The sequence below is a fragment of the Danio rerio genome, chromosome 2, assembly GCF_052040795.2.
Source record: "Danio rerio strain M-AB ecotype USA chromosome 2, GRCz13ab, whole genome shotgun sequence".
NCBI classification, from domain to species: domain Eukaryota; kingdom Metazoa; phylum Chordata; class Actinopteri; order Cypriniformes; family Danionidae; genus Danio; species Danio rerio.
Genome location: NC_141022.1, coordinates 20,012,501 through 20,847,500, shown reverse-complemented (window position 1 = coordinate 20,847,500; position 835,000 = coordinate 20,012,501). Strand labels below are relative to the sequence as shown.

At 36.6% G+C, this 835,000-nt stretch overlaps 7 protein-coding genes and 6 long non-coding RNA genes across 57 annotated transcripts in view; 6 read left to right on the top strand and 7 right to left on the bottom strand.

Annotated features, from left to right (window-relative positions):
* Positions 1-54,548: 54,548 nt before the first annotated feature.
* Positions 54,549-55,966, top strand: LOC141379236 (uncharacterized). The gene is made up of 2 exons (XR_015478384.1): positions 54,549-54,639; positions 55,191-55,966. It is a non-coding gene; the product is annotated as an uncharacterized LOC141379236 (long non-coding RNA).
* Positions 55,967-173,875: 117,909 nt separating this feature from the next.
* Positions 173,876-176,840, top strand: LOC137487773 (uncharacterized). The gene is made up of 7 exons (XR_015478383.1): positions 173,876-173,981; positions 174,117-174,204; positions 174,927-175,010; positions 175,131-175,185; positions 175,285-175,360; positions 175,435-175,595; positions 175,930-176,840. It is a non-coding gene; the product is annotated as an uncharacterized LOC137487773 (long non-coding RNA).
* A 6,458-nt stretch (positions 176,841-183,298) lies between these two features.
* Positions 183,299-552,070, top strand: ptprfb (protein tyrosine phosphatase receptor type Fb). Of its 22 annotated transcripts, none has more exons than XM_087240158.1 (34): positions 183,299-183,635; positions 338,079-338,248; positions 370,822-370,967; positions 373,238-373,379; positions 402,193-402,378; positions 407,383-407,400; positions 413,395-413,505; positions 425,565-425,834; positions 427,907-428,488; positions 429,328-429,461; positions 431,892-432,036; positions 435,883-436,188; positions 442,161-442,354; positions 453,039-453,065; positions 470,109-470,226; positions 473,649-474,227; positions 476,128-476,225; positions 478,870-479,126; positions 483,449-483,530; positions 485,780-486,010; positions 500,465-500,625; positions 512,867-512,979; positions 525,787-525,884; positions 533,978-534,101; positions 534,228-534,403; positions 538,327-538,446; positions 538,538-538,692; positions 540,198-540,483; positions 541,598-541,776; positions 546,370-546,496; positions 546,580-546,705; positions 548,316-548,470; positions 548,634-548,769; positions 550,425-552,069. In XM_087240158.1, the coding sequence occupies exons 2-34, from the start codon at positions 338,152-338,154 to the stop codon at positions 550,491-550,493; spliced, it is 5,748 nt and encodes a 1,915-aa protein (XP_087096284.1). In that variant the 5' UTR covers positions 183,299-183,635; positions 338,079-338,151; the 3' UTR covers positions 550,494-552,069.
* Positions 504,420-509,661, bottom strand: LOC147837062 (uncharacterized). Its single transcript, XR_015478382.1, has 2 exons — positions 506,281-509,661; positions 504,420-506,083 (listed from the first exon to the last, which is right to left on the bottom strand). It is a non-coding gene; the product is annotated as an uncharacterized LOC147837062 (long non-coding RNA).
* Positions 517,592-519,905, bottom strand: LOC101886917 (uncharacterized). Its single transcript, XR_015478381.1, has 6 exons — positions 519,860-519,905; positions 518,953-519,036; positions 518,559-518,820; positions 518,200-518,393; positions 517,978-518,130; positions 517,592-517,780 (listed from the first exon to the last, which is right to left on the bottom strand). It is a non-coding gene; the product is annotated as an uncharacterized LOC101886917 (long non-coding RNA).
* A 2,837-nt stretch (positions 552,071-554,907) lies between the features above and the next one.
* Positions 554,908-577,816, bottom strand: LOC137487459 (uncharacterized). Its single transcript, XM_087240198.1, has 23 exons — positions 577,621-577,816; positions 576,025-576,369; positions 575,605-575,847; positions 574,104-575,453; positions 573,404-573,907; positions 572,685-572,779; positions 572,529-572,579; positions 572,051-572,426; positions 571,764-571,934; positions 571,549-571,660; positions 571,435-571,455; positions 569,202-569,305; positions 560,750-560,896; positions 559,162-559,506; positions 558,743-558,985; positions 557,620-558,591; positions 556,952-557,455; positions 556,233-556,327; positions 556,075-556,125; positions 555,597-555,972; positions 555,310-555,480; positions 555,095-555,206; positions 554,908-555,001 (listed from the first exon to the last, which is right to left on the bottom strand). Exons 1-23 carry the CDS (start codon positions 577,667-577,669, stop codon positions 554,986-554,988), a joined length of 6,453 nt encoding a protein of 2,150 aa, XP_087096324.1. The 5' UTR covers positions 577,670-577,816; the 3' UTR covers positions 554,908-554,985.
* A 10,333-nt stretch (positions 577,817-588,149) lies between these two features.
* On the bottom strand, positions 588,150-593,491 carry LOC137487771 (uncharacterized). Its single transcript, XM_087240208.1, has 9 exons — positions 593,066-593,491; positions 590,998-591,807; positions 590,263-590,808; positions 589,551-589,645; positions 589,395-589,445; positions 588,917-589,292; positions 588,630-588,800; positions 588,415-588,526; positions 588,150-588,321 (listed from the first exon to the last, which is right to left on the bottom strand). Exons 1-9 carry the CDS (start codon positions 593,112-593,114, stop codon positions 588,297-588,299), a joined length of 2,235 nt encoding a protein of 744 aa, XP_087096334.1. The 5' UTR covers positions 593,115-593,491; the 3' UTR covers positions 588,150-588,296.
* A 9,897-nt stretch (positions 593,492-603,388) lies between these two features.
* On the bottom strand, positions 603,389-626,277 carry LOC137487769 (uncharacterized). Its single transcript, XM_087240197.1, has 23 exons — positions 626,082-626,277; positions 624,486-624,830; positions 624,067-624,309; positions 622,566-623,915; positions 621,866-622,369; positions 621,147-621,241; positions 620,991-621,041; positions 620,513-620,888; positions 620,226-620,396; positions 620,011-620,122; positions 619,897-619,917; positions 617,664-617,767; positions 609,197-609,343; positions 607,602-607,946; positions 607,184-607,426; positions 606,277-607,032; positions 605,435-606,085; positions 604,714-604,808; positions 604,557-604,607; positions 604,079-604,454; positions 603,792-603,962; positions 603,577-603,688; positions 603,389-603,483 (listed from the first exon to the last, which is right to left on the bottom strand). The coding sequence occupies exons 1-23, from the start codon at positions 626,128-626,130 to the stop codon at positions 603,459-603,461; spliced, it is 6,393 nt and encodes a 2,130-aa protein (XP_087096323.1). The 5' UTR covers positions 626,131-626,277; the 3' UTR covers positions 603,389-603,458.
* Positions 626,278-636,679: 10,402 nt separating this feature from the next.
* Positions 636,680-659,067, bottom strand: pimr199 (Pim proto-oncogene, serine/threonine kinase, related 199). Its single transcript, XM_087240196.1, has 23 exons — positions 658,892-659,067; positions 657,296-657,640; positions 656,884-657,126; positions 655,491-656,732; positions 654,798-655,301; positions 654,093-654,187; positions 653,937-653,987; positions 653,459-653,834; positions 653,172-653,342; positions 652,957-653,068; positions 652,849-652,863; positions 650,615-650,718; positions 642,435-642,581; positions 640,832-641,176; positions 640,412-640,654; positions 639,451-640,260; positions 638,716-639,261; positions 638,004-638,098; positions 637,848-637,898; positions 637,370-637,745; positions 637,083-637,253; positions 636,868-636,979; positions 636,680-636,774 (listed from the first exon to the last, which is right to left on the bottom strand). The coding sequence occupies exons 1-23, from the start codon at positions 658,938-658,940 to the stop codon at positions 636,750-636,752; spliced, it is 6,228 nt and encodes a 2,075-aa protein (XP_087096322.1). The 5' UTR covers positions 658,941-659,067; the 3' UTR covers positions 636,680-636,749.
* A 3,978-nt stretch (positions 659,068-663,045) lies between these two features.
* On the bottom strand, positions 663,046-669,580 carry LOC137487458 (uncharacterized). 3 transcript variants are annotated; one of them, XR_015478379.1, is made up of 8 exons: positions 669,548-669,580; positions 668,886-669,022; positions 668,730-668,780; positions 668,553-668,608; positions 667,830-668,006; positions 665,006-665,120; positions 664,272-664,378; positions 663,046-663,285 (listed from the first exon to the last, which is right to left on the bottom strand). It is a non-coding gene; the product is annotated as an uncharacterized LOC137487458 (long non-coding RNA). The 3 variants fall into 3 exon arrangements; XR_015478378.1 differs by lacking the exon at positions 669,548-669,580 and having other exon boundaries at positions 668,886-669,388; XR_015478380.1 differs by lacking the exon at positions 669,548-669,580 and having other exon boundaries at positions 666,737-668,006; positions 668,886-669,170.
* A 2,367-nt stretch (positions 669,581-671,947) lies between these two features.
* kdm4ab (lysine (K)-specific demethylase 4A, genome duplicate b) lies at positions 671,948-713,794 on the top strand. Of its 2 annotated transcripts, XM_087240645.1 has the most exons (22): positions 671,948-672,045; positions 674,327-674,479; positions 675,264-675,439; positions 675,514-675,628; positions 678,974-679,167; positions 679,336-679,385; positions 679,472-679,575; positions 680,328-680,465; positions 680,885-681,096; positions 681,204-681,355; positions 686,336-686,781; positions 690,162-690,270; positions 690,350-690,522; positions 692,329-692,512; positions 694,567-694,643; positions 694,827-694,882; positions 695,035-695,143; positions 698,133-698,321; positions 700,689-700,859; positions 700,945-701,064; positions 704,449-704,541; positions 712,588-713,794. In XM_087240645.1, exons 2-22 carry the CDS (start codon positions 674,351-674,353, stop codon positions 712,726-712,728), a joined length of 3,138 nt encoding a protein of 1,045 aa, XP_087096771.1. In that variant the 5' UTR covers positions 671,948-672,045; positions 674,327-674,350; the 3' UTR covers positions 712,729-713,794. The 2 variants fall into 2 exon arrangements, 1 of the variants encoding a protein (XP_087096771.1); XR_015478377.1 differs by lacking the exons at positions 694,567-694,643; positions 694,827-694,882; positions 695,035-695,143; ... (3 more) ...; positions 704,449-704,541; positions 712,588-713,794 and adding an exon at positions 693,006-694,457 and having other exon boundaries at positions 692,329-692,828.
* A 7,364-nt stretch (positions 713,795-721,158) lies between these two features.
* On the top strand, positions 721,159-722,962 carry LOC141378033 (uncharacterized). The gene is made up of 3 exons (XR_015478376.1): positions 721,159-721,181; positions 721,281-721,398; positions 721,592-722,962. It is a non-coding gene; the product is annotated as an uncharacterized LOC141378033 (long non-coding RNA).
* A 9,049-nt stretch (positions 722,963-732,011) lies between these two features.
* st3gal3b (ST3 beta-galactoside alpha-2,3-sialyltransferase 3b) overlaps positions 732,012-835,000 on the top strand; it is a 165,918-nt gene continuing 62,929 nt past the window's right edge. For 2 of the 21 annotated variants that reach the window (XR_015477670.1, XM_087239186.1), the window contains exons 1-6: positions 771,257-771,439; positions 792,610-792,758; positions 809,576-809,647; positions 810,026-810,073; positions 815,165-815,207; positions 824,509-824,601. Coding sequence is in view for 18 of the 21 variants with exons in the window: in XM_087239186.1 (XP_087095312.1) it covers positions 792,650-792,758; positions 809,576-809,647; positions 810,026-810,073; positions 815,165-815,207; positions 824,509-824,601 (365 nt within the window). In the remaining 3 variants the exon portion in view is untranslated. Of the gene's footprint in view, positions 732,132-733,365; positions 733,787-770,388; positions 770,429-771,087; positions 771,229-771,256; positions 771,440-772,543; positions 772,660-792,609; positions 792,759-809,575; positions 809,648-810,025; positions 810,074-815,057; positions 815,083-815,164; positions 815,208-824,508; positions 824,602-835,000 lie in introns of those variants that run through there. The other 19 variants (XR_015477671.1, XM_087239192.1, XR_015477672.1 and 16 more) reach the window with 17 other exon arrangements.

The following is an 835,000-nucleotide window of genomic DNA, read 5'->3' as shown; positions in this document are numbered from 1 at the left end:
TCTCATCGATGATTATTTACACAGTTGGCATTAAGAAGAACATATAAACGTGATCTGACTAACTTCTAGCAGCTAAATGTGTCTGGAAAAATATTCAAAGGTTTTTATCCTCACAAACCGCGCGGACGTAAATGCGTCTGACTGTTGTGATTGGCTAAAGCAGACGTCTCACGTCAGCACGTTCTAGACGTGCACGCGCTTATTACGGGAATCTTCCTTCTGCATTCACACAGCGCAGCATTCCGGCAAATTGCCGGTAATGTTACAACTTCTCTTTCCGGAAAATAGCCAGAACGAATTTACCGGTATTTTCAAAAAGGACCTGTTCACACATACACACCTTTCCGGAAAATTGCCGGCAATTTTCCGGAAAGGTCTGTATGTGTGAAAGGGGCTAATGCCTTTAAAGCCTCATTCACACTAGCGACTTGCAGGGGCAAAGCCACAAGCAACCATTAATTTCAACAGAGCGAGCGACTTGTGACCGTTGGTGACCAGGTGGACATCCTGAGTGACGCGTCAAAGTTGAGAATCCGTTAACTTTATGCAAATGAAGAGCAACTTTCTTGAGCAACAGCCAATAGGAGCACCAACAGAGTTCACGTGATCCTTTCACAGCTCACTCAGAGGCCGGTTGTATTCGTGCTGTATAGACCTACACACACCTGCGTTTGCAGCAAGTCGCCACCCAGAGCGACAAGCAGCTGCAAAGTCGCTGCTAGTGTGAATAAGGCATAAGTAAATCTTTTTAGGACTCCAACACTTTAATAAATTTATTCAGAGCTATTTAACTTTCAACAAACAATGAGGTCAGAAAAAAAGATTTGGCCTATTTTGACTGCTATGCCATCCTAAATTGTGAAAATAACCCATCAAAAAGACTTTAGACCAAGCCAAATCCTCTGTTGGCTGTCGTGACTTCAGCTAATCAGTTCTGATCAATGCAAACAATTATTTTGCTAGAGTCCAGCTATGCAAGAAAACACACAGTCTGATGTAAGACACATCATTTTCACTACTGACCTACTTTATTGTTTTTAAATAGAGAAAACATTTTACAAGTAACTTTCATTTTAAGTCTTGGACCTTATTCTTGAATGAAAAAATGACCAATAAAAAGATGTGAAGCGCCAAAAGTGGCCTGTATTAAAATGAATTTAAATTCTAATTTGGCAAATGTTGTTATCCATAAATATACTCAAATGTTTTGTTTGTTTGTTTTTTTTTTCTTCTAAAGAAATGCTGATAAACTGTGAAGCTCTACATTATTAGTATTATTTTTTTATTTTATTATTATTTAAATAAATGCTGGCTAAAAATTCTGACTAAGGAAAGTTGAAGGTGCTGGTTAGTTTGTTATTTGCCTAAAAACGACAATAGGCTAAAGTTTTTTATTTAAAAACTTTAACAGACTTTGTATAGACTTTAACTTCAGCAAAATTCTTTTTTTTTCTAATGCTGTAATATTTTTAAAAGACAAATTTATTACATCATAAGTATTTTGTCCTTTTTTGTTTGGGGTACATAAAAATGTGAAAAAAGTAGTGCTTAAAATGTCATTAAAATGCAGTATTTAAATCACATAATTAAACAGAAAAGAAGGCGAATAACTTCAAATGGTCCACTTTAAAAATAAATAAATAATAATAATAATAATAATAATAAATTAATTAATTAATAATAAAAAAACACCCCTGTCAGCAGGCTGGCTAATGGCCTGGTAACTCTAATATAATAATTTACAAATTAAGTGTATTCGTTGATTTTCTGTCAAATAAACAAAAGGAAGGAAGGAAGGAAGGAAGGATAGAAGAAAAACTACAATTCTGGAATACAGCACATGGTAGGGTTGCACGGTTTACCGGTAATTATGGTAGTAATCGCGATACTATGGCTCTAAAATACTGGCAGTGCCACTGTACAGTAGTTTGTAAACAGTAGTATTGTCATTAACGGTCTATCTACAATACATACAGTAATGTTGCATGTGGAAAAGTCACTAAAATGCTCACATATGTGCAACAATAGACCACTTTGCTTGAATAGTCTGTGGAGCCCTATAAGGTTGAAAAAATGTAGAATTCACGCCTTTTATGGTAGCCTATTGCGTGTTTTCTGATGCTTCAGTTCAAACTAACTGAATCAGTTTATATCTGTTCCTGCCAATATGATTTAGTAGCTACAACAACCGTGACAATCTCCTAAAAAGAATGACTCACAAAGTAAAAATGTTTATTACTTTGGATTCTTACCTGATAAGACAAAAAAAAAGTAAAAAAAAAAAAACAGGAAACATTGAAACAAACAATGAAACATTGTGTTTTAATGTATTTTTCTTAGTCAGTAACTGTATCTACAAAAATAAACAAAAATAACTAATGCAGTTTAGGTGAATTGATGGTCAAATACCTTTTTCAATAATAAGAGAATTACAATGTCAATTCAAGTTAGCCTATTATAACAAAATATAGCATTTTTTACATTTTTCTTTAATATATTTGAGTTATGAATTACAGTAATCGCAATACTACTTGGTATCACGATACTTCATCTGGTACAGTATCGTAACGTGAATTAATGGTATTGCGACAAGCCTAGTACATGGTTCGTTTATTTATCTAAAACTAATGCGTACTAATTAATCCACATTAACAGATTTAAATCCTAAAAATAAAAAAATAAAATGAAAACAAGCAGCTTTGTCGTAATTACAGCAGAAATATATTATATTGTATTGTATTAGATAATGGGTACCCTTCGGGAATAAAAAGGCTGGATACCACTAGTGTAAAGTGTTTAAGAGAGAAAGAGAAACATTCATGTTGTGAAGCAGAGCCTCTCATGAGGGAACATTTTTCATTTTTTAACTGCTGCACTTCTTTAAAAAGCTTTCAATAAATGCCCCTCCAGGGTTGTTTTTAATTAGTGGTCTTTTCTAAGCGCTGCGTTTAACACCATAATACCACAGCTTTACAGGCCAGGCTCAGCTGACCGTCCCTGATGCTAACTGCGGGTGAATTACAGATTTCACCACAAACAGAACGCTGCAGAAACAAGTTGAAAAGTAACACAGCAAGTGGTCGGAGCAGAATCTCGCACGCCGTACCCTCAGACGAGAAAATCACTGCGAGCTGTTTGAATCAAGAAGCAGGATTCAGGCTTACAAGATCATCAGAGACCCCTCGCTCACTCACTCATATCATCAAAACGAAAACTTTCAGACACAAAAACAGACATTGCAGTGGGCCTTATAAAACTCTAACCCATTGCTTTTGTATGCTGTGAAAGAAATACAAACAATATTTTATACATCCATGAAATTAAATATTACATTCACCCACACACCCACATCTCCAGAGTGTTTATCCTTTGTAGCCTAGCATCAGCATTTCTTGCTTCTCTCAGTAAAGTGCATTAGCACTTTTTCAGTAGTGCTGGTTTCAGAAGAAAATTTTCCCAATGGAATTTTTTGCTAAAGCATTACTATCCATGATCCAGTCCAACCAGGCAAAGTATGAGAAGAAGCACAACAATACAGAACTTTAATTGGAAGCAAAGACATATAAAAACCAAACAAAAATGTGACCCTGAACCACAAAAATAGAATAAAATAGAATACTGTGTTGAAACTGTAAAAAATGATATTACGAAAACATCACAACAAAAGCTACCATGTTGTTTAATAAGTTGTTTTAATAAGTCTGCTGGGTTTCTATTTTATTTATTTATTTATTATTATACAAAGTTAAACATAACATTTTAGTCAGTTTAACTGATGTGAAGTAGAGATGACTAGAAAAATATTATCTGATCCATGCAATATGCAGGTTACAAATCATCTTAAAAGGGTTAAACCTTTATTATGTGAATGAGATTTTATGCATGCTCATAACAACTGTCATTAAGTGTCATTTGCTCAGTCAGACATTTTAAATGCCATGCTGATATTGTTTTATGACAACTTAACATTACCAAGACAACAAAACTTGGCATAAATCTGTCATAAACATGATTGTCATTAAGCCATTATAATCTTGAATGAATGAATAATGAATTTTATACCAGCATCGATATTTTTTTTTTACCCCAACTACAGTGATACAATTTGAATTTGTCTTTAAAATGTCATAGTAATTACACTTTTTAATACATTTTTACTTTTTTTTTGGACAAGTGCAGTTTGTTCTAATGAAAATGTGATCAAAGATATCAACGACACAATTATAATGCCTCATGACAATTATGTTTATGACAGATTTATTAAGTTGACTTGGTAATGTCAGTTTTTATGACAAAGATGAAGACTGGTTGTGATGTATTTGTTTATGTCAAGTTGTAATGATAAACAATGCCATCTTTGCATTTAAAATGACATAACTAAGCAACACTAACAGCATGTATCAAATCTCCTTTATATTCATGACATGTGTCATGTTATGATAATAAAGAATTGATAACAGTCTTATGAACAGTAAGACCCTTCAAGTGAAAGGTTACCAAAAATATTATTCAGCAAACTACACAAACACCCTTCCAACACCCAAGAAACCACATTATTTTCTGTGTTTACCTCATTCTCCTCACATTTTTACCATTGTATTATGCCTCCTCTCTCCCTTCCACATGGAAATCATCCAGAATATCTGCCCTCTTGACAGGACATTAAGTCTACGCTGAGCTTTATTGCCCTTAACCAAGAAGACCTAAGGGAACGGACCTCTCAGTCCACAGCGATTTCAGTCTTCACCGTGTTGTCAAGGTCATTATGACAGCTCCACGAGACCCGAATGCTAATGCTGCACTATAAAGCTGCATTACAATGCCAATCAGTCCACACTAAGCGGTGCATGCAGGCTGTGAAGTGGCCAAGCGAGTGTATTAGAGCCGGTCTTGTGTTTGGGTTCACCTCAGGTAGAGATGACCTTTCTTGTTTGGCGAACAGCAGGGCAGGAGACGGAGCTGAGTCGAGCATAATGACAACATGCCACCAGATCCAGCTCTCCTGTGCCCTGTTCCAGCCCTCCGCCAGGGAGAGGACAACACCACATGCATTAAAGACAGTCAGCAGTAATGACAGCCCGCAAGCACATGCCCAAACACAAGGAGCAGGAGAGATGGAGGAAAAAGAGCAGGGTATAGACTCCAGAGCTAAAGATGAAAAGTTGGTTTGGTGATTGAAATGTACAGATTTTTGTGCCTCGCAGGTGGCTGCTGGGTGAAGGAAAGAGAATAAGTGGCTTCCCCTATATCCAGTTGGAGTCAATATTATTAGCCCTCCAGTGGAATTCTAATTCTAAAAAATATATATTTCTCAAGCAGAGGAGAGAAGATATTTTTCAATGCAATATTAAACATTAAAGTTTTAATAACTATTTTCTAATAACACTTTTTTTGCCATGGTGAAAGTGCATAATACATAACATTTAGCAAGATACTAGTATTCAAGGGCAATTTAAATACAACTAGGTTATGTTAGGTAGGCAAGTTGAGTTAATTAGGCAAGTAATTGGATTACAGTGGCTTGTTCTGTTTTAAGCAATATATACTATATATACTCATTGGTCACTTTATTAGGTAGGTGTACCTAATAAAGTGACTGGCGAGTACATGTAGTCACTTAATTAGGTACACTGCCCAACTGCTCGTTGATGAAAATTTCTAATCAGCCAATGACATGGGAGGAACTGCATTTAGGCATGTAGACATGGTCAAGATGATCTGCTGCAGTTTAAACTGAGCATCAGAATAGGGAAGAAAGGTGATTTAAGTGACTTTGAACGTGACATGGTTGTTGGTGCTAGACGTCTGAGTATTGGTCTGAGTATTTCAGAAACTGTTGATTTACTAGGATTTTCATGAAAAAGAGAAAATATCCAGTGAGCGGAAGTTCTGTGGGCGTAAATGCCTTGTTGATGCCAGAGGTCAGTGGAGAATGGTCAGACTGGTTCAAACAGTATCTCGAATAACCACTCTTTACAATCGAGGTATGCAGAAGAGCATCTCTGAGCGCACAACACATTGAACCTTGAGGCAGATGGGCTACAGCAGCAAAAAAACACACCAGGTGCCATTCCTGTCAGTTAAGAACAGGAAACTTAAGGTACATTTACACAGCCTCACCAAAAATGGACGATAGAAGACTGGAAAAACATTGCCTGGTCTGATGTGTCTTGATTTCTACTGTGACATTCGGACAGAGTCAGAATTTTGGCATCAACAAGATGAAAGCATAGATCCATCCTGCCTTGTATCAATGGTTCAGGCTGGTGATGTAATGGTGTGAGGGATATTTTCTAGACACAATTTGGGCCCATTAGTATCAATCAAACATTGTGTCAGTGCCACAGCCTACCTTAGTATTGTTGCTGACCATGTCCATACCTTTATGACCACAGTGAACCCATCTTCTGATAGCTACTTCCAGCAGGACAACGCGCCATGTCATAAAGCATAAATCCTCTCAGACTGGTTTCTTGAATATGACAATAAGTTCACTATACTCAAATGGCCTCCAGTCACCAGGTCTCAATCCAATAGAGCACCTTTGGGATGTGGTGGAATTGGAGATCCGCATCATGGATGTGCAGCTGACAAATCTGCAGAAACTGCGTGCTGCTATCATGTAAACACGGGCCAAAATCTCTAAGGAATTCAACAGTACCTTGTTGAATCTATGCCACAAAGGATTAAGGCAGTTTTGAATGCCAAAGGAGGTCTAACGCGGTACTAGTAAGGTGTACCTAATAAAGTGGCTGGGGAGTGTAGTACACATACATACATATATGTATATCATAAGCTGACAGTTAAACAGTTGTTAAAACAGTTAAAAGCATCTTTTAAACTTTAGATCTGTAGTGTCGGCTGTATGTGTGCAGAGTAATACACAAAGTGTAAAGAGGCTGTAGGAGTTCTAATATTGCAGAATATCGCACGGCTATCAGCCAATCAGATTCGAGAACCAGACAGAACTGTTATAAATAAATATATAGAGGGCTTAATATAAATACCCACCAAATGAGAGTAGATTTCCCTGTGGCGGGTTAGACATTTTCACAACAACAAAAGCGTGGCTAGTAAAGAACTGCGAGTGGCTAGTTATGTTGGAAATCTACTAGCCCCAGTGGCTGGTGATCAAAAATTTTTATGTCAAGCCCTGTAATATATAAATATTTATTTAATTTTATTAAACTAAAAATCTTTTGAGAACAATTTAAGAATAGATTAAAAATGTATTAAATTTGACCTAATCTGTATATACATGTGCATTCTATATATATATATATATATATATATATATATATATATATATATATATATATATATATATATATATATATATATATATTAAATATAATTCGGATTATACAAAAAATAAATCTGCTGTATACACATTTGAATATTTTTTATTTCATTCATTTACTTTGTTTCATTCATTAACTTACCATCCATTCATTAACTTACTTTGTTTTATCAGTTTATCCTACTTTCTATAATGATGTTTTGCTATTTCTTTTTTTGGGGGGAAAAAATAAACGGGGGCTAATAATTCTGACTTCAACTGTATATATATATATATATATATATATATATATATATATATATATATATATATATATATATATATATATATATATATATATAAATGCAGTCATTTCTAACAGAAATATATATATATATATATTATTTAATAATTATTATTATTATTAAAATGTAAAAATGTATGACTTTAAATATATAAATTATATATTAAATATATACACAGACTGTAAATGTATTTTCTATTCCCTGGGGGTCTTAAGTAGCTTGAAAAAAAAGCTCAAGTTTAATTGATTTTGTTTATAATGGTATGAAATGGAGTCTGTTGTGAAATGCACTCAATATGAACAGCTCTTTTAAGTCTTTAGAATGACATTGACTGAAGTGCTCAAAGAATTCCCTGCTTGAAAGTCTGAAGTGACTCTTGTTTGAAGGAGTCAATGAGATCAATGATTCCACAGTATAATGCTTTGTATAAAATCCATGGTACTTGGAAATGTGTACCATGATGCAATCATGTTTGAACAAGAAACAATATACAGTGGGGCTAAATAAAAAAGGTGTGCATATTTACAAAGGGAACTTTATCTGTCCAGTGTTGTTTATTTACTAAAAAATACAATAGAAATATTAATTTTGAAAAATATGAACATTTCATGTAATCACATACTGACCAAGGTTGCAATTATTTAATCGGAGACATGATGAAACAATTGTGAAATTATTACAATTCAGGTATATCAATTGAGGTATAAAGGGAATATTCATGCAATATGTATTATTATATTTATGGCTTTTTCCCATTTGTAAAAAATGCAGTCATTTCTAACAGAAATATTAATACTAAAATGTTATATATTTAGTAAATATAGGCCTATATAACCAGTTTAAAACATGCTAATGTTTAATAAATAGTAGAAATAATTCAATCTTACTGACCTTACACATTTGTATGATTATGTTTATGAATTTAAAGTATATGAATACATGAATGCATTTCTTATCTTATATAGAATAAGATATGCAATGGAAAATGTACATCACATTATTTAGTGACCCAGTAAGTTTGTGACCTCATGTCAAAAGCTTAAAAATATCTAGTCTGGAGTTTGACATTGTGTTTTCCATCACGGTACACCCAAGGCAAGAAAAAAAAACCTGATTTGTTTGTTTCCTGCAGTTTGCTGCTCCTCAAAAGGTGTCAGGGTCTCAGCAGACGTTGTCCTATATACCATGTTGTGTTATATTTCAAGGACATCTCTGAACAGAGCTTGTAAAACACATTTGGCATGGGGCTGGAACATGAAAACTGCTGTCCTCAGCTGAAAGAGAGGGAGCTATCATTAGTCCCACTGCATTTCAATGAGTTTCTTCAACACTCAGCCTTATTCAGAGACATTAGGGATCAGAAGTGACAAATCTTTACCTCAGCCTATACTTTATAAGCTAAAGTTTTTAAGGTGGCACTTATTTATCTGAAGTATTGTAAATATAATAGGTTACATTACAGCATTATGTTACTGACTTAATTTTTTTTACTTATTGGAACAAATTATGTTTGTAATACACAGATTAATTCTGAAGTCACATTCAAAATGACAGTTTTTCAGCTATTGAATAATAAATATGTGTTCCTATGTCATAAACAGTAAGTCAGAGCTCAGCCAAGTGTTTGTCTAAAGTCAAAATGCAGTACTGACTGAGTTTATAATTTTACAAATTCTAATATTTTCTAATTTCCACTAATATCTGCTTCACAACACACGTGTTAACCCTTTGGTGGTGTGTGGGTTAGTTTTATGGATTTATGTGCTGTTGGAACACTTTTAAAAACTATTTTACCATTCAACAACTCTTTCGAACCATATTCCTGACCATTATCTACTTCAATTGTTTTTAATGTTTGAGACATTGCAGACTACTGTAACTACTGTACTTTTCATTTGTTTTAATATATAAATTCATTTAAATAATCAAGAATTTGCATGATTTGACAGTTACTTGCTTGACCCAAGGTATGACTTTACTTGAATTGCTTGAAACACAGCAGTGACTTGACCTGGCTTACTCTATTCTCACAAAAAAAATTGCTGCGCTGAAAGGTTCAAGCTTGGTGAACTCTGACCTGCGTAATCGCATCGCTTGACTGCATGAGACCAATTGAGTATTGAGCGTGCAAAATTCTTAGTGGTGAGCAAAGCGAGGCTTCATGAAACACTGAAACAGTCGAAGCAAATGTGTCGAAGCTTCGAAACGTTTCGAAACCCCACTCTACAGGGACACCTAGTGGTCATCTTTTTATGTATTGCACAGTTGAGCAAATTAAGGTATTAATCACCACTTTGTAGAATTGAACCTTCAAGTGGTACAGTGGAGCGTGGTATATGAGTAGTATCTGACTAGCATGCAGGGATAGTGGGTTCAAAGCAAGGCAAATACAGGTATTTTGAAATGCTTTATATTAGTTTGAAATGCTTTGTTCTTGTAATATTTTGTTTCAACATTGGTTTGACATTCGAATGCACACTTTGTGAATATGTCTTTTTTTTTTTGGTTATAAGACATGGTTGTTGCTAGATCAGACATGGTTGTAATCAGAAGTTAACAAGAATTATTTATATAATTCCTTAAATTTCCCATTTATTATATTTTATTAGCGTCTACCCAAACCTAAACCCAGCCATCACAGTACTGTAAAAATATTAATTACTGTTTTACAGTATTACAAACATTATGTTAAATTGATGGCATATTCTATCTAGAGTACACCATAAAACAGTAACATTATTAAAATATATCAAATCTGAATTTCAGAGTATTTGTACAAGTCCGGATTTAAACCCAAAAGCCATTAGAAGCACAGTAACAACGTGCACATCCACGGTCCACTAGGTTACATAAGACTTATAATATTCTTATATAATATTTTTCTAACCCTGTCACTAGATTCACCAGGTCTCGAAACACTTCTGAAATGATTGTTGCTTTAAATAGCTTTAGTCATGTGACCAAGTGTTTCCAAACACTTAAGTTACTAGGGTTGGGTACCAAAACCTGGTGCCATTATGGAATGAAAACGTCAAGCTTATGAAATGTGATGGCTCATGGAATGGTCTTTGACAGCTTGTGAAAATATCTGGCACTTTTAGTGAGTATGTTTACATGGACACCAATACTCTGATTTTAATATGATTAAGACAATACTCAAGAGTCTGCCTCGTAAACATTGATTTTTGATTATCTTAAAGGACCACAGACACAAACTGCAGAGGAAACATTTATAGGCTGGTGACGCAATGACGTTAATGGATCTATGTGCTGGGAATCATGAATGTAACATTCAAAAAGCAACTCATGTAAACATCTGAATCATAGTATTGTCTTATTCAGATTAAGGCAAATCATTAGATGACTGAAGTCCAAGTAAAAGTAGTCACAAGCCCCAAACCCAGAAAAAAGGTGTTCCCTGATTTTGATGACAGCCTTTCCACAGGTTAGTAGTAAGCTAATGTAATGTTAATGTTATAGCATCTTAATCTTGCATTCATGCTAACAATCAAATTATCAAAAGAAATATATTAATGCAATTTAAATAAATAAAATATGAATTGATGTTTACTTTTAAACGCATTATATATATATATATATATATTGTAAAAAAAATAGTTTTTTTTTTTTTGTCAACTAATTCTGTGGCTAAAAAGTGTTGGTTCAGGCATTGTCTTGGCACCGGTATCATTTTAAAAGTATCGATTTAGGACCAGTATCGGAAAAAAAACAAACGATACCCACCCCTTTTAGTCATATGACCTTTGCGTTTCGTATCATGCTTCATAGCAGTGTTTCGAAACACTTGCACTTCGGGATCTCGACACTGTGTTGAAACGTCGGTTTCACGTCAGCCATCCCTAGAAATTATGTCGTATGGCACTGCAAAAAGGGGCGGGATTTAACAAGATGATTAGACATTTTTAAAAAAACGAGCGATTGCTACATATTTTAAATTCCAGAGGTCATGTTTTGATCCGTGATTGGTCTCACACAGTCAACTGATGTGATTTTGCAGGTCAGTTTACCAAGAACTTTCCAACGCAGTGAACTGCGAAACTTGACACTCAAACTTGCATTTCCGGTTTGACGCATTCGTGTGCGTACGAATGGAGGTCTATGGGGAGAAAAGTGCAGTGTGACCGAAGACTTGTTTTAATATTCAACACCAAGAATTTGATAGTAACTTGCTTGACTCAAGGCATGGCTTTACTTAAATTGCTTAAAATAAAGCAGTGACTTGGCTTATTTAGTCTCACAAAAATTGGACTTGATTAAGACTTATAGGGTAAAGAAAGAATTGAAATGAAAAAAAAGTTAAATATGTCATCATTTACTCATCCTTAATCCTTACAGATAACCTATAACCATTGACCTCCATATATTTGGTTTTCCTACTGTGAAAGTCAGTGGTTACATGTTTTCAGCATTCTCGAATATATAATATTTTATGCTCAACAGAACAAAATAAACTGATACGGACAAAGCAAGGGTTAATGATGACAAAATTTTCATCTTTGAGTAAACCCTTTTTAACAGGGCTGCTTAACCCTGGCTGTTTCTCAATATGCGTTCTTTAGCGGTCTTGCATCCTCGTGTAACGTCATCATCAGCTGCCAAAGTTCAGTTCCAATATTCAAGATCGCAAGAACAGAGGACGAGTAAAAACTTCCCGGATGTGTTCTTGATATTGAGGACACACTGATGCAGACTTGAGCACCAAACTCGCTCTGGAAGTCCCAGAAGTCATTGCGACTGGAGGTGGGAAGCACAGCATTTTATTTAGAGTTATTAATAATGTTCAGAGATATCACTTATTTACCTCAGGAGTTTCCCTAAATGAAACTGGGAATATAAACATTACCATGAACATCTTCATAAAGGAATAAACACATTTAGGGTGTTAGTTTGTTGAAATTCGTATTACAATCTGTTTTATTTTTATTGTGCAATGTATATTTATAATGTATTATGCAGAGTATATATTTTGAAAAGGGGAAAAACAATACATCGTTGTATGAAGGCTGTAATGTTTAAATAATTTTCCATTTAAAATGCGTGAAGGTCATGTGACCATCAGGAAGAACGCAGCATCTCATTTCTCAGAGAACACGTTCTCTGCCCTTGGGGTCTCGCAAGTTAATTCTTCCGAGGACACCTGGCTAGACCGGTCTACACAAAAACGCAAGTCCGTTCTCTGCGTCCTTGGAATTTAGGAACAGCCCCTGTTCCTGGAGATCCACCTTTCTGCAAAATTCAGCTCCAATACTGATCAAACACACCTGAACCAATTAAATATGACCTGAACTGCACTTGAATATTATAGGCAGATATGTTTGATATGGGTTGCAACGGAAATCTGCAGAAAGGTAGATCTCCAGGAACAGAGTTGAACACTGATAATTAAGCTGAGAATTAACTTGAGAATTAAGCTGCAGTCACACTAGAGTTCACGCAGTCAAGTGATGCAATTTAGCAGCTCAGAGTTCACCAACACAGCGAACTGCGAAACTTGAAGCACGACCTTGCAGTTCCGGTCTGATGCATTCCCGTGTGTATGAATGGAAGTTTATGGGGAGAAAAGTGCAGTGTGACCACCGCTTACTTAAGCCTGTCTATCACTCACCTTAACTTCATTCATTTTCCTTTGGCTTAGTCTCTATTTCAGAGGTCACCAGAGCGAAATGAACTGGCATCTATTCCAGCATATGTTTTATGCAGCCTTTCAGCTACAACCCCGTACTGGGAAACACCCACACACAATCATTCACACACTCACTCAAACACTGCAGAAAATGTTGCATACCAAATTCCAACATAGGCTCATTCTAAGAACCTAGGCCTATATACATTTCTGGAGGTCACAAATTATGTAGCCAGAGGAATGAATGGCTGCATTCTGTCTTTGAAACAAATGCTACTGGGCGGTATGACAATGTTCCTTTTCCCACTTAACAGCTGACTGCTTACCTCTGTGTGGACAGCTTTTCGCTGTAACCAGTTTATCCAATAGCTCAACATGTACGCCGGTGGACTTGAGATGCAGAGTGGGGTTTGATGAAGAATCCTTGGTCAGTCAGTCAGTCGACAGCAGCATCTGGTGGACTTACGTGAGAAGAGTAGGCGTGAATGGCACTCGTGAGAGAAATTTGAGATCTCAAAAAGCATACATAGCTCTGGTGGATTTAAAAAAAACAAAAAATAAAAAATAAAAAAAAATGTTCATGGGACGTATTTTGCTCTCTCCAGAAATGTATATGGGGTACACAATCAGATTGACTCTGGGTCGAAAAATTTAATTGTCAAACTCAGATTACAGATCCAGTTAAGTCAACAAAACTTAAATGGTCTAAGTAAATAGCACTCAATCCAAGTAATGAGGATTTTCAATATATTAAATAAATATATAATACAATAAACTTAAAATTACTTCATCTAATTAAGGCAATGAGTTTGCACAGTTCAATTAAGTAAACTGAACAAACTCATATTTACACTGTATCAATGAAAGTACATTACAGGGATACTCAAAGACGGAAACCATTCTGGAACAATGCACTCGACGTGACCTGGTAAATGTTTCAGTGACTCTAACTTCTATTGTTTATCTCACTAACTCCTTCTGACCCACAGGGGTTTCGAACCACACAATGAGGCCATCGCACACACACAAGCATGCTGCACCACCATTTAGAATGTGTGTGCACTCACTGGGGGGTAAGAGTGCTTTTATACACGAGCTAAAGTGTTTACTAGCCTTCAGTATTGATCTGTTGCATGAAAACTGTACAGAGGTATGATCGATTAGCAGGCGCTGAACTTGTTTGACACTGCACTGTAGGAACTTTGAGAGAGTAAGAATGACCATTCGAAGCCATGGCGCTCATGTGGGTTTGTGGTGATTTGGCAACACCGATTCCAAGGCATTTGCTGAGGTGAACTGATGCAACCACCTTCAGATACACATTGATAACCTGCTTCATAATTTCATCTAAATGTTTTCTGCATCATTTTTATTGATTAGTAGCTCAATTTACTTGGTCCTTCTTCCAAAATCAATGGCTATTGATAGAAATATAGATTTTTTGAGGGAATGTGAAAGTCAGACATCAGTGCATGTTAATAATACAAGTATAGGTGGAATACACTAAACGGCTTTTTTGTGAATCTGCCATAATTTTACTGTCAACTGGAAATTCTGTTATAATTTATTAGCATTCTGTTTTAGCACATGTGAAAAGAAATATTTTTTATTTGTTAACATTTATATTAATTTGTTTTTAATTTCGAATTTAATCTGACTCATTCATTCATTCATTCATTTTCTTGTCAGCTTAGTTCCTTTATTAATCCGGGTTCGCCACAGCGGAATGAACCGCCAACTTATCCAGCACATTTTCACGCAGCGGATGCCCTTTCAGCCACAACCCATCTCTAGGAAACATCCACACACACATTCACACACACACTCATATACTACAGACAATTTAGCCTACCCAATTCACCCGTACCGCATGTCTTTGGACTGTAAGGGGAAACCAGAGCACCCGGAGAAAACCGACGCAAACCCAGGGAGAACATGCAAACTCCACACAGAAACGCCAACTGAGCTGAGGATCAAACCAACGACCCAATTCAATTCTGGCTGAATTTATGATCATTTGAATTTATCCAACTCAGGCTGATAACCTTATAGCATACCTGCCAACACTCCCGTTTTTTCCGGGAGTCTTCCATATTTCAGACCCATCTCCCAACATCCTCCCATTTTATTTCCCCCACAGCCACCCCCACCCTCCTTTTCCTCAGCATTTTGGTTCAGTCTGTGAAACTCCCGGGTCGCCATTGGTATAGTATCTGATCGCAATGGCCGCTAGAAACAGGCTTCATAGTATAGTTACTAACATCACAGTAAACAGTACCCAGTTCTCAACAGTCAACAGTGTTATTCAGACACCTCACCCCCGAACCTAACCCCCCTGTCTCTTGGATTTTCTGCGACAAATGTTGGCAGGTATGCCTTGTAGGTTGTGATTTGGTCTAATTCTGATTGATTAACTTAATAATTTCTTATTTTTAGTTAATGGTTCCTTGTTTACCTGAAGTTGCTTCGAGTCAGTATGCTGGCTAGTTCCATCTGCTCACGGACACATTCTCAACAGTTCTGGTTCTTAGATAGAGGATATAACTGTAAACTAATTTCCTAAAGTAATTTTAGGCCACCCCATGCAGGCTAATACATAAAGTTTGATTTAGCCACTAGATTATATCATATTATACATAAGTCAGTGATTGTCAGAAATCAACAGCCCTCCATCCATTAAGCCTGAATGTATGACTAATTCTGGTTGTAGGCTGCGGAAACTTCAGCCAAATAATCTACTACTCCAGGGGTGGCCAACTCTGTTCCTGGAGAGCCACCTTCCTGCAGATTTCAGTTGCTACCCATATCAAACACGTGCTTCCTGTTTTAAAAACAAACTGTAATGTTTAGAGGAATGAAAACATGAAACGAATTGCCATCAGACATTACATGCTTTGCAACAAGTAAAATGAGGTTTTAAAATTGTTGAAGAAATATTTAATGGCACAATATTAAGTGGATTGTTGATCTGGATGTTATGTATGATTTTTTTTTTAATGTTTTTTATTGGTCCTTCTTGTTATGGATTAATGTAATTTTGTTTTGTGTTTTGATGGACCCCAGGAAGAATAGCCAGTACCTTGGTAGTGGCTAATGGGGAGCCTGATAAATAAATAGATAAATAAATAAAATAAAATTTGTCATATTTGATCGTTTTCTTTAGTATTTTTTTTTTTTTTTTACTTTTTTCAGTAGAACAACTTAAAGTTAAAGTCTTTGGACTGTGGAGGAAATCAGAGCACCTGGAGGAAACCCACATGAATACATGGAGAACATGCAAACTCAGAAATGGCCCAGACAGAACTCGAACCAGCGACCTTCTTGCTGTGAGGCAACAGTGCTAACCAATAAGCAACTGTGTCGCCCATGACACCGTTTTAAAATTCATAAAGTTTATAACATTTTTAGCCTTGTTGTCATGGTATTGTCAAGTTATGACAAAAAAACATGTCAAACATTGACACCTTTGTATTTAAAATGACAAAACAAGTTATTACTGTAACAGTTAAAAGCAGTTGGTATAAGTTGGCATAAAATCTCCATATTCATGACAAGTATCATGATTATAACCATTTCAAAAGAGTTTGCAAAAGAGGTATTAAAGGTTTAATAGTTTGCAAGAGTAATTTAAGGTTAAAGCAAGTAGTGCACAACATGATTGTACGTGGTTCATGTACGTATATGGAATTCAACAAGAAGTAACTTATTACATTTACATTAAGCTATGAACTTTTAACAACTTTTAAAAATGATTGTTTTATAAACATCACATTTTTATAATTAGTTTATAGGACATGCTTGTGATTATATTCCTGCAGTTGTTTTGAGAAATGCTCACATATATGCGCTTACATTGGTTATTTCTGTAAGATTGTGAGTTGAAAAGGTTTTAAATTCTTTTTTTGTGCGTTTGTGTGCTTAAACACAGATGAAATGGATTCTATAAGATGCTATTTTAGTCAGATGCACAGCCGCTTCAGATGTTTTAATGAAGCAGCACACACACTTTTAATTATGTACTTTATGTAACTGCTTAATACGGTGCATTGTGTATAATAATAAAGTTCATAAGTCTATAATATTTAACAGTGGTGGGTTCTCAGGGCCATCAAAGCCTTCTCTGCTGGCCTAAGAATCACTTATTTAGTTTTAAAATATTTTTCCATTAATGTTTAATAAATGATTCTGCTCCCTGTAGTATATGCTTATACTAAAGCTTGTAACCAATCTTATTTCAGCAATCAGTGTTGCAAGGGTCAAAGAAATCTGCCTTTAGGCCTTTAAAACTGATAGTGTAGGCGTTGAAGAAGATTTTAAGTGTAAAGCAGTTAATTTTCTCTTCTCAAAATGTATGTAGTGTTTGCAGCAAACATGCCAGCATGTGTTAAAAATACTGTGTAAGATGAGTATGCCTGCACAGGAGCAACACCAGGAGAAGGCTGAGTGACTGATTGTGTAGAATAACTGAATATGTAAAGCACTGATCATATATGTTGAATACTTCTATGAAGCTATATGTGTCAGAAGTTAGAATGAGTAACATATTATCAAGTTATTATCCTATCATAACAATGTATGTAAACACAGTTCCTTTGCATAAGTTGCATCTATACTTTGCTGACATAGACCTGTAACATCTCTGTTGACATGAGCTAGTGGGCTGAGAGCCAAGAATAGCAGGACCCCTTAGACTAGAAAACCTATTCAAAAATGGTCAAGAGTTAAAAAGAGACACAGGGGTGTGTTAAATTACCTGTATAAAGATTATGGAGAAGGAGCAGGAGAGACTTTAGAAGGAGCAGGAGAGACTTTAGAAAGTGTCCAGGAGAGACTTCAGAATGCTCTGGGGTCTGCTCTGCTCTTTCTCTGCTTTATTATGTAGAATAAAGTCTATTGTCTGATATTCAAAACCTCCTGTCTGATAATTTCTAATTGATGAGACGTTGAATTTACGACAGTGTCTAGGGCATAAAATACACAGCAATAAACTTGTTGCATGTAACAGACGTTTGGTAATATCAGCGTTTATTTCATTCTTTGGATGGTAAGAGCTGCTCGATAAGCATCGTTGTTAATTGTTTTTAATTTTACAGTATCTCTTATCAGTGTATTCTGAGGGGGGGGGGGGTCTACAGTAAATCAAAAAACAGTATCTAGTTACTTATCGTGAAAGACTAATCATGATGGTGAGTATGTTAGTTTTTTTTTTTTTACTTTTGACTATTTCATTTGTTTTCTGGAGCGTATTTGCAAGATATCAAGCCATGTTTAAGTGTCCATAAGAATATCTAATTTTTCTAAGTCAAGCTGTAATGACTGGGATTTTCTTTCAACTGCTATGCTGCTTGTAGAGGCAGACCGGCAGGGAGACTCAGCGTGAGCATTATAATTATATGGTACATTAAAACACGTATAAATTTTTATTCCTCATCTTGCATGAATTATTTAACTTGCTCCTTATAGAGCTGTGCTAACTAGTATTTTCCTCCCAGGTTGCACAGGGAAACCTATAGGGAGACTAACAAAGACAAAAAACACGAGTAACTATGCTAAATGGTCAGGTCAATTTTAAAAAGTACAGTGCATCCAGAAAGTATTCATAGCGCTTCACTTTTTCAAATTTTTATGTTACAGCCTTATTAGTTTTTACAAAATTCTACACCCAATATCCCATAATGACAATGTGAAAAAAAGATTTTTTGATAGTGTTGCCAAATTATTAAAAATATTAATAATAATAATAATAATAATAATAAAATAAAAAAAATTATAATCACATAAGTATTCACAGCCTTTGCTCAGTACTTTGTTGATGCACGTTTGGCAGCAGTTAAAGCCTCAAGTCTTTTTGAATATGATGCCACAAGCTTAACACACCTATCTTTGGGTATTTTTGCCCCTTCCACTCTGCAGTACCTCTTAAGCTCTATCGGGTCAAATGGGAAGCAGCGGTGTACAGCCATTTTTAGATCTCTCCAGAGATGTTCAATAGGATTTAGGTCTGGGCTCTGGCTGGGCCACTCTAGGACATTCACCGAGTTGTTGTAAAGCCACTCCATTGATATTTTGTGCTTTGGGTCATTGTTCTGTTGGAAGATCGCCCTAGTCTGAGGACATGAGTACTCTGAAGCAGGTTTCATTCAGGAAGTCTCTGTAAATTTCTGCATTCATCTTTCCCTCTATCCTGACTAGTCTTCTAGTTCCTGCTGCTGAAAATCATCTACACAGAATGATGCTGCTACCACTATGCTTTACTCTAGGGATGGTATTAGCCTGGTGATGAGTAGTGCCTGGTTTTCTCCAAACGTAACGCCTGGCATTTACTCCAAAGAGTTCAATTTTAGTCTCATTGTACTTGAGAACTTTGTTACTTATGGTCTGATAGTCCTTCAGATGCCTTTTGGTAAATTCCAAGTGGCCTGCTATGCGCCCTTTAGGTGTGGCGACTGTGTGGCTTCTGTTTGGTCACTCTACCATACAGGCCTGATTGGTGGATTGCTGCACAAATGATTGTCTTCTGTAAGGTTCTCCTCTCCACTGAAAAACGCTGGAGCTCAGACAGAGTGACCATCGGGTTATTGATCACCTCCCTGACTAAGGCCCTTCTCCCTCGATCACGCAGCTTTGATGGCCAGCCAGCTCCAGGAAGAGTCCTAGTGCTTCCAAACATCTTACACTGATGGATGATGGAGGCCACTGTGCTTATTAGAACTTTCAGAGCAGCAGAACTTTTTCTGTAACCCTCCCCATCCTTGTGCCTCCAGACAATCCTGTCTCGGTAGTCTACAGACAATTCCCTTGGTCTTCATGCTTGGTTTTTGCTTTAACATGCCCTGTCAACCCTGGGACCTTATATAGACAGATGTATGCCTTTTCAAATCATGTCCAATCAACTGAATTTACCACAGGTGACCTCCACTTAAGCTGTTGAAACATCGCTAGGCCTATTTTAGGGCTGTAGCCCCCCTTTATTTCCATTTAGCTACCCTAAAAATTTTACGATTAGCTCATAAACTGTAGACCAAATTATCGTCTCTGTCCCCTTTAAATTTGATATGAAGGTGGCAGCAGAATTTGGCTCCTTCCTGACTTTCGCTTTTCATTTGATCAGCAAACCACAGCTGTGCTTATCGATGAATTGTTATAAAATATGTTTATTTGCAGTTATTTGCTATAGATACACTTGTATCAGTTGTACCCCAATGTAATATACAGGTTGGAGCAATCGCGTTTCCAATCTGTTTCCTCATTGTTCACCTCATAATCACAGCTGCTGTCTCCAGCGAAAATGTTTTTATAATTTTATTTTGAAATGAACTACCATTATAAAACACACATTCATGCACAGAAAGGATTAAACACAGTGACAAAACCACTTAGTGAATGTTCTCATTTTAACTGACTGTCACTGAGTCACTGACAGAGATAGAAACAACATGTGCTGTCTTGTATTAAAAATATATATTTTTTTATTATTATGATTCAGTTTGTGAAATGCTAGTTTAGCACACAACCCTGCCATATTAGTCAAACATTTTTAAGTGTATTACTATTAAATTATTACTTATTCTCATAGGGAGCTGTGCCCCCCTAAAATGAAAATCCTAAAATCGCCCCTGCTGTAACATAAAATAATGTGAGAAAAGTGAAGTGCTATGAAAACCTTCCGGTTGCACTGTAATTACCTTATTTGTTTTATACCAATGTAATCTGGAATGAATAAGTATGTTTGAGATAATAAATGTTGGGAAGAACATGGAATGGATTATATTTTTGTCACCGAGTTTTGATTATTGCTTTAGCTATAAAGATGTTCATTGCGTAGGTGAAGCAACTTGTTGAATTGCGTTAATTGCATTTCGTTTGCGTGTGATATAATGTCCTGTTTGACTGCATATCTGTGTAATATTAATGGTTTCTATGGCATCATTAATGTAGTTAATGTAGGACATCACTGAAGGAATTTAATAAATAACAATTAAATATGGGTAAAGTGCATTTGTATATTTTTCTCTGAGATTTCATTGAAAATGACAGGTTCTGTGATGTTGATGTATCCATCAGAGGACTGAGAGATGCTTCTTCATTTTTAACCAAGCTTTTATATCATATAAACACAGTAGGCAGACATGATTTTTCCTTCATTTTTAAAAGATCAGAAAAAACACTAATTTGTTAGTGGGTTTTTTTTTTTTTTTTTTTTTTTTTTGTGCAGCTAAAAACATAGACACTCTTCTAAAAATGCTCAACTGTGAGTACTTCCCCAGCTTATTCATTCATTCATTCATTTTCCTTCGGCATAATCCTTTAATTTTATCAGAGGTCGCCACAGCGGAATGAACCGCCAACTTATCCAGCATATGTTTTACACTGCGGATGCCCTTTCAGCCGCAACCCAGCACCCAAAAACACTCATTCACACACACACCCACTATGGAAAATTTAGCATTTTCAATTCACCAATAGCTTATGGCTATGAACTGTGGGTGAAACCGGAGCACCCGGAAAAAAACGGAGTGAACACCGGGAAAACATGCAAACTCCCACTTCGAAAATCGTGCAGGATCACACAAAAATTCCTGTCCATGAACACGAACCAATAGATTACATTTCACATTTTGCACATTTCATAAATTGCTGTGAGACTAGGTTGGTCTGAGCATTTTTCTTTTTTAAAGCAGAGCTTAAAAGCTTCAAATAACATGCAAGCTCAATGTTCAGTGGCATTGTTAAAAAAAAAAATATGACACTTAACCACGTCAAAAAAAAAAAAAATGCAAACATTAAAATAAAAAAAAAAAACATACTTTGCTGAAATTTTCATTGGTATTGTTTTTACAGTTTTTTTGAGCAATTAATTTAGACTCAGTTTGCAACACTCTTCCAAATATCTTTTGTCTTTTTGCTAAATATCTTTTATCTTTTTCAACTAGGAAAAACCATTTAAACTCAAGGTTTGAAACCACTAAGGTTGTTTTGAAACACTTAAAAGAATAGTTCCCCAAAAATGAAATGTCATTTACTTCTTCACTTTTTCAACACCTAGTTTAGGATATCCTCTTGACTACCAGCAGAACGTATGTGAAGAGTTTCGCTGCAAAGTGAGATTTATCAATTTTGAAAAATGTTGGTTATTTGACACTATTAATTTAGACATCAACAGTCAAGTTCATTTACAGTTTTTGTACATTAAACTATTACTTGAGCTCAGGGAAGGCCAGGAACACAATATTCTTCAAATCCAGAATATTTTTTAATTTAATTTTAAGTCCATAAATAGTTCATAAATAAGTCAAAAACCAACCCAAAATGCAACATATTACTCTTAACATTGTCAAACATCTTAAATTGGTTAAAAAAACTATACATCATAAATATATGGAATAATATATACAAAGATTGATTAATAATAATAAGATTCTGAGTTAGATTTGGCCAGGATGTACAAAACACAACATAAAATAACTTTTTTTGCAAAACGCTATATCCACCTAATATTCTACTACAGTTATACCATTAAGGAAAGCAAGTGAATCAATGTTTTGTTTGATAAGTAAGATTAAGTTAATATGATAAACGACTTGTAGCTTGTTACAGAAAGAGTGGAGGGCAGTTCCTTCCACACCGCTGCTGATAACCAAACCTGTATGATCAGAGCGGGCAACACAAGCTCGCCTAACCCTGTCATTTTTAATGAATTATTTCACTGTAATAATAATAATAATAAAAATAATAATAATAATAATAATAATAATAATAATAATAATAATAATAATAGCTTTTTTATTGGTTGTTGTGAAAAAGCAAAACTGTTTATTTTTCTCCATAACAACCTGTGCCCTTTACAACGTGGAATTTTAGGCTATAAATAATACATGCAACCGCGTAAAAAAATCTTCAGATAGGCTACTCAACTTCATGTAAGAAATTATTTTATAAGTAAACTTACAAACAACATTTAGAAATGTTGCCTTGCAGACAGGTATCTTGTACTAGGGAGGAGCGCAGGTAAAAAGGTGCTCCCTGGCCTTCCTCTTGACATCAGCGGAGATTAATTCCATGCTGCATTTGTATATTGTTGACAGATGCAGGAGTATTTTATTCTGGTCCACTTTTGTAGTGTTTTTATATATTTTTATATATTTTTGTGATCTGTAAATCAATGAGCAAACTCGGAGCACTTCACCAGCGGCGACTCTCTTCCCAGGGGTTGCTGAGCTCGCGCAGCATCCTAAACATTTTATAACTGTTATATCGCAATTTGTAAAGGAACTGGTCTGGCGGATATCACGTTTTGTGAAAAAAATAATTTTGTAGTAGGTCTAAAAATTTATATTCTTAAATGTTATTAATGGCAGCAATTCACACATAGATTAAAGTGCATCTAAACAGTGATTTCCCATAATAAAATCCAAATGTCAAAAAAAAAGGCGTTTATTGCATTTTGCAACCAAGCTCATCATATATACTGTACATATCTGAAGAACACCAAATACTTTCCAGGAACTACATTTTTTATTTTATTTTGCAGGTTTTGTTTTGCAAATCCATCAGAGGCTGCTCCCGTGACGTGAGTGCCATTCCAGCCTGCTGTTCTTGTATAAATCCAACGGAGATTGTTGTTGACTGACTGACCTAAACAGTCCTTCCCTAAACCCAACCAATAGTGTTTTCAAAAGCACAGATTGACCAGTGAACACCCACTTTCCTAAGCACAACCGACAGTTTTAAAAAACAACCTCACTCAATCCTCACCTGATTTTTACCACGTTTTCAGATTTTACCTTATTCTCACCTTGTTATTTACGTTTATTCTATTTTTTGTCTTATCCGCTTTCTGGAACCGTTCTTTGCCAGACTCGAACTTCATCGTCAACTCCTCTCTGTGTCTCAAGTCAGCCAATGTACATAGCAAGCTACTAAACAAACTGGTAACAGTGGGAAAGTCCATGCAGAGTTAAGCGGACAGCTGGTACGCGCAAAAATGGTGTCACACCGTCCCGTAGCATTCATTTTAAAGACGAAATTCAGCCTTACGTACTTCTGGCTACATAAATTGAAATGTCCAGAAATCTATATAGCACTACGTTTTAGAATGAACCTATGTTGCATTCATCTCCACAAGGCCTTTTTCTGGAAAGAGGAAAAATAAGTGGCTAATAATTTTCATTAAATAAAATTGTATTGAGGAGATGCAGTGGCGCAGTAGGTAGTGCTGTTGCCTTACAGCAAGAAGGTCGCTGGGTCGCTGGTTCGAGCCTCGGCTCAGTTGGCGTTTCTGTGTGGAGTTTGCATGTTCTTCCTGCGTTCATGTGGGTTTCCTCCGAGGGCTCCAGTTTCCCCAATAGTCCAAAGACATGCGGTACAGGTGAATTGGGTAGGCTAAATTTTCCGTAGTGTGTGTGTGTGAATGAGTGTGTGTGGATGTTTTTAAGAGATGGGTTGTTGGTGGAAGGGCATCCGCTGCATAAAAACATGCTGGATAAGTTGGCGGTTCGTTCCGCTGTTGCAACCCCGGATTAATAAAGGGACCAAGCCGAAAAGAAAATTAATGAATGAACAAAAATTGTGTTGTTGTTGTTAAAAATGTTGTTGTTCTATTGAATTTGAATATCTAAAGAACATTTATAAATTTTTAACAATGTAAAAACCTTTACCATGATTAAAGCATATTCTGAAAAAATGTCTTCTTTAGTGGACACCTATGTTTATTATCATTGTTTTGTTGTCAATTTTAAACAAAGCAGCAGGAAAATAATGACTGTCAGAGCCACAGAGTATTTTAGAAGGTGTGTGAGTTTTTCATTTTTTTTTTTAAATGGCAATCACCAATGCATGGCTTCAGAAAAAAGACTGACTTCCAGCTTCTAGGAAAGAAATCAATTAAGTTTCTTGAATTTAAATTGTTTCTACTCATGGTGTACTAAACACAAGATATCTCGTTGTGTTTCAAAGAATGAGAATTGCTTTTTAAATATAATCAGAAATAGATTGGAGCAAGTATGACATCAATTTGTATGCAAAAACCCGAAAGTGAGTAAGCATTTTGGCTCACCCAGTTCCCTCATCCCAAAGTCTATGAGTTTTTGAATGGGATTTCGATTAAATTGCTTAACATTTTATGCATAATTATTTGTTTACAATATATAGCATGGGTTATAATATGATAAACAGTGAGAGTCAATCTGTGTCATGGACCATATTTTTTAAAATATGCTAGAAAAGTTGTTTGTAGCAAGATGGTGCTGATGTATTGTATTTTTATGTGAGGATTATCCAGTTAGACAAATGTGTAAACATAATGAACAGCGTTTCAACACAGAGTTTAGGATTTAGAATCTTCGAAAAGTCTATGAGAAAATCCTCTAGGGATTTTATTGAGGGAACCAGTTTTATGCAAGCAGCCAATTGGCCTACAGGGTGACATCATAGTTGCCCTTCGGTTGGGGAACTTCAGTGCTATACATTGAATTTGATTTTGAAAATCTACGTATGGGAGTTTTCGGTTCAGAAGCCGCTTGTCTGAAAGAGTATTGAAAGGGCCAATGAATGCAATGAATTGGCAGCGTAAGCTTGCACAGGTGTGCTTCATTGCCAATTATCCCAGCATATAAGCACACCTGGAGCAAGCAAACGCCATCCAGAGACTTTCTCATCGAGTCGATGAGGGTTCCTCCTGCTGTGATACAGCAATTCTAAGCAAACGAGAGCATTCTCCCGGTCCAGAGTGTGTACACGCAGCGGCAGACGGTCGAGCTGGGTTTCTCCCTTGCCTGGTGTTCTTTGGGTCCGGTCCTCCAGAGCGTTGCGTATAAAGTTGCAACTTCACAAAGGGAGCAACACAGTCGTGCTGCACGTCCTTTTCAGGACGGCGCTCCGACTGTGCGTTTCTGGATGCGGTGGTTTCCTGTCCTCGGATGATGGGCACGGGCACTGCGTTCCATGCCTGGGGGGTCCAGCATGTTAATATGCTGCTCGCGGGCAGTTCATGTCGTCATTGCGATGCCATGACTGTTGCGCAGTGAAGATCACGGCTAGCCTTTGCAAAAGGGCAAACCACCCCAGTTGTCCCCTGCTCTGCTGCGGGCACTCGGGCAGATCTGAGGGTTTCGGCGAGAGATAATCCGTCGCCCAAGGGCCCGCAGAAGCGCTCCATCCAAGCTTCGGGCGGGGGAAGCGATCCATCTAACAGATGGTAGCCCTTACGCTTGATGACAACAGAGACCAGACGTCCACCGCGGCATCGGAGAGTGGGCTTTCATTGACCGATGATGATCCAGACCCGCTCGCCCCCTCTTGGCGGGGTCCGTCTCGTCTTCCATCCAAAGCCTGTAACATATCTGCCTCCCTCTGAGCTAGAGCTTACAAGGTTGCAGGCCAGGCTGCTTCCGCCTTGCATGCGATAGCCACCTACCAGCACTACCAAGCGCAGGCGCTGGCCGAGCTGCACGAGGGTGGGTCCAACCCAGGCTTATGGGCTTCGCACCGCCGCCGAAAAAGCTCTTCGCACTACTAAGTCTGCTGCGTGTGCGTTGGGGAGGACGATGTCCACACTAGTGATCCAGGAGCGCCACCCCCAGCTGATATGCGCGAAGCTGGCATGTTCGGCGACACGGTCTGTGAATTCACCTTGGAATTCAAGGCGTTGAGAGAGCAGTCTGATGGGTGATGTCTTATCGGCGGGTCCCCCCAAGTCACGGGTGTGTATTTACCAGGGTCAGCCCCCTGTCCGCCCCTGTCTTGTGAAAGGAGATTGCTGTCCTCCTGGCGAAGGATGCAATCGTGCTGCTTCCTCCAGCCGAGATGGAGAGCGAGTTTTACAGCCCACACTTCATCGTGCCTAAAAGAGCGGTGGGTCACAGCCAATCCAAGATCTGCGCATTTTGAACCGCTGTCTACACAAGCTGCCGTTCAGAATGCTCACGCAGAATCGCATCTGGGTTGGTCTGCAGCATTAGACCTGATTTCCATGTCTCCATTCTTCCTCGCCACCGTCAGTTTCAGCGGTTTGCGTTTGAAGGTCGAGCTAGGCAAAACAAAGCCCTCCCCTTTGGGCTCTCTCTGTCTCCGCGGGTCCTCACCAAGCCCGCAGAGGGTGCCTTAGCACCCCTTCGGCTTGCTGTCATCCACATACTCAATTTTCTTGACGACTGGCTGATTTTTGCCCACTCTCGGAGCAATTGATTATGCACAGAGACAAAGAGCTCCGGCACTTCCACCTGTTGGGGTTTCAGGTCAACCTAGAAAAGAGCAAACTCGCCCCCGTGCAGAGGATCTCTTCTCTCGGGCTGGAGCTGGACTCGGTCACCATGGCAGCGCACCTCTCCGGAGAGCGCGCTCAGCTGATGCTGTACTGTCTGAGAGAGCTCGACAGTAAAATAGTGGTCCCACTGAAACTATTTCAGAGGCTTCTGGGGCATATGGCATCCGCAGCCGCTTCACGCCACTCGGATTACTCTATACCACATCATCACTGGCTTTACGATCGAGTCCCCAGACGCGCATGACACGCGCGCGCACACCGAGTCTCTGTTACTGCGCTGTGTCGCCGCGCCCTCAGCCCTTGGAGCAACCCTTCGTTCCTATAAGCCTGAGCGCCTCTAGGACAGGCGTCCAGTCTTGTTGTCATTTCAACAGACCCTTCCAACACGGGCTGGGGGGCTGTGCGTTGCGGGCATGCGGCTGCCGACCTGGAAAGGTACCCAGTTGCATTGGCATATCGCCTAGAGCTGTTGGCAATGTTCCTCGCTGTTCCTCGGCAACACGTGCTGGTCAGGACGGACAGTACGGCGGCGGCGTATTTCAACCATATGGGGGGTATGCGCTCTCGCTGCATGTCTCAGCTCGCCCGCCGTCTGCTCCTCAGGAGTCATCCGCGGCTGAAATCGCTGCACGCCATTCATATTCAGGCAAGCTCAACCGTGCAGCCGATGCACTCTCACGGCAGCCTTACGTCCTGGAGAATGGAGACTCCACCCCGAGTATGTTCAGCTGATATGGGCACGATTCGGGGAAGCCCAGATCAATCTGTTGCTTCCCACGAGATTGCTCATTGCCTGTTGTTCTTTTCCCTGACCGAGTGCTCTCGGCACGGATGCAAAGGCTTACAGCTGGCCTCGGGGCATGCGCAAATACGAAATATCTCCCTCCTCGTGATAGCCCTCCCCTGGCAGTTCCCTTCGAGAGAGTACCTACTCTCTCAGGGACAGGGCGCCATCTGGCACCCTCGCCGATCTTTGGAGGTCCTTAGACGCGAGGAAGACTTAGGTAACCTCTAATTGCGGTGGCTATTACCGTCACTTGGGCTAGAGCCCCCTCCCCGAGCACGCCTATGCCCTGAAGTGGAGTCTATTCACTAAATGGTGCGTCTCTCGCAGAGAAGACCCCCGTAATTTGCCAGATCAGCGTTGTGCTTTCTTTACACCGAGAGAAGCTGGAGAGCAGGCTGTCGCCCTCCACACTCAAGGTCACACTCTTAGGATCTCACCCTCGTTACATGAGCCGCGTCAGATCCCTTCGATCCTCGACTCAGTATCTTTCTGTCCCTGAAGACAGCTCTGCTGCCCACTCTGGTTCCTCTCACTCCATTTTAATACCAGGTAGTGAGCCTGCAAACGCTGCCCCCGGAGGAGGCAGCCCCAGCCCTTTACTTATTGTCCAGTTCGCGTCTTGCGTATTATCCCGACCGCACTCAGAGTTTAGATCATCTGAGCAGCTCTTCGTCTGTTATGGCGGTCGGCAGCAGGGAAGTGCCGTATCTAAATTAAGTTTTTCCCACTGGATTGTGGATGCCATTCTCTCGCTTATCAGAGCCGAGGTGAGCCGCGTCCCCGAGAGTGTCACTCCACTCGGAGCTTCGCATCATCTAACAGACATCTGTAGAGCTGCGGGCTGGGCGACACCCAACACATTTGCAAGGTTTTACAATCTGCGAGTGGAGCCGGTTTCCTCAAGGGTATTAGGTAACCCTTTGAAGATTGAGGAAACAATTCGGTAGGGTGTTGAAACACGCTTGCTGCGCCATTCTCTCTAATACGGAGGTACGTTCGCCTTTTTATCCGTCAGTAAAGTTCCCCGTCAGGTGAGCCCTGCAGATTCCTCCGTGGCCCCCAGCACTGACTCAGCGGAGGAGTCACCTGCTGGCCCACCACGTTGTAGGTCTGCCCGCTGGTCAGCCCGCGTTTTGGGTATAGGTGCCCGCTATGCGTGATCCCCACTAGGCGATCCCATATGCTTATTCCGCCAAGGTTAAGCTACATCCACCCCCCCCCCTCCCCCCTGGGTGGACCCGTGTCTTCGCTAACCACTTTTTTCTATGTGTACTCCCCCTTTTTAGGGCTAGTCCATATGTAAATTCTGCCATCTATTCCCCCCTTGGGTAGCGGATGGCCTCCGCAGCATCCTCCCTATCGAGACTGCACGCTTCCCAACGTACTGTCGTATTTTCCTAGAATTATCTAGACGCTCACGACTTCCCAAAAAAATATATCTAAATCCGTAAAACTTCTGTTGAAGTAGGATAAATTAGGGCCAGGGACACGTTGGAGGACCGTGCCTCCCATGATGTGGGTGCGTCACGCTTGCTTGACTAAGTTGGTAAGGTGCAGTCATTATGGCGCTTTCCATAGTTCTCCCATATGTGGATTTTCAAAATGAAATCCACTGTATAGCACTGAAGTTCCCCAACCGAAGGGGAACGTTCGAGGTTACAGAAGCAACCCTTCGTTCCCCGAGGAAGGGAATGGAAGTGCTATACTCCGTCGCCATAATGACTGTCCCTTAGCTGTTTGAAAGTCTCTTCAGCTTAAAAGGATGGCGTTTGTCCACTCCAGGTGTGCTTAAATGCTGGGATAATTGGCAATGAAGCACACTTGTGCAAGCTTATGCTGCCAATTCATTGCATTCATTGGCCCGTTCAATACTCTTTCAGACAATCGGCTTCTGAACCGAAACCTCCCATACGTGGCTTTTCAAAATCAAATCCACTGTATAGCACTTCCGTTCACCTCCTCGGGGAACGAAGGGTTACTTCTGTAACCTTGAACGTTTCTCCACTTTATAGGACCTAAAATGGTTCCAAAAAATGCAAAATTTCAAAGATGCCTAAACTGCACTTACAATAACGTGGTAGCATCAGTCATAATTCCAAAGCTGACTTTAGGATTTTTAAGGGTTTAAAAAAAATTGCAGTCATAAATATTAAGTGTAAAAAAAAAATTCACACATCTATAATTATATTATAAGGAAAATGGAACATACTCATGATTTTATGACCTCATTAGGTTTCAACCTTTATTACAGCTTACGACGGACATTTTACAAAGAGGGAATAAGAAAAATCTTACCTGAGTTGGTGTGTAGGAGCTGGCTGGCTGGCAGCAAGCGCACAGTTGTGATCGATGGCTCTCGCTTGTTTTCTAATGCCTGTGACAGCGGTGACGTAATTTTGATAGTGAAGTTTTGCTTTTTGATTCGTACTAGTAATCAGGTCGTGTCCGTGGTAAAACTGTTTTTTTTTTATTTGTGTTCGTAAAGTACACTAATTATAAATTTATCAGTTATATACAAACAGACAGAATAAATGTGGTATCTGTGTCTGTTCTAATCGCAGATTGTACCCTCATAAAATTACACTCAGAAATAAAGGTACAAGAGCTGTCACTGAGGCCGTACCTTTTCAAAAAGTACATATTTGTACCTGAAGAATTGATATTGGTACCTCAAAGGTAGATTTTAGGTGCATTTGGGTACTGATATGTACCTTTGAGGTACCACTAAGGAATCTTTTGAAAAGGTACTGCCCAAGTGACAGCTCTCTTACCTTTATTTCTGAGAGTGTACGAGTATGTTCCGTTTTCCTTTACGTTTTTATAATTACAGATGGGTGAATTTTATTTATGCACAAAATATATAAAAGCAAATTTATTCCATAGAATTTTAATAATTTTAAGTGTCTTATTATGGTTCCATTTCACAAGTACAGCATTCTGATGTCCACTGTAATGGACACAATATTCAATTCAAAAGTTTATTTTTATAGCGCAATATTTCTTTTTTTTTCAAAGTAGCTTAACAAAAGGAGCACATTAGTGCATTACAATCAGTTTAAGTTAAAGTTACAATCAAATACAAGGTTATACTAAAATACAAAATTATATTTAAACAACCTGCAGTTGATGTCTGTGTACGTTTAATGAAGTGTACTTGTGCATTTAAGTGTATGTGTTGTCCTTGAAGTCCTCGATGGTTGACGTCATCTATTCATCTCTTCATATGAGTTGTCCATGAAGTCCTCAATGGTTGACATCATCTCTTCACAGTTCTTGGATCACCTCAATGGTGCTGCACAATCTCTTGGGGCCTCGGGATGAGTGTCCCCAAGTGGAAATAGAGCACAAAGAAAATAATAAGCGTAGCTGATATTTGAATAGGAGATATTAAATGTCAATGTAAAAAAAAAAGTGCTATAAATGAAGAATTGTGTTATATAAGCATACATAGAAACCAACATATAAAGCATAGAAGTAATTCTAACAAAATGTCTGGTGCATTAAGACAGTAGGTGTGTGTCCTACAGGTGTTTTGTCAAGCCAGCTCACCATATGCCTGGTAGTCATAGATATTCTAAAAAAAATGCTGGGAGCTGGCACCTATCGGATTAACTTGCATAATATATATTTAGTCCTTCTATAAACTTTTTTGTCTCCAGAATGTATTTATGAAGTTGTGAAGGTCAAAATAGCCATCAGATCGTTTATTTTACAAGATCATTATTATATGAGTTTTTGCTCACTAACTTACAGCAAATGTGACAGGATGCCCACAGAACAGATAAATATGCTGCTGTATAGAGATCCATTATAGCTAAGTGGTTGAAACTTCATCATTTATATTGTACTCTAAGCACAACATAGGCTCATTCTGAAAATGTAGCCTTATATACTTTTCTGAAGATTGCAAATTATGTAACCAGAGAAACATATGGCTGCATTTCTTCTTTAAAACACACACAATGGGGTGGTATGATGGCATTCCTTTTCGTGCTTATCAGCTTACTGTTTACATCTGTGTGGACGGCTTTTCCGCTGTTACCAGTTTGCCAGTGGCTTGCCACATTTAATTTTACACGCAGAATGGAGTTGACAGTGATGAAGGTATTCAAATTTGGCAAAGACCGGTTCCAGGTAAGACAAAAAAAAGGCCAAAAAATTAAATAAACAAGTAAAAAACATGGTAAAAATCAGGTGAGGGCTTTTCTTTTTCTGGAAAGCTTTTTAAAAGCTTTGGATTTAGGGATGTAGGTGGGTGGGTGTATCGGTGCTTTTGAAAACACTATTGGCTGAGTTTAGGGAAGGAGGAGGGTGAGTCAGTCAATCAGTCAGTCAATTAATCATTCACTCAACAGTGGCCTCTGGTGGATTTACGTGAGAAGAGTAAGCGTGAATGCCACTCGTGAGAGAAATTTGAGATCTCAAAAAGCGTACACATTGGCCTCTGTTTGATTCGCGAAAACAAAAACTTCAACAAAAACAAACCTCCTGGGATGTATTTGGAGCTCTCCAGAAATGTATATAGTAGTACGTTTTCCGAATGAGCCTGGGTTGCATTTATTATACTATCAAAAGTTTCAATTGTGAGGTCACAAATACCCACAGTCACAAATACTTCAGTAAGACCATTGAGCCACACTCAAATGATCACTACACTGCACCAAACTACAGTGTAGTGATCCATTAAAAGCTATGTTACTGTACAAAGTATACCTGATTTAACATTGTGTGATAGAAGTGTCCTCATTTATATTGTACACCAGGTGTTTTCTAGTTTGTTGAAAACACCAGGGGTTTTCCCCCAAGATTGTCCAGTTTGCACCCCTCCCCTTGAGACAAAATTATTGTGCATGCATCATCATTCACATATTACTTGCTGCGTTAAAATTGCGTAGAATTAATTACATTGAAACAAATATATAGCTTACATGATTCAGTGTAATTGCTGAGCCTTTTTTTTTTTTTTGAAGGCAACATGCTAATATGTGGTCTGATTCCTGACACAACTAACTGTAAATCATCTTCCACTGTCAGTAAGCGTGAGCCATAGCATACTTGCTTTTGATGTACAGACATACAGAAAATGCCGCTTCGCAAAACCAAGTTCGCAGAGCCCTGACTGTGTGGTTAAGTCGAACGTTGAGTATGTTTACATGGGCAACAATACTTTAATACGATTTTAATATGATTAAGACAATACTTTGATTAAGAGTCTACCATGTAAACAGCGATTTTTGATTACCTTAATCCGACTAAAGTCATAACTGAACCAAACATAAATGGAATTGGGACATGTGGAGTATGCCTATATTAGTGGCATTATTGAAGTAAACACCACAATCAAACTATCACAGTCATGAAGGACTTTTTACCACATTTTCCAACAAGATCCACAGACACAACTGTCAGTGAAGGACCGCACATGCACACACACACACACATTATAAAATAGGAGGTTTGTTTTCTTTCCATTTGACGTGCAGTATTAATAAAAACAACACTCTTCCACCAGTCCTTCATATTCGCGTCAAATACCCCAGTTTGTCACAGCGGCATGAATGAAATGTTCATGAGTGAAAGTTAAACTGCTGAACTGCAGTTAAAATTGAGAAACTGAAGATGAAACACCCAAAATTACATGATACTCTTCTGGAAACGTGGATAGCCTGGTGACACAACATTCAAAAAGCACTTCACGTATTTATATTATTGTCTTATTCAGATTAAGGCAAATAACTATTACTGATGTCCATGCAAATGTAGTCAGTAGTCTTCAAAGTAAGTGAAAGATACAGATAGGCATCCTGCTGATTTGATTCAGATGGGCAATTTTTTGTCAGACAGCTCATCGGTTTGACTTTCATTTATTCACCCTTGTTAGTTTTAAAAAGCAGTCATTAGTTTTAAAATAGTTAGCTGTGGAGGTAACGCTAATCATATTTTTCCCTCTAGTGAACACATAAAAAAACGTCATCATAATTTACTCGAGTGCACGTCAATGTCTCGTGCCCGCCTTAATAGGTGCTGGCGCCCCCCTGGTGGGGCGTATCCCACAGTTTGAAAACCCCTGGTGTACACTATGCAGCTGTGCTGATGGCAGCGGCATTATATAGCCCCATGTGTGTAAAAATGCTGTAAAAATGCTAAGTGTACCACTTACTGATTCATGAAAGTCCAGTTGGATCACAACGGGTTGGAACAGATCTTTTAATCCTAGTTTCTTTGCAAATCCTGTCTTGTGTACATGTCATGTATACAAGTTAACACCAAGACACGGTTAGAAAAAAAAAAAAGAAACTTGTGTTTACATCACTTCAATATGATCATGGACACTATACCTTCACACAGGTTTTTCCAAACAGCTTCCGATTTTTGATTTTATATCATAGTTGCCATTTAAAACCACATTAGGGGGTTAAAACTTATTTTTGGGTGAACTATCCCTTTAAGTGAGCTCCATCATTAAAAGTGTAGTTTCAGCTTGCTGTCCTTGCTCTTGCTCCATTTTCTCCCTTTAAATCCCCCCATATGCACACATGCATCCTGGAGTTTACCAGCCATGTTAAGATTCTACAGAGACACTGTCATTCTGCCTCAAGAGGGAAGAAAACATTGTCAGGGAGCGACTGGCTGTAATGAGTGGCAGGGTTACCTACCACAGTGAAATCTTAATGAGCAACGCTGCTTTTTTTGCAGCGCACTCTCCATGCAGAAACAGAAGACAGGTCCACACTACATTATAGAGCCATTATCATTTCATTTAATGTAGGCCACAGGAAATAACAAACACCACATGTTGCTTGACTACAAATGAAATCATTAGCGGAGAGGAGGGAAAAAAGCCCTCAACAGATTACGTTGACACACAATATTTCCTTTAGTGAATGAGATTGTAATGGATGAGACAGAAGCCAGGGTGTGCGCGTTTATGTAACAAGATGGATGAAATAGCCTTTGGATAGAGGCTTTTTGCAGATACTTAACACAATTTTTTAAATCACTCTTTCTTTTGTTGAAAAAGTAATTTGATGCATATTATGATTTAAACACTGTTGACATGCTCCATTAGTGGATGATCATGCTGTGGCACTGAAAGTAAAAATCAAAACAATGTTCTGAACAAATTTACCTTAAATTAATATACTTGAGGCCAGAGATTTAGATTTAGATATAGATATTAAAAATATAGACAGGTATTAAAAGAATAGTTCATATTTAATGAAAATTAACAATTCATATATTTATCTTTTACTTGCCTTTCAAGATGTATGTATTTTTTGTGAAGAAGAACATAAAAATAATAATAATAATAATAATAATAATAATAATAATAATAATAATAAAAATAAATAAATAAAGGTTTTAGCTGAAAATTTTCCTGGGCTAATCAATGTGCTTACCAATTCAACAACAACAACAAAAAAATAACAGCCACTGCACTTCAATAGAAAAAAAAAATTATATATATATATATATATATATATATATATATATATATATATATATATATATATATATTTTATTTATTTATTTTTTTTTTCCTATTGAAGTGCAGTGGCTGTTGATTTTTGTTGTTGTTGTTGAATTGGTAAGCACATTGATATATATATTTAAATTAATAAAAAAATGATTTAATTAATCACAGAAAGTCTCATAATGTAAAACATTTTGTCACGCTCACAAGCCTGTGCAGATCCATGGAGAACTACACATGTGCCACTGACATGAACTACAACCCCCAAAAGCATTTGCACTCACCCCCCTGCCACAGCAGGCTGCATCCAAGCGGCAACCTCTCGCTCTCTCTCAGGAAGCCAATACGGAAGTAACTAAAACTGCAATTCATCCGAAATTCTGCTAGTCGTGGCCGCTCTTGGCTCCAAAACAGAGCAAATTTCAATTGAGCCCACTGTTAGAATGGCCAACTTTACAGCAGAAAAAAAGGTGTTTACAGCCTGGTACAAAAAAAGGTTTTGGTTATTACAGCTAATATTACTCTTCATGACAACTGTGAGGGGGGTGAATTTTTTTTTATAACTCATCCGTTTCCTTTATATTAAGTTATATTAAGTTTGCATAATTAAGGGAGTGGCCACTTGATTGACAGCTAGGTCTTGTTGGTCGCCGTCACGTCACCTCAGCTGAATACTGCAGTTTAGCCACTGAACTCGGCATATTTATCATATTTCTTTGTTGTTTTATGTGGCTTTACACAGTCAACTGCCTTTTGGACTTGTTTCCTACAATTATTAGATGGCATGGCATGCTGAGTGAACTTAATTGTGCTCACAAACCATTCACCTGGTCTTCGTTTCCCATGTGAGTAAAGTTACATACTTATATACCATCTCTATACATGTATTTGTTTTATTTAAGATCATTTATCGTTTATATTTCTATTTAGAGCTGCAATGCACTTCAGAATCTGGCAGATTAATCAGCTGTAGGCTCTAGAACAGTCATCTGAAGTGTTGTCATACAGTGTTATGCTGGATTTCATCAATAGTCTCTCATTAACTAACACAGACTATATCTGAAGTTTTTGGAAGTGATTCGCGTTTTCCTCCTGTTGAAAAACATCATAAGAGCAATGTTTAGTGGCTCAGTGTATTACAGCAGTGTTTTTAAAAGTCTAAACACTTTATTGGTATAGTATACAACCAAGCACAAGTGGTCATAATACAAACGAGTCACAGGTGATAAAGTATTAAGCGTTCTCCCAAAGTAAAGTGTGTCTGAACCAGGTCCAAGCTAAATACCAGCAGGTGTCTGTAGCTCCGCTCACTCTCCGCCTCTTTGCCCTTGTTTGGTATCCCGCCGTAGGTGTGATGACGCGTGAACAAAATGGCGACGGTTTGCCGCGCCTACTTGTGGCTTTATTTGCGCTCTTTAGAAACCTATGGGTGACGTCACGGATACTACGTCCACATATTTTACAGTCTATGGCTGCATCCCTAAGCTGCATTCCAAATGACACACTATGCACTTCGTTTGAAAATTGTCAGTTGCCAAATTAACAAAATAAATGACCAAACTATCAAATAATACTTGCCATGAGTATAATTGTATTCACCATCGGGATAATCAATCTCATAGAAGAATTTTGCTCTCACAATCAAAAATGAATAAAATAATCCTACATGTGTGGCCGAAAGCTCCGCCCCTTCTGCTACATGAGCAAAGCTGGGGTCGTTGAGTGCATGATGTGTCCGTCATTCCATACATCATTTTACTGGTTAAATGAGTTCTCCTGTTTAGCCTCCTGCCTTCTGACCTCCTGCCTGTGTTTGACTACGATTCTGGACTGCCTGTATAGATCTGTTTGCACCTGTGTTGACCATCACTTGCCTGACTTTAAATAAACCTGCATTTTGATCCTACCTTCTGTTGTCAGTGTCACTCCCCATCGTAACAGAAGACTCGGCCAAGATGATGGATCCAGAGGGAATCAAAATCATGCGTCTCCGTCAGAAAGCCCGGTCAATAGAGGAGTATGTAGAGGACTTTGTCAATCTGCCCCATCTCACTAAAATGAGCGAGGTTTGTTTGATGATATTTTTTCATGGTGGACTGTCTGAGCCTTTATACTCCCACATGCCACTGCACAATCTTCACTGGACATTAGCACAATACATCGATCTAGCACTCCAAATGAGTGGATCTCCCTTCACCGTTGGCGAGGTGGAGAAAAATCCAAATAATCTTTTGGGGGGGCTGTAGAGAGCAAGACCCGCTGGCAATGGGGCTTGCGACTCAGTTTACACCGCCTGCTGATAAGATGGCTCTCACTTCCAAGTCTGTTCCTGCTCCTGAAAGGTCATCTCCAGTGCTGCCAGAGCCTCCAGAGCTGCCCAGACCCTCCAGTACTGCCAGATCCTCCAGTGCTACCAGATCCTCTAGAGCTGCCTGGGTCACTGCTACTGCCAGAGCTGCCACCGCCAGAGCTGCAAGAGCCGACGCCTCAGCCAGAGCCGATGCCGCAGCCAGCGCCGCTGCCAGAGTCGACGCCGCTGCCAAAGTCGACGCCGCTGCCAGAGTCGACGCCGCCGCCTGAGCTTCCCGAACGGCCGCCTGAGCTTCCAGAGTAGACGCCTCCTAAGCTTCCCGAACGGCCACAGCTCCTCATCCTGCCAATGCCATCCAGACTCCTCGCCTTGCCGATCCCAGTTCGGCTCCTCGCCCTGCCGGCGCCACCCAGACAGCTCGTTCTGCCGGCTCCCTACAAGCTTCCAGCCCTGCCGGCCCCTCGCAGTACTCCAGGCCCTCCGCAGTGCCACTCTCCGGGTCCTCTGCAGCTCCACGCTCCGCACCTCACATTCTCACATACTTTGCTGAGTCTTGTTCACTGTTAACTTCTGTAGCAATACGAGGTGTTAATCCTATCTAGTCTTTCTGTGTTTTGATCCTTGCCTTGTTTTCCTGTAATTGATTCTTTGTCGCCTGGACTGACCCTTCACCTGTTTTGACTAAGATCTTGGTTTACCTTTATACTTCTGTTTGCTATCTGTTTAATTGTTGCCTGGCTGATTACTCCTATTAATAAATTCCTTGTGGATCGTCAAATCCCAGTTACACATTTAATTTGTGAAAAAACTGCACATTATTTACATTACCTTAAATGAACATGAGTTTATGAGAATATATATATATATATATATATATATATATATATATATATATATATATTGTGACGCAGTTCCTAGAGAAACAGAATATTAAGTAACAAAACAGTGGGCGTGGCAAGCTTTTGCTAAAGCAAGCTGAATAAAGTAGGTATTTCATTTAAAAAGATGGGGAAAAGGGTTTGGGGAAAGTAGTTACAACCTAACACACTCCTCCTGCTCACCATTTCTGTTTGTTGTCAACACTGACAGTTGCAGCAGGGTGATTAAATATGTTACCTACGCCTAAATCCTAAGATATAGATATTCTGACAATATCATTGAAAATAATAATAAAAGGAAGTGCATTATAATAAAATAAAATAATAATAAAAGAGAATGCATTTTTCAGATTTCAATTAAAGATTAGAAGGGCAAACTTTTTTTTCTTTTCTTAATGACATGCACAGATTAAAACTAACCACAGAACTAGCAATGTGAGCAAAATCTATGGTTTGTTTTGATTCCATATGGACTTTAAGATCTTTTTGTGCTCTAGGTTGACAATTTTGTTTTGAATGTTAGTACATAAATAAATGTTGATTTTTGGATTAATTATGGTCATGTAATTCCTTTGTTCCCCTTCCTGTTGATTTGATGTTTATTAGTTTCACCAGTTCCTTGTCTGGTTTAATCAAAATTACTCCATGTCTTTCATTGCTTAATTGTGTGTGTGGGTGTTAGTTGTTAAGTTTATTAAATTATTGTTTATTACTCTACCCCATCGTTTCCTCGTATTTCTTTCAGCACAGCAAAATCATGGCAATCTCTTTATGAGGCTGGCCTTATTGACTGACATAAAATGATCTGTATGTTCTGGCTCTTAGCTGTTGGTTGGTACTGTTTGGGCACTAATACATCATGGCTATAATTTGATAAAAACCAAGCCAAAGAACCAAGAACCAGATTCTGGACAAATAATCCACAGATTTATTGAACTGTGCTTTCGCCTCACAGCAAGAAGGTTGCTGGTTCGAACCTCGGCTGGGTCAGTTGGCGTTTCTGTGTGGAGTTTGCATGTTCTGCCCGTGTTTGTGTGGATTTCCTCCATGTGCTCCGGTTTCCCCCACAGTCCAAAGACATGCGGTACAGGTGAATTGGGTAGACTAAATTGTCTGTAGTGCATGAATGTGAATGATTGTGTATGGATGTTTCCCAGAGATGGGTTGCAGCTAGAAAGGGCACATAGAAAAATCTCTTGAGAATTTGTGTGTATAGTATTAATATAGTATTTGAGTTATTATATTTTTAATCACCTCCAGAAGAGCATAAGACCATGTATGCTCAATGTCTCAAGCCTTCAAACGCCACCAGGCGTTGATTGCATGTAGTTGTTTGTCTTCCGAGGTGCAAGTTATTCAAGTAATGAAGAAAAGATTCACTCAGCTTCTACTACTTTGAATATTTGGCATACATTTGGGATTGAAAAGACCCACATTCATAATGATGCCCAAACACTGTGCCTCAGTAACCTTCTCTGCAAACACAATAAAGTCTCAAAGATATAGCTCATCCAAAAACTTTTTACTCACCCTAAAATTGTTACAAATATTTGATATAATTAAGATTTTTTTTTTCTTCTGATGAAAACAAAATTAATTTATTTGAAGAAACAAATGGCTGACAAAGTTTGACTTCCATAAGAAGCATTACTTCGAAGGAAAAGTTTTATATTGTTATATGTGAGGGATGCTAATAATAGAGTTGAGGATCGAAATGTAGATTTATTACAAGGATAGTCAGGCAGGTAAAGGTCAAAAGGGTCAAACAGATACATACAGAGAATGCAGACTCGTGGTCAAAGAAGAGGCGAATGGTCAGTACCGGCGGCAAACAGTGTAAGCAAACAGACAAGGCAGGTCAAACACAGTAAAAGAAAAGCATGGTAAAGTACACTAAACAGATAAACAAGATTCAGTGTGTGTGTGTTTGTGTGTGTGTGTGTGTGTGTGTGTGTGTGTGTGTGTGTGTGTGTGTGTGTGTGTGTGTGTGTGTGTGTGTGTTTGAGTGCTGTTTAAATTATCCAGGATATTAGTCATTGATGAGTCACCAGCCATTTATGTAATTTGTGTCAAACCGGTGTGTGTGAGGTGCATGTTGGAAGTCGTAGTTTGTATATGTGAAAGTGAAGGTTATCCTGCGATCTGCAGTAGCTAGATTGCTGGTGACTGTAACAAATATAATTAGACTTACAGTATATGAAAGTAACACACATTTGAAACAAGTGCAAGTAAGTAAAGGACAGCCTTTTTTAAGGTGAATTATTATTAGCAGTAAGTTCATATATGATCAACAAATTATTCTCACTTCTTCTTAAAAAGTGTGAGTTTGAATATTAATGCTTTAAAAGGTGGTTATCAGTAACTATAGTTTGTGCTATTTTATGGTACGAATTCAAATCTTGTGCTCCAGTTCACTTCTCTCAAACCTTTCAAAAGATTTTAATGGCTGCTGGCAATGACCAATAAAGTCAGATTCAGCCTAATCCTTCCTATTCACATCACATTGTTTTAAGATGTGCATATTAAGGCCATTAAGTAATCATGTGTCACTTCCTTTAAATAAGTTCACAGTTATTTCTAACAAACAATTTACTCTTGACAATTGAAAGCTCATTTTATCCGTGTATCTTTTACTCTCCATCTGTTTTTAATTAATTTATCTTGCTTATTAGTTATTGTTGATGAATTGCTGTTGCCATGGACTCAAACAGATTTATTTCACATGCATTATGTACAGTATTTATACCCTCTGTTAACTGTCAAAGGTGTATTTACATTAATATTCCATCATTATGCTTATTTGTTAGCTTGATCTGCCATCAATATGCCAATGGTCTTAACAAAAAGGCATTTTTTCCTAATTATTTATTCTCACAACTCAGAATTAGTTCATATTAGTCTGCTACTTCAGACCATTTTTGTGATAGTTCTGACTTTTCATGATTGCAAATATATATATATATATATATATATATATATATATATATATATATATATATATATATATATATATATATATATATATATATATATATACATACAATCTTAAGAACTTAAGATCTTAAGTTTACATGAATTCTTAAAAGAATCTGAATAAAAGACACTATAAACTTTTACTATTGCAACTTGAAAAAAGACCTTTTCAATTTGTGGCAGAAATGTGTATGTAGTTGTATGTCCATAAAAATTGCTATTAGCAATAGTGTAATTTGTACATTGCAAATAAAAAGCATCTACAGTTAAAAAAGATAAAAACATGTTCTGAATAACAAAGATCCAACCAATAACCCCCTCCAGACAGATTAAAGATGATCTACAATAATCTGTAAGTACAGTTACAGTCAAAATTTGTTTGATAGAAGCTAGGTTGTCAGTGAGAGATCACCATAAACACAAAATGTTTTAAGAAAAGGCATGTTCAGAATCAGTAATGAACTTGCCAAGGAACACATCAAATCTCCCAAATTGAAATGATAACTGGTGAGAGTAAAACTTGTTTTCAGATCTAGTGTTCATCAAAATTGTAACATGACCCCCAGGTCTCAAAATCAGTGGCACGAAGATCATGGTATGGGGATGTTTCTTATACTGTACCATCTGGCCTATTTATCGTTTACCAGGTATAATGAATGGTTTCAACACATCTAAATACTTGAAGAGCTTACATTCCCCTATGCTGATAAGGAATGAGCCCTGAATGAGTTTTTCAACAAGACACAAACCACACACATGAGTAGAGTGCGAAATCTAGGTTTCAGTAAAAAAAAAAAAAAAAAAAAAAGAATTGAGGTAATGGAGTGGCCAGCATAATCCCCTGACCTCAACTCAATTGAAAGCGCATTTGGTGACATCAAAATGCAGTTTTTGAAGCAAAATCTAAAAGTTCACAGAAACTTGGAGAAATACTATGTTCTTCTTGGGCTGAAATACCTGTTTCTAGGTGCCAGAGGTTTTTCTATTCAAGAAAATGAAGATGTGGAGCAGTCATCAAAGACAATGGCTAATGACAACTATATATTACTTTAGAAATGTGAACAGTGTATTTAGTTTATAAGTGTTCCAGTTGAGTAAAAAAAATATTTGTAATAAGTTAATACGTATATTTATTTTATTTTATTTTATTTCATTCTCCTTAAAACAATCACAGAATTTATCAAATATCTTTAGAGCACAGAATGTATTTTTTTCCAATAGAGGGTGCATATTCATAACAAACAAAGGTTTAATGGTGCTAAAACGAGTGTGGAATCATGGTATTTGTTGTTTTCATAACAGTCTATGGCAGAAATCATGTTCATTGATAAACTAAAATATTCAAAACGTTTTTATCACGATAGTAAAGCAGAGTAAGGCTAAGAGCTGTAAAAGTTATGTGAGACCACTGATACAATTGCTAATGAGAGATGAGTGTGACACAATACAAAAGCAATAAAGCTTTTATTATGCCGCAGTTGACTGCTTTCAGTTCTTTCAATCATAATCACATGAGGGAAAAGAAAACTGAATAGATTTGAATCTTCACTTACATTGTTTCTGTGAATATAAAGTTGCTCTCTTATAATTCCTGGTGAAGAAAATACCCTTCACAACAGTTGTACAGATCAAGAACACTCTCCAAGGGGTAGGTGTATGTGTGTCAAAAGCCTCTTTTCCCAGAACGGTCTGTATGTATAAACAGGCCCTTTTTGAAAACACTAGTAAATTTATTCCGGCAATTTTCGGTAAAGAAAAGTTTTAACATAATATGCCGGCATGCTGCGCTGTGTGAATGCAGAAGGAAAATTGCCAGAAAGAGCGTATCTATGCTTAGAACACGCTGACGTGAGAGGTCCACTCCAGCCAATTAGAACATTCAGACGCATTGTTTATGAAAGTAAAAGCCTTAACATATTTTTCCAGGCACATTGAGCTGCTAGATGTTAGTCAGATAACGTTTCTATGTTCCTTTATAATGCCAACTCTGTAAATAATTATCCATAAAATGCTTATGATAAACCGGTGTTTGTTTACCTTCGAGCTCTGCTTCAGTTGCTTGATGCGTGTGCACGTGAAGCAGCCAGCGAGCACCAGCAAACACGCACATTTAAACATCTCGACATGTGAAAGTGTTTCTCCATATGTTTTCATCAAAGGGGTTCACAACACTTATCCATCCACAGAATTTGTAATGTAGTCAAATGTGTACAAATACAAGCGCAGCTGTTTAGAGGTCATTTATGGTTAATGATGTCAGAATTTACCAGTATTTTGGAACAGCGCTTTTTTATTATTATTATTATTATTTACCTGTAAATTCGTTCTGGAAATTTTCCCCATATTTACACACCTTATCATGTGTGAAAGGGACTAATGTCAACAATCAAGAAAAGACTACACCAGTGTGAATAAAGAGAGCTCACCACAAGATGTAAACCATTGGTGAGCCTCAAAAACAGGAAGGCCAGGTTAGAGTTCTAAAAAAGCCTTCACAGTGCTGGAACAACATCCTATTGAATGTTGCTCTGTACAGTCTAAAAAAACTCAAAACATAATAAAGTGTCTTTGATGTTTCCCTGTATGATGTTACTAGAAATCACGGGTGTTTGACATCATTAGCATGGCAACATAAAACACGGTTTGTTTCACTAGTTAAAATTGTTTATTTTTCTGGATTTAATAGTTTTACTGGATTTAATATTTACATAGTTTATAACCCGGTTCAAGTGTTTTTTTGTTTGTTTGTTTTTTTTTTATTTTACACATTGTCTTTAATACTTTTTGATTAAGAATTGAATTTGTAACAGCTTTGCAAATATGTCTGTTTAAACCTTATATAAACCTACTATATAATAATGTGGTAACACTTTACAATAATGTTGTATTAGTTGTTGTAATTAATGCAAGTACTAACATGAAAGAACAATGAATACATTTATTACAGTATTTGGTCAAGATAGTTAAAGTTAGTTAATGAGAATCTAGTTGTTTTTTCCTGGTCCATTTGGAACTCACTTATGTTAACAAGCTTGAGTCATATTAATGTGAATTTTATTAATGTAAATGTTGAACTATGATTAATAAATGCTGTTCAAATATTGTTCATAATTAGTTTACCTAAGTAAATACATTAACTAATGAAACCTTATTGTAAAGCATGACCAATAATCTTTGTATTGTGATCATATCGAGGTAAACCTTACAGCTCAAAGGACAGCAGTGCTCAACAGTCTCCAATTTTAGGAAGTCTGAATGCGGAGGAAGGTAGTAGCTAGTGCAGGTCCCCAAAGATTTGATGTGTTCTGTGTCATGTGACCCCTAGAAGGAAACATTAGAGAAGCTGCCTGTGCCCTGTGCTTGCCTCCGAGCAGCCCTGCTAGGTACCTAGCAACATCAATTACAAAAGTTGTGCCTATGGCCTCTGCCATGTATTGCTATCACCGTGGGGTAATTGGTCCGGCACTGCTTCCAATTCTGTACAAGTCGAGCCTATTTTTCCAGTCAGTCAGCCTTGCTCTATGTTTAACAAGCTATTATACCCCCCAGCTCCGCCGCGGAGCCTGGGGACATTGCATGTACGTGGGAGGCAAGGTGTACTGAATCAAATGGAACCGAATCATGGTCCTTGTTAAGATAGCGAGACGATTCAGCTGTCAGTTTTATAGCCAACATGAGGTTACAAGACATTACATACTGAAGACTTGCACAGGTGTCATTGCACATTTCCTGACTGATTCCTAACCTTTTTTTATTTATTTTTTGGAAGAAAACACTTCACAATGAGGACACTTTGCCCCCTGGTATTGATTTCCAGGGGCCTTTTTAGTTTTGTAATATGCAGTATATATATATATATATATATATATATATATATATATATATATATATATATATATATATATATATATATATATATATATATATGTGTGTGTGTGTGTGTGTGTGTGTAGTCAGTTTTATATATAGATTTATCGATAAATTATATTGATAGATAAAATACAAATATATATTTCAAGAGTTCACACTTAGCTGATGATTGTTGATAAGCTAGTTTGGCATGCTGTCCCAGGAGAGAGCTCAGAGCTCATGAGAGCCTCGAGCCCGGGGCTCCCTCCCGTTGCAGGGCGAGAGGGGAGTTTGAGCTCGGGTAGATCTTGACAACCCCCCTCCCTCCTGCTGCGCGAGGGTTGCTAAGGTGATGCGTTGCTGACAGAATTGAATCGAATTTGGTGCTAATTTGGTTTAGTCAATTTACTTAAGTGTCATGTTTTTGGTTGTGTGGGAGGAAACCGGAGGACCCGGGGAAAACCCACGCAAGCACGGGGAGAACATGAACTCCACACGAAAATGCTGACCGTTTAGGTAGATGCCCGAACTGGAGGCATTTTGCTGTGAGGCCGCAGTGGTAGCCACTGTGCCGCCGTGCTGCCCTGTAGACAAAGGAGGAGGCGAAGGGGTGGAAGTGGGGATTCTTCAAGACAAAGATGACTAAAGGTAAGGTGTTTGGTTATTTATACTTGGTTAGGAGTAGTCTGATTGGTGGTTCATACATTAGCTTGACTCAGGGCCAGCCGCGTCAATCATAAACACGTGATCCTCTCGAAATTAGCTTATGAATAAACTTCACTTATTTTAACACACACACACACACATACATTGGTGAATTAGTAATGGCTTCTACTGTTCTGACGTCAGCTGCTGATGTGGATAAATGGTGAGAGAAAGTAGTTCCTAATACAAAAGGGTTTTTAAACTCTGTGTTTGATTTTCGTTTTAATAAACAAGATTGTGCTGTCGAACTGTTGTATAAAAGCAATATCATACTTGTGGATACTAAATACATAGATACTGTGCAACTTGTCCTGTCTGCATACAACATATATGCTCCTGTTTCCTTTAAACCTTCAATATGAAAGGATTACAAGTTTACTACTGACCATCTAGGATGTTTTGTGGGCGTTAATGCTTCTTTCATTTAACATTACGACTTGCATACAGTTCTTGAATTATACTTGAAGCTTGATGTCACAACATCAAATTGTTTTGACTTGTGCTTTGATGTCATGACTGGGAGTCAAAGTTTTAGAAATCTCTTGTAAACATGGTTTGCATATGTTTTGGTTAGTGATTTGCATCGAAAGGAGTGAAACCGTTTTTTATTAATAAAGTGATGTGTATATGCTGCCTCCTTACTGTTTTCACCAGTGACTAATTGGTTCTGATTGGCCATTACAATCCAAAGCCCAGTGAGAGGCAGACCTAAAGAAAGACAGACAAAAAGAGACAGATTTAAAGAAAACAGATATAAAATAAAAAGAAAGAAAGAAAGAAAGAAAGGCTAGTTGCTATATTGCTTCTTGACAACATAGGCTCATACTGAAAATGTACCCCTATATACATTTCTAAAAGTTGCAAATTATGTACCCAGAGCTCCATATGGCTGCATTTCATCTTTAAAACAAACACTATGGGGCCGTATGATGGCTTTCTTTTTCACAGTTACCAGCCGATCGTTTACTGTATGGATGGCTTTCCTATTGTTATTAGTTTGTCCAGTGGCTTGGGTGGAGACGAAGAGAGGGGTTGAGAATGGTTCCAGAAAGCAGGTAAGACAATAAAAAAAGCAAAAAAATAAAATGAGCAAAAAAATAACAGGGTAAGAATTTTGGAAAATCTGAAAACGTGGTAAAATCAGGAGGCTTTTCTTTTTCTGGATTGCTTTTGAAACACTATTGGTTGGGTTTAGGAAAAGAGTAGGGTGGGTCAGTCGATCAGTCAGTCAGTTAACAGCAGCCTGTGATGGATTTACGCAAGAACAGCAAGCACGAATGACACTCGCGAGAGAACCAGCTGCCCCTGGTGGATTCGCGAAAACAAAAACTGCTTAAAAATTACCTTCTTGGACGCATTTTTTCGTTCCTCAATGTATATACGAGTACCTTTTCAGAATGAGCTTGGGTTACCTTTAGAGCTTGTCTTAATCAAAAACAATGTTGATGTTGAACACCAAAAAATAAAAAACAGACTGCCAGACTGATCTCAAGAGAAAATGTAACTATTTTAGGTTGTCAGACTAGTGGCTAATTCATATGACTTGATACAATTTAATACAATTTCAGTCCTTTGAAAATGTAAAATTTGTAAAAAAGAATAAAAAATAAAAAAAAGAGGCTTGGTACCAAACCCCACCCCTAAAGCAAACAGTCATTGGAGGAGGAAGAAATTGTATTACCTTGTACAAATAGGGAGGTCATACAAATTCATTGGAATTAGCCTCTAAATTGAAAAGTTACAAATTGTCATGAAATTGGTGTTGGTTAACCTGTATACACAAACATTCTGTATCTTACAGGCATTTTGTCCAGCGTTTTGGGGAGTCAGCATGCTGTGTTTGTATTTTTTATTTTTTTTTACTGCTCAATGTAAAAAAAAATGTAAAAAGTGAGTCAATCTGTTGGCCTAAAATTAAGTAAATGAACTATGTACATAATTTAAAGAGCCCATATTATGGGTTTTTGAAAATTCCCCTCCATGTAGTGTGTAACACAGCTCTAAGTGAAGTGAAGTATCCAGCTAAGGCTTAAATCTGTAAGAGTACAGTGTTTAAAATGGTTGATTCATCTATAAAAGAGTCGACTCATAGTGCTTCAAACGAGTCGCCTCACACAGAAACCCAGACACACACACACACACCCAGAAAACACACACACACATGCCGGTCGATTGAAGCAGGGCCGGCCCAAGACTTCAGGGGGCTCTAAGCAGGATTTTATTTGGGGCCCCCTTAGTGCAAACAATATGACAAATTATCGTCAATCCTTGATAATTCGCACATTATAAAATTAAAACACACATTATCGATTTTATTCGCTGTAGCTGTGTTGCTTACAACAATGTTTTAAGACAATTCTAAATATTATCCTGCAGAAAAAACTTTCCAATTGATCCAACTTTTTATGTGACTACTTGCCCAAATCTAAATAATTAGACACAAAACATTAATATGGGCTGGCAGAAACAAAAGCAGCTGGAAGTATCCAATAACATACTTATTTTTATTATTATTCAGGCACAAGACGCTGCCAAACAGTCAAAATAGTCACAATAAAGATACATTTATTTTTTATTGGATATAATAATTAACACTGAAAAAAAATCATATTGTATTTTGTAGTTCAAATAACTTAAAACATTTATTTAAATTAAAATCAAAGTAAATCAGGAAGCATTTTCTAGACATACTCGCATATAAATCAAATTAGTAAATATGTAGAAAAATTGTTCAGTTTTCAGAAATAATTCTAAATTAAGTGATTTTTTTGTAAAATAAATTCATCTGCCAATGACATAAGTAAACTAATCTTATTTAAAACCTTAAACAATATTTTTTTATTTAACTTATTGGCAGATTATTGAGCTTTTTTAATGAAATATTCACATCATTTTGACTAAAAATCTTTGTAAAATACGTATTGGTTTAAGAATTTTTAGATATTTGGACTAAAAATCACACAAAAACTATAAGAAAGAAATCATTTTTGCAGTGTACTTACCAACTGTCAATTGTATAAATCAGAAGCGTATTTTTTATCACCAAGTTCATGAAAAAGCATTTTGCTGCTGTTCCGGGCACTGGCGCTTCAATCACGATATCAATGATTCTGCGATATATTGATAGATCACAAGAAAACCAACCACAATATATCACAATTTTGGTAAATGAAGGGGGAAAATGCATCATCAAATTTATGATGAATTTCTTTTATAAACACGCATTTATAGTGCAATGTGCATTTAAGAAAAAAACTGTCAAAATAGTAATTTGTTGCATTCTGTAAACTAAAAACACTCATTACAACTTGACCAACCAATTTTATGTAAACATGGAAACTTTTTATCTTTAGCCCTGGTTTATTTTTAATAAAAAATATGTATTCCCACTATTTTTTAAACTGATCAGAATGCTCTGAGAGGTGAGCACAGACTTCTCTGAGCACGTATGTTTTCACCAGTGGAGAACATTAGTTATTTACTCATCTATTTAAGTTTTTAAGTTCCCCTAATATTTTTTGCCAAAATACCATCTACAAGACTTTGACAAGTTCTGTAAGAGTCAAATAAACACAAGGCCCTTCTAATTAAATGTTCATGTCCTATTGAGATCTTTATATATTTTGGCGGAGTTAAAAAGTTTGAGCACATAAGAAGTTGCACTGGCCGCAGGCACGTGTTTACATGACGCTGGTGTATGTCCGATGATCCGCCATTACGGGAAGCGCCACCTGATGGCGGCTGAGTGTACTGTAGCTAAAGCGGTTATCTGCTGCAGTCAGTGTGGAAAACTGATTAATTAAATCAGATCTTTTGTAAAGTTAGGTAAATATCTTGGCACCTGAGTATGTATCGCAGTCAGAAATGACACTATGAATGGGCATATATTTTGTCCCACCACTAATCCACAACTCATCAAACTAAAACGAAAGTCACACAATAATTTCAAGCACTCTTGGGGGCCCCCTGGTGGCCACGGGGCCCTAAGCAGCCGCTTAGTTCGCTTATGCCTTGGGCCGGCTCTGGATTGAAGTCACACTGCAGATGGATATTACCGAGTCTTTACCCAAAGATGAAACCTCAGCATTATAACCAAGCAGTTGGAAACTACTGGAAACTTCTGGAAACTACATGCTACAAAGAATACTTCATCTGCGTTTGTTAAAAGAAGGATTAGTAAAGAGTAACTTACTGATGGACGTCAGGATGGGTTTCCTCCTCCATTTCTCAAGTGTAAGTATGTGTGATTAAAGTTGTTGCCTCGTTTACTCTAGCTTGCAAATGTATTTAGTTGTGATTTGTTACTTGTAACTGCGTGTACTGTATCAGGTTAACTCGCTATATTCTCATATCGCGTGCAAAGTCACGTTAAAAACGCGACACGTGCTGCTTTGTATACGGAGCTCTGTGGACGAGGGTAGTGTGTGCATGCGTGTGTGTGTGCGTGCGCTGTCGTCCGGAGGTATGCGTGTGTTTGTGTGTGTGTGTGTGTGTGTGTGCGTGTGCGCGTTGTCATCCAGAGGTGTGTGTGTTTTTTGTGTGTGTGTGCGCACGCGCAAGGACTAAGGCAATATGTGTGTTTGTGTGTGTGTGTCTGTGAAAAGAGCAGAGTGAGACAAGCTAGGAGATCTCCTCGACAGTTTTTTGGAGTTTTTGCTCAATAAAATAGTTAGTCGTCTGTATTTTCAAGTCCATCGACTGTATTTACATTGATCCACTGGCAGCTAAAATCCACGCCTACACTATCGAGTTTGTATGAACTGTGATTACTTTTATATTGCTGATTAGCTGTTGGGCATTTCACTCTCTGACTGAAGGCAGTCAACCAATCGCAACAGACTGTCATCGGTCCAATCAGCGCAGATTAGCTTCGTGCTAAGGAGGGGTTTGGGAACAAATGAATCACTGGACGATTCATACAGGAGTCGCTGGAATAATTAGGTAAAAATAAATGCAGATAATAAGACCATGAAAGTGTTTTTTTGACCTTGCATGCATATTAGACTGTTGTTGGAGACCCTTACAACTAAGATATGACCCTATTTCATGTATAATATGGGCTCTTTAAGTCTACTAAACAGTTCCAAGTTAAAACAAGTTTAATTATTTTTTAAGTATATTCAACTTGATACTTTTAAGGCAATAGGTTTAATCACATCTACTGAGTACAGTTAAAGTCAGACTTATTAGCCCCCCTTTAAATATTTTTTCTTTTTTAAATATTTCCCAAATTATGTTTAACAGAGCAAGGAAATTTTCACAGTATGTCTGATAATATTTTTTCTTCTGGAGAAAATCTTATTTGTTTTATTTTGGCTAGAATAAAAGCAGTAATTCATTTTCTAACCACCATTTTAAGGATAAAATTATTAGCCCCTTCAAGCTAATTTTTCTTTTTTTTTGACTGTCTACTGAACATACCATCGTCATACAATAACTTGCCTAATTATTCTAACCTGCCTAGTTAACCTAATTAACATAGTTAAGCCTTCAAATGTTACTGTAAGCTGTATAGAAATGTCTTGAAAAATATCTAGTCAAATATTATTTACTGTCATCATGGCAAAGATAAAATAAATCCATCATTAGAAATAAGTTATTAAAATTATTATGTTTTTCAATGTGTTGAATAATCTTCTCTCCGTTAAACAATAATTCAGGTGGGGCTAATATTTCTGACTTCAACTGTATTTGAGTTAGATCGTTTTCTTGTAAGCATAGTAATCTGTCAGAAAAGTGGAAATAAATAAACTACATGAGAAGATTTTGTGGCCAGACATATCAAAAGAGAACTGAGGAAATTAATGCATATTTTACTAGATAAGATATCGATGCCCAAGAACTGCTGCATATTTGCAAACCATCTCTGTCATGATCTTTTTATAGAATAAGTTATATTTGTCTAGTTATAGGTGAAATCCGACTCCTGCAATGTGCTGTTGCCATGCTGTATAGATAGAGAACATCAGGTGAGTAATCGCAGAATATGCAATTCTCTAACTGAACTAAATTCCTTTCATTTCTGTAAAGATGGCAGGGTGATGCAGTGGGGGGCAAGTAATTAAATTGGTGTACTGCTGAACACCATTCATCTAGCACCACTCTCAGTAAAGTGAGCATTGGGATATATTCACTAATTGTTAACATAGAAAAGCTATTTCAAAGTTGTTTTTAAGCCATAGCGAAGAACGAAGCAGAACTTTGTTTGTCAGTATGGTATATAAAAAATCTAATTTTGCTGGGTTTGTCTAAAATCCCTTTTCTTTTTATTTTTTTTTTCTTAACTTAGTCTTTTACTATGTATAGTGTACAATGTTTGCAGCTTTATTATTATTATTATTATTTTTATTAAAGCACTATTCGAACAGAATAACCTTTAGACCTGATGACAATTTCACATGTTCTCTAAACAGCATACCACAATTGGGAATTTTTGGGTCAAGCTAACCTGAATCAGCAGAAATGTACTCTCAGCTACAGGAAAGATTATTTCGCCATTACATTTTTGTTCTTGACATGTCAAAAAAAAAAAAAAAAAAACGCTTTCATCACTCACCTACAGTGTTTCATGGTCAAAGTTCTACTGACAGTTGCTCACAGGTAGCCATTAAAGACCATATTATGGTGATTTGTAACAAGAGGTGGGTAGAAATACATGAAAATCTTAGTACTGTTGTGAATTTCCCTGTCTGGCTCACAGCACCAAAACTGTTGTGAAATTCTAAAGCGAGCTAAAAAACCAGGGAGAACCTTCGGGTATCTTCAAAGCAGAATCCTTTAATAAGAAGAACTCAGCATCGCTGTCGCATCATCGAAAGAACTCTCAACTGGTACAGCAGACACTCAGTTCAAATACATTTTACAGACATTGATACATGTAGGTGGGGACAATCTAAAACAAAGCATGCAAATTGCCTTTACCCATTCACAATACGTTTTAGCATAAAAACAGTGCGCAAATGACGTTCTGGAGACAGAAACCATACAACCAGTTGACTGGCTTGACCATTTGTTAGACAATAGACACAGCTGTGCTGTGAAACTGACAATTTGCATTACTTTGGAGACAGTCAGGGCTCAGGTAACCAAGACAGTTTAAGGTCTGTCACACCCTAAAAGCCAAAGAATATAACTTTTCAGTTATATATAGAATTTATATTCCCACAGTATATATTCGGAAAATACACAAAATACATGTGAAATTGGCCATATAATGCAGGTAAAATTCATATTTTGAAATACTGTGATTGTTTCAGAACTTCCCATTCAGTTGCCTGAAACAACTAGGAAAAATAAACTGCAGAAAACTTTCTAACAACTTGCTCTAAAGCCAAGCATGTTCATGATTATTGTAACAGTAGGTCGGGGAAACAACGGTGAGGGTCCAAACACAGTTTATTAATATATTAGTCAGACAGGAAATGGTCAAACAGAACAAACAAATACATGAGAGTAATTCAAAATTATAGTCGTGGTCGAAGGTGAAAGGTCAGTGCAGGAGATATACAGCATAAACAATAACAAAATCAGAGATCAAAAACCACAAAACAGGGCAAGGCAATGGGTCAGTCCATGATGAGTTACCAGCTGTGTGTGTGTGTAATCAGGGAGAGAACTGGAATTGGTGGATGTGAGAGGTGCATGACGGAATTTGAAGTCCAGGTCTGTGACAGATTTGAAGTTCTGCAACGATCTGCTATTGCTAGAATATTATAAGAAGAAAATATAATTTTGGAACATCAAGAAGCTTACTGAGCTGTTTTTAACATCTAAAAATCAATATAAGTGAATGAGACCAGAAGTCTCGAGCTAGAAAAATTCCAGTGGCTGCGCTCACTCGTACATAAAGAATCTCTGTGCAATCTCTTTGAACCTGTTGCAACATAGGCTCATTTGAACAACGTACCCTTATATAAAATTCTGGAGATCATGAATTATATACCCAGAAGTACATATGGCTGCATTTTATCTTTAAAATGAACGCTAGTGGGTGTTATGGCGCCATTACTTTTTGTACTTATCAGTTGCCGCTCCCCTTCGTGTGGACTGCTTTAACGCTGTTACCGGTTTGTCCAGTAGCTCGCCACAAATGTCAGAGGATTTGAGACGCAGAGCAGAGTTGACTGTGGTGGCTAGGTTCGGATCTGGTAAAGAAAGGTTGCAGAAGGCAGGTAAGACAAAAAAAAATATATATATATATATATATATATATATAATTAAAAAGTAAATAGCATGGTGAGAATGTGGTAAAATTGGAAAACATGGTAAAAATCAGGCTGCTATAAGGGCTTTATTTTTTCTGGATTGCTTTCGAAAAAAATTTCTGTTGGATTTATGGAAGTGGGTGGGTCAATCGGTCCTTTTTAAAATACTATCGGTGGGGTTTAGGGAAGGAGAAGTGTGGATCAGTCAGTTAGTCAGTCAGTAGACAGCAACCTCTGGTGGATTTTATTCGAGAAGATCAGGCACGAATGGCACTCGCAAGCGTATCACTGCAGGTTTGCCAGAAACAACATAGCTCCTGGGACATATTTGGCATTCTCCAGAAATGTATAGGGTATATAGGGGTAGGCAATCAGAATGATCCTGGGTTAATCTATTTTAAATGTGAATAAATAATTATTTAATTGTATACAACTGATTAGAAACATTTCCTTTTCATCCATACCAAACTAATATATGACACAAATTTAATTCATTCATACATGTTTTTTCTTTTCAGCTTAGTCCCTTTATTAATCTGGTGTCACCACAGCAGAATGAACCGCCAACTTATCCAGCATGTGTTTTACGCAGCGGATGCCCTTCCAGCTGCAACCCATCACTGGGAAATGTCCAAACACACTCATTCACACAAATACACTACGGCCAATTTAGCTTGCTCAATTCACCTTTGTTACATCTTTGGACTTGTGGGGGAAACGGAGCACCCAGAGGAAACCCACGCGAACATGGGGAGAACATGCAAACTCCACACAGAAACGCCAAGTTACACAGCCGATGCTTGAACCAGCGACCTTCTTGCTGTGAGGCGACAGCACTACCTACTGCGACACCGTGCAGCCCACAAATTTGATTTGTAACTTAAAATTTTTGTACAGTGTTTTACACGTCTACCCGTTTTAAACCTCTTAGCCCCACAAGTTTTTCAAAAATATTGGGGTTAAGGCACCATCTTTGTGGCCTATAGATTAAATTGATTTATACAGAATGTAAAGAAAACACAAATACATTGCTTCTGACAAGTCGTGTTTGACAAACAACTCTGGAAACTGCTTCCTCTCACTACTGCTTTTTTGAAAGGTACACCAGTACATGCCTACACTAATAGTTTTGATAAAACATGCATTTTTATTTTTATTTTTTTGGCCTTATTCACAGAGACATTTTTAGGCAAAAGGAATTTATTTATTTTTTAAAAAAGGCTCTCTAAAGTGGATAAATTTGAAAATGCTGTTTTTGACTTTCACTTTGACTATGATAAAGAATGCTTTCAAAACCGATGATGATAATGTCAGTTTGTACATGCATCCCATTGTTTTTCTTCACCTCACCGTTGGCCCATTTAAAAATCTTGGTGCTTTTCCTTGACATATCACTGTGTCATATTGCTGTACACTAGTTTGAAATGATGCAGCTCAAAGCATCATATGTCTTAATGCATGTGCAGTACAAGGAAAATGAAACAGTTTTCAGTCATTTCAGCTAGTGTGAATGAAAAACTGTTGGGAAACGATTCAAAACAACAATGGTCACACTTTACAATAGCATTTCATTAGTTTATGCAAGTTAATTTTTACAAGTTTATTTACTTGAACTAAATATGAAAAAAAAATTGTACATGATTTATTTTTTATTATTGCTTATAGTTATTTTACTAATGGAGTATTAATATCCAAATTCATGCTTGTTCAAGTTAAATTCAAGTTAATGCATTGTGAGTTGACATGAACTAACTATAAACAAATTATAATAAAACCTTTTTGTGTAAAATGTTACCTTCCCAGTACTGGGTTGCAGCTGGAAGGGCATCTGCTGCGTAAAACATGCTGGATAAGTTAGCAATTCATTCTGCTGTGGCAACCCCTGGAGAATAAAGGGGCTAAGCCAAAAAGAAAATGAACAAATGGATATAAAGTGGTATCACAATATAGGGACGTGGTGCATTTTTAGACAAACTTTGCTTTCAGATTTATCTGGATTGTTGTAGACATAGCCTGAACCACCCCCTGTTGTTTCACAGAATTATACAACAGAGAGCATGTCAAATATAAAAGCCTCATCCGTTTAGGGAGGAGCGGGTGCACACACTCACAAACTGCCTGCCAATGTGCGAGTGTGAATTTGAATTACCTTTCATGGAAAACTGCACTTATATTAACACAGAGCACATTACACCTTATTACTCCCTCACCCATTCTTCTTCTACACTCCAACACTCTAATAATTCCCAGGGTATTATTTGCTTACTCTGATAGGCCTCTCAAAACAATTAAGATAATGTTCACCAGCCAGCCGATTCGAATGTTATCACTCGATTTAATTGGCATTATCAGGGGTTATCAGCTGAAAACTATGGGCCAGTCGGGGCCTTCTGCACCTACTGGTAGGCTCAGAAGGCTGTTATTATCCATCCACATGGTTAATTAGCTATAGGTGGTCGGTAGTTAATAAGAATTATTTATATTAGTCATAAAATTTTGCATTAATGGTATTTTGTTAACGTCTACCCCAACCCTAAACACTACCATCACACTAATGTAAAAACGGGTCTGCATATGAAGTCTTCTATATTAGTATAGCTAATTAACCACAATAATTATTCATATGATTTATTAAATTTCTCATTAATTGTATTTTATTACCGTCTACCCCTACCCCAACCATAAACCCACCCGTCACAGTAACCTAAAAACAGACCTGAATCTGAAGTCTTCTCTATTATTATAGCTGATTAACCAGAAGAATTATTGATTTGATTTGTTAAATTTCCTATTAATCATATTTTACTACTGTCTACCTCTACCCCAACCCTAAACCCAACCGTCACAGTAATGTAAAACAGATCTGGATCTGAAGTTTGCTTAGTATAGCTGATTAAACATGCGAATGGATGATAACGTTCGAGGTTACAGAAGTAACCCTTCGTTCCCCGAGGAGGGGAACGGAAGTGCCATGAATGGGAGGATTCGGATCAGAAGCCGCTTATCTGGAGAGTATTGAACGGGCCAATGAATGAAATTAATTGGCAGCGTAAGCTTGCACAGGTGTGCGACATCTGCAATTATCTCAGCATATAAGCACACCTGAAGCCAGCAGACGCCATCCTTTTAAGCTGAAGAGACTTTCAAACAGCTAAGGGACAGTCATTATGGCGACGGAATATGGCACTTCCGTTCCCCTCCTCGGGGAACGAAGGGTTACTTCTGTAACCTCGAACGTTCCCCTTCGGTTGGGGAACTTCAGTGCCATGAATGGGAGAATATGGAAAGCGCCATAATGACTGCACCTTACCAACACCCCCGATGAGGAGATAGTCAAGCAAGCGTGACGCACCCACATCATGGGGGGCGCGGTCCTCCAACGTGTCCCTGGCCCTAATTTATCCTACTTCAACAGAAGTTTTACGGATTTAGATATATTTTTTGGGAAGTCGTGAGCATCTAGATAATTCTAGGAAATACGACAGTACGTTGGGAAGCGTGCAATCCCGATAGGGAGGACGCTGCGGAGGCCATCCGTTACCCAAGGGGGGGATAGATGGCAGAATTTACCTATGGACTAGCCCTAAAAAGGGGGAGTACGCATAGCAAAAGAGTGGTTAGCGGAGAGGGAAGACACGGGTCCGCCCAGGGGGGGGACTTAACCGTGGCGGAATAAGCAAATGGGATCGCCTAGTGGGGATCACGCATAGCAGGCACCTATACCCAAAACGCGGGCTGACCAGCGGGCAGACCTACAACGTAGTGGGCCAGCAAGTGACTCCTCCGCTGAGTCAGTGCTGGGGGCCACGGAGGAATCTGCAGGGCTCACCTGACGGGGAACTTTACTGACAGATAAAAAAGGCGCACGTACCTCCGTGTTTAGGGAGAATGGCGCCGCAAGCGTGTTTCAACACCCTACCGAGTTGTCTCCTCAATCACCAAAGGGTTACCTAATACCCTTGAGGAAACCGGCTCCACTCGCAGATTGTAAAACCTTGCAAATGTGTTGGGTGTCGCCCAGCCCGCAGCTCTACAGATGTCTGTTAGAGAGGCGCCGCGTGCACGCGCCCAAGAGGATGCAACGCTCCGAGTGGAGTGTGCACGTACTCCCGGGGGACACGGCTGACCTCGACTCGAATAAGCGAGTGAAATGGCACCCACAATCCAGTGGGATAATCTTTGTTTCGATACGGCACTTCCCTGCTGCCGACCGCCATAACAGACAAAAAGCTGCTCAGATGATCAAAATTCTGAGTACGGTCCACATAAATGCGCAGAGCGCGAACTGGACAAAGTAAAGAAAGGGCTGGGTCTGCCTCCTCCGGGGGCAGCGCTTGCAGGTTCACTACCTGATCTCTAAAGGGGGTGGTAGGAACCTTGGGCACATAACCGGGACGGGGTCTCAGGATAACGTGAGAGTAATCCGGCCCGAATTCCAGGCACGAGTCACTGACCGAAAATGCCTCCAGGTCCCCGACCCTCTTGATGGAGGCCAACGCAACCAGCAGAGCTGTCTTCAGGGACAGAAATCTTAGAGATACTGATTCAAGTGGCTCAAAGGGATCGGATCGCAGACTCGTGAGAACGAGGGCGAGATCCCAAGAGGACATGAGAGGGGGGCGAGATGGATTAATTTGCCTAGCACCCCTAAGGAACTGGATGACCAGGTTATGCTTTCCCACGGTGCCGTCAGCTACCGCGCTATGATAAGCGGAGATGGCGGCCACGTAAACCTTGAGAGTGGAGGGCGACAGCCTGCTGTCCAACTTCTCTTGAAGGAAAGAGAGCACAACACTAATCTGGCAATTTCGGGGGTCTTCTCTGCGAGAGACGCACCATTCAGGGAATAGACTCCACTTCAGGGCGTAGGCGCGCCTCGTGGAGGGGGCTCTAGCCTGAGTGATGGTATTAACCACCGCAGTCGGTAGGTTACCTAAGTCTTCCTCGCGTCTAGGGACCACACGTGGAGGTTCCAAAGATCGGGGCGAGGGTGCCAGATGGTGCCCTGTCCCTGAGAGAGTAGGTCCTCTCTCAAAGGGATCCGCCAGGGGAGGGCCGTCGCGAGGAGTGAGAGCTCTGATATCCAGGTCCGGTTGGGCCAAAGGGGCGCAACTAGCAGAACCTGTTCCTCGTCCTCCCTGACCTTGCACAGAAACTGCGCGAGCAGGCTCACTGGGGGAAACGCATACTTGCGCATGCCCCGAGGCCAGCTGTGGGCCAGTGCATCCGTGCCGAGAGAGCCCTCGGTCAGGGAAAAAAACAACTGGCAGTGAGCGTTCTCGGGGGAAGCAAACAGATCGATCTGGGCCTCCCCGAATCGCGCCCATATCAGCTGAACAGACTCGGGGTGGAGTCTCCATTCTCCAGGGCGTAACAGCTGTCGTCTGCATCGGCTGCACGATTGAGCGTGCCTGGGACGTGAATGGCGCGCAGCGATTTCAGCCGCGGGTGACTCCAGAGGAGCAGACGGCGGGCGAGCTGAGACATGCGGCGAGAGCGCATACCCCCCATGCGGTTGATATACGCCGCCGCCGCCGTACTGTCCGTCCTGACCAGCACGTGTTGCCGCTTCAGCACCGGTAAAAAGCGGTGGAGAGCGAGGAACACTGCCAACAGCTCTAGGCGATTGATATGCCAATGCAGCTGGGCACCCTTCCAGAGGCCCGCAGCCGCATGCCCGCGACACACGGCCCCCCAACCCGTGTTGGAAGCGTCTGTTGAAACAACAACATGGCTGGACGCCTGTCCTAGAGGCACACCGGCCTGTAGGAACGAGGGGTCGTTCCAAGGGCTGAGGGCGCGGCGACACAGCGCAGTAACCGAGACCCGGTGTGTGCCCACGTGCCATGCGCGTCTGGGGACCCGATCGTGAAGCCAGTGCTGAAGTGGTCTCATATGGAGCAACCCGAGCGGCGTGACGGCGGCTGCGGATGCCATATGCCCCAGGAGCCTTTGAAAGAACTTCAGTGGGACCACTAGTTTGCTGTCGAGCTCCCTCAGACAGTTCAGCAACAGGCGAGCGCGTTCCTCTGAGAGGTGCGCTACCATGGTGATCGAGTCCAGCTCCATCCCGAGAAAAGAAATCCTCTGCACGGGGGCGAGTTTGCTCTTTTCTCGGTTGACCTGAAGCCCCAGTAGGCGGAGATGCCGAAGCACCTCGTCCCTGTGCATAATCAATTGCTCCCGCGAGTGGGCTAAAATCAGCCAGTCGTCGAGATAACTGAGTATGCGAATGCCCGCGAGCCGAAGGGGCGCTAGGGCACCCTCCGCGAGTTTGGTGAAGACCCGCGGAGACAGAGAGAGCCCGAAGGGGAGGACCTTGTACTGCCACGCTCGACCCTCGAACGCAAACCGCAGAAATTGGCGGTGGCGTGGAAGAATGGAGACATGGAAATACGCGTCCTTCAGGTCTATGGCTGCAAACCAATCCCGAGGACGAACGCATTGGAGAATGCGCCTCTGCGTGAGCATTCTGAACGGCAGCTTGTGCAGACAGCGGTTCAAAACGCGCAGATCTAGGATTGGCCGTGACCCACCGCTCTTTTTGGGTACGATGAAGTATGGGCTGTAAAACCCACTCTCCATCTCGGCTGGAGGAACCGGCTCGATTGCACCCTTCGCCAGGAGGGCAGCAATCTCCTCTCGCAAGACAGGGGCGGACAGGGGGTTGACCCTGGAGAAATACACGCCCGTAAACTTGGGGGGCCGTTTCGCGAACTGAATCGCGTAACCGAGTCTGATTGTGCGTATGAGCCACCGCGAGGGGCTGGCCCGCGCTAACCAGGCAGGCAGAGCCCTCGCTAATGGAGTCATCGCTACAATCGCTGACGTACCAGCGGTGGGGCAGCGCGGAGTGGGTGTGCTGATCCGGGAAGCACGAGGGTCCCGCGGAAGAGCTGGAGGAGAGCGATTCGCTCTGGCTCCGCACCCTGACTCCGGAGAGAGGGCTGGAGGGCTGAGGGAAGGGAGACCGTCCCCCCAGCGCTCGTGAGCCACTGGCGAAGCACGTAGAGTCTGCGAGCCGGAAGGCAGCGCGTCCCGGACTGGCAGAACTCGTGCAGTCACATCCGGGGAAGGGAAAAAGTGCTCTTTTACTGATGTTTTGGTGGCACTGAAAAGTACCGTTGTTATCGGGGCAGCACTCGTTGGCGGGCGCCCTCGGCGAGGAACAGCGGAGGTGGATGGCTCGGCGGGCGGAGCGGGCTTACGGCCACGCCGATAGATGACATTGCCCATCGCATCCGACTGCTCTTTCACCGCCTTGAATTCCTGGGTGAATTCACCGACGGTGTCGCCGAACAGGCCAGCCTGGGATATGGGCGAGTCAAGAAAGCGAACTTTGTCAACGTCGCGCATATCGGCCAGGTTTAGCCAGAGGTGGCGTTCCTGAACCACAAGTGTGGACATCGTCCTCCCCAGCGCACACGCGGCGGACTTAGTAGTCCGAAGAGCATAGTCGGTCGCGGTGCGCAGCTCATGTAATAAGCTTGGGTTGGACCCGCCCTCGTGCAGCTCGGCCAGCGCCTGCGCTTGGTAGCGCTGGTAGGTGGCCATCGCGTGCAAAGCAGAAGCAGCCTGGCCCGCAGCCTTATAAGCTCTGGCTCCGAGGGAGGCAGACAACCTACAGGCTTTGGACGGGAGGCGGGGCAAACCCCGCCACGTAGAGGCGCCGCGCGGACAAAGATTGACCGCGATAGCGCGTTCCACTGACGGGATCGCCTCATACCCCCTGGCAGCTCCGCCGTCAAGGGCGGTGAGGGCGGAGGCACTCGCAGCACGGGCAGAGAAAGGTGCCCTCCAGGACTGCGTGAGCCTACTGTGCACTTCCGGGAAGAAGGGGACGAGAGGCTTCGAAGGCTTCGCCTTCTGGTCCTCTACGTAGCACCCATCTAGTCGGTCCGGCCGCGGAGCTGGGGGATAAACCATCTCCAACCCCACGGCCGAAGCAGCCCGGGAAAGCACGGCTAACATGTCCGCTTCAGGATCCGATTTGACAGCGCTCACCTGCCCGGAGGGGGCGAGCGGGTCCGGATCTTCGTCGGACAGTGAAAGCCCACCCTCCGATGCCGCGGAGGACATCTGATCTCCGGTGTCAGCGAGTGTGAGAGCTACCATCTGGTTAGACGGATCACTCTCACCACCCGAAGCTTGGATGGAGCGCCGTGAGGAGCGAGAGGTCCGCGAGCCCGTGGGCGGCGGATTAGCTCCCGCTGAAACCCTCAGATCTGCCCGAGCGCCCGCTGCTTTTTTAGAACAGGAGGCAACTGGGGTGGCTCGCTCTCTTGCGAAAGTTAGCCACGATCTTAGCTGTGCAACGGTCATGGCATCGCAATGACGACATGAACCGCCCGCGAGCACCGCATTAACATGCTGGACCCCCAAACATGCAATGCAGTGATCGTGTCCATCATCCGGAGACAGAAAACCCCCGCATCCAGAAACGCACAGTCGGAGCGCCATCCTGAAAAGGACGTGCTGCACGACTGTGTTGCTCTTTTAGGAAAGTTGCAACTATACGCACCGCTCTGGAGGACCGGACCCAAAGAACCGCAGGCAAGGGAGTAACCCAGCTCGACCGTCTGCCACCGCGAAGACCCACTCTGGACCGGGAGACACACTCGTTCGCTCTGAAGTGCTGATCAGCAAGAGGAACCCTCATCGACTCACTCAGAAAGGATCTGAAGCGAAAAGGATGGCGTCTGCTGGCTTCAGGTGTGCTTATATGCTGAGATAATTGCAGATGTCGCACACCTGCGCAAGCTTACGCTGCCAATTAATTTCATTCATTGGCCCGTTCAATACTCTCCAGATAAGCGGCTTCTGATCCGAATCCTCCCATTCATGGCACTGAAGTTCCCCAACCGAAGGGGAACAGCCCTTACTGGCCCATATCAGCTGATAACCACTGATAACGCCCGTTCAATTGAGTGATAACATTGGAGTGGAATGGCATTGGATTGGAATGTCTTTATTGTCCCCAAAGAGAAACTAGGTTTACAGCAATAGCCAGTTAACAGCAACAGGTCACATTCGACAACATAGAAGTCACAGTAAACAGTAAAAATTAATTATAGTCAAATAAAAAGTAAACATAAAAAAAACATAAAAAACTGATTAAGTAACACAACTGCAGACGGAACAAATGAATGCAAATATCTTGTCTGTCTGAATAAGTAGAGCTTCTGCCTGATGGCAGGAGGCAAAACTTTGAATAAAGTGAGTGGTTCTCATTTGCTAAAATGGACATAGCCTTCTTTGACATTTGAAGCAGGTGAACCAGCCCTAACATGGAGTAATGCTTCGAGAAAGTCAAAATTACTAGCCCTGAAGAGTATGTGAAATATTTTTTTTTTCTTACAAAGAAACTCCAGTATATACAGTTGAACTCAGAATTATTAGCCCCCTTCTTTTTCTTTTTTAAATATTTCCAAAATTATGTTTAACATAGCAGGGAAATTTTCACAGAATGTCTGATCATATTTTTTCTTCTGGAGAAACTCTTATTTGTTTTATTTCGTCTAGAATAAAAGCAGTTTTAATTTTTTTTAACACCATTTTAGGAACAAAATTATTAGCCCCCTTTTTTTTTTCGATAGTCTAGAGAACAAACCATCTTTACTAAATAACTTGCCTAATCACCCTATCCTGCCCATACCTGTAAAACATCCTGTTTTTCCTTGGATTCTCCTGTATTTTACAGTTCTATCCCGCTGTTATCCCGTTAAGGTATTTTCCAGTGTGTCTTCAGTATTTTCAGTGTTTCTCTGAAGGGTAACAAGAAACATTAAAGAGTCGGCCTCCCTATACGCAACCCATACCGCCGAACCACCAGGGGCCGCCCCTTGCTCTTAAATGCGAGTCTGTTCTGTGCTTTCACTTTGTTTAGGCACGAAAACACTTTGAAATAAATATAAAAATGGCGCGATTCCCTTTCCTTTTCACTACAGGTGTCGTCATCCCTCCTATGCAATCCTCAAAACCATCATATAAGGGTGCATGACTGTCAGCTGATGTGCTCCATAGTGATAAATAGACGCTGTTTCCCAAACGGACTCAGTACACGCGTTTTGAAGTGAAGAGAAAGTCTGGCTTTTGGGTGTGTGTTTAAACAGACATACACATAATTAATAATAATAAAAATCTAAAGATGTCGATGTTGGTTTTTTTTTTTTAAATACAACTAATTTCGTCTTAAATTAGCATAAAAAGTTACGAAAGCAGTCGAATGCCTTTATTATATTGTTAGATGTGTGCTTATTGTGCTTATAAGTGACATCTGTTATTTAATGTAATCAAACGAAAAAATCTAAATAAATGAGAGATTTATTCGTTGCTCTTTAATCAGAATGTGTACGTTATACAGATAAGAAACAGCCAACGATATTTGATAATTTGAATCTATTTCATTATAATAGCTATTAATTTTAATAATAATTTTAAAAACTGTTAAAATGTATTTGCTTCTTATATATATATATATATATATATATATATATATATATATATATATATATATATATATATATATATATATATATTGTAAATAATAATAATTAAACATATTACTGACCATTTAACTGTTTAATTACAATAAAACAGCTCCAAATGAACATATTTAGTAATTAGGGGATTGGGATTTTTAAAGAGGGGAAAAGGGGGGGGGGGGTATGGTGGGGGTATCCCTTATTATGGTGGGCATTTGCGTTATTTTCACATCCCAATGTTGACAGGTCTGAACCTGCCTAGTTAACCTAATTAACCTAGTTAAGCCTTTAAATGTCACTTTAAGCTGTATAGAAGTGTCTTGAGTAAAATATTATTTACTGTCATCATGGCAAAAATAAAACATATCAGTTATTAGATATGAGTTATTAAAAATACTATGTTTAGAAATGTTGAAAAAATCTTCTCTCCATTACACAGAAAACGTGAAAAAAAAAATAGGAGGGCTAATAATTTAGGGGGGCTAATAATTCTGACTTCAACTATATATCATTTTTAAGGTCAATATTCCTAGCCATAAGACTTTGATTGCTACAGTGTTTTTTTATTATTCATTGTTAACTGTGGCAAATATCAGAACAACGAAACTAATTTACTGCTTTAACTTTAATTAAGAAGTTTAAGTTTATTAGAACTTCATGTTTAGATACTTAAAAATAATCTATATAGTAAAAAGCACTATAGAAATAAAGATGAATTGAATTGAATTAATCAACAAGCACGACAACCTCACCTTATTCCATAAAAGTTGTTAATAAAAGCTGAGTTGTACAACTGCAGCTCATCTTTGTGTATGCTTATAGCTGTATTCAGCCCTGACGAAACACTGAAAGAAATACATTTAATGGTGGTTGATACTTTAGTAGCTGAGAAGGCCATTCTTTGTGCTTTTTTTAAAGAATTTACTGAGGCTGATGAAACTGATATGAATATGTGTTAAATGGGTCACCCATGTGCTGGGGGAGGGGCATTTCCAGTAGAAATAAACATTCTGAAAATACAAAATACTCATCTCAAATGTATTTATATCAAAATTACATTATGTATTTTTCCCAAATGTCTGTTTATTTGTTTGTTTGTGTTATTAAAGAATCTCAAACAAGTTTGGAACAAGTAATGCTGGTATGTGGTATGCAGTGTGGCACAATATGGCTGCCGTTTTATTACTTTAACTTTTACTTTTTCTTAAGTACATTACAAAAAATAATCACTGTACTTCTTATTCTGCTGTGTTTCTAAGTGCAGCAGAGCAAAGTTATTTTGTAGTGGATTTCCACCTGCTCAGGGACGTTGTATTTCATCTGTGAACAAGCAGAATTTTATGAGTCTATTAAATTGGTCCACAAATTGCGCTGAACAATTAATTTGTTAATCAGACTGACATCTCGACACAGAACCGCTTCACCACCTCTGTGAGATGGAACATCATGGCACAATTATTGGTGATTCTGTCATCCTGCTACTTTTGCTAAATCTAAGGTTCACACTCACTGTTTAGCCGATGCTTGCGTTAATAATGCCTTTACAAAGGTACCCCTGATCCTGAATGCTGACGAGAGCATCGGAGTTGTCAACCCTTTGAGGACTTGAGAGATGATACCCACCACTCTACAAGGACTTTGAGGACATCACAAACACTTATTACACAACCCAAATAGCAAAATTTCTCTGGCCCACACAATCAGCTTTTGCTTGGCCCATCCCGTGAATTACGGTACATGAATGGACCAAGTCTGGCTTCTATACAAGGGCCAAACGTAGACCATGTCTAGGCCAAGTCTGAGCCAAGTTAATAACCCATAACTGGGCCAGATATGTTAGTGTGTCACGACTGCAATGAATTTGATAAACTTGTAAAGCATTGAGAAAAAGCATGCCCAAAGTGCAAATAGAGCACAAAGCAACCCAATTGGTAGATTTTTGTCTTTACTCAAAAATAATTTAAAAGTATTTTAAAAGTGAGTTAATAAAGCCCAAACTTATTTGGCATACATATACATTTTGAACATCTGGTCCTACATTTGATATCTGGCTCAAGTTTTGTGTGCTGCCTTAAAGATGGTGACACCTCTGCCATACCCGAGTCATATTTGGCCATTATGCTGTATGCCAATGCCGGATGAAAGCCTGCTGTGTCAGCTTTATGCCAACTGTGGGCCAGAATTCTTTTCTACCAGGGAAATATTCAGGTATGTGCCAAAAAAATTTAATATTGAAGGGAAAGTCCATTTATCTTAATAAATTGTATTATATTAGTTTCATAACTACACAAAAAGTGAAATATTTTAAGCCTTCCTTTGATTCAATTTGAATAATTATGCATTAAAGATAAAAAAAAAAACACACACATCTAGTATTTCACAAAATTAGAATATCATGACAAAGTTCAACATTTTCAGCTTCCTGTGTCTCAATCTAGTCCGCTAATTAATTGAAAGCCTTGAAATAGTCTGGCCTAGTAGGTTTCAGAATCAAGGGCAACACTGCTGACTTGACAGTTGTGCAGAAGATCATCATTGGAACCTTTCATAAAGAGGAAAAGTCTTAAAAGACAATTGCATAAGAAACTGGATGCTCAAAGAGTGCAGTATCTAAGTATAGTAACAGAGTGTTAAGAAGAAGGGGAAAATGTGGCTGAAATAGGTGTACAAGTATGACCACAGCCTTGAGAGAATTGTCAAGCAAGGGCGACTGAGGCTGATGTCAGAGCATCAAGAACCACCACATACAGATGTCTACATGACATGGACTATTCCATGAGAATTCCATGAGTCAAGCCACTCCTGAACCAAAAACAATGTTAAAGAGAATAAGTGGTCTGTTGCCCAGTGGTCCCAAGTCCTCTTTTCAGATAAAAGCAAATTTTTTATTTCATTTGGAAATCAAGTCTGGTTGAAGATTGGAGAGACACAAAAGTCTAGTGGCTTAAAGTCCAATGTGAAGTTTCCACAGTCAGTGATGATTTGGGGAGAAATGTTATATGCTGGTTTGGGTCCATTGTCTTTTATCAAGTCTACAGTCAACGCAGCTCTATATCAGGACGTTTGAGAGTGCTTCATGCTTCCTGCCGCCGACAAGCTTTTTGGAGATGATGATTTTATTTTTTAGCAGGACTTGTGACCTGCACATAGTGTCGAAGCTACCATGAGGACCATGGTAAGGACCATGGTATCCATGTTCTTAATTGACCAGAAAACTCACCTGACTTAAACCCCATTGAAAATCTATGGGCTATTGTTAAGAGGAAGATGAATTGAAGGCCGATATTAAAGCAACTTGGGCTACTATAACACCACAACTGTGTCAAAGGCTGATTGCCTCCATGTCAAGCTGCCTCGAGGCTGTAATTAGTGCAAAAAGAGGCTCAGCAAAGTACTGAGGACATAATACAGTATTATTACACACTTTTTCATAAGGCTAACATTTGTTTAAGGTAATTTTTTATATTAGTCACATGAAATACACATACCTGTACTTCATTGAACATGTATAATACATCACCTTCTTGAAAGGACACTATATACCTTATAACTGCAGCTTAACAATGACACTGCCCAAGCTAAACACAACTCCTTGACTTTTCTCATTTTGATTGTAACATTGTAATAATGTGCACATTTTTGATTGATTTGATTGAACTGATTTCAATTACACATTTTAAATGTGTGTCCGAAATGCTGCTCATGCCTGTTTGTAACAAATCCACATAGGTTTGCACAAGTTAAACTGGAATTACACACTCATTATTGTGCACTTTGATCTCTGAAACCATGAAGACCTTTTACAATCACACACAGCAAACTTACAGACCGCACGGACACATATTAAGTAATGTTAACTAGTGGAACTTTATTGTAAACTCTTACCTTTTTTCAACTTGGCCATGTTTGTGCTCTCCTGTAATTTCACATGCAATGATAAATTAACCTGCTTCCATCACCTGGGGTTTGCCCCTCCTTTCCTCCTGCTAACCTAAATTCATGTTGAGGTCTGTTCATGGCAAGGTCTTTTAAAGTTCTTGAAATTTCACTGAGCCCAGCTGGATTGTAGGGTTACTGAATTGTGAATTGGGACACACTTCAGTTCCACCTGCACTCTACTAAATTGTGGGTTGTTTTAACCCAAATGTGGGTAAAATAATCCTAGCTGTTGGGTTATATTTTCTAATTCATCTTTTTTGGTTGGTACATATTTATTGCCTAAATGTAAGTTGAAACCAGTGTGGCCAACTTACTGACTTTGACTTTTCAGACCCCCTAGCGACATATTTTCAAAAAAGCGACTAGCGACAAATCTAGCAACTTTTTTTTTTGGTGTCACTGGAGATTTTTATTGTCTCATGTGACTGTACTGAACCAGTCGTACTCTTATCAACGAGCTGTGTAGTGGTTTTCTTGGTTTTTCTCTTACTCAATCAAACTCAGTCTGGAGGTTATGAATATCAGAAGAATATACTTTATTGTCGACAACAAAGGAGAACTTTCAGGAGACCCCCAGTAGCATCTCTGTCTGAAAAATTCTGCCTCCCTAATGTGCTGGCCTGTTTAAATATACTTTGACAACAATTGTTTTCCTTTGTTCTCCATATATTACACAAGATTCCTCCTAGTTTAACCCCTGACTCCAAATTCCACCTAGGTTAACCCCTGACCTCAATTTCCACCTAGGTTAACCCCTGACCCACACCTGGTAACTATACAACTTATCCATTTCTTGTGATATGATAATTCTTCGAATGGTATGCAAGTCTACAAGCAGATTATACACATACAATTTGAATATATAGATTAACTTCACATTTTAAAGAATATAAAATCCACTTCAGCTGCGGGTGATGCCGTCTGCACCTCAAAACACTCACAGGTGGCCCAGTCCTTGTACAGCAGTCTATCATACCTGCAGCCTGAGAGCTGATCATTCCTTTGCATACCGACGGCAAATTATTTAGCACCACGAGCGTGAGGTATTTATCTTGTAACATTACAACCAAACCAATCTGCTTCTCTTATGTATTAAATTAAACAATTGAATTTGACAGTTTATTCTTTTCTTGTTTACAATCAGAGAGATTTTTGTGACAGTTTCGGAACTTGTGTGAGTTTATTATGTCAGAAAGATTACTGTAAATTTACTACACATCTACACTGATATACTTAACCGCAGGCTGTTAAACGAACAGAAATTGGTGAACGTGATGACACCAGTAATATGCAAATTGATGTATGACGTAGTCTAGTGACATTAATCGACTTTGAGCAGAGCTTAGCACCTTTTCATTGAAAATAGCTGACAACACTGGTTGCAATGAGCATTATTAGCTAGTTGTAGATGGTAAAGTTGCTTGCTCAGTCCAGTTATATGTGGGGTTTTGGCTGATTTGGCCAGCTAATAACAAAGTGGTTAAAACACTTTTTAAAACAGGAAACAAAACCATAAAATCATCCTAATGTATTGTTAGTTGTTGGGAAAAGTTGTTTAGGAAACTTCATAATTAAAAAAAAGGAAAAAGTTAATCATAAGTAATCATCTATATGACCAAAATGGTATTACTGCTGTATCATTGTTGTACCATTCATTTACTCATTCATTCATTCTATAAAGCTGTTAGGTATAGTGCTCTGAAAAGTTGCTATGAATAGAAACAAATGTGATCAATTTGCAAGGAAACCTCAGGAGTAAAACATAGCACGTAAAAAATAATGGACAGAAAACTGAACAAACAGACGCAGAAACCAGATGATACACTGTTTCCATATAGTGAGCACTATTTAGTGGCCATGAGAATTAACTAGTGTAGAGAAACTGAGAACAAAAGAGAACTAGGTCAAGAAGGATATCAGTAATACCAAATTCCACATGACAATGGCATACAAGTTCTAATGTGCAGCTCAATCAGATTTATTCGATGTTTTGTTGTCAATTAATTGATATGATGTGATTTGTTTTCCTTTTAAAATATGAATGCAACCGTTTAGATTATACCTTTGTAGTGAAACTACAGCAATAATTAAATGAACAGATAGAGAACATTATGGGGAATTTACAAACCAAAAAATCTGTATATTTCAAGGTTAAACATGGAATTAATTTATTGATGAATTAAACAAACAAATTAAACGTTAATTTGTAATTAAAGTACTTTTTTATTACTTTATTAATGCTCTTTTTTGCGACACAAAAAGAAAAAAACAGAAAAACAAACAAAAAATAAATAAATAAATAGCATTTACAAACAAACATGCCCAACACTAATTTCTCTTTTGTGGCTTTAACAGCAGAGACACATATCTATCAGTATGCAGACATCAAAGTTGAAGCATCATACAAATGTGTATAGGGTGCATACACACCACCAGTACAGTAATAACAAATAAATAAAATACATTTATAAAAAAGTAAAAAGGAAAGTACACATAAAAAGTGACCCTATTCGATTAAATTAAGGTTTAAAAAGATTTTTAAAATACTCATTTTAAAATAGACTAGACATTGTAAACAATAACAATACTGTTTAACAGAAGAAAAAAATCTATATTATTTTTGGCCATATTAAATATTGAATGTCACAACCTAGATATAAAGTAAGAATAACTAACCAGTCATAACTGAGATAAAGTCATGTAGCATAATATTGTAGGTCCGAATAATGAGAAACTACATCTTAAGTGTCAAATACAAGTCCCAATCTCTCAATAAATTGTGCTGCAATAGTGAGAAAGTCACAATGCATCATGCAAATCCGAACCTATTCTCTTTTAACAATGAAATGTGCTAATATTGGAGAGCCAACTGTTTTTATTCTGCTTGTCACATATATGAACACATTCACTCTGTTCTTCATGAAGCCTGAGAGCACGGAATGATAAACACATCTTCAAGCAGCAGTATGAGGTCTGTGGTTTCCTTAAAGAGATTTGGACAGATACGGGAATGTGCTGCTCATTAGTGGAAGATCATGCGCTGTGCCATAATTAATGAATGTTCACATATGTGATATACTGAAAACCACCTGCTGATGTTGCCATCTGCAGCAATAACTTGCAACACAACAAATTGTGACAAATAAAAATGGTAACTATTTGGCTTCCACACCGAAGATGTGATTTGATGTGTGTGTTGTTGAAATATGATAAAATAAACAACTGATTGGAATATATATATATATATATATATATATATATATATATATATATATATATATATATATATATATATGTATATATATATATATATATATATATATATATATATATATATATATATATATATATATATATATATATATATATAATTATTATAGTTATTGTCTTTTATATAGAAATAATACAAAATTAAAAAGTAAAGCCATTTTAAATATATATTTGCCTAATTATTTTGGACATAGCAATGGATGAAATTCTTTATTTAATGTCTACAATGTCTAAACAATCAAATAATAAAAACTAATATTAATAATAAAATAATAAATAAATCAATCAATAAATAAATAAATAATATTAATGATAAATGTGTCACGGTTGCAGGTTTGTGCGCTTCTCCGGAGTGTATGTTTGATCACGTGGGTTTGTTTTGTTTTGGTTGTCCATGTGGATTTGTTATGCTCACGTGTTATGACGACACTCAGTTGGTCTAATTAGTTCGTTACTATCACTCATGTGTGTGTGCTGTCTGTGCTCAGGCCCTGAGAAGAATATCTGGATCCGGTTTCCCTGTTCTGTTCCTGCCCTGTGTTCTGCGTCCCTCTAGCCTGGCCCTTTTTGGTTTATTTGTCAGATACTAATAAAACTTTTGTCACTTGCACTTGGATCCTCTCTGACCCTTATTTGAACATAACAAAATGTTCCTCTGGACACATTGTGAATTTTATTTTCTGTCACTGTAATAAACAAAAACTGTATCATTTGTTCAGTTCTGTTTCTCAATTTGTTTTAGAATGCAATTCTTCTAAATCAATATTTTTACAATCATTTTATAAACATACACTTACCGGCCACTTTATTAGGTACACCTTACTAGTCCCGGGTTGGACCGACTTTTGCTTTCAGAATTGCCTTATTCCTTCATGGCATAGATTTAACAAGATACTGGAAATATTCCTCAGAGATTTTGCTCCATATTGACATGTTAGCATCACGCAGTTGCTGCAGATTTGTTGGCTGCACATCCATAACGCAAATCTCCCATTCCACTACATCCCAAAGGTGCTCTATTGGATTGAGATCTGGTGACTGCAGAGGCCAGTTGAGTACAATGAACTTGTTGTTACTGTTGCCTTTTTATCAGTCTTAACATTCTCCTCTGACCTCTTGCATCAACAAGGAATTTGTGCCCACTGAAAAAGCCGCGCACTGGATATTTTCTCTTTTTTGGACCATTTTCTGTTAAACCTAGCGATGGTTGAGCATGGAAATCCTAGTAGATCGGTAGTTTCTGAAATACTCAGCCTGTCTGGCACCGACAACCATGCCACGTTCAAAGTCACTTAAATCACCTTTCTTTCCCATTGTGATGCTTGGTTTGAACTGTAGCAGATCCTCATGACCATGTCTGAATACCTAAATGCATTGAGTTGCTGCCATGTTCTTGGCTAATTACAAACTTGCATTAAAGGGACACCTAATAAAGTGGCTGTTGAGTGTATATTTCAATAATGGATAATTTAGGTCTCCATCTGCTGTATATTGTATTGCAAGGTTTGGCCATAAACTATTTTAAATATACTTTTTAAATTTTTGGGGGAGGAGGGGGTTAAAAAAAACATTAGAACGTGAAAAAGTAAAGATAAACTGATGACCTTGTGAAAATGAATACATATTTTTCTTTTTAGTGCAGCAACCCATGATAGCCCATCACAAATCTCTTTCATGACTTGTTAATGAAATGGACTTCCTACCATATGGTCTCTTACAAATAAATATTTCTAAGTCAAAGGCAAAAACAGAAATATTCTAGCATATGTTTTAGATCAGTAGCTGATTCTAGAAGCTAAACGCTTGACCTTGCCAGCTGGTCAAGGGATGACAGACTCATAGGTCCCTAGTGAGATTCATTTAGATGATTCAGAGGATTCAGACTCAAGATCAGATGACCACCACAGAAACAGCAGTAAGGAAAAGAGTAGAAGATATGACTCAGAGGAACACTTCATGCCAGGTCAAGACTGATCTTCTGTAAGTTCTCAGGAATCAGTGTGTGTGTGTGTGTGTGTGTGTGTGTGTGTGTGTGTGTGTGTGTGTGTGTGTGTGTGTGTAGGTTTTTAATGCATGTGAACAATGGAAGGCTCTGGTACACTTTAAAGAAAATAAAAAGCAACTAAATTGACATATTTTTGAATAAATTACAGCCAAAATAAAGATATATAATTGCATTTACTTGCACTCCAATGTTTTTGAGACAATGGTAAACCTTTGGGTGAAAGGTTAAATGTGACTATTTTTAATTCTATAAGGCTACTTTTACAATTGACATCGTAATGTTATTAAAATAAAATCAGCTAAATAAACATAATTTAATATGTTATGCATAACATAGACAAAATAAACTCTAGTGCCATCATTGGCATCAGGTTAGAACAGAAACTCTATTAAAATTTTTATTTTCATATTTTAAAGAGATGGCAGAGAAAATGGAACTTAACGCTGTGCTTCTTGTCTGGTCTGAGACAAACTTTATATTGTATATATCTATAAGGCAGTAAGGCACGAAAACAGATCCTAAACATGGTGATTTTGTAATCGAAAAACAGTTCACTTGAAGCTGCTGGGCTGGCTTTCTGAAAATTAAAAGTCTGTGTGCATATATCCTATTTGTTTCTCGTTCCACTGAGGTCAGAGAGGAGAACAACAACAAGAACGTCAACACGAATAAACTGGAGAGTCAAGTAGCAGAGCTGTTTTTTTAAGAAGCATAGCAGATGTTTAAGGAACTTTTCTTCACTGCAGCCACCATAGTTGTTGTGTTTTAAGAGAAGACCAGTGTTCACGCGAGCAATGTGACGCCTGTGCAACACCGCCTCTTGCAGCGTGGGGCTGTTTGAATGTTAAAAACAGAATACTATTACTCAGCCTAATAGAATTCTCTTTTTCTTTCTCTCAAATCAAAAATAAAAAGTTTGTCCTTCCATTTCCAACACAGGCTCATTGTGAAAACGTTACATATGACTGCATTTCGTCTTTCGTCATTTCGGCATCTGTTTCTTTTTACACTACCAGCTGACTGCATGCCTCCATATTGATGGCTTTTCTGCTGTTACCAGACAACGGGCTTCGAGTCAAGCAAAGAACGGTTTCAGAAAGCAGGTAAAACAAAAGGTAGAAAAATAAAATAAACAAATAAATAACAGGGTGAGAATGTGGTAAGATCTGAAAACATGGCAAAAATCAAGAGGCAGCAAGGGCTTTTCTTCTTCTGGATTGCGTTTTAAAATACTGATAGTTGGGTTTAGGGAAGGTGATAGGCGGGTATGTCGCTGCATTTGAAAACATACTTGGTTGGGTTTATCATTCAGTCAATTAGTCAGTCGGTAGATTTATGTGAGAACAGCAGGCGCAAATGTAAATCCATAAGAAATTTGGGATCTAAATAAGATTACACAGCACCCTCTGGTGGATTTGCGGAAAAAAAAAACTGCAAATAAAAACTCATAGAACATATTTCGTATACAGGACTACGTATCCATCATGGGCCTGGGTTGTCCATTTTGTTTGAAGTATGCCAAGGCCTTAAAAGTGGTTCTTATAGGTCAGAAATGAAACACAGAATTTGACACAACTGAAGATACTGTAAATCTGGCAGTGGAGCACCAGCTGTGTGTATCCTGCTATGTTCCCTTTGAATCTTTAGACAAAATAAATAAATAAATAAATAAATAATATGATTTTTAAAATATATGCATACTCTTAGAAAATTAGTAATATATGTGCCATTACAAAAACATGATTGAACAGACAAAACACATTTCTTTAGCGATATTCTGTAGACTCAATTATTAAACAATATCAAAAACTACAAATAAACAAAAGTCTGCATAACTACATTTTTAAAAATTAAGCATCTTTTATTAATTACTTATCCTTAAGATGTTCAATACACCTGTGATTTCATTTTTCCATGAAACACATTTAAGGCGATTTTAATTTAAATCGTAGAGGTTTCTGTCCGTTCATTGACCGCCTATGTCACTGGCACTCCAAAAGTCCAGAAAGATAATGATGACATTGTTAAATCAGTCCATGTGACTCCAGTGGCATAAGCTGAAATTTATGAAATGATGGGAAAACTTTTTATTACTAAAAACAAAACAAAAACATTGTCAAAAATTATAATTAACATTTATGCACTTAATCTTCAGTCCCAAATGCACATTTACAAGAGTTATTTCTTATTTTACTACTTCTTTGGCAGCAGGGTGCTGGAAGTAGTAGTAATAGTAGTAGTAGTAGTAGTAGTAGTGGAAATAGAAGTGGAAAGTCCAACATTCCTGCATTCCAGAAAAAAAAAAAAGAGTAGTGAATTAATGAAGACACTGTAGGCATGTTTTATTTATTTATTTATTTATTGTTTATTTATTTACTTATGGCACAAAAAAAAGCTTTCCCATTACCTCAAAATGAAGGTTTTATTTTTGATAAACCAACCCTTTAATGCAACGTGCTCTCCCTGTGCTCCATTGTTAAAGTCAACTTAAACTCGTTGGAAATATGTGCTGTAAGCTAGAGTATAGGACAGTGCTGCAAGAAAAGGGTGGCTGATAAAACTAGTGACGACTCTATATTCAGGTTAAAGAGATTATGTTTTGACCTTTTATTGGTCTAATGCATTCACGTGACACATTCACATGTCTGAGTTCACCAAGCTCGATCTTTAGAACTGTTTCTAGATCTGTTTCAGATGACAAATCCACTAGAGAGTAATGTCTACATTTTTGCTAATAGTTAGGGTATGTTTTGTTATACGTTTTTGACACGTTCTGACCAAGTCCAACCAAGTGTTTTCAAAAGCTAACTTAAGAGAAAAAGTATGATGCGACTAAATAGATTTACCTTGATTTTGCATTGCTTTAATCTTCATGGTGAAGTTGTGCTTCACATGACTCAAACCCTTCTGCATTACAAGTACATCATTAAGCAAACAGACCATGCCAGAAAAGTTGCCATATAGAGATGCAAACGTATTCGACTGCAAGTCATATTTATTTGGTGTTGTCCAATTAACTGCATGAAAATAATATTTTATTAATTGATAAAATGTCTCTGTAAACATCATTACTTTGAAACAGACCAAAGTGTGTTGCCATCATACAGCCTTGTAGTGTACATTTTACATTGTAACTGCAGTCAAACATGTGTTGAAGAACGTTAATGCGGTTTCACAAAAATGTAGGCTGAAGCACAAGCCAATGAGCCTATTCTGGTAAAAGTTTGGATGAATCCAAACTCATCCATGTGGTAAAGCCGTTTATTTGTCTAGGAAAAATCCTTCAAGGTCTCACCAAGTCTTTGGTAATCTTGCATGAATCACATATATGAAATATTTTCAGAGTAACTCTATATTAAAGTCAGGAGCTCAGCTGTGATGGCCACAGAACCTTCCCACATTTTCTGCTGTAATTACCAGATGGTCAATTTGACCTTGTGCTTACGGTCATTTTTGTGCAGAAAAGTCCAAATTCTACTTTTAGTAAGCTTTCATGCTAAAGAATGTACATTTTCTGCTAGTATTTCTTGATAAGCTGCATTCTTCTTGCCATGTCCAATAAATGGAAAATATACAGGTGAAGTCAGAATTATAAGCCCCCCTTACTGTTTATATTTCCCTAATTTCTGTTTAACAACGATAAAAAATGTCAACATTTCTAAACATAATAGTTTTATTAACTCATTTCTAATAACTAATTTATTTTATCTTTGCCATCATGACAGTAAATAATATTCGACTAGATCTTTTTTAAGACGCTTCTATACAGCTTAAAGTGACATTTAAAGGCTTAACTAGGTTAACTAGGCAGGCTAGGGTAATTAGGCAAGTTATTGTATAACGATGGTTTGTTCTTGGGGGGATGGGTGGCTAATAATTTTGACCTTAAAATGGTTTTAAAAAAAAAAAATTCTAGCCAAAATAAAACAAATAAGATTTTCTCCCGACGAAAAAACATTATCAGACATACTGTGAACATTTCCTTGCTCTGTTAAACATAATTTGGGAAATATATTTTAAAAAAAATTAAAAAATCAAAAGGTGGGCTAATAATTCTGCCTTAAACGGTATATGCCAAAAGAAGAACCAAAGGTACTAAATCAATAAAGACTGTTCAGCACAAATCGGCAGTCCTCTTTCTTTCCTTTTTTATTTCATTTTCATTTTTTAAGCTCAACAAATAAGTGTAAATAAATGACGAAAATGTTGCAGGCTAATAACGAGACGTTTTGGTGACAGCAGCATAACTGTGCTTTGAACTCAATAAATGAAAAATTCTGAAGCGACTACATGTTAGACTTCTTTTTTCAAAGCCACAGTTAACCATCCAACATGCTGCATTCGCTTCGAATGTTTTCACTCGATTGAATGGATGTTATCAGTGGTTATCAGCTGATAGATAAGGGCCAGTAGTGGCCTTCTGTGTCTACAGGTAGGCTTAGAAGGCCGTTATCATCCATCCACATGATTAATCCGCTATACCTATAGAGAAGACTCCAGATCTATTTTTATATTACTGGTTGGGACGGTTGGGTTTAGGGTAAGGTTGGGGTAGATGTTAATAAAATACAATTAATGGGAAATTTATTTAAAAAAATATTAATAATTCTCATGGTTAATCAGCTATAATAATAGAGAAGACTCCAGATCCAGATCTGTTCTTACATTACTGTGACGGTTGGGTTTAGGGTTGGGGTAGACGTCAATTTAAAAACAATACATGCGAAATGTAATAAATAATAATAATTCTAGTTAACTTTTGGCCACAGCCGTCTATGATCTATAGCTAATTAACCATGTGGATGAATGACAACAGCCTTCTGAGCCCGCCAGTAGGCCCCTTACTGACTCATATCTATTAGCTAATAACCACTAATAACACCACTGATGAGTGAAAAAAAACATTTACATTTTGATTTTGGACTCTTTCTGTTTATTACTATAAAGATCCTCTTCAGTTTTATAAAGTGCAATCTAAATAAAGGTGCCTTGTTTTGACTAGAATTCCAGTACGACGAACTAACTCTCAACCCACCTGGCACACCAACATGTCATTGGGGCAACACGAACCACAGCGAGGACACAGAGGGAAACGTTTCAATTTAATTAGTTCCTGCTGCTGTTCAGAACCAGGCGTGGAGGTCAGTTGTAATTGGTTTGTTTTTATATTGAGATGTTACGAATGATTGGATGTGGGTGATTTTTGGAAGCTGTCTTCTTTCTCATTCCCTATCTCTCTTTTTCTCTCTCTCTCTCTTTTCCTCCTTCTGTTGCATCTCTGGCTCATCCACAGATACCAGTAAAGCTGTGGATCCTGGCGAGCTTTGGGGCTTGGCATTGGGAGAGAAGCTTCTGCCTGGCCCATTCCAGTGATTTGCCAAGCGCGCAGTCTAGTTCAGAAAGCATGTCTGTGACAATATGTGGAGGAATTCATATCATGCAGAATGATTAAACCTGAGGGCTCGTAAAATATGTGTAGGTGTCAGGCAAGCAGTCCATCAAAGCATCCAACTATTATTAAGATATCATCACTGTCAAAGTAAATTTAAAAGTTTTGCTCACTCTTTTTTCGTTATGTAAACCTTGTGTATAAATGTTTAAATGATCTTGGCCTAATGCCCTTATAGAATATTTTGAGATATTGCTGGTAGCTACCTGAGCTTCTAGTGGAAATTGTGGAAAAGTCTTATGTAAAACATATTTGGCTCAGACTGTTTTTTCAGTTACATTATCTTATTTCAAATCTACTCTAAATTAAAAAAGCATATATATATATATATATATATATATATATAGTGGCGAGACGAGGGATAAAACATGAGCATTCAAACAGATATGGTGTAACGACCCAGAGGGTGATTTATTTACAGTGCAAGGTAAGGAGGTGAGGGTAGGGTAGCTGTGCAGGTATGAGTCCTTTGGCCGGGTAATGTGGAAAGTCCTCAGGGCTGATGAAGGTTAGGATAGTTGAAAACAATCTGAGGTGCCGGTCTAGCCACTGCTATCTGCTGGGGAAACCAGAGAAAGGAGCATTAGCGTGTCTTCTAGGAGAGATCAAGCTCACCCTGTGTCTTCTCTTTCTCTGTTTATATGCTCCAGTCTTAATGAGCTGCAGGTGGCGATTGGTGCTGATGAGGTGACAGGTGTTGGTGGTTTGTACTTGTGGCGACGCTGCATTGGAACACTCGCCACAATATATATATATATATATATATATATATATATATATATATATATATATATATATATATATATATATATATATATATAGCTTACATATAGCAACAGCAACAAACTCCAGCACTGTAAAACTTGCATGAGATTGCTGTGACCTCATCAATGTTTACACATGAAATATTAAATCAAACATTCATTCATTATTTTTTCTTCAGATTAGTCCATTTATTCATCAGGGGTCATCACAGCGGAATGAATTTACACAGCAAAGGGCCTTCCAGCTGCAACCCAGTACTGGGAAACATCTATACACACTCATTTCACTCAAACACTACAGCCAATTAAGTTTATTCAATTCAACTATACTGCATGTATTTGGATTGTGGGGTAAACCAACATGAACACGGGTAGAACATGCAAACTTCACACAGAAATGCCAACTGGCCCAGCCGGGACTAGAACCAGCAACTTTCTTGCTGTGAAAAGACAGTTCTAACAACTGAGCTACCTAAATTAAACATTAAAAGGTAAAAGACTGAGTGGCTGCCATTTACTTTTTCACCATTGTCACGTCTCATTGACCTCCAACCTTCTGTTCACTTCTCCTGTTCTTCAATTTGCATACGGGGAGGAAACAGTGTAATAAATATAAGTGACTACAACTTGAAGTCTGCTTCTTCTCACTTACCTGAAATATCACTTGCGGTCCCCTGATCCCTATTTCTGAGTTGGAAGGTAGAGAAAAAAAGACTATATGTTTGATAAGGATGTTAAATTCTTCTATCTTCTGGAGCTTTGCACACCTACAGTGGTCTCCTCATCTGAATCATCTACATGAATTCACCTACCTACAGGGTCATATGTAAGACAAACCCTGCATCCCCAGTCTCTGCTTCCTCAGTGGAAGGTGTTTTGGGGGAAACCCCCTCAAAGTAACAATCACAACCAGCTGAAAATAAATTCATTCATTTTTCTTCAGCTTTGTCCCTAATTTATCAGGGGCCGCCACAGCAGAATAAACCACCAAATGTTCCAGCATATGTTTTATGTAGCGGCGGCCCTTCCAGCCGCAACCCACTATTGGGAAACACTCATATACACTCTGACATTCACACACACATACACTCTAGCCAATTTAGTTCATCCAATTCACCTATACTGCATGTCTTTGGACTATAGGGGAAACCAGAGCACCCGGAGGAAACCCACACGAACACGGGAGAACATGCAAACTTCACACAGAAATGCCAACTGACCCAGTCAGGACTCCAACTAGAGACCTTCTTGTTGTGAGGCGACAGTGCTGAGAGTTCCTCAACTGCATTCACTAGGCAGCTTGGATTAGGCTTGACAAAAAGATCCATTTCATTATACTCAGGGATGATCCATTAATTTATTTGCTATATACTTTTTCACCTTTATTGTATAGGACAGTTGTTAAAGCAGGAAAGTGTGGGGATCACAGAGAGGGGAACAGGATAGGCAAAGTACATTGAGAGGAGAACAGGATTGGCAAAGGACCTCAAGAGTGGAATCAAACTAAGGTCACTGTGAGCACCTCATTGCTATGTGTCAGTGCACTTAACCACTAGGCTAATGGCGTCGACAGGGCTGATTCATTTTGAATGGTAGTTCCCTAAATCTCTAATAAAGCCCAGTAGTGCTGTTCCATCACCAGTCTGTCTGTCTCCAGTAGGGTTCAGTTCACACATCGCCAGGAGTTCCACTCTATTGTTGATCAGGATAAGTACCCAATCCAAGGCACGTAGTGTCCCTATGTCTTCTATCTGTCTGCCTGCAGTGGAGATAATTACTCACTGTGTGGCCAGCAGTGTCATGCTATCTTTAATTAGGATGAGTACTCATATTGCAGCCAGGAATGCCGTTCTGTTTTCAGTTATCTTACAGACATGTGTACCAGTCTATTGCCAAATTACCCAATCACATTCTGCCCTTATTTAGGTTAAATTCTCACAACACGGTGAGGAGAACCACTCTATCCCAATCTTACCCTCTCATGGCCAAAAGTTACACTCTGCTCTAATTAAGTTGTGACCCTTCATGACAGTCAGGAGTGCTGTTCTGTGCCCAACTTAACCAGACACACCTAGGAGTTCCAATATGTCTCCAATCCTGGAATACAACTCTGTGTTATGTTGAGTCACTTTCCTTGTCATGGTCAGAAATATGAACCACTTTGTGGACCAGATCAGTCCCTTTACATAGCCCAGGATGCAAATTCTCTCAGCTATAACCTAGAATCCCCTGCCTCCATTATGATCACTACGTCCATCTGTTCCACCATGCATGGCTCCTTCTGTCTCTACTTAAGTTATCCTATGGTGTGCAAACATGCCAATAAAAAGCGGTATATACTGTCTTACCCCCAAGTCACCAACTTTCATGTAATCTCTTTCAACTGTTCAGCACTTAGTTAGTTACTAAATTTAAGTGTTGAATTTCATTTCCTAGCAGCCTCTCTAGTTCACATCTGCATCTGGTCCCAGTCAGCATACTTGCCTGAACTACTTTCAAACTACAGTTTTTCACTTGTTCACTTTATGAGTATTTACATAGGAGGAAACAGCTTCCTGGTTCTACTCATCTTCTCCTTCATCAGAAATAGTACCTTCAATCCTCTGAACCCTATTTCTGGTCTGGAAAACAGAAAATAAAAGAAAATATTCTGTTTGTCTTCACATTCGATATGGATGTTGAACTCTGATATCTTCTGGAGCTTTGTGAACCTACACATTTTTCCTCATTTGAAACACCCTGGATTCACCTTTTTTACAGGTATACACGGATTTGACAGACAAATGGACTTAAGGCTTCTCTAAATCTGTCAATGCATGTAACAATGCTGACTGACAGATGCACTCCATAGGGATGAAGATCTGTACATTCTTAAAGTGACACCTCTGTTATTAAACAAAAGTGGATCAAAACAAGAGATTCCTTTGCTGCTCTTCACTAAGAAACTACCTTCCAGACAGCATAGTTGTTCCAGACAGTTCACTTCAGTTTCCGGTAGGCAACACTTTATTTCGATGGTACATTTGATTATTAGTAGACTTTCTGCCTAATATCTGTAATACTGACATTTAACAGTCCTTCAACATGCATTTAACTGACTATATAGTACATGTCCACTTACACTAACCGTTACCTAACAATCTACTTATAATCTACTGAGAATTAGTTGCAATGTAACTTAAATTCAACAAATGGACTATCAAAAAGTGTGACCCTGCTTTCTGTTTATTTACAAACTTTTTTAGAACCTCGATCTCTGCTGTAAAAACTTTTGATGTTCAACATTTAGCTCATTAAAACACAATTTAATTATTTTTTTAGAATGGTATTATTAACTGACATTTAACTGACACAAAATAACATAACATAACACATGCTGACATTTCATTACTAATTTTCAGTATTGTAACTTACATGACCAACTTGATAATGTATATCGCCTAAAAATAAAAATCACTGTCAAATATTTCAGCATCAGAAGTTATCAAATTGTAAATCAAGGTCACGTTGGCAAAGTGAAAATGGTAATAAACACAACACATCCAAATGTTAATATATATATATATATATATATATATATATATATATATATATATATATATATATATATATATATATATATATATATATATATTAACAGCATCTCATTAAAAAGGTATTGAAAAGGTATCTCACTTGGGTTTTAGGCTTCATATTTGATGTGGTATGTTTACATCCACTATAAAGAACTAAACTACTAAAGATAAATATTGTGAAATTGACTATGCTGGTCACATTGTCCTATGTTGTTTATCAGTGCAGCCCATGAGAACCACTAGAAAGATGTTGTTTGACATTATTTTGTGCTACATGAGCCGATTTATGTCATTATATTCAATATAGTCTGCAATATCACATTCACAACTCAGATAAAATAAGATTTCTTTTGCAGTGGCGCTGAAGATTCAGCAGGGGGAAGTGCCCCAGATAGCAATCTGACACAGAATCAACAGAAAATCAATGTCTCTTTGCTGTCTGATATTGTGTCATCTATGTTTCCACATTGTGTCTTTGTAAGAGACTGGAAGTTTATGCTTTAAACAAAAATAATTATGTTTTACACTTTTTTACGTATAATATATCTGTATAATTTAAACTATACATTATCTACTGTGGGCTGCACAGTGGCGCAGTGGGTAGCATGTTTTGCCTCACAGCAAGAAGGTCACTGATTCCAGCCTCTGCTGTTCTCTGTTGCCGTTTCTGTGTGGAGTGCATGTTCTCCCCGTGTTCGCGTGGGTTTCCTCCGGGTGCTCCGAATTCCCCCACAGGTCCAAAGACATGCGGTGCAGGTGAATAGGGTAGGCTAAGTTTTCCGTAGTGTGTGTGTGTGTGTGTGTGTGTGTGTGTGTGTGTGTGTGTGTGTGTGTGTGTGTGTGTGTGTGTGTGTGTGTGTGTGTGAGCGAGTGTGTATGGATATTTCCCAGTGATTAGTTGCAGCTGGAAGGGCATCTGCTGCGTAAAACATATGCTGGATAAGTTGGCGGTTCATTCCGCTGTGACGACCCCAGATTAATAAAGGGACTGTAGGAAGGTAGATCTCCATAAACAGGGTTGAGCAACCCTGCTTTATCCTATCTGTTTTTGGTAGTCATTTCAGTTAGAACATACAAATTCAGTTAAAATTTCAGGTTGAATATCACACAACATAATAGTACAGTTAACATAGGATCTGCAAGAACTTAAAGACATAGCATAAATTTTCTGTAACATGCCATCTGTAGGAGATGTAGACAAAGTGCAGGTATGGGTGTGCAGAAACTATGGGCGTACTCACACTATGTACAGTTGCCTCGAACCGGGCCAAAGCACACTTGTCCCCCCTCCCATCTCACATTACAATTGGGCCTGGGCACGCTTACGTCATCGATACTGCGCTGTTCAGTAAGCGCTCTCGCTCAGCACAGTGGAGATTTCTCTAGTTGCATTGCTTTAGTCCAGTGGTCACCAAACTTGTTCCTGGAGGGCCGGTGTCTAACCCTGCAGGGACACCGGCCCTCCAGGACCGAGATTGGTGACCCCTGCTTTAGTCCTTAGGGATGCGGTGACATGCAGTCAGATATTTCGCAGAACAGATCAGCCACTTTTGATGCTTATAAACAATCAAAGCCCTTTTGCTGCAGGAATTAGGAGGTTTGCTGAAGGTGCGCAGCTGTCGTGCTGTGAGGGGTTTGTGTATTTAAAAAACTACATCAGTTTGCGTTCACTGAACAGTAAGAATGATTAATAAATCCATATGATACAGTCCCTCAAAAGTCACGTCTCACGTTCAGTTTCGGGCTTTAGCACGTTTTGCACTCACAAACAAGCGTACCGCGCCAAAGCCCAAGTGAGCCCGATTCAGCACACTCACACTTCTCAAACGATCCAGGAAACGGGCCTGGGCATGGTATGGATAGCATAGTGTGAGTAGGCCCTAATTTAGGATTAGGTCAAGCAAGGTCTTGAATTTGATGCAAGATGCAACCGGCAGGATGCATGGAGATGCATGGCTCTTTTGTTGTCATTATAGACTCGGTATATTGGATTTTAAAGCATTTGTAGATGTCAAGTGCATACTTGATGTCTAGCCAGAAGAGCATTGCATTAGTCCAGCTGACAAATGACAAATGCCTGCAAAAAATGTCAGGAAGTCCTGACTTAAATTAAACGGATTGTTTCTGATGATCTTACCTGGATGCTGAAATAGGCAGAGTAGCAGGGAAGACAAAAAGCTCTATCTTTGCCAGGTTGAACTGCAGGTGATGATTTTTCATCCATGCAGAAATGTCCCCCAGGCAGTCTGAGATCTGTGCAGCTACCGTTGGATCATCTGGTTGACATAAAAGATAAAAGTTGTGTCTTCACATACATGGAAACCCTATCTCTGAATGATGGGATCCAGTGTTGTATGGTGTAAATGGAGAAAGGGGGTGGTCCAAGAACTGAACCCTGGGGAACCCCTGTGACTAGCTGATGAGCTTTAGATATCTCTCACCTTCAGGCTACCCAGAAAGACCTGCTGTGAGGCAAGGAACAAACCAGTGAAGTGGAGTACCTTTAATGTCCAAAGATGAAAGGGTGGACAGAAGTATCTGATGATTCACTGTGTCAAAGGCAGAAGACAGATCATGAGCTAGGTGTGCTTTTATTGAACGAGCACTATGCCACATACCACTTCATTATTTATTTTTGTCTTTGTAATTATTTTTCATTATACCAGTCTTAGTAGAATTAAAATTTCTTTTAAATTGTTGATTTTAGAAACTTAGTAAAGCGCTTTGAATTAATATGCTACATATGGTAAATAAACTTGCATTGCCTAGCATTACACTATAGAATGGCTGTTCTGTCTATTATGACTATTGTGCGATCATTCATTTAATTTGTGGTAAATGAAAGACATGGTCTCATGTCATAATTGCTTAATGTTTCCTTCACATGAAAACATGTCTTTTGGTTTTCATTGACCACCTAAGTGCCATGTATACTAGAGCATGAAACTAAAACTCACTGAGACCAGCTACCACATTCAACAACAGAAACACTCACTGAAATACATGGGCTATATATACAGGTGACAACAATTAGGATATTCAAATTGATGAGGAAACAAGGGTAGGAGACAATGGCTGTACCCAAAATCACCTACTACTCCAGGGGTGGTTAACCCTGTTCCTGGAGAGCCCCCTTCCTGCAGATTTTAGGTTGCCACCCATATCAAAAACACTTGAAACAAATTAATTAGGACCTGAACAACCTGGGATAATTACAGGCAGGTGTGTTTGATATGGGTTGCAAGTAAAATCTGCAGGAAATTGGCTCTCCAGGAACAGGGTTGGCCACCCCTGTACTTCTCAGTAGGTACTACATTTTAATTTAAGCATACTACTCAGCCGTTAGAAAAGTGCATTTTTAAAATGTACGCTACGGGGTGGTATGATGCCATTTCTTTTCGCGTTTATCAATGGACCACTTACCGCTGTATAGACGCCTTTTCAGTTCCCCTTCGGGGGGAACTTCAGCACTATAAGTGGATTTGATTGTAAAATCCACGCATTGGGAGGTTCGGTTCAGAAGCTACTCGTCTGAAAGAGTATTGAACGGGCCAATTAAGAATGAATTGGCAGCGCAAGCCTGCGCAGGTGAGCGGCATAAGCAATCAACTGAGTATATAAGCTCACCTGGCGCCAGCAGATGCTATCCTTTTCGCTTCAGAGACTTTCTGATCGAGTCGATGAGGGTTCCTCCTGCTGTGACCAGCGATTCTGAGCGAACGAGAGCATTCTCCCGGTCCAGAGTGTGTACACGCAGTGGCAGACGGTCGAGCTGGGTTACTCCCTTGCCTTGCGTTCTTTGGGTCCGGTCCTCCAGAGCGGTGCGTATAAAGTTGCAAACTTCACAGAAAGAGCAACACAGTCGTGCAGCACGTCCTTATCAGGACGGCGCTCCGACTGTGCGTTTCTGGATGCAGTGGTTTCCTGTCCTCGGATGATGGGCGCGGGCACTGCGTTGCATGTCTGGGGGTCCAGCATGTTAATGCGCTGCTCGCGGGCAGTTCATGTCGTCATTGCGATGCCATGACTGTTGCGCAAGATCGCGGTTAGCCTTTGCAAAAGGGTGAACCACCCCAGTTGTCCCCTGCTCTGCAGCGGGCACTCGGGCAGATCTGAGGGTTTCAGCGAGAGATAATCCGTCGCCCATGGGCCCGCGGACCTCCCGCTCCTCTAAGCGCTCTATCCAAGCTTCGGGCGGGGGAAGCGATCCGTCTAACAGATGGTAGCCCTTACGCCCGATGACACCGGAGACCAGATGTCCACCGCTGCATCGGAGGGTGGGCTTTCATTGTCCGATGATGATCCAGACCCGCTCGCCCCCTTCGGGCTGGTGAGCGCTGTCACTACGGATCCTGAAACAGACATGTTAGCCGTGCTTTCCCGGGCTGCTTCGGCCGTGGGTTGGAGATGGTTTATCCCCCAGCTCCGCGGCCGGACCGACTAGAGGGGCGTTCCCTTCTTCCCGGAGGTGCACAGTAGGCTCACGCGGTCTTGTAAAGCACATTTTTCTGCTCGTGCTGCGTGTTCCTCCACCCTAACCACTCTTGACGGTGAAACAGCCAGGGGGTATGTGGCGATTCCTCAGGTTGAGTGCGCGATGGCGGTAAATCCGCGCGGCGCCTCTTCTTGGCGGGGTCCGCCTCGTCTCCCATCCAAAGCCTGTAAGTTATCTACCTCCCTCGGAGCTAGAGCTTACATAGCTGCGGGCCAGGCTGCTTCCGCCTTGCATGCGATAGCCACCTACCAGCGCTACCAAGCGCAGGCGCTGGCCGAGGTGCACGAGGGTGGGTCCAACCCAGGCTTACGAGCTTCGCACCGCCGCCGACTTAGCTCTTCGGACTACTGAGTCCGCTGCGTGTGCGTTGGGGAGGACGATGTCCACTTTAGTGGTCCAGGAGCGCCACCCCTGGCTGATATGCGCAAAGTCGACAAAGTCCGCTTTCTTGACTTCCCCATATCCCCAGCCAGGTTCGGCGACACTGTCTGTGAATTCACCCAGGAATTCAAGGCGGTGAGAGAGCAGTTGGTGGGTGATGTCTTATCAGCGGTCCGTAGCCCGCTCCGCCCGCCGTGCCATTCATACCTGCTCCTCGCCGAAGGCGCCCGCCTACGAGAGCTGCTCCGCCCCCGCACACGCCTCCGGCGAAGCGAGCGCGTCGGGCACCTCGGAAGCAGGCAGCCCCCCTGCCCAGAACGCCGCTAAGTCCGGCAACGGACCGCGAAGCGCCCCTGGGACAGGCCATCTGGAGAAGAAGGATCTTGCTCTTTCCCCGCTGGAGGGCGGGGCCCCATTTCCAACGGCACTTTTTACTGCCATGAAAACATTATGAAAGGGCACTTTTCACTTCCCCAGATGTGACAGCCCGAAATCTGCCAGTCTGGGACGCTATGCTTTCTAGCTTGCAGATTCGGTGCGTTTCGCCAGTGGCTCACGAGCGCTGGGAGGACGGTCTCCTTTCTCCCACCCCTCAAGCCTCCCCTCCGGAGCTCGGGTTTGGAGTGAGAGCAAATATCTCACCTCCAGCTTTTCCGTGGGACCCGCGAGCTTCCCGGATCAGCACACCCACTCCGCGCTGCCCCACTGCTGGTACGTCAGCAATTGTAGCGATGAGTCCATTAGCGAGAGCTCTGCCTGCCTGGTTAGCGCGGGCCAGCTCTTCGCGGTGGCTCATACGCACAATCAGACTCGGCTATGCGATTCAGTTCGCGAAACGGCCCCCCAAGTCACGGGTGTGTATTCACCAGGGTCAGCCCCCTGTCCGCCCCTGTCTTGCGAGAGGAGATTGCTGTCCTCCTGGCGAAGGATGCAATCGAGCCGCTCCCTCCAGCCGAGATGGAGAGCGGGTTTTACAGCCCACGCTTCATCGTGCCCAAAAAGAGCGGTGGGTCACGGCCAATCCTAGATCTGCGCGTTTTGAACCGCTGCCTGCACAAGCTGCCGTTCAGAATGCTCACGCAGAAGCGCATCCTCCGGTGCGTTCGTCCTCTGGGTTGGTCTGCAGCATTAGACCTGATGGACGCGTATTTCCATGTCTCCACTCTTCCTCGCCACCGACAGTTTCTGCGGTTTGCGTTTGAAGGTCGAGCTTGGCAATACAAAGCCCTCCCCTTCGGGCTCTCTCTGTCTCCGCGGGTCCTCACCAAGCCCGCGGAGGGTGACTCAGCGCCCCTTCGGCTCGCGGGCATCTGCATACTCAATTTCTTTACGACTGGCTGATTTTGCCCTCTCTCGGAGCAGTTGATTATGCACAGAGACAAAGTGCTCTGGCACTTCCACCTGTGGGGGTTTCAGGTCAACCGAGAAAAGAGCAAACTCGCCCCCGTGCAGAGGATCTCTTCTCTCGGGCTGGAGCTGGACTCGGTCACCATGGCAGCGCGCCTCTCCGGAGAGCGCGCTCAGCTGATGCTGTACTGTCTGAGAGAGCTCGACAGTAAAATAGTGGTCCCACTGAAACTATTTCAGAGGCTCCTGGGGCATATGGCATCCGCAGCCGCTTCATGCCGCTCGGATTATTCTATATGAGACCACTTCAGCACTGGCTTCACGATCGAGTCCCCAGACGCGCATGGCACGCGCGCGCGCACACCGAGTCTCTGTTACTGCGCTGTGTCGCCGCGCCCTCAGCCCTTGGAGCGACCCCTTGTTCCTACAGGCCTGGGTGTCTCTAGAACAGGCGTCCAGTCTTGTTGTCGTTTCAGCAGACACTTCCAACACGGGCTGGGGGGCTGTGCGTTGCGGGCATGCGGCTGCGGACCTGTGGAAAGGTACCCAGTTGCATTGGCATATCGCCTGGAGCTGTTGGCAGTGTTCCTCGCTCTCCACCGTTTTTTTCCGGTGCTGGAGCGGCAACACGTGCTGGTCAGGACGGACAGTACGGCGGCGGTGGCGTATATCAGCCGTATAGGGGGTATGCGCTCTCGCCGCATGTCTCAGCTCGCCCGCCGTCTGCTCCTCTGGAGTCATCCGCGGCTGAAATCGCTGCACGCCATTCATATTCAGGCAAGCTCAACCGTGCAGCCGATGCGCTCTCACGGCAGCCTTGCGTCCTGGAGAATGGAGACTCCACCTCGAGTCTGTTCAGCTGATATGGGCGCGATTCGGGGAAGCCCAGATCGATCTGTTGCTTCCCCCGAGATCGCTCATTGCCAGTTGTTCTTTCCCTGACCGAGTGCTCTTGGCACGGATGCACTGGCTTACAGCTGGCCTCGGGGCACGCGCAAATACGCGTTTCCCCCAGTGAGCCTGCTCGCGCAGTTACTGTGCAAGGTCAGGGAGGATGAGGAACAGGTTGCTGGTTGCGCCCCTCTGGCTCAACCGGACCTGGATGTCAGAGCTCTCCCTCGCGATAGCCCTCCCCTGGCAGTCCCTTCGAGAGAGCACCTACTCTCTCAGGGACAGGGCACCACCTGGCACCCTCGCCGATCTTTGAAGAGATTTTTAGACGCGAGGAAGACTTAGGTAACCTCCGATTGCGGTGGCTAATACCGTCACTCGGGCTAGAGCCCCCTCCCCGAGCGCGCCTATGCCCTGACGTGGAGTCTATTCACTGAATGGTGTGTCTCTCGCTGAGAAGACCCCCGTAATTTGCCAGATCAGCGTTGTGCTTTCTTTACGCCGAGAGAAGTTGGAGAGCAGGCTGTCGCCCTCCACACTCAAGGTTACGTGGCTGCCATCTCCGCTCTCATAACGCGGTGGCTGGCAGCACCGTGGGAACGCATAACCTCATCATCCGGTTCCTCAGGGGCGTTAAGCGAATTAATCCACCCCGCCCCCTCTCATGACCTCTTAGGATCTCGCCCTCGCTACACAAGCCGCGTCAGATCCCTTCGATCCTCGACTCAGTATCTTTCTGTCCCTGAAGACAGCTCTGCTGGTCGCGTTGATATCGATTAGAGGGTCGAGGACCCGGAGGCATTTTTCGGTCAGTGACTCGTGCCTGTAATTGGGCTGGCTTCTCTCACGTCCTGAGACCCCGCCCGCGATATGTGCCCAAGGTTCCTACCACTCCGTTTTAATACGAGGTAGTGAGCCTGCAAGCGCTGCCCTCGGAGGAGGCAGACCCAGCCCTTCTTATTGTCCAGTTCGCGTTTTTAACCTCGAACGTTACCAGTTTTACTTTGGCTTGAGACACAGAAAGGAGTTAAGCATGATTATGAGGTTTAAGTCCAGCAAAGAACCGTTGCAGAAAGCAGATAAGACAAAAACAAACTCCAAAAAATAAAAAACAAGTATATATTAGGGTCAGAATGTGGTAAAATGTGAAAACGTGGTATAAATCAGATGAGGGCTTTTTTGTTCTGGATTGTTTTTGAAAATTGTTGATTGGCTTTAGGGAAGTGGATGGGCGGGTCAATCAATACAATTGGTTAGGTTTGGGGAAAGAGGAGGTTGGGTCATTTGATCGGTCAGTCATTCAGTCAGTTGACAGTGGTCTCTGGTGGGCTTATGCAAGAACAACAGGCCCAAATTTGAGAGAAATTTGAGATTTCAAAAAGTACACATCGGCCTCTGGTGGATTTACGAAAAAAAAAAACAGCAAAAATAAAACGTAGCTTCTGGCATTTGTTTGGCAGTTTCCAGAAATGTAAATAGAGGTGTGTTATCAGAATAAGCCTGAGTTGGTTTTTAGTGTTTTGTAGATTTCAGACACAGCAAGTGAATCACCAGGGCAACAAACCGGGGTAACCCATACAATTAACATTGTCACATCTAGGTTCACTAAAGGAAGGCACATGATTATCAAAACACATAGATTTTATTAACAATCACTTACATGAATGAACACAGGAAGAACATGGGGTGAAAGCAGACATCAACAGAGAGAATACGAGACGATGACCAACTAAACACAGGAACTGAAAATACACTGGAACATGATGACAATAATTACACAGAGTATGAACACAGGTGAAGGTGATGATCATAATAATTTGGCGGAAGGGAACAAAGAAGCGCATGGTGGAGGTCACATGATGAAAACAAACACATAAGGAAGACTGGAGCTGCGTCCCAAATCGCATACTTATGCACTATTCTACGCCATTTTGAAGTATAAATAGTGTAAGTAGTGTGTTCACACTGAAAACTATAAAAATAATAAGTGCACTTTAATTTCCCGGATGATGCACTCATTCAGCCGCTAAAATGAAGTGTGTAATGATGGACACTTCACGCACTCAACGACCGCAGGTTTGCTTACGTAGCGGAAGAGGCGGAGCTATCGGACGCACATGTTGAATAACTTTATTTATTTTGGATGGTGAGAACAAAATTCTTCTACGAGAGTGATTATAGTGCCTCCCGATGGTGAATGCGGCAACACTCACGGCAGGTAATATTTGATAATTCGGTCGTTTATTTCACTGATTTGGCAACCGTCAAACGTCATCAGGGAAACGGTTTGAATTTCCGCTTAGTAAAAAAACATTAGTGTGCCATTTGGGACGAGACTACATGCATATACTATCCTGTTGAGTGTGTAAGTGCATAAGTACATAGTGCATGAGTGCATAGTGTATAGTGTGCCATTTGGGACGCAGCTTGGGTGTGACAAACATGGGTGTGGCACAAGAGGACAACAGCAAGGAGTAACAGACATAACAAAACAGGGTCAGACACATACAAAGACAGGGCTGCAACTATAACACTAACAAGCCAAATAAAACATTATTTAGTAAACCTAAAAATTCATAAATGTATAATCTCTTTAATCCAACATGTTGTTCAACCATGTTAAAAGGATATTTGAAATCTCTTAAAAGCTGCCTAGATGTTTGGTAACACTTTATTTTGATGGTCCATTTGAGTAATAGTAGACTGTCTGCTTAATATGTTGATTCTGCTCTTTCAATAGACATTCAACTGACTATAAGAAACTTAGCAAGTACATATCAACTTACCCTAAACCTAACCCCAACCTTTAGGTATAATCTAATGAGAATTAGTTGACATGTAGATGCAATGTAACTTAAATTTAACAAATGGACCATCAACATAAAGTGTGGCCGATGTTTCCTGTAGCGTTCTGAATCTATATTTTTACACTTAAATACATGTTTTGTGGTTGCACAAATGTATTAAAAGTTGCCGTATTTTCTCATCAGGGATGGAATCAGTGAAAGAGAAGGTGGGGATTGAGTAGTGTCAGGGTCGAGAGGCAATCATGATGTTACCCACTTTCTTAAAGTAGATAATAAAGTCCTCAGCAGTGAGGTAGAGGAGGGTGAGAAAAGGCTGTAGACTGTGCAGGTGGAAATGTCAGGGCAGGTTTAGAGTAGAAGAACATCTTGGCTGTTCTGATGTCGGAAGAAAATACTCAGTATATACCATGCTTGTCAGTAGATTTAGCTCTCTCCCGTTTTCTATTTGTGACTTCATGCTTGCAACACAGTCATACATCTGTCAAAGCGTTGGATGCAGATGGAGGTGAGGAAGAAGCATTTGGTACATTGAGAGAGAGAGAGAGAAAAAAAAGAAAAAAAAGAGCAACGAATTGGTTGAATGAGCATTACACATTCTTCCCTAAACTTCTAAAACACTTGCAAATCCCTGCGCTCAAATGATTGCACATTCTCTCGCTTCCTCCACAGTATTACTTTACATAAATTACTCCGGCAATAACTGTAGAGTTCAGCGTGTTCTTCTGTTTTGCCTTCTACTGCAGCCTTTTTACTACAATGATTGTTACATTACAGGAAAATATCAATCGCAGACAGCTTGCTTTAGGAGATGGTTTTGTTGTTTTGGTACACACTGAGCTGCTTTACTAGCAGAATAATGTGCATAATTTGTCAGGGAATTACATAGTTTTATGAAACGATACCATTATTATGTTAAATCATTGTTTGTTGCTGCAGGGGGAAGAATGTGAACCCTTGGAACTGATCAGATTTATTCTATTAATTTGTCATAAAATTTGAATCTTTTTGTTTTTGCCTTCTATAAATAAATTTAGTGTTCGGATTTGCAGTTCAATTTTATTAGTTGTTAGTCTTTATTGGTTGCTTTGGCCTGGATCAAAAAAAGAAAACGATACATTTAGTCATAGTTCATTTAGCGTAGGCCAAATATGAAGATACAAAATAAACAACTGACATACTGTATACACTTTATTAGGTACACCTGTCCAACTGCTCGTTAACACGAATTTCTAATCAGTCAATGACATGGCGGCAACTCATTTCATTTAAAAATGTAGACATGGTCAAGACACTCTGCTGCAGTTGTGCAAAATGGGGAAGAAAGGTGTGATATAAGTGACTTTGAGTGTATCATGGTTGTTCGTGCCAAATGGGCTGGTCTGAATATTTCAGAAACTGCTGATCTACAACTGAGGTATGCAGAAGAGCATCTCTGAATGCACAACATGTTCAACCGTGAGGCAAAGTGGTTTCAGCAGCAGAAGACCACTCCGGGTGCCATTCCTGTCAGCTAAGAACAGGAAACTGAGGCTACAATTTCACACACGTTCACCAAAATTGGACACTAGAAGATTGGAAAAACTTTGCCTGGTATGATGAGTCTTGATTTCTGCTGAGACATTTGGATTGTAGGGTCAGAATTTGGCATCAAAAACATGAAAACATGGATCCGTTCAGCCTTGTATCAATGGTTCAGGCTGTTGGTGGTGGTGTAATGGTGTGGGGAATTTTTTCTTGGCAATCTTTGGGACAATTAGTACCAGTTGAGGGTTTTGTCAATGGCACATCCCACCGGAGTATTGTTGTTGACCATGTCAATTCCTTTATAACTACAGTGTACCCATCTTTTGATGGCTGCTTCCAACAAGATAACATGCCATGTCATAAAGTGTGAATCATCTTAGACTGGTTTCTTGAACATGGCAATATGTTCACTGTACTCAAATGGCCTCCACAGTCGCCAGAACTCAATCCAATAGAGCACCTTTGGGATGTGGTGGAACTGGAGATTAGCATCATGGATGTGCAGCTGACAAATCTGCATCAACTACATGATGCAATGATGTCAATATAGACCAAAATTTCTGAGGAATTTTCCAGTACCTTGTAAGATCTATGCCATAAAGTATTAAGGCAGTTCTGAAGGCACAAATGAGGTCCAACCCGGTACTAGTAAGGTGTACCTAATAAAGTGGCGAGTGTATATATTTTTAACAGAGCTTACCAGAAAAAAAACAAAACAGTGTTGTGTGCTGGGCATGGTCTAGCAGATAAGAACTTGAAGAATAAGAATATATTAGAAAAACTTGAATGTGAAGACCTTGTTAAATTGTGAATTTTCCACATTTACAGTCAAATTGAAAGACAATATTTGAAGCCTGCTTGGCTTGATTGATTGGACCATTTAGCTTTTGAAAAATTATTAGCTTAGGGATTTCCAAACTTCTTAGAGCACAATGAACATGTACTTATTATCCATTAACACAAAAACAGCCTTTTATTTTTATAATCAAGTCATGCAGAAATCCAAGTCATTCCTAAAACCTTGCGCTGGAACTATATAACATTTAACCTTGCATTATTTTCATTCAGCTTTTAGCTCGAATTTATTAATTTTTTTTTCAGTTTTTATTCAGTTAATAGGAAAACTTCTGATAATCCAGAGGTTCGCACCTTCACAAATTTCACTGATATATATGAAATTTTAATTTAGGTTAATTAAGTTTTATTTTTCTAAATATTCTGTAACATGACTGAGTACCCCCGATTGACAGTATTGTCTTCCAAAAAATTAACAATTGATAAGGGGCCTATGACCTACAGTTACATTTTAAATTTAAGCACTCTGTAGTTAGTATGAAAAAGTATAAGTGTTGTGATGCATACGATATTAAATTATGTAAGAGCAACAATACCAATCAAAACGCAGGATATAAAACAAAATTTTTTGAAGAGTTTTTTCCATTTCCAATTATTCATTCATTCATTTTCTTGTCGGCTTAGTACCTTTCGCCACAGCGGAATGAACCGCCAACTTATCCAGCAAGTTTTTACGCAGCGGATGCCCTTCCAGCCGCAACCCATCTCTGGGAAACATCCACACACACACACTCAACCACTACGAACAATTTAGCCAACCCGATTCACCTGTACCGCATGTCTTTGGACTGTGGGGGAAACTGGAGCACCCGGGGGAAACCCACGCGAACACGGGGAGAACATGCAAAGTTCACACAAAAACGACAACTGAGCAGAGGCTCGACCCAGCGACCTTCTTGCTGTGAGGCGACAGCACTACCTACTGCGCCACTGCCTCGCCCCATTTCCAATTAACAACAACTTTAGAACAGTGGTCCTCAACCCCCGGGCCGTGGACTGCTAAGAATATATGGGTCAATTGGTACCAGGCCTCACAAGAAATTATTCATTATTTCTGTTTTATTTATGACCTGTCTGAATAATCTTTTATTTTGAAAAATGACTGTATTCTCTTGGTTAGATCATGGTTAATTATGCACCAAAATTTAACCCACAAGCAAAATGAGTAAGAAACAGGTTTCTGTGCGAAGGGGAAAGGCTAAGCGAAGGACCCATGAGCTGCAAAGAAATGGATCCGCAGGTGAATCCAGCATGTCTGTGCAATAAGATCAACTGCTGGAGATAACAAATGATGGCAGCCTTTCACATATTGTGTCTTTTTACCCATCCTACGGGCCACGGTAAAATTATCAAGCGCTGACCGGTCCACGGTAATAAAAAGGTTGGGGACCACTGCTTTAGAACGTGCTTTTTAGTTCATTCAAAATCATTCACAACCCATGTTGTGCTACTATAACCAGGGTCAGTGTATGCATACATATGAACTAGGTGGCTGCCAATGGGGAGGCGATACAGGCGTTGTGGCAGGAAAGAAAAAATATGATTAATAGATTATTATAATTATTACTAGATAATCAGTGGCAGTTTAAGCAGCTGGGAGAATCTGAGCGATGTTGAACTAGACATTTTCACCTGATGAAATTTTTACCTGATATGGCTCTGTGATTTCCAATCTCAGAAATATACGCTAGAATTAAATTGAGAATAAAATGCAAAAATGCACCAAGCAGTCAGCGCCAATGGTGTAGTGGTTAGTGCATCGACACATGGCACTCCGGTGTTGACGGTGACCAGAGATCAATTCCCATCTTAAGGTCCTATGCCGATCATTCCCTTCTCTCCGCTCCCCACACTTTCATGTCTATACTTTGTATTGTCCTATTAATTAAAGGTGAAAACCCTGAAAAAAATTATAATTATAAAAAAACTATAATAAAAAAAATGCACCGAGCAGTAACCAAAAACATGCGAGCAGCATACTGTACATGATTAGTTATTAACAGTAGAGACACCATTTACATAAATGCTCATGTGGGTCATATATGTGTGGTGTGGTGTAATCCATGAGCAACATCAGTTGTGTGAGCCTAATCAATGGAGACATGGAGCAGGTGTGTGTGTGTGTTGCATGACTGGATCTTGTCTATATACCGGCAGATTTGTAGTCCTTAAAGTGATCTTCATGATTACCAGCGATCTGTACAGGGTGGACAATAACAGGGCAAACATTGTGGTCATAACACTGATCAGTGGTTCTTGGATTGTATTGTTAGCCGAATCTAGCCCTTTATTGAAAACTAATTGTGGAATCATGTGATCGTGTCATTGGCCCATGAACATTTCCTGCTTGTTATGAAACGATTCCATAACTGTAACAAGAGGCACTTCAATCATAACTTAATGTTAAAACAGCAGTCATAAGATTATTTATCAATGTGACTCTTTTTTGGATACTTGGAAGCTACTGAAATTAAAAATGCAAAACAGGAAAAAAAAATTGGGACCATTGTTTTGTTTACATCCCTTAAAATTATCTATAGTAAATACAGAACTTGTAACCAAACTGTAGTTAAGGGGTGTCAAACTGCAGTTTAGTTCCAACCCTGCTTCAATACACTCACAGGGGTTTAAAACAAGCCAGAATGACTCAATTAGTTTGATCAGGTGTGTTTAATTAAAGTTAAAGCTAAACTGTGCAGAGCTGTGTCCCTCCAGGAACTGAGTTTAACACATGTGCTGCAGTTGATGTGTTTGAGAAACAATTTATTTCTGAATTGACATAAATATTTGCATGCAGGGATTGTAGCGACTTCTACAGTAGAAAAAAGTAAACTATAGCTAAATCAAACTGATAAAATGACTTACAAAGGTTTTGCCATTTGTTTTACTTGCAAAAAAGGGTTAATATTTCAGCATTTCAGGTGTCATATTTCAATACCTTGTTTACATGCCCAGAGATGTGAACCTGACTGAATGAAATGCATTAGTTTAGTCATTCATATATAATCCACAACGACAGCCAGACACCGATTGAGAATTATTCGAGGTGCGCTATGAAGAAGCATTGTGGCCTTTGCAAACAGAGAGCGTAATTTGATTTATATGACTGTCACAGTAGAATATTGGGAATCAAAATGAACATTTTTATGTTATGATATGAGTGTTCAGACAGAAATGTTAGCTTTTACTCTCTGCCCTCAATTCATTGCACACATTATATTATACCATCTGCACAGAGTGACAAAACACACCCATTCAAACAAGACGCAATGGACTGCATCTTAAAGAGCCCATATTATGGGTTTTTGAAAATTCCCCTCCATGTAGTGTGTAACACAGCTCTAAGTGAAGTGAAGTATCCAGCTAAGGCTTAAATCTGTAAGAATACAGTGTTTAAAACTGTTGATTCATCTATAAAAGAGTCGACTCATAGTGCTTCAAACGAGTCGCCTTGATCACGATTCATTAGGTGTTTCGCCATGACGTACGAACGAAACCAAGTTATTCACGTGCACGCGCAAACCCGGGAGATTTCAAACCTGAGGCCCCGCCCTCTGACGCAGAAACCCAGACACATACACACCCACAAACACACACACACAAACATGCCGGTTGATTGAAGTCACACTGCAGATGGATATATTGAGTCTCTACCCAAAGATGAAACCTCAGCATTATAACCAAGCAGTTGGAAACTTCTGGAAGCTACATGCTACAAAGAATACTTCATCTGAGTTTGTTAAAGGAAGGATCAGTAAAGAGTAACTGATGGACGTCAGGATGGGTTTCTTCCATTTCTCAAGTGTAAGTACGTGCGGTTAAAGTTGTTGCCTCGTTGACTCTAGCTTGCAAATGTATTTGGTTGTGATTTGTTACTTGTAACCGCGTGTACTGTATCAGGTTAACTGGATATATTCTCTTATCGCGTGCAAAGTCACGTTAAAAACGCGACGCGTGCTGTTTGTTTATGGAGCTCCGTGCTAGAGTTCTGCTCCCGCGATTTATTCGGAAGTTTATTCCCGCGCCGCAGAAATCTGGTGCGGGGACAGCCGCGGGAATAAATTTCCGAATAAATCGCGGGAGCGGTCGGTAACGGGTTTAATTTGGGACGGGAGCGGGCTGTCTAGCAATATCACGGATATTGCTATGTGAATTAGAAAGAGAGAGTCTGCTTGGTATGAGAGAGAGCGAGAGAGAGAGAGAGAGAGCGAACGAACGAACGAGCTTTGTGCTGTGTGTATGTGTTTATACAGACAGCTTGGCTGTCTGGACTGTATACTGGGTGATTTTTGGTTGTGTTCTCCGCTCTAGCGGGACCGGGCGCGGCGGGCAGAAAACGGAGCGGGTTCTCAGGCTAAAACCTGGCGGGTGCGGGCGGAAGCGGGAGCGTTGTCATCCGGAGGTGTGTGTGTGTTTTTGTGTGTGTGTGGTATGGCGAGTACACGACTGTCTCCTTCGTTCGGTTATCCGTGGCACTATCCACTCGCCATAGTGTGGCAGCTAAAATCCACGCCTACACTATCGAGCGTGTATGAACTGTGATTACTTTTTAAATTGCTGATTAGCTATTGGCCATTTCCCTCTCTGACTGAAGGCAGTCGACCAATCGCGACAGACTGTCATCGGTCCAATCAGCGCAGATTAGCTTTGCGCTAAGGAGGGGTTTGGGAACAAATGAATCACTGGACGATTCATACAGGAGTTGCTGGGATAATGAGGTAAAAATAAATGCAGATTATAAGACCATGAAAGTGTTTTTTGACCTTGCATGCATATTAGACTGTTGTTGGAGACTCTTACAACCAAGATATGACCCTATTTCATGTATAATATGGGCTCTTTAAACGCTTCCACTTCCCACCTTCAGGTTGTCAAAAGACAATGTCCCGGATGGCTTTGGAAGTAGTAGACCAAAACTAGTCTAGCAGGAATTAATTTCATCATCCACTTGTTTTAGAACAGTGTCAAGCCACGGGGCATGGTTATGTCTTGCACTTCTAGCTGAATTACCATGTGTATGCGGTCTGATGTAACACTAAACTTTGCTGGGTTTTGTATTCTAATTGTGATGCAAATAAAAGTTCACAAGTTCACAATGTTAATGTAATCCTAGCGTGAAATGAGGGTAAACAATTTTGTGCTTGCTGTCTGTGGACTCAAGCACAAGACTCTGCTCTGCGTACGCCTGCAAACTACTTCATATACATAATATCTGCATAAAGACACCATTTGGATATTATTCAGCGTCTTTCATACGATATCACGGATATCTACAGAAAGATGGAAATAAAGTGGCAGAGATGGAGAAATTGGGAAAGATTTGTTACGAAAGTGAAGCAATCATTTATGTAATATACAAAATATTGTCATTGATGGCTGGATTAAATGAACATACTACAGGGAAGAATTTTCTTTTAGAACAACATTCAGATATAGTTGTTTTCTATTAATGTTTGTCACATTCATTTGTTCGTTTACAGCATTTGTTCATCTACAATTATTAATTTAGCAGACACTATTATCCAAAGTGACTTACAAGAAAGTAAAGGTCAAGCCCACTCAACTGTGAACACCAGCACACTAAGAAATACACAATGTTTTCTAAGAAGCAAGGATGTTGGCAAAAAAGTGCCTGGTGCATATGGAGAGTAGAAAGTGTGTCCTAAAAAATGTGGTTTGTCAAGACAACTCAGTTGTGTGAAGCACACTCCGTATTGCACAATGTTTTTTACATAAGGTGTTTTAATCCTAAGGTGTTTTAAGGTTTAAATAAAACTAAATAACCCTAATGATACTGTTATTTCTGTATATTGTGATCCTACTTCAAAAGAAAATGTGCTGTCTGATGTCAAATCTTTGTTTTCTATCTATGTTTTAGTATGTTAACATTATTTATTATGTTCACCTGTTCCTTTAGTTTCTTGTTTGTTTGTTTTTTTTTTTAATGTTCAGTTGTCCTTGTTTTTATATTGGCTTACACAGTTGTGATGCTTCTGTGTTTTCTAACTGTTTTCAACTGTTTTATATCTTGTAGCATTTACATCCTCTTCTGTTGATGCATTAAATCCTTATTGGATCTTTCCAAACATTTATGTAAACTCCAGCGGTCTGTTCTTTGTACCTCGCTTAAATTATCTAAAATGATTTGGCAGATCCTGGATCTTTTAATTTTTATATTTGATCTCTGGCTAATTCTTCAAACAGGTTCATTGATTAGATTAAAATGTCTGGTTGAACTGATCTAAAATTGATTTTGGGTATCGAAATCATGATCAGCAATGCAACGATTGCCTGATGGCACAGCAGCGTTATTGAAATCATCTGATTAATATTCAATTATTCATGTGAGCAAAATGACATAAAAACGGCTTATTAAATATGACAATTAATACATCTATTTATTTATTGTGGTTTGCAGGCTTTACACTTTCATGTGTTGAGTATTTAGCGATTTAAGCCTCATTCACAATACAAGAGACTGGCAGCAGCAAAACAACAAGCAACCATTCATTTCAACAGAGAGCGAGCGAAATAAAGAGCGACAGCAATAGGAGCATCAGTTCAGCTCACTTGATCCTCTGTCAGCTCGTTCTTTGATCAGTTGTATTCGTTCTGTATATACCTACACAGACTTGCGTTAGAAGCAGGTCGCCACCCGGAGCGACAGGCGGCTACAAAGTTGCTGCAAGTCTGAATGAGGCATTAATCAGCTTTACATGTACAGCAGATTTTCTTTATTATAGTAGCCTAGGCCAATTCAAGTTTCTTAGTCAGGTGAGGAATAACTAGCTTTTGGTATCAGTAAAAGTGTCTACAACTTTTGCTAATCATCAAAATAAAAAAATACAGTCAAATATTATGCATATTTATTATCATAAACAAGTTGGACTAATGCTAGTATCTTACTTAGTATCTTGGGGGGAACCACCCGGTCACAGTCTTTTTACTATTAATTCAGAGTCCAGAAAAGTTTTATTTATATATTTTTAAACTATAAATCTATTTTAAAAACTGTTATGACAACTCTCGGATGAGTTTTGATGAATGAAAGGATCCTGGATCATGTTAAATTGTCAATAGACAAATCTAGCTAATTGAGTAATCCACATACGAAGATTGGACTCCAGTGGTATCAGAACCCCTTGTGGGGTTTGAAAACATCTATATATCACACTTTATAAATATACCTACAAATACAAATGAACTGATGGCTCTACATAAACTAAATGCTGAATCATTTAAGCATGCTTTTTAGTCTAGTTCGTGTATATTGTCAGACATTTATGCTGCAGTAACCCTGCAGATGGCAGATACAAATCAGCAATCCTCCAAAAGGTGGTCTTTTGTATTTCATGAGCTCATGTGCAGTTTGTGGTAAACAATGAGATAAATCCAGTGGCTTAAAATGCTATACCAAATCAGCCAAGTTGCTGTATAAGTTGGTCCCAAAATATTCTGTTTAAAATGTATATGGAGAATATTACATTGCTTTTACATTCAAAATAGGCGCTCCATATAATACTGTGCATTTATCACATCACTGCAGGTGCAGCTATGAATACATAAATCTAGACCTCGACTGCCAAGGAACAAGCTTCTTAGAACTCCATTTACAATAACATTTAAAATGAAAATCTGATGGCTATGAGTTGTATAGATATTGAGTATTAGTCAAAAGTTTGGAGTACTTACAATTTCCTAAAGTTATTGAGTCACCTTTTAGGCTGCAGTGATTTAACAAAAATAGAGTGGAAATAATATTAAATTATAATATTATACAATAGAAATGTTTAGTCTGGGGCAAAAATGAATCACGATTAAACACATCCAAAATAAAAGTTTGTTTTGACAGATGTGTGCATGTTGTGTATATATTTCATGTATAAATACACAGCCTGAAAGGAAAATTATTTAAAAAGTATTTCCATTTTACGTTTTTTCAATTTAGTGGCTAATTCATACGATTTTAAAAATTTGTCATGGCACCAAACCTCATCCTTAAATCCAACCGTCATTGCGGATAAGCAAATCATACTAAATTGTACAAATAAGATTGCACAACTTCATATGAATTAGCCACTAAATCATTACAAATTGCCGTTATGTAGGTGACTAAATTAGCTGTAGTGTATGTGTGTGAATAAGTGTGTATGAATGTTTCCAAGTGCTGGGTTGCAGCTTGAAGGGCATCCGCTGTGTAAAAAAATATGCTGGATAAGCTATAGTGACTCCTGATGAATAAAGAGACTAATGTCGAGTTCATAGTGCATGATTTTCAAAGTAATCGTGTCTGTTTTCACACTGAATGACTACCTGGGGTCTGTTTCAGTATAGGTTCAACCAACTCTGAGTTTAAACTTGAACTCTAAGTTGATTTACAGAGAGAGTTCTCGGTTTCAGAACAGCTGATCGGAGTTGGGTCAATCAACTTTGAGTAGATCAACTCAGAGTTAAGCGCACACACTGCGACTATAAAAAGGCATTATCAATAGAGTGAACATGGCAACATCTGAAAAAAAAAAAGATCGATCAGCATTTCTTTCTCCATCTAAACTTGATCTGCTCATGCAATGTTTTAGCAAATATGAGCATATATTTTAAAAAAGCATCATCACTGCATCAGTGAAACAGTGACAGTTGGCATTTGAAAACATAGCTGCTCAAATTAATGCATAATTTCACATCTAAAGTATTTAAATATTTAAGTGTAAAAAAAATAATTTAATGTGTGATGTTGATACATTTTTACACACGTTCCCACTTTTATACATGTTATCAGTTTTAATAGATTTAAAAGTGCCCTTGTGTCTGCCTCTATCATTGATCAAGTGATAAAGGTGATAGTGATAAAAAAAAAAGTTTTAGAATGAATGAAGAATCTAGTTGCAGTGCATGTCGACGGTCAGAGAATTTAAGATAATTATTTATTAAAAAGGACAAGCCATTCTCGTACGTGACTTTGTTCTTTGTGTGACTAAAATGTAGGCAATAGCAACTATGTTTCCGTCTAAATATATTAACTAAATTTATGTGCAAAATATGCTAATAAAGCAGCCAAAGAGAACAAATCGTCACTTCCTGATTAACTGGCGCCAAATATCAACAGTAAAAACGGAATTTACTGCAGTAGAAGAAGCTGCTTCAATCTTTTCTTTATTTAATAAATGTACTTGCGCCTCAGAAGACAATGTTGAGACACAATGAACACGTGAGGGCGTTTGCAGCCATATGACGCGGAGAACAAACGCTCTTAACACTCTGGATGTAATTAATAATATACATTAATACTGAAACGGTTAAAGCGTATAAGAATGACCAAAACAACATTTATGATGTTTTACAATAGAGGTCTGCATTCCCGCGGGACCCGACCAGATTTCTGCGGCGCGGAAATAAATTTCCGAATAAATCTGGGGAGCGGTCGGTAACTGGTTTAATTTGGGATGGGAGCGGGCTGTCTAGCAATATCGCGGATATTGCTATGAGAGAGAGAGAGAGAGAGAGAGCAAGCGAGCTTTGCCTGTGTGTGTGCTTGGTGCTTGTGTGTGTGTATGTTAGTGCGCGCGAGAATGAGATAGAGAGAGTGAGAGAGCTTTCCCAGATAGCAAAATACACTCGGGCCAGTTCCGGCTAGATTCTCGCCTGCCAGAGACTTACCACTCAGCCCGGCTCCGGCTGCCGGACTCCGGATGCTTGTGGACTCACTGCCCAATTCCAGCCTGAATCAATCGGGCCAGATGCGGCGGCAGTAAGCGAGCCAGTATTTATATACCTTTTTATAAAACCTTTTGGTATTACATGGGTACTTGATACATGGTATTACAAGCCTTTGAGTTGATATAACAGCAAACGCCTGTGTGTCTGCTTGGTGCTTGTGTGTGTGTTAGTGCGCGCGCGCGTATGAGAGAGAGAGAGGGATTTATCTGTGTGTGTGTGCTTGGTGCTGTGTGTTTGTGTGTGTTTATACAGACAGGGGGATTTTCGGTTTTGTTCTCCCCCGCTCTTTAGCGGGATCGGGCGCGGCGGGCAGAAAACGGGGCGGGTCGGGCAGCGGGACAACAAATTCTTAATATAAGCAGGAGCGGTCGGGTTCGGGCTAAAACCTGGCGGGTGCGGGCGGGAGCGGGATTCAAAATTTAGTCCCGCACAGATCTCTATTTTACAATGAACTCAGTCTGCTGCTTTGTCTATTTACACACATTTTTATCATCATCTATATAACAAACCTTTTTTTAATGCGTATACTGGAATTTGTTCAGTAAAATTGTTTCCATAGTAGTTTATGTGCATCTTTTCTTATTGAATATAAAGTTTATCCTGCTCAGTTATGCGCATGTTTTATTATGCGTATTTTCAAAAATTATGTGCATCATGACATTTTCATCAATTGTTTTTTATACGCAAATCCAAAATGTGCATTAAAATAGATGGGTGGAAACATAAGGCTAAGGCGAGAATTTCACAATTTGCTCACCTGGGTTTGAAGGGAACTATTGATTTCCCTTAAACTTTTTTCATTTTTGACCCGGTTGTGATATTGACTAGATGACAGATCAAACACACATGGGTGCTCCTGCCAATTGTACACTAGTTTTTCCTCCATTTCTTGTATTCCAAACAAACTGAAAATGAACGCTTTTAACTTCTTCTGGAACTGGCCTGCAGGTACCCATGCTAGTGAGTGCTGCTCTCTCATTGACTGTAGGTTATCGCTGATGTTATTTTCAGTCAAAACTCATTTCACATGGCATGATTTGAATCACAGACAGCTCCAGATATTTAGCACATCGGCATTGCCGACTTATCTGCGATTCTTTCATATCGTGTCTTTGATTGTGTGATTGTCACTCACGTGTACTGATTTGCCTGTGATTTCAGGCATTTGTCGACGATTTTTCAAAACCTGACGGCGAGTCAAAATCGGGGCTAAAATTATGCAGTCTGAACTCGGCATAAGCTAAAGAAAAATGAAAGAATGAATGAATAAACTAAAATATATTAAAAATAGTTTTGTCTAATTTTGTTCTGTGTATGTGTGTGTACAGCATCACATATACATAATACATATTACACACACATAAATTATGTCAAAGCAATCTTTTATTGTGGATGAGATTAATCACGATTAATCTTTGCCCATCACTATAAATGGTAGAAATAATTAAAACCTTTCTTATTTGAAGTGTTTTGAGTATAATTTATTCCTGTAATTGTAAAGCTTAATTTCAAAAATTATCACTCCAGCTTTAAGTGTTGCATGATTCTTGCAAAACGTCTCAGGCTAGGCATGTAAAAACAGAATGCTGCATATTAGTACCTAAAAAGTACAAAAGTGTACCTTGTGGTTGTCACGATCACACATAAAAGACGTGGAACCCAAATGCAAGTAAAACAGTCTTTATTGACGAGTATCACAAAAACAGGAAAAAAGGGAAAAAAGGCTGGGAGTGCAGTAGTCCATAGAGTCAATGAAGAGGAGAAGGGTGGATCGGCAGCGCCGATAAAATGTCCATGACAGACGTCGACAGAGAGGATCACACATCTACATAGATGTAAACAGGAAGCATCTAGTGACTGCACAAGAGAAACAACCAGCCCACTCACCACCAGCAAAATCAACGAGGAGAGCCTGACAGGAACACAGAAGACCGTGAACAAACAACGAACTGACAAAGTGAGACAGGAACGCTGAACATTTATAGGCACACAAAATGCGCTACACCTGCAGCGCGCTGATTATCAGTTGAACGGTGTTGCGCAATAGTTCCGGTGACAATGATCATGTGACCGCTCAGCTGACGACATAAAAACAAACACCCACTGACAGGCACGCGACTCCCACACAAACACAGAGAGAGAAGCACACATACTAGAAACACATACCATATAAATAACTGTCACACAACGCAGACACTTCAAATAAAGAGCAGATAGATCCACAACCGTGACATTACCCTCTCCCCTAGGGACGCCTCCTGGCGTCCCCAGACGAGCCTACCTGGCGATTGTAATCATCGATAAGAGAGTGGTCCAATATGTCCCCGGCCGGAACCCAACTTCTCTCCTCCGGACCGTAACCTTCCCAGTCCACCAAGTACTGAAATCCTCGTCCCCTCCGTCTAGAGTCCAGAATGCGCTTAACCGAATAAGCAGTCTCCCCATCTACGAGACGCGGCGGGGGGGGAACTGGTGTGTGCGGATTAATTGCCGTATGAAAAACGGGCTTTACTTTGGATACATGGAACACGGGATGAATTCTCCTGTACGCCGGAGGTAATTTGAGGCAGATTGCCACAGGACTAATGATTTTAGTGACAATAAAAGGGCCAATAAATTTAGGAGCTAATTTATTACAAACAGTGCGGAGAGGAATATTTTTGGAAGAAAGCCACACTTTTTGACCGACAACGTAAACGGGAGGCTTAGACCGGTGGCGATCGGCTTTAGCCTTGGTGCGCGTCCCCGCTTGGAGGAGGGTCTGTCTGGCCCTGTTCCAAGTGCGACGGCACCTCTGGACAAAGGCGTGAACGGAGGGAACCGCGACTTCGGAGTCCAGACTGGGAAAAACTGGTGGCTGGTAACCTAGACTACACTGAAACGAAGAAAGGCCCGTAGCCGACACTGGTAACGAATTATGTGCGTACTCCACCCACGAAAGTTGCTGACTCCAAGAGGAAGGATTCTGTGAGACCAAACATCGCAATGTGCGCTCAAGATCCTGATTGGCTCTCTCGGTCTGGCCGTTACTCTGGGGATGAAAACCAGAAGAAAGACTGACAGTGGCCCCCAATAAACGGCAGAATTCTCTCCAGAATTTAGAGACAAACTGAGGCCCCCTGTCAGAAACCACATCCGTCGGGAGGCCATGAATGCGAAAGACATGATCAATAACAGCAACCGCTGTCTCTCTGGCTGATGGTAATTTGGGCAGAGAGATAAAATGAGCAGCTTTCGAGAACCTGTCCACCACGGTCAAAATTACCGTGTTACCGTTAGAGGATGGAAGACCCGTAACAAAATCTAGCGAGATGTGTGACCAAGGTCTCGAAGGCACTGACAGCGGTTGAAGGAGCCCAGCAGGTGGGCGATTGGAAGACTTGGAAACTGCACAGACAGAGCAAGCCAATACAAAATCGCGCACATCACGAGCCATAGCTGGCCACCAGAATCGTTGTTTGACAACGAATAATGTGCGACTCACCCCTGGATGACAAGCTACCTTGGAGGAATGACCCCACCGGACAACGTCGGACCGTAATTCCTCCGGCACGAATAACCGATTCGGTGGGCATCCGATCGGGGGCGTTACCCCATCCAGGGCTGTGCGAACCCTCGACTCGATTTCCCAGGAAATGTTCGCTACAACAATCCTCTGGGGAAGCACAGGATCAGGTGATGACGTGCGATCCGACGGGTCAAAAAGACGTGATAATGCGTCAGGTTTGATGTTTTTGGAGCCTGGTCTGTAAGAGATTGTAAAATTAAACCGACCGAAAAATAATGCCCACCGAGCCTGCCTGGAGTTTAATCTTTTAGCGGATTTAATATACTCAAGATTCTTATGATCGGTCCAGACGATAAAAGGCACCCCTGAGCCCTCTAACCAGTGACGCCACTCCTCCAATGCAAGCTTGACGGCCAACAACTCACGATTACCAATGTCGTAATTTCTTTCTGCAGAGGATAATCGATGAGAAAAATACGCGCAAGGATGGACCTTGCCATCCGAGGCGGAGCGCTGGGACAGAATGGCTCCGACCCCAACCTCTGACGCATCGACCTCCACCACAAACTGCCGGGAAGGATCAGGAGCAATGAGGATCGGGGCTGAAACGAAGCAGCCTTTCAGTTTGGAAAAAGCAGCTTCTGCTGCGCTAGACCACCTGAACGGCGTTTTGGAGGAGGTCAAGGAAGTCAGAGGCGCGGCGAGCTGGCTGAAATTGTGAATAAAACGCCGGTAAAAATTGGCAAAGCCCAGAAATCTTTGCAGGGCCTTACGAGAATCTGGGGTTGGCCAATTTACCACAGCCTGAATCTTTTCTGGATCCATGCGCATCCCCTCGACTGACACGATATGCCCCAGGAACTGAACAGACTGTGCATGAAAAACGCATTTCTCCGCCTTGACATAAAGCCCATTCTCTAACAGCCTCTGCAACACTCGTCTGACGTGTTGAATGTGTTCCTGGAGAGAGTGAGAAAAAATCAGGATGTCATCCAGGTAGACATAGATAAACTGATCTATCATATCTCTCAACACGTCATTGACGAGTGCCTGGAAAACAGCCGGAGCGTTAGAAAGGCCGAAGGGTAGAACGCAGTACTCAAAATGCCCTCTAGGGGTGTTAAACGCTGTTTTCCACTCATCCCCGGGTCTTATGCAAACCAAATGATAAGCATTGCGGAGATCTAATTTTGTGAAAAAGTTCGCCCCCTGCAGGCGCTCGAAGGCTGAAGACATCAGCGGCAAAGGATACGTGTTCTTAACCGTGATGCTGTTCAGACCTCGATAGTCTATGCACGGACGAAGGGAACCATCCTTCTTTTTCACAAAAAAAAATCCCGCCCCCGCCGGTGAAGAAGACGGGCGGATGATCTTGGCTGCTAAAGAATCAGAAATATATTTCTCCATGGCCTCCCTCTCTGGGACAGACAGCGAATATAACTTGCCCTTAGGCGGAGACGTACCTGGCAATAGATCTATAGCACAGTCATAGGGACGATGAGGAGGTAGAGAAGCAGCCCGGGACTTACTGAACACTCTCTTCAGGTCATGGTACTCACGGGGCACGTTTGACAGATCCACCTGCTCCTCCTGAAACACAGAACAAGGAACAGTGGAACAAGCAGACAATAAACACGACTTATGACAACTCTCACTCCAAGAAAAAACTGCGTTGTGACCCCAATTAATGTGGGGCTTGTGTAACACCAACCACGGATGTCCCAGAATGACAGGATTATTAGCAGTGTTGGTGAGAAAGAAAGAAATGGTTTCATTATGATTACCAGAAGTGATGAGTCTAATGGGAGCTGTGATGTGCGTGACAGGTTGGAGGGAAACTCCACTAAGAGCATACACAGCGATGGGTGAAGAAAGAGAAGTAAAAGGAATCTTAAGTTCATTAACTAGTTTAGAGTCAATAAAATTCCCTTCAGCTCCTGAATCAATGAGCGCGTTGCAATCATGAAAGTTAGAATTAACACACAACTTAATAGATAAGGATGTGTTAATGGAGGAGTCCTTCTCACCCATAATCTCAGCCACCAATAAACTTCTATCAGTGGATGACTTACTGCTCTTGACTGGACACACGGCCGCAAAATGACCTGCAACACCACAGTACATGCATAACCCCCCTGTACGCCGGCGACGTCTCTCCTCTGATGAAAGACGAAATCCTCCCACTTGTATAGGCTCAGGATCCGGAGCAGGGGGCGTTACCTCCGCAAAACAGGTCGGTGAGGGAAGGCGTTGAGAGCGACGCTCCTTATGAACCCCTCTGCGCTGCAGTCGACTGTCCACTCTAATAGCCAGACTGATGAGATCCTCCAGTGTTGTGGGAAGCTCCAAGGCGTAAATCTCATCCTTGATGTGGTCCGCTAGTCCGTGAAGAAACATGTCCAGTTGTGCCTCGCTGTTCCAACCGCACTCGATCGCCAGGGTACGGAAGTCAATGGAGTACTCAGCCACAGTATGATTCTCCTGACGGAGCTCAGCAAGCCTTCTGGAAGCCTCCTTCCCCGACGCCGCTAGATCGAAGACCACCCTGAGTTCCTCTGAAAAGGCTTTAAAAGTCTCACAACAAGGAAGTTTCCTCTCCCAAACCGAGGTGCCCCATAATGCCGCCTTGCCAGACAGTAAATTAATTAAAAATGCCACCTTGCTCTCCTCGGTGGGAAAAAATGAGGGCTGGAGCGATATATAAAGAGAACATTTGGCTAAAAAGGCTTTACATAAATGGGGTTCACCTGCATAACATTGTGGTGGAGGTAGTCGCGGTTCAGAGGTCCGGGGGCTCTCATTAAAAACAGGGTGGACAGGTGGATCGACGGAAGTAATAGACAGTGTGGAACCGGTGCTGAGATCCGAGCTGAGTCGCTGGACTTGATTAGCAAGCTCGGAGACCTGGTGGACGAGTGCATGGATGGCCTGGCTGGTTATCTCCATCTGCTGGTCCTGTTGCTGCATTCTGGCAACACTGCTGAGCAACACTTCCTGGATCTGCGCCTTACTTGCTGGGTCCATGTTGGTCAGTTCGTTCTGTCACGATCACACATAAAAGACGTGGAACCCAAATGCAAGTAAAACAGTCTTTATTGACGAGTATCACAAAAACAGGAAAAAAGGGAAAAAAGGCTGGGAGTGCAGTAGTCCATAGAGTCAATGAAGAGGAGAAGGGTGGATCGGCAGCGCCGATAAAATGTCCATGACAGACGTCGACAGAGAGGATCACACATCTACATAGATGTAAACAGGAAGCATCTAGTGACTGCACAAGAGAAACAACCAGCCCACTCACCACCAGCAAAATCAACGAGGAGAGCCTGACAGGAACACAGAAGACCGTGAACAAACAACGAACTGACAAAGTGAGACAGGAACGCTGAACATTTATAGGCACACAAAATGCGCTACACCTGCAGCGCGCTGATTATCAGTTGAACGGTGTTGCGCAATAGTTCCGGTGACAATGATCATGTGACCGCTCAGCTGACGACATAAAAACAAACACCCACTGACAGGCACGCGACTCCCACACAAACACAGAGAGAGAAGCACACATACTAGAAACACATACCATATAAATAACTGTCACACAACGCAGACACTTTAAATAAAGAGCAGATAGATCCACAACCGTGACAGTGGTACCTTCAAAGTATCAGTGTGGACCTTTTCGGCCAGTTTCCACTGAGTGGTATGGTACGGTTCGGTTTGGTACGCTTTTTTGGCCGTTTCCACTGTCAAAAGGCGTACCGAACCGAACCATATCGTACCACTTTTTCGGCACCCTTTCAAATGGGTACCAAACAAAAGAAAGGGTACCAAGATGCAGTGCAAGATGCACAGCTTAACACTATTGGTAAACAGAGATACTTCATTCGCATACGCAACTAGCCAGAATGAAAACAAAAGAGCCGCCATGTTTATAATGCACAGCCGAGAGATTACAGTGTAAACATATATACATACAATAACGAGCCGAGTTATTTTTTTTTTGCGCTCGACGAGTGTCTATACCTTAAATAACAAACTTCTTAAGGTGATGACAATAACTTGCACTTGATTTTTGACGTCCTTTTAAAACCCGATACTGTCAGAAACGCGAGAGTGAAGCACAAAAAAAAGGAGAAGCCGGAAAAAAGGGCACATTATTTTTTCCGCAAAAGTGAACAAACTGCCATGTTTAACTATTGTTATGGCCTTTTGGACTATTATGAACTCAAAATTACAGAATGACTCTTTAATAGAGTTTACATGTGCTGCTAATGATTAAAGACACAAATGAAAGGTTTGCTCTGACTGTGGGCTATATTTTGTGCTGTTTTTGAACATAAATAAGCACTAAATGTATTCTGTGTGTAGTTTTTTTTTGTAGTTGGCAACATATCAGAGACTGTAAGGGTCTGTATGTGATCATATACATATTGCATTTATATATTTATTTTATATAATTACAGACGTTACAGTAGGCTATTTCGCATTGTCATTGATCTGCAGTTATAATCAAGTTATGTTCATAAAAAAGTTAGTAATAAACATTATTTGTGTAAAGCATCTGTTTTGTGAGAAGTGCTTCTCATATGATTTGTAAACGACCTGTACAGCTTTACTGTAGACATTTTCTCAAGCGAAAATGTTATTGACTGAAACTTTTTGTTGTACACCACGCGCACCAAAAGGGTACCCTTAATAGTGGAAACACAAGCCAGATAAAGGTGACTTGTACTGACCTGAACCGTACCATACTGTACCAGTCAGTGAAAACAAGCCATTAAAGTACAAAAGTGCACCTTTTAGCTACAAAAGGGCACTTTTTAAAAAGTTTTTATTTCTGAGTGTGTAGTTAACATATAATGTTGTTGAACCATACTAAAGTATATTTAATGTAATATGTTGTGGTAATACCACAGTTGCTGTGGTAATTCAACAACTAGAGCAGTATAAACAAAAGAGCCAGTACTGCAGTTTTTTACAACTATGGTAGATTACTGTTGCGAGCCACCTGATGCAAGTTCAACATCACCATGGAGACACCGTAATCAGCACAATCACAGCTGTCCGTCATCAGCACCTGAAAAGAATCACAAAGACGCTTTAGGAGAGAAAAGAGGAGAAGGTGAGGAAATACTCACTTCACTTGAAGGTGCACCATGTCTACACCTAAGATACTTGCACTGTTGCACCAGCCACTGCATCTGCACATTCACAGTGTTTTTCATTTGTTTCTACTAAATAAACAGCTTTTGTGGAATTTTTGTTTGAAAACTTATCTTCTTGTCTTTGTTTTAACACTCACCTTGCCACAATTACACTGCAATATACCACAGTTCAAAATAGCAATGAGAAGTTTGGATCTTTCAGGCAGTTTGTATTAATGAACCAGAAAAAAAAGATCACTGGTTCTTAATAAAATAAATTTACTGGTTAATAAGAACTTCAATTAATAATAAATTCACTGGTTCATAAGAAAATGTTAAGTGTGGTGCATTTTTTATTACATTTTTTTTTTACATGGGGATGGTTTAGATTTGTTTGTTATATTGTTAAGCTTCAAAAAAAAGCTAATTGAAATTAAATGCTTCAATTTAATTGCTGTAATTTAGTGTAAAATGTACATACTGTTACGCGACAGATAGAGGACAATGCAGAGGCTTTGAGCAAATCAAGGCAAAGGCAGATTCTGCTAGACTTGTGTATTCAGCATTGAACTTCACTTTGCTTTAAATGTCATTTTTTATGTTTTATTGCAATAGTTGTCATTAAAAAAGTTATACTGCATTAGTTAATATGACTCAAAGTGATGGGTGGCGCAGTAGGTAGGGCTGTCACCTCACAGCAAGAAGGTTGACTCTGTATCGCATTTCTGTGTGGAGTTTGCATGGTCTGGCCGTGTTTGCGTGGGTTTCCCCCACAGTCCAAAGACATTAATGAAATAAATTAGGACATTACCCATGCCAGCTTTAATGTAAAATAGTTTTGTATATTTAACTTCGGCCCATGGCTCTCAATGATAATTGTTTTTTGGCCTTTTATATGAAAACATTTATTCATATATACACCCTTGCTCTAGATGAGGAATAGTTAAGCCCAAAGTGTCTTCTTTTCAAAGATACATGAACTGTAAATGTTGACTAAATTATTCAGCACCTGTTACTGTTTTAGTTTGGGAGGGTCATTTTGAGAGAATGCCTCTGATGGTGAGGGAAAGAAGGACACCAATATTGTCTCTAAAAACTTTTTTGCAGAAATCTAACTGAATCTTTATTAAATGTGAAATATAAACTCATGATACACTTGGATTTTAAGGCATATTTTATTCTAGGTTATTACATTCATGTCTTCCTTTGTTTGTATATGGAATAATATTGGACACAGTAGTTTTCCTTTCTCAAAACTTTATAGGGTATAACTTTTTATATTTTTAGCCTGAAACTTTCCAGGACCATAGTGAAGCCCAAAGTGTCTTCTTTCCAGTGATACCTTAATAATGTTTGTAGCTCACTGGAGTCAAGAACTGTTACTATTTAAAGTTAGGTAGGTGGAAATGCCCAGAAGTGAGTGCTGGCTAACATGTTTAAGCTATAACGTACTGAAGTCCTCCATGATGGCAATTCTCCCATGTTAGGACTCAACATATCAAAAAATATATAGTCAGCAGTCAAAATTGCAGCCAGTTAAAACATCACCATGATTGGAAATGTTTTAACTCAAATAAAGCTTGATTTACTTACTATTTAAATTCTATTACATAGACAATACTGTGCTGCTGTGTCAGTCATGGTAGACTGCCATACTGTTTGTGTTTTCAGTTCTTTCACTATTCATTCATTCATACATTCATTTTCTTTTCGGCTTAGTTCTTTTATTAATCAGGGGTCACCACAGCGTAGTGAACTGCCAACTTTTCCAGCATATGTTTTACACAGCAGATGCCCTTCCAGCCGCAGCCCAACACTGAGAAAACATCCATAAGGGGGGTCGCACATTGGCTGCGCCGCTTAGTGCCATGACACAGCACGCACATTACAGTTGAAAGTATTGCACACCTGACGCACACATTCAAGTGCTATTTAAAATGAAACTATTCAGATAGCGCTTTGTGGTGCAGTATGAAAAGTGCCCTAAGTCGTAATTGGGTGCCGAAGACAGCTGCCGACTTGCGGTGCCGTTCTGGTCTGGATACCCTGATAGAAACCTATGTTTAAAATTCTAAAATGCATGGCGGAGCGGCACATCCAGTGTGTGACCCCCCATACACACTCATTCACACACATACACTACAGCCAATTTAGCTAATTCAATTCACCCAGAGTGCATGTCCTTGGATTGTGGGGGAAACTGGAGCAAAGCCACGCAACAATGGGGAGAACATACAAACTCTACACAGAAATTCCAAATGACCCAGCCAGGGCTTGAACCAGGGACCTTCTTGCTGTGAGGCAATTGTGCTGCCTACTGCATCACCATGAAACCCCGGGTTGTTTCACCATTTCATTCACCATTTATGTTGTGGACTGGTTTGACTAGTTCACTTAGAAGGTCTGGTAAAAAAAAACAAAAAAAAAGAATGATTTGTTTGCAATTGGCCATCACTAGTTTAGAGTAATGAAAAAATGGCCATTTCAGGGTCTTGATCTCAACCTGACTGAAAATCTCTGGAAAATCCTTGGTGACTAATTTGTGGTCAACTTAAAGAATATACCAATTTAAGAAACACTAGAGGGCTTGAACTGTGGATGAAAAAGAGCGACTCGAATTCATAGCAGAACAGAGTGAGGGACTAGTCATATGCTGTGGTATTAACAATATTTCTACTTTTTACTATTTCTTTTTTAATCAAATAAATGCACCCTCTGTGAAAATAAGAGTTTTAAAAACCACAACAAACAAATATTCCAAACTTTTGACTGATAGCATATGCTGTGAATCTGAATTGAGTGCTCTCGAGTTTTTGTTTGAAGTTTATTTTGATGTTTTATTTTGCTCCCATGCGCACGATGCATAAAGCATAAACCATATTCACCATCACAGGCTCTTGCACTTCAAAATAGAAGTCTTGCTGATTACTTTCCTGCAGTCGTGTATCTCCCACTTTGTGATGTATCCTTTCCTCCCAGCAGTCTCACCTGAGAGTGCAATAGATCAGCCCATTCTCATGAATTTTTGATCCTCGGAACTGGATATCACTTCTCACCCACCACTCTACCCAGTCAACACAGTCTGGCGGACCTCTAAAAGAGTCTTTAGCGAAAGGCCAGCGAGAGTGTAAATCTCTACACCGCCCCATTAATAATTCACTGCATTTTCAGAGACATGTCATTGAATCAGCCAACCCAAGAAGAAATCCCATATGGTAAAATATACATTTACATAAATATATTTCCTGCAAATAATTTTTTGGCTATTTATTTTGGATATTTATTTGCCTATATAAGCATTTACACATATTCAAAAGGACTTACAAATATATTTGCCTAATTATTTTCTAAGAAGATACATTAATATGTAATAGATTTTAATGTTTAACATGTCTAAAGGAACCTACTTTAAAAAAAAAAACTGACGGCCACAACAGACATAAATCACAGCTTTTCTTTGAATAGCTGTACATAATTTGTGAGTTGGACAGTAGACATATTTATTATCCCCTAAACTATTTTAGAATGCAATTTTTCTAAATATTTGATGTCAAGTAATAATTGATCTACAACATATTGCGGGTCTAAAAACGTATTTTCTTGACTTGATATATTGTGGTATATAAAAGTTGAAAATATTTTAAACAAAAGTACTTTTCATTGAGGGATCTGTTACAAATAATCCATTTACAGTACACAATGAGCAGACTAAGTGGCACATTTTGTGGACTTTATTCTTTATTTTGATCCATCACGAAAATTACATTATGTTTAGTATTTTATCGGGACATTAATATCACAAGCATGTCTTTGAGTTCACATTTGTCCTTTCTCTATATCATTTTCTCTTTGTATTCCCTGCAGAATGGTAGGAGAGAGTGAGAACAGTTGCAACACTTTTTGCATTTCCTTCAGTTTCTCAGAGACCATTTTTTGTGAAAACCCAAAATCTTAATATGATAAACCCACATCTATCGGACCCCCACCCACATTGCTGGAATATATGTACACTGTACAAAAAAATGCTATTATTTTAAAAGTTTTTACTTTTTTTACTATTTATTTTTTACTTTATTATTTTATTTAATGCTATTATTTTACAGTAAATTCCTGTAATTTAACGTCCTTTATTTTATTGTAAATTTCTGTTATTTAATGTCCATTATTTTACGACAAATTTTTGTAATTTATTGGCCATTATTTAAGGGCAAATTTCTGTAATTTAACGTCCATTATTTTACATAAAATGTTTGTCATTTAATGTCCATTATTTTACGATAAATTCCTGTAATTTAACAGCAATTATTTTACGGTAAATTTTATGTCATTTAACAGCCATTTTTTTACAGCAAATTTCTGTGATTTAATGTCCATTATTTTATGGTGAATTTCTATCATTTAACAGCCATTATTTTACGATAAATTTCTGTCATTTAACAGACATTATTTTACAGTAAATTTCTGTCATTTAACGTCCATTATTTTATGGGTTTTTTGTCATTTAAAAGCCATTATTTTATGGTAAATTTCTGTCATTTAACGCCCAATATTTTACATGAAATTTCTGTAATTAAATGTCCATTATTTTACAGTAAACTTCTGTAATTTAACATCCATTATTATACAGTCAATTTCTGTAATTTAACAGCCGTTAGGCCTTTAACAAGCCACAACCAATTATCAGGCCTAAACAAATTAACAAAAATATATTTTACTGAAAATCTAGACTGAAGCTTTAATAAACTACTTCTTTGAACTTTAAAATGAATTAATTAATCAAAGAATACACTTTTTCAAACTATATTACATTGAAACTGTGATGAAAATTAAAATTGTACATTGTTAATATAGCAAGATTTAAATGAAATTTTTAATTGGAGACAGTTGCAACATAACCAACTACTGTAGGTCAACCCTGATTAAACTGTCTGCAAGGAAGATACAATAGCTTTAACACTTACCTATTTAAAGCTAAGAACACAATTATTTAAATTATATGAATGAATAATGTTTCAAAAAACAGATTACACAGTATGAGAAATTTTCTGAACATTAAAAAAATACATTTTTACTTAAAAATGAGATTTATACTGAAGGAATGATCACATTCGGAAAGATCAGATTGAAAGAGGGTCTAACTGAGATTATTTATAGGTTTTTGCATCTAAACTCTTCAATCTTGTTGCAACTGCCTCATATTGCAACTGTCCCCACAGTCCCTCAATATTCAATAGACCAATAAATCTATAATACTGCTGCAGAGAGACTAATTTCAATTTATTAATTGTAGCTTATTATTTTTTATTATTTGTAGCTTGGTCCTTATAAATTGTCTTAATATTAAATAGATGAACATTAATGAGAATATTGTCACCTACTTCTCTCCCATTTCTTTAAAAGACTTTAATCATCGTTTCAGTTTAATGCAAGTTGCTCCCATAATTCGCGCAAATCATTATGGGACGAAGAAAAAAAGGTGCTTGCGGTAGCTACTTTAGGCGTGAAGGGTTATTTGATCATGTTTCTATTGTAGCGGCCCTAAAGCGACCAGAGAGGATCCAGGCAATATCTCTCAGGTTAATGGGGGGTGACTCTCAACGCGATGCTAGCGGAGAGAGGATTGAAAGATGCGGTTTCATCCCGCTCTTATCGCCTCGTTCACCTCTCTGTGACTCATCTGATTTTACCAGACGGCCAGAGGGCTTTCAGAATGTATTTAAAACAAACACAGTTCATCGCTCAGCCTGCTATCCACCAGATGGGATCTTTGAAGCCGGGAAGAAGCACAGAACGGTTGGAGAGGCTTGCTTTTTTTTCCCAGTGTAGATGACGGCACTGCAATGGCCAAAAATCATTTTCATAATCAGTGTTTTGTATCTGGTGTTCCAGTAAAAACAAGGCAATAATAGCTTTTAAGGAAAATCAATATAGTTTTAAGGAGGGAATAAGAGCACAGTGCAGCCCCAAAACTGTCCTTAATTGTCATTTTAAATCTGTACTTTGCTTCTATCCTTTAAACCCATTTGTCAGCCTAAAGTTTTTTTTATCATTTAAAATGTAATCAAATTTAATATGATCACCTATTATTTTAATAAAAACAGACTACTTTGTTAATCCATTATCACATACGTAAACATTGAATACGTATACATTGAAATGTATAATTGAATATTGTGTCATGCATATTTTGATATTTTATTTTCACAAAAGTAGTTTGAAACATTAAAGTAGACATTTAATATTTATTCAATATGCTTCATAGACATGTTAAATCATTTTTGTACATTTTATTTGATGCAGATGCCAAACTTGAACCCTCATATTTGAAGCATTTGCACTTAAAGTATATTTTAAATATGAGAGTTCAAGTTTAGTGACTGCATCAAATAAAATGTAAAAAAAGAATTGAACAATTGATGGGCAACATACACTGTTTATGTTGCGCAATTATATATGCAACTTGTTTAACCAGTATGATAGTAACAAAGGTCTATTAATTAAAGGTATAGTTCCCAAAAAATGAAAATCATGTCACGATTTACTCACCCATCACTTGTTGAAAACTTCAAACACCAGAGAAGATATTTTGAAGAATGCAGGTAGCCAGTGGTGGAAAGAGTACTGAAAAATCATACTTAAGTTAAAGTACCATTACTTTCTTAAAAATGTAGTGCAAGTTATGTAAAAGTATCTGTTGTAAATATCACTCAAAGTATGAGTAAAAAGTAGCTCTTTTAAAAGTATTCAGGAGTAGTGAGTAGTAAGTATTATGCTGTAAAAAGCTGATGCATTTACATGTAATTTGTACATGTGTGTGTAAAAGTAACATTCTGTAGTGCATTTAGTTATTGCTCATCAGGCACACAAGGTCAAAAGCTGTTAATATAAGCTTGGATTAAGGTCGTGATGTCAAGTGACCAAAATTCAATGTCTAGCCATGGTCTAAGGACAATCTTATTTTGATGTCCAATAACGATGTTAAATAACGCTAATTTTTGGTTGATTTTAGGTTGTGTTGGAAAGTGACCAAAATCCAACGTCGAGCCAACATCTTAAACCAACGACATATTGACGGCAAAAACTGACATTTACTTGTCAGGTATGGCGACCAAAATCTAACGTCTGATAGACGTTATAGTGGTAACGTCCACACAACGTCAAGCTGTAACAACATTAGACGTTGATTTTTGGTTGATTTTCCTTTCTAAACAAAATGCAACGTCCCAATGACATTGGGGTACAAAGACGAAATGCTGGGTGTTTATGGCCAATTTACAGTGAAAATCTGTCAATCTTTTCATCAGTGACATGCATCTAAACAGTCTCTGGGTCAATACGTATAAAGATTTTGGAAATCTTCTTGGACACTTTTAATGCTTCCAGGCAGTTGGCTGCAATTATAAAGCGTCCATGTCTTGAGGTAATTCATTATGTTGCTATTACCGTCTATCAGTGGCGTAGCGCAAAATGCGGAGGCCCCCCTGCAGGGATCGCTGACAGGGCCCCCTGATGAAGGGGGGGGGGGGGGGGGGGGGGGGGTTGCGGGGTTGGATACGTCATACGTCAATTTGCATTTCACTGGCGTCATCACGTTCTACCGTTTATGTTTAACAGCCTATGGTTAATAAAGGGGTATTTATAATTGCACTACACTTTATATAAGCATGTTTATTTAACTAAATTTATTGCTGTCTGAATACAGTATATCATTATAGATGTGTAACGTTAGTGAATGTGCAGTAATCTATCATATGAAATAAACTCAGACAAGTTCAGAAACTGTCACTAAAATATCTGTGATTGTGAACAAGAAAAGAATAAACGGTCCAATTAAATTGTTAAAAAAAAGGAGAAGTAGATCGGTTTGACTGTACAAGGGAAATACCTTCACACTGCCTGTGCTAAATCATTTGTCGTCGGTACGCAGAGGGGTGAGCTGCTCTCGGGCTGCAGGTGGGAGAGGCTGCTGTACGAGGACTGACTGGGCCGCCTGTCAGTGCTGTGAGGCGGGGAGGGGCCGGCGGCATCACACGCAGCTCGTTAAGAAGAGTAGGGACGGTCAAATGACAGTCTAAAAAAAATCTCCAATAACACACAAAAAAGTCGCTAGATTTGTCGCTAGGGGGGTCTGAAAAGTCGCTAAATCTAGTGACAAAGTCGCTAAGTTGGCAACATTGGCGGCAAGCAATCAGAATGAAGTAGTCCACCGCTTGAGAGGTGTTCAGAGAACACAGACGTGTGAACTTTGGTTCCGACCACAGTTGTTCCCAACAGTTTATTGAAAATCGCGACGACGCGGGGCCCCCTAATTACGCGGGGTCCCCCCGCGGTGCGTGCCCTGCAGGCCTGTCCGCTACGTCACTGCCGTCTATGTGCGATTTGATTTTTCTAATTCCCATAAAGAGTAAAAAATAGTGACTGCAGGTTGAATTAGTACCGATACAGCATTAAAAATGTACTCAAGGGAGTAGTAAAAGTAAAAGTACACATTTTAAACTACTTAGCAAATTACAATTCCTGAGAAAAACTACTCGATTACATTAATTTGAGTATTTGTAATTTGTTACTTCACACTACTGCTGGTAGCTTACATCCACCGATTTCAAAAGCATCGTTTTTTCTACTGAAAGTCAATGGGTGTCAGGAAAAGGCATCATTCAAACATCTTCTTTTCGGCTTGACATTGAGGTCTGACGCCAACCCAAGTTTCATTTCCAAACAAAATCCAACATCCCCATGACGTTGGGGTATGTTGGGGTACAACATCAATATGACATAATGTTGACGTCCTGTGCCTGCAGGGTTAACCTGAACTGATTAATTGTTCACTTATAGAAAACCAATGCATGCTAAATAAACAATATACATTTTGATTTCACAGAGACTTCAAAGTAAATTGTTACCAATATGAGACATTTAAAACGGTTTAAATAAATTTGAACAGAAATATAAATACTCTGATTTAAGAAGGGAAAAAAAAAACATGTAAATTTCCCTTTAATGTGCTTGCTATGAAATTGGCTTTTTTTGCATAATGTGTGTGTAAGTGAGAGAAGGAAAGAGAGAGGCTGTCTACATCTGTATTTTAATTCTGTCAGTTCTTTTGTGGTTATTTAATTAAGCTGATAACCTTCACGTGCTTTATATTAACATGACAGATCGTGATGAGAGGTGATGAAAACAGATTTGGCGGTCTTTGAGGTGCCTTAGTGGGTGGCTGAAGAATAGGACTCTCCTGTTTAACCGAGAAGCAGAGCTGGCTGCATTGACAGCCACTAGGAAGCTCTTTTTAATTGGATCGCACCAAGCCTCTTAAGGATGCTCCATGGCTGAAGCACTATGCCAACCTACTTTCCTGAAAGCAAAATAAGCAGACTGTGGCCCTTTGATTCGCTCATTCTTTGAACGGTACTGAAATTCATCCCACCACTTCAGATCTTTTAGGACAGCATTTCCCAAATGGTGTTGTTTTATGTACCCTCGCTGTCCCAGTAAGAACCTCTTCACTGTTATACTAAATAAGAAATGGGCTTCTTTTAATACCTACAGTATACTGTAAAACATCTAGTATCATATTTAACCTTAATAAAAGAGCTTGTCATTAACAATAACTCACTTTTAATCAAATATTTAATACATTAAATTGATACTGGAGATTAAAATGTTGAGAAATGACAGTATATTGTACTTTTTTTAATATGATACGTATTTGGTGTTTAATTATTATGTTGTATGTATTGATGTCTTATGATGTATGGATATATAGAGAGAGACATGTCTATATTATCTTTACTATTATTATTATTATTACTATTTTTATTACTGTTTTTTATGCCCAAAAGAATCCAATGGTGCAAAAAATATTTTGGAATGGAATGGAATGTGTATTTATTAAGCACATTTATCATGTAAGGCCATACACCCAAAGCACTTCACAATCATTAGAGGGAGGGGTCTCCCCACACCACCACCAGTGTGCAGCATTCACTAGGATGATAAGTCAGCAGCCACAAGACAGATGGCTGATGGCCGATAGAGGGAATTTGGCAAAGACACCAGGGTTACAACTCTTCTCTTTACAAGAAGTGCTGACCACAGAAAGTCAGAACCTTGGTTTAATGTCTCATCCGAAAGACGGTGCCGACTGACTGTATAATGTGCACTTGACTATACTGGGGCATTAGGAGTCATACAGTAAGTTTTGATTTCAAGCTAGCTTTAATATTAAGGGATTTCAATTTCCTTTGAAATCTCTCATATCATTCTGTCTCTTATTACCAGTTGAAATAACCAGCCTTTCAAGAAACTTGATAATTCTGTGACATTTTGATAGAGGCTATACCAAACAGTGGCCAGTTTTACTTATTTACCATGGAGCGATAGCTGAGTGGAAATCAAGTGTGGACAGAGTGCGGAATGAGCGAGGAGCAGGAGATAGTAAAGCCAGAATGGAGCGAAAATGCTTTCAGTGTGGACTAAAAATTCTTCCCGGTCCACTCTCTGTAATATTAACCACTTGAAATCCACTTCATAACCTACTGACTAGCCATGTTATTAGGTACACCGTACTTTTACAGGGTTGGACCCCCTTTTGCCGTCAGTACTGCCTTAATCCTTTGTGGCGTAGATTTAACAAGGTACTGTAAATATTTCTCAGAGACTTTGGTCCCTATTGACAGTATAGCATCACACAGCTGCTGCAGATTTGTTGGTTGCACATCCATGATGCGGAAATAGGTGCTCTATTGGATTGAGATCTGATGACTTTGGAGGCCATTTGTGTACAGTGAACTCATTGTTATGTTCAAGAAACCAGTCTGAGATGATTTGTGATTTATGACATGGCTTGTTATCTTGCTGGAAGATGCAGAACATGGGTACACTGTGGTCATAAAGAGATGGCAGGGTCAACAACAATACTCAGGTAGGCTGTGGCGTTGACACAGTTGTACGTTCAGAGAGTAACTGTTGTCTTTCTATCAGCTCGAACAAGTCTAGCCATTCTTCTTTGACCTCTGGCATCAACAAGACGTCTGTGTCCAGAGAACTGTCGCTCACTGGACATTTTCTCTTTTTCGGACCACTCTATTTAAACCCTAGAGAGGTTGTGCGTGAAAATTGCGGTAGATCAGCAGTTTCTGAAATACTTAGACCAGCCTGTCTGGCACCAACTACCATGCCACGTTTAAAGTCACTTAAATCACCTTTCTTTCCAACTCTGATGCTCAATTTGGCCTGCAGCAGATCGTCTTGACCATGTCTACATGCCTAAATGCATGAAGTTCCAGCTATGTGATTGGCTGATTAGAAATTTGCGTTAATGAGCAGTTGGACAGGTGTACCTAATAAAGTGACTGGTGAGTGGTGAAACCTACTGCAGGTTGAGAACCAACCTCTGCTTCTAAGAACCATCATTTTTTACAGAGTAGATTTGAATATTTGAAAAGACATTACTTTGGTTAAGCTCTACTTGAAGATCATCATTTGGCAGACGCCCCTGCTCATCAGGTGTGAGCGCTTTGAAAAGAAGAGAAAACATCTAAAAGAAAAGGTCATGTGAATCTTCACGTGGGTCATTGGCACTTTAAGCAGAACTTCTCTCATTTCCATATTTATGCTTTTCATCCTACTGATGTCTGTACCTCAGCCATAGAAAGCCGACTCAGTGCAGATGCAAATAAGTTACAGACGACACCCACTCCCATCCACTCACTATATTTCCTCGGTTCCTGGAAAAACCTGGCGAGCGCAAAGGCAGTGTGTGTCAGCTGAGTGTTTGTGTGGGGGTGTGGACAGGCGAGCTCGGAGCCGTCAGCCTCATCCTGGAGCTCCTGTAAGACAGCCATGCAAAACAACAACAAGAGATCAGCAGCTAATCCTCTTCCTTACGTCGCTCAGCGCGCCTCCCGCCCAGTCGCATATTCAGATCAGCTCTCCCACCTTTCCTCGGCTTGTCCTCGGGGAGTGCGGCTGATAGGCCTGTCTTTATTTAGCTTCTTTACCCAGTGATGGCTCAGATCTGCCGACTCTGAGGTGAGCTCTCGGCACACAAGTTCTCCCATGAGAACGAGGGCGTCTGACAAGCTTCACTCAGTCGTTTATGTAATGCTAGTTTAGCTTGCGCTGATGGCGGTGCTTATGCAACACCACCGCTTCTTTCATTTAACTGACCCTCCATGAACCTGCATGAGTTGTATTGTTTGGAGGTACGTGGTGATTTCCTGAAAATGTAATTACATGCATAGTGTTGTTATTAATGTCAGCGGGGGACTTTATGGGAGGCTAACGCACTCTCGGTTTCATGAGCTTATTTTGTTATTGGCCGCATAAATTCAGAGCAGGTGATAGTTTTGGTCAGCATACTGTAAGAGAGATGGTAATCTATGTGAGGCTAGTTAATTTAAAATACACTGCAAAATGCTATTCACATATGTGATTATTGAAATGCTTGTTCACGATGAGCTTTTTTGTGGGGGTGACAAATATGTGGGGCTCTTAGATAATGTTATTAAACTAAAGCTTAGATCAGGTTAGATCAGGCTTAGATCAGGCCCAAACAATAAACCCAACCCTACCCGAGCCCGTGCACCTTGTGTCCGAGCCATATACTGTAAAAGATATGGATGTAGTATTTGTGACATCACCCACAAGTTTCTGAAGAGCGCAAATGTATCTACAAGTAGGTGTGGCCAACCGTCGCTATTTTGTTTAGTCATCATCGCACCGACTGGGTTACCAAAAAATGGCAAAGAGGCGGAGTCAATTATGCAGGCTTAATATAACTTAATAAAAACCAAACAGATGAGTTATAAAATATTCACCCCTCACAGTTGTCATAGAGGGTAATATTAGCTATATGCACCAAATCCATCTTTTGTACAAGGCTGTAAACATGTTTTTATCAGCTGTAAAATTGGCCAATTTAGCATTGCAGTCCGTGAACATCTGGAGTTTATGGAGCCAGCCCCTAGAGGCGAGTCGATGAATTGCAGTTTCAGTTACTTCCGTATTGACTTTACGAGAGAGAGAGAGAGAGAGAGAGAGAGAGGGATGTTGCCGCATTGTCCGAGCCCAACCCGGTTCGACACAGTATCTGTAATTATGTACCCAAGCCAGAGTTAAACCGAACAATGTTTTAATACGTGGTAAATTATAACATTTTTAACTCCTTTTCAGCAGGGAATTCTGAGTTGTTTGAATTACAGAAATTAGTTTAGATTTATCTTACTGAAAAGGTGTATTCTTTTCAGTAACAACAACTGCAGCCATTTCAAGTGCAACATTCAAAATATACTTTTCTTAGCCATTAAATAATTGCACAAATAACAGTAATTTCAGTATAAATGTTTTTAAAAAATCATGCTACGTGTTATGTTTTAATACTCCCCTCCTATAAAATGTTTGTCTGACCGATGAAACATGTTCCTGTTCCTACAAATCCATGTTCAGTAAGGTCAGCCAAAACTTTGTGCTATTCTTCATTTAGCATTTAGTAAATACAGACAGTATTAAATCTGTCAAACTTTGATTAAAACTGTATAATTCAACAAATACTCGTGTATGAACTTTATAATCTTATATTGTCATTAATCATCAGATTCTGAAAGCTATAATAGCTACAAGAGTGCATGTGTCCAATATTCCACACTTTTTTATTTTTCCATCTAAACAAGTGCATTTTTTCACAAAAAAAGGCCTTTTGTGTGTGTGTGTGTGTGTGTGTGTGTGTGTGTGTGTGTGTGTGTGTGTGTGTGTGTGTGTGTGTGCGTGTGTGTGAACAGTCTGAACACTTTTTAGACGTAAAACAGCATCAAATAGTGCATACGTATGTGATTGGGTGTCAGGGTCAAGAAGTCTCTGAAATCCCACATTTAAGTTTAAAAATGTTGCCTATAGAGAGGCTTAACTTTACTTCATCAGACTTCAAAACAGTTAATGTGGATGATTTAATTATAATGTAATGATTTTTATGTATTTTGATTGATTGATTGATTGATTGATTGATTGATTGATTGATTGATTGATTGATTGATGTAAAATGTAGTTGACACCTAAAATCAAAAACATCATACATATATGAAATAAAACTTATATGCCCGTAATGTATTACAGTTTATGAAATGTTTTCAATAAGTTCATATGCATAAATGATGCACAATTTTTAACAATTTTATTATTTTTTACTTGTTTCTCATTTAAAAAAATTTTTAAAGCAGTATCATATGCCCGAATAATTGTAATTCTGCTCTACACATGTTTTTATGAGACAATCACTCAATGCATGCACAAGGACTGCTGGGAATAGTGTAGCTCAGATGCCATTTTTAAATTTGTGTACATACTCATACCCAATACCGCCCATCGCTATGAAACAGAATCTCATAATCTGTGTTATTATACCAGCAATGCCCAAACAGGAGAGCCAGTAACTCAAAACGGGTGGGACACAGATGACAAATCTCCTCCTGTGGGGGCTTGACAACCACAGCCCATAAATCAGAGAAAGGGTCACCTTGACTCTCACTACCCCATCACACCCTTTGAGGAAAGTCACAATCGTGGTCACTTAAATGGTTAACAAGACATTCCAATGTAAAGTATATCTACGTTTCTACATACGCCCCATGAAGATTTGTTTGATTTATGGGAGTTGCGTCCATTAATATGTACATCAATACGCAAAATGAATAAAATAACGAGGAGGTATTAAGTCAAGTCACCTTTATTGCTCTAGTGATTCGTATAATGAGGATTACTTCAAACCCAATTTACATAAATGAAAAGGAAAATTAATTTTTAAAAGCATTATTCTGGGCTCTAAAAATCTGGTAGCCAAAAGTCCCAGGGCTATTGTTTTTGTAGTCAGGCTAACAAAATCCATCTAGATCTAGAATTAGAATAGATCTAGATAGTCCGCCAGGCACTGAATGGATAGATTTTGGCTGCCTAACTGATAAAACAGTAGCCCACAGACTTCGGGGTACAAGATTTTTTAACCGCAGAGGGACATATTCAGTATATCATGCAGATAGGGGAGTGGTAGAATGTATTTAAGACCTACCTGAACTCAGACTCTCCTCTCGCCCTACAATGGGGGGGAGCCCTGGGCTCGAAGATCTCACAAGCTCAGGGCTCTCTCCCGGGACAGCATGCCAAAGATGCATCATAATCAATTATCAGGTAAGGGCAAACTCTTAAACTTAAAAAAACTCAATAAACCTGTTGCTTTTACTTTTTATTTGACTTTACTTAAAAAGTGAGTAAACCTGTTGCCCTCAAATTATTGAAATGTCTTTATTTTGGATTATAAAAGATCATAGTTTGATTTTAGGAGTCCACAACAACAAACTAAGGCCCTGTTTTACGCTAATACATTTTAGTTTCAAAACAGCGTTAGTGTTTCACCTAGATTTCTGAAAAGATCTCTGTCCACACTACAACACACATCACGTGACCACACACACACACTCTCATGCACTGCAGCGTATACAGATGTCTGAGCCACAGGCAGTCAGCCGGTGCTTTGAGCACACCTCTTCAGATGAGAGCAGCGCATGTCAGACAGTTCGTCAAGGATCTTTATCTCACTATAGTTAAAAACCTGATATTTAATTCATCTAGACTCTATCTAATGACTCTTTGGTCTTTTGAATCTATTACATGTTCTGAGGTAACGTATTTTGGCTGAGTGCCAAAACAAGTTGATTTAATCATTTATGTAACCATGTACACTGATTGTATTTTGACATTGTTTGCCTTTATTTCCTATCCTCCGATGAAGCGGGCGCGTCGAGCACCTCGGAAGCAGGCAGCCCCCCCTGCCCAGGGCGCCGTGAAGTCCAGTAAACGGACTGCGAAGCGTCCCTGAGACAGGCCATCCGGAGAAGAGGAAATTTGCGGGGCCCCTATTCCATTGGTACTTTTCAGTGCCACGAAAACATCAATGAAAGAGCACTTTTCCGCTTCCCTGGATGTGACAGCACGAACCCTGCCAGTCCGGGACGCGCTGCTTCCCAGCTCGCAGGCTCTGTATGCTTTGCTAGTGGCGCACGAGTGCTGGGGGGACGGTCTCCTTTCCCCCAACCCTCGAGCCCACTCTCCGGAGTTAGGGTGCGGAGCCAAAGCGAATCGCTCTCCTCCATCTCTTCCACGGGACCCTCGCGCTTCCCTGATCAGCATACAGACTCCGCGCTGCCCCACCGCTGGTACGTCAGCGATTGTCGCGATGAGTCCATTAGCGAGGGCTTTGCCTGCCTGGTAAGCGCGGGCCAGCCCTTCGTGGTGGCTCATACGCCAGACTCGGTTATGCGATCAGACTGGGTTATGTGATCCAGTTTGTGAAACGGCCCCCCAAGTTCACGGGTGTGAATTTCACCAGGGTCAGCCCCCTGTCCGCCCCTGTCTTGCGATAGGAGAATGCTGCCCTCCTGGCGAAGGGTGCAATCGAGCCGGTCCCTCCACCTGAGATGGAGAGTGGGTTTTACAGCCCGTAATTCATTGTACCCAAAAAGAGTGATGGTTCAAGGCCAATCCTAGATCTGCGCATTTTGAACCGCTGTCTGCACAAGCTGCCGTTCAGAATGCTCACGCAAAGGCGCATTCTCCAATGCATTCGTCCTCTGGATTGGTTTGCAGCTATAGACCTGAAGGACGCGTACTTCCATGTCTCCATTCTCCCATGCCACCGTCAGTTACTGCGGTTTGCGTTCGAAGGTCGAGCGTGGCAATACAAGGTCCTCCCCTTCGTTCTCTCTCTGTCTCCGCGGGTCTTCACCAAACTCGCGGAGGGTGCCTTAGCGCCCCTTCGGCTCGCGGGCATCCGCATACTCAATTATCTCGACGACTGGCTGATTTTAGCCCACTCGCGGGAACAATTGATTATGCACAGAGACAAGGTGGTCCGGCACCTCCACCTGTTGGGGCTTCAGGTCAAAAGAGAAGAGCAAACTCGTCCCTGTGCAGAGGATCTCTTTTCTTGGGATGGAGCAGGACTCGATCACCATGGAAGCGCACCTTCCCGGAGAGTGCGCTCGCCTGTTGCTGAACTGTCTAAGAGAGCTCGACAGCAAAGTAGTGGTCCCATTGAAATATTTTCAGAGGCTCCTGGGGCATATGGCATCCGCAGCATATGAAATCGCTTCATGTTGAAGGCAAGCTCAACCGTGCAGCCGATGTGCTCTCATGGCAGCGGATACTCTTCGGAGAATGGAGACTCCACCCAGAGTCTGTTCAGCTGATATGGGCGCGATTCAGGGAGGCCCAGATCGATCTGTTTGCTTGCCCTGAGAACACTTATTGCCAGTTGTTCTTTTCCCTGACCGAGGGCTCTCTCGGCACGGATGGACTGGCCCACAGCTGGCCTCGGGGCATGCGCAAGTATGCGTTCCCCCCAGTGAGCCTGCTCGCGCAGTTACTGTGCACGGTCAGGGAGGACTTGGAACAGGTTCTGCTAGTTGTGCCCCTCTGGCCCAACCGGACCTGGATATCAGAGCTCTCCCTCTTTGCGATGGCCCTCCCCTGGCAGATCCCTTTGAGAGAGGACCTACTCTCTCAGGGACAGGGCACCATCTGGCACCCTCGTCCCATTCTTTGGAACCTCCTTGTGTAGGCCTTAGACGCAAGGAAGACTTAGGTAACCTACCGAGTGCGGTGGTTAATACCATCACTCAGGCTAGAGCCCCCTCCACGAGGTGCATCTACGCCCTGAAGTGGAGTCTATTCACTGAATGGTGCGTCTCTCGCAGAGAAGACCCCCGAAACTGGCAGATCAGGGTTGTGCTCTCTTTCCTTCAGGAGAAGCTGGAGAGCAGGCTGTCGCCCTCCACTCTCAAGGTTTATGTGGCTGCCATCTCCACTTATCATGACGCGATAGCTGGCAGCACTGTGGGAAAGCATAACCTCATCATCCGGTTCCTCAAAGGTGCTAGGCGAATTAATCCACCCCGCCCCCTCTCATGCCCTTTTGGGATCTTACCCTCGTTCTCACGAGCTTGCGTACAGATCCCTTTGAGCCACTCAAAATCGGTATCTTTAAGATTTCTGTCCCTGAAGACAGCTCTGCTGGTCGCGTTGGCCTCCATCAAGAGGGTCGGGGACCTGGAGGCATTTTCGGTCAGTGACTCGTGCCTGGAATTCAGGCCGAATTACTCTCACATTATCCTGAGACCCCGCCCGGGTTATGTGCCCAAGGTTCCTACCACACCCTTCAGAGATCAGGTAGTGAGCCAGCAAGTGCTGCCCCCGGAGGAGGCAGACCCAGTCCTTTCTTTGCTTTGTCCAGTTCGCGCACTGCGTATCTATATGGACCGCACTCAGAGTTTTAGATCATCTGAGCAGCTCTTTGTCTGTTATGGCGGTAGACAGCAGGGAAGTGCCGTATCGAAACAAAGATTATCCCACTGGATTGTGGATGCCATTTCACTCACTTATCAGAGCCGAGATGAGCCATGTCCCCCGAGAGTGCGTGCACACTCAACTCGGAGCATCGCATCCTCTTGGGCGCGTGCACGCGGCGCCTCTCTAACAGAGTAGAGAGCTGCGGGCTGCGCGACACCCAACACATTTGCAAGGTTTTACAATCTGCGATTGGAGCTGGTTTCCTCAAGGGTATTAGGTAACCCTTGGTGATTAAGGAAACAACTCGGTGAAGGTGTTGAAACATGCTTGATGCCCCATTCTCCCTAACACGGAGATACATGCGCCTTTTTATCTGTCAGTAAAGTTCCCCTTCAGGTGAGCCCTGCAGATTCCTCCGAGGCCCCCAGCACTGACTCAGCGGAGGAGTCACTTGCTGGCCCACTACGTTGTAGGTCTGCCCACTGGTCAGCCGCGTTTTGGGTGTAGGTGCCCGCTATGCGTGATCCCCACTAGGCAATCCCATATGCTTATTCTGCCACAGTTCAGTCCCCTCTCTTGGGCGGACCCGTGTCTTCCCTCTCCACTAACCACCTTTTATTATGCGTACTCCCCTCCTTAGGGCTAGTCCATATGTTCTTGCCATCATATCTCCCCACTGGGTAGCAGATGGCCTCCGCAGCGTCCTCCCTATCGGGACTGCACGCTTCCCAACGTACTGTCGTATTATTCCTAGAATTATCTAGACGCTTGCGACTTCCCAAAAAATATATCTAAGTCTGTAAAACTTCTGTTGAAGTGGGATAAGTAAGGGCCAGGGACACGTTGGTGGACTGCGCCTCCTATGATGTAGGAGCGTTCACGCTTGCTTGACTATCCTCTCATCGGAGATGTTGGTAAGGTGCAGTCATTATGGCGTTTTCCATAGCTTCTACCATTTGTGGATTTTCCTAGAATCAAATCCACCAATAGCATTGGAGTTCCCCACCCGAAGGGGAACACTCTGGTTACTAAAGTAACCCTCGTTCCCCGGGGAAGGGGAACGGAAATGCTATTTACCATCGCCATAATAACTGTCCCTTAGCTGTTAGTTCATCTCTTCAGCTTAAAAGGATAGCGAATGCTTGCTACACCTGTGCTTATATGCGGAGATAATTGGCAATGAAGCACACGTGCGCAAGCTTATGCTGCCAATTCATTGGCATTCATTGGCCCGTTCCATACTCTTTCAGACAATTGGCTTCTGAACCGAATCCTCCCATTCGTGGATTTTCCTAGAATCAAATCCACCAATAGCATTTAATTTCCCCTCCTCGGGGAACAAGGGTTGCTTTAGTAACCAGAGCGATTTTTTTTGCTCAAAAAGTGGACTTTTTTTGGCAGTTATTCACCTCATTTTCTATTAATTATGAGGTTTACATACTCTATTTAGTGACATTTAAGCACTATTTTAGCTGGTTTAGCTTGTCGGATAGAACAATTTTTGATAAACCAAAAATATTTCCTAAAATTTTATATTAAAGAAAAACAACAACAAAAAAATTATTTTGAAAATGAAAATTTATTACATCAACTATCATTAGAGGGCAACGCAGTGGGGCAGTAAGTAGTGCTGTTGCCTCACAGCAAGAAGGTCGCTGGTTTAAGCCTCGGCAGGGTCAGTTGGCGTTTCCGTGTGGAGTTTGCATGTTCTCCCAGCGTTTCCTCCAGGTGCTCCAGTTTCCTCCACAGTCCAAAGACATGCGATACAGGTGAATTGGGTAAGTTAAATTGTCCGTAGTGTATAAGTGTGAATGAGTGTGTATGGATGTTTCCCAGAGACAGAGGGAGACGGTGACTTTAACATGACTGATGCTGCCCTGTTTAATGTTAAGGCACATTTTGCTTGATCAGATCACAGGTAAACAAATGAGACACATTCCAGTTCAAAAACATGCCATTTAAATGCTTAAGGTTGGACTCTTTTGTCCATTTCCGATCAAACTGCACAGGATTTCTCTGGTATTTCAGTCTAATACTGCGAAAAAAACAAAACGTTTTTTTGTAAAGATTTGTACATTTAGTACTAAAACAATCTACTTCTTTATAAAAAACTATATGCATTAAGATATATTCCTTTATTATAGATATATTATTCTTCAATACATTTTTAACTAATGTTGGACAACAACAAAAGTAACTATACTGGGCAATTTATGAATAAAAATACAATGCAAAAGGTTCTGAATTTAACACTTGAATAAAATATCATGTGATCAATTCAGTTTATCTATTCACGCATACTGCATATCTTTGGACTGTGGGGGAAACCGGATATTTATCTACCTAGTAAATTTAAAACATGTAGTAGTAATATGTACTTTTTACTTAAGCACGTTTTTAAAGCCGTACTTCTTTACTTTTACTTGAGTACTGAAGTGTAGTCAGTAATTCAACTTTTACCAGAGTCGTTTTAAACATGATTTCCTGTACTTCTACTTAAAAAAAAAAAGAGTAAAAGATTTTTGTACATTTGCCATCTCTGCGTCAACCAGAGAACTATAAGCTGCATGAAGTGAACACAACACTTACAACTAAATACATATTTTAAATGCAACATTGAACAAAGAGGCTACACTTACAGTTAAAATTAATGGTTGTGATTCAGGGGAAGAAGCTAGAAGAAGCTGGTCTAAAAAAACTAGGTACTGACAAATTCCTTGTCAAGGTCTAACAAAGTGCCAAGTACATAGCCTTTGGTGCTTCCTTTAGTAACAAATGACTGGTGAATTCTGTTGTAAGGTAGGTTGCTGTAGAAGTCATCAGAAAATGACAGGAACACAGTACAGGGTTGTCTATTCTGTGCATTGTTTTCAAATTAATTTTAAACAATTATTAAAGGTGTCTTTAGGCAGTAAAACAAAATTTTCCCTCATAGTGTAGAACATCTTCAGGCTTTAATTCAATCTCATTCTTCACAATCTGGTACAACTCTTTTCCCATGTCTGTGCGTACAACAAGTGGTCGGGGAAATGATTCATTCAGACGTCATGACAAAACAGATAAAGATTTGTATAAAGGATGATTCATATTCATGACTCCATGTCAGTTCTTTTTTTTTGAGAGTCAGTAACTTTCTACACAGTGCGCTTTTGGATTCAAACCTCAGTGGGATGCTTACATTCATATAGAGCTGATGTGTTACACACTGAACAAATTGTTTTAGTTTAAAATAAAATATTTTAGCAAATCAAAGTTACACAGGTTTACTTTTTTTTACTAAAGTCCACTTGTCACTTTTAAAACAATGGGTTTATTCACTTTAGTAAAAGTAAAAAAAAAAAAACTAATAGAAGCATTAATTTTAAGTAAAGAAACGAATATGTTTTTACATTGTTTTACTAAATCAGTTCAGTTTAACACAACTGGCGTGATTTACTGAAGAGTAGCTCCACTGATGCCAACCAAGCAAGCCAAAGGCGTCAGTGGCAAGGAACCAAATTTCAACAAACTGATAGAAGTGGAGAACAAAAGTCTGGAGAGACCAAGCTCAGTCAGGGGACCAGTTTGCCACTGGCCAAATAGAAAAGAGGCACACTGTAAAAAAAAATAATTGTAAAAAAAAAGTAAAATGATTGCCAGCTATGGCTGCCAAACAAAAAACATAAAATTACGGTAAAATTTCTTTGTTGAAATAAAGTGCAAAAAATAATTAATCTACAGATATTTTCATTAAAACATTTACAGAAACCCCCTTTGATTTACAGACTTTTCTTAGATTATTACGATCAAATCCATTCAAAAAAGTTGCACGCTAAGAGTTTCACAAAGAAACACTGTTCTTTCACAGACATTTTATAGATTATTATAATCGAACACCATTGATAAAGTGACTGCACTAAAAGTGCAAGAGAAAACAATGTTATTTAAAATTTTTTTCTTAAATCATTATGATTAAACACCTCTAATAAAATGCCAAGAGATGCTATTCGTCGTAATTTTATTTTGGATCAAAAAAGTCTGGAAAAAACCAACAAATGAGCTATGACTGATTTAAATTCTAACAACTTTAAAATTACAGTCCTTAAATTTTATTGAATAGTATTTATGTAAAACGTCTAGAGGTTTGAGTTATGTGGAATAATTGAGTTCCAAATCTTAAATAAAATGGAACTGTAATGTAAAGGGGACGCTGACAAAGGAGTGCAGATTCCAATGCAGGTTTATTACACAGAGATGGTCAGGCAAGCAACAGTCAACACAGGGGCAAACAGATGTATGCAGGGAATCCAGAGTCATGGTCAAATAACAGGCAAATGGTCAGTCCCAGCAGCACACCAAGTAAACAATTAACAAACAAAGCAAAGCAAGGCAAAAAAAAAAGAGAAATGGGTTATAATGTTCACAGTACCAGTATAATAAGACTTAGCAAATGGTGAGTGTGTCTGTGCTGATTTTAAAGGGCACCTATGGTGAAATAAACACAACCAGTCCTTTTTTTTTTTTTCAATTTAACAACATATAAATGGTGGACCAATTGGAGCAGTTTTCAGACCGATAGCAACTTGAAGTAGGAGTGCGGTCCTCCCGCCCACCGAATTGATTGACAGCTCCGCGTAGCATGACCAGACGTGCACAAAGCAACCGGGAATAAAATGTCTGTTCAGTTCGCTAGGATCAGCAATCATCATCAAATGTGATCAAGAGTAAGTTTCACATGTTTAAAATGTTTTAAAACAGTGCACGTGTGTAATGAGGTACAGCGATTTACTTCAGCTTTACTTCATCAGCACTGCCGCGTGTCAGAACAATTATAAAGGAAGATGCTTCAATCCCACTTTGTGGATGTTAAATCAGGTTTATTATGTACATTAACATAACAGATATCCATACAGCAGAGGAGATTAGCCTGTAACCTGACACATTTGCGAGCAAAAACAGTGCAAAACTAAGCGTGCTCTGTCTGTCTGTCTGTCTGTCTGTCTGTGTGTGTGTGTGTGTGTGTGTCTGTGTGTGTGTGTGTGTGTGTGTGTGTCTGTGTGTGTGTGTGTGTGTGTGTGTGTGTGTGTGTGTGTGTGTGTGTGTGTGTATATGTGTGTATATGTGTGTGTGTGTGCGTACTTTGTAACGATATTGCGTGTGACTAATGCAACTGCACAACAAAGTTCTTACTGTAGTATTTCTCACAAACGCTACGTGAGACCTTCTTCCTTTAATTCTGTCTGTTGTCTGACGCAGCCGAGGGAGGAGATTTAAGGCACACTGACAGTCACGTAGAAACAGTAGGTGGGGAGGACTCGCCTTAAAGGCACAAAAAACGACCCCCTGGTGGAATGATGTACAAAAGGATCTAGTAAAAGGTATAATAAAAAAAATCTTATGGGTGTTTTGAACTGAAACTTTACATACACATTCTAGAGACGCAAAAGACTTATGTTAAATCTGAAAAAAAAGAGTAACCTAGGTGCCCTTTAAAGTCCATGTAATCAGTTCATAACGATCCTCCAACTGTGTGTGCGCACAATCATCGGAATCTGGAAAAGTGCATGTAAGTGGATTGTATCTATTTTATTTATTAAACGTGTTTGATTGTAATAACCTAGGAAAAGTGTGTTTTTCTGTAAACATTTTAATGAAAATATCTTTTGATTTATTATTTTTTGCACATTATTTCAACAAAGAAATTTTACCATAATTTTATGGTTTTTGTTTGGCAGCCTTAGCTGCCAGTCATTTGACCTTTTTTTTACAATTAGTTTTTTGTTTGTTTGTTTGTTTTTTTTAAAGAGCAAGTAATTACAATTTACTACTTTAATTTTACATATTTTAAATGTACTTCAGAAAATCAGGAAAAAACACTGTGTAAATAATACAGCAGTTTTATTGTATAAAACAGACAAATTGCTGTAATTTGTCATTAATTATTAAGTACAAAAGATAACAGTCAAGCTGTTAATTCACAGATATTGTTTGTAAATTTTACGGATTTTTGAATACAATTTAAATTAAAAGAAAAATACTATATAAATAATATTGTAATTTCCCTATATAAAAAAACAAAAATGTCAGTAATTTGTCTTTAATGATGAAGTACCTAAAATGAAAGTCAAACTGTTAATTTAGAGAGATTGTTTGTCATTTTACTAAGTTTTGAATATAATTTGAAATAACAAATAATTTTTTATAGTGCAGAGCTGTAAATAACTACTATATTTATTCGTATTAAATACAGTGTGTTCCCCTTCGGGTGGGGAACTTCCATGCTATTAGTGGATTTGATTTAGAAAATCCACGAATTGGGAGGTTTCGGTTCAGAAGCCACTTGTCTGAAAGAATATGGAACGGGCCAATGAATGCCAATGAATTGGCAGCGTAAGCTTGCACACGTGTGCTTCATTGTCAATTAACTCCGCATATAAGCACAGGTGGAGCAAGCATTCGCTATCCTTTTCGCTTCAGAGATTTTCTGATCGAGTCGATGAGGGTTCCTCCTGCTATGATCCAGCGATTCCGAGCAAACAAGAGCATTCTCCCGGTCCAGAGTGTGTACACGCAGTGGCAGACGGTCGAGCTGGGTTTCTCCCTTGCCTGGCGTTCTTTGGGTCCGGTCCTCCAGAGCGATGCGTATAAAGTTGCAACTTCACAAAGAGATCAACAAAGTCGTGCAGCATGTCCTTTTCAGGATGGTGCTCCGACCGTGCGTTTCTGGATGCGGTGGTTTCCTGTCCTCGGATGATGGGCACGGCACTGCGTTGCATGCCTGGAGGGTCCAGCATGTTAATGTGCTGCTCGCGAGCAGTTCATGTCGTCATTGCGATGCCATGACTGTTGCACAGTAAGATCGCGGCTAGCCTTTGCAAGAGGGCAAACCACCCCAGTTGACTCATGCTCTGCAGCGGGCACTCAGGCAGATCTGAGGGTTTCAGTCAGAGATAATCCGTCGCCCACGGGCCCGCATACCTCCCGCTCCTCCAATCGCTCCATCCAAGCTTCGGGCGGGGGAAGCGATCCGTCTAACAGATGGTAGCCCTTACACTCGATGACACCGGAGACCAGACGTCCACCGCGGCATCGGAGGGTGGGCTTTCATTGTCCGATGATGATCCAGACCTGTTCGCCTCCTCCGGGCAGGTGAGCGCTGTCAAAACGGATCCTGAAACCTACATATTAGCCGTGCTTTCCCAGGCTGCTTCGGCCGTGGGTTGGAGATGGTTTATCCCCCAACTCAGCGGCCGGACCGATGAGATGGGGCTATGTAGAGGATCAGAGGGCAAACCCTGGGCTCTCTCTGTCTCCGTGGGTCCTCACCAAGCCCGCAAAGGGTGCCTTAGCGCCCCTTGGAAAGGAAGGTGGAAAGGAACCCAGTTGCATTAGCATATCGCCTGGAGTTGTTGGCAGTGTTCTTCGCTCTCCACCGTTTTTTTTTTCCGTTGCTGGAGAAGCAACACGTGCTGGTCAGGACGGACAGCATGGCGGCGGTGGCGTATATCAACCGCTTGGGGGGTATTTGCTCTAGCCGCATGTCTCAGCTTGCCCGCCATCTGCTCCTCTGGAGTCATCAGCGGCTGAAATTGCTGCACGCCATTCTCATTCAGGCAAGCTCAACCGTGCAACCGATGCGCTCTCACGGCAACCTTTACATCCTGGAGAATGGAGACTCCCCCCCGAGTCTGTTCAGCTGATATGGGCGCGATTCGGGGAAGCCCAGATCGATCTGTTGCTTCCCCCGAGATCGCTCATTGCCAGTTGTTCTTTTCCCTGACCGAGGGCTCTCGGCACGGATGCACTGGCTCACAGCTGGCCTCGGGGCATGCGCAAATACGCGTTTCCCCCAGTGAGCCTGCTCGCGCAGTTACTGTGCAAGGTCAGGGAGGACGAGGAACAGGTTGCTGGTTGCGCCCCTCTGGCCCAACCAGACCTGGATGTCAGAGCTCTCCCTCCTCGCGATGGCCCTCCCCTGGCAGTTCCCTTTGAGAGAGCACCTACTCTCTCAGGGCAGGGCACCATCTGGCACCCTCGCCGATCTTTGGAACCTCTGGGTGGTCCTTAGATGCGAGGAATACTTAGGTAACCTACCGATTGCAGTGGCTTATACCGTCACTTGGGCTAAAGCCCCCTCCCCGAGCGCGCCTATGCCCTGAAGTGGAGTCTATTCACTGAATGGTGCGTCTCTTGCAGAGAAGACCCATGTAATTTGCCAGATCAGCGTTGTGCTTTCTTTACGCTAAGAGAAGCTGGAGAGCAGGCTGTCACCCTCCACACTCAAGGTTACATGGCTGCCATCTCCGCTCTCATGATGCGGTGGCTGGCAGCACCGTGGGAACGCATTACCTCATCATCCGGTTCCTCTGGGGCGCTAGGCAAATTAATCCACCCCGCCCCCTCTCATGCCCTCTTAGGATCTCATCCTCGTTACACGAGCCCGCGTCAGATCCCTTCGATCCTCGACTCAGTGTCTTTTCTGTCCCTAAGACAGCTCTGCTGGTCGTGTTGATATCGATTAGAAGGTCGGGGACCCGGAGGCATTTTTCGGTCAGTGATTCGTGCCTGTAATTGGGCTGGCTTTCTTTCACGTCCTGAGACCCCGCCCACGATATGTGCCCAAGGTTCCTACCACTCCGTTTTATTACCAGGTAGTGAGCCTGCAAGCGCTGCCCCTGGAGGAGGCAGACCCAGCCCTTTCTTTATTTGTCCAGTTCGCGTCTTGCGTATTATCTGGACCGCACTCAGAGTTTCGATCATCTGAGCAGCTCTTCGTCTGTTATGGCAGTCGGCAGCAGGGAAGTGCTGTATCGAAACTAAGATTATCCCACTGGATTGTGGATGCCATTTTCTCGCTTATCAGAGCCGAGGTGAGCCGTGTCCCCCGAGAGTGCGTGCGCACTCCACTTGGAGCATCGTATCCTCTTGGGCGCGTGCACGCGGTGCCTCTCTAACAGACATCTGTAGAGCTGCGGGCTGGGCGACACCCAACACATTTGCAAGGTTTTACAATCTGCGAGTGAAGCCAGTTTCCTCAAGGGTATTAGGTAACCCTTGGTGATTGAGGAAACAACTTGGTGAAGGTGTTGAAACATGCTTGATGCGCCATTCTCCCTAACATGGAGATACATGCGCCTTTTTATCTGTCAGTAAAGTTCCCCTTCAGGTGAGCCCTGCAGATTCCTCCGAGGCCCCCAGCACTGACTCAGCGGAGGCGTCACTTGCTGGCCCACTGCATTGTAGGTCTGCCCGCTAGTCAGCCCGCGTTTTGGGTATAGGTGCACGCTATGCGTGATCCCCACTAGGCGTGATCCCATATGCTTATTCTGCCACGGTTCAGTCCCCCCTCTCGGGCGGACCCGTGTCTTCGCTCTCCGCTAACCACCTTTTATTATGCGCACTCCCCTCCTTAGGGCTAGTCCATATGTATTTGCCATCATATCTCCCCACTGGGTAGCAGATGGCCTCCGCAGCATCCTCCCTATCGGGACAGCACACATCCCAACGTACCGTCGTATTATTCCTAGAATTATCTAGACGCTTGCGACTTCCCGAAAAATATATCTAAATCCGTAAAACTTCTGTTGAAATGGGATAAGTAAGGGCCAGGGACACGTTGGAGGACCGCGCCTCCCATGATGTAGGAGCGTTCACACTTGCTTGACTATCCTCTCATCTGAGGCGTTGGTAAGGTGCAGTAATTATGACGTTTTCCATAGTTCTCCCAATTCGTGGATTTTCTAAATCAAATCCACTAATAGCATTGAAGTTCCCCACCCGAAGGGGAACGCTCTGGTTACTAAAGTAACCCTCGTTCTCCGAGGAGGGGAACGGAAATGCTATTTACCACCGCCATAATGACTGCCCTTTAGCTGTTAGTAAAGTCTCTTCAGCTTAAAAGGATAGCGAATGCTTGCTCCACCTGTGCTTATATGCGGAGTTAATTGGCAATAAAGCAAACGTGCGTAAGCTTACACTGCCAATTCATTGGCATTAATTGGCCCGTTCCGTACTCTTTCAGTCAAGTGGCTTCTGAACCGAATCCTCCCAATTCGTGGATTTTCTAAATCAAATCCACTAATAACATTTCCGCTCCTCCTTGGGGAACGAGGGTTACTTTAGTAACCAGAGTGTTCTGAAAACATAGCCCTATGTACATTTCTGGAGAACGCAAATTATGTAGCCAGAGCTACATGTGGCTGCATTTCGTCAAACCAACCATGATGCCATTTGCTTTTCACACTTACCAGTGCTTCCATTTGGGGGACTTGTTACCAGTTTGTCCAGAGTCCATTGTGTACATTGGCAGACTTGAGACGCAGAAAGGAGCTGACCATGGCAATGGGGTTCAAGTCAGACAAAGAATGGTTTCAGAAAGTGGATAGACAAAAACACAAGCCAAAAATAAAATAAACAAATAAATATCAGAGAATGTGGTCAAATTCGAAAATGTGGTAAAAATCAGGCGAGGGCTTTATTTTTTTGGGGTTTGGGGTTGGGTTTTGGGAAGTGAGTGGGCACTGGTCACTAGGTGCTTTTAAAAACACTATTGGTTGGGTTTAGGGAGGGAGGGGGAATGGTGTTTCAGTCGATTGGTCAGTCAGTCAACATCAGTCTCTGGTAGATTTACACAAGAACTGCAAACACGAATGGCACTCTCGAGAGAAAATTGAGATCTCAAATGCATACAACGGTTGGCCTCTGGTTGATTTGCACAATCAAAAACTGCAAAAAAAAGTACCTCCTGGAATGTATGTGGTGCTCTTCAGAACTGTATATAGTGGTACATTTTCAGAATGATGACAGAAGTAACACACTGATCCAACAAACTCTAACATACTTAATTAATAAAACTGATCTTTATACTATATACTGTACACCCACGGCCACTTAATTAGGTACACCTTTTGGACCCCCTTTTGCCATCAAAACTACCTAATCCTTCATGGCATAGATTTAACAAGGACCTGGAATTATTCCTGAAAGATGTTGGTCCGTAGTGACATGATAGCATTACGCAGTTGCTGCAGATTTGAGGGCTGCACATCCATGATACGAATCTCCCGTTCAACCACATCCCAAAGGTGCTCTATGGGATTGAAATTTGGTCACTGTGGAGGCCATTTGAGTACATTAAACTCATTGTCATGTTCAAGAAACCAATCTTAGATGACTCGCGCTTCATGACATGGTGCGTTATCCTGCTGGAAGTAGCCATCAGAAGATGGGTACACTGTGGCCATTAAGGGGTGGATATGATCAATAACAATATTTGGCATTGACACGATACTCAAATTGTTCTAATGGGCCTAAAGTGTGTCTAAAAAAATATCCATTATATCAATATCCATATACCATCATACCACCACCAGCCTGAACCATTGATACAAGGCAGGATTGGTCCATGCTTTCATGTCGTTGATGTCAAATTCTGACCATACTATCCAAATGTCGCAGCAGACACATCAGACCAGGCAATGTTTTTTCAAACATCTATTGTCCAATTATGGTGAACCTGTGCGAATTGTAGCCTCAGTTTCCTGTTCTTACCTGACAGGAATGGCACCCAGTGTGGTCTTCTGCTGCTGTTGCCCATCCACCTTAAGGTTGGATGTGTTGTGCGTTTAGAGATGCTCTTCTGCATACCTTGGTTGTAACGAATAGTTATTTGAGTTACTGTTGCCTTTCTATCAGCTCGAACCAGTCTAGCCATCCTCCACTGACCTCTGGCATCAATAAGGCATTTGCACCCACAGAACTTCCGCTCACTGCACTTTTTCTTTTTTTCTGTAAACCCTAGAGATGGTTGTGTGTGAAAATCCTCAGACAAGCCTATCAGGCACCAACCATGCCACGTTCAATTTCAGTTCAGTTAATTTAATACCTCATTACTTCAACCTAAATGGAGTAAGGTTACAGTACTCACAGTATATAGATTACTTTTTTAATCAAATGGTTTGTAGCAATCAGTTTTTCTCAAACGGTTTGAGTTGCCTTGACTTACTAGGTTTTACAGTACACAATTGGTTTGAGTTCTCTTTATTTATTGGGTTTTACTGTGCTCAAACAGCTTTGTTTACTCAAATGGATTAAGCTTACAGTACTCTTTAATGGATTAGTCTTTAATGGTTTGTTGCGATCGATTTCCTCAAACGGTTTGAGTTACCTTAACCTTTTGGGTTTAAGTCTACAAATCAAATTAGATCATGACTGGTTGTTAGGACTAGCTAAAAAAGATCTAGAGTAGAGACATTCTCTTTAAAGTTCATCCATCAAATATTAAAATGGCGGCTTATTAGAATTTTAACAAATTCCTTTCAGTCTATGACCATGACCACAAATAACCCCAAAAACTCAAAACGAGTCTTTCTGCAGCAATATTACGCATGTATATTGAATATTACTTTGCTGTACTGTAGGGAATACGAAAAGAAAATAACATGAAGTAACAGAGCAAAGGGAACTCAAAAGAGCTTTCACCACAGACATGCTTATGATACTAATATCCCTTTACAATATAGATGTAATATTATTATCATAGCAGATAAAAATAGCAGAAAGCCAAATGTACCTCTCACTCCATTTTCACTATATGGATTATTTGTTGTGCAAACTTATTATTTGAAGTATTCAGAGGAAAAGAGGGTTTTTTTAATAGAAGTACCCAAAACTCAAAGTAAAAAGACTTTAAATACAGTATTCAGTATTGGGAAAGGGTAAAAAGGCTAAGCATTTCTATTATTCAGTAGTTCATTGAGAGTCTAATGTTTCAGGGTCAAAAAAATGAACATTTTACAAGGTCTTTGTTCATTTTCACAGCAAAACAATAGCATTGAAATAAATAACAGCTTGAGTTTTGAGAAACGCAAGTCACAAGAGACATTTTAGACTAATATTTAAAAAATATATCTCATCATAATCCTAGAGGGATTGATTATCACTGTTTCTGGAGTGAAAGTGACTTTATGTAGACTAACATCCTACCTTTTAAAATGCTACAATGAAAACAACGAGGGGATAAGAACAACGTGTCATAAGAAGAATGTGCAACCAATTTTCCTTCGTAGGATACAAGGGATTTTAAAAACTTAGAGTAACAGGGGGAAAACAGGTCATTATTGCTGGTTCCTAAGCAACCACAAGCATGCTGGATCTCAAACAATAGCCAGGCTCCATCCTCTGTTGGCATGTCAAAACATTCATCAGGAAAAAATGCTCTAAAATATAAAAACTTCAGAAACAGTTGACTTCTGCTGTGATTTCGTATGAATGGTTGATGCGACAAATTACGTAGACACCACAATTAAAGGTATTCCTTAACTCAACGTTAATCAAACATTCATTAATAACTGGGTCGCTGTTGGCTAGGAAATTCTGGCAGCCTTGAGATTTGTTCCAGGGTTCATTAATTCTGCCGCAAACATACCACATGAGGACAGTCAGATCGAAAAACTTCACATTTATCATGGCAAACATTATTTGGTTTCATGGGTTAATGTGTGACACATTGAAGAATTGCCCATTTAAGTGGTCACATGTAATCACAATCCACTCATTCATTTATCATAATTAAGCTGTAATCTGTGGGACTGCATGCATAATTTTAGTCATTGGTCTGGAATTTATAACACTCTTATTTTGGCACACAACACACTTCCATAAAGATATGAAGTATCCAGAAAGTGACAAGTTGTGAATTTTAAATCAGCCGTATTTATATTATATACAAACTTAGGTTCTATACTTTGATTATAAATTTATATACATTTAAATTGTATACCCTTCTTGACAAATGTGCAACATACTGTAGACGCATTCTGAAAATGTCTCCCTATTTACATTTCTGGAGATTGTGACTTACATCTAGGGGACAGCGAGCTACATCTAGGAGACAGTATGAGGTCGTTCCTTTTTGCACTTACCAGCTGACCGATTGCCTCCGTATAGATGGCTTTCTCGCAGTTACCCGTTTGTCAAACAGCTTGCTATGTACTTCAGCAAACTTAAGATGCAGAGAGGGGTTGACCACGACAATGGGTTTCGAGTCTGGCGAAGAACAGTTTCAGAAAGCAGTTAAGACAAAAACAGAAGCCAAAAAATCAACATAGACTCATTCTGAAAACTTTCCCCATATAAATTTCTGGAGATCGCAAATTATGCAGCCAGAGCTACGTATAGCTGCATTCATCTTTAAAAGTAATGGTATGGGGCGGTATGACGATGTTCCTTTTCATACCTACCAGCTGACCGCTTACCTCAATATGGACGGATTTGTCGCTGTTAGCAGTTTGTCCAGTAGCTTGCCATGTATGTCGATGGACTTAAGATGCAAAGAGAAGTTGACCACAACAACGGGGAGTCTGGCAAAGAATGTAAGACAAAAACAAAAGCCAAAAAATAAAATAAACAAGTAAATAAAAGGATGGGAATGTTGTAAAATCTGACAACATAGTAAAAATCAGACATGGGTTTTTCTTTTTCTGGATTACTTTTTAAAACTGTCGATTGGGTTTAGGAAAGTGGGTGGGCGCGGGTCAATCTGTGCTTTTGGATTTAGGGAAGGAGGATCAGTCGATTAGTCAGTCAGTCAACAGCGGCCTCTGGTGTATTTACATGAGAACACGCCTTACATCAAAAAGGTCGCTGGTACAAGTCCTTGCTAGGCCAGTCAGAATTTCTGTGTAGAGTTTTTGTGGTTCTCCTTGTGTTCACGTAGGTTTCCCGGAGGGTACTCTAGTTTCTAAAGTCTAAAGACATTCATTCATCCATTCATTCATTTTCTTTTCGGCTTAGTCCCTTTATTAATCCGGGGTCGCCACAGCGGAATAAACCGCCAACTTATCCAGCACATTTTTATGCAGCGGATACCCTTCCAGCCGCAACGCATCTCTGGGAAACATCCACACACAAACATTTACACTCATACACTATGGACAATTTAGCCTACCCAATTCACTGCATGTCTTTAGAATGTGGCGAAAACCGGAGCACCCGGAGGATACCCACGCGAACGTATGGAGAACATGCAAACTCCACACAGAAATGCCAACTGACCCAGTCGAGGCTCGAACCAGCGACCTTCTTGCTGTGAGGTGCCAGCACTAGCTACTGCGCCACTGCTTCGCCCAGTCTAAAGAAATGAGACACAATTAAATTAAATAATAGTAACTCTCACTAGTACATTAATAAGTAAATATGCAAACGTGTGGTTGATGGCCTATTCTTATAGACCTGTCTTTATTAATCAAGGAATTAGCCAAATGAACAAGGGGGATTTTTTGAAAACTACTTGATCTCGTATCTTTTTAAATGCTCATTGACCAGGCGGGAGCCTTGGGCTCATCTATCTCCGAGCTTAGAGTTCTCTCCTGGGACAGCATGCCAAACCTGCTAATATCGTCAAGCATTATCTAAATGTGAATTCTTGAAACTAACATTTTGATTTTTTTTTTGTCATTTATTTATGTTTTTTAATTGCATAATAGTACCTTGATCCCCCAGCAAATTTAGATATTGAACAGTTTGTTTGTTTTTGTAACTTTTATTACAATTTGATAAGTGATAAAATTATAAAAAAAAAAAAACATTTTAAAGTGATTTATTGCCTAAGTTGGTGTTGTTAAAGGTATAAAAACCTGGTAATTAAAGCCAGTGCTTTTTCTGTGCTTTTACAGACTTACTTTTTTCTTTATATATATATATATATATATATATATATATATATATATATATATATATATATACATATATATATTTTTTTTTTCTTTTTTTTTTTTTCTTATACAATATTTTAGTTTTTTGAAACAATATGTCAATTAAATCACCGAGATAGATAAAGCTGAGATACAGGTCACATAATGCAATTCATAACGATGAATAAATTGAAAAAATGCTAAATGTGGAACCTGTTAATTAACAATCTTTTTTTACAGTGAATGAGCAGGTGCTATTTTCATAGATTTTAGGCCTAAAATAACAGACCATGTTGACACAAACTGTTAAAGCAATGAATCATGTTGGCTAAACAAATAAAATCACTTCTTAATTGGGCTGCTTAAAATAACATTGTTTAATAAAGCAGCAAACAAAGAAGTGCTAATCGAAAAAAGATGCTTGCTTAATTGCATTCATTTCGACATACTTCATTAAATCAAGTGCATTCAAACCACTTGAAAATGCAATTCATGTTTGATCCTAAGGTCATTTTTTTATATTATTCACAGTAATGGCATCTTTAAGTCTGCCATTGTGATAATTACCGGCGGCAACGCCTCCATTAACATTTGTGTTCTGGAGAAACGGAAGAAATCGAAGTCTGTAAAGGCATCGACCGGTTGATTTTGGAAATGGACCATCTGCGGGCCTGTGATAAGTCTCCCATGTGTGGCGGGACCAGGCTTCTGTTCTCTTCTTTCTGTCTTGCAGATTGCAGATCAATGCAGTCACACTGGAGACCCCCTGATTTCACCCACAAAGAGATTTGGTTACCCGTTTACTTGTCTGGGAAACAAGACCCCCAGCGCACCACCAAGACTCCTTTTCTTCTCTTGTCAGAGGGCCTCCATTCCATTTCCCAGCCTTTTGTTCTACATTTTTTCCTCGCATATTTGGTCTGGAGGCCTGAAATGTTACAATAGTCCCTAAACAGTTTGGCAGGGAAGGGAGAAAGCAAGCAGAAAGAGAAATAAGACATTTGCCTCTCAAATGGAGAGCGAGATGGGGTGTTAAGATTTTTCTATCAAGGATTCTTTGTTCCTTCAGCAACCATGGTTACACGGAAAGGTCAGAACTACGTGGCTGCCGCTTTGACTGCAGAGAAGAGCACACATTGTTTCACATATACTGTTAGCTCAAGACAGTTGTGAAGGCTGGTGTGGGTGTGAGAGAGAAACTTCACTCTTCATTATATACAACAACCAATCATCGCACGTGATTGGAACCTAAGCACATGGTTTGGACATTTATCATACGTTATTTTATTAGATAAGCTCCATATTTTGGTTTCAGAACTGACTGATCTAATGTATATGCACAAATATAATAATGTATTGCTTCCTATTGAAAATATGAATTTAAAAGAAAAATTTGGGAGGGCCTTATACATGCTGAGCACTGTATTTTGTTTACCCAGTGTTTACATGGTCATAATACAGCAAGTAATACAGCAAGCATTTAGTCTGGGCTAGCTTTTGCAGCTGGACATTGCTTTACAATGCTCTTGATGGGTGAACATTATCCAGTGGGGGAGTGTCTTTTGTTTCTTCAGGTGTGAATAATCCATGACCATTGTCACTCCCACACATACAGCTAAGATGACCCAAAACATATTTTACAAAATGTAAATCATTGTAATGTTTTTTTTTTTTTGAATGAGAAAATAAAATATTATAGTCTAAGACTGGTCACTTAAAAGTCTTGTTCAGGCCCAATTCGTGTGTGGGTGTGTGTGTGTGTGTGTGTGTGTGTGTGTGTGTTTTCTCTAAAACCTACTTACCATGCATAAAAAAAAAAAACACGTTGACCAAGACTATGTAACAAGTAGCTATAATAAGTACTAATGTCAGGGCATGTCAAAACATCTTAGGGGACCGAAAATCACCTCAGACCCCCAAGGGTTAAGTTAACAGGTAAATAATGTAAGTAATATATATAATATTATTAAAAAAATAATAATAAATAAATAAATTATATATATATATAATTTATTATTAGCGCTGTCAAAATTAACGCGTTAACGCATGCGATTCATTTTAAATAATTAACGCGTTAAAAAAAATTAACGCAGTTGCAGGTTTTTTTTACTTCCTGTTGTGGTGGACAAGTGTTCAACATGCAATAAATGTGGATAAGACCAAGGAAGCACTTTTTGAAGGCAAGTTTCAGTATAAAACAATTAGTCGCATCACCAGGCTCTCCAAAGTTTTATGCAATTTCGGGTGTTTCATTTTTAACTTTCGACTTCTGTTGTAAGTTTATACCGCATAGCAAACAGAAAGAAAATGATCCGCATTTCGTGACTCGGTGTTCCTTTAAGGTAAGGTTCCTTTTAAGGCTACACGGTAGACTTTTAATAAGAGTATTATCTTAATCATATTAAAATCGGAGTATTGGTGTCTTATGTGAATGTACTCAGAACATCTCTGGTAAAGTCTTTCAGCATGAGTCCTCCAAGTTTACCGTGTTTCCTCATTAAACGCAACAAAAGCGTATGCTTCGCGTTGTTGTGTCAGAATCATTGTGAAATACAGTAATACTTTAGGACGCTTAGTTTCAGCAAATTTGATGAACGTGATCATGCGTGTTGAATCTGAGGGGAGTCGCTCCAGTATGGAAGGCCGTTGGGGCCAAAACGTCTGCAGCGCATTGTGTGTGTGTCTGTGTCAGGGGTGGAGTGAGCAACGTATCTGAGTAGGGGCAAGAGGGGTGTGCAATGTATTTAACGACCGGAAATTATCATTCATTTGAGGGCATTTGGGAGTCTCTGTGCACTTGCAGGATACTCCTATTCTTAGCAACTGGATGAATGTAAAGGAGGATTAAGCAAAATAGTTTCTACTCTATAACTAATGTTCTCAACTCACAGCAATAAAACTTTACAATGAGTGCAACAGTTTGTATTCTATAGTTTATTATTATAATTTTTCATTTTCCATATCTGCAATTCCTGTGTTTTGGCATTTTTTTGCAGTCCACTTAGAATCCAACATGGAAATCACTGTTTTCTTTATTGGCATTGATTGTTTTGAAATTTAAATGTCATTAACATGCCTGTGTTTTAATTTCTGTAATAAATATGGCTGTCAAGCCAGGATCTTGATGGTTTATTGTGGGTATGTTGTTTACATGAAGAAAATCTGTGTTACAAGTTAAACAAAAATTCTATTAAACAATAATATTTTGAATTTAAATATTTTTTGTCTTGCGTTTACATTAATTTTACATTTAAATAGCCAAAATTACAAGTTTCAGTATTTTAAATGTGATTAATCGCAATTAATCGCGATTAATTTTTTTAAAAAGGTGATTAATTAGTTAATTTTTTTAATCGATTGACAGCACTAATATATATATATATATATATATATATATATATATATATATATATATATATATATATATATATATATATATATATATATATATATATATTAGTGCTGCCAAATTTAGTGCGTTAACGCATGCGATTAATTTGAAATAATTAACAAGTAAAAAAAAATAACGCAGTTGCTGTTTTTTTTATTTCCTGTTGTAGTCGACGTGTGTTCAACATGCAAAGAAATATGGATAAGGCCAAGGAAGTGCTTTTTGAAGGCAAGTTTTAGTATAAAACAATTAATGTCTCATCACCAGGCTCTCCAGCGTTTTCTCCAGAATTTCAAGCAATTTCGGGTGTTTCATTTTTAGTTTGATACCGCATGGCGAACGAAAAGAAAACCTCTAACATCTAAATAGATAAAAGGGAATAAGATTCCTACCAGCTCTTCAGGTACGTTTGGCACAACTCACCCCCGCCGCTCAGGTACATCGCATGCACACTGTGCATTTCAGATACGTCACGCGCACATGCCCCCACTGCTCTTCAGATACGTCGCGCACCATTACCGACACCAAAAGAGTGGTGGAAAAAAACAACATCTGCTATGGCAGTAAGATATTTTAGCGGTAATATTTGAGCTTATCAACTCCTTTACACTGTCATCACGGAATCAATAACTGGAACTCGAACAGCATTCAGACAGGCAACTCCTACAGATTCGAACAGGGCAAAACAAATCACAGTGGCGATCGGTACATTTATAGGTGTGGATATGAGAGACCTTAAGCGGTAGTGGAAATTTTGGGTTTTAAGAAAATGTTAAATGTAATAGAGCCCCATTACATTATTTCTTTAAAAGCCCATTTCAGTCAGATAATTCCTGCTTTCAGATCCATTGAAATGGCAGGTGACAATTAAATCAAGCAGATCTGTACTGTCTGAAGAAAAGGTGGACATATATTAGTAAATAAACAGTGTTTTGTGTTTAGCCATCCATGTTTTTTGTTCTTTTGGGAAACTTTGATCATTCTTCCAGTAACTTGTTGAAAAGATTTGAAAAAGTGACTTTTGTTAGCATTTTAGTTTATAGTTTGAAGTGATAATTGAATTAATTGCTAGTACATTTTCTGTTGTTTTGTTGTCTGATGTCTTATTTCTATATAATTGACTTCACTTTCTACAACTTTTATCCTTGAAAATTTCAAAACTGTGACTTTTATTAACATTTTTTTAATCATTTAAATTGATATATTATCTGGGTTAGACTTGTATATTTCGATACAAAAAACTTTTCTGGAGATTGTGAATTATGTAGCCAGAGCTACATATGGCTGCATTTGATCTTGAAATTGAACATTACGGGGTGGTATGAAATCCTTCATTTTTGCGCTTAACAGCTAACCGCTTACCTTCGTATTGACAACTTTTCCACTGTTACCAGTTTGTCTGGTTGCTTAACATTTATAGGTACGCCGGCGAATTTGAGACACAGAGCAGAATTGATCACGACAACAGGGTTTGTGTCCGGTAAAGAACGGGTCCAGTAAGCAGGGAAGACAAAAATAAAAGCTAAAAAAATAAAACCAACAAGTAAATAACAAGGTGAGAATGTGGTGAAATCTGAAAAGTTGGTAAAAATTAGGGGGCTTTTCTTTTTCTGGATTGCTTTTTAAAATACTGTGGTTGGGCTTAGGGAATGGAGTGGGCGGGTCAATCGATGCTTATAAAAAAACTATTGGTTGGGTTCAGGTAAGGGGGAGGGTGGGTCAGTCGATTGGTCAGTCAGCCAGTCAGTAAATCAGTCATTCAACAGTCACAAATGGCACTCACGAAAGAAAGTTTAGATTTGAAAAAAACATACACAGTGGCCTCTGGTGAATTTGTGAAAACAAAAATTGCAAAAAACGTAGCTCCTGTAACGTATTTTGCTCTCTACAGAAATTTATATAGGGGTACGTAATCAGAATAAGCCTGGGTTGGTTTTGGATAGTGTGGACAGGGATCGTTCTTCTGAAATGCAGTAAACACTAGTCTGAATGAGGAGCATTTTCATTCTAAAACAGCATTTTAAAATGAAAACACATTTGTGTAAATGCAGCCTAAATCACATCTGATGACTTGACATCACTATATAACATCAAAGTTGAGAAAAGAGCACACAAAGTTTTAGAAAAAGGCGAACCACTTTCTGGTGTTTATGATTCTTGGCACTTTAAAGTACTGTCTGTGTCTTACAGAAAGCTAATGTTAAAACTATTTACCTGTCACCTTTTCTGCAGTGTGGTGTTCTTCCCTCAGACTTCATTATGTGTCACTGCAAATTATGGTTTGAGATTTTGTCTCCTGGGGTTTCTTTTTGCTCTTTTAGTCATTTTACTTATACATCTACAAAACATCTCCGATGTCACAAAATCCATAATACAAAACAAAAAACAGCTCCAACTGATGATGTTGTTGAATGCAATAGTGTGCTGCCAGCCAGTTTATGTCACTTCAGAGTTCCTACTGGCTGTGCAAATGCAGCTAGGAAAATAGCCCTAGGAAGAAAATTAGTTCTCGGGGGACTGTCTTCACATAATCAAGTTTCTAACTAGTATGTGCAAAAGGTGTTCCAAAAATCATTCGCAGTTCCTGGGGTGCAAACATACAGAAAAGTGGTTATATTCTTGTTATTTTTTATAGTGGAAAAGTAAAATATAGTTTTTCTGTTTTTCAAACTATGAATTAAAATGGTTCATTTAAAAACTTGCTTGGCAGGATGTTTGGGGATATTTTGAAACTTTTCAGAATTTTTGATGGAAGTGCCAACTTGGGTATAGAACTAAGAATGAGTTTAGTTTTAGAAACGCCATTTAGGCAGACTAAACTATGTCCTGGTTCAGATTAGGATCTTATCCAGCACAAAAGGAACTACCAGCGATGTAAGTATACATTGATTGGACAAAAGCAAGATGTACAAAACACCAGCACGGCAACAGAACTTGGTAACACTTTATTTTAAGGTGTCTTTGCTACACGGATCATGTACTTACTGTAGTAATTAATTACATACCACTAACCCTAATCATGGTGGCCTTATTGACCTATTGACTTATTTTTGTGATTGTTTTAGAACTTTTGATTCTAGTTGCCTATGGTAGAAATGACTAGGAACAATAAACATCCGAAAACAGTTAGAATGTTAGATGATTAGACACGGTTAGTGTGTTCATGAATATACTTACAAATTAGAATAATATAATAATAATAAAAAAATTGCAATTTAAAGTGAAGTGGCACACTGTTTTTAACGTCTAAAAGCTGGTAGCTAGCTCTCTGCAACTCTTAAATGGTCGCCCACTGAAGCAAGGTTTTGCTGGAATTGATGTTAGTGAGACCAGCAGGGGGTGATCAAACTGCGGTCTGTGTGATTCCTAAGGCCCTAGTTAATGGGGACTCTATTTCAATTCAATTCAATTCACCTTTATTTGTATAGCGCTTTTACAATGTAGACTGTCAAAGCAGCTTCACATAAAATATCATAGTAAATTGAAACAGTGTAATTCAGTTTTAAAGTTTAAGTTCAGTTTAGTTTTGCTCAGTTCAGTGTGGTTAATAATCACTACTGAGAGTCCAAACATTGAAGAGCAAATCCATAGATGCGCAGCTCTACAGATCCCTAACCATGCAAGCTAGTGGCGACAGCGGCGAGGAAAAAACTTGAGAGAACCAGGCTCAGTTGGGCATGACCATTTCTCCACTGGCCAACTGTCTTGTGCAGAGCTGCAGTCTACGCACTGGAGGCTGTAAGCTGGACCTCAGCGAAGACTTGTCTGTCCCTGGAATCAGTCTTATGCTCTCCACTCCTCCATGACCACCAGAGTAGCTGATCAGGATACGGCCTGGTCCAGCATATGGAAACTTTGGGATCATCTCGTTGCTGGTCTTGGATCGAATCAGTGGCGCTGCTTAGTCTGAGGGCCTCAGGATGAGTATCCCCAGGTGGAAATAGATAATAAAAAGAATAATTAGCGTAGCTGCTGTTGATAGTGTATACCAGGCGTGTCCAAACTACAGCCCGCAATCAGTTTTGTGGCGGCCCGCGAGGCTTTTTATAAATATCAATAGAATCTAGCCCGCTATACAAAAATGAACGTAGTTCAATAAATAACCACCGGGTGTCGCTATTACATGCATTCAATTAAGTAGCAGTTCTTGTTATGATCTATCTATCTATCTATCTATCTATCTATCTATCTATCTATCTATCTATCTGTCTGTCTGTCTGTCTGTCTGTCTGTCTGTCTGTCTGTCTGTCTACACACAGTTGAAGTCTGAATTATTAGCCCCTCTTTGATTTATTTAAATATTTCCCAAATGATGTTTAACAGAGCAAGGACATTTTTACAGTATGTCTGATAATATTTTTTCTTTTGGAGAAAGACTTTTGTTTTATTTCGGCTAGAATAAAAAGCGGTTTAAATTTTTTTTATGAACCATTTTAAGGTCAAAATTATTAGCCCCTTAAGTGTTCAGAACAAACCATTGTTATAAAATAACTTGCCTAATTACCTTAACTAGTTAACTTGATTAACCTAGTTAAGCCTTTTAATGTAACTTTAAGCTGTATAGAAGTGTCTTGAAAAATATCTAGTCAAATATTATTTACTGTCATCATGGCAAAGATAAAATAAATCAGTTATTAGAAATGAGTTACTAAAACTATTATGTTTAGAAATGTGTGGAAAAAAATCTTCTCTCCATTAAACAGAAATTGGGGAAAAAATAAACGGGGGCTAAAAATTTAGGGGGGCCAACAATTCTGACTTCAACTGTATATATATATATATATATATATATATATATATATATATATATATATATATATATATATATATATATATATATATATATATATGCGTGTCTGTGTGATGTATGTAAAATTTGGCCCGCGACAACGTTTGTTTTTTTGCATCTGGCCCTCGGCCCAAAAAGTTTGGACACCCCTGGTGTATACAAACGAGATGCAGAGACCTGTGTGGAGCACATTATTTATGCTTTACTATAAAAATAGGTCTTTAATCTTGTTTTGAATTGGGAGAGTGTGTCTGAGCCTGGGAAATGATCAGGAAGGCTTTGACTTTGACACTTGACTTTGCTATTCTAGGTACTACCAGAAGCCCTGAGTTTTGGACTCTATACTGTTTCACTGAGTGCTGTCATTCGGATGAGACGTTAAACCGAGGTCTTGACTCTGTGGTCATTAAAAATCACAGGATGTCCTCCAAAAAAAGAGTAGGGGAAAAACTCTGACATCCTGGCCATGGTTGTTCATCAAAATGACAACAGGGTTTGTTTGAGCTCGGGTTGACCATGGCTCATTATTATATGTATATATTATTACTGTGTAATGTCTCGCCTGTGTTTTTTTGCTTTTCTTCTCCTTGCTTGTTGCACGAGCGAGTCTCTGTAAACCAATAGAGTTCAGCTGTGTGTCTTGCTCTGCCTTTTGGTACCCTTTTGTTGTGCTAGGTACCCTTCCGAAAGGGTACCCAAAAAGTGGTATGGTACGGTTCACTTTTAGGTACCTTTTGACAGTGGAAATGACCATAAAAGCGTATCAAACCATACCGTACTACTCAGTAGAAACGGGTAATTAGCCTTCTGTTTTTTTTTTAGTTTTTTTTTACTTTGTTACAATAATTTCATCTGCATTATCCTGAAACTCATAATTGAATAACTTATACAGTATGCCAATATACATTTAATCTCCATTGTCATGAAACTCTCTTTACATAAAAATACAACTTTAATTGATTTTATTGAAGCCACGCTTGATGTAACTGTTAGTTCCAATACACCTCACTTGAAATGTCCTAGTAAATGTGTGAATACAATAAGAAAAATGAACCTAGGGTAAATTTAGTTCACTATAGAGTTTATATAACTACCAATCTCCATCTTGATGAAAAAAAAACACACACACATCAAAAATGCTAATTAATTCGATGTCAGTTGAATACCTTGAATAAATGACATCAAATTTAACTCTAACACTTGCATCCAAAACACATCAAAAATAATTCTTGAATTGTAGTTTGACACCAATGTTCTAAGCTAATTTAATGCTGTTTTGTTGGGATACAAAATCCAATGTAAAATTGTAATTTGTAATTGAAGTTTTCAGATGAATACAACTTTTCTTATAATTGTGTCGTTCCTTGGGTGGTTTAAAAAGGACATCAATGTGTGAATGTCAAATGGAACCAGCAGCTATAGCTCTCTGCAACTCTCACATGGTCGCCTACTAATGCTAATCAGTACCTGGATGGGAGACCACATGGGAAAGCTATGTTGCTGTTGGAAGTGGTGTTACTGAGACCAGACGGGAGCGGTCAACCTGCACTTGTTGTGGCTCCTAATGCCCCAGTATATTGATGGGGACTCTATAGCGCTCAGTGAGCGCCGTCTTTCAGATGAGACTTTAAACCGAGGTCCTGACTCTCTGTGGTCATTAAAAATCACAGGATGTCCTTTGAAAATAGTAGGGGTTTGACCCCAGCATTCTGGCCAAACTTTCCCATTGGGTTCAGTCCATCATGACCTACTAACCATCCTCATATCATAATTGGCTTCATCACTCCACCAATAAGCTGGTGTGCAATATGGTCGCCGTCATGATGCTGCACTCTGGTAGTGGATGAGGAGATTTGTTTTTTGTTTCGAAATTGTGATCGATTTTTGGATTGTTGTTTGACACCAATGTTAGATGTAAATGTAATGTCGTTTTAGACATCACACTACCTACTGACCCACTGCGTCACCCCAATGTAAAATTGTAATTTGAAGTTGAAGCTTTAAGATGAATAAAACTTTTCTCCTAAAACTTTTGTGTCGTTATTTTGGTGGTCAAAGGACATCATTGTTTAAATGTCAAATGGACATCAAGGTTTTGATATCAAAACGGTTTGCGTTTTTGACATGTTTTTTGATGTCAGTGTCATTTTTATGTCATTTTAACATCAAGGTGCCCGCTGGGTACTCGGTGTGAAAACCTCTAATGGCATTGCTGCAAAAACACCCTTTTAGAAGCTTCATTTTTCAGAGTATAGCTCGAAACGACACTGAAGAAATCATAAAACAAATAGTCCAGAATCAGTTTTTGCCAGTAGAGTCTTACCTTAAATTGAATCAAACCCACATTTCCCAATGTCACTTGAGATCTGGTGTGTGTCAGTCTTCTCTATCTACTTCTGGAGAAGCAATTTTGCCCGGCAGAAAGCAGTGTGAAAGCGAGTGGGACGTTCCCCAAGGCATGGTCAAATCAGCAGCCACACACAGGATGTGATCCTTGCTTTACTCGCAGAGGGCATGGAGCAGGACACGAGGAGATGGAGGACATTAACAAAGCGTGAAATTAAAACCATCGTACAGCAGCAGGGCAGGTCCCACCTCTCGGGGATCTGCCTTAGACTGGGCTAGGGTAATAGACCCTGCCCTATTACTGTAATGATCTGTGGAGAGAGGACGAGGGACATGGGATGGAGATCTGAAAGGGATACTAATCATATGCTCATACGGGTGAAAGCTGGACAAGCTCTGTAAGCTCCTAGTGAGCCGATGAATATCATGGACAGGTGGAAGATCATTAGCGTTAGTGGCAGTGATGGCTTTTGTTTCTAGCTTCTTTTTCTTGTCTTTGTTATGTTATTTATATTGTCTTATTTATTTTGGTTGATAGTAGCTGTGTTTTTTTTTTGTTTTTTTTTTGCTCTGCTAGCTAATTTTACTGACATCACAGAAATATACATTTCAATAGGATATCTTATGGGGAAAAATCTATAAATAAATGGCACACTAATGTTATATTTAGAGGCGTATACCTAATGTTTTGGTTAGATACAAAGGAAAAATCTGAAAAAATAAAAACAGTAACCATGCAGACGACTATTTTATGACCTTATATCAAGTTCAATGAGCCAATTCATTTATCAGATACTTTGAGATTTTATGACAAAGCAGGCCCTCGTGCTCCAATTCCACCAAAAATAAAATACACTGATAAAACACTACATATTTATTTATATTGTATTTTACTCTGTTTATACATATTGTTAAAAGTTTTTTAATTTAAGTTTTAAGACATAGTGAGATATAGAAGTAATATATATATATATATATATATATATATATATATATATATATATATATATATATATATATATATATATTGACATATAAATATATATACACACACACACACACACACACACACACTCACCAGCCACTTTAGTAGGTACACCTGTTCAACTGCTTGTTATTGCAAATTTCTAATCAGCCAATCACATGACAGCAATTCAATCCATTTGCTGCAGTTTAAAGGTGATTTAAAGGGCCATGAAACCCCCTCGTTTCAGCAGGGTGTTTTCACACCTCTACTTTGGAAAAAGTCAGAAAAGTGGGCGTGTCCAGCTCTGTTTAGGGGGGAGTGTCGGAAGAAGAAAAGAGGCATGGTGTGGGAGTGTCTATTTGGGCGCGCTGAGTTTCAGAATCAAAATACACACACAGGGGACAAAGGGACTGTGTCTACATGGACATCTGTGGTCGAATTATTTGCCAAATTACTAAATGGTGGACTTTAACTGCAGTTTGGCTCTTTCATTCAGGGAATTCATTCATGCCCCTCGCGACAAACGTGATATTTGATTCGAGGAACTGCTGTAAGCCTGTATTTTTCATGCAATGTTTGATACCGCACGGCGAATGAGAGAAAAAAGCCCTCCGCATGTCTCGCAAACTTAGATTCACACGGCAGGTAGCGTCAGAAAGCCGTGTGTGTTATTCCGATCACAAAATGCAGTAAAAATTATACACGAGGTTAAAGTTTGGTTGTGGTGCTAACATGTTTACACTCAGTGCAATAGTTTGTTCGATACGAACAAACTGAATAAACAAAGAGTACTGGGGTCCGTTCTTCGTACCTCGCTTAAATGATCTAAGATGATTTGGCAGATCCTGGATCTTTTAATCTTGATAACTGATCTCTCGCTAATTTGGTTCTTCAAACAAGTTCACGAATCAGATTAGAATGTCTGGATAAACTGATCTGAGATCGCTGCGTGTGTTATGAAGGACAGATCTATCGATCCTCGAAATCATGATCAGCAATGCAACGATTGGCTGACGGCATAGCAGCGTAATGACATCATCTGATTAATATTCAATTATCCATGTGAGCAAAATTACATCAAATTAGCAGTAAATGGTTTGTTAAATATGACACGCAAGAACTTTCCACATTTGTTGTGAGCTGCAGGCTTCACACTTTCATTTGTCAAGACAAGAGTATTCATCATGTATTTCAATGCAAATCAATGCATTTAGTTCTACATTTAGAAAAGATTTTCTTTATTAATGTAGCCATTTTTTAATCGGTGTATAAAGAATAACTGGTTGTTTACAAAAGCATTTTGATATTGGTAAAGGTGTCTGCAACTTTTGTGAAGCATCAAATCACTGGCATATTAACTATCAAAACATGTTTATGACTGCATAAATGTATTATTGCTTAAAAAAATCACATATTGTGCATTTCTATTATACACAATTTGTTCTAAAGCGATCTAAAAAGTTCATTTCAATAAGTTTTCTCTTTGCACCAGATGGCAGTCTTTGTACTTTCATTTCGAGGGTGCAGATTGCATACGTTTTATTAATATGTATAACTTTATTTATTTTATTAATGACTATAACTTTATATATATATTTAAAAATTATGTATTATTTTCCCAAGTGTATATAACTACTACTGTAAGAAAATATCAGAATTCGGTAAATACTTTCTGTATTATCTTTGCTTGAACTAAGCCGATCTAATCCTGTTTATATGAATTAAACCTGCTCCCGATCAGGTTTGACCTAGCAGTACTGTTGCCATGACAACAACTCTCGGATCAGCTTTGAAGAACGAAACGATCCTGGATCGTGTCAAATCGTCAATATCCAAATCCAGCTAACTGAGTAATCCACGTACGAAGAACGGACCCCTGGTCACTCGCTTACCAAATCTGTAGAAACAGGACAATCACCAGCAACTAGAGCCGCGTCTTTATTAAAAGGAGACTACAAGCGAATCCGGATCTCAGCGTTTGCAGATGAGAACAGCTCTCAGGTAAACAATAATCCTCCTTAGACACGTTAGTTATTGTTGTCGAGCGTCGCGTACACTGTTAATCCATGCGTGACTCCAGCTGTGCTCTCACAGAGAGAAAATGAAAACAAAACTTAACTGCAGCAAACTATAAAAGCAACACTTCACGCTTGTTTTGCCAACACAACGTGGCGTCTCTGTCGTCTAAACACTGTGACAGTAATGAATATTAATGAAGTTGCACAATAGAGCACGCTAATTGGTTTGAACCAAGCTTTACTTATGCATTAATGCATCACACTGTAAGACGTAATAAGACACACTCTGGTACAGACGTCCAGTCTGCACGCTGGAATACAACGCTATTATGTCATGGCCGCGACGCAGCTTCAAAAATTCGTTTCAAACCGGAAGTACAAATTTGCTTGAAATAACGCAAAAACAACCAATTTACACTTTTTAGTGAAATGTAGGTGTCCTAATAGTGTTAGCAGTGTGGGACACATATACGACTGTCAACAGCTCAAAAAATGTGTTTTGGTGTTTCGTGACCCTTTAAGGGACTTTGAACTTTGAATGTGGCATGATTGGTGGTGCCAGATGAGCTACTCTAAGAATTTCAGAAACTACTGATCTAATGGGATAATCACACACAGCCATCTCTAGGGTTTACAGAGAATGGTCTAAAAAGAGAAAATATCCAGTGCGTGGCAGTTCTGTGGGTGCAAATGCCTTGTTGATGCCAGAGATCAGAGGAAAATGGCCAGACTGGTTCGAGCTGATGGAAAGGCAACAGTAACTCAAATAAACATTCGTAACAACCAAGGTATGCAGAAGAGCATCTCTGAATGCACAACAAGTCAAATGTTGAGGCAGATGGGCTACAGCAGCAGAAAACCACACCGGGTGCCACTCCTGTCAGCCAAAACAGGAAATTGAGGCTACAATTCGCACAGGCTCACCAAAATTGGACAATAAAAGATTGGAAAAACATTACCTGGTCTGATGATTCTCGATTTCTGTTGCGACATTCGGATTGTTGGGTCTAAATTTGAACAGCTTGGAAGCATGGATCCATCCTGCTGGTGGTATAATAGTGTATGGGACATTTTCTTGGCACACTTTGGGCCTATTAGTAACCAACTGAACATTGTGTCAACTCCATTGCCTACCTGACTACTGTTGCAGAGCATGTCCATCCCTTTATGACCACAAAGTACCCATTTTCTCATGGCTGCTTGCAGCAGGATAAAGTCATAAAACATGAATCATCTTAGACTGGTTTCTTGAACACAACAATGAGTTTACTGTACTCAAATGGCCTCCACAGTCACCAGATCTCAATCTAAATGAGCATCTTTGGGATGTGGTGGAACGGGTGTTTGCATCATGGCTGTGCAGCCGACAAATCTGATAGCAACTGCTTGATGCTATCATGTCAATATGGACCAAAATCTTTTAGGAATATTTGCAGTACCTTGTTAAATTTATGCAACAAAGGCAGTTCTGAAGGCAAAAGGGGATCCAACCCAGTAATACTAAGGTGTACCTAATAATATGGTGAGTGTATATTTATCCTCACCTCAGAATTATAAGATTAGCAATTGTTTTGTTTTGTTTTTCAAAATTGAGTTATTGACATATTCTTATTAAATGATAACTTATTTACATTATGGGATGTTTGTTAACATTTTATTACTTTTTATTAAAAAAAGCAAATGTTACACACAAAATGTTTGCAATGGAATGCAAAAATTTTAAAGCTTAATATCTCAAAATCATACAGAATGTAGATAGAAGCTTATAATTCAAAGGTGATGATATATATAACTTAAATGTTTTATTTTTAATTCAGTGTGTTTTCTGTAGATTTATTGTAATTATCTATGAAATTATTTTGTTTCTCCATCATTATGTGATAATTCTCTTTAAAAAACTAGATATTTGTCATTTAGAATGTGTTCAGTGTACAGTATATATACATTAAAAACTTCTTTCATGTTCTACTAAAGAAAAAAAAGGTCCTCTTGGATAACCTGGCAGATTTTATTATTTTTGACTAAATTTTGCCTTTGATATAGCACTAAGTTTACCAGCACATCACAAAAGTCGAAGTGTTTAGTTTTGAATTGCATTAAAACCCAGAAAGATTGCATAACGTTCAGTATAGTGACAAAACACTGGCCTCAAATTCTCTCTCACTTGCCCTGCAGCCATCAGACCATCCTTGTATTTTTGGCGCAGCGGTATAAACAACAACCAATAATAATCTCTAACTTGATTTGGCAAAATCAATTTTCACTTTATGTGTATCTGAGGGTTGCAGGCAAAGTTAAATTAGACAAACAAGAAGCAATTATTGTCTGCAGGCCATATCAGGAATGGGATTGGCCTCAATTGCATTTCAATGTAGTGCTGAAAATTACAGACTTGACCACTTTACTGCACATTTTATTACTTTGCACTAAGCCTGTTCTGCATTTTCTATGACTGTAATCCCTCACCGAACCAGCAAAATCCATAACACGACTAAAAATACATTAGGGTCAATGCCTTAAAAGGATAATTTGCCCAAATGTGGAAATTCTGTCATCATTTATTCACCCTCATGCCGTTCCAAAACTGTTTGACTTTCTGTCTTCTGTAGAAAGAAGAGAAAATTATTTGAAAGACGGCTCATTGTTTTCTTTTGTTTTTTGCCTCACTAAATGGTTCACTTTACTCTCTTGGCCAAAACAAGCATGAAATAACTGCACTGTAAAAATGAATTGCAAATGTTTCGTTAAAGATATGCATTAAATGGTATTAGGGTAGCAAAATTCAAAGGAAAATGTTATTATGATTTACTGACTCTCATATCATTCCAAATCCATTCCTTCATCTTTAGAACCGAAATGAAGATATTTCTGTTCACCCATAAAAATGTAGAGTTCAACATAATTCAATCATGTTGTCCCAACTCTAATCAAATAAATTTATGTAACAAATTTGAATAGATTGAAGTTAAAACAATTAAGTAGTCCCAAAAAATACCAATAATTGTGTTTTTTCAGCTTATTTTAAATAAGTAGCTTAAACAAGCAGCAAAAAATCTATTTTTAATGTATTTAACAAAACTCTGTGGTTGTTTTGTGAAGAGAAAAAAATATGAATCATGTCTTTTTGTCTTTTGAAAAGACACGAGTTTGAGGTTTTTGGTGCAAATCTGTCAATGACATACGTTTGAAATGGCTTAAGGGCAAGTAAATGATGACAAATTTCAGTTTGGGCTGAACTTTATTTAATAAATAAATATTAAGTAATAAATCTAATTTATTATTAGATTTAAACGACATTTAAATAATTTAATAAATCTTTAAATCTTTAAGGCATTCCTCATTTATTTTCCTTAAACTGAAATGATAACAAATGTATAATTTACAGAAAACTGATTCCATTATTAATGTAAAATAATGGTAAATGACTTTGTTACCAATTGTTGTTTAGCTAATTATTAAAACTAATTGTTGACATCTTCCACCATTTGTGCTTTAGCACAATATGCTAACCTAAAACACCACATGGCATGTCTAAAACACATTTTTATACAATTTCATTATATTATTGTTTTGGAAAAACTAAATGAAAAATTTAGTGAAATTTAACTTGTCTATCATTATCTACTATCCTAAATATTTTGGTAAGACTTTATTTTGATTGTCCCTATTGCACATTTTGTTGACTAAAAGTTGCATCACAACTACATGCCCATTACTTTACACATATGAGTATTAGTAGACTGTCTGCTTAATCTCTGTTGATACTGCTTGCTCAACAGACATTTAACTGACTATAAGAAACTTTGCAAGTACATGTGAACTTACAATAACCATAACCCTAACCCCAACCTAGCAGTATACTTATAATCTATTGAGAATTAATTGGCATATGGATGCAGTTTAACTAAAATTAATGTGTGTGTGTGTGTGTGTGTGTGTGTGTGTGTGTGTGTGTGTGTGTGTGTGTGTGTGTGTGTGTGTGTGTGTGTGTGTGTGTGTGTGTGTTTGTTAAAGGGACCATCAAAATAAAGTCATACCATATTTTTGTATAAATTAAAGAGAGAAGAATAATGACATGCCTCCATGCCTGCCCACTTGGAGCAAGTCACATAAATGTTCTATCAGTTTCATGTCTTTTTATAACCGATGTAAAAGAGTTGGCCAAGAATATAGCGACAAATACAAAAATATACTTTACTTAAATTACAAATGTTACATAAGGTAGATGTTTTGTGCAAATCTTTATATAACTTATAATGGTCCTTAAGTTGACATTTTCAAGAAAAAATTCACCAAATACAATATAATGTAACAAAGCCTTGATTGCTGAAAATTGAAATAAAATAACTTGAATTGTCTGATACATGCTCTAAATACCTCGTTCGAAACTAATGATTAGCAAAAAATCTCAAAGATTCACAAAAAAAAGCTCATTTCGAAAAACTCCCATCCCTATAGTAGCAGTCTTTCAGCATGTTGCGTCTCTGTTGCACTACGCATTTGTTAATCATTTGATCTCAGTCCATGTGAGAACTGAACAAATTTTCATCTTACATCAAGCTCTGCGTTTGTAATCGTGTATGTGGTGGGACAATGAGCGTAGAGCTGTAATAAAGGCTCGCTAATGACCCTGGTGTAAGGTCCAACAGCAGAACATCACATCAACTGAGCTGCTGTCAGCTTCTCTTTGCAACTGCTCACTCTCCCTTAATGGAACATCTGAGTCAATAAAAACAATCATCGCGCTCATTGCCACTGAAAGCCAGGAAATCATTTTAGCTACTCAAAGAAAGCAAGCCCACGGTGCATAATCTATCGCTTCAGAAATGAGCACTTCGCTTTGCTATTCTGGTCAAGTAAGCGTTGAGGTTTGGCGTTAGGCTCTTAATGTTGTTATTTGTGGCTCTGTGGTTAAAAGTTGTCCTGTCGAGTTTGAGTGTATTTTCGAGATCTTGATCCTTCACAAGATTTCCACCAAATTCCTTCCTGTCTAATGAACCTCGCGCAGTGTCCACTCAATAAACCGCCAACATGGGCTTTCAGCTTGCCAATGAGGGTCAATAGCTGGACAGCATGTCTCCGAGTGCCTTCTCTTTTTCAAGACGCTAATGGAGCCCAGCCAAGACCCACAGAAGAGTCCCAGGGGTCGTTCCCAGATATCCGCAATGATACCCAATCTGGCCCCATTAGCGCTCTCTCCACCCATCAAAAAACATGACTTCATGAATGCGGAATTAAAAATTAACCATCTCATATCCATTTGCTGATGGCTCCGACAAAGGAAAATGAAAAAGCAGATTCCCTCAAGGCTTTCTGGAGAAGAAATGACTCCTGCAACTCTATATGTGGGGGAAAGTCAGAAAGTGATAACAGGAACAGAACGGATGAAGTTACTTAAACAGACTCCAGCGATTCTGAACATAGAACTAGTGCAAAGGCTGTCAAATAAAAGAGTCGAGTAACTACAGGCAAGACAAGTCCTGGAAACAATAATTGAACCTTAGTAATGTCTAGTTTGATGTTTCATGCACTATACTTATTCCTTTATCTATTAATAATGACATATAAACACATTTAAATACTGAAAATAATCAATTTTGAATGTCTTTATAATAACCATTTAAATAGAGTATCTTTCGCTCAAGAAGAGAAGCTGTCTGCTTTTACACCTCTACACTCTCAGAAAGACATTCTTCTTTTTCGTCTGACATTTTCAGTGCTCGTCTCACTGCTAGAATGTTCTAACTTTGATTTTTCAGTAGCAAACTATCAAACAGCAAATTTGTGTTGCTCAACTTTTTCAGCCCACCTCTTCTGCCCTGTAATGTTCTTTAGCTCTCTATGTCACATCTTGTCACAACTGAGAATGATTATTATTATGTATAGAAGTGCATATATAAATTATACACTCATCAGTCACTTTATAAGGTCAAACTGCTCTTTAACACAAAATTATAATCAGCCAATCGCATGACAGTAACTTAATGCATTTAGGCATGTAGACATGGTCAAGACGATCTGCTGCAGTTCAAACTAAGCCTCAGAATTGGGCAGAAAGGTGATTTAGGGGACTTTGGATGTCTTATAGTTGTTGATCCCAGATGGGCTGATTTAAGTATTTCAGAAACTGCTGTTCTAATGGGATTTTCACGCACAACCATCTCTAGGGTTTACAGAGAATGGTCTGAAAAAGAGAACATTTACAATGAATGGCAGTTCTGTGGGTACAAATGCCTTGTTGATGCCAGAGGTTAGAGGAGAATGGCTAGACTGGTTCAAGCTGAAAGAAAAGCAACAGTAACTCAAGTAACCACTCAATACAACCGAAGAATGAGAAAGAGCATCTCTGAAAGCATAATATATCCAACCTTGAAGCAGATGGGCTGCAGCAGCAGAAGACCACACCGGGTGCCACTCCTGTCAGCTAAGAACAGGAAACTGAGGCTACAATTAGCAAAGGCTCACCAAAATTGGACAATAAAAGATTGAAAAAATGTTGCCTAGTCTGATAAGTCTCAATTTCTGCTGCAACAGTCAGATGATAGGGTCAGAATTTGGCATCAACAACATGAAAGCATGAATCCATTTTGTCTTTTATCAACAGTTCAGGCTGGTTGTGGTGGTGTAATGGTGTGGGGGATATTTTCTTAGCACACTTTGGGCTCATTAGTACCAACTGAGCATCATGTCAACACCACAGCGTATTGTTGCTGACCATGTCCATCCCTTTATGACCACAATGTACCCGTCTTCTGATGGTTACCTCCAGCAGGATAACATGCCATGTTATTAAGCACGAATCATCATAGACTGGTTTCTTGAAAATGACAATGAGTTCACAGCACCTTTGGGATGTGGTGAAACGGGAGATTCGCATCAGCCGACAAATCTGCAGCAACTGCGTGATGCTATCATATCCATATGGACCAAAATCTCTAATGAATATTCGAAGTACCTTCTTGAATCTATGTCACGAAGGAATAGGGCAATTCTAAATGCAAAAGGGGATCCAACCCTCCACTAGTAAGCTATACCTATTAAATCATGATGGCTGAAGTGTATATTGCGCCCTCTGGTAAATTTATGCAAAAAGAAGATGAGCGAGAGAAATTTGAGATCATCAAAAAGTGTACACAGTGGCGGATTTGCAAAAACAAAAACTGCAAGCAGACGTACCTCAAGTTCCGTTTTTCACTGTCCCCAGAAGTGTAGACCTGGGTACGTATCCATAATAAGCCTGGGTGGCATGTTACCTATATGTTTTGGAATTACTTGATTACTTATTACTTGATTCAAATTTGTGATTCAATTGTTAAGAATCACATCATTCTGTTGTCAAAAATATTTTATAAAATGATCCTAAATGAAAGGATCATTATTCACAATAATCAAATTACACAGTTGTGCTATAACATTAGATGACTGTGCCCCTGTAAAAAGCTTTGAGTTACTATTTACTTTAGATGTCAGTATGTTAATTAAGAATGGTGGTCACACAATAAGATTTCATTAGTTAATGTTAGTTATTGTGTTAAATGTGTATTAAATGTGTATGAACAATACTTGTAGAATATTTCTTATTCATAGCTTGACATTTGCTAATCAGAGATGCTTAAAGTACTAGAGACCAAGACTTAAGTAAAAATACAAGTGCTCTATCAAAAAAGTGACTTGAGTAGAAGTTAAAAAAGAAATATGGTTTATGATTTATAATATATGGTTTATGATTTATAATATATAAACTTCTGTGTTTTTTGTATTATATCATTTTTAACTTACCCCTGATATGTTTCTTTAAATTTGACGGTGAATTTTTGAAGGCCATTATTTGGCAATCTTATGGGAGGCAGAGTATGCACTTTGTTATATATGAATGGTCTTTCACTCCAACAAATCCAAACATGAACTCTAAATAGGGCTTCAGGTGGTCTTCTTCCTCATCACCACGAACAGTTGAAAGTGAAGGAGTTGAAGGTGGAATTTTTGGGTTTTCCATGTCAAAAACAAACTAAAGTGCTCTCAATGCAGGCAGGCAGTGCTGTCTTTGATTGTCTGAATGATGACGAGCCAGCTTATTTAAACCTGTGACAGAGCCATCTGTGCAGTGATAATGTGGGTTCGGAATGATTCATAACATTTTTATAAATGAAACGAGTAACAATGCAGCACATAAATAATCTATCAGAGTAATGTATTGAACTCGTCCAAATTGTGTATTAAAATAAAAGTGGAAGTAGGAGACAAAAACAATACTCCAGTACAGATACAGCCTTTAGTACTACTTAAATACAGCAGTGAAGTAGATCTAATTTGTTACTATACATCTCTGTTATTATTCCAAATTCTTGCTTGTTTACATTAGTTAACACACTGTGGGCCCTATCATACACCCGGCGCAAATGCATTTGCGCTTATATATGCGCCTATGGGCGTTCTGGTCTAAAAAAGAAGGTGTGTTGAGGCGCATTGCTGGCGCATTGCTATTTTGAGAAACTATAACAGATTTTTAAATAGACCAGAACAAAGCCAGTCTATTGTCCAGCGCAGAGCGTGTTAGTTGTGCGCCTCGCTTACACACTGCTTAATACACACAAGATGAGTAATACGCAAATAAATGAAAAAGAATTAAAATATTAAGGATATATATAGGATGTAATAAAGATATATAGGATATGAATATAAAGGATTGAAATATTACAAAACATATTATTTTCTAGCCTACATAAATATAAAAACCATACTTTCATGCCTTCTTTATCTCGGGGGGGGGGGGGGGGGGGTGGGCTTTTTCAGTTTATTTGTGACAATTTCCTTTTGTATAATGTTATTATTATTAGCAGTATTATTTATTATATGCATATGTATATTTGTTTCATTAAAAACAAGCTTAGATTTGTCCACCTGTCAGGTTTTAGACCATATGGGGCGCAGCATGTGTATTTGGATACAACTCAGTTTTTTTGAGCACACTTCGTTATTATTGTTCATTTATTCGTTTGCTGGAAATTAGAACTGAATTTAGAACTAGTTTAAAACAAATCTTTGCACTTTACAAACAAAGTTAATTGTTTATAGGTTAATGGATGTCTGTGCGTACAAGGTTTTCCTATCCACAAGAGCGAAAGTGAAAGTAAATAATGAAAGGCCTTATCTCTCATTCTCGTGCTGCAGATGCTCTGTTTAACTGTTTTCTTGCTAGTGAAATGCTCAGTTTTTCCACTTACAAAGTCGTAATGTAAGTGACAAATGCACTATGGCGCGAAACAACTGCCTCTCAAAGGGAATGGGCGATGAGACTCTAATTGATTTGATCTCAAAACACACCTATAACTCATTTTAGACCATGCACCTTATCAAAAGTGGATTCTGACACGCCCTGAATGCGTTTGCGCCCTGCGCTTTGTACATTGCTCATGGATTGTTAAAATAGAGCCCTGTGAGTTAACATGAACTAACAAAGAACAAATGTATTTTCATTAACTAACGTTACTAACATGATGAGCAAATGCTGTAATAAATGTATTATCCATTGTTTTTTTCATGTTAGTAAATGCATGATATTAACTAATACAACCTTTTTGTAAAGTGTTACCAAACACTCTGATGCATGTGCACCAAAAAACAACCTGCCACCATGAATCTGTGTGTTTATCTGATCATAAAGAAAACGTCAGTTAGAAATGCCAAGGGCTCGCTCAAAACAACGGAAAAAGAAAGGTGGTAAGAGTAAAGGGGTCCCCAGTAAAGATTTATGTCTAGCAAAGCAACACCCCTGCAATATCAACCTATGTTGTCTCTTTTTCTTAAATAATAAAAAAAATCACCTAAAATCAATATTTTATGTGCATTTTCAGTTGCTGTCTAACATGTGGTTTGCTGCTGCAATATAAATGCTCACCCTGAATTGGTCAGTTGTGACGACCTTTCCATTCATAGCTCAAAACAAAAGCTGGATATAAAGAACGTTCACAGTAGAGTGTCTAAAAACAACTGTGAGCTCTGTTATGGTTATAGCAGCATCATTTTTTATTCCTAAAATATCCCGAACTATTAAATAAAGGTATCCTCTATCACACAGACAGCTTTCTCTGGGGAGCAAATCCCGCTAGATGGAATTGATTAATATTTCACATTTCAAAATCACCAACAGTACATCTTAATCCCGAGGTGTGGCAGGCCTTACCTCTCTCAGGAGGATTCTGCTTTCCATTTCATAGCCAGCCTTTAAGTGGGGTTACCGGTTCAGCTATACTGCTGGGGAATTTTGGAGAAGTCACCAAAACAAGCCTATAGCTGGACGGGGTGCTAAAAGACAAATAAGACTTTGTAATTGTGACAACATTATGCTATTTTCTAGAGCTGGCCATACATTCATGAACCAATATGTATAATGATGCATCATGGACCGTAGCTTGATGGGTGTTCTGGTGGTTTGAAAGACCCACCCCTGACTAACCAGAAGAGAGTCTAAAATTTGGCCTAGCTTATTTGTGCTATTTTATCTACTATGCCATCATGAATTGTGAAAATTGTGAAAATAACTCATTGAAGAAGGCTTTAAGACCAAGTGAAATCTGACATAAGTAAAGTCACTTTCACTACTGACATGTATTGTTGTCTAATAGAGAATACAGCTTACAAGTAACTATTATTCTAAATCTTGGACCTTTTTTAATGAAAAAATAAACAATATTAACATGGAGTGAAACTAATGGAGTGAAATAATTCTGAAGCATATTAAAGTTAATTTTAATACTAATTTAGCTATTGTTGAATTTTGTTGAAATGTACCAAGACAGACTAGAAAAACCGAAAGCTTAACGTTTTTATTATTATTGCTTTACTTTTTTAATATTCAAATGGCGAAATTCACACTGAGGAATGTTGAATGTGCTGGCCACACTCTCAGAAAAAAAGGTACAATGAGGGTACAATTTTGTTCCTAGAGGGAACAAAATCTAAAATTGTACCTTTAAAGGTCCCATATTGGTCCTTAGGGTACAATTTTGTACCCAAATGGGCTATAAAGGTACAAATGTCCAGATTTAGGTTTGAAAGGTACATTTTTGTACCTTTTATAGCACATTTGGATACAAAATTGTACCGTAAAGGACCAATTTGGCACCTTTAAAGGTACAATTATATATTTTGTTTCACTATAGGAACAAAATTGTACCCTCAGCTCATGATAAGATCAAGACACTATATAACACTAATTTAAATGTATTAATACTAAGCATTAATACTAACATACATAATTTAAAAATATAATAAATAAATAAATTGATTGAATTAAATATTTTAATAATTAATTTTTTTCATGTATTTAAATTACATTTTTCTCAAAAATGTTAATAGTTTAATTTATAATTAAATGTAATTTTAATCAATAACAACGTAAATACTGGTCTTTGCTTACTGTTAAAGTCGCTATAGTATACAGGATGTAGAATAAGAACCATGCAGAGTGACAGCATCTTCATACAGGTGGTGATGTTGCTGTCTCTTTAAGAATTTGGCTTGTTGAGACGTTATAGTAGTGTTTGTTACTGAGGCGGTCGGTCGAGTATGCTGGCTGTTTACACAAAACTTCGCACGCTTTTCAAAGAAAAGTCTATTTTGGAGTCCACACTTTTCTGGTAAGAATGTATTAAAGATATATTTTCAGTCTCATTTTTACATGTGAAGCCGTGTTCTGTTGATTTTGTCTGACTCTCGGGTCTCGGCTTTCCCCGCTTTGTGCTCCGGGCTGGCTGGTGTACGTTGGCCTGCAGGATGGAGTTTGCTAAGATGTCTGCAGCTTATTAAAGAAGTTAATACAATGTGATATCGAAGTCACCGAGGGACATAACGTTATAGAAGGTAAGTACTATATGCTGTTAGTTTTCTCGGTGTAAAAGTTCCCTTTATCGCCTACATTACGTATTCACGCCTTATATGTTAACTTACGTAACTGCTTTATTAATAAGTGTTGCCACGGCGGAATATAATCGCAACCCAGATAGCAAAATACACTTGGGCCAGTTGCGGCTAGATTCTCGCCTGCCCGACTCCGTCTGCTGTATCGTTACTCGGGCCAGATGCGGCGGCAGAAGCGAGCCGACGCTGCCGTATCCATGCACCGGAATCGGGCCGTGAGTAATGTGCGGTGTGGCCCGGAGCTCGCGCGACTGAAGTCTTCATATACCTTGATATAAAACCTTTTGTTATTAATACTGGAATTTGTAATTATCGATAATGTTTTATATTTTGAGGCCATTTTCTAGCCACGGTTGACCGCGGAAATGTAATTTTAGACGGTTATATACACCGCCATTTTGTGAAGAAAAATCACAATTTTGTCACCGGCAAAGCGACTGATTATGTAAACGTGGCTAGTTACAAACGTGGCGTGCATATCTTCGTTTCAGTGTCTAAGTTATATTAATGTTGAGGAGTGTCCACAAACTCTCATGTCCAGAATTGTTGGTGCTTTACTATCGTTTAACGTTATACTTGTATATAAATAAAATACTATAAATAAATAGTTATTGCTTTATCTTATTGCTTTCCTGAAGTTTATGAAGTTTCCAATTGTATTTCAGGACAAGATTGAACAACATAATGCAGGCTAACAGCATCAGAGCAATGAAGGCATGTCATATGAAAGCATGGCTCAGTTACAAGATGTAAGTATGTCTCATTATCTATACCATGGTTTTAATGGCTTACATACTATTTTAAATTTGTAGGTTTTTACTTACAAACAACAATAAATGTACACCCACGTGTTTAAAATTATTTTCTAGGTTTTCATCGAAAGATGAGAGATCAGCTGAAGAATGCTAAGAACCTGACTCTAAGGTACTCTTTCTAAACTTTCTCCACTTGATTAATATTATTAAATTCTAGCTTTAGATGAATTCCTTCATATTTGTTTGTATGCCACATCTTATGTTCCAGGAATTGATTTTACAGCAGCACTTCTCATGTTGCCAGCCTTGTTAAGCGAGACACTTCAACATTTCGTTGTGCTCAGGTGCGTATGTTGTTTTCTGTTTAGTATATGCTGTGATAAATGCATTTTATAATGCTTGATATTCTTTATATTAGGATGACGCAGTGGGTAGTGCTGTCACATTACAGCAAGAAGGTCGCTGGGTCAGTTGGCATTTGTGTGAGGAGTTTGCATATTCTTCCAGTGTTCGTGAGGGTTTCCTCCAAGTGCTCCGGTTTCCCCACAAGTATAAAGACATGCGCTATAGCTGAATTTGGTAAGCTTATTTGTCTGTAGTGTATAAATGTGTGTGTGAATAAGTGTGTCTGGATGTTTCGTAATACTGGGTTGCAGCTGGAAGGGCATCTGCTGCATAAAACATGCTGGATAAGTTGGTGGTTCATTCCACTGTGGCGACCCCAGATTAATAAAGGGACTAAGCCAAAAAGAAATTGAATGAATGAATGAAATTTATATTAGTCTTTTCTGTGATACTTTTTTTTTTTTAAATCGGTGAATATTAATTATTTTACTTTCTATGCATGTTGATTTTCTCTTCATCAGTGATAGAGTGACTGATATTAAAGTAATTATTGCTTTGTCATTTACAGTGAATCATCTTCACCACATCCAACAGTTCAAGTACAGGAGGAGGCCACCGACTGGACAACTGTGTTAACAAGACAAGTCACGGCAGTCTTCAGAGTTGATGGGATTGCGATTGGCCGGGCTAATGGTGTGGACGAATATACATTTTTGACATATCCATCTTATTAGAAGATCACCTTGATGTTTCTGCAGAGGAATGTTTTGAATGAACGGTGGACAGTGACAAGCCTCGATCTACTCCAGTTACCAGAGTGATCTACCTTGTTTTTTGTTTCTCTACATGCTCTTGGGATAATCACAATCATCAAGTTAATCCAGCACACTGCTATCATTCATGCATAAAGCAAATTTTTAAATAACTTGTGCTCCTAATGACTATCAAAGAACATTTTCCAGATATGAGTGCTTTACATGTCATGTTTATCAAAAGCATAAACACATATTGTGTTACAACAAATTACAACTCCACTTGAGGATGATGAGGAGTAATCTACTGATGGTGAGGAAGAGGCTACTGATGTATTTGGTTTTCTGCACTGTTGAAGCAATGTATAGAGAAACATTTCCTTCATTCTGAAATTCAGAGAAAATGTTGATGACAAATTATTTATTATGACCGAGTATTCTGACTAAAGACAAATACTTTGGACTTTATAAAGTGAAGTACTTGATGTAGCCTGTGTAATGTGTTTATAAATCTCAAACAGTATTCTTGTGGTCTTTGTATTAAGGGTAGATTATATACTGTACAGTGAGTGAACAATTTTTATTTGTTATCTAAATTGTTCTTTTTACTGTTTTACATGTCTGCTTTATATTTACTGTGTAATTTTATTTCTTGACACATTCAGTTGTGAGTTGTAATGAAATATTTCTACATTAATAAATAAAAATGGACATCTGCGAACCAAAATATTTTATTTATTTATTTGTGCATGCAGTCACCAAAGGATCAAAATGCCTGGGTCAGTACCCTGAAAATGCTATATAATATAAAAAGGTACATTTTTGTACCTTCGGTGGGGGTACAAAATTGTCCCTTAAAGGGTACAAATGTAGAAGGTACAATTTTGTACCTTTAAATAGAGGTACAAATTTGTACCCTTAAGGGTACCACCCCAGTGACGGGCCATTTGTACCCTAAAAGGTACAATTTTGTACCTTTTTTCTGAGAGTGCAGTTTGTTATTTGCCTAACAAATGACAATAGTTTTTTATTTAAAACTCTAACAGATTAATTTTTTTTTAACGATACATGATGAGATTTGTGTTTTAAAAATGAACTATAAATAAGGTTCTTTTAAATATTGCTTTATTCTAAATACTTAGGAAGTGTTTTTGGTACATTAAAAGTTGTGGTTATGATGACAAACCGACAAGTTAATTCAGAAAAGAAATTGTGCTTAAAATGTCACTATAATGCAGTTTTTAAATCTTTAAAAAACTGCAAATAACTGCAAAAAAAGTTCACTTTTTGAAAAGAAAGAAGCTCCCTGTACAAGCACTTTACACTGTTTTTCTTGTAAATGACACAGTATTTAACTGTAACAGTTATGCAGTATGTTATTGTATTAAATGCACTGTAAAATTGCTGCGTATTTTACAGGAAAGATATGCAATAGTGTAAATGCATACACAAACTAAATGATGCTGTACAGTATGTGTAAATGCTGTGTTTTTGCTGTAATTGATTTATAGTATGTTACTGGTGAACTCCTGTCAGTACATTACTGTACACTCGAAAAATTATTGTTGCTGCTTGTTCAAACTATTTATTTAAAATGAGCTGAAAACACAATTTAGAGTTTTTTTGGGGGAGGGCTTAATTATTTAAAGTTTAATCAACTTAAAACTGTAAAAACCACTATTCATTTTTTATAATTATTTTTTAGGGGTTTTTCACTTTTATTTCAAAAAGACAGTATGGTTGCAGACAGGAAAGTATTGGGAGCAGAGAAAGGAAAGGTCGGCAAAGGATCTCAAGCCTGGAATCAAACTTAGGTCGCCGTGAGCACCATGGTTCTATATGTCGGCGTATTTAACCACTATAGGCTATTGGCACAGCTATTGCCGAAATTTATTCACTATATGCTTAAGTGGTTACAAACCTTTAGCATTTTTTTTTACTTGGTTGAACACTAAAGAAGATATTTTGAGTGAAGCTTATACCATTGCTATCCATAACAGAAAAACAAAAACAAATAGAGAAGTCAATGGTTACAGGTTTCCTCAAAATAAATATTTTTTTTGTGTTTAACAGAACAAAGAAAGTCATAAATGTTTGGAATAAGTAAACGATGACAGAATTTGTTTACTGTAATGCAGACACATCTATATTACCTTTGAAATCTAATTAAATGAAGGTACGTCCAGACACACGATGTGAAGAAAAATGTGCATTCAGATGTGCCTTTATGCTTTCCCGCCTTGCACTGCTCGTTGCGAAGACAGCATTTTACAGGACTTCTTTAAAAAATAGACTCATTTTACAAGTTACCTTTATTGTGTCTTAAAGTGACACAGAGCAAACTGTCCGAATGAAAACATCACAAAGTCATTTGACTATCTTGATCATAAACAATGTTATATATATATATATATATATATATATATATATATATATATATATATATATATATATATATATATATATATATATATATATATATATATATATATATATATATGCATATTCATTTCTTGTAGGCTTAGTCCCTTTATTAATCCGTCGTCTATATATATATTTATTATATTATATTTTTATTTTATTTATTATTTTTATATTTATTTATTTATAGGGAGGTCAATGGTTACAGATCAAAAATATCTTTTTTTAACAGATTAAAAAAAGTCATAAAGGTTGGGAACAATTAAAGCAATTAATTAACAGAATTTTTCACTTTAAAAACACTTGATTCTATACAATTCATTCATGTTGTCCCAACACAAATTGAATAAGTTGATTAAGATAAAACCTTTTTTTTATTAAGCTGATTGAATATAAAATTATTAAGTTGTCCTCAACAAGAAAAAATCAAGAATGGTGTAATTCAGCTAATTTTAAATATGTAGTTTGAACAAGCAGAAAAAATACATAAATGTGAAGATAGTTACAGAGCAAAATTCATTAGTCAATAAAAAACAGTTTCCTTTCATTTTCAACAAGTTATTTAGTATTTTTTTTGCTAAGCACGTTCTTTTTTGCCCCCATTTTCAACAAATTAATATGGAAAAACCCAGCGAAATTTCTCTGCTAAAGAACATGTAATGGATTCCTTTCAGAAATGTTGCAGACTGCTCTAATGTCAATTCATTATTCACTTTGCTTCAGAACTGAGAACTGAGAAAATGAGTACAAGTGTATAAAATAGATGTTCGATTAGAATCTAAAGTGCACGGAATCTAGCTGGCCGAAAGTGGAGGCAACTGCATATGTTTCTTCATATTAAGTAGTTTGAAGTTACTCATTCTTTTAAAGTGAATCACTCCACAGCGTGGGTTACCATGTTTTCTAATAATGTATAAAAGTAGGGACAGAACATCCTTAAAAGGATAAATATTTACTCATTTTTTATTATACTCATGTTGTTATAAACTGGTCACACTTAATTTTAACATGCAATTCCTGCTATAAACGAATGAATAATTAAGATTTATAGCTCAATAAACTACTAATTAGCTGGTTAATAATAGTTAGTAAGGCAGTATTTGTGTTTAGGTATTGGTTAGGATTAGCAGTAAAATAAAATCAGCAGTAAAATAAAATCATACTTTATTACTGCTTATAAACAGTCAAAAAAAAAGTAATATCCATTCATTCGTTTGCTTTTCGGCTTAGTCCCTTTATTAATCTGGGGTCACCACACCAGCTCACCTGTAGTGCATGTCTTTGGACTTGTGGGGGAAACAAAGCATTTAGAGGAAACCCACGCAAATACAAGGAGAACATGCAAACTCCACACAGAAGTGCCAACTGACCCAGCCGATGCTCAAACCAGTTACCTTCTTGCTATGAGGCAATCTTGTTACTGCCCCACCATGTCGCCCCAGTTAATATCTTATAAACAGTTAATAATAGACATGTAACAAGCCAGTAGTAAATGGTGTGAATTATTACTTAGACTAAAGTGTTATCTATAAACCTTGATGAGTTTCTTTCTTCTGTTGAATACTAAAGTAGATATTTTGAAGAATGCTGAAAAGTCGTAACCATTGACTTGCTTAGCAGGATAAACAGGGCTCATGGAAGACAATGGCTAGGTTTCCAGCTTTCATCAAATGATCTTCCTTTATGTTGGAAAGCAGAAAGAAACTCAAACAGGTTTTAAAGAAGTGAAGAGTGAATAAATGATGACGGAATTTTCCATTTTTGGTGAACTATTGCTTTAACTTTTTCCAAATTGACATTGCAGATGTGGCCAGAGGTTCTGAAGTGGCATTTACAGTCAGTGTCTTCATGGAAACATTTTAATGCTGTTCTATGGTATGAATGCATTTACATATACTGTCAATGGAGCTGATGTGGGTCTGCATATTTTACACTCTCAGAAATAAAGGTACAAAAGCTGTCAGTGATAGTGATGAGTTTTTAAAAGGTACACTTTAATACCAATCATGTCCACATTTGTGCCTTAAAGATACATATTTATACCTTAAAAGTACAATTGTGTACTTCATTAGACTTTAAAGGAACAGAAATGTTCCTTTAAGGTTTAAGGTACCAATGTGCACCTGTAAGGTACAAAAGTGTACTTTTTAAAAAGGTAGCGCCCGAGTGACAGCTTTTATTTCTGTGTAGTCTGGTTTTAATGCTGCATTATATCTGTATTACAGAGTGTTTAGCAGTCACATTACTTACAGCCCCAATTACACTGTAAAAAAGCTGCCATACAAAATGTAATGCTATATTTACAAAGCTAACACAGAAGTGCTTCTAAAGTGGTATTTAAGTGCTTTAACAAAGACATAGATATATACACTAGATATCGCATAGGGACCCTGAGCATACATCAATAGCGCCGCCACATTGGTACAGTGCTCCCAGGACAAATGTCATTCAACCGCACTAGTCAAGACAGTGTTATTACGTGAAGATGCGGGACTTTAGCGCTGTCTACGGGTAGTAATGAGCAAACAAAGAAAAATAAGCACAAAGGCAGAACATTTCATAGGTAATATTAAGTTTTTTTCTGTTTTTGTATGTTCTGAACTTTTGTGCTAATCAGGTAACGTTATTGATGATAACAGTCACTTACTGCATTCACCATAAGACAAAGAAGCTCCAACTCGCACTAAACACTCGGCTTATGCTAGTTTTGTTGAATAAAATCAGCAAACAATGCAAAAGAAATATGACAACGAGATGCTGCGCTGCCAGAAACTTGTATTTTTGTCGGCTAAAGTGAAAGAGTCTTTCGGGGGATTCATTCACAAACGAATCGCTCCCTCCGTCAGTATGAGAAGTGAAAGCAGGAGAGGAGGTGTGTTTCAGGACACGGATTATATTAAATTTAACAGGGAGGATGAATAGTACATTTCTGTACACACAAACACAAGCTTTTTGTCAGGAATGCCTGTGCGGTCACTGATTCATCAATGTAGAAAAGTTATGTAAAATTATAATTTTCGTAATTAGAAAAAAAAAAAATTACATACTAACATCCAGGAAAACTCCCGATCATAGATATATGTGTATATCTCTGGCTTTGGATGGCCACAGTCCTCCACTGTATCTTGGTCCCGCATTCATTTCAAAGGAGTGCTACCCTGTAGCAAGATGGCGGCGCTATTGACGCATTCCGTCCAATAGACAACAATAGGCCAGGCGACATCTAGTGTATATATCTATGTAACAAAGATTGTTTGATTTACACAGCCTATAGCAAAATTTACCCATTTATTGTTTCTTCATACTGGATTTGGCATTGATGTGTGCAGTTTAAACCAGCAGTTTAATGCTGCTCAGAGGTGGCATGCATTACACAACAGCTGAGGTGGCTCAGAGCAGGCATGATTTAATTTGCCACTAGTGTGGCATTTTGGGCAGCCACAGATCAGTTGTTACTCAACTATAAAGACACCTTTGGTTTGGCTTTTATGCAGCATTGCCTTTTTACACCAACGGTTTAATGCTGCTCAGAGGTGGCTGAAATGCATTTACACAGCAGATGAATACTAGATTTAAGGTGTGTTGGATTAGCCATTGTTTAGTCTATGAATTGCATCAAAACAAACACACATACACTCGAGCAGGCACAAAGCATCCTTAACTATAAAGGGAGACACACTAAAATGGATAATTTATACTGATTTTTATGCAGAATTATCTAAATGCTAAATTTTAAACTGATGCAGGGCAGCCTCTACGTGAATATAAATAGAGTTTTCCTAAAACAAGAATACTGAAACTATTTAAACGGAGTATGTATTATATTACATTACATTATAGGCTATTATATTATAGGCTATTATATTATATTAAACACTACACTGGGTCGGCGCAGTGGCACAATAGGTAGTGTTGTCGCCTCACAGCAAGAAGGCTGCTGGTTCGAGTCTTGGCTGGGTCAGTTGGCGTTTCTGTGTGGAGTTTCCATGTTCTCCCTGCGTTTGCGTGGGTTTCCTCCAGGTGCTCCGGTTTCCCCCACAGTTCATGCTGTACAGGTGAATTAGGTGGGCTAAATTATTTGTAGTATGAATGAGTGTGTATGAATGTATCCCAAAGATGGGTTGCAGCTATAAGGGCAGCCTCTGCGTAAAACATATGCTGGATAAGTTGGCGGTTCATTCCGCTGTGGCCCAGATTTATAAAGGGAATAAGCCGAAAAGTTAAAAATGAATGAATGAATGAATGAATGAATATATTACATTATATTATATCAAAAGAAAATGAATAATTTTATTCCAGCTATATAGGTTTTTTGGCCTCATTTATTTAATGCTATTGAAAAAAATTAAATAAAACCAAATCAATAACAAATTAATAATAATAATAATAAATAATAAAATTTTACTTGAGTTGAAATTGTAAAAATGTACTCTTTATAAAAATTTGCTTCCAACCAAATAACACTGCTTTAAACAACTTGATTATTTATCATGTCATTTGAAAATGTCTGGACAGATTGCATTATATTATATTGAAATGATCACACAAATCCTAATCTTTGATTAAATGTAAGATATGTAGGTTAAACCTAAACGAATATCTTAATCGCTTTAGATTGTTAGGCTAAATCCCACTAAATACCTGCATCTCATAAAGCCGTAACACAAATCTAAGCGGAGACTATCGATTCGCCAACGGCCGAATGGTGACGAATGTTTCCGAAAATTCGCGCAAGCAACCTGTGAGGCAGTCAGGGAGGGAGACGGCGTGATTGAGAGGACGGCAGGCGGGCAGACCAGCAGAGAGAGTCTCCGACCGCTCTGGAGCTGAAGCACAACTCCGCGACACACAAACTCTGGATTCACAATTTTACAACAATAGAAGCTTTTCCACTCCGCTGTAGTTATAGCGACCGGTCTCAATAACGGGATTATAACGGCCGCGTGGCACATTAGTAAAGGAAGGGGTCGTTACTCTGTGGAATCGAAGAATTTTTCCAGTCGATTTTAAAAGTGGATTTGTACGTGGCCAAGTGAACCCGGTGAAGCAAGAGGCTGCCGTGCACGGAAAGAAATGCAAACCGCGGCGGAACGGAGAGACGGTAAGTTTAGCGCGTTTCCCTCTTTCATTCAGTGTCGTTCGTGACACTTGTTTTGCATAAAGCTGTAATTATTGTTTGAATTAATGACCACACTTCATAGCCACGAGGTTTGGAGCGGTCGCGAAATACTAGTTATTTCTTATAGAAACTAACGGGTGAGTTGATGTCAGCTAAGCTAGTGCACTAGCTAAACGAACGATTAAAAACTTGCAGATCTTTAGTTTAGTAGGGTGTGCAAATAAGGCTAACGTTAGTGTAAATAAGTTCATGGAGAAGCGTTAGCACAGCAAGTTATAATCAAACCTGGTCGTATTTTGACTGTCATTTTAGTGCCTCGTGGTTTCAATTTTGGAAGAGGAGCAAGTGCAGTTTTGTCATGCAAAAATGAACTGGATAATGATATCTTACAAAGTTGAACTGTTGGTGATCTATAATGTACGGTAGACATTAGAATGCCTGCTCATATAACATCAACATACAGAACAAGTGTCGCGGGACATTCTTCTATCATTAAGCCCGCCGAGCGCGAGCTCACTTCTGCAAAGATGCTTGATCATATTTAAAAATTGCCACATATTAATGGTGTGCAATCACGTCAATGTTTTGTTTACTTATGCATTCGTCTGGAACTGGTGGTTATGGAAAAGGCGTAAATACATAATTCCTATCACGTACGTGGATAAGATTTAATGCATTTCCCCTCAAGATGCCACCGTCTGGATGAGCGTGCATGTTTAGAAACGCAAACGCCCACATATAAATATTATACAAACATATTTATGTTTTGTATGTGTGTGTGTGTGTGTGTGTGTGTGTGTGTGTGTGTGTGTTTGACGAGAACACAGCCGTGGGCTGCATTTAAAAACGACGTCTGCTGAGTTCAGTATATCTAATCGCATTATAATCAAACGCAGCCACATCGCATAGGCTAATGAGTTTGCAACTTACATGTTTCCAAACATTTAACGCCTAAACGCTTTAAATCAATTCTCACAGCCAAACCGCCATGTTAAAAAGTATTATTGACCTTTTTTGTGGATATTTAGGTGAGGCTTTACAGAAATGTGTCAGTGAGTGTGGTTTAAATGAGTAATTTTTGCTCACTCCGTTAAAACGCCAGTTCACTCAGAAACCAAAATTAAAACATTTAGTCAGAACGTTGTACGAGTTTATCGTGTAACACAGAAGATGCTCTGCATATTTGAAGTCTGAGTAATTATTTATCTTTTTCATTCTTAGAGGTTGTGAATGGTGACTGGGGTTGTCAGTATCTGACATTCTGCAGAGAAGCAGAAAGATAGGGATTCGTGCAGGTTTAACCACCATAAATGTTCTTTTATTTTGATGGTTGACATTGATGGTTCATCGAAGATCCTTTCCATTCCTTAAAAGGTTATTTTAAAGGTTCCTTAGAATAAAATGTTTATTAAACTAACTAAGATGCTTAACTGAAAGGTTCTTTTGGTTGCGTAATTGGTTAGCAACGCTGCAAGTACACAATTTAAGAACCTTCCAACAATTGTGTATGAATGAATATTGACAGACTTCAATTTTTGAGCGAGCTGTCCCTTTAACATCATCCATGCAGTGGAGTACCTGCAGAACAATGCCACTCTTGTTATGCTATAGGCATTATGCATTATTTGTTACACTGGTTTTGTTGCCCTTTCCCAGGTCCTTCCACACAGAGCGAATCTGCCTGTCAGGAGTTATTTTAAGAAGGGAGCCTATAATATACATGACCATACGTGAGCACTGTAGGTGAGGGCTTCAACTGTCCAGGGTTATTATTGATGAAAAAAACAAACAACCTACATATTTCAGGAGTGCATTTCAGAGTGCATGTGAAGCGTGTCAGCAGTTTTATATGATCTGGAAAGCCTCAAGAGCAAGTTTCGTGAAATTGCATCAGAAGTCTGGAATAATTTGGACTGGATCAACATCATTTTCTTGATTCTGTGCAGTCTTCTGGTCCTACTGTTCGTTCGCTCGGTGTAATTAGTTTAATACTCTGTCAGTTCTGGTTTTGTTCATAGAGACAGAATGGCTCCTGAGGCGAAAGGCTGGCTGGAGAACATTTGTGGTCTATTTTTTATTTATTTTTCTTGACAGGCATTAAGATGAACTGACATTATCTTCGCCAATATCACACGTGTGATTGGATCACAGTAACATTTATGTCATTGTATTTGTTGCTTTGCTGGGAACATTTCAGATACAGTCGATCATTGTGACCTGACGAAATTGTAATATAACAAAAGCAACATACCTGAATAGAATTTTCTGAAAACATTTACTTTGGGTTAGCGTTTATATATATTTTATATATATTTTATGTGTCATTCATATGCAAAAATACATAGCAGACCCTCTTAACTGAAACAAACTGTGTTAAGTTGATTCTTACACAAGTACTGAGACACTTTAATGTTAATTTCAACATATTTACTGTGTTGTTCATTTGAAAAAAAATCTATATTAAATAATGTGTAACATTTTTAACACATTATGTGATTTATAACAACACATTTATAACAGTTTCAATCATTTATTCGCAGTTTTGTTCTTGTCAGTATCAATATAATTTGGTATCCTCCCCTTCCACCCTCTTACCTACTTCATTCTGGCACAGGGAACTAATTGGCACGTTCCAAATGCCCGGCCCTCTGTTGCCACATGCTGAAAAGCCACTTGGTGCAACTTCCCCCTCGCTGACGCTGTCTTATAGTTTCCATATGCGCTGAATTTGGGTAATTTCAGGGCCTGGGCTCTAATGAGAGATTTTATTTCTGTAGCTCATCGGTTGTGGTGTCGGGGATCAACATTTATAGGACTCATATCTGGGAACTGAAAGCCTTTTGGACTTCTCAGTGGCACGTTGGGCTCTGGCATGGGAATACACAGTTTTTATTTAAACGATTCAGCCTAGTCAACACTTTTTTTAGGAGCCATGTGGCACAGTAAGTGTCGTTAAAGTCTTTAGCTTTTTAGAAGTTTCAGAAATGATCAAGATGTGTTGCATATTAGAATATTTTGCTGTAAAACTGTTAAATTTAAGCACCTTGATAAAAGACAAAACTATGAAAGACTGGATTAAATTTTTTTTAAATCTATTATTTGTTGCCAAAATATGTTAATTTCCTATACAGTAACTAAAGCTAGCCTATATGTGTATGGTAATTAATTAGGGTTGGGCAATTAATCTAAGGTGATTTAAATGCATATTTTCAGGTCAGTAAAAACCAGAGTAACACTTTACTTTAAGTCACAATTCATGATATTAACTACTAGCTAATTATCTGCCTATTACTTTTAAAACGAACTGTTTTTAAGTAGTTATAAAGTCTGCTTTTATACTACATCCCTAATACTACCCAAAACCTAAACCCAACTTTCACTTACTAACTATTAATAAGCAGCTAATTAGTAGTTTATTGAGCCAATAGTATTAGTTAAAGGTTTGTTAATAGCAAGTGTTACCAAAACCAGTTCTGTAATCAGTGGTAAATCCCAGCATGTTCTTTCAGATGGAGCAGCATTAACTAGAGTTGTTTTTGCGGATGTTCTGAGTGAACTATGATTTTGTGTGTCTGCTACATCTGAAAGCACACATTTTAAAACATGTTTTTACTCCAAACTCATTTCATAACTTGAGTCGGGTGTTTGAAACAAATTCTTCTGTGAATCGGTCCTTCACGGAATCAATTGAAGAAGTTAATCTTCTGTTTATTCAGCAACCGCTGTAGGGATTGCCTGGGATTTTTCGTGGCATATTTGGAGTTTCAGAGCAACTTCTGGCCTTTGGAGGAGATTTACTACTGATCACAGGCTTTCCTAAAAAGGTGGAGTGTGTCCTTGTAGCCTGTAGCACAATGACGTAAAAGATCAGGTCCAGTACATGTGGATGCGCACGCGCCAGAGGTTGTTGCTAGATACCAGAATTATTTGTAATATGGTTAGATTACTCATTACATTGTGCATTATATTCCCAGAAATTGGTTGCGGCTGGAAGGGCATCCTCTGCTTAAAAATGTGTTGGATAAGTTGGCAGTTCATTCCTCTGTGGCGACCCCGGATTAATAAAGGGACTAAGCTGAAAAGAAAATGAATGTATGAGTTGTGCATTATTAACATCTACACCAACCCCAACCCTCACAATAGACCTGGTCCAGTTTGCCACCATGCTATAGACTGCGCTTTTGCTAAGTTATGATTTCTATTACATTTGGAATTTATTCCGATTTATTACCCAGCCCTGATGGTAATGAGGGTCAGTTTATAGTGTGAAAAATAGAAGTGTAAAAAAAGGATTACAACGCAGGCTCATTGTGAACTCGTACCCCTTTGTACATTTCTGGAGAGTAGATATTATGTTGCCAGAGCGGCATTTTGTCTTTAAAATGAATGCTTGGGGGCGTTATGATGCCACCAACAGCTTCTGTTTCTTTTCGCTTTACCAGCTGACCGCTTACCTCCATGTGCATGGCTTTTCCGCTGTTACCAGTTTTCCCAGTCGCTCACCATGTATGTTGGCAGACTTAAGACAGTGAGAGGTATTGACTGTGGGTTAGAGTCTGGCAAAAAGGGTTCCAGAAAAAGCAGGTAAACAAAAACAAGGCAAAAAAACAAGTATATAACAGGCAGAGGTCGCGATAACCGAATATTTTCGTCATTGACAGATTTTTTTCAGCAGTGACAGAAAAATCTAAAGATGATCCGTCATTTTGACGGATTATTTTGAGGGTGATCTATAGTAATTTGTAGCTAACTGTAATTCACACTTCTGTCCAGCTGTAGGCGATTGACCTTGTTTTGTCTCCTCTTTGTCACCACTACGTACAGTTGCGGCCGGAGTCTCTTGCAGGCGAGAAACTAGGTGGAACTGTACCGAGTGTATTTTGCTATATCTGGGGTGCGTTGTAGTGCGTTGTGAGCACTACCGGACTCAGAGGGGTGCCCCCTCAGTCTCCCTTGATGCGTTTGATTACGCACAGGCAAGCACCTAGTTCAGGTCGACGCAGGAGGAAGATATGAGTTAAGGCAGATAGGAGATTTTGTTAATTTAAAATAATAAATGAATAATTTAGCCTATATGCTCGCTGTGCAAGTTAATTATTGAAATATGAATGAAAAAAAGCGATCAGAAAGACTGCAAATAAAATAACGATCAATAATAAGTTATGACGGAAGTTTTACAACCCTTTCCATCAAAATGACAGACAATGAGAAAGTCTAACACGACCTTTGATAACAGGGTGAGAATGTGGTAAGATGTGAAAATGTGGTAAAAATCAGGAGGTCATGAAATGCACCTCCTGAGACATATTTCACTATTTTCAGAAATGTATAAAGGGATATCCATAATGAGCCTGGATTTAAATATTAGCAATAAATAAGAAGGTAATTTTTTAAATTAATTGATACTTGTACTTTAAGCTATTGTGTGTTCTTGAGACTGCTCTGCCGCAACTGTGGATTAAATGTAATAATGTTGTGTTGTTTATTTTCTTAATCAGATGTATTGTTTTACTTTATAAGACCTTAGTGTAAATGAAGTATTCAGAGTAACAATAAAAAATTTGTTGACACTGGCTTTCTTTTTTATAAATAACCAAGCATCATGGTCTCAGTTAAAATATTTTACACTTGACTTTACATACAAAAACATTAGTAAAACTGCTGCTTTTAAAGTGATTAGTTTGTATCTTAAGTTAATTCAACATAAAAAAGTTCTAAGTGGCCAGTTTACTTAGAGGTTTTTAAAGTCAAGGTTAAGGCAACAGGTATACTCACGTTTTAAAAAGTAAAAATGAAAAAGTTGTAAAAAGTTGCTTTTTACAGTGTGAAAATAGAAAGTGTACGTACATTAATAGCATTTTTCATAATTATTTAGCCATCCCTTTAAGATTTTTGCATCAAGTTAAAATTTAGTATTGTCTTGCCTCATTGGAACAACATTTTCTTTATTTCAAGTCCATTTTAGCTTTTATGTTGTCTTTCCGTGGGGTTTGGTAGAAGGATGATGTATCAGCTTTTTGCAGATGTACAGTAGAAACTGAAAGCTCCACATATTTGGAAAGCCTTTGGAATGCTGAAACAACTTAATCGAGTAAATGTTAACAGACTTTTAATTTTTTGAGTGAATTATTCCCTTAAAGTGGCCGTTCTGTGTACACGTCCTGCCATAGAGGTCACATGCGTTAATCTACCCAGCTTGCTATCCCTGCATTTCCAAAGTTTTCATATTTGTCTTTCCTGTTTAGAGTCCTGTGAAGCAGTTAAGTGTTTGGAAGCTAATTCTGAAGTAATTTGGCTGCTGATTGAAAGCAGGTTCTCTATTAGTGGGCCTGCTGGTGGCATTATAAACCATTTACACCTCAGCTTTATGGGACATCTCCATTTAACAGAAAGTGGAAACAGACTTTGGCCCAGAGACGCCGCCCAGACCCTTTATATGAACAGTAGCTGAGGCTATTTTAAAGTGTTTAAGGATCTGCGTTATTTGCTTAAGTTACAGCTTTGATGGTTTGTGCTGAGAGGTAATTGGATCAGCCCTGCCCTGATTTATTTTCAACAGTATCTAAGCTAAGAAAGAGGCCTTACTGTGCAAGCTTCACTATTGAAAGTCTAACTATGTTATTGTTTCCAGCTTGTTCACTAGTGAAAGCTTATTCTTTTGACGCTTGTTAATACTGGTGCTTACATTTTTATATGTGTGTTTGATATTTGACCATACTTCAGCGTTTGACACAATAATGGCTTAAACTATGGCTGGATGCTATGATGATATAGAAATGTCAGCCGATAGAGGTTGTTTATGATTAGCAGGTTGATTACCAAGTTGCACGTCGAAGGCTGCAACTGATATTCTGCCACAGGTTTAAAAATGTATATAATTTTATATAGTTTCACTTCTTCATCTTGATCAGCCATATTTATAATGTGTCTCACTGTATTTCAGTATCGCATTATGCAAAGCAGCTGTTTATGCACTGAGGCTAGACCACTGGCTTGTGTCCATCCATCATGTTGCATAAAAAAAACACCACGTGGGTTTTCAAGCATGAAAACAATACAAGTGGAATAAAGCTTTACGTTTGTCTCATGGAGTAGAATGTTTTTTTAATTTAATTTAATTTCATTTCATTTTCGTTGGCTTATTCCCTTTATTAATCCCGGGTTGCCACAGCGGAATGAACCGCCAACTTATCCAGCAAGTTTTTACCCAGCGGATGCCCTTCCAGCTGCAACCCATCTCTGGGAAAGGAGAATGTATGCTGGTTAATTAAATGTTTTTATTTGAGCAAAAAAAGTTTATCCTAGATAAACACAGAGTAAATTGATATTTGGTGTATAAAAGAAAACAATCAAGACCCAAAGACCCAAAATAATAATTTTATTCCATTTGAAATCTTAGTCCCTTGCCCCTATCAAAACAACTAGGTTTTACAAATTTTCCAGCAAGTGGATTTTAATGATTTGTAAATAGGGATGCAACAATTTTTTGGCCTCCACAAATTATTGGCTAATAAAGGCATTTAGAAAAACGTCCATAAATAAAAGTCAAAACAAAAAGGCTATGCTGCGACACATAGCCTAGCTAATTTCACTGTCCTTCCAGCAGTAACCACAGTGCAGTCTTTCACACTAGGGGCCCTGTCATACACCCGGTGCAAGACGTGTTTGGCGTGATTTGTTGCTTTTCCAGACCGTCGCAACCCTAATTTTCATGTTTGACGCTACGTTGTTTAAATAACAAATTCATTTGCACCACTTTGTGGACCTATGTGCGTTCTGGTCTAAAATAGAGGTGTGTTAAGGTGAATCATTGGCATGTTGCTATTTTGAAGAACTAAAATTGACCACGCCGTTAACCTTCTAAAAGCAGATCTAAAGTCCAGTACAGAGCGTGTTATGCGCCTATGTGGGTTCAAACACTTACACAGTGCTTAATACAAACAGGATGTAAAGCAATACACAAATATCTTCACATTTGAAAAAATTAAAGGATTAAAATGTTGCCAATTTTTTTTTACATAAATATAAAAACCACTGCCTCCATGCCTTCTTCATCTGGGGTGGGGGGGGGTATAATGTTATTCGCTGTATTATTTATTATATGAATATTTATATTTGTTTTAATAAACACAAGTTTAGATTTGTCCACCTGTTGAGAGATGAGACTGATTGGTTTAATGCATGTTATGCTCAAAACACACCCATAACTCATTAAGTGAATGATCACAACCCTGTTAGACCATGCACCAGGGCGCAGAGTGTATTTTTCCATCCTTAAAATAGCAAAGGTGAATTTGCACACGAACAATGCTTTTGCGCCATGCGCTTTAGACTTTGTGCCTAGATTGTTAAAATAGAACCCTGGATGTGGAATTATGATTTGTTGCTATGCTGACCAAAGTGCAAGTGCAATGCAGTGGAAATTTGACCTGCACGCGCATGCTGTCAGACTTCAAAATAGCTCAATTTTTAACCCTGTGGATATTACACGTATTCACGTATACTCTAACCATGAGCTGCATAAGTCCTTTCAAGTGATTTGCTGACCGGACATTTCTAGGATGCTTGTTCTTGCTGCTTGCAATAGTTACTGTACTGTCATGACAGCACAGGTAAAACACCTCTCCACATGTTCACTGTCAATAAAATTCAGTTGTCAATAAAATAAAAATCTTATTGGGCTGTGATTTTTTTATAGGTATAATTTAAGTTATTGGTTTAAATGTAAAAAGTCTTACAAATTATATTAGGTTACTTAATAAAATAGTAAATTACTATTGCAAAGCATTTTCGGCACGGAGAATTGTCAGTTTTAGTTTTGGCCCAGAATTTTTTATTTCAGTGAATTTCTATTCAAAATTAATTACAGTTTATTTATTTATTAATACTTTTCACATAAACTTGCGTTACTGTATCTTTATAAATCACTCCTACCATCACATTTTTCTCATACTGCCCACTCTTAGCTTTCGCAGTACACTGTTGACGCCACAGACCATGTCCAGTTTGCGTTTTTTCGCGTGACTTAATAGATTAGCGAGTTAGTCACCGGGCCCCGTCACAATTGTGGTGGCTCCATTAGGCAGAAGGACGTGCCCAAGGTATGATTAGTGCCAGTGAGTCGTGTGAAGGTGACCTCCCTCTCTGTCTGTGGCCCAATCCAAACATGCAGAAACACAAACACTGTTCCCCAACTGTCTTTGTTGATTTTCTTCTCGCTACTCTTTACTGTCACTGCGATTTTCAATAATCCAATAAACTCAGGCAAGCGCTTGTCATATTGACATGCATGTGGTCCTGTGCACTGTCACTCAGGAAGATGAATGAAGAGGGAGTCGCGAGCTTCAGTACTGATAGGGAGGATTGCTTGATGTTTATGCAGCATTAATGGTCTGGTGTGTTTAACAATTAAACAGTTTGCTGTGGACTCCTTTGAATATTGAAAAGGAAGCAGCTCTGTTTGGGGAACTGCAATATGTTGTGTTGTGCTAGAGACGGGGTTGGTTTGCAGGGCTGTTTTTTTTTAAAGATTTGCTGTAAAAATATCTGTATATTAACAGTTTTCTATTTATTTATCAATAAGAATTGCATTACGAGGAATTAATCTCTGCTCTGTTAACTTGTAAAGCTGACAATTCAAATTCCAGCGTTAAGAAGGTTTCACCAATCTTAACCCTGGAGGAGGACTGTATTGAAAGAGTACAGTTTGATGGCTTGATAAACGGTTGGATTTTCATATTCATATTCACAGGAGGAACATGCAAACTTCACAAGGAAATGCCAACTGGCCCAGCCGGGACTTGAACCAGCAACAGTGCTAACCACTGAGCCACCGTGTCGGATAAAGAATTAAGTCTTTAGTATAAAGATATACTGTCAGCTTATTTTCAAGTTATTGTACCCTCATACTACACCAACCAAGACAGTATATCAATTCAAACTCACTGTTGCCAACTATTTTCAACGAACAGGCACTAAGCTCTGCCCGAAAAGTTGCTAAAAGTTGTTAATTAGTCTTTCAAAAAACCCTTTCCCACACTCTTAGTATCCACTTTTATTGTACAGGGTGGATGTTAGCTGGTTTGTTTGAATGTAAAACAAATCCAGTTGCATTAAACACAGTAGGTAAATGATTAAGAACAGAAAAGTGCAGTAAACAGTAAAACTATTTGCACTTCAAACAAGTATGTTTATGATCTGTTTTCGTAATGTAAAAATGACTGAAAGCAAATAACAAAAGCCACCCATTTAAACAATATAAATAGCTGTGCCATTTGTGTGATTTCCTCTAATTTTGACAAAGCGTTGATTTTGTTTTAACTCACATTAACATACTGTTCTTCAATAAATAATAGTTTAAAACTTTGTGCTTTTATGTTTATTTTAATATAATAATAATATTAATAATTATTATTATTGTTGTTGTTGTTGTTGTTGTTGTGAACCATTGAGCCATAAATAAACATTATTATGTAATTAATAATATAATAAAAGTATAAAAATAAATATTAAATAAAAGATCTTAGATTGAGAAAAGATCTATTCCCACATTATTGCATCTTTAGTCGTTTAAAACAGTGTGACACGTTTTTCCAAGAAAGTGAAAATAAAAGAGGATGCTATGATGACTATATTGGATCTAACAGTAATGTTGTGATGCATAAGTGAGTGCAAGTGTGTTTATTAGTCACATTGAATCAATGAAATCAGTAAAATATCTGTTCCTTGCTGCTTCAACATGAGAGCACCCTCTGGCCTTTGGATGAGGTTTATTAGTGATCACAGAGCAGTGCTTGTCTGACAAGATGTGCATGAGAATTACAGCTTTTGCTAGATTGCAATCTCGATTTAGAGTGCAGTCTTAGTTTTTACCCTGCGTTGATTGCTTTGTCTATTACAGATCATTTGATATGTATTGAGTATCTGTTTTGAACTAAAATGACTCATTTGGTTTTTAAAATGTACATCAGAGTAGGGCTGGGCGATATGGGCAAAATATTGTTTCCCGGTATTTTTAAGAGGAATGACGAAATACAATATCTATCCGGTATTTTCCCATAAATGGTTACGTGAGAGTTAAAGCCTTTATTAAAACTTTATTAAAAAATTTTTTTGGAGCAAAATGTAATTCAAACACAGGGGTTTTCCTCTTTGTTTACAATAAACAGCTGCACAAAATCTTTGAAAAATAAAGTACAGTACAGGTTTTTCTCCTGCTTAAAGCTGTTGCACAACATTTCAAATTATAAACAAAATCTTTGATAAATGAATACAGCACAGGGTTTTTTCCTGCTTAACACTATAGACAGAACTACTGAACTGTTGTGCAAATAACAAAGTAAACAGAACCATTGAAAACAGCTACATTCTTAGAGCCAAAAAAAAGGACACACTTAAATAGTAACACAACAAAAACTATTGTAGGATAGATAAGAACCACATTGAATGTAAATATGAAACACACAGTATTTTATGTCACAATTACAGTGCTTTTATAAGTAATCCTTTATAGCACAGTTGCATGATTTAAAAACATCAATTAAATCAGCTGTATATGTTTTTAGTTACACATATACATGTATGTATAGTGCACAATTAATAAACAGTGCACATATCGAAGATATCTAAAGAGAAGTCTTTCACTCATTGTAGAAAAATCCTACACTTTTTCTTTTGTTTTGTTTTGACTAAACTTGTTTTACAAAATATTAAATAAGGAAATGAAAACTATAGATATGAGAAGTACCGAAACTGGTTCAGAGTACTGTGATGAAATGCTGGTTAAGCATATAAATGTAAACAGTCATTATAACTGTCCAGAAAGCAGAGCTAAATGTTATAATGTAAATGTAAAGAAAAGACCGTCGTGTGATAAATACTGAACTTATAATCAGTGAATATAAGATTTTGATACAACACCGGCACTGCTTGTTCTTCCATGTGGCATCAGTGTCAAAGGTTTTTGAATGATTTGTTGATTTTGAAGTCTTTTGTATGACTGATGCAGTGAATCATTTGTTTCGCATGCGCACATTCGTGCAAGGCAAGGCAAGTTTATTTATATAGCACATTTCATACACAGTGGCAATTCCAAGTGCTTTACATAAGCAAGAATAAGTGGAAGTGCAAGTGCAGCTCGCGTGCTACCTTGGAGTGGTCTGTTTCACGCAGAATGCGCATGTGTGGCCTCAAACCACATCGATATGAACATTATTGGATAATACCGCATCGCGGTGGGGAGTCATATCAATATATCCCCAGAACCCGATATACCACCCAGCCTTACATCAGAGCTGTTTTACCCAACTATGTGCACAAATACTGGTAGAAAACAATTGAGTACCTGTATGTTTTGCTGTTGTTGTTCAGGTCTGCTGTCTCCTTATGGTGTTTGCCTGATTTAATCAGTTGGTATTAACAATGTAAGGAGAATAATTGTCCGTAATTACTGTCCTGCTTCAATTCAAAAGGTCAGCACTGACCAGCTGCTCTGAAACAATTCAGTGTTTGTTTGAATATAGCAAACATTGTGTTTTTTGTTTTGTTTTTTTTGCTCAGCAAAAATCCCTTCGCTAGCACTTTCTCCTCTCCGTGGATAGTCAGACCATGGAAAATTCTTCATTCATCTTGACTGCATGCAGAAAACAAGTCACAGTTTTCTGTCAGCTATTATAGACAAAAAAATCTTCCACAAAGCATACTGTGTTGAGGTGCTACTGTAGGTGCTGTCTTAAGCTGTTTTTAAAAGCTATGGACAGAGTTTGTAGTGCTTGATGGAAATGGTTTGGGTTTATTTATTTATTTTGTTTGTGAGTCCCACTGAGTGCAGTCTTCAGACTGTATCATGAGGACAAGAGCAAGCAGCATGCAGGAGGACGGGAAGATACAGTTCTGGCGCTTCATCTTCCCACTGTTGTGCCAGATGGAGAAGACCGGGGGAGTCCTGGCACAGAGGGGGTGCTGGTGTCTGCCCAACCGTCACAGAAGGACTCCCCCCCTTGTTCCAACTGTGTCTGTCCTCTAGACAAAGACAAGAGACCATTTAAATAGAAATGCCAACCGTGGCAAAATGATTGGTGTTTTTTTTTATTTACACAAAGTTTGGATTAAAACATTGAGCTGTAAAAAGTTGCTTTTATACAGGTTTAAATTCTACTTTTCTTTCCTATTTTTAAGATTTTTAAAAACAAAGCACCTGATATTAGAGAATAAGGAAACTAAAAAAACAACAACGTGATTTACTTGAGGTTATGACAAGATGTAAATTGCTGATGTATATTTAATAGTAATATATCGATACCTCCGATAACAGATCTTTATGCTCTAAGATCCATTCTCAAATAAAAACATCAATACTTTTGATACTTTAAAGTTAAAGGTAATTAATATTAGTAACTGCAACACAGTGGAAAGTAATTGAGATATTGTTTGAAAAATATGCAGTTGATGGGAACTTCTCTTCCTTCTGCCTGAGGAAGACCGTAATGTGGATTTTTTTTAATACTATTATTATCATCCTTTTACACTTTTTTTGTATCCACCCAATATAACCAAACATCCACGATTGATTAAGTAGTGGAAAATCCTCTCTTGTTTACCCTTTTCAATCTGTGTGTGCGAGACGTGTCGTCACTATAACAGACTGTGTGTGCTGTGCAGAGACCCACAGAGATGCGCCTTTTTGGGATGTTTAAATCTCCTAAAATGTCCGGACTTCAACTTTTGCATTCGCTTTTTAAAGCTGATATGCGTATTTGCATTATCTTTTACACTCAAGCCAACTTTGGCTTGGCTTCGCAGCTGACTGTGCACAGTCGTGAGAGTAAGAGAAACATTAATTAATTCTCTATAATCTAACTGACTCAAAAATAAAAAAAAACTTTACTGTATACTCGAAGAGGACGAAGTGTCTGGTCTTAACTGCCTGCAAAATATGTATACACCATTAATAATTCTACATGTTTTAATCTTGTAATTATGATAACGTACTCCTAAATAGCATAAAAGCAAAAGAAATAGTGGATTTCTTTTTTTATTTTAACAGTCTTTTTTTATACTTTAACACATTGACAAGAAACTGTGTATAACAGTGTCAAAGTATATAAAAATATTGTTAATAATTAAATTTTGTTCTGTTTGTCGCATATAGTATTTATTATTTATTTTTATTTTTTATTTTTTTCCCTTTCCTCCCCAGGCATACAACAGCAATGCAGCCTACATAGCACATATGTACACCCTTCTTATATATGTATACACATATACATACACACGTACACATTCAAATAACATAGGTAAAAAAAATAAATTATAATAATTAAATTATATATATGACAAAATAACAAAAACAATCATAAAAAATGAAAACATAAATAAAGAAGTAAATAAAAACATGTTTACAAACACACAATTTACACAATATTCATATATGGTTACCAAAGATAGTCAAAGTCATTCTGCTTGCCTTTAATGATATAAGTTAGTCTCGTTTGACGCATATAGTCAACTATTATTTGTGTGATGTGGGTAAATGATGCGTTTCAATCCGACTACCACTACGAGTATATTTCAAACCTGTGGGATGCACAGTAAGGGAATAGTTTTGAATGAATAAATCAGTAGTTATGTTTTCGTTTTAGGATATTGTGTAAAAAACTAAATGACGCGATGGAAATACATTTTGGAAATGCATACTTGTGTGCTCAAATTCCCTCATAATTCCTTCATGTTGTAAGATGAAATCCACTTAACAGCAATGTTGATACTTTAAAGTTAAAAAAGGCTAGCTACTTTAGCGATAACTCGATCAAAAAAGTGCAACTTACTTTGGTGGAAACATGTTTCAAGCCAGTACGTGATTATAATGCTTCATCTTTCACTATGTAATTACTGTAATGGACTCCCTGACAGCCAAGTTTGAGCCTTTATGTATTCCACTGATTGAGTATTTTTGAGCTGCTGTCAGAATCATTTCATAAAACCACAAGTGATGTTGTGGTCAAACTGTACGTCTGGAAACCTGATGCCGGATATCTTTCACTCATACTGAAGGACGGCTGCTCTGCCATGATTGGATTTAATCCAGATGTTAACAGGAAGCAAATGACTCTCATAAAATTAACCAAGGTAAAGCAATAAGAAGCTCATAAAGAAGCTTTAGTAAATTATTCCCACAGTGTCTCAGAATAGCTTATAAAATCTGAAACCTTAATAGTTTTGTAAAACATTTTTATAGATTTGCTTAAAAAATGCACATTCATTTGTGTAATTTTTTCACAGGCCTATTTGAAATAAACATTTTTGGTATTTTTTGAATTTTAGATGAAAGATGACATATTTAAGATGCAAGTAAATATCATTTAAGAGAGCAAATGACAGAAATTCAATGTTGAGCAAACACTGTAAAATCCTGGGTTACACACAATCAGTTTGTGTTGGGACAACATGAAGGAATTAAGTTAACTTATTTATTTTTACAAATTTAAGCGGATCAAACTTAAAACAATGAAGTTGTGCCTAAAAAACTCTAGAATTCTGTTGTTTCAGCTTATTTTAGACAAGTAGTTTGAACAAACAGCACACATTGTTTTTTTGTGTGCATGCCATCAATAATTTCCCTTAGAATATTACACTTTATTACAAAATAAAATAGCAAATAGCATATAAATGTATTTGAATTGTCCACACTTGTAAAATGCTGGTAAAGATTGGAAATGCATGTGGAAATTACTTAAAAACTGCTCATATTTGACTACGGAAAAAGTGTAATAATAAAAAGCACACTTTTTTTAAAGGAACATAGATGGTGTTTGGAACACAAGCCATGAATTTGAACTTTCTTCACTTTTTCTGTCTTGTGCTGGTGATTTGGGTCTCAAACAGCTTCTCAGTGCCCAACCACACAACCCTGCCATCAATATTGATGCTCCCCAGCAACATAGTCTACTTCAGATAGCCCTTGTCTGAATTAAAAAAAGATAAAATGGACCCAAAGATCTCATCTATGGCTCTCTCATGTCTACATGGAACTATTGGAGGTCTACAGATGTATTGCAGGGATATATTTGGATATTGATAGGCAGTGGAATGAGCCTGACCAGGTGCAGGTTTATTCTCAGAGAACATTAAAAAAGGTAAAGAGATTCTCATCAGCCCAATAGAAGACACAAGAGAGAGGCTATTACGAGTGCATTGCCATCGCTTACCAGGATGCCACACATAAATGCAGACACTGTGATGGAAATCATCACCTCAGCATGTGAAGTATTAGTCACAGTTGACCACCTACTGTGCTCAAGAGTTAAGCCATGGTCCAGATCAGACTAAAGCTTGAGAAGTTGAATTCGATAGACCTGATACTTGCTTAAAAATCTGTTTTAAGTTTATATATTCATTGATTATTAGGTTAAAAAGATAATTGAAGGAGGTTTCAGAAGGTATTCACATTTTTACTCATTAGAGTTTAACAGGAACCTGGCAGCAAATTGTTATTAGAGGCAAGAAACGATTGTTATAACGATTGTTCCGATGGTGCTTGAGTTTCTTTTTTTTTTGTTGTACACAAAGATGTTTTTGATCATCCTGGTAACAAGATAGTTGACCTTAAACATTGACTTCCATCGTAGGAAAAACACTTCTGCAAAATGTTATCTGTCGAGTTCAATAGAAGAAACTAATACAGGTTTGGAAAGTCGATAGTGAATAAATGACATTTAGAGAATTTTGCATAAACTATGCTATATTCTCACCCCTACGTCACATTTTTTTTTTTTTGATACAAGTTTATAGTAAAATCTGTTAAGCTTACAAAACCCTATAAAAAATAAAAAAGGAAGAAAAAAAGCAATCAAATTATGTTATTTATAACGCTGTTGAGTAATGTGAGAGTTCAGAATTCAGGACAAATACTCTTGTTTTTCTGTGATACAGATTTTGATAGAAATCCATATATCTATTAGTTTGAATTCAATAATTTAGATTGGTCATGCATTAAATATAATCAACAAATTAAAAGTAATTAGTAAGTAAATAAGAAAAAAAGTAAGTCATAGTAAAAGCATAGGTAAATACAATACGACGAAGATAAAAGTGAAACAAATGATGATTCATGGTTTTCTGGGGAGTCTAAAAGCATTCACACACAGATCTGTGTAAAAAATCGTGTTAACTCAGTTTAAAATTGTAAGTTAGGTGGACATATTTTTGAGCTCAGGGTTGAATTACTCTTAAAAACTATTTAACTGCATGTTTGTTCAATGAAAAAAAAAATCAGTTGACGATACTTTAAATTTAGATTTCTTCATTTGAGCATTTACCACTGTAAAAAATAAAAAAGTTGAGTTAACTTGAAATTTGAAAGCAACCGGGTGCAAGGAAATCTTGAGTTTATTAAGCTCCATAAGTTCCATAAAGTATACTTGACTTAAAAAAAGCCTCTTCATTTAACTTAAAAAATAATCTGGCACAACTTCAACCACTGAAGCTTAATAAACTCAACATTTCTTTGCAGCCGGTTGCTTTAAATTTTCAAGTTAACTCAACTTTTTTATTTTTTTACATATCAGTAAAATAAATCTTTATTAAAGTTACTGTACACTTTAAACTCTTACTGTAACAGGCCTTAAAAACACAGACAGATGATAACTTTATTGTGGCTAAACTCTGCAGTTACTCCACAAAATGTGTTCTGAATCTGATGAGTGGCTCCTTAATTATAATCCCAACATACAGTATTCACTCAATATTGCACATCCCGGGATGTGACTATTGCGCACATGCACGTTGCGATATTGATGCCAAGTATTGTACAGCCCCACTTTTGTTTGTCATGTTGTTGGAGTAAAAAATAAAGTAAAAGAATATGTATGAATCCCACCGGCCCTACTGCACCCAACCTGGTCTAAGCTGAGATCAAACCGGCAATTCTTTGTGTGGGATTCGGTTGCTCTAACAAGACCATGGTCTCTAGAGTCTGTGCTAGAGCACCTTATGGTGTCAGAGGTGTGAGGTTTACCTGCATATCACTTTGCTAGCTGACCTCTGTTACACTTACCCCCCTAAATCTCACTCCTATCCTAAGTGTAACCCATCACTCCTACTGCATCAAACTCTGAGCTGGGATCGAACTGGCGATTCTTTGTATGGAAGTTGGTTGCTCTGACAAGGAGACTAAAGACCACGGCCTCTAACGTCTGTTGCTAGAGCCTCTGTTACACTCACCCCCCTAAACCTCACTCCCATCCCGGACGAGCCCCCAAGTGGTTTACCTTCATAGCACTTTGCTTGCTAGCCTCTGCTACAAATATTTTGAAGTATTACTTTAAAATGAAGCTTAAATGTTTTTTTTTTTTTTTTTACCTAAAATGCTATTCATTTTTTCAGGCATCAGTGTCAGTTGATAATTCAGAATCATTTAAATAAACCGATTTGTTGCTCAAGAATCCATTTTAAAACTTTCATTGATGACTCTTATTGCATTTATTTGAAATTGGGATCATGTGTGACATCATTAATACCTGTGCTATCGCTTTGTTGAATAAAAGTGTTCATTTAAAAAAAAGTACTGACCTCAAACACTGAATGGTGGTTTACACTCTGAAGCATAAATTATTAAAAGTTGCTTGCTAACAAAGGAGATGATAAACCTAGTTAGCAGGTAGTGGCGAGGGCCATTCGGCTGGTCTACTAAAAAGGCTTTTGATAAATGAGCCAGGCATGTGGATCTCCGTGGCCGAAAGGAATTGGTGGCATTATCTCTTGCAAATAGGTTTGAAAATGCTTTAGGCCACAAAGAAACTCTGATTTATTACCCAAGATATTGTAAGTCGTTTGCTCCAGTCACTTGCATGGGTGTAGCCTATGTATTTTCTTCCCTCTGGCCTGCATCTAGTAAAATTGCAAATAAGCATGATTGTTTTGCCATTTTATCCTAGAAATTCATTTCTGCATCACCTTTTTGGATGAAACTCGTTCTTTAGAGAAAGTAGCCATTTGCTTCTTGTTGTTTCTCTCATATTTGTGACCTTTGTATTGCTCGTATGATGAGTTTTATTAGTCACCTATCATCCTCCCTCCATCTTTGCTATTAAAACCTCTGCATATACTAATCCAAAATCTTCCCCCTTTAGCCGCTATACTTTATCTCCCCGTTGCTATAGGAAACTGCACTTCATTATATGAAAATGGAAATCAGCTCCTATAATGAGAACAGAAGGAATATCAATTGGGTGGTCAGTTTTTTTTTCTTTGCATATAGACTGGCATTCAACGGCCTGTTAAACATTTACCAGTCACACGGGAAAATTACACTACTTCTATTCTAGTTCTTATACTGTGAAACTGCACAATAATGAACTGAAGTGGACACATCATGCGGTCTTCAGGTTAAAGCTGCTGCAGTGGTGGCGCATTATTTCTGCTATCCCGGTGTAATGCGCAGAGACAGCTACAAGTAAACTGCTCGTAACTTGGTTTCCAGGACAGAGTTGAAACACTGTGGCACTTTTGCTTATCGCACTGTTTGTTTGACCAGCCTGAAATGTCAGCTGCTGGCTCAACCAACGGTGTGAATTTAGATAATAGAGGGCAGCAGTCGGGTTGCAGAAGAAAAAAATACTGTTTGTTTTCTCTAAAGGGGAATTGATTTTAATGATAACATATAAACTGTTGAGGACAAGCCTACCTTGTGCTGTTAGGTTGTTAATTCATGGCAAAAGCTTTTGTTGAAACCATCAGGCTGTATTATTTCTAGCTGTTTTTAATTAATTGTGCTAAGTAGGGGTGTCAATATTAATTGTTACTTCGGTGCATCGCGGACAATTCGGTAGCAGTTCAGTAATAATCATAACTGGTTATTACGTAGTGAAGTTATTTATCTCATATGTGCTATGTCACTGTAGCTTACTATGGCAAGGGAGGTGAGCGCGAGTATAACAACGCTCCAACTATTTAAAAATGCAGAAACTGCACAATTTCATTGCTTGTGTGTTTGCTGGACAGTCTTTCACTGACACTTACAGCAGAAGCCCCTATTTCACTGCGATTAAGAGAATGACAGTAAACTCCATTTTTCTTTCTCTGACCTGCTGGCGTGACTTTTCCTCTCCTCTCGGTTTTAACAGCGATACTTCTGGATACAAACACGAGCATGTGCCTGCAGAGTAAGTTTTCTCCACCGTGTCTTATCTTGGATCAGCTGTGATCGCTGCTGTCGTTTATCAGTGTCACTCATCTGTGAAAAGCAACAACGCGCAAGAGCTTATCGCAGCCCTTTCTGTTGAACGTGTGACCAATCAAAGAGGTGTAAGATAACATGGTAGACAAGGATCAGAAAGCGAGCGGGATATTTATATTTGTTTATATTATTTGTTATAAATGCTTGTGTTGTTTAAAGCTACAGTATACATCTGACTGTCTGTGATAAAGGACAAAGTTGTATTACAAATAGCATATAAATATATTCATACATTTTAATACAATAATTGCTGTGCTGTAAAGAAAATGTAAAACTGTATATGGAAAGCATCGTCAATGCACCGTAATGCACCAAGATATCGAATTGAACCGAATCAATGGCATGATAATCGTAGGCTCACAGCTCTAGTGCTAAGGCTAGAACTATCGAGATAGTCATTCTTACAGTTTTTGCAATTAATGCAATAACTTTGTTCAAATAAAACACAACACATGCATTTCAGTGTCTGCTACTTTTCCCAGTGTCTTTGAATATGCCTGCTTCTGTTGCCTATCAACTTCCTGCTAACATAAACTTTCTGATAGAGAAAACATTACTTTACTATAAAAACAACATATTCAGTGCAATAATAAAACAACAACAACAACAACTTGTTCTCCCACTTGTGAATTGAAAGCGAGATGCGAACATGAGATCGTCATGGGTAGTCTAGTAACTCTTGTAAAAATATTTATAGGCTGTATTACCAAAAGTATTGTGTTTTTAGTGTAATGGCCTAAATAAAATATGAAAACAGACTAGCTTTGAATATAAATATGACTTGATAATATGACGACTTACATGATAATGGTTAGAATATGGCTATTCTTATAGTTATATAATTCTAATATTAGCTTCTGTGTTAATTTCTGGTAAAAAGTACATTACTCGTGATTATACACACCTCCACCAATCAGTCCATTGTCCATTACTATGAAGCACTGCCAGTGGTGTGTTCTAACCAGAGACGACAACACACTGGGGTACGCAATAAAAAGTTTTCATTCATTTCATATATTTTTTTGTTATAGTTAATCAGAGTTTCAACCCAAGCTCATTGGAAATGCGTACCTTAGCCTGCATTTTTGAGAAACCTTAAATAGGTTGCTCCGGCTATGTTTCATTGTACGTTTCAGTTGACTGATCCAATAGAGGGCACTGTCTACATTTTTGCGAATCTGAAAGGTATTACTCAGGGTACATTTCACACTCCATTACACTCCAGAAAAGTTGAACATATGGAGCTGGTGAGGCAAGTTTATTCACCTACAAATCCACCCGCAGAAATAGCTTTCAATATGGATTATTCCAAAGCTGTTTCATTTTCTTTCTTCGGTTGAACACTAAAGAATATATTCTGAAGAAGTCTGGAAACCTTCAACCTTTGACTTCCATTGTATTTGCTTTTCTTATAATACAAGTCAATGGTTACAGGTTTTCAGCTTTCTTCATAAATATCTTCTTTAGTGTTCAACGTAATAAAGAAACTAATAAAGGTTAAGAACTACTTGAAGGTGAAATAATACTGGACATTTTCATTTTTGGCTGAACTAGTTTCCATTAAATCAGTAGACGTCATTTGCATTGTTTGATGGGGTTGTAGTTCTTTTCTTTCCCCATTAAAATCTGTTAAGTTCATAGTTTTTACTTTGTTTGATTTTTAAATAGTCTTTGCGTCATAGCTTACAGCTCTTTAACAGAAACTCTGAGTACAAAATCCTTTGTTCAATTGAATTATACCAAATTGTGTGATAAATGCATTTAATTGCCCTTTGTGTTCAACACCCATGGACACTACCTGACAAAACGCCTATCCAAGTTTTAGAAACAACAAATAATAACTTGACTTCTAGTTGATTATTTGGTATCAGAAGTGGATTATATAAAAGGCAATGGCCTCTAAAACTTAATTTTTAATGATTTAATTAGGACAGTAAGGTCTGACTTTGCTTAGACAAAGGTCTTCTCACTTAACAGAAATAATGCACAGAATAAAGTCATGGTGCAGTGAAAAAAAGAATTAACATTGTGTATGACTCCCATGAGCTCGTAGGACTGCATCCATACAAGGAGCACCTTGACCTTATATGTATGAGTATGAGAAGGAGCGCTATCCTACTGAAGAATTTACCCTCTCATGTGATTTGTGATGTAATGGTCAGCACAAATGTCTTGATACCTCAGGCTGTTGATGTTCACACTCACTCAGCAGATCTCCTGCATGGCCCCACACTGAATGTAACCCCAAACCATGATTTTTTTTTCACCAAACTTGACTGATTCTGTGAATCTTGGGTCCAGTAGGTCTTCTGCAGTATTTGTGATAATTGGGATGCAGTTCAACAGATGATTCATTAGAAATATCTACCTTCTGCCATTTTCTCCAAATGATCAACTAAAAATCAAGTTATTATTTGTTGCTCTTACAACTGCTATCAATGACAAGACTTTTGTTAAGTAGTCTATTATAAGATTTCAAGTACAATGATTCATTAAAAAAAAATGTAATAATAAACAGCACTAAGTACTTTGTGAAGTTTTGGTTGAACTTTCCTTGCATTGTAACATAGAAGGCACACTCTAGACTGTTTTTCCTCCGCAACATCAGAGTTGACTTCAAGCGAAAGCTATTGTTTTGTACAATAATTGTCAGACCTCCAGCAGTGCCAGCATGGAGCCCCCCAGAGTCTTTTTCACCTTGAACTCGCAAAAGTATGATTTCCTTTTTAAAGCTTTGTGAACGAGTATTGCACATGGGCTGGAGGGACTTGAAAAAGAATTCCTTTTAATAATTTAATATTTTAAATACTTTCAAATATTCACATTTTTCTTTAATTTTCTCTTCAACATGTTGTTTTTTATTTTGAATCTTGAATATTTTACCGTTCAACTATAATTATATAGGCATCATTAAATTGCATTTTATAGTTGCTTATATTCATATGGTAATGCACGATTTTTGAAGTGCGCAATAATTTCAGATAATCAGAATCCCTAGTTAATTAGCCGAATATTAAATGAATGTTGACCGGTGTTCTCAAAGAGCATTCTTCTTTTAGAAAGTGCAGATGAAAGCAGAGAAGTTTGTTTGCTGCACTACATAGAAAATGTCAGGTCACTTCAAAGTTCAGCCAGAGCATCTTCATAAAACGAGAACCGCACTGGAGAAAAAAATAAAAGAAAAAGAAATGTTTTTATCTTAAATGCTGTTGTATTACGATATTGATTGTGCCTGTCAAATTAGTGCATTAATGCTCTCAACGTCGTTAGCTGCAAATAAAGAACAGGCGTCTGAAAACAGTCATACGGTCTCCATCTGAGGCTATCAATAATCTCATTTTTAATTAAAATGAATTTAAACAGCCTATGAAACCCACAGCTGTTGTTAATGAATGAGAGGAATGTTGCCACAATAGCTTCAAAGCGAAGACAGCACGCAGAGAGAGGCTCTTAGTTTTGCTCTCTGTATTCTCCACTCGGAGGATTAAAGCTCCATTTACACTTACAGTAACATGAGATCCACACTGTGAGCATTCAGATAATGAAATGCGCTTTTGGGTTTTTACACCTGATATTAAACCATGTGGTGTGGGATTAGTCGTGCGGGTTGAATCTCACCCTTTTAATAAACAACTTCTCCGACTGTGATTTAACTGTCAACATTCTTGCAAATTACCATGTTGTCATGTAGTTTGTTAGTAGTGTCTGTTGTGGTTGAATATTGTGTTTTTTATATTATGATAGATTTTATGCCTTACCAAAAAGTTGTGCTGGTTTACACTAGTTCATGCACTGTGAGCATAATGAATGTTATCAAAGATGAATAACTACTGTAATGTAGTGTTTGTTATTTTTTTATGTTAATAAATATATCAAGTCAACTCATATCTTATTGTGAAATGTATTAATATAATATAATATAATATAATATAATATAATATAATATAATATAATATAATATAATATAATATAGTATAATATAATATAATATAATATAATATAATATAATATAGTATAATATAATATAATATAATATAATATAATATAATACAATATAATATAATATAATATAATTTCTGAAAGAATATATAATAGTTTTATAAATGAAGTTAAAGTGTTTTTGCCGTAGTTAATAATCATAGTTAATGGATAAACTCAAAATTGTGAACTAGCTTTAAAGAAAAATAACAATAATAAATAAATAAATAAATAAAAAATAAAATCTTGCAATTTCGTTTTTTGGCCTACACAATGCATTTATATTTACGTCTTGTCTTTTTTCACCACAATTTAGAGTTTACATCATACAATTTAAAGCTTTAAAAGTTTCTCAAGTGTACATAATACATAAAATCTTTTATAGGACATTGTACATACATTGTACATTATAGTACATAGTACATAAAATCTTTTACGACAAAGAGTTTACAAATTATGTAAACACAAGTTTACATCTCACAGACTTCTTTCTAGCAACTCTTAATTTCAACCCAGGTTCATTGCAAAAACCTAAGGTTTACATTTCTGGGGACAGTGAAATACATAACCTTAGGTATGTCTGCTTGCAGTTTTGTTTTTGCAAATCCACCAGAGGCCGCAGTCTACACTTTTTGATAATCACAAATTTCTCTCGCATAAATCCACCAGAGGGCACAATATACACTTTAGCCAACTAGGCCATCTTGTTGTCGACTGACTGTCCCACCCACCCCCTTCCCTAAGCCCAACAATAGTGTTTTCAAAAGAAATCTAGAAAATGACAAGCCGTTGCGGGCACATGATTTCACCACGTTTTCAGCCCTTTGTTTATTTGTGTATTTATTTATTTTTTGCTTTCTGTAACTGTTCTTCGGCGGACTTGAAATCGTCGGCTTGGACAACTCTGCTCCACATCCCAAGTCCTCCAACGTACACGGTGAGCCACTAGGAAAACTGGTTGCACCGGAGAAGCTGTCCGTATGGAATAAAGCGGTCAGCTGGTAGCGCTAAAATGAACAGAAGCTATAAGCGGCATCATACCGCCCCCTAGCATTCGTTTTAAAGATGAAATACAGCCAGACCTACCTCTGCCTACATAATGTGTGCTCATTAGTAAGGGTGTCACATCAAAATCGATCGAAATTTATGCTTAATTTTGATTATCGAATCAAAAAATAGAATCGTCGATGCTGCCACGCCCCCATGTCACGTCAGCTTGGCTTGCCAAGCGGGGAAAAAAGACGCTTGTTGAAGTGCTTGTTAAACTGTGCAGACGCAGGAGACCCGTCGACAGAACTTAAACCCTCTCCTCTTTCAATGAAGTCGCCGGTGTGGAAGCATTTAGGATTTCCAGTGAGTTACGTTGACAACGTTCGTGTTGTCAACAAAAAAAGTACAGTTTGCTAGCTCTGCTATGTACGTATTAGGGTTCATCGATAGACAACACCAGCATCGCGCTCTTCCACCTCGCCCCCATTGCAAATCCGCTTGCAAAAAGTACACACTCAGGCCCTGTTTACACTAATATGTCTTTGTTTTTAAATTACATTTCAGAACAATAATGTTTTGACATCCACAGTGGCGTGTAGCATTTCTGAGCAGCCCTCCTTCCTCACTACTGCTGCAAATGCACATCACGTGACCACACACACTCAGACACAGATGCACACACAGCCATGCGCTCGAGACAGTAGGTCCAGGCAGAGGATCAGTAGACTGCTTCAATCTTTCACTCACTTGTACTTAGTCATTTTAGCAAACACCTCAGATACTGTTGGCTGGTTCCTGTAGGTTGTGCACCTTTTTTACCGACGCTATTATAACGACACAGATCACTGCCTATTCACAAGTCCCGCAGAAAAGTGATTGACAGGTGGTAATTATGTGTGTAACTTGCCTTTATTCATTTACCGTATGATTTGTTTATGGGTAAAACAAAGACCATGCAGGTCAGGTAGTTTAAACGGTAGGCTACAAATAATTAATTCGTTATTAATTAATTAATTATTCATAATCGAAAATCGAATCGAACCGTGACCTTAGAATCGAAAATGTAATCGAATCGAGGATTTGGAGGATCGTGACACCCTTACTCATTTGAAATTTAGGCATGGCATGATAACCGTTTTCAAGGTATACCGCAGTTTGAAAAAGTCGAATAACCACATTACTGTAAATCCGTGATATTTTTATCCAAGGTTATCATACCATCAGAATCTTATACCGGCCCATGCCTAGTACGTACCCACAATTAGCCTGTGTTGCTTAATTTGCATCTCTCAATATAGTTTTTGTCTCCCCTCTCAGTTCAGTTTACCTTTCACATTTTAGAATTTATGTCTTACTGTTTCGAGTAAGAAAAAAAGAAAAAAAATTTGAATAGAAGTTAGAGTAGAAAATTAAAAAAAAAATTTGGAATGTTTTCTTGATGTGTCTATGACTCTTTGGCGGTATTAAAACAGCAGCTGAGAGGATTGTTCAGCAAAACCTCAAGGTGAAATCAATCGGTTTTGCAGTTGCTGTTGGTTTGAGGTGTCCACATGATAAAATTATTACGGTTATCACAACCCACAGTATATTATGGATCAAAATCGATGCCAAAAGTATTGAAATAAAAAGGTTGACGAATGGCATGGAAAAAATAATACAATGAATTCACAACTAATGATTTGTAATGCTAGTGTTTGTAGTTTAGTGTCCTCAATAATATAAATAATTTAAACAGCTGTGTTAATTTTACGACCTAAAATTAGAAAACCCGGCAATTTAAGTCATTAAAATGCAAGCAGTTGTGAATTCAAGATATATATATATAGCACTGACTGAAAAAATATTGCACTGACTGGAAAAAAAAAAAAAATATATATATATATATATATATATATATATATATATATATATATATTTTTTTTCAGTCAGTGCTATTTGACAAGCATTTTATTTCAATACTTTAGGCATTAATTTTGTTTCATAGTATATTCCCCAATTGTTTTGTTTTAAATTCTGACTCTGTTTAAAGCAGGATCTTTGAATGTAATGGTAGCCCGCACACCTAGGATTTTTGGAAAAGGAACACACTAACGTTAAGTTCTTCTGACTGAATTCATGGAGCATCTCAAATGCTAACTGACAGAGGATGCTTTTTCAACATCACCTGCCATCAGCGACCAAACTCCCAAACACTGCAATCCAACTACAAACCCAGAGCTCAAACGTCATTATTATGTTGCTGCTGGCTTCAGGGCTCAGGTCATTTAGGCTGTAATTAGTGACGCTCACATCTTTTATGCACATCATTTCTCATATAAACAGATAAGTTTCATGTTTCTTACATCCCCTCTGCACTGCCGGTGTCAGAGACTTTGCTTTTCTCAGAGGAGGGTGTTAATATTTTTAAATGGCAGACTTGCAAGTGGATTATTTAAAAGGCGGCATGTCAGGCAGATCTTTATCTGGTGACTTAGCAGCTTGAGTCGGAGGGACTCGGCATGGCGTCTTTGAATGCTGATTAGATAGTCTCTCCCTTACAATCCTTTCGACTGAACGGCAAGCACACAAAAAAGCACATGGCTGTTGTGCATTAGCACCACATGAAGATGTTGAATAGGGTTGAATCATGATTCATTGAATTTGATACAATAATGCAATATTATTAAATTCAGTTTTTCACACTGCGGTCACATGATATGCTGAAATAAAGCAGTGAGGAGGAAGCATCAGGTTGCAGATTTCTGTGTTTTTCTGAGATTGTCAGGATGCCCTTTATATATATAATATAGTCATATTGTAGTCCTGTAATGTGCTCATCAGGAAGCTTCTATGAATGCATGTTTGTGAAAGAGCTTAAAACGTTTCTGTTTATACCTGTTCACTTCGGATAGCGATAGTGATTGTATCGCTTTCTGATTCATAACAATGCGTTCATTTATATTTTGCTATGTAAATAGATCTCCAATCTTTAAATCCTTTGCTATATGCAACTTTAATTAGGTTACATTTGTAAAAGCGACAGATACACCGCATTTATTCAATTATTATTATTTTGTTATAGAAACGGAAGCTATATTTTATTTGGTATACAAATTATTTTATATGTGGGTTACAGGAGGCTTTGTACTTCATCTGTGTTCCAGTAAAACATCATTACATTGTATATTATATTATCTTGTCATTATAGGCTATTTTTGTCCTACGAATACTCACTGTTAAGTAGATGCAAAATACGGTCTGTAATAGATGTTTAAAAGATATTCAAAACTTTAAAGGGTTTACATTTATTTGTGTATAACGTACTCAAACTAAAAACAGCACTCTGAAGCACAAAAAAATAGTTTTATTGTTTTTTAATATTTTTTAATATTATTTTTATGTGTGTGTGGTGCATCTCTGTTTCTGTCGCTGTTGTTAATATTTAAATGTTATCATTTAAAGATTAATGACTGGACAAATATAGAATGAAATGTAAAAAAATAATATCAAATGAAACAAACATGCCAACATGTCATCGGATGTGTGTTGCATTAGTGCTGTTATATATGATTATGCAATATAGCCAATAATATGCTCTGCTGTGTTTCTATTATTTTCTTTTTTTTTACTTTTTGATAGGAGAAAAATTAACATGTTATTTCAACCACCAGATGCATTTGGTTTCTTCCAGTTTCATCTGGAATGCAACCGTTCTGAAGTGGTTTGAATGGTTCGATTTATATTCAACTCGAAATGCACAATCAATATCTATCCCATCAGAAAAAAAAAGTGACCATGTAAACAGCCCCTTTTATCCTCCGAAGGGTAGAGGGCGCTCTTGCACAGAAGCTGCAAAAACGACACAAAGAACAGATCCAGGATATATGCTTTCATTGATTCAACATTACTAATAAACACACAACTTCAGAATAATTTCATAGAATGATTTATTTATCAAATAAATCATTCTGAAATTATGACATTTATGAAATGTGTCATTTTAACATGCTTTCAGATGTAGCTACAACCCAGATCCCTTCTTCACTGAGAAGCGACGCAAACACAGCTGCCAAAATGTTGTGCGTAAATTATCAGTCAACTATGGCTCTGTGAAGTAACTCTGCTCTTGAAAATTGCCCGAGAAAAATTGTGTAGCGCTATCATATCAGCTGTGTGTGGAGTATTTAAACTACAGCCCGACTGATATGTTTTTTGGGGGGCCGATACCAGTATCATGGCGTAAAAAATAACGATATTGATTTAGCAGCCAACATTTTTATATGCATATCATAGTACAGTACCGGTCAAAAGGAAACTTATTTTTATACTATTTATGTAAAATATGTTTAAAAAAATGTATGTCAAATCGGCAGCATATTTGCCCATATCAATTAGGACTGGGCCGATTTACGATATTATATCGAATCGCGATAAAATTTATGTCAATAAGAGTAATAAGCTCTGGATTTTTTACTGTTATATTGATCTAAGAACCAATCACAGCAGAAATATAGGAATTTTAATGAACAACTTTTATCGAAATATATATTATTAAATAATTATCAAGAATTCATTTTTGCCAAATCGCCCAGCCCTAATATCAACACATCGATAAGAGACTTATATCGGCGATAAAATGCAAATATATACTGGTTAGACTGTAGTTTAAACATAAATTCATTGGTGTAAAAAATAAATTTTTGAATTTAAAGTAGTGAAGTGATGCCATTTAGTAATCATGTTAGAAAGCTTTGGACGAAGTGTCAGTCTGTTTGATTAAAATAGTTTTAGTGATTATTTATATAAACCACTAAAAGTTTTAAACTGAAGCTAAAACTAAAACTTTAATTGAATAATGTTTTTTATTTAGTGTGCACACAGTGTAAATATGTATTTTAGTATGGTGGATTTTAATTGCACAACACACAAATATGTTGTTGGTCATACTATAAAAGGATCCATTTCTTGTCTTTGTTGAATAATACAGAGGATATAGAGCTTTAAAAACATACAAAATAAATCGTGATTACATTCTTTTATTGTGTGATTTAAAAGTAAGAAAACAAGAGTGCATTCGAACACTAAAGCGCTAGTTAATCATTCCATTGCTGCATTGTTTAACCGTCTACATCTAAATACAGTCTCAATATGTTGAGTAATGAGATTGTTTATTGCTCTGTATTGACCTGAAGGTTATATTGTGGCTTGATAGTCTGGCCAACTTTTGACACAGCAGGATGTGGCTTGCCCTTTGATTGTGTGCTGAAATCATTTTTCGTCTAAATCTGAAGCTGTGGGATATTCACCCAAGTTACCCTTTACACAATTCAGCCTTCCTGGCCAGAAGTGCACAGTATGTGAACACATGCACTAATGAGCTCTTGCTCCACTCTAGAGACGACAGGCACTTTCAGTCAAAGTTGGCATGTTGGGCTTTCTCTGAGATTGTTTTTATAATGAAACAATGAATGAATTTGTATTTAAGGTGTAGCAAATTAGGGAAGTTCTGTGATAAAATCATTGCAGTAACACATCTAAGCTTGAGTCATATCTTTATTTTATTCCCTTTTCAGCCTATTTTTAAATAAAAAAAAAATTAATTAATCATATTTTTAATTTAAAATTATAATAAATAAATTAAATAAAAATTTAGACACATGCAGGATCTGAAACGTGGAGTTAGGATTAGGGATGGGTATTGTTGAGGTTTTAAACAGTATTACTATTTTTATCGATACCATTTATTAGTTTGGTATTTTGACGGTTGTCTTATCTGTACTTACTGAAAAAAACAAAAACAAAAAAACAAACACAAATTTAACAGAATTAACAACACTTTATTTCATTATTGTGTTTTTAATGTAAAACAAAACAAAACTAATATTTTTAAAACAAATAAATAAATGCCAGAAAATGACATTCTTCTGGAGAAAAATCAACATGTTTGCCTTTTCTGGCAGAAGTTGGAACTTTCTTGGTTTATTGTGCTCTCTGCAGTTCAAGATACCCTCTTTAAGTAGCAAAATGCAATTTAATAATCAGACAATATTTAAGATTTTTAATTGACACATTCACAAAAATTAGTTAACAGTGTTTTAGGAGTGGGGTGATGCAGTGGCGCAGTAGGTAGTGCTGTCGCCTTACAGGAAGAAGGTCGCTGGTTCGAGCCTTGGCTGGGTCAGTTGACGTTTCTGTGTGGAGTTTGCATGTTCTCCCTGCGTTCGCGTGGGTTTCCTCCGGGTGCTTCGGTTTACCCCACTGTCCAAAGACATGTGGTAAAGGTGAATTAGGTCGGCTAAATTGTCAGTAGTGAATGAGTGTGGATGAGTGTGATTAGATGTTTGGGGATGGGTTGGGGCTAGAAGGGCATCCGCTGTGTCGACCACAGATTGAGGCCGTACTCACACTAGGTGCAGTTGCCTCGAACCGGGCCAAAGCACGCTTGTCCCCCCTCCCGTCTCCCTCGACGGCCAGCGCTCACACCACAAACGGGCCTCGGCACGCTTGCGTCATCGCTGCTGCGCTGTTCAGTGAGAAGCGCTCTCTCAATCAGCAGCACAGTGGAGATTTCTCTAGTTATATCGTTTCAGTCATTTGATATGCAGTGACATGCAGTCAAATATTTCGCAACACAGTCCTTAGGGATGCGATGACACGCAGTCAGATATTTCGCCGAAAAGATCCGCCACTTTTGGCGCTCAAAAACAATCATAAAGCTCTCGTGCTGCAGGAATAAGGTCCGCTGAATCCGCGCAGCTGTCGTGCTGTGAGGAGTTCTCATCTTTAATAAACTACGGCAGTTTGCGTTCACTGAACAGTAAGAATGATTAATAAATCCATATGAAACAGCCCCGTAAAAGTCACGTCTCGCTTTCAGTTTCGGGCTTTGGGGCGTTTTGCACTCAAACACAAGCGTACCGTGCCAAAGCCCAAGTGAACCGCGCTCAGGCACACCTCTTCCAACCGGGCCAGGGCCGGCCAAGTGAACCGTGCTTGAGCTCGATTAAGCGCACTCACACTTCTCAAACGATCCGGGAAACAGGCCTGGGCACGGTACGGATGGCATAGTTTGAGTAGGCCCTGATAGAGGGACTAACTAAAAAGAAAATGAATGAATGAATGTTTTGGAGTTGACACTGTAAAAATAAGCTGTTTGTGTAATATTTTCCTAATAAGACTAAATTATTAAAAGGCTATTCATAGGCTATATTTGTAAATACAGTAATATAAAAGCATTTTAAGATTTATTTTGGCTACTGTTTCAATGTAATCAAATGTGTGTGTGTTTTTTATTAATAAAATTAGTATAACTATTAATGTTATACTAATTTAGAGAGACCTTATGTGATTGACTGCTAGCTAAACGATGCGGATGATCTACCTTTAGCTAGGCAGTCGAAAACTTTTTATTGTCTTTCTGCAGTTAATGCACTTTTGAAAGATGCTTAGCCCGATTGCTTGTTCTTCCACTTAGACAAGAAACAATTTGTTGTGTTTGTTGCAACGGGTATTGTCGTGGTACACTCAGGAAATACAACCTGTTTGGTTCACTCCGCAAGCTTACGAGCTGTGTGTGCGCGCAGGTCTGTATTGCAAGCCATGTGTGTGCGCTTAACGTGAGCCTCCGCTGAGTGTGCGCGCACAGCCAAGAACAGTGAAGGCTTTTACACTTGAAGCGCTCGCCATTGTACTATTAGCCGAAAACACAAGCATTTCTCATGTGAGATGTTCCTATGTGCAAATTAGAAAAGGTTGGTCAATTAAACCATTTTAATCACCAGCAGTCCATCTCAATTGAACTTTTAACAAATAATTACATTTTTAGTTAAATTATTTTCCTTACAATATCATTCGTTTAAAAGTTCTTCCATTTATTTATGGTGAGGACACTGACCTTGACAGTTTTGCACATATTTAGAGAAATGTTATTTTAAAAAATGTGCATCTATAAAACCAGTGTTTGCTTGTTTTGACACATTATTAATAACTAAATTTGACTTTTTTGATGAAGAGAGTAAAAATCTTTTCCTTATATATCAAAAAAAAGAATTTAATTTAATTTAATTTCATTTCATTTTAATTTGGCTTATTCTACATCAAAACAAAGATATAGAACAATTAAATTTAATGTAGTTTAATTTAATTTAATTTCATTTTACAATGTCAAACATTGTCACTAGACATAAGTTGTTTGACTTGATGAAATAATCTGCTTTTTAATAGTTAATTAATTACTTTTAAATAATTGTCCCAAGTGACTGTAATGGCATAATAAATTTTTTTCCAGCTGCTGTGATCTCAAGTCAGTTGGCATTTTCATTCCCTCCATCCGCCATCACAGAGCAGGAATCCTTGACATTTCGTCCCAATTTTCAAACTAAAGTTTCTAAATTAAAAACGGCTGTGATGTGCACTGACAGTGATATTTCAGTTAGCCTTAACACTGTAGGTAGAAAAGAAGCATGAGGAAATGTCAGGCTCTGGCTTCTATAATAAAACGCACAGGGCAGTTTTTGGTTGAAACTGAATGTCACGCTGGAAATAATCAGAACTTGCTGTTGAAGCTGTTAAAACTGGCTCCTTTAATTTCAATGGAATGATCAGAGCAGACCGTTGAGGATTGTCAAGCTTTTGTTAATTCCACTTTGTCCGTTGAAGCAGTTCGTTTTAGGTCTGTAGCTTATAGAATAGGCTGTGTGTTTGTGTGTGTGTGTGTGTGTGTCTGTAAGTCTGTGTGCTTTTTGGATGCAGTAGCTGATTTTAGAAAATATTCTCCGACAGTCTCCAGTCATTGTCTTACAATAAATATCACATAAGTCTTCTTCACATGATGTGTTGAATGCAGTGTACAATATCTTAGAACAGATGTCGTTCATTATTTTTCTCATTGTTATTTTTAACAATCCACGACTTGCCGATCCATTAGTTTAGGTGGCTTTTATTGTGTTACATTACATTTATTTTTAAACTCTATATTAGTCTATTATTATTATTAGTCTGAAAAAAAAAGTTGACTTTTCTTAAAATGAGTAAACCTGTTACTTTTAAACTGATTAGTGGACTAAACTTAAAATAAATTAGTAAACCTGTTACTTTTAAAATGATTAGTTGACTTAATTAAAATAAATGAGTAAACCTTTTACTTTTAAAATGATTAGTTGGCATTACTTAAAATAAGCGCTTTAACCTGTGAGTAAACCTGTCTTCCAACATTAATAGCCACTCACCATTTTCACTTGCCACACGTTTCTTGTTGGTAAAATCTATTTTATATGCATAAATTTGACTTTGACATTCTAAAATGACTTGATTTAGATGTTGTGTTATGTCCACATGCCTTCTCATTCATTTAACTTTTTGTGTGGTTTGTGTATTTGCTCAGTGTGCATGAGCAAGTGGGTTGTCGCAATGCAATCAGTTTTAATTTTACATGACTTTTCAGGGCTCAAAAATAAGGATTTACCAACCAGACCAAATAAGTATTTCAAAACAAGGAAAATATAGCTTTATAGGTGCACTTTTTAATTCAACAAAAATTTCTTTAAAAAAACCCATTACATTTAAAAAATAATTACCGTCAAGTATCTAAAATATGCACAGTAATCTGTCCTGGCTAAAATTGACAGATCACCAGTTAACTACACATAAACTGGGAGTTAATCTCCCATTAAAGCAATGTTGTTGTAAACAAATATAATTAAACTATATTAACAAAAATAACTGTAAGCAAAAGAAAGCAGGTAAAATATACCCTGTTCCATAATAAAAGGATGATCACGTGCACACGGTAAATATAGGCCTGTTAATAATCTGTTCAAAGAATAATTAAAATGAAAATAGTGACTGCTGTGCTACAAAAAAAGTTAATTTTTTTTAATCTTGAGCTCTTGAAAGCAGCAGAACTGGGTGCACGATCATCGCTCTATGTCCAGTCTATTTCAAAGGGAAGCAATCGCACCAGCTGCGCTTTCTCTAGGCACGGGAGCACGTGCGCTTTTTAACAGTCGCGCACATCACATCACTTGTGCGCGCGAGTTATTATCCTCTCGTTTGGTATTTACCTTTTTTTTTTTGCTGTTTTACTCGAGCGAACAGTTATTTTTGTCAGTAGTGCTGCTTCTCGATTCTAAGTTCACATTTGCATGAATATTTGGCCATGCTTTTTGTCGAACCCTGCTTTTAAAAAAACTACAATTTAACAATTCTTTCCAACCAGCCAAAGTGGCTAGTGGAGGTGGCTGTCTAACCCGCCAGAGCTAAAATCTACCCGCATTTGGCGGGTGTTAATGTAAAGCCCTGATTATAGTACTTTAATCTGTGCTCGATAAACTTTTGCTATTGAAAAATTGACTTCAGTTTAACAAAGTTACTTTTATTGACAATTTGTCATAACAAAAATAAAACTGTACAAAAACAGAAATCACAGACTCAATTTTTTATCACCTTTTTAAATTTCCCCCTTCTTCTTGGTTAGGATGTTCCTTTTACACTTTTTTTTTTTTAAATATGACTTCTTTTATTGAACATATAAATATCTTTTTTTAACCAGATATGACATTTCTTTTTGAATAATTGTATGTGCGGTGTAGAGAAAACTACTTTTCAGCAAATAACAAAAGATGTATTTTAGCAACGATGTCAGATATCTAAAATAAAAAAAGAACATTAAATTGTCTGTATAGGGAAAATATTTGGTCCCGTTTCGTTTTTTATAAGGAATTATTTCTCATTAAGGTTGAACCAAAAGATTTTTTTTTGATTGTGATCATGCACAGGCAAACATTTGCTGACTTTCTTTTACGATGAGTCTTATGTTGTTTACCTCATTGTGCTTTGAATGAAATGAGTCGTCCAGTTTCCTAGAGGAAAAAAAAACCTAAACAAATCAACATCAGAGTGTGTTCTAGTAAATACGAGAAGCGAGATAATTATAATTGAAAAATTAATTGGAATTTTAATTAATGTCTTCTGAAGTGAAACTCTTGAAGGCACAATGCTTATCGGACAGAAAGAATATATTGAATTCTCCATCTATGGAAGAAGTATCATTCCACCCATGCAATTTAACGCACAAGATTGTTGAGAAACCAAATGATATACACTAAGCAATCACACTTAAAATGCTTCTCATCAATCAGACTTTTCATTTTTCATTCAAAATGCCAGCCAGCTTTGAACTGTTGGTTAATAGAAAATCTGCAGTTTGATGATCTTTTTTTTTTTGCTTCAGTTAAAATGGCTGTCTGCTTTATTGACCGTATCACATGATCTCTATCGATACTACCTCTTAAAGACCTTAAGTGAACACTATGCTAACATCTTTGCTCAGTAGTGAATTAAGCCAAGCCATAAAGCATTTTGTCGTACACACTGGGCCACTTCTAGACAAATGGTGAGGTAAACAGGACGATTGAAGACATGGATCAATTCCACAGTATCTTGTGCTTAAGGGAATATTATATGTTCAATACAGGTTAAGCTCAATCAGCAGCACTTGTAGAAAACACCAGTAAAATTCTCCCACTTGTTCCTAATAGTTTAAAATTGAGATGCTTACAATGGAGCTAAAATAATATCAGTAGATACATGTAAAATAGTGTACGTTTCAACACAGTAACATAAAAATTGTAAATAAACAGTTTCCGTTTTAATACTTGTGATTTCTTCCAATTCATTCATGCCTTTGAGTTGAATTATTGGGCCTTGATCTTTCTGCCAACAGCTTTTGATGTTGAATAGTTTGAAAAAATGATTTTTTTAGATTTTATATATTATCTGGTTGATTTAATTACATTACAAAAACTGTTTGTACTATCAGTTATTAGCTTGCAGACTTCTATATATGTTATGTAATTGTATATATCCCACGTAGCAAAATATCTCTGGCCCAGCTCTGGCCCACACAACCACCTGTTGCTTGACCCACATGCCACAGTGAGTTACGTTATATGACTGGACCAAGTCTGGCTTCCAGACAAGGGCCAAACATGACCATATCTGGGCCAAGCCTCAGCCAATTTAATAACCCATAAGTGGGCCTGAACTGGGCCAGATATGTTGGTGTGTCACGACTGCAATGAAATTGATAAACCCATAAAGCCTTGCCTTTTAGGTGCGCTATGGGTGTGCTTTTTCTCGATTTTTTTTTTCTTTATTCAAAAATAATAAAAATCTTTTTTAAATGTGGGTCAAAAAAGACCAAACTTACATGGCCCACATATCCATTGTTAGCATCTGGGCCAAATACTACATTTAACCTTAAAGATGGTGCCACCTCTGCCAAATCTGTGTCATGTTTGGCCCACATGCTGTATGCCAGTGCCGGATGAATGCCTGCTGTGCCAGATTAATGCCAAATCTGGGCCAGAATTCTTTGCTACCTGGGATGTTATAATAAAAGTCACTTTGTTAAACTGCACAGTTGAATTTAAAGGAGAGATCGATGCCCCATAATGCAATGGGATATATGCACGCAGACTTTTAATTTTCAGCCAATCAGAATTTAGGGATACATTTACTGTTTATGTTAAGTTTAGGCTTACGATTAGGTTTATGCGCTTCTACATGAGTGTTATCCAGCTATTACTCCCCTCTGATTTTAGGAATAATTTACAGTTCAAGAGTTCACACTTAGCTGATGATTGATTATAAAGCTTGTTTGGGATGCTGAGAGCCCTGAGCTCATAAGATCCTCGAGCCCGGGTCTCCCTCCTGTTTGCAAGGCGAGAGGGGAGTTTGAGCTCAGGTAGATCTCAAGAACTCCCCTGCTGTAGTAACTAATGAGCAGATATTGATTTCTGTTAAGAGACGACTACTTACTAGGTGCATGCCCATGGTGATAATTTAGATTAGTCAAATAACTTAAGTTGCATGTTTTTGGATGGTGGGAGGGAACTGGGGAACCCGGGGGAAACCCACATGAGCACAAGGAGAATGTGTAAATTCCACATAGAATCGTCAGCTGGCTTGGTAAGGACTAGAACGAGTGACGTTCTTGCTGTAAGGCAACAGTGCTAACTACGGCGCCATCGTGCCACCCATCTAAAAAGGATGGAAGGGGGTTTCTTCAAAACGAAGATGGCTGTTATATGGAATTTAGGGTATTTGTAGTGGCTCAGGAATCATCTGAATGGTAAATCATAAATTGAATAATGTGGGACTGGCTGCAAGCAATCATAAGCACGTGATCCTCTTGAAATTATTTTATAAATAAACTTCACTTATGGTTGGTTTTAGGGGTTGGGAAAAGGTATGGATTATATTATTGAAGAAAATTTATGTTTCAGGATCAACATAAATGTTAATCCAGGATCGGATCATACGTGGCAAAATCATGATGTGCGGTAAAAATGCAGTTAAACCTGTTGATGCTGTTCCAACACAAGTCGATTAAATTAACATCATTGTTTTTACGAATTTAACTGGATTAAACATAAAACAAGTCATTCTCAAAAAATAACTCAAGAATTGGATTCAACAATCTAACCAGCAACATTCTTGCTGTCAGGCAACAGTGCAAACCATTGAGCCACCATGCCGCCCGTACAAAAAAAAAAAAAAATTATGGATTTTATACAGTGAATATCCCATTAACTAAACATAAATTAATTAGGTTGTCCCGAAAAAAACTCAAGAAATTGAACTTGGACCAGCAACCTTCTTGCTTCGTGCTAACCACTGAGCCACCGTGCCACCCTCACAAAATGCAGAAACCGTTTATTGATGGATATTATAAAATTAATATCTCACTTATTGAACATAAAACAATTAGTTGTCCCAAAAGAACTTCATGAAATTAAACTAGAACCAGCAACCTTCTTGCTGTGAGGCGACAGTGCTTACCACTTAGCCACCCTCTCTGTTACAATTTCGAAACTGTTAATTAATAAATATTATCCTGTGAATATCCTTTTCTCAAGATACAGTTTAAACAATGCCTCTTGGTGTACTAATGAGAATAAATGTTAAGTGATTTGAAAGTTGTATAATTCCCAAAAAGCATTTATGGCAGCAACCCAACAACAAGGAGGAAATCAAATTACAGACTTCTGTCTAATGGCACCGAAAAAATGTATGCAATGAATTAACACTTCCTCACATTATTTTTAAATGATGTGTTAATGCAATGTGGTGAAATCCCAGTTTTAGTATTCTGTTAAATTTTCTTCAAATCCATTTTTGGTCATTATCTGCACGTGTTTGCTCATTATCTGCGATGTTCTAATTTAGATTCTGTCATGAATGTTAATCACAGACAATTGTTTGCTTATAACGGACATGCCGGTCTGTTTACTTCTTTAAAAGCCTTTCAAAGTGAAAATCGTTGGACGTTCAAATGCGTTTTTTTAAACAGCGTGTGCTTTTTTAAAAAGGCTTTCGAACAGTATGTTCTTTCACGTTGAGCCGGTCATTATACTTCAGGGACATGTGAAGCGGCTCTGATATCTATGACCTTCTATTACCTGGATGGACTGGTTTGAAGTGAATAAGCCTAAGCACTTTTGATGCGTTCGCTTGTTTTGTTACATGCAGGTATTTCATTTTCCGCCAATGTCTTACACCCCTAATGGAGGATTTTTTTTGTGTTTATAAGTGTGGGTTTAGTGAACAGTACGGCAAGTCTTTGAAAATATTGGCCTTGTGCTTGCTGTCTTTGAATTCACTTGAATTGGTGGTCTATTTTTTCTTTGTCATAGTCAGGGCAAAAATTAAGTTTCATTGAACTCTTTTAAGGAACTAAAGTTTAGTTATAAACTATTGTTGTACAAAATATTGCATATTTTTCTAATGTTAAAGCAATCTGCCCAGGATTTTGTGGTTGTAATTAGGCTCAGAAAAATTATTATCAATATATTTTGTGCATATTTGGCCTTTTTATCAGTCTCATTATTCCGCTTATTGTCTAAACAATGTATCATTTCAGCATCAATATCACAATGTGATCATTTGCAGTGGTCAAATCTGGATTATAATTGATAATTTGCAAGCGTTTTTTGAAGCCTGTGACTGTGTGAAGGTTTTAAAAGCATTTAGGTACAATAAATTTTACCCTTTTTAACTTAACAATAAATTAACAATGATTCATTTTATTAAATTGTTTATAAAATGAAGACTATGCAGTGTTATTTTACATGTAATTGTTCAGATTTTGTATACCTGAATACAGTTCAACTCCTCAGGAAAACAATACTAATGCAGTTTAATTCATTTATACCCTTTTGTTTAATGTATTTTTATGCTTGTAGATAATTTATTATATTATATACAATTCTCTACAGAATCATCTCAATCAATCTAAAATGATCAATTCTTTCTAAGTAGTTATTTAACTCATCTTGTATTCATAATCGCAAAATATATTGCAGAATAATTAAACATTGCAAAGTTAGATTTTTCCAATATCATGCAGTGCTAATTCAGTCTATTTATTTACTTATGAGAATGTGTGTAAATATTTATGTGCATTATATATTGATTTCAGTAATATTATTGACTAATATGCAAATGTTTTGATGATTTTTTAAAAATATTTTCTACTTTTAGTAGAAATTTTATATGAAAAACATGCTTTAGCTTTGTCTACCGAAAAAGTCTAATTATTTTTGCATTGTATACCTTCACTAAGCCCCAATCTCAATTTTATTTCCCCCCTACCCCTTCCCCTTGGCCCTTGAAGCAGAGTGTGACGTGGAACAGCTTCAAATTTTACCCCTAAGAAATGGGAAAGCACTACAATACCTGCACACATATGTCATCTCGATCTCTTACTTCATATGAGATCAGACGATCGCGACTATTGTTGTTATTCCAGTTGCGTTATTTTTTACTTTTCTGACAGGGTATTGGAGTGTCATCGAGTGACAGATGTGAAAGTATGTTGTGAGACCACTATTATTGCTATATATTATAAACAGCAAGATTTAGAGTTTTTTTAATTGTTTTTTTTTTTTTTAAGAATGATGTTAAAACAAGAACGCCGTTATGAATACATTTTTTGTAAAAATTTAAAATAAGGACAAAAATACTCATTTGTGCATGTCCTTACTTCCATGTGCAACCATTTTGCTGTTGTAGCTGGTGTATTCTAGGAAATTTTCATACTCCTTGTTTTCAAGAGTGGTCCTGAAAAGTCTCAGTTTCAAGAGCTATCTAGCCTTTTCCCCTAATCCTATGCCTTTAAGCTTCAAGATTGGGACACCCTGTCACTTGTTTTTACGTTTTTTAGGGATGTCCCGATCAAGTACCGATCCAATACTTCGATAATACATAAAAAAGAGAAAAAAAAAAGTACAGAAACAGATCAAGGATGTTTTTTGTTTTTTATTTAATTCACTTTATTTGAACATTCAATAACTCTGTGAACAAACAGAGCTCTTCTGGGAGGTAACTTGAACAATCAAGTAACATAAATCATTCATTTTAGTGCAACATTCATTCATTCATTCATTTTCTTGTCAGCCTTGTGCCTTTATTAATCTGGGGTCGCCACAGGGGAATGAACTGCCAACATATCCAGCAATTTTTAACGCAGCGGATGCCCTTCCAGCCGCAACCCATCTCTGGGAAACATCCACACACACATTCACACACACACTCATACACTACGGACAATTTAGCCTACCCAATTCACCTGTACCACATGTCTTTGGACTGTGGGAGAAACCGGAGCACCCAGAAGAAACCCACGCAAATGCAGGGAGAACATGCAAACTCCACACAGAAACACCAACTAAGCCGAGGCTCGAACCAGTGAACCAGCGACCTTCATGCTGTGAGGCGACAGCACTACTTATTGCGCCACTGCTTCGCCTTTAGTGCAAAAGTAAATATAAAAAAAATCCAATATAAAAACAAATAACACCTTAACTTACAATACCAACTTTCAACCAACTATCAACTTTAAAATACCTCCAGACCGCAGGCAAACTCGCGCTTTCTGCTTAAAGCTGCTTCCGTGTTCTACTTTGCCAGCATTTAACCAATAGCGTATATATACATATATATATATATATATATATATATATATATTCTGCATAATCATTTTTATGTTTTTATATTTTTTACAGACTTTTGTGCAAAAATAGCAAAAAACACCCCAGATTCTGTCTTACCCTGGCCATCGGCCTCTTAACTAAACTCCCTCCCCCCCAAAAAAACTTTATATTTAAAAAATAATGTAATAACATGAAAAAAATACCCAATTTTTCCATACTGGTGCTGTCTATAGAAGCTCAAATTGTAGTAATTGTGAGAGATTTAAGGCACATTTTTCCATACACACATTCTCCATGTGCTTTTGTTTTTCTTAGCATTTTTATTTTCATAAATGTGCCAGTAGAACCTTAAACCTTTTGTTTGCCTGTCTCAGAAAGCCTAAATACACCATGAATTTGACAACGAGAGCACGTTTTACTGTCTCATTAGTATGAGATTGGACTGATGGGTTCAGTGGAGTTCTGCCAGGCCATCCAAGCCTCGTCTCTACAGGCAGTATTACTCCAGGGATACTCTGGGCAGAGATGTTTCTAATGGCCGTAGAGCAGGATAGCCAGTAGAACAGGTGGTTTGGCTCCAGACTGTGAATATCTACAGAGCCGGCCAACCCTGAAAAAAAAAACAAGAACCACCATTTCTGTGCAACCTTTAGTCTACTTTAAGAGCTTAGGCATTGTGAATGAATCTCCTTTCCTTCTGAAGAACATGGTCTCTTTGAAAGTGATGCAATGGAAAGCAAATCAGAGTTCGGTGTGCTGTAGGGGCACAAAAATTGCTGTTAAAAAAAAAGAGTTTTCACTAGTTTTCACAGCCCAGGCTCATTGGAAATGTGTGCCTCATTCTATTTTTATTTTTTTTTTGCAAAACATTATTTTGCTTCAGGTACATTTAGTTGCATGCTTCAGATGTCAAATCCACTAGAGGGTGCTGATTCTGAAATACGCTACTTATGTCACGATCACCAGTGATTTAGCCTGTGCAGATTTGCCACTTTAATGAACTACAACTCCCATCATGCCCCTCACACACAACAGTTCCTGATTTTACGTTTTGCCGCCAGTCCCGACTTTTTGCCTATACTCTGATTACACTTTTGGATTATCTGCAAGCTCATGTCTGCCCCTGTTTTGACCTTTGCCTGCCTGACGATTCTCTTAATAAACTGCACTTGGATGCTCATCTCTGTTGTACCCCGACTCATTACAACTTAGGGTACGTTTTGTTCTACACTTCTCGCACATGTGCACTTTAAAGCAAGGCTTGGCATATATCAGCTAGACTAGCGAACAACCTGAATCTTTCTGTAAAGCAACTAATAGTATTTTGTAAAAAAAATGTAAAAGGAACATTATTTGTATAGTTTAAACTTAATTTTAGAATTGAACCCACTTCACATCACAAGTAAAACACCATATAAAGTGAGATTATGAGCAAGTGAACCAAACATGCTCATATTGAGATCATAGACACCATGATCTCATAGAGATCATAGAGATACAGATCATAGACACCATTGTTTTCTTGTGGCATTATTTGGTGTTGCGCAACAAACAGCATCAAAATAATTCTTTATTTGTTCATATGTCCCTGCAAATATCATGTCAGTAAGGAAAGAGAAAATGTTAGCACCATAGTACCCTGTAGCATGTTCTTTACCAAGAAAATGCACCCAAACATGTTAAAGTTTTTGTTGTCTTAACAAAAAAGTAGACTGAAGCACATATTTCCAATGAGCCGATGTTGAGATTTCTTCCTCATAAGCGCAAAATTTCTGAGATTTTTAATTTGCGTCGACAATTTGCATGAATCAAAGGTTCTTTGTTAAAAGGCACAGTAAGGCTGTGTTGGAAATTTGCAGCCCAAATTTCACGTGACCAGAACAAATCACATGAAATTTATGTTTACAATTCTGATATGGAGCACTTCCATGTGGTCCTAAAACTGATGCAGGTCAGATGTTTTGCAATGTGACCTTAGTCTGAACAGTCACAACACAATTCATACAAATTTCACATCACATTAGATAGGCAATTCGACATATCATCATTCTGTGCTGATCCATAGGTTTTCATACCAGTAATTCCATGGTCCCTCGAGTAAACTATTGACTATTGTGGAGAAGTCACCGGAACATTTCACTACTATCATGTTAAAAAATAAGATATAATAAAAATATGTGTGGTTTATTTTTAAGTGAAGTTTCATAAACTAATTTCGAGAGAAGCATGTGATATGATTGAGCATGATTGGCTGCTTATTTGTAATCAGTAATAATTCAGATCCAAAATCAGAGTGATCCAAGCTTACAAGAAATAGTTTGTTGTGGAGAGGTAAGCATGATAATGATATTTAAGCATAAGAGTCCCCCCTTTCACCCCATCTCCTCCTCATCCTTCCTTTTTTAAGGGGGAGCTCTCGAGACCTACCTGATCTCGGATCCACTTATATGCTTTTTGACCGGATGGGAACAGGGCTCAAGTATCTCCGAGCTCAGGGTTCTCTCCCTGGACAGCATGCCAATTCTGGTATTATTTCTAAGCATATCTAAGTGGGAACTCTTAAAACTAATTTTGAGAGGATCATTTGCTTATGATTAAACATGTCGGGTACCACATTGGCGCTGTATATTGCACCATAAATACTGACACACTATAAATAACCAGAGTTTTCTACTCCAGTCATCATCGTCTTGAAGAATCCCCCCTCCCACCCCTACTTCTCCCCTTCTCCTGATAGGGTGGCATGGCGGCTCAGTGGTTAGCACTGTAACCTCACTGCTCCCCACCAGGCCGGTCCCGGGACAGCATGCCAAATAGGCTTTGTTATCAATATTTTGCTAAGAGTAAACTCTTGAATAATAATGTAAACAGAGAAAATGACAATGAAAACTTGTGGTGTAAATTAGCATGAGTTCTGGTAGTGCTGAACCTTAAGTTTAGTCCTACTCATGGAAGAGTTCACATTCTGGACCATAAAATTAAGGTTTTTGAGATCGCTGGGTGTTTCTCAAACCTGTTATGGTTTCATATTTATATGAAGTACCATTAAAGGTCATCTCAAATTAAAGGATCTTTGAAAGGCCATTGTTTCCACATCTTTCATTCAGATTTTAATTTGCTCAGTGCATCCAGTTCACATATCCTTAATTTCTTCCGAGCACCCAAAATCATGGCACACATTCCAATTAACAAAAAAAAAAAAAGAAAAAAAAAAAGAAAGTGATGGAAAATGACTGCAGACCATACAGATGCCATCCTAGCAGGCACACAATTTTATAAGATGTTAATATTAGGCTAGATTAAGGTGTCTAAGGAAAATGTTATGATATTAAATGACGTTGATATTTTGGTGATATAAGATTGTTTTGGTAAGTGATCTAAATCCAATGTCGAGCCAACATCTTAAACCAACGTCATATTGACATCAGAAACTGACGTTTATTCATCTGGTATGGCAACCAAAATCTAACGTCTGATAGTCATATTGGTAATATCTACACAATGTCAAGCTGTAAAATCATTAGATGTTGCTATTTGGTTGTTTTTAGGTTGCGTTGGAAAGTAACCAAACTGCAACATCTTACCGACGTTGGACATTGACCTGACGTTGGGTTCTGACGTCAACCTGATTTTCATTTCTGAACAAAATGCAACGTCACATGACGTTGAAGTACAGCATTGATCTGACGTCATGTTGATGTCCTGTGCCTGCTGGGAAGACTGTGGTGGCTGGAAATTCTCACTCTAGAGTTTAATGCTAATGGACACTCTAGCCTTAAAATTGATTGATCTAAAATGGATGCACCCTTCAGAAACATGAAGACTGTTAGAGAAAATGTATATCTATATAAAAATGTGTTGTGTCAGGTAGCATGCTTTGGCAGTCCGACAGTGTTACTTGACCCCATCTTGAATGAAGTAGGAGAGAAGAAATGTTTGTCAGTGGATGGGAAATCTGGGACATAGTTAGAAAGAGGACTGAAAAACCTGCCATAAACAAAGATTTCCTAAAGGAGCCCATCACCCTAAGGAGAAAAGAAAGTGTCCAGCACTCTTCTCCCCCCTCAAGGTCGAAAAAAAAAAAGCATTGGACTCAGCTCATTGTGATATGGTCTTCAGAAAGCCTGTGAGGAATAAGAGGCCTGTCTCGCTAAGAGTATCCTTCAGGCAAAGCAAGGTATTGTTCTTGCTCTCTGACCAGCATCAACATACACTAGCTGCTCTCGTCCAGAAAGCTCATTCACAAAGGCTTTTCGGGCTTATTTCTATTTATTCTGAACGCCTCCAAGTGGGTTTATTGGTATATAACAGCTTCCAGATCCAGCCTTTCATTATCGACAATATAAAGCCATAAAATAAAGTGGTGTACAGGCTGTTTTTCTCAGAATCTGGGGTCTGGAGCAATGTTGCGGTTTTGTGGGCCTTCATTCATCTTCATTCCCCATGCTGAAAATAGAGCCACCGTCTGTGTCATTGGTGTGTAGGGCTTGGTGCGAGACCAGCTGAGCGTCTAGACTGAGGGATTGAATGTTTTAAAAGCGAGCAAGAGGCATTAAAGCAATGACAGCAGTGTCTATAAAAGAGCTCGCCTCAACCATGATTACCAGTGTGTGGAGACAAGTGCCACTGTTTCGTAATGTTAACCAAACTGCTGTGCGGTCTTAAGCCAAACCATTAAGTTCTTGCGACTTTGCGGGTTTTGTCAAAAATGCCTGCTATTTTGGAAGCTTTACAAGCAACGTGTTTGACTTTGAGCTAATTAGACATCTCGTTTTGATTCGGTTGCATGTCTATGTAAGACAGCCATCGCTATCATTACTTTACTCAAGTTTTCCTCTGACAGACAATTAAAGAAATATTCCTGGTTCAATGGTATTTGTGGCATTATGTAAAGAGTTGAACCAAAAATGAAGTGTCTGTCATTTACTGACTCAGGTCTTTTTGAACCTATTGGAAGTTTAATATAATGATAAATAATGGCAACATGTGAATTATGTGTAAATAAATTTAAATCAATTAAACATTATATTAAAATAAATAAATGTAATTCTCATTAACATTAGAGGTTGTCAAACAGTGGATTTTGTTAATTGTGAAAAACAGGTTGGACTGAATAAAAAAAAAAAAAAAAAAAAAAAAATATATATATATATATATATATATATATATATATATATATATATATATATATATATATATATATATATATAAATCAAAATAGTGAATATATAAAAACTGTCATGATTGCTGTGTCTGATGTGTTGTTAGATATGTTGTTCTTTTTGTATTTTAAAGTTGTAATGGGGTTAAACACTAATGATTTTTTCATAGTGGTTCAGATTACTTGCCCTGACAAAACTTTCACCTGGCCTCACCAAAAAAAATAGCAATTTTTAGCTACATTTTAAAAAAAGGTCTATGAATCTAGTTTAAATATTTTTAAAATGTTCAATAATGTATAATGAGCAAATATTTTAGTTTTATGCAAACAAAAAGAGTAGTATGGAAAATGTGCAGGTATTTTGTTGTAGCTCTAAATGATTTTAAAAAAATCTCTTCATTTCAAATTTCACTTTATTTTTTTGTCATGTTGTACCCACGTAAATGTCTGCTTCACCATCACAGAGAAGGTTACATAAAATACTTAAAAGCACAAACGTTTATCAATTCTAATACTGTATTTGTATGCAGTTGACAAATAGTTGCAGTAATAAAAAACAAAACTTGGTAACACTTTATAATAACTACACACTATGCATAATCTATTAGGCATCTCTAAATAGTTATTTCCTCATCTGTTAAGCATTACCTCCACATTAATAGACATTAGTAAGCAGTTAATATATATATATATATATATATATATATATATATATATATATATATATATATATATATATATATATATATATATATAGCTACAAATGCTGTAATCTTGATTTTAAAGCACATGTATAATGTGCCTAATAGTTGCATTTTCACACTTTTTTACATATTTGTCCATTACTAAATTCAGTATTGCATTATTGCAAACTATTTGTATTCAATGAATAGTTGGTGGCTTTTAGAGTCATTCAGAATGAGTTAGTAAATGATCAATCATTTTTTATTTTGATTCAATGAAATTTACAGTATTTAAGAAAAAATAAAAGAGCACTTGTTAACTTCTAATTTGTTTCTCAGTTTGTTAAAGAAAATTGTAAAAAAAAAAAAAAAAAAACTATTTTCCACCACATCCCAAAGGTGCTTTATTGGAATGAGATCTGGTGAATGTGGAGGCCATTTGAGTACAGTGAACTTGTTATCATGTTTAAGAAACCAGTATGAGATGATTTTGGTTTATACTTTTACGTTGAGTGATCGACATGACCCACGGCACATGCCTTGTGCATTGTCATGCATTTATACTTCTGCGTGCTGTTTGTGTTGCTCATCAATAACACATCCCAAACGCAGTGAGTTTTTAATGTTCTTCTGTGTTGAGTTTCTTCGCTGGTGTTTTTTTTTTTTATTGAATTCTTTCTTATTGTAGAAGTCATCGCTTCCAAACCGACCAATCACAGAGCTTGCGCTATGCGTCGTAGAGGTCCCGTCAGCATCAGCGACAGCCACGACGAGACCTATGCGTCCATGCGCAGGCCGCACCAGAGCATACGCGTGTGCTTGACGCAGAAGTATAAATCAGCCTTTACTGTGAAAATAGACGTGTTGTTGATCATTATGCAACTAATGCTGCTAACTTATAATGTTTAGAAAATTTCCTTAAATTATTTGGTTTCATTAAATGACGGCATAAGCATTTATGTGGTGGAATCATTTGAACTACAAAGCAACCAGCTGTCCAAAGGTCTGACCAAAATTTATCATAGCAGATTCATGAATTTCATGTTGTTATGATTGTTTTGGCTTGTCCAGGAAGGGAAGTGTTTAATCAATAGCAAGGCAACATTGGCTCTTCTTCTTTGCAGTTTTGTACGGTGGCAGAATTTTTCCAGCTCACCCTTGAGAAACATGGAAAACTCCACCTCCTGTGTGCAACGGTGCATGAGAAGCAGCTCTCATGTGTCTCAACATCCCGTTGGAGGAAATAACTCTTGCTGAATTCAGCAGATGCTGCATTGTTGCACCTCTTCCCATTATCTAGCCAAAGCTGATCGATTCGATGCGCAACAGTAACAAGTCCTCTCATGTCCAAAATGCGACTCTGTATCGGGCTACAGTTTTCTCCAGCTTAGCGTCACGCATTCCCATCTTGATGTGGACACATTATGCGGTTTATACAGCATATCGAGTGTTTAGTCATTTCACCGTTTTGCCCCACCTCTGCCTCTCAGGCCAATTTAACCAACGTTTTTTCCCTGAACTTACTAAAGTCGTTACTCACTCGTGGCAAAGAGATTGGGTTTAGAGGGCTGTGCTGTGTGTGGAGACTCAATAGCCCCAGTGTGAATGTGAATAGGCCTCCTCAGCAGGTCTGCCAGTCTCCTGCCACCAGCACTGTCAACCTGTCAGTCACAGGTATTCATGTCAAGCTCTGACCCACCACAACAGAAAATATCTGACAGACCTCCACACCACAACTACATGGTCATATTTCATAGCCGTTTTTCCTGGTTGCAGTTTTATTCACACTTGTAGCTAAAGTCATTCACCTTATGTTTTGTTTTTTAAGCTGGAAAGTAAAGTAAAGATTGTAGATTGTGAAAAGGAGAGCTGGGTAAATATTAATTATGTAAAATATACCAATCAATTGTTTAGTTTTTTGTTTAAAAAAAATAGAATTAGATTTTTTATTGTCATTGTAGTACCGTACAACAAAATTTATTTGGTAGCTCTTATGCTGCATTCACACCAGACGCAAAATAAGTATCAAGCGGGAGTGATTTACATGGCAAGTCAATGTAAAGACTCGAATAGACATCCTAGGACACGATACGCGCAAATGACACAATTCATGAGAATGAAGTGATGCAAGTTTAGCTATTTGCCTGATTGACACTAGGCTTGCCATGATAGACGGTGTTGACGGTGATACCGGTTTTAAGACGCAACACAGGGTACATCACTTTTTCACCGTGACACCGTCCCCACATTTGTTTTTTCTAAGTATTCGTGTTTTATTTTTTAATTAAATATTTATTTGAATTAAATGGAAAATAGAATTCGTAATAATTTACTTAAGACCAGAGCATGCACTATAATTTAAATCTGAACATAGTAATGCGTCAAATTTCATTTGTCACGTGAGAATAAATATGCAAGGCATACTCTCATTTTAAAAATCACGCGACCATCATCTCACAGTGTTTAATAATTAATATCTTATTTTTATTAAAACAAGAATGATGTAGCAATGCCGCGCCATTGACAAGCCAACTGCAGAGAAACAAAGAAGCAAACATCACGGCAACTCAAGTGAGCACTTTTTCCGAAGTTCAGCTCTTCTTTTTTGCACTTTATGCATTTCATGTAAAAAAATAAAAGATGAATATGCCTACAAGAGTGTAACCTGTGTGTGCGCGTGTCTTTTATCATCGAGGCCGCTCTCTTTAAAAACTTAAAGTTGCTTCGTCTGTCTGGAAATATTTCGGCTTTTAATAAATGAAAAGTTAATTTAGGTGAGGCAATATTAAAAATTGCTATAAAGTAACTGTGAAGTGCGGCTACACATCGAATCTGAGGTCTGATCTCATCTCTCTCTCGCTATCATTCAGACATCGAAACGCCACACAGGTCAAGTCGCAAAACTGAGGCTGGTACCAGCTGACAGGTAGAACAGCTGAAGCCTTTGCAAAATCTGTCAAAATACAGCGCTGAAATTAACAGGCACAAATGTCTTTGGGCTAGAAAGTCACGCTTTATCTTTCAAAACGCAATTCGAGCCAATAGGAGTTGTGTAGCCTATTAATTATATTAATTCTAATAAAATGAAAACCAATTTAAACTTTTCATTGCATTTTTCGTTTGATAAAAATATACGTAAATGAAAAAAAAATCAAAGGGTGGCTAGTTTGTATTAATGTGTCTTAATAGTAATAAAAATATGCTCAGCCTATTTAAGCTTCACGGTTATATATGCGCAACACGTTACTGAACTACAATATCTCCGAGGGAGACTATATTACTCGATACACAACATTAACTTGAGGGATTTTAAAAATAAAAGGTATTTTTAAAAAGGAACAACACGCCAATCGGCAACAAATAAAACATCTTGCCAGGTTATGCTGTGTGTAATCCGCCACTGACAGTGACATGAGACACCTGCGCCTGTCAACTGCGCTTGTAAGAGAGCTCAAAGCTGCATCGATATAACCAAAAAAGCAAGATCATATAGTTATAAATATTCCATAACAATACTTATCGAAATATTTATACATTTACATGTTGTTTATTGAGATTGTGTGATCTGTATAGGCTGTCTGATCTCTACCGAAGCTGTAAACTGACACGCGTGTGGTGATGTTTAGCTCTGACGAGGCGCTTTTATTTAGCCTGTAGTCTTTAGATTTTTTACACAATGTTAAATTTTTTAATATTTTTATTTTATTTATTTATAGTATATAAAATGAGTGCTAGCTTGTTTAGTTGTGATCATTATGCAAGGATCATATTTCATATTCGGTTTATTCTTCAATAGCCTATAAATTCATTAATAAGGCTATTTTATAAACGGATTGTTCATAAGGACTAAGCTATTATCATATAATGCACTAGGCTAAATAATACATTAAGAAATTGAAGTCAGGTAGGACAACAAAAGACAACCAAACATGTTCCCCCTGTTGGCAAATGTAACCAAAAAGTATCTTTGCGTTCAACAATCTGCTCATATGAGAGTGTGTTCAGCACAATGGGGAACATAGTGAGCCCCACAAGATCCCATCTTAAGCCAGAGATGGTCAACATATTGACCAGGATTCCTGGCAAAGAACATGTAAACCTCACTGTTAATAAATGCTAATTTACAGTGTTTTATTTATTTCTTTTTTTTAAAGACTGTGTCGACCTGTCATTTTTTTAATGCAATTTTGAAAGTTTTTCTTTTATATTTGTTTCTTGTTCATTCGTTAAATCTTATTTAAACTTTGTGCAATTTAATTACTTATCTTTCTATTTTATTTTCTTATTCGTTTTAAAAACATTCTAACATTCATCACATTCGTCCATTCAAACAATTGACGCCAAATTGGCAATTCCTGCTAAACTGAAAGTTAAAGTATTGTACGCACGCACTTTTATAAGCTATTTAAAAGCAGAAAGAAAAGAGGAAACCCCGACCCCAATGGTGATACCGGTATTGTCGGTGTTGTCACATGTCGATTAACCGGTGGGGAAATTTCCTCATCGTCACAACCCTAATTGACACGAATCGCTCGAGTTGGAAAATCTGAACTTCAGCAGACATTGGCACAGTTTCAAACTATTATGAGCTTTGTCTTGTAGGGGTGTGATAATGATGTAGATTATGACGTTTCCTGGGGAGCAATCTTTCTACCGACACCAGACAACAGTTCATCAAAATGGGTTCGACTCAGTCTGAAGCACTGCTGAAAGCCTCCATCATGCAGGCAGAGTTTCTGGAGGAATCATGAACTTGCGGAGCTGGGTGCACTATTAAAAGGATCTAGTGGACTCAGACAAGGCTCCAAACGAATCAACCATTTTTTTCAGCCTTCATAAAGCATGTAAACACTCCTATTCTCTTAAAAAAATACATGTTAGCCATTTAGCGACGAAGCTAGAGTCACCGGGCAGACAGAAGCTCTGCCCATGACGTGAATCTGCGTCTATTGTGAAGTGAGTTTGATGCATGAATGAAGCGCGTAAGCGCAAAATGTTCATGTCCCTATTTATGCTTAAAAAGCGCAATGTATCCACGCGTGCCATGTCTGGTGTGAACACAGCATTAGGCTGCTTTTACACTAGCACTGTTGGTCTGCACCCAGGTTTGTTTGACGATATGTTTAGCTAGTGTAAGCCTGTCTTCTGAACTCGAGTGCTCACCCACAAAACATACCCGAAGCCGCCTTAAAGAGGTTGTTCGGTTCATGCAAACTCTATTACAATTACACTTCTAATATGAATGCAATCGTACCAAATAACTGAAATGAACCGCCAACTGTACAACAAACTTTAGTTTTCATAACATTCATTCAAGTGTGTGTGTTTGTGTGTGTGTGTGTGTATGTCTGTGTATCATCTACCTTGGCAACAAGTGGGACAGACCCAATGTAAACCGTGTTAATGTCTGCTTGTCTCCACCAAAAAGAACTTCTGCAGACATTCCTTGTTCTAAATTTGTTCATATTTTTTTCGGCAGATAAACGCAAGTTTCTTTTTTTTTTGGTAAAAAAAGCAAAAGATTCAGTAAAAGCACAATGACCGTGATGTGTACGTCTCCATTTTGCCGCTTTGCTTTCAAGACCAACAGCAAGCAACCGCTGTACACAAAACAGCAGCTTTATGACGTAAGCGTACCGGGGTTCAGAAGAAAAAAAAGACAAACCAGCCGAGAAGGTAGCAAAGGGGGTATAATAAAACCTTTGTTCGGTCCATTCAAATGAACCAAGTGTGAAAACACCCTAAGACACCAATAGCAAAAAATAAAAAATAAATAAAATAAACAAACATATCAACAATAATCTAAAGATTGAACACAAGATTCATTCATGTTCCTTCGGCTTAGTTCCTCAGGGGTTGCCACAGTGGAATGAACCACTATTCCAGCATGTGTTTTACACAGCGCATCCCCTTCCACTGACAAACAATCTCACATTCTCGTATACAAACTGCCACTTTAATTCATCCAATTCACCTATACAGCACACGCAAACATGGGGGGAATATGCAAACTCCACACAGAAATACTAACCAGACGGGACTCAAACTAGCAACCTTCTTGCTGTAAGGCGACACTTCTAAGCACTAAGCCACCATGCCACCCTTAAACAAAAGATTTAACTGTATTAATTAAATAGTAGCACAGTCCTAGAGCAGTAAAGTGAAGTGTCTAGGGCAGGGGTCTCAAACTCAATTTACCTGGGGGCCGCAGGAGGCAAAGTCTGGGTGAGGCTGGGCCGCATAAGGGATTTCACAAAAAAAAAAGTCCTCAAATGTCATTATTAACAGTTTTAATTATTTCTTCTGAACATGAAGTGTCCTGAACATTAATAGAACATTGAGTGAAGATTATGAACAGTTCTTCTGAACATGGCATCTTTTGCCTACTTCTTGCTGCCAGAGACTTGACAGCGCTTCTTCTCACAAATCTGAACCACATTTGGCTTTAGAGCGGAAGCAGTTGAGACCCTCAGGGTGGGGAGGGGGGGGTTGGGAGCGTACTGAAGAGTACTGAAGAGCGGTGTTATCGCGCGCGTACTGATCAGCGGTGTTGTCGCGCGCGTACTCGAGCGGTGTTATCGCGCGCCTACTGAAGGGCGGGACCGTAGGTGTGCCGCGTCGCGGGGGCACTTTTGATCATTTTGGAAGGGCACTTTCTATCCAAGACTAAAAAGGGCATGTGCTCTGCACAGGTTGAGCCCTATGTGTGCACGTGCCTGCCCTCACCTAAAAAAAAGGCGTATATATGTATAAATAAAACACCCCCACTCCAGTCACATCAGTCTGTACCAGTCTGTATCTACGTTACCTATAATATATATAAGATGCAGGCTGTAGCTAGGTAGGTGGAAGGCTGCAGATAGGTAGCTAAGTGGCAGGCAGGGGCGGGAACAGCTTACCTTGGTTCTGGCCGGCGCGAGTTCCTTTTATTTTATTTTTTTTATTTATTTTTTGCCGGCGCGAGTTCCTTCCTAACACTTCCCGCCCGTCACAGCGTCTAACAAAGGGGCGGGGTGCGTGGTGACGTCACCGGCATCCCCGCCCCTTTGTTTACACGGCGGGCGGGAAATGCCAGTGACCGCTGTGTACGGATAGAATCAGCGGAGCGTGGAGCGCTCTCTCTCCCCGCTCCGCTGATTCTGTCAGTGTACAGCGGTCGGCGCGGGCCACAAAATATTGCACTGAGGGCCGCAAATGGCCCGCGGGCCGCGAGTTTGAGACCCCTGGTCTAGGGCATTAGCAGCCATGTGGGGAAAAGAGGCAACCACTGAGGTGTTCAAGCCTTCAGTTCCTCAGCAGCTATGTCTGTAAGTGTGTGTCTGTGTGTGTTACGGGGAAAATACAGACTACAGCTCTTGGAAAGAAGCTATTCCTCACCCTGTTTGTTCATGTACTGATTGTTATTTATGTCAGTCTATTGATACTATATCAATACAAGAAATTCATGAATGTAAATATTATGTGCTTTGCCTCTCATCCTGAAGATGTCGCCATCTTTTGATTTAGAAAAGTACACAAAACAACATAAGACCATGAAAGAAGGTCACAGTAGCCAAGTGAACCAGCGCAGATGAAATGAAAGTTTGGGAAACACCCATACACTCTCCCACTACGGCTAATATTTCATCCAATTCACCTATAGCTAGTGCTGAGCGATTTGGCCTAAAATAAAAATCTCGATTTATTAAAAAGTTGATTACTTGATTACAATTAATGAAGGATTAATTAATTAATTAATTAATTAATTTATTTATTTATTTATTGCCCTCATAGTTTAATGATAAGTTTTGTACATTAAATATGCTCACATATTACAAGTGAGAGATTTTTGAAAGAAGGGTGCATTACTTGTTTTTAAAAATAATTGAAGGAAACATAAACTATCAAATATTTATGATTATTTATTTATTATTTATTAAACATCAACATTTAACAACTAAAATTAAAACACACATTGCCTGAAACCAACAGTCTCAAATGCATAACTTGCATATTTGGAAACAAATAAATTATTTTCAATGTTTTTCATAGTAAAAGTAGAACATAAGCAGTATCTATTCTAAATAAAATAACTCTTGCATATCCTGTATATAAAATTTTAAGCTGTGCATTTCTTGCATCTTCTGTAAACAAATGTTTTAATGTAAACAATTATGTAATTGTAATAGAAAATATGTTGTCTTAAGACATCTCTGGTGCAGCTTCCAATCATCGTCAATGTAGTGCAAACTGTAGGGAAAGTAATAAAAAAAATTGACCTGGAAAATTTTGATCAGTTATTGGTTATGAATGTTGATTTCAATTACTTTTCGATTAATCGCCCACTTCTACCTATAGCGCATGTCTTTGAACTGTGGGGGACACCCGGAGGAAACCCAAATGAACACAAAGAGCCCATGCAAGCTCCACACAGAAATGCCAACTGGTCCAACATTCTTGCTGTAAGGCAACTGTGCTAACCCCTGAGCCACCGTGCCGCCCTAAACTCACATAAATATAGAATAAATTAAATTAAAATGAATCAAATCAAAGCTATATAAATAAGTATCAACCTATTTGCAAGATGCAAACCCAATGCAAAGCAACTAAAGTTCACTCAAAAACTTAAATTCTGTTATTAATTACTCACCCCTCATGTCGTTTCCATAAGACCTTTGTTCATCTTCAGAATACAAATCAAGGTATTTTGAATGAAATTCGAGAGCTCCCTGGTCCTTCATAGACAGTTCTCAAAATGTTGGTCCAGTCATATTTTTAATTTCACATTTATATGGTTCATATAAATCAAATAGTTTTGGATCAAATGAAAAGCATGACCTGCTTTCTAGGTATTGAACATTTCAGGACTCCTGCTGTCTATCGAGGATCAGAGACTTATTGGATTTCACAACAGACATTTACATTTTTGGGTGAACTATCCCTTTATAACAGCATTAGAAATTCCTTCCTCTTTCGAACAACTGATCTACTGTGTGAGAAGATGCATACATCTGTATTGAACTGTAAGAGGCAACATCATGACTGTTAGACTCTTGAGCATTATGTCCTTTTTAAGTTTCTTGTAACACATACTGTTTTTGATTGATTCATTTGTGTTTCGTCAGAACTAATTCACCTGTTTCATTGCTTTCGTTTCATTGAGTTTGATGCGCCAAGGTTTGAATAGAAGCTTTCACATATATTGAAATGAACCAAATTAACTGAGCAATTGCAGCAGAGTTCATGAACATGTGGTTACACCTCTGGACCGGGAAACATAATTCCGCTTTATATTGCGCATGAGAAAGAACAAAAGGCAAACAAGTCAAACTAAGTGGGACATAAAAGCGCTGCCTAATTTAAACTCACAGTGTGGACCAATATCTGCATGGCCCAGTGGACAGCATGGCGCGGTTGAGTGAATGGCACAGCAGGTTGTAAAGTGCCTCACAAACCAATTTTAAACATGGTGTTAGTGTTACCTTTTAAAATCTTTGGAGACACCAGTGTTGTTCTGGATCTCATCGACTTTGATGGTGCAGGGAAAATCAGTTGGAATACTAAAAGTTTTTATTTACTGTTCAAAAGTTTGCTGCTTTTTTTGCTTTTAGTTATTCACGGAGGACACTAAACTGATCAAAAGTGAAATTTCTTTTAGAATCTATTTCAGATAGATTATTAATAGCTGTTCTTTTGAACTTTTTGATTTCTTTTCATCACAAGAGTCTTGCATCATTATTTCTACTAAAAGAGAGAGAGAAAGGAAGGTTTATAGATATAAATTTTATAAATAAACTTTCAAACTTTATAATAAATCATCATATTAGAGAGATTTCTGATAGATATTTGAATACTGGATAAAAAGCTGCTAAAAGAATTTCAATATTCATAAATTTTCCTTTAGCTCAGTTTTTTTATTCATGAGCGGTTGCCACAGCAGAATGAACTGCCAACTTATCCGGCATATGTTTTGCACACCAGATGCCCTTCCAGCTGCAGCCTACTACTGGGAAACATCCATACACACTCATTTACCATGGCTAATTTATTTTATTCAATTCACTTATTCTGCATGTCTTTGGACTACGGGGGAAACCGGAGCACCCAGAGGAAACCCAAGAGAGATCTTGATGAAGAGAGATTCAGTTTTTACACTTTTTTTCTGTTAGTTGAAAACAATTAAATAACACAGAAGTAACACATAAGTACTGGGAGAACAGTATTTAGTTCAGATATAAACACTGATGTTTATGGTAAAGATTGATGGAACTTGACGCTGGGGAATGTTGTATTAATTACAGTTTTACCAATAGGTGGCTTTACCAAATCAACTTTCAAAATAATAGGTTTTCAAAAACGATACATCTATAATGAAACATGACGTTTTATGTGTAAATTGTTGAATCATTAATTGAAAATAAATATATGTCGTACAGGATGTTAGATTTCTATATTTAGCATTATCAACGACAGTAGCAAAGATCATTTTTCATATTGAATATTTAACTTTTTTTCAGCTCGCTTGCTCTTTCTAGATTTTTATTTTTATTCAAATTTCAAGTTATAAGTTCTGTTTGTTAATTCTAATAGTTTTTGCAGTAATATTTTTGTATAATTGAAAAGCAAATGACATTTTTCTCCTCCTTTTTTCCTAATCCAAATAATGGTTAGATCCGTGACTAAAAAAAAAAATAATGTGATCCAAACCCTAAAATTTGTGATCCTTTACACAACTAGTTTAAACACTATTTCACAATATTGCTGCTTTTATTGTAGTAAATGAAATAAACATATGAAAAAAATCTTTTATTTTCTTTTCGGCTTAGTCCCATTATTAATCTGGCGTCTCCACAGCAGAATGAACCGGCAACTTATCCAGCACGTTTCATGCAGCGGATGCCCTTCCAGCTGCAACCCATCTCTGGAAAACATCCATACACAATTATACACTACAAGCATTTTAGCCAACCCAACTCACCTGTAGTGCATGTCTTTGCACTGTGGGGGAAACCGGAGCACCCGGAGGAAACCCACGCAAATGCAGGGAGAACATGCATTCTCTACACAGAAACAATAACCGCCCGAGCCGAGGCTCAAACCACTGACTTTCTTGCTGTGAGGCGACAGCACTACCAACTGCACCACTGGATCGCCCCATTTCCAGTAAATATTAAGGGTAAATAAAAAAAAAAAAATCTTATATTGTTTATTAATATGACTTAAAACTGTTAGTTCGGTTTATTCAAATAACCTAATAAGTGGTTGTTGATGCCAAAGCAGTTGAACTTGATCAGATCATTGCAGCTTGCATCCAGAAATAAAAAATATCCTATTCAGTACTCCCCCTCATGTAGTTTTATACCTTTAAAAATGTCTTTCTTTTGTTGAAAAAAATATATTTTGAAGAATGCTGGTTGCTGGGACCCATCGATTCTCAGAAATCAATGGGTCCCAGGAAACTCAAAAGAGGTTTCAAACAAGTGAAGGCTGAGTAAATTATGACAGAATTTTCATTTATCCCAGTTATATTTTAAGGCCAGTTCACTCCAAGTTCCTGAATGAAAATGAAAGTGCCAAACTGCAGCTAAAATCAACAAATTAAGAATTAAACTCAATGTGGATAGCATGACGCAGTGACATTAATTGAATTATGTGTAACATGTAAAACAGGGTTCCCAGAGATTGGTTGCGGCTGGAAGGGCATCCGCTGCGTAAAAACATGCTTGATAAGTTGACGGTTCATTCCGCTGTGGCGACCCCAGATTAATAAAGGGACTAAGTTGACAAGAAAATGAAAAAAAAAACTTTTAAAAAGCAACTCATGTAAACACTTTAATCATATTAGTGTCTTATTTAGATATAAATAAGCAAATAATTCGATTACTGATGTCCATGTATACATAGTCTCTGCTCTGCTCTGGTCTTAACCTTTTGTAATGTGACAAAATGCAGTCATGTAACAACATCCACATCACTCAGATTGGTCAGATTGGTCATTGAACATATTTCCTAAACTGCTTTTTGAATTGGTCAGAATTAACGTGCACAAATATTTATATAGAACTCATTAAAGTCAACAGAGTGGAGGAAAAGCTGTCAGATATTATATAGTTTATTTGCATCACATCAGACAAACTATACGTTTAGAGAATTAAATTGAAAATGAAAACATTATTTTAGTGCACTGCAAATGGCCAGACTTTTTCGGGTATATTCGAGTTCAGATCATGTTTTCTACATAAACTCCCATCTTTGAAAGTGTACCGAGATCAGTCCTTCTACATTTGTTGGGTTTGATTTTGGTGTGTACTGCACCAAATAAAAAACCGAACTCTAGTGCAAGTCATCTGAACTAAATGAGGCAGGTGCCGCCTTATTCTTATTGCATTGTTTCCTTAATTATTGTTGTTAAAGTCATCATCCTTGGCTTCTGAGGTGATTTTCTTACCCTGTAACGTGTTTGTTCATTTTTTTGCCTTTCAAGACACTGCATACTAATCTCACACCTTCATTCTCCCACATATTCCTAGAGGTGACTCAGATCCCTTGCGTTTTATTTTGTCAGGCTGTTGCAGCATTGTTGTTTCATCAAGAATAGCAGAGCGTATTGCCATCTAGGTCAACTGGAATATGCAGATGCCTTCATTCAAAACTAGACCGGTAATATATTACATCTAAAAGAGTGCCTGTGCTCTTTTGACCGTGTTTGACCATGCTGTTTGACTGGCAGATAAAAGGAACGTCCTTAGGGCGCCTTCATCTAGTCGGGGTCTCAGCCTGTTCGAGCTCTGCTGAATTGACATTGTTCCTCATGCTCTCGCGGCCCCCGGTTCTGCTTTGATCTCTTCTCATAAACGGGAGGAAGTGTTGTGTGTATCTCTTTTCATCCCATAATATAATCTATCAAATGTGTTTGCCTCAGCATTAACCGACATCGCCATCTCACAGCTGGAGAGATCATTGTTTCCGTAAGCTCCGGTTTAGAGCAAGCAAATCGGTTGCTTGATTTAATTAAAAGATGCTAACTGTTTTAGCATAAGGAATGAGAGGGTTGTGGCCTTGTTGTGTGATCTGAGCAACCACGGGAATATTAAAACACTGAGCTGAAGGGATGACTTTGCAAGAATTTCAGAAGCATGTGAAGGCATTCGAATGTTCGGAATGCTACCCTGAACCCAACTAGACCCAGTTCTTGGATGAATTTGGATTCCAGTTGACAGTGGCACGTTTGGAAATCAGTAAACATAAAATCAAGTTGTAATTATACGTGACACGCAACCACATGCGTTAAAACGTATGTTATCTTCAATTCGAGTTTTAGTAAGAACAATCCGTAACAGCGACAAGCAAAATTTCTATTTGAGAAATGGTTTCTATTTCTGTGACGGCTAAACAAAAGCATAAACTACTATGACAAAGATCCTGTGCTTTATTAAGTGTTAAATGCTACCAATGCTATTTGAATACTAGTTTCTTCTTCTTCTTCTTTGGCCTTAGTCCCATATGGTTGCAGGGTCGGCTCTTTGGAACAAGTCCTCCATTTAGACTTGTCCATATGAAAACGACTTTTTTTTTTTACACATTCCGGCCGGCCTGTCACCCTCATACACTACTGACAATTTAGCCTACCCAATTCACCTGTACCGCATGTCTTTGGACTGTGGAGGAATCCGGAGCACCCTCGGGAAACCCACACGAACGCAGGGAGAACATGCAAAAGTCAGCGACCTTCTTGATGTGAGGCGACAGCACTATCTACTGTGCCACTGCTTGAGTTCAGAAGCAGATATTTCAGCTCAGATCTTGAAAATAAAATATCTTGCAAAACCTATAGTTTAAAAAAATAAATGTTGGTGCTAAATTAAAAAATATCAGTCACACAGCATGTATTTTTAACAATGTTAAAGACTTTTAATATACAATATTGTTGGGCTCGGCGATATTGCAGAAAAAATATCACAATATCATGTTTCATGTCATTTGGTAACGATAATTATTGTATATTTTTTAACAATACATTTAGGAATATTGGGATTTTTTTATTCATTTTACCACTTCAATTGACTAACATTACTAAGGCAAATAGTTTTAATAGTCAGTGTTGCCAGATGTAGCTAACTTTTTTCAGCCCAAAAGCTGTCCAAAACCTAAACACACACAAAAAAAAAAAAAAAAAAAAAAAACGGCCAAAATATTAGCTTAATATTTTATTTAATATTAATTTATTTAAATCAAAATTAACCTAGTTACTTTAACTGTTATAATTTTTTTACCATACAGCAACCAACACTGTCAGTGACAGAACCACAAGATAACCGGATTACATCAAAACACTGCCCCTTCTCACCCACAAACTTCACTAAATGTTGTGTAGATTACACTACCTTTTACAGTATGTTTTACTTTCAATATGGGGAATAAATTTGTCCCATTTGGCTTTTTAAATTCTTTTGAACAAAATTAGTTGCTGTTTGTCAATCAGACAACGTTTCCAAGTTTGTTCCTGGTGTCGATTGCAAAAAAAGTGATTGATAAAAGTGTCATAAATTGTTGTGAGTTTAAATGCAGGCACTGCATGATGCACGGGCCCACACGGTTAACGCAAAATGTAAGTTTTAAAACCGCCCAAATTTTGTCAACCCACATATGCCATTTTTTTACCCGCACAATCAAATTCAATACCGCCCAACTAGGCAGGAAACCACCCAATCAGGCATCACTGTTAATACTCAAAACACAAATATTTATACAAAATATATGACCTTTTAATAATGAATAAAATAAACACAAGTGTTTCAGAGGCTCTTAAACTTGGTAAATAAAATGTTACAAAGTGTGTGCAATGGCAAAAGTGTAAATGCTAAACAATCAAAGCAAACTTTTAGGTAGGTCAACATCTGTAAGATGTCAATAATAATAAACCTCAAACTCTGTCAACAACAAATGATGATAACCAAATCTGAGCTTTCAAGTAAAGGAACTATGCATCGTTATTCAAATACATATTGCAACATTACAAATTGTGAAGTTGAATAACTATATTACCCCCTATGCTAAAAACTCTTTCAGATGGTGTGCTAGTGGCTAGAATGCACACTGGTGACATCCTTATATCCTTTTTTATTTATAATCTCCTCACTGCTGCTATATGGCACTCATTTTCGCATGTGTTGTTATTCTAACTTGAAGTGACAAGCGCGAGAGGATGACAAATGGTCAAAACTGCTGCTCCGATGCAAGTTAATAGAAAAAAGTAAAAAGCGATCTGAGTCTGAGTCTGCCATTATTACTGAAATGTGTATATTCCATACAAAGTGTGAAGCATATTGACTAGTTCTACTTGCATGAATTGCGGTGCGCTCACATCTTTCAGAACAGTTCAGGATTTTTTCAATTGATGTACATGGAAAATGCACGCTTGTACGGTGCGCGTCGTTCCCATGCATGTCTTACATCCTAAGCTTATTGACATTCCTTCTGCATGGCCTCAGCAGCCACATTCTAATACAACTATAGCCTTTATAACAAATCTTCATACCAAACTTTTTAAAATCGAAATTGATAATGGTTTTCGATCAATAAATACTGATACTGATTTTATCGCTCAGCCCTTCATTTTAGTGGGAGTTAGAGCTGCACAATTAATTGTAAAAAGATTGCGATCTCGATTCGACCCCCTAGACCAGAGGTGTCCAAACTTTTTTGGCCGAGGGCCAGATGCAAAAAAAAACAACGTTGTCGCGGGCCAAATTTTACACACATCACACAGACACGCGTATATATATATATATATATATATATATATATATATATATATATATATATATATATATATATATATATATACAGTTGAAATCAGAATTGTGAGCCCCCGTTTATTTTTTCCCCAATTTCTGTTTAATGGAGAGAAGATTTTTTTCCACACATTTCTAAACATATCAGTTTTAGTAACTCATTTCTAATAACTGATTTATTTTATCTTTGCCATAATGACAGTAAATAATATTTGACTAGATATTTTTAAGACACCTCTATACAGCTTAAAGTGACATTTAAAGGCTTAACTAGGTTAATCAAGTTAACAAGTTAAGGTAATTAGGCAAGTTATTTTATTACAATGGTTTGTTCTGAAGACTTAAGGGGCTAATAATTTTGACCTTAAATGGTTCATAAAAAAATTAAAACCGCTTTTATTCTAGCCGAAATACAACAAATAAGTCTTTCTCCAGAAGAAAAAATATTATCAGACATACTGTGAAAATGTCCTTGCTCTGTTAAACATCATTACAGACAGACAGACGGACGGACGGACGGACGGACGGACAGACAGACAGACAGATAGATAGATAGATGGATAGATAGATAGATAGATAGATAGATGTAAATAATATTTAGTTTGTGGCACAGAGTGATCATTTGGGAACCCTGATAGAAGTATGAACAAGGATTTAGCAGTCAAAATGAAACCGAAAGTTGCACTTCATTTAAATGATTGTTTCGCATTTTAGAGTTATGATTACAAAAAGCATTTGATGTTATGTATTTTTTCCATAGCGAACGCACTGTTGTGCATGAAAATAAATGTTTACAATGTCAGTAAAACTACTCTGGCCTATATATTGTTGAATATAATCTGATAATGGCAAATGTATGATTTCACCAGTGAAAAAAAGGTCTAATATGACAGATTGCAAGCATATATCTCAAACATAATAATTCAACATCAGAATTATTATAAGTAGAATAGAATTATTTATAGAAACCAGTAGACCTACACATAAAATTATTATGGTTGTTGTGCCATATGTTTGTTTTTACCATACCTTTATTTTACATCTACAGAATCATAAGAAAATCGTGATCTTTATTTTAAGCAAAAAAATCACGATTCTCATTTTAGCCAGAATCGTGCAGCTCTAGTGGGAGTCCAATACACTATTATGCAAATCCCACCTGGTATTTAAAATTTTCTGTCGTGTCATATCTGGTGTGGATGGACGAATTCTTGTCATTGAAATTTTGTTGTGATGTGTGTTTTTAGGAAAAAGCTTGTTTTTGTAATTGGAGGGGAAATTTCACATCAACTAAAAAATACAATGAGACCCTATTTCTATGTGTGTCGAAATTTCCATGGTGCATTTCAACGGAAACAAGTACAATTTGGTATTGGTTAACAGACCATAAGCAGTTATGATACTAATGGTTTTCTGACATCATTTGTCAAGGGAGCATATTATGACAAGGGAGGCAAGATGTGTGTGTGAGTATCCATACTATGGTAAGGGAGATGAGATGCGTGTGGGATTAATTAAAAAAACTCCAACTATTTAAAAGCATTTTAAATGTGCGTCTTGGCACATTTCACTGTGTTTAAGTTTGCTTGGACAGTCTTTCATTCACATTAAAGGTACAGTAGAAACCAATATCCCCTATGTCATTGCTAAGTGCACACTTTAAAATGCTCTGCAACTTACTGAGCAGAGGAACACAATGCTAAACATGTTGTTATGGCTTATTTGATGCTGGATACATTCAAGAAGTGTGTTTTCTTTGAGCAGGTAATATTAAAGATTCAGTTAATATATGCGACTGCTTGTATTTAATGACAAAATTGGATAAATGTGAAGTAAAATAGAAAGTTGTAATGCTTTGTGAAATCATACTGAACAGAATCAATGACATGATACTTTTAACTGAATCAGTGTAACCTTTGTAGGCTCACTTGTGTTTCTGACATGGTCACAGAAATGCTTTAGCATTTTCAACTGCTCTTGTGACCACTTCTGTGTAAAAATAAAAATAAAAATCGACACAATTTAGCTCTTGTTTCGTCATGCTCTAAGCCATCTTCTTGGATCTGCTAAGCGTAACGCATGTGTTATTGAATAAACAAACCCATGTTACATGGCTTCAGAGAAAGCAGGAAAACAAGCAAGTGATTAGGGCATGGATGGCAACCACAGTTTTGATGATAGACAAAGTGTTTTGTGCTGTCTAAATACTTAGTTTTGGTCTGCTTTCTCTCAAAAAGTCTCATAATGTTCACAATTTGGGTTAGACTGCATTGAACAGGTGGTCTTTTGTTGCTGTTTGAACACATTCAACCAAATGAGCATTTACTCTATAAAAACGATCTGATTGAATGCTCTTGAGACCAGTTTCCACATTCATTTAGCATCCTCTTGTGATTGTAATCATGTAAACATATTAATTCCTGGTGTAAACAGGGCCTAACAGTGTGCTTTTTCAATGAACCGACTATCGTTTTTAGTTTATGTACTTCATTAGTGTAACATCTGTTAGCTATCGAGCGCAATCATTAAACGGCATTTTGATATTTCAAGAAAAAGGATGGATTCACTGGTAATTTTTACAAACATTGTTATGGTAAGCTGTCCCTCTACACTGTTTAATTCAGTACTGCATCTCAAAAAATACCTGGGATTAATCAAGTTTACCTATTACCTAGGGCAGTGCCGATAAACAATATTACATCGAATTGTGATCAAATTTATGTCAATAACAATGATAAGCTTTGGGCTTTTTTACCCTATATTGATCTTAGAGCCAATCACACAGCAGAAACATGCAACAACGGGAATCAAAAAGTGCATTGATATTAGAGATGTACTGAATTTCGTTCCACCGAAAATCTTTCTGCCCAAAATATGTAAATATGCTATTTAATGGACCCTCTAGTTTTTGTGGCTTCAGTCATTGTTGGGGTACTCTTTTAAATCTGGAAGCATTAACAACTTATATTGAAATATATGTATGTATCTTCATCGTTCAATATGGAAAATAATTATTGAGATTATATTTTTGCCCAGTCCTACTATTACCTAACATTTGGAAAAAAAAATCAGTTGGTTGATTATTGAAGCTTCTAGGGATGTTTGAAATAGTTTAAACTTGTGGTTTGATATGTAGAACAGTTTTCCTTGGTACGACACAATTTCTGAAGTCTTGAGTTTCATTTCCCTCTCTGAATGCCATATGGCCTCTTGGGTGGTTTTTGGCTATTGAAACCTGTGATGGTATCCAGACCTTCTGCCATCAGTCTCAAGTTTTGACTAAGTGAGACTACACTAAACAGAATCATAACGTCATTATGTCATGATGACCCTAATTTCTATCATATGATAGCTATACGTATGTTATCTGCCAATTCCCTCTGCTAGACAATACAGGAATCATGTTTGCCAGTCAAAGCTGGAGTAGCTGCATTTAGCAGTTATGTGTTGTTTCATGCCAGTGTGCCAGAAGGAACTGATGGTTTCCTGTTTTAGGAACAAGATGTTTTTGTTGACTGTAAGACGCTTAGCTTTTTCTCTCTCCTGAAGCTAAGCACACAGTAACGTCTGTTATATCTTCTGTGCAAAGACTACAGTGTAGCCTGAGCTTAGCATGAGGTTTTCCCAAGGGAAATACCCAAAAATACTCAAGTGTGAACATTGTGTTTTACTTCGAGCAATTGTGAGACAATGACAAAGCTCTGAAAAGCTTCTTTGTCATTTAATAAAACACGTCTCCTGCTGGGATATTTATGATACCTGTGGAATTTAGCTTAGTGATAACTTTTGTAAAGAAAGGATTATGAACTGCCTTTCTTATTGTGTTTGTACCATTCTATGAAGCCTGATTGAAATTTTATTAAGATATTTGCATAAGGAAAATTATATAATTTACAACCTGTAGGCTATTTACTTGGTGAAAGAAGCCAAAGGAAAGTGAGTGAGGCTATTTTCTGTCCTGTATTAACCCCCCTCAACAGAACACAATATTTGATTAGATGTGGCAGATTGTAGACTGTAGATTGTAGTAAGTATATTTGATTGGCAGTTTGCATATTTTAAACTTTCCAACACTTTGCATCTAAAATTAGGTTCAAAGTTTGGAAGGATTAGCTGTGTACCTGCCAACTGCATGTAGGGTTGTCAAAAATATCAGTTCCAAACCAATCAAAACAGAAATTTAAAAACATCAATTTCCTGTTTAAAACTGACTTCTCTTGAGCACATTCTTAAACCTGGTTAATACATTTGCGTCAAGTGATCGGCATGACCCACTTAGCATGCAACGTGCGTAGCTGTGCATTCATACTTTTGCGCACTGTTTCTGTTGCTCTGAAACAACACTTCCGAAACACTAGTTGGCTGTGAGGTGTTTATGTTCCTCTGTGTCGAGTTTCTTCGCTGGTGTTTTGTTTTCTCTGAACGCTTCCGGTATGTCAAGTGGTTCAAACTTGCTCATTTTTAAGGCAGGAACCGGCGGATGTCCAACAACTTTAATAATAAGGTAAACACAAAACAAAACCTTTCATCTGGAGCTGCTTCACAGGACTCGACACTTGTAAACAGTTGCTCCAACGGACTCGCGCGGCTCTCAGTCCAGCCCACACTCGTCACCGCTACCAAGCCGACCAATCACAGAACTTGCATTACGTGTTGCTTTGATGTGTAGTTACATTTTTGGAAAGGTGCGCGTCAGAGACGCCGACGTCCACGTTGAGGGCTATGTGTCCATGCGTAGGCTGCATCGTAGCAGAAGTATAAATCAGCCTTTAGAGTATTTTCAAACCTGCCTTATGTAGTTCAGTTGAATCGCACTAGAGATTAAGTGCACACCTTAAAGAGGTAATCTCGGTACACTTTCAAACACACCCTGGAGTGATTTGTTTGTGGTGAGAACATGATGCAAACTAGAACAGACCCAAGCGGGATAAAAAAGTACTGCGCCTTTTTCGACTAATCCAACTGCCGTAGTCCGATGCGCTGTCCCGTCTAATGGGGTGTGATGGAAAAATATTGTTGACAGTACTTTACCTGCTATTTTAAACTCAGAAAAACATTACCTGATGGAACGTTGCTAATATTTCCGGAAGATGACCATGTTGCAGTTTTGCTAAATTAATTCACGCCTTTTCCTTAAGTAACTTGCGATGCGTCTTTGCCTTTTGCAATGCATTAAAACATTGTTTTTAGGCCGCAGCCACGCTTCATTCTCGAAATGAATAGTTTGTCGAAAGTGATGTATACAAACTTACATAGTATACTATAAACAGGGATACAAACAGCCAGCGCAGTCGACCCTCTATAGTGAAAAGTGACATTTTTGTCTGCTGGTTTGTTTACTTGCGGGATTTCCATTACCATTTTCCAGCACGTTAATTCTGAACAATCGAAAAGCAGTTTAGGCAATACGTTTAATAACATCTGGCCAATGAGAGATGTGGATTTTGTCACATGACTGCATTTTGGTTCTTTTCAACTGGTTCGGACCAAAGCAATCAGTGTGGTGTGAAAACAACCCAAAAAACAGCAGAAAAATGCTACAATGTATTATTTGTTCTTCTTCGTGCAGATATGCACATCAATATAGCATAATTTTTGTGACTCTGTATAACAATAACGAATGATTTTACAGTACTGTGACGGTTGGGTTTAGGGTTGGGGTAGAGGTAAATGTTAAAAGATACAAATTATTGGGTAATTTAATAAAAACACATTTATAATACTTAGTACAACTACTGTTTTTACGTTACTGTGACTGTTGTGTTTAGGCTTGGGATAGGGGTAAACATTAATAAGTGGTGTTATTATTATGGTATTATTATATGTTTTTTATGGTGTTATTAACAGTGCTGTTATTATTATGTGATTGTGATTAATTGTGGGACCTTCTTGAAAATGAGATGTTACATCTCAAGGGGTTTATCCTAAAAAAATAAATATTAAAAATACAATCAACGGGAAATTTAATAAATAATATAAATAATTCTTGTTAACTTTTTTCTGCAGTCTGATCTAACAAAAACCTCAGATTTATTACTTTTTCTACTTCCTTTTTGGAATTATCGTCTAGAACGCAGCTAGAAGTCGGACATCTGACCTCTGAATCTGGGGCTGATCGAAGAACTCTAAGCCTCGATCAGATCACACAGATTTGTCACAATTTTGCCTTGATTTCCTTGACGTAGGGTGTCGTGGGGATTTGTAGACGACAAATGGGTGTCGTGACACAAGATTCAATCGTTTCTTTTTATGTAATGTGGCATAGTTCACGAAAACCGATATCATGCCTGCGACGCCTCACGACACCATCAAAGTATGGCATATTTAACTTTTTTCCTTGTTCTTAACGACGAGTTCCGTCACGTGGGTGACACTGTGCAATAGGTCAGCCATTTCTCAGTTATATCAGTGGGTTGCTGCGCTGGTAAGGTAATCAAAAATAGTTGTCAAATAGATGACAAATTAAGAAAATAACTACAATATTTTAAATTCAATTAAATAAATTATATATACAATCTTATATATAGATGTTTAAAACCTTCAAAATCTTTATATTTAGATTGTAATACATTTTTCATTTTGATTTCATGACATTCACGGTGCATTGACAATGCTTTCATATACATGTTTAGATTTTACTTCATAGCACAACAATTCTTGTATTAAAATGTATAGTTTATAAATATTTGCAATTTGCAATATAATTTTTCAGTTTAAAATTTATTAATCGTGCAGGCCTAGCCTAGACACACTATTACATAATAAACGACACATTTCACAACCTGTCATTTAGCTTCTGTAAAAGCTTTTTTTAGACTAACTAGAAAGTTATTTTTATAGTCCAGTGGCCTCCTTATATATCTAAAGATTGTTTAGTTCATCCCTTCAAGACTAATCTTTTGATGAATTATGATTTCAAGTTGAACATTCTGTCTGTGTTGAAGCCGTGATGGAGTTTATTCATGAGGATATATGAACCATCACAGGGATTGTCAGTTCTCATTTGTATTTCTTACGGTAAGCACTTTGTCACAAGGTGATGCAAGTCCCCATCCTTGAATGTATCCTGTTTGCGTCAGGCCGTGTAATTAATGTACAGTGTTAAATGCAAATGAATAGACCTCAAGGAGAAAGCCTCAATCTCAATCACTTTGAAAAAGTCACTCGTACGGTGCGGCCCAAGGTCTCCGCTAAACTCCGATCAGCTCTTTGCAGAAGTGGAGCGCTGGAACACTCGAGCTGGGGACTTCTGTGACCTTCTTGTGGTGTGGGAATATGACACCTGGAGATGGATTTCCCAGCTATCATAGTTGGTGATGTAATGGGAGTCCAGGCGTAACAAATGAGGGTGGCAGCCAGGTCATCACTCGTCCCGTGCACAGGTGGTTCCTTTTTGGGACACTTTGGAACTCAGTGTCGTCTGACTGCAGCTGGCTATGGAAACTGGATTTGGCTAGCCGGAGGTTAGGTTACATTCTTTACTAATACCTCAGTAACTTTAGAAAATATATCCTTTTTCTCTGAATTCAGGTCAGTGGCATGACATTTTTATTTCTTTACAGTGCTCAGCATATATAAGTACATATGGGTCCATGGATCCATCACACAGAATCTGCGCAGGCAGAAATTTGAGTCTATTTATTTACTTGTGTAAATGTGTGTACATTAATATTTATTAACTTTTTTCATTAATTTCAGTAATATTATTGACTAATATGAAGGTGTTTGTTTGATTGATTTACAATACAGTTTGTAAAGTCATATGTTCTGTCTTGTAGAAGTGATATTATATGAGACACTTGCTTTGTTTACCAAACAAGTGGATCTAGATGGATTTGCACTGTAAACATTAAATAAAAGTTAAAAACTCTTTTTCATTTTATATATTAAGTTTTTAGTTACCATACATCTGCATAAATGCGCAGATTTTTTACTAAATTCTCAGCAAAAATAGCAAAAAATGTTCGCAGATTCCGTCTGGCACTAGTTATAAGTTGAAGACAATATAATGTAGACATAGCTGCAGGTGTTTTTAAGTGTGATTAATGTTTAATACATAATTTTTTTTAAATTTAGAATTATTATTAATTTTTTTTATTTAAAGCCACCTCAAACAAGCATCTTTTTAGTAGTTTTAAGGTCTTTTGCAGACTGAGTGGGAAATTTTTGTTTTTTTGGGGGGTGGCATTATCCTGAAAATTCATTATGCGTAGAAAAATTGCACACTGAATGAGATAACTATTAATGAATTAGTTGTGGGAAAAAAAATCGACACAGAATTGAACCTTTACTTTCGTTCTCCCTCTTCAAAAAAAGAAAAGAGCAATTTTTTTGTGTCCATTCAATTAAATTGATCCTGAACAGAGACTGGCAGAATGTCAAAGCTATTGATGTACACACACACATACACGCCAAAAAGTGGCATGGGAAAGTAAACACACTACAGCAGTGGTTTTCAACCATCCGCCACATTTTGTCTTTATATTCTGCACTTAGTTTGTCGTATGGCTCGTTTACATTGAGTGATACAGTACGGTATGGTTCGGTACGCTTTTATATTCGGCTCCACTGTCAAAAGGTAACAAAAAGCGAACCGTACTGTACCACTTTTTGTGAAAGTATCTGTACAGCTTTACTTTGACGTTTCCTTGAGCGAGAATGACGTCGACTGTACATCACGCCCACTAAAAGTTAACCATTGGTATCCTGTGACAGTGTAGTCACAAGCCAGTAAAGGTGACCCGTATTGCACCGTACCAGACCACTCAGTGGAAACGGGACAATAATATACTCTGTGCTACAAGACGAAATGCATTAATATGACAGATGCCATTCTAGATTTTGGCTTTCACTTGTACAGTGACTTTGATTAGTCAAAACCCCTCTTAAAATGTTTACAGTTTTAAAAAGTGACAAATTTTTTAAATGACATAAAAGTTTTAAAGAGAGTGTTTAAACATGTTTGACACTGCACTTATTTTTATATTTACTTATTTCCACCATATTCATGAACTTTCCAATGGAATTTGGCCTTTCCATCACTCATTTGTGATGCAATACTGTAAAATGCTCATTATAGTAGGGTGATGCAATATGGAAGCACAGCTAATGACTAATTATAGAGCTAAACTTGAGGTAAGTGTGGGTTTTTTCTGGTGGAAATATGAACCCTTCATCATGCCTACCCTCATTGTTTTGATTTGTTCCAGAGTTTGCTTAACAACGTATATGTGTTTGGCCTAAGAGACCTCTGTTGTTCTTTTTTTCCCTCTGTGGCTCTTACCATCTGTGAAGGGAGATTGTTGACTTTCCATTAGTCGTGATCTGCAAGAGGCCAAAGTTCAGCGGTTCTGCAGGGACTGAGGACGGTGTGCGGCGCATGTCTCTCAGAGTTAGCACTGAGATCTGAGCTGTCTGTCTGTCTCTGCTTCTTTCGGCCTGTGTGGCAGCACTGTACGCCGCTCCCTAGCCTGCAATGACAGACAGCTGAGGTCAGTGAGGTAAAATCTCAAAGTGAGTTTCGGCGGATTTGACTTGAACAGTTTGGGGGAAAAAAGTGACACCTGGTTCCACTTTGTTTCCAGAACTGTCAGTGCATTCAAAAGCACCTGGAAGGCTCTGAACCTGAACAGGTTGGGCTGTTTTACTTGTCTCACAAGTTGCTAAATATGGATGTAGTCAAGCCAAAATGAATAAGCAGATTTAATTCAATTGAAAGGGGACATTTGGACTTTGGTTGATCAGTTATGTCTTTGTTACTTACTCTCACGTTTCAATCTAATGATAAAATTTTTATTTATTTGTTTTCATTTTAAATAATTGGTATTGTGGCGAGTATGTTTTTCTATTTGACTAAAGGCTGATTTATACTTCTGCGTCTAGCGCACTCGTATGGTCCAGTGCAGCCTTTGAGGTGACGCATACTCCTTGTGAATATCAAAAAAAGTAGCTATACGTCACAACAAGTGTATGTATCGCAAGCTCTGTGATTGGGGGTAGGGCTGAGAGCTGCGCGAACCTGTTGGAGGACTTCTGTGACAGATACACACGTCAAAATAGAATCTTTTTTTAGCTCTTAATACCAATAATTCATATTTTTACAGTACTGTGATTGTTGGGTTTAGGGTTTGGGTAGGAATAGATGTTAATAAAATAGATTTATTGCGTAATTTAATTGATAACATTAATAATACTTGGTACAACTACTGTTTTTACATTACTATGACGATTAATAAAATACAATTAAAGATAATTTTTATAAAGAATATAAATGATTCTCTCATCTGTATTTGATCTAGTAGCAAGCCCCATTGAAGTAAATGTTTACAAGTGTCGAGTCACATGAAGTTTTCCAGTTTCCACTTTTGTTTTGTGTTTACCTTATGAAGTTGTTGCATGTGTGAGGGTTCTCTGAATGAGAGAGTTTTAGCTACTTGTACATTAGGGTAGAATTAAAAAAAAAAAAAAAAAAACACCTGCGAATAAACTAGAACGGGGCACATAAAGACCAGCTAGCATTTCAGAAAGGTTATTGCAGAGCAACACAAACAACACACAGAAGTATAAATGCATGACTAGACGCAAGGCATTTGCCATGGGTCACGACGAACGCTAGATGCAAAAATGTAAACCAAACCTTTATGTGATTGGGACTTTTGTTTTGTCAGAATGTAGAACTTCTATTTTGACATCATTAAAACTTTAAGAAATATGTGACCCTGGACCACGAAACCAGTCTTTTTAAAAAAAACTTTTTGCTAAATAAATAAGATTTCCATTGACATATGTTTTGTTGGTATAGGCCAAGATGTACTGTTACTGTTTGAAAATATGTAATCTGAGGCTTCAAACATTTCAAATACTGAAAAAGTAATCTTTGAAGTTAAAGGTTTTAGCAATGATTCTCAGCAAAGCTTTTATACTGCATATGTACACAGTGGGAAATTTACAAAATAGCTTAATGAATTATTATATTTATTTATTATTCCAATAGTTTTTGGCTTAAAAGAAAAAAAAATGCTTTGACAATGCCAAAAATAATTGAAGTTTGCAATTGCCAAAAATTCAGGATAGAGTTTTGAGGTCCAGGGTCACATAAAGGCATGGGCCCGGATTAAGATTTTGACGGTATGACAACCTTAAATAAAAATATCACGGTATCACGGTGTTGTGATTACTTTTCTAAAGTATATTCTTTTAAAATGTCTGGGTAAAAAAAAAAAATAAATAATAAAAATTCCCATTAAACAATATTGTTTATATATTATTCTTTCATGAGTTATTTACAAGCCCCCTCACATATACTAATGTGACACAAATAAGACGTTAATATCACCAACCATTCCTATAAATGTATTCTTTTTTTTTTTTTTTGAAAATTCAAAATAGTTTGAAGCAGTAAACATGTCAGACTAAATAATAAAATTGAATCACTGACTTTCGCTGTCTTCATTAGTATCAAAAACACAGATTTCTTTAAAAATTCTATCTTTGGATATCTTTTCTGCTGGAGATACTGTTGTCTAAAAAAACCCCAAAAAAGTAAATAAAAAATCTTATACATACCTTAGGAACGGTATTACAGAAAATTGGGTGGTTTTAAAACCTTGAATTTTCCAAACTGCGCAATATACTTAAGTCTAGAGTAAATATAAATTTCTGATACTTTTCACGCTGCATTTGTAAAGTACACTATTACTGCAGATGTGAATTTTGAAGCAGACTAAAAACAAATATATATATATATATATATATATACATATATATAATCTTTATTGTGTGAATGTGTGCAGATTAGGTTATCGATGTCAAAGTATCGTCCTGGTATGTTTCAAACAGACTTGACTTTACTCATTAATCAAAAACACCTTATTTTATAAACCCCCCGAGAACAATTTTGTGGAACCGGCAGCAAATTAGTCTCTGGGTTTTGATGTCACAGCTGCAGCGCTCTTTCTGACATGATAAATATGACTTCTCAACTCATAAATATGACCTTCCCAGGAGGACTTGAACACACTATTAACCTCCCATTCTCCATGTTCATTAGTTTCATGTCTGTTGGCTTTATGTCAGCCATCGGCCACCATGCATTCTGAGATAGCATCCGCCATCAAAAATCAATACCAGTCAACTACTTGAAGGCCACATATCTTCTCATCATAGGCCATCATTGGGATTTTTTTTGAGTAATATATTTGAAATGCCAGGTGCATTTAGGATTCGTTCATTCTAACAATCCAATTCTTGAACTCTTAAGTTAAGATGATAATTCAGGAAAATGGTAATGACTTTGCTGCGTTCCCGCTGAGCTCCCCTGAAGCATTTGGTTAAGGAAGTAAATTGCTTAGACCCGTTCAGCCTCAAGGTGAAAGGACCCCGTGTCCTCAAAATGGAGGAAAAAGCCGTCATCAGAGTCAGCAGTCCTCATAATCGTGAGGCGGTGTGTTACAGTCTATGCTGGTCCAGTTCCCAGACTTATCCCTTTACCACATGAATGTCTCTATTGTCCGGTTCAGGACCAGATGGGAAATGCGTGGTATCCAAATCGCCAGCTCTCCATTTTTTAATCCCAGTTTTGTGAGAAACTGAGCTGTTGGGAATCCTACTGTGGCTGTAGGCCAAGAGACCGCAGGTGCGTTACATAAATTCCAAGCTTTCACCAATTAAATATCAGTGTTGGCTATGACCTCGTACCACACGCAAGTGCCAAGTTACATTTGCCATTAATAACATTAACGTCTACAACTTTGATGTGAGACTTTATTTTGGCTCTCTTGCCTTTAGCAGAAAACGGAAGATAAATCTGCAGCAGCATTTTCTTGCCAGTTTTTAAAACTGGTACTGTATCAAATTGTAATGATGATTCGGGTTTTGTGACATGCCGTGTTATCCTGTTGGAAGTAGCTAGAACAAGATGGATACAAGATGGATACTTTATGGTTTCGAATGGATGGACATGGTCAGCAGCAGTACTCTAAGGTAGGGCTGTGGGATATTCATTCATTCATTCATTTTCTTTTTCGACTTAGTCCCTTTATTTATCTAGGGTCGCCACAGTGGAATGAACTGCCAACTTATCCAGCATATGTTTTTACGCTGTGGATGCCCTTCCAGCTGCAACCCATCTCTTGGAAACAACCTTACACACTTATTCACACACATACACTATATGGACAATTTAGTTTGCCTAATTCACCTGTACCGCATGTCTTTGGATTTGTGGGGGAAACTGGAGCACCTGAAGTAAACCCATGTGAACGCAGGGAGAACATGCAAACTCCACACAGAAATGCCAACTGATGCAGCCGAGGCTCGAAACAGCGATGTTCTTGCTGTGAGGCGACAGCACTACCTACTGTGCCACCGCATCGCCCACTGTGTAATATTGCAAAAAAAAATTATATTCATCAGTGTTTGAGTTTGCTGTTTGTCTGAGGTAATAGTCTGTCATTATTACTAAAATCAATAAATATCAATGCCGATTTTATTACCCAGCCCTTCTCTTAGGCAACCCAAAAATGTAAATTCTGCGTTCATTTACTCATCCTCCACTTGTTCCAAACCAGAGCTTTTTATCTTCAGTTGAACACAAAAAAAAGATGCTTTTGTTAATTTTGGAAACTGATAGCCATGCTTTTTTCTATGAATGGCAGTTGCTAATGATTTCTAGCATTCTTTAAAATATCAATCTATAAAAATTGGAACCAATAAAAGGCAAGTCAATTTTCATATTTAATTGAACTATTCCTTTGAATTCCCTTTGTGGAGTTGGTAAGGGGCCCAAAGCTTGCAGAAAAAATATCCGTTCCCAACACCATTGTGGATAAAAGGCAGCATGGATCTATGTTTAGATGTTATTTGTACCATATTCTGTCATTGTCATTCTAATATTGCCACAGAAATCATTGGGCCAGGGAAACTTTGTGTGCCGTTGTGATCAATTTGTACTGTTTTTAGCTGACAGGAATGGCACCGGTGTGTCTCCTGCTGTTGTAGCTCATCTGCTTCAAGGTTGGAGGTCTTTTGTGTTGCTCTTTGTGATGCTCTACTGAAGACCTCTGTTCTCGAGTTTTGTTTGAGGTACTGTTGCCTTCCTTGACAGTTTAAACCAGATTGTTCATTCACTTCTGCCTTCTGGTATTTATGCACAGGGGATTTAGGCATACAAAGATGATGCACTATTGATATTTTCTCTCTTTGGAACCATTCTTTGTAAACATTAGAGATAGTTGTGCATAAAAACACAGGTAGATCAGCAGTTTCTAAAATTTCAGACTAGCCTGCCTGGCTCAAACAATCATGCCACTTTTTGAAGTTGGTGTGACATCAAAAATTACAGTGTTTATTTTGCTAGCATATATTGTTGTTCTTTAGGTGAATTTAGGAGAATCGCAAGTTTATCGACTGAAAAAAAATGTTTTGGTAGTCTTCAGTCAAATCTGTCCATTCGTTTCCTCATTTTGTGTGGCAGTCCTTCTCTTTTGACCTCAGTTTGACAGCTTCAGCCACAATGTTCTTTTTAAAAAATAATTATTATGTTTTTAACCTTTAATGGATAGAGAAGTATAGAGAATTGACAGGAGATCATGGGGAGCAGAAAGAGGGGAAGAATCTGCAAAGGACCTTGAACCCGGAATACCACTAGTCTATTGGCGCCACCATAATATTCCTATCCATGCCCTTTTTACCGTTAGTTTGCTATGAGGTAATTATGTTCAAATGGAAAGTCTCGCTCTACTCAATATTCTGGGACAGTGGGAAGCACATCAACATACATTATTAGAAGTCTAGCAACTTCCCATTCATGTGGACTTTAAATTACCTTAATTTCTGGTTCTCAGTTTAAATTACAGAAGGTTGTCTTGACCGCGTATACATGTCTTAATGCATTAAGTATGTAATTGACTGAATATATATATAATTTTACATTAATGAGCAGTTGAGTGCTCTTTTTTTTCTGGATACTTATAGAAATTCCAAAAGAAAACCATTTGTTTGCTATATAAATCTTTAGTAAAACTGTAGACGTCTTTACTGTCACATTTAATCAGTATATTCCATCCTTGCTGAATAAACCGACTTCATATTCTGGGAGTCTTTTGACTTTTAAAAGATTTGAAAAATCCCTTGCACAACCCTGTGGCCTGAAATCCAATAGACGTAGTCTAAAATCCACAAAAATCCAATTTCGGCTTCACGGGTCTTTATTAATGTCATTGTCTTGGTGTGGCCCGGTTCGCTGGTCATTTGTGATTGTGTGAAGATCTCGACTGTGGACTTTGAGATGGCTGGGTTTGTTCATGGGGCCACTGTTCTAATATTATAGCTGATATAACCAGCATGGCAAAACTCATTACTAAGACGTGAATTGATCTGAGCGTTTTCCTAGTGGGAAGGCCCTTCCGAACGGAGCGGCGGCCGAGCCACGTAGAGAGACACAGGGTAAATTGCATTACGGTTCGTCTCCCATTTCACCCAGGCTGTCTGATGGGATCATCTATTGCAGGGCCGCATGGATCAACAGCAGGGATGGAGGAAAGGTACAGTGGGGGTTTGCTTCTGAAAAAAGTGTGAACTTTGATTAGTTTCCTTGCAAATACTACCTTCAAAAGCCTGGTTGTATAAAATAAAATGTGACCGGGCAGTTTTTCGTCCATTTGGGCATTAGTGGGCTCTGTGACATGCCAGTCTTGTGTGCTGTTTGATCCATCTGCTGTACCCCATCAGGACAAACTGGATCATGTGTGTTTCTGCTTGACTTTGGGAGGGGGAGAGTGGACACAAGAATGTAGCCGCATTTGGCTTTGCTAATCCCTTACTGTTAGAGGAGAATGAACATGCTGTCCAGTAAGGCTGTGCAATGTAGAGTTGAGGGAAAAGTTATTAGCCCTCCTGTGAAATATTTATTCTTTTTCAGATATTACTCAAGTGAAATTTTCACCTTATTTCCAGTACTATTTTTTCTTCTGGAAAAAGTCTTATTTGTGGTATTTCAGCTGGAATAATAGCAGTTTTAATAATAAAAAGATCAATATTATTACCCCCCTTAAAAATTATACAGCAGTGCTTCCTACACAGACTTTACTTGGGTGGTCTGCACAGGTATATTGACGGCTGCCCAAATACATTTGCCAAACAGCCAAAATCCTCCATCGGTTAACTAGTGAGAAATCTTCTGTCCCCCTACACGTTTCCTACTTCTCATTGTATGCGCGAAAACTGTCAACACTGTCACAGACAATCTCACGTGCTCCGCAGAGACCCACAGAGACGTCCCTTTTTGGGACTTAACAATGCATTCGTCCAGGGTTTCTAAATCTCCTAAAATGTCTGGGATTCGGCTTTTGGCTTTGCTTTTTAAGCCGTCGTCTTTTTTATTTTATTTTAAACCTGATTTACTTTCGCTTGGCTTCGCAGCTGACAGCGCGTGCACGACCGCAAGACAGAGAGAAATATAATTCATTCTTTGATCTAAACGACTCAGATAAACTTTTCTATTTTCTCAGAGAGGATGAATTCTAAATGTTTGTGCACCGTTATTAATAAACTCATTTGCCAATACTTTTTATTCTCGCAATTGTTATACTTTTTAGAGATTTTTATTCCATAGATGTTTTTACTCCTTTGTAATTCATTTCTTATTTGCTGTATATTTATGTATTTTTTTATTTGATGATGTTGATATTTTACATCTAACAGTCTTTGGAAATACTCTACAAAATGTCAGTCATAGATTTTACTGGTCGGTGGGTGAACGTGCCTCCTGAATAGAATGGAAGATCACTTTTTGTCACATGTAATTAAGCATGTGCAATGGGTAAAAGGTGTGTAGTCAATCTGACTACCACCACAAATATATTTTAAACCTCTGGGAATCACTGTACAGCATATGTTTTGAATTGGCCATTGTGAGCTTGACGAACCAGGAAGGCTCGTAGTGGGTTCTCAAAGCATGGGAAAGTGATAAAACCTCGAATAAATGATGGCACCACTCGCTGATGGAACGTGCAAAGTGATGGTGTATTTACAGTGTACGAGAGTGAAAACCAAAATAACCCAAAAAACAGCAAAATAACCAAAAATAAAAGAACAAATAAATAACAAACAAACGATATATGTACAACCAAACTAATATACACAGACAGGTCACATTGCTTATGGTTAACTGCGAGGTTTACTGACCGTCAAGTTAACTGATCTCGAACTGTCGTTTGGGACTGCCTTGTAAAAGTGAATCCCCACCCCTTCAACATAAACCAATATACACTTATTAAAAGGTCAATTGGCAAAATGATTGTGTGTGTGTGTGTGTGTGTGTGTGAGAACCAATGTGCTGATGGTGGACGTGTGCACCCAAATCACCTCAGGCACCTCAGGAAAAAAATATTAAATAATTCAAATTTAACAGGAGAGCTTGTAATTCTGACTTCAGCTGTCACTCTCTGCAAACTTTCATAATGCATACAATTCTTTTATGAGAAATATGTGCACATTGTGAGCTCATATTCACAGTGCTATTGGCATTTAAAGCAAAAACGTGCTTCATCAATGAACCCGAATCACAAAATTGCATTCTTGGATCTTTTCCATTAATAGTGTCTTTATTGCCAACATCCAATCATTAAAATGCTTGTTAACCAAAGTCAGGTTTAGTGCCCGGAAACATCAAAATTCAGCGTGATTGAAGCAGCGGCATTTAATTTATTTATTTAATAATCTATGATAAGACACTTACTATGCCAATTTAATAGTGGCGCTATCAAAACATTGGGAGCGTTTGGGAAAGCTGTTTGAAGATGTGCTACAACAAATTACTTCGCTTCAGTTCAGGTTATTAAAAGTTTCCTTGAATTCATTTGGAGCAGAAAGAATGTTTAGATATTGAAACACCGGATTACACAAAGCAAATAAATGAAATGCAAATCTGAATAATTACAGGAGTAATAAGAGTACCAACAAAGAACATTGGAAAGCAGTTTTACAAAATAAATCTATGGTATAAAAAATAAATAAATAAAAATATTAATACAAAAACAAACTGAAAGTTTCTCTGAATGTGCTGGAAATGCTTGGTAGTAGGGCTGGGTGATTTGGCCTTAAGTCAAAATCTCAATTAATTTAACATTTGAACTAGATTACAATTTATTTACGAGTATTAGTAACCAATCTATTTACTGCCTCTGCATGGAGTTTCTTCACTTCTTCACAGGGTTTTTTTTTTTTTTTTCGTCTGAATGCTCCTTTAATGTACAAGTAGCTAAAACTTGCTTATTTAAAGGCAGGAACTGGCAGACGTACAACAACTTTAATCATTTGGTAAACACAAAACACAAAAAAATTTCTATATGGAGCTTCTCGATGGGACTAGACACTTGTAAACACTTGCTCCAGTGGGCTATGCGCGGCCCACGCTTGTCACCGATACCAAGCCAACCAATCATATAGCTTGCGATATGTGTCGTCGCGACGTGTAGTTTTTACGTTTTTGGACAGGTGTGTGGGTATGTGACTGCACAAAGGCTGCGGAAGTATAAATCAGCTGGGGTCACGTCACTTCACTTTCCTTAGAGAAAATAAATCATAAAATCGACCTGGATAAATTTGATCGATTATAGGTTCTAAATGTGAATTTTGATTACTTTTCGATTAATCACTCAACCCTACTCGGTAGGTTGTGTTTGGGCGAAAATTCATGCATATTAATGAATAAATGAATGAACACAATCGCACAATCTATCAATCCACAGTTTTCAGTTTAATTCAATTCAGCTTTATTTGTATAGCGCTTTTACAATGTAGATTGTGTCAAAGCAGCTTCACATAAATGGTCATAGTAACTGGAACAGTGTAGTTCAGTTTTTAGTGTTTAAGTTCAGTTTAGCTCAGTTCAGTGTGATTTAATCATTACTGAGAGTTCAAACACTGAAGAGCAAATTCATCGATGCGTGTCAATCAATCTACAATCAAACGTAGACACTATCTCCATTATAAAGTGTGCTACAGAAAAAAATATGAATTCAACTGAATCAGTAAAACTAAATTCTAACGTTTTCTAACGCTTGCAGATTGTCACACTTTATTTTAAGGTAAAATTCTCACTGTTAACTAACCATTACCTATGACTTTAAGCTCGGTTTCTTTTTAATTGGCTGCTAGTTCAAGTAAACCTCCAGCATGTTGGTCAATAATAATATTGAGATAATCATGCTTTGATAATGATAGCTGTTTGCTATTAACATTTTATTTGAAAGAAATGTCATTGGTAGTTTGCAAAACAAAGCAAAAATTTACATTTTACTCAAACACATAACCATAAGTTGCAAATTTCAAAATGGTCTTTACATTATTTCCATATCTGTAATTGCATGTGTAATCGCCACACTGTAAAAAGCAATACGTTACTTTAATTAAAAAGAGTAAACCGTCACCTTTAAAGCAACAAGTTGATCTTACTTCAACTTAGCAAACCAATTTAATTAACTTAAACTATATGCATAATTATAAAAGTTGTTTACTAGATAATTATATGGCACCGAGTTTACTTTTTTTTTAAGTAATGTCAACTAATTGCTTTTTACAGTGCATGGTGCAAATTAAAGTGGGTTTGGGGGGCGATTATTGACACGCCTAATTAACACTTAATCCCCCTTGAAGGATATCAAAACAAGATGTATGCATGCTTTAATGTGAGAAATAGTTTTCTATGATCTGTATCTTATATAATAATATTAATAATCAAGTAATAGATTGGTTGTGCTGTAGGTATAGTGCTGTCGCCTCACAGCAAAAAGGTCGCTGGTTCAAGCCTTGGCTGGGTCAGTTGGCGTTTCTGTGTGGAATTTGCATGTTCTTCCCGCGTTCGCGTGGGTTTCCTCCAGGTGCTTCCCCCACAAGTCCAAAGACCTGTGGTACAGGTGAACTGGGTTCGCCAAAATTGTCCTCAGTGTTTGTGTGTGAATGAGTGTGTATGAGTGTTTCCCAGTGATAAGTTACAGCAGGAAGGGAATCATCTGTTTAAAAAATATGAAAAGAAAATGAATGAATGAATTAACAGATGATATAAATATACATTTGACCACCGCTATAATGGTTCATACCCTTATTAATCGCACCAGTCAGTCTATGTGAGAAAAAATTTGTTCAACAGTCTTAAACTGGCAGATCTAGAGCACCGATCAACTCAGTAAGTGTTCACAAGAGACTTATCTTGTGAAATAGGTGTTTGTACCTAAAAGTAAAGTAAAATTAGTAGAACATTAGTTTGTATAGTTTGACCTACAGTTATAACTAATCAGAGGTTACTGTATGTGAGGATACACTAAATATCCCTTGGAACAATGAAAACTTGAAATATGTTTTATTAATAAATTGGATGTAATTTAAATGAAAACATACTTATTTGATTCACTGAAGCATGTATTAACAAAGACTATAGAATAGACAAGACATGTCACTTGTATAGATTTGAATCAGGGAAAAGTCTAACTGTCAATATGGCGAATAAAGTCCTGCCTGCCAGTACAGGAGCCAATCATAGACCACTATAGACTGACTATTATCTAAAGGAGAATCTCAGACTAGACAAGTGCTTTTATGACAGTTGTGGTCAACAAACACACTGGAATCTCACCGAATACCGTCTTCACAGACATAAGATAAATATCCATATGAAGCTTAAAATCTGTACTTTTATATGAACCAACTACAATTGAAACAAGTTTTATGGTTTGTAATCTGTATGAAATAAATACGAGGTATAGTCCGTCCTGTCAAACACACATCAGATGACTGCAGTAACTACTTTAATGCCAACAGCAACTTGTCTACGCAAACTTGCAAACAAAGAGTCGCTGTCATTTCTGGAGAAGATTCGCCATCATGACCAAGTTGTGAATTACTTTAGAAAACCAACACGATCTGACAAAGCATTATTTCGAGTGTGCATGCGCATTAGCTCAGGCAAGCTGAAAATATGCAGATTTTGTTTGATTCGAATGCTTAGAAACTAAACTCATGAGACTGTTGTTGTTTAATTTTATTGGTGATTTTTAAATATGTAATATAATCGTAAGCTTGGCAAACAGTTTTGGAGAACTGGATGTTTCCCAAATCAGACAGAATACCTGAGAATACTGCCCAACAGGCGTTTCAAAGATGCCTGCCGAGTGAAATAACTTGCCTTAAAGGGACTTTGCTTTTACACAAAATAACATTATTAAAATGGTTGACTCCCCTCAATAATCAATGTATAATTTGCTCTCTGGTAATTGCTTGCATGTTTGCATTGTCACTTGAAATCTTTAATACCGCTTTGTCTTTTCTAAAAAAAAAAGTTCTTTAGAAACTGAAGTATCAGTGGAAAAAGTTTTTTTGTACCGGTCTGTATTTTACCTCCGTCACCAGAGGCCACATCAATGTTAGAGAGTCGTTCATGAATTTCTAATAGCGGCTGCTCTACAGAAGTGATGGTGCTGCTGGAACACACAGCCTGTGGCGTGACTGAGCAAATAATGTCCTACAGCCAGACCTGATCTCTTTCCTCCATTTCAAACAACACGCTTTATCTGCTCCTCTTTTTTTTCCGTGCGCCTTTTATTTCTGTTTGTCCTTTCCATCCTCTTCCTACTTCATCAGTTATAGATGAGACAAGATGTTGGGCAAATATGGGAATCCAACCAGTCTCTAGCAGACCTAGCTGTAATTTTCAACTAAATCTGTTTAAAACTTATCTTTGTTGAAGGTGTACATTTCCAGATTGAACAAACCTGCTCTAGACTTTAATATTACAACCCCCCACCCCCCTCCCGTAATAGTTATATCATGCAGTGTATGTTAACACTTTAGAGAATAGTGACTCATATGTGTTCAATTATTGAAAAATACATGAAATCATTGCAGCTGGATTATATAACAGGCATCTTTTCTTCTTTCTGAACGAAGCAGCACCTACTTATTTTTTCTTGAAGTCACATGATGGCATATTTCATAACTTTGTTTTACTTTTTATTAGAAACAGTAAGTTATATTGGAGGTTTACTCAAAAAATGACTTATTACTTATTAAAAATGAGCTAAAACAACACAATTCTTAGTTTTTTGAGGGGACAACGCTAACAGTTTTTTCTTCAATTGGCTTTATCTTGTAAAACGTCTTAGCATAACTTAATCCATTTGTGTTGATTTGACTAGTATACTTAAAAAAAAAAAAAACTTCCAATGATTTTATTTTGTTCATTTATTCATTCATTCATTTTCTTTTCAGCTTCATTAATCTGGGGTCGCCACAGCAGAATGAAACCCCAACTTATCCAGCATATGTTTTACGCAGCAAATGCCCTTCTAGCCGCAATCCCACTCTGGGAAACACCCATACACACTTATTCACATACATACACTATGACCAATTTAGCCTAATTCACTTATAACGCATGTCCTTGGACTGTTGAGGGAGACTAGAGCACCCAGAGGAAACCTTCGCGAATGCTGGGAGAACAAGCAAACTCCACACAGAAACCTTTTTTTTAGATTTATGTTTAAACAAACATTTATGTTCAATCAACAACCAAGGTCGCTGGTTCAAACCTTGGCTCAGATGGCGTTTTTGTGAGGAGTTTGCATGTTCTCCCTGCATTCGTGTGGGTTTCCTTCGGGTGCTCCGGTTTCCCCCATAGTCCAAAGACATGCGGTACAGGTGAACTGGGTAGACTAAATTATTCATAGTGTGTGTGTGTGTGTGTGTGTGTGTGTGTGTGTGTGTGTGTGTGTGTGGATGTTTCCCAGAGATGGGTTGCGGCTGGAAGGGCATCCGCTGGGTAAAAACCTGCTGGATAAGTTGGCGGTTCATTCCGCTGTGGCGACCCCGGATTAATAAAGGGACTAAGCCGACAAGAAAATAAATGAATGAATGAATGAATAATAATAATATGAATAATAATAATAATTAATATCAGAGTTTTAGAATAGAGAATAGAGATTTCTGAAGTATCATGTGACTGAAGACTGGAGTGATGAAGCTGAAAATTCATATTTAAAATCACTGGAATAAATGATTAAATTAAATGATCAACTACCTTTGAACATTTATTTTATAGTGCAATAACATTTTACAATTTTACAATTTGTACTGCAATTTTAATTAAATAACTGCAGCTTTGGTGAGCAGGAGAAGCTATTTTAAAACATTTACAAATCCTTCCTCTTGACCTCAAACTTTTGGCCGGTAGTGTATATTTTTTCAATTTTCTACAGAACAAAACCCTTATCCAAATAACTTGCCGAATTAATCGAACTTGCCCACTTAACATTATAACCTGCAAGCCTTTAAACTGTAATTTAAGATGAGTACTAGTATCTTGCAAAATAAATAGTAAAAGATGATATACAGTGCTGCCAACATGGCAGGAAATATTTGTTTATCACATTTTAAACACAATATTTTAACTAACTGATTTAGAAAAAGTAGAAATTAGTAAATCTATTATGTTTAAAAATGTGACAAATATTTTCACCTTTAAGCAACACTTTTAGCTAGGTTATAGGTGCCAGCAAGCAGCATTCTTCAAAATATCTTATTTTGTGTTCAACAAAAGAAAGAAACTCTCAAAGATTTAAAACCACACATGAGGGAGAGTAATGATGAGGTCATTTTCTTATTTTTGTACCATCGAAAAATGACTATTGAAATGTTGACAAGTAGATGACAAAAACAGGGTTTTATCTGCAGCGTCATTACTTAAGAATTATATCAGGGTCTTTTAGGAACTGTAAGGTTGATTTCACAATTTTGAACTAGTTGCGGTTAGTGGTGGACAGCTCTCTTTCTCTCTCTCTTTGTCACACACACACACACACACACACACACACACACACACACACACACACACACACACACACACACACACACACACACACACACACACACACACACACACACACACACACACACACACACACACACTCACACACACAGTCTGCTTTGAGAAAGAAGAGACCTTGGGGGATGTTGGAGGGTTTGAATAGGCTATGCATGAGTTCACACACTCACACACACACCCTGCCGCTCACCGGGCATTAGAAGACTGATGAGCGAACGTGACTTTCACAGCTTCCACAGCAACTCGTGCAGGTGTGTGTTTGTGTGTGTGTGTGGGTCTGCCTGAAAGAACTGTGCTCACATTTCCACTAACACACACAGACCCTTATCTCCTCCCATCCGTCAAGGCTTTGTTGAAAAGAAGGGCTGGGAAATGGCAGCCATGATGGATTACTCACTCATTTTGCAGCTCTCTCATTTGTGTGCGTCTGAACGTGTTCCTACAAGATGACTGAAGTTCATTTCCTCTACACATAAACAGCACGCCTCGCTTTTTTTGTTGGTTTGCAAATTTAGCATCACCCCATAGCAGTTTATTGATCATGAAAATGCAATAATTGTGTTTCCTATTTTTATTCTGAATGAAAGTGTTTTTATATTGATTGCATTTTAGTATCGGATGCAGACAAAATGAGGACTCTTAGGTCAAATCCCAATTTTATTTTAGTACCCCTATCCCTTTCCCTTAGCCCTTAAAGGGTCACGAAACACCAAAACACATTTTTTGAGCTGTTGACAGTCATATATCTGTCCCACACTGCTAAAAACACTATTAGGACACATATATTACACTAAAAAGGTTAAAAAAAAGGTTGTTTTTTCGTTATTTCGAGCAAATTTGTTCTTTCGGTTTGAAACAAATTTTCGAAGCTGCGTCACGGCCATGAGATTTTAGTGTGTATTCCAGCGTGTGTCTACAACAGCTCAAAAAATGTGTTTTGGTGTTTTGTGACCCTTTAAGGGCCAAGGGAAACGGGGTACAAAAACAGAATTGGGATTTGACCTAAGAGTCCTCATTTTGTCTACATCCGATACTAAAACGCAATCAATTTAAAAACACTCTTATGGCTGTCTGTACCTGGGAGTACTTTGTGATGTCTCTGAGTGTGCTGAATTCATTTATAAGAAAGACTTGGCTCAAACCAATTAGCGCACTCTATTGTGTATGCGGTGCACAATTTTATTAACATGCAATTTTATTAACATGCATGATAGATTCGAAGACTGTTTGTACCTAATACAGTGTACAGACAGCAGATAGAGAAGCCAAGTTGTGTTGCCAAAACAAAGAAGAATAATTGTTTGGAGTTATGAGTCGTCAGTGTTGCTTTTATTATTTGCTGCATCGAAGGTTTTGTTTTCATTTTCCCGCTATGATAGTGCAGCTGGACTCACGTGTGGATTACAGTGCACATGACGCACAACAGAAAGACGGATCTAAGGAACATTGTTTACCCGAGAGCTTTTCTCATCTGGAAATGGTGAAATCCGTATTTGCCGCTCGTCTCCTTTAAATAGTCCTGTATCCACAGATTTAGTAAGTAAGCGATCAGTGGTCTTTGTTTGTTTATTCAGATGGCAAAGTTAGTTGGTATGGTCAGCAATACTCTTTCGTAAGCGTACCCAGGCGCGAATGTAATGTGAGTGCAGGCCGTCGGGGGAGACAGGAGGGGGGACAAGCATGCTTTGGCCCAGTTCAAGGCAACTATACATAGTGTGAGTACGCCCTAAGCTAAAGGAAAATTAATGAATGAACTGTCTATAATTAAAAAGGTTTAAATCAATTAAGGAATATAAATATTATTTACTTTTAATTAATAGATAATTAAATTCACTTTAAGTGACATTTAAATTAATATAATTATGACGTCTCAGTGGTGCAGTGAGCATGATCACTTCACAGCAAGAAAGTCGCTTGTTCCAGCCCTGGCTGGGTCAATTGGTATTTCTGTGTATAGTTTGCATGTTCTCCCCGGTGTTGGCGTGGGTTTCCTCCGGGTGCTCTGATTTCCCCCACAAGTCCAAAGACATGTGATATGGGTGAATTGCTAAATTGGCGTATGTGTGTGAATGCAAGAGTGTATGGGCATTTTCCAGTGATAGGTTGCAGCTTGAAAGGCATGTGCTGCGTAAAACAGGTGCTGGACTAAAGGGGGCTAAGCCAAAAAGATAATGAATGATGATATTAATACATTAAAATTTTAATTAGGAATGCATTTTTTTTCTTAATACGTTTCTTTTATTCAATCATTGTTTTTTTTTATTTAAAATTTCAACCTTTAGATGGACATTCTCTGTGACTGGCTGAATTACTTTTTTTTTAAGAAGAAACAATCATACACAATAATTACAAGCACAGACTGTCTGGTTGAATTGCAAAGTAATATTAATTGACCTCAACACAAATCCATAGAATCGTTATCATCTGTTCCCCTTTCACCCACTGGTTGTCAGTAGAATGTTGAAGTGCGTCATCAGATAAACATTTCTGATGTTTATCTCATTGTCTACTAGCCACTAACTGTGATGGTTGTCTCCCTGAGGAAAGAGCGGATCTGTTATTGTGTGATTAAAAGAAAAGGCTTCTGGCTGTGCAACACACTGTAATATTACCTGCTTGACGGTGAGGTCTTCTGCTTTGCGTTTGTTAGATTGTTCTTCCACCCTGTTTTTATGGCACCGGCAGAGCAGCTCTTTAAAGTGCTACTTGAAGTCTTGATCTTTGATTTTCTTTACACCAAGAGAACAAGCGCAGAGATGTCCTAATGAGGTGTTGTGCTTCATGTTCCTCCAGATCCTCTGAGGTCTTATTTTTTTAGCTTGAATCGATGAAATGCTCAACAAACAAATCAAAACGACTTTTTAATATTTTAAACACATTCTTGGAGAATTGGTTCTTGCATATATTGTAGTAAATAAAAAAAAGTTTTGGATTTGCTGTCTGATTGGTATTTTTGTCTAATATGTCAAAGATATCCTATAAATTCGCAATAGATTAAAAGTTGTTTATCTTTTCCATTGACCTTATTCTAAAATATGGAAGTGCGCTCGTTTTTGCGATTGTTTTAGAACTTGCGATTCAGCTGCCTATGAGATAATTGACTAGGAATAATAAACGGCAGAAAACAAACAGTCAAACTGCTTGCTCTACAAACAAGTGTGTGCATGACTATACATTTAAAAAAGAATAATATAATAGGAACATATCAGTTTGCAACATTAAGCACAACAACGGACTGTTTTTAAGTTTTTTTTTAAGAGCGGTTTTAAGGCTTGCTTTTTCACTACCAAAAGAGTACCAACTGGAAAGTGATTCCGTCATTCCCGAGTTCATAATAGTCCAAAAGGCGATGATGATAGTAGTTAAACATGGCAGTTTGTTCATGTTTTAGGTTGCTGAAAGAATTATTTGCTCCTTTGTTTTTCTGGCTTCTCCTTTGTTTTTTCATGTGTCACTCTCGCATTTGTCCATTTCTAAAAAGGATCAGAAGCACTTCAATAATCATGCGCACATTAATATCTCAAGAATATCTCAAGAAGTTTGTTATTTTAAATATATTTGCACGGGGAGCTCTCTGGAGAAAGTGAAACCACTCAAACTTTTAGACGGGCTCGTAAAACTTTAACAGGACAACAGATTTAGTTTTTTTGGCCTTGTGGCTGTTTATCAAGATGATCACAAGGTTTGTTTGAGTTTGGGTTGACCATGTTTTATTATATGAGCAATTCCATGAAAATGTCAACCTTATCATGAAAAAATAAACTTTTGACCAAAATAACAAAACCTATTTCAATTTGCTTATTAAGGTCTATATTTTATTGTTATGATGTGCTCTTGTTGAATTTTTAAGGAAATTGTTTTGTTTATCCATGAAATATGAGGATTGTGCCAATGGTAATTTTATTATCATCCAACCACTTTTCGTGCTTTCAAAAAAGGGGTTAAAGACTCACCTTTTCCATGCTTTATGTTAACTGTAATCATTCTGCAGAAGGATTGGAGTCTGTAGTATAAATAATTATCCTTACTTTTTCATAACATTATTGCCCTTTTGATTTATGAGCTACATATTTAAGACATCACGCAGCTTCGGTCACGTGTCACGTCCGTAACGATTTAATGAAAAAGTTTATATTGTGGAATAAATAATATAACAAATAAAATGAAACTTTGTATACAAAGCCAAAATATGTCCATACTAATTATAATCGCCAACTCATCTCAGGTCTTTGCTCTAAACAACCACAATTTTGCGTTACGGACGTGACCATTTTTGAACTCCTTATCAATATAAGCCAATGACTAGCGCATATTTGTTCATTATGATGCTGCATTACAATTACTGACTTACATTACATAACATCCATATGTTATATCAAGAACTGAACATTTCATTTAACTATAAACCACTTTAGTAACATTTCAGAAATAAATGTTTAATAAGAAAACAACATTTTACATATTGCCATAATTGGCCATAATGACTTAACCTATTTCCTCCGTCTTACTTGCGGTTCATGTGCGCACGCGCTGCCTATAGTGAAAGATAATGATGAACCATAAGGCTTTGAACCTATACATTTTGTAAAGTATAGGCTAAGCATATAACAATTTTGTTATTTACATGTGATACTGCATTAATTTGCATACATGTTTTATAAGCTGTAAAATGAAAGCATCAGTTTGGTGCGAAGTTATAAAATATTTTTCTTTGTTTGATTTGTAGATTAGGCTATTTAAAATGTATATAAGAACCATTAATAGCTGTTATTTTCCAAATGGAAAAAAGGGTGGTTTGTTGATTGTACTCTGCACTAAATCATGAATATGCCTAGTTGAGTTTATGACGCGGCTCCAGGCAGCACAGACGACCAGCATCAGCGCTGGTTCGTCAACTCCTGTGTCAAACTGTGGCCAGAATATCCTTCTTTCATTTTCCTTTTTTTGGCAAAAAACATCTGTAAGCACGTGTGTTTGCACATGTTACTGTCATGCGAGTTAACAAATATGTGTTGCTCATAAAAGCCGATCACAACGAACGCGCTTCTTCATTCCAGAGACGTGAGGCGCTCTGCAATGCATTTTATGTTGACAAGAAGAAAAGGAGCACGATGCTCTTTTGAATGTCACTATAGATAGCAACTGAATCAGCTGGTCTATTGTGCGCGAGTGTTGCTGTCAGTGTTTTCATAATTTAAATTTTTAAATAACATTATGAAATTCAAGATTTGTAAAGTCATACAACTTTGGATGACTTAAAACAGCGACCACAAGTCTCTCCGTCATTAAAAAGTTCGCCGTAGTCATCTTGACACTTCTGTCACCTCCAAGGAAACCCCGCCTCTGCTTTCGTTTGATTGAAGAATGAAAGACGCCACTGAGGTAACATGCTTTTCTTCTGGAGCGCACAAAGCGCGCAATGACAAAAAGCAAGGCGCAAGGCGCATAATCAATAACCTCCATGCATTTGGTCTTTTCCCACTGCTCAAAATGCGCACGCCGCGGGTCAGGCCACAGCGGAGTTTTCGTTTCATGCAGAGCATAAATGTTTTTTATTTCATTAATTAAATAACTATTTATAAAGATAAATTATCAAAGTGACACAATTCATTTTCCAAGCCCTTTATCCAAAATAGCACTTTCAAAGCTTAAAAATTGGCTATAGCCTACATTAAAATTGAAACATTTTCAAAGATTTCCAGCACCCGGCAAATGCGCTTGAGTGCTTATTAAAATTATTTTAATAAGAATAAGAATAAAATAAGAATAAAATCTTGATATTGATCTAAGCTTTAACTACATTATATGAGTATTAAATTTGTTAGAAAATCGATAGGACCTGCAGCTGTAAATATTTAATTCAATATTTTACACAATCGGTTATGAACTATAGCCTAAAAATATAAACATTATAGTCATCCATCGTACATGCCTACAACCAATGACTATTTTTCTATGCTTGTTTAACATAGCCTACACAAAACCTTTCTTAAGTTTTAAAGTTTTCTCTCTCACCCTGGTGCGTATGAACTTTTTGCAACCTGTCCTGAAGTGACTGCCGACGAGAAAAAGAAAGCAAGCGCGAGTGGAGAAATTAAATTATTTATTCCATCAACTAACACGTTAACTAGAATAAACTAAAATAAACTTTGTCAAATATAATATTGCCATATCTGTGACAAAACTAGATTTTAAATATTCTCCACATAGACACGGTCTTGCGCAACAGTCAGGCAATGATTTAATTCAAGTTTGTCTGGAAACACTAACTTTAGGAGCCTGCTAAACATAGGCCCATTATAGCTGATTATGTTTATTATAAATTCTATATTAGTCAGAGTATAAAAGCACCATGTTAGCATGCAACATTGTTACCGAATTGAGTTTTGAACATTCGAACGTGCGTTAACCTTTAACAACACACATGCCATAATACGAATTAAATAACAAGGTGATATCTATTTAAGTTTGATTAATTGTGCAACCTTACCATTCAGATGTCTCAGACGTTAAAGTTTATTGGTTTACACACCCAACAGATATCCACAAATAGGTCTTTGGTCAAGTTTTGAAAGCATTTATCTGATTTTCATAATATGTCAACTGTCAATTTCAGAGCAGTCACGTCCGTAACGAAGACAAGTCACGTCCGTAACGATAGTTTTTCCTCATTAATGCAAAAATGAAAAACTAAATAAAATTAATTATATATGTCCCATGCAGAGCCAACCCTTATCCTTTTGACTGTTATATATATTTTTGGCTTCTGCATTTTCATTCACAGAATTTTCACAAAGTATGTCAACTCACAAAACTCATGTCTTTTTTTTGTCACGTCCGTAACGCATTCATTTTGCCGTCATTTTAAATATAAAACACCTGCATAGACTGATATTTTTTTGATGCCTGAACTCCATGGTTAAGGGGTAAGAAAAATATAAACATATATTTCAATATACTGTTAACATATACCTTCTCTGAGAATATACGTTTCATTTTTTTACTGCAAATGTCACGTCCATAACGCTGGAATCAGCCATATGTATATATTATAACAGTGTAATGTCTTGGCTGTACTTTTAAAATGCCACTTCCTTTGTTTTCATTCTTCTGTTTGTCCACAAGTGAGTGAATCCACAAGCTTTGCAATGGGTACCCAAAAAGTGGTACGGTATGGTTCACTTTTTATTACCCTTTGACAGTGGAAACGGCATTAAAAGCGCACCAAACCATACCGTACTTCTCGGGCCATTATAAAAACAGTAGGCATGGACCTGTAAAATTATCCCCGTTTCACAGTATTATGATTATCGCTCTAAAATAAGTTATTTTCAAGTGTCTGGGTAAAAAAAAAACAATTTTTTTCCCCCATTGAACACAATATATTTAGTACTGGGAAACACACATATACACTCATTCACACACATACACTACAGTCAGTTAAGTTTATTCAATTCACTTATAGCACATGCTTTTGGACTGTGGAGGAAACTGTAGCATCTGGAGGAAACCCACGCGAACATAGGGAGAACATGCAAACTCCACACAGAAATGCCAATTAACCCAGCCAGGACTCGAACCAGCAACTTTATTGCTGTGAGGCCATTAAGCCACCGTGTCACCCTTAACTAATTTTTCAAATCAATTTCATACACACACTAATAAAAAACATTAATAAATGAGCAGTTTTCTGTATTTTGTGATTGCTGTTTTATGTTCCCCTGTTTATGCTTTTGAAGTGCATTTTGGTAGCTTGATCTTGCTTTCAACACCTTTTAACCTTAAAAAGTATGAAAAAGTTAGAAAAAGTTTAAAGTAATATATTGTTTTGGTTGGTGTTATATACTATTGTGTAAAAAAAAAAAAAAGCTTGTAATAAACTGGCAGTTTCTTTTCTGTAAGTACAGATTTATTTCTATATATACAATTTTTTTTTACAAAATATTATTTCAGATTACTAAAATGTCCATTAAAGTCACTTTGTTAAACTGTAGAGTTGAGTTTTCAACATAAAAATTCGACAGAGCAGAATTCAAGCTTCCATAATGCACAATTTAATTCAATTCAGCTTTATTTGTATAGCGCTTTTACAATGTAGATTGTGTCAAAGCAGCTTCACATAAATGGTCATAGTAACTGGAACAGTGTGGTTCAGGTTTTAGTGTTTAAGTTCAGTTCAGTTCAGTTTAGCTCAGTTCAGTGTGATTTAATCATTACTGAGAGTTCAAACACTGAAGAGCAAATTCATCGATGCGTAGCTCTACCAATCCTGAACCATTTACAACCGTAAATAAATGGAAAACATCTGTGAATCACAAAATACGGAAACGATTAACTAACACATATACAGTGTAGTAAAATTGTTGTAAAAACGGTTGTAGCTACCTACATTATCAAGGGTTAATTCTGTTGATGTTGCTAATAGACTCCAAAAATGTAATAAGCATTAATATCGCTTATAATAAGTGGACATTAATTAACACATTAGTTAACTTGTGTTTTGGAATTGACTAAAATGGAATTGTCTGGAAACTGTTTGTGTGCAGAACTACAGGATTAAGCTCTAAAAGGTAAACTGGCAAGCAGATTGAGCTGCAGTGTGTGTGGCCAAAAGCTGGAGTGTTGTTCTTTGTTATATTGTGTGGAAGAGAATCAGAATGAATAGAGTGTTAATGACTATTCGTAAAAACAAAGTGTCCTCTCTTCAGGCCTGGACCAGACTATTCATGAACCGTCCTGATGTATCTGAGACCTCCTGACCTCCTGAAATGAAACTGTTTGTGGGCACTCTGTGTCTCGTTCACGTTTATTTATTTTTTTGTTAAAAGGATATCTTATGCAGAAATGAAAATTCTGGTCCACTATAAAATGATAGCATTTTCATTTATGCCAAAAACACACACTGTTAATCTTAATTGTAGATGAAGAACGGGAATAGTGTTTTTCTGCAGAGCCTAGCAGAAAAGTAGAGGGCATTTACAGATCACTTGAGAGTAATATGTTCAGAATATTTAACTGCTGATTACATGGATTTCAAAAATCCGCATGATTATTTCCAAACAGTATCTAATGAGTCCGCTCACCAATGCATGCCGCTACATAAATGTGTCCAATTACAGGCTTTGTTGAAGCTCCAAAGCTGCGAATTAAGAGCATGGTGCGAGTCCAGAGAGGTCTGTCTTTCTGAGAGAGATCACTGTCCTTTGCCGCCACTGTAAATGTGTGTGGATTACAATTCTCAAACATTATTTGGACACATGGGGTAAATAAATATTCACAAATATATAATGCTGTCACAACAATACCCAATAATACCTAACAGTGCAATTTAATCATATTTTGTGCATGTATACTTTGCATAGGGTTGCCATTTTTAAATTTTATTTATTTGTGTCAGATTTGTAAACCTGATATGATATCAAGCTAACTCATCATCATTTACTTTAATAAGGTGTTACGCAATGATAATAAATTCTTATATTTATCATACTTATAATTAATACTTGATGATAATTAATACTTACATGTATCACTTTTGTTTGTTTTTCTAACATCAGAGATGAACAAAAAGTAGCCATCATGATTATTTTGACATTGGATTATAATAGGAATGCGCCAAATGAGCATATTTGATAGATTTTTGGAAGATCATGTGAACCTGAAGACTGGAGTAAGATTTGCTGTCATGGACTAAATAATGTCTTTATTTATTTAAAAATAAATGTTTATATGTATGTCTATGCATGTATAATACATATGTATGCATGTGTATATTCATTCATTCATTCATTCTAAAGGAGGACTAACTTAAATGGCAATGAAAAACAAAATAATAAATATCATGAATTTGTGTTTACTGAATGATCGAATATTTTCTAAAGGAAAGATCTGGAGGCAAATTTAAGTGGCAAATTACACTACCTGACAAAAGTCTTGTTACCTATCCAAGAACAACAAATAATATCTTGACTTCTGGTTGGTCATTTGGAATCAGAAGTGGCTTACATGAAAGGAAAGGCCAATTTTACCAAAATAAAACATGATCATGCCTTGATTTTTAATGATTTAATTAGGACAGTAAGGTCTGACTTTGCTTTGACAATGTACAGTATAGAATATAAAGTCATGGTGTAGTGGAAAAAGAATTAATATTGTGTATGACTCCAATGAGCTTGGAAGATTGCATCCATACATCTCTGCAATGACTCAAATAACTTATTAATTAAGTCATCTGGAATGGCAAACAAAGCGTTCTTGCAAGACTCCCAGAGTTCATCCAAGATTCTTTATAATTATCTTCAATGCCTCCTTCTTCATCTTACCCACATGCTCAATAATGTTCATATCTGGTGACTGGGCTGGCAAATCCTAAAGCACCTTGACCTTCTTTGCTTTCAGGAAGTTTGTTGTGAAAGCTGAAGTGTAAGGATCGCAATTCTCCTGAAGAATTTGCCCTCTCTTTGTAATGTAATAAGCAGCACAAAAGTCTTGATAGCTCAGGCTGTTGATGTTGCCAACCACTCTGCAGATCCCTCACACACCCCGATACTTAATGTAACCCCTAACTAGGATTTTTCTTTCACCAAGCTTGATTGATTTCTGTGAGAATCTTGGGTCCATGCAGGTTCCAGTAGATCTTCTGCTGTATTTGTGATGTTTGTGATGCAGTTCAACAGATGATTAATCTAAAAAATCTACCTTCTGACACTTTTGCAAATGATCAACTAGAAGTCAAGTCATTATTGTTTGTGTCAGGCAGTGTAATTTAGTAAGATGGCACACTCTAAAAAGGGTCAAATGTGGACAAACCTAATAATTGGGTTAAAAGGTGTACTATACATTTAAAGTAAATTAAATTGGGTTCCCATAGCCCAGCATTTTCTAGAATGCAGGATCTTTGTAATTTTCACACAGAGGTCTGTTAGTAACATCTGTTTATTGGAGCAGCTTCTGTTGCTTTATAGCATTGGACTGTTCCAAAATGGAAGAAAAGCCCCTTCTTGTGTTTTCTTTTAGATTTTGGTTGTTATCAAACTTCATAAGACCTCATGTTTAAGGCCTTGCAGTATACAGTTCAATGTGTCTCCAAGAGTGAAAATATAAAATAGTTTCAAAACCAAATGTGGGTTTCTTTTCATAGTTTTTTACAGAAGAATATCTGAAGAACAAACAATGTTTGAGTTCTAAAAAATAGTATTTTTTATTTCTCCTGTAACTGGAGAAGTATTTAAAATCTCTGTCTGGTTGTAGATTTTTCAGACATTTCTATTAGAATCTTCATTTTTAATGTCCAAATGTTTGAAAACCAAATGCTCATGCCGGAAGTTAAAAAAACTTTTAACTTTTTTCAAGCACCAATGCAGGTGTGAACCAATCAGATCACTTTGTGCAAATATACTAGTGAAGAAAACAGAGAATAGTGAATCTTTCTATACATCTACTACTACTTCTGTGCCTTTATTTGTGTCGTGGTCTAAGCTGGATGTGATTAACTGTCATCACTATGACGATCACATCATCTTGAAGCCTCAGAGACACCCTCTGTATTTTTTAACACTGATGAATGAATAAATGGGAGGTTATGTTTGCTTTTGTAAACACTATGGTTTGTGTTTGACAAGCCCTGCCTTCTTGTGGGCATGTACGAGAAGAACGTGTATTTAAAACACGGAACAAAACATACTGCAAGTTTGTGTTGCATGTGGAAAGTAATTTTTAAAAATGCATTACAATATTGAGTTACTCCCCCCAAAAAAGGAACTAGTTGTGTTACTTCTCTACTTTTTATGGTAAACTAATCCGTTACGTTACTTTTGAGTTCCTTTTGCATTACTTTAGCATTACTTTTTCTTACCTGGATGAGGCTTGATCTCATCCTTAACTTGCAGGTGTTTTTCTTCTTCTTTTTTTAAATAGAGGAACTCTGCAATTAACAACACACCATTTAACCTACATCTTCATTTACCTTTTTTGAACAGATCAAAAAAATAGTCATTTAGGATAACGTTATTTTCAGAGAACTTCCGAAGAAAGCTATAGATGCTGTATACACAGATTATTAAATGTTTAAAACAACGTGTTTTACTACATTTTGTCTTTTAGTTGAGTAAAATCACTGCCCATTAAGAGAATTCCAATTTTATTTTGTTTGATGCGTTCAAAATAATGAGAATACTTCCATCGCATAAATATAAAGCTCTGCCATCTTGAATTCTGTCCTCATGGCGAGTGTATTCTCTCATTGAGTCTGTGATTCAACCTTACTAGGTTCATTTAAATTTATTTATTTATTTTTTAAAGGCTAATTAATTAAACTAAAAAGTAACTCGCATGACATTTTATAATAGTTACTCAAATAATATGTAATCATTTTCTGATTATTTTTTAAAAATTATGTAAGATATGCATTATTTGTTACTTAAAAAAGTTATATCATTATGTAATCATAAACTTGCATTACTTGTACAGTGATCCCTCGCTTTAACGCAGTTCACCTTTCGCTGGCTCTGAGTTTTGCAGATTTCTTTGTGCAAATCCTGATTAGCTTTAGACCACTGTCAAATAATCTCCTCTGTGTCTTCTGTACAGTACAGAATGCGTTTAGCTTGCCAAATTATTAACATAAATCTTTGATTGCAACACGGACGCAAAAAGGGTTGTAACTGTTCTCAGCAAGACCATCTTAAAGGCAGATGCACTCCACCATGACGCGCCACGCAGCACCATGCATTTTAGTATTGTAGACATAGGTTTAGATTAGGGTACGCACACCAGGACTGTAACTACCCGCCGGTTAATAAAACACTCCACGCTTCCAAATACTGATGTCCATATGGATTTTCTTTATTGAACACCGTGAAAACTAAAAGATAAACAAATAAACAAACCAAATGTTTCACACAAACACAGATCAAAAGGACATCAAAATAAACAAATAATATAAACAATGTTTAGTTTACCGTGTTGGCCTGATAACCAGCTGTAGAATACGCAGGAACATTAAACAGGTGCTTGCATTGAGATCTCACTATCCTGAGTGACCATACAAACTCTCGCAGGTTAAATCAATCAATGAGAATCATGTGACTTCCCACTCAGGCCAACCGGAAACAAAGAAATTAGTAACAAACATATACCAATACACATTCAAATAATGAAATTCAAAACAATAAACAAAATTACAAGCTGACCAATCAGCGTCAGCTACAAGGACATTTCATATTTCTGCCATGCCACAGAGAGTGTCTGAATAATTTCATTTTAAATAACATGCGAATGTGCGTGTCCAGTGTGTGTTACCTCCAACTCTTTTAGAATGGAGTATGCTTTAGTTTTGTGGATCAGTGACTGCAGGAGAAAGAACATTACACTGGATGCAACATTATCTGCACAAAACCTAAAAAATCTTTATGAACTTTTTTGCTGACAGCGATGGTTGTGCCTGGCAACAGGTTTTGCCTGACAACTTTGGTTTCATTCTATAATACTAGACGCAGTTTTCTACGAAAGTTTGAACTTTGAGAGTGTTTAAACAAAAGAGAGGTGTGTATAAATGTTAATGCCCCTCTGAGAAAAGTGTATAAAGTGTGTAGTGAGGGGTTTTACAGCCGTAAAACATCTATATTATTTGTAAAAAATAAAGCTGGCTAATTTGCAAATTTTACCTACTGCGTATTATTTTTAGAATGTAACTCCCGCAAAAAACGAGGGACCACTGTAATGCGTTGGACCCAACACTGCTGCAACTGGCATAATTCAGATTCAAGAGTTCACACTTAGCTGATGATTTAATATAAGCTTGTTTGGCATGCTGTCCCGGAAGAGAGCCCTGAGCTCCATATGAAGTGTCTTCCATACGAAGATAACTATAGACTGAAACTGTGGTCATTTATAGTCAAAGGGGAATCATGTGATTGGGAGATTGTGATTAGTAAATGCGAGATCAGCCGTGTTAAATCATAAGCACGTGATCCTCTCGAAATGTGTTTATAAATAAACTTCACTTCGCAAAAATGTAGACAGCGCTCGAGTGGATTGGTCATTTAAGACATGCTTCGACATGTACACAGAGCAATGTATTTTGTTTCACAAATATGTCCATTGAGCCTCGACTGGTTTTTATATATGCATACACGCTCATCTAAATGACACATTAACTTTACAGTTAACTAAACATCAACAGTCCAGCGAATTTTATCTTGAGACGTGAGAGATTCTATATAGCACATACAGATGTGTGGACCCCTGCTGTGAAGTGGGTCTGAAAGCTGTGCTTCGGCCTGCCGGCTTTCTGCTCTCGGCTTCTCCTCTGCCTTCAGTTTCTCGCCCATGGAGGAGAATTTCTTTCCTTTTGAAGCCCTTCGCAGCACCTCTCGCTCCCCCCTCATCATGGCGAGTCTGGCCTTTGAAGAGCCGGAGGACGAGAGGCTGCAGCGTTTTCAAAGTGCCTGATGTCGGTTCATTTCCCCATTTTAATTGGGCTATCTAAATGCATCCCTGGTTTGTCAATACCCGCCGGGGTCCCAGATAAAAATGATTTGTCTGCCGCATTCAGCGACACGCTCTGCCTCTCCCCTCGGAGAATGCGGGTCTGCGAGATGTCCGGATTAATGTAATAAAGAATGTGTGCTGTTTATAATTTTAATAGCAGCAGAGAACAACAGTGTAGGGACGCTCTCTTATGTCACATCACACCGAATGCAGTTTTATTACTAGTAGATCTAATACTTTGGATGGGTGGATGGTTCTAAACTGTTGCAGTACATCTCATTCTTGATCAGATTGTCAAATGTTTTATCGTGCTTTAAACAAGATAGTTAGTAGAGCATAGAATGAGCTTTTTTTGTTTTTGTTGTTTTGTTTTGTATTAATTATGTTGCTGTAGGTGGGACAAATCATACAAAACAGTTAAGTTGTTCTCAATAACATTATCTTCTCCATCTTGTCTACATTTGATTGTAGTATTTCATAGAAGAGCTAGTTTTTTTTAAACAAAGAACTGAAACATTAAGCTCATTTAAACAAAGCTTATTCTTACATTTGGATAGAAGTAGCAATTTGTTGGTACTTAGTTGAAGTTGTTGCTCGTTTGTTTTTAAATTTAGATCATTTGTAGATTACATTTAGATTACTAGCACATAAACATGAACGATTTAATAAAACACTTATGTATAATTGTCATTCTTTGCATCATTTTTAAAATTAGACTATTAAATATATTTAAATATATTTTAAATATTGTAAATATTAACATCCATTTATTTACAAATCATTTTTATATCAATAAGTCCATAAAAGCATACCTCATATATATTTTAATCTATTGTAGTAGAGTCTTTTTCCCTATAATTATTAAGTATTTTTAAATATTAATAATAACTATTAATGATATTATGCTCAGACTACTACTGCTAGTGATAACAATGATGATTATAGCAATAATAATAATAATAGCTCCACAACAACAACCATAATAATAATAATAATAATATTATCACCAAGGATCTAATCCTTGCAGATTGCTGTAGAACTAAACTGAACTACAAATACTATCATGCACCTCACACACACCAGTTCCTGATTCCTCCTGATTACACACACACAGCTGGTAACTCATCATGGACTGATTACCTGGACCCATTATATTCACCATTAAGAGACACACACACACTTTGCTGAGTCTTGTTGTTGTAACGCCTTGTGTTTGTGTTTATGCCGTTAGCCACCTGTGCCTATCTTTTCACCTGTGAGCTGACTACTCTTTTGGATTGCCCTTTATGTTACCATTTGCTTGGAACTACTCTTGTTATTGAAGACACTGCATTTGGATTATCAAGTTTGTTGCTAGACTCGTTTGGTTACAATTAACAACAACATTTATTATTAATTTCAAAATCAGTGCATTTAATAATAATTCTGATATCAAGTTCGGTAAAAATAAAAATCTTAAGTGCACATATTTTGTTAACTTATCAGAACACATTAGCTATTTTACTGGTGTCACATGATATTTACTTTTCAGGTGATTTTGGCTCAAAAATGTGCATTGTTTAAAAACACCTGGCAGAAAAATGGAGCACTAATACTAATTAATGCCTATTGCACAATGTCAATATATACAGGATGGAGACTTTTTGACTGCTTGTCCAATGCAGGATCTCTCTCTTTCTTTCTTTCACACCACAAAACAAACGCACAGAACTGAAAGTGCTGAAAGTGTCCTTGCTGAACTCCATGTGCCTCTTCTACTTCGGACACACACAAACACACACAAGGTCAGTTTACCAAGCTCAGACTCTTATCTCCAGCATGCTTTTTCACCCCCCTCACTTCTTGTCACTGAATGCGTCAGTCCCTTTCACTCGGCTTGAAGCTCCATTATCTTTAACTGCCCAGCGAGTGAGTGCCGTTCCCTCCCTAAGACTCCATATCTACCTTCAGATGTAATGGGACTGTGTGGCGCTGTTCAATATTGATGGAGCGCTTTGCATACAGAGTGGAGGAGGTGTGTTTTGCTACTGTGGGTTTAGTCTGCGGATTGGGTCGCCGTATTTGTGTCTGTTTCACACAGCTGTGCGCGTTTGTACAGGTGCCTCCCAACTGTTGTTTACAGTGACACACCTGAGGCACTGACAGAGAAAGGGAGAGCAATGAATTTTAAAAAGAATGTAATTCTGACCTGCAACCTGTTCGAGATTGATTCATGTAAGCAAGAAATCAGGTTAGACTTGCTAGGTCTGTAGGCATAGGTTCCATAATGATTGCTGTAAAAAAGTGTCACCTGCGTAAGCAGATTTATCATTTAAAATACTATGGTAATATAGGGATGGGTCAGTATAGCCAAAGTATGTTGGGTAGTATGAGTCCTTTCATACGCTGTAATGAAATATGTGATTAAAAAGTTATGACAACATATTGTTATGTTCAGAGATGGCAAAAGCATACACATCCTTTACTTGAGTAGAAGTACTGATATTCATGTCTAAAAGGACTCTGGTAAAAGTTGAAGTACTGACTACAGTTTTGTACTCAAGTAAAAGTAAAGAAGTACGGCCTGAAATAAGTATTTAAGTAAAAAGTATTCATTACGTTTCATTTTCACGGGGGAACTACACACACATGTTGTATACATCTACTCAAAATATCTTACATTTGTAATGTTTTTGTAAAAAATTGTACGTATTTTATCCGGTATAAGTAGGACATCAGTCATATTAACATTATGGACTCTCTCTGTCTTACCCATGTTAGCCGTTCACATGGTAAGCTTAAATATACAAGCCCACAGTGCACAACCACAGGTTAAAAAAGCCACGCACTGCAGGACGCAGGCACAGAATGACAAATAGATTGACTATTAAAAAGACGTTTAAATTTTGCAATGACAAAAACTTTTTAAAGATTGCACCACCAAACACATAAAAACTTAAGTAAGGAGCAAGATTTAAAAATGTAAGGAGTAGAAAGTACAGCTATTTCTGTAAAAATGCAAGGAGTAAAAGTAAAAAGGTGTCAGAAAAATAAATAGTGGAGCAAAGTACTGATACCAGAAAAATCTACTTAAGTATAGTCATAAAGTATTTGTACTTTGTTACATCTCTGGTTGTGTTAATTTAATCCTTTTACATTTGAGCATTTTTTAATCAGCCAATACTGATCACACCGGTGTGATCTGTCTTGGCTGATTAAAACTGCTTAAATTCATAGAAATTCAAATACACATAACTACTAGCAAAACAAAACAATAAATGTTTGTAAAATACACGCAGATGCTATGGACATGGTAATAATTATTCTTAAATATATCTGGACAATTCGCTTTTTAATGGAAGATACGCACAGTTTATTTTACTATACTATTGACTCCATTCCTCTCCAGTTAAATAACCACTTTCGTTCTTTTTTCAAGAAAATTATGAATAAACATGTTAATCCAGCAACTCTATTTGATCTCTCCGGCAGTGTGGACTAAATATGTTCACGCCTATCATATATCAAAGAATAGGATTTTTTAATGATGAAATACATGTTCCTACACATATTAAAAAATCAGAATATTAGAATATTATTAGATATTTCACAATATAATTCCGATATTGTCAATATTTTCAGAAAAGGGAAAAAAGAAATGATGGATGAATCACTGGTGCTGCGGTATGTCATGTGACAATCCTGACATGTCACAATGGGAACTTTAAAGAGAAGCGTTCTAATGGCTCGTTTCCACTCAGTGGTACAGTGTGGTATGGTTCACTTTTATGGCTGTTTCCACTGTCAAAAAGTACCAAAAATTAAACTATACCATTCTACATTCTAGCACAACAAAAGGCGGATCTAGACACGCAGCTGAATGCTATTGGTTTAAAGACAAGAGTCACTAGCCTGTGTACAAGCCAGGAGAATGAAAACAAAGAAAGCGCCAATTTTAAATACATAGTCAAGATATTACATCTTAATAATATTTAAATTAAACAGAAAGCCATGGTAGACCTGAGCTCAAATAAACATTGCCGTCGACCTCAAAAAAAGCCACAAAGCCAAGAAGAGCAAAATCTGCCATGTGTCCTGTTGTTATTTACGAGGCCGTTTAAAAGCGTAAGCAATTTCTTTTTCTCCATAGAGCTTGCGTGCGCATCTATATTTGAATAATGAACTTCTTGAGCCGGTGATAATAATGTGCTTGTGATTATTGAAGTTCTTCTGACATCCAATCCTTTCCGAAACTGACAAACGCGAGAGTGAAACGCGAGAATGACAAGATGTTAACGTGCTGGTGAAGAATAAAAATTAGAGGTTTGTACTGACTGTGTTTATTTCGTATTGTTTATGAACCCAAATAAGGCCTAAAGTAGGCTATTTTGCACTATCATTGATGTGCAGCTACAATCAAATCCTGTACATCAGGGGTGTTCAAGCTTGGTCCTGAAGGTCCAGTGTCCTGGAGAGTTTAGCTCCAACTTGCTTCAGCACACCTGCCAGGAAGTTTCTAGTATATCTAGTAAGTGCTTGATTAGCTGTTCAGGTGTGTTTGATTAGGGTTGGAGCTAAACTCTCCAGGACACCGACCCTCCAGGACCGAGTTTGGACACCCCTGCTGTACATAGAAAGGTTAGTGATTAACATTTATACAAAAGTAGGCCTATTTATGTGTATAAAGCATCTGTTTTGTATGTGATATGTGAACGATCTGTATATGTGTATAGTACTTTTGGTACCCTTTGGCAGTAGAGACACAAGCCTGATAAAGGTGACCCGTACCGAACTGAATCTTACCACACGGGGCAATATTTATTTTTACCCATGAAAAGGTTAACTTAAATTAAGTTTGCCATGTTTTGATTTAATGTTATTTTAAGTCATAAAGGATCTACTTAAATGGATAGTTCATTCAATTATTAAAATTTACTTCTGTTTACAGAACTGGCTTTACTGACAAAATACGCTTACAAATGGCCTTCTGTTAATCAAGATGCTCTAGAAGACATGATTTATAAAATACAAATTGCATATTATTCTGGACTGTCACTTCAGAGGAAAAAAAACATTTATATATATAAAAATTCCTCCCACAAGCACCAACTGACCGCCTTGCACCTTCATTTGAGTTTTGACAGGGTGGGAATGTGGTGATAAGGAAGTGGAATTGCTAACAGAAGCTTGGCTCTTGCCTTTCTTTCAGTACAGCAGGGTCATACCTGTTGGGACATTAAAAATGTAATGTCGAATAGAACTGGCTTTTCCATTTTAAATTTGGCAGACATTGCATATTCCAATACACGCGAATGCAAATTACAGGACCTGCAATTGCCTTTGATTTCATCATTCACTCAGGTTATGCATGCGCAAACAGCACACGCACATGCTAATTTTGTTAGGCATTGTTATATTATAATTTACAGTGTACAACATAACTATATACAATCAGCTACAACAGATACTACTCGTGCTGTGTTTCCAGGCATAATGATCTATTATAAATGTTGCTATGATGAGCACATTTAAAACAACTCCTTTCATCTTTTTTGATTTCATCACCCTCTTTAGTGCTGCACAACTGTTTCAGAGACTAGTGTACTGCCTGCCGCCCTTCACTTCATGCTAAACATGAAATATTCATCCTAAATATCATGTCATTTTATATGCCACCGGTTTAAAACACTTGACATATGTATGGTGGCAACTCCACGCTACACCCACAGCTTGATTTTACTAGCGTTTGAAATTAGCATGTTGCTAAGCTGTCAGTGTGATGCTCTATAATAAATAAAAAAAGACAGCATGCAAACATATAAGGTAAATGTCCAATAACAAATAGTGCTACTGTTAAGGAGACACAACTAGTAAATGATTTCATTAGAATTTGACATTAGCATGTTGCTATCACAATGGTGCTGTAAAATTAATACAATTACTTATAAAAATTACAATAACATGACATTAGCATGTTTAGTCTAAAATGTGATGCTCTAGAATTAATTCAAATGCATCTAAAACAGTTATGAGGTAAAAACAAAACAAGTAGCGCTTTGTACGGCATGAATAATTTAAGCTTGACATTTGCATGTCGTTAAGCTAACAGTATGAAGGTTTAAAATGATTAATAATGCATCACATTATTAAATAATACAATAATATGTATGTTTGCATGTTGCTTGGCCAACTGTGAGGTGCTCTGAAGTAAAAAAGAGCCACAATACACAGAAATAATCACTAAATAAACGGTTTTCATTTAAACTCTTCAATTTCTATTGATACATTTTAGTATTTTATGAAGCTTCCCATTGATGTCTGGCATCATGAGCCATTTGAAAATAAATTGCTTGTCACTGTGGATTTGAAATGGATCTAAAATGAATAAACATCACAAATGAGGTAAAATAAAGCACTTCCACTTCAACTGATCAAATTTTTATTGATACTTTTTATAGTATTTTATGATGCTGAAGTTACTGTTCACATTGTCTTACATTATTTTTTTTATCTGGTCTTGTCATAGTGGATCCTTTGTTCTTTCCTCCTACAATATACACAAGTAATACCTTTATAAAAATATATTAAGATGAGGTAACTGTTTTTTTGAACATAGCAAATGTCTCCCGTGTGATTAAGATTTGGGCAATAGGTTAGATAGTTGCCATTCAGTATGACATTAGCACACTCTCAGAAATAAAGGTACAAATGTTCCTAAAAAGTACTTTTGAGTGGACATTATGGACCCTTTAGGTACAATTATGTACCTTTTGAAAAGGTGCCCCAGTGACAGCTCCTATAACATTATTTCTGAGAGTGCATGTTACTAAGCTGATAGAATAGTCACACACAGGTATGAGGTAAAATTAATTACTGTGTGCAGCTTTAAACAACACACATGACTCACTATTGATTTCAGAAGAGTTTGACTTTAGCATTAAGCTAACAGCGTGGTTATGCCTGACGCCATATTGATGTCTGGCATCATGAGCCATTTGAAAATACATTGCTTGTCACTATGGATTTAAAAATGGATCTAAAATGAATATCAATCATTACAGAGAAATTAGGTAAAATAAGCCATTTCTACTTCAACGGATCCATTTTTATTGATACTTTTTATAGTATTTTATGATGCTAAAGTTACTGTTGACATTGTCTTACATTGAAATGCTATTTTTAAACTGGTCTTGTCATAAAACCTTCATAAAATAGTATTAAGATGAGGTAACTGGTTTTTGAACAGAGCAAATGTCTCCCGTGTGACTAAGATTTAGGGAATTGGTTAAATGTCTGTCATTCAGTATGATATTAGCATGTTTCTAAGCTGATAGGGCCGTCACACACAGATATGAGGTAGAATTGCCAACTGTGTGCTGCTTTAAACATCACACATGACTCACTATTGATTTCAGAAGAGTTTGGCACTAGCATGTTATTAAGCTAACAGCACTTTGCTCTAAAAACAAAACATTAAACACACAGGTATACATTAACATAACATAACATAACATAACATAACATAACATAACATAACATAACCCTTTGCAATTAAACTGAAATATTTGTTAAACTTTCCAGTGTTTTTGGTTATTATTAAGAACTGTGTGGCAGAGTCTCTTGACTGTTACTTTTAGTAGAGATTAGCATGATGCTAAGCTAACAGTGTGGGGAAAATAAATGTGTTATTTTACCTTATTACCTCAAATGTTTATTTGATTGTTCTGTTTTTTTCTTTCTTTCTTTCTTTCTTTCTTTCTTTCTTTCTTTCTTTCTTTCTTTCTTTCTTTCTTTCTTTCTTTCTTTCTTTCTTTCTTTCTTTCTTTCTTTCTTTCTTTCAGTGGAGAATTTTGCATGGTGCCGTTGCAGTTAATGCTTTTATTTCAATTTTAAATCCTGATGATGGTCATGACTGCCCTTTCTGCTTGCAGAGAGAAACTGTTTTTCACACGTTTATGCAGTGCTCCAGACTTGAGCCTTTGTTTACTGTTTTACAGAATTTGTTTGTATCTTTTGGAGAAACCTTTTCCACTAAAACTTTCATTTGTGGGTTTAAATATGTTCAGAGGAAACGCTTTAAATGTCAGCTTCTCAATTTTTTATTAGGACAAGCTAAGATGGCAGTATATTGTACGAGAAAGCAAAAAATTGAAGGAAATGTGAATCACAACTTGTTGGCAGTTTTTGGTAATTCTGTCAAATCAAGAATTCTTGTTGATTTTAGGTTTTTTAAAGCTTCCTTCTTTTGACTTGATGTGGTGTTATGCCAGTGCTCTGTGTGAGCTTAATGAAAATGAGTTGGCCTTTGCTCTCATTTTGGATTAATTTATTTCTTTTTTCTCACTTTTTTTGTGAGCTGATTGTTTGAATAATGTATTAATGTTTTTGTAATAAAGTGTTGTTAAAATAAAAAAAAAAAATTATTTCTTTCTTTCTTTCTTTCTTTCTTTCTTTCTTTCTTGTCTGCAATGTTTATTAGTAACCTGTCTGGTCACATTATTTTAAGGTACAGTTTTTGGTATTAATAAACCATTAACTATGACTTTTGCCACAGTAAAATCATAGCTCTTCTTATTAATCATTAAGAATCTTCTTTCAGTTCCTCAGTCCAGGCTGAAACATAGAGGGGACAGAGCTTTCTCTGTGGCGGGTCCTCGGTTGTGGAACACCTTGCAACTTGAGATTAGAATGGCTCCATCATTATATTTTTAAATCACTTCTTAAAACATACCTTTTTAGCTTGGCTTTTTAAGATTATTTTAATAGTCCTTTCTACTGCTACATTTTACATTTTTAAAGACAAAATTACAAATTTTACAGACAAAATTTTACAGTTTCTCTTGCCGTATTTCAATTTTTTTATATTCTGTCTTTTATTGTTACCTTGTCCTATTTACAGCACTTTGGTCAGTCTTGTGAGTGACTTCTTTTAAATATGCTCTATAAATTTTTTTTTAACTTGAACTTGAAATATTAAGGTGGTAGTTACTGTAAAGGATTAGGGATATATAATAAGACCATGCAGAATTTGTATGTCATTAAAACTAACAAACAGCCAGAGTCTAAATAACAGGCAGGTAATAAACCACCTGTTAATAATGAGAATTATTACCTAAAATAAAGTACTACCATGTTCCTTATTTAGCACTCCATGACAGACTTTACTCACATTGTTTTCAGTAAAGTTAACATTAGCAATAGCATGTATTTTAGCTAACCCTGCAATGGGTTGACAGAAATAAAGTAGGTCAAATAAACAACATTTTAAATTTTAGTCATTGTTTGTGTTCTGTGAGGCTGTTTACTCTTAAAATGTCTGTCTGAAAAGAGTGCTAAAATAAGATGTTATGCTAGCCAGGATAGCTAGAGTTGAACAAAAATGCTCCCTCACAAGGGGAGCTCTATGTTAAAACAGCTCTTGTCTATGATGTGATATTAGGTTTGAAAAAAAGGTTAGATTAATATTGTTCAGTGTACACTTTAAAGAATATGTGTTAATTAACTGTTTCCGTATTTTGTGATTCACAATGGTTTTCTGTTTATTTGTGGTTGGGAATGGCATTATGGAAGCTTAATCTCTGCTCTGTCAATTTTTGATGCTGAGAATTCAACTCTACAGTTTAACAAAAGTACATTTTATTGATATTTTAGTAGTTTGAAATAATATACTGTATAAGAAAATATGAAAATAAGTCTGTGAAATAACAGAATGTACAATTTGTTATAGTGTAATTGCCAACCCAGACAGTACAGTGTTTCCTCTAGGGCAGTTGTTGTCTCACTGTGGTACGTGTACCACTAATTGTACGCAGGCTGCCTTAGTGGTATGTAGAATAATCCAATATGTCATATATACATGCAACATATATTTCAAAATGTTTCAAAAATGGTTCATATATGAATATGATGACATATAGCCTATACTTATAAGTTCAAAGCAACATTTCCAGGTTTTGATGAATAGGATACAATAGGTTAAAACTTTACATTTAAGTACATGAGTTTTTTTTTTACTTTTTAACAACTGTAAGCTACCTTTTTTAAGTTTTAAAAGCACATTTTAATTTAAACGTTGACTTTTTATTTTATTATTATTATCATCATTTTACATATAAGCACAGTACAGTGTTAATGTTGAATAAAAGTAAGTGTTCTTAACAATAGTAGTTAATCTGCCACGTTTTTAAACTGTGCGAAGCTGTATCTGCTTTACTGGGCCTACTACGCTACTGTATTCCAATTCTGGTCATAATGGTGGTAATTCGAGGGACAATTTTTTCTGAGGTGGTAATTAATGATAAAAGTTTGAGAACCACTGCTCTAGGGTTTTTTCCATCTGTGGTGGCAGGCCTTTTACACAGATCTTCCAACTAACTACGTTTTTTTTTAAATACAAATGGCGTGAGCGCAGTATTACAAGTCAAGATCGCATTCGAGTAATCAGTGCATTAGAATCTCTTTGCTTACACGCCAATTTACTCGTGCACAAAACTTCTTACACGCCCTCAAATGTACACTGCTCAAGCACAGATTTTCTTGTGAGCTCTCAAATAAACACTGCTGAAGTGCGATTTAGTGCATTTATGTAGCGAGTATGTCTCCAACATTTATTAGATTTGCTAGGTATATTCATGAATGTCTCCAGTAGACCTACAGAATGGCATTGATGCATCCTGAAGGAAAATCTTAACTGAAAGCTACATCTTGTTTGCTGGCCTCACGCATCTCTCAGTCAGTAAGTCAATCGGTAACTTTAACCTTAAGGGGTTAAACAAACAACGTACAGCACTACTACAATTACAAAAAAATGTAAGCTCTGTTATAATTGACTTACATTTTAATATGTTTTGGTCGGATTATAATATGCTTAAAGAAACAGCAACAACTGAAGGTTTTAAATGAGAAGCTGTTCCCCATAAAAGAATGAATGTAGCGGAAACCATGTAGTATATCAATGTAAATTATTAAAAATGTTAGTAAAAGTCACTTTTTTAACTTTTCATGGTTAAAAGGTGTTTGGAAGAAAGATCCAAGTCTTATAATGCGATTCAAAAGATCAAATGAATGGGAAAAAAGCGAAACATGAATCACAAAATACAGAAAAATGCTCATTTACTGATATTTTTTATACTGTAGTTCATAAATGTGTGGTTTGTTTCATTGTTCAGTACGTCAGTTGGTCAGAACTATTATCACACACAAAGCTGATCCCTTGTCCAGCACAGTCGTGTCTCATGTGAGTCCGCTTTGAAATCACAACTGTGTTTCTCTGTTGTTGGTACTTCATTTGAACTCTGGAATTGTGGGTAAGGTGTCTGTAAATTGATTTAAATTACAGGGAGGGTGCTGCCTGGTATTAAGTAATTGACAGCTGCGCTGGGCTCTCTGCATGCGCTAACGCTACATCGTAAAAGCTAAAGCTGTTTCAAACGGTCGTCCACTGAAATTAACGGCTCACAGGGCCAGGCTGTTGCCCGCGGGCTATTTCAGTCGCTCTTTTATCTTGGCATGCGATGGCTGGAAGACCCTGGAGAAAGTGGGGCAGGAGGGCAACAGGTGTGGTGATGCATTCTTAACCCTGTTCTTCGGTCACCCTGCGGTTTGTTCTCTAGCCGGTTTATATTAGCGCTCATAGAGGATGAGTAGGAACAGATTTTCCCTCATACGTCAGCGCAGATGAAGCCACATTGATACAGTTTGGCTGGGTTTTCTCTAGGGGCACTGCAGCGTTGGGACCATTGTGGATATAAGTGTAATTATGCCCTAGAAAGCATCTCTAATGTTCACAACGTCTCTCCTCCTGAGGAGCCTCAAACTCTCAGAGCAATGTCTTGTCCTGGTTTCTCATCCCCAGACATTGTTCATGTGACAAGAGGCAGAAGAGAGAAGTGTGTTCGGGAATGAGTTTCAATGCAGTCTTAAAGATGTTTTGAATTATTTTGAATACAGTTTGTTTTAATGTTTTGCAGGCATTGGAACACATATTTTGAAGATATTAAAAAAAAAATACAATGACTGACAGAATTTTTTTTTTCCTGCGTGTGTGTGTGCATGTCATGCTGGTTTGAAATGATAAGTGAGTAAACAATGACAGAAACAAAGACTTTTACTTTATTTTGCTCTGAAGAAAACAAGTCATGCAGGTTTGAAATGACATAAGCTCAAGTGAATAATAACACAAATTTCGCTTTTGTTTAGTGTCAACTCTTCTCTTAGTTTCTCTTAGAGTCAGAACAAATGTAAGAGGCAAGCAAATGATGCCAAAAATGTATTTTTTTGGGTCAACTATGCCAATATGTACCATCTTTTACCATATACAAAAAAAAATATATATATATATATCCACTTGTTAAGTGGTAACGTCTGTAATACTGTTTGTGGGTCCAAGCCGCCAGTAATTTGAATTGAGAAAATATTCGTTTATGATCACTTCTTCTTCATATCACACATTAAAGTGAATTTTGAAATAAATGATGTGCGTGCTTTCAGTTTCATTTTCACTGCCTAGTGCTGTTCATACTTCCTACGCGACTCCAAACGATCACTCTGTGCCACAAACTGAATGTTATTTATAACTTTATTACCTGTTATTTACAGCCTATGCAGGTTTTGTTCACTAAAGTAGACGCATCATTAAGTAGGGCGTGCGCCCGACCTCGTTGTGGTAACAGGTCACAGTCAGATCACATCACGTGGGATTTCGTGGCCTCAAATACATCATGACATGAAGACAGAATTGACATTTTTTGGTGAATCATACCTTGTAAATACAGTATGTGACACTTTCAACACCATTTGGAGGTGTCCATGTCGCCAAGCAATGTACATAAACAGCGTGAAGACTTCTTCTCTCCTGAACTTGAAAATATGATTGGCAGAATTGTAAAAATGCTGGATTAAGATCGTCTAGGGGGTCGAATCGGGATCACGATCTTTTTTCGATTAATCGTGCAGCTCTACTTTGGATTATTTTGGAGATGTTTTGAAAAATGTTGTTAGTTTTGTGGCTATTTTTAACCATACAATATCATAAAAAAATGATACCTTAATCATTATGCCTATATTTTTCAGAATTTGCCAAAATGAAAAGTCACTTTTTAAAGATATTTACAGCAATAGATAGGTTGTAGTCATGTAGTTTAAATGTAGTTATTTTTTTGACAATATTTTGCAATGGCTGATTGCAGAAAGCAAATGCAAGGTTTTGTTTGTTTGATGACAGACATTTCATTTGTAGGTCAACTATCCCTTTTATTTTGGAGATGTTTTGAAAAATGTTAGTTGTGTTGTTACTTTGCGCTTACAAAATCATAACAAGTCCAAAACAGTTAAAACATTTTTCAAAATATCTTGAGAAGAAAACAAGTCATACAGGTTTGTGATTACGTAACTGGGTAAATGTTGACAGAAATTGAGTTTTTGGGTCAACTGTCGGTTAGTTATTCACAGCATAGAGAGTCTAGCAGGTTATGTGTGAGCAGGCTGCAGTTGGATCGTTGGAAATGTTTTTATTGGTCGTGTCAAGTCCATATTTCATTTACATGCACAAATTGATTGTTATGCATCTGTATAATTATCTGGGAAATGAAAAGCGGTATGTCGAATAAGAAAAATAGACCGTGATATAGAGTTTGAATATTAGCACCTAGCCTTAATAATGATGGATAATGATTGTTCGTCGCCCAGCCTCTGTGTCATTTGTAGACATTATGTGGTAAATTCAATAGAGTGTATAGGATGTTTCTCATGTGTTTCATCATTTGTATGTAGCATTTTAGCACTGCATTAGCACTGCTCCGCTGAGCCCCTCTGTAATCTAATAAGCATCACTGTGTCAGATTAGGACATTAAAGGGAAATCTGTGTGGGAATCACTGTGTAGCCTCTCTAGAAGAATCTTCTGTCCTACAAACAAATAGGTTTGATGCTTTATCCTTTCTCTAATAGTGTAAGCAACATTTGTTATAGGATTTTAGCTTGTTTGCACTTTTTTGTTATAATGTTTTTTTATCAGGCCCTTTTTTATTCATTTAATTTTGTTTCTCCTTTTGGTATTTTTTTTTTTTTTCATTTATTTTCTAATTTGTTTTTATTCCACTTCTGTTCAGTATTATCAGATTTTTTCAATTATTGATTTTTTTATTTTTAGTTTGATGTTTGAAGTGTTTAGCGGCTTTTTTAAAATTTATTTCATTTTCTTACTGTCTTTCTTTCTTTCTTTCTTTCTTTCGCTCAATTTTTATTTGTTTTATTACATTTCCATTCAATTATTGTCTTATTTTTATTCAACTACATATTTTTTTTCCTTCATTTTTTATTTGATTGTGTAAAGTTTTTTGAAGTTTTTTTTTATTCATTCATTTTCTTTTTGGCTTAGTCCCTTTATTAATAAGGGGTCGCCATAGCGGAATGAACCACCAACTTATCCAGCACATGTAGTACGCAGCGGATGCCCTTCCAGCTGCAACCCATCTCTAGAAAACATCCTATTATTAATAATTTTTTTCTTTATTTTTCATTACATTGTTTGCAGCTTTTGATCACTTTTTTATTCATTTAATTTTCTTTCTTCTTGTTTTTCCCCTTTTGTTTTTTTTTACATTTTCTTTTATTTATTTGTAATTGTCTGAGGTTTTAGTCAGCTTTTTCTTTCTTTCTTTCTTTCTTTCTTTCTTTCTTTCTTTCTTTCTTTCTTTCTTTCTTTCTATTTGTTTTAATTATTTTCTTATTTATTTTAATTATTGATTTTTTTTATTTTTAGTTTGATGTTGAAGTGTTTAGTGGCTTTTTTAAAATTCATTTCATTTTCTTTCTTTAGTTCTTACTTTCTTATTGACTTATTTTTTCCTATTATTGATTTATTTTCTTATTTTTCATTTGTATGTTTGAAGTTTTTAGTTCCTTTTTGATTAATTTATTATTTTATCCTTTTGGTAATTTTTAAATTTATTTTCTTTTAAGTTTTAATCAGTTTTCTTTCTTTCTTTCTTTCTTTCTTTCTTTCTTTCTTTCTTTCTTTCTTTCTTTCTTTTGTTTTCCTGTCTTTCGTTTTTCACTCACTCCTCTCTTTTGTTTTATTATTTACTCTCTCGCTTTTTCTCTATTGATTGGTCACTGTCAGGATGTTTTTGTCTTTTGTTGTTCAGTATTTATAATACATTTTTTTTGCTCTTTTAGTTGTTTTTGCTTATATTTTGTTTGTTCTAGTTCATTACCTTTTTTTCATTCAATTCGATTTTAACCTTTTTTTTGTCTGCTTCTTTGTTGTTTTCTTTCTCTCACTGTTTGTTTCCTTCGTTTGTTTAATCATGCATTCACATTTTTGTGCTTATTACTTTCTTCCAGTACATAAAGATAAAAGATAATAGGTTTTAAACATTTTTAAATTGATCTTTTGGTGGTGAGGCAGTGGCGCAGTAGGTAGTGCTGTCGCCTCACAGCAAGAAGATTGCTGGTTCAATCCTCGGAGAGTTTGCATGTTCTCCATACGTGTGGGTTACCTACAGGTGCTACGGTTTCCCCCACAGTCCAAAGACATGCGGTACAGTTGAATTGGATAGGCTAAATTGTCCATAGTGTATGAGTGTATGTGTGTGTGTGTGTGTGTGTGGATGTTTCCCAGAGATGGGTTGTGGCTGGAAGGACATCCGCTGCGTAAAAACTTGCTGGATAAGTTGGCGGGTCATTCTGCTGTGACGACCCTGGATTAATAAAGGGACTAAGCCGACAAGAAAATGAATGAATGATCTTTTGGTTGGTTGGTTGGTTGTTCTTTTGTATGTAGTCAAGCCCGAAATTATTCAAACCCCGGGCAAATTCTAACTAAAATAATGAATAAAAATAAACAACTTAATAAAAGCTGACAACTTTTTTTTTTCCACAATGATGCCTCTTGTACATCGTCTTATTATCTTTTGGAGGAAGCCTGTGCCTGTGTTTACGATCAAAACAAAACTTACTGGTTGAATAATAGTAACTTTAAGTTTGGCCAGGGGTATAAATAATTTGCTGTATAATAATTCTTTCATTACATTACCCTTTGTTTTTGATCTGTTTACTTGTAATTTTTTTAAAGCAGTAAAATGCATACTTTTTTTTTTTTTTTTTACAAAAAAAAACAAAACATTCATTATCCAACCCAGACACACCATTTTATATTCAAATCCCCACCACATGACATTGTATCAAATCACGATTCCTCATAGCATGATTAATCATTAACATTTACCTCCGAGCGAGGTTCCGAGTGAGTCAGAGAACACACAGACAAGCACGTACAGGGTTTGCACAACCTTTGCTCACAGGTGAGTATCCTCCAGTCCATTTATCAGGAGAGCTCTCCAAGCCCTGCTCCGTGTGACATCATCACACTGGCTCCACCCACAATGACGCCCACTCAGGCTCACAGTGTGAAGACGCTTCACTGAGGAAGGACTGCAATCAACTCTCTCCACAATCAACTCAAACAAGTGGACTTTTACAAACTGTGGATAAAGACTCGTTCAGCGTCAGTTGGATTGACTTTTAAGGAGATAAAAAAGCTCTGGTTGGTCTGTTCCAATAACAAGGATCTTCCCACCTGGATGTTACAGGGATTTGATGGCAGTCACTTTTGGGAATAACAGTTAAGACGAAGACGAAGAAAACATCAGGGATTTAAGCAAAAGGATTACTCTTTCCTCATTTTTTAATTTATTTATTTTTGAGTGGATGTTTTTTTTAATTTCATATTGTTATGGGTAAGTTTATCAAACACTTTCTGTGATCTATGATTTGTGTGACATGCTCTTTTTTTCTTGGATAAATGAAAAGTACTTGACTTCTTTCTTCTCTAGCCGTTTTTTTACATTTACTTGCCTAAAGTTAGCATGTAATCCTTTTACTTTTACTTCAACTTTGCTTCAGTATTGCGGAGAGTTTCTACAGCTTCTTCCAGATCCTCTTTTGTCCTTTTATTGTCACATGCTAAACCAAAAACAATGCTTTTACTTTGGTTCTATTGGCTACCTCTTTGGCAAATTGCCCCGTCTGGTGAGAGCCCTCCTTCTTTTTTCAGGAGCCTTTGAATAGAAAGCTGTCGAGTGTCCCTTAGCTACCACTGATATAACGTGAGAGACCCCGCTGTGAGACCACATGAAGTCTGAGGCCAAACAACCCGTTTTTCCAGTTGTCTTTATCTCTGTCTTGGCTTTCTAGCCTGTCGGGTTTCTCTCTTTATTTTTATTATTTTTTGTGGCAGCTCAAGAGAGGCTACACCATTGATTAAAGGTGACAGAAGAAAATTATAGGCTTTGTTGTGAGTTGTAACGTTATGTCGAAACTGCTGTCTCCCTCATAACTCCAGATGTTATTGGAGATGGATGAAAATTGGCCTGTGAGATACACTGCAAAAATGCTTTTCTAGTCCAAATATCTACATTTTTGAAACCAAGAAGTGTTTTTAGACAAGCAAAACATATTGTTGTGTTTCCACACTGATAAAATATACATTTAAAAAATGACTTTTGCTGTCTGTTTAAACTACGTATTTAAAATAAGTTGAATCAACACTATACTTTAGTTTTTTTTGGGACATCTTCATTGTTTTACATTCAACCCACTTAATTTTGTAAAAGTTATTAAGTTAACTTAATCGATTTGTGTTAGGACAACATGAAGAAATTATGTGGAACCCAGCATTTTTTACAGTGTATGAACAAGTAGTCATGACAGTGTATGTCTTTAATTCATTGCACCTTTTTGAACTAATTTATCATTTCTTGCTTACTTTTATAAGTTATACAAGCTGTTTTAAGTCAGTTTAACATAATATAAGCTCAATGGACTCTTAAGGTAATTTGATGCAGCTTAAAAATTTAAGGCAACTAGGACTTTTTTTTTACAGTACAGAAGTAATAAGTCAAAATTAAGTAAAAATCTGCCAATGGGCAAGCATAATGATCTTATTTTGGCTTTGAAGTAAGATTATTTTAATTTCCCCATTGGAAGATTATTTTGTTTTAGGAAAAGTTAAGGACAAACTCATTTGTGCTAAAAGAATTATTATTGCTGCTTCTATAATCTATGTAGTTAAAATCAACCGAATCTACACAATTATTGAGGATTTAAAAAAAAAAATTAAGTTAAGTTAATCAATTTGTTTTTGGACAACATTAAGAAATCGTGTGGAACCCAGCATTTTTACAGTGTAATCCGTATTTCCAGATGTTATTGAAGATGGAGGAAAATTGGCTCATGTCTGCTTGAGATACACTGCAGCAAAATGCTTTTCTAGTCCAAAAATCTACATTTTTGTAACCAAGAAGCATTTTTAGACAAGCAAAACAAATTGTTTAGAAGTAGTAAGTCAAATTTAAGTGATAATCTGCCAATGGGGCAAGCATAATCATCTTATTTTGGCTTTGAAGTAAGATTATTTTGATTTTCCATACTGGAAGATTATTTTGTTCAAGAAAAAGTTAGGGAAAAACTCAAAAAGAAAAACTTGTGCTAAAAGAAAATGATTATTGCTGGTTCTTTAAACTACATAGTTAAAATGAGCCAAATCAACACAATTCTTGAGGTTTTTGTAGGGGCTGCTTAAATCTAAAATCTAATTAAATTAAGAAATTTTGTGGAACCCAGCATTTTTGACAGTGTAATCTCATAACTCCAGATGCTATTGGAGATATATGAAAATTGGCCTGTGTCTGCTTGAGATACACTGCAAAAAAATAAAATAAAAAATAAAATAAATAAATAAATTTCTAGTCCAAATATCTACATTTTGGAAAACTAAGAGGCGTTTACAAGCAAAACATATCGTCTTGTTTGGTTCTACACTGTAAAGAATATATGAACAATTAGTCATGACAGCATGTTTTTTTATTTATGGTAACTTATTTACCATATAATATTTATTATTTAAATTAAGTTAGAACACGATTAACTTAGTTTAATAAGTTATGTAAGCTGTTTTAAGACTATACATAATTTAAGACAATAGACTTTTAATTTGATTCAGCTTAAAAGTTATGCCAAAAGGATGATGCTGCTTTTTCCAAGTACTTATTTAAAGTTAGCTTAATCAACACAATTCTTGAGGTTTTTGAGGGGATAACTTAATTGTTACATGTTCAATCTACTTAAATTTGTAAAAAATGAAGAAAAAAAAAACTTAATCGATTAATCAATTTGTGTTTGAACAACACATAAAAAAGGTCATTGATTGAGAATTAGTTTAATATTTGGACTAGAAACAAGACAAAAACTCTTACATTTATTTATTGCATTATTACTTATATTTTATAAAAGCATAGACTAACACATGTCCCTGTGAAATGATAGCACGTTTGGCGCTTTCACCTATGTGTGGTAGCTCAATACAACAAGTAAAGTAAGAGTTGCACAATAGGTTCCTTGCTCAACTTTTATCTTCAAAAAAAAAGCAAAAATGGTTCTTCCAAGTGACGCTTTTAGTTTTCTAAAGGTGGAAAGTTGGGAAGGGAACCGAGTTTAAAGATAGCACTTCTGTCTCGCTTTGTTTAGCATGAAAAGCTGAGACCTCCTGGGGCTGCGCCTCAGAGAACCGAGAGATTTCTCACTCAAAGTTGTGCAAAATTTGAACCATTACACTCTCTCTCTCTATCTCTCTCTATCTCTCTCTCTCTGTCTTGCGCGCGCTTGTTAATCATTCACCAGTGCAGACTTGCAACTCTTAAACGGAATGGGGGGGTGGAGAACAGAACCTGATAAAAGCTTTTTAAAGAAAGTTTCTCAAGTCAAAAGCACTCTGATCTTTGCATCTACTTGCCTACTTTTGAAAAAAAAAAAAACTGAACTAGAAAACAGGAGCCCATCATAAAAGTTATCAGTTGGGCTCGACCACATCGTCTGTCACTCTTGACCTCCCACATACAGGCCGGTGACCTGAAATTCTTCTTTTACAACTCCGTCACAGTGGTGTCGCCAGCTGCTCTACCCAGCCGAGTGTGGGATCACAGCGAACAACAAACATCGTTGTTAATAAAGTCTTGTGGCGACACGTTTGTGTTGTTGGAGGATTGTGTGTAATGACATTATTTGCTTTTTTAGCAGACTGAATTCATTTGCTGGTCTGACTGGAATTTTGAAGCAGTTCGGAAGTCTTGCTTTTGTTATTGTTGCTTGAGTATCAGTGAATGTGGTTTAATAAGGGTGATTAATAAATTATATGAAGGATAATAATTGTGTAAATAATGCATTCAGCCTTGTAGTGGCTGTAAACTAAAACAAACAAATGGAAACCGGTTTTACCAGATGAACGACGACATTGAAATGTCAGGGAATTTTCCAATTCATTTAGCTGGTTCTAGTAAACACGTGTGGTAATATCTGGCAGACGTTTAAAGGAATTGGTTTACCATTTATCTGTTCGCGTAAGACTTTCTTTTTTTAGCTTTCCACACATCCTGTAATGGTTTTGAGAAAATGTAGCAGACATGATGGGATTTCTAGTTGTTCTGTGAATCAAATAAGTGGCAGGTTTTTAATATTTATTATAAATAGTAAATGTTGCAAAAATAAAATTTTTAATGGGCATAAAAAAATATCTAAATATTTATATTGTTTATTTTCCAATTGTTCTTTTTTTGTCAAGGTTGTATACAACTATTGTGTATGTAAGACAGACTTTATTATTACACTTTTGGTACACAATCTAAAACTTAGCCAATCATTTCATTATTGACTGGAGACCTTATTTTATAAGGTTTTATATTGCAAGTTTTCACTTATATCAGTGGTTCCAAACCTTTTTTTGCCTGAGACCCCCTTTTCTCTTGGAAAATATTGTAAGCCCCCTCTAAATTTAATGATATTATCGCTCATTTACGTTATAAGTAAAACATAAAAGCAAATCATCAGTGGGTCATTTGTACTGGGTACATCTTGCAGTATTGGGGATATGTCGTCTGCAAATGTCTCATTAATTTGGACTGCCTCACGAATTTGTTAACAAGAACTGTGGTTGGGTCAGGGATTCTTTGTTTTGAGAAAATGGAATAGAGCAACAGTTCAGGTAACTATATAATTATTTTCTGCATTTCGTGTTTCTAGTATTGCTAGAGCTGCGACCCGAAATGTTTAGAACTTTCTCTTTTGGTTCCAGTATGCTTAGAAACTTACTATTAGCTATTATCTTTTTTTGTGGAGAATAAATTACAAACTTGTCCACTTTTGTGTCAGCCAGGGGATAAAATGAACTAAGGCAACATGATCATTCTCCTAATTAACTTGTATCATTTTGATTGCACTTAACATTTATGTATTTAACTTAGGACAGCATAATTATAAAATCAAATCAATATCGTATTATAGAAACCAAAATAAATAAAAGGTTTATTGGTTACTATTTTAAAACCATTTAAATAAATTAAAATAAGTCGGTGGTTCATTCTGCTGTGGCTACCCCTGATTAATAAATGGACTAACCCAATAAGAAAACTAATCAATGAATGAATTATTAAAATCCAAAGTTGTGCTTGTTAACATTAGCTAATGCACTGTGGGTTAAAATGTGCTTAGATGAACTAATGATAGCTAACTTAAATTACATTAACTAACATTAATAAAGATTAATATATACTGTAATAAATGTATTACTAATTGATTGTTCATGTTAATACATACATTAACTAATGGACCTTTATTTTAAAGTGTGACCAAATATTTTTTATTAGATATTTTCTATTGAACACTTCAATCGTGTTACGTCAGTCATTTTTATTTGTTCCAATAGTACATTTGTAATAATTAGCACAAAGAAATCATAAACGAATATGAATCTTGTATTCAATTGGTTCGAAAGTACAAAGATTTATTAAACCACATTTTCATCACTAGAAAAACGGATGTAAAGTCTGCTTTTGGATGATAATTTTGTATTAAACATGAAATGAAAGTAGGCTCAAAGGCTTCAAATGATATATTTATTATCTATTATTCATTGTCAAAACCTTAAAATGTCTATAGCTATGTTTCCATCTAAAGATGCAAATTACATTTACAGTATGAGCAACACTGGAATATTGCATAAAAAACATGCGAATAAAGCAGCGTTTCCCTTCAGTGAGTCACTTCCTGATTAACTGGCGCCAAATATCAACTGTAAAAATAAAATTTATCGAGGCAGGAGAAGCTGAGTGAATCTTTTTCTTATATAATATATGACTTGCGCATTAGTAGACGATGCCGACAATCGCTGAACGCATGGTGGCATTTGAAGGCTTGAGATCAGAAGCACAGCTGCTCTTAACATGTTCTGGAGGTAATTAATAATATAATGACACTAATGTTTAAGGTGTTTTAGAGTGATCAAAACAACATTTTAGATGCTTTACAATGTGGTCAGCTTGCTGGTTTGTCCATTCACACATTTTGATCATCACATGATCTCTTACAACAAAATCCAATGAGCTTTTAAATGGAATCTGTCAGGTTAAAGTGTTTCCATCATAGTCAAATATTATGCAGCCCTAATGAATGTGCTTTCAAATTAGTCTGTTAAACTTTAGTTTATATGTTTAATTTTGTAATTAATTAGGCATTAAAATGCAAACGATCAGCAAATGTAAAATAAACCCTGAGAGAGCCAGTGACTTTACTGTCAACTAGCCTGAATCTGTCTCTCTGGCCTTGTTCCAGCAGGTCGTCTTTATTATTGAGCCCTGTCGTACATTATTGGTCAATGTTCCTGGCAGCCAGCGTGTGAGAGGGTGCAGTTTTGCTCGAGTGATGTGTCGGGACAGGCCTGGAGTGATGTGTGTGTGTGTTTGGTTGTGAAAAACATCAGCTGCAGTAACACTGGCCCCGTTTACACTAGTACGTTTTAGTTTTAAAACGGCGTTTTAGAATGAAAACGATCCGCGTCCACACTCGCGTTTTACCCAGCGTTTCTGAACTGCTCTCCGTCCACACCAAAACGCTGAAAACGCACATCACGTGACCACACAGACGCTCTCGGGCAAGCGCTGCGCCCATCTACCCAGATGAGAGCTGTGCTAGTCGGACTTCTCATCAAGCATCTCCCGCTGGATCTAATCTCACTATATTTATTAAACGGGATATTTCATTCATCTTGTTGTCTTTATCTAACGACATATTCCCTGACTTTGGGCATTGGAATCTATTACTTGTTCTCAGGTAACGTGTTTTGGCTGAGCGCAAAGATAAGTTAATGATTAATGTAACCACGTAGCCTATTCTGTATATTGACTGATCGCTTGCCTTTATTTCCTATAATGTATAAACTTATTGTATGTTATACTTTTTAAATGGCCATTATCAATTCTTAAAGCTGATACTCAGCAAAAGAGAGGGTGTGTTTCGTATTTTCACTGAAATTGAAAGGAGGCAGTTGTTATCAACTCCGTTTTGTTATAAATATCCACACAGTGAAGATGACACTCATCTTATGCAGCACGACGCCTCAACATTTCTGCTGTCTAAGTTGCTAATATTAAAATGAAAATAGGCAGTTCCTTATATCATGTTTACATTTTATTGTTGAGAAAGTGAAACAACGAAGCCAGGGTGATGTGAATGAAGTTATAAAGTACACTGTTCCCTTTGAAGATTTACCCGTGTCCTCGGTATAGTCTGTTTTCCATATCAAACTGAGAAGAAGAGATGCAGCCTTGATCAAACTTGCGAAGTCTGAACTTACACGGAGAAGATGCAGGACTGAACTGTGCGTGTTAGGCTACTTAATATTCAGAAAAAGCCCCAATCAGAGAGGCGAACGTCTGCAGCCCCGCCTCCGTTTTCAGATTTCTCCGTTTTCCATCATCCACACTGAGACGGAGCAGCAGCGTTTTAGAATGAAAACGGCCTCTCCAGCGTTTTCGAAACGATCCGTTTTCGGCGCTCGAGAACTCCGGCGTAGTGTGGACGGTTGGCGTAACCGTAGCAAAACTTATGCGTTTTCAAACTAAAACGCATTAGTGTAAACGGGGCCACTGACCCAATAGTTGGTTGAGTAGCCTCACACTCTTCGTTGAAGAGCAATACAAGTCGGTATTGATCTTTGAAGAATGTTTTGTTTAAAGATTGTGTCTTTTGTTTGAGCAAAAGCTCCTCTGTTTGTCATCGGCACTTCATTGAATAGGGTGTGATTACCTCTATTGTCCGACTCATTTCACGGCGGGTAATTAGCATTCACAAACATGCGCCTATAACTTTTGAGTGCTCAGCTTACAGATATCCGTATTTTATGCCTGCTAATATTCATCCAAACAGCAAAAGTCAAATCCGCTATTAAGGGTACAAATTAAATTTTATGACACGTTTAATGTCACAAGAGATGGATCTGAAATAACCGCACAAATCCTCTTTATTAAAGAGGACATTACCCTGCATACACAGGAACTCATTTCTCTCCTAAATCATCTTGTTATGGATGTGCTGATTGAAACAGCCCCCATTTGGCGGACTCCAAATGTTTGTAATAACGGTTACTGAGTGATATTTGCGGGTCTTTATGTGACTCCATTCTTAAAACGAGAGATTTGATTGGACATCTGAACACTGCCATGTCAAATTTCTAAATTTAAGATTTTGGAATTATTCGTAATGCCAGATTAAAACATGAAAAATTAAATTGGAACTGGGTTTTATGTATATTTACTAGTGTTGTTCCCTCGCAGTATAGAAAATAGTATTTATTATCAGTATTTTTCAAGGTATAGTATTGACGTTTGTTTGATTCTAACCAATCAAATGGTTTCTAGTATTAGATATGTCCTGTACCTTGTAAGACACTATTGTTGATGCTAAAATTGGTCATTTATTCACATGAAACGTGTTTAAACTGAGAGTTCGCCTAACCAATTTTAAATATTAGAAAAAGGTAGTCTAAATCCAACATTGGCTCATTTTGAAAATGTAGCTCTAAATAAATTTCTGGAGATCGCAAATTATGCAGCCAGAAGTGAGTATGGCTGCATTTCGTCTTTAAAACAAATGATACGGTGCAGTATGACGCCTTTCCTTTTCGCGCTTACCAGTAGTCGACATCGACCTCTGGTGCATTTACGTGAGAACAGCGGGCTTAAATGGCACTTGCGAGAGACATTTGAGATATCAAAAAGCATACACAGCAGCCTCTGGTGGGTTTGTGAAATCAAAAACTGCAAAAAAATGTAGCTTCTTGGAGGTATTTGGCGCTCTCCATAAATGTATAGGGCAGTATGATTTCAGAATGAGCCTGGGTTGTCCAAATCTCATCGCACACCAGATGTGAAGCACCATGTCACATCTTTTAGTATTATAAACATTGTTTTTATTGAGGGTAAACACACTTTTGCAATACAGCATCTGTTTGAATTGCTTAGCAACATATAGAAAAAAATGTAAAGACAGGGCACACTGCTGCACGGTGACGTGCTAAACTGTGTTGATCTGAACTCATTATTAGTTGTTTTGGAACTCTCTACGATCAGGCCTGAGGAGGAAAATACATTGAACACATGCCTACAAAGACAGCATACAGAAAACTTTCTTAATTTTTCTTAACAAAATTAAATCTATTACACACACAATTTGTTTTTACTTGAATAGAAGTATATCAAAAGATATACAAGATAGGGATACAGACAGTGTTCGATTTCCTTTGGAGTGAATGATGTCTGCTTTGGCATTAATGGCATAGAAACCACTGCAGAGCACATGGTCTGCTTCAGCCCATAGTGAAGGAACACAGAGTGCCTTACATACGCAAGTTGTCACAGATCACAACATGCATCAGAACCATTTGAATTATGTAGAATGCTGTCTTCTCACAGAGAAAAAATTGTCAGTCAGACTAAGTATTACTATTATAGACATCATAGGTATGAGTCTAATGCGCAGAGTTGTGCAATGACTTGTTATTGCTCTGGTTATTGGACTGATATACTTATATTTACAGGGCTTAGCGATTGAAAAGTAATTATTTTGACATTCAGAACTTATAATGGATCAGATATTTCCAGGTCGTTTTTTTTCAAATATTTTTTTTCTACCGCGTGTGGAGTCAAGTGGCACCACTCTGTTTTTATACTTCTTTGCCCTGTTTGCAGCCACATCTGCTCTCTGGTCAAGAAGGACGATGAACCCATTCTTGAACCTTCCCTGCTGGCACAGGATGTCAAAATTATGTCATATTGATGTTGCACCCCAACATACCCTAGTGTTGTGGGGACGTTGGATTTTGTTTGGAAATGAAAAATGGGTTGACGTCAGAACCCTATGTCAGGCTGACGTCAGTGTACAACGTCCAACGTAAAGTCAACCTAAAATCAACTCATTAACGTCTAATCATGTTACACCTTGACGTTGTGTGGATGTTACCACTTTACCATCTATTAGTTATTGGATTTTGGTCACTTTTCAACACATCTGAAAATCAACCAAATGTCAACGTAATTTTACATCGTTATTGGACTTCAAAAAAACATTGTCCTTAGATGCTGACTTGACATTGAATTTTGGTCACCTGACGTCATGACCTAAAGTAAATCTTACATCAACCTCATATGATGATGTTTGCCTGCTGGGTTACTTTGCACTACATTGACGATGATGGGAAGCCTTGAGATGGCATGTTTTACATTACATTAAAATTATAATTAACATGAAAATATTATTTTCAGTATAAGTAAAAAACGGACTGTTTTAGGTAACGGATGTTTTATTTTCAGTTATTCAACGTTAATGTTCAATAAATAGTCATATTTAGTAGATAGAGTTTGTTTCCTTCAACTATTTTAAAATCAAGTAATTCACCCTTCATTCAAAAATCTCTCATTTGTGATATGTGAGCATATTTACTGTACAAAACCTGTCAGTGAACTATGAGGGCGAAAAATAAAATAAATAAGTCAAATAATCATTCCGTAATCGAGTCAAAATGTTCAATTAATCAAGATTTTGATTTTAGGCTAAATCGCTCAGCTCTACATAGTTATACTCAGAGGTATACTTGTAGGTAGATAAATATTTATGAAGAGTTCAGATGCAAAAACCTCTAAATGCCGTCTGCAGTTTCCATCCTAAATGAGCCTTTTTCTCAGACTTCTATTTTTATGTTGAGCTATTTCATTTTAAGACCTTTAAAAGAGTGTATTCTTTGCCATAAACGTAAAAATGACTGAACCTACACACAGGAGTCTGCTAAAAATGCTCATTTTTGAGAGAATTTTCAAACGGATTTCAGAGGTTTTTGCATCTAAACTCTCCATCTGAACAGAAGTATATGTTCTTGTTTCAGTTGACATTATATCAAACATCGAATTAGAGATGTACGGGACTTTTAACACCTTGAAACCAAACTTACGAATTTAGAAGCGTCAATCTCCTTTGGCCTCCTGTAATGTTTAAGCATTAGGTCAGTGGTTAGAGTCCTCACTGACTACCTCTGAATGTGATTGAAGGTGGAAAAACTCAATGTTTTAGACCCCGATAACATCTTTATTGATCAGATCGACAGAAAAAAAATGCTTCTTAAGCCCAGCTGTCAACATTCAACAATTAAGTCTCGTCTTTGTGTTAAGGAAAATCATTTAGGAGGTTTGCTGAACAAAATTTTCCAAAGCCTTTCAAGCCCCGCGCTATTATTACAGGTGTAGACAATACTGGTCGAAAGCACACACACCTTAGGAGCCACAACTAATAATAGCAAAGGGATAATACCTGTCAGAGTTGTTTGTTCATTTGCTTTATGTTAGCTTTAGGGTATATGACTCTCTGTTTGTGCAAAAGGAACATTTCATTTTCTTTGCTAGACAATTGAATTCACCCCAACCTCGCCGCACAACAGCAATGTCATTAGGTATCAACAGCATTAGTTTTCAAGATGAGTGGCTCTTTTCCCTGCTTTAGTCATCTTCCTCCCCTCCCCAGAATGCTTTGCACAGCAAGAACCCCGGAACGTGATGACTTGTTTTGGATATATGAATTCATTTCGTTAGCAAGATGTCTGTGTGTTCGATTTCAAGATCTCAGTGTGTAAATGATGACATCCAACAACAAGAGCTTTAGCATTTACCTTAACAAACACTCCATTTCTAAACAAACATGACATTGTTTCATTATTTAGTAGAGCGTTTCTGAGGTGCCATACCCGACAGATGGTGTGCACTGGATGAATGTACTGGAGAGGATTAATAACTGGATTGTCCCACAGTGCAATTCACGATGAACATTATTGTTGGGTTTTCAGCCCATTGCCCCCCCCCATGAATCTTATCTTGGCTAAAACACCCCTCACTCAAAAAGCAGTGGACGGAGTCGGCTTGCTAATGGGATTGCTAATCCTTAGTTTGTTTCTGTGTAAATCTTGCCGCTGATGGAGACGACCCTGCCCTTGTAAATAAAAGCGATTTAGCTCGTTTTCCTGGCAAGCTGTTTGCTCGGATGGGATCGTGAAGAACGCAACTGTCATATTAAAAGAGTAAGCAATAATAAAAGCATAAGTCTTCGAGTTTGGCAGCTAGACTTGGCGCTTAAAGTAGTATGATATGCTTTAAGTACGTTAGTATTTTTGAGGTCAATCTGGTATTTAGAGGTCGCATTAGACTTGGGCATTTTGGTCATCAGACATTTGCTAGCTTTTAGTTTCTTTAAATCTGTTTGAGTCAGTGACGAGTATTAGTGTCTTGGATAAATAGAATAAACACATTATTATATATTTATTATATTTTACCAATTTTTTATTTATTTAGTGACTTTTTTTTCACTTATTATTCAGTCAATTGCCAGTACAGTCCAACCAAGTTATAGTTATCAATAAAAATGTTTTATATCCTGAACTAATTATCGACTATATATTTTAAGATAATGTTTTAAGCTTTTTTATTTTTGCTGCATGTATGAATTGCTTTTTTAATAGATCAGGAAAAGAGTGAGAGCCATGTCTGTTTACATTTTAATTGGTAGTGTGACAATCCCAAATTTCACAGATCACATTACGGTTTTCTAGTCACGGATCAGAGTATTTTTCCGGATCGGCCAAAAATGGGAGGAGACAAATGTAATTGGCTTTCAATTTATGACAAAAACAGTACTGCAAGACACTTTTGGTTCCAACAAACAGAACATACAACCTATAATTTTATTTAAAATAAAATGAAAAAATAATCAGCAGAATAAAAATAAACTGTAAAATATTCTGTGCTGTGAAAAAAATCACTGTTTATTGCTGATAACACTAAATGTAGAAATCTAACATTATAATTTGCACAACCCATATTATTTTTAGTCTCATTTTCAATCAATGATTCACTTATTCACTCATAAAACTTCATGCTTTATTGCTAGATGGATCATTTTTGAACAATTATTTAGTGGCATATTTTTGAAACACAGATCAATCGTGATCTGTTACACCCCTTATTTTAAATATTTGTAGTGTGTCCTTTGCAGTTTTGTAATTGCTTTTATTTTATGGTTATCTTTCATTGGGTGTCATATTTACATGTAACTCTGCCTTCTGTAATTGCATTCCTTTTTGTTAATGCTTTCCATTTTGGACTAGACAACAATAAGACAACATGTCCTTTATGGTGATGGGTGGGATTGTGTCAGTTAATGAAATGTGGTGTCCTTAAACACAAGTGGATAATCAGATTCTAATTAACATTGACGTTTTGGGCTACAAGACACTAAACCATGTCAACACCACAGTGGAGATGTGGACAACTCCCTGTCTCTGCAAACTAAAATCACCCCAGTGTGACACAAAGACATCTCGGCCATTTGCTGACCTGACAGGAGCTGACTTTTCTTGCCCTTTCTTCCTTGAACCCACGTTAGGTCCTTTGGGCCACCATAAACAAAGGGTGTCAGGTGACGCATGTGTTTGCTTCAGCTCACATATCCCTATTCTAGTGAATTTAATTGTTATTTAATTGTGAAGCAAAACTAAGACTACATTTTCGTTAATTGAAATAAAATTCACACTAATTGGAAAACATACATTTATAAAAACATAAATATAAAAATAAATTAAAGTTTTTAGTAAGAACCTGTAAGTAATCATGTGGAGTAAAAATGACCTGCAACTGTTATGAGAAGTACCTGTAGATGGCGCTTTTATGGACAAACATTTCTTTATTTGCCAAACACCAAACAAAACTAAGGGTGTCAAGTGATGCTTGTGTTCGCCTCAGCTCACATTTCCCTATTCTAGTGAGTTCAATTTGTATGTGAAGCATCATACCTTGCCTTTATATATAGTACATGTGCCTACCAAGGTTATTTCAGTAAACAAAAACTAAGATGACATTGTCGTTAACTGAAATTCAATTCACAATAAATGGAAAACATAAATATTAAATAACATAAATATAAAAAATATATCAAATAAATGTAAAGTTTTTCATAAGAATCTGCAAGTAATCATTATGTGGTGTAAAAATGTCTGGCAACTGTTGAAAGAAGTACATGTAGATGGTGCTTTTACAGACAAACAATTCTTTATTTGCCCAAGAAAACACAACATAACAAAGAGTGTCAGTTGATGTGTGTTTGCTTCAGCTCCCATAACCATGTTGTAGTGAATTTAGTTTGTATTTAATTGCGAAGCATCATACTTAACCTTTTTTATATAAAATACATGTGCCTACCAAGGTTATTTTAGTAAACAAATACTAAAACTACAATTTCGTTAACAAAAATTAAATTCACAATAAATGGAAAACATGAATATATAATAACATAAATAAAAAAAACAAAAAATTTTTTTTTGTAAGAATCTGTAAGTAATCATCATGTGGCGTAAAAATGTCCAGCAACTGTTAGGAGAAGTACCTGTAGATGGCGCTTTTACAAACAAACATTTCTTCATTTGCCAAAACAACAACAACAACAACAAAAACATAATATATAATGTTAAATATGAAGAAGTTTGTCTGATTTCTTCAAAATTTGTACTCATTTTTGTTTATGTTGCATTGTATGGTCTTGGATACAATCTCTGTCCAAACAATTTTTTTATTTGAATTGCTAAGTGGTCACCAATTAAATTACAAAGAGGTCAACACTTGATGTGCTGTTAACTCTGTTAAACTACAACTACTAACATTGAAACTAAATAGAGTAAAACTAAAACTAACAAAACGATTATTAAAACAGACTAAAATGAAACTGAATTGTACAGCAAATTTTAAGAATCGAAATAAAAATGAATCTAAAAATGCAAAATTATAATAACCTTAGTGTGTACGTAGCGCAGTGGTGCGTATAACCTGGTGTTCATAAGTAAATGTGGGTGTTGCTGATGAACTCTGTTTGCTTCAGCATGAGTCTGTGCATGTTCTGTTGGCAGAGCTGCAAAACCTGTTTGAGACGGCGCCAACATCGCGTGTCTGTTGAAGAGGTAATTGATAGTCTGAGAACTGTTTTTACTGCAGGTACATCCACCCCGCAGCCACGGCGGGGGGTGCGGGGGTGGGTGAATGAAGCAGTGAGAGCAGAAGGGTGAAAATCGAAGAGCACCAAGTGGGAAAAGGAGGTCTAGACAGTGTGGAAGAGGTGGGAGATAGATAGCGAAGGAGTAGATGGATGACCCAAACAAGATGGATTTTATGTCAGGTTCCGGACAATCTATTTCATGCGACACATTACAGTGTCGACATGTCGCGGCCAAGCAGATGGAAGGATTTCTATTTTTGCCAAGTAATGGCTGCAATGTGAAATAGTCTTTACCCTCAAGATTCACAGCTTCTCAAACTGAAAATAGGAAGGATGTTGTCAGATGTCGGCTGTCAACCATACAGTCATCTCTTTTCCGACAGCACTGAGGTCGTCAAGGTGAAAAATAAAGCAGAATCATTCCTTGATATTTTTCTGATGAAAAAAATGCATTGCTGAGTCCACACTGCTCACTGGAGGATTGTAAAAAGCCTTAAAAATGAAGTCACTGTCTGTGGTGTGTTTAATCAGCATTGGAGATTATCAAGCAGTGACACTGGGTAAAATATCAAAGGTTAGTTTAGTGAACACTATTTATTCTAAAAAAATAAAAAATAATAAAATCTAGGGTTAGGTTAATTCAATCAGTGTAAAACTATACTTGGTCTGGAAGGCCAGTGTATGGCAGACTTTAGTTCCACCCACCTTAAAAAACATGGATAGAAATTTCTAGAATCAGAAAGACCTTAGATAGCTGGTTCGGGTGAGTTTGGTTAAGGTTACCATTCCCCATGCTTTTTCATTTGCCTTTCTGAAAGGAAAAAACTACTTACATGATATATATATATATATATATATATATATATATATATATATATATATATATATATATATATATATATATGTTTACAACATTAAAACAGACTAAAAAGTGAGTAAGCATACATGCCGAACCAGTATGTAGCGCAGAGATATTGGCAAAGAGATGCACAAAATTGGACAAGACTTGGAGCATGCATAAACCTTGTTTTTTTATACATTTGAGTTTGCATGTATGATTTGCATTTTAATAGATCTGAGAAGAAAAAAACAAGAGCCAGTTTTGTTTACATTTCAAATATTTACAGTTTATAGTAGAGCTGGCCGATAAATCAATTTTATCTATTACATGGAGTCAAAGAGCTCGGAATCACCAAGAGGCGACACTCAATAGAATGCTCCATTGCAACAGCAGCGCCCAGCAACAGCCCCGGATTCCGCCATTTTGGAGTGAAAGCGATCGGCTGTCCTTTGGATCTAATTGCTGTCGCGATGGCAAGCAGCTGCTTTGTTTTTATTTATTTATTTATTTATTTAAAAAGCGCACTAAAGCTGAGATACAACCGGAAAGACGACAATACAACACTTGCTATCACAATCATCAGCACTTGCACTAATAGTTTATTTTACAGAGTTATAATATGCTTTTGTTTTATTGGAATTTTCATTCCAAAATGGCCGCTGTGTCATTTAGTGGCTGTTTCCAAAATCGCACTAGAGTGTCGCTTCTTGGTGATTCTATGCTCTTTGCTGGAGTTCCCCTCTGGGAATTTAAATCGAACGATTTTTTTGGCCTCATAGCTCAGACCTATTTTATAGTTTTGTAATTGCTTTCATTTTACAGTTGACTGTCATTGAGTATCATATTCATATTTAATACTTTGATAATTTTGCCTCAGAGTTGGAGAAAAAATGGATTTGCACTAAAATGGAGAAGTAAACATACAGCTTCCCTGTAGCAGTCTGCCGCAAATAATACCATACCATAGTCCACTATTGTTGTTGTCGCTGTTACATGACGTAGTGATGGCTGTTTACAAGCTGACAAAGGAAATCATAATTTCACAAAATATGCAGATTAGCTGATCACACAAAAACACATGGATGTCATTTTCAGATTTGTCAACTCTAGGACCAAGATTTAAACACAAATAGGGGTTTCACTCTCCCGAAACACCAGATCCATCTGGACAAAATGCCTATACAATACAAAACAAGTAAAAAAGAGAATGTATTCAGCTAAACACATCTCTGTGTCAACAAGGCCTAAGGCTAGAGCTAAACTCTGGCAGACAGCGGCCCTCCAGGAACTGAATTTAACACCATTGGACACCACAGTAGCTGACCACTGTGTCCCAACCCTAATACACATGGCTGGAATCTCACAGTGTGTTTGTGGTTAAGTGGCTTGTCTTGTCACCTGAGTGGGCATTTTAGAGGTAAATTGATTCAATGATCTCTCATGCCGTTGTTATTTAGTCACTCTGCTTTATTGCAGCACATCAGCCAAATTTGCTTGGCAGGTTGTTCATGTGTTTTGAAAATGTTGCTAAAATTTGAGCAAGAGGTTTTGAGTTTTGTCTCAGAGTGGACCTCTTCTATTCCACTGTCGGGGAGGGAAACGGTGTGGCAATATAAACCCATTTTGCAGAAAAGCACATTGACTCTGCTTTGGAGAAGGAGGCCATGGTAGCTCTTTTGATCTCGCTCCTTTCAAGTGAAACCCTGGGTAATTTGCCTGTCGCGGTCAAAGTGAGTCACAAGCTGTCAGAGAAACCCTTTATGCTGTGGAGAGTTTCAGTGAAAAGCAACTATCAGGCTAATCCCTCTCTTCTTCCTCTCAGCTTCGCTGTGCACTGCCCTGTTTGTTAAAACCATCGCCAAGTTGGAGTGAAAGAAACTAATGACTTCATCCACGTGAAATACAGCAACAGAACACTTTCCCATACCTGCCGCTCTCACCGGCGGGGAAGCAGCACTACAGGTTCCTACGATTCATCCCTGAATGCTAATGGACCTGCTCAGCTTGCCTCCATGTTGGGTTCTCTTCAGAAAAGCAGCTAATAACCCATATCTGCCAGCATCTCGGAAGCCGGGCCTCATTTAAATTCTGTCCCCTGGTTACAGACGTGTTCGAGAAGCAGCCACTTGCCACCTCACAGGCCTGTGGTTTGTTGGTTTGTCTTGGACGGGAAGTCTGTTAGTGCTTGAATTAGCCTTGTGCTCTCATGGCAGCCGTCCCTGACGTCTGCTGCCCTGTGACATTGCCTCTTCCTCCTCCCCATCGCTGCTTGCTCTTTTACATTTTAAATCCGAAGCCTCACGAGACTGTAGTGGATATGCCTCCATCTGCCACAGCTGTCTGTTGTTGAGCTGAGAGATGGAAATAAAGATAGGCAACAGACCTCATTGCCTATGCACACCTTTAGGACGACAGGATGCGGAAGTTTGACACAGATTTATTTATTGATGCATCGTGATTCTTTCTCTATTCAGTTCAATTGAATTCATGCTCATTTCTATTGCACTTTTACAGTGTAGATTGTGTCAAAGCAGCTTAACAAAAAAGTTCTAGTTAATTGAAACTGTGTCAGTCCAGTTTTCTGAGTTGAAGTTCAGTTCAGTGTGGCTTAATTTTCACTGCTGAAAGTCCAAACACTGAAGGGGAAATCCATCGCGTCCAAAGTGTCGAGGAACAAAATGTCACCAACTGACGAAAGTGAATGAAAGAAACCTAAAGAGAAACAAGGCTCAGTTGGGCAGGACCATTTCTCCTCTGGCCAAACTTCTTGTGCTGAGCACTGGACTCTATTGAATCTGAATTAATTCTCAACGGTTCTGAATTTAATCTGTATTCAAATTAAATTGTGAGGGTGCAGGAAAGCTGTCCGCAAGCTAGAAACAGAGAAATGGTAAGCACTGACAGGCAAATGAATTTGGACAAACTTAAAAAATGTGGCTCTGTGCTTCTTGTCCGTTGTCCACTGTTCCAATTCTTCCCACACTGCACTTCTTGATGTTACGCAACCTGTTTAGAATCACAAAAAATGTGGACATGGTAGCATTGACATGATGGATGGACATTGACTACAGCTGAATAGTATGTTACTTGCAGACTGTGAATGCAATTGAAAGAGTTGTAAGTGAATGAAGCATTGTGCACTACTTTTAAAGTCAGTTCTCTGTGGCTTTAAACTAAACGCAATAACCAGATATAGTTTTTTTTAAATAAACATTTTTGCTGTGAAGGCATTTCTATCTTAAACGATTAGAATCTGACTAAAAAATAACAGTTCTTGGAATAGGAACTGTTTGTTATTTAGAATTGCACTTTGTAATTTAGCATTTCATTATTACATTCAGAGCTCGTTTACGAGGAATTTAACTAGGTGGCAGCACTGTCATACATAGATTCTATAAACAAAAACCAAAGCGTATACTCTCAAATTCAAGGTGGAATTGTAAAGTTGCAAAGATGTATTCGCACACCTGAATAAATAGGTAAATATGTAGGTTAAGAATCGTTTTGGGAATCAGATCATGTCCCCAGAATTGGGATTGGATCGTAAGTCCCCAAAGATTCCCACTTCTACTGGTTGGTCATGAGATTTCCTTCTTTGAAAGTCCTTGAGTCAACCTAAAACCAGATAAGGAGTTTCTCCACTGCTTGATCCAGCTGCGTAAATGGATGTGTTGTACCTGCAAAATCTCATTTGCGGTATTTACTGCATAATTGCAGGAGATAATAAGTCCCAGGTTAACCTGTTTTCCCACGACGATGCTTCTGTTTTCATCCTTCAGAAAGTTCCCCCTACTGCTTGGTGCAGTGTATGCTAACAGGCCTCCTACTGCTAATCCCATCTTTGTCTTAACACAGAGAAGGACTTACACTCTCAGAAAACAATGGGTCTTGCATCCCTTCCAGCCAAGCAGAGGAAGTTCACTCATTATTAAGAGCATTTTTTACACAAACAGTGGCCAGAAAAGCAGCATTGTGAACCAAATTCTTGCCCCACCTGAGCCTCTGCAAAGGATTGTGTTTCAGGGCCGGACTCAGCTCTTCAAGAAAGCCACCTGCATTTGTATTCGCCTACGTCAGGCTGCATGCCAGTGCTCTGCTGCTCTCTTTAGAGCCACTTTGTCTGAAGATTGATTGGGTTCTAAGTTTTCAAATAGCTGTTCGACTTTGCAGCTCTCGCTCTCATGCTGCGTGTCTCATACAATGATGAAGGACTTGGTATTGATGATTCTTCACGAGTGAAATATCTCTTACTTGTGGTGAAATTCCTGCTCAGAGGTTGTTTAATCTCTCACGATGGCTTGTTCTGCTGAAGGAAAAGTGTAATAAATTGACTAGGGGCCTTGAACTTTTGACCAATGGACAGACACTTGGGTGAGTCGGAAATGAGTTACTATGATTTTGCATTAGGAAGATTGAGCCTTTTGATGGTTAGGGTTTAGTTTGAGATTATGAGGGTCTTAGGGTGTAAGATTTTTTTTCTAAATAAGTTATGCTTAAGTTGACAATATTTGTCACGTAAATGCATTTACCGTTGTCCTTCATCAGTGTAAGGTCATTAAAAAAAAATGTATGCATAAACTGACCAACCCAGCTCGATTTTTGCACATTATTGCAATTGCGTCCTGCATAAAAGACCGTAACCAGCATTCTTTCAGTTTATTGCTCATGTGTAATATGGAACAGGAAAGTGTCTTTACAGCAGATTTAAGTACAGCACATACATCTTTGAAAAATGTAAACCCATTGCCTTAAATGCAAAAAGTTGATTTTAAAAAAGTCAGTAATTGTAACCCATTGACTTAAGTATTAAAAATATGAACGTAGTGTTTACTTCATAATTATAAGGGTTTGCTCTCTTAAAGTCCACAAATTTCCTTTTACTGTGTAGTAGCAATGTTTTGCCATTTTTGACTGATGACCTAAGCCTGGGGTGCCCAAACTCGGTCCTGGAGGGCCGGTGTCCTGCATAGTTTAGCTTTTTTTTTTTTTTTTTTTGCCATATCGCCCAGCCTTGGTTGGAACTAAAATATACAGGACACCGGCTCTCCAGGACTGAGTTTGGGCATCCCTGACCTAAGCTATTATTAAAATAATTTCTCGTTTTGTGTGTTTATAACAGTGGTACATTGAAGCAATCATATTTGAGAAGAGAATGAGTCTGTTCAAGTTTCCCACTGAGATTGCTGGAGTAGGTTTTTTAATGCTTTATTTATCATCAAAATAATGTTTAGTACAGACTGTCAGGTTGCTTATTTGCAAACACAGTGTGCCAGTTGCAATATCATTGCCAAAATATATATTTTTTTATATAAACATTTTTGCTTTAATGACATTTGTTCTTTGTTAAAAGGTTATAAACAGCTAGACAGTTTGTTCTTTATAATTGCTCTTTGTAATTTAGCATTTCCATGTTTCATTCAGAATGTGTTCATTCTAAATTTTGTGTTGTTAAAATTTTTTTTATAATTTCTAAGATGGCATCTTAAAAAAATGTCAATTGCACATTGGAGTACCCTGAGTTTAATAAAGATGCTTAATTTTTTAAATATCCAGTTGGAAATAGCCCTTTTTTTTTTTTTTACAAACAGAGTTTCTGACAACATAAGCAAATGCAGTTTGTCAGTTTGCATGTAATCCAGTAAAACAGGCTATTTCAACTTACACATTTTTGATGGTGATCAGCGTAATAGTGTGAATGTAAACAATCTCACTGTTTCTGGAAAACCTTTTCTAATAAAATGGCATCATAGCTGTAGAATGAAGCAGCATAACTTTTTTATTTTATTTTAATGACACATTGTTACTTTGACATGAGAATACTATTCATTTAATAATGTAATATGTATATCATTTGGAATGAAACAATGTATATTGTCCTAATATCGTCACATGCTGAGACAAATCTTGGACAACAAAAGTAAGGATCCAAGTGCAATTTAATAAGAGTATTCATGTAAGCAGGCATTAGTCAAAACAGGGGCAAACCAGGTACATACAGGGCATCCAAAACATACTTGAAAACATGCATAGGGTCAAAAACTTAGCAGCGGTCAGAATATAACAAAATAACAAAGTTAAGTTCAGGAACACTGCTGGCAAATCCAAATAGCAAACAAAACTAACACATGATGACTTCAAACAAAGACTGTTGTATGTGTGGTGGATAAGTAGTCCAGATGATCAGTGATGATGGAATTCATTTGTGTGTGAATCATCAGTGGTGAACAGCAACAGGTGTGCGTGAAACAGGGGAGTTGTATGGGAATTGTAGTTCGTTAGTGTGATATGCGTAGTTCACCAGCGAACTACCACGAGTGGATTGGTGGTGATCATGAAGGTTAGCCATAAAATAAAAAAAGTTTGAAGGCAAACATTAACTTGTATCAAACATATACTTTATTATAGAAGTACTACAGTGTAAATTAATTAAATTTATAGAATTTTTAACCAAAATTTAGCAATTTAAAATTACAACGTGCACTGTAACACCATTTAAAGAACAAAGAAAACAGATGCATCTTTCAGGCTGTCAGCATTGTCCAAAACATTTCTTTATGGGTTAATGCTTTTACTTTGTTTTATTTTTACATTTATTTCCCCTTGCTTGGTGCGTTGCGTCTTTTGTTCCATATCCTTCACTTTTCAGTGTGAACATTTCACGTCATGAAGTTCCCTTTTGATGGGTGATAAGTCATCGCCTAGCATGGACTGTAGTTCAGAGTGAAATATTTTTGCCAGATCCCGATGAGATTATTTAAATTTTAAGAGTCTGAATGTTGCCTGAAGCTGTTTCCAGCTTAGTCCGTCAACCCCCCTGCGACGATATCGTGCTCATTCGAGGATGCATTAGCTGTTGCAGGTCGCTGTTGCGAGGTCTGCACGTTAGCCTGTTTATTGCCTTTAGTTTTCATTTCTGTTGCACAGGATTAGTTTAAAATGAACTCCATTAGGCACAATTATCTGCAGGCACTTGGTATTAAGTAAAAATGTGCTTTAATTCAGAAAAAATTGGGACCTCTTATCGAACAGGTTCAACTCCATAGCTCACCTAACCGGAAATCACAGTGTCTTTTGTTCGAGAGGCTATTGCATTCCTATTATAAAATTCTATAATACAATAAAATACTATGTTATGGGTATTTATAATAATCATTTAAAATGAAAATGATCTTAGTGTTCCTGAATAAAGGCAAAATGTAATTTCCATCAGTGTTATTTCTGGTACTAGAACGATTTAGCTTCTAAAAATTCAGATCTCAAGAAGTATTTTGTTCTAATGAAGTGCTTCATTGTCAAGGTGTGCTTATTCAGTCTCAGGCAGTATTGATTCAGGTGTCGCAGGTCTCTGTTGACATATCTTCCATTTGTTTGTGTGTGAATTGAGCGCCGGTGCCGAGGGTAAACTTAGCAGGCTGTGGGGGGTTTCACAGGCATTGTGTTTCTGTGTTGTGTACGTAACACGGTCGACTTAGATTGAGATTGCTTTGTGTTCAACTGTAGGTTTATAATCAGCAGTCTTCAGCAAGAAAATAACCTGTTGCAGTTGACTCATTCTGTTGGTATATTTTTTTGTGTTTGTTTTTGGTTTAAGAGGTAATTGAATGTTGAAGCGTTAGCCAATAAATCAGACTAAAGTTGAGCCCAAGCCACTGTGTGAGGCCATGAGTCTCGGCATTGTCATTAGCTAACTAAATGATTTATTTTCCCAAACAAAACAGCTTTGGCTCTTTGCATATAATACATTTACACCTGCGACATCAGTAATAACTCAAACAGTGAAGCCTTTCTTCAATACGTGTTTGGTTTCTGTTGAATTACCTTTCGACTGATTTGTGGCTGCAGGACGGAATGAGAGGACTTTTGGTAATCCTCACAATATGACAGTAAATCTCCTGGTTATGTCTTATTCGGAGAGCTTTTGCTTCTCTTATTGCCATTTAGATTGAATAAATGAGAGCGCTGTCGCCGCATCTGATGCCGTCGCTCTGTAAGTCAAATATGATTGCAGGCTCATGCCTTGACAGAAAGGTCTAAGGGAACGTTTGGTCATCCACTCACAAGAGAGTCTCGTCTATTTATGTCTCACGTGTACTGTTGCCATGTCAATACTCCAGGCCTATACATTTGTTCAAATGAGTCATGTTACATTCCGTCACACTGTACTTGAAGGCTTAATGTAATACTTTAATGTAAATAGAGACCTTATCATAGAGATTAAAAAAAAAATCACTCCGGGAAAGACTTTAAATGTCAAGAATGATACGCCAACGGATGTGGGCAATATTTTAGTCATCTTGGTTTTGCTAAGGAAAGCATTACTATAACTAGGGATTTAATGTAGTGAAAATTAAGATGAATGATTAGGTAATGGATGATTGGCTGGCTACTGTGGAAAAAAACAGTAATACAAAAAAAATAGTTTTCTACAAATTCAAGACAATGGTTTTTATGATTTTAAATCGTAGCTACAGTAAAACATTATTAAAGTTTTTGCAAAACTTACTAAAATTCTGTTACAAAAGTTATTTTTAGTAAAAAAAATAACATTTTTTTTAAATAAAAAATATTTTTAGTCAAAGAGTATTGAGTTAACTAGATAAGTCACTTGTATAGTTTTGAATTAGGAAAAACGCAATGGTCAATATAGATGCTTAAGGGCAGGGGTCTCAAACTCGCGGGCCATTTGCGGCCCTCAGTGCAATATTTTGTGGCCCACGCCGACCGCTGTACTCTGCCAGAATCAGCAGAGCGGCGAGAGAGAGCGCTCCCCGCTCCGCTGATTCTATCCGTACACAGCGCGCTTGTCACTCAATGCGCGTTGTCGCGCGCGTTCTGATCAGCTGTGTTGTCGCGCGCGTACTCAAGAGCGGTGTTATCGTGCGCCTACTGAAGGGCGGGACCGAGGGTGTGTCGCGTTGCGGGGGCACTTTTGATCATTTTGGAAGGGCACTTTCTATGCAAGACTAAAAAGGGCATGTGCTCTGCACAGGTTGAGCCCTATGTGTGCACGTACCTGCCCTGCATCTTATAGGCCTATATATTGATATTATAGGTAGATACAGACTGGTACAGACTGATGTGACTGGAGTGGGGTGGGGGTGTTTTATTTATACATATATACGCCTTTTTTTTAGGTGAGGAAATAGAAGTTTTGAGTGAGTTCCCCCACTTTTTTTCCCTAGGACTTCAATAAGTCAAAGTACAGGTCTAGACTTAATGATGATCATCTTCAAGCCATACTGAGGGTCTCAACTGCTTCCGCTCTAAAGCCAAATGTGGTTCAGATTTGTGAGAAGAAGCGCTGTCAAGTCTCTGGCAGCAAGAAGTAGGCAAAAGATGCCATGTTCAGAAGAACTGTTCATAATCTTCACTCAATGTTCTATTAATGTTCAGGACACTTCATGTTCAGAAGAAATAATTAAAACTGTTAATAATGACATTTGAGGACTTTTTTTCGTGAAATCCCTTATGCGGCCCAGCCTCACCCAGACTTTGCCTCCTGCGGCCCCCAGGTAAATTGAGTTTGAGACCCCTGCTTTAGGGGAAGGAAGCCTCGTCTTCCAATAAAAGAGCCAATCATTAATTATTGTAGATTGAAGATTCTCCAGGAGAGGGGCTTGGCCCAGATGTGTGTTCTTTACGACAGTTTCTGCAGCTTCATTATTATGAACCCTCTGGGGTCAGCAAACATGCTGGAGTCTCAAAGAGTATTTTTAAAAAATGGACCCTTTTCACAAGACTCTTATGATGTATCTTATATGTATTTATGTATGTGTTATATCATCTTTGCATCAAATTACACAAAACTAATTACTGTTTATGTAAGATGTTTCTAATGCAGGTTCTGTTCACTGAAGTAGGCATCGTTAGAGGGCATGAGTGCGTCCTCTCGGCAGTAAACAAACAGCTCGCGGTCAGATCACATGTGATTTCGATGCCGCAAATACATCATTACATGAAGACAGAAATGACATATTTGAGTTAATTATACCTAATCGATAAAGTGTGTTACTCCATTTGAGGTGTCCATGTTGCTGAGAAGGCTAGTGCATACGCCTTTTTGCTTCTGTCCTGATCTTGAAAATATAATTGGCTGAATTGTAGAAAAGCAGAATTAAAAATCTAGATCACAATTTTTTTTTTCGATTAATCATGCAGCCTTAATGCCCATAAACTTGTAAACCAAGAGATTGCTTTGATTTTATTGCGAGCTTTGCCTTTTGGAATAAGTAGAAAATTACCTTAGAAGCCCAGCGAGATTGTCACATGTAAAATAAAACAAGTCAAAACAAAACAAAACACATGTAAAAAAAAAAAAAGGATATCTATAAAGTAAATCTATACCCTCAGCATTCTAAACACTCAACCTATACCACTTTCAAATTATAGTGCATGTGTCATTTTAAATATTATTTATTTTTGTGGTGCTGTTTATTGTTTTTTGTTTAGATTGTTTTATGTTAGTAAGTAATTAGTACTATACTTCTGTACTTTTGTTTGTTTGATCAGAACAAGAAAAATCTTTTCACCAGACAAAAAATATTTTCCATTAGAGAGAAAAAAAGAGAAAAAAAACTACTTTGGTTTGATCAAAGAAAATATAAAATATAAGTGAGTTTTTCATTTGATAGATTCGTGACCCTGAAATGAAATATCAACATTTTTATTTTTAATTCCAAAAATCATTAGAATATTAAGTAAAGATCATGTTCCATGAATATGTTTTAAAATGTCCTACTTTTTGATGTTTGATTCATAATGTGTGTGCAACTTCATTCAGACAAATTTTAAGGTGATTTTCTCAGTATGTAGAATTTTTGGGAACCCTCAGATTCTATTTTTTTGTTTCATGGCTAAATAGTATCCCATCCTTTACACCAATATATCAATGGAAAGCTTATTTACTTAGCTTACTGGGGATGTAAAACTCTAAATTTTTGTTTTGTGGTCCATGGTCACATATAGTAATTGACAATATCATAAATACCCTAAACATTGTACTAATTTCTTGGCAACCATCAAATTTAACTTGATTTTTGATTGCATTTAGCTTATAGTTGCTAAATAACTGCTCTTTTCGGCTTAGTCCCTTTATTAATCTGGGGTTGCCACAGCGGAATGAACCACCAACTTATCCAGCTTATATTTTTACATAGCGGATGCCTTTCCAGCTGCAACCCATTTCTGAGAAACATCCATACACACTCATTCACACTCATATGCCACGGACAATTTAGCTTACCCAATTTACCTGTACACCATGTCTTTGGACTGTGGGGGAAACCAGAGCACCCGGTGGAAACCCATGCGAATGCAGGGAGAGCATGCAAACTTCACACAAATACGCCAACTGACCCAGCGGAGGCTCGAACCAGCGACCTTCTTGCTGTGAGGCGACAGCACTACCTACTGCGCCACTGCATCACCTTAAACAATGCCATTTTATTAATTTTTAAAAAAATCAGGAAGCTTGTGAGTTGAGCACAAAAGGTCTTTATTAATGTAACTCCAGCATATTGCTGTTTTGCAGCTCAGACCCGAATGTCAAGAGAAAGCGTCTCCCACATGAAGTGTAGCGCCGAGTAATTTGCTTACCTTCCAACTTTTATTTGATTTCATCAGATTTACCGTCTCCTGTTCTCTCTCTGAGTTATCTCAGACTTGCTCTCAGGTCATATGTTTTATAAACTTGTCAAACGATGAAAGATTAAACTGGGCCATCAGCACGGTATAGTTGAAATCACACGCCAGCTCAATCCACAAGCCATGGCCCATTCAGTTTATGGTGTCGGACAATTTTCTCTCAACACAGGTTCGGTTGGAAGGACTCAGCTTTATCTTCCCTAAAGACGTCAATAAGGTTGTCTACACAAGGCCCTGCCATAGATCTCCTGTTGTCTTTATCTCTGGATGGGCCATTAGGGGAAAAGCAATCACTGGCGCCGGAGAGCTTGGAAGGAGATGTGCCTAAAGAGTGACAAGGGGAGAGAAGTGTTTATTTATCCTCTGTTAGCAACACAGTGGGCTTAAGGAGATATTCCTGTGGCTCTCACACTGATGAGATTGTCTAGAGGCAGGAGTAATGAACCTTCACTTAGTTACGACGCTTTATTAGCATGTCACAATGTGGAGTTGCTAGTCACGGCTTGATTCGTAATGTCTGTGTTTGAGGTTAGTAAGACATGTTTTTGACAGAAATTTATATTGGATGGAATTGATCAAAATTAGCAGCAAAGACGTTTATGATGTAGTAACAGGTGAAAATTGTTTTGAAATTGCTATTTAGCAAAACTGGATGATTAAAACGTATCAAACTTTGAATAAAAATCTTATATAACACTAAATCAGCATAATTTAATTATTTCTGAAGAATCACATGCCATTGATGACTCAAATATAAACATAAAGATTTTTAAAGATTATAAAAATGTCCCGTTAAGGCAACTAATTTCACTCTGCAGCGATCTTTGAAACGCATCTCGGGCAGTATGCTTGGGTATTTTGTCAGAATAGGGAAACATCAAAATTCTCCAAAACTCTTTACCAAGCTTACGATTATATTACATATTTGGAATCACCAATAAAATTAAACAACAACTGTCTCAGGAGTTTAGTTTCTAAACATGTGAATCAAACAAAAAATTTTAAGCTGCCCAAGCTAATGTGCATGCACATTCCAAAGGTCTGAGATCACGACACCAACCTCATTTATGGCCGTTCTATACATTATCATTTCCTGGATAGTGCTTCGTCAGATCGCGCTGGTCTTCTGAAGTAATTCACAACACGGCCTTGATGGCGATTCTCCTCCTGAAATGACAGCGCATCTTTGTTTACAAGTTTGTGGGTGTTGGTGTAGTTGCTGTCATGTGTCGTGTGTTTGACAGGATGGACTATTCACCCTATTCTCCGCGTACAAGCAATCGCAGCCATTTGAATCCTTTTGGCTCAAGATTTTCGGTCTCATTCACTTGCATTCATTTTTTGACATTAAAAACAGCTTGTTTTGCTGCTTGATGTTGCAAACTGATATTTTCCTATTATATTATTCGATTTTGTCTGTATAGCCATGCAAACACTTGTTTGTAGAGCAAGTAGTTTGACTGTTTTCTGCGGTTTATTATTCCTGGTCATTTCTCCCATAGGAAACTGAATCGGAAGTTCTAAAACAATCACAAAAACGAGCGCACTTCCACATTGAAGGATAAGATTATACCTCGTGTTTGTTTTATATAAAACCCAACACCTTTTGTTTGCAGGTGTAGTTGGTTCATTTAAAAGTACAGACTTGAATCATAATGTGGACATATTTATTATATATGTGAAGCAAGTATTCACTGAGATTCCAGTGTGTTTGTTGACCACACAGACTTTCGCAAAAGCACACATCTGATCTGAACTTTTCCCTCGAAGAAATGTACGTTGACTCAACTTTAATTTTTAAGGCAACAAACATTTTTGAGTTTTCTTAACTTAAATTGAGTCAAGTGAAGCTGTCAACTTTATTTGCGTAGTTTAAACAAACAGCAAACATAATTTATTTTTTCAGGTTTTTTTATACATTTTATTGATTTTCTTGCGCTTTTGAGGTAAAATATGACAAGTTTTTGTTCTTGCATTTAAGTATGTTTTTGTTATTTTGTCTTGAGCTCCTTCTTCACATATTTATCTAAAGTGACCTGTAAGCATGAGTGTTAGAGCATAAATGTCAGCATTTGTGATATAAAATGCACTTGAATAACCACAAGTGCCGTTTTTTTGGTATGATGATCCGTGTTCAGATCATAATCCTCAATAATCCCCTGGATTCCCGCTAAAAGCACAATAAATTTGAGTAGCAGCCTGGTTTTCAAAAGCAAAAGCATGACTTTTCAACAGGGTTATGAGATTGATGAGTGTTTGAGCAGAGTGTATTGCGCAGTATCACTGCTCCTTGGGTAAATCTCATCTAATGTGTATGCTAGCTTCGCTATTGTGGTGTTATCGGTTTATTTACTCGTTCTCTCAGTAACCCCGGCTTGAACAAACAAGCCAGGCGTGGTGTAAGAGCTTGTTGATTGGCAGGTAGGTTTTAAATGATTGGCTTTTGACTTGGAGGTATGTTTTAAAAAAATGTGGATCAGTTAGCTAATCCTAACAGCTCTCCCAAATGTAGGTCATTCTAGAATCATAATACATGTCTTGCTTTTCCCTCCCTATTGCTGACCTAATCAACTGCTCTTACTGCTCCTTTTTTTTTTGATTCGCCTCCAAAGGTACTGAAGGTTTATTATGTTCGCTGTGGTGCTGAAACCCCTCGGGGAGTTTTGGTATAACCGAGCTATGACTCAACATGTACGTCGTCTCTTGTTATTTTTACGCACAAACCCACTTGTCAAAAAAGATTAACAAAAAGCCTTTAGGATGAACAAAAATAAATCAACACACTCTTTAAACACCACTCTGTTAGGATCTGTTTGTTCATTGTTGTTTCTGGCACCATCTCGCAAACACGGCAGCCAGAAGCCAGGCGTTTCCACACGCATCTGAAATCTGCATGATTGTTGGCCAGTCGACGCCTCCTCAGGTGGATGGAGTATTTCGCAGCTTGTGTGATACTGGACTGGAGTCTTTGTGGCAGGCAGACGAAGTGTTTTGTGTCCCATGTGAAAAGAAGAATGCTTAGCGTACTTGAGTATTTAACACTCAAATAACATGCTTTAAAAGAACCCACTCAAGTGTGAATTGAATGCGGTTGCAGTTGTTTTTCAGACACTTCAGACTAGGTTTCTACCTGGTAATAATGTGTTTGCAGTGATGCGATCACAAGTGGTCAGCTGAGATGCATTACCATTTCTACTTTCATGTTGGGATTTCGGTTTTATCTTTTTTTGTTGCGTTGTTGTTGTGCTCTACATCACTTTCTCATGACTGCTCAGTGTGAAACGAATGAATACATACTTTCAGAATTAAAAAGACTACAATTTTAAAAGTGAGACTTGTATTTTAGTGCAAGTGTAAATTAATGTCTTATGTTTGTGCGCTTTTGGTGCATAGATAACGTGAAAACAATATGAACAATGTTTTTTTATTGCCCGTAGACGTGGTCAAATGTGGATAAGTTCAAAATGTTTCAGCCACTGTTTACACTTGTATTTTCTGTGGACATCAAGTTAGTTTTATAATTTTGTCTTTAACTGATAAGGCTTTATTTTAGGTAAGGAACAATTAGCTAAATTAGCATTAGCTAGCAGAGTTACATTTCTACAAAAAACCCAAAACAGTATTTAGTCTGACTCAGCAGCATTTCAAAATTGGTTAATCTGTTCCCTCTTAATATTTTTCATTATCTTAAGGGGTGGATCACACCAAACACGGTGAGAGACGCAGCTTTTGAATTGTTAACTAATGGCTGCAAGTGTTTTGCATGCTGCATATATATACCCTAAAAGCAATGTGAACAAGTGTTTTTTTTTATTGCGTGTAGATGAGGTCAAACCTAGACAAGCTCAAAATGTTTCAGCCACTGTTTAAACTTGTTTTTTTGTTGACATCAAGCTATTTTTAAAAATATGGTCTTCAACTAATAAGGCTTTATTTTAGGTAAAGAATAATTAGCTGCATTAGCAACATTGCCGGTAGACTTACATTACTGGAAAAAACCCAAAATATTATTTAGTCTGATGCAGTAGCATCTCAAAATTGGGTAACCCATTTCCTCTTAATATTTTTCATTAGCTTATAAGGACGATCACAGCGAACGCGTTGAGAAACGCATCTTTTGAATTGTTTACTAATGTCTGCAAGTGTTTTGTGTGCTGTTTGTTTCCTTCACTCCTCATGTTTTAAGCGCCTGCTACGTTTTTTGTTTTTTTTTGCTGTTGCGTGCTGTGCACCTAATAAAAAGTCAACTCTGAGTGGAAAACGCGCTACGTTAGTCGTGTCTTTTCCAATCTCCATTCAAATGAAAGCAGAGGCGGGGTTTTCGGTGAGGTGACAGCAGTGTTTGGGCTGTCGAGTTTACTACAGAGACTTTTAAAGATGGAGGAGAGACTAGTGGTCACAGTTTCAAGGTATTCGAAACTGTATGACTTCACAAATCTTGAATATCACAGTATTAATAAATAATAAAATGATAACAATATCAATACTCATTCACCATATGCAGCTGTTTCAGTAGTTGCTTAGCGACATAAAAAGCGCAGAATGGAAATACACATTTGGTGTGATCGGTCCCTAAAGGCCTCGTAGCACCGTGCATTTTAGAATTCTAAATATAGATTTCTATTAGAGTACTCACAGCGCACAGCAAGTCGGCGGCTGTCCACGGCACCTCAGGACACAGTTCATATTTCTGCAATACCACAGAACGCCGTCTGAATAGTTTCATATTAAATAACATATTCATATTCGAATGTGCATCTGGTGTGTGATACTTCCAACTGTCATGTGGGTGCCGTGTTTTGGCGCTGAGCAGCTTATCCGGTGTGCGACCCGCTTAAGGCTACCAAAGCGTTTTTGCACAGCAGAAATGCCCGTTGAGCCTTTTTTTGTTGTTGTTGCCATGGGAACCACAATGTTTTTAAAACAACAGCTGTGTTGCCAAACATCGGAGTGCTTAGCATTTTTAAAACCCATTGACAGGTGGAGAAGCGCTCACATTTGTTTTTGAACATCGCTTAAGTTTCCAAAAAAAAAAAAAAAAACGCTTTGGTGGACACACAGCTAAACAGCGAGTCAGCTGATTTCAAAATAAAGCTACACAACCTATCATCCTTGTTGATGAAAAAAAAATCAATAACCAGTTAATTTAAGTCTGATCAATATTTGAAAAAGTTGCTAATGAAATTAGAAGTTGGCCCTTTGTATCCCTTGATTTGGCCTGCCAGACAGAAAATGATTGGAAAGGGTTGGGGAATGCCTTTAACAGATTCTCATTTCTATTTGAATGTAACTTTTGGTCTGATTGTTTTATTGTTGAGCTAAAAACAATAAACAAAAATGAAATTAAATGTTACAATTAAATGTTGTAAATGAAACAAGATTTTTTTTTGAAAAAATGCACATAGCGTCACTTAACGAATAGGGGACAAAGCAGGAGACATTAGCATGCAAAACAAGGCAGAGTTTAAAATAACATACATTTATGAAAAAAAAAATTAGAATGCATTAGTAAACACGGTTGGAGTAATCTTTTCTTTGTAAATATTATAAAATAAATGAGGAAATTACCCTTTAATGTTATACAGTTTGCTATATTTACCTTCGGCCCACAGCTCTCAATCAAGCTTTGATTTTAGCCCTTCATAAGAAAAGGTTTGGGCACCCCTGCTTAAGAGTAAAGTAGTGTTGCAAGAAATATTGTTATCGCAATATTCACCAATAATCACATATTGCAGATTTTCCCAGTATCGTGCAGCCCTATTTTAAAGTCATATAACCAGTGTAGTAACAAATGTTTTATTTTTAACAAGTTGCTTTAAATATCCCGCATCACTGTTTTTATTCCACTTGCTCAAGTGAAATGAGACAAAAAGTAAACGTGCAGCCATGTTATGTCCTTTTGATTGTACAAAGCTGAGTCATTTTAAACTTGTTTTTACACCTGAATGAAGAACAAAAATAGAATAAGATTATCTGAACCTTAAAGATTCATCTGTCTCTCACAGCCTCGTTTTTATTCATGTAAACCTAATCTGGCAGGAGTTTTATTCCAACCACTTAGCAGCACATTTAAAACCCCTCACTGGACAGGATGATTACCAAGATAACATATTGTCTTTCCATGTACAGTATGTAGCTGCCTTTTCTATGTAGCCCTTAGTGTAGTTAATCAAAAGGTTGTCTTGACAGGTTAAATTGCTTCAGATGTGAACAGCTTAGCTTGACAAGCTGAACTTCTGGAACAACTTAATGCGAGTGCTGATTTAAGCCAGTTGTCCTTAGGGAACTGTGTGTGACCATACAGTAAATACCACCACACACTTCAGGACATCTAGAGACATCTGTGTTGAGCTACTTTATTGTTTTAATGGGCACCTTTAGTGGTGGCCTTTTATTGGGAATTCCCAATTCTCTCTTGTTATTTTGATATTTATCTAAGCGGCAGTAGATTATGGGTTTAGTTTGCTTTGATAAAAGAGCATTTCCTTACCTCGTTAACCCTGTTGCCTTCAGTAAGACCGCTCAATTCATCATGCCCTCATTGCCAGTAGTATACAGCAGGGGTGGGTGGTGTGACCATTTCTATTTCATGCTTTTTTCCTCACAGTAATAATATAGATAGTTTTTCCACAAAAACAAGAAAAGGCATATGATAACTAAACTTCAATAGTTCCTGTCCTCCTTTTGGCTGAGCTGATTCCAATGTCTTTTCTGTTTGTGTATTTTGAACCCTTTTACACATAAGCTTTATATACTCTATTGCCATTATTTATGTTTAAAAAATGATTATTATTTCATCAGTGTGCATTTTACAAACCATAAATATTATGTTTTACTAGTACTTATGAGTATTTAAATTTCTAAAACTAAAATAAATGTTATGTGTTTGAAAACCGGGCCTAGTTGTACTGTGCGCCGACAAACAGCACAGAAGTGCCACGGTGACCATAGTTCAAATCCCGGCTCGTGGTCCTTTGCCGATTTGTCTGCTCCCAATGCTTTCCCCTCTGAACTGTCCACTGTCCTATATCAAAATGAAGGTGAAAATCCCTAAAAAATAAGTATATATAAGAGATAAGGAGTTTAGGTTTAAGATTTTGTTCTCTTTGCTTAAAATCAGACTTGTGAAGTTACGTAATTGATGTTTTGTTCTTAGATAGAACACAATCCTTTCCTTATTATTTTTATTAGTGTAACATAGAATCCCAGCTGGAGGTTGCTTTGGAGTGATATTGTAAAGAAAAAAAGATTAATAAAACATAATGTATTAAGATTTGCATGATTGGTGTCACAGATAATAAGTCAACACTTGTTTTTTCATATGTTCTATCCAATATAATAAGCAAGTCTGATCATTTTACGACATAGCTTACTTTTATTTGTGTATTTAACTTTGATTTTACTATTCAAATGTCTACAGGGCCTGCACAGTTAATAAGTCAATACTTTTTTTCATATATTTTGTTCAATATATCAAGCAAGTCTAATCATTTTATGACATAGCTTACTTTTATTTTACTTGTCGAATGTTTACAGGGCCTGCATGTGAATCAGTCATGTTAAGCGTTGGGCATTAGGACCTGAGGAAGGCTGTTAGTTGGCATAGGCTTTAGCGCTATACACAAGACTGTTTAACATACTGAGGGATATTGTACACAGAGTTATTCTGTACTAAAACGTCACAGTTTTAAGTTGGTAATGCAAAGCAGTTAATCTGAATCAAAAGTAATGGTTCACTTCAGATTCCTGACCGAATTTCCTCAACCTCACACACACACTGCACATGAGTTAGGCCCAGTCCCAATTCTACCCCTTAGCCCTTCCCTTTAATTCTCATTTTGCGCGTTCACATCAAGGCGTAGGGGTGTCCTGATTCTCTTTTGCTTGAAGGCATAGGGTATGCATACCCTGACAGAATAGTCTAGTGGCTGGTAATTCATCCTTTTTCAGTGTCTGGTAATGTTAATATTGTTTTTGGGTGTTTACATAGAAGAATGTGTGTAAATACATAGTACAGGTATGAGCTTATTGCCACATTATATGATTTTAATTACACAATATTGTTGCCTTTGGTAATTTTCAAAACATACCAAAAAATAACACAACTAGAAAAACTACAGCAGTCGCCATCGTTGATCATATGTGAAGTAAGAGCTCCCAACGACATGTGATGAGGTATGAGGGTGTTGTAGTGTTGTCCCACTTTTTAGGGGTAAATTTTGAAGTCCTTTCCCTTTACACTCTGCCACACCCACTTATTTACATGACGCGGTATACAAAAACAATTTTTATCTGCGGTACTGTATATATCATCCTACCATTCAACCCCAGTGTATTATATATGCTTGGTTATTCTACCTTGAATCAAATGCTAATGTGTTTTTCTTTCTTTTTCTTCAGGTTTTAGTCTATGATTGCTTGAGAGCTGCAAGAGCAGAGCGGGGATCGAGGAGGAGCAGTGCCAACCTGGAACATGGTGCCTAACACTTGCACATCCGTGCCCCTCCTGCCCGTCGGGCTTCCTCTTCTGCTACTGCTGAGCTGCATACAATTCTCCTCTCAGGCAGACAGTAAGTACAACACTTCAGCTGACTAGTCATTTTTTTCCCTTCGTCCTTTTTCCTGTGCCTTGTGAAATTGGAAGTGCATCGCATTGTGGAATTGTTTGCAGGCATGAGTGAACGCTTGCTTGGCACGAAATGAACCCGAAACTCAAACAAAACGTTCAACGTTACTCACAGGTCTGTTCGTGTGAACTTTTCCCCGCCACAGATGAGCGATGCATTTCGTAGTAGCTCAGAAATCGGTTCTCGTGGGCCACATTGTCCTTGCGAATGAGCGCACGGATCGCTGAGATGCGCCGTGAGTGACATGGCAATGTTGCGGGTGCCACGGGTCGAGCGGAGGTCAAGGCTCAGTTCTGGCATGGGTCAGAGAGCCATTTAATTCGCCATGTGACCCGTCTGCACCGCTGTCACAAGGCTGCTGTAATTCTATTAGGCCTTTCTCTCTCTCTTCCACAAGCTCACTCGCTGTCTTTCCTTTTCCACTTGCCGCGTTTAACCTTTAAATCTTTCAGTCGTTCAGAGGCGGTGCTGGAATAGAGTAACCTTGAAGATTCTTCTCTTGACTCCTTTTGCCACTTTCAAAGTCGCAGAGCTTTGTGATTCAAAATCGTGCCTGTGCTTTCTCGATGAAGACTTTTCAAAATAACCTCTGATGTATAGAGATCTTGACTGTATTTTAAGAACTTTAAAGAATCACTCCAGTATTTCAAGTATTTTGAATCTGAAACCTGTAATCAAGTCTCCCTTTCATTTCCAAAATGATTTTAAAGGGGTTTCCTGTTTAAATTCAGCATGCATTCAAAGTTGACTTTTTGTGTGTCTGCACTTTGTGCTTGAAGACCAAAAACATCTTCATAATAATTTCTTAGAATATAATATCAGAGTAAAATGAAAATGTAGTATTCCTGCAATCAGGAGTTCCTTTTGAATTTTTTTAAAGGAACACTTTACTTTTTTGATAAACGGCTCATTTTACAAACAGTTTATTCACCCAATTATCATCTCCCCAAAAAATTCATAAAGCCATACCTATAAACGCTGGGATGTGAAATTAAGGGATTTCCCCATCTGTAAACACGCACCCAAAACCCAGTGTCCACTTTTGCTTCACTTTAAATCTCGTGTAAAGAATCAATTTAGAAAACAGTTTCTACATGGACTGTTTTGAGGAAGGGAATTTTACAATTTTTATGTTTATTTCAAAGTGTTTTCATGCCTAAATAAAATCAAAGCACAGTACAGACTTACATTTAAGAGCAAGGGGCGCCCCCTTGTGGTTTGGCAGTATGGGTTGCGTATAGGGAGGATCGGCTCTTTAATGTTTATTGCCACCTTTCCTAGAAAGATTAAAAATATGTGAGAAATATGGGAAATGGATGATAGCAGTATAGAACTGTAAAATACTGGGGATTCCCGGGAAAAACCAGAGGTGTGATAAAACGTTTCAAAAATTGTTCCAAATTGACCTAGAAAATAGCCGTTTTCATTTTCTGTCAGTCTCAGTACATGACGTAACTACAGAAGAGTCAAGCTTTAAATAGGAACATTATCAAATCTCTTCGATCACTTTTGAGCAAGATGCTAATGGTCTAATCCGATTCAATAATCTATGCTAAGCTAAGCTATAAGTGCTCCCGCCAGACCCAGAGACCAGCTGATTGGATTTAAAACTGATACATTTTAACAGTTTAACTCTAGTGGAATTCTAAAATGAGCTTTTTTATTAGTGGAGTGTTTTTGTAAGCACAAGTCCTTAATGTAAAACTGCTTGTTTTGAATGTGACTCTACAGTAAAGGGTGCTTCATGCATCACTGCACTATTTATGTGGACCTACTTTGCTTGTAACATTAAGTCAGTTTTGTTTATGTGTCTTCTCTATCCTACTTTATTTTTAGCCCAACACCTTGATTAACTTGTTTTATTTAGAAACCGAAAGGTTTTTGGTCAATATTATCTTTTTGTTATTTATAGGTATTAGTAGGTAATGTATATATATAATTATTATTGTCTATTTGAGATATTCTCTGTTAAAAATAGACCTCGGAAAAACTTGAGGATATGTTTAGTATAATAGATATATAATTACTCATGTCTATTTGACCTATTCTCTGTTAAAAAAGACTATGGAAAAAGTGTATGTTTAATAAACAAACTTCATTATTCACGCAGACTTCATATTTAAATAGTCTTTGGAGTTTAATATTTACACATAATATTCACATCATCCTTTGACTTTCCATGTTACACAGCTAAATCAGTTGGATTCTCTGATTCTCTCCACGTTTTCAGCATCACCGAAATCATAGGCCTTTAATTGTTTAAACATGAGATAAAGTTTAATCTGAGTTTTGCTGAAATCCCATTAGAGCTGCATTATCAGGATGCGTGTAAATGTAGCGACTACTTCATCTTGACGGCACACTTGGTAAAGGCAGTCATTGTCAGTATATATATAAATATTAGGCTGTTTTGCATATCGCTGCCATGGGCTTCTTGTCATTTGTTCAGTGTTCTGCATGTTCATGTCTAGCGCATTAACACAATGCCTTCATTAGTGTCATCACATGCTGCTGTGGGTGTTGTTGATACTTTAAGAACCAGTCTATTAGAGATTTTATCCACATTCAACCATACTAAAGGTTTCAGATATGCGAACATCCCCAGCTGATATCACTCTATTGTGAGATTCCTTTGGTATAAACAATTCTTTTGTTGTTTAAAGAATTGTTGTTGCAACAAATATTACTTTAGAAACACAGAGAACACATAGAAAGAATATAGTCAATCCATCCATCGACCCAAAAACAACAACTGCAATGCTAGAAATAGAGAAGAGGTTTAATATTGACTCAAATAATGTTGTCTTTAATTTTGTGTGTATATATTATATTATATTATATTATATTATATTATATTATATTATATTATATTATATTATATTATATTATATTATATTATATTATATACAGTTGAAGACAACATTATTAGCTCTTCTGTGAAATGTAATCATTTTTAAAATATTTTTAAAGGCATGTTTAACAGAACACAAACATTTTTGAGTATTTTTGATTATGTTTTTCTTCTTGAGAAATGTTTATTTCTTTAAATATGCCTTGGATAATAATAATACAAAATTATTTTATTTCATTAGTAAAGTCACCTTTATTAACCACCTTAACTTGCCTAGTTTACCTAATTAACCTAGTTGTAACAACGGAGTTGAGGATCCAAATGCATTTTATTTACCCAGGGTCATGCAGGCAATGGTTAAAACAGGAACAAACAGTATCATGGGGAAAATTCTAAATTGTCATAGGGATTCTCGCAGGCAAAGAGGTCAATACAAGTGGCAAAATGACATAACCGAGAAACAAGGCAAGGGTCAGGAAACAAGTTAAGTCTAGACAATAGAACGCTTTGTAATGCTACAGGATAGCAAGAATCAGCACTGTGTGTGTAAGTGTGGTGTATAAATAGTTCAGGATATCAGTCCATTATGAGCTTCCAGCTGTATGTAATCAGGGGTGATCTGAAACTGGTGTGTGAGTGAGGTGCTTGATGGGAAATGTAGTGCAGTTTGGTGGCAGAATTGTAGTTCAGGTGATAGAGTGTGTTTTCGGTGATCTACAAGGGCTAGATCGCTGGTGATTGTGACAATAGTAAAGCTCTTTAGAAGAAAAAGGGTCTTAAGACACTTTAGACATTACGCTAGAGAATCATTCAAATACTAAGTCTAAAGTGATGTGTGTGGTTAAGCAACGTTTCTGCTGTTCTGACCTTCAGCTGGAGATGTGCCATCGAACTGTTGTAGAAACGCATTGTCAGACTCATAGCTTTGCAATAAGACTGTATATCGGGACGGGTGGGGGCTAAAATCTTTTTCAATTTAGTTTAATAATATTCATATCTTTTTTTTATTGCTTATTCTAGTTTATTAACCTAAATTATTTCAATAATTTTTCAGTTTGTCAGATAATATTTTATTCTATTTTCTAATTTAAATAGTGTTTTGTGCTTTGATATTCACAGACAGTACAGTTGCTCAGTATTGGGATTTGATGAAGTACACATCCTCACCACTTTTCAGTTGTTCATTCAATGACATGCCATGTTACAAGATTTGAAAATTCTGATTCTGTCCATGTTTTCTACATCACAGAAAACATAGAGCTTTAATTTTGTTTACATGTGTAAAGTTTAATCAGGGTTTTACTGAAATCCTAGTATAGCTGCATTATCAGAGTGCATGTAGCATTTTTTTAAAACATGACACCACTCTTGGGAACAGACAGTATTTGTCAGATACCACTCTATGGTGAGATTCCTTTTGTATAAATACTTTTTAAAGACATTTCAAACAAATAAAATGCCAAAAATAGAGGAGAGGTTAAATATTGACTACCACAAATGGTCTTTTTCGAGTGTGTTGTTGTCTATAATCAGACAGGGTTGAGTTGCTAAACATGAAAGAACCGGCTTCGCAGAGATCTGAATTATAGGGCAGTGGAGCCAGAACTGCAGGGTGCGGCGTCGCCAGCGTTTATCCCTCCTAAATCAGACAGATGAAAAATTAAGGCACTTTTTTTCTGTTTTTTTTAAATGGTGGAAGCAGTGGAGATTGCACGGAAGCTCCTGTAAGGAGACTGGAGGCTGTTGTTTAGGCGGTTGTGTCTTATTTGTGTGATTTAAAGCCACCCAAATTGCTTGATGAGGTCTTCTTCAGGGACAGCTTCTTCTAGACGCGTTGTCTAGGGTTTATATAACAGTCTTCACAGTCAATTTCGCTCTTAAAGAATTGGTCTTTCACTCAGTTAAAAGAAGCAAGCTAATTGGTATCTGTTGAAACAGGATAATATGCTATGTTAAAAAAAAGAAAAAAAAACTAATTTAAAGTGGATAAATACAGGGATAAATCAATCTGTCTGTCTGTTATCTTTTCTTTTCTTTTTTATTTCTTTCCATCTAGATTTATGTTTGCTTCAGATGAATTTTATCCATTAATGTATCATTTTAAATATAGATTTTTTTCATTATCTTTTCCCATATATGTATTTGTAATATATGTATCAATACTTCTACATGTAGTTGTTTATGTTTACATTTTATTTTTTTAAATTTAATTCCTCATTTCTGCCATTCTATCTATTTATAGCAGCAGAGATGCCCAAGGTAGGGCCTGCGGGCCAATGTTGGCCCATTATAACATTTGATTTGGCCCACCATCCTATCTGAGAAGAGAGTGAGAATGATGGAGCGGGCTAGGGCGAATGCCAGAGAGAATGACAGAGATCGTCATTTCTAATTTGATATAACATTTTTTGTTTGTTTGTTTCTTTTATTGCTGAGCTACAAAAAAAAATGAAATTAAATGTTTCAATTAAATATTAATGAATTATTCATGCATGATATATCGGCGGGCATACCATTATCGTACAATAAATGCTTGATTCGCATATTTAAAATGATTTTAACGAGTGCAACGGATGGCTATCAGCACACACACAAATAGTGATCTGACAGCCTTCACAGCACCCCAAACAGCAGCAGGAGAGACGAGTGCCAGTCACTGAATCCAGCATAGAGTTTCTCAACTGTCCGCCATATTCTGTCTTTATATTATGCTCTGTGTTCGTCATAAAGTCATCTGTCCTCAATGCTCAGATGTTGTATCAAAATTTGACTTTGAGGACAAATCTGACTTCGCTTTGCAGCAAGAGCATCACACATCACCTGCCGTTAAAGTTTAAAACTCACTCGATCATTTTCCCCACAATTAACAGCAAGAACAAACATCAAAACATTGTCTGATTGACAAGCAGCACCTACATCTGTAAACGAATCTAAAAAGCCAATTGGGATAAATTGTAAAGTATAACATACTGTCTGTATAGCTTTAGCTTGTACAGAGACTCAGAACTGTCAAAACATCTCTCAAAATGAGTTCATATTTGTACATATGTACATTACTGTAACAAGTTTTATTCAAGAACATTTGAGCTGGTTTAAATTCTTTTATTTTCATTTTATTTAAATTATATTTATTTTGCTTGTTTGTTAATTAAGTGCAATTTTGTCATTTAACCCAGGGGTTCCCAAACTTTTCAGCCCATGACTCCCATAGTGACAATGTCAGTGACTCGCAACCCTCAATATCCTCTGAGGTGGTTATAAATACAGTAGTTATAAATACATTGGCACACACACAATAGACTCAAGTCTATTTTCTTTTCTTTCTTTTTTTTATGTATATCAGTGCTGTAAATGGGCCAGAAAGTTTAACCTGGTGTTATAAAATCAATCTGCTGCATCTGACGCTATTGCTATGTCTTTAATATAATGTAATTACCCCAGAGGTCACAATAGAACTAATAACTATAAGCTACTATAGTAACTATATAGTAACTATAAAGTATATAGTAACTATAAACAATGATTTTTTCTCTTGTTATGGATAAAATATGGTAATTTTTATGGTTTGATAAAAATAAATAGATTTTTGGAAATCACCAGGCGACTCCCCTTCATTGTCCCACGACCCCTCTAGGGGTCCTGACCCCCACTTTGAGAATCACTGATTTAACCTATTGTTTTTATGCAACAGGCTAGTTGCTTGTTAATTTGCTGTGCGAAGAATATTGAATATAAAATATAGCTTTTTTTGCTTTGAGTAGGCTATTTAGTTTATAAGATCAGATCAAACTTTCATGAAGTTTTTTTTAAATAAATCAGTTGTCTACTGTATGAAAATCTAATATTTTGATTATTTTGATTTGAAGAGTTATCAGTTATTTATATCGAATAAAAAAAAGCCATATCCAATTATCCATACGGATTTTTAAAAATGTTAATAATGTCACTTGGCGGATAGAGTACTATGCCGAAGACATTGGTGTAACGCCACTCTATAAATAAAATGAAATAGTTTTTGCTTTTACTGTGATAATTTCATTATAAAATGTAAATTCAAATTAGGCTGTATTAGTAAATATAAATAGGGCGAAGCAGTGGCGCAGTAGGTAGTGCTGTCGCCTCACAGCAAGAAGGTCGCTGGGTTGCTGGTTCGAGCCTCAGCTCAGTTGGCGTTTCTGTGTGGAGTTTGCATGCTCTGCATTTGCATGGGTTTCTTCCGGGTGCTCCGGTTTCCCCCACAGTCCAAAGACATGCGGGACAGGTGAATTGGGTAGGCTAAATTGTCCGTAGTGTATGAGTGTGTGTGTGGATGTATCCCAGAATTGGGTTGCGTCTGGAAAGGCATGCGCTGCGTAAAAACTTGCTGGATAAGTTGGCCTGGATTGACCCAAGAAAATAAATGAATAAATAGTTAATATAAATAACAGATTTCTAGTCATTTTTAAAAATGTATTGTTTAAATAAGGAAATTATCCATGGCCCATTAAAAAAAAGTTTGGGCACCCCTGATCTACTATCTGTATTTATTTTATTAAGGTTTCAAGCTTTACATTTTAATTCAAGGAAATGTATGTTTTAAGTTGTTTCAATTGGTGTTGAAATTACTTGTACAGTTCATTTGAAAATGCAAAGCAGCAAGTGTTTTTTTGTTTCTACCTAAAATTAATGAGCTGGAAAAAATAAGAATGAATCTTTCAACTGTAAACTTGTGTATACAGAAAAAATTACAAAACTGTATTTTGTGTGTGTTGTAAAGAAAATAGCTTCTAGCACTTGCAGGAGGAAACAGTGACTTGTTATTTTGAGGGTGTTTTTCACACTTGGCAGGTTTGGCTGGATTAAAACAAACTCTCTATTTTTGGATCTTTAGAGTGTGAACGTATGAGCAAATTAAGACCAAATAAATAATTTATTACAATGGGACCAAACGAACCAAACAACCTAAAGAAATGAACTCCAAGTGTTAACACAATCTAAAGCTTCTCACAATTTAATAGCTGAGATCTGGTCCTGCATTCCTGGAAAAAAAAAAAAAAAACTAACAGTATTTCATGTAGTATCATCATCATCATAACAATATTTACTTAGTTACTCACTAACATTGTTGTGTACTAGGATGTTGTCTAATATATAACCGGATCTACAGCACTTTGTTGGTAAAGGATGCTGACAAAGACTTTTTTTTTGTCCTCCATTTTTTATTTTGTTTTTATTTAACTTAATTGTTGCCTTCTCTCTGATTTTCATTTTTGTACTGTCCCCTTACAGCATGAAGGTTGCTGGTTGAGTGCCAGCTGGGACAGTTAGCATTCCTGTGTGGAGTTTGCATGTTCTCCCCATGTTAGTGTGGGTTTCCTCTGTGTACTCTGGTTTCCCCCACTGTTGAAATACATGCAGTATAGGTGAATTGAATAAACTAAAATGACTGTAGTGTATGAGTGTGAATGAGTATGTGTAGGTAGGGCTGGGCTGATAAACTATATCAAACCGAATCGCGACAAAGTTTATGATCATAACAAAGATAAGTTCTGGACTTTTCTTTACAAGTTACTTAGGGCAGGGTTTTGCAACCTTTTGCATTTACATTTACATTTAGTCATTTAGCAGACGCTTTTATCCAAAGCGACTTACAAATGAGGACAAGGAAGCGACTTACACAACAATAAGAGCAACAATAAATAAGTGCTATAGGCAAATTTCAGGTCTGTAAAGTCTAAGAAGGAAAGTATTAGTAATTTATTTTTTATTTATTTATTTATTTTTTTGGGGTACAGTTAGTGTGATATCCAGAGAGGCAATTGCAGATTAGGAAGTGAAGTGGGACACCCCCCTCCCCCACCACCACACCAAGTTTGCCTAATTTCACTTGCCCCATAACCCCCCACCCCCCTCCCGTGAGCCAAAATTATAGTGCATGTGCACACATCATTCACGTATTACTTGGTGCATTTAAAGTGCGAAGCATTAATTACATTGAAACATATAGCTTATCTGATTCCTTGTGATGACTGAGCCTGTTTCTGTGAGAACAACATGGTCGGATTCCTGACACGACTAACCGTAAATCATCTTACACTGTCAATAAGTGTGAGTCATAACATACTTTTGATGTACTGTATGTGCAAACAGAATAAGTTCCCAGAGCCCTGACCGTGCGGTTGAGTCAAAAACTGAGTACATATACATGGGACACCAATACTTTGATTTGAATACAATTAAGACAATACTCTGATTAAGAGTCTACCATGTAAACAGCAATTTTTTATTACTTTAATCCAACTAAAGTCTTAACTGAAATAAACAGAAATAGAATTAAGATATGTGGTGTATGCATATATTAGTGGCATTATTGAAGTAAACATCACAATCAAACTATTACCGTCATGTAGGACTTTTTGCCATATTTTCCGACAAGATCCACTGACACGGCTGTCAGTAAAGGACCGCGCACACACACACATCACAAAATGTGGATGTTTTTTTCTTTCCATTCGGCGTTATTAAATTCTATTGAAACAACATTTTTCCACCAGTCCTTACTCTTTATTTGGGTGCAATACCCCAGTTTGTCACAGGGAAATAAATGAAATGTTCATGAGTGAAAGTGAAACTGCCGAACTGCAGTTAAAGTCACCCAAAATTACGTGAAACTTTGTAGGAAACGTGGATAGCCTGGTGACGCAACATTTAAAAAGCACGTCGCGTAAAACAACTTGATTGTATTATTGTCTATTAAGGCAAATAACTAATACTGATGTCCATGCAAACATAGCCAATAATGTCAGTAAGGGAAAGATCCAAATGGGCATCCTGCTGATTTTATTCTGCAGGGCATTTTTTTATTAGATGCTCACCAATTAAACTTTTATCCACCGTCATTATTTTTGAAAAGCACACGGTCAATTGTGTGCAATTTATTCGAACGCATTAACTCTACAGGTCCCTGATAGTTAGATGTGGAGGAGCTAACATTAATCAGATTCACTCTAGTGAACACATAAAAATTGTCATTATAGTTCATGCCTCAATTTAAAAAAAAAAGATAATTTTTGTTATTAAACCATACATTAAAATGTTTTTTAATTAAGCATCTAGTCTTCATGGCTTTAGTCATTGTTGGGATAATCTGGAAGCATTAACAACTCATATTGAAAAATAAATATTGTTATCATCCGATATGGAATAAAATATTGAGAAGGCATTTTTGCCATATCGCCCAGCCCAATGTATAGGTGTTGTGATCATCAGCGATCTAGTGGCTGCAGATTGCTGAGAAAAATGCATCGTAATGCTCACAAACAGTATAACAAGACTCAGCCCAGATGTGTGTGTGTGTGTGTGTGTGTGTGTGTGTGTGTGTGTGTGTGTGTGTGTGTGTGTGTGTGTGTGTGTGTGTGTGTGTGCTCGTGTGTGTGTGTGTGTGTGTGTGTGTGTGTGTGTGTGTGTGTGTGTGTGTGTGTGTGTGTGTGTGTGTGTGTGTGCGTAGTATTAAAGTCCATGTAATCAGTTCATATAGTTATTAATAGTTTTTTTTTCTGTACTGGATCAAATAAATGTTGCTTAGTGAGCAGCAATAGAGACTCTCTTAAAAATCAATTAATCAATAAAAAAATAAACAAACATTAAAAATGAAATTTGTTTGTTTGAACAGTAGTGTACTGTATATCCTCATTATTTACTCTTTAATGCCAAGAAGAATTGTGAAAATTTAGTTGTTACAGCAAAAACCGAAGGTGCTTCATAAATCCAGTCCAAGAGAAAGCTTGAATTTTTCTCCCACTCAAGGCAATTCTTTACATTCAGTACAAAATAAAAGTCCTTCTGTGTTAATAGACAGCCCACATATATGGCCTATACTGTTTGAGGAGTAATTAGACATTGTGAAACGCCTGCAAACCAAGACCTTTATATTTTATCTGTGTGTAAAAAAAAGACCTCTATAAATCAATTAAGCGGCCGATTGTTTTCTGCGCTGCACCAACTGGGTGGTCGGCAGCAAATTGGTTTGTGTTTTCAAGTGTCCATATGGTCACTGAGTGAAACTGACAGGAATAGAAATTGATTCTTTTTAATTAAAAGTAACCGTATCCTCAATCGAGTGGCACTCGCGAGGTAATTTTGTTAGTCTCCAGCTGTGATCCTTCAATGACAGAGAGACGGAGAAAAGGGGAAAGCGAGGAGGCTCGCATAAGGCAATATCGCAGGCTTGAATTAAAGGACTGGTCAGCAGAGGTTAATGATCTGAGATTAATAGCTTAATTAACGCCGGTCGATCCCCAAACTCTCAGATCTAACACTGTCCTCTGATGATCAGATCATGCAGTGTCCTTGACTGAAGGACAGTCGTAAAAACATTATATGTGAACGTATGTCATCCTCTAATATAACACTGCTGCTGTGAAGAACATGCTAGAATTAAAGCCCTGAGGAGCAGTTCGCATTACATGATAAACATTGCAGGACGAAGGCATGAAACGTGGTTAAATGTTTTTTGTATAACAAAGAAAAATGAATTAACAAAATATATAAATTTCAGTATGTATTTATTTATTTATTTATTTATTCATAAATAAATATATTTATTTATTTAAATGATTGATATTGTTTTGTAGTGGGGCACAAGTCCAGTTGAACACTAGCTTGCACTGTAAAAATGGCTGTTTTTTTACACAATTCCTTTGTGTTTTTCCAACACAAATCGATCAAGCTAACTTAATTGTTTTTGCAAATGTAAGTGGATTTAACGTAAAACAATTTATTGTCCCTAAAAGACCTTAAGAATTGTGTTGATTCAACACATATTAAATAAGTAGTTTGAACAAGCAGAAACAATAATTTTTTGAGTGTGCTAATATATATTTATATAGGTATAGGGTATATTCAAATAATGTCAAATAATCAAATTCTGTCAAATTTTGGGTATTTTATTTATTTATTTATACTGGTTTAAATTTTTATTAGCTATGTTTCTGTTGTCAGACACTTTAATTTCAAGTGATGAAGAAAATTATGTAATTTTGCACTGTCAAGGATATTGTGACCATACAGTCTGTCAGTCTATATCTGAATCTATTGGAAAAATAGATTAGGAAACAAAGTAGAATTAGAAAGGAGAATTCAGGAAACAACAAGTATGTATGTGTGCATGTGACATATCAGGACACATATTTTGAATAATATCTGACGCAGATATTACACGATATAATACGCAGATAAAATGACTTATGCATTGCCCATGTCACCATTTTTTAAAAGGCTTATAAATCATACAGAAGAAGGGTCTTTTTGGCCCAGAAATTGAAAATCTACAGTTTAATGTGAGGGTTGGCTTTAGCAATAGGGTTGGGGTAGGTAAAATAGTAAATACAGTTTGTACATTATAAAAACAATGGAAACCTATGGAATTACATACGTGTGTGTGTGTGTGTGTGTGTGTGTGTGTGTGTGTGTGTGTGTGTGTGTGTGTGTGTGTGTGTGTGTGTGTGTGTGTGTGTGTGTGTGAGGCTGACCTTTAGAGGTTAATAGGTAGTTAGTTACTGGTTTGGTGTCTGTGGGTCAAATTTAGATGTCCTTTACCCTCATCTAGTATTAATCTAGCATTTTTGGCCAGTTAATTGCTGTGTATAAGTGCTTTCTTTCTTTCTTTCTTTCTTTCTTTCTTTCTTTCTTTCTTTCTTTCTTTCTTTCTTTTTTTCTTTCTTTCTTTCGTTCTTTCGTTTCGTTTCTTTCGTTCTCTGTATTAATATTTTTTTATTGGATGTGTAGGTAAAAATTATTATTTTTTTTATTTTAGTTGATCTTTGTCATCTTTAAATGAAACTATTTAAAAGTAATTTAATAATTCATTGATTCCTCCCTTATCCGTACTGTAAATTGTGACCTTTTTATTCCTAAACACACTAGAGCATCTAGACAATTAATTTTGGTTTTGGTATGACATATTTGAATTATTTTAACAAACTATAAATTAAATATTGCTTTTGATCGTGTAAAATATAGGAGTGCATCAAACTTTCGTCTGCCAAAAATCATCATGGTATTTTTGATTTTAGGAAGTTAGGGTTAGGGTTAGGGTGGATATTCCGCTTAATTGTTTATCTATCCATAAACCGCACATGCTTACCAGAGAAGCTAAGTCTGCTGAATTATTGCGCTGACAGGACATTTTTATGCAGTATACTAGTTCCGGGTGCTTGCAATAGCACTAGTTTGTTGTCATGGTAACACTAGTAAAATGATGTTTCTCGATTTCGTTCACTTTTAATTCAATTGGTGTTATTTTATAAAGAAAAATATAAATTAAAGCAATTCAAGGCAATGAGATCAATATAAAATGTCCTACAAAATTACTTTATATTCCCTAATAAAATAATCATTATTATTATTATAACAAATCATTTTTGATTTCCAAACAAGTGCATCTAGAATTATCGTTTCAATGCATCCCTTATATAAATGCAGTATTTATTTATTGATCAATTAATTAATTAATTAATTAATTAATTAATTAACTAATTAACTAATTAATTAATTAATTAATTAATTAATTAATTAATTAATTAATTAATTAATTAATTAATTAATTAGTTAGTTAGTTAGTTAGTTAGTTAGTTAGTTAGTTAGTTAGTTAGTTTGTTTGTTTGTTTGTTTGTTTGTTTGTTTGTTTGTTTGTTTGTTTATTCGTTTTCTTTTCAATTTAGGTCCTTTATTAATCACGGGTCACCACAGCGAAATGAACCACCAACTTATCTTTCTTGCTCCGAGGTGATTGTGTTACCCACTGTGCTGCTGTGATGCCCTTCATTCATTCATTCATTCATTCATTCATTCATTCATTCATTCATTCATTCATTCATTATTTTGCATACTACTACTACTATTACTACTACTATTACTACAACAACTACTACTACTACTACTACTACTACTACTACAACTACAACAACTACTACTACTACTACTACTACTACTACTACTAATAATAATAATAATAATAATTATAATAATAATAATAATGTTGTCCTCACACTCACCAAATCATGATTTCCCTGCATTTTCTGCACATACACACTGTCACATCACATCTCTTCCATTAAAAGCGTTTAGAAAAGATGCACATCACTCATTGTCAAAACTTGAAGTCTCCACATTGTCAAGAATCTCCTCCAAGAGCCTCTGAAGCTTGTTGAGGCACTTTGGCTCGTTAATATCCATAAAGCGTTCTTTTTTATGTAATCACAGACATGAGCAGCTAATCACATTAGTACAGACTTGCGTTTGAGAGCTTATGACATTTTTGTTGTGGAGAATCGACATCCCCCTGCTTCTCATCAGCGTTAAAGCCGGCTTCTCCTCATCCTCCGCTGACTCCCATCAGAACTCTTTTTTCCCCTTGTCCCCTTTGTTCTGACCCTATAATTGTCAATGACTAAAGCTCTTTGTTCTCATACAATGTGACCCACACACTTGGCTTGCTCAGGCCTCCAGGATTGGCAACATGAATCGTGTTTGGTGTCGATCTTCTTCTGCCTTCCGTGAGTCGCTGTTCTAAACAGCTCTCCGGCATTCTTGCAGAAATACGCAACACATGTTCAGTTCAGGGTGCCTGCAGTAGAGTTCTGGATATCTCCCTTGAGTGAGACTGCCTTTGCTTTTCATAATTGTTGGAGGCTTCTTTTTGTAGCTTAAACAGCATTTATGTTCGGTTGGCTGTTTGAGTCATTTTGAATATTTCCAAAAGGGCTGCACAATATATTCAACCCAGGTTCATTCTGAAAACGTACCTCTATATGCATTTCTGGAGAAAACCAAATACATCCCATAAGCTACGTTTTTCTGCAGGTTTTGCTTTTGCGAATCCACCAGAGGTCACTTTGTATGCTTTTTGAGATCTCAAATTTCTCTCACAAGTGCTATCCGTGCCTGCTCCTCTTACGTAAATTCATCAGAGGCCACCATTGACTGACTGTTTGACTGACTGACTGACCAATCAACTAAACCACCCTCCTTCTTCCCTAAACCCAACCAATAATGTTTTCAAAAGCACCAATTGACCCTTCCTAAAATCCAACTGACAGTTTTAAAAAGCATTCCAGTAAAAAAAAAAAAAACCTCGCCTGGTTTTTACCATGTTTTCAGATATTACCACATTCTCACTCTGTCATTTACTTGTTTATTTTATTTTTTGGATTCTGTTTATGTCTTACTCGCTTTCTGGAACCGTTCTTCACCGGACTCAAACCCTGTTATCATGGTTAACTCCTCTCTGCATTTCAACTCAGCTGACAGATATGACAAGCTAACTGGACAAACTGATAACAGCCAGAAAGCCATCCTTATGGTGGTAATCGGTTAGCTGGTAATCGCAAAAAGAAACGGCGTCATAGTCGTAGCCTCGTAGCTTTCATTTAAAAAACTAAATGCAGCCATATGTACATATGCTACACAATGCATGCTCTCCTGAAATGTCGCAATGTGATGATTCGCAGTACATCGCGAGTATAGGCAATGTTGAGTCTGGATTATAATGGATTACTTTGCAAGTGTTTTTTGAGGGCTGTGACATAGTGAGGATTTTAAAAGCATTCAGGGATAAGAAATTATGCCATTTGTAATAAAAAAATTTATAACAATTAATTTTATCGAATTGTCTGTAAAACGAAGACTATTCAGCACCATTTTACACTTGATTATTGAATTACTGTATAGCTGAATACTTCATAATGAATTCTTTTGAGTCTTCAGAAAACAATAAGACGCTGTTTATTTAATTTGCATATTGCATTTATCTATGCTTGTAGATCGTTTGTTATATTTTATGCACTCCCCTATAGAATCATTCCAATCTGTTTAAAATAATAAATTCTTTCCAGACAGATTTTTAACTCATCTAGTGAAATTGTATTCATAACGCAGCATAAAAAATATTGCAATGTGCTCCGGTTTCCCCCACAGTTCAAAGAGATGTATTATAGGTAAATTGGGTAAACTATTTGTCCGTAGTGAATGATAGTGTATAAGTGTTTCCCAATACTGGGTTGCGGCTGGAAGAGCATCCACTGCGTACAACTTATGCTGGATTAGTTGGCAGATGGGGCTGCCCAATATATCGTTTCAGTATTGATTCTGCAAATAGCCACATAGCAGGATTTGCAATGTTGAGTTGTGATTATAATGAAACACATTTCAGAACATGATTTGTGGATTCATTGCAAAGTTTACCACTAATAGAGTGAAACATTTTCATTTCAATGTTTTAATGAACTGTGACAAAAATATCAAGCAAATTTAAACTAAAAAAGTCTACCGTTTAGAGATTTAACAAAAAATTAAATTGTATTTAATCTATTATACAATGAAAACAATACAATGTTATTTGATTGATGTTAAATTTATGTTCTTAAATGCTCTTAAACTTCACAGAAAACCATAAAACACAAAACAATATATAAGTGTTTTTAACTTTTTTTTATTGTATTCATCAATGCTTGCAAATTGATTATTAAGTTTTATGCAGTCTTTGCAAGTAGAATAATTTAGGTCATCTTTTGTGAAATTATATTCATATCACAATACATATTGCAGATCAGCAAAATAATGCAATGTCAGTTTTTTCCTATATCATGCAGCCGTAGTTGGCGGTACATTCCACTGTGATGACCTCTGAAGTAGAACCTATGAATGAATGAATGCGCTTCAGTTAGTTTTTACTTGGATCTTGATCATGTTTTGTGTTTTTCAATGGGCTGAGTTGTTGTGTTTAGCAGTTTTTGATCTTGTTTAGATTTTTCTTGCTTGTTTTGCTGCGTTGTATTGTTTTATTGGTTCATCTGTTTTTTTTTTTTGCATTACATGTTAAACTAATAAGTTAACATTAAAAAGACACGCCAGTAAACACTAATATGACCAAACAGATTGAACATTGTAAACACACAAGCAAAATAAATGAAGAAAATAAGCACTTTCTCTTTAATACAATCAGTTAGATATATTCATGAGATATTTCAATGCCACTTGAATGGTGCAAAATTTGCATAAAGTGTTAAAAAAGAAAGAAAAAAAAGCAGCAAATATCCCCTTAAATTAGCATATCACGCACCCGTATTTAGTCTCACACAATATTTTGTAGTTGTAAATCTGCTATGGCGAATTCATTTTAATGAACGCCCCAGTCAAGTCCAGGCACATTTGTGTTCAGATCCCACAAGGGCTGTAATTAAATTTTCTCCTGACACATGGTGTGAAAGTTTAAACGCGGCAGACTTGTAGAAAAGGGCAGAGGTAAGATGTGCGAGCAGCTACGAAGCTGATTAATTTAGTTAGCGCGGGTCAGAGGAGCTTTGACTGTGATAGATGATGTAACCCAAAACCCTCTTCCATTGATCCAGCATCTCGCCACTGATCTCCTCTCCAATCCTACATCGTTCGTCCCCCGGGGGGCACTTAAGCTTTCCTCTGCCCACCCGCCAGTCAATGGCCCAGGCTGTGCCAAGGTGACGGTTGCCCTTTAACTAACAGCCTCCCTCCTCTGAGCTCTCCCAGAGCTGTTTATGCTGGAAGATGAAAAAGACTCTCCAAACGTGAACATACACACTTTCATTTCATATACGGAGGCAGGACTGGGCTGCTTAAACATGTATGCTGAAGTGTGGGAGATTCTTGACTTGGTGTATTCTAGGAGTGCTTTCCTAATTTATATGGTTGTGGTGACTTTTAAATGTAGAAGAAGAGGCTGTTGCTGTTTTATATTAGTTTTCATTCTCAATATGCCTGTTTTGTAGTCAAAAAATATTTTGTAACTAAAATATATTTATTGTTAGTAATTTTGCACATTTTTACACACAATTGTATAACTTAAATATAATACAATAATTAAAAAAAAAATTTGTTTAGTTTTAATTTAATTTAATTTAATTTATTTTCATTTTCTTTTTTGGCTTAGTCTCTTTATTAATCAGGGGTTGCCACAACGGAATGAACCACCAATTCATCTTATTTTATTTTATTTTATTTTTTTAGATTTTATTTTATTTATTTTATTTTTTATTTTTTTATTTTATTTCATTTATTTTATTTTTTATTTTTTTAGATTTTATTTTATTTCATTTATTTTATTTTATTTTAATGCTTACCTGCTAAATATCTATGAAATTTAGCTGGACAGTCATACATTAACTTTCTCTTTGTATTCCTCTCTGTAAAAGTCTGTATTGCATGTGCAGTGGCTATTCCTCAACTTTTTAAAGGCTCTTTTCGAAAAATCAAAGTAAACCTCAGGCAGAAATCCCATTACTCACTTCCACAGAGGCTAGAATGTTTCTCCTGCAACTCGTCATCCTCTAGATGAGTCCTCTGAGAAAATCGGCGGGTTAACTCGGATTACGTGCTGGTCATAGCAAATAAAGCAGTCAGATTTATGACCATTTATGTTTGTGTCATAATTGCGCCCTTCGGTAACACCGTTAGCTGCGGTGGCCAGACTCCTGAGGCTCTCTAGAGTGGTCTCGGGCGAACACTTTGGGTTAACCTTTCGAAATAATTCCAATCTGGTGATATTTCATGGCTCCTTAATCTTTCATAGTGCCTGGCTGCCCTAAGCGCTCAGAGTCGCCCAGAACTTCCTGCACCTTATGTTTGCTGGAGCTCTCACCTGCAAAATATCTGACCGCTTTTGCTTCAAATATGTGATTGGCAGTGGGCTGTTGTTGTTGTTTTTTTTTTTTTTTTCTTGTTTAGAAAAAGTCTGTTCCGGACTTGCATGCAAACTGCACTGATGTTTAGTGCAAATTGTCTAAACGATAAATGAACAAAGGCCAGAGTCGATGAAGACAAGGTAAATTCTGCATTAACTTTAACTAATGTATCAAATATTGGCCTTCAATTCCTCTAGTTCTGCAAGTTCATGAGGTTTTCAGCATCAAACAAAAAATTGTTCGCATAAAATTTGCTTTTGGACAGCTTTCATTATAGCTCATGTAAAAGCGAACACTTAAGAGTTTTATTTCTAAAAATAAACCATACTATGTTTTGCATTTTCACGTAGAAATAAATTATATACCAGATATGTGAGCAGTTTTAAGTCCAAAAGACAATACATAACTACAGTAGTAAAAACAAAATGAGGGCAATCTTATCTTATTTTTAGTTATTTAACTCCAAGCTGGTGAGAAGAAAAAGCAAAGCCAGTATCTATACTAACTGAAAGCAAGAGTGAATCATTTTAAATCATTTTATATTGATACGCAATGATATTTCAACTTTTTTTTGCAACACTAGAGTGGATTATGGTTATATTTAAAAAACTCACAGGGAGAAACCTGCTGTTTCTGATGCTGGAAATACTGAAAGAAAATTTGTGTCCATTGTCTTGAGAAAAGTTTAAATCATATTTTCTTTATTCTGTATAATGGTTATTTAAGGTGCTTTATTTAAGCTTTTGACTCTAATAAAGTATAAACATACCATAATATGTTTGCAGATATTTAAGAAGCTTGACAAGTTAACATACATGTTAAAGTCTAACTACTGTTTGTTTCGTACAAGTAGGTCATCATGTTTTTTTTTATTTTTTTATTTTTTTTGTTATTTTTTTTATTGACCTGATTCTGTCACTAAATAAGAAACTTATTGGCTTGAGACTTTAGTCTCTTTCACTTTCATTGATTTTGAGTTATAAAAATGCTTGTTATACTGATCGATGTTGCAAACTGATGTTTTCTTTTTATGTATTTTTTTAATGTATAGTTATAGTTATAGAAACACTTGTTTGTACAGCAAGTAGTTTGATCGTTTACAACTATTTTAGTAATCCTGGTAAATCTTAGTAGTCTCCCCCATAGGCAGATGAACCAGGTAGTCCTCAAACTATCGTTAGAGTTTAATCTGCATTGCTTAATGAGGTCAATCATTTAAAAATAGAATCTAATAATTATTTTTCAAATAATAAAAAATGAGAAATAGAGAATGCATGAGATTTGTGGAGTTAGTCCACAGTTTAACCAAAACCGAATGAACGTTTATCATTTGCATGTGTTTTGAAGTCATTTCAAGAGAGATTGAAGCATTCGGGTACAAAAAAGTGCAACATTTGTATCTTTAATAAACAATAATTCCTTTTAATTATTAATACAATGTCTTTACATTGTTATTTCACATTTTACATTACATTTAAACATTTTATTTCTGTACCTGAATATTGTTTGACACTTTAGAAAACCATAACACTGTTTGTTTTTACTTTTTTTTTGCTCGATTGTATTTATTTTTGCTTGCAATTTGTTTATTTTTTTTATCCATTATTCATGATTTATTCCCTTACAAATGCTATGGGATAACCATTATAACCAGTTTAAATTTAAGATTTCTTTACCAAATAGTGCTAATGAACTAGTGAATTTGCATTCATATTGTAAAACATATCGCAGAAAATTGCAATCTCCGGTTTTTTCAATATTGTGCAGCCCTTATGAGGAATAAAAAGAACAGAAAATAGGTATCAGATTCATAATTTGCTTGTAAAAAATAATAATCAAGTTCAGTTCATTGCTAGTTCACGCAAGCGTTTCTCTTGTGGCTTTGCCAGCTGAGAGACCTGGATGGCATTAGCCTATTGTGCGGCTGGTTTGGACATGCAATGCTCATCATAACAATGGCCCTAAGAGCAGCCAGCTGGAACGCTCACATCCAGCGCCGGTGTGCGTTTTAATATTGATGGCTCTGTCTAAACAGGAAGGTTTTCTCCGCGAGGCAGAATAACTCCATTGTTCTATCATGAGGGCCGAGTAATGAGCTAGTAACGATATTCCCTCATGATTGCCCGTCTCCGTCTTTGATCCAATATCATGTCAACAGTGGGAAAGACAGATAATGAGTCACGGCTTTGAAGGCTCCAGGATGGGCACCAGTTTAAAGGCATGGAGTAATGCTAAACCTCCACTAAACCGCCTGGTCATATGATACAGCTTACCTCACTTTCTTTTTTTCATCAACTTGTCAAAAACGGAACATTGAGCTAATACTTTTAGTAAATATGTATGTTTCTATAACACCCAAACAGTGTTAGAACTTTATATAATTTTCATTTCTGTCAGTTCTGAGGCCCTTTTTTTCTCTTGTGGAACTCAAATGTCCTTAAAGGAACTAATGAATTACACAATTATGGGAAAAAAAAAAAAAAAAAAAAAATTATATATATATATATATATATATATATATACATACACAATTTTCAGTCTTCTAAACTTATATTTTAACTTGTGATTAAAAACCTAAATATGCAGCCCAAAATTATTACACATTTTCTTCTAAAATCTGAAAGCTTTTTATGTGTTTTTAAGATTCATATGCACAACACCAGGATTTTGGGGGCCTGGAAACAAAACTGAAAAGTTTTTGAAAATGATACTGCCGTCAGCTAGCTTTCTGCAACTCTCACACTCTGCCCACTGAACCTAAGCAGGAACCTAAAATTCTCAAAACCTTGACTAAGAAACTTTACACACATTGAAACCCCACCAACTAGTGTTTCAGAATTGTTATTGCAGAGCCAAGCAGACAGAATGCAGAAGTATAAATGCACACAACAAGTGCAAAGGGGGGGGGGATCACACCATATTATCAGTATATCAGATTATCAGTAAATTAGGCTTCAGAGCTTCTGGGGCAGTTCACGTTGACGACAAACACAAGGAAATGCAAAGTGAAAAAAACATATCCAACCTCAAACATTTGAATTCAAACCAGGTTAGATTTCTCAAAGGATCAAAGAGTCTGTCGAAAAACCAGCAGGTATTCATCTATCCCTTTAAGATATTTCTCCAGCAGCGTCTTAGAAGGACAGCCATTACTTTAATGCTCATCACAGAGGGATGTGCATAATTGTGCTCAGAAACACATTCTCTTAAATAATTTCATAATGTTGGAAAGAGGCGCACTCAACAGCAGCCTAACACACTGATCACTTAGAGAACGAAGTCCCACTGCGCATCATTTTTCCTTTATTAATTTATATATTTTTTGTTAGTTCCCCACTTATCCAATCATCTATTTATCTATGTTACTCGGCCCATTGAATCTCTCAAGTCCTACGCAAGCAAAGCGTCGATAAGTTTCATTTCAGACAATTTTCGCAGACAATCATTTCACTTTTGCTTAAAAGCTCAGTTTGCCACAGATGCCAGCGCACTGGATTCTTAGCAAGGGAGTCGCGCTTGTTAATGAAGGAAACCGGAGATATTGAACTGATGTGCAAAACGACTGGCTTGATGTAGAGTTAATTGAAAGCAAAATCCTGTAAAAGGTCTGAAACCCAGTTAATGGACAAGTTTCACTAAAACAACCGCAGCTGATAGCATCAGACACATTTCCGCTCAGCACAAGAGTGAAAATGATAACTTGCTAATCTATTATTAATGAGAAGGAATGGTTGGCTCCCTGCTTTGCGTATTGATCCTTGTACTCGATCCGGATCGGGTGTTTCAGCGGAGCGGGAATGCCGCTAATTGCTGTCTGTCCATTTGTCGTCTCCACTTTAAAGCCTTTTTTTTCCTTTTAAAAGCTACATAAATGCTTAAAACATTCCTACGAAAAGATGCAGATGCATTTCGCAACTCAAATCTCCTCTAGGGAAAGCCTTAAATGACCCATTTTGTTAATGGCAGTAACTCTTAGATGCAAGTAAAACGCTTTTGTGAGTAAAAGTAAAGTTTTCCATCTTTTCAGGAATTTGGAGCTCACTTAGGCCACATGCAACCTCTGTCTAAAGCACAACTCTGGTCTGTAGGAAATAAATGTCAACAGGTGTCCGAGGCCACCTGTTCTGGCGCCTGTGGATTTATTGAGTTGGTTAATACAAAAGGACTGGGACGACAGTGCAGCCACCTGGGAGGTCAAGCCTGGTTCCTCTCATCTCATCCTCTGACCTGTGCTCTCCACACAGTGTCTCTGAGCATCGAGTAACCCTGAGCCCCCAACCAAAGATTCTGTCAATACACAAACATGTTGAGGGCACAACTGCACTATACGCCAGTCTGTTGGCTTTTTTGAGACGTTTGATGGCTGGACAAATGTTTCAAGAGCACTTTTGATATTGTCGCTGGCCACTACTGAGAATGTTTTTACTTGCTAAACAAACTAGATATGTAACTAATCGTCACCTTGGAATTAAAATGTTTTTTCTGCATTCTGAATGATTTTGAGATATTGAGCTTTAAAGTTTTTGCATTCCATATAGCAAACAGTATGTGTGTAAAAAATTTTTTTAAGTCTTAAAATGTAACCAACTTATAAAAAAAACATCCCATAATGTAAATATGTTGTCATTTAATAAGAATATGTCAATAACTCAATTTTGACATAAATGTCAGATAAAACCTTATCTCTAATAATTTTAAGGTGACATAATGTTGTGCATTTTTAAAAAATCCTGGTTCCAAATGGAATCTCAAATGGAGTTTTGGATCATCAGTGTTCGTGTCTGCAAGGTCTTAATAATGTCTTAATTCTCAAAAACTAAATTTTAGGTCTTAAAAAGTCTTACATTTACTGATATAGTGTGTTGTAGGTCTTAATTTTGTAGATCTACCCAATTTGGGCAACACCCATCCAATCACCAATAATTCATTTAAATAAAACGTGAAACTTTTCAATTAGGAATGCAATTTTTAACCCTATTTACCATAATGGTTTATTGGATTATTTACCTTGCAATATCATTTATTTAAAAGTTCTCTATTCATTTACAGGAAACTGACCTGGACTGTTGTGCATACCTATTTGAAATATTTTGCTCAGAATTAAAATATTTTCAACTGGGCCATTCGAAAAAACTCCTTAAAGATCTTAAAATAAAGATTCATAAAGATCTTAAAAATATCTTAAAAAGTCTTAAATTTAACGTGCTAAAATCTCCAGAAACCCTGGATTAGACGTATCATTTCATCACTACACTTTTAACACTTTGGGTTGGATTTGGGAAACCACAATCATTGGGTTAAAAAGTGTCATTTAGTTTTAATTCTTTAAACAACCCAACGTTGGCTCAAATATGGAACAATACACGTTCTAGGTTTTTGAAACTCAACATTAGGTTAAATATGGACAATATAGCGTAGTGAGGTTTTTGTTATTATTTTTGCCAACTCATATTAGAAATCAACACAGAGATTTATGTACTGAGATTAATGCATTGGGTTTGCCATTACTTTATTTGCAGAAATGTTCAGGATCACCCAGATATAATATAAAAATGCTGTAGAAATAATCCTATGGCTTTTATTTGTTCATAAAGTACATGATCACTACAAAATAATTAAAAACAGTAACAAAAACAGCAACAATGTTTAGAATAGTGTTTAGAGTAGTGACTTATTGTGTACAAATTAAAAGTTTGTATTGACATAATATCTAAGAGTGTACTGTGTATTTATTATGTAAATATAAATGCACAAGCATGCATGTACTTAAAATATTTACAAATATATCAACATTTATATAGACTTTTATGTTATAAACATTTAATATACAAATAAACATGTTATATACATGTAAAATGTACGCCTAAATATATTGTTTATATATTGTAATTATAAATAATTACATAATGATAATATACATATTAGGCACAAGCTTTTATTTTGTATATGTGTCAGAAGGAAACGTTTATAGCATTAGATCAGTATATCATAATATATCGTTATTGCTATTGTTTATACTAAATGTAATAAATAAACACAATTATTGTTTTTTATTGTAGTTTAACATTTACACATAGCCAAAATTAAGGTACTTTTTGTTAAATAATTACCCTGCCCCCCAAAAAGAACCAATGAAACAGCTTATTAGTTGAAATTATGTGAACATGGGTTAAAGAATCACAAAATAAGAAATCTTTGATCAAACCAATTATCTGTCTTTGCATATCGTTATCTTTCCTTCAACTCTGCATTCATGGATCTCATCTACTTAAACTCTAAGCACCCTCTATGTACTTTAATTCAAAACATGTGCCCAGATGGGTTAATGCCCACTGATCCTTGCTCGTAAACAAAGGGAAAAACCCCCCACATGCTGAGAACATCTAATAGAAATGTCATGACAGATGTTAAAGGACTCTTGAATGTCAAACCGGTGCTAATCTCAAGCCCTAAATCACACACACATCCAAGTATTTATGTTTTGGGGAAACTCCCAACAAGTTTCCCTGAGATTCTCGTTGGGGTTTTACCCATTAAACCTCCCGTCGCAAAGCATGTTGGTCACACTAAGAAATCCTTCAGCACCAAAAACTACCTTTCTGTCATTTTTTTGTGTGTGTGGGTATAATGGAGATAAAGGTGTCCAGAAAGGCTTTTATGAGGGTGTGCATTGCACTGCGGTGCCAATCAAACTGGTCTCCAGAGGAACCGGCACGTAAATGTCATTTAAATGTCAGGCCAGCCAATACTCCTGTGGGTCATAGGGGTGCTGCTGTGGTACACATTTTACAATGGATACACATACAGGTGCGCATACACACTTACACACAAACAGAGCCACTGTTGTTGGGGTCATTTTCTCTGATAAAGCATGTGTCTGTATCAAGGTTATTTTAATAAAATAAAAGTCTAAACCTATTGGTCAAATTTTCAATATTTCATATTCACATTTTTATATACTGAAAATAAAAGAAATATAATATGATATAATATAATCAACCTATCCTACTGTACCCAATCCGGGAGTCAGTTGCTTTATCAAGGATGCTAAAAACCATGGCCTCTAGCATCTGTTGCTAGAGCACCTTTTGAGGTTAGAGGAGTGAGGTTTACCTGCATAGCACTTTGCTAGCTGGCCTCTGTTACACTAATATAATATAATATAATATAATATAATATAATATAATATAATATAATATAATATAATATAACAGTTACTGAAAAACAAAATAGTAATTAGTAAAAAAAAACACATGTATGTAGAACAGTCACATACTTATTTTTTTTTTTACTAATGAGTGTGTATAAATATGTGAATTAATATGTACTAATATAATTCAGCTTATACTTTTATTTATTTTAACTTGCTTTTGTATGTTTTTTTAGGTTAGATTTTCTTTTTTTATTCAAAATATCTTATTTTTATTGCTAAGAGGTTTGCACAAGAATTGACAATGAACATTACTTTGGTCTGCACAGGACATATTTTGTTAACTCTAAAACTCTGGGGTTTTATTTTCTGGCATATCTGGCAAAATGAGGTGGAGGAGGTATCCCGAACATTAATTATTTTGCTACTTGAAACGCATTTAGCATCATTCTTGTAATCTTGTCAAGTAAAGCATTAACATATTTAAAAAGGCTAACATTAAATGTAATAAAATACATGACAAGTGCATGAGTATCACATGCAGTCTGTCGGTAGCAACACAGACTCATTGTGAATACGCTGCCCTTTATATATTTATGGAGAGATCGAATTTGTCGCCAAAGGTTCATATGGCTGCATTTTTTCTTTTAAACAAATGCTACGGGGCGGTATTACATCGCCGATGGCCAAAGTATTTTTATTTGTTTTATTTTTTTTCTTCATGCTACGGGCTGATTGCTTACCTCTGTGTGGACGGCTTTTCTGCTGTTATCAGTTTGCCCTGTGGCTCACCATGTACGTTGGGGGATTTGAGACGCAGAGTAGAGCTCCAGAAGAACGGTTCCAGAGAGCAGGCAAAACAAAAACAAAAGGCAAAAAAGGTCAAATAAACAAGTTAATAACAGTGTCAGAACATGGTAAAATCAGAAAACGTGGTAAGAATCAGGCGGCCATGTGGGCTTTTGTTTTTTTCTAGATTGCTTTTGAAAAGACTATTGATTGGGTTTAGGGAAGGTAGATGGCGCTGGTCAATTGTTGCTTTTGAAAACACCATCGGTTGGGTTTAGGAAAGGGTTGGGCAGGGGGATCGGTTGTTCATTCAGTTAGTCGGAAGCTGCCTCTGGTGGATTTAAGAAGAAGAGCAGGTGCAAAAAGGGAATTAGGAGAAGAAATATTAGATCTGAAAAAGCGTACACATTGTTCTCTGGTGGATTTGCATAAAAAATGTAAAACCGTACCTGCTGGGACATATTTCGCTTTCTCCAGAAATGTATACCAGGGTACATATCATAATGAGCCTGGGTTGGTCAGTTGTCGAGACTGCCTGCCTAATTGTTTTTTTGTGTGTCAAAAGACAGATGTAGTACAAACTTTGAAGGAGGAGGTCACCTCGTAAAACCCTGTAGAATTATTGAAACTTAATCTGAACCTAAAAACTAAATAGATGTTTGTTTGCAAAAATCAGTCTAAAATAAATAGAAAATAGAACATCTTTTAAATTACATTTAAAACAAAAAAATCATTTAAACATGTAAAACTATAATAACCTAGGTCTGTATGTCCTAGAGCAAGTGCAGCCCGAGTCGCACTCTTCCTGCTCACTACTTTACCGCCCTACCCATTGGTGCTATGTTATGTTAACTAGGTATTGATTTATTTTTTTTCCGCACTACCCTTCTGATCCCGAAGTATAATGGAGGAAGGACATCATTTTAGTGGCACCGCATTCCCTCGGCTTGTTCCCTCCAGGAAAATCATATGTACTACGGCATGTAGTTTCCTCGCCGCTCTAATTTATCTGTCCCTCGACTAAGAGAGGATTAGATTCCCAGCATGGACCACCTGCTCGGATACTGTGATCTATTCCAACATGTCCCGTGGTTCACTGGAGAGGTTTGAGTGTGATAATGGATTTGTGTCCTCCTCCTTATGAATGAGATTATGAGAAATCAAGGCAATGATAAACGAAGAGCAGGTTAAAGGTGGTTTTTGGAGTCCTGGTTGTGTGTGTGCTGGGTTTAATATACTGTATGCGGAGTACTTACAAATGTGAGTTCATCTGCTGTTCTGTTCGTGTGCAGTTTGTCTGCCTTTTTTTCAGTCAGATAAATATGAGTCATCATTCTGCTTATATTTTATTTACAGTTGACATTTTCGAGATGGAAATCACTGTACTAAAAGTAAACAAAAACAATTATTCCTTGTATTTATTTATTTAAGTGTGTGTGTGTGTGTCTACTTGTGCATTTGTTGAGTTCGGTACCAGTCAGTACTAAAATTTTTAAAAAGTTCATTTCCTGCTAACATTTTGACACTGTTAAAGCCTTCTTTCCACTGTAAACTAAGAGCGACAGACTGGAAGTCATTCATTTCCAATGGAGAGTAGTCTGGGAGTGGCTGGGTAGAGTTCCGATCATCTCCGTATGCGATTGGATCCAAATTGAGCTGCTATAATTGAGCTGAAATATTTGAACTCCTGCAACTAGACCGTATGCGACTAGCCGACCGAATGTGATGTATTCCAATGTTGTCCTAGCATGTTTGTGCGCGCGAGATGAGAAATCAATTGATTTATATATATATATATATATATATATATATATATATATATATATATATATTCATAAATGTATGCAATAAAGTAATAAAAATATATATTTTTATGTTGTCTCCAATATTTTATAGTGGTCTCAGAGTTTCTAGTATTCATTAATTCATTCAATCATGGTAAACGCACAGAGAATACTTCCTCTTGCTTTTGCACTTCTTTATTTTGGACACTGTGAGAACAGCTTCTCTTTTGGACACTGTGAGATCAATTTCTCTACTCTTCTATGGTGCACATCAGAACTGAAAATTCTGTGCGACTGCTACAAAGGGAAGTATTCCTACTGTCGTGTCCAAATGTCGTGTGATGATGTCTATGTGTGTGTGTGTGTGTGTGTATGTGTGTAAATGAAAGATAGCGTGATGCTGTGTGTCGCTTCCTAGGTGCTGTGTATCTATGTGTGTGTGTGTTTTTAAAGACAGCTTGGCTGTCTGGACTCTGGACCCCGTTAGGGGTAACGGTCGCAGTGGGTAGAAAACGGGGCGGACAGCGGGACAACTACTGCTGAATATAAGCGGAAGCGGTCGGGTTCAAAGTAAAACCTGGCAGGAGCGAAATTAAAAAATCTAGCTCCCCGCAGATCTCTACTACCAGCTAACCGCTTACCTTCATGTGGACGGCTTTTCCGTTGTTACCAGTTAGCCCAGTGGCTCACTGCATACGTCGAGCCTAGTGAAGAATGGTTCCAGAAAGCAGGTAAAACAAACACTAAAGGCAAAAATTCATTAATTAAAATAATAATAATAAAAAAGGGAATAACAGGATGAGATTTGAGGTAATATCTGAAAACGTGGTAAAATCAGGAGGCCACAAAGTATTTTCTTTTTCTGGATTGCTTTTGGAAACACTTCAGTGAATTATGAAAGTCGGTGGGCGCTAGTCAATCGATGCTTTTTAAAACACTATCAGTTGGGTTTAGGGAGGTGAGTGGGAGCGGGGATCAGTCGGGGATCAGTCGGATTCGGAGTTGTGTTGGATTCGCAAAAACAAAATCTGCAAAAAAACATACCTCCTCGGATGATCTTTTTGCTCTCCAGAAATGTGTACTGAGGTACGTATACACAATGTGCCTGGGTTGATATTTTTACATAAAGCTACTGGTCAACAGAAGCACATATATTCAAATGTATTTCATACTGAAATACATGCAGTCAATTAGATTGTAATGATCATTTAAACTAGAACCACTTTTGTCTTTTATAATTTGATTATCATTAATACAATGTTATAAAGAAATATGACATTTAGTCAAAAGACAGGGTGCTATAGTCATATTGGTTTTATTTTAACAAATTACAACATTAAAAAATGAACCAAAATGATTGCCTCAGTAGCTTTTTGGGGGGAAAGCTGATACAATCAGACACATCATACAAGGTCAAACATTATATTGCTTGACTATGAATAATATACATGTACCACTATGTTTTATATCTGGTTTTATCGTGAGATTCACCTTTCACCCGCATCTCCCACTATTTCCAGGGAATGTTGCGCAGTAGCTGCGTTTCTGCCAAACTGTCTTGTTTTGCTTGATCTGGCATCAGTGCCATTCAAAACAAGCCATTGCGCATTTGAAATGACTCAGGTGATACGTGTGGCTCTTTATCTACGCACATCCCTACCTAGCCCGAGCAGTGATGAAACACGTCCCATTGTTGTTTGTGTTGTAAACGCATGACACCGATGCAGGGTGTGTGAGTTCCAGCGTGCCTTGACTGGTCTCTGGAAAAAACAACCACCAATAATACCAAGTGAATCGTCCTTTTAGCTTTAAATTGACAGCATTTTTCTTCTTAAACACTGAATGCAATGTTCTCATTCTTTTTGTACCCACATGTGATTGTAAATTCTTGTCTGCTGAGTCACAATGTTTATTTTATATAGTTAAAGAGACTGATTGCAGTTATTTTAATATATTAATTGCATATTTGTGTATTTATTTATTTATTTATTTATCGCTTGCTATGTGTGAACAGCTTGTAGTGCAATTTCAAAAATGTGACCATATCTGACTTCCTATTGTCTGTGAAAGGCTTTTGTTAATGTGAAGGACTTGTTTTATTATGTGGAAATCAAAAGCATGTGACATTGACAAATACTTTTAAGAAATTCTCTTCTATAGCTTGATGTATCAAATTAATGTGTGTTGAGTGCTTTGGACAAAGAAAGAGTCATTCTGTGCTGTTTATGTTAGTATGTCTTTAAAAGAAACGGATTAAGGTATAAACAGAGTCCACACCTTAACTGTATTGATAACAGAAGGACAATGTTGTAAGAGTCACTTATTATGAAGGATTTTATTTGACAGCTGAGTAAAATTCATCCTGCCAATCTCGAAAGAAAACAAACAACGACAAACAAATCTGCAACATATGAGTTTACAAAATAACTAATAATTGAATAAATAACTAGTAATAATTTAAAGAAATTTTGCAGTCATTTTGGTGATGGGCTTTTACATGGTCTAAATGTTTTGAATGTTTATATTCTCTATTAATATTTATAAAGCAGTTCTGTCTGGTGTTTGAATCTGATTGGCTGAGAGCCTTGTGTTATTCTGCAATAACAACACTTGTACAGCCTCTTCACTTGTATTACTTCACCCACATAGAGTGACAGCAGATCAATGAACTCACTACAGTATTGCAGCTTTTGGACAACATAATGTACTTTTGAGGCTTTTTAGGCAAGAATGTAGTTGTTTAGATTGCAACCATGCTGTTTATTTATAAGGATAGGGCCTATTTTAGGTATTTATAATTTTTTCTGCATCCATCCTGTCATACTGAGCAGAGCAAAGACAGTTGACGTTCCACCACAAGATGGCAACAGAGATAATTTCAAACTACAGCTGATCAAAACATTAGCCTGGTAACTGGTATGTCACATTCTAAGGTGATCTCTCTCTTTTGTATGCTGTAATGCTGTATTTACATCATAGTAATCTGGTAGTGCTTGCTTTGCTTTGGCTTTTTCAGGGGTTAATTATTATGATCTCTAAATTGCAACAGAGAAATACTGGAAACCTCTGTAGACTGATGGCATTTCATGCCGTTCGGCCTTATAATCGTGAAATGTCAGCAAAATCACCTATTTTGTTATCACTTTCGATATTACGCTAGAAAGTAGCAACAGTTTCTGCTATTCTGACGTCAGCTGCAGATGTGAATGAATGGCGGAAAAAAGTAGTTCCTCAAACAAAAGGATTTTTAGACTTTCTGTGCTTGATTTTCTTTTTTTATATACACAATTATGCCGTCAAACTGTTGTGTAAACGCAATATCACACTCATTGCAGTGCAATATGGATGTATATCGTCACTGGTGGGACACTATGGCAATTCACACCTCCCACCAGTGCTGGTATACCGTATCGTATAGCCGTATCACTTGTATGATATAGCTCATATATAAGATTTATGCTTATATAATTTTTTTTATTTACTATAATTTATTTTTCTTTTATTTATTTAATTTTTGAGGGTTGTTAGTTTATTTTATAAATAATTAGTTATAAAAATGTCAACAAATATGTTTACATGATTCTGCTTTCTGTTTTTTCTCTTCTGTTTTATAAATGCATGTTTTTACAGGGCTTTCTGTTTATAAACTTTAAATACTTGATGTTTGTACATACTGTGACAGAGTTTTAGCCAACAAAAGTTCATCTATCATGTTTATTTCAACATAATAAAACATTCTGTAAAATGTATTATTATTTAGTGTGCATTTTTAACAAAACAAATACTACTTGGGCTATTTATTTTACAAGAATTATTATTTCAGTTCTTCTACATCAGAATTCCACATTTACTTTTTTTTTGTAGTTTGTGAAGATTTATTTTTTGATTCATTAAACTGTTTTTATATTAACACATCCTCTTAATGTAGCACTTATGATTGCCCATTGACCTAAACTTATTATTATTATTATTATTATTATTATTATTATTATTATTATTATTATTATTATTATTATTTTTAATATATATATTATTACTATTATTTGAAGTGTTTTGTTATAAAAAGGAAATAATCACTTTGACAGTTCTGGTATTTTCTGCAAAGTTTCTCTTAGACATCTGCTGCAGGTGTTAACTTAGTTCCAGTGTAAAGGATACCCGTACATAACTAGTTTATCACGGTTTTTCTTGTCACTGCAGTCCAGGAACTAATAGCTGCTCTCTTTCTCTTTTCACCTTACTTTTTCAAGGCTTGCCAAATTTCGTCAGATCTCCAGAGGACCAGACGGGGATTTCAGGAGGAGTGGCGTCTTTTGTGTGCCAAGCAGCGGGTGAACCCAAGCCTCGCATCACATGGATGAAGAAAGGAAAGAAAGTCAGCTCGCAGCGCTTTGAGGTGACTAACTGTCTTTCTCTGCCTCCTCACTGTCTCTCTCCGATGCCACATCATTATGAAGTGTTTCTTTTTTTTTCCACTGTCAGGCGTTTGCACAACACTCATGTTTTTTTCTTATGCTGATATATTGTTTTGTATAGTCAGCTACCTCACACACACCCGTCTCTGTTTGTCTTTCTTTATTCCCCTCACTCTGTTTTCCTGCTCAATAAATGTTATGGTTGGAGCTGAGATTTGAATGGAGTCAGGGTTTTGAGGCAGTATGAAGCCACATTGTGTATATTATTATTATTATTATTATTATTATTATTATTATTATTATTATTAATATTATTATTATTATTGCCATTCATTCATTCATTCATTTTCCTTCAAATTAGTCCCCATTATTATTATTATTATTATTATTATTATTATTATTATTATTATTATGATGATGATGATTATTGTTATTATTATTATTATTATTATTATTATTATTATTATTATTATTATTATTGTTAATTGTATTATTATTATTGTTGTTGTTATTATTGGTTTTATTATTATTATTATTATTATTATTATTATTATTATTATCATCATCATTATTTGTAGTAGTAGTAGTAGAGCAGATTTTGTTTATTTGTTTATTTTATTAATAATAACTATGATAATAAGTAAAATAGTGTTGTACAATAATATATATATATATATATATATATATATATATATATATATATATATATATATATATATATATATATATATATATTATAAGTGTGAACCTACACTTGTCTCACAGTTTGCTACGGTCAAGCCATCGATTTGGTTCATTTTGATATATCGGTGCATCACGGTACATTGACGATGCTTTCCATAGACAATTTGATATGATTTGACTTAAACACTCTTTTTTACAATATCAAACAAAATAAAGACATGTAAATAATATCCCGCTTGCTTTTTGAGTGACTTCTTAAAAACCTATGAATGAATAGGCGCTCAACAAAAAAGGCTGCCAGTGCAGCTCTGGCGCTGTTCAGCAAACATTGACACCGACAGTGCACTTATGTTAAACGGCTGCAGCGATCCGCTGATACATCATAGACGGCGACCCGGTGAGGAAAACTGCAGATACGTTTGTGTCTAGATCCACAAGTAACATTATTGTTAACAGCCGAGAGAGGAGATAAAACTTAACGTTATGAACACGCCAGCAGGTCAGAGAGAGAAAGTGAGGGAGTTTATAGCTTTCGTTTTCTAAAGTACTTTCCTGTCAGTGAAAGACTGTCCAGCAAACTCACAAGAAGTAAATTGTGTATAGTTATCAGCTTTTTAAGTAGTTGGAGCGTTTAATTAATCACGGTCACCAGAGTAAGCTACCGCCATATAACACATATGTGACAAATGACGTCAGTACGTAATAACTGGTTATGATTAGTACTGAACCGATAGCAAATTGTTCACATCTGCGTTGCGGTGAAGCAAATTTTTTTAAAATTTTGACACCGCTAATATATATAAATCTAAGGTCAACCTATATTTTACTCATGAAACGAGTGTTCACTGATAAATATCAATGAAATACTGTTTATGATGAATTGTGAGGTTGTTTCTTTACACTAATTAAGTTTGAGGATTAAAATTAAATATCTTTTTTTATATATTTAGAGCTTTACTGAAAGTGGCCATTTTTGACTGTGAGAAGACCACGCAAGTGTTAAACAGTTAGGTAACAGTTAAACAAGTAAAAGCAACTGGTATATCTGGATACAACTGTTTACTAAACAGACAACAGTTACCATGATATTAATGTTAAAATACCTTGTGATCTACATTTTTTCCCATAATGTCTTTTTTTTTCACCAACTATGTGGCCCAGCCCTGCACTTAACCTAAATGAAGCACAAAGATCTCTGTGTAGGAGGAGAAGACTTTGGCCTAAATACACTTAATGTATCCCTCAAATGTCCCGTATTCCACCCCTGTACACACCTTGTTGACTTCAGGCCTTCTGAAACTTGAGTACAGTGTCAAACAGCACATTATTTGTCACTCATGAGAAACATCAAGCCTATCTGTCCAATAGCCGTCACAGTATCTGCCTCAGAGAGAGACGTGGCAGCTTTTTTGCAGAATAACTCAAGACAGTAGTTGGCTGAAAGTTCAGAAGGACATGATTAAAGACCCTACTCTCTTTGAAGATATATGATCTGGTCTGAGGCTTTGCTGTAAATTTTAAGGCGAGAAGAGAGAAAAGTGTTTGACGGTGTGTCTTTCTTTGGCAGGTGATTGAGTTTGATGATGGTTCGGGCTCAGTTCTGCGCATTCAGCCACTGCGAACTCACAGAGACGAGGCCATCTATGAGTGCACAGCCACCAACAGCCTGGGGGAAATCAACACCAGCGCCAAACTCACCGTGCTGGAAGGTCAGCAGCCCCCCCTTTACATTTATGACTTTTCTTATACATTTCTGACTTATTTATATGAGGGTTGACATTGAGTTTGGAAGGAAGGTAGAAGAGTGATAGGAGATGTTGGTGTAAATAGACTTGGAAAATGACACTAACATTTATTTATTTATTTATTTATTTATTTATTTATTTATTTATTTATTTATTTATTTAACTAGTAATAATTGTTCTACAAATATGTGTTATAAATATAATGTATAATGCTTATATGACAAAGTGTCATTTAATATTTTTTGTTTTAATTGTTCATATTAACTTTATCACATTTATTATTAGCCAAACCTAGTCAAGTGTCTAGTCTATCTGTCTGCGGACTGCAAGACAGGGGCATAACATGAAGGGGTGTAACCTGTAGTAAGTTAGACACGTAATTTGCAGCTATTGAGATCCCATTGGACAATGTTAAATGTCACAACGAGATGTTGTTGACATGATGGTAGAAATACTTAAAAGAGAACATTTTTAACTAATGTTTTCATGAGTTTTCTTCATATTTATCCACAACCAATTCATTTGAGATATTAATATATTCATTCATTTAGTGACTCCATTATGCAACTCCCCTCGCAGTCTTCTTCATTTGTTCTTTCATAACAGTTAACCAACTTGATGTCGCCCCCGTGCTTGCAAATAATACTACAATAGCGAGTGCACCAAATATGAAAGCCTCTGTTACTCGCGGCTGTACTTTAATAACTGTGATGGTTGGGTTTAGAGCTGGGGAAGGTGTAGATCAGGGGTCACCTACCCCGATCATAGAGGTCCGGTGTCCTGCAGGGTTTAGCTCCAACTTGCCTCAACACACCAGCCTGGGTGTTTCAAGTAAACCTAGTAACACCTTGATTAGCTTGTTCAGGTGTGTTTGATTAGGGTTGAAGCTAAAATCTGTTGGACACCGGACCTAATTTTGGTGATGCCTGGTGTAGACATTAATAACTGTGATGGTTGCGTTTAGGTTTGGGGAAGGTGTCGATGATAATAACTGTGATGGTTGCGTTTAGGTTTGGGGAAGGTGTCGATGATAATAACTGTGAAGGTTGTGTTTAGGTTTTGGGAAGGTGTAGATGATAATAACTGTGAAGGTTGGGTTTAGGTTTGGGGTAGGTGTAGATATTATTGACTATGATGGTTGGGTTTGGGTTTGGGCAAGGTGTAGATGTTAATAACTGTGATGGTTGAGTCTAGGGTTGGGGTAGGTGTAAACATTAATGACTGACATGGTTGAGTCTAGGGTTGTGGTAGGTGTAGACATTAATAACTGTTATGTTGGGGTTGGGGTAGGTGTAGATATTATTGACTATGATGGTTGGGTTTGGGTTTGGGCAAGGTGTAGATGTTAATAACTGTGATGGTTGGCTGTAGGTGTGGAATAGGTGTAGACGTTAATAACAGATGTACAGCACAATCTTTCCAACAACATAGTTTTGACTTGGGTCTCCATATTTAACTTTCATATTTTTTCATGTGATATGGATCTGGATATTAAAGAAAAAGAAACAACATTTCATGATTATTATTATATAATTATATTTTTATTTCTTTATTATGCATTAACCGGTATGCCCCATAGATGGCAGCACAACAGCCAGCAAGAACACGTCAAAGAAATGCAAACACAATATTACATTACATTCATAAATCCAAGGCTCTGACATTATGTTTTACACAATTTATATCACTAAAGTTTTAGTCTGTGAACCTTCCTTTAAGAATAACCCCATTTTTCTATTGCCCCTGGAATTGATGTAAGCAATCATATCCTGCTCTTTTTTTTATCTGTACATTAAAGTGTTGCAAACCAAGAGATAACAGTATAGCAAGAGTTTAGGTGTGGTTTATATGAATAGCAGTAGCTTGTAGTATCGGCTGACCCTTCCCAGCACCATGTGTTAGGTATTACACACGTGCCCCCAGTCTTATTTCAGTTAATCATATTTTTCACCTCCGTCTACAAGCAGACAAAAAGCTGTTTCGTTGTAATTCAGAATCCTCAAATGAAGAAATGATCTGCCCGAAGTCTGTCAAGTCCTCTGGCTCTGTCCAGACAGGAAGAGAAAGAGAAAGGTGCCATATTGAAAGCAGGCAGTTTGGCTCTTTTAGCCGCTTTCCACAGTGAAGTGGATAAGCCGGACGCCCACAGGATCCTGCAGGACAGAATGAACTCTATTTATAGCTCATTGTTCATAGCAAGCAATGCATCATTTGTGTCCTACAGCAATGCTGAGAGACCAGCACAAAGGAGAAGTTGAATGATAATGATGTTCTCTAATGACTTACTAAAGGATGTCCTCTGCGGCACATTTGGAAGGGTCTTGGGAATCTCTGGCAGAAATGCAATCGCCTCATCTTTACATCACGGAAATTATATTAGGCGGAAATATAGCCATTTGTTTTGACCCTCTTTTACCCAAGAAAGAACTGTGGCGCTTCCATCTTCTTTCAGAATTTAGCACTATTCATATCCCTGTTGTCTTGGAAAATTTCCCCTATATGTCATATAAATAAATCATAATCAGTCCCCAGATTGATCAACACCCCTAAAATCAACCCAGGTTTATTTTGATTACGTACTCCTATATAAATTTGTGGGGAGAGCAAAAGACTTCCCAGGAGCTACGTTTTTGTTTTGGTCATTTCGCCAGAGGCCACTGTGTATGCTTTTTCAGATCTTAAAATTTATCTCGCGAGTGCCATTTAAGCTTGCAGTTCTCACGTAAATCCTCCAGAGGCCGCTGGCGATTGACTGACTGAATGACTGACAAACCGACTCAAGTCCGCTAACATCCTGTACTTTACCAAACAAACTGGTAACAGCAGAAAAGCCGTCCATACGTAGATTAGCTCTGTGATTAAAGAAACCAGCCCATATCATTAGTTTTAAAGAGAAAATGCAGCCATACGTAACTCTGGCTACATAAATCGCGATCTCCGGCAATGTATATAGGGCTACGTTTTCAGAATGAGATGATGTTGCCTAAAATTAGGCAAAGAGGAAACGGTGCACAAAAACAGGTATCAGAGAACATTGTATTTAGCTGTTTTCTCTGGGAAAGCAGCCATTATTCAACATATTTGAGCACTGATCGCATAATTGACCAATTAGTATAGGGTTTCAGAGTGCTGTTCAAAACAAAGCAACTTTCGGTTTGGGTTGTGTAGTTTCGTTTGGTTGAATGCTACATTAGGGTGAGGGTAGTTTTGTTTTTGGTTTCTTGTTGTTTCTTGTTGTTTCTTGTTGTTGTTGTTGTTGTTGTTGTTGTTGTTGTGTGTGTGTGTGCGTGTGTGTGTGTGTGTGTGTTTTTGTTTTCTTGCTTGTTTGGGTCATTTGATTTGTATTAGTCGAGTGGTTTTATGGTGTTTGATTTGCTTGAATGTTGTGTTGGATTTTGTTTTGGATGAATTTTGCGTTTTTGGTTTATTTTGTTTGATTTTTGGTTGCTTTAAATGTTGAATAGGGGCTTTTGTGTCTGTTTTTGTTTGTCGGCTTTAAGCGTTCCGTTTGGGGTTTAGTTTCTACTTTGTGTTTTTGACTTGTTTGATTTTGTTTTGTCTAAATTTTGTTTTAGATCAGGGTGGTTTTGAGTTAGGTTAAGGTTGGTTAAATTTGCCATTAGGGTTTTTGTTTTGTTTTATCATTTGTTTGTCATCTGGTTAGTTTTGTTTTGGCTAAATGTCATGTTAAGGCTGTTTTTGGAATAGTTTTTTATTGCCTTGGATTGGCTTATTTAAATATAGGCTTAGGGTTGTTGTGTTTTTGAGTTTTTTAAGACTCATCTTTCATCTAGTTGATTGGTTTGGGTCATTTGATCTTGTTTACTCGGTTTGTTGCAAGGTAGCAGAAAAAAGGCTGCATTGCTCAAAACCAGCATGCAATTATATACTTAAGCAAACTTCTTGAAGTTGAGTGACCTGGTTTACAAACTTCAATTAAAGTGCTAGAACTTGCGTTCACAGTCACTCCCTCCTGAATTCAGCTGGTCATACACAGCTTAGAAATAAATGAGTCATCGCGTCTGCCTTTCTAATTGGCCACTTGAATCATAAAGCTTAACAATTAATGTGAACTTAACATAATTGATCCCAATTTAAACAGATGGCAGTTACAAGAGCATTTCTTGTGTGACTATGATTTGTTTGGTTGCTCTAGAAGCACAAACAAGTCTTGTTCCCCCAAGGGCCACGGATGTATCCGAACACTCCTTCGTCACCACGGTTTGCACGTCATGAGGAAAACCAGCAGGTTTCATTTCGACTTCCAGCCAGCATCCGCACCAAGGTTGTGGGCGTTAGTGGCTCACAGCTGTTGCCTGTTGAATAAAAATTTGCCTTGCCTCTCTTGTAATCACATTGTGCGGATGCCAACACAGGCCTCTGTGTGAATTCATAATGACTTCGTCTAGCTGCACCCCATTTGCGCTCCTCATTTCTCCATAGCGGAGTGATTTGACATTACTGACACTCAAGGACTGCGGCGGAGACTGAATACAGAGCAGTTTGTTACATGTGCCTTTTGCATTGTTCAGTTTAATGATTTTCATTCCATCCACTAAATCACAGACCGAAGGTATAATTCTGAGCGCATTTGCCCCTGAACTATTTCTACCGTTCCTCCAGATGGTAAAAAAAGATTCCTTTCTCATTTACGGCCTGTTAATTTCATGCTCTCGTCTCGTTTCTGACTGGCATGATGATGTGTGCGCTTTTATGTACTATATATTGAGGTATTACAAAGACTGCCATGTTCCCCTGAACCCACAGGAATGCACTTAAGTGATGGATCGGTGTAATTTTTTCTGTACATTGAGAATGCTGTTTTCCTTTTGTATGCCTTCCAAGAGCTTTGTACAGTTTGAAATCTCCTGGAGCTCCTGTCTATCAAAGTGGCTCCGAGCTGACAGTGTAATTGGTAAACATTACTCATATCGACAGTGGATGAGAATTGAATTAGCAATTAAGAGAAAACTGCAAGTTTTACACTTCATAACCCAGTGGATTGCAAGATGTTTAATGACTCTAATTCAAATTCCGTCAATATTTCGTCTTGTGATTTTAAGGACTAAGAATCAACAATTATTGGAAAACAGTTCGTATTGCATTCACTACACTCAGCAACCTTTTTTTGTCTTGGATTTCTTTGAAGTGAACTTTCAAATCACATTATCTTATAGAGTTCTTGTGTGGAAAAGCAGGTTGTTACTTGTTTGTATGTATTGTGCAAGTTTGCTGTCTGAACACTAAAACATTTTAGCTGCCCTAATTTTTTTTAGCTGAATCAAATAAACGTTTGTCAACTTATATAATAAAATAACTTGTTGAAAACTGATTATTGATTTAGTAACTTTAAAACATTTGGTGTTACGACTTTTTGTCATATCATTTGTTTACAGTGTACCTTTTCTTGATAAACCTAGTTTAAATTATTATCAAATCAGATTATAGTATACAGTTTAGAAGAAAAGTGGTTACTCGTTCACATTTATAGTATTTATCAGCTAGGGCTGGGCTCGATTCTAGTAAATATCCAGCATGTTTACTACGCAGATAGATCACTGAAAATTGAAACGATTGAATCATATGATGGTGACATTGACATAATGCTTTTGGGTTAATGACCCAACTATATCCACTGTTGGACTATATCCATCCATCCCGCCATCTTGTCCCTTTGCCCATCTATCCATCCATCCCTCCATTCATCTTTTCAGTCGATCCATCATCCATCCATCCATCCATCCATCCATCCTTGTCCATCTTTCCTTTCATTCACCCTTTAATCCATTCATCCATCTATCTGTTCATCCTTCTTGTCCTTCCATCCATCCATTCACCCATCTATCCATCCATATATTCATCCTTCTTGTCCATCCTTCCATCCATCCACTCATTAATCCATCCATCCATCCATCCATCCATCCTACTTGTGTGTCCTTTCACCCACCCATCCACCCGTCCATCCATCCATCCATCCATCCATCCATCCATCCATCCATCCATCCATCCATCCATCCATCTAAACATCTATCCATCCATTCATTCATCCATCCATCCATCCATCCATCCATCCATCCATCCATCCAGTCACCTATCTTTCTATCTATCTATTCTTCTTGTCCATCCTTCCTTCCATCGATGCATTAATCCATCCATCCATCCATCCATCCATCCATCCATCCAACCAACCAACCAACCAACCAACCAACCAACCAACCAACCAACCAACCAACCTCAAAATCCAATTCAAATGTAGAAATCCCACTCGAAATCCTCATTAACAAAACCTCACAGAAAATCTTTAGTGAAAAAGTGGGGCATTAAGGGAAGATCACACCAAACATGCTTTTTTGCATTGAGAGGCACTTTTTTTGAATGATTTACTAAAGGCCACTAGCATTTTGTGCGCTGTTTATGTGCCCTGGGCCTTGCGTTTTAACTGCCTGTTGGGCATCACGTCTTTGCCCTTGCTCGCCGTGTGCTCACACTTGAAAAAGTTTAACTCTGAGCTGTAAAAACGTGTTACTTCACTCGTGTTCTTTTCATTATCCAATCAAATAAAAGCCGAGTCGGGTTTCTGTTGAGGTGCCTGCAGTGTTTGTCAAGACAACAACAGAGACCTTAGAAGATGGAGGAGAGAGTTGTGGTTGCTGTTTTGAGTTAACTAGAGCTGTATGACTTTACAAACCTTGAATATTACAATATTAAAACATTTTTTAATTATATTAATATCAACACATTAAGCAGTTGATTCAGTCATTGCCTTGTGACATAAAAAGTGCACTGCACTTCTTTTTTTTATGTCGATAAAAAGGAAGTGTGGTGCACCTTGTGTTTTTAGAACAGAACAGAAAAATGTGTTCGGTCTGATCGGCCCCTTAGTCGTTAAGGTTTTACTGTCACAAATGCGTTACTCTACATGTATAGAAAATTCCCAGCTACTCAAGTAAAGGCAAAGTCCCTTCTGGATCAGTAGCGCCCATCACTTACTGACACCGTTTATCACCAACCTACTCACATCACATTATGTTTCATTAAAACAAGCTTTTGAATTCTTTCTTGACACTACTGACAGCCCAGGTCATTTTCCTGACTGAAAACTTTTATTCTTCCTGAAAGGGCATGATTTGCTTATGCACATTCCAGAGACGGCAGCTCACACGCAACGCACACAGACCCTTCTGCTCTACAGGTGTGGTCTCCAACTGCTTTCCCAGCTCTAGTCAACGGTCCGTGTCACGAGTTTAATTTCTCCCACCATCTGCTGGCTTGAAGCCCAGCGCTGTAGATCATGAGCATTTGACAGATACAAACTGCGTCTGTCGAGCACAGCCTCTCCCAAGGACTCGTGCAATATGGCTGGGTGGAATCACTCACCTGGAGTCTCTGTCGGCATCCCTGCTGCATTTTACTAGGGTTTGTAGTTTAACTTCAATCGATGGATTCTGAATGAAGAGTAAGTTTGAATTGCGGCTTGATGTACAATCCAAATTAAAGGCTGTTTTCCCTAATTATGACTAACATCAGTAATTAATCCTGACAGAACACGTTTGTGGTTGCCAAATCTCATTGGAGTCGCCAGCAGTTCACTACAGCAGATATGTTTACAAATGTTGTCTCTATAGTGAGGTCCTTTGAGCTCCAGTTTAGTTACCAACAATATATGACACATATAGTAATTTATAGCAAATACTATAGTGTTTCTGGACAATACTGTAGTAAAATACTTGAATTAAAATACTGTGGTTATTCTGTATTTGCTGTGTAGTACAACAGCTACAGTAAAATAAGTTTTATATAACTATAGGATGTATTACACTTCAATACACCACAGTTTACTGTAGTAAAAACTAAACTGTACTAAAGTATTGATTACAGTTTAGTTCACTACAGTTAATAATGCAGTATGCTGTAGCATTGAAAAAGCAGAAAATGCTAGTAGCTGATTGTTGCATGTTTCTAACATGTTGTCATGTTAAAGACAATAGCAGAATGCTACATAGCAATGTAGTAAAACATGAGCAACATGCTAACAGCACTTTGAGTTTGAGAAAGGCGCAATATAAATAAAATTTATTATTATTATTATTATTATTATTATTATTATTATTATTAACATGTCAACAATGTGCTTACAAACATCATCAATGCACCAATCATATTTGTAGCATTGTAAAACCTGTTAGCAACATGTTGAAACAATCTAGCAACACATTCAACAAGCTAGAAAAAAGACATCAGCATGTTAAGACAAGCTAGTAATATGATAAAACATGCTAACATCAACTGTGGGATAATTTGGTTGTGTTTAAGAGCATTATTTGCAGTTTTAACATCTAGCACATTTTGTTTTAGCACAACTACACAATCATACAAAAGATTTGATCACAATGAACAAAACATTCAAGAGAGACCCAACACTACATACAACATATGGAGGAACATGCAGTGCCGGTGTTGTTTCGACTCCCCAGACAAATTTGACTCACACAGCATCACACAGCGCCTGCAGCTGTGACAGTGGTTTATCAGAAACCTTATCGATAATTTATTTCGCAATTGACAGCAAGAACGAACATAGAAGCCTTGTTAAATTGACAAGCAGCAACTGAATGTGTTCAAAAGATTTAAAATCACCACAAGGGGACGAATTTATACCCCATTTCGAAAGTGAAACCACCTCATATTCACTGATTATAAGTTCAGTATTTATTACACGATGGTCTCCTCTTTACATTTACGCTATAACACATTTAGCGATGCATTCTGGTCTGTTATTGCATATTGACTTCAATTCCAATTATATTCTAATCATTGTGTTTATTTATTTATTTATTTATTTCATTCATTTATTTATTTATTTATTTATTTATTTATTTATTTTGTTTAATTAATTCATTTATTTTATCCCAATTTTAAACAATTATTAAAACTTTAAAAAAAGTAAAATAAAAAAAGCATGCATTTGTCTACCAAACATTTCTTTTCCATTTTTAGATCTTGCTTTTAGCTACTCTTTCAACAAATAACAAAATAAGAATGATAATTAAAATGATGATAATAGGGAGGGAAACCCCTGTGTTTGAATTATATTTTGCTCAAAAACTGGCTTTGTCTCTCAAGTAACCATTTATGGGAAAATACCAGATATTTATATATATCATATACCATCAAAATACCGAGATAGAATTTTTTGCCCATATCGCCCAACCCTAATTTACACTCTTAATTGTATGATAAAACCTAAAGATACAAAACAAAACAATGGCGCTTATATATATATATATATATATATATATATATATATATATATATATATATATATATATATATATATATATATACACACACACACATATTTTGGGATGTCTTTATTAATTGAGAACTTGTGAAGAGCTTCCCAACTTTGTGAGAAGCTTAAAGGTCGTTAATTGTAAAGGGCAGTGTTGTAATTATGATGAGACAAAACTAGTTTGTCTGAACATTCTGTCCTTTTATGGTGCATCAGACATCATGTTCTGTTTTTGTTTAATTTAGAAGTTTAGACAAAGGAGGTTAATAAGGAGGTTTTATAATAGTCTCTGCTCATTTGTTTAGTGTAAACCAGGATTCGAAGGGCCCACATTCAAATTAATTGTACTACGGAGCAGCCGTCAGTGTTTTATTTTTCTTTAATCAAACCTAACCTGAACACACCCTAAATCTCTAGTATTGTCTGTAGTTCAGTACAGCAACCATTCGCTGACTGATGTTTCTGTGGTAATTGTGAATAAGCAGCCCTGTGGCTCTGACAGCCATGCTCACTAGGCCGCGTAATTGGAGCAGTTCACACTTTGAGTCCTCGTATGTCCAACAGCCTGGTCGATGTAGCTTGTGGGTAAAATGATCGTTGGCTTTCACTTTCAAAGACTTAATAAGTAGATTCATCCAGTCAGGTGAACAGGTGAGGTAAAAGTGGGGGATAAAATATGTGAAATAGTGTTATATACCTAATATCCGATGGACAGAAAGTGATTCATTGTTTTATAAATTGTTATAATAATGGTGTCTGTTCAGAAGTTCAGAGACTGTCATGTCCTTCATGATTATATATCAAATTATATATGTCATAAAAGAAAAATCTATTATACAATGTAATTTTGCGTATTCCCACAAATATACTTTGGTGCAGACTAAGATATAACTTTTTTGTATTGTAATGTATTGCATTCATATCCCCTAGTTTTTCGCGACTCCGTGATCGCTGAATCTAACGAAAAATCAACAAAAAGTCGCACATTCATAACAAATTCTTAATTGAACACAAAATAATGGCCAAAAATTGTTAATAATCTCAGAAAACAATACATTTCAAACCATATAATCAAATTATATTTATTTGTAAGCAGTTTACAATGATGGAGATTGGTTCGATAAATATTTTCGTTTAACTCTTTCCTTGCAGTCAACAAGAGAAAACGCTTATATATATTTATATATATATATATACATATATATATATATATATATATATATATATATATATATATATATATATATATATATATATATATTTATTTATTTATTTATTTATAAAAATTTGTGAAAACTAGGTGGCTTGTGTATTGTATTGCATTGTATTACTGTATCAAATTGCAGGTGTGATGACCATTTCAGTGTTTTACTGGCTTTATTTGGTCAATAGTGCATAGAAATACATTGAAAATTCTAAAGTAGTTTAATAAGTTTTTTTTTTTGACTGTTTTCACATTTGAAAGCATTTAAAAAGTAACCAAAAATATGCAAAGTAAAAAATAAAAATATTTTTCTTTGGCTAATCAGAACTTAAGCAAATCAAACTAAAATGTAAATGGCAAAGGACAGCGAGTGCAGTCTGTTCGGTACATTCTGTGGTTATCTGCAGTGCTGTGGGTGGTGAGATTGTTGGTTTGACAAAATGTGGTAGGAGTGTCAGCTATACAGTCTGTTTTATCTCTAGTTTGATTAGCTCAATGTCAGAGATTTAGCACAGCCTGGAGTGAAGATGCGTTAATAGAGAGGTTTGTGTGTTTGATCTGTGTTGTTCTGTCAAGCAGACTGAAAGAATAAGTAAAGGCTGTCACATGCACAGAGCCGAGGGGGCTTTCTTTACAGCGACTGCTATATCACACTATTGTCATTATCATCGAGGAACACTTTAGAGCAAACTCTGTTAGAAGTGATTCAGCTAAACAGGTGTGTGGATGTGGCTTATTTTGTATTAATCATGTATTTGAAGTATTGAAAAATATTCATATATTTAAATATGCTAGAAACGTGTTGACCGTTTGCTAAAACATATTATCAAATATCTTAAAAAATGCTGGAGACATTAACATTACTGCAGCGTTTAATGGATGGTTAGCTTGTTAACAATATGCTAAAATAAGTCGACAACACTGTTGGCAAAACAGTCAGTTTTTTTAACATGTTAGCCTATTTTAGCACATTCTAAACATGTTTCTTAAAAGCTAACATTATGATAAACCTTACTATAATGTTAGTAATATGCTAACAACATTCAGGTTGTTTAGCACAGCTTGTTAGCTATTACACACTATTAATACGTTGGTTTGTTTAACATGTTTCTTGCATTAAATGCAAACATAATAGCAGTATGCTAGTCATGTGATAAAAATAGACAGCATGCTTAAACATACCAACAGGCATGAAATTAGCATTTTTTAAACATGTTAACTTTATTTTATCGCAATGTCAACATGTTTTAATAAGCTAACAATATGATAAAACTTGCTAAAAATGTTAGCAATTTGTTAACCATGCCAACAACATTAGTGACATATTTCAGCTTGTTTAGCACAGCTAGTTGTTAGCACATTGTTGGTATATTTAACATGTTTTAGCATGTATTGAATTTAAACATAATAGCAGTATGCTAGCAAAAAAAAAAATGCTAAAACATATTAACAGTTTGCTTAAAGACATCAAAAATGTGCCAACTCATGTTAGGAGGATTCTGAAACATGTTAGCAATATGTTAAAACAGTCTAGCAACACATTATGACAAGCTATCAATATGATAAAACATGCTAACATCACTGACTTATTTTAGCTTGTTTTATTGCATTTTTTGTAGGTTTAACATGTATTTAGCATGCTATTTGATTTCTTCTTAAAATAACAAACTAAATGGATGTATGGATAAAATGGATATATATATAGATAAAGGATAGACAATATAGATAGATAGACAGACAGACAGACAGACAGACAGACAGACAGACAGACAGACAGACAGACAGACAGATAGATAGATAGATAGATAGATAGATAGATAGATAGATAGATAGATAGATAGATAGATAGATAGATAGATAGATAGGAGGATGTATGGATGGATGGATGGATGGATGGATGAATAGCAGCCCCAGCCCCCCCCTCTACGTGACTGAGATGCTGACTCCAAGGGTGCTCACTACGTCTAAATAAGGTGCTGTATAACAGATAGCGGATCGTGTGATTTTTACACCGCTGTCATGGCTCAAGGTGACTCGGGCTGTTGCGCTTGAGCGGAGTGAGCAGATCACCCTTCGCTTGTGGTAATGGCTCACACATGTGCTGTTATGTACAAACCAGTGTGCTGTAGCATAAATAACAGCTACGTGCCTGTGGCAGAGCAGTAGATCATACTGAGATGCAAGAAACCGGAGGACACACAGAAAGCAGGGCGAGATGGGAAAAAAAAAAAAAACTGTTGGACAGACCCGTGCGGATAAAAAGAGAGAGAGACCAATGTCGCACCTGGCTAACATTGATTAAGTGACTGTTGGAGAGAAGTCATCCTGAATATTCTGGCCAGCAAGAAAAAGTGTATTATTTCAAAGGTCATGGCATGCATTACACCTCTTTCCTCACCACCGACTTAGATAAACAGTGTGCTGCTGAAATATCGCAGACGGGGCTCCACCACTCCTAGGGTGCGGTTCACCTTTACACATGCTGCTCTGTCGTTTGCTACATGTGTGTGAGCGTGCACACTGTAAAAAACGATTAGTTACGATTTGTTACTTTACTTAAATGAGTGAGTAAACCTACAACTTTTAAAGCTTTAGTTCACCCCAAAATGAGAATTACGTTATTAATTACTCACCCTCATGTTGTTCCAGTGGCCTTAGACGTTCAATAGTCTTCTGGACACAAATTAAGATATTTTAGGTGATATTTAGGCTCCTGACTCACTTAGTGTCCAGAAAGGTACCAAGAAAACAAGGCTAAATCAATTACTGAAAGAGTTATATGTGCTAATATAAAAATGCTAACAGTGTGCTAAAACATGTCAACAATGCACATTGTCAGCATGTACGGTTGACCTCTGTCCAGGCCAAACACTTTACTTATCTGCTCTGCTATTTAATACTATTTACTTTGTCTGTTACTTTAATATAATGTTGCTAACATGTTAGCATAAATGCTAAAATTGTACTAAAACATGGCAACAACGTGTTAGCACATTGTCAGCATACATTTCATCTCTTTACTCATCTGCTTTGCTATTTACTACTATTTACTTTGTCTGTACTGTAACTTTAATATAATGTTGCTAACATGTTAGCATAAATGCTAAAATTGTACTAAAACATGGCAACAACGTGTTAGCAGATTGTAAGCATACATTTCATGTCATCCCTCTACAAACACTTACCCATCTGCTTTGATATTTATTTACTATGCGTCTGTAACTTTAATATAAAAATGTTTACATGTTAGCAAAAAATGCTAAAAGTGTGCTAAAACATGGCAACAACGTGCTAGCACATTGTCAGCTTTTACAAATTTACCTTAGTACTTGCCAAACACTTTACTCAAATGCTCTGTTCTGTAACTTTAATATAAAATGCTATCATGTTTGCATAAAATGATAACCATGTGCTAAAAAACATGTCAACAAAAGTCTAGCACATTGTAAGCATGTACATTTGTCCTCCTTCCTGGCCAAACACTCACCCATCTGCTTTGATGTTTACTACTATTTACTATGTGTCTGCAACCTTAATATAAAAATGCTAAAATGTTTGCATAAAAATGCTAACAGTATGCTAAAAACATGTCAATAATGTGTTAGCAAATTGTAAACATCTAGGATTCACCTCTGCCCTAGCCAAACACTTTACTCATCTGCTCTGTTATTTACTACTATTTACTGTGTGTGTGTGTAGGTTTGCAGATCTGCATGGCCAATTATGCTATTTAAGCTGAGGATCCTTGGGGCAGTTATTGATTTTGCCGGGACTGTATTTCATATGCAGCTCGGTCCTTATGAATTCCTAGCAGTGCTCACAATTAAAATGAACCAAGAGATCTGACCTCAGTGAAACCCATTCGGACTGTATAATCAATGTACACTGAAACGCTGCTCCAGAAACAAGTGTGCTGCCTACCTAGACGGCATCGTAAGTGCATCATTATAAGATACTGCTGTAATGCATTGTAATGAGCTCCTGCTAGTGTGCTTATTAACTGATTATTTGCAGTGTATTTTCACAGTATTATATTTTCGGTAATTATAGATACTTAATGGGGTTTTACATTTAACAAAAAAAATAACAAAACAAAAACATATCAATTATTTGTTACACAATTAAATGAAAGTTAAGATGAAAATAATGAATAAATAACCATACATTTGTATATTTAAAAACAAACATAAATATTTCATTAAGCTAGTTAGCATAATTTTTATTTAAAGTAAGAAACGACAATCTCTAATTAAAATAAATCAAACTTTTTTCAGCATGAAATCATATGCTAACAATGTCCTAAAACATGTCACAACACGTTAAAAATGCTAACAACATGCTAAAATATTTTAAGAACATGGAGTTAGAGCTGTAGAAGCACTTTAGCAGCTATCAATGTTTTCAATAATTAATAAATAAACTAGTTTGTTTGTTCCTTTCTTCATTTCTTTCTTTATTTATTTATTAGCCATAAATTTGTTAATTAATCGTAAAGGCTTCTCAACACCGCATTTCTGCACCAAACAAAGCTGTTGAAACCTAACAATGTTATGCCAACTGTGTTGTAGTTTAAAGTTCAAAGCGTTTACAACAAGGCTAATACACAAATGTCCTGGACTAACTATGGCTGAGTTCGCTATTTCTTTTCTTGTGTGCATATTAATAGTGACATGCACGCTTTCCAGGTGCATCTTGAAAGAATGGCGTGACTGCACCGCGAGTCACGTGACAAGATCTAACCATTCAGCTTTATATATATATATAGATATATATATATATATATATATATATATATACACACACACATATATATATATATATACACACACACACATATATATATATATATATATATATATATATATATATATATATATATGTAGAATGAACGACCAAGTTATCCAGAATATATGTTTCACGCAGCGAATGCCCTTCTAGCTGCAACCCATCCCTGGGAAACATCCATACACACTCATACACTACTGACAATTTAGCTTACCCAATTTACCTGTACTGCATGTCTTTGGACTTGTGGGGGAAACTGGAGCACCCGAAGGAAACAAATATATATATTAAACATTTATTTAAAATAAAATGTATTTAAAAAAATTAAATTATATATATATATATATATATATATATATATATATATATATATATATATATATATATATATATATATATATATATATATATATATATAATATTAATAATACTATTAGTTAATATTAATAGTATTACTACTACTACTACTACTATGACTGCTAATAATAATAATAATAATAATAATAATAATAATTACCACAAAATTTGGGGGGAAAAAGCAAGAAATGACAAGGAGTTTTTAAATTTCATGGGGTTTTAGTGTGTGCTGGACTCATTCAGTTCATTTTTGTGATAATTATGTACTGCAGCTCATTGCTTTTTCTGTTTTTTTTTAAAGCAGCTACATGTTTTGTCTGTCTGCTTTTATTTTAAAAACACTCAGTCTTGTCTCCAAACATGCAAATATAATGCATGTAAAAAGTTATCTCGTACATCGCCCCTCAGGCAAAGCCTCGTTCGGCGATGTCTGATATCTAGGCTGTCACTGATATCACCTAACACTGATGTCATCTTGCATGAATGAATGCTGTTTTGTTCTGATGCAGAGCCTGCCGTCTCTCATCTGTAATTGCTCTCGTTTTCTAGAATATGTGTTGTTTGTATTATGCATCGAGGCTATACTGAGACTATGATCTAATGTGAAAGTATAATGTCTTTTTTTAGACGTTAAATGCATTTTTAATATGCAGGGACAGAATAAGTAGGCCTGGGTAATTTTTATGTTGCCTGCATATTTAAGACCGGATGCTACAGGGTAAATAAAGTAAAAAAGCAAACAAACAAATTATTATGGTCATACTTAACCATTCAGTTGATTATTTTAGGATTTGCACACATCTGTAGCATTGTAAGTAGTCTAAAATGTGATTCTGAAATATGCAAATAAGGCGTTTTAATGTATTATGCATTACTTTTAAATATGCATTAATTTGTATTAAATAAAGGGTCTATAGAATTGAATTTTTTCAAATTTTTTAAAAATGTATTTATTTATTTATTTTACACTTCAGTCAAGGTTTTTTAGAAATGTTATTTTCTTTTAAATGTATTTATTGCTCCATAATAGAAAACACTATAAACATATGTAAAAAAATAAGCAAGCAAACAATTAAGTAAATTAATTAATAATAAATCATTGTGTAAACATATTAAGTAGGAACATGCTATATATAACATATTATGTATGAACATACTGTATCCCACTGTAACAATCTTAAAATTATGGATATGATTAAAATTTTTACAGTAAGTGCTAATGAAGTGGTATTTTATGGCTCAGAACATGGGGGAAAAAACCTTAATAGACAATAGATAATGTATTAATATTTAGTTTAATTTAATTTATATCTGTATATATATATTTATAATAATATTTAATTTGTTCATTTATGAGCTAATAATGTAGATTAGTATTTGCTTTTGGTAAAACACAGTCAAAACAAAGTCAAATGTAAAAAGCCGTTTTCTCCAATTGAGGGCAAACCTGAGCTTAAAAGATATCTCTAAATGAAGACGTGGTAAAATGGATGACTCTGTTGTCGTATATCATTACAGAAACCCTTCTGCTCCCTCCTTCAAAAGAGATGTCACCTTTAATTGTTGTCATCCATCACTCTCATGCACACTGTCTGGAAATTACAAGGACATTTGTTTCTCAAAAACTGTCAAGACTTTTACAGCAACACTACATAGTTTTTTTTAAGAAGTTATCATTTTAGAAGATGCCTTATCTGAGTCTTAAAGCGCAAAGGATGTGCTGCCCAAAACATGTATGTATGACATTTTTCAAAATTATGAATTTTCAGTAGATGTAATACTTTAAAGGCAAAGTTCACACAAAAATGAAATCATATACTCACCTTTTTGTGTTCTGTTGAACACAAAATATATTTTGTAGAACGTTAAAAGAAACCTGTAACCATTATCCTCCATAGTGTTTCTTTTTGCTACTATGAAGTAAGTAGTTAAAAGCTTTCCAACATTTTTCAAAATATCTTCTTCAACAGAACAAAAAAACAAAAACAAAAATTGGTTTGAAACAAGTCAAGGGTGAGTAAATGATGCAAAATTTTGGGTGACATCAACATTTTATTTACAACATACAAATAGAGTCACTTATTGTATTTACATTAAAAACGGAAGCTTTGTTAAGAAGAAGATAGTTTCTAAAACATCAGAAATCTTGAAAACAAGTAAATAAATGAACAATAAATAAACAAATAGGAGCTTCGTTGTCTCTGACCTTTTAGTAAAGTGTCTGCATCAGAACATCATTTGTTTGTGTGACGCGGGAATTTCTGCCATTGTTTTATTCAATTCAATTCATGTTCATTTCTGTAGCGCTGTTACAATGTAGATTGTGTCAAAGCGGCTTAACAAAGAAGCTCTAGTAAATTTTTAATTTTGCCATTGTTCTTCACAAATTTTATAAGGTCTTCTTTAGTTTTCAATTGCAAAATTGTGTTTAGACCAGTTTGCAGCATTGTTTAGAACGTTCAGATCATTCATTTAAAAATATAGATCATAAATTGTTTCTTATATATTTCGATTTGCTCCTAAAAGTAACACTATGTGAACAAGGACTCGATTGATATATTTTAGTTTTGTTGGTCTGGACCAAAACAACCGAATTAATAAAAAATAAATTAAAAAAGCCTTTTAATATAAAGTTTGTCTGAATTCATCATAATTTGTACTCATTTTTATTCATTTTAGATGTATGGTTTTGAGTGCAGTGTCTGTTCAAACTATTATTTTATTTGTGTGTGTGTCTTTTTTCATGTTCTTTTAATTCTGTTAAACTAAATATTTAAAAACTAAATAGAAATCTGTTGACAGAGTAAAAACTAAACCGGTAACACTTTAGTTTAGGTCACAACTTACAGTATTAATAAACCATTAACTAACACTACTAACTTAATAAACTACTAATTAGCTGTTTATTAATATTGTGGAGGATAGTAGCATCTGTGTTCAAGTCCTAACTAAGGATAGCTGATGTTGTGCTGCATCTTCTTTTGTTTAAAAGTAACAGTGTAGTTACTAATGCAGTGAAAATCTGTTTGCTAATTGTACATACATTAACACATTAGTACATTGAATGACTTTTTGTGAACTAAGCATTGTATCAGTTGATGAAATACGGTTATTTTCTGTAAATTTAAACAGTCCTATAAAACTTCCGTATTTTTACAGAAAGTTCCTGGCAACCACTGCCAGTATTTTTCTGTAAATTTAACAAATTTTTTTAACAGTACAAATAAATGAAAGCTAAATTAATCATGTTGTGTTGATTGAACTAGACAAAATTGCATTACCTTTATGTAACTAACTTAATTCACTCAAATAAATATTCTTTCTTTAAGGTAACTTAACTCGGTTGCGTGGAACCTGTTGACATAAAAAAGTTATTTAAAGCCAACATATTATTTTTTTGAGTGTAGTTAGTGAAGTATGGTTTAGGTTTTGAGTAGGATTTGGGATGCCAAATAAGCTCATACTTTATAACTATTAATGAACAGGTAAAATCTTAATAATAGGCAGGTACTACGCCAGTAGTTAATAGCATGAATTGTGACCTGAACTAAAGTGTTACCACTAAACCTAATTAATTCCACAAATCAAATCTAAACTGTTATTTTAAAACAGTACTGAAATAAAATCTCATCAAAACGAGCTGTTTCTTTAAATGTACAGTTAGCATTATAAACACAGCCAGTTAGACCAGACTCATGAGATTAGATCCATACATGCGTGATCATCTCTAAAGAACGGCTTGTTCTCAGTGCGAGTGCCCTACGGTGCTTCATAACTATTTGAGCATCCTCTTCTGCAGCGATGTGTTTTGCGCAGGGTGAGAATAACTCTGGCTGACACGGACGTGGAGAGCACTCGGGCTGTTTCACAGTGGGGTCTGAGGACAGAGACTTGTCTCTTCAGCGGGGTTCTGATTAGACCCATCACCCCGCATGCCATGCTCTATTCTCCCTGGTAATTGGAGCTGGCAGGAGGTTGGCATGTACCCCTCCTGCCCTCCGTTTCCCTCTCAATCCTCCCACGGTGAGCCCCCCACACTAATTCTCTTGTCACTGTATTATGCGTTGTGTCCCTCTTGGCTTTGACCCATCACTGAGGACATGAAGCCTATGCATGTCTAAATCATGTTTACGGCAGCCCTTAGGTGCATCCCAAATTGCATTATTCACTGTTCTATGCCATTTTGTTGTACTGTGTGGGTGCAATGGTACAGATTGCGCATGGTTTGGTTTGGTGTCATGGTTTTAAGGTCACTCTTTCAGTTTGGTGTAGTATGTGAGATATTCAGTAAAAAACAAGGCACTCAAAAAAGAAAAAAAAAATACCTACAACAAAAGTGCAAATAAACCAAATGCAGCAAAGACACTAAAAATAAACAGTGCTTTTCAGTTTTTTAGGTATTTAACAGTAGTTTTAGATACAGAAACTGAATAAGTTTATTAAATATAACCCTGCATACTGTATATAATCTTCACTTTATACATTTAGTAAAGGTTATCTATTATTGAGCTACATCTATTCAGTCAAGGGCAGTGCAGTGAGTGATTTCATTATCTTTTGTTGTTTGATTAACAATAAAAACACAGACAGCAGGAATAAGATATTATCCAAAGTTACAGACAACATATAATTTCTCAAATGTTTATTTTCTAAAGCATTATCAATTGAATGCTTGAGCGTAATTGTTGAGTTTTACCAATCAGAAGCAAGATTAAATCGTGCGTTGTATCATATTCACATGAGATACTCGTCAAATATCGAGTGTGAGTTCTCTTCAATGTTTAAACAGCAAAAGCTTATGAATTTAGTTTAAACACAAATATTGACATACAGTGTGTGCTTCTGGTTCCACGTGCTGTCAAAAGGATAATGGAGTGAATAACTGTAATGTGACGGTATGCTGACAAAGGAAGTGCAGACCCAAATGCAGGTTTAGTAAACAGAATGGTCAGGCAAGCAATAGTCAATATAGGGACAAACAGATGTATACGGGCAATCCAGAGACGTAGTCATGAACAGGCGGATGATCAAAAATAAATGTAAATTAACAGACATCAAAGCGAGGTTCGGAACATTTGCCTTGCCTAACACGGAAGGCAAGGCAAATGAAAAACGCATTGTAATGTTCATAAACAGAATAACAAGACTCAGCAATGAAGTGTGCATGTGTCTGTGTAAATAGTCCTTGTCATCAGTCCATAATGATCCGGTGGCTGTGAATGTGTGCAATCAGCGGAATCTGGAACAGGTGCGTGTGAGCGGTTCATGACTGGAACTTATGTCCATAAAATAGCAGATTTGAAGTCTGTAGCGATCTGCAGCTGCTAGATCGCTAATAATCATAACTATAACATGCAGCACATGTCACTTTCACATAAAATGGTTTCTAACTTTATCACTTACTGACATTCAAACATGCATAGAACCAGTCTAGAGAGTAATTAAAGCATTGTGAGAAATGCAAAGCCAAAGGCAATTTACAAATGCATATTAAAATGTGGAAGTTATGCCGAACTTGTGACATACCTAATGTCTGTAGTGCATTTACAATAAAAACGTCACAACTTTCCATATGTAGCAGAAGAGTAGGAGCTATCTGGCTCTAAGGGTATGAGTCTATCGAAGCGGTTTTGCACAGCAGAAGTGCCAGCGTAGCAGTTTTTTTCTGTTGTCAATGAAAGAGCAACTTTTTGTTGTCAAGAGCTTGGTGTTTTTAAATGCTTTGACAGTTGAAGAAACACTCACAGATTATTGTTTTTAGAACAAAGCTTACATTTCTGCAGCACAAAAGCAATTAGGTGGACATGCGCCCTAAGGATGGATTACATGATTTATTTCAGATTTTCAATGAATAAGCGGATATGAGCAAATATGACACTTTATTAATAGAGAATGTGGTTGTACTCATAAAAGGTACTACTTGATAGTTTGCTAACCTATTTTACTAATCTGGCAACCGTTAAACTTTGAGTGGGAAATTTAAAAAAATTAATTGGTAAAAAAAATGTTAGTGTTCCATTTAAGAAGATACTACAGGGATGCACTACATCGTTGAGTGTGTAAGTTCATAGTGAATAGTATGCCATTTGGGACTCTTGTTTCAGGGACTCATGATCAGGGTTCATCGTTCCGATAAACGATATTATATCAAATCACAAAAAAAATTATGTCAATAACAAAGATAAGCTCTGGACTTTTTTACTTTCTTTTGATCTAAAATCCAATCACACAAATATGTGCAACAAGGAGAATCTAAAAGTGTCTTGATATTAGAGATGCCACTGAAAAGATGTTTCAATTTTAAATCTGGAAGCATTAACAGCTTATGTTAAAATACATCTTTGTTCAAAATGGAAAATTACTATGAAGATTGAATTTTTGCCCTGTCGCCGAGCCCTAGTTCACCAAGGATGTTTCATTCTGCTTTCAACCTGAAATACCATTTGTTATTCTCCTAGCAGCTGCTTTTGCTTTGTTTTTGCAGTGTCGCAGAGGTAGTTCTCACCCATTGTTCACCATTAGTTTCATTTGTTAGATCCTTTAGCGCTCAACTTTTGTAAATATCTGATAGGTATCGCCTACGTTCAAGCCTCAATCTGTTCTACCACATTATCAGATTGCTTCTAGCATTCAATGCAAGTCTCGGGCGAGCATAATTTACTGCTTGATGGAGAACAATGTTCCTTTTATTTCCACAAAACTGATTACAGATGGGCTTGCGGTGTGCTACTCTTTTAGCTCTCTTTTGTGGTCACATGCATCGATAAAGCTGGGCCGCTTCTGGCCTGCTTTCACAGCTGAGGAGATAATGCAATAGATTGCCATCTGCAAGGGTCTGCGCGGTCTTATCGCTCAGCTTAGGTCTCATTAAATACCCGCTCTCGGTCTCTGGATGGCAACTGTAGATCTCCCATTCAGCAAGGAAATTTGATTGGGCATTATTAGGAATACTATTGTTACTTCTGCACATGTTTGTGGAGGTCAATCCGAGGTATTAACTGTTAGCTTTAAAAGAGTTAGAGGCACCTACAAGACTACTTAGGGAAATGTACAATGGTAACATTTTATAAGCAACTCAATGCATTTAGGCACCTACATATGGTCAAGATGATCTGCTGAAGGACAAAACGGGCAGCTGAATTGCGGAGACTTTGAATGTGGCATGGTTTTTTGTCCCAGTCAGGGTTGGTCTAGGTATTTTAGAAACTGCTGATACTTGTCCTTTAAAACTACCAAAGAAATGCAGTCTAAGGTGAATATACTGTAACTTAATCAACTCCGAACAATAGAGCTGCACCCAATGTAAATGTAGAACATGATGAGTGAAAGCTAGACGTTGTTTTGGTAGTGGCGAAGCTGTGAATCACGGTCGAGCTGCTATCTTAGTTTCACCTGAAATGCCAGTAGGCTCAACTGCATTTTTTAAAGCAACATGATACAAATAAGCTGTTTACGTTGCATAAAAAAAAACTCGAGCCTGTACTCTTTGTCTGTAATTGTCAGGATTGCTGCTTCTCAAATACCATGACCTCAAACTGTTGCGTAACCTTTTTAGACAAAGGTGAAATAAGGTCTGAGGTCTCAGCACAAGGAAAGAATCTGAGAAAGTGACATCATCGCTGCCATTAAAGTTCAGTTTCTATCTTTTAACCACTTGCTGGAAAGTTTCGCCGCTGTTCCTCCTACTTTCTCCTCATTCCGTCTGCTCTCAGGTTTCCCTCTGCTCCTTACAAGATGGCATCCCAATTACCCACCAAATGTATCACCCCGTTGGAACCGAGCACCTTGTCATAACTGCTTCGGGAAACAATGAAACTGGCGTTGGCAGGCGTCTTAAATTCAAACCGCCATCTGCCGTGGCGCCTACGTCTAGGACAAAGCAGGACATTTTGTAGATTTTATTGTTTTACCTATTCTTCCCAGTAATGGAGTCCTTGCTCGACTCAAAATAAGCAAACAAGAACTGTATTAAAACAAATTTTTGAGCTTCCAGTCTTCTGTTTTTTAAATCCTCATGCATGTATAAGTGATAAAGTATTCAGGGACAAAGAAGGAAGCTTTTTCTTAGCAAATGCAATAGCCTAACTATTAATTTTTATATATCTCTTCAGGGCTTTCTTTTGTGGCATAAATCCATGCTGTTCTCAATAGTTTTTACCTTTAGATATTATTTATTGATCTAACAATGCTTGTAAGTAGGTCTCTGTCATTGTTCACACACATTGCTAACCTGCAATTTATTAGCAATGCACTTTTAAATGTGCACACACTTTTTTATCTCCTTGTGAAATGGTTTCGAGTTTAAAAGCAGTACTGTGGACAATGTCCTTCTGTAACTCTAAATTACATGTAAACTCTGAACTTATACCACACGATCACTCAGAAAATCTCTGGACAAAATATTCTATGTTGCCATGTCAGAATTATGGTAATGACCAGATGATGTTAATACAGCCTTTTCTCAGACTCAAACTATGCCACTAGTCACCTTCAAGATGGAATATAATTTTGAGTACTCCATAACTTCAAGGTGCATGTTTCTGCAATAGCATTTGTTAACAGGAATATTTTCTATTACTTGGTGAGTCATCCACACCACTAGGTGTCAGTTTAAGTGTAAGATAGACAGGAAACTTTCAAAAACATCATATCTTAAAAGCTAAACATTAACTTTTTTTTTAAAATATGTGATTTGTTGTACCTCAGATTTCTATGTGTGAGGCCGCTTGATCAGCTGGGGTTTTTACATTTGGCTCGATTGCCTGGCTCACACTTGATTTCAGTTGATTGAACAGAAAAAACAAGTGATTTAACAAATTAATACAGTCTTTGATCAATTCACTTTCCTGAATTGGAGTAACTGTGTTCACATCTCAAGTGGAGTTTGCATGAAAACTAGGACTAGGAGAACTGTTTACTGGTGTGACTGCACACCAAGACCAACTATATTTCTTACAGTTTTCCTCCAAGCCACAAGCATTGCAAAGTTGCACGAGTTTATATATTATGTCCCATTCCATGTGAATCAAATGAACTTAAACTAAATCCCAAAACTACTGGCACTCTTACTTACAAAGCAAATTTCATAAAAACAAGCATATTATTTTACAGAGTTAACAGCACACATTTGAACATGTTTGTAATTTTTTTTTCTTACCAGTGACGGCCTGCGGATGTATACAGACTTGGACAAAATTGTTGGTACCATTCAATTTTGTCCAGGCCAGTTTCATTACTTTGCCTGGTCCCACTTTATATTAGGTGGTCTTAACTACTATGTTAATTGCATCAAAAAATAAATACAATATAATCACTTTGTTTGTAAATAAAGCAAAACACTTCTGGTGCTCTTGAGCTGGGATATAGGTAGTCTAAGGGACAGGTTTTGGGGTATCCGCTTGCTAAGTCAAGATGTATTTGTGAGAGTATGAGACTGATTCCAGTGACGCTCCAGGGACAGACGAGTCTTTGCTGAGGCCAGCTTCCAGCCTCCACTGCTGAGACTGCAGCTCTGCACAAGACGTTTGGCCAGCGGAGAAATTAAAATGGTCGTGCCGAACTGAGTCTGGTTTTTTTAAGGTTTTTTTCTTCACTGTCCCATTGTTGAAGTTTTTTTTTTTCCCTCTCCGCTGTCGCCACTGGCTTGCATGGTTCAGGATCTGAAAAGCTACTGAATGAATTTGCTCTTCAGTGTTTGGACTCTCAGTAATGACTTTAAACCACACTGAACTGAGCTAAACTGAACTGAACTTAAACACTAAAAACTGAACTACCCTGATCCAGTTACTATGACCATTTATGTGAAGCTGCTTTGACACAATCTACATTGTAAAAGCGCTATACAAATAAAGCTGAATTGAATTGAATTGAACATATTGACGATGAAATACTTTCCTAGTTCAAGTAATAATATATAAACACATTTAATTACATGCAGATATTTAATCAGTCTTAAATGCAATGTATAAACATGTGATTACACAATAATTGCATTGTAACAAATTAATAATTTCAGTTTAATTACATATTACTAAAGCCACCTAATATAAAGTAGGACCATTTAGCATTTTAATGCTTTCATTGAGGCACATTTCGAAAGCAGTACTAGACCATCATTAATTTATTTTCAATATTTTTTGAATAATCATTGCTTTTTCACGGTATTTTAGTGACCACTGGGGGTTTTACTTTCTTCACTGCAATGCTACCAACCATTTTGTCCATGATTGTATATACGAGCATAGACATGACTGTTTTACTCTTAAAGACACTTCCAGAACTTTGCTTTTCCTCCACTTTGTCACCTGAAATGCCAGCAGCATATTTTTTCTCAACATATTTGTTTTGAACACCTGATGGGGAGCATTGAATACTCATTTTTGAGCTCTACTGAGGAAACCACATAGTTGGTTTTCTTCTTAGATGTACTTCTGCCTTCAGCTTCCTCTCTTGCACGCTGACTACGTGACTCTTGGTAGGAATTATTTGTATGTTGTCTCTTAAGAAAAAAAAAATGCAAACAATTGTTTATTCAAAAGCAGCTCAGAGAAAAAGGACCGACATAGTGATACAGCCCACACTCATACAGGTAGTTGACCTCTCTCAAGCATGCAGAGACAGAAATGTACGCCTCAATTCATGACAGCGCACTCTCCCTGTGCGTTCTGAAGGTCACACTTGGAAAAAAAACTAAAGAAATCTTGTTGCTTTTGCTTTTTAATGAGGCATAACTTGAACAACCTTTTATTCCAAGTTACCTTGCGCTAAAAAAAGTTCCAGTACAGCATTTTCCCTTCTAAATGATTCCCTTTTCGATGTTTTCATAAGAGAGTTAGCGACTCGTGAAATAACCCTTTTGAGGTTTGCCCACATGAGTCTGATTTACATTGTCCCGGAACACTAGTCTCAAATTTGAAGTCATAGTCTTTTGTCAGAGATATTCAATTCCAGCCTCGGTGAGAAGTGTTGCTTGATGCTCTAAGCATCGACAGGCCGATGATTTAATGTTGCGCGTGCCGGAATAAGAAGAACAGATAAATGGAAGTTCACTGTAGTTCCCTGTTGACTGTAGAAGCTGTGAATGTTTGTCGTATGCAGAGGATTGTCTCAAACTGAATAATTCAGCCTTGCCCTTTGGCTTACCTTGGCATCAAAGAGAATGTGGTGTTGCCTTAATGTCGTTGCTGTTGCAAGTGTGGATATTACTCATGCTGGGCTTTCATCCAAACATTTGTGCGAACGTTTGCGAGGGAGAAAAATAATATTTCTAAACATGCACCACAGGTATAGCATTGCTTGTGTTTGCATGCACTTGGAAATCTAATGTTTATATGTCTTGCCCACTTTCTTTTTCTGTTTCTGATTTAATTACAATCATATTATTGATATTATTTTGCTTTAATTATCCACAAGTTTCATACTTGGAGGTTGTGCTCAGTAACTCGTCACTGTCTGTATAAGTAGAAACTGTCTTTTCTAAGGCATCGAAGGACAAAGCATAATTTGCCAGCTAGATTTGCATTTCCAGAAAAGAACAGCAGTTTTTGCAAGACTGCAAAGGACACATGTTAAAGTTTAGGTAAGCACTTTTAAGCTGTGGTTTTGCATATTTTAAATGCTACACATTGCAGTTGTCATGGTATGCTTTCTGTTTGTACCAACGCACCACTGTTTATTCTGTGTACAGGTGGATAAAAACGTGAGAATAAAAATATTGTATGCAAATGAATGTAAGAAGTAATACCAGTTAACAATCATGAAAGCAAGTGTTGTGTAACATCATTACAGCTGATTATAATTTGATTTGTAAATGAGAGAATTCCTGGAGTAAAGTTTACGACTGAGTCGTTTATCTATTGTAGCACGCTCAGAAATAACAGCTACTGTACATAAGCTGTTAGTCTTTAGAGTCAGACAGAATCTGTTGACTTTTTCAGCTGTTTCTGCACATAAAACAAATGTATTTATGTGGACTTATTTTGAAAGTGGATTGGAGCTTTTAACTGAAGGTTTACAATGCAAATCCAATTAGAAACTTTGTTCCTGTTTGTTGAACAAACCCGCAGCAGGTCTATCATATACAGTAATAAAAAAAGAGATAGAAAATAAAACTTTACAAATAGTTTTGTTGATAAATCACCTAACCCTTTACATATTATTTGATAATGTTATTGGACTTAATATAAAAACTGACACAAAAGTGTACATATATAAAAGTGTAGTGTCAGTATGTTAAAGCTGCCCTTAGACATTTTGAGGGTGTGATGCTAAAGAAACACACTGAATTTACAAACAATATACTAATAGAAACTTTTTCGCCATGGTCGAAAATGTACAGACATTTTGTTTTGTTTTGTTTTATTTTTTTTTAATTAATTTGATTTTTAAATTATTTGTTAAATTTTCTATAATTTTTTGTTTTGTTTTTATTTTATTTTGCTTCATTTCGTTTTTTTGTTGTTGTTTTGTTTTATTTATTTTTGATTTTTTTTATTTAATTTTATATTTTACTTTTAATTTTCATTTAATTTATTTTTATATTATATTTTATATTTTATTTCGTTGTTTTATTTTATTTCATTTAATTTTTAAATAGATCTTCATGCTTAATCAAAAAATTGCTATTTGGATTGCAGAAATGTAGGAAAAGGTGTAGCAAGTATGAGGAAGCTCAATGTACCGCTCCTTTGATAACATTTAGCAAGTTCAATGTATTCTTTGCTCCTCTCATGGTTGGCTTTATTCATAATGTCATTGTTTTTGCCCTGTCTGTGTTTGTACTCAAACTCCTGTAAAGATCCAGATCAAACTGAAAGCTTGCAGCTTAAAACTTAAAGCTTGCAGTCCATATGGTGTTACATGTTAGCATAACGGTATACACAAACATCCAGTGGATTAGCCTTGCCACGCTTTGATCTTAATAATGCACAGGGAGGCCTTTTTTCTGGGAAGTGAATTGATTTAGTGCTCTAATGAGACTTCTCCTGGATTTGCTTTTGCAGGACAATTACGCCTGGCTTGCATCTCTAACCCTTGATTCACAGCAATCAGGGTTCTTTAAGATCATTACCCTTATTAAGTAAATGGTGCTCCTTTAGGCTCCTGACTTGACCTGCTTTTTTCTTTCTTTCTTTCTGCAGAAAATCAGATTCCGCATGGTTTCCCCACCATAGACATGGGTCCTCAGCTGAAAGTGGTGGAGCGAACAAGAACAACTACAATGCTCTGTGCTGCCAGTGGGAACCCTGACCCGGAGATCACTTGGTTTAAAGACTTCCTGCCTGTAGACATCAACGGCAACGGGCGAATCAAACAGCTTCGCTCAGGTAGACTTTCTTACATCCCTACAATCACTGGAACAATATCCACTCTATTGCTGGAACACCTTTGTTTTGACAATAGCCTGGAGTTAAACAGTTTAGTTTTGCCATTTTTTAATCCATTCAGTTTATCACCAGATCAGGGGGGAGCAAGTTTAGCCTAGCTTAGCATAGATCATTGAATCAGATTAGACCATTAGCATCTGCTCAAAATTACTTAGAATTTTTTTTTATAATTAAAGATTGACAATAAATTTTGAAGTAAGACTGAAGAAAAAAAAAGTTGCTTTTTAAATTTTTTTGTCGGCATGATTAGGAACTATACTTTTTTTCTGGCATAATTGGCACCAAGTACCAAGCCCTACACCTGCACTACAGATTGTAATCTGTGTTATGTCGTTCTCTATCAAGTCTTTTTTTCTCAAGGTCATTTTTGAGTGAGATGCTAATGGTCTAATCCGATTCAGTAGCCGCGTTTCCACTATCGCGCCTAAAGCGAGCGAGCCAGGGCGAGCCAAGGCCAGTGGGGTTTCCACTGTCACTTCCGGGGCCTAATCGGGCCAAAGCAGGGCTTTCTTGGGGCCAGCTGCCGGCCTTTTTCGGTCCGCCGAATACCTTGGGCCAAGGAGGGCCAGCTGGGGCTTCGGGGCGGAGTGAAAGGAGAGGCGGGCAGTTTTCTGATCGCACATGAGTACATGCGCCAAACAAATAAAGAAATAAGGGAAAGAAAACATCTAGCCTTATAGTTTGGGTTCTTTTTGCGTATGATCGCCCTTATGTTTCCCTTTTAAATGTAAGGCTGCTGCATAAAATAATAAAGTAGTTTCAATTTATAGTGACGTTTTTTGCTTTGTCCTCCTTTATGTTTCAATAACGCATAATAATCTTTACACCATATTAAAGACACAGCAGGCAGTAAAGGTTTTCGAGAGTTTTTGTCAAGTTTAAAATGTTTGTTTGTGCGCGTTTAGATGCCTGTATGTGTGTGTGAGACCGGGCTAAAGCGCTCCTTCACAGCTCTGTTATGCCGCGAGCGGCTTTTTTCTTTATTTATTTTGGAGATTATACACAATATAAATACAACAGAAAGACATAAAACTTAACAAATTACGTACCCACTTTCGTAGACTTTAAACAATATATTGTCATATCTTGATAAAATAGCCTAAGCTTTAATGAAATATAATTTAAAGAATCACAAATATCGGGTATTTATAAAATCACATTAAATAAATTAACCAATATAAAATAAAAAAGCTAGCTATATGTAGGTAGCCTATATACATAAATCAAACCGTTTTAAAGCCACATATATAGCCTATAACTTTCATTTTAAAAAGACCTGTCTGAAAAAAAAAGATTTTCGATATTTTATAAAAACAATTAACACCGGAGAAGGTTTGAAATATTATTTATAAAGTATTTGGATACGATGATATTAATCAAATCGCGCAAACAGAGCATTATTTGAAAGCAGAATCTAGCCTATACCTTTTTTTCTGTCACCCAGTCGTGCGCAGCGCTCGCTGCTTTAAACGCATATGGGGGAAAGTCCAAACAAAAATGTGTTCTATATACTCAAACAACTGTTTATGTTTTTATATGACGTGGTTAAATTTATAAATGAAACTTTAAATGAAGAGCTTTAGTGTATAGCTGCCGAGCGCAACAAATATGGCTATATTATATAAGGCTACTCGCTCTTATGCTAAAACACTTAACACGACTTCTATCAAAACGAGGATGTTATAAAATACATGCAATATCGAGTTATAAAGGAGAATTTCTGTGGCTTTATATTATGGATGTGTGCGCTCTCTGTGATGGGTCCCTGCGTTCGGCGAGAGCAGTCGATGCACAATGCCAGTTGGTCGGCGAGTAAACAAATGTAATGAATGGAAATACACAGGTCTGTGCGTATAGACATTTCATGTACTGCTGTACAGTAATGTGTCATTTGTTTGTTTCGGTTGTCTTCATTTTAATGGTTTCGTTTCGTGATGATTCTATGGTGTGCTTTATCTGAAGTGGGCGGGTTGTGTGACGTTTGATTCGGGGATGTTCTGTGGGCGGTGTTTGCGTGACGCACTGTGAGCTATTAGCCCGTCAGTGGAAACGCGACATGATTTCGGCCTCATTTCTCAACCTCCCGGGCTATTGGCCCGGCCCGGCCCGATTAAAGCCCTGGCTCGCACTGGCCCGATAGTGGAAATGCGGCTATTGATCTATGCTAAGCTAAGCTAAAAGTGTTCCCAAAATCAGATTAATTGGCTGAGTTAATTCAAAAATGATAAAACTCACCAGTTTATCTCTATGTGTAAAACGAGCCGGTTTTCCAACAAAAAGTATTCCTTCAAACTTAAACAAGTCACACGTATAGAACTCTATAACTCTTTTTTTTTTGTTGCTCTCACCAAAACATTTTCTGTGGGTGTTTTACTTCGTTTAGTTTAATGAACGCCTGTGCAATAATAAACAAGGAAAGCATCAATTTATTTTGTGCAATGTCAGACCTTTACCACAGAAAAGAGAAATGTATTGATGTGGCCATAACGTCAAACGAGTCTTAAGCCACGTGCAAATGGTCTGAGTAATTGTAGGCACCCTTATGGGAAAACAAGAGCAGTCTAGAGAGAATCCGCCTCTCTATTTACATTCTAGACCTCCGTAATGGATAGACGGCTCAGGTCTGACCTAGGATCAGACGGATGAACAGGACTTTGCCCAGGCTGGATTAATGGCTCCTGACTGACTCAGAGTTTATCCCTCTCCACTAAATCCACTTCATTTAGAGGGCAAGTCCACAGCGGAGCTCGTTCTCTAGTTTCAAGCATCAGCTTACAGCTTAAAAGTACACAGTTGAACATCGAGACTCCCACTTACAACCCTTCTTGCTTGTTTTGATGAACGTCTCATAAAGTCATAAAAACAAAATGTTCGATGATATCAAAGATCAAAACGTAACTTCCTTGACAATCTTATCACTGGACGGCAAGAGGCGCAAAGCTTTATGGCTCTTTTAGGACGCTCTTAACGTAAAATTATGACAATAAAGCTTGTCTTATCTAGTTTATCTGCCAGCTTTACTGCTTGGGAGAATGTAGAAAGGCATGTTTGAGCTTTTACTTTTGATAGATAAGTGTTTTTTGATAGACAGCGGTAATGTAACCTTACCTTGTGGTGCTTTGACCGATCGTTTAAGTCAACATGGTCAAAGGAGGCTATTTTTCCAGATTTATTATTTTTCGCTTTTTGTTGAAATTGTGTTTAAATAGTTGATTATTAAGTGTTTCAAAAACAATCTCTAAATAAAGGAAAGTAAAATTACTATGCCATATTGGCAGTTTTTTTATGGAGTTTGGATTAAAAAAAATCTTTGCAAAAACAACCAATTTACCACCTAATGTAAATGTAAACACAATTTTTAAATTCCTAAGTAAAAGTCGCAAATATGTATCCTTCTCATTGGCTCTTCTATTTATAAACTACATAAAAGAATAAGTAGGGCTGCACAATATATCATTTGAGCATCGATATCGCAGTGTGTGTATGCGCAACAGCCACGTCACAGGATCAAATTATTAAAGATATTAATGTTTAAATTGTTTATACATTTATGATCATGTTATTTTATGTTTAATTGTTCAATTTGCCTACCTGAATACTGTTAATCTCTCCAAAAAACCATAAAGCACTGTTTATTTGACTTTTTTTTTTTTTGGATTTATATCACAGATTTTTTTTTACCTTAAAGTCATTCACCAATACTCCAATACTTCTATAATGCATTAAAAAAGATTAAAGAACGGTAAGGAAACAGATCCAGGATGTTCCTTATTTTTTATTTAATTCATCTTATTTTACCATTCAACAACTCTGTGTACAAACAGAGCACTGTAAGTTTGAACAATCAAGTAATAAATCACATAAACTCTTCACTTTTGGACTTTAGTGCAACAGTAAATACAAAAAAAAAAAAAATCTAATATGAAAACAAATAGCAAATTAACTCAACTTAAAAACCTGGCAGGCAATCCCAAGTTTACATATCTCACAGTTAGCTATGGCAATGTTGTCGTCATCAACTTTATAATACCTTCAGACCGCAGATATACTTGCGATATCCACTTCAAGCTGCTCCTATGTTCTTCTATATATACAAAATATAAATATTTATATTCGAGTCCTGATCGGGAGGTAACATCTGTTTCCAATCGAGTCTTAAACCGCACGATCGGGCAGGATTTCCGATCAAATGATTGGATCTGGACATCTCTAATTTATATATGCTTGAAATTTCTTGTAATTTATGCATAAAGATTTGATCATCCCAATTGATCTAAATGAAATAAATCTATCCAAATGAAGCTATGCAATTCATCTGGTGAAATTATATTCGTATCGCAATATATATTGCAGAAAAACTAAATATTGCAGTGTCATATTTTTCCAATATTGTGCAGCCCTAATAAGAAGCTAATAAATCCTGCTCAGATTTTTATTCTGGTTAAACATTTAGTTTCTCCCAGAAATATAAATAAAAAAAAGAGCAAAGTTGACTTTAATTCAAACATATTTTTCGTTTCTGCTATTCTCACACCAAACCTGTGGCCTAATCTTTCACAGCATGTGCTTTTCTAAACCATTCTGTGAACTGAAATAACCTGAATACACATAGTTGTATGTAATCTCTGCAAAAGTTTCTTAAAGCTTCAGGGTTGGCAGACAACTAAACTATCGTATAATCATACCACAATAGAAAATTTTCTCTGGATTCCTTCTTTTTTCTTTTCTTTTTTTTTTTCTTCTGAGCTAATTCTGCGCCAGACAGCCAACATTCAGCTAATCCTCGGAGAGCAGTAGTCTGGCTCAACTTGATTCCTCTCTGTTTAATTAAGCTTACTTTCATTTGATTCCCTTCCCTTTGTTTTCCTTATCTCTCTTTGTCTATCTTTCTCGTCTACTAACAGTTCTCTTCAATCTTGTTTGCATTCAATTTACTTCACCTAGGGGGTTCGCCGATACGAGGTAAGACAGCTGGAATGTGTCTCCCGAAACGTCTCCTCCATTACCTGTTTCATCACAACCACTGTCATTTCCTGCTTGTTCAGTACATACACAACCTTTGTCGTGGCATTCAACCTGTCTGCGTTCTGATGTCTGTATCTAGGGAAAACAACGCTAGGAAAATACACTCATGTTCAAAAGTTTGACAAACTTATTGAACTTGATCTAAAGTGACATTTATATTCAGGAAGCGTCCTGGAAAAGCTGGATCAATGTTTCTATGACAATATTAAAAGAGATAGTTCACCCCAAAATGAAAATGTACTTATATTTACTCTCCCTCGTGTGGTTTCAAATCTTTATGAGTTTCTTTGATCTGTTGAACACAAAATAAGGCGGGTGATTCCGCTGTGGTGACCCCAGATTAATAAAGGGACTAAGCCAAAAAGAAAATGAATGAATAATATATATTTACTTCAATACAGCTTAAAGTGACATATAAAGGCTTAACTAGGTTAATTAGGTTAACTAAGCAGGTTAGGGTAATAGGCAAGTTCTTTTATAACGATGGTTTGTTCTGTAAACTACCAAAAATACATATAGCTTAAGGGGGCTAATACTTTTGACCTTAAATGGTGTTAAAAAAAATTAATACTGCTTTTATTCTTGCCAAAATAAAACAAATAAGACTTTTTCCAGAAGAAAAAAATATTATCAGACATACTATTCAAAGGGGGGCTAATATTTCTGACTTCAACTGTGTGTGTGTGTGTGTGTGTGTGTGTGTATTTATATATATATATATATATATATATATATATATATATATATATATATATATATATATATATATATATATATATATATATATGATCATTTATGCACCGTTGTGTCATTCCAAATATGTGGAACATGAAATGAGAAATTATACAGAGTTGTATTTCTTAAAACTTTACATTCAGGAAAAAATAAGGCTTTTCAAAGTCCACGTTAATTATATAATGTGTGGACAACAGCGTTTAGAACATACTTCAAAATATCTTAATTTGCACAAAAAAAGAAATTGATACATATTTGTAGTAACATGAGGGGGAGAAAATGGTGACAGAATAAAAAAATAAATAAACGAACATGAGACGAATAAAATAATTGACTCTTGCTAGTTATTGCGACATGCATTTGTTGTGGATCTTTTCCGAGACCCAAGACTTATTAAAGCAATGCTTAAGAGTTTTCAAACTGAAGGCCGTCTTTAGAGTCTCCAGAGTGTGTTTCCGACATTCCAGTTGGGCTGTGATGAAATTGAAATGATTGAATTTGCATACTACTTATGCTAAAATGAGCATGTATGGGAAATGAGGGCACGGCCCTGATTGTTAAGATGGAGCGTTCGATCAATCACACACTTCTGAATGAAACATGGATTTCAGAATCGCGTTTGCTTGAGGCGACTGCCTGACAAAAGCCACCATTACCCTACTTCAGTCACATGGCTGGCTATATTTGTGGTCTGAGGACCCCTGGAGTTGGACTGTAAAACGTCGAATAAAGCTGAGGAAAAAATGTACAGTTCATAACAAAGGCCTGTTTGTTAGCGTTGACTGTCGTAGCACCCCAGCTCACCTCAGGTTTATGAATCAGGAAGCGCGTCTGGCTCACTAGGGGAGAAAAAAAGCTGACACTGCCTTATGCTGCAGAGTGGCCGCTGATTTTTACTGGATGAATTCTCAATGTTTGTGGGTGCGATGCTGAATTCCTCTTGCTCGCAACAGCAGGTCTTAATGTTCAGTTCATCTCACTCAACTCATATTGTTTTGTACCTGCTTGATTGATGTGTCCTCTTGATAAGATGCTCATGTCCACATTAAAACACCCAATTTGTCTCACAGTTTATTCATTTGTTTTGAAAATGCATGATGTCTTCATGATATTTGGTACATTGTCTACAAAGTCTATTGAAGGGATGGTTTTCCCTGAAATGTATACTGGTATCATTTACTCAATCTCAATGCAGTCTCCCACTATTTTACCTTATGCCAAGTTCAGACTGCATGATTTTAACCCCGATTTTGACTGGCTGACAGGTTTTGAGAAATCGCTGACGAATGCCTGAAATCACAGGCAAATTGAAAAATTACAGCTCTAGAGACAGCTCCTGTATAACTTTATTTCAGAGAGTGTAGCACTTATGTTTGAAATACGTGCCTCAGCCAACATTTTTGTGAAACATAAAATACATTCACTCCTGTTAAGTTTTGAAGAACGTTTCAGATTACAAATCTGGGCACTGTCTACATTTTTGCAAACTTGAAATATGTTGCGTTATATTTTACATTTCGATTGCATGCCCTTCTACATCCATGAGAAGACAATGCTTGTGATAGAGATCACATAGATCAGCACACCACTGACCTAAACCTTTCACTAAGCCCCACCAATAGTGTTTTTAAAAACAATTGTAAAAGAGAAATACACAGAGACTACACAGTTTTACCTTATTTTTTTCATTGCTTTTATGTCTTTTGTCTAACTTTGTTCCACCAGACTCATTATAAGTTCAACAGCGTACAAAGTAAGCTACCGACCAAACTGACCACGTCTGAAAAGATGTAAATATAGAGAAAGATAAGTTAGGTAAACATACTTGATTTAAAATCATTGATATTAAAAAGTAGTTTTATAGTAATTAATTGGTGTGCCTGGAAATAATAATATATTGGTCAATAATATGTAAATATGTAAACATCATTAGAAGGGCTCGAAATTAACCTTTTTTATTGGTAGCTCCTAAGTTAAAAAATGTAGACGCACCACCCAAAATTTAGACGCACCCACCAACAATTATGAACATGGATGCTGTCAGATATTGCACAGATAACACTGACATATAACTTATTATTTTGCAAACGTCATCTTCATAGCAATAAGAGTCTTTTCATACGTTGCAGTGTTTAATCTTAGTGAATACAAGCCTTTTTGCAACTTGATAGGCAGTGTTAAATTTTGCATATAGCTGCCAATTGCATGGCTGACAGCATCCAGATGATTAAATGAAGGATTACACGACAAAAATTTTCTCACAAATATTTTTTCACATAGCTCACATAGTTAAGATTTCGGGTGCATATGCGACTAAAATGGTTGCAGTTCCAAGCCCTGGTTAGTGTATTGGCATTATACTGCCCCATAGTGACCATTTGACTTAGAAACTGCTGTCAAGTGTACTTTGTTGAAGTGAGTTTTTGTGGTTTGACAAAAATGTAGGCTGAAGCACATATTTCTAATGAGCCTGTGTTGAACCAAGTAGGGCCAAAACAAATCAAAGCACATGTTCGAGTTTTATAACAAAATTTGCATTAAATGCACTGCGGCTTAGTGTACTGTTGGTTTTTGTTTAACTCAAAACCTGTATGACTTTTTTCTTCTGCCGAACACACAAATAAATAAGTGTTTGCTTCTGTCAGACTGTTTTTAAGAGTGCACTGAAAGACATGATTTGTCTTAAGCAATATTGTATGTGCTTTCCAGAATAAGAGTCATACAGGTTGGTCATGAAATGAAAGTGAGTAAATGATGACAGAAATTTCATTTTGAGGTAAACTATCCTTTTCTTGTGTCGTATCACATACTGATACTCTGATGGTTTAAAAAATACTCTGTATCTGTCAAAGATGGTAAACATGCTTTAAAAACAAATAAATCAATAAAGGTTATTAAATAAATCCCCAAAATGTCAATGAAAGTAGTTTTATTTTCATACTATAGCCCCATCAGTCAGATATGTTGTCAGGATTGAGGAGCAATGGCAATCAGTGTTAAGCAATCTCTGAATTGATTAGTAATTTGCTGCTTGTCAGAGTAGGAAACCCCAGCAATCAGTTTTCCTTGAACTTAGAGACTGAGCAAGGTTAGTGGCGCATGTTATTTCTCCCCTGCAGCATGGGATTTTGGGAAGTAGTCAGTGGTAAACGGCAGGTGATAACCTGTGGCATGCTGCTGCACTACTGCCAGAGGTAAACATGTGTGGTTTTACTGGATTAAAAGTCTTGTCGGAGCAAATGCTGTAGTTTGGACACGTGGATTGATTTTTCCTTTGATGTTTCTGCTCTTGTCAATGTGAGCTGATTTAAAATGTTTGCCGTGTGTAATTCTGCTTCACATTATTGACATTTGGCTGTTAATAAAAAGAAGATAAATGCAGCAATTGTCAAAATTGTAAATAAATAATAATTCAATTAAAAAGGTCTAACTATAATTAAAAAATAACATAAATCATTATAATTAGCTGATTCTGGGCTTAGTTATTTTTAAATATCACTGCCATTCAGTTATTAACAATTGATCTACTTATTAATTATTATTATTACTAATTATCGCTGTATTATTTTATGAATAAAATGTTCTAAAGAGCAGAAAATTGAAGTACACTTATTTTGTAACCTTAGTAATGTCTGTATCTTTTGATTAATTCTGTAAATGAATATTATCTAAAAAATTATATAGTTATAAAATAAAGAATAATAAACAAAAATAATAGAATTAGTTATTTATTAAGTAATTTTATAACGTCTTCTATATGATTATACACTGTAAACATTGTTAATAGTAAGATAGGGCTTAATTTCTTGGGTAGTCAATCAGCATAACAATTTCTAAATGATCATGTTACTTCATGCTAAACATTATCCTGTGGCATTCATTCTATTTTAAAATATATTAAAACAGCTATTTTAAATATTTATATCTTATTATTATATATCTATTTTAAAAATAATTTACTATATATATATATATATATATATATATATATATATATATATATATATATATATATATATATATATATATTTTTTTTTTTTTTTTTTTTTTTTTTTATATCAGGCGTCTTAATACTTCTTAAAATATCCTAAATAAAAAACAAAATTGTAGGCCTTAAAAAATCTTAAATTCACTGAAATAATGTGTTTTGTGTCTTAAATAATTTTATACAGGTCCTAATTTTACTTTGTCCAAGTAAAGCTACCCAATCGGGCTGGCATACATCCAATAACTAACAATCCATCTCAATAAAATCAGGGAAATAAGAATAGTTCCTCATGATTATAACAGAGCAGTATATCCCTTTATGTTATCTTCCATTCATACAAAGACTATTAACAGAAGTTAGAGGGAGTAGAGATAATATTTATAAATATGCATGAAATTTATAATGAAAACACTTTATATTGAACAGAAGTTATACTCAATCTATTTGGACCAAAGGCCAACAAATGTATATTTTTGATTATTTATGTAAATGCCTCCATCATAAATATACTTTTAACCACGTTAAACTTGTCATTTATTTAAAATAAAAGAATATTATGTTGAAAAAAGTTTACACAACTACAGTTTTCTTTTTTTTACACATTAAAGTATTTCGCTAAGAAATATATAACATTATGCTCTTAAAAGAGTCTTTAAAAGTCATAAATTGGCCCTCAGAAACCCTGTAAATGCAATTTCTGTGAGCAGGGAGACTTCTTTCAAAAACATTAGCGTTAGACTAATCAAGTATTCTCCTCATGTCACCTTATGATGCACTGTTTTTATCAGTAGTGACCAGACAGTCCTTCTAGTTTTGTACAGCACTGGCGTTTCGTTCATTTTGGCGGGTATAAATATGCCACCGCAATAATAAAGTCATGTGCTGTAGCATAATTGGCCCCAAGTCAATGACATTAATATCCCGAAAGCTTTTTTCTAATGACAGTGAAAGGCAAATGTGTTGAGCTGTAGACTCTCACAACCTGCAAAATCAGCTTTATGCATATGTCTTAGGCAGCATTCTCAGCCAATAAAGCATACACACAGCGGAACAGCTCTGACATTTAAACAGGGAGTGTTTACTGATTGTTCTCCGTGAAAGTTTGTGGTTTGGTGTGGGGAAAGTTGCGGCAGGGGATTCATAATCGTGTTCGTAAATCAAAGAGGTGACTTTTCCCCTTGTTTTATTTTTCTTTTTTTTTTCTTCAGGAGCTCTGCAGATTGAAAACAGCGAGGAATCAGACCAGGGCAAGTACGAATGTGTGGCTACGAATAGCGCCGGGACGCGTTATTCAGCTCCGGCTAATCTCTACGTGAGAGGTAAGAAACATGCTGCAGGTGCCGCCCCTATCAAAACAACTTCCTCCACAATGCTTCACACTTTTATTTTGACCGTGTTGCAATTTTGTTTTGACTTCCACATGCGTTGAACTTTGTCTGACATTTCAGAGCCAAGATAAACTAAAAGTTGTTGTCCTAATCTAGCCGGAAAACAAAACATTCCAGGCTCTGTTTTGATTTCGTAGCAACAGAGGCACAAGTAAACATGCATATTTCTTAAAGCATTTGTTATGAGAGTGAGAAGACAAAAGGGTTTAACTGAAGGTTAGTGCCACCGAGGACACCTGCGGTATTAATATGTGGATTTACAGGTATAAGGGTGTCAAGGCATTGTGTGTGAAACAGAACTCTGGGAGCGCTCTTGTTATGAGTGTCAACCCCTTTAGCTCTTTCCATGCAGGTAATAACAGGGAGCTTATGGCAGGCTGCCAGTATGGCCTCTAGCTAGTGACGTTACGGTGCCACCCAGTAATTGTCACGCAAGAGGTGAACACTAAGCCTTCTCATGCTTCCTGTCAAAATAACTGCCAAAAATGTTCCTTACAATGGGATTAAAGTGCAGACGTCATCCTACGATCATAAGTGGTTGCTACGCGCTGCGTATAAACATTTTTCAGGTTAATAAAGGGATTAAATTGTATTTGAACTTAATATAGAACGTTATTTTGAACGCTACATTATTTTTATTAATAAATTGTTTTTACATTGCTTAAAACAAGTCAGCAGTACGACAGTAACATGCTAGCTGTTTATTCAAGCAATCAGTTTAGTAAATCGTGCTGGAAACATGTTAGCAACAAAGCTAAATCATTGGCATTGTGGTAAATTGTGTTAGAAACTTGCCAGCAAACAGTTTGGTAATTATGTTAGAAACAAGTTAGTAACAAAGCTAAAACATTTGCATTGTGGTAAACTATGTTAGAAACATGTTAGCAACAAAGCTAAATCATTGCCATTGTGGTAAATCATGTTCGAAACATGCTAGCAACAAGCTAAAACACTGGATTTTTGGCATCATACTAAAACATTAACATAATGATAAGTTGTGTCAGAAACTTGTTAGCCGAGTGCTAGCAAACAGTTTGGTAGTTATGTTAGAATTAGTTAGCAACAAGACTAAATCATTGGCATTGTGGTAAACAATGTTAGAAACATGCTAGCAACAAACTAAAACATTGGCATTGTGGCATCAAATTAAACATTCAAATTTTCCGAAATAGTGTTAGAAGTGCTAGCTAACAGTTTGGTAATTATGTTAGTAACACGTTAGCAACACAGCTAAAATATTAGCATTGTGTTAAATCATGTTAGAAACATGCTAGCAAACATCATTTGGAATTTATTATTTTTTTTGTTTGTTTGTAGTTTTTACTTGTGTAGTTAAATTATAACCACAAATGACATCTAACATGGTGCAGTAAAAGATATCGGTAGTAAAAAGATATATGTAGTAGTTGTTGGTAACTTATACAAATGATAATCAGTGTTCCCAAAAAAAACAAGGTAAAACGTCAGGCTTAAAACAAACAGACATGCTAAAAGATGCTAACAGAAAGTGCTAACTTTACAAAAATTTACATTTGAACTTGCTTTTTTGTGGCTTGTGGTTTTTCCAGGTAAATCGTAATCACAAATAACATCTCATATCTGTAGTAAAACTGTTGGTATACAATTGATAATCGGTGTGCCCCAAAAAAACAAGGTAAAACCTCAGGCCTAAAACAAATCAATATGTTAAAATATGCTAACAGTGTGTTAAAACATGTTAGAAACATTCAAATAGTGTGATATAAACCAGAAACATGGTAAGAATACATGCTCGTAATGTGCTACGACAAGGTAACGGTGTGCCAAAAAGCTTTATACAAATGTAATTTTCTTTCTGTTGTTTTGTTTTTGGTTCTGAAACAAGAGTCAGACAGGTTTTTGACAGGACTTCTGAGCTTTTTAATTTAAAATATGAGTTGTACATGTTATTGACAGGTTTTGAAAGATGAGTATTTGTCCTTTTTTATCCGTTTGTATAAGCCCATATTTTGCAACAAAGAAAAGTAACCTGCACAGCCAAAATCTTAACAACACAAACAGGAACGTTCTGGAGCTGCACCAACATCTAACTTCCTCAGAGTTGACAGGTGTATAATGGGTCTCCTTTATCCATCTGCTTGGGTGTGGGTGCACAGCGTCCTGCTGGAGTTCCTCAGCATCCCGTCCTGCTCCTATTCAAATGGAGTGTCAAGATTTGAGTCTCTCTCTCTGTATTTTTTCACCAGTAAAATATTCACAAATGTCTTTTTCATGTTCTCTTCTTTCACATTTTGTCTCTGTCTTTCAATTTCATCTTCGTCCTATCACCTGGTCAAACTCTCACCTCATCTCATAGTCATTCGAGAAGGTTGGTTCTTTTCACTCTTAACCACTTTTGCGTCAAAGCCTAGACTGTTTTAGGAACATTAGGATTATTTGCATTTTGACATTATTTTTTATCACACATATTTTAAACTTTAACCTTTGATTTAAATAAGTATGTTAATGTATGATAATGATGAATAAATGTACACAAAAAACACAATATAGAAATTAAACATATCTATAACTGAAGTTGTCATTTTTATTAGGCATAAAGACAGTATATGATCTATAACCAATCTAATTAAACAATAAATTGTAATTGTGATGTTTTAAATAATTAAAACATACAATCACATGTTTAAACATTAAATAGTTTACATTGTTGTCTTCTTTTTATTAACTGTTATTTATAAATGTATTGTAAATGCGTCATAAATTTATTAAAATCCTAATATTCCTAAAAATAAGCTTTACTTTTCTTTTCAAAATAAATATCTTGCTCTTTCCATTTGCTTGTAGAAGTGAAATATGTGTATATGTATTTATTAATTTATTTGACAAAAGAGTTATCTACTAAATCCTTTTATTTTATTTAAATGATTTATGTTTTCTTGTATTACAATAATTGTGACTAAGGTTTATTCTATTTAAAATGATTGCAGTGCAATATATATATTTTTTAGTAATTTACAATGCAATCTGTGTCAAAATTGCATTTACACTGACCGGCCACTTTATTAGATACACCTTACTAGTACTGGGTTGGAACTCCTTTTTTCTTCGGAACTGCCTTCAATCCTTCATGGCATAGATTTAACAAGGTACTGGAAATATTCCTCAGAGATTTCAGTCCATATTGACATGATAGCATCATGCAGATGCTGCATATTTGTTGGCTGCACATCAATGGTTTGAATCTCCCATTTCACAATATCCCAAAGCTGCTCTATTGGATTGAGATCTGTTGACTGTGGAGACCATTTGAGTACAGTGAACTCATTGTCATATTCATCAAACCAATCTGAGATGATTCCCGCTTTATGACATGGTGCGTTATCCTGCTGGAAGCAGCCCTCAGAAGATTGGTACACTGTGTTCATAAAGGAATGGACATGGTAAACAACAATACTCATGTAGATTGTGGCATTGGCACGATGCTCAATTGGTCCTATTGGACCCAAAGTGTGCTAATAAAATATCCAGCATTACACCACCACCCTCAACCTGAACCGTTGATACAAGGCATGGATCCATGCTTTCATGTTGCTGATGCTCAGTTTGATCTGTAGCAGATTGTCTTGACTATGTCTTCCTAAATGCATTAAGTTGCTGCCCAGTGATTGGCTGATTAGCAATTTGTGTTAACGAGCAGTTAAAAAGGTGTACCGAATAAAGTGGCCAGTAAGTGTATGTCACAGTACAAATTCTAATTTCCTAACTTTAATGTTTTTATTATTTTAATAACATATTATAAAATTCAACTTTTGTTTTTGGTCTAAACAAATAAGCCAGATTGGTATAAGCCAACATTGTTTTTACATCGTATCTGTTTAGTTAAGTAAATATAAATATATAACACCCTTTATATTCTCACATTTCATCACAAAGACTTTTGCACAGCCAAAATTATAATAGTAACAAAAAAAAACAACATTCAGGAACGACACCAACAACTAACTTCCTCAGAGTTGACAGGTGCATAATAGCTCTCCTTTATCCATCTGTCCATCACAGTCAGGGTGTGGGTGCTTGTTTTTCCAAAGTGGTTCTGCAAAACAGCTAATCACGCTTTTCTCTTCAAGGGCGTTCAACAGCAGAGCATCCTGCTATCATTCTTCAGCTTCCCGTTCTGCTCATTTATCTGCTTGGGCTGGATGAACTGAGCTGCCAGCCTGTCAGTGAATCTGTGTACAGTACAGAACCCTTTGCTAATATTGGCACAAATATATATATATATTAATTCTGATTTTTTACAGAACAGTTGATTGAACAGATGGCTCAATGACTTGCCTAATTAACCTAATTTGCTTAGTTAACATGGTTGATCATTTCAATCTGAATACTATATTTTACAAACTAAATAACTAGTGAAATTTGATGTGATGTCATCATGGTATACACTTATGAACTAAGAAGTTAGTTATTGAACCTTACATGTTTAAAATTGTATTCTCGCTGTTAAACAGCACTTGAAAAATATTTTAAAACAGAGAAATAAATTTTTACAGGAGGGCTAATAATTTTGTCTTTACCTGAACCTTTGTTTGATCTTTTGGTCTTTTGCAAATCTCTTGCTGAGAATAATGAAGAGGATATCAAGAATATAGAAATAAAGTTTTTACTCTCATCAAAAAAAAAAAAAAAAAAAAAAAGAATCATTTCTAGACTGTATTAAGTCTTTTAACAAAACTCTAAAGCTGCACAATGAATTGTTTTAGCATCAATTTCGCAATATGCATTAGGATTTGCAATGTCAAGTCTGGATTACTGCTTTCAGGGAGAGAGAGAGAGAATATCTTAATCAACATAAGTTGTCAGCAAATGTTTTAGCAGAACAAGATCAGAAAATCTGTTTTTGTAAGGTAATAGTAAAACGATAGAATAAACACTAATAATCAAAACATGTTAGATAAGCATAGCTCATAATCTTTGGATTTTGTGAAATAAGAAAAAAGACAAGTTATAAACAGCAGAAGATTACATGTATATACATTTTAATAATAAGATAAAAAATATTTTTATTTGGAATAAATTTTAATTGAAAAATAATTTTTCATTTCCAAATTAATTCAAAGTTTATTTAAAGCAATTTTCTATTTATTTTTAATTGAAAAAAAAAAAGATTAAACGTATATATTTTTTTGTTTATACATGCTGACAATTATAGTTATTAGAATCAAAGGCAGGTCACATTTACAAAAAAAAAAAAAAAAAAAATTCTAAATCAGCCAATAAATTTGTTATCGGTGCATCTCTGTTTATTAGATTTTACACAGATACGCTCCTCTACAAAATCATCCCAGTCAATGCAGAATTATGAATTCTTTACAAAGAGAGCCATTTTAAGTCATCTGATGATATCACAATATATACACTGTAAAAATATCCATAACATAGCAGTTTTTCATATTTTATTATTAATGTTGTTAATTTATTTTGTTTTGAATTGCATTATGGTACCTCAAACTTTTAACCTTGAAAAAGACGTATTTATTATCGTTTATTCGTTTAAGGTGACATATTGTCAGGGTTGTTGTTGTATATTACAGTACAGAAGCCTTGTAATAAACTGCCAGTACATTTTCTGTTATTTTACAGAATCAAGTTACAAAATGAATTCGACCTCACGCTGTGTGAATTGTACTGACACACTGCCTCCAAAACTTTTATCTGTCATAAAAAATAATAAAAAATTTGTATCCAAAAAAGCATTTAAAGAGGGTTTTGACAGTTTAGAGTCACTGTACAAACGAAAGCTAAGGTACAAAATGTCATCAGTTGAGCCACAGTTAACTTTATGACAAACACTGTACATAATAAAAGATGAAACATGGCGGACAGTTGAGAATCCCTATGCTGGTTTCAATAGCTGGTACTGCCCATAGACATTATCATAGAAAGACACCTCATGGTCCGTTTTGATCCATTGCTTCAACACATCATTGCAGCTTCCATCTATTAGAATGTCTATGGGTACTACTAATCTCTGTTCAGGATTTCAGATTTTTTTCGGATTTGTAAATGTGTCAAGTGTCACAAGCAATGTATCAAAATTCCACTGATTTCCTGAAATAAACATTGAATTTCGGAATAATCTAGCACAGCTCTTTGATAAGGAGGAGATCTCTGCTTGAACTGACTTTGAAATGTTTCGTGTTTTTTTTTTTTTTTCCCGAATAAACCAATTAATACGTATCGGACTCAGCGTGCAAGATTTTTGAAAAATATGAAAAAAATGCATATAAAAATTTTGATTTTAGTGTGCAAAGACCTTAATTTCTCTCTATATTAATTTGTATCCATTTAATTATTTCAAATGTCAATAAAAGTCACTTTGGTAAACTGTAGTTAAATTTTCAACATCAAGATCAAGGTCCTATAATGCAATTCACAACCATAAATAAACAGAAAACAGATATATTTTCCAGTGTATATTACAGAAAAACTAAAAATCGCAAAACTTTTTTAACCTCACAATCATCTTTGCTCATATTTACAGTACCAAGGGTGCCAGTATTAGCATAGACCTCTGTATACAACAGCTGCTTTCTTTTCCAGCACTTCAGCAGCTTTCAGAAAGCTGTCTAAATGCTCTACGAGTGTCTCTGTCCGTCCGTCTAAAATACAGTAGGAGCAGATCACCAGGAGAATCGCAGTCATGTGTACAGCCTGTATATGTGAATGCTCATTTGTCAGTCGCTTATTCCATAGTGAAACATTGTCAAGCGCTGTCTGCTCTCCTTCCTTCCTCTGCTCCCCAATCTGACAGCAAATCAAACCACGCTCACACACTTCACACCCGCCGCTCTGTTTATTATGTCTTCGTGTGTGTGAATCTGTCTACTTTTATATAGTATTTAAAGACATTTTAATATGGCTAATGCACTTCAGACTGATAGTCTGGTGTTGTAGCGTTACACTGGCAGTCCTAACAAGCCTTTAACTGACATCATCATCTATCAAGTGTCAATGTGTGGCAGAATGTGGCCCAAGGCTCTTTTAGATGATCTCTCCATGGCCTTCTCTGCCTGGCTGGAGATACGGTTATGAATGCTCACATGCATGCAGAGACAGCTGTCAGAAAATCTTTCCGAATTGTCTGAATAGTTTGCGGGTTATGTTACTTCTCTGCCATATGTGCAGAAAATGTTAATATGTCTGTCAGTCATTTTTTGGCTTTTAAAAACAAAAGTTTACTGTTACTTAATATCTTGCAACTGAGACTATATTTCTAATAGATAGATAGATAGGTAGATAGATAGATAGATAGATAGATAGATAGACAGACAGACAGACTGACTGACTGACTGACTGACTGACTGACTGACTGACTGACTGACTGACTGATTGATTGATTCATTGATTGATTGATTGATTCATTCATTCATTCATTCATTCATTCATTCATTCATTCATTCATTCATTCATTGATAGAACAGCCTGATCTCACTAGGAAATGTAACTATATTATGTTTTGTCAGTTTAGTGGCTAATTTTTGTACAGTTCAGTTGTACAGAAATGTACAATTTTTAAAAAGAGGCGTCGCACCCAGCCCCGCCCCTAAACCCAATCATCATTGGTGGATAAACAAATCATACTAAATTCTATGGATGAGATTATACGAATTAGAAAAAAACATTTATAAATTGCCCTGAGACGTGAGAGGTGTTGGATTAAACTGTTAAATGTCATATCAAAATACAATTTGATTTAAAAGAACAATTGTAGCATTTTAAAAAAGTCTCACATATTCATTATGAAAATTGCTTTTTTTTTTTCCGCTTGCTTTTGAAAATGTGAGTTTGAAACTTTTTTTAATTAAATACCATTTGATTTATATTTTTTTATTTAAATTTCAGTACAATATTTATTGTTATATGTTATATAATGCATTACTTATCATAGCTTAATTTATTGACTTTACAATACATCAGACTGCATATCACCCCAATTACTCTCAGAATAGTTAATTTTAAACTAACAATTAAAGAGGTAGTCAACTGAAAAATTCTCTCACTTTAGTTGGTTACAAATCTTTTAGAGTTTGACACTAAAGAAGATATTTAGAAGAAAGCTGAAAACCTGTAACCATTGACTACCACTGTAGGAAAAACAAATACTATGGAAATTCTTCAAAATATCTTTTTTGTGCAAGTAAACATTTTGAAAACAACAACAACAACAACAAAACTACTGAATAAAATGGAATATATTTTAAGGAAATATATTCCCTACTGCAGAAATCATTCAAGTTAGCTGATTTATTATCATTATCAATGTTGAAAACAGTAAAAACCGCATAATGTGAAACACTGTTTGAAAAACAGCATTTTGTGAACAATTTAACTTTTGAACTTAGAATTAGGCATACATTTACTTTTGTTATTTAATTATAAATAAAAGCAAATCTGTTTTTTTAGTAAATAATGTACTAACCCCAAACATTTCAACAGTACTTTTTTGATGAGATAATTCACCCAAAAACAAAAAACGTTGTTGGGACTTTACGCATTCTCAAGTCATGCAAGTGGCTTTTTTCTTCAGTTAAGTTTTTTTTCCTTTTTCTGAAACATAGGTCTTTGTTGACTCAAAATGCCAAAGTCAATGTCTAAAGAGTCAGAAAAACAAAGTTTAATTTACACATGTTACTTTTGAAGATACATGTAATGTTATTCTGAAAAATTGGATGACCTTTGAGTGAGTAAATTAACAACAGTTCAATTTTAGATGAAATTTTCCATTAAAATGTATTATTGTCTTGAGCCACATTCACACCACAGGATGCGATGTCAGGCTTGTTTTAGACTAATAAATACAGTGTATTTACATAGAATGTTATTAATATAAGCAACATCTGCTTTCTCTTACTGAACTGACTGCCTTAAATGAATAACTATCATTAACCTTTATTAACCCGAGTGTGTTCCCTATAGACAAGGAGTGATAAATTGCTTAAATGTCTTTTACATTCACCTTATAATAGGCCTGCATTAAACTATAACATTGGGGATGTTGCTGCAATATGTATGAAATATGGTAGAATATCCGACTTTTCTGTGAATGTTATGCTTTTGTGTCTGTCTTTTAAAAATTTCCATTGTGTTTCTTTTTTTTTCTAACAGCCATGAAATTGTTCACAAATGTCTTTTCATGTTCTCTTGTTTTCCATTTGTCTCTGTCTTTCAATTTCATCTCCATTAAATCACCCGGTCAAACTCTCACCTCATCTCATAGACCCTCGAGGAGGTTGGTTCTTTTCACTCTTAACCGCCGCTTGCAGACCCCAACCTGGATCCATCTTTAATCAGAGACCCTTGTTATCAATCCCACTCCCTGCGTTATGCCGCCCCTCACCTTTGTGTTCAGGCTGAATGTGTTGTGTCAGGTGACTTGCATGAGCCTGCATTAAAAGAGATGCAAGAGCAATGTTATATTTCGTTCAGGCTAGTTGTTATCTGTGTCAATTCCATAAATTCAATTTAATTTAAATGTATATAATTTAATTTAATTTAATTTAATTTAATTTAATAATACACAGGTTTTTTGTGAGGTTTAAGTGTTTTTCCCCACATTGCATGTAAGTTTTGGCTCATGAAGAGGACTCCTGTACCCAACCTGGGGTGCGTTTCCGAAAACCATCATTAGCTAACTAAGGTCGCAAGTTGCGTCGTTACAAACATAGTTCATGGATTTGGCATTTCCCAAATCCGTCGTTCCAACGAACATTCGCAAACTGCATCGCAAACTTGTATGTTTGCAACTACACCTCTAAAGCTGTAGTTAAAAGCATAGTTCCTGGTGTGATCTGTTTCCAGTTATCCCCCTAGTCCCTATTCATTTAGAACGTTCCAACGTTTAAACTTGGAATGATAAAAAAAGCATTAAAGTCATCATTCTTAGGTGTAATTTTCCTTTCAAAATATTTTTTTAAATATACAGTTTAGTTCATCTTCATATTCACAACTGCGCTTCCTTCGTTGTGCACTTTGAAAATATTTATGCCATTTTGAACACAACCGTGTCTCATGACAAAAGCTATAGGTGACCTATTATTTAAATGCAGAGTTTATGTTACGTTATATGATTTATGTATGATATTAGAATATATGTTAGCTTAATGATTTGTATATGGAATATTCTCAATAAAATTCATAAAGCAAACTTATATAGGTCCTACTGTATATGTGTCATTTACACATATTTCTGTTAATATGGAAAACGAGTTTATGTTTTTACAAAATGAATATTGCATTTTTTTAAATGCATGTGCGTGTAAAACAATATAATTTGCACAAAAAATAATGGGGGTTTTGTCTAAAGAAGTAGTTGCTCTGTCTCATTTAGACCGTCATAATGGACGTTTTACGTTATAACCAATGTGATTCAAACGATGGATCTGCGAGAGAGAAACTACAGTTTTGGGAAACACTTCTCACTACATTGTTTTTTCCCCAATCTATGATAGTTCAGCTGCGAGTTTTGCTGTTGTTTGGGAAACGCACCCCTGCTCACTACTTCATGAAGCCTTGGAATAGAGACATCATCAGTGTTTATTTTGACCGTAAATGCACTTGTCTTGTATTACCCACAACAGTTTCCGTTCTTTCACAACACATTTCACTTTGTGTCCGTGTTCATAGTCATAGTTTGTCAGTGTCACAGACTTCCCTGGAAATCAATTTGCATTTCTCAGATATGCTACTGCTACTGTAATTTCTTGGCAACAGCGGGCTTGACGTATTCTGAATTTCACATAGCCTAATTCAAAGAAGAAGAAAAATGCTCAAGAGTCTATCGTTTTGCCTTTACAGTGCAAACATAATGAGGAGAATAACAAGCTTGGTCGCGGTATCTATCTGAAAATAAAATGAGAGAACATAGTGGAGAATCCAATTTCAGGAGGACCTGTGCAAAAACCAATTATTGCCTGTGCCATTTCTCCATAGACCGACACAAGGCAGCGGGTCATTAACACAAATTGGAAGAGTCTGTTTAATGTGCTGCTGTTTTATACTCCTATTTTGGTAGAAAAAAAAGCTTCTTTTTATAAGAAATTCAGCTTTCGCATCCCCCCCGTGATGGCCACTAGGTATGATCCTTGCACAATGGAGAGTGTAATGCATCCTGGAGTTTCCACCAATAACAGAATACCCTTTAAAAACTCTGATATTCTGATCCTCATGGATTAGTTCCTTGTACAAAATGAGCTTTGCCTCATGCAGTCTAGTCAGTTTATGTCAGAGCAGGTTTGAATTCCATTCAGACTCCACATTGATAGTTTCTCCCTCTGCTCCCCATCTCTGCACAGTGTCAGTAGGCTCCTTTTGGTCTCCATGGGAACCTGTTTTAATGTCAGGTTTATCTGCATATCAGAGGCTCACAAAGAGAGGGGCCTCCAAACAATACGTCTCCCACAAGGTCTTAGGCAGGTTCCCGAATCGAGGCAGAACTGAGCAACAACAGACCGGGGTCTTAGTGCCACCGGGCGATAAACTGACAGAGAAAACTCCACATCCTGCAATGCCTCAGCAAGGATGATTTTTTTTTCTCTTCAAACCCACAATTCAATAAAGCTCCCCTTTGGCATGAATTTTAATGCCTCACTCTATAAGAAATACCATTACGATGCCTTCTTCACCCTTCCCCTGGCACGTATTGGTTTATCGGCCTCTTCTGCGCATATGTGTGAGCCACAGTATTGACTTCCTGCCTCCAGTTGTAAAGCTTCAGGCTTTAACAAACGGAAAAAATGACAGTTCAGTCTTTAAAGGGAATTTGTTTGACCTGTCAGCTCAACTCCATGTTAGTTTGTTCATGTTAGCGACATAGTGTCCTTGTATTCACACTAGAGACATGGTAGTGACTATAGATTTCCCTCGTTCACTAAAGTTTGAATCCAAAGTTGGTGTAACTCTACAGAAAAGCACCCTTTTTAACACAAAACGAATGTTCTTCTTTCTGGTAGTACGACGAGTTCCACCCCGTTTCTCCATCCCACCTACCAATCACGAGGTGATGCCAGGGGGCAGTGTAAACCTCACCTGCGTGGCAGTAGGTGCCCCGATGCCCTACGTCAAATGGATGACTGGTGAGGTGGAGCTCACCAAGGATGAGGAGATGCCTGTGGGACGCAACGTCTTGGAGCTCACCAACATCCGTCAGTCGACCAACTACACCTGCGTGGCTATATCATCCCTAGGTATGATCGAGGCAACGGCACAAGTGTCTGTCAAAGGTAAGATCCTTCATTGAAATCATTTACCTAAATGAATATTCATTTGAAGAATAATTCACAGCAAAGACTTTAAGCTGTTTCTGAAATTTTTGTAAACTAAAATGGGGCAACCTCTGGCGCAGTAGTTCTATGATCAACTTAGGGCATAGGTCTCAAATGCTGGAGTGCCGCAGCTCTGCACAGTTTTGCAACTAATCAAGGTGTTTAAAATTAGACTTAAACAACTTGATTAGTTGGATCAGCTGTGTTTGATTAGGGTTGGAGCAAAACTGTGCAAAGCTGCGGCCCTCCAGGAATTGAGAGTGAGACCTATAACTTAGGGTTATGTTGCTTTTGAGGAATGTAATCATAGGTACTTATTGCAGAAAGATCCTAACTTTAAAATCATGTCCTATCTGTTTGGTAGGCATGGTTATTTCACTTAGAACCACAATTAAGACAAACTCTATTACAAAACAGCTTTTCATAAAGTTTCATAAGTGCGTTATCTTAACAGATAGAAAGATGTTATTGTATTAACTTTAGGGCATCATAACAGCTGTTCTACCTTCAAAAGTATTTAAAGCTAATAAAAAAAGAGGCTCATAATTGCACTGTCCGACAATGACATTACCTTTATTTAATGTTAAAATGAAAATGCTAAAGAATAGAAGAAACACTATTGTAGGTCTCTTAAGATGTGTTATATTATTTTAGATTATTAATAATGCCAGGCATCGCAGATGCATTCTTTGTCAACTCTTGCCCAATCCCTCTTGGTCAGACCTTTCCAAATAGTATTTGATTTTCTACTGAATGAAGCATTCATTCAATTTCTGTGGCACTGAAGTTAATAGCTATATTTAGGCTTAATCTTTAGCAGCTTGTGCAGTGTTTGGTAACAGAGATATGACTTTGTAAGATAGGATAAGAATCCCAAATATATGTAAGATTTGCTTCTGCAATATAAATGTACAAAAAAACAAAAACATTTTGACCCTAAAAAAATAAAAAACTTTCTCTAATATCCTCACAGGTATACTTTATTTTTCCACGTTATAATATTTTCTTGAGCACTATTGAGCATTAATATCATTGGAAGTATACATTGTTAAGGCCAGACAGGGGTGACCCGGTATGATCCTATTAATCAGACAGACTTGAACAAGCTAATTAAGGTCTGAGTGTTCTTATAAAACTACATCCAAGGCCAGATCCAAACTATGCAGAGGTGCAGTTCTCCAGGACTGAACCTGTCCACCTCTGATGTAAGAAATGATAGGGAAGTGCACATAACCTAGTGGACCTTTGTTTTGGGGCACTTACTGTAAATGCTTCATGTATGCATTGTTGTCTGTGCCATACAGATTGTCTGCAAGATGAAGCGGAATATGGACAGTAAAAGTGTCCTTTAAGTTTTACACCATGAATGTGTATTGAATGAAAATAAATAGAATCCATTTTGTAGATTTGCGTCGTTCCGGAGATTCTGCAGACGCTGTTATTTTACCCAAGACTTTGAAGAGGTTGTCAGAAAGCAGAAAAAGTTATTTTCTAACTGCAGCCCCAAGGTTCTGACCAGCTGTTTGGTACGTCTGGCAAATACACACAAAGAAAAAAACACGGACACTTGCTCTCTGTTGACTGAGCTTTAGGGACTTCCCACGTTTTTACTGTGGGCCCTGAGAAAATGAAAGGCTTTAGATTATTCCGAGCATGTGTTTACTCAGACCAGATGTCTGGAGCTGTATCAGTACGGCTGGTCCCACCAGACAACGCCAAGCTCTGCCAGACTCCGTTCCTCGTCATCATGGCTGCCTCTATTGATTGCACTTTGCACTTCACCGATCAATATGGACTCGGAGAATGTCACCAACATTTATTTGGAGTCCAGCCACAAATCTTAAAGACATAATGATGAGGAAGCCCAGTCTGCTGTTCTATGAATCACCAGAACGCAAGCGAGGCTTTCTTCTTCCTCCCGCTGTCTTACTGTGCCTGTCTTTCTCTATTTTAAGAATGCACCGCGTAGGCAGCTTAGCCTACATATACTGTCATTGGTTTCATTTTCTTTCTTATTGTCTACTCCTCAGCTCTCCCAAAGCCTCCTACATCCCTGACTGTTACGGAAACCACAGCTACGAGTGTTACACTCACATGGGACTCTGGAAACCCTGAACCTGTGTCTTACTACATAATTCAATACCGGGCCAAGACTTCAGACACCAACTTCCAAGAAGTGGACGGTGTGGCCACCACACGTTACAGCATCGGCGGTCTCAGCCCATATTCAGAGTATGAGTTTCGAGTAATGGCAGTCAACAACATTGGTCGTGGGCCACCTAGTGAACCCGTTGAAACACGAACAGGTGAACAGGCACCTTCCTCCCCACCGCTGCATGTTCAAGCACGAATGCTGAGTGCCAGCACCATGTTGGTTCAGTGGGAACCACCAGAGGAACCCAATGGTCAGATCAGAGGCTATCGGATCTACTACACATCTGACCTGGATGCACCTCTTAGCGCCTGGCAGAAACACAACACAGACGATAGCCGTCTCACCACTATCTCCAGCCTGACCACCGGCATCACCTACAGCCTACGTGTGCTGGGCTTCACATCTGTAGGGGATGGACCACCATCTGATGTGCTACAGGTCAAGACACAGCAAGGAGGTGAATATGGCAATAATGAGTCATACATTAGTGCTTTTACAGGGCAACCATTAAATTGCATGCTGTAACATACAGCACGATCATTGATAACTATTTTCAGTCTTTCAATCATTCGGAAGAATTCTTCTCTGCACAAAATAATTCTTAAGATTTATTTCTCGTAAAATTCTCGTAACAACTTGCTTGTTAAAATTCAAATAAATTTGCAAAATTTTGTCTCAAGTACATTTAACTTGTCAATGTCATAAAGTTAATTGATAATAATATAAAGGTTAATTAATTATCTTTAATTTTTTTAATTTAGATTGATTTAAATTTGTCTTATGTATATTTTGATAGATTTTGCAGTATGTAGAGCCTAAGATTAAGATTTTTAAATGCTACTTTTTAATACAGCTACTTTTTAATATAAAATTAAGCCATTTTTTTTGTATATATAAAGCACATAGCAGGGTGTCTGTGCATTCATTCCAATGGGTCGTTTTTCCCCACGAAATAAACAAAATCAATACTTTTCAATTACAATGTACTTAATATTACCAAGTTTATTTGCAATGATCAAAAACATTTAAATATCATTATCAAGTACATTAATAATACTATTTGACTTTAATGTTTTTGTAAATATTAAAAATATTTATACTTAGGAAATTGTAGTTATTTTAACATTTAACATTGCACTTTTAAAATTATTTATTCGCACCAAAAAGTGAAAAATTATTGTTATGGATCATGTATTAAAATGTGCATCAAAACCCAGAATTTTAATGTCAGTAGTAGATATAGATAGGAATCGAGAAATGCTCTTTTGAACATGTTTGTTTCTGTTTTACTTCAAGTTCCTGCTCAGCCATCCAGCTTCGAAGCTGAAGCAGAGCTAGATACAAGGATCCTACTAACTTGGCTGTGGCCCGTGCAGGACCCCATCATCAAATACGAGCTGCAATATTGGGAGGCTGACTCAGACAACAAGGTATCATGCCAGTGCTTGTTTCTGCCCTATTCATTGAGAATTGCAAGCAGACCAGATATTGAATGCGTACAGCTGCTGCGGTGGGCCATGGATGCAAGTGAAAGATAGCCAAAATTGACATTTCACAAAATGACTCCAGGCAAAAAGTCTGCAGTCAGATGATAGAATTAGATTGTGCATTTGGCTTCAAAAACAGAAAGGTACTTATCAATGCTCAGCGCTTGACAGCATTCCAGCTGAGGCCAGAGTGGGCTGTTTGGATGGCTTTTCTTGATGTCAGTTCATCTACATTGAGATCAGATGTCTTACGTGCACTCTCATCACGATACACATCAGTGTCTGTATGCTAATATAGTGGTTCTCTGTGGAAAGAGATAAAACCTCTGCAGCTGCCCTTTAAACTTTAATTGTTAAATGGATAATAAGAAAATGTACTAATGAATTAATTTAGCTAATAGTTATGAAGGGGAATGAAATAGAGGTCTGTTTTCATCTGATGAATAAAGACACATTTACATTTTACATTTACATTTAGTCATTTAGCAGACGCTTTTGTCCAAAGTGACTTACTATTGAGAAGGCATTCGGCGATTCAACAAGCAGAGGCAATGCACACAAGAAGTGGTAAATACACAAAGTAACTTGTTAGTGTGCAGAGTATTTAGTGCTAGAGTAAGAGTGATGAGTTAAGCCCTCTTAAAAACACAAAACACCATGTACTGTAAGCTGAATGTGAAATGTTTTCACTTACTCGACTGCTGTAAATTCATACTGGTGTGTAAATGTAAGCCAAGGTATTATTCACTCAAAATCTCATTTCTTCAATTCTCACATGTGGTGCCACATATAGATGTGTTAGTGGTTCGCACTGTCACCTCACAACAAGAAGGTCACTGAGTTCAGCTGGCATTTCTGTGTAGAGTTCCCATGTTCTCTCCGTGTTCACGTGGGTTTCCTCTTGATTTCCTCCACCGTCCAAAGACTATGAATTGAATTCAATTGGCTGTAGTGTATGAACTTGTGTATGTGAAGGACTGTGTTTATGGGTGTTTCACAATACTAGTAAGAGCATCTGCTGCATAATACATATGCTGAAATAGTTGGCGGTTTATTCCGCTGTGGTGACTTTTGAAATAGAGACTAAAGGCTGGTTTATAGTTCTGCGTCGAGTAATTGTCGTGATTCTAGCGACTGCCTTGCGCGTAGTCATGCATTTATACTTCTGCGTGCTGTTTGTGTTGCTTTGCAATAACACTGCTGTTTCTTTGTGTCGAGTTTCTTCATGGGCGTTTTGTTTTTTTCTGAACACTACAAGTAGCTAAACTCAATTGTTTACTTGCGGGAACCGGCGGATGTGCAACAACTGTAATGATAAGGTAAACACAAAACAACAGTTTCCATCTGGAGCTCCTTCATTGGACTCGACACTGCCCACGCTCGTCACTGGTACCAAGCCGACCAATCACAGAGCTTGTGCTATGCGTCGTTGCGACATGTAGTTACATTTTTTGAGAGGTGCACAATGTTGTTGGCATCAGCCACGGCGACCACGCGAAGGCTGCGCCGGACCATTCTTGTCTGCTTCATGCAGAAGTATTAATCAGCCTAAAGCAAAAGGAAAATGAATAAATGAATGAATTTCTCACTCTAATCATGTTCTCTTGAGACCTTTGTTCCTTTTTCCAATACAAATTAATTAATTTTAATTTTTTTTTTTAATTAATTAATTAATTCATTTTAGATGAAATTTGAGTGCTCTCTTATCGTTCATAGAGAGCAACAGTCATTTTAATGACCTATTAAAATAATAATTTGAAAGAATCATATTGTAAAAAAAAATCTTATTTCAAATAGAAAAGTTAATTCGATATTAGGTTCAAATAGAAAATTATTTTTTCGAAAAACAACAAACAGTCCATATGTTTCAATTGTAATATTTTCAAGCTACTTAAATACGTGCACATAAAACAAAAATATTTGACTTTTAGAGTCAGTATAGGGTACATGTTTATGAGAGATCTGTGCACTTTATACATGTCATACTCAGTCACACTTATAGATGTGCAGTTGCTGTGTTTCAAACAGAGGCATTTATCATGTATGTTAATACACAGTGCTCTTGTTAACACTTGCCCTATACTAACTCTGAGTTCGGAAACTTGGTGTCTACGGAGGATGAGAGAGCTCTCTGATTTCATCAAAAATATCCTAATTTTTTATTCCAAAAGCGAACTTAGGTCTCCAGGGTTTAACCGACAGTAGAGTGAGTAATTGAGAAAATAATTTTTTTTGTGTGTGTGTGTTTGTGAATTAACCCTTATTAGCCTTATTAGGAGAAGAGTTGTGTTTGTAATTAGGGCAGGGATCTACTCATCAATTATTGATAAAATAAAAATGTTTTTGAAAATAATTTTTATGCTTTATCTTTAGATCCATGTCACCTTTGACCCAGCTGGCTCGTACGCTGTTGAAGGTCTGAAACCAGACACTTTGTACAAATTCTCTCTGGCAGCCCGCTCTGAAATGGGACAAGGAGTCTTCACTCACCCCATTGAAGCCAGGACGGCCCAGTCTGGTGAGCTGCCTTTATTTTGTGATCATCTTTATCATGTCAGCTAACCTCAACTTGTCCAAACCAGAAGACCTCTTTTCCCTTCCTTTCTCAAGCCTTTGTCTACCGTCTTTACAATTAACTGTCTTACACCTCTAAGTCGGAAAATACCTTTATTCATTGACAAGGGCGAAAGGTATGTTTGGTGTTTGCTTGTGCCTTTGTCATTTTGGCTTATAGGCTATCAATGTGATATGTTTTCGCTGCAATGTTAAAAACCAGAGCAGTGAGGCCTGCTGCAGAAAAAAAAAAAAAAAGAATCTCTATATTTATTCTAAATTTAACACTGACTCTCCCCTTTGCTTCCAAATCAACCTTCCTCACTTGCACCCACATATCAAAAAGCAATTTTCAGCGAGTACACATTGCAAGTTTTTACAGTCATATCACAGTATAAGAGTATCATTTTCCCCATGAGACCCTCACAGCCCCATATTCTCCTCCAGACCTGTCTATCAGGACTCAAAAACACTTTTTGATCTTTGAGTTTCGTGTCAGGCCCCCCCAAAAAACAACCTTACAATCTGCCAACTTGTACAGCAGTATTTTTGTCGCCTACTGCAGAATCGAGCCTTTTTAGTGACTCTCCCACTGTTGTCAGATTAAGGACCGCCTGACGAGAGACACCTCAAGCTCAATCCCACCATGGGCGCCAAGAATGGCTCCAAACTGCACTGGTTGTTAACAAAGAATTGCGAGCATGTTAAAAGGTTCCTTCTTTCAGTCAGCCATTGCTTCTTTCTTCCTTACTTATTAATTTTGTTTATGTTTGTCATATATTGTGGAAAAGCATGAAGTAATGCATTTGAGCTTTTTTGATCATTGTGAATTATTGTTGTGCTGTTGTGATTATTATTATTTTTTTTATTTATGCCTCTGGACTGTGTTGAGTTGCTTAATTTAGTAGCTCACCTGATTGCTATCCGCCACAGACTTAATTAAATACGCCGTGCTGGAGTTGAGCTTATCTCAGCCACTCAGAAGTGGCACCAAGGCTGCCAAAAGATGCTAGCAGCAGGATTTAGCGTTGGCAGGATGGCCGAGTTTGCTCTCGGACGCATCAGCTGCCACGCTCGCTGACACTTGGATCGCTGACAAACGGGGGGCTGTTGTCTCCCAGCCAATAGACTGACTGAGAATGTGTGAACGCCTGTTAAAACATAAACTGATGGCCTTTCCTCTGCTTGTCAACACCTAAACAGAAGAAGGCAGTCAACGGCTGCAGTTTACCAATTTCTGTGAACAGGGTGAGAAATTGACGCACGCCGCCAGCCAAATGAGGCTATTTCTAAATGACAAGTCATTTTAAGTGTTTTTAACAAGGATGTAATGACACATCATAATATTGAGAAATTATAAAATAAAAATGTGCCTGTGCGTATTGGTGATGTAAACCACAGGGTTCACATATTGAGCTTCATGATTACCTCAAGCATACACAACATAGGCTTATTCTGTAAACATATTCCTATATACATTTCGCAAAATCACGAATTATGTAGCTAGAGGTATGTACACGTTTGGCTGCGTTTTAATTTTAAAACGAACTCTAAGGGGTGGTATGACGCCATTCCATTTCATGCTTTCCAGCTGACTGCTTCAAGAAAGCAGGTAAGACAAAAGAAAAAGCCAAAAATAAAACAAGCAAGTAAATAACAGGTGAAAATGTGGTAAAATCTGAAAACGTAAAAGCCGCAAGGGCTTTTGTTGTTCTAAATTGCTTTTTTAAAAACACTGTCAGTTGGGTTTAGGAAAGTGTGTACATGGGTTAATCGGTGCTTTTGATAACCCTATGGCTGCATCCGAAACCGCATACCTCCATACTATATAGTATGCTAAAAACAATATACGAGCCAAGTAGTATGTACAAATTCATAGAATTTGAAAATCAGTATTCGAAAAGCCCTCGGATGAACTACTACTTCCGGTGAGATTCTGAAGTGCGCATCTCATGCACGCTGCGCCATGCCATGATGCCCCACAAGAGAATTCATGAATGGGAGTTGAGCGATGCAACTCATGAGGGTAGGTTACTCGATCATGATAAAATGCCGGAAGCTAGCTCTCTGCAACTCCCACATGGTCACCCACTGAAGCTAAACAGGGCTGCGCCCAGTCAGTACCTGGATGGGAGACCACATGGGAAAGCTAGGTTGCTGTCAGAAGTGGTGTTAGTCAGGCCAGCAGGGGGCGCCCAATCTGCAGTCTGTGTGGGTGCTAATGCCCCACTATAGTGACAGGGACTCTATACTGCTCAGTGAGTGCCGTCTTTCAGATGAGAGGTTAAACTGAGGTCCTGACTCATTGTGGTTGTTAAAAATCCCAGGATGTTCTTCGAAAAAGAGTAGGGGTTTCACCCCTGGCCAAAATTTGCCTACTAGCCTCTGTCCATCATGGCCTCCTAACCCAACCCATATCATAATTGGCTTAATCACTCTGTCTCCTCTCCACCAATCAGCTGGTGTGTAGTGTGCGGTCTGGCGCAAAATGCCTGCTGTCACATCATCCAGGTGGATGCTGCACACTGATGGTGGATGAGAAGACCCCTTGTGTAAAGCGCTTTGAGTGCCTAGAAAAGTGCAATATAAATCTAAGGAATTATTATTATTATAAATGGTGGATGTAGTACGTCCGAGTTCCATTCATACTACTCACATTTATACTGTATAGAATGTACTTTTCTAACGGCCAAATAATGTTTAAATTCAAGTGCAGTACCTACTAAGTAGTAGGAGGTTTTGGACGGAGCCTATCGTTTGGTTTTAGGGAAGGAGAAGGGTGGGTCAGTCGATCAGTCCATCAGTCAGTCAGTTGACAGTGTGAATGGCACTCACAAGAGAAATTAGAGGTCTTAAATAGCATACCTAGTGGCCTTTGGTGAATTTGCAAAAAAAAAAAACAAAAATGGCAAAAAACGTACCTCCTGGGATGTATTTGGTGCTCTCTAGAAATGTATATAGGGGTACTTATTCAGAACTGATCTGAGTTGCTAATTTCAGCAGGAGCGTGGTCAGTCAATTAACAGGGGTTGTTCATCGTTAATAATCTTGCTATCATCCAATCATTTAAAGAGATATTTTTTCGACAAAAAATCAGAATGGTCTGCCTTTCTAATCTCTCAATTCTAGATCACTCCGCCACTCTGACTGCCAACACATTTAACAGATCACTTCCCAAGCCAGGGCAGAACATGGGTGTTCTGGGATCATGCTTAACACTGAGCTCGGACCTCCTTCCCCAACATAGGAGTGAATCGAGTTTTTAGTCTTTTCGAGCTCAGAGCCCTCTCTGTGGGCACAAACTCGTGAAACTACTGCAGCCTATATAATGTTGAATGTAATGGAAGGGAATCTGATAATGAAAAATGTGTGATTTTGCCAGTCAGAATGGTCTATTTATATGTAGTTAGTGACAGAGTGCCAGCATATGTGTCTCACATAATTAATAATTCAACTTTAGATTTATGAATAGTTCCATGCATTGAAGACCAGGACCAATTTAAAGTGCATTCAAGTCCATGACTTTATAAAAATTTTACATTGTAATCAACAGGAGGTCTATATATTATAATAATATTATTGTTCTGTTTGAGAAATAACAATAAAATGCTATTATTAAACTCGAATCTTGACCTAAGTGTATCGGTGAACGCTATTGCCAGTTTATAGTACTAATTTTACAATCTAAAGATGCAGGACAAAGCGAAATGCTATTTGTCATTGTGGCAACCTCACAGTCCAGAAGCAAGCTTAAGTCAATTGAATTTAATTTTGCTTGATGCCTTCCCCATTGCCTTGCCCCTACCTGCAGCCCCCTCTGCCCCCCCTCAAGACGTGCACCTGCTCAGTCTGAGCTCCACCAGCATCAAGGTGAGTTGGGTGGCACCACCCGCCGCTAGCCGCCACGGCGCAATAGTGCGCTACACAGTCAGCTACCAGGCAGTGAATGGAGAAGACACAGAGCGCCATGAGGTGCCGGACATTGGAGCGGATGCCTCCAGCTGTGTGTTGGAAGGTCTAGAGAAGTGGACGGAGTATCAGGTGTGGGTGAGAGCGCACACTGATGTGGGCCCCGGCCCCGAGAGCACGGCTGTGCGTATCCGAACCAATGAAGACGGTAGGTCTGAAGTATCCTGTATGGACCACTAAAACTGCTGTGCTACTGCTGGCTGCTAACTTTCTCATCACTTTGTCTTCATTATAGTTCTGCTTAACTCCTTTTTAGCATGACTAGCAATTATTTATGAGCAATATTTTCTGTGTGCTGCTTTCCCAAGGATTTGCTTTCCATTCTACAGTCTCAAATGTTTCTGACTAGAGTAAATGCCCTGATATGCTTACAGTACTGACTGTACATTATAACTTGCACCAATTTATTCTTTAATTTTGCGTGAACTATTGAGTTTTTGCTTGTTATAGAGCATTTATATGTGGCTCTGGACTTCAAAACCTTTTAAATTCCATTTACATGTGACTCTGGACTTTAAAACCAAAAAAATGTATAGGTGAAAATGATTGATTTTTGTTTTGTGCCAAAAATAATTTAAATATTAAGTAAGGATAATTTTTCATGTAGACATTTTGTAAATTTCCTACTTTAAGTGTATCAATCTATAATTTTTGATTGGTGATATGCATTGCTAAGCACTTAAAATGCTATTTTCTCAGTATATAGATTTTTTTGAACTCAGATTTCAGATTTTCAAGTAGTGTTTACATTTTACAGTAATTATTGTATTAAATATTGTAAGTTAGTATTTTAAAAGGAAGGAAAAAATAATGAACAACACATTTATAACAGTATTTATTCATGTTTGTTAAAATTAGGTAATGGAAATGAAGTTGTCATGCTAACAAGCATGGATTTGGATTTTGATAATGCATTAGTTAATGTTGAACTTTGATTAATTAATTCTTATTCATATTGGTAGTACATTAAATAAAAAATATATATTTTTGTAATGTGTGTCTTAAATAGATGCATGTCTTCCAAATTTTGTCCTATCTTGAATAATCTATGGAAAGCTTATTCCGCTTTCATGTGATAGAGAAATCTCTTTATACATCACATGTTTTGTAGTGCTGGGTCACATATAGCTTTATAGGACCTTAATTTCCTTGCTTGTTAAAATGATACAGAGTGATAAAGGATTTAAGTCATATACACACCCAATAATACCTAACCTTGAATGAAACCTGGACCGGAAAGCTTTGTGTTCTCCTTAAGTGTGCCAATAACCTGGAAGATGGGGTAATGAGATTCAATTATAATTAGAGCGTCTATAAGTGAGGAGGGAACAATTTAACAGAGACATCCTCTTAAAACACCATTAAATCGGTAGACCATTGCCCATTGTTCATAGCTTACTGTCAGCTTATTACTGAACGATGGTCTAATTGCACGACACTTTTTTTCAAACAACAGACACAGCTTTCCAGGACATCCAGAAGTTAGATAACCAGTTTGTCTAAACCAGGTGTTTTGAAACTGGTATCCAAGGACCCCCCTAAGGATTGCATCCAAGTCCATGGAGGATTTTTAAGAGAAAAAAACGAAATCAGAGATACTGAACAAAATATTAATAATTTTAAATATAAATGTATTTATTATCATATTTAATCTATATTATTATTTTTTATAATTCACAATTTAGCAGCTTTTGTTTAGATTGGTTTAATCACCGCGGTGACTGAAGCTCTGCACAAAACTTTTGGCCAGCGGAGAAATTAAAATGGTCGTGCCCAACTGAGTCTGGTTCTCTTAAGGTTTTTTTTCTTCACTCCTATCAGGTGAAGTTTTTTTTTTTCCCTCTGCGCTGTCGCCACTGGCTCGCATGGTTCAGGATTGGTAGAGCTACGCATTGATGAATTTGCTCTTCAGTGTTTGAACTCTCAGTAATGATTTAAATCACACTGAACTGAGCTAAACAGATATGAACTTAAACACTAAAAACTGAACTACACTGTTCCAGTTACTATGACCACCTTTCAGCCGTGACCCATCTCTGTGAAGCATCCATACACCCTCATTCACTCAAATACACTACGGACAATTTAGCTTACCCAATTCACCTGTACCGCATGTCTTTGGACTGTGGGGTAAACCAGAGCACCTGGAGGAAACCCACGCCAACACGAGGAGAACCTGCAAACTCCAAACAGAACACCAATTGACCCAGCTGAGGCTCGAATAAGCCACATTCTTGCTGTGAGGCGAACATGCTACCCACTGCACCACCGTGCAACCATTATTATTATTATTATTATTATTATTATTTGCTTAGATTGCAACCTTGGTAAGGATTGGAGAGTTTTAAAAAACATAAACAAAACATATAATTGACCAAAACCTTTGAATTGTGTTTTTTATTTATTTTTAAACATACTGTACAAAACATTAAATTTTTTTTCTTTGGAACAATAATAAAAATAAAAGCCGAAAAACAATAAGGATTATTAATTAAAAGTTTAAGATAAATAAAAGGTACAATTTAAGCAATATAGTCTGCATTATAATGTAATACTTTATTATTGTTATTATTATTATTTGCTCAAATTGCAGCCTTCATAAGCATTGAAGAATTTAAAAACAATAAAACACCTATAACTGAATTATAATTATTATACAATTATTATTAATATGCTCACTTAGTATAAATTATCAATACAATTTTCAAAAAGTAATGCCTGTTTTCGACGTGTTCGCTTGAGAGTGCACAGCAAAAGTAAGGTCATCACTGTTTGCGGAGGTTCGCTTTGGGCGCTCGCGAAATAATTTCGGCTGGCTTTTTTATACTCGAGTAAACAGTTCGCGAGTCGCCACATTTGATTTGAGTTGAATATGAAACACTTTGATAAGATTTTGTCTGAAACAGGTACGACTGTACAGACATATTTATGATCCGTCCATGCGTGATCATAGAGATAACCAGATAACCAATTATTCTTGGCTAGAAATTGCAACAGCAGTGGAAAAGGAGGAAAGTTTTTTTGTTAAAAAGTTTGGAAAAACCTGAGGGATGAGTTTGTTATAACTAAAAAGAGGCCATGGCAAAAGTGGAGACAATTACAGAAATATGTTTTTCCACCATTCATAGGTTTAACACGTATGTATATGTTGCACTTTTAAATTTAAAACAATTTAGTAGTTCCAAAACTATATTTAAGGAAAAAATTATTTCTTTGACATCTGGAAAGGAATATTTGAACCTATTTGTTTACAATATACTTATGGCCTATTTTTGTAGGATTTAATGGTGATAATGGTCAAGAATGTTGGACCATTACTGCCTTTTTAGCATATAAGAAGAGGACAAAAACTAACCAGACAGTAATGTGCGAATAGTGGAGCAGGCTAAATCTAAAAAAAAAACAACATTGTTATTAGTAAGTGTACTTTTTGTGCTTTTTTTCTTGCCATAATAAAAATATATTTGTAGAGCAACCAATATTCTGTTGTCACTAACATATTAATAAACGTTAATAGGTAAAACTGTCCAAGATATGAACAAAAGTAAGTGATGCATCAAAGTTTGATTAAAAAAAATTGTGAATGGTTATAAAAAACGTTATAATCATTAATATAATTTATGAAAAGCATAAAAACAAATAGTTAAAAAATCATTAACAATATTAATGATATGATGTAGTTCCGGAATCTTTCTACTTCTATGTTTATCCATTGGATTTTACAGTGGGTTTCTTTTGACCGCCCCCTGTCGTTTTAAAGAATCTCACAATGGTGAACGCATCGAGTTTAAAAGCCTCGTCCATTTCGAGAGGTACGTGCAGCAGCACCTCACGTATAAATCAGTCTTAAAGATGCAGTCATGAACATCCGCCCTCAAAGCAGTTACTCACTCTTACTCACCGTCTGTCCTTTCTCAGTTGTGCTACAGCAGCTTTCATATGTGTGCCTGTACAACTTTCATTGCCAGCCTATAACACACATGACTTCAGGCAAAATCCTGAGTGGTTTTGATAAGGTTTCGACTAGAAGTGTGGGCTGAGGAGAGAAGCGTATTAAGCGTACGAGAGCAGTATAAGACCGGATGTGCTCACTGCATGCTCCTTTACCAGACAACATGCGCTTTGTCTTTAAATAACAGGATTTGCTCTGCTCCCCGGAGCATGCAAGGCTTGTCCTGCACGCATACACAAGCACCCTTCACTCTTTCAAGCCACGTTCTGCCCTTCACAGCCTCCTTAGTGCTGGAGAAGTGCAGTTACACTTGATCCTCCAGAAGCCCTTCTAAGAGCACGGCTACACGATAGCAACTGACTTACACACTGCAATGTTTTGCTTCTAAGTTTTTGAGTACTTTCTTAGAGACAACAAAATTATAGTTTACACAAAAACGACCAAAAAACGATGTGTTCTACATGCCAGGATATTATGTGCTAATGACATTTTGTTAAGAAACACTATGTACTTGAACACAAATGGTGCTGTTTGTCAATTGCTTGCTTTTCTTTTTGTATTTACTCATCTTTTTCTCTTTTTTAAACATTTCACCTCAATTTCTGTCAACCTTTTATTACAATATTATGCCTAAAACCAGGGTTTTGGGGATTTTATCATCTGCTCTAGTCTTTTTTAAAGTAATTTCCATCTGTAAGTTCAGTCTTATGAAGGATTACTCAGATGAGCGCATCCTCATCACCTCAAGGTTTATTTTTCTTGCTTACGCATCATTAAATTATCGCAAGCCTCATTTGCTTTGATTCCGATATAATAAATATTCCTTAAAGGTGCCATGAAATTAAAATATTTTTTTTAGATGTTAGAATCATTTTTAAGTTATTTATAAGCTAGTGTGCTCCAAAACAGTTACAAAAATCCCATTCAGAAGATATGAATCTTATATAAACATGTAAAGCTTGTAGTTGTCATTTCCACCCAAATGGATCAAAGGTTTTATTCACGTTGCTTCATACTACAGTTTCTCATCACATCATAACCAATCAAAAGTATCTGACATGCCCCGCCCCTTTCTAAATGCTTTCCATTTGATGCACTTAAGCTCAGCCACTCTTACTGGCAGAGCTGTGATAAAACAAAACACTATTAGTGTTTTTTTTAAAGGGGAGGAGCTACACCCTTTTTCTGTGTTTCAGTTGAGATTATGTTAAGCATCGAATAAAATTGCAAAATTCAAAGCACTTCACAGGAGTTTTAACCCCAAATGGTAAAAAAGTCAATACAATTGATACTGTAATATTAACACTGGAAGAACATGTTTATTTAATGTCTAAACATCTACAAAAAAAGGGGATCTTCTTGACTGAACTTTATGTTTTTATAGCTGTATAATTTATACAATTACATACAAGTTATTGTTATGTTACTTTATTTTATAATTGTCTAAATCCTTTTTATAATTGTATCAATGACGTTCATTAGATCTCATCCACATTCAAGTCTAAAATTGAAAATGTATTTTCTTGACCCTGAACCTTAAAATGTTGATTTGTTTTGTTTGTGATTTAAAAAAAATGTTTAATGAGCTTCACAGTTACGAAATACATTTACGATAGATTAAAAATATATTTTATTCTGAAAAAAATTGAACTTTTATCATATAGGCCAGTGCTGGGGAACCTTTTTTTCAGCAGAGAGCATGTTTTTGGCAAATACATGAATGAAAAATGGACAATATATAGATTGTTTTTCTTTTTGCCATCACCTCTCATGAATGCTTTTTGCATTTATGCAAGTTTACCATAGAAACATAAAGTGTTTACACATAAATTGATCGAAATGTCATTGTATTGTTAATTGAGATCTTATTCCTTTTGCTGAAAAATTACAATAAAAGGAATCGTAATTGTATTTTTTTAGTAGGAAACTGATTTCTTGTGACGGTTATAAAATTTTAAATCGTAAAATATCATTGATGGGAGACAACTGTATAGTCATGTATTTTTGGTCAAAGAGCCACATGGCTCACGAGCCTTAGGTTCCTTACCACTGATATAGGTTAACAAAGTTTGTAAAACAAGTATCTCTCATCAGCCAAACTAATTAGCATTATTAAAGTTTTTTCCAAAGCCACACACTAAAGTTTAAATATATCTGTTCCTCTTTAGTGCCAGGAGCACCGCCTCGGAAATTGGAAGTGGAGGCTTTGAACTCCACCGCTATCCGTGTGACATGGAAACCTCCTCTTTCTGGAAAGCAGCATGGCCAGATCCGGGGATATCAGGTCATATACTCCCGGTTGGAGAACGGGGAACCACGGGGACATCCGAATATAATGGATGTCGCTCTGCCAGAAGCACAGGTACTACTTGCTAATTCTTTATTGTTGTGTTTGACAGTTTGTACAATCTGCTGGATGCTTTTGTAATTGCTCAGTTGGGCTCTGTTCCAAACCCCAGTGAGCTTTCCCATTGGCTGCTGTCACACATAAACAAATAACTACCTTCTGAGGGAGCATGATAAATGAAATTGGACTGATTAGAATATAAATGATGAGAGTAGAGGTTGGTTTTAGCATGTTTGATCCACCGTATCAGTATTGAACTAATAGTGTAAGCAAGAAAACAAACAATTGTTAACGCTAACACTTAAAAATATTGTATCAGATTTAACTAAATGAAAAAAAATAAAAGAAAAATGTTTACATTGTAAATCAACTTTTAATCGACTATTAACTTAGTGACATATATGTACTTTTTAGTTTGACATGAAAGTGTATGTCTGATACTGTAAATTAAGGTTCCACAACAGGTAATTTTTTTCTTGTACAGACTTAATTTTAAATATACGTGTTTTAAACTAGTATACAGTATGTCAATAAATGCTAGGTTGTTAAACCAGTTTTTAAAACACAGATCAAGGTTTCAAACCTGAATAAATAAACTGAAAATACCCTTGAGTTGACATTTTTACAGTGTATAAATACATAAAAAAGTCATTTATTATTATTATTATTAAGATTAAATTTTTCTATATTTCTGTACAGCAACTTTTATTATTTTATCAGCTTTAAATTTTAAGTTTAATGTTTTTTAAAAATATTTCTATTTGCTGTTTTTTGTAGCTTAATTGTTTATTCAAGTCAGCTAGTGTGTTTGCAATGGCTGAAACTGTTGCCTATGCAGCCCAATAGGGTTTGGAACAGAAACTTTGTTTATTGTGTTTTCAGGATACGTGACTAAAAATCTAATTCCACAGAAAAAACGTATTTTTCTGAGCCCTCAATGTTATGTAAAGTGTTGTTAAATATTTCATAGATGCACGCTATTGGTGGCCTTTCAAGAATCAGGCTCTTTGTAATTCCTAACATTAATACATATGCACTGCCTTGTTACTCTGTATTTTTTGGGGATTCGCTCATGATGCGTTAATATAAGGAGATTTAAAAGCGCCTGAAGAAACGTGGGTGCGCTGAGATGGAAGAAAGATAGTAATCCTTAGGAGGGATTTAGATATCCATGAATATCTTAAAGCAGACACTTTTTCGGAGATAGAGAGAATCAGACCAGGGGCATTTAAGTGCTTCTGCTCTCGAATTGTTAGCTGAGAATTAACTTGCGTAGATGTGTGTTTTTCTGCACTTTTGCTGCCCCCAAACAAGGGTTTCTCATTTACCTGTGTAAGCAATCCCCCTGTCTGAGCTAACGGGATCAAGACTTAAAAAAAGACTAAAAACAGACGTTTATGGACCGCTGTGGGCTTTAATGCTTTTCAGTAAATGGGCAGGTGACGTGGGTTTTCTGCTGAATCCAGAACATTATTTCTCATTTGCATAAGTACATACTAAAGCGAGGGAGAGCATGAGAAATGCAAATATCTCACCTTATGCATCAGTGCTCAATATACCTTCAAGAACTGGCAAGTTTTTTGTGTTGCCGTTAACAGATCTCTGCATATTTTATTAGGAATGCACAATACATTGGTACCATATAGGTTATAGCCTGATATTTGTGTATTGATTATATCAGTGATTTTCAAACTTTTTTCCATCAAGTACCACCTCAGAAAAAAATGTCTCAAACAAAAATAAAAAGTCAACAATGCATAAATACACAGCTTGACCAATTCCTGTACATGATTTATCCATTCATACATGCAGAATTTCTGTGATTCTCATCACAAGTGGACTGTGGAGTTTGTGTTAACCGCACATAGAGACTTTAATTCAGCTACATTCTAAGCTCTTAAAGCAAGGCAAAGTTACTTGAGTCTATGTTCTGTGTCCCATGACATTTGAATCACATTCAGATCAATTAGCCTTAATCTGAGGTAAATTAATTGACAGCTATGCTGCTTTACAAAACAAATAACTTCATATATCGAACACACTCATTATTTTACACAACTACGAACACACATTTTTTAAACACATTTGTGATAATTGTTCTAGCAATGATGCAGCATGAGGAAAGTCCTGAGTTTGCACTTACTGAAATGCCAACACAACAGCACTGGTGTGCAAAAGTGATTCTCTAGCGCATATTTACGCTGTAAGTGTCGTGGCTGTGCGCCTCTTTCTCTGGCTTGCCAAAGCGGGTTGATTTTTAGCATCTGATATAGTGATAAATTAAAGTAAACATTCTAAGCACACCGATGTGAATGTACATTTCAGGGAATAGCCAGTGCTGATCACATGAGTGTAATTGTGTGTGTCAGGGTTAAAAGTGTCATTTCATTTATTTCCTTTCTTTCCTTATTCAGTATTCCTCCCCGTACCACAGTTTGAGAACCACTAGATTATATTATTTGTTCATTTCTAACATTTAATATAATGCAAAAAACATTCCTTACATAGAGTTTTAGACTTGTTTGTTGCATACACTCTCAGAAATACAGGTACAGGGGCTGTCACTTTGGGCAGTACCTTTTTAAAATGTACATATTTGTCCCAAAAATATTGGTACCTCAAATATACTTTTTAGGTACATTTAAGTATTAATATAGACCTTTTAGGTACCACACTCTAAGAAATAATGGTACGTGAGCTGTCACCGGGGTGGTACCTTTTCAATAGGTACACATTTGTACTTAAAGGGTCAATATTGGTACCTCAAAAGTATATATTAGTACCTAACAATTTTAAAAGGAACACTTTTGTACTTTTTTGGGTACTAATATGCACCTTGGAGTTACCTTTTGAAAAGGTACCACCCCTTTATTTCTGAGAGTGCACTGTGGACTATTTGGGTACAAATATGAATCTTTTAAAATGTTTCTTCCCCAGTGACAGCTCCTGTACCTTTATTTCTGAAAGTGTGTGCTGTATATAAAATATACATTTTCAGAAACAATAAGTCACAATTAATTTAGTTTTCCTTTAAAAAAAGCAAAATAATCTGCCAATAAAGTAAGTAAAATATTCTTATTTCCAAGCATATAAATATAATATTTTAAGTATCCCATTGGCAGATTATTTAGCTTGTTTAAAGAGAAGATAAAGATTATTTCATTTTGACTGCTGATTATTTTATTAACAAAACACTTTTTACACATATAAAAAAGCTTCTTGAATAAAAAAAAATTGATAATCGGACTTGAAATAGAAAGGAAAAGCAGTTATTGCAGTGTGTCTAGGTCATCATTTAACAGCCAATAGAACATCGTTTTTTTTTTTTTTTTTTTTTTATTGTTTTTCTGAATTATTAAATTAGATTCTAATTATTCATATCACTGCATCAGCCAGAATATATTAGTGGAAATATGAGTGTATTCAGCAATGAAATATTCAGTAAAATCCCTTGCGCTGAGCTTGAATTGTCTTTGTGACCTTTGTCTCTGGGGCTTGTGGTGAAGTTTATGTTTTGTCTGTCCAGAGTCTGTAATCTGTAACACCTCTAAACAAGTCCAAACTTGTAAACTTTGTTTAATGTCACAAGGTCAGCGCTTCCGAATGTTTTCGACAGCACACAAGACACCTTTGTTGTGAGTTTTTCAGCTTTTTTATTTCATCTAGCCTCCATCGGTGACACAAAAAACAATAGACAGCTTTTGTTTACAGTATCTGTCAGGTGAACTGCTGTTGACCTCTTTGCTCTCACAACACAAGGACACCTGCGCTTTACCTCTCTCCCTGTTTGGAAAACAACATTCTCTTCATCTGCCATGGCATCTGATGTGTTGTTGACTCATTTACTGCGAACAGTGATGTTTTGTCCCAGGACGTGACTCATTTGCCGTCATTGTCACCAGGAAGAAAGAAAAAAAACATTTACAAGACTTGCTGAGACACATTTGTAAATATCAGATTCTTTAGACACAATACAAGCCTGTTTACTTTCACCTTGTGTCTCTATTTTCTCTCAGACATTGAAGATGTATCATAAGACTCTTGTTCCGTTTATGTCTACATCTTTCTTCATTCTTTGACTCTTGCTCGTGGAAAAATAGAAAGCGTTGTTGCTTTGCTCTTTGGGATGTAATTGGCCAGGGAGAGCTGGTGAAGAAGGGAGAAAACATGTCAGAGAAGTGATGAAAATCCATTGTGTATTGTGTAACACTAATGGTTTGGCAGGGTGGTTGCCGAGTTGCTTTGATAAATGGCTTGTAGTGCTTTTTTTGTCTTGACAAAAAGATCCGGATTTCTCAAGACATCCATTTTTGTTCTTCTGGGGGTTGCCAGTTGTTCATTTTTAATATGTGCTGTTTCTCTACCACCTTTTGAGACTCTCTGGCTCTAAGAGCATGGTCTTCTGCATGGATGGGCTCTTTAAACATCTCAGAGGAGAGCATGAGTGTGTGTAATGTTTTTCATTTGCTCTTAGTATGCATTACTGAACCAATTCAAACCCTAACGGCTAAGCCACCTATGAACATTAAAACTCACCAGCTATCTACACATTGACAACTCAGATTGTTTTTGTTGAATTATATATTTTTTAATCATATCAACATGATACAAAATACACACCCTGCCATCAATTGCAACTGTAAAAGTTCCATTTAAATGGAAACTCTTCCTCTTTGTGGTGTGGATTGTAATTAAGCATTATTGAAAAGAAAAAAATGTGGGGTGGGGACTTGGTTATTCACCACAGTTAATCACCACAGAGCTGTTATTTTACGGAAAGGACCATGTATAACATTTTAATTACAATAATGCATTGTCAATAACATCAACTTAATTGCCTAAAAAATGACATTTACATAACTACTGTATTTAGATTTTGATTTAGTAAAGGATAAAGTATAGTTGTTGTACAGTATAAACCCGAATGGCTTTATTCTAAGATAACAACCACTCGTATGTACTTTATCCCATTTAATACACAGCTATTTGCCACAAATTGTAAAAAATTAACACAATGTTCTGATACATAATATTTTATTAGTTCTTTAATTAAATCCAAAGCTGACAGAAACATAATGGCTGAATGGAGCATACACTAACCTATGTATTATTCAGCCACAGTATTCAATGACGGTCATGATGATTCGATATTCTCAGATGAGCGTGTGTTATTCAGACGATGTTATCTGGAAATAAAATATTTTGGAATGTCGTGACAGACTAATCAGAATCAGCTATTCCGTACAGCCATGTAATATATTTTGGTTAAAAAGTAGAGTACATTAAAGTATTATGATGTACAAGGTATCATTTCAAAAGGTGTACTTTTGTACTTTACAGGCTATAATTTTTACCTATTTACCTTATTTTTTCATACAAGCAGGCGCAGCAATGTTGATCTGTTCGGCTCAAGACTTCCGGTCTAATTAATTTACATTTTTAGACGTTAAAAACAGCTTGTTACACTGCTTGATGTTGCAAACTGATATTTTCTTATTATATTATTCTCCTTTGTCTGTATAGTCATGTACACACTTTTTGTTTGTTGCGCAAGTAGTTTGATCATTTTTTGCTGTTTATGATTCCTAGTTATTTCTCTCATAGGCAACTGAATCGCAAGTTCTAAAACAATCACAAAAACGAGCACACTTCTGCATTTTTGAATAAGGTTAATATGATACCGATATGTGACCCTGGACCACAAAACCATTCATAAGTGTCAGGTTTGTTTTTAATTTACAAAACATCTTTATGGAACATGATCTTTACTTATTTAAAAAAATTATAATTTTGAACCATACAATATATTTTTGGCTATTGCTAAAAATAAAACTGTGCTACATACACCATGAGTGTTTTAGTCGCATTTTTAGGTACAAACACATACTGTACTCTTTTTAAAGCACCAAGACAGCTTGTGTATATATTCCTGATAGTGTATATTAAAAAACAATAAGCGAATGACATTTTTCTTATTGTGACCGTGTCACAGTCCAAACCCAGCATTTATCTCACTTAAAGCAACTTGAGAAGCTTTTCTCTCATCTGCCTCTCTGGCCTCAGTCGAAAGGCCAGGAAACCAGCGATCACTTGTTTGTCTGTGGGTGGGTTAAATGCATTTTCCTTTCAAACAGGGCCAGACTGGGAACCCACACACAACCCTCATTCCGGATCTAAATTTAACCAAGAGATTGAGTTAATTGATCCATTCCACTGTGCCACGAGAGCCCTGCAAGTGGCCGTTGGAGAGGCCTGTCAACCTTTCCATGAAAAATCACCAATAAATCCGCACAAGAGTCGCCTACAATTACAGCTGTCACTCTTCTGCGCTGTTTGGTTAGGATCCTGTTGCATTAGTTGTGGGTGTAGGATTGAAGAGGGATAGAGGAAATGACAGATGTAACAAGAGATTGGTGCTGGGGTTGTACGGCTTTTAGTGTACCTGAGATGGAAGACAAAATATGTCTGGACAAAATATGTATGGTTTGAATCGAATACATTTATACAAAAAAAAAAAAGAAAATTGAATTGGAGTGTGTTTTCAGCTTGACTAACTGGTGCAACTCTTTAAAGGTGCTGTATGTAGGTTTTTGAATGATATTTAAGAAACATGCTAAGAAAACATACTTCTTTATCTGAAAAACTATGCTAAAGTTGTTTATTCTTCTTTATAACCCAGCCACTGGCAGTTTATACAAATTATATTTCAGCATCCCAAATTGTATTACATTTCAGTCATGAAGGCTGCCTCAATATATGCGCATGTTGCCGAAAATGGACTTCTGGAGGACCAGGACCGTATGTGTGTCTGCGAAATGGGATACAGATTCAGAGTCAGAAAAATACACATGAAGTGATTTTTAATGGGCAAATAATATAAATTTTGCAATCATAAACATGTGCTGATCAGCTTACAGTAGAAAGTTCCCTCTTACTTACTCCTTTTAATGTCATCAACCTGGAAACCTGCATTTGCTTGGAGTTGTACTCCAGTGTTTTGAATTTGAACTGCAATGCCTATGTAACCCACCAGTCCTACTGCACCCAACCCAGTTTAAGCTGGGATTTAATCAGCGATTCTTTGCATGGGAGTTGGTTTATCTAACAAGGAGGCTAAACACCATGGCCTCTAGCATCTGTCACTAGAGCACCTTTTGAGATCAGAGGAGTGAGGTTTACCTGCATAGCACTTTGCTAGCTGGCCTCCGTTACACCTAGTTCAACCACTAGGTGTCAAACCTACATACTGCACCTTTTACAACATGCAAGCATCTGCTTTATGGCTAAAGATTAAATGTGAGATACATACAGGACCAGCTCTGAGGGGGTCACTCCGGCCCTGGTGGGCCCAGTGGCAGATGAAGAAGAGAGAGAAGAGCCCTTTATTTCCCCTGATTATTATCAGCACCATCTTCTCCTTTCATCTCTTGTTCTCCAACTGGGTCTATCTGACAAACGCAGACTTCCATTACTATTTTAATATCCTTTCTGAAAATTGCCGCATTTGGCTCCAGCTGAAGATTCCTATCAGTTCTGACCTGCTTTTTCTGCTCTCTGAAGCATTTTAATAAAGTAGGCTAATTTATTCATCTAGGATTCAAAGAGAACGATTCTGAGGAGATAATTTTTGTGAAAGCAAAGGCCTGTGCGTTTAACGGAGGCTAAAGTGGCACGTGGAAAACAACAAGCCATTAGAAAAGCAGATAAGCGGGAAAAAAATGTCTCATTAACTCGAGCTCAAAGAGGTTGGTTGTGTTTATTTAAGCGCACATTTCTTATGTTGGTGCTTCGGTGGGATTTTTTGGTGATGTTTGTTCACCAAAGGAAGGAACAGTTGTGGTTTTGGTTCCCTTTTGATGCACTTGTGTGAGTGTGCGCTAAGTGCATGTTGGTTTCTACAGCGTACGATTAATAGGACTGTTAAAAGCAGCAATTCAGAGGGAGTCCGTAGAGAAGTAAGTGAATGCAGCAAAACAATGATGACTACATGATTGAAGTACAGTTCTTAAGTGCAGACCTGAAGGGTTAGAAGCGCTCTCCGGCCCATTATATCTGATCAATGTTTCAGCCTCTACACTTTCTGCTCAACTTACCAGCATGACTTCAGCACCTTGCCGTGAAAGGTAATGACGGTCGGTTGGGCCTGCAGGCAGCCGTGCCCAGGGTAAAGTCATTGTAACCAGACTTTTGGGAAGGCATGCCCTGGGCAAAGCTGGTGGATTCTTGAATGATGTTAGATGCTTTAAATCCACCAATGAGATTCCCTTGGCGAGCTAACAAGGCACCACACTTGCCAGTAGGTATCATAAAAGATCGGCTGTGTGAGGTTTGTGTGTGGAAAACGATGTGTTAGGCAAACCTTGGCTTCCACATAGTCTGCTAATGGTATTGTTATGCAATATACACACAGATAGAACTACATCAGCTCCATCATGAGAAGCAATTATAGGATATGGATGAATGTTTGCAGAATGATCTAATATAGAAAATTACAGTGTGATGGTTGTCTGAATTTGTGATGTGCTTCGCTGCTCTTTGCAGATTCTGTGTTAGAAAGGAACAATTTCCGTTATTTTTTTCTTTCTGAATAGGAATATCAGCTCTGTTTGGGTTGGCTCTGTGCTGGATTTTCGCTCCACGTGACTTTTTTTGAGAGAGGGCTGCAGTTTTTGTCAGTACATTTGGATGTTATCAAGCTAGCGGTGTGATGGAGATAATGGGATTTCCTGCTCAACACCACCAAGACATTCGCACCAAGAAATAGGCGTTCTCGCCTTCATAAGATTATTATACATAAGAAACAAAGACGTTATACATTATTATGACAGTGTCTTGTTTAAATTAAAAACTTTTTAGAATATTTAGTTTGGACAATGTGAGGAATTCACTTTAGTGGATGTTTGTCAGAATACGTCAATCAATGTGTATTGTCACTATTAGCCAGCAGAGACCAAATTGTGTGTAAATGTGAGAGATGTAAAGGTGAGATCAAATTTTAGGAGGAAAATCTGTTTATATCAGATATGTCACGACTATTAAAGTCACTGCCAGATATTGCTGCACAATATTTCATTTCAGCATCGATATCAATTCGCAATAGTCACAGCAAAGAGTCTGAATTATAGTTGACCAGGAGCTACAGAGTTGTATTTAATCGCTGTATTCATATGAAATGTAAATGATTTTTCCAAAAAAAACGAGCGAAAACAAGATTTTTTCACTTACCCCACTAGTAAGATAATTACTTTAAAACAAACAAATAAAACTCATAATTTTCACTTTTTTCCTCTGACGGTGAAGATTAAACAATAGTTTTACTTGGTCTAAGAATTTTTTGAAATATCTGGACTAGAAACAAGATAAAGATAATCCTTTTTTTTTTTTTTTTTTGGAATTGTGATTATTTTATTTCTCTAATTAAATATTATTTAACTCCCCAGAAAACCGCCAAATAGTACTGTTCAAAATATCTTGTTAAACTGTATTCATATTGCAATATTTATCCCAAAAAAAAAATCCCAATATCAGATATTTACAATATCGTGCAGCCCTACTGCCAGATAAAAATTCTGAATTGTGAGATTCAAAAATTCATTCTGAGAATGAAATTCTGATTTTATTGAGTTTTCTCAGATTTTGAGAATTACAAGATCTCACAATTGCATTCGAATTTTGAGGGGTAACATTTGCATTTTTCTCTGTTAAACTTTTTTATTCCATGATAGAAACAAGATTCCATTAAAAAAGATTGACTTGTGCAATATTATTAATATTTTTATGCCACACCTGACAACTGCAATCTGTGAGCTCGGGATTTTACAGAATGCATTATTTAATTGAACACGTTATTTAAAAGAACTTTGAATCAGTCAGTCTAAATGCTAAAAGTTTCATTTAATCATTCATTTATTCATTTTCGGCTTGGTCCCCACAGCGGACTGAACCGCCAACTTATCCAGCATATGTTTTACGCAACGGATGTGGAAACTGCAACCCATTACTGGGAACAATTCATACACTCATTCACACACATACACTATGGGCAATTTTAGCTTACCCAAATCACCTATACAGCACGGTTTTTAGACTTGTTAGCTAAAAGAGATCTAAAACATAATAATAAAGAAATTGAGCTGCGCAATTACAATATCAACCAATACTCCTAAATGAATCATTATGACCATCTGATAACCAATATGATACTGTTTATATTGTCAAAGTTGCTTATACTATACATGGGTAACCAAGCAGTGCATTTGTATCAAATGTTTTGAATTGTACAATATGTCTTTTTGGGGGTCAGTTATCAGCTCTGTACTGAATGCAGTCCAGGTAAGTGTCTGCGAATTGCAATGTTTGCCACCATGCTGAGACTAAAACGTTCTTGCACCAGGTGTAAGTGGTGCAATAGTTGTCATTTCTTTCTCCCACAGAGCAACGGAACGAAGCACCTCGCCTTTGTTAGCAGTACATACCACTGCTTCTTTTACCTGACATTATGCAGCACTGTGTCGAATGTGAAATATTGTCATCTGTCCTCCTCCACCCCTTTCCTCTGTCTCTGTAGCATGTCACTGTTAACGCTCTGTGTTCATCAGTAGATGAGAGAAAAAAAAGGTAGCGATGCTTTTTTTTCTCCCCAGTAGTGCCATCTCTGATTCATTTTTCCCCCTCTCATCTGTCATGTGTTTTCCATCAGTGGAAAATTGAAGAGTCTACGGAATATGTGAGTAACTCAAGTGTGAGCAGGTGGTTTGAAGCATTGGGCCTGCAGGGATGCTATGCTTTGTTTGTGTGTTCATCTATCGCTTTTTCTATGCTTCTCTCACTAACATTTCCCCCTTTGTTTCGCCTTTTAAGGAGGCATTAAAAGGATAGTTCACCCAAAAATGAAACTTTTTCTCACTAATTACTCATCCTCAAGTGGATCCAAATCTTGACCCATTGACTTCCATAGTAGGAAAAAAAATACTATGTAAGTCAATGACTACGGATTTTAAGCTTCCTTTAAAATATCTTCTTTAGTCTTTAATGGAAGTAAGAAAGTCAAATTGGTTTGGAACATGTAAAGGATGAGTACATTTTCAGATTTGGGTGAACTATCCCTTTAACAGTTTGATTGAACTTCTTCTTTGTGCTTAAAGGAACACTCCATTATTCAGATTTGACAACAGTTTTACAATGTTGCATCTATTCAGCTGAACTTTTAAGCACCTTTTAGCTTAGCTTAGCATAAATCATTGAATCAGATTAGACCATTAGTATATCACTCAAAAAAAAAACTTTAATAATGAAATTACGCAGTGTTTAAAAATAGTTCACAACTAGGTAACAGTGCTGCGTAATAACATTGTACATGGTTTTTCTTGAACATTACATCGAATGAGCAATACATCGTACATTTTATTGAGCATTACATCAAATTTCTAAACCATTACATCCAAATGAGAGTATAGTTCCCAACTATATTGACTTGGAAAATAGCAACTTTTTTTTTTTCTGTTGGTTTTAGTACCTGATGTCTCTACATAATAAATAGCTCCTTATATTTTAAAATAAATATATTAATAGTGTCACAGATTGGTTAGGCAAAAATTCATTACATCTTAATATTGGAAAAACAAAAGAGCTATGTCTGGGAAGTCAAGCAAGAGCAGAAGATACTAGATTTCGTAACAACATGCCATCATAAATGGAAGTAGGGGTCCGTTCATCGTACCTCGCTTAAATGATCTAAGATGATTTGACAGATCCTGGATGTTTTTTATCTTGATAACTGACCTCTCGCTAATTTGGATTTTCTAACAAGTTCAATCAGATTAAACTGTCTGGATGAACTGATCTGAGATCGCTGCGTGTGTTGTAAAGGACAGATCTATCGATCCAAAAATTCATGATCAGCAATGCAACGATTGGCTGGCGGCACATCAGCGTAATGACATCATCTTAATAATATTCAATTATCCATGTGAGCAAAATTACATACAATTAGCAGTAAAACGTTTGTTAAATATGATACTCAATAACTTTCCATATTTGTTGCGAGCTGCAGGCTTACACCCTCATGTGTAAAGAGTATTCATCATGTATTTCAATGCATGTCAATGTGTTTAGTTCTACATTTAGAGAAGATTTTCTTTATTGTTGTAGCCTAGACCTACTCAAGTTTTTTTTTAATAGGCGTAAGTAATAACTGTATAAATTATTTTGCATCAATAAAGCATTTTGATATCCGTAAAGGTGTCAATCACCGGCATATTAGCAGTCAAAACACATGCTTGACTGCATAAATTATTATCCATATATATATTTTTTTAAAGTCAAAAATTCTGCATGTAAGCATTTCATAAAGACCATATCAATACATTTTCTCTTTGAACCACTAGGTGGCAGTCTTTGTACTTTTATTTTGCCATGCAGATTGCATAAGTTTTAATAATATTTTTTAACTTATATACTCAGTTAAAATATATAAATATATTTACTATTTTCCCAATTAGATTATCAGCATTCGGTACATACTTTCAGTATTATGTTTGCTTGAACTGACCGATCTAATCATGTTTATATGAATTGAACCTGCTCCCAAGCAGGTTTGAGCTAGCAGAACTGTTGCTAGGACAACAAGTCTCAAATGAGTTTTGAAGAACTGAACGATCCTGGATCGTGTCAAATCGTCAATATCCAAATCCAGCTAATTGAGTAATCCAGGTATGAAGAACAGACCCCTGGTCTGAAATTTTAAGTATCTAGGCACAATTATTATTGACAATTGAATTTGGATAATAATGTAGAGGCTGTTTATAAGAAAACAAGTCAGCGCCTCGGTCTCCTCCACAAGTAGAGAAGTTTTAATGTTAGTGCACAGACTTTAAACATGGCATACAGGTCATTAATAGAGAGTGTTCTCACATATAATATTGTCTCATGGTTTGGTAGCACAACACTTAAACAGAAGAAGGAATTATCGCAAATTATAAGTCAGGCAAGTAAGATAACTGGTCACAAACAAGGTTTACTGCAGATTCTAGTTGACTTCTTCATAGAAAAAACAGCAATTTCAATTTTTAAAGATAATACACATGATATGGCGCTATATAGGTTTTAAAGTTTTTAATTTGTTGTTTCATAGATATATACAGTACAATAGATATCGCATACGGACCCTGAACGTGCGTGAATAGCATCCCAGCATTTTTACAGCGTGGTGTAAGATGTAGTAATGAGCAAACAAAGAAAACAAAGCTCTAAGGCAGAACATTTCATTGGTACGATTTTGTTTTTTATAATTTTGTATATTACGAACTTTTGTGCTAAACAAGTATTAATGATAATACAGTCTCTTACTGCACTGACTGACCACAAGGCAAAGTAGTACCAACTCACGCTAAAATTTAGGCTTATGCTAATTTTGTCGAATAAAATCAGCAAACAATGTAAATAAAATATTACAATAGGATGCTGCTGTGAGTCATTCATAACGATGATCCATTCACAAACTAATCGCAAACTCATTTATTCACAAACTAATAATTAACTGAATAAGTCAAATAGGACAAATAAAGCTTTAAATAGGAAAATTATCAAAAGATAATGCTAATGGTCTAATCCCATTTAATGATCACGCTAAGCTAAGCTAAAGGTGCTCCTGGAATCAGCTGATTTGATTAAAAAATGGTAAAGCGCAACTGTTTCTCAAGTCTAAGAGAGTTAAAATGAACCTGTTTCCAAAAATAAATAAATAAAAAAACATGGAGTGTTTCTTTAATATGAATTTGGACCAAGCGGCTTGTAGAAAAACAGATGGGAAATGCACAATCAGCAGGACAGCAGTTTGGAGCATTTTTTGTGCATTGTTGCAAACACACTCCCAACTCGTACACACATACACACCCCGAAAAGACCAGAACAAATTGCAGCATTTTTAGCATTATACTGAAGGTCACCCACTAATGCACTGTATTTACTAATGGTAATGATGGCGCGTGCTCTAAAGGTCTGGCCCCTGAGAGCACATTTCACTGACAGTGTAATGACTGCACTAATGACTTCTAGCATAGCAAGTACCTGTTATTCACTCACACACACACATAATCACACACACGTATCACAAAGAGCATCACTATTAGAGCGCTGTTGTTGAATATTCCTTGAAGAGCCAGAAAGTAGAATATTTTCTGAAAAATAAACCCTCTCTCATGCTGAGATGAGAAATACAGTACGTGTACAGACAGACCACACTTTACTAGAGAGAAAAAAAGAGATGTTTATAGAAACTGAGAGGTGGTATTGGCTGATTTAAGTAGTTTTGAGCTGATAGTTTTTCCTTTAAGGTTAGCAAGATTACAAGGTTGCTTTTACTTGATCAAAATTACAGTAAACCAGTAACAATAGGAGATAATATTATAGTTTTTTATTATATTTTAAATGTTATGAATTACTGTGAGGTCAAAGCTTAATTTACAGCATCATTATTTCTGTCTTTGTCACATGGCATTAAGAAATCATTCTATGTGCTCGAAAACATTTCTTACCTTACATTATGGGTGTTGAAAATAGTTGTTGCTTTTTTTGAACTGATACTTTGTAAATACTGTACAGCTTGTAAAGACCAACCTGTATATAAAACACATCTTTTTAAAATAGCACATTTGCTTAATAAAAATTGTAACTCCTTAAAAAAAAAATGTTAGTCATTAGTCTAAATCAAAGATGCCCAAAGCAGGGCCCGTAATCTTTGATTTGGCTCACCATCCTCTCTCAAAAGAGAATGATGATGATGTGGTTGGGGCAAAAGCCTTTGACAGAGATCATTAAGTATTTCGATTTTTGAACGTAACCTCTTTTTTTATTATTGCTGAGCTAAGAAAGAAGTGGACTGAAATGAATGTTTCAATTAAATGTTGGTAAATGTATCAGTCTTTTATAATGTAAAAAATGTCACATGACAAAAAGCAATGCCCAAGACATTAGCGAGCAAATTAAGGCAAAGGCAGATCAACTAGTGTTTTTAGCATTGAACTCTATTGTGGTAAATGAGATTATTTTTTTACTGTAATAATAATTTTATTATAAAATGTTAAAATTGTACTATGTTAATTAAAATGATTTAAAGCATTTTTTCAATGTTATTTTTAAATACTAGCGAATAAATTAGGAAATTACTCATGGAACATTTTGTGTTATACTATGTGATATATTTGGTTTGATTTAGTATATATTTGGCCCACATCTCACATCTCACATCAAGTTTAGTGTTCAGTGTTTTAGTGTTTAGTGTCCCTATATATGAAAAAGTTTGGGGACCCCTGGTCTGAATGGATGTCAGTCTGACATATTGGACCCGATCATACACCTGGCGCAACAAAGCGCAAGACCAGCGCAATGCACCACTTTGTGGACTCATAGGTGTGCTGGTTCAAAAAGGAAAAGAGAAAGTAAAGAGGCAGACTGGAAGAGTCTCGTTCTTTATCCTCACACTGCAGAGGGTCAGTTTAACTGCTTTCTTGCCAGTGAAGGATTCAGTTTTTCCACTTACAAAGTCCGCCATGTAAATAGCAAATGTGCCATGGCGTGACTCTTAAAGGGAATGGGAGATTAGACTCTGATTGGTTTAGAGCATATTATGCTCAAAACACACCCATAACTCATTAAGAGAATAATCACAACCGTGTTAGACCATGCGCCAGTGCGCAGAGCGTATTTTTCCATTCTTAAAATAGCAAAAGTAGATTCAGACATGCCCTCAATGCTTTGGCGCCATGTGCTTTAGATTTTGTGCCTAGACTGGTAAAATAGAGCTCGTTATGACAAACATAGATTCACCTAAATTCTACTAGAATGACCATAGCAGTCATTCTGACCGTTCACATAAGACTAAGGAACCGAATTTGTGTCAATTCCTTTGATTGAGATTTCAGATTTAAGCTTTGAATGCAAATCATCATTTTTCAAGAAGTCATTACCCTAAATACTATTGTTTTTTTGTTTGTTTGTTTGTTTGTTTTTTGTAACATAGCCAACAATTATTTTGTATCAGTTACTTGATACCCCGAAGGGTGAAAATGTTTTGAAAGACATCAGTTCTAAAGTAAAGTTATGTTTGTTGCTAGGCAGCAGAGGCACACAGGAAAAGGTAGCAGGCATTTAAATGCATGCTGTCAATAATTTCCATTCAAGGTAGAAATACTAAGAACCAATGTTAAAATTAGAAATAAACATCTTTAGGGATATTCAGAGTACAATAGTTATGTAGGTTTTACTTTAGCTTTAAAGTTATGTAATGGTGAAAATTACTGCCTCTGTAGTTCTAGTGGTAAAGACAATTTTAATAATTACAATAAATGTAAGCTGTACATTAGATTATACTGTACATTATGTAGGTACTTGTTTTTTTTTTTTTCAAGAGTCATACATAAATTTGTAATAAACTTCATTAGTTCTTATGTACAAAAATAATGTTCACAGCATTTTAATAATGAACAATAGACTATTGTTAATACTAATAGACTATCAATAATTCCATTAGATTTTGGGTGTTTTCATACTAAACATAACATTATAGTTTTGGTTCAGAATGTAATGAGTGCATTGCAACTGTGATGTTGATCCGGTGCAGAGTTTAATTGGAAATTGACCAAATTCCATCATTTCAGGAATCTCAATCGGCTTGTGTGGTGTACCCCAAAGTTCACACTCTAAAAAATAGTAGTTTTATTTAGTTTTTGCTTTTTTTAAGTCCATGGAAGCACTGAAAGGGGTGCTAATGGAGGAGTTGCAATCGGTTTGACCCTGAATTTGAAGAAGAAAACCGCTGAATGATTTTACCTGCTTTCCAGCAGAGGGACTTCTTTAGGATTATGAGTGTTGAAAAACTGTGAAGCTTGGCTGAACAGAGAAAACTGCAGACAACAGACGGCTTTTAAAAGTGTGCGTGTGTGTGTGTGTGTGTGTGTGTGTGTGTGTGTGTGTGTGTGTGTGTGTGTTTGTTCCTGAGTTTCCTCAAAAGATTTTTATAGTTGCGTGACAGGCCACTACAGTTGGCCTGGCTTGCGCTACGCTGGTAAATCCTCTTACTGCTTAGATTTGGAGCATTAAGAAAAAGCTGCAGAAATGGGTGCACTTCAGTTACCAGTGTCGTTTTCCTCCCAGTGAAGCCTGACCCCATTTCTCAGTCCGCATCTCTGTGCCAGCAGACTGGCTGCCGTCTCTCTGGAGCCCTGCTGTTAGCGACCGCACCTGCTCTGCTGCCACCTGCCTGGAAAACATTCAGCGGCAGCCAATCGCTTGCTCCCGCCAAATCGCTCACTTCTCCCTCTCCCGTGGTTCAGGGTTATGAGGCAGCCTCTCAGCTAACTGGATTTCTGGAATCTGGAAATTTATATGTAAAAACGAGAACTTACACCTGACCTGGTGACCCCCAGTAGTCTTTAGTTACTGTTTGTGGACAGTTGAAGGTTGTGTGTGATAGTGTGTGATCTCAGATAGTTTGTGTGGGGTTTATTCCTCCTTGCCAAAACTGACCTCATTTGAATCTAATTTACTTTAATGCGTTATAAACAGCACATTTTGTTTGTTGTCAGATCATCTTTATATTCTGTGCACTTAATGTTTAGTAATCACATAATTACATTTAAACACATTATTCAAAATTCTATGCAGTGTGTACAGAATCAACTCAACAAATAGTTGTTAATGACTTATTTAAATGGGTATCACAGTTATCTTCTGCTGGAAATCAGGGAAAGATGAATGTCAAGACTCTATAGTGTTGCCAGATCTTATCCCAATCTTAGAAATGAATCTGCCACATACCAAAATATCACACCCTTGACCCGACAACTCTTATCTTAATTATAATCTTTTTTAAGGGCGTTTCCGAAGTGTGTCTGTAAAGTTTCAGCTCAAAATACCCATAAGATGATTTATTATTTAATGCAGAATATGCCCAGTTTGACGTATAATAACAGTGAAGCTGTTTTTGTAGCCTGTGGCTTTAAATGCAAAGAGCTGGTTCTCCCTGCCCACCGTTCCCACATGCGTCTCATCATGCGTTAAGTAAGATAAACAGCAGTCAGTGACAGAGGCAGAGCTTCATTCGGATGAAGCTGAAATACAGCTCATTAGTCAAAAACACCAAGTTTATTGTATGTATTTGTGGTGGATTCAAGCCTTTCTGAAACGATGAGTCACACACAAATGCCATTTGCAGTACACGCACATATATGCACGTTTACTGACACCATGCGGCTGTTGTGAAATTTTAAAAACATAAAATTATGAATCTAATTTTTGAGATGCAGCTGATCACAAAGTTGGGACAGATATATTAATTCCAGTTTTTTTTTTTTTTTTGCAAAAAAATCTTCCATGGACATGTGTTTACTGTACATGTTATTATTGAAACATTGTGCCTATCAATCAATTCGGTGGGCAGGGAAAACCGTACGTTGCAGTGGAAAAACACAATGCGGTGGGCCTCGAAAATAATTGGGATTTGGATCATATTTTAACGTCAGGAAATTAAAAAAAAGAGACTTATTGTGTTTATTTCACTTTAATATGACTGTGGACACACTATATCTACACACAGTTCTGTCTAAACAGCTTCCAAAAGTTGGTTTTGGATCATATGTGCCCTTTAATATAAATGGTCACAGGAGCTTATTAAGAGCATTTTCTGCCAAGCAGTTTTTCTAAAATACGACACTATTGTCTCACAGGGGTTTAGTTAAAGGATTAGTTAACCGCAAGTTATTAATTACTCACTTACATAATTTTCCAATCCCCCTTAAGATCAAAGACAAATTTAGATGGTTTAGAGAGTTGAGATCGGTCTCTTCATCCATAGGCTGCAATGGTCCTGAGATGTTTAAAGACCAGAAAAAGAACCAACATTTTTTTCAAAACATTACATGTGACTTCAGTGGTTTAACTTTAATCATACGAAGCTCCAGGAACATTTTTGTGCACAGAAAAAAAACTGTAAAAACATTTTTTTGTTGTTGACATTTTTTAGTATTACAATTGAACCAGTGAAGTTGCATGGAATGTTTTGGAAAGGTTTATAAGTAAATGCCATCACAATAAACCGTTTTGATAAACCTTTGATAAACATTTAGTGGAAACTTATTAGGAGATTTTAGAGTTACAAATATGTTTTGTTCTATATTTTTTTTAATGAGAAAATGAGGAGTAAATTAGAAAGTTAAACTGCGTAATGCTGAGCCCTTGAGATACTTTTTGAAAAGTGCTAATTGAATAATCTGTTTGCGAGTTATCAGATTGCCACTTCTACATCTTGGGATCACAGTTACAAAACACTTGCTCGCTTGCTTCTAAATGTGTTTTAGGAGCGACCACTTAAATAGAATTCAATTAATACTTCAACACACTGTAAGAAAACACTCTTGTTTATACTGTTAAATTTCCACAGTAGATCATTTTTTGTAGTAATAGAGCAGTAATTATTGTATTTTGGTGAAAATCATAGCCAGGATGACACTGGATTATCCTGGTTGGAATACTAGTTAAACCAGGGCTTCTCATTTCTTGCTCTTGATGTTTACTATCCTGCAAAGTCCAACTGTAATCAACCTCAGCTGCCTGTAACTTTCTTATTCATTTTATCCAAACATTTAAAAAGACTGCCTTTGGAAGATGCATTCCAGACAAGAAGACAAAAAAAGACACATACAAATCAATTGTTAGCTTTGCCAGCAATATTTTTCATTGGATCGTTTTTTGAGGGCATCATAGATGTATCCTTCACTGCGTTCAATGTTCATTATTCTCATAGTTGCAAAGTTTTCCAATTTTGTTGTCATACTAGTGTATGTTAGCCCCCCAACACAGAGCGGACATTGGCTGTACAATACATTGTTCACACATTTGTCTAAATCTGTGTTATGCCACAGTCACACTAGAGTTTGAGCATGTGAAATTATGTCATATGGCATTGGTAAACGGGGTGGATTTTAACAAGATGCGTAGACATTTTAAAAAGCGAGCCATATGTTACATTTCTTTACAGAGAGTTCATGTTTTGATCTTTGATTGATCTCATGCTGTCACATGATGCGATTTCGCAGGTTAGAGTTCGCCAAGCTTGAACTTTGCAACGCAGTAAACTGTGAAACTTGTCGCACCAGCTTGCGTTCCCGTCATGTCACATCTACATGTGTTTAAATGGAAGTCTATTGGGCGAAAAGTGCAGTGTGAACATGGCTTTAGTGAGCACAAGAAAATCCATCCACCTCACTGGTGTGACATATCAAGATGCTGATTTGACAGCATGACTATTGCACAAGTGTGTCTTAGGCTGGCCACCATTTACATGCCACTTGTTAAGCATTTTTGGAATTCTCTGGATTGCTGTATCCAACAGCATGCTCCAATTCCTGCCAATATCCTGCAAATGGTAAATCCTACTCACCCACTTACCTACATGATTAATTATGCACCATACAGAATGTATTATAATTATCACAATATTCAGAAAGTAGATGGTGTGGTTTGTTTGTTTTTTCAGCTTTTCAACCACATGTGTGTGTACACTAAAATTAAATCAGATTTGATTTTGACTGGCTTTGAAAGTGGGCAAAACTGGACATCCTTAAAACTTTTTAAGCCTTGTTTCCACCATTTGGTGTGAGCAGATTGACAAAGGCACATTCATTATCAGGTGAAAACAAGGCCATAAATGGATATGTTCTGTTCAATGCAGTGGTTTCTGTTTGCTTTTGCATTCACACCACTCTGTTCAGTGGATAATCAGCCTGTGCTTTTGCAATGTTGTACTCTAGCACAGTTTTGTTACGCTTGTGCACTGACTCTCAAATACTAATAATAATATCTTATGAGGTGCAAATAAAACTGTGGAACCTGCACCACCATGTTTGAAATCAGCATTTACTTGTTCCAAACTTGTTTGAGTTTCTTCTGTTGAACTTCAACGAAGATATGCTGAAGAATGTTGGGAAACAAGAAGCCTCAAACTGTTTTTTTGGTCCCAACTATTGATGTGAATGGCTGCTTTTTTCTGTATTTGTTTAGAAAATCTTACTTAGTGTTTAATAGAAAACAGAAATTCATAAAAGCTTAGAACCACTTGAGTTTGAGTATATATATATATATATATATATATATATATATATATATATATATATATATATATATATATATATATATATATATATTCATTTATTTATTGGTGGGGGAACTCTCTATTTAACTTCACCAACCTCTATGTGCTGTAAAATAAAGAACCATCACTACAATCATACCCCATCTAAGAAAAGAACCAAACATCTGCATTGTCAAGAAGCGTCTCTTAACTCTTAAAGACGCAGAACTAGACAGGCTTCCTTTTAAGCCATCTTTAGATCCTGTCTTTCCATCAAAGGTGAGAATCTCTATTAATTTCTTTCACCTCGGGCTCTATTCAGAGGAGCCGCCAGCACATAATGGAGCTGTGCTGCTCTTTTCACTGATGACATTGATTATGGCTTGACAGCAGAGAGACAGGCTGGTGTCAGCGACTGACATCTGTGCACCTCTGTGTTATTTATGCCAGCAATCAGCCATTTTGAAGGTTGGCTTCAGCTGCTGGCTCTCTAATGAAGTGTGACTGTGCGCAGTGTATAGAGCAAACACACACCTATTAACCCCACAGATGCTTCAACCATATTCTCACCTTCTTCCATTATCAAGACAAGCTTAAGGGAATCTAATTTAGCTTGAACATAAATAGGAAGTTATTTGGATGATGCTGATCATTATTTTTATATCTATATTGTCCTTTATGTCTATCCATAGTTGAGAGTAAAGTGATTAGTCGTCCTGTGAAATTTTCATTCTTTTTTTCAAATATTTCCCCAAGTACTTTTTGATGGAGCCAGGTTATTTCCGCAATATTTCCTATCGTTCATTTTTTCTTAAAGTATTATTTCTTTAAGTTTGGCTGTAATAAAATCATTTATTGAAATTAAAGATTAAATGTAGGGTCAATGTTATTAACCCTTTTTTCGGAAACCTTTTTTTTTCCCAATTGGCCACACAATAAACTACTGTTGTCCGAGGACTTGCCTAAATACCCTAACTTAACTAATTAAAAGAATTAAGCTTTAAATTGCACTTTAGGCTGAATAGTAACATCTTGCAAAATATCTAATAAAATATACACTATACACACACATAATATACATATACACATATCTAATAAAATATGTAAGGTATTGTGGTTCAAAGTATCTATTTACAAAATATACAAATAATTGTACACTGAAAAAAATGATGTCTGCAGAATTGTTGCAAGCAGCTTATATGTGTTGAATTTAAACAAACAAATAACATTTAGTAGCGTTTAAATCAATTTGTTTGTTTAAATTCAGCCCAAATCAATTGTTTACAACCTTAAAAAAAAAGTAAATCCAAGGAAACATTTTTAAATATTAAATATTTTATTGCAGTGTAGTCTTGCTTGTTGTTATATTTGTGATGATTAAAAAAAACATTAGAAATTATTGACTCTCTGTATATCACGGTTGCTCACTCACAATCGCACAGATATCAGGAGTTATCGAAACATGTATTTATTTACAATCAGGGATGGGCAGTATTTAAGATACATGTATTTCAAATACCTATTTTAAATACAAATTAGTATTTTGTAATTAGTATTTATTAGGGTTGATGAAAGTGGCTTAATATTTTGTATCAAAATACATTAGTGTCTTGTATTTTTGTATTTAAAAAAAATAGTGTAAAATACTATGTAAGAATGTAAAAATGTGGCCTTTTATTGGGGCTTTCTCAGTTACTGGCCAAAACTAAAGACTACAAAAATTGATTACTATTGAAGACAGGGTGTCCGTGCAGTCTTAAAAATATTAAATGTTGAAAATTAAGGCCCTTAAAAAGGTATTAAAAAGTATTAATCACATTTAACAAGGTCTTAAACTTTTTTCAAGCGTTTCCAAAGTGTTTGCCTCCAAAAAAGCTCAAATTTATGTATTTACTTCCTCATATTAATGGGTGATGTCACTTAATTTGCGACAAATGCGGAAATTAAAAATTTTGAAACAAGATTTTTAAGAGATGGTGGCTACATGGTATTACATTCCAACTCATTATCTGCATTAAATGTTTTTTTTAACAGTGATTTGTTAGTTAGTTAGTCAATATAGCACATTTTTACAACACAACATTGCCCAAAGTACTGAACACAATCAATACTAAATAAAATAAAACCTACAGTACATCACAATTAAAATATAAGGCAAACCCCTCAACATTAAAAAGGCTCAAATGCTAAAGAACAAAGATGGAGTTTTTAGATGCTTTTTTGAAACAGATAGAGTTAGAACGTGTCTGATGTGAGGTGGAAGCCCGTTCCAGAGTTTTGAGGTGATTACAGCAAAAGCCAGATCCCCACTTCACTTACACCGGGACCTTGGTACTTAAAGAATAAAATCAGAAGACCTTAGTGACCTACCAGGATTATATACATGTAGGAGGTCTGAAAAGTAAAGTGGTGCCAGACCATTTAGGATTTAAAAAAAAAATAATAAAAATTATAGTTTAAAATCAATCCGTGACCCAACAGGCAACAAGCCCAGAGAGGAAAGTACTAGGAATATATGCTCATTCTCGTGAGTCCCTGTCAGAAGTCTCGCAGCTGCAAAGAGATAATCTTTAAGACAGGACTTTATGTATGAAATTTGTACAAAATGTAAACAAAATAGCCTAATGGTGAAAAGATTGTTCCGATAACTCTTTTGATAGAAGGTTTGGGAGGAAATTTTATACTCCCTTGTAAAAGCATTTTGTAGTATTTTCAAAATAAAAAAAATACAGTATTTTATTTTGATCTTGTGGCTGCTGTAGTTTGTAGATAAGATTAATAAACCCTTAAATTGAGGTATTTAGTATTTTATTTTAAAATACATTTCAATGTATAGTCGCCCAACCCTGTTCACAATAATAACACTCAAAACTGTAACTAGAACATCGAACACAGGACAGACAGGGAGTGGTGACAATACAATACTAAAACAAGAACTGAACAAACTCAGGGGTATAAATACACAGGAAAAGATTGAACAGATTACAAACAGGGGAGTGACACAGGTGGAACTAATAAACATTAACAAATGGCGGGAAAACAGATAAAAGGTAACACATGACAAACAGAAGCACATGGAACAAACACATAGGACACAGGTATCAAACTCAGTTCCAAAAGGGCCGCAGCTCTGCACAGTTTAGTTCCAACCCTAATTAAACACACCTGATCAAACTAATTGAGTCCTTCAGGCTTGTTTGAAACCTACAGGTAAGTGTGTTGGAGCAGGGTTGGAACTAAACTGTGCAGGGCTTCGGCCCTCCAGGGATTGAGTTTGACACCCCTGAAATAGGACATCACATAGCATAACAACTACATGAACACAACACAGACGCATCAGACACTGTGCGCTTACACCAGTGGTGGTGTCCAAACTCAGTCCTGGAGGGTCGGTGTCCTAGAGATTTTAGCTTCAACCCTAATTGAACACACCTGAACCAGCCAATCAAGTTGGAGCTAGCCTCAGCAGGACACCGGCCCTCCAAGACCGAGTTTGGACATGCCTGCCTTACACTGTCCTGTAAATAAAGGTTAGAAACCACTAAAAATAATTTTAAACAATAAAAGATAACATTTGATGAAAAAAGTCATTTGCATTTAGTTAATTAATTTTGAGACCAAAAGTTTCTTATGAAAAAAATTGTGAACATAGATAAATAATATTGGATAATACAAAGGCGATCATCAATATGTCTTGTTTTCATGAACCTTTTAATAACACAAATACTACAAAGTTATCCACAAACTTTTTTATAATAGCTAGAGTTTGAGAGTAGTTTGCTTAATGTTTAATAAATTGCTGTTAAAATTGAACGTGCCCTAGCGTACAACTCGCAAAAGAGTTTGAACCCCCTCCTGCTTAGTTAAACGTCTGTTCTCTGGGAGTGCGAGCTGTTCCCTTTCCTCCAAAAGCTGATAAATGAGCACTATTTAAGATGGAGAAAACGGGAGACGAAAAGGCAATTGCTTCGCCTATAAAAAGTAATTTTGTGTGATTAAAGTAATGAATAAACGCTCAAACTTAAAAGGTCATTTAAATTTTATCCAATCATTTACATTTCATCTCGCGTGGAGCTTCAGAGGGAGAAGAGACCAAATCAAGCCAATCATCCTTTAAAAAAAGGAAATTGTGGAACTGCGGGCACGTATCGGAATAAGTATTAATATAATTAAAAGCCTAATTATGGAAGGAACACAGTGAAGTCATGCTTAAACAGCTTAATGAGAAGCTTTTAGGATGTTTTTTTTTTTTTTTTTTAGCATCTTCATTTGTGTACTGTAGGCATCTGGTGTTTTTATATGGGCATAGCGGATGAACATATGTTATATTTTGACCTTGGTTATTTGCGCGTGTGTATTAAAGTGTGGTTGAATCCATATGCTTTAATTATTCTCTACTTCCATTTATATGTAAGGATTTAATCCAGGTAACACTAAAAAGAAATTACTTGAGTTACTAAAGCAGACGTTATTCCTCATAAGATTTTACTTTAGGAGGTCTCTCTCTCTCTATGCCTTATTGTTCCATCAGTGATGATATACATTGTGCTGCTACGAGTGTGATATTGCATTTATACAACTGTTCGACAGCATAATTGTGTATATAAAAAAGAAAATTAAACACGGAGAGTCTTAAAAATACTTTTGTACAAGGAACTACTTTCTTCCGCCGTTCATTCACATCTGCAGCTGATGTCAGAACAGCAAAAACCGCTGCTACTTCACAAACGTCCCTTTAGAAATGGTATTTGCATGATTCTCTAGCATAATATCTAAAGTGATGACAAAATAGGTGATTTTGCTCACATTTTAGGATTATAAAACTGAACTGCATGAAATGCCATCAATCTACAGAAATTATCCAGTATTTCTCTATAGCAATCAGGATATCACAATAATGAACCTCGAAAAAGCTAAAGCAAAGTAAACACTACCAGATTTCTATGATATATTTATATATATATACAGCACTACAACATATAAAAGGGAGAGATCGACTTAGAATGTCACTTTTCTGTTCTGTAATGATTTGTTCAGCTGTAGTTTGAATTTTACGATGAGAAAACGCTGAGTTTTTCTCTTTCTAATGCCTTATTCACACAGGGCATCAGCATTAACCCTTCCTATTCACTTTGAATGTCAAACGTTGCAAGCTGAATTGTGGGTTCGTTGGCTCACTGCAGAAGTTAGGAATTTCTTTACTTTTTAAGTGCCAACCAAAGCATCAGCCAATCAGATTGCTTATTGCAAATACCCCAGCTCAGATAGTAGCCGATTGTGGACTAATTTTAATGCACGGTACGAAGTCATTATGCGCAGTCTTTGTTGCCATTTTGTGGTGGAAAGTCGACCGTCTTTGCTCTGCTCAATATTTAAATTAGGAACTATCCTTACAAACAAACTAGTTGCATAGTTGAAATCTGAACGACTACATTCTCGACTAAAATATCCTCAAAAGTACATTATGTTGTCCAACAGCAGCAATATTTGTCAAATTGTTTTGACCAAAGAGTTTATTGATCTGCTGTCACTTTATGTGGCCAGAGTAATACACAAGTTAAGAGGCTGATACGAGTTCTGATATTTCATAATATTGCACAGCTATCAGCCAATCAGATTCGAGAACCAGCAAAAATATATAACAATATATATGTTGTATGTATATATATATATATATGCTGAAAAGAGGGTGGGTTCATGTTATTGTTTGAATTATTGAATTATTTTTTCTCATGTATTTTATTGGTTTGGTAGTCTTTGGTAGTCTACAACAATGTGTTTTAAGCCAAATCAAGAGTTTGTGTGTGTGCACGCATATGTTTCTCTTTTGTTTGTGTGTGTGTGTGCTTTGTTTGACATTCTTTCTTCCTCTGGTTTGTGAGTTTGTTCAGATGCTCACACACTGTTGATGTCAGCCAGAAGTGTTATTGTTCTGTTATACACCAATTAGGCTAATTTGGCCAATTAATAAACAAGCTTTTTAGGAGGACACCTAAAAAAGTATTCACTAGCAACCCGTGACACACTACGATTCAAAACTTTGTGGCAATAAAAAATATGAATAATAAATATAAAAAACATATTTTTTGCTATTATTTTCAGTAATTATCTGTCAAAATATTTACAGTATTTTTAAATGATTACATTATTTTAAAATCGTAGTTATTCGACACTTTACTCAGTGTACTGTATATAATATAATATAATATAATATAATATAATATAATATAATATAATATAATATAATATAATATAATATAATATAATATAATATAAAAATGTCTTTCAGATAAACAAGATTCTTCAGCATATATTTTTTCCACCACAGATGTCCTCATAAAAAGCTGTTTTGTAAAGCAGAAACATTGACACTCATGGTTGAGTTGCTTTCTGGTTCTTCTATTCATGGCCTGGAAGAGCTTCTCTTAGAACAAGCTTTTCAAAGCCTTTCAGTTCTTGTTTGACTGTTCAATATGAAATGAAGTGTGTTTTTAATGGAAGGCTGTAAATGGTTATGAGTGGTGGAGTCTGTGTGTGTGTTTGTGTGTGGTTTATGATCAGTGTCTGCCAGTGGGTATGGCATGAGGGTGACTCTACATTGAGCTGTGTTGACCTCTCAGGGCTCACACTGTCTCTGTTTAACAGGAGGCTGTGATCGCTGGACTTGCCTCTGAAACCTCTTACTCAGTGACTGTGGCTGCGTACACAACCAAAGGTGATGGAGCTCGCAGCAAAGCCAAAGTGGTCACCACCACCGGAGCAGGTAACAAACTCACGGAAATCAAACTACTTCTTTTAAGAAGAACAAACAATAATCCACATTTTCATTGGTTCTTACATTTCATAGTACAACACAAAAATTGGCAAGTGAATAAATAGACGACACTGTAAAAACTCTGTAAAAAACTGTAAAAAACTGTAAAAACAAAAAAAATCTGTTTGTATCTGATTCATAAGTGTTTCCCTGTTTATTCACAGCTGTGAATTGCATTATGGGACCTTGATCTCTGCTCTGTCGACTTTTGATGTTTTCTCTACAGTTTAACAAAGTGACTTTCCTTAACATTTTAGTAGTTTGAAATAATATAATGTATAAAAATAATATACAGAGATAAGCACTCACCGGCCACTTTATTAGATACACCTGTCCAACTCCTTGTTAATGCAAATTTCGAATCAGCCAATCACATGGCTGCAACTCAATGTATTTAAGCATGTAGACATGGTCAAGACGATCTGCTGCAGTTCAAACCAAGCATCGGAATGGGGAAGAAAGGTCAATTAAGTGACTTTGAACGTGGCATGGTTGTTGGTGCCAGATGGGTTAAATTGGTCTGAAAAAGAGAAAATATCCAGTGAGCAGCAGTTCTGTGGGCACAAATGCCTTGTTGATGCCAGAGGTCAGAGGAGAATGGCCAGACTGGTTCCAGCTGATAGAAAGGCAACAGTAGCGTAAATAACCACTCATTACAACCGAGGTATGCAGAAGAGCATCTCTGAACACACAACACATCAAACCTTGAGGCGGATGGGCTACAGCAGCTGAAGACCACACTGGGTGCCACTCCTGTCAGCTAAGAACAGGAAACTGAGGCTACAGTTCACACGGGTTCACCATAATTGGACAATAAAAAATTAGAAAAACATTGCCTGGTCTGAGTCTTGATAATGCTGCAACATTCAGATGGTAGGGTCAGAATTTGGCATCAACAACATAAAAGCACGGTTCAGGCTGGTAGTGATGGTACCAAGTTAGTTGTAATTAGTACCAATTAAGCATTGTGTCAACGCCATTGTGAATTGCATAATGCAATTCAAAAGCATAAATAAACAGGGAAAATTAAAACATGAATCACAAAATATGAAAAACTGCTAATTAACAGATATGTTTTTAGTTTACAGTGTATGGTCAAGTCGTACAAGCAAACATATGTGTATTTATGACAACACCTGTGAGAAATTAAAATTTTAATTTCTGCACCATTGTAAACTTGTTTCACCTCTGGGTCAACTTTTCAGGTTCATCGCCCAATGCTATATTTGATTTGAGTCAAAAATACGTTAGAGGAGGGAATGTCTGTTTTATATTGATTTTAAATCCTGAATAAGTCTGTGGAGGTTTCTGATGACGGTTCATTGTCAAAGGTTTAGTGACATTTAATCAAAAGAAGCTTTTCCAGGATGTTTCTTGCAAGACCCTCACAGGATAGGCTAGGTGGAAATGCCTCACTTTTTATTACTGTTAAATAATATAGATTTATAGGAGTTAAGGAAACTAATTTTTAAGGATAGAGTCTTAATTAAAAAATATGTTAGTTTGAAACCAAAATCTTCTGTAATATTGTAAATTTTTTTAGTGTCTAATTTCATGGTTATTTATTAATATGTTTATTATTTTCTTTTTTTTTTTAAATCACCCCCAATACTTAAACAATTATATTTATATTTAAATTTTACAGTAAAAAAAATTATGAATAATTTATTTTTCTTTTTAAAGCTACATGTGTACAAATGTAAAGAGTCTGTTATGCCAGTGCAAGAAGATGGTTTTGATATTTAGGGTATGGCGCTTCATAATCATGTGGGGGCATCCACTTGGATCATTGGACAGCAGCCACAGCACAACGACAGTGCGCCCACCACACACTAGCTATTGGTGGAGTTGAGAGACAGTGATAGAGCCAATTAGGTGGATGGGGATGATTGGGAGGCCATAATGATTAAGGGCTGATTGAAGGAATTTGGCCAGGACACCTGGGTTAAACCCCTACTCTTTACGAGAAGTGCTATGGGATTTTTAATAACGACAGATTGTCAGGACCTCGGTTTAACCTTTCATCCGAAAGATGCCGCTCACTGATAGCATAGTGTCCTCTTCACTATTGGGGCATTAGGACTCTCACAGGCCACAGATTAAGCTCCTCCTGCTGGCCTCACTAACACCACTTTCAGCAGCGACCTAGTTTTCCCATGCGATCTCCAATCCAGGTACTGACCAGGCTCAGCCCTGCTTAGCTTCAGGGAGTAATCGGTCTTGGGCGTCAGGGTGCCATAGCTGTGGTGAAAGTAGCGAAAACACCAATTTTTTTTTATAAAAATTAAAATTATTCAAATAAACTATGACGTTGCAAACAATTACGCCCACGTGAACATATTATGTTATCCTTGTTGGTTACTTGGTTACCAATACTACAGTCAACCACTCTAACAACTTGACCGAAACTCATCTGATTCACATTTTGGTTTTTCTGTCTTTTTTTTTTTTTTTTTTTTTTGCTATAGATTCACTAACACTTTATGTTAGGATGGAAACCCGGCTAATGACACACATTCATACAAAAATGCAAACAAGCCCAAATTGTTGTATTATGCATGCCAGGCCAGTAGTTGGCAAAGTTACATTTTAACTAAACACTGTGCAGTACTCCATTTGATCTTATAGTCTAACAATGTTGATTTAATTATTCAAAAAGAGTTTAGTGATGCACTAGGGAATAATAATGGTATAGTTTTTAAAAGTTGAACTTTTTTGCACTTTTATTTACATTTATAGAGTGGCTCAGTGGTTAGCACTGTCGCCTTAAAGCAAGAAGGTAGCTGGTTCAAGTCCCGGCTGAGTCAGTTGGTATCTATGTGGAGTTTGCTCCGGTTTCCCCCACAGTCCAAAGACATGCGCTATAGGTGAATTGAATAAGCTAAATTGGCCATAGTGTATGTGTGTGAATGAGTGTGTTTGAATTGAGGTGGCATTCTGCAATTCAACAAAAACAGCATGCACTTTTAACCACGGCAAGTGTTTTTCAACTACTGATAAACGTCTGTTGAAAGTTTTATGAGAATATTTTTAATGTCATAAGGTTTCTATACAGGATTGATAATATAATTTAAATATCGTAAAATATTATCAGTTAAATAGACTTACGCACTATTTAGTTATCACAAAACATGATGAAAAGTCATTTAAAGTGACAGATTATTCTAAATTAAAAGTTCCCGTCCAGATATCCCATTGCATTTTCAACCCCCTACCCCCTTAACAATTGCCGTACCCCTCCCTTCCACACACACCCACCTCAATAAGCATAATCCAGACCAATTAAAGCATAAACATATTTTTCATACAGAATAATTGGATGCCTAAAATGTAACATAACACTCAATTCAACTTTGCTTCTCATATTTCAGTGCCTGGCAAACCCACTATGATCATCAGCACCACCGTTGGCAACACGGCCCTTATCCAGTGGCAGCCTCCTAAAGACATGGTGGGTGAGCTGATGGGCTACCGGCTGCGCTACAAACGTCTGGAAGAGGAAAACTATGAGATACGCGAATTCAGTCGCACCGACGACCACCACACCGTCACTGACCTGCACAAGGGCGCCACCTACAGCTTCCACCTGAGCGCCAGAAACCGCGCTGGACTCGGAGAGGAGTACGTTAAAGACATCGGCACTCCTGAGGACGTGCCCAGCGGGTTTCCTCTTAACCTGCAGGTCGTAGGCTTGACTACCTCTACCACCCGACTGACCTGGGAGCCTCCAGCGTTGTCTGAACGTAACGGACGGATCATACATTACATTGTGGTTTACCGAGACATCAACAGCAAACAAAACAGCACCAACCGAACCTCCGACACACAGATGACCATCCAAGGGCTCCGACCTGACACCACCTATGATATCCGTGTGCAGGCGTTCACTAGCAAGGGTGGAGGTCCCATAAGTCCCAGTATCCAGAGCAGGACCATGTCTACGTCACCTGGTTTGTGTTTAGACTGCTTGGCTTACTTTAAATCGCTTAAACCAGAGGGGTTCAAACTTGGTCCTGGAGGGCCAGTGTCCTGCATAGTTTAGCTTCAACTTCCTTCAAAGCACAAAGCTGGTTCAGGTGTGTTTAATTGGGGCTGGAACCAAATTGTGCAGGACACCGGCCCTCCAGCACTGACTTTAAACACCCCTGGTTTAAAAAGATACAGAAAGCTTTTTATTGTGAGGTGTAATTTATTACTTGGATAATAACAATGCACTGTAATGTAGTTATAATGCACTTTAAATACTTGTAATGGTAAAGTGTGTACGGTGGACATACTAGTAGGGTAGTGTGCAGGAAACAGCATCTGGATTTCATTATTTCTGCCTTAAGATTTAAAGAGGAATGATACTAGATGTTTTTGTATTGCTGTAAAAACCCACATCTGACACAACATAGCCATTTTGTCATGCTAACACCAGGATAAATGCGTGGCGCTATGAGAAAAGGCAATTATCTTCACTTTGGGTGGTCTGTTTCATGGCAAATGGAGAAATGCTCGCTCTGTAGTTTACGTTGTGAACATTTGATTCAAGCTAAATGCTGTTTGGTAGTTTGTAGGATCATTGTTATCGTTAATTGCTGCAGAGAATGACACATTTTAAAGCGTTAAAATTAAGTATTAGATTAAAAACTTTATTAGAAATAATTAGAAATTCTAAAATAAATAAAATATATAATAAAAAAGTAGTTATGTTGTATAAAGATGTTTAAAAAAAAAACATTAAAAACTACATTTAAAAAACATGATATAAAATTGAAGGGCAAAGCAGTGGCGCAGTAGGTAGTGCTGTCGCCTCACAGCAAGAAGGTCGCTGGTTCGAGCCTTGGCTCAGTTGGCGTTTCTGTGTGGAGTTTGCATGTTCTCCCTGCGTTCGCGTGGGTTTCCTCCGGGTGCTCTGCTTTCCCCCACAGTCCAAAGACATGCGGCACAGGTGAATTGGGTTGGCTAAATTGTCCGTAGTGTATGAATGTGTGCGTGGATGTTTCCCAGAGATAGGTTGTGGCTGGAAGGTCATCCGCTGCATAAAAACTTGCTGGATAAGTTGGCGGTTTATTCCGCTGTGGCGACCCCAGATTAATAAAGGGACTAAGCTGACAAGAAAATGAGATGAGATATAAAATTAATAATTAAAAAAATAAAAGCTAACTGATTTATTCTAGTCATCTTATACAAAACTTGTGGTGTTACTTGACAAGTAATCAGATAGCATTGTTTATTTCAGCTAGTTAGTTTCAGTTCGTTTAACTAGATGTACTAAAATAATAAAAAACAGACAAAAAATGCATTGACACATAACAAATGTAAAAAATTAAAAATGACAAACCGCAAAAATTTAAATTTGATAACGATTATTATAATAATGAACAGAAAATATTTAATTTAAAATATTTAGAAAATATTTAGAAAAGCTATTATTAGGAATTGTATTAAAATCTCAGACGTGCTAAAATAACAGAGAACTCATTTAAATGAGCTGGAATATTATATTGGAATGCTAAAAAAAAACTCCATCTCAGTTAATAAGAGATTCAGGTTTCCTCTCTGCAGGTGAGGTTTTGCTTGATTCCAAATTTATTTGCATTGTTTTCAACAAATATGCTGATTTGTCCAGTTTTACTGAAAATATTCAGACTAGGGCCTTCTTTCTTTCTTTATTTAACAGTGAATGTGAAATATTGTGAGTTCTTTATTGCAGTGTCAGTAATTTTGCACAACAAGCGATCAGTAAACAGGCCTTTGTAACTCATTTCCAAAGCTCTGTTTTTGTATTAAATGTAACCTTATACATAATTCAAACCCTGAGTGCTGAATATATGTTTATAAAATGCTCGTTTTTCTGTCCAATAGCATTTGCCACAAGTTTTGGTGTCAAAGCTGTGATGAAAACCTCTGTCCTTCTCACCTGGGAGGTGCCAGAAAATTATAAATCACAAGTGCCTTTTAAGGTAAGAGTTTTGTCACACACAGATAATACTTTATTTTGATGGTCCATTTCAGTATTAGTAGACTGTCTGCTGTTGATACTGCTGGTAAACAGACATTTATCTCAAAATAAATAGCTTTGTAAGTACATGTCAACTTAAACTAACCATAACCCTAACCCCAACCTAACAGTCTACTTATAATCTAATGAGAATTAGTTGGCATGTAGATGCAATGTAACTTCAATTCAACAAACGGTCTATCAAAATAAAGTGTGGCCATACTTTTTTACATTAATACAAGCCTTTTATATTAATTTTCTTTCTGATACCCTTTTTATATGCTCACACATTGTAGACATTTGTGCTATTGTTTCATATACACATCTAAAATCCAAAATATTTAATTATTATTATTATTATTTTTGTAAAATTAAGAAAATAATTCACTAGGGCTGCTGTTCACAAAAACTGTGAGACATGTTTAACATGTCCCATCAGCTTGAGCTTTAATTACAATATGTAATTGTTTGGACATTGGGGATAATATCTGTTAAAATTTTACAATCATCAGCAGCTCAGTATTGGATACTTTTTATGATGGACCTTACATTTTCAATGGAACAGAAATCTGGACTGCGCACTAGTCATCTGTCGAATATGAAATGCTCTATTGGCACAAAATAATAACAAGCCATTGTCAATGCAAAGACAGAGTTCTCATTTTATAGACCATTTTGAAAGATGCGAACAACACCAAGGATCCTTAACATATTTCCTGTTTTAAATGTTTCATTTCCATAGCTTCCAAGAATCCAAAAAGGTCCACATATTGCTAAATAATGTTATAATGGATTTTTAAATGTTAAGATATAATTAAATTTCCTCTTGTTACAGTTACAAAACAGTTTGACAACAAGCAGGAAATGACAGTGACATCGCCACATTAAAATGGTCTACACCCAAAATATAAAACCCTCATCAATTAAAAGTCTACCTGCTTATTGTCATCTGTTTCAAAACTTTGATATTGATATTTGATATTTAATATTGACCTTCTTCATCTTTTTTTCATCTTGTAGTTTGCCTCTGTCACAACAAAAAACTTGTTTATAGTTACCAAAACATTGAGGTTTATCAGTGCATCATTTTAAAAAAGTGAAAATCTCTGTGGTTTTGTCAATTAAATAAAGGTTCTGGATATATCTAGGCTTTAAAGATCAGTACATGGAAATGGTTTATCATGACCCTCAAACACCGTAGACTCCTCATTCTAAATCTCCTGAGAGTAGAATCCCAGTGAAAAACACACAACTCTGACCAAAAACAGACTGTTATGTTGCACAAAGGATTATTAATATGCATGCCCCAGGCAGAGTTTGATTGGCCACAATGTTTCAAAGTGATATTACAACAATAATAATTTTCTCCATATTTTTTCTCCATATTTTTATGCGGCATATACAGATTTTATATTTTAAAAAGCCATTAGGTCTGTTTAAGACTATTTCTTTGTTAGTTAAATGTGTATATTGTGAAATTTGCTGTGTATGTTTGTAATGAAGCTAAAGACACATGTAAATAGCTAAATATAAGTGTTTATTTCACGTTTATACATCGTGTCATATCACTCAGCTCTTACTATAATGCTATGATTGCTATGATTTTGAGTGAGAGGGCACCAATACATTTGATATATTTATGCAGAGGTTGGTAATAATTCATACCTGTTTTCATATATGAGAAAGATTCAAAATACAACTCTAAATACATCTCTGTTGGTTCTTTAAGTAAAGTATAATTATAATTTAGCCTTTATTTCACCCACAAGTCTCTTGAGAACGACAGGTTACTCTATTGGCTTAGATATACCTCACTCACTCCTAGATAAAATAAACCTCTCCACCTCTTCAATTATAAAGGTTTAATTAGGGTTCTGATTATATTTAATTATTATTTAACATGTGTGTATTGCACATACATACAGAGCAGGTTCTGCTACAAGCTGCAGAGTCAGAGTAGAGCTCATTATTATTCATGACCATTCCAAATATGGTCAAAACTGACTTTCCATTCTCGAGGTAATTTCTTGTGTTATAAAGAAAACTGTTTCTGAAGAATTTTTGAACTTAGCAAAGCCACATCCTTACTGTGCAGATATCAGGGAACACTTTAATGTATTGAATCAATGCACATATGGCACCTTTAAAGAAAATTACCAAATCACAGATTTTTGACTCTATTGTATTTTACTAAAACAAAAATGTCTTATTTTTGTTGTAAAATCATTGCACTGCAACATATGTAAATGTCATACCTATTAGGAGTTAACTGCTGATTCTGTAAAACCAAATGTGGTTTGGTGAAACTGCTAGTCCCGCAGTCGGCCAGCATGCTGAAATGCTATGGAAAGTCTGTCGGAATGGTTTCTGGCCTATAGTGAAGTTAACAGACAATCTGTGGTGTCTCTGTATGCTAGCCACTGGTATAAAACCATAACAGTAAAATCCTGATGGGCCAAACCCAGAAAACAGCACACACTTTCCATGAATAGAGGAGGGATAAAGTCTGTTTATGCAATCAAGTCCTTTGTTTAAGTGAAAGGTAATGAGAAATGAGATTAAGTGAGGCGTGCAGCTGAGTGAAACTGAACTTGTCGCTGTTGTAGATCCTCTATAACCAGCAGAGTGTGGAAGTCCAGGGGAATCTGAAGAGGAAGCTGATCACACGCCTGCAGCCGGACACTGATTACTCGTTTGTGCTGATGAGCCGGGGAAACAGCGCCGGTGGCCTACAACAGCAGGTCTCCATCCGCACTGCACCAGACCTGTTCAAAACTAAACCTGTCCTGTACACGGCAGACCAGACCAACAATGGCAAACTCACCATCAACCTGCCCAAAGTGCCCACCTCTGCTCCTGTCAGGTTAGTAGCCTGGTCCTATTAGATGGAGAGTAAATACCGTTAAAGCAACCCCCCACCCCTTTCTATTTATTTAAAAACAAAACAAAAACTTTTCAAATTAGCTTGAAGGGGATAATAATTTTGGCCTTAAAATGTTTTAAAAAAAATAAATAAAACTGCTTTTATCCTTTCCGAAATAAAACAAATAAGACTTTCACTAGAAGAAAAAATATTATCAGACATACTGTAAAAAATTTCCTTGCTCTGTCAAACATCATTTGGAAAATATTTTTAAAAATTCAAAATAAATAAAAGAGGGGCTAATAATTCTGACTTCAACTGTAAGTATTTATTGTGTGTGCACTGGTTTGGGTGGTTTATGGCGTAAATTATACAGACTAGTATAATGGCATGGGTATATTTTTCTAAAATGTACTGAAAATTAAAAGCATTACTCAAAATTTGCCACATGTTTCCTGTGAGGCTTGGGCTTAGGGGAATGTTTAGGCCATAATAAGTAGTTTTTACAGTAGAAAACAAATTAATCCATAAGTTTCTTCATAAACCACCAAAAAGATTGAAAAAGTAAGAATGCTATTTATATCTAGCTATGAATAGCCATCTGTCAAGCATTTTATTTGCAATAGCTAATATATATATATATGTTAGGGCTGCAAGATCTTACGTTACAGAAAGTCTTACGTTGCGTTTTTATGTTTTGTTTTACCAATAGTTATTGCGATTGGAATAAAATTTCACTAGGTGATTTGATGTAGATTTTAATAAATCTATTTGGAAATATTTCATTAATTTAGATTGACTGGGATGATCAAGTATTTTTCCATGCAGTGCATCTGCATAAATTAAAATAAATTTAAAAGCAAAAATAAATAAATAAACAATGATTTATGGTTTTCAGGGCAGTGTAACAGTAACTGTAACAGCAAGTACAGAAATTGAACGATTAAACCTAAACTAACATGGTCATCACTGAATAAATAATAACAAAAAATAAATATATTAAATATATTAAAAATCTCTCTATTAGGCAGAAATTGTTGGGGGAAGAACTAAACATATATAAAACATAAGATAAACACACACACACACACATATACAGTTGAAAGTATATATACAGTTGATATCAGAATTATTAGCCCCCCTGAATTATTCGACCCCTGTTTATATTTTTCTACAATATCTGTTTAACAGAGATTTTTTTAACACGTTTCTAAACATAATAGTTGTAATAACTCATTTCTAATAACTGATTTATTTTATCTTTGCTATGATGACAGTAAATAATATTTGACTAGATATTGTTCAAGACACTTTTATGCAGCTTAAAGTGACATTTAAAGGTTTAACTGGGTAAATTAGGTTAACTAGGCAGGTTAGGGTAATTAGGCAAGTTATTGTATATCGATGGTTTGTTCTGTAGACTGTTGAAAAAAAATTTGCTTAAAGGGTCAAATAATTTTGTCCTTAAAATGATGTTTAAAAAATTAATAAATGCTTTTATTCTAGCTGAAATAAAACAGATAAGACTTTTTCCAGAAGAAAAAACATTATCAGACATACTGTGAAAAAATCCCTTGTTCTGTTAAACATAATTTGACAAATATTTAAATAGGAAAAAAAAATTAATCAAATGGGGGTAATAATTCTGACTCTACCTGTGTATATACAATTCATACAAAATACATTTAAAAAACTCTTAACTGAAGCTTAATTGTGACCACTGAGGTCAAACATTTATTCAAAGACTTCATTTGCTAATGCATAAAATGCCACAAGTAATTCAGGAACAGCTTGCAGCATGTCTTTGATACTGCAGTATTGTTGAATTCGTATAGTTATCATCTAATTGTTATGCATGTAAATGCAGTCTCCTCATTTATTAATACCTCATGAATCCATACAGTAACGCTGCCTAGAGTAATGCCTGGAGCTCTATTCGGGTCAATGACGGCATGCTTTCCGTTCTGCAGTGGCGCTCACACACCATTACCATGCAATTATTCCCCACCTCAGCAAACAGCCGTCCTGCCAACACTGCAGATTCCAGCTGCTTTTTAACGTCATCCTACTGTATTCAGCTTCACTTTTGACCTTCTCCAGAAAAGCAGCAGATTTTTCAAAGCATGCACCAGAAGGTCCTTGTCTGGCTCAAGTGACATTGGCATTTTTACACTTCGTTGTCCTCCGAGTCGTGAAGGAACGCGTGGAAATCAATGTACCAGAAGACGGGCTGCTTTCTGTCTTAAGCGAGAGCAAGAATGTCTGAAAGTCCTGGTTTGAGAGCACTTAGAGTGCAGCCTGTCATGATGGAGGATATGAGCACACCCTGCTCTGTTTCTGATGTTCCTGCCATCATTACGGCTGAGTGCTCTTCACAGGAGCTGCTGCTTATGTGTGGAGGCCCTGCCGCTTAAATCTGCCCTCATAAGTTATGCATGAGAAAGGCCTCTTATGTTTATATGTCATTTTCAACCCTTAATTTTTCATGAATGAGGAGGTAATGGAAGAAAAGTGGAGATTATTGTTTTCCTGTGAGAGGAACACGTCGTTTCTGAGTCAGGCTTTTTCTACAGCCAATTATTTTTCTTAAAGTAACACTCCACTTTTTTTTGGAAATAGGCTCAATTCAGCTAAAGTTTACCAGCTGAGTTTTAATTTTTTTAATCTATTTAGCTGGTCTCTTGGTCTATCAGGAGCATGTTTAGCTTAGCTTAGCATAAGTCATTGAATCAGATTAGAACATTAGCATCTCATTTAAAAAACAAAAAACAATAATACTAAAGAGTTTCAGAAATGTTTCCTATTTAAAGCTTGTCTCTTCTGTAGTTGCATTACACGTTAAGATTGACGGTAAATAGAAAGTTGATATTTTTCAGGTCATTGACTAGGACGTATACTGTCATTTTGGCATAATGATCAAGGAACTTTACTGACGTACCATGGCTACAGCAGGTGCAACGATAACACCTGAATATACACTCAAAAAACTTGTTAAATTTGTTTATTTAAAATAAGCTGGAACAACAAAATAAGTTTTTTTGGAGGACAACTTAATTGTTTTATGTCAAATCCAATTATTTTTGAAATAACTTAGCTAGGGCGGCACAGTGGCTTTGTGGTTTGTGCACTGTCTCACAGCAAGAAGGTCGCTGGTTCAAGTCTAGAGCTAAATTTGCCGTAGTGTATGTGTGAGAATGGGAGTGTATGGGTGTTCCCCAATACTGGGTTGCGGCTGGAAAGGCATCCACTGCGTAAAACACATGCTGAATAAATTTAGTACTTTATGGTGACCCCTGATGAATAAAGGGACTAAGCAGAAGGAAATTGAATGAATGAATGAATTGAAACTAAACTTAATTCCTTCATGTTGTCCTAACACACATTGATTGTGTTAAACCCAACATTTTTACCAGAGTAGTCTCCAGCTGGGTAACTAGGCAACAGCTCTACATGATATCATAGCAACTTTTCATTTTCCCCTGGTCTTAGTACATAATGTAACTAAAGAAGAATCGTTGAAGAGAAAATAATTTTTTTGGAGGGAGGGATTTTTTAATCGAGATGCTAATGGTCTAATCCGATTCAAGGATTTATGCTAAGCTAAGCTAAAAATCCACACACCAGTCCTAAAAACTGACTGAAAGGACTCAAAAAGAAAAGAAAAGATAAAGCTAATTTGTGACCGCATAAAAAATTGGAGATTTTCTTCAGATGTCTTGGACGTTCAGTAAATCAGTAAGTTGGTGCAGTGTGATTCCTCCAAAAAAAAAAAGAAAAGCCAATCCCAGGGCTGTTCTCCGGAGTGCCTTTTTTGATTGGTAAAAAGATTACCAGAGTGTTGAGGTTGAGAAAGTCTTGGAGAAGATTGGCATTTGGAGTAGCGCTGATTGATGTGGGATTTCGTGTCAGACACAGCACTTCGTTCTCCGGTAATGGTGGAGCTCTGGAGCACAGAGACGGTTTTTCTTGGAGCTGATTTTGAGAGAATGCCTCTCGTATCAGACACTGGCCAAATTAAAGCCTCTGTCTTATTATGAACAAGTCTTCAAGGGTTATCCCTGCCCGGGACCACCTGACAGCTCGTTCATATACGCTTTATTCCCTCACACTCTGAAACATGCAGCTGAATATTAAAAACCCGTTGCAATGAGGTGATTAACTGAAGATATTATCCTGAAAGCTTCTCACACACTCACACACCTGGAATGGACTGCAATCTACAAGCTTTTCTGCTGCGGTGCATACAGTATGAGGGTAGTAATGGCGCATACAGTATGAGGGTAGTAATGGCGTGTGTGCTAATAGTGTTGTTTTCTGCATAGGTGTTATTACATTGTGGTCGTGCCCGTCTCTCAGACATCATCTCGTCAGTGGATTAATCCCGATGAGATGGAGCTGGATGAGGTGAGTTATAGATGGTTTTTGTTGTTTTTAAATGGGTTGTGCACTACAATGGGAAGCATTAACACTTGTGCATTAGTTTTAAAAAGTTGCACATGGGTTCATAGAGAACATAAGATCTGTAGAAAGAATTTATCCAAAATAATTTTATTTTATTGTTATACTTTAATAATAATTTTCACGATATTCACTAAAAGCATAATTTTAATTGCTAACCCTTATACTAAAGCTTTCCTCGCCATATAATATATTTTGTTAGAATGTGAAACTTTTAGACAATTTTTTTGTCTAATTGATGTTTTTAAAATGTTTCCCAGGAAGAATTTTAAGTTATTTATCATATATCAAACTTTAAAAAAAAAGCTATCTAACGTTGTAATGTTTATTTATTTAACGTTTTAATGTAAAATATTTATTTATTCATTTATTATTTTTGTATTTATTTATTATATCATCTCTGAAACATCATTGAATTATGAAGTTATTAATGTGTAATGTTTTTATGTGTATTAATCTTGCCATACGTTAAACAAATAAATTAAATAATCCTTTAATGAATTACTGTAAAAATAGTTTTCTGTTTTTGTTTGTTTGTTTGTTTTTTAGGAAAAAAATATCTTATTTTCCTGTATTAAAAGGCAAAACAGATTTGTTGTTTTGGGTCAGTCTTGGTTAAAGGGATAGTTCACCTAAAAATGAAAGTTTACTCAGTATTTACTCAAACCTTAATGTTTGTTCTGTTGAACACACAAAAAGATATGTTTAACAGAATGTTGAAAACCTATAACCGTTGACTTCTATAAGCAATAAAGCAAATACTGCTTTCTACGATATCCATACAAATACTAAATATAATTTAATTATTTCATTAAATTTATTTAACCAGCACTGCTAAAAGGCAGCAAACGAAAGGGCGAAAGGTGATTATTTATTTCTCTGGAAAAACTTGAAAATAATTAATCAAATAGTTAGTCGTTGCACGTGGGTTCATAGAGAACACAATATCTGTAAAAAAATAAATAAATAAATAATAATAATAAAATAAATAAATCATTAGCAAAAATTATTAGCTAAAAAACTAGCAAATATAGATTTTGATCTTTATATGGAAGCTTCCCTCATTATAAAACATAATTAAATAGAATGTGAAATTTTAAAAACTATTAGACCATATTTCTTTGTTGAAAACACTTTGATGAGTGATTTTAAAATGTATCCCCAGAAAGATCTAATGTTTTATTTTTATTTATATATTTTATTAATTTTATTATCTTTTATTGATTTATGAAGTTTTTTTATCATGCAATGTGTTTTATCTGTATTAATATTATCATGACATAGCCATAAATTAAACAAGCAAACAAAATAACCTTTTTTACAGATTACAGTTTTTGTTTACACATTAACAACGTGCTGTTTAAAGGGAAAAATAAAAACTTTTTCTTTTTTACACAATAAAGGCACAACAGATAGATTTCACAGTCTTGGCTAAGCGGGTAGTTCACCCAAAAGAATTTAAACTCACAAAAATAAAAAAAATAAAAACATTTTTACTCACTATTTACTGACCTTCATGTGGGTTTAAACCTTTATGAGTTTCTAAATTCTATAGAGCACAAAATAAGATATTTTAAAAAGAAAGTTGAAAACCTGTAACCATTTACTTCCATAGTCAAAACAAATACTATGTCAATGGTTACATGTTTCCAGCATTCTTCATAATATCTTTCAGCTTAAAATAAGTAAAGAGTAAATGATGACAAAATTTTTATTTTTGGATGAACAATCCTTTTAAATCAATGATCAGTAACACCATTAATGTTGATGCATTACATAATGTTTGCGCAGTATTAAGTGAAGAAAATGTATATAAAATACCACTCACACACATATAAAATTCCCTGATATCCACACAAATACGCCCACATAATTATGGTTATATAATTTAATTCGTTTAACCTGCACTGCTAAAAGGCAGAAAACAAAAGGAGAAAAGGTGTTTCTTTAGAAAAACCTGAAAAAAGTTGACTGAATAATTAGTATAGAGTATAATAACAGAAAACTTTAATGTTGCAAACCAATTAGTTTATTTTTTTTTTTTTTTTTTACCTGAATGTGTTCAAAATAGACCACCGGGTTTCTATACACACATTCACAAGTAATTCAAATGAAAAGCATTGGCAGGCATTGCTTTAAACCACATGACCTTGAGAGCCACTGGTGTTTATGTTTGTTCTGTGATCGTTTTCCAGCTCCTGGAGTCTAGTGAGGGAGCTCATCTCAGGAGACGTCGACGGCACACAGACACCGTAAGACCGTACATCGCCGCAAAGCTATCCACGCTCCCAGAAACCTTCACTCTGGGCGATGAGCTAGACTACAGCGGCTTCATCAACCGGCCTCTTCCCAACAACCAACACTTCCAGTGTTTTGTGATGGCTGAACTCAAGGACCAATACCCTGTTACTGCCAATGAGAAGCAGGTAACTACTACTGCTAAAGTGTATGCTTTCCATCTTTGTCCCCTCAGCAGATATTTTAAAGCTGTAGGCAGGATTTTCAAGCAAACATATGCCAAATTCCTCCCTCAGAGATCAGACCTGTCATCAATGGTTCACATATTGAACAAGTGGAATACATGGATGAAAAATACTTTGTATGAAATACACCCTGACATTTCAAATAGATTTTCAATAACTTTTAAAACGAGATTTGATCATGTTTTTTATTTAAAAGGAAACACACTACTGCTGCTCAATTACTTTTATTGTAAAACATATTTTATTGGACTGTCACGAGTTTAATGACTGCAAAAGTAATTTTTTAATGAGGTAAACTCACTTATATAGAGATATAAAAAGTTTTATCATTTTTATAATAAATGAATGCTAAATGTCTTAAGGTTATAGCACACTTAACCTGAACATTTCATCTATAATTTCTGCACGTTAAATTCAACCTCACGTTGTGTTAAATCGCATTGACATATTGTGTCACGGATGTAAGGTGGGCAAAGGAGCAAGGACTTAATTGCAGGAAAATATGGATTTTATTAACTAAAAAATAAAACAAACAGAAAAACAAACTACCCCAAGGGGGAAAATAATAACAAAAAAACGAATAAACAAACACACTTGACTGGGCTGGGCTGGACAAATCAGGACATGACTTGATAGGATACGACATGACTAACTGGCACAGAACAGCAGACAAGAGGAGACTATAAAGAGAAAAAAATAACAAACAAACAGGTGAACATAATAAACTAACAATGGGTAAACATGGTGGGTGGAACTAGACAATAGACGAGAGAGCACATGAAACTAAGAAACAACACAAGCCATGTGCTCACATAAAACAGGACTAGAACACGCAGCCAATGAGAGAACTCATTGACCAAGTGTTCACATGAAATACAACAATAAAGCATACGGCGTATGTAAACATGACCACGTGCTAAACACAACACCAACAGAAGACTGGACACAAGACACATGTACATGATAAATAAAAACACTTACCGTGCACTCACACATGCAACGTGCATGTTCCATCCCAGCGTCAACCGAAACCAACTAGACTGAGATGCTGAGAATGAAGTGGCACGCTGCATTCAGACAGAACAAACACAAACACCAGGATGAGAGCGCGCATCACTAGAATGCCTATACCTCGCGCTCAAGCATCTAGTGGGAGCATGCACAGCCCGAGCGCAGCCATGACACCACTCATACACTGAGAAAAACAGACAAAGATGAGAAATATGAGTGCTGGACTCGAGAAAACTCCAGACGAATACAAAATACTAGACAAGACAGGACTAGTGTCCGGACTCTGCCACCAAAACAAGAATTAACAAAATCGGAGTGGCAGAATCCTGACAAATTGCCTTTCATTTGCCATTAAAATATTAGATGTTTTATTTTTTCAGCTTTATTTTTATAGTTTTTAACATACTAATAGACTTCTTAAGTGGTGTTAAACTTAAACACTCAAAACTGAACTGACACTGTTTCAATTTACTATAATCTTTTACGTGGAGCTGCTTTGACACAATCTACATTGTAAAAGCACTATACAAATAAAGGTGAACTGAACTGAATTTAACTGCTTTCACAATTCAGGGCTGCCGTACTAGCTAAAGGCAAGATCCAAAAGAGCGTCTACTAACTAACTAAACCAATCCATTGGTTAACACAAAATTTTTTATAATAAGCAGGGTATGAAATGTAAAGACACAGCATATAATGTTATATATATATATATATATATATATATATATATATATATATATATATATATATATATATATATATATATATATATATATATATATATATATGTATAAATGTTCTGTGGTTTATTGTATGCTAGTTTGTTTACATGGTTTAGTGTGACAAAATGGCAGTCTCTGTTCAGGATCAGTTGGTTCACAGAAATTGGTGGTCTTCTTTTTAATATGTGCTTTCAGTATCATGAGGAAAGTATCAAACTGAGTCACGGACATCCTGGAGTAAACTTTGAATCGGTCAGGATAATCCCGCAGCTCTTTGATAAGGAGGTGGAACTCTCCTTCCTCTCTCCCCAATCTAAGAATGGGATGTACCCAATATATCCTCTTTCTTTTGCTAAGCAGACTGGAGGCAACAAAATCTTGTTCACTGCTCGAACACTCCATTTTGTATTGTTTTGTGAGTTATTTTGCAACAGATTTATTAATAGGCGTTGAACTTGGTGTGCAAGGTTTGTAAGAGTGACGAATTTTAGGGATTTGATTATGAAAAAAAGACATATTGAAAATTTCAGACTTCAGCGTGTGCAAAGTCCTTTGTCTAATTTATCCCGTGGTTATCTGCTTGTGCTTTTAATTGTATTTATTTTTAATTAATTGAAACTGGTCTTGAAAATAGCCTTTTTTGCTGACAAGGCATTAAATAAAAATATACAAAATGATAGGATATGATACGATTGGACATGATACAATAGGATACGATATAATATGATACAGTCTGATTTGCAGGCAAACAAACTAAGCCCTGACAAAGCACTGTCTTAATAAGCAGCAGAGCTCAATAAGCTTTGTTGGTCAAACAAGTATTAGCTTAAACAACTCACCAGGATTTTTTTCCTGTCTGCTTCTCAAACAAATCAAAGAATCAAACTCTTTACCCTTACAACATGCAAAGTAATCATCGCAGAAATGTCTAACCTAGAACTCCAGAGGACAAGTTGGATAAATATTCATCTTTGGCTCTCATGATGGCGTCAGCAGCTCCTCCGTGGTCTCTGTGGAAAGAGCAGGAGAATGGATTTGCGTGGCACGGAAGCTTGTCCTGATTCCCTTGAAGCTGACTCTTAAGTATCCCTAAAGCTTAGGCATTAATCTGTCCGCCATACTTCATGAGAAGATGAGGACAGCTTCCTAACTCAGCACTCCAAATGTTGTGCTGCCTGTTCATTTCTTAACCCTGTCAAGGCATTGGCTGTATCTGAGTGCCATATTAGCTCATGTCGGGTTAAACAGGGTGATGACGATCATATGAAAATGATGCGATGAGTGTGTATGGTTTAGAAGAGTATAAGCCCAAGTGTTTGTTCGTGGCCAGTGAAAGATGTCCATGATGCCACTGTGCTCTGCGGATCTGGCTCTCCTGTAGCTCTCCTGCTGCGCTGCTGTCATAGGAAATGAATGAACTGCTTAGACTCCAGCACAGGGGCCTTCAGAACTGATGAAGCCTGAAGCTCACTCAGCACAGATATACAGTGTAAAGCTGGAAGAAACAATGCTGAACCTATAGTCTAAAAATAACGAGATTTTTTTAATGAATTTAGCAATTTCAAATGGACATATATTTCTTTTATTCATCAAGGAGCAAACAAATGTTGTTTTATTTTATTTTTACAGGAACAATGTACTGCACATAAGGCCCAGTGTTGGTTGTGATTAGTTACTAGTTCTGTAATTAATTACTTTTCCACCAAACGTTTGCAATTACTTTTGATATATATATATATATATATATATATATATATATATATATATATATATATATATATATATATATATTACAGTTACTTATAATGTACTTGCCTTAAATACTGTAAATCAATTCAACAATTCTGGAATAATCAATTCTGAGCATTTGATTGGTCCGCAGATTTAATGAAATTATGAACTGAAAAACAGTATGAGGTTCAAAAAGTAAATAATGATCCTTTTTAGGCAGAAGTGACAAACTGCAAACTTTAAATATTTATAGCTTTTAAATGCATATCTTGTCACAATCTAGGAGCTGGGGCTGAACCTATATTCTAAAATAAATGTTAATAATAAAGAAATTAAAATGTTTCCAGTGAATTGAGCCATTCACAATAGCCAGAAATATATATTGTTTACTCAGCAAGTTGCAAACCAATTAGTTTATTTTTTATTTCATTATTTGTTTCGGGATATGTTGTACAACATGACCAGTGTTGGGTGTAATTAGATATAAAATAACTAGTTGCTATTATTAGTTTACTTTTCCGGATAAAGTTCTAATTACAATTACTTATACTTGCCTTAAATACTGTCAATCAATTCAACAGTTCTGGATTGATCAGAGTTTTTAGTTAAAGTCACAATTCATGCTACTAACTACTGGCCTATTACCTGCCTATTCTTAGGATGTTAACTGTTCATTAGTAGTTATAAAGTATGGTGCCGCATCCCTTATCCTGTCCAAAACCTAAACCCAATTTTTACCTTACTAACTAATAATAAACAGCTAAATAGTAGTTTAGTAAGCTAGTAGTGTTAGTTAATGGTTTGTCAATAGCGTGAATTGTGACCTGAACTGAAGTGTTACCAAATATATTACATTAGAGAGCATTTGATTGGTCAGAAAATTTGATGAGAAACTGAAATATGACGTCAAATGAAGTCGTTGATCCTTTTAGGCAGAAGTAACAATTTGTAAGCTTTGGGTGTTTATAGTTTCTAATTGTAAATCGTATTAACATTTTGGAGCTAGGGCTAGACCTAAAATAAATAGTCTAAAATTATATTACTAATAAAAAATAAAAATTTTTCCAATGAACTGAGCCATTCAAAATGGACAGAAATATAATATTGTTTAGCAATAATGTTGCAAACCAATTAGTTTATTTAGTTTGTTTGTTTAGGGACAATATGCTGTACAACATGACCTTTGTTGGCTGTAATTACTTAGAAAGTAACTAGTTACTCTAATTAGATTTCTTTCCCACATAAAATACTAATTACAATTACTAATGCTTGCCTTAAATATTGTAAATCATTCAACAATTCTGGATTGATCAATATAGAGAAGCAGTGTAACAAAATCTGACAACCCGGGCTCATTCTGGAAACGTAGCCCTGTGGACGTTTCTGGAGACAGTGAAATGCATCCCGAAAGGCATGTATTTGTGCAGTTTTTGTTTTCACGAGAGGCCGCTGTGCACACTTTTCGCGTCTCGAACGCTTCTCGCGAGCTCACTTTGGGACGTGCTGTTCGACGCGCTGTTCGATGCTGTCCAGTGTAAATAGCCGCTGAAGGACGCTGTCGAGCGACTGTCTCTGTCCAACTGACGAACTGGCTGAATGACTGAATGATTGACAGGGCTGACCCAGCCGCCCTACTCCTCCTTCTTCCCTAAACCCAAGCGACGATTTACGAAAGCCGCGCAGAAAAAGAAAAGCTCTCGTCTGATTTTGACCCCCCGTTCTCGCACCGTTAAGAACTGGTTCGCTTTTTTTTTTTGGACTCTGTTTTTTGTCTTACCTGATTTCTGGAACCGCTCTTCCACGAACTCGAACCCGGTGGAAGTGACAAACTGCAAGCTTTGGATTTTTATAGTTTCTAAATGTGAATCTTGTCACAGTTTCTGAGCACACTAGCTTAAATACATCCTTAAGACTAACATACTGGTACGAACATCTAAACAAAATGTATTTAAATTTCATCTGAAATTGAAAAGCAGAAAGACATTCAAACCTGTTTGAAACTAGTAAAGGGAGATTGAGTAATGACAGAATTTTAAATTTTGGGTAAACTATAACAAAACAAAGTTACTGGTTTGTTGTTTTTCAGGTTTTCTGGCTTAGTAGATGCCTCTAAAAATAGCACACAGGAAAAAAAAAGTTGACCATATGTCTTCTTTAATGAAAGAAGCCAATGGTAAAAAAGGGCAAACTGAAAGACAGAGACAGAGGAGTGCGCTCATCAGGAAGGAGGGCCTGTGGCAGCCGAGCTGTTTCTGCCAGATAAAGTGTTTACATTAGCCGAATGCCCGTACTGAGAGCCCAGCGATGAGATGATGTCGTTAACTGCTCATCTTCTGCCTTAGGACACGTCCCCATCCTTATCCGCTCAATGGATTTCACGTTAGTTAGTATTTAGCTTTTTCTTTCTATTTTTTTTTCTATGTGTCTGTAGGAAATGTGAAACACATTAGTGACGTTAACTGCCTTTAACACATCGTGCTCAAATTGTGTTAAAGTGCCCGAGGAAGCGGACCATCGTTTTTGTGTATATACGTTGCACTGTAGTATACAGGGACAAAAACTAAATAAAAAAACTCATATTTAATGATACAGAAAGGAGACCTATTTTTAGAAGCATTAAGATTGGCATTTATGCTGAAATTCTCATTACTGTAATGTGAAAAATGTCATTCTCGTTAATGTAATACAGTAATGAGGCTAATTGTACACTTAACATTTGTATTTGATCGTTCTGCAGAAGCTTTTATCCCAAGCGACTCGCAAATGAGGAAAATCACGAGCAATTTGTCTTGAAGAAACTAACAATGTTCACAGTTCTGCAGTGCAGGGCTTTGATATTAAACCAGAGTACTGAAGCTGGAGATGACATTTCTATATTCAAAAATAAAAAAGAGACTTTTATATGCCTTTGCTTTCATAAATTTATTTACAATTTTGTTAGTCCTGTGTTTTCAGCTTATACAGAAGTTAATAATAATTAAAAATGATAAGAAGAAATAATAATTCAATAGTTTACTTAATTAATAGTTTAATTGTTAATTATTCCAATAAACAAACTTTTTAATTAAAATAAATTAAGCAAAGTATGTTTATTAAATAAATTTATTTACTTGACTTATTTAATTAGCTTTATATTTCCTTATTCTTTTTAATTATTTAATGTGTATTGAGTATTTTCTTATTATTTATTTATTTATTTATTTATTTATTCATTTAATATTTAATTCATAATAATTTTTGATTGTTTTGTGAGATTTGCCAATTTTTAGTTATTCACATAACTATTTTTTTTTGTTTAAAAAAATAACCAAAGGATGTTTATTAAATAAATCTAAATATGAATGATTTTTTTAGATTTATTTACTTGATTTATTTAATTTGCTTAATATTTTATTATGAATTTGAATTATTTAATGTGTTGTTTGATTAGTTTGCTGATTTTATAGTATTTTGTTCAGATTTATTTATGTAATTAATTAATTTTTTTCATAATATTTTAGGATTATTTTAGTAAGATTTGCCAATTGTTAATTATTCAAATAAACAAACTTTTTAATTAAAAAAACAAAATTAACCAAAAAAATGTTATTAAATCTAAATATTAATGATTTTTTTTTTTTTTTTACTTGATTCATTTATTTAGCTTAATATTTTCTTATTCATTTTAATTATGTAATGTGTTTTTATTCGTTTTCGGGTTTATTCAAGTATTTTCTGATTTATTTATTTAATTAATAATTTTTATTAATAATATTTTGGGATTATTTTAGTGACATTTGCCATGATAGTTATTTTATTTATTCTCGTAAAACAAGCTGAGCGTAATTTTCTAACCAGCTAAAATGCTACTAAAAGTGCCAGAATTTCTTACAAAATTTAGTTTTTTTTTTTTTCTTCTAAACTAACTATAGCCACGAAAAATTATTGATTTCAGTTTTTGCATTAAATACACTGTAAAAAAAATGCAGGGTTCCTTTCCACACAATTCATTTATGTTGTCCCAACAAAAATCGATTAAGTTTAATTTAGGTGGATTGAACATAAAACAATTAGGCTACCTCCCAAAAAAAGCCACAAGAATTTAATTAATTAGCTCCTTTAAATAAGTAGTTTGAACAACCAGCCAAAATCACTTTTTTTGGTGTGGAAATGAAAAAAATTGGTCTGTTAGCTGTTAGCATGCAAATGAGTTTATCAACTAGACTACACTCTCAGGAAAAAGAAGGTTCACGAGCTGTCACTGGGGTGGTACCTTTTCAAAAGGTGCACACTTGTACCTAAAGGGTCCATATTGGTAACTCAAAAGTATATATTAGTACCTACAAATTTTCTAAGGAACACTTTTGTACCATTTAGGTACTAATATGTACATTTGATGTAATAATATAGACCTTTTAGGTACAAATTTGTAGCTTTTGAAAAGTTACTACCCCAGTGACAGCTTGCGTACCGTTATTTCTGAGAGTGTACCAGATAAAAGACTCATAGATTTGGTAGATACAAATTTAGAAAACTAATTTGAAACAAATTACAAATTTAAACTATTAAACAGTTTGTTCCTGTAGACTTAAAAAAATCAAATAAACAAAAATTATGCAGTGAAATGTATATTTCCAGTACATCACACACGCATACAACCTCCCACGCTCCCATAGACCACCACGTTAACATTGAGATTGTCATATGAGCAGCACCGATAACACACCATCTTCATGACTACATGACTGTCCTCCAGCTAATATCCTGCTTATCTCTTCAATTAAAATCTGTGCGCTTTTAGATGAATCAAGCTGAGCCAAGTGAGCAAGATCTGAATTACGGCGTCCCACTCCATGTGATGAGAGGAAGGGAGAAATGCGAAAGGCTCCGGCCCTCTGGGAAATGTGTCCATGTGAATGTCCTCTCCCAGTGCTGAATAAGGGAGCAGTAGTGACAGACCCATCTTTCCTCACCTTCCTTTCTCTTCTTTTCTTTGGTTAATTTTTTTTTCTTCCAGTATTTTTCCCTTGTTTCTTTTCATGGCAGGCGGTTTGTGAGGCAGAATTGGAAGCTGCCCCGTGGCGCATGCATGGAAGAGGGCACAGCAGGGAGATTCCTCATTTATGTCCCTTCACACTGGCTCTTTTTTCTTCCTGTCACTCCCCTCCCTCCCTCCCTCCAGCCAGCTCACTAGCACCATAGTTTGAGCACTAATGAAGAGGATATGATTCTTCTTCTCAGCTTCCATTCATCAAAGCCAGAGAGAGAAAGAGGGGGAGAGAAGAGAGGAAACACAAATTCACACAAATTTCTCTTATTCTTGTACACGTCTTCCACTATATGGTAAAATTTAGTCAGAGGTTTGACTTATGCTAATCAAAAGCGGATCTGTGTATGTTAACCCTCTTAAAGGGTCATGAAACCCAACTGTTTCAATTCAATCTACCTCAGAATAAAAAAAAAAAATTCTCTTATTCTTGTACACGTCTTCCGCTATATGGTAAAATTTAGTCAGAGGTTTGACTTAATGCTAATCAAATGCGGATCTGTGTATGTTAACCCTCTTAAAGGGTCATGAAACCCAACTGTTTCAATTCAATCTACCTCAGAATAAAAAAAACTGCTTAAATGACAATGGGAAGTTATATATTTAAATATTTATATATTTAAAGAGTAATCTACAAACTTGATTTAAAATTTAGACACACACATACCTGCTTTAAAGGGACAGAAAAGTACTCGGGCACTGGAGTGTTTGAATGCCATGAATGTCAGTGTTTGAATGTCAGGTCATTCCGCTGACGGATCCGCTGATAAACGCATTTTTCAAAAGCTTCACTGTCCTTGTGAGTTCTCTTGTTCAATTCAATTCATTTTTATTTCTATAGCACAATGTTTTTTTTTTTTGTTTTTTTTTACAATGTAGATTGTGTTAAAACAGCTTAACATAGATAGCTTAGCATAATTCCAGTAAATTGAAACTGCTTCAGGTCAGTTTTCAGAGTTGACGTTCAGCTTAGTTCGTTTCAGTGTAATGTAAATGTCACTACTGAAAACCCATACACTGAAGAGCATCTCCACTCATGTGCAGCTCCACAAGTCCCAAACCATGTAAGACAGTGGTGACAGTGGCAAGGAACAAACATTACCAGTTGATCTTGAGAAAATCTTGAGAAAAAACTGGCTCAGCTGGGCACTACCAATTCCCCTCTGCCCAAATGTCTTATTTAGAGCAACAAGTCTTGTTAAACGTTGATCATTCAAGACAATTGCAGTCATATCTGTTGACCACATAAACACAATGGCCAATAAGCAGTGTTCAAGAATCCATTAAGCTCAAAAGTGCTTAAAAAGCAGGCAGGAAGTGCTGAGAACACCATACTTTTATAAATCTAATGTTGGGACTTTAACATTTTCAAAACTGTGAATCATTATGAACGTGATCCTAATGCGAGTTCAGACTACATGATTTCAAAGAAGTGGCATCACAGATGTTTTTACACTGCATATATCTCTGGGATAGCATTCCAGTTTACACTGAAGGATGGATTGGCGACGGGGTTTCACACTGTATGACTTTACAATAGGAGAATTGCAGACAACATTGTCTTGGTCCACGAACTACGTCTCACAACCAGACACACGTGAGAAGTGATATTGTAACGTGAGGTCACATAGTATATCTTAAGTTATTAACCACATAACGAGAAAGAAGTCTTTAATGAGGTAGAAAATTGTTTTCCTCACCTGCGTTTTGAAGAGAATTAACAATTTCTCTTCAGTTTTTTTTTTTATTTTTGTTTGACACCGTTTTGGTAATGCTCAGATGACACGTTAAACAGACACAGGTGCTCCTGACTAGCTTCTCCTGACTTTAACATCTCCCCTAACCTCCCGCTGGCCTGCAGATAGCCATACTAGTGGATGCTAGTGGATGGCTGTGGGTTCTCGACAATGTTATTTTCAATCAGAGCACATTTCACAGGACATGATTTTGAATCGCTAACAGATATTTAGCATGCCAAATATCACACAGGCATCGGCGACTCATCAACGATTCTCTCAGATCATGTCTTTGATAGTTCACAGTGTATGATTGTTACACGTGTACGAGCACAGATTTGCCTGTGATTTCACGGATTTGTCTGCGATTTCTCAAAACCTGTCGGCTAGTCAAAATCAGGGCTAAAATCATGCAGTCTGAACTCGATATAACTAATGTGTAGTTTCACAGCTTGAGTAATTCAGAAGCAGTGTCTTCTCATAACAAAACTTTAATGATTCATCATTACCAGTGACGACACCCCATATAGATTTTTAAACCCACAAAATAAGGGGAAAAGCTCAAAAATTAGCCATTTATTCCTTGCAATCAAATCTAACAAATGCAAACTTTTGCCTTATTGATATTCAACACACACAAATCTGTTAAAGAAATCTCGGACAATATAATCCAGGGTTTTATGACATTTTATGGCGTTTCTGACATGGAAGTGTGTGCAGTTTTTATTTGAATTGTACTAAAATCTTTTAAAAATTATTAAAGTTTGTTTAAGTAGCTGAAGTTATAACCATAAAGCCAAATTGAATGTATACTTTAGCATCGATTGATCTTGTTCCATATGATACAATGGGTAACAGATACTAGCATTTATTCTTTTCAAAATATTTTAAAATATCTAAGAAAGAAACTCAAATAGGTTTTAAACAAGTTAATTTTGAGCAAATAGTGACAGAAATTATATTTTTTGCATTAACTATTCCTTTAAGTCCAAAAATGTTTGCTATATAATTAAGCATTTGGGTCCAGATTTCTGTATGTAATATAGACATAGCATAAAATAAAGCTTAATTTGTTATCATTGGGATTTTGGAAGTGTTTAATTTGAACAGATGAGTTTACCATCGCTGTCATCATTAGGGCCACTTACCAGTGCATTCAGCATCTAGCTTATATTAGAAAAAATTGGAGGACTGTAATTAAATTAATCATCCAAAGTGATTTAATAAGGTGTGCAGTGGTAGTTTGCTTATATATTTGCCATTATTTTAAGTCAAAACACAGATGTCTGCTTATTTTGCACCTGTATTTTAGTAAATTAGCTTGCCTACTTATTTGTGACCTAATTAGTACTGTTTTTTGCTTTTGTATTAGACAGTGAAAATGAGCTGCATTCTAAATTCTCAGTAAAGCACTAACAGAAATTTACACTCCCATCTCTGCTTTTATAATATTTTGCTCTCATACTAATTGGCCCTGTTTGGAATATCTAGCCACAAGATGTCTACTTAGTGTCATAATGAAGCCAGAACCACATTACCTCACTTCATTTTCATTTATCATCAGGTCTTCAAGTGCATCAAGTAAAGCAGCACATACACACAAGCTCTCGTATTCATAACCGTATTGTATCTTATTGATTAACTCTCTCTTTCCCATATTAAACATTGGTGTGACACATAATGCAAAGTATATTTTATGATATCCGATAATTTGTAGGCTGTTTTAATGAAAGTCCTCATCAAAAGACTCTGGAGACTTGATTTTGCCAAGTACAATGCGATATTGGATTAACATCTATGTTGATCATGGAACAACATTTTAATCAGGGACACGCTTACAGTTTATGTTAAGTTTAGGCTTATGATTAGGTTTATGCACCTCTACGTTAATGTTATCGAGCTATAATTCCTGCAGATTTTTGGGAATTATTTACAGTTATGGTTGGGTTTTGAAGTAGGGAATAGGTATGGATTACAGTTTCTAAAAAAAAAAATTATGTTCCAGGATCAACATAGATGCTATTCCAGGATCGCATCGTACTTGGAAAAATCATGACATGCGGAGATTTACAGTGGAGAACACTGCATTGTCTACTGGCTACAATTATGTTTGTGTCCAGAGTTAAATGAATTAGGGATGCACCTATACCATTTTTTGGAACGGATCTGATCTTGATACCCAAATTCTGAGTATCGGCCAATACCGGTCTGATCCAGATACTGTGCCGTTTTTTTTTTTTTTTTACATAATACAGTTTCTATAGTTAGCAATAATATTAATAATAATAATAATAATATAATACTATATTGTTTTATAGTAAAAATAACAGACCCATAGGCCTACTGTATATGACAAACGACACAGTCTAACTTTAAACATGAACGTGAGTGAGACAGAAAAAGTTCAAAACAAGTCCGCTTATATGCTTCAGCACCAAAACACAAACTGGTCTGTTAAATATATATATAAATTTATTTATAAAGGAAAGTTATATTATTCATCAATAATATATAATAAAAATATATTATTATTATATTATATTATTTATAAAGGAAAGTTTATATTATAAAATATAAATATAAAGGAAAGTTTAATGAAACATTAACAGTTTCAGAGAAGCCTATATTAGGTTAAATCATTTTCTGTTAATGAAAATGCATATTGCCTCCAACAGTTTCACTTTTATTAATTTAATCGACTACTTTGACTTCAAACCATTCACAGCAATGAAAGTATTCCCCTCAGAAAAATAAACTAAAGGATGAGAGAACAGGAATCCATTGTGAGCATAATCTTACAGAGTGACGCACATTGTGTCTGCGCAGCCGGTGTGTGAATGAAGTGCTTGATGCATCACTAAGACAGCACGCAGCCCTCCGGTATCTGCAGACACTTTCAAAACTGGGCAGCACAAAGAGAAGAAATCAGTGCATTGAGGATCATTCTAATGTAATATTGAGCCTTTTTCTAATTCAAAATGTCAGGAAGAGCAGGTAATCACCCTCTCTACGCCAGCGTTGCGAATGCGATCTGCTGATCTAACAGACACAGCGCAACATGATTTAGAAAGAGCAATGAACTCCTTGTTGCAGGTCAAAATTAACACATTTAATGCAAAACTAAATACATTTCTCCGCTGGTTATGTATGTTAACAGGAACAAATAGTCTTGGAGAAAGTTTTTTGTGTTGTCATAAATGTTGCACGCAGTTTGAATTGTGAAAGAATGAAGAATGATTGACAGGCAGGAAGCGCTGAAGTGAACATTAAGTTAAGCACTTGATGCTTGCTTATCTCTACTTCACATTAAACTATAGAATGGCTTGGGATAAAATAGAACAGATAGGATATAGCAGATATGCTTGACAACTTTTTAGTGCCTTATAAGAGGCTACCTTCATGGCTTTTGTCGGCTTATAAATTACACAAAATATAGCGCACGTGCAAGATTGGATATGGATCGGTAACAGCTGGCCGATACCTGATCCAGCAAAAATATGCTGTATCGAACTGATATCCAATCCATTTATCGGGATCGGTGAATCCCTAATATCAATATCTCATCCTTTTGCAATTTATGTTCAGAAACATGAGTTTTTCATGTGTTCATTAAATGTGCCAGATTGATTGCTTTATTGGAATATAGTATATAGTAATTGGAAACTTGGGTTTTATAAGGTATATTGGGTTTTAATAAGGTATGTTGGTAACACTTTATTTTTGTTGGTCCATTTGAGTATTAGTAGACTCTCTGCTTAATATCTGTTGATACTGCTCAACTTACACTAACCCTAACCCCAACCTAACAGCCTACTTATAATCTAATGAGAATTATGGAACATCAAAATAAGGTGTGACCGGTATGTTTTATTTATGGGTGTAAATTTTCTAAAGTGCATAGAGAGAATTATTTTTGGTCAAGCTAAACTATCATTTTGGAAAACTCGCAGAATGGCTATTGCAGATTGACAAATCTGAAAAAATAAATAAATAAATAAAAATGATATAAATATATAATCTATAATATATAAAGCGTTATGTATGCTATATGAAGAGGACATGCTATTATTTGATTAGTGATGTCTAGTCATGGGATTGTGTCTTGTAACATTTTGTAATGGTTGTATTTTGCTCTAAGGTTTGAATATCTTGCTTTCTGTCTCTGTAGCGGACCTTCTCGGCTAGCCCATACTCAGACCCCATCATAGTGCAGGGTGAAAACCAAATGCAGCGCAGTGTGGACCAACCGGAGATGCTTTGGGTCATGGGCCCTGTGCTCGCTGTGGTGCTCATCATCATCATAGTCATCGCCATCCTGCTCTTCAAAAGGTGAGCAAGTGTTTTTGCATCTGTCCTTTCTTTCAGCAGCAGTTGTGGTCTTTAAAGAGTGAGTTCAACTAGAATGACAGTTCTGTCGTGAATTACTCACCCTCACATTGTTCTGAATCCCAGAAAACTTTGTTCATCCTTGTTACACAAATAAATATATTTTGGATGAAATACAAGAGCTCGTTCATCCTTCAATGGCAGCGACTGTCCAGAGATGTTTGAAGTTCAGTTAAGGAACCCAAACCATTGTGAAAACATTGACTGTGACTACAGTGGTTTAGCTGTAATTATACAAAGCATCCAAGAACACTTTTGTGTGCCAAAAAAATGTACAAATGACTTTGTTCACCAGTGTCTTCTCCTTGTCAGGTCAGGGTGTGCATTTATTATGGTCAGTATGACAGATTGCCATTAGATTCAGCAGCACAACACATGAGCAATAAAATGTCCTTAGTAAACAGGTGCTATGACCTGAGGCAGAAGACCTGGCAAACAAAGTTATACAGGTTTTTTGGCACACAAAAGTGTTCTTGGACCTTCGTATAATTACAGCTGAACAACTGAAGTGACATGGACTGTTTTGACAATGATTCTGGTTCATTTTCTGGACTTTGAATGTCACCAGACTGCTGTTGTGTATGGCAGATGAAAAAGCTACTGAATTTAATTCATTCATTCATTCATTTTATTTTCGGCTTAGTCCCTTTATTAATCTGGTACCACCATAGCAGAATGAACCACCAACTTATTCAGCATATGTTTTACCCAGCGGATGCCCATCCAGTTGCAACCCAATCACTGGGAAACATCCATACACACTCATTCACACACATACACTACCAACAATTTAGCTTACCCAATTCACCTGCAGCACATGTCTTTGGACGTTTGATGGTGAGTAATCAAAAACAAAACTGTCATTTTGGGTGAAGCAACCCTTTAAAGGTAACTAAGCACTAAGCAAATGTTACCAAATCTTGTTGATATTGGAAAGACCTCATCCATTTTTGATATCTTCACCATTTTTGGATCTACGACACTATGTTTTTTAGCTTTAATGATCAGCAGAAATAACCCATAACTGCATGAATGTTTCACCAATCAGTAGCACATTTTTGCGCTATATTGATCCGGACCTATATATCTAATAAAGATGAACTGCTGTGACAGCATAAAAATCTCCTGTTTTTTTTTTTTTTTTTTTTTTTTTTTTTTTTACAATTGCAAGATCATCAAGTAAAGCATATTTCATTTTCTATTCAATCACTATTCCTATCTTGGTCTGAGTACACATTGAGCACCCTGACGCGTATTCGCCACCTCAACCACAATTTCAAAACTATTGTTTCTAAAGTCTACAGAATCATCATTTTAATCAGCAGCTAGATCTGCCATCAAGGACACTTATATATTGATTGCATAAAGTCATTGCTCCACATTAAATCCATTCAAGCCTTTTCAAAGTTTTCTGATTATATTGTTTTAATCATTAGATCTTGAAAAGATGGATGTCACATTTCAGTATACCATACAGTATGTGACCAAAGACAACAGGTGTGAATTCCAGTTCCTGGAGGGCCGCAGCTCTCCATTAAACACCTGATCAAACTAATTGAGACCTTCAGGCTTGTTTAAAATCTACAGGTGTGTTGGAGCAGGGTTGAAACTAAACTGTGCAGAGCTGCAGCCCTTCAGGAACAGGGATTGACACCTGTGCCCTAGACCACAAAACCAGTCATGAGTGTACATTTTTATACATCAACATCACAAAGCTGATTAAAGAAGCATTCCTTTGATGTATGTTTTTTATGACCAAATAGGACAATGTTTGGCTGAGATACAAAGATCACCTTTAAATATGTGCAAATTGAGTGTTTTGGAATTCACATTATTAAGCTAATTATTTTAATTTACAAAGTATATTGATGGATTATCATCTTGACTTAATATCTTGAATCTTTTTGGCATAAAAAAACAAATATTTTGACCCACACAATCAGGACTTGACATTAACACCCCCCCAAATGCAGGTCGATATCAGCTGTGGCAGCTTTGTTAAACAGTCACTCCCACAGGCCACTTTGGAAAATAGTTGAAAATAGTTAGTAGTTTTCTCAAAAGCAAATGTGATGAATGTGATGTGCACGACTATTTAAGAAGTGTTCGCACTCCCGTTCCCGTGCATGGAAACGAGACTGGTGTGATTAATTCTCTTTGAAACAGACTGGACAAAAAGTGATGATAGATTTAACCATTCTTTGAACAGATTATTAATTGGCCTTAAGGCAGGTTTTTACCTGCTTTCATTGCTCACTGTTATTTTTGTTGATACAGTTTAATTACCTTTTTTTTACAATAACATTGCTTCAATCGAAAGTTAACTCCTTATTCATGTATTAACTGGTGATCTGAGACCTTTAGCCAGGACAGATTACAATAATATATAACAATTTTTTTTTTAAATGTTAATTGTTTTTTTAAGAAAGGTTTTGTTGTAAAAAGTGCATGTATACAGCTATATTTAGCATGCTTTGACACATTATTTAAAATTTGTGGCTAAGAAATAATTATTTATTTATGTAATTTGGTTATTAATTAAATTATTTGGTGTGGTAAGAGTTACATTTGTTTAATCATTAGTGTTGAGCCCTGAAAAGTCATGTGAAATAAAAGCTAACTGCAATGTGACTATGGGCTCTATTTTGACGGTCCATGTGCAGTTTTTTAACAGAAAACTGTTAAACAGAGCATCTACTGTGTGAGAATGAGAGATAATGGATCACTTTCACTTTCGCTCTTGGATAGGGAAACCTTTACGCACAGACATCAATTAGTCTATAAATAATTAATTGCGTTTGTTAAGCGCGAATATTCGTTTTAAAACTATTTCTAAATTCAGTTCTAATTTCCAGCAAACGAATAAATGAACAATATTAACGAAGTGTGCTCAAAGAGTTATATCCTGAAACACATGCTGTGCCCCATATGGTCTAAAACCTGCAGGTGGGCAAATCTAAGCTTGTTTTAATAAAACAAATATAAATATGGATATATTAAAAAATACTGCTAATAATAATAACATTATACAAAAGCAAATTGTTATGAATGAACTGAAAAAGCCTCCTGAGATGAAGAAGACATAAAAGCAGTGGTTTTTCATATTTATGTAGGCTAGAAAATAATATGTTTTGTAATATTTTAATCCTTTATATTTATATCCTATATCTATTCTTATTATATCCTATATATAACCTTAATATTTAAATTTTTTCATATGTAAAGATATTTGCCTATTGCTCTCTTGTGCGTATTAAGCAGTGTGTAAGCGAGGCGCAACTCTGCGCCAGAGTTTAGACCGGGTTTGTTTTGGTGTAATGAAAAATCTATTTTAGTTTCTCAAAATAGCAACGCGGCAGCAGTCCGCCTCAGAATGCCTTCCTTTTTAGACCAGAACGCCTATGGACGCACATATGAGCGCTAACGCATTTGTTATTTAAACAGCGTAGCGCAACGCCTCAAAACGACTCTTGCGCCAGGCTGAAACTACCAAACAGGTATTGCGCCGCACCTTGCGCCACACTGCGCCGGGTGTATGATAGGGCCCTATGAAACCATAAACCATTTGCTCATGTACACTGTCATACACTACACACAAAAAAAAGTGAAATGAATGAGGCATGTGGAAATCTAACTAAAGTAATTTTAGCATGTCAAAGCCAAATTTTCTCAACTACAAAATTGTGGCCATAGTGAAAATGGCGAGTTGCTAGTTATGTTGGAAATCTACTAGCCACAGTGGCTGATGATCAAAAAAAGTTCATGTTAAACCTTGCTTGGAATGTATTTTGGCTATTGCCAAAAATAAACCCTTGCAACATATAACATATGGGTCACTTATGTATAATGACTGTTCATTTTGGATGTTTCTCACTCAGATGTTGTAAATTAAATCTATTATTTTGCATTTATCTAAATATTTCTATATTACACAAAATGGTGGCCGGCGTTTTCATTTTTGTTGGGAGTTTGAAACTATTTTTAAAGTTGAGTGGATGTGACAGAGACAAATCCAAGCCTCTGTGAAGGTTTGGTTTTAGATGAAATACACCTCTGCACATCATGGACTGCGTGACTCTGAATTCAGGGCTGCTTTGTACATGGAACAAGATGTGGCTAATTTTAGCTAGCTTTCCCGCGGAGAGAACAAAAGGAGGACATTATTCATAATGACATCTTGACTCAGCCGAATAAGGCAGACATGTAGCTTGCGGCGTGACCCGGTGGTCCCATTCACAACGCTGATACAGTACTGACTACCAGCCCGTCTTAGTAAAAAGCCCTTACTTCACAGCAAACCTCAGGATTCTTTCTCAGCGTTCCACCATTTTGGTCCCGCTGATGGATCTTTTAGCTTCGCAGTGAGTCAAATTGAGGCTGTTTTTGAGCAGAGATGCTGCAGTGAAACGGCAGCGTCAGCTATGGGTCTCGGCGGGCGAGCGGTTATGTGGTTGTGCCGCCACACCCTGCTGATGCTATTCTAAAAGCTGTCATCTCGTGCTGCCCACCGCTGCGGGCACCGTAGTCCAGTGAGGAGTTCTGCTATTGTAAGGCTGTGGGTCTGATAACTGCTGCTCTCCACTTTCACTCTCTAAATGTCTGTTCACACTGACAGTGAGGTCGCATGCTGTGTTATTTATCGCTGTCAGGCACTTCTACCACTGCCTTTTCCAAATCTGATCACAAATAAAATGTGGTTGAGCACTGCGCTGCCCTATTTACCACTTAAAAATCTTATTAAAACATAATATAGTTTAAATAACCAGTGCTGTCTGTTTCTTATGTCTGTTTTATATAGCAGTAAAAAATAATAGTAATGCTAACCTACTCAATATTCATGCTCAATATTCAAGCTTAGAGTTAAGAGGTCAGGCTTTATTTCAAGGTTAAGAGTGTCAGTTATTTAAGCAATCATTCAAATTACATATCAGCGCTACTCATTATTCCCCCTTTTTATTCCCTGTCTCCAAACCCAATGTCCGATTTCTGAAAGATGTTTTTGAAACGCAAGGTTATCCACATGGCTTACTTTGGGTCTCAGGGTTTCTGACAGCCACTAATCACATGTCTCTTCCTTCCTCCGCTCCATACAAATGCAGCAAACAGGAGAGGTAGGTACCTTCAGACCAATGGCCAGGTGTCTTTCTGTCACGGTTTTCATTTTGGAAGTGTCATCCGTCTCACTATTCACCGGCTGCAGGGTCTGTACGATCGGCCGATACTGTTACTGTTCACCAGCCTGTTGTTTTGAATGACTTTCAGTCCAGTTCATCCAAAACAAGATCGCTGAAATTGACTTTCGGAATAAAGCAACACAGGCTCATTGGAAATACATGCTTAGGTGTGCAAATATGTGCAAAAACAAATTGCATTTGACTGCAGATTCTAGGTAAAATGAAAGCTAAGGTGTAGTATAATGCCAACAACTTGTATTTCTTTGCACACTTATGATATTTATAAGAACAAATAGTTGACGAATAAAGGATTATTTTTTGTGCCGTTCTTTGCGCAAAACCAAATAAATACCAAAACAACATATGAGTGTCTATGATTTGTAATCAAATACCTTTCTTTACCTATCAATTTCCATATAAACACATTTTCTGGCGTACAATGAATAATAATTTTTCATTGCATTTAGGCCATTTTTTATGGTCCTATTTATTTAGGCTGAATTTAAACAAGCAAATTGAATTTGGTAAATTCCTACTTAATTTGCTAGTTTAAATTCAAGCCATATAAATGATTTGCAACTCTCTTTTGCAACACTTATTTAAAAAAAATAGTAAATCAATTATTTCAGTGTAGTTGTTTTTAACAGATGTCTAATCGACATCTAAACATAGTAGTCTTGGCTAAAACAAGGCTAAATATGGGCTGTCAATGAAAATCTAATAGATGGAATAGGCCAAACTAGACTAGTCTAGTGACTACACATATAAACTCTGTCTTATCTGGCAATTTGACGACTACTCTAGTTTTGGGCTATTTTTAAATGTCTATTAGGTTTTCACTGATAGACCATATTTCGCCTTGTTTTAGCCAAGCTGTCTACGTTTAGTTGTCTATTAGACGTCTATTAAACAAAATCGTTTGCTGGGAAATTTACTCAGTAGCTCACTTGGTACAATGTTGTACTTGTGATGCTCGGGTCTGAGTCCAGTAAAACGCAGTTCCACAAAACATGTTAAAGCTATCTAAAATCTTTCATTTACTTGTAAAAACACTATTGATTGTGTTTAGTGAAGGGATTAGGTCACTCAATCACAAGGTGATCTCTATGACAAGCCTCAATTTTCATGTATAAGATTGTTTATATAACAATTATTACAAACACAGCTTAAGTAACATATTTCAGATTTGCAAAAAAAATGGAAGCAGTACCATCTAGTGGATCTTTTATCAAAAGCTGCAGCGAAACGTATTTGGAAAAATGTAATTTTTTTCCTAAAAGAAAAAAACGTATTTCCAATGAGCCTGTGCTGGTATGAAGACTAACAGTAGCTCACCATCATACCCTGCTGTCCTTGAAAAGCTCCAGTCCATTGGGTTTGCGTGGATCCAGTGGTGCATGCTTGCTGTTGTGATCGTGATGTTTTATTTTTGGTGTTTTTTTTTTCTTCTTTTTTTGCCGTGTTGTGTTGATTCTGTTCATGTTGATCCTTCACCTCCTCCTGAAGGTCAGTCAGTCTGAGCGTGTGCAGTCAGCCTTTCTGCCGTCTCACCTGAGCCCTGAATGGCCCATTGTAAGGGAAATGCCAGCCCGGCGGCTGCCCAAATAGAAATGTTCTCCTCTTGAAAGCTGACATTTCCCTCCACCGAACTGTTCTGTTTCTTTTCTTTCCCCCTCCTTCTCACTGGCTAATGTACAAAATATCTCTCTAACACACATTCACACTTTCTCTCCTGAAGCAAAATGCCCATTTTCTGTTATTTTCATCTCTGCGATTCATTCCCAACCACAAAAAATGGATTCTTTTCACAGGTTTCCCACGGTCATGGGTTTTCTAGAATATCATCGAATATTGAAAGGTCTATTACAGACATTGTAATTCAGGGAATTGTATATGTATATATTTTGTCCAAGTCATGGAATATCAGGGACTTTTGTTTGTTGGTTTAGATTTAAATTTCTTTTTTTCCAATTGTAATTTTTCTACACTTTGTTTTTAATATCACGCTGTCTCATGCCTCTTGTTATAATTAGTCTATTTTTCTGAACCATGATTTTATTATTTTTACACTCCTCAAGTGGCAGTCTCTTAAATCCAATCCAGTCGCTAAGCTGTGTCTTTTAATTAAGGTCAACATGTTAGGATAATATACATTTTAAGAGCTCAGGCTTTAAAATGACTACTTAAAAATGTTCAAATGTAGATAAAAGAAAAGCTAAATGTAAAGTTTGTTAAACTACTATCAAATACAGGAGAGGAAGCATTCAAAGACAAGTAAACAGTGATTCTTTTTATGGTAAATAATCCATTTATCATAGTGGCTATTAAAGTGCTAGTAATATTTATAATGATAATCAAGCTAAAATATTAAATATAAAGTGAAGCCCCTCCCCCTTTTAAAACATCCAATAGGATCTTTTTTTTAACATTGATCTGCCAGTGCGAGGTATTTAGCTCAAATGCATCCATGGATATACACACTTTATATTGCATATCGGCCCTGAGCATGTTTCAATTGCGCCGCCACATTTGTACAGCCCTTCCAGGACAAATATCATTCTACCGCACTAGTCAACTGCAAAGCCAGACATTAGTGCTGTGTACAGGTGTAGTAATGAGCAAACAAAGAAAACAATGCACAAAGGCAGAACATTTTATGGGTAAGATTTGGTTTTTGTACATGTTTTGTGCTTTTGTGCTCAACAAGTAACATTGTTGATGATAATACAAGTCTCTTGCTGCACTGACAATGAGGCAAAGTAGCACCAACTCAAACTAAATACTAGGCTTATGCTAGTTTTGTTGACTAAAATAAGCAATCAATGTAAATAAAAAATGACAACAATGCTACACTCATTTGTATTATTGTCGGCTAAGTGAACGAGTCATTCAAAATGGAGATTCATTCACAGACCAATCAAGTTAGATCAAGTTTAACAGGTAGGGAGGATGATACATACCCTTTGTCTGTAATGCCTGTGCGGTCACTTATCCAACGATGCAGAAAAATTATGTCAAATTATAATTTTCAGAATTTAAAAAAATATTTGCATACTGACCACCAGGACGGTCCTTCACAGCACATTGATCCCACATTCATTTCAAAGGAGTGTTACCCTGTACTAAAACGGCGGCTCTATCGACGCATTCCTTCCAAAAGACAACAATAGCATAGGTGACATCTAATGTACATATCTTTGAAATGCATCAGATGAAAAGCAAACGATACATGTCCGATACCAGAGAACGTTTGATCGGTCTGAAGATTTGATGAGGAACTATATAAAAGTATGAGGTGACGTCAAAAAAAAAAGTTTGCTTCTTGTTTGGATGTTTACATCTTTTAAATGCTGATTTTATCCCAGTTTTTAAGCACACTATCTTATAGATATCCTTAAGACTAACATACTGATAAACTACTATCATGTTATCAAATATGAGAGAGAAAACATTCACAAACAAGTAAACAGTGATTTATTTTTATTTATTTTATGGCTATTAAAGTGATAGTAATATTCATAATGATATTCAAGCTAGAACAATTTTAAAATGCTTTTTGTTCAATGTGTGACAATTTTAACTGAAACATGAAGACAGAGCAAGACAAAGAGTAGCCCCTACACTTTTTTTAAACAGGCAATTGCATGTTGTTTATATCAGTGCTCTGCCAGTGAGAGTGATTGAGATCAAACGCATTGAATGAAAAGCAAACAAGTGATTTAAAGGGGGTGGGACTTGTTCAATACTAGAGAACATTTGATTGGTCAGAAGATTTGATGAGAAACCATATAAAGTATGAGATGACATAAAAAAAAGTTGATTCTTGTAGGCGGAAGTGATAAACTGCAAACTTTCTATGTTTATATAATGTAAATGCTAATTTTGTCTCAGTGTTGAAGCACAATAGCTAGATATCCTGAAGTCTAGCATACTTATATACTAACATCTAAAAAACGTTATTTAGATTTCACAGAAACTTTAAACCATATACTTTTTAAATAATCATAGATAATTGAAATGCTTCTCAGTCTGTAATGGCGAGGGAATTAGAGTGGGAACTCTTTTTTTCAGCCTCCAGTGTATATGTAGTAACTCCAGCCTGAATAATTAAAGACTTACTGTACAATAGAGGCTAGCGGCTACGTGTCCAGCGCTAGAGTGATTAGCGAAGCTCCGTTGAGCGGCGTTTGCTGAAGACCCTTCGCCTCACTGGTGTCAGCCTCATTCAGGCTTTATGAAAGCCAGAAAACGGCGCTCTGAACCTTACAAATTGAGTGCAGCGAGATGTGAAATTCCGCTTGCAGTTGGCTCTCTTCTCTTTTGGTTGGGGATTTGTGTCCGTGTGTCTGAGGACGGGTTTCCACTGACAGATGTTCGGCGTCTCTGAGAGTGTGTGTGCGTGCTCGTGTGTACACGACAGCTTTACCTGCTGGAAGAGCGCACTCGGGAGTGCAGGTGCTACAGTGGCGTAATTACCGGTGTTGTGCCATCCAGCTGATGTGCTAATTACCGAGTCGCCTTGTTTTCCCCACAAACAAGGAGCGTTGCAACCTGAATATTTAGTGAGCTTGCTAACAGAATTGAGCGAGGCGCTGTACAAACACGCTATTTGGCTTTTAGTCCGTTTCACTGTGACCCCTTCGCTTCCCAGAGGGAAATCCTAATGTGCTCTAAAAGCAAAGGAGCTTTAACAGGAAACGAGGCACGTGCTTTTCAGACTGATTAATTTGTTGTCTTTAAGAGCTCATGAAAGCAAATTCGGCAGTTGTGCGGCTTGTAGTCGACCTCTATTAGTCTTGAGGTCACCTGCATACTGGTGTAGTGCTAGTAGGTGTATATGGGACCAAGGTGATACACATCACATTAAATTTACAGAAGCAAGTTTACACTTATCGGAAGCATATGAAGTGCAAGTAAAATGTCTACGTTAGCGTTTTGTTATCATTTACCATAAAAGAAACATTTAGGCTAGGTTTCAGCATTGGATTGGATGATTTATTATAATCTTACATTTATGTTCTGTAGAAGAAATCTTTTTTGCATTTTAAAATTACAAGTAGTGGGTAGCACTGTCACCTCACAGCTAGAAGGTCGCTGGTTTGAGCCTCGTTTGGGTCAGTTGACATTTCTGTGTCTGCATGTTCTCCCTGTGTTTGCGTGGGTTTTCTCCGGGTGCTCCGGTTTCCCCCACAGTCTTAAGACATGAGCTATAGGTGAATTGTGTAAGCTAATATGTCCGTAGTGTATGTGTCTCAATGAAAATGTATGGTTGTTTCCTAGTGATAGGTTGCAACTGGAAGGGCATCCGCTGTGTAAAATATTTGCTGAATAAGTTGGCAGTTCATTCTGCTGTGGCGACCCCTGATTAGTAAAGGGACTAAGCCGAAAACACAATAGATTTATAAAATTTCAATTCTTAATTTTAATGCAAACCATAGATTTGTTTTTCTGAATGTAACAGTAAGACTTTATAGCACAAACCTCACATTCAAGCACATTAAAGGCAGCATGATTGTGAGAATTGCAGTTCATTGCTAGTATTATTGTCATCATCATTATTAATATTTTATAATTATTGGACGTTCATTTTGGAATAATTACGCAACTATCAATAAGTCATCACAGCATTAGTTAGTTGTTTCAATTTTTTTGTTAGTCCTGATTGATGTTGTCTTCAAATACAATAAATATGTTAATACACCATTTGCAGTGGTGCTTATTATTTTTGGGGAATTTGCCAAGTTTTTTCTGGTATTTTCTGAAGTTGGGAGCACTGGTGATACCTAGTTAACAAAAAGTTACATTCGAGCCCTGAATATTAATATTTCATCAATTTATTCTTTTTCTAAATAGATGTGACCAGATTTTTGGTATACACTTAATGACATTTGAAATTAGCTTTTTTTTGTCAGAAAAGGATATTAAAGTGTACGAAAATGCAGTATTACGCTTATATTATGTAGAATTTTTAATTTATATAATAAATTTGTGAATTTACAATGCCTTTCCTTTACATAAATATTGATTAAATGTTATATTATGTTTTATTATGTTATATTAAAATAATATATTATATTATATTATACTATATTATATTATATTATGTTATATTATATTGTTTATATTATTTTATATTTCATTATATTATATTATATTATATTATATTATTAATTTCCCTTCAGCTTAGTCCCTGATTTAATAGGGGTCGCCACAACTAAATGAATCTCCAACTATTCTAGCGTATATACGCAGCGGATGCCCTTACATCTGCAACCTAGTTCTGGGAAACACCCATACACACTTACAATCACACACGCACTCTTACACTACAACCAATTCAGTTCATCCAATTCCCTTATATCGCATGTTTTTGGACTGTGGGGGAAACCGGAGCACCTTGTTTCTGAAATCCTATGAAAATACGGGGAGAACAAACTCCACACAGAAATGCTAACTGGCCTAGCCGGGACTCAAACCAGCCATCTTTTTAGTGTGAGATGATGGTGCTAACCACTGAGCCACCATTCCACCTTATATTTTATTTGTATTATATTATATTATATTATATTATATTAAATTATATTATATTATATTATCATTCATTCATTTTTCTAAAGCTTAGTCCCTTAAATATCAGGGGTTGCCACAACAAAATGAACCGCCAACTATTCTGGCATATGTTTTACACAGCAGATGCCCTTCCATCCGCAACCTAGTACAGGGAAACACCCATACACACACACTCATACTGTATATTATATTATATTATATTATATTATATTATATTATATTATATCGAGTCAACACACAACACAAAATGTTTTTGTGTATAATTATCGTTCATTTGTAACTCAGATTATAATGTTCACATTTCAGTTGCCCCATCCTTCAAAACTCTTACATTTTTCATGGTGTTGTCCATTTTTGTACTGGTCTTCTGTCAGTAAAGACTGCTGCGGTGTGAATGAATCAATATCAGTGCTCACGCTGACTCCATTTTGCTTTTACAGGAAGAGGGCTTCCCCCCTACCAAAAGACGATCATTCGGGTGGTGTGAAGGATTGTCTTCTGGCCAGCTCATCCGATCCTGTCGAAATGAGGAGACTCAACTACCAGACACCAGGTAATACAGCGTACACCATGTGTACTGTAGACACACACACACACACTCTTTCTCAGTCGGCCAGAGCCCCATGTGTTTTCCAGCATATGCACGCGTACATTTGTCCTCTGACTCAGATTGAGATATTTTGAGTGCATCACCATATACATACACTCATTCATTCCCTAGCTTGATTACATACTCGAAACATACAGTGCACAGTGTTGATTGTAGAATCATATCGTCTGGATGTCGTTCAGTAACCTTGATATTATTTTGTCTGTACACAAACAGACCTCAACATATGCCAGCAGTGTGTCATTTACAGGCATAAACAGGATGTGTTTGTGCACATGCCTATCATGACTGAAGTGAGAGAGTGTTGCTGTAATCAGAGGGTTCTGTCAGTGGTGTGTGAATCTGCCCATCACTGACATAAAGACAAAGCACATGAGAGAGGAGACGCATTCAGTCAAAACACAGTATCTGAAAGACAGATAAAAGCTCTATAAAAACGACAGATAAAAAGCTCTTAATTAAATTTCATCGTAATTAATACACTCATTATTTTTTTGTATAATTCATACATGAGATTATGTGTTAGATTTTTGCTAGTGGTTTTATGTTTTAGAATAAAATAAAGAGTATTCTCTATAGTATTTGTAAAGGAAACATACACCCTATATATGCCGTTTACATATATTTCAAATATATGAATAACGAGTGCTTGTTTTTATCAAAACTAATATCAGATCTTTTTTTAGTGCCTGTGTGTGTAAACAATATAATTTGCACAAAAAATTTATAGGGTTCTTCTTTAAAGAAGTAGTTACTCCACCCTGTTTAGAGCATTATTATGGGCGTTTTACGTTATAACTAACATGGTTCAAGCGATGAATCTGCGACTATAGAAACTACAGTTTTGGGAAACACTCGTCACTACATCGTTCTTTTCCCAAACAATGCATCGTACTATGATAGTTCAGCCGCGAGTTATGTCATTGTTTGGAAAACTCACCACTGCACGATACATCATTTCAACAATGTCTGCATCTGCAAAGGTACAGATGTTGCCACTTCAATGAGTTGCCTCTGCCGCCGTGCTTGCTGATAGGACGGTACTGTATGTGTATTTTATGTGATGTGTTCAATTAAAATATTATTTTGTTTGGTTGTTTTGGTTTTCTATACTGTATGTTTTAGACAAGAAACATTACATGGTGAGAAGTATAGGCCATAGGCTGCATAAATTAAGCAAATATAAGAATCAAGTCATTTAGCGTTTTTAGTGGCCTATTCAATTGCGTTGGGGTAAAAAGAATGTTCAATTTCTAAATCCTTTAGTTTTATTGAGAATCTGAAAAATCTGCATGCATTGTCCAGTCTGATTTATAGTTTATCAGGAGCTACAGAATTGTATTTAGTTGCTGTATGTATGTGGACTTTACATGATTTATGCGAAAAAAAAATGTATCCACATTTAATATTTTCATTGTGAAAGCACAATTATTTTACTTCCCCCACTGGCAGATGGGGGATTAATGTTCACTTATTTCTTCTGGCGCTGAAAACTGTACAATATTTTACATGGTCTAAAATTCTTTATATATATATATATATATATATATATATATATATATATATATATATATATATATATATATATATATATATATATATATATATATTTGAATTAGAAACGAGACAAAACAATTTTTGCACTGTGATTATTACATTTCTGTCTCCGAATACTAGTAGACTCCCCAGAAAACCACTAAATAGTGCTATTCAAACCGTCTTCTGAAACACTGTAAAAAATTTTAAGCCAGTTCAACAAAAAAAATCTTAGTACTAATTTCCTTCTGTTTTTTCTTGTTTACTCAACTTTTGAAAACATCAGCTACACTGACTGAAAATAATTTGTCAGTGAAACAAAAAATGTCTAGTTGAGTCAACTTAACATTAGTAGTTTTCTGGAAACCTGCACCTGCAGCACAACAAATATTTTTAAGTTGTGCAAACTGAACATTTCTTGTCTGCAGGACTGAAATGACAGAAGTTGAGTGAACAAGAAAATACAAAAGGAAATTAGTACTAAGAAATTATATGTTACCAGAGCAAAAGTTGTGTTAACTGTACATTTCTTGTCTGGATGGCCTGAAATGACAGAAGTTGAGTGAACAAGAAAATACAAAAGGAAATTAGTACTAAGAAATGATATGTTACCAGAGCAAAAGTTGTGTTAACTGAACATTTCTTGTCTGGATGGCCAAAAATGACAGAAGTTGAGAGAACAAGAAAATACAAAAGGAAATTAGTACTAAGAAATTATATGTTATCCGAGCAAACACAGATGGCTCTGTTTTTTTAAGTTGTGCTGACTGAACATTTCTTGTCTGAATGGTCTGAAACTACAGAAGTTAAATGAACCAAAAAAAATACAATTGGAAATTAGTACTAATAAATAAAATGTTATCGGAGTAAACACACATGGCAAAAAAAGACATACATTTTACCAAAACATTCATTTTCTTGCGGTTCTTCACTAAAGTATAAAAACGAGGTAGTGTATCTGTAAAAAAAAAAACAAACAAAAAAAAAAACACAAACACTAAGTCAAATTAATCACATGAAAAGGAAACACAATTATATTAAATATATAACAATTACAGCACATCTCTGAGACTACCTAACACTATCAATTTTAATAACCTTAGAATATTCCATAAATTATTCACAACACCCTGCTGAAAAAACAGCGTATGCTGGTAAGGTATGCTTTGATGCTGGTCTCAATGCTGGTTTTGCTTGTCTCAATGCTGGTCTTGCTGGTTTCAGTGCTGGTTTTGCTGGTCTAAGTGCTGCTCCTGACCAGCATTGAGACCAGCAAGACCAACATTGAAACCAGCATTAGGACCAGCATTGAGACCAGCAAAACCAACATTAAGACCAGCAAAACCAGCATTAAAACAAGCAAGACCAGCATACCAGCATCAAAACATATACCTTCCCAGCATATGCTTGTTTTGTTTTTTTTCAGCAGGGCAATTAGAGCAATCAATCTGAATTACTAGTTGCCTTGAGATATAAATCTTAGTATTTGTTGTAATTCATTTCAAAATCTATACTTGCATAATTACATGTTTTGTGCTGGTACCTTGGCTGGTCATGGATAAATATGATATTAAAACTGCCAGTAAAGGATCTTACTTTAGTAATAAGTGTTCCACTGTATACACCTTCAGTTCAAAATGAACGATTTATTACTATTATTTTGGTTTTGATTTGATTTTGTTTGCTTAATATAATAATAAGCAGTTGGAATATACGCGCTGTCACTTTAAGAGCCACCCTAGATAGTAAAATACACTTGGGCCAGTTCCAGCTAGATTCGCTGCCGCATCCGAGCCAGAATCGGCCCGCGAGTAATGTGCGCTGCAGCCCGGAGCTGGCGCAACTCAATATACCTTGATATAAAACCTTTTGGTATTATATTGGTACTTGATACATGGTATTACAACCATTTGCATTTATATACCAGCAAACGCAGGCTATAATGTAAAGGCAAAGTGTAGGCACTGCGTTCAACCTTTGAATAAAATGCAAACAGCATACATATCCAATAACAAAAATTATCAAACAAAGGACAAAATAAATAATAAACATTTATTGATTGCAATAAACAAATAATACTAAACTTGAATAAAATATTTTGTAGTGCACAAGTAATAATAAAACTACACAATAAAGACACACAGGAAGATTTAAAGACAAAATCTGAAATTGCACACATACACAGAAGTTTTTAAAACAACCCTGTTTTCCCAATAGACTTGAATTAAAAAATTGTACAAGACACATCTTAAAACAGCTTAATTTTATATAAACCTGAATATAGAAACCAATTTAAGATATAGCAAGAAACATCTTACAAATACCCATGACAATATGTAAAATATACAAGTCAAAAATGTAAAAAGAACTGCAGAATTCTTAAGAAACATTTTTAATAAATGTAATAAATAAAACATAATAATACATTTAAATGAGTGAGATGATTATATATATATATATATATATATATATATATATATATATATATATATATAATTTGACTTGTATATCTTTATATGTCTTGTGCAATTTGTTATTAATATTTTTATTATATTATGTTAATTAAAAATGTATTAAGATGCTTTTTCAGAATTTAGCATATTTAGCATATGTAAGAAACATCTTACAAATACCCATGACAATATGTAAAATATACAAGTCAAAATTGTAAAAAGAACTGCAGAATTCTTAAGAAACATTTTTAATAAATAAAACATAATAATACATTTAAATGAGTTAGATGATTATATATATATATATATATATATATATATATATATATATATATATATATATATATATATATATCAAATTGGACTTGTATATCTTTATATGTCTTGTGCAATTTTTTATTAATATTTTTATTATATTATGTTAATTAAAAATGTATTAAGATGCTTTTTCAGAATTTAGCATATTGTCATTTTATATATATATATATATATATATATATATATATATATATATATATATATATATATATATATATTGCAAATAAAAGAAACAAATTACCCAAGTATCAGGGAACATCTTAATACACTTAAAATGTTGTTTAAAAAATAAATTATTGATGTAGACATTTGACACATTAGCTTTCTCTTCTTCCCTCCTTCCTCCAGCCCTGTCAGGAGCACGTTGTAGCCACCTTGTAATGCATTTTTCCACTTCTTTATCAGTGATGTGGTATGGACATTTCTCCTCACTACATCTGTGATTAAAAGATAAACAAACAATTAGTAGTGACAAACAATTACAAATGAAAAAAGAAAGATGCTTGCTCTCATATAAGTACAACCTAAATGGGACTATATATAGATGTTTTGTTCCTTTGATTAATGATTCAAAAAAATACACAGATGGAACAGCCCCTAATTGTACTGAAATGTATATTTAAAACCAACTTACTGACTAGACAGTCCTAAGGGAGAGTGCATGAAAGGCCACATTTTGGTTTGCCCTGCTCCAGTTAATTTGTTCAGCCAAAAAGTGAGCCAAAAGCTTTCCCGGGACACACCAAACTGCTTAGTGGAAAACACCAATGATTCCAAAGTAGGCTACCTACGAAGCAAAAAAACACATAAATAAATAAATAAACATAAAACACTTAGAAATAAGCAGGAAACTTACCAGTTTCTTCATTTGTTCGGGCTGCTCGTTTAGTTGATTTTCAAGTTTTTCCAAATCAAATTGGACAAAGAAAGGTCAAATGTGTTTACATCTGGAATTTCATCACGTCTGTTTTGGTTTTGCTGATTTGTGAGAATCAGGCACAGTTGCTGCTTTATGACGTCACATGATTTTAAAACTTTTTTTCAGTCGTGCTAAAAAAGAAAAATAACAAATTAGTATAAATCAACCTGTTGCTTATTCTCATGCAACTTGTGTAAATACAACAGTGGGTTAGACACTGCTGATATTCTCTAGTTGATCTTTACTTTCTAGCTGCATTAAGCCATTACAAATTTAGTGATGTCTTGAATTCTTACAAAGACATGACGAGTTGCAATAAGTTGTCTTGATCTCCGACTCCACTTGAACAAGGACTGTAAATGTTCATAGGTGTACTGGAATGTACAGCATTTGTGCATCTTGATGGTGTTCTTAAGGATCCTGCCATAGTCATTGGTGGTGATGGTACTTGCGGTGCTGCATCAATTTCTGAAATCTTCATATCAGTTTTTTCTCCAGCCTCTTTTTTCCAAATAATTTTTCTTCATCACTTTCACTATAGTTGTGTCTTTAATGCCCCTTGATAAGATACATTTACAAAACAAAACATTATTTTAGTATAGTGCAGGGCACTAGATCAATGACAATGGCAGTGTAATAGATCAATGACATAATGTTGACAGTATGTGTTTAAAATAATTGCAAACAAACCTGTTCTTTCTTTAGGTGTATGACGGGCAATCACCGTCCTCATCTGTCTGCAAGCCAAGCTGAGTCGAGCTTCCTCATGTGTGTCTATAATAAAACATCACATTGTTGTTAACCTCCCCCCAAAAAGTTAAAATCCTGAAATACTATCAAAGTTAATTAATGGCTATAATACCTATGGTGTAAATAATCAGCACACAGGATTTATTCAGAGATTCATGCAGAGTGACAGCCTTATGAATCTTAGACATAGATTTGTAAGATGGTCAAGCACATGCATTATTCTGTACCCATGAAGATTAACCTACCATTGTGGAAAATGTTTGATGATGATGATAGCCAATAACAATAAACCATTTCAGCTGTTTGTGAAGCAATTAGTAATGTAAAGTCTGAAAAGCTCAATCTATGTTGAAAATGTATCAGCAGTTTACAGCATGGACTTTAATCACCCAACTATAACATGCCTATTCACATGTTCATAAGAATGTGCTATTGGTCTCTGTGATGTGCTACAAAATGACCACACTAACCTTTGTTAAACAAGAACAGTAAGACTTAACCAAAAAATATTCATTTATAACCATTCATTTAAATCAGAAAGTATAACTGTCAATAACCAAAAAATAAAACCCATCAAAATCTGCTTTAAGAAATTTAGTTTTACATGCGCAAACTACAACTTGAACATAAGATATAATTGATTCACATAGGCTAACACATATAAATTAAAGCACATACTAATATATTTCTCTTAATAATAGAATGATAATTTAAAGAGAACAGTAAACGATCACTGATGCACTGCATAAACAAGTTAAACAATAACTTAACAATAACCTAACACTGTGAAAATGTTTTAAGCATTAAATTCGCAAAGTATACAGTATACAAGCAGCAAAAACCTTACCTTTCTGACCGGAATCCACTGTTTTGAAACGCCAAACTTCTTTTTCTTCTTGTGATCATCATAGCGGTTGGCAACCAGCTTTTGGAACATTACCGCCACCGTCTGGATTGGAGTTTGGACCAAGAGTTGACTCACGCATGTGTTTCTTATGAAACCAAACTTCTGCTTAAAAAAACAGTCTGCATGGAAGCGTGCTATCTCGAAAATAAGCGCATTTTACACTGTTTTCCCTTGATGATATATATAATCCATTTATAAATAATATTGTTTTGTTTTCATCTAAACATTGCGACCATCCACACTAAATGTTTTTATTATTTTGTTGCTGTTGTACCATATATATTTTCTCAAATTATCATTAAACGTGGAGCTAACAAATTACTAGATAAAATAAGAATTTAATCGGTTGTCATCAGTTACACAAGCCGAGTCCTTATACGAGCCGAGACAGACTCGGGCCAGATAGGGTTAACAGGAATCTGGCCAGTGTTTACAGCTGCATCACAAACGCATGTGCGCGAGCGAGCTGCGGGCCACACTACGCCCGTATAACACTCGTTGATGCCGAGTCGGAGCCGGAGGCGCCGAAGGGCAGCCGAGCTCGGGCCGATTACTTCCTGCTACCCGGGGCATGGATATGATTTACGGCAACACAAATATTCATTCACTCTTATCACATAACAAAGAGAGATTATGTGAATAATCACTAAGCGCCGCATCTGCACACATTTTTGCGCGTATATGATGAACATTTAGGAGGACAAATTTAGATGAAGTGTCTTAAACAAAGAACTACAATCTTTGCACACTTACTATTAAGATTGCTCTTCCACGGCTTGCCTCTTTCCCCACCGAAGTACAATGCTTCCAGTTTCTCCCGCCTGAGACGTTGACGTTACGTAAGCGCAACCATCGTAACGAGGGCGTGGTTTAGCTCAAGACAGAATGATGCTATATCGTCCTTTGAGAAACATATTTTTAAGTGCGTGGTTTATTTTTAAATATTGGAATATCAAAGTATGCCTTTCTTTTTTTAAAGGGTAATGAATAAACACGAGATGATAATGTGCGTGCAAGCTTATTTCTGCAAATGTGCACCAAATAAAGTTAAATTGCAAATGAAAAGTTTCAAATAAAGTTACTATAAGTATTGTAGTGTTTTTTGTTGTTTTTAATAACAATGTGAAGAATAACGATATTTATTATTGTATTAATAATAATAATAATAATAATAGCATTTTCAATCAGCATTTACTTTTTAATACAAACCATGAAAGGTTCTATACTCATTCATTCATTTTCTTGTTGGCTTAGTCCCTTTATTAATCTGAGGTCGCCACAGCGGAATGAACCGCCAACTTATCCAGCAGGTTTTTACGCAGCGGATGCCCTTCCAGCCCCAACCCATCTCTGGGAAAAGGTTCTATACTGCCATTGATAATTTTTTTAGAATATTTAACATGTTTGAAACCTTTTCAATCAACAAAAGGTTATGCTACTTGTATATTCATTGCATTAAAAAAGTCAGAGATTGACTTAACACAAAAAAACAAGTTGGCAGATGCTTTTTTGAATGAACTAGCAAAGTGTTGCTCACAAAACTCATCTTTTTAACTTAATGAATAAAATCTTTGTTTAAGTTGATTGAATGTGTTAAATGTAGTTGTACAGACTTTTTTACAGATTTTTGCTGAACCAACAAAAAAAATCAAGCAATTTCAACATTTGTCAAGTTGGATTTTTTACAGTGAACTGTATTCATATCATAATAGTTAACAAAGCCCTGATATATATATATATATATATATATATATATATATATATATATATATACTATTTAAATAGTTTTATTTTAATGAGTTTTGTTTATTCCATTTGAACGTTTGTTTTCACTTTTGAAATTGAGATTATTGTGTTTTATTTCGTGTAATTTGGTCACACTTTATATTGATGTTCCATTTGTTGAATTTAAGGTACTAATTAAATGCTATCTGCATGTCAAAAAATTCTCATTAGATTATACGTAGACTGTTAGTTTGAGGTTAGGGTTTTGACGTACTTACCGTATAGTCAGTTATATGTCTGTTGATGGAGCAGTATCAACAAATATTAAGCAGACAGTCTAATAATACACAAATAAACCATCAAAATAAAGTGTTAACAGTATTTGTATTTAATAATTTATTACATTTAAATTTTATTATACAATTTATATATATATATATATATATATATATATATATATATATATATATATATATATATATATATATATATATATTCTTTTCATTTTCACAACACTGCAAGCCTTATAAGAAATTTTTCTTTGATTTTATTCTTTATATTTAATTTTGAGATCTTCTTATTTTGTAGAACAACCGTTTTATTTTCATTTCTGTGAACAAGGTAATCTGTTTACACCGTTAGGCCTGCAGATATATTTTGTTTTATTTGTTCATAGTGCTTATCCTGAATAGGAGAATCACGATGAAGTGCTCTGCTTTACATTACGTTTAAGCCACTATTTGTCGTCTGGTGGCTGTGAATTGAGCTGTTTATTGCAGATCCTCCACTCACTGTCTCATCTCCTTGGAGTGTCTTATATGGACTTCATTCACCCAAAGGCCTCTTGCACTCTTTCAGCCCCTCTTTGTTAATTAGCCTTCCTGCTTTCCATTCCCAAGGTGAGCGAGAGGCAGATCCGTGACGCTAAGAGAAAATGTCAGGCCTGCCTCTCTCTCTCTCTCTTTCTCTATCACTCTCTCTCTCTCTCTCTCTCTCTCTCTCACACTCTCTCTCTCTCTCTCTCTCTCTCTCTCTCTCTCTCCTGTAATAGCGGAGCGGTGGCAGTGGAGCCAGGTTATTACAGACCCCTTCAGTCCTGAAGAGCACATAATTACTGCAGGCAAAACAGCCGTACACCTCTTTTACCGTCGATCCCTGCTGCCACGGCCACAAGCACACTTCACTTTTCACCGTTTCATTCATTTTTCAGACACCGGACTGAGTTGTTTTGGGAGCATGAATTATGCTGTAGTGGTTTAATGTTTGGGTTTGTTTCACCAGTCTTTTTTTCTCACTTTTTTGTTGTATATAAATACTAAACATGTCTTGCAATATGTATCAAAGGGTTATAAAGCAATGAAGAATTGAAATGAGAAATGTTTATAATTAATTAATTAACTAACATTTTAGAGGACAAAAAAGTGACACAATTCTACTGTGGCCTATGCAATATTGGACAATATTAGTAGACATATTATGTATTTTATTTCCATTTGTTGTGAAAACACTCATATGTGAAGCAGGGCATGTTGTGCCTGCATTACTGCAGCAGTTATTTAATTCTATGTAATGTGTGTACAGGAAACACACGTCCACATTATCCAGCTTTATTTCCTGCCATTGTCTTACATGTAGCAGTAAGGTTATGTTTCCAGTCCCCTGTCTATATGTCTCTAGTTACATTTTCATATTAATGACCTTGGCCATTCATTTCAATTCCAGACATTTTGTAATCTGCCTTTCCCTGCTTTGCATGCTGGGTTGAAGCTATTCGCTGCCTAATTAACTCGCTGTTTAACATGGACGTAGCCTGTGCTGTATTCACTTAATGTGCTCATGGTGCAGCTTATTGCGTCATTAGCCTCTAAATATACGGAATATTTTGTCTCTCGTTTGTGTGCTAGAAAACAGCGGTAATTATGCTTAAATGGCAAACACCATTTTTATGTTTATGACCTATGTCTGGATACATGTAATATCCTGCTACGAACCATGCAAGCATGATATCTCAATATTAAATATGAGTATTCAGTTATAAGGAAAAAGTTGTTCCTTGTGTTGAAATTTTATTGTTTTTGTCCTATAAGGCAATACCATGAGGTAACTAGAAGTTTTCTTCATTTATAAGAGTGTTAATTTAGCACTGACACTCTTAGGCTAACACTGAATGTGTTTAAATGCACACAATAAACAGAGAATTGTCAACAATCTGATTATATCAAAAACTGTTAATAAAGCAACTCTACAGAAAGCATAGTTTTCCAAGTTTGAAAGATTTCAAGCCCAAACATCATCGAAAGTAGCTCAAAAATATTGGTTGGAAATCTCGCAGAAGCTGTGCTGTTATTACAAGTGATATATAACTTTACAGTACTTGTGAACGCAGCACATTTTTATTTTGGTAATACTGCATCAACTGTATGAGTCGACAACAGGATTCGTGCTTTATAAGGGCAGGAATGTTACGAAATATTACCACCGCCTCAAGTTTAGGGATAAAAAAGAACAAATGTACCTGTTCTGATATGATTTTGATCCTTCAACTGATAAAAGAATTCTGGGTAACATGTTTACATGACATTATTCATATCAGCTTATTAAGTATACTCAATTAAAGAATATAAATATTAATGCACTCTTGATGGGCCTTTGCAGCAGATAGTTATAGGAACTACCCACTAGAGTCATTTTTATAAAGTGACATAAAGCGAACCACAGGGATGTTATTTAGGTGTGGAATTTGACAGCATCAGCAAATGGAATAAGGAACAAAGTAGTTCTTCTGCTTATTTCTTCTACTATCTGTCACAGTTTTCCATAGAGGCTTTCACACCAGGGGAACTTTTTCGCAATTCCTAGAACTGTTGCTGGAAGTACTTGCTTTTTGGCTCTTTCCCAGTACTGTTAAGTGTTCTTGTCTTACCTGGTCAGATTGTCCTACCTTTCATTCAAAAAGTAGGTTGCACATTTTGGCGGCGCAATATGCTACCTATCAGATTTGCTACCAGTGTCAATTTTAATGTGGAGTAGTGTGATATGAAGCTGTAATGTTGCCCTGACCCACCTAATCCCTAACTCCAACCTCAAAACCATTTAAATACAGCGTTGGAAGCATAATCTGATGTGTAGGATAAAATGTCAGGACACCAAGCCTGGTGGCTAGTTTATTGAACTGAGTTCCTATTACTACCCATTGTGAAAGCCCCTTATAATCCTGGAGTTATTGGAGTAATTGTGTAAACAATGTGTTTCATTATTCAATTGCTATATGTTCAGACACAATATGACACAACTTGCTCACAACCCTAAAATGTGCGTACATCCCTGGTTGTTTCTATATTTTGTGTTAAATCCTACTCTGAGCTCAGAAGAATCAGTTCCTGTTTTTGTGGTGCAAACAGTATAGGTGGTAATTGTTATAGGAAACATGAAAATAAACGTTTACATATGGCGCTGTTTTTTTCTCTGAATTTCGCATGAGCCATCCTTAGATAAAATGGTCAGACAAATGGTCAAACAAAATGTGCCTGCATTGTTCTGATCTCAAGCATACATAAAAATTGGGATTTTTGGCATGACTTCAGTGCGGTTGATTAAGAGAGTGGCCCCTTATCCTGCTGCCCACTGTCTCGCAGTAATGGTTGCATGAAGTAGTTGGCAGGGGGCTCGTCCAGACATTACTGTGCTCACTGTGGGCATAATGAACTCGTAATGGGGAATCATACCCAACCATGTCCCATTAAGCAGCCTTATTCATCCTCAACCACTAGAATCCTACTGACAGATCCAACTCCCCCTCCTTTCCTGGTCAGACAACATACTTTTTCTCTCATCCAGCTGAGCATGTAGCCTTGATACATCCATAGGCACTGGCAGTGAAATGATTCTTGGCAGCAAGCTGACCCCCTTAGACAGGAAATCCAGAGCGTGTTTGGGGGCTAGACGTAAGAGGACACAACATATGTCAACACAAATCTCTCTGAGGGATTATGTCAAATCAAGGTGCAAGAAGTACCTCTTTATGTCGTGCCCTGCTCAACTCAAACCTGACAGATTCACTCCCCACCGTAACGCTACGATGCATTAGGTGTGATACTTTAGGATGTGCTCACCACTTCTCGTTGTCATATTTTCTCTTTTAGGAATGAGGGAACATCCTCCCATATCCGTCTCCGAACTGGCAGACCACATCGAGCGCCTCAAGGCCAACGATGCCCTCCGGTTTTCCCAAGAGTATGAGGTAGGACAAGAGCTAGACTTATTCAACTGGTGATGCTAAAATATTTAGCATTAAAGTAACTAGACTAATTACAGCTGCATGTTCTCTAGGACAGAGATGACCAACCCTGGTATTTACAATTTCTTTTAGCTAAATTAATCAAGTTGTTCGGATTTACTTGAAAACATACCTCTCTGTGGTGTGGATCAGGGTTGTAAAGTACTATTTTTGGAGATCTGTATTTCTGGGAGGTATAGCTCTATCAATAATGAGACATACTTGTATCAGCCAATGAAGATCTTAGGAAACACTTGATAATTAGAAACAGGTGTTGGAGCGGAGTAAAATACAAACTCTCCTGAATGCTACAGCTCCAGGGATAGACACTATTTTTATTCCCTTTGTAAACCTTTGTTTACACTGATGCTACAGACTGAGCTACAGTATCCAGCTGAATCAAGTGAAAATTACTGTCTGCACTTCCATTGGTTGTTGCCATATCTGATCATCTGATCATATTTGCTCATCTGTTGCTTGGCCTAGCTACACTTTAAACCCTTATAAGTTGAGATTGCTCAAATGATTTGAGGAAAGTGATTCTCTCAGTTCGTAATGGGAAATCGAGAACTCGATTAATTGAGTTGACCAAATGCGGTCTCTTCATTGAATTAAATTAAATATTTATGTGCAGATAACTTAAAATGGCTAGTAGACTAAACTTCCAAATTTTTATGCTTATATTATATATTTTATGCTTATATGATATATTTTTTACTTACATACTTCCAGTATTATTTACATTTACATTTAATTTAGATATAAATTTACATTTATATCAAAGGTGATATTTACCCGCACCATATTGGTTTCATAACATCTAATTTTTACGAGGTGGGTCGTTAGCCCAACTTTCAACCCCCAACCTTACGGACCAGGACATCCGCTACGGACAATCCAATTCACCTATAACGTATGTGTTTGGACTGTGGGGGAAATTGGAGGAAACCCACACCACCACGGGGTAAACATGCAAACCCCACACAGAAATGCCAACTGACCCAGCTGGGACTTCAGCCAGCAACCTTCTTGCTGTGAGGTGACAGCACTGCGCCACCGTGTCACTCCTGCATGTATATCAATTAAGAAAAATGTATATAAGCATTTAAATATCTGCGTACTAATTTCACTTTTCTTTTTGTCAGATGGATCCAGATAGTGCCTATGCCTAGATAGTGCAAAATGACCACCTTGTGTCATATAACATTAATCGATTAATCAGCGCGGTTGTCAAAGCAGAATTTGTAGCACAATTAAACATTTTAAACAGAGACATGGTTAATACTTTAAAGTTTTTTGCCTAATGAGTACGTTAAACAAACCTGTTTTGATGGCAAAACTTAATATTTTAAGTAATGTCAGGTTATATTAACATAATATCTTTAGTAATGACAATACCAGAGTTTACAATGTACTCTTCCATGCATGTGGCCAGAAAATGCTGAACTTTCATTAAAATAACAAAAGGTATAACTCATAGGCCGTGTCACTCATTTACTATTTGAGGGCACATTTGTGTGTATAAAAACATAGCAGATAGTATAGGTTACTCCTAGTCAATCATTAAAGCCAAAGTCCCCTCAACAACTAGAGTTCTCAAGTGGATTGTATGGACTTTTCTAACACGATAAAAAAACAACATAAAGTTAAAGTCAGTATTATTAGCCCCCCCCTGAATTCTTAGCCCCCTGTTTATTTTTTCCTTCAATTTATGTTTTACGTAGAGAAGATTTTTTAAACACATTTCTAATTATAATAGTTTTAATAACTCATTTCTAATAACTGATTTATTTTATTTTTGCCAAGATGACAGTCAATAATATTTTACTAGATATTTTTCAAGACACTTCTATAAAGCTTAAAGTGACATTTAAAGGCTTAACACGGTCATTAGGTTAACTAGGCAGGTTAGGGTAATTAGGCAAGTTGTTGAATAATGTTGGTATGTTCTGTAGACTTTCGAAAAAAAAATAGCTTAAAGGAGCTAATAATTTTAACCATGAAATGGTTTTTAAAAAGTAATAACTGCTTTTATTCTAGCCGAAATAAATGAAATAAGACTTTCTCCAAAAGAAAAAAATATCATCAGACATACTATGAAAATCAGTCACATTACTGTCACTAGACCTTTTTAGATTCTGTTTTCGAAGCTTTTTTTTTTTTTTTTTGCCAATGAAATGAGCAATGCTTTTGAGAAAGGGTAAAGTGATTGAAGTGATGGCGTTATAATATGCACCTTTTATGAGTAGAAAAGCTATAAAGGTGCACTTTTATTATAATGCCTTGTGATAGGTTGTTATATCCCAAAAAAACAGTTGTCATTGCTGTTGTTTTACAGTGTATATCAAAAGGTGTTGATGCCCTTTTGATCAGAAATTTTTTTCTTTTAGAAACCGTTTAAACTTGTTAGTTGTTTTGTCTGAGTTTCATTGTTTAGTCTGATTTGACTGTTATTAGTTTATTATGTCTTTGTTGTCTTAGAAACTATGCCCTCACTCACTTCATCCACATTTTAGTGTTGTCTAATAGATTCTCCTGCCTTCAACAGTTAACAGCGTCCACATCCGGTGATCTGACAGCTTCTCACATTTGCCTTTTTCAGATGTTGGCAGATGTTCACTTTCCCTCATTTGCTGTCTTGAAATGTTTAATGTACACACAGACCTTGTCACTTTCACACCCTGGTGTTGAGAAAAAAAGCCTGTTAAACAAGGCATATCATGCCTGTCAGCTGTTACCCTACAGGTGTGGAATTATTAAAAGATCAGATGATAGCTATGTTTTCATCCAAAGATGTGAATTAGATTTATGTGCAAAACTGATATAAAAATATTGGATAAAACATTTTAAATAAAGCACAATCTCCATCCAATTAGTCAAAGAGCATAAACAAGTCACTTCCTGATAAACTGCTGCCTAATATCAAAAATAAAAATGGAGTATGCTGGATAGGACAAGCACCTGTGGGCAAACTGAAGATGAAGCACAATGAATGTGCGTTGGCTTTTGGAGATGGCTTACGCAATCCCAATCTTACCCCTTAGCCCTTCCCCTTACCCCTACCCCTCATTTTGTGCATTCAGGTGAAGGGGTAAGGGTGTCCCAATTCTCTTTAGCTTGAAGGCGTATGGCTAAGGGGAAGGGCTAGATACCCCTTGAAATGAAGATTTTTCAGGACAACACTTGAAACCAAGGGGTAAGAAAATTTTCCAGAATGCACCAGCTACAACAGCTGCACCCGCAAGTTAGATGCACAAATTAGTTTTGTTTTGTCATTATTACGAATTTTTACAACAAACAAGCATATGTTTTAATACAGTCATAGCCGCGATTGTGTTTTATCGTCATGCTTTTAAAAAAAAAAACAATAAAAAATTATAATAGCTATAATCCATAATCCAACTCCTACATAGCAGTCCCACTGCATGCTTTCACATTTGAGATTCAATGACACTCAAATATCCTGTCAGAAAAGTCTAGTGGCTGGGAATGAGCTTTTTACAGTGTCTGCTATAATGTTAATATTGTTTTCATGTGTTTACATAGATGAATATGGCCCGGTGTAAATGTACTGTACAATTACTGTACGATCTTATTGCCACATTATATCAATTTGATATCATAATATCATTGCCTTCTGTAATTTCCAGAACATAAATGCCAAAAAAATAACGCAACTGGAATAACTGCAGCAGTCACCATTGTCAATTTTATATGAAGTATGAGATCGCGACATGTGATGACATGTGATGACCAGTGCAGGTGTTGTAGTGGTGTCTTATTTTTTAGGTGGTAAAATTTAAAGCCCTTTACCTTCACACTCTGTTTCAAGGGGAAGGGGTAGGGGTAAAAAATAGAAGTAGGATTAGGCCTTAGACTTTGGCTAAGGCATTAGAATGACCAAATCAAAATTTCAGATGTTTTACAATGTGTTTAGACTACTGGTTTGTCCATTAATGCTGCCTCATCACGACCATTTTTGTTAAGAAATAATCTGTAAAAACAAAATCGTATGACTCTGGAATGTATTTACTTTAATGCACAATCTGGAATTTATCCAGGCAGCATCGCTTGAGTTTTTTTTTTTTTATTATTATTACTTTGGTGTTTTTCTTTTTCCATCACAGCAGTATTTATAGTAAAACTGCAATTAAAACTTCACTCCAACCAACAAAACCCTTTTCTGTAATTACACATGGGTCTGTGAAAAAAAATAGATGTATAAATATATAAAGAGGACAGGAATTTTATCTTTTTATAGACTTCCTTTTCTTCATTCCTCTTTAAAGACATTTAGTGACTCTTTGAGGGATGAATCAAGCTGTTTCGCCAGCCATATGTGACAAATCTCTCCCCCTGCCAATGCGGTTGAGGTTTTCACCACACATGCTCTCTGTAGCCAGGCGGTGCTCACAACCAGCTCTTGGCATGTCATGATGTCATGTCCTCCTGTTGAGGAAGGCCCCCTCTCAAGGGGACAGATGGTTCCGCTCGGGCCAATGGGAGTAGCCTAGTCCAGCCAGCATGAGCAAGGCAGCAGGTCACCATCACGTTTATTGGCTGTTTGTTAAGTTTGAAGCATCTTTTGCTCAATTTCATTCTCTCAGCATTTCACATGCTCATAGGTGGCAAAGATACTCAACTCCAATTAATTTATTTTTGCTCTTGGCAAAACTGTGACCACACCATAGAGGCGGTAAACCAATATGGTTCGGTGCATGTGCTTATTTAACCTAATAGTCTGATGTTTTTGAATGATTTACCCTGCATAAACATGAACCATGATCCATTTTGTTGTCCAAAACATTCCTCCTTGGTTTAAAGTGCACATTAGATCATTCCTCAGCTCGACTGGTGCCAATATCAATAGCTAACACTGCCATCAGACACTGATTTTCACCAGTAACGAGCTTATGTTTGTCAACCCGCTAGAGCCGAATCTTTTTATAGGAGTCGGCGCTCACCTCCCACCACTATCATTATCCGCATCTCTCAAGCTTGTCATCTCATGTAGTGACAGCTCATATTTGTTCCCCTTGTTTGCAGTGCACTGCCAGTCAGCGTACCAGCTGTCTTATTCGCACATTACCTAAACTTGTGTGTGAAAGCTTACGGCAAAGCAAATGTTCCTCCAAGGTACTTGCTGATAAACTGGCAGCGAAACACTTAGCACGTCAGATACTTCAATATAGCAGTTTATCTGTATCGAAATGCTGCAGAGCATCGCTTTGTTTGTAGAAACATTTAAAAAACTACTTATGGCAGTTTACTCAGACCCTTAAATAGGGCGTTTGTTGTCGAATGTACGCACGCAAGTTTGAAAGTATCCGAGAAGGCTGATGTTATCCCATATGAGGTGAAAGGTGTGGAGGTTGATGGACACTGAGTCAACCAGAGGCTTGTCCAGAGCAGGCAGATCAATGCTGAATAACAAGAGACCCCGTGACATTATTGAGCGGCCAGGCAGCCTGCTGCATATTGCTGCCGATCGATGCTCAGATACGACCCGGTGTCATTTGAGCCGAGGAGACCTGTGACTTGAGAAGGAAAGGGAGAGAATGCCACTCCACCTCTCGCCCCTTGAGTAATCCTGTAAATGTCAGAATGAGGAATCTAGTATCCAGCATAATGCAGATTCGCGCTATGCAGAGCGCATCTTTCTTTTCCTTCTGAAAATGTACGTTTCACTTACTTGACAGATCTATAGGAACCTACAGGCATATGTTTATCAGTATGTGTACTAGTCATGGATTGCAGTGCTATTGGCACCACGCTTCATTAGAGCTACCGGATCATCAACTTTATCGTTATTGATACCGGTCTTAACCTTTTCATACACACATTTTCATTTTCTCCTTCCCCTCTGTGAGCGCTTTAATGTGAGATTGTAAAACCTACGACTGACATTAGAGAATTGTGCTATTAATAACACGTTTATTTTAAAAAATGGATTTTCTCTATCCAGAAGAAAAACATAGTTTGCATATGGTGTGGCCATGCAGCAGTTGGATGTTTTGATGTTCTGTTCAGTCTGTTTCACACAGCTCTTTAGAAATGATCACAAAATATCACAGCACTTTAAGGCTAAACAGACAATGAAATGAATTATTCATTGAAAATTGCCCACAAATCACTTTTCTCTCGGCGTTCTCTAATGTAATGAGCCTGGTTTTCTTTACATTAGCTGTGTTTTTGCACAGATTGTTTATAAATGTAGAGATTAGCTGCTTAAAATGATCTGATTGTGCACTGAGTAGCGACATAAGAGCTGAATAAATCTGTCTGAAAGTGTTACCAAAGATCATTTAACTGTTTTAAAAATGATGTTAAAAGCATAGCTCACCCTGAAAATAAATTTTAACATCATTTACTCATCCGCAAGTGGTTGCAAACCTTTCTTTATTCTGTTGAACACAAAAGAAGGAATTTTGAAGAAAGCTGAAAACATGTAACCAAAAATAAAACAAATAATATGGAATTTGATGCTTCCAGCTTTTCTCAAAGTATTTGTTCAATAAAAGTAAGAAAGTCAAACAGGTTTAAAACAAGTTAAGGGTGAATAAAATTATGAGCACAATTTTGCATTATTTCGTTTGCATCAAATAACACCCAGTTCGAATGTTAACACTCGATTGAATGGCCAGTATTAGTGGTTATCAGCTGATAGAAATGGGCCGGTAGGGGCCTTCTGTGCCTACTGGTAGGCTCAGAGGGCTGTTATCATCCATCCACATGGTTAATTAGCTATAGATCACATACGGCTGTGGCCCGAAGTTTTATTGATATTATTTATTAAATTCAGCATTAATTGTATTTATTAACATTTACCCCTACCTCAACTCTAAACCTGAAGTATTCTCTATTAGTATACCTGATTAACCAGGAGAATTATTGATATTATTTATTAAATTTCCCATTAAATGTTTTTTATTAACATTTACCCCAACCCTAAACCCAACCGTCACTGTAATGTTAAAACAGATCTGGATATGGAGTCTTCTCATTTAGTATAGCTGATTAATCATGTTGATGGATGATAACAGCCTTCTGAGTCTACCAGTAGGCACAGAAGGCCCCTACTGGCCCAAATCTATCAGCTGATAACCACTGATAACACCTATTCAATCAAGTGAAAACATTCAAATTGACATTATATGTGTAAATGGTTTAACGTTGAGAGCCTAGCAAAAAGAAATCTTCTCCACTCATAACATCATATAATACATCACAACCACTGTAACCTGAGCATGACCTCACAAACACATATACATGACTGATAAATGACCTTTAATACAACAAAAAAAAAGCTTTGCCTGGAAGGCCTGTTACACATTGAGGGCATCACCTTGTGCAACAGCCAATGATATATGCAGGGTTTTCCTCCAGATGTGTTCATCTGTCCTCTCTCTTTAGAGCTTCCTGTCTGTCTCCATAAATCCACACTCTCCCTGTTGGGTCTGGTATCCCTCAGCCATTGCTCTTCCCTTTTCACTCCTGTCAGCGGGCACAAAATCAAGCACAGACATGACATCCACATGGACACCAGTAATCCATTAGTCCAGGCCGAGTGTCTCTCTGTGTGATCTTTAGCATCAAAGCCATATGCCCAGACCTGCTCTTAGATACAGAATCATTGGTACTATTATCAGGCCCACCAGCGGTGATCATGCTTGAATTATGGTGTCAGTGAACACCAAGCCATCTGTTGGTTGCCTGTGATAATCCAGCAGATGAACACTGTGTTATTGCAGGGCAGATGATCACTGGTAAGGGAGCAGAATTGCAATGTACACACAAAGGGATCCAAATTACAACTCTTGAGCTTTGCCAGTCCATCGGTTCTAACAACCCCTGGTGGCAAAGTCAGCTCTGGTACTTGTGGCGGGTCTCCGTTCGAATCATCAGGTTGCTATAGAAACAAAGCCTCTCTCGTTGAAGTGATTCTATAGTTCAAATTTACCCCTGCGGCACTCTGTGGTATCAAGCTTCAAACAAGGTGCCTCAAAAGACTGAACAGATTTCTTTGTCTCTCTTTGTCCTTTTGTCTTTCCCTGCAGTCTATTGATCCAGGCCAGCAGTTCACATGGGAGAACTCCAACTTGGAGGTCAACAAGCCAAAGAACCGTTATGCCAACGTTATTGCTTACGACCACTCGAGAGTTGTTCTCACCCCTGTGGACGGTAAGTCAAACAAATGTGTTGACCTTTTGTTATGATGACAGATGTGCTTATGTTTAGGGGAGGCATGCAATTAGCACAAATATAGGTTCCAGCGGGTCACCAGTGAATTGTCGCCTCTCGCTATAGGTGTACCAGGGAGTGACTACATTAATTCCAACTACATTGATGGCTACCGTAAGCAGAATGCCTACATTGCCACACAAGGTCCTCTGCCTGAGACTCTGAGCGACTTCTGGAGGATGATTTGGGAGCAACGAGCCAGTACCATCGTCATGATGACCAGACTGGAAGAGAAGTCCAGAGTGAGTACAAGAAACATTGAAATGTCTGGGTTTCTTGGTGCATTTCTGTGAATCAAAGTTTAAAAAGTCTTAAATTCTGACTGAACCGGAAGTTGCAGATCATTTTATCAAGAATATTGTAGTCAAAGTTGTCTACTAAAACAAAATTTGACTGAAACAGAAAAAGAAACATTGCAAAGCAGAAGCTAATTACCAAAACAAACTTTTTTTTCATCAACTTTCATCAAGCACAGATTAATTGTTCCCCTCAAGAAAAACAATGTAGATATTTAAAACTTTTAAACATGTGTTCGACATAGATCTGGATGCAAATCCACTTCTGGCCATTTTTGGGTTGGCAGTAGATGCTAACCTTTCAGTAATGATAATTAATAATAATTACTTGCATTTAGTGCTTTTCTGGACACTCATTACACATTTTTGGGGGGAAAATCACATCATTCACCACCAGTGTGCAGCATCCACCAGGATGACGGGACGGAAGCCATATTGCGCCTGACCGCACACCACACACCAGCTAATTGGTGGAGAGGTGACAGAGTGATGAAGCCATTTGTGATAAGGCCATGGTGGACAGAGGCCAGTTTGCAAATTTAGCCAGAATGCCGGGGTTAAACCCCTACTCTTTTTCAAAAGACATCCTGAGATTTTCATGACTGCAGAGAGTCAGAACCTCGGTTCAGCTTCTTATCCGAAAAACATCGCTCACAGAGCTGTATAGAGTATTTAGACACACACAGACTGCAGGTTGAGCGCCCCCTGTTGGTCTCACTAACTTCACATTTGAAAGGCTTTAGCTTTTACGACTTTTCAAGCAAGAAGTCTTATTCTTTTAAAGAGGAAACATGTCTATCCACCCTCTTTTAATGCATAGATTTAAAAAAGTGTTTAATTGCATTAAATTGGAAAAAAAATATATCACTAGACTAGACAAAAATTAGACTATCACTTACTGGTGCTTTAAAGACCTTTGATAAGGTGTGGTGCCCCTTTTTAGATTATCTGCTTTTAAATGTATTAATTATTATTATTTTTGTACTTTGTAATTTGGTTTATTTCGTTTTTTCAATGAGAAGCTTAAGGCTGTTGAGGTAGAAAAGTGTTTATTCAGAGTAGTGTTAGCAACAAAATGGAAGGATAATTATAAAATGAATGTTGTAACTGATATTCCATGTAGAAAATCTAATCAAATAAATTTGAAATAAACAATGTACGCTAGCAAAATACACAAACTTTAAAGTTATATGATGATTGCATTAATTTTGTGAGCAATTATTTCCTTGTGTTTAAAGTTAAAGTTAGTTTAAGTATTCAATCCGTCACATACTTTATGCATTGGTTTAAAAGTAAGTTAGAGCAGTTTTTGTATTTCTATTTGAAATAAATGAAACTTTTCATGTGCTAGAAAGTATACATAGTTCTCATCTTAACATATTTCTGTATTGTTTTCACTTTTTTGATTTTTTACCCTAAAATTTTCCTTAGTTTGTCCTATAAAGGTCTTAAACTCGTACTTTCATAAAACCTTCATAAACTCTACATAGCTATATTTTTTAACAAATAATTGGTCATTTTAAGGGAAAGTTCACCCATAAATGAGATTTTGCTGGCAATTTACTCATCTTAACCGCCATTAAAAATGCAAAGAGCAGTAACTACACATCAGAATTAAGCCTTAAAATGGGCAAAATGCCCTGGTTCAGTTTTTGTCCTGTAAATCATTAATGTTACTCACCTGTTTGACTGGCTGGGATGGAAACTTTACATGCATTTTCTCTCTTATGCTTGATGTAGGCAGTTTTCAATAGCATATAAAATAATTTCTTTATCTGAAATCATTGTTCTTGGTGAATCAGTCAATACAGTGGTTCAAAAGCCATTATAAAGGAAACATAATATTAATATATGTGTTATTAGACACTAAAGTCTTATGAAGGAAAACTATCGGTCTGTTACATTGTAAATGTATTACATAACACTTTTGGTCAAAAAGGTATTCTTCCCAAGTCTAAATATTTATTTATTTTTAAAATGCTGCTTTTGACCAGTAATAAAAAATACAAGTGCACATGTTTCTAGGTTTGAAGCTCTCTTTTAAAATGGCAGTACGAGTTCATTCCCAACTGCATAAAATATAGTCATAAAATACCATTGCCATCCTTTTTTTCCTGGATGATAAGGTACAATAGTTCAAGACTCTCTTGGTGCTGTAAAACATCCGTCTGTGCTTTGTACTAAAGGGACCTGTGTTTCTGTGAGTCCAATCACTATGAGGGCTTTTAGCGTGCTGTTGTACTGGGCGCAGAGGAGGGCCAGTGGCACCAAGGGTTGGCGAGAGAGCGAGTCCGTCGACTAGTCTTCTGTTCAGCTCAAATGTCATATCTGACAGTAGATAACCTGTAATTCCTCCCCCTGGAGAATTTGTGCACTCAGGTTTTTTGCTGATGGATGGGAGGTCAGATGGGAGCTAAAGGCTTATAGCGAAAGAGACATGTGTTGGCAGAGCTAGCGTGGTAAATGAGTGGGTTTTGGCAAGGCTGTGCACCCATAAAGCATTACTTCATAGGTAAAAGGGCGTCCACAAGCCCTGTGATGAAAACCTCCAGCAGAGACAGAACAGCTAGCCTGTTTTCACTGCTGACAGGACCTACCTTGAAGAGAAACGAACTCTGCCTCGTTTTCAGTTGATATTTGGCTGTAGTATATGATTGAGTGCTATGCTGTTTTACAGATGCAATGCCATTTTTTTATGGTATAAAAGTCTGTGGGATATCAATATATACATTGACATTCTTTAGATGTAAATTATTCTGAGTAATTAATGCACTAAAAAATAATGTTTGTTTTGGTAATCTTTAATCAATGACACTTTGCTTTCATGTTTGACAGCTTCATACACAATACTCTAAGCCACATCCCTCTAATTGTTAGTTTGCTATGAGCAAACGATGAAAAAGAATGCCCTGCCTCCTACTTAATATTCTGTTTCAGTTGGAAGAACATTAACAACCTGAAAAAAGTCTCAGCAACTTCAAGTGGTCACAGTCTCTTGTGACCGCTTGTCTTACTTCACGTCAGACATTAGGAGTTTATGTTACATGGCTTATTAGCAAGTTGAAAAGCAAGTGAATCAAAAGGAATTTTAAAGTTTGAATTTTTGGTTTCTATCTCGCTATCAGTCACAAAATGTGATGATGGTAAGATTTGTGTTTGGACTTTCAGCAGTGAAAATTAAATCACACTGAATTGAACTAAACTAAACTTAAACTCTGACAACTAGACTGACACAGTTTTAATTTCAATCTACTGCAACTATGTTATGCTGCACTGACACAATCTATAATAAAAGCGCTGTAGAAATAAAGATAAATTTAATTTAATTTAATTTAATTTAATTTAATTGTTTGATCTTTGAACATTTCCAGTGAGTGCCCACTGCCTACAATACATAAGCAATCCAATGAATTGTGCTTCTGGAAGTGGTTCAAACTCAAAATGTTTTAGACCTATATATAGCGTTGCTAACTTGTGATTAGATTAACAAAAAATAACAAAACAAAAAAGTAGTTCACCCAAAAATGATCAGTTACTCACACTCAAGTAGTTCCAAACATTTCTGACTTTCTAAAGAAGAACACTAAAGAATTTATATTGAAGAAAGCTAAATACCTGTGCCTACTGACTTCCATAATAGGCAAAACAGTGTACAATAGAAGTCAGTGGTTACAGATTTCATCTTTCTCAGATATCTTGTTTTGTGTTCAACATAAGAAAGAAATTCAAAGAGGCTTGGAACAAGTGAATGATGGGAGAATTTTCAGTTTTGAGTGAACTATCCCTTTAAAATCAGCTGTAATATGTGTATTTATAGAGCTGCCTTTAGTCCTTCACTATTTAACCATTACTCTTGTCCTCCTACAAAGGTCAAGTGTGACCAATACTGGCCCATTCGTGGCACAGAGACTTATGGAATGATTCAAGTGACCATGCTTGATGCTGTTGAGCTGGCAACCTACAGTGTGCGCACCTTTGCCCTTTACAAGGTAAAAAGTTCCCCGCCATTTTCCTCTCCATATAGTAAGTTTCCATATTTGCAGTCCACTTAACCTCCTTCCACCCACTATATTGATACAGAATGGCTCTAGTGAGAAGCGCGAGGTCAGGCAGTTTCAGTTCATGGCTTGGCCGGACCACGGAGTGCCTGAATATCCCACCCCCATCCTAGCCTTCCTGCGCAGGGTCAAAGCCTGCAACCCTCCTGATGCTGGACCCATGGTAGTGCACTGCAGGTGAGTACGGTTCCGCTGTCTTTCATTACTGCTGAACTTTTCACTTATTTGAGATCTTATAAAACTGTTTTAAAGTAAAGAGTTGCTTGGTGGAATTGGCAGAAAAGATTTGGACCTTTAGTTAGCATATTGTATTTCTCATTATAGAAAAATAATCAATCAAAGAATTATATAATACTTAAGTGAAGTTTATTTAAAGACTAATTTCTAGAGGATCACATGCTTATTATTGACCATGGCTGTTCTTGTATTACCTACGGTATAATACGATTTACTAATCAGACAAATTCAAATGTACGTAAATAACCAGATTTCCTTATCTTAGTCATCTTGTCTTGAAGAATCCCCCCATCCACCCCTACTCCTCCCCCTCTTTCCTAGATTAATCCTAGAGAGTGCAGCATGGTGGCTCAGTGGTTAGCTCTGTCGCCTCACAGCAAGAAGGTTGCTAGTTCGAGTCCCAGGTGGGCCAGTTGGCATTTCTATATGGAGTTTACATGTTCTCCTCGTGCTCGCATGGGTTTCCCTGGGTACTCCGGTTTCCTTCTACAGTCCAAAGACATGCAGTATAAATGAACTGAATAAACCAAATTGGCATAGTATATGTGTGTTATAGTACTAGGCATTCACGGCATAAACCTATGCTGATATAGTTGGCGATTCATTCCGCTGTGGCAACCATGAATAATCAAGAAATTGGCCGAATGAAGGAATTTGAGGGAGCTCTCGAGACCTACCTGAGCTCAGAGTTCCCTCTTTCTCGATGAAACAGAGGGGTTTGAGGATTTTCTAAGCTCAGGGCATGCCAAACGCTTAATCATTAATCATCAGCTAAGTTCGAACTCTTGAATTACTGATTTAAATTCATTTGAAATAAATTAGCTTTTTTTTAAAGCACTGAGCATAATATTTCTATAAATTTCTACACCGCTATAATGATATATATGTAATCGACAATCAAAACAGATTATCTGCCTTACATCTAGCAGTTCGTTTCAGTTTTTGAGTCATGCATTTTTATTGAGTTAATGCATGGCTAAGCGTTTATTATCCTGCCTATTCTTTGGTCATTTGCCAAGATATAGACGATTTAATTTTGCTTTTGCAGTGAAAATTTTGACAGAATTTTTGCCATTTATGACTTGTTAGATCTTCTAGTCCCTACTTTGAATCTGCATGCAAAAGAGAGAGATTGTGTGTGTGCATGTAATCAGCCATATCTAATAGCTTATAGTAACATGTGTTAGCTACCTGTTCACAAATAATTTGAAGCACATTTGCCAGATAGGTAATCATCATCGGCTTAATGGTGGTGGTCTCGAGATTACACAGATGAATGAAGACTCAAAGTAACTGGAACTACCTGTGCATTTGACAATTTTGCTGCGCACCTTCAATCAGAATCCAGAACTTGAACAGACAATGGAATAACAATAATTTGAATGATAATTCAGCATGTTATGCATCTAATGTTTGTAGTCTAACTAGTAGTTTATATCTTTTAGTGCTGGAGTTGGCCGTACAGGCTGCTTCATAGTCATCGATGCGATGTTGGAGCGCATGAAGCACGAGAAGACCGTAGACATTTATGGCCACGTCACGTGCATGAGATCCCAGAGGAACTATATGGTGCAGACGGAGGACCAGTACATCTTTATCCACGAGGCCCTTCTGGAGGCCGCCACCTGTGGAAACACAGAGGTCCCTGCCCGAAACCTCTACGCCCACATCCAGAAGCTCACACAGCCATCGGCTGGAGAGACCGTCACAGCCATGGAGCTGGAGTTTAAGGTGATTGCACACCACTGCACCTGATTGTCTCTCATATGTATATTTACACATATTAACATGTTTTGTTTGATTTTTGCTAAAGTAACCATGGCACAATTATTAAACACAGCACTCTCTTCAGGTAAAGCTACATCTCAATTTCAATTTCAGGCATTTTTTTTAGCTATTTTGAGCTGAAACTTCACAGAGTATTCCATCACCCTTGGTTAAAGAACATTCTAAACACACAACACCAAATTTCAAATAAAAATCTAAACTTTTTCTAAAAAGGTTTTTAGACTCCCTTGAGGTGGTTTTGGACGTGTGTGCAAAAGGTTAATGTGAATAATTGAGATCGAAATGCATTTGCTGAATAAACCATGGAGCAAGTATAGAGCATTAAACCCATTAGACCAGATTAATCCCATTAGACCAGTCCAAATTGCCTTGTTTATGGTTGGTTACTAGGTTGATAAGGCACCTAATGTGCAGTTGGGATTTTTATTCTTTGTGAACTTTGAAAAGATTTGCTTCACTTTAAGATGGAAACTCAGCTATTATGTTGTAAAATAGCAGTCCAAAAACACAAACAGTTTTGCTAACGGTTCAATATCCCTTGCAGATGTGCGGATCTATGTGAAACTACCATATATAATGTATACTATGTATAAATGACCAATATAAAAGCATATGCAAATGAAAACCACTTTGCAAAATTTAGGGTAACGGTGCTATATCTGATTTAAAAAAAAATCTAATTCTGGCATAACTATCATGCTCAGCTCAGAGCGGATTCTAGAAGTAGAAACAGCAGCTGGCACCAAAAAAAATGTAGTGGATACCCAGTGCAGAAGGAGCTTGTAGTGGAGCCAATGCTCTCTGCTGATGTCCATCTGTGCTTTCTCTTCCCCGCTGCCAGTCACGCCCTCGCTTTCCCAGTCAGACTGTTACTCTTGTGCTGCAGAGCTCACCTTCACTTTGAAATTACAATCACACACACACACACACACATACACAAAACATGCTTTTATTGGCGCTTTGCTCTAAAGGACACAGTTCCCACAGATAACATCCGTTTTCTGACATAATGTTTGTTCCAGCTTGTTTATGCTCAAACTAAACTCTGTTTCAACAGAGACTCGCCAACTCCAAAGCCCACACCTCAAGATTCATCAGCGCCAACCTGCCCTGCAACAAGTTCAAGAACCGGCTGGTCAATATCATGCCTTTCGAGTCCACACGGGTGTGCCTGCAGCCAATCCGAGGAGTGGAGGGGTCCGACTACATCAATGCCAGCTGCATTGACGGATACAGGTATTTGCTCATACAAACTCGGTGAAGAGCATGTTTGCTTTATTACTCAAGCTTTAGATTAAACTTGATGATATATTTGTAACATAAACTTATGATTCTGACTGCTGGGGATGTGAAAAGAGCAAAAAGAAAAAAAGGGCTGACTGTACAAGCAGTTGTGTTGCATTATGAATTGCTCCCTGACACATATCAGCTAGTGGTGAAAGCAGGCTTGTGTTGCTAGAAGCTCTACTTTCAGTTGAGGGGAAAAGGCTGATGTGTAGCATTATATTGGATATGCGTTTATGATGTAATAATATAAACATGCTGCTGTTCATTTCTAATGTTAATTAAATAACAAAGGGGGAATCACTCTCTTGACTGAGTAACTTAAATAGCTTTTTAAAAATGACAACAATTTTTATTATTACACTTTAAGTAATGTGCTAGTGATTATGCACTATTTCTTATCTGACTGATTAATATATATATATATATATATATATATATATATATATGTGTGTGTGTGTGTGTGTGTGTGTGTGTGTGTGTGTGTGTGTGTGTGTGTGTGTGTGTGTGTGTGTGTGCGTGCGTGCGTGCGTGTGTGTGTGTGTGTGATAGTTTATAAACATGAAATATATGAAATATTTTATACTAAATTATTTGTATTATTTATAGCAATGTGATATATTTTGATTAAAAGATAGATAGATAGATAGATAGATAGATAGATAGATAGATAGATAGATAGATAGATAGATAGATAGATAGATAGATAGATAGATAGATAGATAGATAGATAGATAGATACTTGTCCATCTGCTCGTTAACGCAAATTTCATATCAGCCAATCATAAGGCAGCAACTCAATGCATTTAGGCATGTAAACATAGTCAAGGCGATCTGCTGTAGTTCAAACTTAGCATCAGAATGGGGCAGAAAGGTGATTTAAGTGACTTTGAACGTGGTATGGTGGTTGATGCCAGACAAGCTTGTCTGAGTATTTCACAGAAAATGGTCAGAAAAAGAGAAAATATCCAGTGAGCTGCAGTTCTGTGGGCACAAATGCCTTGTTGAAGACAGTGGTCAGAGGCGAATGGCCAAACTGGTTTTTCGAACATACCCATTAGATCACTGTACTCAAATGGCCTCCACAGTCACCAGGTCTCAATCCAATAGAGCATCATTAGGATGTGATGGAACAGGAGATTCACATAATGGATGTGCAGCCGACAAATCTGCAGCAACTGCATGATGCTATCATGTCAATAAAATCTCTGAGGAATATTTCCAGTACCTTGTTGAACCTATGCCATGAAGGATTAAGGCAGTTCTGAGGGCAAAAGGGGGTCCAACCTGGTATAAGGAAGGTGTACCTAATAAAGTGGTCGGTGAGTGAAGATAGATATCATATTGGATTACTACCATACATGTGAAGTTACCCTGTTATTAGATGAGTAAACGCTAATTGGACTTGCTCAAGGGATTTACATCGATATGCACCCAATCATTTATTGTTATAATTTGAATTCAACCATCCATATTGGTTCAGTTCCTATTCAGCTGGCATGTTTTATTTATGCACCACTGCCAGTTTTAACTCGCGTATGTTGTTTAGTTCATTAGGTCTCTAAATCCATCTCTAAATAAATGCAGTAGTGTTAATGCTTCGATTTCGTAGGCTTATTTTTGTTCCTCCCATTCTGTTTACAACCAGGCGTCACGTCTCGTTCTGGTGTCCGCGGTAAATGAGATGATCCATAACTCTCTTTTCCTCCTCTGCAATATTCTCCCTAAACAATGAGCCGCACGGCGTAGTTTGTCGACGCATTTTCAGCCTTCGCATTTTTTGTTGCCTTACTCTGTCTGACAGCTGTTTATTGAATTACAAAGGGAGGCGCTCTCAATGGGGCCGAACGCTTGAGAAAATCAGAGACAGAAAAGCGCGAGAGAAAAGGCCAGTCGTGTTTGCCGTAAAACGAAGCGTGGGCATGAAATGTCACAGAGTCTGTGAAGGAAATGTCTAGAGGCTTGATGCATCAGCCCCTCTCGTTTGAATTAAAACTTAATGAGGAGAGCTCAACCTGTGCCGGTGCGTAATTGACACCACTCGCATTTCTAAACCCCCCCTCCGAAAAAAACCCATTCTTCAGTCATGTCTTCTTTTGTAGCCCAGCCTCTGGCTTTGGCCGCACAGATTTGTTGTCTTGTCAAAAAGCAGCAATTAAGCGGCTTTTAAAGAGCTTGTTAATGCGATAAGCACAACAACACGCTTGACCTTCTTACTAGTTTACAAAGAGCTTTGCCAGTTGAGCGGATACGTCATTAGAGCTGTTTTCGTGTCAGCCTTTATTAACGTTTTAGTGTTTCTTTCTGTGGAATTTCGTTTGATTGGGGCGAAAAATAACCTCCGAGAAAGAACTGCGTGATTAATATAGAGGTAATTCGAATTTGTCAAAGACAGCGTGTCCCTGACGTCTGTTTTGTGTTCTTGGAAGCTACGTGTGTGTGTGTGTGGTCAAGTGGTTATGTGACTTACGAGGACACAAAATGGCATAATGTCATGTGTATGACCTAGTTGTACTCTATTAAGCTGGATTACTTGTGTCCTCATAATTCAAAATTCCTAAAAATTATACTTAATGGGGTCTTTTCACATTCAAAGTATGCTGTAGGTGTCCTTTTGAGGGTTGGGTTTAGGGTTAAGGTTGGGTAAAACCAAATAATAAGTCATTTTTATAGTATAAAATACGTTACGCCTATAGAAAGTCCTCATAAAACGTATATACAAGTGTGTGTGCTGTGGAATGAGTGGTCGAGTAAGGAAGGCTGTCTCTCGTTCCTCTTGGCTCTTCATTCAGGCTCTTCTCTCTCCATCTCTCCTCTTTTCTTCTCTGCCGTCTCTTTATTTGTCGGAACAAGGCCCTGAGCAGACTTTAATCTCCCGGTTCCATGTTATTGCCTCGCCTGCAGCACCTTCATTAGTTGCTAACCCATGGCACTGTTTGTATGAGACAGCAACGTATTTGTCGTGTGCACATCGAGTGTGTGAGCAGGTGTAGCGAAGGGCTCTGCTGCCACCCAGTGCTCACTGGGAAACAACACCACAGCCTTTCTCTATCTACATGTATATTTGTAGTTTGCCAACATTCCTTCCCTTTTTTTAATACCCTGACCTCTACATAGGTAAGTGTAAACAAAGAGGGGACTGATTGGCAGAAAGCTGTTTTGATTGGATTAAAAAGAGCATATTGATTTAATTTTTTTTTTTTTACTGTTTAGAATTTTGGGTTGTTAAAGAAATGGGTATGATTTCTCATTGAGCCCATTAAATTTATATATATCAGGTATGTGGACAGATGTGATTAAACAATGCTTTAAGGGATTGTTTACCAAGTCTTCTCTATAGAACACAAAAGAAACTGTTTTTAAAAATGTTGGGAGATTGAACCCATTGACTTCCATAGTAAGTTTTTTTCTACTTATATAGGTCAATGGATGCCAGCGATCACCCAAAATATCTTCTTTTGTGTTTAATAGAATCAAGTTTAACCCCAGATTCAAAACCACATAAGGGAGAATATGATAATTCGGTCATTTTATAATCATTTATAAAAGTGATTTATCAATGTTGATTACAGCCATTAATGGAATAACAGAGACATATTAAAAAAGAAAAACTAAACTAAAAAAACTGTCATAGTCCTCATAAGAAATACAAATCCAGGGATTATGATCCAACTTTTTGTGATCTAAATATTATGAAAAAAAAATAATAATAAAAAAAAAATATATATATATATATATATATATATATATATATATATATATATATATATATATATATATATATATATATAATTATATATATAATTACATATATATAATTTTATTTTTTTATTTTTTCATAATATTTAGATCACAAAATGTTTTACATCCATTTTGTTGGCTTCATCAGACATGGAGCTTCAGCATGCGCTGGGGTGGTTTGCTGCCGAGCGTGATGCGGCTGGGATGAGAATCAGCACCTCCAAGTGAGAGGCCATGGTGCTCCACGGGAAAAGATGGCTAGCCATCTCCAGTTTGAAGGAAAGTCCTTACTCAAAGTGAAGGAGTTCAAGTATCTTGTATCAGTAACAAAATAGTTAGAATATATATTCAACAGCATTTTTAAACATTTAGTAGGCCCATTTGCTAAATTTTGAAGGCACACTGAATATGTTGTTGTACAAATCTCTGAACATGCAATATTCCAAAACAAAATAAATAAAAGAGCTTTTTTATCTTTTTAAAGATAAATATTTATCTTTTACTATCTAGGTGGAATTTACAACAGAATCCTTTTTCAGAAGTTGTGCAATGGCGCCCTCTAGCATATAACAATGAACATGGAAAACCAGCAGCTAGGAAGTGTTGTCTTAAATGATGGAAATCTTGACAGTGGCAATGACAGAGTTAAAGACAAATCCACTATTTGACTGACTAGTTTATCAACAATCCCCACAAACATTTCAGACATAAGCAATGCACAGCTGTTTTCTAGAGCTATTGTCAATATCTTGTTATCATTCTGAGCACGGAAGACTCAAACGATGCATTTGCATGTGTCTACAGACAGCAGAAGGCCTATATTGCCACTCAGGGTCCTCTAGCGGAGACCACCGAGGACTTCTGGAGGATGTTATGGGAGCACAATTCCACTATTGTAGTGATGCTGACCAAACTCAGAGAGATGGGACGGGTAAGAGCACCTTCCTTCGTTTATTTGTATTCTGCTCCTTTAATGAGCCATAAACTCACATTTTTCCGTAATTGATCCCGCAGGAGAAGTGTCATCAGTACTGGCCCGCCGAGCGCTCAGCCCGCTATCAGTACTTCGTAGTGGATCCCATGGCCGAATACAACATGCCCCAGTACATCCTGCGAGAGTTCAAAGTCACAGATGCCAGGGTACGTGCAACTCTCACCTGTATATGTGTTGTTAGGGCTTTGAGAGCTTGTAAGTGTAAGGATTTGCATTATTACTGTTATTCCTCCCTAAAAGGGAACTGTGAAGGCAACTGTAAGGCCTAGAGACTTGAACATTGGCCACTGCACTGCACCTTAATAATAAAAGCAAGATTTTCTAACATAGTTTTGGACAGAACAGCAACGGTTTTAGCCTATTAGAACTATTTAGACTGTCATTGAAGAATGGCACTGATCATCTTTATGGCTCTGGCAAAATGTTTTCAAATTCATACAGTTCTTTAATACCATATTCGTTTAACAACAAGCACTAGACATGATGCTGTATCATAGATTTTGTTGCTATTGGGGTTTGAGAGCTTTAGTATTGCTTACCATTGGAACAAATGGCACCTCAACCAATCACATAATGGCCACTGGTCTCCTTCCCTGCTTACCACCAAAGATACACTGTTACCATTGTCCACTGCATTTTCATTGCATTAAACATTCAAAATTTGACTGCATTTATCATTTTTAAGTTTTTTGTTGAACTAGATGTCAACATTTTGAGTGCTAAAATGTATGTAATGGGCCATTCACAAAGAACACATCTAAAATGCTGGATACAGCACCCAGGAATGGCCGGGTCGGGTAGAAAATGGGGCAGGGCGGGCAGCAGGTGAACAAAGGCTGAATATACAGCGGGAGCGGCCGGGTGCGGAATGAAACTTGGCAGGAGCGGGGCTAAAACTTCAGTCCCGCGCAGATCTCTAGATCACACCAAACGCATTTTAGTTCTTAAACTTAAACTTTTCTTTACTTTAAAACAGAGCAGTGTGACCACGGCGGTCACACTAGAGTTTGAACATGCGAAATTGTATTGGATGCTACTGCGAAAATAGGCGGAATTAAAATTTTCTGTACAGAAAGGTCAGGTTTTCATCTTATATTGGTCTCAAGCATTCATGTGATGTGAATTTCCAGGTTAGTTCACTGTTCTTAAACTTTAGAATGCAGCATCATACAAAATTGTCAGTTCCATTCTGGCACATTTGCACGAGTATGAATGGAAGTCAAAGAGGCAAAAATTGCGCATTGAAATCAACATATTGTCACCAAACTTTGTGTGCATTATAGTCACCCATAGTTAAACATATCAGATCAAGTTTGGAGCAGTGCCACTCATTTGGTGAAGTATGGTAAATCGTTCAGTAATATTACTAGTAATGGTATTTATGTCATTTTAAGTCAGTATTTAAGTCATCTTAAAGCGCATGAACCCTGGTAATTGCTGCTTGGAGGTGTGTTTTGAGTTTGTTATTTGTTCTGGATGTCACTCAGTGTGATACTGGAGGGCAACACAGGGGTGTGAGTGTGTGAGTCTGGTGATGCCGGCAGATGTTTCATCCAGTGCAGGACAGCTCGTAGTGGACTTCAGAGCTTTCTGATGTCTAGAAATAGTAGCAAGGTTATGAGTCAGCTTGTAGCTGTTACTTGCACACACAAGCGGTCATACGGTGAGCATATGGACTGGGAGATATCCAGCTGTTGTGTGCGCATCTGAGTGAAACCAGCAGCCTAATAAACCACTAATTGTGCTTTCCCTACAGGACGGTCAATCCAGAACCATTCGCCAGTTCCAGTTCACTGATTGGCCAGAGCAGGGAGTGCCAAAAACCGGTGAGGGGTTCATCGATTTCATTGGGCAAGTTCATAAAACCAAGGAGCAGTTTGGGCAGGATGGACCAATCACTGTGCACTGCAGGTATGCTAATCTGTGGCGGGAAGAGTGTACATCTTTAAGTTTAATTTAATAGCTTTGACCCCCGATTTTGTACATTACACTTAAGACGGCAGTATAATGTATCACACACATCCTTCCTCCTTGTGTAATAGGTGTTAAGTTGAGAGATGTTGTTGTTTTGCAGTGCTGGAGTGGGAAGAACAGGTGTTTTCATCACTCTCAGTATTGTCCTGGAGAGGATGAGATATGAGGGGGTGGTGGATCTGTTCCAGACGGTTAAAACCCTGCGCACACAAAGGCCTGCCATGGTGCAGACAGAGGTACAGTACTGCCCGACTGCCCAAACAATATTACATCACAGATATGCACTTCAATATTAGGCTGTTTACACCAGTGCCTTTTCAGTTTAGACTGTTTACATGACAGCAATGTTGCCAGAAACACAAAAAACATGGTTTTGAAAAAGCTTCAGGTCTACACGACAACATTTTATAACAATCCACATTTACATACAGTTGAAGTCAGAATTATTACCCCCCACAGTCTAATAGTTAAATATAGAATTGTGTACTATAATTATATTGTTACTTACTATATACTTTCACATTTGGTCTTTTTTTAATGAACACAAGTAACGTTTTTTGCTGCCAAGTGAAAAATAAAAGATGAATGTATCATTAAACAATTTATTACAATTTGTTTATAGCAAATTATGTTATATATTATTTTCTGTTATAAAGTTTTAATAATTGTATTCCGGCTACAGTTTTCTGCTACATTATTGCGACTTTTAGCTTCTTGCATGAGTTTTCAGACATAGCATGGATGGAGATATTTTTTTTAAATGAAAGAAGAAAATAAATGCACTAGTGTAAACGCAGCCTTATGCCTCATTCACACTAGCAGTGTATTCGTAGCTGCCTGTCTGTGACCATCTGCTGGAAACGCAGGTCTATGTAGGTCTACAGCACGGAGAATACAACCAGCCTCTGAGCGAGTAGAGAGAGGATCACGTGAGCTCTACAGGTGCCCCTATTGGCTGTTGCTCAAAAAAAGTCACTCATCATTTGAATAAAGTTGAAGGGATCTCAACTTCGTCGCGTCGCTTGACACGTCCACCTGGTTGATGTACCTTGCGTAGACAGAGGTCCCCGGAAGTCGCTCACTTTCCATTGAAATGAACGGTCGCTTGTCGCTTTGCCGCTGCGAGTCGCTCGCAGAGTGAATGAGGCTTTAGTATTAAACCATCTGTCTCAAATGCATTTCCTGGAGAGCCGCAGCTCTGCACAGTTTTGCTCCAACCCTAATCAAACACAGCTGATGCAACTGTGGTGTTCAAGACTACTGGAGACTATTAGGCTGGTGTGAGTTGAAGGTGGTTGGAGCTAAACTATACAGAGCTGTGGTCCTCCAGCAATTGAGTTTAAGACCACGGAATTAAACACTTGTCCATTGGTACTACCTAGAGCAGGGGTGTCCAAAGTCCTGACTTTAGCTCCAACTTGCTTCAACATGCCTGCCTGGAAGTTTCTAGTATACCTAGTAAGAGATTTATCAGCTTGTTCAGGTGTGTTTGATTAAAGTTGGAGCTAAACTCTCACTGGCCCTCCAGGACCGAGTGTGGACACCCCTGACCTAGAGCACAGGTGTCAAACTCAGTTCCAAAAGGGCCGCAGCTCTGCACAGTTTAGTTCCAACCCTAATTAAACACACCTGATCAAACTAATTGAGTCCTTCAGGCTTGTTTGAAACCTACAGGTAAGTGTGTTGGAGCAGGGTTGGAACTAAACTGTGCAGGGGCTTCGGCCCTCCAGGGATTGAGTTTGACACCCCTGACCTAGAGTAAACAAAAGCACTTGTCATTTCTAAAGAGGGATCAAATTTAAAGCAACTTGATGAGCTTGAGATCAGTGATTAATATTTAAGGATGCAAGTGTGACGTACTGTTGATTATTTTTGTTTGTTTGCCCTGCAGGACCAGTACCAGCTGTGCTACAGAGCCGCTCTGGAGTACCTGGGGAGCTTTGATCACTATGCAACGTAACCACTCCTGGACCACAGCCTTCTGGTACAACTCTTCAGGAGTGCACCAAGTGTTCCTTCTGAGCCCCTGTCCCCCTGCCCCATCCTGTACAGAGATCTGGGGCTGGGGGCGGGAAGGGCAGGCTATCCAGTGGCTGGTTAACCAATCAGAGCAGTCCGTTATTGACCGGCACCAAGAGATTGCTTTAAGAAACATAGACAACTCTCTTTCAAGAAGCACCATCTACAAAAAAAAAAAAGTCAAATAAACGATATTCTAGTGGTTTCTCTTTAGCGAACGCCAACCCAGACTACAGTCCAAGGCTACTGGTAGCACTAAATCTTCTTTTTCCTTCTCATTTGGCTATCATGATCATCATCCTTTGTTATTATTATTATTATTAATTCAGTATGACGATATTGTTTGTCTTATTTAGAATATTTGCATTTTTTTAAATCATTTTTTAACATTGTTTGTCTTAACGGCCTTAACTGTGGGGTCGATCTTTATTTTCTTTTGTTTGGTATTTTCTTTCTAATAGGTTATTTTAGCACAAGAGCATGTGTTTTCAACATGTTCCTGATACTAATACCAGAGGACCGGCGTTCTCTGAGCTGCTGATGGTTTGACTTTGTAACACGATTTTACTGTTTGTTATTTTCCTCGTTATGTATAATTGGGCTGAAATAAGCGGGTTCAACTTGTTGGAGAAGCCTTTAATAACGTCTCTTGTCTCTGAGAAACTCTCCAACCACAAGACGTATATATATATTTGGGTTAGTGGTACTAAATTAAGAAGAAAATAAACAAGTGTTTGGTTAGGGGGAAAGAAAATCAACTAACGCATCAAATCAAGGCTGTACAGAACTCAGTAGTGATTTGTGAAGATTAAATATGGGGGGTTGAAAAAAAAACAGCCCTCTCACCTGCTTTTCTAGGACATTTGAAGACCTGATATTGAAATGAGACCAATCGCCATCGGCACCTGTACAGTATAAACCACTCCTCGAAGGAGAGTCAGCTCTGTTTAATCCAACTCTTCTTTTTATACAGAAATATACGAGATATATAGAAATATATATACATTCAAAAAATGTATAATTATGAATAAATACTATTATAGATACAGTATATAAACAGCTTCTGCTCTATTGTCCATGAATCTCTCGAAACGTAACCCTGGACTTTTTCTTGATATACCAACATAGAGTTAAACACGAGAGACTGCTGTATGTGAGTCTATCCATGGTACAAAAGTTCTATCTACTGTATTATCCACGCACACCCCGGGTGTCTGGCGCTTTCTTCTGGTGGGTGGGGGTGGAGCAGCACAAGTCGACTTAAAACACTTCCTACAGGACGTCATGTTCATGCCTGCTCGATTACAACCGGCATGTCAAAGGGACATCTGGCCATATATGTTCCGAATATGTTGGCAGTGCATTTCTACCTTGTGAATGATTAGTGCTGTAGAGGTTCCATCTGTTGTATACACAGTCTGTTTTCTATTTGTTAATAAGAAAACTGGAATTTAAAAAAAATGTTGCAGGAAAAAAACTCGATGTTAATAAAGTTCAATAATTGGTTTTTGTACAAAGCATCGTCTCCTGTGCTTTTTTAGACTGGCTTTGTTGTGTTGTTTGCTTCAAAGGGAAGAGTAAATGGCCGTGTCAAATACTTATGCCAAATTCATATGCAGCATTGAGTGTAACTGATTACTGTAGTTTTTTCCACTGAAAAAGGAAAGGGTTAATACTCCTTTATTGATAATTGAAATGCAGTTACTGATAATATATTTGCTTTATGTATTGCACATAAATACAACAACTAGTTTACTATCCCGCTTAAGCAATATTTATTTCTGATTGTCTATAGAACCACTATTATACAATGACTTACCTAATTACTCAAACTTAACTAATGAACCTAGTTAAGACTTTAAACGACACATTAAGTTGAATATTTCTGTCAAAAAATCCTGGTTGCCCTAAATTTTTAAGCTGAATCAAATTAACAGTACAAGTCCATTGAACTTATATTATGTTAAACTGACAACAAACTTAAAGCTTGCGTAACTTATAAAATTAAGTTATAACATGATTAAGTTAGTTTATTAAGTTACAATGGATTAAAACATGTGCCGTCAGGACTAATTCATCAGATTTTTTTACACTGTAAATTAAAAAACATCTAGTAAAATGTTATATACTGACAGTTATTAGTTATTAAAAACATTTTGTTTAGAAATGTCTTGAAAAAATCTCTTCGTTAAACAGAAATTGCGGGAAAAATATAAAGGGAGGTTAATTATTCACGAGGGCTTCAAGCCTTCAACTAATAATATACAGTTGAAGTCAGAATTATTTGCCCCCATTTTTTCTTTTTTAATATTTCCCCTATGATGTTTAACAGAGCAAGGAAATTTTCACAGTATGTCTGATAAATCTTTTTCTTCAGGAGAAAGTCTTATTTGTTTCATTTTGGCTAGAATAAAAGCCGTTTTAAATTTTTTTTAAAACATTTTGACAACATTCTAAGCTCTTTAAGCTATATTTTTATCGATAGTCTACAGAACAAACCCTTGTTAAACAATAACTTGCCTAATTACCTTAACCTGCCTAGTTAACCTAATTAACCTAGTTAAGCCTTTAAAAGACACTTTAAGCTGAATAAAAGTGTCATGAACAATGTCTAGTCAAATATTATTTACTGTCATCATGGCAAAGATAAAATAAATCAGTTATTAGAAATGAGTTATTAAAATGATTATGTTTAGAAATGTGTTGAAAATATATGCTGTGTTAAACAGAAATGGGGGAAAAATAAACAGGGGCCTAATAATTCTGACTCTTTATATAATGACTGACCCATATTGCACACACAAATGTTACATCTGTAAGACATATTTTAAATAGCATTTGGTCTCATCTGCTTTTTACAGTAATCTTATAAACATTTTTAAAGGTCTGTTTTCCAAACATTCTAAATCATAATCATAAAGATGCTAAGTGCAACATTGTAACCATTTAATCCCTGTTCCAGAACAAAAGAATCGATCCACAGGTGTGAAAGCACCCTAAGAGGCACAGTTACATTTTTAAATGAACTCACATTTGTATAAAGCAAACAATCGTTTCCCTCCTCCACCCCAGCTCCACCTGTATATAGATCTCCTACAGGGGTAACATGTGTTTGCAGCAGCAGGGTGTTATTATACAGTATGTGGATCCTGGATGTGACAACCACTATAAAAATGTAAGATTACACTTAGGGTGCTTCCACATCACTTCACATTTTCACATCTTTCACCAAGGGCAAGAAATGATACAATGGAAACGTGCGGGAAAATGACAATGAAACTGATTGTATCCTTGGTCATAGTGTACTATATAGTTTTTATACATCACTTTAGACAAACTATACATCTGAAGAATGAAGCGCCGCTGTGGCTGGAAAACAATGTTTAAATGCATTGCAAACGGCGAATGCACATCGCAAGTCACTTTGTCCTTTTTTAGTCCGTTTTGGTGGCACTCGAGTGCAATTTCAAATCTGCTCAAACAAACCACACCAAGAGGGAAAACAAACTCTAGTGCGATTCAACCGAACAGTGAAGTTTAATAAACTAATTTCGAGAGGAGCACGTGATATGATTGTGCACCGCTGGCCACTCATCTGTAATCAGTAACAATCCAATCAGAATGATCCTAGCTTAATATAAATGGATCACTTTCTGCTTATTGCTCTATCTTCTTTTTGGAAGAATCCCCCCTTCCACCCCATCTCCTCCTTTTTTCACCCCCTTTAAGGGGGGAGCTGATCTTGGTTCTCCTGATATGCTTCTAGACCGGGCGGGAGCCCTCGGATCAAATATCTCCGAGCTCAGTGTTCTCTCCCGGACAGCATGCCAAACCTGCTATTGACCTTATTCTCAAATGCGGAAGTGCGCCTGTTTTCGCGATTGTCTTAGAACTTCCGATTCAGTCGCCTATGGGAGAAATGACAAGGAATAATAAACGGCAAAAAACGGTCAAACTACTTGCTCTACAAACAAATGTTTGCATGACTTTACAGACCAAGTAGAATAATATAACAAGGAAATATCAGTTTGCAACATCAAACAGCGAAACGAGCGGTTTTTAATGTCTAAAAATGAATGGAAGTGAATGAGACCGGAAGTCTCGTGCCAAAAAGATTCAAATGGCAGCGCCCGCTCGTCTGCGGAGAATAAGGTCAATAAATGCCAAGCCTATCTAAGTGGGAACTCTTGATATAAGACAGGTGTGAAAACAATTTTAATGAACTCACACATTTATAAAGCTAATAGTACTTGAATTAATTTCTTTGAAATGAGACACTGTTTATTTTGATTTCTTTGTGTTTATTTTTCATCTCAGAAACAGTAATTATTGACATATTACAAACAACAAGGACCTCAGAACATTCTTCTTTATTAATAGGCTGAGCTATCCCTTTACAATAAGATTCTTGATTGAAGACTCTTTCATGTCCGTTACGTGCAGGTTGTGCTGGATAGAAAAAGAAAAAGTTAAGGTTCATGTTTGATAGCACTGTTTAGATTTAGAAATTGATTTCTGTCATTATCTCCTAAGAAACAATACCTGACTCCTGCTGCTAGCATTTGCTGAAACCACTCGTGGTTTAGGATGTCATCTACGGTGGATCTTTTGTTTGGATCAGTAATCAGGCACCCCGAGATCAAATCCTGGAATTCTGCAAGTGTTCACAAGAGAGCTGGTTAGTTACTGACAGTGTCAAGTTTGAAAGTTTGCTGTGTTACGGCCATTGTGATACTGGTACTATAGTGTTCTCTAACCTCTGGATAGGCCCAATGGAAAAGTCAGACTGTTTGTCTTCATGTCTTCCAGTGATTTAAAGGGGTAGATGCCACACATCAGTTTGTACATCAGATAGCCCAGAGACCACGCCGTTGTTGGGTCTGCCCGATATGCCAGGGTCGCAACATACTCTGGTGGACAGCATCCTCCTGTTCATAAAAATGCAAGACATAGACAGGTTAAGCAAACAATTCAACTTTCAGATATCCATTATATTAGTATCACAGTAAACACATCTCATTGTATGAAAGCTAACCCAACTCACCAGTAAATCCACCAACATAGACACTCTTGAGGAGATCACCACAGCCAAAGTCTATCAGTTTGACTTGGTGTGTCTCGGTGTTGATCACGCAGTTGTTTAACTTGATGTCCCGATGGAAGATACCTCTGTCGAGACAGTGCTTGCATCCGAGGACCACTTGGTTTAAAATGCTACGTGCCTCAGATTCACTCTTTGTTTTGTTCTGAGTTATAAAGCTGAGCAGATTCACGCAGGGTTGCGGGTACTCCATGATGAGTATGTAGCGTTGTTCCTCATCAAACCAGTCTATCATGTGAACGATGTAAGGGCTTATCGGTTGTTGATTCAGCAGCAGGTTTAATGACACTTCTGCCAACAGCGGCTTGGAAAGCCCAGGCTAGAGAAAATAGTTGAACAAAAGGTTAGGTATCTTTCAATGTCACTAGCATTTAAGATCATTTGCATTTAAATATATACAATATGTTCACAGACAACTTACAATTCTGATATACCGGTCTGCTCTTGTCTTTTTCACAAATTTGATGGCAACCTGCAAAAACAAAAAAAAAGAGATGTTGGGTAAACTCTAATGAAATCTTTTCACTCTGGAAATTAGAAACATATGGACTGAAATGTAAGCACTGATATGTATTTTACCTGTTGTTGATTAAGTTTGTGGAGCCCCACAAACACTTCGCCAAAGCCTCCTTCTCCAAGCTTCTCTCCAACTTCGTATACTGCAGAAAATGGAACTGCAAAAAAGCACAAATGTTAATACTTTTCAACAAAAAATGGAATACAGAAGTGTTTTGTCCAACTTCTACAGAGATAAATCTACAGTTCTTAAATAAGTTATACAATCTAGTTTTAAAATAAAGCCGCAATCGCACTACAGTTTGACCATGCAAAATTCAGCTACGAAGAGATAAAACAAGATGATTTTTATCTTCTACTGGTTTCACACGTTCACGTAGTGCAAATTCGCCAGTCAAAGTTTGTGTTTTTGGTCTGACTTATTGACATGTTTGAATGGAAGTCTATGGGATGAATAGTGCAATTTGACCATGGCTTAAGCCTGAAATACTTGAGTAGTTTGGTCTGGTGTGTCGAATTATGTCTGAAACTAAATCGTAATGGCTGTTTGAGTGTGTTTAAGTAAGACATTTCTCATCTAAATATAACTCAAGTTTGAAAAAAAACCAAGATGACAACCACTTTCTTTACAATCATATTCTAACAGGCAATTAGGAAATCAATCAAATTCGATCAAGATTATTTGTACAGTACACATAAATAAACAGGTATAAATAAACAGAGGTACTATGATAACTAGGAACAATCATCAGTAAACGAACAAGAAAAGATAAAACACTCACGGATATTTGGACCTGGCGATGCGATGGTTCTCAACCAGCTTTTGTCTCCAATACGTCTGTGCTTGGTAGGTGCTCGAACAAACTTGGACGAACAAGGCTGGGAATCTTCTGAAGATTCTTCATCTGAAGATTCTTTGTCTGAAGAATTGTCAGTTTGATCCTGCAGATGTAATCGAACTACTTGCTCAGGAATGGGTGAGTCTGGCTTAGGAACAGGTGGTTCTGGCTCAGGAATGGGTGAATCAGGCTCAGGAATGGGTGAATCAGGCTCAGGAATGGGCGAGTCAGGCTCAGGGATAAGTGAGTCTGGCTTAGGAATGGGTGGTTCTGGCTCTGATGCAGGTGGATCTGACTCAGAAGTGTGTGGATTTGGCTCTGCAGCAGCTGAACCTGTGTCTGGCCGTGGATTAACCACATTGTTCTTTTTGAGTACAGGTTTTACAGTCTGCCACGTTTTGTTGAAGAATGTATTGATCCTGTTCTTCTCAACATCTGTTGCTTTTTCTAGAAACCCCAGACACAAAAAAAGTTAGAAAATGGCACTCAATATCAGAAGTCATACACAGAGACTATCAACCAAAAATGATTTTAGGATTTTGAAACTAACAAAAATACTGTGGGTTACTTTACACGTTTGAAAAACAGCAATAAAATGACATTAGGCTCACCTTCATCTGGCTCTGGATTGGCTGGTTTTGCATCAGAGTTTGCTGGCTTATTGCTGGAAAGACCAGGATAAATATCAGACTGATCGACTACTACCAGAGACTTAAGGCCGGACAGACCAAGCTGAAGATCAGTCTGATCGTCTACAGCCTGAGGCTCAAAACTGGACAGACCAAGCTGAAGATCAGTCTGATCGTCTACAGCCTGAGGCTCAAAACTGGACAGACCAAGCTTAAGATCAGTCTGATCGTCTACAGCCAGAGGCTCAAGGCCGGACAGACCAAGCTGAAGTTCAGCCTGATCGTCTACAGCCAGAGGCTCAAGGCTGGATGGACTAGACTGCAGATCAGCCTGATCGTCTACAGCCAGAGGCTCAAGGCTGGATGGATTAGACTGCAGATCAGCCTGATCTTCAATAGCCAGAGACTCAAGGCTGGATGGACTAGACTGCAGATCAGCCTGATCGTCTACAGCCAGAGACTCAAAACTGGACAGACCAAGCTTAAGATCAGTCTGATCGTCTACAGCCAGAGGCTCAAAACTGGACAGACCAAGCTTAGGTTCAGCCTGAATGTCTACAGCCAGAGGCTCAAGGCTGGATGGAGTAGACTGCAGATCAGCCTGATCTTTAACAGCCAGAGGCTCAAAGCTGGACAGACCAAGCTGAGGTTCAGCCTGAATGTCTACAGCCAGAGGCTCAAGGCCGGACAGACACGACTGAAGATCAGCCTGATCGTCTACAGTCAGAGACCCAAAGCTGGACAGAGCAGACTGAAGATCATGCTTATCTTCTGCAGATGTTGTCTTGAGGTTGGATGGGCCTGGCTGTAGACCCACTGGCTCTGTGTCAGACGGAGGCTGTAAAAGAGATACTTTATTGCCTCGACGTCGACACTGATTGGCTTTCTGTAAAGCCAGCCATTTCTTTTTGAAGAATTCACAAAGGCTTTTCTTCTTCCTGTTTGGTTGTGTTTCTGAAAACAAAGACAAAAGATTTCTAGTTACTACATTCACTTTCTTTAACTTGAAAATCAATTAAATATTTAATAATAAACATAATGTCACAGCATTTGTACATCATAGGCTATGCATAGGGTTACTTGACACAAGTATGAAAAGGCTCACCTTCAGCTGGCTCTGCAGTGTCTCTGTTTGCTTCAAAGTTTGTTGTTTTATTGCTGGAGAGACCAAGCTGAAGATCGTCTGTTGATGGGCCTGGCTGTGGACCCGGTGGTTCTGTGTCAGACGGAGGCTGTAAAGGAGAGACTTTACCGCCTCGACGTCGACACTGATTGGCTTTCTGTATAGCCAGCCATTTATTCTTGAAGAATGCACAAAGGCTATTCTTCTTCCTGTTTGGTTGTGTTTCTGAAAACAATGACAAAAAAAAAGTTTTCCAGTTATTACATTCACTTTCTTTAACTTGAAAATTTATACAATTTTAAACAATAAACATAATGTCACAGTATAAGTGCAGCATATGCTATATACATAGGGTTACTTGACACATGTATAAAAAAGCAGCATAAAAACGACAAGCTCACCTTCAGCTGGCTCTGGATTGTTTTCTTCAAAGTTGGTTAGCTTATTGCTGGATGGACCAGGCTGAACATCACGCTGATCGTCTACAGCTCGAGACCTGAGGCCGGACGGACCAGACTGAAGATCTGTCTGATCGTCTACAGCCAGAGACTCAAAGCTGGACAGACCAAGCTGAAGATTATCTGTTGATGGGCCTGGCTGTGGACCCGGTGGTTCTGTGTCAGACGGAGGCTGTAAAGGAGATACTTTACAGTCTCGACGTCGACACTGACTGGCTTTCTGTAAAGCCAGCCGTTTATTTTTGAAGAATGCACAAAGGCAATTCTTCTTCCTGTTTGGTTGCGTTTCTGAAAACAATGACAAAAAAAGATTTTAAGTTAATATATTCACTTTCTTTCAATTTAATAAATTAAAGAGTTTACAATAAACATAATTTCACAATGTGTGCGTGTGTGTGTGTGTGTTAAGGGTTAAATGTAATAATGGGCAATCAGTTTGGATCCAGATACACGGATCAAAATAATTTGTATATAGACAACATATAAATAACACTTATCTAAACATCGTATGATGATACTTATATTGAAAATATTTATGTCATCTGAGTTACATCCCTGCCACTTTTTATTTTGAACAACTGAGAAAAACACGACACGACAATACATTAAATCTAATAATTGCTTTCTTGTATCACATAAAAACAGAAACTAATATTATAATATAATTATTTTTTGTTTTTATTAATTGTTAATGTTACCAATATTAGCAATGCATGACTAGACATATTAATTGTGTATTACTATATAGCATAACTGATTTTAGTTTCTTGGTCAGTTAATTGTCATTAAAATATCATAAAGATTTTAAAATGACCATTTAAATATCATATAAAGTTATTGAAAAGTCAAATTATTCAAGCTCCTGTAAGGAAAAGGCTATATATTACAAGTGTACAGTTGTAAACCGGATAAAATAACCATCCTATTTTAATTTAAATTTCATATTTCTTTTATTTAGTCAGACAACATTACATATAATATGTCTCCTGGAATCTCCCACATATTCATAGTGGACGCCTGATGCCCCAGAAATGGAGGCTTCCTACTTAAGCAAGGTTGTGATGTCTGTAATATGTTCAAATTAGCCATTGAGGTAACTTAAAGTTGGTTTTATATTCGCTCATTTGTTCAGTGAAGACTTGTGACATGTTCCTTATGTTTACCTTTGATTATTTGGTCTGAAATCACATGTAAGTAAGACATTAAACAGCATTAGCACTATTTTGACTGTGAACAATGTTGTACTTTGATAATCATTTGCTGCTAACGTTATTGTGATTTCACTATTTAAAATGAACAAAAAATACTTTTCAGAAATTATATTATTAAGGAGAAAGTCCAAATCTGTAAATATAAAACCAAATTTTCCCTGATAAAATAGCCTACACACGCTCATCAGATGTAATGTCACATTACGCATAAATTATGAATTACGATGTTGACGTCCATGTTGTATTTATAAGCATAGATATTGTACTTGGAGAGTAGGCCTCAAACCTTTGTACACTAATAAATACAAACAAGAATTTACCTGTTGAGCTGTTCGCCATGACAGTGGCAGTAGAAGGCAAACTCGGCATCAATGAAACGTGGTAAAAACACTGTGATCGTCGCTTTTGCTCGACTAGTAAACTAACCGTCAATCTGTGTTCAAGCGAGAGGTGTTTTGAAGATGTTTCTTAAGTGTTTGCTCTCTTGCAGCTTCACCGCGGTGACGTAATGAGTCCGTGGAATCTTTAGAACGAATTTCGAATAATGCGGTTGATGTTATTATTTAAAATATCACGGACAGTTCTGACATTTAAAGTCACCTAAAGGAATCTAAAATGTTTAAATTTTTACATGTAAAATCTCCCAAAGTTTATGCTTGGGTTTTACAGAATTATTTGAATAAATCGTCATCAATAAAACAACTCTTCCGTTAAAATATATGATGTGCTATAGGATACTCAAACCGGAAAATAAAAACGAAATAATAATATATATGATACTATATTGTATTATATTTATATAGTAATATCTATTAAGCTATTATTATTATTTAAAAATGTGTTAAATTTACTTTTTTATTATTATTATTATTAATATTATTATTATTATTAAATGTCAAATGTTTTTACTTTACTTTTTAATTGTCCACAAGTAGAATTTTTTTCTTTGACTTCACAGTACCCAACCACATCAGCGTTCACATCACATATATCACAAAAAACAAGCAACACAAAAAGCATTTAACAGAACATAAATCACATTAAAAATGTCATTTTTATTAATACACAATAGGTTCTTAAGTTTTTCCCCTGAAAACTTCTTAATCAAAATTGACACTGCTTAAAGCCGTATGTTTATCTAATAACTAAAAATGGCAAGCAGATAGAAATATGAAACCCTCATGCTTCTTTCACTAAGTTCATTTTTTTAAATCTCTTTTTTTATTACTTGTATATTACGTCTGTTTTATTGTTGCTGTCATCATGTCTTTTTATTTTTGTTATCTTCTATACAACTATTTTATATTGAGTTAATATCCTACTTGTATTCCTGTTTATTGTAGAGTCAATTCAGATTTTTTATATTTCTTCTCTTCTTAAAAGAAATCGGATAATGCGGACTGTAGCATTCACATTGTAAACATTTATTGTACTTTCAAAACCTTTAGAAATTTACATATTTTTATAAATGGATAAAAATTTTATTCAATCAAATTTCCATAAAAAAGTTTGCATAATTTAGGAGGAAGATGGGGTTAAAATAATATATTAAATTTTTCTGTCTTCTCTTTCCCAGTGATGGGTTACAGCTGGAAGGGCATCCGCTGTGTAAAAAAACATATGCTGGATAAGTTGGCAGTTCATTCCACTGTGGGGACCCCAGTTTAATAAAGGAACTAAGCCGAAAAGAAAATGAAGGAATGAATGTTCTGTCTTTTCACAAATAAAAGTTTGAAATTCACTTTTTACTGAAACGTTTTAATAAGCTATGCTTTATCAAATAGTTACGCCCATTTGATATTAAAAGATTTTCATATGTTCCTGCTTTGCCATGGTGAGAGTACATACTATTTTTCCAATAATGTTTTTAAGATACTATAGTGCAATTTACGTAATAAGTTATTATGTTAACCAGGCAAATTAGGATAATTAATCTCGTTATTGGATAGTGGTTTGTTCTGTAGCCAAACCAAAAAGGAAAAAATGAAAGTGGGCTAATGATATTGATCTTATTTTATTTATTTTTTTATTTTAAAAAATTCCAAACCAAGTTACATTTTTTTAACAGAAAAATACATCACCTAAGTATTTCATTCATTTTCTTGTCGGCTTAGTCCCTTTATTAATCTGATGTCGCCACAGCGGAATGAACTGCCAACTTATCCAGCAAGTTTTTACGCAGCGGATGCCCTTCCAGCCGCAACCCATCTCTGGGAAACATCCACACTCACATTCACGCACTACGGACAATTTAGCCAACCCAATTCACCTGTACCGCATGTCTAGAGAACTAAACGAGTTAGTGAGGTCATCTGGTGTGTGGCTCTCTCGACATTGAGAAAAAGCACAAAGTATAACCTGTTTTTTTTTGTTTGTTTTTTTTTTACTTAAATTGTGTGGCCAGTATCAAATATTTATTTTATAAATTTATTTTATTATTATTGTTAGAATGATTAGTTTACATGTCATGTATTACATAATATATTTATATATAAGTTAAAGTCAGAATTATTAGCCCCCTGTTTATTTTTTCCCCAAATTCTGTTTAACAGAGTTTTTTTTCAACACATTTCTAATCATAGTAGTTTTAATAACTTATTTCTAATAACTGATATATTTTTATCTTTGCCATGAGTCAATAATAGTTGACTAGATTTTTCTAGACACTTCTATACAACTTAAAGTGACATTTAAAGGCTTATTTAGGTTAATTAGGTTAACTAGGCAGGTTAGGGTAAATAGGCAAGTCATTCTGTAAAAATGGTTTGTTCTGTCATAAAAAAAAATTTTGGTTTAAGGGGCTAATAATATTTACCTTAAATTGGCATTTAAAAAAATGAAAACTGCTTTCATTCTAGCCGAAATAAAACAAATAAGACTAAGAAAATATTATCAGACATACTGTGAAAATTTTCTTGCTCTGTTAAACATAATTTTGGGAAATATTTAAAAAAGAAAACAAAAATCAAAGGGGGGCTAATAATTCTGAATTCAACTACAGATTCTAACTAGTGGTGCAAGGCTTGGTGCTGGGAGCTTTTTAGACACTCCTGTTATATTGTGGCTGTTGCAGCCATGATGTTGTAAAATGAACCTAATCAAAAAATAAAAAGTATTTGAGGTGATGTGCTGCCATAAACGTATGCTATGTAGTACACGATAAACGCCATCTCTGGCTGACTCTAAACGTTTAATAATTGTAAACAAATCCTGTGAGCGCATGCGCAGAGTCCGAGTGCTAATAGGGTTTTGTCAGGAGTAGCGTCTGTTGTTAGCTAAACATCTATACGAAGGTTAAGGGAAGTTATTAGGGTTCCATGGTCAAATACTCCTGAATGGTTACTACCAAAACCCATTGTTGATACATCACTGGTAAAGATAAGAGATAAGAGTGCGGAGGGCAATTTTAATATTCAAATGGTGCAAACATATATTAAAGACAAATATTTTAATCATGTTTTAATATATACAGAAGCATCTAAAGATAGAGGAAACAGAGTGGGGGTAGCATACACAGTAATAGATTTTAGAATTAAAGTTATTAAAAGAATATCAGATGACCTTTCAGTGTATACTGGAGAAATGGTGGCATTACTAATGGCACTTCAATGGGTTGAGGAAAACAGACGGTTAGGAGCATTGGTATGTTCGACTTAAATTACTCACTGATGACATTAGAGAGTGGACATTCTGAAAGCAGAAAGGATATATTGATCGAGATATTGCAAACAATAAATCACATTCAGTTGATGGGATTAGAAACTCGTAGCGGAATAACAGGGAATGAGTTGGCAGATTAAAGAAGCTACAAGGAAATCAATTACAGACATGGAAATAAAATATAGTAAAAGTGAGATAAAGGTTTTAATTAAGCAAATTTTAAAAAGTGGGTGGCAAAAACAATGGGAGAAAGGAAAAATGGGAGGTGGTTGTTTAATATTCAAAGAAATGTGGATAAAGGAAGAATAACGAGTAGAAGTAGGAGGAAAGAGAGGATAATATCAAGAATTCGATTTTTGACTCAGGACTTAACAGTACATTGTACAAAATGAATTAACATCAGACAGGAAGATGTGATTTTTGTGGGCAAGAAGAAACCGTGGAGCATGTTATTAAGAAGTGTCCAAAGTACAATAGGGAAAGGAAAGTGTTTATTTTAAATTAAAAAAGAATCAATACAAATTTTAATTTGATTAAAATACTAAAAAACAAGTCAGATGAGGACTGTATAAAATTTTTAAATGTCTAAATTAGATAAAAGGATTTAGACATAAAGATATAAGTGGTGTAGGAATATATATATATATATATATATAAAAAAGTTTGTATGCTAACTGCCAATAAAACTCAAAATAATAATAAGAAGAAGTCATTAGGGTTTTGTTGGACAAAGTTAGTAAGTATTTTTAAATTACCTACTCTAATGTTATATATTTGTTTATTTTCGTTAGAGTCTGCTGTTTAAAATGGATTTGTCAATGTTTTGATAAAGTTTCTAGCTCCGGGGAGCTAACCGTTACACCTCCATTAAAGTAACCAACTGCTGGTTTCCCATTTTAACGTATGCGGGTTTTATATTATAGTTTTTATTTGAAAATGGTACATGTTGCACGGACGGTGGTGAACTTTGCATAGTTTTGATCTTTTAGCTTATTCGAATGTTTTCGTACGTGTTAATATTTACCTTTGGCCTAACTCGTTAGCCTAGCCACACGACTTTTAAAGACACGCAGGTGTCGGCCAATCAGCATCAGACGTTTTTGATATGAGGCGGGGTGTGTGAATGGGTGTGACGTATATTGTGTACACACTGTACGAGAAGCCTGTTTGAAAGTGTTTTTTTTTGTCTACTGTCATTACCATATAAGGCCTAATTGACCGTTTTTTAAGGAAATGTTTCAGCTGTAGATTGCTGTCTTATGTGGTTTGGCGTTTTAGATAAATTTGAAACATTTGGTTTTTCAAATTTATGCGATGTTTTCTACAGTAGCAATCCTTTCCGTGGTGCAAAATAATCCACTTTCACTGTCCGTCTGATTATTCTTGTATTGTCAGTGTACCAAAATTATTTTTTTTTATCCACAAAGCGTGCAGCTTTTTGGCTCGTTTCCACTGACTGGTACAGTACGATACGGTTCGGGTGGGTACGGGTCACCTTTATCAGGCTTGCGTTTCCACCACAAAGGGTACCCTTTTGGTGGGCGTGGTGTACAACATAAAGTTTAAGTCGACGTCATGCTTGCTCGAATAAATGTCTACAGTAAAGCTGTATGGGTCGTTTACATATCATATGAGAAACACTTCTCACAAAACAGATGCTTCATACACATAAATACTTGTTTATAAATGTTTATTACTAACTTTTCTATGAACAGGATTTGATTATAACTGCAGATCAATGACAGTGCGAAATAACCTACTGTAACGTCTGTAATTATATATAATAAATTAATAAATGCAACAAATATGAACACATACAGCCCCTTACAGTCTTTGATATATTATTAATTACAGGAAAACTGCACACATCATACATTAGTACTTATTTGAGTTCAAAAACACACGCAATATAGCCCACAGTCAGAGCAAACCTCTCATCTATGTCTGTAATCTTTACCAGCACATGTAAGCTCTGTTAGAGAGTAATTTTGTCATTCCCAGTTCATAATAGTCCAAAAGTTGAAGATAAACATGGCAGTTTGTTCATGATTCAGGTTGCTAAAACACTTTTGCTCCTGTGTTTTGCCAGACTTCTCCTTTTTTCCAGTGCTTCACCCTCTCGCTTGTCCTTTTCTTTCCGAATGGATCAGATGACGGAGACACTTCAGTAATCATGCGGACGTTATTATTATTAGCTCAAGAAGTTTGCTATATCAAATATAGACACGATCGCGAGCTCCTGTAAGAAAGCAAATACCGCTTGCACTTTTAGACGGTCTCGTAAAGCAACAACAGGACATGGCAGATTTTTCTTCTTAGCTTTGTGTCTGTTCATTAAGACGACGACAAGGTTTGTTTAAGCTCGGGTCATCCATGGCTCGTTATTATATGCATATAGTATATCCATGTAATCTCTTGGCTGTCTTACAACATGGCAGATCCTTTATTTACATTCTGTATAGCTCCACGAAATCATGACATATCTCTGTAACCACCTTTTGGTACCCTCTCTCGTTTTGGTACCCTTTCGAAAGGATGCCGAAAAAGTGGTACGGTACGGTTTGGTTCGGTATGCTTATTGACAGTGGTAACGGCCATAAATCGTACCAAACCGAACCGAACCGTACCATACCGTACCGTACCACACAGTGTAAACGGGCCATTATTTGCCCCAATTCTTTTTCTTTTTTAATATTTCCCCAATGATGTTTAACAGAGCAAGGAAATTTTCACAGTATGTCTGATAATATTTTCTTCTGGAGAAAGTCTTATTTAATTTATTTAGGCTAGAATAAAAACAGTTTTTAATAAAAAAAAAACATTTTAATTACAAAATTATAAGCTAATATAGCTTTAAGCTATATTTTTATCGATAGTCTACAGAACAAACCATCGTTATACAATAACTTGCCTAATTACCCTAGCCTGCCTTAGTTAACTTAATTAACCTAGTTAAGCCTTTAAATGTCACTTTAAGCTGAATAGAAGTGTCTTGAACAATATCTAGTCAAATATTATTTACTGTCATCATGGCAAAGATCAAATAAATCAGTTATTAGAAATAAGTTAAATAAAACTATTATGTTTAGAAATATGTTGAAAAAATCTGCTCTGTTAAACAGAAATTGAAGAAAAAAATAAACAAAGGGGAATAATAATAATGACTTCAACTATATATATATATATATATATATATATATATATATATATATATATATATATATATATATATAAAATAACTGACCCATATTGCACACACAAATGTTACATCTGTAAGACATGCCATCAGGACTAATTCATCAGATTTTTTTACACTGTAAATTAAAAAATATCTAGTAAAATGTTATGTACAGTCAGTTATTAAAAACATGATGTTTAGAAATGTCTTGAAAAAATCTTCTCTTCGTTAAACAGAAATTGCGGGAAAAATATACAGGGGGGTTAATTGTTCACGAGGGCTTCAACTAATAATATACAGTTGAAGTCAGAATTATTTGGCCCCTTTTTTTATATATTTCCCCAATAATGTTTAACAGAGCAAGGAAAATTTCACAGTATGTCTGATAATATTTTTTCTTGAGGAGAAAGTCTTGTTTTTTTAAACTTGCCTAATTACCATAAACAGCCTAGTTAACCTAATTAACCTAGTTAAGCCTTTAAATGACACTTTAAGCTGAATAAAAGTGTCATGAACAATGTCTAGTCAAATATTATTTACTGTCATTATGGCAAAGATAAAACAAATCAGTTATTAGAAATGAGTTATTAAAATGATTATGTTTAGAAATGTGTTGAAAATATCTGCTGTGTTAAACAGAAATGGGGGAAAAATAAACAGGGGGCCTAATAATTCTGACTCTTTATATAATGACTGACCCATATGGCACACACAAATGTTACATCTGTAAGACATATTTTAAAGAGCATTTGGTCTCTGAAACATCTGCTTTTTACAGTAATCTTATAAACCCTTTTAAAGGTCTGTTTTCCAAACATTCTAAATCATAATCATAAAGATGTATTATAAACTTGTTTAATATCTGTCAGGAGAAAAGACAAAGTCCACATGTAAATACCAACATCATATAGACGTCTCTGTGATGCTGTTGGGGTTAATTTTAACACAGCCATCTTTGATTAAAGTTTTGGAAAATGCAAACACGTAGTTTTTATCTTGAAATGTGAGGCTCCTGGTGTCAAGTGTAAATCAGCGATGAACAGTGCTGATTTTAAAAATGAATCAAAGTCAATATTGCAGTATTGGTTCATTATTCTCCAATATGGGTAAGTTACGGTCTTTTATGAGCGTTAAATACGCATTAAGTATTCATTTTTCTAAATGAATCATGTTTTTCTAACCCCACACAGTGTCAGGGGCTTTCTGTATATGCCACACTATTCCATCATTTCTTTTACACATCAGATGCCCTTCCAGCCACAACCCACTGTGAAAAACAAAAGAAGTTGACTCAAAATTATAAGACAACAAACTTCAGGACATTTTTGAGTTGACTCAACTTTCAACCCAATTACTACACTTGACTCGATTTAAGTTGAGCAAACTCAAAAATGTCCTTATGTTTGTTGCCTTAAAATTTAAGTTGAGTCAACTTTTTTACAGTGTGGGAAACACCCATATACTCTCGCATTCACACACAACGACCAATTTAGTTAATCCAATTCACCCATACCACGTCTTTGAACTGTGGACAGCCAGGACTTGAACCAGCGACCTTCCTGTTAGAAACCACTGAGCCACTGTGCTGCCCAAAATAAGAATGTCCATTATTAAAATCATTAGGTCTATGGGAACTCACCATAAAGATAGTTGATGTGTGTGTGTGTGTGTGTGTGTGTGTGTGTGTGTGTGTGTGTGTGTGTGTGTGTGTGTGTTTAAACATTTTATTCAGTGCACACTAAAGTGAGCTTAACCTGACAAAAGCCTCAATTTGGAGCTATCACCATTAATAAAACTGTAGAAACATTTTGTAGTATAGAAAAACAACAGAAATATGCAAGTATTGATCAGGCAAAATAAAAAATAAAGATTGAGAATAACTGAATCATGACTGATTGAGAAGCATTTATTGTGATCCACATCATATCTTGCACTTTTATTCATTGTTTCTTCTTTGTTAGCGGCCACCTCCAGGATGTTGCCCAAGCAATACTCAGGTTTGCTGACTGTGTCAGAACCCTTAAAGGGACTGTTCATCCTAAATCAGGTCAATTAGCTGTTAGTTTACTCACACAAGCCAAGATATTTTAGCCAAATCTGAGGTCCTTATTGATTCATGTAATGGAAGTTACCAATAGGTACTATTGTTTTTCCCTGACAGCAAGTAGAAGATCTACGATGCCAAGACAGAACACATAAACATTGACGTAAACATATTAATTATTCTACTAAATCTAGAGTTGTCATGACAGAATGACAAAGTTCTGCTTTGTCATCAACTAGTTGGTTCAGGTGATTGTCACTGTTGCCTGATTGTTGTTAGTGCTGGCAATCTTTTCCCTCCTCCACCCCAGCTCCACCTGTGTATAGGTCTGCTACAGGGGATACATGTGTTTGCAGCAGTAGTGTGTTATTATATGTGGATCCTGGATGTGACAACCACAATAAAATACAAAATTACACTATGGGTGCTTTCAAACCTAGACTTTTGTTTCGGAACCTGGTACGGTTTCCCAGTAAGCGGGTCGTTTGGCATGTGTGAATCCAGCAATCGCGCTCGGATCCGTGCCAAAACAATCGGTCCGAGATTGTCTGGATGAGGTGGTCTCGGCTGGATTGAAACAAACTCTGGAGCGAATCGGTTGTAGTGAGAAAGCAAAACAATCCAATGAACTAACCAACCAGGCTATATCACAGTGCATTATGGTTATGTAGTTGAAACTTTGCTGTGTGAAAGCAAACTATACCAAGAACAAAGTGCAACATTGTAACCATTTAATCCCTGTTCCAGAACAAAAGAATCGATCCACAGGTGTGAAAGCACCCTAAGAGGCACAGTTACATTTTTAAATGAACTCACATTTGTATAAAGCTAACAATCTTTTTCCTCCTCCACCCCAGCTCCACCTGTATATAGATCTACAGGGGTAACATGTGTTTGCAGCAGCAGGGTGTTATTATACAGTATGTGGATCCTGGATGTGACAACCACTATAAAAATGTAAGATTACATTAAGGGTGCTTCCACATCTGTGGTTCAGTTCATTTAGTCCTGACCAAGGGCAACAAATGCATTTTTCTGCCGTTTTTGGGTCCTTTTGACACCACACTGATTGATTTGGTCTGAACCAATTGAAAAAACAAAAAAAACCAAAATGCAGTCATATGACAAAATCCACATCACTCATTGGCCAGATGTTATTACATGCATTCCCTAAACTGCTTTCGATTGGTAAGAATTAACGCGCTGGAAAATGGCAATGGAACTCCATTCAGTATCAATCCTGATCAGTATCAATCTCCATCAAGTAAACAAACCAGCAGACACAATGTGGCGCTTTTCACTATGGAGGGCCGACTGACTGGCTGATTGTATCCCTGGTCATAGTGTACTATATAGTTTTTATACATTAATTTAGACAAACTATACATTTGAAGAATGAAGCGCAGCTGCGGCTGTTTAAATGTTTAAATGCATTGCAAACGGCGAATGCACATCGCAAGTCACTTTGTGAGGAGGCGTGAATTAATTTAGCTAAACTGCGACATGGTCATCTTCAGGAAATATTACCAGCGCTCTATCAGGTAATGTTTTTCCCTCTCTCTTTCTGTTTAAAATTATTGGTAAAGCGCTGTCAACAAGTATTTTTCCTCTACATCCCATAATGCACGGCACAATGGACTACAGCAGCTGGATTAGTCCAAAAAGCCGCAGTCCTTTTTGAGGTTGGATCTGTTCTAGTTCGGATCATGTTCTCACCACAAGGGAACCGCTCCAGGGTTCATTTGAGGGGTACGGAGACCTCCTGGAGGAGCTTTTTTTAGTCCGCTTTTGGTGGCACTCGAGTACGATTGCTACACTCACAACTGCTCAAACGAACCGCACCAAGAGGGAAAACGAACTCTAATGCGATTCAACCGAACTAAATAAGACAAGTGTGAAAACAATTTTAAATGAACTCACACATGTATAAAGCTAATAGTACTTGAATTAATTTCTTTGAAATGAGACACTGTTTATTTGGATTTCTTTGTGTTTATTTTTCATCTCAGAAACAGTAACTATTGACTTACATTACAAACAACAAGGACCTCAGAACATTCTTCTTTATTAATAGGCTGAGCTATCCCTTTACAATAAGTTTGCTTGATTGAAGACTCTTTCATGTCCGTTTCGTGCAGGTTGTGCTGGATAGAAAAAGAAAAAGTTAAGGTTCATGTTTGATAGCACTGTTTAGATTTAGAAATTGATTTCTGTCATTATCTCCTAAGAAACAATACCTGACTCCTGCTGCTGGCATTTGCTGAAACCACTCGTGGTTTAGGATGTCATCTACGGTGGATCTTTTGTTTGGATCAGTAATCAGGCACCCCGAGATCAAATCCTGGAATTCTGCAAGTGTTTACAAGAGAGCTGGTTAGTTACTGACAGTGTCAAGTTTGAAAGTTTGCTGTGTTACGGCCATTGTGATACTGGTACTATAGTGTTCTCTAACCTCTGGATAGGCCCAATGGAAAAGTCAGACTGTTTGTCTTCATGTCTTCCAGTGATTTAAAGGGGTAGGTGCCACACATCAGTTTGTACATCAGATAGCCCAGAGACCACGCCGTTGTTGGGTCTGCCCGATATGCCAGGGTCGCAACATACTCTGGTGGACAGCATCCTCCTGTTCATAAAAATGCAAGACATAGACAGGTTAAGCAAACATTTCCACTTTCAGATATCCATTATATTAGTATCACAGTAAACACATCTCATTGTATGAAAGCTAACCCAACTCACCAGTAAATCCACCCACATAGACACTCTTGAGGAGATCACCACAGCCAAAGTCTATCAGTTTGACTTGGTGTGTCTCGGTGTTGATCACGCAGTTGTTTAACTTGATGTCCCGATGGAAGATACCTCTGTCGAGACAGTGCTTGCATCCGAGGACCACTTGGTACAAAATGCTACGTGCCTCAGATTCACTCTTTGTTTTGTTCTGAGTTATAAAGCTGAGCAGATTCACGCAGGGTTGCGGGTACTCCATGATGAGTATGTAGCGTTGTTCCTCATCAAACCAGTCTATCATGTGAACGATGTAAGGGCTTATCGGTTGTTGATTCAGCAGCAGGTTTAATGACACTTCTGCCAACAGCGGCTTGGAAAGCCCAGGCTGGAGAAAATAGTTGAACAAAAGGTTAGGTATCTTTCAATGTCACTAGCATTTAAGATCATTTGCATTTAAATATATACAATATGTTCACGGACAACTTACTATTCTGATATACCGGTCTGCTCTTGTCTTCTTCACAAATTTGATGGCAACCTGCAAAAACAAAAAAAAGAGATGTTGGGTAAACTCTAATGAAATCTTTTTACTCTGGAAATTAGAAACATATGACTGAAATGTAAGCGCTGATATGTATTTTACATGTTGTTGATTAAGCTTGTGGAGCCCCACAAACACTTCGCCAAAGCCTCCTTCTCCAAGCTTCTCTCCAACTTCGTATACTGCAGAAAATGGAACTGCAAAAAAGCACAAATGTTAATACTTTTTAACAAAAAATGGAATACAGAAGTGTTTTGTTCCAACTTCTACAGATATAAATCTACAGTTCTTAAATAAGTTATACAATCTAGTTTTAAAATAAAGCCGCAATCGCACTACAGTTTGACCATGCAAAATTCAGCTACGAAGAGATAAAACAAGATGATTTTTATCTTCTACTGGTTTCACACGTTCACGTAGTGCAAATTCGCCAGTCAAAGTTTGTGTTTTTGGTCTGACTTATTGACATGTTTGAATGGAAGTCTATGGGGTGATTAGTGCAATATGACCAAGGCTTAAGCCTGAAATACTTGAGTAGTTTGGTCTGGTGTGGTAAATTGTGTCTGAAACTAAATCGTAATGGCTGTTTGAGTGTGTTTACATAAGACATTTGTCATCTAAATATAACTCAAGTTTGAAAAAAAACAAGACGACAACCACTTTCTTTACAATCATATTCTAACAGGCAATTAGGAAATCAATCAAATTCGATCATGACTATTTGTACACTACACATAAATAAACAGGTATAAATAAACAGAGGTACTATGGAAACTAGGAACAATCATCAGTAAACGAACAAGAAAAGATAAAACACTCACGGATATTTGGACCCGGCGATGCGATGGTTCTCAACCAGCTTTTGTCTCCAATACGTCTGTGCTTGGTAGGTGCTCGAACAAACTTGGACGAACAAGGCTGGGAATCTTCTGAAGATTCTTCATCTGAAGATTCTTTGTCTGAAGAATTGTCAGTTTGATCCTGCAGATGAAATCGAACTACTTGCTCGGGAATGGGTGAGTCTGGCTTAGGAACAGGTGGTTCTGGCTCAGGAATGGGTGAATCAGGCTCAGGGATAAGTGAGTCTGGCTCAGGAATGGGTGGTTCTGGCTCAGGGATAAGTGAGTCTGGCTCAGGAATGGGTGGTTCTGGCTCTGATGCAGGTGGATCTGGCTCAGAAGTGTGTGGATTTGGCTCTGCAGCAGCTGAACCTGTGTCCGGCCGTGGATTAACCACATTGTTCTTTTTGAGTACAGGTTTTACAGTCTGCCGCGTTTTGTTGAAGAATGTATTGATTCTGTTCTTCTCAACATCTGTTGTTTTTTCTAGAAACCCCAGACACAAAAAAGTTAGAAAATGGCACTCAATCACTCAATATCAGAAGTCATATACAGAGACTATCAACCAAAAATGATTTTAGGATTTTGAAACTAACAAAAATACTGTGAATAAATAAATACATGACTTAAAAGGGTTACTTTACACGTTTGAAAAACAGCAATAAAATGACATTAGGCTCACCTTCATCTGGCTCTGGATTGGCTGGTTTTGGATCAGAGTTTGCTGACTTATTGCTGGAAAGACCAGGATAAAGATCAGACTGATCGACTACTACCAGAGACTTAAGGCCGGACAGACCAAGCTGAAGATCAGTCTGATCGTCTACAGCCAGAGACTCAAAACTGGACTGACCAAGCTTAAGATCAGTCTGATCGTCTACAGCCAGAGGCTCAAAACTGGACAGACCAAGCTTAAGATCAGTCTGATCGTCTACAGCCAGAGGCTCAAAACTGGACAGACCAAGCTGAAGATCAGTCTGATCGTCTACAGCCTGAGGCTCAAAACTGGACAGACTAAGCTTAAGATCAGTCTGATCGTCTACAGCCTGAGGCTCAAAACTGGACAGACCAAGCTTAAGATCAAGCTGATCGTCTACAGCCAGAGGCTCAAGGCTGGATGGACTAGACTGCAGATCAGCCTGATCGTCTACAGCCAGAGACTCAAAACTGGACAGACCAAGCTTAAGATCAGTCTGATCGTCTACAGCCAGAGGCTCAAGGCTGGACAGACCAAGCTGAAGTTCAGCCTGATCGTCTACAGCCAGAGGCTCAAGGCTGGATGGACTAGACTGCAGATCAGCCTGATCGTCTACAGCCAGAGGCTCAAGGCTGGATGGACTAGACTGCAGATCAGCCTGATCGTCTACAGCCAGAGACTCAAAACTGGACAGACCAAGCTTAAGATCAGTCTGATCGTCTACAGCCAGAGGCTCAAGGGTGAATGGACTAGAGTGCAGATCAGCCTGATCTTCAACAGCCAGAGACTTAAGGCTGGATGGACTAGACTGCAGATCAGCCTGATCTTCAACAGCCAGAGACTCAAGGCTGGATGGACTAGACTGCAGATCAGCCTGATCTTCAACAGCCAGAGACTCAAGGCTGGATGTACTAGACTGCAGTTCAGCCTGATCTTCAACAGCCAGAGGCTCAAAGCTGGATGGACTAGACTGCAGATCAGCCTGATCGTCTACAGCCAGAGGCTCAAAGCTGGACAGACCAAGCTGAGGTTCAGCCTGAATGTCTACAGCCAGAGGCTCAAGGCCGGACAGACAAGACTGAAGATCAGCCTGATCGTCTACAGCCAGAGACCCAAAGCTGGACAGAGCAGACTGAAGATCATGCTGATCTTCTGCAGATGTTGTCTTGAGATTGGATGGGCCTGGCTGTGGACCCACTGGTTCTGTGTCAGACGGAGGCTGTAAAAGAGATACTTTATTGCCTCGACGTCGACACTGATTGGCTTTCTGTAAAGCCAGCCATTTCTTTTTGAAGAATTCACAAAGGCTTTTCTTCTTCCTGTTTGGTTGTGTTTCTGAAAACAAAGACAAAAGATTTCTAGTTGCTACATTCACTTTCTTTAACTTGAAAATTAATTAAATATTTAATAATAAACATAATGTCACAGCATTTGTACATCATAGGCTGTACATAGGGTTACATGACACAAGTATGAAAAGGCTCACCTTCAGCTGGCTCTGCAGTGGCTCTGTTTGCTTCAAAGTTTGTTGTTTTATTGCTGGAGAGATCAAGCTGAAGATCGTCTGTTGATGGGCCTGGCTGTGGACCCGGTGGTTCTGTGTCAGACGGAGGCTGTAAAGGAGAGACTTTACCGCCTCGACGTCGACACTGATTGGCTTTCTGTAAAGCCAGCCATTTATTCTTGAAGAATGCACAAAGGCTATTCTTCTTCCTGTTTGGTTGTGTTTCTGAAAACAATGACAAAAAAAAAAGATTTCTAGTTACTACAGTCACTTTCTTTAACTTGAAAATGTATTAAATTTTAAACAATAAACATAATGTCACAGTATTAGTGCAGCATATGCTATATACATAGGGTTACTTGACACAAGTACAAAAAAACTGCATAAAAACGACAAGCTCACCTTCAGCTGGCTCTTGATTGTTTTCTGCAAAGTTGGTTAGCTTATTGCTGGATGGACCAGGCTGAACATCACGCTGATCGTCTACAGCTCGAGACCTGAGGCCGGACGGACCAGACTGAAGATCTGTCTGATCGTCTACAGCCAGAGACTCAAAGCTGGACAGACCAAGCTGAAGATTATCTGTTGATGGGCCTGGCTGTGGACCCGGTGGTTCTGTGTCAGACGGAGGCTGTAAAGGAGATACTTTACAGTCTCGACGTCGACACTGACTGGCTTTCTGTAAAGCCAGCCGTTTATTTTTGAAGAATGCACAAAGGCAATTCTTCTTCCTGTTTGGTTGCGTTTCTGAAAACAATGACAAAAAAAAGATTTTAAGTTAATATATTCACTTTCTTTCAATTTAATAAATTAAAGAGTTTACAATAAACATAATTTCACAATGTGTGCATGTGTGTGTGTGTGTGTGTGTTAAGGGTTAAATGTAATAATGGCCAATCAGTTTGGATCCAGATACACGGATCAAAATAATTTGTATATAGACAACATATAAATAACACTTATCTAAACATTGTATGATGATACTTATATTGAAAATATTTATGTCATCTGAGTTACATCCCTGCCACTTTTTATTCTGAACAACTGAGAAAAACAAAGACACGACAAAACATTAAATCTAATAATTGCATTCTCGTATCACATAAAAACATAAACTAATATTATAATATAATTATTTTTTGTTTTTATTAATTGTTAATGTTACCAATATTAGCAATGCATGACTAGACATATTAATTGTGTATTACTATATAGCATAACTGATTTTAGTTTCTTGGTCAGTTAATTGTCATTAAAATATCATAAAGATTTTAAAATGACCATTTAAATATCATATAAAGTTATTGAAAAGTCAAATTATTCAAGCTCCTGTAAGGAAAAGGTTATATATTACAAGTGTACAGTTGTAAACCGGATAAAATAACCATCCTATTTTAATTTAAATTTCACATTTCTTTTATTTAGTCAGACAACATTACATATAATATGTCTCCTGGAATCTCCCACATATTCATAGTGGACGCCTGATGCCCCAGAAATGGAGGCTTCCTACTTAAGCAAGGTTGTGATGTCTGTAATATGTTCAAATTAGCCATTGAGGTAACTTAAAGTTGGTTTTATATTCACTCATTTGTTCAGTGAAGACTTGTGACATGTTCCTTATGTTTACCTTTGATTATTTGGTCTGAAATCACATGTAAGTAAGACATGAAACAGCATTAGCACTATTTTGACTGTGAACAATGTTGTACTTTGATAATCATTTGCTGCTAACGTTATTGTGATTTCACTATTTAAAATGAACAAAAAATACTTTTCAGAAATTATATTATTAAGGAGAAAGTCCAAATCTGTAAATATAAAACCAAATTTTCCCTGATAAAATAGCCTACACACGCTCATCAGATGTAATGTCACATTACGCATAAATTATGAATTACGATGTTGACGTCCATGTTGAATTTATAAGCATAGATATTGTACTTGGAGAGTAGGCCTCAAACCTTTGTACACTAATAAATACAAACAAGAATTTACCTGTTGAGCTGTTCGCCATGACAGTGACAGTAGAAGGCAAACTCGGCATCAATGAAACGTGGTAAAAACACTGTGATCGTCGCTTTTGCTCGACTAGTAAACTAGCCGTCAGTCTGTGTTCAAGCGAGAGGTGTTTTGAAGATGTTTCTTAAGTGTTTGCTCTTTTGCAGCTTCACCGCGGTGACGTAATGAGTCCATGGAATCTTTAGAACGAATTTCGAATAATGCGGTTGATGTTATTATTTGAAATATCACGGACAGTTCTGACATTTAAAGTCACCTAAAGGAATCTAAAATGTTTAAATTTTTACATGTAAAATCTCCCAAAGTTTATGCTTGGGTTTTACAGAATTATTTGAATAAATCGTCATCAATAAAACAACTCTTCAGTTAAAATACATGATGTGCTATAGGATACTCAAACCGGAAAATAAAAACGAAATAATAATATATATGATACTATATTGTATTATATTTATATAGTAATGTAATATCTATTAAGCTATTATTATTATTTAAAAATGTGTTAAATTTACTTTATTATTATTATTATTAATATTATTATTATTATTATTGAATGGCAAATGTTTTTACTTTACTTTTTAATTGTCCACAAGTAGAATTTTTTTCTTTGACTTCACAGTACCCAACCATATCAGCGTTCACATCACATATATCACAAAAAACAAGCAACACAAAAAGCATTTAACAGAACATAAATCACATTAAAAATGTCATTTTTATTAATACACAATAGGTTCTTAAGTTTTTCCCCTGAAAACTTCTTAATAAAAATTGACACTGCTTAAAGCCGTATGTTTATCTAATAACTAAAAATGGCAAGCAGATAGAAATATGAAACCCTCATGCTTCTTCCACTAAGTTCATTTTTTAAAATTCTTTTTTTATTACTTGTATATTACGTCTGTTTTATTGTTGCTGTCATCATGTCTTTTTATTTTTGTTATCTTCTATACAACTATTTTATATTGAGTTAATATCCTACTTGTATTCCTGTTTATTGTAGAGTCAATTCTGATTTTTTATATTTCTTCTCTTCTTAAAAGAAATCGGATAATGCGGACTGTAGCATTCACATTGTAAACATTTATTGTACTTTCAAAACCTTTAGAAATTTACATATTTTTATGAATGGATAAAAATTTTAATCAATGAAATTTCCATAAAAAAGTTTGCATAATTTAAGAGAAATATTGGGTTAAAAATAATAAATTAATTTTTTCTGTCTTCTCTTTCCCTGTGGGTTACAGCTGGAAGGGCATCCGCTGTGTAAAAAAACATATGCTGAATAAGTTGGCAGTTCATTCCACTGTGGGGACCCCAGTTTAATAAAGGAACTAAGCCGAAAAGAAAATGAAGGAATGAATGTTCTGTCTTTTCACAAATAAAAGTTTGAAATTCACTTTTTACTGAAACGTTTTAATAAGCAATGCTTTATCAAATAGTTACGCCCATTTGATATTAAAAGATTTTCATATGTTCCTGCTTTGCCATGGTGAGAGTACATACTATTTTTCCAATAATGTGTTTAAGATACTATAGAGCAATTTACGTAATAAGTTATTATGTTAACCAGGCAAATTAGGATAATTAATCTCGTTATTGGATAGTGGTTTGTTCTGTAGGCAAACCAAAAGGGAAAAAATGAAAGTGGGCTAATGATATTGATCTTATTTTATTTATTTTTTTATTTAAAAAAATTCCAAACCAAGTTAAATTTTTTTAACAGAAAAATACATCACCTAAGTATTTCATTAATTTTCTTGTCGGCTTAGTCCCTTTATTAATCTGATGTCGCCACAGCGGAATGAACTGCCAACTTATCCAGCAAGTTTTTACGCAGCGGATGCCCTTCCAGCCGCAACCCATCTCTGGGTAACATCCACACTCACATTCACGCACTACGGACAATTTAGCCAACCCAATTCACCTGTACCGCATGTCTAGAGAACTAAACGAGTTAGTGAGGCCATCTGGTGTGTGGCTCTCTCTCGACATTGAGAAAAAGCACAAAGTATAACCTGTTTTTTTTTTTGTTTGTTTTTTTTTTTACTTAAATTGTGTGGCCAGTATCAAATATTTATTTTATAAATTTATTTTATTATTATTGTTAGAATGATTAGTTTACATGTCATGTATTACATAATATATTTTTATATAAGTTAAAGTCAGAATTATTAGCCCCCTGTTTTTTTTTTCCCAAATTCGGTTTAACAGAGAGATTTTTTTCAACACATTTCTAATCATAGTAGTTTTAATAACTTATTTCTAATAACTGATATATTTTTATCTTTGCCATGAGTCAATAATAGTTGACTAGATTTTTCTAGACACTTCTATACAACTTAAAGTGACATTTAAAGGCTTATTTAGGTTAATTAGGTTAACTAGGCAGGTTAGGGTAAATAGGCAAGTCATTCTGTAAAAATGGTTTGTTCTGTCATAAAAAAAAATTTTGGTTTAAGGGGCTAATAATATTTACCTTAAATTGGCATTTAAAAAAATGAAAACTGCTTTCATTCTAGCCGAAATAAAACAAATAAGACTAAGAAAATATTATCAGACATACTGTGAAAATTTTCTTGCTCTGTTAAACATAATTTTGGGAAATATTTAAAAAAGAAAACAAAAATCAAAGGGGGGCTAATAATTCTGAATTCAACTACAGATTCTAACTAGTGGTGCAAGGCTTGGTGCTGGGAGCTTTTTAGACACTCCTGTTATATTGTGGCTGTTGCAGCCATGATGTTGTAAAATGAACCTAATCAAAAAATAAAAAGTATTTGAGGTGATGTGCTGCCATAAACGTATGCTATGTAGTACACGATAAACGCCATCTCTGGCTGACTCTAAACGTTTAATAATTGTAAACAAATCCTGTGAGCGCATGCGCAGAGTCCGAGTGCTAATAGGGTTTTGTCAGGAGTAGCGTCTGTTGTTAGCTAAACATCTATACGAAGGTTAAGGGAAGTTATTAGGGTTCCATGGTCAAATACTCCTGAATGGTTACTACCAAAACCCATTGTTGATACATCACTGGTAAAGATAAGAGATAAGAGTGCGGAGGGCAATTTTAATATTCAAATGGTGCAAACATATATTAAAGACAAATATTTTAATCATGTTTTAATATATACAGAAGCATCTAAAGATAGAGGAAACAGAGTGGGGGTAGCATACACAGTAATAGATTTTAGAATTAAAGTTATTAAAAGAATATCAGATGACCTTTCAGTGTATACTGGAGAAATGGTGGCATTACTAATGGCACTTCAATGGGTTGAGGAAAACAGACGGTTAGGAGCATTGGTATGTTCGACTTAAATTACTCACTGATGACATTAGAGAGTGGACATTCTGAAAGCAGAAAGGATATATTGATCGAGATATTGCAAACAATAAATCACATTCAGTTGATGGGATTAGAAACTCGTAGCGGAATAACAGGGAATGAGTTGGCAGATTAAAGAAGCTACAAGGAAATCAATTACAGACATGGAAATAAAATATAGTAAAAGTGAGATAAAGGTTTTAATTAAGCAAATTTTAAAAAGTGGGTGGCAAAAACAATGGGAGAAAGGAAAAATGGGAGGTGGTTGTTTAATATTCAAAGAAATGTGGATAAAGGAAGAATAACGAGTAGAAGTAGGAGGAAAGAGAGGATAATATCAAGAATTCGATTTTTGACTCAGGACTTAACAGTACATTGTACAAAATGAATTAACATCAGACAGGAAGATGTGATTTTTGTGGGCAAGAAGAAACCGTGGAGCATGTTATTAAGAAGTGTCCAAAGTACAATAGGGAAAGGAAAGTGTTTATTTTAAATTAAAAAAGAATCAATACAAATTTTAATTTGATTAAAATACTAAAAAACAAGTCAGATGAGGACTGTATAAAATTTTTAAATGTCTAAATTAGATAAAAGGATTTAGACATAAAGATATAAGTGGTGTAGGAATATATATATATATATATATATAAAAAAGTTTGTATGCTAACTGCCAATAAAACTCAAAATAATAATAAGAAGAAGTCATTAGGGTTTTGTTGGACAAAGTTAGTAAGTATTTTTAAATTACCTACTCTAATGTTATATATTTGTTTATTTTCGTTAGAGTCTGCTGTTTAAAATGGATTTGTCAATGTTTTGATAAAGTTTCTAGCTCCGGGGAGCTAACCGTTACACCTCCATTAAAGTAACCAACTGCTGGTTTCCCATTTTAACGTATGCGGGTTTTATATTATAGTTTTTATTTGAAAATGGTACATGTTGCACGGACGGTGGTGAACTTTGCATAGTTTTGATCTTTTAGCTTATTCGAATGTTTTCGTACGTGTTAATATTTACCTTTGGCCTAACTCGTTAGCCTAGCCACACGACTTTTAAAGACACGCAGGTGTCGGCCAATCAGCATCAGACGTTTTTGATATGAGGCGGGGTGTGTGAATGGGTGTGACGTATATTGTGTACACACTGTACGAGAAGCCTGTTTGAAAGTGTTTTTTTTTGTCTACTGTCATTACCATATAAGGCCTAATTGACCGTTTTTTAAGGAAATGTTTCAGCTGTAGATTGCTGTCTTATGTGGTTTGGCGTTTTAGATAAATTTGAAACATTTGGTTTTTCAAATTTATGCGATGTTTTCTACAGTAGCAATCCTTTCCGTGGTGCAAAATAATCCACTTTCACTGTCCGTCTGATTATTCTTGTATTGTCAGTGTACCAAAATTATTTTTTTTTATCCACAAAGCGTGCAGCTTTTTGGCTCGTTTCCACTGACTGGTACAGTACGATTTGGTTCGGGTGGGTACGGGTCACCTTTATCAGGCTTGCGTTTCCACCACAAAGGGTACCCTTTTGGTGGGCGTGGTGTACAACATAAAGTTTAAGTCGACGTCATGCTTGCTCGAATAAATGTCTACAGTAAAGCTGTATGGGTCGTTTACATATCATATGAGAAACACTTCTCACAAAACAGATGCTTCATACACATAAATACTTGTTTATAAATGTTTATTACTAACTTTTCTATGAACAGGATTTGATTATAACTGCAGATCAATGACAGTGCGAAATAACCTACTGTAACGTCTGTAATTATATATAATAAATTAATAAATGCAACAAATATGAACACATACAGCCCCTTACAGTCTTTGATATATTATTAATTACAGGAAAACTGCACACATCATACATTAGTACTTATTTGAGTTCAAAAACACACGCAATATAGCCCACAGTCAGAGCAAACCTCTCATCTATGTCTGTAATCTTTACCAGCACATGTAAGCTCTGTTAGAGAGTAATTTTGTCATTCCCAGTTCATAATAGTCCAAAAGTTGAAGATAAACATGGCAGTTTGTTCATGATTCAGGTTGCTAAAACACTTTTGCTCCTGTGTTTTGCCAGACTTCTCCTTTTTTCCAGTGCTTCACCCTCTCGCTTGTCCTTTTCTTTCCGAATGGATCAGATGACGGAGACACTTCAGTAATCATGCGGACGTTATTATTATTAGCTCAAGAAGTTTGCTATATCAAATATAGACACGATCGCGAGCTCCTGTAAGAAAGCAAATACCGCTTGCACTTTTAGACGGTCTCGTAAAGCAACAACAGGACATGGCAGATTTTTCTTCTTAGCTTTGTGTCTGTTCATTAAGACGACGACAAGGTTTGTTTAAGCTCGGGTCATCCATGGCTCGTTATTATATGCATATAGTATATCCATGTAATCTCTTGGCTGTCTTACAACATGGCAGATCCTTTATTTACATTCTGTATAGCTCCACGAAATCATGACATATCTCTGTAACCACCTTTTGGTACCCTCTCTCGTTTTGGTACCCTTTCGAAAGGATGCCGAAAAAGTGGTACGGTACGGTTTGGTTCGGTATGCTTATTGACAGTGGTAACGGCCATAAATCGTACCAAACCGAACCGAACCGTACCATACCGTACCGTACCACACAGTGTAAACGGGCCATTATTTGCCCCAATTCTTTTTCTTTTTTAATATTTCCCCAATGATGTTTAACAGAGCAAGGAAATTTTCACAGTATGTCTGATAATATTTTCTTCTGGAGAAAGTCTTATTTAATTTATTTAGGCTAGAATAAAAACAGTTTTTAATAAAAAAAAAACATTTTAATTACAAAATTATAAGCTAATATAGCTTTAAGCTATATTTTTATCGATAGTCTACAGAACAAACCATCGTTATACAATAACTTGCCTAATTACCCTAGCCTGCCTTAGTTAACTTAATTAACCTAGTTAAGCCTTTAAATGTCACTTTAAGCTGAATAGAAGTGTCTTGAACAATATCTAGTCAAATATTATTTACTGTCATCATGGCAAAGATCAAATAAATCAGTTATTAGAAATAAGTTAAATAAAACTATTATGTTTAGAAATATGTTGAAAAAATCTGCTCTGTTAAACAGAAATTGAAGAAAAAAATAAACAAAGGGGAATAATAATAATGACTTCAACTATATATATATATATATATATATATATATATATATATATATATATATATATATATATATATATATATATATATATATATAAAATAACTGACCCATATTGCACACACAAATGTTACATCTGTAAGACATGCCATCAGGACTAATTCATCAGATTTTTTTACACTGTAAATTAAAAAATATCTAGTAAAATGTTATGTACAGTCAGTTATTAAAAACATGATGTTTAGAAATGTCTTGAAAAAATCTTCTCTTCGTTAAACAGAAATTGCGGGAAAAATATACAGGGGGGTTAATTGTTCACGAGGGCTTCAACTAATAATATACAGTTGAAGTCAGAATTATTTGGCCCCTTTTTTTATATATTTCCCCAATAATGTTTAACAGAGCAAGGAAAATTTCACAGTATGTCTGATAATATTTTTTCTTGAGGAGAAAGTCTTGTTTTTTTAAACTTGCCTAATTACCATAAACAGCCTAGTTAACCTAATTAACCTAGTTAAGCCTTTAAATGACACTTTAAGCTGAATAAAAGTGTCATGAACAATGTCTAGTCAAATATTATTTACTGTCATTATGGCAAAGATAAAACAAATCAGTTATTAGAAATGAGTTATTAAAATGATTATGTTTAGAAATGTGTTGAAAATATCTGCTGTGTTAAACAGAAATGGGGGAAAAATAAACAGGGGGCCTAATAATTCTGACTCTTTATATAATGACTGACCCATATGGCACACACAAATGTTACATCTGTAAGACATATTTTAAAGAGCATTTGGTCTCTGAAACATCTGCTTTTTACAGTAATCTTATAAACCCTTTTAAAGGTCTGTTTTCCAAACATTCTAAATCATAATCATAAAGATGTATTATAAACTTGTTTAATATCTGTCAGGAGAAAAGACAAAGTCCACATGTAAATACCAACATCATATAGACGTCTCTGTGATGCTGTTGGGGTTAATTTTAACACAGCCATCTTTGATTAAAGTTTTGGAAAATGCAAACAAGTAGTTTTTATCTTGAAATGTGAGGCTCCTGGTGTCAAGTGTAAATCAGCGATGAACAGTGCTGATTTTAAAAATGAATCAAAGTCAATATTGCAGTATTGGTTCATTATTCTCCAATATGGGTAAGTTACGGTCTTTTATGAGCGTTAAATACGCATTAAGTATTCATTTTTCTAAATGAATCATGTTTTTCTAACCCCACACAGTGTCAGGGGCTTTCTGTATATGCCACACTATTCCATCATTTCTTTTACACATCAGATGCCCTTCCAGCCACAACCCACTGTGAAAAACAAAAGAAGTTGACTCAAAATTATAAGACAACAAACTTCAGGACATTTTTGAGTTGACTCAACTTTCAACCCAATTACTACACTTGACTCGATTTAAGTTGAGCAAACTCAAAAATGTCCTTATGTTTGTTGCCTTAAAATTTAAGTTGAGTCAACTTTTTTACAGTGTGGGAAACACCCATATACTCTCGCATTCACACACAACGACCAATTTAGTTAATCCAATTCACCCATACCACGTCTTTGAACTGTGGACAGCCAGGACTTGAACCAGCGACCTTCCTGTTAGAAACCACTGAGCCACTGTGCTGCCCAAAATAAGAATGTCCATTATTAAAATCATTAGGTCTATGGGAACTCACCATAAAGATAGTTGATGTGTGTGTGTGTGTGTGTGTGTGTGTTTAAACATTTTATTCAGTGCACACTAAAGTGAGCTTAACCTGACAAAAGCCTCAATTTGGAGCTATCACCATTAATAAAACTGTAGAAACATTTTGTAGTATAGAAAAACAACAGAAATATGCAAGTATTGATCAGGCAAAATAAAAAATAAAGATTGAGAATAACTGAATCATGACTGATTGAGAAGCATTTATTGTGATCCACATCATATCTTGCACTTTTATTCATTGTTTCTTCTTTGTTAGCGGCCACCTCCAGGATGTTGCCCAAGCAATACTCAGGTTTGCTGACTGTGTCAGAACCCTTAAAGGGACTGTTCATCCTAAATCAGGTCAATTAGCTGTTAGTTTACTCACACAAGCCAAGATATTTTAGCCAAATCTGAGGTCCTTATTGATTCATGTAATGGAAGTTACCAATAGGTACTATTGTTTTTCCCTGACAGCAAGTAGAAGATCTACGATGCCAAGACAGAACACATAAACATTGACGTAAACATATTAATTATTCTACTAAATCTAGAGTTGTCATGACAGAATGACAAAGTTCTGCTTTGTCATCAACTAGTTGGTTCAGGTGATTGTCACTGTTGCCTGATTGTTGTTAGTGCTGGCAATCTTTTCCCTCCTCCACCCCAGCTCCACCTGTGTATAGGTCTGCTACAGGGGATACATGTGTTTGCAGCAGTAGTGTGTTATTATATGTGGATCCTGGATGTGACAACCACAATAAAATACAAAATTACACTATGGGTGCTTTCAAACCTAGACTTTTGTTTCGGAACCTGGTACGGTTTCCCAGTAAGCGGGTCGTTTGGCATGTGTGAATCCAGCAATCGCGCTCGGATCCGTGCCAAAACAATCGGTCCGAGATTGTCTGGATGAGGTGGTCTCGGCTGGATTGAAACAAACTCTGGAGCGAATCGGTTGTAGTGAGAAAGCAAAACAATCCAATGAACTAACCAACCAGGCTATATCACAGTGCATTATGGTTATGTAGTTGAAACTTTGCTGTGTGAAAGCAAACTATACCAAGAACAAAGTGCAACATTGTAACCATTTAATCCCTGTTCCAGAACAAAAGAATCGATCCACAGGTGTGAAAGCACCCTAAGAGGCACAGTTACATTTTTAAATGAACTCACATTTGTATAAAGCTAACAATCTTTTTCCTCCTCCACCCCAGCTCCACCTGTATATAGATCTCCTACAGGGGTAACATGTGTTTGCAGCAGCAGGGTGTTATTATACAGTATGTGGATCCTGGATGTGACAACCACTATAAAAATGTAAGATTACATTAAGGGTGCTTCCACATCTGTGGTTCAGTTCATTTAGTCCTGACCAAGGGCAACAAATGCATTTTTCTGCCGTTTTTGGGTCCTTTTGACACCACACTGATTGATTTGGTCTGAACCAATTGAAAAAACAAAAAAAACCAAAATGCAGTCATATGACAAAATCCACATCACTCATTGGCCAGATGTTATTACATGCATTCCCTAAACTGCTTTCGATTGGTAAGAATTAACGCGCTGGAAAATGGCAATGGAACTCCATTCAGTATCAATCCTGATCAGTATCAATCTCCATCAAGTAAACAAACCAGCAGACACAATGTGGCGCTTTTCACTATGGAGGGCCGACTGACTGGCTGATTGTATCCCTGGTCATAGTGTACTATATAGTTTTTATACATTAATTTAGACAAACTATACATTTGAAGAATGAAGCGCAGCTGCGGCTGTTTAAATGTTTAAATGCATTGCAAACGGCGAATGCACATCGCAAGTCACTTTGTGAGGAGGCGTGAATTAATTTAGCTAAACTGCGACATGGTCATCTTCAGGAAATATTACCAGCGCTCTATCAGGTAATGTTTTTCCCTCTCTCTTTCTGTTTAAAATTATTGGTAAAGCGCTGTCAACAAGTATTTTTCCTCTACATCCCATAATGCACGGCACAATGGACTACAGCAGCTGGATTAGTCCAAAAAGCCGCAGTCCTTTTTGAGGTTGGATCTGTTCTAGTTCGGATCATGTTCTCACCACAAGGGAACCGCTCCAGGGTTCATTTGAGGGGTACGGAGACCTCCTGGAGGAGCTTTTTTTAGTCCGCTTTTGGTGGCACTCGAGTACGATTGCTACACTCACAACTGCTCAAACGAACCGCACCAAGAGGGAAAACGAACTCTAATGCGATTCAACCGAACTAAATAAGACAAGTGTGAAAACAATTTTAAATGAACTCACACATGTATAAAGCTAATAGTACTTGAATTAATTTCTTTGAAATGAGACACTGTTTATTTGGATTTCTTTGTGTTTATTTTTCATCTCAGAAACAGTAACTATTGACTTACATTACAAACAACAAGGACCTCAGAACATTCTTCTTTATTAATAGGCTGAGCTATCCCTTTACAATAAGTTTGCTTGATTGAAGACTCTTTCATGTCCGTTTCGTGCAGGTTGTGCTGGATAGAAAAAGAAAAAGTTAAGGTTCATGTTTGATAGCACTGTTTAGATTTAGAAATTGATTTCTGTCATTATCTCCTAAGAAACAATACCTGACTCCTGCTGCTGGCATTTGCTGAAACCACTCGTGGTTTAGGATGTCATCTACGGTGGATCTTTTGTTTGGATCAGTAATCAGGCACCCCGAGATCAAATCCTGGAATTCTGCAAGTGTTTACAAGAGAGCTGGTTAGTTACTGACAGTGTCAAGTTTGAAAGTTTGCTGTGTTACGGCCATTGTGATACTGGTACTATAGTGTTCTCTAACCTCTGGATAGGCCCAATGGAAAAGTCAGACTGTTTGTCTTCATGTCTTCCAGTGATTTAAAGGGGTAGGTGCCACACATCAGTTTGTACATCAGATAGCCCAGAGACCACGCCGTTGTTGGGTCTGCCCGATATGCCAGGGTCGCAACATACTCTGGTGGACAGCATCCTCCTGTTCATAAAAATGCAAGACATAGACAGGTTAAGCAAACATTTCAACTTTCAGATATCCATTATATTAGTATCACAGTAAACACATCTCATTGTATGAAAGCTAACCCAACTCACCAGTAAATCCACCCACATAGACACTCTTGAGGAGATCACCACAGCCAAAGTCTATCAGTTTGACTTGGTGTGTCTCTGTGTTGATCACGCAGTTGTTTAACTTGATGTCCCGATGGAAGATACCTCTGTCGAGACAGTGCTTGCATCCGAGGACCACTTGGTACAAAATGCTACGTGCCTCAGATTCACTCTTTGTTTTGTTCTGAGTTATAAAGCTGAGCAGATTCACGCAGGGTTGCGGGTACTCCAAGATGAGTATGTAGCGTTGTTCCTCATCAAACCAGTCTATCATGTGAACGATGTAAGGGCTTATCGGTTGTTGATTCAGCAGCAGGTTTAATGACACTTCTGCCAACAGCGGCTTGGAAAGCCCAGGCTGGAGAAAATAGTTGAACAAAAGGTTAGGTATCTTTCAATGTCACTAGCATTTAAGATCATTTGCATTTTAATATATACAATATGTTCACGGACAACTTACAATTCTGATATACCAGTCTGCTCTTGTCTTCTTCACAAATTTGATGGCAACCTGCAAAAACAAAAAAAAGAGATGTTGGGTAAACTCTAATGAAATCTTTTCACCCTGGAAATTAGAAACATATGACTGAAATGTAAGCGCTGATATGTATTTTACCTGTTGTTGATTAAGTTTGTGGAGCCCCACAAACACTTCGCCAAAGCCTCCTTCTCCAAGCTTTTCTCCAACTTCGTATACTGCAGAAAATGGAACTGCAAAAAAGCACAAATGTTAATACTTTTCAACAAAAAATAGAATACAGAAGTGTTTTTTTCCAACTTCTACAGATATAAATCTACAGTTCTTAAATAAGTTATACAATCTAGTTTTAAAATAAAGCTCGTGCAGTTTGACCATGCAAAATTCAGCTATGAAGAGATAAAACAAGATGATTTTTATCTTCTACTGGTTTCACACGTTCACGTAGTGCAAATTCGCCAGTCAAAGTTTGTGTTTTTGGTCTGACTTATTGACATGTTTGAATGGAAGTCTATGGGATGAATAGTGCAATATGACCATGGCTTAAGCCTGAAATACTTGAGTAGTTTGGTCGGGTGTGTTGAATTATGTCTGAAACTAAATCGTGATGGCTGTTTGAGTGTGTTTACGTAAGACATTTGTCATCTAAATATAACTCAAGTTTGAAAAAAACCCAAGATGACAATCACTTTCTTTACAATCATATTCTAACAGGCAATTAGGAAATCAATCAAATTCGATCAAGATTATTTGTACAGTACACATAAATAAACAGGTATAAATAAACAGAGGTACTATAAAAACTAGGAAGAATCATCAGTAAACGAACAAGAAAAGATAAAACACTCACGGATATTTGGACCCGGCGATGCAATGGTTCTCAACCAGCTTTTGTCTCCAATACGTCTGTGCTTGGTAGGTGCTCGAACAAACTTGGACGAACAAGGCTGGGAATCTTCTGAAGATTCTTCATCTGAAGATTCTTTGTCTGAAGAATTGTCAGTTTGATCCTGCAGATGTAATCGAACTACTTGCTCAGGAATGGGTGAGTCTGGCTTAGGAACAGGTGGTTCTGGCTCAGGAATGGGTGAATCAGGCTCAGGAATGGGTGAATCAGGCTCAGGAATGGGTGAGTCAGGCTCAGGAATGGGTGAATCAGGCTCAGGAATGGGTGAGTCAGGCTCAGGGATAAGTGAGTCTGGCTCAGGAATGGATGGCTCTGGCTCTGATGCAGGTGGATCTGGCTCAGAAGTGTGTGGATTTGGCTCTGCAGCAGCTGAACCTGTGTCTGGCCGTGGATTAACCACATTGTTCTTTTTGAGTACAGGTTTTACAGTCTGCCACGTTTTGTTGAAGAATGTATTGATTCTGTTCTTCTCAACATCTGTTGTTTTTTCTAGAAACCCCAGACACAAAAAAAGTTAGAAAATGGCACTCAATATCAGAAGTCATATACAGAGACTATCAACCAAAAACGATTTTATGATTTTGAAACTAACAAAAATACTGTGAATAAATAAATACATGACTTAAAAGGGTTACTTTACACGTTTGAAAAACAGCAATAAAATGACATTAAGCTCACCTTCATCTGGCTCTGGATTGTCTGGTTTTGCATCAGAGTTTGCTGGCTTATTGCTGGAAAGACCAGGATAAAGATCAGACTGATCGACTACTACCAGAGACTTAAGGCGGGACAGACCAAGCTGAAGATCAGTCTGATCGTCTACAGCCAGAGGCTCAAGGCTGGATGGACTAGACTTCAGATCAGCCTGATCGTCTACAGCCAGAGGCTCAAGGCTGGATGGACTAGACTGCAGATCAGCCTGATCATCTACAGCCCGAGACTCAAAACTGGACAGACCAAGCTTAAGATCAGCCTGATCGTCTACAGCCAGAGGCTCAAAACTGGACAGACCATTGTTAAGTTCAGCCTGATCGTCTACAGCCAGAGGCTCAAGGCTGGATGGACTAGACTGCAGATCAGCCTGACCTTCAATAGCCAGAGACTCAAGGCTGGATGGACTAGACTGCAGATCAGCCTGATCTTCAACAGCCAGAGGCTCAAAGCTGGACAGACCAAGCTGAGATTCAGCCTGAATGTCTACAGCCAGAGGCTCAAGGCCGGACAGACAAGACTGAAGATCAGCCTGATTGTCTACAGCCAGAGACCCAAAGCTGGACAGAGCAGACTGAAGATCATGCTGATCTTCTGCAGATGTTGTCTTGAGGTTGGATGGGCCTGGCTGTAGACCCACTGGTTCTGTGTCAGACGGAGGCTGTAAAAGAGATACTTCATTGCCTCGACGTCGACACTGATTGGCTTTCTGTAAAGCCAGCCATTTCTTTTTGAAGAATTCACAAAGGCTTTTCTTCTTCCTGTTTGGTTGCGTTTCTGAAAACAATGACAAAAAAAAGATTTTAAGTTAATATATTCACTTTCTTTCAATTTAATAAATTAAAGAGTTTACAAAAAGCATAATTTCACAATGTGTGCATGTGTGTGTGTGTGTGTTAAGGGTTAAATGTAATAATGGGCAATCAGTTTGGATCCAGATACACGGATCAAAATAATTTGTATATAGACAAAATATAAATAACACTTATCTAATCATCGTATGATGATACTTATATTGAAAATATTTATGTCATCTGAGTTACATCCCTGCCACTTTTTATTTTGAACAACTGAGAAAAACAAAGACACGACAATACATTAAATCTAATAATTTCTTTCTCGTATCACATAAAAACAGAAACTAATATTATAATATAATTATTTTTTTGTTTTTATTAATTGTTAATCTTACCAATATTAGCAATGCATGACTAGACATATTAGTTGTGTATTACTATATAGCATAACTGATTTTAGTTTCTTGGTCAGTTAATTGTCATTAAAATATCATAAAGATTTTAAAATGACCATTTAAATATCATATAAAGTTATTGAAAAGTCAAATTATTCAAGCTCCTGTAAGGAAAAGGCTATATATTACAAGTGTACAGTTGTAAACCGGATAAAATAACCATCCTATTTTAATTTAAATTTCTCATTTCTTTTATTTAGTCAGACAACATTACATATAATATGTCTCCATGTCTCCTGGAATCTCCCACATATTCATAGTGGACGCCTGATGCCCCAGAAATGGAGGCTTCCTACTTAAGCAAGGTTGTGATGTCTGTAATATGTTCAAATTAGCCATTGAGGTAACTTAAAGTTGGTTTTATATTCGCTCATTTGTTCAGTGAAGACTTGTGACATGTTCCTTTACCACCTTACTTTGATTATTTGGTCTGAAATCACATGTAAGTAAGACATTAAACAGCATTAGCACTATTTTGACTGTGAACAATGTTGTACTTTGATAATCATTTGCTGCTAACGTTATTGTGATTTCACTATTTAAAATGAACAAAAAATACTTTTCAGAAATTATATTATTAAGGAGAAAGTCCAAATCTGTAAATATAAAACCAAATTTTCCCTGATAAAATAGCCTACACACGCTCATCAGATGTAATGTCACATTACGCATATATTCTGAATTACGATGTTGACGTCCATGTTGAATTTATAAGCATAGATTTTGTACTTGGAGAGTAGGCCTCAAACCTTTGTACACTAATAAATACAAACAAGAATTTACCTGTTGAGCTGTTCGCCATGACAGTGGCAGTAGAAGGCAAACTCGGCATCAATGAAACGTGGTAAAAACACTGTGATCGTCGCTTTTGCTCGACTAGTAAACTAGCCGTCAGTCTGTGTTCAAGCGAGAGGTGTTTTGAAGATGTTTCTTAAGTGTTTGCTCTTTTGCAGCTTCACCGCGGTGACGTAATGAGTCCGTGGAATCTTTAGAACGAATTTCGAATAATGCGGTTGATGTTATTATTTGAAATATCACGGACATTTCTGACATTTAAAGTCACCTAAAGGAATCTAAAATGTTTAAATTTTTACATGTAAAATCTCCCAAAGTTTATGCTTGGGTTTTACAGAATTATTTGAATAAATCGTCATCAATAAAACAACTCTTCAGTTAAAATACATGATGTGCTATAGGATACTCAAACCGGAAAAATAAAAACGAAATAATAATATATATGATACTATTGTATTATATTTATATAGTAATGTAATAACTATTATTATTATTATTTTTAAAAAAAAATAATTTAGTTTTATTATTATTATTATTATTATTATTAAATGGCAAATGTTTTTACTTTACTTTTTAATTGTCCACAAGTAGAATTTTATCTTTGACTTCACAGTACCCAACCACATCAGCGTTCACATCACATATATCACAAAAAAACAAGCAACACAAAAAGCATTTAACAGAACATAAATCACATTAAAAATGTCATTTTTATTAATACACAATAGGTTCTTAAGTTTTTCCCCTGAAAACTTCTTAATCAAAATTGACACTGCTTAAAGCCGTATGTTTATCTAATAACTAAAAATGGCAAGCAGATAGAAATATGAAACCCTCATGCTTCTTCCACTAAGTTCATTTTTTTTTTAAATCTCTATTTATTACTTTTATTTTACGTCTGTGTTATTGTTGCTGTCATCATGTCTTTTTATTTTTGTTATCTTCTATACAACTATTTTATATCGAGTTAATATCCTACTTATATTCCTGTTCATTGTAGAGTCAATTCTGATTTTTTATATTTCTTCTCTTCTTAAAAGAAATCGGATAATGCGGACTGTAGCATTCACATTGTAAACATTTATTGTACTTTCAAAACCTTTAGAAATTTACATATTTTTATGAATGGATAAAAAATTTTAATCAATGAAATTTCCATAAAAAAGTTTGCATAGTTTAAGAGAAAGATTGGGTTAAAATAATATATTAAATTTTTCTGTCTTCTCTTTTCCAGTGATGGGTTACAGCTGGAAGGGCATCCGCTGTGTAAAAAAACATATGCTGAATAAGTTGGCAGTTCATTCCACTGTGGGGACCCCAGTTTAATAAAGGAACTAAGCCGAAAAGAAAATGAAGGAATGAATTTTCTGTCTTTTCACAAATAAAAGTTTGAAATTCACTTTTTACTGAAACGTTTTAATAAGCAATACCTTATCAAATAGTTACGCCCATTTGATATTAAAAGATTTTCATACCTTCCTGCTTTGCCATGGTATTATTTTTCCAATAATGTTTTTAAGATACTATAGTGCAATTTACGTAATAAGTTATTATGTTAACCGGGCAAATTAGGATAATTAATCTCGTTATTGGATAGTGGTTTGTTCTGTAGCCTAACCCAAAAGGAAAAAATGAAAGTGGGCTAATGATATTGATCTTATTTTATTTATTTTTTTATTTTAAAAAATTCCAAACCAAGTAAAATTTTCTACAGAAAAATACATCACCTAAGTATTTCATTCATTTTCTTGTCGGCTTAGTCCCTTTATTAATCTAATGTCGCCACAGCGGAATGAACTGCCAACTTATCCAGCAAGTTTTTACGCAGCGGATGCCCTTCAAGCCGCAACCCATCTCTGGGTAACATCCACACTCACATTCACACACTACGGACAATTTAGCCAACCCAATTCACCTGTACCGCATGTCTAGAGAACTAAACGAGTTAGTGAGGCCATCTGGTGTGTGGCTCTCTCGACATTGAGAAAAAGCACAAAGTATTAACCTGTTTTTTTTTTACTTAAATTGTGTGGCCAGTATCAAATATTTATTTTATGAATTTATTTTATTATTATTATTAGAATGATTAGTTTACATATCATGTATTACATAATATATTTATATATAAGTTAAAGTCAGAATTATTAGCCCCCCTGTTTATTTTTTCCCCAAATTCTGTTTAACAGAGAGATTTTTTTTCAACACATTTCTAATCATAGTAGTTTTAATAATTCATTTCTAATAACTGATTTATTTTATCTTTGCCATGTGTCAATAATAGTTGACTAGATTTTTCTAGACAATTCTATACAGCTTAAAGTGACATTTAAAGGCTTATTTAGGTTAATTAGGTTAACTAGGCAGGTTAGGGTAAATAGGCAAGTCATTGTGTAAAAATGGTTTGTTCTGTCATAAAAAAAAATTAAAATTGTAAAAAATAATATTGACCTTAAATTGGCATTTAAAAAAATGAAAACTGCTTTCATTCTAGCCGAAATAAAACAAATAAGACTAAGAAAATATTATCAGACATACTGTGAAAATTGTCTTGCTCTGTTAAACATAATTTTGGGAAATATTTAAAAAAGAAAACAAAAATCAAAGGGGGGCTAATAATTCTAAATTCAACTATACTACATAGATTCAAACTAGTGGTGCAAGGCTTGGTGCTGGGAGCTTTTTAGACACTCCTGTTATATTGTGGCTGTTGCAGCCATGATGTTGTAAAATGAACCTAATCAAAAAATAAAAAGTATTTGAGGTGATGTGCTGCCATAAACGTATGCTATGTAGTACACGATAAACGCCATCTCTGGCTGACTCTAAACGTTTAATAATTGTAAACAAATCCTGTGAGCGCATGCGCAGAGTCCGAGTGCTAATAGGGTTTTGTCAGGAGTAGCGTCTGTTGTTAGCTAAACATCTATACGAAGGTTAAGGGAAGTTATTAGGGTTCCATGGTCAAATACTCCTGAATGGTTACTACCAAAACCCATTGTTGATACATCACTTTAAAGATAGGAGATAAGAGTGCGGAGGGCAATTTTAATATTCAAAGGGTGCAAACATATATTAAAGACAAATATTTTAATCATGTTTTAATATATACAGAAGCATCTAAAGATAGAGGAAACAGAGTGGGGGTAGCATACACAGTAATAGATTTTAGAATTAAAGTTATTAAAAGAATATCAGATGACCTTTCAGTGTATACTGGAGAAATGGTGGCAATACTAATGGCACTTCAATGGGTTGAGGAAAACAGACGGTTAGGAGCATTGGTATGTTCGACTTAAATTACTCACTGATGACATTAGAGAGTGGACATTCTGAAAGCAGAAAGGATATATTGATCGAGATATTGCAAACAATAAATCGCATTCAGATGATGGGATTAGAAACTCGTAGCGGAATAACAGGGAATGAGTTGGCAGATGATGGCGCTAAAGAAGCTAAAAGGAAATCAGTTACAGACATGGAAATAAAATATAGTAAAAGTGAGATAAAGGTTTTAATTAAGCGAATTTTAAAAAGTGGGTGGCAAAAACAATGGGAGGAAGGAAAAAATGGGAGGTGGTTGTTTAATATTTAAGGAAATGTGGATAAAGGAAGAATAACGAGTAGAAGTAGGAGGGAAGAGAGCATAATATCAAGAATTAGATTTGGACTCAGGACTCAACAGTATATTGTACAAAATGAATTAACATCAGACAGGAAGATGTGATTTTTGTGGGCAAGAAGAAACCGTGGAGCATGTTACAATAGGGAAAGGAAGTGTTTATTTTAAATTAAAAAAGAATCAATGCAAATTTTAATTTGATTAAAATACTAAAAAACAAGTCAGATGAGGACTGTATAAAATTTTTAAATGTCTAAATTAGATAAAAGGATTTAGATATAAAGATATAAGTGGTGTAGGAATATATATATATATATATATATATATATATATATATATATATATATATATATATATATATATATATATATATATATATGCGATCATGGCCCACACTCCTAACCAGCAGGTGGCGGTAATGCACCTAAAAGTTGTATGCTAACTGCCAATAAAACTCATAAGAAGAAGAAGAAGTCATTAGGGTTTTGTTGGAAAAAGTTAGTAAGTATTTTTAAATTACCTTCTCTAATGTTCTATATTTGTTTATTTTCGTTAGAGTCTGCTGTTTAAAATGGATTTGTCAATGTTTTGATAAAGTTTCTAGCTCTTGGGAGCTAACCGTTACACCTCCATTAAAGTAACCAACAGCTGGTTTCCCATGTTAACGTATGCGGGTTTTATATTATAGTTTTTATTTGAAAATGGTACATGTTGCACGGACGGGGGTGAGCTTTGCATAGTTTTGATCTTTTAGCTTATTCGATGCTTTTCGTACGTGCTAATGTTTACCTTTGGCCTAACTCGTTAGCCTAGCCACACGACTTTTAATGATACGCAGGTGTCGGCCAATCAGCATCATTGATATCATTGATATTGACATTTTTGATATGAGGCGGGGTGTGTGAATGGGCATGACGTGTATTGTGTACACACCAATGACTGTAAAAAATATGGACGACGCGACAGCCCTTTTTCCCGTTGAACGCCTTGAGGGCAAAACGTCTGCTTGACGGGCACAAACTGTCGCAAAAGACTGCTGAAATTGGAGCCAGACATGCGCAGAAGGATTGTCTGATGGAGCCAGAGGAGGAGCCGCGAAAATGAGCAGAGTCGAGCTTCCAATCAAACGCTTTATGTAAAATCAACTACGCCCCCCGAACTTCTCAGCATGCGTTTGCTGTCATATCAACACAAATGGATGTAATAACGTTAACAAATATGAGGGTTTTATATATTCAATCGCGCCAGCTCCAGGCCGCAGCGCATAACCTACTTGCGGCGTCGCGGGCTGATTCCGGCTCACATGCGGCAGCGCCTGCTCGCTCGGCCGCCGCATCTGGCTCGATTGACTCGGGCTGAAATTGGGTAGTGAGTCCAGGCATCCGGAGTAGGTCCAGCAGAGGTAACATTAGTCAGTCTGAGCTCTAAGAGATAAGTCTCCGGCAGGCGAGAATCTAGCCGGAACTGTGTTTTGCTATCTGGGTGGCTAGGCGTGTATCAGCAAACTAATAAAGCCCAAAAAAAGCCCTGAACTTAGCGAATAAACAGTGTTCCACCAGGATCATGTATGTCAGAAACTATAGTTTACTGCTGAACTCATTTTGTCATGGTAAAATAACACAGAAATCGAATAATAACATTTCAGTCTACTTCAGTCTCCTGCCGAAGCTCAGACGCCGCGCTTTGAGAAACTGTCAATCACAGCTGTCAATCACGATGACACGCCCAGCATTAAATTACTGCTAAAAACAAACTGTTTACAAAAATGAAGATCTGCACCTATTTCAGCCCAATAACCAGTGCCTTAATCGACCAGAACTATCTTTCGGGACATTTTATTGCAAGTGTAATATTTTTTTTTATTTGGGCTCAAGTCTCCTTCATTAACACGGAGGAGGCGGGCTTTATGACTTGTACTGCAGCCAGCCCCCAGGGGGCGATCTAACGGCCGAAACCTTCACTCAAACGTAGGCTTGCGGCACACTTGGTACACACTGTATGAGAAGCCTGTTAGAAAGTGTTTTTTATTTGTCCACTGTCATTACTATATAAAGCCTAATTGACCGTTTTTCAAGGAAATGTTTCAGCTGTAGATTGTCTCATGTGGTTTGACGTTTTAGATAAATTTGAAACATTTGGTTTATTGAATTTTATTTAATTTATATATATATATATATATATATATATATATATATATATATATATATATATATATATATATATATATTTTTTTTTTTTTTTTTAAATTTTATTTATTTATTTTTTTATTTATTCATTTTTTTAATCCACAAAGCGTGCAGCTTTTTGGCTCGTTTCCACTGACTGGTACAGTACGATACAGTTAAATGTCACTTTAAGCTGAATAGAAGTGTCTTGAACAATATCTAGTCAAATATTATTTACTGTCATCATGGCAAACATCAAATAAATCAGTTATTAGAAATGAGTTAAATAAAACTATTATGTTTAGAAATATGTTGAAAAAATCTGCTCTGTTAAACAGAAATTGAAGAAAAAAAATAAACAAAAGGGAATAGTAATAATGACTTCAACTATATATATATATATATAATGACTGACCCATATTGCACACACAAATGTTACATCTGTAAGACATGCCATCATGACTAATTAATCAGATTTTTTTACACTGTAAATTAAAAAATATCGAGTAAAATGTTATGTACTGTCAGTTATTAGTTATTAAAAACATTATGTTTAGAAATGTCTTGAAAAAATCTTTACTTCGTTGAACAGAAATTGCGGGAAAAATATACAGGGGGGTTAATTATTCACGAGGGCTTCAACTAATAATATACAGTTGAAGTCAGAATTATTTGCCCCCCCCCCTTTTTTTTTTATATTTCCCCAATAATGTTTAACAGAGCAAGGAAAATTTCACAGTATGTCTGATAATATTTTTTCTTCAGGAGAAAGTCTTATTTGTTTCATTTTGGCTAGAATAAAAGCAGTTTTTAATTTTTTTAAAAACATTTTAAGGACAACATCATAAGCCCCTTTAAGCTATATTTTTATCGATAGTCTAAAGAACAAACCATCGTTATACAATAACTTGCCTAATTACCATAAACAGCCTAGTTAACCAAATTAACCTAGTTAAGCCTTTAAATGACACTTTAAGCTGAATAAAAGTGTCATGAACAATGTCTAGTCAAATATTATTTACTGTCATCATGGCAAAGATAAAATAAATCAGTTATTAGAAATGAGTTATTAAAATGATTATGTTTAGAAATGTGTTGAAAATATCCGCTGTGTTAAACAGAAATGGGGGAAAAATAAACAGGGGGCCTAATAATTCTGACTCTTTATATAATGACTGACCCATATTGCACACACAAATGTTACATCTGTAAGACATATTTTAAATAGCATTTGGTCTCTGAAACATCTGCTTTTTACAGTAATCTTATAAACCCTTTTAAAGGTCTGTTTTCCAAACATTCTAAATCATAATCATGAAGATGTATTATAAATTTGTTTAATATCTGTCTGGAGAAAAGACAAAGTCCACATGTAAACACCAACATCATATAGACGTCTCTGTGATGCTGTCGAGGTTCATTTTAACACAGCCATCTTTGATTAAAGTTTTGGAAAATACAAGCAAGTAGTTTTTATCTTAAAATGTGAGGCTCCTGGTGTCAAGTGCAAATCAGCGATGAACAGTGCTGATTTTAAAAATGAATCAAAGTCAATATTGCAGTATTGGTTCATTATTCTCTAATATGGGTAAGTTACGGTCTTGTATAAGCGTTGAATATGCATTAAGTATTTATTTTCCTAAATGAATCATGTTTTTCTAACCCCACACAGTGTCAGGGGCTTTCTGTATATGCCACACTATTCCATCATTTCTTTTACACATCAGATGCCCTTCCAGCCACAACCCACTGTAAAAAACAAAAGAAGTTGACTCAAAATTACAAGGCAACAAACTTCAGGACATTTTTGAGTTGACTCAACTTTCAACCCAATTACTGCACTTAACTCGATTTAAGTTGAGCAAACTCAAAAATGTCCTTATGTTTGTTGCCTTAAAATTTAAGTTGAGTCAACTTTTTTTACAGTGTGGGAAACACCCATACACTCTCGCATTCACACACTACGACCAATTTAGTTAATCCAATTCACCCATACCACGTCTTTGAACTGTGGACAGCCAGGACTTGAACCAGCGACCTTCCTGTTAGGAACCACTGAGCCACTGTGCTGCCCAATATAAGAATGTGCATTATTAAAATCATTAGGTCTATGGGAACTCACCATAAAGATAGTTGACGTGTGTGTGTGTGTGTGTGTTTAAACATTTTATTCAGTGCACACTAAAGTGAGCTAAACCTGGCAAAAGCCTCAATTTGGAGCTATCACCATTAATAAAATTGTAGAAACATTTTGTAGTATAGAAAAACAACAGAAATATGCAAGTATTGATCAGGCAAAATAAAAAATAAAGATTGAGAATAACTGAATCATGACTGATTGAGAAGCATTTATTGTGATCCACATCATATTTTGCACTTTTATTCATTGTTTCTTCTTTGTTAGCGGGCACCTCCAGGATGTTGCCCAAGCAATACTCAGGTTTGCTGACTGTGTCAGAACCCTTAAAGGGATCGTTCATCCTAAATCAGGTCAATTAGCTGTTAGTTTACTCACACAAGCCAAGATATTTTAGCCAAATCTAAGGTCCTTATTGATTCATGTAACGGAAGTTACCAATAGTTACTATTGTTTTTCCCTGACAGCAAGTAGAAGATCTACGATGCCAAGACAGAACACATAAACATTGACGTAAACATATTAATTATTCTACTAAATCTAGAGTTGTCATGACAGAATGACAAAGTTCTGCTTTGTCATCAACTAGTTGGTTCAGGTGATTGTCACTGTTGCCTGATTGTTGTTAGTGCTGGCAATCTTTTCCCTCCTCCACCCCAGCTCCACCTGTGTATAGGTCTGCTACAGGGGATACATGTGTTTGCAGCAGTAGTGTGTTATTATATGTGGATCCTGGACGTGACAACCACAATAAAATACAAAATTACACTATGGGTGCTTTTAACCTAGACTTTTGTTTCGGAACCTGGTACGTTTTCCCAGTTAGCGCGGTTCGTTTGGCATGTGTGAATCCAGCAATCGCGCTCGGATCCGTGCCAAATAATCGGTCCGAGATCGTCTGGATGAGGTGGTCTCGGCTCGATTGAAACAAACTCTGGAGCGAATCGGTTGTAGTGAGAAAGCAAAACAATCCAATGAACTAACCAACCAGGCTATATCACAGTGCATTATGGTTATGTAGTTGAAACTTTGCTGTGTGAAAGCAAACTATACCAAGAACAAAGTGCAACATTGTAACCATTTAATCCCTGTTCCTGAACAAAAGAATCGATCCACAGGTGTGAAAGCACCCTAAGAGGCACAGTTACATTTTTAAATGAACTCAAATTTGTATAAAGCTAACAATCTTTTCCCTCCTCCACCCCAGCTCCACCTGTATATAGATCTGCTACAGGGGTTACATGTGTTTGCAGCAGCAGGGTGTTATTATACAGTATGTGGATCCTGGATGTGACAACCACAATAAAAATGTAAGATTACACTAAGGGTGCTTCCACATCTGTGGTTCAGTTCATTTGGTCCTGACCAAGGGCAACAAATGATACAGTGGACTGAGTGGAGCATTTTTCTGCCGTTTTTAGGTCCTTTTGACACCACACTGATTGATTTGGTCTGAACCAATTGAAAAAAAAAACAAAACAAAATGCAGTCATATGACAAAATCCACATCACTCATTGGCCAGATGTTATTACATGCATATCCTAAACTGCTTTCGATTGGTCAGAATTAACGTGCAGGAAAATGGCAATGTAACTCCCGCAAGTAAACAAACCAGCAGACACAAAATGACGCTTTTCACTATGGAGGGCCGACTGACTGGCTGATTGTATCCCTGGTCATAGTGTACTATATAGTTTTTATACATTAATTTAGACAAACTATACATTTGAAGAATGAAGCGCAGCTTCGGCTGGAAAACAATGTTTAAATGCATTGCAAACGGCGAATACACATCGCAAGTCACTTTGTGAGGAGGCGTGAATTAATTTAGCTAAACTGCGACATAGTCATCTTCAGGAAATATTACCAGCGCTCTATCAGGTAATGTTTTTCCCTCTCTCTTTCTGTGTAAAATTATTGGTAAAGCGCTGTCAACAAGTATTTTTCCTCTACATCCCATAATGCACGGGGCAATGGACTACAGCAGCTGGATTAGTCCAAAAAGCCGCAGTCCTTTTTGAGGTTGGATCTGTTCTAGTTCGGATCATGTTCTCACCACAAGCGAACCGCTCCAGGGTTCATTTGAGGGGTACGGAGACCTCCTTGAGGAGCTTTTTTTAGTCCGCTTTTGGTGGCACTCGAGTACGATTGCTACACTCACAACTGCTCAAACGAACCGCACCAAGAGGGAAAACGAACTCTAATGCGATTTAGCCAAACTAAATAAGACAGGTGTAAAAACAATTTTAAATGAACTCACACATGTATAAAGCTAATAGTACTTGAATTAATTTCTTTGAAATGAGACACTGTTTATTTGGATTTCTTTGTGTTTATTTTTCATCTCAGAAACAGTAACTATTGGCTTACATTACAAACAACAAGGACCTCAGAACATTCTTCTTTATTAATAGGCTGAGCTATCCCTTTACAATAAGTTTGCTTGATTGAAGACTCTTTCATGTCCGTTTCGTGCAGGTTGTGCTGGATAGAAAAAGAAAAAGTTAAGGTTCATGTTTGATAGCACTGTTTAGATTTAGAAATTGATTTCTGTCATTATCTCCTAAGAAACAATACCTGACTCCTGCTGCTGGCATTTGCTGAAACCACTCGTGGTTTAGGATGTCATCTACGGTGGATCTTTTGTTTGGATCAGTAATCAGGCACCCCGAGATCAAATCCTGGAATTCTGCAAGTGTTTACAAGAGAGCTGGTTAGTTACTGACAGTGTCAAGTTTGAAAGTTTGCTGTGTTACGGCCATTGTGATACTGGTACTATAGTGTTCTCTAACCTCTGGATAGGCCCAATGGAAAAGTCAGACTGTTTGTCTTCATGTCTTCCAGTGATTTAAAGGGGTAGGTGCCACACATCAGTTTGTACATCAGATAGCCCAGAGACCACGCCGTTGTTGGGTCTGCCCGATATGCCAGGGTCGCAACATACTCTGGTGGACAGCATCCTCCTGTTCATAAAAATGCAAGACATAGACAGGTTAAGCAAACATTTCCACTTTCAGATATCCATTATATTAGTATCACAGTAAACACATCTCATTGTATGAAAGCTAACCCAACTCACCAGTAAATCCACCCACATAGACACTCTTGAGGAGATCTCCACAGCCAAAGTCTATCAGTTTGACTTGGTGTGTCTCTGTGTTGATCACGCAGTTGTTTAACTTGATGTCCCGATGGAAGATACCTCTGTCGAGACAGTGCTTGCATCCGAGGACCACTTGGTACAAAATGCTACGTGCCTCAGATTCACTCTTTGTTTTGTTCTGAGTTATAAAGCTGAGCAGATTCACGCAGGGTTGCGGGTACTCCATGATGAGTATGTAGCGTTGTTCCTCATCAAACCAGTCTATCATGTGAACGATGTAAGGGCTTATCGGTTGTTGATTCAGCAGCAGGTTTAATGACACTTCTGCCAACAGCGGCTTGGAAAGCCCAGGCTGGAGAAAATAGTTGAACAAAAGGTTAGGTATCTTTCAATGTCACTAGCATTTAAGATCATTTGCATTTTAATATATACAATATGTTCACGGACAACTTACTATTCTGATATACCGGTCTGCTCTTGTCTTCTTCACAAATTTGATGGCAACCTGCAAAAACAAAAAAAAGAGATGTTGGGTAAACTCTAATGAAATCTTTTCACTCTGGAAATTAGAAACATATGGACTGAAATGTAAGCGCTGATATGTATTTTACCTGTTGTTGATTAAGTTTGTGGAGCCCCACAAACACTTCGCCAAAGCCTCCTTCTCCAAGCTTCTCTCCAACTTCGTATACTGCAGAAAATGGAACTGCAAAAAAACACAAATGTTAATACTTTTCAACAAAAAATGGAATACAGAAGTGTTTTTTTCCAACTTCTACAGATATAAATCTACAGTTCTTAAATAAGTTATACAATCTAGTTTTAAAATAAAGCCGCAATCGCACTACAGTTTGACCATGCAAAATTCAGCTACGAAGAGATAAAACAAGATGATTTTTATCTTCTACTGGTTTCACACGTTCACGTAGTGCAAATTCGCCAGTCAAAGTTTGTGTTTTTGGTCTGACTTGTTGACATGTTTGAATGGAAGTCTATGGGATGAATAGTGCAATTTGACCATGGCTGAAGCCTGAAATACTTGAGTAGTTTGGTCTGGTGTGGTAAATTGTGTCTGAAACTAAATCGTAATGGCTGTTTGAGTGTGTTTACGTAAGACATTTGTCATCTAAATATAACTCAAGTTTGAAAAAAAAAACAAGATGACAATCACTTTCTTTACAATCATATTCTAACAGACAATTAGGAAATCAATCAAATTCGATCAAGATTATTTGTACAGTATACACATATAAACAGGTATAAATAAACAGAGGTACTATGGAAACTAGGAAGAATCATCAGTAAACGAACAAGAAAAGATAAAACACTCACGGATATTTGGACCCGGCGATGCGATGGTTCTCAACCAGCTTTTGTCTCCAATACGTCTGTGCTTAGTAGGTGCTCGAACAAACTTAGACAAACAAGGCTGGGAATCTTCTGAAGATTCTTCATCTGAAGATTCTTTGTCTGAAGAATTGTCAGTTTGATCCTGCAGATGTATTTGAACTACTTGCTCAGGAATGGGTGAGTCTGGCTTAGGAATAGGTGGTTCTGGCTCAAGAATGGGCGAGTCAGGCTCAGGGATAAGTGAGTCTGGCTCAGGAATGGGTAAATCAGGCTCAGGAATGGGGAGTTCTGGCTCTGATGCAGGTGGTTCTGGCTCAGGAATAGGTGAATCAGGCTCAGGAATGGGCGAGTCTGGCTCAGGAATGGGCAAGTCAGGCTTAGGGATAAGTGAGTCTGGCTCAGGAATGGGTGGTTCTGGCTCAGGGATAAGTGAGTCTGGCTCAGGAATGGGTGATTCTGGCTCTGATGCAGGTGGATTTGGCTCAGAAGTGTGTGGATTTGGCTCTGCAGCAGCTGAAACTGTGTCTGGCCGTGGATTAACCACATTGTTCTTTTTGAGTACAGGTTTCACAGTCTGCCACGTTTTGTTGAAGAATGTATTGATCCTGTTCTTCTCAACATCTGTTGTTTTTTCTAGAAACCCCAGACACAAAAAAAAAGTTAGAAAATGGCACTCAATATCAGAAGTCATATACAGAGACTATCAACCAAAAATGATTTTATGATTTTGAAACTAACAAAAATACTGTGAATAAATAAATACATGACTTAAAAAGGTTACTTTACACGTTTGAAAAACAGCAATAAAATGACATTAGGCTCACCTTCATCTGGCTCTGGATTGTCTGGTTTTGGATCAGAGTTTGCTGGCTTATTGCTGGAAAGACCAGGATAAAGATCAGACTGATCGACTACTACCAGAGACTTAAGGCCGGACAGACCAAGCTGAAGATCAGTCTGATCGTCTACAGCCAGAGACTCAAAACTGGACAGACCAAGCTTAAGATCAGTCTGATCGTCTACAGCCAGAGGCTCAAAACTGGACAGACCAAGCTTAAGATCAGTCTGATCGTCTACAGCCAGAGGCTCAAAACTGGACAGACCAAGCTTAAGATCAGTCTGATCGTCTACAGCCAGAGGCTCAAGGCCGGACAGACCAAGCTGAAGTTCAGCCTGATCGTCTACAGCCAGAGGCTCAAGGCTGAATGGACTAGACTGCAGATCAGCCTGATCTCCAACAGCCAGAGGCTCAAAGCTGGACAGACCAAGCTGAGGTTCAGCCTGAATGTCTACAGCCAGAGGCTCAAGGCCGGACAGACAAGACTGAAGATCAGCCTGATCGTCTACAGCCAGAGACCCAAAGCTGGACAGAGCAGACTGAAGATCATGCTGATCTTCTGCAGATGTTGTCTTGAGGTTGGATGGGCCTGGCTGTGGACCCACTGGTTCTGTGTCAGACGGAGGCTGTAAAAGAGATACTTCATTGCCTCGACGTCGACACTGATTGGCTTTCTGTAAAGCCAGCCATTTCTTTTTGAAGAATTCACAAAGGCTTTTCTTCTTCCTGTTTGGTTGTGTTTCTGAAAACAAAGACAAAAGAATTCTAGTTACTACATTCACTTTCTTTAACTTGAAAATTAATTAAATATTTAATAATAAACATAATGTCACAGCATTTGTACATCATAGGCTATACATAGGGTTACTTGACACACATATGAAAAGGCTCACCTTCAGCTGGCTCTGCAGTGGCTCTGTTTGCTCCAAAGTTTGTTGTCTTATTGCTGGAGAAACCAAGCTGAAGATCGTCTGTTGATGGGCCTGGCTGTGGACCCGGTGGTTCTGTGTCAGACGGAGGCTGTAAAGGAGAGACTTTACCGCCTCGACGTCGACACTGATTGGCTTTGTGTAAAGCCAGCCATTTATTCTTGAAGAATGCACAAAGGCTATTCTTCTTCCTGTTTGGTTGTGTTTCTGAAAACAATGACAAAAAAAAGATTTCTAGTTACTACAGTCACTTTCTTTAACTTGAAAATTTATTACATTTTAAACAATAAACATAATGTCACAGTATTAGTGCAGCATATGCTATATACATAGGGTTACTTGACACAAGTACAAAAAAACTGCATAAAAACGACAAGTTCACCTTCAGCTGGCTCTGGATTGTTTTCTTCAAAGTTGGTTAGCTTATTGCTGGATGGACCAGGCTGAACATCACGCTGATCGTCTACAGCTCGAGACCTGAGGCCGGACGGACCAGACTGAAGATCTGTCTGATCGTCTACAGCCAGAGACTCAAAGCTGGACAGACCAAGCTGAAGATTATCTGTTGATGGGCCTGGCTGTGGACCCGGTGGTTCTGTGTCAGACGGAGGCTGTAAAGGAGATACTTTACAGTCTCGACGTCGACACTGATTGGCTTTCTGTAAAGCCAGACGTTTATTTTTGAAGAATGCACAAAGGCAATTCTTCTTCCTGTTTGGTTGCGTTTCTGAAAACAATGACAAAAAAAAGATTTTAAGTTAATATATTCACTTTCTTTCAATTTAATAAATTAAAGAGTTTACAATAAACATAATTTCACAATGTGTGCGTGTGTGTGTGTGTGTGTGTTAAGGGTTAAATGTAATAATGGGCAATCAGTTTGGATCCAGATACACGGATCAAAATAATTTGTATATAGACAACATATAAATAACACTTATCTAAACATCGTATGATGATACTTATATTGAAAATATTTATGTCATCTGAGTTACATCCCTGCCACTTTTTATTTTAAACAACTGAGAAAAACAAAGACACGACAATACATTAAATCTACTAATTGCTTTCTTGTATCACATAAAAACAGAAACTAATATTATAATATAATTATTTTTTGTTTTTATTAATTGTTAATGTTACCAATATTAGCAATGCATGACTAGACATATTAATTGTGTATTACTATATAGCATAACTGATTTTAGTTTCTTGGTCAGTTAATTGTCATTAAAATATCATAAAGATTTTAAAATGACCATTTAAATATCATATAAAGTTATTGAAAAGTCAAATTATTCAAGCTCCTGTAAGGAAAAGGCTATATATTACAAGTGTACAGTTGTAAACCGGATAAAATAACCATCCTATTTTAATTTTAATTTCACATTTCTTTTATTTAGTCAGACAATATTACATATAATATGTCTCCTGGAATCTCCCACATATTCATAGTGGACGCCTGATGCCCCAGAAATGGAGGCTTCCTACTTAAAGCAAGGTTGTGATGTCTGTAATATGTTCAAATTAGCCATTGAGGTAACTTAAAGTTGGTTTTATATTCGCTCATTTGTTCAGTGAAGACTTGTGACATGTTCCTTATGTTTACCTTTGATTATTTGGTCTGAAATCACATGTAAGTAAGACATTAAACAGCATTAGCACTATTTTGACTGTGAACAATGTTGTACTTTGATAATCATTTGCTGCTAACGTTATTGTGATTTCACTATTTAAAATGAACAAAAAATACTTTTCAGAAATTATATTATTAAGGAGAAAGTCCAAATCTGTAAATATAAAACCAAATTTTCCCTGATAAAATAGCCTACACACGCTCATCAGATGTAATGTCACATTACGCATAAATTATGAATTACGATGTTGACGTCCATGTTGAATTTATAAGCATAGATATTGTACTTGGAGAGTAGGCCTCAAACCTTTGTACACTAATAAATACAAACAAGAATTTACCTGTTGAGCTGTTCGCCATGACAGTGACAGTAGAAGGCAAACTCGGCATCAATGAAACGTGGTAAAAACACTGTGATCGTCGCTTTTGCTCGACTAGTAAACTAGCCGTCAGTCTGTGTTCAAGCGAGAGGTGTTTTGAAGATGTTTCTTAAGTGTTTGCTCTTTTGCAGCTTCACCGCGGTGACGTAATGAGTCCATGGAATCTTTAGAACGAATTTCGAATAATGCGGTTGATGTTATTATTTGAAATATCACGGACAGTTCTGACATTTAAAGTCACCTAAAGGAATCTAAAATGTTTAAATTTTTACATGTAAAATCTCCCAAAGTTTATGCTTGGGTTTTACAGAATTATTTGAATAAATCGTCATCAATAAAACAACTCTTCAGTTAAAATACATGATGTGCTATAGGATACTCAAACCGGAAAATAAAAACGAAATAATAATATATATGATACTATATTGTATTATATTTATATAGTAATGTAATATCTATTAAGCTATTATTATTATTTAAAAATGTGTTAAATTTACTTTATTATTATTATTATTAATATTATTATTATTATTGAATGGCAAATGTTTTTACTTTACTTTTTAATTGTCCACAAGTAGAATTTTTTTCTTTGACTTCACAGTACCCAACCATATCAGCGTTCACATCACATATATCACAAAAAACAAGCAACACAAAAAGCATTTAACAGAACATAAATCACATTAAAAATGTCATTTTTATTAATACACAATAGGTTCTTAAGTTTTTCCCCTGAAAACTTCTTAATAAAAATTGACACTGCTTAAAGCCGTATGTTTATCTAATAACTAAAAATGGCAAGCAGATAGAAATATGAAACCCTCATGCTTCTTCCACTAAGTTCATTTTTTAAAATTCTTTTTTTATTACTTGTATATTACGTCTGTTTTATTGTTGCTGTCATCATGTCTTTTTATTTTTGTTATCTTCTATACAACTATTTTATATTGAGTTAATATCCTACTTGTATTCCTGTTTATTGTAGAGTCAATTCTGATTTTTTATATTTCTTCTCTTCTTAAAAGAAATCGGATAATGCGGACTGTAGCATTCACATTGTAAACATTTATTGTACTTTCAAAACCTTTAGAAATTTACATATTTTTATGAATGGATAAAAATTTTAATCAATGAAATTTCCATAAAAAAAGTTTGCATAATTTAAGAGAAATATTGGGTTAAAAATAATAAATTAATTTTTTCTGTCTTCTCTTTCCCTGTGGGTTACAGCTGGAAGGGCATCCGCTGTGTAAAAAAACATATGCTGGATAAGTTGGCAGTTCATTCCACTGTGGGGACCCCAGTTTAATAAAGGAACTAAGCCGAAAAGAAAATGAAGGAATGAATGTTCTGTCTTTTCACAAATAAAAGTTTGAAATTCACTTTTTACTGAAACGTTTTAATAAGCAATGCTTTATCAAATAGTTACGCCCATTTGATATTAAAAGATTTTCATATGTTCCTGCTTTGCCATGGTGAGAGTACATACTATTTTTCCAATAATGTGTTTAAGATACTATAGAGCAATTTACGTAATAAGTTATTATGTTAACCAGGCAAATTAGGATAATTAATCTCGTTATTGGATAGTGGTTTGTTCTGTAGGCAAACCAAAAAGGAAAAAATGAAAGTGGGCTAATGATATTGATCTTATTTTATTTATTTTTTTATTTAAAAAAATTCCAAACCAAGTTAAATTTTTTTAACAGAAAAATACATCACCTAAGTATTTCATTAATTTTCTTGTCGGCTTAGTCCCTTTATTAATCTGATGTCGCCACAGCGGAATGAACTGCCAACTTATCCAGCAAGTTTTTACGCAGCGGATGCCCTTCCAGCCGCAACCCATCTCTGGGTAACATCCACACTCACATTCACGCACTACGGACAATTTAGCCAACCCAATTCACCTGTACCGCATGTCTAGAGAACTAAACGAGTTAGTGAGGCCATCTGGTGTGTGGCTCTCTCTCGACATTGAGAAAAAGCACAAAGTATAACCTGTTTTTTTTTTGTTTGTTTTTTTTTTTACTTAAATTGTGTGGCCAGTATCAAATATTTATTTTATAAATTTATTTTATTATTATTGTTAGAATGATTAGTTTACATGTCATGTATTACATAATATATTTTTATATAAGTTAAAGTCAGAATTATTAGCCCCCTGTTTTTTTTTTTCCCAAATTCGGTTTAACAGAGAGATTTTTTTCAACACATTTCTAATCATAGTAGTTTTAATAACTTATTTCTAATAACTGATATATTTTTATCTTTGCCATGAGTCAATAATAGTTGACTAGATTTTTCTAGACACTTCTATACAACTTAAAGTGACATTTAAAGGCTTATTTAGGTTAATTAGGTTAACTAGGCAGGTTAGGGTAAATAGGCAAGTCATTCTGTAAAAATGGTTTGTTCTGTCATAAAAAAAAATTTTGGTTTAAGGGGCTAATAATATTTACCTTAAATTGGCATTTAAAAAAATGAAAACTGCTTTCATTCTAGCCGAAATAAAACAAATAAGACTAAGAAAATATTATCAGACATACTGTGAAAATTTTCTTGCTCTGTTAAACATAATTTTGGGAAATATTTAAAAAAGAAAACAAAAATCAAAGGGGGGCTAATAATTCTGAATTCAACTACAGATTCTAACTAGTGGTGCAAGGCTTGGTGCTGGGAGCTTTTTAGACACTCCTGTTATATTGTGGCTGTTGCAGCCATGATGTTGTAAAATGAACCTAATCAAAAAATAAAAAGTATTTGAGGTGATGTGCTGCCATAAACGTATGCTATGTAGTACACGATAAACGCCATCTCTGGCTGACTCTAAACGTTTAATAATTGTAAACAAATCCTGTGAGCGCATGCGCAGAGTCCGAGTGCTAATAGGGTTTTGTCAGGAGTAGCGTCTGTTGTTAGCTAAACATCTATACGAAGGTTAAGGGAAGTTATTAGGGTTCCATGGTCAAATACTCCTGAATGGTTACTACCAAAACCCATTGTTGATACATCACTGGTAAAGATAAGAGATAAGAGTGCGGAGGGCAATTTTAATATTCAAATGGTGCAAACATATATTAAAGACAAATATTTTAATCATGTTTTAATATATACAGAAGCATCTAAAGATAGAGGAAACAGAGTGGGGGTAGCATACACAGTAATAGATTTTAGAATTAAAGTTATTAAAAGAATATCAGATGACCTTTCAGTGTATACTGGAGAAATGGTGGCATTACTAATGGCACTTCAATGGGTTGAGGAAAACAGACGGTTAGGAGCATTGGTATGTTCGACTTAAATTACTCACTGATGACATTAGAGAGTGGACATTCTGAAAGCAGAAAGGATATATTGATCGAGATATTGCAAACAATAAATCACATTCAGTTGATGGGATTAGAAACTCGTAGCGGAATAACAGGGAATGAGTTGGCAGATTAAAGAAGCTACAAGGAAATCAATTACAGACATGGAAATAAAATATAGTAAAAGTGAGATAAAGGTTTTAATTAAGCAAATTTTAAAAAGTGGGTGGCAAAAACAATGGGAGAAAGGAAAAATGGGAGGTGGTTGTTTAATATTCAAAGAAATGTGGATAAAGGAAGAATAACGAGTAGAAGTAGGAGGAAAGAGAGCATAATATCAAGAATTCGATTTTTGACTCAGGACTTAACAGTACATTGTACAAAATGAATTAACATCAGACAGGAAGATGTGATTTTTGTGGGCAAGAAGAAACCGTGGAGCATGTTATTAAGAAGTGTCCAAAGTACAATAGGGAAAGGAAAGTGTTTATTTTAAATTAAAAAAGAATCAATACAAATTTTAATTTGATTAAAATACTAAAAAACAAGTCAGATGAGGACTGTATAAAATTTTTAAATGTCTAAATTAGATAAAAGGATTTAGACATAAAGATATAAGTGGTGTAGGAATATATATATATATATATATATATATAAAAAAGTTTGTATGCTAACTGCCAATAAAACTCAAAATAATAATAAGAAGAAGTCATTAGGGTTTTGTTGGACAAAGTTAGTAAGTATTTTTAAATTACCTACTCTAATGTTCTATATTTGTTTATTTTCGTTAGAGTCTGCTGTTTAAAATGGATTTGTCAATGTTTTGATAAAGTTTCTAGCTCCGGGGAGCTAACCGTTACACCTCCATTAAAGTAACCAACTGCTGGTTTCCCATTTTAACGTATGCGGGTTTTATATTATAGTTTTTATTTGAAAATGGTACATGTTGCACGGACGGTGGTGAACTTTGCATAGTTTTGATCTTTTAGCTTATTCGAATGTTTTCGTACGTGTTAATATTTACCTTTGGCCTAACTCGTTAGCCTAGCCACACGACTTTTAAAGACACGCAGGTGTCGGCCAATCAGCATCAGACGTTTTTGATATGAGGCGGGGTGTGTGAATGGGTGTGACGTATATTGTGTACACACTGTACGAGAAGCCTGTTTGAAAGTGTTTTTTTTTTGTCTACTGTCATTACCATATAAGGCCTAATTGACCGTTTTTTAAGGAAATGTTTCAGCTGTAGATTGCTGTCTTATGTGGTTTGGCGTTTTAGATAAATTTGAAACATTTGGTTTTTCAAATTTATGCGATGTTTTCTACAGTAGCAATCCTTTCCGTGGTGCAAAATAATCCACTTTCACTGTCCGTCTGATTATTCTTGTATTGTCAGTGTACCAAAATTATTTTTTTTTATCCACAAAGCGTGCAGCTTTTTGGCTCGTTTCCACTGACTGGTACAGTACGATACGGTTCGGGTGGGTACGGGTCACCTTTATCAGGCTTGCGTTTCCACCACAAAGGGTACCCTTTTGGTGGGCGTGGTGTACAACATAAAGTTTAAGTCGACGTCATGCTTGCTCGAATAAATGTCTACAGTAAAGCTGTATGGGTCGTTTACATATCATATGAGAAACACTTCTCACAAAACAGATGCTTCATACACATAAATACTTGTTTATAAATGTTTATTACTAACTTTTCTATGAACAGGATTTGATTATAACTGCAGATCAATGACAGTGCGAAATAACCTACTGTAACGTCTGTAATTATATATAATAAATTAATAAATGCAACAAATATGAACACATACAGCCCCTTACAGTCTTTGATATATTATTAATTACAGGAAAACTGCACACATCATACATTAGTACTTATTTGAGTTCAAAAACACACGCAATATAGCCCACAGTCAGAGCAAACCTCTCATCTATGTCTGTAATCTTTACCAGCACATGTAAGCTCTGTTAGAGAGTAATTTTGTCATTCCCAGTTCATAATAGTCCAAAAGTTGAAGATAAACATGGCAGTTTGTTCATGATTCAGGTTGCTAAAACACTTTTGCTCCTGTGTTTTGCCAGACTTCTCCTTTTTTCCAGTGCTTCACCCTCTCGCTTGTCCTTTTCTTTCCGAATGGATCAGATGACGGAGACACTTCAGTAATCATGCGGACGTTATTATTATTAGCTCAAGAAGTTTGCTATATCAAATATAGACACGATCGCGAGCTCCTGTAAGAAAGCAAATACCGCTTGCACTTTTAGACGGTCTCGTAAAGCAACAACAGGACATGGCAGATTTTTCTTCTTAGCTTTGTGTCTGTTCATTAAGACGACGACAAGGTTTGTTTAAGCTCGGGTCATCCATGGCTCGTTATTATATGCATATAGTATATCCATGTAATCTCTTGGCTGTCTTACAACATGGCAGATCCTTTATTTACATTCTGTATAGCTCCACGAAATCATGACATATCTCTGTAACCACCTTTTGGTACCCTCTCTCGTTTTGGTACCCTTTCGAAAGGATGCCGAAAAAGTGGTACGGTACGGTTTGGTTCGGTATGCTTATTGACAGTGGTAACGGCCATAAATCGTACCAAACCGAACCGAACCGTACCATACCGTACCGTACCACACAGTGTAAACGGGCCATTATTTGCCCCAATTCTTTTTCTTTTTTAATATTTCCCCAATGATGTTTAACAGAGCAAGGAAATTTTCACAGTATGTCTGATAATATTTTCTTCTGGAGAAAGTCTTATTTAATTTATTTAGGCTAGAATAAAAACAGTTTTTAATAAAAAAAAAACATTTTAATTACAAAATTATAAGCTAATATAGCTTTAAGCTATATTTTTATCGATAGTCTACAGAACAAACCATCGTTATACAATAACTTGCCTAATTACCCTAGCCTGCCTTAGTTAACTTAATTAACCTAGTTAAGCCTTTAAATGTCACTTTAAGCTGAATAGAAGTGTCTTGAACAATATCTAGTCAAATATTATTTACTGTCATCATGGCAAAGATCAAATAAATCAGTTATTAGAAATAAGTTAAATAAAACTATTATGTTTAGAAATATGTTGAAAAAATCTGCTCTGTTAAACAGAAATTGAAGAAAAAAATAAACAAAGGGGAATAATAATAATGACTTCAACTATATATATATATATATATATATATATATATATATATATATATATATATATATATATATATATATATATATAAAATAACTGACCCATATTGCACACACAAATGTTACATCTGTAAGACATGCCATCAGGACTAATTCATCAGATTTTTTTACACTGTAAATTAAAAAATATCTAGTAAAATGTTATGTACAGTCAGTTATTAAAAACATGATGTTTAGAAATGTCTTGAAAAAATCTTCTCTTCGTTAAACAGAAATTGCGGGAAAAATATACAGGGGGGTTAATTGTTCACGAGGGCTTCAACTAATAATATACAGTTGAAGTCAGAATTATTTGGCCCCTTTTTTTATATATTTCCCCAATAATGTTTAACAGAGCAAGGAAAATTTCACAGTATGTCTGATAATATTTTTTCTTGAGGAGAAAGTCTTGTTTTTTTAAACTTGCCTAATTACCATAAACAGCCTAGTTAACCTAATTAACCTAGTTAAGCCTTTAAATGACACTTTAAGCTGAATAAAAGTGTCATGAACAATGTCTAGTCAAATATTATTTACTGTCATTATGGCAAAGATAAAACAAATCAGTTATTAGAAATGAGTTATTAAAATGATTATGTTTAGAAATGTGTTGAAAATATCTGCTGTGTTAAACAGAAATGGGGGAAAAATAAACAGGGGGCCTAATAATTCTGACTCTTTATATAATGACTGACCCATATGGCACACACAAATGTTACATCTGTAAGACATATTTTAAAGAGCATTTGGTCTCTGAAACATCTGCTTTTTACAGTAATCTTATAAACCCTTTTAAAGGTCTGTTTTCCAAACATTCTAAATCATAATCATAAAGATGTATTATAAACTTGTTTAATATCTGTCAGGAGAAAAGACAAAGTCCACATGTAAATACCAACATCATATAGACGTCTCTGTGATGCTGTTGGGGTTAATTTTAACACAGCCATCTTTGATTAAAGTTTTGGAAAATGCAAACAAGTAGTTTTTATCTTGAAATGTGAGGCTCCTGGTGTCAAGTGTAAATCAGCGATGAACAGTGCTGATTTTAAAAATGAATCAAAGTCAATATTGCAGTATTGGTTCATTATTCTCCAATATGGGTAAGTTACGGTCTTTTATGAGCGTTAAATACGCATTAAGTATTCATTTTTCTAAATGAATCATGTTTTTCTAACCCCACACAGTGTCAGGGGCTTTCTGTATATGCCACACTATTCCATCATTTCTTTTACACATCAGATGCCCTTCCAGCCACAACCCACTGTGAAAAACAAAAGAAGTTGACTCAAAATTATAAGACAACAAACTTCAGGACATTTTTGAGTTGACTCAACTTTCAACCCAATTACTACACTTGACTCGATTTAAGTTGAGCAAACTCAAAAATGTCCTTATGTTTGTTGCCTTAAAATTTAAGTTGAGTCAACTTTTTTACAGTGTGGGAAACACCCATATACTCTCGCATTCACACACAACGACCAATTTAGTTAATCCAATTCACCCATACCACGTCTTTGAACTGTGGACAGCCAGGACTTGAACCAGCGACCTTCCTGTTAGAAACCACTGAGCCACTGTGCTGCCCAAAATAAGAATGTCCATTATTAAAATCATTAGGTCTATGGGAACTCACCATAAAGATAGTTGATGTGTGTGTGTGTGTGTGTGTGTGTGTGTGTGTGTGTGTGTGTGTGTGTGTGTGTTTAAACATTTTATTCAGTGCACACTAAAGTGAGCTTAACCTGACAAAAGCCTCAATTTGGAGCTATCACCATTAATAAAACTGTAGAAACATTTTGTAGTATAGAAAAACAACAGAAATATGCAAGTATTGATCAGGCAAAATAAAAAATAAAGATTGAGAATAACTGAATCATGACTGATTGAGAAGCATTTATTGTGATCCACATCATATCTTGCACTTTTATTCATTGTTTCTTCTTTGTTAGCGGCCACCTCCAGGATGTTGCCCAAGCAATACTCAGGTTTGCTGACTGTGTCAGAACCCTTAAAGGGACTGTTCATCCTAAATCAGGTCAATTAGCTGTTAGTTTACTCACACAAGCCAAGATATTTTAGCCAAATCTGAGGTCCTTATTGATTCATGTAATGGAAGTTACCTATAGGTACTATTGTTTTTCCCTGACAGCAAGTAGAAGATCTACGATGCCAAGACAGAACACATAAACATTGACGTAAACATATTAATTATTCTACTAAATCTAGAGTTGTCATGACAGAATGACAAAGTTCTGCTTTGTCATCAACTAGTTGGTTCAGGTGATTGTCACTGTTGCCTGATTGTTGTTAGTGCTGGCAATCTTTTCCCTCCTCCACCCCAGCTCCACCTGTGTATAGGTCTGCTACAGGGGATACATGTGTTTGCAGCAGTAGTGTGTTATTATATGTGGATCCTGGACGTGACAACCACAATAAAATACAAAATTACACTATGGGTGCTTTCAAACCTAGACTTTTGTTTCGGAACCTGGTACGGTTTCCCAGTAAGCGGGTCGTTTGGCATGTGTGAATCCAGCAATCGCGCTCGGATCCGTGCCAAAACAATCGGTCCGAGATTGTCTGGATGAGGTGGTCTCGGCTGGATTGAAACAAACTCTGGAGCGAATCGGTTGTAGTGAGAAAGCAAAACAATCCAATGAACTAACCAACCAGGCTATATCACAGTGCATTATGGTTATGTAGTTGAAACTTTGCTGTGTGAAAGCAAACTATACCAAGAACAAAGTGCAACATTGTAACCATTTAATCCCTGTTCCAGAACAAAAGAATCGATCCACAGGTGTGAAAGCACCCTAAGAGGCACAGTTACATTTTTAAATGAACTCACATTTGTATAAAGCTAACAATCTTTTTCCTCCTCCACCCCAGCTCCACCTGTATATAGATCTACAGGGGTAACATGTGTTTGCAGCAGCAGGGTGTTATTATACAGTATGTGGATCCTGGATGTGACAACCACTATAAAAATGTAAGATTACATTAAGGGTGCTTCCACATCTGTGGTTCAGTTCATTTAGTCCTGACCAAGGGCAACAAATGCATTTTTCTGCCGTTTTTGGGTCCTTTTGACACCACACTGATTGATTTGGTCTGAACCAATTGAAAAAACAAAAAAAACCAAAATGCAGTCATATGACAAAATCCACATCACTCATTGGCCAGATGTTATTACATGCATTCCCTAAACTGCTTTCGATTGGTAAGAATTAACGCGCTGGAAAATGGCAATGGAACTCCATTCAGTATCAATCCTGATCAGTATCAATCTCCATCAAGTAAACAAACCAGCAGACACAATGTGGCGCTTTTCACTATGGAGGGCCGACTGACTGGCTGATTGTATCCCTGGTCATAGTGTACTATATAGTTTTTATACATTAATTTAGACAAACTATACATTTGAAGAATGAAGCGCAGCTGCGGCTGTTTAAATGTTTAAATGCATTGCAAACGGCGAATGCACATCGCAAGTCACTTTGTGAGGAGGCGTGAATTAATTTAGCTAAACTGCGACATGGTCATCTTCAGGAAATATTACCAGCGCTCTATCAGGTAATGTTTTTCCCTCTCTCTTTCTGTTTAAAATTATTGGTAAAGCGCTGTCAACAAGTATTTTTCCTCTACATCCCATAATGCACGGCACAATGGACTACAGCAGCTGGATTAGTCCAAAAAGCCGCAGTCCTTTTTGAGGTTGGATCTGTTCTAGTTCGGATCATGTTCTCACCACAAGCGAACCGCTCCAGGGTTCATTTGAGGGGTACGGAGACCTCCTGGAGGAGCTTTTTTTAGTCCGCTTTTGGTGGCACTCGAGTACGATTGCTACACTCACAACTGCTCAAACGAACCGCACCAAGAGGGAAAACGAACTCTAATGCGATTCAACCGAACTAAATAAGACAAGTGTGAAAACAATTTTAAATGAACTCACACATGTATAAAGCTAATAGTACTTGAATTAATTTCTTTGAAATGAGACACTGTTTATTTGGATTTCTTTGTGTTTATTTTTCATCTCAGAAACAGTAACTATTGACTTACATTACAAACAACAAGGACCTCAGAACATTCTTCTTTATTAATAGGCTGAGCTATCCCTTTACAATAAGTTTGCTTGATTGAAGACTCTTTCATGTCCGTTTCGTGCAGGTTGTGCTGGATAGAAAAAGAAAAAGTTAAGGTTCATGTTTGATAGCACTGTTTAGATTTAGAAATTGATTTCTGTCATTATCTCCTAAGAAACAATACCTGACTCCTGCTGCTGGCATTTGCTGAAACCACTCGTGGTTTAGGATGTCATCTACGGTGGATCTTTTGTTTGGATCAGTAATCAGGCACCCCGAGATCAAATCCTGGAATTCTGCAAGTGTTTACAAGAGAGCTGGTTAGTTACTGACAGTGTCAAGTTTGAAAGTTTGCTGTGTTACGGCCATTGTGATACTGGTACTATAGTGTTCTCTAACCTCTGGATAGGCCCAATGGAAAAGTCAGACTGTTTGTCTTCATGTCTTCCAGTGATTTAAAGGGGTAGGTGCCACACATCAGTTTGTACATCAGATAGCCCAGAGACCACGCCGTTGTTGGGTCTGCCCGATATGCCAGGGTCGCAACATACTCTGGTGGACAGCATCCTCCTGTTCATAAAAATGCAAGACATAGACAGGTTAAGCAAACATTTCCACTTTCAGATATCCATTATATTAGTATCACAGTAAACACATCTCATTGTATGAAAGCTAACCCAACTCACCAGTAAATCCACCCACATAGACACTCTTGAGGAGATCACCACAGCCAAAGTCTATCAGTTTGACTTGGTGTGTCTCGGTGTTGATCACGCAGTTGTTTAACTTGATGTCCCGATGGAAGATACCTCTGTCGAGACAGTGCTTGCATCCGAGGACCACTTGGTACAAAATGCTACGTGCCTCAGATTCACTCTTTGTTTTGTTCTGAGTTATAAAGCTGAGCAGATTCACGCAGGGTTGCGGGTACTCCATGATGAGTATGTAGCGTTGTTCCTCATCAAACCAGTCTATCATGTGAACGATGTAAGGGCTTATCGGTTGTTGATTCAGCAGCAGGTTTAATGACACTTCTGCCAACAGCGGCTTGGAAAGCCCAGGCTGGAGAAAATAGTTGAACAAAAGGTTAGGTATCTTTCAATGTCACTAGCATTTAAGATCATTTGCATTTAAATATATACAATATGTTCACGGACAACTTACTATTCTGATATACCGGTCTGCTCTTGTCTTCTTCACAAATTTGATGGCAACCTGCAAAAACAAAAAAAAGAGATGTTGGGTAAACTCTAATGAAATCTTTTTACTCTGGAAATTAGAAACATATGACTGAAATGTAAGCGCTGATATGTATTTTACATGTTGTTGATTAAGCTTGTGGAGCCCCACAAACACTTCGCCAAAGCCTCCTTCTCCAAGCTTCTCTCCAACTTCGTATACTGCAGAAAATGGAACTGCAAAAAAGCACAAATGTTAATACTTTTTAACAAAAAATGGAATACAGAAGTGTTTTGTTCCAACTTCTACAGATATAAATCTACAGTTCTTAAATAAGTTATACAATCTAGTTTTAAAATAAAGCCGCAATCGCACTACAGTTTGACCATGCAAAATTCAGCTACGAAGAGATAAAACAAGATGATTTTTATCTTCTACTGGTTTCACACGTTCACGTAGTGCAAATTCGCCAGTCAAAGTTTGTGTTTTTGGTCTGACTTATTGACATGTTTGAATGGAAGTCTATGGGGTGATTAGTGCAATATGACCAAGGCTTAAGCCTGAAATACTTGAGTAGTTTGGTCTGGTGTGGTAAATTGTGTCTGAAACTAAATCGTAATGGCTGTTTGAGTGTGTTTACATAAGACATTTGTCATCTAAATATAACTCAAGTTTGAAAAAAAACAAGACGACAACCACTTTCTTTACAATCATATTCTAACAGGCAATTAGGAAATCAATCAAATTCGATCATGACTATTTGTACACTACACATAAATAAACAGGTATAAATAAACAGAGGTACTATGGAAACTAGGAACAATCATCAGTAAACGAACAAGAAAAGATAAAACACTCACGGATATTTGGACCCGGCGATGCGATGGTTCTCAACCAGCTTTTGTCTCCAATACGTCTGTGCTTGGTAGGTGCTCGAACAAACTTGGACGAACAAGGCTGGGAATCTTCTGAAGATTCTTCATCTGAAGATTCTTTGTCTGAAGAATTGTCAGTTTGATCCTGCAGATGAAATCGAACTACTTGCTCGGGAATGGGTGAGTCTGGCTTAGGAACAGGTGGTTCTGGCTCAGGAATGGGTGAATCAGGCTCAGGGATAAGTGAGTCTGGCTCAGGAATGGGTGGTTCTGGCTCAGGGATAAGTGAGTCTGGCTCAGGAATGGGTGGTTCTGGCTCTGATGCAGGTGGATCTGGCTCAGAAGTGTGTGGATTTGGCTCTGCAGCAGCTGAACCTGTGTCCGGCCGTGGATTAACCACATTGTTCTTTTTGAGTACAGGTTTTACAGTCTGCCGCGTTTTGTTGAAGAATGTATTGATTCTGTTCTTCTCAACATCTGTTGTTTTTTCTAGAAACCCCAGACACAAAAAAGTTAGAAAATGGCACTCAATCACTCAATATCAGAAGTCATATACAGAGACTATCAACCAAAAATGATTTTAGGATTTTGAAACTAACAAAAATACTGTGAATAAATAAATACATGACTTAAAAGGGTTACTTTACACGTTTGAAAAACAGCAATAAAATGACATTAGGCTCACCTTCATCTGGCTCTGGATTGGCTGGTTTTGGATCAGAGTTTGCTGACTTATTGCTGGAAAGACCAGGATAAAGATCAGACTGATCGACTACTACCAGAGACTTAAGGCCGGACAGACCAAGCTGAAGATCAGTCTGATCGTCTACAGCCAGAGACTCAAAACTGGACTGACCAAGCTTAAGATCAGTCTGATCGTCTACAGCCAGAGGCTCAAAACTGGACAGACCAAGCTTAAGATCAGTCTGATCGTCTACAGCCAGAGGCTCAAAACTGGACAGACCAAGCTGAAGATCAGTCTGATCGTCTACAGCCTGAGGCTCAAAACTGGACAGACTAAGCTTAAGATCAGTCTGATCGTCTACAGCCTGAGGCTCAAAACTGGACAGACCAAGCTTAAGATCAAGCTGATCGTCTACAGCCAGAGGCTCAAGGCTGGATGGACTAGACTGCAGATCAGCCTGATCGTCTACAGCCAGAGACTCAAAACTGGACAGACCAAGCTTAAGATCAGTCTGATCGTCTACAGCCAGAGGCTCAAGGCTGGACAGACCAAGCTGAAGTTCAGCCTGATCGTCTACAGCCAGAGGCTCAAGGCTGGATGGACTAGACTGCAGATCAGCCTGATCGTCTACAGCCAGAGGCTCAAGGCTGGATGGACTAGACTGCAGATCAGCCTGATCGTCTACAGCCAGAGACTCAAAACTGGACAGACCAAGCTTAAGATCAGTCTGATCGTCTACAGCCAGAGGCTCAAGGGTGAATGGACTAGAGTGCAGATCAGCCTGATCTTCAACAGCCAGAGACTTAAGGCTGGATGGACTAGACTGCAGATCAGCCTGATCTTCAACAGCCAGAGACTCAAGGCTGGATGGACTAGACTGCAGATCAGCCTGATCTTCAACAGCCAGAGACTCAAGGCTGGATGTACTAGACTGCAGTTCAGCCTGATCTTCAACAGCCAGAGGCTCAAAGCTGGATGGACTAGACTGCAGATCAGCCTGATCGTCTACAGCCAGAGGCTCAAAGCTGGACAGACCAAGCTGAGGTTCAGCCTGAATGTCTACAGCCAGAGGCTCAAGGCCGGACAGACAAGACTGAAGATCAGCCTGATCGTCTACAGCCAGAGACCCAAAGCTGGACAGAGCAGACTGAAGATCATGCTGATCTTCTGCAGATGTTGTCTTGAGATTGGATGGGCCTGGCTGTGGACCCACTGGTTCTGTGTCAGACGGAGGCTGTAAAAGAGATACTTTATTGCCTCGACGTCGACACTGATTGGCTTTCTGTAAAGCCAGCCATTTCTTTTTGAAGAATTCACAAAGGCTTTTCTTCTTCCTGTTTGGTTGTGTTTCTGAAAACAAAGACAAAAGATTTCTAGTTGCTACATTCACTTTCTTTAACTTGAAAATTAATTAAATATTTAATAATAAACATAATGTCACAGCATTTGTACATCATAGGCTGTACATAGGGTTACATGACACAAGTATGAAAAGGCTCACCTTCAGCTGGCTCTGCAGTGGCTCTGTTTGCTTCAAAGTTTGTTGTTTTATTGCTGGAGAGATCAAGCTGAAGATCGTCTGTTGATGGGCCTGGCTGTGGACCCGGTGGTTCTGTGTCAGACGGAGGCTGTAAAGGAGAGACTTTACCGCCTCGACGTCGACACTGATTGGCTTTCTGTAAAGCCAGCCATTTATTCTTGAAGAATGCACAAAGGCTATTCTTCTTCCTGTTTGGTTGTGTTTCTGAAAACAATGACAAAAAAAAAGATTTCTAGTTACTACAGTCACTTTCTTTAACTTGAAAATGTATTAAATTTTAAACAATAAACATAATGTCACAGTATTAGTGCAGCATATGCTATATACATAGGGTTACTTGACACAAGTACAAAAAAACTGCATAAAAACGACAAGCTCACCTTCAGCTGGCTCTTGATTGTTTTCTGCAAAGTTGGTTAGCTTATTGCTGGATGGACCAGGCTGAACATCACGCTGATCGTCTACAGCTCGAGACCTGAGGCCGGACGGACCAGACTGAAGATCTGTCTGATCGTCTACAGCCAGAGACTCAAAGCTGGACAGACCAAGCTGAAGATTATCTGTTGATGGGCCTGGCTGTGGACCCGGTGGTTCTGTGTCAGACGGAGGCTGTAAAGGAGATACTTTACAGTCTCGACGTCGACACTGACTGGCTTTCTGTAAAGCCAGCCGTTTATTTTTGAAGAATGCACAAAGGCAATTCTTCTTCCTGTTTGGTTGCGTTTCTGAAAACAATGACAAAAAAAAGATTTTAAGTTAATATATTCACTTTCTTTCAATTTAATAAATTAAAGAGTTTACAATAAACATAATTTCACAATGTGTGCATGTGTGTGTGTGTGTGTGTGTTAAGGGTTAAATGTAATAATGGCCAATCAGTTTGGATCCAGATACACGGATCAAAATAATTTGTATATAGACAACATATAAATAACACTTATATAAACATTGTATGATGATACTTATATTGAAAATATTTATGTCATCTGAGTTACATCCCTGCCACTTTTTATTCTGAACAACTGAGAAAAACAAAGACACGACAAAACATTAAATCTAATAATTGCATTCTCGTATCACATAAAAACATAAACTAATATTATAATATAATTATTTTTTGTTTTTATTAATTGTTAATGTTACCAATATTAGCAATGCATGACTAGACATATTAATTGTGTATTACTATATAGCATAACTGATTTTAGTTTCTTGGTCAGTTAATTGTCATTAAAATATCATAAAGATTTTAAAATGACCATTTAAATATCATATAAAGTTATTGAAAAGTCAAATTATTCAAGCTCCTGTAAGGAAAAGGTTATATATTACAAGTGTACAGTTGTAAACCGGATAAAATAACCATCCTATTTTAATTTAAATTTCACATTTCTTTTATTTAGTCAGACAACATTACATATAATATGTCTCCTGGAATCTCCCACATATTCATAGTGGACGCCTGATGCCCCAGAAATGGAGGCTTCCTACTTAAGCAAGGTTGTGATGTCTGTAATATGTTCAAATTAGCCATTGAGGTAACTTAAAGTTGGTTTTATATTCACTCATTTGTTCAGTGAAGACTTGTGACATGTTCCTTATGTTTACCTTTGATTATTTGGTCTGAAATCACATGTAAGTAAGACATGAAACAGCATTAGCACTATTTTGACTGTGAACAATGTTGTACTTTGATAATCATTTGCTGCTAACGTTATTGTGATTTCACTATTTAAAATGAACAAAAAATACTTTTCAGAAATTATATTATTAAGGAGAAAGTCCAAATCTGTAAATATAAAACCAAATTTTCCCTGATAAAATAGCCTACACACGCTCATCAGATGTAATGTCACATTACGCATAAATTATGAATTACGATGTTGACGTCCATGTTGAATTTATAAGCATAGATATTGTACTTGGAGAGTAGGCCTCAAACCTTTGTACACTAATAAATACAAACAAGAATTTACCTGTTGAGCTGTTCGCCATGACAGTGACAGTAGAAGGCAAACTCGGCATCAATGAAACGTGGTAAAAACACTGTGATCGTCGCTTTTGCTCGACTAGTAAACTAGCCGTCAGTCTGTGTTCAAGCGAGAGGTGTTTTGAAGATGTTTCTTAAGTGTTTGCTCTTTTGCAGCTTCACCGCGGTGACGTAATGAGTCCATGGAATCTTTAGAACGAATTTCGAATAATGCGGTTGATGTTATTATTTGAAATATCACGGACAGTTCTGACATTTAAAGTCACCTAAAGGAATCTAAAATGTTTAAATTTTTACATGTAAAATCTCCCAAAGTTTATGCTTGGGTTTTACAGAATTATTTGAATAAATCGTCATCAATAAAACAACTCTTCAGTTAAAATACATGATGTGCTATAGGATACTCAAACCGGAAAATAAAAACGAAATAATAATATATATGATACTATATTGTATTATATTTATATAGTAATGTAATATCTATTAAGCTATTATTATTATTTAAAAATGTGTTAAATTTACTTTATTATTATTATTATTAATATTATTATTATTATTGAATGGCAAATGTTTTTACTTTACTTTTTAATTGTCCACAAGTAGAATTTTTTTCTTTGACTTCACAGTACCCAACCATATCAGCGTTCACATCACATATATCACAAAAAACAAGCAACACAAAAAGCATTTAACAGAACATAAATCACATTAAAAATGTCATTTTTATTAATACACAATAGGTTCTTAAGTTTTTCCCCTGAAAACTTCTTAATAAAAATTGACACTGCTTAAAGCCGTATGTTTATCTAATAACTAAAAATGGCAAGCAGATAGAAATATGAAACCCTCATGCTTCTTCCACTAAGTTCATTTTTTAAAATTCTTTTTTTATTACTTGTATATTACGTCTGTTTTATTGTTGCTGTCATCATGTCTTTTTATTTTTGTTATCTTCTATACAACTATTTTATATTGAGTTAATATCCTACTTGTATTCCTGTTTATTGTAGAGTCAATTCTGATTTTTTATATTTCTTCTCTTCTTAAAAGAAATCGGATAATGCGGACTGTAGCATTCACATTGTAAACATTTATTGTACTTTCAAAACCTTTAGAAATTTACATATTTTTATGAATGGATAAAAATTTTAATCAATGAAATTTCCATAAAAAAGTTTGCATAATTTAAGAGAAATATTGGGTTAAAAATAATAAATTAATTTTTTCTGTCTTCTCTTTCCCTGTGGGTTACAGCTGGAAGGGCATCCGCTGTGTAAAAAAACATATGCTGAATAAGTTGGCAGTTCATTCCACTGTGGGGACCCCAGTTTAATAAAGGAACTAAGCCGAAAAGAAAATGAAGGAATGAATGTTCTGTCTTTTCACAAATAAAAGTTTGAAATTCACTTTTTACTGAAACGTTTTAATAAGCAATGCTTTATCAAATAGTTACGCCCATTTGATATTAAAAGATTTTCATATGTTCCTGCTTTGCCATGGTGAGAGTACATACTATTTTTCCAATAATGTGTTTAAGATACTATAGAGCAATTTACGTAATAAGTTATTATGTTAACCAGGCAAATTAGGATAATTAATCTCGTTATTGGATAGTGGTTTGTTCTGTAGGCAAACCAAAAAGGAAAAAATGAAAGTGGGCTAATGATATTGATCTTATTTTATTTATTTTTTTATTTAAAAAAATTCCAAACCAAGTTAAATTTTTTTAACAGAAAAATACATCACCTAAGTATTTCATTAATTTTCTTGTCGGCTTAGTCCCTTTATTAATCTGATGTCGCCACAGCGGAATGAACTGCCAACTTATCCAGCAAGTTTTTACGCAGCGGATGCCCTTCCAGCCGCAACCCATCTCTGGGTAACATCCACACTCACATTCACGCACTACGGACAATTTAGCCAACCCAATTCACCTGTACCGCATGTCTAGAGAACTAAACGAGTTAGTGAGGCCATCTGGTGTGTGGCTCTCTCTCGACATTGAGAAAAAGCACAAAGTATAACCTGTTTTTTTTTTGTTTGTTTTTTTTTTTACTTAAATTGTGTGGCCAGTATCAAATATTTATTTTATAAATTTATTTTATTATTATTGTTAGAATGATTAGTTTACATGTCATGTATTACATAATATATTTTTATATAAGTTAAAGTCAGAATTATTAGCCCCCTGTTTTTTTTTTTCCCAAATTCGGTTTAACAGAGAGATTTTTTTCAACACATTTCTAATCATAGTAGTTTTAATAACTTATTTCTAATAACTGATATATTTTTATCTTTGCCATGAGTCAATAATAGTTGACTAGATTTTTCTAGACACTTCTATACAACTTAAAGTGACATTTAAAGGCTTATTTAGGTTAATTAGGTTAACTAGGCAGGTTAGGGTAAATAGGCAAGTCATTCTGTAAAAATGGTTTGTTCTGTCATAAAAAAAAATTTTGGTTTAAGGGGCTAATAATATTTACCTTAAATTGGCATTTAAAAAAATGAAAACTGCTTTCATTCTAGCCGAAATAAAACAAATAAGACTAAGAAAATATTATCAGACATACTGTGAAAATTTTCTTGCTCTGTTAAACATAATTTTGGGAAATATTTAAAAAAGAAAACAAAAATCAAAGGGGGGCTAATAATTCTGAATTCAACTACAGATTCTAACTAGTGGTGCAAGGCTTGGTGCTGGGAGCTTTTTAGACACTCCTGTTATATTGTGGCTGTTGCAGCCATGATGTTGTAAAATGAACCTAATCAAAAAATAAAAAGTATTTGAGGTGATGTGCTGCCATAAACGTATGCTATGTAGTACACGATAAACGCCATCTCTGGCTGACTCTAAACGTTTAATAATTGTAAACAAATCCTGTGAGCGCATGCGCAGAGTCCGAGTGCTAATAGGGTTTTGTCAGGAGTAGCGTCTGTTGTTAGCTAAACATCTATACGAAGGTTAAGGGAAGTTATTAGGGTTCCATGGTCAAATACTCCTGAATGGTTACTACCAAAACCCATTGTTGATACATCACTGGTAAAGATAAGAGATAAGAGTGCGGAGGGCAATTTTAATATTCAAATGGTGCAAACATATATTAAAGACAAATATTTTAATCATGTTTTAATATATACAGAAGCATCTAAAGATAGAGGAAACAGAGTGGGGGTAGCATACACAGTAATAGATTTTAGAATTAAAGTTATTAAAAGAATATCAGATGACCTTTCAGTGTATACTGGAGAAATGGTGGCATTACTAATGGCACTTCAATGGGTTGAGGAAAACAGACGGTTAGGAGCATTGGTATGTTCGACTTAAATTACTCACTGATGACATTAGAGAGTGGACATTCTGAAAGCAGAAAGGATATATTGATCGAGATATTGCAAACAATAAATCACATTCAGTTGATGGGATTAGAAACTCGTAGCGGAATAACAGGGAATGAGTTGGCAGATTAAAGAAGCTACAAGGAAATCAATTACAGACATGGAAATAAAATATAGTAAAAGTGAGATAAAGGTTTTAATTAAGCAAATTTTAAAAAGTGGGTGGCAAAAACAATGGGAGAAAGGAAAAATGGGAGGTGGTTGTTTAATATTCAAAGAAATGTGGATAAAGGAAGAATAACGAGTAGAAGTAGGAGGAAAGAGAGCATAATATCAAGAATTCGATTTTTGACTCAGGACTTAACAGTACATTGTACAAAATGAATTAACATCAGACAGGAAGATGTGATTTTTGTGGGCAAGAAGAAACCGTGGAGCATGTTATTAAGAAGTGTCCAAAGTACAATAGGGAAAGGAAAGTGTTTATTTTAAATTAAAAAAGAATCAATACAAATTTTAATTTGATTAAAATACTAAAAAACAAGTCAGATGAGGACTGTATAAAATTTTTAAATGTCTAAATTAGATAAAAGGATTTAGACATAAAGATATAAGTGGTGTAGGAATATATATATATATATATATATATATAAAAAAGTTTGTATGCTAACTGCCAATAAAACTCAAAATAATAATAAGAAGAAGTCATTAGGGTTTTGTTGGACAAAGTTAGTAAGTATTTTTAAATTACCTACTCTAATGTTCTATATTTGTTTATTTTCGTTAGAGTCTGCTGTTTAAAATGGATTTGTCAATGTTTTGATAAAGTTTCTAGCTCCGGGGAGCTAACCGTTACACCTCCATTAAAGTAACCAACTGCTGGTTTCCCATTTTAACGTATGCGGGTTTTATATTATAGTTTTTATTTGAAAATGGTACATGTTGCACGGACGGTGGTGAACTTTGCATAGTTTTGATCTTTTAGCTTATTCGAATGTTTTCGTACGTGTTAATATTTACCTTTGGCCTAACTCGTTAGCCTAGCCACACGACTTTTAAAGACACGCAGGTGTCGGCCAATCAGCATCAGACGTTTTTGATATGAGGCGGGGTGTGTGAATGGGTGTGACGTATATTGTGTACACACTGTACGAGAAGCCTGTTTGAAAGTGTTTTTTTTTTGTCTACTGTCATTACCATATAAGGCCTAATTGACCGTTTTTTAAGGAAATGTTTCAGCTGTAGATTGCTGTCTTATGTGGTTTGGCGTTTTAGATAAATTTGAAACATTTGGTTTTTCAAATTTATGCGATGTTTTCTACAGTAGCAATCCTTTCCGTGGTGCAAAATAATCCACTTTCACTGTCCGTCTGATTATTCTTGTATTGTCAGTGTACCAAAATTATTTTTTTTTATCCACAAAGCGTGCAGCTTTTTGGCTCGTTTCCACTGACTGGTACAGTACGATACGGTTCGGGTGGGTACGGGTCACCTTTATCAGGCTTGCGTTTCCACCACAAAGGGTACCCTTTTGGTGGGCGTGGTGTACAACATAAAGTTTAAGTCGACGTCATGCTTGCTCGAATAAATGTCTACAGTAAAGCTGTATGGGTCGTTTACATATCATATGAGAAACACTTCTCACAAAACAGATGCTTCATACACATAAATACTTGTTTATAAATGTTTATTACTAACTTTTCTATGAACAGGATTTGATTATAACTGCAGATCAATGACAGTGCGAAATAACCTACTGTAACGTCTGTAATTATATATAATAAATTAATAAATGCAACAAATATGAACACATACAGCCCCTTACAGTCTTTGATATATTATTAATTACAGGAAAACTGCACACATCATACATTAGTACTTATTTGAGTTCAAAAACACACGCAATATAGCCCACAGTCAGAGCAAACCTCTCATCTATGTCTGTAATCTTTACCAGCACATGTAAGCTCTGTTAGAGAGTAATTTTGTCATTCCCAGTTCATAATAGTCCAAAAGTTGAAGATAAACATGGCAGTTTGTTCATGATTCAGGTTGCTAAAACACTTTTGCTCCTGTGTTTTGCCAGACTTCTCCTTTTTTCCAGTGCTTCACCCTCTCGCTTGTCCTTTTCTTTCCGAATGGATCAGATGACGGAGACACTTCAGTAATCATGCGGACGTTATTATTATTAGCTCAAGAAGTTTGCTATATCAAATATAGACACGATCGCGAGCTCCTGTAAGAAAGCAAATACCGCTTGCACTTTTAGACGGTCTCGTAAAGCAACAACAGGACATGGCAGATTTTTCTTCTTAGCTTTGTGTCTGTTCATTAAGACGACGACAAGGTTTGTTTAAGCTCGGGTCATCCATGGCTCGTTATTATATGCATATAGTATATCCATGTAATCTCTTGGCTGTCTTACAACATGGCAGATCCTTTATTTACATTCTGTATAGCTCCACGAAATCATGACATATCTCTGTAACCACCTTTTGGTACCCTCTCTCGTTTTGGTACCCTTTCGAAAGGATGCCGAAAAAGTGGTACGGTACGGTTTGGTTCGGTATGCTTATTGACAGTGGTAACGGCCATAAATCGTACCAAACCGAACCGAACCGTACCATACCGTACCGTACCACACAGTGTAAACGGGCCATTATTTGCCCCAATTCTTTTTCTTTTTTAATATTTCCCCAATGATGTTTAACAGAGCAAGGAAATTTTCACAGTATGTCTGATAATATTTTCTTCTGGAGAAAGTCTTATTTAATTTATTTAGGCTAGAATAAAAACAGTTTTTAATAAAAAAAAAACATTTTAATTACAAAATTATAAGCTAATATAGCTTTAAGCTATATTTTTATCGATAGTCTACAGAACAAACCATCGTTATACAATAACTTGCCTAATTACCCTAGCCTGCCTTAGTTAACTTAATTAACCTAGTTAAGCCTTTAAATGTCACTTTAAGCTGAATAGAAGTGTCTTGAACAATATCTAGTCAAATATTATTTACTGTCATCATGGCAAAGATCAAATAAATCAGTTATTAGAAATAAGTTAAATAAAACTATTATGTTTAGAAATATGTTGAAAAAATCTGCTCTGTTAAACAGAAATTGAAGAAAAAAATAAACAAAGGGGAATAATAATAATGACTTCAACTATATATATATATATATATATATATATATATATATATATATATATATATATATATATATATATATATATAAAATAACTGACCCATATTGCACACACAAATGTTACATCTGTAAGACATGCCATCAGGACTAATTCATCAGATTTTTTTACACTGTAAATTAAAAAATATCTAGTAAAATGTTATGTACAGTCAGTTATTAAAAACATGATGTTTAGAAATGTCTTGAAAAAATCTTCTCTTCGTTAAACAGAAATTGCGGGAAAAATATACAGGGGGGTTAATTGTTCACGAGGGCTTCAACTAATAATATACAGTTGAAGTCAGAATTATTTGGCCCCTTTTTTTATATATTTCCCCAATAATGTTTAACAGAGCAAGGAAAATTTCACAGTATGTCTGATAATATTTTTTCTTGAGGAGAAAGTCTTGTTTTTTTAAACTTGCCTAATTACCATAAACAGCCTAGTTAACCTAATTAACCTAGTTAAGCCTTTAAATGACACTTTAAGCTGAATAAAAGTGTCATGAACAATGTCTAGTCAAATATTATTTACTGTCATTATGGCAAAGATAAAACAAATCAGTTATTAGAAATGAGTTATTAAAATGATTATGTTTAGAAATGTGTTGAAAATATCTGCTGTGTTAAACAGAAATGGGGGAAAAATAAACAGGGGGCCTAATAATTCTGACTCTTTATATAATGACTGACCCATATGGCACACACAAATGTTACATCTGTAAGACATATTTTAAAGAGCATTTGGTCTCTGAAACATCTGCTTTTTACAGTAATCTTATAAACCCTTTTAAAGGTCTGTTTTCCAAACATTCTAAATCATAATCATAAAGATGTATTATAAACTTGTTTAATATCTGTCAGGAGAAAAGACAAAGTCCACATGTAAATACCAACATCATATAGACGTCTCTGTGATGCTGTTGGGGTTAATTTTAACACAGCCATCTTTGATTACAGTTTTGGAAAATGCAAACAAGTAGTTTTTATCTTGAAATGTGAGGCTCCTGGTGTCAAGTGTAAATCAGCGATGAACAGTGCTGATTTTAAAAATGAATCAAAGTCAATATTGCAGTATTGGTTCATTATTCTCCAATATGGGTAAGTTACGGTCTTTTATGAGCGTTAAATACGCATTAAGTATTCATTTTTCTAAATGAATCATGTTTTTCTAACCCCACACAGTGTCAGGGGCTTTCTGTATATGCCACACTATTCCATCATTTCTTTTACACATCAGATGCCCTTCCAGCCACAACCCACTGTGAAAAACAAAAGAAGTTGACTCAAAATTATAAGACAACAAACTTCAGGACATTTTTGAGTTGACTCAACTTTCAACCCAATTACTACACTTGACTCGATTTAAGTTGAGCAAACTCAAAAATGTCCTTATGTTTGTTGCCTTAAAATTTAAGTTGAGTCAACTTTTTTACAGTGTGGGAAACACCCATATACTCTCGCATTCACACACAACGACCAATTTAGTTAATCCAATTCACCCATACCACGTCTTTGAACTGTGGACAGCCAGGACTTGAACCAGCGACCTTCCTGTTAGAAACCACTGAGCCACTGTGCTGCCCAAAATAAGAATGTCCATTATTAAAATCATTAGGTCTATGGGAACTCACCATAAAGATAGTTGATGTGTGTGTGTGTGTGTGTGTGTGTGTTTAAACATTTTATTCAGTGCACACTAAAGTGAGCTTAACCTGACAAAAGCCTCAATTTGGAGCTATCACCATTAATAAAACTGTAGAAACATTTTGTAGTATAGAAAAACAACAGAAATATGCAAGTATTGATCAGGCAAAATAAAAAATAAAGATTGAGAATAACTGAATCATGACTGATTGAGAAGCATTTATTGTGATCCACATCATATCTTGCACTTTTATTCATTGTTTCTTCTTTGTTAGCGGCCACCTCCAGGATGTTGCCCAAGCAATACTCAGGTTTGCTGACTGTGTCAGAACCCTTAAAGGGACTGTTCATCCTAAATCAGGTCAATTAGCTGTTAGTTTACTCACACAAGCCAAGATATTTTAGCCAAATCTGAGGTCCTTATTGATTCATGTAATGGAAGTTACCAATAGGTACTATTGTTTTTCCCTGACAGCAAGTAGAAGATCTACGATGCCAAGACAGAACACATAAACATTGACGTAAACATATTAATTATTCTACTAAATCTAGAGTTGTCATGACAGAATGACAAAGTTCTGCTTTGTCATCAACTAGTTGGTTCAGGTGATTGTCACTGTTGCCTGATTGTTGTTAGTGCTGGCAATCTTTTCCCTCCTCCACCCCAGCTCCACCTGTGTATAGGTCTGCTACAGGGGATACATGTGTTTGCAGCAGTAGTGTGTTATTATATGTGGATCCTGGATGTGACAACCACAATAAAATACAAAATTACACTATGGGTGCTTTCAAACCTAGACTTTTGTTTCGGAACCTGGTACGGTTTCCCAGTAAGCGGGTCGTTTGGCATGTGTGAATCCAGCAATCGCGCTCGGATCCGTGCCAAAACAATCGGTCCGAGATTGTCTGGATGAGGTGGTCTCGGCTGGATTGAAACAAACTCTGGAGCGAATCGGTTGTAGTGAGAAAGCAAAACAATCCAATGAACTAACCAACCAGGCTATATCACAGTGCATTATGGTTATGTAGTTGAAACTTTGCTGTGTGAAAGCAAACTATACCAAGAACAAAGTGCAACATTGTAACCATTTAATCCCTGTTCCAGAACAAAAGAATCGATCCACAGGTGTGAAAGCACCCTAAGAGGCACAGTTACATTTTTAAATGAACTCACATTTGTATAAAGCTAACAATCTTTTTCCTCCTCCACCCCAGCTCCACCTGTATATAGATCTCCTACAGGGGTAACATGTGTTTGCAGCAGCAGGGTGTTATTATACAGTATGTGGATCCTGGATGTGACAACCACTATAAAAATGTAAGATTACATTAAGGGTGCTTCCACATCTGTGGTTCAGTTCATTTAGTCCTGACCAAGGGCAACAAATGCATTTTTCTGCCGTTTTTGGGTCCTTTTGACACCACACTGATTGATTTGGTCTGAACCAATTGAAAAAACAAAAAAAACCAAAATGCAGTCATATGACAAAATCCACATCACTCATTGGCCAGATGTTATTACATGCATTCCCTAAACTGCTTTCGATTGGTAAGAATTAACGCGCTGGAAAATGGCAATGGAACTCCATTCAGTATCAATCCTGATCAGTATCAATCTCCATCAAGTAAACAAACCAGCAGACACAATGTGGCGCTTTTCACTATGGAGGGCCGACTGACTGGCTGATTGTATCCCTGGTCATAGTGTACTATATAGTTTTTATACATTAATTTAGACAAACTATACATTTGAAGAATGAAGCGCAGCTGCGGCTGTTTAAATGTTTAAATGCATTGCAAACGGCGAATGCACATCGCAAGTCACTTTGTGAGGAGGCGTGAATTAATTTAGCTAAACTGCGACATGGTCATCTTCAGGAAATATTACCAGCGCTCTATCAGGTAATGTTTTTCCCTCTCTCTTTCTGTTTAAAATTATTGGTAAAGCGCTGTCAACAAGTATTTTTCCTCTACATCCCATAATGCACGGCACAATGGACTACAGCAGCTGGATTAGTCCAAAAAGCCGCAGTCCTTTTTGAGGTTGGATCTGTTCTAGTTCGGATCATGTTCTCACCACAAGGGAACCGCTCCAGGGTTCATTTGAGGGGTACGGAGACCTCCTGGAGGAGCTTTTTTTAGTCCGCTTTTGGTGGCACTCGAGTACGATTGCTACACTCACAACTGCTCAAACGAACCGCACCAAGAGGGAAAACGAACTCTAATGCGATTCAACCGAACTAAATAAGACAAGTGTGAAAACAATTTTAAATGAACTCACACATGTATAAAGCTAATAGTACTTGAATTAATTTCTTTGAAATGAGACACTGTTTATTTGGATTTCTTTGTTTTTATTTTTCATCTCAGAAACAGTAACTATTGACTTACATTACAAACAACAAGGACCTCAGAACATTCTTCTTTATTAATAGGCTGAGCTATCCCTTTACAATAAGTTTGCTTGATTGAAGACTCTTTCATGTCCGTTTCGTGCAGGTTGTGCTGGATAGAAAAAGAAAAAGTTAAGGTTCATGTTTGATAGCACTGTTTAGATTTAGAAATTGATTTCTGTCATTATCTCCTAAGAAACAATACCTGACTCCTGCTGCTGGCATTTGCTGAAACCACTCGTGGTTTAGGATGTCATCTACGGTGGATCTTTTGTTTGGATCAGTAATCAGGCACCCCGAGATCAAATCCTGGAATTCTGCAAGTGTTTACAAGAGAGCTGGTTAGTTACTGGCAGTGTCAAGTTTGAAAGTTTGCTGTGTTACGGCCATTGTGATACTGGTACTATAGTGTTCTCTAACCTCTGGATAGGCCCAATGGAAAAGTCAGACTGTTTGTCTTCATGTCTTCCAGTGATTTAAAGGGGTAGGTGCCACACATCAGTTTGTACATCAGATAGCCCAGAGACCACGCCGTTGTTGGGTCTGCCCGATATGCCAGGGTCGCAACATACTCTGGTGGACAGCATCCTCCTGTTCATAAAAATGCAAGACATAGACAGGTTAAGCAAACATTTCAACTTTCAGATATCCATTATATTAGTATCACAGTAAACACATCTCATTGTATGAAAGCTAACCCAACTCACCAGTAAATCCACCCACATAGACACTCTTGAGGAGATCACCACAGCCAAAGTCTATCAGTTTGACTTGGTGTGTCTCTGTGTTGATCACGCAGTTGTTTAACTTGATGTCCCGATGGAAGATACCTCTGTCGAGACAGTGCTTGCATCCGAGGACCACTTGGTACAAAATGCTACGTGCCTCAGATTCACTCTTTGTTTTGTTCTGAGTTATAAAGCTGAGCAGATTCACGCAGGGTTGCGGGTACTCCAAGATGAGTATGTAGCGTTGTTCCTCATCAAACCAGTCTATCATGTGAACGATGTAAGGGCTTATCGGTTGTTGATTCAGCAGCAGGTTTAATGACACTTCTGCCAACAGCGGCTTGGAAAGCCCAGGCTGGAGAAAATAGTTGAACAAAAGGTTAGGTATCTTTCAATGTCACTAGCATTTAAGATCATTTGCATTTTAATATATACAATATGTTCACGGACAACTTACAATTCTGATATACCAGTCTGCTCTTGTCTTCTTCACAAATTTGATGGCAACCTGCAAAAACAAAAAAAAGAGATGTTGGGTAAACTCTAATGAAATCTTTTCACCCTGGAAATTAGAAACATATGACTGAAATGTAAGCGCTGATATGTATTTTACCTGTTGTTGATTAAGTTTGTGGAGCCCCACAAACACTTCGCCAAAGCCTCCTTCTCCAAGCTTTTCTCCAACTTCGTATACTGCAGAAAATGGAACTGCAAAAAAGCACAAATGTTAATACTTTTCAACAAAAAATAGAATACAGAAGTGTTTTTTTCCAACTTCTACAGATATAAATCTACAGTTCTTAAATAAGTTATACAATCTAGTTTTAAAATAAAGCTCGTGCAGTTTGACCATGCAAAATTCAGCTATGAAGAGATAAAACAAGATGATTTTTATCTTCTACTGGTTTCACACGTTCACGTAGTGCAAATTCGCCAGTCAAAGTTTGTGTTTTTGGTCTGACTTGTTGACATGTTTGAATGGAAGTCTATGGGATGAATAGTGCAATATGACCATGGCTTAAGCCTGAAATACTTGAGTAGTTTGGTCGGGTGTGTTGAATTATGTCTGAAACTAAATCGTGATGGCTGTTTGAGTGTGTTTACGTAAGACATTTGTCATCTAAATATAACTCAAGTTTGAAAAAAACCCAAGATGACAATCACTTTCTTTACAATCATATTCTAACAGGCAATTAGGAAATCAATCAAATTCGATCAAGATTATTTGTACAGTACACATAAATAAACAGGTATAAATAAACAGAGGTACTATAAAAACTAGGAAGAATCATCAGTAAACGAACAAGAAAAGATAAAACACTCACGGATATTTGGACCCGGCGATGCAATGGTTCTCAACCAGCTTTTGTCTCCAATACGTCTGTGCTTGGTAGGTGCTCGAACAAACTTGGACGAACAAGGCTGGGAATCTTCTGAAGATTCTTCATCTGAAGATTCTTTGTCTGAAGAATTGTCAGTTTGATCCTGCAGATGTAATCGAACTACTTGCTCAGGAATGGGTGAGTCTGGCTTAGGAACAGGTGGTTCTGGCTCAGGAATGGGTGAATCAGGCTCAGGAATGGGTGAATCAGGCTCAGGAATGGGTGAGTCAGGCTCAGGAATGGGTGAATCAGGCTCAGGAATGGGTGAGTCAGGCTCAGGGATAAGTGAGTCTGGCTCAGGAATGGATGGCTCTGGCTCTGATGCAGGTGGATTTGGCTCAGAAGTGTGTGGATTTGGCTCTGCAGCAGCTGAACCTGTGTCTGGCCGTGGATTAACCACATTGTTCTTTTTGAGTACAGGTTTTACAGTCTGCCACGTTTTGTTGAAGAATGTATTGATTCTGTTCTTCTCAACATCTGTTGTTTTTTCTAGAAACCCCAGACACAAAAAAAGTTAGAAAATGGCACTCAATATCAGAAGTCATATACAGAGACTATCAACCAAAAACGATTTTATGATTTTGAAACTAACAAAAATACTGTGAATAAATAAATACATGACTTAAAAGGGTTACTTTACACGTTTGAAAAACAGCAATAAAATGACATTAAGCTCACCTTCATCTGGCTCTGGATTGTCTGGTTTTGCATCAGAGTTTGCTGGCTTATTGCTGGAAAGACCAGGATAAAGATCAGACTGATCGACTACTACCAGAGACTTAAGGCGGGACAGACCAAGCTGAAGATCAGTCTGATCGTCTACAGCCAGAGGCTCAAGGCTGGATGGACTAGACTTCAGATCAGCCTGATCGTCTACAGCCAGAGGCTCAAGGCTGGATGGACTAGACTGCAGATCAGCCTGATCATCTACAGCCCGAGACTCAAAACTGGACAGACCAAGCTTAAGATCAGCCTGATCGTCTACAGCCAGAGGCTCAAAACTGGACAGACCATTGTTAAGTTCAGCCTGATCGTCTACAGCCAGAGGCTCAAGGCTGGATGGACTAGACTGCAGATCAGCCTGACCTTCAATAGCCAGAGACTCAAGGCTGGATGGACTAGACTGCAGATCAGCCTGATCTTCAACAGCCAGAGGCTCAAAGCTGGACAGACCAAGCTGAGATTCAGCCTGAATGTCTACAGCCAGAGGCTCAAGGCCGGACAGACAAGACTGAAGATCAGCCTGATTGTCTACAGCCAGAGACCCAAAGCTGGACAGAGCAGACTGAAGATCATGCTGATCTTCTGCAGATGTTGTCTTGAGGTTGGATGGGCCTGGCTGTAGACCCACTGGTTCTGTGTCAGACGGAGGCTGTAAAAGAGATACTTCATTGCCTCGACGTCGACACTGATTGGCTTTCTGTAAAGCCAGCCATTTCTTTTTGAAGAATTCACAAAGGCTTTTCTTCTTCCTGTTTGGTTGTGTTTCTGAAAACAAAGACAAAAGATTTATAGTTACTACATTCACTTTCTTTAACTTGAAAATTAATTAAATATTTAATAATAAACATAATGTCACAGCATTTGTACATCATAGGCTATACATAGGGTTACTTGACACAAGTACTAGAATGCTCACCTTCAGCTGGCTCTGCAGTGGCTCTGTTTGCTTCAAAGTTTGTTGTTTTATTGCTGGAGAGACCAAGCTGAAGATCGTCTGTTGATGGGCCTGGCTGTGGACCCGGTGGTTCTGTGTCAGACGGAGGCTGTAAAGGAGAGACTTTACCGCCTCGACGTCGACACTGATTGGCTTTCTGTAAAGCCAGCCATTTATTCTTGAAGAATGCACAAAGGCTATTCTTCTTCCTGTTTGGTTGTGTTTCTGAAAACAATGACAAAAAAAAAAGATTTCTAGTTACTACAGTCACTTTCTTTAACTTGAAAATTTATTACATTTTAAACAATAAACATAATGTCACAGTATTAGTGCAGCATATGCTATATACATAGGGTTACTTGACACAAGTACAAAAAAACTGCATAAAAACGACAAGCTCACCTTCAGCTGGCTCTGGATTGTTTTCTTCAAAGTTGGTTAGCTTATTGCTGGATGGACCAGGCTGAACATCACGCTGATCGTCTACAGCTCGAGACCTGAGGCCGGACGGACCAGACTGAAGATCTGTCTGATCGTCTACAGCCAGAGACTCAAAGCTGGACAGACCAAGCTGAAGATTATCTGTTGATGGGCCTGGCTGTGGACCCGGTGGTTCTGTATCAGACGGAGGCTGTAAAGGAGATACTTTACAGTCTCGACGTCGACACTGACTGGCTTTCTGTAAAGCCAGCCGTTTATTTTTGAAGAATGCACAAAGGCAATTCTTCTTCCTGTTTGGTTGCGTTTCTGAAAACAATGACAAAAAAAAGATTTTAAGTTAATATATTCACTTTCTTTCAATTTAATAAATTAAAGAGTTTACAAAAAGCATAATTTCACAATGTGTGCATGTGTGTGTGTGTGTGTTAAGGGTTAAATGTAATAATGGGCAATCAGTTTGGATCCAGATACACGGATCAAAATAATTTGTATATAGACAAAATATAAATAACACTTATCTAATCATCGTATGATGATACTTATATTGAAAATATTTATGTCATCTGAGTTACATCCCTGCCACTTTTTATTTTGAACAACTGAGAAAAACAAAGACACGACAATACATTAAATCTAATAATTTCTTTCTCGTATCACATAAAAACAGAAACTAATATTATAATATAATTATTTTTTTGTTTTTATTAATTGTTAATCTTACCAATATTAGCAATGCATGACTAGACATATTAATTGTGTATTACTATATAGCATAACTGATTTTAGTTTCTTGGTCAGTTAATTGTCATTAAAATATCATAAAGATTTTAAAATGACCATTTAAATATCATATAAAGTTATTGAAAAGTCAAATTATTCAAGCTCCTGTAAGGAAAAGGCTATATATTACAAGTGTACAGTTGTAAACCGGATAAAATAACCATCCTATTTTAATTTAAATTTCTCATTTCTTTTATTTAGTCAGACAACATTACATATAATATGTCTCCATGTCTCCTGGAATCTCCCACATATTCATAGTGGACGCCTGATGCCCCAGAAATGGAGGCTTCCTACTTAAGCAAGGTTGTGATGTCTGTAATATGTTCAAATTAGCCATTGAGGTAACTTAAAGTTGGTTTTATATTCGCTCATTTGTTCAGTGAAGACTTGTGACATGTTCCTTTACCACCTTACTTTGATTATTTGGTCTGAAATCACATGTAAGTAAGACATTAAACAGCATTAGCACTATTTTGACTGTGAACAATGTTGTACTTTGATAATCATTTGCTGCTAACGTTATTGTGATTTCACTATTTAAAATGAACAAAAAATACTTTTCAGAAATTATATTATTAAGGAGAAAGTCCAAATCTGTAAATATAAAACCAAATTTTCCCTGATAAAATAGCCTACACACGCTCATCAGATGTAATGTCACATTACGCATAAATTATGAATTACGATGTTGACGTCCATGTTGAATTTATAAGCATAGATATTGTACTTGGAGAGTAGGCCTCAAACCTTTGTACACTAATAAATACAAACAAGAATTTACCTGTTGAGCTGTTCGCCATGACAGTGGCAGTAGAAGGCAAACTCGGCATCAATGAAACGTGGTAAAAACACTGTGATCGTCGCTTTTGCTCGACTAGTAAACTAGCCGTCAATCTGTGTTCAAGCGAGAAGTGTTTTGAAGATGTTTCTTAAGTGTTTGCTCTTTTGCAGCTTCACCGCGGTGACGTAATGAGTCCGTGGAATCTTTAGAACGAATTTCGAATAATGCGGTTGATGTTATTATTTGAAATATCACGGACATTTCTGACATTTAAAGTCACCTAAAGGAATCTAAAATGTTTAAATTTTTACATGTAAAATCTCCCAAAGTTTATGCTTGGGTTTTACAGAATTATTTGAATAAATCGTCATCAATAAAACAACTCTTCAGTTAAAATACATGATGTGCTATAGGATACTCAAACCGGAAAAATAAAAACGAAATAATAATATATATGATACTATTGTATTATATTTATATAGTAATGTAATAACTATTATTATTATTATTTTTAAAAAAAAATAATTTAGTTTTATTATTATTATTATTATTATTATTAAATGGCAAATGTTTTTACTTTACTTTTTAATTGTCCACAAGTAGAATTTTATCTTTGACTTCACAGTACCCAACCACATCAGCGTTCACATCACATATATCACAAAAAAACAAGCAACACAAAAAGCATTTAACAGAACATAAATCACATTAAAAATGTCATTTTTATTAATACACAATAGGTTCTTAAGTTTTTCCCCTGAAAACTTCTTAATCAAAATTGACACTGCTTAAAGCCGTATGTTTATCTAATAACTAAAAATGGCAAGCAGATAGAAATATGAAACCCTCATGCTTCTTCCACTAAGTTCATTTTTTTTTTAAATCTCTATTTATTACTTTTATTTTACGTCTGTGTTATTGTTGCTGTCATCATGTCTTTTTATTTTTGTTATCTTCTATACAACTATTTTATATCGAGTTAATATCCTACTTATATTCCTGTTCATTGTAGAGTCAATTCTGATTTTTTATATTTCTTCTCTTCTTAAAAGAAATCGGATAATGCGGACTGTAGCATTCACATTGTAAACATTTATTGTACTTTCAAAACCTTTAGAAATTTACATATTTTTATGAATGGATAAAAAATTTTAATCAATGAAATTTCCATAAAAAAGTTTGCATAGTTTAAGAGAAAGATTGGGTTAAAATAATATATTAAATTTTTCTGTCTTCTCTTTTCCAGTGATGGGTTACAGCTGGAAGGGCATCCGCTGTGTAAAAAAACATATGCTGAATAAGTTGGCAGTTCATTCCACTGTGGGGACCCCAGTTTAATAAAGGAACTAAGCCGAAAAGAAAATGAAGGAATGAATTTTCTGTCTTTTCACAAATAAAAGTTTGAAATTCACTTTTTACTGAAACGTTTTAATAAGCAATACCTTATCAAATAGTTACGCCCATTTGATATTAAAAGATTTTCATACCTTCCTGCTTTGCCATGGTATTATTTTTCCAATAATGTTTTTAAGATACTATAGTGCAATTTACGTAATAAGTTATTATGTTAACCGGGCAAATTAGGATAATTAATCTCGTTATTGGATAGTGGTTTGTTCTGTAGCCTAACCCAAAAGGAAAAAATGAAAGTGGGCTAATGATATTGATCTTATTTTATTTATTTTTTTATTTTAAAAAATTCCAAACCAAGTAAAATTTTCTACAGAAAAATACATCACCTAAGTATTTCATTCATTTTCTTGTCGGCTTAGTCCCTTTATTAATCTAATGTCGCCACAGCGGAATGAACTGCCAACTTATCCAGCAAGTTTTTACGCAGCGGATGCCCTTCAAGCCGCAACCCATCTCTGGGTAACATCCACACTCACATTCACACACTACGGACAATTTAGCCAACCCAATTCACCTGTACCGCATGTCTAGAGAACTAAACGAGTTAGTGAGGCCATCTGGTGTGTGGCTCTCTCGACATTGAGAAAAAGCACAAAGTATTAACCTGTTTTTTTTTTACTTAAATTGTGTGGCCAGTATCAAATATTTATTTTATGAATTTATTTTATTATTATTATTAGAATGATTAGTTTACATATCATGTATTACATAATATATTTATATATAAGTTAAAGTCAGAATTATTAGCCCCCCTGTTTATTTTTTCCCCAAATTCTGTTTAACAGAGAGATTTTTTTTCAACACATTTCTAATCATAGTAGTTTTAATAATTCATTTCTAATAACTGATTTATTTTATCTTTGCCATGTGTCAATAATAGTTGACTAGATTTTTCTAGACAATTCTATACAGCTTAAAGTGACATTTAAAGGCTTATTTAGGTTAATTAGGTTAACTAGGCAGGTTAGGGTAAATAGGCAAGTCATTGTGTAAAAATGGTTTGTTCTGTCATAAAAAAAAATTAAAATTGTAAAAAATAATATTGACCTTAAATTGGCATTTAAAAAAATGAAAACTGCTTTCATTCTAGCCGAAATAAAACAAATAAGACTAAGAAAATATTATCAGACATACTGTGAAAATTGTCTTGCTCTGTTAAACATAATTTTGGGAAATATTTAAAAAAGAAAACAAAAATCAAAGGGGGGCTAATAATTCTAAATTCAACTATACTACATAGATTCAAACTAGTGGTGCAAGGCTTGGTGCTGGGAGCTTTTTAGACACTCCTGTTATATTGTGGCTGTTGCAGCCATGATGTTGTAAAATGAACCTAATCAAAAAATAAAAAGTATTTGAGGTGATGTGCTGCCATAAACGTATGCTATGTAGTACACGATAAACGCCATCTCTGGCTGACTCTAAACGTTTAATAATTGTAAACAAATCCTGTGAGCGCATGCGCAGAGTCCGAGTGCTAATAGGGTTTTGTCAGGAGTAGCGTCTGTTGTTAGCTAAACATCTATACGAAGGTTAAGGGAAGTTATTGGGGTTCCATGGTCAAATACTCCTGAATGGTTACTACCAAAACCCATTGTTGATACATCACTTTAAAGATAGGAGATAAGAGTGCGGAGGGCAATTTTAATATTCAAAGGGTGCAAACATATATTAAAGACAAATATTTTAATCATGTTTTAATATATACAGAAGCATCTAAAGATAGAGGAAACAGAGTGGGGGTAGCATACACAGTAATAGATTTTAGAATTAAAGTTATTAAAAGAATATCAGATGACCTTTCAGTGTATACTGGAGAAATGGTGGCAATACTAATGGCACTTCAATGGGTTGAGGAAAACAGACGGTTAGGAGCATTGGTATGTTCGACTTAAATTACTCACTGATGACATTAGAGAGTGGACATTCTGAAAGCAGAAAGGATATATTGATCGAGATATTGCAAACAATAAATCGCATTCAGATGATGGGATTAGAAACTCGTAGCGGAATAACAGGGAATGAGTTGGCAGATGATGGCGCTAAAGAAGCTAAAAGGAAATCAGTTACAGACATGGAAATAAAATATAGTAAAAGTGAGATAAAGGTTTTAATTAAGCGAATTTTAAAAAGTGGGTGGCAAAAACAATGGGAGGAAGGAAAAAATGGGAGGTGGTTGTTTAATATTTAAGGAAATGTGGATAAAGGAAGAATAACGAGTAGAAGTAGGAGGGAAGAGAGCATAATATCAAGAATTAGATTTGGACTCAGGACTCAACAGTATATTGTACAAAATGAATTAACATCAGACAGGAAGATGTGATTTTTGTGGGCAAGAAAAAACCGTGGAGCATGTTACAATAGGGAAAGGAAGTGTTTATTTTAAATTAAAAAAGAATCAATGCAAATTTTAATTTGATTAAAATACTAAAAAACAAGTCAGATGAGGACTGTATAAAATTTTTAAATGTCTAAATTAGATAAAAGGATTTAGATATAAAGATATAAGTGGTGTAGGAATATATATATATATATATATATATATATATATATATATATATATATATATATATATATATATATATATATATATATATATATATATATATATGCGATCATGGCCCACACTCCTAACCAGCAGGTGGCGGTAATGCACCTAAAAGTTGTATGCTAACTGCCAATAAAACTCATAAGAAGAAGAAGAAGTCATTAGGGTTTTGTTGGAAAAAGTTAGTAAGTATTTTTAAATTACCTTCTCTAATGTTCTATATTTGTTTATTTTCGTTAGAGTCTGCTGTTTAAAATGGATTTGTCAATGTTTTGATAAAGTTTCTAGCTCTTGGGAGCTAACCGTTACACCTCCATTAAAGTAACCAACAGCTGGTTTCCCATGTTAACGTATGCGGGTTTTATATTATAGTTTTTATTTGAAAATGGTACATGTTGCACGGACGGGGGTGAGCTTTGCATAGTTTTGATCTTTTAGCTTATTCGATGCTTTTCGTACGTGCTAATGTTTACCTTTGGCCTAACTCGTTAGCCTAGCCACACGACTTTTAATGATACGCAGGTGTCGGCCAATCAGCATCATTGATATCATTGATATTGACATTTTTGATATGAGGCGGGGTGTGTGAATGGGCATGACGTGTATTGTGTACACACCAATGACTGTAAAAAATATGGACGACGCGACAGCCCTTTTTCCCGTTGAACGCCTTGAGGGCAAAACGTCTGCTTGACGGGCACAAACTGTCGCAAAAGACTGCTGAAATTGGAGCCAGACATGCGCAGAAGGATTGTCTGATGGAGCCAGAGGAGGAGCCGCGAAAATGAGCAGAGTCGAGCTTCCAATCAAACGCTTTATGTAAAATCAACTACGCCCCCCGAACTTCTCAGCATGCGTTTGCTGTCATATCAACACAAATGGATGTAATAACGTTAACAAATATGAGGGTTTTATATATTCAATCGCGCCAGCTCCAGGCCGCAGCGCATAACCTACTTGCGGCGTCGCGGGCTGATTCCGGCTCACATGCGGCAGCGCCTGCTCGCTCGGCCGCCGCATCTGGCTCGATTGACTCGGGCTGAAATTGGGTAGTGAGTCCAGGCATCCGGAGTAGGTCCAGCAGAGGTAACATTAGTCAGTCTGAGCTCTAAGAGATAAGTCTCCGGCAGGCGAGAATCTAGCCGGAACTGTGTTTTGCTATCTGGGTGGCTAGGCGTGTATCAGCAAACTAATAAAGCCCAAAAAAAGCCCTGAACTTAGCGAATAAACAGTGTTCCACCAGGATCATGTATGTCAGAAACTATAGTTTACTGCTGAACTCATTTTGTCATGGTAAAATAACACAGAAATCGAATAATAACATTTCAGTCTACTTCAGTCTCCTGCCGAAGCTCAGACGCCGCGCTTTGAGAAACTGTCAATCACAGCTGTCAATCACGATGACACGCCCAGCATTAAATTACTGCTAAAAACAAACTGTTTACAAAAATGAAGATCTGCACCTATTTCAGCCCAATAACCAGTGCCTTAATCGACCAGAACTATCTTTCGGGACATTTTATTGCAAGTGTAATATTTTTTTTTATTTGGGCTCAAGTCTCCTTCATTAACACGGAGGAGGCGGGCTTTATGACTTGTACTGCAGCCAGCCCCCAGGGGGCGATCTAACGGCCGAAACCTTCACTCAAACGTAGGCTTGCGGCACACTTGGTACACACTGTATGAGAAGCCTGTTAGAAAGTGTTTTTTATTTGTCCACTGTCATTACTATATAAAGCCTAATTGACCGTTTTTCAAGGAAATGTTTCAGCTGTAGATTGTCTCATGTGGTTTGACGTTTTAGATAAATTTGAAACATTTGGTTTATTGAATTTTATTTAATTTATATATATATATATATATATATATATATATATATATATATATATTTTTTTTTTTTTTTTTTTTTTTTAAATTTTATTTATTTATTTTTTTATTTATTCATTTTTTTAATCCACAAAGCGTGCAGCTTTTTGGCTCGTTTCCACTGACTGGTACAGTACGATACAGTTAAATGTCACTTTAAGCTGAATAGAAGTGTCTTGAACAATATCTAGTCAAATATTATTTACTGTCATCATGGCAAACATCAAATAAATCAGTTATTAGAAATGAGTTAAATAAAACTATTATGTTTAGAAATATGTTGAAAAAATCTGCTCTGTTAAACAGAAATTGAAGAAAAAAAATAAACAAAAGGGAATAGTAATAATGACTTCAACTATATATATATATATAATGACTGACCCATATTGCACACACAAATGTTACATCTGTAAGACATGCCATCATGACTAATTAATCAGATTTTTTTACACTGTAAATTAAAAAATATCGAGTAAAATGTTATGTACTGTCAGTTATTAGTTATTAAAAACATTATGTTTAGAAATGTCTTGAAAAAATCTTTACTTCGTTAAACAGAAATTGCGGGAAAAATATACAGGGGGGTTAATTATTCACGAGGGCTTCAACTAATAATAAACAGTTGAAGTCAGAATTGTTTGCCCCCCCCCTTTTTTTTTTTATATTTCCCCAATAATGTTTAACAGAGCAAGGAAAATTTCACAGTATGTCTGATAATATTTTTTCTTCAGGAGAAAGTCTTATTTGTTTCATTTTGGCTAGAATAAAAGCAGTTTTTAATTTTTTTAAAAACATTTTAAGGACAACATCATAAGCCCCTTTAAGCTATATTTTTATCGATAGTCTAAAGAACAAACCATCGTTATACAATAACTTGCCTAATTACCATAAACAGCCTAGTTAACCAAATTAACCTAGTTAAGCCTTTAAATGACACTTTAAGCTGAATAAAAGTGTCATGAACAATGTCTAGTCAAATATTATTTACTGTCATCATGGCAAAGATAAAATAAATCAGTTATTAGAAATGAGTTATTAAAATGATTATGTTTAGAAATGTGTTGAAAATATCCGCTGTGTTAAACAGAAATGGGGGAAAAATAAACAGGGGGCCTAATAATTCTGACTCTTTATATAATGACTGACCCATATTGCACACACAAATGTTACATCTGTAAGACATATTTTAAATAGCATTTGGTCTCTGAAACATCTGCTTTTTACAGTAATCTTATAAACCCTTTTAAAGGTCTGTTTTCCAAACATTCTAAATCATAATCATAAAGATGTATTATAAATTTGTTTAATATCTGTCTGGAGAAAAGACAAAGTCCACATGTAAACACCAACATCATATAGACGTCTCTGTGATGCTGTCGAGGTTCATTTTAACACAGCCATCTTTGATTAAAGTTTTGGAAAATACAAGCAAGTAGTTTTTATCTTAAAATGTGAGGCTCCTGGTGTCAAGTGCAAATCAGCGATGAACAGTGCTGATTTTAAAAATGAATCAAAGTCAATATTGCAGTATTGGTTCATTATTCTCTAATATGGGTAAGTTACGGTCTTGTATAAGCGTTGAATATGCATTAAGTATTTATTTTCCTAAATGAATCATGTTTTTCTAACCCCACACAGTGTCAGGGGCTTTCTGTATATGCCACACTATTCCATCATTTCTTTTACACATCAGATGCCCTTCCAGCCACAACCCACTGTGAAAAACAAAAGAAGTTGACTCAAAATTATAAGGCAACAAACTTCAGGACATTTTTGAGTTGACTCAACTTTCAACCCAATTACTGCACTTAACTCGATTTAAGTTGAGCAAACTCAAAAATGTCCTTATGTTTGTTGCCTTAAAATTTAAGTTGAGTCAACTTTTTTTACAGTGTGGGAAACACCCATACACTCTCGCATTCACACACTACGACCAATTTAGTTAATCCAATTCACCCATACCACGTCTTTGAACTGTGGACAGCCAGGACTTGAACCAGCGACCTTCCTGTTAGGAACCACTGAGCCACTGTGCTGCCCAATATAAGAATGTGCATTATTAAAATCATTAGGTCTATGGAAACTCACCATAAAGATAGTTGACGTGTGTGTGTGTGTGTGTGTGTGTGTGTGTTTAAACATTTTATTCAGTGCACACTAAAGTGAGCTAAACCTGGCAAAAGCCTCAATTTGGAGCTATCACCATTAATAAAATTGTAGAAACATTTTGTAGTATAGAAAAACAACAGAAATATGCAAGTATTGATCAGGCAAAATAAAAAATAAAGATTGAGAATAACTGAATCATGACTGATTGAGAAGCATTTATTGTGATCCACATCATATCTTGCACTTTTATTCATTGTTTCTTCTTTGTTAGCGGGCACCTCCAGGATGTTGCCCAAGCAATACTCAGGTTTGCTGACTGTGTCAGAACCCTTAAAGGGATCGTTCATCCTAAATCAGGTCAATTAGCTGTTAGTTTACTCACACAAGCCAAGATATTTTAGCCAAATCTAAGGTCCTTATTGATTCATGTAACGGAAGTTACCAATAGTTACTATTGTTTTTCCCTGACAGCATGTAGAAGATCTACGATGCCAAGACAGAACACATAAACATTGACGTAAACATATTAATTATTCTACTAAATCTAGAGTTGTCATGACAGAATGACAAAGTTCTGCTTTGTCATCAACTAGTTGGTTCAGGTGATTGTCACTGTTGCCTGATTGTTGTTAGTGCTGGCAATCTTTTCCCTCCTCCACCCCAGCTCCACCTGTGTATAGGTCTGCTACAGGGGATACATGTGTTTGCAGCAGTAGTGTGTTATTATATGTGGATCCTGGACGTGACAACCACAATAAAATACAAAATTACACTATGGGTGCTTTCAAACCTAGACTTTTGTTTCGGAACCTGGTACGTTTTCCCAGTTAGCGCGGTTCGTTTGGCATGTGTGAATCCAGCAATCGCGCTCTGATCCGTGCCAAATAATCGGTCCGAGATCGTCTGGATGAGGTGGTCTCGGCTCGATTGAAACAAACTCTGGAGCGAATCGGTTGTAGTGAGAAAGCAAAACAATCCAATGAACTAACCAACCAGGCTATATCACAGTGCATTATGGTTATGTAGTTGAAACTTTGCTGTGTGAAAGCAAACTATACCAAGAACAAAGTGCAACATTGTAACCATTTTAATCCCTGTTCCAGAACAAAAGAATCGATCCACAGGTGTGAAAGCACCCTAAGAGGCACAGTTACATTTTTAAATGAACTCAAATTTGTATAAAGCTAACAATCTTTTCCCTCCTCCACCCCAGCTCCACCTGTATATAGATCTGCTACAGGGGTTACATGTGTTTGCAGCAGCAGGGTGTTATTATACAGTATGTGGATCCTGGATGTGACAACCACAATAAAAATGTAAGATTACACTAAGGGTGCTTCCACATCTGTGGTTCAGTTCATTTGGTCCTGACCAAGGGCAACAAATGATACAGTGGACTGAGTGGAGCATTTCTCTGCCGTTTTTGGGTCCTTTTGACACCACACTGATTGATTTGGTCTGAACCAATTGAAAAAAAAAAACAAAACAAAATGCAGTCATATGACAAAATCCACATCACTTATTGGCCAGATGTTATTACATGCACTTCCTAAACTGCTTTCGATTGGTCAGAATTAACGTGCAGGAAAATGGCAATGGAACTCCCGCAAGTAAACAAACCAGCAGACACAAAATGACGCTTTTCACTATGGAGGGCCGACTGACTGGCTGATTGTATCCCTGGTCATAGTGTACTATATAGTTTTTCATACATTAATTTAGACAAACTATACATTTAAAGAATGAAGCGCAGCTGCGGCTGGAAAACAATGTTTAAATGCATTGCAAACGGCGAATGCACATTGCAAGTCACTTTGTGAGGAGGCGTGAATTAATTTAGCTAAACTGCGACATAGTCATCTTCAGGAAATATTACCAGCGCTCTATCAGGTAATGTTTTTCCCTCTCTCTTTCTGTGTAAAATTATTGGTAAAGCGCTGTCAACAAGTATTTTTCCTCTACATCCCATAATGCACGGGGCAATGGACTACAGCAGCTGGATTAGTCCAAAAAGCCGCAGTCCTTTTTGAGGTTGGATCTGTTCTAGTTCGGATCATGTTCTCACCACAAGCGAACCGCTCCAGGGTTCATTTGAGGGGTACGGAGACCTCCTTGAGGAGCTTTTTTTAGTACGCTTTTGGTGGCACTCGAGTACGATTGCTACACTCACAACTGCTCAAACGAACCGCACCAAGAGGGAAAACAAACTCTAATGCGATTCAACCAAACTAAATAAGACAAGTGTGAAAACTATTTTAAATGAACTCACACATGTGTAAAGCTAATAGTACTTGAATTAATTTCTTTGAAATGAGACACTGTTTATTTGGATTTCTTTGTGTTTATTTTTCATCTCAGAAACAGTAACTATTGACTTACATTACAAACAACAAGGACCTCAGAACATTCTTCTTTATTAATAGGCTGAGCTATCCCTTTACAATAAGTTTGCTTGATTGAAGACTCTTTCATGTCCGTTTCGTGCAGGTTGTGCTGGATAGAAAAAGAAAAAGTTAAGGGTTATGTTTGATAGCACTGTTTAGATTTAGAAATTGATTTCTGTCATTATCTCCTAAGAAACAATACCTGACTCCTGCTGCTGGCATTTGCTGAAACCACTCGTGGTTTAGGATGTCATCTACGGTGGATCTTTTGTTTGGATCAGTGATCAGGCACCCCGAGATCAAATCCTGGAATTCTGCAAGTGTTTACAAGAGAGCTGGTTAGTTACTGACAGTGTCAAGTTTGAAAGTTTGCTGTGTTACGGCCATTGTGATACTGGTACTATAGTGTTCTCTAACCTCTGGATAGGCCCAATGGAAAAGTCAGACTGTTTGTCTTCATGTCTTCCAGTGATTTAAAGGGGTAGATGCCACACATCAGTTTGTACATCAGATAGCCCAGAGACCATGCCGTTGTTGGGTCTGCCCGATATGCCAATGTCGCAACATACTCTGGTGGACAGCATCCTCCTGTTCATAAAAATGCAAGACATAGACAGGTTAAGCAAACATTTCAACTTTCAGATATCCATTATATTAGTATCACAGTAAACACATCTCATTGTATGAAAGCTAACCCAACTCACCAGTAAATCCACCCACATAGACACTCTTGAGGAGATCTCCACAGCCAAAGTCTATCAGTTTGACTTGGTGTGTCTCGGTGTTGATCACGCAGTTGTTTAACTTGATGTCCCGATGGAAGATACCTCTGTCGAGACAGTGCTTGCATCCGAGGACCACTTGGTACAAAATGCTACGTGCCTCAGATTCACTCTTTGTTTTGTTCTGAGTTATAAAGCTGAGCAGATTCACGCAGGGTTGTGGGTATTCCATGATGAGTATGTAGCGTTGTTCCTCATCAAACCAGTCTATCATGTGAACGATGTAAGGGCTTATCGGTTGTTGATTCAGCAGCAGGTTTAATGACACTTCTGCCAACAGCGGCTTGGAAAGCCCAGGCTGGAGAAAATAGTTGAACAAAAGGTTAGGTATCTTTCAATGTCACTAGCATTTAAGATCATTTGCATTTAAATATATACAATATGTTCACGGACAACTTACAATTCTGATATACCGGTCTGCTCTTGTCTTCTTCACAAATTTGATAGCAACCTGCAAAAACAAAAAAAAGAGATGTTGGGTAAACTCTAATGAAATCTTTTCACTCTGGAAATTAGAAACATATGACTGAAATGTAAGCGCTGATATGTATTTTACCTGTTGTTGATTAAGTTTGTGGAGCCCCACAAACACTTCGCCAAAGCCTCCTTCTCCAAGCTTCTCTCCAACTTCGTATACTGCAGAAAATGGAACTGCAAAAAAGCACAAATGTTAATAATTTTTAACAAAAAATGGAATACAGAAGTGTTTTTTTCCAACTTCTACAGATATAAATCTACAGTTCTTAAATAAGTTATACAATCTAGTTTTAAAATAAAGCCGCAATCGCACTACAGTTTGACCATGCAAAATTCAGCTACGAAGAGATAAAACAAGATGATTTTTATCTTCTACTGGTTTCACACGTTCACGTAGTGCAAATTCGCCAGTCAAAGTTTGTGTTTTTGGTCTGACTTGTTGACATGTTTGAATGGAAGTCTATGGGGTGATTAGTGCAATATGACCATGGCTTAAGCCTGAAATACTTGAGTAGTTTGGTCTGGTGTGTCGAATTATGTCTGAAACTAAATCGTAATGGCTGTTTGAGTGTGTTTACATAAGACATTTGTCATCTAAATATAACTCAAGTTTGAAAAAAAACAAGATGACAACCACTTTCTTTACAATCATATTCTAACAGGCAATTAGGAAATCAATCAAATTCGATCATGACTATTTGTACACTACACATAAATAAACAGAGTTACTATAAAAACTAGGAACAATCATCAGTAAACGAACAAGAAAAGATAAAACACTCACGGATATTTGGACCCGGCGATGCGATGGTTCTCAACCAGCTTTTGTCTCCAATACGTCTGTGCTTAGTAGGTGCTCGAACAAACTTAGACAAACAAGGCTGGGAATCTTCTGAAGATTCTTCATCTGAAGATTCTTTGTCTGAAGAATTGTCAGTTTGATCCTGCAGATGTAATCGAACTACTTGCTCAGGAACTGGTGAGTCTGGCTTAGGAACAGGTGGTTCTGGCTCAGGAATGGGTGAATCAGGCTCAGGGATAAGTGAGTCTGGCTCAGGAATGGGTGGTTCTGGCTCAGGGATAAGTGAGTCTGGCTCAGGAATGGGTGGTTCTGGCTCTGATGCACGTGAATCTGGCTCAGAAGTGTGTGGATTTGGCTCTGCAGCAGCTGAACCTGTGTCCAGCCGTGGATTAACCACATTGTTCTTTTTGAGTACAGGTTTTACAGTCTGCCACGTTTTGTTGAAGAATGTATTGATTCTGTTCTTCTCAACATCTGTTGTTTTTTCTAAAAACCCCAGACACAAAAAAAGTTAGAAAATGGCACTCAATATCAGAAGTCATATACAGAGACTATCAACCAAAAATGATTTTAGGATTTTGAAACTAACAAAAATACTGTGAATAAATAAATACATGACTTAAAAGGGTTACTTTACACGTTTGAAAAACAGCAATAAAATGACATTAGGCTCACCTTCATCTGGCTCTGGATTGGCTGGTTTTGCATCAGAGTTTGCTGGCTTATTGCTGGAAAGACCAGGATAAAGATCAGACTGATCGACTACTACCAGAGACTTAAGGCCGGACAGACCAAGCTGAAGATCAGTCTGATCGTCTACAGCCAGAGACTCAAAACTGGACTGACCAAGCTTAAGATCAGTCTGATCGTCTACAGCCAGAGGCTCAAAACTGGACAGACCAAGCTGAAGATCAGTCTGATCGTCTACAGCCTGAGGCTCAAAACTGGACAGACCAAGCTTAAGATCAGTCTGATCGTCTACATCCTGGGGCTCAAAACTGGACAGACCAAGCTTAAGATCAGTCAGATCGTCTACAGCCGGATGCTCAAAACTGAACAGACCAAGCTTAAGATCAAGCTGATCGTCTACAGCCAGAGGCTCAAGGCTGGATGGACTAGACTGCAGATCAGCCTGATCTTTAATAGCCAGAGGCTCAAGGCTGGATGGACTAGACTGCAGATCAGCCTGATCGTCTACAGCCAGAGACTCAAAACTGGACAGACCAAGCTTAAGATCAGTCTGATCGTCTACAGCCAGAGGCTCAAGGCCGGACAGACCAAGCTGAAGTTCAGCCTGATCGTCTACAGCCACAGGCTCAAGGCTGGATGGACTAGACTGCAGATCAGCCTGATCGTCTACAGCCAGAGACTCAAAACTGGACAGACCAAGCTTAAGATCAGTCTGATCGTCTACAGCCAGAGGCTCAAGGGTGAATGGACTAGACTGCAGATCAGCCTGATCTTCAACAGCCAGAGACTTAAGGTTGGATGGACTAGACTGCAGATCAGCCTGATCTTCAACAGCCAGAGACTCAAGGCTGGATGGACTAGACTGCAGATCAGCCTGATCTTCAACAGCCAGAGGCTCAAAGCTGGACAGACCAAGCTGAGGTTCAGCCTGAATGTCTACAGCCAGAGGCTCAAGGCCGGACAGACAAGACTGAAGATCAGCCTGATCGTCTACAGCCAGAGACCCAAAGCTGGACAGAGCAGACTGAAGATCATGCTGATCTTCTGCAGATGTTGTCTTGAGGTTGGATGGGCCTGGCTGTGGACCCACTGGTTCTGTGTCAGACAGAGGCTGTAAAAGAGATACTTCATTGCCTCGACGTCGACACTGATTGGCTTTCTGTAAAGCCAGCCATTTCTTTTTGAAGAATTCACAAAGGCTTTTCTTCTTCCTGTTTGGTTGTGTTTCTGAAAACAAAGACAAAAGATTTCTAGTTACAACATTCACTTTCTTTAACTTGAAAATTAATTAAATATTTAATAATAAACATAATGTCACAGCATTTGTACATCATAGGCTATACATAGGGTTACTTGACACAAGTATGAAAAGGCTCACCTTCAGCTGGCTCTGCAGTGGCTCTGTTTGCTTCAAAGTTTGTTGTTTTGTTGCTGGAGAGACCAAGCTGAAGATCGTCTGTTGATGGGCCTGGCTGTGGACCCGGTGGTTCTGTGTCAGACGGAGGCTGTAAAGGAGAGACTTTACTGCCTCGACGTCGACACTGATTGGCTTTCTGTAAAGCCAGCCATTTATTCTTGAAGAATGCACAAAGGCTATTCTTCTTCCTGTTTGGTTGTGTTTCTGAAAACAATGACAAAAAAAAGATTGCTAGTTACTACAGTCACTTTCTTTAACTTGAAAATTTATTAAATTTTAAACAATAATGTCACAGTATTAGTGCAGCATATGCTATATACATAGGGTTACTTGACACAAGTACAAAAAAACTGCATAAAAACGACAAGCTCACCTTCAGCTGGCTCTGGATTGTTTTCTGCAAAGTTGGTTAGCTTATTGCTGGATGGACCAGGCTGAACATCACGCTGATCGTCTACAGCTCGAGACCTGAGGCCGGACGGACCAGACTGAAGATCTGTCTGATCGTCTACAGCCAGAGACTCAAAGCTGGACAGACCAAGCTGAAGATTATCTGTTGATGGGCCTGGCTGTGGACCCGGTGGTTCTGTGTCAGACGGAGGCTGTAAAGGAGATACTTTACAGTCTCGACGTCGACACTGACTGGCTTTCTGTAAAGCCAGCCGTTTATTTTTGAAGAATGCACAAAGGCAATTCTTCTTCCTGTTTGGTTGCGTTTCTGAAAACAATGACAAAAAAAGATTTTAAGTTAATATATTCACTTTCTTTCAATTTAATAAATTAAAGAGTTTACAATAAACATAATTTCACAATGTGTGCGTGTGTGTGTGTTAAGGGTTAAATGTAATAATGGGCAATCAGTTTGGATCCAGATACACGGATCAAAATAATTTGTATATAGACAACATATAAATAACACTTATCTAAACATCGTATGATGATACTTATATTGAAAATATTTATGTCATCTGAGTTACATCCCTGCCACTTTTTATTCTCAACAACTGAGAAAAACAAAGACACGACAATACATTAAATCTAATAATTGCTTTCTCGTATCACATAAAAACAGAAACTAATATTATAATATAATTATTTTTTTGTTTTTATTAATTGTTAATGTTACCAATATTAGCAATGCATGACTAGACATATTAATTGTGTATTACTATATAGCATAACTGATTTTAGTTTCTTGGTCAGTTAATTGTCATTAAAATATCATAAAGATTTTAAAATGACCATTTAAATATCATATAAAGTTATTGAAAAGTCAAATTATTCAAGCTCCTGTAAGGAAAAGGTTATATATTACAAGTGTACAGTTGTAAACCGGATAAAATAACCATCCTATTTTAATTTAAATTTCACATTTCTTTTATTTAGTCAGACAACATTACATATAATATGTCTCCATGTCTCCTGGAATCTCCCACATATTCATAGTGGACGCCTGATGCCCCAGAAATGGAGGCTTCCTACTTAAGCAAGGTTGTGATGTCTGTAATATGTTCAAATTAGCCATTGAGGTAACTTAAAGTTGGTTTTATATTCGCTCATTTGTTCAGTGAAGACTTGTGACATGTTCCTTTACCACCTTACTTTGATTATTTGGTCTGAAATCACATGTAAGTAAGACATTAAACAGCATTAGCACTATTTTGACTGTGAACAATGTTGTACTTTGATAATCATTTGCTGCTAACGTTATTGTGATTTCACTATTTAAAATGAACAAAAAATACTTTTCAGAAATTATATTATTAAGGAGAAAGTCCAAATCTGTAAATATAAAACCAAATTTTCCCTGATAAAATAGCCTACACACGCTCATCAGATGTAATGTCACATTACGCATAAATTATGAATTACGATGTTGACTGCCATGTTGAATTTATAAGCATAGATATTGTACTTGGAGAGTAGGCCTCAAACCTTTGTACACAAATAAATACAAACAAGAATTTACCTGTTGAGCTGTTCGCCATGACAGTGGCAGTGGAAGGCAAACTCGGCATCAATGAAACGTGGTAAAACACTGTGATCGTCGCTTTTGCTCGACTAGTAAACTAGCCGTCAATCTGTGTTCAAGCGAGAGGTGTTTTGAAGATGTTTCTTAAGTGTTTGCTCTTTTGCAGCTTCACCGCGGTGACGTAATGAGTCCGTGGAATTTTTAGAACGAATTCGAATAATGCGGTTGATGCTATTATTCGAAATATCACGGACATTTCTGACATTTACAGTTACTTAAAGGAATCAAACAAGTTTAATTGAGACATGTAAAATATCGCAAAGATTTTGGTTGGTTTTACAGAATTATTTGAATAATATATATTATACTATAATATATTGATATATAATATATAATGTAATAACTAATATTATTATTATTAAAAAGTGTTTTATTTAATTTTATAATATTAATAATAATAATAATAATAATAATTATTATTATTATTATTATTATTAAATGGCAAATGTTTTTACATTAACTTTTTTATTTTCCACAATTTTTTTTTGTTGGCTTTACCACCCAACCACATCAGCGTTCACATGTATCACAAAAAAAACAAGCAACACAAAAAGCATTTAATAGAACATAAATCACATTAAAATGTCATTTTTATTTAAAAACAGAAATTTCTCAAGTTTTTCACTTGCAAATATCTTAATTGAAATTGACTTACTGCTTAAAGCCATATGTTTATCTAATAACTAAAAATTGCAAGCAGATAGAAATATGAAACCCTCATGCTTCATCCAGTAAGTTCATTTTTTTAAATCTCTTTTTTTGTTACTTTTTTTACATCTCTGTTATTGTTGCTGTCATGTCTTTTTATTTTTGTTATCTTCTATACAACTATTTTATTTTGAGTTAATATCCTACTTGTATTCCTGTTCATTGTAGAGTCAATTCAGATTTTTTTATATTTCTTCTCTTCTTAAAAGAAATTGGATAATGCGGAGTGTAGCATTCACATTGTAAACATTTATTCTACATTCAAAACCTTTAGAAATTTACATATTTTTATAAATGGATAAAAATTAGAATGAATGAAATTTCCATAAATAAAAATGATCACATAATTTCAGAGAAAGATTGGGCTAAAATAATATATTAAATTTTTCTGTCTTTTCTTTCCCAGTGATGGTTTACAGCTGGATGTGTAAAAACACATTCTGAATAAGTTGGCAGTTCATTCTGATGTGGCGATCCCAGCTTAATAAAGGGACTAAGCCAAAAAGAAAATGAATGAATGAATGTTCTGTCTTTTTACAAATAAAAGTTTAATATTCACTTTTTACTGAAACTGTTTAATAAGCAATGCTTTATCAAATAGTTACGCCCATTTGATATTAAAAGATTTTCAAACGTTCCTGCTTTGCCATGGTGACAGTACGTACTATTTTTCCACTTATCTTTTTAAGATCTTATAGTGCAATTTATGTAATTATATAAGTTGTTGTTTTAACCAGGCAAATTAGGATAATTAGTCACCTTATTGGATAGTGGTTTGTTCTGTGGCTATAGTGGGCTAATAATATTGATCTTATTTAAATTTTTTTATTAAATAAAATTCCAAAAGAAGTAAAATTTTTAACAGATAAAAACATTACCCAGGAATTATTTGAAAAATACTAGTTTAACAGGAGAGCTAACACACACACACACACACACACACACATATATATATATATATATATATATATATATATATATATATATATATATATATATATATATATATACACACACATACACATATATAATATTCCATGATCTATTGAAATTTTGATTGGCTAAATTGAGGAAACCAGCTGGAACTGGTTACGGGAAAAAATTCTCTGGACATTATAGAGAAGTGAGGCCATCTGGTGTGTGGCTCTCTCTCGACATTGAGAAAAAGCACAAAGTATAAACCTATTAAATATTACATAGGTAACTATAAAACTGCTAAATAAATAAATAAAACTAAAATTGTGTGAAAACTGTGTGAATAAAACTAAAATTGTGTAAAATAAACCAAATATTTATTTTAGGAATATATTTTATTATTATTATTAGAATTATTATTTTTGTTACTATGTACATAACAGGGGTACCTGCAGGATTTTATTCCAAGGTATGCAAAAATCCAGTCCCGCCTTCGACCCGCAATCATGTCAAGAAACGCGGTTGCTTACTGTCAAAGGCTACATTATTTAAGGGCATTCGTTACGACATAATTCGTTTCCTTTTTAATTTTAATATTCCGTTGAAATCTAAATGTAATAAAAGCTTATCAGCACCAAGAGAAAACCAGATGCTTAAGATTAAAAGAGCTTTAAAATTATGACATATTAAAAATTTTGCAAATGTATGACAGAAGATTGTGATACAATACAATTAGTGATGCATTGATTAAATCCTTACTTTTCACTGACCAAAAATCATCCACCTGCACAGTTGAGTAGTGGACGGGCTCAAACAAAAATATAATACATAAATTTTTCTTGAAAAAAAAAACAACATTTAAAACGAATTATATATATAATATAATCTTTGTTTAAATATTTTTCTTGGTCAGTTATCTTCTAAATTAAATAGAAGAATGAAAAACATTTAAGGGTGAAGTGCTTCAAAACAAATCCACTATATGCTTCAACAGCGCTGAATCAAGAACTGGATTGTCAAATAAAATAATAAATCCACCCTGTATAAAATTAAAGTGAAATATTTGGTTTCAGAGAACCCTATATTAAACAGTTTTCCATGTTGCGCCTGTCAATTACAATTTAATTAATTTAATCAAGTAATTTAAATGAGCAGGACAGGCATTTACATAGTAGCCTTTTCGCAACAGCACTAAACATGTTCCCACACTATACCGCAATGCAACAAACTTGGTTGAAGGGGTGAAAAAACTCAAACTTGTTGTGAGAATGGAGATGTCTGCATATTTATGCCAGTCTGTCAGATTGTTTAAAACACCTTAAATGGTAGTCGTCCATACGAGGAGAATCTGAATCTGAGGCTGAATCTGATCTGTTTGATGAAAGAGACCCTGGCTGAGATGGTCTCCACTCTGTGTGGAGGATCAGTATTTGTGTTATTAGTTTTAGGCCTTTTGGCAAATGTCTCAATTAAGTATATTTGTTTAAAAAGTGTTTACTCATTTTGAACCTTGTTTTAAACAATATCTCCTACCATGCAAGTACATACACTTTAAAACACACAAATGCACACCTTTATTTGTTGTCCTTCTTTCATTCTTCGTCAATATATCTATATGGTTTAAATAATATAAATAAATAAATAAATAAAATAGCTGCATTAATTCCTTCTCTTCTCATGGTAGGTACGCACATGCGTACAGCCATACTGCTGCAGGTGCCACTGGTACATTTTATATATATATATATATATATATATATATATATATATATATATATATATATATATATATATATATATATATATATAATGCATACATACATACAGTTGAAGTCTGAATTATTAGTCCCCCTGTTATTAACAAAAAGATTTTAAGACATTTCTAAACATAATAGTTTTAATAACTCATTTCTAATAACTAATTTATTTTATCTTTGCCATGATGACAGTCAATAATAATTGACTAAAGGTTTTTCAAGACACTTCTATACAGCTTAAAGTGATATTTAAAGGCTTAACTAGGTTAATAAGGTTAACTAGGCAGGTTTGGGTAATTACACTGTAAACGATTTCTTGTTAAATTAACAGTAAGTTACTGGCAACAATTATCCAGTAGCTGCTGTATTTCATAAAACAGTAACATTACTGTAATACTAATTACATTAATATTACATTTACTGTAAAATGTAATACATCATTTTACTGTTTTCTTTTTTTACTGTAACACCAATTACAGTAGTGATACACATACTGCAAAACTGAAAACAGTATTTTACTGTACATTTTTACCATGCAGAACTACGGTATTTTAACGTTACTTTCATTATTACTGTATAGTATTTTACAGTTATTAAATGTTATTTTATTGTATTTATTAGTGCTACTTTATAATGAGTAAAAATGTAAAAGAAATGCACAGTGATATTTTAACTGTTCAAGAAAAACAAGAAAAATAAAGAAACTGAAACTTTAACTTCACAATAAAAGTTTATTGTGTAAACCCTACTGAAACAGTAGCAATTATTCAATATAACAAAGCAACAGAACACTAATGAACAATTGATCATTAAAACCAGTCAACAATTAATGTATCAAAAATTATTACAATTTTAAAAACAGGTGAAAATACTGCTACAAGACAGGAAATGATGAAGGCCAAATGCTGTTGTGGAAAAGGTACAGTGAAAAAGGGCAGGAGCATGATGATCCTGCAAAAACGACAAGCAAAATCAATCACTGGAGTAAAAACTAATCATGCCTCAAATTATTTCATTTATTCAGAAACCAAACACCGTACTGCTGTTTTATATATATAAAACACTGTTTTTTATCGTTTTTGTTGGCGTATTGGTTTGTAGTCAATTTACAATTACACTAACGTTAATGGGGAAAAGATCAGTCAAGTCAAAACTAGTCAAGTGTCCACACAGGTATATAAAAAAAATAAAGTCTCATCTTAACTTAATATCTGACTCTGTATAGCTTGAATATCTGATTCCATGATCACTCTACTAGCGCTTCCACGGTTTTAAGAGGGGTAAACAGTTTATTCTGACCTTAAGAGGCTACATATTTAAAATAAATAAATAAAATAATCTATTTTAATGTGACTAATGTTAATCAAGTACTTTTAAGCTTTTAACACATATAGATCCACTTTTAACTTACAGACAAGATTACGTTAGAGAACATGAAAGCCGTGGGTAATTTTTAAAAAATAATGCTAATGATAAGTTACTGACATTTGGTTCGCATAAAACAAAGTAATCACTAAGCACTCATTTTTGGCAAAATCTGCCGAGAGGCGCAGCGACACGATCAAATGTGTTAAAGTTGAGCAGAGAACTGAAGAGTAGTCAAGCAGTCTACTTCATGAAATGTTTGTGGTAATATTCTGCGGTCAATTTGTATTACTGTATTTCAGTATGCAGTGATGGCATGTCAGTGAGACAAATAAATCTTTTAGAGTTATTTTGTTCAATTTTTTTTCTTTTTTTTTTTTTACGAACACCTCTCCAGTGACATTTCCTCAAATTAAATCATCATGACGTTACTGTGCACAGCATCAGTAAAACCTTAAGAATATTTTAAATACCTATTTTTTATAAAACAGTCACTGCTGATTACAAACTAACATTAAAGATAGGCTTAAAGAAATCCTGTATGCATGATAATATGAAGATTTATTACTCACTGATGTTGAAGCACTTCCAGGTCGTCAGAGATGTAGACAGAATATGTGCCATCAAATGAGCTCTTGTGCAGCCTTTGTTGGACATCAAGGTAGTATGTTCACCCGCACTGTAAATAAATAAAAAAAACTGTTATTTTACAAAAAATTTTCCAACAGCTAGTGTAACAGAGTCATTTGGTTAAGTCAAGTGGTTTAAAATAATTTTATTTATTAAATACTTGCCTACCCATATATAGATGTAAAAGAATAAAATAATTTATTAAAATGTGAGAGATACTAAGCATGTTTGGTCTACAGAGAGAAGTAAACGTTTACTTTAAGCATTGATCCTAATGAATCTATTTCTGAACTACATCCAACCTCGCCTCGGAAACAGCATTTTTGAGCATTTAGTTCAGGGGTGCTCAACCCTGTTCCTGGAGATCTACCTTTCCGCAGAGCTCACCTGGAACCTTGATCAAACACACCAGTCTTTAATTAACAAGTTCTCCTTCAGATACTATTTAGTTGGTTTAGTTGTGTTTGATCAGGGTCTATCTCCAGGAACAGGGTTGAGCACCCCTGTTTAAGACAATAATAAATAAGGCATCTAGGTGATATTTTATATTCAATAATTTATTTTGAAATTTAAATTCTATTCAATATATACATAAAATTAAATTAGAATAAGAATAAAAAATAATACTCTATGCCAAATAAAATACTTCAGATCTAAATAAAGCAGGTGTTTTTACCTAAAGGTTCCTTTCCTCCAGTTAGTTTAGCTGCAGATCGCTCCACATCTGTGCTTTATTTGGTTCTTGACTGAGGAGTAACTGGTGTCGCATTGCAGGTCCATCACAATCTGAGCTAGAAGGACAATATGACAAAAGACAAGACACGTATAAATAAAAGTCTCAGATTAAAATATTTAAAAGGATAGTTTACTACTCTACCACCATTACTCCATGTGTTTTAAATCCGTTTGAATTTCTGTTGAACACTAAAGCAGATATTTTGAAGAATGTTAGAAACCTGTAACTGTTGACATCCATTTTTGAACCAAATTTCTTTAAAAAAATATCTGGGTTTGTGTTCAATGGAACAAAAAAAATCTAACTATTTTGAAACAAGTGGAGGATGCCAAAAATGCTATTATTTTCATTTTTGGCCAAACTGTCCCTTCAATTCAAGTGTCATTACTCATGATTTACTCTTAGCTGCTGACCGAGGGTGCGTCTCGCTATTAGTTTTACTCGATCTTAGTGCAGCATTTGATACCATTGACCACAATATCCTCATAAATCGCTTAAAGTCTACAGGTGTCCAGGGACAGGCTCTACAATGGTTTAAGTCATACTTAACTGACCGTTACCAGTTTGTGAATCTTAATGGACAGCCTTCACAAGTCAGCCCAGTAAAGTATGGGGTGCCTCAAGGGTCAGTTTTAGGCCCTTTACTGTTTACAATTTACATGCTACCTCTGGGAGACATTATTAGAAGACATGGGATCAGCTTTCACTGCTATGCAGATGATACTCAATTATATATTTCAACTAAACCTGACGAGACGTCTGAACTTTCTAAACTAACTGAGTGTATCAAAGACATTAAAGACTGGATGACCAACAATTTTCTTTTCTTAAACTCCGACAAAACAGAATTATTACTTATTGGGCCTAAATCTTGTACACAGCAGATCTCGCAACTCAATTTACAATTAGAGGGATACAAAGTTAGCTTTAGCTCTACTATAAAAGATCTGGGTGTCATATTAGACAGCAATCTAACTTTTAAAAACCATATATCCCATGCCACAAAAACTGCCTTCTTTCATCTGAGAAATATCACTAAATTACGAAATATGCTATCCATCTCAGATGCAGAAAAGCTAGTCCACGCTTTTATGACTTCGAGACTGGATTACTGTAATGCTCTATTTGCTGGCTGCCCAGCATCCTCTATTAACAAACTTCAATTAGTACAAAATGCAGCTGACAGAGTTCTGACCAGGTCTAGAAAATATTATCATATCACCCCAATTTTATCCTCCTTACACTGGCTGCCTGTTAAGTTTCGTATTGAATTTAAAATATTACTTCTCACCTATAAAGCTCTAAATAATCTAGCTCCTGTTTATCTAACCAACCTTCTGTCTCGCTACAAACCAACTCGCTCTTTAAGATCTCAAAATTCAGGGCTTCTGGTAGTACCTAGAATAGCAAAATCAAGTAAAGGAGGTCGAGCCTTCTCTTTCATGGCTCCTACACTCTGGAATAGCCTTCCTGATAACGTCCGAGCCTCAGACATACTTTCCCAGTTCAAAACTAGATTAAAGACCTATCTGTTTAGTAAAGCATACTCTCAATGCATCACCTAGCGGGTTCCACACAGGCTTCTGCATCTTGTTTATATACACTGCATCTTGTTTATATACACTATGAACAGCAGCTACGCTAATTATTTTCTTTATTCTCTATTTTCACCTGGGGATACTCATCCCGAGGTCCTCAGATTATGCGGAGTCACTGATTGGATCCAAGACCAGCGACGAGATGATCCCAAGGATTCCATATCCGGGACCAGGCCATATCCTGAGCTGCTGCTGCGCTGATGGTCGTGGGGAGTGGAGAACATGAGTCTGATTCCAGCGACGCTCCAGGGACAGACGAGTCTTCGCTGAGGCCATCTTCCAGCCTCAACCACGGCGAATGAAGCTCTGCACAAGACTTTTGGCCAGCGGAGAAATTAAAATGGTCGTGGCCAACTGAGTCTGGTTCTCTCAAGGTTTTTTTTCTTCACTCCCATCAGGTGAAGTTTTTTTTTCCCCTCTCCGCTGTCGCCACTGCCTCGCATGGTTCAGGATTGGTAGAGCTACGCATCTATGAATTTGCTCTTCAGTGTTTGAACTCTCAGTAATGATTAAATCACACTGAACTGAGCTAAACTGAACTGAACTGAACTTAAACACTAAAACCTGAACCACACTGTTCCAGTTACTATGACCATTTATGTGAAGCTGCTTTGACACAATCTACACTGTAAAAGCGCAATACAAATAAAGCTGAATTGAATTGAATCATAAAAACTGATGTATCGCTTGAGAAAACTAAATCAAGTACCTCCTGTGAACAAGCACAATCATCATGCCATTGTATTCAGTGGTTCTCTTTTAAATTTTTTCCCCACTATGAAACCCTTCAATGGGTAATCCATGTTAAGACAAACTGAGTCTACTTATGACATAAAATAACCAATATTAAACCAAGCTTACAGTTTCCAGGCTGTTTGAAAAAAACAAGCACGCCCAGTAAAATTGCTAATAAATACAAAGACTACAGTTATAGTAAAAAATATGTCTAATTTTTACTTAGCATTTGATAGCCAAACAGCCTAGCCATGGTTGTTTTATTAATTCATTCATTTTATTTTCGGATTAGTCCCTTTATTAATCTGGGGTCGCCACAGCGGAATGAACTTATACAGCATTTGTTTTATGCAGCAGATGACCTTCCAGCTGCATCCACACACACTCATTCACACTCATACACTACAGACAATTTAACCTACTCAATTCACCTGTACCACATGTCTTTGGACTGTGGGGGAAACCGGAGCACCTGGAGGAAACCCACGCGAACACAGGAAGAACATGCAAACTCCACAAAGAAACGCCAACTGACCCAGCCGGGGCTCGAACCAGTCACCTTCTTGCTGTGAGGCGACAGCACTACCTACTGTGCCACTGCCTCGCTACTGGAAGAAAAATAGGTTGTACATGAAACTCCTCACATCAAATCTGTGAACAACTTGACATTTCAAAATTTACAAAATGAGGAAGACATCAACATTATCTTAAATAATCAAGTGAGGAGAGATTGGTAGCATCAGTTTTTCAACATCAATTGCTGTAGCTGCAAAAAAGATACATATAATAATAGTAAAATAAGACTTAAAATTTAATAATCTAAATTTATGGTACACCCATACCAGTCTGTGTGGGGTTAAAACTAAATTTGTATACAAATCATTCCTTACACCTGAACATCAAAAATAAAATGTACAATTAATGATGCACTATACAATGAGCTCATTAACCAGTGAGAAATAGACAATTAATATGAATTATGTTTATATTAACGTTAGCTTAAAAGACATCAACTGAATTTTATTATCAGCTCAATTTAATGAAACAGTTTAGACTTGTTTCATTGTGAGTTTAGTTTAAATACTAACTTACAGTTTACAGTTTAACCATAATGATAACTTAGTCATAATGACCACGTGAAGACCAGAGCTTACCTTAACGTTAAACGTTTAACTTTTCATGGTGACTTTGCCTTCATCTCAGTTTTGTGCTGAAATAGAGAAATGCAGTAAACAACACTAAGTAAAAGTTACGTTTTTTTTTATCAGGTAACATTACTATGGTCAAAAACCCACTCAAGATAAACTCACTGTATGTTATCTAATAGTTACCTCGCAAACACTACAATCACGGTCTGGCGTCGAATTACGTGACATAAGAACCTACAACAAAGGTAACTTGGTTAATTATTTTAAATTACACACACTACACAGAAATATACACAAAACAATCCTTTAACGGACAGAATTTAACTTTGAAACATTTACCGAGGATGAATTCACTGGAAGAAAAGGCGACAGGTGGATTTCAAATAAGGAGAGCCGTTGCTTGCCTGGTGAAGGTCGAATCGAGTCAGCTCGGTTCTATGAATCGGCTCCTTAGAACAGTAAAGAGTCGAATCCGCCTAAAACCGATTCCTTTTAGTATATTATTGAAAGACACAACAATGAATCATTACTATTTCGTTATACTGCTCGGCCATACGCATTTATACACTTAGTGCATATTGCTGAATATGCTTGTGAACACGTGTGATAAAATAATTCAAGCATAAACCGAGCAAACGGTTCAAACCGAACCAGTGCAAACGTGATATTGATTAAATAGTAATATTGTTTTTTTTTTGTTCACTTTACCAGCGAAAATATTACATATATCTGACTTTAACAATAAGAATAAGGTTCGCTTGAAGTGTTTTGAGAATTAATATTTTTTTCTCCCAGAATTCATTTCACACCAACAAGCAGTAACTGTTAGTAGGCTAATGGAGGAAACAAAAAACAAACAAACTGTATTTACTATTGTGCAGCTTCACAAAAAAATGAAACTATATTTATGTTTACATTCTCAGTTCCCACAGTAGTAATAGCATTACTTATAATAATCTACTTGTGGTGTAAGTCTCCCCCATTAAGGTCTCCCAACTCACCCCACTGCTAGGATCGTGTGCTCTGGATTGTGTGTCCTGAAAAGTGTTTCACATTCCTATTGGGTTGTATATGTCTGGATGCTTGGGTGTTGTGTTTCATCCAGCCTGGCCATTTGTTTGCTAGATTGGTGAGGGTAACAATCAATTGTGTGTCTGATTCCACTCAGTCTTTAAATATCTAAATATGTGAGAGTATTTAAAGGAACAGTTTGTAAACCTTTGGTAAACTGTTTAGAGCTGGACGTAGTTTCGTTGAAGTATGATTTAGGGGTGCAATTATAATTTACAATGACATGTTCCTTGATGGGCGATGTGGTGGCGCAATAGGTAGTGCTCACAGCAAGAATGCAAGAATGTCACAGCAAGAATGTCGCTGGTTCGAGCCTTGGCTGGGTCAGTTGGCATTTCTGTGTGGAGTTTGCATGTTCTCTCCACGTTCGCGTGGGTTTTCTCCAGGTGCTCCGGTTTCACCCACAAGTCCAAAGACATGCGGTTTAGGTGAATTGGGTAAGCTAAATTGTCCGTAGTGTATGTACTGTATGTGAATGAGAGTGTATAAATGTTTCCCAATGATGGTTTGTGGCTGGAAGGGCATCCTCTGATTAATATATGTGCTGGATAAGTTGGCGGTTCATTCAGCTGTGGTGACCCCAGATAAATAAAGGGACTAATTCAAAAAATTAATGAATGAATGTTTCTTTATAACAGACTACTAATAAAAATAAATAGTTGTATTAATTAAAAGTATATATCTATTTTCACTAATGAGGACACAAATCATTCTGGCGTAATAATCAAGAAACGTTGCTGCTACCATGGCTGCAGCAGGCACAATTACATTAGATTCTGACTGGAGGTGCAAGGCTTGGTGCTGGGAACTTTTCAGAGACTGCATAATGTTATATTATAGCTGTTGCAGCCATGATGTTGTAAAATAAAACTATTTAAAAAATAAAAAGTCTTAAAGGTTCATATTGCTAAAAATATTTATAGCATTACAGCTAATTCGACTTACAATTTTTATCTATTTACAGAACAGAGCACAATTAATAACCAAATCAGTAAGATAATAATTCAATTCAGTTCAATTCAATTCAATTTACCTTTATTTGCATAGCCCTTTTACAATGTAGATTGTGTCAAAGCAGCTTCACATAAAAGATCATAGTAAATTAAAACAGGGTAGTTCAGTTTTCAGAGTTTAAGTTTAGTTCAGTTTAGCTCAGTTCAGTGTGGTTTAATAATCACTACTGGGCGTCCAAACACTGAAGAGCAATCCATCGAAGCGCAGCTCTACAGATCCCAAACCATGCAAGCTAGTGGCGACAGCAGCGAGGAAAAAACTTGACCGATTGGTGAAAGTGAAAATAAATAAATAAATAAATAAATAATACCAATACAATTAATACAAATAAATAAAATTGAAACATAGAATAGACACACAAACACAAACAATTTATGATTCTAAAATTTCTTCAAAATCAGAATATTGTTCAATACAAATTGAATATTTACATCTTCTCCTAATAAACCAAAGAAAAAACAATTTTTTAGGAAATTAAGAGGACAACTTGAGAGAAACTTTTAACCATTCGAATGAATTAGACCAGAAGGTTCTACTATATACAGTCAAAAATAAATGTGCAGTCGTTTCAATGTCAACCTCATAGAATGTACAGTTGTTGTGATTAAATTAAATTCATTTGTAAGAAACTCTAAAGATGGGTAAATATCTTTGAGTATGTTAATGTGTACTTCTTTAGCTTTAGGAGGGGAATGAAGGAAACATGTTGTTTGATGTTGCACCTTAAACATTGTTCCGTTTTACTGTGTACTGTACTGTATATTGTTGAAATGACACACAAAAAATAAAAATAAAAAAGCCAACTTGACTAATTCGATAATAGGGCTCTTGAAAAAAAAACACATTGTTTCTGCTAGCTTGTATTGGAAATATTGGTAATGTTAAAAACCATTAAAAAAGTCCAATGCCACAAACATGAAATAGTTAAATAATGCTCTTAACTCTGCGCGAAGTTAAACAGTTCAGTCTCTCTGCAGCCACAAACACATATTACGACTCTTTTTTTTTTTAAATGTAATGACATGTTTAGGAATAATAATGGCGGTATACTGCTACAAACGGACTTTAAATTACATCAACATGTCAAACTCCTCAGTGCAAATAAGCAAACAACATTAAACTAGCCCATAATGAAAGTTATCTACAAACGGATGCTCAGTAGTACATGATAAACGTTATCTCTGGCCAAGTCTCTCTCTGGCTGATTTTGCAGGCAGGCTACTGTAAACGTGACCGTGATCTGATTGGTTATGGAGATACTGGCGTGGGTGGACCAATAATAGTAAACAAATCCTGTGAGCGCATGCGCAGAGCTTGAGTGCTGATGGAGGTTTGTCAGAAGAAGCATCTGCTGTTAGCCAAACATCTATACGAAGGTTAAGGGAAGTTATTAGGGTTTTGTTTGACAAAGTCAGTAAGTATTTTTAAATTAACTACTCTTTATTTTCTATATTTGCACATTTTAGTGATAATTTGCTGTTTAAAATCGATGTAAATTTTGATGAAGTTGCTAGCTCCGTGGAGCTAACCGCTGCACTTCCATTACAGTAACCAACTGCTAGTTTCCCAAGTTAACGTATGCGAGTTTCATGTTATATGTATTATTTGAAAATGGTACATGTTGCACGGACAGTGGTGAACTTTGCATAGTTTTGATCTTTTAGCTTATAACGATGCTTTTTGTACGTGCTAATGTTTACCTTTGGCCTAACTCGTTAGCCTAGCCACACGACTTTTAAAGAGACGCAGGTGTCGGCCAATCAGCATCAGACGTTTTTGATATGAGGCGGGGCGTGCGAATGGGCGTGACGTGTATTGTGTACACACTGTACGAGAAGCCTGTTAGAAAGTGTTTTTTTTTGTCCACTGTCATTACCATATAAAGCCTTATTGGCCGTTTTTCATGGAAATGTTTCAGCTGTAGATTGCTGTCTCGTGTGGTTTGGCGTTTTAGATAAATCTGAAACATTTGGTTTTTCACGTTTATGCGATGTTGTATACACTAGTAATCCTTTCCGTGGTGTAAAATAATCCACTATCACTGTCCGTCTGATTATTCATGTATTATCAGTGTTCCGCATATATCAAATATCCCTTATATTTCAGTTGAACTAAAACCTTGTTAAAACTCACAGTTGATGTGTAAACAAATGATGCAGATTAGTCGTGTGTTGTTATTTTTATAAACATGTTTCGTGTATTTTATTTAGGTTTACTATATTTAGTTGAAAATATGTTATTTTTTTATGGTATTTTAACTATGTACATGTAAAGGGTGAACATATTTGGGGGTAGGCATAGGGCGATAATGATTTCAAAGGGGGGATCGGTGGCATGGCGTGGCTGTTCAGACTGACACCTTCATGGTGTTAATTCTTTTCTTTAATGACAGCAGTAAAAAAACTGAACAACTATTTGAACTGTACAAGATAAAAAAAAGAACTTTTTTTTTTTTTTAACCTTTTTTTTTATCCACAAAGCGTGAAGCTTTTGTCACTGCAGTGTATCCTAATGGGCTTCTGGAAGAACATTTCAAGTACACTACTAGTACATTGATATTAGTATGCTTACTACTTAAAGTTTACTTTTATACTTGACCTTTCTTAAGTATATTTCTTTTTCTTAAGGGTGCATTTACTGACTTGCGAAGATCAGTCTTGTACAGCGAGGGGGAGTATTGCCGCTCTAACTGCCAAGTTGGGTCAAAGCTAGGGATGCTCTGATCAGGACTTTTGCAGCCAATATTTAGTACCAATTCCTTGTCATGGTGATCGACTGATACTGAGTACCGATTCTAATGCTTCAAGCTTTATAATGCATTGAGCACATTTTCCTTCTAAGTATGAACTTGCCTTACCAAAAAGAATAAATCAAGGATTCTGCATATAATACCTTAAACACGTCTCTTTAGGTGTGAACGTTTTATGGCCAGAAACAGATTTACCGAAAATAATTCATCCATTCATTTTATTTAACCTAATATACGTAATGCTTAGACCATCATTGCTCATTTACTCTAGTCGCCATGATTCCCGGCTATTTTAACTCAATTTGGGTGATCGTGAAGCCGTTATAAATTTGCGGGAGACTCGCGGAGCTTCCGGGAGAGGTCAGAAGGTTGGATGAAATGCTCCAATAAACTGTAAATGTGTCGCACTGCGTCTGTATATATTTTAGCTGCTGTGACAAGCGCATGCGCCCACACATCATTTACCTGTGTTATATGGCTGCAGAAATTTGTAATCTCGTAACCATGTAGAGACAGAAATCGCATGCCGTTGTGTAAATAAGATATTACGTTCGACCATTTTGCTTGTTTATTGAAAGAAATTGTAATCTGGCGCTATGTATAAAACACATTTAACTTGACTTCAAGCGAGGGCGGGGAAAGCCGTTAGTAGGGTGGGGCGCCCCCCTAATATAATGGTAGTGGAAACACTGAAGTTTTTTTTTTACTCAGACATTTAAACAGAACATATTTTAGAGCAGTAATGGCAATACCGTGATATTTTTATCCAAGGTTATCATATCGCCAGAAACTTCTACCGGCCCATGTCCATTTGAGGGAAAGAAATATATAAATTTGTACATATAATTATAATTTTTTTTTTAATGATTATGAAGCTCCTGTATAATTTCAGTCTTTTGATAATACAGTCTGTTTTATTTTAGTCCTAATAACATTTGTCTTGCAGGTGTTAAGGACTCGGTCAGCCAAGATGGCATCTGACATGCCAGTTTCCAGGGGTATAATGACCTTTCACCCCACCGTTGAAGAGTTCAAGAACTTCAGCCGCTACATTGCGTACATGGAGTCACAAGGTGCACACAAAGCAGGCCTAGCCAAGGTTAGTGTGGAACACTACTCTTTTTCTGATAAGGTCACTGCTTATTATGTAGGGCTGTGTGTTTTGGGGACAATATGGATTTGCTATGTTTTTATTTTTTGACAGATATTGCCATTTGATTTTGTAGTCATGATTTAGCTCAATAATTCTGTAAGTCGTGGCAACAATTCTGTGACAGTTCTTAAAAATGACCTGTTTTTGTTTGATGTCTCTGAGTTTAAAACCAAAATATTCCCAAATTACCAATGCTGTTTTTCTTTGATATCTTTAAATCATACAGTCCTATTATTAGAACTGCACAAAAAATAGTTTCTTTATCGATATCACAATGTGCGTGATTCTGCAGTAGTTGTATTGCATGTTGAAATGAGAGCATTTCAAGAGTGTTTAATACATTCAGTCAGGAAATGTTACCGTAATAAAATAACATTTTATTTTGATGGTCCATTTGAGTGATTATTTTTCATTTACTTATTTTTTTGTAAATTTATGCATTTATTTTGATTCAGTAAGTAATGTATTTTCTATTTAAGCCACTTGAATTTATTTAAGGCTATCCCAAAAGGCTACCATGTATTTTACAGTTTTTAAGCCCAGTATCTCAATGAATCTGAATTGACGATTTTTCCCCCAAATAGACGTATTCAGGCCATCTGGTAAAACTATTCATAATGCATTATATATGGCAGAAAAACCAAATATCACATTGTCTGATTATTTTTAATATCATGCAGCCCTACTGCTTAGGTCTTTAACAAAGCTCTGTTTTTGCGCTCCACCACAGATCGTCCCACCGAAAAACTGGAAGCCTCGAGGTTCTTATGATGACATTGATGACCTGATCATACCTGCACCGATTCAGCAGGTTGTGACTGGGCAGTCGGGGCTGTTCACTCAGTACAACATCCAGAAAAAAGCCATGACTGTGAAAGAGTTCCGCAAAACCGCCAACAGCGACAAGTATGTTCTGTTCAACTTGTTACTTGTTTTCCTGAAGAAATTGATCGTGACACCATCTCTCCTTTATGTTTAAGGTTTTGCAGTCCTCGATATGATGATTTTGAAGAACTCGAAAGGAAATATTGGAAAAATGTAACCTTTAATCCTCCCATCTATGGAGCTGATGTGAATGGGACACTTTATGACCCGGTGAGTAAACGCTTGTTGAAGTACTAATTAAATAAAAACGAACCATATTATTTTGTTGCTTTCACTCCAGTAATGAATTATATTGACTTCATTACATTTACTTGAGTAGAATTGTTAAGTAACGTGTACTTTTTGAGTACATTTAAAAATGTGTACTTTTACTCAAGTAAATTATTTGAGAAAAGTGTTTACTCTTGCTTTGCTACATGTGGTGGCGTTCCTCCGTTACTGACAAATGATAATAAATATGATTTATATGACTTATTTGCAAATATCAAGAGGCACCGCATTGGAGAGGTTGTGTCATGAGAGGTTGTTATAGAGATGCGTCTCCTTCTTTTAGTTAGAGCGCATGTGCCTATGTTGGAATGATGGCTGAAGATGTGAGAGTTTATTGGACCAGGTCACCCGCAGCCTTAAGTTCAGCATACGTTTTCGCTTCAAGATGTCAATTAAAATAGTTTGATAATGCAATGCACGCTGTACATAAAACTGACATTGCAACATGTACATGAACTACACCTCCAACCTGAAAAAAACATGTAGTGGTCAGTGTCAAAATTATCCCAATTTTAAACTTATTAAAGAGCCTCTATTTTACATTAAAAATGGTCATATTTTGGTTTGAAAGGTCTCTAGCAACAGGCTGATATGCATGCAAGGTCAAAAAACACTTTTATTGTTTTATAATATGCAACTTTTTACCTAAATATCTCAACAACTCCCATATGGTTTGTTCATTTGTTCCCAAATTCCTCCTTAGTGCAACGCTAATCTGCGCTGATTGGACCGATGACAGCCTGTTGCGATTGGTCTACAGCGTTCAGCACGAATCAGAGTGAAATGCCCAGCACGGCATATCAACAATATTGAAGTAGTCAGAGTGCATAGTGTATGTGTGAGCATACCTGCCAACACTCCTGTTTTTCCCAGGAATCTCCCGTATTTCAGACCCATCTCCAGCCACTCACTCATTTTGTTATTTATCCTGGAAAACTCCCGTAATTACAACCAGTCCTCAGCATTTTGGCACAGTCTTTGAAACCCTCAGGTCGCAAACATCAGTATAGGATCAGATTGCAGTGGCTGCTCAAAACACGCTTCATAGTAGTTACTAACAACACAGTGAACAGTTCCCGGTTCTCAACAGTGTTATTCAGACACCTCACCCCGAACCTAATTTCCCTGGTCTCCTGAATTTTCAGGGACAAATGTTGTGTGAGCCCAATGCAGAAGTGCAATAAAGCAATGCAGTTAAACACCAGCATATTGCTCTATTCTTAATTATGATACACATGCAGTATTAATCCACAAAGTGCCAAAAGCTTGAACTATTTTGAACCTTGACCGTTACACGTGTGTAAGAACAGCTGACGGTTGCTATAGCAAAGACAAACAGCAGTGAAATGCAAGCTCACAAACGCATTTAAATCCGTAAACAGTAGCACGCGTCATGTTTTCAATGTTGCTTTAGCTGCAATATGAGAATATGAAAAGTTAATTAGATACAGGGTTACAATTAACAAAACACAATTAAATACATAATTTGCAAGCTAGAGAAAACAAGGAGACAACCATTTTAATCGCACTTACTTTCACTTGTGAAATGGAGGAAGAAACTGATGCATGATCCACTGATCATGTACTAATAAAGTTCCTGTCGAGTTCTGACACAGTCCCATACATTAATAGTCTTTTCTGATTTTTCCTTTTACAAGCAGCCCATGAATCCTCCATTGTAAACGTGTAGATTCCAGAAGCACGCATAAGAAAAAAAGACGGGAACAGCACAAGGCTGGGCTATAAGCTGAGGTATTTTTGCAAAAATAAACCTCAACCGCTGACTCTTCACAGTAGGGGTGTGAACCTACACTGGTCTCACGGTTTGGTTCGGTTCGCTTATGTTTATCTTGCCATCGATTTGGTTCAATTAGATATCTCGGTGCATCACACTGCATTGACGATGCTTTCCATACATAATTAGATTTTTTCTTCACAACACAAGTTTTTTTTTTAAATCTATAAATATATTAATATTTATATTTTATTCATTTATTCATTTTCTTTTCGGCTTAGTCCCTTTATTAATCCGGGGTCGCCACAGCGGAATGAACCGCCAAGTTATCCAGCAAGTTTTTACGCAGCGGATGCCCTTCCAGCCACAATGTTGTTATATACTTATAATAAAATACCAATGACTAATATTGGCCTATAATATTCACCTTAAAATGATTTAAAAATATTAAAAACTGCTTCTTTTTTTACCAATATAAAACAAGAAGTAAAAATATCATAAGAAAATGCGGTGGAAAAAATCCTTGCTCTGTTAAACATCATTTGGGAAATATTTAAAAAAGAAAAAAAAATCACTGGAGAGCGAATAAATGAGTAAATGAAAAGTAATGAAATGAAAGAGTAATTTTTTTCATCAGATATTATTTTACTCCTACTCGAGTAACTTTTACAATTGTTACTTTTACTTAAGTAAAAATATCTAAGTACTTGTACATTTACTTGACTATAGATTTTGGATACTCTACCCACCTCTGGTAATCTTTAATGGTTTATATGTATAATTTCAGTTTATCTCTTTCCATTATAAAATTGTCGCGTTTAAGGTCTGATTTCTTAAAAAAAAAAGTGATTTTTCACTGCTAGATAGATATACAATATATAGATATGGGTCTTAGATTGAATCCATTTTGCCCCACCATGTTTTTAAAATATGACAATGGAGTTTTTGTGCTTGCCTGCTGATCCTTACGGTGCTATAATTATAGTACATGGTCTTTCATCTTGTTTTACGCTTTATGCTTTAGTTTATTTAACTGAATGTTTTGTAATTACATTACAACATCGATGCTGTGTAAAAGGAACCTTATGAAATTGAAAATAGTCACATTAAGATTTCACCGAAAGTTTATCATTGGCTGAAAAATACTAGCTGTGCATAGAGCCTCTTGAGATCTGAAAATGCACTTCCTGTTTTTTTTTCACTTAGATATTGGGATGTGGGTAACAAATTTAAGCACACCCCTTCAGGTGTCAGTTTTGACAACAAACAGAAATGGTGAGAATGAGGTGTCTGTTAGGTTGTAACCCAAACCCTTTTCTTGATCTTTCTGAATGGAATGCCTACTTCACTGCAATCATTCAACTCGCAGTAGAAAAAAGACAAACCATGCTCACTGTTTTCTCATTTAATATTTCATTTGTCTAGTAACTGTGTCACAATAGGGGAAAAAACTGTCACAACTTCTGGTTCAAGTGGACTTTAATGAATCTCTTCTGGTTTCAGTGGTTTCTGGTTGAAATAGAGTCATTGTTTCTTAATCCCATACACAGGATATCAAAGAATGGAACGTAGGGCACTTGAATACTATCCTAGACACAGTGGAGCATGAAAGTGGAATCACTATCGAGGGAGTGAACACACCCTACCTCTACTTTGGCATGTGGAAAACCACTTTTGCCTGGCACACAGAGGACATGGATCTCTACAGCATCAATTACTTACACTTCGGGGAACCAAAGTCTTGGTAATAACTCTTAAAAAACATGTGGCTTTAGCAGGAATGTCATTTGGTTGCTTGAATTGATTTTTATAGAAAGAAATGTTTAGATAAAATGTGCACCTGTGGGCGTAAAGGTGGTTGTGGTAATTGTCCTGACGCCAAGTGCTAAATGTATCTGGAACGATCCCACAGGTACACCGTGCCTCCTGAACATGGAAAAAGACTGGAGCGGTTAGCTAAAGGTAAACAGTCTTTTGTGTTCTCTGTTCCCTTCACAAAATCATTTTGTTCCCTTATTTATATATAATGCCTCCCTATTGTCCTGCAGGCTTTTTCCCTGGAAGTTCACAAAACTGTGAAGCCTTTCTCAGACACAAGATGACTCTTATTTCACCTTCCATTTTAAAGAAGTATGGCATTCCTTTTGAAAAGGTATGATTTTATGAATATCCGCCTGTCTATCCGCCTGTCTATCCGCCTGTCTATCTATATCCATCCACCTGTCCATCCGCCTGTCCATCCGCCTGTTTATCTTCCTGTCCATCCGTCTGTCCATCCGTCTGTCTATCTATATCCATCCACCTGTCTATCTATCTATCTATCTATCTATCTATCTATCTATCTATCTATCTATCTATCTATCTATCTATCTATCTATCTATCTATCTATCTATCTATCTATCTATCTATCTATCTATCTATCTATCTATCTATCTATCTATCTGTCTGTCTGTCTGTCTGTCTGTCTGTCTGTCTGTCTGTCTGTCTGTCTGTCTGTCTGTCTGTCTGTCTGTCTGTCTGTCTGTCTGTCTGTCTGTCTATATCCATCCGCCTGTCTATCTGCTTGTGTATCCACCTGTATATCCGCCTGTCTATCTATATCCATCCACCTGTCTATCCATCTATCTATCTGTCTATCTATCTATATCCATTCGCCTGTCTATCCGCTTGTCTATCCACCTGTCTTTCCGCCTGTCTATCTATATCCATCCACCTGTTTATCCATCTATCTATCTATCTGTCTATCTATCTATATCCATCCGCTTGTCTATCCGACTGTCTATCCACCTGTCTGTCTGTCTGTCTCATTAGACTTGGTGTGTCCTTTTGGCTGTGGGTGCATGTGTTTGTTTCTTCCTATTTGGGGAGGTTTTGTGATGTCGTTGTCCACTTTTTCTTTGTAGATCACTCAGGAAGCTGGAGAATTTATGGTGACGTTTCCGTATGGCTATCATGCAGGCTTTAACCATGGTTTCAACTGTGCTGAGTCTACAAATTTTGCCACGAGGCGATGGATTGACTATGGAAAACAAGCCATACTGGTATATTAAAAAGTATTATTCACAGGTTTAGGATTGCTTTTAAATTTTTTACTTGTGTTTATAATGGTTGCATTCATTTAATTAGAGTTACAGTCAAAACAGTGAAAATGGGAAATATTTTAATACTGTAAACTAGTAATGGTCAGACATCTTTCTGATGTGCTTTTTTAGAATAATTTACATAATTGTTTTTAGATTATTTACAGATACATTTCAGGATTGCTAATGAAAAAACATAAAAATATATATATATATATATATATATATATATATATATATATATATATATATATATATATATATATATATATATTGTTTAAATGTTGTATAAATGTCATCATATTTAGTCAGTTTGACGTGGCATTAAGTTATATCATGTACATAAAAAAATCCATCAGTCTTTGTCTGTTTTCTTTTAGTGTTCTTGCAGGAAAGACATGGTGAAAATCTCCATGGATGTGTTTGTGAAGAAATTTCAGCCTGAACGGTACGAGCTGTGGTTGGAGGGGAAGGACAACGCACCCATTGATCACTCTAAACCCACGCCTGAAGCAGCTGAGTTTTTAGGTGGAGAGGCTGGTGCTCAAGAACTCCGCATTGAGAACCAAAGTAATGAGGGACAAAAAAAGAGGTGAAAAAACACACCCTCTTTCATTCTCAGTTGCCTCTCGGTGTACGTCAAATTATATATAGTATTATAATATCCCTTTCAAATGTTGCTTTTGCCACTTTCATTAGCCTGGCCAAACAAAGGATAGGAACCAAAAGACACAGGGTGTGTCTGGACTTTCCAGAGGAAGTTCTTCCAAAGACTGAAACAAATGATGAGGCTGAATATGGCAAGAAGGGCCGATTGACTCCATACACAGAACAGTGCAAGGAGTATACAGGTATGTTTTGAGGATATGGCATTAATGTGTTTTAAAGGGTTAGTTCACCCCAAATTCTTTTATTATTTAATTAATTACTCGCTGTCCTTTTGTTCCAATCCCATGAGTCCTTTATATTCAGAAAATAGATAAATAGATGGATGGATGGATAGAAAGAAAACAATATTGGCATAACAATCAATATAACATACACTTCGACCACAAACACCTTAACAAAACATTCACAACTCTCTAATCCCATAGTGTGACATAAAGTTAAAAACAACAACACTTTTTTTTTTTTCTGATAATGTTTTGACCCTGGTCTAGGGCGTCAAGATTTAAACATAAAAAAACACTAGATACATGCAATCACTTTTAAGAACCCTTAGAGTCAGGTGTGTTTATTTGTCCTTTTTTTCTCCCTCTTTTTTTAAACACCCAAAATCTGAAGCCAAATACCTCAGAGAGGACCCACAGAAAAATAATAAACATAATAATATCCCCTAGCTAAACACCCAAGAGAAACTAAATACACCTAACAAAATAACAGAAATAAAACTAGAAAACTACTCCTGTCTCCCTAACTATATATAAAAACGAGAAAATATTTACAGAAATGTGTGCCGTACCAACCCTTACTGCTTCTCATCGTGTATATACAAGGTACAGTACTTACAATAACAAAACAAAAAGAGAGGAAACATGAGATAGAAAAACAACAAACAGAAGCCAAAATTTACCCACACACACAATACAGGAATGCACAATCAAAAATAAAACTTGCAACTATATTTTTCTACTACACCAAACAAAAAACAACACTCCAACCAACTCGCTGTCCTTAGCTCCATGCCCGTTTCCCTTTGTAAAAAGACGCCCTGGATCACTCCAGCCAATCCCAAGACACGTCACTGGCGTAGTTAGGGCAGGGCCTCTGGAGAGGTAAAGAGCTGAAGAGAGAGAAAGAAAAATAGAGGGCACACATACACACCTGCTAAAGCAACAATAAAGCATCTTATTTAGTTCCAATCATGATATTATGGATGAAATATGAGAGCTCCCTTATCCTCCAAACAAAGTGACTGTTTAAAGTTGTTTAGAGCTCCAGAAATAAAACAAAGACATTTTTAAAACATTCTATGTGGCTTCTACTGTTTATCATATAGTAAGTGGTACTCTATATAGTACATTCATACAGTACGATACTCAAAAAAAAATATGTAAAAATGACTTTGTCTTTGTCCTCTGCATCAGATCAGGTTGCGAGTTTACTATGGGTAGTATGACGTATAACATGCAAGCATTCCACTGCCTGTTGTAAACAAACACCATAGTCAGACAACATAACAATGAGTAATTAATAATCAGCTTTCCGTTTGCACTTTCTTAATTTTTTTGAGTAAAGGGTCTGTGGGCTCTGTGCATGTAATATTGTGAATTAAAGGGGATTTCGACCAGTGTCAGACAAACAAAACACACTTTCAGCCAATCAGCTGTAAAGGCCGTGTCTAGTTACGAAAGCAAAGTTTGGTGATGGACATTTTTGTTTTGGTGCTTTTAAATATCAACATTGCTTGGCAAAATTTGCTTAGTTCATCATAAATTGATGCAAATCGCATATGAATGCTTAAGAAGACAACAGAGAAGAGCAGTTTTTGTTCATTTTCATTCAATGTTCAGTAATGCCTAAAATTGGGTCAGCAGGCTGAGAAAAAGTGGTTTAGTGTTGCATTCTCTACGATCTCATCCACTTGTGAATGTATTTTGAAGGGTTAGAAAGAGGACATGCTCAAAATGTATTAGACCTTATTTACACCAATATTTAGTGTTGCTCATTTATGAGTGTATTGTAGAGGTTTGACGATACATGTTTTGAACAGTTTCAAAGGTTGGCAAGACATGAGCATCAAGCGTACACTTACCAGACACTTTATTAGGTACACCTGTCCAGCTGCTTGCAAATTTTTAATCAGTCAATCCCTTGGCAGCAGCTCAATGCATTTAGGCATGTAGACATGGTCAAGACGATCTGCTGCAGTTCAAACTGAGCATCAGAACAGGGAAGAAAGATGATTTAAATGACCTTGAACATGGTATGGGTATTGGTGCCAGACTGGCTGGCCTAAGTATTTCAGAAACTGCTGATCTACTGGGATTTTCACGCACAACCATCTCTAGGATTAACAGAGACTGGTCCAAAAAAGAGAAAATATCCAGTAAGTGGCATTTCTGTGGGTGCAAATGCCTTGTTGAAGCCAGAGGTCAGAGGAGGATGGCCAGACTGGTTTGAGCTGATAGGAAGGCAACACAATAACTCAAATAACCACTCGTTACAACCGAGGTATGCAGAAGAGCATCTCTGGACACACAACACTTTGAAACTTGAGGCAGATGGGCTACAGCAGCAGAAGACCACACCACGTGCCAATCCTGTCTGCTAAGAATAGAAAACTGAGGCTACAATTTGCAAATCCTCACCAAAATTGAACAATAAAAGATAGGAAAATCGTTGCCTGATCTGATGAGTCTCAATTTCAGCTGCGACATTTAGATGGTAGGGTCAGAATTTGGCATCAACAACATGAAAGCATGGATCCATTCTGCCTTGTATTAACAGTTCAGGCTGCTGCTGGTGGTGTAATGGAATAGACGATGTTTTCTTGGCACACTTTTGGCCTAATAGTACCAATTGAGCATCATGTCAGCACCACAGTCTGTCTGAGTATTGTTGTTGACCATATCAATCCCTTAATGACCACAGTGTACCTTGAACATAAACATGACAATTAGTTCACTGTACTCAAATGGCATCCACAGTCACCAGATTTAAATCCAATAGAGCACTTTTGGGATGTGGTGAAATGGGAGATTTGCTCTGCGTGATGCTATTATGTCAATATGGACCAAAATCTCCAGTAGAGGAATATTTCCAGTACCTTGTTGAATCTTTGCCACGAAGGATTAAGGCAAAAAGGGGTCAAACCCAGTGCTAGTAGTATACCTAATAAAGTGGCCGGTGAGTGTATGTTAACATAAAACCAATGGTAAATGTGACCTTGAAATGAAAAATCATGAGCTGTGCTATTACAGAGGCAGCTGGCATTTACATTTTATCTATAATGTGCCCATTTTCAGTTGTAAACGGTCCTGACTTTCAGTATTTATTAAACGTATTCAAGCCATGTTACCATGTTCCATCTGGTGTGCTCATAAGTCAGTCCCTTCTTTGTACATGAATTGTCCACTGCACTCACACAGTTACATTAACAACAGATGGACTGACCTTGAATCTTAAAGTTAATACAAAATGAATGGCTTTCTGTGGCTCTAGAAAAACTTTGATCTTAACCTTAAAAAGTTGAATGAAATTAAATGTAAACGATGATGTTGTTCACTCAAAAATTTATTACAATCACTCGCGAGAATTTCTTTTGGCATCTGAAGGGAATCCCCGTTCCACTATCAAACAGCTCCCTAGTGTTTGGGAGCATTCCTGTTGAGTTGTGGCTTATGTTTGTTTTTCTTAAATGTTGTTGTGTTGTGAGCACATTTTCTTTTTTAATGTCATTAGCTATGTTTCCATCCGCCTATTTTTATGCGCATTTTGGATATGTGCATAAAAAATCCGTTGATGGAAATGTCAAGATGCTCAAATATTTAGAAAATGCGCATTAAAAAAATGTATGCGCACAAGTGAGTAGGATGAACTTTTTAGTCGATAAGAAAAGATAAACTACGATGGAAACATTTTTATCGAACACATTCCAGTATGCGCATTAAAAGAAGGTCAGGTGATTTTGTTATAAAAGATCATGTGACAATGAAAATGTGTGTGAATGGATAAACCAGCAGGCTGAACTCATTGTAAAACATCTGAAATGTTGTTTTGGTTATTCTAAAACACCTTAACTGTTTCAGTATTAGTGTCAAGAGCTGGGGTGCCCAAACTTTTTCTTATGAAGTGCCAAAAACCAAAATTGTTTGAAGCTAGTGGGCCGAATGTAAAATTTGTTGCCATGTATAAATTTCTAATTTATTCATTAATATTTAAAAACGACTAGAAAGTATTGCTTTATATTAACTAATACAGTATTGTTTTTTTTACACTTTATAATATAGTACTTATTCCAGTAAAAACAAAACATCTGATTTGTAACAGAATTACACTTGTTTTGCCTTGATTTTCTCTTTAATGTCTTTTGTGTAGTAATTTATCTGTTGAATGACAGATTTAAAAATCTGATTCATTTACAACATTTAATTGAAACATTTAATTTCTGTTTGCTTTTTGTTGTTCAGCAATAAAACTAACAAATTAAAGTTGCAAGCAGCGACAAAAGGGACTTCATACTAACAAAAAATGTTATGTCAAATTAGAAATGACGATCTCCGTGTTAAAGGCATTCGCCCCAACCCTCTCTATCATTTTCACTATGCTCTAAGTTGGGAAGGTGGGCCAAATCAAAGGTTACAATGGGCCAACTACTTTGGGCATCTCTGGTCAAGAGCATCTGTTCTTCAAACGTCACCACGCGATCATTACATGTCGGCATTGTCTTCTGAGTTGCAAGTGATTTAATAAATGAAGAAAAGATTTTTGCAGCTTCTCCTACTCCAGCAAATTCCGTTTTTACTGTTGAAATTTGGCGCCAGTTAATCAGGAAGTGACGATTTAGTTCTCTTTGACTCGTTGAAAACCCATATCTAACTGTGACCCAAAAACCGATATATGTACCGAACTTCTTTGTACTGTTACACCCCTTGTGGATTGACAAAACTGCTTTCTAATTTTTGGTGTAAACAAGGTAATTAACATCCTATGATTTAGCCTGCCTGCTAAAGTAAGTATTCCCCAAACTCTTGCTATTGATTAAGCTTTAAAAGTGCTTGATGTATTTCAATCTGGCAATGTTTTGACGGTTTACACTTTAAGTAGTGAGCTTTAAATCATAGCAACCAGTCTGAAATTTCCTGTAAACCAAATCTGCCTTGTTTCAGAGTTGAAGCATGAAGACCGCACACTTCCACTGATGGGTTCAACCAGTTTAAAGATGCTGCCAGGATCCAGAAGTGCTGAATTTTCGGAAAACGTTCGGGGTGCTGGTTTTAGTGACGCAGACCTGGATGCTAAAGCAACTAGCCATATTTCAGCCTGTGCGCAGCCCTTCCCAAAGCATCACCTCTCTATCGCATCTGTCCCTACTGTCCCACACTGCTTGTCAGCTGTGCCACGGGTATCCACCAAACCAGGGGTGGCAAGCCTTCTCTTTCATCGCACCCTCAGCCCGACAGATGCCCTGCAGGTCCACAGCTACGCAGCCAAAGCTGCACTCTGTAAACCACAAACACCCAGTCCAGAGAAACCCAGAGAAGACCTACACATACCAGACATCAGTCTAGACGTGAGGCCAAATACACCAACTCCACCCCCAGACACACCAGAGGTTGGTAACTGCATGCAGTGTTTGTATTTTATTTTTATATGGGCATTAAACTGTAAAAAAGGCTAGGTTCCACTCAAATTGTTGAAGTTTATTTGATCGATTTAACAAATTCAAATGAATTGAACATGAAACGATTGAGTTGTCCCAAAAAATACATTAAAATACATGAAAATACAAATTAAAATAATTTTATAATTTCATTACAGTAAAAAAAGACTTTACAAGGCAAGCAAGACACTCTTCAAATTTATGTTTTGAGACCAGGCTTGACCAAACTGTTCATACTAGATACTGAATTAGTCATTCTAGGTTGACTCCCTTGTAGGGCTGGGTGACATTGCAAAAATAATTCTGACAGTATCATGATTCATATTATTCAATATTAGTAATTTTTTTTATATTTTTAAACAATATATTTAAGAATATTAGTTTTTTTAACCACTTTAATTTACTAACAGTTCTAATACAAATAGTTTTAATAGTCAAAAACTAAAATATTCAAACAAAATATATTTTCTCTTTATAATAAAATAAACGAGATTCTTAAAGAGACTCTTACACTTGATGAATAAAATGTTACAAAGTGCAATGATAAAGGTAGTCTGTAGGGTGTTAATAATGATAAATTAAACCTTAATTATTAAAAATCTTAAATAAAATAATTTACGATGCAAATGATGATAATCAAATCTAAGCTTTCAAATAAAAGAACCAACCATCATTATTCAAATACATATTGCAACGTTACAAATTGTAAAGTTGAATGACTAGATTATCCCCTATGCTAAAAACTCTTTCTGATGGGGTGCTAGTGGCTAGGATGCACAAGAAAAGAAACCAAAAAGCCACTCTGGCGACATCCTTAAATCCCTTTTTATTCACTGTCCTCACTGCTGCTACATCACACTCATTTTCACTTTTGTTGTTATTTTGACCTGAAGTGACAAGCATGAGCACGTGGCTCCACCATTTTCTATGCTATTTGCGCTCCCCTGGCATCTCTTGTAACTAGGCGATCATTAACCGTTTTCTCAGAGAATGACAAACAGACAAACCATTGCTGCAGCTCTGATATAAGTGTATGGAGAAAAGTAAAAAGCACTGCAGTGTTTGGGTGCACTGTTTGTTTTAGGTAATCAGTTTGCCATTATTACTGAAATGTCTGAAGCAGATTGGTTTGATCTACTGTCAAGAATTGTGGTGCCTTTGCGGCATTCGTAGAAGTTCAGGGGCCTCATGTATCAATGCTGCGTACGCACAAAAACTTTGCATACACCAGATTGCATGCTCACGTTTGGATTTACTAACGATGAAATTAACGTAAGTGTGCATTGGTCCATGCCAACTTCATGTCTGGCAGTTGTGTATGTCTTGTGTGTGTTTGTTTTATTTCCATTGCCGGCTCCTAGAGGCAATTGTGTTAATTTGCACACTACAAAGTATCGCACCAACAAAGTATTCTGGCAACTGGTTCTTTCCAGAGGTAACTGGCAGACCACTGGGGGTTAAGCCAGTTGTCGAGCCGTGCAATGGCAGCTGTATGTGATGGGATTATCCGCAGGTATATAAGGTTTCCATACCATGCTGTTGACCTGCCAAATATTAAAGCGCAATTTGCAGCACTTGCCAGTTTTCTCAATGTAATTGGAGCAATCGACTGCACACACATTGCTATAAAGGCGCCATCTGAAGACTAATTTGAATACGTGAATTAGGAACATTTCCATTTAATAAATGTGCAAATAATATGTGATGCTTAAATGGCTTAACAAATATTGTAGCAAGGTGACCTGGGTCAACCCATGATTAATTTATCCTCACAAACAGCATGGTTGAGATGAGGCTTCAAGGTGGCAGGCTGCGTGATGTGTGGCTTTTTGTAGAGTTTATATTTAAAGATATTATTCCAGCCAAGTTTTTTATTTATTTAATTTAATTAAATTTTATTGAGCGTAATTATTTAACTGCATATCAGGAGACCATAGTTATCCATTAAAGACTGGCTGCCCCCCTTAACAGCCCACAAACTGACCAAGAGCGCAGATACAATGATGCTCATTCTCGCACTCGGTCAGTTGTAAAGTGGGCAATTGGGCAGCTAAAATGCCGGTGACATAACAAAGTTTTCCTCTAATACATCTCTTTCTGTCACAGACATGAATACTACGCCAGATAGTTAAGTGTCACCCACAATTAAGGCAACTCTCTCCACAAAAGGAGTTCGTTCAGCATCCCCTGTTCCCCCGCCTGTTCGGTCCACACTTTGACTGTGCGCCACTGTTCTCCTCCTAACCTGCACCTTTACACCGGACAATTTCTTTTTTAATATGTTCACAGTACGATGTTCAGACCCCACTGCATTAATCGCGTCAGCTAAACTCTCCCACTGTTTCACACATCTGATTTTTTTACTGCGTACGCACATTTACAGCTTTGTTTGTATGCAATGTTTTCAACATTTTTCAATTCAACGCAAGTCTTTATACATGAGGCCCCAGGTGTTTTTAACTAGGTGTATCTGGAAAATGCGCGCATGTCACATGTGCAAATTTTATTGGAATGTTAAATACTATTAGATAAGATTTCTATACTGAGAGCGCTTTGATGGTGTGTTTTTTTATCCGTGATTTTATATGATTTAATAATAAATAAAATCAATCATTTACAATAATTTTAATTGAGGCATTATAACTATGAATTACAGAATGGAAGTTTGTTTATTTTTTGTTTTATTACAGATTAGAAATCATCAGTGTCAAAGTGTCAATTTAATAACATTTCTAATGATTTATTTCAGGTTCTGAATTAAATCTAAATGTAAAAACAGAAGAATATCTGATAATTCATCCAATATTAATATATTATGTATTACTAATTTTAATTATTGCAATCAAATTAAAAAATGAAAAACAGCAAGCATGGAGTGAACTCCTTTTCATTTTAAAAATGTATTTATTTATTTATTTGTTTATTTATGGAAGAAATGGATTCATTTATTTATCAAGTTTGCATTCAATTAAACGATAAATGACTGTAAAAACACTGAATGTTACAAAAGATTTCAGTTTATTTAGAATTTTCTATAGATAAGTGTAGTCTTTAATCTTTCCCAAATTAGATGGTAGATTTAGGCAGATGACATTTTCTTACATTTTCTACATTTACACGTATATTAAACAGTATCTCATTATATTAAGTTGGTTACTGCATTACACATTTAAAAAGTACTGATAAAAAAAAGCATTGTTAGTCTTATCCCACTCCTTTCTTTATTTAGCAGTATAACATCACAAATAATTATTAAAACAAGCTAAAAAACATCAAACCTCTCATCAACATGTATAAAAATGAAATGTGATGCGTCTCTGTCTTTTCCATAGCACGAAATTGAAGGTGAGAAGGAGAATAACAGCATGAAGAGGAAACTGCAGCCGCTCAGCAAGTTGCCGCGTTTGCATCCTCTGCTCCGAGAGAACTCCAGTGATGACGGTATCATCTGCTTTTCCGCATTTCATTTACGGTGATTCCACTGATTGTGCTGTTGCTTATTATCTCCTCCACTCCGCAGAGATCCAGGAGCCAACAGCTGAGCCAGAGGAGACCGATCCCTGGGCTAAAATCCTGGCTCCCATGTGGCAGAGCAGACAACGCAACTTTCAGATCGAGAAGGAGTTCAACTTCCGCATGGGCCTGCATCCACCGTACTGTGCAGTGTGTTCCCTCTTTCACACCTACAATGAGGTAGCTCATGCTCTTACTGTCATAATCATCATAATTCATATTACTTCGTTCATTTGTTTGGCTATACAATGCAAGTTCATGCTAGCTGGGTCTGGGTATCAACCTGATTTTGATTCTAAATTTGATTGTGACTATAAATTTAATACAAATGCTATTGATATTTCATTGAGCTAGTGATTCATGCTATTAAAATTAGTGAACACTAATTTAGTATATTTAGTATATAGTATATACTAATATATATATATCAAGAGTTCACATGCAAAAAACCTCTAAATCCATCAGACCTCTTTTCTTGTAAATGAGCATTTTCTATCAGTCTCTTCTGATTTGGTTCAGAAGTTTCATTTTATATGTAACGATGAGGTTATTAGCTAGTTAATAAAATACCATTTTTCAAAAATGTTACTTTTGTTTTTTAACAAGGTAAATTTTCTTTTGCATCAAAACCAGCCAAATCCACGTCTGCTTTTTTAAATTGGAAATTATTTTACCAAACATAAAACACTTAAACTACCTGAAATTTACAATATATAAATCTGTCAAGTAAGTGGCGGTTCATTCAGCTGTGATAAACCAGGGGAAAAGTAGAAGGAAAATTCATGAATGAACGAAATCTGTCAAGTGCATTAATCAACATTTAAACTGAACATTAATTAAATTTTAACAATCTATCGGCATGTCTGATATTTAGGATTTAGATTTAATGTAAGTAGATCAATGTAAACATTGCAAACTAAGCTTGGTAGATTCAAATAATTTAGTGTAAAAACATTGTGAAACATCAATATCTGTGCATTGTCCATTAATCTAAAAGCTTATCAGACTATAGTAAATATGAAGTAATAAAAATAATGTATTGTTTTATACATCATATTTATCTTTTAAAAAATTCCTTAATTTAGCAAATAAACAAAAAGTAGGCCTACTGGACAAAAAAGGGGGATGCCTCTCGAACAATTTTAGTTTTTAATTTTCATTCTCACCATACTTAAGGTCTTGGTCCCATGTTTATCTTCATAGCATTCACGTGGGATAAAACAACAGCATCTTATCTCTGTCTTTCGTGAAATTGAGGTGCCGTTTATTTTATAGTAAATCAGATTCATTCAAAGTAGCGTCGATGCTCAAAAACATGTTATGAATACGTTACACTTCCGACTGTACATCGTGTTTTTATTGTGTTTTGAGGGAGGGGACGTTTTCATTTGCCATTAACTTACAATTAGACAGGCTCATCCAGTTCATCAAACTCCATCGTTTAAAATCTAAAGTGAAATATGTCTCCTCATGAAGGCGGCGTAACAGCCTGCTGCTACATTGAAAACGTATGATTCGATTCACGCTTTTCATCTTTTTAAATCGAAAGCAAAATATGCCTCCTCATAAAGTCTGCGTATCAGCGCGCTGCTACATTGAAAACATGATTCGATTCACGCTTCTGATTGGGGTCTCCGGTTATAGCGGCTTTTGCAAACAAACTGTTATTTCTGAATGCACTGACGCTGGGATTTAGATGATTTGAAAGAATGTTAGAAACCAGTAACCACTGACTTTCCTGGTAAGACAAATAAATACTATGGAAGTAAATGTTTGCTGTGATGACACAATTTTCAGTTTTTGGTAAACTATCCCTTTAAGAAGAATCGATATAAAAAATTGTCCTAATACATAGAAACAACAGCTTTAATTCTGGATGGTTCTGATCCAATCAGTAATAATTATCACTTCGCGTGTGAAGTGTTAATTGAAAAATAACTCATGAGACCTGCCGAATGATTATGCTTTGCTGTGTGTTCCCTATAGAGTGATGTAATCAGCCTGGGCGGTTTTGCAGCTGTAGGAGGAAACCCACAAAGGACCAAACCTCTGATTCCAGAGATGTGCTTCACCAGCAGCTCTGAAGGACATCTGTCCACTCCTAACCTGGAGGCGGACGGCACTAGCCAACTCATCAGCTGCTCTGTGTGCAGTGTGCGCGTACATACAAGTAGGTTTTTTGGCATTCTTTGATCTCACTTAGAAGAACATGGAGTATCCACTTGGTATAAACATGCATTCAAATGCGTTCCAGTGATGGTGCTTTAAAAAGAATTGGTCTTACTTTACAATATGGGACATGTAGTTAATGTTAGTTACTGTATTTACTAACATGAACAAACAATGAACAGTGCTTGTACAGCATTTATTTATGTTAGTTTAACATTTATTAAAGCATTATTCAAACCTAACAGTCCCAGCATGTCAAGATGTACATGACATATGTGTGTAAGTAAGTAAAATAACTAAGTAAGTAAGTAAAATAGGTAAGTAAAATAAATAAGTAAATGTTGATTTATATAGCACCTTTTCCAGATATTGAGTCACAACTAAAAAACAACTATAAAAGAACACATGACTAAAAGAAAACCACTGAAAGAACAAATGACAATAAAAGAAAACATGTTAAAACATATTAAAACTAATTCAAAATCCAAATACAGAAACACTAACACTGTTTATTAAAAGCTTGACCAAAAAGGTACATCTTTAAATGCTTTTTAAAATGTTCAACTGATCCCAGAGTTCTCAGTGCTATCGGGAGAGAGTTCCAGAGCTGTGCGGCTACCACACAGAAAGCCCGGTCACCTTTAGTCTTAAGACGAGTTCTGGGAATGGCTAACAGGTCTTTGCCAGAAGACCCCAGAGACTGGCTACATGAGTGGCGGCTTAACATATCTTGAATAAACATTAATGCATAATTAATTCAAGATGGGGGAAATAATAATCTACCCGATGAACGAGGTGAAGGTCTGAGGGTATTCTGTGAGCCAAAGTGAAGCACAGTGAGAGGCCCATGGAGAGAAAGCCTTCAGCTCTGAGTTAGCATCGCTGCTGCAGAAGTGTTTCCCAAAGCCTTATAAACACACCACATAACAATAAATTATTGATTAGCCGAGCAAACGAAGTCAATATACTGTAACTACACAAGACATTTATAATTTTAGCAGACTGATGGTACCAGTTTTCTTTTCATATGCTTACATTTTTACGCAGTTTAAAAAAGTATATTTAATATGCTTAACAATACAAGCTAACAGCAGTGCTGTACTGTAGGCTACTCCAACAAAAACACATCGCGTTGCTTTAAATTGCTCAAATAATCACGCCAGCTTTTCATTGAGCTGCATTTCTGACTTATCCAAGAGCATGTTTTTAGCTGTTTTTTTGTAAGCTTTCTGTATTATTGCGTTTATTCCATTTTACGAACACAAATGAACCAAAATAGCACGAGAAACTTGTGGCTTTGATATGCTGACAAGCTAAAGTGTGTGCAGTTCCCATAAACACAATAATATACCGTGATAATGATAAATTACGCCAAAACTAACATTCGTTTCTGCTATATGCTACTCTGCTTCACTGTAAACAGCGTGCACCTGTCAAAAAAGTCCCTAATCTGACGTCACCGTGGTGGTTAGAAAAAAAGCAGATTTTCCGGAAGTAGGAAAAACAGACACATTTTCTTTATATGTGCCTTTGCGCTTCGTAAAACATTTTAATATGGTATTTTATGGTAATTTCACAAACAATTTTGCTCTTTTGAACCTTTTTTTAACCTACAATATGCTCTTTATCTAACATTAACAATGATGAATTAATATTGTTTTATATGTATTGTTCATGTTAGTAAATGCATTAGCTTACATTAACATTGTTTGTATTGTAAAGTGTTACCCCACCATTTAAAATTGGTCACTTTACAAGAAGATTGTTAGTTAATGCATTTACTAACATGAACAAACAATAAACAATACATTTATAACAGTATTTATCCATGTTTGTTATAGTTAGTTAATGAAATTAAAGTTGTATTAACTTAGCGGTTTAAAAAGTGGGGGTCGGGACCCCCCGGGGAGTTGTGGGACAATGAGAGGAGGGAATTCAAAATCTAATTCATTTTATTAGACTATTAGAATTATAAGAGTTTTGCAATAGAACAGTTAAAATCCATACTTTTTTTTTCTTTTTACATACATGAACGATATTTTGATGTGTTTACAGGTTGTTATGGTGTGTCTCAGGATGCTAAGTTAGACAGCTGGAGATGTTCCCGCTGTGAAGCTAACGCCATTACTCAGGTTAGTTTGTTCATTTGTTTACATTAGCAGATTGGGTATTTTCATTCCCCAAACCTCTGTCATGCCTTTTCTAGCTGCTAGATGGCACCGTCATTATTGACAAGCTTTTTCCAGCCGCTCCTCATTTCCCAGATGGTTTATGATTCTCAGTGGTGTGACTAAGTGTTTGTGTGTCTCCCCTAGGACTGCTGTTTATGCTCTCTGAGAGGAGGAGCACTGCAGAGAGCCAACAATGACAAGTAGGTACCCAGAAGTCACTTGGTAGAGCCCTTCATGGACAAGAGCAGCCATTTCTCAATGCTGAATGACAATTTTATATGCTGACTCTCTTGCGTCATGCCCTCTGGCGCTGGTGAAACCTGCTCTGGTTGAAAATATGGTTTTGTTGCAGGTGGGTTCATGTGTTGTGTGCTGTAGCAGTGCTGGAGGCTCGCTTCGTCAACATTGCAGAGCGCAGACCGGTTGATCTCAGCACTATCCCGTTTCAGAGATTTAAACTGGTGAGTCCTGATTGATGCATAGAGGGAAAGAGGATTTGTGGAATGTGTTTTATCTTGGCGAGTACAATAACATTGAGGATCTTAACTGAAGTGTTCAAGTTCTGTATAAATAAACAGGTTTTCTGTGAGTCCTAAATTAATATTGATACACAATACCCTATACACAACCTATTTACAGTTAAAAGTTAGAAAAGTTATGTATTGATGCAAATACAAAATTGTTTATTATAACTAAAACAACAGTAAGTGAGTTTTTGCTTAAAACTTACTTATTATTGTTTTATTTGTAATTAAAAACCTAATTTCTTAATTTGGGTAACTCTTGCATCTTTTTTGGAAATAAAAAAATAATTAATAATGATTTGATTGAGTTTATTTTCTTTACTTGGCCCTAAATTAAATCTTCAGTCCTAAATTTGCAGGATCAAAAACTGTACTGTTGCAGATTAAGGCTCAATCCCAATTCTAGTTTTGTACCTCTGCCCCTTCCCCTTGGCCCTTGAAACAGAGTGTGAAGGGGAAGACCTTCAAAGTCTAAGAAACCCCTAAGAAATGGGGAAGCAATACCAGCACACGTCATCATATGTCATCGCGAGCTCTTGCTTCACATGAGATCAATGATCGCGACTGCTGTAGTTATTCCATTTGTGTCATTATTTGTTTTTGTTATTTATCTTTTAGCAACAATATCTTGTTGTCATAACGATATAATGTGGCAATAAGCTCGTAACTGTACTTTGCATTTACACCATGGCCATATTCATCAGTGTAAACATAAGAATACAACGTTAATGTTATACTACACATTGTAAAAAGGTCATTCCCAGCCACTAGACTTTTTCGACAGGGTATTCGGGTGTCATCAAGTGACACATGTGAAAGTATGTTGTGGGACTGCTGTACAGAAGTTAATATTAAGGATTATGGATAAAAAATATATAGTTTTTTTTTATCATGATGGTAAAACAAGAACGCCATTATGAATGTGTTCAAACATGTGCTTGTTTGTCAAAAAAATTTGTAATGATGACAAAAAATGCTATTTTGTGCATCTCCTGACTTCCGTGTGCAGACATGCTGCCATTGTAGATGGTGTATTCTAGGAAAAATTCCTACCCCTTGGTTTCGAGTGTGGTCTTGAAAAATCTCCATTTCAAGGGCCATCTAGCTCTTCCTCTTAGCTCTACGCCTTCAAGTAAAAGAGAATTAGGACACCCGTGAGCAGTAGAATTTGGATTTGGCCTAAGTGTAAAACATTTTTTAAAATTTTGTATGTCTAAAATTGTACATGAAGCAAGTCAAAATATGCCAAAGGAGCATTTTGTCGTGCATCTTAAGCTAGTTTGCACTAAATGACTTTAAACATCGGCAGATTGATTTGCCAATTTACACTACATGCCGTTTACACTACATGACTACATGATTTTGTGTCTTTTAATCGCTGTGGTGTTCACACTATGTGACACTATGTAAATGATCCACAAGAGGGGGAGTCACACACTACATAATCTGACAACAACTCCTTCGCCAACTGCTCAGTCAAGCTCTCAAACCACAGCCAATGAAATTTTGAAAGAGGAGCCATAAGAAAAAGCTGAACACTATCGGCTGCTTGTGTGCTAATTACGTCATTGACTGCATTTCAAGATTTCAACGGAGCATTTAAAAACATTGTTAATCAGCTGATGCGTCAACGGATCAATCACTCATCTGCAAGGTTTAAGTGAATAGATACACAGAAAGTTTTTAATATTTGTAATTTAATAACTCTTTGAAATAAAACTAACATATCTATAACACCTTGGCATTTTCTAAAGGTCGGTGTATTTATTTCTAAAATTGTTATTTTTTTAAAACTACAAAATAGTAAAGAACTGAGCATTTTAACCTTTAATTACCATATTGGTCAAAATGACTGCATGCATGTCTGCTACTTTTTGCTGTGACTTTTTGCTGTGCATTTTTTGCCTAGAACCTTCCTGCTTACATAAACATACCTTTCTGATAGCAAAAACAAAATTTATTTCAAATACACATTTCAAAATCATAATCCATGCCGCGAAATAGCTCCTGTTTGAAAGTGAAAATAAAAGCGAGGCCCTGACCTTTGCATGCTCTAGTATCTTAACTACATTTTCATAAGTATGTATTATTAAAAAAGATAATATTTTTAGGGTAATAGTGTCATAAAATTTGATTACAGACATTCAAAGCTTAATTTTAATATCTCAATTGAAGTTTTGAATGAAAATATGATGTGACGATCAGAATGACTAGTATAATAATTCTAATAGTTACAGAATTCTAGTTCCACTGTTATTATTATAGCCTATTCTCGTGTCCATGTTAATGCAGAAAGAAGCATCGGTGCCCATTCTGGCCAATCCCAGACATTTCTGTTGAGCTCCTGAGCACTACATTGTCACTACATCTGACTGCACATGGGGTCGAGTCGGCCGACTGCTCTGGATTATTCTGCATGCTAGACATTGGATTTCCGTCTGCGAGGTGTTAGCGACGATTCAGCGAGCCTCTTTGATGCGTTTTTCAATAGTTCACACATAAAGACTGCCAAGCACCCGCAGATTTTTCCCTGATCACAGCCCGATCTGTCAGCGAGCTCATTAACTTCCATATCAGGCTCAAGTCCGGCATAAAATCCTGTAGTGTGAACAAGGCTTTAGTGGAAAATGTGTCCTATTACTACAAATCTTTGTTACTCTTAAAACTGTGATATTCTCAAGATACTGAAAATAGTAGTTTGGCTGCGACTCTGCTTTTAGTTTATTAATTACCAGTACTGTTTAAGTATTGTATAGTGCCTGACAAGCTAAATATTAGAAGTTGGTGATATGTCTATTTTAATAATCTTTTAATGATTTTTTATGAATTGTCGTGTGTCTTTCTTTTCTGAATTTCTCAATTTGTTTAAAGCTTAAATTCGTGTTTCTACAGTCAAAGTGTTTTTTGTTTGTTTTTTTTTTAATAGAAATGTCAATTCTGCCGAAAGTGGGTTAAGAAGACCACAGGCTGCTGTGTGCAATGTTCGCACGGCCGCTGCTCCACTTCCTTTCACGCCACATGTGCACAGGCAGCTGGAGTTCAGATGCATCCTGATGATTGGCCGTTTGTTGTCTACTTCACTTGCTGGAGGCACAAGGGCGGCACCCACATAGAGGTACTGACACTTGCAGGAGGAAGGATCTAATTTATAAGTGCATGATGGCAAAGTCCATGACTTCATGACCTATGGAAATGCGCACAGAGGCTGGTTCACTGTTTTGACATTTGGTGCATTGATGTGAGGACAGATTTATTTTCTTCTGCTTTGTAAGAGTGCTGCAAACATACTAGAAAAGCACTGATTAATGCACATGATAAAATACCACCAAATATATAATGGCACATAGTTAAAGAAATTTACAACTGTCCTAGAGTTAAACAGTTGAGTTTTACTATTTTTTAATGCATTCAGACAACTCCCTGGTCTGGCAAAAGCCTTTTTTTTTAGCTTAGCTTAGCATAAATCATTGAATCAGATTAGACCATTAGCATCTTGCTCAAAAAACAGTTTCAATAATTATCCTAGTCTTCTGTAATTATATTGTGTACTAAGACTTACAGAAAACAGAATGTTACCATTTACTAGGTCTATATGGCTAGGAACTTTTCATTTTTCAAGCGAGCTTCTAATGATCTTACTCAATTCAGGGATCTATGCTAAGCTAAGCTAAATGTGCTCCCGGCAGCCAAGATATCAGCTAAATGAATTCAAAAACTTTAAGTTTGAATGAGCCTTTTTCCTAAAAAGTAATGTGTTCCTTTGAGTTATCAAAATAAGATAACTTTAGTTGTTGACACCAAGAGACAAATCTTATATAATATAAAGGGCCCTATCATATACCTGTCCAAATACATGTGTGGCGTGATTTGTTGCTTTTGTCAGACCATTGCAACAATAATTTTCACGTTTTGCACAATGTTGTTTAAATAGCAAACCCATTTGCAACACTTTGTAGACTCATGGGTGTGCTGGTCTATAAAGGAGGTGTGTTGAGGCGCATTGTTAGAGCATTGCTATTTTGAGGAACTGAAACAGACTGCGCCATTGATCAAGTAAAATCTGGTCTAAAGTCCTGGGCAGAGCGCGTTAGTTAGAGCGCCTATGTGTTCCAAATACTTACTCGTTGATTAATACACACAGGGTGTACAGCAATACACATATCTTTACATATGAAAAAATAAAGGATTAAAATGTTACAAAAATGTATTGTTTTCTTCATAAATATAAAAAACACAACTCCCATGCCTCATCTCGGGGGGATTTTTCAGTTTATTCATGACAATTTGCATTTATATAATGATAATATTAGTAGTGGTATTTTTATATGCATATTTGTATTTGTTTTAATTTTGGAGACGTATGCATTACCATATGAGACGTAAGAGCAGAACATGTGTTTGTACAGTTGAAATCAGAATTATTAAACCCCCTGAATTATTAGTGAGTTTCCACTGTTTCCTTACTCCACGAAAGTAAAGGAGTAAAGAGTAAAAGTAAAGAGAAAGTAAAGAGGCCAATGTAGGAGACTTGTTCTTTATCCTTGCGCTGCAGATGGTCTGTTTAACTGTTTTCTCGCTAGTGAATCGTTTTTCCACTTATAAAGTCCGCCATGTCAATAGCAAATGCACCAAGGCGCGATGTGACTGACTCTTAAAGGGAATTGGAGATGAGACTCTGATTTGTGTAATGCACGTTATGCTCAAAACACACCCATACCTCATTAAGAGAATAAGCACAACCCAGTTAAACCATGCGTTGCGGTGCAGACTGTATTTTTCCGTCCTTAAAATAGCAAAAGGGGATTCGGGCATGCTCTTAATGCTTAATGCTTTGACTTTTTGCCTAGATCAGTAAAGTAGAGCCCTAAAAACTAAAAAAAAAATAAATAAATTTGCCTGAAATGGAAGTGCAACACCACCATGTAACACTGTCAGCCATGTACTTTTTTATTTGTTTATTTAAAAACTCACAACCCTTTTTTTATTGTTCATAAAGAGTTTTTTTTTTTTTCATTTACAAACTTTTAAAACATACCTGTTGTGATTTCAGAGCTTGTTCGACAGTTGTTTGTGTTTTTATTTATTGAATTCATCTGTTTTCAATGATTTCATCTACTTTTTAAATTTTTTTTTTTACTTGATAGCACCAAAACACATTTATTTAATAAATATTAACTTTTATACGCAGGACAAAAAACGTCCTTGTTTTTTTCAGAACCTTATGAAATCAACATATAATATTGTTGTCAAGTAGTCAGAAACACTGGCCTGATTTAGTGCTTAGCAGGGTGTAATTCTGTTCTGTGAGCCAGTATGTATTTAGACAGTTTCCATCATCACCTGTTATTATTTTGTTATGCAGGTCTGTCAATATGTAACCTCATAAATAAAAGTGTTTTGCGTGCTGTAGTCCGGTATGTTGGAGCGATTTTGTCAGCATTGCAAAATACGAGATGTCTGATCCCTGATGTTCTCGTTACAGCGCAATATGGCATCCATGCGGGAGTTGGAGAAAGGACAAAAAGTGATCTGCAAGCACAAAAATGGCCGGTACTATCACTGTGAAGTGGTTGAGCTGACTAAGGCCACCTTTTATGAGGTTATATTTGATGATGGCTCATTTAGTGACAACCTCTTCCCTGAGGATATAGTGGTACGTGAAGGGTTATATGGATCAAAGCAATGGCTGCTGATCAAAAGCAGACTTCTAAAGCAATGCTTGTCTTTTATTTTTTTAGAATAGAGACTGTACGCGGCATGGTCCACCATCAGAGGGCGAAGTGGTTCAAGTACAATGGACAGATGGCCTCATCTATGGAGCCAAATTTGTATCTGACCACATCATCCCCATGTACCAGGTCAGAGGACAACAAACACACTTTGTTTGCTATTTGGGTTAGAGTTCAGCTTCAGACGTGGCAAAGTAGTGTGTGTCACAAGAGATGATGCTGACTTATGCTGACTTAATATAATAGTAAGGCTGCTTTTTTTCTGATTACGGTGTGCCTACTGTTTTTGCTGTTCTTGTCACTGACCTTCGTTGTTGTTGTTGTTGTTGCTGTTGCTGTTGCTGTTTTTGAAGTATTTATCTATGAGAAGCCATGCAATGGTTTCTAATTTTCACAACAGGTAAAATTAACCACTCCTTGCCCAAAGTAAAGACACTGTAATACATAGAATTATTATTTCTGTGTGAAAGCAACATAAAAACGAACAATTCCGGCTTTATAGATGTGATATTTGCAGTAAAAATTCAAAACATAAATTCACAGATAGAGTATATGTTAAAATTATATTAAAACATCTGTTTATATTTTCTAAAATAACTGAACACAAAGTTATGGGATCATAAAACTATCAATCTGTAAACAACTTTTATGTTTTAAATGAGGAAAATAAACATATGTTATGGATGTGACAAAAAAGTTAGCGAATTTACGGTCTACAGCACAGTTAATAGAAATTTTGTGAATTAAACTGCACAACTCAAAAGGATTAACGCTAATCAAAAAGAGTTGGCCCACTATAGAACACAAATGATTCATTTTATTTTATTTGACATATTTGAATTTATGAGGAAAAAGCTTCATTATGGATGTGACATTTCTTTGTTATGGATGTGACAGATGTGAAATTGCCACTTGTGTGACTTTGGTAAATCAAATATAATAGTTTGAAAACATTTACAGTACTGTAAAATACCAGCCTACACAAACAACATTGAAAGGGTTTCAATATTTTGGTGAAATCTTTTTTTTTCAGGGCAAGATTGACATTTGCATGAAATCACTCATCCACAGATCATGAATATGTTGTTAAATTATTATTGTTGTTATTATTATTAAGAATAATACATATATGCTTGCATAGATGCATAGATACATCTATGGCTGGTGGTCTTAGGTTTGGAGTTGGCTTTATTTTTATTTTTTCTGAAACGTCTTACTTTGAGCAAGAACACAGTATTAAAGAAATTTGTTGTGTTAGAAAAGGTTTTATATGATATAAATGCTGTTCTTTTTTGTATGCTTTTAAGCAGCAAATCAGCCTATTAGAATGAGTTTTAATGGGTTAATGATGCTGAAAATTAAGCTTTGGGATGACAGGAAAAAATTGTATAATATAAATACAGCTTTTGATAGGACCCTATTCATGCAAATCTCTAAATATTATGGTTTATAAGCCTAAGGCTAGTTTGGGTTATTCCAATAGGTCAAATTGTGATATGAAATCTTTTTTATTGATTTTAGTCAAATATTTTATGGGAGTAAGTGGGGGAAAAAGCATAAACAACTGCATCATAAAAGATGCAAAATATGTGCATTGGATGTGTAACTCGAATATTATGCCACAGAGAATAAGTCGAATTTTTTTTTTCTTCTTGCAAATCAGACAATTCCTTACTTGACTAGTTTGTCTTACAAACTATAGATGTTTTGTCAATAGTACACATACACTGATTTTCTTTTCGGCTTAGTCCCATTGTTAATCTGGGGTTGACACAGCAGAATGAATATCCAGCATATGTTTTACGCAGTGGATGCCCTTCCAGCTGCAACCCATCACTGGGAAACACCCACAAACTCATTCACACAGCTTACCCAATTCACCTATACTACTTGTTTTTGGACTTGGGGGAAAGTGGAGCACCTGGAGGAAACCCACACGAACACGGGGAGAACATGCAAAGTCCAAACAGAAATGCCAGCTGACCCAGCCGGGGCTCGAAATAGCAATCTTCTTGCTGTGAGGCGATTGTGCTACCCACTGCACCGCCATGCTGCCCCCAATAGCACACATAATGCTAAGAAATTAGTCGTACAGTGCCACTCAAAAATATTTAGTGTACAGGATGTAGTGTGACAGGAGTGCCTCATTACAGCTGCTCATCAATGGAACTACCAGAATGCTATAACTACTAGAACGGCCATAGTTGTTATTCCGACTGTTCATATAAGACTGTATTGAATGCACACACGCACATACATGCATGCATACATACATATATACACTCACCAACTACTCACTGGCTACTTTATTAGGTACACCTGTCCATCTGCTTGTTAACGCACATTTCTAATCAGCCGATCACATGGCAGCAACTCAATGCATTTAGGCATGTAGACATGGACAAGACGATCTGCTGCAGTTCAAACCGGTTGTTGGTGAGGGGCTAGTCTGAGTATTTCAGAAACTGCTGATCTACTGGGATTTTTACGCACAACCATCTCTAGGGTTCACAGAGAATGATCCGAAAAAGAGAAAATATCCAGTTAGCGGCAGTTCTGTGAGCGCAAATGCCTTGCTGATGTCAGAGGTCAGAAGAGAACAGTAACTCAAAGTACTACTGGTTACAACCGAGGTATGCAGAAGAGCATTTCTGAACGCACAATTCATCCAACCTTGAGACGGATGGGTTACAGCAGCGGAAGACCACACCGTGTGCCATTCCTTTCAGCTAAAAACTGGAAACTGTGGCTGCAATTCACACAGGATCACCAAAATTGGAGAATAGAACATTGGAAAGATGTTGCCTGGTCTGATAAGTCACGATTTCTGCTGCGACATTCGGATGGTATGGTCAACAACATGAAAGCATGGATCCCGCCTTGTATCAACGGTTCAGGCTGGTGCTGCTGGTGGTGGTGTAATGGAGTGGGGGATATTTTCTCTTCACACTTTGGACCCATTAGTACCAATTGAGCATCGTGCCAACACAACAGCCTACCCGAGTATTGTTGTTGACCATGTCCATCCCTTTATAACCACAGTGTAGCTATGCTCTGATGGCTACTTCCCAAAGGATAACGTGCCATGTCATAAAGCCTGAATCATCTCTGACTGGTTTCTTGAACATGACAATGAGTTTACTGTACTCAAATGGCCTCCACAGAAAATAATAAAACAAAAAATAAATAAAACTTGCATTAACAAAAACTTTCTTTGGTGAGTTGATTTTCAGTTTTTGTTGGCAGAAATTTGCTAGACAGCAGAGGCATGCATAATCGAAGACTCAGGAAAAAGTAGCAGATGTTAATAAATACATGCATTTTGGTAAAATGATATTGAGTACTATAGTTTTAAATAGTAGAATTCAATTAGATGAGTCATAATAATGTATACACCAATTAAAAAGTCAAAATGACTGCCTTGGTATTCTAGTGTTATTTTGTGGCACAAGTTTGAACAAAAGTCCATTTAATAATGCGGGTTTTAAAATGTCTCTATTAATTGCTCTTAAGGTTGAATTTGAAGATGACTCTCAGCTTACTGTGAAGAGGGAAGATGTGTTCAGTTTGGACGAGGAGCTGCCCAAACGTGTTAAATCCCGACTGGTGAGTATTTTTTTTTTCTTCTTTTTTCTTTTCTTTTTTTTTTTTTTAACCAGGGCTGCTTTATTAAAGGATTAATCCTATTACAAACATACTTTTCCTTGGTTTATTTTGCTACTACAGTAAGCTTACTACAGTATACCGCTACAGTCATTACCTTACCATGACACTCACCTGTCTTACCCACATGTTGTTTCAAACCCAAAAAACATTTCTTTTCATGATTTTAAAACAGATTGTCAGAGCAAGATTTCTGTCCATCTGTGGCTGGAAATGATTACTCAAATAATTTGTTACTCAAATCTAAAAATCATTGAGGAAAGTTCTAATTCAGACCAGAGAATACAGCAGAAATGAAGCTTTTGGGTTCATTTCATTTAATGCTTAATTCACTTTTCAGTGCACTCTGATTTTTTTCATGCATTTTTAATAAATTTACTAGAATAGGTTAACACTACAGCTTTTAAAGGGCCATGAAACCCCCGTTTTAGCAAGGTGTTTTCACACCTCTAGTTTGGAAAAAGTCAGGAAAGTGGGTGTGTCTATCTCTGTTTAGGGGGAGTGTCGGAGGAGGGAATGAGGGGAGGTGCATAAAAACTTGCATAAAAATGGGAGTTTGGGTTTGAACACGCACTGATTTTCACAGAGGCAAAACAAACACACAGACGCAGGGAAGAAAGACAGTGACTGTGTTTACATGGACCTCAGTAAGCGAATTATTTGCTAAATTATTAAATGGTGGACCAAAACTGCAGTTTGGCTCTTTCGTTCAGGAACATTTCATTCATGCCCCTCATGACAAAGGAGATATTTGATTCAAGGAACTGCTGGAAGCGTGTATTTTAAATGCAATGTTTGATACCGCATGGCGAATGCGAGAAAAAAAAAGCCTTTGCATTTCTCTGTTACTTAGATGCACTCGGTAGGTAGCGGCAGAAAGCTGTCATTGGTATTCCTGTCACAAGATGCGGCGAAAATCCTCCACGACGGTTATAGTTTTATTGCAGTGTTTACATGTTTACACTCGGAGAGCAGCATTACAGTGGATCTTTCAGTCTATAATATTGTAGTAATTTGACTGTCAATAGCTCAAAAAATGTGCTTTGGTGTTTTGTGACCCTTTAACATTGTGGCTGCTGCAGTTCCAAGAGCTGAGCAACATTTTAAATTGTCGATTTTTAAAAAAAAAATTTATTCAAACTGAATTAATATTAATGTCAAAAAAAACATTTTTTTTTGTTCAAGATCATATTCAATAATACATTTTCTGAAAAAAAAAAAAAACAAAACAAAGTAGTTGTTTATTTTAAGACGCCGGTCTTATATTTGTTTAGTTTAGTTAGTTTAAACTTTATTGTCCGTTCTGCTTGGCACAGAAAGGAAACTTGTTTTTAAATCTGCATTTAAAACAACAATTGCATACATACAATAGGCACAAAATAACGACAATCATCACGACAACAACATAAGTTACAAATTTTAAAACCAAATTACCCCTATATTAAGGGTGTAATGATATGTGTATTCGTATCGAACCATTCAGTACGAGACTTTCGTTCGGTTTGCAATGCGTACCGAACACATTCGATTCAAACTAATATCTAAAAAGATAAAAGAGATTAAGTACAAAATATAATGTTTTTAGTGCAACAACCCTCAACATGGCATCCCAAATGACGTGGCAGACAACATGCAGCCTTCCCCGCTGTCATGTTAAACAGTAGATCATCACTTTTGAACTCAGAATATCACTTTATTAAAGCATGTGCTTGGTACCTTCTGTGTCAGCCTGCTTTTGCTGGCTCTGCCCAAGTTGACCCAGCAACCCTGGCCCCTGACACAAAACATCTCAATAACCTGTTCACATATCACCACACCCGCCCACCTCCAAACACTTCTCCAGTCAGGCACGCGCTACACTAGCTCGCAAAATGGCTAGTAACGTAATGTAATCCCAGACATCCCAAGTCTCCCGGAAGTTTCGGGAGTCTCCCGCAAATTCATAGAGACTCGGGGATGCCTGCAAATGAATCCTAATCTTCCGGAAATCGCGCGTCTCTCCCCGGTCTTTTATTACGTCGTACACCCCTCTTCACCGCGTCCCTTCCTACTCTTCAGGTACGTTGGGCACAACTCACCCCCGCCGCTCAGGAACATTGCACACACACGCCTCCACCGCTCTTTAGAGCTGGAACAGCATTTAGACAGGCAATTCCTACAGATTCGAACAGGGCAAAACAAATCACCGAGGTGATCGGTACATTTTAGCTGTGCATTTGAGAGCTCTTAATCGGTAATGGAAAATTCGGGTTTTAAGAAAATGTTAAATGTAATAGGGCCGTTACATTATTCCTTCAAAAGCCCATTTCAGTCAGATAATTCCTGCTTTTAGATCCACTGAAATGGCAAGTGACAGTCAAATCAAGCAGATCTGTGCTGTCTGAAGAAAAGGCTAATCTTTCTGAAAAAAAAAAAAAAATTAAAAATGGGTTGAAACTGAGTTCCATATAAAAATAAATTGTTCTTCTCTTTTTATTTGTTTAACTACTACAATATAATATATCTATTTTTTATAGGAAGCTTTTTGGTTTTGAGTATAAAGAAGGATTTGTTTTATTTTAAAGATTGGGTAACCTAAAAGCGTCCAAAATTGTCTTGAAGATCCAAAATTCTTAAATTAATTTTTAACTTTATTCTCATAAACTCTTTATATAAATGTTAAATGCAAATATTGCAATGAGATCTTATTACTTGTATGATGGCAACTTAAAGGGATAGATAATGAAATTTATCTCCTCATTTACTCACTTGACTTAATCGAAAACAATGCAAGTTATTTTGTTCCGTTAAACACACAAGAAGATATTTTAATGAAAGATGGAAAGTAGTAACTATTTATTTTCATAGTGTTTGCTTTCCTACTATGGATGTCGCCAGTTGTAACCATTCTTTAAAGTAGGTTAGAACAAGTCAAGGGTGAGTAAAGGATGACAATGTTCATCTTGGGTGACCCTCCCATTTAATTTGTGCTGAAGTTGACAATCCTACACATGCACACTAGAAGGATTTGTGATTGTTCATCATCTGGACTTTCTCTCTCTAAAATGCAACATTGATAAGGTTGTTTTATATTTATTTCAGTTCAGTTAAGTTGACTTTATTGGTACCTGTAGGAGGGTTGCACAGTTTACCGGTACTATGTTAGTATTGTGTATTTATGGCTCCAAAATACTGGCCGTGCCACTGTAGTTTGTAAACGGTAGTATCGTCATTAACGGTTTATCTACAGTACATAATGGTGCATGTGGAAAAGTCACTAAAATGCTCACATGCTTGTGCAACTATAGACCATTTTATTTGAATAGTCTGTGGAGCCTTTTAAGGTTGCAAACTGTGTAGAGTTCACACATTTTATGGTAGCCTATTGCATGTTTTCTAGCGCTTCAGATCGAATCTAAATCAGTTAATCAGTTAAAACAGTTCTGCTCCTGTTAATATGATTAAGTAGCTACAACAACTGTGACAATCTCTTACTGTGCATTCATCAAAGGTCGCTCTGGCTGCCCTGGTGACAATAGCCCCTTTCAAACAGTGATACAGGTAAATATCCGGATAATTTCCGGAACGACTTTACCGGTATATTCAAAAAAGCGATGTTTACACAGGCGAGGACGTTACAGAAATTTTCCGGAAAAGAGCATTCACACATCCATTCCAAAATACCGGTAAATTCTGACATCATTCACCACAAATGAGCTTTAAACGGCTGCGCTTGTATTTGTAAACATTTGACTAAATTACAAACTCTGTGGATGATCAGTATTGTGAACAACTTTCGCAGGATCACTTTCGCATGTCGAGATGTTCATAACATGTGTTTGTGCAGGCGCTCACAGGCTGTTTCACAGGCACACGCAAAGCTTGAAGGTAAACAAACAACGGCTTATCATAAGCATCTCATCGATGATTATTTACACAGTTGGCATTAAGAAGAACATAAACGTGATCTGACTAACTTCTAGCAGCTAAATGTGTCTGGAAAAATATTCAAAGGCTTTTATTCTCATAAACCGCGCGGACGTAAATGCGTCTGACTGTTGTGATTGGCTAAAGCAGACGTCTCACGTCAGCACGTTCTAGACGTGCACGCGCTTATTCCGGCAATCTTACTTCTGCATTCACACAGCGCAGCATTCCGGCAAATTGCCGGTAATGTTACAACTTCTCTTTTTCAGAAAATAGCCAGAAAGAATTTACCGGTATTTTCAAAAAGGACCTGTTCACACATACAAGCTTTCCGGAAAATTGCCGGTAATTTTCTGGAAAGGTCTGTATGTGTTAAAGGGGCTAATGCTATGTGCCTTCAGCTCCGGTGGCGAGAGCGTCAAAATTCGCTACATTGATCTTGAATTTAAAGGGGCCGTTGCAGCTTATCAGTTGCATTCCTGCATGAAACAAGCTTTTTAGCGTGAAAATGTTGCAGACTTCTTATCAAATTCATTTAACAATGAAAGATCAAGTTGCATGTGGTGTGGCTTTACTCCACTTAATTATCCAATGTGTCCATATGTCTGAAGTGTCCTGAAGCAGCAATAATATTTTGTACTGTCGCACGAGATTTCAGTTTTTTAAAGATAAATATATATATATATATATATATATATATATATATATATATATATATATATATATATAACATTAATGCACATCAGTAACTCGCCAATAACTTATTTTATGTATGTTTCTGTAAGAAAACATTGTAAATAATTGAAAATCTGGCGACCGCAATAATCAAACCCTTGGGAACAACTGTGGTTGGAACCAAAGTTCACAGGTATGTGTTCTCTAAACTCCTCTCAAGTGGTGGACTTCTACATTCTGATTGCTTGCCGCCGAACTGCGTCATAGCTCATTACCATAAAGTTAACTTGATTTTAACTCTCCTCGACATCCACACCGCCGAAGACGCACCACGCTGCTCCTTGCCATTTATCGCCGCCGACTCTCATTGAAAATTATGACTTTTGGCTACTTTGCTGCTCTCGCCGCTTTCAGTGTGAACGTAAGGTTAAAAAGAGCAACTCACAAAGTGAAATTTTGAATTAATTACATGAAAATAGATACTGAAAACATTTAAACAATTGTTGGAAAAATGCTAATTTTTTTATTAATGCAGATTTTATTTGGTAAAATTTGTGTCTCTATTTTAATGTATTTGTTGTTGGTCTGTTATTTACAAAATAAACAAAAAGAACGAATACATTTTAGGTGAAGGGAATCAATAATTCAATTTAAGTAGGCCTATTATAACATATAGTATTTCTGACAATTTTCTTTATTTCATGGATTTGAGTTATGAGTTACAGTATGGCAATACTACTTGGTATTAGGATACTTTAGCTGGTATAGTGTCGTAACATGAATTAATGTTATCACGACAACCCTAACCCGTAGGTAGTTTTTACACATATACACATCCCTATACCCACATATAAAAATTGCATATAAAAGACATTTAAAAAAAGTACTTTATAAAATATGACAATTTATTCAGAGTGACAATAGATGATGGGACAAAGCTATTCCTGTAACATGTTTTCCTAAGAAAAAAGCATCTGAAACCCTCGACCAAAAGGGAGTAGGTTAAACTCAGAAAGAGGATGAGAGCTACAGCTACTAATGGGCAATCCTTAAAAGCTGCCAACTATATACAGGGATTCCTTACTCAACGGCTATTCGCCAATCAACCTGCTAGATTACCTAATATCTTGGCTCAGTGTATTCCTGTTTTTAAAGGACAGACTTTCAAACCATTCCACCAGAGCGAAGGATAGACAAGACTCAATTAAAGCACAATAGAAAAACAGTAAGCATATCGGGGCCAATGTGAAAACGTCATAGTTTCCTGAGACAAAAAGGCATTGATGCCCCTTCACAGCTATATTAATTAAAACTAGAATTCCAGATTTCTTTTAGTGCACTCCCTCAAAAGTGCTCACCATGAACAGCTGTCTGTTGTATTTGCTGTTCTCAGTTGATGATATTGCCTTTGGTTTCTGTTCTCCATTTCTTTTCCATTTGTGAAATGCTTGCTACTTCAGAATTTATGAAAGTAATAAGGGAAAAGAGGATATTTCAAAGGGTATTATTATTATTATTATTATTATTATTATTAATATTATTATTATTATTGTTGTTGTTGTTATTTGATGTTGTTGTTTTTGAGGAGACTGGCCTTGTGGATAGTTCCTATAACTGCGTTTTTTAGGGGCAAAAGACCCTAGAGTGTTGAAATCTAAGCCGTACAAAAACAATTTAAAGAGCATGTATAAACATGGAAAATCAAGTGGTATGCATGAAGTATTTGATGAAATTTGATCATGCTCACACTAGCTATGTTTCTATCCATAGTTGCACATTTTCTAGAACACAGTTTCCATTCCATGTGATCAAGAAAAAAGAAATAATTTCCTGGGAAACTAGCTCTATATATGAATAAACAATAATAGGAATTTGATATAGTTATGGTATGCTGAGAGACCACAGTAAAACAGTTAACAGAAAAACAGTAAATAGGTTGCATGTCAAAGGGGAGACAGTGCTTGATGCTTGTGAAAACCATTATGTAGGGCAGGAGGTAACAATTAAATAATTTTGAGGGTGGAATTTTGCTAAGGTGTTTGCAAAACTATTGTAACAACATTTGAGATGAAATCAGTTTTTTGTCCAGTTATTCAATCTCATCATCAGTTGTGGCAAACTTGAATGCATATCAAACGATTGGTTTAGTAAACAAGTTTCTATTGTAGCTCATTTAGTTATTTTCTTATCGTTAAAAAAGTGTATCCTACTCAGTTGTGTACACAAGTATTTTGTGTGTGTTCGTTTTCAAAATGTATGCACGTTTTTTTCTTTCTTTTATTATTACTATTTTATTACACTCCATAATCTGAACTGTACATAAAAGCAGGTGGACGGGATAGGAACTATGACTGCTTAATGTGGATTTCACTATATATATATAAATGTAAATGTATGGCTTTAGATGGATATAGATGGATGTACAGTATGAATATAGATGGATGTATTGATATAGGTAGATGGATGGATGAATATATAAATAAACAAGAGAGAGAGAGATAGATAAAGAGATATAGGGATAAAGATGGATGGATTGATATAGATGGATAGAGATAGATATGGATAGATGGTAGGAGATATATATGGATGGATGGGTGGATATAGAAATGGATGGATGGATGGATGGATATAGATAGATGGGTGGTTGAATATAGATATAAATGGATTGCTGGATAGAGATATAGAAGGATGGGTGGGTGGGTAGATAGAGATCGATATAGATGGATGGATATAGATATAAATTGTAGGATGGATATAGATATGGGTGGATGGATGGATAGATATAGAAGGATATAGATATGGATGGATATGGATATAAATGATGGATGGATATAGATGATTGATGGATGGAGATAGATATGGATTGATGGGCGGAGGTAGATATGGATTGATGGATAGGATAGATAAATGGATAGAGGTAGATATAAATGGATGGCTGAATGGAGATAGATATAGATTGATGGATGAATATGGATTTAAATTGTAGGATAGATATAGATATGGATGGATGGATGGAGATAGATATAGATGGATGGATACGGATTTAAATTGTAGGATAGATATAGATATGGATGGATGGATGAAGATAGATATAGATATGTATGGCTGGATGGAGATGGATTTAAATGGATGGATATGGATATAAATTGTAGGATAGATATAGATATGGATGGATATGTAAATAATATGGATATTGATGGATATAGATATGGGTGTGTGTGTGTGTGTGTGTGTATATATATATATATATATATATATATATATATATATATATATATATATATATATATATATATATATATATATATATACACACACAATTTAATCTTAAATCATGATTTGATTTGATGGGTAATATATTTGGTAAAAACTGTCCTAAATTTGTTTTATATCTTTTCTTTTTTTCAGTCTGTGGCATCAGACATGCGCTTCAAAGGAGTGTTTGTGGAGAAGGAAGTGAAGCAGGACTCAAAAAGACAGCGAGTGATCAACTCCCGTTACAGAGAAGACTACATTGAACCGGCCATCTACAGAGCAATCTTGGAGTAACTCAATCCACAAACAATATCTTTAAAACAAAAACCAATTCACCAATAACACGGCAAACAGAGAAACAGGCTGGAGCAGACACATCGTCACATGATCGGACAACGGCAAATACAATTCTACCGCTGCGCCTTTTGTTTTTAAAACCATCAAGATCAACTTTTTAGGCCGAGTATGAATTCGGACAGCACAGATGAGAGTCTCAGAGATGAAATGCTAGGAATGTCTTGTGTAAGAGTGTTTGTTTGTTCGCACAGCACACAAGCGGTTCGGGATCAGCGGGTGGCGGTGGACGGCTCTCGGACTCCTACTATCTTTAGTCAGGTGGCAGTAATGTTTTTTAATCACCTCCCTGCAGACCCACCGGCTGACCGAGCATCAACAAACCTTTAGATGGTCCGACCGATCTGCGGTCAGCATGGATGATGCGTCACCCCGCTGACCTTTTTTATCGGTCTGAAAGTGCTTGGCAATATCAAAACCTCATGGATGTACCTAGTCTTTATTAGTACGAGCAGCTCTCATGTGTGATCTACTGTAAACATGAGACGTCGTAGAGAGATAGCTTTATACTCTCACGGTTAGGTGCATACAGCAGCTTTAGTTTTATTTAATTTATTCTTTTGTTGAAGTGTGAGGAACGGCCGTTTCCTTGTTGAGCATCAGTTCTGTTTGTAAACCGATCTATTTATATGTTGAAGGCAGGTTTTTTCCTACTTTTTCTACTCTTAGTTGGTTAAACTGGTGCACTTATCCACATGTTTGTTTCTGTTTTCCTTCAGTTGTGAGTTTTTTAATCATGGTACTTAAGGCAGGGAAGGCAACATCTCTAAGTGCCCTGTTAAGAGGGCGCCTAAAGAAGTGCCTCGTTCAAATCATTATTTAAAATAATGTGTTTTTTTTTTTTTTTGTGGAGATTGCTTTAGTTGTTTAGCATTACAGACCCTTCAGTTGTCTTGTGTGATAGGCATTACACTCCTTTGTCTTGGATTATAGATCCATTGTTAATTTAAGGCTACAAAAAAAAACTTTATTTTTAAATTAAAAGCAATGTCTCCTTTTCCCTGAACGTTTGCTGCTTGTTTTATTTTAGCGTCTTGTTATATCACGGCCCACAAACACTCCTTTTACGATTCATTTGAGGGCATTCAAGTATGTGTTCATCTTAAGCCTGTTTTATACTGTTTCTGTTGCTCTGCAGTAACACTTCCGAAACTTTAGTTGGCAGAGAGCTGCTTATGTTCCTCTGTGTCGAGTTTCTTCTCTGGTGTTTGTTTTTCTGAACGCTTCCTTAATGTACAAGTGGTTCAAACTCACTCATTTTGAGGCTGGAATCAACAACTTTAATCACAAGGTAAACACAAAACAAAACGTTCCATCAGCAGCTCTTTCACTTGACTCAACACTTGTAAACAATCGCTCCATCTGGCTCGCGCGTCTCTCAGTCCCGCCCACACACTCATCATCACTAGCAAGCCGACCAGTCACAAGGCTTGCGCTACACATTGTTGCGACATGTAGTTACATTTTTTTAAGAGGTGCGCGTCAGCTACGACGAGGCCTACGCATCCATGTGTAGGCTGTGCAGTAGCATACACGTGCGCTTGACGCAGAAGTATAAATCAACCTGAAGGTTAACGTTAATGTCTGCATTTATCGGGTGGTGAAACGTTGCATATCAGAATCTTTGATATGTGGTATGTTCATGCTGCAGCCGGTGATCAATAAGATTAGCTGAGCACAGGCGAAGGGGAGATGAATACAGAGCCGTCAAGCCAGATACTTCGGGGCTCAAAGTTGCGGCAGTAATTATCATTTATTTATTTATTTTATTTATAACAATAAAAGATTTACAGTACAAATAAAACAGTATACAGTCTCTACAAACTATAGTACATTTCTAAACAAAAAGGGAATTATGAATTAATTGTATAACAAATGCATGAGAGAAATTAGGGGAAACGAAAGGGGAATATAAACATAAAAACGAATAGACCTATTAAATACAAAGTAATAAGCACAAATTCTCAGAGTTTAGACATCACTCTTTAGGCTAATACTTCTTGTTCTGAATATGCTAAAAAGGGTTTACTTTTATTTACATTAATAGATATAAAACTTTCCAACTTTTGCTTTTTTTTTTTTTAGAAAGAGGGTCATTTGACTCCTCAAACTTATTGGGAATTTCACAAGAAAAAATAATGGCGTGGTAACTTTTATTCTTTCCTGAGTTATTTACAAGTTTTGACCACTTATAAAAGGTTCAATGTGCTGTGTGTGTTGGATTGTCAATGCAACCCTCTTCTCCTACTTTTCACACACTGATAGCAACACCGCAGGAGAAATGCCAGCACAGGCTTCCAGTATCCTTTGTTTCAGGTGCTGCACATCTTGTATTTGGTTGTTGCCCAATTGTGCAATATCAGTGTCGTCATCACTGCTCCTGCAGTCGCTCTTCAGATGCTGCACCGGCTGAATCAATTATCTGATTTCAGAGCGCTGTAATGATACTTTGATGTTACACGTGTCAGTCATGTGCCGCAGCTCTGCATGTAGTCGAACACAACTATATTCACTGTCATTTTGTGTGCCAGAAAGTAATAACTATTGTAAATAGCACTGACAGATACCCTGCCTGTCCAAAACAAAAGTCACACAAACTAATATTTTGTTGGACCACCTTTAGCTTTGATTTTTGAAGTGTTTTAAAAAATCAGATCATGTGACTAAAGCAATTCAAAGCATTGGTCGTTTCAGAAGCATTTCGAGACCTGGCGAACCTGCGTTTGACTGACCGGGTCAGATAAATACCTCTACCTCTTGTAGCCTATTGGACCAAGAGTGTGCACATTGTAAAGGCTAATTTATACTTCTGCGTTGAGTGGTCGGCTTAGCCCACAGTGCATGCCTTGGGTGTTGTCGTGCGTTTATACTTCTATGTGCTGTTTGTGTTGCTCTGCAATAACTCTTTCGAAACACTAGTCGGCAGTAAGTGTTTATGTTCCTTATTGTGTAGTTTCTTGGCTGGTGTTTTGTTTTTTCTGAACGCTACCAAGTGACTCAAACTCGCTCATTTTGAGGTGGGAACCGTCGTGCAACAACTTTAATCATAAGGTAAACACAAAACAAAACTTGCCACCTGGAGCTCCTTCTCGGTAATCGACACTTGTACACTCGTTCCATCGGATTCCCAGAGCTCTGGGTCCCGCTTGCACTCGTCAGCACTACCAAGCTGACCAATCACAGAGCTTGCGCTACGCATCGTTGCGACATGTAGTTAAATTTTTTTGAGAGGTGCCCGTACAAATACTCTGAAACTATGTCTTGATATATTTTAATAACGTTACTTTTTTGACCAAAACAAGACATTGTTTGTTTTAACATCAGACCAATGTTAAAACAAAACACGTTACAAGAACAGAGCATTTAGAAATAAATTCGAACCCATTAGTTCTGCATGCGAGTAAGGAACTCTCATCGCTCCACTAAATGACTTGAAGCCTCAATTCTACATTTTCTTTGCTGAAACTGTTCCAGAGCAATACATAAAAATGACACTAAGTATAAAGACGTGTTTCGAAACGTTTCGACACATTTGCTTCGACTGTTTCAGTGTTTCTTAAAGCCTTGCTTTGCCCATCAGTACTTTCACGATACTTTTCAATGTCATAATATTTATTCCTGTCCAGAGTTGCTTACATTTTTCACCAAGATCTCATGTTTATTATGATGATTCTTCATCACATTTTAAAGTTTCTCAATAGAGTTAAGGTCTGGACTTATTCTCCCTGTCATGTCCCATTCTCCCTGAACCACTCTTTCACACTTAAAGCCCGATAAATCCTGGCATTGTTATTCTAGAATATCCAGGGAACAAAAAAACCATAGTAACCCAGTCATTCAGTATCTTTAGGTAATCAGTTGACCTCAATTGTTAGGCACATAATGTTACCGAACCCGTACCTGACCAACTGCAGCGCTCTATCACTGTGCTGTCCCCACAGGCTGGTATGTTAAGCATTAGGGATGGGTGCATCCACCTCTCCTCTTACCACGCCATCACTCTGGAGGGAAATCAGACTACATGACCTTTTTATTTTGCTTCGTAGTCCAATTGTTATGCTCTCTTGAAAATCAGTCTTTTTTCCCTGATAGCCTCACTGGTAAGTGCTTTCCTTAAGGCTACACAGCTCTTTAGTCCCACTCTCTTGAGTTCCCTTCATATTTGAAATGCTCTCATTTTCACTGTTAATACAGCTGTGAGTTCTTCACTGTTAAACAAGTCTGGCTTCAACACAACTCATGTTGTCCTAGCACAAATAGACTAAGTTAACTTAATACGTTGTTACAAATTTAAGTTGATTGAATATAAAACAATCAAGTAGTCCTCCAAAAAACTTAAGAATTGCGTTGGTTCAACTTTAAATAAGTAATTTGAACAAGCAGCAACAGTCATTTGAGTGTTTTGCTGTTTTTGTTGATTGCCAGACATGACTGATTGCTGAACTTGATCATCTGAGTTATGATTATTATTATTATGATGATCATTATTTGCAACCACTTTTCTCCTCAAAAATAATGGATCCACAGCATCTCTCCAGCTTTTAATAATGTGTTGGGCAGTTTTAAACCCAATTTTAGTTGTCTCCTTGGATGTTTTTGGATGCTTGATGCGTACTTCGACCTTTCTAAAACAGATTAACATCATTTTCACAACCACAGGAAGTCTTTTGGCATGTTATTTACAGTAGATGGCTATTTAATTTACAAATTAGGAGCTTCACCCTGCATCTTTTAGGATTAAGTAACGTAATTGATCATGAAGTTAATATCCAATGGGAGACTTTTCTCTACTTAGTTAAATTCAGGTAGATGCGCATAACATGCATTTGGCCCGCACCAAGTCAGTTAGTTTTATACTAGATTAGATTGTTATATTAGTTTATCATTTAAAAATTAGAACTATTTATGTCACAAAAGCTCATGTATTCTTTTCATGAGCCGTGTGTTGACGCCCTAGTGTTGTATAGGTTAGACAACTGATTTATGGGCTTTTGGAAGCTTCAAAACAAAAGCCGCCATCCAACGGCATTATATACAGCTGGGAAGAGCCAGAATAAAAATGTTAAATGACATCTGACAGAAAAAAAAGTCCTATGCATTGAGGATGGCTGAAGGTGAGTAAATTATGGATGTAATTAACCTTTTTGTGTGAACCATCCCTTTAAATATCTTCAAAATGACCAGAGCCTTTAAAAATTGCTGCTGTTTATAAATCAGCGTCAGTGACCTTTGCGAATGCTCAGTCTTGGTCAAATAGATTAAATAGAGAAAACAAAGCTTCACAGTTTAGATTTTTGATTTAATTTTGATTAATTTTTATCTGTTTTTTATATTTTTGTATTTGCTGTTCGTACTTTACCCATTTTGCAATGAAATGGTCAATTTAAAATAAATATTTTATTTTTTTAATTTTTAACTGATAAATGGAATGATCAGGAAACACTGCTATCCAATTTTTCAGGCATTTAACCAAACATTAAAAGAAGCCTCTGACTACAGGATCAAATTGGACCGAAAACTGGAAAATCCAATCTAACTTAATTAAGGGGATGCAGCTGAAAAACAGCAGAAGGCCAATTCTATTGGAATTAATGGAACCTGTAACAGTGGCTGTGGTGATTTTATAACCTCTTATCAGTGGCATATCAAAACCACTATAAAACATTATGGAAAATATTCCAGAACATTATTAAAATCCTTTAATTGAACAGTTGGGCACATAAAAGCATACTTAACCCTTATGTACTGTTAAGGATGTTTTCATCCACACGGGGATAAACTATCAGCAAATTTATTTTGACATTTATTTTAACAAAATGCTTTGAAATACAAAAAAATAAAAATCAATACATTCTGGGCAAATTTACCTCCCTTTTGTTATGTTTTGTTATGTTCAGGATGAAAACATCCATTAAATTAAACTTTAATGGTCGTTTAATTTTTAGGATGGGGAATTTTTTTTTGCCTTTTTTTTTTTTTTTTTTGCATAAATCTGTTAATTAACCTCAGTCCTGATCAAAACCACTAAATTGTTTTGAAAGTCATGGGATTTTAACTCTTTAATTGCCACATTTCTAAATGACCTCTCTGATTTGGTAAAAAAAAAAAAAAAAAGTGTTTTCAATATAAAAAGTAATTGTGGACTGGATTTTTAATTTTTTTTTTTTTACTTTTATTGAAGTCTTGGACATGTGAAACAACAATGCCTTTGATGCATTGTTTTTGATGATTTTATTTCTAATTTACTGTTGGTGGCTGTTTTTGCTCCACTGACTTCCATTATAACCACATTTTTTGATTGCAAAACCAACCAGTTGGCATCATTAACCATTTGCATAGGCCTGTGCAAAAAAAACTTAGTTTCTAGATTTTATATGGAGTATAACAGCAGATTAAAGTGTGTAGAGTGACCTTCATGCCTTGATGTGTACCTTTATGAAAATCAAAATATGCAACTCAGCTCTCAGAACTACATGGAGTAAATAAAAACAAGAACTGTGTGTTTCTACATCATCAAATGTGGTTATGTTGGAAGTCTGTGGGGCAAAAACAGTACCATCAGTAAATTAGGGAGAAAAAGCAAAAATGTAACAATGCATGACTACTTTTTATATTGAAAATATATATATATATATATATATGTATGTGTGTGTATATATATATATATATATATATATATATATATATATATATATATATATATATATATATATATATATATATATATACCCCCCATCAAATCAGTGACATCATTTGAGAACCTGGCAATTAGACAATTAAAATCCTGTGATTTTCTAGACAATTTAGTCTTAGACTGAGGGTACTTAACAGATTTGTGGCAAAATTTACAGCAGTTTAATTCAGTGGATGGTTTCACCCCTAACATAACAATAGGGCAGTCAATTTGAACAGTGCTTAAGGGTTAAATATAGTGTGGGCCAAAAGCAATAATATTTACTGTAGTACTGCACTGTTAATACTGCAGTATTAACTACTAGGCATGGGATGATAACCGTTTTCAGGGTATACAATGTGCTTTAAAATGTGCTTTAAGGACAACAGAGTAAATATTTTGGAGTGGCCATCACAAAGCCCCAAACCTAATCCTATGGAAAATGTGTGGGCAGAGCTGAAAAAGCTTGTGCGAGCAAGACAGCCTACAAATCTCACTCAGTTACACCAGTTCTGTCAGGAGGAATGGGCCAAAACTATCGTGAGAAGCTTGTGGAAGGATACCCAAAACATTTGACCAAAGTTATACAGTTTAAAAGCAAAGCTAAAAAAATAGCAAGGAAATGTATGTAAACTCTTGACTATCTAGAACAGGGGTGGCCAACCCTGTTTCTGGAGAGCCAACTTCCTGCAGATTTCAGTTGCTACCCATATGAAACACACCTGAACCAATTAATTAGGACCTGAACACCACATGATAATTACAGGCAGGTGTGTTTGATATGGGTTGCAACTGAAATCTGCAGGAAGGTGGCTCTCCAGGAACAGGGTTGCCCACCCCTGATCTAGAAATTAATAACAAAATTCTCAGAAAAGAAATTCTGTCATTATTCTGGCATTTAGCAAATGTAAATCATTTAGCTAATCGTAACCGACCTAAAATGGTAAATTTTTAGTATAATTTACCATCAGAAATATGGTAATGTAAACTTAATGTTATTGTTAATGGTAATGTAGAAATAGTGTAAACTTCTGGTTTCAACTGTATATAGTAATTCCCACTCATATATAGAAGTAAACTGCTAAACAGACCAATTTCCAAGAATCTTTAAGTGATACCAGTACAAGTTTTGATGAAGGCTATCAAGAACAACTATTTGTTTACCTCAAAGTATGTACATTTATCATGCACTGTTCAGTGATGGATCGCCCAATGTTACCGGAAAGGTGTGTCTGAAAATACTTCTCTGGTCAGTTCATGCATTTCAAGTCATAATGCAATTATTTTTTTTAAATGTCAGCTCAAAATATGGATAAAATCTGCCACCTGCTGACGAAGTTTAATTCATTTATTTACATAGCGTGAAATCTGTATGGAAATCATTCTTTTCTGAGTATTTTGATGTTGCCCTGGGCTGTTCAAATGTAGCTTGCAGGGGTGTAAAAGAGCTAATGAAGTAAACGTGTTATTCTGAGGCTGCTCTTCAAGTTAACTAGGCTTGGAATATTCCTGGGAGAGATTCCCGAGAGACGGATGAGTTACCCGCTTCGGCTAATTAGGATAGTTATGCAAAGTAATAATAGAATTTGTGACCGGGTCAAATGCTGAAAGATCCTATCAAGAGGATGTTTTATGTGTTTGTCTCTCTGCATTAGTCTGCACTTCCTAATAAAAGCGCCAGCTAGATTGTAACATCTGAGTGCTGTTGAAGTCATATCCTGTTTGTACATGCTGAGTATTTACTTTAAGATGACACATGTCAGAGTCACCTGTATTATTATCTGTTTGACTTTGATAATTTTGTTTGTGTTCCTCACAGAGCTTAGGCATCATTAGGCATCCGTTTCTATGGGTCACCATATTGGAACATTCAAAGCTGACGTGTGAGGCAACCTCTATGTGTGAGCATCCGTATATTCAGTGGACTATATACAGAGGTAAACGGTTGGGTTTTACCACTTTTGAATACATTCAACTGATCTCTTGGTCTCGTGGAAGCTGACAGTCAGACTATTAGCATCTGGCTAAAAAATGAGTAAAGGGTTTTGAGACTTTTCCTATTTAAAGCTAGACTCTTCTGTAGATATATCATGTACCAACAAACAACAAAAAATTGCTATTTTCTTTTAGGATTGTTTTGAGACACAAGGCTGGGGAAGGTTACTGAAAAAAAAATCTACTGCTCTGAAATTTCCAATAAGCACATTGGCCTCCATCATCTGAAAGTGGAAGATGGTTGGAACCACCAGGAATCTTCCTAAAGCTGTCCGGCCATCTAAGCTGATAGATCAAGGAGAAAGGCCTTACTCAGGGAGGTGATCAATAACCCGATGGTCACTCTGTTCAAGCTCCAGCATTCTTCTGTGGAAAGAGGAGAACCTTATCAGGCCTGTATGGTAGAGTGGCCAGACAGAAGCTACTTCCCGCCTGGAATTTGCTAAAAGGCATCTGAAGGACTCTCAGACCATAAGAAACAAAATTCTCCATAAAGACTGAAATTGAACTCTATGGAGTGAATGCCAGGCGTAACGTTTGGAGAAAACCAGGGACCGCTCATCACCAGGCTAATACCATGCCTGTAGTGAAGCATGGTGGTGGCAGCATCATGCTGTGGGGATGGTTTTCAGCAGCAGGAACTGGATGATTAGTCAGGATAGAGGGAAAGATGAAGGCAGCAATTTACAGAAACATCCCGATTGAAAACTGCTCCTGACCTCAGACTGGGGCGATGGTTCATCTTCGTGAAGGACAATGACCCAAAGCACACAGCCAAAATATCAATGGAGTGACTTCACAACAACTCTGTGAATGTTCTTGAGTGGCCCAGTCAGTGCCCAGAACTTAATCCTATTGAATATCTCTGGAGACATCTAAAAATGGCTGTACACCGTCGCTTCCCATCCAACCAGATGGAGCTTAAGAGATACTGCAAAGAGGAATGGGCGAAAATTCCCAAAGACAAGTGTGTCAAGGCTTTGGCATCATGTTCAATAAGACTTGAGTCTGTAATTACCGCCAAAGGTGCATCAACAAAGTATTGAGCAAAGGCTGTGAGTACTTATGTACATCTGATTTTTCAGGGTTTCAAAAAATCTTTTTTTCACATTGTCATTATGGGGTATTGTTTGTAGAATTTGGAGGAAATAAATGAATTTAATCAATTTTAAAATAAGGCTGTAACATAAAAAAGTGGAAAAAGTGACGCGCTATGAATACCTTCTGGATGCACTTTATTACATAGATTCTAACTGGTGGTTTAAGTCTTGGGCGTGGTGCTGGGTGGTATTTTCAGGAGCTGCATAATATTATGGCAGACCCACAGGTCAGCTGAATGGATTTCAGCAGCACATGAACATGTTATAAACTGTTCAACTCTGGGGGAGTTGTAAAAAACATTTAGTGATTTCCAAAAATGTTAGTGTTCAATTAAGCAGTTAAATGTGTTAATGCAACATTAAGAAGATTTAAAAACTATATAAACACATTCTTACAGTTTCCTTACACTGGCTGCCTGTTAAGGTCTGTATTGATTATAAAATATTGCTTCTTACCTTTAAAGCTTTTAATAATCTAGCTCCTGTTTATCTAACCAACCTTCTGTCTTGCTACAATCCATCCCACTCTTTAAGATTTCAAAGCTCAAGGCTTCTGGTAGTACCCAGAATAGCAAGGTCTACTAAAGGAGGTTGAGCCTTTTCATTTATGGCTCCTAAACTCTGGAATAGCCTTCCTGATATTGTCTGAGGCTAAAAACTAGATTAAATACCTATCTTTTTATTAAAGCAAGCACTCAATGCATCACATAAGGTATGATGATTGAGTGTGCTCCACGCAGGTGAGTTGGCTTGACAACTTGCCTGTCTTAGTGCACCAGACATTTTGTTAGAAATACTCGTATACATTACATGTTTGTTTATAGCTGCTACTTTCATTTATTACACTTCATTTTTGCATCTCGTGTTTAAATATACTTCGAACAGCAAGTACGCTAATTATTTTTTTTGGTCACACTTTATTTTAATCATCCGTTTATTGAATTTAAGTTACATTGCATCTACATGCCAACTAATTCTCATTACTTTAGAAGTAGACTGTTAGATTGGGGTTAGGGTTGAGGTTAGGCTTAGTGCAAGTTTACATGTACTTGCAAAGTTTCTTATAGTCAGTTAAATGTCTGTTAAAGAAGCAGTATCAACAGATATTAAGCAGACAGTCTACTAATACTCAAGTGGATCATCAAAATAAAGTGTTACCTTTTCTTTATTCTCTATTTCCACCGGTGGATACTTATCCCGAAGCCCCTACAAATTATGCAGTGCCTTTGATGTAATCCAGGACCTGTGAAGAGATGATGCCAAGGTATCTATAATCTTGGACAAGACCGTATCCTGAACTGCTGGAGTAGCTTATCTACTATGGATGTCCAGTGTTTTACAGGCTCCGGCACCTAGACTGCAGCTCTGCACAAGAAGTTTGGCAGAAAGAGACCATGCCCATCTGTGGTTTTCTCTCAAGGATTTTGCCTACACTTCCGTCAATTGGTGAAGTTAGTTTCTCGCCACTGTCACCACTGGCTTGCTTGGTTTGGGACTTGTGAAGCTACTTATCGCTGGATTTTCTCTTCAGTGTTTAGACTTTTAGCCGTGAAAATAAAAACCACACTGAACAGAACTAAACTGAATGTCTACTCTGAAAACTTGACTGACAGTTTCAATTTAGAACTTCAATGTGAAGCTGCTTTGACACAATTTACATTTTAAAAGCGCTATAGAAATGAACAAGAATATAATCGAAACTGTGTCATATCTTTGGGAACTATAATCTTGGTGGTTTTTCAGCCAGAGTTTGCACCGTGTTGTAGCATCTTGGAAAAATTCAATCAATTTTAACTGACTTTGACCATCACAAGATGCCTTGAGTGACTAAAGACACTGAATGTGTCATTTATAAATACATATGATATCTATGTAAGTGTAAATTCATGTGTTTTGAATTAATGATGCACAACATGATGATCCTAACTCAAAATGTTGCTTAACTTTGAAAAGTGCAAATTTACACACGCAATTTTTTTAGGAACACTCCAATTTTTTGGTAAAAGATAAGTTAAATTTTCCAATGCGAAACTCATTGGTCATTTTTGAGAGCATTGCTAATGGTCCAATCAGATTTAATAAACTACACTACCTGACAAAAGTCTTGTCCATTATATTACAAACCACAGGAGAGGGCAAATCCCTCATCAGGATAGCACTCCTTCTTATACTTCAGCCTCCACATCAAAGTTCTAATAAGCCACTTCTGATACCAAATGATCAACTAGAAGTCTAGTTGTTATTTGTTGTTCCCAAAACTTAGATAGGCAACAAGACTTTTGTCAGGTAGTGTTTGTTATGCTAGCTAAAAAAAAAACTATTACCAAACCCATAGAAATCTGAATGAACTTTGAATATTGAGTTGATTCTATTTAGTCATTTAGAAGCTGTCCAAAGCGCCTTACAAATGAGGAGGCAATACACACAAGAAGTGCTAATTATACAAAGGAACAGTTAGTGCTCAGGGAATTAACAGCTAGAGTAAGGAGGGAGGAAACAATTGAAGCGTTCACTGTAGCAGAAATAAACGGCTAAAGGTTAAAGTATAGTTTGTTCTTTACAGGTTTGTGAGGGTTCATGAAAAGTGCTTGTCACTGGAAAAGTATATACTACTGATTGTAAAATCAGCAATTCCATTGATGCCATGATAGGGGGGAAAATGATGTTAAGGGCCCTTATCTGAAAGGGGCCTAAAGTAATCACAGCCACTCATGCAGAAGGTCACATGATTGTGACAACATTCAGGATGTGAATTCCATTCAGTGCTCACATTCATGCTCACTCACTCACTCACTCACTCACTCACTCACTCACTCACTCACTCACTCACTCACTCACTCACTCACTCACTCACTCAGGGTTCTTCAAAGCAGAATAGGTTCCTGCCAAAACCCAGCTGCAAGAGTGCACTTGCACAACCTCCAGTGCAGGAAAAGGGTTTGTACATCCAGCAACTCTGATATCTACATGATCATATTTGAGATATAGGTCAAGAGGTTTGCTTAGAACATTTGCACAAACAGATAAAGCAAGACATGTTTAGACTGGCACCATTTTTGTTGTTTTGCTCCTCCCGACCCCCCAAAGATCCAATGTCCATAGGATTTGGGCCACTTGAGGACATTATTAAATCCCAAAAAACAAGCTTGTAGTCTAAACAGTTCTAATTTATTTATTTTTTTACATTAAAACTGTAAACACTGGACTTTGAGAATGTTTAGTATATGTTTTTTACACCCAAACATATAATCTACACATTATCTAAAATTAAAAACTGAAGAATACATTATAGACCCTCTTTAGATGAAATTTTGTAACTTTATTTTGATGGTCCATTTGAGTAGTAGACTGTCTGCTTAATATGTTTATACTGCTGGTAAACAGACATTTAACTGACTATAAGAAACTTTGCAAGTACATGTCAACTTACACTAACCCCAACCCCTATCTCACAGTCTATTTATAATCTAATGAGAATTAGTTGGCATGTAGATGCAATGTAACTCGAATTCAACAAACAGACCATTAAAATAAAGTGTGACCTGAAATTTAAATCAATAGAGTTGGACCATGTTTAAATGATCATTTTAAATGTGTTTCTTTATTATAAACATGCACAAATTTTAACCATATCGAAAGTGCCAAATTATGCATCCTTAATGGAATAAACATTAGGTTTTGGGGATTGTTTTTGTTTATTTCATCACACCATCATACATCCCATATGCAAATATAGCCTCTTAATTTATATATTACTTTTCTGTTTGTCAAACTCCATGTTGAAACAGTCAAATTTCACACAAGACTTTCTGTATTGAGATGGTCATACCCAGTCATACCCACAGTGTTAGGGTTACACTTAATAACAACGCCTTTTATGAGCATGTTACTGAATAAATAACTCAATAAACTTGATTTATTAAAGGAATTAACAAAACACCAGAGATGTGTTTTTCCTCAGTGAAACAATAGTTTCATTTGCTTCAGCTGCATTTGGAAATACTGGAATATACACAAAGGAACCTGCAAAAATATGTCTTCACTGGTAGTTAAAAAGATTAGCAATAAATGCATCATTTGTTTTTTAGATAGTACATGGAAAATTATAAATAAAAAAGAAAGAAATAATTTCTAAAATGACTTGTATTTCATTGCAGACAATACAATACAACAAACATTATTTATTGTGTTTCTCGTGATTTTTTTTCCTTCTCATACTTAAAGTTCCTTCAAATCAAAGTTCCTAAAAGAAGGTGTTCCAGGATTGGCCAGCCCAGTCACCAGATATAAACATTGTTGAGCATGTCCGGGGTAAGATGGAGGAGGCATTAAAGATGAAGCCAAATGATCTCGATGAACTGGGAGTTCTGCAATAATGCTTTGTTTGCCATTCCAGATGACTTTAATAATAAATTATTTGAGTACTTATATACAGAGATGTATGGATATGCATGAATGCAAGACTTTTGTCTAATCAAAGTCAGACCTTATTGTCCTAATTAAATAATTAAAAAAACTATTCAATTCAATTCAGCTTTAATTGTATAGCGTTTTTACAATGTAGATTGTGTCAAAGCAGCTTCACATAAATGGTCATAGTAATTGGATCAGGATGGTTCAGTTTTTAGTGTTTTAGTTCAGTTCAGTTTAGCTCAGTTCAGTGGGGTTTAAAGTCATTACTGAGAGTCCAAACACTGAAGAGCAAATTCATTGATGAGTAGCTTTTCAGATCCTGAACCATGCAAGCCAGTGGCGACAGCGGAGAGAGAAAGAAAACTTCACCAATAGGAGAGTGAAGAAAAAAAAACCTTAAGAGAACCAGACTCAGTTCGGCATGACCATTTTAATTTCTCCACTGGCCAAATCAAAAATTCAAGACACGATCATGTTTTGTTTTGGTGAATTATGCATAATCTTTTATTCTTTGCCTTTCATATAAGCCACTTCTGATTCCAAATGATCAACAACAAGTCAAGTTATTATTTATTGTTCTGAAAAGTTGAATTGGCGACAAGGCTTTTGTCAGGTACTGTAGTCTCCCAGTTCCTGCAATTGGAAGATCATATTTACATTTGTATTTACACTATGTAAACATTTTATCTATTCGATTTTTTGTTTTCTTTTGTATGGCTTAGGAAGTGAGTTCTGAGTCTGTGTGATCTACTCAAACAGTAATTGGATACGCTTGGTATTAAAACATCAACAGGGCAGAGCTATAATGAATTAGAGGTATTGACAACTAACTGAGCCAATCTCATTTCTGTTGTTACCTAACACACAGCAAGAGGCTTTGAGCCAGCTGGAATGAAAAAGGACCACACCAGTCCAAGAACAGACATGTTGTATACTAAATAAAGCATGTCATCAACTATAATAAGAATGTTAATCTGTTGAGTGAGCGATGGGTGAATGCTGACTGCTGAAGTATAGCCGTGACTTTGAAGTGTAACACTCTCCATGACTGTTCATATTATCAAAACATGCCAACACCTTTACATTTGAAAACGGGATAATATTAACTGCTATTAATAGAATCATAAACCGTTGAGATTCTGAAGTGCTCATTTAATGAACATTTTAACATCCCACGAGGCCATGGGAAAGGCTTTATAGCGCATCTAGAAAATTTTTCACAGGTTTTCAACTTCTCTGCACATTTTATGTTACATCAGTGTTCCATCAGTTTTATTTTCTCTAAATTGTACCCTGTAAAATCCAACAGTTAATTAAAAAACTCATTACCTAAAGTTAAATGAAGTTCACAACACTCAAAAAGATTAGTTTTTTTTTAACCCAAATGGTTTGTTACAATCGGTTTCCTCCAACGGTTTGAGTTGCCTTAAATGATTGGGCTTTACATTCCTCAGTTGGTTTGAGTTCTCTTCATTCATTGGGTTTTACAGTGCTCAAATTTACTCAAATGGATTAAGTTCACAGTCCTCATTAGGATTAGTTTTTGAACTTAAATGGTTTGTTGCAATTGATTTCCTCAAACGGTTTGAATTACTTGAACTTTTTTCGTTTTTTACAGTGTACAAACAATAGCCCATAAAGACAATGAGAAGATTGTGTGAAATCTCACTTTCCTCAGCTTGGTCCTTGATTTATCAGGGGTCACCACAGCAGAATGAACCACCAATTTAGTTTAAAATCTTTGCAATTTTATTAAAAATACAACATTTAATTTGTATTAAATAAATAAAATCGCATGTACATGAATGAGAACTGGCGATGCAGTGGTGCAGTAGGAAGTGCTGTTGCCTCAAAGCAAGAAGGTCGCTGGTTCGAGCCTCGGCTGGGTCAGTCGGTGTTTCTGTGTGGAGTTTGCATATTCTCCCTGCATTCACATGGGTTTCCTCTGGGTGCTCCGGTATCCCCCACAGTCCAAAGACATGCAGTACAGGTGAATTGGGTAGGCAAACTTTTCCGTAGTGTATGAGTGTGTGTGGTTGTTTCCCAGAGATGGGTTGTGGCTGGAAGGGCATTCGCTGCTTAAAAAAACATGCTGGATAAGTTGGCGGTTCAGATTAATAAAGGGACTAAGCCGAAAAGAAAATGAATGAATGAATGAATGAGGACTCAGCAGCCTCAGATTCGACTTTAGGGTGGGTGGGTAGGCTTTATGGGCCATGAAACCCCCCCGCCTCAGCAGTTAGAAAACAGTCAGAAAAGTGGGTGAGTCCAGCTTTGTTTAGGTGGGAGTGTTGACTGGCGAAAGAAGGAAGGGTTTGCATGAAAAGGGGAGTTTAGTTATCTGTAGCCGAACACATAAACCCAAACACAGATGCAGGGGAGATGGACAGCGATTCGGAGAGCCGCACTTACAATGGATCTGAGAGCTGTGTGGAAGTGGAGGATTTCTCTCCACCAGATCCCCCCCGGTCCCATTATCTGGTTGATGACCGTTTTAACCTTCAACAAAAACAAGTCTGTGAATGCAGGAGAAAGTGAAGATGCTCCTGACGAGGCGAATATTGAAGTCTTGCAATGTTAGTTATTATTCCTATCTATATTTATGAAATAAGCAAACATCTAACAAATACACCATTGTGCCTGCCACAAATACTGCACAGCACTGAAAAAATGGACTGTTGTAATCTTAATTGTCTCAGCAGTAATCTTAGCATGCTAGATCTGTTGTGAAAACATTGGTCTGGCACACCACCTCACACCGCACTTCAGATTCAGAGGACAAATGTAACTGTTGTACATCCGTTTAATAAAAAAAAAAAGCATTTTCAGTCCATAATATTGTAGTAATATTGCTGTAAATATTGAAGTAATGTCTTCAAAAACTGAAAGAGTACTGTTGACAATACTAGCTAACTTTGCCATCCGAATATTGTTATGATATTACTGTAAACTTCGTAGCTAAATTTATTTTTACTTTGCCATCAACTTTGCCATTTGAAAAAACATAAACATCGAACACAGATCCCACACCTACCAAATCTGCAGAGACAGGTCAAACAACATGAATTTTCAATGATTTGAAAAGCTCCTGGCTAAAAATTTTTCCTTACAAACTTATTTCTGTCACATTTTAGCAGACCACTGTAATCCACACGTGGGTCCACATGCTAGCTGTATCCTCATTATGGGAAATAGAAACAAAATCTTCATTGTGGCATATCGACACAATCTCAATGCAATTCGTAACTAGTGGCTAATTCATATGATTTTGTACAATCTAATTCGTACAATTTAGTACGATTTGCTCATCACCCAATGACGGTTGGGGTTAGGGGTGAGATTAGGTGCCACGCCTCCTTTTTAAAATCGTACAATTTCGTACGACTGAACTCGTACAAATTCGTACGAATTAGCCACTAAACTGACAAAACGTAAAATACTAACGTTTCCTCGTGAGATCAGTCTGGGCATATTTATAAACGCAACACTGATGACTCATATTGCATCTCTCTGAACATAGTAACAGGTAAAAGGAGTCTTCAAAGCTATGTCATGCATATTAATGAAATTGCATTTCGTTCACGATAGAGCACTCTGATTGGTTCAAACCAAATCTTTCTTACAATTTAATGCTGAAAACACAATTAAATCACTTTGTACCAGCTAGTACAGACATCAAATCTCCACGCTGGAATTTACACGATGATCTCATCACCATGGCGTTACTTCAAAAATTATTTTTTAAACTGAAAGAGCGGATTTGCTCTAAACAATTTAAAAACAACCAATTTTCACTTGATAGCTAAATATATGATTTAATAGTGTTAGGTAATAGTGTAGGTATAGTGACAGGACATTTATATGTCTGTCACCATCTCAAAAAATGTCTTTTGCTGTTTCGTGAACCTTTCAATACACAACATCACGATTAAATGGACATTTAGTCGACAAGTTTTTAACCAAAAGCCACCATGTCAAGATGCCACCATGTCTGAGCAGATAAAAAAGTGATCGTTTTGAACATCTAATCAGGGGCATCTTAAGTGGGGGAGTCCACCATCCTCCTATACCCCCTATAACACCAGTCCCCTCCAAACCCCCTCCTCTTGCAACTCAATGGCATTAAGATGAAGACAGTTGATGGAAGTGCATAACTGTCATGTCTAAACACAGGAGTTCGTGAGCAGTTAAGGAGTTAATAATAATGTGGCCCTCCAAGCAAAGTGATGACATAAATATACATTAAAAGCTCCATGACATTAAAATAAAAGTTTTATAGATGTTAATATGAGTATTGTTTGTTTTTAAGTTATCTATAATCTAGCGTGATCCAAAACAGTGACTAAACTCATGTTTAGAAGATATAAATCTGATAAAAACATGTCAAGCTTGTAGTCTGCAATGGATCAACGGTTTTATTCACATCACCTCATACTACAGTTTCTCATTATTGGCTGTTTTTTTAAAGGGGAGGAGCTACATTATGTCTCACCCTCTCTTTGTGCTTTGGTTGAGATTACGTCAAACATCGAATAAAAGTGCATATTTCAAAACACTTCACGGGCCCTTAAACAGGTCGTTAGTGCATGTTGGTTGCATTTAACTAAAACTAATATGTCAATTAATACAAAAATGATCAAACACATACTAACAAGTTTTGAAGGTAGCCATTATTTACACACAAACTCATATGACGCATGATTTAGTAAAAAAAGTTCTGTCAATCAATTCAGTGGGTAGGAAGAAGTGCACTCCTACATCATGTTGTGGTGGGCCTCATTATCACTGGGATTTGGATCATATTTTAATGTCAGGAAATTTTTAAAACAGAGACGTGTTGGGTTTATTTCACTCCAATATGACAGTGGACACATGATACATGCAGACAGTTCTGTCCAAACAGCTTTTTTCATCATAGGTTTAACTCATCACTGGTTCATAATAAGGTAATGTTTAGTCAAAGTCCCTTTAGTGGTGCTTAACACTGTACCTAGAGATCTACGATCTTGCAGATTTCAGTTGCAACCCATATCAAACACACCTGGCTGTAATTATCAAGTGCTGTTTAGGTCCTAATTAATTGGTTCAGGTGTGTTTGATCAGGGTTGGAGCTGAACAGGATGGTAGATCGTCAGGAACAGGTTGAGCACCTCTGCTTTAAGGCAAGTCATTTCACTCGGTGGCCATCTTTCAAACACCTCTCAGGCAGTATGTTTGGGCATTCTGTCTGGATGAGGAAAAAAAATTCTACAAAACTGTTTGACAAGCTTACAATTACATTACATATTTGGAATCACAATTGAAATTAAACAACTGTCTCATAAGTTTAGTTTCTAAACGTCCGAATCAAACAAAATCAGCATGTTGTCAGGTTGACCGAGCTAATGCTAACTCGAAAAGAACGAGATTCAACTGCAGACACCAACCTCATTTATAGCCATTCTACACATTATCATCCTCTGAATAGTGCTTCGTCAGATCGCGCTGCTCTGCTGAAATAATTCACAACTTGATCTTGATGGTGAATCTCCTTCACAAATGACAGAGACTCTTTGTTTACAACTTTGTGGGCGTTTGGATAGTTGCTGTCATGTAATGTGCTTTTGACAGAATGTACTGTACCTTGCGTTTGTTTCATACAGATTACAAAACCAGAAAACTTTTGTCTTTAGGTGTAGTTGGTTCATTTAAAAAGCACAGATTTCATGTTTAATGTTGATGTATTTCTTATGTCTGTGAAGCAAGTATTTGCTGATATTCGTAAAGCACACGTCTGGTCTGAGCTTCTCTGTCAGTCTAAAGCAATTGATGATTGACTCCTGTACTAGTAGGTGTCTTGTGCATTCTATAGTCTTTGGTTTAGTTTTTTACTTATGAGTTCGTCAATATTTATGTAATGTTATTGTAAAATGTTACCAAATTGTTTTATAATTGGCGAGAGCGAAAGGATAGTTGCTGTACCCTAAATCTATACAGCCTTCATGAAATTAGACAATTATAATTTTTTTATAGGTGTCTGTTTCGAAATTGTCACCAAACATCAAGATTAAAAAAGAACTTTAGTTGTTTTTTTTCTGCTTTTAAAATTGTGTTTTCTATCAAACTCATGGAGTTCTCTCAGAGAATAAAGCAGCTCTCTGTATTTCTCGGGACATGTGGAAATCCTCTGCCATCACTGCTGATTATGTAAGCATATGCAAAGCAACACTTCCAGTGACATTTATGTAAACTATGCATTAATATCAAGCCTATTGTTGTTTCTTTGCAATACACCAGTCCTGTTTTCACTGTTAGTTTTGCCGTCTTTTAATCTGCGGGGACTTAAGCAGCTCAGGAGCCTTGTGGCGATCACATGGGGGTCAGAAGACTTAAGCTGCTCTCTCTCTGCATGCCATTAGAACACGTGCAAGGAAACTGATGTGCAGTGCTGGGGTTTAATACAAAATCAGTGTGGAAATAATCTGCAGGGCATGATGTCATAAACTAAGTCACTTATAATATGATGCATATTTGTACTACAGCAAGTACCATAAATGTACATGATGGAGTGCATATTGTTGGACTGCGTTTGGAGTCATTAGGCATAAATACTATGGTGATTTTAATATCAGAGCACATCCTAGACAAAGTAGAATAAGCGTGGATGTCACCAGTGTGTAACAACAGCCCTTGTGGGCTTTAGGCCCTTAGGAATTAACTGAACATGTGACTGACTGGAGTCCTTAATGCTGTAATTCACCTGCTTATACTGGTGAAGAGTCAGTGGTTATGAGAAGAGGAAACTCCAGATGTGCCGAGGGACACTTCTCCAAGTTATGTAAGTTTATTTTGAAACACCTTTGCTTCTTACAGTGAGCTGAAGCTGGATGGAGATGAATGATTCTAGTGGAAACAAAGTGACTGATGCAGTTTTAAATATTTTGGTCAGTGCTGATTGTATATGGGTAGTTGACAAATAGGCAGCAAAAATGTTTCCCAATAATCCCTAAATTACTAAACATGGTCATCTTGAACCATTTCATTGTAAATAAACAGTTAAACACTCAGTAATATGTTATATTATTATTATTTACATAAATTAGCAAATAGTTTAGCTTATTAAAATTGATAGCTGTTATAAAGAAATAGAATCAAGTTATTAAATGTCAATTTTACTTCACTGTATCATTTACACATTTTATTAAAGAGCAAGTGGCACAGGAGGTAGTGCTGTCGCCTTACAGAAAGTCCAGAAGGTCACTGGTTCGAGCTTAGGCTGGGTCAGTTGGTGTTTCTGTGTGGAGTTTGCATGTTTTCCCTGTGTTCGCGTGGGTTTCCTTTGGGTGCTCCGGTTTCCCCCACACTGCAAAGATATGCGGTACAGGTGAATTGGGTAGGCTAAATTGTCTGTAGTGTATGAATATAAATGAGTGTGTATGGTTGTTTCCCAGAGATGGGTTGCGGCCGGAAGGGCATCTGCTGCGTAAAAATCTGCTGGATAATTTGGCGGTTCATTCCGCTGTGGCGACCCCAGATTAATAAAATGACTAAGCCGAAAAGAAAATGAATGAATGAATGACTAAAGAGCAACGAATGAATCTCTTATTTATTTAAATTTTTCGTTTGATTACATTAAAAATGCACACATCTAACGTTATAATGAAAGCATTTGATTGCTTTACTAGATTTTTATGCTCATTTAGAACAAAATTAGTTGTTTACAAAAACCCCACCAAGATTGACATCTTTAGATGTCATTATTAATATTAATTATGTGTAGATGTCTGTTCAAACCATAGACTAAAAGATATGGACGTAGTATCCGTGTTGTCACCCTTAAGTTTCTGAAGAGCGCAAGTGAAGCAACAAGTGGCATGGCCAACCGTCGTTATTTTGTTCACGTGTCATCCCACTGACCGGGCGTAACCAAAAAAGGGCAAAGAGGTGGAGCGTGAGCAGAGTTATAAACACCTGCTTGCATTTTGCTAAGACAGGCTTTTCTTTGGGAGAACACCTAGGCCCAATCCCAATTCTACCCCCTTAGATCTTCCCCTTACCCCTACCCCTTGTTTTGCATGTGCACGCCAAGGGGTAGGGGTGTCCCAATTCCTTTTAGCTTGAAGGCGTAAGGCTAAGGGAAAGAGGTGAATACCCCTTCGAAAGAAGACTTTTCAGGACCACACTCGAAAACAAGGGGTAAGAAAATTTCCCAGCATACATTAGCCACAGCGGAAGTAACCCGGAAGTAAGGAGATCCACAAATTGGTATTTTTTGCCATTATTAAAATTTTTTATGACAAACACATTTTAATATATTTGTAACCACGTTCGTGTTTTACTGTCATGCTTTAAAAAAAAAAAAGCTAAATTTTTGATCTATAATCCCTAATAATAGCTCCTGTACAGCAGTCCCACAACATTCTGACACTCAAATACCCTGTCAGAGAAGTCTAGTGCCTGAGAATGAGCTTTTTACAATGTCTGCTATAATGTTAATGTTGTTTTTATGTGTTTACCTAACCACGGTGTAAATGCACAGTACAGTTACAATGTTATTGCCACATTAGATCATTATGACAACATGATATATGCCTTCGGTGATCTCCTGAAGATAAATACCAAAAAGTAACACAACTGGAATAACTGCAGCAGTCATCATCTATGAAGCAAGAGACTGCGATGACATATGATGATGTTTGCAGGTGCTGTAGTCGTGTCCTAATTCTTAGGGGTAAATTTTGAAGCCCTTCACCTTAACCCTTGTTGTTGTTGGGACCAAAGGGAAGGGAAAGGGGTAGGGGTACAAAAATAGAATTGGGTTTGGGCCTTATAATACTTCATTACCTCCAACTCGTTTGTGTTCTGACCACATGGTTGTATACTATATCAATAAAGTTTTTAGTCTTTTAAAAACACTGTTGTAATACATTGGGCCACTAAACATTGTTCCTATAATGTTTGTCTAGGAAGAAAATGCTAATCACTTCCAAATACTTCAAATATAGTCTGTGTTTGTTGATGCAAGGCTATATTAGCTTCCCGAGAGAGAGTGGGAGGTTGCTGCTTGGTTCGAACACGCACTCAAAACCCAGACTTACGCTTCACTTCAAATCGCGTGTACAGAATCCTATGGAGCACATCAGCTGACAGTCACGCACCGCTATATGACTGTTTTGAGGATTGCATAGGAGGGGTGATAGCACCTGTAATGAAAAGGAAGGGAATCATGCCAATTTTATATTTATTTCAAAGGGTTTTCTTGCCCAAATAAAATTAAAGCACAAAACAGTCTCACATTTAAGAGCAAGGGGAGACCCCTGGTGGTTCAGCTGTATGGGTTGCGTATGTTATTGCCACCCTTCATAGAAAGACTGAAAATAGAGGAGAAATACGAAAAAATACATTCACGGGATGATAACGGTATAGAACTGTAAAATACAGGAGAATCCTGGGAAAAATGGGAAAGTTGACATGTATGCATCAGATTTACCCAACGGTAGGCCGACATCAATGTTCAACGAACAACCTAAATCAACCAAATATCAACGTCTATTGATGTTACAGCTTGACGTTGTGTGAACATTACCACTATGACATCTACATTGGATTTTGATTGCCATGCCTGACAAATAAATGTCAGCATTTGACATCAATATGATGTTGGTTTAAGATGTTGGCTCAACATTGGATTTTGGTCACTTTCCAACAAAACCTATAATCAACCAATTATCAATGTCATTTGACGTCGTTATTAGAAGTCTAATTAACGTTGTCCTTAGACTCTGGTTAGACATTGGATTTTGGTCACCTGACGTCAAGACCTAAATCTAACCTAATATTAACGTTTTATGATGTGGTGTGCCTGCAGGAAAACACCACTTTTGAAGAAAATAAAGAGATATGTTTATTTCGTGTGTCTGTATTCTGAATGTAAGAAGAAAAGTTTTTTTTTTTCTATAATAAAAAACCTATACCCTTAAAACTTCATATGGTGTGCCATAGCTAAAAATTAAGAAAAACAGCTCTTAATATAATGCAAATAGCGTGAGAGTTGTTGTCGCACATACATGTGTGTTTTCATATTTTGATTTTCATTCCTAAGCTTAGAGGGCTCTTAAGTTCGAGGAGGGTATAAAAAAAGTTGGAGTCAGCTTTAAGTGTGTAAAACTTTAGCTCCAAGTGGGCTGTACAAACTTTTTTATGAATTTCTACACATTCCACAACCCTAAACCCAACCTCACAGTAACCTCTACTTTAATAACATCTTCTCTAACTACACCATCTCTAAACCCAACAAACTTGGAAGTCTGTAGCTGCAGAAAGACCTACTTGTTGAGTTCTAGATTGTGGTTTTCATTAATGTATTAATTTTCTTTTTCTTTTATTAATCTGGGGTTGCCACAGCGGAATGAACCAACATTATGCAGCATGTTTTATGCAGCGGATGCCCTTCCAGCTGCAACCCATCACTGGGTAACACCCATACACTTCCAATAGCGCATGTCTTTGGACTTGTGGGTGAAACCAGAGCACCTAAAGGGAAACCCACGCCAACATGGGGAGAACATACAAACTCCATACAGAAATGCCAACTAACCCAGCCGAGGCTCGAACCCACAAGGTGTGATCATGTTAAGTGATCATGCTACCCACTGCGCCATAGTGACACCTAATACTCATTATAATGTATGATGATAACGTGAAGGGGGACAGATGTCACAATTCTTTTTGGGTTAGAAGTGTAGGAAAGGGCCACACTACATACATATATAGGGGAAGCATGGTGACGCAGTGGGTAGAGCTCTCACCTCACAGAAATAAGTTTGCTGGTTCGCTGGCTACTCCTCCTTCTTGGCCCTTAAAATAGAATGTGAAGGGCTTCAAAATTTACCTCTGTGGGACACCACTATAATATCAGCACATGTCATCATATGTCATCGCGATCTCTTGCTTCATGTGAGATCAACGATCACGACTGCTGTAGTTATTTCAGTTATGTTATTTTTTGGCATTTATCTTCAGGAAATCACTGAAGGCAAAGATATCATATTATCATAATAATCTAATGTGGCAATAAGATTGTACCTGTAGGTTACATGTACTGTGCATTTACACAGTGGCCATATTCATCTTTGTAAACACAAAAACAACATTAACATTATAACAGATACTGTAAAAAGGTCCTTCCTAGCCACTAGGCTACATCGAGTGACAGAATGTTGTGTAACTGCTTTACAGGAGTTATTATTATGGATTGTAGGTAGTGAAATTTAGCGTGTTTTTTTTTTTTTTTTTTTAGCATTTTTTTAGCATGGCTGTTATACACGAATGTATTAAAACATTTGCTTGTTTGTTGTAAAAATTCATAACCATGACAAAAAAATAAATACTAATTTGTGCATCTCCTTACTTCCGTGTACAGCCATCCTGCCGTTGTGTTCTGGGAAATTCTTACCCCTTGGTTTTGAGTGTAGTCTTGAAAAATCTCAGTTTCAAGGGGTAACTTGCCCTTCCCCTTAGCCCTACGCCTTCAAACTGAAGAGAATTGGGACACCTATACCCCTTCACGTGAATGAGCAAAAGGAGGACTAGTGTAGTTAGAACCGAAATAAGAAATACTCATTTCAGAGGGTTTATATAACAAGAGTTTATCTTAATTATCACTATAACATTCGTAACTACTGTACTTTGTATTGTTTTTATTGTTTGTTTTTTAATGGCATGTCTGCAGCAATATGATGATGCTTATAACAAATTTCCTGTCAAGTACAATAAAGTTTACTACTGCTACTAATTAAACTGTACAAACAATTGGAAATAACCAAATAAACCATATATATTGAAGTCAAAATTATTAGCCCCTTTGAATTTTTTTCTTCTTTTTTAAAGATTTTCTAAATGATGTTTAACAGAGCAAGGACATTTTCACAGTATGTCAGATAATACTTTTTTTTCTGAAGAAAGTCTTATTTGTTTAATTTCGGCTAGAATAAAAGCAGTTTTTAAATGTTTAAACACCATTTTAGGGCCAAATTTTTTAGCCCCTTTAAGCTATATATTTTCTCGATAATCAACAGAGCAAACCATCATTACACAATAACTTGCCTAATTACACTAACCTCCTTAGTTAACCTAATTAAGCCTTATTATATAAGAATATATATATTCTTTCATTCGTTTTCTTGTCAGCTTAGTCTCTTTATTAATCCCAGGTCTCCACAGCGGAATGAACCGCCAACTTATCCAGCAAGTTTTTACGCAGCAGATGCCCTTCCAGCTGCTACCCATCTCTGGGAAACATCCACACACACATTCACACATACGCTCATACAGTACAACAATTTAGCCTACCCAATTCACCTGTACCGCATGTCTTTGGACTGTGGGGGAAACCGGAGCACCCGGAGGACACATGGCCACATTCATTTGTGTTATATTAAAATTATGTTTAGTTTTGAAATAAAATAGTATTTTCTCTTGGCTCTGGCCGCATTATGCTCTGAATCCCAATGGAGTCTGTTTTACTCATCCATTCACCTTTCTTATTTACCAGTCCCTAGGCAACGGAAACAAGTTTAAAGATCATATTCAGATGTGTATCTTTGCTTAGTCATTGCGCTTTGTTACTGTAAGGATATTCTTAAGCACTGCCGCCATGTGTAATGTACACACTTGCATTGCACAGAAACTGAGCTGAAAATAAGGGATTGCTGCGGGCAAGGGTGTATTATTTTTCTTATGTGTCTAAAAACATCTTCTCAATTATAAAGCTCAGATATACCTCTTTTACCAATCCTTATACATAATATTTTAAAGAGGACCTATTAAAAAAACAATTTTATAAGGGTTTTAAATACAACTGTTTGTCAACAGTGTGTAAATATAGCCAGCCTCTAATGGTAAAAGTGAATAATTAAAAAAACTTCACTTTGATTGATGTTCTCCCTTTTTACATTTCATCCAAGTGGAAAAGTCCCTCTCATTAGTAACAATCTCTCCTTCATTAGCATAAACAGCCCTGAGTGAGAAGCAGCCGTCTGATATTAGAGTTTCTGCCATAATGAAGACACATAAACTGCATCCCAAATAACACACATTACACTTTTGCACTTTGTACTTATTCACTAACACACTCAACAACACAGTAAATGAATGTAGTGTCGTCCCAAATGAAACACTAATGTTTTTTTTTTAATAAGCGAAAATTCAAACCATTTTCTTGATGTTTGACAGCTGCTAAATTAGTGAAACAAATGACCAAACTTCCAAATTATACCTGCCATGTGCGTTACCACATACACCATCCGGAGGTCGTATAATCACTCTCATAGCAGAATTTTGCTTTCACAATCCTTCAAAAGTTCGCACTTAGATATTGCTTGATTAATAATAGCAGGTTTGGCATGCTGTCCCGGAAGAGAACCCGGAGATAATTGAGCCCAAGGCCCAGGTAGTTCCCGAGAGCTCCCCCTGGTAATGGAAAAAAGGGGGATATGGGGTGGATGGGGGGTTTCTTCTGAAAAAGAAGATGAGTAGTTTTAGCCGTGCTACTTATAGTGAGATTAATCTGACTGGCTAACTAATGATTATAGATGAGAGACCAGCTGTGATCAATCATATAATGTGCTCTTCTCGAAATTAGCTTGTGAAAATTCACAAAATAAAAAAAAGTAATCCAACATCAGTGCCAGAAAGCTGCGATGGTTGAGTGCATGAAGTGTCCAACATAACACACTTCTTTTTAGTGGTTGAATAAGTGCATGGATATTTAAAGTGCACTTATTCTTTTTAGAGTTGACTATTTATACTACAAAATGGCCTAGAATAGTGCATAAGTATACCCACATAGAAAGATTTCTCTGGTCCAGCTCTGGCCCACACAATCAGGTTTTCTTGGCTCACATGCCGTAATGAATTACGGGACATGACTGGACCAAATCTGGCTTCCAGACAAGGGCCAAACACGGACCATATCTGGGCCAAGTCTCAGCCAAGTCAATAACTCATAACTGGGCCTAAACTGGGCCCGATAGGTTGGTGTGTCACGATTGCAATGAAATTGATAAATCCATGAAGTGTTGCGCTTTAGGCACACCATGGGCAAGCTTTTTCTCAAAGTGACCTGATTGGTAGAATTTTTTTTCTTTCCGTTTTACATCTAGATGAAATCTTGTGTGCCGCCTTAAAGATGATGCCACCTCTGCCACACCCGAGCCATGTTCGGCCCACATGCTGTATGCCAGTGCCGGATGAATGCCTGCTGTGCAAGCTTTATGCCAACTCTGGGCCAGAATTATTTGCTACTAGGGTATGATTTAGGATGCACATATAGGCATTTGCAATGTTGGGCAAGCTATTTGAAAAATGTAGTGAGCTAAGCTATTAGTTACTCAGCTTAAAATGTAGCTTAACCCTTAAAGTAGCACTTCTTAAAAATAGTTTTTTGGTGCAAATCTTGTATTGAATAAAATACTGACACAACTCTGATAAATAGTAATAAGCAATTAAAAAAATAAGGATAACCAATGGATAAAACCAAGTGGTTATGATGCCTGTTAAAGGGTTTTAACTAGACTAAAAGCTAACCTCTCGGAAATGTAGCAAGCTAGGCTAAAAGGTACTTGACAAAATTAATAAAACTTTTTTTTTTCAATAAAAAAGTATCACAACAATAAAATTTGAGTATTCTCACTATTGTAGATATTTAAAAACATTGTAGTAAATACTATAAATTACTGAAGTTATTTTTTAAGCTCAGCATCAAATTTTACGTTATAGCATCTTAACATGCACCTCTTTAGGTATGGTCAAGAATCCTGCTTCAGAAATAACTCCCCTCCATCAGTCATCTTTCCATAAAACATTTCTTGTGTTAGCCTAATTTGTTGGCAACGTTACTAACCAAAGTGACATGTGGCAGTAACGCACCAAAAAGTTTGTTGTTGACCACCATAAAACAGGAAGAAGAATTCGTCATTCTTGCGATCATATGGATTTACTCTTTTCAGCTAGACACTGGCCTCACAGCTCTGTAAATACTGGTGCTGTTACTTATTGATCTGCGATCTGTAAATGTAGCTTGTGTTGACACAATTGTGAGACTTGACTAAAAAATAGCTTCACTACTGAAAAGCTATTTGTTTTAGAAAATAGTGACGCTACCGCCATGCTACTGAGAAATGTAGTTAAGCTAGTAGCGTCACTGCTCAACACTGGGCGTTTGTAACTCCACCCATTTTTGAAAAGAGAGATGGAAGCACAATCTCATCTGAATTTTAAGCAACAGTCACCAAAACAGAACAATTTGGATCAAAAGGGGCAGTTTCAGATAGTTATTCAGATAGTTATTCTAAACTTTTGATATAGTATTAAAAACAGCAAGCTTGACTGTACTTAGGCTGGTACTGGCAAAGCCCACAGAACATTCTTAAAACCAGTCCAAGAGTGAAGGAAATATTTCCTGGCAGTCTGGAAACTATGTGCTGCTCAAAAGCTCATTCAGCAAAGCTCTAGACTGACCACGTTCCTTCAGATTTCATATGGACATTTTATAATTATATATGTCTGAAATAATGAAATAAAGCTGTCTGGAGGAATATCCATTCTGTAAATCAACTGATTTGTGGAGCTCTATTTTTGCAAATGTATTTACAGCATTAAGGATTTCAAATCACAAACCATTCTTTGATGAAGTTGTAATTATTATTCATTATAAGTTCGATATGCTCATTTAAGTATATTCATCTATGTAATTTGTAACATGTTGTTAAATAATTATTGTCTCCCACTTTCTTTTTTTCCCAAAATTTGCATTTCTTTGCAAATTATAATTGTACAGTTTTGTATTATAAACATACTGCATGTAGAGTGTGTAGCAGGTCAGATGATTGTTTCTTGTTAGTAGAGACCAGGGGCCTCATGTACAAAGACTTTCATGGAAATCATACTAAAACATTGCGTACGCACAAAGCTGTAAATGTGTGTACGCAGAAAAAAATATTAATGTATGAAACACTGCGTATGCCGAATCCCTCGCATATTCTTTGTACATCCGAATGAACGTTAAACTGAGTGTAACATGCACGAGCGCAAAACCCCTCCCTGCCTCCTCCCCCATATGAATATGCTAATGACTCTACTTTGGCAAAACCCAACAAAAAAGCAATGGCAAAAGCAAGCAAAAAGAGAAACTTTGAACAGAATGTGAATTGTAGGTGCTCCTTTTGTAGGTAGAACGGAGAGAAAAAGTTTGATTTGCAATTTTGTCCTCCAAAATTAATAACAAAAGAAAAAAATAGAATGGAAGAGTTTAGCTGATGCAGTTAACACAGTTAAATCTGAACATTGCACTGAGTGGATTAAAAAAAGAAATAGTGAGATGTATAGGTGCAAAATGTTGTTGTGCCCTTAACAGTCTGGGTGGCGCAGCTCGTAAAATGCATGTTAACATCTTTTGACACGTTCGAGCATGAGCTTGGTTTGAATCCAGCGTCTGAGGAAGACGTTGTTGTCTCATACAGCTGCCATTGCACGGCTCAAAGACACTTTGTAGAGTGCAATTTAACACAACTGCCTCTAGGAGTCGCCAATGGAAATAAAACAGACACACACAAAAAAATGTGCGTACGCCAGCCATGAAATTGGCGTGGAGCTGCGCACATTCCCACGTTCATATCATCGTTAGTAAATCCAAACGTGAGCGATTCTGAGCGTGAAACCTGCCGTACACAAAGTTTTTGTGCGTACGCAGCGTTGATACATGAGGCCCCTGATCTATTTTTTATTTTTTTTATTTGCTTGTTTATTTTACAGTGACAATACACTTGACATTGTTATACAGAAGATAACCGATGTTGCGTACATAGGGCATATGTATATGTATGTCCTTGGTTAGGCTTTACATTAAAACATTTTAAATAAATAAATAAATAAAACCAGTCAAGAATAAAACACAATACAGCAAACATGTACAATATTTACAGAGCCACAAATATAAAATGCAAGTCAATATGCATGAAGAGAAATGTAAATTGCTGATTAGTGGTGTGAACCTACGCTGATCTCACACTTTGGTTGCACATGTCATGTTATCTATTTGGTTCAATTTCTATTTCGTATTGATTTGATTCAATAATACGCATTATAATGTGTAATGAGTTTATTTGAAGGGGTACGGATGTCCCAATTCTGTTTTGGTTACAGGGGAAGGGCCACACTAGAATATTTATATATTTCAAGCAAAATCTAAGTGTGAGCTTTTGAATTAAGACCTTTTACTACAAACAAGTATCTGATTTATTATATTCATCATGGCATTAATGCAGTGCAATCATAAGCTTCAGAGACAAGCCAAGGCTGATCACACCGGTGTGACTATGCGAGATTATGTGAATGGTTATGTTTTTTTTGTATATACGTTGCATATACATAAAATATATTTTAGTTTAGCTGTGTTATATAATAATGATTCAGTTTACTGCACGGTTTAATTTTGTTCCCTTTGACTCGTTGGATGAAAACGCTGCTTTATTTGCACATCTTTTAAGCAACAATCCAGTTTATCCAGCATAAAGTTAATTCGCAATTTTAGATAGAACATAGCTAATAAGTTCACTGTTCTCGAAATTTCTGAAGTAATCAATACTTTGAAAAGTGCTTTTATTATCTGCATAATTGTTTGAGACTTTTGAGTCAAGATGTAAAATAGAAAAAGAAGAAATGTAAGATTTTTCTCTATTTCTTTTTTCATTTTTTCAATCAATTTTCAAAACGCCCAACTTTTTTTGTAATTTAAGCGAGAACATGTAGATCTACAGTCATATGTGTGAAGTTGTTGCATTTTCAGGTGTTTGTTAACCAATAAATGTGTGTTTATTGTTCTTTAAATTGTTCTGTAGGCAGTTCTTTTCTATGCATAGCACAAACCCAAAGGGCCGCAGCTCTGCATAGTTTTGCTTCAATCATAATTAAACACAGCAAATCCAACTAATCAAGGTGTTTGAGACTACTAGGAACTATTAGGCAGGTGTCAGTTGGAGGTGGTTGGAGCTAAATATGCAGAGTTGCGGCCCTCCAGGATTTGAGTTTGAGACCATTATTGTACAGTCAGCTAATTACCTCAGATTTAGCCACATAGATCAATTTCATGTGCACAATGTTGTTGTAAACAAACACTCCAATCTGTTTGCTTGCATTCTTGGAACGCATGAACTGTTACTGTTCCTCTTGCTTCTCTCTCTCCTACTGTTTGCTGTGTTATAGATTACTGCTTGTCATCTGCTTTTATTTGCAAAGCACAGTTGCACTGGTTGTTTGGTTTATTAGTCTGACTTGTCATAAAAAAATTTCTTAACTTTTATATACCTCTTTTAATCTTTTCCTCTTTGTGAATATGTTGTTGCTTGTTTGCGCAGTCTGTTTTTTTTTTTTTTTGGTACTTTTTTTTCCAGAGAAAAGCAACATAGGGGATTAAGTATTTTTTAAGCTATTCAGTTTAGCTAATTTCCAGTTTATTTTGCACCAATTCTGGGTTTTTATGTACCATGAAGGTAGCTCAGTTTCTCTATAATACAAAGGCAACAAAGAGTGATTGAAGTCCAGCTGCCTTCATCTCTAAAAACCAAGATTGGTGCAAATAAACTGAAACTGAACAGGCTAGCAAGCAAATCCAGCTTCATGGCTTTTAGTTGAATTTAGCCTAATATTTGCAGCTAGCCTGCTCCAGAGCAAGCTAACCACCAGGCTAAGATTAAGACTATGCTAATAGTTAATGTGTTTTAGAGTCACTCAACTTAGCCATTTACATATACTTTTCAACCATTAGAAATATGCCATTTCTAATTGACAATATGTATGTTAAAATTTATTAGCAATAATTGTATAAGAAAGATAAAGTAGAGAAGTTAAAACAATTTTTAAAAAAAACAAAGTAAAAGGGATTAAAGAATATACAGATGATGATATAATAGATAAAACACACAAACAGATGAAATTGAATGATTAAAATATAAATGGTTAAGTGTTTGCAAACTTCATGATAAATGTCCTGAGTAAAATGAATGTCTACAGGTCACATTTAAGGCTAATTAAAGCACTAATGATTAGTTAATTCATTTCACCTCTTCATAGGTTTCTATTAAGTCTCTGGAAGAAAGAAATTGGAGTTCTCAGATAAGTGGGAGTTTCCAGATTGGTGGGTGCGAGAGGAGCATTTTAAGATATCTGATTGGCTCACATCAGGTTTTATCTATATTATTCTGTGACTGATCCTGTGCTCTTTTAAGAATGCCATGAGCATGCACTTATTCCAACTCACTACACACTAGCGGGAGTGATTCACCAAGAGCTGACACATGGGTGACTTATGTTCCTTTTGGAAACTTAATTTTAAAGACTTTGGACTTTCTGTACACTAGCATTATATGCAGATAAATGGCTATTATCTTAATATATTGTGGCACGGAGAGGGATGCTTTCAAAGTCATAGCTTTTGTATAAGGGGTAATCTACAGTGTACTTTTAAGGCTTGGTTGTGTTTATAAGATGCAAAGCAATGCATGCTCGTGCTTCATTTGTTGAAAAAAAATCTTACTTTGATTATATAATGCTGCTCAGCTAACATAAAAACGACTGTCATATTTCCTAGTTCCGCTGAAATCCCACCCTCAAGAGGCTCTGATTAGTCAGCTAACATAATGTGTTGTGGCTCAACGTCACCAGGAAAAGCGTCACGGCTCTAATAGCACATGCTTAGCCTCTGCTGTGGTAATTATGTCAGTCAGACTATCAGTATGAGGCTAATTCAGACAGAAAATGAAAAAGACACAGCTGAACCTTACGCCTGCTCTCTAAAATAAAACCTGGCTAGTGTCCTTTACACATATTCTGATTATAAACATGTCTAATTAATATGAAATATTCACATATCTTTTGCGAGTTCATCATTTGAGATGTAAAATGCAGGGAACGTGTCCGCAAAGAGACATTGCATTGCTGGTTAAGATAGGGGGTGTTTACAGCGGTTTGACAGATGAATATCCATCTTTGTTTTTGTTCTTGCTTCAAAATTACGTTAACGCTAGACACTAAGCATGTAATACATCAATTTTAACAAATAAAAATACTTACAGGTTGTGGCTCACAATCCACATCTTTGTTTGTTGGGGTTGGAGCTACACCTCCTTTGAGGAGTTTGTAGCCGAATCTGTCATGATCGCCAGTAATCACTTCTTGGAAGTTCGCTAGTGAACTACAAACTCATCCATAAACTACAAATCCCTACATGCCGTTACACACACTGATCTCCCTTCTCGACTGATAACACATGTACAGCTGACTCTTGTTATTATTAATTATCCGGACTATATATACACCCCACACACATTAAGCTGTGGTCACATTAGAGTTTGAGCATGCGATATTCTGTTGTGCGGCGCTGCATAAAGGGGCAAGAATAAACAAGATTATTAGACGTTAAAAAAGCGAGCAATTGCCCCATGTTTAAAATTTCTGTCCAGAGAGGTCATGTTTTGATCCTCGATTGGTCTCATGCAGTCAAGTGATGCGATTTCGCATGTCAGAGTTCACCAAGCTTGAACTTTGCACCGCAGCACCCTGCGAAACTTAACGTATGACCCTGTGTTTCCGGTCTGATGCATTCGCGTGCGTATGAATGGAAGTTTATGGAAAAAAAAGCCTAGTGTTACCATAGCTTAAGTCTGCAGTGTGTCTTTGGTGTTTCCTGTCACTTATATTTCCTGTCACTTTGTTTTAGCCTTAGTCAAAGTTTGTTTTGTTTAAGTTTTTGCATTGATGCCTTGTTTATGGCCTTATGATTGTTTTTGACAATGATTTTAGATTGCCCTGTTTGATTTACCTTATCTTTGTACACAATTACCTGCACAAATACTTTCTTTAATAAATTATTGTTAAGCTGCACTTGGATCCTATCTCTCTTGTCTTCGTCATGCTGAGACCCAAACATGAAGGAATCTAGCACTGAACTGGAAGAGATTCTAGTAGCTGTTCTTTGTCAAATGCTAGCTATATATATATATATATATATATATATATATATATATATATATATATATATATATATATATATATATATATATGGTCACACTTTACAATAAGGTTAATTAGGTATATATACATGTTAATAAACGTTAGTTATTGAAAATACAGTTGTTCATTGTTAGTTCATGTTAACGCATGGTGCATTAACTAATGTTAACAAGAATGTTATTAATGCATTAGTAAATGTTCAATTATGATTAATAAATGCTGTACAAGTTTTGTTCATGATTACATCATGTTAGTAAATGCATTAACTAATGAACCTTATTGTAAAGTGTTACTATATATATATATATATATATATATATATATATATATATATATATATATATATATATATATATTTATATATATATATATTATTCTCTAAAACATAATTAAAATTAAATTGTAAGCTACTTTCTTTGTGTATTGTCTTTTGGAAGCTCAAATACAGAAACAGAATAGCTCTGTGGAAATACCAGCGGTTGGACGTCATTTTAGCTTTCTCTATGAAATTACATCGTCTCTAACCACACCGCTAAGCTGGGTGAATGCATGTGGTTAATGAGCGTAACCTGAAGTGTTTGTGATCTCACTGGTGCAGATGTATTTTTTTGTAGTCTCCAAACTTTGCTTAGCTACCTCTGTAAAGGCCAATGTCTCCCTTTGCATTAAACTTTGAGCGTATTATATTCAGATGTTGTTTATGTTCACACAGCTACATTACACATCAACTAAGGTTTAAAATATGATATCGTATTAGACCACCCCTTTAAATAAAAAGTATTGTTGTTTAATCGATAACAACTATAATCAATAACAAGTATCTGTGCATTTAATTATTTCGTAAAAAATTATTTGCCCTCATGATCTTTATTAATATACCATATCCTTCCCTCATCCCTCAAAATTACTTTTTTTTGTCACATAGAATGCCTTTAGGGTGGAGTGATCAGTGCATGTCTTGTTTATGACCTGACATTACAGTAGGCAGTGGTTTGAACTAATACTATATTCTTTCTGTAAAATTTAGCTCCTCGTTTTCAACATCATGGCTCAACTGATTCTGGTACAATCTTTCAGAAATAAGGGCAAAAAGGCATTAAAATCTTCCTCCATTTTGTTAGGGACAGCCATCTTTCAACAAATTAATGAGTTCCCAAAGGCCCTACTTTTTCCCCCTCATTACAGAAACAGTTTTCAATCGGATGAATATCATGATAGAAGCAAACAAACTTAAAAGGCTCCTATTTTGCCCTTTTTTTACAATAATGTGTCTTCAGAAGGTATCTGTGAAGTTTCATCTTAAAATACCCATCAGATCACACAAATGTGCATCTCCCTGCTCCCTGTTCTGGCATGCACTTCAGATTAGGATACCCAGCATCAGATGTCAGATAAACACAGGACAATGACTGATAGCAACTCAGACACTGATGAAGCAGACACTCACAAAAACCACTGTTGGACTGAACCAGGACGTTTACTTGTTATGAAGTTATTTCAAATTTTCTGCAATGATACAAGAGCCACACATGACTGCAGTTACAAAGTTCTCTATGTGCTACTAACACAGAAACATACAGTTGAAGTAAGAATTATTAGCCCCTCTTTGATTTTTTTTTCTTTTGTAATATGTCCCAAATGATGTTTAACAGAGCAAGGAAATTTTCACAGTATGTCTGATAATATTTTTTCTTCTGGAGAAAGTCTTATTTGTTTTATTTCAGCTAGATTAAAACCAGTTTTTTTTAATTTTTCAAAATTAGCCCCTTTGGCTATATTAAAACTTGCTGAATTACCTTAACCTGCCTAGTTAACCTAATTAACCTAGTTAAGCCTTTGAATTTCACTTTAAGCTGTATAGAAGTGTCTTGAAAATATCTAGTCAAATATTATTTACAGTCATCATGGAAAAGGTAAAATAAATCAGTTATTAGAAATGAGTTACTAAAACTAATATGTTTAGAAATGTGTTGAAAAAATCAGCTCTGTTAAACAGAAATTAGGGAAAAAATAAACAGGGGGTCTAATATTTCAGGGGGGCTAATAATTCTGACCTCAACTGTATGTATGTCTTACAAAATATGCTGTTTATTTCACTTTACATTAGAAGATGATTCAAATTCATAAAATCTTTCCTCTCCCGTTTTTATTTAAGCTAGATTAGTTTATTTATATTTACATAAATATGTTAATGCATAAACATATTTTAAACAGTTTAATACACAATACATAAACCATTTTTTTTATATTCCAGGTCAGATACTTGTATTTCAAATGAGTAAAATGGTAACTCGGTATTACTTTGAGTACTTTTTAATACCTCCAGCAATAAAAAGGACCTGCAAAATGCCATCAAAATGTCCTAAATCAAAATACAACAACCTATAACCAGAGGCTAAAATGTACAACGTGAATGTGGTGGACTGAATTATTCAGCATATAGTACAAGTGTTTAAATATTTAGGGCAGTTTTGTAATGTGGAGGACAAGCATTTTTAAGTCACAGCTTCTATATAGCAAATTACAGTACTACATTTTAAAAAGGTTGACACATTTAGGTTTACCCCTAACATGAATGCTTATTTCAAAAATAACAAAGAGTTGAATAACATGTATCGTGTGTCCTTGTTATTCACACTTTTGTTTAAAGAAAAAGGTAACAGATCTCACCACGGAGTAGGCAGTCAAAAGGCCTTTTGGGATCCTCACACTCCACCTCCCAGATCTCAAGAGACTTCCACCATTGCCTGTGTCCTGTCAGACACGCATAAGCAACATAATACGGCTTTTTATTTATTTAAGGTGCTGTAAATCCTTTTAAATAAACACTAGATTAATAATAAAAGAGAAAATGTAATTAAAAAACGTTCAAAATCCTCCAGATGTCACAAACCTGCTTTCTCACCTCCCAAAATCACTTGATTAATAAATAGACACACCTGTTCCTTGTTTGCATCAGTTCCTTATTTAAATATTCTGTCTGGGCTCGTTTGAGATTCACGTATAGGTTGCGTCCAAAACTGATAAATAAAATCAGTATGTGAGCCGACTAGTATGTCCGAATTCATAAGCCGCATCCCAAATCGCATATTTATGCACTACTCTGCGCCATATTGTTGGATAAATAGTGCTAGTGCCTTCACACTGAAAACTCAAAAGTAATGAGTGCACTTTAATTACCTGAATGATGCCCTCATTAAGCCGGTAAAAATAAGTGTGTAATGGTGGACACTTCGCGCACTCAACGGGTTAGCTTTGCTCATGTAGAGGAAAGGGCAGAGCTATTGGGCGCACATGTTGAATAACTGTATTTATTTTGGATGGTCAAAGCAAAATTCTCCCACGAGAGTGATTATAGCGCCTACCAATGGTGAATGCGGTTATACTCATGGCATTTATTATTTGGTACTTTGGTCATTTATTATGGCAACCGTCTAATATGGTAATAAGCCATCAAATGTCATCAGGGAAATGGTTTGAATTTTCGCTTGGTAAAAAAACATTAGTGCTCCATTTGGGACAACACTACATACATGTACCATGCTGTTGAGTGTGTAAGTGCATAAGTACATAGTGCATAAGTGCATAGTGTATAGTGTACCATTTGAGATGCAGCTATAGAATTCGAAAATTAGTGTGCAAGAAGAACCCGGATGACTTACTACTCCCGGCGAGATTCTGAAGTGCGCATCCCATGCATGCTGCGCTCTCCCATGATGTCCTGCTAGGGAATTCATGAATGGGAGAGAAGCGACGCAACTGACTTAGGTAGGTCACGTGACCATGACAAAATGACGGATGTAGTACGTCCAAATTCCATTCATAGTTTTCACATTCATACTGTATAGAACATACTTTTCTAACGGCTGAGTAGTACGTTTAAATTCAAATGCAGTACCTACTGAGTAGTGGGTGGTTTCGGACGCAGCCTTATAGGTTCAAGGACTTTCCTTCTGCCTGAATTCTTTACCTGCACTGCATCTATAATCTCCTCACCTACAACATAAAGAACATTGTTTATGTGTCACTGGATATTACTAAATCTTATTTGATTTTATGTATTGCTCTACTCTTAAACAGCTCATTTTCACCTTATTCTTTGCATGTGAGCGGGAGCAGCCATTGAATCTCTTTGGCTCAAGACTCCCAGTCTCATTCACTTCCATTCATTTAAGACGTTAAAAACAGCTTGCTATGCTGCTTGATGTTGCAAACTGATATTTTAATATTCTATTGTTCTATTATACTATATACATCCAAACACTTGTTTGTAGGGTGAGTAGTTTGACCGTTTTCTGACATCGATTATTCCTAGTCATTTCTCCCATAGGCAACTGAATAGGAAGTTCTAAAACAGGGTTGTCCAAACTGTCCTGGGGCCTGTTTTAGTAAGGCGGTTCAAACAACTCAGAGTTTAAATTTGAACTCGAGTTTTCGGTTTCAGAATAGCGGATCTGAGTTAGGTCAACCAACTTTGAATAGACCAACTCAAAGTTAAGCGCGCACACCGTAACTATAAAAAGGCATTGTCAATGGAGCGCAGATATTACGAGTGACCATGGCAACATCTTAAATAGAGATCAGCATTTCTTTCTCCATCTGAATTTAATGTGCTCATGCAAAGTTATAGCAAATATGAGCTTAAATATTTAAATATAAGCAACCACTGCATCAGTGATACAGACAGTTAGCATGGGAAAACAGCTCAAGTTAATGCGTAATTTTACATTTAAAGTGTTTAAATATTTAAGTATAATAAAACAAGTAATGTTATGTGTGACATTTTTACATTTTTCATAAAGTTTTATACACGTTGATCAGTTTTAATAGATTTAAAAGTGCACTCGTGTGTTTGCCTTTTTTATTGATCAAGGGATAGAGGCTGATATGAGATTTAGAATGTAAGCAAAACTAAAAATTGATTTTAAGAAAAATAATAATCCAATTGATAATTACAGTACATGTCGAAGATCAGTGAATTTAAGCAAATTATTTATTAAAAAAGGACAAGCCTTATCTCGTACATGACTTTGTTTCTGTGTGTGACTAAAATGTAGGCGATGGCTATGTTTCCATCCAAATATATTAATTAAATTTATGTGCAAAACTGGAATATCTCAAAAAATATGTGTGAATAAAGCATTGTTTCCATCCAATGAGTCAAATAGAACAAAATCGTCACTTTCTGATAAACTGGCACCAAATACCAACAGTAAAAACAGAGTTTACTGTGGTAGTAGAAGCTGCGTCAATCTTTTCTTTATTTAATAAATGTACTTGCGCCTCAGAAGATAATGCAGACACAAAATGAAATCGTGGAGGCGTTTGAAGAGATGAAATGCGGAGAAAAGATGCTCCTGACACGGTCCAGATGCTCTGGAGGTCATTAATAATATACACTAATACTAAAACAGTTCAGGCGTTTTAGAATGACCAAACCAACTTTTAAGATATTTTACAGTGTGCTCAGCCTGCTGCTTTGTCTATTCACACACATTTTCATCAGCATATGATCTCTTATGACAAACCTTTTTTAATGCACATACTGGAATTTGTTCAGTAAAAGTGTTTTCATCGTAGTTTATCTTTTCTATCGAATAAAAGTTTATCCTACTCAGTTATGCGTGTTTTTTATGCATATTTTCCAAAGTTATGTGCATCATGATGTTTTCATCAATTGTTTTTATGCGCTTTTCCAAAATGAGCATTAAAATAGGTGGATGGAAACGTAAGGCTAAGGTGAGAAATACTGCTTCGTCTTTAAATAAGGGGAGGAGACCGACAGAAACTCAGAAGCAGAGTTTAGAGAATAAAACCTGCTCCTGACCAGGTTAGATTCACAGAGTAAGTTATCACGGTAACTGACTCTGAGTTAAAGTTACCTCTCTTTCAGAAACAGGCTTGACTTACCCTGCTTTCCTCAGTTTGACAAACCTGCCATTTTGAAACTGAAAACACAGAATTTCTCTCATTTCAGGGTTAAAATGCTCTGAGTTTTCACTAAACCTCCTTTCTGAAACAGGCCCAGTATCTTGACTAATGTTTGTTTCTTAACTCTTTTAGTGTTCAACAATACTGATGCTCATTTGCATGACTGAGAATCTTCAGCATGGATAAAATGCATGAGTTGTGCATGTTAGATCTATATAATACAATGTTAATGGATCAGGTGTGTTGACCTAGAACCTAAACATATCAGATTACATTTGTTTGTTTATTCTTATAAGCAGTCATTTCGCAGACACTTTTCTTCAGAACCGTACAGTGTATCTATTACATTGACAATTCCCCTGGATCCAGGTTGGTGTAATATGCTGTCCTCAAAGGCACAATTGTCAACTTGGGATTAAACCAATAACCTGAATTAGTACTGATGTGTGTTGACTCTCATAAACTCTCATAAAATCTCCGCCATCTAGAAGCCATTTTCCACTGTCATGCCAAACAGTTGTATTTCCACATGAACCTGGTAAGGCATGGAAAATTTTTAGCTATGTGCTGGAATTTTTACTATATATACACTCATCGGCCACTTTATTAGGTACACCTGTCCAACTGCTGGTAACACTAATTTCTAATCAACCAATGACATGGCAGCAACTCAATGCATTTAGGCATGTAGACATGGTCAAGACGATCTGCTGAAGTTTAAACCGAGCATCAGAATGTGGAAGAAAGGTGTTTTCTGTAACTTTGATCATGGAATTGTTGTTGTTCCAGACGGGCTGGTCTGAGTATTTCAGAAAAAGACCACACCGGGTGCCATTCCTGTTAGCTAAAAAAAGGAAACTGACGCTACAATTTGCACAGGGTTACCAAAAATTGACAATAGAGGCCTGGAAAAACGTTGCCTGGTCTGATGAGTCTCAATTTCTGTTCGTACATTCAGATGGTAGAGTCAAAATTTGACATTAACAACATGTAAGCATGGGTCCATCCTGCCTTGTAACGGTTCAGGCTGGTGGTGGTGGTGTAATGGTGTGGGCAATATTTTCTTGCCATAGTTTGGACCCATTAGTACCAACTGAACATTGTGTCAATGCCACAACCTACCTGAGTATTGTTGCTGACCATGTCTATCTCTTTATGACCACAGTGTACTCATCTTCTGATTGCTACTTACAGCGGAATAACGCACCATGTCATATAGCGTGAATCATCTCAGACTGGTTTCTTGAACATGACAATAAGTTGGTTGGTTAGTTAGTCAACAAAGTCAAGATCAGAATAAAGAAGTCCAAAACCGATCATCATCATCTATATTGCTGTTTTCATTACACTTTACAAAAGTGACAAGCAATGCATTATATTCCAGAGTTCTGTTATGAGAGCTTGCAATCAAGAGGTTGCAAATACACCCCTGTTAAAAAGTTCCTTTAAGGCAAGCATTTCACTTGATCTCTTTAAATGGGGAAACATCAAATTCTCCAAAACTGTTTGCCAAGCTAATGATAAAAGTAAGATTAGAAAATAGATGTACAATGGTGATATAATATGTAAAATAGTCGTCCAGTGGTTGAACTTGCTTCTGTTATGTTTCTTTGCGTGTTGTTAGGACACTGTGTTACAATGTAATCTGCTCAGCTAATGTTTATGTTTGCAACATTTATATTATTTGCTAGTTAAACACCACCCAATGCAGATTTTTATAACTCTGAAGCTGGCCTTTTTTCAGCTGTAGCCAGCCGCATACATTGAGAGAGCCTTCACGAATGAATTGAAATACGATGTGTTTTCCACCAAGGCAACCCAGGGTCAATAGTTCACTTTAGCATTGTTTTGTTTCAAGAGTTCACACTTAGATATTGCTTGACAACTGTAAGCAGGTTTGGCATGCTGTCCCAGGAGAGAACCCTGAGCTCAGAGATAATTGAGCCCAGGGCTCCCGCCAGGTCCATAGAGCATGTGAGGGAATTACGAGATCATGTGGTTCTCGAGAGCCCCCCTTTTTTGTAAAGGAGAAAAGGAGGAGAAAGGGGGTGGATGGGGGGTTTCTTCGGAAAACGAAGATAAGGGAGTAATATCTAGTTAGGCTACTTATAGTGAGTTAGGATAGATCTGATTGGCTAACTAATGAGTGTAGATAGGTGGCCAGCTGCAAACAATTATATCACGTGCTCCTCTCGAAATTTGTTTTAAAACTTCACTTAAACAAACATAACAAAAAAATAAAAAATTTAATAAAAAAATTATATATATAGTTTTAATAATAATATATAATATTAATAATAATTATAATATATATATATATATATATATATATATATATATATATATATATATATATATATATATATATATATATATATATATATAATTTTTTATACATTAAAATAGCAAAAACAAATTAAACAAATTATTCAAACAAAAAACTGCGTTTTCTTCAGGTTGTCCATTGTCCATTCACGTATACTCAATGGAAATGGGATCACAAGACCAAACTGATGACAGACTTTGGTTTAGATATTTTAGAATGACCAAGAATATTTTACTAAATGCCAAACCCCTGCACCCATTTTTTTTAAATCAATTTATTCAATACATTCATCAATACATTATAATTTACATTAGTTTACACCAACCTCACTGTGATTTCACTGCGGAAAAGAAATCATCAAGATAGCCAGACCTGTCTACAGTGCATACAGAATATTCCTGTCAATGATCTTTTGATTAATTTGGCAAAAAGTGTTTATCATGAACTGCAAAGACTAAATTTATAACACTCTGTCTGTTAAATTGTAAAGCAGACACAACTTGGATTAATAATTAACACTATGATTACACTATGATATAAAATAATAAAATCTTACCTGCTTCTTTGATGTCAGTCCAGCTGTTCTTAAACTTTAGCTGTTATGATCACCAGCTGTGTTTCCCTTGCAGGCTGCTGGTGATCATTCAACTACACATCTACCACTGAACTGAACTACAAATCCCATTATTCCCTGCACTTACACACCTGGCCCTGATACCTCTTGGTTGCAAACACACAGCTGAAAATTGTGAAGACTAATTACCAGGACTATTAATACACCTCACTCACACACACATTGCTGAGTTTTGTTTGTCTGTAACATTGCAAAGCATAGTCTAGCCTTGCTGTGGTTTCTGATCATTGTTTTGTTCTATGTTTACGTTGTTTTTCCACTTGTATCAAGCTCTTTGCTGTGATCTTGACTATGCTTCTAGATTACTTTCATGCTACTGTTTGCAAGTGACAGGCAAAGCGAGGCTTCATGAAACACTGAAACAGTCAAAGCAAATGTATCGAAGCTTCGAAATGTTTTGAACCACGTCTCTGCAGTGAGAGCTAGTGGTCATTCTTATGTATTGATCTGAAACAGCTTCAGCAAATAAACAGTAAAGCAAATTGAAGTTTAAAACCCCACGTTGTTGAGTTGACTTTTCAATTGATTTAGTGAAGAGGTGAGACTTTCAGACTGGCATGCAGAGGTAATGGGTTTGTATCCAGAGTGATGCAGCTATAGATGTTATTTTTTTATATAATGCTCTGTTCTTGTAACATGTTTTGTTTTGCCATTGGTCAGACATGAATACATTTGATAATAAATATGTCTTGTTTTGGTCATTAAAAAAAAAAAAAAAGTATTTGTACAAGTCAGGATTCAAACTCATCTGCAGCACGTTTACTATGTGCACACGGTTGGTCCACTAGGCTACAAAGGCTAGAGGTATATTTTTTCGACGCTGTCAGTCAAATGCAGATTCGCCAGGTCTCGAAATGTTTCTGAAATGATAATGCTTTGAATCGCTTTTGTCACATGACCTGGTGTTTCGAAACACTTTAGTCAAGTGACCTGGGTGTTTCGGATCATGCTTCAGTTCAGTGTTTCAAAACACTTGAGCTTTGGGATCTCGATACTGTCAAATCATCGGTTCAACGTCAGCATCCCAACTGTTTGCTCCTGTTTTGACCATTGCCTGCCTTACCAAGTTGTAAATAAACTGTTGTTGGACCCTCATCTCTGTTGTACCCCAACTACTTGTTATATTAGCAGAAAAATTGCTGCATCAATCAATTCGGTATCTTGCATCATGCCACAAAGCTTTTTGACACCATGCTGAATTAATTATGTACCTGAAAGACCACCAGCAGAAGCAACTCCATGAGTATGGAGATTGAAGATGGTTCAAAGCCTTCACCACAATTTTCATCTTAACATCTCAACCTGTATGTCAGAAAATACATCAAAACCAAAAATGCTACTGTTAACAAATTTCCTGCAAAAATGTATGGATATCTATTTTTTTTAATTCAAGCATCAGTTTGATGCTTGAGGTGTGGAGGTGTTGAGTACAAGGACTCAAGTACAGTGTGGGATGACTCTTTAACTAAAAATGGAATAAATATAAAAGGTATTGAATATGAGAGAGAAACATAAACTAAAAAACTCTCCAGACTGGGCTGCAAAGGCAGGTCAGGACAGAGATCAAGGCAGGAACAGACAACACATGAGAACATTGATGAACTGGCACAGGGCAAAACAGACATGAGGAAACTATAAAGGATGCAAATCAAAAAGGAAAACGGATTAAATTAATTAAGACAAATTAAATAAGAAGATGAGTGTTGCTGGACAATAGTTGGGAAAGCACATGGCACAAAAAGAGACAAATCCATATGTTCACACAGAAGGAGAACACATGGCCAATGAGAACACTTATAAAGCACAGTCACACAAAATACAACATGAAAGCTTGTGACCATATTTAAACACAAGCCGTGTGCTCACAATATGTACACAACATCAACAACCAAGGTCTCATGCCTGCTAGAAAGAAAAAGAAAGAATACAAAGACACACGAGATGAGTGCACGACCTGAGTAAACTAGACCCAAGCACAACATCCTAGACTGAACAAGAGCAGTGTCTGGACTCTGCACCCAAACAAGAATAAACAAGACCAGAGTTAACCAAAGTAGTCAGCTTTGAGCTATTCAGAAGAGTCTTGACCTTTTTCTGACTCTGCTTCTTAAGTCTGGCTTTGCTCATCAAAGACATTGAATTATTGATGAAGCTTGAGCTACTATCTGTTGTGGTTTTTTTTACCACTTTTCGCCTTAGTCTGTACTGACAATAATTGTCATCAAAAGGACCTGCAAATATATCACAAGAGTGTGACCCTTTTAATCTCTGACAAGAAAATTTGAGGACTCTCCACTCCAAGGTTCCCTATACTTCTTCCAATGATGTGTGTACCCTAAGTAACTTTACTGGTGCATTGTTCAACAATTAGTAGTGGTGGCAACATATCTGACTGTATTGTGGGACTCAAACCAATCAGGCTTCAAAAGTGGCCATTCCACTAATTCTGCACTACTCAGTCACTGAAGCTCTAAGGGTTCATAAATAGTCTTTCGGGGCTGATCGGAGGGAAGATGTGTCTAACTTACCTCAGCTGATCACAGGGGTACCTCAGGGATCAATTTTTGGACACTCTTACTGCCAAGAGGACATCTCAGCTAGATGTAAAATCATCACCTGCACCTTAATCTACATTTACATTTAGTCATTTAGCAGACGCTTTTATCCAAAGCGACTTACAAATGAGGACAAGGAAGCAATTTACACAACTAAGAGCAACAATGAATAAGTACTAAAGGCAAGTTTCAGGTCTGTAAAGTCTAAGAAGGGAAGTATTAGTAGTTTTTTTTTTTTTTTTTTTTTTGTACAGTTAGTGTGATATTCATAGAGGCAATTGCAGATTAGGAAGTGAAGTGGAGACTAAATAGTTGAGTTTTTAGTCGTTTTTTGAAAATAGCGAGTGACTCTGCTGTTCTGATGCAGTTAGGGAGTTCATTCCACCAACTGGGCAGATTGAGCGTGAGCGTTCGCGAAAGTGATTTTTTCCCTCTTTGGGATGGAACCACGAGGCGACGTAATCTAAACAAAACTGAGATTCCATTACAAACACAGCACGGGCAAGCAGATTTGCACTATTAAACACAAAAAAGTTCAGAAACGTCTTGATGAAACATGCTGCACAACTTCTTCTACAGGAAGAGACTTTTTTTAGACTGATCTGCTGTGCTCTTCTGGGTTGATCCTTTAGTTTAACCCAGTGTTTCTCAACTGGTGGGTCGCGACCCACTTTTGGGGGAACATTTTCAGTGGGTCGCGGAGTATGTGGTCAAAAAAAACAACAAAAGTAACATTTTATACTTGTTTTGCTTATATCGGACTTTTATTGGAAATGTGTGCGCGACAACCCTACCGCTTCACATGTGAAATTTCATTTAATTATTGCAACAAATATGTGGAAGCGCAAGTACAACCCCGAATATTTAAAGTACGGATATATTGACAACAAAAAAAGACTTAAAGCCTCAGTGCCATATGTCGTGAGGTGCTCTCACAAGAGAGCCTGAAACCCTCTAAATTAAAACAACATTTAGGAAACCAGAAAACATGTTTCATTAACAGTTTATTATTAACAGTATTTGTCGTTTTTACTTTGTAATATTTCTATAATTTGTTCCATTTTGTTAAATGACTGCAGTAAAATACTGTTTATTTGTAAGTCTTGGTGAATTTCTTATGATGTATCTGTCACTACTTGTTTATTTTTACAAATGAATACAAATTAATTATAATTCCTAAAATTGTTTTATAGTTCCTAAAGATTTGGGTCACGGCTTGATGACCATGTAAAAATATGGGTCCCATGGCCACACCAGTTGAGAACCCCTGGTTTAACCTATTCAAATGATTTAGAATTTTCTTACTGCCTCTTCTTTCCTCAAGTCTAAACCCTCTCCAGGAGCCTTTGGTCAGAAATGCCGCAGTCACACTGGAGTTTGAACTTCCGAAATTCTGTCGTATGGCACTGGAAAAAGGGTTGGAATTAAACAAGAAGATTAGACATAAAAAAAGCGATGGATTGGTCCGAATGTAGCAGAGTGGAAAAGCCCTTTATGGCTATTGGCTGGTGTAACGCAAATTTGTTGAACCTATGGAGACCTAGTTAATGATCCCGGTGGTTGCTATTGGCTGGGTCATGTTAAGTCTTCGAACCTATCACATTCCAGTTAGAGAGTATACAAGTTAAGTGTGTTTGGTAACATGGTATGCGTCATTGGTGTCGGCGTCTTTTTTCAGATGGTTAAACTCTTCTGGTTGGAAGTGACGGTAAGTGTGTAAGTTTTGAGATTTTGTAATCGTTTGTACATTCGGGGAGTAACTGTAGTGCAAGTGTTGTCAGGATTGACTGGTTTGGTCTTTAGCTGCTCTGCATCAGATGCTGTTGATTCGGCGTGCTTACTACCTGCCACGACTCTCGGTGATCCGATTTAGTGTTTTCCAATGACTTCCCATGCTTGAAGTGTTAGAATTATGACGTGTGTGGTACACAATGTGGTATGTATGATGGAGCATTTTTTTTTTGTTTGTTTGTTTTGTTTCTTATTTGTAATTTGTGGCTTTGTGCCAGCAGGTGACTTTGTGCACAGGGGTTTTATAATTAGTGGCGGCCGAGTCGTACTACTGTGGTGGCAGCCATCATATATTATTATTTTATTGTTTTTCATCTGCATTATTATGTTTGTCATGTGATTGTTCTGTATTTGTGTGGTTTTTTTCCCTTTGTTTGTGTCTATTCTAAATTGTTTTTCTTCTTGGTTGTGATTTTATTTATTTTTCTTCATTTATTTCTTTATTTATATTCTTGTACATGGTGTAGTTTTTGTTTTATTTATTTATTTTGTTTCTTATTAGTCTTTTTTCCCCTTTGCTTTTATTTGTATTTATTTTTGAAATCTATTTGTTTTTGTAGGGGGGAGACCCATCTAGGTGTATTGCATTAGTGTTTGTGTATACACTGAGTGTTGTGCTAAATAGATTTTGCTATGTGGAATAAGTTTGCTGTATATTCACATATTTTGTGTGTGTGTGTGTGTGTGTTCCCTGGTGTGGTGGACATTTGCAAACCTTGCTGGTACTCTGCTCTATTTTTATGGATTATTTTTGTGTTTTTTATTTTTTTATTTTGCATTTAGATGGTGGATTTTGTCCATTTTAATCGTTGTATTTAAAAAAAAAGTGTCTTTTTTTATTTATGTCTCCATGCACATGTTGATTGGGAACCTAGTTGCCTATTTAATATTATTATCGTCAACACAACCGGGTCGCAAAGTCGTTTAAGTGTGAACTCTTTTAATTACATGTGCCCTGCCACACATACAGTATGTAATATTTCTGTACAGAGAGGTCATGTTTTGATCTTCGATTGCTCTCACGCAGTCATGTGATGTGATTTCGCAGGCCAGAGTTTACCAAGCTTGAACTTTTCAATTCAGCAAACTGCGAAACTTGTCGCAGGAGCTTGCTTTTTCAGTCTGTCGAAGTCTATGGGCAGAAAAGTGCAGTGCATCTGCAGTGCTTCTGACACTAGGCTATCCAAACTGTGCTCAGGTAAATTTCCTGGTTTGTTTGACAAGTGTGAGTGCCCCGAATCGCATCTGAGCATGATTAAGTTGGCCGGTCCTAGCCTGGTTGGAAGAGGTGTGCCAGAGCACAGTTCACGTATATGCTTGTAGTGTGAGTGCAAAGCGCGCCTGAGCTCAAAACTGAAGGCGTGACATCACTTTTCTGATGTCTACTGGGATTGTTTCATGTGGATTTATTAATCATTCTTACTTTTTAATAAACGCAAACTGTCAGTTTATCAAAGATGCAAAACGCTTACTGCATGTCAGCTCCCATCTTCAGCATTCCTCCTAATACATGCAACATGATGACTTTACATTTTTGATCGTCAAAAGTGGTGGATCTGTTTAGCAAAAGATTCACTGTATGTTACTGCATCCCATACGACTTAAAATACTAAACAATAAAATAATCTACTCTTTAACACCAACAAGACCAAGGAGCTCATTGTGGACTTCAGAAAGGAATGAACCGGCTCACATGATCCCATCCACATCAATGGGATGGCCTGTGAGCCTGTCTCATCCTTCAAGTTCTTGGGGACCCACATCTCAAAGGACCTTTCCTGGACCACCAACACCTCCAGCCTGGTCAAGAAGGCTCAACAGCTCCTATTTTTTTTAAGACAACTTAAGAGGAACCAGCATTCATCAGCTGTCTTGGTGAACTTCTACTACTGCACAAGAGAACCGCTGACCAACTGCGTCACAGTCTGGTATGGAAACTGCTCTGTTGTGGGTGGTGAAAACTGCCCAACGCATCACAGGGACCACTCTGCCAGCCATTGAGGACATCCAGAAGAAACACTGCCTGTGCCGAGCATGCAGTATTTTTAAGGATTCCTCTCAACCTGCTCATTCATTGTTTTCTCTCCTGCCTTCCGGCAGGCGCTTCAGGCTCCCCTGGACAAAAACCAGCAGACTGAGGAACAACTTTTTCCCTAGACCTGTTTCCCTTCTGGACTCTGCCCCTCACTGACTCTTTTGCCCGCTAACACACACCCCACTCTCCTCTAACTTATACTCCTCACAATCACTGCACTGTGTATCATTTGCACAATTAAAATTGCACATATTCATCGCACTACATTGCACTGATTTATTTATTTGAACTGTACATACCCACTGCACATGGACATTTGTATTTATGTACACACCCACTGAACATATACATTTGTAATTATGTTTATCTATCTGCACACTTCTGATTATTAATAGCAATCTGTACATATATTCATTTATTGTAAATCTCTTTTATAGCTAAAGCAGCCTGTATATAATGTTCATAGTACATCCATCTGTAAATATCACTATAGTTTTTCTATAACTGCACTTTATAACGTATACCTGTATCCTGCTCTTGCTGCTATTGCACTGTTGGTTTGACCTAAATTGCATTTCGTTGCTTTCTCTTTGTACATGTGTAATGACAATAAAGTTGAGACTAATCTAATCTAATAAATAAAGCAATCTCCACTGCACTGAGCAAGAGAGATTTTCTTTAAAACAGTAGCATAATCGATGATGTAAGCGTGCTTTGGCTTGGAAGGTAAAATTGCAATGTGAGTGCTGGCAGAGGGGAAGAGAGGAGGGGGCACGATCGTACAAGACATACAAGTGTGAGTACACTCTAAGGCATCATTTACACTAATATGCTTTAGTTTTAAAACACATAAGTTTTGCTACAGTTACACTTTCTGTCCACACTACCCTGGAGTTTTTGAGTGCTACATATTGAGCGTTTCGCAAGTGCTGAAGAGACCATTTTGGTTTTAAAACGCAGCTGTGCCATATCAGTGTGGATGGGGGAAAATGAAGACATCTAAAAACGAGATGTGGCTGCTGACATTTGCCTATGTGTAATGTAATGTGTATTTATATAGCGCATTTCTGATTGTCATATCTGATTGTAGCTTTTTCTCAAAATTAAGAACACACAGTTCAGTCTTGCCTCCTTTTCAGGTAAGTTCAGAGTTTGCAAGTTTGAAATGGAAAACAAACTCCGGAGGACACGTCAGGTAAATCTTCAAAGGGAACGGTGTACTTTATAACGTCATTCAAATCACCCAGGTTGATTTTTTCATGTTTTCATTTTATCTCAACAATAAAATAAAACATGATATAAGAAACTGCCTATTTTTTATTTTGATATTAACAAATTAGCAGACACCAAAAATGTTTTTGTAGCTACATATTTATATGACCCTCATTTTCACTGTATGCATTTTTATAACAAAACAGAGCCTACAACATAACTGCCCCCTTTCATTTTCATTAAAAAATATAAAACATCCCCTGCCTCTTTTGCTGAATATCAGTTTTAACAATCAGTAATGACAATCAAAAATACAATACGTTTATACAATATAAAAAATAAAGGCAAGCAACTGCTCAATGTGCAGAATCAGTTTACATGGTTACATAAATTAATATATTAACTTATTTTTGCGCTTGGCCAAAACATGTTACCAGAAAACATCTAATAGATTTAAAATACTGAAGTGTCGTTAGAGACAAGATTAATTAAATATCATGTTTAACAACTATAGTAAGATGAGGGTGCAGCAGTAGATCTTTTATGAACTGTCCGACATATGCTGTTCTCACCTGGGAAGGTGTGCTCCGACGTCTGTATAAACTGAAGTGCATGGCAGAGTGTGTGTGTGGTCATTCGATGTGCGTTTTCAATGGTGTAGTGTGGACAGAGATCAATTCAGAAACGCTAGGTGAAACACTAATGTGTATGTGGATCTTTTTTGTTCTAAAACGCCATTTTAAAACTGAAATGTATAAGTGTAAACGGGGCCTAAGTGAGCACCATCTAATGATACTTTTACGAGAGGCTCTAAATCACTTTCTAGAATCTTTTCCGTCCTCACTGGAGAAATGATTTCCCCCAATCCCAACACGAACTATTGATTCACAAGTAACGTTCAAAGCACAACTGAAAATTTCTTCTGCAAGCAACTGACTACATCCTAAAATTAAAGATATTTCCTTATTCTCTCGTAACATTCCTTATTCTCCCTCATCAGTACCTCTGTATAGGTACTGTAGCACTTCTTGTATATGTTGCTGCTTTATGATGAGTTGCTTAATGGTTTTCTCATTTGTACAGTAAGTCACTTTGGCCAAAAGTTTCTGCTAAATGGAATGTAAATGTACTGTGAGTGGGCCTGGAAATTACCTTTTATTGAGAATTCAATCAATGTAAGTAAGTTTATTAAAAGCAGGTTATTTAATCAAAGAAATTGGATAAAGACCTTCACTTAATCATGAACTTGTTGACCTTATCAGCCGCACATATTTTCACTCATTATTCCTGGTGGATTCAGGGTTTGCTTCCATGTTTTTGAGGGTCTTGTCCCACAGAGTCACTGAAGGTCTTCAGTATTTTTGATGTAAGTTTTCTCTGTAACCAAATGATTTCCTTCATTTAAATCAACATCATGCTCATTCAAAACACTTAATCTGGATTATTTACATTCATAGATAAATGCATTTTCTTGCAGATCACAATTTACTCAATTTTACATTTTACAATGCACAATTCTTCTTCATAGCTGAGGATATGAACATTATCATGAAAAAAATAAAAGATACAGGTATTATTATTTCTAAATTCAGTGTCATGTTCATATTATGAGGGATAGTTCAATATTGATGTGGGTTAATAAGAGGTGTTTACCTCTGCTGCCTGTGCTTTACCAGCAGCAGACAGTGCTGCGGAATCGTTAGTAATATTAATAAAATATTAATTAGTAATATTTACTTTAGCTTCTTTATTATCCACATGTGTAAATTTATCTTTGGCCTCACCACACAATTATGTCGGCAAAAAAACAGACAACACAAATACATTCAATGTCATTACATATATCACAATAAACTAATTTTTTCATTCATTCATTTTCTTTTTGGCTGAGTACCTTTATTAATCCGGGGTCGCCACAGCGGAATGAACTGCCAACTTATCCAGCACGTTTTTACGCAGTGGATGCTCTTCCAGCTGCAACCCATCTTTGGAAAAATGTATTTATTAATACATTTTTTATTTACTATTTATTCTGTTGCTGAACGTCCTTGTCCTCTGTAGCTCTGCACTGCGATCTGCCCCTGCAGTCTTCCATAGGTAACACACTGATCAAACAAGTACCTCATACGACCCTGCTTCAATCACAATAACTCAAACTATTTAATTTAACTCATAATTAGGATATGGATATGATCAGCTTTATAAACTACATGGAAAAAAAAATGTCACAATCTGACTAATGATAATAAACTTAAACCATTTAACATATGAAAATTTAATTTTTTTTTTACTTTAGTTATTTAACTCTTTAATGCACAAGCTATAAAATAGATATAGAAAAAATAAACTGGTAACTTTAGACCCATGTAGTGCATCAAAGGGTTAAAGAAGTACATGACTTTAGTCTAATATGAGTTTGCATATAACTGTGAACAAGGCTTTTTCCACAGTAACAGATAGAACATATTTGATGAGACACGGTATTTTTACAAAAACTGTTAATATACTGGTGACATGTTGGCTCAGTGGTTAGCTCTATCGCCTCACAGCAAGAAGGTCACTGGTTTGAGTCCCGGCTGGGTCAGTTGGCATTTCTGTGTGGAGTTTGCATGTTCTCTTCATGTTGACGTGGGTTTCTCCAGGTGCTCCGGTTTCCCCCCACAGTTCAAAGACATGTGGTGTAGGTGAACTGAATAAACTCAATTGGCTGTAGTGTATGAGTGTGTGTGTGTGTGTGGATGTTTCCCAGTACTGGGTTGCAGCTGGAAGGGTATCCGCCTTGTAAAACATTTGCTGGATAGGTTTGCGGTTGGCCTGATAAATAAGGGTCTAAGCTGAAGGAAAATGATTGGATGTTAACATTCTGTAATGGTAAATAGTAATGGAAAATCAGTAGATCTATCCTAAAATATCATTTCTATTCATTTCGATATGAAACTGAAGTTGTGACACTGGTAATAAAGCTAAATTAGCTTTAGTCCCTGTTAATTGCCAATCCTGACACTAACCAACATTAAAGTAGCAATTTGGACATTATAGGTATAACCGGAGCATTCAACCACCAATCAGAATAAAATCAGGTTTTGGGGGAGGGGGTATTGAACCCTTTAATACATTTGAAGTCAACAATAATTCCAAAGAGACAAATGCAAACTGCAGGCCACACTTTTTACAAATTATATTGATGTAGTCCAGAATTATCTTTGACCCCTGATTTTGGCATACTTTGGGAAGAGGCAAAAAACATTCCTTTGTTTATTCATTCACTCATTCACAATGGTTAAATGGATTAAAACACTAACTGTTTTGTTCTGTTATCTTGGTTATCTCAACATTTATTATACTGTAGGTGAGGAATTTGTTTTGCCCCTGTCAAACATTAAACTCATTACATCAAAACTTACTACAATAAATTTATCCTAAAGGGACATTAAATTCTTATCATATTAATATAAAACACTGAGAACATCTGATGTCTTGAAAACAAACAGCTGGCTTTAAAGGTATATTATCCACAAAATTACTCATCAAGAGATTTGAACTCAGTGTTGAAGGTAATAAGTTAAATAAATATATTGTACTTCAACTTAAATGGAGTGTTCACAGTACTCATAAAGATTCTTTTTTAATTCAAATAAAAGATGTTGCAATCGGTTTACACAAACAGTTGGAGTTTAACTTATTGGGTTTTACTGTGCTCAAATTGCTTTGTTTACTCAAATGGATTAAGTTTATAGAACTCATTAGGATTAGTTTTTAACTTAAATGGTTTGTTGCAATCAGTTTCCAAAAATGGTTTGATTTACCTTAAATTTGGGTTTTACAGTGCAGTAGTAACTGTTTTCAAGTTTCTTTTGTACATTGAACTCACACAGACATTGTAGAAAGCAGGAGACCAATAGCCACTGATATCCATAGTAGAAAAAACAAATACAATGGCTAAGTCTTTTGGTTTCTAAACAAACTTAACACAGCAAATTTGAAATCCGTAAATTAACACCAACAGAGTTAAATTCAACACTTTAAAAGTGTATATATGGGAAACACCTGCAAAATGTCAATTCAACACTTTCAAAAGTGTTGCCTCTTTTAACACCAACGCAGTGTCAAATACTAACACTATAAGAGTGAAGCATTAACACCAATACAGATAACAACAACACTGCTACAGAGCTAGGAGGAATTTTGTTGAAAACTTTGGCAGAGTTAAAAATCCTACACTGTTCTGGAGTTGACCTTCTAAAAAAAAATAAAAATAAATCTATTCAAGCTTATGGGAATCAAATATTACATCACTTAAATATTGACAGAACTATTTAAGAAATGTTACTTTAACTGGCAAAGTAGATTAAGGCTTCTAAAAAAATAATAATTTTAATTTCAAAATAATAAATTCAGTGTGAAGAAAACACATCTCACTACATTACTCTATCAAAATTTTATTCCAACATGGAACACCAGGCAACTAATAAAATTACTTTACAAGTAACAGCCCAAAACAATGTAAATTGAACTGTCAATGCCATATGCCATTTGAAAATCAAATGACTTGTAGTAACACAATTGTTGTTTATTTATTTATTTTAATTTTTTTATTTATTTATATATTTTTTTTAGAAGAAGGCTGTGCTTTTAAGCAAAAACCCTGAAAGCATGGATATGTTCAACAAACTAATTCCATGAGAGACCAAAAAATAAACTCCATCCTTGATCAAAATTTGAACAATCTTTCCAAAGACTGGTGCATCCTCAACCAAATCAAAAGCAAACAACATTTTTGATGACACTTCACCCAAGGAGTGACAGTTACTTCACTAGAGAGATCAATGTTGAGTTGCTCCGAAATAAAATCACACTTTTCAAGGTCAGACAACAACTCTTTTGAAACAGGACCATGTCAGTACCCCTTAATGTACAGGATTGCCAGTGATAGGCTATTGTCAGCTGGTGTTTTTTTGAAAGCGATTTGGTGAGGTTTTTGATTAAAAAATTTAACTGATGCATTCAGGGTGGTGAATCAAGGTGATAATTAAACAATAGGATGCAATGTTTAAACTGTACAGTAATTTTATTTTACATTTTTATTTTAGGTTGCAAATATTTCGTTTTTATTTGAAGTACAGTTACATTTGTGTAACAAATAAATAGAGTTGTTTGTGTTTCGTCCCATTTAGAATAGAACTAAGCTTTTAATTGTCATTTATGAAGGCTTTATAATGCATTAATAGTCCTCACTTTAGATTAAGTCTTATTTTGAGTTAAAAAAATAAGAAATATAAAAATAGGAAAACAATAATTGTTTGTGAATAAATAATTATTTTTTTATTTAATTTTGTGGTGAATTATCCCTTTAACAATAAAATATGTCATACTGCTTAAACCATAATAAATAACCAGGGGTGCAGTTATTCTAACACAAATTTATTATTTAGTCTTATGATTCAAACTATTCTAACACATATAAAACTGTCTCATTAATGTACATCTCGATTTATTATTTCATTTTTTAAATTATATAATTAATACAAATATAATGACCTAATCTATACCACAGTGCAAACAAACTATAATTAAAATACATATGGCTGGTCTCGAAATACATAGGCTGGTCTCAAAATACATAGGCTATATGGCTGGTCTTTCTAGTTAAAAAAAATGTCTAAAACATGTGTAGAGCTGCTTTAACTAAACTAAAACGCTGCTCATTTGCATATATAAAAGACAAACCGAGCTCATCATTAGCACACAATTGCAAAGATATAATGCAATAGCTGACGAGGAGAGACTGCCACGTGGGGAACAGAAAGACGAACCGCCGATGAAAAGATGCATTCACGGCAATGAAACTGCCAGATAACAGTATATATATTCTAAGCACTCATGTGACAAACTCTGTACCAAATATTTGCTGAAGGCACAACAAAAATGAGGTAGGACTGTTTCAGTTTGGCGACTTGCTTGACTATTAGAAAAGCTGCACTATTGATAGTCTATTTTTGAATGTTATATATATATATATATATATATATATATATATATATATATATATATATATATATATATATATATATATATATATGTATCCTGGTCTTGCGACCTTAATGTACTATTAGCTCTATTATTGAAATATTTTGTTGCATAAATGCAGAAAAAAAAAATTAAAAAAAAAAAATGAAAAAAAGGCCTTTATCTCTGTTGGAATTATGGTGTATTTAAACCTTTGTAACCCCAAATTAACATTGGCTTTTCACACCTATTTTCACACTAATTAAATAATAGCCTAAATTTTCGTAAAACTAAATATTAAGTACATTAATTAATTAATTAGGTTATTGTTATAAAACATTGTATTAGTAACATTTCGCCTTTATATGGATGGTCAAAAGTAGACTATATGTTTAAGTATTTTGCACTGTAGCCTTAAAATAAAATCATTTATTATCAGTATAGGCGGTTCTATTCTAGCTCTCTTTGCCTTTTCATGGAGAGTTCAATGAGTCGAAAGCTTTGAAAGATTCGGACTGGGCTTGTAAACTAGTAGTTAACTTGTAGTCGATTCGTTAAAAGGATTCGCTGAGACCTTGAAGCTGGTTCGCATTTTTGGAATGAGTAGACACCATCAGCGCGTAGGATGTCCCCAAAAATGTGTTTAAAATATTTATAGGTAGTTTGCTTACTAGGATTTGAGACACGAATGTGCTAAGGACCATTATACCTCCCACTTAAAACGGCAAGTAGAGGGAGAGAGAAAGGGAGCTAGAGGAGGGGAGGGTGATTCCCAAATAAACCAACACGCAGCTTCTCTCTCGCTGCGTTGAGTAGGTAACAAAGTATCCTCGTAAATTGTATCAAAAAAAAAGGATGGACAGAAACGGCGGAGTGCAAGAAAAATGTGGTCGATAGCATTTTAACCCGAGGGTCTTGACGACTGATGTGGACAGGTAATGTAAAAGTGAACCGGTGGAAAAAAGGATTTATCTTTAATGCGTTATACCGGACGGCTGTTTTACGTTATTTTGGAGCTACCGTTCAATCTTCGCGACGGACGAACTCGGTGACGCAAACATCGCATGTTCGAATTTATGAATGTTCTTAAAGGAGTATCAAACGCTGTATGTTTGTGAATGAGTTTAGCTCGTCGGGACTGTGTTTGTGTGTGGCTGGCTAGCTGAATGAGCGCTTTGCTTTAGGCCCCTGAACGCATATAATCCCTCATATTTTCCAATTTACATATCTGTCAGATTTTATAAACCCCGTTCGCGTTCGAGACTCGGGTTTGTGTGTTGTGGCTTGTCGAAACGTATCGGTTAGGCTATGTTGTGTTTATCTTGCGAGCAGTCTGCTGGTTTCTGTGTGAAGTAAAGGGGAGGGTAAACCGTTAGCCTGCCTGCGCTCAGTCTGAGAAATGCAAACATGAAGTTATCGGGACATCACCTTAACCACAGCCTTGTGTGCATACTAATAGACAGATAAAACATTATCGCACTGTTCTCGTCTGTTGTTGTTGGTGTAAGTCAGTTGTGCTTTGAAGAACGGGATAGATAGATGCAGCGGACGACCGCCATATGGATGTGGAGCATTCCAGTCGGTCAAATTTAAAACCGCCACGTTACATTAAACTAATAGGCTGATTTATAGATGTACACTGGCTACAAGTGAAAGGAACCGGCAATTAAGTAACATTTGAAACAGTTTCGATGTCAGAGTTTTGGCTAGGTTTCAGGCCAAGTGAATTCTTGTGAATTAATTTGCTCTGCCACGTTAAAGGGATAGTTTATCTACACATTTGTTGTACTTTCTCTCAGGTAAAATGAGATATTGATTTCTTCTTTTTTGTTGAACAATATAAAATATTTTTAGCCAAACTGGTTCTGGTGAATCATACAAAGCAAGTCAATGTTTATCAGCATTTTGTAAATTGAAAGTCAAACAAACAAACAAATGCAGTCAAAACAAAACGAATTCGTAGCATAGTATGAAGCAAAACTATTGGTATGTTCAAGAAACTGAAGACTTGTCTGAAACACAAGCGTCCTGTTGTGTTCACTGTAGAACAGCCGGCATATATAAGAGTTTGAGCCCAAGTTCTTCAGTATGTGACAGGAAGCTCTGCAGTCAGTATAGCCTAGTGTTTGCCAGTGTTGTGGTTTAAAGTCATTCTGTAAGTAATGTTTAATTCCTTGCAAAGGCTGGTTGTCATGCTTCATATGACTACTGTAGTCAGTAACTACAGGTAATAATTTAGTTTATCCTGTGTATGGAGTTTTTTTTTTTTTCATTTTTATTTTGACTCTCAAAGTGCTGGTTGCGGCTTACTTGCAGTTTGTGAATCATTAAGGATTACAGCTTTTGCTAAAAATCTTCATTAATGTTCTACTGAAGAAAAAGTCTAAGTTGATAAATGAATGAGAACAAAATGTGAAGTCTTATTGTCTGATTTTAGTTGAATATGTTCATGGTTAAATTAGATAATTTGCCTGTCGTTACTCTGCTGGGACACCTTCAGGAACAACTGTCTAGTTTTCTGCAGTATATTTATTTGCATGATTTCTTTGTGAACTTGTGCTTTGGTATCATACAGGTAAACATGATCTTTGTATATGCACAGTGCTCAGCATATACACCCCTCACAAATCTGTCTTTTAATTTCATATTTTAATAGGAAGCTATACAATATTATATTTGTGCATATAAATTATATTAGTCAGTACTGAAACCAAATCTGGAGCTTCTCTAATAAAATAACTAACGATAACGGTCCAAAAACTAGTACACTTAAATGTATGTAAAAATAAATAAATAAATACAAATATAAAAAAGAAGGAAAATCAAGAGAAGCAAAAAAAAAAAAAAAAATTGTTGAAATTTTGTAAGTTTTTTTCTTTTTCTTTTTTTGCAATATTTTGCTTGAATTTAATTGTATTATTGTTCGGTTTCTAAACATGTTTGGTGACTAAAGTATTATTTTAATAAATATATGTTTAATAGATACATTTTGTTTAAATGCACCAAAATACATTGCCTATATCCACTGAGAAATGGATAAAAAAAAAGATTCATTTTCTAAATGGGGTGTACTCAATTATATGCTGAGCACTGTATGTGCTTTGTTCACATGACATCAACATTTTTTGGTTGCTGCATATTTTCCCCCCCAAAATCACAAGTTCACACTTGCATATAATTAGCAATATGGTTAAGCATATTTGACTTGTTTGACATTTCTTGAATGGCAAGTTATTGAAGGATCGTGTGAGTGGAGTAATTATGGTAAAAATTCAGCTTTTAAATGACAGGATTAAATTACATTTTAAAATATATTCAGACAGAAAACAGCTATTTTAAATTGTGAAAATAGTACTTTGGGTCAACCTGATGCAGACTTGTTCCGCAGAAGATCCTTTTTTTATTTTTTACTTTTCTTTCTAGAACTTTTGACCAGTATTGAATATTACCCCCAGGGTATTTGTGGGGTCATTAAAAATCTTAAAATGTCTTAACTCTCGAATGCTAAATTTTAGGACTTAAAGTCTTAAATCTATTGAAACATTGTGTTGTAGGTCTTAAATCTTTTATTAGCAGGTCTTGATTTTCGTTTTTTTTCATGGATCTGGCCATTAACACTCATACAACTACCAACAATCCATCTCAATTCAACTTTTAACTTTTTATTTTAAAAAGTATTTACTTACTTTCCTTACAGTGACATTTGTTTAAAAGTTTTCCATTAATTTATTGCTGAGGATACTGACCTGGCCTATATATTTTAATTATTAAATTATTAAACTGAAGTAATTGCAGCTATGTAGGGTTTGTGAATAGATGTTTTTGGAAATTCATTTTAAGAATTCAAACTAAATTATTATAATTATTGTATTATTAAATAGATTAAATTTTAATAATTTTTAATGGGGCAATTGAAAAATAATCCTTTAAAAATTTTTATTCATCATAAAAATGTCTTAAATTTAACTTGGTGAAAGCTGCAGAAACCCTGCCCCTGATTAATTAGGTTAATTACTAAATGCAATCTTGCCTTATGATAAGAAAATGATCTTATTATAAAAAAAATCATTATAAAATTTTAAAGTGCTCTTTTCAAACTTTGGTAACAAAACATCATTTGTTTTCATTTACCAGATTGGTCGAGTAATTTTTTAGCTCATGCGTTCTCATTATTAGAAAAACTTGGTGTGAGGTATAAAGGCTTAGTATTATGTCATGATATATCAAGAAAATTTGTGATTGTGATATTTTTATTAATGAATATTTATATATGAAATGGAATAAAAAATTTAATTGATAATTGCAGCTGGCAAGCACCAGCAGGATGATCGGACAATATTATAGCCTAATAACAATAAACGAGACATGCAAAAAATGGCTAAAACTAAATTTAAAGTGCATGAATATCTATTTAAACAAATTAATAGAATTTCAAATCATCCTTATTTCTATAGCTCTTTTACAATGTACATTGTGTCAAATCAGGTTAACATAGAGGTTCTAGTAAATTGAAACTGTGTCAGTCCAGTTTTCAGTTCAGCTCAGTGTGGTTTAAATTTCACTGCTGAAAATCCAAACACTGAAGAGCAAATCCATCAATGCGCAGCTCCACAAGTCCTAAACCAAGCAAGCCTGTGGCGACAGTGGTGAGGAACAAAACTTCACCAATTGACAAAAGCAAAGGCAAAAAAAAAACAAAAAAACTTGGGAGAAACGAGGCTCAGTTAGGCATGACCATTTCTTCTCTGGCCAAGAACGAATGACAAAATGAAAGATAAATTAATAGTGTTATGCTTAATTTGATATTTCACAAACATAATTATAATGGCTTCCTAAAGGCTATAGAACATTCATAATTAATGAACAAATTAATATTCATTGACGTATGTGTAATTCCATGAATTTTATGTACAATGTACTTTAATTCAAACGTATTAATCGCCTTAAAGTTTTCATGTCGATCCAGCTTTCATTCTGAAGTGATGACACCGGAACCGAATGCAAAACAATGCGCATATTAGGAAAGCCACGATACTGGAATTTGGTACTAATCAATGGAGTGCTTTAAAGTCGCGATTTGTTTGCTTATAGACAAACCATCTGATCTTCGCTGCTTTAAAACGCTTCAGTGTCCCTGTATCTGTGGTTACTTTCTGTAAACAGCGGTGAGTTCAGTCAACTGATGACCTTCACGGCCAATCACAGTCTTTTCTGTTGAGCATGAGAACACAATGGCAAATCAACAGTGTTTAGGTACGTGATCAAATGTTAGCGGGAAATGGACGCGTTTAAAATTTCAGTATCAATTGGTCCCTAATTCCAGTATCATGACAACCCTAGTGTATAGAGTAGAAAGAGTCAGTCGCAGAATTTTAAGCTGTGTCCCAAATTGTATACTTATGCACTATTTTACGCCGTTTTGTAGTATAAATAGTGTAAGTAGTGCATTCACACTGAAAACTCTAAAAATAATAAGTGCACTTTAATTACCCGGATGATGCACTCATTCAGCCAGTAAATGAAGTGTGGAATGATGGACACTTCACGCACTCAACGACCCCAGATTTGCTTATGTAGTGGAAGGGCCGGAGCTATTGGACGCACATGTTGGATAACTTTATTTAATTTGGATGATGAAAGAAAAATTCTCCTACGAGAGTGATTATAGCGCCTCCCAATGGTAAATGCGGTTATACTCACGGCAGGTATTATTTGATAATTCATTATTCGTTTATTTCACTGATTTGGCAAGCGTCATTAGGGAAACGGTTTGAATTTCCACTTAGTAAAAAAAACATTATTGTGCCATTTGGGACGACACTACTTAAATGTACTATCCTGTTGAGTGTGTAAGTGCATAATTACATGGTGCATAGTGTGCCATTTGGGACGCAGCTTTAGATTTTGATGTGCTAGAGACACCTGGTGGTCAAAACCGGGTGAATCCTACAAAAAAACGCTTTATTAGCAAAGACTTTTTACTTTAGTTACTTTACAACCAAATGTAGAGGCACATCTTTTACACACTGTGCATTCCACTTACACATCAGTGCAGAGCTGCCGACAACAGCAAATCACACTGTCATTCCTTTAAAGGTACTGTTTACTAACAAGATGAATGTGTCACATACTGGCCTGACATGTGTAAAACAATGGTTTTAGTCATTTTCACAGGTGTGCAAAGACGGCTCATTTTTGAAAAATTTGTTGAGTAAACATGAAACTTTTTTGAAATGCAAGGGGTTCTGTTTTTCGCTACAGCGTTTTCATGTAAACAAAGCCCAAATCGAACAATTTATAATCTAACCACTTAACTAAAGTACACATACTATTAAAGCAGTTCTCTTTTTAGGTACTATATTGTCATTGAAGGCTGACATGCTTTTCTCGCTCTTGGAGTAGTACTTGTTTTGCTCAGACCTGAAGAGGGTTGTGTGTGCTAGGCGCCATTTCATTTCACCTGCTGTGGTGCTTTTTCTTTCACTTTTGTTTTTGCCAACTGTGGGGCTAAAAGGGCTGCCAGAGATGGTCGAAAAAGTATTAGATTTGCTCTAGCGTAGACCCAATTGTGGTCGAATGTGTTCAAACAGCCGCAAACACTATCTACACTCTGCCTAGGTGCCTACTGGGCTTTTTATAATGGGCTGTTGAAGCACATTGGCCACTCGGATTTAAACTTTGTTGTTTTTGATAATCTTGTATTGAGGCAAAAAAGTAGAAAGTATTAAAATATTTGTCAACTGAATTTGATAAAGAGGAATATCCATGTTAAAAATGTAAAACAGTAGTTTTACATGTTCAGTTAAGCTTAAAAATGATACGTCATACTTTACAAGAATTTTTCAGTAGATAATGTTAATGTGTTTACTTACATGAACCAAATATCTTTTATTAAGACATTGTTCAACATTCACTAATACATTATTAAAATTCAAATCTATACATTTAATCAAAATATACCGACATGATTGACTTGTTTTGCTGTTAATGATTTAATTTAATTGCTTTACTATGAAATTACTAAATGGCTTTAATGCAATTGTTCCGTCTACCCCTTTTGAAAGCATCTCTTGCATATTTAGCCAATCATCAGTTATGTGGTTGTCCCTATTCTACACACACACCCACCCACACTAATCATCATCAGTTATGTGCTCCCCAGAACACACACAACAGAGCAGGTCGAAGGAGGCCACTAGATAGAGCCTACCCGCTTCATTGAGCTCAATTACAAATTATGTTTTAATTCTATAAAGCTGCATTTTATTGTCAGTAATATTATTAGCATTATAACGTGGGAAATGGTCATTTATTTGGTTACTCGTTACCGAAGAATTTCCTTTATTAATAGTGTTTGCTATTATTCTGATGCTTTTCCCAGGGTTAGGTTGTGGTTGGAAGGGCATTCACTGTGTTAAACATGTGCTGGATCAGTTGGTGGTTCATTCCGCTGTGGTGACCACGGATTAATAAAGGGACTAAGCTGAAAAAATTAATGAATGAATGAATATTCTGATGCAGTAAATGCACTATACATCATCAATGTATCATTGATAATGTGATAAAAGTAGACATTGTCTACTTTTTGTTGAGTTTAATGACAGTTTTCAATTAAATTTGATGCTTTTAGTTTTTCATCACCAAGTGTTTGATGTGTGGATCAGAACATTCTCCATTAACCTTTTTAAATACTCCAGCTGACCCTCCTGCGTGAGTTTTTTTTTTTTGTGACCGTTACTTGGAATCTATTGTGTTATGAAGGTCCCATGGTAATGCGCAGAGATGTATAAAGTACTAGAGACCCATACTTAAGTAAAAGTACAAGTGCTTTATCAAAAATTGACTTGAGTAGAAGTAGAAGTGCTCTTTAAGCACCATACTTAAGTGGAAGTACAAAAGTATTCAACATTTTTTGTACTTAAGTATTACAAGTAGTTTATTTCAAAATTTACTACTCAAGTACTGAAAGTAAAAGTACAAGTATTGTGTAATGTCGTTATTAAAGAAAGCAGTCAAAATACACTAATTGTTTTGTTTATTTTAAATATCTTTTTTGGGGTACTTGATTAAGCAGAACGAAAAGAAACATGGCTTATGATACAGTTTTTCTCTGTAAATAGTTTCTATGGTACACAAGCTCACATCGTCAGGCCCTTTTACCAGAAAATGCCTTCACTGATGAGATAATTCAGCATGTTCACTCACATGCATACTCTCTCTCTCTCTCTCTCTCTCTCTCTCTCTCTCTCTCACACACACACACACACACACTGCCCTGCACACACCTAAATGTACACTCTCTCCCCACTCTCACATATTCATACACTCTCACACACACAGTTCTCTCTCTATCTCTCTCTCTCTCACACACACATTTTTGTGAATTGTGGGGACATTACATAGGTTGCAATTGTTTTTACACTCTCTCTTACACACACACACACACACACACACACACACACACACACACACACACACACACACACACACACTGTTGTTTTCTCTTACACATTATTCACTCTCACTCACATACACACAAAGACACACTCACACTTTGGGAGTTTTGAAGTTTGATTGGTTAATACCACAATAAACAGGAGTTCTGTCTTCTGGAAGCACCCGTGAAAATAAACTAAACAAGCAAACTAAATCTTGCTTCACAAATTCACTTGATTTTGATTTTATTGTAAAAAAAACTGGAAAATGTGTATATTACTGTGTTAAATGAAAATCTGAAATATTTTATGGCTTATGGCTATGATTTAGTAATAATTGTTATTTATTTTTATTATGTTTTTAATGAAATTGGTCTTACAGTTCATATTTTCTGTAGTATATTTATTAATTCTGGTACTTTTACCATAAACCAACATCTCAACCATTTGGTAGAGGCTGATATTTTAGAAATAATGTGATGTGTTGAATAAAAATGCACTGATTGTGTTAACTAGCGACATTAGGAGTTAAGAAATGCAATCAAAAAAAATTCTATTGCTTTTGTCTTGGTGTGACAGTTAAAGGGGTATTTTGTAATAAAATTTTGTCCTTTAATACAGCAGTCAGATATACGAACTGTGCCCTTAATTTGACCTGCTCAAAGAAAACACTCTTTCCGGATGTATCAAACAAAACTCATGCACAGAAGACAGCACAAGCATTTACAGCTAATAAACTCATGTCAATATTATCCCGCCTGCTTTTTGAGCGCTGACAGGCGGGTCTTACACGGCTATGATTGGTTATTGTCCTCAACAGAAAGGGCTTTAGAAATATAAGCACTGTTCACACATGGCGGGAAGAATACGCGATTATCACAGGTAATAGACACAGTGAAGAAAACTTAATTGCACATGAGGCACGCTCATGTCTGGATCCACAGCTTTAACAGCTAAGAAGAGAGGAAAAGTTACCTTACAAACTGGCCAGCGGGTCAAATGTCCAAAGTGAGAGAGCGAGTGATAGGCAGAGGTGAAGTTTTACAACATTTTCTCCCTAACAGTAAACTAGCGGCTGGTATGCTGTGCCGCCTCGCCCTCGCGCCTCTGTCCTTCGCCATAGTATTGCGACATCGCGCATAGGAGATATATGACGTCATCACGTAATAACCGGTTATGACCTATTACTGAACTGATATCAATCATTTTGACACCCCTAGTAACGAGTAACGATGCAGCACATAAAAAATCTATCGGAGTAAAAGTAATAAACTCATGGAAAATATGTACTTAAGTAAAAGTGGAAGTAGGAGAAAAAAATAATACTCCAGTAAAGTACAGATACTGCCTTTTAGTACTTAAGTACAGTAGTGAAGTAGTTCTACTTCGTTACTATACATCTCTGGTAATGCGTCAAGTTTTTCATGTGACCCACTAGCTCCAATGATCCATGTATATATCGTATTTTGTGTCATTTTGACCTTTTCTGTAAATATTGACAAATGTTCTAATATTATTATGAAATTTCTGATACTCCGATTCTTAAATATGTGATAGAACATATATTTGGTCTTTTAAACAGCTTAATAATGATTGTATTATTTGTTATGTAATGGGTAATGGGCACCGCTGTTGTTGCTAGAAAGCTGTGATCGGACGTTTACAAGAAGTATTTATAATATTTATTGAATTAGTAATGCATTAATTATATTTTATTAGCTAGATGGGATACAGCTGAGGATACGTCATATAGCAACATCTAATAAAATTGTATAATAAAATTGTATTTTATATTAGATGTTGCTATATTACCGTGAGTATCCTCAGCTGGATCCCATCTAGCTAAGAACATACAATTAATGCATTACTAATTTAATAAATAATATAAATACCTCTTGTTAACGTCCGATCACAGCTGTATCCCTTCTAGCAACAACACTGTCTCCTACAGCAAGGAGAAGTCTAGATAGGATATAGCAGAGGACACTCGCGCCAATATAGCATAATTTTTGTGACACTGAAAAACAAATAATATTTTTACATTACTGTCAAGGTTGGGTTTAGGATCGAAGTAAGAGTTGATGCTTATAATATAATTAACATGTAATTGAATATTAATATTAATACATCTCGTGAGTATCCTCAGCTGTATCCCATCTGGACTTCACCGGCCCCTGCAGCATAGTGAAGTCTAGATGGGATACAGCAGAGGATACTAGCGCCAACATAGCATACTTTTTGTGACACTAAAACAAATAATATTTTTACATTATTGTCAGGTTTGGGTGTAGGATTGAAGTAGAGGTGGATACTAATAAAATACAATTAACACGTAACTGAATATTAATACTTCTCGTGAGCATCCTCAGCTGTATCCTATCTGGACTTCACAGTCTCCTGCAGCATGGTGAACGCTAGATGGGATACAGCTGAGGATGCTTGTGTCAATAAAGCATACTTTTTGTGACACTGTAAAACAAATATTATTTTTACAAAACTGTAAGGGTTGGGTTTAGGGTTGAAGTAGGGGTAGATTCTAATAAAATACAATTAGTGCTTAATTTAATATATAATATTAATAATTCATATTGGTTTCCATTCGCAGCTGGATCCCTTCTTGCAGACGCAGGGGAGATCTAAGCTGCTGGATGTACTTCTTGTTTATTCATAATTTTCAGCTGAAATACATGAAGGTAATCAACTGTTTATCTGGGAGAGGAATAGAGAAAATATTCTAGTAATATAAACAGTGTGTATCTTACGTGTACAAAGCACATTGTCCAGTTATTTTGAAAAATAATTATTATTAACCGTCTTTATAGACATCAGTGTATATTTTGCCAACCTTAAATGGTATGTTTTGCTTGTAATTATGTGTATTTGAATGTCTGAAACCTAAAATAAATTTAGGTTTTAAAAATAAGTGGTTTTTTTTGAAAGCGCTGCGCACCTCTTTCTGTGCCTCAGTGTGCTCCATTAGGTTTGATTATTAGCTGTTGAGGACATGCGCTCTGACCATTCTAATCACACCTGTGTGATTGTACATTTCAGGGACCAGCAAGGCTGATCACACCTGTGTGATCGTGCAATTGTGATAACGTTGAGAGGAAAAAGAAATTAAAGCAACATTGCTTGTTTTATTATCTAAAAATGTATATAGGCGTTATTGTTGGCAGTGTGATTTGAAACATGATCCCTAAGGAATGCTTTGTGCTTCTAATATTAGTGAAAAGCACTGGTTGGAAGTATGTTTTTGTTACTATTTACACCACCAGTTAAGAGGGGACCGCAAGCAGTCAAGCACCAGAAAGTAAGAGTTTACTGCTCACTATTTTGCAAGTCATCAAAAGTCATATGACGATATAAGCGAGTAGAATGTTATTTACTGAAAATACTCCCACTGCTGTCATATGTGAAACTGTACACAAACACAAATGATACCTGAGCTGTTCGTGGAGCAAAGCTATCATGGTTTCAGGAGACAAAGAGATGTTGTGAGTCTTTGGAACTACTTTTATGTCGCATTTAACAGCAGCTGGTCACAATTGACTTTCATTGTAAAGGAAAAGAAGCAGTGTGTGAATTCAGCCAAGCCTATCCCCTTACCAAGAAAAAAAGTCTGTTTTAGAACAAAATGAAAAAGTGATGACAGAATTTCAGTTATTTACTACGAGTATGAATAGGCCGCTGTTTAAATATGAATTCACAAATGTGCATGTGTTCAGTCAATGAGTTGTGTGGTGTCATTTACTGCATTTGCTCAAGCACGTGTGATGCTTGTGGGTTATTTCAGCATCTGCAGTCTCATGACGACATGAACCTATAAACCTAATCTTTTGACTTCACAAACATTAAACACTAGGTTGGAATAATGGCAGAGATTACAATTGCACTATAGAATACACTTATTTGTACTTACTCAAGTAAAACATCTGACTAAGTTAGTAAGTAAAATATAACAAACGTATTTAGTCATCAAATAAAACATTTCCTGTGCCATTTTAATTAAAAAGTAGTGTTAATATATATTTTTAAATGAAATATAAAATTAAGTTGTTTTAATGCATTCCTAGATTAGATAGTATTAATGATTCTAATTAATTATATAAACTGAAAAATTCAGAAAAATGCAAATGGAAGAAGGAATTGGTATAATTTTTTTATCATCTACAAAGTTTCATTTATAGTTATTTTTATTTTATTTTATTTTTTTGCCACTACTTTTGGTCTAATTATTGTTTTATCCAAAGTGCGATCTTTCCTCCTAAAACGTTTGCTCTATTATTTACATTCATTTCGCATCCATCCTTTTAAATTATAATATCTTTTTAATTTGATAACCTCAGTGTTATTGTTATGGAGCACAATTTGCAGTTAGAGCATGTTTGATCTATTATGTGCTGTCCTGTTAATATGTGATAATATTTGTAGAGAGGAAATAAATAACTTGGTTGTCAGATTTACGCAGATAGTTAGATGCTAGATATCAAAGACAAAGTAGTTTTACTGTTGTCAAAGCTGTTTTAATGGTGAGGCAGTTTATGTAAAACACTTATTTGGTCTGTTTTGTAGTATTTTTCATTTGCTCTTTAATGTTTTTAAAATATTTTTTCTAGTTATTTGTGAAGTAGTAAATGTTCATTTAGACTTGACTGTGTGTGTCAGTACATAAATGTTTTGTTCAGATCTCGTTACATAGTAACTGCCATTAAGAAAGAATACATTAGGCCAGGGGTTTTCAACATATTAGGACATGCGCCCCTGCGTTTTTCCAATTTTACAACAACCCCCCATCCCTTATTTTTAAACCCCAGTAGTGTCTTCAAAGTAAGTGAAAGATGAAAGTGAAAGGGCATCCTGCTGATTTGATTTAGAAGGGCGCTTTTTTGTCATATGGTTCACTGGTTTGACCTTTATTCACCATCATTCATTTTAAAAAAGCACCTGGTCCAGTTTATTTGTGTATATTTTACTCAAACACATTAACTCTACAGGTGCCTGATAATTAGCTGTGTAATTAACGTAAATCAGATTCACTCTAGTGAATGCATAAAAATCGTCGAAAACCCCTGCATTAGGGTGCTACTTAAATAAATGTTAATGACATGTAACCAAATACTTTGTATCAATTCATTTTTAAACATGCATAATAAATAAATATAATAAACTTTATATAGTTTTTAGATGTTTTCAGCAAAAACTGAACTTAATATTGTGAAATATTGCAACTTAAAATACTTGGTTACTACTTTAATATATTTAAAAATGTAAGTTTATATCTTCTCAAACTTTTAAATGTAGGCATGCGTGGTCAAATCAAAATTTACAAAATAAATGTTACAGTTATATACACCTAAAGCATAGTAATTGCACGTAAAGTGTAATGTTTCCATTAACATTTGTATTAATAACATGTCAAAATATGTGTAAATTGATGTTTTATCATTCAGCATAACACATATTTATTAAAAAGTGAAACAATATTTTTATTCTTACAAGGACTTTTTAAAAGTATGTCAAAAATTATGTAATCATCCTAAATGTTATAATATTGTAAACATAGTAACAGATGGTTACAAAATCAAAATTGCATTACATACTCTATAGTACACTAAAAACAGTATGCGAGCCGAGTAATATGTCAGAATTTATAGAATTAGAAAAACAATATGTATGAATCACCCTTATGACTGCCACTTCTGGCAAGCTTCTGATAAGGCAATTCCCACGGACGCTATTATGCCATGATAGAATTCATGAATGGGAGTGAAGCGACGCAATTGTCTAGGGTAGGTCTTTTGACAATGACAATATAGCGGATGTTGTACATCCAAGTTCCATTCATACTACTCACATTCATACTGGGTAGATCATACTTTTCTGATGGTCGAGTAGTAAGTTTAAATTCAAATGCAGCACCTACTGAGTAGTATGATTTCAGATGCAGCCCTAATAAAGGAGTTTCTGATTGAATTAAAAGTTTGTTAACTGATACTTTAATTGTTTTGTTATCAAATGATTCTTGTTTTCAATATACCTGACAAGATTGTATGATATTTAAACTTATGTTATATCTTACTTAATGTCATGTTGTAAGTCACGATGATTAAACAAAAAGTATGATCATCATTATTGTTTTTGCTCATAAAAAAGGAACAGGAAGCATTTGCATTTATGTATAAAACTAAAGTCTTATAGGCTTGTTTTTTATTGTTTTCATTCTTGAAAACCCTTTTAGTCTCTGACCCATATTTGCGTCAACTTTATTTCTCGTCTGGCAATCTGACTGCTTGCTTAGGGCTGTTTGAAGTTCTGATTCCTGTTCTGGAATTGGTGGACTTGATTCCAAAAATTGATTCCTCACTGTTGCAATTTTTATGTCAACAAACATCATTTGTGTATGTTTATATAATGTGTGCACCTGGTACAAAACGTAAGTGTAGGAAACTTGTCTGAGGCATCAGTTTTTGTGTGTTGTTTGCTGTTAATCATGCGGGATCAGAAAAAAAAACAATGAAAACTAACACCATTAACTTAAATGAATGTTTATAAACCGCTAAACACTTTCACATAGTCTATGGGCTTTATATGGAAATTTCTACGTGACATGCATGTACTATAGCTGTTAGAAATTAACATGGAATTGGGCCCATGGTTAGTTTGGTTGAGTTTGCTGAGGGGTCATTGCTTTTGGCACCGGCAATGTAATAGAACGCTAGATTCAGTTTTGACTTAATAATAGCAATAATTAAACTTAAAAAGTTTATTAATTTAATAGTGTTTCTGTTGGTGCAGTCAGCTGATCTGGGTAAACTAAACTAGAATGCGCTGGTCTTCTGAAAGCAATGGCAAATCTTCTCCCAAAATGACAGGGACTTCTTTGTTTCTAAGTTTGTAAGCATTCATTTAGTTGCTGTCATGTGATGTGCGTTTGATAGGATGGACTGTATCTTGTAGGGCCGCTCGATTATGGGGCAAAATCATAATCTCGATTATTTAAAACGATTATCAGTTGAAGTCAAAAAAATTAGTCCTCCTGTGAAATATAAAATATTTTCTAAATGATGTTAAACAGAGCAAGGAATTTTCACAATATTTCCTATAATATTTTTTTTTTCTAGAGAAAGTCTGATTTGTTTTATTTTGGCTAGAATAAAAGCAGGTTTAAAAATTTCGAATCATATTTAAAGGTCAATATTATTAGCAATATGGTTTTTTATCGTCTGCAGAAGAAACTGCTGTTATACAATGACTTGCCTAATTATCTAGTAAAATATTATGCGCATGTCATGATAGCAAAGATAAAATAAATCAGCTATTAGAATTGAGTTATTAAATCTCTAATGTTTAGAAATAGGTTGAAAAAAAATCTTATTTCCGTTAAACAGAAATTGGGAGGGAAAGAGCCGCTAATAATTTAGGAGGGCTAATAATTCTGACCATTTTCCTCCCTGTACATAAGGATAGGGAAATAAATACAATAGAATAAAAATATGCAACAAACTGTTCTTTAAGCATCTTCACTGTAAGAAAAACACTTTAGCTACAAAAGTCCTTCAGTCAAGAGCAGTGAGGGATTTTGTCATTTTGTTGTGTGATTAATAATGGTAAAAACAGGCAGCAGCAGGAATATTGCGCACTGTCACTTTAATGGTTTCTCTTTCACGTGTCTTTTGATTCTCAACTCGTTTGTTTATTAACATTAGGCAAGGCAAGGCAAGTTTATTTATATAGCACATTTCATACACAGTGGCAATTCAAAGTGCTTTACATAAACAGGATTAAAAAAGACAAGTTGGGGAACATAAATTGCTGACAATAAAAATGATTAAAAACAGATAAAATTAAAATGAGTTAAAATAGGTTATAAAAGAATGAAAAAGGGAAAAAAAACATAATAGTGTGATCTGTTGGACGCAGCACAGTGCTCATTCAGTAAAGGCACAGTTAAACGGATGTGTTTTCAGTCTTGATTTGAATGTGCCTAATGTTGGAGCACATCTGATCATTTCTGGAAGCTGATTCCAGCAGCGAGGGGCATAGTGGCTGAAGGCAGATTCACCCTGCTTTGACTGGACTCTTGGAGTTTCTAGTTTATTTGATCCTAAAGATCTGAGTGATCTGTTGGGTTTGTATTCAGTCAGCATATCTGTAATGTATTGAGGTTCTAGGCCATTTAGTAATTTATAGACAAGTAATACTACTTTAAAAGCTATTCTGAATGTAACTGGGAGTCAGTGTAGAGACCTGAGGACAGGTGTGATGTGCTCTGATTTCCTGCTTCTGGTCAGAATCCTGGCTGCAGCATCCTGGCTGGATGAGTTGCAACTGTCTGACTGTCTTTTTGGGAAGGCCAGTGAGGAGGCCGTTACAGTAATCCACCCTGCTGCTGATAAAAGCATGAACAAGTTTCTCTAAGTCTTCACTGGAAACAAAGCATCTAATTCTTGCAATATTTTTGAGATGATATTATGCTGATTTACTAACTGCTTTGACATGACTGTTGAAACTCAGATCTGACTCCAGAATCACACCAAGATTCTTGACCTTATCTTTTGTCATTTGACCCTTAAAGCCAAGGTACGCATTCACCTTGAGAACCTCATCTCTGTTACCAATCACAATGACTTCAGTTTTCTCTTTGTTTAACTGAAGAAAATTTTGGCACATCCAACTGTTCATTTCATCAATGCATTGGCAGAGGTTGTCAATGGGGCTGTTGTCGTTGCAGTAAGGCTAGGTAGATCTGAGTGTCATCAGCATAGCTGTGGTAGGAGATTTGGTTCTTTCTCATAATTTGGCTCAGAGGGAGCATGTAAAGGTTACACAAATGAGGGTTAATATGAATAACCAATAAACATGGCGTTTTGACACCTATTTGACCATTAAAGCGCTCACATTGATGACTTTAGATGTGTGTGTTCTGCTCATCTCTGAGGTGTGCGAATGAGACCGAATGCTGACATGTTTTGTGTGCGCGCCGGCAGCATGTGGTCTGATTCGTGGTTTTAAAAGCATGAATGATGCAAACTTTTGACCCGTGCTGCAAAAGTTACATTACAGTACATGCTTTTAGTCATTTCCATGTGAAACTGAGCTTTGAAGAGCAACAAATGTGTACAACTGGAAAGGGGGTAGTATATGATGCAAAATAAATTTATTTTTTAATGGTTAAATTAACGATTAATGGTTTTTCATAATCGTTAGAAGCCAAAATCGAAATAGAATTTTCGATTAATTGCACAGCCCTAGTACCTTGCGTTAGTTTCATGCAAATTACAAAACCAAAGAACATTTGTTGTGTAGTTGGTTAATTTAAAAGTAAAGGTTTCAAGCTTTATGTGGATTTATTTCTCATGTTTGTAAAGCAAGTATTTGCTGAGATTTCAGTACGTTTGCTGACTCCGCAGAGTTTGTCGTGAAAAACACACATCTGGTCCGAGCCCCTACTATGGTGGCCATGAAGTGCAAAACAACATTACAAAGTGTGAAACACTTTTACGAAGCTCAAGACAAATTTACATTTTACAATTTACACATAATAAGACACAATTACATGGAAAAACAATTTTGCCAAGGACAAAACAAATTTACATTTTAGAGTAAAAAATTTACAAAACGCAAAACACTATTACCAGTCCTGAAACAAATTTATAATTACATATTCTTAACAAAAAGGGAATGCACCACACACCGGAAATGTATCACCACACACCAGTAAGTATCAGCTTATGTGTGACTTTTAGACACAGGTTAACATGAGTCTACAGTTATAAAAATTATGGTTTGACCAACTACGACAAAACATTGTTTTGTCATTCAGAGCTATTCTGTGAAAATATCAGCGTGAGAGGATGTAGAAACATTCAAACGAGAGTACGTGGAAACAAGTTAACACTTTGTAATGTTTTTTTGCACTTCCTGGCGACCACACCCTCCCCTAGAGAATTGTCAGTTTATATTGATCAATGATAGGCTCTTGTTCAAGAAGGAGGGCCTTCATTTGCCATATTGACTGTTACACTCTTCACTGTTCAAATGTATATGAGTGTATGTCTTGTGAGTTCTTTAGTCTTTTGATGCTATTTGATTAATAGGGGCATAAATAGCTGCTGTCCCTTTAAGAAATCATGCATGAATAAACTTTCACTTTCAAATGCAGTTTCCACCAATACTGACCCAGATGGCATTTCTACACACAAGACTTTGAAGAAGGAATTTTTGAATTCTCTGAGAGATGATGGGAGTTTATTTGATGGGTTACTACCATGGCTAAATAGAATTACTAAAGTTACTATGGCTGAGGAGGTGATGACAAGTGAGTTTTCTTTTTGTTTAGTGTTTAAGCAGTCCTACTGCATGTATTTGTTAGCAGGATGTAGTGACAGAGCTCGAAATTAAAATTTTTGCTTGGTAGCACCGGTGCTCCTAACTTTAAAAATTTAGGCGCATTAGCCAAAATTTAGTCGCACCCACCAATTATGAGCACCGTTACAAGTTTTATAAAAACATATTTATTGCATTTAAAATCAACTCTAATCAAACTGACAAGCAAAAAAAAAAAATTTATATATGCAAGCGTGAGGAAAATATGTCTCAATGAAATCCCGTTATCACAAGAAAATAGATTTTTATAACGTAACTGAGTGACCAAAGCAAACACGGAGCGCTCACCCGCCCTGCACGCACTGCTTGACAGGAATCTGTTAACGGTATAACTGTGCTGTTCTCACGGGTGCTGTCTGATATTACACTGTTGCTTTTGACATATACTGTGCCTTATTATATGCATACATGTTAATAGCAATACCGTTTTTTTTAGGAGTAGCGATAATAGTTTACTCAGTGCAAGCCTGTTTGCGATGGTGTACGTGGTGTTTAATTTGACATATAGCTGCCCCTTGCACGGCGGACAGCATCTGGCGATTAACTTACATGAAGGATTAAACAGAAGCTCTTGTGCCAGATGTGGCAAACAGTTACCTGAAAACTCCATCCCACAGACTTTTCTTAGCGGACTTGAAGCCAATGGAAGTCTTCTACTCTTGGAAAAGTGTGGATGGTGGATTAACATTCAGCACATGATCACTAGTAAGATGTGTTATTATTTGTAACTAGATGGTTTCCAAAACTAAATCTGCCAGTTTTATCTTCATTCTCATCTTCAGCGCTTTACAATTTTTCGCGACAGTAGCTCTCTCGTCATCCGAAGCCAGAAGGCGCTAAGTGATTGACAGCTGATATTAACCAATCATTCGCGTTCAGTGCTAGAGCAGTAGTGGGCCAAAAAGAAGAGCGCGAATGCGGGGCAAGCATTACGGACTTGGATTTGTTTACTGCAGCAAGTTGATAAGACAACTGTTTTACACCATTCCAGAGCGCTGCGTTTCACGTTTCAAGTGCAGACAAAGAGCTTAGAGATGCATTCTTCGTGAATGTCTCCCGAATCCGCGCATGTGGTGAACATTTTGCAGTAATAACTGGTCGCACACAACAATTTTAAGCACTCGCAGAAATGCTCCCAAATATATTTTAAGGTCGCATGGATAAAATTTCGGGCGCATATGTGACCAAAATGGTCGCAATTTCGAGCCCTGAGTGACCAACAATGCTAGACCACTGATATTAATGCGATTCTTATCTGCTTTCTCACAATGTGTAGACCAGTGGTGGAAAAAGTAGCCTAAAAATGCACTCAATTGAAAGTAAAAGTACACATTTTAAAACTACTTAGTAAATTACAATTCCTGAGAGAAAGTACTCAATTACAGTAATTTGAGTGTTTGTAATTATTACCTTACTCCACTGGTGAAACGCACCTAGTATTGAAGCTACTGACTAGTTCTTTAAACCAAAGTGTCTGAATCAATATTTGCACATGAGAGTATACTTAAAAGGATAGTTCACCCAAAACTAAAAATTCTGTCAACATTTACTCCTCGCTCTCATGCTGTTTTAAAACCTGAGAGCGTCATTCATCTTCAGAACACTATTAAAGATATTTTGTATGAAATCTGAGAGCTCCCTCAACCTCCATAGACAGCAATGGTCTTGATTTGAGGAAAGGTACCAAAAACCATATTAAAACTATTCAGTGTAAGTACTGTCAAGCTATGAGAATACTTACTGAAGTATTCTCAGTGCTAACCTAAAATACAAAAATAATTCTGTGTCAGTAGATCTCACAACCACGAGCACTGCAATGATGTATGACCCGGATGACTGCGTGCAACTTGTGTTTGAAACGTCTGAAGTGGGACAGAGTGTGTCTCACAAAGAGCACAGCACTCTCATGAACATGCAAACTGTTCTGACACTGAGGAGAAGAAACTGTTAAATAAAGTCATTATTTTTGTTTTATGTTTGCACCAAAGGATTGTTGTAGCTTCATAATATTCTTTAATCAAATCATTCAAGGCATAAAAACTGTTTTGAGCAATGTTTTAAAAATTTTCTGGACTTAAGGAATGATCTGGGGTCATTGCTGTCTGGTTTATAAGAGAGCACTCATAATTCATCTAAAATATCTTAATTTTTGTTTTGAAGACGAACACATGTCTTGTTGGTTTGGAATGAAATGAGGGTGAATAATAATAACATCATTTCAATTTGGTGTGAATTAACCTTTTAATGATTACTTATATTAAAGAGAAAATTGGGGTTAGCCTCACAGCAGGAAAGTTGCTGGTTTAAGTCCGAGCTGGGCTAGTTGGCATTTCTGTGTGGAGTTTGCATATTCTCCTCATGTTCGCGTGGGTTTTCTCCAGGTGTTCTGGTTTTCTTCCCACAGTCCAAAGACATGCGCTATGATTTGGGTAAACAAAATTGTCCATAGTGTTTGAGTACATTACCTGACAAAAGTCTTGTCATTGATCCCAGTTGTAAGAGCAACAAATAATAAATTGACTTGTAGTTGATCATTTGGAAAAGTGTCAGAAGGGAGAATTTTCAGATGAATCTTCTGTTGAATTGTATCCCAATCATCACAAATACTGCAGAAGACCTATTGGAGCCTACATGGACCCACAATTCTCGCAATAATCAGTCAAGCTTGGTAATGGAAATATCATGGTTTGGAGTTACATTCAGTATGGGGGCGTGTGTGAGATCTGCAGAGTGGATGGCAACATCATCAGCCTGAATTATCAAGACCATTACATCTGCCCATTACATTACAAACCACAAAAAAGGGCAAATTCTTCAGCAGGATAGTGCTCCTTCTTACACTTCAGCCTCAACATCAAAGTTCCTGAAAGCAAAGAAGGTCAAGGTGCTTGAGGATTGGCCAGACCAGTCACCAGACATGAACATTATTGAGCATGTCTGTGGTAATATGGAGGAGGCACTGAAGATGAATCTAATGAATCTTGATGAACTTTAGGAAGGCATCTGCTAAAACATATGGCAGAATAGTCGGCGGTTCATTATAGGACTAAGGAAAAGGAATGAATGAATGGACTGAATAGAAGAGTTGTTCCCTCTTGATGGAATAGATTTGAACCTTTGGAATCGTCTCCCGATTTTCAACACAGTGAAATCAATTTTTTTAAAAAGTCTAATCTTAGTCCTGGCTTTGCTTTTAGTGTTTGATAATGCGAGTCTGTCTGCTTGACTGCTTGATGTGAATGTGTGATTCACCCTCCTCTCTTTTTTTTCTGTCCTGTTTCTAGGTGATGTAAAAACACGGTACCATGTGAATGGTTGAGGAACATGAAGCCTGCACACAAACTACTGTTCGTCGTGTGTCCCATGCTGGTCTTGGGGTTCATCTACTACTCTTCTGGGAAGCTCCATTTGCACGTATGGGGCCAAAAGCCACGTGAGTAGTTTCTCCAGCCTCGCATTGCCATCTGTCTGTTAATGTTGTGACCTCTCTGTACGTGGACGCCTTTTGCTCTGTCAATATGTATGTTTGCCACAGTTTGTTTGTTAGACCCTCGGTCAGTTCAATTATTAAGCTTAACTGTCCACTGTTGCGTGCTTTGCCTCACGACTGGTTGTTTAGGGAAGATCACGTCTCAAAGTGATTATTCTTCTGTGGGTTCTCAGTATTTGCATAACTTTTTTCACATTTTGCTAGGCTTTGGTCAAAATATATGAGGTTTCAATTGTTTGTTGGCAATAATCTAGCAAAGTGGTTAATATATTTAAGATTAACCATTAAAAAGAATGAAAGATTTTTGAATATCTACTTTTTAGTTCTAAATAAATCAGACAGAGGCGTTGTCTTGATTTAAATGGCTAAATATTTGTTCAGATGTTTGCAGAGACATTGGGTCGTGGACTTCAGTAGCTGGTCTGAGAGATTATTTCCCTCACTGTGGTACAACTCAAATATTTGTGGATAACTGACTGACGTTCATCTCACTGTTTTATTTGTTTAGATTGGTTAGGTACTCTAATAATTAACTTATTAATTGGGAGATAAAGGAAAAAGTTTACACGGCAGTGATGTACTATAAAAGTTTTTCTGTGCTTTTATGAAATCGTTTGCAAATGGATGTAAAAGTTGATAAAATATTATTTTAAAAAGAAACACTAACCATCCGCACATGTATGAGGCCTTTTTAATTTTTTTTTCCATTTTTAAAGAGCCCCTATTATAGGTTTTTGAAAGTGACCTTCCATGCAGTGTGTAACACAGCTCTTAGTGAAGTGAAATATCCAGCTGATGTTTAAATCCGAAAGTGCGCCGTGTTTAAAACTATTTATTCATCTATAAAAGAGTCGACTCATAATGGTTCGAATGAATCGTCGATGTAAGGAGTCTTTAGCTGTGTCAGTGTGTCGTCGATATGAAATCAAGCCCCGCTTGCATGTGCAGGAAAATTAAACCCCCGGCCCCACCCACAAACACTGTAGAAAGAAAAGGAGGAAAAAGTGTTATTTTTCCTGAATGAGGCTGTGAAGAGTCAGTGGTTGAAGTTTATTTTTGCAAAAATACCTCCGCATTATAGCCCCAGCTCTGTGCTGCGTTCCCTTAATTTTTCTGATGTGTGCTTTAACAATCTACATGTTTACAACAGGGAATTCGTCAGCCGTTTGTTAGAGGAAGGATCAGAAAAGACTATTGATGAATGGGACTTTGTCAGAGCTTAACAGGAACCTTATGCCTCGTTTCCACTGACTGGTACAGTACGGTACGGTTCCGGTCGGTACGGGTCACCTTTATCAGGCTTGCGTTTCCACCACAAAGGGTACCCTTTTGGTGGGCGTGGTGTATGACAAAGGTTAAGTCGACTTCATGCTCGCTCAAATAAATGTCTACAGTAAAGCTGTACGGGTCGTTCACATATCATAATGAGCAGCACTTCTCACAAAACAGATGCTTAATACGCATAAATACTTGTTTATAAATGTTAATTACTAACTTTTCTATTTACATGAGTTGATTATAACTGCAGATCAATGACAGTGCGAAATAGGCTACTGTAACGTTTATAATTATATAAAATGAATACATAAATGCAACATATATGAACACATACAGCCCCTTACAGTCTCCTATATATTATTAATTACAGAAACACTACACACAACAAACATTTAGTACTTATTTGAGTTTAAAAACTCACGCAATATAGCCAACAGTCAGCGCAAACCTCTCATCTGTGTCTGTCATCTTCACCAGCACATGTAAGCTCTGTTGGAGAGTAATTTTGTCATTCCTAGTTCATAATAGTCCAAAAGGCAAAGACAATCATGGCAGATTGTTCATGATTCAGGTTGCTAAAACAATTTTGCTCCTGTGTTTTGACGGCTTCTCTTTTTTTTTTTTTTGAAGAGTAAAAGTAAGTAACCTGCAGTTTGACAGTATTTCTGGTTTCGACTGGAGACGTGGTGGTAAACATAAACGAGAGGTCTGCATTAGAGCTGAAGATCTTTGCCCGAACCCGGCGGGACCCGAAAAAATCTAAATCCCTGCATTAAAATCCATCCCTGCAAAGGTGAAACAAATGATGACGGAGAAGTAAAAAAAGTGAATTTTGACGGTGGTCAAGCCAGTCACTAGCTCTGAAGTAACCATCATTCTAGCCGCCAAGGTATTTCAGCGGTCGTTCATACACTGCGTATTACGGTAGAGCGCAAAATCGCAAGCGGACAGGTAAAAAGATGAGGCCACTCGCTACACTGAAACTGCCGTCATGGAAAATTAAATGGATGTTCCTGGCTGGTAGAAGATGAACAAACAATCCTACCCAAAACTTGCAAAATCAGCCGGATCAGAACTCTGCATCTCGGCCTGTAGCAGCAGGAAAAGGTGTTCAGTGCTGCTGAACGCACCATCGGTCCTGAAAGCAGGACTGCGCTAAAGCCAGTTGATTTAATAATGTTCCTCCACAAACACACGTAGCCAAATCTTGGTGAGTAAAGGGTTTTCTAAATTATAAATGAATATTAATTAAACCATATAATCATAATGTAGACAGAGAATACAGGCTAATGTTGGCATTTTTATTTTAGTATTCAGCTTCACCTTAATGCCAGATTGTGAAGAGAAGTGGGGAAACAAACCTTGCACAGCCTTTATCTTAATTTCGTTATTCCCAAAATACCCGTCATCACTTAGAGTTAATTTTAATTTGATTTGTTAGGCAAGACTTCTTTTCATTGGTGTGTTAGCCAATTTATTGGCAAAGGGTATGTACCTAAGTTAGGCCTATTTAAAGTGCTAAGATGTTACGATGTTACAGAGGACTTATTTAATTTTTTGTTCCAACTTCCAAGTGGCCTATAGTCTACTTTTGTATTAACGAATAAATTATGTTAAAACATATAAATGACTCATTCTTGAAAAAAATAAACGAGTTCGGGGTTTAAAAAGCTGTCAATCAAAATGTACCTGTTGGGCTCTGGCCCCATTGGGCCTTATTTTTATGGCCCGATTACAGCTCTCTGGATTCCCGCTGCTGTACCGCGGGAGCTGACCAGATTTTCCGAATAAACCGCGAGAGCGATGTGCGTGTGTGTGTAAGAGACAGACAGAGAGAGAGAGAGGAGCTGTGCTTCGCCTCTCTCTCTCTCTCTCTCTCTCTCTCTCACACACACACGCACGCACGCACAGAGAGAAGCGAAGCACAGCACCCCTCTCTCTCTCCCTCTCTCTCTGTTTCTGTGTGTGTGTGTGTCTGCGTGCAAATGAGAGGAGTGTCCCGCGTAGAATACAAAGACAAACAGGTGACCGCGAGCCTAAGGTCGCATATAAGGTATTCAGTTTCTGAATGGTTTAGGCACAAGCTAACAGTTTGGTGACGCTGTCTGAGCCTTACGTCATAATTTTTTTTAATTACGTCGGTAATACTGGATACTGGGGTAAAATATGAAGGCATTTTGAGGGTATCAAAATTTGGATACCGCCCAAGCCTAAATTGCACTCACGTTATTATCAACGGCTCAAGAAGTTCGTTATATCAAATATAGAAGCGATCGCAAGCTCCCAACAAAAAGCGAATACCACTCGCACTTTTAGACAGGCTCGTAAAACAACAACAGAACACGGCAGATTTTTCTTCTTGGCTTTGTGTCTGTTCATCAAGACGACGACAAGGTTTGTTTGAGCCCGGGTCATCCATGGCTGGTTATTATAGTTATATTATAGTATTATAGTATGTCTCGGCTTTTTATTTAAAAAAACCTCTCAGTTCCATTGTGTACGTTCTGTGTAGCTCCACAAGCTTGTGACGTATCTCTGTAAAAAATCAGCGTTCAGCTGCACATGTAGCTCCACCTTTTGGTACCCTTTCTCACGTGTACTACCCTTTCAAAAGGGTGCCAAAAAAGTGGTATGGTACGGTTTGGTTCGGTTCGCTTTTGACAGTGGAAACGGCCATAAAAGCGTACCAAACCGAACCGTACCATACCAAATCCGTACCACTCAGTGGAATCGAGCCATTAAAGTACACAGTTCATGGATCAGTTCCTTCCTCTATTTTACAATTGTAAGTAAGTTTGATCAAAATGGTTGCGTCCTTGTTTTCTTTAGCTTGCAATTAATGTAATTTATTGTGTTTTGTTACTTGTAACTGTTTGTACTGTATCTGGTTAACTCTTTATATTTTCATATCGCATCTAAAACCACGTTGAAAATGTGATGCGTGACGCTTTTTTTTTACAGTTTTAAATGCTTTTGTGAGCATGCGATCCACTGCCGTTTGTTGTTGCTATGGCCACCATCAACTGCTCCTACACACGTGCAGCAGTCATTGTTCAATATAGTTCAGCTTTTGCCACTGTGTGGATTAATACGGAATGTATGTCATGATGAAGAAAAGAGCAATATGTTGGTCTTTAATTGCATTGCTCTAATGCACTCCTGCATTGGGCTCACACATACACTCCGCACTCTGATTACTTCAAAATTGTTGATATGCCTTGGTGGGCATTTCTCTAGGTCTCGCGGTGAACGCAGTCGACCAATCGCAATGATCTGGGTCATCAGACCAATCAGCATAGATTAGCATCATGCTAAGGAGGGGTTTGAGAACAAATTAATCACTAAGCGAATCATATGGGAGTCGTTGGCATGTTTAGGTAAAAATAAATGCATATTATAGGACAATGAATGTGTTTTTTGACTATGCATGCATATCAGACTGTTGTTGGAGACTCATAAAACCAAAATATGACCCTTTTTAAAACATAATAGGGGCTCTTTAAAAAAAAATCTAGATATTTTTTTCTTTTTAATAATTATAGTTATAAATTTGATTTGTATAGCATTTTTCCTACATACATGCAACTCAAAGCCCCTCACAAACAACAAACAAACGTGCATTGTTCTAGACGTTATTTTATTATTTAAATGTACATTTTAGTGTGCTTTTACGCTAGCACATTTGGTCCACACCCAGATTCGTTTGATGTCAAAGTATGGTACGTTTAGCTAGTGTGAACGCTGTCTTCTAAACTCAGGTGTGCACCCATGAAACGTACCCAAGTCCGCCTAAAAGAGGTGGTCTGTGTTATGGTTTGTGAGAACTCTGGTACGGATACACTTCTGATATGAATGCAATCTTACCAAATAACTGAGTCAACCACCAACTGAGGCTTTCTGTATTTTAGTTTTGGTAACAAAAGCAAAAGATTTGGTAAAAGCAGAATGACTGTTTTATGCGGACAGTTTTTGTGGCCGTCACAACAGCTGTATACAAAAATGCACCTTGATGATACAAGAGAACCGGGGTTCGGAAGGAAAAAAGACAGTGTGACTGTGAACACAAACCAGCTGAGAAGATAGTGTGAGAGGACAATCAAACATGGGTTCAGTCAAGGCAATTAAAGCAAGTGTGAAAGTACCCTTGGTAACCAAAAAGCATTTCCAGTTAATTGTTATTATGAAACGTATTCAATTGAACAACAATTAATTATTTATTTATTTATAAAGAGCTCTAAAGGTTCTAAAGAGCAAACAGATAATTAGAAGGTGATTCGCTTAAAATACTTTATGAATTTAAATGTTTTTTTCTCCATAATAGCATAACATAATAATAGTAATAGTTCAAGTCTGCATATTACAATGTAAAATAATATTATTGAAGTAATTAAAAATAACATGCTGTCAATTTGGTGATAAATGAACTGATTAAGAACTTTAGAACATTTTTTTTTTCATGCAGGAAATGCGGTTGAAGATTTTTTTTCCAGATAGCTTGTCATTAAATTCATGCAAATATCTCATGCACACAAATAACAAAAAATGTTCTTATGCACCATTTTCTTAAGCAGTAAGTCTCACTCAGTTTCTCTTTGGTATTTTCTAATATGATCAAATTGACCATTATTGAGAATCTTTTTTTAGTAACATTTCTTAATTACACTATGAATTATTTACTAAGCAATAACACAGTTAATTTATTATTATTATAATATAATAATTTATATTATTATATTCAGTATTAACTCTACATTAATAGATGTCAGTAAGCAGTTTATAAATGCAGCTATAAATGCTGTATTTTTGACTTCTAAACACATTTATAATGTGTTTAATGATTGTATTTTCATACTTTAATGATTATTTTTTCATTACTTAAATGCAAATGGTTTGTAATGCAATAATTAAAAGTAGTTGGTGGCTTTTAGAATCATTCAGAGTGAGTTAGGTACTAAGTTGAATTAATTAGCTTTAAAAAAATAAATTGCTGAATTAAAATTAAGTGGTCACAATGAATCTCACAGTCAATGAGAGAATGTGTTCATTATTTTGAATGCATTGAAGAAAAGGAAAAGGGGATTACAGTCCTAATAGACTGATTTTATAAATAAAATGTATATAAAAAAGGAGATTTTTCACAGTATGTCTGATATGATTTTTTCTTTTGGAGAAAGTCCTATTTGTTTTATTTTGGCTTAAATAAAAGCAGTTAAAGGGCCATGACACCCCCCTCTTTCGGTTAAAGTCTACTTCAGAATTTTTTCAAAAGATGCATGATTAATGGGCGTGGAGCTCCACGAGCATCGGGCAGGAGTGGGCGTGGCCAGCAGGGGAGAAGGAGAGCGAATAACTGCTGTTGACAGCTCACAAAATGAGACACAAAGAGGAGACGCGTGAGTTTATAGTTTACAAAGTTAAAATGCAAAGAAATGAACAGTGATTTAATGCCCTGCTACATTTGTTATTCGTATTTTCATATAAACATAACCACAATTTATATCATTATAAAGATAAGAGTGTTCATGTAAACTATAAATGAGGACTTCTCCCTCAATCCCCGTATCCAGCAGACTCAGTGCAGCAGGTCTCCTGTCTATTTTAACCATTAACCCTGCTGGTAATCTGGAGGATTTAGGCAAACACAGCAGCACAGTGATGTGTCTGAATGTGAACGAACTCCTGATAAAAGGCAGCGTCGCCATTCTCTAATTCTCGTGCTGCTCTCCCGACAAAAATGCTAGCAGCACACACACAGCTTTGCTGTATGATCAGCCCTGACAAGATCGCGGGGGAAAACATGCAACAAACAAAAGCTCAAAATTATCCAGTTTTCCCCACAATTAAAGCTGACAGGTGCTAACATTGTCTTAACTGATGCTCAACACACACACATCTGTTAATATAAAAAAAAAAGTTCTCCGGGGTGTCCTGAACCTTTAAAAAAACAACAACAATTTAAGGTCAAAATTTAAGCTTTAAGCTTTTATTTTTTTCTCTCGCTTAGTATACAGAATAAACCATCATTACAATAACTTGCCTAATTACCCAAACCTGCCTAGTTAAACTTATTAACCTAGTTAATCTATTAAATGTCACTGTAAGCTGTATAGAAGTGTCTTGAAAAATATCTAGTCAAATATTATTTACTGTCATCATGGCAAAGATAAAATAAATCCATTATTTTAGATTATTTATTAAAATGATTATGTTTAGAAATGTGTTGGGGAAAGAAAAAAAACAAGTGGGCCAATATATATTATCATGCTAAGGAAGTAGAAAGAGAATACACGCTGTCTGGCATGTGAATAAGACAAGAATAAGTGGTTCCCTTGATGCCAGTGCATTATATCATAGTTTTTTGTAAGTGTATCAAGGCAGGGATGATGTATTATGCCATTTGTGCAGCATCTTTAAATAGACTCACCTTCTATCTCTATAACAATTGAAATGCATTCGGATAATCTCTTTGTGATTTTGCTTTAATCAAATGCAATTGTAAAGTGTGTGAGTACTGTGCAAATCCTGATATTGAGTTCTGCTTTTTTTTATTGAGTGAATTTATTCAGGGGATCAAGCGGGCATGTGGAAAAACCTTTCTTGCTGTTTTCTGGCAGGGAGGGTGTTTTTAATTCCACAGAGTCAGCGGCGAGATTTAGATTGAAAGATTGAACTGTGCGAGACAGATTTTGCATGAAACAAGTATGTCTTGTGAAATGAGGTTCAGACCAATCCCGTCTGTTCTATCTAGAGACTCCTTGATTGTGCTGAATGGATTTTTTTGGCTTATCAGATCAGCTGAAGAACTACACACTTAGAAGATGTGAAACTGCGATCCCTCAATACTTCACTACAAACTCTTTCTGCTGGCATGTTTTTGCATACATTCTTTTAAAGGGATAAATCACCTAACAATTATAATTCTTTCATTATTTAGTCACCCTTGACTCAAACAAGTTTTAATATACTCTATATCTGTCAAAAGTTTGGGGTCAGTATAGGATTTTTAAATGTTTTAAAATAAGCTTCTCCTGCTCACCAAAGCTGAATTTATTTCACCAAAAATACAGTTCAAATTGTAAAATTGTGAAATGTTGTTGCATTATAACAGTAGTTCATATACCAACTACCAGTAGTACATATACCAGTAGTGGTACGCAGTCTTCCTTCTAATGGTACGCAAAGGAATCAAATCTGTCATATTTACATGCTACGTACATTTCAAAATTGATAAAAAATTATTTATATATGATTACGATGACATATAGCCTATATTTCTGAGGTCCAGGCAATATTTGCAGGTGTTGATGAATTGGCTACTATATGTTAATACCGTACATGCAAGTACAGGAGTTTTTTTTAAATACTTTTTAAGAACAGTAATCTACCATTTTTTAACTTTTAAAAGTGCATTTTAATTTAAATGTTGACATTTTTTAGTTTTTTTTAATTATTTTTATTTTTTATTTTATTTTTTTACATATAGGCACAGTTCAGTGTTACTGCTCAAACTATGTATAATGTTTAAAATGGCTAACAATAATATAATATTGTTAATAATAGGAATTAATCTGCCACGTTTTTGAACTATGCAGAGATGTAGCTGCTTTACTGGGCCTACTACGCTACTGTACTTCAATATTGCTCATTATGGTGGTACTTAGAGAGACAATTTCTTTTTTCTGAGGTGGAACTTAATGAAAAAAGTTTGAGAACCAATGCGCTATATATTATAACTGTTCAAAAGGAGTTCCTAATTTAATTTAATAATTTATTCCAGTGATTTTTGTGATAAATTTTCAGCTTCATTACTCCAGTCTTTAGAGTCACATGATCCTTCAGAAATCACTCTAATTTTAAGAAGTATTATTACTATTAGTAGTAGTAGTAGTGGTAGTAGTAGTAGTAGTAGTAGTAGTAGTAGTAGTAGTAGTAGTAGTAGTAGTAGTAGTAGTAGTATTTATGGTAACAGTAATTAAAACAATAACGACTGAAGTAATAATTTAATTTGAAACTACATATAAGACAAGGAAGCAGTTATTTAAAAATGTTAACAAATATTTAACAATTTAAATTTTTTTTTTACATTTAATAAATGGCACCTTGATGAACCGAATAATATTCATTCAAAAAAAAAAAAAAAAAAAAAAAACTGACCCCAAGCTTTATTCCACTGATTTTAAAGATGAATTTTCAGCTTTATTACTCCAGTCTTCAGTCATATATTTTATTTTCTACTTTTTTTTTCCCTGTTGGGCACAAAACATTTTGAAGAATGTTCGAAAGCTGTAACCATTGACTTCCATATTAGGAAAAACAATACTATGGAAGTCAATGGTTGCCGGTTTCCAACATATTTTAAAATATCTGCTTTTGTTCGAACAGAAAAAAAAAAGGTTCAAAACTAGTCATAGGAGAAACAAATACATTTCTTGTTTTTGGCTGAACTATGCCTTTTGAGCTGTGCAAACTAATCTGGTAGTCCAAGAAGCTTGAATTTATTGTTGGAAAAAGTTCAAGTTTAGTTCTAGACATCAAGATTAAGGACATACTGAAATTTTGATGTGATTAGGATAAGCAATAATGTGATGGTTTAGTGTGGTTTTGATGCTAGGACACGTTTTATAGTGATTCATTAATGACAAGATGCAAATAACATTGATTTGCATGCAAGTATTTCTTAGAACACAACTGAGTTATGATGTCATTGTTAATGATTAGGGTTGGGCGATTTGGCCTAATATCAAAACCCGAATAATTGAACATTTAAACTTGATTACATTTAATGATGTATTTTTTTTTATTAATTGATTTAACAAGTTTTGTATAATAAATATGCTCACATATTACATGCGAGAGATTTCTAAATGAAGAGTGCATTACTTGATTTTACAATAGTTTAGGGAAACACACACTTTCTACTATCTGTGATTATTTGCTATTTGCTATTATTTTTTATTTCAACATCAATGTTGAACAACTAAAATTAAAAACAAAAAAACACCCTGCCTAAAATAAACAGTCACTTTTTTTCTTATAAAAAGTGAAAATGAATAACTTAAATTTTTGGAAACAAAATAAATTATTTTCAATGTAAAATTTTTCATATTAAAATAGAAAATAAGTATTTCTTCTAAATAACTCTAGTATATTCTGTAAATACTATTTAAAACTTTTCCTTTGTCAAAACAAATTTTTTAATATAAAAATGTACGTCTCTGTGATGTAAAAACGTCGAGGTGCACGGGTGCAGTATGCGATCGCATGAAGGCTGTGTCTGACCCATGTGTTCGACTCAGAAGTATGAAGTAGCTTTAACAGAGGTAAAGTAATTGAAAAAAATTACATTTAAATTAGCAAGCATTTTTCTTTGCCACTGTTTTTTTTTTTTTTTTTTTTACATTAAATTGGCTCTTGGTATGTAATGTTACAGAGATATTGGTGTTAACAGGCAGGTTTTTCATGTTTCAGTAGAAAGCCTCTTTTCATTGATACATTTATTTGTTTTAACTTCATCCACTAGAGGGAGCGAGAGCACCACAGTGCAGAGTCCGGTACACTGGGCCACATTATTTTTTTGAACTCTTTATTCAGTTAGACAAAAGTATTAAGCTTTGTTAACCTCTCGTTTCTAAAAGGTTTAAGCAGCACAAAACTGAACTAAGATGTAAAATCTATTTCTGTTGTCTGTTTCAACAATTACAGTTTCAACATAGACCAGCGACGTTATTTGGCAGGCTCTGTGAGATATAAGCAATTGTTGGACATTCTTTAGTCCTGTAGTGAAAGACACAAAACCACATCAGATGAGCTCAAAGTCTAAACAGTCTTAGTTTAACTGCCAACGATAGGATGTATTATTTTCAATGTATTTAATGAAATATAGGGGTGACACTGTGGCAAAAAGGGGTTACCTTACAGCAAGAAGGTCGCTGGTTTGAGTTCCGGCTGGGTCAGTTGGCGTTTCTGTGTGAAGTTTGTATGTTCTCCTTGTGTTAACGTTGGTTTCCTCCGGGTTCTCCGGTTTCCCCCACACTCCAAAGACATGCGATATACAGTGGGTGAATTGAGTAACCTAAATTGTCTATAGTATATGGGTGTTTCCCAGTATTGGGTTGTAGCTGAAAGGGCATCCACTGTGTAAACCATATGCTGGATAAGTTGGTGGTTCATTCTGCTGTAGTGACCCCAGATTAATAAAGGGACTAAGCAGAAGGAAAATGAATGAATGAATAATGAAATGTATAGCCACACACAGTCGTGTCAAAATTCAGTTTAAGTTCTTTTTATATAATCCTTTTCACAAATACATGTTTCGAAACGGCTTTACAGTCACTGTCATGTTTGGGAAAATGTTGTTATCAGCCTGGCTTGAGCTGCAGGATTAATCATTAAGAGATTGTCGTTTTGACACAAACACCCACTTTGTCCAGTGACATTATCACAAAGTTTCCAGAATTGCACAGCTCTAAGCAGGATACAAGTACCTGAAAGTAAAAAAACACTCAAAAAATAAAAATAAATAAAATAAAAATAAAATAATAATATCTTTATGTATATATATATATATAGCAGATGTTTCAAACTTCTTATTTAAAATTAACTGAATCAACACAACAAAAATGTTTGTGACAACTTAAGTGTTTTTTATTCAATCCACTTAAATTTGTAAAATAAATTAAGGAAACTAAATTGATTCGTGTTGGGACAACATGAAGGATTTGTGTGGAACCCACAATGTAAAAAGTAGAAAGTTTTAGTTGAAAAACAGAGCATATTTATTGCCTTTAAATTATGAAGTAAATATTTATGAATTATTTTTTTATTCTATGTGAATTAATTTTTATTCTATGTGCATATTTATAAACCTTAAGTGAACTTAACTGCTAAGTTAAAACAGATTTTTTTTAAGTAAATCAACTTGTCAGTGTTACAGAAATAGGTTTACTTGCTCTTTTATGGTGTCCAGCAGTTCTACACAATTCCTTTCATGCTGTCCCAACACAAATCGATTAAGTTACCATAAAAAGTCATTTTTTGAGTGTAAAACCAGAAGCAAAGAAGCAAAACCCAAGAACAAGTTAAGGCCCAGGGTCAGAGAGGAATGGTTACTATGAGCAGGACGCCTTTTCCAGCAAAAAAGTCGCTGGTTTGAGTCCCAGCTGGGTCAGTTGGCGTTTCTGTGTGGAGTTTGCATGTTCTCCCTGTGTTGGTGTCGGTTTCCTTTGGGTGCTGTGGTTTCCTCCACAGTCCAAACATGTGCTCTATAGGTGAACTAAACAGACTAAGCCAAAGGAAAATTAATGAATGAACTAAAGTGGCAAAATTCCTGCAGGTCAATTTTTTAGCCTACCCAATTCACCTATAGCGCATGTCTTTAGACTTGTGGGGGAAACCGGAAATAGTAAATCACATAAAATCCAACCTGAAATCTCACACAGAATTTTCATTTAACAATTCTTTTTGGTGGTTGTGGCACTGATGATGTGTTGGTTCTTGGATTGACACTGGTTGCAGCTGAAGTCACAGTGCAAAAAAAGGTCTGAAACCTTCTGACACCTCCAGAACTTCATTGCAGGGAACATTTGATTGCAACAGCCATTAATCCGATGTATGTGATTATGTGAAACCAACGATTACAGATCACAGATTTTAGGGTGGGATTATAGTTGTCTAAAAATAATCAAATCTTGGCTAATGTTGCAGAGTGTAGCAGTGCTTAGTCAACATCATTATCACATGCATCGATGCATCCAATAGGGGTAATGCCCTCTGAAAAAAAACTGGTGACAAGCAGTGATAAAGACGCTATACTGGTGTGAGTGGGGCTTAAGAATTAATGGTAAAAGTGGCTCAAACACTGTATTAGTAGCAGCTATTAGTGCCTAATGAAGTTTATTTCACACTCCAAAGTTTTTACAAGTTGAAATGAATAAATAAGATCTCAGATTGTGTCAGTAACGTTTACACGCTGCCTCTGAAATGATACGTTTAATATCGGGTTCCATTTTCTGCATTTTTAACATTCAAAATGTGAGAAAATCAGAGCTATTGGAAAAGCAGCTCCAGTCCACACACACACCACTACCACAGCAGAATGTTTATCATGTCCAACGTTAACACTAAAGTACTTTAGCACGCTCTTAGAAAACGGGTCAGTCCTGGTGCAGACAAGTCAGAACGGTCCCCGTGTTCCTGATCTGCAAAGGGGCCCGAAATGTGTAAATAGTGCAAAAATGATGGATGTTCTACTTGATAAGAGAGAAGAAAGTGTTTTCACTCCCTGCGGAAAAGAATCTGTGCTGTGGACCCGCGATGAGGCAAATAAGTATTTGGTTGCTGCAATTATTTTGAAGTTTTATTGATTGATGGTTTCTTATTGGCTCTCAGAAACGCAGCTGAGGAAATGGATTTGGCAGGTTTCTTCCTTCATTCTCCTCCCCATGTACAGTCTCATAGATTATTTAGCATTCAGCAAGCAAGTTATTCTCAGTTTGTTCAATTCGTGTTTGCCTTTGGTATCTTGAACCTCTGTGGAAAAAAAAAAAAAGTGGAAAAAAAGTTAGATTAATTATAAACGGCACATTTCGACAGCTGCGCCCAGTTTATTTTGGAAAATTTTGTGAACCTGGGATGGGTTTCTTTGAACCTAACCAGTGTTATGAAAGCCACTTTAGGACATGTTGTAAAGACAAATCACAATAAATGGCTCTGAAAAGGGTACGAGGGAAGGAAACGCAACCCTATTTTGATGATAAATGACAAAGAGAGGGCAAGAACCCAGCGCTCTGTTGATTTGATTGCCGTAGAGTTACTCAAACACATAATTACCAAATGGTACAACGTGAAAACATTTGTAAATTTAAAAAATGTGATTTTTGCCTGGATGCTCCTTATAAAGCCTCTCTAGCTGTAAATACATTTTGCTTTATTTTGAAAGCTGTGTGCCAGGAGGCCTCAAAGTTCAGTGAGTTTGACTTCATCTTCTTAGAGTCTGTGCAGCCTGAAGACTTGTTTTATTTTACAGATGCTCTTCAGGTATCATGTGTATTTGATTCATAGAGAGTCTGCAGGGAGGAAAGAGAGAAAATGCCCAGATCCAGGTTCTTTTCTAAACTATTACACCATGTCTGCACTGGTCATAAGCTTCAACATGGTATAAATCAGTGAATTTGTGTATTTTATGGTTTAAATTTGTAAAAGTCGCCACACAAAAGTTGTTAAAAGCTTCTTAATTGTGATACTGATAAAAAAAATAGCAATTCAAACAAGAAAATGAACCCCAATGAGTTCCGTGAACTTAATCCATTTGAGTAAACGAAGCAAATTTGAGCACAGTTAAACCTAATAAATGAACAGAACTCAAACTAACTGAATACTGTAAAACCCAATAAGTTAAGACAACTCAAACTATTTGAGGAAGTCGATTGCTACAAACCATTTTAAAAACTTATCTATACGAGTACTGTGAAGTTAATACACTTGAGTTGAAGTAATGAGGTATTTAATTAACCCTTTAACACTGAAAAGTTCAAAACTCAAATTTTCAAATGAGTAGAATTAGCTTTCAGTCAATTTTGAGGTAACTACACTCGTTTTATTTGATACAGTTGAATGTTTAAGGTTTGCCGTTAGTTGTTCATATGTGAGTGACAGATTTTTGTCTTATCTCAATAGTAAACACATCTTAAGAGAAGAGTGAGGAAAGCTATTATTACTAAAGATTCATAGGCAAATCCATTATTTACCTTAAAAATTTTTATGCATAAATAATTCATTTATAAATACTGGAATACTGCAGTATAAATGGTTTTTATTTCAGACTTTGCTTCTACCCCTGGTCTTATTATATTCTGAAAATATACAGAATTAGGGCTGAAACAAAATCTAAATCCTAGTTATTGTTTTTAATACCATCTCTTTGAAAACATACACAATCTTGTGTTAAAAAACTGAGAGCTTAAGTGTCTGTGACTTTAAAACAAAACTATTCCCATATTACCGACATGCTGTTTTTCATTGATATGAATTTGTCTGTTAATGCTTCTGAAGTGGCAGACACCATCATCCCACTTGTCCGCGATTTCCTGTTTGTTTGTTTTATTGTGTGCGTTCTGCATAGTTTAGTCGCGCAATTGGGATTGGTCAGAACAAAAGTGTGCTCACTTACTTGGATAGTAAAACTGTCACATACAGACAGCAGTCACGCATTTGATATATTTCATAATTCAGCCTCTTGCGATTTAGCCAATTGTGACAAATTAAAATTGTGGTTGCGATTTGGTTCGATTAATCCCATTGATCCTAGTTTCACTGAGAGCATTGTTCTTGCATATGTGCAGCAATTTGACATGCTAAAAACTCACTTTTTATCCATTCTCTGATAGAAGCTAGCTGCATGTTAATCAAATTCTTTGTTGCCGGTTTATCTGTGACTGGAACAGTGCTGATTCAAAGGCTAGCACACAAACCTTTTGCATTTTCACACCAGCAAAGCTGTTTGAGAGAACATAAACCATTGCATTTTAAAATAAAAGAGTCATTTTATAATCGAAACAACAAGGAAAAGTGAGTTAATCAAATTAATCTGTTTTGTTTAACGTCAAATCACCCAGCCTTATACAGAATTATGCTCGTTTTGTGTTTGTCTGAAATTAAAATTGCTTCATTTATCCGCTTGTTAAGTCGTGACATATGAAATACTGTTTTCAGGTCCAAGCAGCTACTCATTTGAATAGAGAAAATAATCTTTTATGACCACTTTTTAGTGATATCACACATTAAAGTGAATTTTATAGAAACTCATGGTTTACATGACAATCTCTGGACTTCTCTGCATCACAGACACCAATATTTCAATAATTAATAAAAAAATAATCGCTTTCTGGTTATCTGATATTAGGCACGGAGATATATATTGCGATCATGATTTTTGAAAGTATTACAGCTCTTTGTAAATGTTTATTAGTACCATTTGTTGAGTCTTCCCATACAGTTTAATATAGTGTTTGGACCCGGAAGCTGCTTTGTGTGACGTCACACTTAACAAGCGCATAAAATGTATTAATTGTTAAATTAGTAATAGACATTGCAATTATAATGAAATATTTTCTAATACAAATAATAAAGTGCAATTTATCTCTTCAGTGTTGTCAAATTTATCTTGTGATTTTTTTTATTTTTTATTTTTATTTATTTATTTATTTTTTTTTTTATCTATTTATTTTTCTGCCTTCATATCTCCTAATTTATTGTACGCTATGTTGTTAATTGTAGTTAATATATTATATATATATGGTTAGTCTTGCAAAGTGTTTCCTGTATTGGAAAAAAATGGTGTGTGTAGTGCATTGAAAACTAGGCACAGTATGCTAATGTGTGTTTGTGGTATGTGCCCGTTCAAACTATTTACCTTCATTACTAAATGCAGTGTGACTGTGCATAATTTAGCAGGTCTGCTAATTACAACTCCTTTTGTTTCACAGATAAAGATGTGGAGTCCACAGTAAATGTCAGTAAAGTAACTAGTGTTGCTGTCAGAGCCACAGTGACAAAAGGTAGAAACTCTCCACCGCTCCTTTTGTTATGGCGATTATTGGGAACTGGTGAAATAATCAATGGGCTCGCCGGTGGGCACTAACACGTCGTAATAACACCCGATCTGGGGTCTGGTTTTTTATTTTTATTTCTTTTCTTAAATAATCAGAATTTTCCTGTACAGGCACCAGTGCTATCAGCTGGGAATAACGGTGATGGGCACCCTGCACTTTTCTTTAACCTGCAGTTCCTGGAACTAATGCAAACTTTCTAGCTACTGCTGTTTTGGAATAGGTTGGGAATTGAGGGTTTGGCCTGAGGGGTCATTCAGCATTTCCAGAAGATTGTGTCCAGAAGGACAAAAGCAGTGGGCCTAACTTGATGGTCTTGTGTTTCAGAGCCGGTGGCGGAAGGCGCAGTCTCCGTGGGACGAATAGTAGGCTCAGGTACAGCCTTACAGCAAAGAGTGCACTCTGGTCAACATCAAACCCCCCCAGCTGCTATTATAGGAGATCTGGTTGTTCTGGGATAATGTCCTCCTATTCATTACACATGGAAAGGCTTTTTCACATCAAAAGAATATGCATCTTGTTTTCCAAATAACAAAAAAAAAAAAAGCATAAAGATATATAATAATTATTCTTGAACACAAAATGGGCATTCAAGAAGGATCATGTGGAGATGAAGATTAAAGTAATGACTACTGAAAGGTCAGCTTTGCAATCAGTTACATTTATCTTAAAATAAAAATAGAAATTTGTTATATTAATTAGTAATTATAGTTAAAGGATTGAATTTCTGGTCAAATCACTTTCAAATCATGGAAGGGCTTCCGCTGCGTAAAACATATGCCAGAGTAGTTGGTGGTTCATTCCACTGTGGCTATCTCTGATAAATCAGGGACTGAGCCAAAGGAAAATAAATGAATAAATGGTCAAATAAAGGAATTAAGGCAATAAAATGTATTAAAGAGACTTTTTTAAGACCAAACCTTTTAAATGATATTATACATGTGATAAACTTCAGTTTTGTATGTGGTGCATGGTGTGAAAGGGACTTATTACCAAAAATCCCCCCCAATCTCATTTGAAAAGGTTTCAGGGCTGTAATCTCAACAGACAGTAAATTACATTCATTTACAGTGGATATTGTCATTCTTTGTGCCAAAAATAAGCCTTTCCCTAACATATTTGAGCTTGAAGAGGCCAATGTAAGCATAAACGATGAAATGATCCAAAGATATCCATAAAAAAACTTAATGTGGTTATTAAAAAGAATATATTAATTCAATTGTTATAATTATATATCTTTTCAAAGCTAGCGTATTTAACTTTTTGACAGCCTGTACTGCAGCTTTAACCAAGAACTCCCTACAGGATACTTTTCTTTTTTTGATGGAAACCTAGCCAACACAAAAATGACTAGGAAAATCCCTAAAATAATATGCATTAATTTGATTATCTGGCATTTGCATACCTTAGATACATACACTAGATATTGCATACAGACCGTGAGCATGCGTCAATAGCGCCGCCACATTTGCACAGTGCTCCCAGGACAAATGCCATTCAATTGTACTTCTTCGAGACTAAAGCCAATCTCAAGATGCTGGACTTTTGCGCTGCGTATGGGTATAATAACAAGCAAACAAAGAAAACAAATCATAAATGCATAACATATCATAGGTAAGATTTAGTTTTTTTATGTTTTGTTTGTTACGAACTTTTGTGCTGCACAAGTATTGATGATAATACAGTCCTCTTACTGCACTGACTGATCATAAGGCAAGGTAGCACCAACTTGCACTAAATTCTAGGCTTATGCTAATTTTGTTAAATAAAATCAGCAAACAATGTAAATTAAATGTAACTGAACTTGAATTTTTGTCTGCTAAGTTCAAGAATGTTAGTTTTTGAACTTATGTCTGATAACATAACAGTGCCTGCGCCATAATGTGCATACTGTCCACTCTAAATTATTAAATATTACAAATGTTATATACCCTATAGATCAGAAAGTGGAAATGTGGATGGTTATCACAGGGATATTGATTGTTCACAAGAGTCGTTCATAACAGGGATTCTTTCGCAAACGAATCGCTCCCTCCGTTAGCATTAGAAGTCAAAGCGGGAGAGGAAGTTTGTTTCAGGACACTGATTTGGTAAACTTTAACAGGTAGGAAGGATGATACATTTTCGTGCACACCAACACATGTTCATTGTCGGCAATGCCCAGGCGGTCACATGTCTATTAATGTAGAAAAGTGATGGAAAACTATCATTTTTGCAGTTTTAAATAATATTTGCATACTGACCACCAGGAAAACTCCCGATCATAGATAGATGTATAAATGTTTACATATCTATGGCTCCGGTTGGCCAGTACTCCACTACAGCTTGGTTCCACATTCATTTCAAAGGAGCATTTCTTCCAATAGACAACAACAGCACAGGCGACATCTAATGTAAATGTCTGCATACTGCACAAATATATGTAGTTTCCCACTGTTATCTACTGACTGTTTTAAAAATGCACTCCTGCATTAATTATTTGTTTTAAAAAAGCAGGTTAAATATTTATTCATTCATGCCAATTCAGTGTACTTGCACATGCGCAAAACCATAAGCACAATAAAGTAGTAATGTCTTAATCTCCGTCATCACTGCACCTTTTATTTATTTATTTGCTGGTGAAAGTCACATGAGTGCATGATGGCATAAATAAACCATTAACAATAATCATTGGAAATCATTGGACATTATTCAATAACCATTCTCACAAACAAATCTGCAACAGCAGCGCCAAAAGCACGTGTTTGCGGTGTTTATTTTGTTTTATTTCATTTTTTCTTTCATAAAATTAGAATGTAAAATTAACACAAAATGGCAGCTTTGACAACAGATATGCATCATGTACATGTGATACCTCTGTTAATGGAACAATAATTACAATTATTGCATAGCAGATTTTTTTTTACAAAGGCACAGTGTTTTGTTTTTTGGCAGCGTTGTTTATTGTAAAACCACAATTATTTTTAATGTTGTCTTCCACGAATCTTTAAGACAAAAATACTTTCATTTAGTCTTTACATTTTCCACAGAGCCTTGTGCGATTGTGATAATGTTTTACTAGATTACAAGTAGGGCTGGGCCGATAAATGATATTATATTGAATTGCAATTAAATAGATGTCAATAGCAGTGATGCTATTGAATTGCATTGAATTGTATGAAGTTTATTCACAAAAATACTTAATTTCCCAAAGGGCTGCACAATATATCATTTGAGCATTGATATCGCAATGTGTGTATCCACAAAAGTCACATTTCAGAATTAGATTACAATTAAAGATTAAAAAATAAACATATGATTATTTCTAAATCATACATAGACGACCCTATTATTTCATCAACTTAGAATTATAAGATTCTATCTGACATTTTTGTTAATTTAGTTATTGGCATATTCTTTTTAAATGATAAATTAATAAAATTTTGGAATGTTTTTTTTTTATAAGTTGTTAACATTTTAAGAGATGTTATTTAAAACAACAAATGTTACACATACCTTTTGCTATATGGGATGCAAAAATCTCAATACCGCAAAATCATTCAGAACGCAGGCAGAACCTTATAATTCCGAGGCGACAATTTTTTGTTTGATTGTTCAATTTCTGTACTTGACTTCTGTTAGTGAAATTATATTCATATCTCAATATATATCGCAGCAATATAAAATATCGCAATGTCCGATTTTTCCAATGTTACGCAGGCCTATTGTCCCTTTTGGTGTGAACCTTGCATAAAAGTGTATACCTTGAAAACGGTTATCTTCCCTAGCCTAATCGCCACCTGTTGGTTTGAGGTGCCTTTAGCATTTATCATTTGATTTTTCCATGTAGGTGGAGAATAAAATTAAAAAAAAAATCACCCCCCCCCACCCTCCACTTTGCAATCAAACACCCCCCACCACCCCCAACTGCTCTTCACTTTGTGATCACAAGAACACCCCCCCTCTTCTATTCATGATAAATCACCTATAAACCCCCCTCTCCCCGGACTTCACTACATGATCACTCCTGCCTAACGCCCATCATAAATGTAGTGTTATTCAGATACAACACTAACGTTTTTTTACTAAGCGGAAATTCAAACCATTTCCCAGATGACGTGTGACGGTCGCTAAATTTCGATGACCAAACTACCAAATAATACCTGTTTGGAGTATAACTGCATTCAACATCGGGAGGTGCTATAATCACTCTCATAGAAGAATTTTGCTCTCACAATCCAAAATAAATTAATTAATCGAACATCAGTGCCCGAAAGCTCCGTCCCTTCTGCTTTATGGGCGAGGGATAAGCTGCGAGGGTTTTTAACAGTTAAGTAACTTCATCATCCAGGTACTTAAAGTGCACTTATTCATTTAGGAACAAAACAAATATTTCAGTGTGAACGCACTACATACACTATTTACACTACAAATTGGTGTAGAATAGTGCATTAGTATGCGATTTGGGACACACTCATAACCTTAGATTATTATTTTTATTTTTATTGTGTGTGTGTGTGTGTGTTCAAACCCACTTTAAACTGCAAAAGAAAACATGGTCCAGCATATGAAAAGGTTCAGGGTTTTCTTGCTGGTGAGGGTTTACCGCTATGTAGAACAAGACTACACCGTAGACCCAGTTGGAGCATCTAACGCCAACTGCAGGCTGCTGTGAATAATAGCATCTGCTAAACCTTCCCTTTTAGTTTCAGCAGTGGTCACCTTTTTTTAACCAGTTCCTCCTCTCCATTCTGCAGCATCTGCCGGGAGACTTGAGCATCCGCGGAGTTCTCAAACTCTCCTTTTCCATGCCTTAGTGCCATATGATTAGCAATGCTGACGCTGAGAATGCCACAAGTGTTGCTAATGAGAATGTGTAGCAGCTGAATTACTGTTTACCTGTTCATCAGTGCTTTATTTTTTTCAATCTGCTTTGTAATTCTTTGGCTTTTCTGTTTAATGTTCGTTCGTTTTTAGCTGTGCTGCATTGCTCACGCTGTCAACGTAAGCATGCGTAAAGTCTGTTTTTATTGTTTAGAAGAAACGAAGTAGGCGTACATGTTTTGATTTACAGCTTTTTAAATTAATTTTTTCCTCCTCTCACTCACCTTTTCTGTTTTATTTTTCCTCTCTTCTTTTTCAAAGCTTAGCTTCATTGACACCTCATAGACACCTATGGTCTAATGAAGCCCGCATAGGTGGAAAGCTGCTTTTTAACCTGATTTCCCAGCTGAACTGTGGAATGTTTTGGCTGGTCTAATCTAATGTTTGCTGCTGCTTCTATTTAGACTAAAATCTTTTAGATGTAACCGTGAGATCTGTATGACTGTTAACTTAAACATTAACATCTTTAATGTTCTCAAAATTCACCACAGTTGCATTTTGACATGATGATGGCATAACAAGTGAGGATCTACACTTTTCTTGTTTGTTTGTTTGGCTTGTGATCGTCTGAACTGATGGTAATTGTTCTATTTCTTTTCACAGTGTTTGATAAGCAAGGGTTCATGCTGAATCTGGACACAAAGCTGTAAGTATTCTCTGGATTCTTTTTAACAAATAATGAGAAAAATAATCTAACTTTTTGATATTCTATTCATTTTTATTACAGTTTGTTTCATATTTATTCTTTTTATAACCACAGATTTCAGATTTCAGATCTGAATGCCTTCAGATTTTCAAATAGTGTGTCTTGGCCACATATTGTCTACATATATGGACATAACCAGGGTTGGTCAAAAATATATAAAATGCATTTTAAAATGAAATACCAAATACCTTACTTTTAGGTGTATCAAAATAAACGGTATCAAAAAAAAAGTATTGTATTTTGGTATTTTCAAAATGCTATAAAATACTTTGTTTAAAATCTACATCATTTAAACGCACCCCCCTGTTGCTTTGGATGTTATTGACTCTTCCATTTAAAAAACAAGAATTGAAAAATCTTAGAAGAAAGAGTATACTCTACAAATAATGGTAGTTTTGGATGGATTGCTAAGGCCAAATGTTTGTCGTTAAAACAAACAACATAACAATACATCCAGTATTTGATCAGTAGGTCCAAATAGTAAAGATGAAAGCCTTAAATTGTCACAGCATAAAACACAAATATTAAATAATCAAAAACACATACAGTACTTATACAGTTTTTACTCAAGCAAAAAAAAAAAAAAAAAAGATTTCTCAAATTCTGTGAACAAACATTTTTAATAACCTCTTTATTTAAAAGCCATATAAAATATTAAAAGGTTGAATAATCAATGTACAGAGATGAAGGTAATTTTACTGACCACATTTGCTATCAAACACTGTTTACTTCACAAAGTCTAGATTTGCAAGGAAGAAATGTCATGCTTCTTTGCAAAAGTATTTTGAAAATACAAAACACTGTATTTTATTTTGATACACGTTGTGATTGCTGTATTTTATCGTTTATTTGGTAACACTTTAGAATAACACTTTTGTATAACTAGCAAATAGATCATTAATAAACTTAGTTATTGAGTTAAAAATGTCCTGTTAAATAATAGTTATTAGTTTGTTAACTATTTTTATCTATCCGGTATAACTAGTTAATAGTCCATTAATAAACTGTTAGTTAATGAGCTTTAAATGACTTGTTAAATAAAAGTTAACAGTTTGTTATTTATTTATAAGTGTGCCTTATAGATAACTATCAAGCTAACAATATATAACTCACAAGCTGTTAGTTAACAAGTTGTAAATGACTTTTTAACTGTATTTTAATGATTTATAACTATACCTTATAAATTAGTAATAGATCAAGAACAAGCTGTTAGTACATCATTTCCTTAAGACTTTTAAGTATCTGTTAATAGTTTATATATGCCATCAGGAAGTTATTCTGGTGGCAACCATTCTTCATTTATTAACTGTAAGTAAATGTGGAACAGTTGGGACTTTAGAATAACCTCCCAATAACATATGTAAGGTAATAACTAACACTTAAAATATATTAACTAACACTTTACAGAACAGTTGTTTATAGTTATTTTTAACATCTAATAACACCACTACAACTTTGTAGAACTTTTTTAATAAAATATTTTTATTTATTGATTTTGTTTTCATGTTTAGCACAAAAAGTGCCCAAACCTCATGGGTTTGTATTCTGTTGTATACTGCTGTTCTGCCATGTGATGGCTCAGTATGTGCGTTTCTATACATTCAATACAATGTTCAACATTTCATCTGTGGAGTTTCTCTGGTAAAATGCAGCACACAGAAAAGCCTATGAGTGGAACAAGGTAAAGGTACAAAAGTTTTACAATTTAAATATCACATCTAATTTCTGTAACTTGTTCCATCCATTTCCTGTTCTACGAAGTTTCACTGGTATTAGTAGATGGTTAACAAACTATGAACAACTGGTCTGTAAAGTGTGAGTTCATGTATTAGTTAAGTGTTGGTTATTAGCTTAAGTATGTCTCTGGGACGTTGTTCTAAAGTTGCAACTATTCCTCATTTACTAAGTTAATAAATGAAGACTAGTTGCAACTTTACAATAACATCCCAATAGCATATATAAACTCACAACTGATACTTAACAAGTCTTTAGTAGGTAATTTACTAGTTTGTTTATGATCTTTTACTAATGTATTAGGTATAAATGTAAATCATTAAAATACAGTTAACAAGTCATTTAGAACTTAACTAACAGCTTGTAAGTTATCTAATGGCTATCTATAAGGCACAGTTATAAATAATTAACAAACTGTTAACTTTTATTTAAAAAGTCATTTATAACCCATTAACTAACAGTTTATTAATGGACTATTAACTAGTTATAACGGATAGTTATTCTAAAGTCTTACCATTTCGGTTTACAGATTATGTAAAAGTCTCGATTAAAAAAAAACAAAAAAAAAAAACACTTATTCCTGTCTTGGGTCACATATATGAGGTTACAGGTACTTTAAATTTGTAGGCAATTAGCATAACCTTGCTAATTAAATAATATTGATTTGTTACTCATTCTAAAAGGCTCAATTAAAAAATAATAATAAAAATAAATCTTACCCTTTAAAAATAGTCAAAATGTACTTTTCAATAGATCAAGTGATTGTAACCTTCATGGTGAAATATAAAGAAAATATTGGGTGCTAAGACTGAAGCATTAAAAGCTTTTGACTCCATTCAGTGCCATTAGTGTCTTGAAATCTATTCCAGCAACCTCGTGTGATGTATTATAGGTCTGTGTGTGGTAGGTATATGTTTACATTTCATCTTTGAAGCGGCCAAACTCTCAGACTCTCACCTCGCCCTAATTTCTCAGTGTTGAGCATCAGAGAAGACACGTCTGTCCACACCACGCGCACGTACAATAAGCAAAGCCTTCGACAGGTTTAGATTTCATTGACGCTGTGAGCAAAAACTGTCTGTGTGGTGCACTTCATCATTCAGCTGGCCTCAATCCACCATCCGCTCTGCTGCTTAAAGACTCGGAGCTGTCACGACAACAAAATACGACACGGTCCCATTGGGCCAACTACTTTATCAACATGAAGGCTATGGCAAATAAGTGTCTTGTGGCTTTTATTCTAACTGTTGAAAAGCCATTTAGGGTAGGATGTTGTGATGTTGATGTTGAAAACTTTGCTGTAAACTCTGATTTTACTGATTTTAATATTGAGATTAGACCGTATTCCATTATAGTAATCCCATTTGCTAATGTTGTTTAACTAGTGTGCTGTTTTATGCTAAAGCATTTGAAGAGTTTAGATGCAGAAACCCCTAAATGCCATCTGAAATGTTCCTACAAAATGAGCATTCTTTCCAGACTCCTGTGTATGTTCAGTAGTATTACTTTAAAGAGATCGAATAAATGCTTTTCCTGATCTTTAAAATGCAATGTTTCAACATAAACAAAGGAGGCTGATAAAATTTATTTTTGATGGAAATTTTAGACAACGCTGAGTTTTTTTGCATCTGAACTCGTCATTTGTTTTCACACTACTTATTATTTTGTATTATGATAGTTTTTTTTATTAGATACTATTATTCATTAGCTATAGCTATTCTATCTGGGCACTTTAGTGCATTTTGCGCACATTTACTGGCCTCTCAGACCTGACCTGCGTCCTCCCCACCTGTTTATTTGAATTGCTTTCGGTGTGAGCTACAGGTTATTAATGATGTTGCTCACTTTACGTGGTAGGAGCCTGTCTGCTCCCTCATTCCATTTTAAGCAGCACTCCACTTTTTTTGGGAGTAGACTCAATTTACAAGTCCCCTAGTGTAAAACAGATTTATTATTTTTCAATCCATTCATTTGATCTCCAAACGGGTGCACTTTTAGATTAGCTTAGCATAAATCATGTTATCAGATCAGACCGTTAGCATCTCAGTTAAAAAAAAAAGATTTTTAATAAAAAAACAAAGTCAAACAAAAAGTGCCCAGGGGTACCTTAAATAGTGTGTCGGTGCTCTTTGGGAAAGGGATTAATCAGAATAAACAGCAAAAATTTGTCCAAGGCACTCGAAAAAAAAAAAAAATGTAACAGTTATTTTGCGTTTTATGCAGCAATGTTTGCAGCACAGTTTCTTAATCATTACTCCAAAATTAGTATAGTTGAAGAGTTCAGATGCAAAAACTCTCTAAATCCATCTGACCTCTTTTCTTGAATATGAGCATTTTCTATCAGGCTCCTGTATTTACAGAAGGTTCAGAAGTTTCATTTTATATATAATAAAATGGTCATTTGCTGGTAAATAATTTTTCTTTTCAATAATATCATTTTTCAATATCATCAATTTAACAAGGTAGATTTTCTCTTTCGCGTCAAAACCAGCTAAATCTACTTGTGCTTTCTTTTGGACAAGACACTGTATTTATTACAAAAAAAAAACAAAAAAAAAAAACACTAAAGTTGCAATTCTAAATTATTTTACCAAACATAAAACCCATTACACAAACCACCTAAAATAAAAATACATAAATCTGTTAAGTAAGTGGTGGTTCATTTCGCTGTGGTAACACCTGATAAACCAGCCAAAAGAAAAATGAATAACTGAAATCTGTCAAGTGCATAAATCAATAACATTAAAATGAACATTAATTAAATAGATGAAATAATTAAATAATTAAGTTATCTTAAATTGGTTTTTAAATGTTTAAATAATCATGTTCCAATCCTGTTTTCTAAGCTAATCAATCGGCATCAAACCTCCCACAGAGTTACACGGGCAACTGCTAACGGTGACTGTCTAGTGCCAAAGTGTAAGACCTCGTTTGGTCAATCTGTCTTCTCTGTAAAGGGAGCCAAACTGTGGAATGATTTACCGGTTAGCTTAAAATCAGGAAGTAATCTAAATATTTTTAGTAGGACTCTTAAAAAGTGGTTAAAAACAAAACAGCAGTGTTTGCACAAATAGTCTACTGTTAGTTGGTTGGATCATGTCACCTTTGCTTTTGCCTGCAGTAATTTTATGTAAAGAAATTTGTAAATTGTAATGTTTTGTATGTTTTATTTTATTTCTATTTTGTCAATTTTAAGCCCCCTGTGGACAGGTGTTGAAAATTAGCAAGTTTGCTAAATCACTTAAACAAATGCATTTGGTTGTCCAGTGTAATTGTGATGTCCATGTCAAATAAATAAATAAATAAAAAATAAAGTAGAGCAATGTAAAAACTGTAAACATTGTAAACTAAGCTTGTTAGATTGAAATAATGTAGTGTAAAAACATTTTGAAACATCAATATCTGTACATTGTCCATTAATATAAAAGCTTATCAGACATTAGGTATCCGCTTGTTAAGTGGTGATGTATTGGTGACGTATGTAATACTGTTTCCGGGTCCAAGCCGCCACTCATTTGAGTTGAGAAATCATTTGTTGATGCTCACTTTTTATTCTTATCACACATTCAAGTTAATTTTATATAAATTCATAGTGTACACAACAATCTCTTGGCTTGCTGCATCACAAATACCAAAATTTTAACAATTTATGAAAAAATGAATTAGGGTGCTTTCACACCTACACTTTTGTTTTGGAACGTATCTCGTTTGCCCAGTTAGCGCGGTTCGATTGGCATATGTGAACAGGGCAATCGCACTCTGTTCCGCGCCAAAGTAATTGCTCCGAGATCGCTTGAGTGAGGTGGTCTCGGCTCGATTGAAACGAACCCTGGAGCGGTTCGATTGCAGTGAGAAAGCGATCCGATCCGAGCGCGGTTATATTACAGTGTTTTATGGATATGTAATACGGCATACGGCTATATGAAGAGAGAATTATGAGTAGGGCGGAAAGTTTTGAGAGTCTCCGGACGCCCGCAAACGAGTGATGATCTCCCGGTAATCTCGCGTCTCTCTCCCAGTCCTCAAATAGGCATCGACGCGCACCCTTCTCACCCCTCCCCATCGTGTCTCTCCTCAGACACGTCATGCGCGCGCACCCTGTCAATCACCACCAAACCACCATCTCTCCTGACAGCTGAGCGGGACGCTGCAAAATAAACCCTGACACTCTGACCAATGTGAGGAGAGTTTACTCACACGTGACTTGTTTTAGCTCTTTTGGTCCGATTAGAAACTTTGCAGTGTGAAAGCGAACCACTCCAAGAGCAAAGAACAATGTAACAATTTTAATCTCTGTTTCGGAACAACTGAATCGATTCACAGGTGTGAAAGCACCCTAACTTTCTGGCCATTCGATATTAGGCATGGCCATATATTGCGATCTTGATTTTCGAAAGTATCAAATCGCTTTGTAAATGTTTATTATTACCATTTCACGAGTCTCCCCATTCAGTTAAATAGAGCGCTTAAACCCGGAAACCACTTCGCGTAACGTCACACTTAACGAGCGGAATGCTATACTTCGTATAGGTATTATGAAGTATCATAAACAATGTATTTTTTTTTATATATTATACCCATCTCTTAAAAAAAATTGCTTAAATTAGTGAATAAAACCCAAGGTAGGCCTGCTGGACAAAAAGGGGATGTCTCAGATACTTTTAGAAGCTGTCATTCATTCATTCTCACCATATTCAAGGTCTTGGTCTCTTATTCGTCTCTTGTTTATCCTCATGGCACCCATGTGCAATAAAAGAACGACATCTTAACTTCGCCTTTTATGAAAGTTGCTTTTTAATGTATAGCAAATTGGACTCATTATGAATGCATGTTACACTTCCGACTGTACAGTGTGTTTTCTTTTTTTGTGGAAATTTGAGGTATGGGACATTTCCATTTGCCATTCACTGACAGTCGGACAGGCTCATGCAGTTCATCAAACACCATCTTTTAAAATCGAATCGAAAGCAGATTAAAAGAGTCTCCTCATAAAGCCGGCGTATCAGCACGCTGCTAAATTGAGACATATGATTCGATTCGTGTCTTCTGATTGGTTCTCATTCGCTCAATGTCATTAGCTCATTTTTGGCAGAAGTGGCGTTAGCAGCTTTTGCATCTGAACTCTTTAGCTCCTAACCATGTTGACATAGAAAATAGCAACTCTCATTTTTGTCAGTCTTATCACACGGTGGAACTACTGAAACGTCAAACTTTAAATAGGAAAATTATCAAAACACATATATATATATATATATATATATATATATATATATATATATATATATATAAATATATATATATATATATATTTTTTTTTTTGAGTTAGATGCTAATGGGCTAATCCAATTCAATAGTTTATGCTAAGCTAAAAGTGTTCTTTCCAGACCAAGAGATCGGTTGAATGTATTTAAAAATGTGTAAAATGTGGTAACCTCTACAGCATGGCTTTTCAATTGGAAGCCCTGTGGGTCGAACTTGGGCCTCAAGGCAATTTGTTCCGGCTCCCCAAACAGTGTGACCATCAAAAATAAATTTAGTTTAGTCAAAAAAAAGCTGCTATGAAGTGACGTGCATCTGTTCAATACAGCAAGAGCAGTAGTTGAAGGCTAAGCAGAGAGTGAGTCACCTGGCAAGCGAGTGGCGCAAGCAGCCAAAAACAATTCAATATGTTTGTAGTAAAGTCCTTTTGTAAAATGCACTGATATCGTTAATAGGGATGCTGCAATTAGCTGATTTCATTAATAACCGTTCTAGTTCAAAGTTCCGAGTTTATACTCCAAGGCTAATACGCACGCACACTGGATTAACTAAAGCTGCAGAGCATAAACAAAGTGCGTCTTTTCCGTGCACAAGTTTGTTATTTCCAATGCAAGAATATATGCCAATATGCATAATTGATATGCAGTTCAAAACAAGAGTTTAAATATAGAAAAAGCCTACCTAAGCAGTGAACTGCTTTTGTTGTGCTTTGAAATACAACATTTAAATATGTCTGTTAAAAATAAAAAGCCTATTGTACAATGTACTTAAATTATGTGGTTTCAAATACAAAATATACAAATTTTAATGTAGAAAAATCCAACATGGGTGTCTTAAAGAGCAAAAGTACAACAGATGGGTTATATGCTGTTGTGTTATCACTCATATTGCAAATCATATCTCTCCGACCCTTTTAGGATGCTTTTCATGAACTGGTCCCCATGACAAACTAATTGAATAGCCCAGTTCTACAGGGTATCTGCTGGGTCCTAAAAAGTCTTGCATTTCAAAAACAAAATTTAAGGATTTCAAAGTAATTTTTACTCAAATATTGTGTTGAAAGTCTTAAATAAATAATTAAATGAATAAATAATTTTTATACAAGTTTTAATTTTCCTATGTCTATGTAAAGCTACCCAATCGGGACAACATGCATTCAATCACTAACATTTTATCTCAAAAGTTTTACCAAAACTTTATTTATTAACAATTTATTACCAATATGGTTTATCTTCTTTACAACAACATGTTTTTTATGTTTTAACTAGGCTATCAGAAAAAAAAACCTTCACATTTAGCCTTGTGTAAGTCTGAAATAGTTTAGAATGCTCTTAGAAAGGTCTTAAAATTTCTTACATTTGACTTGATGAAACCTGTAGAAACCCTGATTCTAGGTGACTTGAAAAAAATATCCTATGTCCAAAAAAGTGGAGTGCCCCTTTACATGGATTACTACAATCATATAAGATATTATTTTGTAACTGAACTCTAATAAAAGGAAAATAAATAACTCTGTAAGGCACTAAGTGTAGAACTAAACACTAAAGTTAGTGCACGAAACATTCAAATACTTTGTTTTAAAAGCATATCCACAAGACTCTAAACATTACATGTAAACCAGAGGGTTAAGCTAAATGGCATAACTTTCTCTAATGCATTGTTAGCATAGAGTAAACTTCTGTCACGCATAACCAGATGTTTATTCATCTAGAAAAGTAGACAACTTTATAGCTTGAATAACAAACACTTTTTATGGAATAATTAATCCAAGTCCTCCACATTTCTGCTTTTAAACAACCCGGAACGTCGGTGCTGTTTAGTTCAAATATGTGTAACCAAATTTTGCCCCTTTTCTTGGATGAAAAAAACTGAGCGGTCAGTCAAAATAGCTTTCCGTGGTATCTTCGTGCCACAAACGCATGCCTTCAGAACGTCAGCTGTTTTTGGGCTTGGGAAATTCTTTTAGATCCAAAGTATGAAGTAAACATGCTCGCTGTTTGTGCTGCCAGCAAAATCTGTTGCATTCCTATTGTTTGACTGTTTCATTTATATTATACATCAGCTATAAATGAAGTTTCTTCAAGTAATCCATCACATCCTGCTTTAGACATCATCAATCATGTGCCAGGCTAGATAAAAGCAATATACCTCACATTGAGATAGTGATTTCCTGTAGATTTGAACATTTACACTCCTGTCGAATTAAATCGAATGTCCTTTCTTTCTTCTCCTCTATAACTGTCTGCAGGCCTCTGGATCTGGCGTACAAGTATGGAAACCTCAGTGAAGGAGCCTGCAAACCTGGCTATGCAGCTGCCAAAATGACTGCTATCTATCCAAAGTATGTACACATCTCTTTATAAGATGCAATACACAGTGCTTAAAGGGTCACGAAACACCAAAACACATTTTTTGAGCTGTTGACAGTCGTATATGTGTCCTACACTGCTAAAAACACTATTAGGACACCTATATTTCACAAAAAAGTGTGAATTGGTTGTTTTTGCGTTATTTCAAGCAAATTGGTACTTCCGGTTTGAAACGAATTTTTGAAGCTGCGTCACGGTCATGACATAATAGCGTTGTATTCCAGCGTGCAGACTGGGCATCTGTGCCACAGTGTGTCTTATTACGTCTTACAGTGTGATGCATTAATGCATGAGTAAGGCTTGGTTCAAACCAATCAGCGCGCTCTATTGTGCAACTTCAATAATATTCATTACTGTCACAGTGTTTAGACGACACTCACACCACGTTGTGTTGGCAAAACAAGCGTGAAGTGTCGCTTTATATATTTTGCTGCAGTTAAGTTTCATTTTCATTTTCTCTCTGTGAGAGCTCAGACTCGCGCAATGGATTAACAGCGTACGCGACGCTCGACAACAATAACCTACGTGTCCAAGGAGGAACATTGTTTAACAATGCATTGTTTAACAACGCAAGCAAACGCTGAGATCCGGATTCACTTGTAGTATTCTCCTAATAAAGACGCGGCTCTAGTTGCTGGTGATTGTCCTGTCTCTACAGATTTGGTAAGTGAGCGACCAGCGCTCTTTGTATATTCCGTTTGTTCGTATCGAACTAAGTTAACCATTGAGTGTAAACATGTTAGCACCACAACCAAACTTTAACCTCGTGTATGGTTTTCACCGCATTTAGTGACCGGAATAACACACGCGGCTTTCTGACGCTACCTGCCGTGTGCATCTAAGTTTCCGGTAAATGCTACATTTTTTTTTCTCTCATTCGCTGTGCGGTATCAAACATTGCACGAAAAATACATGCTTAGAGCAGTTCCTTGAATCAAATATCTTCCATTTTGCAAACACGTAGAAAATGTATTGTTAAAGACATCAGGTGGGAGGTGAACATCATCTTTATATTTATTTTATTCAGAATAGGGAAGAATGCGGCGCACTGCCGTGAATGACTTTTTTTTTTCTTTTCATCGGTTTTTAGCGAGGTAACAGGTTATGCATGAATTAGAATTGTTTTGTTATATTTCTTTCTTTTGTGTGGCTTCACTATCGTCCCCTTTTCTTGAGTTTAACTAATTTTTGTTTGATATTTTGTTTAAATTTGCTACTTTATTATATTAGTTTTATTAATGTAAATGTTGTAGTGTAAATATCCTTAATGCAGCCAGAGCAAGCTTTAAATGTTTATTCAGATGTGATTGAGATTGTGTTGTCTGTCATATCTTTCGTCTCTTTTCGGGGTTTTTTTCTCGTAAGGCACGGCTTTTGAAAATAATGACATGAGACTCTGCTGGGTAGTTGCCCTGGTTTTCCAGCACTTGTTTAGGTCTGTAATTTCTTAGCATCTTCATAAGGGTGGTGTTGCTTTAAATGATGAAACAGGCTTGTGGTGTTGCCTGCTTTTGCAGTTTGCAGTGTACGTTGCTGTTTTGTGTCGGATAGCAAAAAACTAAATAGCTCATGACTGAGGTCTAGTGACGTTTCTTGTCAACAATGTCTGTGACTCTGACCTTTTTTACTCTTTTTTTTTTTTTCCCTTACTCTCTTAAGTCTACAACTAACACTGTATGGATGTAAACTTGTACGGCGTGCAGCATCCGGAAGGGCAGGCTGCAAAATGCTTGCGCAACGTGACGCATTATGCCTAAATATTATCGAGCAAGTATCGAACTGTCATTATCGTTTTATCGAAAAAATTTTATATCGTGATAATTATCGATATCGAATTATCGCCCAGCCCTATTAGTCGGCTATTATTATTGTTATTCACAACCATATGGTAAAACAACAATAATAATATTAGGCCTATGTGTCGGTCTGCTGTTGGTTTAAAATGCTAAATATTTTATGGATTTATGGATAATGATTTAAAATACGTCCCTGCTGTTAATTCACAGTAAAGTGATATAATTATTCATAATTCTAAAGTTGAATATGTTTTATGTTTGAAACAAATGCTTGTCATTTGTCATTGAGAATATTATTAGACTGATAAAATGAGACATTTGTAATCATTAGATTCACTCTTGCATTATATTCAACATTAGGTAACACTTTACAATAAGGTTAATTAGTTAATTCATTTAATATGAACTAATCATGAACAACACTTGTACAGCATTTAATAATCATAATTGAACATTTACTAATGCATTATTAACATTCAAGTCCATGCTTGTTAACATTAGTTAATGCACCATGAGTTAACATGAACAAACAATAAACAACTGTATTTTCATTCACTAACGTTTATTAACATGAATAAACACTGTAGTAAATATATTGTTCATTGTTTGTTCATGTTAGTAAATGCATTACTTAACATTAACTAATGAACCTTATTGTAAAGTGTGACCAAACATTATATCAGCTAGAGTAGCTATAGTGACACTGTTAAATACTTATTTTCATGCACAACACTGTGTTCGCTATGAAAGAAAAAAAACAAAAACAATCAAATGTTTGTTGTAATAAAAACTTTAAAATGCAGTATGGTAATTTAAATCAGGGGTATTCAAAATTTTCAGCCCATGACCCCTAAAATAAAAACTCCAGTGGCTCACGACCCCCACTATGCTCGGAGGTGGTTATAAGCATAGAAATATTACACACACACACACACACACACACACACACACACACACACACACACACACACACACACACACACACACACCACACACACACACACACACACACCAATAGAAACTATATAAACATAAGGATATTGGCAACACGAAAAAATGCGACCATTGGTGCTTCACAAAAAAATGCGACAGTTTGGTGCTTCACTAAATTAATGTTGACAAGTTAAAATGGACTCTTTAAGATGGTCATGTTGAAATTTTGAGAAACCAATTTCAAATGAATTCTATTTTAACAATTTTTTTTTTCTGTCACAAAAAATATATGAATTTATCAAAATAGTGCCTGGCAGAAAACCTTCTTAGGTCCTGGTACAAGAGATCCACAAGAGTTTCAAATGAGTCGCCGCATTGTAAGATGCGATTGTGTTTCAAGAAAAGGTATTTCACATTTGAAAAGAAGGATAACTAAAGATGGCAAATGGGATGAAAGTTTGGTCGGAAGAACACAAAAGAAGCTTCAGCTGAATGCTGTGTTTTTTATCTTCCTTTCTATTTTGATTCCTTCAGCTTTTCTAAACCTGTTTTTGATCTATGAAACTTTGCACTATTGAGCTTCTCTGTCGTTTACAGAATTAAATATGATCTCTATGAATGGATGACAGCTTTTTCTAAAGATTTAGCCCCAATTTTTCAAATTTTCCATTGAGAGACACTATGTCACTTCACAACTACGAACCCCCCCGAGGCCAGACTCATTATATCTCTGACTGAACAGAAAGCTGCTCCTCTGATCCTTTAAACCCTTGTTAATTTGTGACCTACCACAACAAACAACCACTTCCGCATGCTCACCAGCTCCACAATGCGCCTGTTGTAGCAGCTCCGTTTGGATGTGGACAGTGATTCTGTCTTTGGCGGCTGACGGCAATAAAAGCCCTGTGAAGCAGCCACTGTGGAAGAGCCAATGAGTCAACATCTTCTGTATGACTAAATCTGTGACCCTCGATGATGTCACACAGCACTCAGCGACCCTCGATGATGTCACAGGCCTTTGATGGAACTTTTTCGTCTCTACTGGCATCCGTATCCCATTGTTTCCTCGTCTTCAGTGTAATTCTCCGGCTGGCTATTGTTAGCGCAAGTCATTTTTCCACTCCAGCATGCCCAACGATGATAAACATTAAGCATCACGGTTCAGGTTTGTTCATGGATATTTCTTTCATCGCCATACCATTGTTTAGAAATCGCTTTTCCACCAATCAAGCAAGATTATTTTGGAAAGGATTTTAAGCAGCTATCGCAAAACAGCAACTATCACACAATAGCAACAGTAATATTTAGTCCAAGTCAGATGGTTGATTTAAACAAAAACTGACTAAACAGAACTAATAATGTCAGGAAATAACTTTTTAAAGAAGCGCGAGTGGAGATCTTTTGACAACAAGAATGACGAGTTGCAGAAGATGCATTTGTGGTGTTTCTCAATGCGATGAATGGATTGGTGACTGGAGCTTTTTAACACTTCTCCCAATTAACGAGATATGTGTTAACAGTGTCTAGAATGTGTCTCTAATTAACACATGTGATTGATCATTGTTCTCAGGTTCTGTGTTTATTTTGGGGGGTCAGAAGGCTTTGCTGCCACATCATTACAACACAAATATTTGAGCTTTTTTATTGCGTGATAAATAATTTATAATGATGTTTAGGATACGTTGATTCAGTTTAGATGGTTCTGGAATTATGTTAAACTAAAAAGCAGACCAAACGTTTAATGTTATTTCTGAATGCATAAAACTGAAATACTTAGCATTGTAATGAAAAAAGTTAACATTTTGGAACTTAAATGCAATTAATTATTCAAATTTCACGTTTAGCAAAATACGTTTGCTCTAAAATCGAAGCCATAAATCTGAAAAAAGTTGTGTTTCATTTTTGAGTTTGATATTTCAAACAAAATAAACTTTCTGTAAGATTTAGTTTGGGTGCAAATGCTTCTGCTAGATTCAGTTAGTTCCACATTTAGTGCTAGTGTGGTCAGGTTTGACTGTGAACAATTTTTGGGGGGGCTTTAGAAGTTTAGAACTGAATAATGACTTGTAAAGTCATTTAAAATATTTGTAAAATTGAGTTTTATAACAAAAAATATTTGTAATAACATTTTAGCCAAGTTTATTATAATTAACGAAATGAACGAAAACTACAAAAAAGCAAAAACTAGAATTGAAAAAAAAAAATCTGTTTACTGAAATAAAATTACATTTAGAAAAGTAGAACTAAAACTAACTAAAATTATAGCAAAAATGGCCTTTCTTTTCATTTTTGTAAATGTTTTAAATGCATAAACCTTCTGTATGACTTTTAGAAGTAAATCTGTTTACTTATTTAGTGCTAGTGTGGTCAGGTTTGACTGTGAACAATTTTTGGGGGGGGGCTTTAGAAGTTTAGAACTGAATAATGACTTGTAAAGTCATTTAAAATATTTGTAAAATTGAGTTTTATAACAAAAAATATTTGTAATAACATTTTAGCCAAGTTTATTATAATTAACGAAATGAACGAAAACTACAAAAAAGCAAAAACTAGAATTGAAAAAAAAAATCTGTTTACTGAAATAAAATTACATTTAGAAAAATAGAACTAAAACTAACTAAAATTATAGCAAAAATGGCCTTCCTTTTCATTTTTGTAAATGTTTTAAATGCATAAACCTTCTGTATGACTTTTAGAAGTAAATCTGTTTACTTATGCTGCCAGTTCACTTGCCGGTTCTCCTTCAGTCCTCGCTGTTGCTTCTGCTACAAAAACAACGAGTGGACATGACAGCAGCACAATGACAGCATTAAATACAGAGACTTAAAATGATTAATTTAGCACATTTGTGCTATATAATGGGCTTTCTTTCTGTATTATCTTGATCATGAAGGAATCATTTTTTTTAAACAGATCTTCTAAGTCACAGGTGTCAAACTCAGTTCCAAAAGGGCCGCAGCTTTGCACCGTTTACTTCCAACCCTAATTAAACACACCTGATCAAACTAATTGAGTCCTTCAAGCTTGTTTGAAACCTACAGGTAAGTGTGTTGGAGCAGGGTTGGAACTATACTGTGCAGGGCTTCGGCCCTCCAGGAATTGAGTTTGACACCCCTGCTCTAAGTGAACCACTTACTCAAAATAAACCAATATATACCGAGTTATTTAGTTATTAGAACAGTACAGTGAGATTTGAGAAGAAGTGAACCGACAATACTGTGCATCCATGATTCAGTTAACTGAACACAAACAGTACATGACAGCCTGCTGTGACAAAACTTCAACAACAGCAGCATGGGTAAACCGAGTGCTTAAATAAGATGAACGGGCAAAACAAAGTTTATTAATAGAAAGTCATAATAGAATTTAAATAAGTGAATTAAGCTTCAGTTGGGTTAAACGTAATTTTAGGAAACTTTTCAGATCATGGTGTTGTTTTAACTGACTGACTCATGTTTGCTGACCACATATTTTTGATATGTTGAGTCCTAACATGGAAGGATTGTCAGGAAAGAGTTGTTTCATGTTAAAGATTCAAACTTATCATCACTACTGTGTATCTAACCTCAGAAACAGCCTTGCACAAATATTTTACTTTAGGCTGCTATCTCGTGGACTGTTGTATTTGAATTTGAGGATGGGTAGATGGTAGTGTTCTTGTGTCAAACAAAAAATCTATGGTAACACTTTATAATAACTACACACTATAAATCATTTAATAAGCATTAGCAAATACTGAATTCATTATCTGTTAACCATTGACTCTACATTAATAAACGTTAGTAAGCAGTTTATAACGGCTGCTACAAATGCTCTATTCTTGACTTACAAACATATTTAAAATGTTATTGATTTATTTTTCATTACTAAATTAAGTATTGCATTATTTACAAACCATTTGTATTTAAGAGTAGTTACGGGTATTTAGGATCATTCAGAATGAGTTAGTAAATGATTAATGAACTATTGAAATCAACATTTATATGTCTTATTTTTCAGGCATATATTAATGGTTACTATGTATGGTATTAAATGCTTTATTTACTCCATCTAGTTTTGTGACCTAATCTAAAGTGAGGACTATTTATGCTTTATAAATCCCTTATAAATGACAAATAAAGGATCAGTTAAATTCTAAACAGGAAAAATGACATTAATCATTCCTATTCAATTAAAGATACACAAATGAAACTGTACTTCAATTGGAAAATAAATCTTTGCAAGCTCATCTAAAATAAAATCACTGTAGAGTTTAAACATTGCATCGTATTATTTTGTTAAATTATTGTATTGTTGTTGTTTTATCCAGTTGGATGTCGTTTTTTGACACTGCTGTTATTCAGCAATGTTTATACTTTACAGTCATTTTATTTTTTAGAAAGATTGCAAAGATTATTGTTCATTTGATTCTGGGCTTTTAATAGTCATTTATAAGGGATTTATAAAGCATAAATAGTCCTCACTTTAGATTAGATCACAAAACTGCATGAAGTTGAGTTAATAAAGCATTTATTAACATATTAGTTAACTATTAGTATATGCCTGAATAATAAGATATGTAAACGTTTATTTCAATAGATTATGAATCATTTACCAACTCATTCTGATGATCCTAAAAACCCTCAACTACTCTTCAATACACTGGTTTGCAAACAATGCGATACTTAATTTAGTAATGAAAAATAAATCATTAACTAAGTATGAAAATACAATTAAGCACATTTTAAATATGTTTGTAAGTCAAGAATAGAGCATAGCTGCAGTTATAAACTGCTTACTAACGTTTATTAATGTAGAGTTAATACTTAACAGATAAAGAATTCACTATTTGCTAATGCTTGATAAATGATTTATAGTGTGTAGTTAATTTAAAGTGTTATCAAATCTATCTTTGTTTGAGTTTTTATTATACAAATATTTATTCTGTTGATTTTGAATCTTACCCCTAACAAATATAATAATTTATAAAAAAATAAAGGAAAACTAAAACTAACACTGAAACTAATAAAACTAAATTAAAACTAAGCAATTTCAAAATATTAAAACTAGCAAATCTACCTCTAAAAACAAATTAATACTAACTTTAATTTGAAAACAAAAAGTCAAAACGAAATAAAACTAAAAGTAATGAAAAATCCAAAACTATTATAGCCTTTGTTCTCTGAGGATGGTAAGGTTAAAAAAAAGGTCAATAATTGGTTGTTGAACTAACTAGGCACTGTTTCTTTAAAGCCCACTTAGCATAGTTAGAAAGTGGTCATTTGAGCAATCACTTTTTCCTCATTTTACTTTATTAGGGCGTCCCAGCATGTGTAGGAAACCACCTGAAGCCATGTGATCCCACCCTCTGTTAGTTTAGTCATTGGCTAACCCTTGAAATCCACTTTATTTTCAACACCTCTACTCTTTTCCCAAAATTGTTTGTATTGGACTCTTAAATCAAATGTCTTGGGTGAACTTGAGCGGGCGGTTATAAAAATACAGCCCCCAGTGAGAGATAGCCATGAGGAAATGAGCACAATGTGCACAGGCCTCCTGTTCAGGACCCCTTTATGACAGGGAGACCCCTGTCTGTCTTTAGGCCTGAAGCTCTCGTGCCCAGTTATTTATAATGCAAGTTAATCCACACCCCACAAGCTAATTAATCACTGTTTGTTTTGGCAAGGTCTGCTTTTATCAGGTGATTATAAGAGGATCCAGTGTAGCAGTTTTATTTTTGACATTGTTGGACATCTCCAGTGATTAGTGCTGGAGTTAGACACACTTTTTATCGGAGTCTGCTAAGCAGTCGCCAATACTGAACCCATTCATTTCCTAGTCTCATTTCCTGCTGTTGCACTCTGACATTTTCTTTAACTGACATCTTTGTCCTCAATTTCCCTACTTTATATATTGTGGATTTGGCTTGTTTAGAAGTAACTACAATCTTTCTTCACTTAAACGTCACTAAAACAACAAAGTAAAGTGTTAATTGAAGCCCAAAATATACAAATCTGTTAAAAATTACTTATCCTTCTTTCATTCAAGTCCACTGAGGTCTTCATTTATCTTTGGAACACAAATCAAGTTGTTTTAGATGAAATAATCATAAACAATAGGGCTGTGCGATAAATTGAAATCGTATCGAAATCACGATTTGGACATGTTCGATTTTCAATTCATGATCGTCTTACAGCATGATTTTCTCGCAGTATGGTATTTGAACCAATCATAAAGCAGCGTGCCAAAACAGAGTGCGAGAAAAGGAAACTGAATAGCTTGCAATTAGACCATTTCAATGTGCTGATGTCACTAGCCCATGAACATTTCCTGCTTGTTATCAAACTATTTAAAAACTATCAAGATGCCAATTATACATAACCTAATGTTAAAACATCTATCATAAAATTATTTATCAATATTTTGGATTTTCCCAGAGATGGGTTGCGGCTGGAAGGGCATCCGCTGCGTTAAAACTTGCTCGATAAGTTGGCGGTTCATTCCACTGTGGCGGCCCTGGATTAATAAAGGGACTAAGCCGACAAGAAAATGAATGAATTAATTAATATTTTGGATTCTCAGAAGCTACAGAAATAAAAAATGTAAAATCGAAAATATGCTGGAACCATTGTTTTGGTTTACATCCCTCAGTATAGTCTGTACCGGGGTTGATGAGTGCAGCACAAGAGGACTTAGTGGCAAAAAAAGTCAACATCTGTAGTATGGGATTATGTTACTTTGGATACAGGAAGGCTGATGTATGGCAAAATAAAGTAATTTGTAAGTCAGTCATATATTGCATCTAAAAGCATGTGGAAAGCATGAGCGCGTCACTTTCTTCAGCATTTTCAGCGGTGGCTCCTTTGTCGTTGCTCGGTGACCCTCAACCATTTTCTCAGAGGATAACAAACTAACTAAACATTGCTGCTGTTCAGGGGCTGATTTAGTGATTTGGAGCATGGGGCCCAACAGTCCTAAAATGCCCCCTTTCTACTTTTATTGAATTTTTATTTACAGTTCAGTCATTATGAAGTAAACTAGAATCCACTAGAGCTGCGAAATGAATCAGTGCAACTCAATGTAATTAATGTGATTAATGTTATTTTGCCTAAAAAATAAAGCATAATCTCGCAGATTATCATGTCTTAATTCTATTTTATTTTTCTGCTGAAACAAAACAACACTATATAATCTATCACATCTGCTATTACAGGTGCCTTAAAACTTACAAGAAAATTAAATGAACTATTTCAAAACATTGCCACCCATTAAAATCAGCACATTTTAATGGTGTTTTGGAACATTTTGGGGCCCAACAGTCCTAAAATGCACCCATTCTTCCTTTGTTTTATTTTTATTTATTGTACCACTAAAAATAATAGATATACATTTTTATGAATTCGACTGCTCTATAATTGCGGGTGGTGGACAAATTTCTGCAGATGTAATAAAAATATTTTATTTTTGATGTTATTATTATTTTTACAGAACCCTAAATTATTATAATATTATATTTTATTTATATAAATAATAAATAATATTGAATTGCTTTAAAATTGTATTAGTTAGTCTTGTGTTTGTATGTAATATACACAGTTCGGTTACCTCAGACAAAGTATGAAACTGATCGGTCTGTTTTTGTTATGTGACTTGTGATGCGGCA

Bases quoted from the DNA above. Each gene is read 5' to 3' on its own strand.
- ptprfb (XM_087240159.1), top strand. From the start codon at position 338,152: ATGGTGCCTAACACTTGCACATCCGTGCCCCTCCTGCCCGTCGGGCTT. The intron at 402,379-413,394 runs GTAGACTTTCTT...TTTTTTCTTCAG, and splicing joins AATCAAACAGCTTCGCTCAG to GAGCTCTGCAGATTGAAAAC. The intron at 548,770-550,424 runs GTACAGTACTGC...TTTGCCCTGCAG, and splicing joins CTGCCATGGTGCAGACAGAG to GACCAGTACCAGCTGTGCTA.
- LOC137487459 (XM_087240198.1), bottom strand. From the start codon at position 577,669: ATGCCGAGTTTGCCTTCTACTGTCACTGTCATGGCGAACAGCTCAACA. The intron at 575,454-575,604 runs GTGAGCCTTTTC...CTTTGTTTTCAG, and splicing joins CACTGCAGAGCCAGCTGAAG to AAACACAACCAAACAGGAAG. The intron at 555,207-555,309 runs GTTAGAGAACAC...GAACACTTGCAG, and splicing joins TCCATTGGGCCTATCCAGAG to AATTCCAGGATTTGATCTCG.
- LOC137487771 (XM_087240208.1), bottom strand. From the start codon at position 593,114: ATGCCGAGTTTGCCTTCTACTGCCACTGTCATGGCGAACAGCTCAACA. The intron at 589,446-589,550 runs GTAAAATACATA...TTGTTTTTGCAG, and splicing joins ACAAACTTAATCAACAACAG to GTTGCCATCAAATTTGTGAA. The intron at 588,322-588,414 runs GTATTGTTTCTT...TTTTCTATCCAG, and splicing joins ATGCCAGCAGCAGGAGTCAG to CACAACCTGCACGAAACGGA.
- LOC137487769 (XM_087240197.1), bottom strand. From the start codon at position 626,130: ATGCCGAGTTTGCCTTCTACTGTCACTGTCATGGCGAACAGCTCAACA. The intron at 624,310-624,485 runs GTGAGCTTGTCG...CATTGTTTTCAG, and splicing joins CAATCAAGAGCCAGCTGAAG to AAACACAACCAAACAGGAAG. The intron at 607,947-609,196 runs GTAAATTCTTGT...CATTGTTTTCAG, and splicing joins CATGGCGAACAGCTCAACAG to AAACGCAACCAAACAGGAAG.
- pimr199 (XM_087240196.1), bottom strand. From the start codon at position 658,940: ATGCCGAGTTTGCCTTCCACTGCCACTGTCATGGCGAACAGCTCAACA. The intron at 642,582-650,614 runs GTGCAAGATATG...CAAACACTTAAG, and splicing joins AGAAGAAACAATGAATAAAA to AAACATCTTCAAAACACTTC. The intron at 638,099-638,715 runs GTGAGTGTTTTA...GCTTTTTTGCAG, and splicing joins ATCGCCGGGTCCAAATATCC to TTCCATTTTCTGCAGTATAC.
- kdm4ab (XM_087240645.1), top strand. From the start codon at position 674,351: ATGGCATCTGACATGCCAGTTTCCAGGGGTATAATGACCTTTCACCCC. The intron at 680,466-680,884 runs GTATATTAAAAA...GTTTTCTTTTAG, and splicing joins ATGGAAAACAAGCCATACTG to TGTTCTTGCAGGAAAGACAT. The intron at 692,513-694,566 runs GTAGGTTTTTTG...ATGTGTTTACAG, and splicing joins CAGTGTGCGCGTACATACAA to GTTGTTATGGTGTGTCTCAG.